Genomic DNA, 1,153,433 nt, shown 5'->3' on the forward strand with positions numbered 1-1,153,433 from the left:
GCTTAACAAGCCTGGCTTTCATCCTGCAGTTTTGTCAAATATTTGGCCTATTTCTCTTTTACCTTGTCTCATGAAACTGTTGGTGTCCCCTCTCCTTAGTACCTTTCTTGGCTCTTTGGACCCCTTTCAAACCGGCTTCCGTCCGGGTCGGGGCTCTGAGTCAGCTATGGCCTCTGTTATAGATAATATGACTCCATTGCTTGATCAGGGTGGGGAGGGGGCCCTGATTTTATTAGATCTTTCAGCAGCTTTTGATACCATCGACCACCCTACCCTGATCACCCGGCTCACCTCAGCCAGCATTGCTCAGGGTAGGCAATAACACAGCAACTCGAACTCGCATCCCCTCCCTGAACCTCCTCAATACTTCCAGTGGAACAAAGCACTGGCCCTTGCACCTTCAAAACAGTTATCGTCAAGCCTCTTAAAAATATTTTTACAAATTAAATACCACTGATCCCAGCGACCCGGGAAACTACCAACCAATTTCCAACACACCATTTATCTCAAAAATATTCAAAGTTTATTTACCAATCAGCTCGAGAACATGTGGAAAAAAAACAATCTCCTCCGTGGGTCACAAGAAGGGCTCAGACCAACAAGAGGAACACTACATGGTGCTCTGTGTGGGACATGCCTAAAGACAATTCCATTGCCAACTACCCAAGTCCACTCATCCTATGGGATATTTCTGCTGCTTTCGATACTATCAGTCACATAATTATACTAAACAGATTGGAAGATATTGTATTAAAAGGAGCCACTGTGTGCAGAATCACCTCTTTTCTCACAGACGGGACTGAAACAGGCCATGCCCCTGCATCCCGATGTGTGGAGTACCCCAAGAGTTTAGCTTTCAACCTTTCCTTTTTCTAAACCTACACAACTCCCTTCTTTGAAATGATCAATAATTCAGGCCACACGTTTCAACTACTCAGAGTCATCTACATGCTTACAAGCAACTCTACATCAAATGCGTCATATTTTAGCACACGCCTCGTGCATGTTGACTCATGGATGAGGACGAATAGACCTAAACTTAAGCCAACCAAAACCAAACATATGATTTGAGGCACCACAATATTGAGCACAAACCACCCCCTGGCCTGTAGACATGGAAAAATGACTTCTGCCTAAAACAATGATCCAAATGCCCAGTTTCTTGGACAGTGAGCTCATACCATTGTGGCATATTAAAGTCCTCTTAATGAGTTGCTTCTTTCACCTCCACTCGATTTGGTGCGTCATGCCTTACCTCTCCTTGTCTTACAACTGTAAAAGGACAGTGATTCTATGAGTACTCCTCTCAAAACGAGACTTGGTCAACAGCCTCTATCTGGGGGCTACATGATTGCCTACTGAACTGACTACAAAGAGACCAAAATGCAGAGATCAGATTTGTACAAAGCAATGCCAGAGGTTAAGATTCATTCTAAACGTTCCAGCCATCACCTCTTTTGTTTTGCTGTAGTCACCCTGAGTGGGACAGGTATGCTCTGGTGTGGTTCCCATGCCTGCTGGGCCTAGAGACCCAAGCTACTCCTCACTGATGAGCTCCAACAGGGCTGAACATGTTTGGGGATTCTTGTGGTCTCCTGTAGAAGGGATGCTACCTTGCAGTTCGGACTGGACTGTCCCTTTTGGGGTGGGACCAAGCCTTATTTGCATATGGTCTTTCCCCTTCTGTAATGGCTTGGCAGGCGAAGAGCGATGGCCTGGAGGGTTGCCCAGAGCAATGCCAGAGTTTAAGATTAATTCTAAACCTTCCAGGCACCACCATTTTTGGTTTGCAGATTTCTTCTGAGACACAGACTCCTCTTCCCAATCCTTCTGAACATTCCACTAGATTCACTTAAACACTATGCATAAGTCATCACATCTTCCACTGAACCCACCACGAGGAGATTGTTCCACGACAAGCCATCCAGAATGCCTCGTCTCAGCAAAGCATCCTTATTAACAGTGCAGAGATTCAATTAGAAATGTACAGAGGCTCGTCCTCCTTCTGCCTCTCTATGGAGCGCTGGAATTCAATGCCCAGACTGTGTACTAGAGGTAAACCACCTAGCCTTCAGATGAACCACAACCAGACAAACATTCTCGGTAACATCGGCAGATGGAACCTCCTCAGTCTAGGCACATGAGCATCCCCCGAGTCTACAGACAAGGCATCTGACAAAGATTTATGGGATATCAGACTCTTTCTCTTCAGTTTCCATAAAATGGAACCCGAATGGTAATCTCACGACCATCAACAAAAAGGATCAGGGATTCCTCCTGGTCCACCCTGATGCTCACAGTAAGTATTTACCTAATCATTCATAATGTTTGATGTCTATTAATACATTCCTTGCCCTCTCAACTATATTCTCTGCACAATTAAATAAATAAACTCAGTCCATATGTATTTCATCGTTCTAGAATGCAGCATGCAGTACAGAAGCCAATGCATGTCAGAGTAATCTCCGTCTTATGGGCTAAAAACTGCACTCAAAGCATGCCATCTCATGGAACTGAGTATTCTCTTGCCACCCACTGGTGGTTTTAGTAAAGCAGTGTGGATATAAATCCCTCAAGACTCTGTCAGGAGTTTGTGCGTTTCCGACCACGCCACAGGCCTGCACATAATGCACAAGAACATTGGGAACATGGGAGATTGTGTTTTTTAAGGGGCAGGGACAAGAATAAATCCAAACAGCAAGAATCATGTATCAATGGAGAAAGCAAATACTCCTATAGCGCAACCTTAAACTAATGGTGCTCTCTCTAAACCATTGCCCTGTACATGGGAACGCGGTAGCAAGCAGGCTAAAAACACCTGAGATTAACAAAGCAATTCCACTGATCACTTGTCCAGCCCCATCACACTCCTCCCCACACCCACCACATCAGCGGACAATTCGGTCTTTTCAGCCATGACTTGAACTGATCGATCTTGGGCTCTCCCCCCCACATACTCCAATGCCTCTTCCACTACCCACCAAGAACCACACTCAGGACGCGGGTACTTCTGGCATGCACGAGTCAACACCACAGAATTCGCATATGACTTCCCCCCTATCCTGCTGCCAACTCTACCCACAACTCACCCCACTCGCCCTTTCATTCAGGGTCACGGATATAGAGTCTGCCAAGATGGCAGAAATCTGCTGGTCAAGACCACTCCACATTAGATCACAGTGCAGGGTGCTAAGAACATGCCACTGCGTGCTGAGTGCGTGATACACTTTGGGCGAGCTAGCCCTGGCCCGTGAGCACAGACCCTTGATATTAACCAAGGAACTAACCGCATCCATCTGAATCGCTGGGTGGGATGGCTCTCCATTTTCAATGGCAGCTAAGTATGGGCTGTAGAATTGGCAGAGTGCCGGATACCTTGCGCTATTTAATTGTACAGATGGATATCTGCACACTATTTTGGATATAAATCCAGGTGGTTTTATTGTGGTAATGAAGACAGTCTTGAGTGCCAAGCCGGCACGTGTTTCGGCCTCTAAGGTCTTTTTCAAGGCTAATCTTGCCCAATATATTTCCTGGGCTGATGATACTCCTATTTAAGCTGGTGCAATAGATTGACTGCCCTCTGTAAGTCTGGGCTGGTGGTTGTCCTGGATAGGCTGTCGGCTCGTTGCTTTGTCGCTGTAGATTCTCTCATGGTGAGGCGAGTGAAGGATGAGTTGTCTACGCAGGTTGCTGTGCGCTTGGGCGGCACAACTTGAACATATTCCGACAGTTCTCATTCCAGTCGAGGACTACTCCAGTCCTGGTTTTATCTTTGTATTGCGGGAACTTGCCGATTCCCCCATTTTAAACCCAGGACTACAATTCCTAGAATGCAAAGTTAAAACCAGGACTGGACAAGCATCTCCGGATTGGGTCTCTGGAACAGAGCATGTTGGCATGTATGAACCTATGGATCAATCTAGCTCTGTAAACCTGCTGCAGGCCAGTCATCACAGAGGAGAACAGGCGTTCTGGACATGGGGTGGGAGAGCTGCTCACATATTTTCATTACAACCCTGAACAGGAACGAAAAGCAGTCTGAGACCGAGAGAAGAATTTTCCAAAGTCCCCTGGCCAGCTGCCTAGATTCCAGGATTCCTTGAAGTGTATGAGGCATAACATTCCACCAGGAGGAACAGCACGGGCTGCCCAGCTCTCACTATCCAAGCACATACCCAGAGTCCTCTCTTCCAAGTAAATACGGTCATCCACTCAGCTTGGCACTGCTCCCATGCCTGCAAGGGCACGGCCTACCCCTCCACCCCGCCCCCCACACACACACATACATATACTCCTATCTAGGGCACAAAGCAATGCTACAAAACCGGGCTCTGCAACCTGCTGCACTCCAGAAGGTTCGGACTACGATTCCCATGATCCACACTTTCGACTATGCTGGCTAGTGCGGATTCTTTACGGCTCTTACAAAACATGTAAACAAACATTGAAAATCCCCACAAAGTAGTTTAGAAATCACAGAGTAACTAACGCGAGACGATGCACAATGAGTTGGACTGGGGAAAAAAGTGTCCTAGCACAATAAAAAAAAAATGCCCCCATTTACCAGCATACTTGCCAACATTCTGTGACCAAAAAGATGTAGGGGTTTTTCAAGTTTCAAATATAATAATTCCCATCACAGGAAAATACAAAACATACATTATTGGCACCATTGAAGCATTCTAAAATACACAACCCATCAAACAGCACAACATGGAAAGATGTTGAAACGTAAAAAGTGTATAATTCTGAATGAACACTGAATGACATGGTGACTGATACCCCCTAAGCCTGATAGGCAGATGCTGTCTGATGGTGTTACACTGTGCCACTTGCCTTCACTGGTGGTTCACTTAAGGGTTGTCCCGGCAAGAATTGCAGGGCAGAGTCAAGTAGCTGTCAGGTCAGTGGCTTGGTCTGAGCCCAATCAAAGTAATAATTAATGTGTTACATGCTTTGTTCTGGAGCCTGCCTTCGAGTCACTTAAATTACTTGCCACTGTAAAAAGCAGCAGGATCTGTCATTGAAATCTATAGGCGGTAGGGCTGCTTAAAAAGCAGTAGCGTACTGCCTAAAACTGTAGCGTTGGCAAGTATGTTTACCAGTCCTAATTCATGACATTTCTTTACAAACTTTCAAGAGTAGCTGGGGGGTGGGCATCTTTTGTGTATGGGTGTTGGAAAGTTATGGAACATGATTGATGCCAAAGTTTACCAGGCCCATCACATTAGTTATAACTACCGGTTTCAGAAAGCAGAGCAGGCCAAGGCCAAGATGCTATTTCTGAACTTCTGCCACTGGCTCCATGATGCTGTCAGCTGTGGGCACATGGTCTGTGGTGAAGGTGATGAGGGAAGACTATTTTGAAAGGGGATGCTTGTGAGCCTTGGGATCAGAGTGATCATTTGAGTAATTGCCTGAAGAAGTTCCGCTGCTTTTCTGGCTCCCTCTGCTGCAGAATTCAAACAGGAGGACTGACTATGTTAGTGCTTCAGTGGCATTGACGAAAAGAGCAGAAGCCCAGAGAGTGGCGATCTGAGTGGAGTTGCAGATGTCTTCTCAAAACACCACCGAGAAACTACCATACCTTGACCGTGATGCTGGAGAGCCACGAGTGAAGTTAACAAGCTAAGGCCTGTGCCCCCAGTGGAAGTGCCCTTAAGAAATGAGCTGGTGGTCTTGTTGCGACATTGTGCCACCCAGTGTTATCCAAGTTGTCACTTGTGGTGGCCATCTTGGACTGGTTGCATAACTGAAAGTAACTATGGCTAACATAATTGAATCCCTGGGCTCACTCCCATAAGGGGCAGCAAGTTATCCTCAGGTGAATCTTAGAAGCATCTCAGAGACGGTGGTTCAAGCCCTCGTTATCTCATACATTGATGGGGCAATGCCCTCCTTACTGGGCTTCAAGCTACCCACTTGGCCCCCCTCAAAGCAGCCCACGACAGTGCAGCCTGCTTCAGTACCTGTGAAGGCAAATTCGGCCATATTTCTCCAACACTGCACATGCTTCACTGGCTCTCCCTCCCCACCAGGATCATATTCAAAATGGCATGTATCACGATAAATCAAGCTCAAACGGTAGACCATCATACAATGGTTAAACTCCACACCTCTGCAGGCTCTTGGGCCTCACATAGCAAAACTATCAAATGTTTGGAGTCAAGTGAGCCCACAAGGAGAAGACTTGCAAGCAGTCCTTCTCCTGCAACGTACCAACTGTCTAGAACTGAATCCCGGGAGAGGCTAGAAATGCTGCCACCATCCTCAAGTTCCGCAAAACACGAATGATGTGGCTCTTTTAACAACAGCTGCCATACAAATAAAAATCCCTCTCTCCCTGGCCGCATGAACACCCTCCCCGCAGAGGGCCGCAGCCAGGCAGGATCCATGGCAAAGGGTGCCTCTCCTCTTTGCCTCTCGCCTGGGGGCAGGGCAGGACCACTCGCTCCTCCAGTGGGAGGTTGTTTTATTGCCACAGCGTGGCCTCACCCTTTTTGCTTCCTCCTATGGCGGCGGATGCCGCAGGGGGTATTGCCGGCTGTTTCCTGCCTATGCAGCACAGCGGGCTGCCACCTCACCTCTTTTTTCTCCCAACGGGTAGAGGGGCCGCGCAGCTCTATCCCCAGGCGGGAGACGTTGCTTCTCTTGCAGCTCTGGCCGCTTCATATCTTCTCCCCTGGGGGAGGCAGCATGACTCCTATTTGCGGCAGATGCCACAGGGGAGGGCAGCACCACTCTCCCCTGGCGGAAGACATCAGTTTCATCGCAGCAGCGGGCGCTCCATTCCTTCTCCCTTGGGGGAGGAGCACACTTCTTTTCTTTATGGTGGAATGCCACAGAGGCCACACCTCACCGCCGGGTGGCTCGGGCATACACCACAACGTAGGTAGTGAAGCGCAGGCCAATCGCTTGGCTTGCAGTGAGGGCTGGGTGCTCACCTCATCTTCTTTCTTTTTTTTTTGGGAGTTCGACTTCCTCCTTGCCATTGTTACGGGGGGGGCTGGTCATGTGCATCACACCAGCCCTCTGAGGTGCTATGGGACACCAGCACCTCGGAGGCCCAGTGCCTCAAGAGGTTGCTCGGGGGACACCCAGTCTTGGAAGGGCAGGGCAAGCCTTGCCCGCATATGCAGACCCTGGCTGCCTTGTTGGCAGAGGGCACCCCATGGCAACCTGGCCTGTAGGCCCTGCTTACACAGGGTGGGCCTGTAGGCCTTCATGAGAGACAGACTCCGGTCATTCCATTTCAGAGTCTGCAGCCATTCTGTTGCACGTGCCTGCAGGGCTCCCTTTTATTAGCTTGGGCCACGACGGACACCATCGTGGCCCATCTTAAAAGGGCAATACACATGGGCGGAACACATCCCCTTAAAGGGGCAACACACATGGGAGGGTTACTACACAACACTGGTGTCCAAGTAAGAGTATCAAAGGAAAAAAAAAGTCTTACAGTGGTGCTGCTCCTGAGAATTCTGAAGTCACAGTCCACGCATCACTCTCTCAATGGGTAAAGAAATTTCCCAGATAAAGTTCACAGCACCTAAGAATTCAGTTCCCTGCTCACCAGTCGCTGCGAAAAAGAATTGTGATCACATTCTAAGCTCTGTATGCTACACACCTGTGCACTCTCTCATGGCGCATGAAGGCATCACAGGGTTCTTAGCTCTGCCCCTCGCACAGCTTCACTGCCGCTCGGCTGGCTCCGTGTGTGGCATAACATCTTCATTGTTAATTTTTCCATACGGTGGTATAGAGATCTTGCGCTCCAGACGGCCTGACACTCTGAAGATAAGTGAAACCCAGAACCTGTATGCCTAAAGCAAACTGAGGTTGAAAAACTGTCAACTTCTTTCAAGCGTGAGGCAGATGATTTATTGTAGGAAAATCAAAGACAAATGCAAACTGTATGAAGTTACATTGAGAGACATGCCAGAAAAAAAGCATTATTTTATTCCTGATTTTCCGCCTCTCATTCTCTACCAAGTCAAGAGTGTGTTTATGGAATACCAATAATCTCCTGCTGCATTACAAATAGCACCCTACAAATTTCATGGAGTTAAACAAATATACTAGGAACTTATTTGTGAACTGACCCCAAAGGCTGAGTTGGAATACCTTTAAATTGACAGCAGGAAATGCTGTTATGTTTCAAGATGAAAACACTATGTATTCATTGAGAACTGTGGCTGCAAGACTGGAACTGCAGGTCCAAAAATACCAAGGTGCCAAATGTGTCAAAACTATAACTCTGCTAACCACAGAACATGGAATGTGTGCCAGAAATCCATGCTGTACCTGAAAAATGGAGCCAAAATTCATCATCGCTGTAGCCGTTTTCTCTAATATAACTATGTATTCAATTCTCCATCCACTGTCAGAATATTAAGTATATAAAAACATGGTGGATTGTACATAATATCTTATAGTACAAATATGTCAAAAAGCAGAGGTTATTTTGTATTAATTCAAAAAAACAATTGTGTACAATTGATCCCGATATTGTGTTGACGTCAAGTTGACCATAGTTACACCTCAGAGCAGTCCTCACCTCTGGGAGTATTTTCCATGGGACTCTTTAAAAAATAATGTAATCTTCCAATGGCTCAGGTTTGCAGTGTGGCTGGATATTAACATCCGTTGGTCTGAACCCATTTGTTTTAATCAAATATAGAAATTATAATCACCCAGTGAAGATGATTGGTGTTTATTCTATATGACTGTCTGACTATGAGGCAGGCCAATTGAAATATCAGGCCAATCACATAGTGTGACATAATTATGACATAAGCATGGGAATATTTTACACTTTAAAACTGTGAGCACTGAAAGAAAACTGAGGGTTTTCTCACTTCTACTCCCGTGCACCCTCTATGCAGGTGGCCAGGGAAAGGCCATCACTATTGGATCCTGACCTTGTGAGGGTAGATCACCTGGGCGGAGGAGCCTTGGGGATTGGGAGTGAGGTACCTTTGGGTAAGCTACGGTATCCCCCTTTTCCTCAGGATAGTCAACCTGATTTTGCCTGACATTTATGGCTTACTGTAAATGTACTCCACAAATCTCCCCATTAAAACTGTATGACAATACTGAGATGAAGAAGGAACAACTAAGAACAATGCAAATTACCGCCATTGCCCGTTCAAGTACTGTGACGAAGAAGAGGCCTGAAGGTCAGGCATGCCCCACTAATTCATTCAATTATGGTCAAGCAAGGCAAACTCTCGGCAACCACCTGTATTCTGTTAGCCCAACACAGGTGTATAAAAGCCGTGACTGCAGGCAGAACAGAGAGCATGGGTCAGACAGAGAGTCAGAATCAGGGTGTGAGAACCAGAGTGGAGGCAGAAGGAGAGGGAAAGCAAACACATCAGCATGCTAGAGGAAACCCTTGGTCTCCCGCTGGACTGGGAATGTGGGTTGGAGATCCAACCCATGGTGAGGCAAGCAGCAGACGCAGCATGCAGCCGAAGGTGAAGCTCCATTCATTAGCTGACGAGTGTGAAGAGAAGAGCCCAGCTATTTCGCAGTCCCTCTGGAGGAAGAAGCTAAGTGAAGGAACTGCAGGGACTGGGTAAGTGTCGGGGACACATAGAATACCTGGGGCACTCAAAGGAGGCAGTGCAGATAATAAAGGTCCATGTATTATGACCGAAGCGCATGAACTGAGTGAAGCTAATGTCCCGTATTGAATAAAAGGGAACAGGTTACTACAGTTGAATACCAAACTGAATGAAATGAATGAAAGTAACGTTCAACATTGAAACAGATTACATTACTTCTATTGAATACCGACCTTAATGAAATATATGGAATCAGGTAAAATAAGTAAAAGCAATACATCGCAATGTAGGAAAAGGACCACGTTGCTCATATGAAAGAGTGAATTGAATAGAACAAGTCAAAATAACTATTTTTGAATACCATAGTCATTGAATTGAATGAAAGCACATTGATTGAACTCTGTTTGGAATACAGAAAGCAAGCTGACCTTTATTTTGAATAAGGAACAGAAACCAAAAGACATTCACTATATCAATGCAATGATATAATATATACCGTCCTTAATGAACATAGAAGTAAAAAGTTAAAGGAAGCTAAATGGAAGGAAATGTACCAATGTGTTAAAATTGCAGCTGCACTTTAAGAAACTGGCCATTAACTCCAATATTGAACTTTAAAGGAAACCCAAAAGTTCCGCGTTGCGTGACCTGTAATGGGGGGACTGAGTGGTCTGAAACTGCGCCAAGACCAGAGAACTACCACTTGTAAACCAAGGATGATGGAAAAGGGAATGTTACGTTCCTGGTTGTATGACCTATAATAGATAGACCGTGTGGTCTGAAACTGCGCCATGAATGCACTGCACGCCCAGTGCAGCGCTGCATTTTCTTCCTGTGCCCGCTTCTTCTTTGGAAGTAACTCGCTTCTGCATTGCCTAGCAACACCTGAAGCCACACCTCCTGCCTCACTCTCATCCCGACTGCTTGTATATCATGTCCGGCCTGGGAGAAGGCCAGGCTGCACAAATATCCTCATCTTCGATGCATTCATCTAAATGCACATGCAGGGCCGACACCACTCATGCCGTTGAGGGGCCCTACTCATCAGTATTGTGAAATTAATAGGTAGCCAAGACAATACCAAAACAGATTTTGCTGATGACAGTGAAATAGAGATAATTAGTAGCGTTGCTGGAAAATAAAACGTGGAGCTCACAGGCGAAGTCGGACCAAGTCGTCCCTGGCTGACTGCGGGGTCTGTGGTGCATCCAAGAGAGAGAGGCTGCCATCCACCCGACTGCAGGTCTTTTCTCGGTTGTGAGGGCATAGAAGGCTTTGCCTGGTACACCTGCTGCCCGCCCAGTGCATCGCTGCATTTTCTTCCTGTGCCCAATCCTCCGTTGGAAGTGACCCGCGTCTGCATTGCCTAGCAATGCCTGAGGCCACACCTCCTGCCTCTCTCTCATCTTGACTGTTTCTAAATCATGTCTGGCCTGGGCAAAGCCCAGGCGAAGTTGGACTAAGTCAGCCATGGCTGTCTGCGGCTCTCCGCGATGAAGACACGTTACATCTTGCTACCATGCCATCCTGCCTCAACGCCATTTCCCCAGCACTCCCAGGCAATTAATTTCCTGGTTTTAAGTCTATTTTCATCAAGGTTCTGGCAGCACTACTCACGACTGTGACTGTACTTAGCTTAAGGCCTCCAGATTACCTTCACTTTGCTGCAAGACCAACATGCACGTGTATCAATACCAATTTCATTTATCCCCCAGACCCCTTTCTGCAAACACTGCGGCTATTGACCTAGGACTTTGGAATGCCAGGTCACTTTGTAACAAATCTGCCGCAGTTTTGGACTTATTTTTCGAAGACTACATTTACACTTTATGTGCATTACAAAAACATGGATCTTCCTCATGATACTACTGCTGTTGCCTCCTTAACCATATCTTTGACCTCGTTCAACCATGTTCCCCATGTCACTAATCATGGAGGGGGCACTGGCATACTTTACTGTTCTTTCCTTTCTACTATTTCTTCTCCTCTTGCTCTCCCGTCTTATTCCTCATTTGAATGTATCTATAAAATCTTCTCTAAGACTTTTCCTATCTCTTATCATTGTGCATCATCCCCCTGGTTCTGTTGGCTCTTTCTGTGAAGACATTGATCATCTTCTGCCTTCTCCTACTCCCGTCGTACTATTAGGTGACTTTAGTCTCCATTCATCCTCCACTCACTCTACCATTCCTTTTCTCTCAGTTCTTGACTCCCACTTTCTTCTGCCTCTTGCAACCCCTGCATCTCACATGTCTGGTTCCTCTATTGATCTAATTTCTCTGCTTCTCTTGTGCTAGCTCTACCTGTTAACCTTTCGGATCACAATCTGCTTTCAGTATCACTACTCCTCCCCCCCCCAACCCAGCCAAGTTCCCTGGTTCTCTCCCCCATCAACATTATTTTGACGTGATCCACGTAACTTCAACCCCACACTTTTGAATACTACTTGCATCTCTGCTCTCCCTTGTCCTCTTTCCTTCTCTGCTCTTAATGCTGTTGAGGCTGCGTCTGTTAGTCCCTCATCCCCCTCCCTCTCTCTAGACCAACTCTATCCTTTGTCCTCCTTTCATCCCACTCTAAAACCATCCCAATCTTAGTTATCGCCTCATCTTCGTTCTATGCATCATTTTCTTTGCCGTCTTGAAAGGCGCTGGCTTAAGTCTAAATCAACGCCTGATCATTCTACCTACTTTTCTTATCATGCTCACTATTATAAATGTCTATTTTCCGCAAAGCACACTCAATCTACCTATCCTAGGCATCTCTTCCAAAGCCTTGCACAACTTTTCTCCGCCTTCACGAGACCATTCTGTATATTCCACTATCTGCTTCTGATTTTGCTCATTTTATCTCTTCTAAAGTTCTTTCTCTTCATCGTGACATTAAGGCTTCATTTAGACCCGATGCGTCACCTTCTCCTATGTCCATTACTCACGCTTTCATTGCTCATTTTGTTCCAGTATCTAATACTGATGTTCTTCTTTTAATAGCTAAAGCCCACCCTACTGCTTCTCCTACTGACCCGATTCCTTCTGCATTAATCCTGAAAATGTATCCTCTTCTTGTACCCTACCTTGTTTCCTTTTTTTAACATCTGTCTTCCTACCTCTATTTTTCCTACATCTTTTAAACACGCATCTATTATCCCCATCCTACAGAAACCCAATGTCGATCCTATGACTGTTTTCAACATTCATCCCATTTCTCTCTTACCATACCTCTCTAAACTGTTAGAACGCCTTGTCTACTCCCAGATTTGGTCATTTGTTTCTAATTCTTCTCTTCTTCCTCAATTTCAATCTGGCTTTTCGTTGCTTTCATTCTACAGAAGCTGCTCTTGTTTCCGTTCTAAATTCTCTACTCTCGGCTTGCTATTCTAAGCACTCATCTTTTCTTATTCTTCTAGATTTATCGTCTGCCTTTGACATTGTGGATCACTCTTTAGTTCTGGCGTCACTTTCTTCTTTCGGTCTTACATTTTCTGTTTTGTCTTGGTTTCACTCCTACCCATTTGTCTAATCAAACGGGCAAATCCTCTACGTCTCTTTCGCTTGCCCATGGAGTACTTTAAGGGTCGGTCTTAGGCCCCTTTCACTTCTTTTTGTACACATCTCATCTCACAGCTATTATTCCCTTTTTTGGCTTATCCCATCACTTTTATGCCTATGACACACTGTATCTATCATTTTCTCCTGAAATTCATCACACTCTTTCGGCTGATTTAGTTGCTATTCAATCTTGGATGTCTTCCCACCTTCTTACTCTTAATGCTGGGAAGACTGACATGTTTTTTTCCTGCTAACACTCTTCCTACCCATCTTCCACCTTCTTTCATATCTTTTCCTTCTTCTAAACTCCCAATCTCATCTACAGCTCGTAATCTTGGTCTCTACTTTAACTCAAATCTTTCTTTCTTGCATCAGACTTCTTTTTTCTCCACTCTTGTCATTTTCATCTTCACACCATCCGTAAGGCTTGCCCCGTTTCTCACATTTCAAGCATCTAAACTCTTAATCTCCTCTTTAATCTTTTCTCAACTTTTGTACTGTTCTACTGGTCTGTTTGAGCTCTCTAATTCTCATCTTGCTCCTCCTAGATCAGTATTTAAGTATTCTAGTCCTCTACAGTGCAGTCTCACTTATCAGGATTCTATTTCTTCTTCTCTTGCAACACTCGGCTTGCTGCCATTTCATTCTCAAATTAAATAAGTGTTCTCTGTCTTGTTTTCAAGTCTCTCCGTTGTTTGGCCCCTAGCTACATTGCTGCACTAATACCGTCTTACATTCCCTCTCGCTCTCTTCGGTCTTCATCTCAGTTCCTACTTTTGGCTCCTCGTCCTCCCTGTGCTCAGTCTCATTTTCGATGTTTTGAACTTCTTTCCCCTCCTCACTGGAATGCTCTTCCACTTTCTCTTTGTTCTATCCCTGGCTACTCTCTCTTCCATGGTACTTTAAAATTTCATCTACTTCAACATTCCTGAGTGATCGTTTCCTGGACCTAATTGCTCATTCACTTTTATTGTACTGTTGCTCATTTTTATGGTCAGCGCTTTGGCTTAAAGTGCTTAATAAAAGACAAATAAAATACAACAAAAAAAAGAAATACAAGTTTGTGCTAGCCAAGCCTCAGTCAGCATAGAACGATCATGCTGTTGCTATATAGCTGGTACGTAAAGCACCCAGCAGCTGGGCTGGCCTTGGTGGGTGCATGACACAAGGTGTAGGCAGCCGGGCATCCACGGTACAGAGGGTCACCCTTATGCGCCATCGTTAGTACAAAAGGTTGGCACACTGAGGTTTCATACTTTGCACATTTCATTTTGTTGAGCTAAAGCAGTAGTTTTGTATTTTGTGTTAACATTGAAACTAACAAATAGTTCAAAATTGAGAACTATGATGGATCCTAATGACAATTTGCGGGTTTTCTTCACGTACACAGGAAGAGTCTGGATTTACAGTGTAACTGGCATTTAAATGATGTTTCGAAGCAAGCACAAATTTCCCTCCTTCACCCCACATTTCAGTGGTCTGTGGTCACCCAAAAGATGCAAGCATGAAATAGATAATCGAGAAGTTAAAATGGCGAAGAATAAATGTGAATGCAAAATACATCAAGAAACCTATGAAATGATACCCAAAGCCATAGAAGGGTGAGAACAAAAACTGTGCACCAAAGGTACCATGTTTCAAAGCTGAAAAGGTGTCCCATAAAGGTATTACGGGAAGCTGCTCAGTGCTAAGCAGGCAAATGGAATCTGTGCTCGATTTACCATGCGTCTTTGATAACATTCTGGTGCACGCTCAGTACTACTGGGAAAACCAACTGCAAACTATGCCACACAATGCATAACTGTGATATTTATAAAACATCTTTATTTTTAAATACAAGGTAGGACTTTTACTGTGAAGCAGTACTTCAAATGACTGCAGGACATCTATATCTATACCCACAAATCTCAAACTGTTCCTACGCATTGTATAGTCAAACTCTACAGAGTTAACAATCATTTAAATTTACCTTAAATGCAAGCTGGCAAGATCCATAGCCTAAACCACACACACAAAGGTAATATTGTGCTGGAATATTATTCTGGTGCACGCTCAGTACTACTGGGAAAACCAACTGCAAACTATGCCACACAATGCATAACTGTGATATTTATAAAACATCTTTATTTTTAAATACAAGGTAGGACTTTTACTGTGAAGCAGTACTTCAAATGACTGCAGGACATCTATATCTATACCCACAAATCTCAAACTGTTCCTACGCATTGTATAGTCAAACTCTACAGAGTTAACAATCATTTAAATTTACCTTAAATGCAAGCTGGCAAGATCCATAGCCTAAACCACACACACAAAGGTAATATTGTGCTGGAACACTCAACCCATTGCTCAATTTTAATCTTGGAGTATTGGGTATTTTGAACAATTGCACAAACAGCAATGATGAAAACAATATGTACCATTTCATTTGTTATAAAAGGTGCCTACATTGTGCAGTTACAAGGATTGCTGTTGCTTCCCATACATTAATGTTCAGGGTTGCCCTTATCCATTACTCCACTGTGTATCGTAAACCCAAGACTTGCCTAACGTAGGAACAGGTGTAACATGTTTGCTGGTACAATTGGGGGTGGTTCATTGAATAGATGTCATCTGTGTTCGATGTGTAAATGTGTTGTGTGGCTACAGGGCATCTACAAGGCAGAAGAATCCAGGAAACTGCATCTCCCAGCAGTCCCAGGGCCAAGAACTACAGCCCCAGCGGCCCGGGCTTCATTTAAAGAAACATTCAGCACACGGAGCCTGCAAAAGCCTTAGGCAATGCCCAGGCCGACGCCCGAAGCAACGCGCATGCGTGAGATGGCTTTCGCGCATGCGCAGCCAGCGAATTCTTGTTCGCGCTCGAGATTGTTCCCGAGAGGACGCATCATACTGAGCTCCAGTGAAAACCTTACGCGGGGCCCACCCTCGCTGCCAGGAAGACATTCTTTGGCCCCGCGTTACGAAACATAAGTGCCATTCTTTGTTAAAACATTGCAGAGCATACTAACTTGGTTAACTAACTCTGGGAAGGCTCCAGTTGACTGTTTGACAGACGTGAGTTTTGGGAAACACTTGTTTGCAAACTTCAGATACTAACCCAGATGCATGCCGTAGTTCGCTCGCACGTTGCGAGCATTCCATGTCTAGGTGAAAAGCAGTATCCGCGGCATACGAGAGGAACGAACTGTTTCCTTTTTTATCAGGGGATTCTTACCGATTGCGGAGCACCAGCTGCCCACGCAGACAGCACTGGCGGCCAGCAGAGCAAGAAGGGAAAGCCAGAGCTAAGTGCTTTTCTATTTCCATGTTGAACCTTCTGAATGCAATTATGTTGTAGTTGTTGGTAGTACCAGAGCACTCATCTGGTGCGCACTTCTAGGTCAAGAAACCTTATTGTGTCTTCTCAAGTACAAATTTATGTGCCCACATTCCGAGTCTGAATGCAAGGTTCCACTGCACCTGCACTTGTTTCTGTTTACAACTCAGTGCTGATCCAACTGAGCAAGGCTTTCCCACAGAAGGGTAACGCATGCATGAAAGATGAATGCGAGTGTGAGAGTGTGAACACTGAGGTAAAGAATGAAAACCTCAGCAAAATAATTGACAAAACGGCTTGCAGAGAACAGAGCCAAGGAGCATGCCTTTCCCTTGAACCCCTTACCTATCCACTACCACTCCCTAATCCTTAACCCAGTTTTCCCATTACCCTCTACCTAACCAATCCGTGGACCCTAACCCTCTTTCCCTGTGGGGGTCGCGGGGCCCTGCGTTATCTAATCCAGGCGCCAAGACCACCAAGGGGAGGTAGGAGTTCTTGCTGCTTCCGCGCTGGACCGGATCACCCTGACACTGAGAATTCACAGCCAAAGATTCCAAGAACCTTCTCCATCTGTCTTTATTGAGGAGTTTATGCCCAGGCAAGTTTACACATTTCACTTGTGATTCCTCTATATCTTAATGGCGTACCAGCTCAAGGGACTGGAGGTACATCGGCTGCAGAAGGTAACTTGCCTTATTTCCATTTTGCCCCTGCTAAAACCAGAACTGTAACCATGAGAAGGGGGTCTAGTTATTTTTATTCAACATGTTTATAAGACGTGCCTGTACCACTTGCACATATTTCATATGCAAAATCTAACATTTTACAAGACTGTAAACAGTTATGTTGCATCTTTTCTCACTTGTGTCCAATTGGCAGACAGATGTTCTCATCGCTTCCTCTAAAAGATTGTTTTCGGACCCAACCAAAAGTAGACAATTAGCTGTAACAATTACCTCTTGTGCACCCAACTGTAGAACACACTGCCTTTTCCAAACGTTGGGCAGCAGAGATCTGAAAACAGTCTTTCAACTAACATAACATAGAAGATGACAGGCTCCAATTAATAGAGAGGAAGCAATAACTTTCGAATCCCTGCAACTATAAAAACACCCTTGTGTTATGGAGCTAAAATAGGGTGAAGGGGTGTAGTTTGGACAACATGGACAGAGGTTGTTGAAAGGGCGGAATCTGGTGAAGGTGCAGAGTCTGGCAGAGATGGAATACAGTTGGGGGCGCACATGCACTTATTTGGGCATAGGGCAGCAGAAAGCCTAATCACACCACTATAAGAGGGTGAAAGCATGCTTTATAGATCGCTGGCATAGCTGACACTTCTGCATCTCTCAAGAATACTGGACACATTAGACTTTACGTGCCAGTGGATTGTACAAGTCCAGAGAAGAGGGAGGTGTTTCGATGGTTGCTAGGAGCTGCTTGCAATACAGTTGACACTTTGTAGCTTGAGTATCGGCACCCAACTGTTGCATACATTTTTGTGACTTATCCCAAATCTCTTATTTAAGAGAACCTAAAGTGCTAGTTATCTTACATGAACAGTATAGCAGCCTCAGGAAAAGTGCTGGCACGGTTCCATTCAAAGTAGTTAGAAGTGCTCTTGAAGTCCCATTATAAGTAGCTAAGCCCTGTTGAAAAATGCAGTTGTCCTTCCTCCACAGTCTCAATAAATAAATCAACAAAACACTGAAAACATTTCATTCATGAACTAGTCTCGTTTAGAAGCACTTACAGTAGTATTTCCTTTTTTGCAATTTCACCCGATAGTGGATGGGGCTGGCGTTCGTTGAGGTCAGCTCAAGTGTTCTAGAAAATATATGGCCACGGTAATAGTTTTTTTCAAGAATTAAGCAGTGCACCAACACCTCAAATACAACATTTCCCTCCAACCAAGCAACAGAGGCTCACCTTTTAATTTCAAGATTCTAATGGCCTGTCCTGAAGGAGAACAACTGGACAGTCAAGTTGCATTAACAGGGTGGGGATCTCAGTTGCTCGAAGGCCAGCCAGTCCGGCATGCCAAAGGGCCAGGACATGAGGCCACAGGAAGGGTAGGAAAGCTTGCCCAGAAACAGAGGATGGAGGCACATACTGCTATGTAGCTAGTGGCTATTCTGGCCAACATTTCACACTGCATGACATCCCCATCACAATGGTCTTGCAGTGCCTAGGCTTGGGCAGAGGGTGGTCTATTGGGCCCCCGCTCTGAGTATTCAGGCCTTAGTCTGTGCAGGCCAAAGGAGCATGATAAGAGAAGAGAAGAGGAAAAAGGCTGCAGTGGCCACAGGCCCCTAGCAGGGAGGATGTAGATCAAGAAGCCATGTTTTGTGGTGACTCAGCGTGACATGTTATCACGCTTTCTCACTGTGTCAATCCCCACCGTAGTGGCCTTAACGGCACCGATACCTTGTTCGAGAAAATAGAGACCTGCAGAGGCATGACGTGTTTGTTTAAATTGTGATAATAGATTTTTGGTTCACATCCATCCGTCAACACGGTCGGTCATTGAACAGTATGGGGCTTCATGCTTCCGGTGACATAATGTTATTTTAAGGTGGATTTCTATGCATTATGCCTCGCAGGCTGCTCCTGTCGGGGTTTTCTATGTACTATTCAGGTCATCTCCCCCAGATTTGTTGATGATATTCCGGTGGCACTGAGCTTGTCACACCAGCCCATCGCTTGGCTTTTCTGCATGTTTTTAGCTAGGGCACGGTGTGGCGTTTACGCAGCCTCCGACTATCCCTGCAGCTTTTTAGGAACTATTCTTCAGGTCATCTCCCCGGTTTCCTCTTCAGGTTTCTTAGAGCTAATACAGGAGATATTTGTCAATGCACTAAAGCGCTTCCGCAAGCTGCCATCTAAATGAAAGTTCAGTAACCTAATTTGTGCATAAATAATTGTGTGGGTGGTGCTATTCACAAAATTATTGATACCAAAATTGATCCATTCATAACCTAAAGGAATTTGGCTGTAAACACTTGTCCAGACTGTACAGAATGGCTCAAATTAAATACATTCAATTTGGAAGGCTGCATACTAAGTGCCAAAAATGAATTTGATTTGACAAAATACATGCTTTTATGGACAACTGATTGAGAAAAGGAACAATATTTAGACTATAAATCACGTGACGGGAAGCTATATAATATGTTCGGTCAAAACACATGTTGGCACAAGGGCACCTGCCTCCAAAACACTAATAACGTTGTATTACATATTTAATGAATTTTGATTTTCTTTTACAATATGAAAACAAAGATTGAAAACGTACAGAATAAATAGACTTGTTTGACAACACTGTCTGAAATGAAGGTTTCACATTACATGAAGCCCGCGTGGAGTAAAGGGCACACTGTTGACTGCTGTTCGGCTGGAAGTATAGCTTACTGGTGTCGCTGCCGAAAGCCCACTGCAGCTGCTGCTGAGACTTCTTCTTTCTCTCTGAAGAAAATTGCATTTGAAAACTTATCATGAATACTGACCCGCTCCTATTCGCGTAAGACTGTCAGCTGGAGCTGACAGCAGTTGACGCGAGTGGGCCGTGTACTCGAACACCCACGTGACATCTGTCACGTGACTCCAGTGACACTCCCCCTGGAAGTGGAGTTCAAAAGCAGGACAGCGGCACCCTTGCGGCGTGAAGCCTGCGTGGAGTAAAGGGCGCGCTGTTGACTGCTGTTCGGCTGGAACGGGCTGCCACTCTCCCTAGTACTTAACTTTCAAATCCACAAACGCCAATTGGGGGCCAACGGCAGGTAGTGATGACGCGGAAGACTATAGAAGAGTAAGGGCAGATACTGCGGAGTAAACTGCAACGAGGAGAATAACAATGGACTGGAGCATCACAGTCCACTGAAACAAGCAGATAAGACAGTCACCGCCAAACTTTCTAATAACTCTTCAACTAACATTCTACTGCAAAATGTATCCTCACAATCTGAGATAGACCACTCAGACCCACCAAGCTTAGTGACAATATGCACTCCGTTACCATCGGTGGGTGAGGTCTTGCAGGACCAAAATAAGGCCCTGCGGTTGGAAGTCAAGCCGGTCACTCAGGCCTGTGACCATGGGGGTGAGACAGGTCTAATCAGGGATACCTTAGAACCCTGTGGAGAAAAGAATGGGTTCTCACTGAGACATCGAGAGGGGGGGATCCTTTCAGATCTATATATCGCAAGATGCGCCACAACCCCCCGTGCTCAACGGGTTAAACTTAGCCATCCAGCAGATGAAGGCTCCCTGTGACAAAATCGCTTCGAACACTCCAACACTCGTGGATAGCGAACGGGAAAGCCAGTTACTGGCAAACGAGGTCGGTCATGCCCAACCAAGGGACATCCCCCCCTTCCACTTTAGAGATGGACGTCCCTGGGGGGGGGGGGGTGACCTCCCCTACTGGTGGGGGAGGTTCCATCAAATACAAAAAAATTACACGTGACTATTGACATTCATCCACCTCCATTATCAAAAGCCACAGAGAATTTGATCCATACCTATGTGGAAGAGGCCACACAGTATGTTGATTTAACCAGTAATTTGGAGCCGCCGAAGGATTCCTTGAACTCCTTAAATAACATTTGATCACACAGAACTCCTAGGTGCCATCACTGAGCCAGGAAACTGCTTAAATTCAACGGACGTGGAAATCCCTCAACTTAACCAGGAAACAACAAACCTTGGAAGAAAACAGATGGGCAATATTAAAAAAAAAGCTTGGCAAAGAAAATTATTAAAGTGACAAAAAAAGGGAAAGTGCGGGGTTCCCTGCCGGTACTTTTGAAGAAAAAAGAAAAAAACGTAAGTCAAACGGAGAACAATGACAAACCGCTGAGAATCTTCAAGAAAATAACTTTTAAATCAAGGACGCTTTCAGATGACTCAGCTCTCCGTAATTTCTTTTCCCAAAAAAAAAAAAGATGAAAAGCACATCGCCCTCGGAGAACTATCGGACATGGAAATATTACAAGGAGCAGACTTAACCCCAGTTTGGAGCCAAAAGATCCCGTCAACTTTCGCCTGGCCAGGTACAAACCTACAGCAGAACAAATCGAGTAACACTCTTAACATTGATTTGTCTAAACATCAAAACTCAGATTCCAAGCCAACTGGAACTTAACAAAGAAAGAAGTCTTAGGAACCCACTAGGAGGTCTAGCACAGAACGAGACTCAAATTCCAGAGGTGACTGGCGAAATATTAACAATGGATATAAACACAGAAAAACTACCTTCACGAAACCACCCTTTGACTGAACCTCCAGTGAACGGAAACAGGACCTTGCCCATTATATCACCAACAAACCAAAGAGCCAATAAGGCCAATATAATCAAACTATCTGCCTTAGAGCCCTTAGCCGATATTGGTTCGGCACAGCCCCAAGAAGCACAAGTTAACCCAAATATGGAGGACTCATTCTACGGATCAGGTCACATTAACTTGCAGCCAATTAGAGACATATGGCCTGTGGCCAATGACCCTAGTAAGCTTATGTCTACAACGGCAATTAATCTAGATGAGCTTAATAACTCACTGCATTCATTGCCCAAAAGGCGTTCATCGTCGTGAATGTCAGAACAATCGGAGAAGGAGTCTTTAAAAAAGAAACCTGATATGATGGCCGTGATGTCAACTTTCACAATTGCATTATCACCCTTTGCTAAATTATACGAAGGGATCAACGATACCCTCAAGGACCACTCATCACTCATTACTATGATCTACACAAAAATGATTTACCTGGAGGGTTATTTTAAGGCCTGTGAAAGTCAAAAAGACCTTGTTGGAAAAGAAACTATTCAAAAGACAAATATTAACAGACCATTAACAAAGAATCAAAGTGTGGAAACAGAAAATCCGACCAGTTTATCCAGAGCAACTCAAACAACAGAGACAATTGAGACGAGTAACAGAGACTCCAACCCGGACTGTCACGAATAAAGAAGAACTGAATAAGTTAAACAAACACAACGAAGAAGCAGTAAGATCAAGCAGAGCTCAAACACAGGGATCAATCCAGTCAAGGGAAAAGAGGAAAATTGAGGTTAAAGAAGGTGAGCCAGACCTACAAAATTCCAAGAAAAAAGGCTCAAACGGCTGCATAGTACTGAAAGTAAAGGGGATATCCAAAGGTGACAAGCTCGAGAAAGTGCTCCCATGTCCACTACAGGACCAAAAAAACACACATAAGTCCATCTACCCAGTTTTCAAGCCACAAACAAATGCAAAGGGTCTTCTAGGAAGAATCGTAACCTTTGGCGAAAGTCCGACTCCTAATATTGCAGCAGAAGCCCAGCAGAAAGAAAGTGAAGACGAAAGGGCTCTAGCAGTCTTAGCAAAAACGAAGAATCCCAAAAAAACAGCTTCCCATTTCAGAGCCCAACACTGTATATGTTGACTCAACTCAAAAACAACTACTAGAACCTTTGGAGGTAGAATTAGTGGAAAAAGATTCTATGGACTTGATGGATTTATCGACTCATTCAACTGCAGACCAGGAGCCTACTTGCCATCATCAAGAAGTTGAGAAGAAGCCACGACAAGGACCGTTTTATGACATAAACAAGGAGAATCAGAGTCTCTCCTCTCCACCCTTCTTCTCTATTGCTGATAGGAGAAACAAGACGGTCCTTCTCCATCACGGGATCGTGCCAGACATAATCCACAAAACAAACTGGGCCTTTGCAGTCTCCAAGAATCAGGAAACCACTAACACAGAAAGCGGGGATCACTGCAAAGAGCCTGTGAGGGTCAAGAAGTATAGGACTCTGCCTCAAAGAGAGGAAAGGCTTAGTTTGGTCCACGACGAAGAATCTCGGCAAAGAAATAAAACCGATAAAAAGAGAGACTTAAAACGCCATACACGTACAAACTCAAGAGACAAAGTAAATCAAGTTAACAGGGTTACATACAAGGAGAAAGTAAAGAGTGATAGAAACTTTCAGTTGAAGACTATAGAAAACTCGAGCAAAGTAATCTTAAATAGAAGGAATGTAATGGCCTTATTTCAGTGTATCCCTCCTCTAAGAGTGATAAGAACAGAGGACATAAAATTTGTGGAATTTGGAACAAAAGGAAAACTGATCAACTTGTTCCTGCATGTCCCTTCGTTGGTAGTGCGCCTGCTGATCATCCAAGAGAGAGAGAGTTTCTTTATCCTGGGCTATGATTTAACTGAATATGACACTAATCTATGGACCCGGGATTCCAGGCAAGCCATAGTTAAACCAGCGCATACTAAAAACAAATCAACTGCACACTCCGGCGAAAGGCCATCCAATGACAATGAAATGGAGAAAAGGGGCCAACTGCCAAATGGGAGAAAAGACAGTAATGATTCCATTGTCATCATGGAAAAAGAAGAAGTTCGACTCTTGGATGACCTAAAAAACCTCAAAAATCCTTAAAAAATGGATGACATCAACCAACACATAGACCTTAACAAAAGAGAAAGAATACCTAAAGGTCCTATGAAGAAAATTATGATAACCTTTGCCCATGACGAGCCGAACAAAGATGGTGTTACCACGCAACAGGGAGACAAAGAACAAGGTCTCCTAAAAGAAGGAAAACAATGGACCTGGATCTCGAGAGAATTAGATTCAGCTAATCAAAAGTAGCCACTCCAGAAACGGATAACTACAGAAGACCCGGAGGTGGCCCTCAATACATATAACGGTCTCTTGAAATTCGGCTCGTGGAATACAAGAGGTTTTGATCATCTATTGAGACAGTCCGACGTCCCTCTGGGCGACTGACATATTATGCCTCCAGGAAACATGGCTCAGAGACCAACCATACATGGACGGATTTGAGGCATTTTTAGCACCGGCTGTAAAGGGACTTTTTGGTCGTCCCTCTTCGGGTCTCTTGACACTGGTAAGGTCAAGTAACGAGCTACAAGTGACAAAGGTGATTGAATCATCCTTATTTTTTCAAGTGTTGGAAATAAAGTGGAAAGAGAGTCTTCCCCATCAGGCTAGACCCTCTACAGTGGAAATTATAATTATCAACTCCTATTGGAATCCGTTGGCCCAAAGTGACGAACAATTCCTCGACAAAGTGAATCTAATTTTGCAAACAATCGTTGGAGAATATGATCAGGCGCATCTGATAATATGTGGGGACTTAAATGCATCGTTCCCATATGATACAGAGGCAGAAACAACAGGTAGCCTCAACACTGCATCAAGAAAGAGTGTAGGACATGCTGAACCTCCACTTCTTGAGAGCGGAGGAAGCCCTCGTGATACCAACATGGGAAAAAGGCACCTCTAGCGCAACCTTGGACCATATTTTTGTCAACAGTGATTTCCTCCCCCACATCACTAATTTTCAAGTTTTACTAACCAAAAACAGCGATCATAATTTGCTAGAATTCATGTGGACATCCCATAAAGAGACACAAACACGAATGCAGCCAGCAATTGAAGAGTTGGGGGGAAGAATCAGATTAAAAGTTAAAGTAACGGACGTGGGTAACCTGATAGATTCATAGAACAAGGCAGGATATTCCGATGCTTACACTGCACCAGACTAAATTCAACATCAAAATATATATAAACAAACGGACAAGAACTCTAATCCCAACTCGGCTAATCATATTCATACATATGATAAGGATCTGGTTGAAGAAAGGAGAAAACTAAGGTAAATCCTTCGATTGGCAATAAAAAACAATTATCTTAAAGATCTACAGGCCGCAGCTTTAGCAAAGAAGACATATAAAAATTGGCTAAAAGCCCACAAAGCAGCAATGTATCAAGCTGATTCCGAAGCACTCTTTTGCCTGATAGATGGCCGAAATTCAAGAGAATTTTGGAAAAAAAATAAAATCATCAACAAACACCACTGCAAACACATTAAGTAACTGTGTTGGGGAACAGAAATGGGTGTCGGATGCCTTAACGAACGCACATCTGAAACAAGCTCAGGAACAATGGGCAGTTTTCGTCAAAGCTGTTTTTGACAGAATCGCACAAACAAAATCAGTGCCACAGGCCTGGAAAAAAGCTACTATAGTCCGAATCTATAAGGCGGGCCCCAGAGATAACCCAAAGAACTATAGACCGATTGCTTTGCTAGATGTTATTGGCAAGCTGTACGGGTCTACGTTACTTGATGCTTTTCAATCTTGGGCAAAAGAAGACAATGTCTCTGATCCTTTTCAAGCAGGCTTTGCAAAAAATCTGGGAACGCTGGTAAACATTCTCATAATTAACACCCTAAAAGAGAAAACCAAGGCTGGAGGGTCACCTATTCATGTGGCATTTGTCGACCTTGTCCAGGCTTTTGACCAGGTCAACAGGGAGCTTCTTTGGGAAAAGCTAGAAAGAAACAAACGCCCATCCCCAAATTCAAGCGCTTCACATGGACACATCAATATCGGTAAGATTAAATCAATTTGGAATGATTTCCAAACCGATCTCTACTGCAAGAGGAGTGAAGCAGGGCTGCCCCTTAGGCCCAACTTTGTTTTGTGCATTCCTATGGGATCTTAAGGACTCCGAGCCCCAGGTTAGATCATTCCCACCAAAATTGGGTGGTTCTTTTAACTCACAACTGTTATACGGAGACGATTTAATCATCCTGGACCAAACCCCAATAGGTCTCCAAAGACAGTTGGACTCTCTGAGTGAGTATATTTGAATAAATAATTTGGAAATCAACAACTCCAAAACACAGATACTGACATTTCAAAAATCGGCAAAATCAAAGGCCAATTTTTCGTGGCACTTGGAGGTGTAAGAATTCAAATGGTGGAGGAATTCAAATACCTAGGGGTCACCGCAAGCAACAGTGCTACTGATAAAAACATGCAATTGAAACTATGGGAGAAGACAAAACATTTAACAGTCCAGGCAAAAACGATCAGAAAAAAATTCTGCAAATTCTGACTGCAACCAATCTCAGTGTTTTACAGAACAAAAGCTGTGCCAGCGATCCTATATGGAACAGAGGCCTTCTTGTCACTCCCGGGAAATCTTTGGCAGAAGCTCGAAAGCTATTTTTGGAGGACCGTGTTGAATTTGCCTCTATCAACTCCAATGGTCCTCATTCGAAGAGAACTCTGTATCTCATCATTGTCTTCAATTCACGACAGAAACTATTTGAGCCTCTTCAGAAAATTGATCATCCCCTCACGCCCAAAATTGGTCGACATTATCCATAACAAGCTCCACGATTCAAACTCAAGTCTACTGAAACCATGGGCCCAAAGAGCAAGAGATATCCTGCAAGACTTAGGATCAACAGAAAACGACTTGATAAACAACCCTACAAAGGTATTTTTTAAGCTTGAAACAGGGGACTGGATAAAAACGCAGGACTCAGCCCTAACATATAAATCAGTCTCGCATCTTCTTTTGACTAGTAGGAAACTGAATGATACAAGACCTTATTTGAGGGCATTTCCTAACTGATAATCACGTCAAACATTTATGAGAAGGGGGGCGCTGTTGCGCACGGAGAAAATGGCTGCTTAAGCCCGAAGCTCCCGCGTCACCTTTACATCCTGCGCTTGTGTATCCGCACATAGGTTGACTGGTTTGCGGAACTAGGTTCCCCCACTGCATGGGTCTCTGTTCTGAGAAAGTTCTTGTGGGAAATGGTTATAAGTTACTGTTGAAACAAGTGGTCTGGGAGACACTGACACGGTCCATAATGGCTGATAGTACATCCAAGAGGTTGGCGATACTATCCGAACATTTTTTTGTAAAGCTATGCTCATGCACTGAGGGTTAAACTTGTATTGTGGAATGTAAGGGGACTGAATAATCGTTTGAAGGTTAAGAAGGTGGGAAATTACATTGTCAGGCACGGTGCCCAAATTTTGATGCTACAGGAAACTCATACTGTTGGTATTGATAATGAGTCCATAATGCCTGGTTGGGGCAAGTCCAGGTTTTGTACCAACTAGTCATCCCAGTCCAGGGGTGTCGCTACGCTCATACACCCGAAACCCGGGCTCCGGCTTGAGGGCCATAAACTAGACCCCCATGGTAGGTATGTTCTTGTTTGGGGCTTTATTGCAGGACAGCGGATATTGCTGGTCAACACATATGGGCCGAACATTGATGACCCTGCATTTTATACAGATGTATACCAATTGATCGCTGCTATCGATATCCCTACTATAGTTTGGGGAGGAGATTTCAATATTGCTATGGACCCGATACTCGATAGATCCAGCATGATTATCAGAGCACCAAGTAGAGCTGTTCTCACTATGCGAAGTGTCCTTTCTCAGCTCTCCCTCGAAGATGCCTGGCGAGTGCTCCACCCGACTAAGAGGGGTTACACGTACTATTCGTCGGTACATGATTCCGAGTCCAGAATTGATTACTGGTTTGCCTCCCCCGCTGTGATTGCTGAAACGAAGTCATGTGAAATACTGTCCCGCACACTGTCTGGCCACGCCCCGATAACACTTGAGGTTACATTTCACAGCTGCCCCAGACCCCCGAGAAGGTGGAGGATGCCCGGAGGATTGTTGAGAGACCCGGGGGGTGGTGGAGGGGTTGCACACTGAAATCCCAGAGTTCCTTGAAATTAACATCGACTCTGTCGATAATTGTTCCATGGTATGGGAATCCTTCAAGGTCTGGGTCAGAGGCACGCTATTGTCTAAATCCGTGGGTCTTCTAAAAGGAGTCAGGGCTGAGCTGACCCAAACTGAAGGCGAACTGAAATTACTGGAGGACGCTTATGCACACAACCATGATAAGGCCATACTAGCAGACATTCAGCAACATCTCCGGGAATTTGGAAATCTAGCCTCTAGGGAAGTACAGTACATGGCGGCCTGATCCGAGCCTGTACGTATGGCGAGGGCAACAAGGCAGGTAGGACACTATCCAATCTACTTAAACAGAACAGACACCCTAATCTAATTACTACTATACAGATGCCCGGTGGCGCGGTGTTACTGAATGAGAATGAGATAAATGCTGAGTTTGCTGGGTTTTACGAATGATTGTATAGTAATAGAGACACTAAATCAGCTACTGAGATCAGAACATACCTGGAGGGACTGACGATGCCAAAACTCCATGAGGAGACCCGCCTTGCGCTGGATCAACCTCTCACTACAGATGAGATTGCTGAGGCGATCAAAGACTTAACATCAAATAAAGCCCCTGGGTTAGACGGCCTGTGTGCAGAGTTCTACAAGGAGTTCAGTGCGGAGCTTGTGCCATTGTTATTGCGGGTCTGGGAGGAATCCCTCCAGGAGTAACATGTTGCCCCCGTCCATGAGAGAGGCGTTAATAATTGTTCTCCCTAAACCGCGCTGCCCGCCCCAGATATGTCGTCCTATAGGCCGCTATCTCTTATTAATACAGATGCCAAAATATTCTCCAAAGTACTAGCCAACAGGCATTTACCGGCAGTCCTCACACTTGTTCACCCTGACCAGAATGGGTAAATCCCCTCTAGATCTACGGCACTTAACCTACGTAGGCTCTTTGGCATAATGGCCCAAATAGACCCTGACAGAAACGCGGTGGCCGTATCACTAGATGCGGAGAAGGCCTTCGACTCTGTGTCTTGGGCCTACTTGCTAGCAGTACTGGAGTCATTTGGGGTAGGCCCGAACTTCATTAGGTACGTGAAATTGCTTTATACGGAACCCGGGGCCCGCGTACTGACCAATCAGTCAATCTCGGATATGTTTCTATTGGGGAGGGGCACTAGGCAGGGCTGCCCATTTTCGTCCATACTGTTTGCCTTAACAATAGAACAAATGGCAATAGAGGTCAGGCTTCGACATTCCAACAGGGGCATTAATTTGAAGGAGGCCACCCAACTAATATCCCTATACGCGAATGACACGCTCTTATATATCCGTGAACCGGAAATCAACCTAGCGCCCATAATGGCTGAGATTCAAGAATTTACTGCACACTCTGGCTACTCCATAAACAAAGATAAGTCTGAGGTTTTCCCTCTTACACCAGCAACTGGCTGCCCCGGCTCTTTTGGCGGGCTGAAGTGGTCCAATGAGTCCATCAGATATTTGAGGACACTTGTTTCACACGGGGGAAAAAAAGGTTATACACTGAAAATCATGATGCCACACTTCAGGCCTTGAAGAGTACATTGCTTTTATGGGACCGCCTTCCGATATCACTACATGGTAGGATAGCAGTCCTTAAAATGATAGTTCTACCCAAATTATTGTACCTGTTTGTGAACATACCGATTTGGCCGGGAAGACTCTTCTTTAATAAACGTAGGTCAATGGCTACAACCTTCCTATGGCATGGGCAGACTCCAAGAATAGGGTGGGGAAAGATAACCGAACCATACTCCTCGGGTGGCCTAGCGGCACCTGACTTTGAACTGTATATGTGTCCCAAGCCCAGTTCTTCAAATATTGGTATTTCAGGGACAGGGCCCCCCGCATGTGGATGTAGAAGAGCTCACTACCTCCCCCACGAACATAGTCTGTAATTTGTGACGCACACTATAGGGACACATGCAATGTCAACCCGGTAAGCTGTACGATTGGTGCCTGGAGGGCAATATTTAAAAAAACTGGGAGTGTCGACCCAGAACAATCCAGGGGTCTCCCTCGGGAACTACCCTGGTATCCCTCCGACACATGATATCAGACTACGTTCAGCCTGGGACCCCAATGACGAGATGCGCCTCAGAGATATGTTTATCGAAGGAAAGTTCGCGACTCTTCAGCCGATAACTGGGGCGTTTGGCAGAGGCCCACTCAGGGTTCTGCAATACTATCGTATGAGATCGGCCTTCCAGAAGTTCTGGGCGTTTTTCCCCGATGAACCCCCTACACACCCGTGCGTGCAGATGATCACAGCCAGAGACCGCTTGAGGGTATCCAGCCTGTATGCCATGATACAAGCGCACTCACCCACGGCTAATTTGAACAAAGATAAATGGGAAAAGGATCTCCAGATCCCTATAGATGATAAGACTTGGGACAGGTGCTGCTCTCTCACCAAGAAGATTTCCCTGAATGCTGGACTACGCTTAATCCAGTTTAAAATTCTTAACAGATTGCACTATACCCCGGCCAAAATAGCCAAGTTTGTTGCAGATAGTCTGAGTAAATGCCCCAAATGCAAAGCGGATCACGCTGGCTCGTTCCATATGTATTGGAGCTGCCCGGTGGTGGCTGGGTTCTGGAGGGAAGTGGCGGATATACTTGAAGAAATCACACAAATCCCCCCGATATTAACCCCACAGAGGTATCTATTCAGAGATATTGGGAAGTGCTTTGAAAGGATCAGAAGACTGTTCAATGTCACGTGTGCAGTGGCCAAAAAATGTATTCTACAACAATGGAAAAGTCCGGCGCCACCCACTGGGAAACAGTTCCTCCGGGAACTGGTTTATGTAAACGAGGCTGAAGAACAGTTTGTCCTCACCCGCCCTTCGGTGAGCAGACCTAAGGACATTTGGGGACCCCTCAGAATGTTTCTGTGTGATATGGTTTCTGATGGTGATGGAGATGTGTAGACTCACCACCTCTGGGAGATGTATGATATATGTACTGTTTTTTTTTACCTTGTCATGGTGATTTCAATCTGCATGATGAAGCTGAACCTGTGTTTTGTGTTTTTTGGACCACTAATAAAAAAGGTTTAAAAAAAAAACATTTATTAGAGCACGGCTAAACATCATCCCGACAAATGAAATTAGAGCTATCAGAGGGATCTCTACTTCTAGTGAATGCCGGTTTTGCAACAAGAATGAAACCAAGGAAACCATTAGACACCTGCTCTTGGACTGTTTAGGATTGGAAAAAGAACGAACAATCCACATCTTACACCTATTCGAGGGTATATCTGAATATAAGGAAGAGTTCTTGGTGGAACCGTTTAATGGAGGGAGAGAGAAGACACGAGACCATCGCGGTGACCCAATTTTTGCAGAACATTGACCTAACAAAGGCATAGACGTGATTGTCAGTATGTCTGTTAGTTCCTTTTCAACTTCATCCACTACGCTCTCTTCATCTTCATTGGGATCCCTGGGACATACAAGTACGGACATGTTCATGAAGGATGTAAGATTCTTTTTGTAAAAAAATGTGAAAACATTTTAAATAAAAAAAAAAATTAAAAAATGTGAAAACATTAAAAATAACGATTTTTCAAAACTAGTCTACTGATCTTTCTTTTAGATGACAGCTTGCAGAGAGGCTCTAGCACACATAGTCCTATTTTCCTGCAAACACACATAGGCAGTGTGTGCTGGGGCGGCTACTCGCACCTGGAGTAAACAGGGCGCAGGCGCAGAATCCTCTAGGTACTGCAATTCTTGGTACACTGACAGCTATCACAGGAGACTGGCAAGTAGCCGCCACTGCAGGTTGAGTCCACGCAGGCGCAATGCGGTAAATTGGCCTGTCCCGCCGTTGGTTGATTCAAAGACTGCGACACCCGTCCCCAGTCAGACCCTGCCCAGGTTTCTGACAGCGCCCCTCCCCGGGTTTCGAGCTCGGCAGCGCACAGCGACTTGGCTCACCCTGAGATTTCCCAGAGGGCCACGTGACCGCCGAGCTCTCACTTCCAGGAATAGCTTGTTTTGCTGACGTGCCCCAGTTGGTGCTTTCTTTGAATTTCTGCAGCTCTCGCCCAGAACCGACACCAACACACAGCCCTTATAAGGGAGCTTTAGTTTCCAGACGAGATCCGGCGGCGTGTCCTGCGAATTGCGAGAGCCTGTGCGCTCAGCAGAAGAATGCGAAGGAAGAGGCACGTGGGAGGTCTTATCCGCATCAAACTGAGAGGTCATCTGGGGAATTCACCCGAAAGTGTCCAAAAAAGGAGCCCCGTTCACAATCCCAGAGCAGGTGACCTGTAATCAGGATAGCTTTAAACTCAGCAAAAAGATGACAACAGTCTGCAGTGGATCAGAACCCAAGGCCAGTGCAAGGCTGGCAGGCACAGGGGCCTGGATGGGCTAGGACAAACCCAGGGGCCAATGCAAGTCAGGGAAAGGCAATGGGGCCGGGTAGTGCATGGCAAGGCATTGGCGTGGGGCTGGGGCAAAGAATGGGACACGGGCCAGTGCAAGGCAGGCAAAGGCGCATGGCAAGGCAGATGTGTGGGGCTGAGGCAAGGCACAGGGGTAAGTGCAAGGCAGGGAAAGGCACTGGGGCAAGGTAGGGCATGGCAAGGCAAAGAGTGGGGTGGGGGTCATGGGTCGAGTCAAGGCACAAGGGTTACTGCAAGGCAGGGAAAGACTACTGGGACCAGTGCAAGACGGGCCAGGGCATGGCAAGGCACAGGGTCCGGGAAAGGGCAATGCTCGGGGTCACTGCAAAGCAGAGGGACCAGCGATATGGCTTGGAATGGGACTGTGCAGGGGCCAGTTCAAGGCAGTACATAAGGGCCAAAGTAAGGCAGCGCAAGCCACCGTGTCCTTGGCTGCCCCTATGTCTTTAATGGTCTTCCCACACTACTTCTATAGTCAGCTTCTCCTTCGCCCCCTCCCCAGCAACCCTCTCTGTAAATGGGTGAAGAAAAAAAACACACAAAGCAAATCACGTTCCTACTGTGTCATGAGAAAGTTCGGATTGTGCAAGCGCAGTAGCAGAAATGAAATGGGGGCAGAGGTGGATTGGGAACTAAAAGATGCCCTGGAAATAATGTTCAAAGTGGCCCCAAGTTACACATTTTCAGAAAGCCCAAGCCGTTTCCTATGAGAAAATTTGGAAATACCACACAAAAGAGGCTCAGGGTGCAGAGGCCTACTGGAAAATCTCCAGAGTTACCTATAGGCCAGTTCACCCCTGAAAGATGGTGGTAGGGAGGAGGGGAATTGACAGTTGGGGAGGAACATTGAAGAAGACAGACAATAACGTTCCTAGTAGGTCTTGAGACAATTAAAATCGTGCAAGTACAGTAACACACATGAGGGTAGAGTGCTCCTCCCCACCCCGGTATGATGTTCTCGGTCCTCTCCAATGTTCCCTCTAAGCTTTGCGCATGTGTGCTTGCCCAAATTCCTTCTGGGTGCAGCTCAGAAGAATTTCAGTAGCGCACACAGACAATTCCCACCTATTCAAAAAGATGTAATAATGCACAACAAGGCACAGCATGTACCTAATATTTGCTTTCTCTCAAATGAAGCTAAATTATATGAACTAGTATTGATATTCTGGTCTAGCTTATTTACATTGCCTTACTATGCAAGCTTGACCTTAAAACTCTAATACATCCACAATAAGCTAACATGAAAGAGTTACTGCATGGACAGAAGATATAATTAAGAGATGTCTGCACACATTAACCAAATTATCTCCTTTCCCTACTACACGACTCCTATACTTGACTCTACCCAGTGGTTGAAGTGTACGAAAAGAAGTAGTGGAACTATGTTCCCTACTAGCCTGCACCTCTCGCCACAAACTCCATCACCACTCCCCTCCCACACACGATACAAACACCAAACACATGCTCCTGCTGTTTAGGGAAACGCTTAGTGCAGTACACTGAATGTGCAAGTTTCACATCTTCCTATACTTTTATTTTAAAACGAAACCACTCCGATACGGTTTCTTTTTAAAATAAAAGTATAGGAACTGTAACCCTTAATTAAAAGAAGTAGAGGAGCACCACTCCCGCCCACTTCGACCACTGACTCTACCACACGTATATGATTCTGACTTCTGCCCCAGGCCTCATTCAGGAATATTACCAGACAACCTTGAGTCTGCCTACCTTGGCTCTGCAAAAGGTTCCCAGACTTATACCTATATCCACTTGTTTTATGTTTCTAATATCAATGAAGTTTAAGCACAAGTATTTCTGTTACTGATGGCACCTTAGAAAATGTATCACCCAGACTATGTAGCACAACTGTCAGCTCAAATATCAGATACTTAGTGCACGTAACCAAGCTACTTGGATGTGTAACCTCATCTCATGAATCCTATTTGTACATATGTCACACAAGCACTTTGAAGCAGCCCCCTTGGAAGTAAATGCATTCTAAAACTCAAATATTAATTCGAAGGATTTTGAGTAGACAAATGTCATGTCTACTATATGAGTGGAGATCATGCAATATCATTTACCTGGCCTGCAAGGGATAAGGGGTACGGTCTATGCCTGGCATTATTCGTATATAGTATTAGGGCAACAGACATTCAGATTACTGGAATGCTTTTCACACAATCTGTGTGTTTTCTGAAATATAGGATACTCTAGGAACAGTTTAGGAAACTGTGGGCTTTTCAATATGATAATGTGTTTACGTTTATTGCCTCTAGCATTCCAATTTATCTTGTCCAACTGATAACAGCAAATTTCATTAGGTGGGTCCCGAGTTAAACAAGAAAGCACTGAATCTGTTGTAACCATGAACATTGCTGCTATTAACTTAAAAGACAAATATATGTGATTTTCTTCAACAGTGCTCCAGACAAAACCTCATTAAGACTAGTGGAATTGTGTTTAGGCTGTAGTGAGAAAGGGTGGGCAAAACTGTAAACTGTATTACGTATCCTGTCATATCACTTCCTATCTCAGGGTTACAAGGAGGGCTCTGATATGATGTTACTCCCTTTTCAGGGAGTAAGAACGTAATTAGCTTTGCCAGTAGGGATATGTCATGTTTATTAAAATACGTTCTTTCCCCTTAAAATTCCTCTTGAGATTGGGCAGTAGTATTATTTGAGTTTCTACCAATGCCACTGCTCTGCAGGTCACTGATTCAAAAAAATATCAGTGGAACTTTGTGGGTAGAAGTAGGTTCCTATATGTCCAGGCACATTTTCCTGTTTTGAGGGAGTAACAATGGATCGTGTATATGCCTCTTAGCTGTAAGGTTGGTTTGGGGCAAATGTCACAACTCACAGGAACAAGTAACGTAGATAGCAAGGAGAGGCACAGGAATTCTGATCATAATATTCTGTGGAACAGTTATTCAAGTGCAATTATCATCCTTACACACATTTTGAAGCATGTTCTCATGGCCCTTCAATTACTTCATTAAAGTGGCCCATGAATTCCTATGTGCATGTTTTCTGACACATTCTTTTGAGTTGCCTATATTTCCTTTGCAAAAATGTTATCTTGTCTGATTTCTTTCACAGCCACATCAGTGATAAGTGATATTTGTTTTTTGTAATAAACATGAGTATTTTTTCAAATGGTTTTACATACTTTCTGCATTGTCTCTAAGCAATGTTGACAAATGAATAGCCACAACTAAACCTATTGTTTATCCCGACCATACAAAGCTTTTTTGTGCATTCACATTTTTTCCTCTGCACATGAGTCATTTTGGTAAGGAATTATGGCATATCTTCAAGTCTTAGACTGGTTGATGAGCTCTCCTTATAACCACATAAAATATTTGTTTTTTTTTAAGCCTATATGTTTGGAAAAGGCGTTTCAAGATGCACCTTTTACACTGACTCGTAAAGAATTGCAGTGGTTGGGAAGGAGAAATTCCGTTCCAAACTCTTTGGAGATGGTAGCTCACCAACTATGCATGCTCACACAGTAGCTTACCTCGTAATTTAGTTGCACACATGGAAAATAAGTTGCGCATGAAAGCTAAGAATTTCTGCACTTAGGGAAAAATAATTAGAGGGAACATTGGTCCTCTCCCCTCCTGCTGGTTCTCCTTCACCAATGTTTCCCCTCACACGTTCACATCTTCCACTTCCTGCAACTCTCACCACCTCCTCTCTGAGCACTTCATACTCTCTCCCCACCTAGACTTACACTTACTCTGGTAGCTGCAATACATATGGTTACTGAAATATTTCCTCCTCTACTATTGCCACAAGTAGCCTTCTGATTACAGGTCCATTCTTAAGATCCTGTAAAAAAAGTGAATATCAACGTCTCTTCTAACAAGAGCAGGATAAGCTTGAAGAATAAACACAAAAACAGCAAGAACAAGTATGTGAGCATCTACATTTGTTAAGACCATAGACTCAACCAAATCGATACTCAGTGAGAAACAAATCGAGGTATTGCTCTTGTTTCCAGTAGTCCAATTCAAACTCTAGATTAGGTATATTTGTGACACATCAACAATTTTCTAAAGTTCATTTTCAAAGATTCCTGTGAATCCAGCAAATAATTGAACGCCTGCTATAATATCTATAAGGAGTGTACAAGGGCGAGTCACAGTCCAAATGCAAATCTGCATTTAGCAATTTGTAGCCTTATCGTCGTCCTTGTTGATTGAGTCTGCACACGCTGAAATTCTTCTTCTTGTCTTGCTTTTAAATTGACAGTTGGGGGTGGTGCGGTCTTGCCGGTATGCATTTTCACATCATTCAGATGAAGCCATGCTCGCCTGCCTTGGACTTTCACTGCTGAGGGAGTGACAGTTTCAACAGAAAAGGGGTCATTAAATCATGGCTCGTGCCACTTTCTTGTAAAGTTTCTAATTAATACAGTGTCTCCAATAAACAGTTTAGGTGCCTATAATAGTTCATTTGTTCCAGTTGCTGAAAGGTTTTCGTCTGTGTTCTGAGATCGACCCCCTTGGCACTTGAGTTGATCTGAAATATGAGAGATGCTAGACGTCATACATGTCAAACATTCAGTCAATTCATTTCCTAAAATTTTTGCTATACCCTGAGCATCACTTCTACTCCTCGATGGAGGTGTAAGAGGCGTTCCCATTCTCCTCCCTGTTACTAACTCGTGGGGGTGAGGTGATAGTCCAAACCAGGCTGATTCCTTAGAGCATATAAAGCTAAGGGTAGGCAGTATAGCCATCCCATTTTCAAAGTTAGTTTGATCTTGGCAATCTTTTCTTTAAGGAGACCCCCGAGTCTCTCGCATATCCCCTTTGCATGCGGGTGATAAGCAGAAGAAAGCGTATGCTTGATGTTTAATAAAAGCCCCATTGGTGCAAATACTTAATTGACAAAATGTGGCCCATTATCGGATCTCAGCGCTTCACACACACCCCATCTTGGAAAGATTTCTCGCACTAGAAACTTCACTGCGCAAGTGGTGTCAGGGTGTATACACAGACCTGCCTCGATCCATCTGGAGAAGGGACACGCCACCACTATCAGATACCTGTATCCTCTACACTAGCCCCTCCTTTTCCAATGTGCTAGCCCTGCATGTACGGTTGACATCACATAGGCGGAGTCACTCTACACCGTCACTTCTTGCCCTGTGAGATTCTTCAGCGCAACAATGAGCACTACCAATTCTGCGCTGAAAAGTGAGACTGTAGTCTTGCAGTCTTGTAGTCCTGTAGTCTTGCACTTGCTACTATTTAAAACTCGCCAAGAACCATCAATAAAGAGAATTTCCCCTCATGGCAATACGTTGTCTTTGATACAAGGTGTATCATAACATTCAACATAATTTGCACAACTCTGCACATGATCACCTTCTGTCACTGGCTCAGCTACAAACGTGGCAGGATTCACTATTTTACATCTGACAATTTTGATCATTGGGTTCGAATTTATTACTTCATAAACAGAAGTTCTTTGAATGTCAATGTACCTTTGGGTTTCTCTAAAATGGCAAACAGAGCATGCTCCACAAAGAGAGACAGAGCAGCCCATCACAGTGCTTGTAGACTTGTCAATTGCAAACGCAGCGGCTGCCAACGACTCTACGCAAGGAAAGTCCATTCATAACTGGGTCTAGAATCCCACTGTAATACGCTAGAGACTTGTAACCCCATGTGGTCCTCTGTGTAAGCACTGCAGTCATGACTGTCCCATTCGTATGCGAGAATACATAAAATTCCTCAGCATAATTGGGAATCCCCAAAGCAGGAGCTGTACAAATTGCTTTTTTCAACTCTTCAAATCCTTCCTCCATCTCCTCAGTCCATTTTATTATAGCTTTGTCCACTTGTGCCTTTTTTAAAGCCTGAACTGTAATCAAACACACAGGCTCTAACATAATTACATAGTCCCAAAAACTGTTGCATTTGCTTTACTGTGTGTGGTTTTGCAGTTTTCATAATTGTCTCAGTCCTTTCAAGTGTCACCTTCTTTCCTTCGTGTGAGATCAACTGTCCTATGTCTAACACCTCTTCTTGGCAAAACTGCAATTTTTCCTAGTCTACCTTGTATCCTTTGTCTGCTAGGATAGTCATTAGCTGAATCGAGTCTTGTCTGCACTCATCTTCTGTAGTGCGACAAATTAAAATGTCATCTACGTATTATATCACGGTGCTTTTCAAATCAACATTGCCTAGGTACCTCTGGAGGACTCTGTTAAAGATAGATGGAGACTCACAGTAGCCTTGGAGCAGCCTAGTATGTTTCACACGTGTCTGGCGGAATGTAAATTAAGTCAAGTCTTGTGAGTCTTTGTCCTACGGGATTGAGAAAAACACATTTTTCAAATCAATCACTGAAATATCGAGCTTCCACTGGGATACTACACAGTATCGTCGCCACGTTAGGAATTAAAGAAAACTCTGCCTCTACAATCTGGTTAATCGGTCTGATGTCCTGTATGAATTTCCATGACCCTTCCTTTGATTTCTTCACAGGATACACTACGTTGTTGCACAACGATTCTGATGGCACCAAAATACCTTGTTCCAACAATGCTGAGATGGTCTTGAATAACCCTCATTGGCCTCTCGAGACATGGGGCACTGTCTTGCTCGAGGTAAAATTGCCCCTGGCTTCAATTTTATTTTGAGTTCCCTTATACCCTTTAATAAACCAACATCATAGGGACCTTCTTCCAAAAATGCTGTACACTGACACATTATTACCATTCTCTGTGTGACTTCCCTTTTCTCTATCCTTACCCAGTATGTGAGGCTCATAAAGAACACCACTTCATCGTCTGTTGGGTCATCTCTAAACAAGTCATCGTCAGTAATGTCAGTCAACATGTACCCTTCTTCGAGAGCCATCACTGTCCTCCATGGTCTACCGTCATAGTCCATTCCTTCGAGCATTCCCATTTCCCTTTGTAGTATGGCTGCTTCTAGCTCTATAGGGATAGTCTGTCCCCCATCTTCATCCATAGGTATCTGTAGTCTAAACAAAAATGTCAGGTATTTGTTTCTGTCTTCCCCACTAAGAGAAGTAACCATGTTAATAGAATGCTCAACCCATAAAGGAAGACCTCTGGCTCAACTGGAACGCCTCGCAGACCCACTTGCCCTGTGAACCCCAGTATAAATTCACCCACATATAAATAGGTTATTCCAGGAATGAAACACAACATCCCTTTGTCGGTAAATGAAATCATCATGTTAAGTTTTGTCATCAAATCTCTTCCCAAAATGTTAACTGGTGTCTGCTGTGAATACAACAATGGAAAAGACATGTCACACTCTCCTATAGAGACTGGTAATTCATCAGTAAAAGGAACACTACTTGTAGCTTCAGAGAACCCTTGAGCATTTATGGCAATTCCTGACACTGGATAGTTTCCCTCTTGTATACACGAACAAGTAACCCCAGTGTCTACTAAAGAAGAAAAAATGATTTGCCTCATATTGTCACATCGATTCTTGGTTCCTCTTGGGGATCTGGTGTCGCAGATAGTACTAAACACATAAAGTCACGCTGTGAGCTGTCCTATTGGGGGTATATGCACACCACTGTACCTGTGAAAGGATTCCCTCCCACTTTTACTTTATTATATTTGTATGGCGCTGCCACTGACCCGGAGGCTTAAGGGCGCTAACGGTCAAACAGTACAAACACATAAGCCGAGGGGACAACCAGCTGGAAGAGAGAACTACAGTGGCACCTCCTATTCTAGGTGTCAATAGTTGTCCTGTGTTTGCATACTGCTGTGTCTGCATAGGGGTGTGTTGCGACTGCCCTCGTGGTGGATTCATTTGTACTTGCTCTGGTTGTGGCGTCTGTTGTATTGGCGGCACTTGTGTCCGATACACTGTCTGATCTGGGAAAACCCTTCTCTAGTTTGTGTGCTATATGGTGGAGGATAAGCTGTCCCTCATCTTGTGAATTGCCCATTCTGTGCATTCCTTTGGCTCCCACTTGAGCATGCAATGTTCCCTATCAGCCCACAATTCCAACATACAGCGGGAGACCGTCTGACTAGTCCCCCTTGGTTAAATCCTCCTTCCTCCGATTCTCATTTTGCACATTTTGAAACCCCTTTTGATTGCTTTGCAATCCACCTCTTCCTCTATATCCCATACCTCTTCCTAATGGCATGAAGCCATTCCCTCCTTGGTCCATCTAACGCCGATTACTCGCCTGTGATGTACCGGCTGCTTGCTGTATCCCCAACCCTTCTCCACTTGCAAATACTGCCCCTTCTATGGCATATTTTGACAACTTCTTCTAAACTAATTTAGCTTTCTCGGTCTTCCTAGTCTCATCTTTCTTCCAGTTTTTCTCCTGCAACAGCCGACAGTGATGCACTATTGTCAACTGTATTTTCGCGCTCTGAAACACCTGTGTACGAGTGCGATATAAATAAAATATCATATCCCATCTCAGCCCACGGTTTGGCTTACCTTCCCGCCAATTTCTTCATCTGCCTCTGTACTGGCTTGGGCAACCCTTGACATAAAATGTGGTAAAATAATGCCACAGTTTTTTCTCCATGGCGCTTTCGTTTCAAGAGTCCAATGCTCTTGAATGTCCTGAATATAAGCAATAGGGTCTTTCATTTTAGGTTGGTTAATTGCACCCATATCTGATGTGTCAAGATACTGCACCCAGAGCCCTCCACACGTCTGCCCTACAATTATTAAACAGCGCTCCATTGTGCGCTGTGTTCTGTGCTGTCACACTTGAATAGCATGCGCTTCTCCATTTGTCATCAGCTCTGTCCCCAAGAATAGATGCTAAGAGACCCTTAATGTCTCCATTGGCCAATGTAGATCCTCCTGTCATTTTTTCAAATTCGTAAATCCATTTTCCTTCACACAATGTCAAACTCGAAAGTTTGCATCTTAAATTATCCTTATCCATCTGTGGCCATGGAATATACTGCAGTCTTACTCCTCCCTTTTCCAATAAGGGAAACTGCATGAACCCTAACCCGCAAACTGCTCCCATCGTCTGCCTATCCAAGGCAGGGACAATGGTCCCTGACCGCCTCTCCCTGGTAACGATCTTTACTTGTTCATATATGGCAGTCATTCTTCCATCTCACTATGTGATCATCCTCGGGGACATTCTGGGTATACTATGGGACCGGGCGTCCTTTCCTTAGGCTGCTCTAGATCAGACCATATTACTTCCTTGTCCATCTGCAAGCTTCCCTCGCGGGCACATGCGCTGCCTCCCTCTTCCCCACGGAACGATTCTCTCTCCCCGTCCGACATGTCTAGTCCCCAACTAGTGTGACTCTCGTCCCCTTCAACCTGGTCTAGATTCAGTCTGCTTAAGGACAAAGCTCTAAGCTCTAGACATAACAGATCTTCTCCTTTGTCTTGTAATTGAAATACTAGGGATTGGTCTCCCTTCCCTCGGCTTCCCGATTTGCTACCTTCTTTTATTTCTTGATCAGCCTTACAATCCCATCTCTGATGCTTCCTATGTCAAGGTTTTCCTTTTCTATAGCTACTCTAGATGCCCCTGTTGTTGCTACCTTCATTGGAAGAAACAATTCTATTCTGTCCCATAGTATTGTTGGACTAGGCTCCATTAATTGCTTTTGAATATGGTTAATATCAAGCTCCCGTTTTCTCCTTTTTCGTTCTAATTCTTCAAATTCCCTTTGTTTTCTCGCTTGTCTCATCTCCTCCATCCTTACTCCTGCTCTCCTTTCTTCCCCTTCTCTTCGTCTGTATTCTTTTGTACCTTAGTTTCTGTGCGTCCTCCACTTCTCGCTTCCTTTCTCGTCTGTCCCCATCTTCTATTGTTCTCTGCCTGTTGTCACACTTCCTTTGTTCCTCTGCCCGTTCTTGCTTTTTCTCTTGCTCCTCCTGATACATCTGTTCTCGTCGCTCCTTGCTCTCTTTTGTTTTCATCCTCCTTCAATCTTTTTTCCCATTCTCTGTCTTTTCTGTCCTGTTCATCTTTGTCTTCTCCTTGCCTTACTTCCTCAATACTTGTCCCATCTAAGTTGAGTAACTTGAGTAATATATGTCCTCCCATCCATTCGTTCTGCACAAGCGTTATCTCGTCAGCTTTATCTTTCTCTCCTTTCCCATCTCTTGATCTCTCGTTCTATTTCTGTCGATATATTTGATCACTCATTTTTCTCTTTATCTTGAATGACCTTAAAGATCTCCTCTTTTCTCTTACTCTCCTCTGAACTATCATCACTGCTATAAGCGGGAAGATCGTATATCAGATTACTATACCCACTGCTGCCTACAGTTCTTTTAACGGATACAACCCTACATCTTCCATATCAATGCCTTTCACTTCAGACGAGGCTAGGAGAGCCGAAGTCTCGATACCTTCCTCCTTCCATTGACTAAGCATCCACTCCTCACTCAGGTGGCGGATCTTCCCTCTCTTCCTGGTACATTTTCCAAAGGTCTAAAATAGCTAACCTTTTCTCCAATTTCTTCCCCTGGTACGCAGCGTGCAAGTATGTGGTCATGTGTTGTAAAACCGCATTTGGCATCAATCCCCCTTGTGGCCATGGCACGACCACCTTATCTGCCGTGCCTTTCACCCATTCCGCACTATATTATTTGAGCTTGGGCATGTGCTTTGGCAATGTCTTACATAAATGCATTAGAGGAGTGACATCTCCCATTGTGTAGAGTCTCTTTTGACTGTCAATACTTAACAGACTTTATAAAAATACCTTCACCAAAAACAAATATGAATGTGCTCCAACAATCGCTGCTCAAACCTCTTTCTATCTTTGGATTGGTACCAATTTCTTCCCTAGATAGACAATATAACTCCTTGACATTTATCTCAATTCTTTCACAACATTTTGTATTGCTCTTCAACACATTAATTCAACACAAATACACAGACTAGTCAACTTTTCACATTTAAAACCACAGTGATCACCCTTTTTCCCTTTTGCCTCCAATAAAAACTGTGATGACAGAGTTTAGCTTGTCTTCTTATAAGAACCTGCTCATAGGTATCCTAGAGACTCCAACTGGAGTGTAAGACAACCTCTTCTGTACTCTCGAGTCTGGACTCGTTAGGCGCTAACTCCATTTCTTCACACAATATTTCCTGTTACTCCGATTACTATTCATGACTTCAATTACTCTTGTTACTTTTAAAATTACCACAACCCTGTTTCTTTAATTTGCCATTCCCCTTAGTCTACTCACCATTTGGTTGTTTGGCTCAATGCCTTCGGTATCGTCCCCTCCTCCAACCAACCACTTCCGCCTTCTGTCCGCAAAGCACCTCTGGAAACCAGGTAGGAATTTTGTCAAAGAGGGACCCTGCCCACTGTCTCAATTTTCTAGCAAGTTTTCTATTTGGCCACTCTCCATAGGAAACCCTGCGATCTTCTGGCTAAAAGGCATAGGAAGTCTGATCCACCGAAGCGCTGGAGCTCTAACAGGCCGATGGGTCTTTTTAACCATCCCACATTGCTACCACAGGTCCTTAATCAGAAAGATGTCATGCATGGATGGGATGCAGAATAACTCTTACATCAAATAATCAGACCGACTCAGGAAGTTCACAAAAGTCTCATCCGATTGTTTTATTATCAGGTGTCTAAAACAGCGAGTTACGATCAACGGACGTTCGCTCGGGCTCTTCAACACTTATTTGACACACAGAATACTATTGATTCTTAAACTATGAGGACCTTCGTTATATGACCCTCTACAATTGGTTGGCATGCTCGTGCCATGTCTGGAATATCCAGTTCCTTAGCAGCACGTAAGCTCATACCCAAGTGCCTGGAGGTGGATATGACATTTGCTTCCCACACAATTAGCCCCACATCTCTCATTGCCCCATGCCTTCTGCCATGCAGACTTGTCTTTGAACTTGGCCTTGCAGTAGATTCTCTTCTCTTGGGAATAAAAGGGAGTCGGAGTACATGCTGAACTGGTACAGCCGAACCAGCCCTTTAAGACGAGATGGCAATACTTAGAGACAGATGGGGATACAGAATATTACTCAAACATCAATAATCAAACTAACTCAGGATGTTGGAAAAATGTGACTTTTAATAACAATGATCTAAAATCGTGAGTTACAAAGATCATCAACACATTTGCTCGGACATCACCTTCAATTCAACACAAAAAAAGCAGGTTATGTACTAAACACTCATCACTATTGACATCAATCTACATTTCAAGCGACAAAAACCTATTTGGAATGATGATAGGCTTACAAGGAACATCTAAGTATACGTTCCATAATGGTCAGGGAAAGTGATTGGGTTTCTAACATCAGGAGGGGCAACTAAGCCCTCCTCTTGTGCAGGTCACTATGAATGTCATCAAATACACGACGTCCCATTGGTTTCACAAACTATACGGCTCTCTATTACGTGTCCCTCTATAATTGGTTGGCACCCTTGTATCCCCCTGTAATAGTCCAAATGCGCAAGCAGCACACAGGCTGGCATCCAGGTGCCAGTGAGATTGTCACAACCATAGCTTCGCACCAATTAGCCCTGGCATCCATCATCACACTTGCAGCCCACTAGTCAGTTAAAGCGTTGAACTCTACCTTGGAAATGTCCTCCGTGCTAAACAATATGAGGGAGTATAGCATACTCTGTCTTCTCAATTTCGATACAGTTCATCAGGGTCTATTTTCATCTGACCACTTGACTGTAGACCACGATTTCGAGCCTTACTGCATTTAAAATACTACTATTTGGTGAACCTCTGACATCTTCAATGTTCTCGCCTTCACAAGAGACAGGAGTTTTTTGTTCTTTCACACGTTCTGTAATTCTTTGTATGCACATCTAGGCCGAAGACTAGCTTGCCTTTTTGGCGTTTATCCAACCAAGCCTTTCTTTGATCCACCTCCATGGTTGAGTTTTTGATTTCTAACTGCGCCACACTGAAAACATCTTCCTGCTTTCGGAATCCAGCTCTGCTAAATAGCATTGTGGAATCGTCCATAATCCTTCTACTTCTCATGTATATACGTTGGCGCATCGGCGTAATCTATTCACTACATAGCCAGCCTTAAAGAATACTTTGTCTACTTGCAATAATGAAACTGTACACTTGTAAAATGACTCATTAATTTCTCCATTATTCTTTCAAGCATGAACATCTTCATCTCATGCCCAAAATGTTGCGCATCTTTAATACCTTGAACTTAGTGATTACAGAATCTTTATGTTCTCTTGTCTTCTGCATCTCTTCTAAGTGTGTCAACTCTGCTTTTCATGACGTCACAAATCCTTTCTCGCTTGCTTTTCCATCTTCCTTCGGGATTTCATTCAAATGGCCATCATATTGTCGTGTATGCATGTACGGCTTCCTTAATGAAAATCTTACTTCCAGGATTATTTTTGGTAAAGGTATTCTTACTGGCAATGTACGTGTTTCACATTCTGGCTCCAAACATATAGGCATCATGGGAGAGGAGCTTTGGGTGGGGGTACTCGACTCCATCTCTACACTCCCTCCTCTGAGCAATTTATCAAAAACTAATCAGTCTTCACATCTAGATATCCTCATCTGAAGAACTACTTCTTTGGAACCTTTATCTTTATTACTCCATTTAAGCAACCTGCTGATTTCACATGCTCATCCTTATTCCAAGACATAAGCATGCATTGTCCACTGGGACTGCAATAAATCCATTTTCCCACATACTTCTTGTGGTTCTTCGGGTACAGGAACTTCGTCCACTCAGGTGCATGAATGCTGGCCTTCACAAACTCTCTGATCTCTTTGTCTATCAGCTCTTTAGTCTTCCATCCTGACTCGACACCAATCATGATCTTCATTCCCACAGCTTCCTTGGCAGTCTTCATGCATTATCAGATTACTATCCTGATTACACAGAATCCAAGCATGATCATCACCAACAAAGCTCCAAGGAACTTAAACCTATCTGCCATCCATTGTGGGACCCACGAGAAAAGTGATCCAAACCAACTGTCATCTATGATGTCTTCTACTACATCTATCATTTGGACATATAGCTTTGTCAGCATTTCTATGGCTTCTGTCAAGGTGCCATTCTCATCGTCGTGAGCAGGTGTGAACGTGCAACACGACTCTCCGAATTTGGCACAGATGCCTGCATCCATGGCTGTAATTATGTCCAAGACATACCTATTCTGAAGAGTCATCAGTCGTATGGCTCTCAGCTGTTCCTTGATTGCATTGAATCCCTTGATAGTCGTATTAATCATCTGCAGATGTTCACATCTGGTTATCTGCAACCACTTGGTATTCGCTGCAGTCTGGATCCTTGGCATGAAGATTATCGTGAATATCGAGGAAGTCTGACTGAATAGTTTGCACTCATACGGAATAGAATCAACCACTTGGTATTCGCTGTAGTCTGGATCCTTGGCATGAAGATTATCGTGAATATCGAGGAAGTCTGACTGAATAGTTTGCGCTCATACGGAATAGAATCAAAAGCTTCTATTGACTTGGCTGAGAAATAGTTCTCTCTTTTCATGCGATTCAGGAGTTCAACAGATCTCTTCTTCCTCAAAAGAGCATCTGCTTTTGGAAACTCGTCAATGTTCAGATCACTTTTAGGAATCACCAATGCTAGAACATGAACATTCACTGTATAACACATTCCTCCCCAGTCCTTGGGCAGCTTCATATAATCTCTGGATCCACAAGCCCAGTAACGAACCATTATCACTGCTGTTCCAGTGCGCATTCCTGGTGCATCACAAATTCGACCACAGTTCTTATTTTCACCAAACTTCCTGTGCCATTATTTCTGAAGCATAACTTTGCCTTATTCAGAGACACTGGGCCTCATCAAGAGTTTGGCGGTAACCCTTAAAATCGGTGGTAACGCTATCAGCACCGATTTTAAGGGTCCTTCGGATCACGAGTCCAAATACCGCCGGCGCCATTACAGCCAGTGCAAGTACAGGCGGCTGTACAAGCGTCGGCTGTAAAAGCGCCAGTAACCATTCGCAGAAAACATTAGTAATTACGAGTCCGGCGTAGGTGCAATTAGCGCCAGAAAAGTGGCAGATAATCCGCCGAAAATATCCCCCAGCAAAAAGCTGGAGGTAACAGAACACAGGCCACAGCAATAAGGGCTCAGGTGAAACCAATGCAATTGAGAGGCCTACAAAGGACCCACCCATGCACAACACACCCTCCCCAACACCATTACACCAGCAGGAGCAGGGAGGAGACAGCAATAAGGGCCCAGGTGAAACCAATGCAAATCAGAGGCCTACAAAGGACCCACCCCTGCACAACACATCCTCACCAACACTATGCTGCCATTTGGAGCCGGGAGCCTTGATGTTGACTTCTACCTGCTGCGCCTGGAGCTACAGAGGCCAGCCAACCAGTCCAGGGCCCTGGGAGCGCAGGGGGTGAGGGGATGAGGAGAAGGCGGAGGAGAGCAGCACCAGCAAGGCGGACAGCCATCCCCAGGGTCAGGCCAACACCCTGGGCCCTGACTGATGGGCAGTTGGTGACGGAATATCGCTGGACAGGGCAACCATCACCCAGTTGCTGGACACAATCCAGGGGCGACATTGGCAGCCGCAAAGCCACCAGCACAGCAGTACCTCCCCTAGTGAAGCTTGTGTCTGTGCTTCAATTCCTTGGGACTGGCAGCTAGCAACATACTGTTGCCATGATGCATGGAATGGCCCGGTTCACATTCAGTGCCATGCTGGAACAGTTGCTCGATGCACTGTTGAATCATGTGAACGAGCACATCGCATTGCCAGCCACAAAGGCACAGGTGCACCAGCTGAAGGGTCAATTCTATGCCATTGCCCAAGTCCCGAATGTAATAGCAGCCCTGGACTGTACACATGTGGCACTCGTACCACCCCAGGCACATGAGGTAACCTACAGAAACCGGAAACAGTACCATTCCCTCAATGTGCAGATGACATGTGGTCCTGACCTCACCTTCAGCCACTGCTGTGCCTGCTACCCAGGATCCACCCACGACTCCATGGTCCTGCGCAATAGTACCCTGCCGGCATACATGGAAAGGCAGCGAGGTCAAAACACATGGCTGCTGGGTGAGTAGAAATGTATACCATAATGCATGTCAATCCACAACTGATGGGGCTGGTCACACACAATGAAATCCATGATTCCCAATAGACAGCACCATTACTGCAGCATTCACATTCAAGCAGCTTGCACGACAAACCTTGGACATGTCCAACACAGCAGAACATACCGATTCAGGATAAAGGACATGTGGCAGCACAGTGACATATGGAAGGCCCACCACCATAAAGCCTCCTGTGTGAGTAGCACTATGGCTTCCAACACTGACACAGTACAGAAATGCCACCCTGCCCACCCGACAGTAATGAAAATCTAACCCATAAATTGCCACATCCACAAATGCACCACACATGAGCAGACTGAGTAATGACCATGTACATCCCACAAACACTGTCCCCAGAATGGCCAAGCAAATGCATGGAGAACAGTACAGAATAGTGACAACCAGCAAATGCAACTGCAGACAAATGGAATGGCAATGGCACATGAGGCAGCCACTTCTGTCATGCAGAAGTAGATGGAGGGTCTCCTTACCCAGTGACAAGTGAATGAGCACTGTTACATCCTGAAACATAGGTGTACCAAGTTGAGAGTACCTCATTGATTCAATTGTGCCCGTAGAACAGCACACTCCACAATGTTGTAGACCTAATGACAAGTATGGCAAAATGACACTGATGACAGAGCTCTGTACACCCACTGGACTTACCTTGTCCCCATACCGGCTTTTTCTCCCCTGCAGGTGATTCTGGATATCCCCAGTACACATGGCTCATGAGCCCTGTGCGTCATCCACACACGGCAGCGGAGCGAACATACAACCTTGCCCATGCTCGTACACAGATCTGCGTGGAGAGGGCATTTGGACTGCTGAAGGCACGCTTCCGGTGCCTCGACCGCACGGGAGTGGCAATGATGTATGCACCAGAAAAAGTTGGCAAAATTGTACTGACATGTGCCATGCTGCACAACATCTGCTGTCGCAGAAATATGCCACTGCCCCTGATGCTCATGTGCAGCCACCTGAGGATGGGAGTGAGGGTGATGACGTGCCAGCTGGTGTTGCACATGCACAAAGGTTTGGGCCGAGGGAGGGGAGGTTGGCCAGACAGGGATTGATTGATGCATTTTTCTAACACAGGTGATGGGTAAATTGAACAGATGTCACTTCAACATTAAACTGGATTTGCCAACAATCACTACTGTCCATGCTTTGTGATTTTTCAAACGGGATTTATTTTCAGTCCAACAAACCCACCTCCCCCAGTGAACACCCAGCACACAATCCCTCCTCCCCCAGTGAACACCCAGCACACAATCTCCCCTCCCCCCAGTGAACTACCCACAACTGTGCAGATAGGTGCATGTGTCTCATCAGGGCACCAACAACGATGCCATGCACGACTAAGATGGTCGTGGGCGCTTTCCTTTTCTGGGCCCCTCTGGTGAGCGTGACCTCAGGTGGCGCATAGACCGGCGCCTAGGAGATGGCTCAAGGGAACCCTCTGTGGGTGCGGTTGATGTTGAAGGGACTGACCCGGTGGCCTGCATGTGCTGTCGCATGAGGTTGTTTCCCTCCGTTGTTTGCTCAGCAAGTGCTGACACTGCCTCGCTCAACTCCCTCACTCGTTGTCCAAACCCTGTCAGGGCAGCGGTACATTTTTCTACGACTCTGCATGTGCGTGCATTGTCACACGCTATTTATTTGCATCCATGGAGTATAGATGCACTGACAGCCTTGATGTGCCAGCTCTGCACCTTGGCCATTGATTCTACCCTGGCCTGTTTGGCCTCAATCATGTCGAGTCGGCCTATCACTGCTGCCCCTGTGACGAAGGGCATCCCTGGTGTGTCATGTGCTGGCCTGCCACTTGTGCGCTGTCGGGTGGTGGGGCTGCATGGGGACATGGCGCCAGTTTGGATTGGGCTGCCAGGCTCTGAGTGCCGGTCTTCAGGGCTGCCATATGATGGCGTGTCCTCGTCCGGCTGTGGTGTGCGGACACGACGCACATGCACATGTGGGGTTTGTGCTTGTTGTGGCCAGGCCTTGGGGTTCCCTGTGGTGTGACCATCCCTTCTGCGTCACTGCTTCCGGGTGAATGCTGTCCTCCTGCATGATGAGCATGTGGAGGTGTAACTCCCACGTCGGGCTCCGATCCACAGGTCAGTCCCTCTGCATCAGGGCTGTGTGTGGTGGCTTGGGGCGAGCTGGCGGTGGCCTCCCTGTGAGCATGTGGGTGCTGCTGCCGTCTGGTAGGGCTGCATTGGGGTGAAGTGGGGGTGGCCTGGGTCGTCTCCCTTCCGTGCGGCCTCTTTGTGGGGTGGTGGTGCTAGTGGAGGCTCGCTGCCGTGGGCGCTGTGTTGGTGTGGCCTCCTCCCCATCATCTTCGTCCTGTTGGATGTGACGTGTGCCTGTGGGGTACATAGGGTGTGGTCTGAGTTCAATGCTACCTACATTTGTGTAATGCAGTTCATGCTAACAAGAGGGATTAAAGACAGTATCAATCACGCATTCAACTTGCATTCTGTTCAGTCGCCATGTGGTGCTTGGTGTGAGTGAGTATGGAGGTACACTGCATGGGAATGTTTGAGTGGCAAGATTGCATGCGTGGTTGGGGTGAACTGCGCTCAGGGTTTTGGGGGTGTATTCATGCACACTCAAACTCTACGTAGCTGTCCCATGGCTATGGATGTCTATCCCCTGCCCCTGACATTGATGCACTGGACATGCAGGGTCGTCTAGGCAGCACTACGGTTCAATGGATGTAGGCCTCACTTATGGGTGTCTGCAGTTCCCCACACAAATTTTGTTCACATTCATTCACTCAGGGTCTGCATGTGTGGTACTTTCAGTTGCATTCTTTCGGGGGTGGGACTCACCTGCAGTTGAATCGTTGCCAGTGCCTGCCTCCGCTCCACCAATTCCCTCGATGGTGCCAACATCTATTCGGCAGTCATTTTCTCCTCTCAAAGTGTGAGTTTGGGTGGGGGTGGCCCTCCTCCAGTGCCCCTGCTTGCACTCCTGTGCTGTGACAGGATGCCGGAGACTCGCACACGCAGGCCGTTGAGGCGCTTGCGGGAATCCTCCCCATCCTGGGGCACGCGCCCCACAGCAGTGATCCTTTGGCTGATGGTGCGACAAATGTGTGCTCTGCGCTGGTCTCTGGTTTTGCAGTGCTGCAGCTCCTCATGATGTGTCTCAGCCTCCTCCACCAGTACAGCTAGCTCCTGGTCGCTGAATTTGGGCTTTCTCACCCTGTCTAAGGGCAGTCTTGCCCCTAGTGCGCTCCTGTGACATGTTTTGGTGTTAGATGGCGTGGATAGCTTCCAGGGGCTGTGATATCCGACGGATTGTGATTTCCAAGATGGCCACCGCTTTGTTTCCCATTCCGGCGGTGACGCGTTTCCCATGCGCTATTAGCGCGATATGGCGGTAGGGCACGGTGCGCCGGATTTAAGGGTTTGCGCTATTTGCGATAACACGATGGACCGGGGCGCGTGCCCGATAACTCGTGATTTGGCGGATTCTCTGCCGGGGGCCTTGGCATTAGCGCCATTTACGTCTGACGGGAAAACCGCCACATTACTGCCGAACTCGTGATGAGGCCCACTATCTGCAATGGTCCTCCTTTATCCTCAACCCATGTCAGCAGTTTTGCAAGCTTTGGCCATAATGTTTTACACAGTCTTTCCACATGTTCATCAATTGACTGGTAATGACCAATCATCCCATCTCTGCAGATTGCCACACCTTCTTCCCAGTCATCTGGTGCGAGTACTGAACCCCATCTGCATTTGTCCTCTTTCCTTCCATCTTCCTGGACTCTCAAGTCTTTTGTTTACTTCCCATCTAATTCCAGCCTCTTTAACTCCAGGATGTTCATATCTTATCACATGATTCTTTGTCTGGGCTCTTCATCCGGATCTGTCCATTCCGTTACCCATGCCAAATAAGCTGTTCGGCCCATTAATTGACCTCTTGTTCGGCATAGTGCAATATGAGATAGGCAGTGAGCTGTCCGAACATCTGTTTCAATAGCTACAAATATCTTAGACTTCCCCATACTATAGGGCAGGAGCGCACAAACATAGCATTCCTCATTTGAGGTTCCTTTGCCTACCTCTTTCATGTGCTGATACCACATGTTTCCCAAATGTGCTGTGCTGTTTAGATAATCATTCAAGTCATGATCATCTTCCCTTGTACTTTTCTTAGGTCTCCTTGCCTCATGAACTCTCAATCATATTGTGAATTATGTTAGCATAATTCCCTCTTACTGGGGGAATCATAGAAACAGTTGTCAGTAGAACTGGTGTTTTTATATGTGCTTCTGGTGTAGAGACAATCACATAAGGTCTTGGTGGTTTTACACTTGGTACTTCTGTACCGTCCTTCTTCATAGGAAGATCCACAGGAACTATGCCTTATTTGTATCTACATAATAGACAGTACGCACTGTGAGAGAAAGTAGAATAACAATAAAGAGAATGCATGTATATGCAACATACCAATAGGTCATCCGGATGCAACAATAACCTCCTGCACGTCATGGAGGTCGCTCGTTGTTTGCCACATTATTACCATCAATGTTACCGATTTTCTACTTTTACTTTTAAGGAAGAAAAAAAACTTTAATCAGGGAATATCAAAAACCATTCTGCCAATGTCTGGATCTGCTCCACAAGCAAATGGCTAATGGCAGGACGGTTGATAGGGTTCCTGATGAACACAAAAGAATTGCCCTTTCTCCAGACAAAATGAGGATGTGCTTCCAGCAAAAAATAAAAAACGAGGGCAAGTAAGTTCTGAATGTCTTCATTCATCAATACCTTTAGGATGCTGGCTGTGTTGCCTCAGAAAATAGACGTACTTGTTCACTTATGTCACGTAGCAATTGATTGACTGCCAATTGATTCCTAGGATCTCTTAGGAATGTACTAACATCAGTTTGTCTTCCAACAAGATGCAGGCATTCTTCAATCAAGAAATAAAAGACAATTCCAACTAGTCTATCTGCGTCGTCATCAGAGGCATTTGTGTTTTCCATAGAGTACTCAGGTAGCTGGAGGATTTGCTCTATTATAGCTGTGAGCAATCTCCTCACAACTGGACAATTTTAGGATCTTGCAAGAATACATGAACATCAGCAGTTCTCCCAACCAATGATGGATAAGAATGAAGAATGAAGAGAAAAACAGCAAGAATGATCCGCTGAACATTGCCATTAGGCACCACCATGGACACTTCTGAAGAGAAATTCAGTGAGAAAGGAATCAGGATATTGCTCCCTTTTCCAATTGTCAGAGATGAACACTAAGTCTGGCATTTCTTTTCAAGACTTCAATATGTCTCAGTCCAATGTCATCAAATTTCTGTGGCTCAAGAATAACTTTTCCCTTCCACTCCTTGTTTAGCAGCTACGAGTGTCTCGAACAAACCACGGTCCAATGAACTCTTTATCTGTCTACTGGACAGTCTATGCGTCCTTCCTAGTCATCATTCCTGTCTGCACGTGCTGAACGACTTCTCCTCGACTTGCTTCCGAATGGGGTGGGGGTGTGGTGGTCTCACCGCTGTAGATCTTCACGTCTCTTAGGAATATCCTTGCACTTTCACTGCCGATGGAGTAACATCCTTCATGATGAATGGGCCATCAAACCTGGATTGGTGCCATTTGTATACAAAATTACGGATTAGCACTTGATCTCCGGGGAAAAGACTTAGCAGTAGAGGTTCTTTTGGTCTAGTTGCTGTATGGTCATCTGTGTTCTGAGACCTACACCCCTGTCCATTTGACTTGTTCTGAAATGACAGAGATACTTGTAGTCATACATGTTAATTAGGCACGTAGCTCATCTCCCAAAAATTCTGCTGTTGTCTGGGCATCACTTCTAACCCTCGATGGAGGTTTAAGAGGTGTTCTCATTCTCTTCCCCGTTACTAGTTCATGGGGTGTGAGAAGATGGTCAGAGTCTGGCTGATTCCACAACGCATGCAGCCATCCTTTTTTCAATGTTAATTTGAGCTTAGCTATCCTTTTTTTAAGCAGGCCATTGAGTCTCTCACAGATTTCGTTGGCTTGGGGGTTATAAGCCGAAGAAAACATATTAAGCAATAAGCTAATCTGCTCGAATGCTTCATTCACAAAATGGGGCCATTATCTGATCTAAATACCTTGCATACTCCCATCTAGGAAATACTTCTTGAATTCAGAACTTCATCGCACAAGTGGCATCTGGATGTGTGCACGGGCCAGCTTCAACCCACCTTGAGAAATGGCACACTACCATCATCATATATCTGTAACCATGACAGACCAGCAGCATATCAACATAGTCGATGTGTAAATCCTGAAATGGACCATTTGGTTGAGGAATAACACCTCTAACTGTTTGCAGCGTGTGTCCAGCAGTAAACCTTTGGCATACGATGCAATTTACTACATAAAATGCAACATGTTCTGACAAATTTGGTACAAACCAATCCTCTGCAATGGTTGCTGCGAGGCTCGCTCTAGTGACATGCACAGGGTAGTGTAGCTATTCCAATGCCACCCTTAATAAGGCTACAGGGATCACCAGTTTACCAGTGCTTTCATGTCACCATAATACCTCGGAAGGGGATAAAGAACACCCCCTCTGTGTCCACAGCTCTTTCTCATCCTGTGGTGCTTCACCTTGAACTTCCATTAACTGTTTTCTACAAGTTATTGAAACGTTCATTAATAATCATCATCACCATCATTCTCTCATTCACATCAGGCATATCCAAGCTCATGATATTCTCAGAATATGCAACTCATTTTGCCTCTTCATCTGTGGCTTGGTTCCCGCGTGAAATAAAGTCTGCTCTCTTAGAGTGAGCTGCGCATTTAACGATCGCAATGCTTAGTGGGAGCTGTAGTGCTTTAATAAGTCTGCCCAATAAGGCGGCATGTTGCACTGGAGCGCCATCTGCTCTGAGGTAGCCCCTCCTTTTCCAACGTGCTAACCCTGCATGCACTGTTGATGTAACCTAGGCCGAGTCACTATACACGGTTACTTCCTTGTCTGTGCTATTCTCAAGTGCAATAATCAGCGCCACTAATTCTGTAGCCTCTGCTGAAAAGTGAGATGGTAGTTGTGCACTTAATACTTCAAATTCCCCATTAGCCATGTGCCTTAACACAGCGGCACCTCTATACCTTTGTCCATCAGTTTGATCAATTTTTGAAGAACCATCAATAAATAAATACTCCCCATCTGCTAGAGCATTTTCTTTCACCCTCGGAATCTCGTCATACAACTCCTCATAGTGGGAGCAATCATGTGCCTGCTCGTCATCTGCTAGTGGTTCGTCTACAAACGTGGCAGGATTCACCGTTTTACATTTGACTATTTTAATCACTGGATTCGATATGACCACCTCATAAGCAGAGGCTCTTTGAGACGTCAACGTACCCTTAGGTTTCTTCAAAACAGCAAATGATGCATGTTCAACAAACATTGTAATAGAACATCCACCATTACTATGCTGGCAGCCTTCTCAATAGAAAATGCAGCGGCTGCCAAAAATTGTTCGCACGGGAAGTGACCTCTCATTACTGGCTCCAAAATGTCATAACTATTCCATTTTGCTGTCATAATTGCTGCGTCCACGACATCGCCATAGCTTAGCAGTCCTCATCTTCAGGGTTTGACCACAAATGATTGCTCCAAAACAGTGTTCTCATTGTCCCAAAACTCTTCGCATTCTTAGCTGGCCATTAGATCCTGAGCATCCTCCATCCCTGCGTACACCAGCAAATCCACAGGACTTTCTGGGGGTTTTCGCTCCTCGCCATAGCTATAGCTGTTCATAATAGCTGCTTCCGGAATAGTCCCTGAAAAGCTCAAAAGGCGCTGTGTTTGCCAGCCCATCGCAGAGCGGTATATATCCGGGTGGTCCGACCCTCCCCTGTGTCACCATTGCGTTCTTAAAGCGGCCCTTTCAATCACATTTTATAAAGTTTATATACAAGGTATTACTTTGATATTGAAAAATGTGTATATCAAAAAATGTATTGCGATATAAATAATGTCGGCGACCCCCCTAGAATTATATTCATTCAAACTCTCTAAAACCCCAATCAAGTTGTGACGTCATTTAGCGTTATTTAGCGCACCTAGATTTACATTCATAAAACTCTTGGCACTGCGTTACATCACCCAATCTGCCTAGCTTTATTTTCCATCTCTATCAAACTCTCACATACATAGCACTACCTACCCCGCGTCATTGCTGCATCACTAAACCCTAAGACTCGCCGTCTAACTTCTCACAACTCACTTTGCCCTAAACACACACTCTCTCCCATATTAAAAACATTTTGATATAAACTTTATATCAAACCGTATCAAAGTAAACACTTTATATAGCCGTTTATATAAAACTGATATCAAATCGATACAAAATGTGATATAGAAACATTTTGTTATCAAAAATTCCATATCAAAAAGAAATCAAACCCATATCAAAAGGGAGCAGGAATAAGGACAACCAGGGGCCGTTCCCACCTGTCAAAATGTTTACATTGGAAAAAGGGGCCCCTATCACTACTGCCACTTGTATACAGAACCTGTGGAGGAAAGACTCACTTAATTACTAACCCAGGACACTCTCAGCCGCAGTGAATTATCCTGGTTCAAGAGAACACTTGGTATAAACTGCTTTGTTTAGTTATGAATTGAAGAGTTTGTAACAATTTTGTTTTTATTATTGTTAATATTATAGGTTTGTATTGTGGTCTGTAATTGCTTTTGCTGTTCAAATGATTGAAATTCTTTTTGTCCACACTTTTATACATAAGCATACCAAGTAGTGTGCAGATGTTTGAGTGTCTCATTGCTACTACCATGCATGTTTACAAATATTGATAACATTTTTTGTATTGTAGGCTAAGCAGTTTATTGTACCCACTATGGAAACCCCATGCAAAAAAAAACCTTTATTAATAAAGGATGGAAGGACTTTTTGTTTCGATCTGTGTTTGGACGTAGACACTTATAAATTACACCACCCAGAACTTAATAGAAGAAGGTACAAATATAAATGGAGTATATTACAACACAAATTGAACCTTAAATCATTACGCCACTACTTCAAAACACTCACTTTATTAATGGAGCTGACACAAAGACGGAGTAACAGGAGACCCAAAGGCGATTTTGAGGGACACAATTGAACTCTTTAAAATTAGTTTTGGCTTATGGTCAATCTAGTCCCCCACATCTGCTGAGAATTGGTTTGATACCGGGAGGGGATGGAGGTGGGCTGGGGCAGAAGATTAACCTGCCTTGATAAAGGGCAATCTGTTGCAATCGGTGTTTGGACGCAGACACACACTTATACATTACACCATCCAAAACTTGAAAGAAGGGGAGTGGAAACCTGGGCGCCATTCCGGGAAACAAGTGTTTTTGTTTGCTTTTTTCTGACGTCCCAGGTATAAAGTAAAAAGAAAATAAAATCTCTGTATAGAACTGCTCAGAAAGGTTTTTGCGTTTGTCACTTCTTGATCCCTGCGCGCTCCGTGACAATGCCATATCATATGTACTTACATACAGCGAGTCATATATACGTATTTCTTGTGTATATTCTGTGTGGATGTTGTATCTGTATAATGTGCTTATCTTTAGTCCAAGCATATTGTTGATGTATCTATGTTTGTCCCTCTGTATAACTTTACATCACGTGCACATCTTTCTATTGATGTCTTTGCATGCATCCGTCTGCCTACTGGGGATCTGGTTTTTGGGGTTCAGTGTCTATCTCGGATGATACGGTCACTCCATAGGTAATGCTGCATTGGTGTTTGCTCTTCATTTTTTTGTATGCGCCGTCAGTGGAGGTTAATGTACCAATGGTGAATGTTCTTTCCAGACAATGTCACTTCTGTGTTTTAACTCGTCTTTGATGTGTTAGCACAGGACGAGATAGAGGTGTGTACTATGAATGATTATTCTATACTTCATGCTACTTAGTGTTTCTTCTCATTCACTTTGATGTGCTAGCAGTGGATGAGATAGAGGTGCGTATTATGAATGATTATTCTATACTTCATGCTACTTAGTGTTTCTTCTCATTCACTTTGATGTGCTAGCAGTGGGATGAGATAGAGGTGCGTATTATGAATGATTATTCTATACTTCATGCTACTTCGTGTTTCTTCACCTTCTTTTTGATGTGCTAGCAGTGGGATGATGAATGAAAACATCACTAAATTTGCCATGAGCGTTCTGATCAGTTCCTTGCCAAATGTGGTTAATTTGCACGCACAGGGTAAACAATTATCCATCTCATTTTTCTAAGTAAAATGTCCACCATTAACTATACTGTTCCCATCACTTCAGTATGTGTTTATGCGTATTACAAAATTCCACAACGACACAGTTGCGGGGGGGGGGGGGGCGGGGGTGGAGGTTGGAGAGGTGTTTATTCTGCGTTTAGAAATGATAATGAAGATCCCTTTATTGAGAATGGAATCGCAGCTAAAATCTCTTCTGGTCTCAATTCGCAGGACTGAGGTCACACACCCAGTAAAATACAATCCACTGCAAACTATGGGTTTGCAATTAGCTTGAACATGGCAGAGCCATAGAATGACATCAAAAGGTTTTGGTTGGAGGACGATTCCTCGCGTGTAGAGGGTGCTTACAGATAGAACACAATGGGGCCATACAACATGAGAGCATAGATTCCCCATGACTGAATGTTACCTTTCAACTCTCTGCCTTTGAACCTGGAAGTATAACTACTGTAATGTATTTAAACTGCAAACATTGCATTTGCATCACGTTTTGCCAAATAAATAAGAGCTAATAACATTGTATTGAGACTTCAGTTACCTGTAAAGTGCCAAACACTGCTCCCAGAAATCATTAAACATCCTCTGCAAGACCAAGAGGTTACACCAACTGAATGCCATAGAGGACTACTTACTTTCACCTTACAACTTGCTTACATCTTACAATCTCATGCATTTCAACACACCCCACTTTACTCTGTAGCCCCAAACACAACGTTTAGGCCCCATAAGCTCCCTATATCACCCATAGAGTGGGAAGAATTCAAACTTCAAACCCATAAACCGTTTATAAATAGTTTAATACCTACTGAAAAGCATGCACACCAACAACCAGTACGTGAGGTGGGTGTCCCGATGGCTTTGAATGAACAAAACGTAGGGAGCTTTGAGGCAAAACCGTGGAAATATGTGTGCAAGCAACCACAACCAGACACACACAATACAGAAGGCATATTGACTACTGTGAGGGTCAGAAATGAGTGGAATACACACATTAGTAGTGTTTTCAACATCAGACATCTTTATTAAAATAAAAGTGTTGGATAAAGGCCACTCTTGCCCCATCCTAAAGAGTTTCGATATTTATACACACACACATATATATATGTAACACGCCTCGCGGTTGCGGGCATGTAGTTATGGTTAAGTTGCTAAACTCATAGGAGTACCACTTTTTCGGCGGCTTATAACTTCGCTCCCACTGGATGAATCCTCACTAAACTTTGCAAAAATAAGTACATGGGCTGCTCTGAATTTTTTCGCCAACTTTGGAGAGGTTTCGTGCAGGGGGGAAAGTTATCGGGGGTCCCATATTTTAATTTTTCCGAATGGGGAAAATCTTTGCGCGCGGCTACAGCCCGAACGGCTGGACGGTTTTTCACCAGATTTGCATCAGGGGGCTTGGGTCAGAAAGCGTGCTTTTGTGTCTTCGGTGGGAATCTGACCAGTACTTTTGTTGCAAACGACTAAAATGTACGTCTCTAAAAATTAATGATATCTGGGTACGCTCTGCGGACCCATTTCCCTGTTCGGTCTGCGGACCGACATGTCATTGGCTTGCGGTACGGCGTGCTGTCGGAGAACTATGGACGCGGCCAGTGGTTGGCTAGAGGGAAGCGTGCTGTGAGTCAACAATGTTTGAGAAACACTGCTATGGTGTCTCGGAGGACAGCGCGCTGGCTGAGGGGTCTGCGAAATATACCGTACGCCATGTGTTGGTGTTAGGCCACTTACCTGGGGGGGGCGAGACGCTGCCGGTCCTGGCGGATCTAGCCGAGGTTTCGGTTACTAGGGAGAGGAGTCTCCCGACGTCTGAAAACCCGGATTGATGTCGGCGCGCGCATGCGTCGGAACACGCGGAGGCCGGCGGCTTGCGTCTCAAGCCTCGTTTCAGCTCCTGGGCTGAGTGGCTGCGCATGCGTGGTGCAGCCTGCGCTCCAGGCCTCGGCTTCATGCCGAGGGCCGTAAATAGCGGCTGAGTCAGTGAACGAATCGCCTCTTAACGCGGTTCGTTCCTGACCAGCCGTAGCAGCGCCCGCCTTCTGTTTCGCCTTCCTACCTGGTTCCACCTTTCTGCCGGATTCCCTGTTCTCTGGGTTCCTTCCCTGCCTGCCTTGCTTGGTTACTGTCTTCCAGGCCCGGATCTCTGGCTCTAGTCCCTCCCGGACCACTGTGGGGTTCCCACCTGTGCAGTCTGATTTGGAATCAGCCATCCTTTGCCCTCTTGGTTGGTCCCTGACCCTGGCCTTGCCCTTTTGCTTCTCTTCCCCGTTTTTTCCCCTTGGTTCGCCAGTTGCCAGTATTTCACTATCTCCAGCATCCTGATCTCCTACCTTCTGGTTCTTCCTTCGCCCTTCTCGCTGTGGTACCCAGACCCTGCAAGTACCACCCTGTGTATCTCTCTCTCCTTGGCTGAAGGATCACCTTGTTTTACCGAGAAGGATTGGTCTTGCTACCCTAAAGACCTTCAGCCAGTGACATTCCATCAGTCTGACCTCCCCAGTACGGACGCCTTCCAAGAGTCCTGCCTCTACAGGTGTTGCCCGATCCCGGAACACACACCTTAAAAGTTGGTCACAAGAAAGGAGGTAAAGGGTGGTGGAGTGAGAAGTGGTTAATGTGACATATGTAAATATCTGGAAGAAGACGGAGGAGTGGCTGCAGTATTGGTGTGTATTGTGCAAATTCGCGGGTAACTACATAGCCAACAACTTTGTATGATGATTTGAGGCAGCTGTGGTAACGACACGATAGCTTCTGCCGCAACCTGTTTGCAGCAACCTCTTTCAGTGGTGAGTGGTGACAGGTGAATTTCAGAAGGGGAGTGATTTGCACATGGCATAGGGTGGGTGAGAGCGCGGGTGCCTGTGCTATGCGGATGGAATGCAGTAGTTGGGGAAATGGTGGCATTCTTGGGTGCATGAAGTTGCGGTGGGTCTGTTGAAGGATTAGACTATTGGGTGCCTGGCCGAAAACCGCAGGCCGGAGCCCATGCTCTAAAGAGCCTAAGGCTTCAGCTCACCCACCACAGCTATGCATGTGTGACTCTGAATCTGGTATAGGGGGGGTGCGTGCATAGTGTGGTGTGTGCAGATTGGTTGGAGTAGGGCCAATGTTGACTACAGTATGTGGGTAGGTTGACAGTGACAATACTTTGTGAATGGAAGTGGGTAAATCCGTACTATGTGAATGAAAGTGCACAGGGGTGCGGGAGGCAGTGTTTTGTTTCTACATTGGCACCCTCTTTGCAGCAACCTCTTTCCATTGTGAGTAGTGACAGGTGAATTTCAGAAGGGGAGTGAATTGCACATGGTACAGGGTGGGTGGCAGCGCGGGTGCTTGTGCTATGCTGATGGATAGCGGTGGTTGGGGACATGGTGGCATGCATGGGTGCATGCAGTTGGGGGTGGGTTTGTTCAAGGATTACACCATTGAGTGCATGGCCAAAGGCCATAGGCCAAGCTCTCAAGAGCCTAGGGCTTCAGCTCACCCACCGTAGCAATGCATGTGTGACTGTATCCGGTAGAGGGGAGTGCTTGCATAGTATGGTGCGTGCAGATTGGTTGGAGTAGATCAGGTGACTGTTAGAACATGATAACGTTTTTGATGTGTGGTTGGAGATGCTGCAGTGAAAAGTTACGCAGTGTAGCCACTGGAAGTAGTGTTTGCATATTGTCAGTATGGTAGAGGGTATAGTTGAAGGGCAGTTTATATGTGCTTGGATAGTGTGCTGTGTGTATATTGCTTGTAATATGGGCAATGTTGTGAGCATTTTGTGGTTAGGTTCGCAGTGACAATACTTTCTGAGTAGAAGTGCGTAAGACAATGGTATGTGAATGAGAGAGCGTAGGGGTGCCGGAGACAGTGTAATGTGTGTACATTATGGTAACTGTTGCATTTAACACTGTGCAGATGCATTGCGGTGTGGAGGTTGGGTAGAAGTGCTGTTGCCAGTGGTGCGTATGTGCATAGTGGTACTTGGTGAAATGCTGACATGAATGGTTGCATTACGGTGTGGGGAATGTGTGCAAAGAGCACAGCCACTGTAGCAATGCAGGATTGTGCATTAGGCACAGGATGCTGATGTTTGAAGAATGGGTGTGGAGCACATTGTAGATGTGCTACAGCAGCACAAGTGAGTCCCAAAGGGTGTATTGAGCGTTCCACGGTTGTGGTGATAGTTGCAACATGCTACAGTATTTGGTGTATGACAGGGGATGGTGCAGTGAGAAGTTGTGTAGTGTGGCTACAGGGTGCAGTGTTTATGTAATGCGAGTATGGAAGAGGTTATGGTTGAAGTGCAGTTTATATGTGCTTGGTTACTGTGCTGTGTGCAGATTTATTTGTGGTGGGTGTGTTGAAGGCTTGCACTATTGGGCGCATATACAGCAGGAGATGGTGCAGTGAGAAGTTGTGTACTGTGGCAACAGGATGCAGTGTATACGTAATGTGAGTATGCAAGATGGTTTCTTTGAAGTGTAGCTTATGTGTGCTTGGTTACTGTGCTGTGTGCAGATTTATTTGTGGTGGGTGTGTTGAAGGATTAGACTATTGGGTGCATGGCTGAATACCGTGGCCCGGAGCACATGCACTCAAGAGCCTAGGGCTTCAGCTCAACCACTGCAGCAATGCATGTCTGACTTTGCATCCGGTAGAGGGGGGTGCTTGCATGGTGTGGCGTGTGCAAATTGGTTGGAGTAGGGCAAGTGTTGCTAACAGTATGTGCGTAGATTGCCAGTGAGAAAATACTTTGTGAATGGAAGTGAGTACGGCCATAGTATGCAAATGAAAATGCACAGGGGTGCAGGAGACAGTGCATTATTTGTACATTATAGTAATTGCTGCACTTTTCTTCCTGCATAGCTCCATGGCGGTGCCCAGGTTGGGTAGGGGTGCTGGTGGCAGTGCTGTGTATGTGGATTGTCGTAGTTGGTGACATGGTGACACGTATGGTGGTGTTACATTGTGGTGGGTCTTTGCAAGGCCTAGACTATTGGGTGCATGGCCGAAGGCCGTAGGCCATGCACTGAAGAGCCTAGGCCTTCAGCTTACCCACTGTAGCAATGCATGTCTGACTCTGCATTCGTAGGCCATGCACTGAAGAGCCTAGGTCTTGAGCACAACCACGGCAGTAATGCATTGTTGACTCTGCATCCGTTAGAGGGTGGTGACTTGTACAGAATGGGTGTGGAGCATATTTCAGATGCAATTGAGCAGCAGAAGAGAGCTGCCACGCGTGTATGTTTGGTTTGCAGGTGAGGTGACTGTTAGAACGTGGTAACGTTTTTGATGTGTGGTTGGAGATGTTGCAGTGAAAAAAATTATATGTGCTTGTATAATGTGCTGTGTGCAGATTGTTTGTAGTATGTGCAATGTTTTGAGGAATTTGTGTATAGGTTGGCAGTGACACAAAACTTTCTGAGTGGAAGTGGGTAAGACAATAGTATGTGAATGAAGGGGCGTAGGGGTGCCAGAGACAGTGTAATGTGTGTACACTGATGTCATGAATGAGATTTGTGATGGCATCTTTGATGTCATGGGTGTTAGTCCTTGCAGTGCACATTGGTGGCAGAAGTTATGGTTGCTAAGCTTACCATAACTGTTGAATTTCAGGGGGTGGGGGGGTCGGTTTTACCTGTAACCATAAAGCCACTGTAACAATATATTTCCACTGAATTTCATAGGTTTTTGCTAGTGCAACTTAACCATAATGTCCCTATAACAATGTTTTTGTTAGTGAATATATATATATTTATATATACTTATATTAGTATGTTCTTGTGTCCAAACATACTTATCTGATCCTCACACTAGAAATGAAAAACTAAAGGTGTAAGGAAAGTGGGTCTGATGTAGGTTATTTTTTTTTAAGTGTTAAAAAGAAGTAGATACATCCAACAAAACACTCCTTGGATCCAGAGGGGGATTCCCTTCCCGTGGATTTCTCTGGTAGAATGGCAAAACTATCTTTTCCAAACAACTGTTCCTTAAGTATGGTTAAAGTGTCTCTTTCAAACAACTTTTTACGGAGAACCTCCTAGTATACTCTCCTGCCAGATATCTGCCCACAATGTCTTATTTCTCTGTAGAGTTCAAATAGATCACCTTTTTGGGACCCGCAGATCCCCTGGTGATCCCCTGGCATACTTCCCTGCCAGGTATCTCCACAAATGATCACTGTCTAATGTCTCTCTATTACCAGGGTTTCTTTTAAGTATAGCACAGTTGTATTCACTTCACTGTCTATAATTTCTTGGCTTGAGGGACTACATGTCCCAAATTTCCCATATGGATATCTTATATATGGAGAATTGTTCAAGTTTGGCTTTCTAACTTCTTCAATCATATTCATTGGCTTGTGGCAATCCTTGCTCCAACCTTCCCCATATTGACATCTCACATATTCTGTTGTATTCTACTTGGTTGTTATTCAAAATACTTTCTTAATGGCTCACATACCTGTCAGTAGCCCCCGGGGTCCCCAACATCGGTGGGTGCACTCATCAGTGTCTGGTAGTGTTCCCGGCCCGTGGAACGTTGCTGCAGTGAAGCTTTCACTCTGGGATGGCGTTTCCCGCTCTGCAGGCCTTGTCTCAGCTACATATTCATCCACTGGTAAATCTGATGCTTCTGGACTCGACCGAGCTCCCGGAGGCTTTGCTGTTGCTGCATGTTCCCCTACGGTTCTCCCACGATGCCCGCTGTGTCCTCTGAGGCCTTGCGCCACGTCCGTAGGTACTGTTTGCGAGAGGCAGTCTAAAAGCACCTTTCTCAAGTACTGTCCACTGTGCTGTTGACTTCTCCCTCGTCTCTGCATCTTCCTTCTTCCATTCTGCTCCTCTCTCTCTCTTCCTCAAATACGGATACCATTTTTAAATATCCCGCACCCTTGGGCCTCATTACAACTAGCCTGCATGTTCAGCTGAGTGTTTCCTTTGAACTACATTAACTCCTTCTCCCTCGTCTCAGTACTTGAGGTTTTATTATGGGAGTTGGAGGATTTTTAGTTAGCACAAAAGCATGAGAGACAGGAGAGGTTATGCCCATGTTGTGTGTGTAATATATTAGCACCTGGAAACTTCCCTTGGGTGGTATCGGTGTACGGTATAAATCAACAAAACGTATATTAGGTGTGAATTATATTAAGCTCAGAATGACAGTATGCCATCAGAATTTTAGGTATCAGTGTTTTCTTCATAGGGCGGTGGAATACTGCATCCCTCCTACTGGAGTCATCATCTCCTGTAGTTGTTCCCTTTCACATGATACTCCCTCATACCACCACCCTAGGATCTGGTAGTGGCTGCTGTCCCATGGCCATGTGGGAGGGGTTCATCACTGGGGTATCCATGATGACTATGCAGGATTCATTACACTACTCACTCCATTCATGCATGCTCCACCCCAACGGGGTACCCACAACAAGCTGTCCCTGGGAAGGCTCCAGCCAGTCTGGCAGGAGGCAGTCCCAGAGCCATGCATGGTACCTCCACCCAAAAACCATTCAGGAAAAGAGAAAAGAGAGCCAGGGCTTCTCAGAACTTTGGGAAACAAGGGGTAAAGGCAAAATAAGCCAAGAGGCTACAGTGGCCATCTTGCCTTTGTGTAGGAATCCATTGGTTTCTATGGCAGGGCCTGGGGATTCCAGAAATGGAGGATACCTAGAGCCATTGTCACATCAGCATGTAGCTGCCCCCAGCCCATATCCTGCTCTGTGGTTAACACACATTTGCCCCAAATCATACACTAGGAGTACAGGGCTGTACCCCTACCCATTAGGGCCCTAAGGGTATCCCATGGGTACTGTTCACGAAGAACAAAATGAAGAGCTTCACAGCCAGGGGTACAGATTGGACTGCTGTGCAGAAAATAAGCAGACTACTCTGTTTAAGAAGGCGTAGGACAAGGAGACCCTGTCCCTCCAATGCATTTCCAGTATCACAGTCACCCTTCCTCAGAATGAGACTCTTCCCTGGCCTATGCCCAATAGTGAAGTCTAGCCCTTGCAGGCTGACCGACCACCTCAGCAGTTTGGGGCTTTCACCCTTCATCTGCTAAAGACACATTAAAGGCGTATGGTCAGTTTGGACCTTGACGATAGACCGAGTAAGATTAGGTCTACAATGCCTAAGACTCCAAACTATACTAATACATTCCTTTTCAACAGTGGACCACCTAAGGTCTCCATCTTTCAGTTGCCCACAGATGAAGATAATGGGATGTTCTCTCCCTTTTTTATCCAACTGGGTCAAGACGGCTACAATTCCTGTTTTACTGGCATCAATTTATACAATAAAGGGTTTACTTTAGTCAGGAGCACACACCACAGGTGGCCCTCCACAGACTTCCTTCAAGCGATCAAAGGCCCTCAAACAGTCCCCAGTATAATTAACCTTGTGTGTGGTGCATTTAAAGGCCCCAAACAGAAGTCCCTTGCACAAGAAAACACAAACAAAAATGGCCAGGTCTTTGTTTTTGTTTTTCAAGTAAAATTAAAGAGCCATGTGGAAAGGGCCCTATCTGTCATTACCAATGGATAAGCAGCATTTTCATTTAAAAAAGAAGGAGGCATCAAAGATCCCTGTCACATGGAGGATTTTTAAACATTGAAAACAAAAACGGCCTGCACATGTGTGTGCAAATAATAACGTTTTTTTAAAAAGTAAAAATGAAAAAAATGTCACTGCTCAAAGAAAAATGTCAGGAAAACAAAACATGATGTGCGGGTTGACCAAAAGCAATATACATTATGTTACACATAACAAAACTCCAATGACATTTGAATAGCCACTTTGTTTACATGGAAAGTTTCAGCCCAAGGCAGACCCTTTTGCTGGCTGTGGGCAAAACTTCACAAGGACATCTCCCACTTCCAGCCTGGATGTCACATCTCCCATCCAATAACCAACCGCAATAAAAATGGCCTGCTAAAGGTGCCGAAATGCAGTGTTCTCTGAACCTACTGGCTCTGAAAGCATGAACTTCAAGAAAAGTCACCTTTGGCTGGAGCACGAATAATATGTGTGAAAATGGGGCAGCCACTTCAAGGGCAATCTTCCAATACAAAGGAGACTGATAAAAGTACAGAATGAACCAGTGAAAACAAATGGCCGTAGGCAGGACCTGACCATTTGTCCCACATGAAGATTCACAATTAATTTTAAACAGACTATTATTATTTAGGCCTTTTTATCAGCAACCATAAGGCGGATTTATTTCATTTTTGTACCATTTATCTAATTTCCAGGCAATTTTGGGGATATCAAATTCATCCACGTGCGACTCATGGAACTGTAATGGCTATCTAAGATGCGTTTCTGGCTGATATTAACATGTTCCAAATGTGAGAGTTGGGGAGCTGGTGGAACATAGGGATATGCTTAATAACTTATGGAAACGACAGAAAGGTGCCACATGGCCATGCTACATGATACAGATTTGGTGGTCGGTTTATCTAATTACCCATGATTAGCTGAAACAAAATATGTTCAGTCCAGCAGTTGCAAGTAAAATTATGAAGTTGTGATACATAACTAGTTTTTGCCAAACAGTGTAAAGGAGAACAAAGGACGATGATGAATGGGAATTGCCATATGTTGCTCCAGAGCCCTAAACCAAACCCGACTTGGAGGCTAGGTTTGGGAGGAGAGAGAAAGATAGTGGCAGGGATTATTGCAGGGTACTTCCCCAAGATTCTTAAATTGGTGATGTCATCGCTGCTATATAAGGGAGACTGCACTAGGACATTGGAGACACAGAAAAAAGAAGAAAGACAGGAGGAGAGAAGAGACAGGCCATCAGGAAGGCTGCTGAAACTTACCATCCGACAGCTGTAAGGAGACACCAGAGGAGATTGCTGAGAGTGCATCTGGGTGGAGCTGTCCATCTCTAGGAAGACCTCAAAGCGGACTGGGTTCTATGGTGGAGAGCAGCAGGCCATCTTTGAGAGTGGAGTGACCAGACCCCTGCCCTATCTTTCCAGGGTGTCCTGGGATGCAGATAGCTTTCCTGAACCTTAAACAGAGGCTTTCTATGCAAGGAGAACTGAGTCCTGGGAAACCCAAAGGTGGGGGGAGTCTGCGTGCTTTGAATCCCTTCCGATTATAGTGGGCAGGGGGGCAAAACTGAAGATTTTTAGCCCATTTAGCCAAAATATTAATTCAATTAATTCCCCATTTGGCAGAACACAAAGCGGTGAAATGTGTTAAAATTCTAAATTAACAAAGCTCACTTCCAAGTGTGAACTGAAAACTTTAGCCTATAAATTAATTGGGTAATCTTTGTTGTCCAGCTGACCCCAACTTCTTTAAGGAAGAGGGGGTTTCTGTTCTTAAATCAGTCCAACCTTTTTATCCAGCTTCCCCGACACAGGCCTTTCAGTAAGAGGGGTCTGAAATCCACAATTCCCCAAAGCATTCCAATTTTTCTGTTTGACTTCCCAACATAGACCAAAGCAAAGGGAGCGGGGCGTCTGAAAAACAAAGTGATAAATCATCCTGTGTTTATTTTAAACCAAAAATGTGGGTGAAACCATAATTGACTTATGTATTTGAACCAATCTTGAAATCCTACTGCTAGCCTTTTAAGCCGGCAGGAAAATCAAAATCACCCATCACAGGATAACTGCCTTGATGACTGATCAGTATAATTATTTAGTGAATTGAAATTTGCAGAAAGGGAAGAAATGTGATTCTGTTCTTTTGAACTCACTTTTGTGATTTATCTATGCTGAGAGAAGTTGGTGGTTTTTGATATTTTCGTGCTAATTTCTATTACTTTTGTTTTAAATAACTACCAATATATTTTCTGTATACCGGCCTGATTCTTTGCTCATGGTTAGCTCAGGGGAGAAGGATCCAAGGGGCATGATATGTGTCTGAGATGGGGCTAAAAAAATAATCCTTAATCAGTTTGTTGCATACCCACGTGAGTGGGGAGGATAGGAACTCCCTGTGTTGAGGGTGGCTTCTCAAACTGTTACACTTCCTAGATTGCTTGGGTTATGTCAGAGCTGTCAGAGGGGCAGCTGTGGTGTCATAGTCTGCCATGAAGTTTCTATAGTACCCAGTGAAGCCAAAACAAGCTCACACCTGGATTTGAGTAGTGGGAGTCTCCCAGTCATGTACATCTTGTACCTTACTAGGGAGAGGTCATTCCTCGCTTACCTCATGACCAAAGTAAGTGACCTTCCCCAGGGCTATCTGGCACTTGGTGGGCCGATAGTGAGGTTGGCCCTTTTCATGGCCTGCAACATCTTCCCAAGCAGAAGTGTGGACAGCAATGCTATCTAAATATGCCACACAGAGGGCCTCTAATCCAATGAGGGCATGATTTACTAGCCTTTGGAAGGTGGCAGGAGCATTATTCAACCCAAAAGGCATCACTCTAAACTGGTAGGGCCACACAGGGGTTGAGTTGAGAAAGCAGTTTCTCCTTGACCTGGTCAGTCAAAGCTATTTGCCAGTAACATGATTTGAGATTAAAGGTGCTTACAAACTTGGTAGCACTTATGGTGTCCTGGGCAATGGGTGAGCATCAGTCTTGGTGACTATATAGACTTCTCTGTAGTCCACACAGAACCTCCAATCTTTGTTACCTGCCTGGGAACTGCCATTGGGAACATGGACCACAGGGCTGGACCATGGACTGGTTGAGGGTTCAATCACACCCAAATCCAAAATCTTGGTGACCTGCGCCTGAATGTGGTTCTTTACAGCGTCAGTCATCCTGTAGCATCTGCATCTGCTATTGACAGGTACACTGTCCCCAGTGTCAATTTCATGCCTGCACCATGGGGTAAGGCCTGGTGCCAGTGGAAACAGAGGGGCATACTGCTGAAGCAAAGCCCTGCAGACCCTCTGCTGCTCTGTCAGATCTGGCGAGAAGCACTCCCTCCATTGAGCCATCCTGAGGATGGTTATGCAGCAAGTCAGGAAGGGGCTCACTCATCCTCCTCTTGCCCTGAGGCTAGCAGAAGGCACGAGACTTCCTCTCTTCTGTGGTATTGCTTGAGCCTATTAACATGGAAGTACTGAGCGAATACCTCAGGGATACCCATATCAACCTGAAAGTTAACTTCGGTCATCTTGGAGATTATCCTGAAGGGTCCAGTCCACTAACCCACTAAAGCTCAAGGCTTGATGGGCTCTATCACAAGGATCTCCTGGCAAGGAGTCCAGTCCACTTGTGAGGCTTTAAGGTCATGCCAATACTTGTTCCGTTCTTCGGTAGCCTTAAGATTTGAGGATGCCTGGCCCATTATCTGTGCCATCCTCCTCATGAGGCCTAACACATAGTCCCCTACTTGCTTAGCAGGACCTGGATGGGTAGCCTCCAAGGCTTCTCCAAGACAAGGCACCCACCTCACTGGATGTCCAAAGAGGAGCTTAAAAGGGCTGAATCCAACACCCTCCTGAGGCTTCTCTCTATAGGTAAACAGCAGGCATGGTAATAGAAGGTCCCATTTCCTTCTCAGGGACTCTTCCAAAAGCACCCAACATGCCTTTGAGAGTTTTGTTAAATTTCTCAACCAGACCATTGGTTTGAGTGTGGTAGGATGTAGAGAACGTGTGAGTTACACCACACACCTGCCACATTGCTTGCATGCAACTAGAAATGATGTTGGATCCCCTGTCAGACTACCTCTTTAGGGACACCCACTCTGGCAAAAATGCCTAGGAGAGCCCTGGCAACCACCTTGGAAGTTATGGTCAGAAAGGGTATAACCTCAGGGTACCTGGTGGCATGATCAACCAGTACCAGTATGAACCTGTGTCCACTGGATGTAGGTGGTCTAAGGGACAGACAATGTAGATGTATAGCCTCTCAAATGGTGTGCCAACCACTGGCAAAGGTTGCGTGGGGCAACGACACTGCCTCCAGTTTTGCCAGACCACTGGGGCAGATCCTGCAGTGAGCTTCCAATTCTACTCCCAACCTGAGCCAGTAAAAGTGGGCTGTACGTCTTTGCTAGGTCTTCTTAGTGCAAAGATGGCCAGCCAGGGGCATCTCATGGGCCAACTACAGAAGGAGGGGCCTGTAGACCTGGAGTAGAATTAACCTTTTAACTGTACCAGGTACTGGCTCAGTGGGTTCACTATAAAGGAGCTCACCCTCGCCATACACCTCAAACGACATAGGCATTTCACCTTGTGGCTGGGCCTGTCTTTGCAGACCCTCAAGAGAGTGGCACTCTCTTTGACCCTTACAATCCACCCCCCAAACCCAGAGGGGCCCACTTTCAGCCAACAGGCATTGAAGGTCAGGGATACCCTCTCGGTTGTCTACCTCTCGCTGAAGAGGGATATTTCTCTTTCAGGAGTTGTGTCCAGGGTCACCACTGGGTCCATTCCCTCAGGAGCTTAGTCCACAGTGAGTACTGTTGAAGCAGCAGGTAGAGATGAGGACACCCTTTAAAGGGGTGGCCTTCTTGCTCTTCCTTCTTGCCTTGGGTTTCCTCCTTTAGCTTGGGTAACTGATTATCAGTCAGCCCTGTGTGGCCTGTGACCTAGTGACTGCTGCTGCAGCATCAGCCAGGGATGGCCCATCAGGAACCAACCTCAAATCAGCTGGGTCATTTCCAAACAGCCCCTTGGCAGGCACATTGTCTTGTACAATTACAGGCAGTTTGGCTGTCCTGTCCACAATCTAGATGGTGATTAAGACAATATGGGCAGGTTTGGGAGGCCCACCAGCTAACCTGGTGGTTCTTAGAGGAGCAAATACATAGTTATCTGGCCTGAGCCGGGTCCTGCCCACCATTGTCATGCTAGCCCCAGTGTCTCTCAAACCAGTGGAAGGCTGGCCATAAATAAAGGCACTTCTCAAAAATCTGTGGATATTCACCGGGAGAGTATCCAGCACTTCGGAGTACTTATCCCAGGATCCCAGGCCCCAAGGGAGACTAAGGACATTATGCAGGAGGACCAAAGGTGATTTATGGAGAGGAGGTGATGACAGTGGCCTCCACCTCAGGGAAAGGGTAAGGGTGGGCCAGGCTGAAAGCCTGGACTCCAAGTGCCTTACCTGTACACTTGGGAGTTGAGCTACCTGTGATCTATGGCTCCACATCCTCAACAAGTGCCAGGTATGTGAGGAATTGAATTAGGATCACTTGGGAGTCGGTTTTACCGCATGAGGACCACTACTTTCACTCCCACCCCATTAGACGTATCCCCACTAGAATTTTGGAGGAGAGGGAGCTTTTGGTTTATGTTACTGTTAATGCTTGTGGGAATCCTCAGGTTTCAGAGAAGTCCCTTTTTCTCTGTCCTTGCCCTTCCCACTCAGTCAGTTCCATAAGGGGCACCATGTAGGAGACCCAGTTGTCAACCAGCCTGGCCAACTTAAAGGGATCTAAAATGTTCGGGTCAGCAATGTACTCGTGCAACTCTGGTGGACACGTTTAAAAAAAATACTCCAAAAAAAAAAAAAATGTATGAGATAATTCTATAAACATTTTCACCTTGTGTCCATCAATCCACCCCATCATGTTCAAATGGGCAGCACTCATCCAGTTAACGCAAAACACATTCTCTCTCTTCTTGCCGAACGTGGCAATCAAAGCAGCTTTCCTACACTCATACTGGCCTCTTTCTTCCACATTCCACTTCAAAATACAGTCATAACCAGTCTGAGGCACTCTACTCAAACACTTCCAATTCGTCTGGTCAACATCAAATGAAATGCCTCTATACATTGAAGACTGTCAGAATTCTCCACATACACACCATCCAAATCTTCCATAAATTTGGTATCAGGAGACCCGGCACTCAACTGGTCTAGTTGACGTTTCCACCTTCGCATTCTCGAGCTGGAGTCTATGATGTTCAGTGTCACTGTTTTTGAGTATTACTTGTTGGGCCAATTCCGCCTTTTTTAACACGGCTTCTGTCTCCAACATTTTGTGCTGAAAGGCTAACTGTTCTCTTTGTAGCTCCTATTTTAAAAGTTCACGTTTCAGGGCATCCCTGTCTGCTGGGTTAGGGAATAGAAGTGGCAATCCCAGCTGTAGATTCAGTAATATCCCCAATGGCAGGCTCCCCATTGGAATCTCCCCTCCCCCCACTTTCATCAAGAGTATCACAATCAGTGTGGTATCCATAAGGTTAGCTATAAGGTCTGCTCTAGACTTATACTCCAAGTCTAATCTTATTCTCTTCACAAGTACTCTGTAGAGTCTCTAAGCTAATTCTAGTCAATGTACCATTTGCAATTGGTTGCATTGTTTGTAGTGAGGTCTTTAGTATATACCACTAAACCCTAAATTACCAAAAGTATGGATATTTTGTAAGTAGCAAGGTTAAACACTGAGTCCTAAAACCAATGATCCCACCACTGCCACAAGTTTAAAGACTTGATGGGGCTATCTGTATTTGGGGTGGACGCACATAGTACCCCAGCCAAGGTTCTGTAATGGTAGCAATGGACAAGCAACCAAGGCTGAGACTCAAGGAAGGTGAAGCATGTAGGTTCTTAGGTAAGGTGAATCCCAAGCCCCCACAAAGGAATGTCCACACACTATGTTATGTGCTAACACAGTACCTTTAATATAAAATAAGGTCCAGGTAAATATATAAATCAATACATAACACACCTTGTACTCAGGCAACAATATCCTAATAATGGCAAATATTTACACCTTTATGTGATACCACAATATACTTCGATTCAGTTAAAATACACCAACGGCTGACAGCTATTAAAGCGCATAAGAATCATTAAGCAATTTGTAACTTCATAGATATTAGAGTAGAAAGGCAGGTTAGATTAGGAACAATGCAATACTGTGTGAAGATCCCCCCCCCCCCTCCACAACCTGGGCAACCTGTTAAGAACAGTTAAGGTGTACTTTATCTTGTATATTACAGCCCAGTCCAAAATATGTTGAATAATAGTCTGCTTCTCTTTGTACAGATCCCACTAACCCCCTGCCCCACATAAAGTACCTGGGAAGCCGCAGGAGAAGAGGAACAAGACAAATCTGGGACCCAAAGGGGAATTCCTGAGGCTGGAAGATGCTCTTCCTCATCACAGTACCTTGGGTGCCTTGGCAGGCAAAGTGGTAGAGTTCCTTGGCTTTACTTGACGAGACCCCTCGATGATGGGTCCCGCCCCTTGGAAGAAGGAGTCGCTGGGATGTCGGTGTCGAGAAGTGAACAAGCAGTGTCGGAAAGGCAGCAGTTTCAGTCTTTACTGTGGTCTCCTTTGGCAGGTTGTTACTCCGGCTGTGGATGTCCCATGAAATCCACAGCCAGAGCAACACTTGGTGGGCTTGGATGACATTCGGTGGCAACGGATGCAGTGGCAGAAGTAGGTGTTGGGATTTTGCAGTTTACCGACTTTCGGTTCTTCTGTGCTGCAACTGCAACATGGACCTCAGTATGGCTTCTGGTAACCAGGACACGAGCACTGGACTGGACTGCGGACCTTCACCAAGTCTGGGCACTCTGGACATCTTCTTTGGATTTTGGTCGGGGGAAACCTACCGGCAGACACTCCACTGCAAGCAGCAACCATCTCGAGAGTGGACAGATGTCGCGGCAGGGATGCCCCTTGAAGTATTCTTCAATGATTTTGAGTTTTTGCTGCTCTGGATGTCAAATAGCTCTATTCCAGGGTACCTCCTGTTCTGATCGATACTCAGCAACCTGGCTTTCAGCAGTCACAATCACTCCTCCAGTGCCTGGGCAACACAGATGAACTTTTTAGCTTGAAGATGTTCAGGCACTCCTCTTCTGGACCCACGAAGATCCCTTCTCCAGATGGCAGGCACACAATATGGGCGTCTAGGACACTTCGGGTGAAGAGCAGGAGTTTCACAATGTTCCCTCGTTGCTACAGGAAGAGGACGCCTATCCAGGTCTTCTCTGTTTCAGTCCTTGAGTCAGCACAGCAGCTTTTGGATTGCTTGAAGATTTGCAGCTGTAGACTTCCTCTGGCTGGACTCCAGGATGCAAGCTTAAGATAACTTCAGCTTCTGCTTCAGGTTTCTTGTTTTCAGGTTCTGACAAGCCGGTGAGAGTGACACCTCCTGTGAACACCCCCCATTCACTCAGGCTTAGTCAGCCAACCAAACACAAGTGCATTCATGCAGGCAGCTCCCAATCAGGCTCACAGGCACTCAGACCTTTCACCAGAAACCAGACACCCACAACACGGGATGTGGCTTGATGGCTAGTCCCGAGCCTTTCAGTGCACTGCACTGCATTCATTCCACTTTGTCAGGGATGTCTCAAGCATTGGGTCACACACCCAAAACCAGACACCCATAACACAGATTGCATATTTACTACTCACTCCATTCATGCAGGCTCCACCCAAAGGGTGTACGCATAGCATAACATCCTGCGAAGGCTCTATCCAGCCTGGCAGGAGGCAGCCCCAGAGCCATATATGATCCTTCCACCCCACAACCATTCAGGGGAAGATAAGAGACTCAGGGCTTCTCAGGACTTTGAGAAGCAATGGGGTCAGGCAAAGGAAACCAAGAGGCTACCAGTGCCAACTTGCCTTTGCGTAGAAATCCATTTATTCCTATGACGGGGCCTGGGTATCCCAAACATTGAGGAAACCTAGAGTCACTGTCACAACAGCATGTAGCTGCCACCAGCCCATAGCCTGCTCTGTGGGGCAACACACATGCTCCCCAAAACATCCACTAGGGGTATAGGGTTGTAGGCCTACCCATGGGTACTGTTGAACAAAACGAAGAGCTGCACTGCCGGGAGTCCAGGCTGGACTCCTGTGCAGAAAATAAGCAGAATACACAGTTTAAGGAGGTATAGGACAAGGATACGGAGGCCCTGCCCCTCCAACGCATTTCTAGCATCACAGTTGCCTACTGCATCTAACATCACAGTTGCCTACTTCACCTAGTCAACTTAGTTTGCTTGTGTCTGCTATTATGCATTATAGAAGATAAAAATCACCAAATACAATTAAATATCTCCTTTCAAGTCCAAACGTACAGGTTAAGACATCCTGGAGTGGAGACAAACTGGCCGTCAAACTATTTAACCTACACATATAATTAACATCCTACAAAGTCCAGAGAATGAGGCAGTGGATGGACAGATCCGCAGGAGTAAGCAACTATTGCAACCCAGCAGGTAATATGACTCTAGGGCTCTCACTCCCCCCCCCCCACTTCACACCAGTGGAAGGGAGAAGGCAAATGCCCTACCTGATTGGGATGGAGTGCTGGAGAAAATGGCTCTCTGTCAGTCTTTAGTTTGTGTGCAAAACAGCTAATTGACATCCGACCATACAGGTTATAAAGAATTATACATTTTGCATTTGTGCCATGAAGTGAGAGCACTTCTTCCAAAGGAAGAGGCAGCAGGGTTCCGGAATAGGGTCATCATTAACAAGGTGTACTTAAGGTAGTTTGCAAAGGATTAGATAAAGTTAGACATAAATGATATTAGCATTTTACTTTTCTAAACAGGAACACTCTGGGATAGTGACAATACAGTTTTTCCACCCATACCCTGCATGGGGAAATCATATGGTACTCAGTACTTACAGGACACCAACTGCTACAGGTGTTTTCATGGAATTCAAGTGGGCCAAGACCACAATCAATTTACAGCTCCATGCTTAATCAAAGTCAGCAACCACAGGGGTGCCACCGTACATGCAAGGTCAAGATTTTCACATTTACCTCTACCTGGATGACTGGTAGGTAAATGAAGTCTGTTTTCTGCGATGCACCCTCAACTGGCAAGTGCTCAACAATCCTGAACATTTGAATCTCCAATGTAGGTGTTACAATAGGTCTTCCGCAAATCTCTAACTGTCAAGACATGTGCCATGTGTTAAATAAGAAGATACCGAATATTCAGCAAGGGGCCTTCCGCTCAGTCAGATTAATTACCACCATAGTCATGCCATGCTGCATCCTTGCTTCTTGTTTGCATAGACCACCTGAAAGATGGTCCACCAGTGGATTATAAATATTTCTTTATTAGTGTATCCTTCATGTCCCACCGGCCCACAGCTCTTCTCTGCCAATCCACCTCACTCCAGAGTGCTCATGCCTCCACATTCCATGTTCTCATATGACATACAAAGTGGAATGCTACACACCTCTCTTCCTTATAGTGAAAATCTCCAACACCACAGAATTTGAATACTTCATGAAATTCTATTAACCCCTGGTAAAAACATAGAACTAAATTTGACTAGCATCTCTGTACTGTGGTTTGTGACATTCTCTCCTGCCTCTGTCGTTTACTTTATTATAATCCATACTCTCCACTTGCAACTTCATTACATCCACTTGACAATCACTTCTCGAAATAGAACTCTTCCTCACCCTATTCACATTCCAACTCTCCCATCAGACATCTTGACTGCTCATTGTAAACGTTTTGTTACGCCAATAGGTTTGGACCAGTTCTGTGCTGCTTCCTTCTTCCCTGATGGAAGCTTAGCACACACAAACTCTACTTCCTCAAATTAGTTTTCTTTTGCAGCTTTGCATACCTCAAACCTGACCTGTTACTTTGTCTCTCTTTGATTCTTGCACGCACTACATCCATATCAAATCTACTCATACTATCCCACCCAAATCAAGGCAATCTGGTGTTAGGTTTTCTCCGCCTGGCATCTCAAAGGGTGACACACCAGTAGTGCAACCACTGTGTGCTCAAATGACTTGTTCTAATCTCTCCCTTCTGATATTGCTCCACCTATACTGTCTTTGATGATGTGGTTGAACCTCTGCACCATATTGTTTCTTTCTGGGTGTTACAATGAACTGCTGCAGTGTTCTATCCCATTCCTCTTCAGAAAACACCCCATATCTTCAGAAACTAACCAAGCTACATTTTCTTCTTGTAGAGGGATATCATCCTTTTTAAAGATAATATCTAAAAATGGAAAGATGCCCTCTGTGTATATATTCCAAAGCCAGGAAGTTTCCAACCATCTGGCCATCACGTCCACTAACACTATGCAATATCTCAAAGTCCCTTGACTTTTCCAATGACCCACAATATCCTATCCCACACCATCACATGGTATGGTGGGAATGGTCATCATAATCCTAGGATGAGTCCTGCTGAGACAACCCTTTCCCGAAGTATCACACACGACACTCCCTAATCATCCTTTCCAGATGCATGTCCATTCCTGGCCTCCAATAATCTTATATGACTAATTGCTTTGTCTTAGACATGCCCTTATGTGCCACCTTCAATATTTTGCCCCTCACATCTTCAGGAGGAAAATCTTAAAAATCCTCCTATGTGAAGCTCATCAGGCACCATCCTCACTGCATCACATATTGTTTCTCCCCGAAGCTCTTCACTCCTCATGCCAGTCTCTAATCTTCCCTTCAATCCCATTAATAGGTCAGACAACATGGCCACGGAAAATTCTTCCTTGGACACTACATCCCGACTGACATTCTGTACTTGCTCTTCATTACTATCATCCTCATTCCACTCCTCAACCAAATTAGTCATGCGTAAAAAGCAATCAACCGCTCTATTTCTAACACCAGGTGTATACAGCTCATGTGTACGCTTGTAGTCCCGTAACCCACTTTCTCATCCTGAACAACACTTTGCCCAATCCCTTCATGGTCAGTATATCCTTCAGTGGCTTATGAACTGATCGGATTGTGAATCTTGTTCCTGAAAAAACTGGTCTGTACTTATCAATTACTCTGATCATCACCCTGCGACAAGACAGTCCCTAACCCATGGTTACTGGCATCCATAGTCACAATGTCTTTTTAGCATGATTAAGAGTTATTCAAAGCGGAACCTCCAATAAACGCCAACTTGACTTCTTAGAACTCACATTCTGAGTGCCAATGACAATGTATCCCTTTTATATCAACTTCCTGTTACGAGTCTTACTGGCAGACACTGGAATGAACTTGAAGTAATACTCTGCCACCCCAAAGAACTTGCTCCTTGTTACTTGGGCAGGGAAAACTGACAATACTGTTCACCAAGTCATCCTTTGATCGAATTCCATCTTTCGAACTTTCATGTCCTAGGTATTGTATACTCTCCTTGTGTGCTTTTTTCTTTACTGAGACTCATCCCAGAGGATTCAATATGTTCAATGCTTTATCTAGTCTTCTATTGTGTTCTTCCACACTTTTCCCATATACATCCTCCTGGAAACACAGCAAACCTCATTATGGAAAAAATGATACATAATACGTTGTAATACTCAAGCTGCAGAAAATAAGCTAAACGGCAGTCTAACACACAGAAACAATCCTTCAGCAGTTATGAACACTGAGATCCTTTGAGAAAGAATGTAGTTTGATCTGGTGATATGCTGATTTTAAGTCTAAGGTGGAAAACATTTCAGCTCTGCTTATGGTCTCAGTGATATCTGGCAAAGGATGCCTGTCAGGCACTATACATCTCTTCAATTACCAGAGATCAATACACAGTGTGAACTTCTCATTAGGTTTGTGCAAAACTCACTAGAGGATACGCCCTTTCTGACGATTCCTCTCTTTCTATCACTGCCTGTGTTTCCATGATCCATAACTATATTTGTACTTCATCTCTTAGGGTTATAGGAATGTTCCTCACCTTGTGCACTACTGGGATGGAATTAGCCTTTATGCTGATCTTGTGTAAATAATCCTTTATACATATAAACTCCTCTTTAAATACTTTGTGCTGGATTTACCTCCTCTTATCACTCACAATTGCATTTTGTTCATGCCCATCACAGGAGTATACTGCTTCATCAGTGCTGGGATCTAATCTTATGTTCAACCTCTTTTGATGTGACCCCGCTGAGCAGTGAATATTCCCATTAATCAACACATAAACCTTACCTTTTGCACTTATGTCTTTAAACGGCATTGTGGTCCAAAACCATCCTATCGGTCCTCCGTACACCATTGAATTGATATGCATTTCATTTAATAATACCTTCTCACGCAGCTGAGCCTCAAAAACCGCATTAGGTATCAGTGTGTATTCGACTTCTGAATCTATCACCATATCGATTCCTCTATCTTTTATTTTTATCTTAGCCATCGGATTTTCATCTTCTATGGCTCTGATCGATTCCGACATGTCTTCCACTACATATGTGCACTCTTCCAGTTCTTCACGAAGTTCGTCCACACACTCCGTATTGCCAATCATGCTTCTGCAACAATTTGTAACATTTCCTAGCCCATTACACTTCTTGCATAAGACTTGGACACTTATCACCTTTAGCAAAATGAAAGAAGCGGTCACACATCGGATACTTTCTTTCTACTCATCTACAACTGCCTTATCTCAAAGTGCTGTTTTTTCCTCAAATTATTTTTTCTTCTCTACATTCTTGCCTTGTCTAATGGAGGAGCCCTTTCCAACTTCTTGACTTCTGGATCAGATCTGTCCTTCTCTAACTCGTTAATACACTTATGTGTGTACTCTACCTCTTTCGTGACTCTAATCACTTTCTTTAAGAAAGGGTTGCTCTTCGTCCATAATGTCTCTCTCACCTTACCGTCATGTCATTTTAATATGAATTGGTCATGTAAACGTTCTTCTTGATTGCTCCCAAATTGACACGATGAAGATAAACCCCTGAAGGCTGTTATGTATTGCTCTATTGATTCATTCAGCTCTTCCTGCTGCTTACCAAAGTGATGATGCCAACCTTTTCTCATAGTGCTTGTCCAAAATCCTGATGCACTTCTCATATTCCGTCATGTCTGATTCTTCCTCAGACAGACTCTGTAGATTCTCAAATGGTTCTTTCCCAGAATTTCCAAGACAATGGCCCTTATTACAAGTGTTGCGGTCCAGAACCAGCATGCTGATAATTCCAATTAGTGGCACACATTCCGGACCGTCGCACTATGAGAGGCAATGCCGGTAACAGTAGTGCTGGCAACAGCGTAAACTGTGCCTGTAGTACAGATTAAGGAAACTGCAAGACCCACGTGAAACAGTGCCGGAAACTCCGGCACCACGGAAAGAAGTAAGCATTGCAACCCCAGAATTCGTGAAAACAGGCACAAAAATGCCAGTGGCACTGGGAAACCCGTGCCAGAAACACCAGCCCCGCGGAGCAGCCGTTAATCAGCCCAAGAACAGGCTACAGGTGCACCCAATTGACCCACCTGCACACAATGAGCACAGGGACTGCAGAAAAGGACCACACACACCCTCCAACACAACCATGCTGCCACTTGTAGCAGCAATCATGGACATGGAGGTTCTGCATGCAGGAGTGCACCAATTTGAGCAGGAGGTGCAACAGTGGCAACAGGCCGCCATGCAGTGGAGGAGGATGATGATGATGATGATGCTGAAGAACAATGGGCAGCAAGTTGAGCCCACATACCGCGCACAAAGGCCACACCCTGGTCCCTGACTGACCGGCAAATCCACACACTCTACAGGAGACCATCCTTGCAATAGTGGGCATCATCCAGAACAACATCCAGCACATCATTGGCATTAGTATTGCCATAGTACCCCTATTGAAGGTGGTGTCTGTTCTGCATTTCCTTGCCACGGGCACACTCCAACACAGACAGGGAGCTGCATGGCATCTCCCAGTCAGCATTCTCAAAAGTGCTTGTGCAGGTCCTGGATGCCCTCCTGCGTCATGTGTGCCAGCACATTGCACTACCAACGACAAAAGCGCCAACAAAGTACAATTCCATGCCCTTGTGGGCATGCCAAATGTATTGGGAGCACTGGACTGCACACACAGAGCTAGTGGATGGCCACGGCACAGAGGTGGTGTATCGGAACAGAAAGCTGTACCACTCCATGAATGTGCAGGTTGTCTGTGATGCAGACCCAACGATCACACACTGATGCGCATGCTTCCCATGATCAACACATGACCCCATGGTCCTGCACAATAGCACACTGCCTGGGTAATGGCACATTACAATGGAAAGCGGACCTGGCTATTGGGTAAGTCAAAGGATCAACACACACCACATTGCATGTGTACTGGGGGAGGGGTGTTCACTGACACCAGTGCATGACCCACAGACACCATGCAAATGCAGGAACACAAGCTGCATACTAGAGTGGGTGCTCACAACTGGCATGTCCCATAGAGTACACGGAAGGACACACCAGCACAAGCTGGCCACGGATGGACAGGCACAAGTAATGCACCACAGGTACCAGAATGCATCACTCCCATGTCACAAATCACAGCACATCCTCCGTATGCCCCACCCACCACCACCAACCCATCCCTGGCTCCCAGTGGCTGGTACCTGAGGTTCATTACATGTGCCTGTCCATTCGTGGCCAGATTGAACATCCCACACATGTCCCAACCAGCATTACCTATCACATGGTGCACCAAGGTGATTGATGGGCTGCAAGTACACAGCCTCAGATGCATGTATCACACATTCACATCACAACGTGCATGCACTGTCCAGTCACCTCAATGACATGGCCAACCCTCCTGTGTCCGTCTCCATGCAGGTGATTCTGGATACCCCTTAATGGCCGATGACCCGTGAGAGACAATAATAGAGCCACCAGGAAGCAGCGTACAATCATGTCCACATCAGAACAAGGGTGACAAATGAGCAGACCTTCGGACTGTTGAAGACATGGTTCTGTCGGTGACATTGCTTCCGGTGCTGGTGTTTCTGTTACTGTTTCCAGACATTTTGCTGCAGTTCTAGAAGCTTGCAGCTTTTCCAGACTGCCTTCATCCTTCTCGCCAAAAAGGAAAGTCCCGTCAAACGGCATGTCTAGTAATCGTGCCTGAACATCTGCTGAAAATCCAGATTTTCTCAGCCAAGACATGCGCATGAGCACTGTGCTGGCTGCCATGGATCTACTCACTGAGACTACAGTATCCAGGCTAGATTGCATCATGGCATCTCGGCCATCTTGTATTATGCTTAAAACGCCTTCTCTTTCTTCTCCCTCCGCAGCCACACCCCAGAGGGCATGTGTATCTTTAGCTAATGCACTTGCTGCAATGGTAGACTTTAGTGCCATACCTCCTGTACCCAATACTCTTTTACCCAAAGAGTTATTTTATTTACTGATGGAACAGAATCTGGTTTTAGCCCGTTCTCCATCACCCTTACTCTTAAAACTGCATGAAATGGCAATACAGCCTAATTGGCTCACTGTCTAGGATATCAGTGTGGTCATCAGTTTCTACAGTAGTAGCAGGTCTGGACCACCACAGATATTCAGCTACCTTGCCAATTACTGCTCTGTAAGAGGGATCAGCATAACCAGTTATTTCTGGATTACCAAATTCTGTTTCTGGTGATATTTCCCAGCTACTGGTTTGCTTTAGAGTTTCCACAAGATACTGCACTTTGGAATCTTCTGGAACATTTGGGGTTCCACATTCATACCCAAAAGGGAGCTGATCTTCTTCCTCTTCAAAGATAGAACCAATTTTCTTAAAGAAATCAGGTCTAGGAATGGGTTGGAAAGATTTAGTAACATCATCCATAGGATTAACAGTCTTCGAGAGCACTGAATTCTCCAACGTAGTTGAAGGCGTCGAGGGTTTTGACTACTTATTCGAAACTGGTGATGAATGTGTCGACAATTTAGACTGCTTCAAAGGCTCTATATGTAATACATGCCTTGAAGATTCAGGCGACAACCTTAAAGGTTTCGATATCTTCGACGAAGGCTTTGATGCCGCTTGTGAATGTTTCGAGGGAACAGACAGAGACTACTTCTTGTGCGTCGTGCAAGATTCCTTCGATTTATGTCTCAACAGACGCTGAGGGGTGGCTTCTTTTCTCTGACTTCTTTAGAGGAACACTCGGAGGAGCTTGCCTCTTGAAAATTTCCAACATTTTTGAACTGATGTTTTCTAACTCTGCTGGAGTCAAGTTCTTTTTTGGAAACAAAACTCTTTCTAAAGAGGAATACGACGAGGATCTGCAAAGCTGTTTTTTACCCTTCTTATAAAGAAGAGGACAAGTGTCGTGAGCAGGACCCCGAACGTCTATGTTTTTAACAGCTCTCGAGTCGGAGGACAATTTCCTTTTCGATGGGGTCAGAGCTGGGATTTGCGGGGGGGGGGCTTACTTGCATCAAGTTTCCCCTTCCTTTCTCGCATGACCTTACCAGTCATCGATGGACATGACCCACAGTCGTCAACTTTGTGGTCTGACCCCAAGCACCATAGACAGACACGGTGAGGGTCTGTGAAAGACATCTTGGTCCCACAATCTGAACACTGCATGAAGCCTGTCTTCGGTGTAGAGGCCATCACTAGAAGAATACGAAGTAAACGCAATTGAGATCGCTGAGCCGAGCAGTTCCAAGGCATGCAGCAATGCGGAAAAAAACCAGAAGTAACGGTCAGCGTGCCTGCTTCATATAGCGTTGATGCCACGAGGGACGCTACGGAGGCCATTGAGGACCAAGACTCAATGCTGCATGACGCTGAGCCTTATGAAAAAAAAATACCAGGCAAGATGCAAGCAGACTTGAACATATCAAAGATAAGGAATACATGGGAGGACACAATCCATTCAAAATACAGTTTAAGGAAAACTTTCTTTTACCGAGGATTCCCAGCTTGACGATGGGGAATATCATAAGCATGTGAATCCATGCCAGACCCCATGCTGGAGAAACACCCTTCAGTGTCTTGTGAGCAAAGACATTTAAAATACAATAATGCACTTAATATTTCTAAAGCAAACATGGCGTACTTACAATGGGCAACTAGTGGCAGGACCCGTATCAACATGGGGTACCATAGTTCTGTGAAAAATGGTATAGCAGTAAGGCACACAGCATCTGACTCTGGACGCTGCGTCCCTGCTTATTAGAGCCAGAGATCGCTGCAGTGCTGATGATAGAGAGCACTTGCGGCGCATACAGCATAGTGCGGCATGTTGATCTGATGTTGCACCAAGACCAGATATGGTGTCGGAAACCCTTGTGCATCACCACATTACAGTGGTGACTGTGGGGAGCAGTCACAACACGTACTCGCCTGCGAGTGCAGCAGCTAGGGGATCGGTGGATACAGTGTAGGCCTACGGCCAAAGCAGCATTGCTTCACCCAGAGGTATATAGGGTCTGCTTAGATCTGTGGCAATGCAGAATAAGCATGAAAGTGACACGGCTATGCTTCGCCAGAGAGTGCAGAGAGGCTGCTTCAGTGGTACACCAATGCTGCAAGGGCAAGGCATTTACTTAATGCAGCAAAATCCGCCCCTGCAAAGCCTTGTCAACCGGCAGTCTGGTTGGGGGGGAGGCTCAGAATGTTCTGAAGTAGGTGCATTCTCAGTTGTGTAGAAATAAGCGACGGACAATTATGTCATGTCATTATGGGTAATAAACAAATGGACCGCAGCTGTGAGGTTGGAGAGATTCTTATGACACACTTTTTATATACAACTGTAAAATTTATTAAAAAAACAAATTCAAATTGTCATATTCTAAAACCCATATGTATTCAAAAATTCAACATCACAAAATTCATTCCACCACACAAACAGTCACTCGACAAAACACATTTTATAATTGCATTGGTTAATTCTATAAAACCCTTTAAAAAAACAAATCAGTTAATGTCTTCAAAAACACTATAAAACAAAAAATACAACCTAATTACAAACCAACCTCTTAAATTACAACAGAAAGCACCAATAAATTGTGCATATAATTCTTTCGTCATTATACAGGTTCACATTCGCCTCCAATGTGAAATCGTGGAGGTAGTGTAAACTGTGGAACTAATCCTCAGTACTCCAGTGATTTAACCAAATATCAGCAGAGCCTAAAAGAGACAGGGCACAGGTTAAGTACGGAGCTCCCTCTCAAATGCAGAGTTTAACTATTTTTAATAAGTTAAACCACTATCAGGGTGTATTCACTTAATTCCAATATTCCAACATACAGGGTTGGATGCCAGTGTTACTTAGTATCCGCACTCCACCACACTGCACACCGATACAGAAAAAAGGATAGTTCAATAACTATTTCATCCCTTCACTTGTTCACAAAATGAATGTCACATCTCAGTGACGGCAAACGTGTCGGTCAACAGTTGCTGGTAGAATGTCCCACAGAGTAAAAGGCTAATGCATAACCCTGTCGCGCCTTTCTCTTCCTGCAACGGAAGACGGAAAACATACAGGCTAAAATTCAATATAGCAAAGTGCACTGCTGAGGTGTACCATCCACGGATATCATACTATCCGGTCATTTGTAATTACGTCCCTTCCTCCTAAAGCGCGACCTTACCTGCAGTATCATGTCTGCTCCCGTCTCCTTCGCGGTACACAATTGAATGGGCGGCTAATATTCCACCTGACTGAAATGTGGTGGCCCGGTCGTGGGGATAAAAATGGGAATGCAACTCTTAAAACCACCCAAGACGCGAGAGTAGATTGTAATGCAGTAATCTCTGTGTGATACTGAGTTCCTTTGAAAACCAAAAACTAAATTAGGAACAATGAAGATAATATCAGGATAATGTTGCCCTCCATCGTAACATAATTTGCCTATCCTCTCACTGGTGGATTATGGGAAGGGAAGTTCCTCCACCCTATTCTCAAATATTTGAGGATATTTCAAAAATGTGAGAATTGCATCTGTATATGTGGAATAACTGTTCTGAAATCTCAACTTCATGTACCTCTTTTGGGTCCAAAATTAACCCTCTCGCTTATCTCACTAGTGGATTATAGGAAATTAAGTCTCTCCACCCTATTGCAAGCTATTTAAGTCACATTACAGAGGTTTACGGCATCCTCATTCCAGCCTCATATGCTCCCACCATTGATCCCACAGGCCCTGGGGCGCATCCTACCCAAGTTCTCCAGCGCACCCCCCCTTTTTTCAGGGGGTAAGGGATGGGGGACTCTTCGTTGATGGTGATGCAAGATATATGCGCAGTGCCAATGAACACATTTGCTACTCCTAGCTCCACTCAACTATTTAAACCATTATGTGAACTGTATATGTGTCAGAAGCGGAACTCAATCCACAGGCAAAAGGGGGTAAATCATAGTGCCTCTTATTCGCTTATCAATTTGTTCAATTCTACTGACATATTTAGGTCATATCGTACAGTGTCCAGGGAATAGATCCACTTTTGTTCTATGTTATGCAACATAGTAGCAATATATCCTCCTCATGTTTGGACCCTGATGGTTTGTAACACAAACCACTTCACATATTGGACTATATGACTTGCTCTCACAAAACGGTCCACCAGAGGTCTATATGGCAATTAATTTCTTATGCATGATCTGTGCTCTGAAATCCTCTGGCGGATCAGTCTCGTGATTTTACCCACGTAGATCAAATTGCACAGGCATGAGATAATATAAATTGCACACCAAGTTAAGCAATTCATAATTCCCTTAAGTTGCCATTTCATTGTGCCATGATTAAAATAGTGCCTTGTTTCAGTAAAAGTGCAGGCTGCGCAGTTACCACATTTGTAGTGGCCAATAACCCGGGGTAAACCCCACTGGTTAAGCACTGTTTGCTTTTTATCACTGTCCGTATACATATGCATTAATTTTTGCCTGAGGTCACCGTTACACTTGAAGGCGAACATTGGTTTCTTCGCTAGGCTCCCTGGTTGTTTAACGAGGGGCCAGTTCTTGCTGACACTTTTCTTAATCACGTTACTTATGGAATTATATGTCGTGACTCAAATAAGTATATTGTGCGCAGCTTATACACTAGGGGTAAGGCAAATCCCTGTGTGTGTTTGCTTCCCTTTTAAAGTTTTTTTACATTTCTTTGGGGTATCCCCGGTCAATCAGTCTTTCTTTCACTTGTGTCGCATGATCAACAAATGATTCCTTTTTTGTGCAGTTTCTGCAAACCCTTACAAACTGCCCATATGGCAAGGTGAGTTTCGGGCCATCCGGTTGAAAATTGGAGTAATGCAGCAAGGAATTTTTATCGGTTGGTTTCCTGTACAGTGTAGTTTCAAGTATTCCTTCCGAGTTGCAGATCATTAAATCCAAAATATTCACTTGCTTCATATTCCACTCTGTTGTGAATCTGATGTATAGATTGCATGTGTTAACTCATTCAAAATATTCTAGTAAAGAAATATTAGAACCTCTCCAGATGGGGAACACGTTGATGTAACGTTGCCACACAACCAAATGGTCTCCATAGCTCTGTTTTTTCAAAGCATTGTCTTGACCCAGAATATATACATTTTCTAAATTGGCCATGTACAGGTTTGCCACATCTGGGGTAAATATGGCACCCACGCTGACTCCTTTTAATTGTTTAAACAATTGCTGTTTGAAGAGAAAGACATTTTCAGATGTAGCCAAAAAGACGCATTCAAGGATAAAGCCAGTAAGAGGAATTTGTGGCATGGTACATATGTATTTAGAATTTAAATCACAATATATTTAAATAGGTAACAACAATCACCAATGTGGTGACAGAACTCTAATAATGTCTTTAATGCACTAGGAGTCAAATAATGAACACCAAATCAAATGCAGCACAGAAAAGAATACTGCTCTGTTGGTTCGGAACAGAGAGCACTATGCAACACCCCTCAACCCACCAACAGGGAATCTAAATAGATGTGAGGAGAGAGCAGGCATTCAGGAATAACACCAATCAAACAGAATATCACTCCCACCTTCCCCCTTTTAAACACAAGAGAAGAACAGAGTTGACTTTTCAACTATCAGCTTGGCTTTGAAATTGTCTGAGCAAAAACATCAAATGTGGTCAAATATGCTTAAATTATGATACATTTCTATGGGAGCCGCTTGGAACAGATGCACACAATCACAAGCAATGATTTAGTCAAACGAAACTTATGGAATCTCAAAGTAGGAAAAAATTTAAAGCTAATTCACAAGTGTAAAATCTTTCAGAATGTCATATCGCGGCAAACATTTCCTTGTGCGATTTGTGCTATAACGGTTTTGTGGCCTAGGGTTAACCAAGGATGTTAGGTACAAGTAGGAGTTGAAATTTCGCTTCTATCATAAAAGCTGACAGAGTTATAGAGGTTTTCGTAAGAGTTGTTTTTTGCAACATAGGCGCAAGAATGGAAAACAGAAATTTGGGTTAAAAATAACAGGTAGGTTTTCTTATACTATGTTAAGGACTACTAAAAAGAGAATGCCACACAGGAATCAGTAATTCACAGCCGCTCAAACATTCATGGGTGATACTCTAGTTTCCATTTTGTTTTGGAATTACTTTTCTTAATGAAATCAATAAGAAGTTAGGGTTTAGTAACACAGATGAGAGAAAAGTCAGTGCAAGCATAGTTCTAGCAATACTATGCTTCTGAGTTAAAGAGGAGATGGGTTTGAGATTGAGATCATACAATCTAGATATATTATGGGACACTGTTCTTCCTATTAATACTTACAGTCCTTTGTAATTAAATTGGACCGTCAGTTCTCGTCATTGGATCAGGTCTATCAAGGAAAGGACAGCACATCAGGCGCGGGACTGGATCAGCTAGGCCGGTCACCGAATTGCACAGGATCTGGCCTCCTTGTTTCTGGGTATTTCAAATCAGCTGGATAGCGAGTTCACCAGGCAAGCCTTGTGGTAGCAAGCCAGATAGTTTCAGGATATTGGTACAGAAGGCCTTCCCACACCACAGCGCTCCATTGGGTTGTGAGAATGAGTTTGAGGATTTAGGCCTTGCTGAAAATCAATAGTTCTCTACTGCTTGGCAAGAGTCTTGGCATCTGGAAGGATGTTAAAGCTGGATGTAGAAAGCTGGAACAAAATGCTTCTCCGGAATCAGGAAAGTGAGTCCCTATGTGTTGTCAGCTGTCTCTATTTATCCTTTTAAATGACATCACAAAATGGGTGTATGGGCCGGCTTAACTAAGCTTGTCCCTGTGGCTGGGATTGGATCAGGACCTCATCACCGCCTTGCATCTGAGTGATTGGATCAAGGCGGGATGATGTCACGTTTAGCTTTACAGTTCTTAGAAACCTCCCCTCAGCCACTAGTGTCAAAATCAGATGTTATCCTAAATACATGTTTCTACATTGATCACCTCTACACAAATCACACACAAAGATTCCATATTTTATGTAGCATCTGTTCATCAAAATCCCACAGCTGTGGGATCTTGTTTCACCTTGCTACAGAATTTTGTCCTGTTCGCCATGAACACATTTTTCCAAATGGTCTGCAAATTTCCACAAATGTGTGCGTTTAACATAGGGATGTGTGTGTACATTTTCCAAATTCTAGCATTAACACAGTTCACACAAAACCACATATATTGCCTTTCCTGTCTAGAATATGTTACACAGTTCTCCCGCCTCTTAAAACGTGCAGCCAAAAATTAGACAAACAACTCTGTCCTTTTTGTATTTTTCACCAATTTGAATAACAGGTTATGAGTCTCTAAAAATTGTTCATTATTCATTCTTATTAGCAAATGGTCTGCCCCTTTGTCTCTCCCTGGAGTCCAGGAGTAGCCCCCCTCCTTTGGGGAATTCCTTCCAGGAGCAGTTTATGACCCTTTCACACGTTTCCTGGGCTGGAGGATCTAACCCACAATTATCATCTACCAGTGAGTTTCTGCTGAGAGGATTTCCCTCCCCTTGGGAGAAACCTGTTTTTCCACTTCTTGCAGCTCAGCCAGGCTAATTTATTCTTAATTTCTTAAATCCAGCAGAAACCAAACTTGTTGCATCAAATAACATACATACATTACTTTCTTAGCTTTAAACCTGTAGGATCAAAAACCACTGAGATCTGTATTCCTTTTACCAACAATCCTTTTATGTTTGCTAATCCGGCAGACTTTTAGTTTAGATAATTTGAAGTTTCATCAGGAGCTTATCTGACAGCTGTCATTCACAGGTAGCCCAGTGTACTGCACACAGATTTTGACAGGAGCCGTCAGTGTACAGACAATCCAGTTTGTCTGAGGAATTGTTTTGCTCTTTACACTTTAGGACTTTATATTCGCCATGCTTCCTTAGATTTCATGAATTTTAGCGCCAAGCAAGATTTTGAATGTTGAGAAGTGTTGTGTATATGCATTTTGGAGTTTTTAGCAACAAAGCAAATGTCAGTTATAGGTACATTTTGGAGTTTAATTTGCAAAGTGCTGCTTCTCTCTTTGCACTCTGTTTGCTGGTCATGGAGCCCACTGGCACATTTTTCTGCAGTGTGTGCTCTACCCTACCACATATGAACCATGGGTGGCAGCTTGTGCCTCCATCTTTTTGTGCATTTAAAGACGCGGTTTTGGAGGTTTTTGGCACACACAAGAGTTTTGCTGCCATTGTTGCTGTTCCTTGCACCATAACAATCAGAGTGATGCCGCATAAGATAGCGGAGTGGGTCAATACATCCCACAGATTCCCGCCTCCCGACTTGGTTTTTACCTCCCGTCAAGGGGAAGTCGGGAGATTGGGATGTTCTTTTCTGTCTAAGTGGAGAAATTCAGTTGCTTCTGCCGTCCGTGATTGAGGCGACCCGCTCTCCTTGCTGGTTCTGGTTGGGAGTATGGAGTGACACTCCGGGCTCCTTGGGTTTAGTTTAATGCTATAAAATAGAACATAGCATGGTTTTGGAAATTTTCCCACTACTGTATCCACACATCTTCGGGGTATGTCAGCAGTAGGAAAGACACTTGCATTCTTTAACAATTGGCAATATTCCCCATCTATGTTTACTTATGGTCTTAAAAGGGTGATTCTGTAGGTGAGGCCTGGGATGGCCATTTCTGAAATTCCATTTCCTACCGTAGCACTAGTGCTGACCGGAAGGCTTCCTTTAGGATTGCCAGGACCCTGAAATTTACTCTCTAATTGGGACTGGGCTCGGTAATAACTAGGGTCCAAATTAATCTCAAGTTGGTTGAGGTGGTCACGGCTCATATAAAAGGCAGAAGGAAAACCTTGCACAACCCAACAAGTCTGTATTATGCTTTTGTCATCCCTAGAAATTTTGAACATACAACTGCTAAGCAGAGGATGTTTGGAGCGGAGCGTTTCCAGGTCCCGTACCCATTGCTGCACTGACTCTACGGCGGGTAGGGTCTGGTCTTTTGGGAGTTTTTTTAATATTGCTTCGCTGATGAAGCTTTCTTTGCTATTCAAGTCAACTCGGGCAAGGACAGACTCCTTCCCGTCATTTAACTGAATAGGGAGGAAGAGCTGTTCACCCTTTTTCAGAATGCCAGCCAAGTTTTGTGCTGGTTTGATATCAATTTTGGCTATGGACTTGGGATTTTCGGATTGTACATTAGTTTAACATTTCAATGCATCTCCCTCCAGGGCGGAATGCCACTTGAGACTGGAAGGGAGGCTGATTTGCAGAAATGGAGAGGAGTTCTCATCCCCGTTTGGTGGTCCCCCAGCTATGACAGTGACATTGGGTGTGTCATTGTTTTGAAAGTAGAACCTAACTTGGTCAGGTTTTTGTTCTACCATGTGGCATGTGCCCTTTAAACTAATATGGTTGACGCTTTGTTTTAATTTAATTGGCCTGTGAGTCTGGGTCCAGAGGACTTTGTTCACGCAATCTATGAGGGGAGACAGCCTGCGGAGGATGTCATTTCCTGATAGACAGGGGGTTTCCTCTGTCACCACAACTAGGACCGGATGCTTCCTTTTGTGTCCCCCAATTTTAATTTCCAGCTCTGCAGACCCTTCAACAGGAATTTCCTTCCCACCAAAGTTCTGGAGCTGTCCAGGGAGAGGGGTGAGAGGGATTTGGTATCTCTCCCCCTTCCTGAATTTAGCTGCTCAAAGATCCTCTTTGAAAGCAAAGTTGCTTGGATGGAGGCGTAGAATCTACCCCCCTTCTCCTCCAAGGGGTAAAGGTATTGAGTGCTCTTGGTAAGCTTGATGGTCAATTTGCTCATTTCTGACTCTGACACCGGAATAGTTGGGTCAAGAGACAGCGTCAGAGTTGAAGAATCTAGCACAGAATTTTGACACAACACTATTTGGGGAGTCTCTGGCTTCCTTTGTTCTGTTTCTGGGCTGCCCCCCTTTCTGGAGGCAGTCAACAGAAGTGGCTGGTGAGGTTTGAGATTCCTCTTGTGCTGGTTCTGGGTTGCTCCCCCCTTCTAGGAGGCGGTCCCCAGAATGGAGTTGGATGGAATCTGAGCACACAGTTTCATACTCAGTGATTTGAGGAGTCTTGGCTCCTCTTTTTGTGATGCAGGGCTGTCCCCCCTTTTTGGATACAGTCCTCAGAAGGACTTTGGGGAGCTAGGGACTCCTTCTCTGGTTCTGGGCCACACACCCCTTTTTGTATGCAGTCCCCAGAATAGGTTTGGGCATGATCCGGTGTGGGAGCTTGGGGATCTGCAAAAAACACAGGACAGTTGGATATGGGGGGGGGGTTTGGGCTCCTCTGGTTCTGGTTCTGGGCTGTCCCCCCAACCCCCTTTTGGAGGCAGTCATAAGAATTGGTTTGAACAAGGTGATTTTCTAGCTGGTCATTCTGGGGCTCAATGATGGGCGGTTTTAACTCGGTCCCCACATCTACCCAGTTTTGACCAGGATCTCCTGGGACCCATTTTTCTTTGGGAGGAGTTCCCCCATCCCTGAAGGAGAAGATCATTTTCCCAAAATCCTCTCAGGGCCCCTCTCCCTCAAATTGGAAGATCCGAACCTCCTCCACAAAATGGGTCTTTTTAGGCTCTTTATTTCTCCTACCTGCCCTCTGTTCCTTAGGTTGCAGACTTTCGGGGGCAGGAGATTCTGGTTCCGGCTCATGGGTTTCCAGGGGCTTTTCACAAGTGGGGAAGAAAGCTTCCTCTAAGGCTTTACACCCACCTTTCCCCTGTGCCTCCTCCCTAGGAACCGGTGGGTTGTCGGGTTCTCTCCCCGTCATTGCAATGGAGTACCAGGATTTGAGGGGTTCTGAGTCGGCATGTTCGTATGAGGGTTCTGCTGAGCCCTCAACATGCGACCCAGATCCTGTGCCAAGTTCTGGACCTGGCGCTCCAGTTGGGACACCCGCTCTGGCTGGTACGGGGTCCTCTGGTCTACCCTATGTTGATCACAGGAAGGGTAACTTCCCATACCCTTGGTTGGGATAGTTTTGGTACCCCTCCACCCTTGGCCTCCCCTCTCCTGGATTGGGCTGTCTGGGCTCAGGAAAGTGGGGAAGGAAAGTGGGGAAAGAAAGGAGGGTTGTTTTGGGGGTTGATGTTTGGCGGGTACCGGGGAAAGAAACTCATCCCGGTATTTGAAGGATTACTGCCCTCCTGGGGAATGTTAGGAGGGAGGTTTCCTGGGTTGGCAGCTGCCTGGATGGATCCTCCCTCCCCTTGGGCTGGGGGAGTACACACATAACCCAGGATGGGTCTGCTGCCCTTGTAACGGGGCTGATGTAGTCAGGGGAGTTAGAGGTCCCATTTTTGGGGTTACCTCCGTGACTGTCTGGGATTGGCCCGAGGGCCTTCTGGTTCTTTGGTTAGTTGGATTTTGCACAGGACTGATTTTAGGCCCCCCATCTCCAGATCTAAAATGGAGGCAACCTTCACCGCTGCCACCTTAGCAACAGCAGGGGTGCTGGTTGGTTTTGGGCTTTTATTGGCACTTTTATTTTCTACTGGTTTCTGCACTTCATAAATGCGAGTTACTTGTTCAATGACCCAGTCTAGTGATCTTTTCTCATGAAAGTCCCTCAGCAGCTGGGTCATAATGTATTTAGGGAGTGCATGAAAGAAGGTATTGATGAATTCCCTACTGTCTGTGCGTACCCTCCTGGTGGCCTGCGCGAAGGCACGTTTCAGCTCTTGGACAAATTCTTGCGGGGCCTGGTCTTCCCCAGATTGTAGGCCACCTTGCGGGCCTCTTGAGGGTTTCTGTGTATTGAGAAATGCTTTAAGATGGCCGCCCTATAGGTGGACCATATTGAGTGGTTCTGATCCGCCAGTCCCGCAAAGAAGCTGGAGTATTCAGGGGAAAATGTCAACTTGACATACTGAATGCAGCTTTGGCTATCCTTCAGGTGGAAAGTATCCATTATTTGCTCATACAATTCGAGGTGCTCCCAAACTGAATCTTTGGCATTTTTATGGTATGGCGTTATGATGCTCCTAATAGCCTTGATCTGCTTCAGGGGATCTTTCAGTAGGGCCCCCTTAATTTTGTTGGCCTTTTTGGTTTTGGTCACCCTTGTCCACTCATCCCCCAACTCAGAGGCACTTCTACTGGAGATGGCTGTCTGATCCTCTAGGCTCTCCCCGATTCTGCGGGCTTGGGAATGGCTGGCAGAATGTGGGGGCCCAGTCTCTTGAGACCTGTGGTGCTCAGAAGAGTCTTCTGACTCCCCCTTGCTCCCAGGATTGGCCGAGACCCCCTCCCCCACTGCCCTAGCTGGGAAGAGGTTTTTAAGATGCTCCTTGTGGGCCTACTTTCATGGAATTCCCCACCAAATTGGACTGACTGGTCCCTTGGTAGATGAAGGTTTTGAGGATCCAGTTCTCCGATTCTCCCCTCACTGGAGTTTCCCTGATCAGAGAGGCTGGCCCTAATATTTGGGAACCTGTACATAGATGCCCATCCATCCATTTGTGGGAGGCGCTGATCTGTCAGTCCCATATTTCCCATTGTGTTGAAGTCTGCCATCCCTGTGGTCCTTGGTTCATATGAGCCAGTGGCCATGGGGGTGGCAGAGTCCATGGAACTGAAGGGATTAAAGTCCCGGATGCCAGGGGTCCTGAGGTTATGCTCAGGGGTTTCTCTTTCCCATCTTACCACATCTCTTTCAGCCTCTATTCCCTGATGACCTGCCAAAATCTGACCCTGTTGCTCCTCTATTAAGGCCTTACTGGTCTCTATAATTTTTCTTGAATGGCTATCTGTTTGTGGAGTCTGTCATTCTTTTCACAGAGAGCCTCATTGTCTCTCTGTGCTTCCTGCCTGGGTTGGGAATACTTGGCCAATTTTTGCTGCAGGAGACTCACCGTCTGAGTTTGGTCCTTATTGGTCAGATTGTTCTTTGCCAAAGCATTATCCACCCGCCTGGTGTGCTCTAACAGCTTTTCATAATCAGTTTTGATCCCACCAAACTCCTGAAGGGCAAGCTTTCTTTCCTCCAACTTAGTTTTTAAATGGCTGACTTCCTGGCCTAAGGCATTCCTCTCCAGAGTGCACCTCTGCTCAGCCAGGTTGTCCCTCTGTTTTTTAAATGCACCAGCTCTCTGGCACTCCTCATCAAACTCTGTTTGGGATTATAGGTCTTTAATAATTACTTATTTTCCTCTTTTAATTTGTCTATTCGGTCTTGTAAAACAACTAACTGTTCTGCACAGTGACTGTTAAAACGTAATTGCTACTCCAGCTTTTGTTGACTCTGTTGTAGAGAGTCCAACCTTTCCTGACACTCTCTTTGCAGTATCTGTACCTGTGTATCTTGCTCTGCATTCTTTTGCAGTAAGAGAGCCAGATCTCTTAGAGTTTGGTGATATACTGTCCTAGCGTGTGTTTCAGATTCTTGGCTCTTCTGGAGCTTTTGCTCTGCAGAGTCAAGATGAGTCTGGATCTTCTGCAGTGCTTTCCCTTGCCTGTTTGTCAAATCTATATTGTCTGCATGCTTTTCCTGTATGACTCCGATGTGGAGGTGTACAGGTAGGCCGCTATTTTGGCAATTTTATGCTCCTCTTATTTTTGGGGCCATGTACAGCTCACTAAGCGCTTGATGTAATGGACTCTTGTCCCGCCAGGTATCAAGGTCTATTTCAGTGATTTGTTGTTTTATTCCCTGCAGCCATACCTGTTCGTCCTGTTCTGGCCATTCACCCCCGACTAACAATTTGTACAGGAGGTGTTCCCTAGCAATATTAATTTCCACTGGGGTCGGTTCCTTCTGATTTATCGCAGGGTTATTTTGACTTTTGCAAACAGACCCAATTCCTTTGAGTATTTCTTTTGAGGGGTGCTTGTACAGTGTAGCTCAGTATGGTAACCCAACAAGGTGTATGTACCACGCCGGCTAGCACGCTGTTGTAGACTGTCACAAGTGGTATGTCAAATTCAGGATCCCAGACCCGAGCTCCCAAGCTGTAAGTGATTTCAATCTGGCACACACCCAAGTCACGCCCAGCATGTAGTGCACAAATTAAACCCTTTGTACTGGGGAGTCTCCCGGCTGGGCCCATAGAGTCGGGGTTTCCTCCGAAGTACTTTAAGACGAGATAGCTGCACCTTTGAAATGGATGGGGGTGCAGATGTATTACTCCAACACCAATTAATAAGGACAACTCAATGGTTTGGCAGAGGGAGTCCGTTTAATGACGTGTACAAAAAACGGGGAGTCATGGAGATCAGCAGTGATGTGATCGTCAGTCTCGCTTCAACTCCAACGAAACGTCATAAAACATCATTTATACTAACAACTCGTCATAGCAGACGTACAACACTCCAAAGTTAATAAGCATTTCTATTGGTTCGGAAAAGGTAACTTTAATATAGGTTCTATATCTGTGTATGGTAACGGAGTGAGGGGCTTGGGTAAAACTGTCAGGTGGGCGTCTAAGCCCTTCCTTCAAAAATGTCTACTGTAGATGTCACTAAAAGTACGACGTCCCATTGGTTCTACTAACTATAGGACCCTAGATTATTTGGTCCACTGTGATTAGGTTGGCACCAACCCCATGCCTATTCTTCCACTTTGCTTAGCAGCATGCAGAATGGTCAGCCAGGTGCAGGGTGCTCCCCTCATCCACCCAGCCTTCCTCCAATTAAGGTTATAATCAATCATCATTTCATGAACTATGTGTCAATTATGTTACTGTGGTTAGCCTCTAAACTGCATCTTCTGACTGAGAAAGTTCCGCTATCTTCTCCTGGGCGGATGCCACGTGTAGGTGTGAACTTGTGCTTCTCCTCGCTCGGATGGTCACGTGATGCAGAAACCGTGAATTTGCCTAGTTTCCCTCAATTTGTGCATTTAATTCTTATTTGGCTTGCCACCTGCCTACGCTTCCTTAGCTTGACCTTTCAGAGGCAGGATATTCTGTTCTTAAGTTTCAATTAGATGTAGCTATGGTTCGTTTCTTCTATTGGTATGACCTTGGCTCCTTTGGCATGAGTTGCATCTGTTGAGTTTCGATTCAGCCGTTTATCCTAGTTTTGCTAGAATATGAAGATTATTGTGCATGGCCTCTAATAACCTAAGTTGATTCTGCTTTTAATGCAAAGTGGACTCGGACTTATAATACTGTGCTTTGTTTTGGAGGTACATTATGTAAACATGGCGCTTGCCGCTTTATTCTTCCACTATGCATAGCAAGCCGTACTGTTTTCTTTGCTTTCTTGCGTTTCAAGCATATGTACAGGCGTTAACTAGTTGGATATCTTCATTCTTGCTTACAGTTTAAGCTCCTTCATGTTTCAACATCATTCTCTATTAGGTTTACGATATCTTTATTCGGGGCGTTTAATCTCTTTGCATCATGCTCTTGTCGTCCTTTCTTCTATCTTCAAGTCAGTCCGGGCCTTCGTGACGTCACCATTCGTCTTCCATCAAGGCCTTTCTGGGTTCTTCTGGGACTGTACTTAAGCAATCTTCCTTTTGTCTTATTTGCTGGTAGGGTTTTCTTAATGGATACCTTACTGTCCATGGTGTTCTTATTATAGGCACGTCAATAGGTGCTGTTCTTCTAGTGGGTACTGGGCAGAGCCCTACTGCGGCTCTCTGCTGGTTTATTTGCTCATCATACATCACATATCTTGGTGTGAACATTCCTGGTACTTCAAAATGGACGATTGGAGTGCAGGCTTTATTTGGGACCTCCTCTACACTCCCCCCTCTGGGCGATCTATCGACCACTTTCACTTCCTTCTCTAGATCCATTTTGTTCAGATTGTTCTGCTCTTCTGTATTCTTTCACTTCTTCTCTTGGGTTCATTCTTTCTTCATCTTCTGGATCTACACATGATGGCCTGAAGAAGTGTCTCTGGAGTCCATATCTTTATAGCTCCCTTCAGGCTTCCTGCGTTTCTTACATGTTCGTCCTTGTTCCAGGTCATTAGTTAGCATTGTCCATTTGGGCTGCAGTAAATCCATCTTCCCACATAGTTTCTGTGCTTCTTGGGGTAGAGAAATTTTGTACCTTATGGCGCGTGCCTGCTGGGCTTCACAAAGTCTCTTATTTCTTCATCAGTCAGGTCTTTGGGCTTCCATCCTGGCTCGACATCAATCATGATCTTCATCCCTATAGCTTTCTTCACAGTTTTCTGGCATTGTGATATTATCTTAATACAAAATCCTAGTAATATCACTAGCAGGGCTCCTTGTAACTTGAATATGTCTGCCATCCATTGTGGGACCCATGAGAACAATGATCCAAACCAGCGGTCGTCATCAACTTCGTCGATTTCATCAATCAATCATTTGGTTCTGTAATTTTGTCAGCATACCTATGGCTTCAGTTAAGGTTCCATTCTCCTCATCGTGCGATGGTATGAACGTGCAACATGATACTCCTATTTTTGCACAAACTCCTCCATCCATAGCTGTGATCATGTCAAGCACGTATCCGTTCTGGAGAGTCATCAGTCGGATGGCTCTTAATTCTTCTTTAATCGCATTAAATCCTTTTATGGTCGTGTTGATGGTCTGCAGTAACTCCTATCTGGTTATCTGCAACCATTTAGTATTTGCTCCAACCTGAAATCTTGGTATGAAAATCGTTGCGAACACTGATGAGGTGAGGCTTAACAGCCTGTGTTTGTATGGGATTGCATGAAAGGCTTCTTCTGAATTGGCAGAAAAGTAATTCTCTCTCTTAATTCAAGTTGTCAGTTCCACAGATCTCTTCTTCCTCAGGTGAGCATCTGCTTTCAGGAAACTGTCAGTATTCAGGTCACTTTACAGGATCACCAATGCTGGAACATGGACGCTCACAATCGTGCCTATGCTTCGCCAGTCTCTTGGCAGTCTGATGTATGCTTCAGCTTCCACACGCCCAATAATGGTCCATAATCACTGCAGTTCCATGTACCATTCCTGGAGCGTCAAAAACTCGTCAACAGTTCTGATTTTCCCATCTTCCCTGTACCGTTATTTCTGAAACAGAACTTTGGGCTTTCTAGTGGCACTATCTGCAAGAGTCCTCCTCTGTCTTCGACCCATGTGAGTAGTTTTGCAAGTTTTGGCCATAATGGTTTGCATCCATTTCGTACCATGTTGATGGTTGGCTCGTAGTGACCGAAGACCATCCATGCTCAGCATACACTTCTTTCTCCCATCCATCTGGTAAAACCACTGTTCCCCAAATTTGCATTTGGCCTCGATTCTTCCATCTCCAAGCTTCTTCCAGAGTTTTTCCTTGGACATTTAGCTTCTGATTTGCTTCTCTTCTAATCTCTTTTCCTTTAACTCCAGGCTTCTCATATCTTATAACAATGTGTTTTGTCTTTCCATTGTTTCTTGTCTTTATCTCCTGGACAAAATCGTCTTCATTTGGATCAGTTGCTTCAGTTGCCCATTTCAGAGAGGCATCACTACCCATGAACTGGCCTCTGGGCTTGCACATTGCTACGTGCGACATACAGTGTGCTGTCTGGACATCAATTTCTACAGCCACGAAGATCTTGGACTTCCCCATGCTGTATGGTGCACATACAAAGCATTCCCGTTCTGAACTTCGCCTTCCAACTTCTTTCATGTATTGGTACCAAATGTTGTTTCCCAGATGTGCTGTGCTGGCCAGGTAATCGTTTAGTTCATTGTCATCTCCATGCATGCTTCTCTTCATCCTTAGGGTTTTCCTGTAGCTGGCTATGACGACATCCCTGAAGGCAACTGTATGGCTTCTTCTTGCTGGAGGATTCTCAGGTATCCTGGTCCATGGTGCAGACCTTCTCATCTCTGCCATTTCAGTTGATCAAATTCTAGCTGTTTTCTCTTGTTCTTTGTATAGTTCCTTTTCTGTGACTAGGAACATTCGTACCCATACTGGCATTGGTTTGGTGTATGGCTGTAGTGTGGAACTGGTGCTTGTTCCTTTCGTTGGGACGTATATGTTTTGCAATACAGTTTCTGTGGTTTTGTTCTTCTGTTCCTCTTGCAGCTTTCTTGCTATGTGTGGAAACAATGAGTCTACTATCCATTGTGTCCATGTAGAGAATTTCTCCGAGTTGGCTCTTGTTTTCTTAAGAGTTTCTGGTATGATGGTTTCTGTTGGTTTTCCTCGACTCGTTTATTTACAACGTCTGTGTAAAGACGCCAGTGGGGGGTGTCTGCACTTCTGCTCTCTATATGGTAGAGGAGAGGCACAGAGGACCCCAGCCAAGATTCTCCATTATTGGCAACGTAGTCGAGCAATCAAGGCCTAGCTTCTCAGGAGGTGATGCAAGCTGGTTCTTAAGTACAGTGTAGTCCCCAAGCCCCCACAAAGGAATGACCACACACTGTGTCGGTTACAACACAGTCTTTATATAATTAATGTTCAAAGGTATATACAATATCACAATAACTCACTTTGTACTCCGAAAATCAGCAATGGTAAATATATACAGTTTCTAAAGTGGTAGCACTAATGTTAGTAGATCTCAATGAAGTGCATAGGGTCAGAATGACACACAGATCAGAATAAAGAGGAAACCAGCAGTAGAGCGAGGAAGGAAAGCAAGCTGGTTGAGCAATTGGCAGAATACTGGCCCCGTACCACTAGACAGTTCTGTGTGGAGATCCCCCCCACCTGGGCAACCTGTAGAAGAAAGATACAAGCCCAGTCCATATATTGTTCCCACTAGCCTTTCCAATAGTTCTACAACCCCAAAGTACTTTGGCGTTGTAGCGTTCCACGTCAGGGAATAAATGGCCCTTCTTGAGTGTCCTCCCTTTCAGGCAGGAGTCACGGGTCAAATGTCCGACGGAGAACAGGTCAAACTACGACGGTGAAGTGGCCGCGTCGTTCCTAGCGGTGCTCGTTGACGGGGAAGCGTAAACGTCCTGCAAGAATGAGGCGTGCAGGGCACCTCAGTGTCGATAGTTCTGGACTGCAAAGTGTTTGAAGAACTGTGGCCCAGCAAGGGCGTTGAGTCACTCAGGAAGAGGGCGCCTTACCAGGTCCTCTCTGTGTCAGTCCTTGGAGACACAGCAGCTTTCAGATTGCGAAGGAGAGCAACAGCAATTCTTCTTTTCCAGCAGGGCTTCAAGGTCAAGCGCCAGTTTCACTCCAGTTACTCTTCATAGTTTGTACTTCAGCTCTGAACACTTCTGAACACGATTCCTAGCAGTGAGAGGTCCCCAGATATACTGTTGATCTCCCATTCATTCCGCTGGGTCACACTGAAGCATCCAATCACTACAAAGGGCATTCATACGGCAGGCATCCAATCAGTCACACAGTGCATTCAGGCCATTCACCTCTCTCCAGACGCTCACAACAAGTTATGTGTTTTGGGACAAGTACCGAGCCGTTCAACACCTCATACTGCATTCATACCGGTTTCGGGCAGGGCTGTCTCAGTCTTTTGTGTTGACCACCAGATACTAGACACCCACAACATAGAATGCGTATTCATCACACACTCCATTCACCTGGGTCCCACCCACAGGCGTACCCACAACATACGTTTGTTGGGAAGGCTCCAGCCAGTCTGGTCAGCTCTTCCCCATTCTACCATATATGGAACTTCCACCCAACAGCCAGTCAGGGGGAAGGGACAGAGGCAGGGCTTCCCGGGACTTCGGGAAGATCAAGGTAACAGGCGATGGAAGGCAAGAGGGCATGGAGGCCATTTTGTCTCCATCAGGAATCTACCGATTCCAATGACAGGGCCTGGGCATCCCAAAATGGAGGACGCTCAGGGCACCAGTCATTTCAGCACAGAGCTGCCACCAGCCCGTACCCTTCTCTGTCGGTCACACACAGGTGCCCAAAAACATACACTAGGGGCACAGGGTTGCACCCCTACCCATGGGTGCCATAAGGGTATCCCATGAGTCTGTTCACCAAGAGAGAGAGCTGCACCGCCAGGAGTCCCACATGAACTCATGTGCGGAAAACACGACAGAACACTATAAAAAATAGTAAATGACAATGATACGGAGGCCCTGTCCCTCCGATGCATTTCCAGCATCACAGTCTGCTGTAAAGTTTCTTATGGTGGGCAGTCTCTTCTTCTCTGCAGTTTGTGGTTCTGTAGTCATTGACACTAGGCCTGTTTCGTATGCATTCAGTTTTTACGTGCGTGTAGTTGTCAGTGATGTTGCTTCATTCATCCCTTGCCGACCCTGTCTCCGGCTCTCCTTTCCATTTGTTACCAGAAGAGTGTGTATATCACTGCTAATCACATTCATTTCAAGTTCATTCATTCTGCCATCAGATTTTCTAGGGACACAACAGAACACAATAAAAAGCAGTAAAGGGCAAGGATACGGAGGACCTGTCCCTCTGATGCATTTCCAGCATCACAGTTGCCCCCCCTAGACTGAAGTTAGGGTGCCTAATCTCCCACGAGATAGACACCCTCATCCAGACGATCAACAGATGGGGAGCAGGTGCAAGTGGATCTAGGTCACCTGGCCTAAGCCCCGCCCACCTGGTGCCTTCCTACCTGCCGCTCTTTTTCACCACTTAGCAAGCACTGGTGCCTTCCTGCTTGCCGCTCTTTTTCACCACTTAGCAAGCCCCACCCAACTGGTGCCTTCCTGCTTCCCGTTCTTTTTCACCACTTAGCACGCAACACCCCCCTGATGCCTTCCTTCTTGCTGCTCCGTTTCCCTACTTAAGGAGCCCTCCAGCTTCTTTTCCTTTGCAGATGGGGAGCAGGTGCAAGTGGATCTAGGCCACCTGGCCTAAGCCCAGCCCACCTGGTGCCTTCCTGCCTGCCGCTCTTTTTCACCACTTAGCAAGCCCTGCCCAACTGGTGCCTTCCTGCTTGCCGCTCTTTTTCACCACTTAGCAAGCCCCGCCCACCTGGTGACTTCCTGCTTCCCGCTCTTTCACCACTTAGCAAGCCACGCCCACCTGGTGCCTTCCTGCTTGCCGCTCTGTTTCCCTACTTAAGGAGCCCTCCAGCTTCTTTTCCTTTGCAGATGGGGAGCAGGTGCAAGTGGATCTAGGTCACCTGGCCTAAGCCCCGCCCACCTGGTGCCTTCCAGCCTGCCGCTCTTTTTCACCACTTAGCAAGCCCCACCCATCTGGTGCCTTCCTGTCTGCTGCTCTTTTTCACCACTTAAAAAGCCCCGCCCACCTGGTGCCTTCCTGCTTGCTGCTCTTTTTCACCACTTAGCAAGCCCCGCCCACCTGGTGCCTTCCTGCTTGCTGCTCTTTTTCACCACTTAGCAAGCCCCGCCCACCTGGTGCCTTCCTGCTTGCTGCTCTGTTTCCCTACTTAAGGAGCCCTCCAGCTTCTTTTCCTTTGCAGATGGGGAGCAGGTGCAAGTGGATCTAGGTCACCTGGCCTAAGCCCCGCCCACCTGGTGCCTTCCTGCCTGCCGCTCTTTTTCACCACTTAGCAAGCCCCGCCCACCTGGTGCCTTCCTGCTTGCCGCTCTGTTTCCCTACTTAAGGAGCCCTCCAGCTTCTTTTCCTTTGCAGATGAGGAGCAGGTGCAAGTGGATCTAGGTCACCTGGCCTAAGCCCCGCCCACCTGGTACCTTCCTGCCTGCCGCTTTTTCACCACTTAGCAAGCACCGCCCACCTGGTGCCTTCCTGCTTCCCGCTCTTTTTCACCACTTAACAAGCCCCGCCCACCTGGTGCCTTCCTGTTTGCTGCTCTTTTTCACCACTTAGCACGCCACACCCCCCTGATGCCTTCCTGCTTGCTGCTGTTTCCGTACTTAAGGAGCCTTCCAGCTTCTTTTCCTTTGCAGATGGGGAGCAGGTGCAAGTGGATCTAGGTCACCTGGCCTAAGCCCTGCCCACCTGGTGCCTTCCTGCTTGCTGCTATTTCCCTACTTAAGGAGCCCTCCAGCTTCTTTTCCTTTGTAGATGGGGAGCAGGTGCAAGTGGATCTAGGTCACTAGACCTAAGCCCCACCCACCTGGTACCTTCCTGCCTGCTGCTCTTTTTCACCACTTAGCAAGCCCCACCCACCTGGTACCTTCCTGCCTGCTGCTCTTTTTCACCACTTAGCAAGCCCCACCCGCCTGGTGCCTTCCTTCACCATCACAGTCTTGTGGCCAATGCTGGATTTGACTTTTATGGATTTCATTCATTCACAGTGCGTCACTATTTCTCAACTCTCATGCTGGACTTCCTTTGCATCTTATACTCATGGTGGCCCTGAATCATGCTGTTCCCATCTTCATCTTGTATCCTGGCTTACAACATTATGTGTTACTACTGACTTCTGCAATTGTATTCGCTCTCCACTCTTTTTGACTGCTTACTCTCTTTTCTCTCCTCCTTTCCCTTCTCCCTTCTCCTATCTCCTCCCCTTACTTTCTTCTATGCATTTACTCTATCAGAATTGTCCCTGGACCTAATATGATAGCAACCTCGTATGTTTCCTCCACCCTCCCATTACTGTTTTGTTTTCCTCCCCACCACCCCTCCAGCACTATCTGAAATGTCGTCAGGCCTATGATGACAGTCGCTTGTTTTGTCCTCCCCCCCCTTTTCTGCACCCCCCTTCTTCACCTTTTGTTTTTCTCTGGCTCTACCAGAAATGTCGTCAGGCCTAGTACGGTAGTCGCCTGTCCGTTTCCATTTCCTTCCCACTCTCCCCCTACCTTCCTTATCTATGTCTTAGCTCTTGCACTATCTAAAATGTCGTCAGGCTGAGTATGATAGTTAATTTCACATCCTTACAGTTCATGGCCTGTACGTATGTGGTTGTATTTTCCCTTGTGCCCTCCCTTGCCTTGAAGCGCTTTGAAACACATTGTTACAGGCGCTATATAAATAAACGATCATATCATAACATACCTTCTGGAAAGGCCATCTGCATTATTGTGACTCTTCCCTGGTCTGTGCTCTATGGGTTTGGGTTTTCACCCTTCATCTGCATAAGCCACTTAAGGGGCTTATGATCTGTTTGGACCTTGAAGGTAGACCCGGTAAGGTAGGGTCTAAAAAGCCTAAGGCTCCAAACTATACTAAAACATTCCTTTTCAACAGTAGCCCACCTAAGTTCCCTACCCTTAAGTTGTCTACTGATGAATATGATCGGATATTCTCTTCCTTTGTCATCTAATTGGGACTAGACCGCTCCAATTCCAGTGTCGCAGGCGTCAGTTTGAACGACAAAGGGCTTGATATAATCGGGCACACACAACACCGGGACCCTACACAGACTTTCTTTCAAGCTATCAAAAGCCCTCTGACAGTCTTCCATCCAATTTACCTTCTTCGGTTGCTTGGGAGTCTGCCATGAAATTGCGATAATACCCTGTGAGGCCCAAAAAGGCTCTCACCTGGGTTTGAGTAGTGAGAGTCTCCCAGTCCTTTACATCCTGTACCTTACTGGGGATAGGTTGGATTCGACCCCCGCCTACCTCATGACCAAGATACGTGACTTTTCCCTGAGCTATCTGGCAATTGGTGGCCTAGATAGTGAGGTTAGCCCTCTTTAAGGCCTGCTACACTTTATCCAGATGCGTCAAATGCTCTTTCCAGGTGGAAATGTAGACGGCAAAGTCATTTAAGTAAGCCACACGAAAAGCTTCCAGCCCACTGAGTGCATGGTTGACCAATCTCTGAAAAGTGGCAGGGGCATTCTTCAACCCAAAAGGCATGACCCTAAACTGGTAGAGTCCCTCTGGTGTTGAGAATGCCGTCTTTTCCTTGGCATGGTCTGTCAGAGCTATTTGACAATAGCCTGAAGTAAGGTCAAAGGTGCTCACAAATTTGGCAGCACCTATCGTTTCCAGCCCGGGGCAATGGGTGCGCATCAGTTTTGGTGACGGCATCGACTCCTCGGTAGTCCACTCAGAACCTCCAATCCTTGGTACCTGCCTGGGAACTTGAAGGACCACGGGACTGAACCAGGGAATGGTTGAGGGTTCAATAACACCCAGATCCAACATCTTGGCAACCTCAGCCTGGATGTGGTTCCTGACAGTATCTGACATACGGTAGCACCTGCTTTTGACAGGCACACTGTCACCAGTGTCAATCTCGTGCCTACACCACGGTGTAAGGCCTGGTGTCAGTGAGAACAGAGAGGCGTACTGCCGGAGCAAAATCCTGCAGGCCTTCTGCTGCTCTGTCGTTAGATCGGGAGAGAGATGTACTCCCTCCACGGAGCCATCCTGCGGGTTGCTATGCCGCAAATCAGGAAAGGGCTCACCGTCATCCTCTTCTTGCTCTGAAGCCAGCAAGAGACATGAGACTTCGGCTCGCCTGTGGAAAGGCTTGAGCCTATTAACATGGAATACCTGAGGGGCTACCCCCGAGGCTCCCATGTCAACCAGATAATTGACCTCACCCATCTTGGAGATTATCCTGAAGGGTCCAGTCCACTTATCTGCCAAAGCCAGAGGCTTGGTAGGCTCTATCATGAGGACCTCCTGTCCCAGAGTCCAGTCCACTTGCGATGCTTTAAGGTCATGCCAGTACTTATTCAATTCCTGGCTGGCCTTAAGATTCGCTGTTGCTTGACCCATCATATGTGTCATCCTCTGTCAGAGGCCTAACAGATAGTCACCCATTTGCTTGGCGGGACCTGGAGGGGTGGCCTCCCAATCTTCTCCGATTAAGGCAAGGGGCCTCCCTCACGGGATGTCCAAAGAGTAACTCAAAGGGGCTGAAACCAACACCCTCTTGAGGTACCTCTCTGTAGGCAAACAGCAGGCATGGCAGGAGAAAATCCTTAGGGGCTCTTCCAAAGCACCTAGCATGCCTTTGAGAGTTTTATTAAATCTCTCAACCAGACCATTGGTCTGGAGGTGGTAAGAGGTGGAGAACTTATAGGTTACCCTGCACTCTTTCCACATGGTTTTCATGCAACTGCACATGAAGTTGGACCCTCTATCAGAGACAACATCCTTAGGGAATCCAACACGGGTGAATATGCCCAGGAGAGCCCTGGCAACCATCTTGGCAGTTACAGTCCGAAGGGGTATTGCCTCAGGATACCTGGTAGCATGATCCACCAAGACCAGGATGAACCGATGTCCACCTGACGTGGGAGGATCAAGGGGACCGACGATGTCGATGCCCACCCTCTCAAACAGTGTGCCAACCACTGGCAACGGCTGCAGTGGGGCAATGACTCTGCCTCCAGTCTATCCAGACAACTGACAAGTTGGGCAGGTCCTGCAGTGGGACTCCAATTCTACTGCCATCCGGAGCCAGTAGAAATGGGCAGAGAGCCTCTGCTTAGTCTTCTTGGTACCAAGATGACCAACCAAGGGCACCTCATGCACCAACTGCAGCAGGAAGGATCTGTAAACCTGGGGTACCACCAACCTCTTGAGGGCACCAGGTTCAGGCTTCGTGGGCTCACTAACAAGGAGCTCACCCTCCCAATAAATCCGGAATGTCCTAGGCACTTCTCCTTGTGCCTAGGGCAGGGCCTGTTTCTCCAGACCCTTGAGAAAGTGGCGCTCTCTCTGTCCCTTACAAAAGTCCACCCGGGAGGGTCCCCCTTCAGCTTACAAGCATTGACGGTCGGGATGATCCTACGGGTTGAGAGCCTCTCCCACAGGAAAGTCTTCTGGCTTTTCTCCCACAGAAGTTGAGACGGGATTCACCACTGGACCCAGCCCGTCCGGAGCATGGATCCCAATGGGCGCTGTCGGAACAGCCAGAAGAGCGGGGGCTCCCTCCACAGAGGCGGCCATCTTACTCTTCCGTTTCCTTCGCGCCTTGGGTTTCCCCATCGGCGAGGGTACCGGGCTCGCAGCCGGACCCTGTGTGACCTGCGATCGGGTGACCGCCACAGCAGCCATGGGTAGACCACCCGTGATCATCCCCAACTCGACCAAATCGTTTCCCAACAAAATGTTCGCAGGCACGTTGTCCTGAACCAGGACCGGAAGCTTCGCTGTCTTGTCTTCAATTGTAATGTTGAGTAAGGCTACAGGCGATAATTTGGGAGGCCCACCAGCTAACCTGGTGGTTGTCAGAGGAGCACCTACACAGTCCTCTGGCTTGAGCAGGGTCCTGTCCACCACTGTCATGCTGGCTCCAGTGTCTCTCACGCCAGTAGAAGGCTGGCCATTCAAGAGGACACTTCTCAAAAACCTACAAGTGTTTTGTGGGATAGTCGCCAGTACTTCTGCGTACTGGACCTAAGCCCCAAGGGACACTAAGGAAATCTCTACGGGAGCACCGAAGGAGATCCCAGTAGAGGAGGGGAGGACAGTGGCCTCCACCTCAGGTACGGAGTAGGGAGTAGGGATAGGTCGGGCTGACTACTCTTACTCCCACCCACAACAGACTTATCCCCACTAGGTTTTTGGGTCTTCGGAGAGGAAGGTTTTGGTTTACCCGACTGGGATTGCTTTTGGGACTCCTCAGCTTTCTGAGAGGCCCCCTTTTCTTTGTCCTTGTCCTTCCCACTGGAATTCTTAGGGGACACACGGTGGGAGACTCACTTGTCAGGCAACCTAGCCAGCTTGAAGGGGTCCAAAATGTTCTGGTCAGCAACATACTGACAGCTCTGGTGAACAGGCTTCTGAATAAAAAAAATGCTCAAAAAACAAGAGGCGAGACAATTCAACAAACTTTTTTTTTTTTATTAAAATGCATTTGGTTTACATCTTAAACCTTACATTTATCGTTTACATTCAATCTACATTATTCTCCTCATAAAAAATCCAATTACAAACACCAATGTCTTATCTTTTATCCTTCTTCCTTATCGTTATTATTGTTCGACATGATGTTTTCCCAGAAGTGAATTATGGTTGCGACCATCTTTCTATTATTTCCCATTAAGATTTCACTCCATCTTTCTTCTTTTCCCATTTCGATTATGGCACTCGCGTTTTCACTTTGTAACCATCAATCCACCCCATCATGTTCATGTGCGCAGCACTCACCCAGTCAATCCAAGACACATTCTTAAGATCCCTGAACCATTTAAGGTATTGGGTAGGCAGTTTGCCAAACTTTACCATTAAAGCAGATTTCATGCACTCATACTGACCCCTTTCTTCCACACTCAGTTTCAGAATACAGTCATATGCAGTTTGAGGCCCTCTGCTTAAACACTTAGCCCAATATCTTATCAACATCGTGAATTGCACAAGCCATTTCAAATGCTTCAATCCAGTGGAGGATATCAGAACCCTCCGCATACACACCAACCAAATCTTTCATAAACTTGGTTGCTGGGGACCTGACACTCAACTGGTTTTGCTCAAGTCTCCACTCGAACTTTCTCTAACTGGATTCGCTGACATTCAGTGTCCCAGTTCTTGAGTTCAAGGTCCCTATCTTTTAGCTTAAGATCCTAGTTCTTGGGCTCCACTTGCTGTGCCAACTCCTCTTTCTTAAGCTCAGCATCTCGTTCCAACTTGCGATATTCAAAGGCCAACTTCATCCTCAATAACTCAATCTCTAATGAATTGCTGGGGTTTGGAACAGAGGCAGCAGGAATGGTGGCATTCCCAAAATCAGTTTCGGTGACAAACCCCGGGGTAGAGTCCTCATTGGTTGCATCCCCCCTTCGAGAGTTTCACAATGGATCTGGTAGTCCACCTGGGCAGCTATCAGCTCCACCCTAGACTTATCCACAAAGTCTAACTCCCTGGCTTCACAAGCACTCTGAGATGCCTCTAACTCATCAGAGTCAATTTACCATTCGCAATAGATTCCATTGCTTGTAATGCAGTTATCTTGTACACAACGAAACCTTAATTTAACAAAGTGCAGTTATCCTTTGTAAGTGGCACGGTTATACACATTCCTAAAACCATAAGCATCCCACCGCTGCCACCAGTGTAAAGACACCGGTGGGGGGTGTCTGCACTTCCGCTCTCTATATGGTAGAGGAGAGGCACAGAGGACCACAGCCAAGATTCTCTATTATTGGTATCGTAGTCGAGCAATCAAGGCCTACCCTCTCAGGAGGTAACGTGAGCTGGTTCTTAAGTACAGTGTAGTCCCCAAGGCCCCACAAAGGAATGTCCACACACTGTGTCGGTTACAACACAGTCTTTATATAATTAATGTTCAAAGGTATATACAATATCACGATAACTCACTTTGTACTCTGAAAATCACAATGGTAAATATATACAGTTTCTAAAGTGGTACCATTAACGTTATTAGATCTCATTAAAGTGCATACGGTCAGAATGACACACAGATCAGAATAAAGAGGAAACCAGCAGTAGAGAGAGGAAGGAAAGCAAGCTGGTTGAGCAATTGGCAGAATACTGGCCCCGTACCACTAGACACAGTTCTGTGTGGAGATCCCCCCCCACCTGGGCAACCTGTATAAGAAAGATACAAGCCCAGTTCATATATTGTTCCCACTAGACTTTCTAATAGTTCTGCAAGCCCAAAGTACCTTGGCGTTGTAGCGTTCCGCATCGGGGAATCGACGGCCCTTCTTGAGTGTCCTCCCTTTCAGGCAGGAGTCACGGGCCATCGAACGTCCGATGGAGAACAGGTCGAGCTACGACAGTGAAGTGGCCGCATCGTTCCTAGCAGTGCTCGTTGACGAAGCGTAAACGTCCTGCAAGGATGAGATGTGCGGGGCACCTCGGTGTCGATAGTACTGGACCAAAAAGAGTTTGAAGAACTGTGGCCCAGCAAGGGTATGGAGTCGCCGGCGTCTCTGTGTGGCGGGAAACCCACCGGCGGATGCTCCTAGGCACGTCGACGGTCAGGCCTTCTCCAGCAGGATACAGCTGCGACAATGCGGACTAGAGCGTCCTTGGATCAATGAAATTCTTAGGCAAACGGGAGCACGGCGGCTCCAGTCGGCGATGGCGGTCGTCAACAGTGGCGGACAACAGTCCGGGTGCTTCTCTTGGAATTCCGCAGCAGTCCCCATATCAGTTCCCCAGCCTGTCGAAGAACTGTCTACCAGGGAGCTTAGGCAAAGATCAGCTGTGCATGATGGTCCCTCGTCACTCAGGAAGAGGGCGCCTTACCAAGTCCTCTCTGTGTCAGTCCTTGGAGACACAGCAGCTTTCAGATTGCAAAGGAGAGCAACAGCAATTCTTCTCTTCCAGCAGGGCTTCAAGGTCAAGCATCAGTTTCACTCCAGTTACTCTTTGTAGTTTGGACTTCAGCTCTGAACCCTTCTGAACACTATTCCTAGCAGTGAGAGGTACCCAGATATACTGTTGATCTCCCATTCATTCCGCTGGGTCACACTGAAGCATCAAATCACTACAAAGAGCATTCATGCGGCAGGCAACCAATCAGGCACACAGTGCATTCAGGCCATTCACTTCTCTCCAGAACTCAAGTTATGTGTATTGGGACAAGCACCGAGCCATTCAACACCTCATACTGCATTCATACAGGTTTCGGGCAGGGCTGTCTCAGTCATTGTGTCGACCACCAGATACTAGACACCCACAACATAGAATGCGTATTCGTCACACACTCCATTCACCCGGGTCCCACCCACAGGCATACCCACAAAATACGGTTGTTGGGAAGGCTCCAGCCAGTCTGGTCAGCACTTCCCCATACTACCGTATATGGAACTTCCACCCAACAGCCAGTCAGGGGGAAGGGACAGAGTCAGGGCTTCCAGGGACTTCGGGAAGATCAAGGTAACAGGCGATGGAAGGCAAGAGGTCATGGGGCCATTTTGTCTCCATCAGGAATCTACCGATTCCAATGACAGGTCCTGGGGATCCCAAAATGAAGAACGCTCAGGGCACCAGTCATTTCAGCACAGAGCTGCCACCAGCCCTTACCCTGCTCAGTGGGTCACACACAGGTGCCCAAAAACAAGCTGGGGGCACAGGGTTGCACCCCTACCCTTGGGTGCCATAAGGGTATCCCATGAGTCTGTTCACCAAACCAAGAGAGAGAGCTGCACCGCCAGGAGTCACACACGAACTCATGTGCGGAAAACACGACAGAACACTATAAAAAAACAGTAATGGACAAGGATACGGAGGCCCTGTCCCTTCGATGCATTTCCAGCATCGCAGTCTGCTGTAGAGTTTCTTATGGCAGGCAGTCTCTTCTTCTCTGCCATTTGTGTTTGTGGTTCTGTAGTCATTGACACTAGGCCTGTTTCGTGTGCATTCAGTTTTCAGTGATGTTGCTTCATTCATCCCTTGCCGACCCTGTCTCCGGCTCTCCTTTCCATTTGTTACCACAAGAGTGTGTATATCACTACTAATCACATTAATTTCAAGTTCATTAATTCTGCCATCAGATTTTCTAGGGACTGGAATGACTACATAAAGGTCTGGGGATTTTTGTGGGTCTTATGCGTACATCATTAGGCGGGTGCACTGAATTTTGAACGCTTTGTGCACCAATAAAGAATGCAGTTCTGATTGTTAATGACAAAAAAATTATGATGACTATAACACATAAATACATTAAGCCCCTGTAGATCAGGCGGCAGCATTTTCTTCCAGAGAAGCGGGGGTGCCTCTCTTCTTGTGGGCCGACCAGGTTGCTGCTCTGGGCCCCCATCTCGATCATTCGCCAAAATGTCAATGTTATTATTTCCTTAACCAATATTGTCTTTAGAATACTGCATTTATGAGTGTCAGATATTCCACAAGTGTCCCCCCTCTTACGGGCGACAAATTGTCTCTTAATTCAGGATACAGTTTCTCTGTTAGACTATGGGAAAAACAGATTATATAACACTTCAGTGAGCCCTTTTACTGTGCATGTTCAAAGTAGGTGAGCTCCCAATAAACTCCCCTGATTTGCTTCAATCCTGAGGACATGGTGTATGTTGGTCAGATACGAAGAGTAAGGACAGAAAATTTTAAATGCAATGACTTGACACTGCTTCCTCGATCTGTCCCTCGGCAAAAAGCTTTTTAGAATCTCCTCAGATAGCTCCTCTGATGGTTAGAGAGTTCCACTTGAAGTATGATTCCATGTAGGAGCATTCCCATCTGCGCAACATTAGTTGGATCTCTGATGAAAGTGAGGACATCAACATCAATTGGTCTCCCCACTAGCTCTGGAAAGTCAGTAACTAGGCGAAAAAGGACGTTGTGTGCCAACCTGCTGTCTGTTGACAGGGACATCTGTCCTGTCTTTGTTGAGGTTCAGGATTATATATTCTTTCCTTGATGTAAACAATGTCTGCACTGTCCGGTTGCATGGAGTGCAACGAGAATGATTATCTTATTCAAGAGATGGCTCAAATGTTCTGTATTTGCTGGATCTCGGAGAAATGTGAGTGTGTATGTTGTTCTCCCAATGAGAGTTGGACAATCTTCGATTATGCAAAAGATCAGTGTGTTGATGAGCTCATCTATTTCCGCTCGTGTTGGGATCATTTGGTTCTTCCTCACTGTATTAAGGGAGTATAACAAATCGTTCAGCTATGACAGTGAGCAGTTGTCTTATCTTTTTGTTTTCGGGATCTTGTAAAAAGTCAGAGACACTGGTGAGCCTTCCTATCAATGACGGGTATGACTTTAGCACTACATCAAAGTAGGTGATTACATTCTTTGTAATGTCTCTACTTTGGGACACCATAAGTGATTCCGAACATGGTTATTGTGCAGAAAGAGCCAGGATATTGGTTTTTCTTCCATCTTATGTGTCCTCGATCAAAACTTCTCATGTTCTCCTTCCTTTATTAAGTCTTTTTGCGTGCCTTAGTCCAAAGTTCAATAGTTAATAACCTGTGTTGTGGCTTACAAGTGTGATTTTCTTCTTCACCCTGCAACTAGGATGCACAGAGTGTCTGTTTTTATGTCCTTATCTCCTTTTTTCTTAGATGAAGTGTCCAATTTAAGCCACAACTTGCAAAAGGTTCTTTGTCAGGCTGGTCATGTGCCCCTCTTCCTCGTCATGGATCTCGTCTGCACGTGCTGTAGTTCTTCCCCGTCGATTCCTCTCGTTGCGGTGCAGACAGGGGGCCTTCTCCGATGTAGGATTTGATATCACAGCGAAAAATCCATGCTCTCTTGCCTTTCAGTTTCACAGCAGATGGAGTGCAGTCCTCTACTGTAAAAGGTCCATTGAACCTTGGCTCGTCCCACCTTTTCCTTGTATGGTTTCTCACCAAGACGGCTTCACCAGGGAAGATGAGTGGAACATGTAGACCTTGAATTTGGTCTGTTGTAGTGTCTCCTTCTGTGTTCTGTGCTGCACTGCACCATTTTCGTCGTCACTGCAGCTGGTCTGAAATTACAGTAAGGCAAGATGTCATGCAGTTCAGATAGTTTTGCATTTCAGATTCTAAAACCTCTCCTATTGACTGGGCATCACATCTAGCTCTGTATCAGGGTGTTAGGGGAGTTCTCATTCTTCTTCCTGTGGCTATCTCGTTTGGCGTAAGATGATGATCGGAGCTAGGTTGGTTCCGAAAAGAATACAATGCCAGTGGAAGGCAGTGCAACCATCCCTTCTTTAGAGTGAACAACTTGGCTATTCTTTCCTTTAACAATCCGTTGAGCTTCTCACAGATCCCATTACCTTGTGGATGATACGCCGATGAGAATTTGTGCTTTATACCAAGCAACAAGCTAATCTGGCTCGAACACTGCATTGACAAAATGAGGGCCATTATCTGACCTCATGACTTCGCAGAGCCCCCATTTTTAGTGAGGGAAAACTTCCCTCACTAAAAATGTGGTCGCACAGGTAGAGTTTGGGTGTGTACATGGACCAGCCTCAATCCATCTAGAAAATGGACACCCGACAACAAGTATCTGTACCCATCGCATACTTGAATCATGTCAACGTAATCGACGTGCAAGTGCTGAAAAGGCCCATTTGGCCTGGGGATGACTCCTCTTATTACTTTTAATGTGTGCCCTGCTGTAAATTGCTGGCAAATCAAACAGTTCACCATAAAAAAATGCAACGTGCTCCGCTAAATTCGGTATGAACCAGTCTTCCGCGAGCGTTGCAGCTAGATTCTCTTTAGTCATATGAGCTGGGAAATGTAACTGCTCCAGCGCTATTTTTAATAGGGTTACAGGAATTACTGGTTTACCAGTGTTGCCTTGTTGCCACAAGCTGTCGGAGGGGTTTAAAGAACACCCTCAACGTTTCCACAGGTTCTTCTCTTCCTGTGGTGCCTCCCCTTGGAGTTCCATTAGTTGTATTTGCCCAAAATCACTATAACTCTCAGATGTAGTTCGTGCCACCAGCATCCTTTCATTGATATGGATGACTCCCACTTCCATGATCGTCTCACTTTTTGATGCCATGCGCTTAGCCTGCGTGATTTCCACGCAAGATAAAATCTGTCCCTTTCATGTGGGTGGCACATTTCACGACTGCTATGCCCACTGGGAGCTGTAGTGCCTTGATCAGCCTGTCCAATAAGCGTGCGTGCTGCACTGGCATGCCGTCTGCTCGGAGGTAGCCCCTCTTTTTCCAGCGCACTAAGCCTGCGTGCAATGTTGACGTCACATAAGTGGAGTCGCTGTACACCGTTACTTCCTGGTCTGAGTGATTCTCCATGGTGAGTATCAACGCCAATAATTCTGCAGCCTGTGCTGAATAATGAGATGGTATTCGTGCACTAAGAAGCACTCGAAATTCTCCATTTGCTGTGTGCTTCATCACAGCAACACCTGTGTATCTTTGCCCGGAGTTTGGTCGATCCTTGAAGACCCGTCAATGAAGACAATCTATCCTCCTACCACGGCATTTTCTTTTACGCTGGGAATTTCATAATAGAATTCTTCATAATTTGCACAGCCATGTATGAGCTCTCCTTCAGTGACTGGCTCTTCTATAAACATAGCTGGGTTCACTATTTTACATCAAACTATCTTAATCAATGGATTTGATATGATTACTTTATAAGCAGAAGCTCTCCGAGATGTCAATGTGCCCTTTGGTTTCTCTAGAATGGCAAATAGCGAGTGCTCGATGTACAATGTCATGGAGCCTCCCATTACAATGGTTGTGGCCTTTTCTATGGCGAACGCTGCGGCAGCTAAACTTTGTTCGCACAGGAAGTGGGCTCTCATCACTGGTCCAGATTCCCGCTGTAATATGCCAGGGGCTTGTACCCCAACAAGGTTCTTTGAGCGAGCACTGCCATCATAACGCTGCCATTTGTGTGCGAAAACAGGTAAAATTCCTCTGCATAATTAGGAATCCCTAGAACTGGTGCTGTGGAAATAGGTCTCGAGTCCAGCAAACCCCTTTTCCATGGACTCAGACCATTCAATCTTCTCCTTCGTTACTTGGGCCTTCTTTAGGGCCTGAAGACCCATGCCCTGACAGTTGCATAGGACTAAAAAGCTCTTCATCTGCTTTATCGTGTGTGTTTTAGCCGTGTTCAATATGGCTTCAGCCCTTTCTGGGGTCACCTTTTTTCCCTCATGCGAGATCAGCTGGCCTATGTACAGCACTTCTTGTTGACAATATTGTAGCTTTTCTTTGTCAACCTTGTATCCTTTCTCAGCCAGTATAGTCAATAGCTGAATAGAATTGTATCTGCATTGCTCTTCTGTGGTGCTGCAAATCAAGATGTCATCCACATATTGCAGGACAACACTTTCTAGTGCAATATTGCTTATCCATCTGCAGGACTCTGTTGAAAATGGAAGGGGACTCACAGTACCCCTATAGTAGCCTCGTGCTTTTCAGGCGCATTTGTCAACGTCAGATCCTGTGAGTCACGGTGCAACGGGATTGAGAAAAATGCATTTTTCAAGTCAACCACCATGAAATATTTTGTCTCAAAAGGTATATTACATAGGATTGTAGACGGGTTAGGGGCTAGAGGGAACTCGGCCTCAACAATATTGTTTATTGGCCTTAGATCTTGCACTAGCGTCCAAGACCCCCCCCTTACTTTTTTCACAGGATACACTGACATATTACATGGTGACTCTGACATCACCAAGATACCTTGGTCAATCATGGCAGAAATTGTCTTAAAAATCCCCTCATCTGCCTCTCTGGACATGGGATATTGTTGTGCCTTGGGTAAAATAGTTCCTGGTTTCAATTTAATTCTTACTTCTCCAAGCCGCTTCAAGAGCACTAGGTCCTAGGGTCCTGTAGTCCATACTGAGACAGGCACCTGGGCCATGTCGCCATCAAAATATTCAGGACGCTTTAGTGCTAGCATCATTCTCTGGGTCACCTCTCTTTTAATCATTTTAACCCAAAAGGTGAGACTCACTTCCACCATTGTCTCTCCCATATCTGTTGGTTCTTCAAATAGATTGCCATCGGTGACGTCAGTCGCTCGATATCCTTCTTCAATGGCAATTATTGTGCACCATTCTCTGCTCTCATCATGGTAACCGTCAATTAAGACTACTTTCCCTCGTTCTACAGCTGTGTGTATCATCAAGGGAAATACTTGTCCCTCTTCCTCATGCAACGGTATTCTGGGTCTGAATAAGAACTCATCAGGAGTTCTCAAGGTTTTGTCTGCCAGGCCTGGTAATCCTGCCATAAGCACACGCATATCATACGCAAATATTTCTGGCTCTAATGGCGCCCTGAGTATGCCCTGATTATTTCGCATACATTTGAATAGTGCATTCCTGGAGTTGAACACACTATGCCTTCCTCCGTTAACGAGATTGTCATGTTTAACTTTGTCATTAGATCTCTCCCCAAAATGTTTACTGGGGTCTGCCGTGAACATAATAAAGGCACGTTCATTTAACTTTCTCCTATAGAGACTGGAAGTGTTTTGGAAAAGGGAACATGACTTGTCGCTCCTGTGAAACTGAGTATTTATGGCCTCGCTGGACAAGGAAAGGAAAACTGTGTCAACGAGGAAGGAATATTCTTTATCCCCTCTAATGACATCCACCCTTGGTTCCCTTTGAGGGTCTGTTGTCACTGATAGGATAGAACACATCAGGGTTCCCAGTGAGCCGTCCTAGTTCATATACAAATTTGGTGCTGCAAATTTGGTGCTGCTGGATTTCCTCCATGAGCAGTGTCATTTCCCATTCCAGGGTTCATGGCCTGCCCTGTGCTCATTGGTTGTGACTGCTGCTTTGGTGCCTGTTGGGATTGTCGTTGTGGAAAAGTCCCCATACTCTGAGGTTGTGAACCTTGTTGCACTCCTGGCACTTGTTGCACTGTGTGATTCTGTGCAATCCCTGCTGAAAGGCTGCAGGTGGATTCACCATATCTGCTCCTGTCAATTGGCCCTTCTGCATCATGCCTTGGCTTCTGCATGTGCGCGCCAAGTGCCCCGTCATTCCACACAGCCAACATACCGGTCGGATTATTTGCCCGTTTGACATAGCTTGATTACCATTTTGCATATTTTGAAAACCTCCTTGATTATTCTGGAACCTCCCTGATTACTCTGCCATCCTCTTCCCCTGAATCCTCGTCCCAGTGGGTAAAACCCTGAATTACCCTGATAATTTTGCTGTGGACTAGCCACCTGCTGCACACCTGATTCAGCTGCACTAGTTATCATGGCTCCCTCGTGAGCATATTTTTACAATTTCTTTTGCACCTATTTCGCTTCCTCACCTTTTTGAGTTGCTACCTTTTTGCAATTATTTTCCTGCAGCAGCCTACAATAATGTGCGATGGTTAACTGTATTTCTGCCCAAGGTTTAAGATTCATTCCCACCAGTTTCTTGAGCTGTTTCTGTAGCGATTCCGGCAGTCCTTGGCACAATATATGGTAAAATATGGGTATAGATTTTGTCCAAGATTCATGAGTCTCGAGCACTCATGCGTCTTGAAAATTCTGTATATAAATCAACGGATCCTCAGACTCTTTCATTTTCCGTATCATTATAGCTCCCCATTTCGGAGGTATCTGGATATAGCACTCATAGCACTTTCCATATGGCGGCTCTACAGTTGTTAAATGGAGCTCCGTCATGCGAGGTATTAATTGTGGTTACACCAGGGTAGCCTGCTGGTGCCCACACATCGTCAGCTCTCTCACCAAGTATGGCGATTAGGAGACCTTTAATATCCCCAATAGCTAACGTGTTCCCTCCTGTCATTTTTTCTAACTCGTGTATCCATTTTCCGGCTCCCGATGTCAGTATTGGTAGCTTGTTTTTCAAGTTTTCTCGATCCATGTGTGGCCATGGAATATATTGCGGTCTTCCCCCCCTTCTCAAGCAACGGAAATTGGAATGTGTAGCTTTCTCTAAGGCTCTTAATCTGTCCACATAGGGTGGCGAAGACACCGCCCCCCTCTGACCGTGAGATACTCGTTCATATCGGTCAGGCTGTGTGGCTGACTCTGATGCCCTCGGTGCAGACACGCTAGTGTCTGACCATCTTATTCCCTTCTTTTTTGGGAGTCGCATTTTGCTTCGTGTCTCCTCCTCATTCTCTTCGCCCTTCTCCCTTTCGGAGTCGGACATTGTCTGTCCCCAATTCGTGCCACTTCCTGCATCGTCGTGGTTCCTACTGATTTCTAATCTATCTAGGGATAGTTCCCTATTCCCACTACTTCGGGTGACATACTCAGTGTCATACAGCTGAGTGCTCTCTAGGCGCTCGTCTTCCCCCTCCCTTTGGGGTATTTGTTGTAGCCCCATTTCATCATATATTCTATCTATAGTTTCTCCGATGCTTCTAGTGTCGAAGTCATCAATATTTGCCCTAGACGTGCCTGGTAGTGAATCGTACTCAGGAAAAAATTCTTCAATGTCTTCCCAATCTACCACTGGAGCGGGTTTGTTAACCTCTCTCCCCAGATATTCAAGATTGCATGCTCTCGGTCTTTGCTTACGTTCTATGTCCTCATCGAACTCTTCTCTGACCCTATCTTCTTCCCTTCTCTTTTCATTTCGACGTTCCTCTACCCTTCGAATTTCCTCATCTCTTCGTCTTTTATTCTTTTTTCACGTATCCTTTGCTCTTCCTCTAACCTCTGCTGTTTCTGTCTTTCTTGATCATTGGCTGCTCTTGGGTTGCGATCGAGCTGTCTCTCTTGCTCTTCACGATAAAGCGTTCTCGCCTTTGTCCCTCTTTCTTTCTTATCCTCTCGTCTCTTTCCCCTTTCTCTGTGCATCACCTATCTTCTCCCTTTGTTCCGAATCATCAATGCCTTTGCCATCGAGTTTCAATAAAATGTGTCCTCCCATCCAGTCGTCTCTTGCGAATGCTCTCATCAGTTCTACTTTCGTATCCCTTCCATCGCTTCCCTTCTCTTTCTTTATCGAGAGATGCACTTGTCTGTGCTTGATCTCCTCGTGCGTCCTTATGTCTCTCCTTGTCTCGTGGGACTGTGGAGGTAAAATTTTGTATCCCTATCCTTCCCATGGTTCGTCACTACTATGTGTAGGTGACTCATATGCGGGGTTGCTATAGCCTGTGGCTGCTTTGAGTTCTCTCAATGGGTATAACCCATCGTCCTTACTTTCCTCAATTTTCGTTTCGGGAGGGGCAGGTGGCCCGGTAGGCATCTCACCCCCCCAACCCCATTGTGCATATTTTAAGTATCCATCTGCTGGCGGCTCTTCCTCCTTTCCCTGTTCAAACATTTGCCACATCTCGAGAACCGCAAGGCATTTTTCTAGCTTTTTGCCTGTATATGTGGAATACAAATATGGTTTCATATGTTGCAATACAGCTTTAGATAAAGACCCATTTTGTGGCCATGGCATAAACATCTTGTGGGCGGTACCTTTAACCCACTCGGTACTATATTTCTTTAGCTTAGGTGCGTGTTTTGGCAATTGCTTCCATAAGTGTGCCAATGGAGTTATATCTTCCATGTTTAAATCGGTTTCCTTTCCTTTTATATAACATATCCATGTTTTTGTGTGACAAAAACAACTTCTAATAATAGGCGCGAGCACCAAACACTGCAATCTCCAATCCAAATTTTCACAAAAATGTCATATTTTCCAATTTACTCAAAAACATTAATTCACATGCGATTTCATCTCAGCTGTAAAATCGCACAAAGTTTGGATCAGTTTTCTCAAAGACATTTTTTTTTAGACATATGACGTCACATCAAAAAACATATGACTGACTAAACAGACACCAGCTGGACACAGATATCTCTGCCTCTAATCATTACCCCTTCATGGAGTGTAAAGGTACCCCTTTCATGACGTCTTTAAACGTTGTGGTAGCCTAATCGTTCCCCATTATGTGGGACTCTGGGTACACGTTTCTTCTAGCCGCTATATTAAAGAGTAGGAATAAGGCGAATCCTCTCACTCCTCAGGTGTCTGCCCCGGTAACCTTTAATTTCTCAGGTGTCTGCCTCGATAACCTTTAATTTCTCGATGTCTCGAGTCATCATCCCCATATATATAATAGTCTTCACTGCTTCTAACTATATTTTTGTTTTCTTCCTGCCTCCCTCAGTTACCTTTTCCCTTAACTTATTCTAAGGCATGCACTATTTGCCAAAGCATTCAATTTTAGTTTCACTCACCATTAGCATGGTTCCTCTCTGGACCCTCAGGATCACGGCCTTCTTCAGTTTTACGCCCGCTCAGCTGCCCGTAGGAATGGAAAGGGATGCGTGGGGAACACGGGTCCCTTCAGGCCCTGACTGAAGTCTTTTTATGCTACCATTGTCTACGGGGAGCTTCACGGTCTACTCAACCAAATGGCAAAGGACTCGTGATATTGCCAAAGATCTAGAGTTACTTTATGTCGATGGTCAATAGGTGTCTTACTTAACCATCCTCTGCTACCAAGTGTACTGGGGAGTCTCCCGGCTGGGCCCATAGAGTCAGGGTTTTCTCTGAAGTACTTTAAGACGAGATAGCTGCACCTTTGAGATGGATGGTGGTGCAGATTTATTACTCCAACACCAATCAATAAGGACAACTCAATGGTTTGGCAAAGGGAGTCCGTTTAATGACAAGCACAAAAAATGGGGAGTCATGGAAATCAGCCGTGATGCGATCGTCCGTCTCGCTTCAACTCCAACGAACTTCATAAAAACAACAATTTATACTAAAAACTCATTATAGCTGACGTATAACACTCCAAAATTAATAAGCATTTCTATTGGTTGGGAAAAAGTACTGATATAGGTGCTATATCTGTATATGGTAACGGAGTGTGGGGATTGGGTAAACACTGTCAGGTGGACGTCTAAGCCCTTCCTTCAAAAATGACTACTGTAGATGTCACTAAAAGTATGACGTCCTATTGGTTGTAACTATAGGACCTTAGATTATTTGGTCCACTGTGATTGGGTTGGCACCAACCCCATGCATATTCTTCCACTTTGCTTAGCAGCACGCAGAATGTTCATCCAGGTGCAGGGTGCTCCCCCCATCCACCAAGCCTTCCTCCAATTAAGGTTACAATCAATCAATCATCGAAGTTCCGCTATCTTCTCCTGGACGGATGCCACGCGTAGGTGTGAACTCGTGCTTCTCCTCGCTCGGATGGTCACGTGATGCAGACACCGTGAATTTGCCTAGTATCTCTCGATTTGTGCATTAAATTCTTATTTGGCTTGCCACCTGCCTACGGTTCCTTATCTTGACTTTTCGGAGGCAGGATATTCTGTTCTTAAGTTTCAATTAGATGTAGCCATTGTTCGCTTCTTATATTGGTATGACCTTGGCTTCTTTGGCATGAGTTGCATCTGCTGCGTTTCGATTCAGCCGTTTTTTCCTCATTTTTCTAGAATATGAAGCCTGTCATGCTTGGCCTGTAGCAACCTAAGTTGATTCTGCTTTTAATGCAAAGTGGACTCGCACTTATAATACTGTGCTTTGTTTTGAGGTACAATATGTAAACATGGCGCTTGCCGCTTTATTCTTCTACTAAGCATAGCAAGCCCTACTGTTTTCTTAGCTTTCTTGCGTTTCAAGCATATGTACAGGCGTCAACTAGTTGGATATCTTCATTCTTGCTTACAGCTTAAGCTCCTTCATGTTTCAACATTGTTCTCTTTTAGGTTCACAATATCTTTATTCGTGGCGTTTAATCTCTTTGCATCATTCTCTGGTCGTCATTTCTTCTATCTTCAAGTCAGTCCGGGCCTTTGTGACATCACCATTCGTCTTCCATTAAGGCCTTTTTTGGTTCTTCCGGGACTGTTCTTAAGCAATCTTCATTTCGTCTTATTTGCTGGTAGGGTTTTCTTAATGGATACCTTACTGTCCATGGTGTTCTTGGTATAGGTACGTCAATAGGTACTGTTCTTCTAATGGGTACTGGGCAGAGCCCTACTGCGGCTCTCTGCTGGTTTATTTGCTCATCATACGTCACATATCTCGGTGTGAACATTCCTGGTACTTCAAAATGAACGATTGGAGTGCAGGCTTTATTTGGGACCTCCTCTACACCTTATTTAAGTTATCTATAAATTCAATATTCTGAACGATATAACACTCATATCACACCCTTCTCCTGAGACCTCCCCGGTCACACAACTAGGAATCAGGCTAGTTTGCATAGGTAAATATTTATGTATGTATTTAGAATTTAAACCACAATATATTTTAATAGGTAACAATCACCAATGGGGTGACAGAACTTTAAATAATGTCTTTAATGCACTAGGAGCCAAATAATGAACAAAAACAAATGCAGCACAGAAAATAATACTGTTGTGTTGGTTCGGAAAAGATATCACCATGGTTAGGTGTTCCCCCTGCAACACCCCTCAACCCACCAACCGGCAATCTCAATAGATGTGATGAGAGAGCAGGTATTCAGGAATAACACCAAACAGAATATCACTCCCACCTTCCCCCTTTTAAACACAAGAGAAGAATGGAGTTCACTTTTCAACTGTCAAAATGGCTTTGAAATTGTCTGAGCAAAAACACCAAATGTGGTCAAAATGCTTAAATTATGATGCATTTCTATGGTAGCCACTTTGAACAGATGCGCACAATTACAAGCAATGATTTAGTCAAACGAAAACATATGGAATCTCAAAGTCAAAGTAGGAAATAATTTAAAGCAAATTTGCATGTGTAAAAGCTTTCAGAATGTTAAATTGCGGCAAACTTTTCCTTGTGCGAATTTCGCTATAACCTGACAATCGCACTGTTTCGCACTGCGGTGTAGGGTGCTATGGATAGCTAAGGATGTTAGGTACAAGTAGGAGTTGAAATTTCGTTTCCATCATACAAACCGACAGAGGTATATAGGTTTTAGTAAGAGTAGATTTTTGCAAAATAGGCGCGAAAATGGAAAACAGAAATTTGGGTTAAAAATGACAGATAGGTTTTATTATACTATGTTAAGTACTACAAAAAGGAGATTGCCAAACAGGAATCAGTTATTCACGGGCGCTTATAACCATTCATGCGTGATACTCTAGTTTCCGTTTAGTTTGGGAATTACTTTTCTTAATCAAATCAATAAGAAGTTAGGGTTTAGTAACACAGATGAGAGAAAAGTCAGCGCAAGTATAGTTCTAGCAATACTATGGTTCTGAGTTAAAGAGGAGATGGGTTTGAGATTGAGATCATACAATGCAGATATATTATGGGTCACTGTTCTTCCCATTAATACTTAGTCCTTTGTAATTAAATTGGACCATTAGTTCTGGTCATTGGATCGGGTCTATCAAGGAAAGGACAGCACATCAGGCACGCGACTGGATCAGCTAGGCCGGTCACCGGATTTGCACAGGATCTGCCCTCCTTGTTTCTGGGTATTTCAAATCAGCTGGATAGCAAGTTCACCAAGCAAGCCTTGTGGTAGCAAGCCAGATAGTTTCAGGATACTGGTTCAGAATGCCTTCCCACACCACAGCGCTCCACTGGGTTGTGAGATTGAGTTTGAGGATTTAGGCCTTGCTGAAAATCAATAGTTCTCTATTGCTTGGCAGGAGTTTTGGCATCTGGAGCTGGAAGGATTTTAAAGCTGGATGTAGAATAGTGGAACAAAATGCTTCGCCAGAATCAGTGAGTCCCTATGTGTTGTAGGCTGTCTCCATTTATCCTTTTTAATGACATCACAAAATGGGTGTATGGGCCGGCTTAACTAAGCTTGCCCCTGTGAGCTGTGATGGGATCAGGACCTCATCTATGCCTTGCATCTGAGTGATTGGATCAAGGCCGGAAGATGTCACATTTATGGTTTAGCTTTACAGTCCTTAGAAATGTCCCCTCAGCCACTAGTGTCAAAATCAGATTTTATCCTAAATACATAGTTCTACATTGGTCACCTCTACACAAAGATTCCATATTTTATGTAGCATATGTTCATCAAAATCCTGCAGCTGTGGGATCTTGCTTCACCTTTCTACAGAATTTTGTCCTGTTCGCCATGAACACATTTTCCAAATTGTCTGCAAATTTCCACAAATGTGTGCGTTTAACATAGGGGTGTGCGTGTAAATTTTCACAACACAATTCTAGCATTAACAGCGTTCACATAAACCACATATATTGCCATTTCTGTCCAGAATATGTTACAAAGTTGTACCGCCTCTTAACACGTGCAGCCAAAAATTAGACTAACAACTCTGTCCTTTTTGTATTTTTCACCACTTTGAACAACAAGTTATAAGTCTCTAAAAATTGTTCATTATTCATTCTTAACAGCAAATGGTCCGCCTCTTTGTCTCTCCCTGGAGTCCAGGAGTAGCCCCCTCTTTTGGGGAATTCCTTCAAGGAGCAGTTTACGACCCTTTCACACATCCGTTTCCTGGGCTGGAGGATCTGCCATTGTTCATTCTCTTTTTGTAGACAAAAAAGTCTGGTCTAACCCACAATTATCATCTACCAGTGAGTTTCTGCTGAGAGGATTTCCCTCCCCTTGGGAGAAACCCGCTTTTCCACTTGTTACAGCTTAGCCAGGCTAATTTCTTAATTTCTTAAATCCAGCAGAAACCAAACTTATTGCATCAAATAACATACATACATTACTTTCTTAGCTTTAAACCTGTAGGATAAAAACCACTGAGATCTGTATGCTTTTTACCAACAATCCTTTTATGTTTACTAATCCGGCAGACTTTTAGTTTAGATACTGAAGTTTCATCAGGAGATGATCTTGTGAGTCTAGAAATTACCCTCCCATAACATAGACGATGTATTTTGTTGGCCGAAAACCAACCACCTCATATGTTCAGCATTATTAGTACAGACTCATGAGCATGACCAGAGAGCGTCCATTTTGTAGGAATAGAATTCGCCATTTTGATGGATTTCCGCTTTTTGCTTTCTGTTCAAACTGCTTTGCTGTAAGTGAATTCTATTCCATTAGTGCTCATGCATAGAGCAAGGCCACAAGTTACATGTTGAAACGCAGCTCAGGCATCCCAGCCAGCAATGCCCGGTCTCCTCCCTCACAAGTCCTTGGAAGTAAGCAACAAGGCATTTAATCACTACGCAGGTGCCAGCTAGTCTCGCTGGTGCGGCAGAAACGAACATTTAATGGCTTGAATTATGCTCTCTTTTACGACCCCCCTTCACTGAGCCCCTGTAGATCGAGCTGACCTCTAGCACACGAATAGAAACTAGAAGATAGAGAGGCCTGGAATGTGTGTCTCCCCTGCACACAGCTTGCTTGTAATAACAAGAGCATTATGTTCCCTAAAACAAAGAATCATGTCTGCAAGTCCGCAAATTGCAAACTGTTGCTAAATAAATGTCTGAAGGTGTCATCTTCGTCATAATTGTCAATCATCGAAACCATTTCAAAGGAAATACATTATGGGCGGTATTGAATATGTCATTACTGATAAGATGTTTGTTTTGTATATATGTAACTTGTAGAATGCTCGCTCTCTTGCGTCCCATGGGATCTGGAGACGCACGTTGCGGGACGTGAGCACCAGTCGGCCAACTGAGACTATTTGCTCCAAAACCGTGTTTAAACGCACAAAAAGATGGAGGCACAACCTGCCACCCATGGTGCATAAGTGGTGGGTTAGAGCACACTGCAGAAAAATGTGCCAGTGGGCTCCATGACCAGCAAACAGAGTGCAGAGAGAGAAGCAGCACTTTGCAAATGAAACTCCAAAATGTGCCTATAAATGACATTTTCTTTGTTGCTAAAAACTCCAAAATACCTATACACAACACTTCTCAACATTCAAAATCTTGCTTGGCGCTAAAATTCATGTAATAAGAATTGATCAAAACGACATTCTGGTGACGATGGACGTATCATTATATACATTGATTCCACAAATGGAATGTTTAGATGTATTAGGTAATTGCTTAGACCTACATACAGGCCACAAATTCCTCCTACTGGCTTTATCCTTGAATGCAAGTGTTTGTCGATGTCCGAAAATGTCTCTCTCTTCAAACAGCAATTGTGTAAACAATTAAAAGGAGTCCGCATGGGTTCCAGATGTGGCGAACCCCAATTTCAAAAATCTATATATTCTGCTCCAAGACAATGCCTTGAAAAAACGGAGCTATGGAGACCATTTGGTCATGTGGAAACATTACATTGACGAATTGTTCCTGATCTGGAGAGGTTCTAGTATTTCTTTACTAGAATATTTTGAATAGGTTAACATGTGCGATCCACACATCAAATTCACAATAGAGTGGAAGATGAAGCAAGTGAATTTTTTGGATTCAACTATCTGCAACTCGGAAGGAGTACTTGAAACTACACTTTAAAGGCAACCAACCGATAATAAAAATTCCTTGCTGCATTACTCCAGTTTTCACCCGGATGGCCTGAAACTCAACTTGCCATACGGGCAGTTTCTAAAGATTTACAGAAACTACACGAAAAAGGAAGAATTTGTTGACCATGCTACAAAACTGAAATAAAGACTGATTGACAGGGGATACCCCAAAGTAATGCGATTAAGAAAAGCATCAGCAAGAACTGGCACCTCATTAAACAACTAAAGGAGCCTAGACAAAGAAACCGATGTTCGCCTTCAAGCGGAACAGTAACCTCAGGCAGAAATTAGTGCACACGTATATGGGCAGTGAGAAAAAGCAAAGAGTTCTGAACCAGTGGGGATTACCCCGGGTTATTGACCACAACAAATGTGGTAACCGCGCAACCTGCCCTTTTACTGAAACAAGGCACTATTTTAATCATGGCACAGTGAAATGGCAACTTAAGAGACATACACATTGCTTAACTAAGAATGCAATTAATATTATCTCATGACCGCGCAATTTGATCTATATGGGTAAGACCACGAGACAGATCCGGCAGAGGATTTCAGAGCATAGATCATGCTTAAGAAATAAAGTGCCAGATAAACCTCTGGTGGACCATTTTGTGAGAGCAGGTAATACAGACCAAGATGTGAAGTGGTTTGTTTTTACAAACCATAAGGGTCCAAACATGAGGAGGTGATCTTGCTACTATGTTGCATAAGATAGAACAAATGTGGATCTATTCCCTGGATGTCACGCTCACCTGGGTCTCTGCGGGAGCAATGGATTCCTCCAGTCTCTTTCTTTCGTTACCCCGAGTCTGGGAAGCTGACCTGCCAAGAGAATGGGTTGCTCCAACCCTCCCTCCGCCCTCCCTGTATCCTAAGTGAAGTGTATAGCCTTGCTTTGGATGTGACTCAACTTTTGGTTTAGTGTGGTGCACTCTCCATCCTGCCTCTGCAGGGGCGCAGTAGTCCGGGACTAGTTGCTTCACTAGGTCCTAGTTGTAGTAGAGCGACAGCTGACCGTCTGGTGAAACACGCTCTTCGCAATAGTTGCCCAGTTACTGCACTGGGAATTGTGTGCAAGTTCTGTTTGCAGGCTTGATTCATGGAGACCACGTAGCTGCAACTGCAGGTAAGTTCAACTGTGGCTGAAGGTAAGTTCTGTGATGGCCAGTTACTTCACTGGCTATGCGTGCGTGTCATACAGCAAAGAGTGGGTTATTGACTGAATACGCTACGCGTTTACTAAAGTTCTTTGTCTTTGCAGGTTTCAGAAACAGGACAGCTGCCTGAGTGCAACCACTGTGGAGTCGGAAAATGCATCCGGAGAGAATCAGCTAACTGGATGCAGCCACGGTGCAGAGTATTCTGCTCAGCTCGCACACAGGAGGCAAGTAAGAAATGATGCACCTTTGGTCGTGCGGGAGACAGAGAAATGAGTTGCACGCAAGCGTTTACTCATTCTAACTTGTTCCTTTTCTTTTGCTGGTCAGGTCTAGAGTGCTGGCGTGACTAGCAGATGAGAAGAGCCTGCTTCTTTCGCGGAAAACTAACAGGTGAGGCATCCAATGGAAGACCGGTATGCGGTGAACGTGTGCTCAAGGCTACAGAAAGCACACGAAGCACGGGCTAGTCCTTGGGCATGGCTTATATAGGCAGCCACGCACAGACACTATAGGGTGCTACACAGTTCCTGGATGTTAAACAGGCATCCATGTTGGAGGTACAGGAAGTATCTGGAAATAAAGGCTATGCCAGAAAAGGGCTATGTGGGTGAGGTGCACTTCTATTACTGCCTAAATGAATGTTTTGCTTGCCAGGCCTTTACCAATTTAGCCCCTATTTGTGCTTTCCGCCTTCCCCCATGAGTTTGTGCTAGTGAGCAATGGGCCCCTATGCTAGACCCAATGTCACTGGACACTGTACGACATGGCCTAAATGTGTCAGTGGAATGGAACAAATTCATATGCGAATAAGAGGCACTATGAGTTACCCCTGTTTGCCTGTGGATTGAGTTCCGAGTTTGACGCAGACAGTTCATGTATTGGTTTCCATATTTGAGTGGAGCTAGGAGTAGCGACTTTGTTTATTGGCATTGTGCATCCCCATCAACAAAGAGAGTTCCCCATCGCTTACCCCCTGAAAAAAAGGGTTGGTCCACAGGAGTACTTGGGCAGGATGCGCCCCAGTGCCTGTGGGGTCAATGGTGGGAGCATGAGGCTGGGATGAGGATGCAGTTAACCTCAGTAATTTGACTTAAATAGCTTTTTAATATACAGTGGTGGGACTTAATTTCCCATAATCAATTAATGAGATAAGCGAGAGGGTTCATTTTGGACCCGAAAGAGGTAAATGAAGTTGAGATCGTAGTTCAGTTATTCCACATATACAGATGCGACTCACATTTTTGAAAGATTCGCAAACACTTGCGAATAGGGTGGAGGGACTTCCCTTCCCATAATCCACCAGTGAGAGGATAGGTGAATTGAGGGCAACATTATCCTGATATCTTCATTGTTCCCAATTTAGTTTTTGATTTTCACAGTAACTCAGTATCATCTACTCTCGGGCCTCGGGTCGTTTTAAGAGGTGCAGTCCCATTTCTATCCCTATGGCTGGCCTAGGGGTTTGTTTACCGCGTTTCAATCAAGCAGAATACGAGCCACCTATTCCATTGTGTATCGCGAAGGAGACGGGAACAGTCATGATACTGCAGGTAAGGTTGTGCTTTAGTAGGTTGGGGCGTAATTACGAATGAGGGGATAGTATGATATCCGCGGACGGGTAAACCTCAGGAGTGCACTCTGCTATATTGAACTTTAGCCTGTATGTTTTCCGTCTTCCGTTGCAGGAAGAAAAAGGCGTTATGCATTAGCCTCGTACTCTGTGGAACATTCTACCAGCAACTGTTGACATCTACGTTTGGCGTCACTGATTTGTGACATTCATTTTGTGAACAAGATAAGGGATAAAACAGTTATTGAACTATCCCTTTTTCTTTATCATTGTGTAGTGTAGCAGAGTACATGTCCATAACTCCATACTGCATACCGAGTGAAGCAATTGAATTTAGCGCAGCGTCGCTACAGCGTGCGGATACAAAGCACCACCGGCACCCACCGCTGTACGTTGGAATATTGGAAGTGCATACACCCTGATGGGGGTTAAAATCATTACAAATGGGTTAAACCCCGCATTTGAGAGGGAGCTCTGTACTTACCCTGTGCCCCGTATCTTTTAGGCACTGCTGATATTTGGTTAAATCACTGGTGTGCGGAGGATTAGTTCCACAGTTTACACTACCTCCACGATTTCACATTGGAGGTGAGTGTGAATCTGTATAATGATGGACGAATTATATGTACAATTTATTGGTGCTTTTTGTTCTAATTTAAGAGGTTGGATTGTAATTAGGTTGTATTGTTTGTTTTATAGTGTTTTTGAAGACATCTACCACTGGATTGTGTTGTAAGGGTGAGGCGATACGGACGCCCCACCTATCGTCCTGCAGAAGGTCGAGCTAAATGCAAGGCTACATTAGAAGCCCCTTACACCGATCGAAACACATGTAGCCAATGTTAATAAGCGATTTCTGTTCTATTTAACAGATACACACACATGTATTTTGGAAGGGTGTGAAGAATTAACTTTTCGAAAGGATATTATATAATTGTTAACCCATGCAATTATAAAATTTGTTTTGTCGAGCACCGACTATCTGTATGTATGGTGGAACGAATTTTGTGATGTCAACATTTGGAATACATATGGGTTTTTATAAATAAATCGCATATGACAATTTGAAAAAAAATGTGTAATAAATTTGACGTTCCAACCTCACAGCTCAGGTTCATTTGTGTTTATTCCTATGACTTTTACCTGGAGGATCTTCAGTGTTACAGGTATCCTTATATATTGTATATGTAATTATGGGGGCCATCTTAGCCTGGTGACCGTCCAGGTCTATTAGAGTGTATCAGAACGGTAAGCCAGAACTGCTTGCCGGTCAGAAAACACTGTGTGCTCCACAAAATACAATAAAAAATTAAGATTTTGAATGGAATCCCACTCATGGAGGCAGGGTGCTGCAAGACTAATAGAACCCTCTCCCGTGCTCAAGTACAGTACATCTCAACATATGCTTATGAATGATGGCAGTGGTCCTTCCATCGAAGCATGTCACTCGCGCTTCATCCATCAAGACGAATGCTAACTTTATAAACCAACAAAGTGCAGAAATGCTCATATTGGACCTCCGTAGAGATGTCTTCAGTTATGTTTTTGAAATAAAAACCTTCTCCGCAAACAGATCAGTTCTTAGAAAGACAACTGAAAATTGCCACCCTTCACACTTAGGCTTCATGTCAGGAGTTTCTAGTGAATGGGTTCAATATCCTGTGCCAAGACACTGTCATACATGTTTCCATACATTCCTATAAGGGAAACACACTTTCCATTCACCATACTAATCGCCTCTTTTTGGGCATTCTGGTCTGGCTTCTTGATATCCTTTAGCACTGTATTGCTCCACTCTTAAACCTGCTGTTTAGAACAGGCCTTATGTCGAGAAACTGGAGCGCAGTCCTTCATTGCAACTGTCTATTCCTCAACTCATGCGACAGATTTCCGAGATTCATAGGCTGTGGACCCTTTAGCTTGCTGCAATAGTGTATGGACATTCTAAAGGCATCTAGATGGCCATGAACCTGACATTAATATGGTATTGCTACTCGACTGAAGAACGAAACGAGGTTCCAAAAATGCAGCTGCACTACATATGTGACTCCTGGTAGAGGAAGGGTGACCATACTCTTCCATGTGGGTTATTTTCTAAACCATTGCAGTTTACAGAAAGACTCCTTCTCAAGCCTCTTTCTTGCAGTTTCTTATAATATGCCAAGCTTCTTTAACGCAAATGTGTCTGCACTTCTGCACTCCTTTGGAACCTTCAATTTTATTTCCATTTTAATTTTAGGTTTTCATGAGGCACAAAATGCCGTAGTTGTAACCACTACTAAACTTAATGGCTCCCTCAGTGCCAATTCTTATGTGCTGGTAAAAGGCAGACGTCCTTTCCACTGACCGGTGCATGGAAATCTTTATCGCTGTAAAATAACACATTTATTAAATTTAAACTGTTTACAACATACAAAAAGTGGGCAATATTTAAAGCGTGTGCATACCACAATTTAAGAAATATTTTAGAAAGCCATCCACCTGGTCTTTGACAGCACTGAATTTCTGGCCTTAAGGATATAGCATTGCAGGCGTGAATCTCACCATCTGCGCTCTATTTCTGCTCTGAACCCCAGGATCTAGTCTCTAGGGGAAATCTTCCCCCAGTCTCGAATTCATTATTTGGCTGGACATGCAAGAAGACTGCTTTATGTTTGGGCTGGACTGATCCTTTACTGTTTTGTATTATTCAAGGTATCTGTGGTCCTACATTCTGGGAATGAGCCAGTTTCTAATCACCAGAAGCCTTCAAGCCAACCCGGTCCATATCGGAGAAACAGGACCAAAGTGCACTTGCACAATCTGAACGTACCATGCCTTTAAAGATCGTCTATCCTCCCCGTCTCACCTCCTTGCATGGGTGCCTAAATACACTTGGAAAAACTGCAGAATCATCGTCAGACCTATTTGCTGTTATCTACACTGTTAACTATACTTTATGCACTTCCTCTGCACGTGCAGACGTGTATTGCTCGGAAATTCAAGGGCTCTGGATGACTGTTTTTCACCCCTGTTCCCTCCCTCCTTCAGGGCTTTGAAACACTTGCCTTGTGTATAGGCACTTTACAAATACATATTACCATACCATACCATACCAATCGAACATTTCTACAGGGAAGATTTCTCTACACGAGGCAGATGTGGTTGGTCACATGTCGAGCTCCTTTAAAAGAAGAAAGTGGCCTCCACTTAGCACTGCGGAGGTGGGGGTTGCATATCTTATACTCCTCAAATGTAGAATCTCCCAGAAGCTCCCAACCACATTTAACAAAACATAGGCATCGCCAGATGCTTTGTTAACGAGGCAGTTCATGCAAAACAGACAACTTGTTAAAAGAAAGTTTATTTTTTATTGTTTAGCAATCACTATATAACAACACGTACATATAATATTAAACACTGCGCACGAAAGTGCCCAAGCACACTGTAAATAATTCAAATCAAGATGCAAAGAAATGCGAGTCAACAACACATCCACAGATAAATTTTAATTAAACACAGGGTTACAAAAAGCATGTTTGGCAACAGGTCGGATTTGGCAAAAATGAGAGCGAGTCTCAGCGAGTAAGATATCGACACTTGGGGGATTTCACATTCATGTCGACTGTGTGCCTTGAATACTGGTCTCATGGGCTGGTCTGATGAAAGTGCTTCTCTTCCATGGCACAGCGGTGGGATAGATGGCTCAGGTCATACAAGATCAGCGTACATTTACACAAAACACACGTTCCAGAGTCTTCCATTACATTCTTTGCGGTGTATTTGGCACATCCTAGTCTAAATGGCTGGAATGTTAACTGGGCAGCAAGAACCCCCACTCTGGGAACCTGGAGCTGCCCCTAGTCTCCACTTTGAAAGTAATCTGCCACGAATTTAAGATAAAAACGGAATAGAAGTTGTACCTTGCATTCGGTGATGCAGAATCAAACAGTACAGAGCAAAGAATGAGCTGAACACAGCGGTGAGCGAGAGATTCACAGTATAGAGAAGTTGAGCACCTTCGAAACACCAAGAGATGACCTCTTGGAACAGCGTCATGGTAAAGCGACTGGAGCAATGGCAGTCAAACCAGATGAATGTTGAGGTCCAGCAACAACTTCCACTGACTCACAGGAACCCAGTCTGAAGGTAGCCACTGAAAACAAAGGCAAAACCAGGAAGGGGGCTTTGTACACTGTGTCCATAGGCGAGGAGGCTGCTGGTATCTCGAAAGGGGTATCTATACCTTCCTACATGCTCTAAAAAACATCCCATGCCCCTGATGCTACACACCCTGAAAGTACCATGAGGATTTCCAACAGAGTATGCAGTCACCTTGAAGCACACCTCAGGCCCTTGTGCAGTAACCAATAGCAGTGAGCAACCACCCTCGAGTACGTTGTACAGAGAGAGTAGATGCCATTTCTGAAAGCACCACTGCAGGTATCTATGTTTTGCGGGACTCTCTCAGATTAGGAAACTGCCACTGTAGTTCCCTGAGCTTTTCCAGAACATTTTCCTCGGACGAAACAGCAATTGCTGGTCCTGTGCCAATGAAGGTCTAAGTCTTGCCCAAGCATCTATTAAAGGTTCACATGCACTTCAGGGATAGAGCTTATACTGAACACACATGACACTATGTGCCAACATAAGTCGCTAACCCCTCAGAGAAGATGTCTTGCACACTAGTGAGGCCTAAGGATGGAGATGAAAACAGATTCTGTTTAATGGAGTGCTGCCTGTAAACATGTACTACAGATATCCTCGGTCTTAAGGTTGAAAACCCCATCAGCTGACAACTCCTAGCACAAATGCCCGTGCAATCCTTACACATTTCCACAGATGCGCCACCTCCTGGATCCCAGGCTCACTCTTTTCTAGAACATCAATGTCTGGTCATGCAACAAGACTCTACATATACATCTAGAATTGGCTCCAGAGGAACTCTATCTTGAGACAGGTTTGACACCTTATAAAAATATTCAGGAAGCTTAATGAGTTCAATGAAAGGACAGCAGCAAAAATATGTTGAAAGCAGGCAGTCTCAAGATTTATGGAGGTGGTTGTGTGGGGGCTGGCTGAGGCCGCAAACAAGAAAGGAAACCTGTTCGCTACTGTGGGGAGAGGTTTAAAACAATGGCAGAGGACGTACGCTTACATTCTAGACACTTGGTGAAGAGGAAGGACTAAACACAATGAAATCAGGTTATGATAAAAGCACGCAAGCAGAGATTAAGGAATTCCCACTATTGAGTGTGGAGAGGACTATGAACTCAAAAGAGGAGAGAGGAAAGGCTAACATACTTTGAGTGAGATTAGGATTATAAACTCAAGTGAGCTACGAGGAAGGTGTGAAATTATAAAAACGCAAGTGCCGTGAAAAGGAAGCAAATAAGGAATCAAGGAGGTAGTGTGCAAATTATTAAGTGAGCCAAAAATGTGAGCTAAAAATACAGTAACATACACCAAATGAGGTGAAAAACACACTGAGTGACAGCAGGGAAAGGGGTCTAATCACCAGCAAAGAGGTTTAGTATGGCAGAGATGTAGTGCCAGCACCACCACTAATTCTCCTTTACATGCCAGATGCCGTCTTTCTCCCTGAGTAAAAGGTTGCATGCTCTAGGTTATCTTTCCATTTAAGCACCTGACAGATTCCTCTTTTTTCACCAAAGCCATCATCCTATTCCATTTCGCCCACAATCGCAGAGTAAGGGCTATGGAGGATCGTTCGGTTCGATCTACAAGTGGGGAAAAACTCATAATGAGAAGGGTTGTGTCACAGAAATCAGGGATGCAAAATTAGCAACTGCTCAACCAGTGTCTGCACGTCATTCCAGATTAGTTTGCTCCCGAGAACTAGACTCGTTCCACAAGTTAGTCTTGGGGTAGGGAGGTGGTCTATGTTCCCCTTGTTGCTTCTTTTGCTCGTCGCTTGGAAGCCGTACAGAAGTCTCCCTATTTCTTTATCCATGTAACGAAAAGTCTAATATGGTACCCTGAGGATGAGTCCCACAGTTACCTCACCAGATCAATATCTATTACCCTTACAACCAGTCTGTCGCATATCCCACTTAATACCCCCAAATCTGCCCGTTCATCGCACAGGGACCTGAAATTCCCACAACATCCTCTCCAGCTCCCAGCACCCCTCAAACCCCGGCCGTACACACATGCTGATTTTAAATGGTCCTATACCTTTCTCCTAATCCCCATGCATATGGCACGGGGACTCACTCATATGAATTGCAGGTTAAAAGGCTCATGGCACAGGGCCTTTCATGTATCCTTGGACCACATTCATGGCACAGGGACAGCTTCACACTCTACATCCCATGGCACATATTACATGATTTGTCTGCATACTTTGCCCCCCTTACCCCCGCGCATAATAGAGACTTGTAAATACACAAGGCCGCTATCTTCATGGCACAAAGAGTTGTAAGTATCCTTGGCATACATGTTCAAGACTCGGGGACATGTATATATCCTATGACTCATAGGGTCATGGCACAGGGACATGTATGCATACTGTATGCCCAGGATCATGACAGTGCCTGGCATGCATTCTGTACCTCCAAGCACAATGTCTTGCACCTGTCGTATGTCCCTTTGGGCGGGTAGAAGGGCTTGCATGTAGCCCAGGTGGATGCACGTCAGAGTGATCGTGAACGGTCCTAAGGTCTAATGGCAGCAAGCTATGTCCTACTCATGACATCCCCTTAGTGATGCTCCCCCTCCCATACTGTCGACAGGCTGATAGCAGCTGCATTCCCCACTTCAACTTTTTCTTTTTTTTAAGTAATGTACACAGTGCAGTGAGGACTCTTCAAACATTTTAGTATAGCTCAATCGTTCATTAGGACAGATTATGATCCCAAAACAGTAGGTAGGGCAGTGGGAAGGAGTGGGGTAGAGGGGGGAGTGACGCGAGAGTAGGAAGCAAGAGAGAGCAGGAGTGAGGGGACACACGGTGAGGGGAGGAAGCAGTAGGAATGCTGAAAGCCACGCCAGGAAGCGGGGAGCTGGCGCTACGAGAGGGCACGCAGGGCAGAGCACAGAAGGCATGCAATCAGCACCAAACGGTGGGATTGGGAGAGGGGTGCTCAGCGCTTTCAGGAGGCAGCAAGGGATGCAAGCATGACTAGCGAGGTGAAAGGCTGGATGGTCAAAAGCCAATTATAGCTACTCGCTTCCACCAACTATCTGAAGACAAAACGGAAATAAAAAGGGTTTTCTACAGAATCCAAATCCAAAATTCGCCTACTGTCTTTCTGCTTGGTAAATAGTATCAACAATACACAGAATAATAAACCCGAATATAAAGCTTAGCATGGCCACAGCTCCATCAGCAATGCGCACACAGAATGACCGTCTCGCCCATGGGCGGGAGGGGGCCCGCCAAAGGAACCTTCCGAGCCCATTACTAATTGTATTTACATCTGGTCAGGGGGCCGCCACGAGGCCACGTGCGCAGAGGCTGCGGGGCCACGTCCGGTTCATGAGATGCTCACAGACAACAATACAACTGTTAAAATACTGAGGGGTCCCAACTGGACATTAGAATGGAGCAGCGTGTGACGGCCATTAAAAACAAACATTCCAGCTTTGCAAATAAATTTAAAAATAATAATAATTCGCCCCCTGCCCTAAATCCTGCCGTCTAGACCCTGGGTGTAGTCTTCCTACTGAAGGGCACTGAACAAGAAGCCAATCAGAAGAGCTGCAGCTCAAACAACCCCCGCCTTGTCGCAATCCTTTGGAAGTGCATTCCCTGGCGTCATCTGCTCAGGTGCCACGGACACCCACATCACGTGGCGCTAGCGTGATCCACGCACATTAACCCGGGTCTCATTCTGCCACCCCAATATATTTAATTAAAACCCAAATTCCTCTGGTATTTGAAAAGCTGCCCTCCATTCGATCCTTTAAGCCCCTCTGTAACACTATCACCAATTTGTGTTTAATTTTTCGTGGGCTTCTATTTAAACCCAACATTTAGTGTTTGAACCCTTCGTGCTGCGACTCAAGACGTGTTGAATTGGTACAGAACAATGGCCCTGCACAAGAGGCACCAACTAGAGGATAATGCAAGGTTTTTTGTCTTTGAAGGGGTTTTCCGACGCGGGGACCCCAACCAGCAGAGGATCATTCTTGGCGTGTTGCTCACAATAGTTCATTAGATCCGCTGCTGCCTTCGAGACCTGGAGAAGAGAGGGGGAGATAAAACAAAGTAGTTAAGAAAATAATTTACAGAGCAGAAAAAGGAGGAATATTGATGAGAAGAGGAGATGGAGGGCTGTCTCAACAAGGGGAAGCATTCGAAAGGAAAAAACCTTCACAAACGGAGATTAAAAGAAACCGGAAGAAGGGTGGGGCAGGAAGTAGAGAATGGAAAACAAATGAAAGAGGCAAAGAGTGAGAGGACGAAAACCAGGAGAACAAAATGGCAAGCAGGACTATGAAACAATAGCAACAATGGCCAGAAAGAACCGATCAAGCTCGAAGGGGATCAGGTATTCAAGGCTCTGTAAGTATATTTTGTGTTTGATTGATAGGGTCAGTGCTCGACACCATACAGATTGGAAGGGGAGTCTCATTTCTGAAGGCCTTTACAGAGTTACAGAGTATGCGTGGTTCATGATAGGCTGGGTGATGGAGGCATAAAGTATGGAGACAGATAATTGGCACAAATAACAGGAAGGCTGACAAACTATGAATTGACCTTTCCATCAGCACTTTGATGGATAACTAGTGGCATCAGGTTTGGAAGGTGGGATGGAGTTGTGCGATGAAGGGCAGAGAGTGGGTGGGAACTCCACCTTCTCGTGATCGCAGGTGGAGCTTCAGCCTTGGACGAGCATTCCAGTGTGTATGGGCCAGTGTGGATGAGGGTTTTGTCCAAGGGGTGGCTTAAACGCTGGCAGATATTCATGGTATTTTAAAGGTTGCTACTTGCAGCAGAAAAAGTGGAAGCAATAAAATGATGCCTTTCTGAGTTTACTGCCAAAGAAGACCCCAAAACCATAAGCATGGGGGTGAAGACGCAAGGAGGTCGGGGAATGGGAGGTGTAGGCTTTGCATAGGAGGCTGGCAAAAAGAGAACTTTCTGAGGTGGATGGTACTCCGATGGTACTCGGATAACTAGGGTAAATCAGGAGAAGGAGATGAAGATCTGGGACTCCTTTGCGAAGTAGTATGAGTTTGCCCAGAGGAGAGGGGAAGTGTACAGAGTAAAGGGAAGTGATACAAGCATTGATCCCAATGGGATACCCACTAGGAGGGAAGTGGGGAAGGAGGTGTTGTTATGAGTGACTGGAGAGGGAGAAGCAGCTGTCTGAGGGATACGAGGTGACTCATTCGAGTGCCGTGTCCTTAAAGTCTAGGGAGGACGAGGTCTGAACTTGGGAGGGCCGGAGTCACAGTGTTAAAAGTGGCACACTTAGTCGATCACAACTCTCACTTCTTCACTAACCATATTCTAAAGGTCGATAGTTTGAGAAATGAATCAAAGCAGTCTTAGGAGACTGTCTGCTACACAAACCAGTCTGGACGCCTGTTGTGCCTTTCATCTTCAAGTACTTCCTAATACAGTTGAAGACACAAGGCTAAAGGATTTGAAAGTAGGGACTGTTAATGTAGCTCACAATTTTCCTCCATAAAAATCCACATGGCTAATAGGAAAACGCATGATCATAAATTAATTATTTCGGTGTGCAGCAAACATTTTCAAAAGGAAATTACTTTATCTAGTCAGGATGGTATTTTGGTTAATTTAAGTCTCTTCTTATCGGTTTACAATAATATTTCCTGGCATCAAGGATACTTCCTAATCTGTACCCATCAAAAACTCTCATGGAGACTCTGGTAATTCCTCTCCCAGAATGTGAGGTTTCTTTCTCCGACAGTCTCGAGTGGAAAAGTTGGGACGATGACTATCTTAGGTAAGAACTGGTGTATTAACACTGTGTGAGACTACACAACACTTATGTGCTTGGTATTAGGTAACCCACGATTTCGTAAAGGCCTGTACTACACAAGTTGGTAGTGTGACTGAATAGCCAGGCTTATTTCAAGAGGGGTAAATGTGAGCTGGTGAAACCAAATACGCAAATACAAGTAGTATAGTAACACTTAATGTTTGCGTTATTAATAGTTAATTTATCATCAGTTTTTAAATAAGCGTTCTTTAAAAAAGTGCAAAATATATAATAATCAAATATACCTTAAAATACTTTTTCAGAATCAGCACAAGTTTAGTGGATACTCTTTATGGAGATGCCTTTTACACACTTCCTACACCCAGAGGTGACTTCATTCACAAGGTCAGTAATGGAATTTGTATATCACTAGTTATACTTTGCAGATTCTGAGGTTGCAGAAAGTAAAGGAAGGAAAAAGGTTAAACTGGTTCTCAGGGCATGCAAGTATACTTACATTTTCCAATTAAGTATAGACAAGCCTTTCCCAGCAAGAACAGTCTAAAACAAGTAACCACCTATGAGGGATAGAAATATCAAAGTCCAAGGACTAGAAGAGTCTGCAGGGAGCTAGGACAGCTAAAGTCAATTGGAGCATAGTCTATGGAGCAGAGTCACTTCTTAGATAATATAAAGTCTTGCACAAAGTTAGAGTGTTTTGTATAAATCACTAGTAGGGTTACAAGCTGTTAATCCTGTGAAAAGCAGAGCTGGAATCAACTCTGAGGGTAAACCACTGCAAGTCTCAACTGAGAAAAGCACAGCTCAAAAAGACACTGAGGTAAGTACCCCAAGTCTAAACAGTACCTCTGGTTAGAAGAAGAGAGGTCCAGATGGATTCTGTCCTGTTGCACTGATGCAGATCCTGGGTTCCTGAGCCTCAGTCGTGGGGACAAGAGGGAGGACATCTGGAGGACTCCTGCGGCAGCAATTTGGAGGTCATAGGCAGCTACGGGCTCTTTTCGGATCAGTATCAGTTTGCGGTTTCAGCACTCGGAACAGCACCACCATCGGTTGGGCTTCCTTCACTCCTTGAGTCCTGCACTCTGGTGAGGGGACTAGAGCTCTGGTCATCCTGCTTCTGGAGGGTCCTTAGGAGACTCCTGGAGCTTCTGGCCAGATTGCCTCGACTATGGATTTCTCGACCCGTGGCACTCGTTTCCTGCAGCAGCAAAGAAGTGCAGCCAATCAGGGAAGATGGTCCAGAGGAGTTAGTCTTGGGGTTATTTGGTCCCACTAACACAAGTGAAGAAGTCACCCCTTCTGGAGCTTCTCTTGCCGATCAGAAAAAGGAGTTTCAGCACAGCAGTAGGGCTTCACCGGGAAATTCAAAGGCCCAGGAGGATGCAGCAAGGTTCGTTCACGGTTCCTTCGTCCAGTGTTTCTCCTAGTGATCGACTCTGCCTCTAGTCCCAAAACCCTTGTCTTTAAGCAGGTTTCTCCCATTCATGCACAGCCGAGGCTGCCGCTCAAAGAGCAGGGTGGCCCTCCTAAAAGGACTGGCAGCCAGCTACTTGGGACTGGTTGTATACATGCACTCCATGAGACAAAGGAAAGGGGAGTTTTGGGAACCTACCTCACATCCAGCCTTTATAGACACACTTGAGCCAGAGGCAGGTTTCAGGACTGAAGCCCGCCAAAGGTAAAACAAACAAAGGGCTTAAATCTGGGTTGGCGAGCAGAGTAAACCCCAATAAAGACCTCACAAACAGAAAATGGTGAAAAACGAAGACCGGGGCCATTTTGACAGATTGGTTACCCATGGTTGCTATACTGCAGTTGTGGTAGAAAAGTACAATGGTAGGAGAATAAAACCATTGCCACTAGCCATTTAAATTAGCGAGGATAACATAAAAAAGGTTACATGAGAATGTAAGATAAGGGGCTAGTAGGTAAACCCCAGCACTCCCCATAAGATGGGGTGTGCTGGACCAACAAAGAGAAAAGGTTAAGTAAAGTCAATATCACTTCACTATTCTTGGGAATAGTAGTTCTCACAAGAAAAGGTATTTAAACCTTATGAGAAATGTAAAGGATTTCTCTGTGCCACTATGCAAAAAGTAGATGCCTATGGAGTTTGTCAGAACCAGAGGAAGGGAATAGTTTCTTACCTATTTCTTACCTGTAACTCCATTTCTCCAGCATTGGTATCTTTCATGGATTCACATGCTTAGAATATTCCCCGTCAACAGACTGGGAACCCTCGGTACACTTATAAAGCCGTTTCCCATAGGAAAACTTCCGACACTTTTGTGTCCTATCTACGTTGTTTTGGTGCTGCCCACGCATGCCCCACTAGGACGTAGTGGTATAAATGCCCCGCCCCCGCGGCTCCCTTCAGATTTCGACCCCTCCAAAGCAGAATTGGGTGAAAACCTAGTTATACAAGTAGATTGCATTCCAGGGAGGTCGGTGAATCCATGAAAGATACCAATGCTGGAGAAATGGAGTTACAGGTAAGAAACTATTCCCTTCTCCAGCATTGGATCTTTCATGTATTCACATTCTTAGAATAGAATACACAGCAGTGATCCTGAAAAGAGGAGGTGTGAATGCAATCCGGCACCCTCCTAAGCATATGTATACCGAACCATACTTACGTAAAACTGCCAATTTATAAATACGCAAAAGTACATGCACATAATATATATATATATATATATATATATATATATATATATATATATATATATATATATATGGCGTAAGACTGCTCTTCCCATTTGCATCTCGTCCGCATGCTGCCGTTCGAGGCAGTAATGGCGGGTAAACGTGTGAGGCACTGACCATGCTGCCGCCTGGCAAATGTCTGCCAGCGGGATTCCTGCCCACAACGCTGTCTAAGACGAAGTTGCCCTCGTGGAATGAGCTCTCGGACACCCTTGTAGCGGTTTTCCCGCTTTGGAATGACAGAAGGCAATCGTCGACGAGACCCATCGGGCCAGTAACTGCTTTGAAATTACTTTTCCTCTCCCCGACGGACCATATGCAATGAAGAGTTGTTGCGTAGATCTAAGTTGCTGAGTCCGAAGAAGGTAACATTTTAGAGCTCTCTTCACGTCCAAGGTATGGAGGACTTTTTCCGCAGCCGATGAGGGGGTCGCGAAAAAGGTAGGCAGGACAATGGATGAGTGTTTATGATAAGCCGTAGGAACATTTGGAATGAAATGAGGATTAGTTGACAGAACCACTTTGTCCTTAAAGAACCTTAGGTACGGCAGGTCTACGACCAATGCTTGCCATTCTGAGAGCCGCCTAGCTGATGTTATAGCTAATAGAAACGCCTATTTCCATGACAAGAACTTCATCAACGATGTGGCCATTGGTTCAAAGGGTGCTTTCATTAACCCTGCTAGCACCACATTAAGACTCCACGTTGGTGGAAAACGTTTAACCGGCGGGAATGTTCGGAACAGACCCCTCATGAAGTGTTTCACCAGCCTGTCACTAAACAAGTGAACCTCCTCGTGAACCTAGAGATGGCCGCCAGGTGTACCTTTATTGATGAAAAAGATAATTCGCTCTTCGCCAGGTGTAGCAGATATGGTAGAAGTTGCTCCGGAGTTACCCTTAGAGGTTGCACTCCCGGCTGTCCTTGACACCACGAACAGAACCTTCTCCACTTACACGCGTACGACTTGTTGGTGGAAGGGGCCCGTGCTGCTTGCAGGATTCTCCGACAATCCGACGAAATGCTCAAGGCGCCAAATTCCGAAAAGTCAGGAGCCAAGCTGTGAGATTGAGACTGTCTGGATTGTGATGCCACACTGTTCCTTCGTCCCGGAACAGGAGATTGGGAACCTACGGGAACTTTATCGGTTGATCCACGGACAGGTGAAGCAGGCCGGAAAACCACGGCTGCCTCGGCCAACACGGTGCCACTAGGATGACCCGGCACCTGTACCTGCGTATCCACTGCAGAGTTCTCCTTATAAGAGGGAACGGAGGGAAGGCTTAGAGGAACTTGTCCGTCCATGGGAAGGAGAACGCTTCCCCCAGAGAACCTTCCTGTGGCCATCTGCTGGCATACATCTCACACTTCTTGTTCCTCTTCGTTGCGAAGAGATCCAGCGGAGGCCATCCTCATTTCTCGAAGACTTTCGACAACTGAACGCTGTCTATCTCCCATTTGTGTATTTGCTCAATTTTTCTGCTGAGTGAGTCCGCTTGCTCGTTCCTTACGCCCGGAAGATGATGAGCTACAATGGATATATCGTGTTTCAGAGCCCAATGCCACACCTTCTGAGCCTCGGTGTAAAGGGTTCTGGACCGCATGCCCCCTTGCTTCCTTAAGTAAAACATCGCCATCGTGTTGTCTGTCAATATTCTCACTATGGACCCTCTGATGTGCGGCAGGAAAGACTTCAAGGCCCAGCGCACTGCTCTCAGTTCCAGAACGTTGATTTGCAGGAGTGACTCCCTCCGAGACCAATGACCTTGCATTTGCAGAGTGCCCATGTGTGCTCCCCAGCCTGTCAGGGATGCATCCGTCACTATGGTTAGCCGAAACTCTGGCTCCTGTAGGGGTACCCCTCTGGATAGATTCTGAAAGCTCTGCCACCACTGAAGAGCTTGTAGGAGCTCGTCGTCGTCGACGGTCAGTTTGTCCGACCAGGGCCATCGGGCCTTCATCCACCGGCCTGCCAGAAACTCTTGAACCGGCCTCATGAACAGGCGGCAGTTGCCCACCAGAGGAATGCAGGACGCCATTGCGCCTAGAATCGACACATATTTTCTCACTGATAGTCTGGTATTGATTCTCAGCCGACCTGCCAACCGATTGAGTTTGGTGATTCTGGCGAGGGATGGCTTCACTAATCCTGACTGGGTCTCGAATTGCGTGCCCAGGAACACCAAGCTTCTCGGCGGCGTCAACGAAGATTTCTCAAAGTTTATCGCAAACCCCAGCCGTTGTAAGAGTTGCATGTTTGTCACGCCACTTACCCGGAGACCAGGGTTTTCCACTCCCTTCCGACCGGTACCTTCTTGGCGGGTCTACTCACGCTTTCGCGCTTGGGGTTCCACACTCCGGGGGGCTCCAGGAGTCCAGAATCGTACTCCTCTGCGCATGCGCGGGTGACTGTGTCCTCGCTTCTGCACATGCACGGTGGGTTGGGCACTCAGAGTTACGAGAGCTTGCTCCTCAAGCCTCGATCTGGGCTCACCAGTACCTGGGAACGATACGGCTTGCGTTCCAAGCCTCTCAGTTGCTGGTGGCCCTATAAGAGGAGCGAAGATCATTCACTGATCGTGTCTCAAAGCGGTTAGTTTCTGATCGTGTTCCCGCTCTGTATTCCTCGTTTACTGCCCTTTGCCTTGCTCTGCTCCCTGCTCCTTGGGTTCCTGCTGGCTCCTTGTCCTGTTCCTAGGGTAGCCTCCAGCCCTGTGCCTGCCTTTGGATTCCTTCCTACCTGCTCCCTCCTGTTCCTTCCTGCCCCCCCTAGTTAGTGAGCCCTTGTCTGACCTGCCTCCCCTTGGTGCATGTTGCCCTTCTCATTGCCTGTCTGCAAGTTTTCATCTACCGTGGACAAAACCCTCCAGCATACCTTCTCTTTCGGATTTACAACTGAACTATCCATTGCTACTGGAGGACTGACAACTCTATGCTCCCCCTGCCAGTGCCTGCACTGTCCTGACGTCACGAAAATCAGGGGTGAGCACATCGTGACGTTGGGAGTTGGCTCACCCTCCACCCAGTATATATCTTGGGTTTAGGTCAGGGCTGGTTCCCCGCGTCACACTTACCTCGATGTACAACAGACAGTCTGGCTGCCAATCCAAGACCCTCGGCAAGACAAACAGGTACGCAGCACTCCCGTGATATTCACCTTAATAATGGTGTCCTGCAAACTTATGTGAGTCGACATAGGGGAGGACCCCCTCACCAACCAGTCGTCAAGATACGAGTACACATGATGGCCTTGCCTTCTCAGCCAGGCTGCCACCGGGGCCAAACATTTCGTGAACGTTCTGGGAGAGGATTTCAGCCCAAAAGGAAGTACTGTGAACTGGTAGTGAGTCCGTCCTACCACAAACCTTAGGAACTTTGTGTCGCCGACACATTGGTATGTGGAAGTACGCGTCCTGCAGGTCCAGAGACGCCAGAAAGTCCCCTTCCTGAACTGACCGGATCACTTCCTGGAGCGTGAGCATCTTGAATTTTAGGCTTTTCAACGTCTTGTTTAGCCCGCGCAGGTCTAGAATGGGACGCCACTTTCCGTTTGGTTTTTTCACCACAAAGTATCGGGAATAAACCCCTTGACCATTCTGCGACGACGGAACCAATTCTATAGCACCTTTTTGTAGCATAAGTGCTACTTCCTGCTGCAACACGCTCAGATGGGGTTGAGCTACAAACACTGGTGGAGTGTGCGGAGGGTTGCTTTTGAATTGCAGGGAATGTCCGTATCTTACTGTGTCCAACACCCACTGATCCGTTATGTGCTCCCATTCGTCGATGTAGCACGATACTCTGCCTCCCAGACGTTCCGATGCCCGTCATTGCTGGTCCTTGGTCTGCTTATCTCTCGTCGACGACGAGTAACCTGTTCCCTTTCTGGGGGTCTGGTAGTCCCGGCGTCGTTTTGCCGCTTGAGAAGCCCGTCTGTATCCCTGGGAGGGGTATGCCGGCCAACTGAAGGATCTGTCTCTCGATGCTGAGAATCTGGCGTTTCCCGATGCTCCCCTAAAGGGACGTAAAGACCTGAAACTTCGACCACCCTGGAGGGCACCCAAAGAACGCGCTGTGTCCGAGTCCTCCTTCATGCCCTTCAGGGCCTCTTCCACCTCCTCGCCGAACAGAAGGTCTCCCTCAAAAGGCATATCCAGCACCTTGTATTGCACCTCTGGTCTAAAGTTGGTGCATTTTAGCCATGCTTGCCTTCAGAGAACCACACCGTTATTCACCTGTTTAAACCCTGATTCTGCGAGGTCCACCGCGATGTTTATGGCATGATTGGAGGCCTCTTCACCTTCCCTGGCAAGTAACATCGCCGCCTTACGATGTTCTTCCGGAAGATGCTCCAGCATAGGTGCCAGTCGGTGCCACATCTCTCTGTCGTATCTGGCTACTATAGCCAGAGGTTGGCCGCTTTCACTGCGGTTGCTCCTACCGACAGCACTTTTTCTCGCCGCCGCCACTGACACCACCGAGTCAGGGGTTGGTTGGGAGGACAGACACTTGGGGGTAGCTTCTGGGGCCTTTCTCCAGGCGACCTTTTATTGCTGGTTTGGAGAAAGGGTGACGCATGGTCTGTAACCCCTCCTGCCACACATGATCCAGGATGGGTACCGACAACACTGACCTTCTCTTTCCCATGTGGTCTAAAAGAAAGCAGTCCTTTTTCTCTTCTTCCTGGGCCAACCCGAACTCTGTACACGCTTTGGCCATCATGGCGTGAAATGACCCAATGTCGTCCGGGGCACTCTCAGGGTTTCTAATTCCACCTCAGACTTCCAGGTTGGATCCCTGGAGGGGGGGAAGTGAGACATCCGATAAGGTTCTCCTGTCCGAGTCTGAATCTACCAGTTCTCCCTCCTCATGGCGTACAGCTGAGAGGTCTCCACCCGCTGGCACTGCTGTGGGGGTTGACGGAGGTGGCCGACGAGACGGGCCCGGTTCGTCGATGGGCGACCTGGCCGGAGTTGCTTGAGGTAGCCTCTCGTCCAGTGTCCTCAGCAAAGTTTGTAACGTGGATAAAACCTCCAGCGACAAGAGTGACTGCGGATTAAGAAGAGGGGTAGACCCCGGAATGCAGGCTCCCCCGGAGAGAGGCTTGGTAATTCCTCGTAACCCGAGGTCTGCAGGGCCAGCTACTCTCACATCCTCATCTCCCGAGGACACCGACAAGGCCTCTTGCTGCAGTAGGGTCTCTGGCAAAACCGGGTCAAATACTTCTGGTCACCAGGCCTCTTGCGGAATCTCCGTCGACGAGGTTAAAGCTGGCCCCGTCGTCATCGTCGCCGTCACCGTCTGCGGCCCAAGAACAGTTCAGACCAATTGTGTCAGTGGCAAGAAGGGGTCGACGACTGCCTTGCCGCCACGGTGGTGGGCGTGTAGGTCCCTGAGGCGTTCCCGCCTTTTCTGAACTTGACCTACGCTTCTCTGCTTCTCGACTCGAGGTCGATCTATGGTGATCGCCAGAGGAGGATTTCGACTTTTCCTTTTTGTCTTTCTTCGTCGAAGATGAGGATGACGAGGCTTTCTTCGACGAAGACTCCTTAGAATGGCTTCTCGATTCCTTCTCCGCCGGTCGTGATTTCTCTGCCGAATGATATGCCGAATAATAAGGGTGTAGACAAGGAACAAGTTACTTACCTGTAACTGTTGTTCTTCAGCATGGGTCTGGCATGGATTCACATGCTCATGAATATTCCCCGTCATCAGGCTGGGAATCCTTGGTAAAGAAAAATCAGTATCAGTTTTGTTTCTGATCTGTCTTTCGTAGTAGTAACCAATCACTGATCTCTGCGTCATACTGACCACAGCCAATGACTGCCATCTCCCTAAGCCCCGCCTCTGGCAGCCATCTTCAGATTTGGTAGCACGTGAAGAGGCAGTATGACCAAGTGAAGAGCCGCAGAGGGGTAGGCGGGAGGGTTCGCATGTGAATCCATGCCAGACCCATACTGAAGAACAACAGTTACAGGTAAGTAACTTGTTCCTTCTCCAGCATGGGGTCTGGCATGGATTCACATGCTCATGAATAAAAGAATACATAGCAGTACACACATGCACAACCGCGGGAGGTGGCAAAGGCTCAACATTAAGCATTACATCAAAAACTCAACATTAAGCAATTCTTACCTCCTCACCAGGCTCACCTTAGGCGAACAGGTTGCGCAGCACTGCTTGGCCGACCCTGGACTCCTCCCTGGAATCCCGATCGACGCAGTAGAATTTCGTGAAGGTGTGCGTCGACCTCCACGTAGCAGCCCTGCAGATGTCCAGCAAGGGCACACCAGATAGGAATGCCGTGGTAGCTGCGATCGCTCTGGTGGAATGGGCTCTCGGACGGCCAGGCAGCGGTCAGTTTGCCAACCGATGACAGTACATGATACAGCCGGAGAGCCATCTGGAAATGGAAGCCTTCGAGAGAGCCTTCCCCTGATTGACAGGTCCAAAGTTCACAAAAAGTTGTGACGTCTTCCGAAAACTCTTCGTGCGGTCCACGTAGAACTTCAGCGCTCTAGCCACATCCAGCAAGGGCAAAGTCCTTTCAGCCGACGACGAAGGCGACGGGAAGAAAACAGGCAACACCAAGGGATCGTCGAGGTGGAAGTCCGACGGCACCCATGAAGGAGGGGTGCGTCCTGAACACTACCCTTGTGTCGTGAAAAGTCAAGTACGGGAGCTTGCAGGAAAGGGCCTGGATCTCTCCCATCCGTCGTGCGGAGGTGATGGCCACAAGAAACGCTGTTTTCCACGACAAGAACTTCAACGGAGCCGAGTGCAGAGGCTCGAACGGAGGTCCCATGAGCTTGGTCAGCACCACGTTGAGCTCTCACGCCGGGGCCTTCACCGGCGGGAACGATCTGAACAGTCCCTTCATGAATTCTTTCACCAGACGATGAGACCACAAAGACGTCCGTCCCGTGGTTCTGGTGTATCGGGAGATCGCAGCAAGATGAATCTTGATGGAAGCGTGCGCCAGTCCAGCCTTGGCCAGCGTCAGCAGGTACGGCAGTACTTAAGGAGCCGTAATCGGTAGAGGGTTAATCTTCTGTGCGTGGCACCAGACAGAGAACCTCTTCCATTTGTGTCCGTAGCATTTAAGAGTTGAGGACGCCCTGGCCTTTGCAAGAACCTCTCTGCAGTCGGCCGGTATGTCGTAACCTCCAAACTCTAACGCTGCAGGAGCCAGGCCTGCAAGTTCAGCGACTTCGGGTCGTGATAGAGGATGGCGCCTCCTTCCCTGGAGAGAAGATCCGCGTCCACTGGCAGTTTGATTGACGGGGACGCTGACAAGTCCAGAAGGTCCGGGAACCATATCTGCCTCGGCCACGCAGGTGCGACGAGGATCATCCTGCACCGTGACCTCTTGATGAGCCTGATCAGCAGTGGCAATGGAGGGAACGCATATAGGAACAGGCCCTCCCAGGGGAACGAGAAAGCATCGCCCATGCTCCTCGGCTGGGGAAACCTGCTGGCGAACCTCCGGCACTTGGAGTTCGTCGCCGTCGCGAACAGGTTGATCTGGGGTGTGCCCCACCGTCAGAAGAGGCGGTCCACTAGATCCTGTCGTAGTTCCCACTCGTGGCACGAGCGCAGCTCTCTGCTGAGCGAGTCGGCGATGGTGTTTTTTTTTTCTGCCAGATGAAACGGCACCAGAAACATCCCTGGGGCGACGGCCCAATGCCACAGATCCTGTGCCTCCTTGGACAGGGCTGGGGATCTGGTACCGCCCTGCTTCCTGATGTAGAACATCGTGGTGGTGTTGTCGGTGAAGATCCTCACCACCTTGCCCTTGAGGGACGGAAGAAAGGACCCCAGGGCCCAAAACACTGCATGGAATTCCAGGACGTTGATATGGAGGGACCTCTCCGCCGGCAGCCAAAGACCCCTCGCGTGCAGGTTTTCGGTGGTCACCGTCTTCTGGTGGCCCGGGGTCTGGAAGTCCATGCCCGCCGTCAGATGCGCGCGGGTGCCCCACCACCGGATCGCTCGTCGGAAACTCTCGTCGAGTGTGATCCTGTCCTCGGAGTTGCCCATCGTCTGGATCCAGCGCGCGTCCAGGAACTCCTGCAACGGGCACATCCGAAGCCTGCACAGGCGGATGAGATAAATGCAAGAAGACATCATTCCGAGGAGGGACTTGATGGACCTCACCCTGGCCGCGTCCGCAACCAGCATCCGCTGCACCTTGCCCAAGATAGCCCTCGTCCTTTCCTCCGACGGAGAGGCCAGAAGCGACACTGTGTCGAGCTTCGCTCCCAGAAACAGTGCGTCTTGCGCGGGCACCAGGTGGAACTTGGCGTAGTTTATGGAGAATCCCAGGTCTGTGAGTAGTTGGACGGTCCTTGCCGTGTGCTCCGCAGCGAGCTCATTCGTCTTTGCTCAGATGAGGCAGTCGTCCAGTTAGGGGCAGACGTGGATCCCTTCTAGGCGCAGCCGCGCCGCCACCGGTGCGAGGCACTTGGTGAAAACCCTGGGTGCCGACCTCAATCCGAAGGGAAGGGCTCTGAACTGGTAGTGACGCCCTTGGACCACGAATCTGAGAAACCTTCGGTGTCCCTTTAGGATGGGGATATGGAAGTAGGCGTCCTCCAAATCTAACGACGACAGGAAGTCGCCCTCCTCCAGTTAACCCAGGACGTGTTGGAGGGTGACCATCCGGAACTTCTGTGCCTTGATGAATTTGTTCAGTCGTCGTAGGTCCAGGATGGGACGCCATCCTCCAGTCTTCTTCACGAGGAAGTATCTTGAGTAAACTCCGGAACGCCGAAGCCTCTTTGGGACGAGCTCGATGGTGCCTTTCTTGAGCATCGCCTTTACCTCCAAGAGAAGTTGAGGGACGTGATGTTCCTTCCTGGCCACAGGGGGGACGCGCGGGCACCTCTTTAGAAACTCGAGCGCGTGACCCTGAGCCCGGGCGTCCAGCACCCAACGGTCGCTGGAGATGGACTCCCACACGCTGACGAAGCTCGCCAGCCGGCCTCCCACCGGGGTGCTTTGGTGGGGGCCCGACCCCACGGCCGGTTCAGTCCTGCTTCGACGAGGCTTTGCCGCCTTGTCCTCCTTGGCGACGACGGCAGGGTCCGCCCGACTTGCCTCGTCCCCTGTAGGCTTCCTGTGACGACGAACGGGCCGCTTGACGATAGGTGGAAAATCTGCTGCCGGAACCTTTGGAGGCACCCTGTTTGCCTCCGCCGCTCCGAAAGGGCGGCCGTCGTTGCTGGAGAACACCAAGAGCCCGGGCCGTCTCCGTGTCCGCCTTGATGGCTTGTAGGGAATCGTCCACTGTTTTCCCAAACAGGTTGCTCCCGTCGAACGGCATGTCCAAGACTCTGGTCTGCACGTCCTGACGGAAGTCAGTAGCCTTGAGCCAACCATGCCACCTAAGGCACACGCCGTTGCCCAACTGGCGAAATCCAGTGTCAGCGGTGTCCGTCGCTATCGTAATGGCGTGGTCCGACGCCACTTCTCCTTCCTGCAAGATCTCTAGGGCCTCCGCCCTCTTGTCGTCTGGTAGGAAGTCCAGCAGGGGGGCGAGTTTGTACCACAACTCCCTGCCGTAGCGGGCTACGATAGCCAAGGCGTTGGCAGCTTTAATCGTCGTTGCTGCCGATGAGATGACTCTGCGTCCCATCGTGTCCAATTTCTTTCCCTCGCCGTCCGGCGGGGAGGTTGACGTAGCGGCCAAGCCCCCCCCGCTTTCTTCCTGGCCGCCGCGGAGACGACCAAGTCCGGGGTCGGCTGTGCCCGAAGGCACAAGGGGGCCGCGTCCGGGACCCGGTACTTCTTCTTGTACCAATCCCTTCTCGCCGGCGTTGTGGATGGGTTCTTGAGGAGGGAGAGACCCTCATCCCAGATATCGTCCAGTAGAGGTACAGCGAGGACCGTCTTCCTCTTGGTCTCGCGCCGTTGATAAAGGAAACCTTCCTGCTTCCCTTCCGGGCAGAGCTGGAAAAGCTCGGATGTCCTGGCGATCATGGCGTGAAACGATCCAATATCGTCAGGCGGGGAAGCCCGGGAGGGAGGTGACGACGGGAGATCCTCGTAAACCTCGTCGTCTGTACCCGTCGCGGCCGTGTCAGTCCCCGTATCATCCCCACGTGTCGTGGACGGGGAGGAGGACTGAGCAGGGCGCGATGGTTGAAAAGGAGGTGGAGGATGAATCCTTCTTCTCTTAAGAGGACTCCCCCCCCAGAAGGGCCTGGCTCCGGGTCACCCGTCGGGAGCGGTTCCTCCGTTGGTGGTAACGGCAGTCTCGTCCTTATCTCCGAGCATAAGGACTGTATAGCCAACAAAATGGCCGCCGAGTTGTCTTGCGGCACTGGTTGAGGGGGTTCCGATGGGCGGTCAGGAGCCCTGTCGGCACCCTCGACGTTCTCGTCGTCTCCTACGTCGGGGTCCCTCCCGACAGGATGGCCTTCTTCCACACCAACGTCGTGGCCTAGGACTTCGATCAGCTCCTCCTCAGAGGTTGAGGCCGAATCCACGACGACCTCCTGCCCCCCCTTTTTCTTCTCCGTCGGAGGTTTCACGGGGGTCCTGTCGATGGGCATGAAAGAGGACTCCCTCCGCGGTGGCAGGGAGATTCTGGGCCCCGAGGTCGCCACCACTGGTGTAGCCTCCACAGGCTGAGCCAGGGCCGCCGCGACTGTCTCGATAGAGGCCTTGGACGGATGGATCAAGGCTTTCACCACCTTAGGTGCGCTCACCGCCTTCTCCTTGGGGGGAGGGTCACCGCCTCGCTCCCCCTCCGATGGGGCCTTCGAGCACGACCGGGGTCTCTCCAGGAGCTTTGCCGGGTGCTCGGCCTTCCTCTTACCTGAGCCAGAGCGTTGGCTCGTGGTTGATGGCGCCGGGGAGGATGCGCCCTGCCCGGCGCCCGTAGAGCCCGACCGTTCGGCGCTCCCGGTGCCAGCGGACTCGCGGTGCTTGGCCTTCTGTTGGACCCCCGTCGCCGGGGCGCCCTCAAAGGTCTTAGAAGACCGCTCGGACTTCTTCTTCTTCTCGCCTGACGGGCTCTTCCCTTCCAGCCAGTTGGCGAGACGCAGATGGCGGTCCTTCATGGTCCGCTCCGACATATTGCCACAAAACGCACAGTCCTTCTCCACGTGCGTCTTGTCCTCATGCAGGCAGTAGAGGCAAAGGGAGTGTTCGTCCTCCTTAAAGACATTCTGAAGCTGGCATCCAGGGCAGACCCTGAACAGCTTTCCGGGCGTCGAGCTTCCCTTCTCCTGGGCCATGCTCGAGAAGGGCCTGAGAAACGTCTGGAGTCCTCCAAAAGCGTGGCTTGACGAAATCTTCACCCTTGAGGGGCGTAGAAGAATCCGATACGGGTCCCCGTTGATCGGATAAAGAAACGGTGGAGCTTGAGGCTCTTTTGGCCAAAAAAAAGAGAACATTTTCCCAAGAAAAAGCGCGAAAAAAACACTAACGCTCGAGAGCAATAGCACGAGGATCCCAACACTTGAACGTGCAGTAAAAATCTGAAGATGGCTGCCACAGGCGGGGCTTAGGGAGATGGCAGTCATTGGCTGTGGTCAGTATGACGCAGAGATCAGTGATTGGTTACTACTACGAAAGACAGATCAGAAACGAAACTGATGCTGATTTTTCTTTACCGAGGATTCCCAGCCTGACGACGGGGAATATTCATGAGCATGTGAATCCATGCCAGACCCCATGCTGGAGAATATATGCAATCCATATGTCCGTCCCCCTCATACACCTTCAACCCGCACGTGGCGCACGGGTGGAACAGCGCTTTCCCCGACATCAGGACAAACTCCAACAGCACAACCTAGACAAAATAGACTACACAAGGTGCTCCCACTACTTTGGAGATGGTTGAAATCTGAAGGGAGCCGCGGGGGTGGGGCATTTATACCGCTACGTCCTAGTGGGGCATGCGTGGGCGGCCCCAAAACGACGTAGATGGGACACAAAAGTGTTGGAAGTTTTCCTATGGGAAACGGCTTTATAAGTGTACTGAGGGTTCCCAGTCTGTCGACGGGGAATATTCTAAGCATGTGAATCCATGAAAGATCCAATGCTGGACAAACACATAATCCAGAACAGATCAAAACACATGAGAGCGAGAAAAAGGTCTCACTCACTCCAGGGTTAAAATTAAAAAGTCCTAAACTCCAGCAAAAGAGCTGGGCGTCTCTAAGGTTGAAGGGAATTAGCACATAAATGAGAATTCTCCCCAACAGACTACAGCTCCCAGAATTCAGTGGCTGGGTCTTCTTTTCCTTACTGTCTTTATGTGATGCTTAGGGACTTTGCCAACGTTTACCACAATGCAGGGTCAAAACCCTCCTTGTTGTACAATATACCAGACACAGACTGACAATTAACAATGTTATGTTTGAGTTTTCTTTCTCACATTTTTTATGAGAAGCTTTGGTACTTTGACTACATTTCCAATAATGAAGCATCGGCCAAACTCTGTTTACTCGTACATTCAAGATCTCTGTTCCTGCTTAGCCACCTACTTCTTGGGTTTGCAGATTTCCAATATCAGTAGCTGTTTGTTTCGCAGGGCATACAATTCTCCTCAGATATCCGCTGAATCTCTCCCGCTCTCATAGGATCTCTCAAGGATCTCCTGGTAGCATCCCTCCTGCTGACTTACAGTAACCAGGGCTCTTTGGTACTGTCCTTCTACCTGGGTCCAGCCCCACTCAAAGGTCAGAATATCTCCTGCCCACACCACTTCCTGGGGCACATCTCTTCCAGGCTTCAGCAGCTATGGCTTCCATGTCACCATAGTTCTCCCACTTTGTAGTGTCTCTTCCCCTACTCAAACCTCATGACTTCACCCAACTGATGAGGAGGGTCATGACCTGCCCCCACTCGTCTACAGCAGATCCTCATTCTCTTTCACACCTCTGGCCACATGGCATAGGGAGGGAGGTCCTAAAACCTTGGGCTGCCATCTTAGTTTTCATTGCAGCTACTCTCTGGAGCAGTTCAGTTAGAGGTCTGTGTCCTCTGTTCTCCTGCATTACCAAGAGTGACTAGCTGTATCCGCTTCTAGCAGGTTCTACATGCAACAGAGAAGTACCTTTTTATTTGATTCAAGATGCTAGATGGAGGTACTTCAGCTGCTTAAAGAGCAACCCGCATCTGAAGTGACCAGCACCTTCACAGCAGAAACGTAGCCTTAGCTAAGCTGATATGTTCACAAATCATACCCAACATAGTATTTGTCATTAAAGTAGACCTCCTGATGGCCATTGCAGCGGCTAGGGAAGTGAGATTCAGGCTCTATGCGCCTTAAAGTTTCCATAGTAGGATTGTATTCAGAATTGCTACTTCCTAAGGTAGTTCCGAATTTACTTTCTTAGAATAGTTATATCTTTTTCAGAAAGCAACACAGCAGGATACAATATGGTTTTCTTGCTAATCAAATAATTTCTTTACTACGGTCATTCTCCAATGCCAAACCTGCAGAAAAACCCATTCATACATTCGATTTAAAGAGGATATTTGGTCTTTAAATACAATCTACCTTTGAAATGTAAGATTGCTCTTTGTAAATTATCGTTAAGTCTGGATACATCTTCTGGTTCAAAGGAATCAATAGTGATCCGGATAGTTTCCTCAGTCAGTCAAAATTACTATGATAGTAACAATCCTCTCACAGAAATCTACTAATTTATTACATTTTTTAAAACTACATAGGAGTCCATCTATATCTTTGCTGCAGGTTACTGTCTGTGTTCTCACGCTAAAGCAGATGCCCAAGACGGCAAGGTGCCTAAGGAAGTCAGTTTAAATAAATTCTTCTTTCTTTTATCCAATTTCCTGGACTCCTTACCCATTGGGCAGAGGTAATCTTGCATTTACATTCAGTTTTCTGGAACATTAACGAAGACCCTGTGATGAAGAAGGAACATATACTTACTTGTAATACTAGCTATGCATCATCACTATTTTCCTTCAATTCATGATTCATAGTCGGTACTTCCCCTCAAACGACCCATGAAAAAGGCATGGGAAATTAAAAGAAAAGATTGTCGCATCATCACTGGGCCAGAAAAATAAACCAACTCAATATGGTGTATTATGGGATGCCGTCACATATTATGGAATGGAAGACCAGACTGGATGTCTTAAAGCCACAGACTATGATTTTTAAAATTGCTATCCGTGTGCCTGTGTTTGGTTTTCTCTTACGCTATATGGACAGCTTTTGGAACACTTGCGAGTATTTTGGAGGCACTCTTATTTTGAAAGTCGTAAAAATCTGAAACAGATATGCCTTACTAATTAGTTTTATAAAGAGATGTTTCTATGAAAAGTGCCCAAGGATACGCCACATAGTTGCCAATATTTGGTATCTATTTACTGCACATATCTGTGACTAAGAACTAGGATTACGGGTAACAAATAATTTCCGCCAATTTCGTTCTGCCTTTTTTTTTATTCCTTATTACAGTCATTACAATAACATCACCTTTTCATTTGGAGGGGGAGAGGGGTTCAGGGCAGAGCTATTACCTGCTGAAACCCCGTGACTTCCGAGGGCTCATGGCTATTACTGGCCCTATCCAAACACAGGGCGATCGTTCTTAGCACCCCGGGGCTACAACTGAGTGGTTATAGCTTTTTTTTGTTTCTGAGGGAAACTGGCATCATGGAACTCGCTCACAAATATTTCCCTTAAAAACAAACTACCAACAAAGATGGACGTGATTGAAAAGGAGGAGCAAGTATTTGCATTGTCTGGGATCAAGCAAATAGATTGCGTAAAACCTCCTAGCCAAATGCTGCCGATACATGAGTTCATGCCTTTTAAAAGCTACAGATGCTGGCTTTGCCCTACCATAATGTGCAAGAAGTTTGAGGAACCTGTTGGTATTCAATTTCATACACTTTGGAAATGCAAGAATATCCACCTGCCCATTGGGGCATTTCCAACTTTATCACTAGTGGCAAGTTCACAAGAGGTTATAAATAAATAAAAGAATGCAAAAATGGTATAATTCCTTAACATCATTAAAGCGCTTGATCTAGATTATGCCGTCTTCTCAGGCAAAGAAATAGGAGGTCTAGGATCAAGTCTAACTTTAAGTCGAACAATCATCTAGTTGTGGACAAACTAACAAAACCTTAAGAGTAAAAGAAGGGACTGCTTGGAGTCATTTATGTATTGCAAGATCATACACGTTTCTTCTCAATAACAAGCAAAAGTTCTCCTGCATTTCTGGCAGAAGAATTAGCAAACAGAAATGCAATACCAGGGGGCTAAAGGCTCAAATGGTTGATATGCGTGGGTGGTCAAGTCCCTGCTAGCCACCCATGTCTAGCAGGCATGTGGATGGGTGGCAAGAGGTAGTCTAAAGGGATCATGTGAGAACGAGATAGTCATTATGTGTGTAGCTACCTATTGAATTTTTGTCGTGATGGGTAGCTGCATTCTTATGAGAGAGGTGTTGTGAAGAGTGTCTTACTGCGGGGCATGATCGAATATTGCGCGCGGGTCAGCGGCCGTGCCTTCGGCTAAATTCCATAAGCATGGATTGTGATAGGTTCAATACATTGGCTACACTTTAGCAATTGCCTAGATTCAATACATTCCCCATACTCTAGAATCACCTAGATTTAATTCAGTGGCTGCATTGTACCTGCACTCAGCTTCAATACAAAGGTTACATTGTACACGCACCTAGCTTGAATGCTATGGCTACATTCTACACTTTGGCACGGGTAGTATAGCTCAGTAGCAACGCGCTCGTCTTCGAACCCCGGGTCTGTGCTTAGAAATCTAAATCTCTCAACAGCCTTCCTTCTTAATGAAACAAATCTCATCTAGCTCATTCAGGTTTTCCAAAATGGCTAAAAGATGATTGTTGCTGGAACCAGCAAAGCTTCCTATGCGCGCCAAATAAGATGTAAAAATGAAACCTCATTTGACGAGCTGTCTAAAGGGTTTAAATGTCTTTCTAATGCCAGGCAACAAACACGTATTTTACCGCTGCATTGTTTCCTGGTGAGCGTTTTCCTGCTGTGCAGAGTGTACTCCTTTGCAAAGATTGCCAAATGTGCCCATCAGCTACTTTTCAGGGACCAAGCACTCAAGTTCAGCTACGGAATGAAGAGTTAAAGGACTGCACCCTTTTTCTGGACTAGAACATCCTGAACGTGAGAAAGTAATAGAAAGGTGTTTGACAGATGGACTATAAACCCGACGACAAAGTCAAAAATGAGATCACCAAGCTTTTCAGAATCGTGTAAGCTCTGCAGGCTATGATTAATTAATGGAATTAGAAGGCCCAAAGGAACCTCCATGACAGGTTTATGTGGAGAACATCGCCCAGAGTCACTCTCACGCCTGGAATAAGTAACCAAGTTGATTTCATTTTATCAGAACATTTATAGCAGCGTACAAGACCTCTAGCATCTGGGCACTAGTTGCATGGATACAGTAACATAGGTGAGAGCAGTCCACGCCACTAGTTAACAAGAGGGCCCTATTTAACTCTCACTCTTGAGGTGCATACAGCAATGTGTCCAGTGTAGCTGCTTCCACAATTAAAAGGCTTCTGGGAAAATTGGGATACTGAATAGCAAGGTGGAGGGAAAGCAAACTGGCCCCTGTTTCTTTAGATAAAACATAGGGAGCAGCAGCATGTTACAAAGAAGCCAAAGCCTAGAAGTCCGATTTGGTTAACAATCAGTAACCCAGGCAAATGAAGATGATTGTGTGGTTAAATTGACATGGAGGAGATGGGGTCAGTGGGATACACTTTTATGAGGTTTCCTTCTTGAGGCCACTATATAACAGGTTGCTGTACGGAATGACAATCTTCTTGGATTGATATTCACAACTCATTTCAGTGGTTAGTCAGAAGAAGCTGTGCAGGCATCCTGTGCAGCCTGACCAATAGTACCTTTTAGATACGTGAAGCAAACAGTAACCGGAAGCCACTGGAACTACCAAGTCGAAGTCTCTTTCCTGGAACTGAACTGAACTCAAGGGCGGACTAATTTAGAGACCTTCCTTATGAGGGAAAGACAGCAATACGTATGAAAAGTTTATGAACAGATGTATATCCATGGAATCCAGTGGGATTTTGTTTGGCAGATTGAGAATCTCATAGGTGCAAATAATAGACCATATGCAGCTTTAGAAGACTGATCTGAAGATGAGGCCCCGAACTACTAATTGCCCTGATATGGATATGAATTTACTCCCTAAAGGTGGAGATCGGCCACCACAAATGAGAACATTTGTATGTTATGTTAAATGTTATGTTAAAGGATATTTATACTGCGCACGCACTATCACCACAGACGTGGTCCCCTGGCGCTTTGACGGATCTGAACTTTAACAGGGTAGGACCGGTTAGTAGGATGTAGCGGGATAAAGGTAGAGTGAGATTTGAGGTGTTCTGTTGGCAGCTTCAGCTCAGTTAGCACCGTTCGCTGAGCGTGGGTGCGGTGATCGTATCCTTGGGCTCCCATGTGCTGTTTTGCGAGACTAGGTGTGATTTCTTTTTTTGTTGCAGTGTAGTAAAGTGATTGCAGTTTGCGGTGCAGGAGAGTGGTTGTGTTGGTTTAGCATTTGGGAGGCGTGTGCCAAGAGTTGAGGTTTTAGCAGATGGGTTAGTGGGGTTATCTCGTTCTTTCGGGCATCTGTTTTGTGTTTCTTTCTATGGTCTTGCTGTCCGTTGGAACATTCCCCTGTGGTTAATTCGCCCGGTTCTGCATGAGGCGGCTGCCTATTTCTGAGGTTGTCTAGTGGTCCGTGGGAGAGGCAGGAGGAGAGGGCCTCCCCCACCCAGGGTTGAGATTGTTAAGGTTTTAAATAGTTTTTTGGTCGTAAGAGTGCTCTGTCTAGCACCGTCTCCCTTTGCTCCTAGGAGGCGGTCCCCTCCCTATGCGTTCTACGCGCTCCCTCTCCTGTCGGGTGTTAGTGTTCAATGCTCCTTCATCTCTAGCAACGGATCCTGTCCCTTGGGTTTAGCCTCACGACAGGGTCTGACTCCGGAGGCACTGGATTCATTCTGATTCTGTGTTGCGAATAGCCAGGTTTTGAGTAGTTTCCTGAATTTTAGGTGGTCTTTTGTATTTCGGATTTCAAGTTTTTGCTGCCAGGTGAGAGATGGAGGATCTCCTAGCTTTTTCCTTGTTTAAGGTTTTGGTTCTAGGCGGATGTCGTTACAGGATCTGAGTGTTCTTGTCAGTTTGTAAATCGTTATTTTCTTTTGGAAGAATTCTGCTCTTTGGCCGTGGAGTGCTCATTTTTAGGGCTGAGGTGATGAAGTCTCTTTGTGATAGTTTGAGAAGGAGTCTGGCTGCTGCATTTTGGATACAGTGCAGTTTTGTTCTGGCATTCTGAGGTAGAGGCTGTTGGCTAGTCAATTCTTGACAGGAGTGTGATTGCCAATGTTTTATGAGTGAAGGACATGAATGGTAGAATTATTTTTACCAAGTGTAGGAGGAAAAAAACATTTGATTATTGCGTTGGTTCTAATGTTAGCGCATTGTCCTTTAGGATTCCTAGGTTTTTTTCTATTTTCGATGGTGTGGGTGCTTTTCCTAGTTCTGTGGGCCATGGGACATAAATGTTATTTTCCAGGTCTTTGGATATACTCATGATTTGTATGGAAATTCTTGGCACCGGAAATTAGCCCTAATTGTAATTGGTTGATTATAACGCGCTTAATACCCACAGGTTTCAAAGCACGGACCAGGGGAATCGAACCCGTGTTGCTCCACGTCATCTTGCTTCCAAGGCGAGCATGGTGTCCCTGAGCTATCCTCCCAGGATAACATTTGGACAACATTTTGCCCCGTGAATCTGAAGTCTAGCTCATTTATAAAGCGCAGCAGAAGATGGACCTTTACGCTTAGTAATGCCTGCCAATAACGCCACGTATGGTGCTCGGCTGTCAACCATAACAACAATATGGTCCTCTTGTTTGATAGCAGCAACAGGTTGTTTCTCTTCAAAAGCTCATCCAAAACGTATACAAATGGTTCTAATGGAAACGTGTTAGGGCAGAATCTTAGCAACTCAATCTGAAACCTCTTAAAAGGATTGAACCCAAACAACACAGAACATGTTACACAGACACCGGAAAGGAAGATGCCTGGCCGGGGTAGCAGAGATTGCAGTGTGCGACACAGAAATGAGTTACTTTTTACAGACACTTATAAGAGACGTTGCAGCATAAGGGTGGATTTCAGCCGACTTGGGAGGCAACTTGGGAACCTACAACTAGTTATGAGCACCTAAATCTGGATCTATGGATGCTCCAGCTGGCACTGGAAAGGAAGAGCCTTTTCCCAGAGACACCTGAGGAGGAACCAGAGGATTGCGCTATTTAACATCTAAACAAAACCGGTATATAACTTCCCGTCCCCTCGTTCACAAAACAACCTGCCACTAAAGAGGACAGGCTGGAGATACCGCTGGGAGTAATAGGTGTATCGCTCACATTAAATATTAAGTCCTGCACAAATTTGTTAAACATTTAAATGGTTTCTTATTATCGTGCTTCATGCCGGTCTGTAGTCTCCAAGTGCGAGACCGGGTATCATACACGTGCTGCTCGGCAAAGTGCTATTCCCTCCCCCCCACCCCCAGTCCTTTTTCAAACATAAATAAAAGGACCGAAAGTTAACTCGCCCCCTGGTATTCTTACAGGACAACTTGATTGCACAGGCTATCTCAGGGAAACAGATCCCTAGTTCCTCTTCAATGTTACATAAAGATCTGTTTATGGTTCGACCTCTGCTCCGCCTGGAAATATATGATTCATGACAGTATGTACTTATTTGCACTACGGTGTTTACCATACAAGTTTACACCTGCCCAAAGCTGCAATACCAAGTCCCCCTGTTCTGGCTAGAGGAAACTGGCATCTAAAGGCAATATGATTGGTTAGGCTCAGACTAGATGCATAACATCCATACGCCCTCTTCACAATCATGTTGATAACTGTTGTCTTCTCTATTGTATATCAACAGATAAGCAGCAAAATTAATCATTAGCATCCAAATGAATTTACAAACTCATCTATACAGGGCAAAAGGGCTTGTACAAAGATATCACGATAGAGCAGGAAACATCAACGAAGCGAACCAAAAAATGCTTGAGGCTAGAAGAGCAAAACGGCAAGGTAGGTGATGTGCAAATGCAGAGCGTATTAAGTCTTAAGCGAATGCAACAACTGTTTGCATAACAATCAAGTTTGGATGCAAGGATCTCTGAAGCTGAAATCTTCCTCCATCACAGAATTGGCTTTTAACCGAACTGTGCTAACCAAACGTGTTGAGGTGATGTAAACAATATACGAGCTGCTACTATGGAAGTAAGAGAATCGGGAAAATAGGTTGGGATTGTTATTAAACAGCATGATGCAGGTGATTATTTTTCTGAAAGGGAGACTGCTGATTAGACCCACACTTCCATAAATGCACCATGACAATATTATAGTGCATTCATGCCCATTTGCTGTACCAGTCCTCAGACACATCCAGAATCAGTGCACAAGAAGGCATTCCTGACAGCTGCTGGAACATGAAGTGACAGCAAGCAGAGGAGGCGTTCTAACTCTCTGCACCTCTGATACAAATTATAATAATTGTGTCACCTCGTCAGCTTGGTGATAGGCTAAACTTTAAATATACGCTATGCCTGGTTGTAGCATGGTGGCTACTGGGATCACACAAGTATACAGCGTAACTATGATGGGGTAATGTGTATTAGCAGTCTGGCCCAGATATTTTCACAACTGCCATGTGGAACAATTGTCAGGATGGTGCCTCCCCTAGATGAAGGCAAACATCTTCCTTCCAGGGCACAGGAACTCTCCCTAAGGAGATCTACTAGGAGTCTGTGCTCCAAGAGCAGCACTGACAAACCCACACTCACACCAGGGTGCAGACCACCAGTGTCCATTTAAATTCAGCAGACAGGAGGGGATCAATTTAAAAATAGCTAGAGAAGATAGGCAGGCTGAGAGGTGTTCCACCATTTTAGTTTCTGCTTGGGCTCTACAATGTACAGGCAACCCATTTCCTGCAAGATAAAGCCCTCTGGGTATGATGGCAAAAGGCACTTGTTACAACAGCCTAGATTGGACTCCTTAAAGAAGACTTGATCCGGACCAATCCCTTGTGCCACTTTGCTCTTTTAAGGAGAAGACACCCCCTCCTTTTATGATTTATCTTTGGACAGTAAAAATTATTCACTGGACCTCTGTTGCGTGTACAGTCTACTCCAAAGTCATCTGCCAGGGAGGTTAAGACAGAAGGCATTCAATGCAGTGGCCCTGTCTGCTAATCATCCACGGAGAACACTGGGGGTGAATAGCTGTAGACCAAGACCTCTTTGCTGGCTGCGCAGGAACGAGGATCCTGTTCACTGGAGGGGAAGTACCCCCTGTGTACCAGCGTGCTTCTTGAGTAAAAGCACAGAATGGGAGGGCCCACCTTGTACTGGAGACAATGAATTTGGCCTCTTAGCAACCCAGAATTACATAAACAGCTGGAATCTTGTTTTATCATCTGAAGACCTCTTGAAGCTGGATCGGCTGCACTTGACACCTTTTGTGCTGCCACAAGCTTTACAATGCTTCTTTGGAAATGTACACAACTTTGCACCGCTGCCTGCATGTGGATCTATCCAAACGCTGGTGCCCAGCCCCGTGAAGCGGCCCGACTCATCTCGACCTTATCGCAGGATCGATATTGTGGGGGCAACTGACTTGAGCACCAATGTGACTGCTGGTAGCCATTGGCTTGCCCATCCCGAAAGCAGTCTCAACCCAACTGGAGCTGCACCTTTAAACTGACTTGATCCCGAATTCCAGTGAAATTGCATCAACTCAAACGTTTTGACAGTGGCTCGACCGTAGAAAAAGCAAATAGAAGCCTGGCTCAACACTGTTGAGCAAAAAAAGCAAGTTTTAAAAGGTACTGAATTAGGGGCCATTAAGACAACATCATCAGCATACTTAACTACCAATGTAATTCTTCCTTTTACTGTTGGTACATCCAGAGATGCGAGATCCTGGTCTTTTTGGAGGGAGTTGGAATACAGGTTATATAAAAGTGGCCACAAATTGCACCTTTGGCGAATATCCCTCTTGATCGAAATATATTTTGAGAGCTCTCCCTCTGTGGCATATATTATTTTGGCTGTATTATCCATATGCAGATGAACCACAATACTAAAAAATGGGGCTTGGAGGAGAGAACCCCCATGTGTAGGATATAAGTAACAGCTTTGAACGATTGCCAAAGTCAAATGCTGATTGAAGGTCCATGAACGGCTAGGCACATATAGTCCCCTTTTCTTTGTACATATTTAGATATCAATAATTGTTAACTAAAGCATTGTAATGTTGTACTCACCTTCTCCTTAAAGCCCAATTGAACGCCCAACAATATACTATTATCTTCCTCCCACTCAGTCAGCTTAGCACATATTTTCCCAAAATGTTTGTGTCCAATAAAGAAAGATATCGTGCAATAGGACAGGGGTGTCGATTTGGGCCATTTCCAGTATGTTGTGATGTTATCCCATTTTTCCACGACTCTGGTATTGACTATTAGCATAGAAATGAATACCAATGCCAAAGGTGGGCCCCATAAGTCCATGTTCACCTTAATCCATGATGTTTCGGAAGCGTGTATAGGAATCTCATCGGCAGTTCCCTTTGGGTGGGTGTATTTTGCATCAATCTCCCAGAAGAACCTTGCATCTTTTGCTAATGCAGCTACTGTTAAATTCGATCAGGCCTCTTCCCTTAATGTAAATTTACTCACAGCGAGAGGCTGTTTGTAGTTTGCGCTAAGATTTCTTAATCAGACACAATCCATGGTCACTGAGTACTTTTAATAATTCCTTTCTTGCCTGCCTGCAGGATGCATCAAAGCATGACGGCGGATTATTTTTTAATGTCTTGTGATAGGCAAACATGTTGTTTGGTCAATTCTGTAAAATGTGCTACTCTTTCAACGTCTGCCACATCACCATTTTTACACATCTCAATAAGGTTATTTGCTTTTGTGAGTATTCTGTTGTATAAGCCCCATAAAGTCCTCGTATTACATCGAATATTCCTTCTGCCTGATAAAATAAACAAATATATGCGACGCTTTTACTGAACATTAGCATGCCTTGCAGATCATATGGCTAGTGACAGAAATAGGGGATTACGATTACTTACAAAGTCTAAACAGGGAGGAGTAAATATTTTACTGAAATCCTCTCTCAATTTTAACATTCACGGTATCTATAGGGGGATAGCAGTTGCTTGGCATGAATAAAGGCATGGTTGAAAGGGGAAATGGCATCCCCATTTTCATTGTATGGCCCTAATGATAGATGAAACCTCTTTCTTAGACATGATTCCAGCTACAGCAGGGGACTAGAATCTAGTTGCCAATGCTGAGGTAGATTGCTCCAATACCACCACTGAACCATAAAGCTTGGCAAGCTCTCCAGAAAGGAAAGTCTGATTTGAACCGGATAGAGGCTCTGAGGCCGCATCCTAGGCAGCAGGATTATACTTCTTTTCCGACGCTCACCAAGTATATTCATGGGTGAATTCATTTTTAATCTCTGAAGTTGGTATACCTTGTTTAAATACAACCGAGATTGTCTCATAGCCCTATCAGACCATTTTCACATACGCCGCTCCCTGAACATTCTCGAATATAAAAAGCCAGACTTTCGGTGGCATCTGAATGGAGCTTCACTATACTCGCAAAATATCCAGCGTCATGACTTGGTATTGAAGGTGGAAAAGTCATCTGTGATCCATTCACAAACTCCTCTGGTGTGAAGAAGTCGGCAGTTAGCACAGGTTTGCAATCTGTCTGAGAAGTACTTACAGGATCATAGATCCTGAGTGTCTTACTATGAACAGGCAGTGGAAGACCCCAGATGAAGAAGGCAACCTGTTCAAAGGCAGAGGGATGAATATGAGACATGCACAGTCCCAAATATCTCTTAGATATGATCCTTCCCATCGGTTACAGCTTATATTTATGTAACAGCACATGTCCTGGGTATGGATATTGGACAGGAGCTCAGTGAACTCAGCTTAAGTCTGACAGAGGACCGTCAGAAGCTCAATGGGTGAAAGTTTCCCAGACAGAATACGAGGCTAAGGAGCTTGCAGGCTCCTCCTTGATTCACGTACAATGAGCCATCATTCTCCGGACATGGGTCTGTTGGGCTTTTAATAACAGAACTTTAAACAATAAACTAATCGGTGAGATGTTCCTTGCTTGAATCATGGCACGTACATTGTATGGGTGGAGACAGTGCGATTGTGATGGTGCACTAGCTAAAGTTTATTAAGTACTTGCAAAATTGTTTACATTTGTTTTGAGAAAATCACCATGAAACATCTCCAATGGTTCCAAAACCATCCACTGGAGGAACATATCCCTTAGGGATATTACAAGCGTTTTGTGCTGTTGAACTACTTACTTGGAGCTCCCACAATAAATACCACCGGAGCGTAGTGGAGCGGAGTGGACAGAGTGTTTCCTGTGTGGGGCAGTCTGTCATCCATTGCTATACTGGAAAGGAGGAGCCAGCCATTAAAATCCGCCAGCAAAACGAAGCAGACAGAGTGTTTCCTGTGTTCCCTGGTGGTCTGTGGAGGTCCGGAGAGGGTCGGATACTCTCACCAGCAGAATGCAGAAGGTGACACGATCGCAGGAAAGAACTGGTAAGAGCAGCTGCGCGTGCACCTTCCCCCTATTTTCCTGCCTGCTGTGCCGAGTTTACCATGAGTGATCTCTGACGAAAAAAGACGAGAAGTGCGCCCTGTGTGAGAAGCGTTTGGAGAGATCCGGAAGCCTCAAGGATGAGGACCGGAGACACTGCCCCACCCAATACGCGAGCACACCCAAAGCGAGGGAAAGTAATGTCAAATGCCCCGATGAGGGCCTTACATACCCCTATCATAGCGACGCGTAGAAAGTCATCAACGGAGGTTAGAGAGGAAAGAGCAGTGGGAGCAGAGGCCCAACATACAACGAGCACGATCTCGCCGTACCACCTCGCTGCATGTTCTGAGCCCCACTCTGAATCATTGAGAGCAAGAAATGTGAGGAAAGACGGCTCAATTTTAACCCGAGCGGTAGAAGTTGCTAGCTCAGCTAGTGATGAGTTGAGCATTGTAAGTGACTGCGAGGGGATAAGTGAATCAGAGCACACCGATGGCACTGATGAATCTATGGAGGGGGATACTGGTGGCTCAGGGGAGTGGGCTTACGTGAGAGAGGGACGTGAGTGCAAATTGAGGAAACCAATGACATGATAAGGGCTGAAACAGAAGAGTTGCAAGCACAATTGGAGATAAAAATGGGGGTTGAGCCGAGACTGAATATCTGCACTGCTATGGTACATTGCGACTCTGCCGCGACAACGTCTAGCGCCGGAAATCCATTCTTCAGACCCACGAGCAAAACAATCGCAACTACGACAGAGAGGAGAAGGTCTGTGAACGTTACCCCAAATCCTATCCACATGGACGCCCAGACTGGACTCAGAGACCACTCTGACAAAGTCAAGGAGAGCGTGGATTTACCTAAAGACAAATCACACTACAATAAGCAGAGGAAAGAACTGAATTAAACGACTTGTGCGTCAGAAGAGGATACAGCAGCAGAGACATTTGATCTAACAAAAGAGTAATCTCCAAGGAGTGTGAGAGGACAAAGTGTGTCCCCAGCAGGCTGCACCGCTGTCCCCTCCGAGACTTTATCAAAACCAATACACACAGGCTCTTCTTTAAAGATACTGGCATGGACAAGAGTGGCTACAATGCCCAAGGAGGATCGCAAAATATTAAATCTACAAACTCAAAAGGGAAAAGAACATGCATTAACAAGCAACAAAGGAAGAATATCGGACTCTGACTTCTCCCTCTTAGAGTCAAGCGAGAAAACCAGTATCGCTGTGACAGAAGGAGATTCCAATGAGGAGTGGGTATCGCGCTGCGAGATGGAAAGAAAGACTTACAAAGGAAAGAACTGTTGAGGCTCCACGTAGAAGGGACTCAGTAGGGCTCGCTGACCAAGTCCTGAGAGACCTAGTGGAAATGAATTCCAACCTATCGAAACTACGAAGGAATTCAGTAACACATTCATGTGGAAGGACATCTCCACAAGCAGACTGGCAAGGAACTAAGGAAAAGAGCCTACACGATGTGATGACGCTAGAAGCGAACACTCCGTCCTTCGAGTCTAGAAACGAAGAGATTGTATTTTCACAAAAAAGGAGCCGAAGAAAATTAAGCTCTGACTTAGAACTCAAAGGTGGACACAAAAGATTTAAAAGTAACACTAGACGGAGTCTGACGTCCACGCCGAAGAGACTAAGTGAGCAAGCACTGAGTCAGGCATCATCGGAGTCTGAGGACGAAGCAAAGTCTCTCCCTCCAAGAAAGATGAGACAACAGTCTGAGCAACCCCCAGCTTCGATGGCTCCTCAAAATCGTTATGAAGTCACGACACTCGTAGAGACGACAATTGGAAGGTTGAGCCCCATTTTAATGTCTGCAACGACGATAGCGGTGGCCCCGTTGTTGAAACTTTATGAAAATCTAAACGAGAGCCTTCGCGACCAAACAACATTGGTCGCCCATCTGAACTCGAAAATTGTAAAACTCGAACTAGATCTGATAGACATGACGGCCCAGGTCGCGGAAACTAGAAGAGGCAATGACATATCTTTAACAGCGCTAAGAGAGTCCTTAAAAGCAATAATCGAAGACAAAAGACTCTTGGCAGAAGTGACGAAACAAGCTCTGACACTCTTACAAAAAGATCGAGAATATAGAGCGGATGCAATTGAGAATCGACGTCCATTAAAAATCCAACTGAACTCAGAAACAACACATGCCACAACCTCAACAGACAGTGACGTTGTATGACTAACAAATGAGAAAATGTCAAAACTAAAATCTGTGCCTATAAGAGCAAAGAAGAATAAGAACTGCTGTTCTGAAGCAGACCTGGAAATGTCAATTGTGACGTGGGTCAGTCCAGAGAAAACAAATAAGATAAAGGACTCCTTTGAGGAAGAGAGTGAAAGAAACAGCAAGGAGAAAAACAATAAAAAAAAGGAACCCACTAAAGAGACCAAAGAAAGTGTCAAGGTCACGAAGGAAAATACCCTCAAAACTCCAACAAAAAAAAGGAGGGCCGAAGAAACGGACCTAATTGAGATTGTACACATTGAAAATGTAGCGGGAGGAAGTGAGAGTGAAGTTTTAGATGATCCAAGGCTGAGTATGAAAGAAAACGATGCGAGACAGACGCCACTAAACAGCAAAGTCGACACTATAACTGAAAAGAAGAAAGAAACTGAATGGTTTGACATTTGAGTCTAGAAAATCAAAAGGGAGCGTGGGTCAAAGTGTGAAAGGCAGGTCTGCCGACACAAATCAGAGTAAACATAAAAAGAAATCTAAAAACCAGCAAGTGCAGAAGAACAAAAATCCACACAGTTCTGCAAACTTCTTCCGAAACAATAAAGCGTTAACCATCACAGTAAATAATACGGAGCCCACGGGCGCAATTAACAAAAAATGTAGCACAGACTCCAGTGAGGCCGCAAGAACAACGGTCACAGAAGATCCAGCTAAGAGCAAGACCGGGCAGATGGAGACAAACGAAAAAGAAGGAAAAACAAACACATCACTGGCGATTGAGGATGAAGTTGAGGATGACGAAAATGTACGGAATATGTCAACCTATAGCTCACCGACTGAAGAGGATGTTGAGGTAGACAACGCCACTGAGACAGCTGATGAATGCGAAGTGAAAACCCAGCAAGATAAGACGAGAGGAGTGCCAACTTTGACATGCAAGACCCCTATCGAACCTGAACAAGAGAGAGCAACAGGTCAACTAGGAAAAAGAGCCTTCTTATGGCCTGTTACTCCAGAAAAAGCAGAATCAACGTTAAAGAATAAAGAGCCCAAAAAGGGAAACACTAAAAGCTTTTGCACGTTGGAGGAGAAACGTGTAAGAATTATACAACAACAAAAAAAAAATGCTGTCTGTAGTCCAAGTGTGTTATCAACTAAACCAATAAGCAATGACATGAAGTGCCAACCGATGGTGGGGGTACAATCAGTAACAGCACTTCCTCCGAAAAGTCAAAGAAAAACAGCTAAACCCATTGATCACAGCTTCAAATCTAAGAAACATGACAATTCCACCCGATTCAGGGTACTGGTGGAAAAAAATCGATCTGAAAAAGAGTGACCCCGCTTTAAACAGATACACGATATTGCAGATATTTAAAAAGATCCCGGTGCTAAGAACTCTAAAGAGCCCACAAATTGACAGGGTTGAAATTATAGCAGATTAAAACCAGAAATTTGTACTGCTTCACATTGCTGAGAAAAAAGTTGTGGAACTGATCATGTTGAGCGAGAGGCAATTGTTGAACCCAGGTTACCAAGTGTATGAGGCAGATAATGCACTGGGAGGAAACGACTGTGATAATTCAATAGATAAAGGTGCTCAGTTGAGAACCGAAAAAGAAATACAATTGAAAAGCCATCAGGAGAAAAGCCTAATAAATGAAGACCAAGAACTAGACAGAAATGGCCGGGATGAAGAAGATGGGGGTACACAACACTCACTGGAGGAGATAAAGCAGAAAAAAATCAGAACAGTAGAGAACACTCAGGATTTAAAGAGGGTGAAGTGCAAAAACACACTGAATACTGAAGACGAGTCCCAATCATGGGGATGGATAGCAAAATCTTTAAATGGGTCACCAACGAGCTAATGCCAAAGGGGAAAGCTGGTGATAACATCCTGGAACATGAGGGGGTTCAACCATTTATTGAGTTCAACACCAGAGTTCTTGAGAAAAGCCGATATTGTCTGCATGCAAGAAACATGGTTAACATGTACACCGTGTGTAGAAGGCTACGAAGTAGTTTTCAATCCAGCGATTAGCAAAGGAAAAGGTCGCCCAATGTTGGGACAATTAACCCTGATCAAAAGAAAAAGCGGTCTGAGAATCAAAGAAGCTTGGAATCTATCGTCCCATCTGCAAAAGATTTGCATTAACCAGTGTGTCCGTCAACAACTAACAATCAGACCATCTACATTTTAAACGTGTATTGGAATACAACAGCGAAATTACACCTAAAATTTGAGGATGACATCTTAGATGCAATCGAGAGCATACTAGAAGGAGAACCAAATGCACTAATAATACTGTGTGGAGACCTTAATATGAAACTGATCGAGATCTCTCAATTTAACGCAATAGCGAATCACAGAGAAAAAATAAACTGTGATCGCTGGCTTGATGAAATGTCTCTAAGAAACCTAGTAATGCTGAACGGAGCGATAAAGGGTGATACTCCAGCCAAACCAACCTGGATATGTGGAAGTCAAAAGTCAATATTAGATTACATTTTTGTCTCTGACGATCTATTCCAGGAAATTGACTCTTTCCACGTGGTTATGACTGACCACAGGGACCATAACATGGTGGCAGCCGAATGGAATAATTGCAACTCGGTGGAGCGTAGGCAATGGAGACAAGATCCATCTGTGGTTCCTGGTCGTAATAGATTGCGTTTGAAACAACGCGACATTGTGTCAATCACTGAATCAGTAAAAAAATCTCAAGAACAGAACCTCCCGAGGTCAATGGAATACCAACAACTCCTTGAGATCTATAAAGTCAAAAAGAGAACATCTTTGACGAGATCGGAGCACCGAAAACACCAGTATGACCCGGAAGTAGCACGAAGAAAAAGAGAATTAAGGAAATTAATACGGAAAATCAGTGCCCTACACGCAGTGGACATGGAAATACAGATAAAAAAGGTGAAAAACCAATATAACAATTGGTATGAACAGCGTAGAGCAATATTTGAACAAAGAGACGCAGAGTCAATGCTGAAGGCGCTAAATCGAAAGAACACCAGAGGCTTTTGGGACATTATTAACGACACACAGAACTCCGACAAGGCATTGCTATCAAGCATGGTGCACGAAAAAGAATGGGTAAATCACTACACAATGTTATTCAAAAGGAGAAAAACGTTTGATCCATCAAATGAAGATACTAGACAGCCGTGGGAAATTGACATGGAAAGAGAAGACATCCGAGCGACCATCAGGAGATGCAACACCTCCCGTGCAGCGGGACCGGATGGCCTGTCAAATGCAGACCTAAAAGAAAATATCGAAGAATGGTCAAATTTCTGTCATACACTTTTCAACGCAATAAAGGAAGGGAAAATCCCTGAGACATGGAAATCTGGGATTATCGTTCCGATCTACAAGAAGGGCATCCGCTCAGATCCTTTGAACTACCGCCCAATAGCCCTACTCAATGTAGTGGGGAAAGTGTTAGCTCAACTTACCACGTGGATCAACCAAAACAAAGTATATGATGATCGCCAGTCGGGCTTTGTCAACGGTGTAGGCTGTAGTGTAAACTTGTTGATATTGAACCTGCTAAAAATCGATGCCATCAGATCAGGACGAAAAATATATCTAGCGTTTATTGACATGGCAAATGCCTTCGACAGTGTAGACAGAGAAATATTATGGGAAAAACTCAAAGAAAGAGGATGCAAAGCGAGCCTTATCCATGCTATTAAAGATCTATACTCCGACACCTATATACAGGTGAGACTAGATCGTGAAGGAAATCTAACTAATCCCGTACCAACGGAGAGGGGTGTGAAACAAGGGTGCCCGTTAGGAGCTACCTTGTTTAACTTTTATATATCGGAAGTTGGAACATCACTGTCATCCGTTGTCTCATTTCCGCCGCTCATAAATGGAGTGCCAATAAATCATATCATGTATACGGATGACATGGTAATTACAGACCAGACCCCCATAGGGCTCCAAAGAAAACTCACAGCACTAAGAACTTTCGCTGAAGGCTTGGGTCTTGAGATCAATGTGGCCAAATTTGAGATTTTAGTATTAGAAAATCAAAGAGGAAGAACTGCAAGTTAAAATAAAACAACTTGGTCAATAGGACCAAATAAATTAAACAAGGTGCCGCACACAAGATATTTAGGAACCATGATTAACTCCAGCATAAATGACACCCCAATGATAAAAAAAACTCCTAAATAGCTGCAAACTATTAACAGCACAGGGTACCATTCTACAGCAAAAATATGGCAAATTGTCTTATGAACCTGTAGGAAGATTTTACCAAAGTAAAGTAAGCCCAATTCTCACCTATGGTGCCGAGAATATGTTTGGGTGTGATCACAAAATATGGGCCCGTTGTGAAAGCATCTTTTTGAAAAGGATTCTACAGATCCCACTAAGCACACCTACAGCATGTGTACTGTTTGAGATAGGAATCTCTACTCTTAACGTGAGAATCACCTGGAACAAACTGGCTCTGTTCAGAAAAACACACGAAGTAGCAAACCTACCCTCCGTTAAATTCTTGATAGAAGACAAAGGACAAGGAAAATCAGCATTGTGTGAGTGGAAGCGCCAGTGCAAAGAGATTCTAGTACAATTGGGTTCAGACGAAGATACTTTATGGCAGAATCCAGATCTAGTTAAACGAAAATTATTAGGCTGGGACTGGATAGAAATCAATGAAAAAAGATCTTCTCAAAAATGTATGCTAAACATTCCACCTGAAGCCAAAAGATGCAATACACTCGCAAAATATCTAACGCTATCACCATGCAAACGATTACGAAGACTGTACTTAAAATTTCGCCTAAACATCTATGAAACCAAAGAGATCCTAATCCATCAGAGGAAGCTTGCGGCTGGAAACTCTAAATGTAGGTTCTGCTCAGAGGAAGACGAAAACTTAAAACATCTGGTCCTGCGTTGCCCCGAACTTAAAGGTCAACGAGAAAATTGCTTAAGGAAGGAGATGAGTCGAGTCCTGTCGTATGGTCCGGAAGAATGGTGGTTACATCTTTACATTGGCGAAAGTAAATCCCTGCTGATTGCAATGATGCGATTCCTTGATCAAATGCAAATTCGGTTGGAGGAGACATCTCCATATTGCGAGGATAACCGCAAACGATCGACTTGGTGAATAGTGAAGACACTGAACAAGAAAGCCATTTATTATATACACATAGATCTGAAGACGGAAGGTGTAAAGAGTACAGAAATAAACGAGAATTAGATGAATCACCCGAATGGAGACATACCATGGTCCATTTGTGCTAAGCTAAGAGAAAGTTTGTCATCTAGTCGTACTTCCTATTCTTGTTTTTTGGATTTTATTTTATGTATTCTAAAAGTGTTTTTTTAATAAGGTAAAGTTTTCAAAAAGTTTGTAAAAACTGAACGGAAAAATAAATAAATAAATAAATACCACAAATGTGCAAGAATGATTCAAGTTCCATTTATTTGTAAATAATGTTTCTAAGTTTGTCTGACAAGTGTTTCATCCACAAACCTTTTCTATTTCCAAGGCCACGAAACAGATTGTGCTTCCGAATACTGAATCCAATGAGCCTGAAGAAAACACAACACAAACATAACATGCACACACAAACACGCTTTATCTTTGACACAAATCATTAAACCCATCACAATATTTATCTCTGTCCTTAAGTCAAAGGATAAAAGGCCATTCTAATGCTTGACATGAAGTATCATATCATCATGGTAAAAGGTGCCTAATTGCGGTTTACTCTTACTGAATGCTAGGTTTGCCTACCATTTTCAATATGTTAATCACACTAAAGAATGGTCAGAATTATAGGAGGAAGGCTGGAGTAAAAAATGTGTTCAATGTTAGTCAGCAATTTGCCACAGTCAACCACTCTTCTCTCTGTCTTACTCTTCCAGACCTTGGGTTTCTCAAATCTGCTCTTGCCTGGCTACCTACCTAGAAGGTCGATCCTTTCCAATCAGTTGGAACTCGCAAGCCTCTGCCCCATCCCTTCCAGCATCCCCCAGGGATCAGTCCTCGGACCTCTACTCATCACTCACTACACCTCTGCCCTTGGAAGCCTTAGCTCATCCTTTAGCTTTCACTACCACCTTTCTGCTGATTACCCACAACTATTTTTCTCATTCACTTCCTTCACCCCAGCTACCGCAGAACAGATTACAAACTGTCTTACTGCTTTTCGTCATTAGATGGCTCTCTGCTGCCTCAGGTTGAACTTCATAAACAGAAGACATCTTTCTCTCGGCTTGCAATGCCATTCTTCCCCCTCTACATCTCCTTTTCGCCTGTCCTCCTTAATGCCTCACCCAAGGTTTGCAATCTTTGAGTCCTCTTCGATAGCAACCCTTGACCGCAAAAAATGCATCACTACCACTGCTGCTCGTATTAACCTCCTCAACATTTGGAAAATGGGTCCTTTTCTTACTACCCACTCTACACAAACTCTAATCCACTCTCGTGCTCAACAAACTTGATTACTGCTCAAGCCTACTCCTTCAACCTTCCTATCTACTCTTTCCTCCCTCTACACAAAGTCCACAATTTTGATAAATGGACTCTACAACCTACCCATATACCCTCCCCCCCATTTCTATCTACTGACAACATGCTGGTTGGCTCTCCATGCACAAGCACTCTTGTTTCAAGTTATTGTTCCTAGTCTACAAAGCTATGAATTGTCTTGCTCTTCAGTACATGTCTGATTGCATTTCAGGTTACTCACCATCTCGTTCCCTATGATCCTCTTCTCCAATCAACTGCACCGTCCCATATCCTCACTTTGCCTCCTCTCATGTCCTCTCTATCTCCCCAACTCCCACTGCTCCACAGGAACCCACTGCCCATAACAATCAAAGCCAGACTAACTGTGGATCTCTTCTAAGCTTGGCTTAAACTTCTCATACGAGAGAGCTCCCCGATCACCCCCCACATACTCAGTACCTGACACCAACACTGCCTTCAGTGATGCCTAATAATGTAATCTGATACATTTCAATTGTACTCCTTTTTTATTTTGAAGCACGTGCCACCTTAGGTTAATTTTACCTTTGTAAGTCACTTGTTTTCGAATACATTTTTCCCGTTTGGTCTGTTCCTAGTAGATCTCCCTCTTCTGTTCATCCTGAAACTGGCTCTCCATTTGTTCTTATCATTGTGCTATTGTACAGGCGCCCTTCATGGGAATACCTCCACCATCTGACAATGTGTTATTGCAAGTCACGTCTGTTCAAAATTGACACCTCTGTTTTTCAAATAAATACAAATAAAAACAAAGTGTGATCCTTTGAAACAATAATAGGCTTTGTAATGATATTCTTGTACAGTATGATTGATATTCCTAATACTGATGATTTACATCTTTTTTATAATATATATAGAAGTTCTAAACAGGTAGTAGCAACTCTGTACTGTAAACCAGCATGGCGGCCAGGATTTTCAATTTGTTATTAATTGGTTTTGAGTCTTAAACATAAAGGACGGACGAAAATGAATTCCTGTCAACAAGGATAAACTGAGATGCAGTAACCACTACTATTATAGGGAGTGTCAGTCTTTCTGGCCCGGGGGAAGACATTTTCATTGCTTTTGTCAGTCCAACCTTGAGGACTTTTCCTGCTCGTTACTATCTGTGGTTTATTGTAACCTCTAGGTTTAGCCCAAGTTCAAATAACATTACTACTAATGACCACTAGTAGGCAATAATGGCTATGTGATCTGGTGCAATCCCCTGTGATTGCACCCTCATTCTAGCCGTCTTGGAGTTATCACTTATGCATTTGCACTTTGTGAATTATATGCATTTGCACTTTAGTGATGTCATGTTTACCATTTATAGCACTTTTCTAGCACTTTCAGCACTTAATGTCAGTATGAGATGTGATCTTGTATATGATGTATTTCCAAAACAAACAATCACTTATATGTTGCTGTTTTTATCATATTGATGAATAAAGTGTACTCAGGAGACCCCCGGCCTCGAAACTGCATCTGTCTGGGAAAGTTCTGATATCTTCTCCTGGGCGGATGCCACGCATAGGTGTGAACTCGTGCTTCTCCTCGCTCGGATGGTCATGTGATGCAGACACTGTGAATTTGCCTACTTTCTCTCGATTTGTGCCTTTAATTCTTATTCGTCTTGCCACCTGCCTACGCTTCCTTATCTTGACCTTTCAGAGACAGGATATTCTGTTCTTAAGTTTCAATTAGATGTAGCCACTGTCGTTCCTTCTATTGGTATGACCTTGGATCTCTTGGCATGTGCCGAGTTCGATTCAGCCGTCTCTTCTCATTTTGCTAGAATATGAATCTTGTCTTGTTTGGCCTCTAGTAACCTGAGTTGATTCTGCTTTTCGTGTAAAGTGGAAACGCACTTATAATAATGTGGTTCGTTTTGAGGAAGATTATGTACAATGGCGCTTACCGCGCTATTCTTCTACTTAGCGTATCAAGCCGTACTGTTTTCTTAGCTTTCTTGCGGTTTCTTCATCCTGCTTACAGCTTAACTCTCTTACGCTTTGATAGCTTCCTATCACTTTAAACTCACAATCTCTTTTCTCATGGAGTTTCGTCTCCTTGTGTCATTCTTGGTTCATCATTTGTTCTATCTGTTAGTCCGTCCGGGCTCTCGTGACGTCACCATTCGTCTTCCATTAAGACCTTTTTGGTTTCTTCCGGGACGGTACTTAGGCAATCTTCATTTCATCTCATTTGTTGGTAGGGATTTCTCAATGGATAGTTTACTGTCCATGGTTGTCTGGTTATTGGTACTTCAATAGGTGTTGCTCTTCTGACGGATACTGGGCAGAGCCCTACTGCGGCTCTCTGCTGGTTTATTTGCTCATCATACATCATATTTTGGTGTGGATGTTACTTGTACTTCAAAATGGGCGATGGGAGTGCAGGCTTTATTTGGGACCTCCTCTACGCTCTCCCTCTCCCCCTCTGGGTGATTCATCGACCACTTTAACCTCCTCCTTTGGATGCAACTCACTCGATTCTTCTATATTTATCTTCACTCCATCGCCTGGGCTCATTCCTTCATCATCTTCTGGATCTATACATGATGGTTTGAAGAAGTGTTTCTTTGGAGTCCATATTTTTATTACTCCTTTCAGGCTTCATGCTGTCCTTCCATGTTCGTATTTATTGCATGTCATTAGTTGACATTGTCCATTTGGGCTACAGTAAACCCATCTACCCACATAGTTTCTGTGCTTCCTGGGATAGAGAAACTTTGTACCTTCTGGCGCGTGCCTGCTGGCCTTCACAAAGTCTCTTATTTCTTCATCAGTCAGGTCTTTGGGCTTCCATTCGAGCTTGACATCAATCATGATCTTCATCCCTATGGCTATCTTCGCAGTTTTCTGGCATTGCGAGATTATTATCTTGATAACACACAATCCTAGTAATATCATCGCTAGCAGGGCTCCTAGAAACTTGAATATGTCTGCCATCCATTGTGGGACCCAAGAGAATAGTGATCCAAACCAGCTGTCATCAACTTCATCAGTTTCGCCGATCATCTGGTTCTGTAGCTTCGTCAGCATACCTATGGCTTCTGTTAAGGTTCCATTTTCCTTGTTGTGAGAAGGTATAATTGTGCAACATGATTCTCCTATTTTTGCACAAACTCCTCCATCCATGGCTGTGATCATGTCAAGCAAATATCTGTTCTGGAGAGTCATCAGTCGGATGGCTCTTAACTCTTCCTTTATTGCATTGAATCCTTTTATTGCCGTGTTGATGGTCTGCAGTAACTCCCATCTGGTTATCTGTAACCATTTAATATTTGCTCCAACTTGGAATCTTGGCATGAAAATTGTTGCGAACACTGATGAGGTGAGGCTGAACAGCCTGTGTCCATATGGGATTGCATGAAAAGTTTCTTCTGATTTAGCGGAGAAGTAATTCTCTCTCTTCATCCGAGTTATCAGTTCCACAGATCTCTTCTTCCTCAGGTGAGCATCTGCTTTTGGAAAACTGTCAATATTCAGGTCACTTTCCGGGATTACCAATGCTGGAACGTGGACGTTCACCATCGTGCATATTCCTCCCCAGTCTCTTGGCGGTCTGCTTTAGATCCACACGCCCAATAATGGTTCATAATCACTGCGGTTCCATGTACCATTCCTGGAGCGTCGAAAACTCGTCCACAGTTCGGATTCTCTCCCATCTTCCTTGTGCCATTGTTCCTGAAGCAGAACTTTGGGCTCTCCAGTGGCACTATCTGCAAGGGTCCTCCTCGATCTTCCACCCATGTGAGTAGTTTTGCAAGTTTTGGCCATAATGGCTTGCATCCATTTCGCACTATGTTGATGGTTGGCTCGTAGGGACCGAAGACAATCCATGCTCGGCATATCACTACTCCTTTCTCCCATCTGTCTGGTGAAAGCACGGTTTCCCAAATTTGCATTTGGCCTCCATTACTCCATCTCCAAGATTCTTATGGAGTTTTTCCTTGGACATTTAGCTTCTGGTTTGCTTCTCTTCTGATCTCTGCTCCTTTAACTCCAGGCTTCTCATATCTGATCACAATTTGTTTCGTCTTTCCATTGTTTCTTGTCTTTATGTCCTGGACATAATTGTCTTCATTTGGATCAGTTGCTTCAGTTGCCCATTTCAGAGAGGCATCACTACCCATGAACTGGCCTCTGGTCTTGCACATTGCTACCTGTGCCATACAGTGTGCTGTCTGGACATCGATTTCTACAGCTACGAAGATCTTGGGCTTCCCCATGCTGTATGGTAGGAGGGCGCAAACAAAGCATTCTCCTTCTGAACTTCATCTTCAAACTTCTTTCATGTGCTGGTACCAAATGTTTCCCAGATGTGCTGTGCTGTCCAGGTAGTCATTTAGTTCATTGTCATCTCCATGCATACGTCCCTTGATTCTTAACGTTTTCCTGTAGTTGGCTATGACTACATCCCTGGCTACATCGGTATGACTTTCTTGCTGGAGGATTCTCAGGTATCCTGGTCCATGGTGCAGGCCTCCTCATCTACACCATTTGAGTGGACAAGAGCCTGGTAGCGCTTTCCCTCTCCTCATACATCATTCTCCTGCTGGTTACAAATGCCCATGCCAACCAGCCTGACACTGGTCCGGTGTATGGTTCCATTGTATAACTGGTACTTGTTCCTTGCGTTGGAATTTATATGCTTGGTAATACAGTCTCTGCAATTTTGTTCTTCAGTTCCTCTTATATTTCCCTAGCTCAGGCTATGTGCGGAACTAATGAGTCTATTATCAGTTGTGTCTGTGCAGAGAGTTTCTCAGTGTTGGTTCTTGTTTACTTAAGAGTTTCTGATATAACTGCTTCTGTTGGTTTTTGCTTTAAATTCTTGTTTTCTTACAACGTCTGCTGTGGAGTTTCTTATGGCAGGCAGTCTCTTCTCTGCTACTTTGGTTTGTGGTTCTGCAGTCATTGACACTAGGCCTGTTTCGTGTGCATTCAGTGTTTGTGTGTGTGTAGTTGTCAGTGATGATACTGCATTCATCCCTTGCAGACCCGGTCTCCGGCTTTTCTTTTAATTCGTTACCACAAGTGTGTGTGTATCGTTGCTAATTACATCAATTTCAAGTTCATTCACTCCACTGTCAGATCTTCTAGGGACTGGAATGACTATATAAGGTCTGGGTGCTTTTGTGGGTTTTATGCGTGCGTCATTAGGTGGGTGCACTGAAATTGGGACGCTTTGTGCACCAATAAAGAATGCAGTGCTGATTGTTAGTGACAGTAAAACAATAATGAATATGATGCATAGGTACATTATGCCCCTGTAGGTCAGGTGACAGAATTTTCTTCCAGAGAAGCAGGGTTGCCCCTCTTCTTGTGGGAGGACCAGATTGCTGTTCTGGACCCCCCATCTCGATCATTCAACAAATGCCAGTGTTTATTGTTTCTGTGTTTTAATAGTGTCCGGTACTCCACAAGTGTCCCCCCCCCTATCACGAGTTTCACATTGTCTCTTTTGTCAGGATACAGTTCCTTTGCTAAACTATGGGAAAATCAGAAATAAAATAACATTTTAGTGAGTCCCCTTACTGTGCATGTTCAAAATAGGTAAGCTCCAAATCCACTCCTCGGATTTGCTTCAGTCCTAAGGACATAGTGTACGCCGATCAGTCTGAAGGATTAGGGACTAAAATAACAACAAATATGACATGTGGAGTTCTTGGCATCGCTTCCTTGATCTGTCCCTCGGCGGAAGGCTCTTAGAATCTCCTCAAATAGCTCTTCTGATGGTTAGAAAGTTCCACTTGGAGTACGATTCCGTGTAAGAGCATTCCCATCTGTGCAATATTAGCTGGGTCTCTGATGAAAGTGAGGACGTCAACATCGATTAGTCTCCCCACTAGCTCTGGAAAGTCAGTGACTAGGCGAAAGAGAACATTATGGGCCAATCTGGTGTATTCTGGTGACAGGCTTTTATATTTTCTCCTAAATGTGAACACTGTCTGGTCGCATTGAGTGCAACTATAATTATGATTTTATCTAAAAGATGGCTTAAATGTTCTGTATTTGCTGGGTCTCTGAGGAATGTGAGTATCTCTTCTCCCAATAAGAGTTGGACAGTCTTCGATTATGCAAAAGAACAGTGTGTTGATGAGCGCATCTATTTCTGCCTGTGTTGGGAACATTTGATTCTTTCTCACTGTACTCAGGGAGTAGGATAAATTGTTTGGAAATGACAGTGAGGAGTTGTCTTATTGTCTTTTCGCTTTCAGGATCTTGTAGAAAGTTGGTGACACTGGTGAGCCTCCCTACCAATGACGGGTATGATCTTAGCACTAGATCACAATAGGTTATTAGGTCTTTGTGATGTCTCTACTGTGGGACACCATAAGTGTTTCCAAATAGTGTCTCAGTATTAAACAAATCGGGATGCTGTATTTGCTTCCAATGTAAGTGTCCTCGGTCAAAATTTGGCATACTCTTTTCTCAAAGCATAAGTGTGCCTCAGTCCAAAGTTCAAAGTCATCAGATGGTGTTGTGGCTTGTGCGTGCAATTTTCCTCTTCACCCTGCAACTAGGATGCACACAGTGTCTGTTTTTTACATCCTTATCCCCTTTTTGCTTAGAGGAAGAGTCCAATTTAAGCCACAATTTGCAAAAAGTTCTTTGTCTGGCTTGTCATGCGTCCTTCTGCGTCATGGATCTCGTCTGCACGTGCTGTGGTTCCTCCCAGTCGCTCGTCGATTCCTCTCGTTGGGGTGCAGGCAGGGGACCTCCTCCGATATTGGGTTTTATATTGCAGAGAAAAATCCAAGCTCTCCTGCCTTGTAGTTTCACTGCGGACGGAGTGCAGTCTTCTACTGTAAAAGGACCGTTGAAACTTGGCTCGTCCCACTTTTTCCTTGTATGATTTTTCACAAGGCTGTAGTCTCCAGGGAAGACGGGTGGAACACGAAGACCTTGAACTTGGTCTGTTGTAGCGTCTCCTTCTGTGTTCTGTGCTGCTCTGCACCCTTTTTGTCGTTGCTGCAGCTAGTCTGAAATTAAACTAAGGCAAGATGTTATGCATTTCAGATAATTTTGCATTTCACACCCTAAAACCTCTCCTGTTGACTGGGCATCTTATCTAGTTCTATCCCGGGGTGTCAGAGGAGTTCTAATTCTTCCTGTGGCCATCTCGTGTGGCGTAAGATGATGGTCGGACCCGAGTTGGTTCCGAAAGGCATACAGTGCCAGTGGAAGCCAGTGCAACCATCCCTTCTTTAGAGTAAGCTTCAACTTGGCTATCATTTCTTTTAACAAGCCGTTGACCTTCTCACAGATCCCATTACCTTAGATGATACACTGACGAGAACTTGTGCTTTATACCAAGCAGCAAGCTAATCTGCTCGAACACTGTTGACAAAATGAGGGCCATTATCTGACCTCATGACCTCTCACACCCCACACCTGGGGAACACTTCTCTCACTAAAAATGTGGCTGCACAGGTAGAGACTGGGTGTGTACATGGACCTGCCTCAATCCATCTAGAGAATGGACACACCATAACAAATAAGTATCTTTACCCATGACATACTTGAATCATGTTGACGTAATCAACATGCAAGTGTTGAAAAGGCCCATTTGGCCTGGGGATGATTCCTCTCATTACTTTTAATGTGTGCCCCGCCGTAAATTGCTGACAAATGATTCAGTTTACCATAAAGAATGCAACGTGCTCTGCTAAATTCGGTATGAACCAGTTTTCTGCGAGTGTTGCTGCTAGGTTCTCGTTTGTCATGTGCGCCGGGTAATGTAACTGCTCCAGCGCTATTTTGAATAGGGCTACAGGAATTACTGGTTTACGAGTGCTGTCTTGTCGCCACAAGCTGTCAGAGGGGTTTAAAGAACACCCTCGACGTTTCCACAGGTTCTTCTCTTCCTGTGGTGCCTCCCCTTGGAGTTCCATTAGCTGTGTTTGCCCCAAATTACTGTAACTTTCAGGTGCAGTTTGTGTAACCATCATTCGCTCATTGGTATGGATAACTTCCACGATCGTCTCACTTTTGGATGCCATACGCTTGGCTTCCGTGTCTGCTGCTTGATTCCGCGTGAGATAAAATCTGCCGCCTTCGTGTGGGCGGCGCATTTCACGACCGATATGCCCACTGGGAGCTGTAGTGCCTTGATCACCCTGCCCAATAAGGTAGCGTGCTGCACTGACGTGCCGTCTGCTCGGATGTAGCACCTCCTTTTCCAGCGCGCTAAGCGTGCGTGCACCGTTGACGTCACATAGGCGAAGTCAATGTACACTGTTACTTCCTGGTCTGCATGATTCTCAATGGCGAGTATTAACACCACTAATTCTGCAGCTTGTGCTGAATAATGAGATGGTATTTGTGCACTAAGAAGCACTCTAAACTCTCCATTTGTTGTGTGGTTCATTACAGCAACGCTTTTGTATCTTTGCCCATCATTTTGGTCGATCCTAAGACCCGTCAATAAAGACGATCTCTCCTCCTGCCAAGGCATTTTATTTCACCCTGGGGATTTCATCATAGAATTCTTCTTAATTTGCACAGTCATGTATGGGCTCTCCTTCAGTGACTGGATCTGCTACGAACATTGCTTGGTTCACTATCTTACATCAGACTATTTTAATTGATGGATTTAATATGATCACTTCATAAGCAGAAGCTCTCAGATGTCAATGGGCCTCATTAGGACCCAGGCGGTAAGGGGTTTAAGGCGGCGTAAACAGCGCCGACCCTTACCGCCTGATTCCGAGGTCCCTTAGCGCCATGGAGGTTTTAACACCTGCTTTTAGCAGGTGTTAAAATCCATGGCGCTAAGGGACCTTGTTGTTAATTACGCCACCGTAATTTACGGTGGCGTAATTAACGCCTTCCCCACTCCCATTATGCCCTATGGGGCAAAAATGGGAATGGGGAAGGGTAAATGGGTTAATGGGGACTTACCGCCCCACTCACCTCGGAATGGGGCGGTAAGTCCGCCAACCACCATGGCGTAAACATAGTTTACGCCATGGTGGTAAAGGTACGACCCAGGCGGTAACTTACCGCCTGGGTCGTAATGAGGCCCAATGTGCCCTTTGGTTTCTCTAGAATGGCAAATAGCGAGTGCTCGACGTACATCGTCACTGAGCATCCCATTACAATGGTTGTAGTCTTCTCTATGGCGAACGCTACGGCAGCTAAACTTTGTCCGCACAGGAAATGACCCCTCATAACTGGGTCCAAGTTCCCACCATAGTACGCCAGGGGCTTGTACCCCAATGTGGTACTCTTTGCGAGTACTGCCGTCATAACGCTGCCATTTGTATGTGAAAACAGGTAAAATTCCTCTGCAAAATTGGGGATCCCTAAATCTGGTGCAGTGCAGATGGCTCTTGAGTTCAGCAAACCCTTTCTCCATGGTCTCAGACCATTCAATCTTTTCCTTTGTCACTTGGGCCTTATTTAAGGCCTGAAGTAAATTCTTGGTGTAAGAGCTGTAGTCGAAGACCAATGCCCTGACATAGTTGCATAGGCCTATAAAGCTCTGCATCTGCTTTATCGTATGTGGCTTAGTCGTGTTAAATATGGCTTCAGCCCTTTCTAGGGTTACCTTCTTTCCCTCATGTGAGATCAGCTGGCCTATGTACAGCACTTCTTGTTGACAATATTGTAACTTTTCTTTGTCAACTTTATATCCCAGGTATTGCAGGACGACACTTTCTAGTGCAATATTGCTCTGGTCCATCTGCAGGACTCGGTTGAATATAGAAGGAGACTCACACGCATTTGTCTGAACGTGAATGACATGAGATCTTGTGAGTCACAGTGCAACGGGATTGAGAAAAATGCATTTTTCAAGTCAATCACCGTGAAATATTTTGCCTCAAAGGGTATGTTACATAGAATTGTAGATGGGTTCGGGACTAGAGGGAACTCGGCCTCAACAATATAGTTTATTGGCCTCAGATCTTGAATTAGCCTTCATGACCCCACCTTTACTTTTTTTCACAGGGTAAACTGACGTATTACATGACGACTCTGACACTACTAAAATGCCTAGCTCTATCATAGCAGAAATTGTCTTAAAAATCCCCTCATCTGCCTCTCTGGACATGGGATATTGTCTGGCTCTTGGTAGGATTGCTCCTGGATTCAGTTTAATCTTCACTTCCCCAACCCCCTTAAAGAAGCCTATGTCATAGGGGCCTGTAGTCCATACTGAGACAGGCACCTTGGCTAGGTTATCAAAATATTCAGGACGATTTAGTGCCAACATCATTCTCTGAGGTACTTCTCTTTTAATCATCTTTACCCAAAAGGTGAGACTCACTTCCACCATTGTCTCTCCAATACCTGCTTGTTCTTCAAACAGATCGTCATCGATGACATCAGTCAGTCAATATCCTTCAATGGTGATTACTGCGCACCATTGTCGGCCGTCATCATAACCGTCAATCAAGGCCACTCTCCCTTTCACTGCAGCCATGTGTATCATCAAGGGAAGTACTTGTCCCTTTTCCTCATGCATCAGTATTCTGGGTCTGAATAAGAACTCATCAGGGGTTCTCATGATTTTGTCTGCAAGGCCTGGCAATCCTGCCATAAGCACAAGCATACCATATGCAAACATTTCTGGCTCTAATGGTATGGCCCTCATGGCTATGTGTCCTGAGTATGCTCTAATCATTTTGCAGACATTTGAGTAGTGCATTTCCTGGAGTGGAACACACTATGCCCTTCTCCGTGAACGAGACACGAGTACTTCCCTTGATGATACACATGGCTGCAGTGAAAGGGAGAGTGGCTGTGTCATGTTTAACTTTGCCATTAAATCTCAGGTCTGCTGAGAATATAATAAAGGTACATTCACTTCACATTCTCCTATGGAGACTGGAAGTGCATTTGTCAAGGGAACACGACTGGTAGCTCCTGTAAAACTGAGTATCTATGGCCTCGCCGGACAAGGAAAAATTGCCTTCACGGATGCACGAGCGTGTTGCACACGCGTCAACTAAGAAGGAATGTTCTTTATCCCCTATAACATCCACCCTAGGTTCCCTTTGAGGGTCTGGTGTCACTGATAGGATGGAACACATCAGGGTTCCCAGTGAGCTGTCCTAGTTTATATACAAATTCGGCCCACTGTGAGCTGGTGAATTTCCCCCATTCCGATTGTTACTCCCCATTCCAGGGTTCGTGGCCTGCCCTGTGCTCATCGGCTGAGATAGTTGCAGTGGTGCCTGTTGGGATTGTCCTTGTGGAAAATTCGTAACAAAAAACCCCGAAGGGTAATAGGGAACGGCCTGATACAGGAAGGGTACTGGGCCGAAAGAGAGAACATGTAAACAAGAGGTTGTACCCTTACTGATAAAGAATTTATATTATAAATAGTCTAATGACTTGTAGAAAATTCCCCATGCTTTGCAGTTGCACACCTTGTTGCACTCCTGGCGCTTGTTGCACCGTGTGATTCTGTGCACCACCCTGCTGTAAAACTACAGGTGGATTTGCCATGCCTGCTCCTGTTCCTTGGCCGTTCTGCATCATGCCTTGATTTCTGCATGTGCGCGCCAAATGCCCTATCATTCCACACAGCCAATATACTGGCGGTGGTCGGATCATTTGCCCATTTGACATATCTTGGTTACCATTTTGCATACTTTGGAAACCTCCTTGATTATTTTGCAAACCTCCCCGATTGCTCTGCCATCCTCTACCCCTAAAATCCTCTTCCCCTGGGATAAAACCCCGTATTGCCTTGATTATTTTGCTGTGTGCTAGCCACCTGCTAGTTATCATGGCTCCCTCAAGAACATATTTTGACAATTTCTTTTGCACCAGTTTCGCTTCCTCACCCTTTCGAGTTGCTTCCTTTTTGCGATTCTTTCCCTGCAGCAATTTACAATAATGTGCTATGGTCAACTGTATTTCAGCCCAAGGCTTGGCTTCAATTCCCACCAATTTCTTGAGTTGGTTCTGTATCGGCTCTGGCAGCTGCTGGCACAATATATGGTAAAACACAGGTATAGATTTGGTCCAAGATTCATGAGTCTCGAGCACCCATGCGTCTTGAAAATTCTGTATGTAAATTAACAGATCTTCAGACTCCATCTTTCGCGTCATTATAGCTCCCATATCAGAAGTGTCTGGGTAAAGCACTCGTAGTGCTTTCCATACTGCGGCTGTACAATTGTTGAATGGAGCTCCGTCGTGCGCGGTATTAATTGTGGTTACGCCAAGGTAGCCTGCTCGTGCCCTCACATTGTCTGCTCTCTCACCAAGTATGGCGATTAGACCTTTGATGTCCCCTATGGCTAACGTGTTTCCCCAGTCATTTTTTCTAACTCATGTATCCACTTTCCGGTTCCCGATATCAGCATTGGAAGCTTGTTTTTCAAAATTTCCCAATCCATGTGTGGCCATGGTATATATTGCGGTCTTACTCCCCCCTTCTCGAGCAACGGAATTTGGAATGTGTAGCCCTCTCTCTCTTCTCTCATTGCTCTGTCTATTGCAGGGGTAATATTCCCGCATCGCTGTCGACCTGGTAATGCGCTTAGTCTGTCCACATAGGGCAGCAAAGACACCCCCCTCTGACCCTGAGATACTTCCTCATATCGGTCAGGCTGCGTGGCAGACTCTGATGCTCTTGGTGCAGATTCGCTATTGTCTGGCCGCCTTATTCCTTTTTCCCTTGGAAGTTATCTTTTGCTCCTTCCCTCTTCCTCATTTTCCTCGCGCTCCTCCCTATTGGGGTCAGACATTGTCTGTCCCAAACTAGTGCGACTTCTCGTATCCTCTTTCTTTGTTCCTACTTATTTCTAATCTATCTAGGGATGGCTCTCTATTCCCACTACTTCGGGAGACATCTTCAGTGTCATACAGCTGAGTGCTCTACAGGCGCTCGTCTTCCCCCTCCCCTTGGGGTATTTCTTCTAGCCCCATTTCATCATATATTCTATCAATTGTCTCTCCAATGCTTCTGGTGTCGAAGTCATCATCAATATTTGCCCTAGACGTGCATGGTAATGAATCATACTCAGGAAAGAATTCTTCGATGCCTTCCCAGTCTACAACTGGAGTGGGTTTTTTAACCTCTTTCCCCAGATATTCAAGATCGCGTGCTCTCTGTCTTCGCTTACATTCTACGTCATCAAATTCTTTGCGTTTCCTCACCTCTTCTCTGACCCCATCTTCTTCCTTTCTCTTTTCATTTCTACGTTCATCTGCCCTTTGAATTTCCTCATTGCTTAGTCTTTTTATTCTTTTCTCACGTATCCTTTGCTCTTTCTCTAACCTTTGCTGTTTCTGTTTGTCTTGGTCATTGGCTATTCTTGGGTTGCGATCGAGCTCTCTCTCTTGCTCTTCGCGATATAGCTGTTCTCGCCTTTGTCTGTCTTTCTTATCCTTTCGTCTTTTAACTCCTTCTCTTTCCCCTTTCTCTGTGTCTCATCTAACCTCTCCTTTTGTTTTGCGTCATCAATGCCTTTGTCATCGGGTTTCAATACAATTTGTCCTCCCATCCATTCGTCTTTTGAGAATGCTATCTCATCAGTTCTATCTTCGCTTCCCTTACATCTTTTCCCTTCTCTTTCTTTGTCGAGAGATGCACTTGTCTGTGTCCGAGCTCTTCTTTCGTCATCACGTCTCTCCTTGTCCCTTGGGACTGCGGAGGTAATATTCTTGTCCTTATGTTTCCCTTGATTTTCGTCACTACTATGTGTAGGTGACTCGTATGCATGGTTGCTATACTCCGTGGCCGCTTTGAGTTCTCTCAGTGGGTATAATCCCTCATCCTTACTTTCTTCAATTTTAATTTCAGGTGGCGCTGTAGGCATCTCACCCCCCTCTGTGCATACATTAAGTTTCCAATTCGTTGGCGGCTCTTCCTCCTTTCCCTGTTCATACATTTTCCACGACTCGAGAACAGCAAGGCGTTTTTCCAACTTCTTGCCTGTATATGTGGCATGCAAATATGTCGTCATATGTTGTAAGATGGCTTTAGACATTTTGTGGCCATGGCATAAACATCCTGTGGATGGTACCTTTAACTCACTCTGTACTATTTCTTTAGCTTGGGAGTGTGTTTTGGCAACTGCTTGCATAAGTGTGCCAATGGAGTCATGTCTTCCATGCTTAAATCTGTTCCCTTTTCTCTTAAATAACATTTGTCAACGTTTCCGTGTGGCTTAAACAACTTCTAACAATATGAGCGAGCACCAAACACTGCAAGCTCCAATACAAATTTTCACAAAATGTTATACCTTCCGATTTATTAAAAAAACATCAATTCATATGCGATTTTATCTCAGCTATTAAATCGCATAAAATTTGAACCAGTTTCTTTTAAGATTTTTTTTTTTTTTTTTACATATGACGTCACAACAAAAACATGTAAAATAGACGCTTGACAGACTAGACCAACACAAGCTGGACACATATCTCTGCCTCTAATCATTACCCCTTCATGGAGTGTAAACGCACCCCTTTCACAACATCTTTAAACGTTGTGTAGTCTATCTGTTCCCCATTATGTGGGACTCTGGGTACACGTTTCTTCTAGCCGCTATATTAAAGTGTAGGAATAAGGCGAATCGTCTCATTTCTCGGGTGTCTGCCCCGGTAACCTTTTGTTTACTTTTATTACTCTCGAGTCATTATCTATCTACACACACATATACAGACTTATCTACTTCTTAACTATATTTAGTTTTTTCTCCCGCCTCCCTCCGTTACCTTTTCCCGTTACTTGTTCTATAGCATGCACTTTTGCCAGAACATTAGTCTTTTTCACTTACCGTTCACATGGTTCTTCTCTGGTCCCTCGGGATCACCACCTTTGTTACCGCCTTCTTCGGTTTTTCACCCGTTCAGCTGCCCTTAGGCATGGTAAGGGATGCGTGGGGAACACGGGTCCCTTCAGGCCCTGACTGCAGTCTCTTTGTGCTACCATTGTCTACGGGGAGCTTCGCGGTCTAATAAGCCGAATGGCAAAGGACTTGTGATATTGCCGAAGACCTAGAGTTACTTTATGTCGACTGTCAATAGGTGTCTTATTCAAATCAATCGATAACCATCAATCTCTGCTACCAAGTGTTCTCAGGAGACCCCCAGCCTTGAAACTGCATCTTCTGTCTGAGAAAGTTCCGATATCTTCTCCTGGGTGGATGCCACGCATAGATGTAAACTTGTGCTTCTCCTTGCTCGGATGGTCACGTGACACTGTGAATTTGCCTAGTTTCTCTCGATTGGTGCATTTAATTCCTATTTGGCTTGCCACCTGCCTACGCTTCCATATCTTGACCTTTCAGAGACAGGATATTCTGTTCTTAAGTTTCAATTAGATGTAGCTACAGTTCGTTCCTTCTATTAGTATGACCTTGGCTCTCTTGGCATGAGTTGCATCTGCTGAGTTCGATTCAGCCGTCTCTTCTCATTTTGCTAGAATATGAATCTTGTCTTGTTTGGCCTAAAGTAACAAAAGATTTGATTCTGCTTTTCGGATAAAGTGGAATCGCACTTAGAATAACTTTGTTTTGAGGTAGATTATGTACAATGGTGCTTGCCGCGCTATTCTTCTACTTAGCATAGCAAGCCGTACTGTTTTCTTAGCTTTCTTGCGGTTTCAAGCATATGTACAGGCGTTAGCTGGTTGAATATCTTCATCCTGCTTACAGCTCAACTCTCTTACGCTTTGATAGCTTCCTATCACTTTAAGCTCACAATCTCTTTTCTCATGGCTTTTCGTCTCCTTGCGTCATTCTTGGTTCGAAATTTGTTCTATCTGTGAGTCCGTCCGGGCTCTCGTGACGTCACTATTCTTCTTCCATTAAGACCTTTTTGGTTTCTTCCTGGATGGTACTTAGGCAATCTTCATTTCGTCTCATTTGTTGGTAGAGTTTTCTCAATAAAAATACCTTACTGTTCATGGTTGTCTGGTTATTGGTACTACTTCTGATGGGTAATGGGCAGAGCCCTATTGCGGCACTATGCTGGTTTATTTGCTCATCATACGTCAAATATTCTGGTGTGAATGTTCCTGGTACTTCAAAATGGGCGATGGGAGGGCAGGCTTTATTTGGGACCCCCTCTACAAAATATCTCCATGTTCTTGTGATGTGCTGTACCTGTATATGAATTATAGAAAGAATATATGTTTCTCCTTTGTGAATTAAGTCGAATTTGACATATGTATGGGTGTTTTCCAAGAAGACATTTGTGTTCTTAATTTGAAGTCGGACGAAAGAGGACATTTGAATTTAATTCCCATTCCATTCTTTTAGAACCTCAATTAACCTAACAAACATTTATTAAAATCTTTTTGAAGATTGTTAATTTGCTTTCATTATTTTACTGTCTCAGATTTATTTTCACAGACGGACTAGATGTGCACCTAAGTTTACGATATATGATACGATATATGGTCAACTGTATTTCAGCCCAAAGCTTGGATTCATTTCCCACCAATTTCTCGAGTTGTTTCTGTATCGGCTCTGGCAGCCCTTGGCACAATATATGGTCAAACACAGGTAGAGATTTTGTCCAAGATTCATGAGTCTTGAGCACCCATGCATCTTGAACATTCTGTATGTAAATTAACAGATCTTCAGACTCCATCTTTCTCGTCATTATAGCTCCCATATCAGAAGTGTCTGGGTAAAGCACTCGTAGTGCTTTCCATACTGCGGCTGTACAATTGTTGAATGGAGCTCCGTCGTGCGCGGTATTAATTGTGGTTACGCCAGGGTAGCCTGCTCATGCCCTCACATTGTCTGCTCTCTCACCAAGTATGGCGATTAGACCTTTGATGTCCCCTATGGCTAACGTGTTTCCCCTGTCATTTTTTCTAACTCATGTATCCACTTTCCGGTTCCCGATGTCAGCATTGGAAGCTTGTTTTTCAAAATTTCTCAATCCATGTGTGGCCATGGTATATATTGCGGTCTTACTCCCCCCCTTCTCGAGCAACGAAAATTGGAATGTGTAGCCCTCTCTCTCTTCTCTCATTGTTCTCCTGTCTATTGCAGGGGTAATATTCCCGCATCGCTGTCTACCTGGTAATGCCCTTAAGTCTGTCCACATAGGGCAGCGAAGACACCCCCCTCTGACCGTGAGATACTTCTTCATATCGGTCAGGCTGCGTGGCGGACTCTGATGCTCTCGGTGCAGATTCGCTATTGTCTGGCCGCCTTATTCCTTTTTCCCTTGGAAGTCATCTTTTGCTCCTTCCCTCTTCCTCATTTTCCTTACGCTCCGCCCTTTCGGGGTCAGACATTGTCTGTCCCAAACTAGTGCGACTTCTCGTATCCTCTTTGTTCCTACTTATTTCTACCTTACTGTCCATGGTGGTCTGGTTATTGGTGGTACTTCTGATGGGTAATGGCCAGAGCCCTATTGCGGCACTCTGCTGGTTTATTTGCTCATCATACGTCAAATATTCTGGTGTGAATGTTCCTGGTACTTCAAAATGGGCGATGGGAGTGCAGGCTTTATTTGGGACCTCCTCTACAAAATATCTCCATGTTCTTGTGATGTGTTGTACCTGCATATGAATTATAGAAAGAACATATGTTTCTCATTTGTGAATTAATTCGAATTTGACATATGTATGGGTTTTTTCCAAGAAGAGATTTGTTTTCTTAATTTGAAGTCGGACGAAAGAGGACATTTGAATTTAATTAATTCCCATTCCATTCTTTTAGAACCTCAATTAACCTAACAAACATTTATTAAAATCCTTTTGAAGATTGTTAATTTGCTTTCATTATTTTACTGTCTCAGATTTATTTTCACAGACGGACTAGATGTGCACCTACGTTTACGATATATGATACGATATTTTATTTATATTGCGCCCATACACAATTATTTCAACAAGTAGGAAATATAAACAGAAAGGTTTGCTTAAGAACTTATTTTTACAACGTATATTGGTAAACAAATCATTAGATTCCGAGAGATGGAGGAAAGTAAAAAATCACGACATACCAATACATAGCGACAACCAGTTCCGGATCAGTTTTATGCCTCGATTTCCCGATTGTTTGTGCGTAAATTAATTGTTTTTGATACTCAAAAGAATTGTGGCAACTACTCATCAAATGTAGCTTTTACATAACATTGAAACTTTTCTTCATGATGTTCATTGCATTTTCTATTTTCAGAACCTGGGAATGCCCGAACGCCTCACCAACAAAATATAATGCACCCAAAATACTGAAGCAAGACGACTCTGGAGATTAAATACAAGGAAGCACATCACAATGGCACTAAGAAGTCTGCACTGGCTACCAATAAAGAAACACATCGACTTTCAAGCCATCTGCATTACCCGAAAATCACCACAGGGACAAAGTGCCGAATTCATCCAAACAAAAATCATCTGATACCAGCCGAGGAGAGACTTAAGAGCCAGTGCCGACCTCCAAATAGTAACAATACACTCTGATAAAAGAACACTCTAAAGCACTGCCTTTTCCTATCCAATAGCCAAGCAATGGAACTCGTTTCCTAAGGAAATGAGAACGTGAGACCACTTTACTTTCAGGAAAAGTCTACAGACCTAGATTTTCAACTTGCCAAGATAAAAACAGATCGACCCTTTAAGAACCAATCAATTAACAGACCACCCAACACACACAATCCCTGCACCTAGAAACCCATAAACCGGAAACTAGGAAAACAAGGGATACATTTAGAATGGAAAATAATATAATGACAAATAACCAGAGATCGTCCAAAACCCACTAACCACATCCCTGCCCCACACTCACCTAAAACACATGTCAAGACGGCTGGTGAATAATCCACCAAACCGCACATCACTCTAACCAAGCTACAAATCCAACCACCTCAGACAACAAACAATAAAACACTGGACACCGCTCTTCTGTACACAACAGGCCCAGTGCACAAAAAGCACATCCAGAAAGCTAACACACAGATGCCAGTTGCTTCTGGTTCTTCACACATCAACAGATGAGCACATCTATTATCCTTTCCCTCGCTAACCAAGGCTACCCACTTTTCCTTGCAGAGTCATGTGAGCACCTGGAGATCATGAAAATGGCAGAAGTGTGCCGCATAAATCAACTTAACATAGCATGTACCATAGTTGGATTTCTCACACTGTAGCACTCAAAAGGATTTAAACAAAGGACCTCTGAATCGTACAGATCTCTCAGATCAAAGAAGTAGTAGGGCAAAAAAGTCTATTTACCAGTTTATTGAAAGGGATTCTCTTGGAGTCTCTGGATTTTGGATCCTGCATGGGAAGAACCAATAGTTCTTGCTGTATGCAGTGGCAAAGCGATCTACTTTTGGCCAACATTACTTTTGGAAGAATAGCTCAAGCTGCTACGAGGCCCAAACCTATTTGTGAAATTATTTTAAGTCTCTGCATTGATGCATGTTGATATCCTGGAAGGTGGGTTACGGAAACCTGAATCTGATGTTTGAGCATGCAACGCAGGATTAAATCACTTCTCCCAAAAGGGGAAACTTTCCCTGTAAGGCTAGGGAGATGAGGCTGCTATACAGTGCCTTCCCTATGGGAAGAGGAAAGCAGAGCTTCACAGGGAGAGTCTTCACCTTTGGGGACAAGGACTCCTGTTCCTCCAAGGAACTCCCAGAGTTTCTCACTTACAACCCACCAGCAACCACTAAGTTTCAAAGAAACCAAGAACAACAAGCTACTGTTTGTTATTGTGCCATAAAAGCAATGTTAATGCAAAATACTGGAAAGAAGAGTGATCGAGTGATACAGAATGCTCAATGGAAAGTGAGAGCGGACTATACAGCTCTGCTGGGGAAGGTTCAGCAATAAGTCATAAAAAGAGAAGGAGGAGTTCTATCCTTGAGAGAATCCCGGGAGTTTCAAGTCAGTGTTACAGCAGGAGCTGACAGAAAACAAAGTGTTGAGTGTGTTGAAAGACAGCTGGCATATGAAGTAGACGTGAGAATAGCTGGAAACTGGGAATGGGAACCCCAAGGAAGAAACCAAACCATGAGTAGTGGCGTGACAGACGGTGGACTGTCCAGTAATGACGCCAAGACCACCGAGACTTCCACACCACGGAACGGATGGGGTAGGAGAAAAACCAGAGAGAAGACCGAAGCCAACCTGAGAATGAGAGAGGAGTTTCCCGTCGTGCAGACAGGCCCGGTGACGCTAACCCCAAGGAAAGGCGGTAACAGGGAAGGGGAGACCTGGGAAGGATAATGAGTATATGAATCATACTCATCGCAGTAATAGTGAAAACTCGAAGTCAAGTCAAAATCACTACTGGCACTATCACACTCGTCCCTGTAATAGGAAAGAGTAGCGGCCAAGCATGAATCTTACTGGGGTGAGTATGATTCTCCCATTAATAAGTACAAAGAGAAAACCAACCAAGGAACATTACTGGAACCAGCACACTCGGCCCAGTAATAAAGGAGAGTGCAAAGAAAGCATTGTTAACCAGGCCACCCTGGTAAGAGTGTGGACATAGGGACACGAGGGAGCAATAAGGATATTAAGAAAACGAGAGAGAAGGAACTCTGTCAAAGGGAAAAGCAAAGTGTCAAGAAATCGTTCAAAAAGCTGAAGAATCCTATTTCTGCACTGTATGAACTCAAAGTAGTTGCTAAGAACCATCTAAGAATCAACTACTAAAGTGACTTTGCTGAGAAGCGAAACACGGGAGAAGGGTGCCATTCTCCTGTGACTTGGTTCTTTCAGAATAGTGGTAGGGATAGAGTAGACTAGATTTGGACAGAGGGTAGTTCTTCCTTTTGGACTTACCTACAACTGACGATCATCCTAGTTAGTTTTATGTTCAGGAGGGAAAACAAATAGTTTAGGGGCACTTAGGAGTTCTGCATTTTGAGAGATAACCATTGTGTTTTCAGGTTTGAGTCTGAAATCTTTGCCCAACATAATTGATATTTTATTTGTATTGCACGAATACACAGGTGTTTCAGAGCGCAAGAATAATTGGCAAAGAATCCATAACGGGCCACTGACTCACTTGCAGGTACAACTCTTGAACCATCCACTGAATTTGGACTAAATGATCAATATGAGATGCCCACCACGACATGTTCATTATTCTGGTCATCTGATGTACCTGCGCATGAAAAGGCATCTTCCTTGTCAGATCTGGAATGTGAAACCATCAAGCAACATGTCTCAATTGGTTAGTTACTTTGATTTTGGAATCCCATCGTTCTTCTGCCACCAGAGAAGAAACTACTGTTGCAGAGTCTCGGTATGCATCCTCCAGAAAGGAATCGGTGAAAAGCAGAACATGGGGAATCCTAAAATAAATTTGCAATTTCTGACCCTCTGTGTTCCTGCAGCAAGAATTGAGCTGTAAATAACTTGAGCCTTAGCAATTTGATGTGTTTGTGTTCAGTGGTAAAAACGGGCAATTTATTGATATAGCGCACATAAGTTATTTCTTCATATTGCAGTGCACCACCATGAAAGTGCTCTTTATAGCGAGACTTGTTCAATTCCAGAATTCCACTAAGGTCACTGACCTTTTTTTCTTTCTCTTAGCGAGCATGTCCTAGTTGCTCCGTTTCTTGGGACCCCAATTGGAAGTCTTTTGCAGCATTTGATCCATTTACTCCAAAAGGTGCAGTGGATGATCTTTTGTCGGGTGCTTTGTGTGAAGGCATCATGAAGCAATACACAGACAACAGACTTAAAGTTCAAACTAAAATACTTTATTAAATCAAATGTCAGGATGGTAGAAGGCCTATTTCTCTACCTGAATGAAACTAAGAAAGACCTAGTCAAAGAGTTCAACTTAAAAGTCTGTCTGTGCCCAAAACCTATACTTGCCCTCACAACTGAAGATAGGCAATGTGTAGGGATATCAATGATCAAAGAAATAATGTTTAACTCACAAGCTACAAGCCTCTTCCAGCTCCCAGCTCTCTTTCCGCTCCCCTTCCCCAAGTGTAAGAAAGTTGCACAAGTCTCCAGACTACCTTTCTCCAGTTCAAGGCAATACAGTTCCAAACACTCACTGGGATTCCCTTCCCCAAGTTCCAAGCAAAAAAGTTAAAACACAAAAGGAATTGAGGCTCCGTCCTCATACAACACGTGCGGTTTAAGTCTCAGGGTCCCCTTCCCAAAGACTATCTTCACCACTTATACTTTCTTCGGCCTATTCAAAAGGTTTCACAAAACCTAAAGGTCCACTCGGCCCCCTCTACTGGTGTGCTTCACCAGTTCACTTACAGTGCTTTCACTGGCTAGTTTCGTAATGTCTTTGGTTTTCAGTATTCAGGGCTCACTGGTCGGGGTGCAGTTGTCAGGCCGCACGGTACATCCATCACAGGTAGCGCAACCAGGATCCCTGGGATCTTCAGCCCACACAGGTTCTTTGCCACAGGCTCCTGGGCACCAAATCACCTCTACCTAGTTCCTCTTTGTTGTCCTCTTTGCCTTATGTGTTGAATTACATTAATTTTGCCAGTCTTTGGCCTTGCTGAACTGCATTCATTCATTAATTCATTCATAAAAGTTCACTTTGGAGTATTTTGTTCCCGCCCCACACACTTGCACCCTTTTCTGTCATTCACTTTCACATGGGCACTTGGGCGGATCTCTATTATTTACTTTGTCCACAATGTTTTACTCAATTTAATATTCAATGTGTTAAGTTTCATGGTTTCAATCTATTTGTTGATCAATATTTTCAGTATTCAATATGCACTCATGTTGCTTAATTTGAAGCTCCCATCCAGTTCAGCATTCAATATGCATTTATTTTGCTTAATTTGAAGTTTCCATTTAGGTCAGTATTCAATTGGCATATGTGTTACTCAATTTCAAAAACCGTTGCTCAATTTCGGTCTGAGAGGAGCGGGCCCTCCCCGACACTCATCGGCTTCAGACGTCTCCTCTCGGCAGCTCCCACTGCTTCTTCTACACTTCTAAGGCTGGGAAGTCCACTGCTACGAGCCAAGCTCATCCGCAGGGTGCTTCCCTCTGAACAACGGCAACCTGAATGCTGCTTCACGGACGCAGGCTGTGTCCTTTCTTGCAATGGTGTTCCCGCAGCTCCTGCTGCTCGCTCATTATCACTGAGGCTCCCAGGCTTGCGGCAATGATGCCGGCTGACGCTTTAGGGGCCAGGCAAGTCCGCTGTCAAATACGCTGGTGGTCTGGCTCCTTTCACAGTCCGACCACGGCTGCTTCCTTTTTCCATGGGTCCCCTGCTGGTCTCTCCCCCACAGGCCTCCCTGTTGCTACCTTTGGTTTTCTCTGTGTCTCATTTTATACACCTGCACCCACTCAAGGTGCAGGTTATTCTCTCAATTTGGTCTGCCTGACTTTGATTAAGGGGACAGGCCTGCCTCTAGCAACACTTTGCAGGCATTTTCTTTGTCCCAGTACCGGAGTGGTGAAATGATGTGGTGTTCACTACTCTTAGTCACCTCTTCCTTGTCTCAGTACTGCCAAGTGTCATGTGTGGGGAAATGAGGGGGAACAGCTTTATAGTAACCCATAAAAGGTTGGACAAGGGTTAGGTTGGTCCTCAACAGGAAAAGCAGGACACTATGTCTCGCCTGTGTGTACCCCACTCGCAATACCCAAGGACCCTCCACCCAGGTGATATTTCCCCCCCCCTCCTCGCCTTTCCACCCCTGGGGTCGGGATCCAAGAGTAATGCCCACTCGCTGTCCACCTAAGAAGGGAATTTATGGGTTTTAGGAGCGTGAATACCCTGTGGTATCTCACATTTACTGGAGAGTGTCAATTAAGTATTTTTGGACATTCTATACAATTCCCCTATTCTTAGGATGTCGAGCACCCATTATTATTATTCAAATGAAAAACAACGGTCATGGACCTCCTGCTATACTCTCCTGCCAGGAATCCCTTTATGGGCACTTCAGATCCCTGGTGTACCCTCCTGCCAGGTATTGTTCCCACATTATCCAATCTTTTTCAGAATACTTTCGGTGGAGGGCCTGGTATACTCCCCTGCCAGGAATTCATCCCTTGGGTTTCGTAATATCCCTTGTTTTCTCTGCCTGATGTGTTCCTTTCACCATTACTTCTTTTCTGTTTCACTGTCCTTTAGTATAGCACAGTTGCATCACTTCACTTTGGTTTTACTTTATTTGCTTGAGGTTGTACTTGTTCCAACTTTCCTCACATTGACATCTCACAAATGGGGACTTGTTCAAGTTCTGCCGCTGTACTTGTTTCTGAAGTATTCATTTACTTAGGGTAGTACTTGTTCCAGTGTTCCCCACACTGACATTTCATACATAAGGACTCGTCAAGTTCTGCTACAGCACTTATTTTTTTCAATAGTGTTCATTTGTTTAGGGTAATATTTGCCCCAATGTTCCTCATACTGACATTTCATACCTGGGGACTTGTTGACCCTTTGCCTTTACTCTTTATTTGGTCGGTATGATATGCATTACTTACCGTAAAAGCATTTCTGATGGTTGTATCTGCTTAGATTCACATGCTGTGCATATGATCGGACATCCAGTGGTAAACATGGAGTATTGCATCTTGTCTTTCGAGAATCGAAAGGAGACGTCGACACGGGGGTGCCTGTAACACTATCCCTACGTGACGTGTAGTGTACCCAAGATCCCTCACGCATCGACATCCCTCCGATTGTATTCTTTCTGCCGAGAGGGAGCCTTATGACTATCGCGAGTGAGTACAGAAAAGAGAGAAAGTGGTAAGACGTTTATGTTCCATCCATCCGAGCGGGGAGGAAGGGTGGGCGCATGTGAATCTAAGCAGATGCAACCATCAGAAATGCTTTTACGGTAAGTAATCCTTCTGATGTTTGTTAATATGCTTAGAATCACATGCTGTGCATAGACTAGCGAGCAGTACTCAGAGTTGGAGGTTGGTTGTGAGAAGGAACAGTAGTGAAAAGATGTCTTAGTACTGCCTGTCCCACCTGAGAATCAGACCTAGAATGAGTGTCTAGGCAATAATCTTTTGTAAAGGTGTGTATAGAACTCCAGGTTGCCGCTTTGTAAATGGACGCAAGGGGAACATTTGCAATGAATGCTATGGACGCCCCAGTGCCTCGAGTAGAATGTGCTCTAGGCTTGAAGGGCAGCTCTCTCTTAGCAAGACTGTAGCAGAGTGTGATGCATTTGACAATCCATCTAGAGATAGTGGATTTGGAGACTGTGTCTCCTTCTCTTTCTGCCGCCAATGAAACGAAAAACGGATTCATTTTTCTTAGTGGTCAAGTTCTTTCCATGTAGAACATGATAGCTCTGCGTACATCCAGTGTGTGCAGATTTATTTCTCCCAGGCTTGAAGGATTTTGAAAGAACGTAGGTAGTTCTATCGACTGGTTCACATGGAACTTTGAGATGAATTTAAGCGCAAACCTAGGGTGAGTGCGTAGAACCACCTTATCTTTGTGAACTGTTACAAAAGGGATCTAGGATTGAGAGCGCTTGTAGTTCACTTACTCTCCTAATGGAGGTAATAGCTATTAAAAAAGCAGTCTTATAGGTGAGGACTTTAAGACTTTCTTTGTGCATGGGCTCGAAACGAGTCCCCAAAGCCTAGTCAACACCACGTTTAGGTCCCATCCGGGAGCCGGGTTAGAAATGGGAGGGTGAATTGTTTTCACTCCCTCCATGAAAGCTTTAATAACTGGTATCTTCCACCATGACACTTTCTGTTGTGAAGTAGTATAGGCTGAAAGCGCATCTAAGTGAACCTTTAGGGAGTTAAAGACCAAGCCTGAGTCCAGTAAATGAGTTAGGTACAAAACAATGTGTGTGGGAGAGCAGTTAATCGAGTTAATGCTCTTTGAGTTTCACCAGATGACAAACCGCTTCCATTTACTGGAATAGCAATTTCTAGTATTCGATTTTCTTGCCTCCCTGAGAATGTCCATACATCTCTGAGGGAGATACAGGTGCCCAAACTCTATGACCTCAGGAGCCAGGCGCTAAGTTCAATGTCTGCGGGCAAGGGTGAAGCGTCTCCACTCTGTCTTGCGACATGTTGTACGGTCAAGGAACTTTGACTGGAGGAGGTAGGGACATCTTCATCAGATGAGTGAACCAGGGTTGGCGGGCCCACATGGGGACCACCAGTATCATTGTGACTGGTTCCTGGTGCATCTTGTTGAGAAGAGGAGTCAGGGGGAAAAGCGTAGACAAGTTTCCCTGACCATATTATCCAGAGTCCGTTCCCCTTGGAACAGTTCAGGGGGTACCTGGAGGTGTATTCTTGGCATTGAGCATTGTCCAGAGTTGCGACCAAATCTATCTCTGGGAAGCCCCATTCTGCGAAGTCGTTGGAGACAATGTCTCTGTGTAATCGCCATTTGTACTCCATGGGCAACGGGAAGTCTCTGCTGAGTATGTCTCCCAGAAGATTGAATTTCCCTGGATCATGGTGTGATAACAGGAACATGTTGCGTTTGAGAGCCGACTTCCAAATGTTCTGGGACAGTTTGGACAGCCCTGGAGAGTGAGTGCCCCTTTGTTTGTTCAGATATTACATGGCCGTGGTGCTGTCTGTGAGGATCAGGATCGTCTTCCCCTGCAGTTGTATCTGGAAAACTTTTAGTGCTTTGAACACTGCCAACAGTTCCAACAGGTTTATGTGGTTGGATGCTATGTCTGACGACCAAACTCTGTGCGCTGTTTGTTGAAGCAGGTGAGCTCCCCACCCTGTAAGAGACTCGTCTGTAGTTAGAGTGGCTTCCACTGTCCGCTGGCCTGACACCACTAGCTGCTGAGCCACTCTTGCATTGGGCGCATGCGCAAGCGCGTGTGAGGAACCAAGTAGATACAGGATGCCATCATTCCTAGCAGTTGCATAGCCTTGCGTACCGTCACCTCTCTCCTGGCTACATACTGAGGGATTTGAAACATGTTTTGAACCCTCTCGTTGGAGGGGAAGACAAGGGCGTCCTTTGTTCGAATTAGAGCCCCTAGGAAATATTTGACCTGACTGGGGGTTAGGCTGGATTTGTTCTCATTGATAGAGAATCCCAGACTGAATAAAAGATCTATTGTCTTTTGGGTATTTGACAGACATATTTCGTAAGAGTCCCCTATTATGAGCCAGTCGTCGAGGTAAGGATAGACCGGGATGGATTGCCTGTGCAGATGTGCTGCTGCCACCGCTAGTACCTTCGTAAATACCTTTGGTGTGGATGCTATGCCGAAAGGTAGTACTTTGAAATGATAATGCTTGTCTTGTATCATAAATTTGAGGTATTTTCTGTGCGCTGGCAACATTGAAATATGAAAGTATGCATCTTTCATGTCCAGTGTTGCCATGTAATCCCCGTGTGATAGCAGGGGAATTACTTCCTGCAGAGTGGCCATGCAGAACATTTGTGGCTTTACAACTTTTGTTCGCTGGGCGCAAATCTAAAACAGGGCGCATGGTTAGATCCTTTTTGGGTACAAGGAAGTACACTGAATAAATACCTTCTTTTACCTGTGACAGAGGTACGATTTCTATGGCTCCTTTCTCTTGAAGTGTCTTGACTTCCTGAAGAAGTATGCGAAGATGGTCTGGTGTCAGTTGTCTTGCTCGTGGAGGTCTGAATGTTGGGGATCGGTTGAACTCTATACAGTAACCGTGGGCCACGGTCTTTAGTACTCACTGGTCTGTAGTTATCCCCTCCCATGCCTGAAGGAACGATGTTAGCCGGCCCCCAGCCGGGGAGGCATGGGAGGGGACCTGAATCTTTGGGTCATTTGGAACCTGAGGCCAGGGAGCCTCTAGGGGTAGAGTTCCGGCCCCTTCCTTTCCCACGACGCTGACCCCTTTGGGGATACGGGGTGGTGTATCCGCTGGTTCCCTGTGGAGAATTTCAATTGTTTCCCGAGAAGTATTGTTGGTGAGGGAAGTGTTGGCCACGAAAAAGCCGTCTGCACCCAAATCCTCGTCTTGTAGAAGGTCTCTGTGTAATTTGGTCTAGTGTTTTTAGGGTGTCATGCTCCTTTTTTGTGGTCTCGAGGGCCTCGTCGACCGCTTTCCCAAACAGGTTTGATTCTTCCATGGGCTTATTTATAAGTGACACTTGCGTCTCTGGCTTAAATCCAGAGTTCCGTAGCCACGTAGGTCTCTTCAGGAGTGTGCCCTGAGCTAGGGATTGACCAGCCCTCTCGGCAGAATCCAAAGTGTTCTTAAGTATGCTTTGGTTCATTCGTCTGCCCTCAGTAACAGTGGTCAGGAGACAAGTACGTAGTGGTTCGGGAGCCTCCTGTAGTAAGGTCCACTTGAGCATCGGCGTAGCTGGCCAACAATGTCGTATTGTTGGCAATACGTGTTAAAAACGCTGCTGAGACCGTGACCCTCTTCCCAAGGGCGTAAAGTCCTTTAACTTCCTTATCAGCGGGTGCCTCGCCGGTTGACAAAGGGACCTCTTCCCTCTTTCTTGTAGTAGTCACCACCAAAGAGTCTGTGGTGGAGTGCCCTCTGATATACAGAGGGTCTGGGGGAGAAGAACGAAAATGTTTTTCTATTCTTGAGTTAACACCTCTTGTGAGGGCAGGTGTTAAGGAGGGAGCCAGATGTTTCTTAATTGAATTGAGGAGAGGAATAGCCTCGCTGGCCGGCGGCTTCTCCTTGAGGATGTCCTCCACGAAGTCAGCTTCAGGGACAGCTTCATCTGTGTCAATTTTAAAGTGTTCAGCTGCTTTACGCAAAATGACGTTAAACGTCAACTGATCATCCACTTGCGAGGGTTGTCTTGTGGGGGTGGTCTGTGGAGAATCCAAAGACAGGGCATCAGGATCTTGTGGATCTGGAGACTGCCATGGTTGAGGGTCACCCATATCCGGGTTCTCCTCCCATTCCTCTATGGGATCCTGCATGTCCTCAGGGTTGGTGAACTGATCATCCTGAGTGTCTGCAGGAATGTCTTCTTCAGTTAGGTCATAGTTGTATATATCCTCTTCCAGAGAGGGGTCAAAGAGCCTTGGGAATTTTGCTACAGGGTCTGAAGGGCTCTCATCCCGTGGTCTTCTTGGTGTGGGTTGTGCTGAACGGGAAACAAATCTGTCCAGCCTTTCTATGCATTTTTCAAACTTCTCTCGAGTCCAAACAGAAGACCTATAATGGTCTGGAGGTGGAAAAGGGTCTTGAAAACGCTCTTCCGTTGCAAAACGTTGAGATTTTGTCTCAACGTCGAAGACATCCCTTCTTTGCCCTCAGAGAACTCTTACTGGGGGACCGACAGAGGTGGGACATCCTTGTGCCTTTCTTTCGGCTTGTGGGAGGGTTCTGGTACACCCATTAGGCTGATCCCAGGCCTTTTCCGTAGGCCTCGAAGAATCCCTTGACTGCCGTTTCTGAGAATTGGCAGAAACAATCCTCGCTAAGCTGTCGGCAATGTCCTCCGCAGACGAGAGGCGCAAAGTTTCCGCCTGCGGTTGTGAAGGGGGCCTTATTGGCGGAGGCGGGGCCTCGTCTTCGGCAGCAGACTTTTTTGGCGGTGCCGGGGCCTCGTCTTCGGCGACTGCCTTCTTCGGCGGAACCGGAACCCTGTCATCGCCGGACGCCTTCTTGTGATGAGTCTCGACGGAAACTGGCATATTAGGGGTAGCGCCCTTTGTTTTTGATGGCCCGGTCGCTAGGCGCACATGTGGCTGCGAGGAGGGCTGCTCATCCCGACGGTCGGCGGGTGCCGCTGGAACCTCCGGTGTACCCGTTGGCGCTGAAGTCTTCTTCGACTTGGCCGAGGATTGACTTGGGGTTGTGTGTTTAGTGCTGTGTACATGGTCATCTTTGTTACCGGGGTGTGACTTCCCCATAGCAGTGCCTAAGCCGTGCCTAGCAGGGCCGGGGACAGACGATGCGGAATGCAAGCGCTCCGTCGAAAGGTCAACAACCTCTGGTTCGGAGGTCTGATCGTCACTTTCGCCGTCACATTCGGTGGCTGTGGCAGCGGGAGAAAACTCGGCCTTTCGACATACCGTAGGCCGCCAACTGCTTGACTTTACGCTCCTTTAATGTCTTAGGACAGAGGAGCTTACAAGCCACGCATCCTTCTTCCTTGTGATCGAGGGGCAAGCACCGGTTACATCGTCTGTGCTCATCTTTCCAAGGAAATTTGCTCTTACAAATGGGGAAAAACCTAAATGGAGTCCTCTGCATAGCTGAGGATGGGTAGAGTGACGAAGACCAAAAGGGAAAGAGGAAGGAAAGGCATTCTCAGATTGTATAGAAATGTCCACCCCGACCCCACTCTCCCTACACTATAGGCTGGCGGAAGGCCCGACCATGTGGTCGGCAGCGCCGAGTGGATCACCGGCCGAAGTTCTGAAGATCTTCGGCAGAGATCTGGAACAGCCGTCGAAATAAGGGACGGATAGGGTGATCTGAATTATTTTATATAATTATTCGACCAAAGGTCGAGGGGAGAATAAGCAACGTCTTTGACAAGCTCCACATAAGGCGACCTGTATGCTGGGCGGAAAAAAACTATCCGAGGGACCTCGACACGTTAGGGATCTTGGGTACACTACACGTCACGTAGGGATAGTGTTACAGGCACGCCCATGTCGACGTCCCCTTTCCATACTCGAAAGACAGGATGCAATACTCTGCGGTTACCATTGGATGTCAGACCATATGCACAGCATGTGATTCTAAGCAGATTAGCAAACATCAGAATCAAATATTCTTGTTGCATTTATCTGCTTACACGCCATAGGGTCCCCAATGCCTCTGGGCAGACTCAGTGGTATCCTGAAGCATTCCCCACCCCAGGCACATTAAGGCTGTGAAGCTTGCTCCCTGGGATAGCCTCCTTCACACTGCAGACCTTCCTTCCATGTTCCCAGCAGCTTTGCGCTTCCTCACCGGCTTCTCTCCATGACCGGGATCAAAGGATGCTGCTTTCGACATTACTGTATCTCTGGGGGCTCTGCTGCTACTTCCGGAGTGCTAACGGTCTCCCCTCAGTGCCTGCAGTCTCTCTCCAGGCCTCGTGCCATGCTGGCAAGCTGCCTTCACAGTGGCGAGCTGCTGCCTGTGAACACCTGCGTTCGTGACCTCTGCCAGCACAATCCTTCGCCCATCGGCCGCCTCTGCCTTCCTCTCTGGCTACGCTTTCCTTTGCTGCTCTCTCCTGCTCTCGAGGGATAGATACCATATTTAAATGTCCCGTTGACTCGAGAGCCATAAAAACAACTAGTCTGCACATTCAACTTGGTGTTTCTTTCGATATGCATTGACTCCTCCTCCTTCCTCGTCTTAGTGCTTGAGGCTTTATGGGAGATGGAGTCCATAGAGTTTGACTATCTAAAATAGAAAAACCTTAGAAACAGGAAATGTTAGGTGTGTCTTATGTATGTGCGTGTATGAATGGGCTCTTGACTGTAATAACAGTATGCCATCAAAAGGTTAGGGAACACAGTTTTATTTATAAGAAAAGGGGGAATACTGTGTCTCTCCTGAGGGAGTCATCACCTCCTCCTGGTAGTCGCCCCCCTCTGCATGATCCTCCCCCATATTACCACCCCTAGGGTCAGGATCAGGTAGCAGCTGCTGTTCCCAAGCCATGTGGGAGACCACCATCAGGGAATCAGTGATGACTCCACATTATTCACCACACTAGCTTCTTGGATGCTGATTATTTCCTTTCATCAGAGTGCTGCAGGCATGAGAGAAGCAAGTGGATCGTGGGAGTATTTGTTGATAACGATAGGTGACTGTGGCCTAGAACCACCTGCTTGCATGAGCTGAAACAAAATGGTGCCCAACCGCAAAATAGTCAGCACATCCCGAAAAGTTAAAAGTTAACGCCTAATAGTGAGAATTGCTACTTCTCATAAAAGCAGATATGCTACTTTGAAGATCAGTCTCACACTGAACGCACCAACAGCCTTTGCTGTGTCATTCTCCGGCTTGACAGTCACCAAAGTGTCATCAATTAACTTCCTAAATAAATATACTGCTAACCAAACAATCTTTATTCATATACCAAATATGAACCCGGTTTCAGCTATGCTTGCCTTTGCAACACCCCTCTCAAAGGAATACACTTTGCCACTAATCTTATTGTCTACAATGACAACTGCTTCCACGAACAAGAAACTGGCTTCTGCTAGTTTGTCCTTTGGCAAGAATCCGGAAAAAATGCATGCACTTTGTGTCAGCGATTTCTTTCACATCTGAGCAGTGATCGAAGAGTATGAAAAGAAATAGTGGAACTATGTTCCCTGCTGGCCTGCACCCACTCCCCCACAAACCCCATCACCACGCCCCTCCCACACAAACACATACACCTGCTGTTTAAGGGAACTTTCAGTGTAGTGCATTGAAAAAAAAAATTGCAACTTCTTCCTACACTTATTTTAAACCTAAACTATTCCGGAACGGTTTCTTTTTAAAATCAAAGTATAGGAACAGTAAAATAATTTTAAAAAGTAGAGGACTATCGTTCCCGAACGCTCTCGCTCACGTCGACCACTGCATCTGGGGGGAAAATAGGCATGTTGTTAGGAGTTCTTAATACAGATTGAATCACCTTCCATTCATATATTGAGATTTCCGTATTCTTTATTCTATGACAGAGTAGAAGCAGATGCTATAGGACCAGTGGCGTACCGAGCGGGAGGCGTGTGGGGGCAGGGGTGTCAGTCTGCCCTTCCAGCGACTCTTGAGAGCCTGAGCAGGACTTTTGTCAGTGGGACACATCTCCCTTTTGGCACCTCAATGAGGGTGCCCAGCGGGAAAGGTGTCCTACTGGGAGGACAACGTGTGTCCCTTTAGAAATGTGCATGGGAGGGAGCGATCAGCAGTGAGAATGGTACCTAATGCTGCAGGCTTTATGAAATGACTATGGCTTTAACCAAGGGGGATTTGTGAAGCTCATATTAATATGCATGATGCTATTGGGACCTTGCATGCAGGATGGAATAGGGGGAATAAAACTAAAGCATCCTCTTATGGCTCAACATATGTCTATGATGAGGAATATAGTGTAAAGTTAATTATGAAAGGATAGTTTGTGTAATGTGATTTGCTTCCAAGGCATTGCTATAAAGAATTATTTGAAGCAAATGAAATGCAAAGGAAAACCTTAATAAATATCTATATCAACCAAAGCTGTGGAGATGAGCTCAGTTGCTTAAATTGTCCACATCACGGTTTCACCATTTAACCAAAGTGTGGGATCCTGGGCGTGATCATTTAATCACACTGTCTTATCTGCAGCTCTAGAAGTGATTCTGATTCACTTCATAGCTTAAGTTAATATATGATACTATGTCAAAGAGCAAAAAACTGTGGCAAGAAAAAGAGTAGAGACCCAAGCGCGTGTACCTAAATCTATTAGGGGAATGGCTGCAGGTGAGTGTAGAGCGTGGGTACACTGCCAAGTACTCCACAATTATAGGAAACTAATACAACAGTTACATTCAAACTGCACACAAATCAGTGAAGTCCATGCATCAGTTGCATGTGGCTGATGCATGGACTTCTTATTTTTGCGCAGTGTGAATGTAAATGTTGTATTAGTCAATATATCAAAGCCTAAATATAGAGTTGCTCCAGATTTAACAATAGTGCAATTTAGGTATTTTGCAGCACAATGTTATTTGCCACTTGGCTTACTTATGGCAACTTATTCTAACATCACTTCCATGGTGCCTCCAAGTATCAATGCCTGATGATGGTCCTTGCGATGTCCTTTTCTGTGAAGTCATTTCTGTTGTTGCAGTCCATATGCATTTAGCCCCAGGGCGCCTGGACAGAGCTCGAATAGATGAGTTCCCTGCATCTGTAATGATTCTGCAATTTTCTTTTTTTTGTTGTGTGTTAAAATGCCACCTGCCACTAATGTTACCAAAAAAGTAGATTGGGGCAGGGGTGGGTGGTTTGTGGGCGCGAATGAGACCCTATCGAATTGTGCGCACTGCATTTATGGGGGAAGTAGCAGGCCCCCCACTTTTGCAATGCTGGATACTCGCCTGCATAGGACTTCCTGATTCCATTTTGTCCACTGCATCTTGTAGGATGTCATTGTTTCCTGGGCACAACCAAAACACTGGGCAGATGCAGCAGCCTACATCGTCTGTCTGTTAGTCATTCTTCTACGTGTCCGGCAGTATAGGCATTGTGACAGGAGTGCCTTTTAGCATTGTTAGAACAACAAGTTACTCTCTTACCTGGTAACGTTCTTTCGATGGGATGGTCAGACGACATATTCCATATCTATGACAGTAATCACCACAGCTGTGCTGCTTCGAAAAAATTTCGGCATCTGCGTCCTGTGTCGATGACGTCGATGCGCCGTCCTCGAGGACCTCCTCCGACGGCCGACATCACCCGATGTGATAAATAGGATGCACAATGCCCGTAGCCTCAGTTGTAGTTTTTTCCGTTTTTTCCCAGAACGTGTGCCACCAGTCTTCTGCCGATCTGACACACAAAGCCTTGCGGAAACGTAAGCTGCAATCGCATAAGAAATTCTGTAGCAGGGAAGGTAGGGAGGGAGCGATATGGAATACGTCGTCAGACCATCGCATCGAAAGAACGTTACCAGGTAAGAGAGTAACTTGTTCTTCGAGGGGATTGGGTCCTCTGACGTATTCTATATTTATGACAGACTCCCAAAGCAGTACCAATGCAAGGAGGTGGGAAAAGAATTTAGAAAACAGAAATTTAGCATGCCCAATCAAATTGCAGAGTAAAGGACCGCCTTGCCAATGGCCAGATCCTGCCCCCGGATGGAATCGAGGAAATAGTGACATACAAAAGTATGTACCGAAGCCCATGTGGCTGCATCACAGATGTTGCGAATAGGAACACCCCTCTGCAGGGCAGTAGAGGCAGCCATACCCCTGGTAGAATAGGCCCGTAAACCGACCGGGGGGGGGGTCCTTACCCGCCAAGCGGTAACACTCAGAGATAGCCAAAATAATCCAGCAAGACAAAGTCAGTTTCGTCCCAGCCAGTCCCAAACGCTTTCCAGCATAACCAATAAAGAGCTGATCGTCCACTCTGACCCGGGACTTGCGTGAAATATAGAAGCTTAACGCTCTCCTAGGATCAAGCCTATGGAGCCTCTCCTCTTCCTTACCAGGATGTGGAGGAGGATAAAATGCCAGAACAACCACCTTCTGGCCTAAATGAAATTCCGACACCACCTTTAGAAGAAAAGAAGGACGAACTCTAAGGACAACCCTGTCCTTATGAAACGCAGTGAAGGGTGGTTGAACCAAAAATTGCCTGTAACTCAGTCACTCTACGAACTGAAGTGACCGCAACTAAAAATACAGTTTTCAGAGTTAACAGTCTCGAAGGGCATGAATGCAAAGGCTCAAACGGAGCACCCATCAGAAACTTGAGAACAAGGTTCAAATCCCAACCGGACACCTGGAAAGGTGACGGAGGGAACACATTAGTGAGCCCTTACAGAAACTGAGAAATTAAAGGAATTTTAAAATAGGAACACTCTTCAGACGAGCGCTTAAATATGGACAGCGCCACCAGGTAACCTTTAATGGTCCCCACTTGCAAGCCCCTGTGGGCCAAGGAAAGCAAAAAAGACAGAGCCATGGGAATTTCACGTGCAAAAGGATCCACATTCTTAACCATGCACCAGTCGCAGAACTTACTCCAACAGCAATGGTACAGGGACTTTGTTGCGGGCCTTCTGGCCGAAAGCAACACCTCCATCACATCTTCAGTGAGGTCCCAATCCTTATACCTCAACCTTTCAGAAACCAAGCATGAAGGTTGAGGGAACTGACCTCTGGATGGAGAACCTGACCCCCCTCCCTTGAGAGCAGATCGTCTCGGTAAAGAAGAAGACGTGGAGGACAGATGGACAAGTCGAGAAGGTCTGGGTAGCACGTCCTCCGGGCCCACGCCAGAGCAATGAGGAACATCCGGGAACCGAACCTCTGTAACTTCCGCAGTACTTGCGGGATGACGGGGACTGGAGGAAACGCGTACAGCAGTGGGAATGACCACTCCACCACGAATGCGTCTCCTAAGGCTCCGTGTGGAGGAAATTCCCACGAGCAGAACCTCTCGCACTTCCGGTTGACAATGGAGGCGAAGAGATCCACTTAAGGGGTCCCCCAAAGGGCAAAGATCTCCAGGAGAATCTCCTGAGCCAACTCCCACTCGTGAGAGATCGCGCTCTGCCTGCGCAGAGCGTCCGCCGTCTCGTTTTCGTCTCCTGCCAGATGAACTGCTGAGATCGAAACCTCCTGCTGGATTGCCCAGAACTAAAGCTGCATCACCTCCCTGCACAGAGGAAGTGACCCTGCCCCCCCCTTTTTGTTGAGGTAGTGCATGGCCACCGTGTTGTCCGTCAGGATCAGAACATTCTTTCCTCACAGACGGCAGAAAAGCCTTCAGGGCTAGCCTGACGGCCCTCAGCTCCAACACATTGATATGGAGTCTGGACCCCAATGGAGACCAACGACCGCTGACTGTCAACTTGTTGGCATGAGCTCCCCATCCCATGAGGGATGCGTCCGTCACGATCGTCACCTCCGGCCAGGGCAGCCAACATGGAGCCCCCCTCATCAGATTGCCTTTGTCGGCCCACCACAGAAAGTACTGGGCGACCGAAGACGCCACCTGAACAGGGTCCGACATCCTGCTGGAGGACTGAGACCACTGGAGTTTGAGTGCCCATTGCAAAGATCTCATCCGCAACCTGGCCTCTGGCACCAGAAGAATGCAGGATGCCATGAGGCCGCGCAATCTCAAGAACTCGAACGCTGGGAGAGTCTGGGCAAGTTGAAACTTGTGCACCATCTGCTGAATGTGATGAGCCCTCACCTGGGGAGGAAAACACTGCCCCAGGGACGTGTCGAGCACTGCTCCGATGTACTGGAGCCTCTGAGTTGGTGTCAAATGGGACTTCAAGTTAAGGGAGAAGGCCAGCTTGTGGAGGGGGTGGCAGGTGACTGACCGATGATCCAGGACTTTCTCGGGAAAGTGCGCCCTGATCAACCAATCATCCAGGTAGGGGTAGACGTGAATCCCCCCTTTCCTGAGGTGCACTGCCCCCATTACCATGAGCTTGGTGAAGACCCTCAGGCGGAGGTCAATCCCAACGGCAGGACCCAAAACTGAAAGTGTGAGTCGCCAACCGCAAACCTCAGGTACTTCTTGTGTTTTGGATGGATCGGCACATGATAATAAGCGTCCTTGAGGTCGAGAGACACCAACCAGTCCTGAAGTTGAAGGACTTGAGAGTAACCATCTTGAACTTGTCCTTCCTGAGGAGTTTGTTCAAACCGCGCCTGAGGGCTTTGTTCAAACCGCGCAAGTCCATGATGGGTCTCAATCCCCCGTCTTTCTTGGAAATCAAAAAATAAGGGGAATACCATCCCTTGTTCCTATCCGCTACAGGCACGAGTTCTATGGCGCCTTTCTCCAGCAGGGATTGAATTTCCTGCGCAAGGAGCGGATCCGGACTCTTCAAAGAGAGATTCCCCGGTGGATTGTCTTGAGGCCTCTGCCGGAAAGGAAGACAGTAGCCGTGGGTTATGATCTCCAGAACCCACATATCTGAAGTAATGGTGCGCCACTCTGCAAGATGCTGCGCAAGCCTTCCCCCAACCGGCGAACCATGGGACATGGCCTCATAACTGAGCTGAAGCGGCTGCTGCGTTGCCTGAGGGCAAAGAGGGAACAGCCCTAGCGGCCTTGGCACCTCGAGTACCTTGTTTTCCACTTCTGGCACTCCTACGGTGGCCCCTTTGATTGGCAGCTCCTCTCGGTTTACTAAAGGATGAGTAATAACGAAAGGAACCTCCCCTCCATTGCTGTCCCCTAGGACGAAAAGGTGGAGATTGTCTAACTGCAGCGCCTAACGACTTCGCTGCAGCTTTGGAGGTCTACAACCTCTCAAGGCTCTCGTCAGCCTTGCTGCCAAAAAGATGTTCCCCGTCAAAGGGCATGTTGAGGAGCCTGGCCTGCACATCAGGAGCAAACCCCGACTTCCGCAACCACGCAGACCTGCGTATTACGGTGCTCGCCGCCAAGGACCGGCTGACGCAATCTGCCATGTCCAAACCCGACTGAACGGCCTCACACATAGCACCCTTGCCATCCTGAACTATGGCAAGGAAACCATCCGGTTCATCCCTTTCGGGAATATGTTCAGCCGCCAAGGAAAAACAGTTCCACAGAGTGTGCGTGAAACATGCGTGAAACGAGACAAGGCACAAATGGAATTGGCCGCCTGAAGCGCCATACTCCCTGCAGAAAACGTCAAGCCGTCAAAACGCTTGTCGTCCCTATCAGGAGGGATGGTAGGGTATGACGCCTGCTTTGCCGGGGCCGTAGCCGCCTGCACCATCAAACTCTCCGGAGTAGGGTGCTTGGACAAGTAGACTTGCTCACTGCCGGGAAACTCTCCGTAGCAGAGCCATATGGAATGGCAGTACCGGGTCAGTTGGTGAACCAATGTCAAGGATATCCGTAAGGTCATCCTGAATACACTCCCCTGGGGGAGCAGACCATCCTAAGTACTCAGAGACCCGTGACATAAGTCGGCGGTACGAAGAATCGGCATGAGTGCCAGGCTCAGGCCTACAAAACTCCACCTCTGGAGAGGTGTCCAGCCCACTAGCATCATGCAGGGACTGCCTCAGGTCCTCAAACTGGCTATGGCCTGAGAGAATCTCGTCAGGCACCGTGTCAGGCACCATGCCATCATCAGAGCCCTCATCCACCTCTGAAATGAATTCCAGATGGCGGTAAGAAGGCACAGAACTGGAACCAAAGCCATGCTTGACCTTGGCCAGAGCCTTCCTAGGTGGATCCCCCGAGCCACGGGGTACCCCCGTCGACACGAAAGGCGTCGAGTGAATTGGCGCAGAGAGAATCGGCATCAATGACAGACACAGCGTCGACACAGGCTTCGAAGGCGGAGCCCCGAGCATGTCTCTCGACATCCTGGGCGCCGACGGCATCACCAACTTCCTCAGAGGCGGAGCCTCGAGAGTCCGTCGACCACCTCGGCGCCACAGGCGTCGATGTCTTCCTCGAAGACTTCACAGGTTCACGCGGTCTCGAGCGCGTCGAGGACCGGGACCTGGACCGGGCATGCCGAGAACGATTCCCCTTGTCCGAGCGGGACCTTTCCCGCGAATCGTGACGACCAACCGAGCCCGAGGGCGTGTGAGCGGCGTCTCTTGGCTGATCATGACCGACCCCACTTGGAGGCGCGGACGGACCAGTGCCCTGCGATTCAAGAATCGCCAACATTTTCTTCCCGAAGGAAGCCCATTCCTCCGGTGTCGCATGCTTGGTGGGGTAAGCGACCCGCCGACAGGCAGAGTCTTCGGATGAGGATGGGGAAGGCGACCGATGACGGCGCTTCCGGGAGTGCCTCTAAGAGGCAGAGGAGTGGCGAGACCGGGACCGAGACCCACTAGACTTCCAACGACGACGCAGAGAATCGCCCCTCGAGTTGTCCGTCGAAAGCCCCGCAGACCTCGACTTCCGGGGCTTGGACACCTTACCTACCGATAACTTCTTCTTGTGCTCCCGCAAGGCTTTCGACGTGAGCGACTGGCAGTCGACACAGTCATCCGTGTCATGGGCCTCCCCGAGGCACCAGAGGCAGGCGTTGTGCGAGTCCATGACCGACATCTTGGACCCACAGTCCCTGCACTTCTTAAAGCCCGGACGCGGTGTGGAAGACGAAGTAGACATCTTCACGAAGAAAACGTACACAAGCAGGTTCGAAGAACCGAGATGAACAACAGAAACTCCAAAGTGTCGAGGCGTATCGAGATTCACGAAGCGAACACGTTCGTGGAAAAAACGGAACTGAGGCTACAGGCGTCCTACTTATCACATCGGGTGAAGTCGGCCATCGGAGGAGGTCCTTGAGGACCGCGCATCGACGCAGAAAAAAAAAGGGTGTGTGATTTAGGTGAGTGCATGAAAGAGTGTGAGGGATTGAGAGTGACTGTGCGAGAGAGAGCAAGATTTGGAGTGTGTGGCTCTCCCACTACTAGCCTCAGAGCGGGCCTTAGGAGGGGTGGGGGTTGAGCCGGGCGACCGCCCGGGGCGCCACGCCCCCAAGGTTGCCTTTTGACCCCACCACGCCAGCTTGGAGGAGTCTTTCAAGGGCTCCCCCGAGCTGGCGTTGTGGCAGAAGGTGCAGCAGGTGGCCTTTTACTGTAAATTGTGCCCGTGACAGGGGGGGTGCATTTAAATGCGCCGCTCTGCCGCGGGCCCTTTTCACAAGAAAAGACACCATTAGCCCCACACCACACCAGCTCCGAGGAGTCTTTCAAGGGCTCCCCCGAGCTGGCGTGGTGGCAGAAAGCGTGGCAGGCGCCTCATTGCCATTGAATGAACCCGCGGCGGGCTCATTCAATGGCAATGGGGTGTTAACGCGCCCTATTTAACCTCCTCGCCAAAGCGAGGAAGTTAAAAATTTTTTTTTAAAATAAATGATTAAAAAAATTGGCCCCTTCTGGCCCTGCCCCCTTCCGCCCCGCCCCCTGTTAACTAGGGGGGCGCGGTGGGCGAGAGGGCGCCAATTCACCCAGGGCGCTGCTGCCCTTAAGGGCGGCCCTGACTAGCCTGGTAGATAATTCTTCCAGGAAGTTTGAAGGAACCCACGCTCCCTTATGCTTTCACCCTGGTTAGGCACCCATGCTTCTTCACGCAACTATCAGCCCTTAAAACACATAATGCACTGATAACAATTTATGCCCCAACCCTCACCTTAATCCTTTCAATGCCAGCTTCGATCCGGAGCTGCTCCACCAGCTTTCTGGCCTGTGCTATGTTATTAGTGGTTGACATTGTTTGCCATCGGTTCCAGGCCCAATCAATTCAGAAAATGCTGCAGAGAATAAGAACATAGGCACCTTTGAGAGACAGAAGAGGGTAGAAGAGTAACATCATTTTAGGCTCGCATTCGGATCATGCACTTCGGAGACTTGAACAGGACGCATAATAATACACCACAAAGGGTTTCTCTAATCATTACTCACTGGTGAGCTTGGCGATTTACCTTACTTTGTTTGAGCACTACAACACATAAAATTAACCCTAAATGTGTTTTGCCACCATGGTACTTGGAAGGCACATGCCTGCCAATGGGTGCATCCATGTCGGGTCAGATTCGTTGATATGATCTATAATGTGTTTTATCTCCTGTATACTGTGCCTCAGTTATGCCAGACTGCCGGCAGACGTTCTCTAAATGTAGAGGCTTGCTCACTGGGCAGCACCCTCGGAGGATGGTGGCAGATGCCCCGAGACAGTGATTGACCAGAGGGAGGAGAGTCCGTACTTGAAACTTCAGTTGTGCTCGTGTATGCAGGAGGGTCTCCGGCATTAAAACTCCCACCGATGTGTGCCGAGTAGATCGTCCTGCCAGTAGGTAGTGCACACAGTACCAGTTACTTCAGCTGTCCTACACACCATTTTACATATCAATATGGTCACTGAACTACAAGGATTAGGAACTGGACAAAGAGCTAGGATCAGTCATCGGGGGCCCTTTGGGGAGCCCCGAAACTCCAGAAGAATCCACAGCATTCTTTGGTGCAAGGTCATATCCGAAAGGTCTGGAGCATGATTCTTAAGGTCACCACAATCCCTAACGTGGCAAAGAGAAAATGTTAACACGCTACAGAAGGCGTTTGTCCTCATGCAGGTAATTGGGCCGATCAAACTCAAAAGTTACTAAGTTCTAGAGACCCCTGTGAAGACGTTATCACACATTACTGCAAAAGGTGCACCAATGGTCTCCTGTGACTCAGGTGCATGAACTAGCCACAAGACTGCTGCCTGCACACACACACTGGCAGTGAAAAGGGAAAGGTCAGGGTGTACAGTTATACGAAGTCTCTCTGGGGCACGGGTCGCATCAACAGGCAGACTACCCAGTGCAGGGGCGCAGTGACAAAGGACTCCCAGCACCCACTTCCACGTGCTTCACAACACTTGCAGCAAACATTGCTGCTTGTGGTTGGCACTGGCCCAAGCACACCTTCCCAGTTGCCTGACACACCTTACAACAGCCCAACAGGTGTTCCGTGTGACGCAACCACAGACACCTGTGAATAGGAACACGTGGGCAGGATTCCGAATACGAAACAGTAGATCTGGAGTGGGACTGGCCAGTTACTAGATTTTTATTTTTTTCATTTTAATATCCGTTTTATAAAACAACCTTTATAAAAAACGAATTCATCACAAGTGCTAAAAGCAAGACATTTCTAAACTAAAAAATAAAATGATACAATAATACAATTGCAGTACATTTTAAGATAAAAAGTCAAAATCACCACACATGCATAGCACCAATACATTTAAAATCACACCACTTGAAAACACACTTTGAAAACCATTGGGAATCCTGCTCGAACACATCGCTTATAATATTCCCCAGTCTCACATCGAATAATAAAAAAAGTACAATTCATTAGCATATTAAAGTGCAAAGTGCAAACCTGCAACAAAAGGGCAACCCCAAAGTAGACCATGTTTTCGCTCCCCCATCTTCTTCACCATCTCAGCTCAATGAGCCTTGCAGCCTTAAGCAGTTTGACTACACTAAGGTCAATCCGGTCTCTTCACCACTGGTTAATCGCATAAAAAACGGACACTTATATACTGTAAATGTTTCACGTTTTAAAAAAAAAAAAAAACTTATTTGCATTTCCAACACAAAACATAACACACAACAACTTAACAACAACACACATCTCATCTCTACTGGCACCTTCAAGTTGGAGTTCGTATTGTTCTTGTCTGCTCGATTCACGGCAAGGTCCCCTCTTCCTCTGTCCATGATGTTCTTATGCTACGCTGTGTATGTCGCCTGGGTGCCAGTGGGCCAGCCATCCCACCCTTGATTCATTTCAACTCGTGCTCTCAGAGTGTCGCTCTGTCGTCTGGTTAGTCCTCATCCAGGCCTCCTGACTCACCCGTGCGGTCTCTTTTACTACTGCCGAACAGGTCCTGTACAAGGGTGTTCCATGCCAACACCTTAGCCCCACTGTCGACTTCTCCCCTTTGCGTATCCTTTGTCCACACTGCTGTTTCGGATTTCGCCCAGTTTTGCACGTCTGCCCACCACCCCTCTATTGAGGGTCCCGTGCTTGTATTCCACACCATTGCTATTCAGCGTTTCGCCAATATTGTTATCAAGTCTTTCATTTTTGCCAGGTGTGTCCTCTGCTTGTCCCCTCGGAACAGGCCCAGCAGGTAAGATCCTGGCGACCATGCTTGCATTTGGAAAACCCCCTTCGACACTCTTTCCTTGATAGTGTCCCAAAAGTATGTCATTCTCGGCCATGTCCAGAATATGTGCAACATATCTGCCAGCTCCTGAGAGCAGCGCTGGCAGCTCTGGGTCTGTCTACTCCCCATTCTCGACATCCTTTTCGGTGTTAGGTATGCCCCATGTATGAGATAGAGTTGCATCTGTCTGAACCTTGCATTCCTGGAGACCTTTTTTGTATATCTGAGGGCTCTGTTCCATTCCTCGACCGTGAAAGGTTTCTGAAGCTCCTCCTCCCATTTAACTTGTGTTTGTAATTCCCTTGTGTTGTTGCCACCTCGCAGTTGTTCGTAAAGCCTGAAGACTGTGTGCCCCCCCCTGCGAGACATACCTTGCATCTAGTGCCCCCCTGCGTCTTCCGCCTCTGGCAAGGTCTCCCATCTCTTCCATATCGTTCGGACCATGTTATTGTAGAATATTAATTGGCCCCTGTGTATGCCCTGCTCTTCTACCAGGGTATGGAATTCCACCCAGTGTCCATCTTGCCACAGATCCCCTATTTGAGCTACTCCCTTATCCTCCCACTGTGCTCTGAACGTTGCCAGGTTTGTGATGCGGGCATCGACTAATCCCGCCAGGGGGATTTGCCTGGAGCAGGGGTCCCTTATGCCTTGGATTTTCCACACTCTTTTCATAGGGCTCTGCCCATCTTGACCATATTGGGGAGCGTTTTGGCTGAGGCATTGTCTATCCACAGGAGCGCTCTCAGGTAATATCACTGCACCGACGGTCGGATAAGTATTGAATCTATGGATGGGTCCTTGCCCAGCCATTACACCACGAATTGAAGTTGAGCTGCCAAATAATATTGTTCGAAATCCAGGAGCCTGATGTACCCCATAGTCCCTATGTAGTGTGTTCAATGCTACCCCTCGTTTCTCCCTCCTCCTCACAGGAACTCCCTTGCCTTAGCGTGTAGTAGTTTAAAGAATGACCCAGGGATGTTGTAAGGAATGTTAGTGAAATATAGGAGGCGGGATAGGACCGTCATCTTCAATAGGGCCGCCCTCCCCATCATCCCCAACGGTAGTATCCTCCAAAACTGCATGGCCTTCCCTATTTTATCCAGGGCTACCTGTGTGTTGGCCTTATGCGTCTCTTTAGTGTCAAGATATATATCCACTCCTAGATATCTGAAAGTGAGTGGGGTCCATGTGAGGGCTAGATCCGGTAACCGGTCTGGGATCGTGACCCTCAGGCCCACCAAGGGGAATACCAAGGATTTTTCCTCATTGATGATAATTCCCGTCAGCCCGCTGAATGCTCCCAGGGCTTCCAGCAGGTCCGGCAAGGGGGTCCGTGGGTTCTGGACATAAAGCAGCATGTCATCTGCGTAGATTGATATTTGGTATACTTCCCTCCCCCCTCTATCACTATTCCAGTGCCCCTGTACTCAGCCCTCAAAAATGCTGCAAATGGTTACAGGGCCAGCATATACAACATCGGGGACAATGGGCATCCCTGCTTCGTATCACGTGCTATGCTCCACTCCACTGAAACGTGCCTGCCGGACTTCCCCCTTCGACCTTGGATCCTTGTATAAGAGCTTGATCCAGCATATAAACCCTTCACATATCCCAAAGTGGGCAAGCACTTCCAAGAGCCAATCCCAGTTCACCGAATCAAATGCCTTTATGGCATCCAGTGATGCCACTGCGCTTTCCCCCTTTTCCCGATTCGTTTTGTCTCCCTCCTCCCCACAGGTACTCCCTTGCCTTAGCATGTAGTAGTTTAAAGAATGACCCAGGGATGTTGTAAGGAATGTTAGTGAAATATAGGAGGCGGGATAGGACCCTCATCTTCAATAGGGCCGCCCTCCCCATCATCCCCAACGGTAGTGTCCTCCAAAACTGCATGGCCTTCCCTATTTTATCCAGAGCCACCTGTGTGTAGTGGAGTCTGCAGAGATTCCACATTGTATTTCTTGCCGGTACATACCCCGTTTGATCTGGGTGCAACAGCGTTGGTATGACCCTTTTGAGCCGGTTGGCCAGTGCCGCTCTAAGGATCTTGGAATTTTGATTTATTAGGGAAATTGGTCGATTGGAACCGCACTCTAGAGGCCGTTTCCCTGGCTTCAATATTGGTACTATTATGGATTCTGACATACTTCTTGGGAGCCGTCCCCTCTTGTATGCCTCCACCAGTGTCTCCAATAATTTTGGGGCTAGGCTATCTCTGTATTTCTTCTAGAATTCACCAGGTAACCCATTGGGCCCCGGAGACTTACCTGTCGGGAGTTGGGCTATAACTGCAGACAGTTCTTCCACTGTGAGGGGCGCGTCTAACATTTGAGTTGGCCCTCTGTTAGCTGGGGAAGGTTGATTTCGGCGATATCTCCCGCCTCCGCTTCCTGTACCCGGGAATATAGTTTGTCGTAGAATCGCGAGAAGACCCTATTAATGCCTATGTGGGTTCTAATCACCTCCCCCTGCTCGTCTTTAATTGCATTTATTGGTTCCTGCCTACCCTCCTGTTTCGTTAGCCAGGCTAGAAGCCTGCTGGGTTCGTCTCCCTCTGCATGTAGCCTCTGTATATACTTCCTGTAATCCAGCTTCCCCTACCTCTCCGAGCTTGCCATACACTGCTGCCTCGGGATAGTGAGGATCCCCCCCAGTTCTTCTCCCATCTCCCCCGCTCGTACTTCCACCCTTTCGATCTCTCTTTCTACTCTTCTAGTTCGGCCAAGATATCTCCGCTGAGGCCACCCGTCTTCCCTATTTCCGCTCCTCTAACTACCACCTTAAGGGCTTCCCAGACCATTCCAGTGTCATCCAAACTCCCTGCATTGTGTTCAAAATAGTTGTCCATCATGCTCTGGATGTGCTCCTGGAATTCCCCATCGAATAGTGCTTCTGCCCTCAATCGCCATGTGGGTATGGGGGCTCTTTTGTATGTATGTGCCCATGCCGCACCCAACGGAGCGTGGTCAGATAATGCACGTGCATGAATGTGTGCCCTGGTAAATTCCCCCAGCGTCTCCTTGCCCGTGAACAGATAGTCTATTCGAGTGAATGTCCCATGTGGGGTGCTATAATATGGGTATCCCCTAATGCCCACGTGTACCTTTCTCCAGATATCTAGTTCCAGCTGCTCCAATATCTTCCCTAGTGCTCTGGCCGGCGGCGCTGGCTTCTTATGCTTGGTGTCCAACCTATCCAGTCGGGGGTCTAGTGTACAGTTAAAGTCACCGGCCCAGATACTATATATGGCCAGCTGGGGCATGAGTGTCCTGAAGAACGCTGTTGCGTCGTGGTTCGGAGCATACGTTTTCACCAGGCACACCTCCTGGTTCTCTAGCATTCCTTGTATAATCAGTACTCTGCCCTCCATGTCCCTTTCTTGTTTTAGGAGTTGGAACAGTGTCCCCGGAGCAATCCACGTCAGCACTCCACTTGCGTAAGAGTACATGGAACTGTACATCTGGCCTCCCCACTCCATGGCTACCTTGGCTTGCTTCTCGGCCGCAGGTGCAGGTGCGTCTGGTAGCATTGTAATGTAGACCTTTGCCCTATTCAGCTAGGCATAGACCCTCAGCCTCTTGATGTTTTACATACTTAGACCAAAGTTCACTCCTACCTTTTTGCAGCAATTGCAAACCCCAATGGTAGCATTTTGGTTACGCTTTTAAAATACCTCACCGGTCAAAAGTAAGTTTAGCCAAACTCTTAAATACTGGGATCTCCAATAGGAGTTGGGGAACCTTTTCCAATAAAGAGCCACTGTCCCCATTCTCCTGTCAACAACAAACGGATTTTCATTTAGTTTATGTGAATTCACACCTTTATTGTCCAAATCCAATCATAGTCTAGTAGTTTCTTTTTGGCCTTTGTCGGATTGCAAATATGTTCCTCTGCCCTGAGGTTGTAGTCAATATCACCTTGCTTTTTCTCAAAATTCACTAGAGTCAAAAACCTGCCAGAAGACATTGCCTCTGTCAAATCTATGTACAATGTTTCTGTCACTGGAACTAGTACATTCCTATATAAAAAGGTCAAGACTTTCCCCTACAAGTGTCATTTTAGGGAGGTAAGTCACAGTATGAAACGCAAAGTATGGGCAGGGAGGATCAGAGCCCTGCGCCAAAGTCTGACTTCCAGAGATTCCCAGTTAATTTATCTAGTAATCTTGGCCATTTCCATGCTGAATAGAAGGGCCGGGACTACCTTCATATCATAAAAACTAATCAAAGGCAGTAATGAAAATCAACAATATTTCCCATGGATCTTTTTCATCTGCGATGCCAGCTGGTCAACATTCTCCACTGAACGGGCCAACATACTTTCCTGAGATGGTACAGAGTTAAGAAACAGACCCAAATACATAACAGATGCTGCCAGGACCAAGACTTGACTTCCCACCTTCAATTTAAAACCCATCTTCTTTCTCGCATTACCCACCAAGCGGATGAGGGTCTTCTCGTTAATAACTAGTTTGTTCTTGATGGAATAAAACTGTATAGATACCAGTTGCCTCTGCAACCCAAACTGTGTTTTGTCCATCAAGAATACACCATCAGCATATGTAACATAAGGTATTAAAACATAAGCAATTTTAGGTAGGGGCAAAGCTGGACTACTATAGATGCTCCCCCAGGTTGGCTAAGCATAAATTCATCAGGCACGGACGGGCCCAGGACAAACCCCTGTCTTAATCCTCTCTTAGCAGGTATGTTCCTGGACAACTCTATGTGCACCTGCTCAAGCGCACCTGGAGACAGCCATTGGCATGCATGAGAATGAAGATGGAGATGGAGAGCAACATTGGAGGGAGCTTCTAGTCTTCTTAACTTCCTCCAGAGCAGAGAGCGATTAAGTCAAATGCCTGGGATTAATCGACAGTGGCCGAAAAAGCGGTGGAAGCTTCCTTGCCCCATGATGTCTCTTGCATACTAGTACTTTCACTTCTCAAATAGAATCTCATCGACACAGCCTAGGTGAACAGACGGGAGAGCAAAAAGGGACCTGCACATGGCATGGGGAGGTTAAGGAGAGGAGAAAGGGGAACCTGAGAGGTGGAGTAGTGAAGACTAGCAATGGGAGGAGTGAGGTGGCGAAAGGGACCCAATCAGTCCAGCAGGGTGCCTCAGGGCCACTTTTGTAGATGATCGGACTTGACTGTTGGGTGCGGGCTCGTGGGCTTAGGGTGTTTGGCCATGGGGAAGGCTCTCTGCAGGCTGGTGTTTTTGGGTGTGGGTGGCCAGCACTTTGGCTCTTTGTGGAGGGTCCATGCAGACTATTCGATCTGAGGTGAGGCCGTTGGGCTCATTTATGTTTTCATCTTATCCACAGAATCCTCTTGACTCGAATCGTACCCCATACGACTTATAGGATGTAAATACAGGAAACATTAGCCTCACAGCAGCCTTTTCTCACTTAAGTGTAGGTGTTGACATCTCTCGTCACAATGGTTTATCACAGGATGAGCACACAACACAACTGAGCGACACCATAAGGAAAACAAGTAAACCAATGTCCAGGTAGATTTTATTTTAAATGGAAACTAGTTCCTTTAATCACATCTAGCAAAAGCACAAGGAAAAACAAAAGAATACAATGGTCAACGGTTCTATGTAATGTTATCTTACACTGTGACCAGGCACAAAAGATTGCCTTGGTCTCAATGTCTTTTTGCAGGCAGTAATTTGGAAACCTCTGTCCCTAAAGAATGCACACGAGAAGTATAGGGGTGGTTCTGTCGCTAGTACGATGGGACAGAAGAGGATTTCCCAGAGAACAGTTGCCCCCTTTATTCTCTATGGGCTCTCAGTTACATGCCCAGACAAGCGCTCATCAGTCGAGAGGAATGTGGTTTAAGAGCTGGCCTGAAGGTACCCCACCGACTCTTCCAATCTAGACGTATAAGCGGCAAAACAAAGTATGCCGAGGTTCGATAATACTGGCACAGAGCCAGCTGATTTATGTCCTACACAGCCATACAAACAGCTTGGCCCTTCATATTTATAAGAAAGCAATAGCACGCTCAGAGAAGAGGGGGGCAATTACCAGTCTAGTAATGGCCCAGGGTGCCAGTTACCCCGAGTGAAGTGAGGGCTATAACATAAGCCCTGGGGAATTAACAGACCGAAAATTCTCTCCCTCCGAGGGTTCTATTGCTGTTAGTACCCCGGCACTTTGTACCGGGGTACTAATTGTAATTTTTGTCAAATTAAGAAGCGTTGTTAACGCCGTTTTCAACTCGAGAAAAAAACCCCAAGAAATGGCCTTTACATGGCAGCCATTAAAAAAAAGTATACAAAGAAAATGCCCCCCAGGGAACAGGGAGAAGGGACTACACGTAGTCCCTGCTCCCCTTCCATGGTGACTGATCATGCATCGGAGATGCGGTGGGAACAGTACTATTCAGGTACAAGCGAGGGACAGAGCAGCGCAGGGAAGGAGGGTTGGGGTACAGAGGGGAGTGGCTATGTGGGAAAAGGGGGTGGAGGAAGGGGCTGGGGCACGTGGGGAGTGCACGAAGGAGGATGTTCCCAGCGAAGGAGGATGGTGGCCTCCTGATCTGAGAAGGCTCGGACTGGGGTCTTTCCCTGTGTGGCAAAGATCCCTTTCCGATCCTCCTCATTGGTTGGGAGGCCCCCACACCGCCCTTGCCAGGTACTAATATTCAAACAGTGACTGCCCAGGACACTAATGTCTTACTTGCCCAATGAAACAACAATTGTAGCTGTACCTTTACACCAAAAGCCGAATGATTTGAGGGGTCTATTCAGTTCCAAAACGAGATGGACATAGGGGAAGGGTATCGCAAAGTGAGCGGTTTTGGACCTGGGGGCCAGTTGGAGCTCTCAGATTGGACCACCATACAGGAGAAGTGGGGTGTTGCAGTGCTTGTACACTGCTCTGACCTGGGGATGCTGGAGCCTCCAGGTGCTACTTATGGGGACTGTAGAAATGTTTGGACTGTCACCAAAAAGGATAGCTATACTAATTCAGGCACCGGAAACAGCATTCTGTATTCTTTATTTACTCTTGTAGGGGTAGCACCCTAGGTCAACAAAGTGATCTTACATTTATCAAAAACACCATTAATTATAAAAACACTGCCGTAAGGATTCTTTAAAATGTGACAATCCAATTTTGCAAATTTAAATAGACTGGGCACTAAATATCATCAATTGCACTAAGTTAAAGAAATGTTAAGAATTCTCTTAAAAAATTGCGGTCTATGGGCAACAATTCATGTGAAAGCATTTAGAAATTTTCAAAAAACTCAGTGCATAGAAAATAATCAATATTGAAATATATCATTTTTTGTAAAATTTTAACTACAGATATATATAGACATTTCATAAAATGTGAGTTGATGTAAATGATTACTAGAATTAAAGTAGAAAATGTGTTAAAAAAATACTTAAAAATGTATACAATAGTAAAGGTTACACACATTTCAAGCGCAAGCAATAAAGAGTGTAGAAAAATGTGAGCTATTATAGGTTTTTACAGGGTCTGAACTTTTAAACCATAGTAGAAAAATCAAGTAAAGCAGGATATTACTCATATTAAAAACAAATTAAAAAGCCTCTAAACATTTTAAAAAAGTTATATTATGTTATCTTTTAATATGCCTTCACACAATGGTTTTTTGTTATTTTAACAAGCTTGAAATTTGTATTTCATGGGACTTTGAGAAACCGTTCACATTAGATTAAAGGTTTAACCCTATAAGATTAATATTCCTACACTTAAATGAGATTGTGCTAGAATTTGTCGTAAATAATTCAACAAGGGATACCATTAAAAAAAATGTAAAACCCTTTTCTAAAATACAATAGGCTTTATTAACACATTATAATCCTTGTTTTTCAATCAGATTAGATTTTTGCAGAAAGTATTTGAAAAATGTTAAAATCTCACTTCCTTACGCTAAAAAAACATGACATTTCAATATCTGAATACAGGTATTGCACACTCCTATGCAAGTATCCAAGATAATTTGTTATATAACAGGTCTATCCCTTCATTTTTTGTCCCAGGGGTGTGTGTTCAAACAGGGATTTACAATACCAATAACACAATAAAGAACGCACATTACCCTCTCCTCCCATTGATTTTATGATTTCAAAAAACAGTTAACTTGTGAACCTTACAACTTTTTTATTACTATATTTTGAAAACTCCACTATTTTACTAGAAACATAAATGTAATTTTAATGTTAATATTCATTGTTTTTTTCTATACAATTCTTCGGATAGATTACTTCTAAAAGATCAAATCAATCATACAAAATGTGTGCAAAAAAAGGGGGTTAGTAAGAGTGCTATTTTTATATAATACAATAAATTTAAATACTTGCTATCTCCCATCTAATGGCCAACCGCAATAAAAATGGATCTATGGGCTCACTGCGGCCGTCATAATTACGAAGGACGAAAATGGCAACTTTTTTTTAAACCCCCATTACACCATATATATGCAGGGGGTGAACCCCTGCAGTCCCCCCATATTAATATTATATCATATACCCACAATTATGTGGTGTAAAGGGGGTCTAATAAAAAAAGTCTGAATTTTCAGTCTTAATTGTGAGGGCGACATTTTGGGCCATTACTCAATAAAACTGTCCTGCTAAAGTTGTCGAAATTCAGTGCTCTCCGGACCTGCTGGCTCTGAAAGCAGGGACTTCAAAAAAAGTCCTCCTTGGCTGGAGTACGACTGATATATGTGAAAATGGGGGCACCCACTTCAAAGAGCAAACTTCCAACACAAAGGAGACTGATAAATGTACAGGCTGATCCAGTGAAAGCAAATCGCCGGAAAAAAGGAGCAGGACCATTTGTCCCACATGAACATTCACAATTTATGAAAAAGGACTTATCATTTAGGCCTTTTTCTCAGCCATCATAATGCGGATGGATTTCATCTATGTACCATTTTTTATGCAATTTACAGGTGATTTTGGGGATATACAATTCATCTTCCTGTGACTCTGGGAACTGTGAAGGCCCGTTAAACTAGGTTTCTGGTTGATCTAAACATGTTCCAAATGTGAGAGTTAGTGAGCGGGTGAAAATTGAAATCAGGGATATGCTTAATAACTTACATATTCTTAACTGGTGTGCTTTTTATGGAAAAGCCAGAAAGGTGACACATGGCCGTGTAACATGATACAGATCTGGTGGTCTGTTTATCTAATTTCCCCATGATTAGCGGAAACAGAAAATAGGTTTAGTCTTGCAGTTGCTAGTAAATTTATGAAGTTGGGATACATAACTAGTTTTTGCCAAAATGTTGAAAGGAGAACAAAGGATGGCAACAAATGGAATTGCTATATGTTGCTCCCGACCCCTAAACCAATCCCGACTTGGAGGCTGGGTTTGGGAGGAGAGAGAAGGTTAACAGTCCAATCCTAGTGGCAGGGATTATTGCAGGGTACTTCCCCAAGATTGCAAAATTGGTGGTGTCATTGCTGCTATATAAGGGGGGCTGCACTAGTACAGGGGGGGCACACAAAAAATGACCGACAGAAAGACAGGCAAGCGAGACCATCAAGAAGGCTGCTGAAACTTACCATCTGACAGCTGTAAGGAGACATCAGAGAAGATTGCTGGGCGTGCATCCGGGTGGAGCTGTCTATTTCTAGGAAGGCCTCAAAGTTGACTGGGTCCTATGGTGGACAGCAGGAGTCCATCTTTGAGAGTGAAGTGACCAGGCACCTACCCTATCTTTCCAGAGTGTGCTGAGATGCAGCTGACTTTCCTGAACCTTAAACGGAGGCTTGCTACGCAAAAAGAACTGAGCCCTGGGAAACCAAAAGGTGGGAGGAAGTCTGCTTGCCTTGAATCCTTTCCCTTTATAGTGGGGAAGGGAAACATTATGGGGTGAATTTTGTTAAAATTCGAAATTAACAAAGCTCACTACCCAGTGTGCGTTGAAAACTGTAGCCTATAAATTAATTGGGTAAGCCTTGTTGTCCAGCTGACCCCTACATCTTTAAGGAAGAGGGGTGTTTTTGTTCTTAAATCAGTCCAACCTTTTTATCCAGCTACACCAGGCCTTTCAGAAGGGGGGGGGTCTGAAATCTAGAATTCCCCAAAGCATTCCAATGTTTCTGTCTGACTTCCCAACATAGACCAAACCATGGGGGGTGGGAGAGGGCTGAAAAACAAGGCAATAAATCACCCTGTGTTTATTTTAAACAGAAGTGTGGGTGAAATTATAATTGCCATATGTATTTTATCAATCTTGAAATCATACTCCTAGGCCTTTAAGCCGACAGGAAAATCAAAATCACACAACAGTACATAAATGCATTTGCAATTGATCAGTGTAATCATTTTGCAAAGTGAAATTTGCAGAAATTGAATAATTGCGATTGTGTCTTTAACTCACTTTTGTGATTTATTTAGGCTGAGAGAAGTTGAGTGTTGTGCCACGGATAACGTGGCGTTTTTGATATTTTCATTCTAATTTCTATTACTGTTAATTTAAATAAATAGCAATATATTTTCCGTACTCCGGCATGGTTCTTGGCTCATTTTTCGATCAAGGGAGATGATCCAAGGGGCATGATATGTGTCTGAGATAGAGCTAAAATTTTTTTTTTAAAAATGTAAAAAATAAATTGGTTAAACAGTTTGTGTCACCACTTGAGTGGGCAGGGGAGGAACTCCCTGTGTTGGCGGTGGCTTATCAATACACCATTCCAAATGGGAGGAGTATCCAAGATAAACCAGATAGCAGGCTTATATAAGCCAGATAGGGTCGAAATGGTTATAATCCCCCCGTGGATGTGTGTGGGGTGCTTTAAGTGGCATACAAAATCGATGGGGGAGGGGCTCTGTAAAGAGGCATGGCCCAACAGACAGCGGGTAAGTGGCACCTTTCCCCCGTCATCCCTTTGCAGCGATCACCACCCTGGTGAGGGTGAGTGGGTGATAATACCTGCATCTCTTACATAAATGGATGTCTGGCAGGGGTCGGCGCCACCATTAAGGATAAAAAAGGTGAAGCTGCTAGAAGTGGAGTCCTATTTTCACAAAAGGCATGAAGGTCTTGCAAACGAGCGAAAGACCCAGTCTTTAGAAAAAAGGCCTCATCTTTTAGCAGTCTCAACTTTTCTTCCATAACTGTGGCGCCGGACCATGCGCATCTATCCGTTAAAGAGATGCCTGACAGGTGCCAACTCCACCATTATGGAAGAAAAGGCCTCTTTTTGAAGCCTCAAGCACTCCGAGGGTTCTAGAAAAAATGCAGCAGCATCATCGGCTGTGGCTGCCAGGGAATTTTAGGGAGCCGCGCCAGCCCATAGTCTCAGAAGCATTTTTCGGAGACTGCCGGGGCTTTGCACCAGCTAGTTCCCGCCCCACTTGAAGCCCGGGTTATATCCCAGGCCCTAGAGAATATATGTGATTCTCACAACACTAAGCGAGAACAAATGAAAATTCTACCCTCAGTCAGGAAAAGAGAACAGCAAAAAACGTTGAAAATTACGCATGGGCTGCATAGCGCATGACGTTGGTTTATGACAAGCCCCTTGCTTGCGCTACGTGTGGCAGGAAGCTGTGGGCAGGTGCTTTGCTCTGGTTAAAGTGACCCTGCCTAAGGTGAGCCGAGAGGCTCAACCGTCCCTCAGGCTGCTGGTTCTTAAGTCCTGGCTCAGGGCTGATGGATGAGGAACTGTGAATGCAAGGCAGGTCCTGGCTGTTGCCCAGTATCCACGATGCAGGTAAATAAACACTGTGTTTGGCGACTGTTCAAGAGTCCGGTTACAGCTGCTGTTGCCATAAGAGAATAACAAGGGCTACATTTGCAGGATGACGCAGAACAAGAGCTACTGTTCCAAGATATGGCCCCTTCAGCTTTCCTCCTACATTCCTTAACAGCGCTAGACCTAGAGGGAGTCTTCACACCATTTACAGCCTACACTAATGTAAGATGTTCAGGTTCAGCACCCCTCCCAGGACACCAAACCAGGCGATTTTAATAGTCCAGCAGACTGAAACCAAACAAAAAAAAGGTGCTCATTCGCCGCAGCTGGAACATACGTGTGCATTTCTATAGCACGTGCTTGAGCAGAGATAAAGCCACTTCAAATCAGAGACCTGGCATTACCTAGTACTCGTATGCGGGCAGGAGGGGTGCAGTGGTAGCATTCAAGGCAAGCCATACCCTATTAAAGTTCGGTTTTATTTTGAAGAATAAAGCTACATGCAGGTTAGGTAACTGGGATTTGTATCACGCACCGCAGCCTTCTCAAAGTTCTGTTCAGCGTTCCCAAAAGACCCTCACTTGACACTCTTACACACATTGATGCTATGTCCAGCTCAAGGAAAATATGTATAAATGAACATGTACCTTCTAAAGAAAAGGGAGAAGAGTGCCTCAGTTTATAGGGTTAGGCAGGCAGACCGAACTGCAGAAACAGGACTATCTTCTTAAAGCAACCCCAAAATCTTAAACGTCCTCTGCATGTTGCTCCCCCGGTCCCCCGGGAAGGACTAGGGAAATGCAGAAAAGCCACACCTTATAAATATGAGGAAGGCCACAATATTGAAAACCCCACATCAGTCACAATAGAAATGGTTAGGGACAAGAGCATAAGATCTTCTGTGAGGGCACAGGTCATTTTGAACTTGGTGTACTCAACTGTGATTAGGTCATTTCGTAGCCAATAAGAGTGGAGTTATTGCCTCTGCCCTGCAGCTCACGCATGGGGGTGGTGGGGGGGGGGTGTAGCGAGGGAGGCTGCAAGTGCCGCTGCTTGCAGTGAAAGTAGCATTCACCAGATTGGGGCATCCAAACCAATGTCTCCCACCAAAAGAACTCATTATTCCTCCCCATTCCAACATCAAAAACATTCCTACAGTCAAGGCAGAAATAATGCTGGATTCACAGGGAAGATGCAGGTCTAGCACCAATGCACCTGGGAAGCGGATTGCGGAAGTGACCTCCTATAGCCGAACCAGTGGAAGGATTAGGCCCAACTCCCGTCGCAGCGCTCGTGCCTTCGAGGCCATTCGGGAGCAGGAGAGGTGCTTTTACCCAACACTCCAGTGTGGCTCACTCGCCTATAATGCTCTATGGGCTGGTAAAAAGGCGCTGCAATCCTCTTCACTCTATTCAAAACCAGAGCTTAGAAAATCCAGAGGGGGACTTCCTTCAGCACTCTTAATAGAAGTGATTTTTTGCACTAAATCCCTGCAGACAAATGTACAGAGGGTGCAACCTCCACCTCCAGACTGAATACTCATCTAGAAGAGGTTGGCTCACACAGACTAGGTGGCCGCCAAAATGTCTGAATAGATGCAACCCTGTGCGTTGGGCCTGGGATAACCCTCAAGTCAAATTCCTTAAATGTGGTGCGTCTTCCCCATTGCTCTGTAGAACCTCTGGAATCAGAAGACAAAGCTCACCTGAAGACTGGACCTTGGAAGCTCACCAGGAATCCGCAAGACTCTTCTGACTGCAACCCTCTGCGCAGTCTGTGTGTGACCGGCTTTCCAATCTACCCGAGAGAAACACTTTTATCCTGGTAACACCAGCCTTTACGCAAACCTTGATAATTAGGCCCCCTCAAGAGCCTTTGTTGACCCTGCCTGACCTCAACGACAGAGGAGAGAAAACAAACACGCACGTGCGTGCACAACTACAGGAGTCGCAAATTCTGCCGCAAGAAAGTCAGACCCACGGTATAATCTAGTGCGCCAGCATTGTGTTAATCACCAATGGAATTGTATGCAGATAGTTAGTATCTAGATCAGAGGTGTTGCTCTACTAAGGAAGGACTGTATTCTAACGGACACCTGAGGAAAACTCTCCTTTGAAACCACCTAAACAGACGGGTTCTTAAAACCTTGCAGGTACATATTTGAGCCATCGCCGAGAAGCCCTTCCAACATTGGCGCTCAAGAAGACCACAAAAAACTTAGTAGGGCCTTGCTGTCCATATTTAACCGCACAGTTAAAGGGCTTTCATGCTGCCCAATGACTCTTTACTCCTACAATCGGATCTCTGGGCCCTCCAGCCCTCCTCATGTTCAACTACAGAATCATCAGGCAACCTGTGTAGCCGAAGCCACGGTTACACGGGCTGTCTGCAGGTGTCAGTACTTTGGTTTAGAGAAAAAGAAAAAGGCATTGCCTTTTCTTTTTTCTAATCCTAAGTGCGGACACCTGCAGACAGCCCAAGTAACTGTGCAGCGCTTCAGCTACACAGGCTACCTCAGGTGTCAGCGTGGCTATGACTAGTCGGGGTGGGCCCCCATCAGATCCCCGGCTCACGAGCTCTTTCTGGAGTCTGCCGAGGCTCGTCCCCTGGCCCACTTTAAGCCCTGCATGTGCCCCTTTTCTGGGCCAATAGGCTGGATGGAGTCTGGTCCCGCTCCTAGGTTCATCCCCATGTGTTCTAGACCCCCACCTGCTCCTCTCTGTTCGGAAGGAAGTCTGGCTCAGAGGGGAGGCTGCCTGTTGACATGGGGCCTCGTTCCTTTGTGGAAGGCAGTGAAGCAGCTCATTCGTGAGTTTTCAGTGACTTGCTGTGTCTGTGCTGTGTCGCATGCGGCAGGCCATACTGTGGGGCCGAGTCCTTAAACTGCTATTGCGCATCGTGACAGGGCGCCGACCTTGCTGCAGGTTCTTCTAGATGCCAGAGTCTTTGGCATGTACACAGATGCAAAGAGTCCCTGAAAGAGCCAGAATGACGCCGTATTCTCAGCCTTTGTTCCATGACTTCCATCTCAGTTGGTGCCCTGTAGTTCCTCTCGACCGGCACAATCCTGGGGCTAGTCCTCAGACTCCCATGATCTAACACCATGCACTATGCTGGCTGGGGTGAATAGGGCTTCTGGTTAAAGACATTAATTGTGCAACGCCTTGTAATGTCCTATTCAACCAAGTAATTGTTTGATTTTGATTCTCTCGAAGTTAGTATATTTATCATTTTGACATCTCCATTCAAGTCCACTGCCTTGTGGGCTGGTATTTGCTAACGATATCTCAAGAGTAGAGTCCTGCCTTCTCTTTGCACTGTTAGACACTGCAGGTGCTTGTTTAACAGCACAGATAGGGGGTTGGAGTTTTCAAGAGGTAGCAGGAGTGTTGGGAGCAAAAGATGTATTCAATTCGTTCTGTACTATGTAAGATTCCATCCATCCCAGTGATCTAGGCCTGCTCACAAGCAAGAGCAAAACAGAATGCCCAACCATCTGGTTCACCATTGTGACATGATGCTCTGCAGAAGAATAGTGTGAGATAGTTCTACATTTAGTAGCCTACTACTCATTTTTATAAATTACCTTTGGTTGGAGGTTCTTCTCAATCTAGAATATGCCAACAATAGGCCTCAGCCGGGTTCTAAATAAGCCTGTGTGTGAACAATTTATACAGGTTCATGATAGTATTTGCATGAGCTACCCCATAGGAAAGCTTACAGCCATCTCCACCAAATGTGAAGCTTTGCAGAAATTCAAACTAAGAAATGAGAAACTCTTTGATAAGATAGGATGGTGTCCTCATTGGGAGGCCGGTGAGGGAGTGCTCCTTAAATCTTTGAAAACCTGCGCTGCTAAATGGGATTGGGTGGCAAGCCATGATGAGATAGCTGGTATGAAATCACTCAGCACTTTCTCCAAGATGCATTTTATGTATAAAGAGCCCCAAGCCTATCCTAAGATATTTCCTTCACCACTAGCACGAAGAATATTTCTGAACATTCGGTTTTATAGACTGAAGGTTCTGGAAGTTACTGGAGCTTGGTTTGGGCTAACTCTAGAAAGAACAACATGCAGAATCTGTAAAGATGAGAAATGCATTGAGTCAGCCTGGCAGGTGCTCACTTCTTGTGCAAAACTGAGATCCTTGTATCAATGTTATGTAAATAAGTATGTGAATGATTATGATGACATTACCAGTGAATTATTCTGGTTGAGAAGTCTACCTGGCTATAACCTAGGCCTTTCCGATTGCTATTTCACAGGTGTGGAAATGTGTAAATTTTGAAGCGGATGTTAAACTTGTTGCGAACATTTAATTTCTGGCCAATGTAATAATGACTTTGCTATGATAGTACCACTTGAATCCTTTGGATTCCCATTGGCGTCTATTTACTATGGATTTGTATAACTGAAGTATGGTGATTTAGTATTACTGTTTTACGTTTTGATGTTTTGATATATTTTAAATGGTGTCTATCGATTTCCAGGCAGTCCAATTCTAAGGGATGCATGTATACTTTTAGAGGGGAAGTCAATGTAAGGTATGAACTTGTATTTTATGAAGTAACATTTTATTTTCGATTTGATTGGTTTTATAAATGATGTGTAAAAGTTTGTTTTGAACTATATACACAATAAAAAAAATACATAGTTTAACCAAACACCAAATGTACAATAACTAACTAGGAAACACTGTAAAAACCCACCCCCTGTAGAATGAACACAGAATATGCAAATATTAAAATGATGCAGCCCTCTGGGTAATGAGGCAGGGGGATAAAAGCCAATTAAAAGACAACCATATTCAAGATATTTCTTGAGGTTGCACAATGGACTAAAATTATCCATCCTCTTCGTACTACCCAAAGGTGGGCCGGGGGGCAGATATCAGTCAGTAATAACTTTACAGAGGTTTTGTGGCTGGGGGATAAATATAAGGGCAAAGAGAAAAAGCACTGAAAAATTAACCACGCAAAGACAAAAACTCCAAATCTTCAAACAGAAGACAGACGGCCTATGTACATACCAGCATGCCCTGAGGATCAAGAAGCACAAACATGTTATGTTCAACCACTATAATGTCATCTGAAGCATGTGATAAATGCAAGCTAAGGGACATGTACATTTAAATGTATCTACTAGAAATAAGCTGGTGCACGTCCAAGGGAAGGCGAAACAAGTAATGTTCATGGCTATCAAAGACACCACAGTTTGGGAAGGAAATAGAAACTAAACCATCAAATCAAGCAAAAATTACACTTTAAAGATTACAAGTGCTAATATCACTACTACTGAAAAACATACAGGTCTGTTGGAGATTCTTCAAATCCCCACTCAGCCAGAACTACCACAGGAAGTATGGCATGAGTGATAGCGTGGAGGTGAAAAGATAGGGCACAGGGAAGTATTTAACATTTGGGAGAAACACGAGCAACTAGAAAACTTCAACCAGTGGTACTATGGAAGAATAGGGGTTGAGGAACCACTTTTTTAATATAAAATATAATGCAGCACTAAGAGGTAAAGGAAAAATGGGGCAGACTGAGGAAAATCAGTTCGAGCCAGTGCATTGTTGCAGAGGCCAGAAGCTAAGAAGCCCAAGAACCTGCGAGTAGGTGTCATAGTATAGAAAACGTGACGTTCAATGAGCTGACAGCAAATCCAACCAACAAGGCCATCATGTATACGGCCAAAGTTGAGGAAGACCGGTTGCAAACAATGGTCATCACCAGGAACAAACCAAAGAATGAGGAGAGCTATGGTACTATGGAAACCATTTCGGTATAGGGAATCTCTAAGAAAACGATGAGATGTCTTGAACCATATGAGCCAAAAGGCAATGAAATGAAAATGTCATCCTAACATATGAAGCTGTTGTATAGTAGGAAGACTGAAACAGAAGATTAATCCTACCGTGTCAAATGGCAGATCGTATGCTTTCGACATGGAGTTAAAAGACTGTAGGTGCGACATTATACAGTACTTCAAAATCCCACAGAAACTAGGAGATTTTGCATTCAAAACTGCAGTGAAAATGCTGCACCATCTAATAAGAGCTAGAGTAAAAAGATATGAGATCTGAACTAAGCACATGAGACGTCTGGTGCAGCCTACTGGGGCCAACAAGTATATAGGTACACAGAGACCATGAACAAAGATGTCACGATCCATGAGATAACTGAACACCTTGCACCACAGCGTCCAAGCTGACCCATCCCAGACTGGACGTGATTGAACTAAGCTGGAACAGATCGATCTCTCAGCAAGGTACACAGGAACCAAAGGTTAATACCAAAAAGACAACACAATTTAGCACAACCATGAGGAGAAAGCAGATGTCTATGCCACACAAGCAAACGGGCAAAGTGAGGTACTTGATAGGGATTAGGTGGGTCTAGGACATTGTACATCGAAGGAGAGTCAAAGTACCATTTGCAAAGCTAACATGGGCCAAAAGGCCTTGAGGTAACAGACAAACAAGTGATTTAAGACCTTTACAAAATAAGGGATGTTTGGGATCTTGACAAAGTCAGACTATTTGAGGGTTTTGGGGCTTTAATGTAAAAGCCTCTAAAACCTAACCTAACTTTCTGTTGGGGTAGGGGTACACAAAGTGGCTAATCCATGGCTAAGTGAACAGAGTTTGCAGCGGTACCGCATTATTTTGGCCACTAGGTAGTAAGGTGTCTTGTTACGCAAGATCTTGGGCAGAAGACAGCTCCGCTTTGAAATGAATCGGAGCATGAATTGGCAACCGATGCAGAGCTGTCCTAAACTCTGAAATGTGAGCTCCACTCTGGATACCCCAGGTATTCTGAACAAAAGCCTATTTTGCCAATTTGAAGCCACAGTAGGAGTCAGGACGGGTAGTGGTCTAGAACCATTGTTTAAATTTGTTCAGCTGGGAACTGCCTAAAATCCACACCAAACACTAGCTCAAAGGTGGCTTGTAGATGGGGAAAAGAGATGCTGGAATCCAGTCAGACACTCAGGTTTCTTATCCTAATTTAACTTGAAGCCAAACAAAAGCGACGAAAAAGCCTGAGAGTGGATCAGTCTGGAAGATAGTAGTGCAGAAGAACCTTCACAGACTATACATTTTATTTTATTGGCCTTGAGCTATACATAGCTGGACCATATGCACCCCTCCACCACATCGGAATATCTCGACAGCGCCTCCAACATCAGGCCTTCCATCCTAAAGTAGGCTAAATCTGGGTATCACCCACATAGGAATGGAAGGCCTGCTAGCGCAAATGAGGTAATAAGGTAGAGGAATGGACAAGTAGATGTTAAAGAGAACAGGAGACGACATAGGCCCCTTCGGTACTCCAGAGCCATGCCTGCTTCCATATGTGTGATGTGAAGTGGTCTTTTATAGAGAACTTCGGTCATGTGGCGTCCTTGCTAAGCGTAGCCCCCCAAGAAAAAAAGAAAAGGACTTCTTTGAGAAACAGATTAACAGAAGATCTAAATCGTGGTGTTGATGCTTGCAGGCTGGATGAACGCGAGCTGCAAATGTCAGTATGATTCTAGGTGGGCAGTGGCCGAGAAAACGTAGGTGTAAGTTTCATCCAAAGGGGGAGTCTATAATCAATTAATTAAAAGACTATACTGCAAGGATCTAGGTGGCCATTGGTGTGAGGAATTCGACCATCCGCACAGGGAGTGTGCGCTCACCTGGGCTTTTTGATCTTGGTGGGAGATCAACCTCCAGAAAATATGTGGGGCCATTCCCGCACATTTTCTACGCTCACTGCACAGAGGAAAAATAGTCAAATACTCTGGGAAGACAGAGCTTACCAGTGCCACCCTTCCCTGTCACGTGTAGCTGACAGCTGTGGGTACATCAAAAGCCTCTGGCCGTGGGCAGCCTGATTAGCATTTCAAGGCCCCATGGATGTGCATCTCAATTGTTACACCTTGCGGGTGGCGGTGAATACTGAAGAATGTTAATTAGCAGGCCCCAGAGAAGGCCTGTTGCAGGAAGTGACAATGGAGACCAGATACCAACACCTCTTTGTAATGCAATGTGTCAACTTGGTACGAACACCCCTTCTTGGTATGAAAGGGCAGTGAATGTCCTGTCTGGAACCAATCCTTTCAGAGCAGGGAAGTATGTGAATTGTAATAGACAAAAGTCTGCCTGCAACCCCCTACTTCAAAGGAGGCCTATGTTGTGACCAAGCACCGCATAGGGCTCAGTTAATTAGAGAGACACTTTGATGTACAGCAGACAGGAGGTTGGGTGGGACTTAGAAGTATATGTTGTCATCCTTCCCCTGTATGTTGCCAAGCGCTCTGATTCTGACCTAAAACATCACTGAAGATTGTTGGTGGGGACCCAGGATTGGTTCATTAAGGTGGGCTTAGCCTCCACCAGTCACTGAGCCCCTCACTGATCAGATAATCTGAAGACTTTGCAAGGAGTAAGAACTCATTTGGACCCAGGCTGAAGGTACAGTCTACCTTACAGCTTCCACCAGTGAAGGAAGGCCAGGATTTCCAAGGGGGAAGCAAGATCCCTTCCCTAAATATCTCCCAGGGAACAGAGGGAGATACTGGACTCCGTGGACCCGTCCAGCAGCTCCAGAAGAGGTACCCAGCCAGCACACAGCGTGCCCTGCTAAGTTCTGACACCAAGCTTCCTAGGCGGGAAGTGCCAGTCTCTCTTTGGACAAAGGACAAGACTGTTGCCTGCTAACACCCTCCTGAGCTAGGGCCGTCCGCCTTGGAAGCACACAATCCCTACGAAGAAGCTAGGAGTGCCACTCAAGCATCATCCAGCATCCATCTTTTTAAAGACAATTTCGAGACAGTCGAGTCCTCGAACCGCATCAGACCACACCGCTGACTGCTGTCACGCTGCAGTCACCAGAGCCGTCTGAGACGCCTTTGCCAGCATTCCAGATCTGCCAACCAGCACAGAGACAACTATTCTTGACCCTAAGCCGCCGTGCCGGACAGCCTGCAGATGTCCATCCAACCTCGCTTGTCGAACTGCCTGCTGCCTGGTACCCACAGCTGTCTCCCACCACTAACTCTGTCTCACGGGCTGCGAAGTGTCCTGGAACCACCTCGACCCTGTCGAGCGCCAAGAACATCTTGAGCACCAGGTACACTGTAGTTTTGCCCCCCTGGTCCTTCTCCGAAGGCCCCTAGAGACTCAGTATCCAGAGCGCATCCCTTTCCTTCGTGAAACTGTCCTCTGTGTTCCTTTACAGTGTGGGTTGTAATTTTAGTAATAATAAAGTAGATATGTTTATGCAATCTTGACTGTACAGTCCATTTTATCATTGGGTAATAATTGCATTTTCGCTGAGTTGCAACTATCCAACGATCCACGAACTTGCGGAGATAAGCCTGCTGTTCCGTCCACGTTACCACAATTGGACAAGGAGGTCTTATCATTTACTTGTATTGCAATCTGTTCGGATCCCTTCTGGTGTACTAGAGGTGTGGGGTTGATTGATGATGTGGGAACCGATATTCATCCCCGGACCACTGGTGCGAAGGAAGTTGCTATGTCACAATTGGTGTGTTGTGGGTTGGTCTATGGCTATAGCAGTGAGCAGTGGTGTTGCCCAGTTAAGTGGAAGTGTTTCATAATTTTATAATTTGACACTGTTAGTTTAAGTGGAGAGGCGAACCACCTTCTACATGATGACATTAAGATAACATACAGAAGTTATGCAATTGCAGATTAGTCACGTGTCCATACTATCTAGATATGGTTTCATTATGTGTTCATGAGGTGAATCAGTTACAAGCGAAAGGTCCTCCTGCGAAAAGGTTCGTTTGGTCTTTAGATGACTAGTTTACCAGCAAAGGTCAAGCAGACCTCACTGGCTATTAACAGTGACCAAAAGGGCTGCATAACGGGTTTGGTGTAGGCACCTATGGATCATAGTTAAGAATGGACATTTGTACTCAGCCGTATATGGGATGACAGTTGGTCGAAATGCAAAGCCAGATTGATAGAGATATGTTTGGATCTCTCTCAAAAGAGGTAGGTTTCCCCCTACCTCCAAAGAAAGAAGGACTAACTAAGAACTGGGGGAGAAGGCAGCTAAGCGGAAAGAGTTGTGTAGTGAAAGTTTTTATTAAAAAGACCATAACAAGGAAAGATTTGAAACTGTGAAATGATGGAGCGCGTCAAAATGAAATTGTCAAAACCGCATTTCAAATAAATGTGTCATTTATAGTGCAATCCACATACAATCCATATGAGAGCGTGCTCAGCTTTACATCACTTGTAAACAAAATCCTGGTAGAAACAGGTAATTGTATCAGTCACACTAGAAGTGGATTGGAAAGTATTCGATTTGGTATACCAAACAGAGTAGCAAACAGTCACCAGTAGAGCCATGGTATCTCTTTCACCCACATAAAGACTATATGCACAAACAGGCCTTCTATTTGTGTGACTGGATTGCAACATCCTCGTAAGAACACAACTAAAAAGGTACGAAGTGTCAGATATTGGTAAAAGTGGCAGCACACCATGCTGGTAATGGCACATATTCTAAACATTCTGTCACGTTGGGAGGGAGAAAATTAAGAAAGGAAAAAGTTACTTCCTGCAACTGATGTTTTCCATGGGTCTGGCATAGATTCACACGCTCATGAATATTCCCCACAGGCTGGGAATCCTCGGAAAATTTAAAAAATCAGTTTAATTTCTGAACTGTCTTTCTCCTACCAACCAATCACGGAGCTCTGGGTCATACTGCCCCCAGCCAATGACTACCTTCTACCTCAGCCTCCCCCCAGGCAGCCATCTTCAGATTTGGTAGCACATAAAGTGGCAGCAGGAACAAGAGAAGAGCTGCAGAGGGGTAGGCGGGAGGGTTTGCATGTGAATCCATGCCAGACCCATGCTGGAGAACAACAGTTACAGGTAAGTAGCTTGTTACTTCTCCAGCATGGGGTCTGGCATGGATTCACATGCTCATGAATAAAGAATACATAGCAGTACACACATGCACAACCACAGGAGGTGGCAAGGCCCAACAGAAGCAATCTCTTACCTCCTCACCAGGCTTACCTTCAAGCGAACAGGTTGTGCAGCACTGCTTGGCTGACTCTGGACTCCTCCCTGGAATCCCTGTCGACGCAGTAGAATTTCGTGAAGGTGTGCATCGACCTCCACGTACCAGCCCTGCAGATGTCCAGCAGGGGCACACCAGACAGGAATGCTGGCCTAGCAGCGATCGTTCTGGTGGAATGGGCTCTCGGATGGACAGGCAGCGGTCGGTTGGCCAACCGGTGACAGTGGGTTATACTGGAGAGCCTCCTGGAAATGGAAGCCTTTGATAGGGCTCACAGGACCAAAGTTCACAAAAAGTTGAGAAGTTTTCCAGAAACTCTTCGTGTGGGCCACGTAAAACTTCAGCGCTCGAGCTACATCCAGCTAGTGCAAAGTCCTTTCAGCCGGCGACGTAGGCGTCAGAAAAAATACAGGTAACACCAAGGGTTCGTTGAGGTGGAATTCTGATGGAACCTTGGCCATGAAGGAGGGGTGCGTCTGAAGCACCACCCTCGTCTCGTGAAAAGTCAAGTAAGGCCGCTTGCATGACAGGCCCTGGATCTCACCTACTTGTCTTGCAGAGGTGATGGCCACAAGGAAAGCCGTCTTCCACGACAGAAACATGAGCAGAGCCAAATGCATAGGTTCGAATGGGCCCCCATTAAACTAGTCAGCACCACATTGAGTTGCCACGCCGGGGCCTTCAACGGCGAGAACAAGCGGAACTGTCCTTTGACAAACTTCTTAACTCGACGGTGCAACCACAGCGACGATCGAATCAGAGACCTGGTGCAGCGGGAGATAGCCGCTATATGAACCTTAATGGAGGCACAAGCAAGTCCCATTTTAGCCCATGACCATAAATACGGAAGTACTTGACGGGGTGTGATCCGCAGAGGGTTGATCTTCTAAGAACGGCACCAAATTGCAAAGCACTTCCATTGGTGTCCGTAGCATCTCAAAGTAGATGACACCCAGGCCTTGGCAAAAACCTCTTTGCAGTCCGCCAGAAAATCGTAGTCACCAAACTTTAATGCTGCAGGAGACAGGCCTTCAGGTTCAGAGACCCCGGGTCGTGGTAAAGAATAGTGCCTCCTTCCCTGGAAAGAAGATCCGCGAGCACTGGCGGCGACACTGACATGCTGAGAAGGTCCGGATACCAGATCTGTCTCGGCCACGCTGGTGCAACGAGGATCATCCTGCACCGTCTGAGTTGATTGATCATTTGAAGAAGCAATGGCAAGGAAGGGAAGACATACAGAAACAGGCCTTCCCAAGGAGATGAGAATGTATTTCCCCCATGCTCCCTTGCTGGGGGATCCTGCTGGCGAACCTATGCCACTTGGTGTTTATCGCGGTCGCCAACAGATCGACCAAGGGATCACATCGGGGTGGTTTTGTCCGTGAAAACCCTCACCACCTTGCCATTGAGGGATGGCAGAAATGACCAGAGGGCCCAAAACACTGCCCGTAGTTCCAGGACGTTGATGTGCAACGTCTTCTCCTCCGGTAACCACAGGCCTCTGGCGTGAAGAAAGCCAGTGTGGGTTCCCCATCCATTCAGGGAATCGGCTGTCGTGACCCTCATCTGGTACAGGGGGGTGGTCGGTCTGGAAATCTCTGCCTCCGGATAGATTGGAGCGCACACCCCACCACCTTATCGCTCGACGGAACTCCTATAGCGGGTGCATCCACAACCTGCAGAATCGAATTAGGTAAATGCATGACGACATCATGCTGAGAAGAGACTCGATTGCCCTCACGAGGCGATCTTCAGTGGCAACAGCTGCTGCACCTTGCACAAGATGGCCACTATCCTCTCCTCCGACGGTGCCGCCAGGCACGACACCGTGTTCAGCCAGGATCCCAAGAACAGAGCATCCTGCGATGGAGGTCTCAGTCTGAGGTCCAGCATCCTTTTCTCCTTGTCTTATCAGTGGGTCACCCTTGCTGTCGCCGGGGCACCCTGCGGGTCTGCCCTTATGGCCTTTGAAAGTGACGCCACCACCATCACCTTGAGGGAAGGTGAAGCTTTTGCCTGCTGCACCTGGCCCTTCACAGAGAGGCTGGGCCCTTTGTCTTGCTTGGCCTTCTTCAAGGCTGAATCAGAGGTTTGGCCTTCTCCTTAAGGACTAGATTGGACCCTTTGTCTCCTTTGGCCTTCTCTAACACGAGCAGGCTGGACACCGTACCCTGCTTGGCCTTCTCCGGTCTGGTCTTCTCCGGGTTCTCCCATAGCTTACCCGGGTTATCTGACTTTCTCTTGGATGAGGAACCAGAGCGTTGACCGGAGATTGAGGTGGATGGAGATGATGGGCACGCAGTGACAATCGCGGGACCTACAGCACCGGTCACCCCAACGAAGTGGACTTGCGGTGCTTGGCCTTGTGTTGGGGCCCCCACGGGTGGGGCGCCCTCAAAGGTCTAAGAACTCTGCTCAGCTTTACCGGATCCGGGAGAGGCATGCCCCTGGGTACCACCTGGTGCAGAGGCCTTGGCCTGAAGCCACGCTTCCATCCGTTGATGTCGGTCCCTAAATGTGCGCGTCGCGAAGCCAATACAAAATGCACAATCTTCCTCCTTGTGTGTTGGGTGCAGGCAATACGGGCACTGGGAATATTTGTCATCCATGAATACATTCCGCAAACCACAGTCGCAGCACAGCTTGAAGAGGGAAGGGTTGTCGTACGACATGATCCACGCGATGTAGTCCTGAAGAATCTTCTGGAAACCTCCAAGAAGAACACTTTATGAAAACAGTCCTTGAGGGGCGTTGAGAATCCGAAAAACTGGTCCCCGTTAGTTGGAAGGATGATCGATGGAGCACATGGGCTCGATTGACTGAAAAATAGACTTTAACTCTCAAAAATCGAAAAAATGCAGCAAAAGCTCGAAGAGCAAAGCACGAGGACTTCCAACACTTGACCGTGTGGTAAACATCTGAAGATGGCTGCCTGAGGAGGAGCTTAGGTAGAGGGCAGTCATTGGCTGGGGACAGTATGACCCCGAGCTCAGCGATTGGTTGTTAGGAGAAAGACAGTTCAGAAATAAAACAAACTGATTTTTTCTTTTACAGTGGATTCCCAGCCTGACAACAGGGAATATTCATGAGCATGTGAATCCAGGCCAGACCCCAGGCTGTAGAAGGTTTGGTTCAGAACCCAAATGTAAAAAGTACTGTTAAGAACTAAACTAAAGCGAACTGAGCATCACATACTCTTCTGGCTGCTTTGGGGTTCTGGTAAAGCTTTCAAACATGAAGATCATCTTCAGAAAGCAGCAATTTTGGAGGGGACAAGATGGGACCATACCACGCATCAATTGTTTGGATTAAAACGAACCAAATACAAACATGGGGAGAAATCCTAGGTCTGGTGCCACGAGTGCTTTCATTAAAGAAATCCAGCAATGTGCCCCTCTCCCAGTAAATTCAAAATCTAAAATGATTCTCAAATAGTAGGAGGTTTTATAAATGATAAAAGAAGTTATTGGGGATAAGAAGAGAAATAGATTTAATCAGCATTCACTCAAATCTGGCTGCCAAACAGGTCTCAGTCATTGACTGGATGCAAAAAGAAAAGTAAGAACATTTTTAAAAAGCTTTTGACGTTTGACCAGCGCTTAATTTTGTAATAAAATAAGTCCAACGGCGCACATTATTTTGTAGTATGCGTGAGACATCGACAGCTCCACGCCATTGTTGCCACCATCCACAACTGTTCCCCAGACTTGGCACAGGGTCACTGGGGTTGATGGATGCACTAACTATGGAAGATAGATTTACCAATACCAATCAACATAACACAAAATAACATAAGATACTAGTTGCGCCTTGAAATTAGACACATTTGAAGTGTTTGTTTAAACATGTAATCATCATTAAGATTTTGCTATGGTTCTTTAGCTGGCAAGTGGAGCTTATTGACATTCTGGCCACAAAAAAACAAACCATAGCCAACGTGCTTTCCCTCCGATGGCAAATTGATGGGCAAAAGCAGGCAAAATTATTATTGAACAGATGAACTTTCCTGTCAAACACTGTAGCCATGGGCGTAGGATATGGGGGGGGACAAATCCCCCCCACAGTTGTAAGTGTCGGGGATACAATGTTTTGTGTCGCTCTGCAGCCTGTGAAGTGATGCGTGCAACAAACTTCAGCGCCTTCCTTCCTTCCTTCCTTCCTTCCTTCCTTCCTTCCTTCCTTCCTTCCTCCCTTCCTCCCTTGAGCTGCACATTAAAAGAATAAGGCACACGTTAACAGCCATTGGGACTTCTTTTCGTTCACCATGCCAAAAAAATCCTGAAACCCCCATCGGCTGCTAATGATGGTGATGAGTGGTATTTGCATCGTTCTTACCCAAACAGAAACTCGACAGCGCCAGAAAGGCAATGGCCCACATCCCCTTCATTTTTCCCCGCTCTCCTCATGGGCATTGGGTGCCCTGATGCCCCCCATTGAGGTGTCCTCAGGCCTCCCCTCTTTAGAGAAGATGGCAGTGGTTGGCAAGTAGAACCCTGAATATCTTTTCTGGCACAGCTGTGGATGGGATGAGTCTCGAGCTCCAAACTGGGCGTTGGAACAGGCCCATGCCCCTGTGGGTTCTGCCCGGGACCAGGGTTTGGATGAACCCTGTCCCGCTTGTGCTTGCCTGTCTCTTCCCCACCCCTCTGCAGGACAGGCCCTGGGACCCCCAGAACACTGAACACTGAATGCTGAAGGCTGGCTGGACTATCGCCCAAGCTTGGCTGTGAGCCACTGCCAGGCCTCGCACTCAGTGGCGGCCGCTTTCATAGGGCGGGGGGGCGCCGCCCCCCTCCCCACCACAGAGAGAAGAAGAGACAACTCTTTTTTTGCTGTGCGGGCCGGAAAAATCAAATTAAATCAATGTTTTGCAGAACGGCAGATTATTTATTTATTAATCTGCCGCTCTGCAGTATGCTGGGCTGCCAGGCAGGCCTGCTTCTAGAGCTGTAGAGCAGCGGGGCGCGTCCGGAGATACGTTCATTTTCCATGTAGAGAGTGCGTGGAGCTACGGGTAGCCCCTCAATGTTCGTATTCTGCGCAAACAGCACAGAGGAGACCTCTTGTGCTAGCACTGCAGGCCATGCAGCATAGCAACAGGTTGTGTTTGTGTTGGATTGTCATTGGCTGTTCACCAGCCAATGACAATCCGTGTGGGTGGAGTCGGGTCATGGGCTTCTCGTTCTTTCCGTCTAGTTGCGTGTGGTGGTGGTGGACTTTAGGAAGGACTTGTCGTTGATGTCGCAGTGAGTGACCCAGGCCCAGCTGTCCAGAACCAGGCCCATCCACGGACCGTACGTGTGCTGCAGCAGCCCCAGGTATGTGAGCTACTAAGACGTTGTGTTTGACTTAGTTAATAAACTCTTAGTCTTCCATGCCGCATTGGCAAAGAAGACTAAGAGTTTCCTTAACTAAAACAGTTTAATGGCGGGCGGGAGCCGCGGGACACTCGGCCTACTGTGTCTGACTCATGGCCCTGTTCGCTGGCCGGCACTGACCATGTTGTGCCCATGGCCCGCTGCCCGGCCTTCACCATCACCAGATTGACGGTGAAGGCCGGACTGTGGGCACGGGCAGGACTGGGAGTCGGAGCAGCACTGACTGCACAGTCAGCCCAGGGCCGCTCGGTCTCCCAGTCCTGTAGTGAGCCAGGCTGGGATTCAGCCTCCTTGCAACGGGTATCGCTGCAAGGTCACCGGTAAGTGTGTGCCTCTGTGAGGGGAGACAGGGGGCGGGGGAACTGGGGGCAAGGTGGGAAGCTCTGCCAATGTTTATAATGGTTCCAAAAGTTAAGACGCAGAACCAGCTAAATGTATCCCTCATTGGGTTGTGCACCCACTATAGAAGCCTGTGTAACCCACACACGACAGTGGATGTTGTCCCCGCAGGGTCGACTCGCCCTTTCAACTTTCTGCAGTTGTTAAAAGGCGTGCAGTTGATTTGGGACTGAGATGATTAGTGTTTGCCTGGCGTGTGCACCATTGTTCTTCCAGTTCATTGTAGATATTGAGGTAATTAAAGGGTAGGGTGTTTAGGTTTGAGGAAGCAAGGCCATACGGGGAGAGGTCGGAGGTATAGCGAGGGGGCAATGGAGATGCGAGCAGAGACCCTGCTTTGCAGTGCAGTGCGATGACGCCATGTGGCCCTCTCCTGACTCAGACGGTGCTGGGAAACCAAATCCAGCCCAAGGGGCCCCCTCGACCACACTCGAACTCCCAGCCAGAAAAGTGCCTTCCATGGACGCTCTAGTGCAGTCTTGTCAAGAAAAGGCGACCTTTCCCCATTGGCTTCCTATGTGTTAATGGATTTGTGCAGCTGTTTGGTTTCTCTGGGCTGAAACATCACTCCTGCACGCCCACACCTCGAAGACAAACCTGCACCTTGTGCGGAGCTTAAGCGCGACTCCTGTATGAATCTCAGCATCGTCCTGTCTCTCCTCTACCGCTGCAGTGCCACAGCGTTTCCTCCTCTAACTTCCTGGACTATTCAGATGCGCTACAAGAAGAATCCCACTGGCTGTGAAGCTGTGTAATTTGAAGTGAAGAAAGGGCAGAAGTTGTTTAGTGGCAAGGGGGCCTGATCTTCTCTTGGTCAGTGTGTTCTTTGAGTAAGGGATGCGTTTCTCCTTCTAAGTGCTGTTGTTGTGGCCTTGCCGATGGGCTGTTACTCAGAGGGCTCCAGGAGTTGGAGAGGGGCTAACAACGCACAACACCCCACTCAAACACAGAGTGGAGGTGACACACATTCATCACGCAGCACGTCTGAGGACGTCCAACCTCCCTCCTTCACAGTTACAGCAACATATACAGGAGACCAGCACAAGCACACCCCCAGATGCAACACAGAACAGGGGTGTGGCACACACACCTCATAGATTCACACACACACCCCCAAAGCAACACACAGAGAATACAAATGGACACATAGCTACCCACACGTGTGCAATACACACATGCAGCACAGACTGTGGTGTGGATGCCTGCGAGTGTGATGTCAGGTAATGTGTGGAATGACGATGTATGGGAATGCCCCCAGTGCTCCACCAAGGGCCGCTGGGAAGCCCTACCTGGGTCGTGGTCACTGGTTGGTCCTACACATGCCATGGACTTTATTACATTTATAACTGAATAAAGGATTTACCTGAACAACTTGCCTAGGGATTGCCATCTGCAAGGATGTAAAAACATTTGTTTTTTGGGATTTTTATTAACCAAATGTAGGGTGCCAATTGGATGCAATTGCTAGTGATGATTAGTAGCCAGTGGTTATTGTCAGAGTTCAGTGGGGTGCAGTGAGTTTCTGTACGAAACCTCCAAGGGTTGCCAGAAAGTTCTAGGACCAGGGTAGGTAACCTGGAACACTCAAAACCTTTTGACCTACAACTTCCGCCAACCCCAGACAATCTAGCCCAGGGTGAAGGAGCATGGTAATTGTAGTTTAAAACATTGCGTGTTGCCTCTCCCTGGGCGAGGGAAAAATGCTGTTTATAGTGGTGCGGTGTCAAAGGGGGGCTCTTCTCTGGAATTTGGATTTGATATCTGATATGATATGGCATTTATAACGCACCTAAACACAAGTGTTTCAAGGCGCGATTCTCTAAACTTGGTGTATGCTGTACTTGGTTCTCTGTTTCTGGGCTGTAGCAAGTGAGAGAAAGTGGCAGGGAAATGGTTGGCTGGATATTAAAGCGGACTTCTTATTAATGCCCAAAACATGAAGTTGTTTCTATGAATGTGAGTCGTACTGCTTCTGATATTTTTCCATCATGACTATATAATGAATTTCTTTATGCATACACCATAGTACCAGCTATTCCCAATACAAGCTGCTGTAAAATACACCATAACACTTGTACACGTAAGAATAATGTACAGTAAACCCTAATGCTTTTTATGTCATATTCCAGTGGGTTTGGACAGTAAATTGCACATTTTGGAGGCCATTTATTCCAAATATTTTCGCGGGGGGAGAACCCCGTCCGCACCCCCCTTCGGGTGGCGTGGGCTCACGTGCTAAGCTCGCTCGCTCACAATTCCCCGGGGAAACTTACACACCACCAACTTTCAAACTCACCAGCCGCCACTTCTTGTTTGCTTCACTCCCATGATTGATGATTCCAATAAGGATTTGGAGACCTTAAATATGTATTTTAAATCTTAAACATTGGTGCCTCCAGTGGAGCTTGTAGAGAGCTTCCCACCCTAGTTTGTGAGCATGGAGTAGTAGGTGAGTGCACAGTTATTGTGAGATGCGACTGAAACCAATAAACAAGTTGCTTGTTATGGTATTTACAGGAAGATGGGCACTTCAGGGAAGGAATCCTGTCCTCTTAAACTGTTTCATGAATTGAGAAACTTGAGGGGCGTACCCTCATTTCATGAATCATGATAACAGGAAAAGACGGTGGCTGAGGGGAGGTGTGTGCATTACCTTTAGTTGTAAATCAGTGTAGGCCCATTGGAGGCAGATTTGTTCCCGGGACCACTAATAGATGTTGAAAGCAACCTGTCCTTTTCAAACGTCTCTTACAGTTTTTCATACAAGAATTCAAGTCGTTTTACTGTCGTCACCAGATGTAAGTAACTTACTGTTCTTGGTAACGTAAGGGGATCTGTGCAAGTCACATTTGGCTGGGTGGCTACTCCGGCGTGGTAGATGTAGCTGAGACAGTCCCTCCAGTCCTGTGGCTGCAGAGACTGCTCAGAAGAGCGCAGCGGACAGAGCCTGCCCCCCTCATGGTGCAAAAATGGCTGGTTTCTCCCTAGCTTGCGCCCCAGTGAAGGGAGCCTGAGAGCAGGTGTTTTCGTGGCAGACATAAAAGGTCTATCGATCATGAGGTCTACATGTTTGATTGCGAGTGGGATTGAATTGGTGCTTTATTCCTGAGGTTGCCCAAATAAATGCCATTGTGTTATGTTATAATGACCCATGCTGTTTAAACACCCTGAAACTATTGTGTTTGTGTTAAAAAAATGGTGAATACGACTACAACATTGAAAAAAGTAAACATAGTGTTAAGAGGGACGACAGAATTGAAGGATTTTGTATTCTGAACTGCTCTTCTTTTTCTTAATTTTCTTGTTTTCTTTCTTCTTTTCTGTTATTAAATACCTACTGCTATATTCATTTTGTGAAAAGTCGAGTTCTTGCACTAAAATACAATAAATAAATAAATAAATAAAGCCGAGCACCAAGGCGTCCCCTGTCCCCCCCAGATTTGATGGGTCTCCTACGCCCCTGACTGTAGCAAGCTCATTTTGTGTAGGTTGGCACGCAGGAATCGCACTCCTCCTTTGCAATGGCCTTTCCCCTGGCATTACCACAATGTTGGTGCTGCAAGCTGTCCTGTTGTGAACCCACCAGGCTGTGGCAGGGCTTCTGGACATTGCAGCAGCAGCCAGTGGAGTAACTTTGCTGAAAATGTTGGGGGGGACAGGGATGGGGTGGAGGGAGGGCGAGTGGGGCTCTTAGGGATCGTTTTGGCAAAATTGTTGGATAAAATTTGGTTGAATGGTAGATTTGACTGAATTCAGTCACCATCATTAGTTTGAAGCCGAAGATACAGAACATGAAGAGCTGGGGCTGCGGGGTGTCCCCTGCTCCCCATGTTCAGGATTTTTGACTTTGAGGTTGCGGGGTTGTCCAAAAATGCTGAGGACCCAACATGAAAAAGGAGAAAAAGGCACACTGCAGCATCAAATCCGACCCACGTTAGATGGATGGATCTGACTCTCCAGGGTATAGGAGAGGTGGTGGATGGAGAAAAGGTCAGGGGGGGGGGTTATGGGTTTACTGGCGGTTTTGGGGGGGGCATGGTTTTGAGTTTTTGTAGCAAGGCAAAAACATATTCGCAGCGAAAATGACTATGGTCAATTTCACCGTAATTATGTACCTCGGTCAAACAACCTAAATCCTTGAGAGATAACACTAGACTACTGTACCACAAGAGTCAATTTCTGACGCTCTGTTATAACTTTCAGAAGACTGATGGCCTATCTTTAAAATTCAATTGGGACCCCACACATCTCCAGCCGGCCTGCCATGCACCCAGTGACACAATATAACATTCACAAACTTAATTCCAATAGAACATACAAACAATGCATTATTTATCATTCATTCAGGCACAAAAGTCAACACACATATGCTTGCATACACTCTCACTCACACACACACAAATGCACCCAGAACCTCCATTGACATACACTGTGTGCACACAACATTTATAAGCACATATACAATAACACATGGAAACAGTGGCGCAACGTCCATTGAGCAGACCAGACTATCACCCCCTAATCCCTGAAATTTTGGGTTAAGTTGGCTTGACCAAGCTGAACTATAAAGCCATGGCCGAAAGGAACAGATTCACTGGAATGTCAGCAAGTCCCTTGATTTTTCCTTTCATTATAGGGAAGAAGCCATCGGTTGATGCAGTGCAGTGGGTGACCAAGTATACCTGGTATCAATTTTTAAATGCCATATATCTCCAAACTTGGGTTCTGCACAGCACCTTATATGTGTATGTGCCAACAGATTTTTTTTTACAAGATTCTGACTGATTAAAATTAAGGTATGTTTTCCTGTGTTCAAATGGCTTCAAGCAGTGGCGTACCAAGCGGGAGAGGCAGGGAGGGCAAGCTGCCCCCCCCATGGCTCTTTTAAGAGCCAGACCGGGACATTTGTCATTGGGACACCTCTCCCGTTCGGCACATCAAAGAGGGCGCCCAACGGCAAAGGCGTCCCGCTGGCTGGACAATGGGTGCTGAGCAATTCCTGCTCAGCACGCTCCTTGTCCTGGCAGCAGGACACCTTACCTGTTCCGAATGGTAGAGGTGTCCCGCTGCCAGGACAATGTCCCAAGGAGCTCCGGGCAGCAGAGGGTCCTCACGTTGCTCTGCATCAACAGAGCATTACAATGTGAGCCATTAGGCACTGATGGGAGGGAGGGGGTTACTATTAGCTGGGACTATTGTCCCTTTAGAAATGTGAATGGGAGGATTGATCAGAAATGAGAAGGTTGCATAATGTTGCATGCTTTATGAAATGACTATGGCTTTAAACCCCAAGGGGGATTTGTTATGCTCACATTAATCTACATGATGCTATTGTGACTTTGCATTCAGAATGGGGAGAATACAACTTAAGCCATACTCCCATTGCTCAACATATTTCTATGACAATGTATATAGTGTATGTAATGTATGGTTAGTTTACTATGAAAGGCTAGTTTATTATCTATCTAATGTGGTTTGCTTCCAAGGCATTGCTATGAATAATTATTTAAGTACATGGAATGTAAAGCAAAACCTTAATAAATATCTATATCAACTAAACCTGGAAAGATGTGCTTGGTCGCTTAAATTGTCCACATCCCAGTTTCACCATTTTACCAAGTTTGTGATCCTGAGCAAATAATTTAATCACATTGTGCCTTATCTGCAGCTCTACAAGTGACTTTGATTCACTTCAAAGCTAATGTTAATGTATCATGATATAATGGAAAAGCCTAATGACTATATAGTTGCTCCACATAGAACAGTGCAATTTAGGTATTTTGTACCACAAAGTTATTTGTCACTTGGTTCATTTATGACAAATAATTCTAAAGTCACTTCCATGGTGCCTCCAAGTATCAAGGACTGATGATGCGCCTTGCAATGTCCTTTTCTGTTAAGTCACTTCTGTTGGTGCAATCCAAATAATTAGTAGGAAGTTTGCATGTATTTTGCCTCAGAGGGCTTGAACAGAGCTCTAAGAGGAGTTTCCTGCATTTGGAATGATCCTGCAGTTTTATTTTTGTTGTTGCGAGTCAAAATGCCATCTTCCAGTAATGTTACCAAAAAAGTAGATTGGGTCAAGGGGTTGCCGGTTTGCGGGTGCCAATGAGACCACATGGAATTCCACACACCACATTCCGTTACTCACCTTCACTTATTCCCTCCCCCGCCCACTCTTACAATGCTGGATACTCACCTGCTTAGTTTGCTAAGTGAAGCAGTTTTTGGTGGCCTGTAACCTGAACCATGACACCCCATTTACTAATTTGCACCAAACCGTTCCTGAAAAAGTGTCTGGAAAACTGGAAATACTTTTTGCCAGTTTGGTGAAGAATATTTTTGGCAGCAGGGGGAAAGGTTATACAGGGCTCCTAAAGGTGTGCTTTTAAACACAAAATCCCATACGGTTCCTTCTGCGCACCTAGAGCTTAACAAAAGTTCGCGCACCTAGAGCTTAACAAAGGTTCGTCATGTTTGGAAGGCATATAGCACTCAAATTATTGCACAGAATGCGCAGAGTCCAACATTTTTTGGACACAGGTTTTCTCAGCTTGACTCTTTCCATTCTACTTGGGAAGGGCACTCCTTCCGCCAACTTCATTTTAAAATTAGGATTTTGCTTTAGTAGCATCAGAAAAGTGGCAAGACTAATTTTAGAGGCGTTGCAGAGCTGTGGCTTTCCACAGAGAATGCACCGTTTGTTACTCTTCATGTGTCTTCATACCTGGGGCCTTAATGTGTACTGTGAGCTCTGCTCGCATTGTCCAAATGTGACACGCGCCCTCACTAGGGTCAGCCCGCAGCCCAGCCCCCCCACAAACACAATTAAAAATGATTTAAAAAAAAAAAGTACCTCTGCTCTGCTTTCAAATGCCGCCCGGGTCACGTCTCATGTTACACTGACCCAACCTCTTTGCACTCACGCACGCACGCACCTCCATACAGAAACCAGCAAGCTGAGTGAGCTTCCTAGGCATCCCGGCCCTGAATGTGTTGCAGCGCGGCTGCCAGGCATCTCAGCATTATGTAATGAGACAGCGCAAGCCGGGCTTGCGCTGTGCAATTACATAATTGATGATTGAGGCACCCCCTGCCCTCCATCCAAAAGTTGGGGGGGGGGACAAACAGGCATGTCACAGAAGTTGGGGGAAAAAAAAAAACCCTGTCCCCCCCGATAATTACGCCAATGTGCCCTGCCCTGCATCGTAACCGTGCAACCCATCGGCATTCATGAAAATGGATAGCCAGCAATACCAAACCAGAGTGGATCATCAGGTTCAGGATTTACAATGAGCCAGTTCAGGATGCAGAGACTTGTGGCCAGTGCACATTTTTACTTGTTGTTTGGCTGCTACTGATTGAAATAATGAAGTTGCCAAAACGCTGCATCATAACTAAAGTGAGTCTGAGACATAAGTGCCGGGTCTCGAAGGTAAGGGCCAGGGCTGAGCCCTGGCAGACACCCCACAAATTAAGCACTGCGTTTTTGACAGAACCAAAACGAAAATCCAGAAGAGATTGAGAGTTTGCTATTCACCAGAGACCCTAATAATTAATATTGATGGCGTAGGTGCAGAGGAATCTGGTTAATGTTCTACGAAAATCGATATGAATTCTACCTGTTCCCTCTTTTCCATATCAGCTCTCCTCTTCCACTACAGCACTGTGAAGCCAAACGAGCGCCCTCGGCACATACAATGGTGCTACCAATATGTTTAAGAGACGCTGCTGGGAGGAATGCTTGCCGTGTTTATTTTCCGAGAAGCAACGAGTTAGACTGAAGGCGTGTCTGCGTCCCAGTTGAAGGTTATGCAATTTGAGGTATTACATGCGTTGCTTTGGATGCATCCTGTTCTAGGCAGCACTAAGCACTGACACAGGGCGTTTGAGATGCCATTGCCCACACTGTGGATATTGCCCATATACCTTGGAATTGCCCTAGTTGGAAAGCATTCTTGAGATCTGGTATGGTATTAGCAGTGAATGTGCTACAGGGTGTCTTAAGGCTTTCAGGGAGTCGACAAGCATTTGCACAGAAGCTAGCATGCTCTGATTAGAGCCAAACATGTATTTTTGCACCAATTAAAACATGCTATGATGCTTTGTTACAATAAAGCAATGGCAGGCATAACAAAAGAGGCCACGTGCAAGTGTACAGTCCATTGCATTAATGATCGAGAATGAATATTTAAAAAGTCCTTGCTTCGATTGCCTGGAGGATGAACCAGATACTGAAGAAGGGGGCATGAGAGAAAGGCCTTGCTCTTAAACAGGCATAAGGCTTGAAGCCTGCTCACGACCGAGCAGCTTAACCACGAAGCAGAAAATATTGACATTCAATCATGGTTGGGTCTGCCGGGGAGCCCTCTGCCTGCCTGGCACAGCGCCTGGGGCGGAGTGGTTGGATGTACTCGTCATGGCTACAGGAGTCAATCAAATTGAGGGACTATTTTTTTTGCTCAGAAAATGTCTCCTGTATGCAGCAATTCACACTAGTATGGCGAAAGGCAGGCAATAGACTAGTCGTGCAATAGTCACTACACTGAGTAGGTAACATTACACTCCATTATTGGGGTTTTAACCTAACAATCATTGAATGCTGGCGTTTTCTATTTAGGTCTCGCAATAATAAGGCTCCCAACCATCTGGTTCCCGGTTCAAGAGCACGGCCTTTCTCCAAATGCCCCTTTCTGCAAAGTCAGGCAACTGCCACCATAGGCTCAGGAGGTTTCTGCACTAGAGCATCGAGAACCACATCCAAATCCCACGCAGAGTGCCGGGACCCGAGGGGAGGAATACCTATGCAAAGGCATTTGGGATAAGGCTTTACCACCATGTTTAAAATTGGAAGAGGACATGTACAGATGTATGTACTTGGGCTCTTTTCGTGACTAGAAATACTTGTGTACAGGCACGTTATAAATGCCACATCATATCATGTAGGCAGCCTGGGATCAAGATAAATCCGGGATTTCTCAATGTTAATACCTGATTTGGCAACATCCAAGACAAAAAGGATGGAATTTAGAGAACAGGCCAGAGGATGAATCTGCCTGTCTGACACTAGTAGCATAATGTGTCCATTTACTCTGGAACTAGGCACAAGCAGACTCTTTCCTCTCTTCCCCTATCTGTAATGGCTTGGCAGGCGAAGGACGATGCTCCAGAGGGTTGCTCAGAGCAACCGCAGAGGTTAAGATGAACTCTAAACCTTCCAGTCATCGCCCCCTTTGTTCTGCTGGACTCTTTCCTCTCTCCATGATTAGTAGTAGCTCTTATATGTACCCAGGTTGTAGGAGCGCTCTAATAGTTATGAACAATTTCTCTTACAAAAACATTGATAATTGCACCAAGTAAACTTATCACAATAAATGTCGGTTCTCTCACTAGATCAGGTATCCCCTAACCCAGCAATGGTCACGCGAGATCAGTAACTCCTACTGTCTAGTCACTGATTGGCTGGTCATGATGGCCTAAGTACAAACACCATTTCCATCTGTCTCCTTCTGGGAACAATCTAGATGAATCCTAACCTCAGTCTCACAAAACAATAGGTACAAGAAGTGTCTTCCAGACACTCAGGTCCCACTTGGGCCTTTCCATTCATGCCCTGGTATTCCTGATGTTCGATCTTCCTCTGCCTTTCTTCTACTCCACTCCCCTTCTTCCATGTCCCTCCCTCTATTGCTCTTCCAGTCCGTCTCTCTAATGTTCCCTCTACTCCTACTCCCTTTCACTCTTTACCACTTCTCTCCCCTTGACTACTCTTCTCTCCCCATCTGCAATGCTAGAGTTCTCCCCTGTCTGCACTGCAACTCTTCCTTCTCCAAACCAATACTGCTACTCGTCCCTCTCCGCAACACTACTGCTACTCGTCCCTCTCCGCAACACTACTGCTACTCGTCCCTCTCCGCAACACTACTGCTACTCGTCCCTCTCCGCAACACTACTGCTACTCGTCCCTCTCCGCAACACTACTGCTACTCGTCCCTCTCTGCAACACTACTGCTACTCGTCCCTTTCCGCAACACTACTGCTACTCTTCCTGCTCTACACCACTACTGCTTCTCTCCCCACCACTGTTGCCACTCTCCCCACCACTGTTTCCACTGTTGCTACTCTACCTTCTCCACCCTACTTTTCCTTCTCCAGATTACTAATCCTCCTCTCCTCCACACTACTCTCCCTGCACCACTCTTCCATCTCCCCTACTACTACGCCTCCTCTTCCCACTTGAGGAACCAACTTCTCCCACAGTCACCCTTCTTTCGCTCTCAGTCACCTTCTCATTCACCTCCTACTCTGCTAGTGTAACTCTCTCTCCTTGCACGCACGCACACCAAATATACCACTTTCTCCAACCAACCAATACCTCACTTTCCATATTCCTTCAGAAATCCTTCTCCTGCTTGGTCTCTTGGTCCTCGCCTACCTTGACCTCACTCTTGACAACCCACACCTTCCACTTTCCTTTTGCCCTTGTGCACTCACTCCATCACCTGGTTCACTAGGCCAACCGCTGGATTTCCTATCTTCCGTGGAGGGGTTACTGGTAAGCAAACACAAAGGGGTATTTAAGCTCTGTCACCTTCTCGAATCAAGTCCACCTACAATTTGAAAAGGTGGCCAGCTCGAGCCACAATCAATGCCCCAGTTTGAATTAGAGCCAGCCAGAGTGTTCTCCTGCACATGTTAATACGGTTGGACTGCAGGTTTGCTGTGCGGGTTTCTCCTCAGTCCGACAGTTCCTCGCTGATTGTCTCTCTCTGGGGCTGCACATGTTCTTTTCCATTGCCAGGCCTTCTGGGAACTGTAGTCCTAATGGACAAAAAAAAAGAGACTGGCCAGGTACGCTGTCCAGTCATACTTTCGAAAAAATTGTTTCGACATACAAAAGTTCTGAATACAAAGTTTCGAATTAAAAAGTTTTGAATGCATTTTTTTTCATGTTTTATTTAAGTTTCGTATAGAACAAAACACTTCTTTTAAAAAGGAAACGGGGGCTTGAGGGGGAACCCCCCCCCCACTTAAAAAAAATGCATTCCAAACTTTTTTTTTCTGTGCTTTTGTGTCTGAACTTTTGTATGTAGGAACGTTGACTGTCGAAACTATCACTATGAACCCCAGGGTACTCGTTTCATGAAAACAGGAACAAGAAGAGGTAAGAGACTGGGGTCCTCCAAACTACTACACCACGCCACTGGGGTAGGACTGGCTCTGGTGAAAATATGGTAGTTCTTCCACCTCCGGTTGAGGGGGCTGCCATCCCCTCTTGACAGGGTGAGATCCCTGGCCCCAGTTACACATTTCAATTCAAATTATTAAAAGCGCAGCATACTAGGACTTTGAAGCCAAAAATCTTTTTTAGTTTTGGCTATACGGCCACCTATAAGCTGAAACTAATGCATTCAAGAACAGATAGGGAGAGATGGCATATGAGAAGGGACACAATGCTTATAGGTGATAATTTACCCATCCTTTGACTGCCCATTGCCATGCGAATATCTAAGGCCATTTCCACCCACTTCCTGGGATCTCTTTGAGCTAACTTTATCAAGCCTTAAAATCAAACTTTGCACTCGAAGTGCCTTCCAGGGTTTTTTCAAAGCAGTCTTCTGGTTTGAATCTGTATACACGGTACTGGTGCAATACAAATCTCTTAACCAGTTCTCCATTCAGCCACTTGCTTTATAAGCAGTATGCGTGTCCTTCACTGAAGTCCTGTCAAAAACAACCATTAGCAAAGCCAACAGATGTGGCTTGTGTATAGATATTAGATCAGCATTTGCTAGGCACTGCTATTACATGCCCGTGTACATGCACCATTTTCAAGCTGCTCCCATTACAACGCTGTCTGTCAAATACCTTTCTCATATCTACATAAAAGCCAGAACTGTTGGCATTAATGCTTGTTAAACTTTAGTAAGTTCTCCTTGAGTAAATCTAGATGGCCCAATGGCAGATGCTAAGAAACCATGCTACAAAGCGTGGGATTTGGGAGGGACGGATTTAGAACTTCCAACCCACTCCCCAAGACATTATATTTTCTCTGAAGGTGATGGTGATATATCGCTAACCTCCTGGAGATTTGAGAACCAGGGCCTGGCCAGCCATCAACCAACCACCACACCAATTATTTTATAGGGACTTGCATGTTCTCAGTTTCCTTGTGAATCAGTAGAAAAGGTGGGGTGCGTAAATGAAGCAGCCATCCCAAGGAATCAGGATGCCAGCCCCAGGAGAGGCTGGGCACTTGCAGCAGAGGGCAGCGAACTAGACACATTAATAATACTGGTGCAAAGACAAAACATACACCTTTAGGCACAACTCCATCTGTAAAATAAGTTCTTGTACAACTACCGGTGGAGCTCTCAAATGATTGGGTTTGGATACCTTGCTCAGACTGAGGCAGTGGTCGAAGATGGGCAGGAGTGGTGCTCCTCTACTTTTTATGATTACGTTTTACTGTTCCTATACATTTTATTTTAAAAAGGAACCCCTCCGAAATGCTTTCGTTTTAAAATAAAAGTGTAGGAAGAAGTTGAAACTTGCAAAGACTGCCTCCCTGTGAGATACCTGGAGGAGTGGGTCAGAAAGAACTCTAGGTAGAACAAAAGGCCATAGGAGGCATAAGGGCTCAAGGCACAGCACAAAAACACAGTGACTCGCCAAGAAAGCTTTAGTTTAAGCCTGGTTGCGAGTAAAAAGGGAGTCAGAAACCAAAAGATCAGCAAAAAGTGGAGGGCATCCTCAAAGTTAGGTACAAGAACACCCTCAAAGTTAGGCGAATGAACACCAAAAATGCTTTTCTGGTTTTGGTCGTTTCCTCAAGAGCAACCATGACATATCCAGCTCTGATGTTGCAACATCACTTTGCAGATGCTTCTGTGACCAGGCTGACAGACTTTCTTCACCTGATCTTTGCCACCGCGGTGCCTGGGTTCTTGGTGCCATTCCTTGGCTATGCTATCTTCTGTTGCTGACCTTTCTGTTAGATGGTGTCCCACTCTCTAGTCAGTCTGTGCTACTTTTAGTCACCACCTACAGCTGGGTCTCGCCCTTTGGTTCCGTTTGCACAGCTTCGTGGGAAGCTCTTTTGCAGCCTCTCACCCTCCAGCTTAGAACCAAGACTCCTTCAGCTGTTGGAATCTCTATTGTGGTGCTGAATCTCTGATGACGCTGACCAGGGGTATTTCTTTCTTAGCAAGGGATTTCAAGACAGTGGTCCAACCAAAACTTGAAACCAACTTTTTGGGTAACACTAGCACAGAACTCTGGCTTCACTCAAGGGGGAATAGACAGCTGATAGAAAGGTACAGTTGGTCAAAATAGATTAACCCAGATGACTCTACAATGAATATAGATAAGATTGTCATCACTTCTGACACCTGCTGAATGTCATAGGTCTGGTTGCAATAAATTGGTCCATTTTAACTTTCTCAACGTTTTTTCAGTGAATTTCACGAGTTATGTTAAGCCCATGGCCACTGTCCACTACGCCCCAAGGAGGATAAAAGACGCTGTCCCATCTCCCCCTCACTAGAAAATAACTAGGTCACTTTGGCCATGGCCACTGTCCAAGATGCAACATTTAAAAATAAGAGCGAGAATGCCAATTGGAAGTTTCCATATGTTCAGGAGGACATTAAAATGATCATAGTAAAGATAAGCAATTCACGAGTGCCCGGTCCAGTTTGGATTTCTAACATGATCTTGAAAGGTCACCTGGACGAATGGGCCAACACAGTGGCAATAATGTTCAAGACCATATTCCTGGAGAAAAACAGTGGTAGTGCCAATTTTTAAGAAGGACACCCGGAATGACACCACAAATTACCGGCCAATAGCTCTGCCCAATGTCTCGGCTAAGATTTTTGCTAGACCGGTATTGACGCATCTAATGGCCTGGGAAAAAGAAGCAGGAATATATGACAGGATTCGGGGAGGGGCACCTCAGAATATTTGGTAGCCTTAGTGCTAATTAAGGAACAAGTCCACTGTACACGTCAACCCGTTTCTTTGGAATTCATCGACTAGCATTTGACTCGGTTAATCATGCTAAGTTGGGAAAATGGGGTTGACTTAGCTATCATAAAGGACTTGCATGCAGAGACATCAATACAAGTAAGATTCAATTGCCAGGGTCACCTATCTAAATTGATTCTGACTACTAAAGAACTAAAGCAGGGGTCGATTTTAGCACCTGCTCTATTTGATCTTTATATAGCAGACATTAGGATTTACTGGGGGCCCACCCAGTCGCATGGCTTCTCTATACGGATGACCTTTTGAGAACTCAAAGATCGACTAGCTGCCTTCAGGAATTGTTTTTATTTCATGATTTTAATGTATTCTTCCTTTGATTAGCTATTGAAAGACTCTTTTCCTTGTGAATTATGATTTTTTAAAACGTTGTATCATCGAAGAGAACTGTGTGAATTGGTGAAATGTTTTCTTTAAGCCAAACACTAAATAATCAAAATAGAAATTTAAAAAAATGTTGGATTTATATTGTCATGAAAACGAGTTTATAGTCAACACAAAATAATTCTAACGTGATGATCCTAAAAACAATCAGCGAAGAAAAAAAAATGCTATCCCTGAGAATGTATAAAAATTCCCTCTAGTGACAGTCCACAAGTATAGATATCCAAGGATCCATGCAAGTGATAATTGGGCAGAAACATCATTTAGAAATGAATTGACATTAAAGGGAAACAAAAGCGCCTACCCAGGTGTTGATTCTGCAAACAAAATGTGGACGGTTCTCCTATGAGCCTTTATTCTATAAACAGAAGGTGGTCCCAACCATAAAGTATGTAGTAGAAGGTAAATTGTTCCTGGGAATACTTGATTATAACAAGATACAGGGTACATTTTGAAGACGGTTTTAGGATTAACCAGGAAGGTGGGGGGGGGGGGTTATTCCCAATCTGAATCATACATTAAGAGTTGGTCATCCATTCCCTGATTGTGAGTGTGAACTGTAAATTAAGTTTGAGAAAAATCTTGATGGGGGAACTCTGAATCCATTTTTCAACTTCTAAGGCCACTAATAAAGGAACACCGAATAGGGTTTGTGTCAGGATGGAAAAGGGCTGGTCTGAATTGGTTAAATGGGGCCAATATTTCACTTGGAAATTTAATTGACAGGCCTGACAGAGCATAAATTTGATTTGATTGTTGCTGTTGCGAGGAATTTGACCATCCGCACGGGGAGTGTGCGCTCGCCTGGGCTTTTTTGAAATTTCATAACAAAAATGAATGATGAGAGATCAACCTCAGAAAACATGTGGGGGTAATCCTCACACATTTCCCTCTGCTCACTGCACAACAAACACATAGTCATATGTACTCCAGGGGGACACAGACTACAGGCGCAGTCCTCCCTGTCATGTTCAGCTGGAATGTGACAGCCATGGGTACATCAAAGCATCTCAAGAAGATGGAAGGCAACACTTTCCTCTGGCCATGGCCAGGCTAGTTAAAATATCAAAGGCTCCATTCATCTGCCCTCTCCATTGTATAGGTTCGGCTGGTGGCAGCGCACACTAATGAGTTAATTGAAGCAAGCCTGTGGAAGGGGCTTGTTTGCAGAACTGACAAAAGGGGACAGGCAATGCAACACCTCTTGGATATGCAATGTGAAGCTAGTTCTCATCCCTCTGTATGAAGGACAGTGAATGACATTTCTTGGTCAACTACTTACCGTAGGCAACCCCTGCCGAGCGGACCCCTTTCAGAGGGATGAAGTATGTGATTTGAAAGTGCCAAAAGTCTGTTCTTATCACAAACTTCAAGGGAGACCTGCGCTTTGATCAGGAGCCGCTGAGGGCTCAGTTAACCAGAGAGACACTTTGATCTACAACAGACAGGAAGATGGGTGGGACTTAGGAGTACATGTCACATTTTACCTTTCCTGTTTCAAAGCACTCAGATCCTGACATCACCCATAACAGAAGATTGTTGGTATGTTCCCAGGATTGGTTCATTAAGATAGGCTCAGTCTGCACCAATCACTGGGGCCCTTTTGGCTTTAAAAGAGGGCTGAACCCCTCACTTGACAGATAATCCAACGACTAGGAAAGCAGTGAGGACTCATTTGGACCCTGGCTCAGGTACAGTCTGCCTTACAGCTTCCACCCGTGAAAAAAGGCCAGGATTTCCAAGAAGAAAGCAAGATCCCTCCCCTAAATATCTCCCAGGGAACAAAGGGAGATATCGGACACAGAGGACCCGCCCAGCAGCTCCAGAACCGGTACCCAGCCAGCACACAGCATACCCTGCTAGGTTCTGCCGACAAGCTTCCTAGATGGGAAGGGCCAGAGTCTCTCTGAACAAAAAACAAGGGTGATGCCTGCAAACACTACTCAGCTTTGGGCCGTCCGCCTTAAATGACATGAACCCTGCAAAGAAGCTAGGAGTGCCACAACAAGCATCAACCAGAGTCCATATTTGAGACAGTTGAACCCTCAAACAGTGACCAGCTGCACCACAGACTGCTGTCACGCTACAGTCACTAAAGCCGTCCGAGATGCCTCGACCAGCGTTCCAGATCCGCCAACCAGCACAGAGGCAACAATTCTTGACCCCGAGCTGCTGTGTAGGCCAGCCGCTCAGCGAATGGTGTAAATCAAACTGAAGCTGCCAACATCACAGCTCTCCTATGCTTCTCCCACTCACTCCTAATAACTTACCCTACCCTCTTGCTTTTCAGACCCGCCAGAGGACCACTCCAGTGTTGACAGTGTGTGGTATAAATGTCCTTTAACATAACATAACTTTCAATGCACTGCACTGAATGTTCTCTTAAACAGCAGGTGCAGGTGTTGCATTTTTTTTGGAGCGTGCATGGCGATGGGGTTTGGGGTGAGCGGGGGCAGGCAAGGTGGGAACATACCTCCACTACTTCTCTTCAAACACTTAGACCACTGGACTGAGGAATCAGACAGAGAAGATCGCCAGGCTCTACATACCCTCGTTAATATCACTGATGTAATGTTCACTTTAGTTTTAGTGCTCATTTCTTGTACTTGGTTACACAAATACTTCATATAATATGTAAACAGTTGAGGCTGAACCTACCAACACATTAGTGGGAAGCATTGCGACCATGCTTCATGCAGAGTCCGGCCAGCTGGAGAAATGCCGAGATAAATGTTAACGTGTTTTCCCGATATGAAACTGTGGCGAGGCTTCAAAAGGAGCAGGGGGATCGAATGCTGGAGGCCAGATCTCCACACACCACTAACCCTCCCGATATGTGCATAGACCTTCGTGCCACTGGGGTACTGAAAAGGGTCCCTCTCGCTCCCTGCCCACCTCCTCTCCACGCCCCTATCCATTTGCTCCCCTGCCAAACCACCCCTCTCTACTTACCCCTCTTCCTCTGCCGCCTTTTGCTTACTGAATTGAAAAAGGGATGTTTCGTATTGGTTACGTATACGTCTATCTACCATGTCATCAAGCACCATGGTCAAATTAGCTAAGAATTCACAAAATACTATTTGGGAAATGAGAGAAAGCAGCTGCCATAAGCAACAGTTTCTAAATTCGGATGCACTTTTCAAGCTCAAATATTGGCTTCATTAAGTTAATCGCCAGGTAATCTTACAAATGCAGGACTTCAAGCCAGGTGCGATCATACAGAGTTTGTCCACTGCAGGACTCGAACTTCCAGGGAGATATTAAGCTGCTGAGCTTCAGGTTACCATAGAAGAGTGTGGTTAGCTTCACACCAACTGGAACCACGAGCCACTTTTGGCTGCCCAGACCAGGTGGTGCCAGAACATTTTTTATACCCAGGGGCTACTTTTCGCTCTGTATATTTATTTTTAAAATCGATCGAATGGTACTGGCCGAATTCGGTGAAATGTACCATTCGATCGATTATAAACGATCAAATTGGTTAATAACGACTGCACGGCTCTCTTGCTAGACAGAAAAACACTGGCTGTCGAGTGCTGGAATGCCATCCGTGCAGGCATGAATGCCTGAATGACGTCCAGGTCCGATAGCCAGTGACCAAAGTAATGCCCGGATCCTACTCTTCACTCTCTGCGATATGCAAGGCTGTTGATCACAATACCCTTCATTTTTAGATTAAAATGTTCCTTGTAATCAGACTGTAAATTCAAGTGGTTTACCTCTTTCATTTGAATTTAGACGCTTCAGCTAGGTGTCCGCCTTTTCTATCCTCTGAGCAGAATCCCATGCGGGCACCACGGGATCAGCTTGGTTTCTGATACTTTGCCACTTTGGTACACAGTTTAGTCGGGGTGAACCCGCATCGGCCGATGATACTCAGCAACACCTTCAACTGGACTCCGCTCCACTGCTGGCCAAGTGACAGGGGAACGCGTCTTCTACATTTAGGCCCTGGTGAACACCAACTCTGCATTCAGGCATTAAAATTCGGTTTGCTGACTCGGTAGACGCTGGCTTTCCACTGTACCATTCCGAAGGCGTCCAGGACAAGGCCCACTGCCTGCACCCCGGCATGTTCACACCGTAGGAGCAAGACGCCAAAGCCAAACCATCTTCCATATTACAAGTTCAAGTTTGAGCTGTCGGAAAACAGTCCCAGATTTCACAAAATCCAAAGCATTGCTTGGGCATGAGAGAAGAGGAAATATGCACAGTCAGTCCATTAGCATATAGCCACAGAGGAGCCTGCACCAACCTCAGTGATGGACCAGCATGTCAGAGAAAGAAAAAGTACTAAAGGTTACAGTAAAGGAGGGCGGAGTGTCTGTGTAAAGCAAGATCTCAGACACCATGACATTGGCATGTCCGAGTCGCCATCAAGAAAGGAGGATTTTAGAATACTCATTTTGGCATATCACATAATGCCGTGCATTATGTGATATGGACATCACCCGGGATGTGTGCATCAGATGCAATGCTCGCACTGCGCTCTGGTGGTTTGGCCATCATGCATCCAGGCCACGTGACTCTAATGTGTGCATCCCATGAAGTGCAGTCCCTACACTTCTGCAGAGTGCATCACATGCACTGCAGGGCCTGCAGATTACAATCCTTCTGCAGAGTGCATCACATGCACTGCAGGGCCTGCAGATTACAATCCTTCAGATGTGTGCATCACATGCACTGCAGGGCCTGCAGATTACAATCCTTCAGATGTGTGCATCACATGCACTGCAGGGCCTGCAGATTACAATCCTTCAACTGTGTGCATCACATGCACTGCAGGGCCTGCAGATTACAATCCTTCAACTGTGTGCATCACATGCACTGCAGGGCCTGCAGATTACAATCCTTCAGCTTCAGCTGTGTGCATCACATGCACTGCAGGGCCTGCAGATTACAATCCTTCAGCTGTGTGCATCACATGCACTGCAGGGCCTGCAGATTACAATCCTTCAGCTGTGTGCATCACATGCACTGCAGGGCCTGCAGATTACAATCCTTCAGCTGTGTGTATCACATGCACTGCAGATTACAATCCTTCAGCTGTGTGCATCACATGCACTGCAGGGCCTGCAGATTACAATCCTTCAGATGTGTGCATCACATGCACTGCAGGGCCTGCAGATTACAATCCTTCAGCTTCAGCTGTGTGCATCACATGCACTGCAGGGCCTGCAGATTACAATCCTACAGCTGTGTGCATCACATGCACTGCAGGGCCTGCAGATTACAATCCTTCAGCTTCAGCTGTGTGCATCACATGCACTGCAGATTACAATCCTTCAGCTTCAGCTGTGTGCATCACATGCACTGCAGGGCCTGCAGATTACAATCCTTCAGCTGTGTGTATCACATGCACTGCAGGGCCTGCAGATTACAATCCTTCAGCTGTGTGCATCACATGCACTGCAGGGCCTACAGATTACAATCCTTCAGCTGTGTGCACCACATGCACTGCAGGGCATGCAGATTACAATCCTTCAACATCAGCTGTGTGCATCACATGCACTGCAGGGCCTGCAGATTACAATCCTTCAGCTTCAGCTGTGTGCATCACATGCACTGCAGGGCCTGCAGATTACAATCCTTCAGCTTCAGATGTGTGCCCCTGCAGTGTACAATCCTTCGGCTTCAGCTGTGTGCATCACATGCGCAGCTACCAAAGTGCTCTTGGGCCGTGTAGCGGGGGACACTGTAGGTTAGAAGCACAGTAATCCCGGCGCTTCGGCTGCACACAGAGGCCCCACACCTCAGCTATGCCTCACAAGGACTACCAGGCTTGCACTCTGCTGTGCACCTCCGAAACCCTGCTCCTTGGCCATTCACCTCGCACGCTGGAGGGTCAGCACCTCTGCTCACCTCTGCATATGCATTTGCATTGCAGGAGGTGCCCTGCCCAGTGGCCTCCCGCGCACCACGCAGGAATGCGTCCAGTGAAGCCACACGGAACATTCCAGGGAGAGTCCTTCCCACTAAAAGACAGAAGGAATGTGTCTGTTGCCGAGGTAGGTAATTTAGATCAGGCGTTGCTAGCAAATGCATGAAGTATCAACACAGGCGACCTGGCGAGGACAGCCAGGGCAGGGTGCAGAGGCCGGCATTAAGACTGGGCGGACGCTGCTTTCAGATCGAGGTGAATGCAGGGTGCACATAGGGCTAATCCGCATTCTGCGGGCCCAGGCCCCAGGGGGCCTTCAGTGCCAGGCGCAGACCAGGGTGCAGGCGTGCACTGCGCTTCACGGTGAGACATGGAGACGAGCTTGAGATGACATAACACCGCAGTGAAAAGGGACACGTGATTCAGAGTGCAGAGGCGCTTCAAGGTGAGGTCAGAGCAGAGTGATGCAATGGACCTTGTGGACAAGACCAGTGCAGGGCTCACTAACAGGCACTGCGTCTCCAGTGTGAGGTCACACCCACCGCCTTCAGCGTGAGATCTGCGCTCAGTGCACAGGGTCATGTCGAGAGGAAAGCAGCCTCTTCGCTGTGAATTAAGTTCTGGGGGCACATGGACATGTCCAAGGAGAAAACAATTGGCTCACAGCGAGCAGCTCAGGGCAGTGCTCTAAATGAGCAGGTACTTGCTGGTCCGGAGTACCTGCGCTTCTCAGAAGGAAGCGAATATTTGAAATATGAGCCAGTTTCGTGTACCCTGAACCAGTGCTTGAAATGGCAACACAGAAGTGCAGGTACACACTATCCCATGAGGGGTAACAACGAAACAGTGCCGGCCGCCCATGGCCAGGCTCATGAGGACTAACACAGAGAAACGCAATGCCCACCGCCAGCGACCAGGCTCATGAGGAGCAACACGGAGTCTGCGCCCAAGGCCGGACTCATGAGGACTAACACAAAGCAACACAGTGCCCGCGCCCATGGCCGGACTCATGAGGACTAACACAAAGCAACACAGTGCCCGCGCCCATGGCCGGACTCATGAGGACTAACACAAAGCAACACAGTGCCCGCGCCCATGGCCGGACTCATGAGGACTAACACAAAGCCATATAGTGCCCACCACCAGTGGCCACGTTCATGAGGAGTACCACAAAGAAACAGTGCCTGCCGCCAGTGGCCAGATCCATGAGGTGCAACAGTGCCCGCCGCCCATGGCCAGGCTCATGAGGTGCAACAGTGCCCACTGCCCATGGCCAGGCTCCTGAGGTGCAACACAAAGCCACACAGTACCTACCGCCCGTAGCCAGGTCATGAGGTGCAACACTAAGCAAGTGGCCAGGTTCAGATGTGCAACACTAAGCAACAGTGCCTGCCGCCCATGGCCAGGCTCAGATGTGCAACACTAAGCAACAGTGCCTACTGCCCATGTACAGGTTCAAAGGTGCAACACTAAGCAACAGTGCCTGCCGCCCATGGCCAGGCTCAGATGTGCAACACAAAGCAACAGTGCCTGCCGCCCATGGCCAGGTTCAAAGGTGCAACACAAAGCAACAGTGCCTGCCGCCCATGGCCAGGCACAGATGTGCAACACAAAGCAACAGTGCCTGCCGCCCATGGCCAGGTTCAAAGGTGCAACACAAAGCAACAGTGCCTGCCGCCCATGTCCAGGTTCAAAGGTGCAACACAAAGCAACAGTGCCTGCCGCCCATGGCCAGCTCAGATGTGCAACACAAAGCAACAGTGCCTGCCGCCCATGGCCAGGCTCAGATGTGCAACACAAAGCAACAGTGCCTGCCGCCCATGGCCAGGCTCAGATGTGCAACACAAAGCAACAGTGCCTGCCGCCCATGGCCAGGTTCAGGAAGTGCAACACAAAGCAACAGTGCCTGCCGCCCATGGCCAGGCTGAAAGGTGCCACACAAAGCAACAGTGCCTGCCGCCCATGGCCAGGTTCAGATGTGCAACACAAAGCAACAGTGCCTGCCGCCCATGGCCAGGTTCAAAGGTGCAACACAAAGCAACAGTGCCTGCCGCCCATGGCCAGGCTCAGATGTGCAACACAAAGCAACAGTGCCTGCCGCCCATTGCCAGGTTCAAAGGTGCAACACAAAGCAACAGTGCCTGCCGCCCATGGCCAGGCTCAGATGTGCAACACTAAGCAACAGTGCCTGCCGCCCATGTCCAGGCTCAGATGTGCAACACTAAGCAACAGTGCCTGCCGCCCATGGCCAGGCTCAGATGTGCAACACTAAGCAACAGTGCCTGCCGCCCATGGCCAGGTTCAGGAGGTGCAACACTAAGCAACAGTGCCTGCCGCCCATGGCCAGGCTCAGATATGCAGCACAAAGCAACAGTGCCTGCAACACAAAGCAACGGTGCCTGCCGCCCATGGCCAGGCTCAGATGTGCAACACAAAGCAACGGTGCCTGCCGCCCATGGCCAGGCTCAGATGTGCAACACAAAGCAACAGTGCCTGCCGCCCATGGCCAGGCTCAGATGTGCAACACTAAACAACAGTGCCTGCCGCCCATGGCCAGGTTCAGGAGGTGCAACACTAAGCAACAGTGCCTGCCGCCCATGGCCAGGTTCAGGAGATGCAACACTAAACAGTGCCTGCCGCCCATGGCCAGGCTGAGATGTGCAACACAAAGCAACAGTGCCTGCCGCCCATGGCCAGGCTGAGATGTGCAACACAAAGCAACAGTGCCTGCCGCCCATGGCCAGGTTAAGATGTGCAACACAAAGCAACAGTGCCTGCCGCCCATGGCCAGGTTCAGATGTGCAACACTAAGCAACAGTGCCTGCCGCCCATGTCCAGGCTCAGATGTGCAACACTAAGCAACAGTGCCTGCCGCCCATGTCCAGGCTCAGATGTGCAACACAAAGCAACAGTGCCTGCCGCCCATGGCCAGGCTGAGATGTGCAACACAAAGCAACAGTGCCTGCCGCCCGCCCATGGCCAGGTTCAGATGTGCAACACTAAGCAGCAGTGCCTGCCGCCCATGTCCAGGCTCAGATGTGCAACACAAAGCAACAGTGCCTGCCGCCCATGGCCAGGCTCAGATGTGCAACACAAAGCAACAGTGCCTGCCGCCCATGTCCAGGCTCAGATGTGCAACACTAAGCAACAGTGCCTGCCGCCCATGGCCAGGCTCAGATGTGCAACACTAAGCAACAGTGCCTGCCGCCCATGGCCAGGCTCAGGAGGTGCAACACAAAGCAACAGTGCCTGCCGCCCATGGCCAGGCTCAGATGTGCAGCACAAAGCAACAGTGCCTGCCGCCCATGGCCAGGCTCAGATGTGCAGCACAAAGCAACAGTGCCTGCCGCCCATGGCCAGGCTCAGATGTGCAACACTAAGCAACAGTGCCTGGCGCCCTTGGCCAGGTTCAGATGTGCAACACAAAGCAACAGTGCCTGCCGCCCATGGCCAGGTTCAGATGTGCAACACAAAGCAACAGTGCCTGCCGCCCATGGCCAGGCTCAGATGTGCAACACAAAGCAGCAGTGCCTGCCGCCCATGGCCAGGTTCAGGAAGTGCAACACAAAGCAACAGTGCCTGCCGCCCATGGCCAGGCTCAGATGTGCAACACTAAGCAACAATGCCTGCAGCCCATGGCCAGGCTCAGATGTGCAACACAAAGCAACAGTGCCAGCCGCCCATGGCCAGGCTCAGATGTGCAACACAAAGCAACAGTGCCAGCCGCCCATGGCCAGGCTCAGATGTGCAACACAAAGCAACAGTGCCAGCCGCCCATGGCCAGGCTCAGATGTGCAACACAAAGCAGCGGTGCCTGCCGCCCATGGCCAGGTCCAAAGGTGCAACACAAATCAACAGTGCCTGCCGCCCATGGCCAGGTTCAGGAAGTGCAACACAAAGCAACAGTGCCTGCCGCCCATGGCCAGGTACAGATGTGCAACACAAAGCAACAGTGCCTGCCGCCCATGGCCAGGTTCAGATAGATGTGCAACACAAAGAAACAGTGCCTGCCGCCCATGGCCAGGTACAGATGTGCAACACAAAGCAACAGTGCCTGCCGCCCATGGCCAGGCTGAGATGTGCAACACAAAGCAACAGTGCCTGCCGCCAATGTCCAGGCTCAAAGGTGCAACACAAAGCAACAGTTCTCGCTGCCCATGGACGGTTCATGAGGTGCAACTCAAAGAAACAGTGCCAGAAGCAGCTACCACACTTCTCCCAAAGAATGGTGGCTGCTCAAGTCACGACAAATGATAAAGCAGTCCAGAGCCAGGCACTGCTATAATGTAGGGGGGCACGATCTCACAAAGCATAGCATCACAGCTAAGGAGGCACAGGAGGCCTATCATGATCTAACGCAGCCACCACTTTATGATCCCCTCTGGATACCATTGAAGAGGGGCAAACCCCGGCAGAAAGAATAAAGCAGACTGCTGGTTGACGCTAGCCAACTCGGCCATGTTCGCTCGGACGACGCTAGAAAACATAATGACCACCTGCTCTGGAGCGTGGGCCTCTACCTGGGGGGCATCCACATCATCCATGTCCACAGCAGGAGCAGAGAAGGGGGATGCAAACTCACTCACTTTAAGCTTATTAAAAGACTGGATGACAACAAATTGGCTATGTTTAAACGCTGCCAAAACTGAACTTTTGGTCTATGGGTCCAAATATGCCCGAGACAGACCTTGCTTAGATTATAAGAGTTTCTGCATCGAGGGAGTTACATTCCTGTATTCGACAAAGTCAAAACCCTCGGTATCTTTATGCAGGCATCACTCAACGCGGATGCACATGTTAATTACGTAGTTAAAAACTCCAACTGCTACCTGAGGGTTCAGAGACAGATTTGCCCTCTGGTAACTCAGAAAAACCGTGAGAAGTTAGTTTGAGCCATCGTTCTACCCCGACTTGACTATTGCAATTCGTTGCTTGGTGGAGCAAGCAGGGACTATCTTGATAAGCTCCAAAAGATTCAAAATGATGCTGTATGCACAGTTTGCAATACTGCACTGAGAGATCCGGTATCTATGGCCCGTAGGGAACTTCATTGGCTTTCTGTTGTAGCAAGAGTGCAGTTTAGGATACTTACGTTAGGTCACAAGTGTCTGTTTGGAACTGCACTGCTCTATCTGAAGGAGAAACTAGAATTCCATAAACCAGCTCGAAATCTCCGGTCCTCTGACGCACATGGTATTATCGGCTCCCGTTTTAAGAGACACAGGGGAAAAGAGCGTTTAGTTCCTATCCCGATTGTTCAGGCCTGGGATGAGCTCCCTGAGCATCTACGAAAAGAAAAAAAAACAATCTCATCTTTAGGAAAAGTCTGAAAGCCAGACTGTTTGCCTAGGATGGTCTTACCTGTTTTCCGTCCTCCTTTTATGTTGTCTATGTTTCAGTGTAGCGCCTGGATGCCCAAGGGTGTGCGGCGCTTAATACTCACCCACACTCTGCAGGGCACTTCTCAGGTTGGTAAACTCTCATTGTGCTCCCTACCATGTTCAGCGCATGTTACATGACTGAGAACTGGGATTTGGTCAGCAAGTTCTTTTTTTGTCACAAATGCACCAGTTGAGCGAACTGCAACCAACTTACAGTTATTGGATACTGAACCGGAGGTAGGGCTGCAGGGAGGACATCAAACGCAGGAAGGAACAGGGGTTTCCCCCCAGAAATGTTAAAAACCACTGGACATTCCTCTAGGTAGACACCATTTTGGCAGCAAGTATGCCCTCTTCTAAATGGTTGCTTTTCTACTTTAATAATTTGTTCGTATGAGGCTAATAATAACTCACTGGTTGCAGCCTATTTTAAGGTCAAGCCAAGTTGTAACGTCTGTCCTTACTGGACTCATTCCTGTGTCCAAATCTATGAATGTGTATGGGCGGGGAAGGACAGCCTGGCTGCGGACTACCTCCACAAACATTAATGCGGGCGAGTAGGGTCATAAAGGTGAGGTCAGCAGAGTTGGGCAGCTATTGGGTGACTTCAGGGCAGGGTGCACTAGATAGGTCACCACTGAATTCAACACAGTGCTTACCAGGACTCAAGGGAAATTTCAGTTCAGGAAGCACAGGGACAGGCCCAGGGCGAGGTGCACAGGGACAGGCCCGGGGTGTGGTGCACAGGGCGCTGGGAATGTAAAGTTTAACTATTGCTTCTGTGACAAGTGCATTCCGATGCCTGTTTAAACCACGAACACAAGACATCCGCCCATGGAATCCCAAAACACATCTGTGCCAGCAGCGGGCGGGATCTACTTACGGAGGATAACAGAAGGAATTGGGCTGTGCAGGGACACGACCTCACAGTGCAGGCAGAACCTGGCCTACTCCTTGGCTTCTGTGGGGACACTGCAGGGCCTGCACTTCTTGGGATTGGTCGCCACACTTACTGTCTCCAAGAGGGAAAATGAAAGGCTCAGTCAGGGTACCCCTTGCAAGATCAGTCGTAGTCTGTGGTCGGCCGGGCTGAAGGACCTCCCATCCTTGACAGAAGCGCGTGCAGGACCTGCAAGAGGTGATGCACTGGAATCTGCCATAATCCAAAGTAGAGGTGAGGGGCAAGGGAGAATTCATGGGTCCAGCTAAAGCTAAGAGGCCAGGCGTGTCTCGAGGAACCAAACACGAGCCAGCAAAAGACAACGTGGCACGCTCATCATTCCCACAGCATATAACCCACATCTGGCAGCCCGCTTCCCCACCCTCACCACACAATCCACACCTCACATCCTGCCAACCCAGGTTATGGTGGGTTCACAGTTTATTATGTGACAAACGATTGGGGTCGTAGTCCCAGAGCTGCTAGAAGCGACATACAATATGTGCACAATTCATACATGCAAATAATCGGCAATGAAAGCAAGTGCAGCCGCTCAATGCTCGCACTGTATCTGGAGGATTACTGTAGCAGTTTGGGTGCACTCTTGCAATACTTACCAAAAATAAGCATTCTACTTGCATGCAGCTACGATTTAAAATGGCATTACAAAATGTGTTTGGGTCATCTCCGGCGACCGGCATCTGCCAGGCATTCTGGTAGAATTAGGGAAGCAACTCGCCATATCTGGGGAAGGGGGTAAATGGAGGTTCAGGGGTAACCTGCAGAGCTTGCAGTACTTGCATAGGGCCCATCCCCAATCTCACCCAAGCTAGGGTTGTGGGAACAGGTGTCACATTAGTAGTAAAAGATGCATTTTAAAACACATTGGCCAGTTCCATTAGAACATGACGGAAGGTAAAGGTCCATGCCCAGCTGCACTGTACCGCCATCCCATGTAATCCATGGCAGGGTTACGGTTGGAGTGTCCTAGAGGTGTCCGTGGGCAGTCAGAAGAGAGGCACAAATCTATTAAATACCAATTGTTCACCTGAATTTGTGTCCTTTCATATCGTAAACTGGCAAAGCATAACTAAAGTTTAATCACATCGTATAACAAAGCATAATAACTAGAGCAAGAATGTGGTCTATAGATATAAGCAAATAAATCCAGCATCTTAGGTTACAATGTATAACAGGTTGTCTGCAGTTGCTACTGGTGGTCTGCCGGGCAATGTATAACAAAACTAGCCGGTATAAAGAAGGAACAAGTTACTTACCTGTAACTGTTGTTCTCCAGCATGGGTCTGGCATGGATTCACATGCTCATGAATATTCCCCGTCGTCAGGCTGGGAATCCTCGGTAAAGAAAAAACCAGTATCAGTTTCGTTTCTGATCTGTCTTTCGTAGTAGTAACCAATCACTGATCTCTGCGTCATACTGACCACAGCCAATGACTGCCCTCTACCTAAGCCCCGCCTCTGGCAGCCATCTTCAGATTTGGTAGCACGTGAAGTGGCAGTATGACCAAGAGAAGAGCCGCAGAGGGGTAGGCGGTAGGGTTCGCATGTGAATCCATGCCAGACCCATGCTGGAGAACAACTTGTTCCTTCTCCAGCATGGGGTCTGGCATGGATTCACATGCTCATGAATAAAGAATACATAGCAGTACACACATGCACAACCACGGGAGGTGGCAAAGGCTCAACATTAAGCATCACATCAAACTCAACATTAAGCAAATCTTACCTCCTCACCAGGTTCACCTTAGGCGAACAGGTTGCGCAGCACTGCTTGGCCGACCCTGGACTCCTCCCTGGAATCCCGATCGACGCAGTAGAATTTCGTGAAGGTGTGCGTCGACCTCCACGTAGCAGCCCTGCAGATGTCCAGCAAGGGCACACCAGATAGGAATGCCGTGGTAGCTGCGATCGCTCTGACGGAATGGGCTCTCGGACGGCCAGGCAAGGGTCGGTTTGCCAACCGATGACAGCACATGATACAGCCGGAGAGCCACCTGGAAATGGAAGCCTTCGAGAGAGCCTTCCCCCGCTTGACAGGTCCAAAGTTCACAAAGAGTTGTGACGTCTTCCGAAAACCCTTTGTGCGGTCCACGTAGAACTTCAGCGCTCTAGCCACATCCAGCGAGTGCAAAATCCTTTCAGCCAGCCACGAAGGCGATGGGAACAAAACAGGCAACACCAAGGGTTCGTTGAGGTGGAAGTCCGACGGCACCTTGGGCATGAAGGAGGGGTGCGTCCTGAGCACTACCCTCGTGTCGTGAAAAGTCAAGTACGGGGCCTTGCAAGAAAGGGCCTGTATCTCTCCCACCCGTCGTGCGGAGGTGATGGCCACAAGAAACGCTGTTTTCCACGACAAGAACTTCAATGGAGCCGAGTGCAGAGGCTCGAACGGAGGTCCCATGAGCTTGGTCAGCACCACGTTGAGCTCCCACGCTGGGGCCGGAGCCTTCACCGGCGGGAACGATCTGAACAGTCCCTTCATGAACTCTTTCAGACGATGAGACCACAAAGACGTCCGCCCCGTGGTTCTGGTGTATCGGGAGATCGCAGCAAGATGAATCTTGATGGACGCGTGCGCCAGTCCAGCTTTGGCCAGCGTCAGTAGGTACGGCAGTACTTGGGGAGCCGTAATCCGTAGAGGGTTAATCTTCTGTGCGTGGCACCAGACAGAGAACCTCTTCCATTTGTGTCCGTAGCATTTAAGAGTTGAGGACGCCCTGGCCTTTGCAAGAACCTCTCTGCAGTCGGCCGGTATGTCGTATCCTCCAAACTCTAACGCTGCAGGAGCCAGGCCTGCAAGTTCAGCGACTTCGGGTCGTGATGGAGGATGGCGCCTCCTTCCCTGGAGAGCAGATCCACGTCCACTGGCAGCTTGATTGACCGGGACGCTGACAAGTCCAGAAGGTCCGGGAACCATACTGCCTCGGCCACGCAGGTGCGAGGATCATCCTGCACCGTGACCTCTTGAGCTGGTTGATGAGCCGGATCAGCAATGGCAATGGAGGGAACGCGTATAGAAACAGGCCCTCCCAGGGGAACGAGAAAGCATCGCCCATGCTCCTCGGCTGGGGAAACCTGCTGGCGAAACTCCGGCACTTGGAGTTCGTCGCCGTCGCGAACAGATCGATCTGGGGTGTGCCCCACCGTCGGAAGAGGCGGTCCACTAGATCCTGTTGTAGTTCCCACTCGTGGCACGAGCGCAGCTCCCTGCTGAGTGAGTCGGCGATGGTGTTTTTTATCCCTGCCAGATGAAACGGCACCAGAAACATCCTTTGGGCGACAGCCCAATGCCACAGATCCTGCGCCTCCCTGGACAGGGCTGGGGACCTGGTTCCGCCCTGTTTCCTGATGTAGAACATGGTGGTGGTGTTGTCGGTGAAGATCCTCACCACCTTGCCCTTGAGGGACGGAAGGAAGGACCTGACGGCCCAAAGCACTGCACGGAACCCCAGGACGTTGATATGGAGGGAATTCTCCGTCGGGAGCCAAAGGCCTCTCGCGTGCAGATTTTCGGTGTGCGCTCCCCACCCTTCCAGGGAGGCATCCGTGGTCACTGTCTCCTGGTGGCCGGGGGTCTGGAAGTCCATGCCCGCCGTCAGATGTGTGCGGGTGCCCCACCACCGGATCGCTCGTCGGAAACTCTCGTTGAGTGTGATCCTCTCCTCGAAGCTGGCCGTCGTCTGGATCCAGCGCGCGTCCAGGAACTCCTGCAACGGGCGCATCCGGAGCCTGCACAGGGGGATGAGATAAATGCAAGAAGACATCATTCCGAGGAGGGACTTGATGGACCGTCCGCAACCAGCATCCGCTGCACCTTGCCCAGAATGGCCCTCGTCCTTTCCTCCGACGGAGAGGCCAGAAGCGACACTGTGTCGAGCTTCGCTCCCAGAAACAGTGCGTCTTGCGCGGGCACCAGGTGGGACTTGGCGTAGTTTATGGAGAATCCCAGGTCCGTGAGAAGTTGGACGGTCCTTGCGGTGTGCTCCACGGCGAGCTCCCTCGTCTTGGCTCGGATGAGCCAGTCGTCCAGGTAGGGGTAGATGTGGATCCCCTCTCGGCGCAGCTGCGCCGCCACCGGTGCGAGGCACTTGGTGAACACCCTGGGTGCCGACCTTAGTCCGAAGGGAAGGGCTCTGAACTGATAGTGATGCCCTTGGACCACGAACCTGAGAAACTTTCGGTGTCCCTTTATGATGGGAATATGGAAGTAGGCATCCTCCAAATCCAACGACGACAGGAAATCGCCCTCCTCCAGCTGACCCAGGACGTGTTGGAGGGTGACCATCCGGAACTTCTGTGCCTTGATGAATTTGTTCAGTCGTCGTAGGTCCAGGATGGGACGCCATCCTCCCGTCTTCTTCTTCACGAGGAAGTATCTTGAGTAAACTCCGGAGCCCCGAAGCCTCTTTGGGACGAGCTCGATGGCGCCCTTCCTGAGCATCGCCTTTATCTCCAAGAGAAGTTGAGGGACGTGATGTTCTTTCCTGGCCACAGGGGGGACACGCGGGCACCTTTTTTGAAACTCGAGCGCGTGACCCTGGGCTAGGGCGTCCAGCACCCAACGGTCGGTGGAGATGGACTCCCACACGCTGACGAAGCTCGCCAGCCGGCCTCCCACCGGGGTGCTTCGGTGGGGGCCCGACCCCCACGGCCGGTTCAGTCCTGCTTCGACGAGGCTTTGCCGCTTTGACCTCCTTGGCGACGACGGCGGGGTCCGCCTGACTTGCCTCGTCCCCTGTAAGCTTCCTGTGACGACGAACGGGCCGCTTGACGGTAGGTGGAAAATCCGCCGTCGGAACCTTTGGAGGCATCCTGTTTGCCTCCGCCGCTCTGAAAGGGCGGCCGCCGTTGCTGGAGAACCCCAAGAGCCCGGGCCGTCTCCGTGTCTGCTTTGATGGCTTGAAGGGAATCGTCCACTGTTTTCCCAAACAGGTTGTTTCCATCGAACGGCATGTCCAAGACTCTGGTCTGCACGTCTTGACGGAAGTCAGTAGCCTTGAGCCATCCATGCCGCCTAAGGCACACGCCGTTGCCCAACTGGCGAAATCCAGTGTCAGCGATGTCCGTCGCAATCGTAATGGCGTGGTCCGACGCCACCTCTCCTTCCTGCAAGATCTCTAGGGCATCCGCCCTCTTGTCGTCCGGTAGGAAGTCCAGCAGGGGGGCCAGTTTGTACCACAGCTCCCTGTCGTAGCGGGCTACGATAGCCAAGGCGTTGGCCGCCTTAATCGTCGTCGCTGCAGACAAGATGACCCTGCGTCCCATCGTATCCAATTTCTTTCCCTCGCCGTCCGGCGGGGAAGTCGACGTAGAGGCCGCACCCCCCCCGCTTTCTTCCTGGCCGCCGCGGAGACGACGGAGTCCGGGGTCGGCTGTGCCCGGAGGCACAAGGGGGCTGCGTCCGGGACCCGGTATTCCTTCTCGTACCGATCCCTTCTAGCCGGCGTCGTGGATGGGTTCTTGAGGAGGGCGAGGCCCTCATCCCAAATATCATCCAGTAGAGGCACGGAGAGGACCGTCTTCCTCTTGGCCTCGCGCCGTTGATAAAGGAAACCTTCCTTCTTCTTCTCTTCCGGGCGGCCGTGTCAGTCCCCGTATCATCCCCACGAGTCGTGGACGGGGAGGAGGGCTGAACAGGGCGCGATGGCTGAAAAGGAGGTGGAGGATGAATCCTTCTTCTCTTAGGGGGAAGGCACCCAGAAGGGCCTGGCTCCGGGACCCCGTCGGGAGCGGTTCCTCCGCTGGTGGTAACGGCAGTCTCGTCCTTATCTCCGAGCATAAGGACTGTATAGCCAACAAAATGCCCGCCGAGTTGTCTTGCAGCGCTGGTTGAGGGGAGTCCGACGGGCGGTCAGGGGCCCCTCGATGTTATCGTCTCCAACGTCGGGATCCCTCCCGACGGGCTGGTCTTCTTCCACGCCAACGCCGTGGCTTAAGACCTCGATTAGCTCTTCCTCAGAGGTTGAGGCCGAATCCACGACGACCTCCTGCCCCCCCCCTTTTTCTTCTCCGTCGGAGGTTTCACGGGGGTCCTGTCGATGGGCATAAAAGAGGACTCCCTCGGTGGCAGGGAGACTCTGAGCCCGAGGTCGCCACCACTGGTGTAGCCTCCACAGGCTGAGCCAGGGCCGCCGCGACTGTCTCGATAGAGGCCTTGGCCGGATGGATTAAGGCTTTCACCACCTTAGCTGCGCTCACCGCCTTCTCCTTGGGGGGAGGGACACTGCCTCGCTCTCCCTCCGATGGGGCCTTCGAGCTCGACCGGGGCCTCTCCAGGAGCTTCGCCGGGTGCTCGGCCTTCCTCTTACCCGAACCAGAGCGTTGGCTCGTGGTTGATGGTGCCGGGGAGGATGCGCCCTGCCTGGCGCCCATAGAGCCTGACCGTTCGGCGCTCCCGGTGCCAGCGGACTCGCGGTGCTTGGCCTTGTGTTGGACCCCCGTCGCCGGGGCGTCCTCAAAGGTCTTAGAAGACCGCTCGGATTTCTTCTTCTTCTTCTCGCCTGACGGGCTCTTCCCTTCCAGCCAGTTGGCGAGACGTTGATGGTGGTCCTTCATGGTCCGCTCTGACATATTGCAGCAAAACGCACAGTCCTTCTCCACGTGCGTCTTGTCCTCATGTAGGCAGTAAAGACAAAAGGAGTGTTCGTCCTCCTTAAAGACATTCTGAAGCTGGCATCCAGGGCAGACCCTGAACAGCTTTCCGGGCGTCGAGCTTCCCTTCTCCTGGGCCATGTCCGAGATGGGCCTGAGAAACTTCTGGAGTCCTCCAAAAGCGTGGCTCGACGAAATCTTCATCCTTGAGGGGCGTAGACGAATCCGACACGGGTCCCCGTTGATCGGATGAAGAAACGGTGGAGCTTGAGGCTCTTTTTGACCGAAAAATCGAAGTTTTTGAGAAAAAACGTGAAAAAAATAGCACTAACGCTCGAGAGCAGTAGCACGAGGATCCCAACACTTGAACGTGCGGTAAAAATCTGAAGATGGCTGCCAGAGGCGGGGCTTAGGTAGAGGGCAGTCATTGGCTGTGGTCAGTATGACGCAGAGATCAGTGATTGGTTACTACTACGAAAGACAGATCAGAAACGAAACTGATACTGGTTTTTTCTTTACCGAGGATTCCCAGCCTGACGGGGAATATTCATGAGCATGTGAATCCATGCCAGACCCCATGCTGGAGAAGGCATGGTATCAAACATTGAAGACAGACACAAATGATCACAGTTCAAGGGTGTTTAATAAACTTCAATGGGATGGTTGCATACCTATCTAACCCTAAATCTAAGGATGGGAGCAAGCTACGAGCATCAAAAAATATTAAAGCAGTCCTAGTGGACTCTGCCAAACTAAAAGGGCCTATACTAATAAACCTATTGCCAATACTATAATAACAAATGGTGTGGAACAACAATGTAGGCAAAAAGAAAAGTGCTCAAGAAATGATATGTCTGGATAGTGGAGCAGTTGGCTTCCTTTCCCCATGTCTTCAGCATGGGACTAGACCGCACACTTGAACTTCGCACACACTCTGGCTTCTCGGCCACAAGGAAACAGGTCAAGGCACAGCCATCAGGGCCTTCTGCCAAAGTCTCTCTCCCAATGAGAGTCTCTCATTGCAGCAGGCCTGACAGTTCCTTTATTTTCTGCATTTTCACATCGACAGGTTCACAATGGTCTCCCTCGCTCGGGCTCAAACCACTCACACTCACTTTCCAAGCTTTCTTCTTTGTACCAAAAACGGAAGGCTTATGATTGTGCGATGGGTATTGCTTAACTCATCGCAGGACCACTTTGATTCACTCCGTTTCTTATTCTTATCCTTCACTTTCGCTTCAGACACTTCTTAGCTGAATACCTCACAGATACCTTTGATTGAGCACACTCGAAGTGCCAGACCACTCTTTCACTGGTATTGTATCTTCTTTGGTAAGTTCAAACATCCATAAGCAATTAGGCTTTCCCAACGCTGTTCATCTCACATGTTGCCAATCTTCGTTTTTGCGCTCTTTATGCAATGTTGCTGCTTGCAACCTTGACTTCACCACACACCGGCCTTACATCAGTCTGCCCCACACACCAGCTGTGATGATCCCTTTGGCACTGCTTTGATCTTGGAGCCAAGGACGGTACCAGAGCGGCTGCTGCTCATCCCAGACTCTGTTAGCTGTGCAGGAATGCCCTGGGTATCTCCGACACACAAAGCAGGATTCTTCAGTCTGGTTTCCTGGTCTTAAACTTTTTAATCTGAAGGATTCTGGAAAGCAATGGTTTTCTGCTAGAAAGGTCAAGGGTATCGCCTTCCTTGCGCACCCTTCTTGGTTTGCCGTCTTTCTTCCCTCGTTCAGCTGCCATCTGGAAAACGCTGTTCCTTTGTGTGGTTAGCCTCGCACAGAGTGTGCTCTCGTACTCCGCCTTTTATCTGTGTGGGGAACGTTAATGGAAGTCAGGTGTGAATGGTTACCAGTAATTGCTTGACCTTGCTTGACCATAGTAGTGAGACCTGACCCAGAGCAGGCTATCCATGTGAAAGAGTTTGTGAAGGGGATAGGTGGGGAGAGGAAGAGTTCCTACACATCATACCGGGTAGGATGGGGTAAAGGTGTTGTAGGGAGGAGGATACTGCATCTCGCCATCGGGTGTCACACTCCCACTCCCCGAAGAACCCCTCCCCGACCCGGGTGATCCTCCCGCACTGGACCACTCCAGGAACTGGATCCAAAAGCGATGGCTTTGTCCTGCCATTTGGATGACAGATCCCTGGGGACTAGCGGGTGAGACAACTTTGGGTTTCTCACATCGGCCTCAATGCTATCATACCCCTCTCACCCATTACCAGCAGTCAGTCAGAAGAGGGCATTGTTTTCAAGTGCTGTTGCCGTATGAAAGAAAAGACAAAATAACATTGCTGTGTGCAGTTCATGAATGGTTACTATTATTATTATTATTATACATGAAGAAATTCTATGATCTGCTGATCTGCTAAACAGCGAGAGAGGCTTTTTATGAATAGCGTATACTGAATAACTTCTACTGACAACTCGTTTTTGCAGATAAGGCACAGTAAGATTAAATGGTCTTCCCAGGATCATACACTGGTTAAGCCATGGTTTGAACTCACTTTGCAATTTACACTCATTTGACCGTATACCCGTCATGTTTTAGTTGGTACAAATATTTAAGTTTTGGCTTTCAAGAACAATATAAATGTCTTACAGAAATGATTATAGCAATAAGCACCCCTTCTTGGGGCTTCAACAGGTTGCAACAGCCTGGGGTCTCAAGTTATAGGCCAGAGCGAAGCAAGAGCCTTAATGCTGGGCCCTGGTGCTGTTACAAACCAGTGAAGGCCCAGAACGGGTTCTTATTGCTATTAGCCTGCAAAGGCTAACCCTCGGGGTGCCAACTGCAATACATTTGTGTGAATCAACGGGTCACAGTAAGATCGCAACCCATTGATTCATACAAATCCATTACTCACCCAACATGGCCGCCACAGAACTAAGTCAGGGCTCTGGTGCAAAGTGTGAGGTGTGGCACAGCCGCAACAGGTAAGTGGGGGATGGCGGAACGGTGGCAGAGGGAGTGGGAGGGAAGGTGGTCAGTGGGGTGCATCCCACTACACTTTCCCCTCTCCCTTTCCCCCTTGTACTTTTCCCTTCCCCTCTATCCTTGCACTTGCGCGATCTGGATGACACCTGGCCTAGTAGGATCGTTGTCTGTCTCCCCTTTGCCCCACCACCTGCCTCATCGCGTTAAAAATGCCATATCATATCATCCACTGCTCATATTGCTCAGGGCTTGGACCGTAAAATTCAGCCTGTGTTTTGATAAACTCGACTGGTTGATGCACCTGCCGAGGGTGCTAATATGAGATGTTTTTGTCAGTAAAATAAGACAATATATAAATCCTTATAGGAACAGGTTAGGAAAAAAGGATATGATCGTAGTTTATTTTCTGAAATCTGAATGGAAGACAACATTTATCACAATACAAAGTAATGAGTCTAAAAAAAGAAATTCGCCACTCGTTTACGCCGCTGAACTTGCCTACACACAAATAAAAGAAACTATGTGATGAGGTCATCCGTCGATAGTCATTGTTTGGAAATGAAGAAGCTTATTTTTCATGATAATTCAAATTCATATATCCACAAAAAAGCAATGTACGTGCCAAATAGCAAATATCATGGGAAAAAACGATATTGTAAAAATGATTTTTGAGATTCGTTTTAATTTTGGCAGAAGGCAAATGTTTGGTAATTAACAGGAGTTGTGTGTAGGCTTTCTTTCAGTTGCAAATGTGCCCACACAGTCTCAACCGTCAACACATTTACATATAAGAAAATGTGTTGCTTATTAGAAAGATGTGCTAAAAAAAAGTAATTACCAGACCTTATTAAAGTTATGTCTGTAGAGTTCTGCCCTGGACACTTAATTCCCAGCAATCGTTCCTCCTCGTGAAAGCAGCGGTGGGAACACACAGCCTGCGAGAGACGGCCAAGAATATCAGGGGGCCACTATGAAGCTCAATTAGCCCAGTGGTGTTGTGAGCCTGGGAAAAAAGGCGCCCACAACTGTCAAGCTATGCCAGCTAGTTGGCTCTGTGAGTTAAAAGCAGGCTATGAATGCCAGTGTTTACTCTGGAAGGCAAACATTTGAATCCCATTTTGCGGGGGGAGAGGGCAGAGCGTATTTTTATCACAGGCAGGCAAGGCCTGGTCTGCGTTTTAGCCAGGTTTTGGCTCGCAACCAGTTGTTGGGCCAGGCTTGGAAATCACTGCAGGTCCTGCAGGAAAGACACCACTGCAGGGTCTGGAGGCATGAACAGTCCCCAAACCTAGGCTAGGAGCTATGCTACAGTCTTCACCTTAATCGAGAAAGTGGGAAAGATCAGAGTGACAGTAGGGATCCTTCCAGGCCATGTCACCCGACATGCCTCCCACCAGCACCTGAACCATCCTGCCATCCTTGACCTCACAGCCATGAATGAAGTAATTACCATAACAATTCTGAGAACACTCAGCAACCCTCAGCAACCCCCGGGGCAGGAGCCATGCATGCAGATATCCTATCATGTTCGGTAGCCCCCCCTCCACGAACTGCTTACTTTCCTGAAGCACAGCACCAAGCATCCCTAAATACTAGCTGACCACAACTACATTAATGAAAGTGACGATAAAACAAAGGAACCAGGGTCGATCAACCCACAATGGGCCACCTCTTGAGGCGTTAACCATCTAAAGGGGTTACTACTCTGCTAAAACCAAAAATGTTTGTCAAAGCTTCCTCATTAATTGACCACAACCATTCAGCATTGCACCCTGGTCATCAGCACAAACTTCTCTGGTTACGTATCTGACAGCATTCAAGATAGCCGACAGCACCACCTTGGTCAGGCTAATCCCTCTAATGTTCAATACAGCGGACCACAGCACACTGATCCACTGGCTACGATCAGTGGCTGGGGTAACAGACAAGGCCTTGTGTTAGCAGTATCAAATGGCATGCATTTCAGATGCCCCTCCTATGTAACCCCAATGCACCTGCTCAGACGTCACCAACTTCAATTTCACTTCTGGATGTCCAGTAAAGATGAGCTGTTCCATCACCAAAGGTCTAAAAGCAACTGGGGCATGGACGAACCCCAATAGTTTAAATCTCAATGGTTCCAAGCGTTAGATGCTTGTTTTAGACCCACTACCATCTCAAAACAATGTCTCATTATGCTGGTAGTAACCTTCAGAAGCATGTCTCCTATCCACAAGACGTCTGCAATCATAACTTCCTCTCATTTGAAATACTGAAACACACACAGGCATGAAGAAGTCATTTCTCCAATTACAAATCATCAAAGACATCCTCCTGTAGATAATCAACCAAAATCCTCTTATGCACGATGGCACCCTAATCAACTTGTCCACAGACCACAAAAACACACAGTACGTAGGCCGCCTTGCATTCTGATTTTTTTTTTAAATGCCATCTTTGTAGTTGGTGGTTTAGAGGGCTGCAACATATTTGGGTCATGTCTCCTGCAGGATTTGTTCTAAACTCAGTCTATCTTGATATGTTGAGGGCTGGTATAGGTGGGATATTTGTGGTGCATATGGAGCGGTCCACTGTATTGCCTTGTGTCTACAGTTGTCAGTGAAGAAGCAGTTGATGATGTTGCATTTGTCAGTTTGCGGTACTGCAGAGTCAGACAGCTGGTTAATGCCGTGCTGAATAGCTCGGAAGAGCATTCTGCTCTTATTGGATGCTTCCATGATGGTTGCTGTGTAATAGTTGGTTTAGGCCGTGGTGACCAGTGTCCTCATCAGAGGGCTTGCAGCGGGATAAGGTATTCCATTTGGACGGGTTTTCTCCAGACGTTTTCCATTTTGCTGATGGTGCGCTTGTTGACAATTAGTTCCTGTGTGTACCAAGGCACGCAAGGCTTATGTTTGTTGAGTCGACTTTACAGTGGTGCATGGGTGTTGGTGGTCTCGGGGTGTGGTTGAGTGCACTGATCTGAAAATTGACATTCTCCAAAGTAGAACATGGAGTCCAATGTGACTAGGTTCCCTTCCAGTTAATCCATGGGAAAGTTGTTTAAGGAGCAATTGGGTGTCTTAGTCAGTATAGATTGGCCCCCATGGAGGTGGTGTGTGGTGGAGCAGGATGGGCATGGCTGCATGGTCTGTGTAGTCCAAAGGTTTAGGGGGCGGATGGGAATGGCACATATAATTGCTGGAGAGAACACTAGGTTGAGTGTGTTGCCTTTGTTGTGGGTTGGTTGCATGACCACTTCCATTCCATCATGTCCATGGTGTTGACTGGTTCTAGAAGAGTCTCTCTGGTTTTCCCGATGGCTTGGTTCTAGGGAGTTTGGGGTGTCTGAGGAGGATGTTAGTTGAGTTTATGTTTATTAAGTTTATGATGAGGTCTGATTTTATTGAAAAAGGCATTGTTGGTTTGGGGTGGTTGGAGAATCAGGTAGAAGGTAGCTATCTGAGCCTTCATTCCAAAAGGTACTGAGATGTCTGTGCATAGATTAATTTGACCAGCATTACTGTCAATAGTAATGGTGAATGCCAGCACCACCACACCAAGCTGCGGGTGATGCTTTAGCCATTCGCAAGGTCTCCTGCACAGACCTCTGAAGAGAAAAATTCACTGACATTCACAGTGAGACTCGCCATCCCAGGTGACCACAGGTAGGTGACTTGGTGCCACTGCCAAAAATGTGAGGTTTCCATCTATAGCATACCTGGTACCCACTGTCAATGCTCAGGTATTTCCCCTTTCGCACAGTGGATGCCTTCCAATTCTTGCGTCACCCTTCTCCAAACAATTGGCAGTCAAAAAGCATGGACATGGAGCTACACTAGCACTTCGACATGTGCAAAGTCCCAGCTTTACTGCTGGCCTGGTGTGCCGGTGGGGGCACATATCGATGGACTTTGGCAGTGACTAGTCCCCCACCACTGCACTGTAGAAGGCTTGTCTAGTCTTTGAAAGACCAACGTGTCAAAAAGTTAACAGTTGTACAGAGTCCATAGTATTCAGGCAAGAAATTGCATAATTTATACTTTACTCTTAAATGAAAGTTACAGGTATAGGGGACATCTGTGAGAAACCAGAAGGTGTCTCACCCACTAGTCCCTGGGGATCTGTCATCCAGGTGGCCAGGCCACGGCCATCGCTTTGGGATCAAGTTCCTGGCGTAGACCAGTGCGGTAGGCTCGCCTGGTTGAGGGGTCTTCGGGGGTGGGAGGGGAGTGGGACACCGGTTCGTGCAGCACCTTTACCTCAGGTAGGATATTTAGGAACTCCCCCTCCACCCGTTTTACAACATGAACACTTTCTCACGGACAGCCTGCTAGGAGAGAAAACAGACTAACACCTGAGCAGTACACCCGACGTGTCCCAATGCAATGGTCAGGCAATTACTGACCATCACACACAACTGACTGACTCCAATTAAGCTTTCCCACACAGATCAAAGACGGAGCACAAGAGCACACTGCGCGAGGTAACCCACACTAGGAAAAAGCAGTTTTGAAACGGCAGCTGAAGAGACGAAAGACTGCGAAATAGAAGGGGGTGGCAAGGCGGAAAGTTCCCTTGATCTTTTCGACAAGGAGCCATTATTTTCCATGAACCCTGAGAATAAAAAGCGCAAACCAGGCAACCAGGCTGAAGAATCCTGCATTGTGTGTCAGAGATACCTGGGGGCCTGCCGCGTCAATAAACAAGGCGGGGAGAATCACCAGTTGCGTGGTACCGTCCATATCTCCAAGAACAAAGCCGTGTCAGTGAAATCGACACAGCCGGTGAGTTGGGGAGGCCAATACACGACCGGTCTGTGTTGAAGCCTAGTTTGCAAGCAGAAACATTGTATGGCGGGCGATTGAACGAACATTGTTAAAACACGTGTGATAAGAGATGCAAGTAAAGTTGAACTGCTGATGAGTGACTGAACTTTAAAAATAAGAACATACCTTTTTACAGAGTGGCCTGGCACGGCGTGGCGTGCTTAATAGAAGATCTCTGTAAGGTATTCAGCTGAGAGGTGGCGAAAGTGAAAGTGAGCAAAAGATCAAGAAAAGAACAAGTAATTGTCTATCGAAGTGGTCCTGCAACGGGTCAAGCAAAACCCTGCGTACAATCGAAAGTCTTCGATTTTGTCGAAGTACAGAAATTTGGTGCAAGCCCGGTGGAGGGAGACAAATTGAAGATTTTGTGTCAAAGTGGGTCTGAACCAGCTGGAGGGCGACCCAGGGTGAACAGTAAAGCACCGGAGAAGTTGTATATGTGAAATCCTAAGAAAGTAACTTTTATATTTGTCGTGTTGCATAAGGCCATCTGAAATAAGAGACCTTGAATGGCAAAGAGACTTTGGCACAGGCCCAGATAATGAGATTTAGACTGCATCCTCGTGCTAAAAAAGCCAGAGTGTGTGCTAAGCTGGAGTGTGCCACCTTGTCCCGTGCTGAAAATGTGGGGAAGGGAAGCCAACAACTTGAACCGCCTAGCATATAATTTCTTGAACACTTTTTCTTTTTGCATGACATTGTTTCCCACAATACTTGTATTTAGATGTTTGGATTGGCAATAGGTTTATAGGGTTCTGTTTGATACCATGCCTTCCTTACACAGCCCACAGGTAACACCAACATGCAGACAGCAACTGACTTTTTGGAAATACATAAGGAGATCTAACACATGAACATGCTACCCACTCGCTGATTAACTTGCGTGCACCAGCATCACAAAACACATACGTGGCAGGAAAGAGGATGCCACACCTTCCTAGGAGGAAAGTATTACTGCTGTAAATAAGTAGCAGTATACTATTGCATGTTTGTCAACAAACTGTAAAAAATACCGTCTCTCCCAAATGTGTATCCAGTGATCAACAGACTTACAATAATGCTTTGAATTTCACCCGGTCGGGTGTCCATTGGGATCCATGTGCTTTTATAGAATAGCATCAGGCAGGGTACAACTGCTGACCATATATCACTCCCCTCGCCTTCTGTAGCAAGTCTGGCCTTCTGTAGCAAGTCGCGAAAATGCAAAGTTTCCATCATGAATACGGGTTTACCTTTCTTTTAAAAAGTTGTAACTTGCATGGCCACAAAAAGACAAGTTTCTGAAAGTAAACAATGGCTGCTGTGCACGTAGAGCCAGATTGTGCTTGCCTTTCCAATAGTGCCTTGTGCGGTTACACTGGTTTGTTAATTATTGCACTGGTGTACCGAAGGCATCCATATCTGAACTTTGACAGGAAAAGCAAGCATTAGGATCAATTTCCCATGGACTTGATCACCGCATTTTAGCCTGGTCTACGCAGTTTGTATCAACCCCAGTTTGAGATAACACGGTTGTCTTCGCTCATGCTGACGCCTTACTGTACCCAAAAATAAATAAATAAAAGAAATGCGCATTCGATTGAGGGAGGGAATCCTCTCCGATAGGCAAATAGGGCGATACTTGGTACAATATCGTCCCATTTACACGTGTCCAACACAGCACGCAAAGGGAAAGCATAGCATGCAGTCTAGAAAGCGGTCTTGAACCTTAACTGAGGCAGTGCAGAGGTGGTCACCCTGGAGGTCACGGGCCAGACAGACTAACTTCTGAACCACAAGATGGAAGCGTCGCTCCTGGGTGCACTGCCCTGAACTGTCAGATTCCCCAGCAGGATGTCAATAAGTGGAAGAGCAGCTTCAGCAAAGGAAGCACCTGCAGGTTCCACATGTTTCACTACATTTCGTTTTCTAACCGTTTCCCCCATCCTTTTTGTTATTTGCGGCTATGCTGCTCTACAAGGCACATTTTTTAGTTTATAGCAAGCACTGCTTTTGTGTAAATTAGAGGACGGTCAAGCCCCGCACCTAATGATCGATGAGCTGGGCTGCTGTGACGGCCATTTCCTTCCCACCAAAGCTGCGCCAGCACACACGGGTCAACGGACCGACTCTGGCTGAACCTGTAGCACCCACTGCTCTCCCCCAGTCGCCAGTGGCAAGCGACACCTATATTTACATTACTGGGCACTCTACAAAAAACATCTGTCTCGTTTCCAAGTCTACAAGAGGGTACACTGTAGAGACTGTCGATTTATACGAGGGCACGCACAGTCTATGAGAGCAGAGACAGCAGGGCCGGGCATATTTCACAGGTTCCATAGCCTGCACCAAATCCCTTTGCAGATATGACACCAATGTCTTTCCCTCAAAACGGACATCGCCAAAAAACAAACACCGGAGCCACAGCAGCATCCCGTAGCCAACCAAAGCCAATTTCCACCATGCAGTGTGAGCCTTTCCCCTTTCACATTGACGAGGCTGTGAACAAACCCTCAGTCCCTCATCCCTGAGCGTCTAAGCCTGGAGATTCAGTAACCCCTGCATTTGTCCATTTGTACCCATAGACAATAAGCCATATTTTGCTCATTCTTCCGCTTCCCATTATTTTCCCTTCTCAGAAAATTAGCTGGAATGAGACAGTTGTTTTTAGAAATGGCAAACTTGGCTGCAGTTTTATTTTCACAACAAAAGAATCACTGCACACATTTAGCGAAATTCAGTTTAAGTGTGGCGCTTGCTCCGTGTCCAATACACCTGCTTCCCCCTATTCCTTTGCACCAAGTCCATAGTAGGCCCAACTCTCCCAACCCTTTGTGCCTGAGCCTACCCTGCCCTTGCAGGTGTCCATGGGCGGGGAGAGCGCTGTTTCTTTTGGGGGAAGCTGAGCCCTTGTTGTTACCATCAGACGCCCCTGCAGTTAGGCTCCCAAGAGGCGCTGGTCCGAGAAGAGCGAAGACCCTTCAGGCTTCCCCGTGGCTCATTCGGAGTCTGTCTTTTGTGCTTTGTCGCCCAACACCGCCATATTCCCACCTGACCGTCCTGCGACAGCAACAACCAGGTGTTGTCCTCCTTATGCTTCTTTGCTGGGTGGGTGAAAAACGAAAGCCTTCTCTTCTCCGGCGGCGTGGCGGGCGTCCTACTGCAGGGGACTAGATGCTACCTGCCGTAGGACGCCCGCTCATTATAAAGGGCTTACCACGCCCCCCTTCCATTGTTCGCCAATCGCCAGCTTCTGGGGATTTTGGCTCCGTTTTGCGCCAGAGTCATCCCCTCACCCAAGGAGAAGTGGAGGAGCGGTAGAGAAGGACCCTGCAAGGGTTACCGGGCTGCCTCCTCCATTTTCCTTTGTTTCCTGTCAACGCAAGCAAGTCTCCCAGAACAATGGAACGTGTAAAATGCCCAGAGACCCAGAGCAAGGCTCCCAGAACAAAAATGCCCACAGACCACAGGGTAAGGCTCTTTGAAATAGGGAAATAACCACAGACTCCAAGCAAAGCACCCTAAAAAATGGAAACTGTAAATGCCACAAACTTGAAGCAATGCTCCCTGACAAATGAAACTGTAAATGCACAGAGAATGCAAGCAAGACTCCCTGACAAATGAAACTGTAAATGCCCAGAGACTGCAAAGCAAGGCTTGCTGAACAATGTAAACTGTAAATACCCACAGACTCCAAGCAGCAAGAGTCTCGGAAAAATGGTAACTGTAAATCCATACAGAAACGGTCTCTGGGCTCACAATGCCATCAGTTTGATACACCAACTTCCTTTCTAAAATATGCAACAAAGGGCCAGATTGGTGTCCAAACTGAAATGACGACACTCACAAATGAATTTACTTGGAAAACCAATCTTCTCGGCACAGACTTATTTACAATTGTTCATAATGAGAAAACCCCACATACAAAGGTAAAGCACAGGTTGCAAGTAGCGACATTGAGGAATTCGGTCATCCGCACAGTGGTTGTGAGCTTGACTGGGCTTTTTTTGAAATGTTTAATTAAATGAAGTGATGGTAAACCAACCTCAGGAAAATGTGTGGGGCTAATCCACACACATTTTCCTACGCTCACCACGACAAACGCATAGACCCGTGGACAAAGCCTACAGGCACAGTCTGCCCTGCCATATTTAGTTGGAACTTGACAGCCAGGAGCACAGGATGTCATCTACAGAAAGGGAAAGGGCCAACCTTCCCCCTTCCATGGCTCCCTGATTGATTAACAAAGGCTCCATGGTTCCACCCTGCTCTTTTTTCAGTCTGCAGCTGGTGGCAGCAAATATCATGCTTATAGAGTATACTTCAAACAGGGTCACATGGGGCCAGGATGCAGAGGATAACAAAGGAGACCGGAAACCCAAACAAACTTTCATATGTACCTGTCATCCTGAAACCAGCTCCTGCCCTCAGTGTCCTTGACAATGAACTGTCATGTCTGGGACAGCATGTTTACAGTAAGTCTTCTTGGTAGGGGTACCCCATTCATCAGGGAAGATAATGTGGTTTGCAGAAGCCAGAGTGTCTGGTCTTGCTGAAGCTCCAAAGGAGACCTCCCACTTTAAACAGGAACAACCGAGATTCATTAACCAGAGGCACTCTTTGATTAACAACAGACAGGAAAATGGGTAGGATTTAGCATTACATGTTTTCACCCCTTTACCTTTCCTGTTGCAATGCACTCTGGTTATGTTGTCATGCATATAGGAGATTGTTGGTGGGGACTCCAGGATTACTTATTTTGGGAAGGCTTAGCCTACATCAATCACTGTGGCCCATTTGGCTTTAAAAGAGGGCTGAGCCCCTCTTTTGGCAGATCATCTGAAGACTTTGCAAGGAGTAGAAAGAATAACTCCTCACTGGCTGAAGGTACAGTCTTGTTTACATCTTCCGCCAGTGAAGGAAGGCCAAAACCTCCAAAGGGGGAGGCAAGATCCTTCCCCTAAACCTCTCCCAGGGAACAGAGTGAGATAGGCCTCAAAGGACCCTCCGGCGACTCCACAACCGGTACCCAGCCAGCGCACAGCGTGCCCTACAAGGCTCTGCAGCAAGCTTCCTGGGTAGGTCTCTGAACCTACAACAAAGGACGGCCTACAGCATACTCTTCAGATTTGGGCCGTCCGCCTTAAAGGACGACACAAGCCCATTGAAGAAGCTGGGAGAAGAGCCTCAACGAGCATCTACAGATGTCTAAGTGCTAAGGACGAGTATGCTCGCCCTTTTTGCATAGACTTGATTAAAGCTCAGTAGTTAAGCAGCACATTTTCGAGCCAATCGTGTTCCTCAAGCTGCAACCGACGGCAAGGCTGACCGTTGTCAACCCGTGGTCGCTTAAAGACATCGAGACGTCTCAACCAGTGCTTCAGAAACGCTGACCAGTACTCGGACAACAATTCCCTACCCTGAGCCGCCGTGTAGGCCATTCTGCAGCTGTTTGTCCAATGTCGCTCACCAAACCGTATTGCCGTTTGATACCCGCAGCTGACTCCCATCTTGAACTCTGTCACAGAAGCCTGCAAAGTGCCCTGAAGCCAGCTCGACACAGTTGAGCACCAAGAACAACTACAGCACAAGGTATATTGTGGTTCTGTCACCCGGGTCCCTCCTAGTAGGCACATATAGAATTTTTTAAAAATGTTTTTGATTCAAAGAAAACATATGGTTTATAACAAACCTTTGTTCGAATTTGCTAAATAGGAACATTACTCAGTATGTCATTAATTTGAATGTGCATGACTACTCAAGTCTGTGAAAGAGTCTCATTCCAGATCACCTAAGGACCTATCAAGAAATGGGATCAAGCAGAAAATGACAGACATTGTTTCCCTGTGAGAGAAAGGCTCAAAATACTTCAACAGGTCGTAGTAGCCCAGCTACCAAGATAGAACGTTCATAAGTCAGTCAGGGATCATACACAATAGAGTCGCATGTTTCAGCGTTTCGATTTCCTCTTTATTGTTACAGAAACGACATTTGTTAGAGGCTGACTATTTAAAGATGTGCAGCAGTTGGTTAGTTGGTAACAAGTTCAGTCTGAAACGCAAGAGGTTGTTTCTGTACCAGGACCCAGGTATTTGGAAAATTGACGAGATATTTGGGCAGCTGATTCCTGGGTTTGAGATCACCTTTTACAACAGATGTAAGCTGGAGCACTTTTTTTCCTTCTTTCAATCGTCCGTCAACAATTTCTGCTTAACTTTAGCTGGATTGCGAACGTGTTCATTGGGATTGGTGGGCAGGTGTGTCAATAAAACGTGGCAACGTTTGTGGCAATAGTTCAATAGAGCCTGTGCTGTTAGTCAGTGCCAAGTTTAATATATGATAGGGCTTAGTCGAGGGAGCAAGTATGCACTTGCAATAGAGGCACATAGATTTTCATTGTGATCTTGCAAGGAGCGAGACTAGTTCTGATTTGTAACGTATGACCACAGCTCGGATTATATTTGAAAGTCTGAGGATTTTCCTCCAAAATGTCCCTTCAAGAGTTCACCAGTGTTCACAGGGGGTAAGAATACATTCTTCCCTACCATGTAAGAGTGCCGGGGATACCTTAGCGGTATAAAATGTGATTATAGGTAGCATGGAGAATTTGTCAAATCTTTTGTGTTTTCTTTGACCTTGCATAGTTAGACAAATTTGTAAGCAAGATTGAGGCTTCTGTCGGGCTTGATCTACTTTGCTGTTATTGATTTGGACTCCCAAATATCAAACGTCATTGATCGTAATGAGAGGTTGGTAGGAGAGATGCCATTTGAATACGGGGGCCGCAACGGCGATCACGTGGACCGAGGATATTGATATTAGTTTAAGGATTCATTTCTAAGCCGTGAAGAGATATTTCTGCAGTTGAATCAGTGCCCGTTGGCATAAACTATGCAGGAAAGATGGACACCAATTTTGGGCGGAAAAGAAAGAATGAGTCTTGTTCATATGGTCCATCATATCGGAAAGAAAAAGATTGAATAAAGTAGCTGCCAGCGGGAAGCCTTGTTTGAGTCTATTGTTGGCGTCGATCTTTGTGGAAAGGAGGCCTTGAGCATTGAGGGGAATTCGGATTTCAGTGTTGTCATACAGGGCTCGGGTGGCCGCTAATAAGTGGGCTGGACAGTTCCATGCCTCCATCTGTGCCCACAGGTGTTTTTTGTGTCAATAAAGGTCAAATACATTCAACTATTATTGAGGTGTGCTTTTCATTTAAGTATATTTAGAATAAATATATTCAACTCTGTGTGCCAACTCTTTAGGGAAACCCGATTGGGATGGGTTGTCTATCAGTTAAGGAGATCCAAGATTGAAGGAGAATGAGCAAGAACAAGGCAACAAGTTTGCCATGGACATCCAACAGAGCAATGGGACGATAATTTGCTGGATTCTCTCTGGGTCCTTCCTTATAAATCAGCACAATAAAGGCTGACTTCCAGGAATTCGGAATCAATTCAGTAGCCAGGATGTGAGTAACTAAGCTGAGAATCAAGGCTGCCCATGCCTCTGGTGCCACTTTCATCATCAAGTTGGTTATGCTGGCCAGCCCTGTGGCTCTCAAATTATTAGCCTTCTTAATAAGTAGTATAACATCATCCATGTCGATCAGAAAATGCCATCCTTTCGTCAAGTGCGAAGTCAGGGAAAGGGTGAATTCACTTTTAGATTTTAAGAGCTTCTGATAGTATTTAGCCCAACTTTCCCCTGAGACGATATTCGCTACATTTATAATCTGAAAGGAGCCGGCACCATTAAGTAATTTCCATGTTGTTCGTGTATCTTTGCTATTGATCACGTATAGCATCAGTTTGGCGTTGTTCAGATACATTTCAGCTTTGTGTCTCTTAAGCCATTTCTTATACCGTTGTTTCCTTTTCCTCTCCCTTAGCCCCCTCTGGTCTTCGTATAGATGTTTGAGCAATTTCACGTCTTTATTAAGCGCTTTCTTTGAGATTATGGTACGACTTAATGTGGTTCACATTCTGACACTGGATTTGAAACGGCAGCAGAAGAGGTATATAGTTGGTATCACCACCTGATTGAAAGTGGCATTTGAGGTTATCGGTGAGAGTCTTAAGGTCTTGGCTGCATAGCCGCAGGCGATTGAGTGTCTGATTGGGCTCGACGTGCACTGGCCAATATTCATACGTTTCAGACAAGTTAGCAGACCAGATGAGTTGGAGTAAAGCATGGTCACTGGCCGTTTTCTGAATTACTTTGAATGAATTATTAGGCAGAAGGCCACTAGAGATAAAAATGTTGTCAAACAATCTACAGGAGGAGCCAAGTGACCATGTCGGTTTGCAAGGACAGTCTCCGTGCGAGTAATCGTTCATCATGTGCAGTTCTCGAGCAGTTAGAGTGGCCATCAAGTCGGTAGCACACCTAGTTTCCGTAGAGTGAGACAAGGAAGGATCTGTATTACTACATGGGCAATTGAAATTGCCTCCGACGATGAAGTGAGGATTGAATGCCGCTGTACCTTTGTCGATCAAGGTGGATAGAGCAGAAATGAATTTGTCATTTGATATAGCAGCAGGGTTCCAGTACGCATTCAGGACCAGATAGCGTTGGAGAGTCGTTTGAATGCAGATTAACTGTGTTTCCTATGACCTGTAAGAAATTATTTGGGCAATCGAAACATTCAATTTTAGTGACATTAGCATTTTTGATAAGTGTGAGCAGTATGGCAGCGGGACAGCCCAATAATCCTTTATAAGCCGGATTTTAGATTCATGCATATACATCAAGCACCGGCAGAGAAGGAAGCCAAGTTTGTTGTAGGCAGATGATTTGGAAAGCTCATGAGAAGAAATTAGAGTCTTTTGGGAGATGGGAAAAGCCTCTGGTATTCCAATACACTCCTTTCCACAATGTTTTTTGTGGTTAAGGCAAGTATTCAAGTTCTGGTTGTTTCTCTTTAGTTCATTGTGAAAAAGTTGATTTTGTTTTGCGAGGTGCTGCAGTAAAGGAGACTCTTCGTGATGTTGTTTCTTTGTAGGCCGTGATGAGAAGTAGACTGTTGTGAGCATCGTGTTTCAGAGGATCAGTCGAATTATTGGGAAGAGGATACGTAGGCTTAGCCATGCAGTTGTCAGTGGGTTTCAGAATGATGGGATTTTGAGTAAAATCAGCCATATTGAATGAAACCTGGCGCGAGCTTAGCTCAAAGAATGCCTTATTCAGACATTTGTGTCTGAGGCGCCATCTCACTGCAGTCAAAACACAGTGGTAGTAGCAAGTGAGCTATTTCTTAGAGAGTGTACTTAATCAGAGTTGTTTTCAAGTGTAGTATCACTTTATCCGTGATGTGTTCAGTTGGAAATTCAACGATCCTGATATCCACCGATCATAGAAAGCGTAGATGCGGAATGTTGTAATGTAATTTTAATACATTGCCGTGGTTCAGATTTAGGTCATTGCATGCAGGCATCAACGTTCAAGGATTACCAACGGGTCTTCATACAAAAAATTGAGTTTGAGTAACTCAGATTGCGGTCTATGAGAGCTGGCTATGATGCCAGTAAAGCTCAATTCAGACGCGCACGTTAGTACATGTTGGTGGTCTTTGATTTCAGACGCCGGTCAGAGTTGAATGTCATTAGTTTTCTGTCACTTCTCTATGTGAGAAACGGCAGAGGGATAGTATTTAATTTGTTATGGGTTTTGTGCAAAGCAGAAGTTATTTCTTGGCAGTTCGTATGACTTTTTTTCAAATAATGGCATCACACATTGAGGCAACGACCGCGGGATAGCTTAGTTCAAAAGATGGCCTCAGCATAAATGGAACGTTGCCGTTATCAATCGTGCTTGGGTCGTCAAAAAATTCAGACAATTGTCATCTTCGCTAATGCAAGAAGAGTCCCTCGTTAGTGCACTCTTTTCCTGTACATTGGAATTAAAGCCGAGAACAGGTTTTTAAGACCCATTACACCCTTTGTGCTGAAGTCAAGTAACTTTAAACTGTTTTGGTTATTAACCATGCCGACTACCCTCCTGTCAATATCCAGAGTGTATCCCTTTTCCGTCTTTGAAACTGTCTGTCCTCTGCATTCCTTTACAGAGTGGGTTGTATTTCGTAGTGTTACTAGAACTGTCTACTTTGATATAAATAACGTTGATATTTTCTACACAACCTGTACTGGGCGGTCACTTTTATCGTTGGGTAATAATTGTATTTGACTGGTTCTGCTTGCAGGCTGCTATTTCTGACCAGTCAGATTTGACTGGGTATTTTTCTTTGGCAAGAGCGGTAATATTAGCAGCCAGTGTGTCAGGCCATTGCAGTTTGTCAATAACTTATTTGTATAGTCCATCTTTTAGCACAGCTAGTATGAATTGTTTAAGGTCTCCAATAGTGGGGTCATAACTGGCAATCACTGTTCAAATGTTCCATGAATGCAGAGGGGTTGTCAGGCAACGCCGGGAATGGTTATGCCATATGGTAAAAGTCAGTGGAGCTCCAGGGAGTGTGAATTCTCATAGGTATAGCATCACTATTGGCCTGAGGGTAGGGTAGATGTGCATAGGCATAAGGTGGCAGCAGCGGAGGATGTTGAGGCGTCCATAGTTTATAGCAAGAGTGGTTCAGACATGAAAGTGTGTGATAATTGAATATCTTGCCTGGTAAGTTGTCCTGCCCTGGAGTTAAAAGCGTAAGAATTGGACAGTGCCTGTAAGACATCAATGTATTTTTGGCAGATTGAGACACACGTGCGTCTGTAGGTCTAGCGGGTAGGCAGGGGAGTTGATGTAGATTGAGGTGGGAACCGAGTCAGTTGGGAGCGAGACCAGGGTGGTGTTTAGGTAGAGGCTGCTGGCGGTGGATGTGTAGGTGGGGCAGGGGGAGGCGATGTTAAGTCTACTTGAGGAGTGAACGGAGAGGTTGTGGTGGGAGAGGAATATGAGACGGCTGGGGGGTGAGAGGCAGGGGAGGGGGTGAGAGGCAGGGGAGGGGGAGTGAGGAGGGTGACTAGGCAGCATGTCAGCTCCCTGTAGCGTAGGGGGTGGTGGGTCCCTCTGGTGTGGAGGAGGTGGTGTGCGGGCACCCAGGAGAGGCAAAAAAGGAGGTAGTTTGTTTAACAAGTGGCATTGTAGGTGCTTCTGAGGGGTAGTCTTTAACAGTGTCTGCAGAAACAGTTGGGTAGAGGCATGTTCTGTGAGTGTGTTTAGGCCAGCCGGCCTTGAAAGGATGCTTGTATTTTTCTAATTCCTTCTCTAGCTAGCCTGAGAGTTCCTCAGTGATCTAGTCTGACTGTCACGCAAACTGTCTGTAGACACTTTGTACCAGGCAAAATAAGCTGACCAGTGACCATCAGACACCTTAGAATTTCTTTGTTCCAAGGCCTTGCGCAAGACAAGATGATCCGCATGAAACACCTGTTGCACCAGAGTCAAAAAATGCCACCTTTTAAAATATTTACAGGTGAATGTCCCATACGTTGAAAACATGAAGGCGGTATTGGTCCCTGCTGCAGGTCTAAGTGGGGTTGTGGATAGCTCAAGAGCCCATGGGTGAGTCTAGAAATTTAAAAGAGCAGGGAGACACAAAGTGAGATTGGGTCTGCAGTTAGTGCTGGTCAAGAAGGGTGGTGCACATAACCTAACCATAATTGGTATTTACTGTTGGTGACGGTGGAAAGACAAACAAAAGCAGTGTTACAAAATGGGCCAAACAGGACCAAGCAAAGAGTGATTGAGTTTGTAGAATATAAAGAGAAAGTAATACACAAGGAGGACTAGAGGAACCGCTTCATGGTTAACTCAGAAATATCATTTGTCACTTGCCTCCCAAAATGGCCATGAGCCAACAGCATCGCCTCTTTAGCTGAAACAAGAAGACAGACCGCAAGGCTCCGAGTGTTGTAGTAGATAAAGTAATGAAGGGGGGCCAATCACGGAATTGTAGTTTTGGTCAGATTTATTTTTACCAATCAAGGCTTCCACTAGCAAGGTAGAAAAGCATGGAGGCATTTCTGTGCACTAATTTGTCTGTAGCATAGAAAGTGTCCTCATGAATAGTAGCCCAAAATCTTGACCATGCCCACAAGGGATTATGTAAATTATCTAAACAAGGCAAGCCTGCAGGCAGCAAATGAATGACGTCTGGTGTAGACCAAGGATATCTGTGGTAATGGCGTACCAAAGCAACCCGCTAATTGAGTGGCAAAGGCAAGTCACAGCGGCGAGAAAGTCAAAAATAATACGGCGGTGGAGGACGACAAACACCAGGCAACACAATCAGCTGCAACCATAGGAACGACAGCCCTAGAAATGCACAATAATCTTACAGCAACAGTACATTGAGAAAACCCTTAAAAGCCAACCAGGGGCAAATGCATCAGAACCTGGTGTCAATCCTGGGAGCCATGCGACAACATACCTGGACCCCCAATTTGTACACCCACCCAGGTCACAAATCGTGGCTATGTGGCGGCACACATTAACCACTGGTGCAGTGACTCTGAAACTCGCTCAATCTGAAGACAGTCGAATGTCCCAATAGTTTGCAAACCAGAAATAGACTGACGTCACAAAGAGGCGGTAGGACTGAATCACAATAAAACGCATGATAATCAAAACATCTTTAAACAATGTAAACTGCAAACCAAACAACAACATACAAAAGTATGAAGAAAAAATGTAATAAAAAAACAAACATCATCAGCAGCAGAAGCAGTTTTAACTTAACATGACTAACAGACAGTAACAACAAGTCCAAGCAGTTTGCAAGAAAGCCCTTCTAAAATGTGCAGATCCTTATTGAGGGACGAGCGGGTGTCATTAAACTAAGATACCCAGATTAAAACTACTGAACAGAACTAGAGAAGGACTGCGATTTGGAGTTCAGTGCTCGTCTTTATCTTCGTTTTATGTTTGGTGAAAACATTGGCTTCGGTGTGGGCTGTGGCAAGCACCCTGCCAGTGCTTTGCCCGTCTGCAGGGAGCTGCTCTGATACAGGGAAGAGGTGGGAGTCATGGACTGTGGCTTCTGCGACTGCAGGGACCTGCTCTCCTAAAATATGGGAAATCAACCTGTGTGTCTTGAACATGCCTGGCAGAAATCGCTGTACTCGCTACTTGTAACCCTATCGGTCACTCAGCGAAGGCATTAGAAATAAATACGCACAGGAAATACCTTCAGCACCAATTTGAACTGTGGGCCCTTAATTTGGACATAGCTCTACACTGGAGCACTGAAACAGCGTATAGAAGCAAGACAGACCGGATGACTGCGGTGGACAGAGCTAAAAGATATCTGCAGCACAGATATCGACCCAGTTACAGACAAATAGAAAATATAGCAGAGGGTGTAGATAGCAAGGCAGTGTATACATGACATGGCAAATCAACCTTTAGTCAAAATATTGTGAAATGCCAAGAAAAACAGAATGACAGAACAAGCGGCAGGAAGGTTGTATTTACAAATCAGCACGAGGGGAACAGGTTCACAGTTGTGCACTGCCTGGAGATCCTCCGTGGCCCACCTCTCGACCGCATCGCATATTTGGCAACTTCGCTGTCGACAGGCGTGCCATGCTTATAAAAGCAACCTCTGGTATGGCGAGGACCTTGGTGTGTACTCGGCCGTGCGGTCGTGATCGAGGTCACACCACAGAGAACCCCTGCGCGGGTAGGCCAGAGTCACAGGTACCATTTGTGGTAGCATAAGGAGATTAGACACAGACTGATTATATACAGCATACAGAGTAATCAGCGGATAAGCAGGAAAATCCAGCAGGACAAGTGGCGTGCAGTCTGCATTCTGAGCTCTCAAGGGACAGCACTTAGAGCACAAGTTATATAGCATATCCTAAGCACTAAGCAGACACTAATTTATTATAGCATTTGCACAATGGTGGGAGGTACTGGTCATGAAATTGCCGACATGTGGCAATAGCTGTCAATATCTCACTTGTGACGAAGCCTTGCAGGGATATCAGTTGGGTACATCCTGTTGTACTATGGCTAAGTGGCATTTGCAGAAACCCTACTGTTATCTACCATATATGGTACCAATGCTATGCTTGTAGAGAATAAGTAGAAGAGAAGGTCAGACGTGTCCCTTTGCCTTGATATGATATACAATATGGCATTTGTAACGTGCCTATACACAAGTGATTCAAGGCGCGACGAGGCAAGGAAGGGGGAACAGAGGGAGGACAGAGAGAACAATCTTACTAGGCCAAGTGACATTGAGATTGCAAAAGTGCAGGGGAGGGTGGAGGTGAAAAGTGCCAGGGGGAAGGGGAGGGGCTGTGCTGTACATGGGTTCAAAACAATAACAAGAAGTGTGGTCAGCAGGTGGCAGGTTCAAGGATAAGGTTAAGTGCAGACAGCAGGTGTCTAAACGTGCAGGTAGGGGGACTGTAGGGTTACAGATACAGACCCAAGTGCAAGGGTTGCCGGGAGGCAGTGCTGGTGTGCAACTGGGCGGGTAGGGACCTGGGCCCGAAATCAGAGGGTAGTAAGGTGACCAGTGCAGTATCAGACAGGAATTCAGCAGGGGAGAGGATGAGAGAAGGCAGAAGCAAATAGGAAGGTCTTGAGGTGCTTCTGGAACCGGAGATGGTTCTCCTTGAGTTCCAGAGGGGAGGAGAGGCTGTTCCAGAGGGAGGCCCCAGCCGAAGATATATCTACCACCAACTTGTTGCTTGGAGAAGGGACTGGCCCTAAGGGAAGTGGCGGAGCAAAGAGCTTGAGTAGGAAGATATTTACGGAAAAGAGAGTTGGAGGTATTGAGGGCCCAGGACCCAGAAGGCCTCGTGGACAATGCAGAGAGTCTTGAACTTAATCCTTGCAGACAGTGGGAGCCAATGCAGAGATTTCACTGCTGGAGAGATACGATCCCTGGACTTGAGGCCAAGGACAAGTCTTGCAGTCCTGTTCTGGATGAGTTGCAGAGGGTTTAGATTAGAAGCAGGCAGACTTAGAAAGAGGCTGTTGCAGTAGTCCAGCCTAGAGAGGGCCAGAGCTCTGGAGACAGTGAGTTTCTGGGGGAAGGAGAAGAAAGAAAGAGTACCTCTGAGGAGGTGCAGTTGGTAGTGTGACTTCTTAGAGACGTCAGAGATGTGAGGAGAAAAGGAGAGTGTAGAGTCAAAGATGACCCTGAGGTTCTTAGCCTCACAAGTGGGAACAGGAAGGGGGCCTTGTTACAGAGTCTTGGTCTAATCTGTTCCAGAAGCGGTTTGGGTATGTCAGAGGAGCAGAGTGCAGAGGGAGGTAGAGGGAAACAAAGGGAAAGGCAAAATGGAATATCTGAGGCCTAAATGTATGAGAGCATAATGTAGCATAGCATGACAATCCTGCCACATCAGATGTGTTGCAACTAATCAACCATCCACGGCTTTCTAGAGATAAGCCGGCCGTTCCATGTCACCAAAATTGGACCTGATGGTTTATGATGCGCTTGTTACTCCAATCTGTTTGGATCCCCTTCTGGTGTATTAGGGGTGTGGGGCTGATTGATGGTTTGAAACCGATATTCACCACTGGTGCCCTGGAAGGGGATTCGTCACAGACACTTATGGTAACTGGTGGGCAGGAAGGCAGACCTGTCTAATCTTCATGATTAGCCTTGAGGCGAAGGGTTTTCATGCTCTTATCCGGGCCTACGGGGAGGGGGCTTGAAACCTAGGCCTGTAATAAAACATATTGCAATGAGCTGCAGTGACTCTCTTCCCTCAGAAGTGACCTGAGGATGCCTTTGAGAGACAGGGAACACAACATGGCTCAGGCAGCTGAGTCCACGGCTCTCTTAATGGGGTGTTTAAACAGTCAACCCCTCTTTGTTAATGTTTAGCGATAGGAGAAGTGGCATTTGATATTTTGCCTGAAAACCCAAATAAAGCTCCAGGTTAAATATCCAGTAATGTGCCCTATTTCAAGGCAGAAAATGAGATGGTTTTGTATTTATAAAGAATATAATATTTTCTCCATGCTATAAACAAGTGTGCAGGATGCCTACCTATATGAACCAATAAGCAAGACCTTTTGTTGTGTGGTTTTCTGTCTTGAAAGTACATGTGCAAAAACCACAGTTCATTTTTTTTGGCTTGCATTACTTTGCATTCTGGAACTTGATTTCACCCATTCAAGGGGTGAGGGTTATGCTTAAATGCTAAAATGATGCTATTTTTGTTCAACATCTTTGTATATGGATTCATATGTTTGTCAAGCTGTTTATGATTTCTGTACTGTTCAGGTCATCTTTATGGAATTCCATTCGCAAATACATGCTCCTCTTGTCGATTAGAGCTCAGAGGCTATGCGGTCAACTGCTTAAATTGATGACCGGTCTCAAATCCCGGCGTCACCACTTCGTGCATGATCGTGTGCAGATGAGCCTCGTCTGCAGTAAGTTCTACTCTTGCCTGGACTAGAGACAATGATCTAATAAACAGAACACGTGTGCAGTTTTATGAATGACAAAAGGAACATTTAGATGTACCCAGTACCAAATGGAAATAAATCAAACATGCTGATACTGAATAGCGCGCACCGCGCGCTGCAGAAATCTCGGCCTTTTTGATTTTCAAATGTAGGCAGGTCTACAAGAAGCACGAAGACTGCTCGTTTGCTTGTGAAGGCTATTTAACCAACTCCTGTCACCCTCCCCCAAACGCCCGTATTAGCAGGGTCAGAGAGGGGCATAGAATTGTCTCTGGCACCAATGAAAAAGTGACCCACAGGTGCAAAAATAGCAAATTCGTAACTTTTGTGACAGACTGTTTGAATAGGACCCATGGGAGAGTTTATTTGATAAAATGTTTTAATGAAGCAGGTCCACACTTGCTTAGATTGCTTCTTTATAAGTTTACTTCCAGTTCTTAAGTTACAGATACAAGATTAGGACATCAGGAATATAAGACATAAAACTAAAGAGACACCGGCACCCATCACCCAGGGATGGAGGGCTCAACTGATTCAACATAGAACACTCACCACAGCATTCTCCCACTCATACATCAACATTCCACAGGCACTCGGGTGACATCATAAATCACATGACAAACCACATCAGACTAACCAAGAACTTCACAACAATGAATTATGCATTTGAAAGAATATTTATGCAAATAAAAATACTACTGGCACAGTCACTCTGGCCCACACTAGCATTTTTGGTTCGGGGCTTGCCCTATAGGCCAGTCCGAGCCAGCGTATTAGGCAGGGCAGCAAAGCCACGCCCCGCAGGAGGTGCGTCGGTCTAGTCCCCTTGCCCCTCCATGACGAAGTGGCACTGCTCCCTTTCAAAGGGTTCACCGCTCTGCGCCTGTCTGTAAACGATTCCCGTTCCGTTGGTAATGAACAGCCCCCGGGCCCCTCCTCTGCCGTTGTACCCCGTTGCGTTCTCTGTGTAGAAATGCCAGGTTTTTAAAAATATATAAAAAATAAGAGATTACATTATTTGAAGATAGTAAAAGCTATCCGAGGTCGGCACGGTCAGAGGTGCATGCTACATGCACGGGCATGCCTTAAGGTGGACACGGGAGTGGGCGCACACTTTGGTAATCTGCTGTCAGATGCATGCATTTACATTCTATGCAGTCTGTTGCCAATAATTCGGAGAGAACGCGAACTATACCTGAGAAATAAAAACATGTACTTCCTCCTCAGCTAATGCAGGAAGTGCCAGGGTGTACTCCACGAGACAAATGCAACTGCGCGCGCTCTCAGACACCCACCCTCTCTGCATAGTAGCACAAACTCGAAAACCACGGCCACGGGCCGATTGCAGAGGTGATATTTACTTAAGAAAATGCGCACACCAAGGTTATGAATACCTTGCCATAACTTCCCACTGAGGCTGAGCATCCCAGCTCATCCATTCCCACGCCGAGAGCTCTGCGTGTCCGCTCCCACAGCACTTGCCGTGCAGCAGGCTACTTACAGGCGAATGCTGCCCCCTGTCGGTCGAAAGAGAGCAAAGGAGGCGCACAAACCGAGGCAACATGCCCAGACCTGCTCTGAGAGGCCAGACAGGTGAACGCGGGCACATGCAACACTGCAGAAAGATGGGCTCACTTTAACAGCGAAAGCTGAGAGAGAGAGAGACCCATTTCTATTTATAACCTTAGTGGCTGCCCTGAGAGAAACAACCAACGATATGTTTCGAGTGGTTTGGGGTTGACAAAAAGCAGCAATACATACATTTCAGTACCAAAAATCGGGAACATGTTGTAAAGGAACACAGGAAAAAATGCCATCAAAAATACCAAGTAGATTTTGGTTATACTTATTCACTGCTATTTAAGTATTATTGCAACAATTTAAGGAGTAATCTGTATAGTTTACACTTTTTCAGGGAGATTTGACATACTTTTATGCAGAGTACTTTAGTGCTTTAAATGATAAATTCAGCATGTCGCAAACCTCAAATAATATTGGCGCGCTTGCTGTAAATACACGGGCACACTCTGGCATATCGCCCCTCACTTTTACACAGAGCCGTCTGCCAATAAATCACTTTGGTCCCATTAAGAATATATTTGATGCGGTTTATAATGATCGCCCTGACAAAGGACGCTGGTCCCAAATGCATTGGCCACGGCTACTGGCTCTGCCACGCACGTAGTTTCGGAAGAAGGATCTCGTTTAATGAAGGATGTAGCACAGATGAAAATACTAAAGTACCTGCTTTATTTCTAATGTGTTTAAATCAAATATAGTATTCACTACTTCGATGGAATCAACATTGGTGGAGTTTTCTCCAGTGTTTGGCTATGTATCATCCCATTAGATCGCCACGCCATCCATCTTTCATAGGTTTCTCTCCATTTTCCGGCCCATCTGATCTTCCGGCAGCCGAGCTTGGTGTGGAAGTCTTCCTGTGGTTGGATGCTCCTCAACAACCCAACACTTAAGTGCCCGTTTCAAATGAGTCATTGGATTGCAAACCTCCCAGTGACACTCTCCGGAGTCTGCATAGTGCGATCACTAAAATGGAGGACGCCTTTGGGACCAGAAGAGCTTTGGACTATCTGAATGATGCCAAGAAAATGGTTCAGATGTGACCGTCCAAATCGCATATGTTTGAGGGTCCTCTTTTGATAAGTATGAAGGATTTATTCCATATTTCCTGATGGATACAGTCGCTGAAAGTTTTACAAACATGCTGTTACAGCTTTTACTCTCCCAGTCTGATTGGCCAATTGATTATATAGCCAACACCAGCCTGGAGGCATTGTACCGAAATGCCACCACCAACATTACGACTTATACAGTACTGCGCATTTGCGCGGTACCACATTTCCAACATGTGCAACGCAAATGCGCAGTATTGTTCACCGACCAAAGGGAGTGGTGGTGTTCGGTGTAATGGGAGTCAGGCGTCGGAAGGGGGGTGTCTCCCGGTTACATTACATGGAAAGTGGGGGACAAAAAAGGACCCTGAGGCACCAGCTCGGACCCACGTAAGTGTGAAGGAACTGGCGTAATAGGGATACAGGGGAGTCGCGGGAAAAGATAACTAGGAAGGGGGAAGCGGGTGGGGGGTGCAGGGAACAAGTGATCCATCCGATCACTGCGCCGTAATCGAAGTTGGCATTTTCAAAGTCGACATTATGGACAGCGCAGTGACCACATAGATCTAGCTGGGATACTCCTGGCACTTTGTGAATACCAAAGGAACGGCCCTTAGCCCAAACTGCAGAACTCTGAACTGCCTGTGACAATGGCAAAGGAGCTTAGAACTTGCTGATGCTGCTAATGAACGGGAGCGTGAAAGCATGCGTCTTGCAGTCCAGGAAACACATGACGTGGGTTAGAGCATTCCGAAATCTTGTTTTACAATTGATTTGTCTGACTTCTGTGATCAATGTAGGCCTAATTCGCTTTAGCTTCATCACTATAAATTAGTAAGTAAATTCGCTGGCACTTTTTTCCTAAGGAAGTGGGTCCATAGGCTCTCGCCATTTTCTGTAGCAGGTAAGGCTCCCTGGTGGTAAGTACTGAGTGGCAAAGTGATGGTTTTCATTGAAACTTCAGCCTGATGGCCACAACAGAGTACCTGCACGACGCACACATCTAAAAACTTCACTTTTAACATCTAGTGGACAGCACCCCAGCATCACTAGCAGATTTGGGTGGGGGACCACAGAAGACGAGCCAGGCCTGCTTCTGTTGCCCTCCTCTTGTGGAAAGCCCTTGGCGTGGTGTGCGAAAATATCAGTCCCGTAGTTCTCTTTACAGATATCAGAGGGGACATTTCTACATTTGATTTTGGCATGGGTGTTGCAAAGGTGGCATTGGTGAATATCTCTTCCCATAATAACTTCTCATTGGTGCTAAAAAGGAGAATCAATGGCTTTGAGAATTGCACCGATTGCACTTTTGCGGTATCTGTGACTGTTTTAAGTGTGATTTGGGGCAGTATAAAATCAAGTTACCATAACTTGCAACACTTAATCAACTAGTTTTCCAAAGAGATCCATTGAAGAGGAGGTCAAGCACTTTCACCTGGACATGCATATGAAAACCTGAGTTCTTTAGCCAAGAATGCCTTCTTATAAATAGTCCACTGCTCAGCTTGACTGGTATCAGGCACTTTCCAATTCAACATCGCACCTGTTCCCATCACACCACATTGGCTCTCATTTGAAGCGCAGTGCGTTTTTCAAAATAGCCTGAATACCATACAACACTCTGCACTTTCAATCTCTGAAGTACCTAGCCGAGAAGTTGTTGATCTCTTGAGGCGCAGGGGGGATAACAAAGGAAAGAAACACCTAATCCAGAATTCTCCAAGTTTAAAAAGAACTGAACTCAGAGTCTGTTTCTCAAACTGTGCTCCAAGGATCTAGAGCTCTTCCCCACCACCCCCGCTGAATTAGGTTGTGGCCCGTCTCTCATTTTCAGGAAATAACTGAAAACTACTCTTCAAGGAACACCCAACAATCAGGTGATAGCGTGGTCCACTGCCAGCTATGGATATAAATGGTTAACTTCTAAAGATTGCAGAATTATCACTGAGTCTCCCTGGGCACCTCCTCTGACATTATTCAACAACATGCCTCTCCAGTTTCCTAGTTAGACCCTCCCCCAAGTGCCCTTTCCCTTACCCCCCTATCCCCACCCCCACCCCCTCCGGCACCAATGGCACTTCAGCTGAACTGCCAGCCAAAATCATGCTGTGCACTCCCTCCCAGGCTATATTTATGGCATGCTTAACTGCCAGCTGTGGCAGCGTTTTGGGGTGGGAGTTCCAATTCCGTGCACCCTTTCCCATGGCTACAAGCTTGAGCATTTCAGGGTAAGAAGCTAGTTTGCATGCACTGGACAGAAGTTTCTTTTTATCTCACAGAGACCAATGCTTTACCGACCTGTGAGGGTTCATCTACCTGCACAATCCTACTATGCAAATGACGAAACAGATTGTCTTTGTGTGTGCCCCTTCCTGCCTCCTCCACACACTAACTGTTTGGGTGCTTTGAGATTTTTAAGGCAAATGCACTTTTGTGCTTCCGTCATGAAAACGAATATTCAGAATTCTGCATGGTGGTGGGCCTGCACAACGCCCCACTGGACACACCCCCCACCCCCCGACCAAGGTCCTCTAACATACAGGACTAACAGCCAACTCAGAAGAACTTCCAGACAAAGTCTGCGGCAGTTGGACATGGGCAGGATCCTAATATCACGGGCGAAGGAAGAGTTGAAATGGTGCGAGAATAGGAAGGTTGGTCCATGAAAACATGTCCCTCTGTCGTTTGGCTCAAAAGAAAAGCCGGTTCCGGGGCCGATTTGATTTCTGCACATGCTCAGGGCACAACACTTTGGGTAACAGCCACTGGGCCTCTCGAGCACTAATTCAGGTCCATTTCATGGACCTCTCCACTCAAGAAACCAATCGCTTATGCTCTTCCTCGACTATTGGAAATTGCCATTTCAAGTATCAGTCAATGCTTTGCGGGTCTCTGTAACTTCAGCATTCCATGTGAACATGAATCGATGCAGAGTTGCCGAGGGTAAACTCTGTGCATAGTAGCTAAACGGGAAGGCAGGCCTCCCCTTCCTGAAATAGAATCGTAATTCTTCAAAAAGACCCTTGGGCAAAGTAAAATCTCTAAATGGTGGTGGCATGGACACCAATATGTTTAAAAAGTGGCTCAAAGTTTGTAATTCCATAGAAAAATCCTCATAGCCCATTCATGCGACAGCCATTACAGAAACCTGGCTGCAAGCAGCTACGGGACCATCTCTCTCAATTCTCATCCCCGACAATTACACTGTCTACCAGAATGACAGACTCATCAGAGGAGGGGGCGTAGCCATCACAGCTAAGAACCACCTAGCTATTAGATATGTGCCCAACCAAGTATTCTTCTCGGGAGAACTACTCTCCATAATATTAGCCCTACCGAACACCGCCACACTCACTATCCATAACACCGGTCCCCCGCTTTCCTTCGAGGAAGATATTGCATCTCTCCTCTCAAATGACACTAAACCATTGTCTAGAATCATCCTCATGGGAGACATTAACCTAGGCTTAAATGACCATTCCGACCAAAATGCGTGGACACTAGCCAACTATCGAAGCACTGGGGTTCACCCACCGCATCACAGACTGCATGCAAAATAAAGGCTGCACGCTAGACTGGCTGGCCGATCTAAACTGCAACACTCTTATCACAGTCAAATCCCTGCGCCCGTGGTCCGACCACAACAATATCTCGTTCCAACGTCCAAATCAGCACCACTCAGCAAACCGTGCCAGTCTCCCGCTCAAGAAACGCTCGCAACATCACACCTGCAAACATATTCCCACTGCTGCAACCTCTACTAAACTACCAACACTCAACCAGTGACCCTATGTCCATGGTAGAGCTTTATAACCATACTCTACACACAGCCATCAAAAAGATAGCTCAGCTGAAGACACGCAAACCCAAACAGATATTGCACCTAGACTCCTGGTTCACCCCCAGCCTGAAAGCCCTACGTGCCACCAAGCGAGCCGCCGAGGCGCTATGGAAAAAGTCTCCGACAACAGACCACAAAGAATGCTTCCTCTCTACCACCAAGTCAAACAAACAGGTCATCCTCACAGCCAAAAGCTCAACATCTAACGATTGAATACAAAATGCAAAGTCTGGCCCGAGAGAACTATTCTCCATCCTGCGGGAACTCGAATCACCTATCGCTCCCCCAGATAACTGCGCACCAACATTCAAAAGGCGTTATTGGACAAAACTGACCTCCTCCAAACCAAAACCGAGAATAAAAAAATAACTCCTACGAGCAGAAACACTGTCCACACCGCGCCCCCACGCCACTCTCACTCGCTCCCTTCGACTTCTACCCAGGTTCGACACTCGAAGTCACTAAAATCATCAAAAGCTTGAAGCCCCCCAAATGCCAAGGTGACAACTGCCCAGCCACCGTCATTAAAGACGGTGCGGCAGGGCTTGACTATTTTAGCACATCACTCATTAACAACTCCTTCTCTGCAAGCTCCATCCCCACCAACCTGAAAGATGTGTGGGTCCTCCCACTGTAAGCCCACACTAAACCACTAGACCATATTCCCACAAACCACCACCCCATCATGACAGTACCCTTCCTTCTCAAAATATCAGACAGAGCAGCTTGTCAGCAAATACACAAATATCTCGAAGCCAACAACCTCCTTGGCCTACAACAATCCAGCTTCCGACCAGGACACAGAACTGAATCTGCAATCCTGGACATTAAAATCCAAATGGATGAAATCATAGACAAAGGGAACCTAGTCATTCTCCTCCTTCTCGACCTCTCGGCTGCCTTCGACTTTGTGGATCATAAAATACTATGCCAACACCTTGCCACAATAGTCTACTTCTCCTTTAAAGCCACAACCTGGATAGAATCCTTCCTATACAATGAACAATTAGAGTCTTCTCCAAGGCCGCCGAGCTCCCACCAGCAAGCGTCACCTGTGGAGTCCCTCAGGGCTCCAGTGTCTCCCCAACACTTTTTAACATCTTCACGAAGCCCCTCTTCAACCTACTGGATGAGCAGGGTGTCTCCTATACCAACTACGCGGACGACACCCAAATCCTCCTGCCCATCTCTGGCAACTACAATGCCAACTCCGGTACTTTGAATAAAACATACCAAATCATCCAAGCCTGGATGGCCCAACATGGGCAATGTTTAAATGAGAAAACAGAATCCTTGTAGGTACTCAATCACGTTAAATAAACTACATAATGACTACAATGCCTTCATCATAGATGGAAACCCTATCTCAGTCTCCAAAGAGGTCAAAACCCTGAAGTCTATCTGGAATTGTCGCCCTCATTAACACATGTGAATGCAATTGCCCCTGCGGTAGCATGCACGTCATCAATGCTCACAGACCCTTCCTCACCTGCAAGAGCTGCCTCGCGCTAGCCAGAGCACTGAATCTATCTAAAATCTTCTATTGCAATACCCTCTTTGTAGGATCAACCATGCGCATACCCCAAAACTCTAAATACTGAGCAATGCCCTAAGAGCAGCCTTGTACATACCTAAAAAAAGAAAATCTGTCATTTGCTAGACGGACAGCCCACTGGCTAACGGTTCGCAGCTGCATTTCATTTAAAACCCTCTGACTAACACATAAATGCCTTGCCAAAACAGCCCCGCCATAACTCTCTAACAAATTCTCCAAATCACAATCCACTAGACTGGATGGTCCACATCCACACCCACCTCTTCGCTGTTCCCAGATTAATACATAAAAAGTTTGGCGGCCGCAGCTTCCCAGTGGTAAAAACTAAACATTGGATTGCACTCCCATTAGCACCAAGATGCGAGGTATCCATCTGGTCCTTCCGAAAATATCTCAAAGCATGGCTTCTTGGACAAGACCAATAATACTCTGGGAGATTCCCTCTACGGTGCTTACCTTCTAGCTTCTGTAACTTCTAGCACTTTGGGGTCTGGGAATGCTCCCATATAATTATCCACCAGACCGTTGCTATTTGTTAATTGTCGATATCACCTTCTTGCAGGAGTTGCTTTTCTATACTCCCCATATGCTGCAGGGGTTGACTGGCGCATGGAGTTTAAGGCCAATTGTGACTAACTGCCTTCTTCTCTAGAAACTAATTCTAGTTGACACATGAAAAGTGCCCGTCAGAACAGCCCACTAACAGGTGCCAGCTCAAAGCACTGAAGATCCTATGGAAGTAGCACTGCTCACAACAGCTGTCCCTATAGTCTTCGCTTTGAGGGTCCCATTACCAGTGCCCTGGGATGACAAAGGGTCTACCTTGCTTTGGGACTTTTACAAAAATGGGGCGCTAGGTCACAAACTAAGGCGAGTCAAGCTGCTGGATGAAGGGGAAACAAGTTTACAAGTCTGTATGGATAAAGCTTGAATAACATTTCCAAAAGTGGACTTTAATAGTAGCAGTAGACCTCAATTGCTAAGCCAATGTTGGTATTGCTATGGTTGTCACTATTGGATTCTTTATGGAAAGGTTTGTTGTGGGTTAGCAGCACATGGCTGCATCTTTAAGGCTGACAGCTAGATACATTGGGGCTCATCCCGAGTCGGGCGGTGCGGTAAAAAAGTGCCAGTATCTGAGGATACCAGCACTTTACCGGACCACCCACTACGGGAGCTAAATGCTGGAAGTAAGCCAGGCACCCTACCGGCCAAAAAAAGCCCTCGGTAATGACCGCAAATCCCCTCATGGAGTCCTATGGCACTCCATGAATGGGGATTTACACCGCTCTGCCAGAACGGTACACCCTTTGCCGGTAACCTAGCGGCTCTACAGGCCAGGGTACCGGCAAGCTTGTAATGAGACCCACTGTGCTGTGGCGCCTCGTGTAGCATAGGGCCAATATCCGCCATTTGAGACAGAAATATTACATGTTTATCCTGCAAAGAGACTGTCCTACTCACAGGCTTCTACTTCTATTTGGCATCAGTGTAGAGCATGCATGCTTGGACACAGGACCAATACATGAACAAAAGCCAAACACCGGCTATGGGAAAATATGCCCCAGGCCCCGTGCTGCACGAAGCGCGGCACGATGGAGGGCCTGGGGGGTTAGGCGCAGGGTGGGGGGACCACAACAGGCGGGAAATCAAAAGGGAGGGGCAGCCAGAGCGGCGCCCCCACCCGCGGCGTGCCCCAAAGGCACACAAGGAGATAGAGGCAAGGTGGGAAAGTAGCAGGGGGGGGGGGGGGGGAGGACAGGAAGGAGCACCGGCGGCCTGAAATCAGCACAACAAAAGGTGGAAGGGGTACAAATACCCCAGAGAAGCAGGACCAAGTCACAACCAGGTTAGGAGCTCACCTCACTCGGGTAAGCTCCCAGGGCCTGGTCAAGGCGGTAAAGGATTCGTTTTCGTTTTAAAGGATTCGTTTGGTTTCCATATTCGTTTTTGCCTCTGCGGGCTTAAGCGTTTTGGGGTCGGTTTCCCTGGTCGTTTTTACCTCTGCGGGTTTAAACGGCGGAAAGAACGGCTGCGGAAAGAAGGAAAGGAAGACCAACCTCGTGGGGACAGCGGATCCAGAGGAGAAGAGCGGGTCCCAGGCTGGCGAGAAGCGGTGACAGCAGCGGAGGACCCGGGAAGCCGGAGCGGCGTGGGGAAGGAGGAAGACCCACCACATCGCGGCAGCAGACCCAGCGGAGAAAGAGCGGGACCCCGGCTGGCGAGAAGCGGTGACAGCAGCGGAGGACCCGGGAAGCCGGTGCTGCGTGGGGAAGGAGGAAGACCTACCACATCGCATCAGCGGACCCAGCGGGGAAGAGCGGGACTCCGGCTGGCGAGAAGCGGTGAGAGCAGCGGAGGACCCGGGAAGCCGGAGCTGCGGGTAGAAGAAAGAAGACCGCACAACAGACAACGGGGGAAACCAGGCTGCGGAGCGAAGGAAGCGGGAGAAGCCGGGCAACACGACCGCCGGAGCAGACATCGGGAAACCCTGGCTGGGGAGGCGGTGAGCAAAGCGGGAGAAGCCGGCCAACGCCAGGAAGCAGACACACGCGGAACGTCGCGCACTGGAGGCGGGGCTAGAGAAGGTCTTAAAGCCACAGCACATAAAGACAAACGTGGTGGAACAGGACGTCAGTTGGCATCGGGAAGGGTGGCGGTTCGCGCCAACCCTCCGACGGCAGGCAACAGGAAATAATTTTAAAAAAAAAAAAAAACGGCCCGGCTAACGCACCGCGGCAGTCAGTGGTGCCACAGGCAGAGAGCGGTCACGGCGCTGGGCCAAGAAAAAACAAGCAGTTGACTCGTGAAGCCAGGCACTAACCCAATCCAAGCTGGCTGTATAGCTCAGTGGTTAGAGCCAGGTGGAGAAGAACAGGTGGAGAAGAACAACAAAGTCACAGGCTCGATCCCTGTGTTTTCATTTTTCAACATTGGTCAAAAAAGTGGAAGGATGGAAGAAAAACTAAGAAGAGCGCAGGAATTCAGCGCATGGGCCAAAAAGGCGGAAAAAGACTATGGGGCCAAATGGGTCCTGGAGGTTATGCAAAAGGAAGAAAGGGCTAGGGCAATGTCGCCCCTGCTGCTCGAGGATTCCACAGATAGCGACGAGGAAGCAGCGGTACCACAAGGTCAGAAGAGGGCGAGAGGAGCAGTGGAAGAGTTGCAAGAGCCAGAGAGGCCTAAGAAAAAGCAGAAAAACAAAGGTATCGTAAAATTAAGCAACAACATTAACAAAATGATTAAAGTATTAAATGAAAATGTCAAATGCATGAAGGCCCAGGGTAAGTCGCCCAGAGCCAAAAAGGGGAAGGATGAAGAGCAAGGCAAAACGGAATCAGAAGGGGATAGTAGCGAGGATGAAGAAAGAGACCACTTGCGAGCCTGGGTGAAGAAGAAAGGGGTAATAGGGAGAGGAAGGAATACTGAGGACAGGACAGGCGGAGGCAGGGGGGCAGGGGGACAGGGGCCAGCAGACAATGGGGCTAACCCCCCTATACCAGAGCCACCCCAAAGCCCAAACACTACACCAGAGGCTGCCACAATAACAGTCAATGAGCCACCCACGAATATGACAAAATATGGGAGACCCACGATAGGCAAAGATGCTCAGGGGCGGTCATTGAAAGCGCAAGCCTGGCATATTAGCGACAAAATTAAGGAAAAAATATGGAGAAAGGAGTTAATAGACATATTCACACTGCTAGATGTACAGAAAAGGGGCCACGATGTAGCAAAAGAGGACATAAAAGAGGATGAGAAAGGGTTATTGAAAAGATCAGCAGTAACAAGAAATTTCGACAACTGGACAGCAGCATTTCAAATAATGTCGTCCATCATTTTGCAGAAATTTCCCGAGGACGGCCCATCGCTGGTCACCTATCAGCAGAGCGTACTGAACGTTTACAAAGCATTTGGGGGGATGCATGGAAAGAGTATGATCATGAGTTTAGGAAAGAGATGGATTGCTTCCCAGATATTGGGTGGGACGAAGAGAATTACAACCTGTACATTTTCAATGTGTTAAAAGAGAAGTGGGACAGCAGGGAGCAGCCAAATGCGGGCAGCTACTACCGGAGACAGTATGGGTATAATGATTACAGAAGAGATTACAGATACAACAACAGGAGATTTGAAGGTAGTCGCGACAGGGCAAGCGAGCAGAATTTTCGGAGCAGGCAATACGAGGCGCAAAGAAGCTGGCAGAGCAACATACCACCGACAGCACAAGGGGGTGGCAGGGGAGAAAATGGGGGTACAAGAGCTCAGCCAGGACAATGCAGAAATTTCGAGAAAGGGGTGTCATGCAGCTGGGGGAAGAAATGCAGATTCAATCACAAATGCGAGAATTGTGGGGGGGAACATGCTACCAACAAATGCACAAAGTCAGCATACAATAAGTACAGGGGGCCAGAGAAGCGGAACTAGAAGAGCAGGCGAGAAAGGGGCCACTCCAGTAAAACTGGAAGTAATGGAGAAATGGCTACGGGTGTTTCCAGATCAAGAATTGGCAGAAACGATCAGGCAAGGGTTTCAAGAGGGTTTTGAGATCCCGTTTGAAGGGCACGGTTCTACCAACACGCCCAAAAATCTGAAATCAGCACTAGCAAACAAGGAGTTAGTGACCAAGAAAATCAGCAAAGAAATTGAGCTAGGGAGAATCAGAGGCCCTTACATTTCCCCCCCATTCAGAGAATACATATGTTCACCGCTAGGTTTGGTTCCAAAAAAGGAGACAGGCGAGTTTAGACTGATCCACCACCTATCATACCCAACAGGGACCTCAGTGAATGACGGGATCAACAAGGAGGCAGTGTCAGTAAGTTACTCAGATTTTATGGAAGCCGTACACATAGTCAGAAAAGCAGGAAAGGGAGCATGGATGGCAAAAGCGGACATAAAGTCAGCTTTCCGTCTCCTACCAGTGAGAGAAGAGCCCCAGAGGTGGCTATGCATGCAGTGGGAAGGCAAATACTTTGTGGACAGGTGCCTTCCAATGGGTTGCGCCATTTCATGTGCTTATTTTGAGAAAGTAAGCTCATTCATGCAATGGGCGCTTACAAAGGAAGATGAGGGGGCACAAGTAGTACATTACCTAGATGATTTTCTATTTGTGGGGCCACATGGCTCCAATCAATGTCAAAACACGCTGCAGAAATTCATAGCATTGGCAAAAGAGTGGGGCTTCCCACTAGCAGAAGAGAAAACCACAGGCCCAACACAAGCAATACAATTCCTAGGCATCGAAATGGACTCACGAATGGGGGAATGCAGGATCCCGGAAGAAAAGGTAGCAGACTTACTAAGTAAAATCAAAGACCTGATAGGGAAAAGCAAGGCCACCGTGAAGGAGCTACAGTCTCTGGCAGGAAAACTGAACTTTGCAGGAAGAATCATACCACAAGGTAAAATATTCCAGAGAAGGTTAGAGCTGAGAACAAGAGGGGCTAGAGAAGGACACCACAGAGTGAGAATTGGGGAAGGTATAAAAAGAGACATGGTGGTATGGGCAGAATTTTTAAAATCTTTCAATGGCTCAGTGATCTGGCGCACACCTATAAATGAAGAGAACAAAAGGGTGTTATTCACAGATGCAGCCGGGGGGTTTGGTTTCGGCGCAATTCTAGGGACAGAATGGTGTGCGGAAGAATGGCCAGAAGAATGGCAAAAAGCGGAATGGACTAATAATATTACATTATTGGAAATATTCCCAATATGGGTAGCACTATGCGCATGGGAAAAAGAGCTGAGCTGCAAGGATGTGAAGGTATGGTCAGATAACATGGCAGTAGTTCAGGTCATAAATAACGGGAGCGCATCATGCCCACTAGTGCTGGAAATAATGAGGGTTATAACCCTAAGCTGCCTTAAGAATAATGTCAGCATAAAGGCAAGGCATATCGCAGGTGAAGCAAATGTGGTCGCTGACGCCTTATCTCGCTTTCAGTGGGACAGGTTCAGAGAATTGCGCCCGGATGCAAGAGGGGAAAAAAACGCCCACGCCAAGGAAGGCATGGGTACCGCTGGAAGAATGGGAGGAAACACGGTCGACTACAAGGTTGGCTCAGAAGAGGAAAAAGAACCACAGGAGCAGACGGTAGAGAAGTTGGCCAGAAACGCCATAACATACAGAACCGGTGAGCAATATAAGAAGCATGTGAATAATGTATTAAGAGAAACGGGAGCCAAAAAAATCGGGGACATCACGGTGGCAATGTTATGTGATTTTGTGGGGAGCGCATTTTCGCAAGGAAAGAGGAAAAGTTGGGCGGCAGCACACCTGGCGGCGATAGCATACACGGTGAAAGTGGCCGGGATAGCAGACCCGACAACAAATTCACGAATAAAGTACGCAATGAAGGGGTGGGCAAAGTTAGAAGGAAAGACACCTGACAGCAGGAGGCCCCTGAATTTTGCAAAGATGACAATACTGTTAAAACTATTACACAGCACATGCAACAGCAGCTACGAGGTCAAATTGTTTAGGGCAGCTTTCGCTCTAGCATATTATGGGGCACTAAGGGTCGGGGAGCTAGTAGCGCGTAACACGGCGGCAGGGGATGGCTTAGCAAAAACTGACATATGCATAAGGGCCGAAGGAATGGCAATATTACTAAGAAAGTCCAAGACAGACCAGGAGGGGAGGGGGCGGACAATAGAACTAAATTGTATCAAAGAAAGGGAGCACTGCCCAAGGTGCATCACGAAGCAATTCCTCAAAGTGCGCCCGGAAGTAGGGGGCCAGCTATTGATACATAGGGACGGCAGGGCCCTCAGCAGGTATCAATTTCAGGCGGTACTAAAGAAAACTATAGCAAAGGCGGGGTGGGACAAGGCAGAATTCGGGACCCACTCCTTTAGAATAGGTGCAGCCACATCAGCATGGGCAGGTGGTTTGGGGGCAGGGGAGTAATGAGTATCGGGGGTTGGAAATCGCAATGTTTCAAGAGGTATGTGCGAGAAAGCATGATATGATTCATTTTCCATTTCCCATGCAGACAAAACACCCTACAAATCAGCATGGATAGTCGGCCATTCATTCGTGACAAGAGCAGGCAGATGGATCGAGGATTACAGAGAGGGTTTGCATTTCAAAAGAACAATTACGTCATGGTGGGGCCTCCCAGGGATGCATTGGGAGGACATCCACGACAGGCTGTCAGATCTGATTGGGTTCAGGGACCCTCCCGAGTACTTGGTCATCCACCTCGGTGGGAACGACTTGGTCAGAACAAACCGGGGCGAGCTAATGCGCGACATATGCGAATCACTAAGGGCAATAGCACACTGCTGGGGTAAAACAAAAATATTTATGTCAGAGATCATAACCCGCAGAATCTGGTACGGGGCGCGCAAGAGGCAGGCCATTGAGACGGCACGAAAAAAACTGAACAAAGGGGTAGAGAAGTACTGCAGGAGCACAGGACTCCATTACATAAAACACGGGCTATCCCAGAACGACCCCGACTGGTTCCACCAGGACGGGGTACACCTGTCCAACAAGGGCTGGGGAAGATTTGCGGACAACATCTTTCAAGCACTAGCGACACAGGGTTGCAAATAAGTAGGCGGCAGGGTCACTGTTTTGGGGGGACCTGAGCGGTTTAGACAAACAACCCCTCAGGTGTGGCGGCACGTGTCCAGGAAAGGATGCCACAGGACACCGAAAGGGAGGCTAAAGGAAGGGGGGCATTCCAACCCCTGGACACGAGGTGCCCAAAAAGTGTTAGTCACTGTACAGCTGGCACAACCAGTGTACAGTGTCATTGTTTTGTATATTATAAAGGCCTACGGCCATTTAATTTTTCCATACAACAGAGCTGTGCACGCGTTATCATTTCTGGGTCAGGGCACATTACAACAGGGTCAAGAGCAAGGGGGGAACCCACACTACTCAGCCTATGCCCCAGGCCCCGTGCTGCACGAAGCGTGGCACGATGGAGGGCCTGGGGGGTTAGGCGCAGGGTGGGGGGACCACAACAGGCGGGAAATCAAAAGGGAGGGGCAGCCAGAGCGGCGCCCCCACCCGCGGCGTGCCCCAAAGGCACACAAGGAGATAGAGGCAAGGTGGGAAAGTAGCAGGTGGGGGGGGAGGACAGGAAGGAGCACCGGCGGCCTGAAATCAGCACAACAAAAGGTGGAAGGGGTACAAATACCCCAGAGAAGCAGGACCAAGTCACAACCAGGTTAGGAGCTCACCTCACTCGGATAAGCTCCCAGGGCCTGGTCAAGGCGGTAAAGGATTCGTTTTCCACCCAACCCGCCCTGCAAGAAAGGAAAGAGGAAAGCCGGAACAGGAACGCCGAGTACTTTTTCACGGTACACGGTAGAAGAAAAAGTCGTAGGCAGCGGCACGTGTCCAGGAAAGGATGCCACAGGACACCGAAAGGGAGGCTAAAGGAAGGGGGGCATCCCAACCCCTGGACACGAGGTGCCCAAAAAGTGTTAGTCACTGTACAGCTGGCACAACCAGTGTACAGTGTCATTGTTTTGTATATAATAAAGGCCTACGGCCGTTTAATTTTTCCATACAACTGAGCTGTGCACGCGTTATCATTTCTGGGTCAGGGCACATTACAACAGGGTCAAGAGCAAGGGGGGAACCCACACTACTCAGCCTAAACACTGGCCTGGGCACGTGTCTTACAGCCTTGCTAAAGATGTGCTCTTTTTCAAAGGCCTTGTCGAGTTTTGAGTCAGAGCACAAACTCGATCACACAGCCAGAACACCTCCACCCATTACAGAATCGATAAAATGCCTGTTATCAGTGCCAGTTCCAATTCAGCCTGTCCGTGCGACTTGTCCAGGCACGCTCCACTTGGCCTACCTATGAGGAAATGAGCAAACGTGCAGCAGTGACGACCCAGAGAGGGCGAGCGCTCTGCCCGGGACGGAATGCTGACTCACCGCCCCTTTCTCTTTCTGCTCCAAGGATCCTCCCGCCGGAGCCAGTCTAGCAGTGCACGAGGATCCAGTATCATTCCACAATGCACGGTCACACATGCCACACATACTGACCATAGTTCGAGAGAAGCCACTCCCAGACTGCCAAATAATCACATTAATGCCGCTTTGTTCTCCACGTGAGAAACACGGCCTTCAATTTCCTTTTATAGAACACGAGGAAAGCACCCATATGTATTTAATGCTGCATTCCTTTTGAATGTCTAACCGGAAGGCTCTTCTGCTGGCTACAGAAAATCGCTAAAGGTGTTGTGCCCTCTCCTCCTCCTACCCCCCCCACTTCCGAGATCGCTGCGCATTAGGCGCCAGCTTTTGCTGCACACTGGTGCACCCGGCGCTGCCCAGACCGCTACACGGCTGCCCCCAGGAGTGCCAACCTGGTCGCCTGGCAGACTGAGGACATTCTACCCCCACCACTGCATGCCTAGGCATCACGATCTAGCAGGTACCTGGTGTGTGCTTCACTCACATTAGGGCCTTTCACACAACTAGAGGACGCTACTCAACAGGACATTCGGGCGATAGCTGCACGGATGGGTCTCTGCTCTGCAACCCGTTCATTCCAGAGCAGCCAGGCTGGGCCTATGGCTACACGATCCTGCAGGAATTCTATGGGCTCCAACACTGTACTGCAACATGGCCACTCTATATATAACCTGCACCCCCCCGACCCCTCCCGAGTTGCATGGATGACCCTTTTAGGTGCACATAGCTGGCCCGTCTACCTGTGCGAATAACGATTCGTTACTCCCCCCTGCCCCCACCACACACACGTCACATGTTTAAGCAACACATACATTCCCCTAGTACTAAGTGTATGCTGCCTGTATTCCTAGGAACCAGAGCAGATGTGTATTGAATGTGTAACAGCCACACCTTGGACCCCAACAATGCGCAAAGGAATGCGTAACGGCGGTTGCACTGCAAGCAATGCTCTTAATGTCGTGTGGGCGAAACATGTGAAATATGTTGCATTCTGCTCCTGAGAGGAGAGCGGACGGAAGTACCTTGGTTCTGCTCGGTTTTATAGGCCGTGGGCATTTAAAATGAGGCTGTTAGTACGTCAACACGCGATGTGAATAAAGATGGCACCACGCTCGCTGCGTGTAAGTCACAGCAGGCGCGGGCAGCTAAAAACTGGCAACAGCGTCTACTGTGGTTTGTAAGCGACACTTCCCTTGCTCTGTGTGTGCACCATCTCTCTAGTGTCGGCCGGTTTAGCCTGGACAACGCTGGTGACATGGACGGCCTTGTACTTTCCAGCACTTTATCTTCAGAGCGATGCAGCTAAACATTGTGCGTTACTGAAAAGAAGGGGGTGCCGCCCGATCCGGGCGAGCCTCAAGGTGGTTTCTTGCACTTCGCCCAGCAAGTCACTGTGTTTCAAGGTGGGCGATTCTTGCCACAGGGCGTTTACCCGAGGTCGCAGCTCCAGCGTGGAGTGCTCGTGCGCATCCCCCTGGAAACAAGGCCAGATCCTTGGTGAGAGGGCATGATGGCGAGTCTGCCCTGATACATGACGGGTGGCAGATATTGTGGGCTTCTATGCTGTGAAAGGGCCACATTGAGCGGTGCCTGCTTTACAGAAGGACGCACTGGCCGTGAAATCTGTCAATTGGGCAACAGCTTAAACTCAAGGTTGCAAGGAGTGTGAGTGGGGTGAAACAAGCATCAAGACTGCTGAGGAGGAGAGAGCACCTGGTCAGGCAACGATGCCTCGGCAACAAGGTTCTCTTGCTCAACTTACTGCATTCGATATTCTGGCCGGTTCTGCAAGTCAGGGTCTGAGATGGGCCTTGTGGGTCGAACGTGTGGAGATGTATTTTGACATCTCAGGTGAACTCAATAGCAGTGCCAAGAAGTACACACTGTATTTGGGTGGACCTGCAATACACAAACTATTCAAGACTCTGACACTGGCTGATAACATGTATGCCGTGACCACGACAGCCTTGAGTAATTACTTTACTCCAATGGTAAGCGCAGATTATGAACGTTTTCTCTTAAGAGATGCTAAGAAGGAGGATGAATAGACACGCTTCATGCAAGACTGTCAGCTTTGCGTTCGTGTGCGTCTTGCAATACGAGGATGACTAGGTTCGTGCTCAAATAATTCAAAGTTGCTTGTTGGTAAAGCTACGGAAGCAGATCCTCGGGGATCCTGGTATAAGGCGTGACAGGATTCTGGAGCAGGGGAGGTTGCAGGAACTAACAGTTGTAAGGGCCTCTCGGATGGACTACCTTCAAGAACATCAAACTTGAAGATGCTTACGCTATTGACAAAGGTCGCCAAGACAATTCCAACGAGGGAACGCTCACAAGCTGGACAGACAATCTGAACCATCAAATATGGGCCCTTACCTTCTACTGCATTTGATGATTGCCTGGCTAAAGGTCATGTCAGTGGCAGGTGCGGACGCACCAACCTTTTCAAGAAGTCCTGGAGGGCCCAGTTTCATCTGTTGTCCCCACAGGGGAAATCAAGACAAACAGTCGGGAAGGTGCAAACAGAAGGTGGCTTAAATGGACCTGTCTGTGCATGTTAAGGATCCAAAAGGCCCAGAGGAAGAAGATGGAGAGGCATTTTTCATCTCCAAAGTGCAAGGTAGAAGCAGCAGCTGAAATGCATAGTACTTATTCAGGAGACAGGTGCTCCTGTTATCATAGACAGGGTTGTGTGTAAATGTGATGGCGGTGTGCATTTGTAGGGTGTGCAGTAGCTGAGGCCCTTCACATCGTAAACTTTGCATTTGGTGTTTACGTCAAGGATGTCCAGTTCCTGGTGGAGAGGTTCCAAGATGTCTGATGGTAGCGGATTATTTTTTATTGTTATTGGATTTATTTTAAAAAAGGGAACCCATCAGACTCTACATTGATCAGACCAAATTGGTATCCCTAGATATCATTGAAAAGGCGGAAAGGCCCCACACCGTGGGTTTCCCCAATTGTGGTCGCACACAAACCTAAGCAACAAGACTTAGTGCGAGTTTGTGTGGATTTCAAATAAAGTATAAAAGGGGGAAAGGCACATAACCCCAACAATTTATGAAATATTGTCAGAACTAAAAGTGGCTGCATTTTTCTCAAAATAGGACATACAAGCTGTATCATCACCAGTTGAGTGTGTATCATTCTTCCAGGCACAACACTACCCTTTTCACCCACAAGGGCCTTTTATGGAATCTCCTACGTGGCCGAGGTGTTTCAGCATGCTGTCAGGGGAGTACTGCCAGGCGCGATTAACATTATTGATGACAATTTACTGTTTGCGAAAACCGAGGTGGAGCACTTTGCCAGACTTGAGAAGGTCCTGCAGAGAATATCTTCTGTGGGGCTGACCCTGCACTGGAAAAAGTTGTTTGCAAAAAATGCCTAGAATATTTTTGGATCAATTTTTCAGAAAGGGGCATCTCCAGAAACCCACAAACAGGTACAAGACATTCAAGAGGCACCAGCACCTATGAATGTCTGAGGTCCACAGTTTTATGGGGATGTTCACATACTGCAGTAGATTTATTAAGAATTTGGCCACCCCCTCTGAACCGATACAACAATTGACGAATAGAACCCCATGCCAGTGGACTCCACTGGCTGAGAAGGCGTTCCAGTAAATCAAGGCGGTACTCTCAGCTGAGCTAACAATGGCTTTCTTTGACTGTAGCAACAAGAGGTCCGAACTGGTCATTGATGTAAGCCCGTACCGCCCGAGAGCAGTGCTGCCACAAGTGGACCAAAAAAGGAGACAAAAAGCCGATGTCTTTTATCCTGTATGCACTTTAATCACTGCTGGGATTGTCAAACATAAGTGCCTCCTATCCTGTATGCATTTTAGTCACTGCTGGGACTGCCAAACTTAGATGCCCCTCGCTACTGGTCTCCTCCCAATATGTGCACTACCAAGACTTGCCTTATATACACATTCTGCTCCCTACTCTGGACTACTCTTATTATTACTATAACAATGACCCACACCAATACCACACCTTGCAACTTGCAAGAGAGAAACACAAGACTTAGAGCAAGACTGCCTCGCCTTTATGACCTCAAAAACAAAAGAACCAGACCCTTAGATTCTAAATCAATTCGAACTCCCTCCAACCCCAACCCTTTCGCCCTAGCTGCAGAAAGGCGCCCCAAAATACAAACTGACCTTCTCCACAACCAGAAGAGACCTAACCTTCCCAATCTTAAACTCATCAAAGATAAAATAACAACACCTACCCTATCAGGAGCCCTTATCAACGCGAGATCCCTCATGGCACATAACACAGAAATTGCTGACATACTCGCCATGGATAACCTAGATCTCCTCCCTATCACCGAGACCTGGCTCCACGATGCCGCAGGTCCTGCACTCATGATTGCCATACCAGATAATTACAATATATTAAGAGCTGATCGGCCCAACTCCAGAGGAGGTGGCCTGGCCATCATCGCTAAAACCAAGTTAGCGGTAAGACTCACCCCACATCCAGCAATTACATCTTGCAAACTACTTTCCGCTAAAATACCCGTCTCTAATAACAGTAGACTAACTGTCCTTCTGGTGTACAGACCACCAGGCCCTATAGGTAACTTTAAGACCTATCTAGCCCTCCTCACAAATAACATCAAAGATTCCACCCAGCTCCTTTTACTAGGTGACTTTAACCTGGGATTTAATGACGATGAGGACAAACAAGCCCACTCCATCCAATCAATCCTAATCGATCATGGCCTTACCCAAAAAGTCTTAGTCCCCACACACATAAATGGACGCACACTAGATTGGATAGCCGACCGAAATTGTGCTACCACCATCTCTAATATCCTACCACAAACCTGGACTGACTACCACCTCATCTGCTTCTCATCCACTATAGAGCCTTCTAAATTAGATAATCTGGAAATAGCACCACCTATGCCAACCAGAAGCAAAAAAGAAATCACGGCTGAAAAACGACTTCCACTCCTCCTACCAGCTCTCGCAGCCAGCCTATTAACTCTGACCCTAATATGCTAGTTGAGACATTTAACACTATGACCAAAGCCCTGGACATAATTGCCCCTACCAAAATACGTAAAAGTAAACGAGAATCTCATCTGAACTCGTAGTTTACCCCCCCACCTCAAAGAACTACGAATCTAAAAGCGTAAACTCCAAGCTATCTGGAGGCACACACCCTCAGTTGAGAATAAAACATTACTCGACAACCTTGCTAAAAAATATAAGAAGGAAATAATCCAAACCAAAAAAAGACATTTAACGAGAGAATTAGTAAAGCTAACTCTAATTCCAAAGAACTCTTCTCCATCCTCCGGGAAATGGAAAACCCGCTTGCTCCCACAGATAATGTCCCTAAGGACAAACAATGGTGCGCCAGCATCCAAAATGCCTTAGTTAATAAAATTACAACCCTCCAATCTAAAATTGCAAAGAAGAAAGCATCCTTGAGCTCCACTGAAACCCACACTACCTACTTGACTGATACACCTAGAACAGTCACTCAAAACAAGTGCAAACAATTTAGATTCACCAACATATCCATATTGGAAACTGAATAGGTGATATCATCCCTGAAACCATCAAACTGCCAAGGTGACAGCTGCTCAGCACAAGTTATTAAGGACGCAGCCAGAGACTTAGCACCTTTCATATCTAAATTAATCAATGCATCCTTCAGATCCAGCATTGTACCCACAAACCTCAAAGAATCTTGGGTACTGCCCCTCCTAAAAAAACAGACCCTTGACCCAGCTATCCCTACCAACTACAGGCCCATTACCACGGTCCCATTTCTCCTTAAAATTATCGACAGAGTAGCATACCTCCAGATCCAAAAATATTTTGAGTTCAACCAACTACTAGGATCGCACCAATCTTGATTCAGACCACTACATGGCACTGAAACGTCCCTAACTGACCTTAAGACACAAATCGATGAGTTGAAGGATAAAGGCAAAACAGCTATGCTCCTCCTCCTTGACCTATTGGCTGCCTTTGACCTGGTGGACCATGCAGTGTTATGCAACCACCTAGCGTCTGCCGCCTATTTCTCAAGTGAAGCTATAGCCTGGGTACAATCCTTCCTAGCCAACCGGACGATGAGTGTTCTCCCCCTTAGCTTCAGCGGACCCGATACAAATCACCTGTGGCGGACCACAAGGTTTATGTGGCTTCCCCACAATGTACAACATCTTCACTAAGCCACTCTTCGACAAACTAGACAGACTGGGGGTAACTTATACTAATTATGCGGACGATACGCAGATCCTCATCCCCCTATCTGGCAACTTCGTCGAAGACACAGCTCTAGTAAACAAGATCTACCTCCTCATTCAGGCATGGATGGCCTCCCACAGCCTCTGCCTGAATGACGACAAAACAGAGATACTGATCCTGGGTTCCGTTACCAACCTCAAAAAACTCAGCCCTAATTATCTTGCGTTCAACATAGATGGCAATATAATTAAAGTGGCAACTGAGGTAAAAACACTTGGTTTTTTACCTCGATTCCACATTATCTCACTCCCTCGCTTCATCCACGGCTTACACCTGCAAATTAATCAGGGCCTGTAGACCCTACCTTTCCAAAACTAACTATCACTCTAGCCAATGCCCTAGTAATGTCTAAATTGGACTACTGTAACGCTCTATATGCGGGTGCTAGTAAAACTGTCAAACAAAATGCAAATACTGCAGAATAACGCTCTTAGAGCAGCCCTGGACATACCCCGCAGAGCACACATCTCCAACATTAGGAAAGACCATCACTGGTTAAAAATTAGTGATAGAGTGCTCCTCAAGACGCTATCTCTCACCCACAAAGGACTGAACAACACCGCGCCTCCATACATCTCGGCCAAACGGACCAGAAAATCCTCTACTCACCACACTAGAGCTTCCAACCACTTCCTACTCGAAACGCCCAGATTCAAACTAACAAAAGCGGGTGGAGCAAGCTTCCCTGTTAGAGCTGCCCGTGCATCGAATGCACTCCCCACTGCACTGAGAGCTAATCTACCTTACTCTAGATTTAGATGAAGGTGAAAATTTGGCTCTGGACTAATGACGACTGATCAAACTGATCCCATGCCCTAGGAACAGATCAAACACTGTAAATAATTACCACGTTACTTCTGAAACCGGACCATAGACTATCCCTTGTGATGAGATACCTACAGCGTTTTGGCCTTCCCCAAAGGATTGAGTCGGACCGAGGAAGTCACTTTACCAGTGAGCTGATGACAAAGATGTGGGAGATACTCGGGGTAAAGAGAAAACTCCACCTCATCTTCCACCCAGCCTGGAGTGGGGGACTTGAGAGGTACAATAAAATGATTGTGGGCATCCTAAAGAAGTTTGTGGTGGACTCTGGGCCTAGTTGGGACATTCGGTTACCGCTTGTCCTGATGGCCATCAGGTCTACACAATCTTCTGCAACAAAAATGTCACAGAGCTCATGACTGGATGAAAAATGGTGCTACCTCAGCATCTGCCCTACAGAACTCAAGAGCAGACCCTGATCAACGCATCCACGACCCATGAATACATTGAGAATTTGCAAAAACACTTTCAGGACGCTTTTGCTTATGCTCAGCGAAATCTAGAAAAGTTAGCAGAGAGGATGAAAGCCCACTACGACTTAAAGACCACCAAGAAAGAGTACCAAGTAGGTGTACTTCTACAATTTTCAAAGGAACCAGACCGAAGAGCGGAAGTTCCTCCCCTCCTGGCGTGGCGCCTTTGAAATTGTAGATAAAATCTCACCTGTCATCTATAAGATTTGCATCCCAAAAGGAGAACGGAAGAGAAATGTGTTCACATCAATCAGTTGAAGAGGTGTCATCCCAGGCAGAACTTGCGACTGATTGAAGAACCCAGTGAAGGTCAAGCCCAGGAATCCACCGAAGAGTAAAGATAGAAGAATTGGAACCCAGATGAAGAAAACCATACATTTACAGGGAGTAGAACAATTATCCTTGTTTTGAAGTGATTACGAGTGATTGGCAAGTAAGCATTTTTTCTGTAATGTATACATTGAGAGATGTCTCTTGTTTCTTTTGTTGTCAATTTTCACATCCCTACCTGGGAAAATAGTATTTTATGAAATACTTAATCTCTCCTTTCTTCTTGGCAGATTAAATAACTCCTTGCCTATACAAGCCAGAAGGGAGCTGCCGGAATGGGAGAGGCCCAGGACAGAAAACCAATTCAAAAATAAAAAATCCTAAGAGTGGAGGACCGACCAGAGCACCACTCCATCAAAACCAGGCAAAGAGCAGATGCGCTCAGAAGGAGAGTCCTGGAAAGAACCCAAGAGCAGGCACGCTCTAAAGGAGATTCCTGGGACGAACACAGGCAACATGAAATGGACACCACACTCTCTCTGTGCACTTCTCTATGCATAAATACATCAAAGAGCCTGGGGGATGGTGGGAATATGCGGGAAGAAATAGCCCCTACATGTGAGAAATAAGGTCCGATATAAGGCCGTGCACTTTCAAATCAAAAGGAAAGGTGCTAAAATGGCAAAATATGGAGAGAGGCGAACTGCCGTTCACAAAGAAAGCGAAAGATACATGGCAAGGATATTTTGACCAATCCACAGAACCCTCAATGGGATGTCAGCATTGTGTGCAGCAGTTGAAATGAAGCAAAGGACTTTGTCATGAATATTAAATAAAATTAGTAATTTTGTTTATCCCTGTAACTAAAAAAAAAAAAAAATTCTCAGCAAAAGGATTGCGAAACGTTCAAAATATGAACTTGGTTGCTGTCTATCATGAGCCCATCACATATGAAACAGGGTTTAAGCAGCTGCTGTAAAATCGAGTCCTTTCATGGGTGAAAGCAACAAAATGACATTTCGATTTTGCCTCTAAAATGACTAATCTGTAAAGCAAGAGGTTCACCAAAGCTCCTAAAAATATAATTATGATGTCTCTTTAACAGCTATGTGCAGGGGACAACTTTACAGTGACAATTATATGTTCTGTAACTGCGTGCTTTCTAAAAAGCTTATTTAAAGGTAAAATGTGAGTTAGACAATTTTGGCTGAGTGGGGGAAGGCCGTGGGCTGCTTGTAATGTATTCAAAAGGTGGAACTGCATACCTTCCCCTAGTGGTCCTGGAGACAGAGAGGCCTGTAGCTTCAAACATGAGTGCTTTCCCTTAAAAATACAACTATAAGATGCTTTGAGATCAAATCTAAGGGTGGTCAAGATAAAGAAAGGTCTGTTCCCCAGCCTTTATGACTGCAGGTCACACTAGCCGCAATACAACATGCATTAGCTAGTCATTAGCTCTTGAAGGGCTGAGCTAATCTAAACACAGGACCCCCCCCCTCTTGACATCAACAGTCAGGAACAGGAAAATTGCAAGGGTGGGGGGTCAGAGCCAAGGAGCGGTTTTGGCTGTCCATTGTGTGAATGGGAGAAATGCATTTCATTGTGTACATTCAACAATATTTATCCCACAATAGCCGCTGTGGGATTTCTGGAAAGGTGTCAGCTAACCGCTTCTGGTCATCCCAAAATGATTTTTGTGGGATCAACACAGCTAAAGTTATTCATGAAAACGTAATGTAGCCCTCCTTGTGAAGTTGAGAGACATACAAAGTTGATTAAAGCGGACTCAGTATGATTCATAGGCGTCCACGAAGGGCCATATTTTTCACTGATATAATTATGGTGTAAATGAAGAAAAACAGTATCTTTGCGCAGGAATGATGTACAGACACCTGACAAGGCTTATTTAACTTGCAGTAAAATATAGGTTTCAAAAATGCATTCATATCTGTCAAAACATGGAGATTGAGGCACTTGTCATACAGTGAGATTTTGATGTCTGCAAACTAGACTAAGCCCTCTTTCGAAGATCATTAAGTGCTCTTCTCCCTTGGTGTCCCAAAGCACTGCCACATTTTCTGGACCTATCATCACACAGGTGGGAGTGGGGTGCTGGAGCAGTGACCAATCCCTTCTGTGGGAACTGACACATTAGTGATGTCATTTGCACTATAACTAAGTAAGCCCACCTCAGAGCAGGACTCTTTCCATTAACCTCGGAGGTGATCTGCTGTCAAACACTGGAGAAACATCCCAGCAGTGTGAGGCCCAGCTTACAGTGGAGCGAGGAGATTTAGAAGCTGACCTAGGAACACTTGGAGGACTCAGCAAAGACCTTGACTGACCCCTTTTTGCGGGCCCAGCAGTGTCATGATGCTCCAGGATGTCCAATCCAGACCTCCCCTTAAGTAGAACTAAACCTCAAAAACCCATAGAGTGTGTAGGCCCAGTATTTTTGTAGCAGTGCATTAGATAGTTCCCCATTACAAAATCCCCATTTGCTTGTAGATTTCAGTTATTTCCCCATTGAAGAATCCCCATTTGACTGTGTAGAACCTTAGTATAATTGTCAAAGTAAATCAATTAATTGCTCCATGGGATCTGTATTGGTGGAATTCGAAACCAACAATGTTTTCCCAGTGTTTTGTGAGCCGATATAGTCCTAAAGATTTGCAAAAGAATTGACTTCAAAAAGCCCTGTTTCCATGCGTGTCCCATTGTAAGGCAAAACGAAATTATTCCCATTTTCCCCATTCTGTTCCTATTTCTCCATTCGAAGGTAAAAATGAATTCCCATTTGCATTTTTCTTTCCCCATTGAAATTGTGCTAAACTCCCAAAAATCGTTTTTCCTATCCTGTTCTGACCATAAACCTAAAAACCTGTGCGTTACTTCCAGGGATGACAAAATGAATTTTCCCCTTGCATCCATGTCTCCTCTCTATTGTTTTTGTGATCAAGTCTTTCAAAATCCAATTTTCCCATTGTGTGTCGACTGATAATCTATAAAGGCCTGCCTGTCTAAAGAGTAAGCAGAACAAATTTCCTTCCCTTCAGTTCTTTCCCATAGCAATTGTGATAAATAACTTAAAAACCCACTCTTCTCTGGTGCTCTAAAAACACGTTTTCCCATTATTTGTCTGCTCCCCATATAGTTTCTGTGAACCATATCCTAGATCTGATTTTTCCCTTGTGCTCCCACGCCTTCCATCCAAAAAAAGACAAGTTTAGTGGATGTTCAGGGGGTGAGGGTTGCTGGGACCAAATCATAATTCTTTGTGTCTTCAATTTCCCGTTTGTTTGCATTCATTTTCTTGGTGTGCTTTGAACTGTTCTTTGCAGGTGAGAGAAGTAAAAGGAAATTGTTGGCACGGTATATTTGAGTAATCTCAGTGTGCTTGACCAAAAAGGTTATTTTGTCTTTTTATTGCCACAACATTGGTGGCTGATGTAAGCTGTCTATTCTAATTTGATATAAATAATAAATTAATACATATCTTCTTAATACATACCGGCCTGGGCCCTAGTCCATTGGGTCACTGGGTATTTGTGAGGATTGTGTGCTAAACGGGTTAAGGCCTTCTCAAAAAAGGCCTTCTAGTATAAAAATCGAAGCGTTTTTATTGTGCGCCACATTCATTGTAGGGGAAGGAGATCCCCGACTTGTGTGTGCCGTGTAATAAACCGCGACAGAGCGAGTTAGCAATTATCCCATAGGGACTATTTCTTTGGGATTCCCGGATAGTCATTCCTGAGAAGTTGGTGCTGAAGGTGTTAGGACTGGTCCACCAAGGCCACCGAAAAGATGGTTTCTGGGGTTGGAAGACAGAGTTGAACAGTATGTAAAATGCTGCGTGTGTGGTGTCAAGCGGCATCACCAGAGCAGACAGCACATCCGATGCAGTTTATTCACAGGCGCATGACCCACGATTAGCATAGATTTTGGGTCGTTCACTATGCAGGAACATTTCATGGTGATAATTAACCAGTGGTCTCGATATCTGGTGGTAGTGGAATTTGTGAGGTCGACAAAGGTGGAAGAAGTGGTATCAGTGTTAGAAAGGGTATTTGCTGCAAATGGGCATCCAAATGAGCTCTGTTCCGACAACGGGCCGCCTTTTCAAGGGGACACTTTCTGCAGTTTCCTGGAGGAACAGGTACTACACCACCGTAAGATCACCCCATTATGGCAAAGAGCCAATAGAGATGCAGAACGATTTATGAGGAGAAAAAGTATTCCGCATTGCGCACAGTCATGGGAAAATGAAAAGTAAGGCTCTGTACAAGTTCCTGTTTGAATACCGGTGAACCTCGTATTCAGCGGCTAGAGTGGCCCGGGTGAAGCATTGTTTGGACATTGTCCTCGAGTATCCTACCTCAGCACTCGCCTGTGGAACCTGGCCGGATTTGGCTGTGCAGCAGGAACATATATGCATAAACAAAATAGGTGTGCGTGGAGGCTTGAGCAGTCAGGAACTTGAAATTGATGATTCAGTACTCGTGAAAACGCTTGGGCCGACTGTGAAATTGAGTCTATCAAATGAACCCCCTCCACTCGTGGTGGTGGACATGAACGGTTCAATGAAGACAGTGTCAACCAGCCATGAAGTAGGCAATCGGAATTCCAGTTTCTTTAGGAAAGTGGTCGACATGATGATTTATGTAGCAGTGCTGAGTGAGACCGAGTGACTTCTGGGGACCCTGTAGCACATGCACCTGAGCTACAAGAAAGATGGATGTCCACTGGGATCTAGGGAAGAGCCATACTGTTGGCGGCAATATCCTGTAAGGTCATGGAGACATCGCCCGATGCATTTGGAAGATTTCATGGAAACTAAGTGTACATCTGCGGGAATAGTGTTATGTGCTATGCTATCTCTACTTGAGATTATATGTTTTCAATGCGTTTGTATGTAAATTAGTTATGGTAAATGAGGAATGCTATAGGATGTGGGCCAACCCCTTAACTGCCAGGCTATTATGCAAGTCGATGCAAAAAGGGTATGTCACAGCGTAAATGTGAATAAAGAGGATGCCACGCTGTGTGCAAGTCCGAGCGAGCAGCTAAGAATCAGCACCTGTGGCTCCTGTAATTTGCAAGCGACTTTCTTACTGCGTGTGCACTATCTCCCAAGTGTGGGCCAGGTCCTTCAAGTTGGACTGGCAACACTCGGGACCGAGAAGCAAGCAGGTTTCCCACTTTGAGGTACAGCGTCAGGGCTTTTCAACCCTTTCAGCTGAAATGGACCCTGAGCCTCAGTGGGGCCCTCGAACACCTACTCCCATGTTGGCAGTCTTGCTACACAGCAACATATTTCTTTAATTCATGACATTAAAGGTGTGTTTTGCCGCATACAAGTTACAGGCGGCCTTTGCTGGAGCCAAGCATTCAGCAGGTTATCACCTTGTTGCCTTTAACTGCAGGTACGTTTGCATTAGCACCCTGCTATCAAAAAGCAATTACTAGCACGTTTCAGCTTCAAGTTGGCTCCATGCCCCGTAATAATCTGCAGCAATTAACATCCTCACTGCATTCCTTTGTATCCATTATTATTTAAGCACCTCACGGATACACCCGTCTGTTTTCCGAACTGTAGCCAACTGCTACCAGCGCTTGAAAACTCAGATTACACTTGCATGTGTATAAATGCAACCGAAGGACCATGTAATAAAAACAAGTTTGATAAGAAAGACAAGTTATACTACCTGAAAACATTTTCCTCATCTCTGCAGGCAAAAAAAAAAAATACGTTGACACACAAAGCCAGAATATTGAGCATGCAAGGACTGAAACGGCTATAGATGAGTCACTTTTTAGGTTTCAGGGTTTTGTTTTCTGAAGTTTTGGTTAAGGCTTATTTCGGGGAGAGTGTGAAAGAGAACACCACAATACAATAGTCCTATTGTAAATCCGTGAGTTGTGCCAGCAGCAGAAACCGACGAAGAACAAGGCTGAGCCCTTCCGGTTGCTGTACCCGGAAAACAGCTCTGTAAAACAAGAGACGGTCACGGGGCCGTGATCGCAGCGGTGTCCAACAAACGTAGTACTGTATGGCGAGAAGTCTTGCCCAACACTGGCCGAGGCCCAGCTCGCGATCTCCAGGCTCCCCCAGGCTGCGAGCACCAGCACTGCCCAGTAGAATCAGTCGCATCGAAAGAGCCCTTGGATTAGACCCTCCTTGTAGGGCTCCCGGTCACCAGCAATAATGTACTTAAGAAGGCCCAGCACTGCTACAGCGACATAAGCAATGAGCACTTGTGCCAGTATTATTACTGCCCCAATGGAAGAAGTAAACATTCATCTTTTAATGTGCATTAACAACTAGGTGCAAAGAAATCATTATTACAAAAACATTTCCGTTTTCCAGTTAAAACTATTTTTTACCTACTTATAAAATACTCCTATTGGAAATTGGGCTTACATTTTTACTCCCTAAAAATCATTTTACTCCCAACTTTAAAAACTCATCAGTTAAATTCACACTTAAAAAAAAAAGGTATGTGGACCACTGGCCGGCCCACTGACTAGAGCCGGATACACTGAGAACATGCCCTTTGCCCCCACACAGAGGTGCCCAGTTGGCTGCCGAAAATAAGACCAGGAATATTTGTATATCTTTTACAAAACATAAATAGGCTCAGATCCTGCTACCTGGCTGCTATGTAGAATTAAGGAGTGATCTGATCAAATAGGCAGCACAAATGGCCATGCTACTTTGGGTGCTGCCACGGATGATTCTACTTCCAGTGACAGTGGCACGGACAGGCTAAATTTAGTGCCTCCCGTGCCCTGGGTGCAGGGGTTAATTTGGGGAAACGCACCAGCAGGGGAAATGGAAAGTGTCTTGTCGAATGAGGCGCAGGAACCAATGCTGTTATATCAATCGTACAACCTTGAGACCATAACGGTCCCAGTGAGGTGGAGAAGTCTTAATAGGTGGATACACTCAGAGGTGGAAATGGAAAAAATTTAAAGGGGCATCCTACAAGGGCCCAGGTGGGTTCGGGGTTTGGATGAGGGGGTAGAGTTAGAGTGGGTGGAGTTTGCATTTGAACTCCACTCAAGGGAAATGTTGAGTGGAGTTTAATAACTTTAAAATGGGTCAATTTCTTTCATGCTGCTTCTTTCCAAACTCCACACTGTATCAATTCCACTTGAAATCGCTTCCATGGCAGTGGTGCACCCAAAATACTGTTGGTAATGCCAAGATTTTTAGTACATGAAGGGATCCATAGACGCTATCTACAGTAGAAGGTTACCAGGGTAGCTCAGCAGGTTGAGAGACCATTGCAGAGATGTTAGTTATTAGAAACTGCTTGTTAATCATATGACTTTTGCAATTCCTTATAAAAAAACAAAAGTGCTATAAAATGTGTTTGGCCAGGGGATGCGTTGAGCTGGTCGCTTGCTTATATTGAGGGCGGAGGTGGGGGTATTTCTGCAAAAGTAGTGAAAATCAAAAGTTGGCACCCATGAGCCCACAGTTTAATTTCCTAATAACTGCTGTCAGCACAACAAAAGCATGCATTTGTTATTAAGCAGTGTGACAAGCATATAACATCTTTAAAAATATAACCTTGATAAAACCCACAGAAAGGGGCACACAAATAACAGGGAATTTGGTATTCCAACAAAACAGAATTTTCTCCAAGAAAACGAGTGAATTCAAGTGTAAGCAGCGTTTTGGAGTTTGGAAATGACTTTTTTTCTATGAAAATGTAAGATGCACTTTTGGAAAACAATAGTGTAGCCAGCAGGTAGAAAGCTGTTTTTAACAGTGATGTCCCCCACCCCACTGCTAGTTATGACCCATGAATTCCTGTGGTGTCCCTTTCAGGCCAGAAGAAAGAAAACGGACCTACTAAACAGAGCCTGCAAACACATGAGGGATGGCTGGACAAAGGAGGACAGTGCAGATTAGATCACGCAGCCGGCAGCTTCTCTCCAAGCTGAGGGCTCGGTAAAGCCTCGTCAGGGCTGAAGCAGGCTGGGTCCGAGAGCCAACCAGATATCTAATGCCGGATCCCGGACCCAGCAAGCAGGGGTGGACTTGGAACCAAAACAGGCCATGGAAATAATGTTCAAAGTGGCCCCATATTACACATTTTCACCAAGCCCAACCATTTTCCTATGAGAATGTGAAAGTTACCACACAAAAGAGGCCCAGGGTGCTGAAGCCCACCGGGGAAATCTCCAGAGTTCACCATAGGCCAGTCCACCCCTACCTACAAGAGCTGGCTCGAGCCCTACAGATAAGGGGTGTATCGGGGGGTTTATCGGACAATTTACTCCTTAAAAATAGAGCAATAAATAAAAATGGGGATTGAAATACTCTCAATAAAAAAATTGCATAGAACCTTGTGCCCCTTGCTTTTAACCACAGTTTCATTTATATGTTTGGACTATTAGTGCATGTAGGAAGTACCACAAGTACTATTACTGCCCCAATGGAAGAAGTAAACATTCATCTTTTAATGTGCATTAACAACTAGGTGCAAAGAAATAATTATTACAAAAACATTTCCTCCGTTTTCCAGTTAAAACATATTTTTACCTACTTATAAAATACTCCTATTGGAAATTGGGCTTACATTTTTACTCCCTAAAAATCATTTTACTCCCAACTTTAAAAACTCATCAGTTAAATACACACTTAAAAAAAAAGGTATGTGGACCACTGGCCGGCCCACTGACTAGAGCCAGATACACTGAGAACATGCCCTTTTCTCCCACACAGAGGTGCCCAGTTGGCTGCCGAAAATAAGACCAGGAATATTTGTATATCTTTTACAAAACATAAATAGGCTCAGATCCTGCTACCTGGCTGCTATGGAGAATTAAGGAGTGATCTGATCAAATATGCAGCGCAAATGGCCATGCTACTTTGGGTGCTGCCACGGATGATTCTACTTCCAGTGACAGTGGCACGGTCAGGCTAAATTTAGTGCCTCCTGTGCCATGGGTGCAGGGGTTAATTTGGGGAAACGCACCAGCAGGGGAAATGGAAAGTGCCCCGCTCCCATGCTGGAGCGGGGTGCTTATCACTTAAAGCACTGCTGCTACACCAGCAGGGGACGGTCTTTCCATTTCCATCTCCCCTGCACCGCACTTTTCATTTTAATAGGTCAGCTACACCACGCCAGCTCGGGGGAGCCCTTAAAAGACTCCCCCGAGCTGGCGGGGTAGGGGGGCTAATGTGGCACCCCCTCACTGCCAGGGTCACCCCGTTCGCCCCTGCCTAAAGCAGGGGCTGGGCGCAGTACCGGAAGTGGAGCCACCTTTTGGGTCTAGCTGGAGCTTTGCCTGTTGGGATTTGTCAGGGTACTATAAGAAATTCCTGCGGGACTAGAGGGAAGACTCTTTCCATTGCAGTGGTCCAGGTATTCAAGTAATGGTCAATGTGACCTTCAGAGGCTGCTGTGGTCCACTCCCACAGCAGCCTCTGCTTCAATCACACCCACCCAGGACCTTTGCTCGGCCCTGGCTTCACATTTCATCACAAAAACTCAAGATATCCTTTCCTCCCTCTCTCCACACCACAGCACACACCAACAACAGAGCCTTCCCTGGCTCCCCCTTCACTCCCCCTCTCTTCTCTCTCACCAGTCCCACCTGATGAGGTCTCCAGACAAGTCCGGTCTATGAAGGCTTCATCCAAACAGGTGGACCCCTGACCTTCCAAAACCCTAAAGTACAATATTGATTTTTTCGCCCGAGCCTTGGCTGATCTCTGCAATCTCTCCTTTTCCACTGGAATTTTCCCAACTGCTCTTAAACACTCCCTTGTGCACCTTCTGCTCAAGAAACCCTCTGCCGACCCCTCCATTCTGGCAAACTACCGCCCTATCTCCTTTCCTGGGCAAACTCTTGGAGAAGTTGGCCATCTCTCAGCTGACCCTCCACACTGAATCTATTGGTTGCGTCCATGACTATCAGTCTGGCATTATAGCACCCAGAGGTACGGAAACTGCTCTCCTGAACACGTGTGAAGACGTGCTCTCAAACCTTGACACTAACACTCCCTCTGTCCTCATTCTCCTTGACCTCTCCTCTACCTTTGACAAGGTTAACCACAACATCTTTACGCATATCTCCATGACACTCCGGGAATCAAAGGGCAGGCTCTGGCATGGTTAACCCCCTTTCTCTCCGACCGCCCATCCCAGGTCTAACTAGGAGCCTATCTCTCTAATATCACTCTCTCAACCTGTGGTGTTCCTCAGGGATCTAACATTTCCCCCTTGTTCTTCAACGTCTATATGGCTGCCATGGCAAGTGTGATTGCCACTTCACCTCTAACTTCCAGTGCTACACGGATGACACGCAACTATCTTTCAGGCTCCCCTCAGAAGTCTCCTCCTCCACACTCATATCTGACTGTTTGTCTGCTATTCAGTCATGGTGTGCTGCAAACGACCAGTGGCTCAACGCCAGTAAGACTGGGATAGTGCGCATTGGGACCCCTGCTCCCACTTTCCCACTGACCGGTCTTGCTTGGTCCTGCGTCGCCGCACCTACCTGCGAGGCTAAAAACCTCGGGGTCATCTTCGACTCCACTCTCTCCTGCTCTCATATTGCGGACATCTCTAAAATGTCTATCAGCTACACCTCAGGTGTACTCTACCTTTTCTCACTTTCTCCCAGCAGCTCTCTGTTCCAGAGCCCTGGTTTTCTCCAGGCTGGACTACTGCAACAGCCTCTTTCTCAACCTCCCTGCTTCTGGTCCTGCGCTCTCTGCAACTCATCCATAACAGAACCGCAAGACTTATCCTTGGCCTCAAGCCCAGGGACCGCATCTCTCTGGCGCTGAAATCCCTTCCCTGGTTCCCTGTGGTTGCGAGGATCAAGTTCAAGACCCTCTGCATTGTCCACAGGGCTTTCTGGGGCCTGGGACCTACCTACCTGCAACGCTGCCTCCCTAAATACTGTCCCTCACGAGCCCTCCGCTCATCTACCTCCAACCTTCTGCGAGTGAGCCGGTTCTCCAAGCAGAGATTTGGAGGGAGATCCTTAACCTTAGCAGGTGCCTCCCTGCCACCCTTTGTCTTGAACCTGATCTTAAGTTCCAGAAACTCCTCAAGACCTTCCTCTTCGCCTCCTCCTCTCTCCCTCTGCCCTGCTAACCTAGCCCTCTGCTCTTTCCCACTCTCCCTCCTCTTCCCTACAGCTTGCTGACAGGTTGATCGGTATACCTCAGAGTCTCACAGGTCCTAGGCACCCCCGCCAGTCCTCTCTCACACTTGCCTTAGGGCCCTACGCCCTACCCACCCTTACTGCACTTGAGAAATTACCCTAGAGAGTGGTGACTCTCTCTGCACTTACCCCAGTCTCCACCGACTGGGTGCACTTGGACCCCCCCTCCCTGTGACCGTCTGTTCACTTGCACAATCCGGACGCACGGTGCCTGAAGATCGTCTGCCTGTTCCCCTTGTCTTCACACCTAATTACACTTGGTAAAAATACAGAATCGCCATCCAGGCCCATTTTCTGTATCTCAACTGTTAAATGTATTATATGCATTTACTCTGCCTGTGCAGACTATTATTGTCTCAGAATTTCAAGGGCTCTGAGCGACCGCTATTTTTCCCCATGTTCCCACCTTCCTTGAGCGCTTTGAAACACTTGCCTGTGTATAGGCGCTTTATAAATCAACATTACCATTACCTGCGGACACTGATCTCGTTAGTCTGGGAGGCAAGGTGCACTGCCGAGAGAATAAAATCGTTAGTGGACTCAGACCTGCAAGGTGCGTGTTATAACTTTACCATACTTGACAGTTGTTTTTGGACTGAGGAATTCTGATTGTGGGTGCCGGTGGAACACCACATTTTTGTGCCCAATTTTGGGGACCATTTTAAGAAATGTGCATTTGCTAACGTGCACATTTCCTTTTATGTGAATGTATTGGTTTTGTACTCTTGTAACTTGGAGAAATGGAAAATACAAAGGTGACAGTGTAGCATGTAATGGTTTAAATTAAGGCAGCCAATGACCTTCCAAGCAGACCAAGTCTTGTATTATGTTTCTGACGCTACGCAAGTGGGATGCCTGTGCTGCACATACATGCTAAAGAGGGTAATTTTTCAAATATGGTATGGATGTAACCTTTCTTATTAAATGTTACAAGGTTAATTTGTAGTTTTATACAGTGACTGCTTGTACATTAACTTTGTTATTCCCACTCTTAGTACAATTTACTTTGTTGGATTTACCGTGCCTCATGATAAAAAAAAAGTGTTTAATCTAACATTTACCTGGAGTTTTTCGAGTATGGAGGATAGAGAGCGACTGTGTGCAGGATAAGTGAATGTATTGCAAGTGTTTGTAATAAGGTTGTATAAGTGTATGAGCATATAGCATGTGTGCCATACGCTTTACATTTTCTGCATGTACGCAATAGTTTATGTGTATAGTAGAGTACATATACAAGATGTACATCTTGTACATATACATTTTGTATACATTGATTCTCTTGCCTTAATAGCGTTTGTTATACATACATGTTGCAGAACACGTGGTATAAGTGTGTGTCCGTGAGTGTGTGTGTGTGGCATAGGAGCACGTGTTGAGAGCGCATGTGAAAGGACCATGTTGTGGGAGGGTTTATAGTCATAATGTCGAAAAAAAAATGTCGACAGACAAAAATGTCGAAAAAAAAATGTCGAAAATAATAATGTCGACATCCTATACTTATAATGTAAAAAGTCATTTTTTCGAAAAAAAATGTCGACTTTTTTTTGTTGACATTATGACTATAAACCCTTAAAACTATCAACACCTCACCCAACACCCCCCTGCCACCCCCCCACCCCCCCAACCACCCTTTCACCCCTTATACTCAACACATACCAATTATTTATTTATTTATTCAATAAATAAATAACCTAAAAAAGGATCATTTACTATGGGGGGGGTCCCCCCCCAACCTCCCCTCACCCAACACCCCCCTGCCACCCCCCCACCACCCTTTCACCCCCCATACTCAACACATACCAATTATTTATTTATTTATTCAATAATTAAATAAATAAAAATTGTATTTACTATGGGGGGGTCCCCCCCAACCCCCCCTCACCCAACACCCCCCTGCCACCCCCCCCACACCCCCCCAACCACCCCTCAAACACCAACACATTATATATATATTTATTTATTTATTTATGCATACACTAAATTAAATTTCGAAAAAATATCGAAAAATGTCGACATTTTTGTTTGTCGACATTATTGTTTTTCGACATTAATTTGTCGACATTTTGACTGTCGACATTATTGATGTCGACATTATGACTGCACACCTTGTGGGAGCATGTGTCTTAAGAGTGTGCATCAGAGGATCATTGATGGTAGTTTTCACGAGATGTACATTGTGTAATGTACATACTGTGAAACTCATAGGCCACTTTGTACATTTAGTTTGAAAGATGTACATTTTGTGTAGAAGCTGCTCCGAGAGCAACTATGCTTGGACATGGACAGAGTTTGGACATTCCTGCTGCTGAGCTTGCCAGACAACCAGCAGCGAGGTGGACAGAGACAAGTTGAGGTTCCACAGTTTGGGCAATATGCAGTGTATGTTGTATTTGTATTTTATTTTGATTTATAGAGCCTTTAATACCATAGCACTGATGTCGAATTAAACATGACTATTTATTGTTTACGCTAGGGCGGTACAACTGGTTTTATCCCCTCCTGATAAACAGTCCCATCCTAAATTTCAGGGTAAGGAAAACAGAGCGTTTATTCAAAACCAAAAATTCATTTAAAGATTGAAAGTTCACATAAAAGGTGGTCTCCAGCTTTATACCAATAAAATCAAAACAATGTTATAGGTACAAAAACAATTGGTCATTAACACAAGATTTTACCTGCCTAGATGAATCTCACTAATATAATTCACACAAGCATTCTTTTCCATACTCGATTCGGGGCATATATTATACCATAAAATAAACTAGGGCTTTTAAATACACTATTTCAAAGATTTCTTCTATCAAAGCAACACAGTTTACTTCAAAGAGAACATTGTCTCTTTTCAAATGTATGCACATTTCTATAGAACCATTTCAAAACTTGAAAAAAAAAACACTTGATTTTCTCCATTACAAGTATGTTATCAGAGAAACATTACATGAGCCAATAACATTTATAAATATATATTCATTCTATTTAATTCCCCTGTAGAGGTGCCTGTTTTTGAATGTATTGGCTATGTGCAGTTCATTTAAATGTAGACGAGAACCAATCATGTCTAACTCACACAGGTTTGGATTAGAAAAAAAAAAAAGACTACTCTCAGGGATTGTGCACTCTTCTCTGAACATGTGTGTAGAGTCTTCTCAGAATATGATAGTGCAACTTTCACTGAACTTTCAATCTATATGTGTGCAACTTTCAATCTATATATGTGTGTGTATGGAATAGGATGAAATTAACGCAGCAAAAAAGTCTGAGTACTAAAAGTCCGACCCCCATTTGTTCGCATATATATATATGTGGGGGGGGGCGGGGTTAAGTTCATACAAAATGTATAGGTTTAAGGGGTTTTGGGGGATGCGGGTCTCCCCCCACATATATATATGCAAACAAATGAAAAAAAAGAAATTCAGACTTTTGGTACTCAGACTTTTTCCCTTGGTTATTTCACGCTGATCCGTATGTACAGCTTTTAATCCACATATGGGTGTGCAGTTTGCAATCTATTCCCGTTTATTTGCCTTCAGCTCTGCATGTTTTTGAAGTGGAGGTGTAATATACTCTAGTAACATATATCCTGTTCAAGCACCCTTTCCCTGCCCACCCAGGTCTGTGCATTTCAACATAAAGGACTTCAGGGGTTTAACACTTTGAACGATTGTCTGTGAACAGGATGAATTCTCTCTGCTCATTTCTGTTGCACAAACAAAATGTATTACTAGACAAATGCCGGCCACAAATATGCCCGGTATCACATTAGACAATAATGTGTCATGAATACACTATGGTCCAGATGATTCTACACTGGCACCCGCCAAGGATTCCATTTTAACTTGGGATAATTCTACACAAACAATATGCATTCAAGTGCACAAAATACTGTCAGTTTTCAATTGTGCCTCTCCCGCCTTCTTGTTTACAGATCTGCCAGAGCACCTGGGGACCAACTCTGTTGGTGACTGTGCGTGATATAAATACCTTTAACATTTAACATAACATTTAATACAAAAATGCATTGGGTTTTAAGGGAATTACATCTCACTTGGTGCTCAGTTTAAAATGGGAGACACTGGGCATTTAATTAAACACTGCACCTGCATCTTTAGAATATTACCATTTCCATTGATTCCAAACCTTCTTTTCTCTGGGCAGTCTATAGGGACAATTCGGAGTTACATTGGTGTTTCCTGTTTACATTTTAAAAGTGGCTTCTCATTTTGTTAACAGTTTAGATTCTCAATCTGGAGACGCTGCCTTAGCAATGTTCCTTTTCAGCTGGCTATCTGTAACCCAGTTTCTAATATGGGCTGATCACTTCTCTCTGGAAGGGCACTGGTCTCGAGCGTGCCTAGGATTGTTATCGAAACGGTTTCAGCTCTGCACCCCTAACCACCTCCTTCCAGTTGTATACAGAAAAGTTATTCAGGATTCATCGTCCAATATTCATAATAATCATCCCTCAATTCTGTGTGCAAGCTACATTTATAATCCTTAGCTTCACCAAACATTTATTTTGTATTTATGTATCACACGCCGTACCCCACGGACATCAAGGCACATATAAAGACAAACAGCATATTAGAAAGGGAATAGACAAGTCAGCCACTATCAATTAAACAATGTTTTTAGGAATTTACGAAATCTTGTCAAATTTTCTTCTTGGCGCAATTTATTGGGTAATTTAATCCAAACCAGTGCTGCCTGGACTGGGAAGGAGCACTCATTTCCTCAGCACGCTTGCACTGGGCACAACTCAGATGCATAGTATTACTTAATCTTGTAGTTCGTACTGATTGATGAGTAAAACGCTCATGTAGATAGGACGGTGCCAACCCATATAAACATACATGGGTCATTGTAATGATCTTAAAATGGATCTGAGCTGCAACCGGCACCCAGTGAAGTTCTCTTCTGTATGTGGAAATATGGTATTTCCTGGGAAAATTTGTTACAATGCGGAATGAATCATTCTGTAAGATTTGAAGTTCTTGAATTGAATATTTACTGGCCCCACTCAGTAAAGCACTACACTAGTCAAACCTGGGCATTATGATTGCTCTTACCAAGGTCTCTCAGTTTTTGTTAGAGACATATGGCCTAACTAATCATAGCAGTCTTAGGTGGCACTAGGACTTCCTCACCAAACTACTTGTGCATCAGCCCGAAGGGAGGAATCAAAAACAAGCCCCAGGGTTTTGACCTTGTCGGACACTTTAATGTAGTTACCGTCAATAGTAAAACCTACATACTGTACTCCTAGTTTAATTCCAGTTCTGAAACCACGCCCCCCAGCTGATTTTTGATTTCCTGTTTCCCAGGAATAATTTGATCTGCATAGTACCCTCTTCAGAATACTGTCCTATATCAGAAAGACTAGCAATAGATCCGTCATGGTCCACAAGGTCAAAGGGTGCTGGTAAATCCAATATCAGCAGCCCTGACCTGTTCTTAGCGATAATGCTCAACATATGGGTCTGTAGGTCCACCAGTGCACTCTCCATTCCGTGGTTAGAGCTAAAACCGGATTGCCTGGAGTGCAAGTTTGTTTCCTCCAGGTGTCCCTGAAATTGCTTGGTGGCAATTTTGTCAACAATGTTTTGTAAGAAAGGAACTTTTGTTATCAGTCTCAAATTACTATACACCTTACGGTCTTGGCAAGGTTTCTGTTAATCAAGGGGGTCCAACCACATTTTTTATATTGTCTGGAACAGTACTATGAAGAAAGGTGGCATTAACGAAGCCTGTTAAAAATTGACTAAAGAACTCAAAGTTGTTTATTATGATTTTTGAAGGAATAGTATCACCTGCACATGTTGTAGGGCGCATCTTTTTAAGTATAGTCACCAACATATCCACAATATATACTCCTTTGTAGCAGAGTTTTGGAAGCTTTCAGTGGGTCAGGATTGTAAGAGTCAGGCATGTCCCCTTAATTAAAGTCAGCAGTCTCAATTGAGAGAGCAGACCTGCAACCTGTTAAGTGGTTGCAGGTCTATAGAATGAGAGACCGAGAACACAAAAGAGAGCAACAGGGAGGCCAGTAGAGAAGAGACCAGCACAGGACCCATGTTTAGAGGAGGCAGCCGTGGTGAGACCAGAGAAGGAGCCAGGATGCCGGCATATATCCCAGAGGACTTGCAGGTCCCAGAGCAAGTGGGACATGTAATTGCTGAAGGTCTGGGAGTCTCAGTAACAGAGCAGGCAGCAGGAGCTGCGTGAAAGCCAGGAAAAAAAAGAGGAGGCCGCACGCATCCTTGAAGAGGCATTCAGGTTGCCGGCGTGCAGAGGGAAACACTCGGCAGATGAGCTGGGCTCGTAGCGGTGGAGTTCCCGGCTCCAGAAGTGCAGAGGAAGCAGCGAGAGCCGCAGTGATGAGGCGCCTGAAGCCGGTGATGGCGCTCAAACACCAGGGGCGCGTCTATTGGACCAAAATTAACAGTCCATGAAATTAAGTAAAACGAATGCCTATTGAATGCCAAACTGAACACATTGAATACTGAATATAATGAACAATGAACTGAGTGAAGTAAATAATCGAGAACTGCCCAAGTGCTCATGTGAAAGTGAATGACAGAAACAGGCGCAAGTGTGAGAGAGCACCATAAAAAGGTGGGGTATGAACAACCCCCCACCCCAAAGTGAACTTCAATGAGTAAATGCAGTGCGGCAAGGCCAAAGACTGGCAAGAGGTGTGCGACAGGTGATGGCAGAGTCACAAGGCTGACAAAGAGAAGCCAGATGAGTGTAAAACAGCACATAAAGCCAAGAGGCCGATAAAGAGGAACAAAGTGAAGGGGATTGGTGCAGAGGAGCCAGTGCCAAAGAACCTGTGTGGGCCCTAGTCCAGGGATCCTGGGTGGACCATGTGATGAGACAACTGCGCCTAGGCCAGTGAGTCTGAATGCTGAAAACCAAAGACATTGTGAAACAAACCAATGAAAGCACTGTAAGCAGTGCCTTAAGTGGCACTACAAATCGAGCCGGTGCTCATCGAGGGGGCGTGGCCTAACAGCCGGGGTCTTGATGGCCCGTTAGGCCACGCCCCCTTGACGAGCCCGGGCTCAATGGGCTACTGCCACCCCTGCCAGGCAGCCTTTCGTAGAGATTAGCACCCTTTCCCCTCTGGGGGAGAGGGTGCTCATCTCTGCATTTATTTTGTGTAGGCTTGCCTGGCAGGGGACAGTGCCTGCCTATTCAGCCTTAATGGTGGTGCTGCCCCTCGCCAGTTGGGGAGGGGCAGCACCACCATTAAGGCTGAAAGGGTGAGGCCACTGGAAGCAGAGGCCTTTTTCCTAAATACTGAAATTCCCGCGAATGCGCGGCAGCTCCAGTATTTAGAAAGCAAGGCCTCTGCTTTCAGCGGCCTCACGTTTTTTCCATAATGGTGGCGCCGACCGACGGGAATCTCTTGATTAAAGGGATGCCTCGCAGGTGCGGCGCCAACATTATGGCTGAAAGGCATTTTTTTCTGTAGCCTGAAGCTCTCGCAAACGAGCGAGCGTTTCAGGCTGTAGAAAAAAATGCCATTTCGTGTAGTGGCCGGGGCTGCCAGGGGAGATTAATGGGCCCCGGCAGGGCCCCGCCTCAAAACGAAATTTCGGAGCCTGCCGGGGCCCAGCCCCGGCAGGCCCCGGCCCACTTAAAGCCCTGACTGTAAGTGAAGTCATGAGGCAAACCAGAAGGAGGGTCAAGTGGAACCTGCATTGTGTGAAATCTTTTGTAAAGACTAAAGCAAGTATAAGTGGAGAAGATAAAGTCTGGGGGAAAAGAACCCTGAGATTTTACAAACCGCACTTGTCTTGGGAACGGAGCCTCGCAATCTTTTGTTTTTGAACTGTGTTGCTTGGAACTTGGGGAAGGGAACCCCGAGGATTGTATGAAACTGAACTTGAGAAAGGTAATCTTGAGACTTTTTTTGGGAACTACCTCACACTAGGGAAAGGGGAGTTGAAAGAAGCTCAGAACTTTGAGTTGAACACCATTTATTTTGTTATTGACATCCCTACACATTGTTTAGCTTTAGTTGTGGGGGCAAGTATAGGTTTTGGACACAATGATTTTTAAGTTTAACACTTTGACTTCTTAGTTTCATCCAGGAAGGGGATTTGCATAGGGCAAGTTAGGCCTTCTACCAGCCTGACATTTGACTTAATAAAGTATTTTATTTTTAACTTTAAGTCTGCTGTCTGTGTCTAGCTTCATGCTGCCTTCACAGTGGCCTCTGTCTTGTGATGTGGCTGGTGCTTCTGGAGAAGAGGTTAATTCTAGGTCAGTGCCAGCTATATATACACCATGGAGTAGAGAAACGAATACACAGCTTTCCATCTTACAAAAGGTGTGAACTAATTCAATACGTGGCACATTCCAATTTTAGTGTGCATTTTTCCACATGTCTTTACATCCTGATCAGGCAATAGTTGAATAGATGCATGAATTGCACTTTCACAAAAGTTCACCATTGAAAGGAACACATTTTAAAATCACAGATATATTTTTTATAAATATGGCATAAACATGCAGCTTCAAGGCTGGGAAAATAATTGTTCTGGGACGCAGGCTGAATTCTTTTGCCGATTAACACACTTCTGATGCTTGGGCCTTAGAATATTTCTACATGTGGCAGAAAGTCCAATTACCACATGCATTTCTTTTCATGTCCTTAAAATTGACAAACATTGACCTTGAAAAGGGCCTTAGGTTTGTTGAAAAAAGGCTTGGGGAGGCGTGCATTTATTTGTATTTCGCAAGGGCACCATATTTATTATGGCAGTAAGCAAGATGCAAAATCCAACAAACAACTCTTTTGAACAAATAGATCTCTCACTATGTTCTCAAGTTGACTTTAGGCAATTATCCCTTGTATTCAAAGTTATCACAATGTTTCTGCGTACACCTTTATGTATATTGATTCTCATCTCATTTATGATGCCTGGCATACATTCATTGATTCTTAGCGTGCGTAATGTATGTATTCTAAATCTACATGTCCCTTTTTGTACAGAAGCGGTTTTCATGTATAGTAGCCTGCATGTACGAAATGTACATCTTCTACAAGGACCTGTGCATTTTGTATAGAAGGTGCACATTGATTCTCAATCTGTCTTAATAGCATATGCTGTGAGAAGCACATGCATCGTAGAACTGCATGTCACAGGAACGCATGCATAGTGTGTGACAGAGAAGGTGTAGAAGGAGTATTGATGTGAGTTTTCATGAGATGCACATTGCGTAATGCACGAATTCTGAAACTTATACGGCTCTTTGTACATTTCATATGAAAGATACATTTTGTATAGAACCTGTTCCTAGTATAACTATGCTTGGACAGGGACACTTCTGATGTTCCTGCTGCTGAGCAGGCTAGAGTACAGCAGTGCAGTAGATGATCGAGAAGAACAAGTCACTTACCAACTGGTAACTGTCTTTCAATTGGATGTTCCTCCAACGTATTCCACATCTTTGACATGGAATGTCCACAGCTGTGCACTTCGGAAACTTTTTCGGCAGAGGGCGTCCTGCGTCGTTGGCGTCAGGTCGATGTCCCTTGAAGGCCTCCGTCGAGGGCGACATCACCGGATGTCATAAATGGGACGCACGGCGCGTGTAGCAACAGTTTATGTTTTTCCCTCATAACGTGCGGCACCAATCCAATGCCTGCAGGACTGCACATAGCCTTGTGGAAACGTAAGCTACAACCGCATAGGAAATTCTCCAGAGGGGCAGGCAGGGAGGGCGATCTGGAATACGTTGGCGGAACATCCAATCGAAAGAACGTTACCAGTTTGTAAGTAACTTGTTCTTCCAATGGATCGTGTCCTCCAATGTATTGCACATCTTTGACAGACTCCCAAAGCAGTACCAGAAAAACGGAGGAGGGAAAAGAATTTAGAATATGCAATTAGATGGTGTTATAAAGAAACGCCTTACCAAATGCCATATCTTGGCTATGGATCGTATCCAGGAAGTAATGTTTAACAAAGGTGTGGATAGAAGCCCATGTGGCTGCATCACAAATGTTCCTAATAGGAACTCCCCGTTGGAGGGCTGTCGAAGTAGCCATGCCCCTAGTGGAACGAGCTCACAACCCTTCAGGAGGGTCCTTACCCGCCAATCGGTAACACTCAGTAATGGTGAGGATAATCCACCTGGACAAGGTCTGTTTGGTAACAGCCTGGCCCAATCGGTGTCCAGCATATCCCACAAAGAGTTGATCGTCCACTCTGACCCTGGAGATCCTAGAAATGTAAAAGCTCAGAGCTATCCTAGGATCCAACCTATGGAGTCGCTCCTCTTCCTTACCAGGATGAGGAGGAGGATAGAAAGAAGAAAGAACCACTTCTGGTTCAAATGAAATTCAGATTCTACCTTAGGTAGAAAGGAAGGACGTACCCGTAGTACAACCCTGCCCTTGTGGAACACAGTAAAGGGCGGTTTAGATGAAAGTGCCTGCAATTCACTCACTTTTCAAGCGGATGTAATCGCAACCAAGAAAACTGTCTTGAAGGACAATAATCTCAAAGAACAAGAGTGCAAACGTTCAAACGGAGCAGACATTAGAAATTTCAAAACCAAATTCAAATCCCAAACGGGCACCTGGAAAGGGGACGGCGGGAACACAGTCAGTCCTTTAAGAAATTGAGAAATCAAAAGGAATCTTGAAGTAAGATCATTCTTCAGATGAGCTCTTAAATATGGACAGCGCCGTCGGGTATCCTTTAATGGTACCAACACGAAGGCCCCTGTGGGCCAAAGAAAGTAAGAAAGACAAAACCATAGGAATGGAACACTGAAAAGGATCAACATTTTGTCCTAAGTACTAGTCGCAAAACGTACTCCAACGGCAACCGTACAGGGATTTTGTTGCTGGCCTTCTGGCCGAAAGCAACACCTCCATCACATCATCTGGGAGGTCCCAATGCTTATATCTCAACCTTTCATATACCAAGCGTGTAGGATGAGAGTCCTGACCTCTGGATGGAGAACCTGATCCCACCCCCTCTCGCGAGAGCAGATCCTCTCGGTAGGGAAGACGGTGAGCAGGACAGACATTTCTAGAAGGTCCGGGTACCACGCTCTCCTGGCCCAATCCAGAGCAACGAGGATCATGTGGGACCCGAACCTCTAACACTTGAGGAATGACGGGGACTGGAGGAAATGTGTACCGCAGTGGGAATGGCCAGTCTACCATGAACGCGTCTCCTAAGGCTCCTCTCGGAGGAAATTCCCTTGAGCAAAATCTCTTGCACTTCCGGTTGACAGTAGTGGCGAAGAGACCCACTTGTGGGGTTCCCCAAAGGGCAAAGATCTCCAGAAGGACTTCCTGAGCCAACTCCCACTCGGGAGATATCGTGCGCTGCCTGCTCAGAGCATCCGCTGCCGCATTTTCGTCTCCGGCCAGATAAACTGCCGAGAGTGACATTGCCTGCTGGATGGCCCAGAACCAGAGCTGCATCGCCTCTCTGCACAACAGGAGTGACCCTACCCCCCACCCTTTTCTGTTGAGGTAATGCATGGCCACTGTGTTTGTCATGATCAGGACACTCTTCACCCCCCTCCCCCCACAGACGGCAGAAAAGCCTTCAGGGCAAGCGTGACGGCCCTCAGTTCTAACAGGTTGATGTGGAGTTTGGACTCCGACGGAGACCAACGACCGCTGGCAGTCAAGGCCTTGACATGAGCGCCCCATACTGTGAGGGAAGCATCCGTCACTATAGTCAACTCCGGCGATGGTTGCCAAAACAGCTCCCACTTCATCAGGGTCCCTTTAGTGACCAACCAAAGTAGATCCTGGGAGACCGAGAGTGGAATCTAAACGGGGTCTGACATCTTGCCGAAGAACTGCGACCACTGCATCTTGAGGACCCATTGCAGGGATCTCATCATCAGCCTCGCCTCTGGCACCAGAAAAATGCAGGACGCCATGAGGCCGAGCAACCTTAAGAATTCGAAAGCCAGGAGACTCTGGGCACGTTGAAACTGGTCCACCATCTGCACAATGTGATGAGCCCTCACCTTGGGAGGCGAGTACTTCCGTGTCAACACAGCCCCGATGTACTGGAACTTTTGGGAAGGTGTCAGATGTGACTTTTGAAATTGAGGGAGAAGACCAGCCTGTGGAGGGAGCGGCAGGTGAGACCGAGGTGAGCCAATGCCTGCTTGGTAGACACGCACAGATCAGCCAGTCGTCCAGGTAGGGGTGACGTGAATCCCCCCTTCGTCTGCGATACGCTGCCACAACCATCAGCTTGGTGGAAACCCTCAGGGCGGAGGTCAATCCGAATGGCAGAACCCGAAACTGAAAGTGCGAGCCGCCAGCCGCAAACCTCAGGTACTTCCTCTGCTTGGATGAAAGTAAGCATCATGTAGGTCCAGAGAACCACAAACAATCCTGAAGTTGAAGGGCCTGGAGGACTTGAGAAAGCGTGACCATCTTGAACTTGTCCTTCCTGAGAAGTTTGTTCAACCAACGCAAGTTATGTTATGTTATTTTGCACTTATATAGCGCCTTATATACCATTGGTATGGTCTGAAGGCGCTGGTAGGTTGAACGCCCTTGGGAACCGAAGTTCAGGTCAGTAGAGAGAGTATAGAGAGTCTACGGCGCGTGCACGCACCGGGTATGTGTGCAGCTGGTGCGGTATTCGTGGAATAGCTGCTTCTTAGCAGTAGGTGTGGTGGTTGAGATCAGGGGTATGTGTTCGTTCTGGCAGGATTTATCCAGACCGACTGGCTGCGTTAGGCCTAAGGAGAACGCCTGGCTGGGCGGTGTGTAACCAGCAGTGTTTACTTAGAGTGATGGGGAGTGAGCGGGAGGTGTTGGTATGAGAACAGTTATACCGAATGGTGTCAAAGTATCTCTGTGTTCTAGTTGAGTGGTGGTGTAAAGAAGAGAGTAAGTGTGGGGTGCGATATGATGGGTTACATGCTCTTTCAAACGTTCTCTGCATTCCAGACCCTACTATGTACGTCTCGCGGTTCTATGTGCTCCAGTCTGTTCTATGGACTTTTATTCATTCCACGCGTTCCCGTAAGCGCTACATACGCCGGTCTGCTCGATGCACTCATGAATTCCGCGCGCTCCTCACTGCCCCCGCATGCACTCCTGTCTGCACTACGCATGCACTCCTGTCTGCCCCTGTATTTCGCAGTCACCCACCCTACGCAGTCACACGCTCCCCGGATTCACCCGCTCTATGTACTCATCTGCTCTATCCACTCGTGCTTTCCACGCATTCAACTCATCCCCTCCCGCACTCATTCGCTCACTTCACTCATCCGCCCCCGTACTCATCCGCCCCCCCGTACTCATCCGCCCCCCCGTACTCATCCGCCCCCCGTACTCATCCGCTGTCACGAAGTCCAGAATCCAAGGCGCAGGAGCGACGCAGTACCAACCACCCCCACTTTGGTCGTGGAGCCCGCAAGTCGGAGCTTACACGGGTTTCCTGGACCAGAGCAGGGAAGGAGGGTTAGGGTCTCGATGATTGGATAGGTAGGGGGAATTAGGTAAACCGGATTGAGGGTGAGGTAGAGGTTATGGGTGGGAATGGGGAGTTCTACAGGGAAAGTTTGGTTGCTGCTTACTTTTGTTCTGGTGTTCCCAGCCCTTACTAGCTACTTGTACATTAGCACCAATTTGCACATAAGAACAGTTTAACTCTGCCTAACCCTAAGTCATCGGAACAGTACAGGAGTTAGCATGCAATTTAGCTCTGGTCTTCTGTGTCCTGTCCATGAAGAGCAGTCACGTCCTTGGCACGTCTGAAGGGTTGTTTCTCAAAAGGTCCAAGCTAAAAGAAAGTAACTAGCATTAGAACATGCCCTCTGTTATTATCTGCATTCACCTCATGCAGACTCACTCACACAGACACACTCTCTAATGCCCCCCTCAAGACCTGTATAGTGCTATTGCACTATGCTACGCAAGCAATCTCCTTGCAGATCCCGGCAAACATGTTCAAATGCACAAGCGATCTTCCTGCAGACCCTCGTGATCGATTTGTGCCCCAAAACTGTGGCAGGTGTCTCCGGTGCTGTGTTTTCGCCTCACGGATCTGCTATGGTCTCCAAGAGGCGGAAACACCCCAAATGACAAAACGCCCGCACAGGTCAATGTATCCCAAAAGAATGCCGCCGGCACATTGAGCGCCGAAGCTCTAAGCACTTAGCTTTTTCGTAGCGGTGCAGGGGCTCTGGGGTGGCAAGCAATCGCCCCCTGCACTTCCCCCTCGATCCCTTTGGGCCCTGAACAAAGAGGAGTACTTATCTCGTGTGGGCGAGGGGCCGGGCTGCTGCTCGGGTGGGGCTGGGCCCCTCGCGTGTAGTTTTGCTGGAGCTCCGGTCCACACGTCTTGTCGGCATGGAGTCTCAAGCGCAAGCCCCGTGCTCGGGGCTCTGCGCATGCGCGATGGGGCGGCCGCGCCCATCCTGGTTCCTGATTGGCCCAAAACGTCCCTGGGCATGCTGGGGATTGTAGTCCTTTGGCGCCGGCTGCTGGGAAACGCAGTCTTTAGACCCTTTCTCCTGCACATGGGGCAAAGCAGCCTTTTGTATGGTTGCATCTTTGTTTGTCTTTCCCCTCCAGTGCCCAAAACAGTACCCACAACACCCCTACGTCTAGCCTGTCCTTGTCTCTGCCTACCTGAGTCCCTGACATCCGTCCCCCGTACTCATCCGCCCCCCGTACTCATCCGCCCCCCGTACTCATCCGCCCCCCGTACTCATCCGCCCCCCGTACTCATCCGCCCCCCGTACTCCTGCTTTCCACACATTCAACTCATCCGCTCCCCGCACTCATCCGCTCCGCACACTCATCTGCTCTATGCACTCATGCTTTCCCCGCATTCAACATTAATATGCAGTCATCAGCCCCTTAGAGTCATTTGTTAATACGCAGTAATCCTGTTCTATGAATTAATTTGCTCTCTGCACTCATCCGCGCTCTGCACCCCTCCACTCTACACGCCCCTCCACTCTACACGCCCCTCCACTCTACACGCCCCTCCACTCTACACTCTCATACGTTGTGTACAATCATCAGTTCTACATTCGCTACTCTGTATTTATGCCCTCATCCGCCATACGCGCTCGTCCGATCTACATACCCAAGCACTCTACACGCTCATCCGCTTAACATGTTCATCCATTCTATAACTTTGTCCGATCTACATACTCATTCGATTTACACACTCATTCGATCTATGTAGTCATCTGTTCCTCCACTCGTGCATTCTTCCACTCAGTGCATTCAGCTGTTTACACTCAAACCACTCTACACAATCAGCCGCTTAGCATGTTCATCCATTCTATACACTTATCCGATGTACGTACTCATTCAATTTACACACTTATTCAATCAATATACTCATCTGCTCTTCCACTCATGCATTTTTTCACTCAGTGCATTCATCTGTTCAACACGCTTCATCCATTCCAACTATTTCATCGATGCCATTCACTTCGTTCCCTCCTCATGCATTATGTGCATTTCAGCAGTTTACATCTCCTTACTGTTTCCTATGATTTATTCTTATTATCCATTTCACTGTTTTGATCTACTTTTACTCAGTGAGATCATCTTGCACAAAATCGTCAGGAGGACTGGACTAGCCCATATACTCCAAGATCCTAGCCATGAGACTCCTATGGACGAGTCAGCATGAGCCCAGGCTGGAGAAGTGTCCAGGCCACTAGCGTCATGAAGAGTCTGTCTCAACTCTTCCAGTTGGCTATCCCATGAAAAGACAGGCTGAACAGGGTCAAGATCAAAATCTGACCAATCCTCCTCCTCATAGACGTCATTTAGAGGGAGGAAAAATTCCTGTCTGGAACAGCCGAGGGCCTCGAATCTATAACAGGCCTCAAAGACTTGGAAGTAGCCTTCCTAGGAGGAACCACTGCAGTAGGGATTTCCGACGGTAAATTTTGGCCAAAAGACCTCAAAGTTGTCGAGGGCGCTGATGGCTTCGGCGTCGAGCGCGTCGACTCGGGCGCCGAGGACTGATATGAAGGCAAAGCTTAGACGTCGGTATCTGACAGACGGCGTCGACGGAGTTGACGCAGACCTCAAGCCCCTAGCAGGGTTCTGCGGTCTCGCTGGGGACAAGGACTGAGACCTGGAAGCACATCTCTTGCGACCATCCTGAGCCTTGTCCAAACGGGACCTCGAAGGTTCCAGATGAGGATCACGCCGAGGACTCGAGCCCGAAGGTGTGCGAGCCACGGATTGAGACCGTTCCATGCCGGCTTCATCAGAAGGCGCGGGTGGAACTGTGCCCTGCGATCAGAAAATCGCCAACATCTGCTCCCGAAAGGCAGCCCATTCCTCCAGGGTCGATGACTTAGACGGGCAAGCCACTTTCCTCGCGGTGCCATCCTCTGAGGAGGACGGAGAAGGCGACCGGTGACGGCGCTTCCTAGAACGCGAGACGAGGAGGAATGGCGGGAACCAATCGCGGACCGAGACCCCTGGGACTCCTTCAGACGCTGAGTCACCCCTCGAGTCGTCTGACAAACCCTTGGACTTGGATTTAAGAGACATACTGGGTTTTGAACCCCTACCTACCTGAAGCTTCCCCTTACGTTCCTGCAAGGCCTTAGCAGTTAGCGACTGGAATTTGGAACAGTCGTCGGTGTTGTGACACTCGCCCAAGCACCACAAACAAATGCGATGCGGGTCGGTGATCGACATTTTAGACTTGCAGTCCCGGCAGGTCTTGAAGCCAGACCGCAGAGTCGGAGGGGTCGAAGACAGACATTCTCACGAAGAATACACAAGGTGCGCCGAGTTCTCGAAGCAAGCATGTTTGCGGAAAAAACGGAACTGAGGCTACGGGCGCCGTGCATTCTATTTATAACATCAGGTGACGATGCACTCAACGGAGTCCTTCGAGGGACATCGACCCGCCGCCATCGATGCAGGATGCCCACTGCCGAAAAAGTTTCCCAAGTGCACAGCTGTGGACATTACATGTCAAAGATGTGGAATACGTTGGCGGACACAATCCATTCGAAAAGGTCAGATTCCACAGTTGGTATCAAATATGCAGTGTATGTTTCTGCATACACCTTTACATACCTTGATTCTAATCTCACTTATGACTATCATATGCACATTGATTGTTAGCATATGTAAAGTACATCATCTAAATTTACCAATATATTTTGTATAAAAAGAGTAAAATGACTCAGCGGTTGTCGTAATAGTTTATGTTGTAAGAACATGTAGCGTGTGTGGTGAAACAGCATGATGCGTAAAGGTAAATAACGTAGGTTTATGTGTCATGATGGTTTATGTCTCGTAAGTACATGTGGTAAGATTACGTTGTGTGTGGCATAGGGGAGCGTGTGTGGGAGCGTATCTCGTAGGCGTATGTGTCATAGGATGTGTCGTAACAGTGTGTGGCATAGGAGCATGTGTTGTAGAAATGTGTGTCGTGGGAGTAGGCACGGTAGATTCGTGCATCATAGGAGCGGGTGTCTTAACATTGATGTGAGTTTTCAGGAGATGTACACTGCATAATGTACGAATTGTGAAAATCATACGCCTATTTATAAAGTTTTCTTTGACCTTGAGGAACTTTTTATGGAGATATCCTGTGCTTGTACCTACGTGACCTATTTTAGTTTGCTCCTTATGATTACCGTTCTGTTTTTTGTTTTTAGCACCAAAACCCTGTTACAACAACACATTACACCTTGAGGTGCAATGTGTTGTTGTAACAGGGTTTTGGTAATATATGGTATGTGGTTAAAACACAAAGGAAGTCACATTTATTGTTATGTGTTAAATAACCAAATAGGTTTTCATACATCAGTTTTATTGTTGCAATTTCTTTTTTCTTCTTTTTCATGAATAAACATAGCCCGGATTTGAAAAAGGCACAGTTTATACGCCGAAACACGTGTCATCCAAGAGGGGCTAAAAACAAAAAACAAATAAATAAAAGTTTCTACGTCAAATACAACGGCTGTTTCGAATTGGTCATTCATCTACCTTGGCGCAAAGAAGTGCAGGCACAGGTGTATTTTTCTCACTATTTATAAAATTTGTATGAAAGATGTATATTTTGTATAGAAGCTGTTTCCAGAACAACTTTGCTTGGGCATGGAAACTGTTCATATATTCCTACGGCTGGGCTGGCCAGAGTACTAGCAGTGCAGTGGAGGACAGATACTATCAAGGTCAGATTCACAGTTTGTATCAAAGATGCAATACGAAGTTTATGTTTCTGCGCACACCTTTTATGTTTTTGAACTACGGTATCAGGGCCGCAGGGGGCCAACTGCCCCAGGCCTCGCGCTCAGGGGGGCCCTCGCGGCCGTCTGGATGACATTTCATCTTGCGAGCTGCAAAGTCATTAAGATTGAGAAAAAAAAAGGATATTTTTCATCAGGTTATATAGTGCAGTGGTGAAATGGCCGGCCTATAAACCTGATAAACCTGATGACATAAATTCAAAGAGGACATTCAATGTTTCTCATTTTAGATGAGGGACTGAGTCCAGCATGTGAAAAAAGTGGGTGGACTACATCCACCCGCGTGTACCCTCGACTTGTGCCCTGGGTGAATCAATCGCAGCCCGTGTGTGTGTGTGTGGTCAGCACCGTCAGCATGTAAACTATTAGTCCCAGAATTCAACACAAAGATAGATAGGCATATTCGTTGTCCCAAACTTCCAGCTGATAGTTACATATCACTCAACCTTACCAAGGTGGGTGAAAACACCAGATTTCTTTTTTTTGGACGGTGTGAGAGCCTAATGAAGTGAATGGGCGTATAGGGGGCTTGGCTAGTGAGGCAGCCTATTGTAAGGAGGGTGACACCCTGCAAAAGCGTGCAAGTGGAGAGCTATGATAACACCAATGCAGCCTTCTGTTTTTCAAATACATTGGGTTGGTATGTACTAGATTTTGCTCGGTTTAACACCTCTTTCAGTTTATCGACTGTAAGATCATTATATTCACTTTTCTCATAATATGTACAATTGTTTGGATCCTCCACGGGCACAGATGCTCCTCTGCCAGCTGAAAACCACCACTCAGAACCTAGAAAGCCCACTTTTAGGCATTCCTATGGTGGAAATGAAACAAACAGCATATCTAGGTGTGCTCTATCAAGTTGCAATTGATGGACCCCTTCCGGCTTTCACTTCCCTGGGGTATTTAGAAGTGTTATCACCTTGTTGCCTTTTGACACCAGTTCCTCCTCATCACCCACTTGCTGACAAAGTATTAAAGATTTTCAGTGGGCATTTAGTGTTTCAGCTCCCTGCTAGCTGGCTGTTACGCTCACCTGGCTCCCACAGGGGCGTCGATCGGACCCGGACAGCTGCAACCTCCTCCAACGTGAAGCGTAGTGCAGAGATGACAGACTGGGCTGGACCGCCTAATCTCGTCTGCTTGACCCGATCTCCTGCAAGTGGAGAAAGGGATTTAGCCACCCGTGGATTTTAGTAATGGCACCCCACTGTTCTCCCCACTAATCCCCACCGATATTCACTTTCGGTACGCTCACCTTATGTTTGTAAATGATGAGCTCTCCATCGTGCGTGAAATGCAGGGGCGCGTAGATACCAGTTACTTCACTGGTTTGAAGGCAATGGAAGAGTTCCGGATGAATATTGACTCCGAGGTTCCAGGCGAGAACCCGTAAGTATAAAGTTCAAAGAGTTCAATATGTCCGATGTTCACTCTTGTACATTCCTTTCTTGTGTTGCAGCTGGGTCCAAGGGAAGATTGTCTTGTGGCAGCTGATGGTGTTCAGGTAAGAGTCTGTATTACCCAACGCTGTCCGGCAAAAGATGCGTGTGTTTAAATTGCTGGTTTCTCTCTCCTTACAGGTGCGGCGTAAGAAGTTGCGGTTTGTTACAGAATAATGCCTCCGGTTGTTAATCAGGTAAGTCTATGGTGGAGAGGTTGTATTTGTTGGCTCTTTCGGCTCACCTTATGTTTCTTTTGTCCCCTAGATGGTGGAATTCGGTGGAGAAAATGATGGAGGCTGCGCCGGATCGAAAAATGCTGTGAGGACTGGTGAGTATGGCGCGGACTTGCAGCTGGCGATGCGACGCGTGTAGAATAATGTCTTTTTCAGTTCGAAGATGTGATGATCCGGAATTCAGGTAAGGATTGAAATAATATCTGTTTTCCAACCTTTCCTTCTTCTATTGCTAGGAGCTCTGGATTCAAGACTGGCGTGGCTGAAGACTGGATGCTGACTGCAGGCATGGTGAGCGTCACGCTGCTGGATGCAGAATAACGCGAAGCATGTGCTGCTGTTCGGGCATGGTTTAAATATCCTCCAAAGTAGTTCCAGGTAAGAAGTCCCTAGAACCACACCCAAGTAAAAAATAGCCCTGTAGTAAAATAGTCCCATCCAGGCCTCACGTTGGCTTAGATTCATTTGCAGCATGGTCTGCATGAGGTGAGTAAAGTCTATGAGCCTGGCGCCTATGGTGCCAGGACTGAAGCCAGACAGCCCCCAGCCGGGGCTGCTGGGGTTTTATTAAATATCTGGATGCCTGCTCCTGGGGCTGGTGGGCTTGATCCATCCAACCCCCCCGTCCTGCAGTCGGCATTTTTTTCAAGCACCACTGTTCCGTGGGTTAATGGTAGATTCCACTTTCACCGACAAGCTCGCTCTGCAGTAAGTCATGGGATTTATCACATAGTAGCATAACAACGACTCTCTTTTTTTATATTTTTTTATAATATTCAGAGCAGTCAGACAAAAGGGAGGTCCATGCATCTCTGACGGTTTGAGGTTCTCATTGCTATAGGACTTAATTTTTACAGGAGAATATTGCACTTAACGAGAGAGAGTTTATTTTTATTTATTTTTTACAATTGGTTTGCGGTAATGTTGATGGAAATTACTATTCCTTCAATATATATTATACGTTTTACTGGTATTCTAAAGAAGTCGGTTTCATTACAAAATGGCCGCCACCTTTATTCGCTATGCTACTCCTATTCTCACGTAACCATAGCAACTTGAAACAACTTAGCTGCTTGCTGAGTAACGCGCGTCCTCGCGGTCTCACTCAGTCCTGTGATCGTTCCGAAGAGGAAAGGTATGAATGAGCATTCGTGTCAAGTTCTTTTGTTCAGCCCGAATATTTTATAGGCTAACAGATGTCATACACGTATATTTACAGAGCGTTCTGATGAGTGCTAGTTTTATGCACGTACACAAGACATCGCGCAGGGAGTTTCTCCAGTCAGCTCTTTTTATGCACCGTTTCAATAAAAGGGAAACCAGGTCAGTTTGTATTGCAATAAGCTTGTAACGATCATGGAAACGTTCTTTTTTAGAGTAATGATTAATTTCCGTTCATATTGTTTTTTTCTTCTTTCTTTTTTCCAATGGTGATTCACAACTTGTAATTGCTGCGTTTTCCTGCAATTTATCCATATGTACATATCTCTTACCTTATACACAATGCATGATTATGTATGGCTGTTTTCTCTGCTCTATGACATACACTTATGTAATGGACAAAAAATGGTGTAAATAATGCTGGAATCCATGTGACATACTAATATTATGAGCGAAATTGATATATACAATGTGGGTCAATACTGTTTGATCTCAATGTTGTTTTACAATGGTGATGTCATTATGCTGTATTTGTGTTATGATGACCCTTACTAGGCCCTGATGAAGGAAGTAGTATTCCGAAATGCATTGGCCACCCCTAGAGGCACCTGCATGAACAGAGTTTTATCTACCTCACTATATTTTGAATGAAAGCTAACTACATGAAAAAGATTCGTAGTGCATATAATTCTTAAACTTTTGGGACTCAAATCCATTACTAACTAAAGGAATCCACTATTTAGTGGGTATAGGAGTGCAGCCCACACCGCTGGCTTCACAGCCAAGGTCTTCGAATATAGTTTCTCACAGTGCCATTCCACGGAGGCACTTTCTACAGTGGGTTTGCACCCGAAGTTTGTTTAATAAAACTTACTGTAATTATCAGAAGATTGACTAATATCGGTTGTGCTCACCCAACCTCATAAAGACTTCTAATTTTTTATTCTTCATCCGTGGATTTTTCTTGGGTTGCAGCACACCACAGTTAATAATGTCATATGAAGATTTCGAGCATTTAACAGATAAAAGGGCGAAAACATTAGGCTTTACAGCCGACGAGGCAGATGCCATATTAGGGTTGATCAAGGATACAGCACGCACCAAAGCAACTAATGACCCGACAAGTAAAATTAAGCAACTTGAATATTCAATTAGGAAATTAATTAACAGAAAACTGCACGCTGTCACACTCGGCAGATATTATAAAGTACAAAGAATCCCAAGAGGGCTGAGGATACCACTGCGTCCAACCTTATGCAAAGAGAGCAAGGATTTCGTCGAAAAGTGGGAACAGATCCTCAATAAGTGCTCACTAGATCTGATACTGCTGACTATCAAAGAACTATCAGGAAACATTGGACAACTCGAAAATGAAATAGAAGTACTATCAAATGAAATTACACAGATAACTAATACTGAATCTTTCACAGAAATATTGGCAGATATAAATATCAAGCTTGAAAGCTACGAGCAGGACCTTGAAGCTAGAAAAGTTAGAAAGTTCCGCAGGGATACCTATGACTATTTGAACAACGAAGTATATACATGGGCAGATAAGTACTCTCAACCAAATATAAGAACAAAAAAATCCACCAGTGATAACAGCAGTTCTGAGTCAGATACTGCGGAAATAAGACCACAACAAAGTACAGATATCCAGGCAGCAAGTAGCACAGGAATAGGTAGAAGACTACAACCTATCACACAAGGTTTTTTAGATCAAAGAGGAAAAGGACAAGAAGAGGGAAGAGGAAGAAGATATCAAGGAGTGCAGACCAGACAACAGGCGAGTCGAAATTAGTAGTAAATTTGTCTAGAAGAACTTTATCTAGGCAAGAAGTCCAAACATTGGAAAAAGGTTTGAAATTTGTACCGACTCATAGCACAAATAAGTTCCAGACGAAAGTAGAAGTATACAAACTCATACGCAAGCTGAAGCTCAAAAAATACTTCGCAGAAACAGCGAATGCGCCAGTACCTGAGACTACAAGTCAATATTTAGAATTCAAACCTAAGAGTACATTTTGTGCCCCAATACATGTACCAGCAATAGATATCTTTGAAAAAATGGTGATGAAAGATCTATCGCAAGTTCAATTTGGAAAACCAAAAAGAGGTATAACTTAAACAGAGGTGAACGCTCACAGATCAAAAATTTGTTCTCGGATGACTATTACTATCAGACCAGCTGATAAGGGCGGTGCTATTGTAATACAAGATACCGAAGATTACCAGAATGAATGCCTAAGACAATTAGCAGACACTAATACATATAAGGAATTACCACATAACCCTACTATGGAAATAAAAAATGAGTTATCAATACTTTTAGATAATGCAGTGGAAAATCAGTGGATTACAGAGAAAACAAAGTCATATCTCTTTACAGCATATCCTAAGATGCCGCATCTATATACCCTTCCTAAAATACACAAAAGGATTGATAAACTACCAGGAAGACCAATAGTGGCAGCAACGGAGAGTATTCTACAACCTTTGGGCACATATATAGATTATTTTTTGCAACCGTTAGTACAGAGGACCTCGACTTTTGTCAAAGACACTACCCACTTTTTGCAAATACTTAATCAGATCGAATTGGATGAACAAGACATTCTGTTTACTATAGACGTGGTAAGTCTATACACAAGCATACCACATGATCAGGGCCAAGAGGCAGTCCAGACTCTCTTATTTCAAAGTGAAGAGATTGGAGCTAACAAGGAATTCCTAATGATTTTACTGGCGTTTATAGCCACACATTCATGTTTCGAGTATAACCAAAAGTACTACAAACAAATATCGGGGACAGCTATGGGGGCAACCATGGCGCCAGCCTATGCTAATTCTTTTATGTACATATTTGAAAGCAAGTACATTTTAGAAGACACCAGATGGAAACCACACTTAAAAACTTGGGTCAGGTATATTGATGATATTTTTGGAGTATGGTCCGGAAAAAGGGAAGATTTAGACATTTTCCTGAGATACCTAAATGGCATTGATACACGTTTACAATTTACCCTAGAGGTCGGCGACCCTAATATACATTACTTGGATGTAAAAACGGTAATCAATGGGAACAGGATCAACACAACATTATACACTAAACAAACTGATCGAAATAACCTCCTTCATCGTATGAGCTTTCACCCAGCCAATTTACTGCGGAACCTACCATTTGGACAAATGTTGAGAATAAAGCGGATCGTTAGTGACCCAGAAGACTGTGAGAGACAACTACAACTGCTTCACGAACGGCTGAAAGAAAGAGGTTATCCCGAGACAGATTTACAAATAGCACGTGAGAAGACTAGAATACAGACGAGAGACCAACTTCTCACCAAAAGAACAGAACGAGAGAATCCTGAATTAGTGTTCATCACTACATATGCCATACAAAGCAATAAAATCAAGGATATCATTCGAGATAGATGGAACATACTTACAAGTGATGCACGAATTAAAGATCTCTTTCCACAACCGCCGATCTTTGCTTACAAAAGAAGCAATAACCTACGCAACATGTTGGTAAATACGAGAAGCAAGGATTCAAATAGGAAACCAGACAAACATCCCGGTACCTACCCTTGTATGAGTTGCAGTAATTGCAATAACGTAATGAAAGGCAATACCATAATGCACCCAAAATCTGGAGCCAAAATTAAACTAAGGTATCATGCGACATGTTTGTCAGAAAATGTTGTTTATGCCATCAAGTGTCCATGCGGGATATACTATGTGGGAGAAACAGCTCGGAAGATACGAGTCAGAATAAATTAACATAAGTCATGTATTCGCAATCAAAACATGACCTCAGCAGTAGCTAGACATTTTATGACAAAGGGACATTCTATTGCACAACTTAGATTTGAGTACTAGAGGTACAACCCACCAAAATGGCTACTAAAGATATGAAGAAATGGAGGGCAAAACAGGTAGCGTTTTGGATTGATAAACTTGACTCTTTATCACCTGATGGAATTAATGAAGAGTTTGATCTAAGTTGTTTCTTATGATATGCATGTTGGCTATGTTCATTGATGTTTTGGATGTTCTTATGATTTTTTTCTAATTGCAGCGTATGGAATGTAGAGTTACATTTTGTCACACTTTTTCTTTGCTATCTATATTTTTCATTTAGTAATCAGAGAAGTAATTTAGAAAACATTGAATATTTTGACCTTGTAATGATCACTTCCAAGTAGTGGTTCTGCTTCATTTCTTACTATGACTAATGGCATTACGAAAGCTTTTAATTTCCTTTCTTCCCCCTTTTTTCTTTCTTCTTTCTTTTTTTCCTTCTTTTTTCCGTTACCACCACCTGATGCATTTACATCATAACTAAACATAGTGTTTTGCTACACATTGAAACCAAGAGCGAAACGTTATAGTAGATCGTAATAAGGTATAAGCTTACTACGAGTCTTTAATATCAGGACACAAATACTGATCCCTTGCAACCTTTCCTTACTACTTTTGAGCACTTTGAGATCCATGCAACCCCCCCCCCGTCCTGCAGTCGGCATTTTTTTCAAGCACCACTGTTCCGTGGGTTAATGGTAGATTCCACTTTCACCGACAAGCTCGCTCTGCAGTAAGTCATGGGATTTATCACATAGTAGCATAACAACGACTCTCTTTTTTTATATTTTTTTATATTTTTTTATATTTTTTATAATATTCAGTGCAGTCAGACAAAAGGGAGGTCCATGCATCTCTGACGGTTTGAGGTTCTCATTGCTATAGGACTTAATTTTTACAGGAGAATATTGCACTTAACGAGAGAGAGTTTATTTTTATTTATTTTTTACAATTGGTTTGCGGTAATGTTGATGGAAATTACTATTCCTTCAATATATATTATACGTTTTACTGGTATTCTAAAGAAGTCGGTTTCATTACAAAATGGCCGCCACCTTTATTCGCTATTCTACTCCTATTCTCACGTAACCATAGCAACTTGAAACAACTTAGCTGCTTGCTAAGTAACGCGCGTCCTCGCGGTCTCACTCAGTCCTGTGATCGTTCCGAAGAGGAAAGGTATGAATGAGCATTCGTGTCAAGTTCTTTTGTTCAGCCCGAATATTTTATAGGCTAACAGATGTCATACACGTATATTTACAGAGCGTTCTGATGAGTGCTAGTTTTATGCACGTACACAAGACATCGCGCAGGGAGTTTCTCCAGTCAGTTCTTTTCATGCACCGTTTCAATAAAAGGGAAACCAGGTCAGTTTGTATTGCAATAAGCTTGTAACGATCATGGAAACGTTCTTTTTTAGAGTAATGATTCATTTCCGTTCATATTGTTTTTTTCTTCTTTCTTTTTTCCAATGGTGATTCACAACTTGTAATTGCTGCGTTTTCCTGCAATTTATCCGTATGTACATATCTCTTACCTTATACACAATGCATGATTATGTATGGCTGTTTTCTCTGCTCTATGACATACACTTATGTAATGGACAAAAAATGGTGTAAATAATGCTGGAATCCATGTGACATACTAATATTATGCGCGAAATTGATATATACAATGTGGGTCAATACTGTTTGATCTCAATGTTGTTTTACAATGGTGATGTCATTATGCTGTATTTGTGTTATGATGACCCTTACTAGGCCCTGATGAAGGAAGTAGTATTCCGAAATGCATTGGCCACCCCTATAGGCACCTGCATGAACAGAGTTTTATTTACCTCACTATATTTACCTAACTACATGAAAAAGATTCGTAGTGCATATAATTCTTAAACTTTTGGGACTCAAATCCATTACTAACTAAAGGAATCCACTATTTAGTGGGCATAGGAGTGCAGCCCACACCGCTGGCTTCACAGCCAAGGTCTTCGAATATAGGGCTTGATCCGGATGCCCGGGGGTAGGCATGACAGCACTCTTCCCCCCTCCCCCCAAGGCCCCTCCTAAAGTTGCTCTTCCCCTTGGTCCTGGTTTGTCTGGGAAGTTCTGATGGAATTTCTCCACCAACTGAGGTGCATGAACGTGGTCACTAGGTTCCCCTGACCTTTCTTGTGGTCCGTAACCCTTCCAGTGGATTAAATAAAAAAGTCTTGATTTAACCATCTTAAGAGTCCAGGATATTCTTTACCTCGAATTCAGGTTCTCCATCTATTACGATGGGGTCAGGTGGTTTGGTTAATCTTGTCCCAGGTTGAACTGGTTTTAGAAGTGAAACATGAAAGACAGGATGAATCCGCATATTAGAGGGTAATTCCAAATTGACGGCCACCGGGTTGATAGTGGCCTTAATGGTGTAAGGGCACAAATATCTAGGATTGAAAGTTCGAGTTCCTTTTAGAGGTATGTGTTTTGTAGCCAGCCAAACTTGATCTCCAATCTGGTATTGTGGAGTTTCACTTCTATGTCGATCAGCATTTTTCTTGTATTTCTCCTTTGCTTGTTTCAAGTGTTCTATTACTTCCTTAAAGGCTTGTGTAATAGTAGAGTGCAGATGAGTCACTGCAGGCATTTCTAAGTGTTGAGGCGAATCGAGTTCTGAAGTTCGAGGATGATGTCCATATATGGTATAAAAGGGGCTTTGTCCGGTTCTTGAATGTACAGAGGTATTGTATGCATATTCGGAAATCCATAAAATATCTTTCCAATTGCTTTCGGTTTGGTGTAGCATACAACGTAGGTATTGTTCAAGAGTCTGGTTGGTCCTCTCCGTCTGACCATCAGTTTGGGGGTGGTGACTGGTTGATAGCCTTACGTCGATTTGCGCCAATTGACAGCATTTCTTCCAAAATTGTGAAATGAATGGACTACCTCGGTCAGAGACCAATACGGAAGGAAATCCATGGATTCGAACAATGTTCGAGAAATTCCTTGGCCAAAATCGAGACAGAAGGTAATCCTTTTCAAGGAATAAAGTGGGCCATTTTGGAAAAAAGATCCACAATAACTAGAATGGTGTTAAATCCATTACACAGAGGTAGAGCTGTAATGAAGTCTAAAGACAAGGTGTGCCATGGTGTAGGTGGAATATCCAAAGGTTGTAAAAGGCTAGCTGGTTTTTTCTTCTGACTTTTGTTTTGGGCGCAGATACCACAAGACATCACAGATGACTTTACGTCCTTTCGCCAGGTAGGCCACCAGAATTGTCTTTCAATTTTAGCTTCAGTTTTTGCAATACTTGGGTGTCTTTCATAAGGGCGTCATGATAATTGGAGATGACTAGTTCTTGTAGTTCCTTGTGTAGTAGAAATAGACGTCCTTGATAGTAAGGCAGGTCATTGATGACTGAATAATCTTGGCCTTTCTTTACCCAGTCCTGCAGGGCTGCTGGATCGAAAAGTTGTTGGATTTGTAAATGAATGTCTTCTAGAGTCTGTAGAGTAGTTATGCCAAGAATTCTTTGTTCTGAAATTATCGGTACCGGTTCTGGGTTCGAATATACTTCTCCCATCCCTATTCAGGATAGGGCATCTGCCTTGCCGTTTTTTACAACCTGGTCGATAAGTGATCACGAAATCGAATTCGGCAAAGAATAATGCCCACCGAAGTTGACGCGATGATTGGGCCTTGGCTGTTTTCAAATACTGCAGAGTCCTGTGATCGGTGATTACAGTGATGGTATGCCTGGCACTGAGAAGATAATGCCGGCAAGCCTTGAAGGCGGACTTGATGGCTAATAACTCCTTATCAGTAACCACATAGTTTAATTTGGGTGCTGAGAACTTTCTTGACCAGAATGCTACTGGATGAAGTTGACCGGTTTCGGGATCCTTCTGGGACAGGACAGCTCCCATGGCTAAACTGGATGCATCGGTTTCAACTATGTATGGAAGCTCAGGGCGTGGATGCTTTAAGACAGGTGCAGACGTGAATTTCGATTTTAGCTCTTGGAAGGCTCTTTCAGCCTCTTCAGTCCACAGAAAACGTTTGTTTTTTCGCAAAAGTGCTGTGATGGGGTACAATATGTGAGAATTCCAGAATAAATCTACGATAGAAAATAGCACATCCAAGCATGCTTTGTACCCCTTTAACAGAACTGGGTGATGGCCGTTTGAGGATTGCGTCCACCTTTCGAGAGTCCATTCAAACTCCTTTTGGAGTCAGGATAAATACCAGGCATTCAACTTCTGTAGAATGAAAAACACATTTCTCCAATTTTGCGTATAACTTGTGCTGGCGTAGTTTCTCTAGGACTGCACGAACGTGCTTCACATGGTCTGATTCTGAGGAGGAGTACACTAGAATATCGTCTATGTATACGACAACACAGACGTCAATGAGTTCACGAAGGACATCGGTCATAAAATACTGGAAGGCTGCTGGTGAATTGCACAACCCTAAGGGCATCACCTGGTATTCGAATAACCCGTACTTGGTGCGAAAGGCAGTCTTCCATTCATCGCCTTTCTTTACACGTACCAGATGATATGCCCCTCGGAGGTCTAACTTCGTGTAGATACAAGCATCCTTAACTTGGTCTAGTAATTCGGGGATCAGAGGCAATGGGTATCGGTTTTTTACCGTAATCTGATTTAATGCGCGGTAGTCTATGCACGTTCTAAGGTCACCTTCCTTTTTAGGCACGAAGAATAGAGCTGAGGATGCAGAAGATTTGGATGGACGAATGAAGCCATTAGCAAGGTATTGGTCCAGATATTGTCGTAGGTGAAGATTTTCGGGTTCCGTAAGGGCGTAGATTCTACTGCATGGAGGTTGTGCACTGGGTACTAGGTCAATTTGACAATCGTATGATCTGTGAGGTGGTAAGGTATTTGTCTGTTCTTTTTGAAAAACATCCTGAAATTCTTGATATTCCTGAGGTAATTACACAAATGGATTAGTAACGGTAGCTAGGCTTTTGTTCAAGGTTTTTTCCGGGTAACAGGTGTGTGCACAATCTGGGAAGGTCACTCTCTTCTCTCGCCAATCAATACAAAGATTATGTGTTTCCAACCATGGCATTCCCAGAATTATTTGGAATTGCGGGGCCTTGATTAAATCAAACAATAGTTTCTCGATGCCCATCTTGACCCAACAGTGTCAGCTCAGTAGTGGAATGAGTTACAGGCCCAGAGGCAATTTCAGTTCCATCGACTGTGGTGATGACATCCGAAGCGGTCTTTTTGCAAAGGGGTAGATTCATCCTTGAGGCCAATTCGTGGTCCATGTAGTTTCCTACGGCCCCGCTATCAATGTATGCCCTTACTGCGTGCATACGTGATGGCTGCCTTGGATCAATTAGGACCATTGGTATAATTAGGTGGGAGGTCTGCGTGTCCTTCTTTAAGCTCGGCAAGCGGACCCCTACGCTTGTCGGGCATGGTCGTTTCCCGAATCAGGCTCTATTTGACTTTTGTCAGTAACTCCTACTACTTTCTTGGGTGGTTTTATAGGGCAATCCCGTAGAAAATGACTTGCGGTTCCACAGTACAGAAACAATTGCATCTGGCGTCTCCTTTCTCTTTCCTTTGAGTTAAGGGTCCTTTAACCCCACCGATCTGCATAGGTTCTGATGCATCTGTTCCTTTGGGGGTAACATTGGGTTTAACCCACACCCGACTCTTGAACTTAGCTCGATCAGCCTTTCTATTCTGAAGTCGGTGGTCTAACTGGACCACTAAGTCTATATATTCTGCGCAATCCTGAGGTGGGTTCACAACTTGAGCCAAAACATCTTTGCGTTCTCCCCGAAGCCCACAATAAAATAATGTAATTAGTTTCTCCTCAGGCCATCCAGTTTCCACCACCAACCTATTGAAGGTTGCAATATAGGTTAGCAGATCCTGATTACCCTGTCAAAGGGATAAAAGTTCGCTACCCAGGGCCTGTCCCTGTGAATGTCTGGCGAATAGTCTTTCCATGCTTCTTTGAAAACCCTGAAAATCCCAAAGAAGAGGGTCATCCTGGTTGACTAGTGGAATTGACCAGTCAGCTGCGCTGCCACTAAGAAATGATAGTACAAAGGCTACTTTTGCTTGGTCATTTGGAAAAGCTCCAGGTCTGCATAAAAAGTGCAAGCGGCATTGCTTCATAAACACTTCGAACCTTTTTGGATCCCCAGCAAAGCGTTCGGGTGGAGCTAAAGTAATAGCCCCTGGTAGGATTACTTGCACAGGATTGCTCGATGAAACAGGAGCTGGGTTTCCCCCGAGTCCAGGTAGGGTTGTTTGCCCAGCTTGATTTTGCAGCAGTTGTCTAGCAAGATCATCTGTGCGTTCCTTTGACACAATCAGTTTTCTCGTGAGGGCATTAGTCTCTTGGCGCGCAGAGTGCACTTCAGCCCGAAGTTCCCCTAATAATTGGGCTAGTTGGTCTGTTTCGGAGGTTTCCATAACCCCCGGGTGGGAATTTGTAGATAGGCTTCGCGTTCTGTTACGCTCACCTGGCTCCTCCAGGGGCGTCGATCGGACCCGGACAGCTGCGACCTCCTCCAACGTGAAGCGTAGTGCAGAGATGACAGACTGGACTGGACTGCCTAATCTCGTCTGCTTGACCCGTAGAAGTATTCTTTTGCAAGTGGAGAAAGGGATTTAGCCACCCGTGAATTTTAGTAATGGCACCCCACTGTTCTCCCCAATAATCATCACCGATATTCACTTTCAGTAAGCTCACCTTATGTTTGTAAATGATGAGCTCTCCATCCTGCGTGAAATGCAGGCACGCGTAAATACCAGTTACTTCACTGGTTTGAACGTGTTGGAAGAGTTCCGGATGAATATTGACTCCGAGGTTCCAGGCGAGAACCCGTAAGTATAAAGTTCAAAGAGTTCAATATGTCCGATGTTCACTCTTGTACATTCCTTTCTTGTGTTGCAGCTGGGTCCAAGTGAAGATTGTCTTGTGTCAGCTGATGGTGTTCAGGTAAGAGTCTGTATTACCCAACGCTGTCCGGCAAAAGATGCGTGTGTTTAAATTGCTGGTTTCTCTCTCCTTACAGGTGTGGCGTAAGAAGTTGCGGTTTGTTACAGAATAATGCCTCCGGTTGTTAATCAGGTAAGTCTATGGTGGAGAGGTTGTATTTGTTGGCTCTCTCGGCTCACCTTATGTTTCTTTTGTCCCCTAGATTGTGGAATTTCGGCGGAGAAAATGATGGAGGCTGCGCCGATTCGAAAAATGCTGTGAGGACTGGTGAGTATGGCGCGCCGTTGCAGCTGGCGATGCGACGCGTGTAGAATAATGTCTTTTTCAGTTCGAAGACGTGATGATCCGGAATTCAGGTAAGGATTGAAATAATATCTGTTTTCTAACCTTTCCTTCTTCTTTCTTCTATTGCTAGGAGCTCTGGATTCAAGACGGGTGTGGCTGAAAACTGGATGCTGACTGCAGGCACGGTGAGCGTCACGCTGCTGGATGCAGAATAACGCGAAGCATGTGCTGCTGTTCGGGCGTGGTTTAAATAGCCTCCAAAGGAGTTCCAGGTAAGTCGTCCCTAGAACCACACCGAGTAAAAAATAGTCCCTGTAGTAAAATAGTCCCATCCAGGCCTCACGTTGGCTTGGATTCATTTGCAGCATGGTCTGCATGAGGTGAGTAAAGTCTATGAGCCTGGCGCCTATGGCGCCAGGACTGATTTCTATTATGAGCCTGGCGCCTAAGCCGCCAGGACTGAAGCCAGACAGCCCCCAGCCGGGGCTGCTGGGGTTTTATTAAATATATGGATGCCTGCTCCCGCGGCTGATGGGCTTGATCCGGATGCCCGGGGGTAGGCATCATGACAGCTGTCTCAACAGGGCCTTTCAGCTCTTTCAGTTGAAAGTGGCTTCGGGGGACCCTAGCAAATGCCCCCATGTTGCCAGTCAGCAGGGGTGTTGCTACGTCAGGAAAAGACCCGGGGCTACACTAATGTTGAAACTGTTGGGACTGGGGGCTAGCTAGCCTTGTGGCTGTAGCTCCTGAGATTCTATCCGGGGCTACAACCAAAAGACCAGGGGCTATAGCCTCCTTAGCCCCCCCCTATCAACGCCTCTGCCAGTCAGCAGTTTTGTAACATGGCAATATATTCCTTTCTATATTCCTTTCATTCTGGGGCTTAAAATGAGCGCTTACAAATGCTCGTCTTATAGCTGCGTTTGCTGGAGGCCTTTCAGCAATCACTTCCCTGAGGTATACAGAATTGTTATCACCACATTGCCTTTTAACACCGGTTACCCCACATCTGCCAACTTCTGACAAAGTGGGACTTTAAGATTTTCAGTGGGCATTTAGTGTTTCAGCTACCTGCTGGCTGGCCGTTTTGTGATAACCAGTGGCTATTAACGCCTGGCTGTTTTTCTTTGTCTCCATTATAAATAATGTATGCACCCAACGATGGCCTGAGACTGTTTTCTGTTCTAAGCAATGGGGAGCCCCCAACCGTCATGTTGAAATGGGCCCCAACTCATCTTTAGCCAGGCCTAGGTAAAGAAAACATAAGTGTTATAATTTGGCTAGACTGGCCTACATTGAATATTGGGCAGTCTAGCCAGCAATAACACTTATGGTGCACAGCTGGTCTGTATATACGTTCCGTGGCATGTTTTTTTTTTACTGGCTGAGAGTCCTTATATGGTAATGCTTGTCCAGATGCCTTCGGGGTTGGCGCGCGCTTTACAAATTCTAAATAAATAAATCAAATATATTGATGCAGCCTGCATGGATATGTTTTCATACTGGCATATGATGTGGGCAAAGGCAGCATTAAATGCAATGGAAAATGCTTCTGTGCATGTTTTGTGACTTCCATCTACTGGGTTTGTCCGTGGGCTACCATACAAAACCAATTGCAAAATCTATGGCTGTTCACCCTAATTTATAAACTAAGTGCTGTAAAATGCACCATTTTAATGTGCTTCAAAACAATTTTGTGGGCGGGAAACCTTCTCAAGCACCCCTTGTTTGGGCTCCCTCACTGTGCTCTGTCAGTCACACATAATTGGTGCTCACATTTAAGCTTGTCCAGTTCAAAAATTCATCAGCTGCCCCTGAACATCATCTACCTGTCACTGTGTATGATGTGTGTTTTAATGCGCACGAAGGGGCAAGGCGCTCCTCCCTAAAGCTGGCGTCGCGCACCACCCGCCGTCATGCCATCCTATATATATTTATGCATATGGCAAAATTGTTATTCTGGAGGGAACTTGTCTTCAGTACAGAAACATAACTTTGCTGTAGTTGATTTGCTGTCATAATAATGAACTATATTTGGGTTCCTCCACACAAAGTCAATGGGAGATTTCTTGCGTTTCCTGTTTGCTGTGGCAATGCTGGCCCAGTGCAAAAAATTATAAGGGGGCCTCACCAAACGTTTTGCCCTGGGCCTCACCACACGTTGTGACAGCCCTGTACGGTATCACTGTAATGATGTTTTTTTTATGTAAAACATGTTTGTCATTGGATATACATCGTATATAGATGCATCTTAAATTGTTAAAATCTCAAAATTAGCCAAGTCTATTTTCAAAAATGTTTTCAGTGCAGGAGATCTAGGTGCATGCCAAAAAGTACACAAACTAAGTGGCAGGTTATTCAGATATTTGGGCCGAAAAACTATTTCTGATGGGAAACCATCACATTAAAAGCTGTTCAAAATGCGATCAAAGGAAAAATCATATTCACTTTTTTAAAAAATTATTTTATATGAAGACCATATACATTTCTGAAATGTTGCAATGTGGTGGCAGCAGCTACCTCGAAATTCTAATGTTGAATATTTTAAGAATTCCCTGAGGAAGCACATGTTGTGGGAACATTTAGCCCACACAGTGCAGATCAATTGGTTCATAGTTGTTAACTGTCAATTTACCAAGTAATAAGGTCATTTGATGAATACCAATTTAGAAATGTAACTGTGGGATTTTAACAGACCCATTTATTGAAGTGCACATGGTAAATGGAGTTATTTTTAACAACTGATTACATACAAATTAAAATATATCAGCGTGCTGGTGATGACTGATTTTTAAAATAATACCATTTAAGTGTTAAATCCATGTGTCCATTTTAGGAGCATCAGAGTCCTTCCATGTCACAGCTTTAGGCCTTTGTGCAAGAAAAAGTCTAGAGAAATACGTTTGTGCACCAACCCAGTAGGCAATATTTTGGATTCCATATGTAGTGTTCATCTAGCCAGTCTCTGACATCACCCTATACACATCCAATAAAGGGAAAAACCTTCCAACTCCACCACCCTGTAGTGGAAATTATCTTCATGCCTCCACCAAGGGAATGCCACACTTAATCAGATGTTATTTTACCGAGCCTACAAGGGGTCAAATAAGCATGACGTAGCACTTAATGCTGTATATACCGAAAACAAGTGTTGCGTAAAACTCTCTGGTGTATTTGCTCATATCGGACAAATCAGCCTTCCAGGGCCACTTCCCATTCCTACTACGCCATCACTTTAGTCAACAGCATTAGATATTCTAGGGGGAGACCATCATACAAAGTTAAAATACCTCAGGCCACCAGTCCTAAACTATTCATTAACAGATTTATATAAGGTACCCAAGGGATCTGAAGAAGGCCCCGTCAGGCTTCCATGGCTGCTGCAGCCGCATTTGCAGCAGCATATGCTTCTATGCGCACCCATATCTGGACTATGCAGCCTCCCGTCACATATAGCTAACCGATGTTGGCAGCAGACGCATACCCACCTCGCTTGTAAGGCCAAACAACTATTACCCCTATAATGGCAATTCAGGGATCTACAGATCTCCTTAGCCTGTAACTAGGGTGGATTTGAGTCACAGGTTTCTCAGCACCTGCCGAGAGCCGGGGAAGGACCTAACTGCCCTGTCTGACACCACTGGGACACAGTCAGTGGCGTGGACTGAATAGCCTTACCTAGCCATAACTGTACCGGTCGCATGCCATATTCACAAACCAAGATAGTAAGTACTGCAACTGTGCTGCCCTGTAGTATGCCCTATATACTTAGTAGCCCTGTTCACCCACATTTGTAGTGAAAAAGGAATGCTAGCTGTGCTATTCCCACTGTCCTGTTAAATCACAAGTGACTCTTAAGTAATGTATCCAATCTGGCAATGTAAGCTTTGGGGATCCGGACAGACATGACCTAAAACGCAAGTAAATCTAGGCTGTACTCTAATCTTAAATCAATGCTGCTCTTCCCATCACTGTTCTAGGGAAGCACAGCCAAAACCAAAAAAACCTCCCAGGGCCCTCAGCTGTCCCGCCTCCCCTTCAGCCTTTAAATCACATCCGCGTGCCTAAATATCTGAAGATGCTCCACATCAGGGACGTCATTTGGCGGTCGCCATGGGTCGCAACTGCGACCTCTGTGGTCTCCCTTGCTGCCCCTAAAAAAATAAAAGATTTTTTTTTTTTTTAAATGTTAGCTCCTGGGCTGTGGTGAGTGCCATGTGGCTCTTTGTTTCTGGAGTGGCTGGCTTTCTTGCTCAGGCTTCTTAAAAAACATGGGGTTCCAAAAGTGAAACAATTTGAGTAGTGATCGTAAATAAGAAAGAATACGAAAAACAAATAATGGGTCTTGCTGGAATTCTATACAATAATGGCTAGACTCATTAAAGGTTTGTTTCAGGCACACTTCAGCGGCTGATTCACTGAGTTCGTCTGTTCTTAAACACCTCAACTCAGCCTTTCATTCTTCTGAGGTCTCTGAGTACCAACACAGGTTAAGTGATATTGTATGTATATTTGTTCTATATAAAGCGCCTAAGCGTAAATGCTATATAATAACACATTTTCATTTGGCCTTGGTCATCTGCTTGCACAGTAATTTGGTAATCAGGTCCTATACACACACTGATATTAATGATACATATGGTGATTCATTATTGTACTAAATGTATATCACATTATAGTGATATTGTTTGTAGTGAACTTAGGACCAATGCTACGTGATGCCAATTCCTGTTTTGTCAAGGGGTGAAAGGTCGTGTTCCATCACTTCCCATGGTGTCACTTTGGGCGGAGGTCAAATGACCCGTCCTGTGATGTCAGAGGTCATGGGTCGTGTGATATCACTTCTGCTACCCCAGGCATTTTGGTGAAATGACGCCCCTGTTCCACACGCATTTATGGGTAAAGTTGCTAGTGTGGGAGCATTGCCCCACGTTACCAACCCTGCCAAAAAGATAGATTTGTTCCAGTGAATTTGTATCCCTGGTATCAGACCAAACTAGTCCATTATCTTGGGGACTACTATCAGCCTCGCCGACAAATAACACATCATCCGCCCTCAGGGGGATGATGTGGCTGACCACATCCATCTTAATCAATCTTAAAAACCCCAGCTCTATTAGGAAAGCAGTAATCATTGGCAATGGCAACAAATTGGACTTTTGCGTAGGCATGGCATAGGTATTTGCTAGGCACAGCCGTAATGATACTAACTGGCCATTAATGGCAGAAGCTGCAAAATGGTGTGAAGCACTTGGGAATATAGGAGCACTGTCTGGAAAACACTGAATACCTATACACAGGCCAAAACAGTTGGTTTTCCCAATGCCCGTTTTTAACAGGACTTCAGTGTATGACACAAATACTGCTTATATATCAAGTGGCTGAAGGCAAGCTTTATTAGGACCTTCATATTACACCAGTAGCGCATTTACGGCTCCATTTAAGCCATCAACTCGCAGAAGATTGCTTCCTGAATAACACTTCTGGCACTTCGAGCACACAGTTTGGCATTACTGCTAGCTTAAAGAGATCCAAGTAGAATGTGCTATGGGCAGGAAGTGGGTGGGAATTGCTACAGGGAAATAGCACTCTCAGGAGCAGTCGATAGGTGGATAATCAATTAACACCTTCAAGCATTGTGCCCCTCCTCATGATACCTATCATTCCTATCTGTACCACAATGCAATAGTTTCGACTTAGAGGGCAGATGATAGCCAAAACTTAAAATGAGCAGGGAAAGTGGACAGTTCGCCAATTCTCCCCCCTAGAATCTGCAAACTAATGTTAGACGTCCAACACAAACCTTTTAAGAACCTCCTGCATATATGCCCAATAAATAGGGTGAAACGCTCATCTCCCATCAAGACTAGGCAAACCAGGACTTCCTCCAATGTGCCATGCATTTCCAAGCACCACGAACAATAGCCTCAAATTCATGTCAGTCTTGCATTGGAGAACTAAACCACATTGGTCTATGTGTACTACCTTAGAGAAAACCCCTGCCGACATCTCACCAAGTGTTTTAGCATCCGCATCCATTAGGAAGAGAGATCTGTAAGATCCAGGGTCCACTTTGCACTTAGCCAATTTCAGCAACAGTATAATCAAGACTTCTCTCAGTGACTCCAGCAACCAGCCAAGATCTGTCGTTTCCTCAGACAAAGTGCAGAAGTGGAGAGAAAGATCAACATATTCATGTTGGGTAACTGGTCCTCTAGCCTGCATCTTGTCCTTCCATCCCCCAACAATTTGGGGTTCCTCAATGCCTGATTAAACCTAGTCCCCTCTTTTTCTAATTTCTCTTTCTCAACCCCTATTTCTTGGTCGTATACAGAGGCCTGAGTATTGTACACTGCTATCAGGGCTTGACTGGCTTCTATGACCTTACTTTGTGCTCCTACTTGGCTCTGCAGTCCCCAGTTCTCCTCACAAAGGGCCTCATTTTCTTTCTGTGTGTTTTGTATTGTCTGGGAATACTCAGACCATTTCTGTTGCAGGAGACTAATCTCCTCACTCTGCGCATTTTCCGTCTGTGTTGTCTGCTCTAGGTCACATTCTATCTGTCTCATATGTCCCATACATTTTTCATTTTCTACTTTTAGGTCGGTCAGTTCCTGAAAACATGTCTCGCCTTTCTCCAGGTCTACCTTAAACTGCCACACTTCCTGGCATAGGGTGTCTTTTTCCTGATACAGTGTGCTGTTCTGTTCACTTAGGTTATCTCTCTGCTGTTTCATAGCGCTCAACCTTCGGCACTCTTGGTCAAATTCCCCTTGGGAAAGGAGCTCTTCAATAATTCACTGGTTATTCTCTTTTAATTGCTTAAACTGATCTTTCAAAGCGCATATATCCTCTAAGCAAACTATTGTACGTAACTTGTTGATGCAATTTTAGCTGACTCTCTTTCAGGTTCTCTGCCCCTTCCTGGAACTGCTCTTTCAGCGCAGTGACTTGTGACTCGCTCTGAATTAATTTGTTGCTGTGCTGCAAACTCATCCTTTAGCTGTTGAAATATTTTGGCTATGTAGCACTTTCTCCTCTACCTGCCTTAACTCGCCCAGTGTTTGATCTAAAAGCACAGATTGATTTTTCACAGATAATACACTCTCCTGGTAACTTTCTTCCATAACCATCATGTGGACGTACATAAATTCAGTGAGCTGGACAATTTTAATTTGCTCATCTTTGTTGTTCTGCGTCATATAGAACTCTGTCAGGGCTTGGTGTAACAGTCCACTGTCCAGCCACACATCCATATTTATAGGGGTCACCTTTTGCATCATTCTAGATTGCCAGGCTTCATGTTTTTGTTCTGCCCATTCCCCTCTAATGAACAATTTGGATAGGATGTGCTGTCTAGCCATGTTCATTTCCACGGTGTTCATTGTGAAAAGTGTTCTGCACCTGATGGGTTATCTCTGCAGGGGCAAAATCTCCACCCTGCTCCTGCCTAGTTTATGCTCACAATATTTTAGACACACACAGCCCTGACACCCAGGGTACAAGTTTGGCTGGCGCCTTTACAATGTAACATAGCTTACCATCCACTAAATGTAACAATACTTCAATGGGGTAGCCTGCTGTCCTACACTGTCACGGGTGGAACACTACTTAATCCCAAACTTGAGCCCCCACGTTATCACGATATATTATACAACACAAGCAAGTCAGGGATCTCCTTCCCCTGCAATGAACGTGGTGCACAATATAACGTTTTTTATTATCACACCAAAGATTCTTTTTAAAGGAGGCCTCCAACCCGTCTTACACCCAACCTCCACCAGCACCCCTTGTCACAATGCACAAGGAACCAGACTGGTGTTTTGTCAATGAATATTGTATTAATGTATTATTTTAATATCAAATCAGAACAAATAGATTACATCATCCACTAATGCTGTGGCAACACAAATGCACAGACCTCTAGAAAGTAACCAGGTTAAGATATACAGTGATGCTACTCCTATTTTTCATGAAAAGCAAGACAAAACAATTCAACTCAAAATAATTGCAGAAAGGTTAAGCACTACCCCTGCGACACCCTGACTCCAAACAATTGGATTGAATCCCTTTGAATGGAAGGCAGTGGCAGGGGTAGGACTACAATTGACAAATCGGTTTTGTGGTGGTGCCCACAGACACAAGATAAGGAACCATCAAAGAGGGGGGACATTTCGTTTTGGAGTACAATGGAAAAATGTTTTTCAATGATTTGATACTACTGCTATGGGACAGCACAAAAGGGTACTTTGGCCTGCTTACACTAGAAGACAAGTAGGGCTTCAAAACAGAAAAGCTAGCACACAATAGGAAACTCTATTTTTATACATGCAACATATGAAAAAGAAAAGAAAGGGAATGCAATTGTAAATCCGTTGGGGAAGAGGAAAGGCCAGGAAAACATGATTTTACAGGTTAAGTGAAATCCTTTGAAAAACGACAATGTAAATCACACTAGTTTTTCTGAGGCTGTGAATGGCAGGCAAACTCTAGGCAATGGAAAAGGAAGCGAAAGCAATTTGAAATCCGTGATCAAAAGATGGTAGGGGAAGATGGATAGATTAGGAAAAATGATTTTTAAAGGATGAAGCGACATTTTTAGAGAAACAAAAATGTAAATCACACTAGTTTTCGCTGGGGCTGCAAATGACAGGCACGCTTTCAACAATGAGGAAGGCACATAGGAAAAACGGTTTTCGGTTAAAATGACAGAGGCACATAACAGCTAGACCTAGGACAAAGGGATTACTCAATCAAATCGGTTTGGTTTGAAAATGACAGAAGCAAATAGAAGTTCATTTGGTAACAATTAACACAGAAAAATTTGTTTTTAGCTCTTAATTTAATTCTTTGCGAAAGCCCTTTATTACTATATAATGACTCACAAGACACTGGGAAGAGAGAGTTGGTTTCGAATGCTAACTTTCTCTTGAGATCACTGATTTGTCATCTTTCTCGCAGAATAGATAGGACAGTGGTCAAGAGTCCCCGCCCATCTGCCGGCCGATAGGTCTACAGAAAATGGGAGTGTTCTGGGAAGCCAAGGGAGGATACCCCATCCATCATCTAATTTAGACAAGGGGTTGGGTATGGCTTTTGCACATGGAAATCTCATATCATTACAAATGCCCTCTCTCATCATATTATGCAACATATGCCAGCATTTTTTTCATGCTAGATTTATCAGAGAATCGCATAAGCCTTGTTTGACGACTGTGCGACATAGGTGTTAAGCTACAGTATTTTCTCGTTTACGGCCAAACGATATCACTGTAAAATCTGGCATTCGGTGGGCGGAATATTAATCCCATTACACATTTTCTCAAATTTTGATGGGTTTCACATTTATGAGGTCACAATCAATTTTTTTCTTATAACTTTTGGCATGTTGGTGTCACCAAAATCGTTTTTGGCCCACCAGATGCGTGTTTCTGACAGCTTCATAGAAATCCGAACATGAATATTTTGGGATTAATACTATGGATATTACACGAAACGTGTGCCTCCCATTTTACACAAAGGGAAATCAGTTCCCTCCTTTGCCATGTGTGGCTGTGAAGTCAAGAGCGGTCCTGTTTTGAGATTAGAGTACATTCTAAGAGCTTCAAAGGGCTAGTTGCCAGCTAAGGCACATTTTATGGTTGCCTGAAGTGTTTCTGGTCATAAAACTTGGAGGGCAGGGGAATTCCTCATTCCATCCCCCTGGCAACAGGCTTGAATCTATTTTCACTCTTGGGGGATTCACGGCTAGGAATTGAAACTAGAAACCAAGTTTTGAGTCCTCTCTCTCCTGACTAACCTTTTACTTTTAACCAACCTTAGCAAATGCACACTTCTGCGTGCAACACCCTCGCACAGTAATTTCCTGCAAACAGTGATCACAGAAAGGCAACATAATGTACATAATTCCATACTTTAGCTGTACATGTGAATAAAGAGTTCATGTTAAAAGCACCATTTCCATGCTACTGAAGAAAGTTCCAGCCGTGAAACCTTTCATTCTGCTGTGCAAGCTTGCACACAATCTAGTCCTTTTTATTCACACGCTGGATGCCGCCGTTCCTGACAAGACAGCCTTTTGAGACTTTTTGAAAATGGTTTGTGCCTTTCCCTCCCATGGGGCAATGAACACTGTGAGGCATCTCCAAGTTTTGATTCCTAAATTTGCTCCTTTTCGTTTTGACATTGTAGGGCCTTATTTCCAAGTTAATTCCGAGCAGCCCTTTTACTGAGGGGCATGTCCCCCACTGACTCCGGCCTTTAGTTATGGGGGTCAGGGCTATTTCACCCCACACTAGTCTGCTCAAAACCTCAGACTTCCCAAAATAGTAAGGACTTCCTGCCACCCAATATCAAAGCCACGACTTCCTGTTGTAGGCATACAAATCTAGAATGTTCTGCATCAAACCAACACGTCCCTTCAGCCCAGCTTCAAAACATTCAGATAGCATCTGCTGGACCAAGCATTATTGGAATGAATCCTGCACCTTCCGTCTTTGTTTCCACCATTAAAACCAATGCATGCATCAACTGCACCTTCTAGGTTTCAACGCTTCTGTGCAGATGTTGCCATCTGGTGGTGATTTTGTTGAGGCAGCTCTGATGACTGTTCATGGAGTAATGATATGATCCCTTTTGTATATATAATGATGTGTTTACTAATAAAAAAAAACTTACAGGAAATCCCTAACAACCTTTGATATGCATCTGTGTCAACCTGTAGCCAGCACCTACCTCTTAGTATCAAGGGCAGTTAACTGTCATGTCTGGGACAGCTGTTGACAGTAGTCATTACCACAGGGGGGCCCTTATTGAGAGGGTACGAGAATGTGGTTTGTAGAGGTCAGAAAGTCTGGTCTCGATGCAGCTTCAAGGTAGGCTTACCACTTTAATCAGGAACCACAGAGTGCTTCATTAAGCAAAGAGGCCCTTTGATCCACAACAGAAAGGAAAATGGGTGGTACTTTGCGTTACAAGTTTCCAACCCTTTACCTTTTCTGTTTCAAAGTACTCTGGTTATTACCTCTGGCATCCAGGAGATTGGTGGGGACACAGGATTGGTTCATTAAGGCAGGCTTAGCCTACACCAATCACTGGACCCATTTGACTTGAGGGTTGAGCCCCTCTTTTTGGCAGATCATCGGAAGGCTTTTCAAGAAGTAAAAAGAAGAACTCAGCATTGCACCCTGGTTGAAGGTACAGTATATGCCTTACATCTTCTGCCAGTGAAGGAAGGCCAGAATTTTCAAGAAGGATGCTAGATCCCTACCCTAAACATCTCCCAGAGAACAGAGGGAGATCATGAATCCAGAGGACACTCTAGCAGCTCCAGAACCGGTACCCAGCCAGCACACGCATGTCCTGCTAGGCTCTGCACCAAGCTTCCTAGGTGGGCAGTGCCAGAGAGTCTCTGAACCAAACTAAGGACAAGGCAGTTGCCTGCAACACTCTCTTCAGCTTTGGGCCGTCCACCTTAAAGGACGACACAAGCCCAATGAAGAAGCTAGGAGAAGTGCATCGACGAGCATCGATCAATGTCCGCCTTAAAGGCCCTTTTCAAGCCAGTCGAGCCCCTCGAGCTGCAACCGACTGCACCACTGACCGTTATGCTGCAGTCGCTCATGCCACCTGAGATTCATCGACCAGTTCTTCAGACCAACCGATCAGCACTGAAACAACAATTTCTGACCCAGAGCAGCTATGTAGGCCAGCCCTCAGCCGTCCGTCCAGCCTCTTGCCTAAAGAGTCAATCCTTCTATATTCCTTATCTGCTGGAGCAGAAGGATAAGCTGCAGCCTTTGAAGATGATGTTGCTGCTTCAACCACTAAGCTTTCAGGCGTTGGGAGCCTGTTCAGTAACAGAGGATCTACGGAAGCAGTCTTGCATTTATTTGTTAATAACTTATTAACAGATGGAATTGAATCTGGTTTGAACCAGTTTTCCATTACCCTTACTGTCGGGGCTGTATGGAATGGTAACACAACTTCCTAAATTTGGCCCACTGTTTAAGTCTTCAGTGCGATCATCAGTTTCTAGAGTGGCTGCAGGTCTGGACTGTAAAGACTGGAGTGGGTATCTGTACTCCTGCCCTCTATATGGCAGAGTAGAAGCACAGAGAACCCCAGCCAAGATTATCTATATGGTAGAATGGACGAGCAACCAAGACTTAAGAACCAGCCTGCAACACCTCCTGAGAGCTTAAGTACAGTGTAGTCCCCAAGCCCCCCACAAAGGAATGTCCACACACTATGCTATGTGCCAACACAGTTCTTTATACAAATACTCACCGTAATCGTATTTCTGATGCTTGTATCTTCTTAGATTCACATACTGTGCATAGGCCGACATCTAGTGGAAGCTGCAGAGTATTACAGTTTGTTTTTCAAAACTCGAAAAATGGGCGTCGACACAGGGCGTGCCAGTAATACTATCCCTAGTGTGACGTCCACTGTACCCATGATCCCTCACGCGTCTAGGACCCTCAGATTGTATTTTTTCTGACATGAAGTAGCATGAGGAGTAGCGCGAGTACAGATTATCCAAGCAGATAGATAGATAGAAAGATAAAACTACAAGCATCCATGCACCTTCTATCAGGGGGGAGGAAGGGTGGGTCGCATGTGAATCTAAGCAGATACAAGCATCAGAAATACGATTACGGTGAGTAATGTATCCCTTCTGAGGCTTGTGGAATCTGCTTAGATCACATGCTGTGCATAGATTAGCGAGCAGTGTTAGAAGAAGGTGGTGGGATGTGAGAAGGGTCATGAGCAAATAAATGTCTTAGAATCGCTTGTCCCACTTGAGTATCTGCCTTGGAATGAGTGTCAATGCAGTAGTGCTGAGTAAAAGTGTGAATAGAGCTCCAAGTAGCTGCGTTGCAAATGGTGTCAAAGGGTACATTTGCAATGAAAACCAGAGTGGCCCCAATGCCTCTTGTAGAGTGGGCTCTTGGCGTGAAAGGCAGAGTTTTTTCAGAAAGGGAGTAACACAGCTGGATACAATTTATAATCCACTTAGAGATGGCACGTTTAGAGACGCGATCTCCCTCTCTGCCTGTAGCTACGGAGACAAACAGTTGGTCTGTTTTCCTTAGCAGCCTGGTCTTGTCTACATAGTATAGGACCGCCCTACGCACATCTAGGGTGTGTAGTTTCACCTCAGCAGAGCTTTGGGGTTCTTGGAAGAAAGCAGGAAGCTCAATGGACTGGTTAACGTGGAATTTAGAAATAAACTTAGGTGAAAACCTAGGGTGTGGTCGTAAAACCAGTTTATCATTATGAACAGTAAAGAAAGGATCCTGCACTGACAGAGCCTGAATTTCACTGACCCTTCTTATCGATGTAATGGCTACTAAGAAGGCAGTTTTATATGTCAGGTGTGTGAGACTGCTTTTATGCATGGGCTTGAATAGGGGGCCCATGAGTTTAGCCAGCACCACATTAAGGTCCCATCCTGGTGGTGGGTTAGAAATTGGAGGGTGGAGTCTCTTTACCCCTTCCATGAAGGCTTTAACCACTGGTACTTTCCACCACGATACCTCGTTATGGGAGGTGGTGTATGCTGACAGAGCTACCAGGTGTACCTTTAGTGAATTAAATACCAACCCTGCGTCCAGCAGGTGGAGCATGTAGGTGACCATAGTGGAAGGAGTGCAATCAACTGGGTTGATTTGCTTCTTCTGGCACCAGATAACAAATCTTTTCCATTTGTCAAAATAACAGTGCCTAGTGTTGGGCTTCCTAGATTCCTTTAGGATGACCATGCACCTCTGTGGTAGGTTGAGGTGTCCAAACTCTATGACTTCAGGAGCTATGCTGCCATATTCATTGAACTGGGTTGAGGATGCACTGTTTGACCTTGGTGCTGGGATAGTAGGTTGTACCAGCACGGGAGTCTGATGGGTTTGCACGCTGCTAGCCTGCGCAGGTGTGGGAACCACAGTTGTCTTGCCCACATGGGAGCAACTAGGATGAGCGTCATTGATTCTCTGTGCATCTTGTTAACCACCTTCCTCATTAGAGGAGTTGGTGGAAAGGCGTAAGCAAACATCCCTGACCAGTTCGTCCACAGGACGTTCCCCTTGAAGCTTGCTGGGGAAACCAGGATGCGAAGTCTGGGCATTGTCTGTTATCGCTTGTGGCGAATAGGTCTATAGTGGGGAAACCCCACTGTGAGATGATGTCTTCTACGACCCCTCTGTGTAGATACCACTCGTGTTCTCTTGGGAGAGATCTCTGCCCAAGGCGTCTGCTAGTGAATTGAGATCCCCTGGAACATGTTGAGATGACAGGTAAATGTTCCGTCTGAGTGCCCATATCCAAATTTTTTGGGCAAGCTTGGACAGATTTGGCGAGCAAGTCCCTCCCTGCTTGTTTAGTTAGAACATCGCTGTTGTGCTGTCTTTTACGATCTGCACTGACAGGTTCAACAGGTGGGGCTTGAACGCTCGAAGCGCTCTGAATACTGCCAGAAGTTCTAGCAGATTGATGTGATTCTTGGCCACTGTGTGCGACCAGAGACCCTGAGCTGTGTGGTGAAGGAGGTGTGCTCCCCACCCTGACAGGGATGCATCTGTAGTGACTACAGCCTGTACTTCTGGATCGTAAAAGGGTTTCCCCTTTGACAGGTTCTCTCTTGTCCACCGGTGAAGACTTTGTACCAGTGTTGGCGAAACGACCACTAGATCGTCCCACTGAACACTTGCCTGAGACCACGGTTTCGACAACCATTCTTGCATGGGACGCATGCGCAGGCGCGCGTGGGGGACCAGGTAAATACATGACGCCATCATGCCTAGCAAACGCATCGCTTTGCGCACCATTATCTGGCAACCGGGCAGATCTAGAGGAATTTGCTGTAGTAGATTCCGAATTCTTTCCTCTGATGGAAAGGCCAACCCCTCTTGAGTGTTTAGTACAGCTCCTAGGAACTGTTTGGAGGTGCTTGGCACCAGGCTTGATTTTTTCTCGTTTATGGAGAAACCCAATTCGAAGAGGAGGTAGATCGTTCTCTGAATGTTTGAACTGCAAATTACTGGGGTCTCCCCCGTGATGAGCAAGTCGTCCAGGTAAGGGTACACTGGGATTGCCTCCCTGCGTAGGTGTGCAGTCACCACTGCCAGAACCTTGGTGAATACCCTTGGAGCCGAGGCTATACCGAAGGGCAGCACCTTGAACTGGTAGTGCTGACCGTCCACCTTGAAGCGCAAGAATCTTCTGTGCGCTGGGAACATGGAAATATGAAAATAGGCTTCTTTCATGTCCAATGTTGCCATGTAATCCCCCTTTTTTAGGAGGGGGATTACCTCTTGGAGAGTAGTCCTGCAAAACTTTTGGGGCTTGACATACTTGTTTGCAGGGCGCAAGTCTAAAACTGGGCGCATTGTCAGATCTTTTTCTGGCACAAGGAAGTAAGTTGAATAAATACCCTTGTTTACCTGTTTGCCTGGGACGAGTTCGATCGCGTCCTTTTCTAGAAGATTGATGATCCTCTCGAGGAGGATCTTCTGGTGGTCCAAGGAATGTACTTTTTGTCGTGGGGGGTGGTTTCGGGGACGCTCAAGCAGTTCTATGCAGTATCCTTCGGACACTGTGGACAGCACCCATCTGTCTGATGTGATCCCTTCCCAAGCTTTGGTGAAGTTGGTAATGCGTCCCCCTACTGGAGATGCGTGGGAAGGGACCCTGATCGCGGCGTCACGGTTTTGCGGGAGGCGTGCCGCCTCTGCTGGGGCTGCCTCTACCCTTACCACGTCTCCCTTCTTGTTTCCCCTGTTTTAACTCTGGGTAGACTGCTGGTTGTTACCCCATGATGTACCCTTCCCCTGAGACTAGTTGGAGCCTCTTTGTGAATTTTGGCCATGTGGGTGACGATAATTACCATTCCCTCTTTGATTAGGGGGTTTGTTGGTCAAATGTCCAAGGCATTTCAGAGTCTCATACTCATGCTTGGCATTTTTTAATGCGTCCTCTACCGCCTCGCCAAACAGTAGATTAGGCTCCACGGCATGTCGATTAAGGATGCTTGTGTCTCGGGTTTAAACCCTGACTGTCTTAACCAAGCATGCCTCTTAATGACAGTGCTCTCTGCTATTAGTCTGCCGGCGTTATCCGCGGCATCAAAGGTTGCCTTAAGGATGCAACCGGACACGGCTCTCCCCTCCGACGCAACCTGTGCCAACTGGCCCTTTAAACGTTCCGTTGCGGAGTCAATGAGTGCAGGAACTTGCTCCCACTGGTGGCTGTTGTAACTAGCCAGCAGAGTGGTGGAGTTGGCAATCCTAGCCTGGTAGGCGGAAGTGGAGGCTACCTTCCTTCCCAACCCGTAAATCTCCTTGTCCGGGGGAGCCTCAGATGAAGATAGGGGCGTTCCCGCCCTCTTCCGGGTATTAGTCACTACCAGGGAGTCCGGTTTCAGTTGCTCCCTTATATAAAGCGGGTCTGATAATTTTTCGATTCTGGGGTTTACTGCCCTGGTGATGTTAGGATTGAGAAGGGAAGGATCAATTCTACTTTGTATAGACTTGAGAATAGGGATGGTCTGGGCAATGGGTTTCTTTTCTCCTACTAGTGCTTCAGCAAAGTCCCTCTCCTCCTGTTCTCCCTGGGTGTCAATGCGGAAGTGTTCTGCCGCTCTAGACAAAACCTCATTTAGGAGAGGTTGGTTGTCGATTGGAGAGTCGGTAACCTGAGGTTCTTTGCCTACCGGGGAGTCTACTCTGTAGACTTCTGAGTCATCTTCCTCCTCCTCCTCTTGGTCCTCGTCATCCCCATAGTAGTCCACCCCAGTTTGGTCGTCCAACGTTACCAATTCTGGATCCTCACCTTGTAGTGGATCCTCACCATACTGAGAGTATGGCTGTACATAGAAAGGGTCAAAAGACCGACTTTGTGTTGGTGTCTCAACTCAAGGTTTCTTACCAGGGGGTTGCTGGTCCCTAGACCCTGAGTGAGTAGCCCCATCAGGAATATAGGAGAGGAAGTGCTCTGGGTTCTTGGCATAGAAGTCTGCTAGTGATGACATTCTAGACATAACTGTCTATATCCTCACTGGACCATTCTTTGGAGCTGGGGATAACTCTTTCCTGGGAGTGTTTCCATGCTATGACCTGACTGGACTTATGGGTTTGTGCAGGGATCTTGGTTAGCTGTTCATCAGAAGACTTAGCACTGTCTTTATGTAGCAGAGGTGCAGAAGAAGCCGGAGATCTTTTCTTCTGTTGTTTTCCCCCCTCCCCATGAGTGGAAGAGTGCTTCCCATGTGTTTTCACCTTCTCAGAGCTTTTCGACGTCTGGCGCCGAGATTCGGGGGTAGAGTCCCTATCCTTAGAGTGAAGACGTTGGGATCCGGGAGCAGGCGTTGAGTGGTCTGCTGACGCCGATTCCTGGAGCGCGGCCTGGGGATGGAGGTCGGCTTCGTCTTCCGTCGATCGTACCTCCATAACTTAGGTGAGTGAGGCACTCTTGGCAACAGTGGATGGTTGCCTGGTGTCATGCGGCGATCTTGACCGAGAACGCCCAGAGGACACCGATTCGGTGGACCGTTCTTTGTGTGCCTCTTTCCGAGAACTCGACACGCGCATCGAGTCTTGGTTGGACTTCGAGTGTTTAGTGGAAGTGCTGTGGGTGGCGCTCGTGGCGCCGGGTGTGCTCCCCATAGCTGCCCTGCCGGACAACCTTCCGAGGTCGGGGACTTGCGCTTGAATGTCTTTCGACGCAACGTTGCCCTCGCCGTCCGATAGTACGGCGTCGCTGCCATCACTGAAGGTGCTCTCCGCTTCCATGGCCTCTCGTTGCCTGGCGTGGTGGGCCCAACGTTTGGTCGGACGGTCCTTTAGAGTCTTAGCCTTGAACCGGCTACACGCTCTGCAGTTCGCCTCGGGGTGGTCCCTCGGCAGGCAGAGGTTACAGGTGGCGTGTCTGTCAACCCAAGGGTACTTGCGGTTGCACTTGGGGCAAAATTGGAAAGGGGTACCCTCCATACGCACCCTGTGGCAGCGGGCTAGTGTGTGTAGGAATATATATATATATAAATATATGTGAGTGTAGAGTATGTACCACCCCCCCACTCTCCCTACTTGAAGGGCCGAGGCCACAGGCCTTACAAGGCCCGGGCCGAGGCCAGAAGCCTTCCGAGGCCGAAAGTCCGTTGTGCAGCTCTCGACGGTTGTTTTCTTCTCCGGGCCGGCGTCGAGCTTCGAAATTCGGTGACTCGACGTGGGAATGGAAGAAACGGGGAAATATTATACTATTTGCAAAATTATGGCTAAAAGCCAGGGAACTCTGTGGAATGCTTCCGACAAGTATGGCGGAAAAAAACAATCTGAGGGTCCTAGACGCATGAGGGATCATGGGTTCGGTGGACGTCACACTAAGGATAGTATTACTGGCATGCCCAGTGTCGACGCCCATTTGAGTCTCGAAAAACAAACTAATACTCTGCAGCTTCCACTACATGTCAGCCTATGCACAGCATGTGATCTAAGCAGATTCCACAAGCCTCAGAAATGATATATATATATATATATACACACACACACACACACAAATTAATAACACTCAGTACTTTGAAAAATCCAATTTGGCAAATATATACAATGTCTATGTGGTACCACTCTTAACTATGGACTCCTTTAAAATTCACCACCTGCTGACAGTTTCTAATGGCATACAAATCAAACAGTAATGTGTATCAGCATAGGACATAGGAAGGAAGGCAAGTTCGGTTAAAGATGAGAAACATTGGCAGAATGGTTCTCTTGCTAATAAGACACAGTTCTGTGTGAGTATCCCCTCCACCTGGGCAACCTGTAATAAAGTGTATTAACAAGCCCAGTCCACATATGATTAAATAGTCTTGTTTCCTGGTCAAAATCTTCCCCTAACCCAATGTACCCGAGTTAGCAGAGTTTCTTCGCCAGCTCGTTAGCGGATTCCTCGTGAGTCGACTCCCTTGAAAGCAGGAGCCACGGTCGTCGAGATGCTGCAAAAACAAAATGTGAACACCGTAGTCGGGACAGCAGCTTCAGATTTCGTGGTGCTAGTCGATGTTAGGCAAAGTTTGAATGCAGTACCCTCTGGGAACATTACAAGCAACTATGACTACAGGTGTAAGCAAAACCAACCGCTGTACTACACAGTTTTGGTAGCATTGCTGAGAGGGAATGTGAGCTGTAAGGATGTTACACAGAGGTCCAAAATCACAGGTGTTCTATTGAACTCTCACACTCAAGGTTTCTTAGTTAAACACTTATTAATGTATTAACCAGTCATTTATAAAACATTCAATAGAAGGAGGCAATTATATAGAACACACAAATATACTTCAATACTGTACACTCTGAATCAGATAAGACCCTATTGCAATGGCCCACAAACACTACCTACAATCACAGGTAACTTTTAGTAATAAGGGTGCAGGGGACATGAATGTCATACTGTAGCATTCAGAATACTTTTCAAAGAGGAGTAAAAGGCAAAGGTTATTAGAACAAGAAAGGTTGCAATTATTCTTAGACAGTGCAAATATTTTGAGTTAACCACAATAGTCAATTCAGTTCAATAGGCTAGGCCAAAGTCAATGGGCTAAAGTCTTGGCTAGGATATAGCAAGTCTGGTAAGTAAACGGAAAAGTATTTGCCAAAGTTCTTAGAAGTAGTTTGTAGCAAGAAGAATCATATGTTGGGTCACAAGCTGGTTAGGCCTATGAGTTGCAAAGGTTTCAAGCACTTTCACCGCGAGAGGCAAGTACTCTCAGTCTTGTTTCACAGTACCTTACAAATGAAGAAAAATAAGCAGCTGATGACTTCTGTTCCTGGCAGTTCCTGCAGATCTCGCTATTCCTAAGTGTCAGTCGTTGGGACAAGAGGGAGGACGCCGGGGGACTCTTGCAGTCAAAAAGCTTGGCAAAACTTCGATTCCGGAAGCTGTAAATCAAGCACACAAACTGGTGTCTCTCTCCTTGGCTATATGGTTTCCTGCAGCACGCTGAGGAAAATGCAACCAGCCCCGAGATGAGAATCCAGGTGGCTTACTGTTGAGTTGATCGGTCCCACCAACTCAAAGGGAGAAGTTGTCCTTGCAGGTGCTTCCCTGTCGAGGTGAACTTGGCGATTTGGACATGCAGCAGGACTTCACCAGGCAAACCAACGGTCCAGGAGTTGCAGCAGCTGTCCTCTTCAAGCTCGCCTTTGGTTCTTTCGTTCCAGTGGTCGACACTGGCTTCCAAGCCAAGAGACTCGCCTTTTATTCAGTTCCCTCCCATTCATTCCAGCCTGTCACTCACCCAGCAGGTTGGCTGTCCTTGCCTGACAGTCAGCCAGCCAATTACGCCAGAGTACATTTGGGTCTCCTTTGAGACTAAGCACAGAGAGTTTCGGGCACCTCCCTCACTTGCCCACCCCAGACACTTGGGCGCCAGAGGCGGTCTTCACTCTCGAAGCCTGCCAAAGGCATATGAACAAAGGGACCAGACCTGGTTTGGCGCGCAGAGACAAACTCTAGAAGGAACTTTCCAAAAAGAAATGGTGAAAAAAGAAGACCAGGACTTGTTTAAACAAAGGGGCCTCAGATGCCATCTTGAAAAACATGGCTCCCGCGATTTAACTCTACCGGAGCTACGAATAGTTCGCGGCCGGGAAAAGTCATGGTAGTTCGTTGTAAAACCACTGCCACCAGCCATTCGGAGAGGAAAGGGTAGAATTTGACTGCTACATGAGTATCTAGACATAGGGGATACTAAGTAACCCCTCCAGCACTATATCGTAAGATAGGGTGTGCTGGATCCAAGCATTTAAAAGACTAGTAAAGTCAATTTCACTTTACTTTCTCTGGGAAACAGTAGTTTATCTCAGAGAAGGTATTTAATCCTTGGAAGAGCCTGAAAGGCTTCCCGGTGTCACTGCACTGAAGGTGCTGTGTGAAACAAATAAAAATGATGATGCCTATGGAGTTGGTTAGACTCCATAACCAAAGGAAAAACAGACAGAAAACAAACAGAATTAAAAGTACAAAGTCCCAAAGTTCAGCAAAAGAGCTGGGGGTCTCTAAGGTAGAGTGGAATTAGCACAATTACGAGAATTCTTCCTAAGAGTCAACGATCGAACGTGGACGTCCTGCGTAGATGAGGCGTGCGGTGTACCTTGATGACAGTGTTCAGTGCAGCAAAGAGGACTCGGTGACGAGCGTAGGGACGATGGTGGGTGATGGCGTCGACGATCGGGACTCGACCACGGATGGATCTTAACTCTTCTGCATCTTTGTGGACTTCAGTTGGCGGGAAACCCACCAGCGGATTCTCCTCAATCTTCGACGACCTCTACTTTCTCTGGAGGGACAAAGCGGTCGAAAGTGATTGCAAGGGAGCCCTTGATTTAAATGGTTTAAATATTCTTGGGCAATGGTGAAGTGTTGAGGCTCCGGTCGTAGAGCAGCACGGCGTCAAACTTTCCCTGCTTCTGGGCAACAGGACTCTACTGGTTTCCAGCGGTAATGGAAATCCTCTGAACCCCGGTCGACGGTGATGGACGTCAACGGCCTCAAAGTCCTGGTGCTTTACTTCAATGTTTCTCTGCGGAACCAGTCTCAGGTCGACAGCCTTTTGGGACTTACTTCCAGGGTGCCTTGATGAAGACCAGCTTCTGCACGATGTTCCTCGTAGCTCGGGGAGAGGTCTTTTAACTAGGTGGTCTCTTGGATCAGTCCTTGACAGACACAGCAGCTTTCGGATTAAGTCGACAGAGCAACAGCATACCATCTCCCAGTTGGGCTTCAAGGATAAGCAACTTCAAGTTTCAACGTCAGCTTCTGAACAATTTGTTAAGTGAGAAGTCCCCAGATATACATATCTGTCCCTCATTCACACTGCTGAGGCAGGCAGCCAATTTACTTCCACCCAGCCACTGATAAGAAGGAATGTGGATTGGGGCAAGCACCCAGCCTTTCAGCACACCACACTCAATTCATGTTAGTTTCAGGCAAGGCTGTCTTGTTCTTTGTGAGACTGACAGACACAGACACACACACACACAGACACACACAGACACACACAGACACACACACACACACACTTCATCCAGGTCCCACCCCAAGAGTGTACCCACAACATACAGTCACTAGGAAGGCTCCAGGCTGTCTGGCCGGGACCTCCCCACAATACCATATATGGGTCTTCCACCTAACAGCCAGTCAGGGGGAGGGACAGAGTCAGGGCTTCCCAGGACTTTGGGGAAACAAGGTAACAGGCAATAGAAAGCAAGAGGCCACAGGGGCCTTCTTGTCACCTTATAAGGAATCCACTGATTCTTATGGCAGGGTCTGGGTATACCAAAATGGAGGATACTCAGAGCACCTGTCAAATTCAACATGGAGGTGCCACCAGCCCATACCCTGCTCTGCGGGCCACACACAGATGCCAAAAAACATACACTAGGAGTACAGGGTTGTACCCCCACCCATGGGTGCCATAAGGGCATCCCAAGGATCTCTGTTCAGCACAACCAAAAAGAGGAAGAGCTGCATTCCCAGGAGTCCCACATGGAGTCCTGTGCAGAAAGCACAGAACACACATGATAAGGCAGTACAGGCCAAGGGCATGGAGGCCCTGGCCCTCCAATGTATTTCCAGCATCACATGGGCCCTCCCAGATATTCAGCTACTTTACCAATAACTATCCTGTAAGAAGGTTCAGTTTAACCAGATATCTCAGCATTACTAAATTCTGTTTCTGGTGAGGATTCCCCAACTACTGGTTTGCTTTAATTTATCCACAAGATTCTGGAATGAATTCTTCTGGGACATTTGGAGTTCCATATTCACACCTAAAAAGGGGGCTGATCCTCTTCCTCCTCGGCATCTTCAAAGATAGAACCCAACTGCCTAAAGAAACCAAGTCTTGAAATGGTTTGAAACAATTTAGGCACAGGAATAGATTTTACAATCTTCGAGAACGAAGAATGCTCTGAGGAGGTCAAAGGCTTTGACTGTTTATTCGAAACGGTCGATGAATGCGTTGACACCTTATGTTGCTTGGAAGGCTCAGTAAGAATTATATACCTCGAAGAGTCCGGTGACAAACAAATGTTTCGATTCCTTCAAAGAAGGCTTTGATGGCGGTAGTGAATGTTTTGAGGTAACAGACACCAACTTTTTCTTGTGCGTCACGGAAGATTCCTTCGATTTATGTCGAGGAACCTCTCCTCTCCGGCTCTTGGACACATAGGACTCACTACCGGTCTCAATAGACGGTGAGGGGTGGCCACGAGGAACACTCGGAGGAGCGCCTTTTTAAAAAAAATGTCTAAGCAGAGGTTTCCTCACTCCGCTGGAGTAGAGTTCTTTTTTGTGCAAAAAACTCTTTCAAAAGAGGAAGATGAAGACTATGAGGACCTGCAATGCTGTTTCTTACCCTTTCTATGGGAAGAGGATGAATAGCGTGGTGAACCGGACCTTGAACGTCTATGTTTGGAACATTTTTTAACAGGCGAGACATCTCTTGAGTCAGAGGAAGATTTCCTCTTTGAAGGGATAAGGGCCGGGGATTTGGGGGAAGAGCTTACCTGCATAAAGTTTCTCCTTCCTTTCCCGCAAGGCTTTAACCATCATCGTCTGACGAGAGCCACAATCCTCAAACTTGTGGCCAGATACCAAGCACCACAGACAAACATGGTGCAGATCTGTAATCTACATCCTGGCCCCACAGTCCGAACACCGCTTGAAGCCAGTCTTCGGTGTGGAGGCCATTCTCGAAGTAAAAAAGTAGTTTAATCGCAAGCAGGCAGCAATGCAGAGAAACGCAACATAGGTAACGGTCACCAAGTGTGCCAATATATATCGGAGTCATCGTCATGAACGATGCTACAGAGACCGTCGAGGACCAACATTTGACGCTGCACAACGCTCAACCATATGAAAAGAAAATTCCAAAGCAAGCTGCAAGCAGACTTGAATATATCATAGATGAGGAATACGTTGGAGGACACAACCCATTCGAAAGTAGATCTTTTAATGCAACATTGACAGTCCCTTTTCTCATTGGGTAATAATCGTATTTTTGATGTGTTGCAATTGACCTTGAAGAGATCAGCCTGCCGTTCCATCCACGTTACCAAAATTGGACAAGGAGGTTTATAATTTGCTTGTGTTTCTAATCTGTTTGGATTCTTTGTGGTGGACTAGAGGCGAGGGGCTAATTGAAGGTTAAGAAACAGATATTCCTCCCTGGACCACTGGTTCTCCCGGAAGTTGATTCATCACACAGTTTACGGTTGTGAGGCAGAAAATCAACATCCACCTATTTAGACGGGTAGGGGGAAATAGCTCAAGCACAACAAGCTTGCCTTGGGAGCAGGTATGAATTGACCCTGCAGGGGCATCGAACCCATGAAGCACATCAGACCTACACCCCAACACTTAACATCGCCAAGTGAATAAATGGAGTATCATGTTGTGGGTAATAATGAATGTAATAAGTAACATCGATTAAAAAGCACCCCGAAACTGGATTGCAGTGATAGCAGCGTTACATTAAACACCAAAATTATGATTTTTCATTATGTATGTATTTATCGGAAGTATATAGCTTCAACCAATTTAACAAGCGACACAAAAAGTGTGTGAATACATTGAAAGACCACCAGGGAAATCATGAAGATGAGAAGCGAATCAAGACTCTTCATCTCATATATGCAGATCTGCAGAGACCTTTGAGGAACCTGCATGCCTACAGTATATTTGCATTCTGGCAAGGGCCTTTCCATGTTTCACGCTTGCACAGTCGAACAATACCATTTAGTTACGTACAGTGGTGGAAACAGAAAAAATTTAAAGGCGTATGGCACAACGGCTGGTGTGGGGGCAGAGTTTGGAGGAGGGGGACAGAGTTCCGAAGAGGCACAGCTGGCAGCTTAACTCCGCTCAAAGGTAATGTTCAAGATAATTGTTTCAAAATAGTGCAATTTCCTTCATGCAACTTCTTTCAAACTCCACACTGCAAATCAATTCCACTTTAAATCACTTACATGGCAGTGGTGCACCCAAAATACTGTTGGTAATGGAGTGATTTTTTTGAACCGTAAGGGATCCATAGAAACGCCCTTCAGTAGAAAGCTACTAGGGTAGCTCAGCAGGTTAAGAGACCGTTGCCAACAGTGCTGAGCTTTTTTTTTTAATCATCTCCCCGCTCCGTAGCAGGGAGTTAATCACTGGATTTGGCATTGGCACCCTATTCTAATGAAAACCACCCTGCTCCAGCGCCAGACCAGGGAGGTAATTACCTCAATAGGGTGCCGATGCTGGAAAGCCCAGAGCCAGCAAAAGAGTGGGTGCATTTAATTTAAAAAGGATGCCTGCCGTGCCTTCTCCCAACACAACAACTTGGGGGAGCCCTGTGGCGTGGGGCTAATGGAGCCCTGGGGGTCGCCTGGGCGGCCCTGCCCCAAGGCCGGCCCTGGTTGCTGGGATGTGTTGGGGATCCGTGCTCTAGGCTGCCATGTGTACAGCACAGACCCACCATGCAAAGACATTCTAGCTATTCCACCGTCCCCTTCCCTTTCCCTTTCCATCCTCACGCGGAACTGGAGGGGAAACGCAGGTTATGTTACTAGGATATATACTGCACTCTGCTGCCATTTGCATGGTCCCCAGGCGCTCTGGAGGATTTGCAAAAGAGGTGGGGTAAAGTTAATTAAGTGGGCTGGACTCCCACGCAAAGCCACCAAGCCCTGTGGCTCTCAAACGCGTATCTCGCGCTAAATTAGGGGAACATTATTCCATCTGTGAATCTGATTCATCTCCACAGCATAGAATGAGGCTATAAATATCCATGACCTTAGAGTGGGGAGAAGGGCACACAACAAGCCGTGCAGCTGTGATCTGTGATCGGCCCCACAGTGATCACATGAGCAGGAAGCGGCAGCAAAGAGTCTTGTGACTTCCCAGCTCCTAGTTTTCACTTTTCCAGCGATAATACAATTGTTTTCCGAATATCTTTAGCGAACTGACAATGCACCCACGGAAAGGGGAAAAATAGATTTCTTGTAAATGGAGCCCTGGTAGTGAGTGCCACAGGACCAGGCCCCTCTGAGCACAACAGGGCCTCACACTGGGGCTATAGCGGGAAGCAAGAGTCAGTGTATGCACGTGAGGGCGGAGGAACAACAGCGGAGTGGGTACACCTAGCAGCAAGAAGGGCAACAGTCTATGTGTGCGCGTGGTGGCACGGGGCCACTGTGGGCATGTAAGGGCCGCAGGTCAGTGTGTGCCTAACATGGTTTCTGTGGTCTAGATCAATGGGGGCACGTGATTGCTGGAGGCATAAACCCCCGGGTCAGTGTGTGCATGTAGAGAGGTCAGCATTCATTCATGAGCGTTTGAGCTGAAAATCATAACATTATATCACTTGTAAAACGCACGGCTAAAAACGTACAAAACTTTCCAAATGTTCACATTTGACTCACATACGATTCATACTAGCATTGCCACAATTTTAAATAATAAAACTCCAAAAGTATAATGAGGAGTTAAAAATCATCTTCACATACAAACATCATAAGAGAGCAGCACATCAACGCCCAATCACATTGGGCCTGATTCACAGAACGTTGTCCTATGGGATTGCGCCATTATAAAATGCGTCTGTGAATCAGGCCCATTAAGTTTCCAGCAATTGGTTAATACCAGTTAATGTAGCAAGCCCTATATTGACAGGCTAAATGTAAAGAAAAACAGGCAGTTTGCAATCATCTTTAAATAGTAGATTTGAGAAATGAATTGCCGCAATTGCCACCCCGGCATTGGCTGGCCCAGTAAGAAATGCTGACGCCTTGGCCATGCTGCTACACCTGGAGATGCCAGAATGTTCCCAGAAGCTCCCCACGAGCTGCAGATCGATACATGCATTCAACCACCGGGTGATGAAGAGATTCCAAACACACATTGCAAAATTGGCACTCTTTCCGGCCTCGAGTCCGTTTGCTTGCACCCAAAACCTCTTTTGTTGGATAGAAGTTAAGTTTTAGGCACAACATTGCAATCCTGCATTTCCTAGATGGATGTTTTTGCACTAGGGCTGACCGAGTTGCAGCCTTTCACATCATGAAGTGGCTACAAATCTTGTATGTTAAGCGCTCTGTTATCAGCCCAATCGTGCTCTTAGAAATGCCGCTTTAGTGTGCGCGGCGGGCAGTACATCGGGTCCTCTTCCGTTGCACCAAGACGTGACAAGATTTCAGCACATGCACCTGTCCATCTCGTTAGCGGTTTGCACGCCCGGGAGACCATCACTGCCCTTAATGTAATGCATAAAGTACATACCGGTGGTGCAATGAACCCTTTAAAAAGCTGCAGACGTCTCAGGTTTAGCGAGACCTGAAAAGATGTGAGCCCCAGAATAAGCCTAATGGCCAGCCCAATACCTTATACCATAGGATTCCTTGAGACCTAAAGCAATCACCAGCGGCCTCCAAAGTTTCCACACCGTGAATCATTTTTGAGACGATCTTGTACTGATAGTACAGGAGGACAGGTCTCAAAGAAAACCGTCCAAACTTTTTCTCCATTTGCCAGATTTGAGCTTCATAGGTAATGACAGCGGTTTTGCAAATTGAGGTTGTAGCATACTTAACTTTATTCGTACACATAAAACGCCTCAAATATTAAACAGATTGCACTATATCAAGCTTTTGACTTTTAATTGCCCATTTTAATAAAAATATGTCGTCATTTTTTAAAGAATTTAAGATAAACATTTTAAGATTTTTTATAATTCCGGTCCAAATGAATAAAATAATCATTTACTGCTGTCAACGCCCTCTGCAGACCCACCGACGTATAACCAAACAGCACTATATCGTCAACATATAGCAATAAGGTATTGGCTCAGAACCTCATTTAGGAGGATTGGACCCAACACCTTGTAGACAGTCCCCCAAGTCGGCAATGAACATGTTAAAGAGAAACGAGGTCAATACGCACTCCTGGCGTAGGCCCCACTCACTCTTAATCCAATCTGGACAAACGCCTATCTGGTCCTGCCTGATTTTCAGCCGGTTATCGGAATGTAGTGACTTCAGCATGCTCATAAGGCTCCTCCACCCCGCTCCCCCCAACCCTCGACAACCCTGCTCTCTTAACTTAGACCTACTTCTGGAGTCCACTTCTTCTTACACAGTCAAATGCTTTAGTAATATCTATAAATGCAACGAATATTTGCCTTTTGTCCAAGCGCGCCTGACAGTTAAGAAGTGTAATAATCAAGCAGTTCCCCTTCTTGAAGCCTGGTTGGTAGACATCTTGACAGGACACCAAAGCTGCCTATTTCTAGAGGTTATTTAAAAGAAAAGACGAGAATATTTTGTATGAGGCTATTGGGATAAAGGGATATTGGTCGATGATTATTGGGGTTAGCCCTATCCTGTTTTGTAAATTAATACTTTCACTGCATCCTTCAAGATGGTGGGAATATTTAGGGAATGTTACGGAAAAAGCTCTAGTAAAACTCCAGCCTATAGAAAAGGGGCTGATTTCAAGGTAAGGTTGGACAAACCATCGGGACCTAGGGCTTTAGATGTTTTACACTTCCCAATCATTCGGACATCCTCCACATCTATGTTTGTGAGGAAGGATAGCTCGGGGGCAACGCATTTTTCTTGGAAGCAAGACAACACAGCACAACACAGGTTCAAATCCCGATCCTGTGCTTAGAAAACACTTGTTGGTAAAAAAAGATTATAATTATAATAATTATGTTCAAACTGTCCCAATTCGGCAGATTTAAACTTTCAGCTGCATTCAGCTTTAAAGCCACAATCTTAGTTATAATACAATTTTGAAAAGTATGACAACCAGCAATTGGTTTTGTCTGCATAGAATTCTGCCTGCCTGTAGACTTGATCTGTGACCTGTTACTCTGACTCAAACTGTTGAAGAGGAGGTCCCGAGACCACCCCTCTGCACCTCCAAATTCATGCCGAGACAAAAGGCCAGAAATGCTTGCAGCCACCCATCTTATTTCGGATGGATCCAGAGTGAAACAATGATCGACAAGTACACAGAGGCATCATCTCAGTTTGGGGGTGTTTGATTGTGTGACAATTGATCACGACAAACTGTTTGAAAAAAACAGCCTGTATGCGATCAATTTTCAGATGATCAACACCACCACCCACACCCCCACCCCCTTCCCTACTTACCTGTCCACTCGCTGCCTAGTCCACTTCAGCCCTGCCGTGTCTGATCATCCCTCTAACATGGGTGGGATACGATGCAGTTGTTTCTCTTCATTTTATTTTTTTCTGGTTCCCCCTCTAATATTGAGGTAGCGGGGGGCACCACAGCACCCCCCACAAGGCTAATACATACCGAACATGTGGAGCGGGGGACACACCCGGCTCCACATGTTCGGTATGCATTAGCCAAATTGTTTGTTTTTATTCGGTCGAATGGTACAAGCTAAATTTAGTCATATGTACCATTCGGCCAGATAAAATGAACAGATATGCTAATACCATCCTCTCAGCTAACCATACAGACCGAATACAATGCAAATCTATACATGTTTGGGAGAAGAGCCGGAGATCATGGACAGAGACGCCTATATGGACAGCGTCCACTGAACACCAAGAAGCCATGGTGCTGACATCACGAGTGACACCACGATGCAGCAGCGTTAGACATGAAGCACATTCGCAGCCCTGCACCGCATCACACAAACACACTTGTATACATGAAGAACAAGCTTACACAGCACTATTCCTAGAGGGCAGATATATACATACTGTCAATGCTTTTATTATTTTTGCATTGCCAAAAGCAGGAACGCAGAACCGCAGGCACAAGGGATCCTGAGCAAGTTTGCAGACGCTTCTAGCGAATAAGCAAATTGGAGTAAATGGATATATATGGAACCTGATAGAACTAAGTTGGACTAACTTATAGAGAACCTAGCATAACAAGGACAATGTAGAAACCACATTATAGGTTTTAGGAAAACGACAGCAGGCCTCAAGCCACTGAACACGAGATGAGCAAAGCTTTTTTATGCTGCATAGAAAGCAAGACATGCAAGAAAGACTCACAGCCAAAGTAAGATATGAGGGCGCATTCCAATCTCCAGACAAGGGGACCAGCTGCAGAAAAGCAGAATAAATCCCCATAAATGTGAGCTGCAGAGCTCAAATTCATGGTCCCTAAACATGTGGTACAGCTGAATGAGACAATGGCCAGTCATCTGTGGTGGGAAAGGAGAGCCGATCCCAGCAAGCCAGAGACAGACTGAAACAAGTGTTGCGACGCGAGGAGCATATTCTCGTAGGCAAAGGTGTGGTACACACAAGTTACAATACAGACACAATCTTTCACATCACCTTGAAAAAGTCCACAGAGGGCTGAGAACTCTACCAAGTCCCAGGCCTGGGGAGATCAGCTTTAACCAATTACAGCCTAGAAACCCAGTTGTGAATGGCAAGGGGCATGAACCAATGGTAAGCCCACTACTCTGCAACAATGTAATACATAGTTCCCTGGGGATGGGACAGGTCAGCCACCTGACATGCGAGGACCAGTAGAATAACACCTATAGGGTCACCTATAGTTAAAATTACTCTCATTACCCAATCCCTCGTGCTGATAAGTTTTTGGGGGAAGGGCTCAAGTTATGATGCCAGAGTCGCAAAAAACCATGCTGCACGCCATGAAATGTTGAGACGTACCAGAGACACCCCGTTTTCTTTTATCGACCCCTGTTGGTTTTATTTGCAATAAACTGCAGTTTGTACTTGCCATTGACTGAGTCCTTTGTTTATTCTAGGGAGGGTGTTGGGCCATCAAAGTCTATGGAGCCCAGCCTCGCTCTGGCATACCTGGGAGCCCCCCCCCCCCCAAATAAAACTGTTGGAGCAGGATCTCTGCATCCCTTTGATATTTCAAATAGCTATGGGCTTTCGACCAGTTGGAATAGTCATGTTTCAATTTTTTCATCAGGGCCAAGGCCAGGTGTCTCAAAAGCCTTGCTGCCCATAACTGGCGTTTGTACGCTTTTTATTTGTAGTGATTCAACTCATCAAATGTATGCTTATGAAAGTGACTAACTGCTTCTCGGTCTAGGTGCCTGACCGATGAGAGCCCTTTGAGAAGGTTTTGAACAAAAGGCACAAAGCCCCCAGGGGGAGAGCCGAGAACCACCTCCCCTCCCCCCCCTGGAAGCATTCTTCGATCCTACAGTTCGATCGCTCTGTCATTGGTGGTCTCCAGATTACAGCCTGGTCTCTCTTATAACACTCAAGTTGGGAGCAGACATTATACATTCCATTTTCCTGTCCAAATTAAGGCGTAGAGGGCTGTGATCACTACCCTATGGGCAAGCACATTCAGAGTACTACACAACTAGATCATTTGAAACAAAAATGTATTCCAAAGTAGATTTGGAGAAATTGATTGCTCGTGTATGATTCCGGGGGACAACTCTCACAATGCTGCCATTGAGTAATCCCATGTCTCAAGCATCTAGTACTTATGTAATAGATGTACATCTTTCTCTTATGCTTCTCGTGACAGTCCACCCTGTGGGGCGCTGTAGTAACCATCGCCCAAGCACTCACTATTTAGGTCACCCATGACCACGAAGTGTCGTCTGTGGTGTTCCTCCCTAAGGCACCTGAAATTATATTTGGCAACTTTGGCAATTCACTAACAAAAGGGTTAAAATAGACATTGAAAATAAAACGGGTATCAAATCGGGGATTACCAGAATCCGTGGAATTCAATTTAACTCCCAAAATGTTGCTCGTTTCTAATGGGAGTTTCTCCATGTTCAAACTGGAGTTCGTTCGGAATGCACACAAAAGCCCACCAAAAGGCCTACCTCCAACACCCCATTTTGCGGGTTCATGGCATATCTGCCTAACCTCCGGGTTTAGCCCGGAGACTCCGGGTTTATATGCTCTTCTCCGGGTTTCCAGGGGAGAGCGCGTAGTCTCTTCGTTTTCAAGCGTACCCTCACATCTCCTCGCACCATCCCTCATCCTCTCCCCCTCAACTGCCCCTGCATACACTGTGGACTCGCGGCGCTGCCTCCATCCTCCTGCGTGGAGGATGAAAGCGTATTCTATGGAAAGGGAACAGCATAACGCTCTCTGATGGCCTTGTTTAATTTTGCATTCTTATTTGTGATGGGAAAACAACATGTATTGATAGCAAGACCCGGCATCGTTCTGGCGCCACCTACTGGGCAAGTGTAATTTGCAGCACTAGCAGGTCAGTCACCTGAAAGGCATTGCACAATGCATCATTTTTATATCACATGTAGTTTGCAAGTGACTTAATTTAGAAGGGTTTTTAGCGTCACCGTTTTCGCGCATTTGCTTGTTATGTCCACCCAATGTAGTTCAATAATATTTTGATGTATGGAAAGTTACGAGCAAAATACCGACAGGAAACCGCCTCGCAAACTTGCACATCACTACCCCCTTGCGAAAGTGTGGGCGTGGCCTGGCTGTGCAGTAGATCTCCGGGTTTTTCATTTTGCAATGTAGGCAGGTGTGGTTCATTCCATCTAGCATAGGGGTAACAGTTAGCCATGTCTCCTGTAAAGAAATAAAGTCGCACTCCCCACAAATCATAGTTTGTTGCTAAATGCGAGAAACACTGCGTATTCCATGGGGCAACCTTGATGTTGGATTTTCAACTCGCATATTGTTTCAGACTACCATTGGCATGTAGTGATCTCAAAATGTGTGGCCAGTCATGCAGCAACGATCTTTCCACCATGGGCTTTCCCACCCCCATCCGGTCCTGCTTTCAGCCGGATTTACCATGAACGGCTTAGTGGGTCTTTGTCAGCTGTGTAGCTAGCTGGGTTCGGGTCTAGTAACTACACGGGTCCGTGTGTGCATGTATGGAGTTCAGTAAAAGGCAGGGGGAGAGCGCATACATGTGAAGGCCAGAGGCATCCCGCTGTGCAGGTGGAGGCACAGGACGTTGGTATACATAGGCTGGTAATGGCGATGGGTTCCACGTGCCACAGAGATCGAACCTCAGACCCTTCCTGTTCAAACTCTTCACCAACAACATCCCGACAGATCTCCACAAGACCGACCTAGCGCTGTATGCAGACGATTTTGCAGTCATCTCCCAGTCATTCAGCGAAAAGGAAGTGACAAAGAACCTGCAAGCTTCATTGGATAGCATTGCGACGTGGTACAGCGACTGGCGGATAGAACTCAACACCAGCAAGACAACCGCAACGCTGTTCACCAGAAAGAAGATTAAGGAGCACCCACACATCAGCCTCAATGGGGAGACCATCAAATGGGAGAGCTGCAGCCGCTACCTCAGTGTGACCCTGGACAGCAAGCTCAACTGGGAAAGCCACATCGAAAATACTCAGCAGAAGGCAACAGGAAAGATGGCAGCGATGTGCCCACTCCTGAAGACCAAGTCCATGCCCCTCCGGACAAAGATCAACGTCTCCAAGGCGATCATCAGACCAACCCTGACGTATGCCTCTCCAGATGGATGACCTGCCATGAGCGACACCGGAAGAGTCTTCAAATAGTCCAGAACAAGGTGCTGCGGATATCGTCTGGAGCTCCAATCTTCACAAGGACTGCAGACCTTCACAGGGACCTGTACATAGAGATGTTGGACGAACATCTAGCAAAGCTGAGTAAGAACTGCTGCCAAGGACTGGATCAGAACCCGAACCGTCTGATCAGAAGATTCTCTACCACCACTGCAAACCCCTTCGACAGCTACCTGTGGCCCATCACTGCGAAGACCCTGTGAAACCAGCCCTACTGTGACAAGACCACACACACACCAAGAAGAATACTAACCCGCGACTATACACTCAACCCACGAAGATGGAGTAATGAGGCTCAAGCCTCAGTATCCAAAAATCACAGCTGGTGGATAACAATCTATCAGCAAGAAGCAGCAGCGCTAGATCGTGTGGGGCTGGATGGCTTCCGAGGCGCAGATCAAAGTGTCCATATGATGGGAAGAGAGAACAGTGCTTAGGTGACGGCCACAGAGACCCGCAGTGCGTGCTCGTCATGGCTTCAAAGGGCGTCAGCATGTTCATACGAAGGCAGCAGATGGACACAGGTTTATGTGGAGGGGGGTGGAGGCATGCCATAGCAGCGGAGACTGCAACCAGGGTGTGCACGCGACGCCCGGCAGTGCCCTCTGCCCCTAATGACCGCGCATCATGTGAGGCTTAGTGAGGCGCTCCCACCGCAGAGGGGCGATGATGTCACGCTGAGCTGGCGGCCAGTGACAACGCTAGTCACTCACTAAAGAGAAGTCATTGCAAAATAGCCAAAAACAACCACGTGGGGAAAGGCTAAACATAGCCGGCTGCCTAACACAAAGGATTAGTCGGAGCGAAAATAAGTAGTCAGGCATTTAAGCAAAATAAATCGCCTCAGTGCAGAGTAGCGGCCGATCGGATCCCACTGCTGTCAACATGTTCCTTGTGCAACTCCATAGGCAGTAGAGCGCGCAGACAACCAGAGGCCTGTACCAGAGTGCACACGCCACATTCAACTCTGCAGGCAAGAATGCGAGCACGCCAAGTAGAATGCCCCGCTGCTGCGAGACTAGAACATCGCTTATAGACATAGGCCTGATTCACGCAAGGGCGCAGTCCCATGGGAAAATGTTCCATGAATCAGGCCCAAAGTGTGAAAGAAGTAAACCTTATTGGTGGGCAGGGCTGTTGTTGCATGCTCTCTATGCGAGGCAGGGGCGTTTTTAGATGGAGACAAGGGAAAAAGCAGAATACGGCCTGCCCCTCCCCCAAATTGCTCCTCTGTTACCCCGCACTGCACTTCCTCTCCGACATCAATAAATCATTCGAATTTAAATAACGTGTAATGTGTACTTCCATTTAATAAGTAGACAACAACGTATGCACATATATTGTAACCATACATTCATTTTCGAAACAATTATTTGTCTAATTGACGGGCACTGCCAGAGATGTTCGTGCTGCACAATCCTTTCCCCAACAACTTTGGTCTCATTTGAAAGTATCGCAAGAGCCCGTAGCTCTCGCCAGCTGGTAAACGCTGCAGGCGCAGGATGGGAGAGGGGTGGGGATGAAAGGAGTTAGGAGGTGGTTAAAAGGAGGCCCTTGCCAGCTATGTTAGGTATGTGCTGACGGCACTTCAGAGCGCTATTGGGGAAGGCAAGAGATGCAGGCATTGGCTCAGATTTGCCATATGATGTATGTAACTAGACACAATATAACAATCCCTGCCAAATGGGCTGCGTACATGAGCGTTTAATGGCAGCATCTGCCGTATGGTGAAAGTAACTCAGTATAGGATGGCAATGTTAGAAAGGGGGGGGCGGTGGTAGTTGAGTACTTAGGCATCAAATCGTTGCATGCCGGATGTATAGCTCACGTGCATCATTCTGGTTTGGGGGATGGGACAATGCCATGGAAACCCTGGCTCGGCTGACCAGGTCGTCCATCCTCCTCAGGGTGATGAATAAAGTACCACCAGTGAGGAATAAGGAATATTACAGAACTTGGAAAGGTCTTACTACAGAAGTTGTATAAAAATCACCGAAGTAGTATTTAAATGATGCAAGTTCAAAGCCAACATATTGAAATACACAGTAAATTGTGCAAGTTGCTGTCTGATGGCAAACGTTGGCAAGTGTGTGAATACTTGGAAATGATGAGAGTACCGTACTCCATGATGTTGTAGGCATGTGAACATACCCAGGAAAAACCTCACAGATCATGTTAACGACATACAAATAGATTTTTCAAGTACACAAGACAAAAGTGCTGGGTTTGTTAATGCTTGTTTTAGATCCTTGGCACGTACTATTTATTTACAGTAAATACCCCTCCCCCCCCACACACACACGACCTGGAGGCATACAGCAGAAAACGAAGGCAGTCACCCTAAAGGCATTATCCTCAGCCTTCAAATCTCACTCTGCTCTAAATCATTACTCTCCCATTGCATTTCACCTTCTGGGCTAAAACTAAAAGGCAACAACACTGCCCCCCCAATCAAACTTTGTTTTGCCTCCCAATACACATCCAGGTTTGGCAAGGTGGACTCCAACGTGACATGAACACGTGTTCTCCAGTCTTGGGACTTCATGTATCAATGCATTATGAGAGTTGGCCTCTTTTGGTTTCCACTAGATTAACATAGCAGAAAACAATGGTTTTCAAAAGAAACCCTGCAAGTGTCCAGACGACACTGAGCCACACATTTCATCTCCATAAAACCTCATACGTACAAGAAAACGAGTCTAGTGACCTGCTAGAAGACCATAGGCAAATGCCAATTCCTCCATTTGTCATTCATTATGCCTTCCCATGGTCATTCACTTTACTCTTCCACCCCCGTCCCCACAACCTGCTCCTGCAGGCAGTCGCTGGCCCTTCAGATTAAGCCAGCAGAAAAAAGTCCCCCATAAGCCTCCCGACGCTCCATTCTGACATGCCATTTTCACTTTGTAGCAATCATCACTGTGCCCAAGGTTGTGGGGCAGTTTGAGGATGTTTCGTTAAAAAAATAAATAGTGCCCAATTATTGGGAGACGCAGGCCTCCTCAAATTATCCTTGGGCAAAGTATTGAGCTTTTGACTACATCATGGTTGTAGTATTCACATGGGCAGGGCAAACCTCTGTCAGCTGTGCTCCAAACTACACTGGACGGCTTGAGCACACCTCAAGCCCATCATGTAACCAAACACCCACGGGAGCACCCAATGTGCTAGATCAAGATAATGGCATCCGGTCCCATGCTATTTTTATGCAATTTACCTTGCCCGAACGAACACAACCCCACCCAACTTCACAGCATTTACTTACTTCCTACTATATGCTTCCTACAACCACTTTTTCCAACTCCCTTTCAACCCACAGGAAGTTCAACAGGAAAAGAGTCAACAAAATGCTGGCCTTTACCAAGCTTGGCCGTATTGATAGCATCATGCTAATACTTCAAAAGGCATCAATAGGTCTGATCATATCAGAGCACCCGAGTGTGGAGCCAGCAAAAGGCATCACAGTACTGAAAGGTGTTCGATGACCGCAGATCGAGGGACTACTGAGGGGCTTCTAGACATTACTCAAGCATGCAGAGCCACTCTTCTGAACTGCTCCTTGGCCCACAGAATTCGTGGAGGGTAAGAGGCGCTCTGTGATCCAATATCCAATGAATCACTTGAGGCGCTTGTCGACAGAACGGGTGAATGGCGCCAGTGGGGCACACCGTGTTTTGTACTTACAATGGAGGAGGCAGCACTGGCAGATCAGGAGTCTTCACGCGCTTCCTCATTTTCTGAAAGCTGGTGTCAAAGAAAGTCCAGATAGAGAGCACTTATCGAAGACTCGAATGGCCGCCATGGGGTAACTGTCCACTGGAAGAGAGCCGTCTGCCGAGTGGCAAACCTCCTGGCATTTCGAGTGCTGAGGCCCACAACAGGAGGCACCTTTGCCGGAAAAGCGTCTCCCATAGACTGGGCCAGGACAACCTTTTCCCTGTGGCACATACCGACTCAGAAGAGGGGAAAGGCTTCACCCCAAGGTGAAACTCTACGTATCCGGAGAGGAACCTCACAGTACAATTCTTTAATAGAAAGGATAGTTTGTTCCCAAAGAGCTTTTGTCTTTCAGGTGAAGAACCCAGACAACTGAACCCAACATGCTAGATATGAAAGAGGTGGCCTAGGACAGCGGAAACATGTTTGTGCAAACAGGAGTTTGCACCCTGGGTCTCTCACAGGAGAGACCCAAATGCGGGAGGAAAGGGAAGGATGTCTCTTGCTAATCTTCAGGGACTCCTGCACTGTGTCTGGCATATAAAGAGGAAGCCAAGTGTCAACTGCAGCATGCAACTCCATCTAGATTGCATAAGCAAGAGATAGTTATTGAGCCGTGTGTTGCACATGGTACAAATATGCATCCGATGGCTGTTCTGCATGCAGATGATGCAGTCATTTTGCTCATCCGCTGCTTAAATTATTTGGAACAAAAAGGGCATGATCTGAATCCAGTGTTGCTGCTCTGCTCCCAAGAAGGAACAAAAGAAAGCTCAGAGCACAACAAAAGGATCCAGAATTTAAAAAACGCTGAGGAATGAGTGACCAAAGAACTGATTGGTAGACGAAAAAAGCAGCAATAAGATTATGACTACACAGCTATGGGAAAACGCATGTTGTGGCTTGCCACGCACAATATTGGTTGAACAGCTATAAAAGGTAGCTGCCGGACCCCACAATTTGACAGCAGAAATCCTAAACACTGAACACACACTGAACAGTAAATAAGAACAAGTAGGAACCATAATTCAGGTTGGCAGGTTTTTTTCTGTCCAACGTAAGTCACACATGGCCGACTAAAGCAGAGAATCAAAAAGAAATTCATTACAAGCTGGGATATACAAGAAAGTAACATACCTTTGGTCAAGAATTCCTCCTGCAAATTCCCTAAAAAATAAAGAAAAAAAGAACACTGTTAGACTAGTCATTCTCCATTGCATGTAACAAAAAGACAGTTACTTGTAGTATCTTTGGAGCGCATTTCTCTATTTTGTTGGTTAGTTTGTTGAGGGGGTTTCATATGTTGTGGTGCCCTGGGATATGGGGCGTGTGTGAGTGAATGTACTATGTATCCTTGTCGTCATCGGAAGGCAGGCTGCTGTGGACACTGCAGGATCCCTGTTGGATATATTTGTGCATGCCCATAGACCCCTACCCTTCCCATACTTTTTGGATGAAACAGATGAGCTGTGTCAGAACCACCGCTCAGTGGAACAAAGCAAAATGCTAGTCACATCAACATCACAACCTGTTACCACTGCTGACACTTCTGGGACTCAAAGGCAGTCAAAACCCTGGTGAGTCTACTTAGACACTAACCTAACTATGTCCAGACACGTAAGCGCTATAGCTACTTCTGCAACCTACTACTCCATACTCATTGATGCCACCAGACCATTCCCAAAGACCACCAACTGTCTATCAATTGCGCAAGCCATCATAGGATCAAGGCTAGATTACTGTAATGTACTCCATACAGGAACCTCAGCAAAAAACCTGGACAAATTACAAACCATTTGAATAACGCCTTCCGCGTAGCGTTGGGCATCTCCAAAAGGGGACATATCTTTGCAGCCAGGCAACAAGCACACTGGCTGCCTGTCCGCCAGCGCATGCTGTTCAAGACACTTGCCATCACGCACAGATGCATCCACCACATCACACCTCCATACCTGTCCCACAGAATCCTCCTGCCTCCGGCTGCAAGACCCACTAGAACCCCTTATTCAACCTACTGCCGGTCCCAAGAATCAAACTTGCAAGAGGCGGTGGTGCCAGCTTCCCATTCATTGCCTCTAGACCTCACTTCCTCACTCCATCAGAAGTGAACTCTCTTATCTCGCCTTCCTCAAGGCCATCAAAACCAGACTGTCTAAAAGTGACCTATGCATGACCGCAGCTCTTATGTAATCCTGCTGCCTCCAATTTGGGTAAGAACAATGTAACCAAGCCCGCACACTAAGGAGAGAACCTCTCAAGCCTATCCGTATATAACCAAGGAAGGGCAACTATAACCCTGCCACTCACATAAATCATGTGAATAATACTTTGATGCGGACCAATGTAACCGATTGCCCACCTGCGTTTGTGTGTTTATTTTGCAACTAAGACATTCATGTAACAATGCCTCGATGCCCCTGCGCTGGATGAGCGCTTTATTAATGCAAATGAATAAATAGGTCATGTTAGTAGTTATTTGTAACACACATATACCAAAAAAAGTACCAGGCAGAGATTGTCAGCATCTGGGCGCAGTTGAAAAAAAAAGTAAGGAATATCCACTGTTCACAAGCTACAAACTGTAAGAACGAGTTTTAGAAAAAGATGGATCTTCAATTTTTTGCAGAGGATCAAGAGGGAATTCAACAAATAAAGCTGTAGCGGAACATTATTCCAGAGACGAGGGCTCAAAACAGAAGGGCTTCTGTCACCTCTGGTAGAACAACTTGCTTGAGGGATATGCAGCAGATGTTGATTGGTAGATCGACGCAGGCAAACTGTAAGCGATTGTATAATTTAAGAGCACAGATACTTAGATGCCAAACCAAGAATGCATTTAAAAGTCAAACAATATTTTAAAAACAATACGTTGGGAAACAGGCAACCTGTGTAAGGAACGCCTGGCAGAAGAGATCGGAGCAAACGTAGTTAGTTTGCAAGCAAGTCTGACTGCAGCATTTTGAACGGTTTGAAGGCGGATCAGCAAGTAATTCAGCAACCCCGCGTACACAGCGTTGGAAAAGTGGAATCGAGAGTTTCTTCACAGCACCGGACACCAAAGCATGAGTAGCATGTGGAAAGAATGGAAGCGTACGCTTTAGCAACCTTATGCAGTAGAAAGAAGATATGGAAACCTTGTTACCTTGAGAAGTAAGTTTCATTTCTGGTTCCTAAATACCTATTGAAAGTGTATGATATTAGCAAATCTGGTGGGCACGTGGAATAAAGCCGGTGGTACGGGGCATTTCAAGGGATCTTTCATGAAACGCAGCAGGCCCTGCAACATAGTCTGTTAGTTGGATTCAATAAAATTTTGTTGCCTAGCCATGACTTGATCTCCGAAAGACAAAATTATAAATGTGAAAAATTCTCCCAAGGGAAGAGCACCAGAGGAAGAATTACAAATCATCAGTCTGAGAGTGAATGCGAACACCACATTTCCAGATAATGGACAGTAAATGGGAGATCTAAATGTTGGAACGAAGGGGAGATAAAAGGGGGACACTGGGAGATTCCGCAAAAGACAGATGAGGAAGCTGAGGTGAAGTAGCCGATTTTACAGGCCTGCTGCCTTTTGAAAGAATGATCCGGAACAGTCCAAGGAGAGCTCCGAAATCCCGGCTGGACAGAAAAATAATATGATCCACTATGCCAAAGCCGGAGGATAATTCCAATATCACCAAGACAAAGAGCCCTGGTGTGAGGAGTGGAGACGATCATCCCATACGGAGACAAGGGCAGTTGCAGTCTTATGTCCCGGATGAAACCCAGATTGCAGGGGGTCAAGAAGTTGGTGGTTCTAGACAAAGGCGTCCGATTAAAGGATCACCCCCTTTTCTTAGCCATCAGGATAGTCCAGCAATAATCCGGTAATTCCCAATATAGACCGGGCAAGTGAAGGCTTTTTAAAAATAAAATGGCATGATAAGAGCAGTTTTTAAACCGTGAGGGACAGATCCTTTTGATCAAGGGATAAATTAATAAACGTAATATATTCAGCAAGGGGGCGGAATGCAATTGAGCTACTGAAGTGGTAAGTACATCCGCACTAGAACTAGTGGGTTTGCGCTTGTTTAGTAAAATAAGGACGTTGGCTTCAGAGACACTATTGAACACTAAAGCAGAGTCGTCCTGAATGAGCGAGTCCAACTCTGATGGGGCAGAAGAGGTCTCCCCTGGCTGCACATTTTTGTAGATTTTATGAATACGACCTAAAAAGAAACAGTTGAATTTATCAGTTAAATCAGCTGATGGCATATTTTCTTGAGGAAGAAAAGAGAAAAATAAAATGTTTGAGAACGGAAATGAGTTTAGCCGGTTTATTAACGGCTGAACTGAGCAGACCATGGGAAAAATGATTTCGCATTCTGAATTTTGGTTTTGTATAACTGTAATGCGTTCACGAACATCGTTGAGGTGAGAAGGAGCGGGACTTCCACCAGATTTTCTCCTTCATACAGTACATTTGTTTATGTATCTTTATTGTCGATGAAAATCAGGGGTATGATCTTTTCTGTCCCTAGCTGGAACATATGGATGCCCATGATCCATTGGGAAGGAGGCGTGGCAATGGTAAAAAAAAACGTGTCCACCGGTAGCTCGGGAGGACCCATTGGCAGTACTGATGGAATACCAACAGCCTTTATTTAAAGCAGGGCCTTTTTTGACCAATGAAAAGCGGATGAGATGACCCCGACAAGGCAGCGAATAAAGAAACTTTAGATGGAATAGCCTAAGAAAAGGATCACTCCAGGATACTGGAAGAGTCTCGACAGGGGATAGATTTAAATTCCTAGAGAGAATTTAAGTCAAGGCAATGCCCTTTGTTGAGGGAACTTGAGGAAGCATGTGATTGTATTGCATAACAGTACAGGAATTGAGATAATTTTGCCGAATCACACTAACGGACAATCAAGATAGATGTTCAAGACACCTAAGATGAGTTTCCTGTCTGACAATGTACCTGTGGAGAGGAAATCCTCCAATCCCATCAAAAAACTGCTGGCGGGACCTGGGGGCTTATAGACGAGGGCCACCCGCAAAGCTCAGAATGCGCATTACTAGGCAAGAAAGGTGCAGTGACTTCAATAAGTGTGGTTTCATCTAGTGGGCGACTGGAGCATTGTTCCACAGGATCGCAGCATGCAGGATGAAGCTAGGACTGCCATAACATTAGGTGTAAAAATGAATACAGCATGGGGCTAGAAGCAATGAAAAGAACATGCAACTGGAATTGTGGAGGAATCGTCTGTTCCTCAAAGCATGGTTCAAAAGAAAATGAGAAGCCAGGACCTATGCTATGCAAGAGGAAACTCGCACCTGGCTCCAGCACCACACTTTTGTACCTATTGGCGTCCGTTCCCCAATCGTTAGTTCTCCACAATTAACACTACGATATTGAACAATGTGGATCACATGGGAAAGAGGACAACAGACATCTAGTAAAATAGTTACTACAGTGAGTAACTTACATTCTTTAACATCCTTGTCCTTTAGACCCAATACCAACAGAAATACCATGATGTTTACGTTTTTGAGAGGCAGTGAGCTGTCATTTTCGCCATGAACAGAATAGTTGGAGCAGAGTTTGCATCTGATCTTGAGCCGTTAACTACAGAGCAGTGCTTGCAGAAAGTCTGAGGTGTGGCTGATGTTGCTGCCCCTGCATATAGTCTTCGGATGTTTCTGAAAACGCTATCACAGACACTTTCGGTCCTACCCGATGTGCACAAATCCTTGTAGGCAGGAGACAGCCCACTGATCTTGTAACATTCACCAGTGTATGGAAGCACCCATCCGGCTATAATAGACTTGGAGATTGTTAGATTCATAAGATTCTGGGATCTCCAATGCCCAGAGGCGGCTCTGGGAAGGTTTGGTCCTGTCAAGGTGGAACCTTAATTCTGTCTCGACATGTCGATCGTATAGGGCATTACTATCCAACAGCGGAAGAGCAGACCCAAACAATGGGAGCTTTTAAGGCTATATGAATAGGACAGGCCGGAAAGATCAACCAACAGAAAAGGTTCAACAACATTTTCTAAAGCTCCTTTTCAGCCACCTACACCCCAAAAAGCAAAATGTACTACCCCTGAGTGACAGTCCAACAACATTCATAGAAGTTGGGAGTATACACGGTTATTAGACCTGTAAAATAACATTTTGTACTCCCACGTTTGTCTGATGGATCCAAATTTCCTTTCCTTCAAACCCTCCTTCATTCCCTCCCGACCCGAAACCCTTTCAACATCCCTCACCCAGTCCATCCAAAAAGGTCTGGAAAAGATGACATTGTTTGATGGATGAGTACGCCAATTTGGGCATGGTTTACACTTCAGCTTGAGGGTGAAGATGACAGACAAGTCTACACACCATCACAGCTTCATTCTTTTAATCCTTGCATCATTGGCAAAAGGTCAAATAATGCACCAACGCTGAGATCCTTTCCTCCCTCCATCCAACAGATTGAGTATGCTCAGTAGATTGGGGAAATGCATTCTATTCCACCCTTCAAGATTTAGGATTCAAATTGGATAAATAGAGGAGTCGTAGAAACAGGGTTGGCTCGTCCATAATGGGGCGTCGTCCCACCCTTTTGGACGATTCACCAAGTCAGCCGAGTGAAAACACTAAGCGCCCTCTCGGCTGCAGAAAGCAGTTGATGCAGCACTGCTCGGGTGGCTAAAACTATCAAGGGGAATCCTGGTTGCCCTAGTGCGCTTGTCCAATGGGCCATGCAAGGGCAGGGGCGTTTTACTTCTCCAGCCAGAGTGCAGCAACTCTGAATGTGCAAAGGGGGCACTCCTGCACTTCCACACACATTCAGAGCGGCTGGGATATTGTGAAAGGAATGCTCCGGCTCATCCGCGCAAGTCAGGAGCCACTATGAAGCTGGAGAGTCATCATGGGATGAGGCTCACCTGATGGCGTCGGAGTGTTATCGTCTAAGTGGTCATGTACTTGGACCGCTAGTAAATGTGTGGCCACATAGGAGGAGAAGCATTGTTTCCACCCAGCGCACTCTATATAAACTGTTAAGTATCCTGTGCACAGGCTTTCCCGAATGAGGTTTGGTGAACGTTTCTTGAACTATCTTGCCCTGAATAGCAAACACGTCCTGTTTCAATAGTTGCTACTGTGAGGTTTTTAAGCCCTATCAAATCTACTATGCTGGACATGAACTCATAGTATCAGTTTAACTAGGCTCGAGGGAGGGTATAGTGGCCAGGTTGTCTGTATGCTTGTTTTAATTGTTTGAGTGTCCAGCCTCCCAAGGGACTATTCCACAATAGAAATATAAAAGATAGAGGGAATATTACTGATGATTGTAACCGCAGATGTTCAATATGGAATAGATGCTATGATGGGGTGGAGATGTTTGTACTTTAACTCATTAAGAAACAACTTACCTGCTAATGTACTCTGAAACCATGAATATGTGGAAATATCCAAGAAGCTGGGACTCTGGATGACTGGTGTGTACTATTGATGGTACTCCAAAGATGGAAATATCCTAGAAGAAGAACGAATGGGGGCTCTGAGGGAGAGATCTGGAAAGGTAAGGACTCCAGTATGGTGTGGGCTGGATCAGGAGGAGGTAAAAAGAGAAACGATCTGCCTCTAGAGTCAAGTTCAGTGCTATGAAAAGGAACCACAAGTCCAGCTAGAATCTCAGAGCCCAGCTCCTTAGGGGATGATGAATGAAGCAATGACCTTAAATTGGATTTGAATGGGGGTCAAATATACCAAATGATATCTGTGATAGTCTGCGCTGAAACAATGCTAAATGGTCTAGCAGACTGGAAAACAGCCATTCTGCTGACTGCATCCAAGAGCTAGAGACAACAAAACTAGGCAGGAAGAAGAGGTGCCATCATCAGGTGTGAAGATTTTATTTTCTTCTGTTAAGGCAGCCAATATTTTCCTTAATTTTAGGATTTTCCTCGATATAGGAGCAAGGATTTTGCCATATTCTAGCGGCCAGCGCCTAGGTGACACCCCGCAATACAGAGACTATTGGTACTGCATATGCTTTCAAATTATCCTCCTGAAGCTGTGTAATGAAATGCATCGTGTTGAGGGTTAGACCGAGAAACGTATACATCTGAGAGACATTGATGTGATTACTAGAATCATATAGTGTGATTGATTAGATATGAGGAGATATTCTTTGAAGAAGTACCACAGCAAAATAAACGAAATCTTCCAAAAATATACAAGACTCAATGGTGTGTGATAGTCAATATGTGGGGAAGCGTTAAAGCACTCTTATCACGCTAAATATTACAGCCGAGTTATTATGATACAAAATATATTCTTCCAATTATAAGTGAAGGAAGTGGCCAACCGTTTCAGACCAGTACATGGTGAACTGCAGTTGTGCAACCAAATAAAGATGCAGCTAGCCCGCCTCAAGGATAAGGTTTATTCAGCACCTCCCATGCTAGCCTAGGTATCTTCTCACCCCAAAGAAATGTAATAAGTATGGTCCTCAGTGTTTAACACAACTGTACATTGGCGTATATAGGGAGCACATAACCATTGTATTATTGGGAGGTATTTTGCTTCATTAAATTCTAGAATTGTTGATATGAATTTCATCCTGAGATACCAGACTCAGTGCACATGTAACTGAGTAGCTCTTCCTGGGATGAAACCAGATTGATTTAGCTGTATCAAAGGAGGAATATGATGCATTAATCTACTCACAGTTCAATTAGCCAGAATATTGTAATCTATGTTTAACTGTGAAAGCAGCCTTTAGGATCCACAGCTATCAGGGGTTTTTACAAGAAGGCAGTATTCTATGAAGTCTCAGTCAGTGACTTGGGCAAGGCTCCAGTATCAAACGCCTCCAGGTACACCTTCATTACGTGTGGCACCAGCAGCCACAGAAATGTTTTATGGGATTCAAACCTTCTGGGCCGGGTGCCATACAATTTAGAGACCCTTTATTGCATTTGAAACTTCCTCGGGCGCGACAGGGTTTTCTAGTATATCTCATTCAACAGCATCTAGTGAGGCGAAATTAATTTCACTGTGGAAGTCATCCATTTCTAACTCTGTGCAAGGTGGTTTGAAGTATATAACTATTTATACTAATTCTGAAATGTATGGTTCATCTCTGGATTGTCTTTAACATAGGTAGTGCTTGTGTATTAATTTACTCTTCGTTGTGCTTCTGTCTCTGCTCACTAACCATGCTAGCAGGTTACTAGGTCCCTCTCCTTCACCATATCGATTGGCTTCTTTATGACGATTAAGGAATTTGACTTCTGATTACATCATATGCTGGAACTACGGTTTGTGTCCTATTGTAATTGCAGATGTTTAATCTCAGACTCCAGCTTGCAGAGTCTGTGTTGTATATATCCCTAAGAACACCTGCCTCTTTCGCTATGCAGATGCCCCTGATATATGCTTTAAAGGTTTCCAATAGCATTGCATGTGTTGCAACGGAACGTGTGATGTTCGGATATTTATTTGTAGATCTTAAAGGGTTTGACGCGTGTATTAGTGGATGGATACTAGAGGCTGCCAATTACAATACTTTCTTTTGTTGTACTACCACTTTTTGGTAGCCGCCGGCGTTGATTAGGAAGGCTGGGTTTCCTTGGTTAATGCTACATTTCTGCCAGCAGATTTCAAAGTTTATTCCAGTCCTTTTGAGGTGTGAGCTTGGGTTAGACTTTCTTCAGTGAGGAGTGTCTCAGTGTGGACTGTGTCTAGGAGTTCACAGTCCGGGTGAAGGAGATATTCAATACCTCAGTGATAAAGGCCATTCGGACGCATTAACCCTCAACTGGTCTTGTCATGCCTTGACCACTGTAGCAACCTCCTCTTGGGTCTCGCTAACAATCTCCTCCAGCATCTTCAGATTATTCAAAATAAGATTGCTAGACTAACCACCAGTCTTAAACCCTGCAATCGTACTCCCTGAACCCTGCATTACCATTTTGCAAGTATGGTTGTGTGCCCTGGGGGGATGGGGGCAGTGTATTATGTTCCTCTGCACTTATGGTTTTGTTTCCATCCCATTGGCCTCACTAATTGGAAACTCTCCAAAGCCACTTAAGATCAGAATTGCTCCATTCCTTTTGCTTTGAAGACCCTACAAAGTGACCTTGCATCGTAGTTTGGGAAAATAATGCTCCAGGAAATGGACAGGAGTCTGGGATTGGTGATGCTGGGTTTCAGGGCGCAGTGGAACCCAGAGTACTGCAAGTAGAATCGATCAAGTTGGTCAAGTTCTGTTTGGACGTGGCGGCCCCCTCCCGAGAAGGGTGTATTCACTTTGCTACACAGGTCTGCTCTGGCAGGTCTGCCCTTGTCTGGCAGAGGTTCGCAGGGTATTCATCCGCTGTCCCCAGGAAAAGCTATTTGAACATATATCCCTGAGCAGTGTGCTTATAAACTGGCGGGTGCAGTGACCAAATTGAGGACACGCTTTGCAAAGATCTCTGAAAGGCATACCTCGCACTGGAAATAATATCACCACAGTACAAAAAACAGTGAAAGCACATGGTGCATATAAAATAAAAAGGGATTGTTAATTTGCGAAGAGCGTTAAATGTGTGGTCCCATGTGACATTTGCTTATTGGGGACACAAGGGAAGAAATTTCCCAGCAAAGGGCGGGGGGGGGGGGGGGGGGGGGGGGGGGGGATTTGTGGAGAGGCACATTCCAGACCCGATACTTTGTTACCGTGGATCCCACCTGACGCCATGGATCACCGCTATGCAGGGTTTGCACACGCACCACCATGACGTGCATGCCAGGGCTGGGCACACTTGCACTTAAATATGTGCAGGGGAACAGAAGGTTAATTACAGGCCCATTCTAGGCTGCGGCCCTTTGTTCCCATAAAGAATGAGCCAGCAGCATCACTCGGAGAGGGCAAGGGAGGGGGTCTTCCTCGGGATAGACGACACTCCTACTTTGCTTCCTGATGGCGCTAAGCCTCTGGGTGAACGTCCTTCTCAATTCTGTGCTTTCCTGATCTTCCAGGGGGTGGAGGGAGCTAGCACCTCATCCTTTGCTTTCTCGTGATGCTAGCGGCCCCTCCTCTGCAGTCTGATGCGAGGGGCTCCTGTGCGTTAAATACAATATCACTGATCAGCTGTCAGAAAGCTGCTAAACCGCAAATATCTAAATACAAAAACGAAATCAAAATAGGTAAATGCAGCCAGGCAGGTTCTAATCCCTCGGTTCTTTTGAAGGAAATCTATTATTCTTATGATTGACAAGAGAATATAGATCTATGTTGCATACAAAAATAAACAATGCTTTCTCTATATTCCCGCAAAGTATCACAACACATAATTAAGACAAAATGTGTGCTGCTGGTCATGAGATTGTAAACATGGGTGATGGTGACAACTTCCGGGGAAGAGCAACATTGTCACTCATGTTTTCATTGCTTTCACTGTGGTGTTATCAGGCTAGGGAGTCCCTGGTGCGTAACAACCTTTGGTCCCTGCTGGGACAGAGCGACTGCCCACTTAAAGCCTCACAGACACCACACTGCCCTGGAGCAAGGAGCACACAACTCTTTTACCAGGGCGGGGCAAGTCACTACTCTTCCAGGGGTGGGGGCAGCAATATGCTGATTTCTTCCAAAGGTGCATGAAGCGAGGACCCGTCTCCTCTCAATGTGATGGGTACTCCCCCTCTTTTACCAGAGAGTATGAGGAGCACTCAATCTTCTGGGTTTGTGACGGACACTACATTTTTCTCTGCCAAGGGTATCACTTGGAGTGGGCATGGTGCAAAAGGCCATTTTTCCAAGGGCTGCTGGGATACTTGCCACTTCATCTTGAAGGGGGGGTTTGGAGGGGTTAAGGCATACACCACCTCTTCTTACTTGTGCTATGGTATGCGCAGCTTGCAGACCCCCATCCGGTTAAGGAGGGTGAGTTTCACACAAGAGGTACCATAATGGGAAGCCAAACTCAACACCAGGGAGACCAAGGTGATGATTGAAGTTCTTGGTCTCGGGGTGCAGGGGTGGACAGCCCCATGGGGAGATTTCACAGTAGGCCTCTGCACCCTGGGCCTCATTTGTATGGTAACCTATTTTAAGTCAAACATTTCTCACGGGAAAAGGGTTGGGATTGTTCAAAATATCTATTGGGCCACTTAGAAAATTATTTCCAGTGCCTCTTATTTACAGTTCCTAGTCCACCCCTGTTGAGGCGGATACAGCTAGGTAGTGGCGCATGTGGATTGTTTTTATCTCACGGTAAGAAAACATTAGCCTAAACTCAAAAGAAAGAAAGGACGCTTTTATCTGCTAGTAGCACACATGGAAACGTCAGCACACCGAAACAGGGCCGCGCTAGCCCAACTGTCTGAATGGAGCCGGGTCACATGCCGTCACAGGGCCCGAGGGCCATCACTGCAGAACAAAATGAACATTCACAAAGATTCTTCACGAGCAGCGCACGCTGGCTTTTTGTGTCAGGCGACAGTTTTTTCAAAGGAAGTGCACGTGGGCTTTCCACGGCATTGTCCATAAACCCGAACAAAAGACAGCTTGAGCTGGGCAGCGTAGCAGTAGGACCTTTCATGGAGTGGTGACGTTAATGGTGCATCAGTGCAGGGCGGCCTCCCACTGCACACACTGCCCACACAGACGGGAGGGGGCAGAGAAGCATCCCCGATCCCCCCGGCCCCTCCTCGACGGCTGCAGTGAAAGGCCACGGCTGAATCAGAGACGGCGGTTGCAGCTCACGCTTCCTCCCGCAGGCACATGGCAGACTTGCACAAGACTGCATGCGAGCCTGCGAATGCGGAAACGCTGCAAACCTACTTGCTTAGCAAGGTACAGTATCGTCCCTATAGGAAGCATGAACAACGAACTGCAGGATAGCTGAACAAAAGGGGGTTCACATTCACAGCTTTCTTGAAGGGCAATGGTAGGGCCGAGCAGTTGTGATAGCAAGTTATCCACAGATATGGGATAGCCTAGGGCAGTTGAAGTCAAGTACCAAATTGAATTTAACTACGGTGAAATACTGCAGAACTGTGCACGTCTATACACTACAGCATGGCATGATAAATGTGACCATACCTGGGTACTATGGCAAAGACGGGGTACACACCTATCTGACGTCAGCACCAAACAGTTCCCTGGCAGAAAGGAGTCTTAAGTGATAGGGGATAGTAGCAATCGTCTGAAAAACAAAACCTATGCCTCAAAAAGATGGAGCATGGAGTTGGTCATGGGTTGCAGCCTTACAGATTTCAAGATTGCCCAAGTACAATTAGACAGCGCTCCTCACAGCTTGCACCCAACGCAACACCTTTGGAACCTAGAGAATGCCCAGGTAAGGCTGGGGAGTGGTGAACTGGGGTTATCGACCCAGCCCTTTAAGACGAGATAGCAATGCTTTGAGATGGACGTGGATGCAGAAGATACTCAAACATCACTTATCAAACTAACTCAGTAAGTTGGCAAATCACATCGGTTGTATTAGCACTTGTCTAAAACAGGCAGTTACAACGAACATAGACAATTCTCTCAATCTGCTCACTCAGCAAGTTTCATAAAAAAGCAGGTTATATAGCAAAAACTTGTCATTACCGACGTCAATCTATGTGGCAAACTAAAAAAACCTACTTGGGCAAGTGATTGGTTAAAAGGGAACATCCAGGTATACGTTCCATACTTGTCTAGGAAGGTGATTGGGTCTCTAACAGGTGGGGCAACTAAGCCCTCCCCTCATACAGATCACTATGAACGTGAAATACACGAAATCCCATTGGTTACATAAACTATAGGGCTCTTCATTACATGGTCCTCTATAATTGGTTGGCACCCTTGTACCAGTCAGTACTTTTCCACTTACGCCAGCAGCACGCAGGCTGGCATCCAAGTACTGGTTGGCTGGTCTTGACCATAGCTTCCCACCAATTAAAATGTCACCCATCATCACCCTTGCAGTCTACTCGTCAATGGGAGGATAGCTCAGGGGCAACGTACGCGCCTTGGAAGCAAGATGACACGGAGCAACACAGGTGCGATCCCCAGGTCCACGCTTAGAAACCTCTGGGTATTAAGCGCGTTGTAAATAACCAATCATATCAATTAAGGCTTTGAACTTGGCCATGGAAATGGTCCTTGCTCTGGAGAATATGAGGGAGTATAGCATACTCTGTCTCCTGGAATTGATTTAGCATGTCACGATTATCTATTCTTACCCATCCACGTGACTGAAGACCATGTTATATAGAGTTCTGCTGTATTTAAAATACTATTATTTAATGAACCTCCAAAGTCTTCATTGTTCCCGTGCCTCTCCTCTGAACAGGAATTTGTTCTTTTCACACGTTTGTAGCTACTGTCTGATCATTCAGGCACAGAGCGGCCTTGACTTCTTGTTGCTGGTCCAGCCTCGACTTTCTTTGATTCACCTCTGTAATTCAATTGCTTTTCAGCTGCGACATGCTGGAAAAAACCTTTCTTTCTCTGTGTCCAGCTCTGCTAAATCGCGTTGTGGAATCGTCCATAGTTCATTTGCTCCTGTATACATATGTTTGGCGCATGCTGCAATCTATTCACTGCATAGCTAGCCTTAATAATACTTTGTCTACTTGGGTTTCTTGCATCTGTACATGTGTAAAATGACTTAATATCTTCCTCATTTCTGTAGCATAAGCATCTTTATCTCGAACCCGAAATGTTTCACATCTTCGACACTTTATCGCCTATAGAATGTCTATGTTCTCTTGCCTCTATATCTCTTCTGAGTGTGTCAGCCCTACTTCGTGTGACGTTATCAATCTTCCCTTTTGCTCATTGTTCACACTTCTGGGATTTCATTCAAATGGCCATCATATTGTCTTGTATGCTGGTATGGTTTTCTCAATGGGAACCTTGCTTCCAGGATCCTCCTTGGTATCTTCGCGGGCACTGCACGTGTTTCACACTCTGGTTCCCAGCATATAGGCAAGATGGGAGCGGTGCTTGAGGTGGGGGTACTTGGCTCCTTCTCTACACTCCCCCCCCCCCTCCCGGGCGATTTATCAACAACTCCCCCATCATCCTTCACATCTAGACATCCCTGTCTGAAGAAATGCTTCTTAGAACCCATATTTTTATGACTCCCTTCAGGCATCCGGCTGTTTCACATGCTCAACCTTGTTACAAGTCATAAGCATGCACTGTCCACTTCGACTTCAGTAGATACACTTCCCCACACACTTCTTATAGTTCTTTGGGTACAGGAACAACGTTCCCTCAGGTGCATAGATGCTGGCCTTCACATAGTCTCAGATTTCTTCATATGTCTACTCCTTGGTTTTCCATTCGGATTCAAATTCAATCATGATCTTCATTCCTATAGTTCTCTATGCAGTCATTTTGCATTGTGAGATGGCTAATCTGATTACACAGAATCCAAGAAAAAGCATCACTATCAGGGCTCCAAAGAACTTGAACATATCTGCCATCCAATGTGGTAACCACGAAAAGAGTGATCCAAACCAACAATCATCAGCAATGTCTTCCACTTCATCTACCATTTGGACATGTAGCTTCGTCAGCATCTCTATGGCCTCTGTCAAGGTGCCATTCGCGTCATCATGAGATGGTATGAACGTGCAACTTGATTCTCCAATTTTGGCACAAACACCTTCATCCATGGCTGTGATCATGTCCAAGACGTATCTGTTCTTAAGAGTCATCAGTCGTATTGGCTCTCATCGCTTCCTTGATAGCATTGAATCCTTTTATAGTAGTGTTGATTGTCTGCAGCAACTCCCATCTGGTTATCTGTAACCTCTTAGTTTTGCATATGTTTGGATCCTGGGCATGAAGATTATTGTGAATATCGCAGAGGATTGACTAATCTGTGCTCATATGGAATGGAATCAAAAGCTTCTATTGACTTGGCTGAGAAATAGTTCTCTCTCTTCATTCTATTTATCAGCTCCACAGATCTCTCTTTCCTCAGATGAGCATCTGCTTTCGGAAAGTCATCAATGTTCAGGTCACTTTTAGGAATCACCAATGCTGGAACATGAACATTCACTATAGAACATAGTCCTCCCTAATCCTTGGGCAGCTTCATACAAGCTCTGGATCCACAAACCCAGTAGTGATCCATTATCACTGCTGTTCCAACGCTCATTCCTGGCACGTCAAAGATTCAACCACAATTCTGGTTCTCTCCAACTTTTCTTGTGCCATTGTTTCTGAAACAGCTTCGAACTTTCCAGAGGCACTATCCGCAAAGGGCCTCCTTTGTCTTCGATCCAGGTCAATAGTTAAGCAAGTTTTGGCCATAAAGGTTTGCAGCCATTCTCCACTAGTTCAATGGTTGGTTAGTAGAAACCATCGACTACCCACGTTCTGCAGATGGCCACACCTTCCTCCCACCCATCTGATGAAAGCACTGATCCCCAGATCTGCATCTAGCCTCTATACTTCCACCTTTGAATTTCTTCTACAGATTTCCATGGACTCTCAAGTCTTTTGTTTCCTTCCGATTTGATTCCAGCACCTTTCACTCCAGGCTGTACGTATCTTATCACGTGATTTTTGGTGTGCATTCTTAATCTTGTCTTTGTGTCTTGAACATAGCCGTCTTCATCTGGATCCGTCCATTCTGTGCCCACTTTAGATAGGCTGTTTAGCCCATGAACTGACCTCTTGTTCAGCAGAGTACAATGTGAGCTAGATATTGTGCCGGCGGGACATCTATTTCAATAGCTATGAAAATCTTAGACTTCCCCTTACTATAAGGTAGGAGTGCACATACATAGCATTCCTCCTCTAGGGTTGTCCTGCCCACTTCTTTCATGTGCTGATACCACATGGTGTTTCCCAAATGTGCTGTACTATCCAGGTAATCATTTAGGTCACGATCATCCTCCCTAGTACTTCTCTTAGGTCTACTTCTCGTCTCATGAGCTTTTATCTCATGAAGTATATCAGCATTATTTCTTGTCCCTAGGGGAATCGTTTGAACATTTGTCAGTGAACTAGGTGTCTTTACATGTGCTACTTCTGTAGGAACAATCTCCAGGTTTCATTCATGCTGCAGAGGATACACGTGTAAATGTACCAATAGGCCCACTTCACGCAGCAATAGCTTCTTGCACGTCGTTGTGGTCTCTCATTGTTGGCCACGTTGTTGTTGCAATCGATGTTGCCCATTTTCTATCGTTTATAAGGACGAAAAAAATCAAACTTTATTCAGGCATCATAAAATATGCTTGTAGTTGCTGGATCTTTTCCACAAGCTCCACAAGCAGCTGGCTGATTGCAGGACGATTAATCGGATTCCTGCCTAACATAAAGGAGTCGTCTTTTCGCCAAACAAAATGAGGGTGTGTTTCCAGCAAATATAAGACCAAGGACAGTACATTCTGAATATCTTCACTCGAAAGCCTCATTCCGGATGCTCTTGTGTTGGCACAGAATATAGGCGGACTTGCTCTAGGATGTCACATAGCAATTGATTGATTGCTTCTAGATTCCTAATATCTCTCAGGAAAGTACGAACGTCAGTTTGTCTTCTAACAAGATGAGGATGTTCTACAATCAAGAAATAAAAGAACATTCCAACTAGTACGCAGGAAGCTGGAGGATTTGCTCTATTATGGCTGCAAGCAATCTCCCGACGATTGGACCATTTTTAGGATCTTGACGTAATAGATGAACATTAACAGTTCTCCCCACACGCGCAGGGTATGCACGAAGAATGAAGAGAAAAACAGTAAGAACGATCCGGTGAACGTTGCCATCAGGCACTACCATGGGTGCCTCAAAAAAAACTCAGTGAGAAAGGAATCTGGGAACGGTTTCCTCTTCCAATCATCAAAGATTAATTCCAAGTCTGGCATTTCCTTTTCTTTTCAAGACTTCAGTACGTCTCAGTCCAATGTTTAGCAAGCTCCTGTGGTTCAAGAAAAATAGCTTTTTATTTCACTCTCTGTTTAGCAGCTACAAAGAGTGTCTCGAACGAACCACAGTCCAATGTACTCTTTATCTGTCTACTGGACAGTCTCTGCATCCTGCCTCATCATCATCATCATCATCATCATCTATCTAGTCTGCACGTGCTGAACAACTTCTCTGTTGCTTGCTTCCGACTGGGGTGGGGATGCGGGGGTCTCTCCGGTGTAGACTTTCACGTCACAGAGGAATATCCAAGCTCGTCTTCCCAAGACTTACATCTGATGGCATGACATCCTCCACAATGAAAGGACCATTAAACCGTGGCTCATGCCATTTGTGAAAGAAGTTCCTGATCAACACTTGATTTCCTGGAAAAAATATTTGGCAGTAAAAGTTTGTCTGGTTGCTGTATGGTCTTCATCTGTGTTCCAAGCCCGACACCCCGTCCGCTTGAGCTGTTCTGAAATGACAGACACTTGTAGTCATACATGTTAAGTAGGCATGTAACCCATTAGCTGACAATTCTGCGGTCGTCTGGGCATCACTTCTAGTTCTTGATGGAGGAGTGAGGGGAGTCCTCATTCGCCTCCCTGGTACTATTTCATGGGGCGTAACATGATGGTCAGAGCCTGGCTGATTCTTCAACGCATATAATGCAAGAGGCAGGCAATGCAGCCATCCTTTTTTAATGTAAGCTTCAGCTTACCTATCCTTTCTTTAAGCAGGCCGTTGAGTCTCTCGCATGTCCGTTGGCTTGCGGTTGATAAGCAGAAAAGAACTTGTCTTTTATATTAAGCAACAACCTGATTTGTTTGAATACTTCATTTACAAAATTTGGGCCATTATCTGATCGTAATACTTCACATACTCCCCATCTAGGAAATACTTCTCATACAACATTGTTTGCAGTGCAGGTGGACTCTGGATGTGTACAAGAACCAGCTTCAATTCACCTTGAAAAGGGACATACTACTACTATCATATCTGCATCCATTACAGATCTGCAGCATATCGACAGTCGATATGTAAATGCTGAAAAGGACCATTGGTTTGCAGGATAACTTCTGACTGTTCGCAGTGTGTGCCTAGCAGTAAACTGATCACAGTTGGAAAGGCAACATCTCGGATTGATAGTTGTCTCTGCCTAACACGAAACGCAGATACTGCCCGTCAGTATACAAACGTAAGCGTCCCCCAAATCGGTTATTGCAAGACGTCATAATGGTGAAGGCATGGGAACATACTTTGCAAGGTTGTCGCACGAAATGGCTGCTTCTTGATTGATTTCTTGAGGCTGTGAAGGTCCAGGTTTCTCTTGAGTACCAGGAAATGCAGGAGTAAAACTCTAGACATCGAATTTGTGGCACACACTTCACATCTACTCTGCCTTAAAAGGGAGTTCCATAAAAGACACGATTCACTGTTGGCATATCTTACTCATTTGTTGATAATGCAGCAGTGTGTGCCTTAATGCATATACACCAGAATGAAATGGTGTTCCGGACAAACCATATAGATTTGATAACCTTTTGGGTTGATTTTTAATTTTTGCCTATAATGATTGTGTTTTATGAACTTATAAACATTAAAATATGTGTATTTCTTTGAAAACCATGTGTTCCCACCTAAATTCATGTTGAGTAGGTTGTTTGTGTATATGTCAGGTGGATACCAAGAAGAACCTCATAGCTTAAAGGGTAGAAGCTGTTTTGTGGGACTTACCTTTGGCACACACTTCACTCCATTCCAGAGTAGGGCCTCCGCTTATAGTCCCATAACTGTAAATGACCTGTTCTGGCACCTTTCGGTGTGGGGAGAGGCTTTCATATTAATACACAGGTATGTCTGGAGCAAATTGGCGTACTGACTTGTCTGATGTTACTTGTTGATTCCAACACCCCTGGGTTCCTCTTACTTGATCTCTCTTCTGCCTTGGACACGGTCAACCAAGTAATCCTGCTCAACCGTCTCTGTGATAACCTGGCTTGGCTGACCTCTTTCCTCTCTGATCGACCCCGTCAGGTCCAACTTGGGTCCTTCCTCTCCTCTATCTCTACCTGTGGCGTTCGCCAGGGGTCTAACCACTCTCCCTGGCTGTTCAACCAATACCCGGCACTTCTTTCCCACCGCATTGCCGCTCTCTGCCCCAACTTTCAGTGCTATGCAGATGACACTCGACTCATTTTCAGGCTCTCTTCCACCTCTTCTCCTTCTCCCATCTATGGCTGTCTGTCAGCTATCCAGGAGTGGTGTGCCGACAATGATCTCTGCTTTAATACCGGTAAGACAAAGATTCAAATTTATGGCACACCGGCTCCCTCCTTTCCCTTCACTCTCTGGCCGGCCCTCTTCCAGCTCCCACCTGTGAAGCTAAAAACCTTGGGGTCCTCTTCGACTACACACTTTCTTTCTCTCCTCACATCTCAGCGGCACTTTCCTCTCCTTCCCCCCATAAGCTCACTGTCTCCAGAGCTGCGGTTCGCTTTAGGTTGGACTACTGCACCAGCCTCTTTCTAAATCTGCCTGCCTCTACTCTCTGCAACTCATCCAAAACAGGACTGCGAGATTTGTCCTTGGCCTCAAGCCCAGGGATAGTATCTCTCCAGGACTGAAATCTCTGCACTGGCTCCCTGTGGCAGCGAGGATTAAGTTAAAAACCCTCTGCATTGTCCACAAGTTCTTCTGGGGCCTCAATACCTTCAACTCTCTCTTCCTAAATATCTTCCTTCTCGAGCTTTTCGCTCATCCACATCCACCTCCCTCAGGGTCAGTCACTACTCCAAGCAACAAGTTGGTGGTAGCTCTCTCTTCTGCTGGGGCCTCCCTCTGGAACAGCCTCCCTGCCTCTCTGAAACTCGAGAACCATCTCCAGTTCCGGAAGCACCTCAAGACCTTTCTCTTTGCTTCTGCCTTCTCTCCCGTCCCCTGCTGAACATGAAACTGCACTGGCTACCCTCTGATCTCAGGCCCAGGTCCCCTCCCCGCCCCGCCAGTTGTACACCTGCACTGCCTCCCAGGCAACCCATGCACCCGGGGACTGTTCCTGTAGCCCGACAGTTCCCTACCACCACTGACGCCTGATGTCTGCACTTACCCTTGCACTCACCACCAGCTGGCCGCACTTTATTTATTGTCTTCATTTATTTGACTGTTTTATCCTATGCACTGCACTGCCCCCTCCCATCTTCCCCTGCACTTGCGTGATCTCAATGTCACCTGGCCTATTAAGATCGTTGTCTCTCTTTTCCTTCCATTCCCCTCCCTTGCCTCGTCGCACATTGAAACACTTGTGTATAGGCGCGTTATAAATGCCATATCATATCACACACTGCTGGGAAGCTCAATACCCTACCTCCAACATATGTGTTGTATATTCAGTTGGGTTACAGGTAGGGAAATGTGTGGACAATTTTGAATTTCCTGCCTCGATTCTCTTCTCCTACTGTTGTTCCCTGATCTGTAATTGGCAGTTGCAGTCCAAATCTCTAGAAAACTTTGACAGTCTACAGAAATATTCTTCATATTTCTGCAGTCCAAAATTCAATAGTTACAGAGGGGAAGTAACCTGCTGAAGCCGTCTGAACATTTCTAAATCTGCAGATTTTTAAAAACTGGATAATTTTTAAAGTGTCTCAAATCTGCATTTTCTGTGGAAAAATCCACCTTGCAGATTTTGACTGTTACAAGTAATTGGTCTGGTTTTGTTTGGATCTGGGATAGGATGAAGACTATGGGGGTCATTACGACTTGCGCGGTAAGGGATACCGGGCACTGGTAAGGAGACTGGTGCCAGGAATCCCTTACTGCCCTATTCCAAGGTCCCTTGGCGGGGACCGTAAGGAACGTGTGGTCGACCACACGTCCCTTACGGGTCCCGCTAAGGGACCAGGGCGCTAATAACGGGCTTGCAAGTCGCGAGCCCGTTATTAGCGCCCCCTTGTTCAATGGGGACTTAACGGTCCCGTCAGGGTCGGACTGCACCGGTAAGTCCCCATTGAACAAGACCAGTGCCGGTATTGGAGGCAGCCATGGCACAAATAGTCCCATGGCTACCTCCAATCTCGGAACGAGGCCCTGCGATGACAGATTATAATGCTGCTGCTAATGACAAGAGTTGAGCTTTTCCTCATTCTCTGAATCCGTCGCCCCAAAAGTGATGATGGGCACACAGCGATGACAGAGCCCTTACTGTTTTACCATGTAAAATTTGAAAAGAATTGGTGATTGAGTCAAACCTTGCAGCGCACTACAAACCAGTGAAAGGGATTGTGACAAAAAAGTGCTGACTAGTCTGATGGGTTCAGTTTTCTAGGAAGGAAGTGCATCTCTGCAAAGCACTGCCTCCAAATCAGATGTGGTCTATTTAACGCACTGAATAGATCTCAAAGAATGTGGGCACAGTTCTAGAGCTAGTTGATGGCATTGAGCAGTTTGCCCCTAATTTGTAGAAGGTCGGATTCTGTTCCTCCGATTTGGGCAGCAGTTTCACTACATTGCTATCTAAGTCAGGACGGCTCCCAAGTAAATATGGTGCTGTGAGCTGCAAGCATGTGCCAGCAGATTAAAAAATGCTTCCAATGACATGCATTAGAATTCTACATGTTTTGGGTTAGAGAGGCTGTTGTATTGATTCACCCACTCATCTTCAGAGAATAGTTTTAGTATTTTATTAAACTGATATACATTTGACCTTCCCTTTCACTTTTCAGATTCCGTCAAACTGGCACGAGATTCCTTCTGTACTGTGTTTTCAAGAGTGAGGGGTTGCATGAAATGTACATCTGCACCATTTTTTAGGTGAATAGAAATTATGGAATTAAACTTTCACTCATTTTCAAATTTAGCTTAAATAGCTACGGCATTCACAGAATACCCATCAAACTCTTCTTCATTAGGCCATGGTGCAGGACCATCGTACCATTATCCGATGTAGACTATATCTGTAAAAGCGCTTATGGTACTTTTAAAATATCACTTATTAAATGCTACAGTGCTCTCGGTTTTACACAGCACTGATATTTTTTATATATTGAAACAATCTCCCACAGCCATAAATACCATGAAATCAGGATCTAACTCATACTAGCAAACGACAATATCCTATTATCATTCTATGAATAACAATTTGTCAACCTTTGTGCTCCATTTGCAGGAAGGCTAAGACATTCCAATTGGAAAGAGCACACCCTAGTGGCAACAACCACTCCGATTCCATTCCACTTCAGATACTAATCATGGCAATACCTTCAGGGGAATTATGTTTTGGTAGTTAACATACTCTCATTTGAAATGTTTCTTTTGAAGCAAGGAGTTAACAGTAACCCTCTTGAATAGGAAATCTCCCAGTCAGGACAGCACGTCTGATCTGCTTCCACATATTTGGGACTGCCTCTGGTTAGGTTGGTTCCAATAATATTTTATATTTATGATCCGAAACAAAGTGGGGCCACAAACTGTTTTGAATTCTTTACATGCTGAATTGTTTTTCTTTAATAATTCATTGTAGCAAAAGGCAAAATTGATGAGACCTAGGTTACTGTAAACTATCATAGATGCATGTCTAGGTATGCAACGTGATTGTATAGCATATTCATTAATAATTGTATGAATAGTAATGATTAATTATTAAAAATCACAGACAATGCAAATGTGTTGTCCAATTGAAGAGAAGACTGAGCTCCTAAACACACTGTTCAGTGTTTCTCCAAGTCATATGGCTACATTTTGTGCATAATTAGTTTCTCTATGTAAATTGGAATATTTATCATCCCATGCACAGGCCACAGTATCGAATCAAAGAATTATGTAGCCTTAATGACAAGCAGAATGACATCCCTGGCTCACTGAACCTCTGCCAACAACATTGAAATCTTCTGCTCAAGAAAAGAAAATTGACAAAAAGAGAATATGTGCATTCATAAAAAACGGGGCCAACATTTCTTGAATGGTATGCCTAACCAGTACATTTACTTTGGGTGTTGCATGCTTTGTAAGCACCCCTTATTTTTCCTTTATGTTCCATCCTAAACTCGGTGTCCTTCAAGTTATCAGTGTACTGGATACGCTAGTTAACTGTTCTAGCGTAATGGAAAGGTATGGTCTTTCATTATTTATATTGTTCTCTTACTCCGCTACCTCCTCTAAACTATTAACATATTCAATATGCCTGTTGACTTGTATAAACCTTCTATGAAAAACTTGTAAATGTAGTGATACAATAAATGTCAGGTTGAAATAGTTACAAATCATTCCCGGTGAGTGACCAGACACTTAATACTACCCTAAAAAGAGATCTTCTGAAAAGTCCTACAAAGAGTTTTCCATCAATGCATTTGATCTGTTGTCTGAAGAAGAATATCACGCAACCAAGAGAAACTATATCAGAAAATAGGAAATATTGAACGTCAATGGCGAAACAACCCATCTCCTCCTACTTTGGCGAGCTATAAAATATCAGTTAAAGAGTATAAACACCTTACTTTGGAGGAAAAAAAATGGTCTCTTAACAATAGAATTGAAAAGGCCTCAATAAAATCGAAAGAACTTTTTTCAGTCCTTAAAGAACTTAAAGGCCCCCCTACTGAACACAGTTTCGACATAAATGATGCTTAGTGTCAGAAAATACTTGATAGTTTGTCAGTTTCTGTCAAAAGACTCAGCTTCACCAAGACCGTATCAGCGAAAAGATAGAATCGCAAGGCCTAATGGAGGCAGCAGTATCCCCACTTCGTGAAGTACAAAATCAAGGGAAGAAACCTTTTTCATTCACTAGAAAGACAGAAGGAGGTGCTGACAATCATTGAAGGACTTAAACCTACGTCATGTAAGGGGGATATCTTTAAGGAAATTGCTACTACTCTTACACCATGGGTTACAGAACTCATTAATCGTTCATTTCACGATACAATTCTTCCTACTAGTATAAAGGAGGCATGGATTACGCCACTATTAAAGAAGGACACTCTAGACTCCCTGTTGGCTGAGAACTATCGTCCTATTACGAATGTTCCATTTATACTCAAAATACTGGATAGGATAGCCTCTACACAGCTACGAAACTTTGTTGAAACTAATAACATCTTGGCTAAGGAGCAATCTGGTTTCAGAACTAATCATAGTACCGAGACAGCCCTGAAATCACTGAGGAAGGAAACTCTGCTCTTCTCCTGTTGGACCTCTCTCTTCTGCGTTCGACTTGGTCGATCATGCTCTCTTGGCAGAGAGACTTCAGAAAACTGGTTTCTGCTCCCCAGAAGCAGTCCTATGGCTTAAATCATTTCTTGGCCCTAGGCGTGCTTGCGTTGCTAAAGGATCCTTTAAGTCTATGACAGTTCCCGTCACATGCAGTGTCCCTCAGGGATCATGCCTGTCCCCCTTACTCTTTAATATATATATATATTTTAAATGCCTATGTGACCTGTTAGAATCTTTGGATATTGGATTCCAAGATGGCGGTCGGCACAGGAGGACGTGCGCGAGTGTCTCTCCCGGCAGGGCCGCATATTATAAGCTTTTCAAATAAGCAGATCGGTCGCCTTGAAGCTCGCAAACGGACTATGAAAATCGCGAGCTGTGTATTGTGAGAGTGGATCACGAGCGTTGCAGCGGATAGTCACTGAAGCCAGCAACTCTCACGGGTGCGCAAGCAGAAGATATAGCGGGAGGCGCCGCAGAGTTGGGCGACCAAGTCGGGACTGGCGCCCAGTGGTGAGCGGCGTACAACGGACTCCCTGGCATCCGTGAGGCCCCCGTTGGGGCAGCGCTAGAGCAACATCGCCATCCGAACAGACCTCTGAGGGCGGCTGCCTCCCCCCCCCCCCGGGGCTTGGGGATGAGGCCGTGAGAGAGCGGGTGCCCGGGCGCCGGAGAGTGAGGCCCGCGAAGTCCCTGAGTCGGATACCATGCCAAGGTCGGATCGGCCCCTCTGGGGGCGGAGGCGGAGAGCCGGGCCCCCACGAAAGCAGCGAGGTGGAGGGGGATCCTGCGGGACACCGGCGGTGATCGGTGGGGAGGCCCCGGAGCGGACACAGCCCCTCCCCCCTAACAGCTTCAGCATAAGCGGGCGGACTCGCGCTCCCTTCGCAACACACACCCCGTGGAGCGAGGGATACGGCTCCCACAGAGGTGGGTCCTGTCCTGCTGCAGATTCTCACCTTGGAGAGTGCCCTGGGGGGGGAAGGATCTCTCCTCCATAGTGTATCACAACTAGGACAAGAAGCGGAGGCCCGGACACGGCGCAGGGGCCTGGGGGGGAGACAGGAGCGACGAAGCTAGGCCCGGGAGGTAAGGAGAGGGAGCCGGGCCATCTCCTGGGGCTCCTGCTGGGTCCCCCAGACTTTTAACAGCAGCCCTCACTATTGGTGGGGTGGGTGCGGGGGACTGCCGGGGGGGCTCCTGTGACTAGAAGAACTTTGGAGGCCTGCAGCCTGTCCAGGTGGCTGGGGCCTGGTTGGTGGGGGGGGGGCGGATGTGCCTTGGGCTCCAGCAATAACCCGACCCCACTCCAGTGTAGGGGTGTCGTTGGCAGCCGGACCCCACCGCAAGATGGGCCCTGGCGTCCATGCCGAGGACGAAGACCCCGGCACGCCCTTCCCCCACCGGAAGCATAACAGAAGCCTCAGACAGCTTTGGTCCACGCAGGCCACCCCAAACATCGCATTGGAAGAAGGGCGGTCCTCAGCTCCCGACCCAGTCCAAGAAAACATGGCGGGGAAAGCGATGAACAAGACGGAACTTCAGGACTGCTTCAAGGAGCTCCAGGTGCAATTACTCAGTTCAGTGCAAACCCAGTTCAAAATTCTCTGGGATGAAATGAAGCAGTCGATCCAGGAAATCAAGCTAGATATAGCAAAGCTAGAGGAATGGACAACACCATGGAGAGGCAAGTGCCGCAGGTGGAGGAGGACTCGCATAAATCGGACGAAACGCTGGACCAGATCGCTCAGGCCACCACCTACCTTGAAATACAGTGTGAATACCTAGAAAATAGATCAAGAAGGTCCAACATAAGGATTAAGAATCTGTCAGAGTCAATAGCGGACGGTGACCTCAAGGGGGCAACCACACAACTGTTCACTGAGATCCTTGAGGAGGATTCGGAACAACCAGTGAAAATAGAGTACATCGAGTGGGTCCCAAAAGGTCAACTGAGCAGGGAGCCAGACCGCGGGATGTACTGGCCGCAATGATGTCCTATACCCAAAAAGAGCAGATTCCCCGCAAGGCACGGTTCGCAGCACCAGTTAGAATAAATGGGCAGGAAGTCCATCTTTACCAGGATCTCGCTCCATCCACCCTGCTCAAGCGACGGAAGATGGGTCCGGTGATTCAACACCTGATAAGCAACAAAGTTAAATATAGATGGACGTTTCCTTTTGGCCTTCTCTTTAACTGGGATGGCCCACAACACAGAGTGACCATGTGTGAGGAGGGTGAATCGATCCTGGGAATTCAGAGCGAGACAACGAAGGCAAAGACTCTTCCACTAAGAAGAGGACGGGGTCCAATAAGTCAAGACAGCTGGACAACAGTGCAGAAGAAAGGCAGAGGGAGCAACCACAAATAGAGCAAAGACCCCCAGGATCCCGTGGTCTGCGCAGTGGTTAATAAAAGGGTATAGATCTAACTCAAGTCAGTAAACTCAGTAAGAGGAAACGCGACTGACACGACATCAGCAGGCCCGGTCGATGGGCGGATCAACTAGTCTGGAATAGTTAGTGGGGTTTAGGATCCCCCACAACTTTTATCCGACGATGAATTGGGACCGGGAGCTCTGGACATCTCGTGTAAGGGCGTTTAGCATCCTGGCCCCCTCCTCAGAGACCAGTTATGTTTGATAAAGGGACAGGGGGCGGGTTTTGGTGGTGGAAGGGGGGCAGGCCAAGGGACCCTCGGGAACAGAAAGGACTTGCTGTGGGGGCCCGGAGAAAGTCGAGCAACTCGTTACGGGTTCTCCATGGAGCAAGTGACGATTCTTTCACAAAATATCAGAGGAATGAATACACCAGCAAAAAGAGCCAAGTTGGACAGACAGGCCAAGAGATGGAAGGCGGATATCCTTCTCTATCAAGAGACTCATAAGGGGTTACACCAAAATATACCAATCCAATGCGGCGGGGAAAAGGGCGGGGGTCCTTATAGCAGTTCGCGACACAGTCGCCATGTCAGTCTAGGACCACAGGAAAGACAAAGTGGGTAGATTTCTCTTCCTGAATGCTCGGATTGGGGTGGGGAGGGTGGGGAAGGACTATCACGCTGGCATGTATATACGACCCAAACATGGGACAGGAAGGCTTCCTCAAAGAAACACTACTAGCCCTGGCAGAATTTGCATCGGGTGACATTATCCTCGGCGGTGACCTGAACATGGCATGGAACCCCAATCTGGATAGGAGCGCCACAACTTCGAGGTCCCTGAGGAAAGCATTTGAGACGCTGTCCCAGCATGACTTGTGGTAAGCCAAAAATGGAAACGAAAGGGGTTACATGTACTACTCTCATGTCCACAACACACAATCCAGAATAGATTACTTATGGGCTTCGACTGGGTTGGTTGGGAAAACCAAGAAGATTTTACATGGCCAGATCTCTTTTTCAGATCATGCCCCTCTGATAGCGACTGGCCCTGGGGCCCCGTGAAGTGCGGCTGTGGGCCTGGAGGTTCCCGGAAGACCACCTCCAGGACGATACGGTGGTGGAGGGGATTGAGGAGAAAATAAACACCTACTTCAGTGAGAATGACACAGGGGAATTGACGCAAGGAGTGATGACGGATGCCTTTAAGGCGGTCTTGCGGGGGGAGTTGATTGCGCTCAAAGCCAGACGAGAGAAACAACTGTCACAATGGGAGGAAGACCTAGAGCAGAAACTAGGAGACAAGGAGGTAAGTGACGAACAAACCTAGCAGATCATCGAAAAGAGCGCTGAAACATGTACAGGGCCAACTGAACCTAATACAAACCAGAAAGGCCGAGACGGCCGTGCTTAGAACGAAGCAAAAGTATTATATGTACGCTAACAAGGCCGATAAACTCCTGGAACGGCAGCTCTGCGAAAGGACTCGTAATAGATCAATTTCAGCGTTAACGAATCCTCTCGGAGACAGGGTAACTACTAATGAAGAGATGGGGGAAGTAATGAAGAACTTCTACCAGACTCTATATAGCACTGAGAACCCATCCAGGGAGGACCAGCTGGCATACCTGGCCCGGATGGACCTACCCCAACTGTCGGAGGAGACGAGATCTTTGCTGGATGGGTAAATTCAATAGGAGGAAGTCGCGGAGGCTATTAAGAGGCTCCCTAAAAATAAGGCCCTGGGGCCGGACAGCTATACGGACGCCTTCTACAAGAAATTTCAGGCATCCCTGGTCCCCAGACTCACCACTTTGTTTAACACGTTCAGGGCTCACGGCGACATAACACCATCCATGAATGAAGCAAAACTAATACTCTTTCCCAAGCTGGGTAAAGACCCACTGCTACCAGGTTCCTACCGTCCGATTGCCCTAATCATTCTGGACGCCAAGTTATATACCAAGATCCTGGCGAACAGGCTCTCCAAACATCTAACATCACTGGTGGACCAAGATCATGTAGGCTTCATCCCTACACGGCAGGCGGCAGACAATACCAGGCGGGTGTGCCACTTGATTGAGAAGGCTGAGCATTCAACGATACAAGCATCACTCATCGCCTTGGACGCTGAGAAGGCGTTTGATAGGGTGGAGTGGTCGCAGCTCTTCCTCACTATGGAACCCATAGGGTTCGGGGGGAGCTTTATGCAAATGGTGAAGGCTAATTACAAGAGCCCCTCGATGAGAATCTCACTGAACGGAACACTCATCTAAAGTGGCACTTTCTAGAGGCACAAAACAGGGCTGACCCCTGTCGCCCCTTCTCTTTACCCTCTTCCTAGAACCCTTCCTAGCAAAAATACGGACACACCAGCTCATCCGAGGGATCCCAATGGGTGACAGGGAGCATAAAGTCATGGCCTTTGCAGATGATATGTTGATAGCCCTCACCAAACCAGACCAATTCCTTCCAGCATTAGTTCGGGAACTTCAGGATTTTGGCAGAGTCTCGAGACTTAAAATAAACAAGAACAAATCAGAAATTCTCAACCTCAAAGAATAGGGCCGTCCCAGGGGAACGAGAAAGCATCGCCCGTGCTCCTCGGCTGGGGGAACCTGCTGGCGAACCTCCGGTACTTGGAATTCGTCGCTGTCGCGAAGAGATCGATTCGGGGTTCGCCCCATCGTCGGAAGAGTCGATCCACTTGATCTTGGCGTAGTTCCCACTCGTGGCACGAGCGCAGCTCTCTGCTGAGTGAGTCGGCGATCGTGTTTTTTATTCCTGCCAGATGAAGAGGCACCAGAAGCATCCCTTGGGCGATGGCCCAATGCCACAGATCCTGGGCTTCCTTGGATAGGGCCGGGGATCTGGTTCCGCCCTGCTTCCGGATGTAGAACATCGTGGTGGTGTTGACGAAGATCTTCACCTGGTTGCCCTTGAGGGACGGAAGAAAAGACCTGAGGGCCCAGAACACTGCGCAGAGCTCCAAGATGTTGATGTGGAGTGACTTCTCCTCCGGGAGCCAAAGGCCTCTCGCGTGAAAATCTCCGGAGTGCGCTCCCCAACCTTCCAGGGAGGCGTCCGTCGTCACCGTCACCTTGTGAGCTGGGGTATGAAAGTCCCTGCCCGCTGACAGATGAGAGCGGGTACCCCACCACCGGATCGCCTGACTGAACGTCTCGTTGAGAGGGATCCTGTCTTCGAAGCTGCCCGTCGAATGGACCCAGCGGGCGTCAAGGAACTCTTGTAAGGGGCGCATCCGAAGCCTGCAAAGGCGCACCAGATAAATGCAGGAGGATATCATCCCGGGGAGGGACTTGATAGATCTTACCCTGGCCATGTCCGTGGCCAGCAGACGCTGCACCTTGCCCAGAAGGGTCCTGGTCCTTTCCTCCGATGGCGAGGCCAGCCGCGCCACTGTGTCGATCTTGGCTCCCAGAAACAGGGCGACTTGCGACAGAACCAGGTGGGATTTTGTAAAGTTGATGGAGAATCCCAGGTCCGTGAGCAGCTGGACGGCTTCGCAGTGTGCTCCACAGCGAGCTCCCTTGTTCTTGCCCGGATGAGCCAGTCATCCAGGTAGGGGTAGACATGGATCCCCTGCAGGTGCAGCCGCGCCGCCACCGGTGCGAGGCACTTGGTGAACACCCTGGGTGCTGGCTTCAATCCGAACGGCAGGGCCTTGAACTGGTAGTGCCGCCCTTGGACCACGAACCTGAGGAACTTTCAGTGTCTTTTTAGAATGGGGATGTGGACGTACGCATCCTCAAAGTCCAAAGAAGACAGGAAATCGCCCTCCTCCAGCTGTCCCAGCACATGCTGGAGGGTGACTATCTGGAACTTCTGTGCCTTGATGTACTTGCTCAGTCGTCGCAGGTCCAGGATGGGGCGCCATCCGCCTGTCTTCTTTTTTACGAGGAAGTACCTTGAGTAAACTCCGGAGCCCCGTCTTTGGGACGAGCTCGATTCCACCCTTCTTGAGCATCGCCCTTACTTCCAACAGTAGTTGAGGGATGTGATTTTCCTTCCTGGCCACGGGTGGAACGCGAGGGCACTTCTTCTGAAACTCGAGGGCGTGCCCTTGGGCCAGGGCTGCTGGGTCCCCCAGCACCCAACAGTCAGTGGAGATGGACTCCCACACGCTGACTAACCTCGCCAGCCGGCCTCCCACCGGCGTGCATCGGCGGGGGCCCGACCCCACGGTCGGTTCAATCTTGTTTGGAGGCCGCCTTGCCTCCTTGGCCTCCCTGTTGACGACGGGCACCACCTGACTTGCCGCGTCCCCTGTAGGCTTCCTGGGACGAAGATCTTGCCGCTTGGCGGTATGTGGAGGAGCCACTGCCGGATCCCTTGGAGGCACCTTGTCTACCTCCGGGGCTCCGAAAGGACGGCCGTCGTTGTTCGAGCACTCCCAGTGCCCGGGCAGTCTCTGTGTCTGTCTTGATGGCCTGAAGGGACTCATCAGCCGCCTTCCCAAACAGGTTGTTCCCGTCGAAGGGCATGTCCAAAACCTTGGTTTGTACGTCCTGGCGGAAATCCGTCGCCTTGAGCCATCCTCGTCGCCTCAGGCAAACGCTGTTGCCCAACTGACGGAAACCGGTGTCGGCAATGTCCGTTGCCACCATGATGGCGTGGTCCGAAGCAATCTCACCTTCCTGTAGGATTTCAAGGGCCTCAGCCCTTTTGGCGTCCGGAAGGAAGTCCAACAGAGGGGCGATTTTGAACCACAACTCCCTGTCGTAGCGGGCTACGATAGCCAGGGCGTTGGCCGCCTTGATAGTCGTCACTGCGGATGAGATGACCAGTCGTCCCATCGTGTCCAGCTTCCTGCCCTCGCTGTCCGGCGGGGAAGTTGATGTCGAGGCCGATGCCCCCAGCTTTCTTCTTTGCTGCCGCCGAGACGACCGAATCCGGGTAGGTTGCGCCCAAAGGCACAAGGGGGCAGCGTCGGGGACCCGGTACTACTTCTTGTACCGGTCCCTCTTTGCCGGCGCCGTGGCAGGGTTCTTGAGGAGGGCGAGCCCCTCATCCCAGATGTCATCAAGCAGTCTTCCTTTTAGCCTCGCGCCGTTGGTAAAGGAACCCTTCCTTCTTCTCTTCTGGGCAGAGCTGGAAGAGCTCGGATGCCCTGGAAATCATAGCATGAAAGGATCCAAACTCGACGGGCGGGAACGCCCGAGCAGGGGGCGACGGGGGACAAGTCCCATCGTCACCTCCGTCGTCATCTGTACCTGTCGTAGCCGTGTCCGTGCCTGTATCATCTCAGTGGGTAGTAGACCGGGGGAAGGCAGAGCGGGCCGCAGAGGTGGGAGAGGTGGCGTAGGATGCGTCGTCCTCCTCTTATGCGGTGGACTTTCCGAAGGTCCTGGCTCCGGCTCAGGTACCTCCATCGGGGGGAGGGGCAACTTTGTCCTTATCTCCGAGCATAAGGACTGAATCGCTGACAAAATGGCCGCCGAAGTGTCCTGCGGCGCCGGAAACGATGGGCGCGAGGGCTCTCGTCGTCGCCCTCGTCGGGATCCCTCCTGATGGGCTGGGCCTCTTCCACGACTTTGATGAGCTCTTCTTCAGAGGTCGTGTCCGTAGCCACGATGGCCACCTGCCCCCCTCCACCTTTTCCAACGAAGACTTCGTGGGGGTCTTCTCAATGGGCCTGAAAGACTCCCTCCGCGGTGGCAGGGAGACTCTGGGTCCTGAGGTCGCCTCCACTGGCGTAGCCTCCACAGGCTGAGCCAGGGCCGCTGCGACATCCTCAATCGAGGTCTTAGCAGGGTGAATTAAGGCCATCGTCACCTTCTGTACGCCTGGGGCCTTCACCTTGGGGGGAGGGTCCGAGCGTCGCTCCCCCTCTGACGGAATCTTCGAGATCGACCGGGGCCTCTCCAGAAGCTTCGCCGGGTTCTCGGACTTCCTCTTACCCGAGCCAGAGCGTTGGCTCGTGGCGCCAGGGAGGATGCGCCCTGCCTGGCAGCCAAGGAGCCTGACCGTTTGGCGCTCCTGGGGCCCACGGACTCTCAGTGCTTGGCCTTTTGTTGGGCCACTGTCGCCGAGGCGCCCTCACAGGACTTAGAAGACTGCTCGGACTTCTTTTTCTTCTTCTCGCCTGACGGGCTCTTCCCTTACAGCCAGTTGGCGAGACAGAGGTGGCGATCCTTCATGGCCGCTCCGACATGTTCCCACAAAACGCACAGTCCTTCTCCGTGTGCGTCTTGTTCTCATGGAGACAGTAGATCCATAACGAATGCTCGTCCTCCTTGAAAACATTCTGAAGCTGGCATCCTGGGCAGGTCCTGAACAGCTTCCTGGGCGTCGAGCTTCTTTCTCCTGGGCCATGTCCGGGGTAGGCCTCGGAACTTCTGGAATCCTCCAAAAGCGTAACTCGACGAAATCTTCACCCTTGAGGGGCGTAGAAAACTCCGAAACGGATCCCCGTTGATCGGATGTAGAAACGGTGGAGCTTGAGGCTCTATTTAACCGAAAAATGAGAAAAATCTCCTGAAAAAGCGCGAAAACGCAGCAAAAGCTCGAGAGCTACAGCACGAGGACTCCCAACACTTGAACGTGCGGTAAAAATCTGAGGATGGCTGCCAGAGGCGGGGCTTAGGGAGAGGGCAGTCATTGGCTGGGGGCAGTATGACCCAGAGACCAGTGATTGGTTACTACTAAGAAAGACAGATAAGAAACAAAACTGATACTGATTTTTTCTATACCGAGGATTTCCGGCCTGACGACGGGGAATATTCATGAGCATGTGAATCCATGCCAGACCCCATGCTGGAGAAGGCCAATTTCCACTCTTACACGGTTGATACCCAAGTGTTTGTAAAACTTGGGAATGTGGAAGAGACGTTCAAGACAGTTGATAAAGGCTTAGTTGAGATAAGATCATGGATGTCCGCCAAAAAACAAGGTCACGCTATTTGGTCCTAAACATCTCTTGAGCCCCAATCGCCCGCCTGATCTAGCTTGCCTACTGGATGCCCATTTACTTTTCATGCCAACAATTTAAAATCTTGGCTGCATCTGGCAAGAAGATCTAGCATGCAGAGCCCAGGTGAATGTAAAAGTACAATCGGTCTTTCGATCTCTGGGTCTTCTCAGACAGGCCCCCACTCTCATTCCATTAGAGCACCACGTAGTAGTGTTTGGGGCTTGGTCAATTATTGCCTAAGTTACTGCAACCGTCTGCTGGCTGGTAGACCAACCATGCAAATGTACTGTATGCAAAAGGCCCAAAATTCTGCAGTTAGAGATTCAGGAGGATTTGTTTACTTTAAAAATTAACCTAACTATCAACGATCCTTACACTGGTTGTCGGTCAAGAATCGGATAGACTAACATTTGATGTCTTGTTTGTAAATGTGTAACTCTAGCTCCCTCACATTTAGCCAAAAGAATTTAGCGGTACAACCGGACTCCGAAGCTATGTTCCAGTGACAAGTTGCTACTGGAAATATCCAGGGCCAATTTTACGTCCAAAGGCAATCACAGATTTGGTGTATACGGCCCTAGACTCAAACAGCCTTTCCGTTTGAAATTCAAGCCCAGAGAACATTACATCAGTTCCGAAGAGCACTGAAAACACATTTATTAAGTTCGTTTTTGGTCAAGTGATACATTATAGATTTTCTTAGCTTGCAGCTCAGACTAGATTTCAGTTGTGCTAGTTGGTGGCAACAGATCGCCAGTTGACCAATGTTCCTGTCCAATCTGAGCCCAGATACAATTTAGTTTGTCTGGTGCGTGTTACAAATATTTCAAACCAACTCGAGGAGGCAGGGGACTGAAGGGTTACAGTAACAGCCCCCAAGTGAGCGGTCGTCCCGGAGGCAGTGCAGGGTGACTGGTCGCGGAGGAGTCTGGTACCCAGTGAGACTGTGAGGGTAGCCAGGACACCAGTCAGCGCACTAGACAGGTATGTCAGCAAGGGAGAGAGAAAGAGAGAAAGCAAAGGTGAAAAGGAAGGTCTTGTGCTGCTTCCGGAACTTCGGGTTGTCCAGCTCAAGTCTGATGCCCTACACACACACAGCCCATAGACATTATTATGGAATACTTGGCCAGGAAGAGATAGAAGGGGAACAACCTGGAGATTTTACAGAGCAAGAGAACCGACTCTGGTCAGATGGCAGACCAGACCATGAGACATGGCCATTGAGAGAAGGAAGACAGAGCAGACCATACAAGGACGACCAGTCTGCGCAGGGGAACTGACTTCCAAATAAGCCATCTGAATTGAAGGTTTGCTTACGAATTGATGCCTGCCTGACTGGATCTCTGGCTAAAGTTGCTTCTTAAAAGGTAAATCAAACCCAATCCCCAAATTTTTCAATTATGATCAGGGTTAAACATGGGAAGGACTGGGAATGCAGGGAGGTGAATTTTGAAAACAGGGGCACATATGTTAATATACCAATGTTCTGTGATATATATATATATATATATATATATATATATATCTCCAATACAAAGCGAGAAGCAGTTTCTTTATGGCACAGCCCACTTTGCAGTGAAAAATGTAATCCAAATCTGAAAGCATTTTGGCTTCCATTTTAAAGTGGTATTGCTTTTGTAAAGTTAAGTATTAGTTGAAAAATACGCAGTAGTTTGAACCGCTTCAGAGCCACGTCCGGTAATAGGATTGCAAAATACTATAGCCTGGAGTGACATTACGCAGTCAAGGCCACAGGGGAGAGCTATAGTTTTAGATCAGATGTGTGCGCAACAAAATGTATGCTGCAAGAATTAATTCTATTTATGAAGAACTGTGCAAATCCTCTGCATTCTCCTCTCTTCTAATGCCTATGAGTCGGGGGTAGTGTGGGAGGGAAGAGATTCTCCAACTAAATATATGTTACTGGCAAATAGCAAATCTCCAGCTTGGAAATATAAAGTGACTGAAAGCATCACATGCAGGCCACTTTAAATTGCGCATGTGCATATATTGAAAAGAAAATATCCAGATTTAGCAAACCCCACTCACACAGGTGCATTAATGTTGTGCAGGCCTATATAAATTGAAAGATGCACGCGGTAGCGGATGTAAAACACACACACACCCACACAAACATGTATAGATTGTAAATCGCACAATCTTGTTTAGCTAAAGTCATACTGGTATAAATAGTTAAAGCTGCACCCACACATGTAGGAAACCGTGTACATGTGGGTTCAGAACAGAAAATATAGATTGTAGAGGACAGTATTTGTGAATGCAAACTTACATGAGCCACACGTTTCCTTTTGCATGTAAATGGCTTAACAGACCTATTTTACACAGTCCTTGCCTATTTGTCAAATAGTCTCTACAAAGCAAATGCATGCACTACCTCCCAGTTAGGGGAGTTTATGCACAGCTATTATGAATGTAAGTGATGTCAATTTCTCGAGCACTATACTGGTCTTGATGCAAACATACTTGAATTATGTGAAATGTTCCATTGAAAGGTGAGTAATGCTCATAGAGAAACCCATGTTAAATATAATGTTAGTATGTCTAGTGTATTTGAGATTATCTTAATATTTGGAAAAAGACTGTTTGCAAGTGGATGCGTTTTTGGCCGTATAATAGTGAGATTCATACACACGGGTACAATGTAATTTTGGTTTAAATAAATGCCATGCTGTAGTGGGCTCCAAGGTAAAGCTTGAGACACAGACGTTTGAAAATAACTGAATTTAAATACATTTTGATTTTGACTACCTCAATGTCTGTTCATTACCCAGAATTGTGGGGTGGGATTAGATCAGTGGGAGCGTGAGATTCGTGTGTCACGTCCATGTGAACCCAATATTAAAATATATTCGACTTAACAAAACATTAATTTCCGGTTCTCAGTGATGTGTATCAAATCTGCACATACCTTGATGACCATCCAGTAGTGGCCAGATAAATACCACCAGTGTAAATCGCTCCTCACAATCTGAAATGGTACCAGCAGTATATAAAGTCTGCTATGTGACACCACTACAGAATAAAAAGGTAGATGTAGGGGACTAAACCTCCAATCTATAACTAATCTCCCCAGTCTCTCCAAGCTCTAGAAGCGCTTTGTGGGTCCAGTAACTGCAATCTCATCAAAAAAGGCAATCACATGTAGCAGGCTCAAGCGGATTCTGCTCACTATGTGGCACGCAGTGTGCAAATGTCTCAATAATGGATGACCTCAGACAGGAAACAAAGGTGGTATTGGGTCACAGTCACATGGACCCACCCTATTCAGAACCAAATCTTTCTTCAAAGCAAACACCAGAAACTCATTACCACCCTCTTCAAACCTGGATCAGCAAAAGTCTACAGTACAGTGCCAATGGCACCACCATACCTGCTCTTCTTTTTAATGCCCATTTACTATATCTCACTAAAATCACATGTAACGTGTGCATACAAGTATAGAACAATGGCGATCACATACGCACTGCTACATAGACAATCATCTGAAGAGGGCAGTGGCTGCACAGCTCCCTAAAATCACCAATGATTACGAACAGATGCATACATGCCTGTTTTCCCCTATTTTTCTGACATACATGCCTGTTTTCCCCTATTTTTCTGACACCTTTTTGCACTTTGCACTGCACAGATGTGTTTGGACAAGTGGCATGAGTAACCCTTTCTACCAAGAGGGCCCTGTGTTTGTGCAGCCAGATGTGAAGATGACCATGTGATAAGAATGCTTATTTTCATTTAGAGAACTGCTAGGTACAAATAATGGTTGGATTACAAGACAAATGGGCCCTTTTTAATATTAAAATGTACTTTACTTTCCTAAAAATATGCCTGGAATGAGATGTATATTGTTACTCATCATAGTCACCAGCGTACTTTTAGTCCATAGTTCCCTTTCCTCCTTACTGTATGGGCGTCCCTGGCGAGGGACGGGAGACGGAAACCTTTTCAAAAGAAAAATCTTCCCCTTTAAATTTAAAAGAGCGCTGGGGCGTGGCCCTGGGAGCATGCGCTCGCCTGATTCCGCCCATCGGTGCCACTCCTCAGTCCCCATTGACGCGTCGACAACATGCAACATTGCCTAATGACACCAGTATTATGGGGGGAGGATGATGGGACGTATGGAGGAAAGGGGAATATGGACTAAAGAGTATGTTGGTCACTACGGTGAGTAACTATTAATTACTCTTACGTCCTGTCCCCTTTCCTCCATACTGTATGGGCGACTACAACTGAATGTAGCCCCAGGGTGGAGAGGAGACCATCCTCAAGCAAACAGGTTTCCCAGAACCGCCTGCCCAAAAGCCACATCTGATCTAGAGGTGGCATCCAAACAGTAGTGCTTACAGAAAGCCGAAGGGGTGGCCCAGGTGGCCGCCCTGTTGATCACTTGCCACGGAACTGGTCGGTGGCTGTGGCTTCGACTTTGACCGCATGAGCATGCAAAATGGCCGGAACTGGTCTGTGCTGCCGCTCATATGCCTCCTTGATGGCAGCCACCATCCACCGTGTGATGGAAGCCTTGGAAGCCTGATAGCCTGGCCCCGACCCACCAAAGTCGATAAAGAGACCATCCAATTTTCGGAATTCCTTAGTCCGGTCCAGGTAGTACTTCAGAGCGCGTCTGACATCCAGACGATGCAGTACACTCTGAGGCTCATCCTTAGGGTCGGCAAAGAATGTGGGCAATACAATCTCATTCAAATGGAAGGCAGATGAAACCTTGGGTAGGAACGCCAGGTACGTCCGGGGGACCACCTTATCCTTGTGGAAAGTGGTGTAAGGCTCCGACGCCACAAGGGCCTGGATTTTGCCGACTCTGCAAGCAGAAGTCAGGCCCACGAGTAGGGTTGTCTTCGGAGCGACCAGCCTAATGTCTGCGGACACCGTTGGCTCAAAGGGCTTGTGTGCCAAGGCGCCAAACACTACATTGAGGTCCCACACAGGGTGTGGCTTCTTTATGGGCGGGTAGAGTCTGTGGAGACCCGCCAGATGTTGTCGGACCACCGAGTTGGAGGAGGAAACAACCGGGTTGTCCGTATTCCTATAGGCTCCTATGGCCGCCAGATAAGCGCGGCATGTGTCCACCTGCACTCCGGAGTGGGCGAGGTGTGCCAAAAAAGAGAGCAAGTCATCCAATGAGCACTTAAGGGTGTCAACCTCCTTAGATTTGGCCCAAATGACAAAACCTAGCCCATTTGCTCTCATATTGGCACCTGATAGCTTTGCTTCTGGCGCCCTTGATTATCTCCAGGGTAGCTTGCGATAGGGTCAAGTGTTTCAGAGTTACCTGCTCAGGAACCACGCTGCGAGGGCTAGTTTATGAGGTGCAGGGTGGAGCACTCTGCCCCTCTGCACTGTCAGGAGGGGAGCTCGGCCCAGCGGTAGGTGAATGGGGGCCCTGTCCGATAGGCTGAGCAGCTCGGAGAACCATGGTCTCGCCAGCCACCAGGGAGCCATCAGGATGATACTGAGGTGACATGATTGTTTTATTTTGCAGATCACCCTGTGCACCAGGGGTGTGGGCAGAAAGGCGTATGCGGTCATGTAGTTCCACTGAATCTGGAATGCATTGCCCAGGAAGTAGGGGCCCTGCCCCTGCCAGGAGGCATACTGCCCGGCATTTCCTGATGCCCTGAGAGGCAAACAGGTCCATTTGTGGGTGTCTCCACCTGAGGAAGATCTCTTCCTCAGGTGGGGACACTCAAATGCCACTTGTAATTGTACGCCCCCAGTCTGCTGAGCCTGTCCACTTCCAGTTTGGATTTCCCCAGGCGGTGGACCGCTATGAGGTAGATATTCTCCAGAGCCCATTCCCACACATTGACTGCCAGATTGCACAGTGCAGAGGACCTGGTACCACCCTGCTTGTTGACATAGTACATGTTGGTGGAGTTGTCCATCTGGATAAGCACTGTCATGCCCTCCATGAGGGGGAGCAAGGCCTTGAGGGCCATCCACATGGCCTTCAACTCTAGCGAGTTGATGTGGGACTCCTGTTCCTGTAGGTTCCAGACTCCATGTATGGTGTGGCCATCCAGAGTGGTTCCCCAGCTCTCTAGGCAGGAGTCCGTCGTGACAGTGACCTGAGGGAGAGGTTGCCGGAATGGCATGCCCCGCCGCAGGTTGAAGTCTGCGGACCACCATGTGAGGTCTGGGTGGAGAGAAGTGGGAATGTCCACTGGCTCTGATTGGGAGCCCCTCTCCTGATTCCAAGAGGCTGCCAAGTGCAGCTGCAGTCTCCTCATCCTTGTGTGGGGGATGGCTAAAAGGACCGCCGCCACAATACCCAGTAAGTGCTAGTGCCACCAGGCCGAGGTCAGCGACCTGGATAGGAAGTGTGTAGTTGCTCCCTTGATGGCCATGGTCTTGTCCTCCGAAGGAAAGACCTTCTTGGAGGATGTGTCCCCGATGAGGCCCAGGAAGATCAGCATCTGTGTGGGCTGCAGCTGAGACTTCTTGAGTTTGATAGTAAACCCCAGGTCATGGAGTGTATTCATAAGTAGAGAAGAGATGTGTAGAACCGCCTCCAGGGGAAGCCCGGACGAGCCACTCGTCCAGGTATGGATAAACGTGGTGGTCCTGGGCCCCGAAGAGAGCAGCCACTGCTTTCAGCAATCTGGTAAATACCCCAGGGGCTGAACTGAGGCTGTAGGGTAGCACCTTGTATTGGAAATGGCATCCCATAATCCTGAAGTGCTGAAAGGACCAATGGGCCTGCCAAATCGGGACGTGTAGATACGCGTCCTTCAGATCCAGGGAGCACACACAGTCTCCCCTGTTGAGTGTCTCAGCAATAAGAGCTGGCGTAACCATCTTGAATTTTTATAGTGGAATGGAGAGGTTGAGGGTGGAAAGGTGCAACACAACTCTCAGGCCAGCCTGGTTCTTCTTCTATATGGTGGAAATCCTGGAATAGAAGCCTAATCCTCTCAGAGTTTGGGACTTCTTCCACTGCATGGCTCTCGACGAGAGACCGGATCTCTGCCAACAGAGTTACTGTCCCAATCTTTTGGAGAGGAGGGGATAATGGAGGAGAGGAACGGACTGGTAGGCGGTACCCCGTGGCTGAGAAGATCCAGGGGTCTGAAAAATTTGGCGCCAAAAATTGCATGTGAAAAGCAAATATGCCCCCCACTGGAGACACAGAGATCCGAAGGGGCATGCCTTCTTTCGCTGTGAGGCTGTCGCGGAGGAGGGGGACTGGAAAAAGCCCTTGCCCCCCCCACCCCTTTTATGGTTTCCTCCGATGCCGACTCGGGGATCGTCAGGTTGTCTAGACCTCTGTTCTTCGAAGCCTCTGAACCCTCCAGACGCCCGCCCCTTGTCGGAGCGTTGATTGGACTGGGTGTATGCCCTGGGTGGGTTTATAGTCATTGCATCGAATGCCAAAGCATCAAATGCCTTACCATAGAAAAAAGCATCGGACGCATTTATTTTATTGGGGTTCCCCCACAAGCCCCCCTTTTTTACCTAAACACCCATTATAATTAGAATAAACCCTTTACCATTGAAAGAAATGCATTCAATGCTTTTTTTAATGCATTTCGTTCTTTGGTAAGGCATTCGATGCAAAGACTAGATACCCTTGGGCGTGGCCTTCGGAAGAATAGATCAAGACTTAGCGGTTTGTGAGCTGTTCTTTATAGCCAATTCTTCTTCCGTGGTGGAGTGGAAGTGGTCACTACCCTCGAATGGAAGGTCTAATATGCCTTCTTGGACGTCCGTGTTGAACTTGGTAGCCCGGTGCCAGGCAGTCCTTCTCATGTCTGTGGCAATGCAGATGGCCCGGCCAGAGGTATCGATATGGGCCACAGCGGACTCCATGATGTCCTGCGCTACCAGCCTGGCTTCTCCTAATCCTGCCTTGAAGTGAGCCTGGCTTTGTGGCCGAAGTTCCTGGGAGGAAGCCCTAATTTCCTGCCAGAGCCTTTGGTTATCGGTTGCCAGTATGACGTTGGCCTGACGCAGGTGCAGGGAGGCATGGAGTACAGCTTCTTCCCGTACGTCTCCCTAATCACTGAGGAGTGTGGCTGAGGATAAGCTGAAAGCGAGAGTGTATCCCCTTCCAACTGCCTGTACTTGGCGTCAATGCACCTATTAACAGGTTGGGCTGAGTGCGGCTTGAGCCACCCTTTTTTGGCCAGGGAAACAACGTCCTTCTGCATCGGGATCCCCGTCTTGGAGGGGGGCCTTAGTGTGAGGACTTCTGCCAAGACCTCCCTCCTCGGGCTGTTCGACCTCAGGCTGAGGAAGGCCCAGGTACTCTGCCAGGGCTGCAAAGCGTTCGTGGAAGGCCTTCACTGAAGATAGTGTGTAGGGGTCCTCCTTGTCTGTGTCCATCTGAGTGCTCTGAGAATCCGGAGCTGGTGGAGGGGTACTGGGCGCCGTGGGCTGTGGTGTGGAGACTTGAGCCGGAGGCTGTTGCGGAAGCTGGTGTGGAACCGCCTGGACTTCCTGAGGCATGGGGGCCGGAATCGGAGGAGCCGATCCGGGCAGCGCAGATGGAGCTGGGGCCAGAGGCACCAGAGGAATGACTATGGGTACAGGTGGGGTGACCGGAGGGAGCATGTCCTTGATAGCATCCCGAAAGGAATGAGGCCCATCTATGGTGTTCGCATCAGCGCCAAGAATCTTTCGAAGAACCTGACTTTGGAGGCCGAAGAGGTTGCAGAGGATATAGACTGAGTGGTGACGGGCTGCTGGGGCCGGGGCACACACTGCCTAGGGTGCATGGGAACTTGCCCTGTGCTGCTGATAAGCAGTAGGCCATGTACCTGGCTGACACCAGTCCCACCTTGTGACTCGTTCCTCCACCCGCTCTGCTAGAGGTGGTAATGGACGAGCGGCCATCTTGTTTGGCACTGCAGCCATTTTGTCGAGCTGCGTGCCAAAGTTGTGGTACTTGGCTCGCTGGAACCAGCCCCGTCCAAGATGCTTGGTGTTGGATCGTAAGGCCTATCCCGCACCTCAGGCCGAGACCTGAAAGGTGTACTGCCCTCGGCAGAGCTGCCTGTAGTTCTGAATGAAGGCGCCCCCTCTGCCATGACGCCGGTACTAGGGCTTTGCCCCTCGGGAGTAACCCTGGTAGAAGAACATTGCGATCCCTCAGCACTGATACCGGAAGGATCTGGAGACACCTCTGCCGTAAGGCCGGTAGCTGGACTATCCTCTGTGCGTGTGCTGGTACCAGAACCCAGAAGGTTCCTCCTGGTTGGGCGCTTCCTTGGGAAGGAATCTCCCTTGCGGGGTGCAATGGTGAAAAGAGGCCTTGCCTTTGGCCTTGTGCGATGTTTGACGAAGTCCTTTAGGTCCTCCGGTGGGGACTTCTGGAAGAGCTCCCTCCACCAAGCTAGCCTGTTCTTCAGTGCCTGTGGTGTCAAGGCGTCGCAGGCGGTAACAACCCTCCCAGTCGTGGTCAGGGCCGAGGCAGCAGAGGCAAAGGGCGTGGGGATCTGAAGTGGGGAAGAGTCCTTCGCAGGCTGGACACCCGCTGAAGCCGACATGCGCCAGGGAGGAACGTGGCATGAGGGGACCAAGTATCTGGAAGAAAAAGACAAAGAAGAAAATCCGGGGAAGAGCTAGTGGTATTACATGGCCGGAGCCAAAACCCAGGAGCGCTGGTGAAATTGGCCCATTCCCGTCGACGTGGAAAAGGGGACTGAGGACTGGCACCAGTTGGAGTCAGGTGAGCGCATGCTCCCAGAACCGCACCCCCGCACGACTCTAAATTTAAAGGGGAAGAAGATTTTTCTGGAGAAAAAGGTTCCGTCTCCCATCCCTTGCGAGGGACGCCCATACAGTATGGAGCAAAGGGGACTGAACGTAAGAGTACACTTTACAACATCCATTTACTTCCACTCCTGCTTCAAATGTTTTGTACGGAGAACCAAATTGATAGGTAGGTCTTCCTGGTAGCGCACCCAGTGACTATCATTAGTAGACGGCGAGGGTCAATGAGCATGTAAAATGCAAACTTTTTGGCCCTCGCTCGAGCCTGGCCTGTCTGAGATGGCTCTGAGCCTCTGTGGTGTCTGGAGTGCTTTTTTCGCGACTGCCTGCCATGGAAAGGGAGAAGGGACTATGTGTAATCCCTTCTCCCTTAACATGACTGCCATTTTTTGTGTTTACTTTTTTTTCGGCACGTAGTCCCTTCTCCCAGATCCCGATGGCCATTTTCTTTGGCTTTTCTTTTTCTCAAGTCGAGAAACAGTTGCAGCACAGTTTCTCTACTCCAGAGAAATTGCAATTAGTACCCCGGTATGACGTGCCGGAGTACTAATGGCAATATGACCCTCGGAGAGGGGGCATTACCAGTCGGGATAATGCTCCCGGAGGACCGTTAAAGCACTCACTTCGTTCGGGCTTCTAAGTATCGCCCTGGTGGCATTACCCGACCTGTAATGCTCCCCTCCTCGGGTGATATTGCCTTAGTCAAACCCACTTTAACATTTACCCATCCGCTGTGTCCATTTGTTAAGATGTGTAACGGTCAGATCTGCTAACCTTGTACATCACAGTAGGAATTTAAACAATACATGACGGGGACTTTCCGGGGAGCATTTTTTATCTTCGTACTGTCAGTTCTGGAGCACTTATTGCTAGTCCAACACAAATTGTTTTCCAACCAGACCTCTCCCTGTGGGACTACAGCTCCACTTCCTGTGGGCCTTTGGAGCACTGCTCCTATTAGGTTCTTCCAACCTGTAGGTTGGCCACTCACCAGCTGTCCCTTTTGCAGTGGCTGCCTTCATGAGTGGACACCTATCTCAGCAAGGCTTCCTCATCCTTCCAGCTTATTAAATGATCTGTGCGGGCCCGAAAGTCCTCACTTTCTTCTCACCTCATTCTTCTAGCACTACATGCAAGTGTTATAGGCAAGGCAAGGTCTATGGGTGTATTGGAAGATTATCCAAGAAATACTGAGTACATGTGGCAAAACTTCACTGACTGAATTTAGTTATACAACAGTAACTCTAGCAACTCATATTTTTAATGAACTTCACTGCAGTTGTGTGTGTAAATTTGGACTAGTGATGAAAGTATATACCTCCATGATTTGTTAAAGCAATCTAACTCAAAAGAGAATACCTTAGTTAATAAATATAAAAAATATATTTAAGCTATGCTTTGGATCATCATCGGTCCAGTACATTTAAGACATTTCAATTGCACATATTTTTATTAGGACATTGTGTAGAGTTGTATGGGCTTTGGTCTGAAAAGAACCTTTGTTTGATAGATTGATTGTTTGAAAGACACTGGCATCTTGGTTGCATATCGTGGTGAGTGCATGGAGCTTAAAGTGTGCTCGGTAGGGCTTAGCAGTGTAAGTTCTGTGGATATGAAGATATTTGTATTTGTATTTTATTGAATTTATATAGCCCTTTAATCCAAAGTGCTTTACATAAGAACAAGTGACATACAGCAAACATAAGATGACGATTGAATCACAAAACAGTATAAAGAACAATTTACAATATTGCAGAGGTGAGTAGGGAGGGGAGAAGAGTGCAAGGGAATAGTAGATGTTAGTGGGGGTATGAGCGGGAGTAAGAGGGAATGCAAGAATGTGTGAGGAAGAAGAGAGGAAAAAATAAGACTAGAAGAGAGCAGGGGGTAGGGAGGAAGGAGGTAGCAAGGATGGAGAGGGTAAGGAAGAGCAGGAGTAAGAGGTGAGAAGAGGGGTAGGGAGAAGGAGAGGAAACGGAGGGTGTTAGGGAGGTGAGTGAAAGATACGATTTTAGAGAAGAGCGAAAGGAAGCGTAGGAGGGAGAAGAGCGGATGTGAAGGGGGAGGCGGTGAGATGTGGACAGGGCAGTAAACAGAGCTTGGATTGGGCAGATACTAAAGTGTACGATGTTCCTCCACTTTTGAGGAAGCTCCGCCATTGTTCCCTTGCTGCCTGTAACCCGGAGCACCGTTCCGTGGAAGCAGGCAGGGAAGGTCACTTGTTTCTGACTTCTCCCTACTGGGTATTCGCACCTGGGTCCTGCTCAGGAACACCCTACTCTCGCATCTTGCTAAGATGCCTTGCAGGCACTTGTTTACATGAATTTAAATAGCCCATTACCAAGCTGCCAGATAGCCCCACAATGCAGTGATCAGTGTTAGTCTTCTGCAAATAAGCACATTTAACAAAGATCTTCTGGCACAGCTGTGTGTGAGTGCAGGTAATGGGTGGGGCGGCTAATGTCCTGAGCCTATCCCTTATTACTGACGATCTATACGCGATCCAGGATTGGTGTGCCTCCAACGATCTCCACCTTTATGCCAGTAAGACAGAGATCCTTCTCATTGGGACCCTCCTCCCCTTTTCCCCCTCTCATTCTGGCCACCCTCCTTGGGTCCTCTACCCTCACATTCCTGTGCGACAAAATCCTTGGCGTCACCTTCAACTCCACACTTTCCTCCTCTCTGCAGATCACAAACCTTGCCAAAAAGACCCACTTCCAGCTGCACCTTCTCAGAGGTATTCTACCTTTTCTCACTTTCCCCCAGAAGCTCACTGTAGCCAGAGGCCTGGTTCTCTCCATGCTGAACTACTGCAACAGCCTCTTTCTCAAGCTACCTGCCTCTACTCTCTGCAACTAATCTGGAACAGGACTGCAAGATTTATCCTTGGCCTCAAGCCCAGGGACCATATCTCTCCAGCACTGAAATCTCCCCACTGGCTCCTGGTGGCTGCAAGGACAAAGTTCAAGACCCTCTGCATCGTCCACAGGGCTTTCTGGGGCCGGGGCCAGCACTAAATCCAACTCTGTGCCGAAAAACCTTCCTTCTAGAGCCCTTTGCTCTGCTACCTCCAACTCTGAGGGTCAGGTGCTTCTCTAGACAGAATAGCGGGTAGATCTCTCTCCTCTGCAGGTGCCTCCCTCTGGAACGGCTTCCCTGACACTCCGACACTTGAGCCTGATCACCTGAAATTCGGGAAGCAGCTCAAGACCTTCCTTTTTGCGCCTCTGCCTTCTCTCACTTGCTTCCCTGCTAACTTACCTGTCTGCTGCCTTGACTGGTTGCCTGGTACCCTCAGAGTCTCACTGGGTACCAGGCTCCTCCTTGACCAGTCTTCCTTGCACTGCCTCTAGGCCTACTGCACACTTCAGGTTTGTAAGCTATAATCCCCTACAGCCTCCCCCTGCCTCCTAGCACTTACCTAGATCCGTGCTGCCCTTGCTGCACTTACTCAGAGCCAGCTGCCCTGTTCGCACTTCCCCTTCCTCTCTCCCTTGCACTTCTCCCTCTCCCTTTGCACTTCTCTTTGTCACACTTGCACGATCCGAATGACACAAGGCCTAGTAGGATTATTTGTCTCGTCTTCCCTCCCTTGTCTTGCCTAGAAACACTTGTGTACAGACGCAATATAAATGCCATATCATATCAACCGCAGTAAAGAATGGTATTTTTTATCTTCCACCTTCTTTCATTCATTGCCCCATCACCCCACCTTGTGCAAGCAACTAGAGCGTCAGTGGAATATCAATTAGTTTATGTGAATATTGTATGGCATGGCCTAACAAAACAATCCATTGCACCAGTTGCCGAGTGCACAAAATGCCGCAGCACACCTTTAACTCCACATGCAGCTACGAGATCACATCTCCAAATGCAGCAAGCTTTCAGCTAGGTGATGCATTTTCTCCATACAGCTAACTACAAATAAATACCTCAGTTAATGGAGAAGACCCCACTGAATAACATTAAAAGTAGAACATATCATGATTTACCAGGTAGGAGGTCTACAGCTTCTAAGTGTTTTAATAATCATTAGCGCCCTATGTGGGTGTCAGCTTGTTCCAAACCCAGGCTGTATCCAACCATCAAAGTCAGGATGCTGAGTAACCAGAGTGCTCGGTGCACCCACCCTTCACAAAGCCACAGTCCGCCTGCCCCCCCACCCCATCATGTCCCTGCTGCCCCCAGCTCAAGCCCCTCAACATTCCCCACCCCATGTCCTTACCTTAACTTGCCATCTACCCACAGCTTCCAGGCCTGCACCACTCCAGCTTTCTAAAGCAGCCATAGAAATGGAAGCGGACCCACACCCTTGCATTTTCATGACAACCACAGTGCCTCACCTCTTCTTCCTCCCCCAACCCCCACACCGGTCGCTACAAACGAAGCTACGTACCAGTTTTTAAAAGAAATTGTATTGTTATTAGCACCCTTGAGGTTTGCATCGGGATGCTAATATCAATCACCAACTCAGTGGTCATCTCCAGCCCAGTAGCAGCATCAGAGGCAGATGGTAAGCCCCTATAAATTGGGCCCCAGGCCTTTACTGACCATGAAGCCCACCAAATGGCTGATTATTGCTATAATGCCACTATTAATCAATTCCTCACAATCAATCTACATGGGTGGGAAGTTACTGAAGGTTTGAGTAGGCCCAACTGGTTTATGGAACCCACGGTGCACAGCAAAGCCTGCTCCAATGGTGAGACTAGAAGCATTACACAGAACAAGAGCACAATTCTGGGGTGCAGACTAGCTCTAGGTTAGGGTGATAAGTGTATCAAGGCTTACTTGGATGGGAGACAGAGCCTTCAATTGAGATTTCAAAATGATCCTCCTCTGTGCAACCTGATTATCCAATTTGTGAGAACCATTCAACCACGAGTGAAATGTCTGGTTGGATTTCTATGAATAGACAGAATTCTGCCCTTAATGGAACAAAGAACAAGCTTCAAAAAGGAACAGAGGGTGGGTCTTCTGCTTCTTGGCAACTATTTCAGCAAAGAAAGAAAAACATTACAAAAATAGATCCAAGCTATAACGTTAATGAAGCAAGGCTTTCTCCTACAGCTTGCATTTTCTTCACCGATGAAGAATTGTGCGATGTCTGCTGCACTGGGTTCTTTTTAACATCTCAAAGAAGCAATTCCTTTAGATTTAGACATAAAAGCAACCACCACATGACCCGGCCCAAATTCCAAGACCCAATGGGTTACACCAAATTCTTTTTAGCAGCACAAAAAAGCAAAAACAGACAGCTTGCAAACTGTACAGGCAGAGACACAAAGTGGAACGCCTTAGGGCAGGCGTGAAATATACACCTGAACTAGGGAATAAGAATGATAATTACCAGGTTACTCACCGTAGTGACCACCTTACTCCTAGTCCATAGTCCCCTTTCCTCCATACTTGTGGGACATCTCTCCGTCCTGTGGGACGGGAGCACTTTGTAAAAAGCATCAAAATGTTTCCAAAAATGTGTCCTTCCTCTCTTTCCTGCACGGGGCCCGGCACGCGGCCGTAACCCCGCCCACCTTGGCTCCGCCCTGCGCATCGCCCCTCAGTCCTTTTCTTTGACGGGTCAGAGACCCATTATCAATACAGATTAGAGGGGACAGCGGGCGGGCATATGGAGGAAAGGGGACTATGGACTAGGAGTAAGGTGGTCACTACGGTGAGTAACCTGGTAATACTCCTACGTCCCGTCCCCTTTCCTCCCTACTTGTGGGAGATTCCCAAGCACTCCTTACAGGAACTACGGGTGGATGGAAATACCCCTTACTGAAAAAGGTTCTTCAGCACAGCCTGACCAAACTGAGCATCAGTCCTAGAACTCATATTGAGGCAGTAATTCTTACAGAAAGCAGATGGAGAGGCCCAAGTAGTTGCCCTAGCGATGGCCTCCCAGGGAACATACTTCTGAAAAGCAACCGCAGCTGCCTTGCCCCGCACCAGGTGTGCATGAATACCTTTAGGAGGTTTCAGCTTTTGGACAGTGAAAGACTCCGTGATGCAGGCGGCAATCCACCTAGAAATAGTTGCCTTAGACGCCTGCTTGCCTTGAGGGTTGCCGAAAGTCACAAAAAGTTGAGAAGAACTTCTAAGCTCGGAAGTCCTATCCAGGTAGAACTTAAGAGCTCTACGGACATCAAGACAGTGTAGAACCCTCTCCGCCTCAGAGGCGGGGTTCGGAAAAAAGACCGGTAGGGAGATCGATTGATTCAAATGGAATTGGGTCATTATCTTCGGCAGAAAAGCTGGATTAGTTTGAAGGACTGCCTTGTCCTTGTGAAAGACCAAGAAAGGATGCTCCACCGACAATGCCTGGAGCTCACTCACTCTCCTTGCCGATGTGACAGCGACCAAAAAGGACACTTTCCAAGACAAGTACTTGAGGTCCACAGTAGCCATCGGCTCAAAGGCTTTATGGCACAGCGCCGTCAGGACAACATTCAGGTCCCATGGCGGGTGCGGATTACGAACTGGAGGGTAAAGGCGTGTTAAACCAGCGAAATGCCTCTTTACCACTGGGTTAGTCAGAGAGTACGAACACTGATCCGTAGAAAGATAAGCGGAAACCGCTGAAAGGTAAGTCCTCCATGACAGAACATGAACCCCTGACTCTGCTAGGGAGGACACGACGGACAACACCGTGTCAACCGTGGCCCCCCCTTGGATCCAATTTCTTCTCTAAACACCAATGACAGAACCTGAGCCATTTACTCTTGTACGGAGATCTGGTCGAGGGTTTTCTGGCTGCCTGGATAACACGCATGTTACACGCAGACAAATTCAGATGCTCTAAAGACCTGAACTCAGGCACCATGCCGCCAATCTGAGCGATTGTGGGGAGGGGTGCCACAGCTGCTGCTCCCCCTGGTGGAGAAGATCGGGAGTTAGCTGTAACCTGATCGGCGGATAAACCGACAGGTGTTGGAGTTCTGAGAACCAAAACCTGGCCAGCCACCACGGGGCTATCAGTAGAAGAGAACAGTTCACCGAGTTCTTCAACTTCCAAATTGCCCGGTGAACTAGAGGCAGAGGCGGGAAGGCGTAAGCTCTCATGTTGTGCCATGGAATCTCCGGAGCATACCCCAGAGAGGAGGCTCCCAGCCCCCCTCTGGAGGCATACAGAGGAAGCTTCTTGTTCGCCGCTGTCACGAAGAGGTCCACCTGCGGTGTGCCCCAGCGCGGGAAAATCCCTGAAAGGACCTCCGCCTTCAACTCCCACTCGTAGCGGACCACTGTCCGCCGGCTGAGGGCATCTGCTGTGACATTCAGCTGGCCCGGGATGTGCACTGCAAGCAGCCAGACACCATGAAGCACGGCCCACTCCCAAATCTGGATGGACAGGTCCACGAGGGGGGGAGACTTTGTTCCCCCTTGCTTGTTGATGTAATACATTGACACCACATTGTCCGTTCTTATGCGGACCACTTTGTTGACAATGGCCGGTCTGAACGCCTTGAGCGCCAAGAAAATCGCCAGAAGCTCCAGATGGTTTATGTGCAGGAGCTTGTCCTGAGGCGACCAGAGGTCCGAGACCTGAAGGAGATCTAACGTTGCACTCCACCCGAGGAGGGAAGAATCCGTTGTGATCGTCACCATAGGCACCGGGTCCTGAAACCCGCGCCCCCAGACAGATTGCTGAGAGATGACCACCAGTCCAGGTCCACTCTCATGGAATCCGGAATCATTATCCGCATGGAGTCCGCTACCCGACGCCAAGAATTCCGAAGGGCCATCTGGGTCCGTCTCATTTTGAGACGAGCAAGAGGAAGAGCCAGCACACACGAAGCCATGAGGCCCAGAAGCCTCTGGAACCACCAGGCGGACAAACTCTCCGACTGCGCAAACATCTGACACGTGGCTAACAGATCCGCCATTCTGTCCCCGGTCACTCTGCAGTCGATCGTGTTCCAACGAAAACCCAGAAAAATCAGGTCCTGAGAGACCGTCATGGAGGATTTCCGCCAGTTCACCGACAGCCCAAGATGGAACAGGAGCTGAAGGAGAGACTGGAGGTTGCCCGCTGCCGCCAGCGGACAAGGGCTGTGCAAAAGCCAATCGTCCAAATAAGGATACACATGGATACCCTGAAGACAAAGATAGGCCGCAATCACCGGCATCTTCGTGAAGACACGCGGCGCCGAGCTGAGGCCAAAAGGAAGCACCCGAAACTGGAAGTGCTCCTCTCCCAAAGAGAAACGGAGGTACCTCCTGTGTGGAGCCCAAATCAGGATAAGCATGTACGCATCCTGAAGGTCCACCACGCTGAGCCAATCGCCCACCTGCAACGAGGAGCGAATCTGGCCGGTCGTGATCATCTTGAATTTGTCTTGTGGTAAGGAAAGATTGAACTGGGAAAGGTCTAGGATGGTGCGCAGGCCAGCCTGGTTGGGTTTGGGCACCGTAAACAGCTGGGAGTAGAAGCCCTCCCCTCGCTCCCCAAGGGGAACGGGTTCCACAGCTCTGAGGAGCAGAAGTTTCTGAACCTCGGCCTTGAGGGAGGGTGAGCCCGACAGCTGAAAAGGAGGGTTGAGGGGTGGGGTACGGGGTAAAGGTAAGCGGAAGCCCGCCCGAGCGACTGACAAGACCCATCTGTCTTCTGTGATGGTCTGCCACGCCTCCCAATGAGACGCAAAGCGTCCTCCCACCGGGGTCTCGTGCAAGCACGGAAAAACATCATTTGGCAGGTTTATCGGAGGCGGTGCCACCTGAACCTGATGAGGAGGCTGAGGAGCAGGAGAAATACCGTGTACGCTGTTGTCTACGGCGGTTATTCCCCGCAGGAGTATCCACTCTGCGCGATTTGCAGTCGAGGAAGCCCCTGAAACCAGATGAAGGTCGACTCTGCGATAACGTTCTCTGAGGTTTGAAAGGAGCTTTAACCAGAACAGACAATGATTTAGCCGTCTGAGTGCTATCCTTGGTTTTGGTGAGCTCTACATCAGTAGAAGAATGAAAAAGCTCCTTACCATGGAATGGAAGGTCCAATACTTTGTCTTGCACTTCCTTCGAAAACTTAGTGGCATGCAACCACGCTTGCCTCGAGGTATCAACCCCGAGCATCATGCCCCGAGCCGAGGTGTCTATGTGATGAGCCGCAGCCTCCAGGAGATCCTGGGCCAAGACCCTGGCATCGGAAAGGCCACCTCTGAAATCTTCCAACTTCTCGACCGGAATGTGCTCCTCAAACTCCGACAGACCTTTCCACATCCGCATGTTAGCTCCCGCCAAAATCAATTCGGCATTGGCCTGCCTGAGCTGCAAGGCTGAATTGGCAAAGATTTTCCTCCCTAGGGAATCCAGGAGCTTGTCCTCCTTTCCCAAGACCTGAGTAGCCGTCGCGAAGAGGATGCTGCAGGTCTGGACTGCAACGTGGCCGCAGCCACCACTGTGGAGGAGGGAGGCGGACAAGAAGACAAGGCCACTTCCTCCGAAGAGTGCAGCCTGTACCTGTAGCCTTTAAAGTCCTGAGTATGGCTTCTCCCAGACTCTTCGGACCTCGGCCAAAACATCCTTCTGCAGGAAAAGGCCGGTACGCTCCAAAGGAGACCGGGTGAACACCCCAGAAAGCACGCCCTCCTGAGGAGCAGGTGCCTCGGGAACCAGAACATCTAAGAAATTCATCATGTCCAGTACCCGGTCATGAAAAGCTCTAACAGAGCGGGGAAGGTCCTTGTTGTCCTGCTCGCCTTGAGGGTCATCTGACAGGTCAGGATCCTGCTTAACCGTGTCAGGCACTGCCTTGTCCACTGGGGACAACGGTGGCAAAGGCGGAAGAGCAGGGGGAGGCACCACGGGCAAAGGAGGCGCCGGTGGAACCACCGGTGGAACCACCAGAGGAACGGGTGGAGCCGGAGGCGCTGGTGGACAAATTTCCTCAAAAAGCCCTTTGAAATACTCCCTCATGGGGTCGGTGCGCATAAGCGCTTGAAATTTACCAAAAAAAGCGTTCTCAGGAGATTGCTTCGGAACCTGAAGAGGCCTCTCATGGGGTGGACAAATCCAGGGACGTAACGGAGAAGGGTGCCATGCCGGGCCCTCCGCCGACGTATCCACATAAATCAAAGGGGCCGCCCCTGCAGGCAACGAAACATTGTGCGGAAGAGGCGTTCCAATCATAAACGGGCAGGTAAGGATACGCACAAGTGACCTTAGGTTCACCCAAAGGACCGAACCCTACACCAGAGGCCGATGGCGTAGTTGTAAGGGTAGTACCTAAAATGGCCACCGTGGTCGTGGCGGGAACGGCCGCCATTTTGTCTTCATCTGAGGGGAACTGCGGCACGTGAGGAGGTGAGGCAGGGGTCCCTGTCGAAGGATCAGGGGTCTTAATTTTAGCCTTAACATAAGGAACCTCAGCAGAGCCGGTACTATGAGGCCTGGAATGTTTTCTGGACATACCAACCGCCAACAGAGCCTTCGAAGGAAGGACCTCGGCACTGCCGGTAAAAGAAGAACCTTGCTTCTTTGCCCCCTCAACAGATCTGGTATCACCACAAGAGCGGGAACGGTGAGAAACTGCCCGGCCCCTCAGAACAGCTGGTAGCCTTAGCCTCTGTACGAGGGACCTCGGGCCTAGGCCCGGTAATCGCCTTATCGGCACGGGCCTCGAACATCCGTTCGGTAAACACAAACCCAGCCAAGGCCTCGGGGCGCACCCCGATCTTGTTTTTAAGGGAAGCCGAAAGAGAGGCCTCAGAGCAAGCTCCGGTACCCCGTGACTCAGCAGAACTGGGTCTACACACAGCCCCCACATGAGGGGCCTCGGAAGTTACTCCGGTGTACACAGGCCCCTTATGGTGACCCTCGGAGAAAACTCTGGTAGAATTATTAGGCCCGACAGGCACCTCAGGGCGAACCCCAGTGACAGAGCGACCAACGCCCCTCCCGGCTCGAGAGGAACCCGGGAAGGTATCCCCCGGCCGGGGTGCTCTGAAAACTAAAGAACTTACCGGGCGTTTCTTCTTCTCGTCGATGAACGCCTGAAAATGAGATGGAGGAGTGCGTCAGAACACCTCCTCCCACCGTTCCAACTGACGTTGAAGAGCCCGGACCGAAAGGGAGTCACAGTGAAAACAGGAGTCCCAACGGTGTTCCGGACCCAAACACTCTAAACAGAAAGGATGGGGATCCGCCCTCGCAAAGCGACGATGACACGAAGAAAAGTCTGGAAAGTCTAATTTGAAAGACATAGACACACTAGAAGACGAACGCTAGCGAGAGCCAGAGAGGAAAACGGGGAAGAAAATCTTCCGAGGATGCAAGTGCGTCCGGCCCCGATCGAGCGGAGAAAAGATAGAGCTATCTCCTTCCACCAACTTTTAACTAGGGAGCGATTACAGTCGCCCATTAATGTGCATGAAGGACATTTCTTTTTATGTGGGAGAAACTATTTGACAGATTTAAGAATTGAAGGATTAGGACCCGAACTGCTGGTTCCAGGGTCAGCACCTGGACAATCCTCCATTTGTCCATCTATTTGATCCAATATAATGTGGTCGGTTTATGCACAAACCGAAAGCTCAGGGAAAAGGCATTTGACCAAGGTCACACATTTTTCGTCAAACAGGACATTAGGATAAGAACTGGTGGTATTATTTCACCAAAATCATGGAGGTCACCCTTGTGCCCTCAATGATCACACGGGAATTAAATAGTCCTTCAGTCCTATAATGGACCTTTTTATGTTTTTCTAACAATGTTTATTGGAAGCTCGAGGCTGCAGCATATTTATAAATAGTCATTAATAATGAGCAAAAACACCCAGTTATTAAAAATTCCAAAAATTGAAGGCATATGGATATAACAGATTAGTTACATAACAGCGGTTGCAAAATAGTCCACGGTGGCCACAAGCAGTAACAGGAATAAGTGTCAGCTGCACTGAAATAATGGCCACGCTGAAACCCAGGGCTTCTAGTACCGCCTTTTAGGATTTAACTAATAGGCTACATTGTTCCTTGTATATCTTTTTGGAGTCTTACGGAGCTGTATGCTAGTGTTCAGTTTGTTTCTACGCATGCCCACATTTGAAAGATAATGGGGAGTGAACCTCAGATAAAGTGATTTTCCCCAAGATCACAGTTTGATCAAATGGGGAAAGAGGGATTAGAAGCTTAATATTATGATTTCAAGGTTGCACACCAGCTAGTGAGAGTATACTGGGATGGGGTGGATGTGTATGTGGGGCTAGTTAGAGGTATAACATCTGAAGATGTGGATGTGTAGATTAGAATCTAAGAGGCGTAAGAAGGAAAGAAGCAGAAAACACTCCTTGACCTGCTACATACCCGGGATCTGGAAAAACATACTGACCCACCTCTTCTGCACGTCAGGAAGTAACTGAAGGCCCTGCTCTTCCGGAAACACCTTATTAATAGTCGACCCTGAGAGTAGCGCTCGCTCCCTTCTTCCCTTCTGAAGGTCCTCCGTCCTTATCACTCTCCATTCTAACTCTTTGTACAGCACTCTGTTGCTTTTTGCAAAGTTGATATTAAATAAATCACATGCACATATGCATACATACAGATGTGGGCAATAGATGGCAAGTGGGTAGATGGGAGAGATGGCGGTGAATGCAGTGTGGGAAGGTATCTGTGGGGGTGGTTGAGTGGCCGAAGTGTGAAGATGAGCATGTGAAGCAGTGGGGATGTGCCCGTTGTGGGGGGTGGGCCTGTTGATGGGGAGTGGGGATGTGGGGGTTAGAGAGCCTAGGAGTGGGATGGATACCTGAGCAAACCAATGTTTAAAGTACCCGATTTATAACCATTGTTAATCTAGAATGAAATTATGGTTGATCCTGAAGGTCTCCTTTCAAAATGACCCAGCTGATCTCATTATTTCTGATCCTTTGTCAATTGATAATTATTGCAAATCGCCTGCTTTCTCGTCAGTCTTGCTAACCCTACCAAAGATCATTACTACCAAAACTGGTGTGAGGTCAATGTTGCTAGGCAAGTGCTTGCAGTCATTATTGCTGTGTCTCTGCCTGCTGGACACTATTGCACATTCTATTTAATGACCCATACTTCTAATCCTGTCTGACTTCTTCATTGCTCGGTCAAGGGTGGCGGTGTGGGTCTTACAGGCCAATGTACTTGGAGAAAAAGAAGCTTGCAATTGAGACTTTGATTGCTGTTGCACAGCTGCCTAGGATTTGCCTTTAGGAATATTTCACAGAGTTCCGTAATCTGCGGCTTGTTTGGCCGAGGTTTTCATAGGCCTATCCTAGGTGTGTCCACGACTACGACATGGATAAACATTCCCTCCCGCTTCCCAAACTCCGAATTACTTCTTCAATCCCAATCCAGGTCAGCTGCTGCCAGCCTCACACTCGACCTGGGTTCAGTGAACTCTTGGATTCCAGGTCTAGTCAAAAATACAACAATGAAGAACCCCTACCCCTCACCCCCCTGTATATGCAAGAAGAGTTTGTATTAACATTTTGAGAAGCATAAACTGCTATGCACGTTACCTGTACAAGGTAACTAGGCTTGTATAAAGTAACCATGCTATTTACCTTGATGAGGTCATCCATAGATATCAGTATAGTCGACTGGTGGACAGCACAAATTCCACTGCATGCCACACGGCAAACCCAACATCAGCTTCTGGCTATTCCTACCAGAAGAAAGAGTAGGCCATTCTTGAGCCCCACGGAATCAATGGTCAGTCACGAGAGACCATTGTGGGATATATTTACCCACTCAACGGCATTGCCCCACATCACTAAGCTGCATTTGCGCAAGAAACAGCCACCTGGCTATGCTGGCTCCTGTGCACACCAGGACCTCAAAACTGCATTTTGGCAGCAACAAAAATAGCTGCACCATCCTGCCTAGCACACTTCAGGCAAAATGAAACAAGGGGAACACTGAAAAAGTATGCCAGTGTATTCTGAAACCTATAAATGGAATCAAGTGAAAAGGAAAGTCTGCCATTGCTGCAAAAGCCACAAATCCCCTTCAAAATGAAACATTACACCCTTTAAAAATGCTGTTTTGACGCTAATTCTATCTGTTCATTCTGAAACCACTGATTAAAAAGGCCACGTCATGCCCAGGATATTTCACTGTGCTCCACCAATACCAGGCATAATTCCCGAGTGACAGGCCCAGTCAAACAAACAGAAATGAATAAGCAACTTCACTTTCACTTGCTGTCACGATGCATGCCCCCCACCTCCCCTCAGGTATAACAGCCACCTGGCAGCAGTGGGGCTAAAGCCCTTCACACAGCCCAAGGGGCAGTAAAACTCCATCAGAAACATACATGAGTCAGTCCTGTTGCCTTTGGCGCCAGGCTCATTATCAGGAATAAAGCAATACCAGTTTTGGACCTTAATCCAACATGGAGGCCTATTACACAGCTCAGTTCTTTAGAACCAAGCCATGCAGTCTAGTGTTTTGGGTGTGGCTGGGCAGGGAACTACTTGGCCTGGAACTACTTTACCTACGCTATTTAAACCACACCCAAACAGCAGAACATGCTTTGCGTTATACTCCACTCCTGCAGCGTAACGCTCACCGTGTCCAGTTCCTGCTCATCTGCTTTTCCGGTGGCCTGATCCTGAAGCCCTATATCCGGATTCCATTAATAACCTAGAAGAACAAGAACAGCATTAGCGAGTAAAAACACATACCTGTGAAGTAACCGGCCTTGAATCCATCCTGCGCTTACCTCGCCCATCTCCGGAGTTAGCCGCAACCTGTAAAGGTAAATAAACAAGGACAGCATTAATAACAATTCTTACCTGGGCAAGCAGCGAGTCCTGGCAGCACCCAGCGCTTCTCTTACCTCGCCCATCTCCGAGTTTCACCGCAACCTGCAAGGGAGAAGTAACAAAAAGGTCAGCATTAACAAAAAACTTACCTGGGCAAGCAGCGCTTTGATCGCTCATCACTCCAGAACATCACTGCAACCTGTACAAAGAAGAGAACACAGGTTAGCAATTAACACCAGTAAACAGCACAGCGCTCCGAGCATCAATAACTCACCGTGGTCTTCGCTATCTGCGCGGCAACTCCGAGATCATAACATCCCTGTGAAAACAAAAAGAGACATTGTTAGGGAACAGCGTAGTGGAGCAAGACGCTGAGAAGACAGAAAAAACAGAGGGAAGGAAAGAGACATAATAAAGACGGAAAAGACATTATAACTCACCTTGAAGACAGCAAGCAGAGTCTGAGTCACAGCCGGTCTGGACCCGACATAAGAGCACACGGACCAGTGAAGCAACTAGGTCCACGGAACGCCCGCACCAACCACGCGCCCCTGCACACAGACGTAGGACTGAGAGTTCAACGCACAAAAACCTAAAGGTGAGCAATAACCCCAAGGGAGGGGATTTGGACCAGAGGGAGGTGGGAGTCCACCCATCACAGAACCAGTATTTTAACCCTCCATTCTCCTGTTATAGGCGCTACCCAACGTCTGGCACATAACCAAGCAGAGAGGGGTCCGCAATAGCGCTTAGACCTCCATCCAGTATTGTGTGGCGCCCCCGTTGATACCAGGTGAGCTTAACACTTGCACAAGAACACGTGTTTCTTTCCAAATGTATCCAGGCTCAGCAGTTCAAAGAGAAAACTCCTGCATTCAAGGACATGACTACAGCTGCAAAGACAGTGTGGGAAATCTGAGGGAGCTGCCAAACCGAATTCAAAGAAAGAAATGCTCGCAGTTTAACACATGTGGAATAATGGGCTTTGCTGAAGGGAAAAAATGGCCTGTTTAAAATAAATGGTTGAATTGGACATTGTGTAAAACTCACATCATAAACCTGACATCATTCCCTTGGAAATCCAACAAGCTGAGAGCGAGGCAGAGCCCAGCACCCTTTCCAATCCCTTTGTTAGGGGTTTGTTTAGTGAAGCCTGCCCCACTCAGATACTTGGATGATGTCACTAGGCATTATAAATAAGGGTCCCTGACAAGACTCTAGACACACACTTCCTGATATCCTGCGCAGCGTTCCTGTACCCGTCATCTTCCAGATCCAGACCCCAACTACAAGGCCAAGCATTGCTGATCCTGCTCCAGCAAGGCCTCAAATTCCGAAAACCACTAAATTTCCCATTAACAAGGGGATAACTGTGGTACCTTTGGCATCCTGGTCCAGCTTGGCTTGCCAACACTCACTGCCTGCTGCTGCCATCCTGCTACCCTGATGACATATCATCCAGTGACCAGAATTGCCAGTTCAGAAGTGCTACCCGGTAAACTGTCCCTGCCCAGCTGATCCTGTCCCGCTGATTTTGTCCGGCTGTCCTTTGTTAGACCAGATCCGTGTGGTGACCAGAACGCTAACTGTCCAGAATCCAAAACTAAAAAGTGGACTGTGAGTATCAATAGGAACCATTAAAACCAGAGTATACCTAGACTTGCCTTGTCCTTAGCCCCCCTCTCCAAGTCATCCTATCCTTACCCTGATAACTTGTAATACCATCAGAATCATTCTTGCAACCCTGCCATTGATTTCTAGTGCTAGCGCCATCTCTTTAGTAATTTGACTTGTAAATCCTAAACTATTAATCCTATTTCGAGTGATCAGACTGGTTCCGCCAGAGTGGGCGCTAGGGAGCTACGGTTGAATTCACGAATCAACCCTGGAGCTTACTGTGTCCCTCTTTGGTAGTGTAGCCTGAATCCTCTAGTGTAGAGTAAAACTGTTCTTGTCAAAAGTGATTTCCTTTCCTTTTTCACCGCTCCATTTTCCTTTCTAGATCTAGCATAACTCACTCAATTTACCAGCTAAAGACCTAATTTCACTTCCATATTGTACCTATGATATATAGCAACACTTTGATTTACAATATTTCACCCGTTTTTATTCAAAACCATTTTGGAAATTTCAGGCGGGAATGGCAAAGTTTGCAAGTTTCCAACATGTCATTTGCTGCAACATGTTTTAAAACCCTGCCACTCATTTTCGAACTGTATGCCCTTGCTAATCCATTGCTGGTGATTGTTAGTAACTTTACATTGTTGATTTCGTGAAGAACTACATCTGTTTCAAGGTTTTTGCACACATTCATTATTCTATTCATCCTTTTCCGAGTGTCAGTTTTAGCATTGCCAGGGTTTTAAATTCGGTTTTCTCTCTTGTTGGGGGCAGGGGACGGTCGGATTTCAATTCTGTTTTCCGTTTGTCATTCCTGATTACCTGCTGCTTCTGTTTATCCACGCAAAATTGATTATTTGTGGGTTGAGGGAAAATTGCAGAGGGAAATTCTAACCCAAGTGATATTTTACCTAAAATCAAAAAGTGCTCCTATTCCCTGGTGTTTTGTAGATATGTCAATAGAAGGTTAACTAAGTGCATTGCTTACATTCCTACTGTTCTTATCACCCCATTGCTGATTGATGCCCCATATTAAAATTGTAGGATTTCCTTTTCACTTGATTCCATTTATAGGATTTCTTTTGAATTTTAAAATAAATAAATATTATATTTTACCAATCAGCCTGGTTCATGGTCAGCAACCCGGGGTATTTCAAAAGGGGGTGTGATATGAGTGGTGTACCATCTAAATATTGAATCTAACATAAAAACATAAGCATTTCAATTGCGCGCTGCATACTAGACCAAGACTAAGGTGTGCGTCGCCTGACTGAAACCCTTAACGCTTTCCCATGACGTGATCACCATAGTTCTACATTTGATTAGAACAGGCTTGCCAACGGGGCAAGGATCTAAGGTAAACTGGACCCAGCGGTGTCATGTGCACCAAGAGAATAAGGTTAACAGAACCAGACATGCATAGCAAATCAAATCATTCTAATACAAGCTTTCAACCCACAGGCTACAATACTCGCATAGGCTTCCGGCATGCGTTGTGCTGCAGCACAACAAAAAGCATGCCTCGTTATAAAAAACGAAATAAAATGTATTTTAAAAACTGGTTTACAGCTCCATTCCCAAAAGAGTAACAAAGGTATGATGAGAATATTAACTTCGAAATGTTCATCCAAATTTTGGGAACTCATAATGAGCTTCAGACCCACAAACAGGTGTTAATCAACTCAATAGCTGGCACAGCATGGAATGCACATTGTTTAACTCTTTATGATTCTCCGCCTGCCCAAACGTTATCCAATGAGAATGCAGTTGGGTGACAGTGGAAACTCATTTACGAAGGATGCCATTAAAGCCTCTATTAAGAGACTGACACCTTCCAGATCTTGTGGGCCCTACCAACGTGTTAATGTGACTCTGAAACACGACTCGAAACTATGGGCTGAAATGTTAGAATTCTTGTTTAGTCAAATAGTGTCCTTCTGCAGTATCCCTGAATCTTCCCATGTATCTTACATTGTCCCTGTATTCAGGAAGGGTGACAGGTCAAACCCTGCAAATTATCGCTCTTTTTCATCCAAATGGTAAGGTTTTTGCCTCCCTAGTTTTGGCAGCACTGGAATGTTGGGCCGCCAATCAACACCAAATTATAAAACAAGATCACACGGGTTAACACCAACTTAGCACAACTCTGAATGGTTTTATAAAAGGATTGCTGCAAAATCAAGCTTTGCCTAAAGTAGGTAATACAGTGTACATGGTATGTATTGGTTTAACTTCAGCATTCGACACTGTAGACAGAAGGCTACCAAATGGGGCAGCTTCAAAATTGATGCCTCCCCAAAGGACTGACTATTGTTATTGCTTTACATACAAATATACAAATACTAACATCCAAAAAAGCTCACAAGACATTCCTACGGTTAGGATGCCTTCTGTCACAAAATGCAGGAAATTCATCCCTTCTCCCCAGGGGGGTTTTGGGGGCGGAACTACCCCCTGTGCGACTATGGAGCCAAGCTTCCTACACAGAACCCTCTCTAGGGTTTTGAGCAAGCGGGATCTCACTGGGAGTGACTCCCCCTTAGGGGACAATGACTCCCAGAAGAACAAGATTGTATCACCACACTTAGCCCAACCATCCCAAATGTTTACTACATACATGGGAATAGTTAATATCAATGTAATGGGCATTCGAACATGCTTGGTTTGGCTGCTGACCCCACCAAAAAGATGAAGTTCTAGGACCAATGGAACTGCATCTCTCAATTCAGAGACCAGCATATAAGGGACAAAACTCTTACCTGGAGGAAGAGAGGTGCAGACGCGAGCCCAGCCAAAACAAAAGTATCCGCACAGAGCAGACATTGCCTCTACAGAGCAGAGCCAAATCAACCTGGAGACAGGACTACAACGTCTGCATGGTGGGTGAAGTGCCTGCGGAATGCTGCCAAACCCAGGAGTGCAGAAGAACCACAGCCCCAAGGTCCCTGCCGGCGAGACCAACACGTTAGACCGGCGTGCCGGAGACAAGCCGCTAGCAACAGGGAGCAAGGAACCAGCTTCATGCTGCAGACAGAGCGACCGCCTTCCTCTGGGAAGGCGACCCACGGAACAGCAAGTATGCGATAAGTAGAGAGAGGAAGGCAGTTGAGCTCTGCAGTGCTCCATAGTAGACTGTGAAAACCAGAACTGCTCAAGTAGCGCAGAGGCCACGCAGGCATAGCAAAGTACAGAAAATAACTCCCAAAGAAGGGGTACAAGTATCCCATATAGAAAAGGGGATTATTATAAACTAAGAAATAAAACAATCCCTAAAAGGGGGTGAACGAGAAGCCTATACCCTAGAAGGAAGAAGAGCGAAGAAGAGGAAAAGACCCAGGAGGGGCATTTGTGGTATATGTGAAGGATACAGTGTTTGTGAAGGAGATACATGACCAAGAGGAAAAGGCCTGGACCGGCCATACAACCAAAGGCACAGACAGCGGCTAGAGAACTCTAGTCAGTCACTTGAATCTGCAGGTCTACGTGGGACGACAAAAAGATATCCCATCCAGAAAACGGAACTGGCCCAAAGGGGTGAGCCATAGCTACCATTCAGCCAACTGGAGCACATTCTAAAACAAGTTCTACATGCAGGGAAGAAACTTGTAAAATGTGTCCATAATTGTGCGGCGAGCACAGGAGTTTACCCTTTTCTGCTCTGAGGCAATGTTGAGGACTTAATGGTATGTTGAGACTGTAAAAGAGAGCGAGGTCTCAGGGACAATAAAAACATTTAATTTTTTTTTTTACAGTAACTTTGTGATTTATCAGTACTGAGAGAGAAATGAATAACCTGGGAAAACGAGAGGGGCATTTTTCAGAGACATACATTAGAGGTTATGCACCAGCCAGCCTAAACCGGAACACTTATTTGAACGCGTCTGCTTTAATAGTGGTAGGGTCATTTAGATAGCTTAGGCTTTGGCCGCAAGACAAAATCTATGCAAGACGTCTTGACACGCACCTTTTTCTTTGTTAATTTATTAGATAGGGAACCTCTACCATAACAATAGGGCTACGTGAGGGATTGTCTTTTTACTTTAATAAAGCTGGTGTTTTACAAACATGTCCTGTTGATCGCGTCCTATCTCTGACCTACCACACTTCACAATATGCTAATTGCACAAAATTCAGAAAACTATTTGTCAGCCTCTCTTCGTTTTGAATTCTGTTAAGTGGTCACAGAAAGCTAACTTTTCTCTGAATAATATTGGATTCTGTTGTTTAGTCACAGTTCCTCTTGTGGTTTTTCTCTGACATTTTAAAGTTCTTCTTCAGTTGAATTTTGAAGTCGCTGAATATTCCTTTTTTGTTTTCAAAACGTTTTTGTTCTGTTGTTAGACACAGATGTTTTTATTGTCCTTGGTAGACTTCTGTTGTTTATTTCAATTCTACTTAATAATTATTCATGTATTTCCAGGATTCTGTTTATAGTCACAGTTCCTTTTATTTAACTTGATTTGGAAAACACAAATAGTAGCTCTGTCGTTAGTCACTGGATTGTTTATAGAAGTATCATTGTTTCTTCCAATGTTTGCAGCAGAGAATGTTTCCTTTGTTCATTTGAAAACACTTGGCTTTTAGTCCAAATCTTGTTTCAGTCACCTTTTAAATTGCTTCGTTCCCTAGTTCGCTTTCTGTGACCACTTAACAGAATTCAAAACGAAGAGAGAACCTCCTGAAGAACCGTCAGACACAAAGACGGGAAACACGTGTCAAGGAACCTACTAAAAGAAGAAAGTGACAATAGTTATCTTTGGACATAATTACCACAAGATAAACAATACAATGAAAAAGATACAGTAAATGTTAATAAAGGCGCCATTTAAAAAATACAGAATTCGTATTTGTTTTCAGTAATTGCATAAAAACACCTAGTTATACTACTCGGTTACAAGAATTCATTATTGTAATAGTTACATTCTCTTATTTTATTATTTTTATTCAGGTGCAAAACGAGACCAAAACATTGGAGTGAGAGGGAAATGGGTGAGAAGCCACCATCATGGAATCTGTAGGCTTGGCAACCTTACTAGCATAGGTCCCACTTCTCATTCACCAAGAAGCAATGCTTGCGGAAGCTGCAATTAAATTAGTACAAATGGTGCAATATATAGCACATAGGACCAGCAATATTGACCAAAACGTTTATGGCAAATTTGTGTTGGTAGTCAACAGCATCGTAGTTCTGTGGTTGAGATGTAGTATGGGTTCGGCATCTTCAGTTGCTAGTTCATTGTGCATGTCCAGCTGTAGTGTACCATAATCCCATGTAAACCTGAGTGGGGGTTACATTTGGAGTGCATTGGAGGTGTCAGTGGGCAGTTAGAAGACTGTCCCTCTCTAATTCACTACAAATGGTGAGCGCCCCGCTATAGAGCAACTTAGTATGGCATCCTGGTATCACATAAAATCGCATAAAGTACAAAACCTGGCGAAAGAACGTGAAACAACTGTGACCTCTGGTTTTAAGTTGAAAGCGTTGTCCACAAATGTTATTGGATGGCCTGTCAGGCAAGGAGCAGCAATACCCACCTGCAAATCCTTCTCCCCGCCACCCTAACTGAAAACATAGCTCACTGCACAACTCAAGCACTAAAACGGGCTTATACAACAGGACTTGCAAAACCCCAATACACATGAGACTACACTTAAAATCTGTACAACACACCACACAAACACACCAATACAACAATACAACGCATCAAACTCTCCTTCAACAACACTTAGCCAGACACAACTAAGAACACAAACATTTACATTACCAACTTAGAGCACACACCAAAACCACTACTTCAGACATCTCTCAAAGTATCTAAAATGGATGCACTGCACAGAGTTCTACCTTTCAGATCTTCACTCCTCAACATTGCAAGCAGGCTGCCTTGCGTCACTTCTGCTTTCCCCTACTCCACCCGCCGATTTGGCAGATCATGAAGCTCAAAGAGCCCAGGAATATTGCGGTAGCTATGCTATGCTATTCTATTACCAATAACATAGCATAACAGGGCATAGCAAAGAATTTCACTCATACTCACTCTACAAAGTTATCGAAGTGTACGAAAAGAAGTAGTGGAACTATGTTCCCTGCTGGCCTGCTCCCCTCAAACCCTGTCGCCACACCCCCTCCCACATGCAATCCAAACCCCTAAACAAACACCTGCTGTTTAAAGGAATGTTCAGTGCAGGGCACTGAAGTGCTCTTTTAAAATTCTTCCTACACTTCGATTTTAAAAGTAAACCATTCCGGAAAGGTTTCATTTTAAAATAAAAGAATGTTAAACAAAGAAGAGGAGCACCGCTCCCACTCACTTAGACCTCCGATTCTCCCTTGGGGCAGAGTTTCACCCAGCCTTCAACGACTGGCAGCAGCTGGGGAAAAAAATGCGGATGGGTCTGACTGGCTGCTAAGAAAATATATCCTCCCGACAAATCGATATTTGAAAAATGACACAGAACTGAGGCGGCTATTGCTGCAGTCACGCGATTCTTGGCTACATCTCTGGGAGAATGGGGGGGGGGGGGGGGGGGGGGGGAGGGGCATTTTTTCATTTTTTCACTCAAACATTAAGCTAATGGTAACACCGGTTGCATTTGCATCCGGCTTATTCCAATGGAATATCCCAGGCAGTGTTCAGAGTTTGATTTTCAAAATTAACTCCCAGCCCCAAATTTTACCTCGGCCCCAGATGTAGAGGTAAACGGGTAAAATCGCCCCAACCGCGTTGTTTTGAGTTTTCTACTGTGCAGAAGGGCTGAGCCAGCGATACCCTTCAGTGCAGGGAACACACCTTTTCATGGTGTAAATGTGGGCATCGCATATGCCCACTGATAACCCACATAATACATCAAAGGGGCAGAAATTATCGACTTTTTCTGTAAATAAAATGTACAAATGGAGGTATGAATCACTACTTTGCAATTTAAATATCCACCCTCAATTTAACGATGGAAATTGATACCGTAAGTGGTATTGCTGGAATACCGCTAGCTGTGATCCAGGTTTATCAATTCCGTTAGGTTGGGAAGTTGTAAAGTCTGTATTGGGCAGATTTTCTAGAATACTGCATCAGTGGTAAATACATCTGGTGGTATTCTAGCTATAAAGTCTGCCCAACACTGAATGTGGAACTTTATTCTGCCCCATTGTAACTGAGGCTATTTTTTTCTTTTTTTTTAAACTTATTTTGATTATTTTCATAGCGTTACACCACAAATAAGCCAGGCTATTTTTGGATAGCATCATCAGAATCACTTCTAAGGACTAACGAATTTTGAAGATAAGACACAGTGAGAGCAAACTATTTGCCCCAGATCACATACTTTGGTTATGCGGGGAGTTTAACACACTGCAATTTAAGTACGTGACCACATACCCTCTGGGCACTAGTTGGTACAAATATTTCAGTTTAGGCTTTTAAGAACTACAATAATACTTTAAGAGTATATTTGCAAAGTACTCGAATCTCATAGTAAAGCAACCTGACAACATAAACAGCCTTAGACAATCATATTAAGTGAAAAGAGTTATCACTTTTGCTTAATTTTCAACACCCTGAATGGAAGACTACAAATCCAAAAATACAATGGAATGGGAACCTGAAAAAACGTTTACACATACATACTTTTAGTGTGTAAAGACAGATAACAGTGTGTTGAGGTCATCAGCTACATCTTGAAGCTCGTAAGGCGGGATGTTAAGAAAATGCACACAAAAGCAAATCTTTTCTAGTTTAACAGACTTAATGGCTATAAAGTAGGCTTAAAAAAATGTTATTGTGTGACTTACTTTGAATTGAAAAAAGACACATATTTGGTAGCTTTGTGTGGGCTTTAATTTAAAAGTGCCTGTTTAGAGTTAATTCACAAATAAGGAATGGTGCTAATAACCGAGTGATGCATTAAAAAAGTAATTTCCAAGCTCTTTTTTATCTGGTGTGGAGGGGCTTAAGTACAATTAACCCAATGGTGTTGCGTGCCAGTTAATAACCAGCCATGCTATCAATACTTGAGTATATTCTACTCATAACCCCAATAGCTACTCTCCTTGATTCAGAGGCACCCGGCCAACTTACCTATACTATGTATGTTTTAATTTGCCTCCTTGTAAAACTGTTGCTTGCTTTACCAGTTGCGAGTTGGTTCATTACAGCTACAGATCCCTCACTTACTGTATATCAGTTCCCTACCATGACCACTCCGACCTCACTACCTGTACGGATTAAACCTACCAAATTCTTAGCACACCTTACATCTAGCCTCCAGCAAACTACTATTAGACCTACCACTTTCCTTTCAGAGTTAAACCTCAGAATCAAGCATCCTAATACAGATGCCGCTACTCCAATTGCCACTGACTGCTCATTATCTCCTATCCAATGGATCGAACGCTTTGCCTTCAGACCAGCACCTAACCAACCCTGTTCTACTGCAGCCAGAAATGACAGGCTGGGTTCAGGATTCACCAGAACCCACTCTCTACAGACCAGTCCTACCAAATTCAGTCCTACCTGCCCTCTCAACAATCCATCCACTAGGACTAACTATACTAATAAAAACAGAACTAGTCAGAGAAACTGTACCAATAATTCCAATACTATTACCCCGCTTATCAAAGGTTCCCTAATTAACGCTAGATCAAGGGGAGCACGTGGCATAGACATAGCTGACCTGATCCTCTCTGAAAAACTAGACTTCTTAGCTATAACCGAGACGTGGCTCCATGCAGAAGCTGGTCCCTCTCTCCTACTCGCTGTACCTGAGAACTACACTATCCTGAGAGTAGACAGAGAAGCCTCTAGAGGGGGTGGCATTGCCTTTATTGCTAAATCTAACCTAGGTCTCAGAGTATCCACACCACCTCACGTCCATGCTCACGGTAAAACTCCCCATCACTAAGTCACGCACCTTAACTGCTCACCTGATCTATAGACCTCCAGGTCCCATTGGCTCCTTCGAGGAAGACATCACAACTATACTATCTGCGAATACCAAACCAACCTCCCATATACTAATACTTGGAGACTCAATGACCCTTACGACCAACATACTTTGGCACGGTCGAACATCCTTACAGAACTAGGCCTTACGCATAGAGTTAATCAGCCTACCCACAATAAAGGCAGAACCCTAGACTGTGTGGCCGATCTCAATTGTGAGACAACGATCACCTCCACTGACCCCCCAAACGTGAACTGATCACTACTTACTGTTCACTATGCAAGTATACCGCCTAGTAGCACTAATCTAAACTAATCTAATAACCCTCCACTCCTCACAAGAAACAAACAGAACATTACAGTAGACAGACTGTTGCCACAAATGCTACCCATCTTAAACCCCTTGCCGGTTACATCTGACCTAGCTGTACTAGTTGACTTATATAATTCCACTATCACACAAGCCTTAGATATTATTGCCCCACTCAAAATGCGTAAAGCTAAACCTAGAGCCCACTTGAACTCTTGGGTGGTTTACACCAACTACAAGCCTTGCGGGCAGAAACAAGGAACTCCAGTGGAAAAATCCCCCTTCCAACGATAACAAATGCAACCTTCTGAAAATCTCAGTTAAATACAGAGCTGAAATACTACTAATGAAACATGTGCGCCAGCTATGCTGTATATCAAGTATTATTGAAAAGAAACTGCTTCACCTTTTCCTTTATGAAAGTCATATTTTCTCTCAACATGCGTTTCACCAGGTGTTATACATGGATCTTCAGGAGAGTGTCCTTTCCTTATTCTGTGAGATATTTATTTCTAAGAAGTGTTCCTTTTGTAGTTATGTCTCCTTTGCTGTTGGTTATCACAGCTATCCAAGATCTTTAAGGAGATGTAATTGGTGATTTTCCTTCTTACTTGAGGGAAGCGCTTGTCTCCTCAGTCGCCGATCCGCGAACCCTGTGGACACCTGCATAAAGGATCAAGTATGGTGCACTAATATCCAAAATGCACAAAACCTCCCTCCTCCAAAACAAAATTTCAGAAAAAAGCTGAACCTTCCTAAAACAGGCACTGATCAAAGAGTCCATGATCAAACCTCTAAACTCTTTCAGCGCTTCAAATTTGCCCAAGTCACTACCCAAGAGATGGTCAATATTATTGCTTCGCTTAAACCTTCAAGATGTCAGGGTGATACATGCCCAACCCAGATCATCAAAGAAGCAGCCAGAGACTTGGCTCCCTTAATCGCCAAATTAATCAATGCAAGGGACCTGCCACTTTTAAAAAATAATTCATGGACCCTACTATCCCAACTATAGACGGATTACAACAGTCCCATTTTTTCCTAGGATATTAGACAAGGAAGCCTACCTCCAGATGCAAGTGTACCTGGAGATCTAACAACCTCCTAGGGCTTCGGCAATCCGGTTTTAGACCACAACATGGCACTGAAATGGCACTGATTGATTTGAAGAACCAAATTGTTCAACTTAAAGACAATAGGAAACTTGCCCTCCTACTTTTATAAGACTTATCGGCCGCTTTCAATCTGGTGGATCATAAAGTGCTACGTAAATACTTGTCTACAGTGGCTCATTTCTCCCAGGATGCCACAGCCTGGATTCAATCCTTTCTTAATGACGGGTCAATGAGAGTATTCTCACCTCTGGCCTCAGCAGACTCTAAACCCATAATATGTGGAGCACCCCAAGGCTCTGGCGTTTCACCCACTATGCACAATGTCTGCACTAAACCTCTGTTTGATGACCTGGACCATATGGGTGTCACCTACACGAATTATGCAGATGACACCCAGATCCTCATCCCGCTTACTGGAGACTATGACACTGACATGGCCCCAGTGAATAAAATCTAATCATTCAGGCGTTGATGGCCTCACACAGCCTGTGTCTGAATAAGACGGAGCTCCTGATCTTAGGAGCACAGGCAAACCTTAAACTGAGTAAGGATTACCTCTCCTTTAACATCGACGGCGAAGGAGGTAAAAACCTAAAACCTAGACTCAACCCTCAACCTAGGCAAACAAGTTAACGCTACTGCCTCAGCTACTGCCTACACTTGTAAGTTGATACAACTTTCCGTAGACAGAAAAAGGTTTACAGGCATGTATCACTTGAGCCTCAATTCTCTCTAAACTTGATTATTATAATGCCCTTTACCTAGGTGCTAACAAATACATTCTCAACAAACTTCAAATTCTTCAAAATAACACACCGAGAACAGTCTTAAGTATCCCCAGGAGACAACATATTTCAGAGGCTAGAAGAACAAATGATGGTCTCTACCAAAGACAGAATTCCATTCAAGACTGCATCCCCCACCCACAAATGCCTAAATAACTCTACCCCTCAATACTTAATGGAAGAAATGGTCCAAAATAACAACACAGCCAGCGAGGACTGCCAATTCTTTCTGCCTTAAAGTCCCTAGATTTAAGTTGAAAAAAACCAGGGGGTAGCAGATTTCCCGTCATGGCTGCCCAATTATGGAACTCACTTCCTACCTCTGAGAACTGACCATTCATTCCATAGTTTTAGGAAAAACATAAAAAGCAATCTTCAACAATGACCAATGATATGATCTAGGACAGTCACGGTTGCCACATCACCTCACTACAATGTCTCTTGATATGTAAAACTCTGATGAAGCCAACGTTAGTAATATACTGTCTGCTACTTGCAGGATTTTTGTACATCATTACTGTTTAACAACTGTAACTGTGTCTACGTGCAACCTGAAAACCTTAACCTGCACAGAACGATTGTAATTACTTATATGTGTAACTGAAAATTTTAAACCTACTTGTAATGAGCCCAGATACCCTCGGGTCTGGTGCGCTATATATATAAATAAACAAACAAACCACGGATTTCACCAAATATCTTAACTTGTTTCACAATTTGCCCTTTCTTCAACTGCAGTGTTCCCCACAAGCTCTCGGAAACGCAATGAATATCTCAGAGCACTGGACTCAAGTTTCCCATATATTTCAAGTAGATAAATAAGTAAAGATGCACATGGTTGGCTGCATTGTCCTTTATGAGTGAGGACCATCCGTGCAAAGGCCCTGCCCATTCTGCCCCTGGGCTGAAAGAGGCCTCAGAGTAGAGATCAGACTTCGCTCACTGCTGGTTCATTCACATCAGTTTTGTCAGAGAGGGCTGTGTAAATTACATTAGCACTCTTAAGAGTCCTCCTATTCTAATAAGCTTGCAGGGAACGTGGCCGATTTGCAGGTGTATGCCCATGTTCCCTGCATTTCATGCTTCTGTTCCCCGCGTTGCTGCTACCCAGGCTGCACCTGTGCTTGCTCCATCCTCCCGTCTCCTCGCTGCGCCTTTCTTATTGTTGCCTCGTTGTCCGTCCTTACCTTCAGCTTCTCCTAACCTGGTAACCTCTCCCACCCCTCCCAATTTGGGGCTACAGGGCCCCTTCCACATCCATCTCAAGCCGCCTAATAGCCCAGCACTCAGCATGTGCCTTTTTCCAATGTCCTGCTAACAGTAGTAATGGCCTCCGTGTCAGGCCGTGCCGCCTGGTGACGCCCACTGCCCTAGTTAATGTTCTTATTTCACTTGGATCATTACCATGGGCCGTTAACAGACACCACAGCCTGATTCGGTCAGCATTATGAGGACATGTTCACATTAGAATGCTGGTGGGCTATTGTAAACAATGGGTCAGCTGAGGTTACCCTCCAAAAATTCTGCAGCAATGCTAAGTGTCTTACTTAGCCAATTCCCCTCCCCCTTGCCAATGCTCCTCTCATGCCAAGGTTCTAAGCACCTTTTAGAGCGGTTTCCCTTTCCCCCCTATAAACCGTTCTGGTGCTTTCGCTATATTATAATACAATTACACCATGGGCTTTAAAAGATGTTATCATGTACCCTCCTTATGCGGCCTCGACTTCACCTCTGACCCAATAACTAATGTGTGGGCCGATAACATTTGGTAAAACCTTGCATCCCCGAACGTAATGCCACAATAGGATAAATGTTAGTCAAAGGCATCTCTAGAAAGGAGGACAAAGCTTTATTTAGTCAGAAAAAACACTGGCGTCTGTCCAACGGGAAGGGCTACTTTACTGACCAAAGGTTGGGGGGTTAGGTCTGATCAGGCGATCCAAGTTCAGACCGAGAAAAGTTTCTCTCCTTCTAGAGTGTAAGAGCCATTGTCTAGACTGTTGTACTCTATATTACAATCAGTGGTAACAATGATTCCAGCGTAAAAAGTGAAAAGCAAAATCCATAATGTGTATTTAGTGTGACTAAGAGCTATAGGCTACCTTGGAGCAGAACATCAAATGAACAACAGAACCTCCCCTCGAAATTCCTGCAACCTCCGACCCTGGGGGAATAGTTTAAGAAGGGGGGGGGGAAGTAAATTGGCCCAGTTATGGGTGAGAACAGAGGAAGGAGTAGAGTAGGGTTTGGTGAAATTTCTGTGGTTGGCGCAAAATTTGTGGATTCCACCTATAATGATGGCGCGCGGAGCGGGTGAGCGCGCGCGGAGCGGAGAGCGCAAAATGAATGCGGGCATGGAGCGGATGAGAGCGTGGAACAGATAAGAGCATGGTGCAGATGTAGGTTGTGGTGCGGATGTAAGTTGTGTGAATGGATAATTAGAGTGGAGCGGATGTAGGGTGTTGAGCAGATTTAGGGTGCGGTGGTGTTAACCAATGTAGGGCGTTGAGCGGATGTAGAGTATGGTGCGGAGCGGGTGTAGAGTGCGGAGCAAACGAGTGATGTATGTGGATGGAACGGGTAATGTATGTGGATGGAACAACGGGTGAAGTGGTTGGAAGGAACGGGTGTAGTAAGGGGAAGAAACGGGTGAAGTGGGTGGTAGGAACTGACGATGGATCTGGAAGAACGGGTGATGTATATAGATGAGGCGGGTAAAGTATGAGGAAGGAATGGGTGAAGTATGTGGACAAAATGGGTCAAATACATTGAATAGAACGATTGAAGTAGGTGAAGTGGATCGATCAAGTGAAAAATGTGGTTGGAACGGGTGAAGTATGTGTGGAAAGGATGAACTGGGTGAAACGGATGAACTGGGTGAAACGGATGAACAAGGCAGAAAGGATAATCAGGGTGGAATGGGTGAACAGGGTAGAACAGGTAAAATATGTGGACGGAAAGGGTGAAGTACGTAGATGGAAAAGGTGAAGTACGTGGATGGAACAGGTGAAATACGTGGATGGAACAGGTGAAATACGTGGATGGAACGGGTGAAGTATGTGGATGGAACGGGTGAAGTATGTGGATCGAACGGGTGAAGTATGTGGATGGAACAGGTGTAGAATGGGTGAAGTGGGTGGAACGGGTGAAATGGTAGAACGGATGAAGTAGGTGGATGAACGGGTGATGTGTTTGGAAACGGTGAAGTGTGTGGAACCGGTGAAGTGGGTGTAACGGGTGAAGTGGATGGAACGTGTGAAGATGACGTATGTGGATGGATGATGCATGGAGAAAGGATAACGTGGGTAGAACGCCGTAAAGGAGCATTGCATAAAATGGTTGGAGTGCATGGAACGGACTGGAGTGCATGGAACAGACTGGAGTGCATGGAACAGACTGGAGTGCATGGAACAGACTGGAGTGCATGGAACAGACTGGAGTGCATGGAACAGACTGGAGTGCATGGAACAGACTGGAGTGCATGGAACAGACTGGAGTGCATGGAACAGACTGGAGTGCATGGAACAGACTGGAGTGCATGGAACAGACTGGAGTGCATGGAACAGACTGGAGTGCATGGAATGGCGTGACTTACATGGAATGGTTTGGAGTGCATGGAACGTTTGAAAGAGCATGGAAAAGCGGTTTTGAGTGCTTGAAACGGTTGTAATGCATGGAACAGTCGGAGTACGTGGAACAGATGGAGTACATGGAACTATTGGAGTGGGCCCAATCTCAAACACCTAAGCTAAACCACATATCACATCTCCACACTTACTCTCTTCTTTACACCACCACTCAACTAGAACACAGCGATACTATGACACCATTCGGTATAGCTGTTCTCATGCCATCATCTGCCTCATACTCCCCATCACCCTAACTAAACACTGCTGGTCACACACCCTCCAGCCTAGGCAGTCTCCTCAGGCCTAACGGAGCCAGAATCGGTCTGGATAAAATCCTGCCAGAACAAACACATACTCCTGATCTCTCAACCACCACACCTACCGCTAAGAAGCAGCTATCTCACGAATGCCACACCAGCTGCCCACATATCTGGTGCTCACACGCACCTTTGACTCTATTCTCTCTACCGACTTGAACTTCGGTTCCAGAGGGCGTTCAACCTACCAGCGCCTTGAGTCCATACCAATGGTACATAAGGTGCTATATAAATGCAAAGTAACATAACATAACATTATGGGGTGTTTGTACAGCCGAGTTCTCTGGTGAAATTGTTGGGTGTTGAAGAGTTGGGAAGGTTCTAGAGTGGGCGCAGTTACAAGAGAGCAGAGAGTTGGTGGAGGCTGGGGGCCTGGTTTATTCTTGTACTACAAATAACGCGATTGCCCAGAAATTAACTTAACGCATGCCACAGTGGACTTCCCATATTATATTGGTGCATGGGAAGGTGGCACATTAATACATGAGCGTACATAAGGAAAACGATAAGCTGATGTCTGTGTGCACACCTAATGGCTTTGGGTGATCTTTGCCCTTTCAAGTTCACCTTTGAGCTCCGAGGGGGGGTGGGGGGGGCGAGTTGGCTGATGATTCAGTCGATAGACTAGTCGCTGGAGGTGGCGCGCGCAGTATTACAGGCTGGAGCCAAGCTATGAATGGCTAAAAGTATACATTCAAAGGATGGGTCGGACAGAAGGTTGAGGCTCTCCAGCTCCCTCCGAGGTCAGGTGAAATCCAATTTGGTAACTTTATAGCAAAGGACATATATTTGGATAGAGGTGTTGGATAAACAGCTCTGAGCTTAGTTTGGATTATTCAACATTAAAAAAAAAAAAAAAAATCAAAAAAAAATCACGTCTGTTGAAGAGCAAAGACAGCACTCTCGGAATTACACCACGACAATTCGGAGCCAGCGAGGCCAGAAAATGACAAAAGCCCCTCGTCACAAGTGGACTTTCTGCCCACTCCTCCACGTCCTGCAACCTAGCCCCAAGAGGAACCTCAGGGGGACAGGAAGGAAGCAAGCAAGATACATTTACCCTGGGGGAGAGCACGGCTTCCCCCAAGCTAAACCGATGCCAACAGCCACTGCCCTGGGGCCTAGACAAATCCTGCAGTCGCCTCAGACACCATTATGGATATTGTTTTAAAAACGTAACCTCGCACAATCAAGTCCCACCTGCCCTTTGAATCTGAAGTAAAACACTGCTGGAAACTGAAACCGAATAGTGTTTGCTCATAATTTGCCCTTCGACGAAGACATGAGGTGTAAGCCACCAGCTCCACGAGCCTCGGCAATTCCTCGCCCACAGCACCACCCACCCAACCACCAAGCAGCAGGTGCCCTCTTCTGCTTCTCTAATGAGACACTCGCTAGGCCAGCAGTCGAGAAATGAATCAATGTGAAACCCCCAGGCAGCTCTCACTCTGCCACCCGCAAATGTCACCTGTGGTTGGTCCCCAAGGGGTGCATCTCGACACGAGGTGCAGAAGGGAAGATTCTACATGCCTCCGTGCAATTCTGCCCCACCTTCAAGAAAGGGTGAACACTAGGAGGCGGAGGAGGCCCTTAGTGTGATGTGGAGATGGCACACGGAGGAAGGGTTTCAAGGGAGGTATAGACAGTGCTGGAAATGGCTAAAAGGTACTCCAGGATTCTCCCACAGGTGCCTCTCCAGAGCCAGCCGCGCCTCAACTGGAATCCAATTCTTATGAGACAAACGTACTCAACTCATACTTTGAAACATTTCAAATTAAATGTGTGTACGTTTTAAATGTAAGTGGATTATCAAGTATAATTGGTGAGTTGTTACTGCTGCTTTGCTTGGGCCTGTCCTGGCTGCCATCACTTCAATCACCTATAGGCAATGTTTTCCCAGGTGGATTTTTTTGAGCCAGTCTCTTTCACTGGAGAGAGTTCATCTCTCGGAAAAGAGGGGCAAATACAAGGAGGAGGGGGGCAAAAGTGGGTTGAACATGGAGGAAAAGAACGCCAGGATTCCATCACTGATGGGGAGGCAGAGCGAAGGGGGCGTGGGAAAGGCTGCTACGGGTCACGTCATGGTCGCCGAGTGATGAGCTTTGACACAGGGTTTAAATGGCACTCCATTTTATGAAGAGGTCTTTGCACATGCACAAAATGCATAATAAACCAACCCGTAATAGGTAAATAGTTATAGTAAAATGGTCAGTAAAAAGAGCATCAGTGTAGCTTTATTTCACTCATATGGAGCCTAGTTGTTAAAATGTTATTTATTTTTTGTTATTTTTTATTTGCATTTTTAAAGCACTGACACGCGCCAGGGGCATCGAGGTGCTGTTACAGGAATAGGACTCAGTTGCATATTTATAACGCGCTTAATACCCAGAGGTTTCTAAGCGCGGACCTGGGCATCAAACCAGTGTTGCTTTGGGTCATCTTGTTTCCAAGGCGAGCACGTTGCCGCTGAGCTATCCTCCCGGGACAACCAGCATAAAAAGTAATGTAAGCGTACTCAAACCCTGTATTTTGTAATTGTACCATCAAGGGTCAAAGAAATTGTGCAATGCATTTGCTTTCAACATCACCTGCTTGTAGTCATTTTCCACAGGGCATTCAGATTAATTGACCCAGATTTTTTCACCACTCGCCATTTACAACAATTGGGGGACATGAAACAAAACAAAGCCACCCACCATTACCCAAACCATGCTTTGCCAGCGGCAATGTAATTTAAATCAAGTGTAAAAACAAAGACAAACAAGAGCAGTGCTCTTCTGTGCTTGCAAGTTAAGTGCTGTGGACACCCGAGAGCAGTTTGCACAGTTTTGTATGACGTTTTGGGATTTGTTTTCGCCAGATTCAGGAACCCAGAGACACTTTTTCAACATTCCAAATCAAACCCATTCCAGCATTGGGCATAGGTGGACAGGCCTACCAGAAACTCAAGTGATTGCCTGAAAGACTGGGCCCCAAAATCTAGAGGTCACTGAAGTAGATGAGACAGCAAGACTCAGTGAAAGATACAGTTTAATCAGGGGCTGCAGACAACAGAACACAATTAACAGTCCAGTGTGGTCTATCCTTTTGCTTTAAAGTACAGCACTATACAAGTATTGAAACTATCCATGCTAGACTGAGCTAACAATCCGTAGACCTGGCAGATTTGACATTAAGAGAGGAGTGGATGTTGAGATTATTTATACATTAAGTTCTAGTCAATTGATCCACTTCTCCACAACACAAAAACTACAAAAATACAATTTTCGTTTTTAGTCTAATTTTTGTTGTAGATAATTGGACTGTTGGATTGAACGGTGGCAAATTAACTTCTGTCCTGCAGCCAGGGTCGGACTGGGGCATAACAATTTCTAGGGCACAAATGAAAAAGTAGCCCACAGTTGCAAATGGCAATTCATTCCTTTTGTGACAGTTTGAGTAGTACCAAGGGGGAGGTTTTTGATAAAATATGATGCAAATTGTGCATTTTAAAGATTATTTAGTAACGCTGGCCAAAACTACTAGCTGCATGGTAAAGTAAATGATCACACTGGCCCACATTGGCCCAAAAACTGGCCGACACTAGCGTCTTGCGTGTTTGGTTCAGGCATTGCCCTATTTCCCCATCGGCCTGTGGAGCCTGTCTGAGAAGTGGCTAGACCAAAGACAGCCCTCACACGTCTACAAAACGACAGCGATACCAATCAAAAGATGAAACGGGCACAGGTAAGATATATATATATATATATATATATATATATAGATATATATATATATATATATATATATATATATTTTACAGGAATCAAGTCCTAAAAATAAAAGTGAGGGAGACTCATCAACAAATGCAATGGGATGAAACGTCACCATAAACTAGCATATCATAGTGAAATGTGCACATTTCAATAAATTGGCTTTGCATAACCACCCAAATTTCACAGGACGAATGGCATTTGCCTTTCATAAAATCAACACACTCAAAACCAAGACAGGATGTTTTCTTCTAATAGTGTTTTTGAAAACGTTAAAAGGTGTGCAGGTTTTAAACTCCAAGAACCAATTCAAATGTTTTCCCTGTAACTTGCAGTGCCGAAATGGGACATTTCAACTTTAGTTTATTTTTCAACAGGTCATATATATATAGTGCAGTGGTGAAGTGTCCTGCCTGCAAACCTGACAACTGCGTTTCGATCCCCGAGGTCGGCTTTAATTCATAAATTCAAATAGGACATTTCTCATTTTAGCGGGGAGGGGAGGACTGAATCCACCCTTTGAAAAAAAGTTGGTGGACTAACCCCCTCTCCCCCCCTCTGCATGAACCCTCGACTTGAGCCCTGTATACATATCTGGGATAGATCTCCAAAATATATATCCTTCGCCTTTTGTGGAAATGTGGGCCAAGGGCCGGCTAAACTCGTAAGAGGGATGGGAATGTAAGCAGTCTCAACCCAAACATCAGTCCAAAATAAAAGAAATGTCCAATCAAGGTTAGATAAAAAATACACATACTTTAAACACCACAAATGCATTAATAACTAAATAAGAAAACACTACAAAAAACCACCCCTGTGGAAAGAACACAGAATAAATATGCAAAGATAGAAAGATGCAGCACTCTGGGTAATGAAACATGGATAAACGGCAATCAAAAACACAATGTTTGTAAAAGGATATGTTCTTGTGCGAGAAAAAGGTTTAAGGGTGACCCAACGACTCTAATGGGCCCAAAGATGGTCCAGGGGAGCAGTTTGCAATCAATAATACCTTTCCGATGTTTTTGGTATTTCAGCAGCATCAAGCCAGGATTTTGGGCGCTGCGCCAGCAGTTCAAATCGAGTTCAGATAGGACGAGTAGGGGTGATGCAAACGGGGAACACACGTTGAGTCGGGATCAAAGAGAGGCATGCAGTTCGAATTCTTCGGTGGCGGAGAGCTTCTCGTTTGAGCCATGGCAAATACGCGCTCAGCTAGCACAATGCAACAGCAAACTGGTTCAAGGATGCAAGAGTTTGAAGAAGTGCCAAAGGCAGCAACACCATTTCCGTTGGTTTCCATGAGTTCGAACACGGTCAAAATGCAAGAGACCAGCTGCGTGGCTTCTTCGGTTGCTGCAAGTACAAATCCATGGTCCTCATGGACAAGATGCGTCCTTGTTCTCCTTAACACAGTGGGAGGCTGGCAAACAGCGGCAGAGGTCCTTCACCTCCAGCGAGGGGCCGGTGTAGATGGCAGAGACACAGATCTTGCACCAGCAGCAGGTCACCTCAAATGTGCCCTGGGTATGGTTAGGAAGCAGAGCTTGCCTCTGCCTTGGATCACTTGCCTTCACCTCACAACTGGAGGACTTTGGAAAGTACTGCTCTCCCAGCAGGATCCAAAAATTGTTCATGAAGAGTCATGTCCAGAGATGAATCGAAGGAGGATTGGGAGACACCCTCCCCCTCTTTTATAGGCAAAGTCCACAGGTGATTGGACAAAAGCAAGCCTGCTTTGATGGGTCCCATCCCCATATTTGAGACAAGTGGCCTCTGCCATCTGACATCATACCCAATGTGTTTTTTTCCTAAAGGCTATGGGGGTCTCAGCCATAGTATCACCCTAATATGAGGCTAGTCCTTATGTAAAGGATTTGCCCTTTGCAGCTGGTTTCCCAGGACAACCCCTGCTAAGAGGCTGTCTTCCTTTAGAGAGGTGTTACCCAACCTCCAAAAGGATCAGAGGAGAGGCACATCCATTCAGTCTCTTACCCTGCTATTGGCAGGGGTAGGCTTTTTGGCTAGAATGCACACTCCTTCCACAGCGGGCCTGGCTCACAATGCAGACGCATGTATGATACAAACCAGATATGGCTACTTATAGTTATGTGAATTACCATCCACCAAACCCTAAGCTCAGGTATGTCTTTATGTTTAAGGATTAAAATGCCACCAGAATAGCAATTCCTCAGGGCTATGTGGTTTTGAAACAGAGGTGCAGACTTTAAATGCAACCTCTACACTGAAGGGACTGGACTGCCACAGCAGCTGTCAAAAGGACACATGTGAAGCTTGAACCGGAGAGCAGGCACTGCAGATAAGGAGACTAAATCAGCAGGACACATGTCCCTATGTTTTTAGATTGGAGATTTTGAAAGGGGCGTCTGGTTAGCAGACCACACTCTCCGAGTTGAAATTACCTGCATCATTTTTTTTAATTAATACAAATAAAAAAGCCAGAGCTTCTACACCCTTGCCACATGGCAATTCCTCACATGCACATTGCTTAAGGGGGTTGCTGTTCATCCGGCTTTCAAGCCGCTCACGACAGCGACTCCAGGCGCCATCATTGCTCCGTTCTACAACTTGTTTCTTCTCTGTTTACCGGGCCGTGTCGGGAATAGTGGTTCTCCACGTTTCTTGACGCTTGATGTCTTTAGACGTCCCGGCACCTATCGGATCCTTCCAACAACTACAGCGCGTCTTTGACTTCCTGGCACCAGCGCTCTGCATTGCTCTAGTGCTCATCTTAGTCTCAGTCATTTTACTACAAGGGTATGAAAGAGCCTTGTTGTCGGTCCAGATTGGATGCTCTGATTTTACATTACAGTATGCCATACGGGAATGGGAAATTAACGGGTTGGTGTCATACCCTGGGTGCAAAGGGGATACCTTTTTCCATCTAGCGAGTCCACCTTCCTCACAGGAGGGCTGTCTCCCCCCTTTTGGTCTCCAGGTTCAGGATCAGGTAACGACTGCCTTTCCCTGGCCATATGTGGAGAGAGTTTCCCCGGAGAGGCAGTGATGACTTTACTAGATTCATCACAGAAACCAGCATTTTCTTTCTGCACAGAGCGTCTCTGGAACAAGTTTCCAAAGTAGATCACATTGACCCCCTTGACACTAAATTTAAGGAAAGGCCTTCAAACCCTACTCTTCAGCGAACATCTTGCCCATCACTCAATGCTACTTCTCTTCTTCCATTCCAGCCCCTCCTCCTGCTCCCCTGACCCGTCCCAGCAACCTGTGCTACCCCTGCACTCTACCTGTAACCCTCTGGGTGTGTCCCTTATGTACAACACTCCATTGCTACCCTGCTATGTTTGCAGTTTATACATTCCAAACATAAATGAGTACAAGCAGACATACAAAAATGAATGTGAAGTACTGCATGAAATTATAAAGCAAGGAGTGGGAGTGACAAAGGAAGAATTCCTGACCAATCTCGTGGAGCTCAAACTTTGGAGACAACACTTACAATACCTTAAGCAACCTATTAGTGGGGTGCAGGATAACTGCATAGCAGAGAAAATGATATAGAGATCTGAAACTCGAGGACGCCTTCATGGTGCTGCAAAGAGACTCCAGTCCCAAACAATAAGAAATGGGATGTACTCTGCAGGGTAGGACTGGAGGTTTGCATGCTCATTGCTCTTGAATGGGCTGCTATATGGTGGCATTCAATGTAATAACAGGTTTAACAGGAGTTTTGCATAGTGCTTCCTGCCAGATTGCGCCTGCATATTTCCTAATGTAATGGTACTCATCTGGGGAGTGGGAATATTTTTAAAATATTCTTCTCCAAAGGATATCATGTTTGAGAAATCTGTCCTGTAAATATTACTTGTCCCATTTGTTGTGCGACACTTTGTAAAACTATAAAAACAAGCGGATTCATCTGCCTGCCATTTATCGTACTGCCATCATTAAGGCTTGGAATTTCTAAAGACACAAGAATGAAGGGCAGGTGGGTTTTCAGATACGTTGCTCACTCCCCGTCTGTGCTTTTTACTTATTGTACCAAAAAAGCGTTCGAGAGAAAGGCGGGAGGAGGGTGTTTAGGAGATATGTCAGCAAGTGCTCTCATCTGCAGGGTATCCAGTGAAAATGGTGCCAAGATTAATTCAGTCTGAAATACATGGTGGTAAAACTACAGTAGAAAAGTCACCAAGCAAAAAGTAGTCAAACAGCTGAACAGTTGTCAAAGATGCAGAGCTGCTAGGATAAGCGTTAGGGATAAGGAGTGTCTAGAGGGCTTGCAATTGCCTGGTTTAGGATAGTGGTCAGGGGACAACAAGGGGCATTAAATCGCGTATGTTGCCCTACCTTCATTAATAAATGAACCTTTCAAAAAGACAATTTGACAGTCACACTCCACAATTCTGGATAAGAAAAGGCAGTATGTATATCAAAATTCGAAATATATTTAAAACAATAAAGTAGCTTTACATCATGGAGAGGACTACAATGTTTAGAATCAAATATAAATGGCCATTTCAAGTAATTTTACCTGCCTGTAAGAATCTTGCTACTAACGGGTATGCAAGCATTCATGCAACTTCATAGAAATAGACATATTGTAAAGGATACTCGGCATTCTAAACATTCTTATTCCTGCTTTTGAAACAATATATTTCAATGATAGCATTGCCACTGTTCAGCTGGTGTGTTCACATATTTTTAAAACTTTTCAAAACATATTTTCTCCAGAATCAAAACAAGTATGGTATCAGAGAAAGGTTACTCAGACATATAATATTCATCAACACATGTACATTACGCTTGGCTGCACTGTACAAGTGTAAAGTAGAGAATGTATAGTATAGGATGTGCGCAAGCCAGCTCATTTAACTGTATAAACTGAAACATTCATTTGACTTGCACAGGTTTGAATACGTAAAGTAATATTTCCAAGGACTCTCTCATTCTGGTCTGACCACATGTGTGATCTTCTCAGAATGTGTGCAGCTTTCAATACATCAGAGTGTGCTACTTTCAATCTATATGTATGAGTGACATTTTACTGGGGAAGGTTACAACATCCTTTCCTGATCACATTACGCATGGGTCTGTTAATGCAATAAAAGAGAAGGGACTTCAAGGGTTGAACACTTTGCATTATTCTTAGAGAATACAACGAATTCACTATGCTCATTTCTGTTGCGCAAATATCTAATTAATGGCTAGGCCTCCCCCGGTGGACATTATGCACGATATCACCTAAGACAACAGTCCGTCATGATTACACTATGATCCAAATGATTCTACAGTGGCTTAAACCACGGATTCTGTTTTAAAAGGTGCTTCATTTTAAAAAAGCAATTCTGCATTTAAGTGACACCAAAATGCATTCGGTGTTAAATCTTGTATCTGAATACAAAATACATTGGGCTGTAAGGACATTTCTTCTCACTTACTACTGTGACAAATCACCAGATGTCGTCACTTCTCCCCTATGGGGAGCCCCTTCCCATAAGGCCAGGGAAGTGAGGTTGCAACCAGTCAGTTTCCCCTGGGGGTGGTACGCCGCGGGTGGAACTCATGGGGAGGAAATTCCCCTATGGGATTGGGAACAGCCCAGGGAGAACCTGGTATCCCCATAGCTTACCTCTCTCTAACCCCTTACCACACCATCCCTATTGTTCCTATGTGTTCTTCTTAAAACTAGTAAGGCTGGGAGAACTGAGATGTGAAAGAATCTGAATCACTAGGAATCCTCAAGATCAGTACTGAGACTAAGAGGAATCTCACTGACCCACTCCTCAAGATCAATAGTGAGATGAGGAGGAGATGCAGAAGCATAGAGAGCACCTATATAAATCATTTTGGGAAGTGTAGTCTGTGGATTTCCTATTTGCCAAGATGGGAGTGAAATAAAAGAAGGACATTCAAACTCCGTGGAGGAACCGGGAGCTGCGCAGCCAACGGGTTAGGTCTGAGCGAAGCAGCCAAGGACCGGATGCTTACCAGTTAGAAACGCTCCAAAGAGCAGTGACCGGGCCAGGTCAGGAATGTGATGAATCCTGTGGAGTCATCACTAATCCCCAGCCTAAAGTCTCCTCCCATGTGGCCAGGGGCAGGCAGCCGCTATCTGATCCTGACCCTGGGGTGGTATTCTGAGGGTGGATCACATGGAAGGAGATGGCTGTCAGGAGGGCGGGGGGTGATCACTCCAACAGGAGAGACGCTGTTTCTTCTCTTTCCTGCGAGGAAGAACCTCTGATTCCAGAATTCTTGATGGTGTGCTGTCATTATGTAGTACCATCCTTGAAACCCTCTTTTGTCAAACATTATAAACAAAGGAATATTCCATCTTCATGTACACAACACCCCTAAAAACACATTTAACATCTACTGTGTATAATAATTGCCATTTAAACAAAGATGTCCAACAATAAAACCTAAAGAGGTTTAAAATTACTTTGGACTCCAAATTTCAGAAGGCCTCAAGTACTCACACGAAGAAGAGGGCTAAGGTTTCAATGTGGAATTAGAGTAAAATCAAATCCGATGTGCGGTCTAGTTGTCAGGCTTACAATCAGCTGTACGGGACATTTAAACCTGGAAAACACCTGCAAGTAAAGGAAGGAGAGAAGAGCTGCTGAGAGCAGAGTGGGGAAGCGAACCAAAATGCAGAGGAAGATTCACAGAGGTGAGCCGTGCAGGAAGAAGCAAATGCTCACAGGCAAACGCCAGGAGGCATGTGATACCGTAGGAGTAGAACTTCAGTGAATTCATAGCTGGTGCCCTTGTAGGGCCTGAGACAAGACAACTACTACAAGACTAATTTTCTCCTAATCTTTACATGGCATGATCTGTCCTCTCTGCGCCCTGATGCCTGCGGGGCGAAAGAAACAGACAAATAAAAATAAATAAATTGAAATAATAGAAGTGTTGTGTGTAGCCTGGCGTGAGACAGGTAAGGGAAGCGGCAGCCTTCCAGAGACCACCTGCATGGGGTACCACCCACTGGGGCCAACTACTGGCCCCCAACCTCAGTGCGAGGTTCCAGGTATAGGTCAGATCTGTTTCATCAGTTTCACCCTATGGGTACCACGCACACCACTCTAAGGAAGGGTGGGCTGACGTGGCACATCCTTTTAGAAAGAACTTAAGTTAGAGGAACATGGAAGTGGTATTAGTGTTAGGAAGGAAGGGTAGGAATGTTTGTTAATAAGTGGAGTTTGTGGTTTTTAAAATAAATAAAAAGGGGTCCCAGTGAGATCGCTGAAGAAATCCACCTTCGTGTCTGTGCACCATTGAAGTGGACAAAGGTAAAGACTCTGGGCGCACCCCATTTACTGGTTAAAAACAACTTTATTTGCAGTTTGCAGTCTGCCCGTTCTGTTCCAGCTTGTCTGGTGGGTGGGGGTGGATTGGCTTGCTACCGTCGGGACTGCCCATGGCTCGGGGTGAGGGAGATGAGCATCCTTATCCCAAATGGGGACAGAAATCAGGGGATACAATAATAACATTGTTGGATACTGCTATATCGAAATTGTGGTTTGCTGCTTCTTTGCCTTCCTGCAAGATTGCTGTTGCTTCTTTCTTTGTGGGGAGCATTTAAGGCCCTAACACAAATCCCTGTCACCTAAAAAACGACTTTAAACAGTGCCACCAAAAACGCCTGTCTTTGGCTTTCCCTGGCACGTGTGGCAAGCATGTGAACACTGCATCCCTGAAACGGCCCTAACATTTGCTGTTCTTTTATGTGAATGACAAGAAAAGTTATACATTTAACAAAAAACAGCTCTGCGTTAACTGCTCTTATCTGAATAACAAGAGGTTATGCACTGCATACAAAAACAACTCTGCGTTTGCTTTTCTTTCATCTGAACAATAAGATGTTATGCCCTACATTCAAAAATGGCCCTGCGTTTGTTGTTCCTGCATCTGAACATCAAAGTTATGCACTACATCCAAAACGGCCTGTTATTACTGTTAAATCACATGAGGGGCAAGGATTTCAACATTGCAACCCGATACGGCTTGTGTTTTCACTTTCATGTGAACAGCAGTGCTCTAAAACGCTGCAAATGAAAAACGGCTTGGCTTTTTCTTTTTATCCTGTTTCAAATCAAAGAGCCGTGTGCAGGGGGCCCACTCCTTCGTGTCAATGGACCAGCAGCAGATGCAAACCCACTCAAAAAGGACAAATCAAATGAATCCCATGACCTACAGAACCACTTTTCTAACATCAGATGAAAAATACGGCTTGCACATGTGTAATAGACAATATGAAAGGACGGCTTTGCTCGCACAGAATTGTCAGTGATAGGTTGTGGGTGGGGGGTTGGCTAAACAATGTACATTATATTTTCCCCCACACGACTTTAATCAACTTTGAGGAGACCCAGAATATCAGTAAAACCAGTTTGTGGGCTCAGGCAGGACACTTCTCAATTGACAGCCTTGCCTCTCACTGGAAGTCGCACCAATAAGTGAACCACTCCGCAATGGCATATGATGTGGCTGAGGGCGTGATGATCCTCTGCTCTGCCAGGCTAGAAGGCAGTACTAGCAAGGAGCTCAAAGAAAGCAAGTGTGGCTAGTGCTTGACCAAGAGGTGCGAGGTCCTCCAGCACCCACTCACAAGGATAAACTCACAAACTTCAAAGTCTGTAATAAAAGTCTTTTGTTGCGAGCCGAGCCAAGGGGAGACATTTGGCTGCGGGGGATGAAGCACCACCCTCCCCTATGTGACAGACCCTCCAAATTGACATTAAAGGATTGAGTCCTTAGGCATTTTTTCCCAGCACTCAGAATAAGAAATTTCATTTAATGATATTTTTCCATGTGATTTCCAAGGGGTTCTGAACAGACTTGGTGCATGTTCCTAGGACTTTGTGGACTGAAATTGCCAGTAAAGACTTGTTTCTGGCTGATGATAAATGGGACAAATAGGACAATTGGTGGAAAGATGGAGAAGTACATTATGACTATGCTTGATCATTTGCAGTGACAACTATTATGTATTTCATGAAAAGGACACAAAGGTGTCAAGGCGCCATGCTACATCGCACAGAGTCGGCGATCAGCTAGTCTAATTCCCTATGCCCCACTGAAACCGTATCTCTCTCTTATGGCTGTGTCTAGTATGAAGTTGGAAGTTATGATACATAACTCGGGTTTGCTCAAAGGTTGGCCAAGAGAACAAAGAACTGTCATAAATGACAAACAGACCAATGATGCTCCCTCCCCTTGAACCAATGATGCCAGGGGGCAGCGTGAAGAATGTTAGGCTGTCCTATCCCAGGGTAGGAGTAATTCTGGGGTACTCCTCCCCCCCCCCCAGATTGTAAAATAAATTAATGTCATTTGGGCTATATAAGGGAGGACTGTACTGACAGACACACAAAGGACGGAGAGGAGGCAGCTGATCCCATCCAACAGAATGCAGAGACCAGACCCTTGTCTAGCTGATCCCCATCCAAGAGAGTGCAGAGGTCAGACCCCTTGCCTAGCTGTCCACAGATTTCCTAAGATCCAGCCTGGCTGCCCAGAATCCCATGCTGGAGAGTGCAGAGACCAGACCCCTTGCCTAGCTGTCCAGAGGGTCCTGAAATCCCACTGACTTTCCAGAATCCCACACCAAGGCTTACTTTGTAAGTAGTAACGAACCTCGCCCTAAATTGCATACCCCTCTTTTTGTTACATAAATCGCATAGGAAATCCCATAGAAAGTCCCAAATTGCCAGTATAATTAATTCACCTTTCAATTGAAGAATATGTATTAGCCTGTGTATGTTAGCTTATTCCTTTGATACATCTTTCAGTTGTCTGTATAAGTCTTTATCTTTTTGAAATAAATCAATTAATTCCTCATTGAAATTCATGCTTAATAGTGTTGACATTCAAAATCAACAATTTTGTCAAGTGTTTTTACTAACTATAGTCATTAAAGTAAACCCTCAGAGTTAGTCTCCTTGTCACTGAAAACCGAATTTGTCAGTGTATTGTGTGCATTCCTATGAATTCCTAATTTGCATCTGTCCCATTGAAAAACCCAAACCATAGTCCCATTGAGAGCAATCCCTTTCTGTAAGAATCTGTTATGTGCCTCTGTCTTTGTCCTTAAAACCGATTTCCGATTTTGACAGCTAAGCCCTTTCCTTAGCTACCTGTCATTACAAATAAAACGAATTTCCATTTTGCCGTGAGTATTTTTCTTTTCCATTTGCTTTCTTCCCCAAAATCGATTTTCCTACCTTGTTTTCACATTGCCCTGGTGTGTTGATTAGTAATCTATAAGCTTCCCTATCTCCTCAAGTGTAGCAACACAAATTTCCTTTCTAGCTGTCCCACAGCGATGAGTTGCTGTGCGAGTAATCATCCAAATCCGACTCTGCAGTTTTGCTCTGAAAACACTTTCATTTTCTTTTCTGCCTTCCCATCCTGGGGTGGTGGGCTGTATTCCAAATGCGATGTTTCTCTCTTTATCCTTACTCCTTGTCACTGCCTTCTATCCAAAGGGAATTAAGTTAGCTGATTTTTGGGGGTGAGTGCTGCAGGAGGAGTGCTTAACCTTCGAGCTATCATTGGTTGTAAAACCATGTTTGCTGTTTGGTAATTAAAGATCCATGTGAACTGGGTTAGGATTTTACACCCATTGTTCTGTAGGAATCATTGCATTTGTGTTGCCACAACATTGGTGGTTGTTGTAAAATTGTATTTTGAATAATTTTCCTTTTTCATTAAATCATAAATTAATAAATATCTTATTGATACACACTGGCCTGGTTCCTAGTCCACTGTGACACGGGGTGTTGGTGAAGGTGGGTGCGAGACGGGTTGGCGGCTGACTTAAAACGAATCTGTGATTTATTAAAGATAAAAAGCGTTTTTATTATGCGCCACATTCATTGTCAGGGGAAGGAGTCCCTGGGCTGGAGTGTGCAGTGTTATAAAACCGTGACAACTTTATATGTTCGGGCAGGTGCTCGGGTAGTGGGGCCATTCTGTGCCACATTTCCCGGTCGTAATGTGACATTATCGTGTTCGGGTTCACTGCTTTTAACGTTGTTGACCCAATTGTTATGACCTTCTTCCCAAAGGCATCTAGTTTTCATTCTCTGGCGGCACGGTGCACTTTTGTGCTTGTGAACGGGCCTTCCTACTTGCAGACGCTGGGTTGAGAGGTGAGGCATTTAGGCAAGGATTCCGGTGTTTTAAACTTCTTTTCCCGTCTGCCTTTTACAGCAGAACTCTTATTTTCCTCCACTGGCTACATTGCTGGCAGGCTTTAGCCATAGTGGCTTGACACGCCCCAATGCCGTCTGGCGGTGAAGGGTTGGGTGTTTCTACCTGTGGATAGTCCTCTGGGGTGTCTGTGTCCCAAACAATATTAGAGGGATATGCCATTGTAGTAGAGTTAGGGTCTTGCGGGTTGGGGGTGTCTTTATTGGGAAATACGCCCTCCTCTTGTTCCCTGTCCCTAATAGTGGGCAAGGGTGGAGGCACAATCACTGGCTTTGGAAGCAGTATAGGCTGTAGAGCTGTATGTTGTTGTGCTGAGTCTCCCTGCTTATGATTAGCCTTCAGGTGGTGGTGGGGCCTTTGATAGCTGTGCTACAATCTTGTCCTTGCAGGTGACGTTGAACGGATGGAGGATCTGGACCTGCCCGGTGATGCATGTCTGGACGCTGGCAGCGACTTATGTGTGGATTGTGGTCCTGATCCCAAGGAGTACAAAAGCAGCTACTTAAGTGGTGAGGCTTGGTTGGTGTGGTTGCCATGGGTATTGTTGCTGTGACTGTGTAGGTGGCAGTCTCATCTACTGCGATAGTAGCGCTTGCAAAAAAAGAAAGAACCTGGATGGACAGCAGGGCCTGCAGGTTTAAGAGCAGTTGGAGTGGTTGGCCCGTTGGCGCCATGGCCCGACCCTTGTTCAACCACCCAAAGGCAGCTGGGCATATATTACAAGTGGTCAGGTTAAAGGTTACACCCGGTCTGCCCCTGCCTGGCATAGGAGGAGGTGTAGGAGAGCATGGCTGGCTGTACCATGATTCCTCTGAGTCGCAGAGTCGTATAGGGGCCGCCTGACAGGCCTCAAAGTCAGAATCAATGTTGTGCTGTAAGAAGTCTTCTGGCATCACATCAGAGTAGACCATTGGTGAGACTGGTGAGGTAAGCACTTGTACTTGTGCATCCTGCCCCGGATCAGGCCCTTGTTGAGGTTTCCTGTGGGATTCGTATTGTGTGTCTGTATTTTGTTTGACTGTGCTTGCTCTGTCTTCTCGTTGTCATGGGGCTTTGTCGCGTTGTGGGGTGTTATCCACCCAACGTGTGTGATGTTTTTTCTCCCATCGACGAGGTCTTATGCTTGGACTTTGGTTTTGAGGGCTGGCCCTTGGGCGCGGCAGTTGATTTTGTTTAACTAGTGGACGACGGATGTGTAGTCGATGCGGTTGTGGTCAACATGGCTGTCGTTGATGAGATCGTAGACAGCAGATTTGTAGCAGACCAGGGATTCCTGGTGGACTTGTGTGCGTTCAGCGGTTTCCCCGCCGACGAGACTTTGGTTGCCGAATGCATCATGGACGAGATGTTCCTGGTTGACAAGTTTGCAGCAACGAGGATTTGGCCTTTGGCTTTGCAGTCGACAAGCGTTTAGCCGTAGGAGGGAGAGTGCCACTCCCCGACGACTAAGGCCTTGATGGGATCTTTGATGGACCTTCTCCTCCCCTACCTAATGGAGACAAGGCCCTACTGCTTTTAGCACCCGTCGTCGACAATCTATTGCCGTGATGACCTAGGTTTCTTAGCAAGCCTTTCCTCTGAATTGCCCTTTCTTTAGATGGAGACCGTTTCCCTCTAGGCGCTGCCATGCTTTTAGTGGACCCCGACTCTGAAGGTGGTTAATGACCCACCTGGAGCCAACATACCAACCGCCTGTGTCCATCTTTTAAGGTTTTGGCCCTAAAACTGCTACAAATCTCACAATCCTCAGGTGTGATTGGGGGTAGAGGAAATAGATGCACTCACCGTGCCTGTTGCTTCAAAAACATTGTTAAGACCACAGGTATTGCAAGCCTTGAACACAGACTTATTTCCTCCTTTTCCCATTTCCCACTGATAAGCCTCTTAATTCTCTTGAGAAGAGAAACATGAGGAACTCTTTAAATAATCTTTTCTCTTGAGGAGAAAGAACTTGAGGACTCCTTTCAGCGTAAAGTGGTTAGAATCCAAGGTAGGGCTGGAGAGGAGGAGCTTACTACTCGAGGTCCCTTGGATGGGACTAAAACCCCCATAACAAGGGTGACAGCATACAAAATATGCCTAAACTTTTTTTAAGGGTAATACCCAAAAAGTAACCCTTGACGCCCGGGGAATATTGACAGCATGTGAAAGATCCAATGCTAGAGAAGTGGACGCCCGCAAGTCCTCAGCAAAGCCGGTCTGTAACATGGGCACTATAAAGGAGTCCTTAAATGACCTGTATTAAAGAAGTATTGTGCTTCATTATAAGACTGCTAAACATGGGGGCAGCTACTCAGACCTTCCTGAGGCTCAAGTCCCATTTCAACTGAAAAAGTTTAAAAGTTCGGACACCGTTCTTTTCTGCAGCCCGCTGTCACCCTGTATATAGTCAGTTCCACTCATCTTGCTCGAATATCCAGCAGTTGCTGTTCACCTCACTCGCTCTCCCGCTACTGCCAGAGCACCACTAGTAAAATTCTTATTTACATGTGTAACGTATAGAGAACTTCTGCCATTCTAGCAACCTCTTGGTCCTAGATTGTGGTCAAAAGGGAGGAGGACTAGTGGGTGCTAGAGGAAAGTCGCAGGTGGGCAACCGGGAAGTGGGGGGCAGAGCGGGCAGGCAGCACTGGGATAATTGGAGAGCCAGTGGTCCGAGATGGATGTAGATGGTAGAGTGTACAACAGGGCTAAAGCATGTTGCGGGGTGTACAGAGCGCTCCAGGTGAATAATAGTAGTGATACACGCTGCAGTGTGCATTCAGGACTGTTTATGTAATGGAGGGGACATAAGATATTGAAAGATGAGACAGTAAAGGAGATACGAGGGGGATAGGAGAGGTGGTTCGAGGTCGACTAATATCACAGTGCCAATAGCAGGGAGCAAATAACAGTGAGACTAGCAGCGACTAATATTACAATGCATTTACCAAGAAGAAAGTTTTCTAATGGACTATTCCAAAGGATCAACTATCCCAGATAGTTCATCAAGGAACAGATATTACAGTGGTGTTTATTAAGACCATATACCTTAATAAAGTCAGAATACCAACAAGTGGAGCAAGTGAACTCTCAGCGCAGTGGTAGGGAGCAATATCACAGAAGAATTTCCAAAGAAGCAAATATCACACGATAAAAGGAGTAAAACATGTGCTAAATAAGAAGTTAAGCGTATTAGTGGACACTCTAGGTAATGCTTTAGTTAAAATGCCACTTGCATCGACGATGAGCGGTCTGTGTCCAAGGGGAAAGACGGGTGGCAATGAAGGGCAAGATTGACTCAGCCTTAAGCTACACCCATACATATTTCCCTGTGTCCGCTGTCCTGAAGGAACCAGATTTGGGTAGAGAGTTGCCCACACAACTTCACAGAACAATCAGAAGCTGCAGGTTCATCTGGGCCTCGTGTAGCAGAGTGGGACGGTCAATTGTAAGCAAAGACAGCATCAGGCCTTCAATCCTTTCAGTTGAATTGGGCCACAGGCGCTCACACGGCCCCCAGCAGCTGGCCCATGTTGGTAGTCTTATGACACAAACACATTACTTTAATTCTTGACATTAAACGTGCACAACACACATGTTACCGGCTGCCTTTGTTGGTGCCGTTAGCGGTCACCCACCTCTTGCAATATCTAGTGATTGATAGATTTTTCAGCAGACATTTAGAGTTTCAGATCCCTACTGGCTGCCTGATGTGAGAACCTGCAGCTGTTAACCACCTTGCTGCGTTCTTTGGATTTCATTATAATGTAATCACCCCATGGGTGCCCCTGACAGTTTTTCGCAGCTGAGGGAGCCCACCAAAACATCAGGCTGAAATTGGCTCCCACCAGCCCCGAAACATCTTCAGAGGCAATGAAGGTAAGACAGCAATTTGCTAGTACCTGCAAAACAGTATGACGACATTCATCCCGCGTTTCATTTTTGGATGTTAGCAGGGATGCCGAACCAAGTATGCAGGTTTCACCAAGATCCACGTCACCCCCATCCCCCTCCGCAGAAAAAGCAATCTGCGATAAAAGTCCATATACTTTCAAAGCGACTTCCCCAAAAGCTGGCAACCTACACGCTCCACCCACTGCAGGAAATTCGGGCGTTGCCTCCCCTGGCCATTCGTTTTCACCACTTAACAGGATGTAAGAATTTCCTGGACGGCCATGCGATTAATTAACATACAGATTCACAGGCATGTAATGTTCCGCACTGAAGTTCATTGTTCCTTTTAAATGCTGCTACAAAGCATGTCTGAAAAACTGGGAGCACATTAGCTCTGTGCGGGTGCATATCACCAAAGAGGAGAACAGACTCCCAACCCACATTAATCAATCCATCAGAATTAGAACTCCTACAAAGCGCGCTAGAAAAGAACGGCGAGCGCATCGCGCAAACTAAAAGCCAACCCACAACACTCACTACATAGAACACTTACAGCCCGTTAGAACAGCACAGGGAACGCCTCACACAAACCTAAAACCCTGCCAGGCATAAGACCTTCGGCCATCCTGATGAGACTGGGAGGATTAGCGAGCGCCACACTCGGACAGCGTTCTGAATGTTAGCATGTTAAACTTCATATAACCCACTAACAAAAAACTAAGCATTTCTGCACTTATCTCAATCATAAACCTCACACAACCATCTCTCGCACAACAACCCGCACGCACTGCACAACACGGCAACAACACATAAGCCGCACCAACAGCACACGAGAACTGACATCAATCTGATACTCGCACCAAAGCTCAGCACCTGAACACCACTCCTCTCACTATCCTACTCCCGCTTCACCTACTAACCCATCCCACCTTCTCGCTTGCAGATCTGCCAGAGCGCCTGGGGACCAACTCCGTAGGTGACGGTGCGCGGTACAAATACATTTAACAATAGTAGTTAAAATATTGCGTCATGTTTTAAGGTGAAACAACAAAATACCTTTAAGCACAACTCCATAATGTATTATTCGGCGGAAAAATCTACATTAACATTACTACTGTTCGAGAGCACGGACTCTCCGCTACGAGGCTCCTCTAGCAGTGTAAAGTCAGCGCCATTGCGACCTCTCTACACCCGCCAGAATTCGCTCTTGGCGGCTTGGAGCGGGAAGGGCTTGAAAGGCTGAAGAGCGAGGGCTGTAATTAGGGAACTGAAGTAAACAGAGCCTTCACCTCAGGCCAGGGAGCACGCGACACCCGCGTGCCAATGGAGGCCGGGCCTTCGTTGCGCGGGAACTGACTCTGCGTCATGGTGCTACCGGCTGGAGCATGGGTGCCGCAGGAGGCGAGAGTCGCAGAACAGCAGGAGTGAGAGGCTGCGCCGCAACATGTCACTGTAGCTGCTCTCCTCACCCCAGCATCATAGAGAGTTCCACAGCATAAAGGGGTCAAACCAGAATATGTGACGCATGAAGCTTCCGACCTGTCAGTGGACCGAAGGATCCGAATGAGGAGCGAATAACTCTACAAATAGCAAATGCATCTCCAATGAGGTGTCTCTACTGGCTGCTCTGGCATGAGTGCGATACTCCTCTGGGTCGACTCCTACCTTAATCCTTATGACATCGAAAACGAGTGTACAACACAAGTAGGTTGTAATAAGGACAGCAATTAGTGACACCTATTACAAAGCGCTCTGAAACTGAAATTTCAAGCAAACAGCGCTACAAACTATTATAGTATTTTGATAGATTTGACATCGGATTAAACTGAAGTCTGGCTGGGAGTCTCTGTCCAGTGCTACTCCAATGGACAAGGCCTACTACAAAAGGCAGGAGGGCACTGGAGGCAGGCCCACAACTAGCACCGGTGTGATTTCTGCTCATCCAATGGTCCTGCAAAATGAGGGATAACTGAGGTAAGACCCCTTCGAATGGAGTAGCTGGTGGGTGCAGAAGATGTGGCAACAAGTCACAGAGGGGCCACCAACCCGCCCTTGACCTCCCTCTAACCCCCGCATCACACAATGATATATGATATCATGGGTTATTTATAACGCGCTTAATACCCAGAAGTTTCTATGCGCGGACCCGGGGATCGAACCTGTGGTGCACCGTGTCGTCTTGCTTCCAAGGCGAGCACGTCGCCCCTGAGCTATCCTCCCGAGATGCGCACTAGGGTGAAAGCGGCCCGGTGCGCCAGGGGTTTCCTTTTGCAGGTTTGTTAGGGGTGGAGAGAGGAGTCGAAAAAACCCACCATTTAAGGGTGACCCGAGGAGGGGTAGCACATTACCTTCCTCCTCGGTCATCCCGCCGTCAGTCCTGCTCTTCGCCACGCTGCCAGCTGTGCCGATTATCTTTGACATTCCACCCTCCCTACAAGATTTTTGGGGTTTGGAGGGGGGTATTGGGCGGTGATTTTTCGCTTTGAGGGGGCCCCGACATCAGCCGGTAGTGTAGGTTGGCTTCCTCTCACTGGAGATCTTTGGAGAGGTAGGAGTCAGAGGGGCGGGATCAGGAGGCTGTCGGTATAGGTACTGAGTATGGTGTCTCCTGCTACCACCCCCAAAAGGGCATGGTGGGGAGGGGTCCGCACCGTCATGCACTGCCCATCGGGTGGAATGGACCACCTATCAACATAGAACATTCATGGCAGTATTGATGTATTTCATGATGGTTGCTACGTTGTTAAATTCTGTTTCCAGTCACAATTATGGGTGTGATGTTAATAAACGTGGCGAGCTTTTCTTCAAGTTGGTGTTGTGAGAAGCCTTTGTCATTTTGCCATTCAAAATCTGCTGTCTCTATTCCACCCATTTCCCTGACATATGGTAATGTGCACATTAGGTAAAACTGCTCAACAGAGTAACCTAGAAATAAGCACTTAAGGGGAGGGATTTTTGGCAGTCCGTTACAATTAGTCTTTGGTTATTTAAAGTTAAACAGTGACTGATAAATGGAGTTTACTACCGGTTACACAAGATGCAATGGTGAAAGGGCTCAGCTCCTCCACTTTCAAAGAAATATGGAAAATACCTTCAAGGCGATTCAGGTCCTCTTAGTCCAGCTACCTCCTTCAAAACAGGTTGGGTATGCCAGGCATGTCGAAAAAAGCCAACTAAAAAGATAGCTGCCCCTTTAAGAACTTTAAGATGGTGAGACTACCTCACAGGCGTACGTCCCTCTGAGAGCCATCCACACCCATAACCCCTATGTCACCAACTGCCCACACCCAGTTGTCGATTTTGCATACTGGCAGTTGTAAGAGAGATCATGGACTAAGAGAACCTGAAACACCATGAAGGGCATTTCTCCAATTTTTCTTATGTCCGGCTTTCCCCTTCCTTCCTTCCTTCCCAACTAGTTGGGACCAGACTACAAAGCCTTAATATCAGTTAGGGTGGTGGAGGAGACAGCATAATTACACGATTCAAGCAAACAAGTTGTGGCTGCACCTCTTGGCCAAATTTGGCATCTTTCCTGGAGGGAAGCACCCATTGCGTAGTGCTTGCAAAAGGCAAGTGGAGTAGCCCAAGTAGCAGTCCTGCAATTTTCTGCGATGGGGACATGCCTTTTCAAGGCTACTGATGCTGCTTTGGCTCTTGTGGAATGACCCCCGAAGTCTCTGCGGAACCGAGAGCGTCACGAATTTAGCCTTTGCGATACATGAAACAACCCACCTGGCAATAGTAGCTTTGCCAGTCTTATTACCCGGGGAAAGACCGCCATAAGTAATAAAAACCTGGCCTGTTTTCCTGAGCGGTTTTGTTCTCTCAAAATAGAATTTGAGAGTTCTCTAGATTATGCAAGATTTCCTCAGCTACCGAAGCATGCAGTCAGATGGAAAATCGTAAGGAAGCTTTCTTGATGTAGATGGAATTCCAAAACTTCCTTAGGTAAGAAATTAAACTAAGTTTCCATTGAGGAAATAGCCTGAAGCTCTGCAATCCTCCTACGTGAAGTACTGCCTACCAAAAAAGTGGACTGCCATGTCAAAAGATCTAAATCGCAGGATGCCATTGGTTCACAAGGCTTGTGCATTAGAGCCGAAAGAACTATATTCAGATTCCACCGAGGTGGCGGCTCGCGAAAAGGAGGATACAAATGAAGGCCTTCAAAGTGCCTCTGAATAGCCTCATTTGACAAAGAAAAAGATTTTTGCTCTCTATTCAAATATGCACCAATAGCAGACAAATCATGTTTGCTTTTTTTAACTCTTTATTTACATTTCATCATACAATAAACGAACTTTAACTCCTGTAGATACCAAATGGGGCATGAAAGATAGAACGTCATCAATTCACGCTTTTAGCTTGTTCAGGTTGCAGTCTACAGCCCAAAGACAGAAACGCAACCATTTGCTCCGATATTGCTTTCTTGTCGAAGCTTTCCTGGAAGCTAACATAATCTTCAGATTCTGTTCTGATAATTGAAGATAGGTGAAGGTCAGTTGCTCAGGAACAACGCCTTCAAGTACAGCAATTGAGGGGAGGGGTGAAGCACCTGCCCTTCTGTTGAGTCAAAAGATCTCCAGAGATCAGTAGTTCCAACTTTGATGCCTCTGGTAGTTCCAGCACATCTGGCGTGGCCAGAACCGGGCTGTAAGAACAATTGTCAAATTCTGAGACGATCTCAACTTCATCAACATCTTGTGTATTAAGGGAAGTGGAGGAAACGCATAAAGGGTTTTGTTCGACCAGTCCAGTTGCAGGACATCTCCCAAAGATGGACGACCCAGGCCCTCCCTCGAAGCAAACCAAGGATAAAGGGCATTGGACTGTTTGTCAAAGAGGTCCACTACTAGGCGACCCCACTTTTGAAATAGCTTCACAACTGATGTTTTCAGTTCCCACTTGTGTGGACTATAATCTAGCCTGCTCAGCTTGTCCGCTAAAACGTTGTTCTTTCCCTCCAGATGGGACGCCAACAGGAAAATGTGGTTCTTCAAAGCCCAATACCATACTTTCTCCACAAGGACACGCAGAGGAAGAGAACAGGTCCCTCCACCATCCCCGTTTGTTGACTTAAAACATTGCAGTGTTGTTGTCCTTAAGTATTTTGACCACTTTTCCCCAAAGGGAGGGAAGAAAGGATTTAAGAGCACACAAACATTTTTTTTCAAAAAATCGCTCTCAGTTCCAAGACATTTATGTGATCTCTTTTCTTGGACTGACCAACGACCATGAGCTGTCAGATCTGGACAGTGGGCTCCACACCCGTATTGTGATGAGTCAGTTATCACCTGATGAGATGCTCGAAAGGGAAATCCGATCAACAGTTTATCCGGTTCGTTCCACCATACCAGGGAATCCTGAACGTAACTCGGAATTGGACTCTTTATATTCTGAGAGCCCAACAGCTAATGCCACTGACATTTTCTAATTCAAAGGCTTGACTAGAGGACTAGATTGATGCACAAAGCCATCAGCTCTATAAGTCTTTGGAACCACCATGCCGACAGAACTTTGTGTCCTGAACACCAAGATCACCTGCTAAATTGCTGAAACCCTCTCGGATGGTGGGAAGGCCTTTTCTACAGTAGCATCCAATACTGCTCTAATAATCTGAATCCTTTGAGAAGGAATGAGTCTCGACATTTACTTAAAAGGGTAATTCGTAAAGCGTGTCACATGTCAGTTACATCTTCTGTAACATTTCTTCTGGCGGTATAGTGCTTTGAACAGCCAATCGTCCAGGGACGGATAAAGATGCACCATCTTCAACCGAAGGTGAGCTGCAACTGCACTCAGGACCTTGGTGAGCACTATGGGGTTTGAATTGATCCCAAACGGGAGGCATGTGTACTAGTAATGTGACTTCCCTATTGTGAACCTCAGATACTGGCAGTGTTCTTGGAATACGTGAACATTAAAGTACGCATCTTGATGTTCTATCAATGCCATCGAGGAGTCGTGCTGAAGAGCTGCAAACATTTGGAGGCACTGTTACCATGTGGAAAGTCTGGAATAGCAGAAATTGGTTTAGATCCGAAAGATCTAGAATTTGACGAATTCCACCGGTCTTTTTTAGAATTATAAAATAGTGGAAATAAAAACCCTAATCCAATTCTTTTTTCTGGAACCAATTCTATCACTCCCAAAGAGAGACCTTTTTGAATCGCTTCTAAAAGTTCCGGAGAAGGTTTTTGGAACTTGATAAGACTGAGGTGTAGCAGGAAGGGCCAGGGACAAACCATGGTGAATAATATTTAAAACCCATTCCTCCTGAGTGATATTTTCCCATTGATGTTAAAAAACTCAAAATCCTTCCTGCTACCAGGGATTTATGCTCCTTGATGGAAATTGGAGCATCTGTAATGTCCACCCCCGGATGGAAGTCAAACAGAGTTATTTTGAGCTTTAGAAGGGGAAATCGAGGGTACGATTCCCGACTGCGCCCTTAGGCTGGATCTCCTTTTAACCATGGAATAATAAGATTTAGTGGCCGCGGATGAAACATGATTTCCTTCTGAACGAAATTTAGATGATATAGTTGTTTCACTGAGATGAAACCGGGTGATTCTGCCACAGTAAAGCTTGCCTTGCACTTCTGAAGAATTTCATCTCTAGAATAGCACCAATAATCGCCTTTGCCATAGCTTCTTTCAAATTGTTAACCTGTGGTTGTGAAATGGCCGCCTCTCCGCCTTCTGAGACCCAGAAAGAGAATTCATCTGCCGCCTCTTGATGAAGCATTTCTGTAATGCGATCCAGGTTTTCACAATTTAAAATATTAAAACCTGCCAAAACCGTGGCCGGATTGACCTGCCCGAGTTGAGAGAAACACTGGTATGGGACTTCTCACCCTGCGCCTCCCATGCTTTATAATTGTTATCCTGCACATTAGAGGGAGAAGGTTCAGGACCCTTTCCCTTAGTACCCACAACTGCTGAAACCACAGTAGATTGTGCTGGAAGATTACCCATTAGCACAAAGGGGTCCCCTTTAGGTACTCTGTATTTAGCACCCCAAAGAATGTTAAACACAAGGATCAGAATGGTGTTTACCCCAATGAGTGAAGGCCTGTTCCATGACAGACAACTCCATAGTTTGAAGAGATTTGGCTCGTTCAGAAGGCAGTTTCCAAATAACTCCTGCAGTCTCTGGGTTGTCATTTGACACAATCTCCAGAGCTTGCATAGCTTTAGCCACAATGCCATGAAATATGTTATTGGGAAAAACCGACAAAGTTGACTCTCTACCAGTATCTTTGGATTGCTACTGTTTTTTTGACTGAGGTGCAGCCTCCTATACTTCAACTGGAACTGATGCCAGCACTGGAGCGGGCTCCTTAGGGACTGCTCCTTGGGAAGGGCAAGATGGTCCAATTGTTGCCTTAATACGTTGTATTAGAACCTCCAAACAGGGTTCAGACAAAAGTTTCCAAGACTGTATTATGATCTCTTTGGTCATATCTGATAGCTTGTGAATCTCTTCTATCCTCAACGGGAAAGTAGAGGTGTCAACCCTGAAAGATTATTGAGCAGGATTGAAACTGTTGAACATGAAAGGTCTAGGAACTTGTATGTTGGTCAAAACCAAATTAGGAGAGTAGATCTAGCAGGATCCACAGGAAACTCCTTTAAATCAGGAGAAAATTAAGAAATGAATTCGGGAGTCTTAGAATTCACTGGAGTGCTGAAAAGCTCTTCAGGCGTAATTGAAAAGTAATTTGAAGAATCAAAGTCCTTTGGCTTAGAGAGGGGACTAAAACTCTTCTTGCTCTACCAAAGCTAAAATAGAACGTTTATCCTTAGAGTTCCTTTGTTTATGCTTCTTCGGTCAAGTCGGTACCAAGCCTGTACCTAAATTAGAATGTTTACGTTTATGATAATTAATCTCACCTTTCTCCGGTACCGGAGCACCAGAAAAACCAACTGCGGTAGCTGTACAGGGTACCGATTCAGTAACGGGGGAACCAGTCGGTACTGATTCAAACCTTTGAGTCTTCGGCTCCTCATGGCTAGTGTTATCCATACGGGTAACTACCGGTGCCGTCACAGGGGAACCAGTCGGTATGGATTCCACCCTAGAAGCGTTCACCACTTTATGGCTAATCTTGCCAGTATGGTTGTCCGAGGCAGAAGAGCTCTTTGCAGGTACCGTAATGATTTTGTCAGGAGTAAACAAATGTTTTGATACCAGGCAGATTTTTCGAGATCCTTTCCGACCTGGAGGCACTAGCGTTTTCCCACCATGAGGTACACACAGGTGCAAAAACCTGGGGTTTCCCCCCTGAATGGTACCCTGAACACCCAGGTTCTGGGGAGGTGGTCTTTACCTGGGTACTAAAGGCTGGTGCAGAAACACATACCTCACCTACAGGTACAGTGTCCCTCTTACTGATAGCATCCTCCTTCCTGGTGGGGCGTTCATGTGTGAGGTAGTCTCACCAACTTAAAATTCTTAAAGGGAAAGCTATCTTTTTTAGTCGGCTTTTTCTGACCAGCCTGCAGTTGCAGGTGTACCCAACCAGTTGAGAAGGAGGAAGAGCAGGAAGTACAATGAATTAAGATATTAAAATTCAATCTGATTCATAAAAAAAGGTGGCGGTACATTAGTTATTCATTTATTACAATTTAACGATGTTTCATCTAAACCTCCAAAATAAGGCCACTTGCATACTATGCAGTATGCCTCCATCATGTGTTCAGGGTTCTTGTATGCCTGCATCACAGGCCAACAGTCTCACAGCACTCCACATACCTGTCACTCTTCCCTCCTCTTGCAGAGCCAGGGGCCAAAAAGCAGCCATACAAAACGACCTCTGAACTCTCATCTTGCCTGTATCCCTCGCTCACAAGCACAAACCTCTCTACAATAGAGCCTACTATGGTGCAGTCACCCAAGCAGCCTAGGGGCAGGTCTCGGGCAGATTGAATCTAGAACAGGTCACAGGCAGGCAACCGAAATGAAGCGATGTGACTTTGGTCATTCCTTTCAACTAGCCCTCCTTTATTGAAACTGTGGATGCCCTGGTCAATGTACCCACGCGGAAGAGAGCCAGGGAGGACCCACCTGGAGGCACTTAGCAGAAGAGGGATAGAACTGTGCATGCATGTGACCCCCCTCTCTGCCGTAACCCCATGCTCAGCATGCTGGTTAAGCTCCAACTTACTAAGGCACCCTGAAGGGCATATCTTTTCATTGTCACCCCACCGATTCTTCACCTCAGCTAATTTCTTCTCTTTCCCTCATTTCCCTTCTCCCCTGCCATTTACTTAAACTACCTGACAGCACTTTTAAGCAACCTATTGGTTACATTAAGCACTATACAACAAACCTACATAAGCCACGTGACGCCGGCCCCTTTTTTTCCTACCACTTTTCTCTTACCTTACACCAATGGAGCAGCGTTAGAGATGGCAAAGCACTATGTTGGCAACCAACATATTCTCATTTGTAGCCCGCACAGAAAATTAGTACATTTAAAAAGTTGCGTGAGCAACCAATGTTCGACAGACCACCCTTGTCTGATGTAACTGGATGAACAATGGCTGACTACCTATCCTTAACTGCTTTAATAATCTCTTGTAGCTGCCCTCTACGTTAATATTAGGTGGCATCAAGAAACTCTTATTCTCTGAAGGGCTTGCGCTAGCCACAATGTATGGCTAGAATGCAAGGAATAGTAAACAGTGCCATGTGCAGGGCACAACAGGCACCAGTCATCCCACAGATACACCAATTTAGGTAACTCAAGCCCTCACTTAGGCTATACTCCTGTTAAACAGGTATTGCCCTACCGCACAAGATGATGCGAGACCAACAGAGTCCTAGCCTGCAACGCAACACACCAATAACCCCATGCACTACTCATAAAGCCTTCCTCATTGCAATGTTGCTGCAACAAGCTCGATGCACCTTCAGAACACTCCTCTGATCCTTGTGTAACACTTGCATGTCACCACATAGAGGCAATCTGCAACCAGGACACCATGCTTCCAGATACCAGACGTCAGTCTATGGAGCACCTACGCTGTGCAGCAAATGCGCCTTCCTGCATGGATACAGCATACCAATGGCAGCTCTGCACTATTCAAAATGTCCACAACCCGACACGATGCAAAGGGTTCTGACATTTTGCAGCCTGGTTTGTCCTTTGAGCCCAGCTAGTTTGTAAAACTCAACCTGGAAGAGAGATAGCGTCCCACAGAGAAAATTGAAGATGTTACCCCTTCCCTTTTGGGGCAGAGGGATGACATCCTCACTGGCACGCAACTACTGTGTGTGCTGAAAATCAAGACGTGTCGTCTGTCTCTTGGGAGATTGGTAGGGGCTGCTATAACAGTATTAGGAGGCTTTAACTCGCCACCTTAATTACGAAACACCTGCCTGCAACCTGCCATGCACCCCCACCTTTCATAGGTCCCACACGAGAATTGGCATACTTTTTCTAAACTCGCTGGACTCAAAGGACAACCCAATCTTCAAGATTTTGGATCCCTCTTGCTTTCAGGAGGTTGTGTTGTGCTGGCACATGGACAGACACTTTAACAATATCCTCTTTTAGGTTCTTAAATTGCATAGATCTAAATTATCCTAAAAATTCAGTTGGGTAGGCCACTACTGGGAGTTTGACGAGGACAACCGTAACATATGCATCGGGTGCTTGCGGTGAGAGAATCCTATGATGTCAGAGATTCTTAATGCGATGGGATACAAATTCGTCTGCCCCAAGCGTGAGTCACTCAATTATGCAATTGCTCAAGAGCTGTGCTGCATGACATGCTATCTTTGATCGGGAGGTTCACAAATTGAGGAAGCTGGGAAACTGATCACTATTTGCTAAATCTGATACTGAATCAGCTTCCACATTCCAAGGGCAGCTTAGAGAACACCAACAGACGTGTAAAAAATTAAAAATATATTCACAACATGATCGCGTTCCCCCAACCCCAATCTCCCAGTTTTGCTCTCCACCCATAAGTATTCTGATGAGTGGGCGGCCATCTTTGCCACTGCCTTGCTTAGTGCCATGGGCATGTCAATAATGGATTCAACCGATTACTGCAGGGCATTTGATACAAAACTGAGAACTAATGACTACTGATACCATTTTATTTTTATTTTTTATTTATGAAATTAGTTTATCACAAAACTTTTTCATATTAAAAGCATCACCATCAAGTAATATCTCCCAGTATAGAAACAGTGATCAAACAAAGGGGGAAAAGAAAAGAAAAAAAAAAGGAAGAAGCGAATAAGGGTTTTCCGTCAATAGATGGTCATAGAAAGCAGACATAAAAATATCGTTTCCCATTGAATAGTACTAGGTCATAGATTGAGAGTTCATGACAAATCACTGTCCGTTCTTCGCCCCAGCAATATGGAATTCCATCGTTCTTCCGGGGTAAGACTAGTGATTGCTCCAGAGAGGCGCTCAGTGTATTTGCGCCTCATTTCTTTGATATGATAGGCTATCTATAATGCTTAATACCCAGAGGTTTTAAGCTCGGACCCAGGGATCAAACCTGCTATGCTCCGTGTCGTCTTGCATCCAAGGCGAGCACGTTGCCCCCGAGCTATCCCCCCCCAGACAACAAATCAATAATTAATTTGACTATAAGGAACTTCCTGAACTCGCAATGATATAAGTCTGAAATTGATTAATTCACAAGTGATATACGTATGTGTAACATCACTTTCCTTCATTCCTCTTTATAGGTTCTATCACCTTCCCCCTTTTTCCCTTAACGCATCCTCCATCCTTTCCCTCGCCAACAATTCTCTTTATTTTTCTATCTTGCTCTTATATTTTAAAAGTTGTTCCCTTCATCCCATCATTACTCTTAATTCGTTCCATCTTTATTTACTTTTTTTTAGCTGATAAACACAAGCTCAGCCACATTTGCCTTTTTTCCAGATGTAATGTGGACAGTTTTCTAGTAGATGACAGGGGTCTGCAATCTTTGGCTCCCTTAAAAGGTTTTGTACAACAACCCCCATCAGCGCTAGCCAGCATAATCAATGGTCATGGATCATGGGAGAGAAAGGTAAGCCAAAACATCTGAAGATAGAAAGGTGTCAGACCTCTGCATTAAAAGCTCACCTACTTCCTGTTATGAAATCAAATGATCAGAGCAGGAACATATCGGCCCTTCCTGTGACTGAAAGCAAAGAAGTTGCATTCCTCCAAAGTGAAATAACTTAATGGCTAAACACTTAATCACTGAAGTGAGCCTATTACATAAGGAAACAATACACAAACAAAATCCTTTCATATTATTAAGGCACTGTATTCATCATTTCATCCCCCATTTCCACCTCTCATTAACACATTAAAGGTGATTTCATTTTTTGCCGGGTTTTATGTAAGTAGTCACTATTGCATCATAAGAACGCAATAGAGACTTTTTATTTGCTTTTTGGGGAGCTTTCAATGGTAAAGGGGAAAGCGCTTTTAACGAACTGCTATGAAATTACTTTAGAAGCTTCTTGCGCATGTACAGAAAGCAAGATAATTTTGAGGATTCTTTTCACATTTCTCACAATGGCGTTCCTGAATGCGATTAACATTGCAAACGCTAGCGCACTTCTCTCAAACTTCATACTTCTGGCCTTCACATATTGTAGGTTGGAAGAGTGTGAATACTCTGCTACCACCCGTTAGAAGGGGTCGTATGTAATAACGTTACAAATATTATGATGGAGTGAAAAAAGATGGTATTCAGAAACCAGATTGGCACATTTTTCAGCTCGATTTAATAAGATTTTCTAATGCATCATTGTGTGGAATTCGACCATCCGCACGGGAGTGTGCACTCACCTTGGCTGTTTTGATATTTTTTTTAAAGAAATGTAATGTTGGTAGATTAACCTCCAGGAAATAAGTGGGGCTCATTCGTACACAGCTACAAAACCATTATATTAAAAAAAGACAGTCACAAGGGGGCATGTCCCAATGCTCACTGCACAAAAAGCACATGGTCAAATGTACTCTGGGGGGCACAACCTACCTACGCAGTCCTCCTGTCATGTTCAGCTGCAATGTGACAACCACAGGTACATCAAAGCCTCTCAAGAAGGGGGAAGGCAATAACTTCCTCCGGCCATGGCCAGCCTAATTAAAATATCAAAGGCTCCATGGATCCGCCCTGCCTATTGTTAAGTTGTGTGTGGTGGCAGCGTATATTGATGAAAGTTAAATGAAAACAGGCCTGCGAAATGGCCTGGTCACAGAACTAACACAAGGGACAGGAATGAACACCTCTTTGATATGCAATGTGTCAACTTGAAGCTAGCTCCCACCCCTCTGTGTGAAGGGCAGTGAAAGTCATGTCTGGGACAACTGTGTTCAGTAGGCAACCCCACCAAGGAACCCCCTTTCAGAGGGAAGAAGTATGTGATTTGATGGAGACAAAGTCTGTTCTCGCCACAAACTTCAAGGGGGACCTGAGCTTTGATTAGTAGTCAGAGCTCAATTAACCAGAGAAACCTTGATCCGAAACAGACAGGAAAATCTGTGTGACTTAGTACATGTTGTCACCCTTTAGCTTTCCTGTTGCAAAGCACAATGGTTATGACCAGATGCATAACAGAAGATTGTTGGTGGGACCCTGGAATGGTTCAATAAAGTAGGCTTAGCCTGCACCAATCGCTGGGGTCCATTTGGCTTTAAAAGAGGATTAAACCCCTCTTTTGGCAGATCAACCGATGACTTCGAAAGGAGTAAGAAGGACGACTCATTTGGACCCTGGTCGAAGGTACAGTCTGCCTTACAGCTTCTGCCAGTGAAGGAAGGCCAGGATTTCCAAGAGGGAAGCAAGACCCCTCCCCCTAAACAATTCCCAGGGAACAAAGGGAGATACCAGACTCAGAGGATCCTCCAGGCCTCTCCAGAACCGTTACCCAGCCAGCACAGAGCGTGCCCTGCTAGGTTCTGCCAGCAAGTACCAGAGCATCTCTGAACAAAGGCCAAGGGCATCGCCTGCAAACACTCTTCCCTCAGCTTTGGGCCTTCCGCCTTAAAAGAACACACAAGCCCTGCGAAGAAGCTAGGAGTGCCAAAACAAGCATCAACCAGCGCACATCTTTTAAGGACATTTTCCGAGGCAGTCGAGCCCTCGAACCGTGACCGGCTTCACCACTGTTGCACTGCAGTCACTAAAGCCGTCCGAGGCACCTCAACCAGCGTTCCAGATCCGCCAACCAGCACAGAGACAGAAATTCTTGACCCCGAGTCGGTGTAGGCCAGCCTGCAGCTGTCCGTCCAGCTTCTCTTGCTGAACTGCCTGCTGCCAGATACCCGCAGCTGTCTCCCATCTTGAACTCGGTCGTAGGAGCTGCAAAGCGTCCTGGAACTGACTCAACGCTGTCGAGCATCAAGATCACCTCAAGGTACGTTGTGGTTCTGTCCCCCTGGTCCTTCTCCGAAAGCCCCTAGTGACATTTACGACCCCTTGCTCCCTTGTTTCTGAAACCAAATAATCTTGAACAGTTGAGACTGATTGCTTTACCAACTACCCTGCTGTCAGTATGAAGAGTGACAGGTCTGTGGCTCAATAAACTAATGCATCCACTACAGGGGTCTGTGTTTGACCTCATGGTCACAGGTTCAAATCCCGGCAGGCCAACTCAGCCCTTCATCCTTCTGAGGTTGAAAAAATGTGTACCATTAAGTTGGGTAACAAACATCTGTTATTAGTGCCAAGATGCCCCGTCAGGGGTGAACATGCGCTTTACAAATATGCCTGTTATGTTATCCCTTTCCTTCATGAAACTGTATGTCCTCTGTATTCCTTTTTATGGTGGGTTGCACTTTGTAGTGTGCTTGGACTATCTGTTGTAATAATAATACATTACATATTTTTTATACAACCTTGACTGGACAGTCCCTTTTATCACTGGGTAATAATTGTATTTTCGCTGTGTTGCAACTAACCAACAATCCACGACCTTGCAGAGATGAGCCTGCCGTTCCGTCCACGTTACCAAAATTGGACAAAGAGGTTTATAATTTACCTGTGTTTCCAAGCTATTCGGATCCCTTCTGGTGTACTAGAGGTGTGGGGCCGATTGATGGTTTAGAAACAGATATTCATCCCTGAACCACTGTTGCACCGGTGGTTGATTTGTCAACATCATCCACCAGAAAAACAAAGTTAAGAAAACAAATGTTTAAAGGGGTGGAACTATTCCTATCAGTTGAAAAAAGAAAAGGAAGCAGAAAAGAGAAAATAAATAAAATGGAGCTAAAAAATAAAGGCGTATAGGGAGAAAAAAAAAAGAGTGCGTGCTTCCACTCCCCCTCTCCTTGTCTCCTCTTCCTGATTGCTGGCCTCCCCTCCTCTCTCCCGCCCACCGCGCTCCCATTGGCCATCTTGGCCCTCAGACATCCACCGTAGGCAGCCCCCTCGGGGAAGGACCCTGTGGCAAAGGACAGCTCCATAAAGCGGCTCCAGATAGTGTCTGCCAGTGTCGGCCGGGGAAGAAAGAGGCCTGAAACCATCAACCTGCTACTACCAACTAGGTAGGTGCAGTGCAGTCAGGAGGGCAGCAATCACTGCACTCCAATAAACTGACCCACGCCTCAAATTATTCCTATACCACTTACTGCACACCCTCTGTTAATTGTATTTAAGAGCCACGCCCCTAGGAAAATCACATTTGCATTGCTGTGTTTATAACTAAGCCGGTTTCCCTATTTTTAGGAAAGTCGCATCTGGGTGGTTTGTGCTTTGCTGCTGTGTCCATAACTAGGACTTTTTCCCTCTTTCTAGGAAAGTCACATCTGGTGGTTTGTGCATTGTGGTTAAAGTGTTAATGTGAACGGTGTCCCATTTGGCTCTCTTCCACTCCAAGGTCCCCATCTCACTGGGGGTACCATTGTACTGCTGTGTGTCTTATACTGTGTGACCCCCACGCCCCTCTTCGCTTCTTGCGTTGTGCAGCGCTGAGCTGTGTCTCTCGTTCTCTCTTTCACTCCCTCCTCCTCCTACTTTCCTCCTTGCACCCTATATGGTGCTGTCCATCTCTCCCATCTTCTATCTCCTAAGTGCAAGAGGGACATCCTGGTCGCCAACCCAGTCCTCCCTATCGCTGATACCTACATCAGTGCTACCTCCAGACAGACTCTCACCGACATCCTCGGTCGTCCCCTCCCCGGACCCATGGACCCCTCATATGGTCTTGGTTCTCTTTCCTAGCTCTTCCTCTCCCATTAATGGTGGCCCTCGGTGGGATGTCCAATTGGCCTCCTTCGACTCCTCCAAGACCATCATTAATGTCCATCTGAATGGCACCGTCTTGGTCTAGGGCCCTCAGCCCCATCTCCACCTTGAGAGTCTCCCGCGTCTTATCAACTTCCTTCCTTTCCCTGCTAGTCGTACTAGTACCTCTCTGGCTCCTCTGCCACCTCCCTCCTCCTTTCTAGCTACTATCCCACCTCTGCCCGCTCTTTGGCCCCTCTACTACTTCCACTGGGTGTACCTCAAGCCTGTATCTCACCCCGGAAGACTCAGATGTGGCAACCTGCTCCACGTCGCTACTCTCAACTCTCGCTCTGCTGTAAAACACTCCTCTGACATTGGTCACTCCTCGAAGAACTTGACCTTGATGTCCTCACTCTCACCAAGACATGGTTCATGGCCAGCTCCGTCACTCTCCTCCCTGATGGCAACAAGATCCTCTCCAGCCCAGAACCAACTGACCCGGTGGTGGAGTAGCACTGATTCTTCCTGAGTGGGTCCCTGCTTATGTAATTCCTAAGCAGACTTACTCCTTTGAATGCTTGGTCTGCAGGCTCTCTATCACTACTGGACTATGACTACGTCCACCATCTACAGGCCTCATGGCCAGTTTTCCCTCTTCTTCTCAGAGTTGGGGGACCTCTCCTCCTCTCTCCTTGCCTCTACCTCTCCGCTTCTCCTCTTCTGAGACCTCAACATCCATCCATTCATTCATTCTGGATGCTTCTAATCCCTCCTCTGGCCTCTTCCGCAACCTCTCCAACACTCACTCTCTCTTTCCATTCTAGCCGCTGGTACAACTCACTCTGCTGACTCACTTTGCCGGACATTCCTTGGATGTTCTCATCTCTTCAGACATTCCCCTCTCCAACCCTCTTACCACTCCTCTATCTTGGACTGACCACTTTCTGCTTTCCTCTCACCTGAAACTCTGTTCCTCAGGCCAAGCCCGCCCCAGCACCGCCACCTACCTTCTCAGTCATTCGGCCCATGAAGCGTGTGTCAGTGAATGCTTTTGCCTCCACTTTCTCTGCTCCTGAGGCTGACTCACCTTCTGACACAGCCCTCCCTAACCTTTATCTTTCCATCTCCAATGCTTTGGGCAGCCTTCCTCCCGTCACGGGAATTTGTCTGAAGCCTACCTCCAAGTGTAACTTAGTATGACCCAACCTCTCCGCCTTGAAACACAAGTGCATGAAGGCCGAGAGGAAGTGGAGGGCTTTGGGCGCATGCTCTGAAGAACTGGCCTGCCACCTGCTCCAAAGGCAATACAGACTCTCTGTCCTGTCCAAGAAGAGAGTGCATATCCAAGCCCTCGTCTCTGCGGTCTCCAACAATACGCCCAAACTATAAAATCTGCAAGTCTCAGGAAGATGGCTCAGGGGCAGCGCGCTTGCCTTGGAAGCAAGACGACACAGAGCAGCACAGGGCCCAGGTCCACGCTTAGAAACCACCCGGTATTAAGCTTATTATAAATAACCAATCATAATCAAGAAGTTGGCCAATCCTGCTGCAGTCTCTACCACTCCTTTTCCCTCCCAGACCTTCTGTACGCCCTGGCTTCTCACTTCAACACTAAAACCCAGGACATCCTCTCCTCGCTCTACTCTTCCTCTCCCTCTCTCGGACCCGCTCTAAGCGAGTCTCCCTCTCCTCCCCCTTTCTCCTCTTTTTCTGTGATAACAACTGATGATGTTTCTAGACAAGTTCGATCTATGAAAGTCTTTTCTAAACAGGTGCATGCTCTTCCAGAACCATCAAGGACCACATTGGCACCCCCACTCCAGCCTTGGCCGATTTCTGCAATCACTCCTTCGCCACTGGTTCCCCTCTCCTCAAGCACTCCTTTGTGCATTCCATCCTTAAAAAACCTTCTGCCGACCCTACCTGTTTCGCAAATTATCGCCCAATCTCCATCACTCCTTCCCTGGGCAAACTCCTGGAAAAGCTGGCCATCTCCCAGTTTACTCCACACTGAACCTGTTGGTTGTCTCCATGACCATGAGTCTGGCTTCAGAGCAGCCAGGAGCATAATAACTGCTTGCCTGAACACCCGTGAAGATTTGCTCTCTAACCTTGATTCTAGCCTTCCTTCTGTCCTCATCCTCCTTGACCTTTCCACTGCTTTCGATACTTTCAATCCTGATCAGTCGACTGTGAAAACCTGAGCATCACTGATCAGGCCCTGGAGTGGTTGACCTCCTTCCTTCTAGACCGACTGTCCCAGGTGCAACTTAGATCCTTTCTCTCCACCACCTCTGTGACTCACTCCACATGTCTACTTGGCCCCTATGGCCCACCTCATCTCTACCTTCTCCTCTAACTTGTATTGTAATGGGGATGACATTCAGCTCTCTTTCAGGCTCCCCTCAGCCTCCTCTCCTCCCTCATTCCTCGCTGTCTATCCATGATTGGTGCGCCTCCAATGATCTCTTCCTTAATGCCAGTAAGATGGAGATCCTTTACATTGGAACCCCTGCTCCTGCTTTTCCTCTCTCTCTAACTGCCCTCCTTGGGCCCTCTTCCTCCACCTTCCTGTGAGGATTCCACTCTCTCCTCATATCACAGGCCTTGTCAAGAAGGCCTACTACCGGCTGCTCCTCAGAGGTATTCTTCCTTTTCTTACTGTCCCCGAGAAGCTCATTGTCTCCAGAGCCCTGGTTCTCTCTAGGCTGGACGACTTCAACAGCCACTTCTGCAAGCTGCCTTCCCCTACTCTCCGCCCTCTGCAACTAATCAAGAACAGGACTGCAAGTCTAATCCTTAGATTCAAGTCCAGGGACTGTATCTCCCAGCCCTGAAATCTCTCCACTGGCTCCCTGTGGCTGAAAGGATCAAGTTCAAGACCCTCTGCATTGTCCACAAGGCTTTATGGGGCCGTGGCCCGCACTAAATCCAACTCTCTCTTCCAGAATACCTTTGTTCTTGAGCCCTTTGCTCAGCTACCTCCAACTCTCTGAGAGCCAGTCGCTTCTCCAGGTAAATAGTGGGGGGTAGATGTCTCTCCTCTGCAGATGCCTCCCTCTGGACTGGCCTCCCTGCCCCTCTCAAACTTAAGCCGGACCACTTGAAGTTCCGGAAGCTGCACAAGACCCTCCTTTTCTCCTCTGTTTTCCCTCTCCCTCTCTGATGTTAACCTGCCTTTCTGCTGCGCCAACTGATTGCCTGGCTACCCCCAGAGTCTCTCTGGGTACCAGGCTCCTCCATGTTCAGTCTCCCAAGCACTGGCTCGGGGCCTACCGCGCATTTGGGGGCTGTAACTGTAACCTCTACAGCCCCCTGCCTCCTTGCACTTACCCAGGGCCGCGCTGCCCTGGCTGCACTTCATCAGAGAAATACTGCCCTGATTGCACTTCCCCTTTCCCTCCCCTGGCAATCCCCTTAACCCCTCTCTCCCTTCCTCCTGCACTTATTGTGCTGGCACACTTGCACGATCTGAATGACACAAGGCCTAGTAAGATCGTTTGTCTTGTCCTCCCTTGTCGTGCCTAGAAACACTTGTGCACAGGCGCGTTATAAATGACTTGTATCGTATCAGGTCAAAGAAAAATTAAAGCAAATGGATAAAAGCAAGAAAGAGAAAATAAATGCACGAGAATGAAAATAAGGGCAGATGGCAGTAAAGAAAGAATTAACTGAAACATGGGATGAAACAATGAAATACATAAAGAAGTAATGAACCCAAGAAAGAAAAGAAGAAAGCAGAGAAAAGAGACGAAAAGAAACAAAAGCAAAAAGGAAGGTATGGCAAAGTACATAAGAAGTGAATATAATGAATGCAAGGAGGAAAGAAGCAAAAATTGAACGAAGAAAAAGGAAGAAGTTGAAAGCTGGAATGAAAAGAAGGAAGAAGTTGGAAACTAAGAACAATTGAAAGAATTAAAAAGAAAAGGTGGAATGAATGGAAAACTGATGGAAATAAAGAAAGTTAAGAAACCGATGGAATAACGGAAACAAACTAGAATGAAGAAAGGAATAAAAATGGAAAGGATGGAAGGCTTGAAGTTATTTAACAAAGGTTTTTAATGTAGTTTAGGCAGAATGTTGGAAGGAAGAAAGGAATGAAAAGAAAGAAGAAAGTGAGAACTGGTGTGAAAAAAATGACCAGATGGAATCAAGGAAAGTGAGTTAAACATGATAGAAAGATGTGGATAGAAATGGATAGATGGGACGAAAGAAAAATGGCAAATGGAAGGAAGATATGGAATATATGGAACAAAGGAAGATCTGAAGAGAAGACGGACAAAGAAAGACAAAGGAACCTGGAAGGAATGATGGAGAGAAGGGATGAATTAACAATCCAAAGGAAACCTGCAAAGAAAGAATGAAAGATGGAAACAACGAACAAAAAAGATGAATGAATGAATGAAGGGGGAATTATGGTAGGAATTAAGGAAGAAGAAAAGTAAGAGAAGAAAAGAGTAACAGAAAATGAAGGGAAAAAAAGTAAATAAAATATGTAAATTGGGAAAACAAATATAGAATGACAAACGTAAAGATGAAAGAATTAAAAGAATTAAACAGAATGAGGTAATTCTATTAAATCGAAAAGATGAAAGAAAGAAAGGAGGAAAGTGGAGAAAAAAAGGAGGGGAGAATGGACATGCAAAGCAGGAATGAGAATGAACGATTGAAAGAAAAAACAAAGAAAGGAACGAGAAGCAGGGATAAGAGGGTAGGCAACAGAGAAAATTAGATGGGGAGAACAGACGAAAAGAGGAAGAATCCTGAAAAATAATGGAAATAAAAAGAGGAAAAGAAAAAGAAGACAGGTAGAGAGAATCAAAATAGGGTGCCAAATGTGCACTCACCATCAGCCACGGGCTAGTGAAATTGAGCTCTTGGCGTGTGAGAAATGCACTTTGTGTATGTATATGATTGAAGTGCTAAGTGACTTTTTTTAATGAGTAGCTTGGATGTTTGCACCGTGAACAAATCTGAATTCCACTAATTCACAAATGATACTGAGTATACTTCAGAGTCGGAAATTGTTTCCTCTGGCCAAGTCCATTATGGATATGTTGGGAAAGCAGCCATTGGCCGTTATTGTGGAAGAAAGTGATCAGTTAAATCTTCGTAAAGGAAGCAAAGGCACCATTTTGGATGTGGGAAAGATGGCAGCCCTCTGGAGGGCTCATTTTTCGGACTATTTAACCTCGTATTCCATTAGTGTTCACAAGGGTGCCACTGGTAACCGCTTCAATGTTTTATAATAAACCATTTCAAGGCATATCCCCCCTTTAATGGTGCATTTTACTTCAATACATGTATGCTAATGGGGTGTTCAGTATCATGCGCCTATTCAGAGAGCTTCAGCGCGTTCCTGGGATGGGAAGCGAGTATGTATGTGCTGGCCTTAGAGATAGTACACTGCTTCTATGAAGTCTTCCTCTTGGGTCCTTTAAACTAAGGGGTGCCAGGAATTATTGGAAACATTCTTGCAAATGATTACAACTTTAGGGGGCCTCCCTGGCATAGGACCCAACTACTGAGTATTCCAGGGACAGAAATTGAGTGAATACCGGAGAATTCCAAATGCAAGGCATATAGAGTGGTGTCATAAAGGTAGCATTATAAGATGCCTACACGTACAAAAGTTCACACTACACCAACAAAAGGACAGTTAAAAGTTGCAGCTTTGGATAATGCCGATTGGAAGCCCATTCTCTGGGTCAACAGCCGTTACAATGGCCGATTTGAGAGGAAAGAATCGCAGGATAAGGCTTGCAGGGGAGGCAAGGGAGGATCTTAACATATGCGCAGAATGTGTAGACAATGGGGCAATGGTTTGGCCAGAACCAGTTGACATTGAATTGTGCTTGGTAACTGATATGGCATGAAGCATTGCTCAAGTGGCTATACACATAAATGCATGATACATGCAGGCATCACCCATCCACTGGTGGGATTGTAAACTCCCAAAGAACATCCTCTTCTTGGATTTCTTTCCCATCAGTGAAGTAGTGCATGTTTAAGGCAAGCGATTCGCGTGAAGAAATGTAGCAATTCTGCTTTGTCAGCATGTACGTGGTGGACTCCAATAATAAGAGGGTGTCATATACTGGTCTTGCACTTGTTAAAAAAGTTGGTCTTAACGTGTGCCTAAAGAGTACATTCATGTTCAAGGTGCCTGGAGGGAAAAAGGGCCTAGCCGTTGCTTCATCTTGTTGCAACATGACTGCATTCCGGGCAGTGATGCCAGCTTACCGACAAAGAGAGGACACCCTTTACAGAGGATCTACAGAGGCTAGTGCCAGTTTCTCCCTAAATGGATATCAATGGTACTAGCATAAACAAATGAACACAAGAGTACTTTTGTAGTGTAAGGGGTTTCAATTCTTTTGACATGTAGTCAGAATACTGGTAGTAGAATACCTGGCCAAAGTAAGTTCTCAGGGGAGGAGGTGTCCGACATCTCACTCATTCATAGAACAGAGGGTTGCCTATCATGGTCTTCCAAGGGTGCAGGGGACTAAGCCTAACATCGGAAAGCTGTGAGTAAGCCAAGTCAAGGGGAGTATTGTGGGAAATATGTAGTTCACACTTTGCAGCACTTTTTAAAGCTGCATATGCCCAAGTCTTTTATGGAGCATTCAAAGTGTGTGAGATAGTGGGAAACTCCAAATCCAATTGTTTCGAAATCGCACGTTATAAAAAAAAATAATAAAAAAGGTCTAGCTGCTGTGGGACATAGCGAAATGTTGGGTGGAAAAATAATTGACAAACCATTTGGCACAGGGCATTGGAACAGAAATGCGGAGTGCCCTATGGCATGCATGTTGCCAGGTAAAGGCAGTGGTTTTTTATTTTTTTTATTTCATGTAGTTTATACAAATTTTTTGAAATGTAAAAAACTCAAATCAATACTCAAATCAAGACTTTCCATTAATACACATCTTTAAAAAAATGTTTTAGCAACTGTTTTTTAGCAAACAGGAGAAAGAGAATGGCAAAAGAAAACAAAGAAAGGAAAGAAAGAAAATAATAAATAAATAAAACTTTCTATCCTTATTGTCTGGAATATAATGTTCGTCAAGTGGCCTCTAACCAAACTTTTCCTTCCCAATTTGAGCAATTTCCTTTCAGTTGTCATTTACTGAGGACAGCTCTAGCAGAGATTGAAGTTGGTCTAGAAATCGCATCGTCGCCATCCTCAGGATTTGCATTCTGTGATATGTAATTGTCTCCACCAGTCTTCTTGATTGTACGTCTGGTATCGATTCATCTCTCTCCTTAAGCAGTTCTCCCGTTTGTCTTAATTCAGGAAAACTGACAAGGTGTTTTTAAATTTTCCTCTTCTGCATCGTAGAATCTGCACTTTGTTTTTTGATGAAATTTGACATCTATTTCTCAATATTTCCTTGGTTTCAAAGATGTTTAACCGAAATTTTAAATATAGCCTTCTTAGGCGTTTACAGGGTGCAATGATCAAGTATTTTTGCAAGGTGGAGCATTTTTTAACTTCTGGAGGAGAGTTTTGCATGGATTTGTGATTGGTTCTTCTCTCTCCAATGTCGATCCAGTCAAGATCTAGTAGCTTTCTTTTTACTGCATCAGGGTTATACCATAGTGTATATTCGTCGGTCCCCAGCTGTTTCAAAAGTTCTTTACAATGATGTTTCCATTCGACTAGCGCTGATTTTTTTCTTGTATCTTTGTCCATTAGAGTTTCCAGAGGTGGTAGGTTTGCTTCTGTGTAGGTTTTTCTGAATAACGCTAGTTTTTTCCAAGTTATTCTCGCATTTAGGGAAGAAATCCCCATTTCATATAGAATGCAGGGAGTTGGTGTACTTTGTGGATTCTGCAAAATTTGCTTCCAAAAAAATCCTTCACATCTTGTCCATGTCGTTGCGTCACATCCGAACATATTCTCCGCTAAGTATGTTAAAATCAGAGTTACTTTGCTTTCATAAAATCTTTTTACAGGTAGGCATGAGTATTTTCCATATTTCCTTTGAATTATTGACCCCTGTGTTATTAGTTGTTTGCAGGAGCATAGCAATTTTCTTTTCATCGTTTCGTCGCATATGCTGGAATTAATGATTGTTCCTAGGTATCTTGTTTGAAGGACCTTATTCAGCTTCTTTGAACCAAGAGCCCATCTTAGGCTTTGGTTACTTTTCATCTTTCCCCTTTTGCTTTCTAGGACAAGGATTTCAGATTTTGTCACGTTAATCTCTAAACCCAGATCTTTTGTGAAGGTTCCTAACGCTGACAGTTTTCTTTGTAGACAAATGGGTGTACAATCCATGATGACCATATCATCAGCATATAATATATGGTGTACCTGTACTCAGTTTATCAGAGGTGGAAACGAAACCACTTTTGTCAGGGCCGCTCCAACTTCCATTATATAGAAGTTGAAGAGCGTTGCTCCAAAGGGGCAACCCCGCTTCACTCCCCTCTCCGTTCTTAAAGGGTTTAAGTTTCCATCGTTATCCAAACGTACTTTGACATATGTTTCGGAATAGAGTTCTTTGATGGCTTGGATTAGACTTGCGTTGCAACCTTGTTCTTTCAGTTTGGACCACAGCATTTCTCCATCAACGCCGTTGAATGCATTTGCCATGTCTATAAACGCCAAGTAAACCTTTTGCACTGTTCTAATGGCGTCAATTTTCAGCAGGTTCAAAATGCAGAGATTCACACTGCAGCCAACTCCTTTTATGAAGCCAGATTGTCGCTCGTCGTAGATCTTCTGTCTTTTGATCCAGGCTGTAAGTTGGATAAGTAGCAAACTGGCGAACACTTTACCCACAATGTCTAATAGAGCTATGGGCCGATAATTTATGGCAGCATTTCGAGGTCCTTTTTTGTAAATTGGAACAATGATACCTGATTTCCAGGATGACGGAAACTGTCTTTCAGTGATTATTAGATTGAACAGGGTATACCAGAATTCCGACCACTCTTCAATATTCGCTTTCAAGTCTGCATTTGACAGACCATCTGGTCCTGCTGCCCTCGAGGCACTGCTTTTTTTAAATAATAGATCGGATATCATCTCGATTGAATTTTATTTCCCAGGGATTTGTTGAAGGGTCATTCTGGTAGCTTGATCTTTTTACCTTTTTAAACAGGTTTGTATAGTGGGTTTCCCACGCTTTCAGGTACCATGTTCGATAGTAGTGCTTTTCCTGGTTCATCGACTTGTTCGAGTTCTTTTGATTCAGCGCCGTCAACATGTCAGCGTCTCTATGCTCCATTCTCGCTCTGCATTCTTTGCACCAGTTGTTATATTGATTTTTCACTTTATCATCGTCTTACATTGTGGGTATTTTCGATGCTATGATGACCCTTATTGCCTTCCTTGTCTTTTTTTTTGGGTCACCTCTGGGTCGTAATGATGTCTTTGATAGTTCGGTTTATTTTGATACGTCTTCTTTTTTACTTTGTATATTTCTAACAGATGTTGGTATTCGATCTTATCAGTTTGCCCATCACACTTTTGCAGTCTTAGAAGATTTGTTACTGCTGTGATGTCCTCGTTCCTTAGACATAGCCTGTTCCTACCAGGTTCTAGTGAAATTTGGGGCCTCCATTGCTCCCGTTTGACTGGTTTCGACCTGTACCACTCGAGTGATACGATATTATGATCACTTTTGTTAGACATGCTCACTCTCAAAGACTCCAGGTCTTTCAGTAGGTCTTCAGAGACTAATATATAATCTAATATCGAGTTTTGAAGGCCTCTTGTCCAGGTCCATTTAGCGGGGATGTTGCCCTGTGTAGCTCCGTTCAGCATAATTAGATTTCTGCATGTCATTTCCTCTAGCCAGTTTTCACATTTGAGCCTTTCTTTGTAGTTTAACGCAGCTTTGGGGTTGTTATTTTCTATTAGTCTCATATTGAAATCCCTGCATAGAATTATGAGAGCTTTCGGGTCTCCTATTAGAATTTTGTCGATAGCAGCAAGTAAATCATCTTCGAATTTTTGATGAGTTTTAGGTGTAGTATTCCAATATATATTTAGTAAGTGGAATGGGGAGGTCGCCATCTCGTTTCTCTCCACTGGTTCGATGAACGCTGTCTGTAGGAACGGTGAGAGACACTCTGCGAACTTCACTCTTAGGCCACATTTCCTCTTAATGAGGATTAGTTGTCCTGACATCGGGCGCCCTTTAGTTTTAGTGATAGCTGGATTAAATATACATTCAAAGCCCTCAATACATGGCATTTTTGAGAGCCACATCTCTTGCATACATACCACGTCGGCATTTGCTATCGCCTCCGGCGTTGTTTTCAGGAGATGAGAGTGGCCTCTCGTGTTCCAAGTAGCTATCACTAATTTTGTCTTTTGGTCATGGTACGCAGTGGGGGGTTATCAGTCTAGTAAGGCCTGTTGACTTGAAGGGGAACCTGCTGATGCATCAGGCCAATTCTCCATTGGCCACATACTGATTTTGCAGGGTGTGCAGAAAAGCAGAGATGAAGAAAATAGAAGGAAGGTTGATTGTTTTGAATTATGTCGACCTCATTTACTTTAAAGGGTTCACTGGTGAGAGCCTCACACTGACCTCAATGTGTCTTCCCCTCTATCCAGAGGAACATGTTCTCAGACTGAGTACTATTGCTATGAGGATATTCTCTCGTAGGAAAGGCAGGCATGTTATTGAGCAATCATGGGGGCGCTTTAAAGAGAGGTTACCATCAAGGCTATTTGGATTAGTTGGACCAGCATTGGGAACTTGCGATTACACAGGTTACGGTTTGTAGAGAGATAAATACCATTGTGGTGGGAAATGACATGGTGGACCCAGGAAGGCACAGTTTGTGAACGCTCATTAGGAGAATTAGTGTGATTAGTCCATGTCTTCCCACAGGCAATGGTGGTCAGCAATAATTTCAAAGATCGGGTGGGGGGCACGGGACTATGAGAAGATCAACACTTCAGTGACACTCAATGCATTGATGAAAAAGTTGACAAGGGTAGGGCTCTGAGAGAGCACAGCATGTACACATTTTAGGAGTGCCCACATAAGACACAGACCGGGTAGGAGGAATCCGGAAAGTCGCTTCACTCTGTGACTGTGATGCCACTCGAATGTTGCCACACTCTATGATTATTGGTAGACCATTTTCACTCTGGAGGAAGCAGGAGTTCAGCACTCACCAATAAGGTCTACTGACAGAAAGCGAGGTTCGAGGCAGGCTTGAAGGTGAAGGTCATACCGTGTTTAGGTATCAAAGTATCCAGATGACCCATATTTAATCCCTAATGTTTGGGTTTGGAGTTTGGGGCATATTCTGGTCCATCTTCTGGGCCTACTGACATGGCCATGTTTGTTCTGCCCCTTGTTGGCTTATGGAGGTGATGGGAAATATTTTTAAGCATAAACTGTTATAATCATGCTTTATATACGAGTCATAAAAAGTTATTAGATATAATCAATATGTGACCAAACAAAACTATTTTCCAATTCAGAACCTCTGCGTGGTCCTTGGAGACCTAATTTTATCAGCGTCGTTTCACTCGTGTGAAGCTTGCCACCAGAACTTCATGCATGGGCAAGGCCTTCATCGCAAAGGCACTCTGAAACCACCAAGTCTTTGAAATGTTTAGCACAGGCATGACACACTGACCAGATGGTCTTGAAAGAAAAAGAACCATGCCTTGCATGGTAACTGCTAGGGAGATTTTCCACGGCCATCTGCTGAGGTGTGTGAAACCATATATCCAAATGGAAAGAGAACATCAACCAAAGAAAATACGCGAACTCTCTACACCGGTTTACTGAAAAATATACCCCATTATAGAATTGCATTTAAAACAAATATCAGTTTAAATAAGGACTTTGGGTTATAAACATGTGTACCTAAAGGAAGAAGAACCCAAAGACAACCTGTGGCAAAGGAGTGAAGAGCAGTGATTTATAAATTAAACTCCCCAATATCTCATGGTACTTCATGAAGTCAGTTTTGGCAGAGAACTCTAGGGACCCAAGAAAAATAAGAAAGCACAGTTGTCAGTAGCTTGTAGGAGTTCAAACATTTGCAATGGTTTTCTCCACAGAAAACAGGACACATCCCATAGGACAGCCACGGTTACGAGTTAAAGCTAGCCAAGTACTTGGTCTAATATTGGAATGCTGAAAAAAATGCACAAAACACCTAACAAAAACTGTCTACAGAAAAGTCAGAAAGCAAAATACTTTGATTGAACATCAAAATGAGAGAAGTAATTTTACACTATTTCAATCTCATAACACTATTATCATGTTGTTCTGCTTTAAATTCACTTTTATATCCATATGTAAGGAAATGTATACCCCAACAGACAGCCAACACGTGCTTCTCCCCTAGGAGCTTCCTCTGGGCCGACACCAATGGACATAGGTCAATTTAACCGATTTACATTGTTTGACATTCCGTATTAGTATTAAATGATAGTTCCTTCTTATGATCACACCATTCTCCGTGATATAAAAAAGGAGAACATGTTTTTATACATATTTTGATAAGCTTGGTTTTAAAATGAGTATATAGCATTGAGTCTTATTATTGGTTGAAAGGTTACAACGCGTTACTACGTGGAACTTATAGGCTCCATTTTGGTTTGCCTGTGCGTGCTACTAGTACTTTGTACCAGTTCTACCCTACAAGGAGCAGCAAAAGAAGCAACCAACCCCAGGAAACACCAGAGGAAACTCCTTGTAAGAGCTCCAGTTTCAGGTTTCAGACCAGCCGGAGAAAGAGGTACTTACGGCAACACCTCACATTCAAAGAGAACATAGCAAGGAAGACACAAACGGCCTGGTACCAGCTTTCTGTCCTGTGGGAAAATGAAGCCCTTCATCCTAGAAAACAACTTCAGATTCCCAGTCTAAGCCTTGGTCCTCTCCCATCTGGATGGTTCACAATGCCCTTTTGGAAGGCCTTCCGGCGACTACCCTGGTATCCCTGTAACGTCTCTTGCATGCTGCAGGAGACCATATCTCCCAGACCCTCATCGAACGGCACTTGCTCCCACGGCAAGCCATTATAATCTTCAAATGCTGTTGCATCATCTACAAGGCTGTCATCCTGAAGTCCGAAGCTACATCACTGAGAAACTCTCCAGAAGCCTGCGATCCACCAGAAGGAAATGTGCAGACTTGATTTACAACGGTGCAGGAAGGAAAGAACCAGAAGAAGATAGGCCTCGTCTGTCTATGCTTCAAAACACTGGAATCTCCTCCACGTCAACACCAGATTTGCCCCATCACCTCTACAGTTCTGAAAAGAGCTCAAGACCTTCCTTCATCTTCAAGGAATGGCTCCTCCTTAGCACCTTGGTCCACACACCCTGCACTCCCTTGCCATACCAGAGACTCCTTGATCTACTCCTCACTGCCTCCCTTCCCCCTGGTTGCTTGTAGATGCCATGCTGCCAATTGCCCACGCTCACACTCCCCGGTTTGCTCCCTGCTCCTTTTTTCTCTGCTTCCCTCAATGTGTTCTTCCCCCTATGGTTATAAAGCCCTCCGTTGCTTCCAGAAGCTAGGTCTGCGCTCAATAAATTCCCCAATGATAATAATAGTTGTTGATATGGCCCCCAGGGACATGAACCATAAGACTGCGATGACACATGCAGATGAAAATTAGAATAATCTGCGTTTGCCAGGATGGTAGCCAAACAGCCAGAAGCAAAAGCAGGAATGGAGAAGAAACCAGGAAGATGGAACATCATGATGAAGACGATCCAGCTCGAGGCAGAGGTCAGGGCAGCCAGCCAACAAAGATCTGTCCCACAACAGCAACACTGGTTGGGGGTGTCCCATAACGGCACAAGATCGAGCAGAGGTGGAATAGTGGTGACCCACCTGTCTCCTACCCAAAGAAGAACAAGTTACTTTCTTACCTGGTAACGTTCTTTCTATGGATGGTCCAACGATGTATTCCATATCTATGACAGGTAATCACCACAGCTGTGCTGCTTCGGAAACTTTTTTCGGCGTCTGCGTCCTGCGTCGATGCGCCGCCGTCGAGGACCTCCTCCGACGTCCGACGTCATCCGATGTGATAAGTAGGACGCACAACGCCCGTAGCCTCAGTTGCAGTTTTTTCCCCCACAACGTGTGACATTAGTCAACTGCCAGTCAGACACAAAGCCTTGCGGAACGTAAGCTGCAATCGCAAAAGAAATTCTGCAGCGGGGAAGGCAGGGAGGGAGCGATATGGAATACGTCGTCGGACCATCCCATCGAAAGAACGTTACCAGGTAAGAAAGTAACTTGTTCTTCGAGGGGATTGGGTCCTCCGACGTATTCCATATCTATGACAGACTCCCAAAGCAGTACCAGAGCAAGGAGGAGGGAAAGAATTTAGAATCAAAATTTGGAATTCCCAATCAAATAGCAGAGCAAAGGACCGCCTTGCCAAAGGCCCGATCCTGTCCTCGGATGGAATCGAGGGAATAGTGACGTACAAATGTATGTACAGAAGCCCAGGTGGCTGCATCACAGATATTGCGAATAGGAACACCCCTCTGCAGGGCAGTAGATGCAGCCATACCCCTGGTAGAATGGGCCTGCAAGCCATCCAAGCGGTAACACTCCGAAATGGCCAAAATAATCCAGCGAGACAAAGTCTGTTTCGTCACAGCCTGTCCCAAACGCTTTCCAGCGTAACCAATAAAGAGTTGATCGTCCACTCTGACCCGGGACATGCGTGAAACATAAAAGCTTAAAGCTCTCCTAGGATCAAGCCTATGGAGCCTCTCCTCTTCCTTACCAGGATGCGGAGGAGGATAGAATGCCGGAAGAACAACCTTCTGGGCCAAATGAAATTCCGGAACCACCTTCGGAAGAAAAGAAGGACGAACTCTAAGGACAACCCTGTCCTTGTGAAATACAGTGAAGGGTGGCTTAACTGAAAGTGCCTGTAACTCACTCACTCTGCGAGCGGAAGTAACCGCAACCAAAAACACAGTTTTCAGAGTTAACAGCCTCAAAGGACAAGAAAGCAAAGGCTCAAACGGAGCACCCATAAGAAACTTAAGAACAAGGTTTAAATCCCAACCGGGCACCAGGAAAGGTGACGGAGGGAACACATTGTGAGTCCTTTCAGAAACTGTCAAATTAAAGGGATTTTAGTAGGAACACTCTTCAGACGAGCGCTTAAAGATGGACAGCGGCGCCAGGTAACCTTTAATGGTACCCACTTGCAAGCAACTGTGGGCCAAAGAAAGTAAAAAGGACAGAACCATGGGGATGTTGCATGCAAAAGGATCCACATTCTGAACTCTGCACCAGTCGCAGAATTTACGCCAACGGCAACGGTACAGAGACTTCGTTGCTGGCCGTGGGGCCGAGAGCTACACCACCATCACGTCTTCAGGGAGGTCCCAATCCTTATACCTCAACCTTTCAGAAGCCAAGCGTGAAGGTTGAGGGATCTGACCTCTGGATGGAGAACCTGACCCCCCTCTCATGAGAGCAGATCGTCTCGGTAGGGAAGACGACGTGGAGGGCAGATGGACAAGTCGAGAAGGTCCGGGTACCACGTCCTCCGAGCCCACGGCGGAGCAATGAGGATCATCCGGGAACCGAACTTCTGTAACCTCCGCAGCACTTGCGGGATGACGGGGACTGGAGGAAACGCATACAGCAGCGGGAATGACCACTCCACCACAAACGCGTCTCCTAAGGCTCCTTTTGGAGGAAATTCCCGCAAGCAGAACCTCTCGCACTTCTGGTTGACACTGGAGGCGAAGAGATCCATTTGAGGGGTCCCCCAAAGGGCGAAGATCTCCAGGAGAATCTCCTGAGCCCACTCCCACTCGTGAGAGATCGTGCTCTGCCTGCTCAGAGCTTCCGCGTCACATTTTTGTCTCCGGCCAGATGAACTGCCGAGATCGAAACTTCCTGCTGGATCGCCCAGATCTCGAGCTGCATCGCCTCCCTGCACAGAGGAAGTGACCCTGCCCCCCCTTTTTGTTGAGGTAGTGCATGGCCACTGTGTTGTCCGTCAGGATCAGGACATTCTTTCCTCGCACAGTCGGCAGAAATGCCTTCAGGGCTAGCCTGACGGCCCTCAGCTCCAACAGATTGATATGGAGTCTGGACTCCGACGGAGACCAACGACCGCTGACTGTCAGCTCGTTGGCATGAGCTCCCCATCCCGTGAAGGATGCATCCGTCACGATCGTCACCTCCAGCCAGGGAAGCCAAAATGGAGCCGCCTTCATCAAGTTGCCTTCGAAGGCCCACCACAGAAGGTCCCGGGCGACCGAGGGCGGCACCTGAACCGGGTCCGACATCCTGCCGGAGGACTGCGATCATTGCATCTTGAGTGCCCACTGCAAAGATCTCATCCGCAGGCAAGCCTCTGGCACCAGAAGAATGCAGGATGCCTTGAGGCTGAGCAACCTCAAGAACGCGAACGCTGGGAGCTTCTGGGCATGCTGAAACTTGTGCACCATCTGCTGAATGTGAAGAGCCCTCACCTGGGGAGGAAAACACTGCCCCAGGGAAGTGTTGAGCACTGCTCTGATGTACTGGAGCCGCTGTGTTGGCGTCAAATGGGACTTCTTTAAATTGAGGGAGAAGCCCAGCCTGTGAAGGGAGTGGCAGGTGACGGACAGATGATCCAGGACTTGCTCGGGAGAGCTCCCCCTGATCAACCAATCGTCCAGTTAGGGGTAGACGTGAATCCCCCCTTGCCTGAGATGCGCTGCCACCACCACCATGAGCTTGGTGAAAACCCTCGGGGCGGAGGTCAATCCGAACGGCAGGACCCGAAACTGAAAGTGCGAGTCGCCAACCGCGAACCTCAGGTACTTCTTGTGCTTGGGATGGATCGGCACATGGAAGTAAGCATCCTTGAGGTCGAGAGACACCAACCAGTCCTGAAGCTGAAGGGCCTGGAGGACTTGAGAGAGAGTAACCATCTTGAACTTGTCCTTCCTGAGGAGTTTGTTCAAAACGCGCAAGTCCATGATGGGTCTCAATCCCCCATCTTTCTTCGAAAACAAAAAATAAGGGGAATACCATCCCTTGTTCCTCTCCGCTACAGGCACCAGTTCTATGGGGCCTTTCTCCAGCAGGGCTTGAATTTCCTGCGCAAGGAGCGGATCCGGACTCTGCAAAGAGAGGTTCCCGGTTGGATTGTCGTGAGGCCTCTGCCGAAAGGGAAGACGGTAGCCGTGGGTTATGATCTCCAGAACCCACACATCTGAAGTAATGGCACGCCACTCTACAAGATGCTGCGCCAGCCTTCCCCCAACCGGTGAACCATGGGACATGGCCTCATGAATGAGAGGTAGCGGCTGCGGCGTTACCCGAGGGCAAAGAGGCAACTGCCCGAGCGGCCTTGGCACCACGGGTACCCTGTCGTCCACCTCTGGTACCCCTGCGTTGGCCTCTTTGACTGCCAGCTCCTCTCGCTTTACTGAAGGGCGAGTAATAGCGAAAGGAACCACCCCACCATTGCTGTCCCCTAGGACGAAAAGGCGGAGGTTGGCGAACTGCAGCGCCCAACGACTTTGCTGCAGCTTTGGAGGTCTGCAACCTCTCAAGGCTCTCGTCAGCCTTGCTGCCAAAAAGGTGTTCACCGTCATAGGGCATGTTGAGGAGCCGGGACTGCACATCAGGAGCAAACCCCGACTTCCGCAACCACGCAAACCTGCGTATCACGGTGCTCGCTGCCATGGACCTGCTGACGCATTCAGCCATGTCCAAACCCGACTGAACGGACTCACAAATGGCATCCTTACCATCCTGGACCATAGCAAGGAAACCATCCCGATCGTCCCCTTCGGGAATATGTTCAGCCGCTAACGCAACACAGTTCCACAGAGTGTGTGTGAAACGAGACAAGGCACAAATGGAGTTGGCCGCCTGAAGCGCCATACCACCATAAGAAAACACTTTCTTCGCCCAGCCATCAAAACGTTTGTCCTCCCTATCAGGAGGGATGGTAGGGTACGACGCCTGCTTTGCCGGGGCCGTGGCCGCCTGCACCACCAAACTCTCCGGAGTGGGGTGCCTGGTCAAGTAGCAGGGGTCGCTACTGGCTGGACGGTGTTTTCGCGCCAAGGACCTGCCCACCGCCGGGAGACTGTCCGGAGCAGTCCAGGCTGCCGCCACCCTTCTCTGTAGAGCCATATGAAACGGCAGTACCGGGTCAGTTGGGGGACCAACATCAAGGATGTCCGTGAGATCATCCTGCACAAACTCCCCTGGGGGAGCAGACCATCCCAAGTACTCGGAAACCCTAGCCATAAGGCGCCGGTACGAGGAATCGGCATGAGAGCCAGGCTCAGGCCTACAAAACTCCACCTCCAGAGAGGTGTCCAGTCCACTGGCATCATGCAGTGACTGCCTCAAATCGTCAAACTGACTATGGCCCGAGACCATTTCATCTGGAACCCGACTAGGAGCCAGGCCATCAGAATCCTCATCCACCTCTGAAATATATTCTAGGTGGTGAAAAGAAGGCACCCGAGAGTGCTTGCTCTTAACCAGAGCCTTCCTAGGGGGTTCCCCCATGCCACGGGGAACCTCTGACACCCCGGCGTCGAGTGAATCGGCGCCGGCGTCGAGAGAACAGGCATTGGCGCCGAGAGGATCGGCGTCGACGTCAGATGCAGCGCCGCCAGCATCGACGGCGACGACACAGTCCTCAAAGCCGGAGCTCCGAGCGTGTCCTTCGACGGCCTGAGCGTCGACGGCTTCGACGACTTCCTCGGAGCCGGAGCCTCGAGAAAGCCTGTCGACGCCCTCGACGCCTCAGATGTCGATGTCTTCCTCGTAGACATCACAGGTGCACACGGTCTCGAACGCGTCGAGGACCGGGACCTGGAACGGGTACATCGAGGACGAGTCCCCTTGTCCGAACGGGACCTCTCCCGTGACTTGTGCCGACCACTCTTGCGAGCGGTGTCTCTCGACCTCTCACGGCCGACCCCACTCGGGGGCGCGGACGGCTTAGTACCCTGCGACTCGAGAATCGCCAGCATTTTCTTCCCGAAGGAAGCCCATTTCTCCGGCGTTGCACGGCTGGTGGGGTAAGCGACGTGCCGGGCAGAGTCCTCAGAAGAGGACCTGGAAGACGACCGCTGACGGCGCTTCCGAGAATACCTCGAAGAGGCCGAGGAGTGGCGAGACTGACTCCTAGAAGGAGACCCACGAGACTTCCGACGATGACGCGGAGAGTCACCTCTCGAATCATCCGTCGAAAGCCCCGCAGACTACGACTTCCGGGGCTTGGACACCCGACCCACCGACAACTTCTTTGTACGTTCACGTAAGGCTTTGGATGTGAGCGACTGGCAGTCAATACAGTCATCCATGTCGTGGGCCTCCCCGAGGCACCAGAGGCAGGCGTTGTGCGAGTCCGTCACCGACATCTTAGACCCACACTCCCCGCACTTCTTGAAGCCCGGACGCGGGGTCGAAGATGAAGTAGAAGACATCTTCACACGAAGGATTTTCTCACATAAACGAACAGGTTCGAAGAACCAAGAAGAACAGAACTCCAAAGAGTCGAGGCATTAACCGAGATTCACGAAGCAACACGTTCGCGGAAAAAACGGAACTGAGGCTACGGGCGTCGTGCGTCCTACTTATCACATCGGATGACGTCGGAGGAGGTCCTCGACAACGGCGCGTCGACGTCATCGACGCAGACGCCGAAAAAAGTTTCCGAAGCAGCACAGCTGTGGTGATTACCTGTCATAGATATGGAATACGTCGTAGGACCCAATCCCCTCGAAGAAAGCCTACCTCAAGGCACTTGGACCTGGAGGATTTTACAGGGAGGCGACACAGCAAAGCCCAAGAAACAGTGCCAGCATGGGATGGACTAGCCAACAAGGATTGGGAGTCGGTCTAGGGAAAGACCAGCAAGGGATTTCAGCGGTCAAAAGAAAATAAGAACAAGGGGCAAAGGAGACAGGGTCCAGCCCACATGCACAAACCGAGCACACCTTTGTGGCAATCCTCCAGCAATTCAGGTAAGAATCTGAGAAATGTACAGGCTTTCACTTATATAAGCAAAATCACTAAGCAGCACTCCACTCCCACATAAAGCAGATGTACAGATGTTGGTGGCCAGCCAATTCTGCTGCTCCAAAAAACTGCCAAAAGTCATATCCACCCATACAGTATGAATACTGGTCTTGTGCTGGGCAGAAAACTAGGCTAAACCAGATGAAACTCCTCTAGAGGGTGCATGGATGCACTGAGTGTGAGTCCACATCAGCACAATTGCCATTTTAGGCTTGCCTTTTGCTGCCCACAGGCAAAGGGATGGCCCAAAACAATCACCAGGAGCTGGGTTTAAAAAAAGCATTAGTACCAAATGGATCCCATATTGGTACAGTGGGCTACTAATGCAGTAAAAATGACTGCATCACTAATACATTATATGGCCACTGGTCTACTCCACAGCACAATTGTAGAGTAACAGTTACGATGGGACAAAAATGGGTGCTTAACAAGTACACCTGATTTAACAGCCAATAAATGGAAATAGGCTGCAGTGACAGGGGGACTTCAGTAGAAGTCCTTGTGTTCACAAAAATAAAGTCAAAGATCCAGAAAAAACAGCATTGGAAAATAAAATATTCTGGGTCCTATAAAATAGGTCAAGAGAACCCCCAAAAAATGGAAGTCTGTCCTAACAGTAGTCAAGGCAATCTAACATTCAAGAGGGCTGGCGATGCAGAAACACGGGTCAAACCAGCAGGAAGCCACAAAAGTGAGCTGCCATAGGAATAAGGGAGGGGGATAGATCTTGATGGAAGACGCTTATGTAGAGTTTGCTTTGCTAATGCTGAACGTTACCTCATACCAGTACTTCAAATGCAAAGCACAGAAGTGCAGGTACTCAGTCTCCCATATTATCTGCTTACTGTTTAGAGGTGCCGCTAGTCCTGAATTAAAAGTATTGGGTTTCTGCTGAGAAGTGCTGAACTACGACTTTCTAATAAAAGAAGCTCAGGTACTCGGGACCAGCAGGTACTTACGCATTTAAAGCACTGCCTCAAACTCGGATTCCCTGTGGCCCTCGCAAACAAGAATATGAAAATAGCCATGCGGCAGGGGCCCAGAATAAAGCCAGGCCCCTTTCTGGATTGAGAAGTGGATTTTAGCTAATGAGGAGCTGAAAAGACACGATCATGCTTTGAAGCCAGGCATGGCCAATCAAATTGATGTGAGCTCGTTTAGGAGTATAAACTGAAGGCCTCAGCACACAGATTCAACAACGCAGTTCTGAAAGGTTTTCTCAAAACCCAGACCATAAAAAAAGAGGCGAGAACGCAAAACTCCAACATCTTCATGAGGCCAAATAAATCACCTTTAAGCTGTTGACCACTTCACCTAAAGCACTATATGGCTGTGCCACTGGTTACCTAAAGAACCGCATAAGACGCCGCACCGAACAAAAACGGCTATCATTGTATCGTAAGACCAGAAAACTCGGGCACTTGGCAGAGCCCGAGTGTTCAGGGCGTGGAGCGCTGGAATGCCTCAAGGAGTTCCTCACAAGACCACCTCACCCCTTTCAGATGACACAAACTGCTATTTTGTAGTTCCTCGGCTGCAAAACAGCCTCGCGGACACGTCACGGTGGCATGCGGTCAACAAATCTCAATGTGGCGAGGATGGCCCTACTGGGCGGGCATTTATTCCGCGAGAATGTTAGAGTAATTAGACCAATGTGTACGTGTGAGAAGTGAAACTCCGAGCACACCTGTCTCTCGGAAAGCCAGCTTCCCCATACCCCCGTTCCCGCGTACGCGCTGGGCTCACAGCTGGACTGTCACCTCCGGGTGTGAAGGGCGTTGGAGCATCTGGCAGCCACATTCATACCAGTAAATGCAGGAGGAGCGCTGCTTTACACGGCAGAGACACCGGTCTAAATTGTAATGTTACTTTAATGCGTTTCAGTTCCATTAACCTCGTCACGTTATCAGCGGTTAAATAAAGAAGGGCGCCAAAACAGGAACAGGGGGAGCGGTCCGTGGGTTACTGGGGAGCCTACCTATCGTCGCACTGTGAGCAAGGGGCACCACTTCACACTCGGCTGTGGGAACCAGGTCACTGCCCTTTCCTTCACCCCCTCTAGGTGGCGACGCACAACAGTAGGGTGCAAATGAAAACATGCACGTGGTCATCACCTGGGGCCCCGGCATATATCACGCCGATGGAACTCCCGAGTTCTTCGGGTGAGGTACAGACAAAGTGGGGACCAGCATGGCCAGGGACACTCCGATCATTGGGGCCTTGCGTCAACAGTGAGAAAGCTACGACGTGTGGGCCCCCCTCTGCCCTCCCCCAGCAACACACGGTGCAGCCCGTCCTTCAAAACTGCAACCCGAAGCACTGCTCAAATACCACACACCGGCTCCCCCACCCCCCAATAGCTCGTCACCATTAAAACTACTGTCTGTAATCTGTGATCGCAGGCCCGAACCTGCACAGAATATTAAAACCCGCGCGAAAACGGAAACCTACTCGCACCTCCCATGGCGCACCTCTGCTGGATTTCCCTTGGCACCCCCCACAGACTTCTCACACCGAACATAGGCATCAAGTCAAGGACACCAAGGTAGGAAATCATGGGCATGGATGACTCTCCTCCCACTCTGCCCCCATAATATGGCCTACGACCACACGTCATCGATTCTGCCCTCTCTCACGTAGGATATAATCCACAACCGTCATCGTAAATTTTGATTTCTAACAGTAGTCGAGTCCCTGCTCTTTCCTGCCTTGAGGAGTAACGCTCAAACCGAACAGCTAAACAATATACAACTTGGCATTAATGCAGCTCACCTGCTCTTAATGCGAGCACCCTTCTTTTCGTGAAGCTGCACGTGTGGCAGGAATGGTATACCGGCCTGGTGAACACATGGGCATCCAATATTTCCATAAATTAAGGCCCCATAAAACAGGCCATGCCAATGAAGAAAACGGCCAGACTAACCATATTTTTCATCTAGAGCTCTGGCCAATTTCCAACGTGTGAACTAATTGCCAAGCACAACATTCTGGCAGATAGAACAGGCTGCGCCGGGAATGAATGGCCTGTTACAGGCACCTTTGTTGTGCAGCCTCTCCACTCAACTACTCACGCTGTCCCACCCATCCACTTGGCCCAAGTTGTTTTTGTGTGTAGTTGGTCATGCCTCAGTGCATTTTGTAGAGGGGTAGATCATTTTGTGTTAAGCCACCACAAGCACGAGAATACAGACATTGAGGGGAAAGGTGCCTGTGAAGACCTGGCACTGGCCTGCAAACCACAGATTTGCGAGCACCAAAAGCTGCTGGTCCCCCTTAATCTAAGCGAAAAAGAGACCAAGGCTAGTTGGCCATCGGTGTGTGCGGACCACACCGATGGCTAACTAGCCTTCGTATCTCTTTTTCACATTATATATATATATATATATATATATATATATATATATATATATATATATATATATATATATATATATATATTCCGACACGGTGGCACTCTTAGTGGGCTGCACCGCACGCACATTCCTGAAAGAAGCACGACTGCCATAGAGATTAACAATTAGAATCAAGAAAAGTGGTGCCCACTCACCTGCCTCGACAGACTTTCCCCCTTAATCTAATGTCCTGCAAGGAGTTCACTTGGTTTCACGTTTGGTAGCGAGACTGAACACTCGTGCTGTATTCGGTAGAAGGCAATCTGCAGGCTCTCATCTCTGCATACTTGCAGAGAACATAAGAACAACATCAGTTAATGGAGTCTCAGCAGGTTATTAAACACACTGATATATTTATAGTCAGTGGGCAGGAGTGGTTGGGAGCGGAGCTCCTATTTTTTTGTTTTAAAAAAAGTGTTACTGTTTCTATACTTTTTTTTTTTTTAAAAGAGACCGTTCCAGAATGGGTTCGTTTTAAAATAAAAGTGTAGTAAGAAGTTGCAACTTTCACTTCAGTGCCCTGGACTTTAAATTCTCTTAAATAGCAGGTGTGATTGGGGGTTTGGATTGCGCATGGCGATGGGGCAGGCCAGCAGGGAACATACTTCCCACTATTTCTTTGAAGTACACTTCGAACCACTGTTTATAGTTATATATTCCACAACTACACTTTAACAAAATGACAAAGAATTTGAACTCGGAAGATCATACTTAAAATTAAAAAATCCTCCATTGTGAAAATAGGTTTTCAGTAAACCAGTGGCGATTGGTAATTTCTTCCCATTAGTACTCTGGGCAACTTTAAACCCTAGGATAATCTATAGCCGATTGTGAAACTGAAAACCTTTGTGGCACGTCAGGTACAATTCTGCTTATTCCGACAGGGAGCCAGCATTGTGGTGGCACCAGGATGGTGGCACCAGGATGGCTGCACAGGGCGAGCATGCTGTCGCCGGGCTATGGTTCTATACTGTAATACCATTAACTGAAAAGCTGAGCATTCACTGAAGTAGCCCAAGAGCCTACGGAGGGGCTTCAATAATATAGTCAAGGAGTACAAAACAATATCCAAAAAAGAATACCTACATGCTGATGCATTACAGTACCCTTAGTCTTGCTCTGTATGCACAGCTATTTGGGAATGACTTGCGCGGGAGGCAGGCTGGCATGAAAGAAGTGGGCCCTCCAGTACCATGTCCCATGAGTGCTTGCATGCACGATCCAAAAAAAGTATCTCACCAACTGTCACATTTTCCATAGGTTTTCCCGAAATACCAGAAAAGTTCAAATACACAGTACATGTGCAAGATGATGACCGGGTGGGTGTTTTGAAGGAGGGAGAGACTATGGCGCTGATTGACAGAAGCGGTTTACAATGGCACAATCCCATTGGAAAACACTGAATCAGGCCCTAAGAGTTGCAGAATGGTCACAAGGGTAATTTTTACTTCTATTCCTACAACCGAAAGGCACTGGTAGGGGGTTGTCCAAGTTCAAACGAATTATTTGCACAGAACATTCTGGACAAAAAGGTGCATCACTTCTTGATAAGCATTCAAGTAGTAAGGCTTGCTGAAAGCATGTATGCATGCGGACTGGCTGTTATATGCAATGCCTTAAGTGGGATTGGAAATCGGGGTGGGGGGCATAGTTAGGGGATGTGGCCTAAGGACTAAATTATTGTTCTCTAAACGACAGTGAGGAGAACACGGATCTGGTACCATGTCAATACCAATACCTGGTGGTGCAGCTGGTTGAGCAAAACGGATTCTGTGACATGACCGCTCTGGTGCGTTCCTAAGATGTGCTTGTACCCATGGTCTGGTACCAGGTCCATGCACAGGGCCTTAACCACTGAAATAAGTTGTCGTGCTTTAACAGTACTCCTAGGTCTGGAGGATTTTCTGCCTGATAAACAGCAGGACACGCCTTGTTGCTGAATCTGTGGCAACACCCTATCGGGTGGAAATAGGTCATGTCGCAAAGGGAGCTTCTCCTACTGCAGCAGTTTGTCACTAGTCATTTCCCATCTTAGGACTACAAGGTATTTTATACATCTCAGAACTGCTACACCAAGCAGCACTTTCGGCTCATACAAGCTGCATCACAAAATAAATGCAGCGCCAGTCCTCCATGAAGAACACAGGAACACAAAATGATGCCACACACTTAAAGCCTAATACACAGCCACTGTTGAGTATCGTAGTTTTTACCAAACTGAACATCCTCTCTGGAACTCGAGCTCAAATCTGTCATACATTCTAGCTCCAAAGGGAGGCCGTGGGCATCCAGCGGGACCGTGGTATCACAGGGATTTATTTATTTTATTTATTTAATATTTATATTGCGCCGGTAGCTCGCGAGCCTCGGGGCGCAGAAACAAGGACACGAGAACGGACGGAACAGATAGTGATTAGACAGAGCAGACGGGACAGTCACATAGAATTAAGCTAACTGAGGCATATGCCGTGATGGCCGTTTATTTGAAGATATGGGTTTTTCCTGTTTGCGAAAATGCGAGTAGTTGGTTTCCAGTCTAAGGTGGTCTGGTAGGGATGAGGGGTGAGCAATAACACCCTTTGATCATATAAATGACAGCTATTGACATTATGAGTAGCTTCTGGGCTATGCTTCAGTGCAAGATGACACTGATCCACTGAATAAACCTCACTTCTTGGCACCGTGGAACACTGCACATAACCGAGAGGGAAGCTACTGTGGTGAGTGTAGATGGGGAGTTTCCCAAATAAAGACGGTCAAGTTTCTTGATTCATAGTGGAATTGGGAAAAGAACAAAGAACGCTATGAATATCTGAAATGAACTTGAAAAGAAGGGAGGGTGGATACAGAACACCATGGTACATGATAAGGCAAAGCTTGTGCTTGCATTCCTTGCAGTAGTGGTGGACACTGGCACATGAACAATAAGATGGATGGAAATCCTTGAGCCAACACTACAAAGAGGAATTTCTAGTGGTTGCGAAGTGCTCACTCAAAGGTTCGAACCATCAGTTTTTGCTTACATAATTGAGTCTCCTTAAGTTGGATTGGGTACACGCTAGCATGGTCCCTGGCTTGATGTACCTGGAATCAAGTTCCATCCCAGTGATGAGTTCTAAAATGGCAGCAACCAGAAACATTGCTAGGGGGAGTGAGGGAGCAACACCCCTGGGTCTTTTGGTTGCAGCCCAAGCTAGAACATCAGGGACTACAACCAAAAGGCTAGCCAGCTCCGAGTCCTGACAGTCCCGACATTAGCGTAAACCCGAATCTTTTCCAGACCTAGCAACACCCCTGGCAGCAACATATCTGAGGTTGCATGCCTTTCTGTGCAGAGTGAACATATCCTATCAATTCTGACTGAAAATGCCTCTGGTGGTAAGATCAAGATTGATCTGCATTTTCTGATGGCAAGGACTATGAAAACACACACAAAAAATAAGCATTGGAATGCTATCTAGTTGAATTTTTAAATGTTCACAGTGCACAACATACGGGCCAAGTGCGGCCCGGCATATTGGTGTTTCCGGCCCGCCTTGGTCTTGCACTTTCCTAATGTTTGGCAGTAATGGCCACAATCCATTAGGAACATCTTTGTTTGCCTTGCTAGGCCGGGCAAACAGACTCTCCATTGGTTCAGTGCATGCACTACGTGGCTCTTACGAGGCACGTAGTGCATGCTCTGCACCAATGGCGGGCCAGCACTGCGGCTGGCGTGGCAAAAGGCTTGCTGATGGAAGGCATTTCAGCATTGCCACACTAGACGTAGTCCAAGTTGAGAAGAGGCCTGCCCAAAATGCATCTCGCCAGCCAGCCATCCATCCATCTAGCCTGCCTTCAAGCTCCCTCGTCCTGCAGCTCATGCACATGCTCCCTAGATAACTGCATTCTTATTGGGTACAGGGGGACATTGCATTTTGTTGGGGTGTGAGGATGCATGGGGATGACTTTGTTGGGTTGTGGGAGTCATGGGGCATAGAGTTTGTTTGGGTGTGGGGGGGTCATGGCGCATAGCGTTTGGTTGGGGGTGGAGGGTCATGGGGAATCTGTGTGCTTGGAGACTATTGCTGCACACACAGCCCTCATCCCATTTCTCCACGAAACATCACAGTGAATGCACTCGCATCTGGTAAGGGATGCTGTATTTTGCTCGTGTTTTGCTGAATTCACTCCCACAGAGGCCCACTGTCCTTTTCCCTCTCCTGCTTTCCTAAATACTGAAAACCATTGTTAAAGACCAAAAGCACATCCCAGGTCTACGTCCTTCAACCAAGAGCAGTACCATGAGATGGTTTCTAATCTTTTGTATGATGCAGTAAGCTATAAAAAATGTTGAGATACAGTCAGTTACAGCTTTGGCATATGAGGAGTGGCTCACGCAAGATGAGTTTGAATTTTTGAACACCTCAGATGGGTGTATTCCAGCATTTTACGCAATACCCAAGATTCACAAGGATGCAAATAATCCACTAGGGCGCCCTATTGTTGCGGGATGTGGCTCGGTTTTAGAGCCAATATGTAAATACATTGACAAATTCCTAGAGCCCCTCAGTCAGAAAACCAACACGTATTTACGTGATAGTGATAGTTCTTTAGTGATACAATTGGTTGAAGTGAGACCCTTTGACAATAATGAGGACATTTTGGTCACTTTAGACATAAGGGCTCTGTACACGAGTATCCCGCAGGAGGAGGCAATTCAATGTATTCGGGAAATATGAATTACTGTAGCACCACCCTGTGACATTTCGGCAGAATTCATCTTGGGGATTCTCACGATTACCCTGGAAAATTATTATTTTAAATATAAAGATCAATTTTGTCTACAGACCCAGGGCACCGCAATGGGCGTGGCTTTTGCACCCAGTCTTTCCATATTATATATGGCAATGTTGGAACATCCTTTTGTGCTTACAGATACTAATCCGCTCCTGGGCCACATACAGCTGTGGTGTCGTTATATTGACGACATTTTTATGATTTGGCAAGGTTCGGCAGATACCCTTCAGGAATTCTTTCTATTGCTTAATTTGCATAATATGCAGATTACATTTACGATCAATACCAGCATAAAATTAATACATTTATTGGATTTGAGCATCTGCGTTAGAAATGGAACTATTGAGTGCTCTCTATTTAGAAAGCCTACGGACAGGAACGCACTACTCCATTTCTCCAGTTTCCATCCAAGGAGAGTTGAGGAGAATCTTCTGTATAGCCAATTTCTTAGGTTGCGATAACCTTAAAGAACGTCTGGTAGCAAGAGGGTACCCGCTAAACTGGTCTCAAATACAGCTAAAAGAGCCAAATATAGACATAGGGATACCCTCTTAATTCCGAAAGAACTCAGCAAAGACGAAAAGTTGGTCTGTGTATTGCTGTATACTACACACACCTATGCGGTTAAGAAGGGGATTAAGACTTTTTGGCCACTTGTAAAATTGGAGCTAACAGATGAACCCCTGCCATTGTTTGCACTTACTAGGCAGAAACATCTCAGGGATCTGTTTGTACATTCAAAGCCACAGATCTCCAAGAACAGGACTACTGGATGGGATCTTCGCCCACTGGTAGGGCACTCCTCTGTGGAGGGTGTTCGGTCTGTAGGTATAGCAAAAAATAAAAGAGTTCGAAGTGAGAGGCAGAAAGTGGAGTATTCGAGCTCACATCAACTGTAAGACATCAAATGCCATCTATTGTGTAGAATGCCCATGTGGCCTAAAATATGTAGGTCAAACATCTAGACCTGTTCACACAAGAATTGTTGAACACAGGTCTCGTATTAGGTGCAAGAACATCAATGCATCAATGGTATCCCACTATATGGAATATGGCCAGACATTTGAGGATGTGACTTGGTGGATTTTAGAAGCCCTTCCTAAGAATGCATGCACATCTCGCAATCTGAATATTTCAGAAGCGCGGTGGATGCATTGCTTGGATACCAGAGAAAAGGGCTTCAATGAAAGTAACCCACAACATTGGTAATTTCAAACATCAAGCATCTGCTTGTAGGACATCTAGCTCATTCTGCTCTATCCTGATAATTAAATAGAAAAGTGGTCTTTTGGGTTTAGGTTTCCTCTAGCCTTCCCTCTTTTCAAGAATGAGTAACTGTACCCCAATATATCTTCACCTCTGATCCCAAGAAATGGGAATGTACAGATGAGGAGTGACAGAATTTGGAGTATGACATCAACAGAATATCTTGACGGTACACTTATGGGGCTAATATGCCATTTACAAAAGCTATTCACAATTTGGAGTCAGCATGGCCATACAGAGAATATGGCCAATAGGCTCTATTTGTGCCCTATGGCATAATAAAATGCACCTAGTGGTGTGCGCCCTGTGGGGCGCCCATGAGTTGCTACAGGTGATTTTACCCACCAACTGATGCTGTATGGGTATTTCGCTACCTGTTAAGCAAGAACTATAAGACCCGATTAGATCTAGGCGATCATGGCTAATGTAGAAAAGCATGTTGCCAGTGAGGAGGTAGTCCCATTTTCATTTCTATTAATTCCATCGATGCAGACTCACGCGATCGTGCTGCTGTATTCAAATACGGCACAACGACATTGAGTTCGGTCTTAGTATCTCCCAACGTAGATGATTGGGAAGGAAGGTTCTGCGGCACCTTTCAGGCAAGGGGACATTGAGTTGCCTTTGCCCGAAGTGTTTATACGACTACAGTGATCTATGAGTGGTGTACATTTGAGATGGGCAAGAGTTCATGTGAATGGATCTAGGTTAACAGAAGGGGCTAGCGTTGCTGCGTTTTGGCTCCTGCATGAAGGACTAATGTGTCGGTCTCGCCGCACGTGCTGGTGTGCTGTCAGTGGAGAGACAGAGTGGAATAGGTTGCTAATAGGAGACGATCAGTTGAATTTGTGTCCGGGTATGTCAATTTGGGCCTTCCATATTTTGTGAGGCCCATGCGTGACACCAGTATAAGTGTCTCCATCATAGAATATGAATCGCTGCATAACTAATGTCTGAAGATAGTTATTCACAGCAAGCACGCATCAATGGAGGATAAAACAAACTGTTTCCTTTCAGTTCTGGGAACATGACCTGGAACTCCATGTATTTATCTGTGACTGTGCTGCCTCAACTCTGGTTTGGCCCATATTAATGGATATATCGAATGGGACGTTACATATATATATATATATATATATATATATATATATATATATATATATATTATTTCCAGTTGAATTGGGATTCTTGGTCTCTGAATAAATAAAAGATGAGACCCATGGAGTTGACACTTATGAAGCAGTAATTTCTTTTGAGTGCCTCCACTGCGAGTGCATAGTAAGTTTATTTCAACTACTAGTTTCCTGGACAATTTTGGCTGGGGGCGCCTCTGGGCCCTTTGGGTGTTATGCACAGTCTTGCTGGCCTTCACGCTCTGCTACAGGAAACCGCTTGGAGGTTTGTCCTTTTCTTCTTTTTTGATGACTTGCTTTCTTTGATATGGTTAGGAAATTAATGTAGACACATTGGTGGCTGGTCTCACCTTAGGTGATGGCACACTCTACGATAGAAGTATGTCATTTTAACTCTGAATTCAAATAAAAGGATAGGAAATTTAAGTGTTTTTGTTTTTTACTCCTCCTTTTCTTTTCTCTCATCCGTATACTCTTTTAGTCTTTTAGATATGGATTTTAATGGTTGTTTGTTTACATGGTAGTAAAAATGTATCGTATCACATCCACAGAGCTCTATTTCCCTTTGGGTCCTGATGAAGGCAGTGTTATTCATCTCCTGCTGAGACGTCCTTTCTGCAATACCGTGTCATCATGTTCTTCAGCACGGGCTAATATCGATATTGAGGACGTAGACCTGGGATGTGCTTTAGTCTTTAACAATAGTGTTTAGTATTTAGGTTATGTGGCACTGTAAAAATCGAGGATGTCTGGGATTTACTAGACAGATAAGGCCAGTAAGATAGTACTTGACTGTGCTCTTTTAAATTGAATCTACCCACTGTGTCGCTCAAGTATGTGCCTATTAATTCGATATGTATGTGCCTATTAATTTGATACTTTCACTTTATCAGATTGGGGATTTGTCCTCCTCTGTTCGCATATTTTGCTTACAAATTTGGAAAAAGTGATATGATTGTGAACAATTTATTGCTCAATGCGAAATATATGATATGCAACATAGGTATTAAGGGTAAATGTATGCATTTTCTCATTTTTTAATCCGTTTATACATGCTTTGTTTTATCTGTAAAAATGACAAACAGGTTTAATCAACATTTTTATGGTTGAAGTTGTAGGACCTATGGCCTACGTAATAAATTACTAATAATTATGTGTAAACAACAACACTTGTGTGTGCTGTTTTTTGAGGCAAATTAGAAGCCTGTTGAATATGGCCTGGTTATGCTAAAACTAGGCTATTGAATCATTTTGCTAAGTGGTTCATTCGGGGGACACCCCTGTGCATGTTAGCTTTATTACTCATTTGTCCCCTGGATGCCTATTGAGTGTTTATCCCTTACGTGTAACAACCTCATCAAAACACATGGCCTCACCTGCTATAACTACGCAGATGACACTCAAACTATCTATAAAATCAACGCAAGCGCTGAACAAAACCCAACCCTCACCAACTGACGCACTGAACTAAACTAAGGGATGAGCACCAACAGCCTTCAACTCAACCCGGATGAAATTGAAACAATGATCGCACCCAACGACCAGCTGAACAACAATCACATTCCATGGCCCACCAATCTAAGAAACCTGCCAGAACCATCCAAAGTGGTCAAACACCTTGGAATTCTAATGGATAACTAAGACTAGAACCACAAGTCAACGCAGTAATTAAGAAAGGCTTCTTCCACCTACATACGATCAAACATATGATCAAGAAGATGCTTCCTTACCTCTCTTTCACACACAGAACACTCACCATCATCTCCCTCATCACGTCAAGAATAGATTACCTCAACAGCATCTACCATGGAATGTCAGAATACCTCATGAGGTAGCAACAACAAATTTAGAACGTAGCAGCAAGACTACTCCTTAGACTCACTAGGTAAGAGCACATCACCCCAGGCTACCAGTCAGAAAACAAATCTTCAAAACGCTGTGTAGCACACACAGCGATCCACAGCCAATTAATTCAGGAGATATCCCCTCTTATAGCCAACTCTAACACTAAGATCCAGCAACATCTGCCTCGCTACGCAAAACATATTTCGAGGGGGAATCAGCATTCTCCCGCATAGCGGGGAAACTATGGAACTCGCTCCCAAAGGAAATACAAACAGAAGAAGCTATTAAAAACATGGCTCTTTAACACACCAAGCTGAAGAAATCACCAGAGAGAAACCTCACCACTGCAACGCAAGAAAACTGGACCACCCAAAGAAATACCAGACGCTAAACTGAAAGGAACAAAATAAGCCGACGGGTTAACCCAACACAAAAACAACTCGGACAACCCTGACTAACCCTGCTACTAACACTCTGCATACCTACCACCCAACGCAGACCTTCACCACAAAACACCCAAACTACAGGCACTCTACCAACTCTCCACAACATCCCATACGGACAGGAAACACCTGCATACAACCACACACAATGCCTATCAACTAAAACCATACAAGCACACAGTGACTGTTTTCCGAGCTGAAGCTACCATCAGTACATCAACGCTCTCTTACTCTTGTCCTTCATAACCCTCCTACTAACCACCCTAGCCATCTTCCTTTTCAGATCCGCCGGAGCACCTGGAGACCATGAGAAATGGAAGCGGCACAAGTCACAATAACATAGCTTTTGATTGGGGGTGTGGTTCATGGGGTATAGCGTTTGGTTGGGGATGAGGGGCAATAGGGAGCCCCAGGGCCATGTCATTGGTGGGGTGTGAGTAGGGAGGGACCGAATTATGCTGTTGGAGGTGTAAGGGAAGCATGGTATCACAAATAGACAGTAACACAAGAGTTGCACGCGTCCAAAACCTTTATCGTTAGATTCAAGGGGAATGGAAAAACTCCTATCTGGCCCAATAACTAAGATGGGAGTAATCTCGACCATTGAATAATAAAGAAAGAGTCCTAGTCAGTCTTAGTCAAAAGATAAAACCCTATAGTTATTTAGTCTCGGGAGGATAGCTCAGGGGCAACATGCTCGCCTTGAAAGCAAGACGACACGGAGCAACACAAGTTCGATCCCCCGGGTCGCGCTTAGAAACCTCTGGATATTAAGCGCGTTATAAATAACCTATTATATACTAACAAAAACCAAATGCCTGCCCTCACTCTAATGTTCCTTCGTCAGGCTTTCTAAAGCCTGCCTTTTAAACGTGGAGAAAATAACGAAAAAGCTAATATAATTTGTTTTGGAGAGGATGGTGGTGTTCCTGCCGTTCCACCCTCCCCCACATTTATTACTATTCCTGACTCCTCCAAACCCTTATCTGCCGTTCCCAACCCCCCCAAAAATGTAATACATTTTTCGTTATTTTATCCACATTTAAAAGGCAGGTGTTAGAAAGCCTGGCGATGAAAGGACGTCATACCCTCTAATACAAACTAATGTGGCATAGGGCTATGTATCTAAAAAAAGGAAGAAAAAAAATTCTGTGGTGAAGCTAAATGTCAAAAATGCAATATAAATCAGTATTAATTCTCGTCCCCACGTTGTATAGCGCAGGGTTAGATGGAACACATGGATGAACACACTTCGGCTTGCGAACACAATTAGGCGGCTTGGTCTGCCCTTCAGAACCTTCTTGGCCATTCAATTTCAATTCTGTGTCACAAGTTCACTATATGTTCCCCTCAATCGTGCTCAAACCTTTTCTCCTTGGTGGGGGTCCCTTCCCCAAGATTTCTTCACATGCCATACTATAGGTTCCCCTCAGTCGGGCTCAAACCTCCTTTTGCATTTTAATTTCGCTTTCGAAACTGGAAGGATTTTCGCTCTCACCTCCACATGACCACTTCAACCCACCTTCCTTTACTTCCACTTTACATATTTTCCTTCAGTTCCAATGTCTTTTGGAAAATGCACTTGTTACGTATACATGCTTTTCAAACGTGTCTCCCTCAGTCAGGCTCGCACCCACCTTTTACTTTCAGACACGGTTCTCCCTCAGTCGGGCTTGGACCCTGCTTTTATTTTACTTTCACACAAGTTCCAACAGTTTGTGAGTTTTTCACTTAACGCTCATCATCGCTCGCTTCCTGCTGCCTCTACAGCTTTAAAACATTTCACAAAGACTTTCAATTGGGCAATCTCACGTCGCCGGACAAGTCTGCTACTTTGTATTTCGTATTCACAGTTCTTAACAATGGATTCACTTTCTCCCGCAGTTTATCTGTGCTCGCGTAACCTCCATCCCTCGGATACAGTCGCACAATTTAAACACAGACCAGGCTTTCTTTGCTTCCCTCAACTCACTGATGGCGGTAAGGTGCTGTCAGTTTTTCATGCCTTTCATGTTACCACTGCGCTTCTGCGTTTGCCCAACTTTGCTGTTCACTCGGAATGGTAGCTAGTAATCTTGCAGCACTCCGAAGACTCTTTCTCCCTTCCAGCTGGGCTGTCGTGCACAATCCTCACAGCCTTTCGGAAATAACGATCTCTCACGGGGGGAGGTTGGTGGGGGAATCTCTGGCTTCCTGCCCCTTCGGTTAACCCCTCGGCTTGTGACTCTCCTTTGCCTGGTTCGCCATAGCCCTGGAGGGACTGCTCCTTCTCGTGCACCACCTTGCTCAAAGGTTCATCTAAAAAAAAATGTCTTTGGACTTCAAGTCCCACAATGTAAGGTTTGTATTTCGCTCCCATTTCGCCAGCTCCCCTGAAACAGCATTCCAGCGGTTTTGGGAGCTGCAATGTTGTAAATGGGATGTTTCCGGAGGTCTGAGTCTTACCACCTGCCCCACAAAAGCCCGGGCTTTCCGATCAGGCCAGGGGGTGGAGCTCTGGATTGGGCACTGCCAGGCAAACCCAGCTGCCCCTGGTTTGGCTCCCTGGAGTCAGAGCTCCCTCGCCATACTGCACCCTCCCCTGTACTCACAGGCTCAGTAATTCGGCAGTCGTCTTTGCTCCTGATCTTCCAGTGTTCCTCCAGCTCTGGTTCTTCACTCCTGGACTCTGTGCTTCCTCCAGCACCCCAACTCGCTCAAAGTGTGGTTGTTTTCACCTTTTCTACTGGCTGGGGGAGTTAACAAGAATCAGGTGAGAGTAGTTGCACAGCCATGCCGGACTATGCCTGTACTTGTTAACGGGACAAGATGGAGATTGGCCATAGGAATTCATGGACATTGATTCATATGCATAGTCTTCATAGCTCCAGTCTGCATCTTTCTCGTCCAGTGGTTTTGGGAAAAACAGTGGGGAGGAACTATGGGAGGAGTTGTATTCCTTAGTGGCGATAGGAAAAGGAGGACAAATATCAGGCGAAGGGGAACGATCTTGTTGTAAAATATGGGGTGATGTGATTGTTCTTCTTTTCCTGGTTCTCCTACGCCTCCCTTTGGTTTTGGTACTTGTTGGAATTGGGAAGGGGGCAACGGGACAAGACTTCCAATAATATAAAGGTGGAGGACAGGTCCGGCGGGGGCGTCTCGAAAAGGGGGGGGGGGACTAACATGTCTCTCCCGAAGGTGTTTCTCCCGCAATCCCCAAGGAACCTTTGGCTGAAAAAATCTCAATGAAAAGTATGGGAGGGTGGGTTAGAGCATATAAGCGGTAGGGGTGGTGGGAGGATAGAGAATAAATAAAGTGGAAGGAGGTTTCTCTGGGGTAACACCCCAAATAAAAATAAATTTGATGTGTTTTCAGGGAAATCATTTTGGAGAAAAACTGAGCAAAAATCCGGGGATGAATGAACATAGAACCGACCCTCCCCTGGCCACATGAACTAAGTATCCCCAGGGTCTACGAGTGAAAACAACCTCAGGGTTCTCACAGAGAGGATTGGGGGTGGGGGGACCAGGTCTATGCTGTTTGGTGGGAAAGAATAGGGGGAGTCACAAGTGCTATGCTGTTTTGCGGGGGCAATAGTATGAACTGTACCATGCCATTGATGGGGGAATAGAGGTGGACCAGGGCATTGCTGTTTGGCAGGACAATATGCAGTTTGGAGAGGTCTCAAGGGACACAGGATATAGAAATAAAGACAAGCACACCTCAAAATACGTATTCTTTTTCCTGGTGTTTACTTACATTTGGGGTAAAAAAAAAAGCCTCCAGCCACGCCCGACAACCCTCCCTCCGTCTGCCCGCCTTTACTTTTCAGACCACTATAGGCAGCATGTAAGGTACATTCGGCCCTCTGGCAAAATAAGTTGCGCACACTGTACTACACCAAGCAATTCATCACATTATGGTTTTACAATGGTACTAAGAGTGCTAGTGACGTACCTGGCGCAGGTCCTATGCATGCAACAATACCGTCATGCAGCTCTCTGAGCATGCAAAAGGGCCAATCAAACGCTGGAAAATGCAGTCAATTTTTCTCATACACGTGAACAGAGGCTATGCGCATGCCATTTAAGTTGCCATGGAGGCCACTAATCGGTCAGTGCTGATCTGGTAGGAACACAACTTGGTAGCGGGGGAATGGGAACAGGTGTAGGTGTGTTTCCAGCCTACAATCAGTCACCCTAGGTAGAACCATTCCTGAGATGTGGGAGAGTTTATGGCTATATGCATTCCCCCAAGAGCAGTAGTTTAGAATTGTATCAGTAAAGAGTCCATGGGTCCAAGTTTGCAGTCATATGTACAAGGTTATCCATTTGTTTTGATGTGCTAAAAGTCCTTTTTAAGTAAAGATTGCATCCATTTCTGTAAGCTACTGATTTTATTGTTGCATTTTTATTTAAATGACAAATGCCCTCCAAGAAATATGTCTTTTGTACTTCCCCGGTCCGCACAGGCACCCACACGATGGGTAGGGTCTGTACTGCAAAGCATTTCAGCATTACAATAGGCTGGTGGAAGGAGCTTAGCAATATCGCTGAAAATAGAAACAGCCTGAAGCAGACCACCCCTATACGACAAATCCAGCGAATTCCTCCCTTCTCTGCAAGGGAGAGCCCCCCCTTTGAGACTAGGGAGGTGAGCCTGCTATGAAACCCCCTTCCTAAGGGACAGGGCAAGCGGGATCCCACTGGGGGTGACCTCCCCTAAGGGGATAAGGAATCCTCAAATAAAGATTTCACTACTCCCTTTGCTCAAAATAATCACAGCATTCATTGGTTACATAGGGGAAATATAAGGAAGCATGGACTGTAGGAAAAAGTCACAGCCGGAGAGCGAGAAACGCCAGCCTACACAACTGCATAGCAGAGAGAGTCCCCTCCCTCACAGGAAGGCAACATCATGGTGGGCGGGACACCGTAGGCGGTTGAGGAACGCTACAGCTAGCAGGCTTACTGCCAACATTTCGAGAAAAAAAAGGTTGAATGCACGTTTACTGTGCATTCGACCTGTTCTAAAAAATAATCGAAACCCATAATACCCAATAAGGGCAGAGGAGGTTCCAGGGGTGTCCACCCTCTTATAGTTCGGTACCATTGTGCTACTGGGTTTTCAGGGTGTCCACCCGCATACATTAAATGGCCAGCAGAGGAACAAAATAAAAATCCCCAAAACGTGAATTACAAAATGCAAAGAAGTGGGCGTCGTCATTTTGTAATAAGAGTTTTTGGGATTCGATTTTATAATGTAGAATCCAGCTAGCAGGGAGTCAAACCCAGAAAGACACGTCCCGCTGTACACATGCAGAAAAGAGCCCAGCAAGGAGCAGTTGTGTGGCGAACCGCGGCGCTTCCAGAGCGAGAAGAAGAGACGAGAAGAGCACAGCCGCTTAGACCGAAACCAGGTTGGCATCATGGAACCGCAACAGGCCGAGATACTAAAGCCCCAGAGGAGCTCCCAAGCTGGAGGAGACCTAAGCAAATCCATACCCGACATGGATGGAGGGCGGTGAGGCCACAACAGAGGGTTAAAGAGTTCAATATCTCACGAGGGGATGAAGCACTTGATATTGGAGGGGCTGGCGGAGCCATAAGCCTATGAGGGGATGAGAATACAAGTACCTCAGCCAGAGTTGAAATACTTGATACAAGAAGGCCTGGGAGAGCCATAATTATGCAAGGGGCTGAGACTACAAACACCCCACCCGGGGATGAAGCAGTTGCCACATGAAGGGCTGCGAGAGCCTAATATCCCAGGAAGAGGTGAAAAACATGAAGATTTGCAAAAGACACGCGCTCACAAGGGGCTGAGCCATCACATAACCAACCTGGCAGAGCCAGCCTTAGGGCCAGGTCGGCGGGGTGGGGCTGGGGGGAGGGGAGGCTTTTCCAGGGCGACCAAGATGTGGTGTAGTGGGAGAAGGCACGGCAGGTGGGCTGTTGCGTTTAAATGCGCCCCTCCTCAGCGCGCGCTTTTAATAACAAAAGGCGCCATTAGCACCCCACCAGCCAGCTCGGGGGAGTCTTTCAAGAGCTCCCCCGAGCTGGCGTAGTGGCAGAAGGCGTTGTAGGCTCCTCATTGTTAGTCAATGCACCCGCAACAGCGGAGCGCCTTTAAGAATAGGGTGCTGATGCACCCTATTCATAGCATTACCGCCGGATCGAGGAGGTTTAAAAAATAAAAATATATATATATTTTTTTTTAATTAAAAGTGGCACATCCTGGCCCTGTCCCGCCCCCTGTTGTCCAGGGGCGCACGCCAATTCGGCCAGGGCGCTGCTGCCCCCAAGGCCAGCACTGCCACATGGAGGTACAGATGGGAATATCAGTCAGACTGGGAAAGCCACAAGCCCCGACCTGGCTAGGAATCTGAACATCCTATGAATGGTTGCAGAGCTGATAGGCACAACTGATAAATATTTGTCATTTTTGCTTTCAACTTTAAAGACTGGTACTGACCCAGAACAGACATTGGAAAATTCATGATTGGGGATCTGAAAACCAGCCACTCCATATACACTTCAAGGGGGAAACCACCCGTGTTAGACTTGTAACTTATGTTATGTTTATTTGTACAGTGGTAGGAAAGATATGAAGCTAGATCGGTTTTTTACTCCGACAGTTTTGTTTGTATGACATTCTGTCGAGCACCCATTTGGGGTGTCCCTATTCTAAAAAACAACACAGTTCAGAGGAGGTCTTATTTTATTTTGAATAAAGAAGCATTCTAACATGTCACTTGGTCGGTCTGCTTTCTCTGACCTGCAGCACCATGCAGTGACGAGATGTCAAACAAGAATTTGCAAAGGTAAAGTTTGTGGTTTTATGCAGGCATGGAATATAGACATTTGCCATAAACATACTACCTGGCCATAAGATGGCAATGTCTGAAAAATGGGGTGAATGGCATTTGAAGTGTGCAAATGATGTCAGTGACTGGCAAATGCCTATCTAATACCTATAAACAAACCTAACGTGTTAACTTTGCCAATGCTTGCTTTAAAGGGACTACATTGCAAGAACACACACACTACTTGTAAATCAAGTGGATGAAAGCACACTGAGTTCAGGCGTTTTCATTACATCCGGATCTCATTTACAGCTGCAATTACAACATGCACTCTCAGAAGACTGCTTAGAAATAATACTGACAGGCCCTATACAACACACCGCTTGATGTTACTGCGTGATAGAGTGACATCAAAGAGATTCGAGGTGTGTGTATTTTAGGTTTGGAGGGGTAGGTAGCGGGTGAAACAGCCATAGGGATTAGCACGGGCAGTCAAAATGTGGGTAAAAAAATAAATAAAAAATAAAAAAAGCAATGCCCACAGTTTCTGTCCCCCTCCACCCATCCCATTTACCCCCTGTTCATTTATTTATTGTTATACAGTTAAAAATAAAACTTAACATCCTATCCGTACTCCAAGGAAATAGTTTAGGCCTACAGGTGGCTCTCTGGCACTAAAAGGTTTGGGTTTTGTGGAAGGGAAAGATCGTGTAGGCTGGGGTGGGGGGAGGGGGAGGAGGGGGGGGTACAATCTTACCGAGCTTTGATCAGCCATGCAGTTTTTTTCCCCATTCATTTAGATGGAAGCCATGATATTGGCCTCTTTATCTACCTCCGGGAGCTAAGAGAGCTCATTTCTAAGTAACAAACAGTGACTCAGCAGCATGACCCATATATGGGTCACCAGGGCACGGCATGACCTACATCTCAAACACCATCTTTTAAGTAAGAGGTGAGGCGAATCTCTGTCTCCCCTGCCTGGCACGGGAATACACGGAACACGTCTGCCGAGAAGGGCCGGGCACAGGAGCGCATCAGAAAGTAGTTGGAATACAGTGGCAGACGCGACAATACATAAAGGCGAGTTTTAGCCGCCCCGGGTACTGCTGCATATAGCACACACATTGCCAAGGGTGGAGGGGTTGTGTTACAGCGACACTAACTCTGCAACACAAGCCACAATAGCGGGATCCCGAAATAGGCCCAGGTACCCCGCATTTTGGCCGACTCCTCCAACCTTTCTGGGAGTATGGGCTAATCCAGCTGTCTAAAAGATCTTGCTTTAGCGCCCATCCCGACCGCACTGCTGCATGTGGACTGTCACCCTGGAAGGCAACGATGAAAGACCCAGCAAGTTCCAAAATGTGATCCCAAGTCTGACGCCCAATTCTGTGCGGAGCGTTGCAACGAATGGGGCTGTGCACACAAATAGGAGGCATAACAAGTACGCTGGCATTATATAAATCACCTTCAACGCGTCCGGAGGAAGGGGGCTTAGTTGATCACTGCAGGTCAAGAAGATGGACCATGTTACTCCAGCACTAAAATCTCTGCAGCCCAGTAGGGGCATAATAGAACAATGAGCAAAAAAGCCAGACCAATCGCGCACAACCCTACAGCGCTGAGGGACCCCGAGCTACAACGATGGGCATAGTCATCCTGGAGAATCGAGGGACCCCGAGCTACAACGACGGGCATAGTCATCCTGGCAAGTCAAAGGAAAGACTGCGTATGGGGTAGGATGATTAACCACTTAGGCCCAAGACGTGGAGTGGCCTCCTGCAGGTAAACCACGTTCAGCACTTTAAAAAGTAATTCAAGGCTTGGCTACTGCGGGAAGCATTCCGTCTCGAACCACAACTGATCCCCTAATGCCATTCACCACTCGCACTGACCTATTTATAACGATCAGTCAGCAACCCAACTCCAACAACAATCAGTGTAAAAAGGTAGTGGAACTAGGACTCCGTGCCCCGCCCCTTCAATCCCTCTCCAACCCCTTCCTTCCCGGCCCTCCTCACTGACCACATACTCAACCATCATACCTTTCTTTTCTCCAGTCCATACTCAAGACGGAGGAGAACACAACACAATGAAATGCATTTAAATAATCCCACATTGCCCCCCACAGCATGCAGCGTTAAGCAGCCTCCCTCGTCCAATCACCCAGTGCCTAATTTTTGAGGGCGTTTGCCAAGCCGCAGCGCCAGCACTTATTTCTGAGCACCGGAACCTATGGTCTCAGACTCAGTTTGATTATAATGTTTTGTCAAATGTGTTAACAGTCAGTCACACAACTGTGCACTTGCCATGTGTTTCTGCAACTTGGGTCAGTTTGCTGTTTTTGAACTGCATGATGCAGTATTAGTTACACATTTTCCTAAATAATGATTTGTAAGGGGACAATGCTGGGTGCTCATGCTGGCAATGCCGGCACACTGTTCCAGTCAGCCTGCATGACATTTGTGCAACTCTGCCACGGTAATAAATCAGAAGGGTGGTCACCAGCCAGCAGCACCATTTCAGGGACAATGCCAGGGTTAGGCTATTGCCGAAGGAGTCCCTGTCCTGATTGCCAACCCATTTAAGATAATCTTACTGCAGCGTTTAACAGAAGTTCATCGGTTTAGTAATGATTTTGCCTGTACTTGTTCATCAATTTACCATAGGAGGAAAGCATGTTTGCTCTGTGGATAGATCTCAACATGTTCCATTTGACACGTATAAATCCAGAGCAAATTGTAGCGATGACTGTTTAAAGAAGCATTTAAACAATGGTCTCATATTAAAATATATATATACACACAAGTTGTGTTGATTGGATATTTCGAAATCGGACATCTGCCATAGACCGTGCCTCCATCACCCCCAATAAGGCTGTGGGAGTTGCAGCTTTAACCGCACATATGTTGCCCATGTGGGGGGGGAGGCCCTGGGTAGTGGCAACAGTGGGCAGGAGCTCCTATCACTGGCATGCTATAAATAATTTGGGGCCTGGCACCGTTTTGGTTTTTGCAAATTAAGCACTGCAATCACCCACCAATCTTCCCCTCTTAACGGACATGCATAGGGCTATACACCCCTGCCCATTATCTGTACAGAAACTAAGTCTTCAGCAATCCATGATTAACTACAGAAGACACAGATCAGTGCTTAGTGGGGCCAGGGACGTCACTTAGGGGTCGCCAGAGGTCGCAAGAGCGTCCGCTGCCGATTGGCCAGCGACCCCAGACAATCTCTTGCAACCTCTGGCGTGCATCCAATCAGACGAGGGGGCGTGGCCACACCTATCTTGCTGTGCTGTACAGAAACTAAGTCTTCAGCAATCCATGATTAACTACAGAAGACACAGATCAGTGCTTAGTGGGGCCAGGGACATCACTTAGGGGTCGCCAGAGGTCGCAAGAGCGTCCGCTGCCGATTGGCCAGCGACCCCAGTCAATCTCTTGCGACCTCTGGCGTCCATCCAATCATACGAGGGGGCGTGGCCACAGCTATCTTGCTGTGCTGCGTGCTTGCCAGTTTTCCATTTTGCACGTGGTTTCTGTTTGTTTTGCATGATGCAAGACATGCGCGGTGCGCCTCCTGAGCTCCAGGTCCTCCAGCAAGGCTTAGGCCCGGTGAGTACACAGTGAGACTTGAATGTAGGGGGCGGGTTTCGTGCGTGGGGGTTGCTGCGGCGTGTGTGTGGTCAGTGTTACTGATGGTGCCCAGCTCTCTCCTACGACCGTGGGGCGCCACAGGCCCAGGCTGAGGTTGGGTCGTCGGGTGTGTGGGAATACACATTTTAAAAAAACTACGTAGTTCTGGTCGCAAAGACTCAAAGGCTCCACGAAATGATTAAACTAAGAATTCTCCTGTTTACAGACAGAGGCACAGGCTGTGCAATTTACAACTTCTGGGCTTCGGGGCACAACTTCAGTCAGGTGATCATCAATTGGGTCATGGCACGTTGCCGTATGCGGTTATCAGACTGTTTTAGAGAAGTTCACATGTAGTACGGACAGACCGGCAATGCCTGTAAGCTTAGCATTTCCCCCACAATAGTTGCGGGCCGGGCGGGCAAGCTGTTCTTGCTCGAGAAGAAGGTAGCTGAAAGAAATGCACATGGTCCAGGCCATTAACGGCCGGTATTGCAGGAGGGGCACGGTATAACCGTGTAGCAGGCATTTCTGAAAAGCGCAGCATGTTGTGGGTTATTGTAGGTGAAATAAGATGTATTTGTGACATGTAATGAGCTGGTTGCTGTTGGGGCCACATGGCCGAAGGGGCCTGACCTCATCTTATTGTGGAAGCTAAGCAGGGTTGGGTCTGGCTGGCCTGGTTAGTGCTTGGATGGTAAATTGAATGCAACGTGCTGAGTTATTGCCGTACAAGCCGTGGGTTTATGGATGTGGGTGTTAGAAGTGAGGAGCAAAGAGAAATGCGTAGTGGTATTATATCGCTTTCTGTGTTATTGTATAAATAATGAAACAGCAGATACATAGCGCCAATGAGTGGCAAAGTGCTTTGCAGTGTTCATTTTAAAGTAACCAGATTACCCTGTAGTTTATTGTATATGTTCATGCAGGGGACAAAAGTGAAAATGGCTTGAAAGTTGCATTGCACCCTTGATTGTGACAGCATGAGGGAACAGCATGCTTGCACATCAAGCTGCTTGTTGGTAACAGTTCTAGCATCTGAGGATTGCAGATGTTCGATGCTGGGTTCAGGCGAACTTTTAGGAGCAGCTTTAAAAGGGTCGGGAGCCCCGCTCCTTTAAAAGCTGCTCCTAAAAGTTCGCCTGAACCCAACAACAATTTGACAAAGGGGAGGTAATTGTTGTGCCCCGGGGTAATTAGAAACACTATTTTAACAGGAGTTGGGGGAGCGCTCGTTGCTGTGATCACTTATTGTAAGAGGCTTTCTGGTAAGATTGCTCAGCATGATGAGCGCACGTGGTTGTGAGCTGACAAGGTTGGGCACAAGACCTGCTTGAATGGATGTCCTCTTAGGCAGGCACTGACTTAGGTGCACGGAACCCTTAGCAATGGGAGCGGAGCGTCCGTTTACATTAAATAAAGAAATAATAATACACATTTTTAAAAACGATGGAATTCTGGTCTCAAAGGCTCCACGAAATGATTTAATCTAAGAATGCTCCAGTTTACAGACAGAGGCACAGGCTGTGCAATTTAGAACTTGTGGGCTTCGGGGCACAACTTCAGTCAGGTTATAAAGGTGCTGGTAGAGTCAGCAATTGGCCCATGGCACGTTGCTGGTATCAGACCATTTTGAGAAGTTTACATGTCGTACGGACAGACCGGCAATGTCTGTAAGCGTAGCATTTCCGGCACAATATTGTGATATTTGTATAGCGCCCACTGCCATGTATGGCTTCAACGCACGGTCGGGAATTCGACTGCAGCGCCACTGTGCTGCCGCAGGCCCTGGGCCATTGGCAGAGGCTTAACGGAAGGAGGGAAGTCTAAATCCGTATTGTACGAAGTGTGTAGGTACTTGAGCGAGCGAGGACAGAAAGCAGGTTTTTCCAGGTGCGAAAAGGACATAACGGGTTAATGTGAGACAGATGTGTCTAGGAGCTCAAGCGAACCTTGGTGGTTATTTTAAAGCTAAACACACATTCAGGGCATGGGGACTGGGTTATGGTGGACTATCTTCGAGTATAGGATACTTTGAAACTGTTGGCTGGTCTACATGAGGGACGTACACCGTCAGTGTTTGGGTTCAGAGATTAAGGTTTCCAAACTGTTGTTATGCTGAGCTCCCCCACTTTTCAGTAAAATAGTGTTGGTGAGCTGCCCCAAATTGCTCTATGTAGTCCCCCCACCCCTCTGATACCCTGTGTTCTCCCTTCAGAATTTCATGTGTTTCTTACCCCCTTCAGGCTTCTGGCTGTTTGTGCAGGAGTAATGAAGTCCATGCAACAACTCCAAACAGTACAACACAACACTGTCGAATCAGAAGAAAATGGGGTAAGTGCCAAAATCATTAAAGACTGTGGATGCCTTTGACTAGAAGAATACATGTTCTCTATTGAAATATTCTCCCTCTCCCCTTTTATCCTGGCTTCCCCCTATCCCCATACCTGCCTATCTGCCCCTGTCCCGAATGTGATTTCGCTCTGTAGTCCTATTGAAATAACAGGGCGGATCCACATAAAGAGGGGATTTGGGTTCATATACTTCCCATGGCAACATGGACCTTAACACACTGCTACATATGATGATCCATTCTTGTACGAAATGTCACTATACAGTGATATCGTAACCAAATTTTTCTTAGTGTACCGAGGGATAATGCTTTATGATGTCACTTCCTGTGATGTCACGCGGGGGTGTGGTCAAATGACATCACTTCCTGTTATGGCACTCTTGGGGGCGTGGTGTTGTGATGTCACTTCTGCTACCCCTGGCATTTTGGTGAAATGACGTTCCCGAGTGGGGCTTTGTGGCAGCTCGGCATGTCCCAGGCAGTCTATACAAATGAACAAGGACAACCCAGATCCTTCAAGATAGCGCAGCATGGTGCGAAAATGGAGTGTTACCAACACGGCCCAGGTTTAAAACCCCGTAGGGGATTTGTTACAAAATAAAGGTGGACTTCGCTGCAATCGTGGAACAGTGCTCCTGATCACAAAGTAAGGGAACGAGGACGGATTTCCCCAAAAAATAAGGGAGCGTCATACCCCTTTAGTTCCTGCTCACTGGCCACTACAAATGTGATTATGAACTCAAAACGTTGACCTCCCCCCATACAGACGACTGAAATCTATCTTAGATGTAAACTAAAATGAATACTTGTTCAATTATGTGTTCCCTGCAACTGGAATGCAGCCTTGGCCCAATGCAAAAGGAAGGGTTGCTGCCTCTGCTAGCACCCATCCCTACCCCTGGATCCTGCCCATCCCTCCTGCTACCCAGCTCCTTTGCCCACCATTGCACTTCGAAGCAATTTTCTCTGCAATTAGAGCGTCACAAAATACCAATAAATAAAATAAGAAAGCTGCCATTTCAAAAATAATGGAAATCGAGCTTGGATTATACATCCGAATAAGCAGAGCTGAGAAATAATAGGCCATTTTCTCTGGTCTGCCCCACCCAGTGACACCAAATAACTTGCAAACGTGAAGGATGTCAGAGCGGCACATGTCAGATGGAGAGTGGCTCACCAGTCACCTGCTGCAGATACCACACCCACGCTGGGGCCGGAGCCACCGTGGCCAGAATCCAGGGCAAGGGATGAGCAGTCTCGCAAGTGCTCAATTGGCCAGCCCTCAGCCTGAAGGTTACCAGGGACACGCAGGTTTATGCAAGGTGCCTGGGAATTTGGCGCCACAAGAGCTTGAGGTCATCATAAGCTTAGGCCTTAGAGACTGTCGGTCTAAGCGCACAAGGAACCGATCCCTCCACGGTGCAAAGAAAACAGTCACCGCACAAAAGACGGTTGGCATGGAGGTACTGACACTGGTCATCCAGGCAAGAGCCATCCCCCCTAGACATTATGGGTACAGAGCACAGTTGGTGCAAATGGGCCAGGTGCCTTACAAGACAGATGCCATCAATGGGCAGGCAGCGGCACGTGCATCTCAATGCTTCAAACAGACACCATGTACAAAAGACCAGTAAGCAGAGCAGTCCTTCAACCAGGTGCTTTACAATAGCAGTCATTAGTAGTCTATAGATTAATCAACCAGGGTATTACCCATTTTGTTCGAATTCATTTGTTTGCATACTTCATCTGACCGATTTTGCCCTGTTCCTGTTGGCCGTTTACCCGTTTGTTTGCACATAACCGAAAATGAGGAGCCGGGGCTACGGGGGTGTCCCCCGCTCCCCATGTTCTGTATTTTGGGGTTTTAGTGGTGCGGGGGTGGTCCCCGCTTTCATAGCATTGACGGCAGGGGACCAAACAAAAAAAACGAACGAAATAAACAGGGCCCTGGCAAATAGGCTGTGGGCAGTTCTGCCACGAAGAAATGAGGCATGAATAATCAACCCCAGATCCATCAACCAGTGGAAGTGGACATTCTGTCATTGCAGAGATGTGCAGCAGGTTTATCGCATGTGTGACTAGGGAAGTGGATGACAGGAGCGTTGATTACACAGTGTGGGGTCTGGGAAGCCCCTTCAAGGAGTTAGGGTGTGCTGTTTTAGGGGAGCCCCTGAAGTTTTCAGTAGTGTTCATGTTTTTTATAACGAGGGGGGCAGATCACTGCAATGGTGCTGTACAGAGAGACGATTTTGAGGTGATGAGCAGAGATGGGGGGGGGACAAGGCAAGGAGGTTGAAGAGCATTCTTGTGGCAAAGTTGAGGAAAGTCGAGCATCAGAGAGGAGGGTGCCATTCATTTACAGATGCCAAAGAGGCAGCGGGTGATGGAGGGGGATGGCTCTGGGTAAAGGAAGAACAGAAAAGCAAAATGTAGCAATCGTCTGCAAAAAGGGGAGGCAGGAGAAGTCAGAGGAGGTGTAGAGAGTGAGGCGGACAGATCTTTGGGGAAATAGCACTGCAAGGGGAGAAACGGAGGTGTGGGAGCTGTCCCACAAGATGGAGAAGGAACAGTGGGATACGTAGGTGCCCCCACTAAAGTCCAGTGTCCTGCAAGCTGATGAGGGCTTATGTCTGAAGGAGAGAGACTATTGGTCAAATGTCAAAGACAGCAGAGATGGACAGGATGGTGAGGGTACAGGATAGTTTAGAGCAGTAAGATGTAGTAATGGAGATAAATACATGGCTGAGTTTCTGTCGAGGGACACAGAAAGGAGGAGGGTTCATAGGATGTGGTCATGATTAAAGCCACAAGTCCCAGAATGTTAGTGGAGGGGGGAGACGGGGAAATACCTGTATGGGTTGTTGGGCCCTGCAGGTGTTTTTCTTAGGCTTGTGAGACAGCTGATACCTTTAAGAGGGCAGTAAAGATTTCGAAGGTGAGTGGAAGGTTGAATAAGGGATGACAGGAAAGATGACATAATGGCTAATAGAGATTTATTTCATTTATTTGATTTTGGGTATTTGAGTATTAGCCAAGCTACAGGTACCAAAAGAGTGACATTCATCAGTAGCTTTAATTGTCTGTGCTGCAAAATGGTCCAGAGGCGTCAAAACTGCTATGAGGACGGCCGGGAGATCAGAGATGTGGCGGTCCGTGCTGGAGAAAAGGTGGCAAGATGATGGGCTAGAGACAGGAGAGCAGTAAGGGTATGGAAAGTGCAGTGGGAGATGGACGGAGGAAGAGACTCAATGAAGTGGTAGAGTTGGTGAAAGAAGAGTGGGGGTGGGACAAATCAGGTCATGGGAGCTGCCCCGGGTGTGGTTTACGAGGATTGGAGGGAGTGGTCGTTGGACACATTATGGAGGGTAGAAATCAAGCACAATCAGGCGCTCTGGGAGTATGGAAACCAATAGGATGCCTAGATCAGAAAGGATGACGCTAAGCTGTTGGGTAGGGGGGAGGGCAATACACGAACAGTGAGAGGAAAAGGTAAGAGGAGTTAAATGGTGATGCACTGAAACGATAAGGGGAGAATGTTAGGAAGGGTGTGGATGGGGCCAACACCACCACCTGCTGGCGGAGCACAAAATGTGGCCCCCTCCCATCCCACCTCCACTGCGTGCCATGCTGAGAGGTCCCCTTCCCAGCCCCCACAGGACTGGTCGCGCCACAGTCCGGGCCGGTCTAGACCATCACACATGCGCAATACACATGATCATGCTGCTGCAGAGGCACGTTGCAAATGGCACTAGAAGAAACATAAATGTGTGTTTTAATCAAACCTTAAATCTTCCACCTAGTGTAGAAACAAGAGGGCTGTGTCTAGCTCATGCACCCAAATGTACCAGCCAACTCTGTGCGTCGCCATTGATATTATGCCAAACAATTATACAGTAAAAAAAAAAAAAAACAGGTTCATGCTGGCTCTGCAGCATTCTCTTATTGGCTTTGCCCTTAATGCCAGTAAAGATCTCCTGCCACAGGAAGAAAGCATGTTATTGCTGACTACACAAATGCCTGCCCAACTCCTGCATCACCATGCAAAGATATTCTTCAAGTGGACTTTGCCCTCCACGCCGTAAAAGCATGCAATGCTAGAGTAAGGAAACATTTCCTTCTTTGGGTGAACAAACGCCTCCACCCACCATGTTAGAACACACATCTTAGCGGTCTTGCCCCATGTGCGAGTAATACAAATGCCACACCTCAGAAAATGTACAGTCTGCCTGCTCCTTTGAACCCCCAACCCAAACGACCCTCCATTTAATAATAGTTTACTTTGCCCAATACCCGTTGCCCAGGCCCCCACCTTGCACACACACATTCATACCCATTCACCCACCAGTCACTTACCCAGTGGCGGTTGGTGATTATTTTATTTGAAGGGTCAAACATTTCCTACAACTTTACAAGAGTGATTGAGCATAGCGTGGGGCGCTAACCATCCAAAATGGGATGTGTGAGTGTCCCCTTCATCCTCCCAAAATATAAAAGGTTATAACGGTTTGAATAACGGGTCCAAATGGGGCATTACACAGCACACTTGGAGAAGAATTGGCTAAAAAGACAGCTGCCTGTTTTTGCAGGGTTATACGGATCCAAAACCCAAAACATGCAAGTCAACTGTACACAGAACCCTTGATACTTTAATTGAATGCTTTGCTATTAAAAATGTCCTGCTACAATAAGAAAACCTGCCCGAACTGGCTGCACAGTGCGGCCAGTCTATAGACGCACTAATAAACATATTACAGTAAAACAGAAAACATGGCATGCCATAGTATGCCAGTCTAAGCTACTTATCAAGCTTATTTTATCACAGATGCCCAGAAAAATATACAATGCCACAGTAAAAAATGGCTGGACTGTCTGCACCCAAATGCAGTCTAGCTAGGTAATTTCACTGCTCACCAATAACAAACATCATGCTTGCTTTATCATGGATGTCCGGTAGCCAGTCAGATAGCACAGTGAGCTGAGCACCCGCCTAGGATATCTGTGTGCAGCCCCTGCTGTGACAGGATCGAATACAGGCAGGGTCAACTCAGCCTTTCATCCTTCCGAGGTCGATACAGTGAGTACCACTCTGTGGGATAATAATGTCTTCTGTTATTTCAACGCTCATAGGTGGTATGCAGTGACCTTATCGAGATGAAAAAAAAAACATGAATTTTGAAAGAACCCAAAACGAAAACAACATTTTTTAAACTGTACAAATGTAGTGGGGCATGGGACTAGTAGTAAAATTCGTAATTGTTTTCTTTCCATGTTTTGAGTTTGTCAAAAATTAATTCTCTGGGTTTATTTCTTCCCGCATGTCCCCTCTCCCTCCCACCCCCCTACCTCAACCACCAAAATCAGCTCTGCAGCCCAGAATTTCCTCCATGTATCTCTTCCTCGTCCCAGTACTTACGTAGGAGTCACCTTGCCTCGTATGCAAGTACTGGGACAAGGATGAGTGGAACTAGGAGTAATGTAAAATACGGAACTAAGCCAGGCATTACCTCCACGCCCCTCTACCTGGTCCCAGTACTTGGATATGCAGCAGGTTGCCTCATACACAAGTACTGGGACGAGGAAGGGTAGGGCTAGGAGGAATGAAAATTACCTGCAAGTAATGCAGGCATTAAAAACAAGCACACACACACACTCACAATTACGCCCCCATTCACCATACACTCTCATACACTCTCATACACTCTCATACACACACACACACTCTCATACACACACACACACACACACACACACACACACACACACACACACACACACACACACACACACACACACACACACACACACACACACACACACACACACACACACACACCCACCCCCCCCCCCCCCCCCCCCCCCCAGCCCCCTATACATCATGCACTCATTCAGACACATTACATAATATACATATACAGACACACTAACATCACACACACATGGACACAAAACACATTCTTGCTAATCCATTGCTTGCTCCAGTCCTGCGCAGAGGAGCCAAAGTCCTTCATGGCATATGTGGGTGGGTAGGAGCCCTCTGACTTCAAAACGAAGAATTTCTTTTAAGAGCATTTTGACTTCAGAAAAACAAAATCCATTATGATTCTTGTTTCTGAAGTCAAAGTGATTTAAAAAAGAAAATAACCCCCCACCCCGCCCCCCAAACCCTGTCAACACCAATGCCACCACCTCACTTAGTCAATGAGAGAAGAAAAGGATGACAATCCTGTATGGAGTTTCAGTGATGGGTGGAGAGCCCAAGGTTGAGGCTTATGGGACAACATGACGTGGTGAAAGGGGTGTTACTAGAGGGGAATGCAGTCGAATACAGTCCAAGGTGATACGGGGTCAGTGACCGGAGAGCTTTTTATGAGAGCTTGAAATGATAGGGTTGATATTGGAGTGAGATGAGGGTGGGGCTGAAGGATGACTTAATGGAACCACTATGAGAAGGGTCGCACAGTGAGTTCAGTATGGTTGTAAAGTTGTTAATGCATTGACTGCAACCAAGTGCCAGTACAGGCCAATTGTGACCACAAATTACAAAGTTGGTCTGTAGCAGACACATAATAAATAACAGGCCGGGATTAACCAACTGTTACAGTAATGATGATTTGAACCTTCTACTGCGATATACATTTTTTTTTAACGCGCTCAATGCTGGAGACCAGGATTTTATACCTGTGTTGCTCTGCAGTGCATTGCCTTGCCTCAAAGAGAAGCGCATTGCCCCTGAGCTAGAGTTGGCGCGGGTTACTTAGTAGAGGGCCTTGTACTGGAGCAGTTAAGGACACGGGTTAGACGTGGGAAAGGAGTGTTCTCGCCCATCAATAACTCTTCTGTAGCGCTCTCTTGAACTCCCATTTTAAGTATGAGAAACATTCGCTGTCATGTGTTTTCTTTTCTATTCTGGGATTTAAATATTTGTATTTCTTTTGGCCAAGGCAGAACTACAAGAATGAAAATAATAAAGTCACACATAACCTGCACCCACATAAGGGGCAACTGTAGACCACCAGGGTCTCACGGACACCCGGTATACGGAGAGGAAGAAGTGCCTGGGTTCCAGACTCTGGGAACAAAGAAGAAAAAACCTTAAAATTCAAGTCTGGAAAATAAATCAACTATCAATTGGAATTTTTAAACAAGAAAATATATCACCTTTTATTTACAATTCATACAGCCAAAAAAATAAAATCGGTAGTACATACAACAGCAGAAGATTGCAAAGAATATAAAGCCAAGAAACGACATCAACAACTCTTGCAACACGTCAAGTCATACCATATGAACAAACATCACATACAGAAATTACTGTGCATATAACAACCAAAAAAAGGGAGTTGTGTCGAACTCACACCGACAAGGCCAAAAAAAAATACAACGATGTATATAACTTGATGTGTTGCCAGGAAAGAACTAGATTGTTCAATTGAATATGATTGACTTCCTGCGGTTTCAACATTAATGCATTTGAAAACGTCTTCATCAGGGACAACAGAACAAAAAATAATCAAGGCCATATAATTCAAAAACGGCCAGAAATTGAGCAACGCACCTGTATACCACGAGGACACCTTAATTGGACATAATCATTGCCCCAAGAAATTCAAAGGGCAGGCAGCCCTGTGGCTGAAGGATTCAATGCCACAGAGCTATAGGTGCATCAAAAAAGGGAGGAGGAGAGTTTGCGCTGGCAGAAATGTCCAGCTGTTTTGATGCTGGGTGAAGATGCTGGTAGCAGAGCACGCACATGTCTTCAACTCTCAATGCCACTGTGTGCGTCTGGACGGTGCCATGGACAACCTACGTCAGTGCATGGGGATCAGCAACCTTGTCCCATACTGCTTCAAGTCCTACCTCACCACCCACCAGCAGTTTGTTCAGATGGACTCCTCTAGATTGCCAATGCAACCTGTGGAATCCCGCAGGGTTCCATCCTCTCTCCAGTGATCTTCACTCTATACACTGAGCCGCTGGGAGCCCTCCCAGCCACACAAAATCCACATCCACCAATACGCTGACAATATGCAGATATACTGCAACTCAATTAAGGACATAAACGGGCTCAAAACCTGCCTTTCGATAATCTAGTCTTGGATGTCAAGTGCATACTTGAAGCTCAACCCCTCCAAGACCGGATTCCTACTCATCACAAAAAACACTGAACACCCAGACATACAGACCTGGCTATCAACCTTGAACCCTGAGGGCTTCACACCGGAGCTGACCTGCATCATGTCCCTCGGGTTCCACAAACACCTCTCCTTCAAGACACACATAGCTAAGAAAACTCGGACAGCTTGGTATCAGCTCTCCCTCCTGCGGACCGTCAAGACCTTCCTGACTGCGGACAGCTTTAGATCCACTGTTCAAACACTGGTCCTATCCCACCTGGATGGGGACAATGCGCTCCGCCCTTGCCACCTGACCTGATCGACGCTGTCCGCCCCTCTCCTCACCGCCATCCTGTACCCCCCCCCCTTGCCCCTCTGTATCCTATCCCCTGCTGTATATCTGTTCTGTCTCTTTTTTCTTTCCATCTTTTCCCTTTTCTTCTTTTTCTTTCTTGCCTTATGTTATGTTACTTGGCATTTATATAGCGCCTTATGCATCATTGGTATGACCTCAAAGCGCTGGTAGTTTGAACGCCCTCGGGAACCACAGTTCAGGTCAGTAGAGAGAGAGAGAGTGTGTTGTATGGTGCGTGGGTGCACCAGATGTGTGTGCAGCTGGTGGTGTTGTTGCCCGATAGCTGCTTCTTAGCGGTAGGTGTGGTGCTGAGGAAATCAGTTGGATGTGTTCAGTCTGGAGGGTGGACGCCCAGACTGAGTTCTGGCTGCATTAGGCCTGAGGAGACGCCTAAGCTTGCCGCTATGTGCTCAGCTAGCTGTGTTTTATTAGGACGAGGTCAGCATGAAAACAGCTAGGCCGAATGGGTCATAGTATAGCTGTGTTCTAGTTGAATGATGATGTATAGGAGAGAGTAAGCATAGTAGTGTGATATGGTGGACATCAGTAAAGCGCCTGCTACCAAGCACGAGAACAGGACAGGGGGCGTGCATAACGACATACGTATATAAAGTGTCAGGATGGATTGGGTAAACATGTGATGGATAACATGGGGATACAGGTACATAATATATACATAGCATGAATAGGATATACAGAGATATTCAGAGATGAACAAGTTACTTATTACCTTGTAACGTTCTTTCGATGGGATGTTCCTTGACGTATTCCTTATCTTTGATAATACGTTTCCAGCTTGCTGGCCTCGGAAATTTTTTCTGTAGAGGGCACTGCATGTCGACGTCCGCCGAGTCGATGTCCCTCGACGGCCACCGTATCGGCGCCGACGTCACCATGCCCATAAATAGCCACGCGCTGCGTCCGTTGCTCAGTTCCATTTTGTAGCATAAGAAAAGTCATGCCTGAATTGGTTATTGACCTTGAAGGAGCGTAAGCTGCAACCACTAGGGAAGTATCACTGCGGGGATGGATGGGAGGGACGATAAGGAATACGTCGGAGGAACATCCCGTCGAAAGAACGTTACAAGGTAAGAAGTAACTTGTTCTTCGAAGGGATTGTGTCCTCCGACGTATTCCTTATCTTTGATAGACTCCCATAGCAGTGGCATGTAATTGGAGGTGGGAGTGAGAATGTTATGTATCCCTTTAGGGATGGACCGAATGTAATACGGCCTTGCCAAATCTGGTCTCTTGAGTAGTGGAAGAATCCATATTGTAAAATTTTGTGAATGTATGTGCGGACGACCATGTGGCAGCCGCACATATGTCTCGGACCGGTACCCCTCTTTGGAGAGCCGAAGAGGCAGCGATACCCCTGGTTGATTGAGCCCTGAGCTTTTGGGGTGGCTCTTTCCCTGCCAGTCTGTAACATTCCAGAATGGCCAAAATAATCCATCTGGAGATGGTTTGTTTTGTTATGGGTAGTCCCAACTTGTGACCTGAGTATCCTACAAACAGATGGTCTGCTTGCCTGATCCTAGCCATTCTGCTGATATAAAAGCTATGAGCTCGCCTTGGGTCCAGCCTATGTAGCCTTTCCTCTTTCCCCGGATGGGGAGGAGGGTAGAACGAAGGTAAGGTAATTTTCTGAGTAATATGAAATTCAGAAACTACCTTTGGGAGGAAATTAGGCTTCACCTGTAGGACAACTTTGTCCTTGTGAAAATTGTATGAGGGGGTTTACAGGAGAGAGCTTGTAGCTTGCTCACCCTCCTAGCAGATGTTAGTGCTACCAATAGGACAGTTTTAAGCGTGAGAAATCTCAGCGAACAAGAGTGAAGTGGTTCGAATGGAGTGCCCATTAGGAAGTTTAAGACTAAATTTAAGTCCCATAAGGGAACCTGGAATGGTTTTGGGGGATAAACATTAGTTAATCCCTTGAGAAATTGTACCACTAGAGGAAGTTTGAAATATGATGGTTCCTCCGCAGTGCGCTTGAAGATAGAAAGCGCTGCGAGATAGCCTTTTACAGTGCCAACTTGAAGGCCTGAGTTTGCCAAGTAGAGTAGAAATGATAACACCGTTGGTGTACCACATGAAAAAGGGCCTCATTACGACCCAGGCGGTAAGTTACCACCTGGGTCGTACCCTTACCACCATGGTGTAAACTATGTTTACACCATGGTGGATGGCGGATTACCAAGGTGAGTGTGGCGGTAAATCCCCATTTCCCATTTTACCCTTCCATTATGCCCTATGGGGCAAAAATGGGAATGGGGGAGTGGGGAAGGCGCTAATTACGGTGGCGTAATTAGCACCATGGTCCCTTAGCGCCATGGATTTTAACGCCTGCAAAAAGCAGGCGTTAAACTCACCATGGCGCTAAGGGACCTTGTAATCAGGCGTTAAGGGTCGGCGCCGTTTCCGGCGCTGTTAACCCCTTAACGCCTGATTCGTAATGAGGCCCAAAGGGTCGATATTCTCTTCCCTACACCAGCTGCAAAATCTGTTCCAACGGCAGCGGTATAGACTTTGTTGCTGGCCTTCTGGCCGAAAGCAACACCTCCATGACGTCATCAGGGAGATCCCAATCCTTGTACCTCACCCTTTCAGAAGCCAAGCGTGAAGGTTGAGGGTTCTGGTGTCTGGATGGAGAACCGGACCTCCCTTCTGCGTGAGAAGATTCTCTTTGAGTGGAAGACGGATTGGAGGGCAGACGGACATATCTAGAAGGTCCGGGCACCACGTTCTCCTGGCCCAATCCGGGGCAATTAGGATCATGGTTTTCCGGAATCTTCTCAACCTCCTGATCATTTGAGGAACAACAGGGACTGGTGGGAACGCGTAAAGTCCCAGTCCACTACGAACGCATCTCCTACAGCTCCTCTCAGGGGAAATTCCCTTGAACAGAACAGATCGCACTTCCTGTTGGTGCTTGTTGCGAACAGATCCACCTGAGGGGTTCCTCAAAGGGCGAAGATCTCTTGAAGGACTTCCTGAGCTAGCTCCCACTCGTGGGAGACTGCTCTGCCTGCTCAGAGCGTCCGCTGTCAAATTCTTCTCTCCGGCTAGGTGGACTACCGATAGAGAGATTCCTTCTTGGATTGCCCAAAACCACAGCTGCATCGCCTCTCTGCACAGTGGCAGTGATCCTACGCCTCCTCTTTTGTTGAGGTAGTGCATGGCCACCGTGTTGTCCGTCATTATCAGGACATTTCTCCCCTGTACTGATGGCAGGAAAGGTTTCAGCGCTAGTCTGATCGCTCTCAGCTCCAATAGGTTGATGTGTAGTCTGGACTCCGATGGAGACCAACGACAGCTGATGGTCAAGTCGTTGACATGGGCTCCCCACCCCGTGAGTGAGGCGTCTGTGACTACTGTTATCTCCGGCCATGGTTGCCAAAACAGTTCTCCTTTCAAGATATTCTCTGGATAGGCCCACCATTGAAGGTCGCGGGCTACCTTGTCCGGAATCCGGAGGAGATCTGTCATTCTCCCTGAGAATTGCGACCACTGACTTCTCAGTGCCCACTGAAGAGATCTCATTCTCAGGCGAGCCTCTGGTACAAGGAAGATGCAGGATGCCATGAGGCCTAGCAACCTCAAAAAGTCGAGGGCTGGGAGACGTTGGGCATTTTGAAATTTGGTGACCATCTGTAGAATATCTTGAGCCCTCACCTCTGGTGGCGAGGCTTTTCCCACGGAAGTGTCCAGGACCGCTCCAATGAACTGGAGTCTCTGTGATGGTATCATCTGCGACTTCTTTAAATTGAGGGAGAAGCCCAGTTTGTGAAGGAAGTGGCAGACATAATCTAGCTGGGCCTGGGCCTGTTCCGAAGATACAGCCCTGATCAGCCAATCGTCCAGGTAGGGGTAGACATGGATCCCTTCCCTCCTTAGACTTGCCGCAACTACCGACATCAGCTTGGTGAAGACCCTCGGGCGGAGGTCAGCCCAAATGGCAGAACTCGAAATTGATAATGAGAGTCGCCAATTGCGAACCTCAGGTATTTCCTGTGTTTTAGATAGATTGGCACATGGAAATAAGCATCCTGAAGATCCAGAGATACCAGCCAGTCCTGGAGCTGGAGGGCCTGAAGGATCTGAGAGAGAGTTACCATCTTGAACTTGTCCTTCCTGAGGAACTTGTTCAATTCTCGTAAGTCCAGGATGGGTCTCAGTCCTCCGTCCTTCTTTGGTATGAGAAAGTAAGGGGGGGGGGCGGGAGTACCAGCCCTTGTTCCTGTCCGCTACAGGTACCGGTTCTATGGCACCTTTCTCTAGCAGGTCTATAATTTCCTGCAAGAGGAGCGAATCTGGAACTTTCAGAGAGCTGTTCCCCGGTGGATGACTCCGAGGGATGTGTAGAAAGGGTAGGCAGTAACCCTGGGCAACTGTCTCCAATGCCCAAACATCTGACGTTATAGCCTGCCATTCCGTCAGATGGTGAGTTAACCTGCCCCCTACAGGTGTATTGTGTGGAAAGGCCTCAGAGTGGTTTGGGGACGGCTGATGCAGATGCCGAGGGTAAAGAGGCACCTGCTGCTGCTGCGGTCTTAGTACTTTTGACCTGTCCACCTCGGGTGGATCTCCTTTGGCCTCTTTGAGCCGGCTGTCCTCTGCCTTTCCCGAATGCGGAATAATAGCGAAAGGACTTTCCTCTCCCAGAGGTTCCTGAGGGGTGAAAAGGAGTTTGGCGGATAGCAGCTCCTAAAGATTCTGCTGCTGCTTTAGAAGTCTGTAACTTTTCCAGACTGTCATCAGCCTTTTTTTCCGAATAGTGAAGAGCCGTCAAAGGGCATATTCAAAAGTCTGGCCTGCACATCTGGAGCAAAGGCAGACATTTGCAACCACGCATGCCTGCGGATTGTTGTACTTGCCGCCATGGCCCTGCTGATACTGTCAGCGGAATCGATGCCCGTTTGAAGTGATTCACACATGGCATCTTTGCCATCTTTAATAATGTTAAGGAAGGCTTCCTTTTCCTCTCCTTCGGGTATACAGCCAGCCGCTGATGAAGCACACTCCCATAGTGTGTGACTGAACCTGGCGAGCGTACAGGTGGCGTTGATGTACTTCAACGCCATACTACAAGCAGAGAAGACTTTCTTTGCCATAGAATCGTACCTCTTGTCATCCCTATCCTGTGGGACAGTAGGGTAAGCGGTCCTATTGCTAGATGAAGTTGCCGCTTGAACCACCAGGCTCTCTGGAGTCGGGTGTTTTGATAAGTATTCAGGGTCAGCAGCCGCTACCCAATACTTGGCTGACAATCTTTTATTGACCGCAGGGATAACTTCAGGAGTTTCCCAATTAGATGTAATCTTCCTTTGTAAGGATGCATGAAAGGGGACCACAGGGTCCTCCTGTGGACCTTTGTCTAATATGTCTGTTAGGTCATCCTGTTGAAAAACAGGGGAAGGCGCAGACCAACCCATATATTCAATAATTCTTGCCATAAGGGTTCTATAGGGTGTTTTGGCATGTTCCCCTGGGTCTGGCTTAACAAATTCCACTTCTGGGAAAGTGTCCAGCCCACTTGCCTCATGTAGTGACTCTTGTAGGTCCTTCAGCCCTCTTTCCTCAGAGGTGAAATCCTCTGAAATAGGCAGTGTGGTCCTCTAACCCAAATGTTTCCTGGTCAGAATCTTCCCCCTCTTCATAAATTGAAGATAGTCCAGGGTACTCTGACCTCTGAAATGGTGTAAAACCCATCTCTAAGGCAGAAGGAGCCAAACTCGTCATTACTGGGCGAGAAAACGTTGATGTCGTCGACGCCGATGTGACAGGCTTCGAAGGCGCCGAAAAAACCGAATGGGGTCTCGAAGAACTCGAGAGGATCGGGATCCTACTCGAGGACATCGACGACAGTCTCGGCGTCGTGCCGGAGGCCTATGGAATCACTGTTGGCTGTGGAGTAGCCTTGGTCTTCTCTTTCATCGGCGTTGATGTCGGCGTCGACGATGGCGTTGAGTCGATCGACCGATGCGTCGAGGAACCCTTCAACAACGGCGTCGATAGCGCCGATTCATGCGTTGAAGGAATCTTCGACGACTGCGTCGAACGAATCCTCGACGACGGCGAAGATGGTGCCTTCTTACCCGATGGGTCGAGGAGCTCTCGGGTGGAATGTTTCGCCGGGTGCTGCGACTCGCAGCGTTTTGATTTTTTGGGTTTTTCACCCGGGGTATCACCCTCAGCTGTCTTCGAGGGGGTCGAGGCCGCGTTCTCGAAGACGCTTAACATTTTCTTTATGAATTCCTCCCACTCAGCTTGAGAGCTGTGTTTTGTGGGACAGGAGACCCTTTCTGGGGACACAGAAGACGACGAGGAAGGGGATCTTCGACATCTCTTTTCTGAGTGTCCTGATCTCGACGAATGGTGGGAGCTACTTCGAGATCTAGAATGGGAATGTTTTCGACGGCGAGGAGACGAATGCCTCGACTCAGCCGAAGAAACCTTCGGGGAGGTTTTTGACTTACCTCTCTCGAGGTTCCCCTTGCGCTCCTTCAAGGCTTTCACCATCATGGACATGCAGTCCTCACACTCCGAACAATGGTGCTCGGATCCCAAGCACCACAAGCAGATCCTGTGTGGATCCGTTATCGACATTTTGTTACCGCAGTCTCGACATTTCTTGAAGCCGGATCGTGGCGTCGTCTGTTCCGATGAAGAAGCCATCGAGAATGAGTAGGTATATTTCGAGTAGATATAGAGTTATCCTGACTGAACTGAGCAACGATGTTCCGAGGCCCCACGAAGCGCGGAAAAACAGACCTGAACAACGGACGCAGCGCGTGGCTATTTATGGGCATGGTGACGTCGGCGCCGATATGGTGGCCATCGAGGGACAACGACTCGGCGGACGGCGACGCGCAGCGCCCTCTACAGAAAAAAATTCCGAGGCCAGCAAGCTGGAAACGTATTATCAAAGATAAGGAATACGTCAGAGGACACAATCCCTTCGAAATAGGAGATACAGAGATATACAGAGATCCATCCACTCCATCGACTCTTTCCTTTCCGTTCCGTTCACTCTGCTCGCTCCATCCGTTCCATCCGTTTTCCATCTTTTCTATCCACTCCGTCCGCTCCATCCACTAGAGATGACACTATTAGGCACACTTTCTAAATTCAACTTTGGCATAGTGACAATATTAGGCAGAATTTCTAGGTTCAACTTTGACGCTAGTAGGCACACTCAGTGATGTTAGGATCATAGTCTACATGCAAGGTTCAGTATAGTGATGCTGTTGGGTACGAATAATCATTTAAACCTAATATGTGGCAGTACAATGTAACTTTAAAACGTACTTACTTCAGTCCCCCCCCTTGCCACACTTACTTTTTGGTTGGCCCTGGTTGACGGCAGGCTGTCTTCCTTGCTTATCCAGCGGATACCTGCAGATACGATCTGGAGCCACCTTGTTGGAGCCGCCCTTTGTCTTGGGCCCTTCGTTGCAGGGCTACACGGGCAGAGGCCTGCCCTGGAAAGGTCGGTAATGGCCTGCGTAAAAGAGTCTATAGGGTCAATCTGGGAAGGTCGGGAGGCAGGCAACTAGGAAGCGGGGAGGGAGCGAGGGTTGCGGGGGGTTGGGGCCTGGTAAAAAGTGGATTATGGGCAGCGAACACTAAAGATTACTCAAATAAGTACTATTACAGAGATTTACTCACTGGGCAGGGTCGCACAGAAAATGAACAAGAAAGAGGCGAGCAGGAGCTGCGGCGAACGCTAAACCTTACAGTGTAGGCAGATAGACCAATCAGGAAGGGTGTGAGCGGGATGGGAGGGGGGTGGTTCAGGAAGTGGATGCGGAGAGGGTCTGGAGGGCAGGGGGAGGCAAGTGAGCGCAAATCGGGCTGGATATGGGCCAGATAGGGGCACAGGGCAGATTAAGCAAGGGCACACTCGCATGCTTCGCTGGAACAAGAAATGTGTTAGACTCTCTTTTGAAAGTGTGTATTGCTTTTATTATTATTTTTTTGTAACTTTTGTTAAAGGTTCTTGGCAGAACCATAAACAAAACAAAAAAAAATCTGTTCTATTACCTCTGAAAAGCGCTCCGTTATGCATCTGTACTGTTGTATATCTCTGTAAAGTGTTCCATTGCTTCTCGAAGCTAGGTCCACGCTCAATAACTAGCATAATAATAACTGTAGAACTTGGATTATCCTAGTCTATTAAGGTATAAACAATTATCATGTACGAGCAAATACAAAGCTGGAGACCAAGTAGAGTTGGTATTGCAGTATACAGGCATCAAGGCAGAGTAAGGGATAGTGGATATTTGTGTAAGTGGCTTACCACACAAAGGGAGAGCAAGGACAGTGTATATCCAGGAGCTTCAGCTCGCTCAGTGAGTTGAGTAGGTGCGACAGATCTGTACATGTAACTTACAGGGCATATGTTCCCATCCTAGCAAGCCAGTTCAATAGGCTGTGTACTTGTTGCAAAATATGCATGACGCGATCAAAAGATACGCAAGATAGCTAATTTCAAAGAGCAGCACCGCTGCAAATTTCTATGCAACCTGCAGGTCACAAATCTGTTTCCATCACTAAAAATGGGCTGTAAAATAATATGAGCAATTTTTAAAGTTCCTACAGTGCCACCCAATTTGAACTCACTTTCCCTAAAAAATAAAAATGGCGCAAATGACAATTGGGAAAACTAACATGCATGGACTCGTACATAAATGTATAGATATTTTCTATTTACAGAGTATTTGCGTGAGGTGGGGGAGTGAAGGGATGAAGGGTGTGGAGCTGTTTGTTTCTCCTTCATAAAAAAATTAAATCCTTCTGTACCTAAAAATAACACTGCAGATAACTCTGGTTTAACAAATATTGCAATGCAAATGACAGAACTTCAGTTCACTTTATTTAGTTGTATATTTTGGCATGACTCAGAAAATGCGGGCTGAAAAGAATGGGTGGGGAACGAGCGAGTTGCGCTTAATCATTCCTCTTTGAACACGCCGGGGAACGGCTGGACGGAGAGAATGGCACTTGAATGAAGAAGGCAGTACATTCGGATTGTTTTAAGCGGGGTTTGAATGGCCAACAGTGCTTAGAAAGTGTGAAGGTAATGTGCAAGCCTGCGATATTACAGGATCAATTGCGATACAATGCAGCTTAATTTACGGCTCGTCATTGGCTGATCTAGGCATTAGTAAGGCCAGACTCGTGGCCTTCACCAGGCCAACTAAAAGCGTTAGTGGTAGCTTCTTGCTGGATTCCCGCCTCACCTTCCACAGGTGTACGCGCAGCCAGGCATACGTGTTGGACTGGTGGAGGAAAATGAAGGAGTTAAGCTCGAGTTTGTCTGCTCCAAACAAGTGCTTGTGTTCATTCTATAGAAAGAAGTAAAGGAAGCAGTGGGCGATTTGCCCTTTTCCAGGCCTGTAGGCACTACATCCAACTTAAAGGGAGGGTGTGCAGACATATCCGACTCTTTAACCATCTTGCACATGCTTTCTGTAGCTCAAGTCCATATGCGTGAGTAATTTGATCATCAGCATGGGACTGAAACGGCTTTAATAGACTTAAAAGCCCAGATTGATGAACTTGGGGATAAAGGGAACTCAGCCCTTCTTCTCTTGGACCAATCGGCTGCATTCGACTTGGTGGACCACGGGGTCTTATGCAGCCATTTGGACTCTACAGCTCACTTCTCGGCAGAGGCCATAGTCTGGATACAATCTTTTCTAAGTAAACGGACTAAGAGTCTTCTCTCCTAGTGCAGCTGCAGACCCCATTCCCATCCCCATCACAAGTGCAGTGCCTCATGGATCTTGCGTCTCACCTACCCTATATAATATCTTCACTAAGCCCCTTTTTCAATGCCCTGGATCATCTTGGTATCACCTACACCAACTATGCAGATGATACTCAGATCCTCCTACCATTTACTGGGGATTATGACAAGGATTTGGCTTTGGTGAATAGGATATATCTCATCATCCAGGCATGGATGGCTACTCATGGTCTATGCCTAAAAGATAAGACTGAGATCATCATCCTAGGCACTACCTCAACTCTCAACAAACTGAGCCCCAAATACTCTGCCTTCAATATTGACAATATCATTACCGTCGCCAAGGAGGTGAAAACCTTGGCTTTCTATTTAGACTCCACACTATCCTTCAATAAACATGTCAATGCCATGGCCTCGGCCACGGCATACACGTGCAAATTGATTAGAGCAGGTAAACCCTTCTTGTCGAACAATAGCTGCATCACTCTGGCCCGGGCTCTTATCCTGTCAAAGTTAGACTACTGTAATGTGCTGTACATGGGTGCGAATAAACAAATCATTAAGAAAATCCAATTCCTACAAAATAATGTCCTCAGAGCTGCACTTCGAATAGCCAGGAGAGAACATATCTCTGATATCCGAAGATCCAATAATTGGCTCACCACACTTGACAAAATCAAACTGAAAGTTGATTCACTCACACAAATGCTTGAACAACGTAGCACCGTGTTATCTGACGGAAAGATTCACCAAGAAATCTTCGATAAGGACTACCAGACTATCCAATACCAATTACCTGGCTGTCCTCCGATTCAAGCTATGCAGAATCGCGGGTAGTAGCTTCCCGGTCAAGACAGCCCAACTGTGGAACTCTCTACCCACCCTACCCCCCCACTAAGGCTAGATCAACCTTACCAAAACTTCCTCCAGAATATAATAAAATGGCTCAAAGACTCGGACATCTAGACACACTTGACACCCACTAACTGACCTTGCCTCCATGTAATTATATTAGATATGCTACACATGTTCCTTGTATATATCCTCTTGTCAAATCTGCCTTGCCTCTGCTCCTTCATGAGCCTTTTGTTGGTACATCTTCGTGTTTTATTCTTTTAGTTGTACTGTTTAATTGTGATGTGCAACTAAGCCGTGAATATTCTTATGCTATGTGCCCTAATACTCACGGGTCTGGTGCGCAATACAAATAATCAACCAAACAAACAATCCGCACGGTGGGTGTGCGCTCACTCACCTGGGTTTTTTGACATTTTTAATGAAATTGAATGATGGTAGATCAACTTCTGAGAAATATGTGGTGTTTCCGGACACATTTTCCTATGCTCACAACACGACATACACATAGACCTGTGCACTCTGAGTGGACACAGCCGCAGTCCCCCTTGTCATACTTAGTTGGGATATGACCGTCAGGAGCACACCATGACATCTCAGAAGGGGGAGGGCCAAACCCCCCCCCCCCGTCATGACCAGCCTAATTAACTAACAAAGGCTCCATGGATCTGTCATTTCCTTTTGTTGAGCCATTAAGCTGGTGGCAGCATTCACATACTAATCAGAGTTTAATTTAACAGGCCCACATGGAGCCTGGTTGCAGAGGCTAACAAAGGAGACGGGAATCTGCCCCCCTCCACCAAAAACACCCTTTCATATGCACTGTGTCAACCGGATGCCAGCTACCAACTTTAGTATCGATTGACAAGGAAACATGTCTGGTAGTGTGTGTTTACAGTGGTCATCCCCACAGGGAGATGCCATTCAGAAGGTAGAAGTATGTGGTTTGACAGAGACAAAGGCTGGTCTCGCCGTAATTTCTAGGGAGACCTGACGCTTTAATACGGAACCGCAGAGATCTCCATTAACCAGAGAGACCCTTTGATCCACAACAGACAGGAAGATAGGTGGGACTTAGTCTGATAGGTTTTCACCCCTTTAAGTTTTCTGTTGGAAAGCACTCTGATCTGGACCTCACGCATACAGCAGTTAGTGGGGACCCAGGATTGGTTCATTAAGATAGGCTTAGCCTACACCAATCACTGTGGCCCATGTGGCTTTAAAAGAGAGACCCCTTTTGTCAGATCATCTGAAGGGTTCACCAGAAGCAGAAAGAAGAACTCATCATTGCACCTTGGCTGAAGGTACAGTCTGCCTTACATCTTCCGCCAGTGAAGGAAGGCCAGGACCTCAAGAGGGAAGCAAGATCCTGCCCCTAAACATCTCAAGAAACAGAGGGCGATACCAACTTCAGCGGACCCTCCAAGCAGCTCCAGAACCGGTACCCAGTCAGCACAGAGTGTGCCCTGCTAGATTGTGCAGCAAGCTTCCTAGGTGGGAAGTGCCAGATAGTTTCTGAACTAGGGGTGTCATGGTATTAGTTTTATGACGGTACGATAACCTTCCTGCCAAATGACGGTATATCATGGTTATCGCGGTATAGCAGGTGGAGTTAACCAATCTTAATATTATCTAAAAGGTCACAAATTGTCAGATTTATCATCACAAACAAAACCAGACATCCAGGGCCAGAATTTGGCTTTTCAAGATACTTTCTACTGAAATGCCACCCCTTGCTTCCACCAAACACACATGTGGAGAGGAGGAGGTGGGGGGGCGGAGCCCTGCTGCGACTGGCAAAGCAAACTGAATAGCTTTTCTTAAGTGGTCATTTTGGCCTTTTGGTATGGCAGCAGGGAATACCCACAGAGTTGAGTGAATTTCGCAGTGTGACTTATTATATGTAAATTCAATACTAGAACCAGGGAAATCCCCCATTGTCATATGTTTAGCAAACATTATCCAATATAAATCTATACACCCCAAAGCCACCAACCCAAAGTAAACCCTTTCCCTTCTTGGCACTATATTTATTCTTCTTATTGCTAACAAATTGATTTTGTGTCAGGCACGTGTGGTTTATGGAATGGCATTAAAAACTGCTCCAACTAAAACTACTTGGCAGATGGCACATCCAACAGTGCAAGACCAAGACTGTGCAGCACTTGCTTACTGCAGCCTTTCCAAATCAGATTGAAAAGCACACTTAACGGTATAAACGGTACACTGGTATAAACAATGTGACGGTTATTATTGTTCAATTGAGTGGTTCACGGTATCTTTAACGGTATACCGTTATACCATTACATCCCTACTCTGAACCCTAAACCAAGGACAAGGCAGCTGCCTGCAACACCCTCCATCTGTTTTCGGTCATCCACCTTAAAGGACGACACAAGCTCAGTGAAGAAGCTAGAAATGCATCGACAAGCATCGACCAACGTCTGCCTTAAAGGACATTTTCGAGCCAGTAAAGCCCCTTCAGCTGCAAACGACTGCACTGCTGACTGTTATGCTGCAGTCGCTCAACCCATCCGAGACGCCTCGACCAGTGCTTCAGAACCGCCGACCAGCACTGAGACGATTCCTGACGCCAAGCTGTAGGCCAACCTGCAACCATACGTCCAACTTCGCTCACCGAACTGCTTGCCGCCGGATACCTGCAGCGGTCTCCTGTCTTGAACTTTGTAGCAGAAGCTCAAAAGGCCCCGAAACGGACTCGACCCTGTCGAGCACAAGAACTCCTACAGCACAAGATAGCCGAAGGCCCCTAGTGATATTTTATGACCCATTGCTCCCTTTGTATTGAAACCAAGTATCATTTAACTAGATGCAATTAATTATGATACCGACTACACTCCTGTCTGTATCCAGAGTGCATCCCTTTTCCTTCTTTGAAACAGTCTTTGCTCACCATTGCTTTACAGGGTGGGTTGCATTTTGCAGTGGTCTAGAACCATCTGTTGTGATAATAAAGTAGATATTTTTATACAACCTTGACTGGACAGTCCCTTTTATCATTGGTTAATAATTGTTGCTGTGTTGCAACTAACCAACGATCCCCGATCTTTCGGAGATAAGCCTGCCGTTCCATCTACGTTACCAACACTGAACAAGGAGGTTTATAGTTTGCCTGTGTTTCCAATCTGTTCGGAACCCTTCTGGTGTACTAGAGGTGTAGGGCTGATCTCAGATTTAGAAACTGATATTCATCCCTGGATCACTGGTGCCCCGGAAGTTGATTGGTCACAATATGTCAGCGTGAGCATGTTCGGTTGTGTCAATATCCCCACGACTGGTTCACCCATCTGGCAGCAAAGCCCTACCCAAATCTGGTCTGGACCATCATACACCAGAAGACACTGTTGCTGCAATAGATTGACCAGCTGGTGGAATTCCTTTGCCGACGACGCCACCACCTCTTGGTCGTCTTTGGTGTCAGGATTTATGTATGCCTATAGCTTCTTTTGAAGGCACCAGTGTTGAGCCTGTTCCTTAAGTGCTTGCCAACAGCCTGTGTCAGAAGTGAGTCTGGGGTGGGGGGGTAACCAAACTCTGCTAAAGGGGCGGGGCATTCTGCTCCTGGTTAATGCAATTCTGATGCAGTCTAGGCCACTGGGACTATGGCCGGCACCGGGATGACCTGTTCTATGTTATCTGCTGGTTTTCCGCTGGGTATGTTGGAATCTAGTGAAAATGTTGCCAACAATAATGTTGTCTGTGAAAAAATCGTGGTAAAATACCTTGGCTGTAAAAATGCAGCCAAGCAAAATGTAGTCAGAAAAATGCAGCAGAAAAGTATCCCAACATGCAGTACAGCTAGTGTTTATTGGGCTTGTGATTGCCTGATTTAAGGTTAAGATAGGGGGGTCATAGTAACAACAGGGGTAGGGTGTTAGGGTCATGCAGTTGATGGGAGGGATGGTGATGTTGGGGTTTGCTTAGTGGTTAGGGATACTTAATTGGCAGTGTGAGTTTTAGGGTAGGGGTTATGTTAAGGATAGGGCTAATAGAGTAATGGTGTAGGGTATGGCATTAGAGACAGGGAGTATGGGGAGAGCTGGTGTTACCATAAGATGGGGTTAGGATAAACCTAGTGATTAGGATAGAGTAAGGATTGGGGTAAGGGAATCGTTTCTTACCTGTAACTCCATTTCTCCAGCATTGTTATCTTTCATGGATTCACATGCTTAGAATATTCCGTGTCGTCAGGCTGGGAACCCTCGGTACATTTATAAAGACGTTTTCCATAGGAAAAATGTTGACACTTTTGTGTCCCATCTACATCGTTTTGGGCCGCTTACGCTTGCGCCAATAGGACGTAGCCGTATAAATATCCCCGCCCCCGTGGCTCCCTTCAGATTTTAACCCCTCAAAGTAGTCTGGGGTATAACTTGTTTGCATACAGGGGAGGCCGGCGGGCACATGGGAATCCATGAAAGATACCAATGCTGGAGAAATGGAGTTACAGGTAAGAAACTATTCCCTTCTCCAACATTGGATCTTTCATGGATTCACATGCTTAGAATACATTGTATAGCAGTACTCTAGATTTGGCGGTGTGACTGCAAACCAATACCATCATAACCACACATGCTTCTTATTGAGAAACTTTCAGCGGTTACACGTTAACTTTTAAACAACAAAATACAGTACAATATACTGATCGAGAGATATATCCCTGTATAGGGCTTAGCTCACTGAAACAGATGACGTAGGACTGCTCGTCCCATTTGTACATCTTCTGCATGTTGTTGTTTGAGGCAATAATGGCGGATAAATGTATGTGGCACCGACCAGGATGCCGCCTGACATACCTCCCAGCAGAATCCCAGCCCACAATGCCGCCGAAGATGACGTGGATCTCGTAGAATGGGCTCTTGGACGCTTGTCCAGTGGCTTCCCCGCTTTCGAGTGACAAAAGGCAATCGTCGACGAGACCCACTGAGCCAGTCCTTGTTTTGATATTGCTTTTCCTTTTGCTGATGGGCCATAAGCCACAAATAGCTGTTTTGTATCCCTAAATTCTGGAGTACGATGAAGGTAAAACTTTAGAGCTCTTTTCACATCCAATGTATGAAGAGCTTTTTCCGCGACAGATGAAGGGGTCGCGAAGAATGTCGGTAGTACAATAGAAGAATGTTTATGAAAGACAGTTGGAATCTTTGGTATGAAATGAGGGTTGGTCGCCAACACCACCTTGTCTTTGAAAAATCTCAAGTATGGAGAATCAATGACTAATGCTTGTAGTTCCGAAAGTCATTATGCCGAAGTGATAGCCACCAAAAAAGCCAACTTCCACGATAATAATTTTAAAGATGAAGACGACATAGGTTCAATCTGAGCTTTAATTAGTTCTGTCAATACTAGGTTAAGACTCCAGTTCGGAGGAAACTTTTTAATTGGAGGAAAAGTACGAAAAAAAACTTTCATAAAGTGTTTAACTAGCCGATCACTAAACAGTGGTGATGAATACCTTTTAAGAGTGAATCTCGAAATGGCTGCCAGATGAACCTTTATCGACAAAAAAGACAGACCTCTTTCTGCTAAATGGAGCAAACATGGAAGTAGCTGCTCCAGGACGATATTCAGCGGCTCCAAACCTGGTTGATCCTTACACCATATGCAGAATCTCCTCCACTTACATGCATACGAAGTATTCGTGGACGGAGCATGTGCGGCTTGCAAAATTCGACGGCAGTCCGATTAAATGGTTAGAGTACCAAACTCTGAGAAGTCAGGAGCCAGGCTGTCAGGCTGAGACCGTCCGGATCGTGATGCCACACTGTTCCCTTGTCCGGAGACAGAAGGTTCAGAATACCCTGGAACCTCACCGGTTGCAGGTATCTGTGAATCCATTGCAAAGTCCGTCGTATGAGTGGAAACCGGGGGGAAAGCGTACACAAACATGTCCGTCCACGGGAAGGAGAATGCTTCCCCGAGAGAAACTGGTTGTGGCCATCTGCTCGGGTACTGTGCACATTTTTTTGTTCTCTCTCGTCGCGAAGAGATCCAGGGAAGGTTGTCCCCATTTTTTGAAAACCTTTGCCAGCTGTTGGTCGTCCAATTCCCATTTGTGCAGCTGATTCATCTCTCTGCTGAGAGAGTCCGCTTGTACATTTTTTATTCCCGGAAGATGGTAGGCCAATATACTTCTATTCCGTTTCAGAGCCCAATGCCATATTTCTTGACCTTTGGTCGAGAGAGTCCTTGAACGAGTACCCCCTTGCTTTCTTAGGTAGAACATTGTCGTCGTATTGTCTGTCAATATTCTCACTACCGAACCTTTTGTGTGTGGTAGAAAGGACTTCAGGGCCCAACATACCGCCCTCAATTCCAGCACGTTGATATGAAGGGCTCACTCTTCCGACAACCATAGACCTTGCACTTGTAGAGAACCCAGATGCGCCCCCAGCCAGTCAGAGATACATCCGCCACTATAGTCATGTGAAACTCTGGCTCCTGCAGGGGCTTCCATCTCGATAGATTTTTGAAGAGTTGCCACCATCGAAGTGCTCGCAGAAGCGTGTTGTTGATAGTAAATTTGTCCGACCAAAGACCCTCACTTTGGGATCATTGTTCTGTCAGGAATTCTTGAATTGGCCTCATGAAGAGACGACAGTTGTTTACTAAAGGGATACACGACGCCATGGCCCCTAGCAGGGACATATATCTCCTCACCGACACTCTGGTGTTGACTTTCCACTGTTTTGCCTGTAGTCTGAGCTTGTGAACCCTTTCCACAGATGGTTTCACCAACCCTGACTGAGTCTCGAACTCTGCACCCAAAAACACCAAGTTCCTTGAGGGAGTTAAGGAGGCCTTTTCGAAGTTGATCGCAAATCCTAACTGTTGCAGAAGTTGCATGGTGGCCTTTAAACTTGCTTGTGTCCTTATTAGGTACGACCCCCTTACCAACCAATCGTCCAGATAAGGGTAAACATGATGACCTTGTTTTCTTAACCAAGCTGCTACCGGAGCTAAGAACTTTGTGAACGTCCCGGGAGATGACTTTAATCCGAATGGGAGTACTTTGAACTGATAGTGGGTCCGTCCGACTACAAACCTCAGGAACTCTGTGTCGTCGACGCATTGGTATATGAAAATATTCGTCCTGCAGATCTAACACCGCCAGAAAGTCCCCCTGCTGGATAGATCGGATAACTTCCTGAAGTGTGAGCATCTTGAACTTCAGATTTTGTAGTGTCTTGTTGAGATCTCAAAGTTCTAAAATGGGACGCCACTTGCCGTTGGTTTTTTTTACAACAAGGTATCGGGAGTAAATGCCTTGACCTCTCTCGGACACCGGGACCAGTTCTATAGCCCCTTTTTGTAGCATAAGCACTACTTCTTGTAATATTTGCAGATGAGGCCGAGCACACCAGTGGAATGTGCGTTGGCCTGCTTTTGAACTGCAAAGAATGGCCTAGCTTCACTGTGTCCAATACCCACCGGTCTGATGTTATCTTCTCCCACTCGTCGACAAGGCGAGACACTGCCTCCCAGGACGTTCTGAAACTCGTCATTGCTGGTTCTTTTACTGCTTGTCCTTCGTTGACGATGGAGCACCTCCTCTTCTTCTTGAAGCTTGATAGTCTCGACCTCTTCGAGCAGTTTGGGTAGCCCGCCTATAGCCTTGAGAGGAGTACGACGGCCTACTAAAGGTCCGGTCCCTAGATGACACGAATCGGGAATTTCCTGACGCTCCTCTAAAGGGGCGAAATGAACAAAAACATCTGCCACTTTGAAGGGTTCCAAGAGAGCGTGCAGTGTCCGAGTCTTCTTTCATGCCTTTCAAGGCCTCGTCCTCTTTCTCTCCAAATAGCGATTCCCCCTTCAAAAGGCATATCAAGCACTTTATATTGCACTTCTGGTCGGAAGTTTGTGCATTTGAGCCAGGCTTGTATCCTCAAAACCACTCCATTGTTTATTTGTTTTAATCCTGATTCCGCCAGGTCTACGGCGATGTTTATTGAGTGATTTGATGCCTCTTCCCCCTCACGCACTAGCAACATAGCGGATTTTCTAGGTTCGTCTGGCAGATGTTCCCGTATGGGTGCTAAACGATGCCACATCTCTCTGTCATATCTCGCCATAATAGCCAGAGAGTTGGCTGCCTTCACCGTTGTTGCTCCTATCAACACTACCTTTTTGCCAAAGGCATCTTGTCTCCTGGCCTCGCTATCCAGAGAAGTTGTACATTTATGTTTTGACCTTGCCTTTCTTGCAGCAGCTGCTGATACCACCGATTGCGGAGAAGGTTGAGACGACAAACATTTTGGAGTTGACTCAGGAGCTTTAAACTTCTTTTCAAGTCTACCTTTAACCGCCGGCTCAGAGAATGGATGGCGCATTGTCCGTAACCCTTCTTGCCACACATGATCTAAAATGGGAACCGAAAATACCGACTTTCTCCTCTTCCCCATGTGATCAAACAAGAAACAGTCTTTCTTTTCCTCTTCCTGGGCCAGGCCAAACTCGGTACATGCTTTACCCATCATTGTGTGGAAGGAACCGATGTCATCCGGTGGTGACGGTTGAGCCGGGCTTCTTGGAGCCTCCATCTCAGCCTCCGACTCCCATGTCTGGTCCCTAGAAAGGGACTAAGATATAAAGGATAAAGATTCTTCTCGTTCCGACTCGAACTCTGGCAGTTCTCCTTCCTCCGGGCGCGAGCGTGGAGGATATTCATGAACCTGAACGGCTGTTGATGCCATAGCCGTAGGCCGGTGGGAAGGGCCTGGCTCGTCGTCAGCTGGCGTAGTATGGAGCTCTGCCGGAGCACCAACTTGAAGCAACTTCGCATCCAGTTTACTCAACAGAGTCTGTAATGTAGACAATACCTCCAGGGACAACACGGCCTGGGATTGAGTAGATGAGCTGTAACTGGGATACTTCGCCCACTCGAGAGGGCCAAAAGCTGACCCCTTGTAATCCAAGCTCCGTCGATCCAACCACTGGTTCAAGGTCATCTTCCACAGAGGATATGGAAAAATCCGCCTCATGCTGCAACAGGGTCTCTGGTAAGATCGGATCGTACACCTCCGGTCGCCAGCCTTCCTGTGGAGCCTCCGTCGACGATGTCAACCTCGACAGTCGTCGTCTGACTCCATGGAGGTACTGAAAGGACGGTCTGCGTCAATGGTAATGAGTGTGTTAACTACCGAACTCCCGTCGACGACAACGGTGGATGTTGCGTAGAATCCTGAGGCGTTCCCATCTTTTTTGAGCTTGACTTGTGTTTCGACGAATCTCGACCCGAGGATGACCTATGATGGTCACCTGAGGAGATTTTTGACAGGTCATTTCTCTCCTTTTTTAATGAGGAGGAAGAAGAAGAAGCTTTTGTTTTTGCTGACGATTCCCTCGTAGAATGTTTTTCAGAGGAACTTTTCTCTGTCGAATGTGCCTTCTTGGCCGGAGGTTCCGCAGACACGGAACGGCGGGAGACCACCGGAGATTTAGCCCTCGAGGCCAAACTATGTGTAGAGCCTACCTCCGAGGGGGGGATACACTCCCGCTCCGTCATTAAGCCACGTCACCAGCCGTCTATTTCGGTCTTTCAGGGTCTTCTGTGAGAAGCTTTTACACATTTCACAATTGTCCGCCGAATGATGAGGGTGGAGACAATATAGACAGTCCATATGTCCATCTCCTTCGTACACCTTTTTTAATCCGCATGTAGCACACGGGCGGAAGAGAGCCTTCCCAGACATTGGGAAAAAGACAAAAATACAACCTTGTAAAATAGCAGATGACGCAAGGTGATCCCACTACTTTGGAAGACGGTTGAAATCTAGAAGGGAGCCGCGGGGCGGGGATATTTATACGGCTACGTCCTATTGGCGCAAGCATAAGCGGCCCAAAACGACATAGATAGGACACAAAAGTGTCATCATTTTTCCTATGGAAAACGTCTTTATAAATGTACCGAGGGTTCCCAGCCTGATGACGGGGAATATTCTAAGCATGTGAATCCATGTAAGATCCAATGCTGGAGAATGGTAATATCTCGTTTATATAGCCCTTTAAACAGAACTTTTTCTATACATGTATTATTCAATCAAAATTCATACTCATGTTATCGACCTCAAAGATAAAAGGCAGAGTTAACCTTGCCAGAATTCAAACCTGTAACATACAGATCATACACAAAATGCAGCAGTGAGCACTTAACCCCACAGAGCCATCTTAACCGCTAAATGTGTTACAGTTGCAATTAGAGTAAGGCAAAGGTTAGGATTAAAATAAGGGTTTGGGTTAGGGCAAGGGCTATGTAATTTGTGAATAGCTGGGGATGGAGTGGGGTTATATTCACTGTGCATTTTCTATTTATTTGGTGTTTTGTATCGAGCCACATGCAAATAAAATACTTTGACACAGTAGACTAGCATTAAAATATAGTCCCCCAATTATGCATGCATCTTCTTTTTTCTGTAGTTTTTTTAGCCTCCTTTTGGGCACTTGAATGGCTTGACCAGAAGGCATGCAGGGTCCGATCAAATCTTAATACTGCCAACTCTGGGAAGAAAGATCTTGAAGACCAACCCACTTAGGAGACAAATTCGATTAGCTACCTGGACTGAAGATGTTATTTGTGAATAAAAAAGGATAGGATGTTCCGGTCCAGATCTACGAATAGAAAACTTCTTATGTCGATGTGCTAGACAATACTTTGGCTCCCAAGACTTGCCTTTCGGAATCAATCTCAGCCTTCTGTGTGATACCTCAGTAAGGTAATGGTACTCAACCACGGGTGGGGATGGCAGGCTCCAGGGAGATGATAAACTGGGAGGCCCAATGCAGCAAGGAGGATCACAGAGGTTCAGTCCAGCAGATTTATTTGCACAGCAACACAGCTTGCAGGGCCCCAAGGTGCTGCACCCCCTAGCCCAGCAAAGGCAGACAGAACTTGTCAGTATTGCTGGGTTCTGCTGCTGGAAAACGGAACCATTTCTGCAGCTGCAGACCTGTGAAGAGCTGAATCATAAGTAACCATCTTCACAGGTTTCAATGATAATTGGCGTTGTGCATTGTTTTGACCATCTTAATTACTTTAAGTTAAACTGTGAATGGAATTCTTTTTATATAATGATTGTTTTTGGTGTGTCCAATTGTGATCTTAAGACCCTAAATTGTGCAGAACAGTCCTAGTTTGCAGAACCCTCCTTCTATGGCACATCACTTATGAAGGCCTCCAAGTGCAAGGAAACTCTGAATTCAGAAGCAGGCTGCCTGAGGTTGTGAAAGGTGCTCACTCCGGGGATCAGGAGCTCATCCGATGTGTTAATGTTAAGGACCGGTACCTCATCTCTGCACTCTACTGCAGAAGGACGGCCCTGACCATCCCGTCCCGGGAACCCTTGGTAGGCAACAGTTTACTATCTGCAATTTAACCAGATCTTCATGGGTTTAAAGCAAACTGCTACAATACAGAATTCCAAGTCACATGACAAAACCTGTACACGTTTTGAAGTATCCAGTATTACAACTTGTATGTGGCACCCTAGAGGAGAGATCTCGCTTCATGAGATGAGGTTTGAAGTCCAGCTAGTGAGAAACTGAAGGGGATGGGCACACACCAACTGGTGCCAAAGGAACACAACCCACTACAGGAGCATCCCTGTAGTGGGTCCCACTCTGGCCACATTAAATGGGAATCAGGGAGGGGGCAGAGTGAAATCATGGAGGGGAGTGGAATCAGGGAGGTAACAAGGGGGGGGAGGGGGGTATTATGAGGGAGCATAGTTCTTCCTGTCCAACTTGTAGTTAAAAAGCTCCTCCGACACAAGGAAAGGCTCTTTTTGATAGTAGGGCAACATCACCCACGACGGAAACGCAGGTCAATCTAAAAGGTAGAAGAGTAGGTTTTAACCGATGATGCCTGACACTATGAAGCATTCACCTATCGCAGCAGAAAAGCATGACGATCACCAGTGGAGAAAGATTCCACGACTGAAGGCAGCGGCAGCGGCAGCACCTGCTGAACGGGTGTCTTGGTGTGGCAGGAGCACTACTGTCGCCAATAAGGACAAGTGGACACCTCACTGCAGAGGCCACTTGAGATGATTCCTGCAAGAGAATGATGCCAAAAGACTAATGGTAACAACTACCAGGGACCAGTTCTTAACGTGGAAAGGCATTGGATGGTAGTAATGCAGAAAATGGGGGGCTTGAATAATTAAAATACAAGGAATGACTTTGGACACCCGAATGAACATCTGCAAGTCATTTGTGGAATCAGAAAATACAATATTAAGGCTTTTACACCATGCAAAGAGAAATACACCGACACGGGCTTGTAAAGATTCCCAGAACCTTTATTGCAATTCTGTACAGTTTACAAACAAAGTACACAAATAGCTATTTGGCCGTCAATACATCACAGAGACCACCAGCAGGGTTCAATGTGAGCAGTGAACAGGATTTGCTAGCTGGACATCAGCATATTTATACAGTTTCGTTATAACGATGTCCAGCCTCTTACAAGTTAATCATTTACTGGGCTAGGGTCACGCCAGGTTCGTTCCTAATTTACATATCTCGTGTATGCGGTTTACATTTTAATACATTTACTAACAAACACTATTATTCTCTAAGTTTAACTTTACACTCTTTACACATTGCTTTAATACAGACCAAACAAATGTTTTGCAGGTTGTGTTTAGATAGCGTTATTGTTCTTGTATATTTGTAGGTTAACATCGCCAATTCAAGTAATCCCCTGATCCCGAGGTCAACAAAGGACAAGGTCTACATGACCCTAACATGTAGCCTGAAGGCAGGTTGGACATTAACTCTCCTCCAGAGGTTGAAGAGGTTAAAGCAAGAACAAGAGAACACAAGACGGCCATTTTAGGCCACAGGGTGACTTTGTACAATAAACTAAAATGGCGGCTCTAACCTAAACTGGAGGCTTGATTCACTTAAGGTCACGACCTTGTAATATAGATTTCCTCGCAAAGCGACTGGGCATAGGCCAACATATACAATGAGGACGAAACAATATTATATCAGTTCTAACAATTGTGTAATGAAGACTTGGTTCACTGTTGGAATGTCAAGAAACAAGTGTCAACTCATACAGAGCTGCACATAGGGAAAAGTCAGGCGCTTCAGCGCCGGCGCTTCTGGGACGGTACCGGTCTAGGCTGGTCCATGGCGTCCCACGGCACACGGCACTAAACGCTGTCGGATTCTCTGTGTAAAAAAGCCATCCCAGGCGTTTAAACCTCAGGTATGGGTTATCCTAATTTGAGTGATTTACTAACCCAGGCAATCAAACTACAACACCAAGAGCTAGTTCAACACTATATTAATGCCAGGCCTGACCCGCCTACAACAAACACCATAGGAAATGAAAGCACAGCACCAACAACAGTCCATCACACGAAAAAGCCACCGAAGAGCCATAATGTAACTGAACCAGATCTCCCGAAACTCAAAATTGCTTTGCTTAACACAAGGTCACTGCCAAAGCATGCACAAGAGATCCATGACTACATCATAGATGAAAGGCTAGATATCTTATGCCTGTCAGAGACATGGCTCCAAGAACCAATGGGACCCACCATTGATACAGCAGTACCATCCGACTATAACATTTATTTCAAAAACAGAGAAAATGGTAAAGGTGGAGGAGTGGCGATAATCGCTAAACAAACCTTCAAATTCTTTGCCGCCCCTATACAGTGCACAGGCTGTGAGGTTATCCCCTCAAATTGACACCTACCCACAATAACTGCACAAACATAATAGTCATCTACAGACCACCGTCCCTATTATCGGAATTCAATGATTAATCACCATCCTTAATAATCTCAAATCCACCAATACGGAGACTATACTCCTGGGGGATATTAATAGATGGAGGGGCAATCACAATGACCCACAGGCCATCGCCCTAGAGGAAGACCTAGTTAATTGTGTTTTTACTGTAATCAACAATGGTCCCACCGCTACCACTGGGAATCAGCTTGATTGCATAATCAAAAATTATACAGAAGTGGCGCTGCTAGGAACCTACCCATGTATATGGACAGACCACTATAAAATTGAAATCCTCACGCTTAAACAAAAAACGGTGAAAATAGACAACTCACCCAAAATAGGACTCGACAGGAATCTGAAAAAAATCACCAGTACATTGCTAGCAGAAGAAATGGACAAAATCATGACTGAAATTAAAGATGATTCATGCGAAAATATATCAATATATAATCGAGGCATGAAAGAATTACTCGACCGCCAAGCCCCATTGAAAAATAAACAGGTCAGGTCAAATATAAATCACCAAAAATGGTTCAATAACGAAGCTATTGAACTCAAAAATGAAAAATGGAACCTAGAAAGTAAATGGTTAAAAGAACCAACAGAAACAAATAAAATGAAATGGAAAAATGCTGATCACAGATACAAGACAAAAATCATAGACCTTAAGAAAAATCACTACAATAAACGTATTGACACCGCCTCCAACTCCACTGGCAAACTCTTCCAAATTCTCAAATCCATTCATAAACCTAAGGCACTCACCCCACCCTTTCAGCCGACAGAATTAGATTGAACCTTCTCACAAACGGCCTTCCAAAACAAAATCATTAAGGCCAGAGAGAATACCTTAATTGCCAGAGTTACAACCCACTAACCCAAGACAAACTTAACGAAAGCAAGGCCGAAACTGAAACTACTAAATTTCAGTTTAGACCTATAACAATCGAAGCGATGAAGAAAACGCTCTCTAACATCAGAAGCACGACATGCTCAGAAAATGTACTGTCACCTAAACTAATATTAGAAAACCCAGACATTTTCGCTCCCTTCCTTAGAAAAATGGTAAACAAATCTTTCCGGGATCAATCAGTACCTACTATAATTAAAACAGTCACGGTTACCCCATTGCCAAAGAAACCTGAACTAGACCAACAAGACCCTGGAAATCTAAGACCTATTACAAATTGCAACTTCCTGTTGAAAATATTAGATAAAGAAGGCACTGAACAGCTCCAGAACTATGTAGACGAGAACAACCTGCTGCACCCCCAACAGTCGGGCTTTAGGACAGGCCACAGCACCGAATCAGCCTTACTAGATCTGCAGACCGAAATGCTAGGTATATTGGACAAGGGCAAATCAGGTCTCCTGATATTACTGGACCTCTCGGCAGCCTTTGATCTGCTCGATCACAAGAGGCTCTGAGAGGCCCTCGAACTCTCAGGAAACTGCTCACTAGAGGCAACAGAATGGATATCATCATTTCTACAAGACAGACAATCCAGGATTGTCTGGGGAAATAAGGCCTCCGGAACCAAACCAGTGGACTGTGGAGACCCGCAGGGATCTAGTTTCTCTCCCCTACTGTTTAACCTGTATGTGCAATGCCTATGTACCATGCTAACTCAACTGGGAATATTCTTCACTAATTTCGCCGACGATACTCAATTGGTATTCGAGCTTAGTGGAGACTATAATCAAGACAGTGAAAAACGTACGACTATATACAACATCGTCGAGGGCTGGAGGAAAGACAACTGGATGTGTTTGAATGGGACCAAAACGGAACTAATGATCTTTGGATCCACACACGCCAGGAAAAAGCTAACTCCTTCATACTCCGCATTCAGTTTAAAAAATGCACTAATTCCAATATCCGAGAAAGTAAAGACACTGGGTGTCTACTTACCCCTGCACTTGCGCGGTCTGAATGACACCTGGCCTAGTAGGATCGTTGTCTGTATTCCCCTTGTTCCCCCCCCTCCCTGCCTCGTCGCGCCTTGAAACACTTGTGTATAGGCGCGTTACAAATGCCATATCATATCATATATATCATATCAAGACTCACTAGGAGCAGAGGCCCATACAGCATATTTAAAAAAGGGAACCGTCAATATCACCAAAAACTCCTGAGAAACATTAGACCCTTGCTCAACCAAAAAAACAGCATTGCCATAGCCAGAGCAACTATACTGTCAAGACTGGATTACAGCAACTCCTTGTTTCTGGGAGCTAATATGAAATGCCTGAAGCAATGTCAGGTAATTCAGAATAATGCTGTTAGGACAATCACGGGTAGGCCAAGGAGGGAACACATCACAGGCGATAGGAAAGATCTACACTGGCTGGCCATGGCCATGGAGGAGAGAATTACTTTTAAATCCCTCACAATGGACCACCGGTGCTTGTATGGCAAAGCCCCAGCATACTTGAAAAAACACTTCAAGTGGCATGAACCATCTAGAAATTTAAGATCCCCCAACAAAGGTCTTCTCCAGACAACCCCAGCTAAAAAGCAAAACGGCCTGCGCAAGGCTTTTCCAAACAGAAGCATCCATAAATGGAATGAACTGCCCGTATTCTTGAAATTAGAAACCAACTACATACTCTTCAGAAAGAAGTTAAAGACCCTACTCTTTAAATAAACTGGACTAGCGACCTCTCTCAGCTCCCCATGATACGATCTTCTGTGCGTTTATTCCTGTCCCGTTTTGTAATCACCGTCCTGTCTCTTTGGAATGCGCTCGAATGCCTGCAGACTTTAGCGCTATATAAATTAAAAAAATAAATAATCATTCGGCCTGTTTTTACTCCATACAGGCCTGGTCTAAATGATCAGTTATGCACACCTCCAGCAGCTGCCATGGTGGGGCCTAGTCCGGCTATGCCAGTATGAGCATCGTTGCTGGCATTGCAAAATGCACTCCTGCTGTCAGTAGCTGTGAGGCATGCTGCCAGACTCCTTGCTAGTGTAGGCTCAGGAATGCTGCAGAACACCCTGGAATGTGGGTGCGTCGGGCGGCACCAGTGCCAACATTACAGTCATGGAGCACAGGCATGTTCAACAACCAGAAAAATGCAGCCTCACGTTTTCCCATCACTTGGGCTATATTTAGAAGTCCTTGGAAAAGTGTCATGTGCTGGGCCAGCCCTCGCACTGGGAAATGTTGGCACAGTGCTCCAGGAGTTGGGCTAGTCCTCGCCCTGCTTTGGGGATTTTTTAGGTCTAAACAGGAAACGCCAACTTGGAGCAGCAAAGATGGACGGAACAAATGAGGTCCTGCTTTTAGCATGTTATGCAGCGGTCTGTGCAGTTCCCTTATCCAAAAAGAGCTTTGTCGGTCTTAGAGGGAAATGTGACGAATCAGAAGTGAGCATCCCAGAATCCTGTCCTGGACCCCTTCTCACGTCGCAAGGGAAAGGCAGCCGCTACCTGATTGAGACCCTGGGGGCGGTATTATGTAGGAAGATCACATGGGGGTGGGGGAAGAGGTCTAGGTCAGGAAGAATGCAAAAAATACTCTAGATAGCTTCCCTAGTGACCATACCACATTAATGGCCTATTGTAAAGTTCAACATCCTGAAATTGGAGTGAATGAGAACATTAGGGACATCCCATAATTCTCTCGGTACTGGGACGATGAAGAGGGCTACAGAGGCACTGAACTGCAATATGCAGTCTAGTGATTCTGGTGACCCACCCCTGAGCAGGACTTTTGAATATTTAAGGCCCCTCCAGGTGCAGGCAATCAGAACGAGTAAGAAGCAGCAGAAATTTGAAGAGGTTGCAGGACACAGAGCCGCCGCTGTTGTGGAAACGGGATCGTGGGTCAAAACTGTGGCCGAGGTCGTAATCCTGAGAGATGCAGAGAAAGCGCAGCGGGAACCAGTAAATAAACTAGTGCCCCAAGGGAGTGAGAAGCTCTCCCAGTCCTGCGTGCTGCTCTGGTGTGCCATTCACCAGAGTGTGAGTGGAGCACAGGCAGCTCCAACTGCCGGAGTCACAAGTCATGGCAAGATTAACAAAGCTGTCAGATGCCCGGGTTTCCCTGATGAAAGAACAAACACAAGCAGTGGGGCTCTGAATATCGAACTAATACGTTACAGCAATTTTGGCACAATTCTCACTTCAAAAAAAAGTGAAAATAAAACATTGCAACCAAAATTGTCCAAGCAAGAAGGGAACAATATTTAACAAGAGTGAAAAGCAATATTGTAACCACCATTGTACAAGCCAAAAGGGAACAATATTCAAACTGAGTGAATGCGATACACAGAAAGGAAGATTTAATTTTGGAAAGAAATGTTATCAAGCATTGCCTAAGCAAATGAAAGGCAAACAACTGAAGTGTGCAGAACAGACGTCCTCCTTGTGATAATTATCAGGAGGAAGTGTGGGGGGTGAGGAATTCGACCATCCTCATGGCAGGTGTGCACTCCCCTGGGCTTTTTTGATTTAAAAACTAAGAAATTGAATGATGCGAGATCAACCTTGAAAAGGCGCCCTGAAACCAACATTGTCCAGCACCAAGAACCTCTACAAGCACAAGGCACATTGTGGTTGTCCCACTGGTCCTTCCCGAAGGCCCCTAGTGACATTTTATGACCCATAGCTCCCCTTGTGCTGAAACCAAGTATCCTTGAACTATTGAGATTAATGACCTTACCGACTACCCTCCTATCAGTATCCAGAGAGCATCCCCTTCCCTTCTTGAAATTGTCTTTCCTCTGTATTCCTTTACAAGGTGGGTTATATTTTGTAGTGTGCTAGAATGGTCTGTTGCGATGATAATAATAAAGTAGATATTTTTACACAACCTTGGCTGGACAGTCCCTTTGTTTATTTTCGCTGTGTTGCAACTAACGATCCATGACCTTGTGGAGGTAAGCCTGCCGTTCCAGCCACGATACCAACATTGGACAAAGAGGTTTATGAATGACTTGTGTTTACAATCTGTTCAGATCCCTTCTGGCATAATAGAGGTGTGGAGCTGCTTGATGGTTTAGAAATCGATATTCATCCCTGGACTACTGTTGTCCCAGAAGTCGATTCGTCACAGGGAGAAGTGTAATGTGCATTGCCGGAGTAAAGTGAATTAGTGAGAAATACATGATTAATGCATGAAACAACTGTTGATGTAACTTTCCCCATTGAGGATTAAAGTGTGGAAAGTTTTGAAGCAAGCCCTGCCACAAGGTACTAATTGTAGTATAGGGGTTTTACCCTGGCAGGCGAGTAGACCCAGAAAAGGGCACTTAGTAGTTAGTCCTGGCAGGCTAGGGTACCAGGAAGAAGAGTAGTAAAGTACTGCAATGTGGTAGAAGGTTGTAGCAGAAAGTCAGTGGGGTACAACCTCTGGTGTGCTTTTGTTGAGCTATTGTGAAATCATCCTGACAAAACTTTGTTACATAAGAAGTCGTCGTGTTGGTTGATCAAACAACATTGTGGGGACATTTTGACCTTCATCCTGAAGAGGGAGAAATCATACTCTACAATAAAACAATTGTGTTGCCAAGTCAAGAACCTATAGAGTGAAAAGACCATTGTATCATACTTTGAGTGGAACTTGGCTATTGAAAGAAATTGCTTACTTTTTATGTTAGAAGCATCCTGATTTGATGCAGGGGAAGGGGATTCAACCCTGGATACAAGAAATTATGTTTATAATTTCTCTGTTTGCATTTAAATGTTATTTTACGAAGTTTGAACAGCCAGATAACCCTTATGTGATTTTGTATAAGTGTGAGGGACAGATTTTTGGACATTAGGTCAGCCTGTTAGCTCTTGGTTTATTAGGTTAGGGAGAATCTGGCATTTATCCCACCCTTACTGCATAATAAAATGGCTAACCATTAACAGAAAACTACACTCGCCGGTCTCACATTTCTGACCCTCACAGAAAGCAATACATCGCCCCTTAAGTCCCATTTAGTATCTTGTACAGTTGAACTATCTGCTTAGGGAGCTCCAAATGGCTCGATGTTATTTGAGGAATTCTTGCTCGAGGACAGTATTCCTCCTAGCTTATTTTAATACAGATGTAACTAACCTCAGGAGTCAATCCACGCCATAAAAAAAGATATCCACACACCATATATGTATATATAGTTAATCTAAATAGGAGTTATTTACATAGTCAGCGACTGTGCCAGAAACCTGGTGTGGTCAGAGCTCGAAAGGATCCCCACTTTTAAGTTTACATACCCCTCAAACGCTGCATCCAGCAGAATATTTCAAGCTCTTTGCCTCGATTTTTACTGAATTGAAGTAAGCGCTACTTTTAGGAAAAGATTATGCCTAAAGAATCATAAATTGGATGGAGACTGCCCTACAAAAACATCATATGAGAGTTACAAAACCCAGCCACACCGGATGACTACGCGCCAATCGCCAACCTTGGGATTTCTTTCAATTGCAGAAACTAATGGAATTGGCATCACTGCCTTGTTTACATCAGAGTACTGGTCCAGATCCTCCAGTGGACCAGAGGCAGTTCCAAAAAGGGAATTGGTCAACCCACTTAACGTCTATGGACAAAGGGAGCGTGGGATGTTGATCCTGCTGGATGGGTCAGCTGCGTTTGACAGTGGTTCAGTTCACCCTCAATCATAGTTATCAGCTTATAGCAAGGTGGGCACAATATGTATTAAATGGTTCCTACTCCTCACAAACAGAACTAACCAAGTCAATCTGGGCTCCTTTTCTCAGGAAAACACATTGGTAACCTGGCGGGTACCACAAGGCACCCCTTTTGTCACCTATCCTTTTCATCGGTTGTCTGTTGCCCAAGTTAGGCAACAACATGAATTCAGACTCTGCATGTGGTTCCAATGTCAACTGTCCGATTCATCAGATAATAAGGAACAAGTTACTTACCTGTAACTGTTGTTCTCCAGCATGGGTCTGGCATGGATTCACATGCTCATGAATATTCCCCGTCGTCAGGCTGGGAATCCTCGGTAAAGAAAAAACCAGTATCAGTTTCGTTTCTGGTCTGTCTTTCGTAGTAATAACCAATCACTGGTCTCTGCGTCATACTGACCACAGCCAATGACTGCCCTCTACCTAAGCACCGCCTCTGGCAGCCATCTTCAGATTTGGAAGCACGTGAAGTGGCAGTATGACCAAGTGAAGAGCCGCAGAGGGGTAGGCGGGAGGGTTCGCATGTGAATCCATGCCAGACCCATGCTGGAGAACATCAGTTACAGGTAAGTAACTTGTTCCTTCTCCAGCATGGGGTCTGGCATGGATTCACATGCTCATGAATAAAGAATGCATAGCAGTACACACATGCACAACCACGGGAGGTGGCAAAGGCTCAACATTAAGCATTACATCAAACTCAACATTAAGCATCTTACCTCCTCACCAGGCTCACCTCAGGCGAACCGGTTGCGCAGCACTGCTTGGCCGACCCTGGACTTCTCCCTGGAATCCCGATCGACGCAGTAGAATTTCGTGAAGGTGTGCGTCGACCTCCACGTAGCAGCCCTGCATATGTCCAGCAGGGGCACACCAGAAAGGAACGCCGTGGTAGCTGCGATCGCTCTGGTGGAATGGGCTCTCGGACGGCCAGGCAGCGGTCGGTTTGCCAACCGGTGACAGAACATGATACAGCCGGAGAGCCATCTGGAAATGGAAACCTTCGAGAGAGCCTTCCCCTGATTGACAGGTCCAAAGTTCACAAAGAGTTGTGACGTCTTCCGAAAACACTTTGTGCGGTCCACGTAGAACTTCAGCGCTCTAGCCACATCCAGCGAGTGCAAAGTCCTCTCAGCCGGCGACGAAGGCGATGGGAAGAACACAGGCAACACCAAGGGTTCGTTGAGATGGAAGTCCGACGGTACCTTGGGCATGAAGGAGGGGTGTGTCCTGAGCACTACCCTCGTGTCGTGAAAAGTCAAGTACGGGGCCTTGCAGGAAAGGGCCTGGATCTCTCCCACCCGTCGTGTGGAGGTGATGGCCACAAGAAACGCTGTTTTCCACGACAGAAACTTCAACGGGGCCGAGTGCAGAGGCTCGAACGGAGGTCCCATGAGCTTGGTCAGCACCACGTTGAGCTCCCACGCCGGGGCCGGCGCCTTCACCGGCGGGAACGATCTGAACAGTCCCTTCATGAACTCTTTCACCAGACGACGAGACCACAAGGACGTCCGGCCCGTGGTTCTGGTGTATCGGGAGATCGCAGCAAGATGAATCTTGATGGACGCGTGTGCCAGCCCAGCTTTGGCCAGCGTCAGCAGGTACGGCAGTACCTGGGGAGCCGTAATCCGTAGAGGGTTAATCTTCTGTGCGTGGCACCAGACAGAGAACCTCTTCCATTTGTGTCTGTAGCTTTTAAGAGTCGAGGACGCCCTGGCCTTTGCAAGAACCTCTCTGCAGTCGGCCGGTATGTCGTATCCTCCAAACTCTAGCGCTGCAGGAGCCAGGCCTGCAAGTTCAGCGATTTCGGGTCGTGGTGGAGGATGCCGCCTCCTTCCCTGGAGAGTAGATCCGCGTCCACCGGCAGCTTGCACTAACGCTCGAGAGCAATAGCACGAGGATCCCAACACATGAACGTGCGGTAAAAATCAAAAGATGGCTGCCAGAGGCGGTGCTAAGGTCGAGGGCAGTCATTGGCTGTGGTCAGTATGACGCAGAGACCAGTGATTGGTTATTACTACGAAAGACAGATCAGAAACGAAACTGATACTGGTTTTTTCTTTACCGAGGATTCCCAGCCTGACGACGGGGAATATTCATGAGCATGTGAATCCATGCCAGACCCCATGCTGGAGAAGATCTGCTTCTCTGGATTTTCAGAAGTTATAAGATGACCTATTGATGCGGGGAGGCAAGACAGCTGTCCCAACCTCAAGGCTAGTAGGGCAGCCATAATTTGTGTTTAGGTGAAAGGTTCATGGTAACAACCCACAAATGTCATACTAAACACTGACACGAGGACCCAGTTAGACACCCAGAGGTCACCTTTGAATGTGGCATTTCAATGAGACCCGGGTGTTGTTGAAATGATGCAGGCTTGTTTCGGATGAAAATGCTACACCAGATGATTTTACTACCTATTCTTAATCTAGCGAAAAGGGCTGCAATAGTCTGGGGTTTACGAATTCACATCTTCGTTATTGTAAATGCCTACTTGCTAGGCTCACATGCAGGGCCGGTTTTTGTGTCGGGCAGCTCAGGCGGCTGCCAGACATCAGTCAGCCTCTAGGGGGCGCCGCACAAGCAGTCCGCGGCGCTAGAGGTACTGGCTCAGCGGGCAGGGGGCCTTGTGAGCCTTCAACTCTCTCCCCCATTTCCCGCTCCAGCATTATAATAGTTTTGTGCTGGGCGGGGTGGCGCAGAAGGCAAGCTCCTTGTTTCCCGACCATGTTAATATGCAAGAGCACATGGGGAGGCAGGCCCAGTGGCTCTTATCCTAATAGTCCATTGGGTTAACATGTGTGCACGATGGAAGCCGGTTAGCAGCAATTTGCCTTGGAAGTTAGAGAGCTTTATTTTGCGGCGTGGCAAGGGTCATCTCAGCTGGTTTTCCACTTCAAAGCATTTTGGGGCTGTGAAGCCAGAAAGCAGGGCGGCAATAAAGGCTCTAATCTACAGTCATTTTGTTTGATTGTAATGAAAGAGTGGGTCAGGCGGGAGCAAGCCGACATAGTAACAGCATTTTAATGTTAAAATGTTTTGCATTTATACAGCGCACAAGCCCTCATGCATCAGGGCGCTATGATTCATTTACATGAGTATCCCATAAACTGAGAAAAGTCATTAGACTGAATCCTTAGCTAACATCATGTTTTAGAGATCTATTTCGATGGGTAACACTATTGGATCTGCACAATCACAATACGACCGTGACATGCATCAATAGGTGTGATTTAATGAGAATGGATGCAATGTTTCATTTGGTGCGCTGAGTTTCGTTTAGGAGCAGCGTAAACGGAAAAAAGCTAAAGCATGCGTGGCAGTGGGTTTTTAGCAGATTGCTCTGCTTATCATTAGATTATCTGCGACCTGCATGCTAACTTGGGCACAAGGAGTGGGGCGCTAGGGAGATTCGTTTTAGGACGTGAATCTGGGCAAGCACGTCCATTCAGACCCTGCATCGCCCCATCACTGTGTAGACGGCTCATCACCTCCACCATTGTTTCCACCTACATGCGGCATGGGTGGGAGGGGCTGCAGGTTGGGAATGAGGAGGTTTGAATTTAGGGCATTTTGTTTGTTTCAGAGCAATTAAGGCCTTTCGTGTAACGCATTTTTGGGGCAGGTACTACGATCCAGGCCCTGCAAATTGCATTGACTAGCTGTGATAGTTTGGGCTTCAATGAGCGCTGACGAAGCGTGCACGGTTGTTGTTTGTAACCGGTATGTGTACCAAATAAACAGATAAAAATGACATTGGGCAGCCAAGCACTTTCCTCTTCCACAAACGAGAAGTCGGCCAATCAAGTACTGGCCTCTTGTGTTTCCCGCTAGCATGCGGAGCGAGGGAGGCAGAAGAGAAGGTTGCTTGTTACCGGGGAAAGACAATTGGCACAGCCACCCGGAAGGGTATTGCTAACAGTAGCACACTGGCAGGGCAACAATTAGCAAATTAGCAACATTTGTTGCTTTAGTTCACTCCCACCTCCCCCTTTACCCCGGGTGGCAGTCCTCATGTCTTGGCACACGTGCCCTCCTCCAGGCTATGCGTGTGCACAGTGTGCACTGACACATGATTGATTGGGGCTGGGCATGGGCAGCCTGCCTTTCCTTGACCTGCTGTCCTGGGATTCCGTGGAGTTATGAAACGGATCAGAAGGCCCAGGTGCAGCCAGACCCAGTGAGCCAGAACCTGCTGACTTTGACATTGGGACACTGTGACCCGTCCGTGCAGCCCGTGGGTGCCGTGTGCTTCTGCCTTCAGTTCTGCTGATCAATAAGGTAAGTCAGTGTGTTGCTAATGCTGCTGCTAACCACTGTTGTGAACGTGCTGTGGTGATAACACGTGTAGGCAATGGCCCAGCACATGTTGAGCCCCAATGTTTTATAGTATAATGAAAATAACTTGGATCAATCTTCTGCATATAGGAACCTGTTTTATAATGGCTTCTGAAGACTCCAGTAGATCACATGAGACAATGGAAACTTCCTGTAGCGTTCTATCTTTATGATAATTAGACTCTCACAGGCCATGATTCTGCTCAGAATGCAGAAGTAAATATCAAATTCTGTAAATATTTCCTTCTCACAACCACATTTCCCATGGATGTCAGGGCACATGAAGGAGGCAATTTAGGATTCAGGTGAGCCTTGGTATGAAGAATCCTGGAGTCGTGTACATTGTCAACCATTCACTTTCACGTCAGCATTATGACACCACGATATATTTCGGTTGCGCTTTCCTAAATAAAGGCTACTTGGAGGCATCCTCCCTTCCACTGTGAAACTCTACGATACAAACTTCAAGGTAATCAAAGAAAAAAGAGCACTGTTCTAATCTCTAAATTGGAAAAGGGTGCTGTAGCGTGCCAAGATGCAGGCATGTGGGCTGCGGAGGTTCGCTTACCTTAATGTAGTCCCGACGTGATAATTGCACTTTGTACTGTATTTGGTGAATTGATGGCTAAGGAGTGCATTTCAACTAAGCGGCTCAATTTTAACAACTTCTGCGCAGGTCATATATTTCTCCTTTTGCCAAATGACATTAGGCTCGTAGTTGGTGCCAGGCTGATTCCTGACTAATTATAATTTAAACAAACAAGCGAATGAAAATCAAAAACACACAAAATTAATTTTAAATGTTAAATACTATGTTTGAATAACTGCAAATATGGGTCCATGTATGCAGATTTCTCCTTTAGCACTTAACATCACTTCGAGGACTTTGCTAAGCGCTGTAGGGGAAGTGACTAAAGGGTGGCACTGGAAGTGACATTAAGGGGTGACACAAAGTGCCTTGCAATCCTCTTTCTGCAGACAAACCTTCCGGATAGACGCTGTTTCAGCAGGATGTAAATTCAAGGGTGTGGGGGCATCTAACTAGTCAAACAAGAATATCTATTTGGGGGGCTGGCCTAGGGATCATAAATAACAAGGGGGTGTTTAATACATTCAATGGACACGTAAATTCGGTATTAAAATCAATGGCATCAGCCAATGCATCTCGCTGCGACTCCCAAAGCAGTGATGGCTGTGCAATTATCGAATCTAGTGGCCACTTGAGGGCACCTCCTCCCAAATTATTGAGTGTCCAGCCCTTGTAAAGATTAGGGTACCTGGGCATGTCACCCCACTCTCTACCACTGATATGAGTTGCAGGGTGTTTGGTGGCAGTTTCATGCTAAGTGGTCTTAATGAAGTGCCCCATTTACAACATTTGTAACACATTTTTCTGGTTGTCATTTTAGGGGTCGGGGTGGGGGGCGCCAACGATGCTTCCCGCCTGGGGTGCATTCTGGTGTAAAACCGGCCCTGCTCACATGTGTGCTATTAAATCAACTTCAAGTCACGTAAATTGCAGTGGTTATTTGGTTATCGGCTTAAGGAGCTTAAAGTATCAAGACCATGTAACTGTACAGAAAGGCATGCTTCACTTTTGATTCTCAAGAAACCCTGCCCGACCCTTAAAGCCCTCATTGGCTCGGCCTGCAGAACTTATCATAGCCAATTTGTGGCCCCCAGAAAAACAACTTTTAGTTCTTACCCAAGCCTACCTGGTCTCCAAAGGAAAACAGGTTTTCCTTCCAGAATCCCTGTGTTTACGATCGTCTATACTCGTAGCAATTCCGAAAGAAACTGCACAATCGCCGTTTTCAGTTCATCGCCTGGTTACGTTAAGCTGGTAAAGATGGGCAATGCCCAGAGATGGTTACGACAGCTCGAGTGCGTGATTTAAATGTCATGAACCTGATGAGAGAAGCACCTCTTTAGAAGATATGTCAAAAATATAAAGAAGGAAGAAAAGAACATGTGAATGGAGGGATGACTGATTTGGCAGTGGGGCAGCCAGACACAGGACCACCAGGATGCACACAAATGAGGAATTCCTTCGCAGGGTAGGAAGATGGGAGGGGAGTACTACTACTCCTAGCATCATACCCCCTCATGGGCCGCTATGGGGGCGTAATGCTGGCATCACAAGTGCTGCTAACTGCAAGATCATACTCTTTCAATAGTAGGTAATGGAGGGGTATAAGCGGCGCAAATACCACATAGGGCCATACCCGCTCCTAGAAAGAGTCGGGTAGAAGGATGGCAGGGGTGCGCTGTATACCCAGGTAACATGCTCATTCACAGGCAGATGAATAATCACAGCAAGCCCCAGCAGCATGTTGGGGATGCGTGGCGGGAGCCTGAGGGGAGCAAGTGGGGAACGGCGTTGGTAAGATGCCAGGTGGCATGATATGACTTTACTACTAGTTGTGTGCCAAGGCGGTAGACTGAAGTTGCCATGTGGGCGCTTGACGACCACTGCTGACCAAGGAGATGAACATGGGTGGGGGAATGGGTCTGGGGGGGGGGGGGTTACAGGTTCACAAGGCGTCACCTTAATTCCTCCGGGATCGTTCCCATGGCGTGGGGGGCATGGATGCATTCACTCCCCACACACAGTGTATGCTGCAGTTCACAAACGTTTGTCCCAGAGATCCAGGACTTGCAATTTATGAATTGAATTGGTATGCTTTTCAGGATTGTTAAAATAAGTTCATATAGGGTCATCATTCATGTAAAAGTACCATTTTGTAAAATTAATTCTTGCGAATGCCTTCTTCTGTGTGGGATGTATCCTCCTTGACCGTACCCCTTGCGAAAATTGAGGGGGGCCTACTAACTTACTACCTTCGACTGCACATGCAGAAATGGGTGAATGTGGTCGGAGGTACACCCAGCAAACCGACCCATGCACAGGACGGTTAAGCAAGCACACTCAGTCACATGCACTTGGTTAACTGGTGGTGGGGGTCATGCTGCAGCAAAGCGGGCGACCACTGGGAACCCGAGGTGAAGAGTTGAGCCAGTGAGCGTTGGAGAGGGAGCGAGGCAGTCTGTTCGCTGCAGACTCAGAGGGCAGTACAAGAGGCAGAGATGCGGTAACGAGGCACACACATGCGATATTGCACCATACTCTGCCAGGAAGAAAGCGACTCTGCTACTGCGGATTGCAGACAACAAATGTTACAACACGACTTGGCATCCATCAGACTCAGACACGGACGGGGTCTGGTAAAACCACACAAAAAACGAAAGCAAGGCGGCCCCAAGTCCCCAACTGCGCATGGAGCAGGATTTGGTAAGAGTGAAGGAATCCTGCGGCTACACATGGCACCGGAAGGAACCCAGGACAGTGACATCACATGATGAGGAAGAGAGAGACCCAGAGTGACAGCGACATCCTGACAGGCAGACCGTGTGTCTAGAGTCCAAAGAGGCAATAGCAGCACAGAGTAGGCTGCATGCCATCACCAGCTGTTACCCAACACAGTATCAGGGGAAAGTGATGGTGGAGGTAAAGCACCCCGGAGGAGCTATGGTTTAAACCAGGGACCCAAAATTAAGTTCATTATCTTTAGACCGCAGAGGCGAGTAACAGTGCAGGCCAATAAAGGTGCAGAGTCCAGACTGGTAACCGCAGCAGTAAGAGACATTGGGCCAGCAACAGCCAATCACAGGGGGCCCCCAGACCAGTAACAGCAGGAGTTAGAGGACCCAGATAGTACGTGACATCAGAGGCACCAAACCCTAGCGATAGCACAGCAGAGTGATCAGTGGGGACTAACAGGGCGGATGCGCTGTCCGGACGCTCTGGGACTCATTCCAGGCTCCCCCACTGAATATTCAGCGAGTAGATGGGGTGAGCAGAAAATTCTAAGAGCAAGGGGCAACCACGACTAGTGGAGGGTACGAGCAGATACTGTGGGATCAGGGCTAGCAGCAAACGATCAGAGTGCAGTGTAATAGTGACACATTAGATGTCAGGACCAGATACGCTAGCCATGCAATAAATACTCAACTCTGGGTCCACAGATGATCATCAGAGTTTAATGTAAGTGGTACTTGCACAGAGCGCAAGTATCAGTTCTCGGAAATAAAGCCCACCACATCCCCTCGAGACATAGGAGCCAAGAAGATCTCTCTCACAGCCTGTATACCCTAGTAGATAAGTGCGCCCAAAGAGCCGCCAATGGAGAAATCTTTGCATGTTCTGGAGCCTCCCAGAAAGCTTTGGACGGTCTAGCATCCATGGCTTCTGCTATAGCACCCCCACAATGGAGTTAAGGTATAGTGTATATGACGGCAATGAAATGTCATTGTACTCACGGACTAAAAGTGGCGACAAAGTGAATAAGATAAAAACAAGACAGACATTCACTCAAGAGAAGTGGGAGACACTGTTGGAGCACCCGCTCAATGTTTGAAGCTATCCATCTGGAGACTCATAAATCACAGGTCTCATGCTAGGAAATCCGAGGATACTGTACCCAAACGCCAACACCCTTCCAAACTAGAAATCACCAACTGAAAACATGCAGGTACTAGCCTATAAACTGAATTTCAGGAACCCACAGGAACTGACACAATAAGACCAGTTGGAGAGACACCACTTATTACTACAAATAGGAAACCTGAGCTTGTGCATTCTGGAACTGCCTAAAAGGAAGTTATACGAGGACACATTTACAGCCAATCCAGATAAAATGGAAGGGGTGAGGGGGATGCAAACTTTATCTCAAAACTAAAAGAGCAGAAGTATCACTTATGTCAAACTTGGAATCAAAGCAAAACAAAAGAGTGATGGCTGGAAGGTTTGGAAGTAATCCTAACCCCTGGCATCCCTCTGGGCAACCCTCGTTCTTTGCTTGCCAAGCCATTACAAAAGGGAAAGTCCATATGCAAATCAGGCCTGGGTCAACCCCAAAAGGGGATATCCAGCCCGAACTGCTAGGTCACATCCCTTCTGCACGAGACCACAAGCATCCCCAAACATGTTTCGCCCTTGTTGGGCCTCATCAGCCAGGAGTAGCTTGGGTCGCTAGGCCCAGCAGGCACGTGGCCCATGTCTGGGCATACCCTTCACACTTGGGGTGACTATAGCTAAACAAAAGAGGTGATTGCTGGAAGGTTTAGAGTTAATCTTAACCTCTGGGCAACCCTCCAGACCATTGTTCTTCACCTGCTAAACCATTACAAAAGGGGAAGGACCACACTTGGAATCAAAGAGCAAGAATAAATGGTTACAGGCCACTCAAAAGTGGAATCAACCTCACAAAACATATGGGTTATGTTATCTGACTTTCATAGTGCACGAGTCACCAACATAATGGTCTTAAAGCACCAAGCACCTGAAGACCTTTCCCTTTACCTCTTCCTTCTCCGCCTCTCTTCCCAGCTAATCTACAGTAGCGGGACTGATGTGCAGGGCCCTTATGTGTCCTTGCGGCCTTGACCCCCCCCCCCACATCTCTCATCCGAGCTGCTGTCCATCTACTGCACTTACTTGGGCTCACCCTACCCATGGGTGGTTGGACTTCCGTTCTTCCCCTCTGAGCACTTACCTTGAGCACTTCTTTATGAGCATCAAAGCACCTCTCCCTCCCCCCTCTGGCCCCTGTTCACTTACACGTTCTGAACACTCACAAGGCATAGTAGGTTTGTCTCCCCTCCCTTTATTCTCATTATTTGTTTAATTATTTATCTTTGCCGCAATTCATTGTCTACCTTCCCCTGTCCCCACCATGTTTGCCCTGTGGGCGCTTTGAAACAGTTTTGCTAATTGTATAAGCACCTAACAAGTGGCCAATAAATAAATAAGTCCTTGTCTGTAGGTGCTGGAATTGTGACCTCCCACCCAGGGTGTTAAACCATTCCTCTCCTCCCACCAAATGGTAAAGCAAAGGAAAGAAAGGGTAAATTGAGGAAAAATGGGTAACAAAATGGAACAAACATGGGATGAATCTTAGAGACATGTAGCCGTTATTTTTAAAAAGAGGTTAAAATCGGGATAAAGACAAGACACCCTTAAGGGCAACATCATCTTTAGGGGAAAGATATTAGGACTGATTATGTATGTGTGATGGCCTTAAGATGTTCTCAGTAGTTCATGGTAGTCTTGGCAGTCAAACGGCTCCCCTAATAAGAGCTCCTGCAGCTGGAAAAGGCAAACCCAAACAATTGACCAAAGTATCTCCGAGCCAAGAGGTAGCTGTGCTTTGACGGTATATAGGTGATACAATGGGAAAGTGAGTCAAAGGGGCATTTCCAACCGGGGCACAATCAAAAGCCTAATTTCTGAGAAAAATAAATCTCTATTCTTAAAGGACAGGGTTTTTAGTTTTGCCAATTATCCCTCAGATACAGGGGATCCAAGGGCAAGTTGTCAAGCAGCACTACTAGACGGTGGAGTCCAGGCAGGTGAATTTATTTAGTGAAAGGGGTGACAATATATTCCTTTGGATAAAACAATCATCCATGGTGAATCATAAGGGATAGGAGTAAATCAGAACTGCAGTAGGCACATGTAATATAGCAATCCTTCATCAAATATGACATATAAATTAAAGAGCAGCAAATTATCATATGCCCTATAGGACCAAATAAAATATAAACACATGAAGGATCATAAAAAAAGAAAAGAGATGAGAAGGAAAACTGAGGGAGAACGCTCATCATAGGTGTTGTAGAGTCATTATTTGCAGTAGTCAAAGGCACATTAGGAAGCTGAATGCAAGAGGAAGAGTACCCCATGAGGTCAGCTGTCAAGCAGATGATGCTGGCTTACCTAATGATATCACTCCTTCGCCAGGTTTTCGTGTCTATCGAGAGGAAAACAAGACATCCGGATAGATCTCCAACCTACAACAGAGACAGCAACAATGAACCAGAGCAAGTGCGTTTTCTCCCAGCCTCCAAGCCTCAAGTGTTACACTTCCAGAAAACAGTCCATTGACCAGAGCGCCCTGTCCCACTCCAGTGGGGGGATTGGTTGGGAAAGAGGTGGAGAGGCAGGCGAACAGTGCAAGCAAAGCTCTTTATGCAGAGGCCTGGCCCTAGGCTTATTTCTGTGGCGAGTAAGGGCTTCTTGCCCCCCTCTTTGTCCTATCCTTCCCCCCTCGTTCTCATCTGGAGCAGATCGGAGATTGAAAACCCATTTCTGATGGAACCTATTGAACCGGTTCCTACGGTAGAAAGGGGTTTTGTTATTCATGGTTTTTCACAAGCAGGCTTCTCTGCGCACCATTCACGATCACTATTCGCTGAATCTTCCCTTCTGTAAAGAAAAGAAGTAATCACACCCCACCACCCCCCCTCCCTCGATCGCCCGCCTAGGTCCAGGGAGAATGGATCTCTGCTGTGGCTCTGAAGGATGCGCAGCGGCATAATCCCATCTGGGAGCAACACTGTCACATCCTCTGCTTTTCTCTGGGCAGGAGCCACTTCCAGAATATGGCCTGGTCATCCTTTTGACTGAGAGGAGTCTAGGTCCAGCCCGAACTGAACCACCCGCTCATCCGAGCCCGTTCACCTCAAGCCTCAAGGTACCCTCTAGCATTTTCTGGTTTACTCTACGACCTCCGTCTGTCCGAATGTGAATAATATACTTCAACAGCTGTTAAAGATGTTCGTTTTGCAGCATTCCCTCTAGTGACATCACTGGAACCCACCAACATTTTGCTATGGTTTGATTTCTGTCCTGACTTTTGGAGGTCAGCAAAGACTTTTTTTTCTTTACTTGCCTTGCTCATCTGGTCAGTCCCTAAGGTACCAGTGCAGAGGGGATTGTCTCCCTTCACGTGATTCCTTGTTTCTAAGTGGAACACATCACCTTACAGAGAGACGTGGACAGCGGTAGTTTCTATCCTTTTCATAAAATGTTTGTTACTTTCACAGTGTGTTGAAGATTGGTTGGTGGCAGCGGATATTTTACTACCATTTTTGACGTGGGATTGTTTTGCATTTCACAGAAGAATGCCATTTTGTGCATCATATTCTTAAAATGGGCTTGCTACGTGTTTTTGCCTTGTCCTTTGACTATGTTGACCTTTGCCCATCTTCCTGCCCTCACACATCAGGGACTGAAATACATGGAAAGCCTTTTCCGGGCAAAGCAGCAGTGTGAGCATCTGGCCAGATGCCGGGGCTGTAGGGTCCCAATCCAGACTGTGGCCAGGGGTAGATCATTAGCTTGGCAGATGTGGGGGGGAAACGCTGTCCATGATTGGACAGGCCTTTCCAGTTTAAATGGTGCAGATCCTTGCCATTGATGCCCTGGGGGTGAGCCTGGCTCGAATTTAGAATCAAAGGAAGACTCCGGTAGGCATTCTTCAGATCATCATTTGGAGCCAATATCCATATGAAGGTCTGCAGTCGCTGTAGACCCGAGCACAACCGTTGAGGACATCCAGCATTGCCTCTGGTGAAGCTCTACCTCTCTGGACCCGTCTCCTGAAGAACCTTTGCTGATGATTGAACCCTTGGGCTGACGGGATCAACCAGTCCCGATCCATCGTGCTGATCCTGCCCTGTGGACCCTTCCGAAGCGTCCTGGAACCATGCTGTGGCCAGCTCCATTCAGGACATCTGCTGTGCATCAGTCCATGCTTGGAACTTTGTATGTCTCTAGCTTTTAGCCAAAGGCTAGACCTCCTGCAGCTGCTACTCTCGATCTCGAAGAAGGGCCTTCTTGGAGCAGTTTCTTTGTCATCGCCACATGAGAAACCAGACGTCAGTGTGGCATTCTTCACTGCTGGCCGCTTCCATCATGGCCTGGGGGTCTCCTGTCATTGTGGGACTCCCGATAGTCTGCATCTCCCGGTCGTCCAGCAGCAAAGCTTCAGAAACCTTCTCATCAGTGCTCGGCACCTCCACCAAGCGGGACCCGAACCCACTGCACCCGCGGCCCTCGAATCCCCTGCAATGGAGACAATGATAGAAATGAGTGGGCCCAGCCAATCCAGAAACCTTAGGGTTTTTTACCTTGTGGAATTTTAGTAAATGGGGTGGGAAGGCGAGCCTTCATAGCTTAGCTGTTTCCACCACTTAGCTTTGTTCTTTCATCACTCAAACAGTTACCCCACCTATTGGCTTTGCAACTACTTTAAAAAGGTTTCCTCTTGGGACTTAAGGGTACTAGGACTAGCTACCTTAGCAGGGAAGGGATTTTCAGTGTTAAGGGCCTACTTCATAAGGCAGGGTAATATGGTTTCCATTGCATTAATAGTGATTGACATTTGTTTCGTGCATTACTTCTCCGTTTTCACTTTACTACACAGTGTTTCCGGCTTCAGAATTGAATCACTTCAATCCCTTAAAAGTAAAGTCTGGGTGATCTCTGGGGGCGGTTGGTATTTTCATTGCTTAGAGTGTTTTTGAGGCCGAATACATTTGTGTATTTTTATATGATTTCTCGAATTGGTTTTACCTGAATGCTCTGGGTCTTTCATTGTTTGATCACACATCTCCTGACATCTAAGCCTCACTCCTCTACCACCTGCCTTGATTGAGTTTGGCTAGCCCCAATCCTCTTTCCTGTTCACTAAATCTGGCTAAATCTAAAACTACGGGCTGTTTTTGAAAATCCATCTTAACAAAGGCCACTCAAGACCTAATCTTCAGAGGCTTCAACTGGAACACAGGAACAGCCCCAGGGCTTTCCAGCCAGGGAAAGCAGATCCCACATCTTCAATACTTGCACAAGCTTTCTCAAATCAAACACGCATCTCACCCTGGTTGTTCCAGAGGCCTCGCAGTCTGGAGACTACTGGTGTCCAAGCCATTCAGTTTGCCCGTCTAAAGATGCAGAAGCTCCACATTTTCTTAGGGGTATTCTGGTCTCAAGATCCCGAAACACAATCGACTGTTTGGACAATTCCTCCAGAGGTTCAGCCTCATCTTGTGGTGGTACCAGGTGGACAACATGTTGGTGAGTGTTCTCTTTGTGGCGATATGACAAGCACACTGCATTAACGCAGGCCCTTTTGTTCTGGAGTGGAGAGGCAGCCTGGTCAACCTTCCAATTCATGATCTTTAGTCTTTGCTGGGACAAAGTTTCATGGTGGGGTTCTCTTGTCTCAATTGGAACCCCTACACTTAGTTCCCTGCTGGTTTTCCTGAATCTTGACTTTATTTTTGCAAACAGTGGGACCTACCATAGCTCCCATAGTGCTTTTGTCACACTAAAAGTGTGCTGGTGGTAGCTATAACTTGGATAGGACGTTGCCCGGGGTTCAGTCATGTTAACCAGCATAACATCCCAATGTACCAGCGTGGCAGTATATCATGGTAGACTTGCCATACAGAAAAATAATGACCCAAAGCGGGAACAGTGGCCATGGAGAGGGGTGAAAAATGGGCGGACGCAAACAGAGGTACAAGTTGGATAATAGCAGGACATGCAAACAGTGTGATGGGGATTGAAACCCACCAAGTTTGAAGAACACAGGCGACACCTCTATGCACTTCAGAGATTTCCTGATCGAAATGAGAAGAGAGGCTAATCCTCCTGGGTGAGGACGGTGAGGCTGCAGAATACCCAACAACGGGTTAAAAGGAATCCAAAAGACCAGAGTTGTACGCTGAAACTCTAGCAGACAGGATGGACCATGCACAACAAAGGATTAACATTTATGACATGAAACTGGAGGTATAGCCCATCTTCGCCAACACGTGTCTCCGTAGTCACGGCAATGAGGCAGCATTGTATGCAATTTAAAGGTTGGACAAGGCAGTTGCAAAGCTCAAGCCGCACTTGGATCCGACTGTGTGACTCTTAACAGCATGGGAAGTCTTGCAGCGCCCTCTGGTGCCCGTCGTGCACCCCGTATGACCTGTTAAAGTGGAGGCAGAAGTCTGGTCTGAAAGGTGGCGAGGTGAGCTGCATAATTAAGCGAACAGCACCACCTGCAGGGGACAGCGTATCCCCGAGCGAAGGGAGAACAAACCGGCTTAACATGGCCATACACAAAAAAAACACTACTATGGGCTCGGAGATAATCATCGGCCGTTTCCGCCAGCGTTGGCAGAAAAGAAAATTAAACCAAAACATTGTCATCAAAATATTTATTTTCAAGAGTTTCTTAAATAGATCAAGAGAAAACAGTAGTCTGGAGTGGTTTAAGTGGGATAAGAAATTGAGGAGAGGGAGGATTTCATTTGGGGGTATGGCTTGAAAAGTACACACCATAGTAAGGTGCGCAATCAAATATATAAATGTATGTAAGTATTTATATATTTTTTGCGTACCTTACTATGGGTTGTGTACTTTTCAAGCCATTGTTAATGAACCTAAAAATCCGGAACATATTTCTTGTTTATAAAAGATGGCTTGAAACGTACACAATTCAAGCCTGTAAAGCTTTGAGGACTGACAACACCAGAGGTGTCTTTGTCCGTCTACAAAGGTTTTTGAAAGATGGCATGAATTGTGTACTCTTCAAGCCATCTTTTATAAACATAGAAATATGTAACATATTTCTATGTTTATAAAATATGGTAACATATTTCTATGTTTATAAAAGATGGCTTGAAGAGTACACAATTCAAGCCATTGTAGCGTCCTCTGTTTATGCCCATGAATCGCTACAAGCGGATCTGTCCTCTTTAGGTTGAGCGCGGATACGCACGTTGGTAGGCGGGGTTTCCACCAAAGTTACGTTCGTTAACTGCAGTTATTAAAGGAGATAAGACCTGCCACTGTCTCTGTGCCTTTCTTGATTTAATGGCACATTATCCTCGTGTGAGTTACAACAATTGCGACGAGGTCATAGACACTGCGTGTGCTGGTGACCGCTGCATTTATCACACGCCCCGATTCCTGTGATTTTCAGTCATCCTGCAGCGTGGTGCCTGCCGGCGCTCCAATGAGACGGTTAGCCTGCTGCGGTTTGAGGAGTGGATTCAGCCCACGTTGGACATCAAGAGGGGAACACGTGTGCCCCCAGGCTCCAGTGTGCAGCTTCAAGTACGATGCAGCCTCATTTTCACCCCTGCATCTGTGGGTTTTCACTCCAGGATAGTGACCTGTGGAGGGGAACAAAAGGGACCATAACTTCCTGTTGTGGCCTCTCACGCGAGGGTTCACAAGAGGAAGTTAGAGTGACTGACAAAAGTGCCAGCTAGGCACAGCGTTGCCGAAACTGCAACTCCCAATCTCAGCTATGCTGTGGCTGGCTGGCACTTCCGTCAGTCACACAGCTGCCTGACTTTAAAATGGCAGGTGCATCTACTGTCTCGGATACGGTCGTGGCGGGATAATGTAACCTGCCATGGTTTGGTGGGACCGTGGGGGGCTCCAGCTCAGTCCCACTTTATGGAAACAGTCAGGGCCCAGCCCTGGCTGGCCTCGGCCCACTTAAAGCACTGAATGTAGCAAACCGGAAGAGAACTCACTCTGGGAACAGAACTGCCGTGCACCATGGGTTTGATACCCTGAAGCGACTCAGCCGCAGCCCTTCACCACCCCCTCCCGTATGCCCCTTCATATACGAAAGGAACAAGTTACTTACTTGTAACTGTTCTTCTCCAGCATGGATCTGGCATGGATTCATATGCTCATGAATATTCCCTGTCGTCAGTCTGGGAATCCTCAGTAAAAGCAAAAAACTGTTTCAGTTTCATTTACAAACTGTATTTTTCCTATAAACCAATCACTGAGCTCTGGGTCATACTGCACCCAGCCAATGACTGCCTTCTCCCCAAGCCCTTCCTCGGTCAGCCATCATCAGATTTGGTAGCATGTAAAGTGGCAGAATGAGGGAGGGTTCGCATGTGAATCCATGCCAGACCCACGCTGGAGAACAACAGTTACAGGTAACTAACTTTTTCCTTCACCAGCATGGGGTCTGGCATGGATTCACATGCTCCTGAATAAAGAATACATAGCAGTACATACATACACAACCACGGGAGGTGGCAAGGATCAACAGAAGCAATTACTCTTACCTCCTAATTGGGCTCACTTTCAAGCGAACAGGTTGCGCAGCACTGCTAGGCTGACTCTGGACTCCTCTCTGGAATTCCTGTCGCCGCAGTTGAAGTTCGTGAAGGTGTGCGTAGACCTCCACATAGCAGTCCTACAGATGTAGCAGGGGCAAACCAGACAGGAAGGCCGTTGTCGCAGCGATCGCTCTGGTAGAATGGGCTCTCGGACGGCCAGGCATCAGTGGGTCAACCGGTGAGTGATGCAGCCGGAGAGCCACCTGGAGATGGAAGCCTTGGACAAGGCCATCCCATTTTTCACAGTACCAAAGTTCATAAAAAGCTGAGAAGTCTTCCGGAAACTCTTCGTGCCAGCCACATAAAACCTCAGCGCTCAAGCCACATCCAGCGTGTGCAAAGTCCTTTCAGCCGGCAACGAAGGCATTGGAAAAAACACCAAGGGTTTGTTGAGATGAAATTCCGACAACCTTGGGCATGAAGGAGGGGTGTGTCAGCAGCACCACCGCTGTCTTGTGGAAAGTCAAATAAGGCCACTTACAGGACAGGGCCTGGATCTCACCCACTCTCTTGGCAGAGGTGATAGCCACGAGGAAAGCTGTTTTCCAAGAAAAGAACTTGAGAGGACCTTTATGCATAGACTCCAAGGGGGCCCCCCCCATGAGCCTAGTGTACACCACGTTCAGTTCCCACGCCGGGGCAGGCGCCTTCACCGGCGGAAATGATCGGAACAGTCCTTTAACAAACTCCTTCACTAGACAGTGTCACCAAAGAGACCATCCTGGAGATCTGGTGTAGCGGGAGATAGCCGCCAGATGCTCTTTGATGGAGGTGTGCACCCACCCCGACTTTGCCTGCGACAACAAATACGGAAGGACCTGGGGGGCCGTGACCTTCAGAGGGTTAAGTCGCGAAGCGCTTCCATTTGTGTCCGTAGCACGTAAGAGTCGACGACGCCCTGGCCCTTTCCCGGACTTCCCTGCAGTCCGCAGGCAGCTCATACTCACTGAACTCTAATGCCGCAAGCGCCAGGCCTTCAGGTTCAACGATCCTGGGTCGTGGTGCAGGATTGCACCTCCTTCCTTGGCGAGCAGATACGTGACCACTGGTAGCTTGACGGGAGGTGTCGCTGACATGCTGAGAAGGTCCGGGTACCAGATCTGCCTCGGCCATGTTGGTGCAACGAGGATCATTCTGCACCGGCACCATCTGATTTGACTGATGACCCGTAGTAGTAGAGGCAACGGAGGGAACGCATACATAAGAGGCCTTCCCACAGGAAGAAGAATGCGTCCCCTCATGATCCCCGGCTGGGGGAACCGGTCGGCGAACCTCTGGCACTTGGTGTTCGTCGATGTTGCAAACGGATCGATCTGTGGCCTCCCCCACCTGAGGAAGTCCACTTGATCCTGATGAAGCACCCACTCATGGCAAGAGCGCAGCTCCTTGCTGAGCGAGTCTGCAACAGTGTTTTTCATTCCCGCGAGGTGGAAAGGAACGAGAAACATCCCCCGGAGAACGGCTCAGTGCCACAGCTCATGCGCCTCCCTGGAGAGCGCCGGAGCCCTGGTGCCCCGCTGCTTCCTGATTTAAAACCTTGTGGTGGTATTGTCTGTGAAAACCCTTACCACTTTGTCCTTGAGAGACAAAAGAAATTACTTGAGGGCCCAAAACACTGCCCGCAGCTCCAGTACGTTGATGTGGAGCTCCTTCTCCGGCAGCCACAAGCCTCTTGTGTGAAGACGTCCAGGTTAGCATCCGTCATGACCGTCTCCTGTCACGGGGGGCTCTGGATGCCCATGCCTCTGGTGATGTTGAAGCGCACACCCCACCAACTTATCGCTCGAGGAACCCCTTGTCGAGAACAATCCTGTTTTTGAAGCTTCCGGAGAGCTGGATACAAAGGGCGTCCAGGAATTCCTGGAGCGGTCGCATCCGCAACCTGCAAGGCTGGATCATGACAACATCATGCCGAGCAGCGACTTGATAGTCCTCACTGTGGTGATCTTCAATGCCAAGAGCTGTTGAACCTGGCCCAAAAAGAGTGCATTCCGCTCTTCCCAGTGGGCCGCCAGGGACAGGCATCCAGCAGAACTTTGCATAGTTCACAGAGAACCCCAGATCAATCAAAAGCTGGATGATCCTCTCCGTGTGACCGACTGTGACCTCTCTTTGCCTGGCCCGTATGTACCAGTCGAGGTACGGGTACACATGTATCCCCTATAGGCGCAGATGGGCCATCACCGGTGCTAGGCACTTCGTAAAGACTCTGGGCGCTGACTTCAGTCCAAAGGGAAGAGCTTTGAACTGGTACTCATCTTCTCCGGGGTCCTTTCCACTGGAAGAGACACCCTGGCTGTCGCCGGGGCACCTGCACCGGGACAGCCCCTTTCGCCTTCAAAAGGGTGGCCGCCACTAGCTCAATAGATGCAGACGATTTAACCTGTATCACCTGGGCCTTCACGGGCAGGTCGGACAGCTTTTCCAGTTGCTTGGCCTTTTCCAGTTTCTCCCGTAGTTTCCCTGAGGTAGCTGACTTTCTCTTCAAAGAAGAGCTGGAGCAATGGCTGGAGATTGAGGCCGCTGGAGATGATTAGCACGCCCTGGCCATTGCGGGACCCGCTTGTGTGACAGCCTCGACAGAACCGGACCTGCGGTGCTTGGCTTCGTCTTGGACCCCATGGATGGAGCGCCCACGAAGGACTTAGAAGCGAGCTCTGATTGGCTGGATCCGGAGGAGGCATGGCCCTGTGAACCACACGGGGCAGGTGCCTTGATTTAAGCCACGCCGCCTGCCTGCTGTGCCGATCCTTCATCGTGCGCTTGGTAAAGACACGGCAGATCTCGCAATCTTCCTCCTTGTGCGTCGGGTGAAGACAACAAAGCCACTGTGAATGCTTGTCCTCCACAAAAACAATCCGTAAAGCGCAGCTGGTGCAGAGCCTGAAGAGGGAAGCCCCGTCCTTCTCCTCCGACATGGTCAGAGTGCAGTGTAGGCCTGATGGCCTCCTGGAAACTTCAAAGAAGCAACACTTGACGATCTTGCCCTTGAGGGGCGATGAAAGATGCCGAAAAACTGGTCCCCGTTAGTTGGATGAAGAAACAATAGAGCACACTGTCTTAATCGAACAAAAACACTTCTGTACGAGCACGATATAAATAAAATATCAATATCAATAAAAAAATAGGAATTTTCTAGCACAAAGCACAATAAAACACAGAAAGCTCTAAAAGCGAAACACGCGAACTCCCAACACTTGGACGTGTGGTAAAAATGTGGCGATGGCTGCCAGAGGAGGGGTTTAGGGAGAGGGCAGTCATTGGCTGGGGGCGGTATGACCCAGAGCTCAGTGATTGGTTTATAGGAGAAAGACAGTTTGCAATCTAAAGTCAAACTGTTTTTTGCTTTTACCGAGGAGTCCCGGCCTGACGACAGGGAATATTCATGAGCATGTGAATCCATGCCAGACCCCATGCTGGAGCCAATACTTTGAATGGAGGAGTACCGGCCCTTCTCAAAAGTAAGCGGGTCCTCTGGGATGGTGAGTACCTGCACCATCACTCAAGGAAACAATGTGCTTTTGTAAAGGCATCTTACCCTGGGACTGCCTCCAATCGATTATTGCCCATTGTGCAAGTCCTTTCTGCTTGACAGCTTGAAGAAATAAAATAAATAAAATAGGCTCTTGAACACCAGATTCTGCAAACAACTCTATAGTGGCAGAGTTCCTGCTTACAACATTGGTAGAGCAATGCAGTGCCTGCTTCGCACTACCAACTGCTCACCCATCTTAACCATGAAAAGGCAACGTGAGGTATAGGACCTCCTATTGTGCCTTCTGAAGGAGGTACGTAGACTTTGGCAACGCATGTTTCTGTTCAGGTCACCCCAAGGTTCATAACGCTGAAGACCGTATCGGCATGGCCAAGGACCCCAAAAAATGGTGATGTGCTTCCCTCACTTATATTTTCCACAAACCCTTGTGCCTATTCAGTGGGAGGGAAGCTCAAAACACTGCAGGGTCAGTACACTTGCTGCTCTTACAGCCCACTAGGGTCAGCGTTTGCCTGCAAGAGGTTCTTGTGGTTTGCTTTACCAATATGCCAATCTGCTTGATATCCTTGTCTAAGGAGCAATAGTTGGGGAAAGCAGTGATCTTCCCCTTGTATACAGCTACAGCTACCACAAAAGACTGAGTAGAAGTTGTAATGCAATCCCTTGGGCTCTCATGGCGATGTATCTGTATCCAATCCTCCAGTTGCAACTGGGAAACCTAAGGCAAAGGTAGATGGACCGGGTCACGCGCTATGGAGGAGGAGACGGGTGTAACATTACACAAAAGACCAAAGTCATCAACCGTCAGAGAGGGCTCAGTCGAACTCTTACGATCAGAATCCAGAAGTAGCGGAAGGCATACCAGGGTAGGCATGGCATACAAGCTTGAAGTCCAAAGAGCATGAATGCCCATCTGTGACTGGGTAGCTGTCCAGGGGCACAAAATACATTAGGAGTGGCCTCTAACTACCCTTGTGTTCTCATCAGTGTCTGGTGTCACAAAGGGAAGGGGCAACCTTCCAAAGCCATGAAGGGCAGCAAAAGAGATCTCAGAGGCAGCATCATCACCTGTGCCCAGGCTCCAATGCCCCCACTTATCAAGAAGCTCGACAGGTACCAGATGACACTCAGGGTAAATGGGGGTCCCTTCGTTGATTGTCCAGTGTCTCCAGCAAATGCACTATAAATGGTCCCAAAAGGCCAAAGTTACTCGCTTCCAAGATCATCTGGAATGTGTCACAAGCTTCATAGTGGCAGGTATGGAGATGGAGGAGCCAAAGAATTAATGGATATCGCCAACCCAGGGGTGCGGCTTGGATCTATCGGCTGTGTGGAGGATGGCAATCATTTAATGCATGTGGCTGCTATCTAAAAGGTTGGGGGTGCGAGCCCATCCTGCAATAATTTGTAAATTATGCTCATTTCGTTTATAATTGTTGCCGACTAAATTAAGTTGTTGTCACCAATCATAAATGTTACAATTCACAATTTTGCCATCGCAGGATGGGCTTGAACCCTCAAACTTTCAGACAGTAGCCACATGTATTAAATGAAGCCGGTAAGACAACTCATCTGATCGAGAGCTCGCTGTGCGATCTGTGTGTGATCTGCAGGTTCGAATCCCAGCAAGGCCAACCCAGCAGGTCATCCTTTCGAGGTTGATAAACGAGTACCAACTTCGGTTGTGATGATGCATGTAAATATGTTCTATGTACAGCACTTAGGCGTAACTGCTAAATAAGTAACAAATCGTTGTGCCACTAGGCGGGTCGGCAAACAAACAGCAAGGGTTGTAATAGCAATCAGAGCAAAAGATCCTTTTTTATTCACATCATCCACATTAAAAAACGGGCCATTTATATGCAGGAGCAGTGCTGGAATTACTGTGGGAACCGCGGGAGGGCGGTGCATGATGAGGGGAGAAAGCGGGGGGGGGCGGAAAGGAAGCATGGAGGGGGAGGCTGTGAGCGGTGAGGAGCATTGGCCTTTTCTGTTGCTGGCCTTCCCGGTTTTTAATCTGTAAATGTGGTCACCCTAGCAGGGTCGCCAAAAGACCCATCATGCATGGTGCCCTTCCCCCTCGTGCCCCACAACACAATACCCGGCTGTGGCAGCCCACAACAACAAAAAAGCCATAGATGGTGTCCTTCCTCCACACCCCCACAACATTAAACCCATAGAGGGTTTTGTGTTGGCGTGGGGAGGCAGAGCACCCCTAGTTAGGTGTTCTGCCGCCCCACACCCTACAACAACAAATTCAGATCTGGGGTCCTGCCGCTCCACATTGCCTGAGCATTGACATGTGCACCCTAAAGGCCCAGAGAAACGAGCTATGCTCACCGTTTTTTTGCCAAACTGGCACAGACCCCAACAGGGCACAGTGCTGTGCATAATGAACGCACCTAGATTATCATGAGGATTAGTGCAGTATTTAAAATGCACTCTTTCAGTTCTGTCGTTACGTGTCCTCAGGACATCCGTCTTCCATGCATGGGATGGTGTAATCACTCAGGGAGAAACAGGGGCGCAACTAGACCCAAACATTTGGGAGAACGCATTAATACTTCAAATGATGGGGTCGGGGCCTCCTTCAGAGAATTTGTGGAGCGGTAGCAAACTTACTTGCGTGGAGACCCCTTCCCTTTCTCCCCCAAGTAACGTTTAAGGGATTTAGTCTCCACTTGGCGAGTAACACAGCCCAAACGTGATCGGATTTAAAGACCAACGTACACAATTTTGAGATCTACCTGCCAGCAGGGTACCCCGGTGTTTAGCTGTGTCTGTTGCTAGTTATTGGTGCCTGTACTGTTGCTTTGTACCATTATCCCATTTTAGCCTGTGTGGCACTCCATTGGAGGGTCTCAGTTGGCAGTGGACAGTTAGAAAGGGGGGGCCCAGACAATAGACTACAAACTGTGCCATGAATGTGTGACCTGGCCTAGCAGGGTTGTCTGCAGTTGTTACTGTGTGCTCTCCTGGGAAGGGTATAAGAAGAACTACGTCTAAATCATACTACCGTCCACTGTGAAAGAAAGTCAAAAAAAGAACCATGGTTTTCCAGTAGTGTGGCCTCGATAAAGCCTCGAGAAAAAGAAGAGTGTGCTGTGAAATGTATGAATGGTCACTATTATATGAACAGTTTTCTAACATTGAGGAACTTTTTTGAGATATCATAGGCCAGTACCTTCGCGATCAAATCGGGGTTGCTTGGTGATTATTAGCCTTTTTAGGGTTTTTGTCTTTTGTGGTTGGTTCTTTGTCGCATGAGTGTAGGTCACTACAGAGACACCGAGTTCCTCTACTCCGTTTGTAAACTGTAGGAAAAGTTGCAACTGTGCCTGCACTTATTTGCGCCAAGATAAATTACTGGTGCATTTCCTTTTGCTAAGAATGACAAATCCAAAAGTTCTGTTGTATTTGATAAAGTTTTTTATTTTCACATTTCAGCCCCTCTTGGATGACACGTGTTTCGGCGTACAACCTGCGCCTTTTTCAAATCCGGACCTTTAATGTGTCATTACGGTTCACACAAAGAATAATGTTCTTGTTGTAAATGAAGCACTTTTAGTCTTGGGCTCAATCCCACCTGAAAATTCTGATGCTCACGCTACAAGCGTCGGGTTTCCCATCAGAATTAAATCCATCAATGACTTGAGTGGCACACAGCAGTAATCCACCACTCCCAGAGTGGAGCAGTGAACATGTGTCATTTTGTCATAAAGACGTACATAAAGATCTTAAAAGCCATTACAATCTCCGTTTTAAGTCCCACCCCCCGCCTCCCTTCCCGGAGTGGCACAACTTCTCGATGTGGGTGCCCCAGCATGTGAAAGGGTGTCTCATGTATTTTCTGTCAGGAAACCTGAATAATTTACCTACAGCAGCAGGGGGGTTGCTAGGTCTGGAAAAGACCCGAGGCTAAGCTAATGTCAGAACTGCCGGGACTGGGGGCTAGCTAGCCTTTTGGCTGTAGCTCCTGAGATTCTATCCGGGGATACAACCAAAAGACCAGGGGCTATAGCCCCCTTAGCTCCCCCCCTAGCAACGCCTCTGTACAGCAGAGTCAACTTCTTGGTTTATTTCAGCATGCCTGCTAACATCAGCAAGTCTGAGACAGGCCGCACTAGCCTCCCCTTCCTGGCTGGGTAAGCGGAGGGGGTAAGTGGAGGGTGTATGGGAGGGAATAGGCTAGCCTCCCCTTCCGGGCTGGGTAAGTGGAAGGTGTATGTGAGGGAATAGGTTAGCCTCCCCTTCCTGGCTGGGTAAGTGGAGGGTGTATGTGAGGGAATAGGCTAGCCTCCCCTTTCTGGCTGGGTAAGTGGAGGGTGTATGTGAGGGAATAGGCTAGCCTCCCCTTCCTGGCTGGGTAAGTGGAGGGTGTGTGTGAGGGAATAGGCTAGCCTCCCCTTCCTGGCTGGGTAAGTGGAGGGTGTATGTGAGGGAATAGGCTAGCCTCCCCTTCCTGGCTGGTTAAGTGGAGGGTGTATGTGAGGGAATAGGCTAGCCTCCCCTTCCTGGCTGGGTAAGTGGAAGGTGTATGTGAGGGAATAGGCTAGCCTCCCCTTCCTGGCTGGGTAAGTGGAAGGTGTATGTGAGGGAATAGGCTAGCCTCCCCTTCCTGGCTGGGTAAGTGGAGGATGTATGTTAGGGAATAGGCTAGCCTCCCCTTCCTGGCTGGGTAAGTGGAAGGTGTATGTGAGGGAATAGGCTAGCCTCCCCTTCCTGGCTGGGTAAGTGGAGGGTGTATGGAAGTGAAATGGGCTAGCCCCACCAATCCCCGCACATGGAGGGCCTGGCAGTGAGGACCGGCGCCCGGGTGCTGCAAGTCAAGATTCATTAGACAGACACTGAGTTGCATGGCGCTTTCCCTGCATTTGCAAAGAGTCTACATGCAAGGAAACACAAAGAACTGTGGCTGACGGACACCTTGCACCTTGCTGCACAGCCCACGATCTGAAGCCAAGTGGGTGCTGAAGTGCGGCCATACCACTGACGCATGGGGAGAGGAGGGAGCCCGTGGCTGCCCAATCAACCTAGTTGGGAGCCCATGTCTCTGGCCGGGGCCTCCAATACCGCAGCGCAGGTCTGTCACGGGGGCTGGTGGAGGGAGGGTGAGTGCCATAACCCATCTGTGCCCAGGCCAGTGCTATGATTCACCAGCGTGTGTACATACTCTGATCTTCCCGTGTAGCAGATGCGGCCTTCGCTCCGGTCTTGTACATCAATATCCCAGTGCACGCACCCCCCACCCGCCCCTTATCTTCTGCCAGCGTTTCAGCTTTTGACCCTCATGTCTAAACAGATCACTGCTGTGGGTCACTATCAGTATTGACCACTCGGTCTCACTGCTCTGATGGGTCCGTCTTTGTTCCTCCTGTGGCCATAGATTAGAACTGTGTTCCTCCTGTGCTCCAGGTCTTGGGCTCACAGGGATCCCTGCATTTTTGCTTCAATTCCCTGGTCTTTCCGTTTTTGATCCGACTGCTTTCGTGTAGTTCAGTTTTTGACCTTTATGCCTCTATATAGCAGAGTTGCCATCGAGGCAGGGTTAGGAACTGCCATAAACTATAGCATAACTTTAATGCGTATTTGTTAGCCGCCACAGACATCTCACAAAGGTGCTTAATAAACGCAGACACATGTTTCACCCAGTGTTTAGCCCCTATATGTGCACCAGGAAACATGCATGGAGTGTAACCTCAGTGGTAAAACAAGGGCTATCTCCCATTGCAATTTGAAATCATATTCTATATTATCTGTGCGCCAAAAGGCTATCACTTTCCCCCCTCCACAAAGATGTTCACTCCGGAATTCGACACTGGATTCAAGGAAGCAGCAGATGTTAAGCTGTCCCCTGGAGGAGGCAGTCACACCGGGCAGTCTTCGTTATTTCTTCGCATCCTTGTAGTTCCCATCTATTGCACAGAAGAAACTCAGCACTGGATGAGCTACTCTCACCTGACACGGGATAACTACAAATCGCTGAAAGCAGAGCCTGCCGGGGCAGACAAACACTGCTTTGAGCTTTTAAAGACGAAAATCAGAATCTCGGAAGGATGTTCCCAATTTAGAGTGAGTGTCACTTCAAATGGGACTTTTTCGGACGGGAAGAGGGCTGCAGAAAAAGACTCGAAGATAAGAGGGCGAGACCCTCAAGTGGTCAAATCCTTTATGTGTTGGCCCATTTGACTATGTGAGTCTCTGGGTCACAGTCCTCCAGATTAATTAGAGAGGCAGAGCACTCAAAACACGGAGGATCTCTAACAAGCACCTCGCACAGAAAGATAGCTTCGGAGTCAGGACCCTCATAGTCAAAGCTCCTCGCACTAAGAGGTGGTCGCAATCCAAGTAAAAAAAGCATCGGGGTCAGGCATTCATCCAATAGGAGTGAGCCCGGGGCCCACATACTAGCAGGATTTCAGCGTATGCATCTTTCAGACAAGGGAGTCTCAACTCAAAGCCTCACAGAGTCGGAGGATGTCCGAATTGGAAACCCCTGTGCAAAAGGGGTCCTAATCAAAGACCCATAGACGTCTAGATTCAATGACAAAGCTCAGACTAATGAGCCTGCAGAGTCCAGGCGCTCAGACAATGAAGGTCGTGTGCACTGAGCCTTCGAAAGTCGCAATCCATCAGACTAAGTGGTCAGAGCATTATTATGAGGGCGAGGGTCTGAGTGGCAAAAGTCCACCCAGTAGGAAAGCATAAACCCCTTCATACAGCAGAGGGTGTCTTGCAGAAGAACCACCCAGATGCGGTTTGGGAGCCATCAACTCTCAGACTGGTGGAAACTGAGAAGGAATCAGAGTCCCCCAACTAGGAGTGTGCCGCAGCCAATCAGACTGTAGAGGTTCTACAACCCGTCCAAATGTGGCATAGTAGCAAACCAATCCGGCACCAGAAGCACCCATCTTTAGCATTGCATGGATCTAGGAGACATGTAATCCACAAAGAACATATTAAACATGTGGATAAGAAGGAGCAACAGAAACTTTCGAAGAATACTTCACAAGCGCGATTAGCTATGTGCACCGATGCACCGTGATTCCATCACTCAACCTCAGTGTATCAATGCTTCCTGGTGTGTACATTTGCAGGAGGATTCGCCCTCCAGCCAGGACTGGTGCTTTGCATTTGCAGTCTCCATGTATTTCTGCTTTTTGGTTCTACCATGTGCCTGTACTCCACGGTTCATTCTCTCAAGTCCACTTTCGCTTTGGAAAAACGATTACTCCATCTTGATATCAAGCGTCCCTTAAGGTCCTTATTTTATCACACAAGTAATGCAGAGTCTGGTGGTCTCCCCTCCTATGCATGCTGGTCAGATAGCACAGCGAGCTGAGCCCTTGGTTCTGACACAGGTTCGAATCCCAGCAGGGCCATCTTGGCCTTTCATCCTTCCCAGGTCAATAAATTGAGTACCACGCGGTGGGTAATGATATCCACTGTGATCACAGCAGTTCAATGCCCTCGTGTGAGCCAACGCTATATCAAAACTGGTATTATTATGCTATTGCTAGGGGTCAAAGGGTTCAGAACCAAGCACTATCCAGGAGCTCAGCTCCAGCGCACACAGCAGTCCGATCAGGACCACATTCCCCGCCTTCCAGGGACAACGTGCATAGATTTTGAGATCCTTACTACAGTCCATAGTGTCATCTGTAGCAGGGCCCAATGGATTTGCAACTACTCCCAAAAAACCTGATAAGCCATTGCAGATATCATGCAGGGCCGTGAGAGCACCCCACATTCATGCGGGTCAACGCAGCACCTCATCACTCCTTGTAGCAGGGTTTTGGGCTATGCTGTTCACTCCAAAATCAAGCAAATCACCAGACCGTTTGGAAACAGAAAAAAGCAGAACTTGAAGTTTAAGGTTTCAGTTTTTTCTCATAATGCTGTGTAACAGCTGATGAAACGCACTGGTTTTCACGAGCCAAATAGCTTCCTACATAGCATGTGGGTTTATGAGGAATGCTCACAAAACATTCTCACCATTGTAAGCATATTAGGACGAACCAGGGTAGCACAGGGGGACGAATGATACAAAAAGCCAATATTTATGGGGATTTGTGGCTAAAGAAATGCACACAACCTAACCAGGCATCTTCTTGAGCTCGGATACCCCAACACAGTCTAGACCAAGGATCTGCAATCTCCAGATGTTTTAGACTGCATCCCCCATGGACACTTCACATGAACTATACTGCTCAGGGCTTATTGGAATTGTAGTCTAAAACATCTGGGAAGCCAACGTTGGAGACACCTGGCCTGGACTTGTGTGGTTAAAGGGCAGCCTCAACTGTGCCAACGTGGGACAGTAGCTCAATGGGGCACTCGTCTCTCGTCCAGTAATTGATGATCGTTTCACAGACAACTGGCCTGCAATTCGTAGCTCTGCCCTGCAATTAAAAGGTTAGTTGTACTAACCATGCAGCCTCCATTTACACTGGGGAGTCGCGATCCCCTGCTTGAGCAGAGTCACGGCTAAGAAAGTCATTTGGAACTATTTCAAGACTCCGCTTAGAGGCTGCAGGTGTGGGTCTTTTAAACATCACTAGAAGCGACCTGCCATCACTTCTGAGACTCCTTCCCCATCCACCCTCCTGTCGCTCGAGTTCTCCTACCACACCCTGATACCTTCCTCATGTCTCCTAGTAACCAGAATTCCTGGTTTTTGTGTAAAGATTGCTCACATGTTTTGTTTCGTTGTGACATTGTAAAAACCGGAGGTTACTATTCCATTGCACACTACTGCACAAAAACGAGAGGCCGAGCGGGCCCTGCCACAATAGCAACAAGCATTGAGGCCGAGCTGGCCCTGCCACAAGCACTGACAGGCCGAGCTGGCCCTGCGACAATAGCAACAAGCATAGAGAGGCCGAGCTGGCCCTGCCACAATAGCAACAAGCATTGACAGGCCGAGCTGGCCCTGCCACAATAGCAACAAGCATTGAGAGGCCGAGCTGGCCCTGCCGCAAGCATTGAGAGGCTGAGCTGGCCCTGCCACAATAGCAACAAGCATTGTGTACACAAATCTCTGGGGATTTACACAGTGGTTGAAGTGTACGAAACAAAGTAGTGAAACTATGTTCCCTGCTTCCCACAAACCCCATCTTCACGCCCACTCCCCGCGCTATTCAACCCCCTAAACACATGAGCCTGCCGTTTAAGGCAACGTTCAGTGCAGTGCACTCAATTGCACGTTTCAACTTCTCCCAACCGCTTGCGCCCACTTCGATCACTGGATTTACATACATATATACCTAGCCCCATGGGATGAACCTGCGCAATGCGTTTGCTTCAGCCACACAATAGTAATCTGCGCGTAAAGTAATTACAGAGTAAACAACTTTGAAAGCCCAGTAGTTTCGTTTAGCTTTGTATCATTTATAGGGCACAGACTTTCGCCCCCAAGAGCACCATGGCACTCCCTTTCAGACATTCGCCTCCTCCAATACCAGTGGAAGAGCAAAACATAATGAAGTGTTTAAATCCGGGGGGAACCAACAGCTGTAATTGTTTTCTAAAAGAGGTGGTCAGACTCATTTCTTATGGCTTTTGGAAGAGAGTGCCATAGAGCTCCAGCCTGAACAGAGAATGCACGACCTCCAGATTTGTGTAGACTCATTTTGGGTAAAACAAGTTGAACGTTTTCTCAAAAAAGAATGATTAGTGTGATATTTCTGAAATTTAGCAGAAAGCAAAAGAGGGCCTTTCTTTATAAGCATTATATACAATGCACAGGGCCTTCCTTTTAATACACTGCTTAATGGGGAGCCAATGCCATAGCTTCAGAGTTTAAGAAGTAGGGCTTCTCTTTGGCAATTTCACTAGAAGATGTCCAATGATATGGTCGCCGCCAAAAATCCTGCAACCAAAAAGTACGTTTTTTTTATTGCACTTTCTTTTCATCACATTTATTTATGTGTGGATTGGAATTGGATCATCATTTATTGCAAGTGGAGTACGAGGGGGCTGCAGGGATTTCCCCTGCATATAAATGTGTTGAAAAAGTGCAAAAAACAAACGGTCTTTTCCGCCGTGGGATCTTTGCAGCGACCAGATCACATAGAACCCAGTAGTATTCATAAGCTAATAAGGGGTGCAACCATCTTCCCACTATTTTCACCTAAACGTCAACAATCTGGTTTCTACATATTTTCGACTGGCGTTGGGGCATTTATTTGTATTTCTGTGTACATAATAAATGCAGGCCAAAGTACAGAATTCAATAGGATGCGATCCCAAAAGGGACTATTTCACACCTGACATTGTAACAGCTTGCGATCTCTGCAATCAGTCCTCTTGAGCTGAAATACTTGCAAGATGCTAGTACGCATACACATGTGCGCAGAGGCGCGCAGACTCTCGGACTCCTTCACCCTGTCCTCGGAAGAATGCGTGAACCTGCATGTAGTCATTTTCTGACACACAGTGTATGAAACTAGATCCAGGTCAGACCGGTGGAGTCTAGCTCTGGTTTTATCTTATTTGCTTTCTGGATTGTGCATCAACAGGATAACAAATTCCATAATGTAAAGAAAAATCAGGCTTGCACATGCTGACTTGGTGATAGCCCTGCGTGGACATGCAATTTCTTGTAATGTATAAAGTAATTCACACCCGCGCTGCCACATAAAGAGGAACACATGTCTGCCTGTTTTAGCCACAACACATTACCCAACTGGCTGTCTTCTAAAGTTAGAAAAAGGGGTTTAACTCGGTCACTCAGTTAACTGGGAGAGGCACAAACTTAGAAGCCAAGTTGGGGCTGTACAATTCAGATCGAACCATCTCAGAAGACGTTTGAAAGGAGCTGTGAAATTCAGCCTCTAGAAAGAACTTCCCAAGTAAACAAAGATGATATGAAAAAAGAAATTGAAGTGCAGTACTGGTGGCTATGTTGACAGTGTTGGCGACTGACCCATATGAATCTCATCACTGCAGGCAACAAAGTCCATGTCTACCAACAAAGATCTTTGCTTTTTTCGATAAGGAGATGGCGTTGGGTGGGCTGAGGGAGTAGAAGGGGGTTTGGTACAAGCTTGCCCATCCACCCTCTGCCTCCCAAGGTCTGGTTCTTCCAGGTGCCTGCATTTCAGTATTCAACCCTCCTGCTTTCCTGTTCTTCCATCTCCGAGTTTGCTCTTCGTGCCTGTATTTCAGTTTTCCATTCCATTGCTTTCCTTTATTTCAGTCTTTGGCCGCACTGCCTTTTGATCCGCTGACATGGATGTACATCAATGACTGGGTGCTCTTTCGCCTTGTAAATCAGTACTTGGATTCTCCACGTCTCCATACACCAGACTCTAAAATACCTGCATCTTTTCCGGGTATCTCACTCGTATGTATGGGGGTTTCGCCTTCACGTACCTGGCTAGGGGCTAGAAAGCACTGCGCAATATAGAGAGTAACAGGAGGTTATTGGGTGTTGCGCCGACCCTCGATCATTGGCAGAGAACTTAATTCTACGTCCATGTGCATTCAGTCCTTGATCCTTCTAGGAGCCTCTATTTCAGCTTCTACTACATCCGGATTTGTCAGTTCTTTTTACACCCCGCCCCACATTGCATCAGTGTGCAGTTTGTCCTCTGTGCCTTCATTTCCGTACTTCCAATTATCCCAATTCGCCATCGCTATAGTTCCGTTTTAGACCACCTCTCCGGCTTCCTTCCATTTCAGTTTTGGCTAGCTTCCTCAGTGCTTCAATTCCACAACATCTCTGGGGGGATCCAGCTGCCTCCCTCCAATTGTAACCTTTGAGCTCAGACTTATTTTTTATCTAGGATTCCTCTGGCAGACTGTACTTTTTCGGGTGATCTTGCATTCTAATTTTTCAGTACTTTGCCTCCTGCCATTCCTTTCGATTGTGGGATCTCCATTAATGCTTCCCTATCCGTCAGTAGTGGTAAAATATATTGAGTGCAATATTTACCAGGTCAACCAGCTTCAAGGCGCTAACACAGACAAATGTAAACTTGTAACTAAAACAATATAAAGGGAACATGAATTAAACAAAAGAAATCCAGAAGCGCAAGAACAGCACGCATGACAAAACAAAGGGCCAACTAATGCACACAATCATGTGATCCCAGTATCAAACGAGCTAGTCTTATTTTTTTTTTATTTGATTTAATTGTAATACAGTTTTACAATTTTTACAAAAAGGTTCGTCCATCCAATTTCAATTGTTCTCCTTTCTTTACTACTTGAGGTTTTAAATGTTTAAGGTTCAGCTGGTCTCAGCGTCCGTAATTATCCTTTTGTCTCCTGCACCCGTTTTGTGCTCCTGTACGAGGCCAACTTGTTTGAAAAATAGGGTCACCACAACTGTCCATTCAGTTTTTTCCCCTCCCATCAGGCGAACCCACCAATCTTCGTCATCAACTGTAGTTGAGCTACCCAGGAATTTCATTAAATAGGTTTCTCTTGCTTCTTGGGTTCCCTTACACCTCAACAGAAGGTGCCAGATTGATTCCACTTGCTGGATATTACAGTATCTGCGCTTGTCTGAGGATGACTCGCCTCTTCTTGCTAAGATCTCATTAGTCTTTAGAAGGTCGAGTCTGATTCTGAGAAAGGTATTGCGCAGGTATTTATCCAGGAATTTTTTTAAGTAGCCTATCACCTCATTGATTCTTTTTGGGACTGTGGGGAAGTTTTTGATTGATTTGTACGAAATAGCGTAATCCTGATTTCTGATCCAGTCTAGTTCGGCATGTTTTTTCACTACCTTCGTTGGATTTTGTATTAGTGTGGCTCTCGTCAGAGCCACCTCTTCAAGCAGGTTTATACAGTGTTCTGCCCATGATGCTAGGATTTTGTTTTTTCCACTGGATAATTTGTTATTCAAAATCTCGAAGACAGGCACTGAAGGGTCAGTGATCACTTTCCTAAAGAGCATCAAGGTATTCCTTGCTACAGTCCCCTTCAGAGAAGGTAGGCATAGTTCTTGTCTAATTTGGCAGATAGGAACTGACACTGGAAGCCCCAGCACCTTCTTCCAAAATTGCCCTTCCAGTCTGTCCCAGAACTGCCTCGGGATTTGTGACATAGCTTCAGCCCCGTACGTTATGCAGGGGACGACCTTGGCTTTAAAGAAAGACAGCACCGGATCAAGGACAACTTTACAAACTTCCTGTAGATCATCCTTGCTGACATGACAAGGTCTTTGTGTTTGCTAGCAGTGACTCCTGCTTTGGTGTTTCTGTAATACTGTTGCTTAACGTCACTCCCAGGTATTTAAAGCTCTTCACGATTTCAATGTTCTCGTTCTCCACACACCATTTCTCTTTGCCTGCTGTTTGAGTTGTTGTTTCAAAGGCCATGATCTTTGTTTTGCTCTTATTTAGTTCGAGATGGTTGTTTTCCAAGTATGTGAGCAAACTGCCCAGCTGCCTTTGGAGCCCTACCGCTGTCTGGTCTAACAGAATGATGTCATCCGCATATAGGAGTCTCTGCATTTTCACTCCTCTTAGCGATGGGGGAAAGCATCTAGTTGTGACAAACTCATCGTCCTGGTCTGCTATATATGCGTTGTACAGGGCTGGAGCTAGTGGACAGCCCTGCTTTACTCCTCGGGCAGTGCGAATTTCCTTTGATAGGGCCCATGCGCCGTTCAGACGGACTCTCATGGTGGTGTCTTCGTAAAGGGCTCTAATTGGAGCTAAGATTTTTCCCGGGCAGTTCCTGCCAGTTAGTTTGGCACACAGGCGTTCTCGATTCACTCGATCGAAAGCCTGCACAAGGTCTACAAAGGCCATGAATATTTGCGGTGCTCCTTGTTGAACTTTTGCTTTGAGGGAGCATAGTAGAAGAATGTTCGCTGTAGTGCCGATGTTTCTGACAAACCCCATCTGAAATCGATTCATGTAGTTGAATTCTTTTAGCCAGGTGTTCAGGCCATCCAAGGCGCATGACCCAAAGACCTTCCCGATGACATCCAGGAGTGCTATGGGGGGGGGGTTAGTTTCTTGGATCTTCTTTAGCTCCTCTTAAAAATCGGGACCACATTTGAAGTCTTCCAGGAGGGGGGCACCGTGTTACTGATAAGATTCTGAAAGACCTGACCAATAAATGGGGCCCAGGTGTCAACATTTCCCTTCAGATCTATGTTAGGGATGCCGTTGGGCCCTGGCGCTCTAAAGTTTTTTAGATTATTGATTTTTGATGCAATTGATACAGGGTCACATGGAATTTCCCAGTTTGTCACTTGGTGCCCAAGGAGTTTCTGTGTCTGGCTCTCCTTTTTGTACAGTGTTGTGAAGAAGTCCACTCATTGCTCTTCACTCACATTGTTCTGTAAATTGGTCTTCATATTTGATGTTTTCGAATGAATTAGCAACCAAAATTCTTTGCTACTTTTCTTCGTGAGTGTTTGCAGCATTTGTTCTGCGTCCTTTTGAAGGAGACTTGCGCGGTGGTGTCTCACCCAATTTTTGTACTGGCGTTGTGCTGGATGGTATCTCATTTGCAGCTTAGTTGAGTTGGTATTTTTTGCCATTCGTTGGATTTTTCTCAAGGACGCTCTTTGCGCTACCAAGTCCTTATTATAGCTGTGTTTATGAGTTGTATGCGTTGAGCCCCCTTGTTGCTTTGTTCTGCTGTATGTTTCCAGTAGCGGCACATAGTCAACAGTTGTAAATTCAATTGGCTTGTCTCTGAAGTTCTTGATGGTATTTTTGTAAGCTTTGGTCATTTCACTGATGCTTCCGCCGTTAGTCTTAAGCGGTTGCCTCTTGGGCCTGCTTCCAAACCCTGTATCATATGTTCTTGAGCAGGTCTATGTGGATACCAAGTCGTTTTGAAGATGTTATGATTGCTGTTGTCGGTTTTGACCACGTTGAAGGACCTGATCATACTCAATAGTTCCCTCGATACGATTGTATGGCCAATGGTCCCTTTTTGATCGCTTCTTTGCCACGTGGGGATCTCCTTGTTCTTTTTAGATCGTAACCAATGCAGATTATGCAATTCCCATTTTTCCATCAGATTTTCCCATCTTTTAGCTCTGTCCCCGAGCTAGTCTTACAATTCTGCAAGGAAGAACTTTACATAATTGTGGAAGAGCATTTCATAGATAACTCCCTTTAACTTTGAGTTCGCCCCTATGCTTCCCCGTGGATACCTCCCAACGTACACGTTTGCTGTCACGCACAAACGCAAAAGCCTAGTATCCCACCAAATTAGAGAGTAGTCGGTGCAAAGCCATGAAGAATTTCCCATATCAGCGTCAATATTTACAGATGAAGTTGATCTTCCATACACAACCAGCTTAGTGATAAAGGAGCACTACCTTCATATGAAGGTTCTGCAAATAATGATTTCTAAGCCAATTGGCGCTTACGTAGGGTCATTTTAAAGATCTCCACATAAATGGACTGACAGTCCAGGAGTCGGGACATGGCCACCACCGAACAAGCACTCTAATGGTATTTCTCTAGCCTGGGTCCCTGCATTTCCGTTTCGGGTTATCGTGCAGTCGGATTGCTCTGCGCTTTGTCGCTCTTGCCCTTTGTGTAGCACCACTGTACGTTCAGTCTGCGGTCCATCTGAGTTTTTGCATTATCCCGAATCAGTACTTTGTCCCCCACGTCTCTTTATGTTCTTCGTCTAATCAGTCCAGATACCTGTACTTCACTTTAGGGTTATCTTGCCTGCAACCCTGGTTTTTCAAAACTTTGTAACCCATTTCCCCTGCCTTTTAACTGTGCTTTATGTCTATGAGCCATCTATCTGGTGCCTGTATTTCAGTTTCTTGCACCCTTCTTTGTTGGTACTTTGTGAACCCCCCCCCACACCCACCCATCTGGTTTTTAACTGTGCTAGCCCCCTTCATGTTCAGTTTAGGTCAGGGCTCAAGTCGAGGTACCACGTAGGTGAATGTCATTGCCACTTTTTTTGAGTGGGCGGATGCTGTCTCGTGTATTTAAGACATTTTCAAAAAGAAAGAAAATAACAGGTTGCAGAGCAGCGGCCGGTTTCAGAACCTGGTCCGGAATCTAACCCTGGCCTCGTGCATCTGAAACCAAAACACTTAACCTCAAGACAACGCAATTCTTGCAAGTAAAACTGCACATGTCTCATATTGACATTTTTCTTTACGTACACATTTTGTTACAGGTTATCAGATTTAAAAAGGTGCAGGCATTTTATACTTAAGCAGCAACGGAATATGAAAATCTGTTTCCTTGGCAAATGCTTTTTTTGTCGTGTGTGGTTTTTTTCAACAGTGAACAACGAGCCTGGGTGGAATTTGCATGTATCACATTGACGTCGTGTGAAGTCACTTACCAATGATCGCCATATTAACGCCCCCCTCCCGCCCCCAATTTTTTTTAGGACTTGAGCCCTCGTTGGGTTCATGTGGGTGCTGCAGTTTAGGTTTGGTCTGCATGCCGATGTGTCAGTGCTGCTTTGTCCCTCCTGCCTCTTGGCAATGCCAGGACCGCTTCGTGTTAATTCTAGGGTCCATGTGGATGCTGCAGTTTAGGTTTAGTCTGCATGCAGATTTGTCAGTGTTTTGCCCCTCCTGCCTCGTGGCACTGCTAGGACCCCTTCCTGATTATTCTAGGGTCCATGTGGGCGCGGCAGTTTGGGATTAGTCTGCATGCTGATTTGCCGGTGCTTTGTCCCTCCTACCTCTTGGCACTGCTAGCAACCCTCCATGTTCATTCTAGGGTTCATGTGGGTGCTGCAGTTTAGGATTAGTCGGCATGCTGATTTGTCAGTGTTTTGTCCCGCCTGCCCCTTGACTGTGCTAGGACCCCTTCATGTTCAGTCTACGGTTCTTCCGGGTACCTGTACTACATGATCCTCCATCCCAAGTTGCATGCATTGATTGAGCCCTGCGCAAGGGAGTAATTAATTGAACCATTTGCTGGTTGGTGCAAGTAATAATCAGCGAGGAGCTAAAACGAATGAAATAATGATTCAGTGCAGCTGGCAACTTCCTGGAAATAGCAGATGTCTTCATCCAGTGGCGGGAAGGGGCCGAGGATATGATCTACCCGGAAATGATGCGGTGGCGAGAGGCCGCAGTGAGAAGCATTTCCAGCTAGGCTGGCGCAGGACGCTGCAGCTCCATCGCTCGTCGACAGCTCGCCTCGCGCACAAAGGCACGTGAGCTGCAGAAAGGGGCAATCGATAGTTTATTGGAAACCAGGAATGCCTAATACGAAGGTCGCGAGCCCGGATAGTGGCGGGATTACACCGCCTTCTTTGCAAAGGACGCAGCCCGCAGTCTCGGAACTGGTCTGCGTCACTGAGCGTTTTCCAAATGTCACGTGAACTCGCACCTTGCGAGCAGTCATGAGCTCAGCTTCACGTGCAGTAGTCCAGACTCCGTGCATCATGTGACTAGCAGCAGGACGCTATCAGGGGAACGTTCCCAAAGCTCACGCTGTCCCACATTACGTATGGGATGCCAGCAGGCTAAAATGCTGCGTTTTTAAAGCTTTGAAGCGAGTGCTACCAGCTCCCTTCCCGGCATAGCCCAGGCTCGCTCGGGGCAGGAGGCCCCTTCCCTGAACTGTCGCTTCAGGATAAGAATGACCATGGGCTTCCACCGCAAAATCACGCAATGTAGTATTTACCCGTCTCATTTCTCCCCTACACTGTTTGGCTCTCCCTCGGTGGCACATTTATACCCCAGAAAGTCCATCTCTCATATCTCCCATCCTTCTCCATAGTATGTATTCCTTCAAATGAGTGATTGACGCAGCTGATATTTTCTCGGCTGGTATTGTAACACATACATGCCAACATTCTGTGACCAAAAATCTGTAGGAATCTTAAAGTTTCAAAAATAGTCAGTCGAGGAGGTAATGATAGGAATAGGGCGCGTCAGCAGCCCATTGTCATTGAATGAGCCCGCCGCCGCGGGTGCATTCAATGACAATGAGGCGCCTGCCACGCCTTCTGCCATCACGCCAGCTCGGGGGAGCCCTTGAAAGACTCACCAGAGTTGACGTGGTGGGGGGGCTAATGGCGCCTTTTGTGAAAGGCACTCGCGGCGGAGGGGCGCCTTTAGCCCACCGCCGTGGACGCCTTTTACATCAAAGGCCTGCATGCTGCGCCTTCTCCCGCTACGCCAGCTCGGGGAAGTCCTTGAAAGACTCCCCCGAGCTGGCGTGGTGGGGGGCTAATGGCGCCTTTGACCAAAAGGCACCCGCGGTGGAGGGGCGCTTTTAGCCCACCGCCGTGGGTGCCTTTGACATCAAAGGCCTGCATGCTGCGCCTTCTCCCGCTACGCCAGCTCGGGGAAGACCTTGAAAGACTCCCCCGAGCTGGCGTGGTGGGGGGCTAATGGCGCCTTTGACCAAAAGGCACCCGCGGTGGAGGGGCGCTTTTAGCCCACCGCCGTGGGTGCCTTTGACATTAAAAGCCTGCATGCTGCGCCTTCTCCCGCTACGCCAGCTCGGGGAAGTCCTTGAAAGACTCCCCCGAGCTGGCGTGGTGGGGGGCTAATGGCGCCTTTTGCCAAAGGCACCCGCGGCGGAAGGGCGCTTTTAGCCCACCGCCGTGGGTGCCTTTGACATTAAAAGCCTGCATGCTGCGCCTTCTCCCGCTACGCCAGCTCGGGGAAGTCCTTGAAAGACTCCCCGAGTTGGCGTGGTGGGGGGCTAATGGCGCCTTTTGTCAAAGGCACCCGCGGCGGAAGGGCGCTTTTAGCCCACCGCCGTGGGTGCCTTTGACATTAAAAGCCTGCATGCCGGGCATTCTCCCGGTGCGCCAGCTCGGGGGAGCCCTTGAAAGACTCCCCGAGCTGGCGTGGTCAAAAAAAAAAAAATGTAAAAAAAAAATTTTTTTTTTTTTTTTTTTTTTACAAAAAAAAAATCGGTATTTCATGTCAAAAAATCGGTAGGCGGTAGGACTGCTTAAAAAGCGGTATCCTACCGCCTAAATCGGTAGGGTTGGCAAGTATGGTAACATAGCTCTCAACTCACACGCTTTTGGCGGGTGTCACCCGCCTTGTAAAGCGCTGGCTCACCCGCCAAGCCTCCTGCACGCCCATTCATTTGAATGGGCTTTCACCCGCCAAAAACAAAATCTGTTGTTTTCACCCACCTTTGCTACACAAATGGTTGAGAGCTATGTGTAAAGACGGTATATTCACATACATCCTGTGGTGTGGGACCCTTCCACGAGTGTTGCCTCTAAGGGGATGTATCCCTCGTGTATTGCCCTTTTAACACGGGCCATGACTGTCATGGCCAAGCGAATAAAAGGGGGATCTGCAGACAGAAGGGCTGCAGACTCCAGAAGAGGAACTCCTGAGGCTGTGTCTCATTTATGTAGGCCTGCAGGCCTACACGTGGGGACACCGGCCTGCATGCTCCGATGCTGTGGGACCCTCGGCCAGTACGGTGGCAGAGGTCTGCACGGTCAGGGGCATGGCAGGCACTGCTCCCACCCCGATGGTGCTGGTGTCATAGAACCCTGGGGCCTGTCGGATGACCAGGGCAGGCACCAACCCCCACAGGCACTGGGCCTGTTGTGTGTTCATGTTTGCAGCACTATAGGGGCCTGCCGGATGTCCATGGCAGGCCACCCAAAACACATTCTTGCACCCGTCTTCATACAATAGGCCCTACTTTTGGAACTCTCCATGTACTCATTTCCCGGCTCCCTGCAATGTGTTTTCATAGTGTTGCGATCAGCATTTGACTATAACCCCAAGATGAGATTGTATTTTATTTCTAATACTTTCTCCCAGAGGTTGAAGTGTACACCAAAACTTACTTATACTCTGCTTTGTTATATCAAAAGATTTTCGACCATCAAGCCTTTTATGTCGGAAGAATTTAAATAAAACAACCGGTTCTATGACATGGATGGAGGATCTAGAGAGTGTAAATAAATAATCAGTGGCCCTTCATCAGTTCTGTGGTGTTCTAGCCCCACCATGCTGTAAGAATGTTATTGAAGCTGGACAGTTGGTCTCCCCTTTTGTAGAATGGAATCTTCCCAGGAGACCACATGGACGTTGGGCAGTCAAGGGCCTGACGATTTGGTTGTCCCCTTCCTGATTGATTTGCTGGCAACATGGCAGATGAGATTAGGCTTTATGTAGCCACCCCGAGGGCCTCAGAAAGAGACTTGGGCTCTTTCTCTAGGCCTGCTCGCTCAGTAGGGGTCTCTCGTACCAGATGTAACTATGGTGAGACATTACCGTTCCTGCAGGTCAAGGTGCACTACGTTCTTCCCTTCAGTAGTTGCTAGATTGATCATCCAAGGAGAACCGCATCTGGTGGACGCCTGGTTACGTAAATCTCCATCATTTTTATTGTTCGCACCAGACATGCAGTGTAGTTGACCCAGTAGGATCCATTTTTTTTAACATTTGACTTTGTTTACCTGAAAGGTGTTAGTTTGACTATTACGAAGAGCCTGCACGCTATAGGCTTCAACTCGGGCAGGAATGGTTGGAAAAGTGGTCCTGGAAAGAAGATACACAACCATGGGATACCCCTGTGTCTTCTCAATGCTGTCGAGCATATGCCTTCTCCTTTGCTCTTCCAACTTAAAAAGACAGCTGCAAAAGTATTCTGAACCTCCTAGTCACCCTATTACCAGCCATGATTCTGGGGATATGATATGATATGATGATATGATATATGATATGGCATTTGTAACGCGCCTATACACAAGTGTTTCAAGGCGTGACGAGGCAGGGAGGGGGGAACAAGGGGAAGACAGACAACAATCCTACTAGGCCAGGTGTCATTCAGATTGCGCAGGGGTAGGGGGAAGGAAAAAAGAGCAAGGGGAAGGGGAGGGGGGAAGTGCTGACCAGGGTAAGTAGAATAAAATAAATAAATAATAAATAAGTAGGGCCAGGTGGTGGCAAGTGCAAGGTAAGTGCAGACAAGTACTACGAGGGGAGAGCTGTAGGGATGCAGAGACAGCCCCGCAGTGCAGGGGTTGCCAGGGAGGCAGTGCAAGTGGAGAGTGGCTGGGCCAAGGACCGAGGTCGGTGAGAGTAGCCCAGGTGCAGGTTCAGAGCAGTTTCAGTGAATAATTTAGCAGGGGAGAGGGGGAGAGAAAGCAGAAGCAAAGAGGAAGATTTTGAGGTGCTTCCGGAACCGAAGATGGTTCTCCTCAAGTTTCAGGGAGGCAGGAAGGCTGTTCCAGAGAGAGGCCCCTGCCGCAGAGAGAGATCTCCCCCCAGCTCGTTGCTTCAAGAAGCGGCTGACCCTGAGGGAGTTGGAGACAGATGAGCGGAGGGCTCGGGAAGGAAAATATTTAGGAAGAAAGAGTTGAAGGTATTTAGGCCCCAGGCCCCAGAAGGCCTTGTGGACAATGCAGAGGGTTTTGAACTTAATCCTCGCAGCCACTGGGAGCCAGTGTAGAGATTTCAGTCCTGGAGAGATATGGTCCCTGGGCTTGAGGCCAAGGACAAGTCTCGCAGTCCTGTTCTGGATGAGTTGCAAAGGGCGGAGAGTGGAGGCAGGCAGATTAAGATAGAGGCTGTTACAGTAGTCCAGCTTCGAGAGAACCAGGGCTCTGGAGACCGTGAGCTTCTGTGGGAAGGAGAGGAAGGGAAGAATACCTCTGAGGAGATGCAGCTGGTAGTGTGACTTCTTAGAGACATCAGATACATGAGGAGAGAAGGAGAGTGTTGAGTCGAAGATGACCCTGAGGTTTTTTGCCTTGCAGGTAGGGGCAGGAAGGGGGCCAAGGGAGGCCGGCCAGAGAGCTGCAGGGAAGGAGGGAGTGGGTGTGCCGATGAGTAGAATCTCAGTCTTACTGGCATTAAGGCAGGGGTCATTGGCGGCACACCATTCCTGGATAGCAGACAGACAGTCGGAGATGAGGGAAGGAGAGGAGGAGGCTGAGGGTAGCCTGAAAATGAGCTGGGTATCGTCCGCATAGCACTGAAAGTTTGGGCAGAGAGTGGCGATGCGGTGGGCTAGGAGTGCCAGATACTGGTTGAACAGCCAGGGAGAGAGATTAGATCCCTGGGGGACACCACAGGTAGAGAAAAAGATGTCAGAGAGGAAGGACCCCAGTTGGACCTGGGAGGGTCGATTGGAAAGGAAAGAGGTCAGCCACGCCAGAACCTGACCAGTGATACCCAGGTTATCGCGGTGACATTTGAGCGGGATGGCATGATTGACCGTGTCAAATGCAGAAGAGAGATCGAGCAGAATGAGAACACAAGGAGTGTTGGAGTCGAGGTTCGAGAGAAGGTCCTCACGGATGTTCAGGAGAGCAGTTTCCGTGCTCCTGGCAGCTTGAAGCCAGATTGATGGTCTTGAAGACTACCAACAGATTCAGCATGGAGGTTAAACTGGGAGATGGCCAGTTTCTCCAGGAGCTTGCCCAGGAAGGGAGTGATGGAGATTGGGCGATAGTTAGCCGCGCAGGAGGGGTCGGAAGAGGGTTTCTTAAGAAGAGGGTGCACAAGGGAGTGCTTAAGGGGGAATGGGAAGACTCCAGAGGCGAAGGAGTGGTTGCAAAAGTCAGCCAAGGCAGGGGCCAGGGAGTCGATGTGGTCCTTGATAGTTTTGGAGGAGCAGGGGTCAACCTGTTTAGATGAGACTTTCATAGATCGGACTTGTCTGGAAACCTCGTCAGGAGAAAAAAGGGGAAAGGCAGAGAAGGAGGGAGGAGGGGTGGCTGCAGAAGGGCCAGAGGAAGAGCCAGGAAGAGATGGAGGAAGGTGATAGGAGGAGAGTGTGGACAGGATGTCCTGAGTTTTAGAGATGAAGTGAGAGGCCAGTGCAGTGCAGAGGGCCTGGGAGGGTATAGGAGAGGTAGAGACTGCAGCAGGGTTGGCAAGCTCCTTGCAGATTTTAAAGAGTTTGGCCGAGTTGTTAGATGCAGAAGAGATGCGGGCTTGGATAAGGGCTCTCTTCTTGGTGAGAACGGAGAGACGGTATTGCCTTTGGAGCAGGCGGCAGGCCAGTTTGTCAGAGGATGTACATGAAGCACGCCATTTCCTCTCTGCCACCCTGCACTTGCGTTTTAGGGTGACGAGATCCGAGTCATACCAGGATCTCGTCACCAGGTGTTTTTATTTTGTGCGAGTTTGTTCATACCTTTTTAACCACTTGTGTGTTGGGTTAGGGTATGTTGTTGGTCCCTGCCATAGAAATGGGAAACTTTCCCTACTCATTATCTTTGACACAAAGCCATTGTCTGCTTCCATAGGGTACAGTGGAAAATAACTACGTCTCATAGAATCCTTTTAAAAGTTGCCTGTTGCAATAAGGTCACATTAACCACCCCTTTGTTTGATGACAGCTGAGATGTGGAGAGCAGGAATGCCCATCTGCTAGGGAATGAGCACCTTAAGGAGTTAAAAGGAAGGATTTTGCAGGGACCGCTCCACGTACCCTGCTTTATGTCATCAGGATTGATGTACAGTGTCTCAAATCTAACCATTCGTATGCAAGTACCAAGTCCATGTCTCCATCAACTATAAACACCTGGATCTCACCCACCCCCCCACCCCCACTCATTAACCGAAAATCTGATAGCTTGCCTCTGAGGTAACTAATCCCAGGGAGAAGGCACCAGCCAATCAGAGGCTTTGGACCATGGGCTGACTTTCACAGTGCAAGTCCACGTTCCCTCCTGTAGTCAGCACTTTTCTCCTTAGGACGTCTGTCAGCCATGGCCTGGTGTCCTTGCAGCCTAACCCTCACCACCTCCACCCTCTCCACCCCACCTCTGCCAGCCTTAACCCCCACTCGCTCGCCCTTCATTAACCCTTAAACTGCACCGTACCTGCTTTGTCATCCTCTGCTCTACCACGGCATTCTCTATTTTCAGATGGCACCATCTCCCGCATCATGAGAATCAAAGCAGGGGCGAGGTCCGAGCCAAATTGCCATTTACCAGACAGCAACCATATCTGCGACCCATATGCACGCTGGGTGTCTTAAAAAAACACAATTAGCATCTCAGTGATTTGCCCTTGAGTGCTGTAGAGAAACCCCTCAACGCTCCCATCAGAAAAAATGCAACCCACTAGGGAAAAAGGCCCAGCACACCTCTTGCAAGGAGAACAAGGCTTATTTCCACAAAAATAAAGATGCGCCAGCAAAGTACTCTGCTGCCACGGAACGTTCTGGCAAAATCAGTACGAGCAACAATTCATGAAGGCACGCAGCGTCATCACCGACATAAATTACATAATGTACAGATACAAATGGCTGGTTGGTTGAGACTCTATATATGCATAGGCTACCTGCTCCATGAGGGATGCCAGGCCATTGGTCCAAGCCCCTTCTTCCCATCTTCTGGGCTCCTCCTTGCATGTCATGAAGCTATAATTAATTCGTGATTATGTAAAGAAAAATAGATCAGACTCTAACCTAATGTGCACCTGGTACTGCAGAAAAGGGCTAAGAGGATACATTGAAGTCATTGCATCTAACCGATTACAGCTCGATTCCATACACGTCAGCACCATTCCAAAGCTCCCCACTCTCGTTTTGGCTATGTTGTTTTACTCTTCCTGGCACCTCGCAGCACAAATCACGTAACCTATGGTCAAAGCAACTGGTCCATGCTTTCTGATCCTTCTTGATCGATTGGGGGTTGAACAGTTTTATGGTCGGTGGTCTGGGACCGACTGGTACATTGGAATGCTGGGAGTCTTGGGATGGGGCCATCTGAGTGCTATTACTTAGACCTAGGACATAGAAGGTCGGAGGCTTGTGCCCTCCTTCTCGTGGGATCGCTTTTCGCAGAGAGCTCTCAACAGCCCGACCCCGTGGCCTTGCAGGGCGCATTACTTCTGGGATACGAATGCTGGCAACCTAAGACAAGGATGGGTCTATAAATCTCTGTAGCCCTGGCCTTTCTCACCAGTGCCCATGAAACAATCTATTCCCTATTCTTGCATGCATACACATCATTTCATGTGCCTTTAGCTACGACCCTGGCTGCAGCACAGCACTAGGCCTCAATTTCAATATGGCTCCTACTATCCCAAGATGGCGTTTGGTTCCCCATGTACACTAGAGCTAAAGCATACACCACCCTCCCTGCACTATAGCCCCTGTCAATAGCCCCCTCACCCTCGGTACAATCACCGAGTCCCTAATGCACACTTCCAGGCCTCTGCCTAATCCGAAAGCACTGTGGGGCCTGAGTGATAATGCCCCCCCCCTTTCGTTAATACTACATTAACAAATTCATATGTGAGCTCCCCATCCTTTTTTAACCTTCTGTCCCTTTCCAATCTTTCAGCCTGCAAGTATGGAGGTGACCCTTCCTTTGGTACCCATGCCCTACACATACGGACCATACGCTTTCCCCCCACTTGTATGCATTACTCAGGGGTACATGATTATATATATATATATATATATATATATATATATATATACCACCATCCCCTGCTAAATCTACCCAGTGTCTAATCCTCGGGGTCAGGTGGGGTAACCAGTGGTGCCTGGGTGACGGCACAGCATTGAAGCTCAAGCTGGCAAATGGCCGGTCACCAACACGTATATGATCACAGGGACCAACATCTTAACGAGCCTCCATCCATCACAAAAACAGGTTATAAAAACCATTCAATCTCCTGTACCCCAGCTTCTGTCTGCATGTGAGTGCAGAGGACATTCTGGGCCCCTATTATGTTGGTGAGGTACCCATTTTTCTGCGTCATTGGGAGGTATGTAGGTGCAACATGAATCGCCAAGCTTTTTGCAGACCCCTCCTTCCATGGCTGTGAGGAGGTCCAGCACGTAGCGATTCTTCAAAGTCATCACGTTGAGGCCTTGTTCAGCGTCATTGGCCAATGAGATCACTTCCCGCCGCACACTCTGATGCCACCTGGCATTCGCAACGGTCTGCACTACCAGTAGCAACAGCAATGCAAAAAAGCTTTCTTCTTTGCTGTAGAGTCGGTATTGATCTGGTATTTCTTTGAATAATTGTGAGAAATCTTGCAATAGATAATTTAATCTTCTCCTCCTCTGCAATTACTCTTTTTTCTCCTTTTTTGGCAAGATACAGAATATGGACTACTGCAGTGAGGATGCAGAACCCTGGTGTAGTTGTTGGAACCAACAAGCCACCTGGTCCCACTATCAAATGTTCTTCAGAGACCACCAGGAGCGCCGAGTGCACTGAGGCCAGCGAGCAGGTGCCCCTCCATGATGGAAATGCCTGTTGGCCGCACACCTAATAGTTATCCATCAGGGCTGCTGTCCCTTTCTTGAGATCTCGGATGTATAACGTCTTGTTGCACCTCCTATTGGACCTCACAAAGATGCTCCCTTCATTGTGCAAACACAGTTCATAGTCTTCCTGCTTTTGCCCTTTCACTGTTTTTTCCATTGCCTCGATCCACATGAGTTTTGCCACTAGCTCATTCCAGTACCCACTGCATACACTGGTCACTTTATCGCTTCTTCTCCGAATCCTACTAGTCCTCCTGCCGGTACGACGTCCTTTTATCGCGGGATGTTTTTTCATGGTGTATTTTACTGTGAGTATTTTGCTGAAAAAACACATCTAATTTTTGGGGGGTTAGAAAAATAAATTGGGTGTGGGGGTACGGAATATAAAATAATTAAAGGGGATGAGTTTTTTCATAAGAAAATCCGTGATAAAAAACCCAGTGAAAAAACATCCCACAATGAAATAACATGGAACCCTCCTGCCAGTAGCTCATGATAGTTTCTTGCTATCTGCTTGCCACAAGCCTCACGCCTTTCAGCTTTAGGTATGGTCTCTGCAGGCACTGCACACTTTGAGGGTTTTGAGCACATTGCAGTTGATCAGGATCCATTACTTCTAGTCGCGTGCTTTGTGCCTGGAAAGTGCATCACAAATCTGCACAAGGTCAGATGGAGTAAACATTGAGCCTCCACAAACGGGGTTTCCTGTGGCATTAATACCTTGGGGGCTCCCGACCCGTGTGCAATCAAGGAAGAAACATAACAGCTTCAACTAACCTTCCCTACTGAGCTCATGTCGCATACCAACTATTACTTAACTCTGGATGGTGCACCTTCTATTTTGTGTAACCCAAGTCCTTGGTATTGATCATATTTGGCCCTTCAATTTGTCTTTTAAAATGTTTCTACCTACCAAAATGTGAAACACTAGGAAAGAAAGTGTCATTTACAGTTACATTAGAGAACACATTAGTAAATAATGATCATGAGCAAATTTGCGATATTCCCCATACGTTGCTGGGTGACAATTGTATCATTAACAGATGTATTAGGCTTTGTATCATAGACCGCAGCCGCTGTATTTATTTCAGTCACATTTGCAATAGTCATTTGTCAAAGAACCATTAGTAAAAGAAGTGTTAGGCAGAAACCTGTGCAGTTCCCTTTGGGAACACTGCAAAAGATTTAGGACTACATGTGTTAGCAGTAAACCCACTTGGTAGCAGTCTGTACCACCCAGATTTACTTGGTAGCTGTGGCTGAGCAGTCAGACATCCCTCGAGAAGAGTTAGGCAGTATGCGAAGTATACAAAATAGGCACTCAGATACAATAACACAAGCAAACACTGACCAGAGCTTTGGTATCACACTGTTTGAAACACTCCAGCACTCTTATTGTAAAACACTCTAAAAACAGTTACTATTATAATATATACAACCCTTATTCCTTATCAGATAAGTCTTAGTAAACACCACTTATTTCCATATAGAGGTGAGCGCTTAACTATAGATGGCACTCCAATAAGTTCATGAAGAAGGGAGGGAAAAAGACAGAATATGGAAAGATACACCACTCTAAGATTTAGGAACACTATTAGCAAGGCAGAAGAGCAAAAGTCACTTATGAGCCAAAAGTCCATAGGCTGGGCCCACTCTTAGAGAGAGCAGAGCACAAATTCGCCCAAGATCACACAGTTACACTAGGCTTAGAAAGTCTTGCAGAGAGTTCGAAAAGAGTTTAGAGAGGCTCAGAAAAGTTTAGCCAGGGTGTCCCAGGCTAACCCAGGTTCGACAGCCGGGTGCTAAATCTACTCCGTACAGTCGGTGGCAAGGGAAGCCAGGCGGGACACGGTACCTTAAGTGGGAAGGATCCTCCAGCGGTGGCAGTTGTTCCTGGCAGCGGGTGCAAATCTCGTTGTCGTCCAGGGGAAGAGAAGATCTCGACTTGGAGGAAAGATGAAGGTCGTTGCACTGCCAGGGAAGAAACCAGCCGCAGAGTTTTCCGGTTAAAGGTATTACCCTTTATTTCGCGATCGTGGTAAAACGTGGTATTCCGGTTGCCGGGGTGCTTGGCACAGGCAAGGCGGCCACGAGATGCGTCGGGAAGGCGAAAAGACGGTGAAACTGGTTATCCCCACCAGTCAAAGGAAGAAGACTCTCCGGCGGGAGATCTCCTCTGTCGTTGGGAAAAGTGGCGAGACGGTCCTGCAGGGCTCCATCGGTGGTGTCGTCGTGGCAGGTCGGCTCAGCTTCTCCCTCTTCGGATTCTTGGGTCCTGGGGCGACTTCTGAAGTTCCTGTCCCCAAAGCCCTGCTTTTATGCAGAAAACCCCCATTCACTCAGCCTAGCTGTCACTCAAACATGCTAAGTGGTGAGCCGGCCGGCTCACCACTTGGGCCAATCAGGACGGAGTGCGACTTGAGTTGCCTAGGCAACTCAGTCCAGGGTGCCTAAATCCCCCTCCACCCCTCCCAAGTACCCCAGACAGAGTGGCACCACTTTGGAGGGCTTCTGTGGAGAAGCCCGCCAAAAAGTGGAACAAAGGGCTCGACTTGGGTTGGAGTCACAGAAGAGAACACAAACGCCATTTTAGAACCGAGTTTTGGCAAAAAATACCAACTGGAGAATTAATAATAATTAAATAAACCGGCGGTATGTTCGAGGCTATCGTAATTAAATAAATAAAGATAGAAGCCTCGAACAATGGAAAAATCCCATAGTGAAATATTCGCGGTTGAATATAAAAAGTAGTATCCACTGCCACCAGCCAAAACTCGATCAGGGGGGACGGAGACGTGCCCCCTCGACTAACAGACCCCGGGGCAATCGAATTGCCCCAGCCAGTACGTCCACAATATGATGGTTTGTACTGGTTCTGTTCAGAATTTAAGACTAGTAAAGTCAATGGTGACTTTACCTGCCCTCAGTCCCAGGGTATGGAGTCTATATTGGGGGGTCACAATGACACCCCTGTGTTACTGCACTGAGGGTGCTGTGTAACACACATCACAAAAACACATGAAGCCCTATGGAGTAAAAGACCCCATAGCCCATTAAACACATCTAGAGTCAAATAACCACACTCAAATCATGCCCAAGAGTGAGGGTAAAAGAGTCACTATTGGCAGGAGAAACAAAATAAACCCCAAAAATCCAGCAAAGCTGCTGGGGGACTCACTAGGTTAGGAAATTCAGCCTAAACAGAGAATTCTCCTTAACAGTATCATAGACCGCAGCCGCTGTATTTGTTTAAGTCACATTTGCAATAGTCATTTGTCAAAGAGCCATTAGTAAAAGATCGGTTAGTACTAGTTGTGTTTCTTATACCTCCTTTTAATAGGACCAACCCATATAAAACTGCACCCTAAATATATTCCTAATCCAAACATAGAAATAGCAACTATACCAGCTACCAAATGCATGGCACATGTACGTGAGGGAAAACACTGTTGTAAGAGTCTTTCTGAAAATGAGAAATGTTGCTTTTTATAAATAAAGTTGTTGGATCCATGTACATCTATTGCGAAGTAAATACAGAGAGAAAAAAGGAAAAGAGAATTCAGTGCAAACAATACACAACAGCGTCTATGTATCAAAGAGGCAGGTTTGTTGTAGAACTTTGAGAACGTGAAGTCAAAAAAATTCCCTGAGGGAATCTTGTGTGCACGAAACGCATTCCCCCATACGTAAATGCAGTGAGGTACTGTGGATCTGGGCGCAGGGTTATGGAGAAGGCAGTGTTTTGAAGTTCCACCATGGTGAAATGGGTTGCCTCTTTCGGGATGCTGCACAATATCGTTGCAGGGTTCGGAACTATGGGAAATTCTGCCTAGACAATGTCCTTTAGAGGGCGAAGGTCCTGTATCATCCTCCAACTCCCCCTTTTGCCTTTTGTGAGAAACCAGAAGCTGCCTCACCCACTGGTCCCCAAGGATCTGTCCTCCAGGTGGCCAGGGCAAAGCCATCGCCATTGGATCCAGACCCTGGGGTGGGACCAGTGCGGGAGGATCACCTGGGTGAGGGGTCTTCGGGGAGTTGGACACCTGATGGCGAGATGCGGTATCCCCTTCCTTTCAACACCTTTACCCTATCCTACCCAGTAGGATATTTAGGAACTGTAAACCCCCCCACTTTTGCCCTACACAAACACTTTCACACGGACAGCCCGCTCTGGGAGAACGCGGACTCACACCAGAGCATTGTACCTGATGTCCCACTACTATGGTCAGACAATTAAATGGTAACCACTCACACCCGACTTCCATTAAGCTTCCCCACATGGATAAAAGGTGGAGCACGATAGCACACTCAGAACGAGGCAAAGCACATGAAGGAACAGTGTGAGACGGCAGCTGAACGAGTGGACTAAGATGGCAAAACCAAGAAGGGTGCCCCTGGAGGGAGATACCCTTGACCTTTCCGCCAGAAAAAACAGTTCCTTTCCAAAGTCCTTTGGATTGAAAGTCATAAGGCCAGGAAACAAGACTGAAGAATCCTGCATTGTGTGTTGAAGATACCCAAAGCCCAACTGTATGGCTGATTGAGTCGGAGAGGAGCAGCTGCTTTGGTCGTACCACTCTTGGCTCCAAGATTAAAGCAACGCCAGTAAGATTAACACAGCCGGTGAGTTGGGGAGAAAGATGCAAGACCGCTCTATTTTGAAGCCAAGGTTGCAAGCATCAACATTGTATAAAGAGCACAAGAAGGAAGATTTGTAATGCGTGTGATGAAAGACGTGAGGAAAGCTGAATTGCTGACAGATGTTTGAACTAAGAGAAGAAAGATAAAACACCTGCAACAGAGTCGTCCGGCACTGCGAGTGTGCTCAATCGAAGGGCTATAAGGTTTTCAGCTAAAAGTGATAAAAAGGAAAAGTAAAAGATGAGAAGGAGAAGAATGAGAAACTAAGTGAATCGAAGTGGTCCTGCAACAGTTTAAGCAAAATCCATCACAACTATCAAAAGTCTTTGATTTTTGCCACAGTCTGAGCCCGAACAAGGGAGACCAAATCAGAACATTGTGTTAAGGGGGCCTGAGCCTGAATGAGGGAGATCCGTGGCCCGAGCCCGATTGAGGGAGACCAATTGTGAATATTGTGCTAAAAGGGGAACAAACCTGAAGAAGAGAGACCCATGGTGAATAGTGTACCCGAGAACTTGTGAATGGGAAAAAAAGAGGGACGAAATTAACCTTAGTGCTGGTTTGTTACATTGAGCCTTCTGCAATTAAGAGACTTTCAATGGTAAAGAGACTTAGGCACAAAAGGCCCTGACAACTCCTGGTACGACTCAGACCTCCCCACCTTTAAACGCAAGTACAAAGTGGCCGAGAGGAAATGGCGTGCTTCATGTACATCTTCTGACAACCTGGCCTGCCGCCTGCTCCAAAAGGCAATACCGGCTCTCTGTCCTCACCAAGAAGAAAGCTCATATCCAAGCCCGCGTCTCTACAGCATCTAACAACTCGGCTAAACTCTTTAAAATCTGCAAGGAACTGGCCAATCCCGCCACAGTCTCTACCTCTCCTGTCCCTTCGTAGCCCTCTGCATGGCACTGGCTTCTCACTTCATCTCTAAAACTCAGGACATCCTGTCCCCACTCTCCTCCTCTCCCCTCCCTTCCTCTACTCCCTGCTCTTCCTCTGGCCCTTCTGCAGCCACCTCTCCTCCCTCCTTCTCTGCCTTTCCCCTGTTCTCCGCTGATGAGGTTTCTAAACAAGTCCTATCTATGAAGATCCACCCCTGTTTCTCCAAAACCACCAAGGACCACATCGACTCCCTGGCTCCTGCCCTGGCTGATTTCTGCAACAACTCCTTCGCCACTGGAGTCTTCCCTTCCCCCCTGGAGCACTCTCTTGTGCACCCTCTTCTTAAGAAACACTCTGCTGACCCCCTTCTGCCGGCTAACTATCACCCAAGCTCCATCACTCCCTTCCTGGGCAAACTCCTAGAAAAGCTGGCCATCTCCCAGCTTAATCTCCACACTGAAACTGTTGGTTGTCTTCATGACCATCAGTCTGGCTTCAGAGCTGCCAGAAGCACGGAAACTGCTCTCCTGAACATCCATGAAGACCTGCTCTCCAACCTTAAATCTAACACCCCGTGTCCTCATCTTGCTTGATCTCTCCTCTTTGAAATGGTCAACCATGCCATCTTGCTGAAATGTCTCTGTGATAACTTGGGTATCACCGGTTAGGCCCTGGCTTGGCTGACCTTTTTCCTCTCTGACCGACCCTCCCAGGTCCAACTGGGGTCCTTCCTCTCCGCTACCTTTTTCGCTACCTGTGGTGTCCCCCAGGGGTTTCACCAGATAATGGAAAGTTTCACTCACTGGTGCATGATTTAGTGGCACCTGTGGCGACCATAAAGATGAATTGCTTAGTGCCTATCTCAGCACCCACTAGGGTTCCTCGTCAGGGTGGGTATTCATGAACAGGACTGGACACGCAAGAGCGTTCTGTGGGCTATGCTAATCAGGATGTGTATTAGTACCTGGGAACATGAAAGGGGTTTCCTCCCATGACACTGACCCTTTGGTAAGGTGCTACCATCCCATTCAGTACTGCATTGGGTCTGGGCATTTGGCCTCCGTACAAGGTGTTCTGCTGGCCAGCTTGGGGTTGCACATTAGCCAGTGCTTGGGCCTGCACGTGTGGGGGTTTGGTGGCAGCTGGGTGTAGGCCTGGTGTATTTCATAAGGTATAGAGGTGAATTTAGGTGGCTTTAGTAGTGCTGGGGCAGGTTCAGTGTATGCGTTTTACACTGCCTGCTTCTACACTCTTGCAAAATGTCCCCACTTCCCACAGCCCAAACATGAGATGTTGCCATACTACCTCTGGGTCTCATTCTGCCGAAACCCTTCTGCTCCCTTGAAATTCTTTGCTTCTGACCCCCTTGGTGTCACTCAGGATACAGATGCGTGAGTCCACCGCCCCACTGCCCGTCCTCTGCTTGGTCAAAACACTGCTATCCTGCGCGAGCTGCCGCCTGCTCTACTGAATTTGTCTCAGTGTTCGACATCACCACCCCCTTCCACTGCTATTTCAGCTAACTTATTCAGCACTAGTTTCGCTTCCTCTGCCTGCAACCTTTGAGCTGTTTCTTTTTCTCGTTCTTTAATCCTTTTGCAATGGTGCATTATAGTCTGAATCATGGCCCAACCCTTCGCCTCTAAACCCACTATCTTTTCAAGCGCTTTCATAACTTTCTTGGGCAATCCCCTCTTGATAACAAAATAGAAAAGAGGAACTGATCGTTCCCACTGGTCACCGCCTCTGCTCGCCACACTTCCTGCACTTTTAAAACGTACTGAGCAGCATCTTCATCATCCCCCATTGTGTTCTGCATTATGGACTGCAAGTCTGGTGTGTCAGTGTACGCCCGCCGCAGTTCACCCACACCTGTGCTGTTAAAGAAGTCCCCATTTTGCGTGTCATCATGTAACTTCACTCCTGGACACCTGGCCTATATCCAAACTTCCCCAGCCTGGTTACCCACAATTGCAACAAGTAAACTCTTCATATCTCCCAACGCCAAAAGTATTCCTGCAGTCTGCTTCTCAAATGCATATAACCACTTCCCAGCCCCGGCAGTATGGGGCAGGAGAGTTTTGATCAAATTATTCTTAGTCATCTGGGCCCACGGCACCCAATGTGCCCACCCGGGTCCCTTATTCAATAACGGCAGTTGAGTGCCCACTCCCTGCTTCGCTTTCCATCCATCACTTCCCTATTTCCTTGCTACCCGCACGGATCTGCTCCCCAATTGCTCGCCCCACAAGGTTTTTTACCCTTGACGTAATTTCTAGAGCCCCTTGTGCCTCACCTTCCTCATCCTCAAATTCTTCCACACCATCCCATTCTCCTTCCTGCACCTGTTGATGTGCTTCCCTGTCTGACCTTACTGTCCCATAGCCTGCAGTTTCTGCCCCTCAATCTCCACTACGTGCTTCTCAACATGCACATTCTTAATAGCAGTGCAATCCAGTCTGAACAAAAGGTCTCCTGCACTCCACCGTCCAACCCACATGCCGGTTTACCCTCCTTCTTTTACTGCCCTCAACCAGGCCACCTTCGCTTGTGTTGCCTCTAATGCCTCCTCTAACTTTTTCTTTGATTTGGTCTCCCGCTGTGTAAGGCTGTTTGGGGTTGGTCGATATGGGGGTGGAGAAGTGGCAGGCGGGGCACATATGTTAGCGTATCCTGTGGCAGGGTGGGCGGTAAGTGGTTAAAGCCCCTATCTAGGCATGGATTGCAGCACTTCCTCTGGTGCGGTTCTGTTTACTATATTTTAGGTGGCACCATCTTCGTGTCAGGGTATCCACCTGGCGGTATTCTCTACATTCTCCACCGTTTTCCACAAATGTAAAATCTATTTTCGCTTATGCAGTGGTTTACCTTTATACTTAGCAGTTAGGAACGTAATCATGTGCACTAATATCCCTCTTAACAGTACCATGCACTGGCAGGGGGCGGGGCATTCCCCTTCGGGTCTCTACTATCCACTGCTTGTGGTACTTCATCTTATCCTTGTACAATGGCAACGCACTACACATGTACTCCAGTGGAGTCATCACCCCCATATTCAAAAGAAGCTTCTAGTTGTGCGTCACACACAATGTTAATATAGCCGTCAATACCAGTCTTCCGTCCCCACCTCCCAGTCAGCCCCTGTCCACCCCACCCCCGTGCACACTTCCACATTTCACACTACTCACACTCGCAACACTTCCGCAGGCCCTCCCTCGGCCTCCACTAAATTTACAATAATAATTCAAAGCACTAAAACAAACTAAAATAATTAGCTAAAACAACAACCACTACTCTGCCTTCTTCCCCCTCCCAAAATATATTGGGGACAGGAAACCGGGCTCTCCAATTATACACAGATCCTACTTTTGTAACCTCCTTATCACAATAGAAAATGGCGCCACCTTCTCCCCTTACTCGGAAAGGATCCCACACTCCTGTTTTCCTTTTTGTTATGTCCTCAATCATAATAATAATTTTAAACACAAAAGTCACCACTTGGCCTTTCACGCTCTTACGTCATCATCACACACTCTACACCTCCCCACTCACTCATCTGCGTGTTCACCCAAGCTCCTCCGTCACAGGGTCCCAATAACGGCCTGCACTCTCCTAGGAGCCGCGCCCGGCTCCAAAGAGCAGACAAGAATTCTGTGAAAATGGCTCCTGTACACCACTGCGGGTTGCACACTTGGGACTGGTCACCGTAGGTGGGCGCGATCCCACCAGAGATGCGGCCTAAAAGCCTCAGTCTTCGCACAGGTCGCTGGTTTCACGTCAGGGGTCACCAAAAATGTTGAGAAAGGCCTCAATGCTCACAACAGAAAAAATGCAACCCACCAGGGAGAAAGGCCAGGCGCACCTCTTGCAAGGAGAACAAGGTTTATTTCCACAAAAATAAAGATGCGCCAGCAAAGTACTAAGCTACCACGGAACATTCTAGCAAAATCCTTAAGAGCAACACTTTATGAAGGCATACAGCGTCACCTGTAACGTAAATTACATAATGTACAAACCCAAATGGCGGGTTGATTGAGACCCTATACGTAGGCTACCTGCTCCATAAGGGATGAAAGGCCATTGGTCCTAGCCCCTTCTGTCCATCTTCTTCAGCGTGGGCTCCTCCTTACGCGTCATCAGGCATGAAGCTACAATTAGTGATTATCCAAGGAAAAACAATGCATGCTCTATCTCTAACAAGACAAGGTCTAAGAGGATACTTGGAGGTCATTGCATCTAAAAGACTACAGCTGGATTCCAGATATGTCAGCGCCCATCCAAGGCACCCCACCCTCATTTTGGCTGTGGTGTTTTACCCCTCCCGGCACCTCGCAGCACAAATCACGTGATCTATGGTGAAGGCAACTGGTCCCTTTTTTTGTGATCTTTCTTGATCGATTGGGAGTTTAACAGTTTTTGATGGTCGGTGGCCCTGGCCTTTACCCACGCTACAATCTATTCCCTATTCTTGCATGCATACACGTATTTCCATGTGCGTGTGGCTTAAGCCGCTGAATCTGGTAGCAGCGCACAACTCTGCCTCAATTTCAATATGGCTGCTACTACCGAAGATGGCATTTGGTTCCCCATGTACAATGGAGCAAAAACATACACCACCCTTCCCGCAAAAACATACACCACCCTCGCACTATATCCCCTGTCAACGCCCCTGTACCCTGCCCAAGTCCCTACTGCACACTTCCAGGCGTCTGCCTCATCCAAATGTGCACGATTGACCTCCCTTCCCAAAAGTGCCGATAGCAATAATACCCGCAGCAGCAGGCTTCACAGGCCAGAAACTGCATCGGGCTCAAGTATTTATCTCGGGCCAGGGTCGTTCTGGCCAGTGAAGTCCTCCGTCACAGATATTATTGCTTAGTTAAAAGTATCCCAAGATGTAATCCGCCAGGTAAAGAGAGATGGTGTCAGTGGCTCAAGGGCAAAATCGCAGCACATTTTCCAGCTGTGTCCCATGAGAGAAATGCACTTCATTCAAGACTAGCTGTCCACCATCCTGGAGGCACAGTAGAGACCTAAATCCGCAAGAAGAGCATCACTTTCACCAGACTTAAAAATGGTAGGATGGCCGCTACTGTGCACCCCTTAATTACTAATAAATACCAACAGGAGGTCAATAACCAGCCACAGCGGTGAACAACAGTTAGAATAGGAAACATAGCCGACAGGAAAGGGTAAAACATAACATGTTTAAAGAAACGAGAGACTGGGGAAAAATCCATTGTTGTACAGTCAAGGCAATCAGTTCTACGAAAGAGAGCATGGCTCAGCAATAAGGGTTACACATAAGCTTGAGACTGGAAGGCGGAGTACACCGCCAGAGGGTGTGTCTTGTCCAGAGGTGTAGTGAAGATACGAGGGTAAGGCTATTAAAAGCTGACAAAAAAAACCCTAAGCAGGGGTTGGAATACCCGCTGTTAGGAGTGTGGGTTAAGACCTCTGTGTTGGCCCAGGAGGCTAGCCCATTAAGAAACCTGGGCTTGTTATCCCTAGGACAAGGACAATGAAGAAGCGAGGATAAAAACCAGTGGATTTCAACTAGCACTGCCTCGTCACCAATGAAGAGCAAGCCATCTTTCTGAAGCGAGGGTCTGCCCAATCAATCGCTGCATCAATCATCATCATCATCATCAAGATACCAATTAAGAAAAACAATCTCATCTTCCGCAGTAAATATTGAATCCACCCACTCGTTCTCCCAAATCACCCTCACATCTTCTTAACTTGGCAAGATATTGTTTTGCTTTTCTAGCCAAAGAAGGTTTACTTGCCACCTTTTTACCAAAGCTATACATCTTCCTTCCTGCTCTCTCAGGTGGAATCGAGATGTACTGATCTATCTGCAGCTGCCACTACTGAATCATGCTGTGGCAGTGTAAGAGGGCGCCGAGGGCCAGAATCCATGCCCTTATGCACAACTGGCTAGTGTTGAAAGGGGGACTTTCATCTCAACCAACCAGATATGGCCATGGACAAGAACCGAAAGAGAGGGCTCGGATAGCGCCATTAGACAAAACAAAAGCCCATATTGGCTGCTTTGATTTTTAAGCGGAATATCAAAGCTTTTCGCCGCGCATCCCATACAATTGGTGAATTCCATCATTGGGTGGGGAGACTCACATAGGCATGTAACCAGATAGGCAGGGAGGCCTTCTGACTGCCATCCCATTCATCGATTTAACAATGTTTTCGTCCTCACCATAGCTTCATAAACCCATGGTTCACATAAATCTGCACCTTCCTTTGGTTCCACGCTTTAGGAGTCCGGGCATTCCTCCGAGCTTGCCCTGGAACTTTAGAAGGCTATTCATTAGTAGGGAGGTTGCACATGAAGACGTGGTTGCGCAGGTCACATATCTGCGCATATACAACCCTCCTCACAGTATCTAGAGTTCAGAGAAAGGTTTAGTTGGAATTAAAACAACAGATTCAATGATAAAGGGAATTTCGATGAGACCATATCCCAGATGGCACAGATGTTTCTCTTGCATGGTAATGGCTTGGGATATATGCTCATAAGTCTAGGGAAGAGAGGTGGTCAACGAGTAGGTCGCGTTTGTTGATGCTCCTTCAACCTCCCAGACCTCTGCCCCATCAGGTCTTGGACCTTTATTCATATTAGCGTTTCTCAGCCCTTCTACGTGGAGCCTGGATGGCCCTTTCCAGGATAATGCTTCTTGACAAGCAAGGGAGAGGACCCACTTGCACAGATCACATTCATAAGACAGATAGCAGTCTTCATTAAAAATGTCATATACACATAAAAATGTGTCATTATCCAAAGCGCTTTACACAGAATTCTTTTTTAAAAAATACAACCGAAATATGTACTCATTTTATCAACATCGTAAGGTTGAATCGACCTTGCCGGGATTCTAATCTGGGCCCTCCAGATAACACACAGATTTCAGCAGTGAGAGCTTAACCCGCTGAGCTATCTTACCAGCTTTTTATATATATTTGGTGAAACGCGTTGTTAAAGGGACCCTTGTGATTCAGTAAAATAATTGTTGAAGGTACATTATGGGTGCAAGACAAAAAAAATGTCTTAGAGCAGCATAACTATCGTGAAACGACGAACTCTGCCGCCCTGTTCACAGTTCAAGATGTCTCTTTTTGCCAATTGCTCTGTGAAATCGGATCTTGCAATTAAATTTTTACAGTAGTTTTGGAATTTCTTTTTGTATTTGCCCTCACATCAAATGTAAAAGGACCCTAATCAGTTTCAGGTACTTTTCCTTCCGTAGATCTGCACGAATCGTGGGCATCTGTTTTTGGCATATTTGGAGAGCGCAGAGGGTGGCCAGGTTTTGTCAAACTTGTGGGTTTTCGTATTTTGAGAAACATTCGTGACTTCCCCTTTACTAAGGCATTTTCACTGAGTTTCTTTTATTGAGATCTTGCCTAGGATTAGAGTGCCCCAGGCTACTATACCCTTCCAAAAATGTTGAACCCTTGGTTTACAGTTAAGACTAGCCAATCGGGGTGCCTTTTACTGTATTAGTGGGCTGGAGACCGGCCTGCAGACAAAATGCCCGATACTTTTGTTTAAAATAGGGTATGTGGTTGTGCGGACAGCATTGGAAAACTCGGATATTACTAGCAGGTGTTGAGCCACTTTTGGCTAGATTTACAAGAAAACTGCTATAAAGGTTTGAGAAACTACAAAAGAATTGCATGCAAGATCAGAGATGCTTAGGTTTGGCGTGAATCCAGGGGTTTGGGCTGTGTAAGGCAGGCATGGTATCAAACAGTGAAGACAGACACGTGATCTCAGTTCAAGGGCGTTTATTGAACTTCAATGGGTCGGTTGCTTATCTAACCCTAAATCTAAGGAGGGGAGCGAGCTGCAACCATCAAATAATAACGCAGACCTAGTCGTGTCTCTGTCAAAATAAAATGGCCTATACTAATAAACCGATTGCCAATTCTTACTTCTAAAAACAAAATGGTGTGCGACAACAATGTATGCAAAAAGAAATGTGTTCAAGAAATTATGTGTCAAGATAGTTGAGCAGTTGGCTACCCTTCCCCACGTTTTCAGCAGGGGACATGGCGGCACGCTCGAGATTTGCACACACTCTGGCTTCTGTGCCACAAGGATATAGTACAAAGCATAGGTTTTAGGGATTTTTGCGCCAAAGTCTCTTTCCCAATAAAAGTCTCTTATTGCAGAGGTCCTGACGTCACAAACAAGCACCAAAGTTCCTTATCAGGATTTTCATATTCATAAGTTCTCAGGTCCACTGTTCACCATGGGTCTCCCTCTTTCAAGCTCAGACCCTCTTTAAACACAATTTTCAAAATTGGTCTTCCTCGTGCAGGCCATATAATCTCACTTTCTAAGCTTTCCTCTTTGTATCAAAAATCAAAGACTTTCGATTGTGCGGTGGATTTTGCTAAAACCGTTGCAGGACCATTTCAATTCACTTAATTTCTCATTCTCATCTTTTACTTTCACTTCTGCCGCTTCTTGGCTGGATAGCTCAAAGAGGCCTTCGAATGAGCACACTTGTGGTGCCAGACCACTCTGTCACTGGTATTGTACCTTCCTCTGTTAAAGTTTAAACATCCATCAGCAATTAAGCTTTCCTTGCATCTTTCATCACACGCGTTAGTAATCTTTGTTCTTGCGCGCTTTATAAAATGTTGCAGCTTGCAACCTTGACTTCAACACAGACCCGTCTTGCATCGGTCTCCCCAACTCACCAGCTGTGTTGATCTCTCTGGCGCTGCTTTTCATCCTGAAGCCAAGGTAGGTATCACAGTGGCTGCTGCTCCTCCCCGACTCGGTCAGCCATGCAGGAGATACAAAATGCGGGATTCTTCCGTCTGGTTTCCTGAATTTACGGTTTTTAATCTGAAGGATTCTGCAAAGTAACGGTTTCTCGCTGGAAAGGTCAAGAATATCTCCCTCCTTGCGCATCAGTCTTTCTCCCCTCGTTCAGTTGCCGTCTGTAAAACGCTGTTCCTTCACGTGCTTTGCCATCTCAGAGTGTGGTCTCATGCTCCGTCTTTATCCATGTGGGGAAGCTTATTGACAGTCCGGTGTGGGTGGTTACCAGTAATTGCCTGGCCTTGCCCGACCATAGTAGTGGGACATTTCAGGTACAATGCTCAGGTGCAAGTGCTTTCTCCCAGAGCTGGCTGTCCGTATGAAAGTGTTCGTGAAGGGAAAAGGGGTAAAGTTCCCAAATATCCTACCGGGTAGGATTGGGTAAAGGTTTTACAGGGAGGAGGGTGCCGCGTCTCGCCATCAGGTCTCCCACTCCCTGAAGACCCCTCACCCAAGTGATCCTCACACAATGGTCCACCCCAGTGGATCCAAAGGTGATGGCCGTGCCCTAGCCACCTGAGAGAGAGACCCCCTGGGACTGGTGGGTGAGACACCTTTTTCTCACAGCTGTAGGAGAGACCAAACATTGGCCTAAGAGAAACTGCGGGGTAAGCGCAAGTTTTAGCCCACCACCTCGCCCCCAATATAACTGTCTAATATTGACGCAACCCTATACAACATACCAAAGACATTCAAGTCACAGGTATGCATTTATTTGGGCCAGCTCCAAAGTTATAATCCTCCCAAAATGCTGTCATAGACGGCTTAAAGAATACTCCAATGCTCTGCGATTGTTCAAGGATTTTATTTGAATTTTGGATGGGACGAGGGCCTCCCTCTAGTTTATAAAAGCACCTCCCCCTAACCCAGGGTTCCCTATTCCCCAGGTTAGTGTATACCGATTGTTTCTTCCTACTGCCTAGATTTTGTTTGAAACCGGAGGAGAGGACCTATCGACAATACACCTTCTTGATCTATACTCCCTTCGGGATTTCCTAGACTCTACCTACTCTAGCCAGTGGTTCGTGTTCTAAAGGGCTAACTGATTTTGCCTTTCAGACACACTGCCAGATGGTCTCCTTCCCATCACACCAGGTACCCCTCTCCTTCGCTCTTCCCGATGTTCTCCTCTGGCTACACTTTTCCTGCCAACTCCCTCCCTTTACTCCTACACTCTGCATCTTCCTCTGTCCCTCTGAGGTATCTCACTCCTTTCTTAAGTCTTGCCTCCACCCTTTGATGTCACTACTTCCTCCCTAGTACTCCTCCCTCCTCCACACTACAATTACTACTCCACTCACCTTTCTACACAGACACCCTCATTTCACCCACACAAGCACTACACATACACTCTTTACAGTTTCTTCCCTAGCTACAACTTAGCCTCTCATATGCTCGCTCACACGGAACTACTTGCTCTCACTAACCAATAGCTCACCTGCTCTAGAAATCACCTTCACATACAGCTTCTCCATCCTTCCTCCTAATTGTCTCCTAGTCTGCCACCTCCTCCAACCTCACTGGCAAAAGTCACACCCTCCTGCTTCCCATTTCCAATCTTGTACTTTCCCTCCTGCTTCCATCAACCCACTTGCCCTGGCCAATCTGGCCCTTTCTTCTCCTCCCAGGAGGTGTTAAAGACAGCAAAGATCCTGTGCTTTTCGTTATCTTGCTGGAGTTTGCCATGTTCATGTACGGTGCTGGTCAGGGTGCTGACCCTTATCTGGTTTTTACTACTACTCAGGACAATCATTTTGTCTATGGAATAAAGATAAAGACTCTGGCGAGCATTGGTCTTAGGAGGCATGGCACAAGTCAAGATTGTACTGAACAAATACATACTTGCACCATGGAAGGTGGGGAGAGGCAGGAACTGGGGTCCTCAACTGCCACCATCCTCAGGGGATGGACTGGCTTTGAATTTCTCCCTGGTAGGCCTCCCACAACTGGCTCAGAGGTTTCCCATCCAATCTTGACAATGCCAGGGTACTGGCCTTGTCAAAGTGCTCTTCGTATCAAATGAACACAACTACTGGGTCGCAATTACTAACCTTGTTATAGATACACCACTCAGAAAATGAAAATATTTGTAAACCCCTAAGACTGCATTTTCTATTTTTTTCGATGGGATGCGATTGCTCCACCAAGATGGAAAATGGCAAACAAGGAGCAGAGGACATTGTGGGGTAAAATTAAACTGAGAAAGTGAGACAAAGGGACAGCATCAAAGAGATACAATATCTCAAGGGAGGTTTGCACTTTGTGGCATGAGAGGAAAATAGAAAATGCAGAAGTCTACAAATAATACACTTTCCAAAAGCGAAGTAAAGAATTTGGAGAAAGGGATGCCATTGTGCCATGAGAATCCTTTGAGTATACTCAAAGCTTGACCACCAAAGTTATTCAAACATTGTTTTAATGCATCTCTAAAGGCATGTAGAGCCAGCGTTAAAAAGACTTTGAGCAAAGTGAAAATTGCCAACATACCTTTAACTATTTGAACTACATAAATTGGAAGATTCTAGTTTAGGGGCAACATCTGTAAGAATGTTATAAAGATATATATCTAAAGATATGGATCGGACTGCAATGGCATCAGCAATGAATAATGACATAGAAGCTGATTTTGGACCACCATCGTTTTAAACCAACTAGATCAAAAAGAAAATACAAATTTACCCATCCTCCGTCATGAGCAACAGCATAGATATCTTTCAAGATCAGTTAATATTAATGTTAACTTTGAGAGAAGTAGAAGCCAAGGAAAATCAACGGTTTAGGTCTACTTGATAAAATAAATTGGCCTTTTCACTATGACCGAATATTTTATTTTATTTTTTAAATGCAGGCGAGGGAATCCTGGCCAACCCTGCTGCAGTCTCTATCCCTCCTCTCACCTCCCAGACACTTTGCAACTCTCTTACCCCTCACTTTAAGTCCAAAACTCAGGACATCTTGTCCTCACTCTCTTCTGCTCTTCTGCCCTCCTTCCTCTACCCCCTGTCCCCTCCCCCTCCTTCCCAGCCTGCTGACCCTCCCTCAGACAACCCCCCCCTCCTATCTCCTCCTTTCCTTTTTCTCCCTGGATGAGGTTGCTAGACAAGTCCAATCTATGAAAGCCTCATCAAAACAGGTTCATCCCTGTTCCTCTAAAACCATTAAGGAACACATTGATACCCTCGCTCCGGCCCTTGCTGATTTCTGTAACCATTCCTTTACCTCTGGAACTTTCCCATCCCCTTTCAAGCACTCCCTTGTGCATCCTCTCCTCAAGAAACCTACAGCTGATCCCTCCTGTCCGGCTAACTATCGCCCAATGTCCATTACTCCCTTGTTGGGGAAACTCCTGGAAAAGCTGGCCATCTCCCATCTTAATCTTCATTCCGACTCTGTTGGCTCTCACCATGACCACCAATCTAGTTTCAGAGCTGCCAGAAGCACGGAAACTGCTCTCCTGAACATCCGCGAAGACCTGCTCTCCAACCTCCACTAACATTCCCTCTGTCTTCAGTCAACCATACTATCCTGCACAATCGTCTCCGCGACAACCTGGGTATCACTGATCAGGCTCTGGCCTGGCTGACCACTTTCCTTTCTGATCCACCTTCCCAGGTACAACTTGGGTCCTTCCTGTCATCTATCTCCCTCTCTCCCTCTCTACGTGTAGCTGCTGCAAAAATGTAAGGGGGATGAAAAGGAAGGAAAAAAGGGCACAGAGGGTAGGGGGTGGAGATGGCAGCATTGGTGTCGCCCATCAGGTGGCATGGAGCGCAGGCTTTCATCGCCGATTCAAGCCTGCATTCCTAGCGCCCTGCCAGGGTGCAGATATATTTTCAACAATCCACTTGCATATCGGACTGTTTTTCTCATCTTTTAGGCAAGGGGAACTCTCAAACATACTGAAAATCCCCACTAACCCTGCCCCAGAGCCACCTAGCAGACTGACCCAAATTCTACGTGACCCAGCTTTGCTGCTCTATTATCAACACATCTAAATACATTCAGTAAATGTGTATGTGTGTACTTTTGCTGAACATTTATTACATTGAAATAATGTAGATGGTACAATAGCTCAGGGAGTTGATGCATCATCTGCAACCCCATCTCATCAGTCAACGTTTATCCTACTGAAAGTAATCAAATGAGTGCCATTCAGTGAGTCTTAAAACATTTGTTGATTACGAGTGTTAAGAAGCTACACGATTCCATCTGGAAGAGCAAAAACAATGTTATTATTTCAACTTACCTTTGATTGTTTCTTAAAGTTGGCAAAACAGACCTTCTTTGAAAATTGAGAAAGGCATTTCTTGTTAATTTATTAGGTAAATTGAAAGGAGGAGTGTTCCTAGATGTGTTCACCATTAAGGGCCTCCTTTAACATTTGCCCAACTGCGCTTTGGTAATAAACGTGCCAGACCTGCACAGGGAGCTCACAGCACTGCACAAACACCAACATCAGCTAACACAAGCCCCTAGCTACATTCACACACAAACCACCCCAACACTGTATATATATATATATATATATATATATATATATATATATATATATATATATATATATATACACATAAACATACATATACACACACACAAACACACACACCAACTCGCTGCACTACACTCCCACACTGCAAATATATCTTACTGCATGCCACATCTTCACTGCCCAGCACTGTGCATACACACCTCCCAAATGCACTTTGCACACACACAAACACAGCACCCCACTGCACACCTGCACTGCACTCGTACAATCCCCATATTGCACATGTGTACACAGGCACTACACTGCTCTACACTCGCTCCATCCCCGATGCATGAATGAACACAACCCCAACCTTGCTCTTCACACACTTCCTTCCGCCCTGTACTCACCATCGCCACACGGCTCAGTTTCAAAACTGCTCCACACACCCAGCCTCCATTCCTGCAACCCCCCACACACAACATCTTGCACTGCACACATGCTCACACACTGCCCCCAGTATTGTGCTGTTCACGAAATTGCCCTCACCATCACACACATTGTCAACAGAAATGCACACTACACAATGCCTCAGCACCACACACACACACACACACACACACACACACACACACACACACAGCTAGCTCAGCATATTTGAGTCTGCCGTTGCTAATAACTTTGCATATTGGTAGCTGGCCTTACTGAGCTAACTGGGCCTAATGGAATTTGCCATTAATTTGCATAATGGGCATAATGGAATCTTGCACTGCAATACCTTAGAAACTGTAGTACTCTCGGGATTTATGATGGAAATATCTGCTAATTAGCATCAGTGCCTAGGTTTATGACAACGACTATAAAATATTTATAGATGGGCCAAAACTGTTGGCTTCACCAGTGCTTCTTCCAAGTCGAATCTAAAGTGTTACAGCAGGTGTGGTAATAGGCAAATAAGTAATTGGATTTTACCTTTACTGTGGTCATTATCTACATGTATATATACCCCTCGCTTACTCTCAAATGCGCCCCCACCTGAATAATTTTATTTTAGCACCACTGTTAACTCTCCCACGGTCCACTCCCTTCTTTCACTCTCCCACATTCCAATCTCTTCCAATTAACTCTTCCTCCAACCAGGAAGAAGCTCTAAAATGATTGTTAAATACCCAGAAATCAGATATGTCCTCCTCTATGCACAATTAGCAACCTTATCAAGCGTCCACAAGTGTTAGTCAGTCTCAGAACTAGTAGACATTTTTCGGAAGGATCCTTCCCAAAGAAAGTTTTCTTTGCATAGGTGAAGCCAATGCGGATCCTCTTAATTGTTCCAACTTCTTCCAGTGAAGCCGAGTGACGCTTCAGTGCTATGCAACGACTGAAAACCTTGCTAGATTCAACCATGTCTCCGAAAAGACTAAATCATGTCGCCATGTGCAATACACGAAGATAACTTCAGACAATACTGAAATAATCTGCAATGCCTACTGAACACCACAAAAAAGTAATACATTTTCCTGATCCTCACAGACTATGAAATAATTGTTAATTTTTACTCTGTGGTTATTTCTCCAAAGAGAGTTCGTGAAGGAGAGGGAAACAGCAGTACAGTTATTCAGGAAGGGAGATGGGGCCGATTGGTCTAGATGGAATTTTGTGTTGATCCCATTTGTCATTTTGTATGTATATATATATATATTTTAGATAGTTGTATGTCTGACTTAAGTTTGGTCATACCTTTGAAAATGACCAGTGTGCGTGTTATGTAGTAAATATGTATGAAACCAAAATGTATATTGTGAAACAGCATATTTTGTGGTGTAGGTTATTGTTTATGGATAGGTGAGATTTCTTTTTCCAATAACCACATCAGCACCCAGCACACCGTTAATGTTGCCTATGAATGTTCTGTGACAATGTCAATTATGCCACCTTACAGATCTAGGACACTGGCAGTGTGCTTTCTCCACCAATGTATTGTCAGTGATATAAGGCTCCAAAGATATGTTCGTAGCTGTAGCACCAGAAGGTATACGTTTTGATTAGTTGATTGTTCAACAAACATCTCTCAACAGTTGGTGAAAAGAGCGATCAGTGGGCGTGGGGGGGGGGGCGGCTGTCACACTTTGTCAAATGTCTATAAGCAATGTCACTTGTGGGCACATAGTAATCAGCACTACTACGCACACTCGGCTGGTGCCACCTTTGTGCAGATTGGAATGTCTCGACACTTCCACACATGTACTGCAATGGCTCAGCTTTTTTTATACATATTGTAATCTCTTGGTGTTTCCATAAACATTGTCGTCGCTAGGCTACTCTGTTTAAATTGTAACCTCCATTACTTGCCCCCAAAATCCCCCAAATCTTGTTTTGAAAGGGGGTAGCAGCTATATACCAGGATGAGGAGATGCTGCTTCCTACCAGTTCCATCTTCAAAGGGTACAAATTGTACACTGCACTATGTAGCTCTTGGCCGCGCTGCACGACACAAAGCGACCCATCTAAATCACAGCAACAATATTACATTTACAAGAGGTGGAACAACCACGTCAGAAATATTCAAATGGCAGCTCAGACAATCCCAATCCTAAACCCAGAAGTATCGAAAAAGTTCCTCTCTGTAGGGACTCTTGTTCTCCTTGTCAGATGGTCATTCCATATACGACATACAAAGGGGGGGCGGGGTGCAGGGTAGATGCGCCACTACCCAATCTGTGTCTTCTGCGGCCAGGTTGACCATATCCTTTCTGCCCTCTTTTTCCTCTCTGTCAATGCCCATAGGAAAACCTTGCTATACATTTACAGAGGAGGATGGGTGGGGAGCTGCTGTGAGGAAAGGAGGGTCGTCATCCAAATAAAGTGTCCCAAACAAAGTCCAAGAACTTAGATGAACTGTAAGAACATTGTGCTTCCACATCCAGCTTCTCATGCTCTAAAGCGGTGGGATCGGGGACCAAAAATCCCTGAAAAGTTGGTGACAACCTCTTCACACTTGAAATCAAAAAAGCAAAAGGTTATCAAGAATAGGCTTGACCATTTGGGCATCAACCTTCAGATCACATGCGTTGCGAAATGTTTGAAGAATGACAGTAGCTTCCCGCTACAACCCGTAACTGTCAGTCACTAGACCACCAGATGCACATGGCAAAAGAATGCTGCATATCCTGCCTTTGCTCTAGGTGCACGTGCCTGCAAGTTAGAGGTCAAAGACCTGCTACCATATAAAATGCTAGAACGCAAGCCATTTCCCAGTCGACAATGGGTATTTTGGTGGTTGTTTTGCCCACGGAGGAACATGCGTAGGTCACAAAAAGCCTGTCTGAAGCATCGCAAACTTCAATCATGGCAATGTGCTCCAGACAGAACACCAAACTCTGCCGATCCACATTAGAAGGACCTACTCCACGAAACAAGCCTCGGTCGGGAAAAAAGTTAACACTACGATCTCCGAACCAAAATAAAGGACATCACCTTTGGAGAAAAAAAAATGTACCTGTGTGCCTATCTGACCCCATGAAAAACTCCAAATGAGAGGGCCTCTAGTTCACAGACACGGCATGTTGAATTCAGCAGAACCACCACCAAAAGGTAGGACTTCCTAGACACTAGTTTACTATCTCAGGGGGGCACAAGTTGAACCGGTTTCTGCACTAAAATAACAACCCTCAAATCCTAGCAAACACATGGTGACTGAGGTAGAGGCAATGACCTACTCTCTTGGCCAGTGGCAAACGCACAATCATTTCCCTACACTGGCATCTTGTGTAACCTTTCCCTGCCACCTGGATAATAACTGAATTAGCCTTGGAAGGAACCTGGCATTACATCAGAGACCAGGCAAACAAGCAAAGAAAATGAGGAAAGGGGTGAGCAGATCCCTCTTGGATCAATGGATTGCACAAGCATGACATTGGGCAACTCAATCCGTTTGCATCTATGGGCCAGGGTACAGAGAACAATTAAAAGATGGTGTGCAAAGGAATTTGAAAACCCAAAAGATCTAACTATGCCCAATGTGAGGAACAAGTAGCAGATCCCTCCTCCCCAAGAGTCTGAACCCTTCTCCCTAGATGTTTTCAAAAAAGGATTTCAACCGTTTCACACACCATAAAAAATGATTGCGACACACCCCAGACACATGCAGCACCCCTAACTGGCCCTTGTAGTAGTGTCCATGAGAACGCAGGCCTATTTACTTCTACCTTTAGCAAAGGGTAGGAAAGCCCTAATCCTCAGCAATATAGCCATCCGATCCAATACTTAAGTGTGGAACTGCCAGTCTTCCAGCGAACACAGGCCAGTCACTTAGAAACAGCCCGAAATAGCCCCATCCTTAGCTAGACATGTCCGTTAGGAGGACATGATCCAGACCATTGGCTGGGGATTTGAGTGGGCAACCAAACCCTCACCTAGATGGTGGCATGTGCTGATAAACTAGATCCAAGAGGCTCTTTTCCATTGCACTAGAAGGACGGGAAGTGAGGATGCAAGTGGCACATCCAGAATATGACACAGAGAGCCACCTAAATAGCTAAATCCTCATTAACAGTATGCTGGCTGCAATAAAAAAAAAAGAGTTAGCATTTTCTACACCTCCTCTTTGTAAAATACCCCCTAATTAGGAGTTGGGATTGCTTGGGATATTTAGTACATGAAAACAGAGAACAATCACAATGAAGTTCTACTTTTTAAAACTAGTTGTATTTATAATGTCAAATGTTTGCCATTACTAACATATTCTTGATGGAAGCCTTAAACGTCTTGACTTTAGTACGCTATCCCAATGGTTTGTAGATCCCCCAACTATTAGTATCAGTCTGTACTAGCTAAGAACCTTGGTATTGTGGCAGAGCAGTCAGGCTTATCTTAAGAGGAAGATGTGAGCTGTAGGTAAGTACTCTGAATCTTAGCTAGACGGGCACAGCAAAGAAGCACTTACACATATATTCATATAAAAGATATATATTTATTATATTTACATCAGAATCACAAATAGTTCAGACGTTTATGGTAGAACACTTAGGAATACTAGATAATACACTTCAAAGGGCGCTTTCACATTTGTGTGTGTTCGTGGTTACAATTGTAGTAACGTTAGAAAGGTAAAGGACAAGGTTATCGTATTATCAGTGTTCGCGCACTCATGCGGTTTTCAACAGATCATACAGTAATGCATTTACTCTGCAAACACATAGAAAAGTCACTTAAAGGGAGGACAATAAGTGGTTAGTGCAACATGAGCTTAGTACATGGTTCTAGAGACTGTTTCTTTGCTTGGCAAGTCTTTAAAGTCCAAAAGCGCAAACCTAACTAAAGGGAGTTCGGAGAGGGCTTGAAGTCTTGGCAAACAGCGAATAAGGAAGAGTTCCTACAGATTTCTTCCAGTGTCTAAAGTTATTGAAGTAGCAAGTTGGCAACTAACAAAGGAGATCTAAAAACGGACCAGAGAAGGGGACACAAGCAGTAGCTTGGGTCAGAGGTAAGAGGGAGTTGCCTGGACACCTTTAGGTGCACTCCAACGCTTTGGAGCGACTTCTTGGAATCAGATAAGCAATAACCTTTCCCCCAAAGTACCTTTAGTTTGAAGAAAGTGTTTGTGTTGGCTCCGCCGTGATGTGGCATCTCTGGACCGGACCTCCGGATTCCTTGGTCTGGTGGCGAAAGACAGGACAGCGGACGGTGTCTCTCCGCACCAGTCTCGAGGGAGGACCTGTAGCACGTCTTTCAGCAACTTCTGCGGTTTTGGCACCTTTTCAGCAGCACCAACAAAGGGCACGAGGTCAATCTTCTTCCCCTTCCTGCAGTCCCACACTCTGGTGAGGGGGTCTGAGCGAGTTGGATCAGATCTCTGGAGTGTCCTTTTGGGCTCAGCACAGATTTGGACGGATTCGGTCTTCCCACAACAATGTACTCAAAATGGGCAGCAGGTCTCCTGGTACTGGGGTTGTGCAGCTCGAAGCGTCTAGGGAGATGGCTTGTTTCAAAGTTCATCTTGGGACTGGTTGTTCCCACATGCAAAGGGAAGGAGCCATCCTCTTTGGAGCTCCTCTGTCGTTTAGAAAAAGGGGTCAGGACAGCAGTGGTCGCTTAAGGGTCTTGCAATGGATCTGCAGGCATCTCTCGTAGTCTTCTTCTTTGGTTACTTCTGTTTCCAGTGGTCTACTAGCTTTACACGCAAGAAGCCTCACATTTTATACAGTTCCAGCACACACTCCTCTGCAATCTCTCAGAATTTTACAGAAAGGGGCGTTTGGCTGTCCAATCAGGACAGCCAGACCCCGTGTGGGAGCTGGTCCTATTAAGGCACTCTGGCAGACAAAGGACAGGGGCGGGGGGTGGACGACGACGACTCCACTTTCTGCCAGCCTAGACACTCTGGAGCCTAGACAGAGATACCTACTGGATCCCACCAAAGGAAAAACACACACAGATGCCCCCCCCATCCCAGAATGCTATAAGGGCTAACAAATAACAACCACGCTAGTAATGGCAAAAAAAGAAGGGAGGCCCCAAGTTAGTACTTGGGTGCCTCTATTGTGCACTACCAAAGCTATGCACATAGCCAGCGGTATAAAATAATACACAATAGTTGGTAGAACACGTCCACTTCCACCAGCCATAACTAGGTGATTGTCTATGTGACTAAAACGTCAAAGGAGCAGAGAGAAGGGGGATACTAAATATCCATTTAGCACTCCACTGAAGGTGTGTGCCAATCTCTCAGACTATAGAGTTTTGGGAGAGACACCAGAACTGTAGTTACGCAAGGATATAGGAAAATAATCTTAAAGGGGGACACTACGGGTCCCAGAAACACTGCCCATAAGGAGCGGTGTGCTGCAGTAGTATAACACAGATGCCTTTAAGTGCTATTGAGCAGACAGACTCCATAGTACAGGTAGATTTACAAAGAATAGAGTTCCAAAAGACAGAGCTCATAAGAATGAATGAGTGGAAAAGGCTCCACTGATTCAGGATTAAAAAAAACAGCTCCAGCAGACTGTGCTAGGGGTCTCACTAGGAGAGGGGCCAATAATGATAGATCTCCCCAACAACCCCCTGTTCCCACCACTGGCCACTGAGTGGGTAGTGAAATGCTAACAGAGTCGATGCCCAATTCCGGACGTATATTAAACTATCTCAAAAGAAAGATGGTCTCAGTGTATAGACCACATTGCCTTAAGGGGCACAGACTGAAAGCCCCATTGACAAAATTATTTCCAATATTCCCCCCGACATCCTCCTCCAGCATCAACAAGGAGGACACTCTCACTAGCCAGCCATTCAAATAGGGCTTGAAGTGCAAACTTTGTTAAAGACAAAGCCTGAATGATGCCGATTGGTGATGGCACAATGAGCCACAGGGAAGCCAAATTCCAGCCCAATATATTGGGAATCTGGCTAATGGCTATAAATGCCAGGAACCTTCTTTGACCTGACCAAACCAGTATTTGATGGTAGGCAGCCTTGAGCAGACCACCAGCCACCTGGCTGCAGATAACCCAGGATTTTGGCAAACAATACCATGTTGATGGTGTCATTTGATAGGTATGTTTTGACCCACAAGAGACTCGAGCTTAATCTACATCAGGGTCTCCAACCAGTGGCTCTCCAAATGATTTGGACTAGGACTCTCGTGTCCTACAGAGTTGTGATCTAAATATTTGTGGGAGCCAAAAGGTTGTAAACCCATGATCTAGACCTCACTTTTCTTTGAGCACAGCGAACATGGATGGGTAAAATACCTGAAGGAACTCACGGGGAACATTTGTATCCATTGTCCCATCTCTAATGTCCTTCTAAATTTAATCTAATTGCTCACTCCCAGGCCACCTTCCCTGGAAAGATAAAACAGACTTTAAAGCACTAGAGACTATGGGTGTCATGGTATTAGTTTTATGACGGTACGATAACCTTCCTGCCAAATGACGGTATATCATGGTTATCGCGGTATAGCAGGTGGAGTTAACCAATCTTAATATTTTCTAAAAGGTCACAAATTGTCAGATTTATCATCACAAACAAAACCAGACACCCAGGGCCAGAATTTGGCTTTTCAAGATACTTTCTACTGAAATGCCACCCCTTGCTTCCACAAAACACACATGTGGAGAGGAGGAGGTGGGGGGGGGCGGAACCCTGCTGCGACTGGCAAAGCAAACTGAATAGCTTTTCTTAAGTGGTCATTTTGGCCTTTAGCTCCCCTACTGGCTACTGGTGAAGATGAACATGTTGCCATCTTTATAACCTGCATGCCACAGATCAACGGAGACTGATGGTAGTATAAGCTTGTGCGCGCACACACACACACACACACACACACACACTTTACGTTACAGCCTTTAGTTTACTTGCTGGCCAAAAGGTGTTCATGTAATCACGGACATGTTACCCTTTGGTATGGCAGCAGGGAATACCCACAGAGATGAGTGAATTTCGCAGTGTGACTTATTATATGTAAATTCAATTATAGAACCAGGGAAATCCCCCATTGTCATATGTTTAGCAAACATTATCCATTATAAATCTATAAACCCCAAAGCCACCAACCCAAAGTAAACCCTTTCCCTTCTTGGCACTGTATTTATTATTCTTATTGCTAACATATTGATTTTGTGTCAGGCACGCGTGGTTTATGGAATGGCATTAAAAACTGCTCCAACTAAAACTACTTGGCAGATGGCACATCCAACAGTGCAAGACCAAGACTGTGCAGCACTTGCTTACTGCAGCCTTTCCAAATCAGATTGAAAAGCACACTTAACGGTATAAACGGTATACCGGTATGAACAATGTGACGGTTATTATTGTTCAATTGAGTGGTTCACGGTATCTTTAACGGTATACCGTTATACCGTTACATCCCTACTAGAGACAGGAGTCCTTTGTGACCGCTCCCCAGGACTGTAGGAAAAAGTGATACCCCTCTTCCGACTGAGGTCGGGTGCTGTAAAACTCTGGTCTGGAGAGCCTTAGTTGTTGAGCACAAAGTTCACCAAACGTTAGCTACTTATGTCGCTGCCCACTGTTAAAGCAGTTCTGGTATGTCTTACTCTTGAAATTGCCAAAAGGCAAACAAATACATCTCTCCAACTAAAGAAGCAAGGTGCCCTTCAATAGCGTTGGGGAGGTGTGGTATATAAGTATTTTATATGTGTTTTGCTAGGTTCACATGAATGTAAAAGGCCAATTTAACAGTCCCTTGTTTATACAATGAACCCCACAATTAAGGGCAAAAGACAGACAGTGAGGTATTCAAAAATCAAAATGTATTTAAAATAATGAGATCAATTTAAAACAACTGGGTCTCCAGCTTTACCCTGGAGCCCACCAGAATATGTTGCATATTATTTTCTTTTATTTATTTAAGGCATATGGTTAAACAAAAACCTTTACACTATACCTGATAAATGTAACCGGAAAACAAGAAAAGAACATTTGATACCTCACTAAAAGAAAATTCCTAAAATATAGGCAGAGTATTACAAAATAGATTGTAGGGCTCTATACCCATCAACTCTAAAAATCTCAGTGTATCCAAAATCGAGGATACATATGCTCCTCTATAAATCATTGTCCAAACAGTTTCTACTGTGAGATCAATAAAACCTTTAAAATGATGCCTCAAAAATGTATTCCTTGGTCCCTTCAATTTAACACAGCTTACAAGTAAATGTTTTAAAGATTGTTTCTTTACCACAAAAACGACAAAAAAGATGGAAGATCCATATGTTTTATATAAAAACCAACAAACAAACTTTTACCTGCCTATATGAATCTCACTATTAAGTCCTCAAAGGCACCCACTTTGTCACAACAATCGCCATATAAATCCACTGTATTCTAATTAAGCAATAGGCCCCGAGCAGGGGTGCATTACCACTTCAGGTAATGCCCGGGGCCCCATAGTTACAAACCAATGCGCCCCTGCCGGGGGCCTGTTAGGACTGATGTTCTATACTCTGGCCTGGTGGACAGATGTATAGAAGGCCAACCTATATTGTAACAGGAATAACTCTGGAAAGCTGTAGCCAAACCAGTTTAGGTAGCAGTGACAGGCTGTTTAGGCCAAATTCTTCAGAGGGGGTGAGCTTGTAAAGGGTCCACAATGAGATCACACAATAGGCATCACAAATTACACTTACAATGGATGTATAAAAATACAGTTATTTAATTAAGGCCAAAACACACTATAGGAAAAGGGCTACAAGCAGGTATACTTATCACACACCACTATTAAACGAAATACATATAAACATTACCTTGGTTCAAATGCATAATACAAATCAGATACTCCTGCAAAGGAAAGGTTAGACAAGTATTATGCAAAAAAAAGATCCAGAGATAATCCCTAGCTAAATTTGTCCAGCCCTAAATTGCCTGGGGCCTTGTGCCCTATTGTTCAGGATACAGTTCCACAGAATTTAGGAAGCAGAAATAAATGCAGGTAGGGTCTCTGGGGTCCAGTGAAGGGTAATTATGATTAGGGTTCAAGATAGATCATTGCCCAAAATTAGCCCCAAAAGTCAGAAGTCTTGCATAGGCAAGCAATGGCAAAGCCTAAAGTGTTAAAAATAGGTTAATTATACACCCATTGACTTATAATGGGAGTATAGGGGAAGTTTAAAAGCTCTGTAACTTGCCCCCCTTACGCCAAATCTTCCCCAGACTTGGTAGAACAAAGGATGGGTGTCATACGTTGCTTTTCCTGCCGAAATCCGCAGTCCTCGATTTCCAGGGGTTGCAGGTTAGAGCTCCACTTCGGTTGGTGTATTTTGCTGGTGCAAGGACTCTCGGTCGAAGAACTAAAAAGTACTCTATGCAGCACTGGACTAGGGTCAGGTAAGCAGTTTTTAGACGGGGCACACCCCGCACAGCGATGCAAAAGGACTCAGTCGCTGTGGTCAGACTTTCCCGTCTATCTAGGGTCCCCTTTGTGCTAGGAGTCTTGCCGTGGCAGCTGAAGGTCCACCAAGTTTCAGGCCGAAACTCGGTACGGTGACGTTGCTAACACGGTAGCCCAAAAACGAAGCTGGCCAGCCACAGGACGGTTCCAGGGCACTTCCGAAGGCTGTCTTTGGCAGGGCACCAAGCAGATATCGGGAATGGCTGGCCCTTCCACTCCAAGGGTCATAGCAGCTTAGCAGGACTACTAAAGATCACGAGCAAAACATTGCTCCTCCAGGACAGCAGCAGAAGTTGTTTGCCAGGCCTCTTTCAGTCGGATCACAGGTCTCTTCGCGGGTCTCACAGCTGGTCAGGATACTTGGCTCCTTCAGGTTTCTCCAGGATCTCTGAAGAATGGGTGCAGGGGTCGTCCTCTTAGCCTAAAAGCCAGGTAAGAGCTGAAACCTCTAATAGCAGGACTAGCCCACACACAAACACACACCCCAGCAGTGGTCCAATCAGGACCACTGGCGGGAACATTCATGCACACCACTCAAGACACACCAAAACCAGTATGTGGCTTGGAGTCAGACTGACCCAGCCCACATCCTGCCAGCAAACACACACAGCCCTCCAGTAGCCCACCAAAAGCTTCCGCTTTCCCAGGCACTGGAAGTCCTTAGAAGGATTTTCCTGGCCTCTGAGGCCAGGAAGAAGGCTAAAGAACAAGATGGCAAACAAACAAGCAGAAAATAAATAAATAAATCACACGGCACATTCATGTTTGACCAGTAGCCATAGTTAGTAGCCAGACACGGTAAACGCAGTAAAGCTAAAACAAAATTCACGAAAAAGTACCACCAGCCGATCTTTTAAGCACATCTAGAGCAACCAAAAACTCCTCTGAGTGTTAGTCTAGGGCAAAACAAAAATGCCACACATTGCACTGCAGTGTAAGCTGCTTTGTGCAATGATAAAAAGTTACCACAAGTGATACAAAAGTAACCAAAAGTAGTAACAAAGTAACAACTAGGGGAAACACTGTTTCCCAGTACCGATAGCATGAAGGACATATCAGTTTCTCCATAACATATGAGCAAAGGCCAGTGCACTGTACTGTAAAAAGTACAAGTCAGATTAAAAAATTAAAGCAAAAAGTTTAGGGGTTCCATAAAGATGGGAGGAAAGGTGCAGTAAAGAGAATCTTTCCTAACAGGGCCTATTGCTATTAGTACCCCGGCAAGTGTACGAAAAGAAGTAGTGGAACTATGTTCCCTGCTGGCCTGCCCCCGCACTCCACTACCCCCATCGACACACCCTCTCCGACACACAATCCAAACCCCCAAACAAACACACCTGCTGTTTATGAGAATTTTCAGTGCAGTGCAAACTTCAACTTCTTCTTGCACTTTTATTTTAAAACAAAACCATTCCAGAACAGTTTCATTTTAAAATAAAAGTATAGGAACAGTGAAACTTAAAAATAAATAAGTATGGTAGCACCGCACCCAACCGCTCCCGCCCACTTCGACCTCTGACCGGGGTACAAAGAGCATTTATTTTCTGTTCCGAAACGCCAGAGCGTTTTCGGAACAGGACAAAAAAAAGTTTACAAAATGGCCACCGGGGGGGGGGGGAATTAAGTCTGTTTTCCCATTCCATGGCAGCCATTGAAAATGAATGTAAAAAGGTAAACAAACAAAATGCCCGCCATGGTAAGGAGAGAAGTGACTACGTGTAGCCCCTTCTTCCTTTCCATGATGGCCTGTCGCGGATCGGGATTGGACGCACTGGGGACAGAAGTGTTCCCAGCGCCTCCGCTCCCGAAATGGACAAAAAAAAAAGGTAAGTTGGGTTGGGAGAGCGGGGAGGGGATCGTTTGGATTGGGGGCAGGGAACACTTAGCTGGATCCCCGGTGGGGGAAGATGGCAGCCTCCAGCCGTGTGGTGGCTCAGAGTGGGGATTACCCAGTTCCGAGCCTCCTCATAGGCTGAATAGCTGCCACACCCCCCCCCCCGCTGGGAACAGAAAAAAAGGAACACTGTGGGGAGAGGGATTCCCGGTCAGGTAACGACCTGGCGAAGGCCAGTGAGATTGTAACATGAAATCGCATTGTCCCTCGCCAGATACTAATAAACACTAGAAATACTGACAATTTCGTCTAGCATGGGTTTCTCCATGTACGTTACTACATTTCAATGGAACCCTTCAAAAGAGAAATAGGATTAAAGCATTTGATTTTCTCCAACATCAAGATAAGTATGATACCGGCGAAAAATGACATCAACAAATAAAATATACCTGTGCACCAACTGCCCTTTATATATGGAAGGTAGTGAATACATTAGCTATGAAGAGGCCACTGGAGAGATCGGCATTGATCAGCTAACAGAACTACATGCCGGCTTTTTTAATTTCTTTTAATTCACATATTCATAATATTTACAACAGTGCCGGCATTAACCCCCCTCCCCCGACTCTGCCCCAACCCCTTTCTTTTTTTTAAATTAATTTTCAAGATTTACAATAACCAAAATACACATCATCAAAAGTTCAAACAGAGTATTAAACATAACACTCAGTGTTTCATAGGTACAGAAGCAAAAAAGTCCAAATCATGGATAAATATTGAAACATTTCAGATAATACAAGACACATTTTGTACTATTCTTAAAATAAAACACCTAATCTCAAAATAATTCAACAATAAATGCAACATAGAACATTACAAAAACAAAGGCCACACACAGACTACATAAAACAGAACAAAAACAAAACAGGGGGAAATCCTCAACTGGTGCACATAAATAATATCGGATAGTCGGATCCGATAGAAACAACTAATCCTCCGATACATAGTCACCATATAAATCTGTAAATGGTTTCCAAAGATCTCGATACTTATTTTCCTTTCCTTGTCTCACAAACATCACCCGCTCAGAGTTTGACAATACCAACAAATCATTAATCCAATTCTCCACTCTGGGCTTCTTCCTCGTCTTCCACACCATCAGTATTTGTTTCACTGCAACCACAAGTGCTTTATCAACCAACTGTCCATACTGACGAGCAATCGCACAACGCCCCCTACCCGACAACAGCAACACATGCATAGGCATCCTGGGAAAACGTATGGTCAAGATCACCTCCAGCCTATCTAACATTTCCACCCAAAATTCTAACACCCGAGGACAATATCATAACATATGAATCAAGGTTCCCTTCTCCTTCCCACACCCCCAACACAGGTCATCAGCAGTCAATCCTAACTTAAACATACGCAATGGAGTCCAATACAGATGTCCTAACACTTTCAAATGAATCAATCTCAACCTGAGATCCAACCTACTTCTATAACCTACATTCCACATAGATTCCCACTCCTTTTCCGTAATATCACAGCCCAACTCCTGCTTCCAACTCTACAATGCTCTCCTGTCAGCATCAACATCCTTAGAACATATCGGCATCAAGCTAGTATAAGTGCATACCATTCGCGGCGATGACATAAGGATCTGACCACCCGCCGAAACCACCTCCAAGGGACCTGACAGCATTGCCAATCTTTCACTCAATAGAGCTTTCAACTTCACAAACCTATTCAGCTCCCTCCCTGCCAAATGAAACGTCCCCCGCAACTCCTCGAACGATAATATACGACCATCACGCACCACATCACTGATACATAAAATCCCTTTCGAGACCCAACTCCTCCAACAAAAGGTTTTATTGGTAAACTCGGATTAAGCCAAATAGACGCTCCATAGTGTAAGTACAAGTTCCCTCGAAAGAGACTCAACCACCACACCAAAACCTCTTTATAGTCACTGCAATAGTCGGAAGCCTACTACCCCTCCCCGGCAGACATCCCATCGAGGTAACAGCATGCAATGGAAAAAGCATTCAATTTATACCTTTCAATAAGCACCCACTCCCTATCGAAAAATAATACGCAGCCTTTTTCAAAATAAACTCTTTATAGTAGTGTTCCAAATCTGGGTACCCAAAACCCCAATTTTTAGTACTATGTGTCAAAATAAACTTTTTATCCCCCCACAGAAAGTTCTGAAGAACACGATCTATACTAGCCAGCATCTTTTTTGAAAATTTCAGAGGCAAAGATTGCACAACATGAAGTATCTTTGGCAAAAGAGTCATCTTAATAGCATTGACTTTAGCCCAAATCCCCATCGGTAATCGTTCCCATTTTCTAATATCCTTACTCAAGGCAGCCACCAATTTACCCACATTAAATTCCACCGTTTTTTTGACATCCTTAGCCAGATAAACACCCAAATATTTCACATGGGACATAGTCCATTTACAATGCCAATCCAAAAAGTAACCACGTACAAAAGTACTAGGGATTGGAAACACCTCCGTTTTGTCCCAATTAATTTTATGCCCCGACAACCCACTCATCCCATCAAAGATATTTTTCAATACTACAATACCTCGCTCAGGATCCGCAAGAACCACCACCATGTCATCTGCATATGAAAGGACTTTAACTTCCACATTACCAAATTCCAGGCCCCTAATGCTTCGCTTTCTGCGTATATATGCCAACAATGGCTCCAAAGCAAGATTGAACAAGTAGGGTGACAACGGGCATCCCTGCCTAGTTCCCCTACTCAACCCAAAAGCTTCAGGCAAAACTCCATTTACCCAAATCCTAGCCTTGCCACCACTCTGAAGACAACTGATTATCCCTAGAAATCCATTCCCAAATCCCATCTGCCTCATTGTAAACTGCAAAAACCTCCAACTCACTCTATTAAACGCTTTCTCAGCATCCATAAAAATCAACGCCGCATCTGATAGATCTTCCTGTTTCAAACTCATGATATCAATCAAAGTTCTGATATCATAACCAAATCTATCCCGCAAAAACCCCACTTTGGATGTATGAATCAATTTCCCCATACATTTTTCCAATCTATTAGCCATAATCTTAGCAAATATCTTCACATCCACATTAAGTAATGAAATGGGATGATAATTGCTACAATTCTTCCGATCTTTCCCCTCTTTCGGTAACTAGGTAATCATTGCTTCACACATCGACTGGCACAAATCACCTTCATGTATAAACAGATTAAACAACCGACATAAAATAGGAGCCAAATAAGTCTCAAATTTCCTGTAGAATTCCACAGGAATACCATCCATTCCTGGAGATTTACCCACTCCTAGCTGCTTAATAGCCAGTAAAACATCATCCACCTCAATATCCATTTCTAAATCCCTGCTTTCCTCAAACGACAACCTAGGAAGATCCAAATTCACAAAGAAACTTTCCAATTCCACCTCAGACGGAAACACATCCTCTGAATACAATTTCTCATAAAATCCCTTAAAACATTTACAAATATCAATATTTTTCATTACCACATCACCACGCTCATCAACAAGACTTTGAACAAAAGGTTTCTCCGTCATACCCTTTCTTAATTGAACTAAATTAACTATATTCTCACTCTTGTGTGGGATGTTTTTACCCATGCATCCACGCCCTACCATAAAACTGTGCAGTACTGGCATGGAAAACATCATGATGGCCAGAACTCCCCAGAGAGTGCACAGGGAAAACATGAAGAATAGGCTGCCACCCATTTTTGCCTATGTTGTGAGCACAGGAGGGCACTGCCTAAAAACACCATTGGGCTACACACACAGTAGCCTGAAACCATTGGGAATGGCAATGCGGATTTCCAAAAAGCAACTCAGAACTGTAGGGAATTCATTTTCTTAATCCCAAAAACGGTTGCAATACCGGTACTCACCACTATCAGAAAGCCGGCGTTTTAAAACCACCAGACTTTTGTGTAAAACTGAACAAATGAAACAAAACCAGGCCAAGGAAAGACTTGCTAAGAGGTGGATACAATGTAAATCTATATTCTGAAATGACTTGAAGGAAGTAATTATTTAATGTATATGTAAAAATTGTAAGTTTGATTTAAACTGGGAACAAAAAGTGACATTTAGCTGAAACCTGGCTTAATGAAACTGGATTCTGCCTGACAACTACCCCCGACAGGAGTTGAAACCTGCTCAGCCACTCTTCCCAGGCCTAGCTGCATCCTGCTGCCCCTTGCCAAAAGGAGTTGACACCTCTCGGATTGAATTAAGGGAGGGGACCTGGGGACTGCAGAAAGTTGAACAAAGGCCTGTCCTGGACTCAGGCAAATGTTATATTGGGGGGGGCCGTAAAGTGGCTTCCTCTTAGGGGAAACTGTGAGGGGCAGTGCCTCTGCAAGCCAGCTGAGCTTGGGGGAAGTGGATAAACCAGTTATTCCACCATGTGATGTGGGAAGCCACACCCCTTTTTGACCAGGGCATACTTTTAAAAAGATGGATAACTCAGTGCGGACTGGTCAAAATTATATAAGTAATATCATTATTTTTGTGATTTTTCTGTGCACATTTTAAGAGGTGTTAGGACCCTGTGGTATGTTCCTGGGGATAGTAGCGGAAAAAAGGTTGTTACTCCAAATGTATGCATGTTAAAAATCTGACACTTTATCATCTGTAACCCATATCCCTGGTGCACATTTGTGTAAAATCTGGAAAGGTTTAGAGGTCGTTATCTGGATGAAAAGGGGAGAATTCTGTCATCAGTGGACACAACATCGTACAAAGACAGGGATCGGATGGTTTGATGCTACAGAAAATATGTTAACTGGACCTATAATATTAGAAAAATGGTACATAGATAAATATGTATTTGAGTCAGAAATAGATTTGTGTGCAAATTGACCGGGGGAGGTTCCTCTGACCCATAAACAGACCTCATCATGATGACAATCCATTTCCTTCCCCCAATCAAGGGAGAGGGGAGAATTGGGCCAATGACAAGTAGAGAGGGGCAGGCTTAGCTAGGCCCAGGCACACACCCATTTTCAAAACACATAAAAAGACTGCTGGGACAGGTAGAGACATTCAATTCCATTTGCTGCGGAGCATGCTGACCGACGACTTCACATCCAGAGATCCAGACTTCAAATCCATCAATCTCCAGAACCTGTAGCAGAAATTAACTCCAGAATTTGTAGCAGAGGGGCCTGAATCCACCAGCTGAATCCTCTTCAGCAGGCCTCAAAACCAACCAAACTATTCAACGGCCGGGCGAGCTGTTTGAATTTTTGCCAAGAATTTTTGCAAGAACCTGTAGCAGTATCCAGAAAGCAGTGCTGTATCCGGAACCCGAGAGAACCACAAACCAGACCGTTTTGAGCAGATCCAGGGCTTGACAGACCCAGAGAGCAGAGCTGACCCAGATAGCCGGGACTTCAGAACCACCTGCCGGAAGTCCCGTCCAACCTGACCAGACTGTGACGAGGCCTATTTCAAATTGATATTGTGAGTACCTAACAGAACTGTGCAGAACCAATCTCTTAGTTAAAATAGTCTAATCCAAACTATTTTAACCTAAGTAGAACAGCCTCCTAGAAATCGTGTCATCTGTCATTTTTAAAGCTGCACAACTGTCACCTGTCAATTCTGCAGCTGCAAGCTGTCACCTGTCATTTTGAGTTTTACTTTAAATCTGAAAATCTACCTTTATTAAATCGTCCGTATCTCTGGAACCGTTTGGGCTAGGAACATGGTTTAACTTTCATTTTAAAGCTGTGATTCTAGTCTTCCTACTCCTTATACTTTTTCCGCAATCAAGAGTTACGTACTCGCGAAATATACCGCGATTTGCGATTTTGGCTCAATTTCTCCACTTTTCAAAAGAGCAGCTCCATTCTTTCTTTTGTTAAAATCCGTTTGCAACTAGGTAATAACTCAGAGCATTGCTAAAGTGAGCCTGAGCTAATACCAACACGCATCTCCCACTCACCCTGAATCTCTAGAAGGAATTAAAATCAGTTGGCACATTTTCCCATCCATTGCCATCACATTTAAAAGCATTTTGGGCCTGTGTTTCAAACTCCTACCTGTTTCCTCTAAACTTGCTGGGGGGGAACTGAATTTCGTATTGTATTTGATTGCATTCCTGAGAACTGTGTGCTCCTCTTTCCATCTCCTTCCATTTCTTACATTGCATAGGGGAGGGGGGTAAATTGCCAGAGAAAAAGTGATTATCTTATCTTTTGCTAAAATCATATCAAGTATTTCTGTACTGCATTTTATTTCTCATTGCATTTCCTTGAAACCATAAAGCATTTTCAGCTACCTCATCCTCTATACTACTCCTAAGTAATCAAGTGTACCACTGTAACATTACCCATTGTGGATCCACATCATATGTCTCAGTGTACTATCAGATATTAATATATTATAAAAGTGTGATAGATATATATTGTTGAATTGTCCAAATAAACCTTTTAATTTGCAAGACAAACCTACTTCTTGGCTCAGTGGGGTCAGGGGGATTCTAAGAGGGTGGTGTTATACAAGGGTTGTCATCCAGAGTACTGAACTGGACATAAAAATACATCAATAAGGGTTTTCCTCAGCATCCCAGACTAGGCATTGACTTAGCTGTAGTGTTGATTGAATATCGCTTACACTTGCCACAAAAGCACTTCTTATTTTATTTGTTCAAACTTCTTTATTATCTATAAAACATGCTACAGGTAATGACGCCAAAGACTTTGCAGTCTGTGCATCCACCTAACATTTCTTGAGCCTTTATTCGGTGGAACACACAGGCCTTTACCTTCAAAGGCGGCGTCTATAGGCATTATCAAAACAGTTTAGACAACTTCAGCCTTTCTGCCGGCTGGTCTCCAAGCACACGTTGCTGATCCTTGCTACCGTTTTAAAATTGTTCAGCTCAGACGGGCTGGTGAGGATTCGTGCAGAACTGGTCATGCTTGCCCTAAAGACCATACTTCAAAATGTGCTGCTAGAGTGGCTTATCCGCATGGGCAGCAGCCACGTTCAAAGGGAAGAGTTCTGAAATATCATTGTCCCTGAACGCTTGTGCTCTTTGTCCATCAGAGTACAGGTGATGCATCACAAGCTTCCCTCTTATGCAGATGAGACACAGTCCGGTATTTAGCACCGACCTTCCTGATGCAAGGAAAGCTTGGTCCAGTTAATGCAAGCTACATTGACCACTTTAGGCCTGATCCATGGCGTCTCCAAAAGAAAAATCTGAACGTCCCCAAAACGTAGCCACATCCAGTCCATTTCATTAGCCATGAAAATATGTCCATTTAGGCTCATATTCGGTTGTGTCAACAGCCACCTAAGAGTCATAAGCATACCCCACAATCAGAATGTGCAGGAGATGCTACAAGCGTCAATGTGATCTGCTATGGAGCCAATGTTAATGATGTGTTTTGTTTGACTTTCACTTGAAGGACGCAGGCGTACTGGGATTGGCTCACAGGTGGGGGCAGGGAGGAGGTCCTTAACCATAGTCTTCATAATGTCCTTAATGTGGTCAAGAAAAGTAACTTATCAAAAGGCACAAAACACATGAACCATGCCTAATGGTGGAGGTTGCAGATCCTGAACTGGTACGTCCTAAGCAGACAGTTGAACTGTAGTGTCTGACCGAGAGGAACAACAACGTTTGGGAAGAAGCGAGAAGTACAGCTTGAGGCTCCCGCTATCAAAGCAGAGGGCCTTTGTAATGGACCCGGCTACCAGTACACACAGGGAATGGATGGGAGTGGGAACCACAGCAACACCTGAAATCAACAACACAATCTGGGTCTGCCTTATGGGGAAAACCAGTTCTGCTGTAGGAGTACTGTCCCAAGAGGAGACTGCTCCCGGTCCAAGTCTCTGTTGTCAGTAATACGAAATGGGATAAGGTCTATGCCATGGAGTAGGGCTATTTGATCTGAAGGATCACCTTCAAGAACTGAATCGTCTACAACCTGATCAAAAGACCTTGTGCTCCATGCCCAAGCTTGAAGATTCATAAATCCACCCAAATCTCTGCCTGGGCGGCTTGGGCTGTTTTGACTGTGCGTCTGTCTATTCTTGGAGCAGAGTACTTGGTACTGTCAAGTCAATTCCACCTGCATGGAACACGCCATGAGAGATTCAGAAAAGCGGTTGCACTCCTCATGTACCTAACCTTCAGACAACATCATCGGTACTGATCACACCTACATTGGAACACCCACCTCCAAAGATATATGGGCAAGCTTGCCCCCCCCCCTCTGCTCTGCCACCTTGTGACCTATTGAGATGTAGTGCACCCAGAGTGGTGCTTGTGTACACGATGAAGCACCTGTGCGGTTTGCAAGTGACTTCGTGTCTCTGGAAATGTACTGCCATCATGTGACTAACTGCAGATCTGTGGCTACTACAAAAAGGCAACGGATGGAAGGGTAGTATCTCTGGAGATTGAAATGGAAGATCATATGAAAAGAGAAAATCACAACTGCAAGATTCTAGATCCAGTTTGTATGCTGGTGGGACAGAACCTTGCAAATGGGATGTTGGAGAACACTGGTCAAGAAAGTCGCCATTAAGGATTATTACCAACGCAGAACTCCAAAACCTCACTGCAATGATGGGCACGAGAGAAGAGCAGAGAGGAAGGCGAGTCTCCAAAGAAGATTCTGAGAGCGCTGAAAGGGGACTAGAGTGCGATGAGAGAAAATAAAAGGTTGGAGCACAGCAGAGCAAGGAAAAGCAACTAGGCAAGGAAAGGCAAGGAAAGGATGGCAAGAGGAGAGGCACCAAAAGAACAGGAGACAGAGGGTCTAGAGGAGGGAGCTCTCAAATCCCTAGATCAAAAAACACGGAGTAGGATTTATTTGCTGCATGCTTGGAAGTTAGGTATTGCACCAAGCCCAGAAGAAACAGATGTACGTTTAATACTTTGATGCATGCTGGGAAAAAAAGCCTTATCCACAGCCAACTCAAAGGAGCCTGTGTGGAGTGTATTTGTTGAATGTTGGGAAACCATTTAATATCCAGCCCAAATTGAAAGACGGCCGACCCTGATACAGGCAGTGGAGACGGGCACAGAAAGGCTCTTGGTAGCATGACTAGGATTAAGACACTTCAGTCTGTGTGCCAGATTGTGGCCTTGACAGCACATGGGTATGGCTACGGATATTACATTAGGCATACAACTCAAAGCCCTTCAAGGAACCAACTAAAGGTGCAGCCTGCATCTTTGGAAAAATCCCCAAGCCCTCTGCATGGGAAAGATGGCTGCAAAAGTGGTGTGTGCTCTGGGTTACACACACTGTCCATCCATACCACCATCCCGAGCACAAAAATTTGTAACCAGATGAACCAGATGAAGCCGATTTTGAAAAAAAGACCCGACTGATAACTACTAGAATGTTCATTCCGGCCACAGGTCCTGGAGAACAAGGGTAATAGAGGCACAGGGGCTACAGTCTTAGAAAATAGAGTGGCACCCCTTGCAGGGTTTGCAATCGAAAATCGGCACCATCAACTGAGGTCCAAAACCAGGCACGCTAGACCCAATGTAAAACACGCAAGGCACCACATGATAAGCACAAGCATCATTAAAACACATAAAACATCAAGTCCCTTTGATCCAGAGCTGAGGGAAGGGAAGCTTATGGGCACAGGTGTAGCAGGTGTAGCGGGCTAGGTCCGGAACCTGGTCCTGCAGCATGCGGTTCAGATATCCTAGCATATGGAGGAAGGGGAACCGACCCTATCACACCAATTGCCCTTCTCCATAGAAAGGATAATCAGCATTTCTAGAATCCATCTATTGAATTCATGGGTTTCCTTGAGTGCTCCCTCCCGGAGGACAGGTGTGCATTCTAAGGGGTGCTCATCTCCCTCATTGTAATTGTGGTGTTAGGACAGGTGAAGTGAAAAGAAAAAGCAACATGGGGAGCTGGCAAAATATTCGCCACTTAAATCAGAATGTGGAGGCTGCGTGTGACCCGGGTATCCTTCAACGTGCTTTAGATCATGCACACTTAGAATAAATCCGAAATCGTTGAGTGAACCAAACCAATTGCCGTTTGCATCTTGTTTTCCTTTCTTACGACTGCACACGAGTCTGCTGCGCAAATTAATAAGATTAGTCTGCATTCGCTGCCTCAAAGAACGAAGAGAAATCAAACCTACCGGGACAGCTGGGCGCACCCTCCCACAGACAGCAACGAGGCCTCAAGCCGACCAGAAGACAGTGCTTTCCGTCACTACAAAGGAAGAGAGTGAAACGATCATGGCTTGCACAAGGAATGTGACCAAAGGAGTACGAGCAGGCTGGGCCAGGCTCCTGTCCCCACCTTACAGCAAATATCAGACAGGCACTCGCTTTCCACACTCGAGGACAGTGGTATTCAAACATTTTCATAATTAGCTCTCCTTGTGTAAAAAAATGGTTTCTGGGCCCCAACCCCACTAGGAAGTGTAAGGGATGTGCAGGGGAGCCCCAGGCTCTTCAAAATATAAAGCAGATTTTATAATGCTTATATACGCCATTAAAAGTACATCTTGAAAACCAATTAAAACAAGTTTAAAAAACTACAAAAAAATAGTAGTCCACTTAATACTTTTTATATTAAAAACATTCATCTTAATCCCTTTCCAAAGAGTCTGGAGGTCCCCCCCTGAACATCCTTCGGGTCGGCATAAAGGGGGGGTTGGGCCGGGGGAATCTTACCAGTTTGAAGGCCACTGCTCTAAGCAGACAAATGCCTTTCACGAAAGCTCGACTGGCCTAAGGGAAATATGGCAAGGCCAGAAGAGCGGCCCAGCAGGCAAATGTGGGCCGATATTTTGGGCAAATATTCTCCAGTTCGATCACTTCGCGCAAGGTGTAGCAAGTAGTTTTGACCAATGTATTTGGCTGAATGTGCTTTAAAAGGCCCCATGCTCCTAAAATACACACCGAGATATTATTCAAAGCGATTTACAATTGTGGACCACTTTTTTTCAATTGTGACCAAGTCAAATTTGTGTCCAGTCAGACCCAGTGTTCATTGCGCATCATTCAGCTACATAACAATAGTGGCAGGCACAGTATGGACCAGTTCTGCTTTGCTTTCCTTTGGCTGCGTGGTGAATGCCCAGTGGTGACCCAACATTACCATTATAATGCTGTGGTGACAAGCTCAGACGCATGCATGGTTTACAATGGGCCCATTTAGTGCTTGTAAAATTGGGCTGCTTTGAAATACTGCACGGTAGCTAAACGGAGCACAGAACAAAAGGCACTGTTGTGTTTGGAATGGCATCGTGCACCATAGAACATTGGGGCTCGTTTTGAGTTTGCCAGTATCCTGGCGGTAGATCCGCCAGGATACCGGCAAACGGAATTACTGTTACCGCCACTCAGTTTGGTGGAATTTCCACTGGATTATGAGTTGCGGTAGCCGGTGTAACTCCCTTTTTTTAATGGAGCCTCATAGTACAACATGGGAAGTTTGTGGGTATTGCAGGCGCCAGTAATAGCAGCAATTTTTGCCGTTAAGGTGGCGGAATGACCTTCAGCTGGAGGTAATTCTGTCCACCTCAACATCCAACTCGCAGTTGGCTGGTGCAGTAACGTGCCGGTAACCATTAATACTGGCACGTTAATGCCGCACCAGCCAATTCGTAATAAGGCACATTGATCGCACGGTGGAAAGAAGAGTTTTTCCTTCAGTATACTCAATGTTTCCTATAATACACAGACCGTACATGTAAATCTTCCCGCTGTCACAAGATCACAATAAATGTACGATTTTACTTTTTGCCATGGATATTTACTGAACTTAATCATGTTCAATAATCTATTTAAGTTTACCATTCTTCATTGCAGTCCAGTCAATGTTTACAGACAATAGATGTCAAACTAAGATAGAACTGTGAAGATTAGCTATGCGTCACATTTAGATCGAATTGTGAAGAATAGCCATGAGTCACATTTAGATAAAATTGTGAAAACTAGCCATGCATCACACTTAGAATCGTGAAAATTAGCAACTGAGAAAAACTCTGCGAGTACCCAATGTACTAACCCGCCCACTCCTGCTCCCCTACTACACACATCCCTACACTCAACATAACAGACATTCACATACAACAAACAATCTAGGTATTGGGCCTCACCCTTACAGATACAAGCCAGTACACACAAACAACCCATCTTCAACCGAACACACACACAGACGCCAGTTTCTCTGGGTTCTGGACCCATCCTATCCCTCTACCTTCACTAAACAACCCTGTCCTCTTTCTTGCAGAGCCACATAAGTGCCTGGAGAATTCCCCTGGGTGGTAGCGGTGCGCGGTATAATAACATAACAATGATTTTTTAGTGTGTCTTTATACTCCTGCATATAATATTGCTTCATCTTCTAAAAGTAAGGTGAGAATCCTCCAGATAAAGGGCAGTAGGCTAATGGTTCATCACAAATGTTCCCGCTGATTACGCAGACGAGTCCCTGGATTGATCTAAATGAATTAGTCAGGATGCCAGGAGAGGAAGAGCCTAGTGCGATAGGAGAAAAGGAGCAGGGCAGGACGCACACCAAAACAAAGTACAGGTGTAGTCCTAGCAATTGCCAAGACCAAACGTACAATGACAACATTTGAACGGGAGGGCCATTGCCGAGGTTACTTATTCAAGCTTTATTCATTTATTTTTGTAGATGTAGAAATTGGAACCAGGAAGCACGCGTTCCAATGACTGCCACCAGTGACCACAAAAGTGATGGGTGGAATGTTTTGAATGAATCTGTACCACTGGTGTTGCTCTGGGCAACCTTCCACACCACCGTTTTTTAGCCCGTCTGCGCCATTGCAAAAGGAGTCCAGCCATATGCAAAACAGCCTGGTACTGCCACCAATGGTAGCAGCCCAGCCCGAACTGCTAGGCCAGGTCCCCTCTGCACGGAAACACAAGCAACCCCAGACATGTTTCGGCCTTGTTGGGCCTCCTCAGTGAGGTGCAGCTTGTTCCCAATGACTGCCACCAGACATCGCCAACATTGTGATATACCGGGCAAATCCGCTTATCGCTTCGTGCTTCAATGAGCTCATGTGGCAAAATTATCGCTGCATAAAACAGTGATCACGAGAAGAACAGTGTGATACATAAAATTAAAAATACAGGGCACGTGTGTTCTACCTGGGAGGGATTACTGCTCAATTGCAAAAACCGATGACCCCGGAATGAAACGCAGTCTTCCTCAATTGATCAAAGTATGTATTCCCATCTAGCAGTGCAATCTTTTTGCTAGCTGCTAAAACTGGGATCACCTAGAAGCCGTTGACCAAAGCTGAATTCCTGCTCTATGATGAAGGCTCATTGAAATAAGCCGGATTTTTAAAACCCAACGCCAGGGATACAAAACTTGCATGGACAAGGGTTCTAAACACTGAAAAGGCTGCATAGTGATCATGAAGCTGGACATGTTTTCATCCCACTTATGAGAGCAGTGCTCAGTAGCGGCCGTCTAGTGCCCAAGTTGCTAGACCTGGAAATACTGCTCTGCATGCTCCCAGGAGAACTGTCTTGAAACCGTTGCACACAGCCATAATTAAACTCTGCTCCCTCCAACTGCCCAAGCCAGAGGGCAGTTTCCGTTCTACCTGTGCGGGCCTAGGAGGCGTGGGCATGCTATAAAACGGTGCACATCCTGGCAGAAATGGCAGTTCCTGGCAGTGATGGTGCTTTAGCTCGCGCTCCTCAGACAAGCGGTTTACCAGTACACTCCCACTCTTGGGCATAGGCCACTTCTGTATGCCCCAGCCATGTCCACAAGTCGATGACCCAACAATGAAGGTTGCTGGTTTGGTTGGTATTAGCCACTGGTGTGCACCCTCTTGGTCAGGTTCCTGCATGGCCCTACCTCCTAGAGACAATCTGGCATCCTGCAGTAGCTCCGGCACCTCAGACAGAAGCTGCTTTCTGTAGAGAAGCCAGCTTGATATCAGCTGGGGCAGGTCTCCACAACCGACTGCATACAGTGCAATAGGAGGGAAAAGTAGACGCAGACTGTGCCTGTGGCAGGTTGCCAGCTCCGCCACGGTTTCCGTAGAAGTCCTTACAAGCCAATGGCAAGTGCTTATTGTGTGGCTCGACTGTGTGGACTGTAGTGGTGTTGTCGAATTGTGATGTGAGAGTAAAAAGAGAAGAGTGATTAGGTCTTGAGCTTTTCTTTGACCATGCTTTTGGAGACCCAGATACCCTGCCCTAAAAATGCTTTTGTGGTTTTTTTTAAAAAAACATTACTTTTCCCCTACTTTGGAAAACTGCCATGCTGGATACTCCCCTGTAGGACAGCATTACTGTGAGCCCATCAAACCACACTTTTAGGAAGCTGCATCCTCTCACATGCACAGACTGCCTTGAATAACAAGCCCCTCTGCTTTTAGTTGGTCTTTCCTGTGAGAATAATGTGAGAATAATGTGAGAATAATGGAGTCAAGTCACATTAAGTAACTGAAAAATTGACCAAGCCAAGAGAACGTGCTCTGCTTCATACGTTGACATCTCACTCATCTGTAAACCTCTTTCCCTGGCAAGTACTACTCTCCCCCTCCTCCCTGCTCTTCCTCTGGCCCTTTTTTTGGCCACCCCTCCCCCTCCTTCTCTGACTTTCCCGTTCTCCTCTGACAAGGTTTCTAGACAAGTCCGATCTATGAAAGTCTCGTCAAAACAGGTTCACCCCTGTTCCTCCAAAACCATTAAGGATCACATTGACACCCTGGCTCCTGCTCAGGCTGATTTCTGCAACCACTCCTTCGCCACTGGAGTCTTCCCCCTCACCCCTGAAGCACTCCCTTGTGCACCCTCTTCTTAAGAAACTCTCTGTTGACCCTTCCTGGCCGGCCAACTATTCCAATCTCCATCACTCCTTTCCTGGGCAAACCTCTGGAAAGCTAGCCATCTCCCTGCTTAATCTTCACACTGAATCTGTTGGTTGTCTCCATGACCATCAGTCTGGCTTCAGAGCTGCCAGGAAACCGGAAACTGCTCTCCTGAACATCTGTGAAGACCTGCTCTCCAACCTTGACTCCAACACCCCATGTGTCCTCATCTTACTTGAGCTCTCTTCTGCCTTTGACACGGTCAACCATGCCATCCTGCTCAACCGTCTCCGTGATAACCTGGGTATCACTGACCCTGCCCTGGCTTGGGTGACCTCCTTCCTCTCCGATCGACCCTCTCCGGTCCAACTTGGGTCCTTGCTCTCCTCTATCTCTAGTGTTCCCCAGAGGTCTAACCTCTCTCCTTGGTTGTTCAACCAATGCTTGGCACATCTTGCCCACCGCATTGCTGCTCTCTGCCCCAACTTTCAGTGCTATGCGGATTACAACTCATTTTCAGACTCCCTTTTGCCTCCTCTTCTCCGCGAAAGTCTGTCCGCCATCCAGTAGTGGTGTGCCGCCAATGATCTCCGCTTTAATGCCAGTAAGACCGAGATTCTCCTCATCACCACACCTGCTCCCTCCTTTACTGTCGCTCTCTGGCCGGCCTTTCTTGGCCCTCTTCCTGCTCCCACTTGTGAGGCTAAAAACCTTGGGGTCATCTGCGACTCCACACTCTCCTTCTCTCCTCACATCTCGAACGTCTCCAAGTCGTCACACTACCAGCTGCACCTCCTCAGAGGTATTCTTCCCTTCCTCTCCTTGCCCCAGAAGCTCACTGTCTCCAACTGCAAGACTTGTCCTTGGCCTCAAGCCCAGGGATCTCTCCAGGACTGAAATCGATTCACTGGCTCCCAGTGGCGGTGAGGATTAAGTTTAAAACCCTTTGCATTGTCCACAAGGCCTTCTGGGGCCTGGGACCTCAAGACATTCAACACTCTCTTCCTAAATATCTACCCTCTCGAACTCTTCGCTAATCCACCTCCAACTCCCTCCGGGTCAGTCGCTTCACCAAGCAGCGAGTTGGTGGTAGATCTTTCTTCTGCTGGGGCCTCCCTCTGGAACAGCCTCCCTGCCTCTTTGAAACTTGAGAACCATCTCCGGTTCCGGAAGCACCTCAAGACCTTCCTCTCTGCTTCTGCTTGCTCTCCTCCTCTCCCCTGCAGATCTCCTGGCTGAATCTGAATCTGCACGTGTTACCTGGCTACCCTCTGATCTCGGGCCCAGGTCCCATCCTCGCCAGTTGCACACCTGCACTGCCCCATGGCAACCCTTGAACTTAGGGACTGTATCTGTATCCCTACAGCACCCACTAGCACTTGACCCCTGATGTTTACTTTTACACTTGCCACCAGCTGGCCATACTTTTAATTATTGTCTTTATTTATTTGACTGTTATCCTAGGTACTGCACTGCCCCCCACTTTCCCCCTGCACTTTTCCCCTTCCACTCCCACCTGCATTTGCGCAATCTCAATGTCACCAGGCCTAGTAGGATCGCTGTCTGTCTTCCCTCCGTTTCCCCGCCCTTACCTCATCGCGCCTTGAAACACTTTTATAGGTGCGTTATAAATGCTATATCATATGCCCCTGTGGCAGGGGCTCTCTGGAAATTAGTGGCATGCTTATGGATTACCCCTGAACTTTGGATGTGCAGGCGCTCTCTGGAAATTAGTGGCATGCTTATGAATTACCCATGAGCCCTGGATATGCAGGCGATCTCTGAAAATGAGTAGCATGCTTATTAATTACTCGAACCCTGGATATGCAGGCACTCTCTGGAAATTAGTGGCATGCTTATGAATTACCCATGAGCCCTGGATATGCAGGCGATCTCTGGGAATGAGTGGCATGCTAATGAATTACCCCCGAGCCCTGGATATGCAGGCGATCTCTGGGAATTAGTGTCATGCTTATGAATTACCCCCGAGCCCTGGATATGCAGGCGATCTCTGGGAATTAGTGTCATGCTTATGAATTACCCCCGAGCCCTGGATATGCAGGCGATCTCTGGGAATTAGTGTCATGCTTATGAATTACCCCCGAGCCCTGGATATGCAGGCGCTCTCTGGAAATTAATGGTATGCTTATGAATGTTCTCCGAGACCCGGATATGAACGTGCTCCTTGCACTTTCTCCAACATGATCAGATCTACGGTCATTGCTACTTATCGTACTTCAGTTTTGGCATGGCACAGTGATGTTAATCACATACGCGTAGTCGAGTGCACGTTGCCGTCCTGGTGGTGGCACGTACCATAATTTTTGGTACCCACCCGCATCCCTGAAAACACAAAAAAGGTTTTTTCAAGAGAAGATCATGGAGGTCTGCCTCATTGATCTCTTATTGAAGTTCTTTTTCTTGTTCTCGCTCTGTTTGATTGTGTTGGGTTTGGGGTGGGGGGTTGAGGGGGTGGCACACGGATATGGATTCGAACCTTAGATTGAGAAAGATTTTCTCCAGTTTGTGCTTGAAATGCAAAATGGAAAAAAGTCTAAGCAAGAAACTGGGAGGGATAAAAGGGGGGGCAGTCTCACACTGTGTGGCAAGCATCTCCGTTATAAAGCAGAGCATGTAAAATACAAAAAGGTTAGTAGAAGAGCAAAGACGGCAGTAAGCGAATGGGCAACTGCGGTTCATAACATGCTGCATGATGTGAGCAACAATGGCTACAGGTAGGTGAAACTATTTCATTTCACTGATATGTTTGAAAAAACCCAAACAATACTGTTTAGTCCCACATTCAAAGCCTTTTGTCTTCCGTCCAGGGTATGGAAACAAAGCTACAATCACGATTTCTTACTCAATATATTTCAATCATGATCATGACGTTAGTTTACTATGCAATGTGTATGTTTTTTCAAGGCATTTCTATTAGCCCCTAAAATCCATGCATTAAATAGTTTGACCCAATTGTGGGGTGGGGAGGGGGGTTCGATCTCAGTTCTACATGGAACAGCGCTCCGGCAATACAAATTTTGTCAGAGCACAGCTCCGTCTCAAACCGATCGAATTCCTTCCCTGGAGCAAGAAACAAGGAGCAGAATGGTGGACAGGAGAGCTTTTAAAAAAATGAGGAGCACGGTTACCATTTTAGATGGAGTGCGAGCTTCGGGCTGCCGTAAATTCGGCCTTATTTGCAGATGGGCTCTTTAATCTCGAAGACTGACTGTATATGATATGTTGTTACGTTCACAAAGAAAATGTAGATGCTCGGTGCATTTGAGATATTCGCTGGACCAGACAGCCGGAAGATACCTCAGGACATCTGCCAGGAGTTTGGCCTCACAAAGGCTCATACTCTGAAGCCAGTACGATTACCGTCGGTTTTATGGTACCAATCCTCTCCTCTTCAGATGCGATTAATGCACGGACTCTATCCCTAGCCAATTACCGAGGGAGCGTGCGTGGTGTGTGGACATTCCCGACAACAGTGCCTCAAAATAATAAAACATTTCGTGCATTTCGATTGTCTGCTCTGGAGGAGAGCCAGCAGAGGGCGCTCGCAGATTGCTAAAATGCCGAAGCGTCATCCCTTTTACAACCCATGTATGGCTGGCAAGACAAAATAAAAAAAAACAGCAGTCAAGTCATCACAACCACGTCAGCACAGAATGTTCACGACAGAAATGTTTAATTAGAACAACTATTACCGATCTGCACCCACAAGACCCATGATTCACTTCACCAGGCAGAAGGCAGCGAGCGTAGTACTGCTCCTTACATGGCTTAAGACAGACAACAGTAGTACGTTAAAGAGGCAAGAAATTAAAGGGGTGGGAGGGGTGTACAAGAGGGATACATGTGAAGCTATTCATTGCTGCCGATGCCCTTTAACGTAATATTCTGCGAAGCCTGCTTTCCCGCTCTCGTGTGGCATTACCACCCACACTGCTCTGGCGGGAGCATCCACCCTCACCCTCCACTATGCCAACAGTGATCCGCATTCGCCCTCTCCCCTGCGGCATGGCCTTCCAGCCACACGCAGGCCGAATACAGTCATTCGCATTCGCTGCCGCCGCCTCTGCGACACAAGCTCTCCCCTCCTCCCCCATGAACCCTCTGCTGCAACACCACACACTACTAAAGGTCACCCACACCCCTCTTCCCCGTCCCAATGCTTACCTATGCCTTACCAAGGAAGTTTCGAGACAATATTGCACCAGAATGCCCCCTCGCCCACGTTGCTCCTCCAATGCTAACCCGCACTCCCTCTCCAAAATAACGTAATATTGGCAATTTAAATACCATTTCGGTAGCATATACTTAAAACTAATAAGTAGAAAGCGCATATATTTTCTATCATGTTTTTGTCTAAATGAAGGGCGCTATCCTACTTGAGACTTCTACAAAAGTGTCTACTGCTGCTGTGTAATCTTTTTCTAACAACTTACTTGCTCTCAGTGATGGAAATGGAAACAATGTAAAGGGGGACTCCCATAAGGGTCGCAGTGGGGGTGGAGTTTGGAGCTAGGGACAGAGAGGGCGCAGTGCCAAGGAGGCAGAGCTGGCAGTTGTACTCCACCCGAAGGAAATATTCAAAATCATATTTTTTAAAATGGTGCAATTTCTTTCATGCTGCTTCTTTCCAAACTCCACACTGTACATCAATTCCACTTTAAATCACTTCCATGGCAGTGGTGCACCCGAAATCCTGTTGGTAATGGAGTGCTTTTTGGTACATTAAGAGATCCATAGACACGCTCTACAGTAGAAGGCTACCAGGGTAGCTCAGCAAGTTGAGAGACTGTTGCGGAGAGGTTATATGTTCAAATCTGGCTGTTGCTAGTATGACTTTTTGCAATTCCTTATAATAAAAAAAACAAGGGCTGCAACATGCGTTTGGCCAGGGAATGGGTTGAGCTGGTTGCTTGCTTATATTCAGGGCAGAGGTGGGGGTATTTCTGGCCCTGTAGTGAAAATCAAAAGTTGCCACCCATGAACCTACAGTTAAATTTACTAAAAACTGCTATCAGCACAACAGAAGCATGTATTTATGATTAACCGGTTGGACACGCATATAACATCTTTATAAATATAACCTGTGATAAAACACAAAGAAGCACACACATTACAGAGTATGTGAGGTAGTCCAACAAAAAATTCAAGGACAACTAATGATTGCAAGCAGCATTTTCCAGTTTGGAAATTATTTTGGTTTTTCTATGGAAGTGTGAAATGCACATTTGGAAAACAATAGTTTGCCAAGCATGTAGAAAGCATGCTCTCAACAGTGGAGCCACCTCCCAGTTGTATTCATGGCCCATTGATTACTGTGGTGTCCCCTTTCAGGCTAGAAGAAAGGAAACAGGCTTAGCTAATAGAGACTGCAGACGCGCAAATGACAGCCGGTGAAAGGAGCACAGTGCCGATTAGATCACCCAGCCCCCAGCTTCACCCGGCTTCGCTCTGGGTTCGGTATAGCCTGGCCAGAGCTGAGGCTGGCCGGGTCCCGAGATCCGCCAGACATCTGATGCCGGATCTCAAACCCAGCAAGAGCAGGCCCATTGGCCAGCGCCGCTTGCTCTTAGTTGAAAGTGTAGCAAAAGTCAATAGCTCTCTTCAGTTGGTGAACACAACGTTCAGAGGCCGTTCCAAATGTCTCAGCAGAAGAATTGAAGATGGGTGTGAATGAAAGGGAAAGTTTGGCGGTAGTGAAAAAGAAGGTAGTTCCCAGCTATATTAAGTAAGGTAAGGTTAGGTTACAAAGAAAGTCTTGAAACTCCTTCGAAGCGCTATAGGTGAAGACCAGAGAAGCAGGTAGGCTATGAGGTGAAGCGGTCAGGTTGGCATATATATTAGCAGAATACCTGGACAAAGCAGAATACTTACCAAATGTTTTGAGTGCACAAGCATTAATGGGAAAACCAGGTATATGGCGAGAGTACTCGAGAATTGGATGGCAATATCTAGAAAATAACTTGTGCATGCGATGGCAACAGCTACCCAATGAGGTGAGCCCCTGGGCACAGAATGTTAACTTCTGACAAACAGTTGCATGCCAGATGTTTAGCTGACGTGCAACATGCTGGTTTTGGGAATGGGGCAATGCCATGCAACAAGTCTGAAACTGTGCTGCCACCAGGTAGGCCTTTCTTTATGGAGGGTGATTCGAAGAGTACGATCAGTGGGTAATAATAACATTGATTAATGCAGAGCTTAGATATGGTCCATCTTCGTGAAACACAAAGAAATGCAGCAAATTATAATCACATGATGCAAGTATCATACCAACACATGAAATATGGACATACAATTGTAACACTAAGCAAAGCGTGAATGCAAAGGGGCATGCGATCTCAATACCTACAGTAACAAGAAGGAAAACCTTTTCACTAGACATGTCCAACTGTTGGCTTTGTCGTTTATTGTTGACAATTGTTTTCTACCTTTCACATACATTTATTCTCAAAGTTAATAAAACAAACACACCCTAAACAAAGGAAGTAATCCCCATAAGCGCAAACCCCTCAACATTACAGGTCCTTTGGCTAAAACTTAAAAAGGCAGCAACAAACAATGTGAAAAATTATTGCTTTTTTCCATACTTATTCAAGCTGTTTCTGCCTCCCAGTATAGTATGGCATAGTTTGGCAAGGTGACTCCATGTCATGTCACCGGAGAGCCTGTTTCCAGTTCTGGGCCTTAGTGAAACAGATCAATGCATTGTGGGAGTTGTAGTCTTGTTTAAAATAGAATAGCATGCCAGAAAACAATGATTTTCATTAAAAAAAAACAGTGGTGTTTAGAGGGCATGGAGTCACTCGTTTGATTGCCCTAAATATCCCACAAACAAGCAAAGAAGCATAGTCGCCTGATAAAAGACCATAAAGGAATGACAATTCCTCCCCTACTGATATTACGCCTTTCTTCGGTCCTTTACTTTGGTCCCTCAAGAAAAAGAAAAAAGCAGCTTGGTCAGTCCACCATACACGACCAACCCCCCCCCCCATTCTGGCAAGTCAATGCTATGCAGAAATTATCACACTGTTCAAGATGGATTAGTTAAAAATATGCTAATTTGGGTAATTTGGCGGAGTGGAAACAATCTTAAAAAACTCTCAGCATAGTATTATGCCATCAGCAGCATTGTGTGGGGTAGATGGGTAGCGGCAGGGCAGGCTTTTGTCCCCCACCTCTGGGCCTGTAGTTCCCAATTATGTAAAATAGGACTACTCCCGAGGTGGGAGAGTAAACGGATTGCCTGCTGCTCCCTCCACCAGCAACTGTACCCCAGGCCACTGCCCAGTGTGCCCGCCCCTAGAAATGGGCCTTTGTTATGTTATGTTATTTTGCATTTATATAGCGCCTTATATACCATTGGTATGGTCTGAAGGCGCTGGTAGGTTGAACGCCCTTGGGAACCGAAGTTCATATCAGTAGAGGGAGTAGAGAGGGTCAAAAGGTGCGTGTGAGCACCGGGTATGTGTGCAGCTCGTGCACTATCCGTGTAATAGCTGCTTTCTAGCGGTAGGTGTGATGGTTGAGAGGTCAGGAGTATGTGTTAGTTCTGGCAGGATTTATCCAGATCGGATGTGGCTGCGTTAGGCCTGAGGAGAACGCCTGGCTGGGGGGTGTGTAACCAGCAGTGTTTACTTAGAATGATGTGGAGTGAGCGGCGGATGTTGATATGAGAACAGTTATACCGAATGGTGTCATAGTATCCCTATGTTCTAGTTGAGAGGTGATGTAAAGGAGAGAGTAAGCATGATGGTGTGATATGATGGGTTATATGCTCTTTCAAACATTATCTGCATTTCATAGTATACACGTCACGCAATTTATGCACTCCTCTCCGTTCGATGCACTCCTATCTACTCCATGCACCCCAGTTTGCTCTATACATTCCGGTCCGCTCCATGCACTCATGCATTCCGGCCCGCCCTGAGCGCTCGGGTCCGCCCTGCGTACTCTAGTCTGCCCCAACATTCACAATTCTGTCTAGGTGTGGACATGCTAATATTCACAATTCTGTCTAGGTGAGGGCATGTTAACATTCACAATTCCATCTAGATGCGACGCAGGCCAATGTTCACAATTCTATCTAAGTGTGGACATGCTAATGTGCACAATTCTGTCTAGGTGTGGACATGCTAACCTTCAAAGTCCTATCTAGATGCAACGCAGGCCAATATTCACAATTCTGTCTAAGTGTGGACATGCTAATATGCACAATTCTGTCTAGGTGTGGACATGCTAACCTTCAAAGTCCTATCTAGATGCAACGCAGGCCAATATTCACAATTCTGTCTAAGTGTGGACATGCTAATATGCACAATTCTGTCTAGGTGTGGACATGCTAACAATCACAATTCAATCTAGATGCGACGCAGGCCAATGTTCACAATTCTATCTAAGAGTGGGCATGGAAGTATTATGGCACTCTATGTTATTGGTAGGTAAGATAAAGTGGCGGGGGTTTTCTGGAGTAGAGTGATTGCTCTACTCCCCACCCATGCCACACTCACGGTTTTTGTTGGTGTCTGTTGGCTGCTGGCTTCCTTGGCGTCCCCTTGCGGACACCTGCTGACACTTCCTGGAGCCGCCTCTGTTGGAGCCGCCCTTGGCTTTGGGGCCCTTAGCTGGGGGCTGCACGGATCAACCTGCATGATAGGACTCACTCAAATCCAATTGGACTCATTTACTTTCCTTACTTCCTACTCCTAAATCATACTTCTGGTTCTACCCTTGATCTGATCTTTGTTTCATCGTTTACTGCATCCTCTGTCTCAGCTATCCCCATTTACTTCTCAGACCATTCTCTACTCTCAGTTTCTCATTCCTCTAGTTTTTCTCAACCATCCTCCCCTTCTTCAAATACTTTTCTCAGATGTGATATATGCAACTTTAACACGTCACTGTTCTATGATACTTGCTTAAACTCACTTTCCTCTCTCACTCATTTCTCCACTTTTTCCGCGGATAAAGCTACATCCACCCTTTCTTCTCCACTTGTTTCTAGTCTGGACCAACTCTCCTCTTTCCTCCTTTCACCCCACTCGCAAACCTGCCCAACCTTTGCGTTCTCCTCATCTCGCATCTATGCGCCGTCTTCTCCGTCGCCTTGAAAGGCACTGACTCAAAGATCGTTCTCTGGCTTATCTACCTACTTTTCTTACCATACCCTTTATGACAATTGCCTCAAGTCTGCTAAGCGCACTTCTGCGATCTTCTTAAAAGCAAATACACACATCCCCGCCGTATTTTTCAAACTTTGACTCGTCTTCTCTCCCCTCCTACACCGACCCTTCCATTATATCATCCCTAACTGCTTCGGATCTTGCTAACTACTTCTCCTCTAAAGTACACTGTCTACGTCAGGACATTTGATCATCTCCTTCATTTAACCCTTTTTCCTTATCCTTCCCAGTATCCTCTACAACTGTCTCCAACTACACTCCTGTATCCAACTCTGGCGTAGCCCTTCTGGCTAAAACTCATCCTACCGCTGCCCCCAGCGATCCTCTTCCCTCATTACTCATTCCTAAAGTCTATCCACTTCTGGTAGCCTTCCTCACCTCCTTCTTCAATATGTGCCTCGCTAATTCAACTTTTCCATCAGCCTTTAAACATGCAACCATCATATCTATTTTCAAGAAAACCACAGTAAATCTTTCTCTTGCCTCCAATTTTCATCCTATGTCTCTTCTAGCCTTCCTATCAAAGCTTCTAGAATGTATTGTCTATTCACAAATTTCATCTTTTGTTTCTGACCAATCTCTTCTTTCCCCCACTCAGTCTGGTTTCCGTCCCCGTCCCTCCACTGAAACCACTCAGACCTCTTTACTGAACTCTCTACTCACTGCTCGCTACTCGAAACACTCTTTCTTCTTGACCTCTCTGCTGCTTTTGACGCGGTGGACCACTCTTTGCTTCTTGACTCTCTTTCCTCATATGGTTTTCGCAGTACTGTCCTATCCTGGCTTTCGTCTTATCTAGCAATATTTCTCCCCCTCGATCACAGAGTCCGACAAGGGTCTGTTCTCAGTCCCTTTCTTTTTTTTTTCTTTATTCACCTCTTTCCTTGCCCCCTGTTATCTCTTCCTTCGGTGTGTCACATCACTTCTGTGCGGATGACGCTCCGCTCTCTCTTTCTCATCCTTCAAACCGGATATCCATCTCACTCTTTCATCCTGCCTTACTGCTATTAAGTCATGGATGACTTCTCATTTTCTCACCCTAAATTCTGGAAAGACCAACGTTTTTTTCTTTCCTTCTAATGTTCGTCCACCTCCATCTCCCCCTCCTTCGATACCTTTTTACTTCCTCACATCTGTTGATTTCTCCTACTGCCCGCAATCTTGGTCTCTACCGCGACTCATCTCTCCTTCACCGATCATATCTCACTCGGTTCACACGCCTGTCGTATTCACCTCTACAATATTCGTAAAAATGCACCCTTTTCTCACTTTCCATGCCACCAAGCTCCTGGTTTCTTCACTAGGCTTTTCTTGGCTTTTCTACTGCTCTGTTCCACTTTTTGGTCTTCCTTGCTCTCGCCTAGCCCCTCTTAAATTAATCTATCACTTTTCTATTCGCTCACTTTGTTTACTTTCCCATCGTGATTCAATCTCCTCTTCTCTTGGATGGCTTTCTTTTCATTCTCAGCTCAAATTCAGCTTCCTCTGCTTAGTATTCAAATCTCTTTATGGCCTTGCCCACGATTACCTTGCTTCTCTTCTCCTATTCTATTCTATTCTCCTCCTCGACCTCTGCGCTCTGCCGGACTCTTCCTACTTACTGTTTCTCGTGCCTCTTCTGCACAATCCCACGTTCAATCTTTCCAACTGCTTGCTCCTCTCCACTGGAATCTCCTTCCTCTCCGTTCTATATCCTCTCATTCTCTGTTTCGCACCTCCTTAAAAAGTCACTTACATCAGTCACCGGTCTGATTGTTATTGGGTGATCTTGAACACAATTGCCAATGCTGATTTTATTGTACTGTTGATTGTTCTTTATGAAGCGCTTTGGTAAAAAGCGCTACATAAATATAATAAAATACAAATACAAACACAAATTCAAATTAGTCCTACCTCTTTCCCTCCAGAATCCCAGAAAACCCTAGTAAAAACGAACACCTTGTTCTTTGGACAGGGACCAGTCAGCCTGCTTTCTTTAACGTCCTACTGCTGGGCTTTTGGGAGCAATAATTCCAGATCAAGTCTATGTGACAGTGACCTCAAGGCGATGTGATAATGCAAAAAAGGATGCAGCCCTGGACTCCTGCAGGTGCTGAGAACCAGGTCAGAAGGAGTCATGAGCCGCTGCAAATGGTGTAGATTTTGGTGTAGGGGATGAATGTGGGACAGCGACCTAGGTGGGAGAAACACGGACAAACCCTGGGTTCAGGCAAACAGTAGGTGCTGGCTGGGGAACTGACCGGTATATACGAAGGACAGGCCAGTGGCAGTCATGAAGCGCTAAGCAGCCTGGGATCCCCAAGTTTGCAGGGTATGGAGCAGTGTCGCAGACCGGAGGTCAGGGATCGAGGCGCTTGGAGCACATGAATTACAGTTTTGTGGATGCCCGACTCTCGCACATGTCAGAGGCGTGGGGGAGGCGGCAGTGTTTGGTCAGGAGAACTGAAGACTCAGCCGAGCATACACAGGTATCCATCCCTTGCGTTAAAACCATGTTAAGAATGCAGAAGAGTTACTCTGTTGCAAGCCGGAATAGCCATCAGATCTCTATGCAACAACGCATATGCTGAACTACTTAAAGAGGAAAGAAGAGACATACAAAAGGGAGATTGAGAGTCTGTGTTGGCATGGTAATGTTTATTTGTAAAGCGCCTACACACAAAACAAGTGTTTCAAAGCACCCAAGGAGGGGTATGGAACAAGAGGACAAACTACAGTCATTCAGAGACCTTGAATTTGTGAACGATACACGTCTGCACAGGCAGAGGAAGTGCATATAATACAGTGAACAGTGTAGAACAGCAAACCAGTCCGACAACGATTCGCAGTTTTTCCAAGTGCAATTGAGGCACCACCATGCAAGGAGGGCAGACAAGGGAAAACATATAGACAATCTTCAGACATGGTACGTTCAGATCGTGCAAGTGCAGAGACGGTACAGGAGAAGGGAAAGGCGTAGGGGAGGAGAGGACCAGTGCTGGGGGGGCGGGGCAGTGTCCAGGTGCCCCCAGTCAGTCAAGAGTAGGGGTAGGTAAAGAGAGATGCCGCTCTCATGGGTCATTGACCAAGCGCAGCTTCGATGAGGCAAGTGCAAGGCCCGGAGTCAAGTGAGGGAGGACTGGCAAGGGTGCCAGGGCCCTGTGAGAGAAGTTCGAGAAGTTGTGCCTGAGCAAAAGAAGAAAGAGCCCAAGAAGCAGAGGTTTGGTACAAATTTGTTTTAAAGAATCATGGCACGTTAAAAAAAGTAGTAAAGGAAATTATCAAGCTGCCATTGCAGGAGAAAAAAGAGTGCAGGAGAAAAGAAAGAGGAACTCTCCGTAATCATTCTCAACCCATTCATCCGAGTAGTCTTTCTCTTCCCTCCGCTCCAACATTAAGAAGCTCAGGAGAAGAGAACGAATCAACAGGAAACTACTTAGACAGGGACCATGCGGGTAAAGTCTAGAAACAACTCCGTTCATGGGCCAGGTCCTTCAGCTGGTCCTGAAAATCACACTGTGTAAGCATTTTCTGAAATCTAGGCGTCCTCTGATCTCAGATATTGGGGATAAGATAACAAAGGAGCAGAGAGGCTGAGCACATTATCAGGTAGTCTATGGTGGCACAGTATACAGCAGTCCTAGACCAAACAGCCTATACCTGCTATAACCATATTATACGGTCTTCCTGTACTTGAGGGCTTAGACTTCGGATCCTGTCCTTGGAGGGTTTAAGAAAATGTATAAGGTCATTGAGGAAGGGACAGACTGCCATGGTCTGGGCGGAAATGTCTAAGTAGGCAGATATGTTGTCTGAACTGTTCATGAATGGGGACAGAGGGGATTTAGTGGACATGTGGCCTTCCATTTCTGAAGACGTGCACATAAGGCAGGGGCTTCATTTGGCCTAGTTGATGTTTCGGATTATAACTCCCATTGGTCCTAGCAAGTACATTCAATGGCGAGTGATCATGGGTGTGGAAGTCCAGAACATCTGGAGAGCCATAATTTACAGACCCCGGACCTAAGGGGTTGGGACACAGAAAGACTCTGGAAGGTGGCTGCACTAAAGCTACCAATCGAGGGAAGGACGCTTTTGTGGCCACCTTGAAGGAAAAAGTTAACATTTTGAAAGCTGACAAATATGCAGGGAAAGTGCTTAAGAAGTGCAAGACCTCACGGTTAGAGGGCCTCTGAATTTCAAAGTCCAGCTTAGTCACTAGCATTATTTAGGACCAGGCGGGTTTAGAACACAAAGGAGTGATTGTAACAAACAAGGACATCGAAAGATGGCCAGGAGGCTTTGTTATTTTTTTCAGTACTTGGGAAGTGTGTGTGAGCCAACAGAGCAGTCCTCTTTGTCTATTGGATCGACTTTCAGTATCACTCCACACTGTTTGGTCCGGTCCCCAGCCCTGAGGAACAGGAACAAGAAAGAGGCCTTGTCGTTGATAGAGAAAGAAGCTCGAAAGTGTCAAGAGAAGGTGTTGAGGATTCATTTTGAAAATCGTTATGATGTCCAATCCATGGGGAAAATTCAGATTGAACCTGGATTTCAATGCACTATTCAGGAACATGTTAAAAATTGAGGCTTTCCACCTTTCCTGCCGAAGGAGCAGAAACACCCGGAGCAGCCATCATGGGAGTGGATATCCGCCAAAACAAGAAAGGAGCCCAAAAGTCAGGATATCTACCTGAGACTATTGGTTAAGCTGTACCGGTTCTTGACCTGTCGTACAACCTCCTATTTCAACAAGGTGGTGCTGAGACGACTTTTTATGAGCCGTGCAAACAGATCCCCTCTTACAATCTCTCGATTTATCAGGAAAATGAAACTGGCAGGACGTGAAAGCAATACTGCTGTAGTGGTGGGCTGCATCACAGACGTCGTTCGCATTCACGACATCCCAAGCTCAAGGTGTGTGCCCTTAAAGTCACTGCTGGTGCCCCTGACCACATCCTGAAGGCTGGAGGACAAATCATGACATTTGATCAGTTGGCTATGGCCTTGCGAAAGGGGAGAACACAGTTTTGCTCTTTGGTCCTCATAAGTGCCGCCAGGTCTACAGACACTTTGGAAGGGCACCGAGTACTCCACACAGCCACACTAAGCCCTACATCCATTCTAAGGGTAGAAAGTTTGAACGTTCCAGAGGTCGCAGCACAAGCAGCGGATACAAGAACCAACATTGCTGTCTTCACTTTGTGTATAATAAAAACAAGGTCCACCCAAAAAAAAATGTGAGGCTTTACAGAAATGAATGCTCTTATTAGTCAAAGTGGGTGTGGGGGAGGGCAAGCTGGCACTCAATCTTCAGAGCGTTCATTATCATGCCCCAATCGGGAAGCAAGACCCGAAATGCCGGAGGTTTGCGGTACAGGTGTGACACTGCACGTTCAGAGTCCTGCCATTTGGCCCGCGAATAGCTTTCAGAGATTTTACTAAACTCCCGGACCGATATTATTACTACATTTGGAGGAGATTCAGATTTTCGTGACCATTGTTTGAGGTCGGCATTCAATGTCACTGTAAAGACTGGATGGGGAGATCTGTCCTTCTGCCCACTATGTAGTTGGAGTAGATGCAGAGCACCCCAGCCTAGGTTCTCTAATGGCAGCTATGGACAAGCAACTAAGGCAAAGACTTTAGGGAGGGGATGCAGCATGGTTCTTGGGTACAGTGAGTCCCCAAGCTCCCCTCACAGGAATGTCCACACAACCGTTATGTGCCAACACAGTTCTTTCATTAAATAAAATAAAGTTCAGGTAATCTTGTACAAATAAATAACACTTAATACTCAGGCAACCCTATTTTACTAATGGCAATAATATATAGATTTTACACAGCCACAGTAGTGGCAGTGAGTTATGGTTAAGTTGCTGTTTACATAGGAAGAGCACTTTTTGGGCGGCCTATAACTCCGCTCCCCCTGGACGATTCGTCACCAAACTAGTGATGTTTGGTGCAGGGGGGCAAAAGTTATTGGGGGGGTCCCAAAACGTCTTTTTCCCCATAGACTGAATGGGGGGAAAAAAAACTTTGCGCACGCCTGCAGGTCAAACCGCTGGACGGATTTTCACCAGATTTGCAGCAGGGGCTTGGTCCCGAAAGTGTGCTTTTGTAAATTTGGTGACAATCCGTCCAGTAGTTTTCTTTAAAACGACCCAAAAATATGTTTAAAAAAATTATCTATGTCCGCGGTCACACTTCCCTGTTCGCTCCACGGACAAGATACCGATTGGCCAGGGGGTGGCGTCATGACCGCGGACACGCAACGTCTTCGCCGATTGGGTGCAGCGAGCCGCGATATGCGTCAGAATGTGCGGATGCGCCCGACATCTTGGATCCAACGACAGCGTGGTCGCCACCAGAGGCGAAATGCTGTTTCGGAAACTGTTTTGCTCTCCTACAGTGCTTGGGGAGGTTCAGAGAGTAAGAGATGGGTGAAATACTGTACATGTTTGGGCGGCATGTGTTAATGATGTATTCGCCATGCCCACCTTGTCCAGAATGTTTGTAAGTACTGAAAATGAGGGGTCTCATAAGGATAGTACTTCAGTCCGCGCTGTGCGCAGGCAACTTCAAACTGTTCCAAGGGCACGCGTGGTGTTAGCGAACATTACAATTGAGTACATGCTGCAGTTACTATTTTTGTTTGTATGAGTGTGCTACTAATTTATACACCCCCATGGGTGTGATATGCTGCGGTGGTTGTGGCCAGGGCCTAGAGTCGTGGGTGCATGGCTGTAGGCCGTAGGCCATACTCCCAAGACGCTAGGCCCTGGCCACAACCACCGCAGCATATCACAGCTATACCTACACCCGTAGTCTCGCATATTGATCAGGTGTTTGTGGGGAGGGCCTAGAGTCTTGGCTGCATGGCCAAAGGCCATGTACACAAGATCAAATTTGTACGTAGAGAACGTATAAGGCACTATGGGTGCAATATGCTGCGGTAGTTGTGGACAGTATGTAGAGTCTTGGCTGCATGGCTGAAGGCCATTCACCCGAAAACACAGTCATAAGCACTGCAGTTATAAGCCACTATGGGTTTGATATACTGGACACCCATGCATTCACATATATATGGCCTTACACCAAAGACTCTAGCCTCTGGCCACAACCACTGCAGCATATCACAGCTATAGATACACCCATAGTATTAAACTTCAATCAGGTGGTTGTGGGGAGGGCCTAGAGTCTTGGGTGCATGGCCAAAGGCCAAAGGCCATGCACCGAAGACCATATTTATACGTAGTGAAGTTACAAGCGAGAATGGGTGCGATATGCTGTGGTGGTTGTGGCCAGGACGTAGAGGCCATGCACCCAAGAACAAATTTATAAGCACTAAAGTTATAAAGGCACCATGGATTTTATATAGTGCAGTGGTTGTGGGCAGGATGTACAATTTTGGGTGCATGGCTGCAGGCCGTACGCCATACTCCTAAAACTCTAGGCCCTGGCCAGAAACACCACATCATATTACAGCAATGCATACACCCGTAGTATTGCTTAGCAGTCAGATGGTTCTGGGTAGGGGGTACAGTCTTGGATGCATGGCCCATACATTCAAAAATCTATGGACATACATCCAAACCTCTAGGCCCTGCCAACAACCACTGCAGCATATTAGACTGCCACGTTAGTGGCTGTGTAGTTATGGTGAAGCTGCTGTTTCCATAGGAAGAGCACTTTTTGGGTGCCTTATAACTGTGCTCCCCCTGGACGAATCCTCACCAAAGTTTGCAAAAAAAAGTATATCGGACACTGAATTTCTTTGGAACGTTTGTTGATGTTTGGTCCAGGGGGGGAAAAGCTATAAGGAGGGGGTTCTAAAAACGTCTCTTTTCCCCTTAGACTGAATGGGGGAAAAAAGTTTGTGCCCGCGGACATGTGGCGCTTTCCCTGATTGGTTGTGGAACAGCGTGAAGTATGTCAGCTTTCTTCGGTGCCCTCGCCATCTTTTATTCATGTTTTGGTGTACGCGGACATCGCCAGAAACACATACAAAACAAGACAGCATTGCACTTGTCACACTGATGTAATACTATTTCAGAAGGTGACCTTTAAGAAGGCTGGGATGTGATGTGGGAGCACAAACTGAAAAAGTGGAGTTTTCTTGTCACCAAAGTCATACAGTTAAATGGAAGTTCGTGCTCACTGTATCACTACCAATTAGTGCGTGTGGGTTAAAATGTTTTTGGAATAATATTGACGTCAGACTGGTGTCCTAAGTTTTGAAAACTAAGCCCACCATCTGAACTGTTTGCTGGAAACAGCGATTCTGGAGGTGTATGGGAGTAGCGGTTCTCATAATTGGATTTCAATATGTTGTTGCAAAGTAAGAATGTATTTGCCTTCTGAGTGAAGATCACACGAATTGCTTCTTTGGTTGGACGCTCAATAAGCCCAGGCATCCGAGTGAATGTATAAGGGGCAATTGTTTTTTGACCTTGAGCGAAAGGGGAACTTTAGAAGCAATTGAAGGAATGAAAGGGTCGAAAAAAATAGCAATTGATAAGGTTATGTTTTAAAATGTTTGTAAGGCACATGCAATATCAGTCCACATAGATTCTTCGGTGCGATTACACTGGTGTCGGACTTGGACAAAAAGAATGGAGGCAGTAAATATTAAGTAAGTTTACTTTTGACCACTCTACACCGACCCGCGTTTTAATTTTAAATTACCAAAACTCTAATTGTGACAATATAACTGAAGTATTATGTTTCTGCGCGGTTATATTTTTCCTCTAATAATGCAGAGTGCACAGGTTCTGCATTTGTAGGGTATGACTACACTCATCCTTTTTTAGCGTTAATATTTCTTGTTTGAAACATTATGTTTGCCCACATAGCTTTGTGCATCACTTTGCACGTTCTTTTGGTCTTGTTTGAAATCACGAAATGTAATTTTTTTTTTACTTGTCCATTCATTTTGCCTTCATAACTGAATTATCGTCTTCCTGTGTAGTTGCCATTTTTTTTAATCTTACGGCGCATGCAGAATCTTGGCGTTTGTAGCCTGTTACTATATTTACATATGGTCAATAGTAACATTTCACGAAAATGTCATGTTTGACTACTTACATTTGTGTATTACTTTGCACATTTTTTGTGTCTTTTTTGCAATTTTTTGCTAGAGGTTGGTTATTGACATGTATTTTCTGTTATGTTTTCCGCCCAGGTACATCTTGCCGTACTGTCCGTGCCATGGTTTCCAGATGCCGAGTGACAGCTTTTTCGGACGGCAAATACAACTGCTCGCGAGCGGTTGCCTGTCCATAATTATGTGGGATGACACCCTAATCCCGCTTTGCCCGTACGCTGAACTCGCTATTCGGAGCAACATCACATCATTTATGGTGCTGTAGGCCGAGGTTCATGGCGCCTTCTTGGAAATCACTGTGGAAACAAAGCGGCTGCTTTAACCAAGAACCCATAATTTTTGTATGGGAAAAAACCAACGTGTTCCTCATCTTTAACATTTGCAATGACGCCCTTAGAACCGTTGTTATCATTCACTTGAAAATGGGATTACTCCGATGGTCTGACAGTTTCTTGTTAAATAAACCTACTTTACGAACTCTAAAATGTTAAAGCTTTCTTTTACAATCCAGTCTATTATTTCAAAATGTAAGTTATTACGTTGTACGTCGCTGTATGTTTATTTACACATTCTGCGTCACGTACTTGTGCTTTTTGCAGCCTACCATAGAAAGGCAAGAGGGGCTATGTATGAAACAACCGCCTTCCCTTTCTATGGTGGCCATCTTGAAAAAGGATTTTGTTTTGTAATCCGACCCGCCAAAGCCGCCCCGCATTATAACCAGTAATCCTATTTTTTAGTAGCACACGTTACTGCTTTGCAAATCTAGACTATTACTGGCAAAGATTATTGCGTCTATGTATTTTACTGAGAAATATGAAGTACATGGAGTGTATGCAATTTTTTTTGTTTAAATGTATTTACAATGCGAAAGAACGCTCATAACGGAATATTTACTTTGTTTACGGGTGGCTTTATTTTTTGGTACGACAGGTAATAAGGCAATTTGCAAACGGCAATGAGCAAAGAGGCAACAAACGGTAATATGGTGTGGTAGATGTACGTCGGAAAAATGTGTGCGTTTGTTATTTGCAATGTAGCGGCACTGTTTCTCATGCTTCTTCAAACAGTGCTGCTGTTTCTTGGGGAGGGGGGATGGCTTTAGCTGATGTCATTTTCAGATAAGTAGAAAGTTTGCTAAAAATATATAATGTGTAGTGCATTGGTAATCGCTGCCTACCAATACGTGTTGGCACTGTGTAAGAAAATGTTGAAGGTGGACATTCCTATATCAATATAAAATCTATTTCCACACTCTCCATGAGGCATAGATATTACTGTTAAGTGCGTACTGATTCTGGGACACGTCACTGTGCTGTACGCCAGCATATTGTCATGTGGCATTCTTTGCAAGGTGTATACTGTTTAGCAAAAGAACCTTGTTAAAGGGACGTTATGGTTACGTTGTCCGACTGAAAATCTGTGACATTCAGTAAAAACATTTTTTATTAAAATGACGTTCTACTTAAATTGACCTACTAAAAATCCGTAAAATTCCCTCAAAAAAAACTTTAAGGGGACGTTATGGTTAAGTTGCACTACTAAAAACCTGTGCAATTCACTAAAAAAACTTTATGGTTTGAAACCCCTGAAATTCGCCAGTTATGGTAGGCTAAGCAACCATACCTGCCTGCACCACTGTGCACTGGTAACACTAACAGCCAGGACATGAAAGGTGGCATCACAAATGTCATTGATGACATCACTGATGATATCACATATGTAGCTCCTTTGTTTTTGTTCACTGATATATATATATATATATTCAGTAAAAAAACGTTGTCAAAGGGACGTTATGGTTTACAGTAAAACCGAAAAACACTTGACATTCGCTAATTATGGTAAGCTAAGCAACTATAACTCGCGCCACCTACGTGCATTGCTAAGGCTAAGACTAACACCCAGGACATGAAAGATGACATCACAAATGTCATTCTGTGCATGAAGATAATCAGTAGGGTTATCAGAACTTTCTGATAGTTCTGTTTTTATTACTGTAATTTCAGGGGGTTTTCGGTTTTACTTTGAACCATAATGGCACGTTTGTAAAGTTTTTTTAGTGAATTGCACAGGTTTTTAGTAGGGCAACTTAACCATAACGTCCCCTTAAAGTTTTTATTGAGAATTATCTCTCTATATATATACACATACATACACATATATATATACACACACACCTCTATGTAGTACCACAGTATACTTCGATTAAGTAAAATGCACCGACAGTTATTAAAAAGCATCTGAATTACTAAGCATTGAGTAACTTCATAGATCTTAATGTAGAAAGGCATGCAATATACAGAACATTGGCAAAAAGTTATCTTTCAGACCAAAAAGGCATTACTGTGCAAGGATCCCCCTGCACCTGGGCAACCTGTAAGGAAAAGTTAAGGTGTACAATTTGTTGTTTATTACAGCCCAGTCCAAATATGTTCATTAATAGTCTGCTTCTCTTTCTACAGATCGCACTTCCCCAAAGTAAATGGGAAGCTACAGGAGAACAGGATCCAAGAGGAATCTGGTACCCCTGGATGAATACTGAGGATGGAAGATGCTCGTCACAGTACCTCTGATTCCTTGGCAGGCGTAGTGGTAGAGTTTCTTGGATTTACCCGATGGGACCTCTCGAGGATGGACCACCTCTGGAAGAGGGAGCCGCTGGGATGTCGGTATCTAACAGAAGAAGGGAACCAAGAAGTGCCGGAAAGGCAGCAATGCAGGTTTATCAGGTCTCAGTTATCGGGTCGCTATGCCGAATTTGCTGTGGACCTCGACAAGGCTTGGATGAACAGGATAAGTCCTTGAGTGGTCATCAGTGCCTTTCAGTGGCGGCGGGTGCACTGACATTAGCAGGGGTCACCTTTTGTCATTACGTGGTTGCCCACCTTTCGGTTCTTCGATGCTGCAGCCACAGCACGGACGAAAGGGTGGTTTCTGGCGACTTGGACTCGAGCACTGGACTGGACTGCATACCCTTACCAAGCCTGGACCCTCAATACATTTTCTTTGTGGATTGGTGGTGGGAAACCAACCAGCTGCAAATCCTCTACAGGCAGCGACCCTGGATCTTCTCCAGTGCGGAAAAGTAGACAGATGTTGTGGTTGTAGTGCCACCTGAAGGATTCTTCACTTATTTGGAACTTTGGCATCTACGGGTATATGCCAGGGTACCCCCCTCTTCCAGATGATACTCAGCAGCTTGGCCTCCAGCAGTCACAAACACTCCTCCGGACCATGGGCGGCACAGATGGACTTCTTGATGAGTCAGCAAAACAGCCTTCAGATTTCATGAAGAGTTGCAGCCGCAGAAGTCTTCCTTCAGCTGGACCCAGGATACAACCTGACTTCCGCTTCTTGTTTCAGTTTTCTTATTTCAGCTTCTGACCAGGAGGTGAGTGTGAGGTCCCTTGTTATATAAAACACTCCCCATTCAATTAGGCTGCGCCAGGCTCAGCCAGCAAATCACACACAAGTGCATTCATGCAGGCAGCATCCAATCAGGCTCACAGGCATTCAGGCCATTCACCAAAATCCAGAAACCAACACTACAAAATGCAGATTGGTGGTAACTCCCCAGCCCATTGTGTCACACAAACAAAACCAGACCTCACACAACCAAAACCAGACACCCACAACACCGAATGTGATTTGACTCCATACTCCATTCATACAGGTCACAACAAGCAGTTCCTGGGAAGGCTGCAGCCAGTCCGGCAGGAGGTAGACCCAGAGCCATATATGGTACTTCCATCCAACAGCCATTCATTTGAAGGGAACCAAGCCAGGGCGTCTCAGGATTCGAGAAATAAGGGGTAAAGGCAAAAGAAACGAAGAGGCTACAGTGACCATCATGTCTTTTTTTATACGTCAGGTTAGTCCTTCAAGGGAAGGAAGGAAGGTCTCGGTACCGTCAGTCACCGGATCAGGACAGTCACCACAATGGCCAATGCAGCAGCAGGGAAACCTCTTTCTGTACATGTACATGGGAGGTCAATCAGGGGCAGCCTCATGGGTGACTGCCTGCTCTTTTGGCACAAGTGATTTAGGTTCTATTATTCAATGGAACAGATAACAGAACTGCTTGTCAATAAAGTGGTGATGGAGCATGGCAGCATACTTTTTAGTCTGTGTGGTTTGTCACAGGCTCCTTGCATTGGTAGCCTCGGAATGCCTCATTGGTAATTTGGACAAGGAAGAGGGACTTGGAGGCAATGACTGGATTACTGACAGTAAACTTCATTACTCCTAGTCCTACTGTTCTAGTCATAGTAATGGATTTCTGCCTCAGCCTCCTAATTCATTTAAGGATCCATAATCCTACTGGGAGAACATGTAATTAGTTGATTATTGGATTCAGGAGGTATTCCACATGGAAAAGGGATCCATTAGATTAATTGCATTTTGAATGTGTCCTGTCACGGAGGTTGGTGAGCTCATAAGTATGTATTGTGGCGAGTGTGACAAATCCAAGGGTTTGGGAAAGTGGGACCTCACGGGATTGACTGCACTCTAGGGGACAAGAACTCCCATTCCCTCCGGACAGAAAAGATTATCTGCTTACATGGGAGTAGCTGATGTGAATAAAACCACTACGTGTTTTACTTCAAAGAATGTTGAACTTTATATGTTTAACATCCTGTGATGAACAAACCACCCTCTGTGGTTTCAGCTACGACAATAAAGAGCTAGTGTCACTGGAGTTGTGGAGGAGAAAACACATGTAGAGGCAGGGCTCTGACGTAGCAACACGGAGGGGGCGGAGCAGCGCTGAACCGCAGAGCCAGCAGTTGTGCGGAAGGAAGAGTGTCGGGTGAAGACACTGCCGTGCCAACCCAGAGTGGGGCCAGACCGGAAAAGGAACGGCAAAGCACACCAACACCTACCTGTAGGAGCGACCACGCCACACATGGGGGAAAAGAGCAGAGCGACTCCTTTGCTCACAGAGCAGGCACACGCATTGTGCTGAATCGTGGAACCGAACACACCAAGTCCTTTGTTCTCAGTGAGAAAGCGGATGGGGGAGAACACATCCAGACACGCGTAAAACAACAACTGCTTGTATCCATAGAGGATGAGCAAAAAGCCTTGGGGAACCTCCCGGACAAGTCGCACCATACCTGGGGCAGAACCTTCAAAATAAAAGGTACACGGGTAGCCCAGGCCCTAGAGAATTGGAAAGTAGATGGGGCAAGTGGGGAGAAAAGGAAGCATATTGAAACCACAAAGCCAAGCAAACCAACATATCTGCAGGAAGGAAATGAGAAGCAGATAAATGGGAAGCATACAAGCACCCAGTTTCTGAATGTGATGAGCTCACGTAAGTGGAGAAGAGGGAATCGGGGAAATATCCCTCCACCTAAAAATGTAGAAATTTTGTTTTCTCTGGAACTGACTTTTTGTGTTGTGTGAGGTTCTGGAGAGTTTTGGGAACCATGGAGTGATTGACAAGAATGTTATATTGAAGAAGAACTGTTGATTGGACCACTGGACCTTGAGTCTGGGAAAAGGAATACCCGGAGAGACCTTTTCAAGAAGCCCAAGAGTACAGAGTACTTCAACTATATTAGTTGCATTTTGATAAGTGGTAGTTAACAGACAGATTTAGACAGAGGACTATTTTCATTTGGACTAACAATGAGCACCTTAGTTTAGTTTGTTAGGCAGGGAATCTCCCTCTAGCAATAGGGTTAGTGAGGCCTTTTCTTTAAGGCTAACAAAAAAAAAAAGACTTCAAACCTCTGTCCTCTGGTCCGAGCCCTCCTCCTGGCTTACGACATGTGAAAGACTAGGAGTAATGAAGATTACAACTCCAACGTTCTCTGTAGTACAGCAAACAGTCATCCACATTGGACCTCGTCACCAATTACGCCAGCATCATCTTCAACATTATATGCAGCCCTTTCTGCAACACAGCATACACCTTTTACCTCACACTTCATGTCAGCACCGGTATGCACACCAGCTGCAGCCTTCAATGCACCAGAGTACAACCATCACCCACTCCACACTTAACATCCCCGACTAGACCTATTCTCCATTACTGTGGCCAGAGCATGAGGTCCTCTCAAATACCGAGCTGTCCGTTAAACAGACCCTCATCTTCCTCTCCTCATAGTACTGGCAACTAGTTTCCCCAGCAACACCACACGTACATTATGAAATATGAACATGCTGTCCATACAAGTCCAAGTCTGCAAGTTGTTTGGAACATATCTTGTGCAGCAGGCCAGGACGGAAAACTACTTTTTACATTTAAAAACTGCAGCTTTAGAATTCAGACCTTCTGTACACAAGCAATCCACCACACACATGACCTCCGCCCCCTTTATATATACCATGATCAACCGTCAATACCAACATTTTCTATGCCACGCTCTACTTCAGGGACTAAACATCTATAAAAGGGATCTGCAGCACTAGAGCTGTGAAGGAGGGAGAGTTAACCAGCTGAATCTCAATAACTTTAAATTAAAATATCAGAACTCTCTTGCATATTTAAACATGAAGGAACATTGTCCTTTAAACAAACACGGTCAGGAAGTCGTACATAGGTCAGAGCATTCATGTTCGTGTGTGCTTAACAGCTGATTTCATTAGGTAATAGATGATACATAAACTAGGTGATCGTTGAGGATGGATGTTGAGCAGGGCGACAGGCAGGATATATATAATTTACGCAGTAATCATTTTTCTGTGGCTTGTATCTACTTGGAATCACATGCTTTGCATAGGCCGCTATCTAGTGGGTAGCTTGGAGTATTACGCATTTTTTCAAATTTGAAAAACAGGGTGCCAACGGGAGCATTCTTGTCACACTATAGCTATCCAACTTGTACAGGGGACCGTGATTCTTAATGCGTCAAAGTACTCTGAATGTTTTTCTAACATGACGTGGATGTCTGTTGTGAATGCAACAGAGTGTAGCTGATGTTTCATAATGTCCTGTTGCTTCCTTGCAGGTAAGGCGCATGTGATTTTAAGCAGATACTATTCAAAGAAAGGATTACTGGGTAAGTAATATTGTTTTTTTGGGGCTTGTGAATCTGTTTAAATTCACATGTTTTGTGTAGATTAGCAAGCAGTACCTGGAGACAATGGTGGGCGAGCAGCGGCTACAGTAGAGAAAAGATGCACAAGTACCGCCTGCCCTAAATGTGAATCAGCTCTTGCCCGACGCTCAACAAAACAGTGCTGTGTAAAGAACTCCAGCTCTGTATATTTCTTCCAATAGTATGTTGGCGATAAAGGCAAATGCTTCTCCTGTGCTACATGTAGAAGGAGCATTTGTAGTGACTGGTAATGTTTTATGTGCCAGTGAATGACAAGAGTTGAATGCACTTGCAAATCCATTTAGCAACTACGGAGTTGGTTATAGGGTCTCACTCCCAGCCTGCTGCAAAAGAGAATAAACATGTCATGTCTTTTAGTGATTTTATCTCATCAAGGTAAATGTGTGTGTGCATGTGTGTGAATGTGCATGCACAAACCAATTTTCTGGGTGCACCATATAACAAATAATGTCCACTTGTTCAAGTAACAGTGTCTAGTGTTGGGATTTCAGGCTTCCCTTAGTATCGCTATGCATCTTGTGGTAAATGTCTAAACTCTACAGCTTCAAGTTCATTGTGTTCATGATGTGTTAATTGTCCCTGGTGTTGTGTTCTTAAGTCGAGTACCATCTGAAGTTTTATAGGTGGTTGAATAGCCATCCTTATGAAGTTAGGATACCATGTTTGCCTTCCCAACATTGGCGCAATTAATAGGGTAAGCCATCTGTGAAGTAATGTGTGTACTAGCTTTTGGAGTAGAGAAATAATGGGGAAAAGCATGTGCAAATATCCCAGACCAACTCATCCATAGAGCATTCCCCAATGACCGTTTCTCTGGGTTCCTAGATGCAAGGTTAGGATGGCATTCTAAGCAACTGCAAACAAATACACTGTTGGCTGATACCTTAGGAACCTTCTGTGGCACGGAAACAGTAAAATATGAAAGTATGCATCTTTCATGTCAGTGCAGTCATGTATATTCCCTATTTTGAGGAGTGGTATGACCTCTTGTAGCGTGGCCATTCTTAACTTTTATGGCTTTAAATACTGGTTTGCTGGCCTGGGATCTAAGATTGATATTTTTGTCTTTCCTGGGTAATAGAAAGAAAAGTGATTAAGTGCCCAGGTTTACCTGGTGTCGTGCAACTGGCTCAGTGTCATTCTTTAGAAGGAAAGCTTCAACTTCTTTCTCTAGCAGCAACATATGACCTGGCAGCATTTTCCCCTCACATCAAGGTAGATTGCGCAGTCTCTAGTAACTCTATTCAGTAACCCTGGGCTACTGTGTCCAACACACACTGACCTGATGTCACCTCCTCCATGCGTGGGTGAATGTCGGTATGGGTCCTCTTACTGGAGTGGCATGGGAGGGGACTATTATCTTCGATGAGTCAATGTTTTGAGAGCGACACTCGTCTTAAGGTTTTTCCGCTTCCTCTTGGTTTTCCTCTGCAGGGGAAGACTATTGCTGTGGCTATGACCCTGAGAACCAACTTGACCCTGATGGTTGTGAATATGCCCAGCTCAAAAGGACCACGGGTCTACCAGGGAACTCTTCTTCAGTAGTTTCTTCCTGATACTTGACCCAAAGTCTTTAGAGTATCATGGTCCCATTTCACCCTTTCCAGCGCCTGATATACTTAAGAGAGTTGCGACTCTTTGGTTTGTGGATCCATGTAGTAGCGCCCCAGCTTTAAAACCTCCACTGCTTAATCAGGCATGCTGCTTGATGACAGTTGTTCCTTCCACCTGTCTCTGTGCTGTTTATACGGCGTCTAGTGCATTTTTAATGACTGCATTACCGATCTGTTATACTGCCCGAATAACTTTCCTGAAGGATCCCTGAGGTTACAATGGTAATTCGTCTACTCAATTCTTCTACGTCATCCCACTGAGACCTGTTGTATCTAGACCTAAGCATCAGTGTTTGCTCTTCTCAAGCTGTACGCCGTAGAAGCTGTTGCTTTCTTACTTGAAGCGTATATGCACTTGCTCTCCCAGTACAGGGAATGTAAAGTCCGCATCATGGGTAAGTCAGCTCTTTTTAGAGCAGTAGTTACTACTAGGGACTCCGGCACCAACTGACCCCTAATGTATAGTGGGTCCGTTATGTAGGTTTTATATTTTTTCCTCTACTCTCATGATTGCAGCTTTCATTGTGACTGGTTTGATTAATAACCCACTTTCATATGGAGGCTACTTTCCCTCCAAAATGTCTTAAAAAAAATAATTTGAAAAACAACATCCTCATCTGGTACCTGTGTGAGAATAGCAAGGAGTTGTGCAGCTCTCCCTACTGAAAATTATCCACAGTTGCGGAGGATGAAACTGGGGGATCCTCTTCATCTGGTGACACCAGGACAGTCATCTAGGCTATACAGTGCTGGTATCCCCGATGTGCGCATGTGTGATCATGGTATTCCTGATGTGGAAAGGGGTCATTTTGTATGGTCTTACTGTCTTTTATATAGGCTCATCATGTGGTAGATCGGTTATGTTCTTGTTCTTTCGTGATGTTCCAAGGAGGAGTCCATTTTGGACATGGTCTTACGTCGTTGATATTGAAATCTTGGGTGTCTCAGCTTCGAATATTTCGATGCCGGTATTACTTTCTCCTTTCCACTCATCTTCAGAGTCTGTGATATCCACTGTTGTCTTCTGCTGCATTGCAGCAGAGAGTAATTTACCCCCCTCTCTGAAAACCTTGTTAACCGCTTTGTTTTGCTGAGTGGAAGTGTAAATAGCCGAAATGTGTTTGGAAAACCCCTTCTCAGCAGGTCTATGCTTGTGTCTCATTTGTTCGTGTCCGAGTCAAGGCCAACCGCACTTGACATCTAAGCTTATGTTGTGTCCTTGCACTTCTGGATTTATCCTAACCCTTCTGCTTTTTTTGTCTTGTCCTCCGTCATGGTGTTTTTGTTTGCATCTGTGTCTGTCTACTTGCAGCCTCGCAAATCAGACTTCTCCATAACTCGTTTAGTGAACGAAACAGAAGAGCTGGGGATTGGCTGCAAAGCCTAGCCTGTTGGTGCCTCTTTGTTCGGCTGTTGACTGGGTCAGCTCTGACCCCAGTGTCAAAAGTCTTATCCTCAAGTTCCAATGTATACTTTAGACTCACCCTGTGAAGATTCGATCTGCATAGATTATACTGCCCAACAATTCTAAAGGCACTCCTAAAAGGTTTGGGTTTAAACTTGAAGCATACCTGGCAGTGATCCTCAGGGTGGTCCAGGTGAGGCCACCCCACGCCAGGGGAATTTGGAATTACACCTCTGGCAAGAATTAAACAGGGCGTTTTCCATTTGGGCCTCGCAGATTAGACACAAGATTAGTTGAAAGGTGAATCGGTATTCTTCATTAATTGAAAGGGAATAAAGCCTGTCCTCTCCTCCTGCACTGTTGCCTTGTTGCGGATGCACTAGCTTCTCTGAGAAGAAGTCTGTCGGAAGCGGCTGCTAGCTAACTTTCCGATGTATGAGGCAGTGCGGCTTGACAGACTCGCTGGTTTCTTGCAGTTGTGGGTCCTTTACTCTAGCCCGAGTGCGACGAGCCTTGGAGCGGTAGAGGGGAGATCGGAACTACGAGGATTGTGCGGTTTACGGAGCACGGTGCTCGAGAGACGCTGACGGCATCTTGTGTGCTGTGTTAAGTCCTCCCCGCCCCCCAGCGGAGCTACGCTGCGGTGAAGAGAGGCACACAGGAACTCTTCCCCCTGAGGACCCACGAGGGTCAGGGCGAGTGGTGGAAACTACTTGGAGCTGGGATCCGTAATGGTAGCGGGCCGCTCGTGAGTTGAGCTGGATTCTGAATCAGGCTTGGGCTCAGCGGTGTGCTCTGGGTGCATTGGCATACTTGGGTGATAATTGCACCCTTGAACCCTGCCCCCTGCAAGCACGGGAAGCCTTGAAGGAAGGGCTGGTTTGAGTCTGTAGATTTTTTGAGTCGTGACATACTATATTTTAGTTCTTAGTTAAAGGCACGGATAGCAGAGTAAAATAAGGCAGTGAGCTGCGTGGGGGGGGGGGTGTTTGGCATAAACTTGTTATAAGCTAGCCGCACCAGTACCTACTCTTATATCGCTGCCCCCCCCCCCTTTCCCTTCTGTAATGCTGGGAAAAGTCGCAAGCCGCTGTAAAGCAGTGGGCACCCGGGGAAAGAAACCCTATGGATTGCGCTCAAACGAACAGTCTAATGATGTTGGTGTTGAACTACAGAAAGACGGCAAGGAGGGGGAAAAAGGATGCCTTTTTTCCGGCTAAAAATCCAGCCCAGGCAACATCAACGCCTCTATTAGACACAATACCCACTCTAGCGGAGGCTGATAGTAGCCATCTACTGTTGGATCTGGATAATGATTCACTACTACAGCTATGCTATGCCCTACAGGAACGTACGACCCCTATTGTAGGTGGGTGGAAAGGAGAGGCTGCAGAAAAAGTACAAACACAGTTGCAGCTACCTTTGCCAGACCACCCACTAGTAAAGGAGGTCCAAGTCTTTTCACCAACAAGGAGTGAGGTAATCCTGGGACCTGCGTCCCCTACAGGGGCAGTTGTGGGTACCCCACTGGTTACTGAAATAAGGGACACTCCTCAGCCTGATGCATGGGAGGGGGCAGCTAGGTTATCTGCCAGCCCAGACATGTTTTATGAAACAGTACTGCCTTCAAACACACACACACTCACAGAGGAGGAGTATAGTACCCATGAGACCTCTGTAAACCATAATAATGGCATTTAAAATTTTGCGGTTAAAATTTTATTAAAATTGTATGGCACAATGCATGAAGACCTGAAGCTTCAGGGGGTCGCAATAGCAAGTATACATGAACACTTAACAATTTTAAATCGACCCAAAGCAAGGGCAATTATTGATTTGCGGGGAGGGGATGCCCCTCAAAAACCATTGGCTGCAAAAGGGATGTCCCAAGATTGTGCCATTGTGGAGCCGCCGGCAGTGAATCTGGATTTGGCACCATCACCGTCCCTTGCAGATCTGATAAAGGGTTCATCGGATTTAGTGTCAGTAACTAAACTCCAGGGGAGACAGACAAAGCAGAAAACACTAATGCCACAAACGAAGACAATCACTGATCTGCCGACTCCAAGTGATAAACATGAAGGGAATCGCCCTCCATTAAACTCAACATTGCGCCCTTGCAGCGCTAACATGTAAAAAAAACAACGAAAAAGAGCAGCGAGACGCAAAAGTCGGTCGGCACAGACTGTGGATACACTAACCAGCTGGTTGATAGAGGAAGGACCGGCTTGTATAGTGTCCACTCGGGAGGAGGATAAAGCTACTAAACAGGATCATATAGCCTGTAATCATGTAGCTCGATCAGATGCCCCTTTACAGGAGATTCAGGGTCTATCGGCTGTTGTCAAGACGGCAGCTAGTAATGCTGATGTTCCCTCTTCTGACTCCTCCTTTGTACACTCTCCCCCCTCTCCCACCTTAGTATTACCACAGAGAATTTTGACTATTGCACTTAAGGTAGTTGCAACTGGGCGGCAGTTGAATCGTGCCTCACTTTTGTCACCGTTTAATAAGGTACCGTCTCTTAGGATACTTAATTCTGGAGACTTTGACTTTGTGGAACCACTTCGCCCATTGAATACTATGACTACCAAAGTTCACTGTAGTCTGCCTGAGACTATAGCTCTTATTAGATCACATTCTGTATCCTTGGGATATTTAGGGTATGACTTGGACATACCGATAAGGATGGAAATTCCTACAGAAGGATGTGTCAAATGTAATTGTCCAAATCCTAAACCTGCGGTCTCTAAAGGTGACCCGAAGGCAGTAGTTAAATATAATGATAACCAAGGTTGGGAATGGTTAAAGAACATTATTGCTACAAAAACATGCTCAGATTGAAATTGGTCAGTTGTGAGCTGGAACACTAGGGGTTTCAGCCACTGGCTAAATGGGGGTAGTGCCCAGGAAGGAACAAGTTACTTACCTGTAACTGTTGTTCTCCAGCATGGGTCTGGCATGGATTCACATGCTCATGAATATTCCCCGTCGTCAGGCTGGGAATCCTCGGTAAAGAAAAAACCAGTATCAGTTTCGTTTCTGATCTGTCTTTCGTAGTAGTAACCAATCACTGGTCTCTGCGTCATACTGACCACAGCCAATGACTGCCCTCTACCTAAGCCCCGCCTCTGGCAGCCATCTTCAGATTTGGAAGCACGTGAAGTGGCAGTATGACCAAGTGAAGAGCCGCAGAGGGGTAGGCGGGAGGGTTCGCATGTGAATCCATGCCAGACCCATGCTGGAGAACAACAGTTACAGGTAAGTAACTTGTTCCTTCTCCAGCATGGGGTCTGGCATGGATTCACATGCTCATGAATAAAGAATACATAGCAGTACACACATGCACAACCACGGGAGGTGGCAAAGGCTCAACATTAAGCATTTCATCAAACTCAACATCAAGCAATCTTACCTCCTCAGCAGGCTCACCTCAGGCAAACAGGTTGCGCAGCACTGTTTGGCCGACCCTGGACTCCTCCCTGGAACCCAATCGACGCAGAAGAATTTCGTGAAGGTGTGCGTCGACCTCCACGTAGCAGCCCTGCATATGTCCAGCAGGGGTACACCAGAAAGGAACGCCGTGGTAGCTGCGATCGCTCTGGTGGAATGGGCTCTCGGACGGCCAGGCAGCGGTCGGTTTGCCAACCGATGACAGTACATGATACAGCCGGAGAGCCATCTGGAAATGGAAGCCTTCGAGAGAGCCTTCCCCTGATTGACAGGTCCAAAGTTCACAAAGAGTTGTGACGTCTTCCGAAAACACTTTGTGCGGTCCACGTAGAACTTCAGCGCTCTAGCCACATCCAGCGAGTGCAAAGTCCTCTCAGCCGGCGACGAAGGCGACGGGAAAAACACAGGCAACACCAAGGGTTCGTTGAGGTGGAAGTCCGACGGCACCTTGGGCATGAAGGAGGGGTGTGTCCTGAGTACCACCCTCGTGTCGTGAAAAGTCAAGTATGGGGGCTTGCAAGATAGGGCCTGGATCTCTCCCACTCATCGTGCGGAGGTGATGGCCACAAGAAACGCTGTTTTCCACGACAGAAACTTCAACGGGGCCGAGTGCAGAGGCTCGAACGGAGGTCCCATGAGCTTGGTCAGCACCACGTTGAGCTCCCACGCCGGGGCCAGAGCCTTCACCGGTGGGAACGATCTGAACAGTCCCTTCATGAACTCTTTCACCAGACGATGAGACCACAAGGACGTCCGCCCCGTGGTTCTGGTGTATCGGGAGATCGCAGCAAGATGAATCTTGATGGACGCGTGTGCCAGTCCAGCCTTGGCCAGCGTCAACAGGTACGGCAGCACTTGAGGAGCCGTAATCCGTAGAGGGTTAATCTTCTGTGCGTGGCACCAGACAGAGAACCTCTTCCATTTGTGTCCGTAGCATTTAAGAGTCGAGGACGCCCTGGCCTTTGCAAGAACCTCTCTGCAGTCGGCCGGTATGTCGTATCCTCCAAACTCTAGCGCTGCAGGAGCCAGGCCTGCAAGTTCAGCGACTTCGGGTCGTGGTGGAGGATGGCGCCTCCTTCCCTGGAGAGCAGATCCGCGTCCACTGGCAGCTTGATTGACGGGGACGCTGACAAGTCCAGAAGGTCCGGGAACCATATCTGCCTCGGCCACGCAGGTGCGACGAGGATCATCCTGCACCGTGACCTCTTGAGCTGGTTGATGAGCCGGATCAGCAGTGGCAGAGGAGGGAACGCGTATAGGAACAGGCCCTCCCAGGGGAACGAGAAAGCATCGCCCATGCTCCTCGGCTGGGGAAACCTGCTGGCGAACCTCCGGCACTGGAGTTCGTCGCCGTCGCGAACAGGTCGATCTGGGGTGTGCCCCACCGTCGGAAGAGTCGATCCACTAGATCCTGCCGTAGTTCCCACTCGTGGCACGAGCGCAGCTCCCTGCTGAGTGAGTCGGCGATGGTGTTTTTTATCCCTGCCAGATGAAACGGCACCAGAAACATCCTTTGGGCGACGGCCCAATGCCACAGGTCCTGCGCCTCCTTGGACAGTGCTGGGGACCTGGTTCCGCCCGGTTTCCTGATGTAAAACATGGTGGTGGTGTTGTCGGTGAAGATCCTCACCACCTTGCCCTTGAGGGACGGAAGGAAGGACCTGAGGGCCCAAAACACTGCACGGAGCTCCAGGACGTTGATATGGAGGGACTTCTCCATCGGGAGCCAAAGGCCTCTCGCGTGCAGATTTCCGGTGTGCGCTCCCCACCCTTCCAGGGAGGCATCCGTGGTCACTGTCTCCTGGTGGCCTGGGGTCTGGAAGTCCATGCCCGCCGTCAGATGCGCGCGGGTGCCCCACCACCGGATCGCTCGTCGGAAACTCTCGTCGAGTGTGATCCTCTCCTCGAAGTTGCCCGTCGTTTGGATCCAGCGCGCGTCCAGGAACTCCTGCAACGGGCGCATCCGGAGCCTGCACATGGGAATGAGGTAGATGCAAGAAGACATCATTCCGAGGAGGGACTTGATGGACCTCACCTTGGCCGCGTCGGCAACCAACATCCGCTGTACCTTGCCCAGGATGGCCCTGGTCCTTTCCTCCGACGGGGAGGCCAGAAGGGACACTGTGTCGAGCTTCGCTCCCAGAAACAGTGCGTCTTGCGCGGGTACCAGGTGGGACTTGGCGTAGTTCATGGAGAATCCCAGGTCCGTGAGAAGTTGGACGGTCCTTGCCGTGTGCTCCACGGCGAGCTCCCTCGTCTTGGCTCGGATGAGCCAGTCGTCCAGGTAGGGGTAGACGTGGATCCCCTCTCGGCGCAGCTGTGCCGCCACTGTTGCAAGGCACTTGGTGAATACCCTGGGCGCCGACCGCAGACCGAAGGGAAGGGCTCTGAACTGATAGTGACGCCCTTGGACCACGAACCTGAGAAATTTTCGGTGCCGCTTTAGGATGGGAATATGGAAGTAGGCATCCTCCAAATCCAACGACGACAGGAAGTCGCCCTCCTCCAGCTGACCCAGGACGTGCTGGAGGGGGACCATCCGGAACTTCTGCACCTTGATGAACTTGTTCAGCCGTCGTAGGTCTAGGATGGGGCGGCATCCTCCCGTCTTCTTCTTCACAAGGAAGTATCTTGAGTAAACTCCGGAGCCCCGAAGCCTCTTTGGGACGAGTTCGATGGCTCCCTTCCTGAGCATCGCCTTTACCTCCCGGAGAAGCTGAGGGACGTGAAGCTCTTTCCTGGCCACAGGGGGGGACGCGCGGGCACCTTCTTTGAAACTCGAGCGCGTGGCCCTGGGCCAGGGCGTCCAGCACCCAACGGTCGGTGGAGATGGACTCCCACACGCTGACGAAGCTCGCCAGCCGGCCTCCCACCGGGGTGCTTCGGTGGGGGCCCGACCCCACGGCCGGTTCAATCCTGCGTAGACGAGGCTTTGCCGCCTTGACCTCCTTGGCGACGACGGCGGGGTCCGCCTGACTTGCCTCGTCCCCTGTAAGCTTCTTGAGACGACGAACGGGCCGCTTGACGGTAGGTGGAAAATCCACCGCCGGAACCTTCGGAGGCACCCTTGCCTCCGCCGCTCCGAAAGGGCTGCCGCCGTTGCTGGAGAACCCCGAGAGCCCGGGCCGTCTCCGTGTCCGCTTTAATGGCTTGAAGGGAATCGTCCACTGTTTTCCCAAACAGGTTGTTCCCATCGAACGGCATGTCCAGGACTCTGGTTTGTATGTCTTGACGGAAGTCAGTAGCCCTGAGCCATCCACGCCACCTAAGGCACACGCCGTTGCCCAACTGGCGAAATCCAGTGTCGGCGATGTCCGTCGCAATCGTGATGGCGTGGTCCGACGCCACCTCACCTTCCTGCAAGATCTCCAGGGCATCCGCCCTCTTGTCGTCCGGTAGGAAGTCCAGCAGGGCAGCCAGTTTGTACCACAGCTCCCTGTCGAAGCGGGCTACGATAGCCAAGGCGTTGGCCACCTTAATCGTCGTCGCTGCAGACGAGATGACCCTGCGCCCCATCGTGTCCAATTTCTTTCCCTCGCCGTCCAGCGGGGAAGTCGACGTGGAGGCCGCACCCGCCCTGCTTTCTTCCTGGCCGCCGCGGAGACGACGGAGTCCGGGGTAGGCTGTGCCCGGAGGCACAAGGGGGCCGCGTCCGGGACCCGGTACTTCTTCTCGGACCGGTCTCTTCTAGCCGGCGTCTTGGATGGGTTCTTGAGGAGGGCAAGGCCCTCATCCCAAATATCGTCCAGCAGAGGTACCGAGAGGACCGTCTTCCTCTTGGCCTTGCGCCGCTGATAAAGGAAACCTTCCTTCTTCTCCTCAGGGTAGAGCTGGAAGAGCTCGGACGCCCTGGCGATCATGGAGTGAAAAGATCCAATCTCGTCGGGCGGGGGAAGCCCGGGTGGGAGGTGACGACGGCAGATCCTCGTCGTACACCTCGTCGTCCGTACCCGTTGCGGCCGTGTCAGTCCCCGTGTCATCCCCTCGAGTCATGGACGGGGAGGAGGGCTGAACGGGGCGCGACGGCTGAAAAGGAGGTGGAGGGTGAATCCTTCTTTTCTTAGGAGGGGGGCTGCCCGAAGGGCCTGGTTCCGGGTCCCCCGACGGGATCTCCACTGGCAACGGCAGTCTCGTCCTTATCTCTGAGCATAAGGACTGTATAGCCAACAAAATGGCCGCCGAGTTGTCTTGCGGCGCTGGTAGAGGGGAGTCCGACGGGCGGTCAGGGGCCCCGTCGGTACCCTCGACGATGTCGTCGTCTCCTGCGTCGGGATCCCTCCCGACGGGCTGGTCTTCTTCCACGCCAAAGCCGTGGCTTAAGACCTCGACCAGTTCTTCCTCAGAGGTTGAGGCCGAATCCACGACGACCTCCTGACCCCCCTTTTTCTTCCCCGTCCGAGGTTTCACGGGGGTCCTGTCGATGGGCATAAAAGAGGACTCCCTCCGCGGTGGCAGGGAGACTCTGAGCCCCGAGGTCGCCACCACTGGTGTAGCCTCCACAGGCTGAGCCAGGGCCGGCGCGTCTGTCTCGATAGAGGCCTTGGCCGGATGGATTAAGGCTTTCACCACCCTAGGTGCGCTCACCGCCTTCTCCTTGAGGGGGGGGACACTGCCTCGCTCCCCTCCGCCTTAGAGCTCGACCGGGGCCTCTCCAGGAGCTTCGCCGGGTGCTCGGCCTTCCTCTTACCCGACCCAGAGCGTTGGCTCGTGGTTGATGGTGCCGGGGAGGGTGCGCCCTGCCTGGCGCCCGTAGAGCCCGACCGTTCGGCGCTCCCGGTGCCAGCGGACTCGCGGTGCTTGGCCTTGTGTTGGACCCCTGTCGCCGGGGCGTCCTCAAAGGTATTAGAAGACCGCTCGGATTTCTTCCTCCTTTTCTCACCGGACGGGCTCTTCCCTTCCAGCCAGTTGGCGAGACGTTGATGGCGGTCCTTCATGGTCCGCTCCGACATGGTGCCGCAAAACGCACAGTCCTTCTCCACGTGCGTCTTGTCCTCATGTAGGCAGTAAAGACAAAAGGAGTCTTCGTCTTCCTTAAAGACATTCTGTAGCTGGCATCCAGGGCAGACCCTGAACAGCTTTCCGGGCGTCAAGCTTCCCTTCTCCTGGGCCATGACCGAGATGGGCCTGAGAAACTTCTGGAATCCTCCAAAAGCGTAGCTCGACGAATCTTCACCCTTGAGGGGCGTAGACGAATCCGACACGGGTCCCCGTTGATCGGATGGAGAGTCGGTGGAGCTTGAGGCTCTTTTGACCGAAAAAAATGAAGTTTTTTGAGAAAAAACGTGAAAAATAGCACTAACGCTCGAGAGCAATAGCACGAGGATCCCAACACATGAACGTGCGGTAAAAATCTGAAGATGGCTGCCAGAGGCGGGGCTTAGGTAGAGGGCAGTCATTGGCTGTGGTCAGTATGACGCAGAGACCAGTGATTGGTTACTACTACGAAAGACAGATCAGAAACGAAACTGATACTGGTTTTTTCTTTACCGAGGATTCCCAGCCTGACGACAGGGAATATTCATGAGCATGTGAATCCATGCCAGACCCCATGCTAGAGAAGTCTTGTTCTCCTACAAAGTTTTTGTGTTGCAAGAGACTTGGATTACATTTAAGGTGGAATTTGACGGCTACGTGACTTTTCAAGCGGAGTCCACCAAGGGGGAGCTTTGACGCCCAAAGGGAGGCCTATTAATGGGAATAAAGTCGACATATAACCTGAGTCTAGTAAATGATTCTAATTCTGGTGGCAACGTGTTAGCTGTGGCTGTGACCATGCCGGAGTGAGGAGGAAAGCAACAAGAACTGTTAATCATTGATATATATGATCCACCGGGTATCTTGAAATCCGAGTCTATTTTTGAGCAATTGGACACCATATTGACAAACTGGGTTACAGTTAATAAAAGTAACCCGATCATATTATGTGGCGATTTAAATGCGAGATGTGTAGACTTAGAAGGTTGTGGTAATTATACCAATGTAACTGACTTTTGCCGCATGCCGCAAATAATCTCTAACACTAAAAGGCAAGGTATGGTTAGACTATTTAAATGAATGGAGGTGAACAATCTTGAATGGCCGTACAACTGGTTATAACCCTGGTCAAATAACATGGGTAATGGGAACCAAGAGGGCGGTTTTGGACTATATGGTGGTCTCTGAATGCATTTTGGGTAATGTCATTGGCATACATTTTGCTCCTAATACCTATAGTGATCATGCCCCAGTTACCCTGACAGTGAGTGGGGGAGGGGGAAGGGGATTTGGGAATGTACACAGTAATGCGATTACAAATAATTCAGGTAACCGTATACGGTGGACCCAGGTCAATATTGAAAGAATGAGGACCTTGATTTTTCCTGAGGGATGTTGTATGAAGAGTGTATTAGGGGGAAAAATCCCCTGAGGAGATAGAGGCATGGATACAATCTCTCACTCAGTTTCTTTTCAAGCGACCTCAGGTTCCCAAAATCAAATGGAAAGCAGTTGATAGGGGCAAGTTTGACATTAAGATCCGGGATCGCAAACGGTAAATGCGGCAAGAAATCCGAGCCTGTAGACTGGCTTCTGCTAATAAAATGAGCTAGCAGGGGAGGTTGACTAAGATTAAGTATATCAAGCGGCAGCATCATTCATGGCTTTATCACCATCGAAGTCCCAACAACGTGAAAAATGGGAAATCTTTATACAGATTCTCAGTAAAAATACACGAGGAATCTGGCAAACATTAGCAGAGGCAGGAGGGGAACAGAGATTAAGAATAGTGAATCCCATTGGGGAGGAGCAGTGGGTAGAACACTTTAAGAACAAGTTCTTTGACGTAAATATACCTGCCCCCTCCATTGTACTAAGAACAAACATATGGCCTCTACCTTTAAGTCATAATAGGATAAAGCGGGTTACTGTAGCACTTAAACCCTCTAATGCCCCAGGCCCAAATGGGTTAGCAAACACTGTATTAAAAAGTGATCCGGACAACTGGGCACATGTACTTTTGACACTCTTTTCGCGTGTCTGTAGTTCTGCTGTGATTCCGTCTTCATGGAGAAGGTCGGTATTTATACCAGTGCACAAAAAGGGAGATCGATGTAACGCTGGTAATTACCGACTTCTCTCCATGCTTGATGTAACCAGCAAAATATTCATGACACTTGTTCTTAGGGAACTTGAAAACTGGGTTGTAACAAATAAAATCTTGAACTATGCTCAGACTGGGTTTAGACCTGGTTCTGAGACAGCACATAACATCAGGGTCCTGGACCTACTGATTAACAACACATAGCAATAAAAATGCCACCCTGTAAATATCTTTGTTGACTTTTGCAGTGCCTTTGACCAAGTTAAAAGGGAGACCCTGTGGGATAAGCCAAGTTATATAAAGTGCCCTGGCTGGATACTAGATGTATTACTGAGTCTACATACTAACAACAGTGCCAGGGATAGACTTAACGCGGGAGGCGCCACTGACCCTATTCCTATTAATATGAGAATTAAACAGGGCTGCGTGGGGGCACCCATGTGCTATAATCTATATATTGCTGACTTGTTACCTCGGATGGCTACTAAAGCAAATTGCCCTCCAAAGTTAGGGGATACTCCCATTGTAGGCATGCTCTATACTGACGACTTAATATTATTTGATCGAACGTTGTCGGGAGCCAAGAGCATGCTAGAGGAGTTGGCCCTTTACTCGGCGCAACTGGGTCTTACCATCAACTTGAGGAAAACAAAGATTCTGGCAACTGCTAAAAGTGGCCCTTGTCGCTCAGGGGTCGAGACAAGCTTAGGTAGAACAAGTATCGATCAATCCTACCCATATTTGGGGTAAGAATTCGATACCCAACCTAATTATAATCTGATCATTTCCCAAAAAAAGAGGCGGGCAAAACTCCTCATACTACAGGCCTGTAAATTCGCTAAAGGAACAGCAGGGTATAGCATTGCAGGGATTAAACTTTGCCAACAGTGCTTCGTCCCGGCCATCTTGTATGGCCTGGAGGCATTAGCGATACAAGATCTGAATTGGCTCAATATATTAGAGGGACAGTACTGGCGTGCAGTACTGGGTATGGGCCCAGCTTGCTCTGTTCAGTATTTAATGTTGGAACTGGGTTTAACATCAAAAGGCATGGCCTTGCGAGCACGAGGTGCGTTTTACTTAAAAGCTATTTCCACTTTATCATGTAAATTGCTTAGCTTGGCTGGTACAACTTGGATAACGAAAAGTCTCCTCAGGGTAACGGCTATAAACAGTTAAATGAGTCCCTTTTTGCTGATATAGACTGGTCTTATGACAAGAAGCGAACAATGCCTTTCATACACCTAAAAAAATCTTTCATACAAAAAATGAACAGATGGCATTGGACCCAGAATTATACCCATTTGTCCACCCTGAAGGGGTATGAGGCTGTAACGCATGTAATCCATAGATACAGAAAGCCCCAACAATACTTGATACTATGCCCAGACCCGGAGGTACGTCAATTTGTGCCAAGGCTGTGGACAAATCAGCTTCAGGTATTAGTGGTTGTCGTACCACGGCTGGGCATTTTACCAAAGGATAGGTGTTGTTGTTTCTGTGAGATGGGAGAACATCTAGAAACTACTAGGCACGTTCTAACATTGTGCCCCCGTTTGGGCCCACTGTACATGTGTATGTTGGGAAAGTTGGTAAGCAATTAGGAAACCAACAAGGGAGATTCCTTTTGGGATTACTGTCTAAATTCGGATTCAACTGGGACACAGTTGGCACTATGTAAGGTTTGGGTTAGAGTTAAAAGTTTATTATTAAATAAGCTGGCTGTAGCTCAATTTAGAGTGGAATTGGAGCAGGAGACAATCCCTTCATTACCTGAAATTGATATCAATCTGAAGGACGTAAGTGTAATTGCTTGAGCTCTCCCCAAAAATCACCACATATCAAATGCGTTGTTCGTGCCATACATTTTAGGTTCCAAACTTTTGGCCTTCTCTGGAATTGGCACTTGTGCTTGGTGCCTAGTGCTTAGTGTTTAGTGCTACGTGTAAGGTACTATGTTTTGTGTTTTTGGGTTGTATATGATTTATATGATGTGTGACACACATTATTCATGTATTGCATTTGGATTTATATGTTTAAATTTTATATGATTCAATGTGTAGATGGTATGTATTAAGTTATTGGATATATTGGTATTTTGTATGGTTTGTGTAAAGTTCAAATTTGAACTAATTCACAATAAATTTATTATTACTAGCTTCTCTTAGATGTCGATCATTCTGTGCTGCAAAAGGGGATTCCACATGTGAATGATCATGGATCTCTGTACACGTAGGATAGGATACCTTGGAACACCATGTAAACAGCCTGTTTTTCAAATTCGAACAAATATGAAATACTCCGCGCCAACCACTAGATGGCAGCCTTTGCAAAGCATGCAACTCTGGATATGCACAAGCCGGAGCAGGACAATTTGGCGTGCCGATTTCGGCGTGATCAGTTCGCCACTGGGTTGTTCTGGCACGAGGCGAAAAAAGGATAACATATACCTTTCACATGCCCCCAATAGTGTGTGTCCCGTATCCACACGAGGAGAAGACGTCTCGAAACATGATCTCTGGTAAATGTAACACCTCGTTGCGTTTAATCTTAGTTCTATTTCCACGCTAAGGTAAGTGTAACCCTTTTTTCCGTACAGCTACCAAGCTCTATTTTCCAGGACTTGCAGTCCAACCGCTTTCCTGATGGGAGCTATTTTCTTCCAGTCAATGCCCTCTCTTCCTCCATGGAACTCACTACTTCAACCTGTGCTGTGGCTGTCCAGTTACTTTCTTCTCGTCACCTGAATGGGGCACGCGCCCTTCGCATAGTGAGTGCAGCACTTAGCTCCCTCTTTCAGTCTGTTGCATTGCTGTCTCACGCGCTCTTCGGCTTCCCTGCTGGCAGCTCTCCACAGTCAGTGTAGCACACAGTGCAATCCTTCAGTCTTTTACGGTCCTGTGTAACTCTGCTGTCCTATCGCTATCGTCGCCTGCTCCTCAGCACGGACCTCATTCCTGTTGTTTGTTTCTGGCCTGTCACTCTCTGGTCATCCTCCTCAGCAAGGAGCTCACTCCTTCGGCCTGTGTCTGTCCGGCACTTCCCTCTCGTCACCTGAATGGCGGTCTCCTTTCAGTGTAGCAGGGCTCACACCTTCAGTCTGTTGCTGTCCGGGCACTCCCTGCCTTCGCCCGCAGCACGGAGCTCACTCCTCTCAACACAGGGTCACAAAACGGGGTATACTGGGGTAACAACCTCCCAGGCTAAACGGGAGATTTTATGACTCGATGACATCTGCCTGTTGATAAAAAGTGATTCTCCACAACAGCCTTTATAACTCCCTCGTGGCTGCTACAGTTGTGTCCTGATGCTGTGCTAGAATGAGCGTGCCCTCATCGTAGACAGCAGTTGCACCTTGAATGTTTATTTTTTTACTTTGAGCAGAGAGAAAACCAGCAAGAAGTAATTTTGCTCCAGGACTTTTGGCACACAGTCGGCGCCAACCACAACGCCCGACCAGTGGTCGAAGTTTATGAAAAGAAGTAGTGGAGCTATGTTCCCTGCTGGCCTGCCCCTGTTCCCCACAAACCCCATTGCCACAACCCCTCCCACATACAATACACTTCCCAAACACTTGCACCCGATGTTTAAGGGATCGTTCAGTGCAGTGCACTGAAAGTGAAGGTTTCAACTTCTTCCTACACTTTTATTTTAAAAGAAAACCATTCCGGAACGGTTTCTTTTTAAAATAAAAGTATAGGAGCTGTACAAGGTAATTTAAAAAAGTATAGGAGCACCGCTCCCGACCGCTCCCGCTCACTTCGACCACTGCGCCCGACTGATTTCGCTGTAGGCATGTTTGGTGGTGTTTTCCCCATTTTGTTTGGCACAAGGGTGTTTAGACGTGGTTGCAATGTCCGCCACGTCCAAATGTCCCTCGCGCCAAGTCGACGGTGCCTGAAAGGCTTCTGCGCCAAAATGGGCAGGTCGAGATGGCCGCTGCGCTAAAGCAGTTGTGCGAAAAACCGGCCCTCTGCGAAATGGCGCACCAAAATGGGGTGTACCGGCACAAGCCTCAGAAATATAAATATTTTTACATAAACCATGAACAGAGAAACAAGCGGAAAAAAATGGGGGCAAACTCCCTTAACCCCAAAAAAAGTTACATGATGGGTTTGATGATGGTTGTCCTGCAAGTCATCAAGGCTGCCAACCCCCATCACGACAACTATGATAAATCGCAAACATGAGAACAAAAAGAATGAAATCCCTGGTGTATGCTTAAAGAGGTAGAAAAGTGAGAAGGTTCTGCAGTGCTGGCAGGAGATCAACGCACTTCTGGATTATCTCAGCAATGGGTCCACAGCTGCCTGTTCCTCCTGGCACAGTTTGCTTCATGGTAGGCAGCGTCTACCTCATCCCAATGAAAACTATCTTCTGCTAAAACTATGTGGATGACCTACAAATAATCTACACATGTGATAACCACCCGTCAAAGCTCCAGACACAAAAAGTGCCTTGCACTGGTGGACTTGTGGATGACCGCAAATCGACTACATCTCAACCCTAGCAAAACAGAACTGATGCCCTGCAATTCTACAGATTCTAAATCCACCACAAATCCATGGACCGGCAAGATGGGCTTCATCATTACCCAGTAAGGAATCTTGGAACTACAATGGACAACACAACACCTCGCTCTTGATCCACAGAGGAGCCATTGTCAGAAGCGGTTTGTCCTAGACGTGCATGTTATGCCACATCTTACCTGACTTAACATTAAAACACAGGACTATGCCCATCATTTCTTGAATACTATCCAAACTAGACTATGCAAAAAAGCCTCTATCTCGGAATGTCACATTACCTGATGAGGAAAATTCAAAGAGTTAAAAAAGGAGACGCAAGACTACTTCTCATAATGAAGTGATTTGAACCTATCATGCCAACATTGCATATTTCCCATTGGCTAACCATAAAAAAGGGCTAATTTGAAAACATTGTGCACTGCCCATTCTTCATACAATGGATTGGGTCCTTTCTCCTTCAGAGGTTTCAACACTGTACTCCCTCTAGAACACTTGGGTCCTGCAATGCTGCCCTAGTCCCCAATGTCAACAAGGAATGGCAAGGTGAATCATCTTTCTTAGTTCTGAACACAAAACTGTGGAACAACCTACCCAAACCTATCTACCTGGAAGTGAAGCAGGTCAAGACATGGCTTTTAGACTAACCATTTTGAAAGAAATAGGAACGGACAAAAGACTGCACAAGAAATATGAAATATGGACTATTTAAAGACAAGCGATTGCAAAATTCTCTGCACTACCATCTGCGGGAAACCAATTTGATTGATGGATACTCTGGTCCACACCAGAATATCAGTGAAATCTACAACCAAGAATCAGACAGCAACATCCTAACTCCCCCCCCTTCTCATCCCTCAACTAACTCGGCACTACTAAAATCTTGCATCCTTACAATGCCCACAGTCCTTCAGACGACCAACCAGGTTTCGTGCACTTAAAACCAGACCCTATCCATCTTCTAGCAACAACCGTTCCGTCAATTCTTGCACTTCACAATCAGGGGTTCTCCATACGGCTAGCCTGTCAAGTCTGTACCAACCACAACGCGGTTCATATCAGCACACAGGTTAACGGTTACAGCCAACACCACAGATTTATGCATCTGCCTTCCTGCTATCCGTCTAACACACCCTGACCTCCTTTCTTACAGAGCCATGTGCAGGGAGGCCAACATTACTGGTAGAAAGGATATATATATATATATATGACCACTTTGCATTTAGTGGCAAATGCAGGTGATTGCTCCATTTGATCTCCTTTCACTCCTTCAATAGATTACAATCGAAAGACTTGAGAAACCAAAGTATCTAAGGGTACCTTTTTTATTCACGGAAATGTAAAGTGGAAGGTGGAGAAAGACTCGATGGTTATCACTGGGTGTCAATTTGTTTTGGTTTGATGATCACACTGAAAATGAAAAAATGTGTTTCTTATGCAAAACAATATTTAACTGGCTGCACAGTCTTTCCTTCTGTTGGAAAGAAAAATATTGTCTGAGATTTTAAAAAAGTATACATCGAGAATTATTGATGTAGTTTATATTTTCTGATGCATTTTGGAATCTAAAAAGTAAATTAGGGGAATGTTTGCCTCAGTGAAAACGGGTATCATTTAATTACGATGAAGAAAATACTTAAGAGACCTCATATAAAGAGAAAGTATATACATTTTGCTACAGTGATCATTTCTTTGGACTTTATAATATAAATAGCTTTTCTGTGATAAGTCCTTATAATTACAGTTTATTTGTTGCAATTTAAATTTTACATACTTGCAGAGATTACTGAATATTTTCAGTGAAAATTGCATTTTCACAATCTGTAAAATGATGAGTGGACATGTCAAACTGTAGATTAATATTGGTTGCCCATTGCATCCTATGGTCTGTCATGTATGTAGACACAACTTTGACATGTCGAATTATCTTTTTAGTTTTAAATTGGGTTATACACTTCCACTTTTATCTCTGTGTGATGTTAGAGAATGTGTGTAATGTTAGAGAATTGAAAGTTGAGTGAGGATGTAGTTCTAGAGGTTTAGCCAATTCATGTTTCATAACTAAAGAAAGAGAAACACCATGAAGATTCCCAAAAGCATTACCTCCATAATGGACGAGAACTACAGCAGGGTGTTTCCTGGTAGTCCATGAATAGGATACGGGCCAAATCTGGTTGTATTTTATGCCTCTAACCAAAATCAATAAAAGTTCTAAAATTGGGAATATTCAGATTAGTGTCCAACCTTAAGCATCTGAACTACATAATTAACCAACAAACACCGGAATCTCCCAATAAACAGGCGGTTTTACCTTGACAACGCATTTCTTCTCTGTTAGTCCAGTCTCAAGGGCATGAAAGGAGTCCTGAAGGTGCTGGAAGTTTCAATTCTGTAGCAATAAAGTGTTTGTAAAACTGTTCATGATTGGAGTTTCTGTTCTGAAAGTGGACAGGCTGAACTGAACAACATTTCTTGGCAGAAATTAAGAGAAAGGTTTTTAACCATGTACTTTCAATGGTATGAAACGTGGGGGGTGATTTTGAGTGACGCGACAGACTCCTGCGTCGGCTCATTATTTCTAAAAACGGTTTACAAGATCAATTTTGTTGTTTTACTTAAAGCTTACTTTTTACAGTAGAACAGTGTGTGTTTACAATTTTACACTTTCTTTCTAAAAAGTTTTTTTGGGGAAGGGGGAATACATTTCAGACATGAATCAGACCATCTGTCGTATGAGTGAAGATTAAAGAAAGCTAAGCAAGTTTATTTGATCTGTTAAGAAGAAAAACAGAATATCTACAATGTACTTAATTCGTGGCCGTGTAATGTTTTAGTAATACTTATGGAAACCTTTATGTTGTAAAATGAAACTTTTGCTTGGAGCAAACTGTGCAGCTGCATTTTCTTTTGTTGTATAGTATTTCATATGCCAATATTGTGCCAGAGTTTATTAATGTAATTACCTGTGTTCGTTATATACTTTCACTCTTTTCCCTCTATCGACCCACTTGGTTTCTTATGGACAGGTGCATAGACAGTCCTTGCTTGAAGTATATGTTACTATTTGTTAGGGTAGTTATTTTAGGGCTTCATGGGAATTTTGCAGTAGTGGTAGAGTGTTGTCACAAATGTGAATTTCTAGCAGTGTAAAATATACAGAGACTAAGCAATTTACAGTTAGGGGGAAGTGCTCAGGTATCTCAGAAATGGTGGTTGGTTACTAAGATTCTGCCTGTCTTTCTAGTTACTGGATTGTAAGATGCAGCTTTCCCTTAGTGTAAATGTGTATTATGTTGCGGCCATATTAGGTTTGGAAGTAAAGCAAAAACATCTCAAATACAAAGACTCCCCTTCCTGATTTCTACATTTATCATTTCAGAACCTCTTTACCCCATTGACCGGTTTTCCCCACTACTGCATTGTCCCTGTACCACTCTGCTTTGTACCAGGACATTCGTATCCAAGTTTAATCTTCCTCAGCTTGACATCTCCACCTCACTTTTCCTCTTTCTAGTTCCTTACAGAGACTGCATTCTGTTGATTAACTTTTATTTGTTTTAGTCTCCCCATTAAACTTGCCTTCTTGTTTTGGTTCTTGTACATAGACTGTCCCCATATTACTTCTTATTGCTCTCACCTTAGTCTTTATTCTATTTATCTATTACGTGTTTCATTTTTTTTTTAACATTAGTTTTGTACCCCTTTAATCATAGTTCTCAGTTTCTCATAATGCTTAGAACGGTTTGGGGTTTGACTTAGCAGTACTTTTCCTTTTCAGATCACTTAATGCTGAAAGTAAATGGTTTGACATAATTTTACCCTTCACTTGTAGTTTTTTTTAACATAGTATTCTCCTATTCGTTGCTTAAAATGCCCTGGTCTGTAATGTATTCTTTTTATATTTAGAAGGGTCATAAAATGCCTACAAAGGAGCTCAAGACACAACTAAAAAGACAAAACTATTACCTAAAGAGAAGTAATGTCAAAAATGATATTTTAGAAAAAAATTCTTCCGTAGAAAATCTTAATATACATAATGTACAAAATATTGATAGCATTAACTAAAAACCTCAGAACTGTGGAGAAAAAAAAGCATTGGCATTAACAATCAGGAACCGTGGCCAAATTGAAGAGGGGAATCAATTTTTATGAATGAAAAGCACAAATTAAACAAATCTATAAAGCATTTTAATGGTGTGCAACAAAATTAAATGAGAAGATAATTTTAGAGGAGGAAACAGAATAAAAGTCAGGAAAAGAAAGTTTTACCATCAAGATTTTTCCAATCTATGAAAAAACTGTAAAATCAAAACAAGTTTTTCTTCAGAGCTCAGAAAGAGACTGAAATTTTAATCTTTAATGAACAAAGTTACTTATTTTGAATTGTCTGAGGAGGTTGAAAAAGTTAACAGTATAGCTCTCGCAGAATTGCAGTTCTTTAAAAAAGGGAACCCCTAAACATGTTTGCACAATCTTTGATGGTGATGGGTTTCATACTTCACATATTGAAAGATTTTTATGTGAGGAAAGTTATCATCAGAAAACGGATGCGAGTGTTGCAATTATTGAATCAGGTAGAGGCTTTAAAGTAAAGAATGGTGAAATTAATGAACCTTGGAAAATAAAGCAGCGTGCTATAAATAAAAGGAGTGTCGGATAGAAGAATTCTTTTTTGAGCGAACATCTCTTACAATGGGAGTGTTCATCAGTGTGAAACATGCGCCAATAATCATGTACAATTTGAGGTTTTCACACTTCTTTCCACAAAAAAAGATTTTCAAAAGACAAAGAAAAATCCTACAGAATATCAGTGTGAAATTCGTACGTTTATAAGGTAATTCCTTGAAGTGCTGAGTTCTGGCACAAAAGAGTAGCTAGGCCTATTTTAGAGCCCGACCAAGAAACACTCAACATATAGAGACAAGATGGCCTCTGGATGAAAGAGAGTGTGTCAGAAAAATGTGAGAGTGGTTTGTTTGAGAGAATGCAAGTGACGGGAGAGAGTGCAAGAGTAGGGATGGTGTGATGGGAGAATTTGGGGAAAAAGGTGGTTTAGAGACTACGAGGAGAAATAAGTTGCAGATTCAATACAGTGCAGAGTGAGAAGAAAGCAGCACTGGAGGAGTGTGTACAGATCAACCAGAGGTAGAGGGGTCAAATAGAGATTAGGCAAGTGAGAATTGAGAAAAACAAGATTAAGTGAGTGGAAAGAAAAAACTGAATTTTATTTCAAATACACATTAAGCTGGGGGGGGGGGCACTGGAGAGCCTGAGCGTGATGGTGGTGTAGCGCTGAGGCTCAGCAGAAGGGAAAAGACTTTCCAGCTTTTATACCGGCTTTGCTCGCCAGACAATGAATGCAATGTAGAAAAGAGATGGTGCAATCTCCCGGGGTAAAGAACAGTGCCCTTCATATTTCCAGAGCTGGCCTGTGGACAAAGAACGAAGAGCCTGCGAGGAGACACCGATGCGCGGTGCAAGGGCAGACCCAGATTGAGTGCAAGAGTAGGAGGAGCTTCTATGTTTCAGACCCAGGAGTGAAGGCGGACTCTCGATGCTCCAGATACCGCTTCGGATGCGCAGCTGCAGAACTCGCCTGCTGACGCGAGGCTCCGGGGGTAAGGTATGTGCTCTGTCCTCCTCCCCCTGCAGTGCTCGGGTCCATATTAACTAACGCGCAGTGGTGACCGTATGCGCTGGGAAGGAGGGATACTTCCCCACATGTACCCGAGGGCCGGATACAGTGGGCGGCCGACGGACACCAGTTGGGACATGTGGCCCACGCTACCATCACGCGGCCCAGATGCTGTGAGGGCCAGCGGGAAACAGATATCAGCGCAAGGAGGTGCTGTGAAATGCCACTGTTCATGGGGGTTAAAGTAACAGAGGACAAACACCATCCATGGCCTCTATCAATGCTGCCCAAGGGCTGAAGGCCTTAACACAATGGGCTGGCAGCCCACCTGGCAATCCACTGTATGGTAATTTGTATCCGGTGTTGCCACCTAGGACACTGCACATAAAAGCTCTGCTGGCAAATGCATCAGAATAGTGGATGGCAAGGCTGCGTAGCACTCTTAAACGACACCATGGGAACACCGACTTAAAGATACAGTCAACGCTTCTACAGTGGGTAAACCACCTGGGTGTGCCAATTAAGTCTCCTTCCCCCGCTGCCTAACGACAAACGTTCGGAGAACTCCTGACAAGTAGACCACGCAATTCTACCCTCTGGCAGCATGCACACCGAACCCATACAGAACAACTGAAACATCCAAGAGCATGGCCATAAGACAGCGAGAGGGCGTGACAGTGCTCTGCACCCTCAGTGAGTCACATTGTATCCGCAGTAACCACAACCGCAGGCTGGTCGGTCCAGCCAACTACCCTACCACTGGCCTGAGAGAGGATATGGCTCCTACTAGCAAAGATGAAAAAAGAAAGTGCCTCAGGCCCCACTGCATCGCTGCAACGCCGATCTGAAAGACAACACACTAAAATTGATGGATGTGCAAAATCAGCTGCAGACACTTCTCTTCTAACAGAGATGAGAGCGATTGGCCATAGCATGCAAGAAACCAACGTGTCAGTGATTGAGATTAAACCGGACATCCAAGACATGCAGACCCGCCTCAATGGCCAGGCCGAGCACACTACACATAATGAGCTGAGAATCAGCGTGCTCGAGGATAATTGACCTGGATGGCCTCATTAAAGAAGTACAACGCCTCTGGGCAAAAGTCAAGGATCAGGAAAATCGCTCCCGACGTAACAACCTTCGAATCGCCAGCCTTCTGGAGATGGCATATGCATATCGGCTGTTCCAAGATCACTTGCATATTCAGTACCCATGCGCATACACCACTGAAAGAATACACAGAGAACAGATCCCGAAACCAGCAATCATAGATGGCCCAAGTTCTATAACACTGACTCCTCAACTTTCAACATAAAGTAGCTATACTGTGCGCTTACCGAGCTGCGGACACAATTAGAACAGAGGGGACGAAAATCCGGATTTTTAACGACTACTCTTTGGAAGTTTCCCGCGGGAGGAAGAGGTTCACCACTCCGTTTACCGCACTAAAAGGCACACCACATAAATTCTATTTGAAATTTCCTGCAGTCTGGTGCATCCTTCTAGATAAAACATGGCACTCATTTGACGACCCAGAAGACGCATGGTGCCTGCTGAGACAGCAAGACCTAGTGTCTACTGACTTTCCCCACGATTCCCAAGGAGGAATGCTCAGCCCACCAATCGGACGCCCCACCATGGCGTATCCAAGAGCAGCGGTGCCCACGGTGCAGGCAACAATGCACTGGCAGGTGGCCCAACAGTCCCGGCCCCACAGACCCTCTACCACCACCTTGATGGATCCATTCACAGACCGGTCTACTCCACCTTAGGGCGCCCTGATGGTTCTACTTGGTACACTATGCTCTACCGGGAAACCGGACTCTACTGCATTAGGCGAATGAAGCCAAACGACAGAACACTCTACCATGCCTTCCTGTGGGCCCTGGCCTCTCCTCTACCCCGTCCACTGGGACCCCCTGCTCCGGAGGCAGCTACCAGTGGGCTCACCACCATGCCCGGAGTTGGAGGAGAATTAACTGTATATTTCCCAGTGCAAAGGCAGTTGAAAAGCTGCATTGGGACTCTATATACCCGTCCCAATGTTAATGTTTTGGCTTCTATGTTCACGGCCATGTATATTATGTTAGCTATTGCAACACATGCGCACACATACCTGGACTCACGGCACACCTATTCGACATGGATGCACCCTACTCCCCCAGCCCTAGCTGCTGCATATCGGTTTCCCATGGCTATGGCTGAACTACGCCTTATAACTCCATGTGCAAGGCCTGGGGCACCCAATCAAGCGACAGCTCTTCCTTAACCATTTATGTGACACACAATGCGACATTGCATTTCTCCAAGAAACTCACCTTGATAGCCATGAATCTGGGAAACTGAAACGGGGTGGGGTTGGGGCGGCAGCTCACTCACCCCACCGGGGAAATAGGGGCATCTCTATTCTAATCCACAAACGGCTCCCAGTCCATACACTACAAAAAGACCTGTCAACAAATCCTAGGACATAGAACAATTTAAATTCTGCCAATTCTTTGAAAATAACGTATGCAGTGGCTAAATACAAGCCATAAATAAGAACGTTGGCTTAGGTTTAGGTCACCATTCAGCATTGGTAGTCTGTTGTACAGTTTTTTTTAGTATTTTCTTCTGTTTATTCTGTTTAAAAGTTTGAAGAAAAACTTATATGTGGGTTCTTGTTTGTTTTTTCAATTATAGTTTTTTCAACTATTAACCTTCTAACTATCTAACTATCAAGTGCCTGGATTCACTTTCCTCATCACAGCACCGGAGCTGGAGCTCCCTGGACCAGATCCCGACCTGCAGGAGCAGCGGGCATCCAGCACCAAGGCCACCTTACCAATGCCTGAATTTAGGTAAGCGCTGAGTCCATAGCGCCTCGACCGAATTTTTATTCCCTAAATATTGCATCCACATTATCAAGCAAAGCGCTTCATTTCCCAAGCAAGGGCAGGCCAATGTGCTGCCTGATAATAGTTATTTGCTGCAACCAAACGAAAATCGCCATTAAAGTACACGAGGTACTTTACAGCTTTAAAATGGCTGTCTGCTTCCTGATGTCTGCCTCCAATGCCCACTGAGGCCCAGCAAGCCATCCTGATTGGCTGCCTTTACCTACTTATCCTCCCATTGGGCGCCGGCAGGCGAAGCCGGCCCATTTCTCCCAAGGCCCATTGCAACAAGGCCGTCTCCTGTTTCTATGCCTGTTTGTGCCTGTATCTGCCATTTGCCAGACCCCCTGTCTGTCACTCACCAGGTAACTTCTACGCTCATATTGCATTATCACCATGATATAATGCCTAGTCACATGCACCTACGACTGCCTACTACCACATTCGCCTGTGGCACTCAAGGAAATTACATTTAGTGGGCAAAAACACTCATTGCTGGACTATCCCAAAACTGTTTAGCTAATCGCCCTCAATTGCCTGCTTACCTAACTATATCTTGATCGCTTGAACTGCCTTGATTAGCAGTCACATTAGCAACTTGCGCTCATAGTAGCCTGTTTCCGCTTGCCTTTTGAAGTTGTGTTGTGCCCTATGGTCGCCTACAGACCACTTTTTTGAAGTTGTGCTGTGCCCTATGGTCGCCTACAGACCACTTTCTGAAGTTGTGTTGTGCCCTATGGTCGCCTACAGACCACTTTTTGAAGTTGTGTTGTGCCCTATGGTCGCCTACAGACCACTTTTGAAGCTGTGTTGTGCCCTATGGTCGCCTACAGACCACTTTTTGAAGTTGTGTTGTGCCCTATGGTCGCCTACAGACCACTTTTTGAAGTTGTGTTGTGCCCTATGGTCGCCTACAGACCATTTTTTTGAAGTTGTGTTGTGCCCTATGGTCGCCTACAGACCACTTTTTGAAGTTTTGTTGTGCCCTATGGTCGCCTACAGACCACTTTTGAAGTTGTGTTGAGTCCCCCCACTCACAGCACTACCAAGTACACTATCATGCCCTTAGCGTCCTGCAAGCTCACAGCTGCTACCACCACGCTGCTCACCCTCCTCTCCACACTCACCACTCTCAAACTCTATCCTCCCATCCATCCCCACATCCACACACCACCCAGCCCACTCTTCTGCCTTAAGCATTTCGCTATTAAGGATATCACACCTACCATGACAGATCGTGCACCCTGTGTAGTAACTCTGCACAGACTAGAAAGACTTAGAGCGCGCACACAGACCCCAGAACTTAGCACACTAGCCCTTCCCACTGAATTCAGAAACTATAGACTGAGCTCCCGCACCACCTCCACACGCTGCCCCCGCACGGAATACCCACACACCCACAGTCCACCACCCACTAACCTAGCCACACCCTGCAATACCACCTCACAGAACATACCAGACACGACCATCACTCACACCTCCACAAGCAAACATCACACACCTCGCATCAAATGTGCCCTCCTCAATGTCCGATCACTCCCAGCTCATGCCTCTGATATCCATGACATTATAACCAGTAATAACATTGACCTCTTAGCCATTACCGAAACATGGTTACATGAAGCATCAGGCCCTGTCGTTACACTTGCACTACCACCGGGCTTCTCCATACTCAGACAAGATAGGCCAGATCGAATAGGAGGCGGAGTAGCCCTCATCTACAAAGAGAACCTACAGCTCCGACCTATCAGTCACCCCTCGACCAACAACTCTGACCTCTTATCGGCCAAACTTTCATTGTCTCCCAACAGCACCATCAACATTCACCTATTATACCGCCCCCCAGGCAACTCCCCAGACTCCCAGGACAACATCTTGCACATCCTTAGCAACAATATCAAAAGCTCCACCAAAACCATTCTACTAGGGGACCTCAAACTCGGATTTAATGATCCCAAGGACAAATCTGCAGCCACTCTCACCAAGGAACTCAATGACCTGGGCTTCATCCAAAAAGTAGAAAGTCCTACTCACATCAAAGGCCGCATACTTGACTGGATCGCAGACCATAACTGCCTCTCCACTATCACCTCCAACTCCTCACTGCCTTGGACTGACCACAAATGCATAGAGTTCTCTATTCCTATCACCAAAAACCTTAAGACTCTGACCCCTGCCAGCGCTGCACAAGTCAGAAGCAAAAAAAAAACTCACAGAGGAGAACCTACGCCCATACCTCAATACCCCAGTGTTAGCCCCCCCATTCGCTAGCGATCCCAATATCCTAGCCGACATATACAAAGATGTCCTCACCAAAGCCATCGATGAAATAGCGCCACTTGAATGGAAAAAAGATAAGAAATCCTTACACACCAACTCCTGGTTTACTGAAGAACTGCACTCAATGCGATCCCACAAAAGAGCAGCTCTAAAAAACTGGCAATCTGACCCCTGCACCATTACCAAAAACATATTCAATTTAATCTCCCACCAATACAAGAGAGCTATCTCCAATGCCAAAGCCAACGCCTTCAGCACTCGTATCGCCAATGCCAAGTCACACTCCAAAGAGATTTTCGCAATCTTTAATGAGCTCATCTCCCCCCCCTAATACTCCAGATGAAATAATCAAAGATGAAGCGTGGTGTACCAGCATTCAAGCTGCCATGCTTCACAAAATTGACCTTCTCCAAAAGAAAATCAAAGACCACTGCAAAGCACTTCCTCACCAGACAGGAACCAAACCGACCAACACCCCACCCACCTCCTCCAAGCCCACCACACCTGACTTCTCCTTCAGAGATGTCACTGAAACAGAAGTTATTAACCTTCTAATAAACCTCAAACCCTCCCCATGCAAAGGCGACATCTGCCCACCTAAACTAGTCAAAGACTGCGCAGACTGCCTTGCGCCGCTCCTCACGGCATTTATCAATGCGTCCTTTAAAACAGGCATCATCCCAGCCAACCTCAAAGAGGCTTGGGTCCGGCCTCTCCTAAAAAAAACGACTCTTGACCCCTCACAACCCAACAACTATAGACCAATAACCACTGTGCCATTCTTGCTGAAATTACTGGACAAAGCCGCACACCGCCAAATCCAACACTTTCTGGAAACCCACTCCATCCTCGGGACGAGACAATCGGGCTTCCGGAAAGGACATGGCACAGAAACAGCCCTGGTAGATCTGAAGAGTCAGATCACCCAAATCATGGACAAAGGCAAGCCGGCTCTTCTGCTTCTTCTAGATCTCTCAGCCGCGTTTGATCTGGTTGATCACAAGATTCTCACCTCCCACCTCACGCACTCAGCTAACTTCTCCAAAAAAGCAGCCGCCTGGATCACTTCCTTCCTCGAAGGTAGGGCCATGAAAGTCTTCTCGGACATCGCTAACGCCACACCCACGACAATCCACTGCGGGGTCCCTCAAGGTTCCTGCACTGCACCCACACTCTATAACTTGTTCACCAAGCCCCTCTTTGACAAACTTGACTCATACGGCATCACCTACACGAACTACGCGGACGACACACAAGTACTTCTACCCCTCTCAGGCTCATACAACGAAGACGCAAAGGCACTCCATACTATCTACTCCATCATCAAGGCATGGATGGCAATTAATGGCCTCTGCCTCAATGGTGACAAGACCGAAATCTTGATACTAGGTCAACAGCACACCTTAGACAAACTGGACAAACTGTACACTAACTTCTCAATTGACAACTCCATCATCCCCGTGTCCACAGCCGTCAAGACACTGGGAGTATACCTTGACTCTTCGCTATCTATGACTAGACAAGTCAGCGCTATCACTTCCGCATCCGCACACACCACCAAACTTATAAACGCCATCAAGCCCTACCTCTCTAAACCTAACTGCCTCTCCATAGCGAGGGCAACCATTGGAGCCAAATTGGACTACTGCAATGCTCTCCTAGCAGGCACATCAGCCAAAAACATAAATAGACTACAAATCACACAGAACAACGCTCTCCGGGCTGCTCTTAGTATTCCAAGAAGAGAGCATATCACCCAGGCCAGGCTCTCAGCCCAATGGCTCCCAGTCAAAGAACGGATCACCCTCAAAATCCTCACCCTCACTCACAAATGCCTCTCCTTCTCCGCCCCGTCCTATCTTTCAGATACCATCCTCAAACCTTCCTCCACACGTCCCACCAGGACGCAATACGCTAACCTACTCTGCACCCCACGCATCAAAAAAGCCAAAGCCGGAGGTCTAGGTTTTCCCTACATTGCAGCACAGACATGGAACGCTCTCCCTTCAGACATCCGAACGGAAAACTCACTTCCCATCTTTCGCAGGAAACTGAAAACCTCGTTCCTTGCTAAATAACTAGCAAATTTCAGGAAGCCATGTGAATATACTGCCTTGCTATTGTATATATTTCCTCTGTAATTTATGTATTGATTGTAACTACGGTTTCCTTTGCAACTAAGATGTCTGTAACAAGCGCCACGATGCTTCTGGGCTGATGTGCGCTCAACAAATTTGAATAAATAAATAAATAAATCAAACAAATGCATTTATATGTTTGTTACATTGCTTAATGTCTAGTTGTTCATGTATTATTTACATACCTATTTCTTTGCTAAATAAATATTTGTTACTGTTTTTCAAATATGAGACTACCTTGATTGCTTTCAGAGTCTGCTATAGCCTAAAAATTTGAGTGATACCCCTGTGGTACACCCTGACAAATAACTTGTTACTTGAACTAATTAGTAATTGAATCTATAGCAGTACGGACCCCATTGTTTTAGTCTAGTTCTTAGTCCCTCTCCTTACTGCTTACGGGATAATTCCCCCCATTTCTCTGTATTAGTACATACACTACAAACCGTCATCGACAGACAGATATATTATGATCCAAGGCCTGAGCCGCCAACAACCTGTTACTATCCTAAATATCTATGCCCCGACCGAGGACACACCTACTTTCTTTACACAGGTAATCGCAAAACGCACACCATATATAGGGAAACTCACTTTTGGGTGGGGACTGGAATACAATACAAGATGTGGCACTTAATCGCCAAGGCTCAATTCTATCGACCCCTCCCACCGTACGCAAACGTGATGCCCTACTCACACTTATGTCGGAACTAAAACTCACCAATATATGGCAGCATCTCCACCTCTTTCAACAAGAATCACATTTTAATTAAACTGCCACAAGTCTTACTCCAGACTGGACTATTGGTTAGCCACAAGGCGAATCCTCCCCCATGTTCATCAATGCTCAGTCCTCCCAATGACGGTGTCAGATTACGCACCAGTGCTCTTACATGTTGGTATTGCAGACGTGCCCCCTACCAAGGCATCATGGTGCCTGAACCGGATGTCACTCATATATCCAGACTTCACTAGGAAGCTAGGCGAGGACATCGATCTATTCTGGCGCACCAACCTGACCCCAGGATATTCCACCGCCAGCTGCTGGGATGCATTTAAAGCTTTCCTCAGGGGACAATGTATATTGCATTGGGCTCATAAAACGAAAAGGTGGAGGGAGCGAGAAAATCGCACTTATAGAAGCCCGACGTAAGCAGACCCGCCAACCCCACACATACACACGGCTTAATAGGCTCAGAGGGGAATTTAAGCAGATTAAAACTCAGCGGGTACAGAATTCTTTTACTAGCTGGTCACAAACCTATTACCAGGATGCAGACAGTCCTCTCCACCTAATGGCACTCGCCCTCCGCACAAGACAGGCCTCTCAACAAATAATATATATTTGAGACAAGGAGGGGAGGTCACTTACAGACAAAAAAGACAAAAACGATTTGCAGACCTTTATCACGAATTATACAGCAAGCCAAGTCCACTCGCCCCGGAGAATTTCAAAACATTCCTTACCTCACTCCACTTCCATTAAATCAGTGACTTAGAAAAGGCTGCACTATAACAGCGGACGAAATCACCCACGCCATCGCCTCACTATCTGGAGGCAAGGCATCTGGCCCGGATGGCATACCAATAGATCTCTATAAAATAATGAAGGATTGCCTGGCCCCACTGCTTAAATCGGTCTTCACAGAGGCATCAGCTAAGGGGCACCTACCGAATTTGATGATGGCGGCCAATATCAGTTTTCCACAAGCCGGGGCATGCCCTCAAAGACTGGATCCTATCGGCCAATTTTGCTTATCAATGCGAAAGCCAAAATCCTAGTGAAGTGCTTGGCATGCAAAATCGATAAACTACTCCCTCAACTAATACATAAAGACCAAACTGGCTTTATTGTAGGCCGCCACTCGGTGGACATTAGGCGACTCCAACTTATCCTTGCAGGAATATGAAAAATGTAGCAGGCGCCCCTCTGTAGAAAGAACATGGCATGATAACCTGTTCTGTGATTTTTTCCCCCACTTTAAGAGTCCGCAGCCATCGCTTTTTGCAAGCTGACTTTTCACAAAGGAGGAATATTTATTTGCATATCAGTCTTTGTACCGCCCACAAGGGCAGTCCAGCACCAAATTGCCAGGCAAACCTGCTTTGAACTAGAGTACCAACAGCAACCCCATACACGTGTTTCAGCCTTGTTGGGCCTCATCAGCGAGGTGGAGCTGTGCCTCTCAGAGCATAGTGAGCAAGGGGTCCACGTCTGGGTTCGCCCAGGTAACTTACAAAAATACAAAAAAAGGTAGCAGCCGCCCCTCTCTAGAAAAAAACTGGCATGATAACCTTGGCACGCAAGCTGCTGATTATGCATTGGAAGGTGGCCGACTACCCTGTCAAACAGTCTAGCCTGGGGTTGATTCTTAATAGGTGTACACTAGAATGTGCAGGAATGCGAACGCAAGGAAGAATCTCACAAGCGGAACAAATCAGTCAAGTCTCAAAGTGGGTTTTTCCCACTTTGAGAGTCCGCAGCCATCACTTTTAGCTCGCTGTACTTTTCATAAAGGAGGAATATCTATTTGCATATCAGTCTTGTATCCTCGCGGTACAAGCCAGCACTGATCAACAATCGACTCTGAAGAAGCGTTTGATAAAGCAAGATGGGACTTTATGTTTAGCACGCTAGAGACCTATGGGTTCCCACCGGCTCTAATAGGGCTTGTACGGCTTCTTTACACCAACCTCCATGAACGTAATCTCTTCTGATCAGTTCAACCTCTTCAGGCACCAGACTTGGGTGTCCCTTATCCCTCCTCCTATATGCATTGTCTATAGGGCCGCTGGCAGAGACGCTCTGCACAGACCCGTACTGGAATGGCATAATCCAAGGTACGAAGGAGCACTGCATATCCTTACACTGTTGACCTATTGATCTATGTACAAAACCCCTCAGTATCCCTTCCACGCCTGTACCGCCTACTACATGAGTTCGGGCCCATGATGGGATATAAAGTGAATTGGTCAAAGTCAGAGGTTCTCCCTAATAGACCAGACATTCCATGGGAACCTGGAGGGGTTGCCCCTTTTTCGGCTACAGCAACACACCATCAAATACTTAGGGATTCACATCTCCCCCATCATCAAAGATCTCAGTTACCTAAATTACACACCCATACTGACAAAAATAACCAATGATCTTATTAGATGGAACACGCTGCCACTATCGCTAATGGGACGCATTAACACTTTCAAGATGAATTTGCTTCCAAAATTGATTTATCTTGCATTAATGCTCCGGTGCGCCCCCTCGCAGAAAATGTATAAAGATATGACAAACAACTGTCCAAATTCTTCTGGAAGGGCAAAAAGGGCAGGATTCGGTTGGAGATCCTGCAAGCTTCAAAAAATGATGGTGGCCTATCGGTATCTGTTTGACGCACTTATCAAGCCGCCCAACAATGCTGAGTCAAAAGATGGCTTGACACGACTGACCTGGCGCCAAATCGAACTTTGCTGATGTCGCCTTATACACCAACTGAAATTCTAGCCATCCCCTGGAACGAACTACCCGAGAACGTTAAAACACACCCACTAATTGACCCAACAATAACTCAATGGCATAGAATGAGAAGAATACTAGGGGCAAACACCCGGGCTGCCTCCGCCTGGATTAGTGTGCATGCAAAACTATAGATAGGCATAGACCATGTCCTGCATCAGCTCCAAAACACCCTGTGGCCGGAGATCCAGGTAACCGATCTATATGTTGGGGAGGAACTAATAGACCAGTAGAGTACGCCAACTCCGACATGCAGAGTGGTTGCAATACCACACCATACGAGGAGTGATTAAAACGCATATCACCAAGTAGGCACTACAAGATACCCCCACAGCAGGTGAACAGGAGATGGGAAGAAACCCTACTTAATTTCCAAAGTTACATGCATTTTACACCATTTGCCTCCCTAACACCAATCACAATATCACCTTATCCACACAATGGTATTGCGATTTAAACAGCTCAATAGACACATGCTATATATACGACTACTTTGTAAGATACCTGCCATGTCATGAACATACACAATAGAGAAACGCAATAGAGAAATCCAATACAAGTTAGCCCACAGCTTTATTTCACCCCAAGCAAACTACACTGCATGGGCCTGGTAAACTCCCCTGCATGTTGGTGCCTGTGTGGTGGACTGGGCACGATGGGCCATGTTGTGTGGTCATGCCCGGCTATAATTAACTACTGGAAACATATACATGGGCTGATCTTCCGTGTCCCAAACACCTCCATTGACTTTGCCCCCGGACCCATTCTCTTTGGAAACAATGACAGACTGGAATGCAGATCCTAATGTGAGATTTGAGGCGCATGTAGTGTTATTCTTGGCACGCAAGCTGCTAGATATGCATTGGAAGGTGGCCGAGTCCCCTATCAAACAGTCAAGCCTTGGGTTGATTCTTAATGCGTGTACACTAGACTGTGCAGGGATGCGAAGGCGAGAAAGAACCTCACAAGCGGAACAAATCAGTCAACTTATAGATACGTAAATCAGGTGATGCATATGAACATGTGGTGGTGCTAGTAAATACATGTGGCTATAACTAGGCCGGTGTGGAAACCGTTGGGTGCTAATCGCTCTATACAGTCTTCACCTCAGGTGAGTCGACAGGTGCCATAAGTGAAGATAGGGGGAGGGGAATAGTTTTGATGGGATGATGTAGTAATGGGAGGGAAGATGCAATGTGCGGATGCGTGGGACTGGGGGCATCCCAGATAATGGACCTTTTTGTCTTAGTTTCTTTTCGTATCTTTCCGTAAGCGAACCATGAAACAAAGTATTGTGTTGATGTATTTGTTTTTGCTGCAAAATTAATATATAGTAAGAAAAAACATACATTAGGCTGATGAAAAGCGGATAAAGAGCCAATGGGCTACCCAGAGGGATCTAAAATCTAGCCAGAGAGGAATACATATTTGCAGAAATTAGATGGATGATAAATGGCACATTTTTGGTGCCTGCCACGGGAGCCAGTTTGTCTTGAAAAGTTTCTACTCCCAGATGGCAAAGATGATCTGCATTCTGGGCAACAACAACCATTTGCATCCACACTGAACCAGGAGGGCAAGAGTACATGTACATTCACGTGTGAAGACAGAGCAAGGGGGGTATCACAAAGTTTCAACAGAAACCAAAATACAATGTTCATGAACCACCGTTCTGGGAGAACCCATCAGACAGAACCTGCAGCCTCCTTTATACATGAGAAAACATGCTGGGGTAGCGTGTCATCTGCGTGGCAGGGACAGATTGAGCCGAACAAAGGGTTAAGTGTAGGTGGTGGTGCGGGGAGAAGTAATGCACAAGGGGAAAAGAAAAGAAGGTTTGGGTGGGAGTAAGGAGGGCCACAGACTGGTTGGGAACACTTTCCCACCCTGTGTGCGCAAAGGTCACTTTGTTTGCCATTACTGTATTTTCAGACTGGCCAGCGTTGGAATCTGGACTGCGGGCTCAATAATAGAAGGTGGCAGCATTTTGACAGACAAGACGACGCTGGGATAAAGTGAGGCCAGCATTACGCCACCAGATACATCCTAATCTGCACAAGATTGTGACTTTTTTTAAAATTGTCTTTTTGCATCAAATGAACCTTTACAAAAATAGACATCTATCATATAATTTACATATATCAAATACAAGACAATTCAATTTAGGATAGATAAAAGCAGATTATCACAACAATTAAACAACATCAACAATTACATTAGAAAGATAAAATACACTAAAGTGTTAGAATCTCATTTTCTATAACTCTCAAAAACATAACCTCAAAAAAGCAACCAGTGCAAAAATGAATGCTCTATCATCACCTTGCATTAGCTGGTTCCAAAGAGACTCCATACAGTGTATACACATTTATAACATTTTTCGTTCTTACATCTTTAAAATATGAACATTATAAAATCAAATGTTTTAGGGTTTCAATTGGTTCAGAGCCTTTTGAAAATGGACATTTACTAACACCATTGATGTGATTGGGAATTCTCCAGTGTTTTGTTCTTTGCAAAATGCGAAACTGGTTTAGTCTAAATCTTAGGTAATACATTCTAGTGATATTACATGGGAATATGGTAAGATAGGCACGACAGCCATCTCTTTTATGTGGAAATTTGGCATATTCTTTATAGGAACTCAAGGAATTTATTTCATCTACTGTTTTACACCAGTCATGTTCAAAATGTTTGTGTTTTACATAACCAGGTAGAATATGGAGGTCTTTTTGATCTAAACCTAAGTCTTTTAAGGCTTTTAGCCATTTTTAGATAATAGACAGTGACAAAACTGGAAGAACATCCCTTGGTAAATTCAAAGAAATCTTGATGCAAGGTGTTACCAGGGCAATTAGGTATTTTACAATAGTTTGATAATGCCTGCCAAGTCAATCTGGTAGATAAAGAAATCAGACCCATCTCATGTCTAATAATACAATTCAGAATAGCTGGTGATAGATACATGCAGAGCAGCTTTCAACAAACTGCCCTGCATTTTGTCTAAATGTTTATGCAAGTTACATAGACAAATGTCCAAAACATAAAGAAGTATCGGTTCCACCTTTAAGGTAAGGAACTCAAGTAACGGTATCACGGAAAATGTACAATATTTTGTAAAAATAAATTTCATTTGACTTCTGAGAGGTCTAGCTTTTTGCTTCAGATAGTCAACCCATGATTTAATTGTTGTCTCGTTACTTAGACGATATCCCAATTAAATAGTTTCTTTTAATACATATATAGAATCACCATCGATGTTCCAACAAAACGTTTTAGGTTTCTTACCAGTCTTAAAGCTCATAATACTAGTTTTAGATGGGTTGGGTTTAAGATTGTGCTGGTAGGCACATTCAGAAAACATATTTTACTTGGATTAAAGGCCAAATGGGGTCAAGTCAAATAAAATAGGATCATCTGCAAAGGCTAGCCAATGCAGTCTTAGTGAGCATAGCCTTGCCGCAAAAGTGTCCATTGATTTCCATAGTTCGTCTATGTCAGATAAGTATAAATTAAACAGCAACGCTGCAAAATTACATCCTTGCTTCAGCCCCAAGAATGATTTTACAGGGTCCGTAAGTGCTCCCCCTTGGGTAATCCGTAGTCTATAAAATGTATTGGTGTGAAATTTTATAATCCAATATAGAAGATGTTCAGGAATACCTAACGTACGCATTTTTAACCCTAACACATTACAGACTACTGTATCAAAGGCTGATGACATATCAATCGATGCGATATATAGAGATCTAAGTTCTTTTTTGATACCTTCCATCAAATGCACCATAATTGTTGCATTTAGAGTAGTACCCATCTGGCGTCTAAATCCCACTTGAAATTTGGAATAGATATTAAAAAGGTGGCTAGATGTTTATCAAGCTCATATATGACTAAGATTGAGAAAACTTTGGCTGCAGATTCTGTTACAGATATAGGTCTATAATTATCTGGCAGACCGGGATCATCTTTTTCATAAATTGGTATCGGTTTGGAAGCTAGCCACGACATAGGAATAGTCCCTCTGGCTGGAATATTGTCAAACTTAATTTTTAGACTCATACTCCAAAAAATAGGGTCAGCCCTATAGACACATGATGGAATCCCATCTGGGCCCGGTGCACGAGAATTAGACAATTTCTTAATGGCCCACATGATGTCAAAAGCAGACCAAACAAATTGCACTGACAATGGAGACAGGACTATTATTTCATGCATTTGGGCAAATCGAGTGGGCAGTGCGTATTTCTTCTCAATATAGCCAATCCATGTTTCTGCATGGATTATAGTCTTATTTTGGTGTTCAGGTGCGTTACCTTTCTTAATCGCGGACCAGATGTCACGAGTATTATAGCTACAGATAGGCCAGATCATTTCACAGTTTTGTTTAATATATTGTTCAATGTGTAATCCTTTAATTTTAAATTTGTATGCTTGGATAATACATGTTTTTTAACAAATATTGTCCAATAGTTAAACACTCTAAACCAAGCTTTCTTATATCTCTATTCTTAGATCTTTTCAGATATTTAATTTTAAAATTAAAACTGTTTGTGATTAATAGACAAAGGTGATTGTTTAATTCGGAAATTATCAAGAGCTTTGTTAAAGTAGTGAAAATCTGGTCAAGATAATCAATTGGATATGCTTCTGGAGTATTAAAGTTAAAATGACATTTGAGTTTTGTAGATACTCGATAGGCTAACCTCTTGCAAAGTGTTGGAGATATTATCCCTTTTGTTCTCAATAGCACAAAGGCAATGATCTATGTGCAGTGTATTAATATCCATGAGAATCATGAGGCAAATGGGAGCATGGTCGCTATACTCGATTTCCCCTATCGTAACAGAATCAATGCATGTTAACAAGGAATCAGAAATACACAATAAAATCAATCATGGTGCTTGAGTTCCCTCTTTTCAATGTATAATCAGGAGAATGTTCATTAAACTTCACAAATGACATCCCCCAGTGTTTCAAAGTAGGTGCTTAACTCAGCCCCTCTCTTAATACTATTTCTTCTGACTTTATTGGAGACATTAGGGCGAGCATACCATTCTAAGCATTGCGAATTAAAGTCTCCACCCATTTTAATATCAAAGTTAGAATTGGTAATATAGGCCTGGTCAAAGCATTGATCAAAGTCATCAAGAATCTCGGATAATTTGTATTTCAAGGGATTCAAGTATATGGATGGATGAATACACCAATGTTACATTACAGTCTACCAAATTATTAATAGAGATGGCAAGACCACCATAAGGCCTACCTTCCCCACCTTTTGTGACATTTAAAACTCAACATGGAAAGTAAAAGAAGCAAACATTCAAAAGAAAAACAAAAAGTCGGTTTTATGGTTCCGCAAATACCAAGCAGTGATGAATATTGACGCAGCGATGGGGTTCTCGCTTATATAAACTTGTGAAACTATTTGGACTGAGATTTTGATCATCCGTTTACAGCCGTGTGGAACACACCTTCTGCAAGGATAACAAAGGGCTCGCTTTCAGCAGACTGTTGCTGAAGTGAGGTTGCCCTTTGTCACCATACCGGTTTAAGTTTGTGATGGAAGTCCTAGCTGCTGCATTACTGACAAACAAATATTGTGGAACTTACATGCCAATGGTACACCTCTAAGGTCCTATTCTATGCTGACAATTTACGAGTTCTGAGGGCGCTGCTCCCAGAGGGCTCCTCGGTAGCCTCCTATGAGGCATCAGAGAGGTTTGGAGAAAGATCCTATTATGAGGAGATCCTGTCCAAGTAGGAAGTCTTCGCAATCTCCAATACATGCCTTAGGGCGCTCTTTGGTAGTAAAGTAGATAAAGTAGACAGAAGGGGAAGCTTTGTACACCGGAATTAAAGATCTCCAGAGATGTCAAGGTACTCTTGCAGGAGAACTTCAGTCAGGGCATAGAAAAGTGTTAAAGAAGCAAGCACAGTTAACAGTGTGAATTAACGTCCATAGTATTAAAATGACCCTATTGCAGAAAGTACTTTCTGATTAGGTGAAATTACCTCCATGTTCGGTTGATAATTTTAGTTTTTAAAGAAAATTGTGTGTTCAGTTTACATTGAAAGTTTTTACACGCTATTACATTACTGTGGCAACAATTTATATAAAATTATAAGAGGATTAAAAAAAGAGCAACATAGAACAGTACCAAGGATTTTGTGCCTAGCCTTAATCCCAAATCCTTCGTCAGTCCTTCTCTCCCTGTTGTACAATCAATTTTATTTTAAAAAACAGTATTTCTGATAGGTTACTCAAAGCTAATATAAGAGCTTGGTTATACGTGGTCATTAACCTGTTCCACAGCAATCATGTCAGAACTTGATCAGTCGAGTGAACAAAGGGCCCAATAATCTAATCCTGTCGTCCCCAAATGCAGTACAACCCAATACTAAATGAAACACAGATTCCATTTTTACATCACCACAGGCTCTGCAACCACACGTAGTGCTTGGTAATTCCAGTTTGGGCCCAATTACTTCCAGTGTTGGTAATACATTTAGCTGAAATTTAAAATGCGAATCCCTATATTTTTGAGATGGAAAGTTTAGTATGTAGCTTCTTGGGGTATAAATTAATTGTTTATCCCTGTACACCTCAGTCTTTCTAGATCCGTCACATCTGTGCTCTTGTCCCATTACCAAATCTTGTTCTGCTTTACTGTCAGAATCAGTTGGTTTAATCATTGTCAATTTGATTGTCAATCATTGCGATTTGATATTTGTACAGCACCTACTGCCATAGTTATGGCCTTGAAGCTCTATGGGGTGAATAGACCTTCGGCAGACCGTAGTCTGAAAAACTAGAAAGCATTGCATGAAAATAGTAGTTAGAACGTAGGCGACTGTTCAACTAACAGTATACTAGCCATGTAAGGCAGAGTGTTCGAACTCAGAGTGTTACAATGTAAGTAACTTCGTGACAGCAGGATCACATTTTTCGAGGGACTCACCCATATTCTGTGCGTCACAGCGATAAGTGTTAACGGGCCATTATAAATTAGTCTATCACTGACAAATGCAAAGGTCTACAGTCGAAGGTTCGCTATACTTTGCATTTTGAACACATACGCACTGAACAGCATGCAGTCACATGCAAATGACATGCACATTTCTCAGGTATGTAAAATATACAGACAACGCATGTCCAACATTAAGTCAATGCAGTAGCAATGTTTCATATTGGAAAGACAGTGTTGCAATACTGAATGCAGTGAACGTCATCTTTAGAATCAGTAGTAATACACAGCCATCTATAGAGAAAACAGCCCGAGTTGCCACTACAGGCTCAGTTTATTAGACCGTGTCAAAGGCAGAGGTGGATGAGGGATAAAACTGGGTTGGCACGGCGTGGAGGGTCACACATGTCGGCCTTTCTGTAGGCACCATAGGCAGCGATAGTCTGGCACCTTTTGGTTGGGTTAGATCATGTTACTTTACTATGCTGCCACCTTAAAGCTGCGAGACGCTTTGTCGCTTGTACTGCGCTTTATGCTGCAATAAGGCCCCTCACAGGACAGACAGAGGGAATCTTTTAGGTGGCAAGCCAACAACGTGAACAGCAGGACGCCCAGAGATCAGCACCAAAGGCCTCAGCCAAGAAGTAACAGTGAGGAGAATTAGCTTGCATAGATAAGGTGCTCCAAAACAGTCTCGCAGGATAGAGAACATTACAATCACTCAGCAACAGAGAAACGCACTTCCCAAACCGCCATTTTACTGTAGAACGCATGTCGTTTCCGAATTTAAAAATGCAGTAAGGGGCATGCGTGAAAACTAACTACCTGTTGCAACAAGAGGCCTCAGTATGGTCAAACCGGGTCCTCCGATCCACAAAAAAAAACAAAATTGCCCAGATGGGAGAAAGTAGGCATCAATGAAATAAGGCACACATGGAAAGATGACTCCCTGCTGTTTCTTCACTCCTTGAAATTCAAGTATAACCTCCAAACGAGTACGGGGTAGGTACATTGAACTATCCTCCCTTCCAATGAGATGGTACACGTGCTGAAGGTAGACTTGAATCTCATCGGGCCAACTTTCGGCCCCTTTTCTGAACACGTTACTGAAGTCAACTGGGATGGGTGTGAACCGAGATGATCTCAGCCTGAGCACGGAAAGTGTGTGCCAACGAGAAGCGTACAAAACAGGATCTGTAACTCCACAGCATCCAGCAACAAAAAGAAATCCGGCACCTGTACAGGACACCAGTCAGAAAGTTCAGACGTAAACGGAGTACATTGAAGGAGTGCTGGGATGTTAACAAGGGTCTAGGCTCAGAATGTCATCAGCTCGGTCTGGATTTGTGGAAAACTGACATATCTTTGGTCAAGTGTGTTCGAGAGCGTGGAGAAGCTGATATATGTCTGCATACTACCTAGATGCCTTTTGTGGCACATTCTGGGACTCCGTCAACCACAGTTAAATCTTAACCACAGGCTATGCTCCGAGTCTACCAGGCTCTCATATTAGCCAAGAAACATTAACAGGCGTGGGAATCTGTGAGGAAAGTTTAATGTGACGATTGGCTAGAGATCTCTGAGCAGAGTCCCGAGAGTGTAGGAGGCCATCTCGGCAGGTTTGTTTTTTATGTTCGACTTCGCCAAACCTCCGTCTCAGTCACCCCCTCCTCACCCATCACCCCGCTCACCCCCCCCCCCCCCCCCCAATGCCATCCCATCCCCTTCATGTTGGGTTGTTTATCCCTTCCTCGTCCTTTTCAAATTTTCCTGAGTCCTGTGTAGTGTTGGTTAAAGAGCACTATTTTTTAGCCTACATTGCAACTTAACCTCGACGCATAACAGGCACGGATCATTCGTTAAGTATATGTCCTTGTGTTGTTTCAGACCATTACAACAGTTTTCAATAAGTCGCCTAGTACTTGAAAAACCTAATTAAACTAAGTTGAACTGTTGTGTTTGTTGGTTAAACTGAACAAGTGCTCCTTTTTGCCTTTAGCGTGATATGATGGGAGACTTCGTGCTGTCAATGCTTGCACTATGCCGTTTTAGTGCACAATGAAAATAAACATTAAAACATAAATGAAAAGTGAGCAAGTAAGTGCTCGAAATCCCAGCCACAATTGACTTCCATGTAGAAAGGGCATCTTATATACTCTGGTTCGGCATTAGTGAAGACTTAAGGTATGAAACCAAATTCTGGTCGTCTAGTGGCTTGTTCAGAAAGGTTTTAGAATAACGTCACTGAGACTCCTTGAGGTAGGCAAGCTTTTACAATACCGAATGAGCGCCAGCCAGTCGAGTGATGTGCCATACAATGGTCCTGTGCATTATGTGACTGTGACGCACTTGAACATCTGTCATGGCTGCGACCTAGCCTCGGCGCTGCTGCTAAGCCTGCCAGGTTCCCTGTGCACGAGGACTATTTATGGTGCCCCAGCTTGCGTCATGGCAACAGCTCCAGAGATACAGCTGCAGGATGTTCTTATGGGATGAGGTTTCTGCATATCCCAGATGATGGAGACATTAAACGTCACTAGAGCACAGCATGAGCACAAGGTTAGATGGTTCACACATTATGAGCTCGGAGGGACCGGTCCTCACTATACGGCTCTGGTCAGGGCAGTTATTGAACAATGGCAATCAGTGTTGCGAGGTCGGAACCAGACAGCTATGTGGATTCATATGTCTCCTCTGGTAAAGCACAGAGAGATGAAGTGCAACTGTAGGCATCGTACCAAAACATCGAAGGATACTACAACAAATACAATTTTAATGCATTTTTAAACACGAATTTCGCCGCAAATATATGAGGTGGGGGTTGTACATTTGCAGTGAAATGTATTTTAAGAAGGAAAAAAAAAATATAAATTGCACTTCTGCATGGCATGATATGATCTGACCTGATATGGCATTTATAACGCGCCTATACACAAGTGTTTCATCGCGCACGAGGCAAGGGAGGGGGAACTGAGGGAAGACAGGGAGAACGATCCTACTAGGCCAGGTGTCATTCAGATCATGCAAGTGCAAGGGAAGGGGGAAGGAAAAAGGAGAAAAGTGCAGAGGGAAAGGGGAGGGGACAGTGCAGTACATGGGATAATAGAATAAAAAACAATAAGTAAAACTACTGACAGCTGATGGCAAGAGTAAGTGCAGACATCAAGTGCTTGTAGTGGGACTGTAGGGATACAGAAAACAGTCGCCAAGTGCAGCGATTGCCATTAAGGTAGTGCAGGTGTCCGACTGGCCGTGGAGAGAACCTGGGCCCGAGATCAGAGGGTGGTCAATAACCAGTGCAGTTTCAGTTTCCGCCAGGAAAGTCAGCAAGGGAGAGGAAGCAGAAGCAAAGAGAAAGGTTTTGAGATGCTTCCGGCACCGGAGAAGATTCCCCTCAAGTTTCAGGGAGGCAGGGAGGCTGTTCCAGAGGGAGGTCCCAGCTGAAGATCTACCACCAACTCGTTGCTTGGAGAAGCGACTGACCCAGAGGGAGTTTGTATTTGTATTTATTTTAATTTATATAGCGCTTTAATCCAAAGCGCTTTACAAGAGGAACAAGTAAATACAAAAAGCAATACATGACAATGAATCTAAACCAGAAAAACAGTACAAGGAACAATTTACATTATTGATGAAGTTAAGTAAGAGTGGGGGTAGGAGGAGTGGGTAGAGGTGGCTTCAGTAGTGAGAGAGGAAGCAAAAGGTGCTAGGTGGGAGAGTGGAAGAGATAGGATTTTAGAGAAGTGTGAAATGAGGGGTAGGAGGTAAAAGAGCGGATGGGGAGGGGAAGGCGGTTCCAATGGAAAGGAGCGAGAAGTTGGAAGGAGCGGATACGATAAGGGGCACAAGGTGGAGAAGAGAGACAGAAGTGATCCACAGAACGGAGAGTAGTAGTATAGAAAGTGAGAAGGGAGGATCGGTAAGGAGGTGCAAGACAATAGAGGGCTTTGAAGACTAGACAGAGGAAGTTAAATTTGAGCTGGGAGTGAAATGAGTTGGAGGCGGATGAGCAAAGAGCTCGAGAAGGAAGATATTTAGTAAGAGAGTTGAAGGTATTGATGCATAGGCATCATCTTATAGCACAGGCAATATGGACATGTTTATTCTCAGAAGAGGGGCTTTAACATTTTTAGTTTTGCAATTAGGTGGAGCTACAGTGCCAGGGGTTGGGGGGGGGGATATACAAAAGTAAAAGCAATAGTGAGAACGGGATAAGAGTTTGGGGATTTTAGTAAGAGAAAAGATAGATCAGGAGAAAGGGATATAAGTGACTTGATTGCCGATCTCAACTACTGGCAGTTATTAATGTAGCAATAATACCCCTTGAGCGGGCCTTACCAGCCGGGACCCAAGATATGAGCCTGAGTGAAATGAAGTCCTTAACGCCGGGCAGCACCTTTACTGAACAGTGAAGCCTTCAGGAGGGAGTATTACTGCAAATAGCACCACTAGGGCAAGACCAGGCATGCGTATAGATTATTATTGTTTTATTGTGAAATCGCAAGGTAGCTATTTTGGGAGTTAAAAAAAAAAAAAGGACTACAACCGAAAACGGCCACCAGGAAAAAAGGAGAAAGACCTATCCCTTCACCCATGTTGTTGACGATGGAGCAGTGACAGGCAAGCGATGGATGAGACGAGAAGAGGGGTGGGGGGCTTTTGAATATGTGGGAGACAGAAGAACTGGGAAGTGGGGTAGGATAGGAGGGAGGCAGGGAGGGAGGGAGAAGAAATGGCATCTTTGAAGGGTCTTTCCATCCTCAGAAGGGTCTTCAACTGAGCCAAGAGGAAAACCAAGCTCAGCACACCACCATCAGAGGCACTCATTCCATCTGCCTGAGGCGGTCTGCAGAGGGCAGGGGACCTACAAGGAATAATCAGGGTCGATCTACAGGCTGATCACATGACCCTGACAAGCTTTATCGGGAAACTCACTTCAAGGACTCCTGACCCAGGGCATCCAGTTAAGGGCTGAATTTAGCGTAGATTCCCCTCTCCCTTAGTGGTGCCATTTTGCAGCCTGGCTCTTTCCCCGGCAGTCCTCCATCCAGCTCCTTCCTCCTTACCAGCATCCTATGGATCATGCAGCTGCTGCTTTCTCTTTCAAAAGAAGACTGGCTTCCTATTTATATCTCTTTCCAGCAGAAGTGCTTCCGGGTTACTTTGGGAATTTAAGCGATTCCCTTAGGGCCTCCAGAGCAAAGGGTTCTTCCTATTATCTTTTCTTTTTTTATTCTTTGTTCCAGTTAGCCCACGTTTGCCACTGCTTGCCACAAAACATGCCTCATACAAAGCACACATTCAAATTAAACTCCAACACAGCACTCCTTTAAAACAACTAACTGCATACACCTGCATTCTTCTCAACTGCCTTTCTGCACCTGCTCACACACGAGATCAACCAACTCATTAGCACACACTCCCCAGATATACTTCCTTACAGAAACATGGCTCAAACCTACCATACACCTATGATCCCAGACATGCTTCCCTCACACTATCTCATCCACCAGAGACCAACCACACAAAGCAGTGGCAGAGCCATCAGATATAAAGCATCACATATAAACCACACGCACCCTATAGCCATCAATTAAAGCACTCTCTCCCATGCCCCCCTGCATCACACCCACCTTTCTCCACTTAATTTACTGCCTCCCAAAACACAATCCCAAATTCCACGCTAACTGAACTGACTTCACAACCAACGACTACAGATCCCCCCCCCTGCATCACTAATTACCTTGCAGACTTCAACCTGGGTAGTTCCTATCCAGACAGCAACTCCATAACAAATAGCATCCTCATAGCACTCACCACACAAAGCTGGACACACCCTGGACATTCTGATTTCAAGACAAAATCATGTCTCGGTCGAAAATCAAATCAGGGTGTCGTGGTCAGACCGATTTGCTATCCCCTTCACACTCACTCTACCACACAAGATCCACCCCCAAATGCCACACATTCTCCTAGCCCCGCACCAGAAGAACCAAACACATTACAGACATAGCCTTACCACCATTCATCCTCCTCGCATCCCCTCACGTACATCCCTCCGCCTTCCTCAACTATTACACCATCATTAAAGTCACTCGAAAAAATTCCCCCCCACCCCATCAAATCACAAAAAACCCTGCAGCCACCACCATAAACCATGGTTCAACAGCTCCCTCCGCTCGATCAAGCAGGATGCCAGACACCCAGAAAGAGCGTGGAAAAAAAAAACCCTTGACCTGCGACCAGAACACCACTCAAACTACTACAACAAAATACAAAAATATCCATACAGAATGCCAAAGCCACCCATTACTGCTGAGAACTCTATATGCCACCAATCATACACACAAATTATTCAAAGTTGTCAAATCGCTCTCTAAACCACCATCCCCACCCTCATGTGCTGCAGTATGCAACTTCCTCATGGACTACTACAGCTCCAAAATCCACAATAGGCAAGCCCCCCTGCTCTCCCATATTACCATCCCCACTGCCAAACATTCCAAAACACAAGGGGACACCTGCCACCCTACAGACACCCTTCATCATCCTTACTACCAAAACAAAAACTGCACACGATGCATACCCACCTCAACCCACATCCAATTGCATGGTGCCTAATGGCTCAATATAATCGACTCCTATGCCTCACATGGTACTATCCCCTCTACTTTCAAAACTGGACAAACCTCACATCTCAAAAAACCACCTCTCAACTCAACCCATAATCCCCAAAAACGGCCGCCACATCAGTATACTGCCATAACTCTTCAGAATCAAGAAACGCTCCATCACTACCCAACTGCAACAACACAAACCACCTACTAAAAGCACTTTCAATCTGGCCTTCAACCTGGACACAGCACTGAAACTGCTACAATTCCTATCCTCGATGACATCCATAAAATTATGTACAAAGGACATACAACTCTACTCGTACCCTTCAACCTTTCTGCAGCCTTCGACCACACCACATTCTATCCCACAGGAAGAAACTCTCAGGCACTGCCCTCAACTTGTTCATCTCCTTCCTTACTGACAGGAAACACTGTCTTCATGCCCCCTTTTTTGATACAGCCCCACCCCGGTCAAGTATGGAGTCTCGCAAGGCTCCTCCCCGTCGCACTCCCCTTCAACCTGTATATTGAATTGTCATGACCACTGTGTGGGGGTACAAGTTGTGCCACAATCAGGCTCCCACCAGAACCCTGAGGGCCTTAAAACCACTGCAAAAGGGCTCCTGGAGCCAGTCCTGGCACCTTTGGCACCAGGCTCATATGTAGGAAGGAAGGGCTGTTCAAACTAGGTCCCATTTATGTACATGGGCCTTTAAATCCAACATGCAAGCACCCACACAGTCGAGTTCTGAGAACCAAGCCATGCGGTCTAGTGTTTTGGGTGTGGCAGGCCTGATACTACTTTACCTGGGCTATATAAACCACACCCTGACTGCAGAACATGCTTCGTGTTATTCTGCAACCAGCAGCGCGACGCTCACCGTGTCCAGCTCCTGGTCTTCAGCATCTTCCTGTAATCCTGCAAGAACAAGATTATTCTGTTTTATCTGAGAAAACACCATCCAGCATCTCAACTGGGCTGCAATCTGTGGAAACCGAGAGAAGAAGAAACCCTCACCTGCGAGTACTAGCTTAAGGACTTCCAGCGAACCGCTACCACAGTCGCTGTTTGAACATTGCGACCTGCAATAACAAGAAAGGGAAAAACAATATTAGAACGTGCGCTTCCAAAACACCGAATTCCATCGCACTATGCCACGCTTCCATCCGGAGCACCACAGCAACATCTGCAAAGGAAAAGAGACATTCAGGTTCTCTTTCAATATTAAACAACCGCACAGTGCTGTACTTACCTTGACAGATTCCGGGGGCCTGTTTTTCATCGCGCTCTCATCCACTCACAGCACCACAGCGGCCTGTGAGTAGGAGAAGAAGAAAACACAGGTTAGCTTTAAAAGCCAATAAAGGTCCTGCGCTTCGAGCTTTCTCTTACCTAGAAACGTGCCTCTCCATCCGGCACGACAGCATCAAGACCTTCGCACCCAAAAAGGAGGAGATAAAAACATTAAAGAATTCCCACCATAAACAGAACAAAGACTTACAATTAACAAACCTACCTGCCTACCAGCAGATTAGGGGTCACAGCAGGCCTTGGCCCAAGGAAGGCGTACTGCACCAGTGAAGCAACTCGTGCAGCTCGCCGTCAAGCGCCCCTGCACAAGAAACGCAGGGCGGATAGCTCACCATACGAATAACTAAGATTAATTATTCAGCACTGCGCAACTACGCATCCAGGGTTCCAGGTCTCATAGCCTTCCAGACGCCCCCGGGGATATCAGGTGAGCTTAACATGAATCCCTTGGACAGACCCTTGGCAAACCACTTCAATTCCACCAATACACAGGTGACACGAAAATATACTTCCAAAGCTCATCCCCCTCACAACTCCACATCTTCAAAAGCGGGAAGACAGCGGGAAAATCCCTGCTGCAATTCCCAGATCAGGTTGGGGCAGTTCTAGTAATTGGAACACAGACAACTGACACTAGTCTTCACAGTAGCCCTTGAGCTATCTACAGAAGTACACTTGTTTTTAAGGGGAACTGTTCACACACATAATCGGCCAATAAAGTAATGATTGCCACAATACTGTGCGAGCACTATCCCATATAGTTTAATAATTTTATATTAGCAAGGCCTTATGCTGATGTTTCTGTACTGTATTAAGAAATTAATCTCACAAACAATGAATCAACAACTGGATTGATGTTGTAAAGATATGAATAGAACTAGAACATTCAGGATTCCTTTTCTTTATTCTATCCACTTTTAGATATACAGCACACCAGTGGTGTCTAGGGGTCGGTCCTCAGATAGGCAGAGTTAGATAAAAACTTCTCAACCCCCCCCCCCTTCTTACTGTCCCCAAAAGCCGCCTGAGCTCTATGTTCAAGATCTACCTAGCACACAGCATCCAATCCATTTATCTAGTTTGCCGTCAAGAGATAGGACAGACCCCAACCAGCTAAGTATGCCCTTCCTGCCCTTTCTTTCGGGAGACAGTGCAAAACATTCAGGGGCATCATACATTTCTCCACTGAATTAAGTAATTGTTAGGGTATCTAGCCCTACTCCCCATTTCGTGTTACAAAATATTGCCTGAGCACAACCCTTTCAACTGTTAAACAACTTAACCCCTCCTTTGTTTATCTTAATCTCCATCATCACCACATGGATGGCTACCCACTTCCTTAAGCTCATCCCTTCCAAAACTGAACACCTCATCTACCGCCTAGACACAAACCCAAACTCACCCCCTGGATCAAAAAACTTTTCATCAACAACCTAAATATACCACTCTCCATGCCTGTGAAATCCGTGGGCTTCAGCATCGACCCACACCTTTCATTCATACACCACATAGCTGTTGTCACCAAAAGATACAATCTAGAACTACACATCCTACAAAAGATCAGACAACACATCCTTCCTCCCAATGATGTCCACACAGCAGTCCAAGCATTGGTTCTGTCCAAGTTTGCCTACAGCAATGCTCTCCTCACTGAACTTCCCAGCAGCACCCTTGTCCCCTAAAAGCTATACATAATTCAGCAGCCATAGAAATCCTCCACCTACCAGAACATTCACAAATCACCTCAGCTCTCGCCCAGCTCCACTGGCACTCCATACCCCAAATAACTGCCTTCAGATCTATATGGTTTCCAAAGCCATCCACCACTAAACCTTAACTAAATTTCACAACAAACTCAACCCCATCACCCATACAAACACCAGACAAGCAAGCCAGAATCTCCCACACATACCACTGTGCAAACTACCATGCACACAAAAGCAAGCATTTACCCTCTGGGCACCCAGGGCATGGAACACCCTAGGTCTTCACAACAACACTGCACCCTCCATCACCACCTTCAGAAAGAGCCTCAAAACATAACGGTTTCCCACACATAACCCTCCCGCTTCATCTCCCCTACTACCGCTTGTCAATCTTAATATTTCTAACCTATCCTGAATTGTTTTTTTTTTAAATTTCTGTTTTACCTACCAACTTTTTAATCTTTGAAACTTGTAAGATGCTCCGAGGCCCTCTGGCTAGCGTCAGCTCTTAACAAATATTCAAATGCAATTTTAGTGTGTACCCCACACGGCCTGCTTCAAACACAGATTATGTCCTTTGAAACACAAGGTCTGAGAGCAAATTATCCCGCAAGTGTTATTTTACAGTACAACGTTAAAGGAGATGGGTGCAACAATAGATGTTAGTCAAATTATGGTCATCAATTAACTTTCAAATGGTCCATATTTAATGCCAATGACAACTTTCCTTATAGCGCTTACATCCTGCCCTGCTTGAAATATGTGGTAGTCAGAAAGTCCAAAGTGTTAAGGGTGGGCATGCTCAGACGTTCCTTGAGCTGTGGAACAATACAATGCACATTCATATACAAGAAGCTAATTTACTGAGTGACAAGATATTGGGTGACAAAGGATTCCCATAGTTGAAGATTAAACAAACTCATATAGGAGAGTACAATGAAATGATGTTGAGAAAGTTGTGCAAGTGAAGATTAAAATAGAAGCGTTGCCAGGTTATAATATAATCTTGCTATCACTTAATTGGATTAAAAGCCAAGTGAGCAAACAGGGTGAGAGCACTTGCTATGAAAAGGTATGCAATTACCTTGCTGCTGAGCAAAGAAAAGGACTCGTCAGAATTTTAGACTGTAAACAACAAAGTTTGAATGGCTGTTATTTATTTTTATTTTTTATTATGGGAATTGTAGTATTGTTCAATATCCTTGGGGAGAGAATTCCAAAGTTGAGGAGGTAGGGTTGAATGGACAACCTTTGCAATTTCATTTGGGAATGATTGGGAATGTGTCTGAAATGTTGCTTGGAGAAATTTGTGTCTAGGAACTGCTTTGAAAGTAATGCAAAGTGTGTTAAAAGTGATTCTAAGGTGGCCAGTGCAGATACTGAAGCACAGGGAGATGTGATCTCTCCGATGCAAGGGAAGCAGGTTGCGGCGCTACGGTGAACCAGAAAGAGTCAGACTAGTTTATTTAAATAAAATGCCGGATCAGGGGTGAAAGCCCAAATGTTCGAGGGAGAAAAGACTGAAGATCATTTTTCTGAAATAACCTTTGGTCTTTTATCCCCTGAAAATGTCTGACTTGGCCCACGCCCCCTCCTTTACCCCCACCCCCTACTTACCTTGCGGCCGCCGACTCGCAGTGTCCCTGCAAAGCCTGTTCCCTTTCACTTCCGGGATCGGGAACCGGCGCTGCAGGATCCTTTCCTTTTTGTAGCTTTTTGGGATGGCTGCGGGGGCCACCCCTGCAACCACCGCTCACAATATAGTGAGCAAGGGTGCAGGGACACCCCCGCAGTGAATGTGTGATTTGGTCGAAATTCTCAGCAGCTCGGAATATTCAAACGGACGAAATTCAGCCAAATCACGAATTCTGGCTTTTAAGCTCAGTCAATTTGGACGTTTCCCAAAATGCCTACCTGTCTCTATTGCTGTGAGCGATTTTCCCTGTCACAATAAAACTAAACTAAGGGTGCTCATCAATTGGTCAATTGTCCAAATCAAAAATAGTCCTCAGTCCGAAACCTGACCTCTATCTGGCCATACTACTTATAGAAAAACTTTGGCCCGAGCCTTAGCCATTCCACTCAGGCTCCCAAGTACCGTTCATCAGTCTAACGTGGATTTCCAATAGATTCTCAAAGTAAGATTTTCAGTTCGCTCTTCAGTCTCCTAACAAGTTTCAAGTTACAAAAATCAAATAGTTCCAGTTCCCAAAAAGGAGAAATTATTCTTTTAGTGAAATTCCAACAACTTGGAAATTGTGTTTCAAATCGTTCTTGATTCAAGAAGTAATTTTACCCTCCAGATACCCCATTTTCCAAGTGTTGAAAAAGGTTACTTATTTTTCTAGGGCCCTCAATGCCTTCTGGCCCTCTGATTTGTTCACCTCAGCAGGGTCACTCTTAGGCATCTGCCGGAGTCCACCAATCAGGTTTCTCTGGCTTCTGTAACTCCTTTAGCTTATCCAGCTTCTTGTCTTGCTCTTTCGTCAAGCCCCTTTTGCCTTCAGCTTTGCTTATATCTGGGACATAAACGTTGATTGCTTTACCTTTGTGGGATTGCTTGCTTCAATTTGCCTGCTCGACTTGGCAGTCACTGCACTCCTCGCCCAGAGACCAGGATTTGGTTTCCTCGTTGCAGCCTCGTCTCTGCGTCAAGCTGCTGTGTTGTCATGCCACCAGGTAAGGCAGTCTCTCTCTCGACCCATTCTGTGTCTCCGGTTCGGCTTTCGGCTTTGTCACCCTTCACAATTCCGGCCTTGTGGTCTCTCTCTCGTTTCTGCTCTTTCTCTCCATGCTGCCGCTGGCTCTGCCCCACCAGGACGTTCTCTCATCAGAAGCCCACGTCGGCGTAAGATCCTTTTTTTCCCCATACCAGCTTCCACGCCTCTTTATTCTCGCTGCCGTATTTCCATGCAGTGTTGATCACCTTCAGCCATTGACTTCACGAGGACACAGTGTTCTTTGTAGGGAGTACCTGGTAGGAATGGGATTCCTTGTCCCCTAAAGGGGAGTCGCTCCCAGTGAGGCCCCTCTTTCCCAGACTCCCAGAGAGGGTCTTGCTTAGAGGGCTCACCTCCCTAGCTTCAAAGAGGGTGGCTCCTCCGATGGGAAGAAGGGACGAACTGCCCAGATTCGTCACAGCGGAACAATTTTAGACTCTCTGAAGTCCAGTGAAGAGATAAGCTGTGGCTCCTAGATATAGAGGATTTGCATAGTCTTTTCTGGAATTTACAATACAGATTTTGGTCATGCATTTTTGGTGAAAGGCAAGGAAAGAGGATCCTTCTGAGAACTTTCAGGTGCAAATAAACTTATTTTCTTACCACTGAAATTTGGGTTTGAAGGACAGGTTAGCATCCAGGGTCACACCCATGTTGTTTTTATTATCGCGGCATCTTTGCTGGCATTGATAAATCTATTCATTTTAGAAGTCAAGTCACTAACGCAGTTTGAATACACATTGTGACAGGGTCAGCAACCTGACCCTGTTAAGGGGGACGGGACCCTGCTCAACCGGGGGACGAGTGCCTACCAGGGTGTTTGCCAGAGCCCTTGCTGCCTCCAGTGGTGGGGTGAGGGATTTGGAAGGGCCCTAGCATCTGCCCTCCTCCCTCCCCCATGTGCATGGTTGCAAGTTCCATTTTTGATCATCATCCCATTCCTGGCATACAACATGTTGGACTGCCTTTTAAAGGTTCCCTTTTTACCAGATCCAGAAATCTTTGTGGCGGAGGTGTAAGGGAGGCATGGTATCAAACAGTCTAGACAGATGCACGTGTACACAGTTTAAGGGTTTTTATTGATTTTTAAATGGTTGGTTGAATGCCCATCTAACCCTAAAGCATCAGATAATAATAATAATAACACAGTCCTATTGTAGTCTGTCAAAATAAAAGGGCTTATACTAATAAACCTATTGCCAATCCTAACTTCTAAATAGAAATGGTGAGAGAAAACAAGGTTATGAAGAAAGAAAATTGATCAAGAAATGATATGTCTAGATAGTTTAGCAGTTGGCTCCCCTTCCCCATGTTTTCAGCACGGGACAAGGCGGCACGCTCGAGCTTTGCACATACTCTGGTTTCTCGGCCTCGAGGATGCAGTTCAAAACACAAGTATCGGGGCCTTCTGCGCCAAAGTCTCTTTACCATTCAAAGTCTCTTATTACAGAGGGCCTGATGCAGAAAACAAACAAAGTTCCTTTCTTCTTAGGATTTTAACATTCATAGGTTCTCGGGTGACTCGCTGTTCACCACGGGTCCCTCGCCGTTGGGCTCAGACCCTCTTTAACACAATGTTCCCAATTGGTCTCCCTCGTTCGGGCTCAGAACCCTTGAATTGCAATGTTCACAATTATACACAGCTTTTCTCCTATCAAAAATCAAACACTTTCGATCGTGCGATGGGTTGCGTTTAAACCGTCGCAGGCCCACTTCGATTCACAGTTCTTTTCTCATTCTCTTCTTTAACTTCCACTTCTTGGCTGGACACCTCACATAGACCTTCGATTGAGTACACTCGTGGTGCCGGACCATTGAGTCAACGGTATTGTATCATTCCTTCTCAAAAGGTGCACCCGATGTTCCTCTTTCTGCCTGGCCGACTCCCCCTCCCATTGGTTGCCTAGGCCTCGATAGGCCAATGAGAGCAGTCGGGAGTCGGACGGAACTACAAAGGCCCACGACAAGGCCTCTCAGACTAATTTCTTTCTGCTTTGCAACATCTCCATGAAGGAGCATTGCCGTGAGTGCTGCAGGCGACCAATCCTGCCCGAATTCTACTTCTTGGAGCATGCACACTTGTTAAGGGTAAGGCCCTTCATTTGGTAGTGCGCACAGCGCTCGCTGCACACACTGCTTCCTTTTCCTAAAAACATTGGCACAATTTACCAATGCAGCTGGGGGATAGGCAGAAGCGATTTCCCTGCCTGCCTTTAACCCCTCAAGTGGGTTTTTTTGTGAATTGTACTCTTTCTGCCAGATGACTTCATTGACTCCTCTGCCATTCCAAGATGGCTGTTCCATCCTGCACCCGATGTTCCTCTTTCTGCCTGGCCGATCCCCCCCCCCCATTGGTTGCCTTGGCCTCGATACGCCAATGGGAGAAACTGTGAGGCAGGAGCTACAGGTATGCTTCGTCCCCCCGCTGGTCGCCTATGATGCTGTGTGTGCCCCCTCTGGTCGCCAATGATGCGATGTGTGCCCCCCCGGTCCCCTATGACGTTGGGTGCGCCACCCACCCCGTTCTTGCCCTTGTGCTCCTCCCCCGCCCGATAGTGCCCCCTTATTAAATTTTGCATATACATGTTACTGCCGTCATGCAACATGGGGTATGCACCATGTATCTGCCCACTGTTGGACTTTCATATCTGTTGTTGCCGCCCTGCATCATGGGGTAGGCACCATGTATTTGCCCACTGATTTGACCTTGCATCTGTGTGCTGCTGCCGCCCTGCAACATGGGATTGGCACCATGTATTTGCCCACTGATTTGACCTTGCATCTGTGTGCTGCTGCCGCCCTGCAACATAGGGTAGGCACCATGCATTTCCCCACGGATTTGATGTTGCATCAGTGTGCTGCTGCCACCCTGCATCATGAGGTAGGCACCATGTATTTGCCCTCTAATTTGACCTTGCATCGGTGTGCTGCCGTCACACGGCAACATGGGTCAGGCCCAATGGATGTGACCACCACGTTCTTCTCCTGCACTTGGTGTTATGTTTTTTTTGTGCACGTTCCACGATGTAATTCACCCCTTACGCTTCCTGTAACCTGATATGTAACCTTAAGCACTTACTGTAACTATATTCCTAAGTTTAAAACGCCTAGATACCTCAGGGTTTTGTGCGCTATATTAGTATCAAAATAAAATTAAAATAAACCATAGATCAGCAATTTAGCTTTACTCTCGTCTTTTATCACACGCGTTTAAAAATGCTCGTTCCTGCACTTATACAATGTTGCCGCTTGCAACCTTGACTTCAACACAGACCGGTCTTGCATCGGTATCCCAAACTCACCAGCTGCGTTGATCTATCTGGTGCTATTATGCTCTTAGAGTAAAGGACGATACTATGGCGGCTGCTGCTCCTCCCAGACTTGGGTCAGTTAAGCGGGAAGGCCTCCGGTATCTCCAACACACAATGCAGGATTCTTCAGTCTGGTTTCCTGGCCTTACGCTTTCTAATGTACAGGGTTCTTGAAAGTAACGGTTACTTGCTGGAAAGGTCAAGGGCATTCCCCTCCTTGTGAATCCTTCCTGGTTTGAAGTTTTTCTCTGCTCGTTCAGCGGACGTCTCAAAACTGTTCCTTCGTGCACTTTGCCTTGCTCAGTATGCTTTCGTGCTCTGCCTTTTGTATATGTGGGGTTAATGGAAGTCAGCTGTGAGTGATTGTCAGTAATTGCCTAACCTCGCATGACCATAGCATTGGGACATGTCAGGTACACTGCTAGGGTGGGAGTCTGTTTCCTGCCAGAGCGGGCTGTCCGTGTGAAAGTGCTCGTGAAGGGAAAGGGGGGGGTAAAGCTCCCACGTATCCTACCTGGTAAAATGGGGTAAAGTGTTAGGGGGGGGGAACCGCGCCTCACCATCCGGTGTTCCACTCCCACAAGACTCTTCACCCAAGTGATCCTCCAGCACTGGTCCACCACCAGGGTCTGGATCCAAAGGCGATGGCCGTGCCCTGGCCACCTGAGAGAGAGTGATCCGCTGGGACTAGCAGGTGAGCCACATTCTGGTTTCTCAGAGGACAGAATATGCAATCCACTGAGAAGAGTGGCCGCGGTGGCGAACATCAAGATGGAACAAGGAGCATTTGCCTCTAGAGACCTGGAATCAAGACGCTCATCTGCCACAGAATACAAACTTTGTCAAAGGCTGTAATGAGCTGCCATTGTGAAACACCAGCGTCCCACATTTAAAAAAAAGGCGTCGGGCGTAAAGGGCACTTTATGGCTTCCCATCTATACAACCCAACCTATGGAGTAGTGCAAAGTATAGATTGGCCCAGGAACCGAGCAAAGCGCAAGAGCCAATGGAAGAGGGGGATGAGCATAAAAAGGGACAGGAAGAACAGGGGCATGTGGATTATTTGGGTGAGGAGGCAGTCCAAGATATCAGGCGGTGGAAGAACGGTGGAGAGGAGCGTAGAGGACAGTAGGGTGCCGGGGTAGGAGTGGAGTATTGGTTGGTTAAGTATTGGTTGGTGAGAGAAAGTGGTACTTGGGTGTGAGTGAGGCAGTGTAGGGGAGGCGAGAGAGAGTGGTAAGGTGACAGTTAAAAGTGTGTAAATGTGGAGGTGGAACATAGAGTAGATTAGGGTAGAGTAGTGGAAAGTAGAGGGAAGGAGTAAGGAGTAGATATGAGATGGAATAACATTGGATGGACAGGGGAGAGAAAGAGGCAGAGGAAATGGAGAGTGGTAGGAAGAAATGGGAGAGTAAAAGGAAGGAAAGAACATAAGGGTGAGGAATAGCACAGGTTTGAATCCCGCCAGGGCCAAACTCAGCCTTTCATCCTTCCGAGGTCGATAAAGGAGCACCACACACTGTGGGTAATAATTAGCAGCACTCCGATGCCTGAGGGTTCGTAGCGTTATATAAGTGCTAAATTATTATTATTATTACTACTACCAGTGAGCAACAGGTAAGTGAGACCCGGGTGGGTGGAAGTCTCAAATTCCTGTTTCTAAGACCATTACAGTTCTTGTGGGACAAGACCACAGAGGGAGCAGATAGATTAGGCGCTTGCCTTTAGGGCCTCACAGTTAGCCAGTCTGACGTCAGATAGTACAGGTTACCAATCTCTAGTGACCATCTTGGGGGATTAGGGAAGTCTGTGCTAGGGTAGAGGAAGTGAGCAAAAGAGAGGCACCTCCCTTACGTGGACACCCTTTGAATTGCAAATAAAATCCCTTGAACCGACTTTAAGAGTTGCTGCATGTTCGTGGCCATCTGTGGGAACATCAATAGTTCCATCTGTGGTTTCCTCCTCGTTCCTCCCTCACACTTTCAAAATGTCCTTTTTGCACAAAATAATGCCCTACACAAGCATGGTTTAACATTTGACCTAATTTGATGGCCCTCTCTGGGGCAAGAGGACCAATAGAATTAAAAGGAGGAGTAATCCCGGCACATTTGATTAGCCAGTCTGCTATGTGAGCAGACTCTGATCCTTTACAATATCGAGGGAGTGAACTATGGACCAGGAAACCCTGGTGGTTTCGGTTGACTAGTCTGCTGCCATTCCCTGGTAAAATGCCATTGTTTACCATGTCAGAATGTGGTTGATGGAAACAAATCAGAGTGGGGAAACTATAGGATGCTTTGGATCCCATCAGGGTGTGGGATCTCCAAAGGGTCATCACTGTCCCCAGTCCTACGTATCCTTTGGAGGCAAGAGAAATGAGCTGACATGCTCCATTTTATCAATATGGATGAGGAAGGACAGGTCCAATAAAACATTACTCCCAACCATTATACCAAAACTTGGAAATGAAACAGCAGGCCTCAACTTAATAGAAGCTAAAATGAAAACTATTTTTGGTCCTGCCAGTGCGAACAAGGCAGGACTCCAGATGGACGCATTACTCATTTTTAAGGAGACTAACACAATAAAACAAACTAAAAAGCATTGAATTGGTGCAGGACAAGGCCTTACCAGTCTCCCAAGATTTGTAAAGATCGACTCGAAGCTGTACTACTGCAATACACTTTACCCGGGGCTACCCAACAATTAGAACCTTTAACTACAAAAAGGTGCAAAACGCTGCTATGAGTAACCGTGGAGATAAGAACCAACCACTTAGCGTCTTTTGGAGACATCTGCATTGGTTACCAGTTGAAGAAAAGATCATTGTGGGAATACACTTGATCTACAGGTAGATGAACTATCAGCAAAGACCTCACCCCGGCCCTCTTCCACACCAAAGTATCAGCCTGTTTAAAGAGGCGACTAGTTTTGGTTGCTAAAAATCTGGGGAAGACACTTATTTACATTCCCGAACATCACGTTGTTACTGTAGTGGACAGGAGATTATCCAAGTGGGGTGCAAGCATCTGGCATGGCTTCCCAATATTGCGTGGAAGGGCCTCACAGCTAAGATATTCCACAAAACACCTTTTTCAACAGAATCAACGGGTATATGGATTACTTCATCACTGCTCTTTTTATTTAGAGAACGCACTACTATAACGGTCTTGAGGCTGGTAAAAAAAAGTCAAATCTGAATTACCTATGAAGAGACGCTTTATAAGCGTATCCACTAGCTCACATAAATCTTCCTGCACACACAATGGCCTATCCTACAAGAATCTATCCCGCTTTGTAAAACGCAGACCATTAAAGTCATCAACTCTGCATGTGTATTTCAACCATACTAAAATCCCTTCCCTCACCCTTTGTACAATTGCTTGAACAAATGATAACTTCCTTCCGTCCAACCACCAATTAGGTATGCCTCATTCAGATTTCAAACTACCTGAGCATTTTGAAACACTTGCCTGTGTATAAGAGCTATATAAAACAATACCATACCATTTATAAACCGGATCTAAAAATACACCATGCATTCTCGATTTAATTTCCTAGCCGGTGCTTAGGCTTAGTGGACTAATACATCCACTTCAAGGGCCTGTGTTGGATCACATGGTCATCGGTCCAATCAGGTCCACTCAGCCCTTTATGGAAACAAAAAGGATGTACCCTTCCTAGTGGACAAAGCTCAAGGCTATAGTACTTTACTGGCACAGGAGTGTGGTCCTGTCCACCGATTAGTGTGTAGGTTGGTCCATTAAGTGGTAGATCCGAGCCCTTCATACTTCTGAGGTCGATGAAATTAGTGTTAGGGAGAATTCTCATTTATGGCTAATTTCCCTCACCTAGTGAGTCCCTCTGCAGCTTTGCTGGATTTCTGGGGTTTATTTTTTCTGGTAAGAGTGTGGGCCTTTTTTCACACTCTTACATGTGTTTTGCCATGTGTATTTCTACTTTTTGTGTGATCTTGGGCTCTGTAGCCACACCACTCCAGGAGCCCCTCTTTTTGTGTGTTACACAGCACCTTCAGTGCAGTGACAGGGTTGTCTTTGAGACTTCCCACTGACTCCATTTTTCTGGGGCTGACTACTGTCCTCCAGAAACATGTAAAGTTGCCATTAACGTTATGTAGTCTCTTTAAACTGCAGACCCAGTACACCCCAACTTACATGGAGTATTGGAAAGGGTTAATTCCTACCCCTTTTTGTCTGTGCCTCTGTTAGGGAGAATTCTCTGATTAGGCAGAATTTCCTAACCTAGTGAGTCCCCCAGCAGCTTTGCTGGATTTCTGGAGTTTGTTTTTTTCTCCTGCCAAGAGTGAGACTCTTTTTCCCACTCTTGGACATGATTTATGGTGTTCCTTTGACTGTCAATGTGTTTTATGGGCTATGGGATCCTCTACTCCATAGGGTCTCATGTGTTTTTACTATGTGTGTTACACAGCACTGTCCGTACAGTGACACAGGGGTGTCATAGTGACACCCCACCATAGACTCCATACCCTGGGACTGACTACTCCAGGGCATGTAAAGTCACCATTGGCTTTACTAGTCCCAAATTAGGAACAGAAACCAGTACAAACCATCATATTGTGGACGTACTGGTCGGGGCAATTCGATTGCCCTGGGGTCTGTTAGTCGAGGCAGCACGTCTCCGTCCCCCCTGATCGAGTTTTGGCTGGTGGCAGTGGATACTACTTTTTATATTCGACCGTGAATATATCCCTATGGGATTTTCCCATTGTTCGAGGCTACCAACTTTAATTATTTAATTCTCATAGCCTCGAACATACCGCCGGTTTATTTATTTAATATTAATTCGCCGGTTGGTATTTTTTGCCAGGACTCGATTCTAAAATGGCGTTTGTGTTCTCTTCTGTGACTCCAACCCAAGTCGAGCCCTTTGTTCCACTTTTGGCAGGCTTCTCCACAGAAGCCTCCAAAAGTGGTGCCACTCTGTCTGGGTACCACAGGGGGTGTCGGAGGGGGTTTAGGCACCCTGGACTGAGTTACCTTGGTAACTCAAGTCACACTCTTGTGTGATTGGCCCAAGTGGCGAGCCAGCCGGCTCACCACTAAGCATGTTTGATTGACAGCTAGGCTGAGTGAATGTGGGTGTGCTGCAGTCGCCACAGGACCGGAGAATCCGACGAGGGAGAAGCCAAGCCGACCTGCTACGACGACACCACCGGTGGAGCCCTGCGGAACCGACTCACCACTTCCTGACGACAGAGAAGATCTCCCTGCTGGAGAGTCTTCTTCCCCTGACTGATGGCCACAACCAGTTTACCTTCTTTTTCTCGCATCCCAGGACGTCTTGTGGTCGAATTGCCTGTGCCAAGCACCCCGGTGACCGGATAGCCACTTACCACTGGACCGCGAACTAAAGGGCCGCTCCTTTTAACTGAGAACTCTGCGGCTGGTTTCTTCCCTGGCAGTGCAACGGACTCCTGTCTTCATCCCCGACGAGATCCTCTCTTCCCCCGGACGAAGCACCGACTTGCATCCGCTGCCAGGAACAACTGCCCCCGCTGGAGTATTCTCACCACTTTAAGGTACCGTGTCCGCCAGGCCTCCCTTTCTAAAGATTGCTACAAGGTAATAATAATCCCTTAACCTTCTGGACTGGGCTGGCCGCCCTGACCATCTAACTGGTCCCTTTCTTTTGGTCCAACTCTTTCTGAACCCTTTCGAGACTTTTGTGCACTTTTCAACCGTGTGACCTTGGACACATTTCGTTCTGATCCTCTTAAAGTGGATTCAGCCCTCTGAACTCTAACTTCACGGTTTGACTCTGCCTTCCTCTCTTGCTGTGTTCTTGTGAAAGTGTTGGGATCTGTTTCAATTTATACTCTGCTTTTCTCTCCCTTTTAAAACAAATTATTAGAGTGCCATCTGCGTTAAGCGCTCACCGCTGTCTGAAAATAAGTGGGGCTTTACTTAAGACTGGTCTAATATTCTTTTAAGGGAGTGTATATCTTTTAGTGACCGTGTTTTTGAACTGCTTAATATTAGTGCCTGCGTGTTTTATTAGACGTGGTTTTAAATAAATAATTATTTCTCTTTTACACCAAGCTCTGGTCAGTGTTTGCTTGTTCGACTGTGTTCTTTTGACCTATTGTGAATACTCTGTATACTGCCTAACTCTTCTTGAGGGAAGTTTGACTGCTCAGCCACAGCTACAAAGTGAATCTGTGTGGTACAGACTGCTACCAAGTGGGTTTACTGCCAAACACCTGTAGTCTTAAATCTTTTGCAGTGGTCCCAGAGGGAACTGCACAGGTTTCTGCCTAACAGCCTCTTGGAACTTTCTTTAGCTCCCTTAACATTAAGACTTGGCTGGTGGCAGTGGTCTCTACCCTAACTTTTCTGCCGCGATTATAGTATATAAACATCGTACTGTTTTAGGCTATTTTATTAGCATCAAACATAAACCCGCTTGACCAAATACATTTTCTTTTTGCTCCGGTTGGGTTTACTCGCCATTTCTTTTTGTTAAAGTCCGTCTTGCGTTTTACTTTTCGCGCCAAACCAGGTTTGCCTTCTTTGTTCGCCGTCCTTTGGCGGGCTTCTGCAAAGAAGCCCTTCTTTGGAGTCTAGGTGGGCTGAATGTGAGGGAGGGGTTTAGTCACCACCTGCACAGGATCTCCTCGGAGACCCAAGTCGCACTTTGTGTCAATTGGCTAGGGTGGTTGTCTGGGCTGGACAACCCCCCTGCTGTGCAATTGACAACCAGGCTGTGTGAATGGGGGATTTTGGCATAAAAGGCAGGACTCTTGGGCTGGAATTCAGAGTTGCCACTGGAACTGCAAGAACCAAAGAGAAGCGGAGAAGCAGATGGCTGCTGCAACTCCCGAGTCCCGGTGAAGCCCTGCTGCAGTCCTGAGCTATCGAACCTTCAACAACAGAAGATCCAGGCCGGAGTCTTCTTCCCTTGAGCCTGGTGGGATCAACCAGCTCACCTTCAACAGCCAGAGAATCATCTTCTTGGTCGAAATCGCTGCACATAGCTGTAGTGGTCCAGATAGCCATCTGAAGAGCCCTCGCCTGTTTTAAAGGAGTGCACCTTTTATTCACCGTTGCTTCGCTGCTGTTGGCTTCATCCCTGGGTAGTGCAGATCGCTCCAGACGTCGTCCTTCTTGTCCCCACGACTGAAGCCCCAGGAACAGTGAGTCTACAGGAACTACCAGGAACAACTGTCGTTGCGCCAGCTTTCTTCAAACGAATAAGGTACTGTGTCCGACCTTGAGGAATTGGAGTGAACCCTTTTTCCTCGCCAAAGGCTTGTCCTTTTCTTCCCTCTTATAAGTTTTGCTTCCCTTTGACAATATCCAAGTACTCCTGGCAATCTCGCATCGTGAACTCTTCTAACCTTGGGATCCTTGACAACAGGATTCCTGTCCCATTTTGACACTGGCCCAGGCCTATTGACTTATCTACTTTTTTAGAAAGTGTCCTCTGATTCTATTTGCCTTGACAAAAGTATTGCCTATGATTTTTTATCCCCTATTCTCTTGTGTTAATTCTATGTGCTAAGTGTGTTTGACTTTGGTTACATTCCTTCCTGCGGGTATGCTTTTCTTTTGTAAGACCGAAGTGTCATTACTGTCTAAAAGTGATCGCGTATTAACCCACAGTAATGTCTTTGTATCACAACACCGGTCTGTCAAATCCAAATGTACTTACCTTGACTTGATCTGCACAAGGGGAATTAGTTGTGTGTAGTATATTTTTAGTGTGGTTTTATTTAACAGAAGTGAAGTGTTTTGTGAACAGATGGTTTAAAATAAATATACTTTTACTTTTTAGCCAAATACCTTGAGTCAGTGTTTGCTTGAGTCACAGTGATTGTAGTCCTTTGTGTAATCTCTACTACTGCTCATTTGCTCTTGAGACAAGTCTGGCTGCTCAGCCACTGCTACCACTTTTACTGTGTAGTGCAGGCTTGTACCAAAGGTGAAATTGTACTACCACTTGTAGTCTTAATTGTGTGCAGTGGTCCCTAAGGGAACTGCAAATGATTCTGCCTAACAATGAGTGCCATTGAGTCTGGTAACAATGAACATCTGTTATATGTCAATAGCGCCAAGATGACCCTGTAGGAGGAGAATGTGTGCTCTGCAAATACACATGGCAGCGAATATTTCCATTTTGGGCCTCTTCATTCCACTTTTTATGGAGTCTGTGCGCTTTTATCAAGAGGGATGGTCGCTTCAAAGGTGTTGCAGACACGTGTGATTGTAGACTTCAGGTTTTACTCTTCTTTTACAGACCCAGCAGTTTTTAGTAATCGTTTTTTTGCACCTTAAATTCTTCACTATATCATTTATGTGCTGTGTGATCTTAACATATTACTCATGGTCTACCTTTCCTATGAAATGGATCATGTCTTCCCAGTTCTCTTGATCTCAAAATATATAATTTGATACAAAGGGCCTCATTACAACTTACCCATCGCCACCGTTGTTTCCATACCGGGTGATTGGAGGCGTCAATCCCGCCAGGTCTGACCTGGCAGGTTTAACACCGCCCACCTGCTGGCGGACGAGGAAACACCGGCACCATCACAAGATGGTGCCGGTGTTTCCATGATCCCCATTCCCATTGAGTCCTATGGGACATAATGGGAATGGGGATTTACACCACTCCGCCTCCGGAATTCCCAGGTCACCGGGGTTGTAATGCCCCGGTAATTCCGGGAATCACAGAGGCGGAATGATAACACGGGTCCGGCGGTAACCAGGACCTTTTACCACCTCGGTTACCGCCGGATTCGGAATGAGGCCCAAAGTGGCCTGTTTTCAAGTCCCGCCCTTCATGAATCTTCGATCGCCTCTCAGCACTAGATACTTTTACTCCCTAAAAGCAGGCCAATACCATCAACAAAAGAAAATGGGTAATAAAAATACTTGCAACTAAAAACGAGAAAAAACATGAGCCTCACGGCTACATCTACTCATGCAACTACATGATTGCATTAGGGTCATGGGTACCAGTAGAGCGATGGAAAAGAGAGAAACTCTAATATTATTGCTTCAGGTGAAGAACTTGCTTCTTTAAATTTGCATGAATTACTAGGTGCAAAGTACGGATTACAAAAATATATCCTTTTAAGAGTTATATTTATCTACTCACCTATAAATACCCCCATAGGGAATGAGAATTACTTGGGACTCTATAAAATCAAATCATTTAGGCCCACGTTTAAGAAAAAAAAAAAAGTATTGAGTAAAATGCACCTACTTCAAAATCTTATTTGGGACCCTGTCTATTACACATATAGCAAATTTGTGGTCTGGGATGGACTATGGGTGTAAGGCAACCCTGTGTTTCTCGTACAATCCTTGTCCATAGTCTACATCCAAAACACCCTACAGTCCTTTAGCGGTCAGCCGAACGCAGGCAATCCAAACATTTACCCATTTCACTTTTTGGCTAATGCGCTACTTTAAACTATAAATTATATACTAGCCAAACCAAAAAAGTTAAAAAAAATAAGTATCGCCCACCAGTTAACCGAATAGCCAAGAGTCCTTTATTACTTTATTATAACAGCTAGTTAATGACGAGTGCAAATTTGAGATATATATATATATATTCTATGATACATTACTCACCGTAATCGTATTTCTGATGCTTGTATCTGCTTAGATTCACATGCTGTGCATAGGCCGACATCTAGTGGAAGCTGCAGAGTATTACAGTTTGTTTTTCGAAACTCGAAAATGGGCGTCGACACAGGGCGTGCCAGTAATATTATCCCTAGTGCGACATCCGCTCTACCAATGATCCCTCACGCGTCTAGGACCCTCAGATTGTATTTTTTCTGACATGAGGTAGCATGAGTAGCGCGAGTACAGATTATCCAAGCAGATAGATAGAAAGATAAGACTACAAGCATCCATGCGCCTTCTCTCAGAGGGGAGGAAGGGCGGGTCGCATGTGAATCCAAGCAGATACAAGCATCAGAAATACGATTACGGTGAGTAATGTATCCCTTCTGAGACTTAGGGAACCTGCTTAGATCACATGCTGTGCATAGATTAGCGAGCAGTGTTAGAAGAAGGAGGTGGGATGTGAGAAGGGTCATGAGCAAATAAATGTCTTAGAACCGCTTGTCCCACTTGAGTATCTGTCTTGGAATGGGTGTCAATGCAGTACTGCTGAGTAAAAGTGTGAATAGAGCTCCAGGTAGCTGTGTTGCAAATGGTGTCAAGTGGTACATTTGCAATAAAAGCCAGAGTGGCCCCAATGCCTCTTGTAGTGTGGGCTCTTGGCGTGAAAGGGAGAGTTCTTTCAGAAAGGGAGTAACACAGCTGGATACAGTTTATAATCCACTTAGAGATGGCACCTTTAGAGATGCGATATCCCTCTTTGCCTGTAGCTACGGAGACAAACAGTTGGTCCGTTTTCCTCAGAGGTCTGGTTTTGTTTACATAGTATAGGACCGCCCTACGCACATCTATGGTGTGTAGTTTCACCTCAGCCAAGCTTTGTGGGTCTTGGAAGAAAGCCGGAAGCTCGATGGACTGGTTCACGTGGAATTCGGAAATAAACTTAGGTGAGAACCTAGGGTGTGTTCGTAAAACCAGTTTATCTTTATGGACAGCAAAGAAAGGATCCTGCACCGACAGAGCCTGCATTTCACTGACCAATCTTATAGACGTAATGGCTACCAAGAAGGCAGTTTTATATGTCAGGTGTTTGAGACTGCCCTTATGCATGGGCTCGAAGGGAGAGCCCATGAGTTTAGCAAGCACCACATTAAAGTCCCACCCTGGTTGTGGGTTAGAAATTGGAGGGTGAAGTCTCTTTACTCCTTCCATGAAGGCTTTAACCACTGGTACTTTCCACCACAATATTTTGTTATGCAAGGTGATGTACGCTGACAGAGATGCCAGGTGTACCTTCAGTGAATTAAACACCAACCCTTGCGTCCAGCAGGTGGAGCATGTAGGTGACTTTAGTGGAAGGAGTGCAATCAACTGGGTTGATTTGTTTATTCTGGCACCAGATAACGAATCTTTTCCATTTGTCAAGTAGCAATACCTCTTGTTTGGCTTCCTAGATTCTTTTAGGATGTCCATGCATCGATGAGGTAAATTGAGATGTCCAAACTCTATGACCTCAGGAGCCATGCTGCCAGGTTCATTGAGTTGGGTTGAGGATGTATTGTCTGACCTTGGTGCTGGGACAGTAGGTTGTACCAGAACAGGAGCTTGATGGGTTCGCACACCGCTAGTCCGCGTAAGAGTGGGAACCACGGTTGCCTCGCCCACATGGGAGCAACTAGGACGAGCGTCATCGATTCCCTGTGCATCTTGTTGACCACCTTCCTGATGAGGGGGGTTGGTGGAAAAGCATACGCAAACATCCCTGACCAGTTCATCCACAGGGTGTTCCCCTGGGAGTCTGGTTGGGGGAACCTGGATGCGAATCCTGGGCACTGTCTGTTTTCGCTTGTGGTGAATAGGTCTATAGTGGGGAAACCCCACTGTGAGAAGAGATCTTCTACGATTTCTCTGTGTAGACACCACTCGTGTTCTTGTATGAGGGGATCCCTGCTCAAAGCGTCCGCCAGAGAATTGAGATCACCAGGATCATGTTGAGATGACAGGTAGATGTTCCGTCTGAGTGCCGATATCCAAATTTTCTGGGAAAGCTTGAACAGATTTGGCGAACGAGTCCCTCCTTGCTTGTTCAGGTAAACCATTGCTGTTGTGCTATCTGTCAGGATCTGCACTGACAGGTTTAACAGGTAGTGCTCGAACGCTTGAAGAGCTCTGAATACTGCCAGAAGCTCTAGCAGATTGATATGATCCTTGGCCACTGAGGGAGACCAGAGACCCTGAGCTGTGTGGTGGAGAAGGTGTGCTTCCCCACCCTGACAGGGATGCGTCTGTTGTGCCTACAGCCTGTATCTCGGGATCGTAAAAGGGTTTTCCCCTTGACAGGTTTTTTCTTGTCCACCAGTGAAGATTTCGTACAAGTGTTGGCGAAACGACCACTAGATCGTCCCACTGACCACTTGCCTGAGACCACTGTTTCGCCAACCATTCTTGCATGGGACGCATGCGCAAGCACGCGTGGGGAACCAGGTAAATACATAACGCCATCATGCCCAGCAAACGCATCGCTTTGCGCACCGTTATCTGGCGACCGGCCTGATGTAGCGGAATTTGCACCATTAGATTCTGAATTCTTTCCTCTGATGGAAAGGCCAACCCTTCCTGTGTGTTTAGGACAGCTCCTAGGAACGGTTTGGAGGTGTTTGGCACCAGACTTGACTTTTTCTCGTTTATGGAGAAACCCAATTCCAAGAGGAGGTCGATAGGTCTTTGAATATTTGATCTGCAAATTACTGGGGTCTCCCCCGTGATGAGCCAGTCGTCCAGGTAAGGGTACACTGGGATTGCCTCCCTGTGTAGGTGTGCCGCCGCCACTGCCAGTACCTTGGTGAATACCCTTGGAGCCGAGGCTATACCGAAGGGCAGTACCTTGAACTGGTAGTGCTGACTGTCCACCTTGAAGCGCAAGAATCTTCTCTAAGCTGGGAACATGGAAATATGAAAATAGGCATCTTTCATGTCCAATGTTGCCATGTAATCCCCTTTTTTAGAAGGGGGATTACCTCTTGGAGAGTAGTCAGGCGCAACTTTTGGGGCTTCACATACTTGTTTGCAGGCCGTGAATCCAATACTGGGAGCATTGTCAAATCTTTTTTTGGCACAAGGAAGTAAGTTGAATAAATACCCTTGTTTACCTGGTGTCCCGTGACGAGTTCTATTGCGTCCTTTGCTAGAAGATTGGTGATCTCTTCGAGGAGGATCTTGTGGTAGTCTAATGAATGTACTTATTGACGTGGAGGGTGGTTTTGGGGACGCTCTAACAGTTCTATGCAGTATCCTGCGGACACTGTGGAGCCCACCCATCTGTCTGATGTGATCCCTTCCCAGGCTTGGGTGAAGTTGGTAATGCGTCCCCCCTACTGGGGATGCGCGAGAAGGAACCCTGAACGGAACGTCACTGTTTTGCGGGAGGCATGCCGCCGCCTCTATTGGGGCTGCCTCTACCCTTACCACGTCCCCTCTTGTTACCCCTGCCATAACCTTGGGTAGACTGCTGGTTGTTATTCCATGGTGTTCCCTGCCCCTGGAAATAGTTGGAGCCTCTTTGTGAGTTTTGGCCGCGTGGGCGACGAAAATTGCCATTCCCTCTTTGATTGGGGGGTTTGTTAGTTAACTGGCCCAGGGATTTGAGAGTCTCGCATTCATCTTTCGCATTTTTTTAAGGCATCCTCTACCGCCTTACCAAACAGTAGATCGTGCTCCACTGGTTTGTCTATTAAAGATGCTTGTGTCTCGGGTTTAAACCCAGATTGTCTTAACCAAGCATATCTTTTGATAACAGTGCTCTCTGCTATCAGTCTGCCGGCGTTATCCGCGGCATCAAAGGTTGCCTTAAGGATGCAACCGGACACGGCTCTTCCCTCCGAGGCAACCTGCGCCAACTGGCTTTTTAAAGGTTCCGGGGCGGAGTCAATGAGCGCCGCAACTTGTTCCCACTGATGGCAGTTGTAACTCGCCAGTAGGGTGGTGGAGTTGGCAATCCTTGCCTGGTAGGCGGAAGTGGAGGCTACCTTCCTTCCCAAACCATAGATCTTCTTACTCTCCTTGTCGGGGCGTGCTTCAGACGATAAAGGTGTTCCCGCCCTCTTTCGGGTATTAGTCACTACCAGGGAGTCCGGCTTCAGTTGCCCCCTTATGTAGAGTGGGTCTGATTGGGCTGCACTGAACAGTTTTTCACTCCTGGGGTTTACTGCCCTGGTGAGATTGGGATTGAGAGGGGAAGGGTCTATTCTCCTTTGTATTGACTTGAGAATAGGGACGCCTGGGCAACAGGTCTCTTCTCTCCCACTAGTTCCTCGGCAAAGTCCCTCTCCTCCTGTGCTCCCTGCGTATCTATGCAGAAGTGTTCAGCCGCTCTAGATAAAACTTCATTTAAGAGAGGTTGGTTGTTGACAGGAGAGTCGGTAACCAGAGGTTCCTTGTCTACGGGGGAGTCTACTCTGTAGACTTCTGTGTCATCTTCGTCCTCCTCTTGACCCTCGTCATCCCCATAGTAATCCATTCCATTATGGACATCCAACGTGGCCAATTCTGAATCCTCGTTAAATGATGGATCCTCATTATATTGAGAGTATGGCTGAACGTGGTAAAGGTCAGAAGACCTACTTTGCATTGGCGCCTCAACTCGAGATTTTTTACCAGGGGGTTGCGGGTCCTTAAACCCTGAGGGGGTTGCCCCGTCAGGAGTATAGGCGAGGAAGTGTTGTGGATTTTTGGCATAGAAGTCTGCTAGGGATGACATTCTAGACATAACTGTCTATATCCTCACTTGACCATTCTTTAGAGCTGGGGATTACCCTCTCCTGGGAGCGTTTCCCTGCTATAGCCTGTCTGGACATATGGCCTTGTGCAGGGGTCTTGGATATCTTTTCAGAAGATTGTGACTTATGTGTCTGAGGTGCAGATGAAGGCTGAGAATGCTCTTTCTGCTGTTTTGCCCCCTCCCCGTGACTGGAAGAGTGCTTCCCCGGGGTTTTCACCTTTCCGGAGCTCTTAGACGTCTGGCATCAAGATTCGGGGGTAGTGTCCGTTTCCTTAGCGAGTGGAGGTCAGGGCACGGGAGCAGGTGCTACGCAGTCTGCTGACGCCGACTCCTGGAGTGCGGCCTGGGGATTTGTGGTCGTCTTCGTCTCCCGACGATCGAACCTCCGTTACTTTAGGGAGCGAGGCACTCTTGGCAACAGTGGATGGTTGCCTGGTTTCATGCAGCGATCTTGATAGAGAACGCCCAGAAGACACCGATTCGGTGGACCGTTCTCTGCATGCCTCTCTCCGAGAACGCGACGCGCGCGCCGAGTCTCGGTTGGACTTTGAGTGCTTAGTGGATGTGTTGTGGGTAGCGCTTGTGTCACCGGGGGCGTTCCCCATAGCTACCCTGCCGGACAACCTTCCGAGGTCCGATAGGATGGCGTCACTGCCATCACTGAAGGTGCCCTCCGCTTCCATGGCCTCTCGTTGCCTGGCGTGGTAGGCCCAACGTTTGATCGAACGGTCCTTTAGAGTCTTCAGTTTAAACCGACTACACGCTCTGTAATTCGCCTCGGGGTGGTTCCTTGGCAAGCAGAGGTTACAGGTAGCGTGTCTGTCAACCCAAGGGTACTTGCGGTTGCACTTAGGGACAAAATTGGAAAGGGGTACCCTCCATGCGCACCTTGCGGCAGCGGGCTAGTGTGTGTAGGAATATATATATATATATATATATATATATATATATATACATACATATATATATATACATACATACAGTATTGAGTATGTACCACCACTCTCCCTACTTGTAGGGGCAGAGGACTTCCTAGGCCCAAGTCCGTCGTGCAGCTCTCGACGGTCGTTTTCTTATCCGGGCCGGCGTCGGGTGTCGAACTTCAGTGACTCAACGTTGGGATGTAGCAAACGGGGAAATAATATGATTTTTTGCAAAATTATGGCTAAGGCCAGGGAACTCCGCAGGATGCTTCCAACCAGTATGACGGAAAAAAACAATCTAAGGGTCCTAGACGCGTGAGGGATCATGGGTACAGCGGACGTCACACTAGGGATAGTATTACTTGCACGCCTTGTGTCGACGCCCATTTTCAAGTTTCGAAAAACAAACTGTAATACTCTGCAGCTTCCACTAGACGTCGGCCTATGCACAGCATGTGATCTAAGCAGATTCCACAAGCCTCACAAATATATACATATACACATAAATACATACACACAGACACACACTTTCACTAAAGTATTTTAGTTGCGACACAGTGAAAGTAAACCAATTTATTTCATCTAAACCGATGAAATTCGACAGTCGAGTCATCCCCATGTTGATGTTACCCATGTCATTGTCCCATCTGTGACATAACGTATGCACTCATTGCCTGGGCAACGAGGGACAATGATTCAAAGTTAAGGTTGCGGTCACTTACAACACTCAACAAATTACACTGGTTTCGTTGTGATGCATTTGTTCACCTTAACTGTTTTACAATTAAAGTTTTTGAATGAATTTCAAGGCTTTTGTTATGCTCAATCTTACTGGACCTGTACTAGTGAATAAGTGAATAACCATAGCCCTTTGTCCAAGGCCCTACCCCCAGTCCACCAGAGCATAAAAGAATGTGACCCATTGGCCATAGCCTTTGGCCTTGGCCAGTGGCTTTGCCTTTCGGTCATGCCCCCAATCCACTTGGGATAACAAAACTGTGACCCACTGACCACATTTGGTCGTGGCCACTGTCCATTGTGCAACAACAATGATAAAAAAAACTGAACCAGAGAATTAAATGAATGGGAGCTATTTGGCCCCTGCTTGAAATCTGGGTTAGCGTAACAATGTGCTGCTATTTGCAACTTTTGTCACCCCAGGTAAAATGTTGTCCTTCTGTGTGGCAAAAATATGACATTGCATCTGTGTTGAACGCTGCATAATTTGGAAAAATATGCATCTTGAAATATTTAATAAGCTTAGAGACTTCAGGGTTTTTGATCTGTGGTAAATCATGAAGAAGCAGACTATTCTGCTTTTGGGAATGTACAACACCTCAAGATTAGGTGGTGATATAAAAAACAGTCCAAAAAGACACCCATTGTGTGCGCTTTCTTAGCAAATTTTAACTTCATATGGTTTAAAAATTTCTACTAGCCACCGGCTAGTGAGAATGCACTATTGGCGAGCAAGATACAGCATGCTGGTGTATGTGGCGAATTGGAGGAAGCAAGTGACTTTTTATGCCTGGTTAGAAGCCTACATTTTGAAATGTGTACCCCCGACTTCATTATACAATAATACACGAGGAATCCTTTAGCAGACGTTTAAAAACACAATGGAACATTAACTTTGTGTTTTTATACACAATGGATAAAACGTTACATTGCTCACATGCCAAACACTATCTGCTTGTTCTTACAATTAAAAACATGATCATGAATATTTGATATTTTTAATTTGTCACTGTGCGACAGTTAAAGGAAATATTAGACCTTGTTTGCATTTTAATAGTGCTGGCTGCAATGTTCCTCCTTTATTTTGCAAAAAATACAAATGCACACATTTTTGGATTGCAGATATTTTCAGATCCCTTTGGCTAATAGTCTATATATTTCCACAAGGTGCTGGTTTGGATGTGCTCTCACTCTCTGAGCCTATGCTGTCTGCAATGAAACCGAAGTGGTGTTTGTTTGCTGAATACCTGAGAACAGATTTACAAATCAATAGACGGTTCATGATGAACGGTGCACTGCTAATCCCGAATTCGCAGATCGAAACATCCCAAGATAAATGTACGAGCCATACATGCAGCCATTATTCGGAATGTAAAACAGATCATAGGAAAAAAACAGTTATTTATTGGTGCTCTTTTTTTTCTTGCTGAATATCCTAAGCTTTGTTCAAATAAGAATCCATTTGTTTATTTTAGTGGAGTCGCACAACAGTGGTGGCTATTTTCTTGAACTACATTATTTTATTAATTGTTTAAACATTATCTGAATGCTTAATTCTTTACCGTTCTCGAAAAAGAATTACAATTTTGGAAAAATAATGATACAGGATCCCCATTCAACATGGCAGTGGAAGTCAGCTGATTGCATAATTGCATGCAGCACAGATCCCTTCTTCCTCCTTCCCTGGCAACACATTTCCCCGTCCACCGAAGCTTAGAATTTGTGCTGCCTGCACGATCCCTGGAATGTTTTCAAATAATGAACATTTAAAAGTGCTCGATGCAGAGTTAAAGGGTGGTTTTAGGGGTTATTCCTCTAGGTGAGAGTCAGAGGACACCAATGAGATGCTATTAAGATTCTCTGCTGAGACTGCAAGAAGATTCAAAACTCTACCCCCGACAACCCCGTCCCTGGTCAAACAACATCTATTCTGGACTGAAGTAATGCCAGTCATACAAACCCCTGGAGCTGTGGGCATCCCTGGGCAGGCTCCTCCTGACTACGGGTCCATTTATCAATGTCCTATCAGAGGATTGTTTTCCCCTCTTGAGTTGGGGGGGGGGGAGGGGGAATAGTGTATGCTTCCACAAAACAGCTCTAACAATTAATGAAAACAGTTCAATATAATGATAAAATGAACAAGAGAAAGCAAGAGAATGGGAAAGCGAAGTGTCAGAACGGAGGTAAAGTAAGTGGTCTTTCAGTTGAGGAAGAAAGATTCGATAAGGAGAAGCAAACTGTAAGAGGAAGAGAGTTCAGTAGTACATGGAAAACAACTCATCACACTTTCATTTTGACAGGTGGCCATGCTCCTTTTGTGTACTTAGCCCTGCCCCTTTGAAACCAGTTTGATATCATTTTGATATAAAGTGGATGTAAAATGTATATCGTTTGATAAGCCCCCAAAAAGTTTGATATGAATTTCATATCAATTTGACAACCACCCAAATATTTTTGTGAAGCCCCCCAATGTTTTTATATCAATTATATAAATGTTGATATCCATTTTATATAAAAATCTATATCAAAACGCCATCAATGGATATACATTTCTGGAGCAGTCCCCGGCCATGGAGCTAGCAAAGTGAGCTCCGAAGACAAGGACTATGAATCTAGGGTCGTGCGGAGTGGCACTGTTGACGTCAGCGAGTGACCCTACCCTGCTAGTGGGGTCTATCAATATTTACAGCCATCATTTTGATATAGATGTAATATACATTAAGATAAAAATTCATATACAAAATATTAAAATGTACATTAAAGTAGCAATTTTATATACAAATTAATTTACACATTTATATTTTCTATTATAAACATTCATGTTTTTATATACAAAAGTATATAAATGTAATATTTAATATAATTCATATGTAATCTAAACAATATGGAAATACGTTTTTTATATACAAAATATTTTACATAGAGTTGGCAAAATAATATTTGATGTAAAAAAAGGTTGATATATAAACGTTATAGGAACTGGATATAAAGTATATATATATATAGTATAGATGACGGCATGGCATTCCAGAAGTTCAACAGGGTCCAAACACCCTGGAGGGCTTGTATGATCTTGCACAAAAACTCCCAACTCCACTAAGTGCTCATGCATAATCCTGAACAAATTCCCATTATATGATATAAGTCAAGCGCCTGTACACAAGTGTTTCTAGGCGCGACTAGACAAGGAAGGACAGAGGGAGGACAAAACAACAATCTTACTAGGCCACCTTCAATACTGTAGATCATTCCTTTCTTCCTTGTACTCGGTCCTCACTGGGGTTTTCTGGGACTGTCCTGCGTTGGCTTCAGTCCTACCTCTCTAATCGTACTTATTCTGTCTCATGGGCTAGCAAAGTTTCGCCCTCTCCCTCAACATCCTGGTGTCCCTCAAGACTGTCCTGGGCACGCTCCTGTTCCCCCTCTACAGCTGTCCCCTCGCCTCTAATTTCATCCTTTGATTTGTCCCACCATATCTATGCGGATGACACCCACCCTTTTCTATGCTTTTCTGCATTCTCTTCCTCTATTCATGCTACCATGTCTTCTGACAATCCAATCAGGGACGTCTGACCATTAGCTCATTCTTAACTCCTCAAAGACTGAGGCCCTCTTCTTTAGTGCCTCCATCATCCCTCCCTCTTTGCTTTCCATCTCTGCCTGTGCCCGGAATTTAAGCATCTACCTTGATTCCTCCCTCTTTTTCGCCACTCACATCTCATCGCCCTCTGGCTCTTGTAGGTTTCATCTGTTTAACATCCAAAAAGCATAGCCTTTTCTCACTTTCCATTCCTCCAAGTTGTTAATCTCCTCACTTATTTCCTCTCGTCTTTTCGATTGATTCTCTTCCTCTTTGGTCTTCCTATCTCTTGCTTAAGCTCCCTAAATCTATCTATAACTCTTCGGTCCACCTTCTTTTCTCTCTTTCCCGGCGAGATTCCATCTCCTCTGTTCCAATTCCACTTAAATGGTGATCATTTCACTTTCAGCTCAAGTACAATTTCCTATATCTTGTCTTTAAGTCTCTCCATAATCTTGCCCCTCCTGATATGTCTTCCTTGCTCTCATTTTATTCCACGGCTCAATCTCTTTATTGCCAATTCCTTCTGCCTGTCCCTAGTCCTCCCTGTGCCCAATCTCACTTTTCAATCCTCTCTTGGCCCCTTTCCACTTCAATACACTCCCTCTTTCCCTCAGCTCTCTTGCCTCTTACTCTCTTTCGTGCTGGCCTCTTCATCTGCTTTCCCTGGAATTTTTGGTTTCTGTGTCATTTATCATTTAAATTGTACCATCTATGATATTATTGTTAAGTGCTTTGGCGTAAAGTGCTCTATAAATTCAAATAAAACACATACTCATGAAACACCTGTGTATAGGCGCGTTATAAATGCCGTATATCGTGCTGTGCACCTATATAATCGTTTGCACACACACACACACAACATGTACCTATTGTGTCCTCCCACCTACCCTCACTCTTCAACCTCACTTTCTCCCTCCCCCCCACTGGCACATTCACGGCCTGCTGCAAAATCGCCACCATTATTCCCATTATTAAGAAAAAACACTGCTGACCCAAGCAATCCCTCAAAGATGCAATCATGTACTCCTTTCACAGCGTCCCGCACACTCAAAGCGTACCTACCGCAGACAGGATCAGGAGTAATATCAAGCCGGGTGCTACTCGTGGGGTACAGGGACATTTCTGTGGGCAGGTGATGCTGGCTACTGCCTTGGGTAAGCAGGATAAGGCTCTTCCCAAACTTCCCAGCTCTCGGAGACTACAGAACTGCGAATGGAAGAGCTCAGCGCCTGTGTTCTTTTTCCATTGGCCATTTCAAGCACAATGAAAGATGCAGGGTGGAGGGGGTCTTGCACAGCACTCTCTCAAATACACTTAACACGTATTTTGTTATCTGGCCATTGGAAGCAGCATGTCTAAGAAGAGTGAATTTTGAGTGACTAGAAACGTGAGGGGTGTGTAACAAGCTAGACGCTGTGGTAAACAAGGACTATGGGCAAGTGCCCAAAATAATGCATCTTTCGCTGTGTCTAAAAGGACCGTTCTAAAAACCCCAAATGTTTTTTAGGCTTGCATTGCTTTGCATTTTGTAGCTTTGTTTTTGGCATTCTTGCATGGAAGACTAAAAATGCCAATCATACTCTTACACAATGGAACTCGTTTTGAATGAGCCCTAACAGGGCGTTTACGCATTTCATTTACATCACAGCTCATCTTCATTCATTTGTGTGGCCCGGATCGAAAGTTATGAACCCGCCTCACCCTTCATTTCTGCCAAACACTCCATGCACTTGCGCCACCATGCATTTTCACTCGGGTGCAAATGGTGTGGATTCCTACGGAGTCCGCCTGCAGATTACACCAGCAAAAAGCAGACAGACTCCATAGGAATCCATTATAAACTCTGCCTGCAACACGTAGCTGGCAGGCAGCGTTTACTCAGCAGAGTGCAAAAGGGTTGAATTCAAGCGCGTACGCCACCTCTTTGCCCTTTACTTTTGCAGTTCACCATGCAAATGTTAAAAACTGCGCATATGCAACCTTCCTATGTAAAAGTCGCAGGTTACCTCTGCAAAATTCATGGGGAACTGAAAAAAGAAAGCCCGTGTGTTACTAGAACGATTTATAGATGGTCAGGTTGGTTAGTTATGCAATTTAAGTACTTTAAGTCATCTATAAAATTGAATATAAGATTAGCTCGTGAAGCCCAAACTTTAACTATTATTTTTATCAAATAGAGCTGGGAAGATATGAGGTCAAGTGCTTCCATTTAGAATGGGGTTCGATCCTAGCTGAACAATTTAAACAAAGTTGGTGAACCCAAAAATATTCTGGGTTGATCTCACTGTGCCTTGCCTGCTAAAATTAGGAGTCAATTTACTAGACGAGATTCAGTTCACAGTGCACGCCAGTCAAAAAGCAAAGTCCAAAAAAAAAAGCAAAGCATCCATCGTGGGGTAATAGATTATAGTTTAGCATCGACAAAGCCAACAATTGCTGCTTGCGGATAGTGAAAATACATTCATAGTTCCAACATTCATCAGTCAAAAATACAATTGCTCACATGGATTACATTTCCCATTACTGTTGCTTGTTGTGGAGGGAGTTTCAGCGAAAGAGGCCGGGGTCTCTTATTCTTTAAACTGAAAACAAAATGATCTAAAGAATAATTGTGCAGCAGCAATAAACGCTTCTGCAATAGAAACATCTAGGTGGATGCACTTTACTCGGAAAATGAACATGTACGCCACTTCCGACTGGGGGTTTGGTGTGAACAACAAGTCGCTTTCAGATAGTCTTTGAAAGCTTGTGGCCAATGTAGTTCCTCCTAGAACTTTAAACCCAGCGATTGATGCAGCATTCCACCAGCGTCATTCCATTGGCATGAGGTGAAATAAGAATGGAATAAAGCCCGGCTTACACAAGTGTTCGACCTGTTTTTCGATCCGCCAAGGTGAAAGACATCAGGTAACAGGGTAACACCAAGTCAGACTGCAGTCTACCGGAAACCCAGACCTGTTCGTGCAACGTAACTTCAGACCACTCTTCGAAGCTTCCCCAGTGGCAGTTTAGCAACATACTAATGCAACAAACTATCACTATTGAGAGACAACATGCCACTTCAGAAATTACATGTCAAAATAGCTTATCCCTTGGTAAGGATGATATACCGCTAACAACTCCAATACATCCCCTGTCCTAGACCCCTATGAGAAACTAGCGACAAGATGATATGCAGAATGTGCCATCAGCACCTAGTGTGAGAGACCAGCAGCGGTCTAAATTGGTCTGTGCCAAACAGAGCGCATTCAGTTGGCAGAAGAGAACAATCCGAGATGAGGAAGCATGCCTAGGGTCCCAAGAGTCAAGGAAGCATAGACTCCTTGTTCATCGTGCTCTGCCTACCTCCTACAGAGCACACCACAAGAGCCTATTTTCTAGTGTACATCCCCTGTAGAAAAACAGCGATTGTGTTGAGGAAAAGCACCCTCTGGTCACAGAACCGAATCTTGCTCTTATTGCTTAACCTTTGAGAGCTTTCCAAATAAACCACATTCCATAGCTCTTCAAACAAACAGGTCAGGACCGAGCCAAAACTAAAATAAATACACGTTGAAAAAGAGAAAACTACGGTCAATGCACCTTAGAAGTATTTGTTTCCTTCAATGTGACTTCATTTCGTTTTTCCCTTTAACAAATTAACATGGATTCACTTTTCCTATGTGCTCGAAAGGTGCAACATGTGTCACAAATAAGCAATTTCAAAGCACGTCTTTCATTGGTCAATGTAAATCGCATTATAGTAGGGAGGTCACAATATTTGAAATAGCGACTAGCTATTGGCAAGTAAACAATGCTATTCTCTGTGCATGTGGAGAATTAGTGTTTCCTCTAGTGGGCGAGTGGCTTATTCCTGGCTAGTGACCTTAAGTTTAGGATAACATTTAAGTGGTAAGACACGAGAAAGGGCAAGCTTTCTTAATAGATACTGTAGTCATGACCTGTTTTGTGGTCTTGAATTAATGCAATGTGCACGGATACGGCACAGTTAAAGGGAGAGTCAGAGACCTCTGATGCATAAAAGGTACAAGTAGTGTATTCGAAGATGGACTTAACAAACGTTGGATGTAGAGTTTTTCAGAAGAGTTCAGTATTAGGTGAAGAGGTGTATAACTGCAATACTGTCAAACCACTATGCTTGCACAATACAGAGGTACTCTATTCTCGTCTTCTTATGCCTTGCTTCCTTTTTGAGGCGTTGGGAATCTGCAAAGAATTAGGCTAAGGCCAGTTTAGCGATCACAAGCATGTAACATTTATTAATCATAATCTTCCCTAAAATGCCCATAGGGTATATCTAGGATAGGTTGCTTAGTTTTCTTAAGCTGCTTAATTCTTTTTATAAATGCTGCTCTTCAAGGTGGAGGGTTTTCTGGGGACAACCCAACTTCAGATATTGTTAGGGAATAAATGATCTAACATAAAAATAAATACTAAAATATCTTCAAAATATGGGCGCCTGTATTAATATATACTTTCGGGTTTTCAATTATTCACCTTTGCATCTTTTAATACACAAACACTCATTTATCAACAGTGTATATTAAATCATAGTAGTGCAACTGTATTGACTTTATACAAATTATAATTTATTTTTCATACTCTCGGTTGTGTTTAACATTTGGGGCCTAATTCACAGAAGGGTTTTAGAATGTCAAATCCCCATTTAAAACAGCTCTGAGAATAAGGGCCATAGTATGTTATGTTCTTGCTGCTAATACTATGCCATATGCTCACGTAGCAACTCGAAGCATCTTTTCAGCATTCAGTTTGGAAAAATGTCCATGCAAACAATGCATTGCAGCACACCGAGACAAAATCAAAAAGGGGCACAAATTCAAAGGCGGCTGTAATCAGATTCTTAACAGTGTATTTCCACTTTTTCCTTTTATTTCACTTATAACTTGGGTCTGCAAACTTTGGATTTCCAGATGTTGTGATCTGGAAACCAACCCGATACCAAAGTGAGCCGGAACTAAAGGGTACAACATTGCTTTACTTTTTGGGGAAATCCAGCATCGTTCCCTTACTTTATGTGACCCAGCGCACCATTTCAGGACAGCAAGGAAGGAACTACCTGGGACATAACGCCCATTGTCGAGCAGTCCACAAAGCTCCACACGGCAGTGATCGGTGTTCGTCTTTGCTGCAGGCACAGTGTCTATGCATGTAGTGTGTGGCTATAGGCCCAGGCAGGTCCCTTAAGGTCTGCGAATTGTGGGCGATTGGAAGTGGTAGGCTGCTTAAAGCTGCATGCTGTGGGGATACATGGGGGCAATGACAAACTAATGGTGGTCATTTAAATGCCGTCTCCTGATGCCTGCAAACTAGACATCTTCTGTAATCATTTCAGTAGCAGAGAACAGCATTTGTAATAGGAAAATCAGCTCCCCAATCCCATGTTATGTGCTAAAAACGTTACGCCCCTCTCCAATTCTAGTGCATCTAAATAACTGCGTCTTTCTTCATGTAAGCCTCCCCATCGGATACACTCGCTGTCCCGTGCAATTAGTAAGCTCTTGGATTCCCGTACTAAGCCCGTATCTTTTCATTCTACTCGGCAATGATGGCTACCAGTTTCCTGCGTTTTAAACCCTATGTATTGTGTTCACCCCAATGGCCTGTGTCTCTCCCATCAAGCATAACTCCTACGAGCTCGTAAAACAGAATTTCCTAGATATGAAAGCTTACACCAACCCTCACTTTTAATAAATGTTTCAAGTTATGGCCCCTCCTCAAATTTAAGAAATGGAATACTTTGCAGGTTGGTCCAAATCTCCCACTGGCTGTTTAAGTAGGGGCAGGCAATCTGTCGTTTGGGGCAACATAGGCTCGGAGTAAAGGCACCTTGCACCCAGGACAGCATCAATAGGGTATGTGGAGAGGGAGATTTATCTGTAGTCTGCGTTTCCGCATAAGGCACCGGTGGTACTCGCGGCATTGCAAAGAACTCTTCTTGGTGGTGGTTTGGTAGCACGTGAAGACATCTACATTTGAAAAGAAGCTAGTACATGAAACAGTTGGATATTCACCTTGGAAGGTAGCTTAAAAAACTGTCCAGCAGCGCTGGAGCACCCTCAGTAGACGCACACAGGGGGCAAGGAAACCAATGGTTCCTACATGCCCTTCAAAGCAAGTGTTTCCCTGAAGCTTTTTTCATTGGGGTCCATATGCACAAAGATAAAGCTATGCCAATTACTAAATAAATGGTAAAGCATTTATAAAACCCCTGACCTCATTAAAATAAGTCTCAAAGCAGGGAACCTCAATCTAAGAGATTATTTAGCTGCTGGGACAATCAGGTTTTTGATGAGGTGGCAGGAGTTGTGGACAGTCTTTTCTCCTGTATAAACCAGGGTAAATATATTAGGAGGCTCAGACCAGCCTGGGGTTCAGGCAAATCCACAGTCTCAGCAAGTTAGAGCAACCTCATTCGGAATCCTTCCGGTCAAGCCCCCGAAGAAGACAGGCTTCTTGTGGCTTGATAGGCCATTCAACACATATTTACACAGTAGAGTTTGGTGAACAGTCCATAGTAAAGACTGCACAAAACCTAATGGCACCACTGCCAAGCTAAATTAATGGGGCCTGGGTTACAAAACCACGGAAATCATAAATACAACCTTGTATTTATGATTGCACTGGCTTCAGCTTTGAGAGTCCTCGGCTCCCACAGGTCGGAGGAGCCCAGAAGACAAAGCGAACGCCGCTGCAGTCATAAATACAACACGGTTGAATGTATAAATGCTGTGGTTTTTTTTCCAAGTTTCCCGGGCTCCTCGGACTCCTCTGACTCCAAGCTGAAGCCACCGCAAACAAATACAATGTTATAAATGCTGCGATTTTCTTTCTAAGTTTCCCGGGCTCCTCCGGCCAGGGGGAGCCTGGGAAACTAAGAAAGAAAACCGCAGCATTTATAAATACAACAACGTTGTATTTATAATTTCAGTGATATGTTAAGAAAAAAGAAATAAGCACTTACCTGCATGCGGCCTTCATGCCTGCTTTCTCTCCTCTCTGGCAATAATTAAACAAATGCCACCCAGTGGTAGCTTTTGTTTATTACAGCTGGCTAGCTTTTGCTTCATTAGTGCCGCAAGGGCTGAGCTTAACGGAAGCACAGGAGGCTCATCCATTTCACAAAATGGATGCCTCCTAGTGCTTGAAATGTGTGACTTTGAGCCTCATTTGCTCAAAAGTTTACATAGGAACTTTCTTTAAAAATATTTGTTATATAATTTTTGATCGTGGCCCATTTTTTGAGCCAACAACATTTTAGAGTGTACTATCCCTTTAAAAAACCTGTGAAAACAAAATGGACATAAAAAAGGGCGGGATTTATAATCTCAGGAAAAAAGAATAGTCATGTAAAATTACTGGAAACAAAAAGAGAAGACAAAGTGATACCAAATCATGGCACAAGATCCACGTGAGGGGGCTTCAAAAGGAGAAATGGATGGAGGCTCTTGGTTAGAATCCTTACCGCCATACTACAACACGCCAATAAAATCAAAGAGCCAGTAAAATCAGAGAAATACTTAAGAGAAGGCCGGTAGTTGATGTAAACAGCACGTTTCTTCAAACAGAGTTGCGCCACATTATATCACCTCGTGATCATCTGTAATTCCTCTATTGTACTCACTGCGTAAAACACCCTTGATGGAAAAAGGCACACCCGTCATGACGCAAAAGATCTGATGTCATCGCTAATGTGGAAAGTAGTCCTGTAAATGTACACAGCCGCTTAAAGATACCACAGAAACATTTATAATTTACCATGTGAAGATAAACTAACAAGCGTAATGCCATTCTAGTAATGGGAAATTATAAAGAAAAAACAGTTGTTGGGTTACGTAGTTCATAGTTAACCTAGCGTAATCCAAACATGAGTAAGTCAACTGGTAACACTAAAGAAAATATCATCTATGCCCATGCCCATAGTCAATCTACATCAAACCAATAGGAATGATTTCCCTAGTAACTCAGACAATCGCAGAATGCAAATATATGTCTCCCACTCCCCGTTGAGATAAGGGAACATGTTATCTTACTACTATTAGAAATGTATACGACAACTCCTGAGTCAATAAATGGCTCTACCTATAGCACGGTGACCACAAAAAATAAATAGAAAAAGACATTGACTTCCTCCATCATTAGGGCGTAGCCAGCAGCCATGCAGTGAGGACGCCAGCTCTGTGAGCTCCCGCCGGATTAGTAAGGAAGATTAGCCCTACATCCATTAACCTGTCATGATGCCCGCTCCCGGGGAGCCGGTTCAAGCCCTGCGTCCCCAAAAGCGGACATCCAGTCCCCAAGGAAGGACCCAGCAACCCCATATAGGGGCCCTTTGGACAGTGTCCAGGCGCCTATGGCGCCAGGCTCATTATGGGAGTGCTTGGGTGCACTTACCTGATGCAGACCATGCTGCAGGATCCCGGCCTCCTTGAGGCCTGAAAGGAACTACTTTACCTGTGGGACTAATTTACCATCCGGGCGTGGTCGGGGAAGGATACATACCTGATTGGAGGAAGGATACATACCTGGAACTTCTTCCAAGGCTATTTAAACCCCACCCGAACAGCCACACGTGCTTCACGTTGTTCTCCATCTAGCAGCTGGACGCTCACCGTGTCTGCTCTTGCATCCTGACTTCTGCCACGCCTGCCAGCATCCTGAATCACCTGCAACGGAAGAGAAGAAGAGAACAGAAGAAGGAAAAGTCCTTACCTGCTAAAACCACATCCCGGAGACATCTCGCCGACAATCCTGAAAAGGAAGACTTATTTAAAAGCTCATCACGTCGATCGCTGCAGCGCCGCATTCCACTCACCTTTACTGGGCGCCTCCATGTTCAGCAGCGATCATCCAGATTCGCAGTCACGTCCCAGCGCCTAGGAAGAAAAAGACCAGAACAAAAGGTGAGAGAGAGAAGGGAATAAGGAAAGCTAAATCTCCATGTTAAGACTTACCTGCTGGTTCATTCCCTCTCCATTTCGGGTCCGCGCTGCATCCTGGCATTTCCGGACCCCGGCCCCTAAGGGGAAAAAGTGACATCAGCGTTAATGAGCGAATGAAAAGACATTACCAAAAAACGCTCATTAAAGACTTACCTGATTTCTACAAGTATTTCCCTTTTCATCTCGGGTCGGTGCCTGTTCCCCGGCATTCCGTACCCCAGCCCCTATGGGGAAAAAGACACTAGCATTAGTACATTAATGCATGGACACAAGGGGAACCTCTTATCAAAAAACTTACCTGGAAGCCAAGCAAGTTTGGTTCTCACTAATCCGAAAATCCAGTGAAGTAACTGGATACCAACGCGCCCCTGCTTGGTTTCGAGGAGGGTGAGAGGGGGAAGTGGGAGGCCGATTGCATTACCCCGCAGACAGTTAATCCCCTAATTTCGCCTACGGAAGGACACTTCTGCGAGCCAGACAAGCCAGATTTGGGGGCCCGGTCCAGTCCGTCTTCCGAACCCTGCGCATCACCTTAGAAGAGGTCACAGCAGCGCGAACCAGGCCAGCGCCTCCGTGGGAGTCAGGTGAGCGTTACATAACCCCAAAAAACGGTGCAAAACTTCAAGGCAGTGAGCCCTAACGTGGAAGGGCGTCAACTAATAGCTGGCATAGTGCCAGAGGAGCTGCAGAAACAGAACTGAATGATAGCGGCACCCACGGCAGAAAATGGTGCTGGCTGCCTGAGAGAACCGTTAGTGCGGAGGCAGCCGCTGAGGGCAGCGTGCACCCAGGGGCACAGGTGGAGTGACAGTGCCACTTGGTCCAAGCATCGAGTTTGCTGACATTGGAGGCGGTTCTGGGGGTTCGATCGAGGAATCAGGAGGGAGTGCTAACTTCGTACTGCAGCTCGGAGCAGCGAGCCTGTCCCTGATAGCAGCCCACAATGCGGGCAGATGAAGAAGGCGACCTGCAAGGGAGACAAAAGCAACTCCACAGTGAAGGCCGTGACGTAGCCGCCAGAAGAGGTGGTGAGCCAGCACTTACATACTGATAGCCACAGGTGAGGGCAGACCGCCCCGAGTGGCGGCAGTTCAGTAAGGCGCTTCCCTTGCCAGACACCCTGGGGGATGCCGATAGCAGAGGCCCCAAGGAACACGTGGCAGGAGAGCAGGGCAGAAGAGGCAAGAGGGGCTCAGTTTGACCCCTTGGAGAAGGCCCAGTCACTAGCCCAGTCGGCTGGTGGAGTGGTGCTGGGCATTTTAGAGCCCAGGGGCACAATGAAAGGAAGCAGTAGAAGCAGGGAGGAGGCGAGTACAAGTGCACACAGAGCTGGCTACAGTGAGAAACCGTACTGCTGGAGGCCTCGGGCAAGAGCGAAAGTAGGTCTGGACAGCAGCCCCATCTTTACCAGCAGGGTGGCGGAGACGGTGCTCCATATAAGATTTGGATGTATTTTACTTCCTATTTTTTAAAGTTGAGAATAAAATAATTTTTTGGGAGTAAAAATGTCCAATTCCCAATCAGAACATTGCAAAAGTGAGTAAAAATGTTTTAACTGAAAAATTGAAATGTTTTTGTAATATTTGTTTGCTCCTACTTATTCATGCACATTAAAAGAAACATCATGCGGTTAAAATAGTTTCTTCCTGTGGTCATACGTGCACTACTGGTCCAAACATATCCATGTATCTGTGAGGGTGAAAGCAGGGGCGCATGATTCTACATGTCGTTTAGCTATTTTTTGTTGGGAGAATTTTTACTTCCTATTTTCTTTTCTGGGAGTATTTGCCAATTTATTGTCAGTAAGGGACCGCCCCACCAGGCCTGGAGAACAACCTGGCACCACAGGCTGAAGGGAGGTAGCTTCGGGCAATTCGGCAGACAGTGGCAGCGAGTGGTGGCCTGCCCGCTGGCGAACAAGTGGGGGTTGAAGGTGGGTGAACCTGGGGCGCAGCACATTTGGGAGGTGGACGATAGGAGGGCAGGCTCCCCTGTAGACTAGCTGGTGCCAAGGAGTAAAGGTGAGGCTTGGGACGATTGGTAGAACACCTCCGCTGGAGTAGCCGGAAGGACCCCGGTGAGGCGCCAGACTGAGGCACGCCCCCACCCCTGAGGCACACCAATCATAACTGTGGAGGCACTGTGAGAGGGGGGAAGGAAGCACCATTGTGAGGCACCCTCCAGAGAGAGAAAGGGAGGCCCACTGGTCCAATCACACCACAGAAGCAGAACTGGGCACAGGGGGTGCCGCTCAGGTAGTACCACACCAAGGACACCCTGCTCACATGGCAGATAGACAGCACAAAGGGAAGACCAGGCAGACAGACCAGAATGGAATAGTTCATGTGGAAAAAGAGAGGGCGGCAACAAGGCTCTGCAGGAGGGCTGCGCCACACAGACCAAAGCAAAAACAGAGGAGAACCAAATCCAGGGGAATAGATGAGGTCAGGATAGAAGTGGGGTTGCTGCGGCAGGACTCCCGGGCATTGGCAGAAAGGGACCACAAGCTGACAAAAACAAACAAAACATTGCGGAGGCCATGCCAAAGTTGCAAGAGTAAAACTAAAGGTGGCAGCACTGGAGAATAGAGCCGAGGATGCTGAAGGAAGGTCACAACAAAACGTAAAGCTACTGGGCCACCAAGGGCCCCACGACATAGACGTTGAAAATATGCTACTGCAGGATGTTGGGCCAGGCACCCTGTTGCAGAGCTTCGCAGTGGAATAGGCCCACAGTCCTTTGCCAGAAGACCCCCACCAGGGGCACCTCTGAGACCTCGGATTGCGAAGCTCCTAAACTGCAGGGACAGGGAAACTATTTTGGCATTCTCCAGACAAGAAGGGATCATCGAAAGGGGGTCCACCCTGATCACACTGTATCCCGATTACACATTGAAGGTGCAGAGACAGGTGGCAGCTTTTGGACCCACGAAGGAGAGACTGCGACAGGAAGGCTTGAAATACATGTTAATATATCCTGCTAAGCTAAAAGTACTGCATAACAGCACTTTCCACTTCTTCGACAGCACAGAGGGGCCGCAGGCATGGAACGACACAATAGGAGCTGCGATGAAGAGGGCGCGCCTGGCCCTTTGGGAACACGCAGTAGCTGAAGCACAGGGCTATGTCTGGTCCCACAAAAGAACAGCTACACAGTGCGAACACACGACACATGCTCCTCTGCCTGGCGACGCTCAGGGCGCTCCACAAACGCAGGTCCCTACTTCTTTGTGGATACTATTGCGGCAGACTCTTGGGTGGATGCTATAGGCATCACACAGCTTCTGGAAAGACAGAATAATGCCCTGTGACACTGCAGCGCTGGCGAAGGGATGAACACTTCCTCCGAAAGAGTTCTGTAGGGCAAGGACTGTGCAATAATGGCGGGTTTTCCAACTTAGGGTATACCAAACTTCTGTAGAAGTGGGTGGTTGAACGCCTTGTTTGTTGGGACACCCGAAGGACTTTACCTTTAATGCCCGTTTTATGGCATCACAGAGCTGAGCGCTACCCTTGGTGTGGTGGGAGGGAACGGGAGAGGCAGTGGGGCCCGAGTGTGCACCTAGCCACTGGGGTTTTGATTTCTGGGCTAGGAGATGGGTTTAGGTTGGTTTCTCCCTGGCTCTTTCTGTTCTATCACTTTTCTGGGAGCGTGGTTGAGCTTGGTGTTGTTGGGTTTCTGTGTTTTGGAAGCATAAAGGGGCAGAGCACAACAGGGGCGGGTGGTCTGGCGAAAAACGCCTCTAGGTTAGAGACTCTACAGCACGTATTAATGACATCCCACCAATGTAGGAAGGTCCTTGCAGGGCCTGCAGGTGGTGAATGGGGGGGCGGGTACATCGCTCGGGTGCAGGGATGGGTCAGCGGGGACAACTGGGACCCAGGTCAAGTCAGGCTATGGTTAGTGACCTGAAAAATATTACTTGGAATGTTAGGGGACTCAAAAGCTGCATGAAAAGACTCAGAGTGATTGCTTATTTAAGGAGGATGGGAGTGCATATGGCACTTTTACAGGAAACGCACTTCACCGCAGACAGGCAAGAAGTGATTGCCAGGAAATGGGAGCGGGGAGGCTGTTTGGCTCTCCCTTTTCATCATATGCAAGGGGCGTTCTCACGTGGTTGGCGCCTATGGTCCCCTTTCAGTTACTGGAATTCAAGCGTGACAATGAGTATAGGATGGCAGTGGTACATGGGTTTATCGAATTTATGCCCCCAACAATAACACCACAGTGTTTTCAAACTCTCTCTATTCCAGAATGACCAGATTTAGCGAGTCAACGCGATTAGGCTGCGGGGGTGCGTATGGCATGGATTCACATGCTCATGAATATTCCCCGTCGTCAGGCCGGGAATCCTCGGTATAGAAAAAAAACAGTATCATTTTCGTTTCAAATCTGTCTTTCTTAGTAGTAACCAATCACTGGTCTCTGGGTCATACTGCCCCCAGCCAATGACTGCCCTCTCCCTAAGCCCCGCCTCTGGCAGCCATCCTCAGATTTGGTAGCACGTAAAGTGGCAGTATGACCAAGTGAAGAGCTGCAGAGGGGTAGGCGGGAGGGTTCGCATGTGAATCCATGCCAGACCTATGCTGGAGAACAAAAGTTACAGGTAAGTAACTTGTTCCTTCTCCAGCATGGGGTCTGGCATGGATTCACATGGTCATGAATAAGAGAATACATAGCAGTACACACATGCACAACCACGGGAGGTGGCAACAGGCTCAACATTAAGCAATACAACAACTCAACATTAAGCATCTCTTACCTCCTCACCAGGCTCACCTTAGGCGAACAGGTTGCGCAGCACTGCTTGGCCGACCCTGGACTCCTCCCTGGAGTCCCGATCGACGCAGTAGAATCTTGTGAAGGTGTGCGTCGACCTCCACATCGCAGCCCTGCAGATGTCCAGCAGGGGCACACCAGACAGGAACGCCGTGGTAGCAGCGATCGCTCTGGTCGAATGGGCTCTCGGACGGCCGGGCAGCGGTTGGTTTGCCAACCGTTGACAGTGCATGATGCAGCCGGAGAGCAATCTGGAAATGGAAGTCTTCGAGAGAGCCTTCCCTTGATTCACAGTCCCAAAGTTCACAAACAACTGTGACGTCTTCCGAAAACTATTCGTGCGGTCCATGTAGAACTTCAGCGTTCTAGCGACATACAGCGAGTGCAAAGTCCTCTCGGCCGGCGACGAAGGCGCCGGGAAGAAAACTGGCAACACCAAGGGCTCGTTGAGGTGGAAGTCCGACGACACCTTGGGCATAAAGGAGGGGTGTGTCCTCAGCACCACCCTCGTGTCATGAAAAGTCAAGTATGGAGGCTTGCAAGATAGGGCCTGGATCTCTCCCACTCGTCGTGCGGAGGTGATGGCCACGAGGAAAGCTGTCTTCCATGACAGGAACTACAAAGGCGCCGAATGCATAGGCTCGAATGGGGCCCCCCATGAGCCTGGTCAGCACCACATTAAGCTCCCACGCCGGGGCAGGAGCCTTCACCAGCGGGAATGATCGGAATAGTCCCTCCATGAATTCTTTCACCAGGCGATGAGACCACCAGGACGCCCGTCCCGTAGTCCTGGTATATCGGGAGATTACAGCCAGATGTATTTTGATGGAGGCGTGAGCCAGTCCAGCTTTGGCCAGCGACAGTAGGTACGGCAGTACTTGAGGGGCCGTAATCCGCAGAGGGTTAATCTTCTGTGCACGGCACCAGACAGAGAACCTCTTTCATTTATGTCGCTAGCACTCGAGGGTTGAGGACGCCCTGGCCTTTGCAAGAACCTCTCTGCAGTCGGCCGGGATTCGTACCCTCCAAACTAGTGCTGCAGGAGCCAGGCCTGCAAGTTCAGCAACTCTGGGTTGTGGTGAAGAATGGCGCCTCCTTCTCTGGAGAGAAGGTCTGCGTCCGTCGGCAGCTTGACTGGTGTGGACGTTGACAAGCCCAGAAGGTCCGGGAACCAGATCTGTCTCGGCCACGCCGGTGCGACGAGGATCATCCTGCACCGGGACCTCTTTTGCTGATTGATGAGCCGGAGCAGCAACGGCAGCGGTGGGAACGCATAGAGAAATAGGCCATCCCAGGGGAACGAGAAAGCATCGCCCATGCTCCTCGGCTGGGGGAACCTGCTGGTGAACCTCCGGCAATTGCAATTCGTCGCCATCGCGAAGAGATCGATTTGGGGTTCGCCCCATCGTCGGAAGAGTCGATCCACTTGATCCTGGCGTAGTTCCCACTCGTGGCATGAGCGCAGCTCCCTGCTAAGTGAGTCGGCGATCGTGTTTTTTATTCCTGCCAGATGAAGAGGCACCAGAAACATCCCTTGGGCGATGGCCCAATGCCACAGATCCTGGGCTTCCTTGGATAGGGCCGGGGACCTGGTTCCGCCCTGCTTCCGGATGTAGAACATCGTGGTGGTGTTGTCGGTGAAGATCCTCACCACCTTGCCGTTGAGGGACGGAAGAAAGGACCAGAGGGCCCAGAACACTGCGCGGAGCTCCAAGATGTTGATATGGCTTGACTTCTCCGGGCGCCAAAGGCCTCTCGCGTGAAGATCTCCGGAGTGCGCTCCCCAACCTTCCAGGGAGGCGTCCGTCGTCACCGTCACCTGGTGAGCTGGGGTCTGAAGTCCGTGCCCGCCGACAGATGGGAGAGGGTACCCCATCACCAGATCGCCTGACGGAACGTCTCGTTGAGGGATCCTGTCCTCGAAGCTGCCCGTCGACTGGACCCATCGGGCGTCGAGGAACTCTTGTAAGGGCGCATCCGAAGCCTGCAAAGGCGCACCAGATAAATGCAGGAGGACATCATCCCGAGGAGGGATTTGATAGATCTTACCCTGGCCATGTCCGTGGCCAGCAGACGCTGCACCTTGCCCAGAATGGTCCTGGTCCTTTCCTCCGACGGCGAGGCCAGCCGTGCCACTGTGTCGAGCTTGGCTCCCAGAAACAGGGCGACTTGCGACGGAACCAGGTGGGATTTTGGAAAGTTGATGGAGAATCCCAGGTCCGTGAGCAGCTGGACGGTCTTCGCAGTGTGCTCCACGGCGAGCTCCCTTGTCCTTGCCTGGATGAGCCAGTCGTCCAGGTAGGGGTAGACGTGGATCCCCTGTAGGCGCAGCCGCACCGCCACTGGTGCGAGGCACTTGATGAACACCCTGGGTGCCGACTTCAATCCGAACGGGAAGGCCTTGAACTGGTAGTGCCGCCCTTGGACAATGAACCTCAGGAACTTTGTGTCTTTTTAGAATGGGGATGTGGAAGTACGCATCCTCCAAGTCCAACGACGACAGGAAATCGCCCTCCTCCAGCTGTCCCAGCACGTGCTGGAGGGTGACCATACGGAACTTCTGTGCCTTGATGTACTTGTTCAGTCGTCGCAGGTCCAGGCTGGGGCGCCATCCTCCCGTCTTCTTTTTTACGAGGAAGTACCTTGAGTAAACTCCAGAGCCCCGAAGCCTCTTTGGGATGAGCTCGATGGCACCCTTCTTGAGCATCGCCCTTACTTCCAACAGTAGTTGAGGGACGCGATTTTTCCTTCCTGGCCACGGGTGGAACGCAAGGGCACTTCTTCTGAAACTCGAGGGCGTGCCCTTGGGCCAGGGCTTCAGCACCCAGCGGTCGGTGGAGGTGGACTCCCACACGCTGACGATCCTCGCCAGCCGGCCTCCCACCAGGGTGCTTCGGCAGGGGCCCGACCCCACGGTCGGTTCAATCTTGTTTGGAGGCCGCCTTGCCTCCTTGACCCCGCTGTCGACGACGGGCACCACCTGACTTTCCGCGTCCCCTGTAGGCTTCCTGGGACGAAGATCTTGCCGCTTGGCGGTACGTGGAGGAGCCACTGCCGGATCCCTTGGAGGCACCTTGTCTGCCTCCGGAGCTCCGAAAGGACGGCCGTCGTCGTTGGAGCACTCCCAGTACCCGGGCAGTCTCTATGTCTGTCTTGATGGCCTGAAGGGACTCATCAACCGCCTTCCCAAACAGGTTGTTCCCGTCGAAGGGCATGTCCAAAACCTTGGTTTGGACGTCCTGGCGGAAATCCGTGGCCTTGAGCCATCCTCGTCATCTCAAGCAAACGCCGTTGCCCAACTGACGGAAACCGGTGTCGGCGATGTCTGTTGCCACCATGATGGCGTGGTCTGAAGCAACCTCACCCTCCTGTAGGATTTCAAGGTCCTCAGCCCTTTTGGCATCCGGAAGGAAGTCCAACAGAGGGGCGATTTTGAACCACAACTCCCTGTCGTAGCAGGCTACGATAGCCAGGGCGTTGGCCACCTTGATGGTCGTCGCTGCGGATGAGATGATCCGTCGTCCCATCATGTCCAGCTTCCTGCCCTCGCCGTCCGGCGGGAAAGTTGATGTCGAGGCCGATGCCCCCCCAGCTTTCTTCTTTGCCACCGCTGAGACAACCGAATCCGGGGTAGGTTGCGCCCGAAGGCACAAGGGGGCAGCGTCGGGGACCCGGTATTTCTTCTCGTACCGGTCCCTCTTTGCCGCCGCCATGGCAGGGTTCTTGAGGAGGGCGAGCCCCTCATCCCAGATGTCATCAAGAAGCGGTACGGCGAGGACGGTCTTCCTCTTAGCCTTGCGCCGTTGGTAAAGGAACCCTTCCTTCTTCTCTTCTGGGCAGAGCTGGAAGAGCTCGGATGCCCTGGAAATCATGGCATGAAAGGATCCAATCTCGTCGGACGGGGACGCCCGAGCAGGGGGCGACGGGGGACACGTCCTGTTGTCGCCTCCGTCGTCATCTGTACCTGTCGTAGCCGTGTCCGTGCCTGTATCATCCCCGTGGGTAGTAGACCAGGGGGAAGGCAGAGCAGGCCGCAGAGGTGGGAGAGGTGGCGTAGGATGCGTCGTCCTCCTCTTATGCGATGGCCTTTCCGAAGGTCCTGGCTCCGGTTCCCCCGTCGGGTCTGGCTCAGGTACCTCTGTCGGGGGGAGTGGCAACCTTGTCCTTATCTCCGAGCATAAGGACTGAATCGCTGACAAAATGGCCGCCGAAGTGTCCTGCGGCGCCGGAAACGACAGGCGCGAGGGCTCTTGAGGAGCCTTGTCGGCGACACCGTCGCTCTCGTCGTCGCCCTCCTCGGGATCCCTCCCGATGGGCTGGGCCTCTTCCACGATTTCGATGAGCTCTTCTTCAGAGGTCGTGTCCGTATCCACGATGGCCACCAGCCCCTCCCCCACCTTTTCCAACACAGACTTCGTGGGGGTCTTCTCAATGGGCCTGAAAGACGACTCCCTCCGAGGTGGCAGGGAGACTCTGGGTCCTGAGGTCGCCTCCACTGGTGTAGCCTCCACAGGCTGAGCCAGGGCCGCGGCGACATCCTCAATCGAGGTCTTTGCAGGGTGAATTAAGGCCATAGTGACCTTCTGCAAGTCTGGGGCCTTCACCTTGGGGGGAGGGTCCGAGCCTCGCTTCCCCTCTGCCGGAATCTTCGAGATCGCCCGGGGCCTCTCCAGAAGCTTCGCCGGGTTCTCAGACTTCCTCTTACCCGAGCCAGAGCGTTGGCTCGTGGTTGATGGCGCCGGGGAGGATGCACCCTGCCTGGCAGCCAAGGAGCCCGACTGTTCGGCGCTCCCGGTGCCCGCGGACTCGCGGTGCTTAGCCTTTTGTTGGGCCCCCACCGCCGGGCGCCCTCACAGGACTTAGAAGACCGCTCAGACTTATTTTTCTTCTCGCCCCACGGGCTTTTCCCTTCCAGCCAGTTGGCGAGACGGAGGTGGCGATACTTCATTGTCCGCTCCGACATGTTCCCACAAAACGCACAGTCCTTCTCCGTGTGCGTCTTGTCCTCATGGAGACAGTAGAGGCATAACAAATGTTTGTCCTCCTTGAAAACATTCTGAAGCTGGCATCCAGGGCAGGTCCTGAACAGCTTCCCGGGCGTCAAGCTTCCTTTCTCCTGGGCCATGTCCGGGGTAGGCCTCGGAACTTCTGGAATCCTCCAAAAGCGTAGCTCGACGAAATCTTCACCCTTGAGGGGCGTAGAAAACTCCAAAATGGATCCCCGTTGATTGGATGTAAAAACGGTGGAGCTTGAGGCTCTATTTAACCGAAAAATGAGAAAAATCTACTGAAAAAGCGCGAAAACGCAGCAAAAGCTCGAGAGCTACAGCACGGGGACTCCCAACACTTGAACGTGCGGTAAAAATCTGAGGATGGCTGCCAGAGGCGGGGCTTAGGGAGAGGGCAGTCATTGGCTGGGGGCAGTATGACCCAGAGACCAGTGATTGGTTACTACTAAGAAAGACAGATCAGAAACGAAACTGATACTGATTTTTTTCTATACCGAGGATTCCCAACCTGACGGCGGGGAATATTCATGAGCATGTGAATCCATGCCAGACCCCATGCTGGAGAAACTTTAGATATTTAATTGAGGCAGGGTAAATCCTCTTAGGAATAGGGAAATATAGGGTTTCTCTTGCTTTATTAATGAATAAAAGGCTTTAGCCCCAAACATGCCACCTGTGTGTCAGAGTCCTTCTTCTGCATCCTTACAGTATCCTCTCCTCAGTCCTGGGATGAAATGTAACAGGTCCCTCAATGACACTACTGTAGTTCCCACTGTTTAGACAAGGATGTGTACAACACAACTAGATCTAGGCCTAGTTTCTAATCGGGTATCTATTGACTAATCGATCCCTCAAATTTTGAGTGCATTTATAGGCAAACACTGGAGGTTCTGACAATGACCCTTTCATTCTCATCACTCTTGAGAATAGCCCTATGTTTGAGGATATTTTGTTTAATCCTATTATTTTGCGGTGAATATTTGGAAACATACAAAAATCAGTGTAGTCACGATTGTCTTAGTTTGTAACAGCATTACTCTGGTCGGATTAGAACCTTTATCGGTCGCTACCTCTAGTTCTTCACATTAACCCAGACTCCTGGACCCCCCCACACATCTTAGCAAATTCCTCTCTGCGTTGATCTGCATCACTGACAATTCTTTTTATTCTTAACTAGCAGAAGTAACAGGTTCTGTAGACAGACATAACACTGATCCCGTAGGTCACTGGTCCGATTCGCTGATCGCTTGATGTGCTTTGCACCGAAGTAAACTGCACCAAGAACGGGCACGTGTGGCTGGCTGACATACCCCATAGCTGACGCTGGGGGAGTGAGAGGGAATAAGAGTTGGTGTGATGCTGCATACTGGGACCTTCTGTGCTCTTCCCACCCGTCGCCTCACCTGGACGTGGTGCAGTGCAAATATCTTGTAAACTGTGCATCCTAGGGCCTCGACCTCGAGGTTTGTTCCTCGGGTCAGGACCGGTCCTTCTACGACCACATTGATATTTCACTGATTTCAGGCAACCGGCTCATGTGCGAAGGTGCTGAAATCTGGGAAACTGGGTGGGGTGCCCAAATGTCATGTAGTCAGTGATGTCTGGAGGCTACAACTATGCAAAATGTGCTGCAGATTGGTGAAACTGTGTGGAATTGTATAAGGGACAACGCTTCGCCGCCAATACATTTTGACTTTTTTTTATATATCTGTATATATTGCCCACAGAGTAGATTGCTCAATATGTTCGGGGGATGGAAACTCATCCGATGGAGCAAGCTGTTTCTATCCGTTTCCTTGGTATATAGGGTGGTGGATATCTTACCCTCTTGAACTGGACCACTCACATCCAAAAAAGTACATGTGTAGTGCCAATTTCTGCACTAAACTGAATGCATGAATCAATCAAGTTGATATAGTGTAGAAAATCCAATGTTGCTCTTGAACCATGCCAAATACATCAATGTACCTGCCCCAAAACCTAGGGTATTTATGCCAGACAGGGTGGTCAAGTATGTGCAGTTATTCAAAACTGTACATGAAGCAATTCGCATATACGGGAGGAATGGTGGCTCCTCTGGCAGTGCCCGATGTCTGTAGATAGCACTGTTCCTTAAGGAGTTCTGGGATATAAACTCAAGTAAAATAAACTTGGATAAAACTTGGGTTGAAGAAAGGTATCACTATGGTGTATACATTAACAGGCTTATCAAATGTATATCTCAGATTTTACTGCCAATTTGATTTCATTGGTGTGTTGTAGTCCTGTACAGATTCTAACCAAGAGACTCCATCCATTGCATATTTTTCAGCCCCCGGACATGGATTAAGTTAGTTGGCACCACGAGAGGATTTAATAAGGTTACTCACTGTAGTGACCACCTTATTCCTAGTCCATAGTCCCCTTTCCTCCATACTTATGGGACATTCCTCCGTCCTGTGGGACGGGACCGGAGCACTTTGTAAAAAGTATCAAATTGTTTAAAAATGTGTGCTTCCTGTTTCTACGCGGGGTACCGCACGCAGCTGTAACTCCGCCCTCTTTAGCTCCGCCCAGCGCATTGCCCATCAGTCCTTTTCTACCGCTTTTAAGAAATAACAAAGGAACCTTATTAGAGGGGATGGCGGGCGGGTGTATGGAGGAAAGGGGACTATGGACTAGGAGCAAGGTGGTCACTACGGTGAGTAACCTTATTATACTCCTATGTCCCGTCCCCTTTCCTCCATACTTATGGGAGATGCCCAAGCACTCCTCACAGGAATTATGGGTGGATGGAAAACGCCTTACTGAAAAAGGTTTTTAAGCACAGCCTGGTTAAACTGAGCATCAGCTCTGGAGCTCAGATCCAAACAGTAGTGTTTACAAAAAGCCGATGGAGAGGCCCATGTAGCCACTTTCGCGATGGTCTCCCAGGGGACATACTTTTGAAAGGCAACAGCAGCTGCCTTGCCCCGTACCAGGTGTGCATGAATCCCTTTAGGAGGTTGGTGGCGTTGAACAGTGTAAAACTCCATAATACAGGCTGCAACCCATCTGGAGATAGCCGCTTTGGAGGCCTGTTTACCCTGCGGATTACCAAAGGTCACCAATAGTTGAGAAGAACTCCTAAATTCAGATGTTCTGTCCAGATAGAAGAGCTCTTAAGTTCTAACATCCAGGCAATGCAAAACCCTTTTAGCCTCCGAAGCCGGGTTTGGGGAGAAGATGGGCAAGGAGATCGACTGATGTAGATGAAAATCGGAGACCACTTTTGGCAGGAAAGAAGGATTCGTCCTCAGGACAACCTTATCCTTGTGGAAGACCAAGAAGGGATGCTCCACTGACAAAGCCTGGAGCTCACTCACACGTCTTGCCAAAGTCACGGCGACCAAGAAGGACACTTTCCACGAAAGGTACTTAAGATCTACCATAGCCATTGGTTCGAAGGGCTTATGGCACAATGCCGTAAGGACCACGTTCAGATCCCACGTCGGATCTAGTTTGCGAACAGGAGGGTAAAGACGCATTAGACCCACAAAGTGCCTTTTAACCACTGGATTTGATAGTGAAAAAGAGCACTGGTCCGTGGATAAGTAGGCGGCAACAGCCCAAAGATATGTCCTGCATGAGAGGACATGAATGCCCGACTCGGCTAGGTGAGAGACGAAGGGCAGCACCGTGTCGATCGTAGCCACCCTGGGGTCCAATTGATTGGCTAAGCACCAGTGGCAGAACCAAAGCCATTTGGCTCCTGTATTGAGATCTCGTCGAGGGCTTCCTGGCTGCCAGAATAATGCGCATGTTATCAGCAGACAGATTGAGATGTTCTATTCAGGCACCAAACCGGCAAGCTGAACGATTGTGGGGAGGGGTGCCACTGCTGCCGATCTCTCTCGTGAAGCAAGTCGGGAACCAACGGAAGCCTGATCGGTGCACACACTGACAGATCCCGAAGCTCTGAAAACCAGAACCTGGTAGGCCACCACAGAGCTATGAGCAGAAGAGAACAGTTTGCAAATTGTCCGATGAATCAAGAGGCAGAGGCGGAAAAGCATAGGCCAGGGAATCTCGAGAGCATCCCCCAGAGAGGAGGCTCCCAGTCCGTTTCTGGAGGCATACAGAAGAAGTTTCCTGTTGGCCAACGTTGCAAAGAGGTCCACTTCTGGAATGCCCCAACACTGGAAGATTTGAAAGAGGACCTCCACTTTCAACTCCCACTCGATGCCGACCATCGTTCGTCGGCTGATGGCATCCGCAGTAACATTCAGCTGGCCCGGGATGTGTACAGCCACCAGCCAGATGCGATGCTGCACCGCCCATTCCCAAATTTGAATGGCAAGATCCACAAGAGGAGGGGACTTGGTACCCCCATGCTTGTTGATGTAAAACATGGACACCACATTTTCCGTGCGGACACGGACCTCTTGGTTGGGTTGACAATGACCGGCCTGAACGTCTTGAGCACCAGGAAGATCGCCAGAAGCTCCAGGTGATTTATATGAAGGAGCTTGTCTTGGGGCGACCAGAGATCGGAAACTTGAAGGTTCAACGTCGCACCCCACCCCAGAAGGGAAGAGTACGTTGCGACCGTCACCAGCGAAGCGGGGTCCTGAAAAGCCACACCCAACGACAGATTGCCAAGAGACGACCACCACAAAAGGTCCGCTCTCATGAAAGCTGGAACAGATATCATTTTGGAGTCCGGATCCACAGCTTGACGCCAAGAACTCTGAAGAGCCATCTGCGTCCGCCTCATCTTGAGCCAAGCAAGAGGAAGAGCCAAAACACACGAGGCCATGAGGCCAAGAAGCCTCTGGAACCACCATACCGATAAGCATCCCGACTGCGCAAAGACCTGACACGTGGCCACCAGATCTGCCATTCTGTCCCCGGTCAGGTATACACTGCAGACAATTGTGTTCCAATGAAAACCCAGGAAAATCAGGTCCTGAGACACTGGCATGGAGGATTTCTGGCAGTTCAACGACAGCCGAAGGCGGAACAGGAGCTGGAGGAGACACTGAAGGTTGCTCGAGGCTTTCAAAGGAAAAGGACTGCGCAACAGCCAATCGTCCAAATACGGATACACTGAAGCCGAAGATAAGCTGCGATAACCGACATCTTCGTAAAGACACGCGGTGCCGAGCTAATGCTAAAAGGGAGCACTCGGAACTGGAAGTGCTCCTCTCCCACAGAAAACCATAGGTATTTCCGATGTGGATTCCACATCAGGATATGCATATACGCATCCTGGAGGTCCACCACGCGGAGCCAATCGCCCTTCTACAAAGAGGACTTATCTGACAGGGTGTGATCATCTTGAATTTCTCTTGGGGTAGAGAGAGGTTGAACTGGGAAAGGTCTAGGATGGTGCGCAGGCCAGCCTGGAAGATTTGGGCACCGTAAACGGCCGGGAATAGAAGCCCTCCCCTCGCTCCTCTAGGGGAATGGGTTCCACTGCCCTGAGATCCAGCAACTTCTGAATCTCGGCTCTGAGGAAAGGCGACCCCGACTGCTGGAAGGGAGGATTGATGGGTGGGGTAGGGGAGGAAGGAGTAAGCAGAAGCCCGCCTGAGCGACTGACAAGACCCACCGGTCCTCGGTGATGGTCTGCCACGCCTCCCAATGAGACGCAATGCGCCCTCCCACCGGGGTCTCGTGCGAGTGCAGAGAAACTTCATTTCGCTGGATTTTCAGTGGCAGCGCCAGCTGAACCTGAAGAGGAGACTGAGGAACGGGAGAAAAACCGGCTCCGTTGCTGCCTTCGCCGGGAATTTCCTGATGGGGTATCATCCCTGTGGGACTTTCACTCCAGAAAACCCCTGAAACCAGAGGAAGGCCGAGGCTGCGAGGACATTTTGTGCCCTGAAAGGCAGTTTCACAAAGACCGACAAAGACTTGGCAGTCTGAGTGCTATCCTTAGTTTTGGTCAGTTCAACGTCTGTTGTGGAATGAAAAAGCTCCTTGCCATCAAAGGGCAGGTCCAAAATCTTATCCTGCACCTCCTTAGAGAACTTGGAGGCATGCAGCCAAGCCTGACGAGAGGTGTCCACGCCGAGCAGGAGTCCGCGGGCCGAGGTGTCGACATGATGCACCGCGGCCTCCAGCATGTCCTGCGCCAGGACCGTAGCATCTGAAATACTCTAGCTTTTTGGCGGGAATTAATTCCTCAAATTCCGACAGACCTTTCCACATTTTCATATTCGCTCCCGCCAACACCAGTTCTGCAATAGCTTGACGTAACTGCAGAGCTAAATTAGCGAAAATCCTCCTTCCCAAATAGACAATAAGCTTGTCCTCTTTAGCCAGAACCTGTGTAGCCGTTGCGGAAGACGATGCAGCAGGTCTGGATTGTAAAGTAGCCGCAGCCACTACCGTGGAGGAGGAGGGTGGACACGACACTAAAGCCACCTCTTCCGAAGAATGGAGCCTATAACGCGCGTCAATCTTCTTGTTGACAAACTGTCCAGTGTGGTTTTTCCCAAACTTTGCGGACCTCAGTCAAAACGGCCTTCTGCAGGAACAAGCCGGTACGCTTCGAAGGAGATAAGGTGAATGCCCCCGAAAGCACGCCCTCCTGCAGAGCGGGTGCCTCGGGTACTGGAACATCCAATAAACACATCATATCCAGCACCCGGTCGTGAAAGGCTCTGACAGAGCGGGGCTGGTCATCGCTTTCCTGATCCTCTTGTGCATCGTCCAGCAGATCCGGTTCAGGCTGAGTTGCATCAGGTACCACTGTAGACTTGTCCAACGGGGACAACAGAGGCAAGGGAGGTCCAGCCGGTAAAGGCGGCGCCGACGGAACCACAGGTGCCGCAGCTGGGACAGTCGGAGCAGGCAGGCATATCGCCCTAAACAAGCCTCGAAAATACTCCTTCATGGAGTCGGAATGCATTAGTCTTTGAAACTTGCCGAAAAAGACGTCCTCCGCCGATGATGATTTAGGCGCGACTGGAGAAGGCCTCATGAACGGAGTAATTCCAGGGACAAAAGGGAGAGGGGTGCCAAGAGGGCCCTTCTCCACTGGAGTCCACTTAAATCAAGGGCGCTGATGCCGCAGGAAGCAAGACATTGTGCAGAAGGGGCATCCAAGCTTTCCAGTCATAAACTGGACGAAAAAGGATGTGCACAAGGAAAACGATGTTCACCTGAAAACCTACTCCCCACACCTAGGGCCGATGGCATAGTTGTAAGGGAGGTATCCAAAATAGCCAGTGTAGTCTTGGCGGGAGTGGGCACCATTTTGTCAGCACCTGAGGAGAACTGCGACATGTTGAAGCGAGACAGTGTCTTCACAGGTGGGTCAGGGGTCTTCATTTTAGCCTTGATACAAGGAACCTCGGCCAAACCAGTGCTGCGAAGCCTAGAATGTTTTTGAGACATGCTATCAGCCAAAGAAGCCTTTAATGGAAGGACCACGGTACTGTCATTAACTGAGGAATTTTGGTCCAAGACCTCACTCCATGCCCCCTCAACACGTCTGGCGTTCACTGCTTGAACAGGAGCGATGAGGAACACACCTCACCGACAAAACCTTAACAGGCCTCTCAGAACTGTTGATCACCCTAGCCACCAAACGAGGGGCCTCGGACCCGAGCCCGGTACCTAAAGCCCTTTCACCTCAGGCCTCGAACTTTTGCTCGGTACCAACAGCCTCAACTGAGGCCTCAGGGCGTACCCCAGTGTTTTACGAGAAGCTCCAGCCAGGGGACCTCAAAGCAAGCTCTGGTACCCACCACCACAGTAGAGCTGGGCCCACAAATAGCCCCCACAGGAGGGGCCTCGGATAGTAATACGGTGTCAATAGTCCCCTTACGGTACACTTTTTAGGCCTAGAAGGCACCTCAGGGCAAACCCCGGTAATAGAGCTTTTGTCGCTCCTCCCGGACCAGGAAGACCCTGGGAAGGAGTCCCCCGGCCGAGGTACTCTAAAAAGTAAAGAACTCACCGGGCGTTTCTTCTTTTCTTCAATGAAAGTAAGAAAATGGAATGGGGAGCGTGCTGAACACCTCCTACGACTGCTTCAAACGACGAAGCGCACGGACCAAAAGGGAGCCGCATTAAAAGCAGGAGTCCCATCGGTGGTCCGGACCTAAGCACTCTAAACAAAAAGGATGTGGGTCCGCCCTAGCGAAGCGTCGCTGACAAGAAGAACAAGTAGGAAAATCTAACTGAAACAGCATAGACGGACTCGCGACCGCTAAGCCGGAAAAGGACACTGGAAGGAAAAAATCTTCCGAAGATGATAGGGTGTCCAGTCCCGATCAAGCGGAGAAAAGGACTAGTGGGCGGAGCTAAGGAGGGCAGGGTTACGGCCGCGTGTGGTACCCCGCGTAAAAAGAGAGGGACACATTTTTGAAAAATGTGATGCTTTCTACAAAGTGCTCAGTCCCATCCCACAGGACGGAGGAATGTTCCCTAAGTATGGAGGAAAGGGGACGGGACGTAGGAGTATGGGTTTTTGATTTGAAACCATAGAGGTACCACTTTAAATCTTCTTTTGTTTTCCAGTACTTTTACAAGACTATTCTTTTTTTCTAAGATTATAAATCCCCCGCACCCCAAACTGTTTTTTGTGCCTATTTTGATTTCACAGGTTTCTTAAATGTTTTTATGTTGGTGTCCGTAAGTTGTTTATGGTGCAGGCTATGTTGAGGATCATGATTATTTCCTTGGCTCTTTTTCATTTCTGTTATGGCAATTTTTTTATTAGGATGTTATGATTTATACTATACATTTTTATTCCTTTTGTTTGCATTTTATCTCCCCTGTGTATAATGTTTGTAGATTTCGCCCTGATGAAGGAACCTATGGTCCGAAATGCATTGGCCAATTGGCATCTTCATGCACATTTGAACAAATAATACTTCAATACTTATACTGGATGTATAGCAATATCTATTGATTTTAGCAACACATTAATACTTTGGTCATTAATTTAGCTTGGCAGTGGTGCCATTAAGTTTTGTACAGTCTTTACTACAGGCTGTTGGCCTGTATACTGTGTATACGTCCAGTGTCTGTTGCGGGGCATAAAACAATTTGAAATTGATCTATCTTGATGAACATTGTTTAATGTCTGTGGTGCCCACACATCAGCTCAATACCATTCAACACACATTGCCAGCTGTGTTTTATGAGGACCATGGCACTGACTACGATTTACAGCCACGTGGTCAGTTGTCACCCCAAGGTGAGCAGAAGGATGCATAGAAGAAGAAAAAAAGGAAAAAAAAGTGTCATGAAATAGACCTTCATTCCAAACAGATGGTGTTTCCTGCAAACAAATATCAACTGGCGCTCACACTGCGTAAATATATAGAATTTCTGAAATCATCAAGTCCACCAACACTTAAGAAATAACGACAGAGTTAAGAAAGGAACCAAACTGAAATGATAATAGGTTGCAGCAGTGTGTGCTGCATACCTTAACAATTCAATGTATGATATAACGCAGGTGATCTGAGGGGCGCAATGCTTTGGTCCACTATTTTAGAGCAGATTGTGCATTTATTTGCTGAATTCTCAGTATATTCGGTAAAATAAAGTATGAAAGTAATGTAAAATAAAAGTGGAAATTATTGAAAACCTAGGCTCACATGTAACAGACTCTTACAACTGTGAACATGAACTGGAGATTGTCCATTGTGCTCAACCAACACAAATAAAGTGGTATTCAGTAATCATACTTTATTACTCAAATGTGAGCAATAAGTCATAAAAACGTGCTTCTGAACATAGTTATAAATGCCTTCTATGGCTAACAAAATCCAGAAAAAACAAACTTGCATGTTAGCACGGCAATACATTCTTTCAGCCAGGTCATCTACGGACACAAAGGCCAGCAGGCGCCGAAGTTGCAGGCGACTGTTAGGACCACCAGGAGTCCTCGACACGCCCTACAAGGACATCTCTGGGAGGGTTAGAGGTAATGTGGACCACCTCCAAGACTGGTCACCGTCTGGCTGCAGAGCAGTTTCTAGACAATATTGCGCCCAGGGCTAAATATCAAAATTCTTCCCCTTGCCACACTGCCTGTCCAAAATCATTAGATCTTTGAAATTAAAAAAAAAAAAAAGTTTTATTGGCCTGTACTTCAAAAATACATGTCAACATGATCTATTCCAAAGCGGCTAGTCCAGTTCTGGTTTTAACTTTGCATTGTGGGACTTTTAGTCCTGGCTCCACCCAACCCCTACCCCCCCCCCCATTATAAATCCAGGACTTGTTAGGAAGAAAATGACCCTCTCACACGCCCCCTAGGTGCTTTACAGTAAGGAAAATCCCATAAATACACTTGTGATGTGCCAGGGCTGAGGGGTGTGTGCTAAGAGACCCTGTACGGGCATAATATTATGGGAAATATAGATGCTTAGACTTAGTGCGAGCATATAAGTAGGCGCCATTTTCATAGCTATGGTAGAAACATTCGGCCCTGCATGGCCTGCGCCGTAAACACAGAACCAACGAAGAAAACTGAACAGGCCCAAGCGCTACGTTGTTAGCTCCTATAGAAACGTTCCTGTGTTCCACAACTGTTGCTAATACGTGTTCTCCCAAGCAGGCCTCCGACCCCTACCCAGCCCACCATGAGTTTTGACACCCAAAACTGTCCCAGTGAATTACATGATAGTAGGTGACCCCGGACTACCAACCATAACTGGTTCGTCATTCATCACCGATAACCATTGGTTTCCTTATAACATTCTGCTAGTACCATTTTTCGGCAGAATGTTCTTGAACAGAAGAGTTCTTTGCTGGCCTATTTATTTTGTGTGTGATTAAAACTTGTTATTCTTGCAAGAATCTCTTGGCCTTTTTTCCCTAGCGGGTTGTATTTTTTCTGGCGTGAGCGTTTGCGAGTGTACCTTCAGACTACAAGTCATAGAATCCAAAGTTACAACCAGATCTGGGCTAGCATCTCCCAAATGGAATAGATTATGCTGGCATTCATGTTAAAATTCATAAGTAGACATAAAGTATGCCACAAAATTACAAACATGAATTCATTATCCAATTTTTATGTTAATTGGCTAAATGAACGGCAGTCCTGTAGATGTCTATTGCATCTGTTTTATCTACTTTTCCAAATATTTCATTCTAAAACGTAAGTGAATGTTGTACGTTAACTAACATTTCGTGGTAATTAACATGCGATTAACACTGGGCAAACCGTGAGGGTACATGATATATGACATTTATAATGCACCTATACACAAGTGTTTCAAGGCACGACGCGTCAAGGGAGAGGGAAGACAGAGACAACAATCCTACTAGGCCAGGTGTCACTCAGATTGCACAAGTGTGGGGTGGGGAGAAGGGCAAAGGTGCGGGTGGGAGGGGTGAGGGGACAGTGCATTACATGGGATAAATAGAATAAATAAATCAATAAGAGAAGTACGGCCAGCTGGTGGCAAGTGCAAGGGTAAGTGCAGACGTCAGATGTCAAGTGCTGGTGGGGGACTGTAGGGATACAGAAACAGTCCCCAAGTGCGAAGGTTGCCAGGGAGGCAGTGCAGGTGTGCAACTGGCAGGGGAGGGGATCTGAGCCCGAGATCAGAGGGTAGTCCGGTAACCAGTGCCGTTTCAGCCAGGAGTTCAGCAGGGGAGAGGAGAGAAAGCAGAAGCAAAGAGGAAGGTTTTGAGGTGCTTCCGGAACGGAGATGATTCTCAGGTTTCAGGGAGGCCGTTCCAGAGGGAGGCCCCAGCCAAGGAAAGATCTACCACCAACACATTGCTTGGAGAAGTGTGTTAATGTTAAAGAACAGTTGTACCGCACACTATCACCACCGGAGTGGTCCCCTGGCACTCTGGGAGCTCTGAAAGAGGAAGGGAGGGTGAATTAGTGGGAGGAAGTTGGAAAAGTGCAAGAGAGTAGTGATGTGCTGTTGGCAGCCTCAACCCGGTGGGTCCGTTGGCTGGGCCTGGAGTGTTTGCGGACGGTAGTCGTCGTGTACTGTTGTGAGAGTTTTTGTTTTGTTGTTGCAATGTAGTGAAGTTTGTGCGGTTTGTTGTGCTGTAGGTCTGTGGTTGTGTTTGGTTTGGAGTTTGAGAGGTCTATGCAGAAGGGAAAATTGTTAGTGGAATAGGTCAGTTGGCCTCTCTATCCTCAATTGAGGCGCTGGGCTTCTGTAGTCTCCCCAGATGTGTGGAGGCACCCCTGTGCCTGTCATGATCTGAGCCCACTCGGCATTCAAGGTCCCTTTCACATCTGGTCCCACTCTCCACTGCCTCCCTCACAACCCCATCTGTCCTCCCTTCCGACTTATACGGCCATTGGACTTTCCCATGTCCAAACCTCAGCTAGTGTGGTGAATGCAGATATCCCGACAATTCCACAACACTGTGGTACCTGATAGCAACTGAGGGGCAAGTGAAGATTTCGGGTGGGATTGGCAGGGGTTGTTGACTCAGTTTCCATGGGTGTCACCTGTGTTCCACTCTACCTGGCGTCACCTGTCCAGGTGCCGTGGGAGCTTCCCCGTCGGTTCTGGGGCTGTCATTGTCCGCTCCAGTTTAGTCATTTTTTCCTTTCTGTTTGGGTTTTCAGTTTGAGTCTGTGGTGTTGAAGAGCCTGGTGTTTAGTAATTTCCTGAATTTTAGGTGATCTTTGGTGTTTCTCATTTCTTTTGGGATGTTGTTCTAGGTTTTTGCAGCTAAGTAGTAGAACAAGGTGCCTCCAAGTTTTTTCTTATGGTATGGTTTTTGTTCTAGGCGGATTTCGTTGCTTGACCTGAGGAGCCTCATTGGCTTGTAGATTGTTCTTTTCTTTTGTAGGAATTCTGCTCCTTGTCCACTGATTGCCCTGTGCGTTACGCACATTGTTGTGAAGGTGATGCAATGTTTTACTGGGAGCCAGTGTAGTGTTTTTAGGGCAGGAGTGATGTGGTCTCTTCTGGATAGTTTGAGGAGTAGTCTGGCTGCTGTATTTTGGATCCGCTGTAGTTTCTTCAGGAGGTATTCTGGTATTCCGAGGTAGAGGCAGTTTGCATAATTGATTTTTCATGATAAAGAGAAAGTTATCTACTTTTTTGTTAAAATCAAACGGTTTTTGATAAATACAAGTTTATTTTCAGGTTGTTGGCATTCATCAAGTTGAAGATTTATTTTAGACAGTCGATTAGGGTTGAATGATCGTCTTGGTTGTCCTTGATTTTGTAGATGATTTGAGTATCATCTGCGTAGTTGTAGCATGCAATGTTGTATTTTTTGAAGATTTTGATAACTGGAGTCTGGTAGATGTTGAAGTACAGTGGTGATAGTGAGGATCCTTGTGGTTCTCCACAGTCGTTAACTCATGGGGTGGATTTGAAGGGTTTGATCCAATACGGTTTCTGTTCTGTCTGCTAGGAATGATTTAGTCCAGAGTAGTGCTTTGTCCGATATGCCTATGTCTTCTAGTCTTTTCGTTAGGGCGTCATGGCTAACTGTCGAAGGCTGCTGAGAGGTTGAACAGAATCAGGGCTGAGGTTGTGTTGGAGTCTGCGTTAGTTTTTAGGTCGTCCCAGATGGATAGTAGTGTCGTTTCCATTCCACTTGCAGGTCTGAAACCGACTTGAGCTTGGTCTAGCAGGTGGCGTTTTTCTACATGTCCTTGGGTTAGTTTATGTATGCGTTTTCCGGAGGTTTTGCCGGGAAGGTAATGTTTGAGATCGGCCTGTAGTTGGAGAGGTTGTCTACGTCCGCCACTTGTGTTTTTCAGAAGTGGTTTGATATATGCTGATTTGAAGGTCCTATGTACAGGTCCTGTTAGTGATAGATTTAGAAGGTTTCTGTAATATTCTGCTGGCATTGCTTGTGCAAGGATTTATTTGTAGACGTCGGGGGGGAGGAGATCCATGGTGATCCAGTTTTCCTGCTGTTTTAACAGCATTGGGAATGCCTCTGCTGATATTTCAGGATAGTTTTTTGAGTTTGTGCTGTGGTTCTGTGTTATGTTAGTTTGGTCGGTCTGTTTTGTATGGTTTGTCTGATGGCATTGATTTTTTTCTTGAAGTGGTCTGCCAGGTCGTTGCATAGTTTCTCGGTGGGAGTTGGGGTGTTATCACAGCCTGGTGGGTTTCTCATCTCTTTAATGATGTTAAACATTTCTTTTTGTGTGTTGGTGGCATTGGTGATTCTGTCATCATAATGCCTTCTCTTCGCGTTTTGAATTTCCTTCTTGTATGCACGGATTTGTTTCTGGAATAGTGTTTCTTTTGTCTGGGTTGTATTCTTTCCTCCATTCCAGTTCCATCTTTTTGTTTTATTTTTCATGGTGCTTAATAGTGGGGTGAAACATTTTGCCATTGCTCTTTTTTCCGATAGGGTGAATCCTTTTTCTGGGGCGATCTTGCCAATTGTGTCTGCAATCCATTTGTGTAGTAGCTCTGCTTTTCCATCTAGGTCTGCTAGCTCTAGGTCTGCTAGCTCTAGTTCTGTGGTTAAGGGCTTGGATAACTCCAGTTGTTCGAATAGGTTGCTTTCTTTGACAGTTTCCAATTTCTTGTTGTGGTCGTTGTGAGTTTAGGAGGTTGGATGCAGAGTTGAGTAGGCAGAGTGATCACGAATGGGATGATGAGATGGTTGCTCCACAGGATTTGTATTGGTGGTGCCGTGGTGATGAGTTTTTCCCTTGGCGAATATTGTGTCGAGGGTGCGTCCTGCCGAGTGTTGCTCATTTGACTAGCTGTTGTAGTTTCATGATAGTGAGTTGCTCAATCAGTGAGTTTTGGGAGTTGGCTTGACTGTATTCAAACCAGATGTTGTAGTCCCTCAGGATGATTAGGTGTTCGTGGTTTATGGCTATGTTGGGGATGGCTTCTATGAAGTTGTCGACAAAGGTTTCGTCATATGTCGGTGGTCTGTACACCATGATGAATGTGATGTTGGTTTTTGGGCTTGCTGATGGTGTATTACCATGATTTCGCAGTTGATGATGTTGATCGGTTTGTCTGTTTTTATTTTCAGGTGTCCTTTAAATGCTATTGCGATGCCTCCTCCTTTTTTGTTTTTCCTGTTTATTTGAAGGCATTTGGAATTGGTTGGAAGACAGCTTTGGAGTGTGATTTTATAGTTGTCGTCCAGCCATGTTTCTGTGATGAACAGGATGTCGATGCCGTTGTCATCAAGAAGGTTGAAGACCTCAGTTGAGTCTTTTGACATGGATCTTGCGTTTATTAGATTGCAGCGGAGTTTGGAGGTGTGGTTAGGTTTGCACTTTCTTGTTGAGGTCGTCAATGTTGAGGTTTCCTTCCTGGTCGATCTCTTGTTGAGGTGTAGGTTTCGGGGTGTCCGCGTCTTCGAAGAGTTCTTCTAGGTTCTGTCTTGGGTTTTTGTTTTCATCAGATTCGTCTTCCAGGAGTTGTGGTTGTCGATTAGAAGTTCCTCTTGCTTTGGTGATGTAAGGGGTTATTGCGTTGGTTGTGTTATTTCTAGTGTTGTTCATTCTTCTTCTGCGTGCTTGTTGGGTGGTTTGATGTTGCTGCTTCTAGTGTGGGGTTAGTTTGCTATGGTGACCCGTTGTCTGCTTGCTACGGTGTTAAGTAGAGGGATTGGTCTCTTCTCTGTGTTGTTTCAATTTTTGTACTTTTTGTAGTTGCGGTTCTTTGTTGTTGTTCCGGAGTTGTTGTTGTTTCTTCTCCTTCTTTCCCTCGGAACGGGTCGTTTGCCCTGCATTATAGGTTTGAGAGTTTTTTAGTCCTTTCTTTGTTTGCTGGTGTCCAGTTGGTTCTGCTTTGGTCTGGTTGTCTTGTGGTGTAGTACTGGGTGTGTAGGGCTCTGTCTGTTGGTGGTATTCTAGTTGATGATGTTGACTTGTTCAGTCGCTGTCTTGGGAGGGATAGGGCAGGTGGTTAGCGGTTATATATAGTTTGGTGTTATAGGTGGCTTTCTTTAGTATCCGTCTCCCTGAACGCGGTTCACTGCTGTGAGCTATCTATGTGGGTTTAAGAAGGATGTCTACTAGTTGAAGAGTGACTTTGAGGGCACAGCTAGGTGCCTTATGAGGTGTGAGCCCCTAATATGAGTGTCACTCCACAGTAATTCCCTGGTGGGTTCTGTCCCACTTTAGTGTGAGTTGGTCAGCGAAATTTGAGAGCCCTCTATGGTGGGAGAGAGGCCTATCAATGCAATCTAAGTATCACACAATGCAGTTTGGACACAGAACCCCTACTAGATTTGAGAGACCTGTATAGCGGGAAAGAGGCCTATCGATGCAATTTAAGTATCACATAATGCAATTTGGAGACAGAGCCCCTGCTAATTTGGAGAGACGGGTCTATCAATGCAATCTAGGTATCACACAATGCAGTTTCGACAAAGAACCCCTACTAGATTTGAGAGACCTCTATAGTGGGAGAGAGGCCTATCAAAGCAATCCAAGTATCACACAATGCAGTTTGGACACAGAACCCCTACTAGATTGGAGAGACCTGTATAGCGGGAAAGAGGTCCATCAATGCAATCTAGGTATCACACAATGCAGTTTGGACACAGAGTCCCTACTAGACGAGAGACCTCTATAGTGAGAGAGAGGCCTATCAAAGCAATCCAAGTATCACAGAATGCAGTTTGGACACAGAACCCCTACTAAATTTGAGAGACCTGTATAGCGGGAAAGAGGTCTATCAATGCAATCTAGGTATCACACAATGCAAATTGGACACAGAGCCCCTACTAGACGAGACCTGTATAGTGGGAGAGAGGCTCATCAATGCAATCTGAATGGCACACAATGCAATTTGGACACAGAGCCCCTGCTAAGTTTGAGATACCTGTATAGTGGGAGAGTGGTCCACGGTCAGTAGGTTTATTGGGTACCGTATTACATGGTTTGATTTGTCTTACTTGAGGGTGTGGGAGGGAGAGGGGCAACGGGGAATAATCACACTGATTCATGTTGGTTTGCTAAGTAGCTAGGGTTCTAGGGTAGAGTTGTAGCTCTTCCCTAGCCCAGGCCACTCCTACCTTACTGGTCCTTGTAGTTGATGGTCGACTGCTGGCCACTGGCTTCCCCTGCGGACACCTGCTGACACTTCCTGGAGCCGCCTCTGTTGGAGCCGCCCTTTGCCTTGGGAACACTAGCCACCTGGGCTGCCGGGCAGAGGGTTGCCCTGGGAGGGCTGGTTATGAAATGAGGGGGCTCCAATCACTGCCCGTGGGCGGGATGGGTGGCGGTCTGGAGGGGGAGAAGCCAGGAAATGGTGGCCAGGGCACACGAGGGGAACCAAGCACTTTTTAAAGTATTTTCCTCCACAAAATGGGGGTCGGTCCCTTCAGCTCCACTCAATGCTCCTAGTGTGGGGGGCGGGCGCCCCCAAGGGCCTTCTAGGGATAAAACAATGGCGACTGCATTCCGAGTGGTCCGCCATAACTCATCCCCCCCCTCCGATTCATTATTTTGGAATGTGATTTGTTTGTCCCGTAATAGGCAGAGCCAGTCATTAGCAGTGGGATGGATGGCATTTAATTCTCCAAGTGATCTTCCCTTCTGCTTTGGCACACTGTTCTTTGTTCAAGCAAACTTACTTCAAGTGTCACCTGGGTCTGGCTAATGGTGTATTCTGTTTGGTCTTAAAACATTCTGTTACAAAACACAATCTTGTTACTCCTCATTTTATAGATGCACTTTAAGCGGAATGCGCTTAAGGCGATGCCTCCATTTGGTGTAGACATACCTGAGCAATTTTTCACACTTGTGTTATCTACTGTGGAAAATGGTATGTGCAGAGGTAGAAAACAAGAACTAGCGAAGCCAACAGTTTTGACTTCTGTATAGTGACAAGGTTTTCTTTATTGCTAATGTAGGTATTGAGATCATATGCTTATGCTTCTAAATCTGCCCGCTTCTACTCTCTGCCCTCTGCAACTCATCCAGAACAGAACTGAGACTTGTCCTTGGCCTCAAGCCCAGGGATCATATCTCTCCGGGACTGAAATCTCTGCACTGGCTCCCAGTGGCTTCAAGGATTAAGTTGAAAACCCTATACATTGTCCACAAGGCCTTCTGGGACCTCAATACCTTCAACTCTCTCTTCCTAAATAGCTTCCCTCTCGAGCTCTGCGCTCATACGCCATAACTTTACCCAAGTGCCTGTGTCATCTCAAACTGCAATGAGATTCCGGTAACATATGCTAAACTGTTCCCTCCACAATGAACAATAATAATATCTGGATGATGCTACGTCACCAAAGTGGCACAAAGAGGAAGCAAATCCTGCCACCTCATTCCACACACTCCATACCAGTGCACATCCACATGAGCGAATCCAAGATGTGCAGCCACTCCACAGTGCTCTGCATGCACCTCCAACCAATGTATCCACGCGTCCCCCAAAATCCATAGACACTGCCACCTGAAAGGCACAGCCATAGCCATCTGCACTCCTCTCAGAAAACAGACCTTCTGCCACACTCTCTCCTTGCACGCCACACCCAGGAAACCTGATTTGCCAATACCATGGCCTCCACAGTCCCATTTCCATGCCTGCCATCCTCAAAAGCCCCGGATGTGGCACGTGTGATCTGCGAACTACTGCAATGTCAGCTAGTGAAGAGATTTCGGTGCTAGAGAGATATGGTGCCTGGGCTTGAGGCCCAGGACCAGTCTCGCAGGCCTGTTCTGGATAAGTTGTAAAGGACGGATAGTAGAGGCAGGAAGATTTGGAAAGAAGCTGTTGCAGTAGTCCAGCCTAGAAAGGACTAGCACTCTGGAGACAGTGAGCTTGTGGGGGAAAGTGAGGAAAGGAAGAATACGTCTGTGGAGGTGCAGCTGATAGTTTGACTTCTTAGAGACAGAGATGTGAAGAGAGAAGGAGGGGGTGGAGTCGAACATGACCCCAAGGTTCTTAGCCTCACAGGTAAGAAGAGGGCCCAGAGAGAAAGAGAGAGGAAAGGAGGAAGCAGGTGTTCCGATGAGGAGGATCTCAGTCGTACTGGCACTAAGGCAGAGATCATTAGCGGCACATGACTCCTGGAATGAGGACAGACAGTCTGGAATTAAAGAAGGAGTAGGGGCAACCGAGGGGAGCCTGAAAGAGAGCTGGGTGTCATCTGCACAGCACTGACAGTTGGAGCAGAGAGCAGCAATACTGTGGGCAAGAGGTGCCAGGTATTGGTTGAACAGCCAGGGAGAAAGGTTAGACCCCCTGGGGTACACCACAGGTAGAAAGAGATAGAAGAGAGGAAGGATCCCAACTAGACCTGGGAGGGACAATCAGTGGGAAAGGAGGTCAGCCAGGCCAGGGCCTGATCGGTGATACCCAGGTACTTACACTATCTGAACTGATTTAAATAATAAAGTAACTACTGAGTTTAAACTGTTATATTATGTGCAAATGTCTTTACCAAACCATAAACTGTACTTTTACAAGGCTTATTATTTACATGTGGGAATGTGAAATTTAAAATTGTGTGCCTATTGTTCATGTCTTTGCACTATGGGTTTTTGTGACATGGCAGTGGGTTCCCGTACCCTTCTTGAACAGTAGTTAATGTATACAAACATGCATATTCTTATTTTTCCGACAGTTGATTTTGTACTTATTAAATATTCAGGAACTATGGCAACAATACAGCCATACCAGTACGAGCCAGACTATTCAGAAGAGGAAATACTTAAAAGAGAAAGAAGCAGAAACAATGGTGAAATCGGATGTGAGTCGTGATGATCAATCACCGGAGCCTGAACCCCGTTGCATGGAAAAAGTTTCCACCTGGTGTACCGGCAATCGTTTAAAAGGTTATGCCAACCGAGGTGGAGAACTGCTGCTGCCAAGAAAACTCTGGATGGTTGGCCTACATAGACGAAGAAGACACCACCGATATGCGTTAACGAGCTGCATGACTTCAGGGCAGCCTGCCACATAAGATCTGTGTTGCGGATGAGTATGGACCTTATGCACGAACTTCGAGTAACAGTTTGCCCTCGTAATCAAAGTAACAAGCAAGTTTACTCTAGATCTGATGTATGTTTAACAACTGAGGCGGCTAACATTTGATGTTGTTCTCCTACATCATTGCAATTTCATTAATCACTGTCAAATGTTTTTTTTCTTTAAATTGAATACATTTCTCGTACTAATATAAAACCGAGTATTCATCACAAGATTTAACATCCCAACAATTACGTTTTTCAGTTTGTAATAAGTACAGTTATCTGGTTCATGCTAGTAAAATATTTCAGTTTCTCTTTCACAGGTGGTACAGGCTTGTGGCCCATCGTGCGTTTACATGGTGGTTTCATGGAAAGCTTGGATTCTGCGTTCAATGAGTAATACCTGCCTGTGTCGTTCGAGCTATTCACGCAAAATTCCCCAGTGACAACGGACAGTACAACAGATTTTTTACACACAGTACCACAACCACGTCAATACAATTTGTAGTTTCTTTGTGCGATCTACATTACCAAAGTCAATTTAAAAAAAAAAAAAAAGAGTTCATATGAATAGATGTTTACATTTTTCTGTAAGTTAACAGCATGTCCAACCGTCTAGGAGGTTCATGAAAGTAGTGTGGTGGTGTTTTGCGCACACCTCATGCCAATCCATCCCCTCCAATATCAATGGCAGTTCGCACCTACGCTCCGAGGAGGCTGGGTGGATGGGAATGCTCAAGGTGCCAAAGACCATGAACATCTCAAAAGGTGTCTACCGCACTGTGACCATTGTCCACATGGCCTCCCCAGACTCAGTGTCTGCAGACTCCCCTTTGAAGAGCTTGTCCCTGCAATCAACATATGTATGCATACCTTGAACATTGTTTCGGCCATTTCCAGTCGCCTCACGCCCATCCATCCACCTTCAGTATCAATGGCAGTTCGCACCTATGACTGTGTGCTCCAGAGGGGGGTGGGAGGATGGGTATGAGGATGTCAAACATTGGCATTGCGCCTTGGTGGGTGTCAACAAACACATCACACATTCACATGCACACCCACTTTTCTAAGCCTTTATAAACACCTTGATAGTTACCTAGGGAACTTCTCTGCCATCCACAAGGTATATAGCCATCCATCTACGTGTTACCAGGCTTTCTGAATCGGTTCATCTGTGTGTCAAAGTAAGGGTTGGTCACTATTTTGTTATGTAGTTTCATCGATCACTGCTCGGAAAGTTTCCATTGCTTTTTATCCAATATACACTGTGTTCTCATTTTTATTCATCTCACAGAGTTCAACCATTAGCAAACGTTTTATTTATTTTTTGTCTCTGGAATTTGCACATTTCATTACAGAACATTGTATCAGAATGTAATGTTTCATAGTCCATATTTTCAATGCAGGTTTTCTTTTGGTGGCTCAAAGTTTATTGAATGGACTAGTAATACGTTACAATTTGCGGTATACAAGAAGTTCTGACTAATTTGATCACTGCGATCATTATAAAAGGTTAGAGGTTTTTTTTAAATTTAAAACAAAGCTTACAAACAAAGCTATGTGATTGTTGCTTTGCTCACAGTGACACTTTATTCATTTTAACAATTATTTATATGTTAACAGATCTTAAACATTTCAAGAATGCCTTCATGTATCATTTTTCATTGCCCTACTGTGAGCCATGCCAATACTCCCGGCACAGTCCTGCATGTATTCCCTAAGGATTTAGATTTAATAAGAAGATGGCTTTCAAATTGTGGATTTTCACTGTCCGAGATTGAAAGTAGAGCCTAAAATGTCTTGGAAGACATGAGGGGCAATCGATTCCGTGTCCGCAGCATGTACTTCGCAGACAATATGTACTAAGCATCCCACTACTTCCCAATGCAGTTTCAACAAAATTTCAGCACACATTGGCTTCAGTGAATAGTGGACAATTAATTTGTTATGCATGTTGGTATATAAAAAAAGAGTGGTCTCTAGACATGGATCTTCCAAATGATCTCAGTCCAAAGAATTAGAGTGTGGAAAAGGTAACATGATGACGGTTTTTGATATTTTGGGGAATAGTTCCAATGTTATATTACCAAGTTGCGCTGGCGACACAATGCACTGTATTTCCACCTTATACTACTTTGTCTATCCCCACTTTTGCTTAATCGCTTAATTTTTTTTTAATTTGTTGGTTAACACGGCTTTCCTTTTGTAGAGCTCACTGATTGGTTTCCTCATTGGTGAAGGTCTGTACTTCAGACACGTCGATTATCCCAATGGGGGGGCCAAGCGACATGCACCTAGTAATGTTTTAGAGCAGTCAATGTGGTCAAATTTAGAATACTAATGTACCTTTTCAATTGGAATCTATTCTGAATATTTACATAAAATGAAGGAGCAAGATTCATCATCATCACTATTCAGAAGTCAACACTAACCTCATTCACCTATCAAGTAAAAAAAAAAAAAGAAATATATATATATATACATACATACACACATATATATATATGCGACTGGTCTACTTCGTTTTGAAACATAAATGAAGATTATTATGTATCATATTAATTATTGACACAAAGCGGCATGTAGGAGTGTCTTTCAATATGGCCCATCGTCTGTATCTGATGTTTTCTTTTAAATTTTGCTTTCACATCCGCATTAACACAATTACATTTATAGATGGATGCTGAACTTCGACGACAATCCCTTCCACATTTGCAACCAGTCCGGAGTATGAGGTATGCATAGTTAGAATTGGCGTTACATTGGTAGTTGTGTATCTACTTCATTTGGTTTGAAATTAAATGAATTTTTTATTTTAAAAAAATAAAACAATGTACAATACTGTTAGCAAAGTGCAAAAAATTCAATCAACAACCTTGTTGTATTTAATGGCCATTTACATGCAACATTAAAAGTAAAATCTCCCCAAAAACATACTATGAAACTGAAATGCATGTAACCTTTCACTGTATGAAACCTTTTTTTTTTTTTTAATAACATCTAACTTCCTACCCAAAGCAGAATATAATAAAAAGAAAACATTACAGCACAAACTAATTTTGGAGGCAAACTTTTAATCACTATATTTTGCAGAATATTACAACAAGTCCATGTGACATCTCGGAAGGTTATCAGGTGAAATGTAAAATATATATGTTGAAAACATCACAGGTACCAAGTGATGACTATCTTGCTAAGAATTTTCAAATAGTATTACAACGACTAATAGTATTGTTTCAGGTCGACAATTATTTAAAAACAACTTGGTTGAGAAATACTTTGTGAGATCAAAGATTGTACAATTAAAATGTGCATTACAATTAACTTTTTTTTTTAATGAAGGTTATATCCAAGGAATGAACCACTGAAACAGTCGAAATTCAAGAGACACAGGCGAGAGGTATATATAACAATCTGAAATATCATTCGTCAACCCATCTGATTGGAATGTGATTTGTAATATGTTGCAATGTTTTACGTACGTAAAGTAGGTTCTTTTTGTTCACATGTGCATATGTTTCTTAGAGTGGAAAACACATTTGCTGGGTTTATACATTGGAAAAATGCATTTTTTTCAGCTTGGTCTTGTGGTCGGCAAATCAAAGTCCACCGTTTCAGAACAAATAAAGAAAACATGGGTAAAGAGCAAACCAGTTTGTTTTGGAGAATGTCTTAAGTAGATACTTTGCTCATATTACCTTTTTAGTTGGTAAATAGTATCTTCTGTAAGTGTACTATAAATTGAGCTTGTTTTGTTCTGTTAGAGACCCAGGCGAAAGAGGAGCATAAAGACACAGCCAACAACAGAAAACAATGTCACCTGCCAAACGGTTGCCACTATGGAGCAACTACTTTTTAAGACACAGCCTGGTCCAGTCAAGATTCAGAGTTGTGATGCATATGTCCAGTGGCCGGAATATGAATGGAATGTCACCAGCGTGCCATGGAAAGTAACCACAGATCATTGCTACATTGCAAAAAGTCAGCCAGATGAAACTGAGGACACAGACGATATATATCGGAATTGCTTGCAGACCCGGTGACACAATCTACACACCTCTAAAAAATGTCTGACCAACATTAAACTATCCCTGTTTCTCCAATTCATGTGGAAATATAAGTGCCGGAAATAACAAGAATTTTACCAATGGATTGACGAACTTGCTCATGATCTCAACTTCAGTATTCCTACTTTGAGAGGCCTGGCCACCACCATTGAATCGTAAACAGTACTACAGGACGACTGGTTATTAAAAGGAGCAAAAATGCTGCCTTCTAGAGATCATACAAATGATTAAATGTGATCATAAATTACATAGGAGGATATGTGGTGAATTTTACTCCTGTATTCAAAAAGCCACTAACCTGAAAATCCAGCCCAGCTGTGTCCACCACCATAACACATTCTCATGGTCAGCACAACCTATGCTTGGAAAAGTGCCTGCTGGAAATTTGCAGTTCAGTGGATCAACGTTCAGTAACATTTCAAAGTTTCTGTCAATTTGCGGGACTTTTCCTTGCTAAAATCCAATACTATAAATATCAGAAGGATTTACTGTAGCCCTGCTACAGCCAGGCCTGGAAACTCGAACAGATATCAATGGAAAGTACACTCGCTGGCAAAAGGGTTATGCTTGCTGGTGACAGACAGTGTGACAGTCCAGGATTTTCTGCTAAATACTGCACTTACCACTTTCAAGACATGGAAAGCAGAACAATTTTGAGTTCGGTCATCATGCAGGTGTCTGAATGTACATCGTCTGTTGACATGGAGCAACATAGTTTCATTAAAAACAATGAAATTCTGGAATCCAGGGGAATGCAAATAGACCCGATAGCTACTGACAGGCAAGTTGGAATAGCAAAGGCCAGGTGAGAGCAGTTCCCCCACATACAGAATCAATTTGATGTATGTCACGTTGCAAAATCAATTTCTAAAAGAATTACAGCTGCTTGTAAAAAATAAAGGTTTCAGAAAACATTTTAAAATGTTCTCAGGCTACCTTGGTGGAGCTGAAAAACTTGTGATGGATCGGTAGAAATTCTACTTGAAAAATGGCGTTCATTGATGCACCATTAGTCCAACATACACTCTTGGAGAGAAAATAAACATTTCCACAAATGTGGCCATGGATCGTTGACTAAGGAGCAGGCGCGTAAGAAGAAGTGGTTGGTGTCAGGTGCCCCTCCCCACGCAGCCCTAAACTGTGTATAACAAAACGCTTTCAAGAGACCTGAAGGGACTCCCCAAATTCGCCAAACTGGAGATTATGAGGTGTTACATAATATGTGCCTACATTACAGGCCAAAAAGGTTGCATTTCAGCAGAGATGGTATGGAGGCAAGAATAAGACTTGCTTTACTTGCGCACCCTGAGAATGTTGGGAAGGAACAAGAAAAAACTGCAGGAAATTCGGGATGCTTAGTTACAACATGGCGCTTAAAAAACAAATCAAACAGTGGGTGGCCAAGGCAATATTCCAGGAAATGGATTTTTAATTCGTGAAAGATCCGACATGGACTGTGCTGGCCATGTATATACATGGAATGGCTCCAGATGTTTTGTTTCCAGGGCCCAGACTATGCCCTAGGACATTGCAAAAGAGGCTTGTTCTCCAAAATATGAACTGGTTGAGAGGTGGACTTCCAGATTTAAATGATTAGTAGCGGTCTTCACACATTTTTGACAAGCAAGTTTCAATATGTAACCCAATGTTTGGACACTATTGATTAAAACAATGTAATGGTAAAACACTTGCAATGTTAATGTTCAAAAAGGTATTTTTATTTATTTTTGACGATGTAATCGTGTGAAATATGCATTTACCGTTTCATTTTACCTTTTCTTTCTTCATATTTCATTTCCACCATCATTTAGATATATATATATATATATATATATACATATACCTAAAATGTGATTATATGAAGTTTGTGCCTTTGTTTCAAAATAATCGAAACTTTTTTTGGATTAAAAGTCTTCAGACAGGCTTTTTCGATTCTCTAAAGATTTGTAAACAAAAGTCTGTGTTAAAATATTAATTACGACAAATAAGAAATCTGTAAATAATGCGATCATCTTTGAATGTTTACAATACAACAGAAGCCAGATATAATATTGACATTTTTAGAATGTATCGTGAATACAGAACAATCGCTGCCTTGCCTGCCCATAGCTGACACCAATGTCAATGCTACTTCCAGGCAGACTGTCAGACATCCTCTTTGTCGTGCCCTCTACGGACATATGGACTACCCCCACATGATCTCTGTCCTCCCCCTTTCTCTTAGTCACCCATTAATGGTGGAACCAGATGGGAAGTACTCTTGTCTATCATAATGGGCTCCTCTGGTTGCACTCATGGCCTCCCCTTAGCAGTCGCCTAGCCCCTGTTGCTGCCGCCGCTACGCCCCCTAACCTGCACCATCTCCTCTTTACCCTGCACTTCCCTTCCCACAATAGCACTCCGCATTTGGTACTCACACCCACCCTTCTTCCTCACACTTCTCGTTAATGCACTAGAACAATCCAAATATCACATGTAGTAGCTACAACCGCTATTGTTATCTCCATTTTCCCACCACCTCCCCTGCTACCCCGTCTGGTCGGTCTTGTGTTTCGCCTTGAAACGTCATTAGTTTTATAGGCACATTACAAACATCACAAAAGAAATGAAAAATAAAAATACAAACACCAACAAATGAAAGTTACATTGGTAATTGAAATAGAAACTCTGCAAAACCTGTCATTGTGATAATCAAGATAGGTATTTAATTTATGTAGCGCTTCATGAATGGTTTGTCATACATCTAGGTACTGTGATCATTATACCTCAGTCGATACTCCGTTAACCAACCACTGAAGGATGTTAGATAATAGGATAGTTCAACCGGTTGAGCACTCGTTGCTGTAATCTCGGTGTGATCTGTGGGTTCGAATTCTGTTTAGTCCAACTCAGCCTTTCATCCATTCGAGGTTGTTAAAGGAGTACCGACTTTGGTTTGGTGGCAATTGTGATAAATATGTTCTGTGTGATAAATATGTTCTATGTACAGCGCTTTGCCAAAAGAGCTATATAAATAACCATTTGACCACTAGATTAGATATAGAATTTAGCATGGAGTCCTTGCCTCTCTGCACTGTTGTATCATAACATTGGCATACCATTAGGTAGTAATAACTCCAGGAAATTGGGACTTTCATTAAACATCAAAAGCCAATTCTGCTATTGAATCTCAAAACACCCAATACAAATTCATGTATGCTTTACTATATAATTGGCTAGGTTTTTGTGATTTCAACATTTAAATATATACAGGAGAGATCAAATGGCCAGAAATAAAGGTGTATTCTGTCACAATGCAGAATGATGCCGCATAGTAGTGATTTCCATACAGTTTTTTCACACTGGATGTGGCATACATTTAACTCTTGCAAAGGAGAAAAGTCATTTTTACTTTTACTCTCTTAAAATAACATTTACTCTCAAAGTTTAAAAATAGAGAATAAAATACTCCCACCTCAAAATCTTATCTGGAGCACTGGCTACTTGACATGAGAATAAATACACAGGAGACATATGTAGTGTGAGCATGCAATCTCACCCAGTCTCGTCTCATGGTAAACAGGGCTGCTTCAGGTACGCAAGTGAACACGACTGGACATGCAGGAATTATAGAGGCATACAAAATATGCCAGAAACGTAGGGAGCGAACAAACGAATCAAGGGTGGAATAGGTCCTTGATAACGAAGGTCGGTAGGTTTGTAGGAGACTAGGCGTAGGGGTATGCTGGGCCATGAAAGAGTAAGGGAGGAGCGGGAAGGGCGTATGGGATCTCAGTTTCTTACAGTGCAGAGATAGCCAAGGAGGTAACATCAATACATCATTTTCTGGTGCGTTCTCGCTTTCCTGTTTCTAAACCACATGTCTAAAGCAAGGTCTCCAAAACGTAACATGCCCCGCTCTGGCTTGGATCACTGAATACAGACTGACATTGTTATTTGTCCTTGAATGAAACGCACTAACAGTGCGAAGGACACAATGTATAGAAAAACCACAAAGAATTGATAACATTGACTATAATGAAAGTGGACATCTAAAACTTTAGTTTCCATTTCTGGGATGTGTTGTTCAGAGCAGTTCTTCAGCGCTACATACGGAGAATGGAAGGCCCAGAAATTAAGTTAGCCTAACTTTACGTATTATTTGGGCGATTGAAAATGGCATGTGTGCTGTGCGCTTGATGACCAACTATGTGACAGACAAATGTACTTTGTGATGAAAAGAATTCACATCATACGTAATGTTGAAGGATATTTATACAGCGGGCAATAACCGCCCGGTTTGTTGTGCCTTGCTCAATCATATATTCTGTGTAGAGTTGTGTGTTGTTAGGTGGCCTACATTGTGGTGATGACTCCTCCAACACCTCCACCCACAACCTGTGTTCAGGCTAATGATGTCTGCACCACTTGCTGTGTATCTGTGGTTCAACCTAAGACGTTCCCATCTCTGTCCTTAGTTTCAGGTAGGGGACCGCTATGGCAAATGGGTGCATCTAGGTCTCCCTCCATTTGGAGGTCCGACTACTTACCTGCACGTCGTAGTGCAACCTACTCCCCCCATCTTGATATGATAGTTTATTTATATAGCGCATATACACAGTGTGTTTCAAAGCGCTTCAAGGCAAGGAAGGAAACAAGGGAAAATACAATGACATTCTTACAGGCCATGAACAGTAAGGATGTGAAATTAACTATTGTACTCGGCCTGACGACATTTCAGATAGTGCAAGTGCTAAGACATAGATAAGGAAGGGAGGGGGAGAGTGGGAAGGAAATGGAAAGAGACAGGCGACTACCATACTAGGCCTAACGACATTTCTGGTAGAGCCGGAGGAAAACAAAAGGTGAGGGAGAGGGGTGCAGAAAGGGAGGGGTAGGAACAAAACAAGTGACTATCATACTAGGCATGACAACGTTTCAGATAGTGCTGGAGGGAGGGGGGACAACAGTAAGGGGTTAGGGGAGCGACAGACGAGGTTGCTATCATAGTAGGTCCAGGGACAATTCTGGTAGAGTAAGTGCATAGAAGAAAGTAAGGGGAGGAGGGGAGGAGATAGGAAAACGGAGAGGGGAGGAGAGGAGAGAACAGAGTGTAAGCAGTTAAAAAGAGTGGAGAGGCAAGAGAGGAGAGCGAATACAAAAGAAGATGCAAAAGAAGTTCAGCATGAGAGTTGAAAAAGGGTGACGCTCCATGAATGAATGAAGTCCATAAAAGTCAAATCCAGCATTGTCCACAAGACGGTGATGGTGAAACCAGAATGTATCAGGACAGACTCCTGCAGAAGTAGGCTTGAGTAGGGTGAGGGGGAGCAGGGTAGAAGAATCAAGCAAAACAGACAACACCTGTGTGCGAGAATGGGGGGGCACAAGGGACCATCACGGGGGACCAGAGGGAGTAACACATGTTGGTGCATGACTAACTGTTGTCTGAGCAGGGGGTCGGGCCCTGGGTCCTCCTGGTCCGAACAGGTCCAAACAGGAATTCCCCTTTTCTTCGTCTGCCCTTCGCTTAGGACGCCCGGACGAGAGACGCCCTTAATCTAATAGTTAGGAGCAGGAAGGAAGAGGCAGGGCTAAGAAGGTGGGAAGTGCTTGCTAAGTGTTGAAAAAGAGCGTCAAACAGGAAGGCACCAGGTGGGCAGGGCTTGCTAAGTGGTGAAAAAGGGCAGCAAACAGGAAGGCACCAGGTGGGCAGGGCTTAGGCCAGGTGACCTAGATCCACTTGCACCTGCTCCCCATCTTTGTGTTCATTCCGTGTGGTGTGGGTGTTTCTCATTCGTTTTGTCTGGTAACCTTACTTGTTAGCTAACATATTTTAATGTGTATATTGCATTGTAAAACAGCTACTGAAGTATATTCTTTTATTCTGTCATTTACATATCTATATTCTACCGTTCTGCGCATGCCATAGCTTACAGCTCTCATCTGATGGATTCTTCAATCAACATTGGACTATAATCAACAGCGCTTCTGTGATTACCATTATGTGGGACGATCGCCAGGGACCAATCTGTTGTTTTTCGCAGGTGTAAATGTGAGGAAATCTAAGGTTGGTTGAATAGGATTTTTTTTAAAGATCGATTACAGTAGGCTTAAAAATAAATCCCTGATAGATTGGGACAATAACATTTCTGAGCGAACTTCTCCTTTAAACTGGAGGCTTAATCTAGGGAGCTTGCAAGTTCTCTGTACATTTTAGAAAGTTCTGCACTGTAAGATTCTGCTGCAGTGATTGCATTGCCGAAATACACTCTTTCCACACTTCTGGTAGCCATTTATATAAACATTTAAATAAATGGAAACTGGCCACACTCTACATTTAATTCTTTCTTGATCTCAAAGAGTCTGCTTCCAGAGTTGTGCTAGGCATCTACTTTCAAGATTCTTATTGCCTAAAATTGTATTAAAAGGGATTGCGGGTTTGTTTTTATGTGCCATGCATTGCAAATAGTCTGCCTTCCCAGTCCACCCCCAGTGTCCAAGACCTCCCGCCCACACAGCAGGGGCTGTGGTAGGAGTTGGGGTAGGGGCAAGCATATACGAGTCAGTGGCAGCCGGGCTGAGGCCCCCTCCACCCCCCAACTTCTTGAAGAACCATAGGCTGGGCCAAAGACTTGCAGGGCTACCAGCCATGTACAAAGTACAGCTGACCAGATTGCCAACTGGAAGAACCAAGTAGCAACCCTACATCATTTAACTAGTGTAGGAATAAGTTGGTGGCAGCATTTGTCCCCTGGTGCCCAAAGGTACCAGTCACTACTGTGCATGAACCAGTAAAATTATTATCAGTGATGTCATAATGACATTTGTGATGTCATCTTTGATGTCCTGGACGTTAGTCTTAGCAGTGCACAGTGGTTGTTTAGCTTACCATAACTGGCGGATTTCAAGGGTTTTTTGGTTTTACTTGGAACCATAACGTCCCTTTAACAAAGTTATTTTCAGGTTTTTAGTACCGTGAAGTAAACTGAGGCACGGTATGTTATTTACACTTTTATTTTGGACCCAGAGCAGGAGAGCTGCACCAAGCACGGAAAAAACTAACGAACTGGCCCATGTGGAATGCTGATCCATGAACAAGGAACAGCATTCCACACACGCCAGGTACAAGATACAACATATCTTTTCCCCTTACACCTCCCAAAAAATAAACAGCAAAGGGTAACAGATCACACAATAAGATAACAAAACGTGCAAAGTGAAAATGCTGGAAGAAAAAAACAATGTCAAAATAGCATTAACAGGTCACAGAATAACACCTCAATACAATGCAGTAGATGCATTAAAAACAGAGAAAAATGGTAGCTAACACAAACTGGTGCTAGCTGACACCCAAACACACATAATCCCTGAGTTTAACAGGAGTCCCACAACACCTCACGGGACGCCCCTCACTGCACCCACTTTCGTCAGACAGGTCATTTACCTCGCCAGCCTGCACCCCCTCCTCACACCAAGCTCCATCCAAGGCCTGCCCCTCCACAACACGCCCAGGAACACACCCACTCGATGGTTCACCCTTCTCCTCCAACATGCCATCATCCTTCCTCTCAAGTGTGAAGTCTAACGCATCACCCACCTCACCCTCCACCTCAACGTGAAGCCTCCATGTTCAGACCACCATCCAACACCACAACCCGCCTCTTGCTCCACTTAGAGCCATCCCACAACTGTACATAACACTTGCCACATTTGACAACACTCTTAGAGGGTAAAAATGCACTACCCCCTTTCTGCACAAATCTGGGGGTTTTTATGCGCACAACGTCACGCACCTTGACCTGCAACTCCTTCCTACCCCTTTGGGAAGACCTCAGAGCCTCCTGGCGTGTCAGAATTCTCTGCTGCACACCATCGAGATCCAACTCACACGGACCGCCCCCACCCAATGCCAAAGACCTCAATGTTACCGGTTTCCTTCCCCTCATTAATTCAAAGGGGCGTTCTACCTGTGCTCACTGACGGAGTCCTGCGGTAAGCCGACAAATACTCTGAAACTACCTCCTGCCACACCAGCCCATTGGCCAGGGCCAATTGAATAGCATTTTTAACCACTCCATTGACTCATTCCACCAGACCATTGGCACTAGGATTGTAAAGAGAAGTGTGATGTTGCTCTACGCCACAACGCCCCAGAAATTCCCTAAGTCTGGATGTAAACTGAACACCATTATCCGTGACCAAACTGGCCGGGATCCCTTCCCTGTTGAAATTCTGTTCCAGAAAAGCTATGACACACTCAGTTGTAACCCCGCCAAATGCCGCCACCTCCACCCATCTGGAGGTGTAGTCCACCAGCACCAACAAGAACATGCACTCCGGCTGTAAGCATTCAAAAGGTACCCATGATATCCAGAGTCACCTTTGACCACACTTCTCTGGGAATATCAACCACATGAACAGGCTGAGGGCAAACCACCCTTCTCTTGTCGCTCATGGCGCACGCATGACAATCCTTCACTACCAACTCAACATCACGATCCATGGAAGGCCACCAATACTCCTCCTGCAGCCTCCTCTTGAAGAAAGATCGTCCTAAATGCCCCTCATGGGCCAACGCCAGGAGCTTATCCCTCAACCATATGGGTGGAATCAATTTCTCGCCCCTTGCCACACCCCAGGGACCAACCACCAACTCATCCAGCACTTGGGAGTACCCTTTACCCTCTGGTCTGCTCTTGACCCCCTCCCAACCCCTAACTCAAACCTTCTCTGACCCAACACAGCTCAACATCCCCTTCACTCTCCGAGGTCTAAATAGACGTATCAATGGCGGGAATGACACGCAACACCATCCTCTTGACATTTTACACCTTCTGACGCAGGCAAAGGCAAACGTGATAAGCAGTCGGCAACAACATTTCGTTTCCCAGGCAAATGTTCCATGATGAAGTTGTACTCTTACAACTCCACAATCCACCTAGCTATCCTCGGAGACACAATCACCTCACCCCGTGTGTTGAACACATGTACCAACGGCCTATGATCTGTCCTGACCACATATGGAATGCCACATAAGAAAGTCATCAAGAGTTTAGACGCCCAGTTTACCGCCAAAGCCTCCCGCTCAATCATGGAATACCTACTTTCAGTCCCTCTCAAAGTCCTAGACGCAAATGCCACAGGTCTGGCTTCCCCTTCACACAATCGCTCCAAAACTGCATCCAACCCTGCCTCACTGGCGTCCACAGTAAGCATGGTTTTGCTCTTGGGGTCAAAAGGACCATAAACATGGAGCCTTATTCACATCATTCTTCACGACCTTGAATTCTTCCAAACATTTGTCGGACCACTCGAACCCGACATTTCTTTAGTAAAGCTCTCATTGATATGGTTTTCTCAGAATAATTAGGAATTAATTTCACATAGTATTCCGCTAAACCCAAAAATCCCTTCAACTGATCCTTATTGGCAGGCACTCGGGTATCTTTCATCACCTGCACTAAGTCAGCCTTAGGACTGACGCCTTCAGCACTGAGGGTGTGACCCAGATATGTCACCTTATCCACAACCACCTGACATTTCGCCAACTTCACAGTCAAACCTTTCACCTTCACCACTTTCATGACCTCACGTACCCTGATGTCATGCTCCTCCCTGCAACTGCCCCACACCAAAATGTCATCCTGGAAGTAGCACACTCCCAACATGCCGCCAAATAACTCATGCATCAACCGCTGCAACATGGCTGATGCCAACGCAAGGCCAAAAGGCATGCAGCAAAAACGATATGCTCCAAAGGGAGTCACAAAAGTAGTGAGCGGTCTGAAATCCGGGTGTAAATCAATTTGGTGATATGCAGCAGAAAGATCAAATGTAGAAAAACACCTTGCCCTACCCAGGGTCAGCAATAATTCATTAATGTTTGGCAAGGGATAGCGACCCAAATGTTCAAATTTAACTCCCGAAGGTCCACACACATCCTGAGATTGCCATCCCCTTTCTTGACCAACACCACCAGGAACAACCATTCTGAAGACTCAATTGGCTCAATGATCCCTGACAGAATTAGTTTGTCCAACTCTGCCTTTAAACCATCCCTGGCCAAAACTAGGACACCCCTCACTTTGTCCACTGCATCCCCTTTTAAAATAATACAGTGGGAAAATCCCTTGAGCCTCCCCAAGTCATAAGAAAATACTTCAGGGCAATCAGCTTTAAGCGACTCGGACGTCACTTGACTCCCCACAGCCCCGACCTCCTCCCGAATACTCAATACAGGGACATCCTTCCCTGGATGAATTTCAATGCTCAAGGCAGCTTGTTCATCCCCATCCCAATACACTGGTACCCTTGAGTGCAACACAAGTTTACAGATGGTTTGCTGACCCTTGAATTCAATGCAAGCCTGATCATAACCCAACACACTAATAGGAAGTGCTGGGACTGATGTCGGATGCATGCAAAGCTGAGACCTCCTTCCCCAATATCTCCACATAAACCTCCGGAGATATTATGGTATAGGGCGAGCCCGAATCTACTAGCATGTCTACAGGATGACCATCCACCAACACCCACGGACCTTTCCGTGATGCACCCTCCACATGCAGTATCACACTCTGCTCAGCCTTAATCTAGAGCCCGCCATCCTGATCCAAAACACCACCCTCCAACACCGCGCCAACCATCGCATTAACTTTACACATGCGGGCATAATGACCCCTAAATTTACATTTTCTGCACTCAATGTTAGCAGCAGGACATTCCTTCGAACCAGTCAGGTGGCTGGACCAGCCACACTTCCTACAAGGCTCCTTTGATCTGGACAACCTTCCTTCTTGGTTGTCACTTTTGTCAAACTTTTTTTTATTATCCATGCCACCACCTCTACTACGAGGTAAGACAGCCTGAATGACATCTCTGGAACCCTCCTTAGTAACAATTTGTACGCTTGCCCTGGATATCTCAATGGCTCTTGCAATCTCCACCACCTTCTCCAATGGCGGGTCACTTTCGATCCAAAGCTTTTCCCTGATCTTCTGACTGCTGGTCTTCATCATTATCTGGTCTCTAATATACTCATCAAGAATCCCCGAAAATCTGCAGGTGGCCATCAAAGCTCGCAAAGCTGTCGCATATGTGTCTATGGATTCACCCAACCCTTGCGCCCTAGAAAAGAACTTGTAATGTTCCAGCACTACATTTATCCTCCTGCCAAAACGATACTCCAGTTTCTTTAACGCAGTCTCATACGCACTCACCACCCTCTCTCCTTCGCCACTCCCAGGCGCTGTCACCACCTCCCCTGGCAGATGGCGATAGACTTACAAGCCCTCAGTGCCAATACAATTAAAAAGCGCTGCCTCCTTGTCATCAAATTTTGCACCCCCAGCTGCCCTCAAATATACCTTGAAGGAGTCAATCAACTGGTCCCAGAGGAGGCCTGGCTGCTGAGTGAGACAGGTCTGATCAATCAGAAAGAGCCCTGCTGGGTGGCAGTTCTGTGGTAGCAGGGAACCAGGCACAAAAATGCCACAGTACCTGGATACGCTTCCCCCTATGCCACTTCAAACAACAGTGCAACTTCAAATTGTCACAGTATCTCGATCTCGATGATACTCCTCCTTGGCCACTTCAAACAAACACCACACTCAGAAAATGCCACAGTACCTTGATGAGAAACACTTTGAAACACACCTCCAAATCAGGGTGTTTGATCCCAACACCAGATAACTGGCCACTACGTCCTGAATACAAACAGAACGATGTGTGTGCACACGGCGAGGAAGGAAACGCTTCCCTTGCGTGTCCTGCACCTCCCGTGGGCATACACCCAAAAATGTGTGTCACATGAGCGTAACTACGCCAGCTTTGGCCCTGCCTCCCTGGCTGCCGGCAAAGCGTATCCACGCTCATTCTCCAACGCCGACTGCAGCTCCAGCACCGGAGCGAATCTGGGGACCGATGATGACTGCAAAGCCACTCAACTTGTCCTGGGGTGATGCTCCAGTCACCACACAGCTGCCAGAAGCAAACGCTGCCGCAACGCCACCCTCTGTGTGGTCAATACCAGCCTCAATGGGTATCACAGCAGCGGCTCCTCCAACGCCCACTCCCCGCCTGGGAGCAACCTCAATGATCCAGTCAGCCACGCTGGGCACTACTGCAGCAGCGGCCCCTCCTGGGAGCAGCCTCAGCAATCCAAAGACAGCCGCGATGGCACCACGGCAGAGGCCCCTCGTCAGACACCTCCCACCTGGGAGAAGCCCAGCCTCAGCCAGAGGGATCTGGCTCTGGGCCGCAGCACACCTCGAGGATTGGGGGCAGCGGCTTGGCTCGGCCCGGCAGGCAACGTAGCTCACCCCTCGCCACAGAGCTCACGTTGGGGGCGATGCCGGGCCCGACCCCGAGGTGCTCCGCAGCTCCTGCTCCCGCCAGTCTAACCAAGAACGCAAATCCTGCACACGTGGGAGTTAAGAGGGTCCAGATTTCCTCCGTCGCCAGTGAAGTAAACTGAGGCACGGTATGTTATTTACATCTTTATTCTGGACCCAGAGCAGGAGAGCCGCACCAAGCATGGAAACAACTAACGAACTGGCCCGTGTGGAATGTTGATCCATGAACAAGGAACAACGTTCCACACGCACCAGATACAAGATACAACATACCGCAATTTAACCATAACGTCCCTTTAACTGTTTTTTTCACTGAATATAGATATAGATAATGTAAATGTGATACATGTTTACTAAGACTCCCTTAGCTTACATATATATAACATAGAAAATACTGAACCCTCTGCCCCCGCTAGTGATTTTGATGTCCGCGGACCGTGCACATGTCCGCGGACGGACGCGGTCACCATCAACACTATCCAAAAACTCAGGGGGTCTCTTACATTATTGTATCATACAGTAAAAACACCAAACATGTTCAAAAAGCACCACATAAATACATTACATTTAATAATAAATAAGAAGTGGAAACTGTATATGTAAGACACCAACCATCCACTGAAATAGTGTTTCCAATATAATGGAATATACCAACAAAAAAAAAATGCCTCAACAGAATTACCTCACAGAAACTGTGCAGCAAAAAGCAAGAGCATACCTACACAGCAGTAACACCAAATGTATTTAAGAAACTAGTAAGTACACTATATTTATTTCATATATTTATACATTTTCTGTATTAGGTACACTAAAATCAATATATTTTATTTTTTTAAACACAGAAATGTCCAGTACTGGAATGGCTGGAAGAAAATTTCCCACGAGATGAAATGAGTGGAGACAGTGATACTAATGGGAGACAACATTTTTCTATATAAACCAATTAATAACCATTACTTTATGTCTAGTTAACATTTTTTAACAGACCATACAAACAATAAGTATAATATACCAAGGGAGACATTAGAAGATCCTCTGAAACTAATGGTACTAAAAATGGATATGTTAATGAAAAACTTCATTCTTATAAAACAGTTTATGGAGGACCACATTAAAGAAAACATTAAATATCACTGTCCCACATGTACCTGTTCCCCCCCTCTCCATGTCCCAGCCAACTATCCCCAAACCCTCCCCAGCATGAAAAACGTTACGATGAGACTTCCATTCCTTCTTCCCCTCCCATATGTCATGTCCAAACCCCCAATTCTCCTGTATTTGTTTCAGTTTCTGCTTCCCCCTCCCTTTCGTAAGTTTTATACTGTTAAACAATAATAACATTTTAAGGGTGTTTAGTAAATTAGTGTTTTTTTTTTTTAAAGGCAGTTAGAGTGTCAGCAGACAGTGAGGGTGTCCCTTATGTCCGCAATTAACCCAAAATGGAGGTGTCCTTAGAACACACAAGATGTGCGCCTGTCAGCAATCACCCAAAATGGGGGGGTGCTAAGAACACCCCCCCCTGTTCGTAATGTACGCAACCAGAATTAATAGATCTGTAGAACACACATCCCATCCGCAAAGTTTATACACACATTTATTTTATTTGGGGACTTGAACACTGTTCATAGAACACCAGTGCACATGCGCATCACACACTTGGGTCCTACGAACATCGCACCTGTCCGCAACTATCCGCCACACATGTGTCGCACCGTTAATTAGTTTGGTGACCCGAACACTATCCGTAGGACACACGCGCACAATCGTCCCCACGCATTTGGTGTCCTGCGGACAGCCGTCCCATTCGCGAACTTGTCTGCGATGTTATCATGTGACCGTAACCATGCTGAGCGTGTGTCCTTATTTGCGGGCACTGTCCGGGCTCCCGAACATTTAAAAAGTGCTTTTTTAAGCAATCCAAGGTATTTTACAGTAATAGTTCACCATTGCACGTGTCCCAGACAATGTCCCTGCCGATCTACATACTTTTTGGAACTTTTTGAGCCCTTTCTTGGTGTCCGATGTATCCGGACAGCGCAGGTGTCTACGATAACGTGCACAGAAACTGAGAAAATTGCGCAGTAATCTGGTTTGAACTATAGTACTTGTAAAGTACTAAATATGAGGGTAAAGAAAATACAGAAATGTCTATTATGCAATGTAATAACTCATTATGACCTACCTACTCTAACATATGATCTTTTCTTTTCGAAAAAGTAGGTCTGGTCCAATTACCCATGTCATGAAAAAACTGCATACAACCACAAAAAAACTCAACCAGTAAGTATAAAATAAATGGACTCACAAACACTGCTGCATAACACACCCATTCAAGCAAACATCTAACCATACACCACAATCCAAAATGTTTACTTCCATGGGTATCCTATGACGCAGGCCTTGTTACAAACTCTACAATCTTATCTGCTTAGCCTAGCCAAAACTTCACATACAAACTCTACAAATGAACCAGTACACAAACTTCTGGGTTGTGGATATTTGATGGGTGTTTGATTCTAGCATTCACCTATGCTACCAAACATTTTGACTTTGGTATGTGGGCTGCTTATAGGGGATATGAACGACAATCAAGGCTCTACTAACAACCCAAAACCAACATCATTCTAAAGTAAAACAGCTAGTAGTGGATTTATTATATCTGCGGACAGCCGCAAAGTCCGCGGACACTGCCAAAACATCAGGGGCACCTGCCACCTAAACAAATAAAGTACCTGACCCATCTCTTACTCCCCAAGCTCTCCTGCACACCAACACACTTCCCAGAATTGCATTTTGCCGCTGTTCGCCGCCGTGTAGGCGCATCGAAACAATGTGACGCACCTCACGCCTCACTCCAGCCAATCAGCGAACACGTTGCATGTCCGCGGACATGACACAAGTCTAGTAGCCAATCGGTGTCCTGTCCGCGGAGCAAACAGGGAAGTGTGTCCGCGGAGCGGACATAGATATAACTAATTTTTTTGCCTTACGTTTCGGTCATTTAAAAAAATACTACTGGACGGATTTACACCAAATTAACAAAAGCACGCATTTGGGACTAAGCCGTCGCTCCTGACGCAAATCTGGTGGCAATCCGTCCAGCGGTTTGAGCTGTAGGCGTGAGCAAAGTATTTTCCCATTATGACTATGGGGAAAAAATAAATTTTGGGATCCCCCTATAACTTTGCCCCCCATGAACCTCACCAAACGTTGCAAAGAAATTCAGAGTGGGCCATATACTTTTTATGCTAAGTTTGGTGAGGATTCGTCCAGGGGGAGAAAAGTTATAAGCCGCCCAAAAAGTGCTCTTCCTATGGGATTAGCAATTTAACCATAACTACATGGGGGCATAGGACACAGGGGCTGGTCCCCATTATGTTACTGATACCGGTCACTGCGCATTCGTAATGAGTACAAACGATCAACCCACTGCAGTGGGTGGCTGTTACTCATTCATCAGCACAGGAAGGGTCACATTTTTATATATTTATTATTTATTTTTGACATTTATGTGGCGCACCTAGCTCGAAGGCATCTGGGTGCTTACTTAAGAGAGAGGAGGTTACAAGGGTTGCAGAGGAGATACAAAAAAATGCATGACTACATGAGACAGACAGCCCCTGCATGGGGTGCAGAGGAAATACAGGAGACAGACAACCCCAGAAGCATGAGTATTAAGAGAGAAGAGATAAACATAAATATACAGCAGTTATTACAGTGGAACCATGAAGGCAGGTGGATTTCTATGGGAGGCTACTGTCATGTTGGTTTAGGCTTTTGGTGAAGAGGTGTTTGGAGTAGTTTCCTGAAAATCAAGAAAGAGTCTTGTGTTCTGAGTGGTGGGGGAAGGGAGGTCCAGTGTTGGCTGGCAAACGTGGGGAAGCTGCTTCCACCGGCCTTTTGCAGCTTGAATCTGGGAATGGTGAGGTAGTGCTGAAGGGGTGCTCGTGTGGGTCTGGAACGTTGTGTCAGGGAGAAGCTGCTGGATAGGTAGGCCGGTGCCTTCTGGTGAATGCATTTGTGCATGAGGGTGAAAGATTTGAACAAAATGCGTTCTTGTACTGGGAGCCAGTGTTGCTGTTGTCTGATGATTGAGATATGTGCTGATTTAGGGGTGTTGAGCGCGGCCCTGAGGGCATTATTTTAAAGGACCTGGAGTTTCCTGATGTTCTGTTTCATTGTCCCTGCATACAGAGCGTTGCAATTGTCAATGCGTGTAAGGATTAAAGCTCTGGCTAGAGTGAGACAGCTAGAAACAACTAGAGGGAAATCAGGTATAATTATAGGATTCAAGGGAGCAAACCTGACATCTCTCTATAGAAAACTAAGAACAAAAAGAAGCTCCCGTGCCTAAAAGTGGTTTGACATTCTAGTTACTGGATATTTAGGAATTAGTCCCATTAAAGGACAATTCAAAAATACAACCTAACTTCATTATTGACTCTGTTGAAATCGAATTTTAATGCATGGTATACAAAGTTTAAAACATATAAATAAAACCTGACAATTATAAAAACTAACAAAGTGACCAGTGCTTCTAAATAAAGTGTTATTTGCTCGTCACCAACTAGCTAATAAAGTGCAACATGTAAAATTAGACCGTATCTCTCTTCTGGATACGAAGACAAACTCAAAGTGTACATGTAAATATAGTATAATGGATTTTTGTCAAGTAAATTCAACTTTCAATTTCCGTTTAGAGTGAGACAGCTGACAGCGGATAGGAATTTTCTGCACGCTCTAATGAGTTTGCATGTGTATGCCGTGGCTGAGGTGGTGGCATTAATTTGTTTGTTCATGTTCAGGGCCGAGTCTAGATGGAAGCCAACCGTTTTAACCTGGTTTGCCACTTTGATTGTGTGTCCATCTATGTTGAATGAATTGAAGAAGTGATTGAGTTAGTCTATTCTGTGATAAGAGCCGATGATGAGCAACTCGGTCTTGTCGTCATTCAGGCACAGACCATGATGGGCCATCCAATCTTGCTGATGCTGTGGAGGGTGGCTGTGTTCGCGACATGGTCTTCAGAGATGGGTACAAGGACATGGGTGTCATCGGCATAATTGGTGAAGATGACACCCATGTCGTGCAGGTGGTTGAAAAGAGGCTTTGTGAAGATGTTATACAAGGTTGGGGTAACACAAGAGTCTTGTGGCACTCCGCAAGTGACAGGGGTCGGGGGTGCCTTGGCTTTGGGGGAGAAGTTCATCCAGAGTGTGGCATTGGGGGAGAAGTTCGCTGCTGATACAAGGTGCTCACAGAGGATGTTGTGGTCCACCAGGTCAAACGCAGCAGAGAGATCTAGGAGGAGAAGCACTGCTAGTTTTCCGTTGTCTCTGAGGTGGTATCATGATTTACAAATGTTACCAATGAGCTACAACTTCACTCACTGTGCGTGCGGTGAATACGAAGTAAACGGTTGCACATACGGCAAAGGCTAGTGTCAAAAGACAAAGTTAAGACATATTCTGTAGACGATATATTGCCATTGATGAATAACACCTGTGGTTTCAGCTAAAAGCAAGCACCTAGCTTGTTCTGTGGCTTTAGCAAAAGAGATTAACAAGACATGATAGATGCCTCTTCCTAACCACAGAATAACAGCCTCTTGTGTTCAACAACTTACTGCCTTGAAAATACACGTAGTCTTGACACCATCCTAGTAATAAGCTGTGGATGTTCTTTGGGCAAAAAACACTCATTCACACCCAACGAGAGTGTGGTTTTCAAAAGACAGAATCAGACACTAGCTGTAAACTCACAGGCACTTGCCGTTAGGGTCAGATAAAGGTGAACAGTTTCCCCCTTAAGCCAACCACAAGTATCAGCTTCCTGTTGTAGATGGGCTTGTAGCAGAAAGCAGCCATAGACAGGAAGCAGGGTACCAAAATACATGTGTGGTTAAAGCGTCCAAAGCAATAGTCACATTTAAACCCCTTCAGAAAATGCATTCAATATAATGGCATTCGAAGTAGGCCAGGAAAAAAACACAGCACCTTGCCTGTTCGTCGAGCAGGCGGCCATGCATTTCAATGGAAATAATCAAGAAGCAAAGACATCACCTTTCACTTGAGTTCTCACATAGGTAAATAATCTGTGCACTGCAAAGCTAAGCGCACATGCATGTGCATGTGCAGACTGTAGACGTTCTTTCCAGGCCAAGGAAGTGACGCACATAGTACATGTAGGCTAAGTCACGCGTGTAAATATAAAAAGCACAACAGACTAAGGCTAAAAAATTTCGGCAGCAAGAAGCCACGAGCAGACCACGAGATCGTTGGGGGCTGGGGAGAGCAGTCGATAGCAGGTCAGAGCAGCAAGCCCAGGAAATCGCGAGTTTCAAGTGCGTTGGTTGAACCTTTTTTTGCATATAATGAGACTGAAGGCGTGTTTTATTATGTCACTCCACTCCTGATCATACCATAGTTTAGCTAGACAAACATAACATGATCATGATTGCTCAAGCTGGTGTTTTAAAATGATGAATTGTACTTCTTTGTTCAATTCGAATCAGGTTTATAGCTTATGCAATAATGATTTCTCCATCTGACTGTATGCTACGTTTTCACTGCTCTAATCATAGCAGGTGTAATGATGATAAAATCTGGTAGACTCGAGAGATAATATTAAATACTTGCTACCTTCCAGTGTCAGCTTCATATTTTGAGTAATGTTTCATAATAAGGTCTCTCCGAGTCAAAACGAACTACACAATATTTTCTGCCTGTATTTTGGTCAATTAGGACACGATGTGCAAACACTCAGGGAAACTGTCAAAGCGCTGGGCCGGAACCCATGAGGCGCCTCTCATCATAACTTAAGACTTTTGATTCTGTGCCCACGTCACACAGCCCTACCTAAGGTAGAGGGGGGCAGGCAGGGAATCACGCCCTAAGGGGCAATTAAGTCAGAGGTCAATTTGGATGTTTAGATCCAGGAGTGTGGTTTCTATCCCATGTCTGGGACGGAAGCCTGATTGGCGTAGTTCTAGGATATTGTGGTCTTCCAGGTAATTCTGGATTTGTAGGTATGCTACGCGATCATGAATTCTTAGGAGAAAGGGATCTGTGGTGATGGGACAGTAGTTGGTAGGGGTGTTAGGATCCAATGTGTTTTTTTACGAGGGGTAGAACCCAAGATTTGTTAAGGTCAAACGGGACACAGTTACTTTTGAATGAGGCGTTAATCAGGTTGGTGATAAAGGGGGCGAGTTGGGGTGCGCATTCTTTAATGACTGTGGGTGGGCAGGGGTCACCTTGGCATCTGGAGGGTTTAAGGCCAAGGATAATCTTCAGGACTTCTGGAGTGGAGACCTCTGAGAATTCAAATGGGGTAAGCTCATTGGGGAGGGAGGGGTTTAGTGGAGGGTGGTGGTGTTTTGTGGAGCTTGTTTAGGCCGTTTTCTTTTTTGTTTACTTCTATTGTGGATTGGAGATGACTGATTTTGTTTTGTAGAGCGTTTTGAATGCTCTCACACCAGATTGCGTCTTTGTTGCAGGTATCGGGGGATGGATTGGAGTTTCAAGTTCTCTAACAAGCCTAATTAAATTGACACTTGTGTAGCAAAGTTAGCTATTTAAGTTGCTCTGTTCAATATAAGCACTGCTCCGCCTGAATTCCCCTGGTTATGAAGGCTCAGCACCCTCTTCTCTGTCCACTGCAAGTTCAAAAGGGCTAATTGGGAGAGAGAGTGTAATAGTTATCATCTCCTTCACTAGGCAATATATTCTTTTGCAAATAATTGATAACCAGTAGTAATCTGGATGATAATTATATTAAGCTAACTATATCCTAAAGACCAGTATGGTAACTTTATTATTGTTTTTAAATCACATCATTCCATACCTAACAATTAACTTGTTGCATAATGCATAACTAAGTATTACTTCTGTAAAACAATATATTGTCTCCATGGCTTACAGTAAAGTTTAGGTTGGTTTGTCTAAATCTCATAGTGTCAACTAGATTGTTGTTGTTGTGGAAGATGCATCACATTGATGAGTAAACACTTTTGAAAATGTACATGATCACACGGCCAACTTCTTTTAATGGCAAATGTAGTTATGTGACCTGCTGGTTGCATGTATCTGTGCAACTGGAGCTCAACGCATAAGCTGTTTTATACCAGTTGTCCTGAAAGTGAGATTGCAGCAAACTACTATATTCAACCTAGTTTGACCAGTTCTCTGCCTGCTTTGCCATCCAGTCTGCTTAGTCTCTTACACTTTCTTTCCTCTTACATAATTAATACACAAAGCTAACTGACTGTTTATGCAAAGGAACGGTCAATAGTTCCATCCAGACTGTACATTGATGCATCTACTGCAATACCACACCTTGTAGTTAGCCTCCAGAGCTCACTTTGCTCTGTGATATTATGATTGCATTATATATAGCATCTGTGGGATAGAGCTGGCCAAACTGTTTTCAGAGCCTTTTTATCATATCTATTTATTTTGTGTCCATTTGTGCGACTAACCATGTACATTTTACAGACACTAAGCCAGAGCCCCTAAAGTCCAATTGCCCACTAAAGTAGATTTTGTGAAGGGTGAGTACCATTTGTAGGGGATGTTTGGAACTTGTATATAAAATGTACTTGTTTGCAGTAAATGTCAAATACTTTTCACTGTGCATAGCACACAGCAATGTGCCAAACAAAGTGGGTTTGAGGCGACATGCACCATTTTACAGAAAGAGCATTTACATTTTCTGCCACCCGGTGCTATGGGTAGTGTGCATTTCCTTTAGGTCGAGTAGGTAAACTAAACTAGGTAAACTAAATTACTTAACATTCAGGTCTAGTGGAATTTTAAAGAATTTGCAAGGCCTGATAATATCTTCAGCGGTACACAATGTTGTATAGATGCTAATTCTATGTTTTGGATACAAATACCTTCTGGTGACATGAAAAATATTAGTACAACATTGCTAATCAAATGGGTGTGTTTGCTAATCAAGACAATATTAATTAGCAAACTCTGCTAATCAATTTTGAAAACTAATGTATGCCCTGTCTAAGGAGTTGGAATAGTTACTTCGAACTGGAGCTGGCTTTAGCGATTCTAACATTGTATAGCTCCCCTTTTCTATTTAGTACTTTTTGAACTCCCCAGAGGCTGTATTGAAGAAGTATTTTGTTGGCCGGTGTAGGGCACTTTTTCCATTGAGTTTCAGCTTTCCTTTTGGCAATTCTTAAGACTTTTTAGCTCTGGGGTGAACCAGGTATTGAGTTGGGCTGTTGGCTTTGCATTTCTCGAGTGGAGCAATTTTGTTGATGGCCGATGGAATAGTGTCATTGTAGGTTTTGGTCATGATGGTGGGGGTCGGCGGAATTGGCCATGATCGGTTCTAGTAGAGGTAGCAGGTTATTAGCTGTGATGTTCTTTTTATTTCTAGAGGGAGCTTCTGTAGGTAGGGGTGTTTGGGCTAATCATGGTGTTGATGTTGAAGGTGTTAAGGTGGTGGTCTGTCCAAGGGCCAAGAGCAGGGGGCAGGTGGGGAGATGGGGGAGGGGGGGGGGGAGTTGGAGGTGATGGTGGTAGTACAGTTGATGTCTGCCAGTCAATCGATAGTGCGACCATTTACATGGGTGGGGTCCTGAATCCTGTGGGTAAGACCAAGAGAAGTTAAGATGGTGGCTAGGGATAGGGCATTGGTGTCCTGAAAATCATTGAGACCTAAATTGAAATCCCCAAGTAGAACTGTTTGGGTTTTGGGAGAGGAGTTGGACTATACGAGCTGCGCTATTTCGTTCTAGAAGTCGTGAGTGGGCCCAGATGGTTGGTGGATGAGATGAAGGTTATGGGTAGCTGTTGTTGAGAGGGACAATTTTACTGGTATAATTTCACAGGAGGAGTGAGGAGGGGACGGAGCCTCTCTCGTGTTGAGGGACGATCTAGCAATGATTGCTACTCTGCCTCCTTTGGAGTGGAATCTATACTTTCTGCATATGGAATAGTTGTTTGGGACAGCAAGGAACAAGATTGGGCCAGAATCGTTAAGCCAGGTTTCAGATGTCGCTAGGAAGCCTAGGTTAAGATGCGAGATAGTGTCGGCAATATCTAGAGCATGGGCTGGGAGAGATCTGACATTTATGAGGGCTACTAAAATTGTCTGGCTGGGAGTGTTTAGGGAGGTGGCAGTGTAAGCAGAGTGAGGAGTCAAGTGCACAGTGTGATATGAGAGGAATGCATTTCTCAGTTGTGTGGACGGGGCAAGTGCCTGGGTGGTCTCTGTGGAGAGATCTTCTGTTAGCAAGGTGTGGAGTTCTTAGAGCAGTGAGGTGGGGGAAGCTGAGAGTGGGGGTGGGCCTAGGTGTCGATATGAGCGGTTCAGGGATTTAGACCTATGTAGGTTGTGTGGTAGTGCTGGTGTGGGTGCATACTGGTTGGGGAGGGAAGTAAGAAATAGGAAGCCCTGTTTGGTGAAGTGGAGTATGGTAGACATGGTGAGATGAGGTGGGCCAGGGTCAGTAGGTGGTAGGAATAGAGAAGCAGGGTGATCAGGGCAGAGGACATGGTGGTGGAGGGATGCATGTGTGATTTTGAGAAAGAGCGGTGTTAGAGGGCTATCACTTATATCACTTATAGCACATCAATACACAATTCATTTAGATAGATTCCCCCACTCTAAGTTCATGTTCAAATGCTTATCACTCAGTAACGAACACTCAATGAATGCTTCTTGCACTCATAAAAAAATAAATTTTAGTTATGAGAACATTGTAATAATGACAATGCTTTTTTATTACCATCATCCCTATACACAACACACTTAAAATGCAAAATGTCACCAATAAAAAGCTGAAAACAGTTGTCATTGCCTCTACTGCAGATCAAGGCTAAGAGGGATTAACCTTCTCCAAGAAATCAGTCACCTTAAAAACCAACTGCCTGCCTCACGAGATCGTGATCAGCAACCTCACAAATCATGCTAGGCAATCTAGCACCTTCCTCACCAACTCAAGATTGGCAATCTCGGAGGCATCTGCCTCAATCAGTACCTCAATACCTTGCTCAATGTGATATCGAATGAAGCGTAAAAGGCCTCTTCATACTATCTTTAGAAGGTAGGGAGTTGGAGAGGGCTGTTGAAGACTGGATGCCTGGGATTATCCACAATTCTAGGAAATAATGAAAAAATGCACAAATATTAAAAAGCCACCTATTAATGGACAATGATCTTTGCATCAAACATATCAGAAATTGGATAAACTGCTTAAAAAATATTAAATGTCCATTGTGATCAATGGTGCCAGCATATAGCCAATCCAGAATGAGTTGTCTGCTCTTTAGCTGGTTAGCTGATTCGACCTGGGGAAAAAACGGAATTGACCGCCAAGTAGCGCAAACAGAATCCAAGTTCTGCTCAAAGGTCAATATGGAGAATCTTTTAAGGACTCAATGATTCAGAACAGCTAGAAGCTAGCTGGAAGGCATTAAGATCCAGTAATAGGAAAAAAAAAAAAAAGTTGGCCCTTCCCAACTGGAAACCTCTGTGCTCCCTCTCCAGCCAGCGTGTGTGTCTGTCCCAGTCTTCTTTGCAGCGCCGCCCCGAACAGCTGTGTGCAGAGCCTGAGCCGACTATTTATACTTTTTTGCACCGTGCCTATCCACACCTACAATCACCAAAATTCAACAAGCACTGAAATATCAAGGACACAAGTTTCATTTGCCACTAGGAATCATTTCAACAAAAGTGTTCAGTGGACAGCAGCTTTTCTTGTGTAAATATTAGCCAGGGTGGCTTTCGTCATTCAGCAATAGTCAGTTTTCCAATAAAAGTAGCAACGAACAAAAACTAGAATTTGGACAGGGATTTGTAGTTTTCATGGATAAGCTTTATCTGTGCATTTTCTGTTTACTAGAACATTGGCGCTCAGCCCAGAAAAGACTGGGCAGAAGCAAATAGCACTGTTTATACAGAAGGACTGAAGTGTTATAGCTCAAGTTAATTTGGCTCTCTTCCTCGCACAATAACACTACCGCGATATATGTAAATACTTCTGCAGCAGTACTCGCATTTACTGAATATGACACGACAATTGCATCATGGTTTAGGCCAATGGCTCAGAAAAGCTGCATCAAGCATAGACAGACATCGAAATTACAGGTCACACCACATGAGCCGTAGAACAAGCTATGGAGGCATTATAGGCATCATGGTAATAAGAGTGAAGGGACAAAAGTGCATGTAGAACATGGAAGAGTACTTTTTTGCTAAAATGTAGTCACACAGAATCTTCGCTAGTAACTAAATAATGAAACATTTCTTCTTGAGTTGAGCTGCTGCAGCAGGTACTGGTCAGCGGACTTCAGCCGCTGATTAATCAGGGACAAGTAGATGTTCGCCACACTAACAATTCCAAACAGTTTTCTTCTGTTATTCAGGATTCAGCTTAGGTGCATCAAACAAGTTGATACTTGTCACAACAAAGTAAAAAAGATTATCATGAATAGGATGAACCCAGCTGCGAGGACAGGTGTGATCTCCGAGCCTATGTTTCCAGAAAAGTCCCCAAAACCTTTCAGTGGATTGAAGGAAGAAACTGTATTTGTCAGCCAGTTAGTAATAGACCCCAGGACGGAGCTCCCATTTATTGGAGTAGAGCTTTTCAAGAGGGCTTGAATCTCTTCAGACGAGTCTGGTGTTCTCATCCAAACATCTTTGGCCAATTGCAGTGTTCTGTTTGATGCTGCTACGAAGGTCTCTGTGGTGCTAGTGATGAGCATCTTAATATCCAGGAGATCTGCCAGTCTCAGTGATAGTGCTTGGAACCTCAAAGGTGATGGCTTCACTTCAGGCCAGTTCAATCAGTCCGCACTAGTGGATGAAAAGCAATGTTGCAGCACTATCATTTTTGAGACTTTGATTAAGCTGGCAATTAACTTGACCACAGTTCAGCACAGGCTTCTCTCTTCAGGGCTCAAACCGCTCTCTCTTTTCACAATCCTTTGTAGTTTCACTTCTCACGTGGGTCTCCTGCCAGGGTCAAACCCTCCTTTCTCTTTGTGAGGTTCCCTTCCTCACATTTCACTTCATACAACCTTTAAAGGAATGGTTTGGTCAAAAATGATTATTGCACCTACGGGTCGTCCATGTGTTTTTAACCCTAAGTCGTTCGATTTTAGAAATATTTCCTATGGACCTTACCCGAGTTTTCGTCCATTAAACGTACGCAAAAACAGGCACCAGGGAGCTGCCATTTTGTGATAATCCTATCATTTCCCCCATCGCCCTGGCTGACCTGCTTTTGCGGCACTAAATCATATCCCCGCCCCTGAGCCTGTCATCAGCAGACGCGTACCGCCCATATCACAACGCCAAAGCACATCTCGTGTCAACATTCGCTGCGCTTCAGCTAATGACGTGTCGCCATGCAAATGGCAGGACGCCCCTTTCCTCAATAAGTATAAACAGACCGTTTCACAACACACAGCAGCAGACTTTAGATTCCATTCCTCTCTCTGTGTTACTGAGTATTCTGTGACTCGTTTCTGTGCTCTGGGCAGCTACCTTCGTTGCTTGTAGCCCATGTGGACAGATACCAGTACCACCGCTATCAATTATTTTAGTTTGTGCAACACACAATGGATACAATAATGCCCTACATGTACGAGCCCGAGTATACCGGGAGGAACTACTGGAAAGGGAAACACGCGAAAACAATGGGGCTTCGGACAGCAGTTGGCAGGACGAATCAATGGATGAAGACACTGGACCTAGTCGCATGGACGGTGTTTCCACCTGGTTCACATGCAATCGGTGCGAGCTAATGCAGACCGAGGAGTAGAACTGCTGCTGCTGTGAAAACTCGGGATGCGTGGCCGACATTTATGAAGGCGAGCCACGACCGCAATGCATCACCGAGCTGCCAGACTTCAGGGCAGACTGCCTCACACGGTCTGTGTTGAGGATAATGATGGTGCTTATGCACGAACTTCGCGCAACTGTTCGTCCTCGTAATCCGAGTAACGAGTAAGTATACTCTGCTTGTCATGCCACTCCCATTTCATGGTCTTCTACTATATCCAAAATTACATATACATATCATTGTAACGCATGAAAGTCGTTCAATAGTGTGCAGTGTCTAGATAGCATTTGTCCGAGCAGAATGCCATTAGTTACAAGAATACAAACGTTTATTAAAATATCTTGGTCATTTAAAAACAGTTTATTTCATTCCTTTTCACAGATGGTACAGGCTGGTGGCCTATCGTTCCTTTACATGGTGGTTTCACGGGAGGCTTGGACACCGCGTTCGAAGAGTAATACCCGCCTGTGCCCTTCGTGCCATAAGAGAAACATTCCCGAGTCACAGCGGTCGGTACAGGGGATTTTCTCTCGCTGTGCTGCAACCTGAACTGTACAATGTGTAAACTTTTGTATTTTTGTGTCATCAAAATAAGCTACAAAATAAAACACCACATATATTTTAACAGAGGTTGTTTCGATTTTTTAAATCAATCAAGTGTGTCTCCATTCAAGGATGGACGTCAGGCACCTGTGCTCGGAATGGGCGAAGTTCAGGTCGATGTGAAGCGGGGTGGTCACTATCTAAGCTAACCAAATATATTATCAATAATGCATGCACTAAATAACACTTGTTCAAAGTCTTTCAGTCGGTTATGTCTTTATAAAAGTCACACATATATCAATACTATCAATGAACATTGGATTATACAGACCTTAGGTCAAGGGTCTTGACCACTATAATACAGTGTTTGAAGTGTGGGTCTGTGCTCACAAGAATCTCCGATATGTGGCATTTGTTATTGATAGGCAACGATATACTGCAGTAGGGGTCTAATGTTAGTTGGGGATCTGCTAGGTGGCCATCATGGCGTGGTCAGTGGTCTGGCACATGAAGAGAATACCTTGCAGGGACACAGGGTCAGAATAGCAGTTACTTTCCACTGGCGAGGGTGCGTGGGCAAGGACACATTTGTGGAGATGAACGAGCCATGTGCATGGTTCAAGCCGGTTCACATGCAGGACCGTGATCTCAGAGAGTGATGTGTTACATTTATTAGCTGTTGCAAATACCTCTGGAGTTTTCCAGTCAGAGTGGTAACAAGGCCGTGGGCCATGTGCTCTGCGCACTGTACTATCGCAGTGAGGCCTGGTCACCAAAATGGAGTGGAAAGGGGGTACAAAAATGGATGCCCTGTGTCCTGCTCAGTGTTCCCATCTACGCAAATGTCATGCAAAGTTATCACATAAGGGCAAGGGGCGGGCGCAAACGGCCAAGTTGCCAAACAGCATGTACACTTCAAAAGGTATCCCACGCCCAGGGGCCATCGCTCACATGGCCACCTCAGACCCCGTGTCTCCAGGCAGGCCTCCCCTGAGGCATGCCGCCCCCCTGCAATAAACATAATACCACGACATACACACGTCATTCATTCACAAACACACCCTTGTTTCTAATACTTTATAAACCACTTGATATGTCTCATGAGAACATCTTTGTGCTTTGCAAGTCAACTCCTGAACCTTCTACCTGAGAAGCACTGAGATCTATGCTAATCTGCTCGTCGCCGTGCTATCTGTGACCGCTTCGAGCAAACTCGTCAGTGTGCTACCTGTAGCCATCTACCTGTTCTCCTGCAACATACTGCTCGGCCTGCTGAATCCAACTGTTTGTTGGTCAAGGTAAGGCCATGTATCCTAGTCATATTTCGGTTTACATTTCAATCTATTTGCTATTACAGTACCTAATAGAGCTATGGTCATTGGTCTCATTGCTACTGACTTGAGTTTCAATTGTTATGCTATCAATAGATCTATTTATTTTCATCTGTGTCAATTGTCATTGAATTGCATCCTTCGGGGGTCCAGTCTATAATGTAAGCATGGTTCCTTTTCTTGCAAGACAAACCAGAAATTTCTGTAATTTATGCAAATACTAAGCCGCACATGATGAACTGGTATAGTTCCGGCGACCAAAACAAACCTTGCATTGAGCATGGTATGGTTCATTTACTTTTTTTATGACATTTTTATTCATCAAGGTTTTATAATAATCTTGATATTTACTTTTCAGAATTTTCAACAATGCCTGCCTCTTCGATTAGCGGTTGCCCTTCGAAGACCCATGCTAAATCTGAAGGCACTACAATACATGTGTTCCCGAAAACTGTTGATCGAATAAGAGAATGGGTCAGACATTGCGGATATCCACTGGATGAGCTGGAAAGTAGAGTCCAACAAGTCTTTGAGGACAAGAGGGGTGATCAATACCGCATCTGCGGCCGGCACTTTCCCTCGAACATGTACACCACATCTTGGGTAACAAAGGGCGATCGACACGAAAATCGCTCGCAAACGCTATTCCCACTCTATTCGTCTACAATCGGCCACTGGTGAGTCAAGTGTCCATTTTTAGCTTTAGGCCTTGCGGTAGTGTGTAGGTAGCCGAATGGATTCATTGATATTTTAGGTGTTGTTTCCAATTCCAAATCTGTATATGGGCACAGGGAACTGTGCTATATTGCGCATTACTCAAGTATTCTGTCTCCTTACATGGCAATTTTAAATATTGGCATTTCATTATCAAACAATAATTTACCTTTACAACTTCTTCACTATCCCTTGAATCTGAAGCAAGAACATTCTACTTCCGTCACGTGCTCGCAGTTATCAACCACTTCTAGCGCGTATCAGGTAATCATACTTGGCTATTCCGCTACAGACTTGTTATATGCATGTCAAGTAATAGTTTGTATGTATCGTGTGATTATGTTACCAATTGTTTGGTTAGTGCTTTCCAATTGATATACACCTTAGTTGTCGTCCCCTGGTGTTTGTTTTCGGTTATAATTAGTGTTATCCATACTAATGCAAGTACTGTCTTTCAGGGAGATGCTGAAGCGTCCACCACATTGACAACAGCCCTAGATGTTCTTCAGCAGCCCGAGGTATGGATACCGACAGCTCAACTGACCGTGATCATCAGGACTGGAACACTTGTCGTTTGATTGTTCTACACCATGTTTCATTTGTGGTTAGCCGTTGATATGTACCTGTGCGGTCGACCCCAAGCGTGTATTGTGTTTTCAATATTGTAATCCTTACTAATGCAAATACTATGTTTCAGGCTGTTGAATCGTCAACCCACGCACTTGATGCAGAGCCTGACCATTCAAGTAATTCCGGTGGAAGCGGGACCATGCGGATACGAATCGGCGCAACAGCTTTCGGAAGTGCGCACCACATTGACAACAGCCCTAGATATTCTTCAGCAGCATGAGGTATGGATACTGACAACTCCATCGAGCTTGATCATATAACGTGATTCCATTTGCTATACTTTCTTCCCTATTAATGCAAGTACTGTGTTTCAGGGAGATGATGGAGCTTCCACTACAATCACAAGATCTCATTTAGATGATGCAGATGTAAACAAATAGGAGAAATAAGTTGATTAAATCTAATCATTTTTAAATATTCCTTGATTCTTTTAGACAATGCAACATTTGTGGTTATCTCTTTATATGTACCTGTGCCGTTGACCCCAAGTGTGTGTTATGTTTACGATATTGAAAACCATACTAACGCAAGTACTGTGTTTCAGGGAGTTGCTGATGCCTCATCTTCAATACAATCATTCGTGGCAGTCCATGTAGAGCCAGAGGTATGGATACTGACATCTCCATCGAACTAGGTCATCAGAGCTCGAATACTTGTCGTTTGATTGTTCCACACAATGTTTAACTTGTGTTTGGCTATTGAGTTGTACCTGTGTATTCGTCCTCACGTGTGTTTTATGCTAACAATATTTTGATACACAGTAATGAAAATACTATGTTTCAGGGAGTCGATGGAGCCTCATTCCGTGCTGTCTATGCGGATATAGAAAATATAGTCGTTGCAGCGCAAGAGGAAGGGGAGACATGCGGATATGTATCAGAGCAACAGCGTACATGCCAAATCAACTTTGACGCAGGATGACAGTCTAATGAAAGAGGGAAAGTATGCTGAAATGTGGACATTCCGTCAGAGGGAAAGTATGTGGGAAGCCATTGATTCATGTGACTCGTCAAAAACAAGGCAGTAACGTCACAATACATGCCGCCTGTAGATTACATCATACGTTCTCATGGTCTGCACAACCGATGCTGGGGAAACTGCCAGCAGGCAAACTACTGTGTGCAGCTGCATCACTTTTTAGTGGCTCCAGTTTTAGAAAGTCTTTCTTTCAGTTTGTGGGACTCCATTTCATTTAAAAAACGCAGTACTACAAATAACATGATTATCTGTTTCCGGCCATTAGTGATGCTTGGAAAATTGAACAATTGTCTCTAGCAAGCACATTCGAAGGCAAACGATTCAAGCTAGCCGGCGATGGACAGTGCGACAGCCCTGGTTTTTCTGCCAAGTACTGCACCTACCACTTTCAGGACATGGATAGTAAGAAATTTGGGTGTTCGGTGATCGTGCAGGTAACACAATGTACATCCTCAGTGGCCATGGAGAAACTAGGATTGATAAAATCAGTGGAATATCTACAATCGAGGGGAATGCACATCGACCTCATAGCCACGGATAGACACGTTTCAATTGCCAAGACAATGAGAGAGCAGTTCCCACATATTCAACATCAATTTGACTTATGGCATCTTGCTAAATCAATCAATAAGAAAATCTCGGCTGCAGGGAAAAAAAAAAGGTTTGGAAAGTATTTCAGAGTGGTCCCAGTCTATCAGCAACCATCTTTGGTGGAGCTCCAAAACTAAGAAGGGTCAGTGGAAATACTACTTGAAAAATGGCGGTCACTGATGCACCACTGTACCAACGTGCACCGCTGGTCAGAAAACCTACATTTCCACCAATGCGAACATGGCCCTTTATCCCCAGTGGAGGCACGGAAGAAGAAGTGGTTGAATTCATCTTCACCGACACACAAAGCCATTGAGAAGATTGTTTTCGATAAAACTCTATCAAGAGATTTGAGGGGACTGACAGAATTCTGTCACACAGGAGGTTTGGAGGTGTTCCACAGCATGTGCCTAAAGTACAGGCCAAAGCGCTTGCATTTCAGCATACAGGGCATGAGACATAGGACTCTACTTGCCGTCTTGGCCCATAACGAGAATCTCGGCCGTGAACAATCTAGGACTAAGGGTAATGTAAGGATGCCTCGCTACACAAAGGCCTTTTCAAAAAGAAGTAAGCAATGGGTGATCAAACCAGTCTATGAGGAAATGGAGTTCGACTTTGTCAAAAGCCTTATTGTTGCTGTATTAGAGAAGCACAGATATGGAATTTTGAACGTTGCTGTGCAGAGCACTGATCCATTGCCACCCAACATTGCCACTGTGCCATGTCCACCCAAAGGAGAGCTGGTTGTGAAGTACAAATCCCGATTTAAATAATTGTAATACGATTGTCTTTTTGTAAATAAATGTTATCGTACAGTGTGCATACAAAGTACGCTAACCCTAACCCCTGCCTTCATCATCCTGGGTGCCAAACTACCTGGGTGTCATCTTTGAATTCTCTCTCTATTCACCTCATATTGCTGACCTTGTCTATATGTGTATGTATATATTTTTGTTGATGTAACCAATTTTCGCAATCTCTTATAATGGTGGGCACTGTTAACCAAGGGGAGGCTTGCGTATTGCAAATAATAAAAACAAACAAATAATAAATCTCACTTTCAAATCAACTGCTCGGGTACTTTATACTTTCCCTGACCTTCCCCAAAACATTTAAAGTCTCAATAGTTATGGTTCTTTGGGGCTTCAAAGCTTGCAGACAACAAGTACAAAATTGGGGCCTTAGAACGCGCCAAGCGAGCCGTTGCAGATAGGAGAGAAGCCAGTTCGCATTTGCACATTGAGGCGCACTACATAGATGGATTCAAAACTTCAAGTTCTCACAGATGGCTTTACTACGGGATGTTGCAAAGAAAGAATGCATGCTAATTTCTAGTGAAGGTCAGCGGCTTTGATTTTCAGCTCGCGCCCTGAAGAGGCCCACAACTCGCACTGGCAGTATAAGGTTCTATTGTTTTTTGACCTTGAGAGACAGGGACCATGCAGAAAGAACTTTATTTGAAGGGGTTTGGGGTTGCAATAACGTTTGAGACAATAAGGCAGAAAATTCTTAAACTAGACAGAGTTTCATGTTAGTTCAGTATTCGAAAAATCGTTGTCAAGAGCACAGTGGGATTTACGGACTGCATTACGCAGAGACACAATGGAAATTGCAAATATAATGTAAGTAACTCTTAGACGCTTTTATATCGGAATGAAGAATTAATGAATGGATGCATGAATAAATGAATGAATGAAGAGCTTTGAAAAGGTTTGTGGGATCGTCCTTGTAGCGGGCACATGGGCATGCAGGTCCACATTCCACACGCATGTAGACAAAAAGTCGTTTCTCATTGTGTACCAACCTCGATTTATTTAGTTAGTTTTCGCATTGATTTTAGAGCCGAACATACTCCATTGCACTATCCTTGAAAGCAAATAGTTTCAGCTCGGCCATAATAAATAAAATGAATAATATTAATAAAGATCGGCTGGCGAGACTAATTATAAATTTTGTGTTTTCAAAATAGGTATATACTCCCATTTTGCCACTGTCACCAGTTTCAGACACCGGCAGACGGTTTCTTCAGCCGCCAGCTGCAGTTTAATGTAAACAACTGCACCATTCTGATGATTTTATGGGACGATCGCCAAGGGCCCATATGACCTTACGCGGTACTAGCGGCTACAAGCAACATATCAACCTTTACGCTGGCCTAGTGCCTACTTGATGGAACAGCCTTGCGGTTCAACGTGCGACAAATGTGCCTCTTTGTACGAAAACCAACACCCTGTGTACCATAAAGGAACAGGGCGTGACTCACGATAAAATTTTAAGGATTTGCGGATAGAGATAAAAGAAAATAAATGACTTTCGGAGATCATATGGCAATTGCAGAATATTCTATAAACATTTAATGTCAAATAAATGTACTTTACCAAATGTACTGTGTTGCTGTTTGATTTTAAAGTACAGTTTCATATTCCGAATTGTGGCGCGCTGTGTTGTGAGCTGATCTGTGTTGGTTTCCGGGTTCTGTGTGAAGTTGCGTAGAAGACGACTGGGCGCGTTTGCCTACGCAGCACAGTAACGTCACGTAGAGTGGTGGGGAATATTAATGTTTTGATAATGTCAGGCTCAGGGGCGGGGCATATGATTTAGTGCCGCAAAAGCAGGTCAGCCAGGGCGATGGGGGAAATGATAGGATTATCACAAAATGGCAGCTCCCTGGTGCCTGTTTTCGCGTGCGTTTAATGGACGAAAACTCGGGTAAGGTCCATAGGAAATGTTTCTAAAATCGAGCGACTTAGGCTTAAAAACACATGGCCGACCCGTAGGGGCAATAACATTTTTTGACCGAACCATTCCTTTAAGTACTGTCTGAGACTTTCGAAACTGCCAGGATTTTACATAGGCTTCTGCATGACCACTTCGACCTGTCTTTAAACAACTTGTCAATCTTAATCAACTCTCAACACTAATTGCTTCTTGTTACTTGTAGTTTCCTGGAAATTCCCTTTATTTACTTTGCCCCATTGGCATGCTTAAAGTTAATATTTTACTCTCTTGGCATATTTAAAGTTCATATACTTCAGTTCAATCAACTTTCATTTAGGTTCGCGGTTACTTTCTCACCTTCGTTTACAGCTTTATCACAACTTCAAATGTTTTACAGGGACTTTCGGATGTGTACACTCTGTTACTTTGTATACTCATCACATTTCAGCAATTGTCTTTCCATTGCGCATCTATCGTCATACGTGCAACTTCAACTCTTTTTACAGTTTAATTTTCCTTTAAACACAAACAGGGCCTTTGTTGCATTCGATAACTCACCAGTCCTGTTAATTGGGTTTCTTTCTTCAACACCATTCATGCAGCAGTCAAGGCTGTTAACAATACCGGCTCTGCTCCTCCCCGACTTCATCATTCACCCAGGAGGGGAGCGGGCTGCCTTGAAGAACTTTGAAAGTATATCCTTTCTTCTCAATCGCTTTGAGTCTTGGCACGCTTACGGCTTTCCGAAACTATGGAATTCTCGCCTGGCTCTCTCGTTCTGTGCAAGTGCTGATCAGCCCCTTGGCCTTCCAACTTCAATAGACTGGTTTGCTTAAGCCCCGGAAGAGCTGCATCTTATCATACCCAGCATCGCTCACAGAGTGCCTGTGTGTGCCACCTTTTTTCATGGCAGGGAGTGTTAACAAGTGGCATGTATGTGTGGTTAGGATTATGTGCCTGACTCTGCCTGGTCTTGTTGAAGGCACAGAGCCATTGCAAGTCACTAGAGGGAATCTTCCTGGCCCCATTCCTCATCTTCCTGGGCTCAGTAGTGTTGTTAGTGTAAAGTAGGGAGGAATAATGGGAGCTGTAGTTTCCCATAAAATAGGTATGGCCAGAGGTTAGATTGGCTGTGGGAAAAGGGGATACCATGTCTCACCATCAGGTGCTTCTTCCCCCCACTCCCCAAGGACACCCTGCCCAGGTGATCCTCACTCGCTTATCCACCCCCGGGGTCGGCATTAAAAACAATGGCCTTTCCCTGGCTACACGAGTATGGGATACCCGGGGACTAGGTTGTGAAACCCTCTGGTTTTTCACAGGGCCCATATCCAATCCTGCATCCCTGAGGCTAACACTGGTGAACTGTTTAAAATCTGCAAGATACTCACCAATCCTACTCTAGGCTCCACATCTCCCCAGCCTTCCCTGACCCTCTGTACTTCACTGGCCTCCCACTTCTTAAACAAAACTCAGGACATCCTGTCCCCACTCTACTACCGTCCTTCCTCCCTGCCTCCCTCCCCTGCGCTTGGCCCTCTCTTGCCCCCCATTTCCCCTTCCATTCTTCTCTCCTCTTTCACCCAGAGCACCGGATGAGGTCTCTAGACAAGTCCTCTCTATGAACATCTCCTCCAAACAGGTGCTCCCCTGCGCCCCCAGAACTATTGAGGACAACATTGCCTTCCTTGTGCCAGCCTGGACTGATTTCTGTAATCACTCCTTTGCCACCGGCTCCTTCCCTCTCCCCCCTCAAGCACCGCCTTGTGCATCCTCTCCTGAAAAAGCCTTCTGCCGACACCCTCCTGCCTGGCAAACTACTGCACTATCTCCATTACCGACCTTCCTGGGTAAACTCTGGAGAAGCTGGCCATCTCACAACGGATCCAACACTCTGATCAGTTGAGCAGCCAGAGGCACGGAAACGGCTCTTCTGAAAACCTGAGATGACTTGCTCTCAAATCTCGATTCCAACTCTCCTTCCGTTCTTATCCTGTTGGATCTTTCCTCTGTCTTAGGCACGGTCCATCACTCCATCCTGATGAATCAGCTCTGACACACCCATGGCATCTCAGGTCTGGCACTGAACCGTTTGTCCTCTTTCCCCTCTGACCAACCTTGGAAGGTTCAACTGGGCCCTTTTCTCTCCCCCATCATCTTCTCCACCTGCGGCGTCCCTCAAGGCACCATCCTCTCGCCATGGATCTTCAACATATACCTTGCACCTCTGGCCCACTTCATCTCCTCCTTCTGTCCACACTTCCAGTGTTATGCATACAACAAAGCTCTCCTGCAAGCTTCCGTCTACCACCTCCTCTCTCATCCCAGACTGTCTGACTGCTATTCAGGCATGGTGTGCTGCCAATGATCTCTACTTTAATGCCAGTAATACCGAGATTATTCTCATTGGGACCCCAAGTCCCCACTTCCCTCTGGTCGCCCTCTATGGGTCCCCTGCACTCACCCTTTTGTGAGGCAAAAAACCTTGGTGTCATCTTTGACGACGACTCCTCTCCTCACATCGCAGACTTTGCCAAGAAGGCCCACTATCCGCTACACCACCTCAGAGGCTTTCTCCTTGCCTCACCTTTCCCCAGAAACTCATTGTCTCCAGGGCTCTTGTCCTCTCTAGGCTGGACTAGTCCAATGCGCAACAGCCTCTTCCTCAATCTTCCTTTATCCGCCCTTCACCCTCTTCAGCTAATCCAGAATAGGATTGCAAGACTTCTCTTTGGCCTCAAGCCCAGGGACTGCATCTCCCAAATCCTAAAATCTCTCTGCAGTTTGCTGCTAGATTGAAGTTCAAGAACCTCTGCATCATCCGCAAGGCTTTCTGGGGCCTGGGACCCACTACATTTAACTCCCTCTTCATAAATACCTCCCTTCTAGAGCCCTCTGGTCTTCTAGCTCCAACTCTCTGCAGATAAGATGCTTCTCTAAGCAAAGAGTGGGAGTAGATCTCTCTCCTCCGCAGGAGCCTCCCTCTGGAATGGTCTCCCTGCCCCTCAAGACAAAAAAAGGTGAGAAGGCTTATCCACAGCATGGTGTAAAATAGGATCGCTGTTCCAACAAAATGTTAGCAGGTTTTCGTGCACTTTGGATGGTCAAAAAATCCTCATATTCACAATGGACCTTGCACTTTGCTTTGTACTAGCCTTGTTTCTAGCGCTACGGTTCCTGGAAAAATAAACATGTTTTCATGTGACGTGGAGTCATTACCTTCACATTTTCATCTATTTCTACCTGCTTGTCAGGTTGATCAAGATAGAGTCTCCTCCATTGGGAACAGAGGCATAACCACCTGGAGCTGGCTTAAGGTAGTTGATGGAGACTTGTGGAGTACCTTTCATAGGGAGCAGGGCTGGTACGACAGCAGTTCTTGAGCCAATATATGTTTCAGTACCTTCACAGGTCGGTAGCACAGTCCAAGTGCTTCTTTACCATGGATCTTCTCTAGGACGTTGTCCTCAGATGTCAAGGCAGTCTGTGATTTCACTTTGTCTTGATGCTGTGTATCTGGGCGCTTAAGGTGAAGATAGCGGTTACAGAATACAGTTTATACAGTCAAAATACAAGGGATGCAAGATACAAACTGGGGATAATAAGCAAAGATACGTGGGTACATGCAGAGGCATATAATACATAGCAGGAGAGAACATTAATGCAGTTAAAGCAAAGGACAGGGCATAAATTACATACATACAAATGGAATAAGAACCTAAATGGGCGGAGTGAGGTAAGATAGGAAATGTGGTGCTTCTTCGCCGATGGAAGTATCTGAGACTTATGAGGAGCAGCTGGTCTGGCCTGTTGAGAGAACTACAAGAATTGTGTACATCAGGCATTTACATAGGAGCGCCAAACAGCAACTTAGAAGGCGTTTTACCCTCACATTGAGAAAGGCAATGGAGATTATTTATGCTATACTGCACTATGGCACGTAACTCACCCAATTATCATCAAAGAAACAATGCATTTAGTCAAGGCTTGCTTTCCTATCCCATTAGCTCTCTATGACACCACTAGTTTATGGGCAAAATGGGTTTATAGAAGTGCAGAGTACAGCCCCAGCTTGACAGGGCTGCTCTTATGGCTTAACAGTTCTGTTCTGCTAGACCAAGAGAATCTGCACACCTATTCAGTATAGCCTATTGACAAAAACCCTTCCGCTCTAATCTGTTTGTCATGTTTTTTGTTGCGTCCTTAAGCCCATGGGTTATTGGTTGAGCAGTACAAATGCGAAAGTAAAGTAAAAGGCTGGCCCATTGTCAGCTTGGAGCGATTTCGGTGCCGTCATAGCTACTAAGGACAGCAAACCCTTTATGACCTCTTTACAATCAGTTTTCTTCTTGTGAATTAGCCAAGTGAACCTTGTGCACCTGTCCACCACGACTAACAAATATGTGTACTTGTTGATTGTTATCAGTGGACCTGTGTGGTCCACATATATGCATTCAAAAGGCATGTTGCCCTCGTGAGTGTGCTGGTGGTTTGCTGTAATTGTCCACTGTTGTCTGTAAACAATTTGCTATGTAACCTCTTTACTAAGCCTTAGTCACCAGTATCTAGTCTGCAGTTGAAATCCCAAATTGGGTTGAGGCTACACTTGCATGTGCTGCAGAGATACATTTTAACCTATACTGCTTGTTCAGAAGTACCCGTTCAACTGGGTCTCTTTTTGACTTCAGTATAGTGACTATGACTGTAGTCTCTTTTACAGTAAACTTATAAGTTGCAGGGGAACCCTTGAGGGTTAGGCCTGTGCATCTAGACATGATTTTATGTCCTTATCTATATATGGGGCTGAGCATGTTAATTAGACTACCACATTGTACAATCTGCTGTCTTGCAGACTGACCAGCAAGCGTATTACCTGCACTGTGCATAGAATCTGTTCGGTGTCCTTTGTACGCAAAACTCAGATGGGAGGTCTAGCCTTCTAGCTGTCCCATATTATTTGTAAAATTTGTTTTGACAAGATTGGCTTGCCTTTAGAATCCCTGAATGAGTTTGCTTGCCACCATTAAATGGTCAAAGTTATAACACTGTACAACAGTCTGAATCATACACAATTAAAGTGGGCATATGTGGATCAATTAGTTTTAGTGCAAGGAGGAGGCCTTGTAGCAGACCAACTTGAGCGGATGTATCCCGCAAGTGCTTTTGTTTGTGCATTGTGGTGTTCAAACTCACGGTTATGGTTGAATCTCCCCTTTAGAGCAGCACAGGCAGAAGAAACGTGTCCCAACTGCTGGACAGTACTTTCATCACAGTATAATACGTTTTCAAACATCCAAAGCAGGATATCTGGTACTGCGGCTTCTGGTTGTAGAGACCATTGCAGATCATACATTTGGAACTATTCTGGTTTATAGGGATGCCTTATCTGATGTGATCTGCGCTGCCTCTGCACTATCATTTGTCCAGCAGCCAGAATATTTTCTTCCAGAGCATGTTTTAGCTCACAAATTGTATAGACATGTGAATGGTAATGTTTTTTGACCAGGAAATACTATCACCTCTACGTCCTTATCTGTGTTCCTGTCCTGAAGAGGACTACTTTGAGTCATCTGTTTGAGACATGGTTCAGGATGTGTGTGTGCTCTCCCTCCCACTCTGCTGGACGGACGTTGGGATTCAACAAGTCATAGTGGTTTAACAAATGCTGCATAGTCAGCCAAATATGATCACCCAAAGTTAAAAAGGCCAAGTATAGCCTACAATTACTTAAGCATACCTGGGCTTTTCACAAGGAATTGTGGAGCAAGTCCCCTTCTCTCATCAGATAAAGAAAACCCCAGAAATATGATTACTCGATGGGCTGTTAGACTTCTTGAAATTGAATATGTAGCCTTTAGCTGCTAGTGTCCTATTGATCAAGTCCACTTTCTCCAAGTGTTCATCCAAGTCACCTGTGCAGTGTGTGTCATCTACATATATCCAGCATGTCTGTATGCCTTCTAAGATGGACATTGTTCTACTGGTGTGCAGTCAAAATATCGAAAAAATAATGTCGAAAGTGGGTAAAACAAAAAAGAACATTGTAAAAAAGGGGGTTGGGGGCCCCCCCATTTAGAATAAAAAACGCAATAAAAAAAATGCGACTTTGACTTTCGACTTTGTTGTTTGACATTTTGACTATAAACCTGTTCTACTAGAGAAAAGCCCAGGACTTTGTACCCCTGTGGGTTTCTAGTGAAGCATTGTGTTCTCCCCTAAAGGTTTTAGCTGTGCATGTATAGCTCTCTGTATCCAAAGGTTGTGTAGGTCTCATAACAAATCCATTACCAGTTCCAATAGTCTTATATCAGAAGACCTGAACTCTGCATGTTCTGTCCATGTACTAGCATATAAGATTCTAAAATAGATTACCAACCAATATGAACCATCTAGTGTGGATACAGGAATTCATTCCGTATTGTAGGGGCTTGCCTTTTGTATCAGAACCCTGCGTTTCAATTACTGATCCACAATTACTTTCAAATGTTGCATAGCCTGTGCTTTGATTGGATATTCTGAGGCTTTGGTGTTGCATACACTTGGCACTGTATGTGGAGAGTAATCAATGGCATGTCCTACACAATGTTGTTATAACTCTCCTGCACCTACAAACAGCCCATGGCGGCAGCATAGGAGCTCACATTTTCCCAAACTTTATCTGAAAAAAATTGGTTTAATTATCTCCTCCGCTCCCCCCTCTCCACTCCCTACCTCCAAACATATAACCTAGGCCACTCGTGTTCTGCTAAAAGGCCATCTTGTATTATATGCAAATTAGGACAAAATAGTGCCTCTATTTCCTTTGGATGTTCCCCTTTAATGTGAATTGCAATTATATTCACATTATTCTCCTCAACCACTTATCCTATGGGAACAATAACCTCTACTGTTTGAATAGTAGGTATATGATGTGAAAGCTTCGTGTGTCTCCCTTTTAACCAATCCCTTGGATATTTAGTCAATGGTATTATCCTACAAGTCTGGTTTAGAATTTCTACCATTAGTGCCATTGTCCGTTCTCAAAGCTGCAGTTTGCTTCCTTTCTCCATTCTTCTCCATTGCAGGCTTCTACTCTCCCTTGGGTGTGAGGCCCATTTCTTCTCTTTCTGTGAAGGAGAGGAAGGATAGTCTTCATCTCTGTATCTTTGTGGCTACAATATGTGGGATATATTTACCCACTCAGCTGTACTTCCCCCACATCACCAAGCTGCGTATCTGCAGTCACCAACAAAATGGCTGCGCTGGCTCCTGCGAGCATCATAGCCTCAAAACTGCGTTTTGCAGTGACAAAAAGATGGTTGCACCATCTTGCCAAGCACATATTGGGCAGGATAGAACAACGGGGCACACTGAGGGAGCTTTCCAGTGTGATCTTACATATACAAAAAAAGAAAGTGAAAAAGCAGCGCTACTTTGCTGCCAGCACCAAAGTCCCCATTGAAAAGGGGGTATTTTACCTTAAAATGATGCTGCTCTGACGCTATTTTTATCTGTTCTTCCTCAAACTACTGTTATTAATAAGGCCCTGCCATGCCCATTCATATCCACATTCTGCTTCAGCAAAACCAAGTATTACGCCTGAATGACAGGCTCTGTCTAACCCAATCTGAGAAAAATCAACAAAGAAACTTAATTTTCCGCCACACGGGAAAAGCTTCACTTTTTAAGTTACAAAGTATCAATGATCAGTACCCAGCTATGGGCTATGTCAATTTCAGTGCATAGGTGGTTCAAATAAACTACGCCCTACAAGAAAAAAAACTATGGCTGCAAAACCGTGTGGGAATCCAGATGGAAAATCAAAAATCGAATTTGAAAGCAAAGTGCTAGCAGCTTGCACCACATGTGTAAAAATGGGCTGTGCAAACTAAAGAAGAAAAATGCTTGTTTAAGAGTACTGTGTTGAACAAAAACATCTTCTTGCCTAGCAATGTGAAGGGGGATTGTACTGTGAAAATACAATGTATGCAATGCTTAGATTCAGCAGTTTGTCTTCCAATTCAGAACAAAAATAAATACAATTAAATCAAACTTCAGTGGCTGCAGGGGGGTATGTCAACCAAAAACAGGTTTCTATTGAGAGGATGACAAAATAGGCCCTCTCAGTAGATACTAACACCACAGTGATAATTACTAGGTTGGACAGAATCTGGTCTGGGCTGTGCCCGCTACAATGGAATTTCCAGGACACAGAAGTGTGAAATGGAGAAGGGGCAATACATCTTCAATGATGCTGGGAAAACCCCACCTTACTCTGGAGAAAATGACAGTTGGTGGTAGCTGAAGAGGAAAATAAATGCTTCTAGTGAAGGGCAAAGGATGCCCATTTGTTTCAAAAGATTATTTTAGACAAACTTTAAATACTAACTTTGCAGCAGGACTTTGCAAAAATGAGGATTTAGCAGTTTAAATGTGATTTTTGTGGCTTTCAAATCAGAGGTCTTGGCTAGCATGTACGGGACACGAACGTCACAAGAATGTGAATCATGGGGAAAGGACATATGATGGAACATTATAAATTAACAGAAATAGGCCCTATGATAGTATGTATGCTCGTGTAAAGTTACAGAATTGTAGGCCGAACATTTCACACTGAAAATGACCAAGGATTATTAAATATACAAAAAATGTCTCACAGATTGCAGAGTTGGACCGCAAGGTTCTGCAGAAAATATATAACCTGTTTATGTAATTTGCCAAGAGACTTCAACTGTATAAATGTACCATTTGTGGCAAAATCGGATTTTAGCTAAAGTAACTGTGGGAGGTTTTTGAACATTGTAAAATTCGCATAAAAAATCTGCCATCCTGCCCTTTATATCCTACCAGCTGAGAGCGAGGTGGGGACTAGCACCCCTGACCAATCCAGTGGGTTATAGGTGTGTTTACCCAAGCCTGCCCAGTCATCTATTTGTATGATGTCACTATGCATTATAAATAAGAGTCCATGACAGGACTCTAGACACACTCTTCTGAGTTTTCTGCGGCTGCGGTCCCGATTTGCTCCATTCATCTTGCCGATCCCAAATTTCCCTACAAGGCCAAAGCATTGCTGGCCCTACTCCAGCAAGGCCAAAGCATAGCCGATTTTCTCCCAGCAAGGCCATTGATCCAGAAAAACCCACTGAATCCCATTAAAAAGGGGAAAGCTGTGGTACCTTAAGCATCCTGAAACCAGACCGGCTTCTTGCCACTACCTGCATTCCCGCTGACCTTTAGCATCCGGCGACCAGACCGTGCCCCTCTGTCTTGCCAGGAGAGCCCGCATCTAGTGACCAGAATCTTTTGTGACCAGAATCTGCCGACTGTCCAAAATCCCTAGACTTAAGCGTGGACTGAGAGTATAAATCCCACCACTTAGAAACGCATAGCCTACCTTATCTTGACCCTTTTATCTCTGTCCTACTCTCTAAGCAATCCCATCTTACCCTGGTAACTTGTTAAAACTGTTTTGTGCACCCTGTCCTTGACTTTCTAAGTACTAGTGCCATTTCTCTATTAATTCCATCTTTCATAGATCATAAGTCACTAGTAATATTTTGATGAAAAATTAATTTATTTTCACTAGAGAAAAGGGGTACACTGCGTGAACGGTTACAACTGCAGCGTAACACTGATATTCACGGGTGGCGTTCCTCTTTCCTTAGCCATTAAATCTAGTTTAAGTAAAATTTGCCTTTCATTTCAAAACAGATTCTCATTTTTAACGGCTCTATTTTCCTAAAAACTAACCTCATTCTACCTTCCAAATATCTCTCAATTCACCACCTATACCCCTCCTTTCACCTCTATATTGTCCCTGTGATATGCATCTATCCCCCCAGCCAAAAGACCGCATTCCAATTCAGTGTTTTTCACCCATTTCTTTTTTTAAAAAAACATTTTTGCATTTAAAACTGCTTATCTATAACAATGCCACTTTCCAAACTGTGATTTGACTGCACTGGGTTTTCAATTTCAAATCTGTTTTGTGAACTGTATGCATCTATGATACTTTGCCTGATGGTTGCTAGTGATACTGTGATAAAACATATGCATAGCATTATTTAAAACACACATATAATTAATTATTTATCAAAATCCGAGTCATTTCAGGCCTTTGCAAAGGGTTTTTCCCTCTTATTTTATGAGGGAAGGACGGGTTTTGATTCTGTTTTTGGTCTCTTATCCCCGACTACCTGTTGCTTCTTTCTATCCACTGAGAATTCGATTATTTGTGGGTTGAAGAAGCATTGCAGGGGGAAACCTTAACTTGGGTGCCATCTATCCTAATTCAAAAAGTGCGCCTATTAGAAGGTTAACTTCCATTCCCATTGTAATCATCATCCCATTGGCGACTGCTGCCCAATATTAAAGTTTGTGCAATTTTTGTGAGCTTTCAAAATTAACACCCGGCCTGGTCTATGGTCCATTGTGACCCAAAGTATTTGTAAAAGGGGGTTTGAGACGGGTCAGGTATCGGCTCAATTTGAATTTATTGAAATTAAAGAAAAAGCATTCCTATTGAGAGCCACTTCCCAGGCTAAAACCAAGTGTCCTGGTCCATTGTGTGACGCCCAATTGGTATCCTTAACAATAAGCTGTACCCTATTGCTTAACTGATGGAATCTTTTTTCACCACTTCTGCCCTTACCCCAACTAGCTTCTTACCTGGAACTAGTGCCATCCTTCAGACAGCGTTCTGCTACGCAAGGTCTTCCCATGTTCTTTGGGAGGGGTATACTGGAAGCCCTTGCCCTTCCATTTCTGCTCTAGTTGAGAAGGTATGTGTGTGGCTCCTGTCTGGTACTAGTAGGTGGTGCTCAATCAAAGGGCTTATCACTGGATTCCTTCCTTTGCTATTCCCCAGGGGTCTACCCGGGTAATCCCTGCCTAGTGACCTATAAGTAGCTGTAACTATGCAGCCAAACAGGGGGTTCCCTTCTTGGTCACGGGGCAATACTGCCAGGCGTCTGATGTATTCTAGTCTTACTGATTCACCTTTTAGAAGGGACATAGGTACTCCTACCATGGATTAGTTGCCCCCCAGCTATTGCCAGCTCTAAACTCATTGCTGATTCGGCTCCCTAGAAGCTTAATATCTCTTTGAGAATGGAGACTAGTGTGGACATTGAAGGAGTCCCAATTAAACAAAGGTACAACTAACTATACACATTAATCTAACAATCACTGTTTTTGTGGGTACATTGCAACCTGGTGGCATTACCATTGCCAACGGCCTCTGCTGAGGAGTGACCCGAGGGTATGCTGCCTCTAGCTGTTTCAGTATACCGGAATGCCATTTAGAGATGCCCTGCTGTCTTTTGGGGCAAGGCCCAGTAAGGCTTTGAAGTTCTGGAATGGAAGTATTCCTTCCTCCCCTACTATTACTGGTCTGGGTGCTGCTGGAGCAAAGCTCTATATTCTACAGCTTGAGCGCGGACAGCGTCATGAATGTCAGTGTTCCTGGGTATACAGGCCTTTGTCCCCCTGTTTCAGTGGAACCTAATGATTTGTTATAAGGTTTACGCTTCCACAGCAATAGGACCATGTCTAGCCCATGTGGTGGGGTTTGTCAAGCCCCCTTCAAACCAGTTTGGGTGGTCAACCTGCTGCAAGGCTAATTCAGCATACCCATAGTGTGTATTGTATTCGATTTAATACCCTCCTAATATGTAGGGTCTGAAACATCTCCTGGCTTGATACTAGGTATCTTCATATATGTGAACAGGGTCTCCCCTGGCAATCCTCCAGGCACTGCCAATGTAAAGTTGGTGTTGACATCTCTAGCACCTCTTTCCTGCAACTACCCAGTTCCTGAACAGCAGCAGTTACACAGATATAGGTTAATAACTTTTAGCTAGATACCATCAAACGTATGCTCTTCACTAGAGTGCTTTAAGCTTTGCTTTACACCCTGCTCTTCACTGGAGTGAAACCCCCACAAACCCCGCTCGAATAACCAGGTGGAGAGAATATTATTACAGTGTAGGAAAAGTGAGCACTGTCCCATCTGGATCACCAAAGTGATGGGATTATTAATCACCCCTACCTCCAGAGTCTTCCCTCCACCACCAGGGGAGTGTCCAAGATACCCCCCAGCAGGGGCTGTGGTACAAGTAGGGGTAAGGGTAGGGAAAAGCATAGTCCTGTCACTGTGCATCCGTAATGAGAGCAGGCGATCAAACCCCTGTAGCGGGTGGCTGCTACTCATTCATCAGCAAAGAGGGGTTTACTAATGTCACATTTGTATTGATAGTTCACTGCTCACACTATCCAGTAACCCTTCATGTGTATTACAAGACATGTACCACTTACAACACACAATACATTTAGATAGATATCCCACTCTTAAGTTCATGTTCAAATACGTATCACTCAGTAATAAACACTCAACGAAAGCTGCTTGTAATCTTATAAAAACAATCTTTTTATTATGAGAACATTGTAATAAACAGTGTCATTATCCATACACAACACACTTCAAATGCAAAAAGTCATGAATGAAAAAGCTGAAAGCCGTGGTCATCTCCTCTACCTCAAATCAAGGCTGAGACTGATTAACCTTCTCAAAAAAACAAATAAAAAACAAAAAAAAACTAAAAACAAAGAAATAATATCACAATTACCATAAAAACCAACTACATGCCTTACCAGGTTGTGATATGCAAATATGTAACCTCACAAATCATGCCAGGCAATCTAACACCTTCCTCGCCAAGTCATGATAAGCAATCTCATAGAGGCATCTGCCTAAATATCTTTCTTAATCCTATATCAAATGAAGGGTAAAAGGCCTCTCCATACTCACCAACTACAGAAGATGAGGAGTTGAAGAGGGCTGTTGAAGACTGGATGCCTGGGATTATTCACAATTCAAGGGAAAAGGGGACATGTACTAATTCCCAAAATATTAAAAAGCCACCTATTAATGCACCAGGATCTTTGCATCAAAAATAGGATAACATGATCAAATGTCCATTTGGGTCAATGTTGCCAGCATATAGCCAATCGAGAATTGGGTATCTGCTATTTAGGTGGTGAGCTGACTAGGGGCTAAAAAGAACTGTTCCCGAAGCACCCAAACAGAATTCAAATACTAAAAAGTCAATAGAAAGAGTCCTTGAGGGACTCAAAATGCTTCAAAATAGCCAGAAGCCAGCTGGGAGGCATTAAGGTCCAGTAAAAGAAAAAAAAAAGGAAGTTGGCCCCTTCCAACTGGAAACCTACGTGCTCCCTCTCCAGCCAGCCGTTCTCTCTGCCCCAGTATTCTTGGCAACTCTGCTGTCCCGGATTGCAGAAAAGTACAATTCTGACAGGGATTTGTAGTTTTCCTGGGGAGCCATTATCTGTGCCTCTTCTGTTTACTAGAACATTTACGCTCTGCCCAGAAAGAGCCGGACAGAAGCAAACTGATTTGTTTATACAGAAGGACTGCAGTGTTTAGTTCAAGTTTATTTGGCTCTCTTTCCGGACTCTAGCACAATAACACTACTGCAATCTACGTAAACACTTCTGCAGCAGCACTCGCTTAATGAATAGGACCCGATAATTGCATCATGGTTTAGGCTTATGGCTCAGAAAAGCTGCCTCAAGCATGGACAGACATAGAAATTATATGTCAAGTGTAAAAGTGCAATAGTTTTAGTATCAAAATGATTTAATAAGTTATTGTGAGACCAAAAAGGTGCCGGGTCTAAGACAGCTTTTTATCACAACAGGCTCATTTAAGCTGACATTTCTCTGCAAGTACCCTGCCATTTCTCACCAGAACTTTGAACCTATTGCAGATTGGAAAACTCTATGGCAAGTGGCTTAAGAACCAAGGAAGGAGGTGGCAGGAGACATTCCTGGGATACCGGATGCTTTGACCTCTTATGATCAATCCACTTTTGACACTCATTTTGGTAAGGCTCTCTCAAGGACACATAATATGTCTGAAGCACAAATGTCACAGTTTAGTGAAACCAGCTGCTTTGTTGTGGGATAGCATTTTTTAAATCTCTGTTCATATGAGCAGTTCAGCGCCCCTCCTGACTTTTCTTTCACAGAACATCCACTTGTGTCTCTGCGCCTCCCCCTAGTGAGGATAATCCATGGTTTTCTTACCTTTTTATATAACAATAGAAATCATGATCATACTCCAGTAACCACTGCGTCCGTCCAAAACCGAAAGGTGTTCATGTGATAGAACATTCATACAGAGTGCATGTGTGTAAAACATGTCAAATCTCTAAACACCCCAACCTCTCCATAACCTTCAGTGACCCACTCCCTACCCTCATCACATGTTGACGAAACAGAATAAGCGGCATCCTTGAGTTCAGATTCACATAGCGTTCGGGTAGAAAACAAACCTAGAGCCCTTGCTGGGCACGCAATTAGTATAAAGATTCTGGAGGGGAGCCTATGAAAAAGGTACCATAGACGTTTGCTGCATTATTGTGTACACAGTTCTTCATGATCTTTTCCATTATCAGAAATGATCATTACTCCCGTTTACCACAAAAAATTCTAGAGTTTGCACCGTCGCCACATTTTACGTACACACCACCATACTGCTATCAACATTTTAACAACCAGGTGAGTGTCGATGATCTCCTCCCAATCAGCATTCTCAGGGATGTAGCCTATAGGAAAGGATTCAAAATCCTTGGGCATGAGATAAGAAGCATTTCAAAAATGCTGAGCCGGACTTGCAGCAAAGTAATAAATAACAATAAAAGGGTTCACTCACGCTAACCAGAACTGATAAAAAGACACCTCAGCACAGACCCTGAAACATAAGTCCAATCTGTGGGGCTATTGCTTACACAATAACAACGGAGAGTAACATGATAACCCCTAGACAAGCTTATGTTGTACATCCAGTGGCTGATAATAGATCAAATCTTTTCCTAGTCTTTCAGGTTCAGTTCTAAGCACAAGTAATAATAATAAGTCCCCTTGAAAGGCCCACATTTATTTTCCAAATCCATTTTAACTATCCAGTATGAGAATTCTGTATAGCTTGGAGAGCAGACTCTTAATGAAGCTCGACCCCCTCCCCTCGGAAGGGATTACTTTAGTAAGGTTGCTTGCCATGAACAACTCTCCCACCTACCTGACTTTGAGGGCCCAAAGTCCAGTCCCCTATCAAATACTATTGATGCCTAAGCAGTTCTGGAAGCCCCTAAAGGAACTAGCTCACTCCAATCTAATGGCATGGCATCTTGGGCTAGAGAAGACTGAGAAGGCGCTGTTCAAATAGTTTCATTGGCCACAGGTATGTGCTGAGCCCAAGCAGTTCTGTGTGTGCTGTCCCATCTGTCAGAATTCCTCTCCTGATAAAGTACCCAGAGTACCACTCCAGCTCTTCCACCAGATCGGAATGGGCATAGCAGGCCCCCTGAAACCATCCAAATTCAGAAACCAATACATCTTGACGATAGTTGACTACGCAACGAGATACCTGGAAGCCTTCCCAATTTGAAGCAACTCCACCTAAGCAGGTAATCAATCAGTGTTCTTATATAGCACTGCTTCACCATAGGCATCATTGCGCAAAGAAGCCGAAGAAAGACCAGTAAAGCTTAGACAAACAAATAGGTTTTTAAATGTGTCTTAAATTGATTAAAATCCTGAATCTGGTGTAATGTCATCGGAAGGGAGTTCCACAACCTGGGGCCTGCCACGGAAAAGGACTATCCTCCATACCGTTCAAGAAGGTAATGCAGGATTTTAAGCAGGGATTGTGAGATTGTTTTCAAAGATCTAGTAGGATAGTATGGCGATATTTTACTCTTACACTTACACTTTACTGACCCCGTGCAGATTCTTAAAGACCAGGTGAGTAGTTTCATGATGAAACTAATGAGCGAAATGAAAACAAAGATCCAAACTCTATGAACATCAATCTACCGTCCCCGAACCGATGGCATACTGGATAGGTTAAAAAAAAGAAGAAAAAAACACTTTAAGCATGACCTAAGGAAGCAGGTTTCATAGGATGGGCAGAATTAGGACGATTCATTTTTGCAGTATGGAACATGGCACAATCACCCACCGGGTTATCCTCTTCAAGCTGGTGTACATACGGTATACCCATGATGTACTACTTGACATTCTGAGAGAAGAATGTGTAGATTCAAACTGTCGACAAACCAGTGACCCTCCCATGATTAGAAACAATTGGGGATAGATGTAGACAGTGCGTCAACTGGTGGGAACCCATCTGAAGATTTAACCAATAATAAACTGGAAGCCTTCTTGTGGGCCATTTAAACCATGCAGTATTACTTGACCTGCCAACAATTTAAACTAGTGACCGGCTATGCTCCACTAGTCTGAATAGCCAGGAATAAAAGATCCAAAACCTTGCTCTGGAGGTGGTTCCGGGCCTTACATCCATTCTCATTCAAAGTTGAATACCTAGCTGGCACAACTTCCTCTCCAGATATGCCCAATCAGTTAGCAGACAGGGGGAGGACGAGGAGGAATTAGGGAAAAGGGTGGTGATGTGCAGCAAGACCAGCACCCTGCCCTTGTCCTGAGGGGATGGCAACCTCCCCCAGTTGAGGGTGGGAGGCCTATCGGAGAGAAATCTAGAGATACTTCTACCCCAGAGGTGGACAGTGGCAGTTGAGAGGACCCAAATTCCAGTCTCCTCTTAGTGCCAATCTGTTTCTGAGCAGTCCGCCTGTCTCATGCAATACCTCCTCAACAAGATGCTTACTAGTCTGTTTTTTCTAGTAAAAAACTATCCAAGAAAGAAAAACAGGAAGAGACATCCAAGTGAGAGACTTTGTCGTGCACCAGCCGCAGATGAAACGCGACCAGAGTACCAGCAGACTGCTTCCCCCAGCGCTCCACGATATGCTGCCAGCAAAAAATATCAGCAGAGAGAGAGAGGAGGGCAGTGACATCATCTATGCACGGTGGACAGATAAGCTGTATGGTGCTACTGAATGGGGGCAGAGAGACTACACAGCCACCACAAGCACCATAGACTAACAGGGACATAACGCTCTCAACCTTCTGAGTCACCATGGTTATTTTGAGGCAGACCCACATGGAGGAAGGGGGTGGGGCTCAGTCTGCTACTTGTTACTTTTGCCTGCCATCACAAAGTCCTGGGTGACAAAGATAGGGCTAGAATGGCTGGAGACAGAGAACTAATCCAGAGAGGGATAAAATGAGACTACAGGAAGCAGAGGCGTGGGTCATTTGGGCGAGATCAGAGGAAGAGTAGGTAAAGACCAACAGATCAGCAGGAGGGAGGAAGGAGAACCAGAGTGTGGAGGGAATTTCTGAAGGTGAAGTATTGGCTAGTAAGTGAAAGTGGTACTGTTATGCGAGTGTGCTTGAAAGGGGCAGGTGTAGTTAGATGCTGGTAGAGAATGTGAAAGTGTTGTCTGAGCTAACAGTGGGTGGAGTGCTAGTAGTAGTCTGGAGGAGGGCCTTATAGCGGAATGGTTGTAGCAGTGTGGGAAGAGGAGTGGTAGTGCTGAGTAAGGTAGTGCACTGAGAGAAGAGGTAATGTGAAGGGATGAGTATTTATGTATTGCAACATTTATATAAGGACTTAGAAGACGCTGTACAAATGGTACAAAAATAGTAAACGAGAAAGAAACAAAAAATGTACCAATAAATGAAAGTCATCACATAGCCAAAGTCAAGAAAAAGAATTGTGATGGAACACAGACCGTAAAATATGGAGCTCGAGTCATTTTTAGTTTGGGCTATTACGTGGCGCTGTCAGCACTACCTTAAAAGCTGAAACTATTAAGAGCTTCAAATATGGGATTAGAATGAGGTTCTGTAATGCTTTTCCAATGGAAATGATATTTGAGGAGGGATACACATTTGTAATCCCTCACATCCCCTGCCCCTAGCCAATGTAATCCCTATGGCTAATCCCACCCATTCCTGCCCATCTCAGAACGCTTTGATTTTGTGCGAGCTCTTCCATGAAGGCAGTCATCTTGGATGACTGTCTCTAAGGAAGCTCTCTGGAAACAAGCCGTCCATCTTTGAATGAGAAAGATACCATGCATCTTCCAAATAAAGTTATAAATTGTTTGAAATGGGTAAAGTAATTTGCATTTTGGGAGCTTATTTTCATTTGCAATGAAAGGAGGGCTAATTTAATGTGTAATCATATTATAAATTCACCATTATTACAAGTATAGTGCTCTTGAACCCATCTTCCAATGATAATGCACTACAGTCCAACAGTTTTATTTTGGCCAGCCTCCTCGTGCATTTAAACATGGATAGAAAGACGTTAATCTTGATTTTTTTCCTGAGTTTTAATGATGGAATATTGCATTGGATCTTTGGTTATGTTTTATTGAATATATACAAAATGCTCTTTAAGACAAAAATCCAGGCATGTTGCTGTTACTACGTTGCAACCGAGAGCGTTATTTTACTGGGACTCGTGCTCACCCTTCCAGTCTGCATTTCTCACCCACACAGGGCTCGGCTGCTTCTGCAGCTGCGGCTGCCTGGTCATGCAGGTGACATAATTACAGTGAAATTCCACTGCTATGTGCCGGGCTCAGACAGGGAGGGGCAGCAAGGGAAAGCCGCTTGCTGATGCTCATTGATACGACTCCGGCCTCAGACTGATGTTTGGCAGTGCAGGTACACTCGCTGCACTCACGAGGTGGCTCTTCGCCATGCAGAGGTGCAGAGCCAACCCTGCAGTGTACACCATGCATTGCGAGAAAATTTGGTCATCAAAATATTCCATAAACCACAGCCCACTCATGTATCCTCACAACCACTCTTCACAACTGAACTCTAATTTAGATGGAACAGGGCAATACTATATTTTTCAGCAGTTATCATGAAATTGGGTCCACTTATTCCTAAAATAATGTACTTTCTACGGTCCATTATAATGTATTGTGAGCTTAAGCAGATCATCTGGTTTCAGTGCCATTTAGCATTTTTCTCAAATAGTGAAACGAAAATGTCACAAATGTGTACGCCCTGCTTACTGCATGCATATCCGACTGGATGCTGATATTTTCTCGAGTCTGGGCCCCCTTCTAGACCTTTACTCAAGAGAAAGAACAAATGTTTTTCAGGCCTGAGGGAGACAGAGAGAGTTGTTGAAATAAATGTGGAATGTTGGAGAATCGATTGTACTCACGTTACCTATGTAATGTGATATTTTTCTTGTTTTCTTTTCTTTTCTCTTTTTAGTTTTCTTTGCTCTCTATGATGCCTTAATGCGAAGTTGGGGTTAGGGGATTGTTGAAAAGCTATTAAATTACATTTTCGATGGGTTACTAACAATTATTGTACTCATACTGCATTGTAATCGTGTTGTGTGCATCGAGATTTCAATAAAAAGACAAATGTTTAAAAAAGAGGAGTGTACCCACTGAAGTGAATTTGTTTCTAACGCTGTCTTTTTGGGTTTTAATGCCAGTGTTTGTGGCCTTGTCAGGGTCCCCATATTCAAAATGCATTCTTACAGATATAGTTACTTGCTGCATTTTCATTGTGTCTTTGTGACTAAGCAAGCACCTAATATTGTCTCAACTTTCAACTTTTGACTCTGCACCATCTGATGACGATGTCTATTGGACTTCGAATGCCAATGCATTGTTCCATCGCTGCATAATATATCCAGTTAGTCCAATAAATGGCATCAAAACCTGCATTGTGTGTGAAATTCTTCTTAACAAGAAGAGCACATTTTGCCTTTTGGCGAACGCAGAAACCATCCAAGTCATAGAATCTTAGACTGTGCATTCTACAGCCAGTGAACTTCAATTATTTTGTGCTTCCGTTTTTAACAAACATTGGGAAAGCCAGTAGTTCTTGCTGGTTTTTTACAAGGTATAAAATAAGCAGCGTCTGTAGGTTTGCTAATCAAGTTAACGCTGGTGTAGCAAAGCCGGCTATTTAAGTTGCTATATTCAATCATAACGCATTTAGCCCTGCATTATTCTCTTGCCCTCTTCACTCTTTTTTCTCCGTTTACTTCAAGTGCTAATGGAGAGAAAGTGCTGTAGTAATGATCTCCTCCAATCTGTGCAAAAGGCCTGTGTGGGAGTGCTAGGCAAGGATTGCATTTTTCTTTTTCAAATAACTGCAAACCAGATGTAAAATTGGGATGATACCTTTAGTGAAAAGTAACTATGGTGTGTATTGGTATCTTGAAGTAGTGTCCTGTCCTGTCTCCTGAACGCTTGCTCCTGTGTGCGTTAATTTGCCTGAAAGCAGCACTGCAAGCGTAGCTCTTACTGCCTAATCTGCTTCCTGGAGGGGGCGGAGTCTATCCTGACACGTGACAGATCATGCGACATTAATCCGACACAAATTGCCGGGCCTACCGCCCGAGCGGCGTGTGTATTGGTATCTTGAAGGAGTGTCCTGTCTCCTGAACGCTTGCTCCCGTGTGCGCTAATTTGCCTGAAAGCAGCACTGCGAGCATAGCTCTTGCTGCCTAATCTGCTTCCTGGAGGGGGCGGAGCCTATCCTTGACACGTGACAGATCACGTGACATTAATCCAACACAAATTGCCGGGCCAACCGCCCGAGCAGCGTTAAGCCCTGGAGGTTGTAAGGGCTGCAGTCTCTGTTTAACTGTTTGGCTGTGACCTGTGTCCTTGTGCAGTGGAAAGTTCATTTACTAACTTTGAATCTGAGAGTATTTTAAGACTGGGTTCCAGTCTGCCCTACGGTCACTTTAAGCTATATTAGTCACCAGGGTGAGGTGGGAGAGTCGGACTCTGGCAGCTCCTTAGGCTGTCGGGCGTTCCTTACCCTGTGACTTTGGACCTACTTGAACACTTTCAGATGTGTGGGACTCTTGCTCCTTCATAAGCTTTCTATATCACTACCTTACTGATATTTAACAATACAGCTGTTTCTATGCATTTCCTGATTGTATTGTAAGATTCATATTTGTGTGTTTTAATGCATTTTAGTGGTAGTTTTTACTGACTTTATTCATTGACTCAATTTACTTACCATTTTATTCAGTACATTTTTAAACATTCCAGTTTCCTTTTCCCAAACTGCATTCTACTGTCTGTGATACTGATATTATCTATCTAGCAGTGAGATTTCATCCATGCTACCTAGAGAGTCTCCTCTGCTGGTACTCTTTTCTTTCTGGCCCTTGAGTCCTTAGCATAGTCCTCTTTTTGAATGACACGTAGGTCTCAGGAGTCAGTCAGTCAGTTATTGAGGCCACTCTGGACTCCATGCAATCTGTTTTGGAGGTCCACTCACCTGATCCCAAAGAAGTTATCCTCCCCTTGAATCCTTTTCCTGCCTCTCTGGGTAAGCCCCCTATTATACAAGTCCTGATTCTTTGGACTCTACTGTTTCGAAATGCATTGTTCATGCTCAAATCCACTCATTATAGGAGTGAGGTATTTAACATCATGGGCATTATTCCACGTATTTCAGATGACAATAGCTGTATCTTCAATGGAATCCAGGATATTTCCATTGATGCTCAGGAAGAACGTTTAGCAGCTACTATAGCCTTGATCTTGGATGATGGTGGCAGTTCGCTAGGGTGAGGCCCCGTTTCGATCATTCGAATAACGATATGGTGAATACTATCCATTTGACTCCCATTTCGACACATTCAAAAAAACTGCTTCTGTCTGGGTGTAAGATGGATGGCTCTGGTTCTAATTCTATAAAACCTTTTGTTGCCCCTAATTTTGTTACTGCCCCACAATCTTCCTTATTAGAGGGTAACATTAACCATACTAGATCTCCCTCTAAACTATCTGTGGAGGTGCCCCTCTTCTGATGGGGTGCTTAATCATACCTCTTCTATCCATGTGAACCTCTCCGTTTCTTCTGCTGGGAACTCCGTCACTCCTACTATGAAATCTACAGTTTTCAAAAAACCTTTAATGAAACCGCTGTTTAATACTCCCAAAATAAAATCTAAAATGGGTACATTAGGTGAACCAATTCAGGGGGAAAAAATCTCCAATTATTTGGGGAAAAGAACAGCAACTAGTACCCTTATTAAGACAGTGGCTACTCGGATCATCTGCTCTTAGCAGATGTAGTAAAGAAACTAGGAGACCGATGATCCTGCACACAATGATATTGACGACATCAGTATTATTGAATGTGCAGACAAAGCAATAGCTGAGAGCGAGTTAGAACCCAATCCTATTGATACTAACAATGTAACCCAACAATTCTGTGATGCTTCTTTAGTGGGTTCTTCCTCTGAACTCACTAATTTTATCGATGAATATACAGAGAAGCAAAACTGGCTGAGAGAAAGGGGTCTACTGCCAGATATGAAAAAGGAACATGCCAGTGATTCTATACTGCACCATACTCTTAGAGAGGCCAACAAAAGGATAAGACTGACTCAACCTACAGTCTCCGCCTTGAATATGGTGCTAAGCTCCCTTGTTAATCTCTATGACACTATCTGGGCAGAGGTTAGATCTCACTGTCTTCTACTCTCTGAAATCTACGCCAGGTTAGAGGGACTCGATAGGTTTGAAGAGTTGGTGAAGATTATTAGGGAAGATAATCCTTCCAGAACTAGGCTTTGCCCTGAACTTGCTGTGCCGAGTCAATTAATTACGAAAGGGGGGGCTAAACAAGAGGGACTCTAATGTGGAAATGGCCAGTGCTTCTGGGGAAGATTCAAATAAAATCCCTTTCCCAACCTCCTCACTCTGTCCAGAGAAGGGAATATGTGCTCAAATTCTGCCTATTCCTCCCTTGCAGAATGAGGGAGTCCTCCCGGTCCACGCTTTAGGTGTAAAATCACCAACTAACCCTGAAAAGGTGACCGCTATTATCAATCTTACGCAATCGGCTACTCCCTCGGGAGAAGCCATAGATGGGCTGTCTGTTCCCTTGGTTCTTCTCTTGCAATGGTTGTCTGCGACTCGAATACATTAGAAAACGGTAAACGACACAAGGGAGATAATGGTGTCCTTACTCCAGGCCCTAAACTCCAGCCTAATTTGGAGAAATCTTCTGATTTCATTGCTCTCACTAAACAAGCCGTATCCTTAAAGGGCTTTGTTCCTCTAGGTAAAAAAAAATATTATCCAACAAATTAAGAAAACTAAAAACCAGAAAAATTTGAAAAAATTACACTCATTTACTAATCAATTTTTTAAAAATCTGGTCTTGCCAACTGGTTGGCTGCCCGCAATCATTGCTACCCCTTCCAAGGGGGTTCTCATTCCAGGGGAGGCAGTAGTACCCCCCATTGTTACTCCTAATGCTACCCCACTGTGGCTACTTTAATGCCTGCTAATATAGCTGTAGGCATTCAGACAGATTTACTGGCAATTATTTCTGTGCCGGGCGACAGGATCGTCCCTGTGGTTGTGGGGTATACTGTTCTGGTTGAGGACACCCATGCCATCTGTATCACCAAAGACATTCCAATGCTTTGAGCCTATAAATAATACTGCTCCAGCTACCCTGAATGTTCAAATGGAATGCAATTCCGATGCTTCTTGTCCGGTCAGTGTCTCCCATTTTCCCCAGTAATTTGTTACCCTGCTCAAATTCTACTCATCCCTTGTCTTCCATAACTTCCGTACCGGCGACCTTGGTTAATCTTGATATGGCGAAACAATTATTACATGATCTCTATAGAACAAAGCCCCCCTCTTTGGTGGACGCTAACCCGACTTCAGGTTTAGCCCAGGTCAATGTTGCTACTACATGTTCTCCTGCCACAGACGGCCAATTGTCCCTCCCTCTTGAAGGTCATGTGGTATCCACAGACCTGGTTTTGGGTGATCGTTCTATGGGATTTAGGACAGTGGGGGATCTCCATGCTCCTACTACTTTAAATTCCGCTCAATTAAGCCATCAAATGGGGGCCCCTTTATTGGTCAGGAAATATTTCCTTTGGGTCCTCACATAACCCAAAAAAGGACCATCTTAAAGGGTGCAAGGGGCCCCGACTTGGAAGCTGACTCTCTAACCCAATTCACTAAGTATATTGCAGATTCACTTCCCCACTTGTTTAAATCGAGGGAATATCCTGAAAATGTTTCATCAACTGACACCTCTTTCTCTTATCTCTATTTATGACATGGAAAGGATTTTCTTTTCCCTTTTAAGGATTGTGCAGATCTCAGCAATATTATTTTGAAATCAAGAGTGGTGTTGGACTTAAGAGGGCCTGATGCAGCTTGGCTTTGAAATAAAATTGCTGAAATCTAGTCACTTCTCCAGTAAGCATGGAGGATCTGAGGAGCATAGGGGAAATCCTACCATGGTCTACCATTCGGAAAGGGCCTTGCAGCCTCAACTGAGGCAATTTACGGCCGGGAACAATGGAGATGCCAGAAACTAGGCCCAAGTCACCTCTGGCCTGTGGAAATGAGCGTTCCCCTATGAGCCTGGACCCTGTGACAAATAATATGGCCCCTAATAAATTGACTCTTTTGTCCTGGAATACCAGGGGAAATCTACACCTCCTAACTAATACTGACACAGCGGCTATGATTAATGGTTTTGACTGGCTGCTCTCCTCCCCTCTCATTGATGGCTTTGAAATCTACTCTCAAAATGCTAAACCTGGTTTGGGAGGGAGGGCGCCAGGGGGTCAAGAAGGGTAACTCCAAAAGAGTTCATGTCCACAGGTTTGATCAGGAGCTGGCTAATGAAAAGCTCCATGTACGCTAACTTATTAGAAGATTCCAACTGCTTGATATTGACCTGGATAATAAAAAAGCTAAAATTAAATCTATATGTCAAAAATACAAAAACTACTGCAAATCAAGAAAATCTAGTCTGCTGCAAAATGATACAGAGCTTATGCTAAGAGTTTTGGTTAAAAGGGATCTTAGGGCCTTTTGGGCTCTTTTCTCAGCTCAAGATCCCGATGCGGTTATTGATCAACTGAATGCTAACCTGGGGATCCAATGGGTAGATCATTACACCGAAATTTTTGGTAAAGGGGATGAGGGGTTAGAAGTATGTGCAACTGGGGAGGATGCACTTAATATTAGGTGGGAGCACGCTATTGACCACAAACAATAGTTGGGCTAATCACCAAAGCTAAGAAATCCAGGGCTCCTGGCCCAAACAGCCTTACGAACAATACATTGAAAGCCGAACCAGAAATTTGGGCAAAGTTACTCTGCATGCTATTTAAAGATATAGTAAATACTGGCAATGTTCCTACTAGCTGGCAGACTGGCCATTATGTTCCCATCTTTAAGAGAGGTCAGCGGACTCTGGTTAAGAACTACAGACCAATCTCTCTTATTGATGCGGATTGTAAGCCTTTTGCTTCTATGCTTCTTTCTCATCTCAATGTTTGGATCAAGGAGAACCATATTCTTCCGAAACATCAAACTGGCTTTAGGCTGGCCATTCAACTCATTTAAATGGCTTTATTTTAACCACTTTACAAAGGTCAACATGGGGAAAATTTGGTGGTACTCTCTATGTCGCTTCAATCGATTTGTCAAATGCATTCGATTTGGTTATCAGGTCTCGGCTTTGGGCAAAATTATCAAGGTGGGGGATCCCGGCAGGCCTTCTTAATCTAATTATGGCAATGTATAAGAATTCGGGGGTTCATATAAGAATTGACTTAGAGGGAACCCTCTCTAGAAGAATAAGGACACGTATTGGGGTCAGACAGGGCTGTTCATTGGCTCCATGCTTCCATCCCTTTTCATTCTCTATCTGGCTGACTTAGGGGAGTTCCTTGGATATGCAGGTTTGGTAAACGCAAAATTGGGGGCTCTCAGGCTCTCGTGGTTGAGTTTCAAGAATATGCTACACTAAACAGGCTAAAAAACAACACGAGTAAAACCCGCACGATGGTCTTCTCCAAAGGGAAAGAAGGGAATCAACAAGTGTGGAAAATTGGCAGTGAAAATATTATGAGAGCACATAAAATTGCTTATCTGGGATTCCTTATTTTGGCCCAACCTTCGGCTGCCGAACTAAGACGTTCACTCAGATATAAAGCACTCCCGCTCATCTCACAGTCTATCAAGCTGGATAACAAGTATGGCAGGTTTTCCTTTAAGCCAGTGGTAGATTTCTTCAAGGGAAAGGTCATTCCGAAACTAATAAATGGAATGGAACTACATTATTTGGATATCCTGACCTTTTGGGATATCCTGGAGGGTATTTACTGGAGAAAGGTCATGAAACTCCCCAACTCTGTCCCAGTAGTGGCTATAAGGTTCGAACTCAGATGGAACAACTTGCCTACTAAGGAAGTGCTATATAGAAGGAAGGTGATTAACGACTTGGATCTTTGTTGTTTCTGTCATAATCCAGGGGTTACTGAATCTGCCTGCCCCCTTTTTTTTAAGATTGTGTAGCACTGAAAGGACTTAGGGCACTCTATTTAGGCAGATTCAATACTCTGGGACTTCTGGGGCAGAAACTTTTATCTGATCTAGCTGTCTCTCTATTTCCAATACTACAGAGGGACTTGCGGTTGCAGGATTCATTAAATCGTTAGATCTATATGCACCTTTCTGATGGAACTACTTGTATGATGAATTTTTATCTATCCTAGTTATCTGCTTAATGAATGTACTGTATATGTATACAAATTTGACATACGTGATTTTTTGTTATGCGAGGTGAAGGATGATTTGGAACTTAAATTTGGTCTCAACTATGCACCGATTTTATCGGTTTGGTTTATGTTTCCTACTTTTAAAAAAGGATTTTAGGGCTATGCTGTATTTTCAATTTACTATTATGTATGTATATATTTTATTGTTTTTTCTTTGTCTTCCTCTTTTTATTAAATGCAATTGTAAAGGTTTCTTATGTAAACCATCTACAATAATAAAATAAAGAAAAAAACTATATCCTGTCTGGCAAACACCAGTATGTGATAAGACAGTCATGCAATTCCATTCCTAAAAATGCAAGTTGTTACATGATGCATAATTACAGTATTGACACTAAAAACTTGCATCATCTACATTCTTTACAGTAAAGTTAAGGTCAGTGTATCTAAATCTCAGTGTTAACTATATTTCGTTTTGTTGATGAAGAGGCATCATATTGATGAGTGAACACTTTTGAAAATGTATATGATCACACAATCAAATGCTTTTCATGACAAACCTAGTTCTGTAACTTGCTGGTTGCATACATTTGTGCAATTGGTGCCGATCCCATACTGCTGACTTTCTATTTTATCACCCTGCTGCTTTATACCAGCTACCCTGAAAGCGAGATGACCACAACCTCCAATATTCCACCTAATTTGCCCAGTTCTTTGCTTGCTACGCCACCCACTCTATGTAGTCTCTCTTTCCTCTTACATAATGTAAACACAAAGCTACCTAGATGTTTACGCAAAGTAGTGATCTATAGTTCCATCCAGTCGGTACATCTTCAGATCTACTGCACTACCATACACTGTAGTTAGCCTCCCAAGCTGGCTTTCCTTTAGAATTGTGATTGCATTATATATTAGCGTCTGCAGGAGGCAGCTGGCTATGCTGTTTTTTAGAGCCTTTGTTCCATATCCATTTGTGTCCAACCCGTTTCATGCACTCACCCACAGTTCGCAAAGTATTTTCACTGACTGCATAGTCAGTAGATTTTATAAAAGGCGAGTACCATTTGCAAGGGATGTTTGAAACTTTTATTTAACATTTACTCTGTTGGCATTAAATGTCAAATATACTTTTCACTGTGCATGGCTGGCCTCTGGGTGGCCGCAGTATGCCAACCATAAAGCAGGTTTCTGCCATACAGGAATCGCATTTACATTTGTTGTCACACCATGCTATGGGTTGATTTCTGTTAGGTTGAATGGGTAAATGAAGTTTATCTGAATTTGCAAGTCTTAACTGTTCACGCTAAGGTCTTATTTCAGCGGTATGCAAAAATGCTGTATTGTTGCTCATCTTATGTCTTCGGTACAAATAACGTCTGATGACATTAACAATGTTAGTACAAGATTGCTAATCAAATGGGTCTGTTTACTAAGCAATAAAATTTTAAACTGCCAAACTCTGCTAATCAACTTTTGAAAATAAATTTATGCCTCGTTTTACCATATGTGTTCTATATGTCTTCGATAAGAAGGTGCATGTGTTGCAGTGTGTGAATGGCGGAAAATGCCTAAATACTGTTGTATTATGTGCTGGCCACCAAGCCATATTTTATGTACTGGCGTGGTATGCACTGCACGGTATTGCCCAGATGCGCACTTCGCCAGTTAAATGCTTGACTGACAGTGGGTAATAACAGATATTATTGCAGGCGAGTGGCTCATGGACACTGGGCAAGTGAGCTCTTGCCCGAGCTTCTGCTAGGCTCAGAAGAAAGCACCCCACTGGTCCACGGAAAAGCAGCATGTCTGCCTGACATCTGCCAGTACTCCCAGCTAGTGTGGGACAGCCTCCACTTTAATGGATGTGATTTCTTTCCCCAGGCCGAGCACTTCTGAACTGTACCCAAATGCTTACACAGTCAGCCGTTGCGACGACACCAGTCAGTGGAGGGATCTGTGGGAGGAGGCAGATTGAGCACATGCGTTTTAAAGCTGTTGCCCTCCTTGAATCTCTTACAAAAGTACTTATGTGCAGAGAGAAAAGATGCAAGAAGCCTAGATATAGTAGCACAGCGCTGTGCCCCTGTGGCTATTCCCACCCAGTTCCTACCCCTCCCACCCAAAACTCCTCCTCGTGGCAAGTCTTTGAGCTCGCTCTAATCCAGCCTTACCATCAAAGTATGTGCTTGAAGTGCCTGACAGTGTTTTTTCAAAGCAGCCATGTGAGTTAAAGGCTTAATTTGGAGTTGTAAACCTACTATTGATGTAATAAAACCAGGTCTGCTTCAGCCACCCCATTTATGAGCACTGCGTGTCCTTCTCTGGATGTTTGTTCCAAACATTTCCAAATGCCAATAGTTTTGACTAGTGTAGAAATATCAGGCATTTAGCAGGTAACAAAAGCCCAGACTATTGGCAATGCCAATGCTTGTTTTAAAAGTATTGAATTGGAATAGGAACGGATATTCAGAGCAAGATATTCTAAAGTTTAGGTGCCAATAATTGAAAGGAGTGAAACTGAGAAGATGTTTATGAGGGTGAGGAACAGAAAGGAAAAACTGCGATACAGAAGGAAGGACCCTTTGAGGATGATCCAGGGAAACCCTAGTACACAACCAGGAGCCAGTGCATAGTTACACTTAAATACCAGACAAAGGAAATTAAACTCAAATCTGTATTTAAAATCGGGAACCAATGTAATTGCGTTAAGTAGGAAGATATTTTAGAAGAATATTGAAGTTAAAAAAAAATAACCTACTGGGGGGGGGGGGAAGAGGTTGCGCACAAAGCAAAATCGCAGCATTACTAGAGTGCTCTAGAAACCTGGTGCCAACTCCAGCCGTTTTATATTCTCGATGAACACTCGCGGGAGGATGGCGGTCGCAACGGAACCACACAGCAAGGAGAGCTTTCCTGCGCAAGCTTTCTGCTGTGTGATCGGAGCCGGGCTGGGAAAGCAGAACATTGAAGGGCTGGTGTGAAACTGCGCAGACCTTCAAGCCTGCCCTCCCTTCATCTATATGCGGATACTACACCGAGGCTCCTGGTATTGAACTCAGCAGTGTGATTGGCGAGTTTGAGGCAACGTTTACACTCATTCAGGATTGGCTCCTTTGTCTACCACAGGGGGGGCTGAGAGTACATCAGGCATTAAGAGATACCCGCACTTACTGACATTCAATCACCCTACCTCATTGGGGCCTTAGGGGACCATCTGTTGCCAGAGACTGTTTCTACCCCTCTCTGTGAAGCAAAAAGATGGCGGGCGCCCACTACCATGCTGGCTCCCCAGAGTAAAGCCCACTGTTCTATACTCGAAGGGCGCAATTGAATGGATGCACGGCGTCCCCATGCCCGCTTTTTCTGAACCTCTGCTGGGCGTTGTGTGTGTGAGGCTGCCATCTGGTGAGCATGGATAGTAGTGCCGAAATGACTGTGGTCGCCTCTTGGTACGCTTATTGATCCGTGGCTGGTGTGGTGTACAGTGAGGTAGTGGCCAGCTACACTGCCATTGAAATCCTGCCTTCCCCTGGTCTTTATTGGGGATAGTTCTGCCAGCTTTGTCCCCACGAGGTGCCACCCATTGTGACCCCTTAATATTTTGCAACTCCATTTTGCAGACTATTTGAGCGCATTGGGAGCTGAAATTACTAAAAGACCAGCAAGGAAGCAAAGCTCCAATGTTTGCAAAAGCTGCCTCTAAGCCGGCGCTTGCTTTGAGTGACACTGCTCCTGCGAGTGACACCTCCGAATCGAATGAACCCACCTGCAACGAATGATGACCTGCATGCAGGCGGGGTTCTCTGCTGTTCATAGTAAACTGGACGATATTTGGGGCACGATTGGGTCCATTAAAGCGAAGTTGAGAAAAAAAAAGACCTATTGACTCACAGAGGCCGAAAACAGGGTAGGAGTGTTGGAGTATGTTGTTGGCCGGCTGAAGACGGACGTGGCTACCCTCACTAAGCAATTCCAGGGCGAGAAATGGTATTACTGAATATTTATGGTCCCAATTTTGACAACCCATAGTTTTACGCCGAGCTTGCAGTTATGCAGACTGCATCCACTAGTGCCCATGTTGTGGGGATGGGATTTTAACACCTTCACAGATGTGAACCAGGATAGATCTGGCCGGTTTTACAGAGTGTTGTCCAAATCGGCAATGGCAATACGTGCGCAGATGGTTGATCTGAGTTTGGTGGATGTCTGGAGGGTTCTTAATACGGAGGATAGCACTTACACGTATTACTCTATGGTACATGACTCCTTTTCTCGCAGACTTCTGGCTCGCCTCTGATGCGCCCCTGGACGAGATAGTCACGGCACGTATTCTCACTAGGACATAGACATAATCCGATCCCTCTCCTGTATTGTTCACCATTCGTCGTCTTATAAGCTCCCCGGGGTTTGTATCAACTGGCGGTTCAAGTCTCAGGTGTTGACTGATGCAGTCTTTGAGACCAACTTCGCTGATCAGATACGACTGTATTTTGAGACAAATGTGCGATCGGTCTCTTTTGTGGGTACACTGTGGGAGGCATTCAAGGCCTATATATGTGTTATAGCAATGGTTACAGAATGCGGGAAGGGAAGCTGATCAGTCGCGCAACATCCGGAAACAGTGAAGAAAACCTTCACCAATTGGAGCGACAACACGTCCAATCCACCTGCTGCAACAAGATTAAGGCAGCATTAGATGAATGTAGGGATGCGGCGAGAGAGCTTAACTTCCTGGGTGCACCAGTGGCGGCGAAGCAGTATGGTGGGGGCGAACGCCCAGGTAGGCTTCTTGCTCGTTTGGTCAGACAGGTGAATGGGGGGGTGGGTGTAGTATCTCATTGATCAGGGATGAATCAGGCGACATGGTCAGTACACTGTCAGAGATTAATAACGTTTCTGAAACATTCTACTCCGGACTAGACAAACAGAGACGCGCACAGAGGCAGATATAGATACGTTTCTGGAAGAGCTTGTGCTTGTCGACTAAGGTCAGTGCTCAATTAGACATCCCCATCAACCGTGAAGATGCACGGGCCATTGATGCTCCGACCACTGGGAAGGCCCCGGGCCATGAAGGGTTCAAGGCCGAATTTTATATACATTTTCAGTCTACCCTAGTACCTTACCTTCATGATGTATGGGAGGAGAACCTTCAATATTGCAAACATCACAATAATAAGAAGTCAGGATTACGGTATTACTGAAACCTGAAAAGCCAGCCGACCTCTGCAGTTCCTATAGACCCCTAACGCTGATAAACTCAGATGTGAAAATGTTAGCCTCTTGACTGTCCCCCTATATGTTCTATGTTATACATCTTGATCAATCAGGTTTCATACCTGGGTGGTCCACTACCCTTAATCTTCGCCCACTTTTTAATATTCTGGCTCATATAAATCCAGGTGGCCAGGCTGTTGCGGCCAGGCTCGATATACAGAAGGTGTTTGACTCCGTATCATGGCACTTCAGGCACGCTATATTGGAGGAATTGTGGCTTTGGCCCCGGTTTTATATCGTATGTGTGACTGCTCTACACCTCCCCAATTGCAAGGGTTGATACCAACGGAATACGGTCAGCCCCAAGACATATAGCCAGTGGCACCCGTCAGGGATGACCCTTGTCACCTCTGCTCTTTACAATAGCTATAGAACAACTAGCAGATCTCATCTGGAACAGACACATGCACAGGGGACTCTGCATAGCTGGCAAGCCGGATATTATTTCTTTATATGCAGATGATGCAAAAGTATACATAAAACGGATCTGCAAACCCATTTGCACCCCATTATGCAAAATGTAGCTGTCTTTGGGAAATGTTCTGGTCTTCAGGTGAACTGCAGTAGTAAATCAGAATAATTTCCTCTTACTGATGCCACAGCGGTGCCCGAGACTTACTTGGTTTTGCATGGGCTCATTCTACAATACGGTACTTAGTGGTTATGATAGCTAGCAGCACACTACTCAATATGACCAACTATGCTAATATCTGAAGTATTTTACACTTCAACTCAGGTCCTAGGCGTGATTACCATTGACCATTGCAGGCAAAATGTCCTTAGTCAAAATGGCGATTACCCCCAAGATCCGATACCATTATGGATGGGCGTGAAGTACTTCAGGGAGCTAGTAGCTGCTATCAATACCTTTGATTGGCATTCGGGTGCAGTGTGTTTCAAATGGGACACCAGATCCATGCCATATACAGAGGGAGGACTCGCTGCAGCCGATTATCAGATTTATTAGCTGGCAGCACAAGCGCAATACACTGCGTTTTGGTGTTCTGGGGGAGGGACAAACCCACACGTCAGACTCGAGAGACACTCAACGGGGAAGCGGGATGTTCGATCCTTGGCGGTGCCCCCAGGGCAGGTTGACCCTTGCTCCTCTGACCCTGCAAGCGTCACTTTAGCTCGGTGCAAGACATTGAAACTGATGGGCGTCAGGCACCCCTACCACAGTAGTTTTCTCCTATGGAATTGTGACCCAGCATTTCCTGAGGTGTACGCGGTCAACAAACAACGCTGGACTTGTAATGGGTTTACTATTCTGGTGAGTATGTTCCCGAATGGAAACTTTTACTGCTAAAAACATTTCTACACAATAAAAAGCCTTGCAATGGCTTCAGTAAATTGGGGTACGCAAGGTGTTCAGAAGTCGATGGGAGAGCTTCCAGTGGAGCCTGAGAACGAGCGCCTATTGGGATACATTATGGAAGCCCATGGCTCATGGTGTATAATCTCTTCTCTATATCGCATAATACAAGCCCGGACAACGAAACCTTTAGCAAAATTGCAATCCAAGTGGGCGAGGGACATGGAACTTGAGATTACAGAGGACATCTGAAATGACAATGTTTGCGCAAACCCGAGAGGTCTCCTTCAATTCTACATTTCGTTTGATATATTTCAAAGTCCTACATAGGTATCATTACTTGCCGGCATTGTGAAGCCATTTTCCCAAGACGCTGCAGGATGTTGTCCTAGATGCGGGAGTAAGTTTGGTACCATATGGTATGGGGTTGCTCTATACTGGACAACAACTACTGGAGGGATGTTTGCACTAACCTCGCTGACATGAAAGGCGTTGCATTAGACCCCACCACTATGCAATGCCTTGTTCATGTTTTTGAAGACCATAAGGGGGGGCGGGCGGAAATTGGGTGAGGCAATGTTTGTTACTTGTTATGCGATGCCTGCTGGTTCATTGGTCAAACCCACTGTACCATCAACTGACCAATGGCTAAAGACTGTTTCCTGGGCCAATGATACAGAAGAACAATGGCCCACTATTTAACCCCCGAAAGAAATATGGGCACCATTCAGGGCTTATTTGCTGCATACTTGTGAAACCTCTCCACTGGACAGAAATCGCCCATCTACGCCCAGTCTATCATGTTCCCAATGAACCTCTAAGGTTACCTTGTTTCTCACACACACCGTTATGCTGTTCATTCACTGTCATCGCCCCAAAAGTTCTGCCTGAAAACATGTAATGGTACACTTACAGAAATAAACCATGTACAATCGGCAGTATCTGAATATTGTTATGCTCTAAACCAAGCGCTTCCATAAAGAACTTTTTTTTTTAAAGAAAATAAACTACCAGCTGAATGAAGAATAGAGCGAAGATCAAAAAGAGCATACCCAGGAAAACCAACATGCAGAGAACAGCAATAATTAAGACAAGACAGAACAGTGGTTTTTAATAGTAATTTAGTAGATAGAAGCAAAGGGTAGATTCTTAATATTGAAAAGGTGAAAGCAACATGATTGAGCCAAGTTAGAAGCTTGAGCCTGTAAAATAAATGAGGAATCAAAAACAAAGCGCAGGTTATGAAAGTGAAGCCCAACCATACATTTAGTGGGTTAAAGGAAATATAAAGAGGCACGATAATCGATGAAGACACAGGAAAATAAAATCAGTTTTCTTGGAATTAAGACATACAAAGCATGAAGACATCCACGATTTAACAGCAAGGAGACATGCAGAAAGACATTGATGAACAGTGTTCTCAAAAGGAAAAAGATAAATTTGAGTCATCCGCGTAAAAGCATGTCTGAAAGCCATGACCAGAAATCAGAGAAATCAATGGAGAAGTATGAAGAGGGAAAAGAGCCAAGAACAAAGCCCTGCAGAACCACATAGGAAAGAGGATAGGAACTGGATAAAGACCCCTTTTAAGACACTATAAAAAAGAGCGAGGAGATAAATAAGAAGAAAACCACTGAAGAGCCACACCAGAACTACGCAGGGAAGGCAGACTAGAAAGCAACGTTGGATGATCCACAATGTCAAGTGCTGCACGAAGACCTAACAAAACTAATATGGAAGACAGTTTCAAATGGCGAGCATGAAGAATACAGTTTGAAATACAGAGAAGAGTGGTTCATTTAGAATAGCCAGAGCGAAAACCTGATTCATTGGATGAAATAGATGATGTATGTTCAAGTAAGAAAAGTCGAGAGCGAACAATGCGTTGAAAGGACTTAGATAAATAAGGCAAAAGAGAAATAGATCAACAATGTCTTTCCATCTACATATGGCTTATTGAAGTTGCTGAAATAGTTTAGGGTAATTAGGCCTAGTAGAGGGAAGAAACGTGCCCTTATAAAGAGATCCCCTGATGTTTCAAAGACTTGGTTAACCACCAGATCAGCACCCGGCCCCTAACCGCCCAACCTGATTGGCGAGTGTTAGGGTTTAATAATTTGGACGTGTTCCATTCACTCTGAGTCACGAGGATTCAGAGAAAGCTCCAATTCCTTCAATAACTCCAGGAAGACAAACTTTGGGGATCATAACAACCAGGAGAACATCTCCAACAATGCATAATCCGCACTCCTCCACCCCCCCACCTCTCATTCCATGGATGGGTTACTGTTGGGTGTGGATAACTCCATTACACGAATAAATGGGAGCAGGGATAACAGGCACCATACATAGTGCCTCTATAGAGGTTAAATGACTTATAAAAAAGACCCCATACACGTCATCCATAGCCCTGAAGGGTGGTAGCAATTTATAACTTGCTTGAATAATTCCAATCATAGCATATCCAAAAGCAACTTTCTCTAAGACCTTGTTGAGAACAACCCCCCTACCTCCTATTCATACGGTCAAATGTCTTCTCAGCATCAAGCACAAGGACTCGCCTCCATTTTAACCTTTGTACTTTATGGAGTACTCGTTTGTCCATTACACTCAAATTGGAAATAAACCCTGATTGATGGGGGTCAATGAGAACAGGAGAAAGTGGTAGGATACAGTTATCCAAAATTAAGTTACGTTTTCGAGTTTATATGTATTCAACCAGTACGACTTTAAGAGGAGCACAGTGTGAGGTATCTGCTGGGTTTTTGTAGTATGTTGCTATGCAGGCATTATTCCTTCATATTGTCAAAATGAAGAGTACAGCAACAATGCAAGGTTCTCATAAAGCAGGAGGTAGAAATATCAGGAACAAGACCAATTACATCCAAGGGGCTTAAATCGTCCTGCCATTATAGCATGCTCAAGCCCCTCCCTCTATTCTGGCGATATGGATGGGACCTGAACCACTTAAAGGTAAAGTTCCTGTGTGGCAGCATTAAACATATCAGGCTTTATAAAGAGATGCAGAAAACTGAAAGTGTACTCGTTTTTCCATTTCTTAGCCACATCCTCCCTCTTGATCGCCTGGATAAAGACTTGGTTTCTTTTAATCTGAAGATACTTCCCTACTAAAGATCCACATCTCAAGCCCTGTTAAAAAAAACTGCGCCTTAATTTTGCAACATGCTCTAGCTTCTTCAAGAGGAGGCTGTTTAACTGACTATTGCTACAACTAATTTCCTCATGAGCAATGTCGATAGGCATGTCAAGTACTGTACCTAAAGGTCAGCAGTATCCTAATTTTCAGAGAACATGCAAAGTAATGCATCTTTTGATGCCCGCTCTATAATCTATCTCAGGACATCTTTCAAGGCATCCCAAAGTGCCAAGGGAGATTCTTGCAAAGCCTTGCCTGCAAAATAGTTTCTGCAATGATCTGCACATGCAATGGGGTCACTTAAAATAGTGACCAAGGTGATGCAGTCAAATGCGTCCGCTCTTTCTCCCGATTGACATAGCAACAGAGACAGGCATGTGAAGACAAACCAGGTAATTGAACCAATGGAATCATGGCCAGATTAAATCAATTTCTGACAGAGCAATATTATATCAATGCAAGAATATAACGCACATGAAGAAAATCAGAAGTGAGCTTCTTCCGGAATGCGAAACCCCACTTCCATCCACCAATCCCATCGTCTGCAGCTTGGCTTTAAGCCTAGCTGCCATGACTCCCGCTGTAAGCACGGTCTGGGTATTTGACAGAGCAAAATCTGGGACAGTCAAAATACTCTGATCACTTGCAAGTACAAGCTCTTCCTCCCTTTGAACTTCCACAATCTTTACGAACTTCCTGAGAAAAGGGTCTGGACCTTGATTTGGTGAGCAAATGGACAATAGATCATTCTCCCATCCTCCCTTGCAAAAAGAGTTATCGATCCTCGGGACTGCCATTTCTTTTTCCATGTTATACAAGACATTCTACCTGAGTAACGGGGCAATTCCTGCTCTCTCGGATAATGCACATTCAAAACAATTGCTGTGGATACGCCCTCGACATTAGCTTTCATCTATTTGCTCCTAAAAGATAAGACAAACTCTCACTTTGATGCATTCAAATCCATGAATACTCAGGCCCTCTTCTGTAGCTTGTTAAGCTGCCTCACATTAAGTAACCATAGTGGACATGCAATGCTATGGACATAATTGTGCATGTTGGAGCAGTGGGAGACCCTGTCATTTTTCTCTAAAGACATGATAGTCGTATTAGCCACAGTATGTGTGAACTTTCAAAAATAAACTGAAACATATGTGAAATCTACATCATCTCACAGCCAGTTGCAATTGACTGAAGAGGGTCCACATACCTGCCATATTGAATCAACCATCCCCCGATCCGTTCAAACAAACTCGAATCAAGGGTATTTGTCCATTCTCTCAAAGGTGGAACCGCCCCCTTTGAGGCTATGGAGGTGAGCCTGCTTCGAAAGACCCTCCCTAGGGGTCTGGGAAAGTGGGACCTCACTGGGAGAGACTTCCCCCTTTGGGGACAAGGACTCTTGTTCCTCTCAGGAACTCCTTGGAGCATCCACCATGATGGCATTCACGGGACTGTCCAATATGAAGAACACTGTAAGCTCCAAAACTTGTCTCACGTCTAAAATATCCCACTGAGCACAAGAAAGAGAGCCGGTCCCGTTAAGGAGAGACGTACATTTAACCGAGATGAGTAGGCTGAAAGGGAAAAGCGAACACCCTGGGACGAACGAGAGCTGGCAGAGGAAAGGAGAAGCACAACCAGAGAGATACAATAACATAAACACAGGAATCACCCTGAGGGGATGCCTGGAGGTGGAGGAGCCAGGGAGATCCACAGAGCCCCATTACTTGAGTCCCAAGCAGCAGAGCCAAACGAAGAGAGAACCGAAGGAGGAAAAAGCATTATCCTGGTGGTTGCGTGACCGCGACGACTTTGTGGGGGACAGTGCGCCCGTTGAACAGCACTGAACGATCCGGCAAGGGAGTCCACGAGATGCCCTGCGCACCGCAGTCAGATGTTGTAGCACGAGAAGGACGACAGAGTGTGAGACGCTAAGCAGAAGGAGAAGCACGCAATACGAAGTAGAGGAAGAGGACTAAAGCATGTGCCAAACCCAAAAGCGTTCCCCTGCAGATACAGAGGTAACAGGCAGAACAGGTATACCGGGAAGCCGCCAGGGTATTGCTGTAACGCAAAAGCAGCTCGGACCTGTACAATTGACTAGATACTCGAGATAAAGCCTTTAAAAAGTAACTTTTAATGTAATCACAAGAGTAACGAATAACCCCGAAAGAGAAAACATTAAGGAATATGCACAAAGAGAAACTCGTCCCAGTGAAATTGACAAGACATTCGATATAAAAGGCATTCAAGTGGAACTGTGTTAATGTGATCTCGAGAGTAACGAATGAGACAGAGAAAAGTTTCCAAATATGAAAGGGAAGTGAAATCAAGTGAAACAGATAAAGGAAGAAGTAGTTCAACTGAGGAAACCCAGTAAAGGAGGAATTGGGGGACATGTACAAATGTTGAGCAACATAAGGCAGTTGGAATTACTGGAGTCAAAGACACATAGGGCCTCATTACACGGTAGGCGGTGAACCATGGTGCTATTAGCGCCATGGTTCATGCCGGTAAAATACCGGCACCGCCTTGGTGGAAAGGGGAATTACCGCCCCATTCCAAGGTTGGCGGGGCAGTAATTCCCCCTTTCACCATTGCCCTTCCCCATTTTTGCCCCATAGGGCTCTATGGGAATGGGGAAGGTGCTAATTACGGTACCGCAAATTGCGGTACCGTAATTAGCTCCACTGGTCCCTTTGCGGGTTGGTTTTTAACGCCTGCAAAAAGCAGGCGTTAAATTCCCCAACCTGCAAAGGGACCTCGTAGTAAGGCGGTAAGGATTTACCGGTACCGGTAAAATACCGGTACCGGTAAACCCTTACCGCCTACCGTGTAATGAGGCCCATAGTGGTGGATTAAAGTATAGGAAAGACCAATACAAAGGCTTGTGGAATAACTGGGAAATGGAGAGAGCAAAACTAAGTACATTATAGAAGAGCTACAGGACCTTGTCCAGAAGATCGCAAGAGTATTTGAAGATATCCTACTGACGATAACTATGAACTAAGTAGAGACATTGCCACAAAAGAAAAGCAGGAAAGGGGAGACATTCTCCTGGTATAATTTCAGTTAGAGAAACTAGTGGTAGGGTCAGGTAGAATTCGTTTTTGGACAAAGGACATTCATTTTGGACTTCTGGACGACTGACTAGTACATCGAGTTATTTATATAGGCAGGGAATCCTCAAGCAATAGGGAAAGTGAGGTCTTATTATTTTAATAAACTATACTCCTAATGTCCTTCAAGTGTGGCACTTCTTCCGACCCGCCACAGAGGGCACTACACCAAGTTCAGCCTTCCCTCAAGCCAACCTCAGTTGAAAAAATAATGAAGTCGGTCCAGGCCAAAACCAAGCTTGTAACCAACATTCCGAAACATTACCTCTCAGGTTCAAAAGTATTATAAAAACAAAGTATGCGCCACAGTTTATTCATTAAAATGACATTGAAACCAAAGCTAAAACCGTTATTGGCAATTGAAACACGGATAAACAATATAGTTGGTGGATCTATAAAAGCTGGGAAGAGAAGAGACTCCAAAAGGTGAATGTTCTGTGAATTAGCTCTCCTAGTTCCAGGATTCTTCAATTTTTTTTACCAACCGTTTTGGACTTGTGGCTCATTAAACGGACTTGATGTTGGGCTCTTCAACCGCCTTCATTTGCCTCCTCTGCCAGTTTCCTCCCCAACTCACAGTACATGAGCGAGGACTTCTTTCATCATTATTAGTCACCATCTGACATGCTGGCGTCTGAACCAGAAGCCGTAAGGAACGTCCATCGAAATTCTTCTTCCATGCCTGTAGCACTTCACTACTTTCGCAATGCTCTACTACCAGCTAACATTTCATGAAAAAGTTGCACAGACCAACCCAAAAATTAAAGAGTGCACTTATTTCTGGCCGCTGCCAGATGCTTTCCTTTTATTTCATTTTCATGACTATCTCCCTTAGGCTAGATCTTTCTCCATGACCCCTCTCTGTCCATTTCATATGTGTTGTATGCGGGCCTGCCAATATTTAGGACAGCAGCTGTATTAGGCATTTCGGAATGTCCATTCCTTCAGATTCTACAGTCAATGCTCATAAACAGAGATTCTCTCTCCTAGAGCTTCTCCCGAGGTCCTTGCATTTGTGCTGCAGTGCCAAAGTAGATCTTTCAGGAAGTCCAATTCAGATTGTGATGGCTGGAATGTTACTATTTCTGTGGAAATATCTTCCTCACAATGAGCCATTCTAGCTAGGACCAAGAGCTTCTAGTTCTTTAGTATTCTTCGTAATAGAAGTTTAAAATGTATCCAGCTGCACCTTGTTTATGTGCTGTGGATAATATCTACAGGTGTTGTTGGGCTACACAGAGGCAACAGAGCTTCTTGGATGCCATCTCTGCAAACTCTGTAGAAGGCTGTGCGGCAGAGGCACTTCTTTACATATGGTCTACTGCTCTTCTGTTTTTTCTGGATGACATATGCAGTGCCACAGTCATAACACTTTAGGCACAAGTTGCTTTGTGATTTATATCTATTGCAGCAGCAGCCTTCTTTTTGGGATCCATTGAATTGGGGCAGTGCATTTGCTTAGATTTCCCTTGCATCAAGCTCTGCAAGTACAGGCCCCAAGAGAGTGCTGCAGAGAAAGGCAAATTAACTGCACTACTAGACCTTAAGAGAAAGTCACCCTCCCTTCTTGCAACTTTTCCTACCACAAAGCGTTTCGCCATTTTGGCTCAAAGAAAACATTGTCCTGCTTCATTTCATTACTAGCAATGGGTTCTGTAGACCAATATGGTTACACTCATCAATTGTTGAAAATCAATGATCTTGTAGGTGACTGTTCCGATTCGCTGATCGCTTGATGCGCTTTGCAACCTGAATTAAAGTGCACCGAGAATGGGCATGTGTGGCTGGCTGGCTGGCTGAAATACCACAGAGCAGACGTTGGGGGTGGGGGTGCAAGTGTTGTGGGATGCTTCATACTGGGATCTTATGTGCTCTCTCCCAACTTGTCGCCTCACCCAGGTGTGGTGCAGTTAGTTGTGGTGCATTGTGGTACAAACATCTCAGAAACTGTGCAACCAATGGCCTTGAAATGCGTTTTTCGAGGTCTCATAGGGAGCATGAGTTTTGTTCTTCATGTCAGAACCGCTCCTTCTATGACCATGTTGATGATTCACCAATTTCAAGCAACCGTCTCATGTGTGAAGGTGCTAAAATCAATATATGTAGCCAGTCATGCTCATAGGGTCCTATCAGGTACTATGCAAAATGTTGTGCAGATTGGTGAAACTGTGTGCAATTGTATAAGGAACAGCGCTTCGCCAAGCCACAAATCCACAAACAAATGTTGAGGTTCGTTGTAATCCATGGAAAGGGGTGTCTAAATGTCATTCAGCCACTAATGTCTGGAGAGTCCCAACAAGTAATTATGCAAAATGCAGTTCCGATTAGTGAAAGGGTGTGGAATTGTAAAAAACTACATTTGCCATCTGGTGTCACGCCAAGTCGTTTTTTTCCTCCATTTGAAACAATTACATCACTATTGCCTAATCCAATGTCATGGCCTTCTAATGCCTCAAGTCTTATTTTCACAGTAACAAGCACACGGAAACCGGGTAGGACTAATATCACCTCTGGTCCCTAAGGCGAGAATTAGGATTGCTTAAAGCCAACTCCCCACCAACGAAATAAATTAATCAATGGGCTTAAATTAAAGCTCATTAAAAAAGTCAAGTCGGCCAATGTCATATTCTCTAGCAGGATGAAGGCCTTGGAAGCTAAGCCACCAGGCCAATGCCCGCTTGACACCGGGACCCACCTACCCAACGTAAGAGAAGAGGCGATAAGCCTGTGCAGATTTCTACCAGCTATGAGAAGATGCTTGAAGAACAGAAGCCTTGGAGTGGCAATCACCCCCTCAGACTGCTTGAGGGAGAGGACTACGTACAGTGAGAAGAAACAGGCAAGTCACTGACTTAATTTCTGTTTTAGTGGAATGGAGAGCTCTTCTTTCGGTGGACAGATGTCTAGCACCCAGATGTCGACATATTTACCAGAAATAAGGTACAGTAGCACTGTAAGCTTACAAGACAGTTCTTTAAGCACTAGGAGGTAATGGTGTCTCCAAGTCTCAAAAAGGCGTAAAACCACATTTCTGACCCAGAGGAAGAATAGTGGGGTGTCAGGGGCCTAAAATATCACCCTTTTCAGAATAAAACAGACAAAATGGTGTTCACCTAATGGTTTACCCTTCACGGATATACACTATGCTGAAGTGGTCAAGCTGCAGATTCGCAAAAGGTGCAGGTGCCTTGCCTTTGTCTGCCTATGAAGCCAAGAAATTCAATAAATGTACCACACGTCCCGAAAGAGGATCAGAGTCCCTCTCCATACACCACCGAACCCAAGTCTTCTAGATCGCTTCATAACTCCATGCTGGTGAGGAGTCCTTTACGATGCTGCAGCTAAAGCCAAAAGCCTTGTAATAATCTGTAGATTGCCATAAGCATCCATGCTATCAGGGCCAGCGATCCTTCTTGCATCAGTGGGTACAGGTACGTCGGAATGTCCAATCCTGATGAAGTATAATATAGAAGAATCAGAAACCATGCTTGTGCCATGTTACTTGCAGGGTAATCAGCATTAATGACACTTGCTCCTCACCGTAACCAAAACTCTTGGGATCAGAATGAACAGAAAGAATACATAATCCATACCAGTCCCCGAGGCCTGGAATAGAGATTCCATCTCCACAGCAAACTGTTCCAGTACCCAGCTGGAAAAATTAGGTCGTTGAACATGAAGGCATATAAATCAGTCTGGAGGTGGGTGTGGGGGCTTACAGCCCCACGAACATAAGGGGTCCAGAACCAATTCAATGACGTGCAAGAATTCCTGTTGCTTATGACTTGGTGCACGTGCATGTTCTATGACACTACAGGCAGTTTGGTTTCCAGGCAATAATGCCAAAAACCCAAGCTAACAAGGAGCCAGGACCATGTGCTTCTAGATGGTGGATACATCTTACGGACGATATATTGGCCATCTAGAGCAAGATGCAGTTTGCTACTTGGTCCACGCTTAGGGCTTCAATCGTGAAGGAGCCAGTCGTGTGTATATATATATATATATATATATATATATATATATATATATATATATATATATATATATTCATATACACATACATACACAAATACAGCTTTACCTGGGAGTAGACGTACTTTCACATCTGGCTCCCCAACCTCATCCACTCAGTTTCCAGGAGGAGGTTCAGAATAGAGCTGAAGATGGCTACGCTGTTCATGTGCTCCAGGCACCAGTGAAGATTTCTCTCAGGTTTCCACGTCCACTGTAACTACTATAGCTTTATAGACCAGCAGCGAGGGCTGTATCTGGCGTTATGGTCCCTCATACCTCGTTAAAGGCCCTTGCTTCGCTCGGGAAATTAACTCGGCCTTCAGGGACCATAACGTCCGGTACGACCCTCGCTGCAGGTCTATAAAGCTATTAGAACACCCTCAGTGTTTAATTAAAGAAGAATAAATGAGACCTGTTTAATTGAAGTACAAAAAAAATGCAAAATGTTGCAGACATTTATTTACGCCGTATTCAATTTTTTGTACTTCAACTAAACAGGTCTTTTTTTGTATACGGTGGTGGGAGGAGTAAGCTATTAAACAGAAATCAGGTGTGGGTATGTCTGCCTCATGTTTCACTTAAGGTAATATCAGTTGCTTTTTTTTTCACCTACACAAACATCCCCTTACAATTATTTCACACTTAAACACAGTAGCACAACATTAGCAAGGACACTGCGTACAAGTTAATTAGCTTGCTATGAACTTACCTTTGTATGCTCTTGTTTCCCATACTACTGTGCACCAAACATCCAAACAACGTGAGGAGGTGAGAGCAAGGTTCCCCATATCTTAATTGAGGTGAAAAATGAAACATGCACGTTCCATAACAGAGAAAAATGCAGCTTTCCTTTCTTTGCGGTTTTGCATTGCCTGAAATGGTTTCCATGCGAAGTGAAAGCAGAAAGCTTTCTTCCGGCTTCACATCAGTGGGCAAAGCTGCCTTGCACACGGTCTTGGAACGTGTAATTCTGAATGCAAAGTTAACTCTTTCCGTTCCGACATTAAACCCAGACCAACGCAGCAACTTTGGGTACTGGCAGCTGCAGCACGTAAGTAATTTAAAAACTACTTGCGAGCTGTAATCAATCTGCGAGCTATAGCAGTTTGTATCGCTCTCAGATTGATCAATCACAATTGTGAACCACCAATTAGTGCAGGTCTGCCCTTGTGCGATTGGTCGTTAATCTCTAAAAAGGCCTGTAATTTAGTGCATCTAGAAAGATGACTGGAAGATGCCAGGAGGCCCACTAACCTAGCCAAGTCTTGAATGGAGCGAAACTGATCCTCAACACGAACCACATTTCCTTCTTTATATCTTATTCTTTGTGACCCGGCAAGTGGCGAGCTGACGCCAGCGTACTTAAGTAGGGCCCAGAGTTTCCAGGTCAAGGGAAGAGCGGATGGGTGGCTTGTTCCACTTCTCCAAGTTTATCAGGAAACATAGGCCCTGTAACAGACCGACGGTTTCTACCGGATTAGATAGAAGGCTGGCGTGAAGAGAATCATGATCAAGTATAAGATCATGTTCCCGCCTTATTACCAGAGGGAGCCTACCACTTATCTCATGGTTTGCGAGACACCAAGAAGCTGAGGTTAGGTTGAACGGAAGGCAGGTTAACTGCCACATCTAGGTCACTCAAGGGAATTGAAGGAATTTTCTGGAGGATCGGGACTATGAAGTAAGCATCCTTGAGATTGACACGTATCAGCCAGTCACTCCTCAGAAGCAGCATGTGAATGTCTTGAAATGACGATACCACTACCTAGTTGCTGAATTCCCTTAGATTTAAACCAGGATTATGTTCTTCTTCCTGTGAACTAGGAATTTGTTGTTCTGAAACCCTTTAGGATGGTGATCTGTATCTATGATTGCACCTTCTGTCCCTAGGATCTGAACTTCCGAGTCTATGAGAGAGCGTTCCTCATCCGAGCAACACATTGGCCTGGACAAAACCAGTTGATGCAAAGAGGGACAGTCAATTCCAAGCAGAAACCAGCAGCTGTCTGCAACACCCAGGCACAGTCTGATATTAGACTACAATTGCAAATAAATAGGGCTGCTGCACCCCTGCCTGCACGGGTGCCCAGCATTCTTAGAGCTCACACCTGCAGTAATGGCAGGTTGTATGGTGTAGTCTGCCTAGGCAGCCGAGGTCTCTGGACATCAAAAATGTATCTTGTTGCTGGAAGGCACAGAAGGATGAATATCCATGGCCTCTTTAGAACCAGTTGTGCAGTTAGGAGAACAGCTGGCTGAATGGCCACTTCCTCAGTTGGTAGATCCAAAAACATGTAAAGGGTGGTGAAACGCACCATGAACAGAGGCTTGTGCTTTGTCCACACACATATGTGTGTTAGCAAATGCGCTGAGTTATATAGCAAAAGGATTCCCCAAAAGCATTCCATTATCCTCAGGACCTGCGATTGATTTTGCGAGTTCCTGGGAGCTGGTTATCTATTTTTACAAAAACGCCCATGTGGTGTTCACCTGATATGGGACAATTAGCATTGCCCAAGATGCAGCTGGCCCTCTGGCCCAAGCCATACATAATGGCGGGGTGGAGGGACAATGCTTTATCAAGTATCCATAGATCTCTCTGAGGCATACATGATCTTAGCTGATGGACCTAATAGGTCCAATAATTTGGACTGGCTGGATATACACAAGCCATCTAAAACTTTTTTGGATCCTCAAGGAGTTGAGAAATAAAAAGGTCTGAATATATCTGTATTGATCTCAGGTGTACTCGTTACACTTTCTCAGACAATCTCGGAGAGGAGGTCCTCTGACTCAATCACAAAGCCTGGGGGGTAGAAATAGCAGCTCTCCTCCAGGTGGACTTAATGCCCCCTTAAAATGTCCATCCCTGAGTCTTTGGGTACCACCAACTGGTTGCTCAGGGAGGAAATTGGCAAGGGAACATTTGGGAGAAAACTGTCAGTTGACGTTACATTTCTGTCCACCGATTTGCCCAAGACTCAACTAAAGCTCCGGGCTGGAGTGTTGAGCCAAATTACCCATCCCATCCTCCTCCCTCCCCTACCACGGCTCCCCTCCCAGGTTTCACATAATTATGTTCTGCCAAATGGCAGGCAGGGCCCTAACTCCTCCAACTCCTCATAATATTAATTCTCACAGAACTCACCATCTTACGCTTCTTCTACATAGGACCAAGTTCCGGCTGACGACAAGGGGGCTATTTTTCTCATTTGTGCACCTTTAGTAAGGTTAGAGGAATCTGAGCTGGAGAGAGGCCAACTATATTATGCAAAAGAAACCTACCAAAATGTTCTCCCTGTGCCATCCCAGCTTCGTGAGGGTATGCAAAAAGCAGCCATGCATCTCCAGCAAGTGTGACTTCCTGTCTTTTCAGAACTCCTGTTGAGTGTGCATCACAACCCGTGGTCTGACTCCCTAGCCAGAGCACCGCTGGCAGAACAAGGTCACACAGAAGCAAAACCAGCATGCAAATAGATAAAGCCAACTCTGGTGTGCCTAAGCAGCCACAAACACTGTTGCTCTGCAGGACTGTCTGCTCACTTGCCAAGGCCCCTACAAAATCATCAATTTCGAAAGGGATCACCAAGCGAAGAGATCCCTGCAACAATTAAGTACACACAATACACTTTAAAATCACACTTAACATAAAGCTAAGGACCAAAACACAAATCTGATTAACGAGCACCAAAGAAAGGAGTAGTCGGAGGCAGAATATGAGGTCATAGAAGGACAGCACAATGGAATGGACATAGTTGTTTGAGTTTCATTTTCCAAATCTCACACACAACTCCCCATGATAGCAGATGTTCCTTTGAAATTTCGTTTTTTATTAAATTGGGCTTTGCATCTGAAAGAATCAGCAAAGAAAGTGATGCACAATCCTCACTCTTGGTCTTGCCATACAATTCTTGCCATACAATTATAATCACAGCTCTCAGCTCCCTCCAGTTTTTTTCTAAAAACACAGTGCGACAAAAATAAGCCTGTACTTGGCTAGCGATGGGCACGATTCGTCAAAACAAAGCAAATTGGTGGATCTCAGATGCAAACTAAGCATAATATATGTCAAGAGTGGCAGGCAAAAGTCAATCAACAAAGTTGTGAACAATGTGGGACATGAGTTCGCGGAATAACAGGAGAGAGCTAAAATAATGCTTTATGGCTTTCCAATCACAAAAGGAAACGGTGCCCCGGTGCGCGCGCGTCGGGTGGACCTAATGTTAACCTGGAGACATGTTTACCAATTTGGACATGATTTGCCCACAACGTTACTACTATCTAAGCAGATATAAACAGAATAATATGCAGATTGGAGGAAAAGCCATACCGATTGCCAATGAAAGGAACAATGTCTTGATCTATTGATAATAGAAAGATCCAGGTCCATCCTGGTGGAAAGCAGTGGTTGCCCCGGTTAGGGAGGAGCTAAATAGGTAACATCAGCGAAATAGTGAAGCTTGCCAGAAGGATCCGACAGTGAACATCATTAGAAGAGCTAATCTTAAGATGAAGGAAGATAAAGATTAAAAGCAAAGTAGCGAGAAAGCAAGAGCATCAGAGTGCAGACTAGAGTGGCGTACACCAGGGACATAGCTAGGAAGAAGATTTGATTAGCTGCTATGCAAGCCCCTTTACACTAGGCCTTGCAGGGTGGGAATAGACAAACCAACAGTATAGCTGCACTATGTTTCACACATAGGCAACTGAATTAGTAGGTTGCATTTGTTTTATATTGTGTGTGATTCAAATAGAGTCATTCACTATTGTCCGGTTACATTAATATTTGTAAATGTGCTTTGGTTAGCAGCACTATTGGAGCAAGCACTCAAGTGAACAAGCAGGTTTATTTTATTTTTTAATAAAGGTTTTAACAGAAACATGCGCCATGGAACACTAGTTTTGCTAATCGGCCTTTTGCAGATGGGAACTATCAGATGTAGCGTTGCTTGTCTACCAAAATGTTAATATTGCATAAATAGTGTTTTACAGTGTATAGCAATGTAGGGTTTGTATATGTTTATATGTATGTAACCTCGCGTTATGTGGGCAACTAATAGCATTTGATTCAGAGAATCACAAGATCATATTAAAATTAATGTACCAGATATCTACAATATTGTGTGGAAATTGTGATTTTTAAAATAAAGATTAGACAATCTCAAATTCAAAAACCCATGAATAATTGACAGCATTAGGCATTTAAACATCACGTAAAAAGTCCAAGTCATTTGTTAACAGCGAGGAACAAAAAGCATTGACTTGAACCTCGTAGGCCACCTTCTCTTTTCATCCTTAGGCTTTGGACAATGAATGATGTGGTCTTGCATCGACTGCAAATTCAACTGTCTGAATACATCTACATTGCATCTCCGATTTAACTACTACTGGGTACGGCTGTTCGGAACTCATCCATGAGAGAGAGTATGGTACATGTTACTATAATTATTAAATTCCAAATGGGGCTTTCTAACAAGGTCTGACAGATGTAACCTTTAGTTAATTGTCATTAAAGTGTGTTAAAACATATATGTTAACCAGCCATACAAACACGTGAAGGGGCATAATGACCTTGCGAGCTATGCACCAGTAGCTATAAAGTCGCTTACGTGGAATAACGAGTTTCGTACCTAGTTGGGACAAGTATAGGTATGTCATGGCTTTGTGTCTGGTTATAAACTCCAAAAGGTAATCAACTGCCTAACATGCATCACCTACAGCATTCCTCACCACTATGCAGGTATCCACTCCAACTTGCCGTTTAAGTTGCACATACAAATCCCTATCATCTACAAGCATTGTCTGCAAGTTTGAAATATTCTTCTTTACAAAAGCATCACAACCAACTAACATACTAATTTGACAGAACACTTAATCAACAGAAGAAAGGGAGTAAATGATGAAACTTCTATACTGTTCTAAAAACCCATACCTAGCTCTCTGGTCATGTGTATTACTCACCTTGCTAGACAACTCCTAAAATGTTTCCTCATCCTTCGAGGGCCTATAAAAGTAAGCCTTTTAACCTACCCTCCAACCGTAAAATAATATCAGGAACATCTGCTCACCCAGTCCTCGAGACCAATAATGAGCTCGGGCCTGCTCTCTACACCACCAAGACTCCCAAAGTCTATCTCTCCCGAATTTCATTTGCATGTGTACTACTGCACCGCAGAAGACCCAACCCTTCTGCAATCCCTGGATATTCTCATTAAAAGCCACCCGCATTACAGCACCCCTTTGTGCTTGTAATCACCTCACCTATGCAATATAACTTCCAATGCCTAGTGTCACTACTGCCTCAATATAACCACTTGGAGCCAATCATATCCTGTGACAACCAAAGGCCTAGTCTTACTCGCCCTAGTCTCAGACCCCCATTTCCCATGACACCAAAAGCATCTTCTCGGTCCCATGACATTACACCACAAGATTGATTCTCTGAAGCCCAAGAAGCAGTGTCCATGTTTACCCTCACATTGCCCAAAGACAACACTTAACCTTGTATTTTAAAGGCACCAGAAGACTAAGTAGGGACACCAGGCCCAAATACTGGACTTTAATTTTCCAGCAATTTTATTCTGAGAGTTGTAATGTTAGGTCACTTAAATGGAATGAAATGTATTAAAGAAAAACCACAGTAAAATCAAAGTTCCAGTATTAGAAGAGGGTCCTGATGAGAGAGTAATCTGGTAACGGGTGAACTTGCCTACAGGAACTGTGGAGATTTCTCAGCGGTCCTCTGCATCATGGGCCTCTTTTGTGCAGTTACCAATTTTATTTCCGAATTTTCTTATGGGAAAGGGGTTGGCATGCTCACATGGTATAATATGGGGCCACTTTCCAAGTTCTCTTTTGTTTCCAAGTCCATCCCTTTCTATTCACAACTCTGCCTCATTATTACCAACACTAGGTCAGGCTGGGTTTCATGAAAAGGGGCTATGCCTGATATCAGCACGGGAGGGATATGGACAACATGTACAAGGGCAGGACTGAAATAGGCTATGAGCATGTTGTGATATCTGTGGAGGATGAGTCTTGGGTATTGAATTCAGTTATTATTGACAACAAGACTGGTTTTGCATTTGCCTCTCCTCCACACTGAACTCCAGCCCATATAAACTAACCAGTCTAGCACTGGCCTGTCTGTATACTTACTACACCGGATAGTGACACCTGGCTCGATGCCCTAGCTTATCAATGACACTTCCAAAGGCTCTACTCTGATCTCTAGCATCGCTGGACCGACCCCTCCCACTACATTCTCCCTATTCCTCCAGTGCCAGCTAAAGGCCTAGGCAGCCTAGCCCCTTCCCACCACACGCATGGCCTATTCTCGACCCCACTGAACTCTGCTGGACTCCGGTCCCACCCGATGCCACCCCCAGGCCAATTCTTAGACAAGCACCAATGACCTTAACAGGCCCATTATCAACCCCAAAAAATGACAGCCCAAGGGGTGTTATTTGCACCTCCACACATAAATGAATCCTACAACCGCGCCCATCAATTGGCACTCCCACGTCTAATGTTGCCACCCCACAGGGCATTTCCATACCTTTCCTAGTCTTTAAATCCCAAATGAACCCTATTCAGACCGTTTCTCATCCACACCCCATGAAGGTTCCAGGACTATGCCCACGCCGTGCCCACTGACCTAATCCACTGATACACACATCCTCTTTAATCACCTCTGCACAGTGACACCCCTCTCTTATCGCTCATCGCTCACCGCCCCCTTTTCTCACATATACCCAAAAACCTCACCTTGCCCTTTTCCTCCACCCACCTTAACTAACAACGTGCTGTTCCCACCCGCATTGCCCATTCGTAGCCCCGTCCCCCTTCTCACCGGCTCCGTTTTTCACCGGTTCCCACGGACGGCGGCGAAAGGGGGAGTGCGAGCACCGAGCGCGCGCTCCGATGCCAAACCGCGGGCGCGTCCTCGCTAGGGTGCGCGCGCCAACAGCAGAGAAGCAGGGATGCAGGACAAGCGCGCGCCCGAAACGAGTCACATGACAAGCGAGGCTGCGTACTAAGCAGGAACGAGCGCCACCCTGCGGCCTCAGCCAGGCACAAAGACAGCAGGGGAGAACAGAGCCAGAAGCACGTACCGCCCAAAGGGGGCGGGGATGCAGCCCGAGGGAGGCGGAGAATGGGGGCGGATAGCAGTGGCATGCGGGGCTCTAGCCAATGAAAGAAGAATCTCTCCAGGGAGGCGTGATTATGTTTAAATGGGAGGCGCACTGATTAATTGGAAAGGTGTCTGTCTCGGAGGGGCAGGGCAAGCACCTAACAGTCAGCTTCTTCTAAGCCCGGAGAGGGTGCCATTGTTCTGAAGCAGCCATTGTATGCTGTTATGTTGTACTTATGTCAATGTTGTGTGTTATCCTCATTTCAGTAGTGAGCTCAGGGCATTCCACATTACGTTTGTTGTTTAGATTCCATTCTGTGATTGAATGATCTCGAGGTCACACAGTTGGTGTTGTGTGCTCTGCCCCTTCAGCTGTGTAGGCAGCCTGCTCTGATAAATCTTGAATAAATACAATCAACCCTTCCCCTGATGTCATTCCTCATTCAACACTGGCAACGAGCATACAGCGCGTTGGTGGTGTTCCGCTACCGCCGCCCGTGAGCCCCCCACCCCCGTTGCACAGAGACACAGAGACTGAGATGATACTCGCGTGGGCTCCACGGTGGCTCTGACGCCGCCCGGAACGCCCCGTTTATTTATAGGATGCACACGACGGAGTGAACGTCACCCCGTCGCGTACGCGCCCTTAAAGGGCCAATGCCACACTCCTCCTTTTCCATAACAACAAAACTTGAAAAAGAGAGGATCTAACTATCACACATTTCACAACACACAATATAACCCCAATGGTCCCCCATTTATTGACAGCCACCCTGGATCCCCCCCAATGGTACTTCCAACAGCGTAGGCAGATCCACCAGCCAACCTTCCAGCTCAGTCTGTCACATAGTCAGTGAGACGGGCAGGTTTCCCACGCCCTGTTCTCAGGGGGTACCGACTGCCGACATCTCTGGCCGGTCTACCGTTGCCTAGACCTCCGTGAACAGGAGAGTCTACTGTGTGGGCTTGACCCCCACCTTCGTCCAGTGCCTCTTCACATTCTCTGTATTCCGTGCTTTCCACTCTCGGCTCACCAAGTCTCTTGAAGAAGCTGGCATTCCTGGTCACTGATGATGTCCCGTCAGAGGCGGTCACCATAGAACCCTTCACCGCCACGACGTCCAGTGGAGCGGGTTCATACGTGAGAGACAGTTTGCCCTGTGGGTGGTGATTCCCTCACTAGCACCTCATCCCCCGGGGCAATAGTTGGGGGTCTCAGACCTCTTCTGCTGTTTTCCATCTGAGTCCTTGCCCTTCTGTCCTCCACTTGGTCGTTGTCAATGACAGCCGGTTCTCGATCCCCCACCTCAGGTATGATGTCTCTCGGGCATCACTGGAATAGGGCCTCTGCAGGTGCCACACCCGTAGATGAATGGGGTGACGTCCGGTATCCCCGCAGAAATACATACAGCGCCCTTTGTAAACACTCGCCTTTTCCTTGAGCGATCCTAAATACTTTGTTGAGTGTGCGCATCATGCGCTCTGCCTCTCCATTTGCCCGAGGCCAGAGCGGGGTGACCTTAATGTGCTGGATGCCATAGTCCTTCAAGAGGTCTGCGAAACTCTCACCTTGGAATGGTGTCCCATTGTCGGAGCACAGAACAGAGGGTAGGCCATGAGTGGCAAAAATCTTCTCCAGCGCTATCACCACCTTGTCAAACGCCACCGACTCTACAAACTCGACCTCGGGATATCAAGACCATTCGTCCACCACCACCAGGAAGTGAGTGCCCCTCCTTGTGGATCCACAGTCCGCATGGACCACTTCCCATGGTCTTGTCCCTCTTGGCATTGTTTCGATGGATGGTTCGCGCTGGGCCGGTGACGTGGCCTGGCACCACACGCACGATGCCACAAACTCCTCCACTCTCCGCTCCAGCTCCGGGAACCACACCTTCTGGCAGAGACGAGCCTTTGTCTTGGGAGCTCCTTGATGACCCTGGTGCGCCAGGGCAATGACTTGTGGGATCTTGGCCTGGGGCACCACGATCCTGTCTCTTCTCAGTAGGAGCCCCGACTCTGAGAATGTCAGTTCTTTGCGCACCCGCCAGAGTGGCTCCAGAGCCACTCTGGCCTCACTCGTTCTTCGGTCTAAGGCCTCCAACACCATCTTCCAGGCACCTTGTTCCATGGCCGCTTTCAGTATGGTGAAGCACTCATCCTTCATTGACGCCAGCTTCAGCTCCTCAACCTGCATGGAGTTAGGGCTTGCCGTTTCTACAACCAGGTTAACGTGTTCGTCTGCCTCTTCTGCTGACGTGGATGCATGGGAGCCCCCTCTTGGATGTCTAGAGAGGTAGTCCGCAGCGTTGTTGGCCCCCGGACGATATATTAACGATACACCATACTCGAGGAGTGCTAGCATCCAGCGCTCTCTATTCTCACTGGTGGTCTGGAGGAAGAACCAGCCATGATTGGCAACAAAGGCTTGTGGTCTGTGACCACGGTTACAGGTCGCCCCAGGATGTAAAGGCGAAAATGTCGACAGCCCCACAGTACCGCCAAAGCCTCCCGCTCGATTTGAGAATATCGTTGCTCGGTATCGGAGAGCGCCTTGCTTGCGTATGCTTTGGGGCGGACCTTCTGGTGACTCCCCACCTGAGTGAGCACCGCTCCCAGCCCATAGGGGCTAGCATCCACGACGATCTCCGTCTGTACCTTTGGATCAAAAAACGCCATGGTGTCCTCCGCAGCCAAGGCACTCTTAATGTCATCGAAATCTGCTTGTTCAAGAGGTCCCCACTGCCATACAGTGACCTTCTTTGTCAAAGTTCTCAACGGCCCTGAGCGGGATGCCAAATTCCGGATGAAGCGGCCACAATATGTGACCATGCCCAAGAAGCTCCTCACCTCAGCGACATTCTCCGGTGGTCGAGCATCTTTTATGTCCCTCACCTTGCGGGGATCAGGTGACACCCCATCCGCCTTGAAAACAAATCCGAAAAACTCAATGGTGGTTTTGAGAAACTTGCACTTGTCCTTGTGCAGGGTGAGCCCCAGCGAGCGAAGGCGCTCGAATGTCTTGGCCAGGCGTGCCAGGTGTTCCGTTTCCGATTTGGCGTACACCAGGATGTCATCGCTGATGTTGAGAACTCCATCCAGATCCGCCAATGCTCCTCTAATAATGTTCTGGAACACCTCTGCCGCAGAAGATACCCCAAAGCTCAGTCTCTTATATCTGTACAATCCCAGATGAGTGGTGAAAGGCGTTATGTAGCGGGACTCGGGGTGCAGGACCACCAGATGATACCCTGCTCTTAGGTCCAGTTTAGAGAAGAACTTTGCCCCCTGCAGTTCCGCTATAATGTCATCGATGGTGGGGGTTAAATGCTGCTCCCTCTTTATTGCCTTGTTGGGGAGTCGCATGTCCACGCAGATCCTCACTGCGTCAGGCTGCTTGGGCTTGCGTGCAATGACAATGGGATAGACCCATGGAGTGGGGCCTTCAACCATCTCAATGATACCCAAACCTACAAGGTTTTCCAGCCTTTGATCCACCAGATCTCTGAGGTGAAAAGGTACTCACCGATGCTTCAGCGCCACTGGTTGGATTGACTCATCAATGTGTAGCCGTACAGGCTCACCCACCATCTGTCCAATGCCTTCAAACAGGGACATGTGTTTGGCCAATAACACCTGTATGTCGTCCAGGTACACAGAATATGCGAATGTCACAATGCCAAGGGCCTCTGCAGCCGCACAGCACAGCAGTTTGTTGTTGCTCACCGTGTGACGTAGAATCTGGCACGGATGGACGACTCGCCGTACTGAACTTCTGCCACAAACACACCATCCAGGGGAATGGGCTGGTCGCCTCCAAAGGTGAAGATGCGTGCCCTAGGTGGAGCCAGCGTTGGCGGGGCCTGCATAGCGTGTAATGCTGTCTGGCTATCACATTTACTTATGCACCGGTGTCCACTAGCATTGGTATCGAGTCCCCATTGACCAACACGTTACACCTGGGCTGTCTCTTGGAGTGGGTTCTCAGCATGCCCACATTGGACACAAAGAAGACATTTTCTTCGTCATCCTCTTCCTCCCCACCCTCCTGAGGTGCCCCTTCATCACCCTGGTCCACCTGGGCAACATTAGATGCCCTCTGGGGGCGGAAGAAACCGGCCCGGACAGGTCCCCTGGGGACTACCTTCGGACCTGTAGTCCTGCACATTCTGGCAAAATGGTCCGCACCCCCACACCGGCCACACTTCACTCCCGTGGCTGGGCACTCCGCTGGGTGAGGGAGATTGTATCCGCATTTTAGGCAAGAGTTGTGTCCTGCTTGCGGTCGTGGACCTTGGGTACTTATGGGGTGTCTAGATCCACGGCCTCTGCTGACTGCGCAGACCTCCTCCACCTTGTTGGGGCGCACTCCAGCTTCCATTCGAGTTGCCCGCAGCTCGGACACTTCATGGCACCTTCCAAGTTCCAGGATGCGGGGAAGGGTGATGGCAGGCTCTCGCAGTATCTGGCGCCGCAGTTTGCCAGAGGCACACCCCTGTATGAGCTGGTTACGAATCATGACTTCTGGGTTGTTCCATGCACACGGCGTCGCCAGTCTGCGCTGCCGCCCCTAGAAACCATCAAGAGTCTCATCATCCTTTTGTCGCGCAGCCCCCATAAGGAAACGTTCATAATCTGCATTGGCCATTGGCAGAAAATGGTTGTGGAGCGCATCCTTCGCTGCTGCAAACGACCCATCCACTGGTTGCAGGGACAGAAATATCTCATGCACCGCAGGGCCTGCAAAATATAGGAGGGTGGCTAACTTACTGTCATCGCTAGTCTCCATCGTGGCCCTGAAGTACATCTCAAGTCTGTCCATCCACATCTTCCACCTCGGTCCCAGACTTGATGGCGTGTCCGAGATATCAAACTCAGGCATTGGTTGTAGGGAGCCAGGTGGCTTGAGCAGAGGTCTTGGCGGCAGGATGGGTAGAGGCTGAGGTGCGGGAGCAGCCGGTTGTTGTGTGGCAGCCGCGGCCGCAGCAGCTTGGCTCATGGTGGTAAGCGCACAGGCACCCCAAGGGTGTCCGAGTGATGGGGCCGCAACTCACCACCAGACACAACCAACTCCTTCTTCAGTAGATAGTCTCCCAACTCTGTCCACAGGCAGCCTCCAGATGGCACTGCTCTTCCGATGTAGATGTAGCCAGGCACATGCAGATCCACAAATTGTAGATTGGGCAAACAGGCAGAAATGGAGGATCCAAAAATTGAGCAGGGTGGGCCCCCACAACTTGCATCCAGCAGGCCTCCTTGGGAGTCTCACCCATAAACTCGGTGAAAAACAGTGACTGTCAATAGGTCATTATAAAATGACAGGTGCTGCTTCTAGTGGCTATCTGCCACTGGATTGTCCAAAAATTGGGCTTGGATGGCTCACGGATGCTTCGTTATGAAGCCGTGATCACCCGAGGCCTATTCAACAAAATGGCCGCCGGCCGCGTGTGTTACACCTTTGCACCGATGGTCGCTCTGGCAACAACATCGTGTGTGTAATACGATGCCGCCTTACTCACCCAAGATGGCCGACGCCTCTGAATCCGTTTGTGCGGGCCACGGTGCAGAGGTTGCACGTTCTGTACTTTCACGCCGCGAAGATCATGTGACTCCATATATTCCAACCAGGAAGTTCAGCAGATGCGTCGCTACTCTTCAGATCGGCGCTTCGTAAGTTCGTTCCTAGGGAAACTGGTTCATATCCCGTCCTCCTATCTTCAGCTTTCTGAAACTAAAATATCCTGTTCTATCTGCCCTTTTTATCCCTTAGACTCTTTCCTCTCGTCAGTCCACTTGTCACCTCTCCGATAGGTTTCGAAGTCAGCCTGAACAGTGAGTCCCCGGGGGTCTATAATTCCCTTTTTTGTCACCCCTACTCTTAGCCATTACACTAACCTCTGCTTCTGGTTTCCGGAAACACACTTACTCTCTCTATAGGACTCATCCCCTTCTTGAAGACTTCACACAGCATTCCCGAGCCCCTCGACTCCGTACCCGGAGTAAGTTAGTCATAACTTTTCTACCAAGACTCCAGACTACCGAAGGTGGACAAGACTCACCTCTCCTTTCTCTCGCCCAGGATCAGCCTCGACCACACCTGACTCCTTGAAGGAAGCCTGGCAGATTCGTCACGAGAGTCCACAGTTTACCGTCACAGCGACACAGGGTTTTTCTTCCCCGGAGGGTTTTCCCTGGGGACCGTGGTTCCTCTGCAGCTGAAGTAACTAACGGCTGGGAGGAAGCAGGGCTTCCCGGGAAGCTTTCACTTTCTGCATTGTTGCTGATGCGAAGTCTGCCCGCTACCCAGGTTAGTGAAACTGCACAACGGGTTTTTGTCTCAGATTGGGCACAGTGTAACAGTTAGCGACGCCTAATAAGGAGAGTATTCGATTCAAGGCTCCTGGGCAGACGGTAGACTTCTGATGGAGCAACAGATGCAGCAATTAATGGCAGCCATGCAGTCTATGTCTTTGGAGATGCAATCTCTGAAACAAGACAATGATCAGTTAAGACAACAAGTCGCTCGAGCTTTTTCGGAGACTCCCCCTTATGCCTTGCATACCGATAAATATGACGGGGATCCTCACAAACTCAAGGAGTTCCTTGATAGTTGTATGATTCAGTTTACCTTTAAAGCCCGTTTTTTCCCGTCCGATAAGGACAAAGTAGGTTATCTGATATCCCACTTGACAGGCCCTGCATTGGCCTGGGCGACTCCCCTAGTCACCTCGGGAAATGCCATTCTAGACTCATACACAGCCTTTACTAATAGTCTACGATCTATGTTTAGTAGGCAGGAAATTTCAGTTTCTACTCAGGAAAAATTACTAGATTTGAAGCAGGGCAATAAGGATCTCATGAGTTACGTGACTCAATTCAAACAGCTATCGGCCGAAACAGAGTGGCCGGATGATGGTCTCCTCACGCTGTTTCGCAGAGGTCTTTCCGAGGAACTGAAGGACGAAGTCTCAAAGGTTCCTCGTCCCGCCAATCTAGCCGAGTTGATTGCGCTCACAATGCAGATAGACTACCGTCTCCATGAACGCTTCCAGGAGAAGAAGAAAGGGAAACCCTCTAGACCCTTCTCCGGTTCTCCTTCCCCTTTGTCTCGATCACAGATTCCCGACGAACCTATGCAAATAGGATTGGCCAGAGGCCCCTTGTCAGATGGAGAAAAAGAAAGACGGAAGAGTCAGGGCCTATGCATGTACTGTGGGGCTTCATCTCACGTGTTAAGGGATTGTCCCATCGTTCCTCCTCGTCGGACCAGGAATCCGATGCAGGGAAACGCCAAGACCCTGTCGTAAGGGGAACCACGGCAGGAGGCCCTGAACGGAGTTCCCCAAAAAGACTTGGTACTTCTCTTAAAGAGGAGATGACGGAACACACTATGTTAGTACTTCCCCTGCTCTTGAGATTACCAGACTTGGAGCTGCAAGGAGTCCCAGCATTAATCGATAGTGGAGCAGCTGGCAACTTTATAGACGACCAGTGGGCTGCAAAGTATGGAATCATTAGATCCGCCAAGACCTGTATAACCCCCATTCAGGGGGTGGACGGGTGCCCCCTCAGTTCCGGACCAATTAGAGAACAGACAACCCCTCTTACTTGCCAGATTGCCGCCCACAAGGAGACGTTAGTCTTCGACTTGATCAAGACTGCTCATTTTCCCATTATATTGGGGTTACCATGGTTGCGAACCCATAATCCCTTCATAAATTGGGCAGCGGGAACTTTGTTTTTGGGTTCCGAATATTGTGTCTCCCATTGTCTTGCTCATTCCTCTGTTGGGATTCAAGCTCCTTCCATGGTGGTTGAACCGAGTGAAGGCCCATCGATTGGGATGGTCAGTGAGATCCCAAGGTGTCATCAACTGTTCCAGTCCGTATTTTCTCAGCCAGAATTCCCTAAATTACCTCCTCATCGTCGGGATGACTGTCATTTGGATTTGTTCCCGGATCGACCGATACCTTTCGGCCGTATGTACATTTTATCACAGCCGGAGAAAAAGGCTCTTAAAGACTATCTTCAGACTAATCTTCAAAACGGTCTTATAACTGAGTCCAAATCACCAGCCGGAGCCTCTTTGTTCTTTATTCCCAAGAGAGATACTGAAGAACTACGGCCATGCATAGACTATCGAGGGCTTAACAAGGTTACCATCCCGGATAAGTATCCCATGCCGCTTATCCCTGACATTCTTGAAGCCGTCCAAGGGGCTTCTCTCTATACCAAGTTGGATCTACGAGGGGCATATCATTTGATTCGCATCGCTCCTGGCGACGAGTGGAAGACTGCCTTTCGGACCCCATTCGGTCATTATGAGTATAGGGTGATGCCGTTTGGATTAGCTAATGCTCCCGCTGTTTTTCAGCGTTTTATGGACCATCTATTCGCCGATGTACTCCTTCACTATGTAATCGTCTACTTAGATGATATTCTAGTTTTTTCACAGAGTATAGAGGAACACATCGGTCATGTCAATTTAGTGTTAGACCGACTTAAGGCCAACCAGCTATACTGCAAACTAGCAAAATGTGAATTCCACAAGAACCAGGTGACATATCTAGGGTTCGTGTTGTCTGCCCAGGGGATTTCCATGGACCCTCGGAAGATCTTGGCAGTTTTAGATTGGCCGTCACCATCAAACGTCAAAGAGATCCAACGATTTTTGGGATTCGCAAACTTTTACAGAAAGTTCATCCCAGGATTCTCCAAAACCGTGCTTCCCATCACCAGTCTTCTGAAGAAGGGGAAGACTTTCGTTTGGGATGACTCTGCGCAGAAAGCTTTTTCGGACCTGAAGAGCCTTTTCACGTCCGCTTCCATCTTGCTCACCCCGGACCAGTCTCGACCATTCATTGTTGAGACTGATGCGTCTCACCATGCTCTAGGGGCAGTTCTTTTGCAAGAAGACGAGTCAGGAGAAGAAAGACCAGTTGCTTATCTCTCCAAAACCTTCTCCCCCTCGGAAATAAATTATTCGGTCCTCGAGAAAGAATTGCTGGCAGTTAAGCGAGCATTTGAGGAGTGGAGACATCTTTTGCTGGGCTCGGCCCACCAGGTCGAAGTTCGAACCGACCATCACAACCTCAAAGTGTTGCAACAAGCCCACACCACGAACAGTAGACAGGCTCGCTGGGCTCACTTTTTTCTACCATTTCGGATAGAATTTACTTTCCTTCCGGGAGACCAAAATCTTCGAGCCGACGCACTTTCACGAAAGGACCCTCCAATCAAAAGGTTCCACCCAGAGCCTTTCTTTCCTAAAGCTAAATTTCTGGCAACAGTGACTGATTTTCTACATACAGTCAAACAGGAAACTGCACGTCTGGACCCGATCTGCAGGAACTTACAAGAGACTCATTCGCTTACCCAGGAGAAAGGATACTACTTTTTCAAGAATCAAGTGTTCATTCCGACCCCAACCCTTCGTAGAGAAGTCCTGTTCATGTGCCATGACTCCAAAGCAGCAAGGCATCGTGGATATCAAAACACCCTTGAGCTAATTACTCGTCATTTCTGGTGGCCTGGTCTAACTAAGGATGTTCAAGATTATATATCAGCTTGTACTATTTGTCTGCAGTCTAAGACTCCAAGGTGTCCACCTTTTGGTTTACTCACCTGCATGCCTATTCCGGACAAACCCTGGCAAGTCATTTCTACTGACTTCATTGTCGATCTTCCTTTGTCCTCTGGCTACACCACCATTATGGTGACTGTCGACTATTTCACAAAGATGGCCCACTTCACCCCTCTGCAGAAACTCCCAGGGGCTCCTCTAATGTCAAAGATCTTCATATCAGAAATCTTCTCCAGACATGGTCTTCCTAACACAATTGTGTCTGACCGGGGTCCCCAATATATCTCGCAATTTTGGAAGGGTATATGTCAAGCATTAGGGATCGATAGAGCCCTCAGCTCAGGATATCATCCTCAAACCAACGGGCAGACTGAGCGCCTTAACCAAACATTAGAAACTTATTTACGTTGTTTTGTTTCTGCAGCACAAGATAATTGGGGAGAACTCCTACCCTTGGCAGAATATGCTTACAATAATGCCAGCCATTCGGCGCTAAAGACCAGTCCTTTTTACTGTTCATATGGTTACCATCCATCCTTTGAACCTTCTATCTCAAAGTCCTCCTCCAGATGTCCTGGAATTGACAGTCTAATCGATGGCATTCAGAAGGGACAACAGCTCGCTCGGATAGCGCTGCTAGCTGCCCAAGATCGAGCCAAGAGGGTAGCAGACCGCCATCGACAAGATCTGCCCTCCATTCAAGTCGGGGACGCCGTCTGGTTATCGGCCCGGTTTCTCCCGAGACATTTGGTGCCGTCCAAACTGTCGCCCAAATATTTTGGACCATTTCAAGTTATAGCATTGGTCGGTCCGGTAGCAGTCCGATTGGAGTTGCCTCCTTCTTGGGCCCGTCTTCATCCGGTCTTTCATGTCTCCCAGATCAAATTATCCATTAAGGATCGATTTCAACGCACCTTTGCAGTTCGTCCCCCTCCAATAATGACCGATACTGGTCCGGAATATGAAGTGGCAGGGATTTGCGACTCCAGATATCACCGGGGTCGCTTGCAATTCCTAGTGGACTGGAAGGGTTATTCTCCTGCCGAACGGACATGGGAATTGGCATCAGGAGTTCATGCTCCCTCATTTGTTCGACGCTTTTTCAGACTGCACCCCAGGTAAACCGGGTTATTCCCCCCGTAGGAGGGGGCATACTGTTACACCTTTGCACCGATGGTCGCTCTGGCGACAACATCGTGTGTATAATACGATGCCGCCTTACTCACCCAAGATGGCCGACGCCTCTGAATCCGTTTGTGCGGGCCACGGTGCAGAGGTTGCACGTTCTGTACTTTCACGCCGCGAAGATCATGTGACTCCATATATTCCAACCAGGAAGTTCAGCAGATGCGTCGCTACTCTTCAGATCGGCGCTTCGTAAGTTCGTTCCTAGGGAAACTGGTTCATATCCCGTCCTCCTATCTTCAGCTTTCTGAAACTAAAATATCCTGTTCTATCTGCCCTTTTTATCCCTTAGACTCTTTCCTCTCGTCAGTCCACTTGTCACCTCTCCGATAGGTTTCGAAGTCAGCCTAGGGGTCTATAATTCCCTTTTTTGTCACCCCTACTCTTAGCCATTACACTAACCTCTGCTTCTGGTTTCCGGAAACACACTTACTCTCTCTATAGGACTCATCCCCTTCTTGAAGACTTCACACAGCATTCCCGAGCCCCTCGACTCCGTACCCGGAGTAAGTTAGTCATAACTTTTCTACCAAGACTCCAGACTACCGAAGGTGGACAAGACTCACCTCTCCTTTCTCTCGCCCAGGATCAGCCTCGACCACACCTGACTCCTTGAAGGAAGCCTGGCAGATTCGTCCCGAGAGTCCACAGTTTACCGTCACAGCGACACAGGGTTTTTCTTCCCCGGAGGGTTTTCCCTGGGGACCGTGGTTCCTCTGCAGCTGAAGTAACTAACGGCTGGGAGGAAGCAGGGCTTCCCGGGAAGCTTTCACTTTCTGCATTGTTGCTGATGCGAAGTCTGCCCGCTACCCAGGTTAGTGAAACTGCACAACGGGTTTTTGTCTCAGATTGGGCACAGTGTAACAGCGTGTGTCTCTCCCCTCTCTGACTTCGCCTGAGGCGCTCACCTCCGATCATCTGCGCATCGAGCGAATTTCGCCGCCTGTCCCAGGGAGTGATCCGGTCTTCATCGCCACTGTTGGCGGTGTTCTGCTACCGCCGGCCGTGAGCCCCCCACCCCCATTGCACAGAGACACGGAGACTGAGATGATACTCGTGTGGGCTCCACGGTGGCTCTGACACCGCCAGGAATGCCCCTTTTATTTATAGGATGCACACGACGGAGTGAACGTCACCCCGTCGCGTTCGCACCCTTAAAGGGCCAACGCCACAGAACGCAACAAAGGACAAGGAAGCATTCACCCGCGTTTACGCTGTGTTGCAGTCGTTCCTGCCCGCAGCCCAAGAAAACAACATGGAGCAGCTTTGGTGCTCGGAGCGCCTGCATGCGACGCTGCATTGCCCCACGAGTGGCGCCTTCTCCTACCTTCCGCCCTCCCCATCGCTGAAACCAGCACAGAGGACCCAAGGAGCTCACTGCGCTCGGGGTGCCTCACGGAGCTCTACGCAATCTTCCAGGTGGCAGACACCGTAGTCTGCCCGGTGACAGGTCAGAGGAGGGGTGTGGCCCGGGGTGGGGAGGAGCCGATCATTGGGCTCTTAGGCTCACGCACGCCCTGTTAAATTTCAAAGCTATACGCTTCCACCATTTATGGGCTCGCGCGCTGGCCAGTATAAGAAAAGCTTCCCATGTCATCACGTAACATGTGGGCAGAACCAGCTGACATTTATCCATGACGTGCAAGCTGGCTTTGTTTATTTTCTTCTCCGTACTGGTTGTGGTTACTAGGCAACCACTTATACATTGTTACAAGGAGCAGGGTGGCACCATTCCTTCCCAGGGTGATTTAACAGACTCTTTCATAAGAGACCAGCTGGTACGTTGTACCAATACCCTCAGAGTGCAGGAAAAATTACTGGCAAAAGATGTGACTACCCGCAGTATCAGGAGGGAAATGAAAATGGACAAACAAGCTGCACAAGGTGTCACGCAAAATGTGTGTGCGATAACAACAACTACAAAAAATCAACCTCCAGAAGAGATTGGTGGAACCAAAGGTGTTCCAGGTGGTCAGCCCCATATACTATGCCAATGCTCCTTTTTACATTGTCCGACTCCCCTCTAATTAAAACGAGCCTTGGAAGGGAAGTTGTGACTGTATTGTCTTTGTGTCTAAAGAATAAGGATTTTCTCCTTCTTCAATTGTTTTTGTGTCTTTTTAACCCTACCAATCCAGGGTCAGTGTGGCAAATCTGTGGGCTATTAAAGGACTGTTTAGCTGCCACACAGGTTTTTGGAGGGATACATGTCCTCTTCAATACCCCTGGTGGCCTTTTCTTTTAAATTACAGTTTCTCCCAATCAGTACCAGATTTGGAAGAAAGTGGTATAGGACCTACAAGGACCTACAAGGCTGGATGTATTACATACCATAGAAGTTGGTAATTTGACTCTTATTCTGTCACTTTTTAGACAGGCGTTGTAACACCGCAACCTAGTTGAGAACGCACGTTAGGCAGGGATAGTATATTTCTTGTTCTATCCTTCTGTCTTCTGCCACAGCCTTGTTTTTACATCTTTCTCGATCTCGAGCTAGATATTCGCTGAAATTGTAGTCCATACCACCGTCATTTGGGTTGTGCCGACTGGACCTCCCTTGGTTCTTACTTAGCTGCGAACAACACAGAAGTATATTGCCCATCTATTGTGTGAACAATGCTCCAACATGCCCAGCCAGATTTGCGGACTGTTTCAAATGTAAGCACAAAGGACATTTCGCCAACGTGTGCAAAGAATCATCAATAAACTTGGTGGAACCGAGAGAACAAAACAACCAAACACTAGGCCAGCCCACGGCTACAGCACTAGAATGTCCACCTGTCCAAGAAAGGAACACAAAACATATCTTTGACATCTATGCCGTATCGGGTGAATTCAAAGGACCAGTTGATGATTTTTTCATTGATGGATGCCACCTTAGAATGAAGGTAGATTTCAGCCTCTCATTGGACCATAATTTCTGAAGACACATTCAAAAATGTTCTTGGCAAGGATCCTGGAATTCTAGTTCCTGCTAAAATTCAGCCTTGTGGATATGGAGAGTTCACTATTATTCTGATTGGTGAATTTCAAGGACATGTAACATATAAGGGAAGGGAATGCACAGCTGAGATATTAGTGGCTAAAAAGGGTGCATCACTTCTAGGTTGGGATGAACAAAGGAAACTGGATGTTCGCATACAGGCGAGTGCCACAGATCCGATAACAATTGCAGAGGTTGACGATAAATGGTCAAAGGAGTTTCCGGAGATGTTCACTCCAAGATTGGGGAAACTGATCAATTTTGAACATGACATCAAACTAAAAGGAAGTGCACAACCGGTTGTGCACAAGGTGAGGCCAGTTCCTCTGAAATTGCGACAACAACTTCGAGAAGGACTTGATGATATGACACGTAAAGGGGTCATTGAGGGAATTGAGGGCACCAAGTGGCTTTCCCCAGTAGTACTTGTCACCAAGAACAATGGAAATTTGAGACTCTGTTTAGACCTCAGAGATCTCAATAAGAACATATTCATAGAGAGACATCCTTTACCTGTTATATCTGAGACACTTGCCACTCTAGGGGAGCCTACCTGGTTCTCGGTAATTGACCTATCTGCAGCATATCATCAAGTGCCTTTATCCAAAAACTGTCAGCATGTCACAGCCTTTGTCACCCCTGAAGGAACTTTCAAGTACTTGCGTATGCCCTTTGGATTGGCATCCGCTTCCTCAGTATTTCAGAGAGTTATGGTGGAAGTACTAAGGGGTCTCGAAAAGGTTGCTGTGTTTCAGGACGATATCCTTATTTATGCTGACTCTGAGTGTGAACATGATTGTGTATTGAGATGTTTATTGCAAAGATTAAGAGAAGCTGGTTTTACGGTACAAAGAAAGAAATGTAAAATTGGTGTCAGGGAGGTTGAATATCTAGGACATAAAGTGTCTGGTCAAGGAGTGTCGCACAAAGCTAGTCTGGTAGAAAATATTTGTGGGGTCCCACCACCAACTGACAAAGACCAACTTAGATCTTTCATGGGGATGGCAGAATTCTACCACAAATTTGTTGATACATTTATCACCATTTCTTCACCTTTAAGGAATCTACTAAAGAAAGGGATACATTTCAAATGGTCGGAAGATTGCCAGGTAGCTTTTACAGCCATAAAAGAAGGTATAACTAAAGCTCCCTCAGGTGGTTTTGTGAGTGGGAGGAACACCATACTTATGGTGGATGCTAGCTTGTCAGGTTTGGGTGACTCACTTTGTCAAATCGATTCAGGAAAGGAGGCACATATTATAGCATTTGCTTCCAGACCCTTGAGGGGTGCTGAGAGAAATTACTCAGTGATAGAAAGAGAGGCTTTAGCGGTTCATTGGGCCATTCTACATTTCAAATTCTTTCTTTGGGGACAGGAATTCCATGTAAAGTCTGACCACAATGCGATTAGGACAGCTTTTGAGCAGCAATGATTGGGCCAAAGGTTCTGCAAGGATTTCCATGTGGATGGTAGGTTTACAGGGCTATAATTTCAAATTGAGTTATATACCTGGCAGAGACAATGTGGTAGCTGACTGCTTATCCAGGCTTCCAATAGGGAAGGCCGATGATTTGCCAGAAATGGTCAATGAGGAGGATATGACTATTTCAGATGTGGTAGGGTGTGCAGTAAACAGAGAGGAACGGCTTGTAGCAGATCGGGTGGATACGATCATATCCAAAGTTAAGGAATGGACAAGGGGTGGTTGGCCCAACAAAGAAGTGTTAGACAGGAGTTTTGATCTCTACTACGAAGTCAAATTGGAATTAAGTCTGTCCAAAGATGGGGTTAGGTTGAGGAGGGGTTCCAAAATTGTGCCTCCTTCGGGTATTAGACCCGTTTGGTTAACTTGTCTCACCAGGGTCACGTGGGCATGAGTGGCACCAAAAGACTGCTGAGACAATAATTTTGGTGGGCAGGTATGGACAGTGAGGTGGAGAAGAGAGTTTGTGTGTGCAAAGAGTGACAGAGAGCAGATAAAGGAAAGATGGTCAGGGAGGTTCCCTTTAGTCCTGTTCAGGTTCCCAGGGAACTATGGAAAAATCGTGAAGTAGACATTATAGGTCCCATTCAAGGACTAGGTGATGGGTTTAAATTTATGGTGGTGTTAGTAGACTATCACTCCAAATGGTTGGAATGGAAAGCTTTAAGGGAGGCCACTACAAATGAAATGATTGCATTTTTTGAGGAAGTTTTTTTTATAGGGAAGGCTTTCCCACTGAGATAGTCACAGACAACGGTGTGCAATTCTGCTCAGATAAGATGAAGGATTTTCTAGGGCGTTTTGGCATTAAACATTTACGCACTGCGTTATATCATCCAAGGGCAGATGGTTTAATAGAAAGGGCTAACAGGTTTGTTAAAGGAGGAATGCAATTGGTGCTTTGCTCTGGTCTAGAGTGGTCTGATATGTTGAAGGAAATGTTACCGAACGACACCTCATTCCATTACTAAAGTATTACCGTTTGTGTCTTTGAAGGGTCGGCAACCAGCTACAAGATTGTGCCCAGGGTGGTTGGAGGCTGCAGGATGTGTTGAGGTAAATAGACAGGAAGTGATGAGATTAATTGCTGATGCCCAAAATGAATATAGACAAAGATTCAATTCCACATTTAAGGTTAAAGACGTTGAGTATGTTGTGGGGGATTTAGTATTAATTAAGAATCCCCGTTTTGGATCTAAATGCTTGGAAAGCAGGTTTCTAGGTCCCAAAAGGATTGAAGCTATACGTGGAAGTTTGGTAATACTTGAGGGTGCTGAGTGCTGGTCAAAATCTAAATTAGTTAAAAGTTCAACAATTCCCAGTGGTGAAGAGGTGGGGTTGAACAAAGAGGATGATAAGGTCAACGAAGATTTGAGAGTGGAGGTATCGCAACCATATAAAGAAGGGGTTGAGGATCCAGAATCCAACATTGAGATGTCCAATGTCCACACACCTGGGCCTCTCAAAGGGTGACTGTATTGAGGAAAGGGAGCGAAGTGGTCCCAAGACACGGCAGAGGGCAAAGGGGCTCTGGGGTTCACACACGGTCACCATGTCGGACCCAGACATCTCAGCCACTCTTCCCATGATGCTGCAGTCACAAGGCCTGCATAGGGTGCAGGAGTCATTAGCTGTTCAGCTACCAGGTATATTCAACGTATCTGATGCCACCAATATGGGGGCACGATGGGGAAGATGGATAAGGGACTTTGATTTATACGTTGGGGCCACGGCCGAAAGAAGATGCCTGACAACAATGCCTATTGAAGTTGGTGGTAGGTGTTAGGGAGAATTCTCATTTCCCCTTCAACCTTAGAGAACCCCAGCTCTTTTGCTGGACTTTAGGAGTTTTTAATTGTGATCATGGAGTGAGTGAGGCCTTTTACTCACTCTCTCATGAGTTTTGACCTGATTTGGATCTTGTGATTCCTCTGTTTCTGGAGTCTGACAAACACCATAGGCATCTACTTTTTGTATGGTAACACACAGCACCTTCAGTGCAGTTTCACAGAGAAATCCTTTAGATTTCGCTTAAGGTTTAAATACCTTTTCTTGTGTGAACTACCATTCCCAAGAATAGTAAAGTGAAATTGACTATACTTGCCTTTTCTCTTTGTAGGTCCAGCATGCCCCATCTTATGTGGAGTCCTGGGAGGTTACCTAGTAGCCCCTTATCCTATTATCTCATGTAAAATGTTTTATGTTACCCTCACTACTTTAAATGGCTGGTGGCAGTGGTTTAATTTTCCTACCATTGTGCTTTTCTACCGCATGTTGAATCCTCATCTATAGGAGCCTTTGCGGACCATTCTGTCAAAATGACCCGGATTTCGTTTTTCGCTTTTTTCTGTTGGTGAGGTCTTTCTTTGGTGTTACTCTGTGCGTCAAGCTGAGCTGAGCCCTTAGGTCGTTTTGCCTTTGGCGGGCTTCAGTCCTGAAACCCACCCCTGGCCCCAGTGTGTCTGGAAAGGCAGGATTTGAGGGAGGTTCCCGAAACTTCCCTGTCCTTTGTCTCTGGGAATGACTGAATGCAACCAGTCCTGATTGGCTGGCTGGCTGGCTCTCCTGCAGTGTGATTGACAGCCTAGACTGTGCATGAATGGGAGAAACCTGCTTAAAAGGCGAGGGTTTTGGGACTAGAGTCACAGTCAACCACTGGGAGAAACACCCGACGAAGAAACCGTGAACGAAGCTTGCTGCATCCTCCTGGACCTTTTAATTGCGTGGTGAAGGCCTGCTATTGTGCTGAAACTCCTTTTTCTGATTGACAAAAGAAGCTCCGGAAGGGTCGACTTCTTCCCTTGGGTTAGTGGGACCAACTAAGCCTGAGACTAACTCCACTGGACCATCTTCCCCGACTGGCTGTACTTCTTCGCTGCTGCAGGAACCGAGTGCCAGTGGTTGAGAAATCAGTAGTCGAGTGAAACGTCTGAAATCTTTCCAGAAGCTTCTAGGGGCCCTCCAGAAGCAGGACGACCAGAGCTTGAGTCCCATCACCAGAGTGCAGGACGCAAAGAGTGAAGAAAGCCAAACTGGTATCCGATATCCGCGGTGGTGCTGTTTACCGTGCGCTGATACCACAAAATGCCGCTGATCAGAAAAGAGCCCATAGCTGCCAATGACCTTCAAATCACTGCCGCAGGAGCCCTCCAAATGTCCTCCCTCTTGTCCCCACAACTAAGGCTCAAGAACCCAGGGTCTGCACTGCTGCAACTGGACACAATCCAGCTGGACCACTCTTCTTCAAACCAGAGGTACCTTTGAGGCTTGGGGTACTTGCCTCATGGTCTCTTTAGCTGTGCTCTTCTCAGTTGAGACTTGCATTGGCTACTTTTTTTGGAGTTGAGTCCAATTCTGCTTTTCACAAGTGTAACAGCTTGTGACCCTACAAGTGATTTCTACAAAACTCTAACTTTGTGTAAGACTTTTATTAACTAAGAAGTGCCTCAGCTCCATAGACTGTGCTCCAATTGACTTTGGCTGTCCTGGCTCCCTGAAAACTCTTCTAGTCCATTGACTTTAATATTTCTGTCCCTCATAGGTGGTAACTTGTTTTAGACTGTTATTACTGGGAAAGGCTTGTCTAGACTTCATTGGAAGATTTAAGTATACTCACATGCCATGAGAACCTGTTTAACATTTTTCCTCCCATTAATCTTTCCTGTCTGCAACCTCAGAATTTGCAAGTATAACTAGTGATATACAAATGTCATTACTTGTGAATGAAGTCACCTCCGGGTGTAGGAATAGTGTAAAAAGCATATGCTGTGATATGACATTTATAACGTGCCTATACACAAGCGTTTCAAGGCGCGACGAGGCAAGGGAGGAGGAACAGAGGGAAGACAGACAACGATCTTACTAGGCCAGGTGTCATTCAGCTCGCACGGAGGGATGGTGGGGGGTCAGTGCAGTGCATGGGATAATAAAAAATAACAACATAAAATAAAGAACGGCCAGCTGGTGGCAAGTGCAGGGTGAGTGCAGACATAAGTGCTGGTTTGGGTACTGTAAGGATACAGAAAACAGTCCCTAGGTGCAGGGGCTGCCAGAAAGGCAGCGCAAGCATGCAACTGGCAGGGCTTGGGCCCGAGATCAGATGGGTTGACACGTAACCCGTGCAGTCTCAGTATCAGCCAGGACTTCAGAAGGGGAGAGGGGGAGAGAAAGCAGAAGCTAAGAGGGAGATTATTAGGTGCTTCCGTAACCGAAGATGGTTCTCCTCAAGTTTCTGGGTGGTTGGGAGGCTGTTCCAGAGGGAGGTCACAGCCGAAGATAGAGATCTACCACCAACTTGTTGCTTGGAGAAGCGACTGACCCTGAGGGAGTTGGAGGGAGATGAGCGAAGAGCTTGAGAGGGAAGATATTTAGGAAGAGAGAGTTGAAGGTATTGAGGCCAAAGGCCCCAGAAGGCCTTGTGGACAATGCAGAGGGTTTTCAACTTAGTCCTCGCAGCCACTAGGAGCCAGTGCAGAGATTTCAGTCCTGGAGAGATACGATCCCTGGGCTTGAGGCCAAGGACAAGTCTCGCAGTCCTGTTATGGATGAGTTGCAGAGGGCGTAGTTTAGAAGCAGCCAAATTTAGAAACAGGCTGTTGCAATAGTCCAGCTAGGAGAGAACCAGAGCTCAGGAGACAGTGAGCTTCTGGGGGAAGGAGAGATAAGGAAGAATACCTCTGAGGAGGTGCAGCTGGTAGTGTGACTTCTCAGAGACGTCTGGGATGTAAGGGGAGAAAGAGAGCGTGGAGTCAAAGATGTCAAAAAAGTATCCACTAACATGTGCTGATTCTGGAAAGGTATTTATTTTAAAGTATATTTGATTGTTACATATCTTGCCCTTTTTAAAGAACGCTTATAAAACAATTGATTGTAAATAAATAACTATTTATAACTGAAACCTTGAGTGTAAGTGTTACTTGGATACTTGTATATTTGTGAATTTCATTGTTACACCTCTACAGCTCACATATATTTCTCTTGAGGTAGGGCTGGCTGCTCAGTCACACTACCAACTTGTGTAGTACAGACCTATACCAAAAGGTGTGTTGCCTAATAGCAAGCAGATACGTGTTGTGTAGGCACACAGTGTTACTACATCAATTCTTGCCTAAGAGAAGGTCCTGCTATGAGGGACATAATCGATGAGTTGATTCCATTGCCACTATACAAGGTTTGAAAGAGGTGCTGGCCACGTACTTCACTCCACATACGAATGTGGATTACGAGAGGCACTTGTTCCACAGCATCAAGCAGCTAAAGGGAGAAACCATGCACACCTTTGTAATGAGGCTGCGTGTTAAGATGGAACACTGTGACTTTGGTAATTATTCAAACACGGAAGCACTAAGATCTCAAATAATCGTGGGGTGTGTATCACAAGCATTTCGGCGCAAACTACTGCAACAATCCAGGACACTGGACGAAATGTTGATGTTGGCCAGGGCAGAGCTGGCGGTAGACTCTCAGGTAGAGAGCTTTAATAACCCCAAGGGATCGGCAAGTCATACAGAAATGGTCCACAGACTGCAGAGGGAGGCAAGAGCTCAGAGTGAGGTATTCTGTTACAAATGCGGATATCAGTTCCCGCACGAAGGGGTGTGCCCGGCAATCGGAGAGCGATGCTCGGCATGTAGAGAAGAAGGACACTTCAAGCCGGTGTGCCACCTAGCCAGGGAAGGAGAAGAGGAGCACTTGGTTGACCTAGAATGAAGAGCGGCACCACAGAAGCACAGGCATCTCAGATTGCCACTCAGATACATGGAAGCAGCAAGAAGGAGGAAGACATGATCATGAGTTGGGAGATGAGAGGCTGAGAAGAGAGTGGAGAGAGAGGGAGGAGATATCAAGTAGCCCCAGCATGAGTGGAGCGGCACATCAGACAACACGTTCATTATCTAGTGGAACAGTTCCCATCGGACACTGAACCAAGCTCATCTGAAGGGGAACAGAGAAAAAAGGGGTATTTATATGCAGTGGGAAACAAAACAGCGACGGAACATAGTCCCACACTGCTAATGAGTTTGAATGAGAAGACAACATAATCTTTAATGGACACTGGTGTCACAGTAAATGTTATCAGCGAACCAGTGTACAAGGAATTGCCTCAGATGCCCTGACATCAAGCTGCCAATGTGGACATATATCCATGTGGGGCCAAGATCCCCCCACCCCCTGAAGTGCCTTGGACGTATCGAAGCAAAATGCAAGTACAAGACGAAGGAAAAGATCATTCCTGTCCATGTGATTTCCACCCCAACAGAGTGTGGGTACATACTAAGCTTCAAGATGGTAGCGGACATGGGTCTGATCCATGTTCTATACAAATGAATGGTCCATAAGTACATTGACACTGTAGACAGAATTAGTCATCTCTATCCAGCATTGTTCAAATGAATTGGAAAAATGCGCAACCGGCAGATCAAATTACACATCGATGAGGATGTCCCACCAGTGGCACAGCACTACAGAAGAATCCCCATCAACAGCCTACGGCAAGTAGAGGAAGAGCTCCACAGACTGCCGAATATATAATATAATTGAGCCAGCAGTAGCCTCTACAATGTGCGTGTGCCCCATCTGACCCGGTCTCAAGAAGGGCTTGGAGGCTATTCATCTATGTGTGGACATTTGAAGGCCTAATCAGGCCATCAAAAGAGAAAGACATCTGACTCCACACATCACTGATATGATTCACCTGTTGAACGGGGCCAAAGTGTTCTCAAAACTTGATCTACAAAAGGGGTACCACTAACTGGTTTTAAGCCTCAAGAAGAAGAGAAGATACATCACAACCTTTGTAACACACTTAGGGCTCTACAGATGCAAAAGACTATGTTTCCGAGTGTTCTCAGCAGCAGAGATATTCCAAACTGAAATTCATAGCATTATTAAACACATCCCAAACTGTATCAACTACAGTGACGACATTTTGGTGTTTGGCACAGATGCAGAGAAACACAATGACAACATATCCTGGGTATGCATGGCGTTAGAAGTGGCCAACCTCATGCTAGATAAGGACAAATTTGAGTTCCGGAAAGGAACCCTTTGTTTCTTTGGATACTTATTTCCGGAGAACGGCATGACTGCAGATCCGGAGAAGGTAACGGCCCCCATTGAGACACCACCTTCATCGAACGTCTCTGAGCCCCTGTCCTCCATGTTGCTCGCAAGCTAATGCATACAGTACATAAAGGACTTTGCCACCATTAGTGAGCCCCTGCGTGCACTCACCAAACAACATGCAATGTTCAAATGGTCAACGGAATTTCAGCAGGTTTTCGTGGAAATACGACGTTGCATTGCTCAAACTGAGGACATGGTGTACTTTAACACCGACTGGGAATCAGAACTGACCGTGGATGCAAGCCCAGTGGGACTAGCGGAAATATTTCCACAAAAAGATAAAGACCACTCGGAACAAAGGCATATTGTGTCATACGCGAGCAGGAGCTTATCCAAAACAGAGCAGGCCTACTCACAAGCTGAAAAAGAAAGACTGGCGATCGCATGGGCTTGCAAACATTTCCATTTGTTCCGGTATTGGGAAGCCATTTGAGATTGTCACAGACCGCCAAGCTCTGCTCTTCTTGTACGGAAACCCCCAAGCGAAGATGCCACCCTGTATCACCAGAAGGGGGCTCTGATTACAAGATTATGCATTCGACATAATTCATCGGCCAGGGAAGGATGAAAACCTGGCGGACTTCTTATTGAGGCACCCCAGATCTGAGAATGCACCTGAGCCATCAGTAGCAAACACGTATATCAGATACAATAGGCTATCCCATAAAGCATTGACCCCACAAGACTCATTCAGGAGGTGGACACTGACCCAGCATGTCAAATAGTGGCTGAGGGAATACAGTAGGGCAGATGGAGGAATGCTAAGGAAAGGGGTCGCCTAGAGGCTGAGGAATTGAGAAAGGTTGTGGAGGGCATGCTGCAAGTGAAGGAGGAGCTAGCACTGTCGGAAGAGAACTTGCTGCTTAAGGGAAACATAATTGGTATACCTGCTCAATTGCGTGATCAGGTACTAGAGATAACACACGAGGGGCAAAGATGAATTGTCTCTGCCAAGAGGATGTTGAGACAAAAGGTGTGGTTCCCAAAACTTGACGCAATGGTGGAAGAGCTGCTGCGAGAGTGTCCCACATATTGTCTGATCACACCGAAACTGACACACCAAGCCATTGAACATGTCGGAACCCCCTAAGGGTGTCTGGGAGGTGGTTGCAGTGAACGTCTTTAGTTCTATCGAAGGGGGGAAATAAGTGCTCGCAATTATGGATGAATGCTTGCGATTTCCAGAAGCGCAGTTGGTGTCATCCACGGCAGCATATCACGTCATACCTGTGCTGGACTGAATCTTCACAGCATATGGCATACCACGACAGGTCAAGACATACAATGTGCCCCCATTTACGAGCCAAGACTTTAAAACGTTCAGCGAATACATGGGGTTCCAACATCGCAAGATAACCACTCTATGGCCACAGTCCAACAGAATATTCAAGCGTTTTATGGCAAATCTAAAGAGAGCACTCAATGTCGCACATCTTACTAGGCAACCGTATGAACAGGTACTACATCAAATGTTGCGGGACTACAGAAACACCCCGCAGAGTTCAACTTGGAAATGCCCTGCGGAGGTGATGTTTATTGAACTTTATCAAAGGTGTGATAAACACCTATCTAAACATAGATCTAAGATGGGAGCAAGCTACGACCATCAAAATAGTAACAATGCAGTCCTAGTGGAGTCTCGTTAAAATAAAAGGCCTATGCTTAAAAAAAAATCTATTGCCAATCCTTACCGCTAAGTTACAAATAGTGCAGAGTAATGTTCATGAAAAAGAAAGAAGTGTTCACAATATGATAAGTCAGGTTGTTCAGCCTGTTGGCCTCCCTTCCACACGTTTTTACAACGGGACAAGGCGGTTCAATCGAGCATAGCACACTCTTGGGCTTCTTTAGCACGAGGACACAGTTCCTTTTACCAACATCAGGGCCTTCTGTGTCTCTTATGTTCAAAGTCTCTTTATTCAGAGGGCCTGTTGTACCAAAGAACAACAAAAAAGTTCCTTTTACTAATATTCAAGAAGGGGGCGGGTCACTCTTCACCATGGATCACCCTCAGCCCGGCTCAGATCCTTTTTTATACAATTAGCCTCCCTCAGCTGGGCTCAGACCAATTTTAGTTTGCAGACATCCCACAGTCGGGTTCCCATTTGTCACAGCAATATCCTCTTGGGTGACTCACGGTTCACCCCAGATCCCCATCTTCTGGACTCAGATCCCCTTTCATACAATTAGTCTCCCTCCACTAGACTCCAACAAATTTCAGTTCATAGGCATCACTCAATCGTGTTCATGTTTGGCACATCAATATCTTCTCGGGTGACTCACATTTCACCCCGGATCCCCTTGTTACGGGCTTAAATCCCCTTTTATGCAATTAGTCTTCCTCAGCCGGGCTCAGACTAATTACAGTTCATAGGCTATCGAAAACGTTCGAATGTGCACAGGATTTAGCTTGACCCATTGCAGGACCACTTCAATTTCACAGTTCAATAATTCTCACACGCTCAGTTGGATACCAAACAGAGACCTTCGAATGAGCACCCACGTGTCGCCGGACCACTCTGTATCTGGTACCTATTTCGGTTTCATAAAGTTCAATCACATACGCCTCATCTTTCTTCATATAGTGTTGCAGCTTTCAACCTTGATCGCAACCCAGTCCGGTCTGCTGTCAGTCTCTCCGACTCACCGGCTCTGCAGAATTCACTGGCGCTGCTTTGTCGGAGCCAAGGACAGTACGACAGCAGCAATCACTTCTGCTCACCTTGGCTATCAATGCGGGAGAGCCCATTGTAACTTCGACACACACTGCACCGTTCTTCAGCTGCAATTCCCGGTCTTATGGTTCTTTTCCTAGAGACCTCTTGAAAGTTGCGGTTATTCTCCAAAAAGGTCAAGGGTAGTTCCCTCCTTGCAGCCTTCTCTGGTCTTGCTGCCTTTCTCCTTGGTTTAAACTGCCATCTCGGAATTGCTGCTTCCTCGTGCATTTTGCCTTGCTCAGAGTGTCCTTTCATGGTCCGCCTTTTATCTGTGGGGGAAGTATGATGAAAGTCAGGTGTGTTTAATTATCAGTAATTGCCTGAGTCTGCCTGACCCTTGTGTTGGGACATGTCATGTATACAGCGTTGGTGTTAGTCCATTGTCGCTGACGATGAACTGTCCATGAGAAAGCATTCATGTAAGAAAGTGGGGGGTTAGCTTCTAGGTATGGTAGGATGGGGAAAATGTGTTACAAGGAAGGGGATACCGCGTCTCACCCTCCGGTGTCCAACTTTCACTCCCCGAGGACCCCTCATCCAGGTGATCCTCCAGCACTGGTCCACCCCCTGGAACTGCTTCTAATAGCAATGGCCGTGTGTCTTGGCCATCTGGATGACAGATTCCCAGAGACTAGCGGGTGAAACACCTTCAGGTTCCTCACATGGGGAAGATTCTGACGGGCCGGGCCAATCAGGCTGGTGTATGAAGACCAGCCCGAATGTGTGGAAGGGAGATGCCCAAGGCCTCAGCGAGCACGAACATGACCAAAGAGACTCATTAAAGAAATAGAATAATGACACCATGCAAGTATTCAATTTGGGGGGGTGTCATGTTGGGAATTGTAGATCGGAAGATGTCAGGCTGGGGATTGATGTACAGAAGGGGGCGGGACCTGGGGAGCGGGCGGGAACTGACGTGTGGAGATAGGGAAAGTTAGTTGAAAGGTGTCGATGAATAAATAAAGACGTATTGAGAAAAACTGTCTCGTTGTGCCTTATCTTAGCGCAGCAGCCAGCGCAGTCTACAAGGTTCCCTGAGAAGAGGAAACCCGACACCATGTAAAGGCAATCCAACTCAATTCAATACAGATGCAGTCAGTGGTGGACTGGCCCGTAGAGAACTATGGAGATTTCCTGGCAGGTCTCTGCACCTTGGGCCTGTTTTGTGTGGTAACATTTTATTTCCACATTTTCTCATAGGAAAAGGTTTGGGCATGTTCAAAATGTGTAATATTTCCAGGGCATAATTTGGTTCTCAGTCCAGCCAAGGGTCCAGCTCCACGAATGTAGGAGCAGTGCAGGAGCCAGCCAATGGCCTGGAAGGGCTTAAACCCTTCCAACCCAAATTCAGGAATTTGAATACAGAAGCAGCACTGTGACATGAAGCCCAAACCGTGGGCCAGATGGGAAAGAGGTGCTACAGTAAGAGCGTGTAAAATATCTCACCTTTAAGAGCAGAGTGTTTAAGTTTAAACATTTAACATAGCAGAGGACAGAAGCCTGTGAAAAAAAGACTGAGGTAATTGTCCTTAGCACCCCAGTAGTGACCCCTACATCAAATTCATTCAGAGAAACTTAAAAAAAGAATATATATTTATGCCTAAAATTCAGCTAGCAAGGACACCACACATTTCTTGCAGATACTTGAATCGGTTCAATTGGAAGGATAGGCCATTTTATTTACAGGACTGAAGGCAGTATAGCAGATATTTCTACAGGACAGACATATTGGGCCAGCAAAAGCATTGATCTTATTGTTAGTTTAGTTCATCTCACAGAATGCATATTTTTGTTTCAATGACAAGCACTATTTACAAACATCGCACAGCCATGGGTGCTACGTGCACCTAGGTATGCAAAAAGCTTATTGCATACATTTGAATCCAACCACATCATTGACCATCCAGTGTGGCATAAATGCCTTAAGGATTGGGGATGTTATATAGACAGAGGGCCTATCTATTAGCTATTAGCGCCATGGCTGCCTCCAAACCCGGGTCCAGGTCTGGTCTGGTTGAATGGGGACTTACCAGGACATTCCGACCTGTGCGGACCCGGTAAATCCCCATTCAACCAACCATTCCCCATTCCCATTTGAGCCCCCATAGGGCTCAACGGGAATGGGGAAGGCGCTAATTACGGGCCCGCAAATAGCAGGCCTGTTATTAGCGCCCTGGTCCCTTAGCGGGACCCGCAAAGGACGTGTAGTTAGACTACACGTCATTTGCGGGTCCCGCTAAGGGAACACGAAATTGGGCGGTAAGGGTTTACCGACACCGGGTTCCTTACCGGTGACCATTAACCCTTACAGCCCAACTCGGAATGAGGCCCAGTATATTTTACCTGGGCCAAGAGAGGCACACCAAAACCTTTTGGAATATATTAATGTGATAGATGATCACATTCAATTCAATGCAGGTATGGTAGACCCTTGTGTTGCTTTTCTAGAGGTTAAAGTTGCAACAGAGGCACTGAGGATTGTAACAACTATATCCATCAGACAGAAACAGTCTCCTTCACCATTTAAACTTTCACACACCAAGCACTGTACGAATTTTACCTTACAGTCTGTTGCTTCGTGTTAAATGCATTGTTAGTAATGAGGAAACATGTTTGAGGGAGTTCGATAAGATATTGTAGTCATTTTCAGAAATAGGTTATTCTAAAGTGGATTTACAAATGACTCAAAGCAAAACTAATTGTAAAATAAGAGAGTGTCTTTTACAAAAAAAAGACTAGACCACAACCATCTCTGCTATTTATTTCCAAATATTGTATACAGAACCAGAAAATTAAAAAGAGTATAAATAGATATTGGGACATTGACAGCAGGACGCAGGATATATTTCCTAAACCTCTGATGTTTGCATATGAAAGAAGCAGTAGCCTCAGATTTACTAGTATGCACCAATAATGTTAAGAATAAAAGAAACCACACAAACAGGCACTACTTATACATGGTTACACTTTGCCAATTTTAATAACGTAACCAAAGGTAACATAGTGTGTCATCCTCCCACACGTGAACAAATTCAACTTGCATGTGATAAAGAAAATGTCATCTTCTAATGTTGGTCAAAACTCAAGGAAACCAAGTATAAGCCACCATTAAAATGTCTGGGTGTACCCTAACCCTGCCTATGGTATTACGTGTAATAACTCTGTTGTGCTCGAAGAACTATAGGTATGCTGTTTCAGTATTTATGCTATTATATTGAATAATAAAATAAAGATGTGAGGTCATTTGTTATGTGTGAAAACAGAAGGAAGTTGTCAGTGTCTTCAGAATTTCTGTTTGTTTTTACATAAACAATCTAGAATGCAGTCGCATTTATATTACAGGACTGTGCATCCATTTTGGCCTTTGTGGGTCTGTTGGCGCTTTGGCTATGAAATGGAGGGCAGTGGTTTTTTCCACCACTAGGAGGATCCTGCCTCTCCCCCGGGAGAAAGTTTCTAGTTTGGCCAGCTGGCGCCCGTGGTGCGTTTGGTAGGTGCTGGCGGATTCTTTTTTTTTATAAGGAGGCTGTGTACAGCAATAAAATAGAGAGAGAACGCACTACCGGTGTTGTCCACTCATTATCATGTCCTGGCCTTATTTAGGTCCGGTTTGCACTCGCCCTCGACTGCGTAATTCCAGCTCCGGCCTAGGGATCAGTTGCAAGCAAGTGTTTGGAAGCGAGAAAGGAGTGAGGCAGTCTGGCTCTAATGCTGCTTGTGGGGCCTACTCCTGTGTAACTCTCGGGTCTGACCGGGCTGAGGTCATTCAGACTAACTTTCTGGGAGCCGCAGCGTGTGAGGCCTCCAGCAAGTGGGTCACTTACGTGGTGAGTTTTCTTTGTACTGGGCTCACCTGACAAAGCCATCATCGGGCGTCTCTATGCCTGAGCAGGATGGTTTTCGATTAGCACTGTGTGCCACAGAAGGTAGGACATGGAAAGGTTTTGACGGTGCGATAACTTTGTAAGTGAGCCTACGGATGGTGATCAGCTAACTGCAAGTCAGATATCATTCCTTTGATCTGGCGCAAGTGTATTTACAACAATTACATTGTTATAATTATATTTACACATAAACTGTGTCCCTCAGATCAGGTCAGTGTTATGGTTGCTTATTTTCCCATAACTGGCACATTTCTGGGGTTTTTCGATTTTACTTGTAACCATAACGTCCCTTTAACAAAGTTTTTTCACTGAATTTGATCGTTTTTTATTAGTGCAACTTAACATAAAGTCCCTTTAACAAGTTTTTTTTACTGAATTTCATAGGCTTTTATTCGGGCAACCTAACCATAACGTTCCTTTAACAACGTTTTCTCACTGAATTCCATGGCTTTTTTACCAGGTTACCCTTAGTTTTCTGCATGTCCCTTACCTCATACTAACCCCCCTGCCTCCAACGTGATAGCCGCAGAGTCTGTGGACCGCGTAAATGTCTGCAGACTTCGGACAGCATTTACACTGCCCAAAAGCACAGGGCTTATCTTACAATTTTGTATCCTTCAACCGACAAAGACATATACATAAATAGCAATAGATATATGTATTGTTCAAAATGTCACTATAATATGCTTTTCTTTCTCACAGTACATAGTGGTGATAAGGAAACCAGGGCCCACTTCCATTTGAGAGAACCTGAAGATTTACGCAGAGAGCCCCCGACCCTAAATGTACTGTAAGAGGATTCAATCCAGCACTACAGCTAAGTCAATGCCTAGTCTGGGATACTGAATGGAAACCCTTATTGATATATCTTTATGTCCAGTTCATGAGTTCTGGATGACTACCCCTATATAACACCCCTCTCTTGGAATCCCCCTGACCCCACTGAGCCAAGAAGTAGTTCTGTTTTGCAAGTTTAAAAGGTTTATTTGATAATTTAAACAATATATATATATATATCACACTTTATAATAAATTAATAATTGAATATCACACTTAATCTGAGCAGTAATCAATAATGGATAGTCCGGCACTAGCACTTCTTTATAATCAATGATGAGTGGTTATAGGATGGATACGATAGCAACAATACTTTTATTGTTTCAAATGGATGCAATGTGGAATGAAATGCAGTACAGAAAATAACTTGATAGGATTTCAGCAAAAGACAATGTAATCACTTTCTTGGACAATTCACCCCCCCTTAATACAATGTAAGGAGATGAATAGAATGGGACTCAGTTCTTAGGAATGCAATCAAATAGAATTCAGTTCAATTCCCCCCCAGCAGCTTACACAACAGATAGGAGTTTTGAAACACAGGCCCAAGTGCTTTGAATATGGTGACAATGCAGTGAGAAATATGCTGAAAATGCTTTTAATTCCCTTCAGGAGGTTCAGGGTGAGTGGTATCTAGTTAATATTAGTCCAGGCTAACGCTAGCAATGATTCAGTGATGGTTCTTAAGAGGCAAACGAAATTCAGTAGTTCAGGCAAAAGCAGTTATCTTTTTACAAGTAAAGAAATCGAGCCAAATCGCAAATCGCGGCAAAATTCGCGGGTGCGAGAATCGTGATTACGGAGAAAGTATAAGGAGTAGGAAGTCGGTTCTAGGCTCGTTGAAAAGCTGAGATTCTAAGCTTTCAGAGGAAAGTTAAACCAAGTTCCCAGCCCAAACGGTTCCAGCGATACGGATGATTAAAAAGGTAGTTCTTCAGTTTTGAAATTTTAAAAGTTCAAAGCGACAGGTTACAGCTTGCAGCTAGAAAATGACAAGTGACAACTTCTAGGAGGCAGTTCTGGTTAGATTAAAATAGTTTGAATTATATTATTTTAACTAAGAGATTGGTTCTGCACAGTTTTGGCGGATACTCACTCCTAATTTTTAGAAGGACTGGGCCTCGTCACGATCTGGTCAGCAGGTTTTCTTCACTCGCCACGGACGATCTCTGCACACAGCGTCTGGGTCAGCTCTACTCTGCTGGTCTGGTTTGGGTCTCTGGTTCTGCTCAGGTCTGTGGGTCCGGATACAGCGGTCTCCGGTTCAGCTGGTCTCTCTCTGGATACAACACTGCTTTCTGGCAAATGGCAAGAGTTCTTGCAAAGAATTCAAACAGCTCACCTGGCTGTGAATAGTTGCAATGATTTGAGGCCTGCTAAAGAGGGATTTAGCTTGTAGATGACATCTCTGCTACAAATTCTGAAGTAAAGTCTTGGTCTCTGAAGGTGGATAGATTGAAGTCTCTGTGTTGGCTCTCTGGAGGTTGATGGAGGTAAAGTATGGATTTTCCCGGCAGAGCGTCCCGCAGCAGATGGAATAGCATGTCTATCTGTCCTGACTGTCTGCTTTTATGTGTTTTGAAAGTGGGTGGAGAGGCTAGCTTTCTAGGCCGTACCCCTCTCCACTTGTCATTGGCCACTTCCTCCTCTTCCCCTTGATTGGGGGAATGAAATGAAGTGTCATCATGATGAGGTCTGTTTATGATACAGAGAACCCACCCCTGTCAACTTTACACCCAAATCTATATCTGATCCAAATACATACTTCCCCGATAGACAGTTGTTTGGTATTGCATACACACATCATGCATTTACTGATGGTAGCCCCTGTTCCAATTCTGTCCTTTCTAGGAGCTTGGGTTCATAAATGGCAACATATTTCACTTTTTGGTCGGGTTACCAATATTGGATTTGTCCCCGCATTTACACAAATGTTCGCAAAGCACGTGGGCATTAGGTGGTGGAATGTCAGATTTTTAACATGCATACATTTAGAGTAATATCCTCTTTTCCGCTAAAGCCCCCCCTGAACATACCACCGGGTCCCAACACGTCTTCAAATGTGCACAGAAAAATCACAAGAATAATGATATCACTTATAAAATGTTCACAAGTCCGCTCTATGAATGATCCATCTTTTTAGATTTATGTTCTGGCCCCAAAGGGTGTGGTTTCCCCCCAGCACAAGGTTGAATTTCTGGTTTTTCCAGTTCTGCCAAGCCAGCTTGCTCTCACAGGCAGTGCTCCTCCCCTTTCCTTCCAGGAGGAAGCCACTTTTATGACCCCCCCAATAAAACATTTGCCTGAGTCAGGACAGGGCTTTGTTCAATTTCCTGCAGGGCCCAGGTAATTCAATCAGAGAAGTGTCATATCCCTTTTGGTGGGAACAGCAAAAGGCAGCTAGGCCTGGGAACACAGCTGTTGTGCAAGTCTCAACTCCTGTCGGGGGTAGCTGGTGGGCAAAATTCCCTCTCTTTTTAAGCCAGGCCTCAGCTAAATGTCTCTTTGGCTGCCAGTTTTCCTGTCCACATCAAACTTCCAATTTTTACGCATGCAGCTAGAATGCTGATTCTAAGTTTAAAACTATGACATTTAAACAATTGCAACCTATGTGACACTCAAAAGTAGGTCACTCATTTCTTTTAAACATTTAGATTTTTAGTGTCTTTCAGTCCAAATTTACTTAAACTGCTGAAATCCACAGCTCAGCCAGTTTTGCTATGAACATTATTTTAGGCTCATCCTCTTCCCAGATTTTGTATGCCCACAAGACTTTATTCTGTCAAATGTCTGCTGGTGTTCAGTGAGATTGTTGGATATTCTGCAATGTTTGAAATGGGCATTCTGAGCTTGCCTTCAGAGAAACAAAGGGTGATTTTTAAAGTGCTTTCTAGCGAACAGGCACTGCTGTTTTTCTCTTTGGCACCCCATTTCACTCATGGCTCTTCTGACCCAGCACACCCGCACCGGGGGGTGGCAAGTCAGGTGACCCTTTTGGTGTGCGCACCAACTGCGCGGTTTTCATAGATTCTGGCGCACATGTGGGCTTTTTCGGCCATCTTGGATTTCCTAAGCCCACAGCACCAAATGTTGTAGCATAATAGTCCAAACGTGGGTCAGAGCACTCAACAAACCCCCCCGCCCGACTGCACTTGGATTGAGTTCAGGGGATGTCGTGTGCTAAGGATGTTGACCCACGTGCTGGGAGGTCCGCATCATCTTCTTCCAATTCCGCAGATGACAAAGTTCAGCATCCTTTCCTCCATCAGGGGTGGATCAGTCGGTTCTCCTCGCCGGTCCTGATGGGAGTATTGGGCGGTACACTGGGCCCCTTGCGTATCTGCTCCCGGTCTCCGGATCGTCCTCCTTGGCCAGTCTCCAGGTTTTCTTTCTCCTAGGACGACAAAGGAAGAGCGGCAATACCTATTCATGGACATTTCTCCCTCACCATTGATATCGTGGGGTGGCATATATATTTTAGAACTCAACAGATATGAACATGCACATTTTTTTTTTAAATTAAGAGACAGGAACACATAAACTTGAGAAACACAGAATTTGATAGGCTATATGTAGGATCTTTTAGGGTTGGAATTGAATTACTCTGGAGCGGTACCCTCTGGGATTACCGAGGACTCCTCCAGTTCTTGCAAAGTGTGCCTGGGATGGCAACACTTCAACTGGTTTATATGGACCCACTTGTCTTCCCCCTCTGCCAAACCGCCTTTGGGGATGCGGATCTTGTAGGCCACAGGGGAGATCTTGTCTATAATCTCAAACGGTCCCTTCCATGTAGGCAAACATTTTCGCTGTTTGGCCTGGTTCCTTTGGAAATTGTATAAATAGACCCGGTCCCCCACCTGATATTCCTTCCTGATGTTTTCAGGTCATAGTGGGTCTTCATACTCTCAGTTGATCTTTCTAGATTCCGCTGAGCATAGGCAAAAGCATGTTGAAGGTGTTTCCTTAAATTCTCCACATACTCATGAGTTGTGGAGGCATTTATTAGTGTCTGCTCTTGGGTCCTGTAGAGCAAATGCTGAGGAAGCATCATCTTGCGTCCAGTCATCAACTCAAATGGTGACATTTTGGTTGCAGATGAAGGGTTAGATCTGATGGCCATTAGGACCAGAGGTAATCGGATATCCCAACTTGGCCCAGAATCTGCCACAAACTTCTTTAAGATGCTCACAATTGTCCGGTTGTAGCGTTCCACTGCTCCAGAAGAAGCTGGCCTGTAAGCAATGTGTAGCTTTCTCTTGACCCCCAGTATCTCCCACATCTTTGTCATTACTTCACTGGTGAAGTGGCTATCTCTGTCTGACTCAATCCTTTGAGGTAGAGCAAAACGGGAAAAGATGTGGTTAATCATCAAGGCAGCTGCCGTTTCTGCCTTGCAGTTTGGGGCTGGGAGACATTCCACCCACTTAGTAAACAAGCATGTCACAGTCAACATTTACTTATTCCCCCTAGCGGAGCGAATCACGGGGCCTACAAAGTCGATTTGTAAATCTGACCATGGGAGTGTCATTTCCCTCTTTTGGAGAGGCGCCCGGTGTGTGAGGGATGTTGGCTGAAATTGTGCACACACAAGACAACCCTTCAAATATTGGTTGAGGCCCTGCCCCATGTGTGGCCAGTATGCAACCTCTCTTAAGATTTCAAGTGTTGTGTGAAACCCCCTATGACCGGCGGTGGCCGCATCATCGGCGTGACTTAACATCAGGCTTCGGAATGAGGTAGGAACCACCCACTGATCGTGGCCAGCTTTGGATTTCCTTACCAGCAAACCGTCTTGGATTCAGAACATTTTTGGACATTTCATCAACACTCTTAGGTCCTCTTTCCCAATGTAATCGGTATCCGTCAGGGGAAAGTTCTCAGGGTCCTCAATGTGTTGGTAAAATTTACTAATTATTGGATCCCCCTTCTGAGCGGTAATCAAATCAGCATCAGGGGTCTCCTTACTCCATTGTGCAATTGAAAGGGCATTGTGAGCATTTGTCTGGGACCTAGTGATAGCAGTGACCTGGATTTCCCCCAACAGGGACTCAATCTCAATTAGATCCCCTTAGATGGCCCCGGTTTTGGCCAGCTGATCAGCTAAGTCATTTCCAGTTTTGTCTGGTCCCTCTACTTTGGAATGACCCTTGATCTTTTTCCAGTAGATGGTCATCCCATTCGATGTGACCAGATCATCAATGTTTTGGATCAACTTCCCATGTTTCAAGGGTTTGTTGTTAGCACATAACATGCCTCTGGTTTTCCAATTAACCAGGTGCTCCACGAAACCGTTCCGTACATAATCCGAATCTGTGATTATGACCAGTTCGTGGAGTTGATGCTGGACAGCAGTGAGGATGGCCTGATGCACAGCCATCAATTCTGCCACCTGACTACTTCGGGGACCAATTTTGTATCCAGCGGAGGGTTCTGGGGACTCATTCACCCATGCATTCCCTACGCCGGCCACCAGTTCTTTCTCCCCGTTGTTGTCAACATGGTAAGAGCATCCATCCACATAGACAGTGGGCATTCCCTCACACTTGTCCTCTTCAAAGACTTTGTGTGGGGAATTAAGGTATGCCTCCGTGTTGTCCTTGATTTTTAGACTTTCGTCCTCGAGACAGTTTTCTCTGGCACAATCATGCAAGTCAGCCAGACCTTGCGCGAGGGGACTCTTCTTGTTTTGGCCATATCTGACCTCCACCGGAAAGCCTTGCATTGACAGAATCCAGGAAGTGATTCGGGAATTACTCACATTTCCGGCCCGGATTCTATCACTTTGGAGATATTGCAGAGGCTGGTGTGGAGTCTCCACTATGATGTGTTCCCCCTGGATAAACGGGCGGTAATTCTTCAATGCCCACACCGTTGCCAGGAGTGCCTTCTCACACTCGTTGAATTTTTCCTCCACCGAGGATAAAGTTTTGCTCGCATAGGAGATTACTTTATTGACCTTGTCTTGCTTTTGGTATAATACCGCCGTCAAGCACGTATTAGAGAACCCCGTCTCCAGGAAGAACTCCTTGTTTCTGACAGGGTAAGCTAGGCAAGGCGCTTGTGAGAGGCTTCTTTTGAGTTGTTTTACCGCCTCGGCTTGTTCTGGACCCCATTCCCACTTGACCCCCCCCTTCAGGAGATGAATCAGGGGTCTGGTGATCTCTGCGTAGCCCTCAATGAACTTTCTGCTGTAATTAGTCAGTCCAAGGAGGCTCCTTAGTTCCCGCAGAGTTGTGGGGTCTTTCAGTTTCTGAAGTGCTTCCATTTTCTTTTCCTGGGGACAGAGACCCTGAGGAGTAATCTCATGCCCCAAGAAATTAACACGGGTTCTACACCACTGTGCTTTCTGAAAGGAAAGTTTTGCTCCGGCGGCCCTCAACTGGGTCAGAACATAACGGATCTCCGCTATGTGTTCCTCCACAGATGAACTTTTGATGAGGACATCATCTACATAAGCCAGGTTACCCCTTAAACCCAGGTCGGGCATGGCCTTGTGTAGGAAAATGTTGAATTCATTGCCGGAGTTGAGGTATCCGAAGGGAGTCCGGGTCCATGTGTACTGCTGGCCCCCAAAGGTAAAAGCCAGCTTGTATTGGTCCTCCCTACTGACAGGCACAGTCCAGTATCCATTGGTCAGGTCTATTGCAGTGAATACCTGTGACCCCTGGATCTGGGTCAGCCCTTGGTCAATGTAGGGCAGAGGCCATCGAGAAGTATGGACCCGTTTGTTGAGCTCCCTGAGGTCGGCGCAGAGTCTCCACTGGCCGTTTGGCTTCAGTATTCCCAGCACCGGATTATTGAAGGTGCTGTGAACTGGACGGATTATTCCCCGGGAATCAAGGGTCTTAATTATTTCAGTAAGGGACTCCATGGATGCGAGAGGCAAACGATATTGCTTCACAAACACTGGAGTCATGCTAGGGTCCGTGGGGATTGTTGTTGTGTGGATGTCGGTGCGGCCACAGTCATATGAGTCTACCGCAAAGAGATCTTGGAAATCCAAGAAAACTTGTTTCAACTTTTGCTTTTGTTCCAGAGTCACGCAGGCATAAGCTAGGTTGACTCTCTCTTCCACCATCTGCCTGAAGCCTGGAAAGACTTCTGGTTTGGCTATCTCAGCGGCCTCCTCCAGCTGGGTGGAGAAGTCCCTGGTCAGAGTGCTGATTTGGACTGGAGGCTTCAGGTGGGAAAGGCAACCTCATGGACCTGGAAAATCACCTCATCCCTCCTGAAGTCACAAGTCACATCTTCCTTATCATAAGGGCAGGAAGTGTACACCAGGAAGTTCCCCCCATGCCGGGTAAAAATCCTGTCTGGTGTTGTATTGTCCTCACTGTCACTGTCAAAACATTCCTTGGGGATTGGTCCTAACAGTTCATTTCCTAGATCAATGGAAAAATGTTGGTCATCAACCGCCATTCCAATAATGGTGCCTGCGGCTAGAGTAATACTCTTTAAGTCGCTGTTATCCACCTCTATTGGAATGGTGTCATGTTCTATATTGACTAATAGAGTTGGGTTTACCCCCAACCCTTGCTGTTGGAGAGAAGCGTTTAGATGTATGTAAGCATCAGGGTTTTTCAAATGTTGTCCTCTTTTAGCTTTCACTTCCAGGGAGAATTGTCGGGTCCTTTCTGGGATGGTGACTTCCTCTTTGATCTGAATTTCAACTGCATAAGGTAGCAATTGAGCTGACATAAATGCTTTTTCTGGATCATCAAAGCCCATGGGATTATCCGCTAATCGGGACCAAGCTTTGAAGTTTATTAGGTCCAAACTAATGGCAAAGCGATTGAGAATGTCGCTGCCTAAGTAAAAAGCGGCAGTGACGTCTCGCACGACCCAAAAATTGTGGACTATGCTCTTGTTGCCAATGGAGATTTTGAGCATACACCTGCTTGGCAGGAGATGTTTGGAATTGGGTGCTTCCAGGTCCATTTCCCATTTGTCTATCAGTTTGAATGTGGGAATGGCTGGATCTTTTGGGAGTTGGCGGAACATGGCTTCGCTGATGAAGCTCTTACCGTTGTTCATGCACACTCGAGCGAGAACAGCGTCCTTCCCATCATTTAACTGAACAGGGATGAACAACTGCTCTCCAATTTGTTGAATATCAGCCAGGCTCTGAGCTGATTTCACATCTTTCTGGACTATAGGAGTGGGAGTTTCTGATTGTGGATTGGTGAAGAATTTCAGGGTGTTTCCTTCCAGCGTGGAATACCACCTTTAACTGGAAGAAAGGTTGATTTTCAGAAATAGAGAGGACCCCCCATCACCAGTCTGTTGTCCTACTGCTATTACTGTCACGTCTGGAATTTGGTTGTTCTGTAAGTGAAATTCTACTTGGTCAGATTTTTGTTCAACCATGTGGCAGGTGCCGTTTAAACTAACATGGTTGACACTCTGTTTTAATTTTATTGGTCGGCTAGTCTGGGTCCAGAGGACCTTGTTTACACAATCTATTAGGGGTGACAACCTTCTCAGGAGGTCATTCCCTAGTAAACAAGGGGTGCCCTCTGGAGTCACTACTATGACCGGGTGTTTCACCTTGTGTCGCCCAATTTTAATGTCCAAGTCTGCAGTCCCCTCAATGGGAATTTCCTTCCCGTCAAAGTTCTGCAGTTGTCCAGGAAGAGAGGTGAGAGGAATTTGGTGATTCTCCCCCCTTCCTGCGTTTAGTTCCTCAAAGGCCCTTTTGGACAGAAGGGTAGCTTGGGATCCAGTGTCCACCAGTGCCAAAATTGTACCCTGTCCCTGTACTTGTACCGGGGCATAGTATCTTCCCTCTTTCTCCTCAAGGGGGCACAGATAATGCACATTTTTGGACAACTGGTGGGCTAACTTTCTGGTTTTGGACATTGCTAGCGAAGAGATTTGGGCAGAATTCTGTGGAGAGCCTTGGGAATCTGAAAGAAAAAGTTGGCAACTGGAGATCAGAGCCATTGTGGGTTCCCCTGGTTCCGGTTCTGGGCCACCCCCCCCTTCTTGGAGGCAGTCACCAGGAGGGGTTTGAACCAGGGGATTTCGGTATTGTGGGTTCTGGGATGAGATGATGGGCGGCGGTAGCTCAGTCTCCATATCTCCCCAGTCTGAATTGACATCCCTTGGGACCCATTTTTCCTTGGGAGGAGATCCCCCATCTCTGAAGGAGAATATCCTTTTCCCAGGATCTTCTGAGGATCCCTCTCCCTCAAATTAGAAGACCTGAACCTCCTCCACAAAGTAGGTCTGTTTGGGTCCTTTGTTTCTCCTACCTCCTCTCTGCTCCTTTGGAGGCAGACTTTCAGGGGCAGGGGATTTTGTTTCCGGTTCCTGGTTTTCCAGGGGCTGTTTACAAGTTGGCAAGGAAGCTTCCTCCAAGGTTTTACACCCCTCTTCACCTTGTGCCTCCTCCCTTGGAGCCGGTGTGTTATCAGGGTGCTGCCCCCGTCATTGTTCTGGAGCACCACGTCCAGAGTTTGGGGCATTCTGCGGTGGCACGCTCATCTGATGGTTCTGTTGAGCCCTCAGTATGTGACCCAGATCCCGTGCCATATTTTGGACCTGGCGCTCTAACTGGGAACCCCTCTCAGGCTGATACGGGGCTCTATTTTCTCCCCTGGGCTGATCCCGGGAAGGGTAGCTATCCCTTCTCTGGTAGTACCCCTGGTTGGGAAGATTTTGGTACTCCTCCGCCCTTGGCCTCCCCTCTCCTGGATTAGGTTGTCTGGCCTCAGGGAATTGGGGAAAGAAGGATGGATGATTTTGGGGCTGGAAATTGGGTGGATACCTGGGGGAAAAGTTCTGCCCAGGATTTGGAGAATTTCTGCCCTCCTGTGGGAAGTTGGGAGGGAAGTTCCCTGGGTTAGGTGCTTGGCCGGACCCCCCCCCCTTGGGCTGGAGAAGTCCACACATAACCCAGGATTGGTCGGTTTCCCTTATAGCGGGGATTTACAGAGTCAGGGGAGCGGGGGACCCCATTTGTGGGACTACCTCCTCGACTCCCTGTCTGTGACTGGCCCGAGGGCCTTCTGGGTTGTGAATTATTAGGTGCAGGTAGGTTTTTAGGCCCCCCCATCTCCAAATCCAAAACGGGGGTGACCTTTACCTCTGCCACCTTGGCAACAGCAGGGGTGCTGTTGGTTTTGGGATTTTTCTGGGTATTGCTTTTATTTTCTATGGGCTTCTGCACCTCATAGATCCGGGTAGCCTGTTCAATGACCCAGTCTAAAGATCTTTTCTCATGAAAATCTCTCACGAGCTGGGTCATTATATATTTGGGCAAGGCATGGAAAAATGTATTGACAAATTCTCTGCTGTCTGTGCGCACCCTTCTGGTGGTCTGCGCAAAGGCACGTTTTAGTTCTTGCACGAATTCTTGTGGGGCCTGATCCTCCCCACATTGCAAATTGTAGGCCGCCTTGCGAGCCTCTTGAGGATTTCTGTGAACAGAAAAATGTTTCAAGATGGCCGCCTTATAGGTGGACCATCTTAAATGATTTTGGTCCTCCAGCCCCGCAAAGAAACTGGAGTATTCTGAGGAGAATGTCCATTTGACGTACTGGATGCAGCTACTGCTGTCCTTCAAATGGAAAGTCTCCATCATTTGCTCATAGAGCTCCAAGTGTTCCCATACGGAATACTTGGCGTTCTTATGATAAGGCGTGATAACGCTCCTTATTGCCTTTATTTGCTTCATGGGTCCTTAAGCAAGGCCCTTTTTGCCTTATTGGCCTTTTTGGTTCGGGTAGCCCTGGTCCATTCATCCTCTGACTCAGAGGCACTGCTCCCAGAGGTTCCTGTCTGATCTTCCAGGTTTTCCCGGATTCTGCGAGCCTGGGAATGGCTGGCAGAATGTGGGGACCTGGTCTCCTTTGTCCTACGCCGTTCAGAGGAGTCTTCAGAATCCTCTTTGCTGCCAGGTTTTGATGGGTACCCCCCCCCCACTGACCTAACTGGGCAGAAGTTTTCAGGATGCCCTTAATGGGCCTATTCTCCTGGGGTTCCCCACTAAATTGCACTGTGCTTGGGTGCCCATACCCGGATGCCCGCCCATCCATTCCTGGGAGGTACTGGCCTATGAGCCCCATGCTTCTGGCTGGATAGTAATCTGCCATCCCTGTGGCCCGGTGCTCATGTGCGCCAGGGGACATGGGGGTGGCAGAGTCCAGGGACTGAGAGAGATAAAGGCCTCTGGTACTAGGGCTCCTGAGGTTATGCTCAGGAGTTTCCCTTTCCCAGCGAACCTGGTCTCTATCCGCCCCTGCTCCCTGTTGCAATGCAAGAGCCTGCGCTTTCAGTTCCTCAGTTAAGGCCTTACTCGACTCTATCAGTCTCTCCTGCATCGCTACCTGTTGTTGGAGCCTATCATTGTGCTGGCAGAGAGCCTCATTCTCTCTCTGCATTTCCTGATTGGTCCTGGAGCACTGGGCCAGTCTTTGCTGCAGGAGGGTTACCTCCTGAGTCCCCTCCCTACTGGCTTACCTCCCTTTGGTAAGCAGAACTGGCGCTGCGGGAATTCCTGTCTTGCCAGAGCCTCCTCCATCCTCCTGGTGTGCTCTAGCAAGTCCTGGTGTTCTTTTTGGAGGTCACCCAGTCCCTGGTGGGCCAGGTGATTTTCTTCCATTTTTCTTCTTAAGTGGCAGACTTCCTGGCCTAAGGTGTCCCTTTCCTGACCAAGAGCTTGAATTTGTGATGCCAGGTCGTCCCTTTGCCTTTGGAAGGCACCAGCTTTCTGGCGCTCCTGCTCAAACTCTGCCTGGTTATCCAGGTCTTTCAGGATCAGTTTATTGCTCTCCTCTTTCTCTCTGTCTAGTTGGATTTGCAGGGTGGCTACCTGCTCTGTGCATGCCCTGTTGAAATTGATCTGTTGCTCCAGCTTTTTCTGGCTCTGCAGTAGGGAGTCCAAACTGTCTTGGCGTTCCTTCTGCAAAGCCAGAATTCTGGTATCCTGGTCTGTCTTTTCCTGTTGCAGTATATCCATGTCCTCTTTTATTTTAATGATATACTGCCTACTATCATTTTCTGACTCCTGGCTCCCCTGCAGCCTCTGCTCAGAAGAGACCAGGTCAGACTGGTCCTTCTCTAACGCCATCTGTCGCTTATTCGCCAGATCTTGGCTTTCAGTACATTTATCCTGCATGTCTCCCATATATAGGTACAGGTATACCGCTATCCTAACCATCTTGTCTTGTTCATCCTTAGCTTTAGGAGCCATGTATAGTTCACTCAGGGCCACATGTAAGGGACCCTGATCTCTCCATGTATCTGACCCTGTTTCAGTGACCTGTTGCGTGATGGCCTGCAACCAGACCATGCGGTCCTGGTGAGTCCACTCACCTCTCACAAATAACCTATGTAAGAAGTGCTCTCTGGCTATTTTCATGTCTACTAAGGTCGTCATTCTAGAGATTGGTCTCTGTCCTGACTTACAGAAGTTTGTATTTTATTTTTTGCAAAACAGACCTTTTCCTTAGAGCGTTCCTTTGAGGAGTGCTTTACAGCGTAACACAGCGTGGTGATCCGACCGGATATGTGTATCTGGTCAGCTGGCACACTGTATTAATCTGCACAAGTGATAGATCTAACCCAAACGTCCGGCTCGAGCCCCCAATTTGTAAGAGGATTCAATCCAGCACTACAGCTAAGTCAATGCCTAGTCTGGGATACTGAATGGAAACCCTTATTGATATATCTTTATGTCCAGTTCATGAGTTCTGGATGACTACCCCTATATAACACCCCTCTCTTGGAATCCCCCTGACCCCACTGAGCCAAGAAGTAGTTCTGTTTTGCAAGTTTAAAAGGTTTATTTGATAATTTAAACAATATATATATCACACTTTATAATAAATTACTAATTGAATATCACACTTAATCTGAGCAGTAATCAATAATGGATAGTCCGGCACAAGCACTTCTTTATAATCAATGATGAGTGGTTATAGGATGGATACGATAGCAACAATACTTTTATGGTTTCAAATGGATGCAATGTGGAATGAAATGCAGTACAGAAAATAACTTGATAGGATTTCAGCAAAAGACAATTTAATCACTTTCTTGGACAATTCACCCCCCCTTAATGCAATGTAAGGAGATGAATAGAATGGGACTCAGTTCTTAGGAATGCAATCAAATAGAATTCAGTTCAATTCCCCCCCAGCAGCTTACACAACAGATAGGAGTTTTGAAACACAGGCCCAAGTGCTTTGAATATGGTGACAATGCAGTGAGAAATATGCTGAAAATGCTTTTAATTCCCTTCAGGAGGTTCAGGGTGAGTGGTATCTAGTTAATATTAGTCCAGGCTCACTCTAGCAATGATTCAGTGATGGTTCTTAAGAGGCAAACGAAATTCAGTAGTTCAGGCAAAAGCAGTTATCTTTTTACAAGTAAAGAAATCGAGCCAAATCGCATGCAATGATTACGGAGAAGGTATAAGGAGTAGGAAGTCGGTTCTAGGCTCGTTGAAAAGCTGAGATTCTAAGATTTCAGAGGAAAGTTAAACCAAGTTCCTAGCCCAAACGGTTCCAGCGATACGGATGATTAAAAAGGTAGTTCTTCGGATTTGAAATTTTAAAAGTTCAAAGCGACAGGTTACAGCTTGCAGCTAGAAAATGACAAGTGACAACTTCTAGGAGGCAGTTCTGGTTAGATTAAAATAGTTTGAATTATATTATTTTAACTAAGAGATTGGTTCTGCACAGTTTTGGCGGATACTCACTCCTAATTTTTAGAAGGACTGGGCCTCGTCACGATCTGGTCAGCAGGTTTTCTTCACTCGCCACGGACGATCTCTGCACACAGCGTCTGGGTCAGCTCTACTCTGCTGGTCTGGGTCTCTGGTTCTGATCAGGTCTGTGGGTCCGGATACAGCGGTCTCCGGTTCAGCTGGTCTCTCTCTGGATACAACACTGCTTTCTGGCAAATGGCAAGAGTTCTTGCAAAGAATTCAAACAGCTCGCCTGGCTGTGAATAGTTGCAATGATTTGAGGCCTGCTAAAGAGGGATTTAGCTTGTAGATGACCTCTCTGCTACAAATTCTGAAGTAAAGTCTTGGGGCCTCATTAGGACCCTGGCGGAGTGGGTTTCCGCCAGCGCTAATCGCGGCGGACCCGTCCGCCGTACTACGAGTTCCCTTAGCGCCATGGAGGTTTTCTCCGCCTGGTTTTACCAGGCGGAGAAAACCATGGCGCTACGGGACCTCGTTGTTAATTACGCCACCGTATTTTACGGTGGCGTAATTAACTCCTTCCCCACTCCCATTATACCCTATGGGGCAAGAATGGGAATGGGGAAGGGCAGAATGGGGATTGGGGATTTACCGCTCCGCCAAGGTCGGAATGGGGCGGTAAATCCGCCAACCCCCATGGCGCTATCGACGGCTTTCCGCCGTGCTTCGCGGTGCATTTAGCACCGCGAAATCCGCCAGGGTCCTAATGAGGCCCTTGGTCTCTGAAGGTGGATAGATTGAAGTCTCTGTGTTGGCTCTCTGGAGGTTGATGGAGGAAAAGTATGGATTTTCCCGGCAGAGCGTCCCGCAGCAGATGGAATAGCATGTCTATCTGTCCTGACTGTCTGCTTTTATGTGTTTTGAAAGTGGGTGGAGAGGCTAGCTTTCTAGGCCCTACCCCTCTCCACTTGTCATTGGCCACTTCCTCCTCTTCCCCTTGATTGGGGGAATGAAATGAAGTGTCATCATGATGAGGTCTGTGTATGATACAGAGAACCCAACCCTGTCAACTTTACACCCAAATCTATATCTGATCCAAATACATACTTCCCCGATAGACAGTTGTTTGGCATTGCATACACACATCATGCATTTACTGATGGTAGCCCCTGTTCCAATTCCGTCGTTTCTAGGAGCTTGGGTTCAAAAATGGCAACATATTTCACTTTTTGGTCGGGTTACCAATATTGGATTTGTCCCCGCATTTACACACATGTTCGCAAAGCATGTGGGCATTAGGTGGTGGAGTGTCAGATTTTTAACATACATACATTTAGAGTAATATCCTCTTTTCCGCTAAAACCCCCCCTGAACATACCACCGGGTCCTAACACGTCTTCAAATGTGCACAGAAAAATCACAAGAATAATTATATCACTTATAAAATGTTCACAAGTCCGCTCTATGAATGATCCATCTTTTTAGATTTATGTTCTGGCCCCAAAGGGGTGTGGTTTCCCCCCAGCACAAGGTTGAATTTCTGGTTTTTCCAGTTCTGCCAAGCCAGCTTGCTCTCACAAGCAGTGCTCTTCCCCTTTCCTTCCAGGAGGAAGCCACTTTTACGACCCCCCCAATAAAACATTTGCCTGAGTCAGGACAGGGCTTTGTTCAATTTCCTGCAGAGCCCAGGTAATTCAATCAGAGAAGTGTCATATCCCTTTTGGTGGGAACAGCAAAAGGCAGCTAGGCCTGGGAACACAGCTGTTGTGCAAGTCTCAACTCCTGTCGGGGGTAGCTGGTGGGCAAAATTCCCTCTCTTTTTAAGCCAGGCCTCAGCTAAATGTCTCTTTGGCTGCCAGTTTTCCTGTCCACATCAAACTTCCAATTTTTATGCATGCAGCTAGAATGCTGATTCTAAGTTTAAAACAATGACATTTAAACAAGTGCAACCTATGTGACACTCAAAAGTAGGTCACTCATTTCTTTTAAACATTTAGATTTTTAGTGTCTTTCAGTCCAAATTTACTTAAACTGCTGAAATCCACAGCTCAGCCAGTTTTGATATGAACATTATTTTAGGCTCATCCTCTTCCCAGATTTTGTATGCCCACAAGACTTTATTCTGTCAAATGTCTGCTGGTGTTCAGTGAGATTGTTGGATATTCTGCAATGTTTGAAATGGGCATTCTGAGCTTGCCTTCAGAGAAACAAAGGGTGATTTTTAAAGTGCTTTCTAGTGAACAGGCACTGCTGTTTTTCTCTTTGGCACCCCATTTCACTCATGGCTCTTCTGACCCAGCACACCCGCACCGGGGGGTGGCAAGTCAGGCGACCATTTTGGTGTGCGCACCAACTGCGCGGTTTTCATAGATTCTGGCGCACATGTGGGCTTTTTCGGCCATCTTGGATTTCCTAAGCCCACAGCACCAAATGTTGTAGCATAATAGTCCAAATGTGGGTCAGAACACCCAACAGTACATAATGAACTAATCAAGTTATCATCAAAAATGGACGAACTGAATAATAATTTCATGCATTTGCTCACATTTGTGAAAAAGTATGTTAAGGAAAATGCTCGCTATCACTGCCCTACTTATACCTGTACACTGTGTCCCAACCATAATATTCCCTGAATGTAAATGAAAGAAGCTATGTGGACTGATAAAACTAATGGGGATACCAGGCATTTGAGCAGCGGTCAGAGAGCAAACCTTGTGCAGGTAATCTATCAACAAAAAGAGCTCATGCTCGCTGGAGGAGTTTGGAGAAGTCAGTTATTAGGAGAAGGGGACGGGACAAATGGTGATGCCTCACCATGAATATTGATAGGCAAGCACAATGTACAAGGAGAATTAAACCTGTCCCTGTATGAACTTATATTACAACATATATAACAATAAAATATGTTTTTAATGCAAATAATAAAATACTTTAAAATCACTAAAAAAACATAATACGGGAAGGACAATTAATAGGTCACCAACTCCAGTAGAGGGTATCTCACAAATGTTAGTAAAGTGCATACATAATACATTTCATTGATAGGAGCAAAGATGTGCACGACAATATACCAACAGTAAAAAGCACAATAGTTGATACAGCAAAAAACAATCAACCACAAATGATGTAAACGACAGAGGATTTCAGTGGAGGTAATGCCTCTAGTGATTATGTGGTGGTACAAATTCCTATAGAACACAAGGCATCTTGTTGTAACCTAACACAAATCTTATTCTTGTGTTAATTAATATTCCTACATGTTTCATTCCTCTATACTGTAATTGGTCAGTTTACTGTGGGAACTTCTTCGGGGGAAGAACTAAATGAGCCAGGGCTGTCTACGCAGCAATCTGGCATGCGTTGGCTGTGCAATTGTGCTTATCAGTCTCTAAGTATGAAGGCTTGTTGAGTTGTGTGAGGTATCTTCCAATAGATGTCCATAAGGGTAATCTTGTTAACACCCTGCTTCAGTCACACCTTTCACCGTACTAAGTGTGATACTAGACCAAACCCATTCTTATTAATTGGTAATGCATCTGTACACACTGCATTGCTCGTAGTGCATCAGGTTGGGTATCTTCTGAAGTTGTATGTTCGAGTCGTAATGGCAAATCAACACAACGGGTTGTGTAGTTGCATGTCAAAATTGAAAAGATGTCTGTAATCGCAGCGGGCGCCGGTGAAGTTGCTACATTAGATGTCGGCTGGAAAAGGCACGCCATGTGGACATCTCACTCCCTTCCTCCCCTCATGAAAATTGTATAGAAAATCCCAATTCTCCCATTTGTTTACCATTCTGATTCCCCATCTCTTTGTTAATTGAATGTATGTTTCTTTCAATAAATGTGTGTGTGTTTAGTCTTGCTGCCAGTTTTATTTTTAAAAGCTGAATTATGGGTCAGCTGACTACGTGACTATCCTGGATGTCGATATCTGAAATGGAGGTTCCCCTGGACACCAGCAATGTCCGGACATGTCCGTTTCTCATGACGCACTTTCAATTAGTTCCAGGACCCCGCACCTGTCCTGCGAATACTGGCGCGCATGCGCCCCTTGTCTCCCAGTGGTCCCAGACAATGCGCCTGTCTGTGCATGTCCACTCTCGTGTGGTACACTTTTAATTAGTTCGGGGACTCAGCCCCTGTCTTGCGGCAATGGCGCACATGTGCACCTCATCTCACTATGTCCCTGTACACTGCGCCTGTCCGGACATGTCCGCTTGTGCGTGGTACACTTTTAATTAGTTTGAGGGCTCTGCCTCTATCCTAGGGACACTAGCATGCATGCGCACATCATCTCCCTCCTATTAGGTGCCCGCAGAACAGCCATCGTGACTGCACCTATGCAGTGTGACGGATGTGTTCGCGGGCCAGAACAGTTTGAAACTGCATTTCTGGCCAATCTAGGCTGTTTCAAGCTGAAACATTACCCTTGCAGAGCTCTTAGACCGCGTCTTAGTTGATTTGGCAACATTTTATAACTTTCCTAGCCCTATTTGTGGCTTTATAGTCAGCGGTCAGTAGCGCGGTCCCCGGACAGCCCCTCTGAAGGGACACACCCATTACTGTTTCTCATTCTCAATCTGGCTGTACAGGAGAGAGTACCTGTTGTTTTTCTGTGCAGATCCTTGCAGAAAATGTATTTTGGAGACCAGAATGGCATCTGTATTGGCTCCTTCAGCTCTCCAACCACCACCACCACCATCTACAGGGCCTGGATAGGGGAACAGGCCTGGAGATGCAGAGGAGGATCACGAGGATGATGAAGATGAGGTACAGGGAGTCCCTCTCTCCAGCTCCCATCGCAAATCCTGGGTGTGGCAGCTGTTTACCAATGTAGGGGGTGTACCAAAGGCTCAGGCAGACAAGAGTTGATGCATTGAGTGCAAGGTTGTACTCAGTCATGGAAAACCGGGTCTGTACTCCTACAAGACCACCTCCATGCGGCACCATCTCAAGTCAAACCACAAGGGAGCAGTGAGAAAGGTGGTACCCTTCAAAGGGAAGAGTAGGCTGACGCCCTCAACCTCATCTTCATCATCTGCTCCTGTCACCACAAGGGTACTCCTGTGGGGCCGAGGATCCCAGCGGAAGCCTCACAAGCCATACATAACACTGTCGACCCTTAACTTTCTAGCAACACATTATTGTGTATGTACTATTTACTCCGCTCTATAGGGGAGAAGTGTCGGAGTGCTTTTGAGGGCCCGGTCAAGGAGCACAAGAAACACAGTGCCCTACCTGATTAAGGCCCACCCAACATATTCATCTCTCCAAGTGCCCCTTCGTCCCTGTGGTTGGTGCTCCTTTCCTCCCCTACCTTGCCTCTCCTGTAAAATAAGTAAAAAAAATAATATAAAACACAAAAAACACGGTTCCTTTAGGTGCGACCTTTCACAGTTGAAAAATAGAAATAACAAAAACAGTTACAGGCATCTACGCAGCCTGTGGAGTCTGCAGACAGCACGGTAGTCCACAGACATCAGAAAAATGTGTGTGGTGGTGGCATCAAAAACATTTAACTCTTTTGCTTGGGAAAATGGTGGCTCTAAAAAGAATCTTTTTTGTATTAACTAAAGAACATTGGACTAAACTTAACTATTTCTTTAAGCTTGCAAAAAAGTAGGCATTTTTTTCCCTGGTGTTTCCATTTTTCCTTTTTGCACCTACTGAAAATGCTTTGTATTTTTACAAAAACTGCTTCAAAGCATTCTGAATGTTTTGCAGAAACATCTGTTTACCCACATCAGTAAGATGTACTCCATCTCTGCGGAAAATATTGGCAATGTCAAATTTAATATTTTCATTATGGAAAGACGTCATGGCAACATCTCCCAAAAATGCACACACAGCCTTATTGACATTGCACCTCGCTTTCTCCATTTGTGGACCGAAGTTCTCTGCATCTGTCTCTGGGCAATGCGAGAAAAAATCATTCTTGAATTGGGGAACATTTCCCTCACTTTTCCGAATGTCTCCTTCATTGAAAACTGCAATGAAATTCCAGTAACGTACCCTAAACTGTTCCCTCCACAACGGACAATGATAATGTCTGGATGTTTTAGTGTGACCATATTTACACAAAATGGGAGCAAGTCCACCCACTTCATGCTGTGGACTCCATACCATTCTACATGAAAATCATCAAATCCAAGATTTTCAGGCACTCAACAGTGCTGAGCATACACCTTCAGCCAATGGATCCACAAGTGCCCCAAAATCCATACACTCTTCCTCCTGAAAGACATAGCCATAGCCATCTGCAGTCCTCTCAGCAAACAAAGCTTCTGCCACCATCTCTCCTTGTATACCACACCCAGGAAACCTGATTGCCTAAACACCTGGGCTGCACAGTCCCATTTCCATGCCAGGCATCCTCAAAAGACTCTGATGTGGCACGCCCTGTACGCAAACTACTGCACTGTCCGCGGACCCCGTAACACAGAGCAGCCCTTCTTCCCTTTCCACTTTAATCTTTGTAGCACTACCTCATTTGCTGCTTTCAAGCAGTCACACACCCATCCACCAATCACATCCAAAAACTCTACATCTAACTCTGTCATCTTAGTTCAACACTTCAGATGTACTGTTAAACTCTCAGAGTACATGTCTCCTGTTACTCACACCTCACCTGCATCAAAAACTACTATATACATCTCCAAGATTTCTATTTGCAGATTCAACCACATCTGCATCTATCAAGACAAAGTGCAGGTATGCTTATATTTTTAAAATTGTATTTCCAACTCTTTTACAAATGCATGTAAAGAGGGTTCCTGCCACTTACTGTCAGGCTTTCTCAAATCTGATGTTGTCCCCGGAAGCTGCTGAACCCCCGCAGTCCCCTTTGGATGCTAACCTCTTAACTGGTATCAAACAGTTCAGTTGAGAGCACCCCCAAGGGAAAGGGGGAAAATGGGACAAAATAATAAACTTCAGGTTTTGCTCAGCTTCTTTATCTGTCAACCTGTTGGTGAAAATAACAACAAATTCACTTTAGTCACTAACCTTTGAATTCCTTGGCTCTGACTTCTCGTTATAATATTAAGTAAATAAACACGCCACCATACCTGATTATCCTCTGTGAATAACTTAGAGGACGTGTGAATTCAAATGAAGAAAACAGAAAAATAGAGTCTCAGATGCTCTTACTAATTTCTTCAATTCGGTTGTGAAAAAGCTGCTAATCTCTCTCAGTTTAATGAGTTAATCTTCAAGCAGTTCCAATGTCATTTACCCAAACAACCCGCTGGAAATATTATACATGTAGTTTGTATTGATGATTTCTAGCTGCTTCAATACCAATTCCAAAAATGACACTCTGGCTATTCAAGTTAAAATGGTTTGTTTCCTGAATATATAAAAGTGTTCATTAATTGGATCTTTTGCTGGCAAAGATGATCGCTCATAAAAGAAGCGTTCTTTTAACCAGAATATGCGCATGCGTGAAGATATTGTTTACTCCTTCTAAAATGGAAGCGCACAAAAACAAGGAAAAGAGTTCAAAAATGAAACTGGCATGGGCGCATGCGTAAATGAATAGTATTCCACTCTTCTAATATGAAGTGTTCAAACAGGAAGGAGAAAGTCCTCAGTTCCGGACACTAATCCTTGAAGAGGCAGCCCAGTGATGATCACGCGCCAGGTTAGAATGTTAGTAAATTAAACATAACGCTTCAGAGTCGCATGGCTACCACACTGTCACTTGCGCAGACAGTGTAAGATTTCTAACGCTAGTCCGACGCTAATAAAAGCACTGTTACCGAAAAAGGGTACAATACTCAATATTTTATACGGCCGAAAAAACACACGACGCTAAAATGATAAACAGACCTCCACACTCCAACTAGCCAATTGCAAAAAATGTGACGCAGTTCAGTAAATTTAAATACAGTTCTAGAAGTTCAAAAATAGATTCATGAAAGAACGAAATGAACTACTATTTTAACAAAAACTAATAAAAACAGGAACAAGTTAATTAATGGAATTAATATTTAACTCCTGCTTGAAAATCACAAAGATCCATAAAAGATAATGAATTCACTTAGCTTGCTTCTTTCTTTCACCGGAACGTTTTCTAAGTTTCTTCTTAAATCTCCAACACTTTCCAGAACCAAAATAACTAATTTTAGGCACAAGGGCCTAACTAAAGTTTTCTAAATCTTAAGAGCTTCAAACATAGGACCTTCCAGCTGGGCTTCTGACAATGAAAGGCGGTTTAGAATGTTCCAACAATGCCTTTCTGTTACTTCTGACCAATCACTGATCCTTTTGGAAGTCTCCATTTTGACTTGGGAAGCTCTCCACACTCTGCACAGAAAGTTAAGGCCCAAACCATACTTTATGTTAATCATATCCTCATTCTACCACATTCAACCAAATCCCACGAAACCTGACAGTACCCCCCCCTTAATGCCCTGTCCCAGGGCCAATTTTAGAAGGATACTTTCTATGAAATTTTGAGACTAATTGTGGTGCATGCACATTCACCTCGTCTTCCCATGTACGTTCCTCAGGTCCGAAACCTTCCCAGTCTATTAAATATTGTAGTTTCCCTCTTAACCTCCTGGAATCTACAATTCTTTTCACCACAAACTCTTCGGATGAATTCTCTAACTGAACTGGTGAAGGTGGATGTACAACTCTAGTCCCCGGAATCACAGGTTTTAATAGACTAATGTGAAAAGTTGGATGTATTTTCAAGGAAGTAGGTAGTTTTAACCGTACTGACACTGGATTGATTATCTTTTCTACTTTAAATGGACCTACAAAACGTGGAGTAAATTTGTTTTTGCCCTTAATTCTCAAATGTCTCGTCGAAAGCCAAACCAAGTCACCAACCTTATATTTAGGACCCAACCTCCTTTTTTGATCTGCAAATCTTTTGTACTTCTGTTTACTATCGAAAAGTACCCTTTTTGCTCTTTCCAAATTGTTTCTCATAGTTTTTAATCGAACCTCAACTCCAGGATTTTCTGACTCTTCAGTAATTTCAAAACTTAAAAACCGTGGGTGAAAACCTCTTCCAAGATAAAATGGAGACATGTTAATTGAATCTTTAGCACAATTATTATAAGCAAATTCGGCAAGCCAAATCAAATCCACCCATTCTTCCCCTGCCTGTAGATAACACCTCAAATACTTCTCCAGTTCTTGATTTACTCTTTCTACTTGTCCATTGGTCTCGGGATGATAACCTGATGATAAACTGACTTCCACACCCAAATCCTTACAAAAAACCCTCCAAAATCTAGAAATAAATTGAGGACCTCTATCTGAGATAATTTGATTAGGCAGACCATGCAGTCTAACTATTTCTCGCAAAAAGACTTTGGCCAAATTGTCTGCAGTAACCTCTCCCTCCATTGGAACAAAGTGAGCCTCTTTTGACAAGAGGTCCACCACAACTAGAATAGATGTACAACCCTTGTCACAAGGAAGATCTGTAATGAAGTCCAGGGAAATTGTATGCCAAGGACGAGGTGGAATAGGCAACGGCTCCAACAACCCGACTGGTTTTCCGGTTTGACTCTTCATTTGAGCGCAAATAGCACAAGTTTTTACAAAATTTAAGATGTCCTGACGCATTTTTTCCCACCAGAAGCTCCTCCTGACCAATTCTAGCGTCTTTCTAAAACCTGGGTGTCCGGACAGCATAGATTCATGACAGTCTCTTATTACTCTCTCTCTCAATTCCAAAATAGGTAAGTAAAGTTTATTTTCAAAGAACGGCAATCCTTTCTCAATTTTTCGAACCGGATCCTTTCGGACCCATTCCTCCATTTGTGCAATTGACATGGACTTTCGAACTTCTTCCTCAACATCCTCAATTTTCTGTATTCCGGCAGAAATAAAACAGCATGGATCGATAATGGATATCATCTCCTTTTCTGATTCCATCTCACTTCCAGGAAATTGACGTGATAAAGCATCAGCCTTTCCATTAAGCCTACCTGGCTTAAATGTCACTACAAAATCGTAATCAGCAAAGAACAATGACCATCTTAACTGCCTTGGTGTGAGAGTCTTGGCTGATTTCAGAAAAAGCAAATTTCTATGGTCTGTTAACACAGTCACTGTATGTCTTGCTCCTTTTAAAAAATGCCTCCACTCTTCAAAAGCAAACTTGATTGCCAATAATTCTCGATCTGAGATCGTATAATTTTGTTCTGCCATAGAGAATTTTTTAGAATAGTAAGCCACTGGATGAAGTTGTCCGGTCTCTCGATGTCTCTGAGAAAGAACAGCCCCCATGGCAAGATTCGATGCATCCGCTTCTACATAAAAAGGCTGAGATGGATCTGGATGAATTAAAATAGGGGCCGAACTGAACCTTTTCTTTAATTCTTGAAATGCCTCCTCTGCCTCTGTCGACCACACAAATTTGGCACCTTTCTTTAAAAGTTTTGTTATGGGAGTAATCAATCGAGAAAATCCTTCAATAAATCTTCTATAAAAATTCGCAAAACCTAAAAAGCTTTGAATTTCTTTTACTTTCGTTGGTGTTGGCCAATCCGTGATGGCTTGAACTTTGTTCGGATTCATCTCCAATCCCTTGGGAGAAACAATGTATCCTAAAAATTCCACTGAATTAGTATGAAACTGAGATTTTTCTAATTTAGCAAACAAATGATTCTCTTTGAGTCTTTGTAGAACCTTTCCCACATGAATTTTATGCGACTCTAAATCCTGAGAATAAATCAAAATATCATCAATGTATACTACTACGAATATATCTAAAAAATCTCTTAAAATTTCATCCATAAAGAATTGAAAGGCAGCTGGAGCATTGCATAAACCAAAAGGCATCACCAAGTACTCATAAAGCCCAAATCGGGTTTTGAATGCCGTCTTCCACTCATCACCCTCCTGGACTCTCACCAGATGATAGGCACCACGTAAATCTAGTTTGGAAAAAATTGTGGCTCCCTGGACCTGATTCAAGATTTCCGAAATTAGAGGGAGAGGATACTTGTTTTTGATTGTAATTCTATTCACAGCTCTATAATCAATGCAGGTTCTGAGAGACCCATCTGGCTTTGGTACAAAAAATAATGGAGATGCGGCTGGAGATTGAGAATGACGAATAAAACCTTTAGCCAAATTTTCTGCAATGTACTCTTTAAGATAATCATTCTCCTTTTCAGTTAATGCATACACTCGACTACTTGGTAAAACCGCCCCGGGCTCCAAATCAATTTTACAGTCAAAACTCCTATGTGGAGGTAATTCTCCTGCCTCCTTTTCATCAAACACCTCCTTGTACCCTTGATAACACTCCGGAAGATGTCCTAACACCGCTCCTATATTATGTCCTGTAATACCTGCATCAGTCAGAAAAGAGGAAACTAAACCTTGTGTTTCTTCCCTCCCAGGATTACCTTTCAAAAGGCAATTTTCTAAACAGAAACTAGACTGTAATTCTACCACTCGTCTACTCCAATCAATGTGAGGATTATGCAAGGTTAGCCATGGCATGCCTAAAATTATTTTCAAAATTGGTGTATCAATTAAATCAAATGAGATTTCTTCTCTATGACCTCCAAGTAATTCCATAACCAAGACACCAGTTTCATGAGTTATAGGACCTGATGAAAGAGAAGTTCCATCTACAGCCCGAACTTGTTCCACAACTTCCTTCCTCACTAGTGGTATTCCCAATGCCTTAGCTACTCCCCAATCCATAAAGTTCCCGGTGGCTCCTGAATCAATCACTACCGGTCCATACCCTTTCTTTTCCTCCTTCAAATACAAGGATACATTTACAGTTATATGTGGAACCGCTGACTGAACTGTATTTGCAACCTGCTGTGCTTTTCCTCCGGCTGATGAAAATTTTTTGGGTGTAAAGGGACAATTTCCTAAAAAATGACCGCCCCTACCACAATATAAACACAAATTATTCTCACGCCTCCTAGTTTTTTCCTCTTTTGATAAAGGACCTTTTATTCTAATTTGTTGATCATTCACCCTTGGTTTCACTTCTTTACTACCCACCTCAAGCTTTGAACGCTCTCCTCTAATGACTGACCTCACCTCCCCCTGAGTACAACGACGCCTTTCTGCTTTCCTTTCACTTATACGATAGTCCAACTGAACTACTAAATCAATCAATTCCTCACAAGAAGAAGGGCGTTGGACTACACTGGACAAGGCATCCTTCAACTCCTCCTTGAGGCCTCTATAAAAAAGAGAAGACCTCTTCTCTGCTGGCCACTGGGATTCTAAAACCAAAGACCTAAACTGTGTGATATATGTAACCAAGTCTCTGTTTCCTTGACGCAAATCTAATAATTCACCATCAATTTCTAAGGACAGTTGTCTTTTATCAAACATTTTCTTAAATTCTTCCATAAAAAGAGAAACATTTTTTAAAGATAAACTCTTCTGCCTGACCAATAAACCTGCCCAAGTAGAAGCCTCTCCAGATAAATAAGACATCATAAAAGTAACTTTGGAAGCATCAGAAGGAAATAGTTCGGGCCTACTAAGAAAGTGCAACTCACATTGGGTTACAAATGTCTGAAATTTACTTGAATCTCCGTAGTAACGCTCTGGAGCTGCCAAAGGTACTGGCATAACTAATGCCCTAAAACCTCCCTCTGCCCCATCACCTCTACCCACACCTCTCTCCTCACCAACCCTTACCAATTCCGGGGGAAATTCTTCTCTCCCAATTCCCTGCGTCTGTGCCATCTTTTCACTTAACTCATCTACTCTTTGTCCTAATTTTTTATTCTCTTGATATGCCACCTTTAATTCTTCCTGTAATTCCCTCACTAAAACACTTAACGCTTCCATTGAGAACTCGGGGTTCATGACAGCTTAGGAGGACTATTTTTTCTGGCCTTTCATACTGTCAGGCTTTCTCAAATCTGATGTTGTCCCCGGAAGCTGCTGAACCCCCGCAGTCCCCTTTGGATGCTAACCTCTTAACTGGTATCAAACAGTTCAGTTGAGAGCACCCCCAAGGGAAAGGGGGAAAATGGGACAAAATAATAAACTTCAGGTTTTGCTCAGCTTCTTTATCTGTCAACCTGTTGGTGAAAATAACAACAAATTCACTTTAGTCACTAACCTTTGAATTCCTTGGCTCTGACTTCTCGTTATAATATTAAGTAAATAAACACGCCACCATACCTGATTATCCTCTGTGAATAACTTAGAGGACGTGTGAATTCAAATGAAGAAAACAGAAAAATAGAGTCTCAGATGCTCTTACTAATTTCTTCAATTCGGTTGTGAAAAAGCTGCTAATCTCTCTCAGTTTAATGAGTTAATCTTCAAGCAGTTCCAATGTCATTTACCCAAACAACCCGCTGGAAATATTATACATGTAGTTTGTATTGATGATTTCTAGCTGCTTCAATACCAATTCCAAAAATGACACTCTGGCTATTCAAGTTAAAATGGTTTGTTTCCTGAATATATAAAAGTGTTCATTAATTGGATCTTTTGCTGGCAAAGATGATCGCTCATAAAAGAAGCGTTCTTTTAACCAGAATATGCGCATGCGTGAAGATATTGTTTACTCCTTCTAAAATGGAAGCGCACAAAAACAAGGAAAAGAGTTCAAAAATGAAACTGGCATGGGCGCATGCGTAAATGAATAGTATTCCACTCTTCTAATATGAAGTGTTCAAACAGGAAGGAGAAAGTCCTCAGTTCCGGACACTAATCCTTGAAGAGGCAGCCCAGTGATGATCACGCGCCAGGTTAGAATGTTAGTAAATTAAACATAACGCTTCAGAGTCGCATGGCTACCACACTGTCACTTGCGCAGACAGTGTAAGATTTCTAACGCTAGTCCGACGCTAATAAAAGCACTGTTACCGAAAAAGGGTACAATACTCAATATTTTATACGGCCGAAAAAACACACGACGCTAAAATGATAAACAGACCTCCACACTCCAACTAGCCAATTGCAAAAAATGTGACGCAGTTCAGTAAATTTAAATACAGTTCTAGAAGTTCAAAAATAGATTCATGAAAGAACGAAATGAACTACTATTTTAACAAAAACTAATAAAAACAGGAACAAGTTAATTAATGGAATTAATATTTAACTCCTGCTTGAAAATCACAAAGATCCATAAAAGATAATGAATTCACTTAGCTTGCTTCTTTCTTTCACCGGAACGTTTTCTAAGTTTCTTCTTAAATCTCCAACACTTTCCAGAACCAAAATAACTAATTTTAGGCACAAGGGCCTAACTAAAGTTTTCTAAATCTTAAGAGCTTCAAACATAGGACCTTCCAGCTGGGCTTCTGACAATGAAAGGCGGTTTAGAATGTTCCAACAATGCCTTTCTGTTACTTCTGACCAATCACTGATCCTTTTGGAAGTCTCCATTTTGACTTGGGAAGCTCTCCACACTCTGCACAGAAAGTTAAGGCCCAAACCATACTTTATGTTAATCATATCCTCATTCTACCACATTCAACCAAATCCCACGAAACCTGACACTTACCCTGCATTAACCTACTCAATAATCATATTCTCTTTTACCCCACCTCCTGACATCAAGTGGCAGTTACTTTCAATGCTGCGTGTTTACAAGGTTTTCTTTTAATGAGCATTTTCATAACAGTTTAAAAATGAATGCATATTTGCAATTCCAGCAGCACTGTCTGTGACTTTTTTATGAAAGAAACGAAAACCACATTTAAAACATTTCTACAGTATGTATACATGACACGTGCTGTAGTTCAATATATTGGCAGTACATGCATACTTGCCAATATGACCCATTATAATCTACCAAGTGTATTTTTTCTTTCATTCTGTCACTTTTAATACCACTTCTCCCACTGAGAAAGTTACACTAGAACTCCCACAATGCAAAGTCAAAACAAAAACTGCATGTAAGTTACTAAAGCATGGTATGTACATGGAATGAAAAATGGCAAAATGCAATCCATTAAAAAAAATATTTTTTGAGCACAATTTCAAGTAAAACTAATAAAGGCATGTATACATTTACAATCCTACTGTGTGTAATTTTAAGAAAATAAATAAAAGCAAATGGAAACGATTTGTGCAACATTTTTAAATCACACTCAGTGTGCACAATTTTATTAACTTGGATGTACATGCATACTTGCTAACATTCCCCTTAGTAATCTGTACATGCTTATTGGCTCCTACATTTTTGTCTGCATTCTGGGACTTTCTAATGTAAAAAGTGCAACCACAACTCCCACAATGCAAACAAAAGAACCATCATTTAATAAGCAACTACACATTGGAATGCATCACATTGGCAAGTATGTATGTACTGACAACATAATAAACTTTAATGCAAGTGGCACTTAAAAGTATTCTACAAATATTTTCCATCTCCATTTCTTTTCTTTATAAAAGAAGTTACGTACAGTGTTGCTATAAATTGACATTTTTTAACTTCCATGAACAGCCTCCCAAAAAGGAGAGCTTTTTAAACACTCAGCATTTCCCATTTTGCATTCTATAAAAATGTCACACTTTCTTTTGCAGCTCTGTTACGCATACTTATCACAGGACCCCCGGTCCTAATGGTGCCAGTGCTTCCGTGTCCCTATTCCTGTGGACTTTATGGGAATGGGGACTAATATTTTCCAGCACCTGACTTTCCAGGCCAATGGGACTTTTAATGTCCTGGTGGCACTGGGAAGCTAGGTGCTGAAAAACGATTACGAATCTGGTGGCACCCACCTGCAGCACCAGCAGGGCTACCGCCATACTCCTAATGAGGCCCAATGTTATTAACTATTCTTCCCAACAACTCCCCTGTACTACAATTACTTCACCATTACCATATATACCTACTAATCATCTTCTTTTGCAATTGCAGGAAACAGCAACTTCCAGGAAGACAACAACCTGAAGAAAACTACTCTTCACATCCTACAAAGTAAGTGCATTACTTTAGTATTCTTTCTGTTAGTCGTACAGTATAGTTTAGCTGCATAGCAGCCTACAAAGTTCCTTTCAAATCAACATTTATTTTGCTCTTACTCATTACACTTCAACATGTAGATTCTTTCTATTCTCACCTAAACACCATCATTATAACACCCACTATTATCCTCAAAACATCGTAATGTCCTTACTTCTTCATTCACTCTACCACTCTCTTACGCACTAACCCAAGCCCTTCACACATCTACACACACAGCTACTCTTACAACCTTCCCAACCACAACTATCAACCCATTACACAATCACGCAGCTCTCTATTTATCTCTGCCATCATATTCACACACTCATTCACAATACATCTATATATATTCCACAACTTACAAACCCACACAGACAGAACATAATGGCTACTAAAAAGCAACTACGTAGAAAACAAAGAAAAAATAGAGAAGAAAAAATAAAAGCAAGCCATATACTCATCCACCTCTAGCAGAATTTATAGCAAATATTCAAACAAAACAGCTAATACAATCAGTCAACAAAATTAAACCAGCAACCACTAAAAAAACGAGGAACTCTCTTCCAAATACTAAAAATAAAGAAAATGTATAAACAAGAAAAAAACTGCTAATGAACCTACCATTACATCTAACAATGTTAACGTAGCCACAGTTAAGCATTCCCAAAAATTTGTTTTACAAAATATTTTCCAAAAGTCACACTTTACCTTTAAAAATTACTGCAGAAGACTAATCCTTGAAGCTCTAATTGACAGCGCAATTCTGCTGAAAAGAAAATAGTTTATTTTAATTTTAAACAGAATGAAACCACTAACAAAATTACTCTGTGAATTACAAAAGTACTTCTAAACATGCGCAATGTCAACATAGATACCTTTTCAAACTTCTGTGAAGGTGGATGGATTCACACAAGCAGCAGAGAACCATATTTCCATGAAGAGGTGTAACGCTCACCTGGTTCCCACGGGGGCGCTGGTCTAGTCTGGATTGCTGTGGCCTCTTCTAGCGTGATGCGCAGGACCCGGAACACCGATTGGACAGGACCTCCAAATCGTGCTTGCCTGGCCCGTAGGAATATCCTTCTGCAGATGAGAAAGGGGATTAACAGTCTGCAGAATAGTGTGCTAGCTCCCACCTTTCCCCCTTCCCCCTTCGTTCCTCTCTAACTTCCTCCAAACCCCGGTTTAAGCTCACCTTATGGTTTGGAAGGATGAACTCTCCATCCTGCTTCTGGTGCAGGGGCGCGTGTTCGTCCAGTTACTTCACTGGTTTTCAGAATGGCGCTGGCAAAATCCACTTGACTTTCCTGACCGATGCGCCGTAAGTATGAAGGTTCAAAGTTCAAGTGAGGCCCCCTTTATGTTGTCTTTCTAACCTGTGATCTGTCCTTTATTTCAGGTGCAGAATGAAGGCGATGCGTCGACGGGTTAAACTGCCGAGGTGAGTAGTGATGAGGGCGATCCCTCTAAATGTCCTTATCATTCCCCAGAAATGTCTCTTGTCCTTTCCCAATAGGGGCCGGGGTACGGTACCTGCCAACGGGGCGGCGCCGACCCGAAATGTGGAAGAAAAGCCAGTTATTATTATGGCTGTTAATCAGGCTTTCCTTCTGTGTTCCTTCTGCTCACCTTTTGTTTCTTCCTCTCTCCCCTAGGTGCAGAGATATGGCGTCTGATGCTGACAGCCGCGATGGAGCCGGGAGATGTCTCGAGGACAGGTGAGTAAAGCGTGGCGCTGCAGCGAGCAACGCAATGCTTTTAAATGGAAGTCTTTCTTCAGGGATGCTGGCGAGAAGATTCCGGATGCAGGTAAGAAGTTTGAAATAGTCCTTGGTTTTCACCTTTCTCTTCTCTTCCTTCCTTGCAGGTCTTCCAGGTTCGAGGCGGGCGTGGCTGGAGTCCAGGAGCAGGAGCAGACACGGTGAGTGTTAAGCTGCAGGAATCAGAACAGCGCGAAGCATGAGCTGCTGTCTGGGCGTGGCTTAAATAGCCTCCAAAGAAGTCCCAGGTATGTATCCTTCCCCAACTAGGTATGTATCCTTCCCTGGCCCGAGTGAAAAAATAGTCCCTATGAAAAAATAGTCCCTTTCAGGTCTCAGGGAGGCCTGAAGCGTGCAGCATGGTCTGCATCAGGTAAGTGCACAAAACACCTCCCTTTATGAGCCTGGCGCCTATGGCGCCAGGACTGATGTCCAACATGAGCCTGGCGCCAAAGGCGCCAGGACTGAGTCCAAAGAGCCCCTATAAGGGGCCGCTGGGCTTTTACCCGAGGGCATGATGCCTGCTTCCGGGGGTGCTGGGCCTGGCCTGGTGCTCCGGGGGTAGGCATCATGACAAGAGGCTTCTAAAAAACAAAAAAAAAACAATTGGCATACATAGCAATGGCTGAGGGTATGAAATAGTAGGAACCACCATTATGGCAGAAGAAACCCTTATCGAAAAAACTTCCCCAACAAACTTTCAACCAACTGCTCATTTCACCCAACCAATCAGTCCAGTCTACAAATGGCCATGCAGCTCAATGTGTAATCTACGTCAACAATCCTTCAAATATTTACAACAATTCCTCAATCACTATGTGAAAGTAAAAGACAAAATTAGATTAAAAACTTTACAAACCATGGACTCCTGTTCAGTGCGCAACTACACTGGACTGCGAGGACATTCATTATCCTGCATTTCAGGAACTGCTTGCAAACGCACCTTCCACCACATCAAAATGTTAGGAACACACCATTCCACTATACGGAATCTTTCTATTAGTTATTCCAGATTTAATTTTCTTTTATCATTATTAGGTTGGGTTGATTATTTTTAATTATAGATTTACTTAGAGATGCTTTGGCATCTAATTTAGCTGTTTGTTTATGTGGAAAGACGGTCAGTAACTGTAACGTTTTGAATTGGTGCAGTTCTGGACTGTTTTGTTTGTGTGTTATTTAGTTTTACATTCTTTCATTTTTATTCGGTGGGTTAAGTTTCTGTAGTTTTGTGCTGTATGCACAATTAAAGTTTTTTGCACTTGACCTATGGGCGTGTAGAAGGGCGTTTGTCATGTGACTTTGTCACGTGACCGCGGGTGCACTTGAGCGGATTTGTGATGTTTATATTCACTGTGGTGATATTGTAAGGTATATCTAAGGCGTTAGTTTTTGTGTTCTGGAATTTCGTGTATATTCTTAATTTTTTGCAGTTGTTGTCTTTAAATATTTGGGTGTCACGTGACGAGATCACGTGATCGTGTACATCCGGAAATTGTAGAAATTTGATTATTTAATGCACGCTTGTTTGAGATACTGCGCGGCTTCACGGGAGAGGTGGCGGACGGCTTATATTGAAGAGTATAACAACTCAAATGTAAGTATCAGCTTGAGAGCGTAGTTCGTATATATGGGCCATGTCAGTTTGGATTTATGTTTAAATGTACTCTAGTTAATGTATATTTATAGGTGTTGGTGCGGGTGTGTTTGTTTTAACAGCGTTGCAGCACAAATTTACCAGAGACTGGATGCCTCATCTATGAAGCGTATTTCTACATCTCACGTAGATTTAAAGTTGATTTCCTGGGATAGACTCACAAGATAGTGTCTAAGGTAAAAGTTAAATGTTCAGGTGTTTAATTGGACATAAGGGTTGATACAGAGTTTTTTTTTTCACGAGGGTTGGTGATTTCATTGAATCTTTTGGAGCATATGGGACAGCAGAGGGTTTACTTACACTTTGGGTTGCACTTACTGTCAGGAGGCTTTATTGAGGTTTTCTTGAATCCATTGCTGCACTTTAGAAATTAGGTTGGCATCTAAGATGGAGTGGTTTCTTTAGTGTGAGTTTGTGTAAATGTCTTCATCTGAACAGTTATGCTTTATTTGACAGTACAGAATATTTGTCCTGTCTTATCTAAATAGTTGATGACCCCTGGATATCACACATGGACTTTGTTTTCTGTGCACACATTGCACAGCCGTGAAATGAATTTTCAACACATCATATTGGCAACAACTCAATTTTAAGGTATATATGAGGGTTCTTTTTCCTCTTTCTTTACTTGGAATTTCATTTTTTGGAGTCACAACAGTTGTTCAATTGTGATATAGCAACCACAAGGAAACATTATGCACATTATTATTATTGGATCTTTGTTTGTGCTTTACTTGTAGAGAGTATTTAATGTAAGATTTGTCTAAGACCTCTAGGTATTCAGTGGATTATGTGGTGACTTATAACCTTGTATGTATATGTATTTGCAGATCTTTGCTCCTGAGGAAGGGGGTTTCCCCGACGGGAGTGTCTTTAAGTTTAGACACTTTTACTTGGTTCATGTTTAACACAGGCTCCAGTGTCAAGGCCTGTATTCCTCCCCAGCACCCATAACTGTCTAAAGTGTTTGTCTAAACCCTTTTATTTACTGCTGGCTAAATAGGTGTGCTCCGATTGACTCTATTTTTTAGCATTATAATCCAAACAGTACACCCATTTCAAGCTATAATACGCCTTCAAATCAAAACAGCTAAATTGCCTCCTTCTGAATTATTAAAAGGCATTCGTAGCAAAGTAGAATATTTGTATTTAGATCTTAACGAACATGTAGAAACTCTAGGAATGCAACGGCCAAAAGGCCAATCTTTGATTAGCCTAGTTAATGGTGTAGCAACAAAAGTCAAACAATTTTGGCAACAACTAGTAGACTTGAACAAAGTTAGAAAAGCCCTACAATATCTAAAAGAAAACAATGATGACTACAAAAATATAAACATAGAAGAGAACTTAAGACAAACCATGCAAATAATTCAGGATTCATCACCAACTGGCCAATTTAAACATGTAGATCCTATTACTGCAGCCAATAGTTTAAACCAGTATACAATTCACCCACTACACTCCAAAGACACCATAGACAATGCATTAGAAACATATCAAAAGCATCCAGCCAAAGGATCTCCAATCAGCATACGGGAGAAAAGCATAGAAGCACGTTCCTTTCCTCTACTCTCTCGTACCGAAAAAGATATGGTGAAAGATCCGCAAAAATAACAGCATCAGAATATCGCTGTTTACGAATGTATTCTGAAGACCCCAGATTCAGACAAAATGTAGAATAGATATTCCACCTCCTGTTCGAAAGTGAACTAGCAAGTCTATGTTATGGAGTTGCACACACATCAAAAACAGGCTCTAATTTTATAAACATGACTGCTGCCCAACTACTTCAAAAGATAAAAGACAAAGATGAAGTTTTGCATTCAAGTATCACAAATCTCTTGGCAAACATGTGTGGTACAAAAGAATACTGGTTCCGACGTCACACTAATGTACAATGTTTGCTAAGAAACCTAGGCCCACCCACATGGTTTGTTACTTTAAGCTGTGCAGAATATGCATGGGATGACTTGCACTACTGCTTACACAGACATAAAAACACCATGAGAAATCTGTTATTTTGACCCTGTCAATGTATCAAGATGTATCAAGATACTTTCACCATCGCTTTATTGCCATGCTGCCTTTCATCTGTAATAAAAGCACCCCTCGGAGAAGTGGAACACTTCTTTTGTAGAAAAGAATATCAATCCAGAGGAGCACCACACATCCACATGCTTTTGTGGATAAAGGAAGCTCCTACATTTGGTCATGACAGTGATGCCAATGTTTTGAAGTTTATTCTCAAATACATATCCTGCAACATCCCTTCAAAAACCACACATACGGACCTATGTACACAAATTTTACGCTTCCAAAAATATAAGTGTGGCAAATACTGCTGAGGTAGATATTTAAAAAAAATGTAAATATTACACCAAATGCTGCTTTGGTTTCCCTGGGCTAGTTTCCGCAAAAGGACAAGTAAACAGCTTGATGTCACAGTGTGAAAGACAAATCGCCTACAAACACATACAAATTTAAAAGAAATTAAGCTTCCAAGTACATCAGTGATTACAATGCAATCATTGCCCTCTTGTGGAATGTAAACGTAGATAAACAATATATTGGAGACATCTCCACTGCTGTTGCAAGATATGTCACATATCCCACCAAAGCGGAGAAAACAGAGTTAAAAGACCTTTGTGATGACATATCATCTGACAAAACACTGTCACAAAAATTGTACAGCATAAAAATGCTCTCCCATAGAGAATGCGGATGCTACGAAGCTGCAGACTGTTTAACAGACACAGCCCTATGTGGCAAATCTGAACACATAGTCTGGCTAAGCCTTGGTCCAGCTGCATCCAGAAAAAGAGTGCTGAAATCCTACCAAGACATAGAAACAATAGCCACAAATGAACAAACAGCCAGCACATTCTAAAAAACAATTTATTAGACACATACTACCCAAACAGAAGTACTGCTTTGGAAAACATGTGCCTATACTGCATAGCCCAAAACGACTCCTACAAAAATAACATCAAACCAGATGAAAGAACTGGAAAATGTGTTGGCTCAACCCGTGAAGGAAGTCTTGTCAAATTTAGCAAACCCAGCCTAATTAATCATATAAAATTATCATTTAAATCTCCTCAACATAGAGAGCTTCATTACATGGCCCTACTGCAACTTTTTAAACCATGGAGAAAAGAAGAAGAATTATTAGGTAACCATGACTCATTTGAAGCTGCATGCAATGCAAATGAAAGCAGTATAACAAATGTCAATTTCAAGCAATACAAAAAAAGTTGGAAATGAACACCAACAAGAGGAAGAGGTTCTAGCACAACTAGATGAAGACACTCCTGAGGGCAGTCAACCTTCTCTTACAGGAAGCCAAGAACCACTTGGAGAACCACTCATTCTAAATGAAGCAGAAATAGCCATGACTGAAGTAGAAAATACCATGTATCAATTTAATGTTTTTTTCTTTTTTAAATACACTTAAAAAAATGTAAACAATCAGGAGAAGACTTGTCAGTGCTGAAATTACAGCTAAATGATGAGCAACATACCATTTACATAGATGTGACTGAAGAAATTGAACATGCTTTGAAACATGAAAGTTAAACTTGTAGCTGTCAAAATTATAAACCTCTGCTCCTCTATGTAAGTGGTGATGCTGGTTCTGGAAAAAACATTCTTAATTAAAATCATCAGCAAATTCCTACAAAACCTAACAAACAACAACCTTCCAGCTATTGCAACAGCCTCCACAGGTTTAGTTGCCTACAATATAGGATGTGTTACTTTACACCGAATGCTGTTTCTTCCAGTAGAACAACAAAACAAATTAGAATACGACAAACTATCAGCAGAAACTGATACTGAAGTACGCCGAATTCTGAAACAAATGAAAATGCTCCTAATAGATGAGGTAAGCATGGTTTCCAACCTTATGTTGGGTTTAATTCACCTCAGATTGCAAGAAGTCCTAAAAACAGACTACAAACAACTCTTTGGAGGAAAACACATTATTGTTTTTGGAGCTCTACAGTTAACACCGGGTGAACAGTGAACCTATTTTTAAAACTGAAGTACACAAATAGTGCTGCAACACACATGACAGCATAGGAAATGTAAATCTCGGGCAACATTTCCAACAGAAAACTAACTCAAAATATGCGTCAGTCTGCTGATCTCACCTATGATAACATTTTAGAAAGCATTAGAACTGGTCTTCTTTCTAAAGATGCACAATCCATCTTAAATAGTAGACTCATCCATGAGCTATTTGGGCGTAACACATCTGCTCCTGATGTCATGGAACAATTAGCACAAAAAATGTAAAACACATGTCCTTAATGCCATCCCTAGAAAGCTGTAGTCAATTCAATAAGACAATGTTAAAAAAAGAAATGCAACCAATATTTCATATTAGCTCCACAGACAAACTGGACGGGCACAGCATTACACTCCCTATGTGTCAACAAGCAACAGCGCGACTAAATAGCTTAGACAAATCTATCTTCAACACAGCTGGATTGGAAAGAACTTTAACGTTGTCTAAAAACTGCAGAGAAATTCTTAAACATAACCTTGACATAGAGCAAGGTTTAGTCAGTGCAGCAATTGGTACAGTTGTTGGCTTCCAGATGTATGCACATGACAACAACATTCAGTTTGTCAACATCCACTTTGACAAACTTTTAGAAGTTAAAAGGTTTGGACGCTCAACAGCATGATTCCATCTTTTCAAAGACATGTATGTACGCAGAGAACAATTCTCTCTGTCTCTTGCATATGCAGTCACTATTCACAAATCGCAAGGTCTAACCCTACATCAGGATTAATTGACATTGGCAGCAAAGTCTTAAAGAAGGTATGAGTTATGTAGAACTTTCACATCTACGTACACTCAAAGGACTATTCCTAGTCAATTTTGGTGCAAACAAAGTCAAGGCTGACTTTCCTTGCATCCTAGAGTACAACAGACTATGTACACTCTACTCACCCCATCTAGATATGTACTCTGTTCCTCAAAAAGGTTTTAAAAAAGCAAATGAATGCAAAAAGAATGTATAAGAGATCTCCAAACAATACCACCAAAGAAACAAAAAACAACTGCTACTCCATCAAGCAGTACAACCACACAACTATCTAGTACAAACACAACCGCACATCCATCAGCAGAGATAAAGAGAAATATTTCTGACTAAAACAACAAGTCGAGGTCCAGAAAATGACACAGAGACAGAACTCTCTGGTCCATTTACATTTTCCAACACAACCAGTGTAAATTGCTAGGCAAATGTAGCAATCAATCTTCTTTTCTAATTGCCACCAATTGTTCAAAATATTTACTTGAACAGCTCAGACCAGCTGTGTTTGCAAATGCTCATCCTTCATAGAAATGCCAAAAATAATCCTAACAACACTTGTTTGAGTAATAAGACAAGAGTTGGACTACTGTACAGGAATAGTACAGGAATAGTACAGGAATAGTAACATTCACCATAAACACACTGGAAGATCCACAAGCATTTCTAATGTACTTACTGCAAGCATTGGAAACCAAAAGAAATACCTATAAATGAAATCTTCCAAGTTTCATACATGTGGAAACATCACAAGAGCACATCCCGAATGAACGATTTGTGTATGTATCTATACCAAATTGTGAATCCATTCCATTTCATCAGCTGTTGCAAAATGCACATTATGGCATATTATGGCATATTATGCACTTTCTGCAATTCAGGAAATCATTCCACCATGCACACAAACTCACATAGCCAATATCTGATACTTATGCTTTTACGGTACAACTCAGATGGTACCAAAAACAACTGCAAGCTTACTAGCTTCACACACAGGCAAGTATCATAGGCATAATCTACCACACTGGTGCCACATCCACTGCAGGTCACTATACTGCATACATAAAAAAGAAGTGGTTGGTTTGAATGGAACAACACTTCAGTTTCTCTAAAACAGAGATTACCAGCAAATCTAACAAATGCCTACTTAATAGTCCTTAAACCTAAATGTTGTTACTGACCTGTAAAACTATCAACAGTTAGAATATGCCAACTGGTATCCAACTGCATAATACTTCAATGCTACCTTTGAATAGCAAAATTATTAGAATGGGCCAACAGGTATCTAACTGCTTAAAAAAATACCCTTCAGAACTATAAAACTGTCAACAGTTAGAATACGCCAACTGGTACCTAACTACATCTATACTACTACAATGCTGCTTTTAAAATGCAAAACATTTTCATTACGCCAACAGGTATCCACGTACTTCAAAAATATCTTTAAAAAAGAGTACAACAGTACTTTTGACAAGCAAAACAGTTAAAACAACCCGACAGGTATCTAACTACCCTTCATTAAACTTCATTGCAAATACACCATCACGATTCTTCTTACTCCAACACTGCTTGTAACAACAAATACACTTATATGTGTGCTTTAAACATTCCCTTAAGTACTGCACACTTCAAACAAATATATTGTCAAACTTAAACTCACATAAATGTAGTCATTTTAAAAAAAAATCTGTATGGCTTTTTTTCCCCAATGACCCAATGAATATGCAAACAGAAAAAGCAACTGTGCAGAACACACAGTAATGTTGTTCCAAACATAGTACTTAGAATTTTCTGATTATGAGGGTCTAAAAGGTACATGAATATGTGAGATTGTATGCAATTAAACATTTTAAACTATCCTGCTTAACATATTATACTGTGTTTTGTTCACAGAGAAAGAAGAAAAGATGTCTCCTTCATTACCATGTACAACAAACTCAAGCTATAGCCTCAATGGTACAGCAATCATAAGTACTATTTGCACTTCAATTGTATTATGTCACCATGTTACAAATACTGTATACTGCCCCAACACTATCTATAATTACCATACACATATTATTATAATGGTTGTATCCAGTGGCCATATTCAATTTCTATACACATATTATGATATGATATGATATGGCATTTATAATGCGCCTATACACAAGTGTTTCAAGGCGCGACAAGGCAAAGGAGGGGGAACAAAGGGAAGATCGAGACAATGGCCCTCATTACAACCCAGGCGTTAAGGGGTTAACGGCGCCGTAAAAGGTGTCAGCGCCGTTAAACCCTTAACGCCTGATTATGAGGTCCCTTTGCGGGTGGCACTTTAACGCCTGCTTTTAGCAGGCGTTAAAAAACCAACCCGCAAAGGGACCTAGGAGCTAATTACGGCACCGTAATTTACGGTGCCGTAATTAGCGCCTTCCCCAGTCCCATTGAGCCCTATGGGGCAAAAATGGAAATGGGGAAGGGCCATGGCGGCATGGGGAATCACCACCCCGCCAACCATGGAATGAGGCGGTATTTCCCCATTCCACCATGGCGGACTCGTTACAACACCGGCACCAACCATGGTGCTAATACCCCCATGGTTTAGCGCCGGGATTGTAATGAGGGCCAATGATCTTACTAGGCCAGGTGACATTGAGATCGCCCAAGTGCAGGGAGGGAGGAGCCGAAAAGTGCATGGGGAAAGGGGAGGGGGCAGTGCAGTACACAGTAAAACAATAAAAAAAGTGCAGCCAACTGGGGGCAAGTGCAAAGGGTAAGTGCAGGCATCAAGTGTCCAAGTGCTAGTAGGGGGACTGTAGGGATACAGAAAACAGACCCCAAGTGCAAGGTTTGCCAGGGGGCAGTGCAGGTGTGCAACCCACGGGGAAAGGGACCTGGGCCCGATTATTATAATGGTTGTGGCCAGTGGCCAGATTCTTGTGTGCATGGCCGTATTATGCTGGCCATGCACCCAAGAATCTGGCCACTGGCCACAGCCAACACAGCATAATTAAACCATACATAACAAGGACATACAATACATGGAATAACACGACTCACCATGAACCTCCTCCTCTCAATTCAAATGACGTCTGCAGACATCGAAATGCACAGCCAACCCTATTTTTCACCTATGAAAACATCCCTGTATCATCTATATTCGACTCCCCTACCCTGACCAAGCCCTCTTTCAGTCACCAAATAACCACAAATGTGTTTCTCAAAGAGCCCCATGTCATCTTTTTCCATTCCCCCCCCTTTCCAACACTAAATGACTCAAAATGTGTTTTCAAGACTTTGACCCCACCGATCCGTCCATGGTCAGTTGCGGCTTTTTGCAAATCCAAAATGGCAAGCGTTATGGAAAATATGACACACCTCACGTTTTGTATTGATCAATCGGTGGGCTCGCCCAATGTCTGCGGACCTCACGTTGCTCTCGGAACCAATCAGAGGCCCGTGTGCGGACCGAACAGGCAAGTGAGTCAGCGGACCGGACGCAGATATTACTAATTTGTGTTGACCTACTTTTGGGCCGTTTAAAAAAAAACTACTGACCGGATTTACAAAAGTACGCTTTCGAGACCAAGCCGCCGCTCATGCCACAAATTTGCTGAACATCTGTCCAGCGGTTGGAGATGTAGACGTGAGCACATTTCTTTTTCTATTGCAGCTATGGAAAAAAACAGAAATTTGGGACCCCTTATAACTTTGCCCTCCCTTGACAAAACCTCACCAAACTTTGCAGATTCAATCTGGCGGGGCCATATACTAGGTCTGCAAGGTTTGGTAAAGATTCATCCAGGGAGGGGCAAAGTTATAAGCTGCCCAAAAAGTGCTCTTCCTACAGGTTGAGCAACTTAATCATAACTACAGGGCCGCTACAGCAGGCCCTCGTCACTGGCCTAAACTGGCTGACAGCAGTCAATTAACTGAGGAAGAAAACAAATGTATTCAATGCTGTGAGCTTGTCTGTTATATGCATAACACTGGGTGCACAGTTGCCTGGGTGCCAAAACAATGGGCCTCATTACACGGAAGGCGGTAATCCAGGGTGCTATTAGCACCCTGGACCATGGCGGTAAAGGGGAATTACCGCCCTATTCCAAGGTTGGCGGGGCGGTAATCCCCCCTTCCACCATTGCCCTTCCCCATTCCCATTTTTGCCCCACAGGGCATAATGGGAATGGGGAAGGAGCTAATTACGGCACTGCAATTTTGCGGTGGCGTAATTAGCACCAAGGTCCCTTAGCGGGTTGGTTTTTAACGCCTGCAAAAAGCAGGCGGTAAAGCACCAACCTGCTAAGGGACCTCGTAGTAAGGCGGTAATGGTTAACGGTCACCGTTACCATTAACGGTGGCCGTTAACCATTAACGCCTTCCGTGTAATGAGGCCCAATGTATTTAATGTTGCAAACCTGTTTTTCCATTATACTGTTTGGCTTAGACCTAAGGTAGATCTAATGTATTTCTGACTGGGGACTGACTTGAATTCCATGCAAAGTTGGCCAACTGTTAATGCACACTCATAAAATTATTTATTTAACATGTATTATTAAAAGCTGCATCTTTTTATCAAATGCAAGTGAGTGTGGTTTCTCATCATTTACTCTATCTGCATCCCTCCATTTAGTTTTTTTTTTCTCTAAACAAAAGGGCCATTGTCGCCTTTTAGCGAGTTAGTGGGGTAACTCCTTACTGATTTAGTACATTTCACATCCATTTCACACCTATTGGAGGGTTGTCTCACTGCATGGTACGGTGGCAACATAGTGCTCGTAGAGAGCATTTTCAGGTTGCCAATCAGGCACGTTATGCATGGTAAGGTGTTTGCCCTTTCTCCTCAGTTGCTGTTCAATTATTAATTCCCACCGGTGCTCATCATACATTACTATTTAATGGCGAAACACCTTACACAAGGGTCAGGTGGAAAGTACAGAGGTCTAATATTAGGAATAATAATTAGAATTCCTTAGTGACTAGATGATTAAAGAACACCAACACCTTATTGCTCAACTATGTTCCCAGATCTTGGAAGCAGGGGTGTTGCTAGGTCTGGAAAAGATCTGGGACTGGGGGCTCTAGCCTTTTTGGTTGCAACCCCTGAGCTTCTATCCAGGGCTACAACCAAAAGACCCAGGGCTATAGCCCCCTCAGCCCTCCCCTAGCAACGCCTCTGCTTGGAAGTGATTGATGTCAGATTCTTCTTTGGGAACATGCATAGAAAACTGGAACAAAAAGAAGCTCACTGGATACAAAGACTTAATGCCGTTATAGCAGGAGGCATGAAATGAATAACCTGCTCTATATTGCCTCATGTAATTACTTGAAATTCAATATAATTGTGGTCTTTACTTAGGAATGAAGCAGACTGTAAGGATGAGGCAGACAGCAGCTGGCTTGAAGGAACTTAAATTGCCTTTATTCAGATTCACAAAGAAGAAAAAATAAAAATAAAAATGATTGTTCAAAGTTCTTGAATAGAGTTCTTTCTTCTTCTGTGATAAGGATGAACCATGGAAAGGTGACGCCTAGTCTTCATACGGCCAGAGCGTTTCAGGTGCAGTTCTCTCTCTCTCTTCCCCGGTGTTCTGCAAGAGAAGCTGAAAAACACACACAGTCCTTCATCAGTTTCATCCTTATATCGGCGTTGGGGCTGTGTGGACCAGTCAGGGCTGTTCTGGCCTCTTTTTCTATAAATAGGCCCCCAAGCTCTGCCCCCTTTCTCTTTGCCCGTGGTTTGCCATGCAGCCTCTCCCGTCAACACTGGAGTTTTGCGGGGTACCTCTGTCTGCCTGTCCGATGATGTTATTAACGCTTCCGTAGCGTTGTTCTTCCCCTGGCTGGTGAGCTATGATTGGAAAATGCGGACTCGGATATGTGTAACTTAGTGACGGCACCTGTGGGGAAAGCCGCGTGGCGCATGGCTGCAGGGGAGACAGGAATGTGCAAGAGAGCGTGACCGCCTGCCCAACTCTTTCTCTGTGTGGAGCCTGCGGTCACATGTGAAGGCTTCTCGTTAGCTGTGTCCTCCTTATATAAGGACCCTCTGTGAACAAAGAGTTTGGGACCCGCCGGGTCTTTATTGTTCGTTTCCAGTTCAGCTCCACATGATAAGGGAGCGGGAACCGCCGGGCTGTCACTGCCTGTTTCCTCGGTTCCCAGCGCTGCTGGGTTTAGTCCGGGAAAGTGTTGCTGCTGTTCCCTCTCACGGTAGTGATTCCACCATTTCTCCCCTTCTTCCCGTTCCTCCCTTTCCTCCCGTTCACACAGACATACATATTTTACAGACTAGTAAGATCCTTTTATTTAATTTGTTTATATAGGGCCTATCGCCTGAGCGCTTTACATAGAGACAGTCTGTACAAAAGGGTAGGTAGGTAGTTAAACTTGATAAAGCGCAAGTACGCCCAAGGGTGTCTTGGCGCTGTTGTGTGAGTAAATAAAAAAACTTTAAACATAACAGAGTCAAACCTTCCAAAACAAAGTGGTTTTCAATAGTCTGCGGAAGGTGAGATGATCCGTAGTACCCCGAAGAGTAAGAGGAAGGCCATTCCAGGCTTTAGCAGCCACCACAGAAAAGGCTCACCCACCCTTACGCAACAGACTGTAGTGAGGAATGGATACAAGAAACGCAGATTGGGATCTCAACAGATGGGTCAGAACATAGTGGACGAATTTAGTCTGCAGGTACTCAGCTCGCATGCCATAAAAAGCACAGTGCCCGATACACATGGATTTAAAGAAAATCCAGTTAGCAACGGGGAGCCAGTGAAGTTTCTTCAGCAGAGGGGACATGTAGGATCCAAAAGGGGGATGAAGTATGGAGCGAGCAGCGGCATTTTGCAATAATTGGTGCCTGTCAATCAGGTAACGCAGTTGTGCCAAATAAAGGGAGTTGCAGTAGTCGAGGGCGCTCGGAACCAAAGCCACCACCACCGGAGCCTGACACTCGACGGGAATGTAGGGCAGGACTTTTCACAAAATGCAGAGTTTAAAGTGGCCTGCCCTGCATACAATGGCAACCTGGTCATCCAGAGCCAGAGAGGCAGAGATTTTTACCCCCAAGTTCCTGAACGATTGGACCGGGATCGGAAGGAGGCCCTGGCTAGTTGGCCAGAGTTCTGAGGTCCAAAACAATTGGGGAGATGTAGTACCTACAACCAGGACATCTGTCTTACTGCCTTTAAGCTTCAGCCAGTTTCTCATCATCCACTTCCCCAGATCCTCAAGACAGTTCTTCAACCGGATCGCAGTGTCTGCTTGTGTGAGGTTGAGGCGGACAAGTATCTGGGTGTCGTTCGTGCAGGAGTAATAGCGAAACCCATGCGCCCAGATGAGAAACAGGAGAGGTCTGATATAGACATTAAACAGAATAGGGGATAGTGCCTATCCCTGAGGAACACCGGCGGATAGGCCAGCGTCTGAGAGACGGGAGATCAGGATGGAATGATAAACCAATGTCGAAAGCAGCCGAGAGATCTAAAAGGAGGACTTCTCCAAAATCACCCTTGTCTACCAGCCTCGCCAGATCGTCCAATACCGAGTTCAAGACAGATTTGGGCCCCTACCCGGCCTGAACCCAGACTGGAATGAGTCAAAGCAGTGAGAGGACTTCAGAGAGCTGGACAGAAGGGGGGACACCAGTGCTTCCATCAACTTCATAAGGAAAGGAAGAAGCAAGATAGGACGGTAGTTAGACAGTACATCAGGATCAAGAGAGGGCTTCTTTAGAAGTGGAACTACCAGAGCATGCTTTAGAGATGGAGGAATTACTCCATTAGAGAAGGACACATTAACGGCAGTGGTAAATGATCAATCAGTTCTTTAGAAGCTTCCTTTAAAAGGGCCATAGGTATAGCATCTGCGGGGGAGGCAGACTTCAATTTAGAAATGGCCAACAATACATCAGAGTTAGAGAACAGAGGGAAAGGGGACCAGGATACGTTAGCAGGAGGGCAGTCAAGAACAGCCATATCGGCCGTGAGCAGAGACAGGCCGTCCTTTATAAGGTCACAAATGACAGAAAGGTTTTCCAAAAAGAACGCAGAGAGAGAGAGTCACATAGACTCTGTGACGGTGGGACCGAAGCACCACTTTTCTCAGGTGAAGATAATAGGCCTCATTACGAGTTTGGAGGTAGCCATGCTGTTCTTAGCGGCATGGCTGCCTCCAAACTTGTGTCCCGATAAAAGGGAATTATTGGACCATTCTGTCAAGACTTGATGGTCGTGTAGCCGATGAAACCTCCGTCCCCAAGTACCGCTCGAGCAAACAAGAAATTACTGCCCGAGCAGTCCTTGAGGCCACAGGTGGTGATCTTCGTCAGCCGCAACCAGGAATGTCTGAGGATGCCGGAAGGTGCCCCCTATGACCACTTTAAGGTAAACACGAAGTTAGGTCAAAAACACAGAACCCCAGACTTGTATATGAATGTGTAATAAGTCTAGAATAAGGCTTACCCTTAGGAGTTGGTTGGGACTTAATAATGGTGGAAAGATGTTTGTCGGAGGCAGCCGGCAAGGGTGACGACCAGATGACAGGTTGGTAAAGCACCTAGTATGAATGAAGTCACCACCTTACGTAGAAGCCAGAAAACGTAAGTCAATCAGTTGAAAAGTGCGTAATCCAAGAACATAGTTCATAACAAAAAGGGCAATCCAAATAGCAATCCAGGGACAGAAATGTGGTCGAATCCAGTAGAAAATAGTTCCAAACAACGGTACCGTGAAGGAAGAAGCCAAAATCAGAGTCCAAAATCAATCCGAGGTCAGTGGTAGTAATCTGAATCCGTAGTCCGTAATGCGCCCAACAGGATCAGCTGTGAAGCGCTGAAGGGCAGTCAGCGCGTCCCTTTTGAACGCTGACTAATGATCACATGACTCTCATCATCCGTCACGTGATCGAACGTGCTGAAGGAGGAGCTCTCAGGTGCCGGCAACGGAGACGTTGTAGAATGCCCGTGGCGCGTCTCCATGGCAACTGCCACCGCCGGAATGGAAACCAACGCTGAGATGGCAAGAACCGGCGTCGTTGACCTTGTCCCATTCCTTGCCGGCAGGCCTGCAGGGGAGAGTGTTTTTTGGCATGTATTTTGGTGGAGATAGTGGGAGCCGTATTGTGAGATGTGTTCATGGAACGTAGGGGCGTGACAGAGCCCCCCCTCAAAGGCCCACGACCCCGTGGGCTAGAAGGATTCTCCCGATGGAACCTGGACACCAATAACGGGGCATGTACATCAGACGATGGGACCCAAGACCTCTCCTCAGGACCATAACCCAACCAGTCCACCAAGTATTGTAACCTCCCTCTAACAAACCGGGATCCCAGAATAGCGCTAACTTCATAATCCTCCTGGGAAATCACCGGGACAGGACCAGGAGTGGGAGCAATGCGTCTATCATCAGGACAAGGCTTGAGGAGAGATGTGTGAAAAACAGGGTGTAATTTCCATGAAGCGGGGACGGCGAGTCTATAGACCACCGGGTTCAGGACCTTGGAAACCCTATACGGGCCGACAAAACGGGGCAACAGTTTACGACAACCCGGAATATGGAGATGCCGTGTAGACAACCATACCCGGTCGCCTAGCTTATATGACGGGGCCTCTTTCCTTTTTTTGTTAGCGGCAGTACTCATAGACACCTGGGCCTCCTGGAGATGGACAAGGGTTTGAGCATGGACGGATGCGAGATCTCTGACACAGTCATTTGCCGCAGGGGTACTGGTACTCAATACAGGGGCATTGGCAGGATTCGGATCAGAAAAGGGTAAAGTACGTGGATGTTGGCCATAGAGCGAAAAAAATGGGGAAAACCCAGTGGACGAGTGCAGGGCGTTGTTATATGCATATTCTGCAAAATGAAGAGACTCAAGCCAGGTATTCTGGAATTGCAAAGTTAAACACCTCAAGTACTGTTCCAAGACCTGGTTTACTCTCTCAGTTTGGCCGTTGCTTTCTGGATGGTAAGCTGAAGAAAAACGGGCATCTATACCTAGTAGTTTGGTAAGAGCCAACCAGAAACGTGAGGTGAACTGAGACCCCCTGTCTGACACAATGACACTCGGCATACAGACAGAAAACAGAAAACAGATTCAAAAAACATACGAGCCAATGAGGGAGCAATAGGAATGCCATTACATGGTAAAAAACGGGCCATTTTTGTGTATGAGTCTACTACCACCCAAATCGTGTCATAGCCTTGTATTCGTGGTAGATCAGTTATCAGGTCCATGGATACCGTATGCCATGGTTTCGGGGGTATGGGCAATGGATGTAGCAATCCTAGTGGACAACCCTTCCGAGTCTTGCATTGTGCGCATATAAAGCAGGTGTAAACATATGTCTCCACGTCTCGCCGCATCGAAGGCCACCAGCACCAGCGTTTCAACAACTCTAGAGTACGTCGCTGACCTGGGTGGCCATTGATAGGAGCATTGTGGGACCACTCTAAGGCCTGGTTGCGAGAGTCACTGGTGGGGAGGAACAGTTTTCCTTGAACAAAAGGCAACCCATCCTGCATAACGGTATCCCAATCATCCAATACTTGGGTATGTAGTATAACCCATTGGCGTATAGCCGTAATCATAGGAGGAGATGGAGTACAGGTACAAACAACATGGCCTTTACCTAAGAGAGTTTCGGGATATGAAGGGAGAGGTATTCCCCAAGGTGAACGGGACAAAGCATCCGCATTACCATGTGACAAACCCGGTCTGTGTTTGACAAGGAAATCGTATGCAGCAAAAAAGAGATGCCAACGAACTTGTCTACTATTGGCGCATTTCAGAGACACTAGGTCCTGTAGGTTTTTATGGTCTGTGTAGACGATAGTCTGATGTCTTGCCCCCAGAAGATGGTGTCTGCAGACCAACAATGCGTCTCTGATGGCCAGGAGCTCTTTTTCAGTGACCGTGTAGTGAGTTTCGGTCGGTGTGAATTTCCTGGAATGGTAGGCCACCGGGTGTAGTGCTCCGGTGGTAGGACAAGGCTGGGATAGGACGGCCCCTAAAGCAAAGGAAGAAGCATCTGCTTCTACAATATACGGAAGTTCTGGGTCAGGATGCTGTAGGACTGGGGCCGTGGTGAACGAGGTTTTAAGGGAGTCGAAAGCTGCTTGATGTGCATCGGTCCAGATAAATGGTACTGCAGGACTGGTCAATGCGGTTAATGGTGCTACAATGGAAGAAAAATTTGCAATGAACCTCCGGTAAAAATTTGCGAACCCTAGAAAGGATTGTAATTGTTTCAATGTAACAGGTACTGGCCAATTTGTGATAGCCTGGACTTTGGATCGGTTCATTGTTAGCCCCCCAGGTGAAATATGGAAACCCAGGAATTCAACTTCAGCTGTATGAAACAGACATTTCTCAGGTTTAGCGTATAGTGAGTTCTTCCTGAGTCTTGTGAGTACCTCTCTGACATGAATGACATGTTCAGCCAATGTTTGGGAGAATATCAGTATGTCGTCCATGTACGCCACGACATAAACATCCAGAATATCACTAAATATATCGTTTAGCAATCGTTGGAAAATGGCAGGGGCATTACAGAGGCCAAAAGGCATCACCATGTATTCATACAATCCTTTGCGAGAGCAGAAAGCAGTCTTCCACTCATCCCCAGGTCGCATGCGGACTAAATTGTATGCCCCCCGGAGATCTAGTTTGGTATAGATGGAGGCATTGGTCAACTTGTCTAACAGGGTAGAGATGAGTGGAATAGGGTAGCGGTTCTTTATGGTAATCGCATTCAGGCGTCTGTAATCTACACAGGGGCGGAGACCGCCTTCTTTTTTCGGGACAATAAAAATAGGACTGGCCACGGGTGATGAAGAAGGCCTGATATGTCCTAACTGTAGGGCGTGGCGGATGTATTCTTTAAGGGATGTTTCTTCAGATGGTGACAGTGAATATGTGCGTCCTTTGGGAAGCGATGCCCCATCAATTAGGTCAATAGAACAATCATACGGTTTGTGAGGGGGCAGTATCTCGGCAGATGTTTTATCAAAAACCGAATGGAAATCATGGTATTCTGGGGGTACTCCTGAGAAAGTGGCTCCCACCGTGTGGGTTGTTTCGGGTGGGTCGTTCTCCCCTACAGAGGCTGAGTGTAGGGCCCGAAGTGCCCTCGCAGGATTGTTGAAATCATCTTCCAGTAAACAAAAGTGTTGGCAAATGTCTGATTCAAAAGAAACCTGCCCCGTACCCCAGTCGATGAGTGGGTTATGCTTCTTTAACCAGGGAAGGCCTAGGATTATTCCAAACTGTGGTGTGGATATCAAATCAAAGGACAACTGTTCTTTATGGTTACCCTGAATAATCACGGCCATCTGGGCGGTCTGTTGTTTAATCGGACCAGAAATGAGAGAGGACCCGTCCACAGTTTGGACTGGTTCGGGATGTGTCTTGGTCACTAGTGGAAGGTTCAATGTTTTGGCCAGAGGTATATCAATAAAACAACCAGTAGCCCCTGAATCAATAACTATATGTACTGTGTGTGAACACTCTCTATCTGGATGAAGCACGGCCTGAACGACCACTGGTCTTATTGGGCCGAAAGTAAGAACCCTGGGGCTGTGAATCGAGCTCGCCTTGTCCCCCATACTCAAGAACGAGCTTTCTGAAAACCCGAAGACTTGTTCTTCAGGCGTCTTGGGCACTCTTTGACGAAGTGACCACTGAGTCCACAGTAGAAGCATGCATTGTCGGTTCTCCGACGCTCCCTTTCGGTTTGAGTGATAGGACTTCGTAGACCACCTATTTGCATGGGTTTGCTTGCACTATCTGGTGGAGAGGGTAAAGGTTTACCTGAAAAACCAGATTCCGCCCGACGTTCGGTCTTCCGAGCATCTACCTGAAGAGTTAGGTCTACTAGTTCGGGATATGCATCAGGAATGGAAGGAATGACAGAAAGAGCGTCCTTCATAGTGTTATACAGACCTTTGTAAAATACCACAGCTTTCTTGTTTTCAGGCCATGAAGTCTCAGCTGACAATTGGTTAAAGCGTGTGATGTATTCTATTAAGGTTTGTCTGCCTTGTGATAGTTCTAGGAGCTCCAGATCCCGAGACTGGGCTTTGTACCTGGTATCGAATACTTTGGCCAACTCGCTCACCAGAAGATCGAAATCGTAAAGGGCTGGGTGGTTGTTCTCAAGAAAAGGATTAGCCCAGGTAGCTGCAACCCCGGTGAAATGGGATAACAAAAAGGCAGCTTTTGTGGTGGAATCATGGAACACCAGTGGTCGGCAAAGAAAATGAAGTTTACACTAATTAATAAAAGTGCGATATTTTCTAGGATCACCCTGAAACTTCTCAGGAGGTGCCAATGGAAACTGAGTAGGTAACACCACGGGAGTAGGTGGTGTAGGAGGTACAGAGGGAACCGGTGGTGGTGTTGCCTGATCGCCAAACTCAGCATCTGCCGGTAAAGGGTTGCGGGTACTTTGGATATTATCTAATCGATGATGTATCACGGTTGTGGCAGCCGCTACTTTGGTTCTAAGGGATGCAACAGCTTGCATTAGGGCAGCCACAGGGTCCCCGGCAGCAGGTTCCATCGTCTGAACGACCAGAAAAAATTGGCTTCACAGTCTGTCAAGACTTGATGGTCATGTAGCCGATGAAACCTCCGTCCCCAAGTACCGCTCGAGCAAACAAGAAATTACTGCCCGAGCAGTCCTTGAGGCCACAGGTGGTGATCTTCGTCAGCCGCAACCAGGAATGCCTGAGGATGCCGGAAGGTGCCCCCTATGACCACTGTAAGGTAAACACGAAGTTAGGTCAAAAACACAGAACCCCAGACTTGTATATGAATGTGTAATAAGTCTAGAATAAGGCTTACCCTTAGGAGTTGGTCGGGACTTAATAACGGTGGAAAGATGTTTGTCGGAGGCAGCCGGCAAGGGTGACGACCAGATGACAGGTTGGTAAAGCACCTAGTATGAATGAAGTCACCACCTTACGTAGAAGCCAGAAAACGTAAGTCAATTAGTTGAAAAGTGCGTAATCCAAGAACATAGTTCATAACAAAAAGGGCAATCCAAATAGCAATCCAGGGACAGAAATGTGGTCGAATCCAATAGAAAATAGTTCCAAACAACGGTACCGTGAAGGTAGAAGCCAAAATCAGAGTCCAAAATCAATCCGAGGTCAGTGGTAGTAATCTGAATCCGTAGTCCGTAATGCGCCCAACAGGATCAGCTGTGAAGCGCTGAAGGGCAGTCAGCGCATCCCTTTTGAACGCTGACTAATGATCACATGACTCTCATCATCCGTCACGTGATCGAATGTGCTGAAGGAGGAGCTCTCAGGTGCCGGCAATGGAGACGTTGTAGAATGCCCGTGGCGCTTCTCCATGGCAACTGCCACCGCCGGAATGGAAACCAACGCTGAGATGGCAAGAACCGGCGTTGTTGACCTTGTCCCATTCCTTGCCGGCAGGCCTGCAGGGGAGAGTGTTTTTTGGCATGTATTTTGGTGGAGATAGTGGGAGCTGTATTGTGAGATGTGTTCATGGAACGTAGGGGCGTGACACATTCCGACTTTTGCGGGCCCGGTAATTCCCTTTTCTCGGGAGCCAGACCCGGGACATCCCCATTCCCATTCAAGCCCCCATAGGGCTCAATGGGAATGGGGAGGATGCAACAACGGACAGGTTAATGACGGGTCTGTTGTTAGCATCCTGGTCTGCTCGCGGGTGGTGGTATGCACGTCTGGTCTGGCCCAGAGGTGCATACCGCCACCCGCAAGCAAACTCATAATATGGTGGCCCGGAATGAACGTGCCGGTTCCTTACCAGCACCATTCATTCCGCGGCAGCCAGCCTCGTAATGAGGCCCAATGATTGCACAAGGTTTGAAAAGAACCTTAGGATTAATGAGGGCCACCTGTACTTTGTGACTATAGTGAAGTTTCTTAGTAGTAGTATGTGCCTTACGATAGGCCGTGAGAGAGCAGCGGAAAAGAGCTTTGGCTTCGTTTTAGTAATCAAGGCACCACTTTCTCTCCGCCTGCCTACAGCGCAGTTTATGAGCTCTGAGCTCTTCCGAGAACCAAGGTTCTGGGATGCAATTTTTCTGTTTACAGAGTCTGAGTGGTGCCAGCAAGTCGGCAGTTGCCAGAAATGCAGTCTCCAGTACAGGCACAGAGCAATCCCGAGGTGGACCACAATTAGCTAACAGTGCAGTAGTCAGGTCAGAATTAGATAATCTGAGCCAGCTGCACTTATGTATAGCAGGTTTAACAGGACAGGAGCGGGGGGCCTGAAAGGGAATGGTGAAGGATACCAAAAAATGGTCAGAACATAGCATCGGACTAAGAGAAACTGTGGAAAGGGAATCTGTATGAGCAAAAACCAGATCAAGGATGCCCAGGCTAAGGCCGCTACTTATACTATCCAGCATACTATGACCGACACATACTCTTATCTCTTGCCTCAATTAATACTATATGGCCTGTAGGCATTCTGAAAACTTTGGTCCCCCAAAAGGAATCACAAAGAAAAGAGGTATCTTTAAGTTTAGATTTAAAAAGAGGGAGACTGGACGGAGAACTGAGAGACAGAGGGAGAGCGTTCCAGAGCTTAGGAGCCAAAAAAGCGGAAACGAGATGGAGCACAGTGAGGGCGAGGAACAACAAGGAGGAAGAGAGACTGGAAGCGAAGAGAACGCGGTGAAGAGCAAAAAGTAATAAGAAAAGAAAGGTAGGAAGGAGCAAATCCATAAAACCATTTAAAAAAGAGACATAGAAAACTGAAGCGGAGTCGAGCATCAAAAGATAACCAATAAAGATGATTTAAAGAAGTGGAGATATCATCCCTAAGAGAGAGAACAAAGAATATGAATAGCAGAGGAGTAGATACAACGAAGATCAGCAAGTCTATAGGAAAGGAGACCCATATAGGAAAGCACCTCAACCCTTGCACCAGAAAAAATACAACCCGCTAGGGAAAAAGGCCAAAGACACCTCTTGCAAGGATAACAAGTATTTTATTCCTAAAAATTAGGAGTGCACCAGCAAAGAGCTGAACGATCTGGCAAAATCTGCTTGAGCAGCACATTAAGAAGGTACATCGCGTCATCATTGACATCATCACATACAGTAGAAACCCGCACGGCTGGTTGGTGAGACTCTATACATGGGCTGCCTGCTCCATAGGGGGATGCCAGGCAGGGGCGTTGCTAGGGGGAGGCTAAGGGGGCTATAACCCCTGATCTTTTGGCTGTAGCCCCGGATAGAATCTCAGGAGGTACAGCCAAAAGACTAGCCAGCCCCCGGTCCCAACAGTTCCAACATCAGCGTAGCCCTGGGTCTTTTCCAGACCTAGCAACTCCCCTGATGCCAGGTCATTGGTCCAAGCCCCGTCCACCCATCTTCATCCACGTGGGCGATGCTGCACTCGTCATTTTTTTATTGATTCAGCTGAAATTAATCAACTTTTCAATTTACAATAAACTACAAAATGCTACGTATTTGAGATTAACATAAAAACAAAAGCATCCATATTTAAGCATATAGACAGATGATAAAATCAGGTTAATTAATTTTCATACATAGCTCCAACTTGTTCTGATGTAAGATTTAAAGCATTTAAACAATTCACTGTAGCAATTTGAATCTGGACCTGTGAAGTGATTGAAATGAAAAGCCAGCACAGCATTCGTCATCGGTCATGTGTTGGCAGCTAACTGGCAATTATCTGTAAAATAAACAATACATCTCTATCTATATAATAGTGCACCTGGTACAGGCCGCCATGGGCTCAGGCGAAAAAGCCGAGGTCATAATAACTCACAAACTTCACTCGATCCCAGACAGGCTGGCCCCTCTCCAAGGTTTTCCACCCTCATTCTGGGCTATAATTGTATCCCTCCCTGCACTTCGCAACACAAATCATGTGATCCAGAAGTGAAGGCAAGAAAGCCCTGCTTTCTGATCTTCCTTGATCAATCGGGGGTCTAACCGGATTATAATCAGTAGTCTGGGGCTGGCTGGTACCTTGAAATTCAGAGATGCTAAGGCTACAGTATTTGGGTGCTATAACCTACAGTTGGGACTTTTAGGGGTCAGAAGACGGTGCCCTCCTTCTTATGGAATTGTATCACACAAAGACGTTCAGCCCTCCTCTCGTGGCCTTGCAGGGCACATTCTTCCCAGAGCTTGAAGGGGGAGCAACTTTTAAGACAATGAAGGGTTTATGGATCTCTGTGGCTCTGGCTTTCTCATTAGTGCCTGGGATTCAACCTATTTCTTCCCTCTTGTCCGTGGCCTAGACCTATGATGTTGGCTGCTGCACTGCGTTTAAGCCTTATGTTCAAATATGGCTGCTAATATCAAAGATGGCGTTTGTTCCCGCTTGTGCACTATATCTACAAAGCATGCAATAATGTGATTGTGTAAGAGACTTTAAAGGCACCCCTCTCTCCCCTGGTCTATTATATTATATTTTGCAGTATTTGCCATATCCTGAACCACTTGGGGGTGTGGGAAGTCATTTCGCATTCCCAACATTCCCCCCTTTGTTAATTCTACATGAGCAAACATCCCACTTAGGCCACCGTTATTTGTCCCCTACCAGCATTCCTCCTCCAACTTTTCAGATTCTAAGTATGGTGCTAATCCCTCTTTTGGAAACCGTGCTCTACAAATGTGATGTAAACTTTGGCCAGATTGGGCATTCTTAGGCGTACAAGTATTTTATATACATCTCAATCACTTGCTAAATCAACCCAGTGCTCTGTGTAATACTCAGTGTGAAGTGGGGGTGTAGTGATAGTGCCACGGGGTACAAGCGCTGCTCTATCACAACCATGCATGGTTTGTTTGGGTCATCTGATTGGGCAACATTGGGCCTCATTACGGGTCCGGCGGTAATTGTGCCATTGAAACTGGCAGACCCGTAAACAGTTACTGGCACCTGACTTGCCAGTAACACCGGGTTATTACAACCCCGGCGGCCGGAAAGTCAGGCGCCGGTAAAATGTTGTTCCCCATTCCTATTGAGTCCCATAGGACTTTATGGGAATTGGGACCACAGAAACACTGGCACCGGTATTAACAGTGCCGGTGCTTCCGTGAAAATTTGTGGGCAGGTCTTGTTCCGCCCGGCAGGTTAGACCTGCATGGTGGGAGGGCACCCGCCCAGCAGAGCTGTACTTTGCAGAATTGTACTTTGCTAGATCCCTGTTATATACATTATCAGAAGAGGTGGTGATATTAAAATGTGTATCGAAAAAAGCCTTATATTCATTAGTATTATTAACACTGTTATTGCTCTTGACCTGGTCATTAATATGGGGTCCATGGCCATGTGTTGTGTGTTAGGATAAATGGGGACACATTTGGGTGTGTACCCCTGGTGATATTTACATATTGAATGGAACCGTTAATAATAGCATTTGTATTTGTACCGCCCTTCCTTTTTATGCCCTCCCCATATAAAAGTGCATCCCAGATAGTTACCTAATCCAAACATAGACATAACAAACAACCCAGAGATATAATGCATAGCTAATACATATGAGTAGGAGAACCTTGACACAGTACCATACATGTTAGTTTTCTTAATATAAATGCAGTTCTTAGAACCAGTTAAATCCATCGCAAAAATACCTGAAAAGGAATGTGTTTAAAATGAGATGAGAGAGAGAGAGAGAGAGAGAGAGAGAAAGCAAAAGAGAGAGAGTGTAAGAGAAGAGTATGGGAGATTGCTAGGTTGCACTCCCTGTGCAAATATAATGCGTAGCAGCTTTGTGTAGGGCTTGTGCAGAAATATTGGAGTATATTTTCTCACTTGTTTAAAAGAGGCACAGGGGCAATGCTTGTGGGGTGTGCTGGGTGCTATAGACGTGGGGCACTTTACTGGGTTGGTGTGGATTCGGGGCCTTGGGCCGTCTTGCGGACCTCAGACAGGTGCACCCACAAACGCAGCTCCTTAACTTTGACAGCAAGGGAAGTGGTGTATAGGACCTGGAAAGGACCATTATATCTGGGTTCACTCTGCTGGCGCACAACATTTTTAATATATATCCAATCGCCGGGGAACAACTGCAAAGGGTTTAACGCTGCTGGTGTGTCTGTTGCAGCGCCGGCTGCTACCTCAGTCCGGGGAGGTGCAATCTGTTGGGAGACACATTTTATGGCCTTCGTTAGGGAAGAATTCCAAGAAAAAGTAAGGTAAAAATACCGTACTTAAGACTGGTGCTCTCAGTTGACCTTAAATAAGGTTGCTCAATCATATATAGCTCTTGCGTAAAATAATTCAAATGTTAGACAAAATATATTTCCAAATGGTACAAAGTTTTTCCAAGAGAAATGTTTAATTCACATTTCCTGGTTTTATATCTTTCTTGATTAGTTCAGATATTGCGAGGCAACTCAAAATCGATAGGTCAATTATTAACAATAGTACATATGCCAATGCATTTCGGTCTGAGACCATCTTCAGGGCTGTACTGAAGTGAGTGTAGAATCTGCACCGTGTTAACATCAATTATTCATCAGAATACACATAAATATAATAGATAATTCAAAATAAAGCAAGGCACATACCCCAAATAGATCCAAATGGATGTTGTACATGTAAGAGAAAAATAAATATGAAAAATATGTCAACATACATTATATCGCTAACCATTCATAGTTGTTTTTCCTCTTTGTATTTTGTGTCCTGTACCTGCTAATTGTGAGTTGTCCTCTCCTGTGAATGCGTTCGTAGAACGTCTCCAGTGTTCCTGTTAATTGCCAGAGGGGAATATATATTACTATTATTCTAGCTATATCCAATTGTGAAGCTATTTCAACCTGAAAAGTTAAATGGGCTCTTACCTGCACTCGTATGATTCGCGCGCGGGACCGATCGCGCTCCCTGTGAGAGCGAAAGTGAACTGCGCGCGGCCAAAAAATGCTTTTAAGGGTAGTCATGGGAACCTGGGCGGGGCGTCGAGCAGCAGCAAAGTTGCTGTCGCACGTACGCCTCGGGACCCACCGCCCTACGGGAGCGCAGGGGGGCGGGACTGTTGCCATGACCCCAAGGTGTGTGTATGCTCTGTGTTACTGATGATGGAAATAACTCGAGTGAAAGAGAGGTGTGGAAAAAGCCTAGGCAATTAGTGGAAACTATACACGTGACTTCGTTCTATATCTGTGTATATGTTCTATGAATGTCAACCAATGTAGGTGTCAAAATAAGGATAGATACTGGTTGTGTGGAGTGGATCATGCGATCCATACCCATTCATACACTCCTAAATATTTTAAACTGTTGCATGATGTGCAATTAATACATGTAAGTGCAAAAACACCAGAAAACAACACCAAGTTCAATCACACGTTTTCAATGTGTCCCCAGTTGTATCTGGATCTAAGTCCATTGCGCTTCTTCATCCACGAAGAATTCAAAGACTTATTCTTGAACCAACCGTGAATCTGGCTTTTTTAGAGAAAACACATATAATTGATCTCTTCATTGATTCCCTTCGGTGTAAGGGAACTTAGTCTGTCTATCCAAAACGTTTCTCGTTGATCAATTCTTTTTTGTAGATCCTCGTATCTTTCTCTTCTTTGGACTCTTTCCAGGACTACAAATTTAATCTGTGCCAGATTGTGTTGTTTACTCTGCCAGTGTCTTGCTACTGCAGAGCTTGCAGTCTTGTTCCTGATACAAGATCTGTGTTCGTTCCACCTGATCTTTGCTGTGCGCTGTGTTTGTCCGACGTAGTATAAACCACAAGGGCATTTAATTCCATATATGATTCCTGCCGTGTCACATGTGGCATAGCATTTCAATTTGATTTTTTCTCCAGTATATGGATGATTTATGGTTTGTCCTTTCATGATATATCCACAGTTGCTGCAGTTGAGGCATGGAAATGTACCTATGCGGTCCGTGCTTCTCTTCTTTTGTGGGGGTCTCGTGTGGACTAATCTGTCTTTCAAATTAGAACTTCTCTGGTAGGCAAATGTGGGGGTTTCTTTAAATAGGTGTTCTACCCTTTTATCACATGTAACAGTGTTCCAATTTTTCTTTATGATTGACTTAATCCGATTACTTTGGCGTGAATATTTCGATACAAACACCAGTGGGGGAGAGATATCCTGTTTGTTGATTTTGGGTTTGAGTAATTCTTCTCTATCTTGTGTAGCCGTGCGTATTTCTGCTGATGTAACTTCCTCTGTTGAATAACCGCGGGCTAGAAATTTCTTGCCCATTTCTCTCACAGCTCTTTCGTATTCACTTTGGTTACTCACAATCCTTTTCACTCGAAGCAACTGACTGTAAGGTAAATTCTTGATCAGACTGGGTTGATGAAAACTGAGTCTATGTAGCAGACTGTTCCTATCTGCCCATTTAACTTTTCAGGTTGAAATAGCTTCACAATTGGATATAGCTAGAATAATAGTAATATATATTCCCCTCTGGCAATTAACAGGAACACTGGAGACGTTCTACGAACGCATTCACAGGAGAGGACAACTCACAATTAGCAGGTACAGGACACAAAATACAAAGAGGAAAAACAACTATGAATGGTTAGCGATATAATGTATGTTGACATATTTTTCATATTTATTTTTCTCTTACATGTACAACATCCATTTGGATCTATTTGGGGTATGTGCCTTGCTTTATTTTGAATTATCTATTATATTTATGTGTATTCTGATGAATAATTGATGTTAACACGGTGCAGATTCTACACTCACTTCAGTACAGCCCTGAAGATGGTCTCAGACCGAAATGCATTGGCATATGTACTATTGTTAATAATTGACCTATCGATTTTGAGTTGCCTCGCAATATCTGAACTAATCAAGAAAGATATAAAACCAGGAAATGTGAATTAAACATTTCTCTTGGAAAAACTTTGTACCATTTGGAAATATATTTTGTCTAACATTTGAATTATTTTACGCAAGAGCTATATATGATTGAGCAACCTTATTTAAGGTCAACTGAGAGCACCAGTCTTAAGTACGGTATTTTTACCTTACTTTTTCTTGGAATTCGTTTAGTGTGATCCGGATGCCACAGGATCAATCATAGACTGGCAGCTCCAGGTTAAAATATTACACAATTTTCCTAAATGAACTTTATCTATATTAAAGGACCTAACTTCTGTGGTGCCCACCTTCACATTGTACTTCGTTAGGGAAGACAAATAAATGTTAAATTCTAACCCCAAAATGGACGCTGCTCTGTGCACGTCTGATGTGCATCGAACAGGCGAGAGTGGTGTGTGTATGCGGCACCCTGTTACGACCTCGTGGGGTGATAAATGGTAGTCCTTGCAGGGCTGTGTGCGCAAAGTGAATAATGCAAGTGGCAAACAGTGCATCCAATTTTTCTTTAATGTGGTGCACAGCTTCGAGAGCTTGCTCTTCAATTCGCTTGTGCTAAATATTTGGCAGCACACGTAGCATCTGGATGTGCACAATGTCCCGCCTCCACCCATCGTGAGAAGGGACACATGACTACAATGAGGTAACACGATCCATTGCATCTTTCACCCATGTCCGCATAATCAATATGCAGTTCGCAGAACGGCCCAGTAGGACGGGGCAAGGTTTAATTTAAGCCTTGTATTGTAACTTTGCCATGTAGTGCAACGCACAGCCAGCTTTATATGATATGATATGGCAATTATAACGTGCCTATACACAAGTATTTCAAGGCGTGACGAGGCAAGGGAGGGGAACAGAGGGAAGACAGAGATAGTGATCCTACTAGGCCACGTCACATTGAGATCGCGCAAATGCAGGGGACGGGGGAAGGGGAAAAGTGCGGGGGCAAAGGGGAGGGGGCAGTGCAGTTCATAGGATAACACTAAAATAAATAAGACAATAAATAATAGATAAACGTGCGGCCAGCTGGTGGCAAGTGCAGGGGTAAGTGCAGACATCAGGTGTCAAGTGGTAGTAGGGGCTGTAGGGATACAGAACAGTCCCCGTGTGCAAGGGTTGCCAGCGGGGCAGTGCTGGTGTGCAACTGGAAGGGGGGGACCTGGGCCAGAGATCAGAGGGTAGCCAGGTAACCAGTGCACTTTCGTTTTCAGCCAGGAGATCAGCAGGAGAGAGGAGGAGAGAAAGCAGAAGCAAAGAGGAAGGTCTTGAGGTGCTTCCGGAACAAGAGATGGTTCTCCTCAAGTTTTAGTGAGGCAGGGAGGCTGTTCCAGAGGAAGGTCCCAGCAGAAGAAAGAGACCTACCTTGGAGAGGCGACTAACCCTGAAGGAGTTGGGGGCAGATGAGCAAAGAGCTCGAGAAGGAACATATTTAGGAAGAGGGAGTTGAAGGTATAGAGGCCCCAGAACCCAGAAGGCCTTGTGGACAATGCAGAGGGTTTTGAACCTAATCATCTCCGCCACTGGGAGCCAGTGCAGAGATTTCAGTCCTGGAGAGATACGATCCCTGGGCTTGAGGCTAAGGACAAGTCTTTCAGACCTGTTTTGGATGAGTTGCAAAGGGCGGAGAGTAGAGGCAGGCAGATTTAGAAAAAGGTTGTTGCAGTAGTCCAACCTAGAGAGAATCAGAGCTCTGGAGACATTGAGCTTCTGGGGGATGGAGAGGAAAGGAAGAATACCTCTGAGGAGGTGCAGCTGAAAGTGTGACTTTTTAGAGACGTCAGAAATATGAGGAGAGAAGGAAAGGGTGGAGTCGAAAATTACCCCAAGCTTTTTAGCCTTACAGGTGGGAGCAGGAAGAGGGCTAAGGGAGGCCGGCCAGAGAGTGACAGGAAAGGAGGGAGTAGGTGTGCCGATGAGGAGAATCTCGGTCTTAATTGCATGAAGGCAGAGATCATTGGCGGCACACCACTCTTGGATGGCGGACAGACAGTCGGAGATGAGAGAAGGAGAAGAGGTGGGAGAAGGGAGCCTGAAAATGAGTTGAGTGGCATCCACATACCACTGACAGTTGAGGCAGAGAGCAGGAGTGCTGTGGGCAAAAAGTATCAGGTATTGGCTGAACAGCCAGGGAGAGAGGTTAGACCCCAGAGGAACACCACAGGTAGACATAGAGTAGAGGAAGGGCCCAAGTTGGACCTTGGAGGGTCGATCAGAGAGGAAGGAGGGCAGCCAAGCCAGGGCCTGATCGGTGATACCCAGATTATCACATAGACTGTTGAGCAGGATGGCATGATTGACCGTGTCAAAGGCAGAGGAGAGATCAAGTAAGATGAGGACACAGGGGGTGTTGGAATCAAGGTTGGAGAGCAGATCTTTACGGATGTTCAGGAGAGCAGTTTTCATGCTTCTGGCAGCTCTGAAGCCAGACTGATGGTCATGAAGACAACTAACAGTTTCCATGTGAAGATTAAATTGGGAGATGGCCAGCTTTTCCAGGAGTTTGACCAGGAAAGAAGTAATGGATATTGGACGATAGTTAGCCAGGTAGGCCGGGGCGTCAGAGGGTTTCTTAAGAAGAGGGTGCACAAGGGAGTGCCTCGGGGGAGAGGGAAAGACTCCAGTGGAGAAGGAGTGGTTGCAGATGTCAGCCAGAGCAGGAGCCAGGGTGTCAATGTGGTCCTTAATGGTTTTGGGGGGACAGGAGTGAACCTGTTTTGATGAGACGTCTAGAAACATCGTCTGAGGGGAACAGGGGAAAGGCAGAGAAGGAGGGATGAGAGGTGGCCAAAGAAGGGCCAGAGGAAGAGTAGGTAGTAGAGGGAGAGGAAGAGAGAGAGGACAGGATGTCCTGAGTTTTAGAGATGAAATGAGAAGTCAGGGCCGTGCAGAGGACCTGGGAGGGAAAGGAGAGGTAGAGACTGCAGCAGGATTGGCCAGCTCCTTGCAGATTTTAAAGAGTTCGGCCGAGTTGTGGTGAGACAAGTAGGGAAGAGGAGAGGTCCGCCCACTCAGAGACAAAGGATGAGATCTGACCAGGTGACCGATAGATGGTAACCACAGTAAGCGAATGGCTAGGAGAGAGAGACGAGGCATTTGAAAGAGGAGTAGGCCTGCAGAGGAATGACAAAGGCAGGAATCCACTCAGGGAAGATCAGGGAAGATCAGGGCTACACACCCTCCAGAACGGTTGGATCTGGGCGCGGAGAGGATCTTGTAGCCATCAGGGAGGAGAGTGTCAAACCTCATGACAGAGCTGGCCGTGAACCATTTCTCGGTGAGACCGGGGACATCAAGGTCAAGTTCCTCCAGAAGGCGGGAGATGTCAGAGGAGTGTTTAACAGCTGAGCGAGAGTTTAGAGTGGCAATATGGAGAAGGTTGCCATCCTTAAAAGACTTCCGGGGAGGGGTACAAATCAGATGTACACCCTACCGAGGTGTAGAAGAAGCCGGGGGGGGCAGAAGAGGAAGGAGGAGAGAGCAAGGTAGCCAGGGGGGAGACATCAGGGGTAGACAAGGAAGCCGTGGAGGGGAGAGAGTAGACAGCAGGAGATGAAAGGAAATTGATGAGGCGCTGGAAGCGTCCAACAAACAGACGGTTGGCTTGAGTATCTTGGACCAAGACGGTACCATTCAAGTAAACATTAATGATGACCTTAGGGGAGTGGAAGGAGTGCAACAGGGACTCCCACCGGGTGCCACCATTAATGGGAGAGGAGGAGAAGGGAGAGAGCACAGAGACCATATGGAGGGTCCATAGGTCAGGTGAGGGAATAACAAAGAGGATGTCGGTGAAAGTTTGCCTGGAGGAGATGCTGGTATAGGTGTCAGCGATAGGGAGTCCTGGCTTGAAGATCAGGATTTCCTTTTTAAACTTCTTCCTACCAGTTTTAGTGAGCTGAGCAGGATAGTCGATAGAGAAGCAGTTAGAAAAGTTGGGAGGGACAGAGAGCACCATAGAGAGGGTAGGGAGAGGGGAGAAGAGGAAGGGAGTGGGAAGTGGTAGGGGAGAACACTAGGGAAAGACACAGGGCAGGGAGCAAGCAGACGAGACAGAGAGAGGTGCGACAAGTTGTCAAATGGACAAGACGACAGATTTTGGTGGAAAGGGTTTGCTAGATGAGTACTATGCTAGGAGGCAAGTCACAGAACGGCCCTACTTTTGCAATGCAATTTTAAAACAAAAGAAAAACACACCTAAGTTTGAGAGTCCTGAATAGAGGGGAAAAGGCCTAGGTTTCACAATGTAATCTTTAAATACTTTCACAGTGCGATTTTAAAACAGGAGAAAAACACACCTACGTTTGAGAGTCCTGAAGGTGGGGAAAAAAAGGCCTAGGTTTCATAATGCAATTTTTAAATACTTTCACAGGGCGATTTTAAAACAGGAGAAAACACACCTACGTTTGAGAGTCCTGAAGGTGGGGAAAAAAGGCCTAGGTTTCATAATGCAATTTTTAAATACTTTCACAGGGCGATTTTAAAACAGGAGAAAACACACCTAAGTTTAAGAGTCCTGAAGGTGGGGAAAAAAGGCCTAGGTTTCACAATGCAATTTTTAAATACTTTCACAGTGTCATTTTTATACAGGAGAAAAACACACCTAAGTTTGAGTGATTGCTTAGTGGCATGGTATCAAGGGTAGAGTGAAGGCTCCACTCCTAACCCAGGCCACTCCTATCTTACGTAGTAGCTGCTGGCTGATGGCTGGCCACTGGCTTCCCCTGCTGACACCTGCAGACACAACCAGGAGGCACCTCGGAGGGAGCTGCCCTTTGCCTAGGGCCCCTTAGCCGCAGGGGCTGCACAGGCAGAGGGTGCCCTGGGCAGGTCGGTTAAAAGGAGTGGAAAGCGCAATCACGGCCAGGGAGGCGGGAGAAGGGACGGGAGAAGAAACACAACACAGGGAGAGCGAAGGGTGCAGGCAGGTCCCGGGGGTCACAAGAAACACAAGGAACAGTAAAAATAAACAAAATGGAAGGCCAAGGAGGGTCGGGGCTCAGGTCCTCTAACCTGGAAGCACCATGTGCAAAGCTTAGTTAAGTTCTCCTGCAGGCTGGGGACGAACCAGTCCTCCTGTATGTCTGCTGCAATGTGCTGCTTAGAAATATGCGAAGGATGATGCAAGTGGTCGAATGCAACCAGTAATAACTACTGTGGCATAACCGCTTTCCCAGATATCTCTTGTCTCCACCACAGATCGGTTTGGGACTGTTTTTACCCCTTCTTACCCAAAGCTCTTTCTCTTCTTGTGCTTGTCCCTGTAACTCAATCATTTATGCAATTGGTAAGGCATTGTACGGTGCTGGCAAATGTTCAGTGTTTGGTGTCAACACAGGATACTTGGGACCTGTGGCACTCAGAGATATGTTGCCGTTTTTGCGGTAATGTTACCAAGTGAGACCTTGTCTGTGTTATCAGTATGGGCGGTGCCTTTTACGACTGACACAAAACATTGGGAATCTTCTCCTCTTCCACAGTGTAAGGCCTGCATGCACTATATTGGTGACATATGCTGAGTCAGAATAAATGGTCACGTGACACCTCTGGGTTGCTTGTAGCACTTCAACAAGCGCAATGAGTTTGGCAGCTTGGACCACAAAATGCATTGGTAATCTCTTCTGCACTAGCGTTTCATATTCCCCATCGGTCAGGTGAACCACTGCTGCATCAGTGTGCCGCAAGCCAGTGTCCTGGTCAATTATAGCTGACCCGTCGATGAAGAGGACCCCCCCACCTCGAGCGGTTTATCCTGGGCCTTTGGAATATCATCTTCTTCTCCCTCAAGGTTGGCCAAATCCTCATCAGAACACATTTCTGTCAAAAAGGTAGTCAGGTTGACAGTTTTCTATGTCAATATTTGGGCTTGATAGAATAACCTTGTACGCAGATGCTTGCTGCGTGGTTAGTGTGAATTCAGAGCATTCTAAAATAGCAAAAACCGTATGCTCGTTTGAAATACGCAGCATTGAATCGCTTGATATATTTAAGAGAAAGCTGAAGACTTACTTGTTTGCATAGTGTCTGACATTAGTGTTCCCTAGGTCCAATCTGCTAGCATGTCCTACATGCTATACTTGTTATGTGTTGTCTTTGTCTGTTGCGCCCTTAAGCCTAAGGGTCAATGGCTGCGCAATATAAATCTATTAAAGTAAAGTAAAGTCAACGTACAATGTTACGGAGCATCCCATAACGATAGTGGAGCTCTTATCAATTGCAAATGCTGCAGCAGCAAGTGCTTGTTCGTGATGTGCATGACTAGTGTGATGTGCTTGTATTCGTGATAAAGTGGAATATATAGTCACTGTGATATATATATATATTTTTTTTTAAATATCTTTATTGTTTCCCGAAAGGGAGAAGGGGAAATGGGGGAAGGGAAGGGGAAGGGAAGTTACAACGTACAAACACCTAACATAACATAACATAACTGGCATGCTGGCATTTCTGTAGATATCTCTGGTCGGGTCCGTTTCCTTGGCGCTTCTTGGCGACCTTGTTATCCATGTCGCCGGCTGTCTATGTGGGCAGGTTCTACCCTCCCATCTGTGCTGTCCATTCGGTTGGGTGCCCCTGTGTCCTTGTCTTATATCTCTCCTTGTCTTCACGCCTCCTCTAGGCCATCATCTCCCTCACCCTCCTCCTCTTGGCCAAATAAGTCCTGAACCAGGGAGTTCCATGCTGCTATTTTCTCTGCCGTTTCTCCTTCGCCTCTTTGCACTGCTCTTATCCACACTGCGGTTTCCGCCAGGGTCCATTTACGGAGGTCCGACCACCATGACTCGACGGTCGGGCCATCTTTCGTTTTCCAGGCCATCGCTATCCTTCTTTTAGCTAGTATACATATCAGGTCTTTCATCTTTGCTAGGTGTGTTCCCTGTCTCCCCCCTCTCGGGAAGAGGCCCAGCAAGTACTTCTCTGGGTGCTCCACCTGTATCTGGAATCCGCTGTCTGTTATTCTGGCTCTGATGCCCTCCCAAAAGATTTGTATGGTTGGGCAGGTCCAGAACATGTGGAGCATGTCTGCTTCCTCCGCCGAGCAGCGGGGGCACTTGTTCTGGTTTCCCCCATACATTTTGTTCATCCTCACTGGTGTGAGGTACGCCCTGTGTGTCACGTACAGTTGTGCCTGCTTGAATCTCGCGTTCCTGGACACTTTCTTGGGATATTGTAACACTCTGCTCCATTCTTGGTCGCTAAAGGGTCTGCTAAATTCTCTTTCCCAGCTCAGTCTTATGTGAAGTTCTTCCTTATTAGTGGCTTTTAGCATCTGGTCGTATAGTCTGGATGTTGTGTGCGTTCCCTCCGATATGTCGTACCACGTGTCCAGCTCCGTTGTGGCGCCCTCCTGGTCCTCCCACTCCGGCCATCTTTTCTTGATTTTAAGGATCATTCTGTTATATAGGATGAATTGTCCTTCATGTATGTCGTATTCCCCCACCATTTCTTGGAAGTCCGCCCACCTCCCGTCTTTCCTCAGGTCCCCTATTTGTGCCACACCTTTGCCTTCCCACTCGGTTCGGTAGATTGCTAATGTGTTCATGTCCGTGCCCACCAGTCCCGCAAGGGGGATCTGTGCCGATTGGGGGTCCTGTGTCCCCTGTAACTTCCACGCTCTGTTCCATAACCCCACCGTGAGGCCAAGCAGGCGTGGTAAGGTCTTAAGTAGGGGGTTGTCCAGCCATGGTATTTCTCTCAGATAGTATTTTTTTTGTGTTGGTTGGAGGATGATTGTATCAATCGTCTCCTCCTCTCCTAGCCACTTGACTGCGAACTGGAGCTGCCCTGCTAAGTAGTACTTTTCAAAGTCCGGGAGTCTGATGCCCCCTTCTTCATAGTCTCTCTGTAAGGTCTTTAGCGCAATTCTGTTTCTTCCCCCCGCCCAGAGGAAGCTTCTTGCTATCGAGTCTAGCCTGGTGAAGAAGGTCTTGGGGATTCTGTGTGGGATATTCGTAAGGTAGTACAATAAGCGTGGGAGTACCACCATTTTCAGGAGTGCCGCTCTACCCATCATTCCCAGTGGCAGTGTTCCCCAGAATTTCATGGACCTCTGTGTCCCTTCCAGGGCTGCTTGCGTGTTGTGTTGATGAGAGTCTACCGTGTCATGATATATCTCTATCCCTAGGTATCGGAAGGAGCGTGGCGCCCAGGTCAGGCCCAAGTCTGGCAGCTCTGTTGGGGGAACCCGCTGCAGGCCAGCGAGGGGAAAGATCAGGGATTTTTCTTTGTTGATTGCTATGCCGGAGAGTCTGGTGTATGCCCCAATCACTTCCAGCAGGCGGGGCAGGTTAGCGCGCGGGTTTCCCACAAAAAGCAGCATGTCGTCTGCGTATAACGAGATTTGGTGTAGTACTCCGTCTATGTCTATCCCTGTGCCCCCATATTCCTCCCTAAGGAAGACCGCCAGGGGTTCAAGGGCCAGGATATACAACATTGGTGACAGTGGGCATCCCTGTTTGGTCCTCCTGTGTATTCTCCATTCTCCCGAAATGATACGCCCAGTCCTCACCCTTGCCCTAGGGTCTCTGTACAGTAGCCTTATCCATCTAAGAAACCCCTCTCCAATACCAAAATGAGCGAGAACCCTCAGTAGCCACCCCCAATTCACCGAATCAAATGCCTTGACGGCGTCCAGGGAGACTATCGCGCTCTCCCCTTGTTCCTGGTTTGTCCTATCTATCACATGGTGTAATCTACGGAGGTTCCATGACGTGTTCCTCCCTGGGACATAACCGGTCTGATCAGAGTGTATTAGGACAGGGATCACTTGCTTCAGGCGGTTGGCCAGGACGGTAGTGAGTATCTTGACATCCTGGTTGATAAGGGAAATCGGCCTATATGAGGCGCATTTCGTGGGCGGTTTACCTGGTTTAAGGATCGGTACTATTATTGATTCCGACATACTAATCGGTAACTGTCCGCTTTCGTATGCATCTTGATATGTTCCTAATAGTTTCGGGGTGATGGTACCTTTGTATGTTTTATAAAACTCTCCTGGGAGTCCGTCTGGGCCTGGGGATTTTCCGGTGGGGAGTTCTGCAATTACGCTCTCTATCTCCTCCTCCGTGATTGGGGCCTCGAGTATTTGCGCTTGTTCCTCTGCTAACTTTGGCAGTCTTATTTCCGCCAGCGCTTCTGTGATATCCTCTGGGCCAGTTTCTGGGTTGGGAGCATATAATTGTTCGTAAAAGCGGGCGAATGATTGATTGATACATTGCTGGTCCCTGACCTCTATCCCTGTCTCGTCTTTTATGACTATTATGGGGTCCTTTTTGGTCTCTTGCTTGGTGAGCCATGCTAGGAGCCTACCGGGCTTATCCCCTTCTGCATGCAATCGTTGTAGGTATTTCGCATAGTTCAACTTTCCTAGTTTTTCCCACAATCCTATACATCTCATTCTCAACTCCATCAGTTCCCTCGGCTCCTCCCCCGCTGTCTCCGCTCTTTGCTCTTCTATTTCTATTTGCCTCTCCAATTTGTTGAGTTCTTCTATGGCTGCGCCTTTCAGTCCCCCCATCCTGCCAATAGCCGCTCCCCTTATCACCACTTTGAACGCGTCCCATAGTGTCGCGCTGCTTCCTACGCTTCCCTCGTTAATTTCGAAGTAGTCTTCGATCACCTCCCTGAGGTGTCCCTCAAACTCTCCCTCCCCCAACGCCTCTGCCCGGAGCCTCCATGTTGGTATCGGGGCTCTCCGGTGTGTGTGTGCCCATGTTGCTAGCACCGGGGCATGGTCCGAGAGTGTTCGGGCTTTGATGTCAATCGTTGTGAATTCCTGCAGTGTCTCAGTGCCTGTGAATATGTAGTCTATCCGTGTGAATATTCCGTGGGGTGCGCTGTAATGTGTGTACCCCCTTTTCCCTCCATGTACCTGTCTCCAGACGTCCTCCAGTGCCAGGCGGTCGAGGGCTCTGTGCAGCTTCCTGGCAGGGGGTGCTGGTTTCTTGTACTTGTCGTCCGACCTGTCCAGGAGCGGATCCAGGGTGCAGTTGAAGTCTCCAGCCCAAACGAATGTGGCTTCTCTATATTGGGCTAGCTTGGGCGCCAGCTTCCTGAAGAATTCTGTTGCGTCCTGGTTTGGGGCGTAAGTGTTAACTAGGCACACTTCCCTGTTTTCTAGCATGCCGTGTACCAGCACCAGTCTACCTTCTGAATCAGTCTCATGTTTCATAAGCTGGAATGGGACCCCCGGAGCAATCCATATTAGTACTCCTCGTGCATACTTTGAGTACGTGGCACTGTATACTTGTCCTCCCCATTTTTGGACGACCTTAGTCTGCTTTTCTGGTGTCAAGTGCGTCTCCTGGAGCATGGCTATCTTCACCTTCATCCTGTTCAGCCAAGTATAGACTCTCAGCCTCTTAACATATGCGTTTAACCCTCTCACGTTCCAGGACGCGACTACTAGGTCATCCAGGCCCATGCGTAGCTGTTTGGTCCGGCTCCATGGTCCCATAGCCTCTCGTTTGTCCTTTGTCGCCTGCGCCTGCTCTCAGTGTTGTTGAAATTCCCCTCTCACATCTTCCTCCCTCTTCGACCGTGCTGTCCATGCCTTTCACATGCCGTTTAAACCAGTCCATAACTCGGACTCGAACTGTAACTGAATAACTAACACCCAGCCACCCTCCTCCTGCTCGGGCCTCGCCGCTTCTCTCGTCTTGCTCCCTTGGATGGAGCCGACTCGCCGCAGCGTGATGCCTTAAAACTGACATCTTAACTGGTTTACGTCTCTTCTTCTTCTTGGGGGCAAGTAACCTCGGCTTGGTGCGACTAACTAGGGTTAATTGCTCCTTCACATTTCTGTTCTTCCTGACCCGTGTATTCATCGGGTGCTCGGTGTCACTGCTTCTAACTGCCCTCGGGGCTCTTCACCGGGGCTGATTTGCCTCGTTGTTGTCATTTCTCCGTTCCAGCTGGGGGATCCCCTGGGCGTCCATCCATGCCTGGGCCTCTTCTGTGGACTCAAAGAAGGACGTTTTGCCCTTGTGTAGGACCTTCAGCTTGGCCGGAAACAGGAGCATGTATCGGATGTCCGCTCTTCTGAGGCGTTCTTTTGTGGGCCCGAACTGCGCTCTTTGTTTTTGGACCATGATTGTGTAGTCTGGATATATGGTGATCCTGGAGGAGCCCCTGGTGATCTCTCCTCCCCCCCTGGAGAATGCTAGTACCTTTTCTCTGTCCTTAAAGTTCATAATCTTGGCGATCATCGCCCTTGGCGGGGCACCAGGCCGGGGTCTCCTAGTCAGGGCTCGGTGCGCCCTCTCCACCACAAAATTTTGGGACAATGTTCCGGGTCCGATCTCTTGGAGAAGCATGTTTTCGACATATTCTGTGGGGTCGTTCCCTTCCTCTCCCTCCGGGACCCCAATTATGCGGACGTTGTTTCTCCTTGCCCTACCTTCTGCATCTTCAACTCTTCGCTCTAGGGTCTTAACTCTCTGCATCACTTCTGACATTTGGGTTCGTGCAACCGTGGCGTCTGCGGTGTTCTGTTGCACTTGCTGCTCCGTTGTCGTCACTCTGTCTGTCAGATTCCTTGCGTCTTGGCGGAGGAGGCCCACATCTACCATGACTGTGTCTAATTTTTGTTCTAGGGATGCCTTCAGTGCTCCTATGGCGGCATCCACTTTGTTTTCCAGGGATGTCTTTAGGGAGCTATCGCCTCGAGGATGTGGTCATCCTTCCCCTGGTCTGGCCGATGGGAGGTGCCCGTCCCCGCTCTTGTTGTATCTGGTGGGTTCTGCTGTTTGTCCCCCGGTGTTTTAGTGAAAATGTCCATGCTGCTTTGTTTGGATTTCCCTTCGTTTTTCTTGTTGGACATGGCCACTGTGTATGGCTTACTGAGCGCGCGCACTTGTGTAGGGCCCGTCGTGGGCGCTTGAGTCCGGTTGGCTATGGACCTTCGGAGTTCCTCGGAAAATCCTCTTGCGCTGTTATTTCCCCCCAGGCTTCCGTCCTCGATGCTTGTTGGTCCACCCTACTGGTGGCTTCCGGGGCTGTAATTTTGCTTCCTTCCTCGTCCCTAGGGGTGTATGGCTTGTGGCTTCGGCTTATCCTTGTGTCCCAGGATGTGTCTGTGTTTCCCAGGCTGTGTTCGGCGCCTTTCACGTACCTCCCGGCCCTCCGCGATCTTCTTTGGGGCTGGTCCGCCCGCTGGTATACGGGCTTATCTCCCGATGGAGGGACCAAGTAGGGAACGTGCCAGCTCCTCCCCGCCCGCTTCGCTTACCGTTGGGATGTCTTGACCGTGTGCGGGGCCGCGGTATTGCTGTTTCTTCCCCGAGGACAGGAGCAGGGGCCTTTCTCCCTCTCGTGTGCCTTTCTGCGAATTTCCTGCGAGTGTTCCGGTGGCGGAGCGAGCTCTTGTCCTCCGACCCCTCCTCCGCTGTGTGGGCCAGCGGGCGTCCTCGCCCCCGACCTAAAGGCGGAACAGCGGAGTGGGCTTCCGCTGGCTGCCGGCCGGCGGTGCCCGCCTCAGACGTCCCCGTTCTCGCTCCGGGGGCGGAGAGGCGGATCAGGCTCCCGTCTCCTGCTCGCCGTCCGGTGTGTGGGCCTCGCTTTGAGCCTCCCTCCTCTCCCTCAGGGAGACCGGGTCTCCGCCGTGGCTTCTGCGGGGATCCTCCTGGTGCCGGGTTCGCTCTCGCGCCTCCCGTTCCGCAGCCTCGGCTTCGGTTCAAACCTCCGCACTGGAGGGGTCCGCTCGGCAGGCCGCCATCTTGTTTTGGGAATCGCCTCTTCTTCGGGCCGTTTTCACCCGATTCCTGGTCCGATTTTACTCCTGGTTCGGGACGAGTGGTCCACTAGTGTTCCGACACCTTTTCCTCGAGTTTGGGCTTCTTTTGGTCAGTTTAAAGAGGATCTTAGACCGGATCGCTGCAGAGCTCTTAGTAACGCGTCTCACCGCATGGCCGCTTAGCCACGCCCCCCCTAGTCACTGTGATATATAATTGAATTTTTGAAGATGGTAATTTGTATATTGTTTTGAAATAAAAATTATGTATGCATTAAATATGAAGCTGTGAGATTATGAGTTAATTTCATTTGTTCTGTCTATCACTTATGGTTCTTGATTTTGTGTGTTCTATTACAATTACCTCCTGGTTGATCAAGACCCTAGCAGGCACCATTATATAGTAGAAACCCATTGTGTCAGTGTCATACTTGCGATACCATACCTGCCCTACAAAGGGAAAGCTTTCCTCTGCTTTTCATGCATATGGCATTCACACATTATCACTCTCCTTTGATTCAGTATTCAAAAATGCTTTTCATTCATATCCAAACCAATCTAATGGCAAATTCTCAGTTCACTCTCCTGCTGGGAATTTGCACCCTGCTCACGGGTTTCTCATTCACTTTCAGCTTTACTGCTTTTCTGGCACTTCCGCTGCCTTTTCAATTGCCTCACAGTTCAGTATTCATGAACCGCTCTTTTCATAAATTTCCTCAACCTTCATAACATTGTTTGCATCCATCATCTGTGTTTTACCTTTGCGAAGCAGCAATCCTCTTGCCTCTGCTTACGCTCACTCACGCACCAGCATTCCGACCTTTCTTCAGCACGCAGCTCGCACTACAGCGTCCCAGAGTCATACAGCCTCACTTGGCTTGCCGGGGATGCTGTCTTCGGGTGCCTGTCTCCACTCTGGTCAGTACTTCGTGCATGTTTCTCCCTGCTCACGAGGCCCCCCTTCTTGAGTTTCCTGACACCTCGGCTGTTGGAGAGGGAGTCCTCTTGACTCTTGGAGGTCGGCAGCCTGCCCCTTCAACCGGAAACCTTGCAACAACGTCAGCCACAGTCTGCTTCCGCTGCAGCAACGCCGCCACAGAATGGAGCTTCGGACAAGCGTCTCCCTGCTTCTTCCTCCGGCCTATCCATCTGAATGCATTCCACAGGAGTTTCTGTTCCCCCTATTAGCCTCAACTGAGTGGGACATTTAAACTGCTACTTTGGCTTCAGGTGGAGGCTATTCTTGTTAAGTACACAACTGTCTTGGTACTCTGCATCCCTTTTCCTTGTCTCAGTACCAGAGTGGTCTTCGTGTGTATTTGTGCTACTAAATAATAGATGTATGTTTCTATCTGGCCGATTCCTTGTCTCAGTACTATAGTGGTATATATTTTGAGATGATTTTCTAACACAACAGGAAAGGGATTGGAAATACCCCATAAAAGCCTGGCTCCTGAAGAAAGGGAAATGGGGATACCTCATCTCACGCAGGGTGCCTCTACCATACTCCCCAAATCTCCTCCTCCCAGGTGATCCTCCCTCGCATATCTAACCACAGGGTCTGGATCCAAAAGCAACGGCCTTTCCCTGGCCACTTGGATTGGGGGATATCTGGGTGTCGTTCGTGCAGGAGTAATAGCGAAACCCATGCGCCCAGATGAGAAACAGGAGAGGTCTGATATAGACATTAAACAGAATAGGGGATAGTGCCTATCCCTGAGGAACACCGGCGGATAGGCCAGCGTCTAAGAGACAGGAGATCAGGATGGAATGATAAACCAATGTCGAAAGCAGCCGAGAGATCGAAAAGGAGGACTTCTCCAAAACCACCCATGTCTACCAGCCGCGCCAGATCGTCCAATACCGAGTTCAAGACAGATTTGGGCTCCTACCCGGCCTGAACCCAGACTGGAATGATTCAAAGCAGTGAGAGGACTCCAGAGAGCTGGACAGAAGGGGGGACACCAGTGCTTCCATCAACTTCATAAGGAAAGGAAGAAGCAAGATAGGACGGTAGTTAGACAGTACATCAGGATCAAGAGAGGGCTTCTTTAGAAGTGGAACTACCAGAGCATGCTTTAGAGATGGAGGAATTACTCCATTAGAGAAGGACACATTAACGGCAGTGGTAAATGATCAATCAGTTCTTTAGAAGCTTCCTTTAAAAGGGCCATAGGTATAGCATCTGCGGGGAGTCAGACTTCAATTTAGAAATGGCCAACAATACATCAGAGTTAGAGAACAGAGGGAAAGGGGACCAGGATACGTTAGCAGCAGGGCAGTCAAGAACAGCCATATCGGCCGTGAGCAGAGACAGGCCGTCCTTTATGAGGTCACAAATGACAGTAAGGTTTTCCAAAAAGAACGCAGAGAGAGAGAGTCACATAGACTCTGTGACGGTGGGACCGAAGCACCACTTTTCTCAGGTGAAGATAATGGGCCTCATTACGAGTTTGGAGGTAGCCATGCTGTTCTTAGCGGCATGGCTGCCTCCAAACTTGTGTCCCGATATAAGGGAATTATTGGGCCATTCCTACTTTTGCGGGCCCGGTAATTCCCTTTTCTCGGGAGCCAGACCCAGTACATCCCCATTCCCATTCAATCCCCCATAGGGCTCAATGGGAATGGGGAGGATGCGAACAACGGACACGTTAATGACGGGTCTGTTGTTAGCATCCTGGTCTGCTCGCGGGTGGTGGTATGCACGTCTGGTCTGGCCCAGAGGTGCATACCGCCACCCGCAAGCAAACTCATAATATGGTGGTCCGGAATGAACGTGCCGGTTCCTTACCAGCACCATTCATTCCACAGCAGCCAGCCTCGTAATGAGGCCCAATGATTGCACAAGGTTTGAAAAGAACCTTAGGATTAATGAGGACCACATGTACTTTGTGACTATAGTAAAGTTTCTTAGTAGGAGTATCTGCCTTACGATAGGCCGTGAGAGAGCAGCGGAAAAGAGCTTTGGCTTCGTTTTAGTAATCAAGGCACCACTTTCTCTCCGCCTGTCTCCAGCGCAGTTTATGAGCTCTCAGCTCTTCCGAGAACCAAGGTTCTGGCATGCAATTTTTCTGTTTACAGAGTCTGACTGGTGCCAGCAAGTCGGCAGTTGCCAGAAATGCAGTCTCCAGTACAGGCACAGAGCAATCCCGAGGTGGACCACAATTAGCTAACAGTGCAGTAGTCAGGTCAGAATTAGATAATCTGAGCCAGCTGCACTTATGTATAGCAGGTTTAACTGGACAGGAGCGGGGGGCCTGAAAGGGAATGGTGAAGGATACCAATAAGTGGTCAGAACATAGCATCGGACTAAGAGAAACTGTGGAAAGGGAATCTGTATGAGCAAAAACCAGATCAAGGATGCCCAGGCTAAGGCCACTACTTATCCAGCATACTATGACCGACACATACTCTTATCTCTTGCCTCAATTAATACTATAGTGCCTGGGATTCAACCTATTTCTTTCCTCTTGTCCGTGGCCTAGACCTATGATGCTGGCTGCTGCACTGCGTTTAAGCCTTATGTTCAAATATGGCTGCTAATATCAAAGATGGCGTTTGTTCCCGCTTGTGCACTATATCTACAAAGCATGCAATAATGTGATTGTGTAAGAGACTTTAAAGGCACCTCTCTCTTCCCTGGTCTATTATACTATATTTTGCAGTCTTTGCCATATCCTGAACCACTTGGGGGTGTGGGAAGTTATTTCGCATTCCCAACATTCCCCCCTTTGTTAATTCTACATGAGCAAACATCCCACTAAGTCCATCGTTATTCGTCCCCTACCAGCATTCCTCCTCCAACTTTTCAGATTCTAAGTATGGTGCTAATCCCTCTTTTGGAAACCGTGCTCTACAAATGTGATGTAAACTTTGGCCAGATTGGGCATTCTTAGGCGTACAAGTAATTTATATACATCTCAATCACTTGCTAAATCAACCCAGTGCTCTGTGTAATACTCAGTGTGAAGTGGGGGTGTAGTGATAGTGCCACGGGGTACAAGCGCTGCTCTATCACAACCATGCATGGTTTGTTTGGGTCATCTGATTGGGCAACATTGGGCCTCATTACGGGTCCGGCGGTAATTGTGCCATTGAAACTGGCAGACCCGTAAACAGTTACTGGCACCTGACTTGCCAGTAACACCGGGTTATTACAACCCCGGCGGCCGGAAAGTCAGGCGCCAGTAAAATGTTGTTCCCCATTCCTATTGAGTCCCATAGGACTTTATGGGAATTGGGACCACGGAAACACTGGCACCGGTATTAACAGTGTCGGTGCTTCCGTGAAAATTTGTGGGCAGGTCTTGTTCCGCCCGGCAGGTTAGACCTGCATGGCGGGAGGGCACCCGCCCGGCAGAGCTGTACTTTGCAGAATTTTACTTTGCTAGATCCCTGTTATATACATTATCAGAAGAGGTGGTGACATTAAAATGTGTATCGAAAAAAGCCTTATATTCATTAGTATTATTAACACTGTTATTACTCTTCACCTGGTCATTAATATGGGGTCCATGCCATGTGTTGTGTGTTAGGAAAAATAGGGACACATTTGGGTGTGTACCCCTGGTGATATTTACATATTGAATGGAACCGTTAATAATAGCATTTGTATTTGTACCCCCCTTCCTTTTTATGCCCTCCCCATATAAAAGTGCATCCCAGATAGTTACCTAATCCAAACATAGACATAACAAACAACCCAGAGATATAATGCATAGTAAATACATATGAGTAGGAGAACCTTGACACAGTGCCATACATGTTAGTTTTCTTAATATAAATGCAGTTCTTAGAACCAGTTAAATCCATCGAAAAAATACCTGAAAAGGAATGTGTTTAAAATGAGATGAGAGAGAGAGAGAGAGAGAGAAAGCAAAAGAGAGAGAGTGTAAGAGAAGAGTATGGGAGATTGCTACGTTGCACTCCCTGTGCAAATATACTGCGTAGCAGCTTTGTGTAGGGCTTGTGCAGAAATATTGGAGTATATTTTCTCACTTGTTTAAAAGAGGCACAGGGGCAATGCTTGTGGGGTGTGCTGGGTGCTATAGACGTGGGGCACTTTACTGGGTTGGTGTGGATTCGGGGCTTTGGGCCGTCTTGCGGACCTCAGACAGGTGCACCCAATAACGCAGCTCCTTAACTTTGACAGCAAGGGGAGTGGTGCATAGGACCTGGAAAGGACCATTATATCTGGGTTCACTCTGCTGGCGCACAACATTTTTAATATATATCCAATCGCCGGGGAACAACTGCAAAGGGTTTAACGCTGCTGGTGTGTCTGTTGCAGCGCCGGCTGCTACCTCAGTCCGGGGAGGTGCAATCTGTTGGGAGACACATTTTATGGCCTTCGTTAGGGAAGACAAATAAATGTTAAATTCTTCCCCCAAAATGGACGCTGCTCTGTGCACGTCTGATGTTCATCGAACAGGCGAGAGTGGTGTGTGTATGCGGCACCCTGTTACGACCTCGTGGGGTGATAAATGGTAGTCCTTGCAGGGCTGTGTGCGCAAAGTGAATAATGCTAGTGGCAAACAGTGCATCCAATTTTTCTTTAATGTGGTGCACAGCTTCGAGAGCTTGCTCTTCAATTCGCTGTTGATCCATTTTATGACCCTGTGGGCCTGTGGGCCTGGCGGTGGTAAATGGTGCCCATCTGAAGCTTGATGCCCAGTACTAAGAAACCTCCTTAAAAAGTTCATTAAAGAAATGCGTGCCATTATCTGATCTCAGTTCATCACACACGCCCCATCGAGGAAAAACCTTTTGTGCTAAATATTTGGCAGCACACGTAGCATCTGGATGTGCACAATGTCCCGCCTCCACCCATCATGAGACGGGACAAACGACCACAATGAGGTAATACGATCCATTGCATCTTTCACCCATGTCCGCATAATCAATATGCAGTTCGCAGAACGGCCCAGTAGGGCGGGGCAAGGTTTAATTTAAGCCCTGTATTGTAACTTTGCCATGTAGTGCAACGCACAGCCAGCTTGATATGATATGATATGGCAATTATAACGCGCCTATACACAAGTATTTCAAGGCGTGACGAGGCAAGGGAGGGGAACAGAGGGAAGACAGAGATAGTGATCCTACTAGGCCACGTCACATTGAGATCGCGCAAATGCAGGGGACGGGGGAAGAGGAAAAGTGCGGGGGGAAGGGGAGGGGGCAGTGCAGTACATAGGATAACAGTAAAATAAATAAGACAATAAATAATAGATAAACGTGCGGCCAGCTGGTGGCAAGTGCAGGGGTAAGTGCAGACATCAGGTGTCAAGTGGTAGTGGGTCTGTAGGGATACAGAACAGTCCCCGTGTGCAAGGGTAGCGGGGCAGTGCAGGTGTGCAACTGGAAGGGGGGGACCTGGGCCTGAGATCAGAGGGTAGCCAGGTAACCAGTGCACTTTCGTTTTCAGCCAGGAGATCAGCAGGAGAGAGGAGGAGAGAAAGCAGAAGCAAAGAGGAAGGTCTTGAGGTGCTTCCGGAACAAGAGATGGTTCTCCTCAAGTTTTAGTGAGGCAGGGAGGCTGTTCCAGAGGGAGGTCCCAACAGAAGAAAGAGACCTACCTTGGAGAAGCGACTAACCCTGAAGGAGTTGGGGGCAGATGAGCAAAGAGCTCAAGAAGGAACATATTTAGGAAGAGGGAGTAGAAGGTATAGAGGCCCCAGACCCCAGAAGGCCTTGTGGACAATGCAGAGGGTTTTGAACTTAATCATCTCCGCCGCTGGGAGCCAGTGCAGAGATTTCAGTCCTGGAGAGATACGATCCCTGGGCTTGAGGCTAAGGACAAGTCTTGCAGTCCTGTTTTGGATGAGTTGCAAAGGGCGGAGGGTAGAGGCAGGCAGATTTAGAAAAAGGTTGTTGCAGTAGTCCAACCTAGAGAGAATCAGAGCTCTGGAGACATTGAGCTTCTGGGGGATGGAGAGGAAAGGAAGAATACCTCTGAGGAGGTGCAGCTGAAAGTGTGACTTTTTAGAGACGTCAGAAATATGAGGAGAGAAGGAAAGGGTGGAGTCGAAAATTACCCCAAGCTTTTTAGCCTTACAGGTGGGAGCAGGAAGAGGGCTAAGAGAGGCCGGCCAGAGAGTGACAGGAAAGGAGGGAGTAGGTGTGCCGATGAGGAGAATCTCGGTCTTACTTGCATTAAGGCAGAGATCATTGGCGGCACACCACTCTTGGATGGCGGACAGACAGTCGGAGATGAGAGAAGGAGAAGAGGTGGGAGAAGGGAGCCTGAAAATGAGTTGAGTGGCATCCACATAGCACTGACAGTTGAGGCAGAGAGCAGGAGTGCTGTGGGCAAAAAGTATCAGGTATTGGCTGAACAGCCAGGGAGAGAGGTTAGACCCCAGAGGAACACCACAGGTAGACATAGAGCAGAGGAAAGGCCCAAGTTGGACATTGGAGGGTCGATCGGAGAGGAAGAAGGTCAGCCAAGCCAGGGCCTGATCGGTGATACCCAGATTATCACATAGACTGTTGAGCAGGATGGCATGGTTGACCGTGTCAAAGGCAGAGGAGAGATCAAGTAAGATGAGGACACAGGGGGTGTTGGAATCAAGGTTGGAGAGCAGGTCTTCACGGATGTTCAGGAGAGCAGTTTTCATGCTTCTGGCAGCTCTGAAGCCAGACTGATGGTCATGATGACAACCAACAGTTTCCATGTGAAGTTAGGAGATGGCCAGCTTTTCCAGGAGTTTGACCAGGAAAGAAGTGATGGATATTGGACGATAGTTAGCCAGGTAGGCCGGGGCGTCAGAGGGTTTCTTAAGAAGAGGGTGCACAAGGGAGTGCCTCGGGGGAGAGGGAAAGACTCCAGTGGAGAAGGAGTGGTTGCAGATGTCAGCCAGAGCAGGAGCCAGGGTGTCAATGTGGTCCTTAATGGTTTTGGGGGGACAGGGGTGAACCTGTTTTGATGAGACGTCTAGAAACATCGTCTGAGGGGAACAGGGGAAAGGCAGAGAAGGAGGGAGGAGAGGTGGCCAAAGAAAGGCCAGAGGAAGAGTAGGTAGTAGAGGGAGAGGAAGAGAGAGAGGACAGGATGTCCTGAGTTTTAGAGATGAAATGAGAAGTCAGAGCCGTGCAGAGGATCTGGGAGGGAAAGGAGAGGTAGAGACTGCAGCAGGATTGGCCAGCTCCTTGCAGATTTTAAAGAGTTCGGCCGAGTTGTTAGATGCTGCAGAGACGCAGGCTTGGATGTGGGCTCTCTTCTTGATGCGGACGGAGCGCTGGTATTGCCTTTGGAGCAGGCGTCAGGCCAGTTTGTCAGAGGATGTACAGGAAGCAAGCCATTTCCTCTCAGCCAACCTGCACTTACGTTTAAGGGTGACAAGGTCTAAATCGTACCAAGAGAAGCATTTGGTTTGGGGCTTCAAGCAGATCCTCATGACGGGGGCAAGAACATTGAGAGTAGCAGATATAGCAGAGTGGAGCATGGAAAGGGCTGTGTCAGGGTGTGAGTCAGCCAAGGGGGAGCAGGCGGTTAGTAAGTGGTAGTGAATGCCTCAACTGACAAACACTTCATGGGTCGGATAACTGAGAAGGTAGGTGGCAGTGCTGCAGTTGGCTTGGTCTGAGGGGTAGAGAGGGTGAGATGGGAGGTAAGGAGAAAATGATCACTCCAGGAGAGAGGAGTGGTGAGAGGGATCAAAAAGGGAAGGTCTGAAGAAATCAGAGCATCCAGAGTGTGCCCTACATAGTGAGTCGAGCCAGAGAGGAGAATAGAGAGTGAGAGAGGGTCACAGATGTCACGAAAGAGTCCAGTGGAAGGACAGGAAGCATCCAGGTGGATGTTGAAGTATCCAAAATGGAGAAGTTCAGTGGTTGAGAACAGTAGGGAAGTGGAGAGGTCCGCCCACTCAGAGACGAAGGATGAGATCTGACCAGGTGACCGATAAATGGTAATCACAGTAAGGGAATGGCTAGGAGAGAGAGACGAGGCATTTGAAAGAGGAGTAGGCCTGCAGAGGAATGACAAAGGCAGGAATCCACTCAGGGAAGATCAGGGAAGATCAGGGCTACACCCCCTCCAGAACGGTTGGATCTGGGCGCGGAGAGGATCTTGTAGCCATCAGGGAGGAGACTGTCAAACCTCATGACAGAGCTGGCCGTGAACCATTTCTCGGTGAGACCTAGGACATCAAGGTCAAGTTCCTCCAGGAGGCGGGAGATGTCAGAGGAGTGTTTAACAGCTGAGCGAGAGTTTAGAGTGGCAATATGGAGAAGGTTGCCATCCTTAAAAGACTTCCGGGGAGGGGTACAAATCAGAGGTACACCCTACCGAGGTGTAGAAGAAGCCGGGGGGGGAGGCAGAAGAGGAAGGAGGAGAGAGCAAGGTAGCCAGGGGGGGAGAGAGCAGGGGTAGACAAGGAAGCCGTGGAGGGGAGAGAGTAGACAGCAGGAGATGAAAGGAAATTGATGAGGCGCGGGAAGCGTCTATCAAAGAGAAGGTTGGCTTGAGCGTCTTAGACCAAGACGGTACCATTCAAGTAAACATTAATGATGACCTTAGAGGAGTGGAAGGAGTGCAACAGGGACTACCACCGGGAGCCACCATTAATGGGAGAGGAGGAGAAGGGAGAGAGCACAGAGACCATATGTAGGGTCCATAGGTCAGGTGAGGGAATGACAAAGAGGATGTCGGTGAAAGTTTGCCTGGAGGAGGTGCTGGTATAGGTGTCAGCGATAGGGAGTCCTGGGTTGAAGATCAGGATGTCCTTTTTAAACTTCTTCCTACCAGTTTTAGTGAACTGAGCTGGATAGTCGATAGAGAAGCAGTTAGAAAAGTTGGGAGGGACAGAGAGCACCATAGAGAGGGTAGGGAGAGGGGAGAAGAGGAAGGGAGTGGGAAGTGGTAGGGGAGAACACTAGGGAAAGACACAGGGCAGGGAGCAAGCAGACGAGACAGAGAGAGGTGTGACAAGTTGTCAAATGGACAAGACGACAGATTGTGGTGGAAAGGGTTTGCTAGATGAGTATTATGCTAGGAGGCAAGTCACAGAGCGGCCCTACTTTTGCAATGCAATTTTAAAACAAAAGAAAAACACACCTAAGTTTGAGAGTCCTGAATAGAGGGGAAAAGGCCTAGGTTTCACAATGTAATCTTTAAATACTTTCACAGTGCGATTTTCAAACAGGAGAAAAACACACCTACGTTTGAGAGTCCTGAAGGTGGGGAAAAAAAGGCCTAGGTTTCATAATGCAATTTTTAAATACTTTCACAGGGCGATTTTAAAACAGGAGAAAACACACTTAAGTTTAAGAGTCCTGATGGTGGGGAAAAAAGGCCTAGGTTTCACAATGCAATTTTTAAATACTTTCACAGTGTCATTTTTATACAGGAGAAAAACACACCTAAGTTTGAGTGATTGCTTAGTGGCATGGTATCAAGGGTAGATTGAAGGCTCCACTCCTAACCCAGGCCACTCCTATCTTACGTAGTAGCTGCTGGCTGATGGCTGGCCACTGGCTTCCCCTGCTGACACCTGCAGACACAACCAGGAGCCACCTCGGAGGGAGCTGCCCTTTGCCTAGGGGCCCTTAGCCGCAGGGGCTGCACAGGCAGAGGGCTGCCCTGGGTAGGTAGGTTAAAAGGATTGGAAAGCCCAATCACGGCCAGGGAGGCGGGAGGAGGGACAGGAGAAGAAACACAACACAGGGAGAGCGAAGGGTGCAGGCAGGTCCCGGGGGTCACAAGAAACACAAGGAACAGTAAAAATAAACAAAATGGAAGGCCAAGGAGGGTCGGGGCTCAGGTCCTCTAACCTGGAAGCACCATGTGCAAAGCTTAGTTAAGTTCTCCTGCAGGCTGGGGACGAACTAGTCCTCCTGCATGTCTGCTGCAATGTGCTGCTTAGAAATATGCGAAGGATGATGCAAGTGGTCGAATGCAACCAGTAATAACCACTGTGGCATAACCGCTTTCCCAGATATCTCTTGTCTCCACCACAGATCGGTTTGGGACTGTTTTTACCCCCTTCTTACCCAAAGCTCTTTCTCTTCTTGTGCTTGTCCCTGTAACTCAATCATTTATGCAATTGGTAAGGCATTGTACGGTGCTGGCAAATGTTTAGTGTTTGGTGTCAACACAGGATACTTGGGACCTGTGGCACTCAGAGATATGTTGCCGTTTTTGCGGTAGTGTTACCGAGTGAGACCTTGTCTGGGTTATTAGTATGGGCGGTGCCTTTTACGACTGCCACTGAAGACATTGGGAATCTTCTCCTCTTCCACAGTGTAAGGCCTGCATGCACTATATTGGTGACATATGCTGAGTCAGAATAAATGGTCACGTGACACCTCTGGGTTGCTTGTAGCACTTCATTAAGCACAATGAGTTTGGCAGCTTGGACCACAAAATGCATTGGTAATCTCTTCTGCACTAGCGTTTCATATTCCCCATCGATCAGGTGAACCACTGCTGCATCAGTGTGCCGCAAGCCAGTGTCCTGGTCAATTGTAGCTGACCCGTCGATGAAGAGGACCACCCCCCCTCGAGCGGTTTTTCCTTGGCCTTTGGAATATCATCTTCTTCTCCCTCAAGGTTGGCCAAATCCTCATCAGAACACATTTCTGTCAAAAAGGTAGTCAGGTTGACAGTTTTCTATATCAATATTTGGGCTTCATAGAATAACCTTGTACGCAGATGCTTGCTGCGTGGTTAGTGTGAATTCAGAGCATTCTAAAATAGCAAAAACCGTATGCTCGTTTGAAATACGCAGCATTGAATCACTTGATATATTTAAGAGAAAGCTGAAGACTTACTTGTTTGCATAGTGTCTGACATTAGTGTTCCCTAGGTCCAATCTGCTAGCATGTCCTACATGCCATACTTGTTATGTGTTGTCTTTGTTTGTTGCGCCCTTAAGCCTAAGGTTCAATGGCTGCGCAATATAAATCTATTAAAGTAAAGTAAAGTCAACGTACAATGTTACAGAGCATCCCATAACGATAGTGGAGCTCTTATCAATTGCAAATGCTGCAGCAGCAAGTGCTTGTTCGTGATGTGCATGACTAGTGTGATGTGCTTGTATTCGTGATAAAGTGGAATATATAGTCACTGTGATATATAATTGAATTTTTGAAGATGGTAATTTGTATATTGTTTTGTAATAAAAATTATTTATGCATTAAATATGAAGCTGTGAGATTATGAGTTAATTTCATTTGTTCTGTCTATCACTTATGGTTCTTGATTTTGTGTGTTCTATAACAATTACCTCCTGGTTGATCAAGACCCTAGCAGGCACCATTATATAGTAGAAACCCATTGTGTCAGTGTCATACTTGCGATACCATACCTGCCCTACAAAGGGAACGCTTTCCTCTGCTTTTCATGCATATGGCATTCACACATTATCACTCTCCTTTGATTCAGTATTCAAAAATGCTTTTCATTCATATCCAAACCAATCTAATGGCAAATTCTCAGTTCACTCTCCTGCTGGAAATTTGCACCCTGCTCACGGGTTTCTCATTCACTTTCAACTTTACTGCTTTTCTGGCACTTCCGCTGCCTTTTCAATTGCCTCACAGTTCGGTATTCATAAACCTCTCTTTTCATAAATGTCTTCAACCTTCATAACATTGTTTGCATCCATCATCTGTGTCTTACCTTTGCGAAGCAGCAATCCTCTTGCCTCTGCTTACGCTCACTCACGCACCAGCATTCCGACCTTTCTTCAGCACGCAGCTCACACTACAGCGTCCCAGAGTCATACAGCCTCACTTGGCTTGCCGGGGATGCTGTCTTCGGGTGCCTGTCTCCGCTCTGGTCAGTACTTTGTGCATGTTTCTCCCTGCTCACCAGGCCCCCCTTCTTGAGTTTCCTGACACCTCGGCTGTTAGAGAGGGAGTCCTCTTGACTCTTGGAGGTAGGCAGCCTGCCCCTACAACCGGAAACCTTGCAACTACGTCAGCCACAGTCTGCTTCCGCTGCAGCAACGCCGCTGCACAACGGAGCTTCGGACAAGCGTCTCCCTGCTTCTTCCTCCGGCCTCTCCATCTGATGCATTCCACAGGAGTTTCTGTTCTCCCTATTAGCCTCAACTGAGTGGGACATTTATGCTGCCACTTTGGCTTCAGGTGGAGGCTATTCCTGTTAAGTACACAACTGTCTTGGTACTCTGCATCCCTTTTCCTTGTCTCAGTACCAGAGTGGACTTTGTGTGTATTTGTGCTACTAAATAATAGATATATGTTTCTATCTGGCCGATTCCTTGTCTCAGTACTATAGTGGTATATATTTTGAGATGATTTTCTAACACAACAGGAAAGGGATTGGAAATACCCCATAAAAGCCTGGCTCCTGAAGAAAGGGAAATGGGGATACCTCGTCTCACGCAGGGTGCCTCTACCATACTCCCCAAATCTCCTCCTCCCAGGTGATCCTCCCTCGCATATCTAACCACAGGGTCTGGATCCAAAAGCGATGGCCTTTCCCTGGCCACTTGGATTGGGGGATATTTTGGGCAAAGAAGTGAGGAAGCCCTCAGATTCCTCACACATCCTTCCCTTATGCGGGGTGGATCTGGCTGTTTCACAGGGGAATTGAGATAGGAAGTCGACATTTCCCTGATCTTGACCTTTCCTTTTTTCCCCTGTGAAACAGTATGATATGATATGATATGGCATTTATAACGCACCTATACACAAGTGTTTCAAGGCGCGACGAGGCAAGGGAGGCGGAAAAGAGGGAGGACAGAGACAACGATCTTAATAGGCCAAGTGACATTGAGATTGCGCAAGTGCAGGGGGGAATGTGCCAGGGGTTAGGGGAGGGGGCAGTGCTGTATTTATTTATTTATTTATTTATTCGCATTTGTTAAGCGCACAGAATCAGCCCTGAGGCATCGTGGCGCTGGTTACAGAATAGCGCTGGTTACAGGGAAAGCGCGTCTTAGTTACAGCATACAGAGGCATACATGCATACAGTTTGGGCAGTAGCAATAGTTAGCAGTGTGTGCCTGAATGGCAGTAGGTAGAGGAATTTTAGTTAAAGAGAGAGGTTTTGAGTTTTTTTCTAAACGCTGTGAGGGAGCCTTCTGCTCTTAGAGCGTGGGGGAGATTATTCCAAAGTTTTGGTGCTATGTAGGGGAAACCCAGCCCCCCGGCTGTAATCTTGTGGATGCGTGGTACAGTGAGTTGGTTAGTGTAGCAGAGTCTGGTAGGTCTGGATGAGGTCTGTCTGAGAATGGTGTCTGAGAGAAATGATGGTGCAGTGTGGTGGATACATTTGTGGGTAGTAGTCAGTACCTTGAAGGTGATGCGTTCTTTGACAGGGAGCCAGTGAACTGATTGCCTTGCCAGTGAGATGTGGTCCCTTTTGGAGATGTTTAATGCTGCTCTTAGAGCGTTATTTTGGGTGACCTGGAGTTTGTTTAGGTTTTTTTCAGAGGTGCCGACTAGAAGTGCATTGCAATAGTCAAGTTTAGCGCCTATGGTAGCTCTTGCTATTGAAAGGCAGTTTTCTTTGGAAAGGAATGGTTTAATGGCGTTGATGAGTTTAGTGCTTAGTGCAGATGCGGAGACAATGGCACTAACTTGTTTGTCCATGGACAGGGTTGCATCAATGTAGACCCCTAGCGTTTTCACAGAGGATAGGACTGGGATAGTGCAGTTGTCGATGTTGAAATTGGCATAGCAGCTGTCTAGCCTGGCCAGTGTGGATTTTTGGCCGAGGATAAGGATTTCAGTCTTATCCCCGTTAAGACATAGGCCGTTAGTGGCCATCCAGGCTTGAATGGTGGCATATATGAGTTTTAGAGCTAGGGCGTCTTTGTGGTATGAGCCTGATAGAGGGAGGAGCACTTGGGTGTCGTCGGCGTAGTTGGTGTAGGCAATCCCAAGTGCATCAAGTTTCTCGAATAGGGGCTTAGTGAATAGATTGTAAAGCGTAGGTGCTGTACAGGAGCCTTGAGGGACACCGCAGTGTATTATGGATGGTGTTGCGCTCGAAATGTTTGAAAAGACTTTCATGGCCCTCCCTTCAAGAAATGAGGTTATCCAGGAGGTGGCTTGGTCAGAGAAATGTGCGGAGTGGGAGAGGTGTGAGGTGAGGGTCTTGTGGTCCACTAGGTCGAATGCCGCAGAGAGGTCGAGGAGAAGTAAAAGGGCGGGTTTACCTTTGTCCAATATCTTGGTTATTTGGTTTTTTAGGTCCAGCAAAGCAGTCTCTGTTCCATGACCTTTGCGGAAGCCTGACTGTCTGGTGCCTAGGATGGGATCAAAACAATAACAAGACGTGCTTCCAGCAGGTGGCAGGTTCAAGAGTAAGTGCAGACAGCAGGTGTCTAAAAGTGCAGGTAGGGGGACTGTAGGGTTACAGATACAGACCCAAGTGCAAGGGTTGCCAGGAGGCAGTGCAAGAGTGCAACTGGGCGGGCAGGGACCTGGGCCTGAAATCAGAGATTAGCCAGGTGACCAGTGCAGTATCAGACAGGAAATCAGCATGGGAGAGGGAGAGAGAAGGCAGAAGCAAAGAGGAAGGTCTTGAGGTGCTTCCGGAACCGTAGACGGTTCTACTCAAGTTTCAGAGAGGCTGTTCCAGATGGAGGCTGTTCCAGAGGGATGCCCCAGCCGAAGAAAGATATCTACCACCAACTTGTTGCTTGGAGAAGCGACTGACCCTGAGGGAGTTGGAGGTGGAGGAGCAAAGTGCTTGAGTAGGAAGGTATTTACGAAGAGAAAGTTGGAGGTATTGGGGACCCAGGCCCCCAGATGGCATTGTGGACAATGCAGAGGGTCTTGAACTTAATCCTCGCAGCCACTGGGAGCCAATGCAGAGATTTCAGGGCTGGAGAGATACGCTCCCTGGACATCAGGCCAAGGACCAGTCTCACAGTCCAGTTCTAAATGAGTTGCAGAGGGCGGAGAGTAGAAGCAGGCAGATTTATAAAGAGGCTATTGCAGTAGTTCAGCCTTGAGAGAAGCAGAGCTCTAGAGACAGTGAGCTTCTGAGGGAAGGGGGGAAGGAGAGGAAAGGAAGAATACCTCTGAGGAGGTGCAGTTGGTAGTTTGACTTCTTAGAGATGTAAGAGATGTGAGGTGAAAAGGAGAGTGTTCTTTCTTATCAGAGTCATCAGCCAAAAGACATGTTAATAGGCTGATAGTTGACTCTGTGGGGTTTTCTTTCCACTCCTTAAGAAGATGTATATTATGTAGCTGGGTTTTCAATCGGTGGTCAGATAGGGAAATGTTATAATTACAGGGACCAGTTTGTTCTAAAACATCATATGGTCCATCCAACTTGGCTATTAATTTATTCTCGGAAGTTGGCAGTAAGACTAGGACTTTTTTGTCCTACCGAGAAAAGAACGTAAGATTGCCTTTTGATTATAAGATGTTTTCTGTTTTTCTTGAGCTTTGGCCATATGGGTTTGAACTAAAAATCTTACCGCAGTCATATGTTCTTTTATGCCTTTGTGCGGTTTGGGAAAGTGGGACTGGGTGTTCCTTGCTTTTCTCCCAGGTTTCCCTTAAGATGTCCAAGATGTCTCATGGATCCCGTCCATAAAGTAATTAAAATGGGGAAAAACCTGTAGAAGCCAGAGGAGTCTTCCTAATAGCAAATAATACCCATGGTACCATTTAATCCCAATTTCTTCCATCCTATTCTACTAATTTCCGCAACTGTCTTTAGTGTTTTGTTAAATCTTTCTACAAGTATGTCGGTTTAGGGATGATGGACTGAAGTCCTAAGGTTGGTGTTGTGTAATCTCTGCTTTACTTCCCCCGTGAGCTTGCTCATGAATATAAAGCCCTGATCTGTTAAGATTTGTTTAGGAAAACCTACTCTTGAAAAAAAAGGAATTAGGTGTAACAGGATTTGTTGGGTGGTGTTGGATCGAAGGGGAAAGGCCTCAAGATATTGCGCAGCATAGTCCACTATAACCAGGATGTACTTATTCCCTAACTTTGATGTTTCCAGTGGACCTACGCTATCAACCTGATTTGGGAAAATTGGACTTCAATTATTGGGAGAGGTGTTAAAGGGACTGGAGGTGGCATATGGACACTGGTCTCGTGGCATATATCACAGGATTGAATAAAGGTCTTAATATCAGCATGAATCCCAGGCCAATAAAATGTATTCAAAATGTGCCCCTGCATTTTAGTTTGATCAAAATGATCGCCCGTTAGGTGAGTGTGAGCTATCGCCTAAAGCACCCTCTTATGGCTTTTGGGAATAGCCAGTTGTGTTCTGGCCAAGCCATCAGGAGTGTAGTCTTCTCTATATAATAACCCATGATTCAAAAAGAAAAAGGAATCTCCTCTCTCACAGCCTCTCTCTCTGGAATGACCTGGAGGTTGGCTCCTGTTAACAACATGTCAATTCTTTGGGTGAAGGCTGGGTTGGGAAGAGTTTCCAGTTCTTCCTCCATGACTCTTCAGGGCTCAGGTTTGTGTGGGGTGTCAGGGGATTTGTCAGATTCCCCAAAACCATGGGTTCCCTGCTCTGTCATCTCTCTTCCGGCCTCTTCCTTTACCCTAGGAAACATGGCCCTCTCAATCACTCCTTGTGCAATTTTGTCCCCCTGATGGATCTGAAAGGGATCCTTTCCGTGATTCTGCAGTAATACCTTTATGTCTCTCTGAAGTCTGGATCTATCACCCCGGCTAAATCATGAATCCCAAACCTCCATGCCAAGCCTGACGTGGGAGCCAGTTTGATATAGCTATGTGGTGGGGGAATTAGAACCAGGTTGGTGGGTATCAATCTTCTTTCACCTGGGGGAATAACATTTTCCCTACTGTTGCTTTGGAACTCAATTTCTCAAACTTAAGGGTTCCCGAACTTGTATCTGTTCAGCCGCATCCCACTACTGACACCATTTGTGAAAGCATCAGGAAGTAGACACAGACAAAAGAGTAATGGTTGGGCTACACACTTTTATTACAGTCACGATGAAGTGGGGAGAAGGCCTACCCTGCCCAATGCTAAGGTGGGATTTCCCTACTTAAATAAAACTAAGGATAGTCTGTGTCAGAAAGTCCAAAGTGAATATCCGTCCGTGTCCAAAATCTATAAATCTATTTGTTTAAGCTGTTTAAGCTGTTTAAGCTGTGTAGGGATGGCAGCTTCAAATGAATAAGTGTTCAAACAAAAGTTCTGAGCTTCTTCCAGCTCTTGGTCGGAAAGGGCTCTCCCTTCCCCAGGATTCCAAATAGTTCAATGTCAATCAAAAGGGGTTCCCCAAGCATTCAAGTCTCTCACTGATTTCACAGCAACACAATTCCTCAGGATTCTTCCCAGCTTTCAGACTCTTGGCTCTTTCATCAAAATCATAAAGTTCAACTATCTAAGTTCACAATGCGCAGGCTTTTCTATATTTTCAACCATAGACTTATAAATGCTTCAAGTGGCTTTTCCTTAGTGGGGTGTATTCGGTCTAGGTGCAGTTATCAGACCACATGGTCCACCCATTACATGTCACGAAACCAACACACCTGATTGGCTTCTTTTTCACAGTTGCACTACCACTGCTTCAGCTCAACAGTGGTATCAGACTTATATTCTGGCAATATTTTCCAACACTTGTCTTGCCACAATTCACTTATTGAAGTATCACAACCTTTTCATAGTTTTGCCACAACTTGTACAATTGCTCGTCTCCTTATGGCTTTAGCCAATGCTTGCTTTTCTTCAACTTCAACAGTTCATCATATTCATTACAAATGCCTGCTTTCTTCAGTTTATCTGATTCACAGTTCCTTTGTATCTGGGAACGTTTTCCTCTGCTTTTCATGCATGTGACATTCACTCATTATCATTTTCCTTTGGTTCGGTATTCAAAAATACTTTTTATTCGCATTCAAACCAATGTAATGGCAAATTCCCAGTCCACTCTCCATCGGGGAATTTGCACCCTGCTCACAGGTTTCTCATTCACTTTCAGCTTTATGGCTTTTCTGGCCCTTGCGTGGCCTTTTCAATTGCCTCATAGTTTGGTATTATTTTCTTTTTTTAACTTTATTTAACAAGCTTGACATTGCAACAGAGAAAACAAGCAGAACATAGATAGGCTGTGTGTGTACTTTCCGCATATAAATGCCAGAGGTGAATCAAATAACACAGTGGAGCAGCAGTACATGGTTCAGTAGATCACAATACGGGCGATACAGTGATAGTCAAAGCATACAGGTTAAGCAGAGTTGGGCACCGGAGAGATCCGGCTATTGGCATCATCATCAATATCTGAGGACAGAGAAGAAATATAGGAGCAGAATGGGACCCAGATGTTTCTGGGTCTAGCCACTATTGGTTGTAAGAATGACTAACGTTCCTCAGTATCAGAGGCTCAGGGACAGCTTGAAGCCATTGAGTGTGTGTGGGGGCCCCAGGACCGGAGCCAAAGTAGCAGGATTCAGCGGGCCGCCAGTGGAAGACACAGACCAGCCAACTTCCTGGTGTCACGCCCAAGCAGGGGAAGCTCGTGAAAGAGGCATGTCAATGGAGAGGGGGTGATAGTGCAATCCAACATTTTGGATATCGTGGCGCATACCTCTTCCCAGAACAGGGTGAGGCGCGGGAAGGACCAGACCTTATGTATATAGTTTGTGTCGTCTGTTCCGCATCTGGGTCATGTATGTGGATGGTCTTCTGACATACGATGTAGTCTGACCGGGGTGTAGTGGAATCTTTGGAGTACTTTGAATTGGTCAATTTAAATTGTGAACGAAATTTTATTTCATGGGTGCGGGCACACATGCGGTCCCAGTGCTGATCTGTGATCTCAGCACCCAGATCCCTGCGTCCCTGCATTTGTCGATTGGGGAGGCTACTCTACTATGGTGGATAGTGTACATTCTAGAGACTTTTCCCTTAAAGGTTGTGGTATTTAGACTTTCTAATAATATCGAGTCATCTGGAGGGTTTGAGGGGAAGTCTGGAAACCTATTCTTGAAGGAGTGCGTAGGCCTGCACATAGGAGCCAGCGAGAGGGCCTGCCTTGCAGCAGTTTTGGTAAGTCGGATCATTCAATAAAGGTTCCCTGATTCAAGACATCTCGAACCCTGCATCCGACCAGAGACGCATTGTTGTAGTGTCTATACGGGGGGATTCCACAGGGGGAGGTCACCATGAAAGGGGCGCAGGGTGCAAGCCTGCTTCCATAGCTTATTCAGGGCCATTGCCGTGAATCCCGCAGGGTCAAGGGGATCAAATTTGATAGAGTGTGCAGGGAGAACTAAAGAGCGGATATCTCGACCATCTGTAGCTAAGCGTTCAAGTTTGAGGTGGATAGGTGGGTCGGTAGATACGAACCAGTGTGTGGCATAGTGGGCTTGAGCAGCCATCCAGTACCTCTCGAAATTGGGGGCACAGAGTCTGCCTCTAGACATAGGGAGGGTTAGTGTTTCTAACTTCAGGCAGACCGCGCAGAGTGCCATAGGAAGGTATTGATGATTCGGGTCAACATTGCAAAGAATTTGCGGCCTGGCCATAAGGGGACATTTAGGAATCTGTATAAAAGTTGGGGCAGCACTACCATCTTGAGGATGGCAGTGCCACCTGCCAATGAGATCGGTAATCGAGCCCAGCCATCACATTTCTGGCTAGGGGTGGATAGATATTTCCCGAAGTTAGCTTCGTAGAGGGAGTTCTGTTGACGTGTAACCACCACTCCAAGATAGATGATCTCAGACTGCACCAATGTAAATCCCAACAGGTCTAGGGGAGGGGTGGTGGCTTCGGTCAGCAGAAACAATATAAATTTAGAGCAATTTACTCAGAGCCCCGTGAGCTCACCGAAGCGTATGACGTCTTCTATTATGGGGGCCGGGTTGTGTTCGGGTGAGCGGACGAAAAGGATAGCATCGTCGGCGTAAAGGGAGATGATCTTGGTGGGACCCGACAATTTTACACCTCTGTGTGCATGTTGTTGGCGTAGCCTGTCGGCCAAAGGTTGAATTGCTAAGGCAAAGATTAGCGGTGAGAATGGGCACCCATGCCTCGTGCCTCTGGCTATTGGAAATTGGGGTGAACATCGGTCTTCGGCGTGAATTCTTTCAACAGGGGCAGAATACAGGAGTTTAACCCAGGACCTAAAACGGGGATGAAGTTGCATTTTTCAAGGACGTGCCACAGGTACCTACAGGAAACAGAGTCGAAAGCTTTCGGCATGTCGAGGGTTGCTGCAACTGCCTTTACACCTGGGTCGACTCGGGCAAGTATGTTTAATAGACGCCGTAGGTAAAACGAAGTGGAGCGCCCCTGGATAAAACCTTACTGGTCATGGTGAATAATGTGTGACCTATAAGGAGCTAACCTCAGGGCCAGCACTTTAGCATACATTTTGACATCACAATTAATAAGAGAGAGGGGTTGGTAAGAGCCACATTGTGTGGAAGGTTTACCTGGGTTATGTAATGCCTAAATTATTGCCTCGAAGAGTGGAGGGAAGGATGCCCTTATCACAAGACTCTTCCCAAAAGGTTGTCAATTGGGGAACTAGGCAGGACTTGTATTGTTTATAAAATTCAACGGGGAGTCCATCGGATCCAGTGGCTTTCCCGGAAGCCAGCGAGTCTATAGCACTGGATATTTCTTCAGGAGTGACAGGGGCGTCAAGGGCATCTGTAGTCTATTGAAAAAATGTATTACCTATTTTGATAGTTGACTGTTTAAAATCAGGAAGAAGTCCTGTTAAATGAAATTAGGACGCAGTGTAAAGATACATAAACAATTGAGTAAATGTATACATTAACAATCTAGTAAATGTATACATAAACAATCAAGTAAATGTATCTTTACACGGACAAGTAGGATTGACACGCAGTTTATTTAATCTACAGAGCACATTCAGCAGGGGCATTTTCCGCCGCCTGCATCAGTAAAACCAGACAACAACGCTGATCACAAGGCGTCCTAATTTCATTTAACAGGACTTCTTCCTGATTTTAAACAGTCAACCATCAAAATAGGTAATATATTTTTTCAATACATTATTTCACTCATCCTTTACCGTTTACATTTTATTAATTTCAATTTTTTCATTTCTTCTTTTCGACACGTGCACTTTGATGACATTTGACAACAATTGAATATGGTATATGATGTTTTATTCATTATTATTTACATTTGTTTATGTTTATGAAACTCTGATAATTTAATTACACTATGTAAGACTCACCCTGATGAAGGAGGAAACTCCGAAATGCATTGGCAATTAAGTCTAACTGTATGGATATGTTGACTGCTTCCTCAGTAAGACATTATTAGTGAAAGACAAACTTTATGGATATAAACTTATTTTTGAAGAATCAAAGCACAGACTGATTCATTACTGAATTCTAGCTGAAATTTTGCTTACTGCAAGAAAAATATTGTTTGAATTTGTAATCTACAATTTTTCAAACCTTAACATCCCATGTTGGGACTAACAGAGAGCGACAGTGTGGCTTGGTATCTTCACCTAGCCTTTTTCTGTACATTTGATTTTTTGAGTCAGGGTGTCTCCAGACTCGTCACTGTCAGCTCCTGAAACCTTTGGAACCATGATTATTTTGGTCGACTTATTTCCTAAAAGAGTTTGAACTTTAACACAACCTGATTAACATAGTGGTGCCCACTCATTTTTTGTTTGGTTAGCTGCATAGCCTGTGAAAGGAAGAGCAGTGGGCGGTGGGCCAGTTGTAAACGGTTGTAAGCGTAACGTGCAGCTGCTTGCCACCTGCAGCGCTGTCTGGATTACTGTAATGGACTGGGGTGCAGAGGGATCAGCCCAATATTGCCCCTCAGGGTAGGGGGCAGAGCTCGACCCCTGTGCTGCCCCAACGTCGATGGCACCGCTGAGGGGTTATGCTGTCTGGTGCTCAGCGCAGGTCACGGATCTGATAACAGGATGGGGCTCCGTACCTTGTGTTTCAATGCCTGTGTGGCAAAGCGCATCTCAGTGTCAGTCTGTCATTTCCCAGCTAGAACAGCGATGTGCTTCACCGAATGCCGCACAGCCAACCAGCAAGTGAGGGGGACGGCTGCACCAGCAGGGCCGACACAGGTTCCAGTGTAGGGCCTGCGGGCCTGGGTGGCGCAGGGCGCACCGTCGGCAGTCAGTGGGATCACAGCGCTCCAGCAGCAGCTGTCAGGTGGTGCCCAGCAAGGTAGGAGGTGAGCAGAGGCACTCCAGCGTGAACACACCAAAGCATAGTTTGCGCAGGGCTGGGGGACCTCGAGCTGGGCTGTCGCGGTGCGGGATGATCTCAGGCAAGGTCGTTCTGCTCAATGAGGTGGCCGTCCCTCCCTCAGTTGGGCCCGGAAGCCCCTTCACTCGAGTGCCCTGGGATCCTCACCCTGTGGAAGCGCGGCACGGGACACCATGAGGAGACAAGGCGGCATTTGAGAAAGCAGGATTTTCTCTGTGAGGGTCTCCTCCTGCGGTACACCAGTCAGGCAGCACCCTCAGCAAATCAGTAGCAATTCATCCATAGTGTTTTCAGCAGGTAACGTGGCAGCAGTGAAGCAGGAACGACTAGAAGCATATTCCCCTTCACTGAGCTACTGATTCAGATGTTCAATCTGTGTAAGCGCAACAGCGCCCACCAGTTTGATAATCATAAAGTGCTGTTTTCATAATGTTCATCAACCTTCATAACATCATTTGCATTCAGCATCTGTGTTTTACCTTACCAAAGTGCCAATCACCTTGCTTCCGCTTGCTGACTCGCAAGCATTGCGACCTTTCTTCACCATGCAGCTCGCACCACAGCGTATCAGAATCACACAGCATCATTTGGCTTACCAGGGATGCTGTCTTCGGGTACCTTCTCTGCTCTGGTCAGTTATTCATGGCTGCTGCTCCTGGCTCGGCATGCCCCTCTTCTCTGGTCTCCGACTCCTCAGGCTGTTGGAGAGGGAGTCCTCTTGACTCCTGGAGGTTGGCAGCCTGCCCGTTCCACCAGAGACCTTTTGACAACACCAGCCACAGTCTCAGCTGCAGCGACTCTGCAGCACCACAGCCCTTTGGACACACATCTCTCTGCTTCTTCCGGCCTCTCTGTCTGTACGCATTCCACAGGAGTTCCCGTTCTGCCCATTAGCCTTACCTAAGCGGTCCATTTATACTGCCCCTTTTGCTTCAGTTGCAGGCTATTCCTGCTAATTACGCAACGAACTTGGTAGCAGCATCCCTCTCCCTTGTCCCAGTACCAGAATGTTCTTTGTGTATGTTTGAGCAAATAAAGAATGGATGTGTGTTCCTATGTGATGTCTTCCTTGTCTCAATACCTTAGTGGTATACATTGGGAGATGATTTTGTAACACAATAGGTACGGGATTGGAAATACCCCATAAAAGCCCAGGGGACATCTGGCTCCTGATGAAAGAGAAATGGGGAATACCGCGTCTCACCCAAGGGTGCCTCAACCCTACTCCCCAAGTCTCCTCCCAGGTGATCCTTCCTCGCATATCCACGCCCACGGGTCAGGATCCAAAAGCAATGACCTTTCCCTGGTCACCTGGGGGAGGATATTTTGGTGAAAATAGTGGGGACGTTCCCAGATTCCTCACATAAACCAGAGTGGAAATAACCAAAGAAGGAAAGCTGTACATGTTGTGAGGTTAAAGAGTCTGTGATCTATGTTATCCTAAAACAATTGTTATTTTCAATGTGTGGGAAAGTGAATTGTTAGGAAAGAAAAGCAGTTGGGTCATGGAGTGAGCTGGTGTGCCTTGTGATTTGTGCAAACATTTATTTTGCATATTAATTAATACATATATATTCTTTCTACAATCCGGCCTTGTTCTTGCTTACCTATTGTGCAGGGCTGAGGGCTGATAGTGGTGTTATATGGTTTACAGACAGGGCTAGATTGAATGATATCAACAGGTATATTGGAACTCCCTGCATTAATTGTTCCACCATAGATATATCCCACATAAATGGGGGCTCGTCCGGGATCGATTTTCTGTTTTAGATTTGTTACAAGTGCATTGTTAACAGGCTATTCATTCTAGTGCAATGTCAGGTTGCTGATGCATTGTTCAAGTACAACAGTTATTTCACCCCTGAAAATCAGGGAGGTGTAGAGAGGAATAAAATTGTGCATAGTGAAGCAAAAGTCATTTGATTTGGCATTCATTGTGGAAATGAGGAGGAATAAAGTGCAAGATTTTTGTTTCTGTGTAGAGAGAGTGAAAAGGTTGAAAAAAGGCACTTTTAAAATGAGTGCCATTGAAATGGAAGATGCCAGAAAACCTCTCTTAGTCAAGCTGTTCATACGGAGAAACTGGAGGTTTGGTGTTGGCAGGCTAGAATGGTACAGGATGGTGTATCAGTAGGCACTGACATTTGGCAGGATCGTAGTATGTTATATCAAGCTCTGGGCGAGTTTTACATGACTCAAAATGCACGTGAGCAACGGACTATAATGGCCCAACTCACGGTTGAGTTATATTTTATTAGCAATTAATAGAAGAGCAATTGCAAAATAAAGGTGCTAGTTTCCTAAAAGCCCACACAACTAGTTGCGCAACTAGAAAGATAAAACACAACAGAGCCAAATCCATGAATTAAAACATGAAAGCCTCATTGAGTAACTTCAAAATGGGTAAAAACATACCTACAAGCCAGCGCAGAGAGAGAAATTGAGTTAGCTGAACTACAAGACACACATAAAGAGAGTGTACAAACCATAAGCCACCTTTAACACCAATTGAATTACCAGACTATTCACAATAGAGTATTGATGGATGAAATTGTGGCATCCCAACAGTCCATGAATGAGCTTAAACATGAAAACAACCAGTTAATTATAAAAGGGATTGACTCCCAAAACAGCTTTGACCAGAATTTAAATATTCAGAAACAACAGAAAATGCAACTCATTAAGGAAAAAAAAACATTTTACACCAGGATAAGTGTCCTGTTACAAAAAGTGATTCAGATAAAAATGGAGGTAGAAAATGGTCAACCTGATTCTCAGGAGCTGACCAGAATCAGGGAAGAAGATATAGATTTTAAGCAGCTTGAGACAAGCAGAAGCTGACCTAGTCGAGGCAGTGCATAGTAGTGATGCTCAGGAGATAGAGCTTGTCAGTTTCAATGAAAAGCACCATGAACAGTCACACATGATGCAAGACTCTCTGAGAGAATAAGAAATCATTCAGATGAAGTGCAGGAAATGAATGATCGATTGGTGGCTTAGAGCATTGTGCTTGAAGCCAGCCAAACATCTGTGTCAGAGTTAAAAACCCAACTCTCTGAATATAAGCAGGTAATCCTGGCAGAGAGAAACACCTGTGAGAACTTAAATAAAGAAATCTGAAAATATAAACGGGCATTGAGATACCCTGACCAATCAGGGCATGGGATAGGGCCTGATGACCAAAGAAAGATGCCCCTCATCAAGGACCCAATGCCAGTTACCTACAAACTCCCAGGTACGGACTGGAATTGACTTCATACATTCCACGTACACAGAACAGGGAAAACACAAGCAAGTGGCTTTGCCAACCTGATCAGGAAGGCCAGTCCTTATCGGACAGTGATGAATATTCAGCTCGAACAAACAGGAGGGAAGGTGGCTGGACCAGTGTGTCACGGGAGACCATAAATAGTCCTGTCAGTACTTCTGACCGTGAACCCTCATATGATGAGAAAATCAGATTTACAGAACATTAAATTGCAAAGAGACCACTTAGCCCACTTCGCTGTAAGAGAAAAGCAAACGTTTCAGCCTAGGAAGGGTATTTTAAAAACATCCACATATTCAGGTGACTGAGTGGATTCCCCCAGTCTACCTGGAATGAGGGATAGTACACATTGGCAACAGTCTGAAGAAGAGGCTATTTTCTATCCTGCGCCAAAATGAGATGACAGGAAAAGTAACCCTGAGAGCACACGGGGGCTCAGGTGAAAGGAGGATTCCAGATCCCATGATTCTGTGCAGCATTTCCAATCTCATAGAGATAGGTAGCACTTAGGAGACAGGAACTGGAGTGACAATCGCAACACTGATTACGAGGATGAATGGACTCAGGTCCAGAGACAAAATAGAAATCCAAAACAGATAAAGGGTTTTGTCAGGCGATTAACACCATAGAGAGCTTCATGACCCCATACCAACGCCAAGTATTCGATGTAGGAACATTTGGAACTTTATGAACAAAATAGGTCATCATTTGAAATCAACATTTTTGTACATTGCATGGAGTTTCCCCAGAGTATGCTAGTTTCTTTGCAGGTCTGGAGGACCTATAAGGTGGCCATTTTGAAAAATGTTTACCCCACAGGATCCCACAATAGGCCTGCAAGGCTGCATATAATGTACAATATGGGGAAGATCAGGCACCTAGGGAGTTTGCACAAGAATTAAAAAATGCATTTGCGCAGACCTCCAGGTGAGTGAATACGAATAGCAGGGAATTTGTGACCACATACTTCCACGCTTGTCCGAAATATATAATTGCCCAACTAGTTCACGATTTCCAAGAGCGCAGGATACTGGATTGGGTAATAGAGTAAGCCACTAGGATATATGAGGCCCAGAAACCCACTGACAATAAAACGACCCTAAAACCACAAACCCATCTACTACACCTACCGCTGCGAACATGGCAGAGGTGAAAACGACCCCTCCTTTGGACCTGGAGACGGGTTGCCTAAACATATTACTCCAGCTAATAAGCAGAATGAGAGGCAGAGGAGACCCTCTCGCCAGGCCCAATCGAATGGTAGCCAATCAGGATATGAGCAAAATTACCCCTCTGACCCTGCCACCTAAGTATGTCCTCGATACGAGGGTACACAACCGATCCCGGGGTATGTCTACACTCCCCCGGCACAAAGGGGTTGGTGGTCAAATCAGGTAGGTACTTCCCCAGGAAACTTCCCTCCAAATTTCAGACTGACCAATCCACCTCCCAACCTACATTTTTCAAACAGGTATCCCCAAAATCCTAACTTCCAAAGCAATTTTCCTCCTTCTCTTCTAGAATAGTTTGCATGACAGGGTCAGTCGCATCTTCTTTAGGAGGGGGAGATTCACTTTTTTGTCTTTTGAGGGTAGTAGGAGACGATAAGGGAATCTCTTTCACTTGTCCTTTTTTTGATGCAATAGTATAATCAAGCAATGTGCAGCTGTATTTTCCTTATTTCTTCTTTCTTTTCTTTATTTTTCCTTCCTCTTTCACCTTCTTCTTTCTCTTTTCTTCTTCACTACTCCTCTTTCCCCTCGCCCCTCCTCCTCCTCTCTCCCCCTCTGTTTCCCTCTTTTCTTCCCTCCCTCTTTCCCCCATCCCTTCCTTTGAGTCAAGCAGTCATATATGTCAGTGTTTTTGATGCAAGAAAGAAGAAAAAACTGAAAAACACGAAAAGAAGGTGTAAATGTGTATTGAGGGAAGGCAAAGGAGAGGAAAAGCAGCAGTGCTTTTCAAAAAATTGTTAATATGTGAATTATTGCTTCACTAGAAGAAGAATTTGATAAGTAATTCTCGAAAGTTATTCAAAATCCTTTGAAAACTATGAAAATCCAGGTATAATGGGGTTTATTCATATAGCATGCCAGTGTTGTTAGATACAGGTGTTACCAATAGAATAGCGGTCTGCCAACATCGCTGAGTCCGCTCAGCTGACAGCAGACGCCGGCCGTATTCCGACGAGATGACGTGGCTCCTAGGCCCAGCCTCCGGATGTTTTTTGTGAGGAGATGCCGTCACCACAAATTTTTACTAATTTATCCCCAGAGCATCAGGGCATCCAGTGCAGACGGTTCGCCAGGAGAATCAAACACAAGGCAAGAGGGGATAAATTAAATACTTAAGCTCCAGCAGACCGGAAGAGGCAGGCCGCCATTCACCACTGCGCCTAGCCACGCACCCCTATGTGCTTATTTCTAGTTAGCTGATGTCTGCATAAAGGTTATATTGATTGGTGGATCCTCTAGAGACTAAAACCATGTACCCTGTACAACCCTGTACCCCTAGTGTATGTTTTTGGGCACCTGTATGTGGCCCACAGCGCAGGGTATTGGCTGGTGGCAGCTCCAGGCTGAATTTGACAGGTGCTCTGAGTATCCTACATTTTGGGATAGCCAGGTCCTGCCATAAGAATCAGTGGATTCCTGGTAGAAGGCAAGATGGTGTCTGTGGCCTCTTGGTTTCTATTACCTGTTACCTTGTTTGCCTAAAGTCCTGGGAAGCCCTGGCTATGTCCCTTCCCCTGACTGGCTGTTGGGTGGAAGAACCATATATGGTATTGCGGGGAAGTCCAGGCCAGAATGGCTGGAGCCTTTCCAGTCACTGTGTGTTGTGGGTACACCGTTGGGGTGGGACCTGTGTGAATAGAGTGAGTGACCAATATGCATTCTATGTTATGGTTGTCTGGTTTCTGTGTGGATGACTTGGGCCTCATTAGGACCCAGGCGGTAAGGGGTTTACGGCGGCGTAAACAGCGCCGACCCTTACCGCCTGATTCCGAGGTCCCTTAGCGCCATGGAGGATTTAACACCTGCTTTTAGCAGGTGTTAAAATCCATGGCGCAAAGGGACCTTGTTGTTAATTACGCCACCGTAATTTACGGTGGCGTAATTAACGCCTTCCCCACTCCCATTATGCCCTATGGGGCAAAAATGGGAATGGGGAAGGGTAAATGGGGATTGGGGACTTACCGCCCCGCCAACCTCGGAATGGGGCGGTAAGTCCGCCAACCACCATGGCGTAAACATAGTTTACGCCATGGTGGTAAAGGTACGACCCAGGCAGTAACTTACCGCCTGGGTCGTAATGAGGCCCAATGAATGAGACCGCCCTACCTGAAACTGACATGAATGCAGTGTGGTGTGCTAAAAGGCTGGGTGCTTGTCCCAGTTCACATTCCTTGTTATGGTGTCTGGGTAAAAGTGAATAGCCTCAATGCCTGTGAGCCTGATTGGCTGCCGTCCTGCATGACTGCCCTTCTCTCTGACTGGCTGACTGATCTTGGCTCAACAGTGCGAATGAGGTACAGATGTGTATATCTGAGGACCTCTCACTTCCCAGTTTGTTCAGAAGCTGAATTTGAAACTTGAAGCTGTTTATACTTGAAGCCCAGCTGGAAGAAGAAGGTTTGCTGCTGCTTTCTGTTGACGAAATCTGAAAGCTGTCCAGTCTGTCGAAGACTGATCCAAGAGAGGACCTGGCTAGGAGACCTCTCCCCGAGCTACGAGGAAACATCGTGCAGAAGCTGATCTGCATCGAGGCACCCTGGAAGCCAGTCCCAAAAGCTGTCGACCGGAGACGGGATACGCCGAGAAACCTTGAAGTAAAGCACCAGGACATCGAGGCCATCAACGTCCATCACCGTCAACCGTGGTTCAATGGATCTCTGTGACCGCTGAAAGCCTGTCGAGTCAGGTTACTGAGAAGTGGGTACAGCTTGACACTGCGCTGCTCGCAACGGGAGCCACAACGCTCCACCTTTGCCTAAAAACATTGAAAAAAGAGCTCCCTTGCCATCACCGTTGACCGCTTTGTCCCGCCGGAGAAAGACAAGGTAGCTGAGGACCAAGGAAAGTACGCTGGTGGGTTTCCTGCCACTTGAAGTCCACAAAGATGGCGACAAGTGAAGATCCAAAATCCAGCCATGGTGGAATCTCCACCGTCGACGCCGACACCCGGCGCCTGCTGCCGAGCCTACGTTCTTCACTGAGTCTTCTTTGAGGCACCAAACTCTTTGCATCGAGGTGCACCACATGCCTTGTCTTCGCAGGACATCCACGATCGATCGTCGACGAGCACCCCGAAAGACAAAGCTGCTGTCTCGATGAAAGTGTTCACATTTCTTCGAGGAATCTCGATGCCCTTTGGCTCCTGCTTTAAAGGGAGTCCACTCTCAAGGGATCTGTCAACGAACCGCCGAAGAAGCTCTTCTACTCAGGTGCATTGGGGTAGTGCAATGTTTTGACCAGGAAACAAGACTCGTTTAACATTAATGGACAGGCTTGTTGATACTCTTTATTACAGTTTGCCCAGGTGGGGGGATCCTCACACAGAACTGTGTCTTGGTAGTTGGACAAAGTATTCTGCCATTGTTTAAACTAACTTGTCTTACTTTCTATGTTCTATGCTGATCCACATTACTGTTTGATTTGTATGCCATTAGAACTGTCAGCAGTTGATGCATTTTAAAGGAGTCAATAGCTAAGTGTGGTATGACATAAACATTTGGCCTCATTATGACCCTGCCGGTCCAGAAACAACAGTGGTGGTAAATCCGTTGCCACCGTTGTTTACGGACCAGCTGATTCCAAGTTCTGCAGGTGGGAGGTGTAACTCCCACCAGGTCTGACCTGGTGGGGCTAATGCCACCTGTCTGCAGGCGGAAATGGAAACACTGGCTGCGTCATAGACGGAACCATTGTTTCCCTTGTCCCCATCCCCATGGAGTCCTACTAGACTCCATGGGAATTTACGGAATTCCACCTCCGGAATTACCGGGTCACCGGGGTTGTAATGCCCCGGTGATTCCGGCAATCACAGAGGCGGAATGGTATTTCGGGTCCGGCGGCAGCCTGCTGGTTTTTCCGGCATGACTACCGCCAGACTCGTAATGAGGCCATTTGTATATATTTGCCATATTAGAATTGCCAGAGTACAAAGTGTGTTATTGATTGATGTATATGCCTTGAACCTTATTTATGTAAAGAACTGTGTTAGCACATAACATAGTGTGTGGGCATTCCTTTGTGGGGGGCTTGGGGCCTACACTGTACTTAAGAACCAGCCTGCATCACCTCCTGAGAGCTTAAGCCTTGGTTGCTCGTCCATTCTACCATAAAGAGAATCTTGGCTGGGGTACTCTGTTGTCACGATCTGAGGTCCACGTGGATAAGTATACCTCCGTCCCCAAGTACTAGTCAGCGAAGAGCAAATGACCCGCTGACCGGTTATTGGGGCCACAGGTGGCAGGAATAGAAAACACCAGGTCCCGGATGGCTGCAAGGGAAACACAATGTTAGGTATGCAAGGTGCAGGGACTTTACAGCTATGACTAGGAAAACAAGCACAGAGACGTCTACCTGTGGGGATGACCGATGACAGCTCTTTACCTAATCTGTTCCTCCTGAAGGTGGTATGGGTAGAGGTACAGGAGATGGAAGGATACCTCTATTGTTACAGGGTCCACCGTGGTCTTGAAGGAAAACAATGTGATACTGGGAGCAGAGTTCAACAAAGTACTTGATTCATGATTCTTGAGTCCAAAAAATGCCAGAGCCAAAGGAAGTGAGAGAAAGCAATCCAGGTGAACAAGGTCCAAAAGTAGCAGCAGTTCAGGTAGGCAGTCCAAACACTAACACCCAATCAGAACAAGGGCAAAACAAAGTGCAGTCCAAGCCAGAAAACAAGGTCCAAAATCCAGAGGTCGAAGAAAACAGAGCATGGAGTACAGAATTCGCCAAACGCTGTCAGAACAGCAGAGAAGCGCTGAGTAACTGGATCGGGCCCCTTTTATTCCGTGACTTCCTGGTCACGTGACCACCTTCCGTGATGGGCTTGTGTCACGTGCGCGATACTTTGCGGAATACGTGACCGGCTACCGTGCTGTGCATTGCCAAATGAGTGGCTGAGACATCGGCGTGACTGCACGCGCCATGGCAACCACAAACGCAAACGGGGCCAACAACGCCAGTGGTGCCACACACGCGGGACCTACTAAGCCGCTGGGTAGACGTGAAGATGGAAGACAACCACGTCCCGCACCGCCGTAGAACCGGAGTCCCATTGTGCAAACGTGTAGCTGGACCAGGTGATTGCGTGAGTCAATGCATGACAGAGCCCCTCCACAAGGCTCACGTCCACGTGGGCTATGAGGAGTTTCCTTGTGAAAACGAGAAACCAGGAGTGGGGCATGGACCGCGCTAGCGGGTTCCCCGGACCTTTCCTCTGGACCGTATCCCAGCCAGTCCACGAAGTAGTAAAGACGCCCCCTGCATACTCGAGACCCAAGGATACCACTGGCTTCGTATTCTGCAGAGGTACCCCTCATCACAGGAGACGGGCAGGATTATACGCATAGAGGATGAGCAAGGTTTGAGGAGAGAAGTGTGGAAGACCGGATGGACCCGCCACGTGCCTGGTGGAGAGACACGATAAGCCACGGGGTTGATGACTTTAGTCACCCGATAAGGGCCAACAAAACGAGGCAGTAGCTTTCGGCAGCCTGGTATAGGTAGATGTCTAGTAGAGAGCCACACTCTATTCCCTACAGTGTAGACGGGGGCTGATGTACACTTTTTATCGGCCGCCTGTCACATCGACTCCTGTGATTGCCCGAGGTGTATTAAGGTCTGGTTGTGGATATTTCTCAGGTTCCTTATACAAGAGGAGACGGCAGGTAGTTGTGTGGGGGTAAGATCCGGGAAGGGCAAGATGCGAGGGTGCTGACCATAAAATGAGTAGAAAGGGGAACAGCCTGTGGAGGAATGAGGTGCGTTGTTGTATGCAAAGTCGGCTATGTGTAAGACCTGGTTCCAGGAGTGCTGATGTTGTAGTGAAACACAACGTAAATATTGCTCCATGGTCTGATTGACACGTTCGGTTTGCCCATCTGTCTCTGGGTGATATGAAGATAAGAAGCGGGAATCTATACCTAGTAACTTTGTGAGGGATCGCCAGAAATGGGAAGTGAACTGGGAACCTCTATCAGACACCACGATGGAAGGAAAACCAAAGAGGCAGAAGACATGGCAAAAAAATAAGTCGGCTAAAACAGGAGCCATGGGAATGCCAGTGCATGGAACAAAACGTGCCATCTTAGTGAAAGAATAGCCCACCACCCAGATAGTATCAAACATCTTCACCCTGGGCATGTCAGTGACGAAATCCATGGTGACGGTGTGCCAAGGTCTTAATGGGAGTGGTAATGGCTGTAGCAAACCCAGAGGTCGGCCCTTTCTGTTCTTGCACTGTGCACACACAGAGCAAGAAGCCACGTAAGACGTAGTGTCCTTGCATATGGTAGGCCACCAACACCAACGTCGGATTAGAGCCATTGTACGTTTTTGGACAGGGTGCCCGTTAATGATTGCATCATGGGACCATTCCAGAGCTATTGTGCGTGTGTCGGGTGTAGGTAGGTAGAGTTTACCCTGTATAAACGGCAGACTATCGTACATGTCTATCTCCCAATCCTGCAGCTGTTCAGGGTGTGTAGTAGCCCATTGGCGAACCAGGGACAATAAATCTGCAGGAGGCGTGCATAAGCATATCACGTGTTTGCTCTCCAGCAGAGTTTCAGGGAAGACCGGAAGGGAGACACCCCCGGGAATATGGGAAAGGGCATCTGCTTTGCCATGTGCAGTGCCCGGGTGATATTTTATAACAAAGTCATATGCTGAAAAAAAAACAAGTGCTAGCGTACTTGTCGGCTGTTGGTACATTTAAACGTAACCAGATACTGGAGGTTGCGGTGGTCTGTGTATACCGTAACCTGGTGTTTGGCCCCAAGCTGGTGATGTCTCCACACCTGGAAGGCCTCCTTCACCGCTAAGAGTTTTTTTCGGTGACGGTGTAGTGAGTCTCTGTCGGGGTGAATTTCCGTGAATTAAAGGCAACCAGATGTAACAGACCGGTGGATGGACAGGATTGAGACAAAACAGTCCCAGGGCGTAGGACAAAGCATCTGCTTCAAGGACATAAGGGAGGTCGGGATTGGGGTTCTGTAAGCTAGGGGCAGTGGTAAACGCTGTCTTTAGGGCCACAAAAGCACCCTGCTGCAGGGGCGCAAGGACTTGTGAGCTGAGTCAACGGTGCAGCGATAGCCGAAAACCCTGCAATAAATGGCCTATAGAAATTGGCGAAGCCAAGAAAGGACTGAACCTCCTTGACGGTCTTTGGAACAGGCCAATTGAGGATGGCCCGTATTTTAGTGGTATTCATAGCTAGACCACTGGGGTGATGTGGATCCTAATAAGTCCACTTCCTGGGCATGAAATAGACACTTTTCCGGCTTTGCGTAGAGACAGTGAGAGCGATGACGACTTAATACTTCCCAACGTGTGTGACTAGTTCCTATAGGGACTGTGAAAAGACCAGAATATCGTCTAAATACACCACCACATAGGTGTCGATAATATCATGAAAGACCTCATTCATGAACCTCTGAAAAGTCGCAGGTGCATTGCACAGCCCAAATGGCATAACAGTATACTCAAAGGGGTCGTATCGGGTACAGAAGGCTATTTTCCACTCAGCACCCTTTCGAACACATATCAGATTGTACGCACCTCTTAGGTCTAGTTTGGTAAAGATTGTGGCATGTGTCAACCGGTCCAGTAAAGGTGTGATGAGGGGAACGGGGTATCGGTTCTTGATAGTGATATGATTGAGCCGGCGATAATCTATACAGGGGCGAAGATCGCCTTCTCTCTTTGGTACAAAAAAGATGGGTCTGGCAGTGGGGGATAGAGATGGTCTTATATGTCCCAATTGGAGGGAGTGATGTAGATACTCCTTCAGGACCAGGTCTTCTGACGGAGACACTGTCATGACCACTGTGAGGGGGCACAAGTTGTGCCACAAGCAGGCTCCCACCAGAACCCTGAGGCCCTAAAACCACTACAAAAGGGCTCCTGGAGCCAGTCCTGGCACCTTTAGCACCAGGCTCATATGTAGGAAGGAAGGGCTGTTCAAACTAGGTCCCATTTATGTACATGGGCCTTTAAATCCAACATGGAAGCACTCACACAGTCTAGTTCTAAGAACCAAGCCATGCGGTCTAGTCTTTTGGGTGTGGCAGGCCTGGAACTACTTTCCCTGGTACTACTTTACCTGGTCTATATAAACCTCACCCTGACTGCAGAACATGCTTCGTGTTATTCTGCAACCAGCAGTGTGACGCTCACCGTGTCCAGCTCCTAGTCTTCAGAGTCTTCCTGTAATCCTGCAAGAACAAGATTATTCTGTTTTACCTGAGAAAACACCACCCAGCACTCATCATCTCAACTGGGCTGCAATCTGTGGAAACTGAGAGGAAGAAAATTCACTCACCTGTGAGTACTAGCTTAAGGACTTCCGGCAAACCGCTACCACAGCTGCTGTTCGAACATTGCGACCTGCAATAACGAGAAAGGGAAAAACAATATTAGAACGCGTGCTTCCAAAACATCGAATTCCATAAGTCTTACCTGAATTCCAACGTGCTACGCCACGCTTCTATCCGGAGCACCACATCAACATCTGCAAAGGAAAAGAGACATATTCAGGTTTGCTTTCAATATTAAACAACCGCACAGCGCTGTACTACCTTAACAGATTCCGGGGGCCTATTTTTCATCCCCCTCTCATCAACTTGCAACACCACAGCGGCCTGTGAGGAGAAGAAGAAGAAAACACAGGTTAGCTTCAAAAGACAATAAAGGCGCTGCGCTTTGCACTTTCTCTTACCTAGAAACGTGCCTCTCCATCCGGCACGCCAGCATCAAGACATTTGCACCCGAAAAGAAGGCGATAAAGACATTAACGAATTCCCACCATAAACAGAACAAAGACTTACAATTAACAAACCTAACTGCCTATCAGCAGATTCGGGTCACAGAAGGCCTGGGCCCAAGGAAGGCATACTGCACCAGTGAAGCAACTCGGGCAGCTGGCCAACAAACATCAAGCGCCCCTGCACAAGAAACGCAGGACGGATAGCTCACCCTACATATAACTAAGGTGAGAAAAGAACCCAGTGGGAAGGGAATCGGTCAGAGGGAGGTGGGAGATTCACCCATTAGAGACAGTTATCACAAATCCTCCCTTCTGTAATTGCAGATTCATTATTCAGCACTGGGCAACTACACATCCAGGGTTCCAGATCTCAGAGCCTTCAATACTCCCCCGGGGATATCAGGTGAGAGTAACAGAACACGAAGCCTTTAAACCTTATCCACCTGGGCGTCATGGAGACATCTGAAATTAATCAGTTAGACCAGATTTTGGGACAATTACACGCTGAGGTACACGCAGCCCGGCAGGAAACCAATGCCTTAAGACGAGAGTTAATAGTCACAAAAGACTGTACTGATGAACTAAGCAAACAGCTACTACAAACACAGGTGGGGCAGGCTCCATTGCCTGGATTTGTCCCATCCGTCGCTACACCATCATCAGTCAATCCAGTACAGATAACGTTGCCGGGAGCAGTACCCCTGGCACCACCAGAACGGTTTAATGGAGACCCCAGAAGGTATGCAACATTCATGAACCAGTGCTGCCTTCATTTTCTTTGTAGCCCTGGGGCTTCCCCAAACTACCATGTGAGGGTGGCCTTCGTGTTATCATATTTGAGTGGAAGTGCCACAGACTGGTCGGTACCTTTAGTGAGCTGGGATGACCCATTACTGCAGAACTTCCGGGGTTTTCAACAGGAGTTATTTGCTCGACACTTGCAAGCTCTTGATAACAAACTCCTGTCCCTCTGCCAAGGGAATCAAGATTTACTGACTCATATTGCCACCTTTAATAGACTGGTTGTAGAAGCGGGGTGGCCAGAAGATAAAAGAACCACGTTGTTTCATCGGGCCCTACGAGGAGACCTGAAGGATGTGCTTGCTCAAGTGGTAGACCCACCTAAAGACTGTGCAGAGTTTATCAACCTGGTAGTTCAGTTGGACCACAGATTACAGGATCGAAGAACAGACCGAAGTAGACTGGAAAATCGTGCCCGGTACGTACGTTCAAAAGATAATGCTCAACGTCCATCAGAAAATACCACAGAACCCATACAGATTAGAGGAGAACGACCCCATTTAATCAAGGTTGAAAGAGACAAGAGGAGACATCTACAGTTATGCCTATACTGCGGTAAATCAGGTCACTACCTCAAATAATGCCCAGTGAAACCTCCAAGGAAAGTGGTAGGGGCTACAGAGAAAGGAGATGAAGGAAAGGAATCGGAAAACTACCATGCCCAGCAAGCGCAGAGGTCAGCTTGTCGAGCGAGAAGGATGAGTCACAGACCTCACATTTCGCCCTACCAGTAACCTTGTTCAATCACGAACGACCGTCACGGATGCATGCCATAGAGGCATATATAAACAGCGAAGCAGTTGGTAATTACATAGATCGAGATCTGGCAAAAGAAATGGGACTTCCCTTATGCACAAAACCAACAAATGAAAAGGTAACTACTGTTGACGGTACAGAAATTGTATCGGGACCAGTAACCCAATGCACAACAGAATTAACCCTTCTGTGTCAGGATGGACATCAAGACGCAATCACGTTTGACCTCATCAAAGCTCCTCAGTTCTGGGTGATCTAAGGGATGCCATGGTTAGTAACTCACAATCCCCACATAGACTGGGTCGCAAAGAGACTGACCTTTTCTGACAAATGCGCCCACGCTTGCTACCCGAAATCTATACCACAGCCAAACCCGAAATCTGTTCAATCAATAGCATCGGGATCGCGGAACCAATGGACACCTTACCAAACGAATATCAGGATTATCAAGATGTTTTTCAGAAGGAACAGGCTAACCCATTACCACCACATAGGCCCTATGACTGTCAGATCAACCTGATATCTGGCGCACATGTTCCTTGTGGTCGAATTTATGCACTTACGGAAACTGAAAATCTCCACTTGGAGTCCTATCTGGATCAATACCTGGCTAATGGATTTATCCGCCCATAAAAGTCACTGGCAGCCTCTCCCTTATTCTTCGTACCCAAGAAGGAAGGAGATTTTAGGACTTGCATCGATTACCGTGCATGTAATCAAATCACAGTAAAAAAAATGCTACCCTTTGCCCCTTATCCAGAAACTGTTGGACCAAGTCAAGGATGCCCGAATCTACACCAAACCAGACCTCAGAGGAGCATACCACCTTGTATGTGTTAAGAAAGGGGATGAATGGAAAACCGCGCTTTGCACCAAGTATGGCCTGTATGAATATCAGGTAATGCCTTTTGGGCTTTGCAATGCTCCCGCAGCGTTCCAATACTTCATTAATGATGTATTACGGGAATTAATCGATGTCTGTGCCCTACATTATATTGACGACATCCTGGTGTATTCCCCCTCTGAAAGAGAGCATGTGGAACATGTTCGCTCAGTCCTTGCAAAACATCACCAGCACAAACTGTACGCTGAACTCGAGAAATGCTCCTTCTATGTCACGGAAGTTGAGTTCCTCGGTTTTGTTCTCTCGCCAAAGGTAGTCAAGATGGATTTACACAAAGTAGATGCCATCCTTAATTGGCCGTCACCTTCTTCACTTAAAGGAACCAAAAGCTTGCTCGGCTTTGCAAATTTTTATCACCGATTTATTCCAGATTTCTCACGGATAGTCCACCCAATCACATCGTTACTGAGAAAAAACAACAAAAAATTCCAATGGACTAAAGAGGCGGAACAGGCTTTTCAAGAACTCAAGACAAGATTCACCTCTGCGCCAATTTTACGACATCCCCGCCCTGATCTCCCCTATGTAGTGGAAACTGATGTTTCCTGCGTAGCTATGGGAGCAGTTCTCTCTCAAAGAGATCCAGAGACAGGCAAATTACACCCCGCGGCCTTTTGGTCACGTAAATTCTCACCACCAGAACTTATCTATGCAATTACAGACAAAGAATTGTTGGCAATAAAATCAGCCTTCAAAGCCTGGCGGCAGTATCTATTAGGTGCCAGACATACCATCACAGTAATCACAGATCACCGAAACCTTCAATACCTAAAGTCAACAAATGTAACGCTCACCTGACTCCCACGGAGGCGCTGGCCTGGTTCGCGCTGTTGTGACCTTGTCTAAGGTGATGCGCAGGGGTCGGGAGACGGACTGGACCGGGCCCCAAATCTGGCTTGTCTGACTCGCAGAAGTATCCTTCTGTAGGTGAAAATAGGGGGTTAACTGTCTGCGGGGTAATGCAATCGGCCTCCCACTTACCCCTCTCACCCTCCTCAAAACCCTTCTGTGCTTCCCCGTAGCGTCTAACCTTAGGGTCTGGAAGGACGAGCTCTCCATCCTTCTTCTGATGCAGGGGCGCGTTGGTATCCAGTTACTTCACTGGATTTTCGGATTGGTGGTTTCAGATGCGGGGGCGCGTTGGTATCCAGTTACTTCACTGGATTTTCGGATTGGTGAGAACCAAACTTGCTGGCTTCCAGGAAAGTTTTTGATAAGTGGTTCCCCTTGTGTCCATGCATTAATGTTCTAATGCTAGTGTCTTTTTCCCCATAGTGGCCGGGGTACGGAATGCCAGGGAACAGGCACCGACCCGAGATGAGAGGTGAAATCCTTGTGGAAATCAGGTAAGTCTTTAATGAGCGTCTTGGTAATGTCTTTTCATTCGCTCATTAACGCTGATGTCTTTTTCCCCTTAGGGGCCGGGGTCCAAAAATGCCTGGATGCGGCGCGGAACTGAATCGAAAAGGGAATGACCCAGCAGGTAAGTCTTAACATGGAGATTTAGCTTCCCTTTTCCCTTCCTTCTCTCACCTTCGTTATTGTCTTTTTCTCCCTAGGCGCTGGGGCGCGAATGTGAATCCGGATGGTCACTGCAGAACATGGAAGCGCCCTGTAAGATGAGTAGAATGAGGCGCTGCAGCGGTCGATGTGATGTGCTTTTAAAAATAAATGTCTTCCTTTTCAGGATCGTCAGCGAAATGTCTCCGGGATGCAGATTTAGCAAGTAAGGCCTTTTCCTTCTTCTGTTCTCTTGTTCCCTTCCTTTGCAGGTGATTCAGGATGCTGGCAGGCGTGGCAGAAGTCAGAATGTAGGAGCAGACACGGTGAGCGTCCAGCTGCTAGATGCAGAACAACGCGAAGCACGTGTGGCTGATCGGGTGTGGTTTAAATAGCCTTGGAAGAAGTTCCTAGAATGTGTCCTTCCTCCAATCAGGTATGTATCCTTCCCCGACCACGCCCGGGTGGTAAATGAATCCCACAGGTAAAGTAGTTCCTTTCAGGCCTCAAGGAGGCCAGGGTTCTGCAGCATGGTCTGCATCAGGTAAGTGCACCCAAACACTTTCATAATGAGCCTGGCGCCTATGGCGCCAGGACTGACGTTTTCTATGAGCCTGGCGCCATAGGCGCCAGGACGCTGTCCAAAGGGCCCCTATAAGGGGTTGCTGGGACCTTCCCCGGGGACTTGATGTCCGCTTTCTGGGACGCAGGGCCTGAGCCGGCTCCCCAGGAGCGGGCATCGTGACAGCACTCCCCCCCAAGGCCCCTCCCAAGGTTGTTCCCTCCGGGGGTTTAGGTTTGTCTGGGAAGAGTCGGTGGAATTTCCTGACTAATCAAGGTGCATGCACATGGTCACTGGGTTCCCACAACCTCTCCTGAGGTCCGTACCCCTTCCAATCAATTAGGTAGAAAAGCTTTGACCTAAACATTTTTGAATCTAAAATGTTCCTCACTTCGAATTCGGGTTCCCCATCTATTTGAATAGGTTCTGGAGGTTTGAGTAGTCGGGTTCCGGGTACCACTGGTTTCAGAAGTGACACATGAAAGAAAACAGGGTGAATTCGCATATTAGCTGGTAAATCAAGTTTAACCGCTACTGGGTTAATTATTGCCGTAATAGAATAAGGTCCCAGATATTTTGGGTTAAAAGTTCGGGACCCTTTGAGCGGTAAATGTCTGGTAGCTAACCACACTTGATCCCCAATCTGATACGGAGGTGCTTCACTCTGATGTAGGTCAGCATTCTCCTTGTATTTTCTCTTGGCTTGTTGTAAATGCGTGGTTGCCTCTTTGAAGGCTCGGGTAATGGTAGAATGCAGATGCTCTACTGCGGGCACTCCGAGGTTCTGAGATGAGTCGAGGTTTGAGGTTCGAGGGTGATGTCAAACAAGGTATAAAAAGGACTATGGCCAGTTCCAGAGTGTACCAAATTATTATATGCGTATTCGGCTATCCAAAGAATGTCTTTCCAGTTGCTTTCAGATTGCTGTAACATACACCGTAAGTACTGCTCAAGAGTCTGATTTCTCCTCTCAGTCTGACCATCGGTCTGAGGGTGGTGACTGGTCGATAATCTTACGTCGATTTGTGCCATTTGACAACATTTGCGCCAGAAGTGGGAAATGAATTGGCTTCCCCGGTCAGGGATTAGTATAGATGGGAATCCATGTAGCCGAACAATATTTTCGAGGAATTCTTTGGCTAGGACAGAAGCTGAAGGTAAACCTTTCAAAGGAATGCAGTGGGCCATTTTGGAAAACAAATCCACAATTACCAGAATGGTATTGTATCCCGAACAAGGAGGCAGGTCCGTAATAAAATCCATTGATAGGGTGTGCCAGGGTGCTGGCGGTACGTCTAGAGGTTGGAGGAGACCGGCTGGTCTTTTCTTTTGACCTTTATTTTGGGTGCAAACACCACAGGACATCACAAAAGATTTAACATCTTTTCGCAAAGAGGGCCACCAGAATTGTCGTTTCACCTTTTCCATTGTCTTGGCAATACCGGGGTGTCCCTCTATTAATGTATCATGATAACCGGAAATAACTAGTTCGTGTAAATCCTTGTGTGGCAGGAATAAGCGTCCTTGGTAATAAGGTAAACCATTATCTATGGTAAAGTCTGATCCCTTTTGTATCCAATCCTGTAGGACAGTAGGGTCCAGGCGTTGTTTCACTCTGACTTGAATGTCTTCAAGCGTCTGTAACGAAGTCATGCCTAGAATTCTCTGTTTGGGAATTATTGGTACTGGTTCTGAGTTTGTATCAGGTTCTCCCATTCCAATCGGGATAAGGCGTCTGCTTTGCGGTTCTTGCAGCCAGGTCGATAGGTAATCACGAAATCAAATTCAGCGAAAAACAAAGCCCATCGGAGCTGCCGTGATGACTGAGCCATGGCGGTTTTCAAATACTGTAAATTCCGGTGATCAGTGATCACTGTGATGGTATGTCGAGCGCCAAGCAGGTAATGCCGCCAGGTTTTAAAAGTAGACTTTATGGCTAACAGTTCTTTGTCAGTGATTGCATAATTAATCTCTGGTGCCGAGAATTTTCTGGACTAAAATGCTACGGGATGCAGTTGGTTGGTTTCGGGATCTCTTTGAGACAGAACTGCTCCCATGGCTAGGCTGGATGTGTCAGTTTCGACGACATACGGGAGATCTGGACGTGGGTGTTTCAATATAGGTGCAGAGGTAAACTTAGCTTTTAAATCCTGGAAGGCCTGCTCGGCTTCTTCCGACCATTCAAAACGTTTATTTTTCCTCAAGAGTGCAGTAATGGGTTGTACTATGCGTGGAAATTCCGGGATAAACCTGTGATAGAAATTGGCAAAGCCGAGCATGCTTTGAACCCCTTTTACAGAGCTAGGTGATGGCCATTTGAGGATGGCATCCACTTTTCCTGAGTCCATTCGGACTCCTTTGGGTGTCAGGATGAAACCGAGAAACTCAACTTCTGTGGTATGGAAAACACATTTCTCCAGCTTAGCAAATAGTTTGTGTTGGCGCAGTTTTTCCAGAACTGCCCTAACGTGGTTTCTGTGATCAGATTCTGAAGTAGAGTACACTAGAATGTCATCAATATAGACGACAACACAAACATCGATGAGTTCCCGAAGGACATCATTCATGAAGAATTGGAAGGCAGCAGGCGCATTGCACAACCCGAAGGGCATTACCTGGTATTCGAATAATCCATTCTTAGTACAGAAGGCCGTTTTCCATTCGCCGCCTTCTTTTACTCGCACCAGATGATATGCCCCCCGGAGGTCTAACTTGGTGTATATGCAAGCGTCCTTTACCTGGTCAAGGAGTTCAGGGATCAGAGGCAGAGGATAACGGTTTTTAACCGTTATCTGATTCAATGCGCGGTAATCGATACAAGTTCTGAGGTCGCCTTCCTTTTTAGGCACAAAGAACAAAGCCGAGGATGCCGGGGACTTTGACGGGCGAATAAAACCATTGGCGAGGTATTGATCCAAATATTGTCTCAGATGCAGGTTCTCAGGTTCGGTAAGGGCATAAATCCTGCTACAAGGGGGTTGTGCACCGGGCACCAGATCGATTTGGCAATCGTACGATCGATGAGGAGGTAACGTGTTGGCCTGTTCCTTTTGGAAGACGTCCTGAAAGTCTTGGTATTCTGGAGGCAATTGCATGGAGGCAGAGGTTACAGATGCTAGATTAATCTTCAGGTTTTCTGGATAACAGGTTTGTGCACAATCCGGGAAGGTTATTCTCTTAGCTCGCCAATCAATTCGAGGACTATGTGTCTCTAACCAAGGAATTCCAAGAATAACCTGAAACTGTGGGGCCTTGATTACATCAAACACAACTGCCTTCCGATGGGCGTCGGGACTAATAAGAGTCACCTCAGTAGTGGAATGCGTTACCGGTCCAGAGGCAATTTCAGTTCCATCTACTGTGGTGATGACGTCTTTGCTGGTTTTAGGACGGAGAGGGAGGTTAATCCTGGAGACCAACTCACGGTCCACATAATTTCCAACAGCCCCGCTATCGATGTATGCCTTTATTGCATGCAACTGCTTAGGCTGTTCTGGATCTACGAGAACCATTGGCACTATGAAATGCGAGGTCTGAGAGTTAGTTTTCAAGCTCGGCAAGCGGACCCCTACGCTTGTCGGGCTGAGTCTTCAAGGTTTTTATCAGCGGCCCCTACCGCCTTTCGGGGCGGTTTTGCCAGGCAATCTCGTAGAAAGTGTCCAGAGTTCCCACAATAAAGACATAACTTTAATTGCCGCCTCCTTTCACGTTCCTTTTGAGTTGAAGGTCCTTTAACCCCACCAATTTGCATAGGCTCTGAAACATCAACTCCCTTGGGGTTAGCGTGGGTCTTGACCAACACCCGGGTCTCAAACCTGGACCGATCTGCTTTTCTGTTTTGGAGTCTGTGATCCAATTGGACCACTAAGTCTATATATTCTGTGCATTCTCGGGGCGGATTTACAACTTGGGCCAGGACATCTTTAAGTTCTCCACGTAAACCTCGATAAAATAACGTGATTCTCTTATCCTCTGGCCACCCAGTTTCTACAATTAGTCTATTAAAGGTTGCAATGTACGATAGAAGATCCTGATTGCCCTGTCGCAGGGATAGAAGTTCATCATCCAGAGCCTGCCCCTGAGAGTGTCGAGCAAATAACCTTTCCATGCTTGCTTGAAATCCTTGAAAATCACGGAGAATCGGGTCATCCTGAGTAACCAGTGGAACTGACCAATCGGCAGCGCAGCCGCTGAGATATGACAATACAAAGGGCCTCATTACGACCCAGGCGGTAAGTGACCGCCTGGGTTGTACCTTTACCACCATGGCGTAAACTACGTTTACGCCATTGTGGTTGGCGGACTTACCGCCCCATTCCGAGGTTGGCGGGGCGGTAAGTCCCCAATCCCCATTTACCCTTCCCCATTCCCATTTTTGCCCCATAGGGCATAATGGGAGTGGGGAAGGCGTTAATTACGCCACCGTAAATTACGGTGGCGTAATTAACAACAAGGTCCCTTAGCGCCATGGATTTTAACACCTGCTAAAAGCAGGTGTTAAATCCTCCATGGCGCTAAGGGACCTCGGAATCAGGCGGTAAGGATCGGCGCTGTTTACGCCGCCGTAAACCCCTTACCGCCTGGGTCCTAATGAGGCCCAAAGGCTACTTTGGTCTGATCATTAGGGAAGGTCCCAGGCCTGCATAGGAAGTGCAAACGACACTGATTCATGAATACGGCGAATGGTTTGGGGTCCCCAGCAAAGCGTTCGGGTAGGGCCAGCGGCATGTTTCCAGGTAGATTAATATGCACAGGGTTACTGGGAACCACAGGAGCGGGGTTCCCTCCGGAACCGGGTATAGGAGTTTGCCCAGCTTGACTTTGCAAAAGCTGTCTGGCCAGGTCATCAGTTCTTTCCTTTGATATTATTAATTCCCTCTTGAGGGCATTAGTCTCTTGACCAGCGGCATGAACTTCGGCCCATAATTCCCCCAGTAATTGGGCCAACTGATCAGTCTCAGAAGTTTCCATAGCGCCTGGGTGGGAATTTGTAGGAAGGCTTCGCGTTCTGTAACGCTCACCTGACTCCCACGGAGGCGCTGGCCTGGTTCGCGCTGTTGTGACCTCGTCTAAGGTGATGCACAGGGGTCGGGAGACGGACTGGACCGGGCCCCAAATCTGGCTTGTCTGACTCGCAGAAGTATCCTTCTGTAGGTGAAAATAGGGGGTTAACTGTCTGCGGGGTAATGCAATCGGCCTCCCACTTACCCCTCTCACCCTCCTCAAAACCCTTCTGTGCTTCCCTGTAGCGTCTCACCTTAGGGTCTGGAAGGACGAGCTCTCCATACTGCTTCTGATGCAGGGGCGCGTTGGTATCCAGTTACTTCATTGGATTTTCGGATTGGTGGTTTCAGATGCGGGGGCGCTTTGGTATCCAGTTACTTCACTGGATTTTCGGATTGGTGAGAACCAAACTTGCTTGGCTTCCAGGTAAGTTTTTGATAAGTGGTTCCCCTTGTGTCCATGCATTAATGTTCTAATGCTAGTGTCTTTTTCCCCATGGGGGCCGGGGTACGGAATGCCGGGGAACAGGCACCGACCCGAGATGAGAGGTGACATCCTTGTGGAAATCAGGTAAGTCTTTAATGAGCGTCTTGGTAATGTCTTTTCATTCGCTCATTAACGCTGATGTCTTTTCCCCCTTAGGGGCCAGGGTCCGAAAATGCCTGGATGCGGCGCGGACCCGAAACGAAAAGGGAATGACCCAGCAAAGCATGGAGATTTAGCTTCCCTTTTCCCTTCTTTCTCTCACCTTCGTTATTGTCTTTTTCTCCCTAGGCGCTGGGGCGCGACTGTGAATCCGGATGGTCGCTGCAGAACATGGAAGCGCCCTGTAAGATGAGTAGAATGAGGCGCTGCAGCGATCGATGTGATGTGCTTTTAAAAATAAATGTCTTCCTTTTCAGGATCGTCGGCGAAATGTCTCTGGGATGCAGATTTAGCAGGTAAGGCCTTTTCCTTCTTCTGTTCTCTTGTTCCCTTCCTTTGCAGGTGATTCAGGATGCTGGCAGGCGTGGCAGAAGTCAGGATGCAGGAGCAGACACGGTGAGCGTCCAGCTGCTAGATACAGAACAACGCGAAGCACGTGTGGCTGATCGGGTGTGGTTTAAATAGCCTTGGAAGAAGTTCCTAGAATGTGTCCTTCCTCCAATCAGGTATGTATCCTTCCCCGACCACGCCCGGGTGGTAAATGAGTCCCACAGGTAAAGTAGTTCCTTTCAGGCCTCAAGGAGGCCAGGGTTCTGCAGCATGGTCTGCATCAGGTAAGTGCACCCAAACACTTTCATAATGAGCCTGGCGCCTAAGGCGCCAGGACTGACGTTTTCTATGAGCCTGGCGCCATAGGCGCCAGGATGCTGTCCAAAGGGCCCCTATAAGGGGTTGCTGGGACCTTCCCCGGGGACTTGATGTCCGCTTTCGGGGACGCAGGGCCTGAGCCGGCTCCCCAGGAGCGGGCATCGTGACAGCAAAAGCCCAATCGTCACGACAGTTGCGGTGGGCTCTATTCTTCGTAAAATACAATTACGTAATGTCATACCGACCGGGAGTTCGGAATGGGAAGGCCGATGCCTTGTCTCGTATGGGTGTTGAAGAGAAAACAAACAGTACCCTGACCCTGTTGCCATCATTCCAAATGATAAACTACTGGGACTCACCACCACATTGACCCTGAGTGAACTTCAAGATAAGATTCAAACCTTAATGAACCCCGTGATCTTGCAGAAATGGAATTCCAAAAATGAACATCACACGGTTCTGGATGGATTACCCTACTTCAGGGAACGACTATATCTACCAAGTAAAGATCTGCAACAATTGGTCATGTCTGGTTATCACGATTCCCTGATCGAAGGTCATCACGGAATTGCTAAGACTCTAGCCAAGGTTAAACAGAATTATTGGTGGCCAACCTGGCGTAAGGACATTGCTCGATTCGTTCTATCCTGTGGGATATGTGCACAGAATAAATCACAAAAACAGAAACCAGCTGGCCTCCTACAACCACTGGATATTCCACCGGCTCCCTGGCATACTCTTTCTCTTGATTTTATTACAGACTTACCTCCTTGTCAAGGTTTTAATACCATTCTGGTGGTTGTAGACCTGTTCTCTAAAATGGCACATTTCATTCCATTCAAAGGACTTCCTAACGTTACCAGTCTGGCAAAAGCATTTCTTGAACAGATTATAAAACTGCATGGCTTCCCTTCAGTCCTAATCTCAGTTCGTGAAAGCCAATTTGTATCCAACTTCTGGAGGAAATGTTGTACGATGGAACAAATCGATGTTCGATTATCCACTAGCCATCACCCCCAAACGGATGGACAAACAGAAAGAACAAACCAGACATTAGAACAGTATCTACGTTGCATGCAGCATCAAGTGGAAGAGAAATGGAAAGACTTGTTATGGATAGCGGAATACGCATACAATAACTCCATAAACACCAGCACGGGACAAAGCCTGTTCTACCCAATATACAGAAGATATCAACGTACCTCTGAACTAGACTCCCCCACGACCATGGAAATGCCAGGGGAAAGTCTCTACACACAAGCATAACCCAAGCCTTTGTTCAGGAGGAGAGGAATTCACTGACGGGCCCATAGGTCAGCGCTCACCCTCTAGAACTTGTAAGACAAGATAACTGCACCATGTGGGGGCAGGGGATGCAGGATTCACTTACTCCAACACGACTCAATAATGAGGACTCAGTAAGTTGGCAAAGGGAAGTCCGTTTAATGACAAGTACAACAAAGAGAGAAACAAATGGAAATCAACAGCATTGCGATCACCTGTCTCGCTCCGACTTCCTCGTACTTCAGTCGAACAGTCATTGTTACAGGCGAAACTCGTCATCACTGATGTCTAATTCTATAAAAAATCATCATGCAATATAATTGGTTAGGAAAGGTAACTTAAGTATAGGTGTTATATCTATATATGATAATAGGGCATGCGGATTGTATAACTCTTATCGGGTGGGCGTCTACGCCCATCTCTCTACATCACGCGTGATGGACGTCACTAAAACTACAACGTCTTATTGGTTCTACTATCTATAGGACTCCAGATAACGTGGTCCATTGTGATTGGGCAGATTAGACCCCTAGACATAAATCCCTGTTTTAATTAGCGGCATGCAGAATGGACACCCATGTGCCTGGTGTCCCAAGTTTCACCCTGCCTCCCTTCCATCAATCAGTGTTTTAGGGCGATGTGTCAATTAGTTGGATAAGGATGGCCTCGAAACTGTAGTCTCTTATCGGGAAAAGTTATGGCATCCTCGGGTCCTGGATGACATCAGGCGGTGGTACTTCTTCGTGCCTGGCTGGTCATGTGTTAGTTCACCATGAATCTGCTTCAGTTTCCAGCTTTTAGTGCATTTAATTCTGTTTCAGCCTCGCCACCTGCATGGGCCCCCCTTATCTTGACCTTCATGAGGCAGGCTGTTATGCTCTGAAGTTTGAGTCTTGTTAGCTGACGCTCTCCTCCCTTTCTCTGGTTGACCTTGATATCCTAGGCATGAGCCGCTCTTTGTTGAGTTTCGATTCCGCTCCTTCTCCTGCCTTTGGCTGGGTTACAAAACTTGGCCTATCAGGCCTCTGGCAGCCTGGGTACATTTCTGCTTTTACAAAATGGAGTCGCACTTGTATAATGTGCCTTATTGAGGTAGATATATGGTTATGGTATCTTCTACTAAGCATTGCAAGCAGTATCGATTTCTTAGCATCTTGCGTTTCAAGCCTATTTACACACGGTTAACAGGTCAGTTGCTTCCATCTTGTCTCGTAGCACCATTTCCTCAAGTTTTAACATCGTCTCTTCTCTGTGTCTATTACATTTATTTTCGTAGTTACTCGCACTGGCGTGTTATCTTCGATAGCTGCTTTTGTTCATTTACGAGTCTGTTCAGGCCCTTGAGTCATTTCCTCTGGCCTTCCATTAAGGCTTTTGGGGTCTCTTCGTGGACCGTATGTAGGTACTCCTCATTTCGTATCAGCGGCTGGTATGGCTGGGCTGTCTGATAGGGTACCGTGCTGCCCAGGGTTGTCTGGTTATGGGTGCTTCAACAGGTATGGATCTTCTGATGTATACTGGGCAGAGTCCCAGTGCAGCTCTTTGTAGGTTCATTTGCTCTTCATACGCCACATACCTTGGTGAGTACGCTCCTGATACCTCAAAATGAGGGGAAGGGGTGAAGGCCATGTCTTGGACCTCCTCTACACTCCCCCCTCTGGTCGGTTCATCAACCACTTCTGCAACCTCCTTTGCATTTATTTCTTTTGATTCTTCGGTGTCATGTTCATCGTCTTCAGGGTTTGCACGTGATGGTGTGAATGTGTGAGCCTTTGGAGTCCATATTTTTATCACTCCCTTCAAACTCCCTGCTGTTTTCACATGTTCGTCTTTGGATATGTGAACTTTTTTCCTTCTGGCGCAAAATTGCTGGCTTTCACAAAGTCTCTTATTTCTTGATCAGTCAGGTCTCTGGGCTTCCACCCTGGCTCGACATCAACCATTATTTTCATTCGGGGGCGAGGCTTGAAGAGCCATGTGAAGAGAGATGTTCTCCTGGGGGCTCCCGTTCGTCTGACAGGGATCCGAAGGATGAGTGGACTTGCTAGCAACAATGATGGTCGGAAAAGCAGGATCGGAACTATGAATATCGGAAGCACAACTGGAGGCGGCCGGGCGCCCGTAAAATAAGGGATAACAACAAAACAGGAAACAATCGGGTCTGCACTGTCCGGAACGATCAGTTTCAAGATGGCGGATGTCTGAAGAACAAAGAGGCTCGTCGGACGAACTCGCCACTGGCCCGCAAAGCCAGGTATTGAAGCACGGAGGCCATCGGGTAGAAGAGGTACGGCAGGGAGCCCCACACGCACAAGTGACAGACACGATCGTGATAATGGAACGATCAGTGCAAAGCAGACTGCAGAAGCGTATTGCACAATACGCGCAAATGTAAGCCATGATCAGCCTGCCTCACGAACACTGGTTAATAACAGCGCGGAGAAGACACAATAACGAACACTGCACACACGGATTGAGGCACTGCCCAGGTCGTAACTGTTGCAGCCTAAGCTCGGAAGGCTGTGTAGCGGATACATTGTGGCTCCAGCACAACCAATATGGAACGCGGCGAACACTGTGACTGCAGTGCATCCCCTGCCCCTTAAAGGATACAGCTTGGACGCGGCGCAGCACAGTGTAACTGACAAGGATGAGAATCCATGAAGAGGGCTCGCTGGAAGGCTGTGAAGCACTCGCTCGTAACAGCCCGTGAGATACCCCACAAAATGGCAGCCAGGAGGGGGAACAAAGGGCACAGTGATTAAAGTCACCCACAGTGAACGGCGTGGCGAAGCGAAGTAAGCAACAGGTGGCCGAGGCGGCATACAACTGCAGCCTGGGGGCACACTGTGGAAGGTCGGGACCAGTGACACGGTCACCTGCAGCAAGCCAAACCTGAAATCCCTGCCCCTGGGGCATGTCTCGTGAAACAAAGGGCTGAAGCACCCCACGTCTAAACACCCAGACTCATCTGAGCTGGACAAAATTTAGGGGGGAATACACACAAGGATTGAGAGCACAGGTACAAAGCCATGTGAAAGGACGTGTTCCCGGGAGAGCCCCCATCCATCTGACATGGATCCATAGAATTAAGTGCATTTACATGTACCTGTGGTGGGGGCTGGGGGAGCGACACTGCGTGAGCGCAGGTACGAGGGAGGACACAGCCCATTCTAGGTGTGGGGCGAGCGATAAGGACACACCTGAACACAGGTAAAACGGCCCAGGACATGCGAAGAGTGGCCTGGTGCCACGCAGACTTTTGCACGAGGGGAGGCACTGCTGGCCCATGTCTGAACAGCATTGCATGATGTCTAACAAAACTGTCAGACCCAAAAGCAAACAGCCCACCTTGGAGGCCTATGCCAAGACGCCTACAGGTGCAGAAGGCGGTAAAAGAAAGGACGCTACCGCTGCAGTGGCAGAGACACCGGGCACGATCCAGGAAGTGCTGGCAGCGACTGCAGACATGAAAATTGCCTGGGAGACCAAACTGGGCCTGGCAATGAACTAATTGAAAGTGGGTCTGGACCTCAAAATCGGAGCGGTCCAGGAGGAAGTCAATCTGTTGAGATAGGATGTGCGCACGCTCACGGAGCGCACCGGAAACCTGGGAAAGGAGATGGCCCCGAATACGGCGGCATGCGCCGCCCACGGATCGGAACTCCATGCCCTTGTGCAGCGTGTGGGCAACCTGGAGAACAGGGCGGAGGAGAGGGAAGGGCGCGCCAGCCCAACAACATTCGTATTGTTGGCCTGCCGGAAGAAATGGAGGGGCCTAACCCAACAGAATATGTAGAATCCATGCTTCTGCAGGAAATAACTGGCGGAGCACTGACCCAGGGGTTTGCTGTTGAGAGGGCGCATAGGGCCTTGACAAGGAGACCGCCCCTGGGGCCCCCCCGCGGCCGCTGATTGCAACGATTTTGAACTATCGGGATCGGGAAAAGATACTGGAATTCTTCCGGAAGGGGGGGAACGATAGAAAGGGGTCCGGCAAAGATCACGGCGTACCCGGACTACACTCTGCATGTACAGCGCAGCAGGATGAACTTCAGGGCGGTGAAAAGGAGGTTGAGAGGGGCCCGTCACCAATATATGTTGCTCTACCCAGCCAAATTGAAAGTGTTCTACAAGAACAAAACTCTGTTCTTCGAGACGCCGGAGGATGCTATGGACTGGCTGGACACGCAGGGTCGCTCTCAAGAACCGGACATCCAGACGGGAGCCGTAGAAGATAAGTAGCACGCAGCTGGGTTACCCCTGGTGATTTGACACAGGACATTGGGACTAGAATTTAGTATTAAATAAAGCTTGCGGGGAGTGTGTTGCAGCAAATACGTGCTGCCAGGACACTTGAATATAGTGTTAAATAAAGCTTGTGGGGATTATGTCGCAGTAACTACGCGCTGGCAGGATCCGTTGGATTCAATTATCCTGTTCAGACGAGTGGGAGCTCCTGGGAGACAATCCTCGAACCCCTTAGAAGTACACTTAGTGAGGTCACTGTTAGACCGGTGACGCTCCAGGCGAGGTTATTGGAGTTGGGCTGGGAAGTTTGGCGCAGAGCATGGAAAACGGTGGGTGACCAAGACCCGCACTCTCAGCAAGTCCCACTAGTGGCTCTATGCAGGGATGACCCCCAATTGTTTGAAGCGGTTCGCAGATACGGGGAACCGGTGGGTCTAGCCACCCTCAGAGATATATGGCAGGAAGGGGAGGTATTGGAATTTCAGAGGTTGCAGGAGGTGACAGGGATGCATAGTGGCCAATACATTACATATATCAGGCTCTTGAAACGGGTAAGGGGGAGGTGGCCTGGGACGGCGCTGGCGGAGGTACCTTATGCCACCCTGGAAATGATTTATGATGAGGGTGGACATGAAACATCTAGGATATATGAGCTCTTAAGAGCGAAGGCAGAGAGGGAGCTACTCCAGCTGAGGCATGATTGGGAGGAGGAGATAGGAGAATCCATGACAGACGGACAATGGGATAGAGCTCAGAGGTACCACAAAAAGGTGTCCCGGATTGCGAGACTCCAGCAGATCCAGCTGTATGTTACCCACAGGGCCTATTTGACCCCTGGAAGAATAGCCAGGTTTGGAAGTTCAGCCATACAGAAATGCCCCAGGTGCGGAGAGGAGGAGGCAGGGTTGCTGCACATGTTCTGGGCTTGCCCAGAGGTGCATAGATTCTGGGAAGAAATAAAGATGAAAATGGCCGGTGGGGGTGTGGTGTTGGATGTGGGATCTGCTGGGGCATGCATGCTTGGGAATTTCCCCAGGCCACGTAATTTAAAGCATATCAGCAAAATGAAGGACCTGGCATATGTCCAGGCCAAGTGCAGTATTGCAATGTGCTGGAAGGCAGCCCATAGGCCTAGAGTGGAGAGGTGGTGGGCGGACCTCCTGAGATGGGCAGAAGCGGAGACTGCGGTTTGGTTTGAAGCTGCCACCAGGGGGGAGAAGAGGAAGTGGGTCCCCTGATGGCCTGTAGGCAACTGGTGACCACAATGGCTACCCCTCACCAGGGCAGTCATGAAACGGAAGACTCAGATGAGTCAACAAGCGCAGAGATTCAAGTAAATACTCATGTAGATGACACTGATGAAACAGCTCAAGTTTGTGGGGAGGGATGGGGGAGGACGGGAAATGTATGATGTGTTGGTTTGACATTGATTATGAACCTCCTAAAAGTTGTAATGTTTGGCGTGTTGTTTAAAATTAAAATTTGTTTTTTAAAAAAAAACAAAAAAAACCCCATTATTTTCATCCCTATGGCTTTCTTCACAGTTTTCTGGCACTGTGTAATGATTATCTTGATAACACAGAATCCTAGCAATACCATTGCTAGTAGAGCTCCCAGAAACTTGAATATATCTGTCATCCATTGTGGGACCCACGGGAATAGGTCTCCAAACCAGCTGTCATCGTCCACTTCATCACTTTTATCACTTTCATCGATCATCTGGTTTTTGAGGTTTGTCAACATGCTTATGGCCTCTGTTAGGGTTCCGTTTTCTTCATCGTGTGATGGTACAAATGTGCAACATGATTCTCTGATTTTTGAACAAACACCTCCATCTATTGCAGTGATCATGTCAAGCAAATATCTGTTTTGGAGGGTCATTAGTCTGATTGCTCTCAGCTTTTCTTTGATCGCGTTGAATCCTTTTATAGTGGTATTGATGGTCTGCAATAACTCCGATCTGGTTATTTGCAACCGTTTAGCATTCACTCCACCTTGGATGTGGGGCTGAAGTAGTGTTGTGAATACTGTTGAGGTGAGGCTGAACAGCCTGTGTTCGTACGCTTCTGATTTCTTCATCCTGGATACCAGTTCCACAGATCTCCTTCTTCTTAGATGAGCATCTGCTTTCGGGAAACTGTCCAACTTCAGGTCATTCTTAGGGATCACTAGCGCGGGAACGTGGACGTTCACTAGTGTGCATATGCCTCCCCAGTTTTTCGGCAGCCTTATGTATGCCTTGGATCCACACGCCCAGTAATGGTCCATAATAACGGAGGCTCCTTGTGTCATTCCTGGAGCTTCAAAGATTCGTCCACAGTTTTGATTCTCTCCCATCTTCCTTGTGCCATTGTTTCTGAAACATAGTTTCGGGCTCTCCAGTGGCACTATCTGCTGGGGTCCCCCTCTATCTTAGACCCATGTTAGTAGCTTTACTAGCTTTGGCCATAGGGGTTTGCGCAGTTTTTGAGAGTTTTCTATTGCTTCTTTGAAGGCTCCAAGGACCATCCAAGCTCGGCAGATCACTACTCCTTCTTCCCATCCATTTGGGGAAACCACTGTTCCCCAGATCTGCATTTTGCCTCTGTTCTTCCAGATTTGTGCCTGTTCTGCAGTTTTTTCCGTGAATGTTCAGTCTTGGGTTTGTCACCCATCATGTCCCTGATCCTTTGACGTCAGGATTCTCGTATTGGATCACGTGATTCCTGGTGTGCGCCCTGTCTTGTTCTAATGTCCTGGACGCAGCCATCTTCGTCTAGGTAGTCCTTTTCAGTGGCCCATATCAGTGAAGCGTCTCTTCCCATAAATTGTCCTCTGGTGTTGCACATTGCTACGTGTGAAATACAGTGTGCTGTAGGGACATCAATTTCTACAGCCACGAAGATCTTGGATTTTCCCATGCTGTATGGTAGGAGAGCACAGACGAAGCATTCTCCTTCCGACTGCCTTCGTCCTACTTCCTTCATGTGCTGGTACCATATGTTGTTTCCGAGATGGGCTGTGCTGTCCAGGTAATCATTAAGTTCATTGTTATCTTCGTGTGGGCTTCTCTTGATTCTCAGCGTTCTTCTGTAGTTTGCTATGACTATGTCTCTCAATGCGTCTGTGCTGCTTTTCTTCTCTGGGTGTCTCAGTGGAGCAGCTGCCTCGACTGCATCGCTGTGGTAGGAGAAGGGTTTGTGTTTCCTTTCCTTCCCTTTTGTATGTTGTCATAGACTTCCTCTAACTGCCATTGGCTCCCCAACCTCCCAACTCGTGGTCGTGTTGTAGGCCTCCGGCGTGTTCCTTGCATTGCAGCAGGTGTGCTTGCTGTTATAGTTTCTATTTTCCTGTTTTTCAGCTCCTCGTGCAGTTTCTTTGCTCGGACTATGAATGGGAACAAATAATCTATTAGCATTTGTGTCTTCTCTGTGAATTGTTTCATGGCCACTTCTGTTCTTTTGAGGGATTTTGCTATTCCCTCCGTCTTTGGTATGTCACTTGGCTTCTCTTGGTCATGCCCACTGTTCTCTGGAATTAAATGTTTGGCAGGCAGGCGCTCCTTCTCTGCTGCCTTCGTTGGAGGCCCTGTAGCCATTGACACCAGCCCTTGTCTGTGTGCATTCTGTGTGTGGGTGCATGCTGTGGTCAGTGCAGCGTTTTCATTCATTCCGTACTGATCCTGTCTCCAGCTTTTCTCTTCATTTGTGACCTCAAATGTGTCTAAATTACTAGTAATTACATTTAAATTTTGTTTGTTACTTTTATCATCAGGTTTTCTTGGGACTGGAATGACTACATGGGGTCTGGGTGCTTTCGTAGGCCCCAGATGTTCATTAACTGGTGGGTGCACTGAGATTGGGACACTTTGTGCACCAATAAAGAAAGCAGTTCTGATTGTTAATGACAGAAAAACAATAATAATAACTATGGAATGGGGGCCCAGAACAGTAATTTGGTTTTACCCCCAACAGAAGGGCGCCCACTTCCCTGGAAGAAAATGCTGCAAATTGGTGTTCCGAACGATTATGTGTATATGTATGATATGATATGATAGGTTATTTATAACGCGCTTAATACCCAGAGGTTTCTAAGTGTGAACATGGGTTTGATCCCTGGGTCCGCGCTTAGAAACCTCTGGGTATTAAGCGCGTTATAAATAACCTATCATATCATATCATATCATATCATATCATACATATACACATAATCGTTCGGAACACCAATTTGCAGCATTTTCTTCCAGGCAAGTGGGGGCGCCCTTCTGTTGGGGGTAAAACCAAGTTACTGTTCTGGGCCCCCATTTCGATCAAGTCCATAGTCAATGGTTTGTCTTTTTACCTATTCGGATCTCTCAGCTCAAGAGGTTATTAATACTCAAAATGCCTTGTGCATTTCAAGTGTCCCCCCTCTTGCAGGTGACGTGGGTAGTCTCTGGGTAGGGAGTATAGTTCCTTTGCTAGGCTATGGAAAAAGGTTAGACTAGCATCTTTGGTGCACCACATTCATTATACATATCGATAGTAGGTGAAGTCCCAGTGCACGCCTCGAATTTGCCTCGGTCCTGAGGACATGCTGGAATCTGTTCAATGCGAAAGAATGAAAAGATGGAACTGCTAAAAATCACGCACAAATAGAATGCTGTAAAAATAAAAACAAAAATAAAAGCGAACTTGGAAAAATAAGAAAAATCATAAAAAATAGAAAAACAAGACGAAAAACTAAGATGGTGTAGTTCTTGTTTTCTGCTCTCCACGATCTGTCCCACGGCGGAAAGTTTATTGGGATCTCCTCTTCACAAGTCTCTCCTCAGCAGTTGATGAACATAATTACTTCTCAGTTGCGCTATGATGGCTCTCAGGAGCTTGTTTAATTGTGCGTTCTTTACTGAGTCTCTGAGGAAGGGAGTACGTCAACATTGTTGGGTCTCCCCACTAACCTAGGAAAGTTCTCAATGATGTGAAAGAAAACATGGTATGCATATTGGCTGTCTTCTGGTGATAATGGGCCTCATTACACGTTGTCCGGTAAGGGAATACCGGTACCGTTAAAGAATTACCGGTACCGGTAATTCCCCAAGCCAATCACGACCCTGTCCCACCGCTATTAGCGGACCCGGTAAGTACGGTGCCACTAATAGCAGCAAGGCCGTGGGCGCGCGACCCCCATACCGGAAATAGCACCATGGCGCTAATATCACGCCATCACAAGCCATGCGGACATGGCATTAGTGGCATGAAAAAGACCCAAAACTACCTTACCGGCATGGCGCAAATAACGGCATCTAAAAGCACCCTTTAAGAGACCTGAGCAGTGTTCCCATATGTCACAGATGGACACAATCAGCACAGGTGGAGGCAATGGAGACACGCAGCACAAAAGAGCACACCACAACCCTTCCAACACAAAGATTGTCCCAATACCACAAACATGACATGGGCTTCAGTACATTATTGCAGTGCAGCACCAACAACAACAGGCCGCACCAGAGGTGACCCGTAACAGGTACCCATTCCTCACACCATACAGGCGATGCCAGCTATCCACTGAAGAGGTGGCTCCTAACCCCTGTACGGAACCCACAGAACCAGCAGGAAGAGGACTACAATATTGTACATACCTGTACCCTCGTCGTGATAGAGCCGTCATTCGGCCTTCCAATGACAGTGCGCTGGTGCCTAAGCGGCCTGGGTGAGGCTCTCCTGTACGGCCGTGACAAAGTGGCAAAGACAACCATGTCATGTGTAGAGCATCACAGAATGTGCATCTGATGGAATGTGCCTATGCCACTTGACATTGACATGCAACCACCAGAAGAGGATGATGTGAATGGGGCTGAGTATGGGTGAAATGCTCCGGCAGGACATGCAAGAGGCGATGTCAAGGAGTCACACGATGGCGCCCGCATCTGAATCAGGAATTCCATCAGGTACAAAGGTGAAATTTCATGGATGCAGATGGGTATTGTTGCCCTGGTGCATGTTATGAGTCCCGCAAAGGACCCTATCCACAATAAATGACACATAAACAATGATGGAGACGACGCCTGATTTTCAAATTCAGAACAGTGTATTGTGAACATAATGTGATATAAATGTGCATGACCCCAACTTTCCAAACACCCCTTCACCCCTCCCCCCACAACACCCCCAAGAAAACCCTCTCCCCTCTCCCCCCACAACACCCCCAAGAACACCCTCTCCCCACTCCCCCACAACACCCCCATGTGAGCCTTATAGTGTCTATGTGTGCTGCTCAACATGTGCCACCTAGTCCACGCTGGACCTAAGCCACAGGGCCTCCTCCACCATTGGGTGGTTGTGACGTGGGGCACCTCAGGATGCGCAGAGAGCGGCGCAGGGGGCTTGTCTGCAGGGAACCCGAGGAAGAGGAGGTGCCTGGTTGATCCTGTGTTGGTGGCTGGTATTGCCGCTCCATGATGTCCCCAATACGGTTAATGGCCTGGCAGAGTTGGCCCATTTCCTGGCAGATCCTGTCAGTGCAGGCCTCAATGGCCTCCCTTGTTTGGCCTGCATATTTGCTGAGGTCATCCCTCAGACGGCCTGTCTCGGCCACATGCTGGGCGACCATCGCAGTAATGTCTGCCTGTCTCCGGCTGATGGTTGCAAGGTCAGGTAGGGTGGCGTGTGATGTTGGGCTGGCTGCTGCGTCCTGGTCCGTTCCCCTGGCATCAGGTGAGGACACCTGAGGGCTCCATGCCCCTTCAACGGTGTGGGTGTCATGTGCTCCATGGCTACCTGATCTGGATGTTGCCCTTGGACTTTCTGCAATGGAATGTGTAGGGCTGGGGGAATGGCATTGTTCTAGAATGTCAATTCCGTCCTCCTCATCAGTGAGCAGTGCGGTGGCTGCTGCCTCACCAGTAGAACTGGTGGCAGCGGAGTGTGTGCCCTCCATGCGCATTTCACCTATGGTGGGGCACACTGGCGTGGGTTCAGCAATGACAGCAGCCGTGCCCTCAGGCTGTGTGGAAGTGGTGCTCCTGCTACCTTTGGGCCTCTGCTGATGGAGACACCTCCCAGTTCCCCTAGAGCTGGTGGCGGTGTCACCTTTCTCACTCATCCTGGCCTTTTTGGCTGCTAGGGGGGTACGTGTTGCAGTGCATGTGCCTTCAGTGTCTGTCGGTGATCCTGTTGAGGACAAAAATGGGTATATCAACGTTAATGGTTCTAGGTGCCTTATGCAGAATGTTCATGTCATGCTGCTCTATGCATTGGGGCCTCTTTATCATTGATTCTAGTACTGGGGATGTCGGGTTGGTCATGCATGGATGGGTCTCTGTTGCACGTGCATATGGTGATGCATGCATGTATGTGTGTGGCAGGATCAATGGCCTGGTCATGGACACATATTTGGGGACCACTCACCCTTCACTGTGCATTGTTTGATGTATACACTCACCTCCATCAGATGAAATGGCCACACCATGCTCCATATCTCCGACTCCCTCTATGGATTCAAGTCCAATTGTGGAGGCACATGTCTCCTCCCACTCCTTCAGCTTCAACAGGGAATCTGCGCCACCTCCTGTGGCCATTGCCAGGTTACGGTTGGCCGTTAGTATATTCCGCACACGACCCGGAGGTCGTCCCACCCCTTGCGGCAGTCCTTGATACTGTGGGTGGTAGTGCCCACCGCACTGACTTTGGGGGCAACTTCGGCCCAGATGGCCTTTTTCTTATTGATGGCCACCCGCCGCATATCATTGGCGAAAACAACTTCAGCATTGGCTGCAAGTGTCCCGGTCAACATGATCAGCTCCTCATTTGAGAATGTTTCTTTCCGTTGATGGTCAGAGGATTTTATTAACGCCTTCGGCATCTTCGGGTTTTCCTGGATGGATTCTTGTCGGAGTTCTCCGGAAAGAGGTCCTGGATGCAGAGGATGGCAATGGATTGTGTTTTTAAAGATGGCCGCCGTGCTCTTTCCCGTTCCTGTGCGATGACGCTATTTCCGGTTCCGCTTTTTATGGTGACCGATAATAGCGGGGACCGCTATTTGCGTGTAGCGTGGGGGCGGAGGTGCTATCAGCACTTTGGTCGAGGCCGGTAAGGGGCATTTTGGGGACTTTTGCGGAATAGCGGTACAGACTTTTACGGCATGGCGCTATGCTCGTGTCCGCGAACTCGTAATGCAACGCTATTAGCGGCCTCTTGCGAGGGCGGTTACGCTAATAGCCCCATGCCGTTAAATTCCGATTTTTACCGGACAACGTGTAATGAGGCCCAATGACATTTGACCTGTTCTTGCTGGATTCGAGGCTACAGGTTTTTCCTTTTACGTGAACAGTCTCTGCACTTTCCTGCTGCGTGGATTGCAACCACGTAATTTAGTTTGTACCACACTCGGTTTAGGAATTTGTTGTTTCTTGGATCTCTGATAAAGGATAGGGTATCTGTGGTTCTCGCGACAAGTCCTGGGGCACTCCTCTATGATGCGGAAAAACAAAGTGTATGTCAGTTCATCGATGATCACTTGAGGTGGAAGCATTTGTGTTCTTATTCCCCGTACTCTGGCACTTTGGCAAAAGCCTCCGAGAGGACAGTCAGTAGTTGCCGTATTATCTTCCTGTTAGCTGGATTTTGAATGAAATCTGGGATACTGGTGTCTCTCCCTACAAGTGATGGATATGTCTCTAATACTAGCCGGAAACAGGAAAGCACATCCTTTGTGATATTTCTACTGGGGGATACCATATGTTCTATGAACAAAGTCTTAATACTGGTTGCTTCAGGATATTGTGTTTGGTTCTTAGAAAGTCTTATTTGTAGTTCATCAGAGTCTTAGTTTCATCGTTGTTGTGGCTCTAGATATGCTTCTCTTTACCCTGCAATTATTGTCCTTTATCCCCTCTTTTCTTAGAAGTGCCTTGTTCAAAAAGCCACAGTTTTAAGACCCGCGTTCATTTGTCTTGACTTAGCTGCTCATGCGTCCTTCTTCATCGACATAGATCTTGTCTGCACGTGCTGAGGTTCTTCCCCGACGTCTGTGGTTTCGTCGCAGTTGAATGCAGCTGGAAGGCTCTCTCCTATATAGGGTTTAATGTCATTTAGGAAGATCCATGCTCTTCTGCCCTGGAGCTTGATGGCGGACGGGGTGCAGTCCTCTACGGTGAAGGGGCCATTAAATCTTGTCTCGTCCCATCTCTTCCGGGTAAAGTTCCTTATGAATACTCTGTCACCAGGGAAGACGAGGGGCGCATGTACACCTTGCTCTGTGTCTGCTTCAGCACTTCCTGCTGTGTTTCGTGCTGCACCGTCCCCTTTTTGCCGTCGCTGCAGCTTGCCTGTAATGACAGAGGCACTGGATGGCATACAGCTTAGGTAGTCCTGCATCTCTGTTCCCAGAATCTCCCTGGTCGGTTGGGCATCACATCTAGCTCTATCTCGGGTGTAAGAGAAGTCTTCATTCTTCTGCCTGTAACTATCTCGTGCGGCGTGAGATGATGGTCGGAGCCGGGTTGGTTCAGAAGTGCATACAATGCCAGTGGTAGACAGTGCAGCCATCCCTTTCTTAAAGTGAGCTTCAACTTTGCTATCCTCTACTTAAGCAAGCCGTTGATCCGTTCACATATCCCATTCCCCTCAGGATGATACGCCGACGAGAACTTGTGTTTTATACCAAGCAACAAGCCAATCTGTTCGAAAACTGAATTTACAAAGTGGGCCCCATTATCTGATCTCATTACCTCGCACACCTCCCATCTAGGGAACACTTCCCTCACCAGGAACTTGGCAGCACAGGTACTGTCGGAGGGTGTACAGGGTCCTGTTTCTATCCATCTAGAGAATGGAATCACCACCACAATTAAATACATGTACCCATTGCATACTTGAATCATATCTACATAATCGATATGTAAGTGCTGGAACAGCCCATTTGGTCTGGGAATGATTCCTCTCACTACTTTTAATGTGTGTTCAGCGGTGAATTGCTGGAAGATTATGCAGTTCACCATGAAAAATGCAACATGCTCCGCTAAATGCGATGTGAACCAGTCTTCTGCGAGCGTTGCAGCCAGGTTTTCTTTTGACATGTGAATAGGGTAGTGCAGTTACTCTAACGCTACTTTTAGCAGGGCGACAGGCATCACTGGTTTACCAGTGCTGTCTTGCCTCCACAACCCGTCAGAGGGGTTTAAAGAACACCCTCAACGCTTCCACAAATTTTTCTCTTCCTGAGGTGCCTCCCCTTGGAGTTCCATTAGCTGAGTCTGCCCCATGTTACTATAGGCCTCAGGTGTGGCTCGCGCTACCATCACCCTCTCATGGGTACGTGCCACCTCCACGTCCATGATGTATTCAGTTTTGGATGCCATGTACTTGGCTTCCGTGTCCGCTTCATGGTTTCCACGTGACATGAAATCTGTCCCCTTGGTGTGGGTGGCGCATTTCATGACCGCTATGCCCACTGGGAGCTGTAGTGCTTTTATCAACCTGTCCAGTAAGGCTGTGTGTTGCACTGGCGTGCCGTCCGCTCGGAGGTAGCCCCTCCTTTTCCAGCGCGCTATACCTGCATGTACTGTGGACGTCACATAGGCTGAGTCACTGTACACAGTTACTTCCTGGTATGCATGATTCTCAATGGCGAGTATCAATGCCAACAGTTCTGCAGCTTGCGCTGAATAGTGAGAGGGTATTCGCGCAGTGACGAGTACTCGAAACTCTCCATTCACTAGGTGTTTTACCACGGCCATGCTTGTATACCTTTGTCCGTCTTCTTGGTCGATTTTCGAAGAACCGTCAATGAGCACGATTTCGCCACCTGCCAGGGCATTTTCCTTGACCATGGGGATTTCATCATAGAATTCCTCATAACTCGCACAGTCATGTATAGGTTCTCCTTCTGCGACTGGCTCAGCTATGAATGTAGCAGGGTCACAGTTTTACTTCAAACTATTTTGATCGATGGGTTAGAGATAATCACCTCATAGGCGGATGCTCTCTGAGATGTCAGTGTGCCGTTTGGCTTCTCTAGTATGGCGAACAGCGAATGTTCAACATACAATGTCATGGAGCTCCCCATCACGATGGATGATGCCTTTTCGATAGCGAATGCGGCAGCAGCTAGATTTTGTTCACATGGGAAATGGCCCTTCATAACCGGGTCCAGACTTTCCACTGTAATATGCTAGGGGCGTGTACCCCGGCGAGGTTCGCTGCGCGAGCACTGCCGTCATAAAATTACCATCAGAGTGTGAGAACAGGTAGACTTCCTCTGCATAATTAGGAATCCCGAGAACTGGGGCCTTACAAATTGCCCCCTTAAGTTCTGCAAACCCTTTCTCCATTGCCTCAGTCCATTCAATTTCTCCTTTTGTTGCCTGGGCTTTCTTCAAAACCTGAAGCAAGGGTTTTGTATACGAACTTTAGTCAAAGACCCATGCTCTGACATAATTGCACAGGCCTAAGAAGCTCTGCATTTGTTTTATTGTGTGCGGCTTGGCCGTGTTCATGATAGCTTCAGCCCTTTCTGGGGTTACCTTTTTCCCCTCATGAGAGATTAGTTGCCCTATGTAGAACACTTCCTGTTGACAGTACTGCAACTTTTCCTTATCAACTTTGTATCCCTTCTCAGCCAGTATAGTCAATAGCTGGACAGAGTTGCACCTGCATTGCTCTTCAGTGGTGCTGCAGATCAGAATGTCATCTACATACTGCAAAACAACACTGTCCACCGCAATATTGCTTAGGTCCATTTGCAGGAAAATAGACAGAGACTCGCAATACCCCTGTGGCAACCTCGTGCTTTTCAGACGCATCTGTCTGAAAGTGAATGACGCAAGGTCCTGAGAGTCACGGTGCAATGGAATCGAGAAAAACGCGTTTTTCAAGTCGATCACCGTGAAATATTTTGCCTCAGTGGATATGTTACATAGTATTGTGGATGGACCAGGGACTAGAGGGAACTCGGCTTCAACAATATCATTTAATGCTCTTAAATCTTGGATTAAACGCCAAGACCCTCCCTTTGATTTTTTTGACAGGGTAAATCACTGTGTTGCAAGGTGATTCTGACGTCACTAAGATGCCCTGCTCCATCATGGCGGAGATTGTCTTTGCGATTCCTTCATCCGCTTCTCTGGACATGGGATATTGTCGCGGTCATGGTAAAATTGCTCCTGGTTGCAGTTTAATTTTCACTTCACCTGCCCCCTTCAGGAGACCTACGTCATAGGGCCCTGTAGTCCATACTGCGGCAGGCACTTGGGCCATGTCGTCATCAAAGTATTCTGGACGTACCAGCACCAACAACATTCTCTGTGGCAGCTCCCGTTTGATCATTTTGACCCAAAATATGAGACTTACTTCCACTCTTGTCTCTTCTAGGTCAGGGTGCTCTTCGAACAGATCGTCATTGGTGACGTCAGTCACTCGATACCCTTCTTCGATGGCGATAATCGCACACCATTGTCTGCCTTCGTCATCATATCCTTCGACCAATACCACTTTCCCTCGCACTGCGGCAGATTGTATCATTAAGGGAAATACTTGTCCCTCCCCTTCGTGCATGGGTATTCTTGGTCTGAACAGAAACTCAACAGGGGTTCTCATAGTTTTGTCTGCGAGGCCTAGCAGTCCCGTCATAAGCACCCGCACGCCATATGCAAAGACTTCTTGCTCTAACGTTACAGCTCTCATTGCTATACGTCCTGAGTATGCTCTGATCATTTCACACACGTTTCAATAATGCATTCCTGGAGTGGAGCACACTATACCATTCTTGGTAAACGAGATGGTCGTGTTTAATTTAGTCATCAGGTCTCGGCCCAGAATATTTACTGGGGTCTGACGTGAATATAATAGGGGTACATTCATTTCGCGCTCTCCCACTGAGACTGGGAGTGCGTCTGTAAAGGGAACTCTACTATGAGCTCCAGTGAAACTCTGAGTATCTATAGCCTCGCCGGACAAGGAAAATGTGCCCTCTCGTATGCACGAGCGCGTTGCACCCGTGTCAACTAAGAAGGAATATTCTTTACCCCCTATGATGACATTCACCCTAGGTTCCCTGTTAGGGTATGGTGTCACTGATAGGATAGAGCACATCAGAGTCCCCCGTGAGCTGTCCTATTTCATATACAGGTTTGGGCCACTGTATACGTGTGGGTTTCCCCCATTTCTAGGGCTAATTACCCCTCCGGAATTAGTGCCCTGAGTCGTTTGTGGTGGTGCCTGCTGGGATTGTCCCTGTGGCAAGTTCCCCATGTTCGGTGGTTGAACCACTTGCTGCGCACCTTGCTGCAAGCCGGATGCCTGCTGCTGTACGGTGTAATTTTGTGCACCGCCCTGTTGCAGGACGGCAGGCTGATTCACCATGCCTGCCCCCATCCCTTGGCTATTTTGCCACATGCCTTGGCTTCTGCACATGCACGCAACGTGTCCAGCATAGCTGGACAGCCCATATGTGCGTTTTGAAAGCCACCTTGAATATTCTGAAAACCTCCTTGGTTACCTCGAAACCCTCCTTGACTACTCTGCCATCCTCTTCCTCCAAAACCCCTTCCTCTTGGGTAAAATCCTGCATTACCCTGATTATTCTGTGATGGGTTGGTTGTTTGTTGAGTGCTTGGCTCGGCTGGGCTGGTGAGCATGGCTCCCTCGAGAGCATACTTCGAGAGCTTCTTTTGCACCAGCTTCGCCTCCTCGCCCTTACGAGTTGCCTCCTTTTTCTGGTTCTTTTCTTGCAACAATCTACAGTAGTGTGCAATTGTCAACTGTATTTTGGCCTATGGTTTAGCTTCTATTTCTACCAATTTCTTGAGCTGTTTTTGCACCGGTTCTGGTAACCCCTGGCACAGTGTATGGTAGAATACAGGGATAGATTTTGTCCAAGACTCATGCGTTTCCAGTACCCACGCGTCTTGAAAATTCAGGATATAAATCAACGGATCCTCTGATTCTTTCATTTTTCGATTCATTATAGTTCCCATATCAGACGTGTCTGGATATAGCATTCATAGCGCTTTCCACACAGCTGCTCTACAATTAATAAATGGCGCTCTGTCATGGGAGGTGTTGGTTATGGTTACCCTAGGGTAGCCTGCCCTTTTCCACACATCGTCTGCTCTTTCACAAAGTATAGCAATTAGGAGGCCCTTAACGTTCCCTACGGCTAGGGAGACCCCCCTGTCATTTTCTCTAACTCATGTATCCACATCCCGGCTCCCGATGTCAGCATTGGAAGCTTATTCCATTTCAGGTTTTCTCGATCGATGTGTGGCCATGGAATATATTGTGGTCTTACTCCCCCTTTCTCTAGCAACGGGAATTGGAATGCACAGTCCTCCTTCTCTTTCCCCATAGCTCTCCGGTCTTCTATCACCGGGGCAGCATTCCCGCCTTGCCGTCTACCTGGCAATGCCCTTAGTCTGTCTGTATAGGCTGGTGCTAACGGCCCCCCCTGACCGTGGTGTGTTGCTTCATGTCGGCTGGACTGTCCAGCAGACTTTGGTGTCCTCGTTACGGACCCACTAGCGTCTGACCATCGTACCCCTCGGTCCCTGGGAGCCGTTTTTCCCACCGTCTCCCTTCTTCATGTGCCACATCCTCCGTTTCCCCACCGGAGTCAGATCCTGAATACTCCCAGTTTACACAACTCCTTGCATCTTCTTCATTTTGCCCAATCTCCAACCTGTCTAGGGACAGTCCCCTTCTCTCACTACTTCGAGTGACATTCTCAGTGTCATATAGCTGAGTGCTCTCTAAGCGCTCATCTTCCCTTCCCCCTTGGGAAATTAGTTCCAGCCCAATCTCGTCATAGATTTTATCAATCGTTTCCCCGATGCTTCTGGTGTTGAAGTCATCTTCAATATTTGTCCCGCTTGTACCTGATACCGCATCGCGTGCAGGAAAGAATTCTTGTATGTCTTCCCATTCTACTGTAGGATTGGGTTTAATGACTTCCGGCTCCAAATATTCAAGATCCCGTGCACTCTGTCTGTGCTTACGTTCCATTTCCTCATCTATTTCTTTTCGCTTCTTTGCTTCTTCTCTAGCCTTATCTTCTTCCCTCATCCTTTCATTTCTATGTTCTTTTGCCCTTCTACTTTCCTTGTCTTCCCACTTCTTTACTTTCCTTTCTTGCACTCTCCTTTCTTCCTCTAACTTTAGCATGTTCTGCCTGTACTTTTCATAGGCTGCGTATTGTGTGCGACTGAGCGGTATTCCTTGCTCTTCGCGACATAGTTGTTCTCGCCTTAGCCTATCTTTCTTTCTTGTCCTTTCATCCCTTAGTTCCATCCCTTTCTCTCTCTCTCCTTTGCATCTCATCAGACCTCTCCCTTGGCCTCAAATCATCACTTCCTTTTCCATCCAACTTCAGTAATATCTGACTTCCCATCCATTCGTCTTTCGCGAATGCTATCTCATCACCTCTACCTTCATTTCCTTTATATTTATTTCCCTCTTTCTCCTTATCTGGAGGTGCACAACTCCGTGCCCAATCTTTCCCTTCATCTTTGCATCTCTCTTTGTCCCTTGAGACCGCAGAGGCGATATTGTTTTCCTGTTCTTTTCCCTTATTATCGTCACTACTGTACGTAGGCGACTCATATGCAGGGTTGCTATACTCCGTAGCTGCCTTAGGTTCTCTTAGTGGGTACAGACTCTCTGACTTACTTCCTTTGATCACTGGCTCAGGCGGGGCTGGTGGCGCGGTAGGCGTCTCACCCCCTCTGTACATACATTTAATATCCAATCTGCGGGTGGTTCTTCCTCCTTCGTCTGCTCGAACATTTTCCAAAGTTCGAGAACAGCAAGGCGTTTTTCTAACTTCTTGCCGGTATATGTGGCATGCAGGAAAGTCGTCATATGCTGTAAGATGGCTTTAGAGAGTGACCCGTTCTGGGGCCAAGGCATACACATTTTATTGGCGGTACCCTTAACCCATTCCGTGCTGTATTTCTTTAGTTTTGGTGCATGCTTGGGCAGCTGTTTGCACAAATGCGCAAGCGGGGTAACTTCCTCCATCTTTAATTTCGTCACTACCAGTATTTATACAGTTCTTTGACTTCTCAATAGTATGAGCGAGCACCAAATACGCAAGCTCCAATCCAATCTTTTCCCGCCAAAATGTATACCAACAATTTACTCAAAACCCATCAATTCAATGGCGATTCCCTCTTAGTTACGGAATCGCGTAAAGACAAAATCCATTTCAAACAATCATTAATACAATTATTTTACATTTGACATACAACAAGACACGTATTACAGACACTTGACAGACTAGACAAACACCAGCTGGTCATACTTATACCTGCCTTCTAATCAATACCCCGTCTTGGGATCTAAACAAACTCCCTTGATGACGTCTTTAATCGTCACTGTAGCCTAATCGTCCCCCCTCTGTGGGCTCTGAGTTCACGTTTCTTCTGACCACTGTTTTAAAGTGCAGGAATAAGGCGAATCCTTATGTTTTTATCTCAGGTGCCTCCCTGGTAATCCTTACGTTTTTATCTCCGGTGACCCCCCTGGCAATCCTTATGTTTTTATCTCGGGTGTCCCCCTGTTACCCCTTGTTTTTCTCTCGGGTGTCCCCCGGTATCCACTCTTTATTTCTTATGCTCGAGTCATTACCCCCTATATATATATATATACAGTCCTCTCTACTTCTGACTATTTAATTTTTTGTCCGCCACCCGCCGTTACCTTTCCCTTACTTACTCTAATGCCTACAAGACATTTGCCAAAGTAACAAGTTTACTGTTTCACTCACCGATCGCATCTTTTCCTCTCTGGAACTTCGGGATCACCGCCCCTTCCTCTTCCAGCTTTTAAGGTTTTCGTCCGATTGGCTGCCTCTGGGAATGAGAAGGATTATGCTTGGAAAGGTGGGTTCCTTCAGACCCACTGCAGTTTTTTTATGCACTTACTCTATCATTGTCCACAGGGAGCTTCTCAGTCTACTCAGCCGGAATGGCGAAAGGACTTGTGATATTGCCGAAGGCCTAGAGTTACTTCGTGCCATCGGTCTAAAGGTGTCTTAGTATATTATAATCAATAATTAATGGCCGAAACCATCCTCTGCTACCAAGTGTTCAGGAGGAGAGGAATTCACTGACGGGCCCATAGGTCAGCGCTCACCCTCTAGAACTTGTAAGACAAGATAGCTGCACCATGTGAGGATAGGGGTTGCAGGATTCACTTACTCCAACACGACTCAATAATGAGGACTTAGTAAATTGGCAAAGGGAAGTCTGTTTAATGACAAGTACATCAAACAGAGAAACAAATGGAAATCAGCAGCATTGCGATAACCTGTCTCGCTGCGACTTCCTCGAACTTCAGTCGAAGAGTCATTGTTATAGGCAAAACTCGTCATCACTGACGTCTAATTCTATAAAAAATCATCATGCAATATAATTGGTTAGGAAAGGTAACTTAAGTATAGGTGTTATATCTGTATATGATAATAGGGCATGCGGATTGGATAACTCTTATTGGGTGGGCATCTACGCCCATCCCTCTACATTGCGCGTGATGGACGTCACTACAAAAACAACGTCTTATTGGTTCTACTATCTATAGGACTCCAGATAACTTGGTCCATTGTGATTGGGCAGGTTACACCCCTAGACATAAATCCCTGTTTTAATTAGCGGCATGCAGAATGGACACCCATGTGCCTGGTGTCCCAAGTTTCACCCTGCCTCACTTCTATCAATCAGTGTTTTAGGGCGATGTGTCAATTAGTTGGCTAAGGATGGCCTCGAAACTGTAGTCTCTTATCGGGAAAAGTTATGGCATCCTCGGGTCCTGGATGACATCAGGCGGTGATACTTCTTTGCGCCTGGCTGGTCACGTGTTAGTTCACCATGAATCTGCTTCAGTTTCCAGCTTTTAGTGCATTTAATTCTGTTTCAGCCTCGCCACCTGCATGGGCCCCCCTTATCTTGACCTTCATGAGGCAGGCTGGTATGCTCTGAAGTTTGAGTCTTGTTAGCTGACGCTCTCCTCCCTTTCTCTGGTTGACCTCGATTTCCTAGGCATGAGCCGCCCTTTGTTGAGTTTCGATTCCGCTCCTTCTCCTGCCTTTGGCTGGGTTACAAAACCTGGCCTGTCAGGCCTCTCGCAGCCTGGGTATATTTCTGCTTTTACAAAATGGAGTTGCACTTGTATAATGTGCTTTATTGAGGTAGATATATGGTTGGCGCTTGCCGCTCTATCTTCTACTAAGCATTGCAAGCAGTATCGATTTCTTAGCATCTTGCGTTTCAAGCCTATTTACACACGGTTAACAGGTCAGTTGCTTCCATCTTGTCTCGTAGCACCGTTTCCTCATGTTTTAACATCGTCTCTTCTCTGTGTCTATTACATCTATTTTCGTAGTTTCTCGCACTGGCGTGTTATCTTCGATAGCTGCTTTTGTTCATTCACGAGTCTGTTCAGGCGCTTGAGTCATTTCCTCTGGCCTTCCATTAAGGCTTTTGGGGTCTCTTCGTGGACCGTATGTAGGTACTCCTCATTTCATATCAGCGGCTGGTATGGCTGTCTGATAGGGTATCGTGCTGCTCAGGGTTGTCTGGTTATGGGTGCTTCAACAGGTATGGATCTTCTGATGTATACTGGGCAGAGTCCCAGTGCAGCTCTTTGTAGGTTCATTTGCTCTTCATACATCACATACCTTGGCGAGTACGCTCCTGATACCTTGAAATGAGGGGCAGGGGTGCAGGCCATGTCTGGGACCTCCTCTACACCTTCAAAGGGGCAAATGAAGATTTACTGCAAGCCAAAGACAGACAAAAAAAATTCTCGGACCGGTATCGAAAGAAAGCTCCCGATTACCAAGTTGGAGACGAAGTCTGGTTGGCATCAAAACATGTGCCCATAAAAGGTACCCGGACCTTTCGTCCAAGAGATCTAGGACCCTATACCATAGAATCAGTGATAAATCCGGTGGCCGTGAAGTTAGCCTTACCACCAAGCATGCAAATTCATCTGGTGTTCCATGTGTCACTTGTAAAACCTGTACAACTAGGAACCCGAGTCTTTTTTTAAAATTTTTTTTTATTATTTTGAAAACAAATAAACAATACAAACCAAACTTGCAGCATTATTTACAACAGACTCGTGAATATCAATTAACGCACATTACTGCTCCCCAAATCCCTCCCCCCTCAAGAGCTTATTTGCGTTTCTCGTTCTGTATCTGCTGCGTGGGCCGGGTATCGCTTCCTTCCGAAGCTGTCAAATGCATTATTGTGCCAAACAGTCCTGTTATTAACACTCTCCAAGCCATCAGGTTACCCACTTCTTCTTCCCCGCACTTGCTCCATGCCTCCTGCCACACTACCGTTTCAGCCTCCGCCCATTTTTGCAAATCCTGCCACCATATCTCAACCCGTGGCTTGTGGCACTGCTTCCAGCCCATGGAAATCCTTCTTTTAGCAAGCACATATGCCAGGTCCCTCAGTTTACCAACATGTTTAGTATTCCGTGGTCTGGGAAACCCTCCCAACAGGCAGGCCCAGGCCGTATCTATGTTGAGCGTGACCCCTTTATCCGCTAGTTTTCGTGCCACTTCCCCCCAAAAAGCTTCAATCACTGGGCAAGACCAGAACATGTGTGTCATATCAGCACCTTCTTCATCGCATTTTGGGCATGCTTGTCTTCCTGCGTTTACAAACTTAGATATTCTCTTCGGGGTCATATAGGCTCTATGCGTTATGTATAACTGTATCTGCTGCAATCTGGCGTTTCTGGACACCTTCTTGTGGTATCCCATAGCACTTTCCCACATCCCATCGGTCATCTGTGCCCCCACCTCCGCTTCCGAGTCCAGCCTCAAATGAGTCAAATCCTGCCCCACCGGGGTCATCACCATCTCGTACAGTCTAGAGATCTCGTGCCCTCCTTCTGATATGTCATATATTGTTTTCATTAGGACGTCTGGCTCCTCCGCCAGTACAGTCTCTGGCCAGGTTTTACGAATAATCTGCACTAGCCTAAAATACGTGACATATTGGCCTCTGTGCAAACCTGCCTCTTCTCCCAGTTCTTCGAAATCTTTAATAATCCCTTCTTGCCATACATCTCCCAATGTGACTAGCCCGACCGATTCCCAATAGGTCCTAATTATCATTCTGAGTTGGTTGTCTCCCCCAGCTAAGGCGACTAGCGGCACCTGTGGGGAACACGGGTACGGGTTCTCCATCAGTCGGCATACTCTGCGCCACATCTTCCACCCAAGCCACATCATACCCGGGCGTTCTTTCATTTCAAGTCTAGGCACCCAGATAATCTCCTTTAGGTAAAACGGGGTGCAGTCCTGCCCAAACAGCCTAAATTCAGGAGTTACCTCATCAGAAAGCCATTTGGTTACATATTGCAACTGACTAGCTACATAATAGACCTCAAAATTTGGCAGCTTAATGCCCCCTCTATCATGGAAGTTCTGCAGCTTCCATAGCGCCACTCTATTGCGAGTGCCATGCCATAGGAAGTCCCTGCACATGCTATTCAGTTTGACAAAAAACTTTTTGGGTATCAAGTATGGTATATTACTGAAGAAATGTAACAGCCTGGGCAGGACCACCATTTTGAGCATCGCCCCCCGTCCCATCATCGCCAGCGGCAACTTCTCCCAAAACTTCATACTTGTTCGAATTTTTTTCACAGCCACCTCGATATTATGCAAGTGTTCCTCCTCCACCGTATGATACACATCTATTCCGAGGTAGCGGAAGGAATCAGCCGCCCAAGGTACGGACAACACTGGCAACCGTTCCAGAGGGGCTCCTATGTAGCTCCCCAATGGGAACATGCTCGATTTTTGGGGGTTCACCGCTATGCCGGACAGTTCTGCATACCTTTCCATAACCTCTAGAATATACTGAAGATTTTCCTCCGGATATTTCAAGTATAGTAGTAAATCGTCAGCATACAAGGATATTAGGTGTTTCTCTCCCCCTACCTCAATACCAACCATGTCATATTGTTGCCTGAGGTACACTGCCAGGGGCTCCAGGGCTAGAATGTATAACATCGGGGACCAGGGGCACCCTTGTCTGGTGCCTCTTCTGAGTTGCCATCTCTCAGATATCACCGATCCTGTGCATACCCTGGCCAGTGGTTCACTGTATAGTAATTTTGCCCACCTAACATAACCCGGCCTCATCCCGTATTCTTCCAGGGCCTCCAGCAACCATGGCCACCTCACTGAATCAAAAGCTTTGACTGCATCTAGGGATACCACCGCCATTTCCCCCTCGCTCCTGTTTCCCTCTTCAATCACCCGGTGGAGTCGCCTATGGTTGTGGGTTATATTTCTGTTGGGGACATAACTTGTCTGGTCTGGGTGTATCAGTTTGCTAATAAATCTACGCAGCCTATTGGCCAGGACAGCCGTCAATATCTTGCTATCCTGGTTCAACATTGACAACGGCCTATAGGAGCCGCAGCTATGCCCTGGCTTGTTGTGCTTAGGGAGCGGCACAATTAACGCTTCTCTAAGCGATTCCGGCAGCCGACCCATCTCAAAAGACTCATTGAGCATCTCTAGCATAGGGGGGAGTACTTCCTCTCTATATGTTTTATAAAACTCTCCAGGGAATCCGTCCGCGCCCGGGGTCTTACAGGTGGGCAGCTGCTTCACCACCTCCACCAATTCCTCTAAGGTAATCGGTGCGTCCAGCTCCTCCCTTTCTTCAGCACTAATCTGAGGTGATTCCATGTCTTTTAGAGTTTCTCTAATCCCCTCTCGATTGTCCCCTCCTCTGTCCTCATATAATGTCCTATAATAGTCGAAGAATGCCTCGTTGACTCACTCCTGGGTGTCAACCACCTCCCCGACTTCTCTAGTTATTGTCCTAATTGGGGGCCTGGGGGTTTCGCTCTTATATAACCACACCAACAAGCGGCCAGTTTTATCCCCTCCTGCATGTTTCCTCTCGACATACTTCTTATAGTTAAGGTTGCAGAGCCTTTCCCAAAGCTCTGCGCACCTCTGCTGTAACTCGAGTACAAGTTCCGCATCCCCTCCCGCCCTGTTGCTTTCCCGCTCCAGTTTCTCTTCCGCTTCCTCTAGTTCCGTTAGGACCCCACCCTATAGGCCTTTTGATTTAGCCATAGCAGCACCCCGCAATACTACCTTAAAGGCCTCCCAGAGCGTGCACTCTGAGTCTACGCTGCCTGTGTTTACCTCAAAGTACTGTGTGATCGCATCCCTGATGTCTTCCCTGAAGACCGGGTCCCGGAGCGCCTCCGCCCGGAGGCGCCATGTCTGTATCCGCGCCCTGGGGCGGCAGTACTGCCAACTCAGCACCAGAGGCGAGTGGTCCGACAGGACCCTGGCTCTATAGTCTATTTGGGTGGTCTCTATCACCACATCTGGCATGGCAAAAAAGTAATCCAGTCTCGTGTGTAGTTGCTGCGGAGCTGAGTAATGCGAGTAATGTGTTTCATTAGGGTGTTTCAGCATCCAAACATCTGCCAGCCCAAAGTCGTCTAGTAATGTCTGCAATACCCTGGCCGCTGGGGTGGGCCTATCAATCTTCCCATCAGATCTGTCTGCCTTTGGGTTGAGCACGCAGTTGAAATCCCCTCCCCAGATAACCGCTCCTCCCATACACGCGCCCAGATGAGTACACAGGGTTCTAAAATATGTCGAAGTGTTTTGGTTGGGGGCATACGTATTGATAATCCACACCTCTCTACCAAAGCCTTCAATATGACCAACCTCCCCTCCGTATCCACCACTTCTAGTGTAAGTTGGAGCGGAACGTGCGGTGCCACCCAGACCAGCACTCCCCTAGCGTAGGCAGAATACGGGGAGCCTACTACAGTACCTCTCCACTTCTTCCCCACCAGTTCCAATTTTTGCTGGGTCAAATGTGTTTCCTGCAACAACGCAATATCAACCTTCTGCCTTTTCAAGTACATCATGACTTTGTTTCTCTTTAAGTAACTGTTAAGTCCCCTGACATTCCATGTTACGATCTTAAGGTCTCCCATGGCTCATGAGTGTCTTCTTGCCTTCCGTGTAGCGACTCCTCTTTGCCCACGTGATACAGATAAAGCTCTCCATCTTTACTTGTAGCTTCTTGTACCAGCTCAAACTCCCCGTAACTATGTACACAGCAAATTCCCAACTTCCCTCCTCCCTCTCCTTCCCCAACATCACACACCCCAACTGCTGCCCAGCTCCATTCTCGGAACTCAGGCACCCCCACACCTAGCCCTGCAAGCACCAAACAATGTACAGAGCTCAGTAGGGTGAAGTCCGCCTAATGGCCACTTAACTAAAATTGTTGTGGGGTAAAGAGATCCGCTCTGTAAGGCTCCCATTATTTCAATAATAACTGCAGTGCTTATAACATCTAGTGCAATAGTCTGACCTTCTCTACTGAAGGCTGCGCAAATGACTATATTCAAGTCCCACGTGCCGCGCCATCTTGTGGCACCTTCCTCGTGTATTACTTATCTCTTCCGTGCTCTCTCTCCGTCCGAACTTCTGACTCCTGGGGACATCCCTGCGCATCGAGCCATCCCATGGCATCCTCCGGGGTCTCAAAAAACAAAGTTTTGTGTTTATGAATGACTTTCAATTTTGCCGGATACAGTAACATATATTTGTGGCCCGCCTCTCTCAATCTCCGCTTTAACGTCCCAAAGTTCATGCGGCTACGCTGCACAGACAGGGTATAGTCCGGGTAGGCCGTGATGTTTGCTGCTCCTCGTGTAATCGTTCCTTCCTTGCGAAAGTGTTCCAATATCCTCTCCCGATCTCGGTAATTAAGAATTTTGTCAATCACCGGCCTAGGCAGGTTTCCCGGCAGCAGCCTCCTTGTTAGAGCTCTATGTGCCCTTTCCACCGTAAATCCTTGAGATAGGGCTCCTCCGGGTATCTCTTGCAGTAGCATGGACTCAATAAATTCCGTGGGATCGTGGCCCTCCAATCCCTCTGGCAGGCCCACGATGCGGATGTTGTTTCGTCGGGCGCGTCCTTCCGCCTCCTCCGCTCTGCTCTCCAAGTTGCCCACTCTTTGTATCAGGGCATGCAATTCGGCCTTATGGGAGGCACAATCCGCGGTATTCGGGCTAACTTCCTTCTCAAGGGACTCTGTGCGCTCCGCCAAGGCCCTGACGTCCTGTCGGTGTAGATTAACATCCTCCTGCACCTCTCCGACCTTGAGGTCCAGTGCCGTTTTCAGTTCAGTGACGGCTAGTTCGAGTTTAGATTCCCAGGCTGCCTTTAGGTCCGCAATCGCAGCTAGGACTTCTTGGTTAGCGCCCGATGTCGTCATGCCGCTTGTAGGCGGCTTATCACTGCTCTTGGTATTGTCTTGACCCGGGGACGTCTTAGCAAAGTCATCTAAGGTGGGCTGTTTCGCCTTCGGCCTGACCGTTCTATTCGACATGACCCAGAGGACCTGTATTTTGCACAAATGACAAATGCGCACCCAGTATGCCCCTTTCTCTCGGTCACCGTGCGGCCTGCTCCTTCCTTTGTTCCGGACATTGGTCGGCCATTTTGTGTCATCTTTCGTCTCCGGCGCTCCTTATCCTTTCCGCACAGATCTCTGCCGCCGTTCTTCCTACACCTTCCAGAAGTTCACCAAGCGTGGCCCAATCATTCACACACCGACATGTGTATTTTCAGCGGTCGTCGGCCCATCGTTACGCACTTTTTCGCCCCGATCATTACAGGATCTCGGGAGCTCCTCCAGATCACGTCCTCTTACATGGCCCTCGTAGCCACGCCCCGAACCCGAGTCTTAACACCACCAAAACCTGTGCTAGTTGATGGAGAGCTTGAATTTGAAGTTAAAAACATCCTGGATTCGAAACGTACCAGATCTAAGATATACTATTTAGTGGACTGGAAAGGGTACGTGCCTCAAGACAGAACTTGGGAACCAAGTGAACATATTCACGCACCACGTCTGATTAAGAGGTTTCACCTGGATAACCCCACCAAACCCGGACCGGACAGGAAGGATACCATGAGAGGGGCCTTGAGGGGGAGTGCTGTCATGACCACTGTGAGGGGGCACAAGTTGTGCCACAAGCAGGCTCCAACCAGAACCCTGAGGGCCTTAAAACCACTGCAAAAGGCCTCCTGGAGCCAGTCCTGGCACCTTTGGCACCAGGCTCATATGTAGGAAGGCAGGGCTGTTCAAACTAGGTCCCATTTATGTACATGGGCCTTTAACTCCAATATGGAAGCACCCACACAGTCTAGTTCTAAGAACCAAGCCATGCGGTCTAGTGTTTTGGGTGTGGCAGGCCTGGAACTACTTTCCCTGGTACTACTTTACCTGGGCTATATAAAACACACCCTGACTGCAGAACATGCTTCGTGTTATTGTGCAACCAGCAGCGTGACGCTCACCGTGTCCAGCTCCTGGTCTTCAGCGTCTTCCTGTAATCCTGCAAGAACAAGAACAAGATTATTCTGTTTTACCTGAGAAAACACCATCCAGCACTCAGCATCTCAACTGTGCTGCAATCTGTGGAAACCGAGAGAAGAAGAAACATCACTCACCTGTGAGTACTAGCTTAAGGACTTCCGGCGAACCGCTACCACAGCTGCTGTTCGAACATTGCGACCTGCAATAACGAAAAAGGGAAAATCAATATTAGAACTTGCGCTTCCAAAACATCAAATTCCATTAGTCTTACCTGAATTCCAACGTGCTACACCACGCTTCCATCCGGAGCACCAGAGCAACTTATGCAAAGGAAAAGAGACATATTCAGGTACGCTTTCAATATTAAACAACCGCACAGCGCTGTACTACCTTAACGGATTCCGGGGGCCTATTTTTCATTGCGCTCTCTTCCACTCGCAGCACCACAGTGGCCTGTGAGGAGAAGAAGAAGAAAGCACAGGTTAGCTTCAAAAGACAATAAAGGTGCTGCGCTTCACACTTTCTCTTACCTAGAAACGTGCCTCTCCATCCGACACGCCAGCATCAAGACCTTTGCACTCGAAAAGAAGGAGATAAAGACATTAACGAATTCCCACCATAAACAGAACAAAGACTTACAATTAACAAACCTACCTGCCTACCAGCAGATTCGGGTTACAACAGGCCTGGGCCCAAGTAAGGCGTACTGCACCAGTGAAGCAACTCGGGCAGCTCGCCAACAAATATCAAGCACCCCTGCACAAGAAACGCAGGACGGATAGCACACCCTACAAATAACTAAGGTGAGAAAAGAAACCAGTGGGAAGGGAATCGGTCAGTGGGAGGTGGGAGATTCACCCATTAGAGACAGTTATCACAAATCCTCCCTTCTGTAATTGCAGATTCATTATTCAGCACTGGGCAACTATGCATCCAGGGTTCCAGATCTCAGAGCCTTCCAGACGCCCCTGGGGATATCAGGTGAGCGTAACAGACAGGGAGTATATGCGCCCGCATGGCACTACGGCCCCGGGACTAAATCAGCAGGGCAATCATATGGACGATGTGGAGGTAGGTGTTCAGCTGACCCCTTGTCAAATACTTAGCAAAATCATGATAAACGGGAGGTAAGTTAGCTGCCACAAGACCCACCACATGTCCCGGGGTGTCGATATCCATCGCTTGAGGTTTGTGTATTGATAACCGAGCCAGGGCCCCTAGGGCCTGAGCAGGTGTGGTCATTTTATCTGGGGCTCTGAGACAGTGTTCTTGACAAAATAGTGATTCAAAGACAACAGATCCCCGGGACCAGTTTATAATGGGATTGTGTGCACGCAACCATGGGATGCCAAGGATAAGGCCGTATTGAGGGTGGTAATGAGGTCAAAGGTAATGGTCTCTTGATGTGTATCTTGTAGAAGCATGGTTAAAGGGGCTGTTTGTTGTCTGAAGGGGCCAGAAACCCGAGGAGATCCATCCACGGCCTGTACCGGTTCGGTGTGTCTCTTGTTTTGCAGGGGTAGATTTAGGGAAGCGGCCAGGGAGATATCAACATTGTTCCACGTGGGTCCAGAGTCAACAACTGGGTGTACCTGATGTTTGATGTTGTCTGTGGAGAACAAGAGTGCCTGAAGATACAAGGGCCTAGTGGGTTCAGGTTGTGAAGGGGGTATGTAGGGATGTACAGATAGGCTCGTCGACGAGCCTTCTGAAAACCCGCTGGTTTGAGTTTAGGTCTCCTGGGACATTACTTAACAAAGTGACCAGTAGTTCCGCTGTAAAAGCAAGCATTAGCCTGTCTAAGGCGTTCTCGCTCCGCAGATGTTATGGGACTGCAGATACCCCCGATCTGCATGGGTTCGCTGGGTGGGCCGACAGTTGATGAGCGCAGAGAAAACAAGGGTGTGGTTTTCCTGGCCTCTGTCTTTCTTTCTGTATGCCTGGCATCAACTTGTAGGGCTAGATCTACGAAGTCAGGGTATTGAGTAGGCAATACAGGTACTGCAGCAAGTGCATCTTTCATTTGGTTACTGAACCCCCTATAGAACACGACTGATTTCTTGTACTCTGGCCAAGCGGTCTCAACAGAAAGCTGGTTGAACCGCGTGATATACTCGATTAACGTGGTTTTCCCTTGTGTTAACTCAAGCAATTCCAAGTCACAGGTTTGTGCTTTGTGGCGTGTATCAAACACACTGGTCATCTCTGCCACTAACTGATCAAAATCATACAAGACGGGACTATCACCCTCCAACAATGGGTTTGCCCACGTGGCTGCAATACCACTTAAATGGGACAAGGGGAAGGCAGCTTTGGTGGTGGAATCGGGGAAAGCCTGTGGGCGGCATAAGAAGTGTAACTTACATTGGTCAAAAAAGGGGCAGAACTTTCGTGGGTCATCTTGGAATTTCTCTGGTGCAGCCAATGGGAATGGAGTGGGTAGATAGACCGAGGCCGGGGCTGCCACCCCAGCAGGGGGTTCTGGTTGGGCAGGTTCACCCCCAAACTCCTTGTCTGGGGGCAAAGTGTGACTTTCGCTTTGTATGGTGTCTAAGCGCTGATGTATGGCCGTTGTGGCGGCCATCATGTCCGCTCTTAGAACCGTGATAGCTTGTACAAGGTATCCATAATCCAAGGCGTAATGGCTTCTCAGTCTGTCACGATCTGAGGTCCACATGGATTAGTATACCTCCGTCCCCAAGTACCAGTCAGAGAAGACCAAATAACTTGCTGACCGGTTACTGGGGCCACAGGTGGCAGGAACAGAAAACACCGGGTCCTGGATGGCTGCAAGGGAAACACAATGTTGGGTATGCAAGGTACAGGGACTTTACAGCTGTGAATAGGAAAATAAGCACCAAGACACCTACCCGTGGGGACGACCAATGACAGCTCTTTACCTAATCTGTTCCCCCTGAAGGTTTTATGGGTAGAGGTATAGGAGATGGAAGGATACCTCTATTGTGACAGGGTCCACTGTGGTCTTGAAGGAAAACAATGTGATACTGGGAGCAGAGTTCAACAAAGTACTTGATTCCTGATTCTTGAGTGCAAAAAATGCCAGAGCCAAAGGAAGCGAGTGAAAGCAATCCAGATGAACAAGGTCCAAAAGTAGCAGCAGTTCAGGTAGGCAGTCCAAACACTAACAGCTAATCAGAAAAAGGGCAAAACCAAGCGCAGTCTTAGCCATAAAACAAGTTTCAAAATCCAGAGGTCGAAGAAAACAAAGCACGGAGTACAGAAGTCGCCAAATGCCATCAGAACAGCTGAGAAGCGCCGAGTAACTGGATTGGACTCCTTTTATTCCGTGACTTCCTGGTCACGTGACCACCTTCCGTGATGGGCTTGTGTCACGTGCGCGATACGCTGTGGAACACATGACCGGCTACCGTGCTGTGCATTGCCAAATGAGTGACTGAGACATCGGTGTGATTGCAGGCACCATGGCAACCCCCAACGCGAACAGGGCCAACAACGCCAGGGGTGCCATGACGCGCTGGACCTACCAAGCTGCTGGGTAGACGTGAAGATGGAAGACAACCGCGTCCCGCGCAGCCGTAGAACCGGTGTCCCAGTGTGCAAACGTGTAGCTGGACGAGGTGATTGCGTGAGTCAATGCATGACATCTGTGCTTCTACTCTGCCATATAGAGGCAGGAGTACAGATACCCCTTCCAGTCTTTACACTGGTGGCAGTGGTGGGATGCTAATGGTTTTAAGAATCAGTGTGCAACCTTGCCAACTCCAAAATATCCACACTTTGTTAATTTGAGGTTTAGTTGTGTACTAGGATAACTTCACTACAAGCAATAGAATCTATTGCAAATGGTAAATTGACCCAGATGAGCTTAGAGGCTCACCAGAGCGCTTGTGACGCCAGGGAGTTAGACTTTGAAGATAAGTCTAGGGCTGAGCTGATAGCTGCCCCGGTGGACTACCAGACTGATTGTGATGCTCTTGATGAAGGGGGGTGGGGGTGTGTGGAACCACTGAGCACCCTGCCCCGGGGTTGTTATTCAATCTGTTTCTGGGAGTGCCTCCTCTCCTGCTGCCTCTATTCTGAAACCCAGCATTGATTCTTCAGGGAATACCTTGGAACTTGAATTATTGAGGATGAAATTGGCCTTTGAATGTAAAAAGTTGGAAACTGAAGCTGAATTGAAGAAAGAGGAATTGGCACAGTAAGTGATACTCAAAGGTATCTTGAACTTAAAACCAAAGACACTGAATGTCAGAGAATCCAGTGAGAGAAAGCTAGAGTGGAGACTTCAGCCAAACCAGTTGAGAGTGTCAGGTCCCCTGCCACAAGGTTTATAAATGTTTTGGATGGTGTGTATGTGGAGGGTTCTGATATCCTCCAATGGATTGAACCGTTTGAAATGGCTTGTGGAATCCATGATGTTGATAAAAGAGATTGGGCTAAGTGCTTGTTAAGTAGAGTGCCTCAGACTGGTTATGACTGTATTTTGAAACTGAGTGTGGAAGAAAGGGGTCAGTATGAGGGCATGAAATCTGCTTTGATGGCCAAGTTTGGCAAGACACCTACCCAATACCTTAAAAGGTTCAGGGAATATAAAAAGAGAGAGAATGTGTCTTGGGTTGACTGGGTGAGTGCTGTGCATATGAACATGATGGGGTGGATTGATGGATACAAGGTGAAAAAATGTGTTGAATTGTCCCACTTTGTTTTTTTCTTTTTAATTTGAAGTTTTCAAAACATGCCAAGAAACATCACAGTATTATCCGGTACATTTTATGTTTTTCAACATTCAACATTAACTCCACCTTCAGGCTACCCCTGGTAACTAATCGTACAACAGCACTTTCCCCCCCCCAATCCCCCTTTGTACAAAGTATCCCTCTGATTCTCATGTGTGTGAAAAGCTCTTCTTCTGCTTGTGATTTGTGTATAGTGTTCCCACTTACCATTCGATAGTGCATGTGACTGCCTCTTTAGAATCTAGCATAGACAAATACATTGGTTCTCTCAGGTGAGACAATTATCCCATTCCCCAATTGATCGATTAGCCTTAAAGATGAACCTTCTGGTCCGACTCATCATTCCTTTCAGGCGCTGAGTATCCAGTCCCAGGCATAAATATCCCCACAAAATCTCCCCATATTAGCTCATATTGAGTGGATTTTCCATGAAGGGATGCAGTAATTCTCTCCATTATAAAAATATTGGTGGCCACGTTTATCCATTCTTTCTTTTCTGGTACATGTTTCGCTTTCCACTGCATAACGAGAGCGGCCCGAGCAGCTAATAACAATGAGGCCGCGAGCCCTGTAACTCTCCTACGTTCGTCCTCGCACTCATCGAACACAAACAGTATGAGGAGAGGGTCAGAAATGTTTGAGCCGGAGGAAGATGGGGTCCGGTAGCAGAGTGTCTGGCCAGAGAAAGTCGAGGTCGTCAACCACCAAGGAAAGTCCACCGGTGGGTTTCCCGCCACCTAAAGTCCACAAAAACGGCAACAAGTGAAGATCCAAAATCCAGCCCTGGCCGAGTCCTGATCGTCAATGCCAACGCTGATGCCCGCTGCCGAGCCTACGTTCTTCACTGAGTCTTCTTTGTGGCACTGAACTCTTTGCAACGAGGTGCACCGCTCGTTTCGTCTTCGCAGGACATCCACGACCGATCATCGACCGCACCACGAAGGTCAAAGCGGCTGTCTCCACAACAGTGTTCACATTTCTTTGAGGACTCTCGATGCACTATGGCTCCTGCCTCAAAGGGAGTCCACTCTCGTAAGGATCCATAAACGAACCGTCGAAGAAGCTCGTCTAACTCGGGTACATTGGGGTAGTTGAACATTTTGACTAGGAAAGACGACTAGGAAAGAAGACTATTTTAACATTAATTGACTGGGTGTGTTAATACTCTTTGTTACATGTTGTCCAGATGGGGGGATCCTCACACAGAACTGTGTCTTGGTAGTTGGACAAAGTATTCTGTCATTGTTAAAACTAATTTGTCTTCCTTCCTATGTCTTATGCTGATTCACATTACTGTTTGATTTGTATGCCATTAGAACTGTCAGCAGTTGATGCATTGTAAAGGAGTCAATAGCTAAGTGTGGTACCACATATACATTGTATATATTTGCCATATTAGAATTGCCAAAGTACAAAGTGTGTTATTAATTGATGTATATTCCTTGAACCTTATTTATATAAAGAACTGTGTTAGCACATAACATAGTGTGTGGACATTTCTTTGTGGGGGGCTTGGGACCACACTGTACTTAAGAACCAGCCTGCATCACTTCCTGAAAGCTTTAGCCTTGGTTGTTCGTCCATTCTACCATATAGAGAATCTTGGCTGGGTGTGCTCTGTGCTTCTACTCTGCCATATAGAGGGCAGGAGTATAGATAGCCCCCCCAGTCTTTACAGTCTGAAGGTCAGGCCATCATCTACATTGATGATGGAGGACACACTCATAATAGCCAAAGATGGGAAAGATCTTACCAATGATCAATGGTAAACACTGATAATGAAGTGTACACTATGATCACCATACCTGGGGACACCTAACAACACACTTGTTAACCTGTGCAATGTTGTGCGATGTCTGGCAGAGCCACAATCTACGTGGGCTCTTCTTGCTCATCAATGGAGTGGTCTCTATCAAGCCCACACTAGTGTCCTCCTTTGAGGTACAGAAGTACATTTATTTGGTTCATAAAAATGTCTGAGAGTCACTCCGCCAAGAACGAACACAGCCAAATAGCCTGTTCTATGGGAAGATGCCCACTGAGGAGTTTGTACAACCACGTTTCAGCTTCCTGTACCTTTCACAGTGGAAGGAAATGTCCATTTGCATATCAGTGTGGTCCCACCCACTTGGACAATACAGCACTGAAATGTTGGGCAAATCTCCTTTGAACAAGAGTACCAACAGAAACCCCAGATGTGCCTTGTCAGGCCTCATCAGTGAGGGTAAGCTGTGCCTTTATATATACAGTGAGCAAGGGGTCCATCTCTGGAATAAATTGGGTAATTTAGGGTGAAAACCCAAGTTCCTAAAAATTCACCAAAAGATCTGCAGCCCCTCTACTGAGAACAACACAACATAACCTGTTCTATGGCAAGGTGTCCACCCGGGAACAACCAAGTTTGAGCTCAATGTACCTTTCACAGAGAAAAAATACTAATTTGCATATCGGTCTGGTCCCACCCACCTGGGCAGTCCAGTACAGAAATGCTAGGCATTTTTGCCCCTATGGGCAAAAATGGGAATGGGAAGGACAATGGTGGAAGGGGGAATTACCGCCCCGCCAACCTTGGAATGGGGCGGTAATTCCCCTTTCCGCCAAGGCGGTGCCGGTGTGTAATGAGGCCCTTGATCTCTTAGAAAATTACAGAGCGGTCTCCGGGTTTAAAATAAACCTTGATAAATGTGAGGCGCTCAATATATCCCAGGGGTACAAACGTTTACAGGGCTTGCTGGGCATCTACCGTTTAAGTGGGGGGCAAGGGTCATTCGGTACGTAGGAGTATTTCTCACAGTACGAGCGAGGGACTTGTACGACGCATACTACCCGCAGGTCATAGGCGAAATCAAGGGCAACCTGTTAAAATGGAGTCCGCAAGAGCTATCACTGTTGGGCAGAGTTGCAGTAATAAAAAATGACTATCCTTCCAGACTCTTCCCATAGTGGTTCCCAGGAAGGTACTAGAGAATCTCCAGAGAGATATAGGTACAATTGTATGAAAAAAACAACCTGCTAGGGTTGCATCCATGACACTATATAGGCCGAGATTGGAAGGTGGGCTAGCTCCCCTGAACCTACGAAAATATTATCAAGCAGCACTGTTGCAGCTCTTGTGGGTTTGGGTGGATCTATATGTGACACAAAACGTGGAAACGGGTAGAGGAACAGATGGCGTGCAGGCCCCTACGACACATGTTGTGGATTCCATGCCGGGATCGGCCCTTTTGCTTGTATGAGCTCCCGTCTACGTCCACAACATTTAGAGCCTGGTATACGGTAGCAAGTAGGTTAGAGCTGAAATCTTTCCCAGGCCCGGCCACCCTGAGTCACCACAACAGTAGCTTCACGCCAGCATATGGTAATAATGCCTTCCGGCAGGTGGGAGGCTGTGAATACATTGCACACATGTCTGAGGGGGGGGTGGACATCAGGTCCTTCCTGGAATGCAAAGACACCTTTGAAGTTTCTGTGGGAGAACCCGTCACATATTTGCAACTAAGACATTGGGTCCTACAGGGAAGACATTTAATTGGAGCCACGAAACCTCTTCCTGCATTTGCAAAGCTGATCTTCACCCAGGGGGTTCAGCCGGCCTGATATCACAGCTACATGGCTGTCTCAACCTGCAAGTGCCTAGGCATGGAGCTAAAATGGGTGCAGTGGGCTGAGATATGGAAGGGGGCCACAAAAACGGCAGTCAGTGCGCAGTGTGCTGAGCAAAACTATAAGATGCTAGCGAGGTGGTATATTTGCCCAGTGAGAGGGTCCCACATAGTATCCAGTGAATCAGGGCACATACATACATATATGGTGGTACTGTCCCAAGCTGCGGCCATACTGGGAAGAGGTGGTAGATACTCCAAAGCAGGTAACGGCCCTACCGCTTAACTGCTCATCGGAACTCTGCCTGCTGGGCTGGCAGTCACACCAACAAGGCAATATAACAAGCAAGCATAGACAGTCATTTCGGCTACTTGGGCTGATGCTACTTGTGGTCAGAAACACCTTCGCCGCTCGGTGGAAGTCCACGCAAGTCCCCACATTGGTTAAGAGGCATGTGGTGACTTCTTATTTGTGAACAAATGACTTATATACTGCACTATACAATAGCATCCTTTTTCACCAAGTGGAAAGTCTTTCTACAATACATGAAGGACACGAATAAGGACTGGGCACTTCCTGCCCCCCCTAGACTTAGAGCCTTGGGGCTCTTACTTTTTGTAAGAGGTACTATTCGATGTGCTAGACAGCAAGAGCTTTACTGCTCAGAAACTATGAGGTAGATTCCTGTGGACAGGGCTGTGGGTGGAGGGGGGGACTGGGGAGGGGACCGATGCAGAAGGCTGGGTATGGGCGATGGGGTTTGTTGCAAGTTCAAAATTAATCTGTTGAGCCGTAATGTAAAATCTGTTAAAACCTCATTACCAAGTGCACACTGTGAGTTTCAATGATGTGATTATACCTTTTCCTTGGTGATTTTCTTTTGCAATCCTTAATAAAAAAGATTAATTGGCCCTCATTTAAATATGGTGGTCCGGAAATAAGGGTGCCGGTAGCACCCCATCCGGACGCCATACTATAATAATGCCGGTAGGGGCCACGGATCCCCCAGAATGCCTGATCTGACAGGTTTTCAGGCCTCTATCGGCATGATTGTCACCGAAGCACCGACACCGTTAGCAATGGTGCCGGTGCTTCAATGACTCCATTTCCATGGAATCCTAAGGGACACCATGGAAATGGGGATTTACTGTTACTGCCACTGCTTGTAATATCCCAGTGGCACTGGGATGTCAGGTGGTGGTAACTGTGTTACGGGCTTGCCGGAAGAGGCGTTGCTAGGTGGGGTTAAGGGGGGTATAGCCCCTGGTCTTTTGGTTGTAGCCCCGGATAGAATCTCAGGAGCAACAGCCAAAAGACTAGCTAGCCCCAGTCCGGAGAGTTCCGACATTAGCATAGCCCCGGGTCTTTTCCAGACATAGCAACACCCCTGCTTGCCAACCCGCCGCCTACCGGCGGCTTTTCCCATAAGCTCCGTAATTGTTGGGGGTCTCCGGTGATCCGCCTCCGTGAGCCCCCCACCCCCGTGATAGTAAGACACGGAGACAGTGATGTTGTCGGTGTGGGCTCCCCGGTGATCTGCCGTCACCAGGAACCGCCCCGTTTATTTAACAGCGCACGCGACGGAGTGAACGTCACTCCGTCGCGTGCATACCCTTAAAGGGGCAACGCCACACTCCTCCTTTTCCATAACAACAAATTGGAAACAGGAGTACCTAACTAGCACACATCTATCACACATATAACTCTGTAAGTTTCAACAAAACCCCCATTTATTGACAGCCACCCCGGATCCCCCGTGGGTACCTGTTCTGGCCTGACCATTAATCCCCGGTCAGCCTCCCCAGCTCAGTCCGTAACATAGTCATTGAGACGGGCAGGTTTCCCACGCCCTGATCTCAGGGGGTACCTCCTGCCACCGTCCCTGGCTGGTGTCCCTGGACCGGGTCCGCCTCGAGCCGGAGACTTCACTGCGGAATTTTCTCCCCCACCTTCATCCAGAGCGCCTTCACCTTCTCGGTTGTCCGGGCTGTCCACTCTGGGGTCGCCGATCTTCCTGAAGAATGACGCATTCCTGGTTACCGATGAAGTTCCATCCGAGGCTGTCACCATCGACCCCTTGACGGCCACCACATCTAAGGGAGCGGGTTCATACGTGAGAGACAGTTTTCCATGGGGGTGACGATTTCTCACCAGCACCTCATCTCCCAGCGCGATGTGTGGGGGGTCTGAGGCCCCTCCTGATGTTCTCCATCTGTGTCCTGACCTGTCTGTCCTCTTCCACCTGCTCATTGTCGATGACGGCAGGGTCTCTGTCCCCCACCTCCGGTATGACATCTCTCGGGCACCGCTGGAAGAGTGCTTCTGCCGGAGCCACCCCCGTTGACGAGTGAGGGGTGGTTCGGTAACCTCGCAGGAAGACGTACAAAGCCCTCTGTAAACACTCCCCTTTTCCATGGGCAATTCTGAACACCTTGTTGAGAGTGCGCATCATGCGCTCGGCCTCCCCGTTGGCGCGGGGCCACAGTGGGGTGACCCGCCGGTGTTGAATGCCATACTCCTTCATGAGCTCGGCAAAACTCTCACTCTGGAATGGGGCTCCGTTGTCAGAGCACAGCACAGAGGGGAGGCCATGAGTGGCAAAGATCTTCTCCAGCGCCACCACCACGTTCTCAAACGCCACTGAGTCTATGAACTCAACTTCCGGGTACCTCGACCACTCGTCGACCACCACCAGAAAATGCGTACCTCTGGACGTGGATCCAGAGTCAGCGTGCACCACTTCCCATGGTCGAGTCCCTCGGGGCATTGCTTCAATGGATGGTTCCTTCTGGGCCGGGGCCGCCGCCTGGCACCACACGCAAGAGGCCACAAACGCCTCCACCTTTCGCTCCAGCTCAGGGAACCACACCTTCTGACGGAGGCGAGCTTTGGTCTTGGGGGCCCCTTGATGACCCTGGTGCGCCAGTGCGATGACCTGTGCCACTTTGGTCTGGGGCACCACGATTCGTTCCCCTCTCAGCAGTAGCCCCGACTCCGAGAATGTTAGTTCCTCTCTCACTCTCCACAATTGCTCGAGGGCGATCCGGGCCTCACATGTCCTTCGTTCCACAGCCTCCAGCACTGTCTTCCAGGCTCCTTTCTGCATGGCCTCCTTCAGGATGGCGAAGCATTCGTCGCCTCTCGACGCAGCCTCGAGTTCCTCCACCTGCATGGAGTTGGGTGTTGCAGTCTCCACGACCAGGCAGACGTGCTCGTCGGCTTCCTCCGCCGATGCCGACTCCTGCGAGTCGTTTCTGGGGTGTCGAGATAGGTAGTCCGCCGCATTGTTGGCACCAGGACGATAGATCAACGACACTCCATACTCCAGCAGGGCGAGCATCCAGCGCTCAATTCTCACTGGCGGGCGAGATGACGAGCCCGCCATGATTGGCAACAGCGGCTTGTGGTCCGTGACGACGGTCACGGGACGCCCCAGAATATAGAGGCGGAAGTGCCGACAGCCCCACAGCACCGCCAGGGCTTCTCTCTCGATTTGGGAGTATCGTTGCTCAGTGTCGGAAAGGGCCTTACTGGCGTAGGCTATTGGTCGGACCTCCTGGTCTTTCCCTACTTGCGTAAGCACCGCCCCAAGCCCATATGGGCTGGCGTCCACCACGATTTCCGTCTGTAGGCTCGGGTCGAAAAACGCCATGGTGTCATGCGCCGCTAAAGCCCCTCGGATATCGTCAAATGCCGCCTGTTCCAGAGGGCCCCACTGCCAGGTGGTGTCCTTCTTGGTGAGCGACCTCAGTGGCTCAGAGCGGGATGTGAGATTCCTGATGAAACGGCCGCAGTACGTGACCATCCCCAAGAAGCTCCTCACCTCCGCAACATTCTCAGGCGGGCGCGCCTCCTTAATGTCCCTCACTTTGCGGGGATCCGGAGACACCCCATCCGCCTTAAATACGAACCCAAAGAATTCGATCGTCGTCTTCAGGAATTCGCACTTGTCCTTGTGCAGGGTGAGGCCCAGCAAGCGTAGCCGTTCAAAGGTCTTGGACAGGCGTGACAGATGCTCCGTCTCCGATTTGGCGTACACCAAGATATCATTGCTAATATTAAGGACGCCATCAAGATCCGCCAGTGCACCCCTTATGATGTTTTGAAAGACCTCCGCTGCGGAGGACACCCCAAAGCTCAGTCTCTTGTATCGATAGAGACCCCGATGTATGGTAAAGGTAGTAATATAGCGGGATTCTGGGTGCAAGACCACCTGATGATAACCCGATCTCAGGTCGAGCTTGGAGAAGAACCTCGCACCTTGCAGTTCCGCAATAATGTCATTGATGGTGGGGGTGAGGTGTCGCTCCCTCTTTATGGCCTTATTGGGGAGCCGCATGTCCACACAGATTCTCACGGCATCTGGCTGCTTGGGTTTGCGTGCGATGACGATGGGGGACACCCAGGGGGTGGGGCCTTCAACCTTTTCAATTATGTCCAGCCCCACGAGGTTGTCAAGTTCGCGATCTACCAGATCCCTGAGATGGAAAGGAACCCGTCGGTGCTTCAGCGCCACTGGTTGTATAGATTTGTCGATATGGAGCCGGACCGGCTCACCCACCAGCTGTCCAATGCCCTCAAACAGGGATCCATTTTTGGCCAGGAGGACCTGGATGTCATCTAAGTACACTGAGTAGGCGAACGTGACGATACCCAGTGCCTCCGCCGCGGCACAGCAGAGCAGGGTGTTGTCGCTCACCGGTGTGACATAGAACCTAGCCCGTATGTGACTCCCGTTGCAGGGCATTCCGCGGGGTGCGGGAGATCGTACCCACACTTCGGGCATGAGGCATTCGACCCCTGCGCGCGCTGGCTCTGAGTGTTCATGGGGCGCCTTAACCCGCGGCCTCTTCCGACCGCGCAGACCTCTTCCATCTTGGCTGGGCGAGCACCCGCTTCCATCCTGGTTGCCCGCAGTTCCGAGACCTCGTGGCACCTACCCAGTTCTAGGATGCGAGGGAGGGTGATGCCCGGCTCTCGCAGTATCTGGCGTCTCAGTTTCCCAGAGCTGCACCCCTGAATGAGTTGGTTCCGAATCATAACCTCAGGGTCGTTCCAGGCACAAGGTGCTGCCAATCGCCGCAGCCGCCCAAAGAACACATCCAGAGTCTCATCATCTTTTTGTCTAGCCGTTCCCATAAGAAAACGTTCATAGTCCGCATTGGCCATCGGCAGAAAATGATTGTGGAGTGCCTCCTTCGCCGCCGCAAACGATCCGTCCACCGGCTGCAGGGACATAAATACCTCATGCACCGCAGGACCAGCAGAGTATAGGAGAGTGGCCAGCTTGCCGTCGTCCGTTGTCTCCATTGTGGCCCTGAAATACATCTCCAGCCTATCCATCCACATCTTCCACCTCTGTCCCAGGCCTGATGGAGCACCCGAGATATCAAACTCAGGCATTGGCTGTAGGGACCCCGGTGGTTTCGGCGGAGGAGCAGGCGGAGGTACAGGAGCCACAGCAGCAGCAGCAGCAGCAGCAGCAGCAGCCTGATCCATGGTGGAAAGCGCACAGGCACCCCAAAGGATTGAGAAGAAAGGGGCCGCATCTCACCACCAGCCGTGATCTTCGTGGAGGTGTCACTCCAGCCGGCATGCAGACAATGAGGTGTCCAAAAGTTGAGTAGAGGAAGAGACCCCTAGTGCAACAGCAGGCTTTCCATGGAGTCTCCGTGCCTCTGCTCGGTAATAACAGTGAAAATGTCAAAATTTCCTTTTGGAACTGACATGTGCTGTATTCAGCGATCATCCGCCGCTGAAATTTCCAAAAATTGTGGCCGGATGGCTCACCGACGCTTCGTTATGAAGCCGTGAGTCTCCGAGGCCTATTGATCAAAATGGCCGCCGGCCGCGTGCGTCGCTTCCTTCTCTGCGGTCGGAGTTCGTCGGAGCGTTCACATGCGATCATCTGCGCTCCCGACGAAACTCCCCGCCTGTCCCAGGAAGCGATCCGGGCCTCGTCACCACTGTTGGCGGTCTCCGGTGATCCGCCTCCGTGAGCCCCCCACCCCCGTGATAGTAAGACACGGAGACAGTGATGTTGTCGGTGTGGGCTCCCCGGTGATCTGCCGTCACCAGGAACCGCCCCGTTTATTTAACAGCGCACGCGACGGAGTGAACGTCACTCCGTCGCGTGCGTACCCTTAAAGGGGCAACGCCACAGTAATGAGGCCCATAGTGAGCTTTCTCTCTACAACCGCAACCAAATGGATGTTTGCAAATTTGGTATTACATATTAACTGTAGAAATGGTATAGACGACCTATCAATTCTGATGCTGTCTCCTGTGCTATTTTTGCTGCAAAGCGAGATGAAAGTAGTGGTAAAGCACTCTGTGCATGACGCAGATATGTATTTATGCATTCACGTGCACAGGTTTTTACATTTAAGGCTGTGGCGATGGGCAAACTCTTATCTGCTGAATACGCTGCAAACATGTAGGCGTCTGAGAAGTACACAAAAGCAAGTCCTCATTTAAATACAAAAGCAAGACAGACCTCATTTAAATACATTTACCCCACATATATTTGCAGCTGTGGAATTTCCACTGCACCCCATTTTGCCTTCTCCCGTCCTTAATCCTTTTTTTTTTGTAAAGCTCTGAAATGTGCTTATTGAAATGTAATGAATCGTGAGATAGTGTGTCATCATTTGTTATTTAGACATTTGAAATTATGGCATTTTCTGCAATTCAGCCATGCATTACAGTTTTAGAATATTAAACGTTGATGTGTTCATCTGTACAGCTCCGCGATAGCCCTCTGCTTAGAGATACACTTCATACGTTTTAAACATACAAAATTAAACACATTTATAACGAGGATTGTCTGTCATCCAGGTTGGATTCAATACAGTCAGGCTATATAACTAGGTCAAGTGTCATCCCCTTGTGGTGGGGGGGCGTGGCTTGAGGCTGATGGCTGACTGATCTCGCATCTCCTGCTTGCGACACCTTCCCATAAACGCCCGTGGCGCTCCACTAACTATTCAAAAACAAAATTATAGCAGGACGTTGCATTTCTTTCGGGGCTTTGAGAGATACCACTCTCTTCAGTACTACGGGCGTTTTTGCCGACATTAATGCCCCTGAGCTCCGACGCCACACAGCTGAGAATCTCGCCAAACTTTTCAGGAAACACTGCTGGTCACCGGAGTCGGACCTCTCACATACGCCACCTGCTGGACAGAAAATAATTAGCACCAAATTAAGTGGAAAAGAAAATCAAATAATTCAGAGAAGCAAGCCAATTTCTGCTTTACAACAACGGTACCATGCTGCCTTGAGAGAATGTCTTCCCATTTTGGCGCAGCTGCTCACTGTTCCCCCTGCTCCATTCTGTCGTTAAATTTGACCGAAATACTACTTTTACTATTGCTCAATATATTGCTGGTTAAGTGGCACAGCTAGTAGAGGAGTAAAGGATCACTTTGACATCTGTGCAGAGCCTGCTAATCGAATCCCGGCAGGAGCCAACTCAGCCTTTCATCCGTCCGAGGTCGATAAATGAGCATAGCAGTGCTCAGATACCTGAGGGTTGTAGTGCTATATAAATGCCAAATTATTATTATTATACCATCACAGACACTTTTCCTGGCCAACACCCTAAAATCTCTGAACATTACAACTGACCATACAGAGATATATTATGGCTTCAGCAAAAAGCGGCCATAAACTAGCGCAGGCCAACAAGGACTCCCAGTCAGCCTCATCCTCCCCAGCCACATTAAAAAGGCTCAAAAGTGACTCCCCTCCTCCATCCAATTTCTCTGACCCCAGCATGGAATTATTATTACAGGAACTAAGGTATTTAAAGCCTTTTATAGAAACTACCAACTTAAAACTACAACAACTTGATGACAGGTGGTGCGCATTCGGAAATAGAATAGAGGATGTGAAAAAAAAGAGTTGGCGTGGTGGAAGATCTCTCTCCTAGAGTAATATCACTTCAAAGTACTGTCAAAGAACTCCAAAAACATAAGGAAGAACTTTAAAAACCGAGGAAGCAGGAACAACCTCTGATTCACAGGCCTGCCCGAAGGATGTGAAGGGAATGACACCATCCTGTTCTTGCAGAAAATGCTTTCGCTCCTTCTTCACATTCCATCCGATATCGTCCTCAATATTCAACGAGCGCGCAGAATCGGGCTCCTCAAATCTGCTCATGCACATCATCCCATGCCACTGGAATATACACAGCTGCAGTTTATTATTTCCAAGATATATATCGCAACATTTATTTGTATTTCTCCACAGGGCCTTCATCACCCCAATGTGTCTGTTGAAAACTAAGTTTGGCTCAGATGGAAGCTATTGCACTTGTGGTGACACCTATGGATCCTACTATCACAAAACCTACTGACCAACAAGTGTATCCACCAAACTGCCCCTCCATACCTCTCTGCAAGAATACACCTCTCTACATCCACAAGACCGACCAGAACGCCCTACTCAAACATAATTACATTACCCAAAATCAAGAGAGCCTGAGCAGGAGGTGACAGCTTCCCCTACCTAGCAGCCCAACACAGGAATGCCCTTCCGCCACCCGTACGAGCTGAAAACTCTCATCTAGCATTCCACAAATCTGTGGAAACATGGATCTTCGCTTGATCACCTCTCACTAAACCCCTCTAGCCTGTAACTATACCTGTAAGAAATGCACAATGTATTATATGTAACTGGAACTAAGCCACCAATTATGATATGTAACTGTAACTAAGTTCTGCACAAGTAACAGTGCTGCGATGCCCAAGGGCTGCTTGAGCTCTATATTAATGTAAAATAAATAAATTACATAAATATCATATGTTTTTTCAGTGCCCCTTTGTTCAATCATTCTGGTGAGAGGTGTGGTCTCTCCTGAACATAATTTTTTCGAGGTTCATCTTCTCCCCAACATTCTCAAACACACTGCTAGGGGGTATTGCCCTCGAAAATGGGGAAAGAACGCATCCTGCCTATAATCTCTACAATCTATCACAGTCGCCATTAAACTCGTTACAGCCAACTGGAAATATTCCAAAAATCTATCAGTAAACGGTTGTCACATACACAGATTAGAACACTGTATGGCAGCGCATCTTAACATGAAACTCAAACATGATGTTAAATGGTCCCTTTTTACTGAATATCTCTCCTTTCACAATATGTCAACGCATGGTTCGTGAATTGCTTTAATGTTTCAAATATTTGCTTACATGTATATTCCTATTTCCTATACCCATGTTTGTATACCCTGAACACCTCCCCCTCCCCCTCCCCTTCTCCCTCTGTTCCCTGTTTGTTCTTGTATGTCCTCCCCGTGTTCGTCCATTCATAATTATTACATGCTGATTAGATCATCTATCGCACTGACCAATATATTTGTATTACATTGTTGCAATACCCTTGTTACTGGTAATTTCACCTACTCATGTTAAACCTACCAATAGTTTGATCTAATCATTTGTTTCACTGTTATTACTATTAAATGATCAATAAAAATCATTAAACGAAAAAAGAAACGTATGTGGTGCAAAATAGTGTCATGTACTTGTGCATTTGGGGGGACTGGTTTGATTATATGTTGTAGAATCTGGGCGTATCCGTAACCAAAGGTGAAATACTACTGTGCATTATTGACTAGACTCTGGGATTCCTTCTGGACAGTCGGGTGAGCAGCTACACCAGCCAAACCTAACCTCTACAACCTGGCACAGTGTGCCGCTGTCTATAGTGCTCCAGAAAAGGAGGTTGTGCCAGCCATGGGGTGTCACCCCTGTCCAAGATGCAAGTAGTGGTTTGATGCCGTGTAGTATTTTGATTACGTGGAAAATATGATGAAGGCGGTCTATATCCAAAACAGCTGCCACTGAACATTCGGATGTGCTTCCCCTTCTTTCTTGAGCACCGACCCAGGAACATACTAGGTCCTGGCCCTCAGATACTGCCTCAAGACAGAACAGCAATTTTGTATTGAACCTTCAACTATGTACTTTTCTGACAGAAGGAGCCCTGGGAGCGGCCACTCTCTGATGGAACGTATCCAGCTAGTATTTTAGTGTGCTCTGACTGGACTCAAGATGCGTCAGTATTTTGTCTCCGGCCAGAAACATTCAGTGCAGATTGGGTTCACTCCTGTATTGTCCAGTGCTTAGAGTTGTGCAAACTTTCAGGGGATTCTGTTCAGGTTTTTGCTTTTTGGCAAGGTAAAGGTTCTTGCACAATGTTGGCCATGGTGACTCTTTTCCAGTGTGAGCTTATTTTGTAGAAGTTCCCATGTGAAAGGATCTGCTAGCAAGAGTCGAGAACAAGCACATCATGCTGGCAGCCTCCCATGTTGCCGGACTGACCTCACCGAATCCATAGGGGTTGTTGTGAAGGGCACTTGGGATATGCCTGGTGGAGCTCAGCTGAGAGTTCTGTGGGCCACTCAGGCAACGTCAGTTATGAAGCAGGCTGGGGTCCTGGACAGCTTTATACCAAGACAACGCAAAGCTGTAGCTGCTGCTCTAGGACAATGGTCAGAGTTAAGTATGTACCGTGTGACGTGGCTTGGGCTAGATGGTGCACCATGTGTGTGACAGCCAGGAAAGAATGCACATTGGCAAAGCCAACAGTTTTGGTCTTACTAAAGGGAGCGCCTTTGGCCATGCAAGCTTCCTGCAAGTTCTCAGGCAGTGAGACCCGGGAGGTAAACTGCATGGCTAAAGAAGTACTGTCTTGAGTAGTGTCAAGAGAGATGAACATAGTGAACTTTTCCTCACCTGCCTCCCGCCCTGTCCCAGTGCCTTTCTATGCCTCTTGCATGCCACATCTTATATACATGTAATAATATCCTTGGCACCCTTTGTTTTATACTAAAGCGCCTCCAAAGAGCAACACTTCACCTCTAAGTCAAAATGGTGAGCCAAAACCAATCTAGTCTTACGAGGTGGTGCTAAGCACTACCTATTAACCAAAACTAACATCAGAGCGAGAGATGAACAGCCTAAGGACACAAAGCAATTGCTCTACATATTCTCTAAAATGCCACATATGATCCAAACTTAGTAGAAAATCCACTTTCCAGGATGTTGCCGTCTTCTCGAGTCCATCCACATCAATGACGGAACAAGGAAGGGGAGAGCTAGCTGTCACGAAGACATGGAGAAAGCATAACTAACCAAATAGACTAGTGCCAACTATAGAAATAGGGTATTTATTTGTGCTTCGGATAAAGGAATTTTCAATGAGGGAAGTAGGTTTGTCTCAGGGCCACAAATTAAAGAGAAAAACGAACAATACTTGTATGGATATATAACACCCCCAACATGTCCACCCACGTCTCTTCCGTCAAGTGTCTGTTCCAAAATGAAAATGTTGTCTCACCCAAGTCTCTTCCCTGACTGATGCTGATGCTGGCTGTATAAGGGTCAAGCCCAGTAAAATGCAGATGCTCTTGCTAGTTCATCATATTCTACTCTGGCTCTCCACTTCTCCCGTTCTCCTCCCCCTCCCTCCGGTGGCAGTGACGAGCATAAAAATGTGGGGGAGGGGCCCTGAAAGACATGCTGAGGGAACCCCATTTCCCCTCAGCTCGGAAACAAATCACAGGTCGCGCCACACTCTGGGTCGGCCTAGATTACCACACTTGCGCAACACGCACAAACGTGCTGCTGCAGGGGTACGCTGCACACTACAGTAGGAGAAAGATATGAATATGTGTTTTAATGTATTATATTTAAAGAGCACACTTTCAGAGAAAAATTGGTCAAAAAGCCAGACTGTTTGCAATTGTTTTATAGGGTAACACCAATCCAAAAATTCAATACATGCAAGTCACCAACAGTACACCAGAACATTAATGTTTTTATTAATGTAAGGCTTTACTATTATAAATGCCATGCCGCAGTGAACACATGTCCAACTGGCTGCACAATGTAGACCAGTCTAAACATGTAATAACATATTACAGTAAAGCATGCCAGGCAACATTTAGACATACCTAGACTGGTTCCACCAAAATGCCAGTTTAAGCAATAGCACTTATCATGGTTGTCTTAGCATAGGTGCCCAGAAAAATCTACAATGACACAGTAAGAAACGGCTAGACTGGCAGCACTCAAATGCCATCTAGCCAGGTAATTATACTTGGCAGGACTGCTTTATCAGAGATGCCCAGTTAAACAAAAGTCAAGCCAAACTAAGAAATTATTAGACTGGCTGCACCAAAATGCCTCTCTAGCCACTAATACCACATGTCATGCCTGCTTAGCCTGGACATGGATAACCATTGTTTTGAACACAACCCATCCGTTTCCCCCTTGTGACCGTCTTTTATTAATATAATGGTTTTGTAGCCCCATAGGTAAGTACTGGGATGAGGAAAAGTGGGAGTAGGAGTAATGGACATTACAGGTAACTAAGCCAAGCATTACCTCCATGTCCCTCTACCTCATCCCAATACTTGTGTATGAGACAAAGTGCCTCGAACACAAGTACTGGGACGAGGAAGAATATAGCTAGGAGTAATGAATATTACTAATAAGTAATCAAGGCATTAAACACAAGCAGTGGCGTAACATCATTGAGCTGACAGGGCTTCAGGCACCACCCCAAAACTTTGGGATATGTTGGCTTCACTTGGCTGACCTACAGAGCTATTGCCGGACAGAACAGGACACAGATTTTAAACAGCGCCTGGGTTTGGCTGTTAACATACATTTACTAATGTAAAGCATTTAACTGTTAGTACCTTCATTAAAATACATAATTGTTTAGCCAATTGAAATCCTGATGTGGGTTTAGTACTTGCATACCAGGGGAATGATTGGAAGGGTAAGAGGGGACAGGAGACCAATCATTCTCACATAAGCCCATAAAGGGGGTGCTTTCAGGCTTAAAGGAGGGTGTTAACTGCTTATAACATTGAATCTGCACTAGAATAGTCTCATTAAAATGTCTAAAGAAGTTAGATGACCCCACACAAATAAATGTCACCCTCCCTCAGTATCAGTGAAGTTATTGCCTCTCCCAACATTTGAAGGGTTAGCCCCCGAAATGTAAGTTTCTTTGCACCCCTGAAGATAAGCACCCACACCATTCACCATACAAGCACACGCACACCCTGAAACCCATACATTTAAGTGTGTGCCGTTTCACATACAGGTACACCCAGGCAGCCACCCATATATTTAAGTGTCCATACTTTCACCATACAGGCACACACACCCAGGCAGCCACCTATACATTTAAGTGTGCCCCCTTCACAATAAACTCGCACACCCATCCACCCATACGTTTAAGTGTGCACCATTTCACCATACACTCACACAGGCACACCCAGGCAGCCACCCATATATTTAAGTGTCCATACTTTCACCATACAGGCACACACACCCAGGCAGCCACCTATACATTTAAGTGTGCCCCCTTCACAATACACTCGCACACCCATCCACCCATACGTTTAAGTGTGCACCATTTCACCATACACTCACACAGGTACACCCAGGCAGCCACCCATGCATTTAAGTGTCCATACTTTCACCATACACTCGCACATATAGCCAGCCACCTATACATTTAAGTGTGCCCCCTTCACAATACACTCGCACACCCATCCACCCATACGTTTAAGTGTGCACCATTTCACCATACACTCACACAGGCACACCCAGGCAGCCACCCATACATCATGCACCCACTCATTCATGCACATTACATTATATATTTATATGTATATGTATACACACACACTGACATGCGCACACACACATTTAAAGAAACTACATTTTCTTACCTTTAATCCATTGGTCCGGGGAACGAGGCCTTCAGCTTCCTGCAGTAGCCAGCAACGCTTTTTTCTGTCATCTGCAGAGGATCTTGAGGCCTCCATGTCATAGGGTGAAGGGGAGCGCTATTACTTTAAAAAAAATTGTTTCTTTTTGATGTTACTCTGCCTTTATAAAGAAATTATTTCTGTTAAAGGACCGAACTGTAAGGTAAATAATTTCTTTATGAAGGCAGAGTGACAAAGCGTATCCCCCACCCCATGGTTTGGAGGCCACTAGCCTAGAGGATTCCATGCCATGGGGTGGGGGCAGCCCTCAGACTTCCAAAAGAAACAGTAAGTGAAAACATTTCTTTATGAACACAGTGGGCCTCATTAGGACCCAGGCGGATTTCGCGGTGCTAAATGCACCGCGAAGCATGGCGGAAAGCCGCCGATAGCGCCATGGGGGTTGGCGGATTTACCGCCCCATTCCGACCTTGGCGGGGCGGTAAATCCCCAATCCCCATTCTGCCCTTCCCCATTCCCATTTTTGCCCCATAGGGTATAATGGGAGTGGGGAAGGAGTTAATTACGCCACCGTAAAATACGGTGGCGTAATTAACAACGAGGTCCCGTAGCGCCATGGTTTTCTCCGCCTGGTAAAACCAGGCGGAAAAGGCCGCCATGGCGCTACGGGAACTCGTAGTATGGCGGAGAGGTACGCCATGCACTACGCTGGCGTAAAACCCTCTCCGCCAGGGTCCTAATGAGGCCCAGTGTGACTTCAAAAAGAAACAATATCATTTTTTTTTACATTTTTTTTTCTTTTTTAAATCCGAGGGGGGCCCCTCCCAGGACATGCACTGGCCAGCGTCCGGTCATCTTCCCTGCTGTCTCACACTTTCCTTCTATCCCTCTGATGTTTACACACTATCTCCACTCGCCCTGTCCCTCTCTCCTCTCCCCACCTCTCACTGCTCGACCCACCACTCTCTTCTCTCCTCGCCCCTCTCTTCTTACCCTTCACTGCTCCTCACCATCTTTTCTTTCCTCACCCATCTCCCGCTTCTCTCCTGCCCCTCCCCTCTCTCTCTAACATTCACAGTGTCAATCTCACAAATGGGATCACTCTCTTTTATATCTCACCTGCAATCTGCACCTACTCCGCCACCAACTCCTCAGCAATATTCTCCTCACCCTTCCTCTGCTTGGTCTTTTGGTTGGCCTCCACTCCATCCGACCTGACCCACACTCTCACATTCATTCCTTTCCTTTGTATACTGTTCTCCTCCTTGTTCTATAACACCCCGCTCTTTCCTTTGGTTTCAATGCACACCTGACAGTGTAGGCCAATTTACAGCTATTCTCTCCCCCTTTTCCTGCTCAAGTCAGTCTGCTGCTTCTGTGCTGTGCTGCAGGTCTGATATTTTGGATTGTCTGGATTGCAGTAAGTTGTTCTTATGAAGTTAGAATTGTTTCCAGGTATTTTTGTGTAGCTTGTGTTGTGCACAGTCTCTACATCCTTCTGTACACGCCCTTCGTGCTTAGTCACTGGGAATTCTGATTCTGGAATAGCTTGAATACAAAAGAGAGAACTCAGGCTGGAAAACAGACTGTGAGGCATTGTGTGATAGAAGGTGGAACTGGACTATCCAAAGAAGGCGCATGAGGGGCTTTCACATACTCGCCCCCCCACCCCCGAACCACCTAGTATCCCACTCCCTTGTCCAACTCCTAATCCCTACATCTGGTAAATGGCTGGCTTTCCCCTCCAACCTGATTCGTCCCTTGCCCCAGGTTGGGAGAGGTCACTGCTCCCTCCTGACATGGTCCATTCCCAGACCCTTTCACACAGGACTGATGTTTATTGGTGTCTGGCCTAACTGTCTTTACAGCTGCTAAGTGAAACAATAGCCAGGATGCTGCCTCTCTTACAGGAGGTCCCAAAAGAACAACACTGACATACCAAAGCCACCCTCACACTAGGAGTCCCTTTGAAGGGGTCAGGGAGGTTCCATCAATGGAGTTTCCATCATCAAGATCTTCCGCAAAAGTATGTGGAGTGAGGTGGGCTAGGGTAATAAAAAAGGTAGGGGATTCTGGGGTGCTGCAAAATGTCCTAAAAGAAAAGGGAAAGGTGAAAAATTCTCCTGCAATGAAATAAAACCAGATGGAATCACCTACAACCCTTTAAAGTCTGCAGAGGTGGAAGGAGCGGAGTTAGCATAGCCAAAGGGGAGAGGTGGGCTGTGTGACGGGTCCCACTATCATGGTTTCTGTCAGAGCTCTGTTCCCCTTCCTGTCGCCTCCATTTCCTCAAATTACTCTGGGTGTCATGTAATTTTGCAAAGGACACTTGCTAAAACAACATCGGTTGAACCCCTTACAGCAAGCTTGCTTTTAACCAATACCCTCTGACATTTCACCTTTAAAAGGAGAGTGGCACCCTATATTTCTTTGATTCATATTTGAACTCTGAATGAGGAGGGAAATAGGGATTCATATGGATCTCTTTTGGGAATACGGTATATTCAAAAGTTGACTGCCATTGAAGTGAAGACAGAAGCGTCCAGGTCAGAGGATAGCTCTGCCCCCAAACCATCCCCATAGAACTGCGGGGGTAACACTGCTGTTGGACCAAGGCCTTCCTGCTGACTGTGCACTAAAACCAGGTCCCTGATCGCTAGACTTGAAGGATCCCATGTAGGTGTCAGCCAACTTGCAAGAGTGGAAGGGCAGAACTAAGGTCTTGCGTTGTCCCTGGAGACCATCTCTGGGCCCTCATTACTGCATTATACCACTTGTGAGATACACAGACCAGGATATCGCCTGCCTCTCCCAAGCGTCTTTGTGCCATGTGCCATTGCTACTTATCCCACACCGTGTGTTGGACATGGCAACCAGCTCACCGCCCTGATGCTAAATCCCTACCTTATGACACTCATTGGAAGCCTCACGCTAAACTGCTTAGTTTATTTGTAACCCACATAACCTAGGGATATACCAGGCAGAGTCTACTGCATTTGGGTACAGGTGGATTGAATAATACATTCTCATGTGAATGTTGAGATGCATCTTATACTGGTGATACTGCCGAGGGGTTTGAGTCCGGAGAAAAGAAAGGGTTTTAGATGTTTCCGAACGGAAGCTAGGGAAACCAACCAGCTAAGAGAGAAGGGGAGGTGGTTCCAAAACTTTGGGCAAAGCATTGCAAATCGTCTGTCGCCTCTGGTGAAGAATCAACTTGTCGGTACAGTAAGTAGATCGGAGATTGAGGATCGGAGGAATCATGAAGTTGGTACAACTGACTACATTCTGGGAACATAACTTGTGGCCAAGCCATGCACACATTTAAATACAAGGCACAGGATCTGGAATAGGATTTGAGATTGTATAGGGAGGTAGTGAAAGCTGTGTATAGCAGAGGAGTTTGAGAGCCCACAAAGAGAAGAAAGGAACTGTAACTGTCAGGAGGACCTGTTCCTCAGTCCATTTGTTATGACCATAGTGACTTTTAAGTGCCTATTCTTTACCTATTTTCTACAAAGGCATTACCATGAACTATGAACTTTGTTGCCAAGACTCTTACCTGAACACCACTGCTGATCAACCCAGAGTTCCCTTTCACACCAAGCTCTGCATTCTCTGTGTTTCTTTTACAGGGGTGGGTTTGTCGAATTTTTAGTTATTTATTGCATTGATTCGTTTATTAAAGTTGCTATATTTTTAAAGAACCTTGATTGGACATTCTTTTATTCTGGAACCATTATACTAAATCTGTTAGAGTTGCTACTGTTATCTGCTCACAACCCTCCAGAAGATGAAGCCTGCCCTCGGCCTACACTACCAAAAGAAGCAAAGGAGGTATAACTGTTGAGCTGCCTGTGCCTGTTTCACTTTTATGATTGGGATCACTGCTGGTTTATTCATAGCGTCAGTCTGAGTAGGCAGTTTAGCCACCGCTCATCCCTGTACTAATGCAGAGCAGTATTAATTTCATCGTAAGGTCTCCCCACCTGCCTACATTCAGTGGAGGGGAGGTCACCCTTGTGGAAGAATATTCCATGCTCTGCTCTTTTGTTGGTTTCTATACAAAGTCTTTGGTTATAAAACATTTTCTTTTCCTGGGCCTCTCCCAGGCTTCAGTCAGTCTCATAGCAAAATCCTGATATGTATATCCCTTTATCGCAGATGGGTTTCTCATGGTTGGTGTGGATGATGCCATTCAGATGTTGTAAGCACTCAATTTGGCATTCAAGACCTTGCCATAGCATGACCATCAGAAAGTGGGGTGGCCAAGGAGAGTCTCTAAGTGCTTGGTATGGTATTTCTGCACTTCCATGTTTCAGGGACTTCAGCCTGTTTCCGAAACCCATCTTATTTAATATCTTGAGAAACAAAGCCCACTTGTTCCTGGGGGATTGTCTCTAGGGCTTGTCTCTTCCTGTCAGTCCTGTTGACTGACTTCCTCGACATCTTGCCACAAGGTCATTCCTGTTGTCCTGTTTGTCTTTAACTGGCTCTACATCTCCAGCATAGTTTTCACAACCTTCTTCCCTTATCTACTTCTTTCTCTCTCGAACTGTGAGCTTCTTCATCCTGCCCACTCCCCCTGCCTTTCTCCTGATGTGTCTGTTCTATTATCTCCTCTCTCCTTCCTCACCTCCTTTTCCCATTGTGGGTTCTCATTCTCCTTTCCTGTTCTTCCGTTATTCCAACATTTTCTAATCTTTACCATCTATTAATGTTCTCCTTGTCTCTCTTCTCTACTCTTATCTCCTCCTTACATTTCACCTTTTTAAATTTAGGTGTAACAGCTATGGGCAGTAGACAGAACTTAGTTTTCATCAGGCCCAATTATTCATGAGACAATATCCCTGATAATGGAGATCAAGGCAAGCATTGGGAGGAAATAGTCTTTGAATTAATTGATGCACCACAATTGAGGGCGATTTTTGGCATGCCTTGGTTAACTATGCACAATCCTCAAATAGATTGGGGAAGGAGGTCAGTGGAGTTTGGACCCATGTTCAACCAGGACAGCTGTTTACAGGGTGGAAAATCTGAATCCATGATTCATCAACAGAGGGAAATTGCAGGGGCCTTGGCTCATGGAGCGAAGACCAACACAGTGTCTGAGCAGTAGTTGGAGAATTACCATCTTGTTACAGTGAATTTTGGGGTGCGTTTGACAAGAAAGAAGCGGGGAAGCTTCCCCCCCTTTGGACATTTTGATTTTAAAATTGAGCTGGTACCTGGAGCGGTTATTCCTTGTAGTAGAATCTATGCACAGAGAAGGAAAGGAACATCAGAAGCAATAGTTGGAGGAAAACCTAGCGCTGGGTTTTATCAGGCACTCCAAGTCACCTGCTGCGTCACGACTGTTTTTTGTACCAAAGAAAGACTGAACCCTTCGGACATGTATAGATTACATGGCGCTAGTGGTCGAAGTGGGCGGGAGCGGTTTGGAGCATTGCTCCTCGACTTTATTTTAATTAAGTTTGACTGTTCCTATACTTTTATTACAAAATAAACTGTTCCAGAATGGTCTCACAGTTCAACACAACCAAGGGAAAGACTTCCTTCCCTGGTATCTTGGTTTTCAGAGTTCAATAATGCATCCAGGGGGAATTACTCCCTTCGTCTGGTCTTGGTTACCACTCGGTTGCACTGTTCAATGTCACCACAGAGAATTACTTCCTTCCCCTTGTCTCTCCTTCACTTTGATATCACAGTTCAGCAATACCAGGGGGATTGACTCGCTTCTCCAGGCCTCTCTTTTACTTTGGTATTACAGTTCAGCACTTCCAGTCTTTCGGTTTGAGGGTCATAGACCCAGGCTTCTCCATCTCCAGACTTGGTTCACTATCATGACCAGTACTGCCACAAGGTAGATGGTTTATAACTATCTTCTCTTGTGGGTGCGGGTCCCAAACCCGTATTTCTCTAGTGCTTTGATTTGCAGACCTGGTTCACTGCCCTGCCAGATACTGCCATGAAGATGATGACTTGTATGGATCTTCTTTTGTGGATGTGGGTCCCAGACCCGAGTTTCTCTACTGCTTTGATTTGGCAGATCTAGTTTACTTCCCTACCAGGTACTGCCACAAAGAATATGATTGGTAGGGATCTTCTTTTGTGGGTGCCGGTCCCAGACCCGAGATTCGCTATTGCTTTTGGCACTTATAACATTTTCTTCTTTCTCCCACAAGGGCTTCCTTCTCACCCCTGCTCTCTGGGGTAATAGTCTTCTGCGACTCCGCTGTGCCCCCACCAACTGTTCCGGTAACCCCTGTATCTTTAAGGTTGTTGCCAGCATGCTCTGGTTGGTTGTTGGCTCCTCTGCTTTCTGCTTTGGGTTTTTCGTGGCTTCCCACGTTCTTTGTGGTGCTGCGGTGGCTCCGCAGTGATGGTCCCTTGCAGAATACGCTTCTTCACTTAACCGCGCAGTCCCACTGCATCATGTGTCTGGACTTCTGCTTCTCCTTCTTTCCGGTTGGTACGACCAGAGCGGACCGGGTGGGTAAGTTATTACCTGCCTGCTAGCGTCTCGGTCAGCAGCCTCTTCTGTTCTCCACGCCAGACGACTCCTGTGTGCATGGTTCCTCCAGGGAGGGATTGACAGACCCCTTGACAAAATGGTAAGTCCTTCTTTCATCTTTATTGTAAATTGACATAGAAAACTAGAATGTTCATTTGAGTTCTCCCCATTACTCTTCTTGCTCTGCACCTACTCCTCATCCGAGTACTTGTCAAGTAGGTCTCCCCTAGGTAGTACTTGTTCTTCCTCGCCTCAATACTTGAGTTTTCAGACATATGTAGTCAGGGGTCCATCAATTAGAGCATAATAAAAACCATGTATTCAAAAAGTAGAGCAAACACCGCGTTTATTACAGCTGAGTGAGTACAAATCAAACAACAGTGGATAGGCTCTGATCAAAAGTCTGACATCTGAATGGAATACGAACAGTAGTTTTATACCAAGAAATACATGGTCAGAAGTCCCTCAAAACACTTGCAAGTTAGAGAATTCACTTTTTCTATGTTTCCCAGGGATACCATTGGTTCGTAGACCTCACCTCCTTGATGTTTACGTTGATTAGTGAAGCTTAATTGAAACAAACAGGTTAACAGTTTCCCTTTATAATGCCTTCCCATGTGGTACCACATTTATTCACACCCACCCTGGAACAACTTGTTATTACTGAAGTAGCATTTGTGCTGACCGCCAGAACTTTAAAACACTGCCTTTGGTCAGAACCATTGAGAACAGAACACAAGACACCCTACAGCTGGTGGGAAAGGGGACATTGAAACGATACATTGGATAATAACCGGCACAAATTCTGTAGTAGATACTTTAAGTCTGCCAACCTCCCCAGAGCTCAGGAACTTACCATTTGATTGGTTCTCACAGGAATGCTACTCCGTCCAGTGTTCCTCTCCCACAGCCAATTTTAGTTATGTTGGCTTTCTTGTAATGAGCGGCTTGAGCCCCACCCCCCTTTTGTAAATCCCTGTCGTATTGGTCACGTGTTTCAGATCGAGGTTTCCCAAGTCAAGCCCGCCCGAAGGGATTTCACACTATACATGTTTATGATGGCGCTATTTTTACCCTTCCCCATCTTTAGCGAATCATGGGGAAGTGTCTTAGACTGTGTGTACATCAAATGCATCATTAGCTCCCAATGTTCCCAGTGAAGCCCTTTGTACAGGGCATCTGTGGCTTAGGATACCTGGGCCATTTCCCATGTAGCTGCTCCCACTGTCCCCCTTCTTTACTACCGCAGTTGGTAGGTGTGTCCCCCTGTCTGGTGCTCAATTAGCACCTTTAAACCATTCCTCCCTTTGATTGATCTTTCAATCTATATTTCTGTCGCTCTCATCCCATTTCCCTGTGCACCTGCAACATTGTTACCCTGGTCATGTCCCCTTCCTCCTCATGCCACTCCAAATCTTCCCCAAAAATCTGCATCTTTGATCCATCAGGTGAACACTCTCCCCATAATGCTTCATAATTTTCCAAGTCTGGTGGGGGTGCTGTGAAAATTATTTCTACTTCATTCTCTCTTTCATTAATACTTGGGTATTTCTCACCTAATACCTCCTCGACCTTAATTTCTTGTAATGCCATTATGTAACCCTTCTTGTCCTCATGGCATTTACACCACAGGATGATCAGACGACCGATGCAGGTGACGATGAGGATTGTGATGAGCACAGGGACAGTTATCTTAAATGCTGCTATAAGCTAGATGGGTGCCCAGGTGAACAATGAATCCAGCCAGGCTGATGGTGAAATGTCTTGCATTTCTTTTGCCATTCTCTCGTGTATTGTTCATATTTCCTTCTAATTGCAGCATCATTAGTGGGAATTGTAGTACAGCACAAGCTCCCTATGTTATGGCACCCCCCGCCTTCATCACCATCATGAGATCCAAAATGTGCCGATTTTGGAGGGTCATTAATCGTAGAGCCTGTAGTTCTTCACGCACCATGCTGAGTCGCTTTTAGGTTGCATTTGCCAGTTGAAGAAGTTCACAGGGCGTGATCTGCAACCATTTTGCATTGGCTGCAGCTTGTACCCCAGGAAATAGGAAAGAAGTAAAGAAGACAGATGCTGAGCTGAACAATTTCAAATGGGGTGGAATGTTCTCTAGACTCTTGGTGGATTCTGCTGAGATGTAGTTGCTGATGGACCTTTTCTTCCTTGTTACCTTGTGTTTGTTGGAATTTCTGCTGGCGCTTTCTTTGTATATGCAAACAACTGATTGAGTGGTATCAAGTCTGTGCGGGGCACATCTAAGGTAGTATTATGGAGGGGTACCAGCGCGCACACCCCCATTCCAGTCTGGTGGTAGCTGGGCATGTGCTCTTGTTCCACACACCCTCCAGGTATTCATCGCAGCTGTAGTCCCCTTTTGCAACAATGCAATGTCCATCGTCCTCCTGCAACCGGTATTCATTCCCAGCATTATTTTTCCATTTGCTCTGTTATATTATGTTATGTTACTTGGCATTTATATAGTGGTCTATATATCATTGGTATGACCTCAAAGCGCTGGTAGGTTGAACGCCCTCGGGAACCGTAGTTCTGTTCAGTAGAGAGAGATAGTGTCGTAGAGTGCATGGGTGCACCGAATATGTGTGCAGTTGATGTAATTGCTCAGTGGTAGCTGCATCCTAGCGGTAGGTGTGGTGCTGGAGATATCAGTTGTATGTGTGCAGTCTGGTGGGTGGACACCTAGACTGGGTTCTGGCTGTGTTGGGCCTGAGGGATGCATATGTGAGCAACTAGGCCAGAATGTGCTCGGCTAGTGCGTTTTATTAGGGTGATGAGGTGTTCATGGGGTCATATTCGTATGTGAACAGCTAGGCTGAATTAATCAGGGGTATAGCTGTGTTCTAGTTGAGTGATGGTGTAAAGTAGAGAGTACAGTGATGGGGGGGGGGTACGGATATATAGCCACAACATGGGGAACAGGAGGGCAGGGTACACAGTGATCCATGCACTCCATCCACTCTATCTATTCCATCCATTCCATCCATGCTATCCATTCCATCCAAGCTATCCATTACATCAACTCTATCCATTCCATCCACTCTATCCATTTAATCCACTCTATCCATTTCTTCCATTTCATCCACTTTATCCATTTCATCCACTATCACACTATCCATTTTGTCAATTTCCTCCATTTCACCCACCCTATTGAATTATTCATCCACTCTATCCATTTCATCCATTCCATCCACTCTATCCATTTCATCCACTCTATCCACACTATCCACACTATCCATTTCATCCACTCTATCCACACTATCCATTCTATCCACAATATCCATTTTATCCATTTCATGCATTTCATCCATTTAATCCATTCCATCTACTCCATCCATTCTACCCATTCCAACTACTCCATCCATTACATCCATACTATCCATTCCATCCACTCTATCCGTTTCATCCGTTCCATCCATTTCATCCATTCCATTCATTCATCCATTCCATCTGTTCCATCCATTCCATCCACTCTTATTTATTTCATCCCCTCTATCTATTTCATCCATTCCATCCACTCTATCCATTCCGTCCATTCAATCCACTCTAACCCTTTCATCCATTCATATATTCTATCCATTTCATCCACACTATCTATTTCACCATTTCATCTATTTCATCCATTCCAACTGCTCCATCCATTCCAACCGCTCCATCCATTCCAACCGCTCCGCTCATTCCAACCGCTCCGCTCATTCCAACCGCTCCGCCCATTCCAACCGCTCCATCCATTCCAACCGCTCCACTCATTCCAACCACTCCATCCATTCCAACCAACTCCATCCATTCCAACCAACTCCATCCATTCCAACCACTCCATCCATTCCAACCAACTCCATCCATTCCAACCAACTCCATCCATTCCAACCAACTCCATCCATTCCAACCACTCCATCCATTCCAGCCACTCCATCCATTTCATCCATTCCAACCACTCTATCCATATCATCCATTCTAACCACTCTATCCATTTCATCCATTCTATCCACTCTAACTTTTTGATCCATTCCAACCATTCCATCCATTCTATCGATTCCATCCATTCCATTAATTCCATCTATTCCATCTATTCCATCCACTCTATCCATTCCATCCATTCTATCTATTCCACCCACTCTATCCATTCCTTCCACTCTAACTCTTTCATCCATTTCATCCATAGCATCCACTCTATCTACTCTAACCCTTTCATCCATTCCATCCACTCTAACCCTTTCATCCATTTCATCCACTCCATCCACACTGTCTGGTTCATCCATTCCATCTACTTTATCCATTTTATCCACTCCATCCACACTATCCATTTCCTCCATTTCATCCACTCTATCCATACTATCTATTTCATACATTTCCTCCACTCTATCCACACTATTCCTTACATTTCATCCACTCTATCCACACTATTTCATCCATCACATCCACTCTATCCACACCATCCGCTCCGATCGCTCCATCCGCTCCATATGCTCTATCCGCTCCATATGCTCCATACGCTCCATCCACTCCCTACACACTATCCACTCCATACACTCTATCCACTTCATCAACCATTCTATGCACTCCATCCACTCCATCCACTCCATCCACTCCAACCAGTTCATCCACTCGGTCCATTACATCTACTCCACTCATTCCATCCGCTCCGCCCACTCCATCCTCTGTACATATCTTCCAGGCATTCCGCAATGCATCCATGCCATCTAAACCATCCATTTCTTCCACTTGCTCCACATGCATCCATCCACTCCATCCACTCCATCCATCCATGTCATCTATCCCTTCTATCCATCTGTCTTTTTATCTATTGCTTCCAATCATTCTCACCAGCATACATTCCATTGATTCCGTTCATCCATCCACTCCAGCCACCCATCAACTTCATCCATCAGTTCTATTGATTTTGTCTATTCTCACTAGATCATGCATCCACGCCATCCGTTCCAGCTACTTGCCCTACATGCATCCATCAACTCCATCCATGTCATCAATCCCTTATATCCATCCGTCTTTTTATCTATTGCGTCTATCCATTCTATCCAGCATTAATTCTATCAATCCCATCCATCCATCCACTCCATTCACCTATCAACTCCATCCATCAGTTCTATTGATTTAATCTATTCTCTCTAGTTCATCCATTCTATCCACTCTATGTACATACCTTCCATTCATTCCACATGCATCCGTGCCATACATTCAATCCTTCATTTCACATGCGTCTTTCTGTTCTATTCGTTCCATCCTCTCCATCCATTCACTCTGTCCTCACTCCATACATTTATCCACATTTATCCACATTTATCCACAACATTTATTCCATTCCATCCATCCACAACATTTATTCCATTACATCCATCCATTTTGTTGATCTATTCTCTCCATCATTCCATCCATCTATTTCCTTGATCCATTCCCTTCATCCATTCCATCAATCCTTCCTAACCTGCGGGCTTGTATCAGAGGTCATTGAACACATGGTAGAGAGTCTCATTGTGTATTTGGTCACTGGGTCTTTGGGAGTTCAGACATATCTTTGGGTTGTCGTTGGTGTTATGAAAAGAGCCATGTTTTTAGTAATTTGCGGAACGTCATATAGTCTTGAGTGTGTCGGATGTGCGGTGGAAGCGAGTTCCACAGGGTCGGTGCCAATTCTAAGAAAGAGGATCCTCCGATCCTGACGTTGTTGGTGGTTGGGATCACTAAAAGGAGGGCAGAGCTTGATCTTAAGGTGAGGGGTGGGAGGTAGGGTATTAGCTTATCTTGCAGGTATAGAAGGCTGGTCTTGTGCACTGCACAATGAGTGATGCACAGGGTCTTGAAGGTGGCTCTTCGTCCAACTGGGAGCCAGTGGAGGTTTCTGAGAGCTGGTGAGGTGTGGTCTCTTGGACCCAGGGCTAGTAGCATTTTAGCAGCAGGCTTTTGCGCTCTTTGGAGTTTATTAAAGTGGTAAGCTGGGGCTCCAAGGTGAAGGGAGTTGGCATAGTCCAGTCTCGACATTGGCTTTTTCTTTGTATCAGCCTCATCCTGGTATTTATCACCAGGTCGATTTTTTCTGCCAATGACATTTTCATCTCTTGAAGTTATAAGACATTTCCTCAGTCTGCTGGCGCAACATGATGGTGTGACGTAATTTGCTATCAATTAGCCAGGGACAGTGAGTTATACTTTTTGATAGGATACTGTTTGGTGCCTCTTCAACAATTTCAGTTTGTTCTACAGTTTTGAATTACAAAATGTATGTGCATATTTGTTAAATGCATATTCCGACAAGCAAAACTGCTTTGGATATAATTAGCTTTTTGTACTGAATGAGTTCTTTCAATCATCAGCTCCTCGTTGGTATATTTTTGTCCACACAGGTGTATGAACATATTAATGTATTTTGTCAGTCTGTTTGTTTATGAATCAATCCTTTAATATTCTAAAGTTTACTGCTCCTCCTTGGAATAAATTACAATGGCCTCATTCCGAGTTTGGAGGCAGCCATGGTGCTATTAGCACCATGGCTGAAAATGTGTCATATGGGGCCACTTTGAACTTTATTTACAGGGCCTCTTTTGGTCCCCAGTCCACCCCTGGTGGTAAGGGGGGGCCTAGATGTATCAGGTCATGGGAGCTGAGGATTGCATCAAGGGTGTGCCCTTTAGAATGAGTTGGACTGTTCATGTCAAGGGAGAGGCTGAGCGCATCGGTTGGTGGGGATGTCCAACCAGATGTTGAAGTCTCCTAGGAGAGTCAGGGAGGGGTGATTTACTTGAATGGTGGCTACAGAGTCACAGAGGTTGGTTGTGAAATGTTTGTCGTAACCAGGGGGTCTGTAAATCATTAGGAAGCTGTGGGAGAATGTCGGAGGTAGTGAGAGTTTAACAAGGAGGGATTTGCATGATAGAATGCATGACTGAGAATCTATGAGTGAGACAGAGATGTGGGATTTGGAGAGGACTGCCACGCCGCCTCCTCTTGAGGTTCTGTTGAGTGGGATGAGGGAGTAGCCAGGGGGGAATGCTTCATGTGCAACAGGGGCAAAGTTGTCCGTGAACCAGGTTTCAGTGACAAAGACTCGGTCAGGATTGTCAGAGGAAAGGAGGTTGAAGATACTGTGTCTGTTTATCGCTACAGAGCGGGCGTCAAAGAGGGGATCTGCGTGAAATGACCGAATACAAAAACATTTTTCTGCACATATATATGTGGGCGGGGGGGACCCACATAGTCCCCCCTCCTTACACCTATATATCTTTATTAACTTTACCCCCCCACGTATATATCTGTGGAAAAATGGGGATCAGACTTTTGGGGGTTGGACTTTTTGCCCTCAGTCATTTTGTCCTATTCCTTAAAGAGGATGCACTTGACTTCAGAGTGGGGTGTGGTCATGGCGGTGGTTTGGATGTGAGTGGGAGGTGCATGAGGGGTGGTTGGAGGAGAAGGGATGGGTGGGGTGGAGGTTGGAGGCAAGTCTGTGGGGGCTTGGAAGAGTAGACGGGCGCAGGAGGATATGAGGGGGTGTGGGTAGATATTAGGGGGCATGAGCGAGTGGGCGGATAGACGATGGTCAAGGTGACATCCGGGGTGAGCGTCTCGGGTGAGTTTCGAAGGAATGGGGGGGTCCGGTGTGCAGGGTGAGAAGTCAAGAGAGAGGGGGTGTAAACAGGGCGAGGGTAAGGGTGAGTGTAGCGGGGAAGGTGAGGGAGAGATTGGGAGGCTGGGTAGAAGTGGTGAGGAGTGGTCATGGAGGCGGACCAGGATCGTTTTCTACATTTCAAGAGTTTCTGTGCAGTGGGGGTGTGAGAGAGGCAGGGGGTCGGGGGCAAAGGAGATGCAGCTACTGTTCTTGCAAGGGCGTGAAAAGCTGTAATTAGAGAGGGGAAGGGATATGGTGGAAGGGGGTTGTTGGCAGGTGTTGAGGAGAGGTTAAGGGGGGTGGGAAAGGGTGGAGGGGGTTGTGAGTGGAGGGCTGTGCATTTATGAGATTGGATAGGGGCTCTGAGGTATGGGGGAGGGAGGGGTGGGATGATTGCAGTTGGGAGGGAGGTAGGAGTTGGGGGAGGTGAGGTCTTCTCTGGTTTGGGAGTTGGATTGTGGGCGGGGTGTCATGGCAAGGGGTATTAGGCAGTTTTAAATAGCGCTCAGACGGAGGGTGGGGGTTGGTGAATTTGGGTGGGAAAGGAGGGGCTGTATGGGTTTCATGGGAGGGAGGTGGTTGGCTCGCCAGAGTGTGGCTCTGAGTTTTGAATTTGATATGGGGTGAGGTGTCATCTTGAGTTGTATTGGGGAGTTCACTGAAGCAGTCAGAGGGAGGGTTGGGAGCGATGAATTTGGGTGGGAAGGAGCAGGGAGGATGGATTTCCGAGGAGGGAAGTGGTTGGCGTGACAGAGTGCGACTCTGATTTTAGTGTTCTTTGAAGCTAGAAATGCATCGGAGGGACAGGGCCTCCGTATCCTTGTCCTTTACTGCTTTTTATTGTGTGTTCTGTCATGTATTCCGCACAGGAGTTCATGTGGGACTCCAGGCGGTGCAGCTCTCCTTTGGTTTGGTGTACAGACCCATGGGATACCCTTATGGCACCCATGGGTAGGGGTACAACCCTGCGCCCCTAGTGTATGTTTTTGGGGACCTTTGTGTGGGGCCCATAGAGTGGGGTATGGGCTGGTGGCAGCTCCATGCTGAATTTGACAGGTGCTCTGAGTATCTTCCATTTTGGGGTACCAAGGCCCTGCCATTGGAATCAGTTGATTCCTGATAGGAAAAAAGATGGCGCCTATGGCCTCTTGCTTTCTATTCCCTGTTACCTTGTTTTCCCAAAGTCCTGGGAAGCCCTGACTCTGGCCATTCCCCCTGACTGGCTGTTGGATGGAAGTTCCATATATGGTGTTGTTGTGAAGTCCAGGCCAGACTGGCTGGAGCTTTCCCAGTGACTGTATGTTGTGGGTACACCCTGCGGGTGGGACCTGGGTGAATGGAGTGTGTGACCAATATGCACTTCTTGTTGTGAATGTCTGGTTTCTGGTGTTTGACACAATGACTGAGACAGCCCTGCTCGAAACTAGTATGAATGCAGTGTGGAGTGTTGAATGGCTGGGTACTTGTCCCAATACACATAACTTGTTGCGAGTGTCTGGAGAAAAGTGAATGGCCTGAATGCACTACGCACCCGATTGGTTGCCTGAGTGTGACCCAGCAGAATGAATGGGAGATCATTTACGCTTCCCCGTCGAGGAGCACCGCTAGGAAAGAAGCTGCCACTTCACTGCCGAAGTTCACCCTGTTCTTCGCCGGACGTTCGATGACCCATGACTCCAACGAGGAACGCTACAACGCCAGGTAATTTGGGGTTGTTGAACGATTGGAAAGACTCTTGTGAACAATATATGCCCAGGTGGGGGGGATCTCCACACGGAACTGTGTCTAGGTATCTGGGCCAGTATTCTGCCAATTGTTCTAACCAACTACTTTCCTCTTATATCTATTGTTGGTTTCCTTTACGAACTCATTTGTGTGACATTTAACCGTACAGTTGATGCACTTTAAAGAGATTAAATAATAATTGTGGTATCATTTTAAAACTGTATATATTTGCCATTGTAGATTCACTGAGCACAAAGTAAGTTATTGTGATAGTGTACATAACCTTAAATATTAATCATATAAAGACTGTGTTTTAACTGATACAGTGTGCGGACATTCCTTTTTGGGTGCTTGGAGGCTACACTGTACTTAAGAACCAGCCCGCATCACCTCCTGAGAAGCTAGCCCTTGATTGCTCGTCCATTGCTACCACAATAGAGAATCTTGGCTGTAGTCCTCTGTGCCTCTCCTCTACCATATAGAGAGCGGAAGTACAGATCCCCCTCCAGTCTTTACACTGGTGGCAGCGGTGGGATGCTGATGGTTTTAAGAATCAGTGTATAACCGTGCCAAAATATCTGCACTTTGTTAAATTGGGGTTTAGTTGTGTACAAGATAACAGCATTACAAGCAATGGAGTCTATTGCAAATGGTAAATTGACTAGGATGAGCTTAGAGGCTCTCCAGAGTGCTTGTGAAACCAGGGAGTTAGACTTTGTGGATAAGTCTAGTGCTGAGCTGATAGCTGCCCTGGTGGACTACCAGACTGATGGGGAAACTCTTGAAGGGGGGATGCAACCAATGAGGACTCTACCCCTGGGGTTGTACCTGAATCTGTTTCTGGGAATGCCACCATTCCTGTTGCCTCTGTTCCGAACCCCAGCAATTCCATGACGCTTGAGTTATTAAGAATGAAATTGGCCTTTGAATACCACAAGTTAGAAATAGAAGCTGAGCTTAAGAAAGAGGAGCTGGCACAGCAAGTGGAACTCAAGAATATGGATCTTGAACTCAAAGACAAGAGTCAGAGAATCCAGCTAGAGAAAGATAGAGTGGAGATTTCAGCTAAACCCGTTGAGAGTGTCAGGTCCCCAGCTACCAAGTTTATGAAAGATTTGGTTGGTGTATTTGTGGAAGGTTCTGATATCCTCCAGTGGATTTAAGCGTTTGAAATGGCTTGTGCAATTCATGATGTTGATAAGAGAAATTGGGCTAAGTGTTTGTTAAGCAGAGTGCCTCAGACTTTTAGCAGGTGTTAAAATCCATGGCGCTAAGGGACCTTGTTGTTAATTACGCCACCGTAATTTACGGTGGCGTAATTAACGCCTTCCCCACTCCCATTATGCCCTATGGGGCAAAAATGGGAATGGGGAAGGGTAAATGGGGATTGGGGACTTACCGCCCCGCCAACCTCGGAATGGGGCGGTTAGTCCGCCAACCACCATGGCGTAAACATAGTTTACGCCATGGTGGTAAAGGTACGACCCAGGCGGTAACTTACCGCCTGGGTCGTAATGAGGCCCATTGTGTCATTAAACAATCTATTTTTACACTGGCGCTGAGTCCTGGGGTTTCCTGTATTTTTTATAATCAATTATCTGGTTGACATGGGAGCCCCTGGGGTAGCCCCTCAGGTATTCCATGTTAACAGGCTAAAGCCTTTCCACAGGTGAGCCAAAGTCTCATATCTCTTGCTAGCTTCAGAGCAAGAAGAGGATGAGAGTGAGCCCCTTCCTGATTTGCTGCATAGCAACTCTCAGGATGGCTCAGTGGAGGGAGTACATCTCTCTCGAGATCTAACGACAGAGCAGCAGAAGGCCTGCAGGGCTTTGCTCCGGCAGTATACCTCTGTTTTCACTGACAACAGGCCTTACACCGTGGTGTAGGCACGAAATTGACACTGGTGACATTGTGCCTGTCAAAAGCAGGTGCTACTGTATGTCAGATACAGTTAAGAACCACATCCAGGCTGTGGTCGCCAAGATGTTGGATCTGAGGGTTATTGAACCCTCAAACAGTCCCTGGTCCAGTCCAGGGCTCCTTGTCCCCAAGGCAAGTTCCCAGGCAGATACCAAGGATTGGAGGTTCTGTGTGGACTACAGGGGAGTCAATGCCGTCACCAAAACTGACGCGCACCCATTGCCCAGGGCTGATGACCTCGTGGACACCATGGGTGCTGCCAAATTTGTAAGCACCTTTGACCTTACCTCAGGCTATTGGCAAATAGCTCTGACAGACTATGCCAAGGAAAAGACAGCGTTCTCAACACCTGAGGGACTTTACCAGTTTAGGGTCATGTCTTTTGGGTTGAAGAAGGCCCCTTCCACCTTCCAGAGATTGGTCAATCATGCGCTCAGTGGGCTGGAGGACTTTTGTGTGGCCTACTAAGACGACATTGCCGTCTACAGTTCCACCTGGGAAGAGTATTTGACAAATCTGGATAAGGTGTTGCAGGCCTTGAAAAGGGCTAACCTCACTATCAAGGCCACCAAGTGCCAGATAGCTCAGGGGAAAGTCACCTATCTTGGTGATGAGGTAGGAGGGGGTCAAATCCAAGCTCTCCCCAGTAAAGTACAGGATGTACATGACTGGGAGACTCCCACTACTCAAACCCAGGTGAGAGCCTTTTTGGTCCTCACTGGGTATTATCACAATTTCATGGCGGACTATGGAACCATAGGAAGGTTAATTGGACTGAAGACTGTCAGAGGGCCTTTGATGGCTTCAAAGAAAGTCTGTATCGGGCACCTGTGTTGTGTGCGCCTGATTACAGCAAGCCCTTTATCGTTCAAACTGACGCCTGCGACACCGGAATTAGAGATGGCTTGTCCCAGTTAGATGACAAAGGAAGAGAACATCCAATCATATTCATCAGTACACAACCCAAGGGTAGAGAACTTAGGTGGGCTACTGTTGAAAAGGAATGTTTTAGCATAGTTTGGAGCCTTAGGCGTTTTAGGCTCTACCTTACGAGGTCTACCTTCAAGGTCCAAACAGATCATAAACCCCTGAAGTGGCTTATGCAGATAAAGGGTGAGAACCCGAAACTGCTCAGGTGGTCCATTAGCCTGCAAGGGCTAGACTTCACCATAGAGCATAGACCAGGGAAGAGTCACGATAATGCAGATGGCCTTTCCAGAAGGTATGTTGACCGTCTGGATGAGGGTGTCTATCTCGTGGGAGACTACGCACCCTAACCTCAGTCTGGGGGGGCGACTATGATGCTGGAAATGCATCGGAGGGACTTTATTGTGTA

General features: G+C 46.3%; 1 protein-coding gene and 1 pseudogene across 12 annotated transcripts; one reads left to right on the plus strand and one right to left on the minus strand.

The window, feature by feature from the left end:
- Window positions 1-135,480: 135,480 nt before the first annotated feature.
- Window positions 135,481-931,799, minus strand: GNG7 (G protein subunit gamma 7). 12 transcript variants are annotated; one of them, XR_011302994.1, is made up of 6 exons: window positions 931,638-931,799; window positions 870,093-870,204; window positions 697,265-697,338; window positions 413,837-413,866; window positions 218,713-218,833; window positions 135,481-140,188 (listed from the first exon to the last, which is right to left on the minus strand). XR_011302994.1 is itself a non-coding variant. In XM_069646618.1 (6 exons), exons 5-6 carry the CDS (start codon window positions 218,791-218,793, stop codon window positions 140,063-140,065), a joined length of 207 nt encoding a protein of 68 aa, XP_069502719.1. In that variant the 5' UTR covers window positions 218,794-218,833; window positions 413,837-413,866; window positions 498,521-498,634; window positions 697,265-697,338; window positions 931,638-931,790; the 3' UTR covers window positions 135,481-140,062. The 12 variants fall into 12 exon arrangements, 7 of the variants coding, with proteins under 7 accessions (XP_069502719.1, XP_069502717.1, XP_069502714.1 ...); XR_011302995.1 differs by lacking the exon at window positions 870,093-870,204 and adding an exon at window positions 843,774-843,849 and having other exon boundaries at window positions 931,638-931,797; XR_011302992.1 differs by having other exon boundaries at window positions 870,139-870,204; window positions 931,638-931,794.
- LOC138475264 (large ribosomal subunit protein eL18A-like) lies at window positions 715,724-716,393 on the plus strand (annotated as a pseudogene).
- Window positions 931,800-1,153,433: the final 221,634 nt, after the last annotated feature.

The sequence above is a fragment of the Ambystoma mexicanum genome, chromosome 1p, assembly GCF_040938575.1.
Source record: "Ambystoma mexicanum isolate Mex_15411 chromosome 1p, UKY_AmexF1_1, whole genome shotgun sequence".
Lineage (NCBI taxonomy): Eukaryota > Metazoa > Chordata > Amphibia > Caudata > Ambystomatidae > Ambystoma > Ambystoma mexicanum.

Excerpts from the sequence above, each read along its gene's own strand:
- GNG7 (XM_069646625.1), bottom strand. The coding sequence starts at position 218,793 with ATGTCAACCACTAATAACATAGCACAGGCCAGAAAGCTGGTGGAGCAG. Across the intron at positions 140,189-218,712 it reads CTGGCATTGAAAGGATTAAG|GTCTCGAAGGCAGCAGCGGA; the intron begins GTGAGGGTTGGG and ends TCTCTTCTCCAG.